The 1,017,430-nt window shown below is 38.0% G+C and overlaps 131 protein-coding genes, 6 long non-coding RNA genes and 2 other non-coding genes across 216 annotated transcripts; 72 read left to right on the forward strand and 67 right to left on the reverse strand.

The window, feature by feature from the left end:
- Positions 1–4,260: 4,260 nt before the first annotated feature.
- LOC117572686 (protein boule) lies at positions 4,261–40,879 on the reverse strand. Of its 10 annotated transcripts, none has more exons than XM_034255725.2 (8): positions 40,513–40,879; positions 21,456–21,958; positions 20,245–20,398; positions 12,957–13,016; positions 12,768–12,885; positions 12,430–12,521; positions 10,656–10,689; positions 4,261–6,202 (listed from the first exon to the last, which is right to left on the reverse strand). In XM_034255725.2, exons 2-8 carry the CDS (start codon positions 21,575–21,577, stop codon positions 6,072–6,074), a joined length of 711 nt encoding a protein of 236 aa, XP_034111616.1. In that variant the 5' UTR covers positions 21,578–21,958; positions 40,513–40,879; the 3' UTR covers positions 4,261–6,071. The 10 variants fall into 10 exon arrangements, with proteins under 10 accessions (XP_034111616.1, XP_034111618.1, XP_034111617.1 ...); XM_034255727.2 differs by having other exon boundaries at positions 12,430–12,506; positions 40,513–40,878; XM_034255726.2 differs by lacking the exon at positions 40,513–40,879 and adding an exon at positions 35,589–35,722.
- Positions 40,880–41,728: 849 nt separating this feature from the next.
- LOC117572687 (syntaxin-8) lies at positions 41,729–42,737 on the forward strand. Its single transcript, XM_034255732.2, has 2 exons — positions 41,729–41,873; positions 41,930–42,737. The coding sequence occupies exons 1-2, from the start codon at positions 41,848–41,850 to the stop codon at positions 42,597–42,599; spliced, it is 696 nt and encodes a 231-aa protein (XP_034111623.1). The 5' UTR covers positions 41,729–41,847; the 3' UTR covers positions 42,600–42,737.
- Positions 42,738–43,760: 1,023 nt separating this feature from the next.
- On the reverse strand, positions 43,761–45,558 carry LOC117569843 (cytochrome b-c1 complex subunit 2, mitochondrial). Its single transcript, XM_034251171.2, has 4 exons — positions 45,381–45,558; positions 45,127–45,260; positions 44,751–45,054; positions 43,761–44,693 (listed from the first exon to the last, which is right to left on the reverse strand). Exons 1-4 carry the CDS (start codon positions 45,423–45,425, stop codon positions 43,851–43,853), a joined length of 1,326 nt encoding a protein of 441 aa, XP_034107062.1. The 5' UTR covers positions 45,426–45,558; the 3' UTR covers positions 43,761–43,850.
- A 440-nt stretch (positions 45,559–45,998) lies between these two features.
- On the reverse strand, positions 45,999–46,961 carry LOC117570767 (26S proteasome non-ATPase regulatory subunit 8). The gene has a single exon (XM_034252601.2). The coding sequence runs from the start codon at positions 46,848–46,850 to the stop codon at positions 46,056–46,058; it is 795 nt and encodes a 264-aa protein (XP_034108492.1). The 5' UTR covers positions 46,851–46,961; the 3' UTR covers positions 45,999–46,055.
- A 441-nt stretch (positions 46,962–47,402) lies between these two features.
- On the forward strand, positions 47,403–48,264 carry LOC117567971 (survival motor neuron protein). The gene has a single exon (XM_034248279.2). It carries the CDS (start codon positions 47,502–47,504, stop codon positions 48,180–48,182), a length of 681 nt encoding a protein of 226 aa, XP_034104170.1. The 5' UTR covers positions 47,403–47,501; the 3' UTR covers positions 48,183–48,264.
- Positions 48,265–48,573: 309 nt separating this feature from the next.
- LOC117568511 (nuclear RNA export factor 2) lies at positions 48,574–52,106 on the forward strand. Its single transcript, XM_034249213.2, has 9 exons — positions 48,574–48,721; positions 48,783–49,018; positions 49,082–49,258; positions 49,324–49,602; positions 49,662–49,799; positions 49,858–50,004; positions 50,065–50,166; positions 50,222–51,343; positions 51,405–52,106. The coding sequence occupies exons 1-9, from the start codon at positions 48,691–48,693 to the stop codon at positions 51,720–51,722; spliced, it is 2,550 nt and encodes an 849-aa protein (XP_034105104.1). The 5' UTR covers positions 48,574–48,690; the 3' UTR covers positions 51,723–52,106.
- Positions 52,107–52,235: 129 nt separating this feature from the next.
- On the forward strand, positions 52,236–63,106 carry LOC117568512 (multiple inositol polyphosphate phosphatase 1-like). The gene is made up of 5 exons (XM_034249214.2): positions 52,236–52,389; positions 61,283–61,554; positions 61,618–61,854; positions 61,916–62,157; positions 62,263–63,106. Exons 2-5 carry the CDS (start codon positions 61,285–61,287, stop codon positions 62,921–62,923), a joined length of 1,410 nt encoding a protein of 469 aa, XP_034105105.1. The 5' UTR covers positions 52,236–52,389; positions 61,283–61,284; the 3' UTR covers positions 62,924–63,106.
- On the reverse strand, positions 59,744–60,518 carry LOC117568513 (cytochrome b-c1 complex subunit 10). Its single transcript, XM_034249215.2, has 3 exons — positions 60,382–60,518; positions 60,176–60,309; positions 59,744–60,110 (listed from the first exon to the last, which is right to left on the reverse strand). The coding sequence occupies exons 1-2, from the start codon at positions 60,447–60,449 to the stop codon at positions 60,183–60,185; spliced, it is 195 nt and encodes a 64-aa protein (XP_034105106.1). The 5' UTR covers positions 60,450–60,518; the 3' UTR covers positions 59,744–60,110; positions 60,176–60,182.
- A 1,633-nt stretch (positions 63,107–64,739) lies between the features above and the next one.
- LOC127565005 (multiple inositol polyphosphate phosphatase 1-like) lies at positions 64,740–66,897 on the forward strand. The gene is made up of 3 exons (XM_052003595.1): positions 64,740–64,847; positions 66,260–66,525; positions 66,589–66,897. Exons 2-3 carry the CDS (start codon positions 66,262–66,264, stop codon positions 66,895–66,897), a joined length of 573 nt encoding a protein of 190 aa, XP_051859555.1. The 5' UTR covers positions 64,740–64,847; positions 66,260–66,261.
- LOC117572094 (multiple inositol polyphosphate phosphatase 1-like) lies at positions 66,889–68,263 on the forward strand. The gene is made up of 2 exons (XM_034254699.2): positions 66,889–67,116; positions 67,303–68,263. Exons 1-2 carry the CDS (start codon positions 67,034–67,036, stop codon positions 68,168–68,170), a joined length of 951 nt encoding a protein of 316 aa, XP_034110590.2. The 5' UTR covers positions 66,889–67,033; the 3' UTR covers positions 68,171–68,263.
- Positions 68,264–70,013: 1,750 nt separating this feature from the next.
- Positions 70,014–70,765, forward strand: LOC117572087 (multiple inositol polyphosphate phosphatase 1-like). The gene is made up of 3 exons (XM_034254683.1): positions 70,014–70,208; positions 70,263–70,472; positions 70,547–70,765. Exons 1-3 carry the CDS (start codon positions 70,014–70,016, stop codon positions 70,763–70,765), a joined length of 624 nt encoding a protein of 207 aa, XP_034110574.1.
- A 10,763-nt stretch (positions 70,766–81,528) lies between these two features.
- LOC117572076 (calphotin) lies at positions 81,529–82,408 on the reverse strand. The gene is made up of 2 exons (XM_052004505.1): positions 82,355–82,408; positions 81,529–82,278 (listed from the first exon to the last, which is right to left on the reverse strand). The coding sequence occupies exons 1-2, from the start codon at positions 82,355–82,357 to the stop codon at positions 81,529–81,531; spliced, it is 753 nt and encodes a 250-aa protein (XP_051860465.1). The 5' UTR covers positions 82,358–82,408.
- A 16,019-nt stretch (positions 82,409–98,427) lies between these two features.
- Positions 98,428–99,396, forward strand: LOC117572067 (syndecan-3). Its single transcript, XM_034254647.2, has 2 exons — positions 98,428–98,534; positions 98,596–99,396. The coding sequence occupies exons 1-2, from the start codon at positions 98,532–98,534 to the stop codon at positions 99,379–99,381; spliced, it is 789 nt and encodes a 262-aa protein (XP_034110538.2). The 5' UTR covers positions 98,428–98,531; the 3' UTR covers positions 99,382–99,396.
- A 2,757-nt stretch (positions 99,397–102,153) lies between these two features.
- On the forward strand, positions 102,154–149,872 carry LOC117571640 (adenylate cyclase type 6). 4 transcript variants are annotated; one of them, XR_007954865.1, is made up of 30 exons: positions 105,214–105,322; positions 105,382–105,496; positions 122,823–123,096; positions 123,162–123,455; positions 125,835–125,946; positions 127,015–127,163; positions 128,232–128,656; positions 129,330–129,763; positions 129,893–130,013; positions 130,201–130,402; positions 130,741–130,890; positions 131,180–131,301; positions 131,836–131,928; positions 133,474–133,620; positions 133,745–133,903; positions 137,214–137,358; positions 138,168–138,262; positions 138,327–138,486; positions 138,548–138,645; positions 138,816–138,906; positions 139,950–140,063; positions 140,857–140,985; positions 142,145–142,305; positions 142,638–142,771; positions 144,427–144,536; positions 144,885–145,054; positions 145,168–145,349; positions 146,418–146,542; positions 147,087–148,446; positions 149,671–149,872. XR_007954865.1 is itself a non-coding variant. In XM_034253868.2 (29 exons), the coding sequence occupies exons 3-29, from the start codon at positions 122,857–122,859 to the stop codon at positions 148,224–148,226; spliced, it is 5,502 nt and encodes a 1,833-aa protein (XP_034109759.1). In that variant the 5' UTR covers positions 102,154–102,275; positions 105,382–105,496; positions 122,823–122,856; the 3' UTR covers positions 148,227–149,872. The 4 variants fall into 4 exon arrangements, 3 of the variants coding, with proteins under 3 accessions (XP_034109759.1, XP_051860460.1, XP_034109760.1); XM_034253868.2 differs by lacking the exon at positions 105,214–105,322 and adding an exon at positions 102,154–102,275 and having other exon boundaries at positions 147,087–149,872; XM_052004500.1 differs by having other exon boundaries at positions 105,213–105,322; positions 140,863–140,985; positions 147,087–149,872.
- Positions 149,873–149,947: 75 nt separating this feature from the next.
- LOC117571643 (protein scarlet) lies at positions 149,948–155,126 on the reverse strand. Of its 2 annotated transcripts, none has more exons than XM_034253873.2 (9): positions 154,334–155,126; positions 154,037–154,086; positions 153,796–153,932; positions 153,436–153,741; positions 152,089–152,595; positions 151,878–152,030; positions 150,477–150,718; positions 150,290–150,390; positions 149,948–150,217 (listed from the first exon to the last, which is right to left on the reverse strand). In XM_034253873.2, the coding sequence occupies exons 1-9, from the start codon at positions 154,669–154,671 to the stop codon at positions 150,042–150,044; spliced, it is 2,010 nt and encodes a 669-aa protein (XP_034109764.1). In that variant the 5' UTR covers positions 154,672–155,126; the 3' UTR covers positions 149,948–150,041. The 2 variants fall into 2 exon arrangements, with proteins under 2 accessions (XP_034109764.1, XP_051860461.1); XM_052004501.1 differs by having other exon boundaries at positions 154,139–154,467.
- Positions 155,127–155,559: 433 nt separating this feature from the next.
- Positions 155,560–245,902, reverse strand: LOC117571642 (elongation factor-like GTPase 1). Its single transcript, XM_034253872.2, has 7 exons — positions 245,661–245,902; positions 243,572–245,598; positions 243,078–243,516; positions 242,906–243,019; positions 169,281–169,465; positions 159,971–160,170; positions 155,560–155,716 (listed from the first exon to the last, which is right to left on the reverse strand). The coding sequence occupies exons 1-6, from the start codon at positions 245,812–245,814 to the stop codon at positions 159,982–159,984; spliced, it is 3,108 nt and encodes a 1,035-aa protein (XP_034109763.1). The 5' UTR covers positions 245,815–245,902; the 3' UTR covers positions 155,560–155,716; positions 159,971–159,981.
- LOC117571644 (proton-coupled folate transporter) lies at positions 155,972–159,965 on the forward strand. 5 transcript variants are annotated; one of them, XM_034253875.2, is made up of 6 exons: positions 155,972–156,180; positions 156,792–157,073; positions 158,126–158,887; positions 158,956–159,294; positions 159,351–159,679; positions 159,748–159,965. In XM_034253875.2, the coding sequence occupies exons 2-6, from the start codon at positions 157,059–157,061 to the stop codon at positions 159,887–159,889; spliced, it is 1,587 nt and encodes a 528-aa protein (XP_034109766.1). In that variant the 5' UTR covers positions 155,972–156,180; positions 156,792–157,058; the 3' UTR covers positions 159,890–159,965. The 5 variants fall into 5 exon arrangements, with proteins under 5 accessions (XP_034109766.1, XP_034109768.1, XP_034109765.1 ...); XM_034253877.2 differs by having other exon boundaries at positions 156,809–157,073; XM_034253878.2 differs by lacking the exon at positions 155,972–156,180 and adding an exon at positions 157,187–157,490 and having other exon boundaries at positions 156,603–157,073.
- On the forward strand, positions 172,787–186,536 carry LOC117571645 (protein giant-lens). The gene is made up of 4 exons (XM_034253880.2): positions 172,787–173,813; positions 184,536–185,122; positions 185,196–185,367; positions 185,437–186,536. Exons 1-4 carry the CDS (start codon positions 173,352–173,354, stop codon positions 185,647–185,649), a joined length of 1,434 nt encoding a protein of 477 aa, XP_034109771.1. The 5' UTR covers positions 172,787–173,351; the 3' UTR covers positions 185,650–186,536.
- Positions 209,411–242,484, forward strand: LOC117570966 (uncharacterized). The gene is made up of 5 exons (XM_034252909.2): positions 209,411–211,461; positions 237,555–237,703; positions 237,842–237,920; positions 240,836–240,986; positions 241,051–242,484. Exons 1-5 carry the CDS (start codon positions 210,022–210,024, stop codon positions 241,752–241,754), a joined length of 2,523 nt encoding a protein of 840 aa, XP_034108800.1. The 5' UTR covers positions 209,411–210,021; the 3' UTR covers positions 241,755–242,484.
- Positions 245,903–246,117: 215 nt separating the features above from the next.
- Positions 246,118–248,124, reverse strand: LOC117567890 (tyrosine--tRNA ligase, cytoplasmic). Its single transcript, XM_034248162.2, has 4 exons — positions 247,397–248,124; positions 246,975–247,341; positions 246,590–246,919; positions 246,118–246,533 (listed from the first exon to the last, which is right to left on the reverse strand). The coding sequence occupies exons 1-4, from the start codon at positions 248,118–248,120 to the stop codon at positions 246,287–246,289; spliced, it is 1,668 nt and encodes a 555-aa protein (XP_034104053.1). The 5' UTR covers positions 248,121–248,124; the 3' UTR covers positions 246,118–246,286.
- A 243-nt stretch (positions 248,125–248,367) lies between these two features.
- Positions 248,368–250,182, forward strand: LOC117567891 (probable glutamate--tRNA ligase, mitochondrial). The gene is made up of 4 exons (XM_034248163.2): positions 248,368–248,783; positions 248,845–249,255; positions 249,317–249,703; positions 249,762–250,182. The coding sequence occupies exons 1-4, from the start codon at positions 248,446–248,448 to the stop codon at positions 250,180–250,182; spliced, it is 1,557 nt and encodes a 518-aa protein (XP_034104054.1). The 5' UTR covers positions 248,368–248,445.
- On the reverse strand, positions 250,154–254,337 carry LOC117567892 (serine incorporator 1). 3 transcript variants are annotated; one of them, XM_034248166.2, is made up of 7 exons: positions 254,170–254,337; positions 252,955–253,510; positions 252,371–252,480; positions 252,121–252,304; positions 251,860–252,060; positions 251,418–251,522; positions 250,154–250,635 (listed from the first exon to the last, which is right to left on the reverse strand). In XM_034248166.2, exons 1-7 carry the CDS (start codon positions 254,203–254,205, stop codon positions 250,457–250,459), a joined length of 1,371 nt encoding a protein of 456 aa, XP_034104057.1. In that variant the 5' UTR covers positions 254,206–254,337; the 3' UTR covers positions 250,154–250,456. The 3 variants fall into 3 exon arrangements, with proteins under 3 accessions (XP_034104057.1, XP_034104056.1, XP_034104055.1); XM_034248165.2 differs by having other exon boundaries at positions 251,418–251,534; XM_034248164.1 differs by having other exon boundaries at positions 251,418–251,543.
- Positions 254,338–254,886: 549 nt separating this feature from the next.
- On the forward strand, positions 254,887–262,289 carry LOC117572319 (failed axon connections). 2 transcript variants are annotated; one of them, XM_034255051.2, is made up of 5 exons: positions 254,887–255,673; positions 259,901–260,239; positions 261,209–261,552; positions 261,617–261,719; positions 261,783–262,289. In XM_034255051.2, exons 1-5 carry the CDS (start codon positions 255,221–255,223, stop codon positions 261,834–261,836), a joined length of 1,293 nt encoding a protein of 430 aa, XP_034110942.1. In that variant the 5' UTR covers positions 254,887–255,220; the 3' UTR covers positions 261,837–262,289. The 2 variants fall into 2 exon arrangements, with proteins under 2 accessions (XP_034110942.1, XP_034110943.1); XM_034255052.2 differs by having other exon boundaries at positions 254,888–255,673; positions 261,218–261,552.
- A 140-nt stretch (positions 262,290–262,429) lies between these two features.
- Positions 262,430–280,114, forward strand: LOC117572318 (uncharacterized). Its single transcript, XM_034255050.2, has 10 exons — positions 262,430–266,745; positions 266,802–266,866; positions 267,290–267,413; positions 267,464–267,644; positions 267,702–267,894; positions 268,645–268,708; positions 268,768–268,916; positions 268,974–269,870; positions 279,584–279,727; positions 279,823–280,114. Exons 1-10 carry the CDS (start codon positions 266,271–266,273, stop codon positions 280,048–280,050), a joined length of 2,520 nt encoding a protein of 839 aa, XP_034110941.1. The 5' UTR covers positions 262,430–266,270; the 3' UTR covers positions 280,051–280,114.
- Positions 271,503–273,353, reverse strand: LOC117572320 (uncharacterized). The gene has a single exon (XM_034255054.2). The coding sequence runs from the start codon at positions 273,036–273,038 to the stop codon at positions 271,950–271,952; it is 1,089 nt and encodes a 362-aa protein (XP_034110945.1). The 5' UTR covers positions 273,039–273,353; the 3' UTR covers positions 271,503–271,949.
- Positions 280,115–280,405: 291 nt separating the features above from the next.
- LOC117572316 (homeobox protein prospero) lies at positions 280,406–285,615 on the reverse strand. Of its 2 annotated transcripts, none has more exons than XM_052005635.1 (7): positions 285,322–285,615; positions 284,872–285,247; positions 282,879–284,774; positions 282,570–282,824; positions 281,157–281,370; positions 280,827–281,093; positions 280,406–280,743 (listed from the first exon to the last, which is right to left on the reverse strand). In XM_052005635.1, exons 2-7 carry the CDS (start codon positions 285,231–285,233, stop codon positions 280,702–280,704), a joined length of 3,036 nt encoding a protein of 1,011 aa, XP_051861595.1. In that variant the 5' UTR covers positions 285,234–285,247; positions 285,322–285,615; the 3' UTR covers positions 280,406–280,701. The 2 variants fall into 2 exon arrangements, with proteins under 2 accessions (XP_051861595.1, XP_051861594.1); XM_052005634.1 differs by having other exon boundaries at positions 280,827–281,096.
- Positions 285,616–287,105: 1,490 nt separating this feature from the next.
- LOC117568793 (1-acyl-sn-glycerol-3-phosphate acyltransferase gamma-like) lies at positions 287,106–289,185 on the forward strand. Its single transcript, XM_034249652.2, has 4 exons — positions 287,106–287,298; positions 287,733–287,920; positions 287,982–288,872; positions 288,931–289,185. Exons 2-4 carry the CDS (start codon positions 287,740–287,742, stop codon positions 289,020–289,022), a joined length of 1,164 nt encoding a protein of 387 aa, XP_034105543.1. The 5' UTR covers positions 287,106–287,298; positions 287,733–287,739; the 3' UTR covers positions 289,023–289,185.
- Positions 289,186–289,778: 593 nt separating this feature from the next.
- LOC117568792 (1-acyl-sn-glycerol-3-phosphate acyltransferase gamma-like) lies at positions 289,779–292,698 on the forward strand. The gene is made up of 5 exons (XM_034249649.2): positions 289,779–289,897; positions 290,933–291,120; positions 291,187–291,722; positions 291,784–292,141; positions 292,229–292,698. The coding sequence occupies exons 2-5, from the start codon at positions 290,940–290,942 to the stop codon at positions 292,318–292,320; spliced, it is 1,167 nt and encodes a 388-aa protein (XP_034105540.1). The 5' UTR covers positions 289,779–289,897; positions 290,933–290,939; the 3' UTR covers positions 292,321–292,698.
- Positions 292,699–293,038: 340 nt separating this feature from the next.
- LOC117567910 (roquin-1) lies at positions 293,039–299,810 on the forward strand. 2 transcript variants are annotated; one of them, XR_004572095.2, is made up of 5 exons: positions 293,039–293,155; positions 294,071–294,233; positions 294,291–296,843; positions 296,907–297,317; positions 298,673–299,810. XR_004572095.2 is itself a non-coding variant. In XM_034248188.2 (4 exons), the coding sequence occupies exons 2-4, from the start codon at positions 294,072–294,074 to the stop codon at positions 297,198–297,200; spliced, it is 3,009 nt and encodes a 1,002-aa protein (XP_034104079.1). In that variant the 5' UTR covers positions 293,039–293,155; position 294,071; the 3' UTR covers positions 297,201–297,410. The 2 variants fall into 2 exon arrangements, 1 of the variants encoding a protein (XP_034104079.1); XM_034248188.2 differs by lacking the exon at positions 298,673–299,810 and having other exon boundaries at positions 296,907–297,410.
- Positions 299,811–301,284: 1,474 nt separating this feature from the next.
- LOC117572065 (alcohol dehydrogenase) lies at positions 301,285–306,983 on the reverse strand. The gene is made up of 7 exons (XM_052003596.1): positions 306,821–306,983; positions 306,540–306,767; positions 306,314–306,487; positions 305,986–306,255; positions 301,972–302,199; positions 301,744–301,917; positions 301,285–301,675 (listed from the first exon to the last, which is right to left on the reverse strand). Exons 1-7 carry the CDS (start codon positions 306,911–306,913, stop codon positions 301,394–301,396), a joined length of 1,449 nt encoding a protein of 482 aa, XP_051859556.1. The 5' UTR covers positions 306,914–306,983; the 3' UTR covers positions 301,285–301,393.
- A 1,580-nt stretch (positions 306,984–308,563) lies between these two features.
- Positions 308,564–309,805, forward strand: LOC117568765 (uncharacterized). Its single transcript, XM_034249603.2, has one exon. It carries the CDS (start codon positions 308,609–308,611, stop codon positions 309,659–309,661), a length of 1,053 nt encoding a protein of 350 aa, XP_034105494.1. The 5' UTR covers positions 308,564–308,608; the 3' UTR covers positions 309,662–309,805.
- A 1,076-nt stretch (positions 309,806–310,881) lies between these two features.
- On the reverse strand, positions 310,882–313,899 carry LOC117572055 (uncharacterized). The gene is given in 2 exon segments (XM_052003597.1): positions 310,882–311,592; positions 313,085–313,899. Coding segments are annotated over 2 exon segments (1,431 nt in total). The 5' UTR covers positions 313,805–313,899.
- A 3,970-nt stretch (positions 313,900–317,869) lies between these two features.
- Positions 317,870–318,520, forward strand: LOC127565414 (uncharacterized). Its single transcript, XM_052003598.1, has 4 exons — positions 317,870–317,935; positions 317,990–318,023; positions 318,117–318,307; positions 318,361–318,520. Exons 1-4 carry the CDS (start codon positions 317,870–317,872, stop codon positions 318,514–318,516), a joined length of 447 nt encoding a protein of 148 aa, XP_051859558.1. The 3' UTR covers positions 318,517–318,520.
- Positions 318,521–338,378: 19,858 nt separating this feature from the next.
- Positions 338,379–339,029, forward strand: LOC117572054 (uncharacterized). The gene is made up of 3 exons (XM_034254630.1): positions 338,379–338,432; positions 338,495–338,812; positions 338,877–339,029. The coding sequence occupies exons 1-3, from the start codon at positions 338,379–338,381 to the stop codon at positions 339,027–339,029; spliced, it is 525 nt and encodes a 174-aa protein (XP_034110521.1).
- Positions 339,030–340,699: 1,670 nt separating this feature from the next.
- On the forward strand, positions 340,700–341,346 carry LOC117572040 (uncharacterized). The gene is made up of 3 exons (XM_052003599.1): positions 340,700–340,753; positions 340,812–341,129; positions 341,191–341,346. Exons 1-3 carry the CDS (start codon positions 340,700–340,702, stop codon positions 341,344–341,346), a joined length of 528 nt encoding a protein of 175 aa, XP_051859559.1.
- Positions 341,347–342,906: 1,560 nt separating this feature from the next.
- Positions 342,907–347,567, forward strand: LOC117570909 (tubulin polymerization-promoting protein homolog). Of its 2 annotated transcripts, none has more exons than XM_034252815.2 (3): positions 342,907–343,036; positions 346,731–347,124; positions 347,186–347,567. In XM_034252815.2, the coding sequence occupies exons 2-3, from the start codon at positions 346,738–346,740 to the stop codon at positions 347,369–347,371; spliced, it is 573 nt and encodes a 190-aa protein (XP_034108706.1). In that variant the 5' UTR covers positions 342,907–343,036; positions 346,731–346,737; the 3' UTR covers positions 347,372–347,567. The 2 variants fall into 2 exon arrangements, with proteins under 2 accessions (XP_034108706.1, XP_034108705.1); XM_034252814.1 differs by lacking the exon at positions 342,907–343,036 and adding an exon at positions 346,443–346,610.
- Positions 347,568–349,303: 1,736 nt separating this feature from the next.
- Positions 349,304–350,559, forward strand: LOC117567936 (fat body protein 2). The gene is made up of 4 exons (XM_034248226.2): positions 349,304–349,533; positions 349,594–349,821; positions 349,878–350,051; positions 350,113–350,559. The coding sequence occupies exons 1-4, from the start codon at positions 349,441–349,443 to the stop codon at positions 350,401–350,403; spliced, it is 786 nt and encodes a 261-aa protein (XP_034104117.1). The 5' UTR covers positions 349,304–349,440; the 3' UTR covers positions 350,404–350,559.
- LOC117567935 (probable tRNA N6-adenosine threonylcarbamoyltransferase) lies at positions 350,546–351,779 on the reverse strand. The gene is made up of 3 exons (XM_034248225.2): positions 351,612–351,779; positions 350,861–351,552; positions 350,546–350,806 (listed from the first exon to the last, which is right to left on the reverse strand). The coding sequence occupies exons 1-3, from the start codon at positions 351,724–351,726 to the stop codon at positions 350,564–350,566; spliced, it is 1,050 nt and encodes a 349-aa protein (XP_034104116.1). The 5' UTR covers positions 351,727–351,779; the 3' UTR covers positions 350,546–350,563.
- A 329-nt stretch (positions 351,780–352,108) lies between these two features.
- LOC117567934 (coiled-coil domain-containing protein 186) lies at positions 352,109–355,333 on the forward strand. 2 transcript variants are annotated; one of them, XM_052006007.1, is made up of 8 exons: positions 352,109–352,266; positions 352,329–353,118; positions 353,176–353,295; positions 353,352–353,415; positions 353,471–353,625; positions 353,688–353,830; positions 353,893–354,073; positions 354,249–355,333. In XM_052006007.1, the coding sequence occupies exons 1-8, from the start codon at positions 352,241–352,243 to the stop codon at positions 355,206–355,208; spliced, it is 2,439 nt and encodes an 812-aa protein (XP_051861967.1). In that variant the 5' UTR covers positions 352,109–352,240; the 3' UTR covers positions 355,209–355,333. The 2 variants fall into 2 exon arrangements, with proteins under 2 accessions (XP_051861967.1, XP_034104114.1); XM_034248223.2 differs by having other exon boundaries at positions 352,109–353,118.
- On the reverse strand, positions 354,106–354,178 carry Trnam-cau (transfer RNA methionine (anticodon CAU)). Its single transcript has one exon. It is a non-coding gene; the product is annotated as a tRNA-Met (tRNA).
- LOC117567937 (28S ribosomal protein S34, mitochondrial) lies at positions 355,302–356,074 on the reverse strand. The gene is made up of 2 exons (XM_034248227.2): positions 355,800–356,074; positions 355,302–355,737 (listed from the first exon to the last, which is right to left on the reverse strand). The coding sequence occupies exons 1-2, from the start codon at positions 355,980–355,982 to the stop codon at positions 355,354–355,356; spliced, it is 567 nt and encodes a 188-aa protein (XP_034104118.1). The 5' UTR covers positions 355,983–356,074; the 3' UTR covers positions 355,302–355,353.
- A 513-nt stretch (positions 356,075–356,587) lies between these two features.
- LOC117572039 (uncharacterized) lies at positions 356,588–359,007 on the reverse strand. Its single transcript, XM_052006008.1, has one exon. It carries the CDS (start codon positions 358,082–358,084, stop codon positions 357,113–357,115), a length of 972 nt encoding a protein of 323 aa, XP_051861968.1. The 5' UTR covers positions 358,085–359,007; the 3' UTR covers positions 356,588–357,112.
- A 491-nt stretch (positions 359,008–359,498) lies between these two features.
- Positions 359,499–365,019, reverse strand: LOC117569425 (uncharacterized). Its single transcript, XM_034250585.2, has 4 exons — positions 364,875–365,019; positions 362,176–363,938; positions 360,380–360,678; positions 359,499–360,317 (listed from the first exon to the last, which is right to left on the reverse strand). The coding sequence occupies exons 2-4, from the start codon at positions 363,919–363,921 to the stop codon at positions 359,714–359,716; spliced, it is 2,649 nt and encodes an 882-aa protein (XP_034106476.2). The 5' UTR covers positions 363,922–363,938; positions 364,875–365,019; the 3' UTR covers positions 359,499–359,713.
- Positions 365,020–370,306: 5,287 nt separating this feature from the next.
- On the reverse strand, positions 370,307–370,951 carry LOC117569430 (retinin). The gene is made up of 2 exons (XM_034250590.2): positions 370,754–370,951; positions 370,307–370,694 (listed from the first exon to the last, which is right to left on the reverse strand). Exons 1-2 carry the CDS (start codon positions 370,880–370,882, stop codon positions 370,389–370,391), a joined length of 435 nt encoding a protein of 144 aa, XP_034106481.1. The 5' UTR covers positions 370,883–370,951; the 3' UTR covers positions 370,307–370,388.
- A 99-nt stretch (positions 370,952–371,050) lies between these two features.
- Positions 371,051–371,996, reverse strand: LOC117569428 (retinin). The gene is made up of 2 exons (XM_034250587.2): positions 371,861–371,996; positions 371,051–371,803 (listed from the first exon to the last, which is right to left on the reverse strand). The coding sequence occupies exons 1-2, from the start codon at positions 371,870–371,872 to the stop codon at positions 371,264–371,266; spliced, it is 552 nt and encodes a 183-aa protein (XP_034106478.1). The 5' UTR covers positions 371,873–371,996; the 3' UTR covers positions 371,051–371,263.
- A 2-nt stretch (positions 371,997–371,998) lies between these two features.
- Positions 371,999–372,565, reverse strand: LOC117569431 (protein dpy-30 homolog). The gene has a single exon (XM_034250591.2). It carries the CDS (start codon positions 372,462–372,464, stop codon positions 372,087–372,089), a length of 378 nt encoding a protein of 125 aa, XP_034106482.1. The 5' UTR covers positions 372,465–372,565; the 3' UTR covers positions 371,999–372,086.
- A 639-nt stretch (positions 372,566–373,204) lies between these two features.
- On the reverse strand, positions 373,205–374,670 carry LOC117569427 (trimeric intracellular cation channel type 1B.1). Its single transcript, XM_034250586.2, has 2 exons — positions 373,989–374,670; positions 373,205–373,924 (listed from the first exon to the last, which is right to left on the reverse strand). The coding sequence occupies exons 1-2, from the start codon at positions 374,540–374,542 to the stop codon at positions 373,618–373,620; spliced, it is 861 nt and encodes a 286-aa protein (XP_034106477.1). The 5' UTR covers positions 374,543–374,670; the 3' UTR covers positions 373,205–373,617.
- Positions 374,671–375,721: 1,051 nt separating this feature from the next.
- On the reverse strand, positions 375,722–376,174 carry LOC117569429 (uncharacterized). Its single transcript, XM_034250589.2, has one exon. The coding sequence runs from the start codon at positions 376,172–376,174 to the stop codon at positions 375,731–375,733; it is 444 nt and encodes a 147-aa protein (XP_034106480.1). The 3' UTR covers positions 375,722–375,730.
- A 1,457-nt stretch (positions 376,175–377,631) lies between these two features.
- On the forward strand, positions 377,632–379,067 carry LOC117569432 (uncharacterized). 2 transcript variants are annotated; one of them, XM_052006009.1, is made up of 3 exons: positions 377,632–378,014; positions 378,070–378,722; positions 378,864–379,067. In XM_052006009.1, exons 1-2 carry the CDS (start codon positions 378,000–378,002, stop codon positions 378,322–378,324), a joined length of 270 nt encoding a protein of 89 aa, XP_051861969.1. In that variant the 5' UTR covers positions 377,632–377,999; the 3' UTR covers positions 378,325–378,722; positions 378,864–379,067. The 2 variants fall into 2 exon arrangements, with proteins under 2 accessions (XP_051861969.1, XP_034106483.2); XM_034250592.2 differs by having other exon boundaries at positions 377,738–378,014.
- Positions 379,068–379,254: 187 nt separating this feature from the next.
- On the forward strand, positions 379,255–380,315 carry LOC117570499 (calphotin). Its single transcript, XM_034252195.2, has 2 exons — positions 379,255–379,472; positions 379,531–380,315. Exons 1-2 carry the CDS (start codon positions 379,461–379,463, stop codon positions 380,122–380,124), a joined length of 606 nt encoding a protein of 201 aa, XP_034108086.1. The 5' UTR covers positions 379,255–379,460; the 3' UTR covers positions 380,125–380,315.
- A 1,731-nt stretch (positions 380,316–382,046) lies between these two features.
- On the reverse strand, positions 382,047–382,832 carry LOC117570719 (larval/pupal cuticle protein H1C). Its single transcript, XM_034252531.2, has 2 exons — positions 382,583–382,832; positions 382,047–382,517 (listed from the first exon to the last, which is right to left on the reverse strand). The coding sequence occupies exons 1-2, from the start codon at positions 382,811–382,813 to the stop codon at positions 382,113–382,115; spliced, it is 636 nt and encodes a 211-aa protein (XP_034108422.1). The 5' UTR covers positions 382,814–382,832; the 3' UTR covers positions 382,047–382,112.
- Positions 382,833–385,446: 2,614 nt separating this feature from the next.
- LOC127565765 (uncharacterized) lies at positions 385,447–385,982 on the forward strand. Its single transcript, XR_007955124.1, has 2 exons — positions 385,447–385,646; positions 385,721–385,982. It is a non-coding gene; the product is annotated as an uncharacterized LOC127565765 (long non-coding RNA).
- Positions 385,983–386,275: 293 nt separating this feature from the next.
- LOC117570722 (larval/pupal cuticle protein H1C-like) lies at positions 386,276–387,128 on the reverse strand. Its single transcript, XM_034252533.2, has 2 exons — positions 386,797–387,128; positions 386,276–386,732 (listed from the first exon to the last, which is right to left on the reverse strand). The coding sequence occupies exons 1-2, from the start codon at positions 386,806–386,808 to the stop codon at positions 386,337–386,339; spliced, it is 408 nt and encodes a 135-aa protein (XP_034108424.1). The 5' UTR covers positions 386,809–387,128; the 3' UTR covers positions 386,276–386,336.
- LOC117570720 (A-kinase anchor protein 14-like) lies at positions 387,126–387,997 on the forward strand. Its single transcript, XM_034252532.2, has 2 exons — positions 387,126–387,327; positions 387,391–387,997. The coding sequence occupies exons 1-2, from the start codon at positions 387,229–387,231 to the stop codon at positions 387,823–387,825; spliced, it is 534 nt and encodes a 177-aa protein (XP_034108423.2). The 5' UTR covers positions 387,126–387,228; the 3' UTR covers positions 387,826–387,997.
- Positions 387,998–388,119: 122 nt separating this feature from the next.
- LOC117570723 (neuropeptide-like 3) lies at positions 388,120–388,757 on the reverse strand. Its single transcript, XM_034252535.2, has 2 exons — positions 388,649–388,757; positions 388,120–388,584 (listed from the first exon to the last, which is right to left on the reverse strand). Exons 1-2 carry the CDS (start codon positions 388,658–388,660, stop codon positions 388,348–388,350), a joined length of 249 nt encoding a protein of 82 aa, XP_034108426.1. The 5' UTR covers positions 388,661–388,757; the 3' UTR covers positions 388,120–388,347.
- A 3,010-nt stretch (positions 388,758–391,767) lies between these two features.
- LOC117570173 (histidine-rich glycoprotein) lies at positions 391,768–392,430 on the reverse strand. Its single transcript, XM_034251650.2, has 2 exons — positions 392,346–392,430; positions 391,768–392,282 (listed from the first exon to the last, which is right to left on the reverse strand). Exons 1-2 carry the CDS (start codon positions 392,355–392,357, stop codon positions 391,944–391,946), a joined length of 351 nt encoding a protein of 116 aa, XP_034107541.1. The 5' UTR covers positions 392,358–392,430; the 3' UTR covers positions 391,768–391,943.
- A 6,100-nt stretch (positions 392,431–398,530) lies between these two features.
- On the forward strand, positions 398,531–399,232 carry LOC117569405 (neuropeptide-like 3). Its single transcript, XM_034250541.2, has 2 exons — positions 398,531–398,708; positions 398,772–399,232. The coding sequence occupies exons 1-2, from the start codon at positions 398,697–398,699 to the stop codon at positions 399,096–399,098; spliced, it is 339 nt and encodes a 112-aa protein (XP_034106432.1). The 5' UTR covers positions 398,531–398,696; the 3' UTR covers positions 399,099–399,232.
- Positions 399,233–400,645: 1,413 nt separating this feature from the next.
- On the reverse strand, positions 400,646–401,749 carry LOC117571564 (larval/pupal cuticle protein H1C). Its single transcript, XM_034253767.2, has 2 exons — positions 401,212–401,749; positions 400,646–401,149 (listed from the first exon to the last, which is right to left on the reverse strand). The coding sequence occupies exons 1-2, from the start codon at positions 401,221–401,223 to the stop codon at positions 400,760–400,762; spliced, it is 402 nt and encodes a 133-aa protein (XP_034109658.1). The 5' UTR covers positions 401,224–401,749; the 3' UTR covers positions 400,646–400,759.
- A 137-nt stretch (positions 401,750–401,886) lies between these two features.
- Positions 401,887–405,477, forward strand: LOC117572034 (mucin-17-like). The gene is made up of 3 exons (XM_034254589.2): positions 401,887–402,388; positions 404,709–404,791; positions 404,860–405,477. Exons 1-3 carry the CDS (start codon positions 401,962–401,964, stop codon positions 405,388–405,390), a joined length of 1,041 nt encoding a protein of 346 aa, XP_034110480.1. The 5' UTR covers positions 401,887–401,961; the 3' UTR covers positions 405,391–405,477.
- Positions 405,478–406,107: 630 nt separating this feature from the next.
- LOC117572033 (uncharacterized) lies at positions 406,108–406,542 on the reverse strand. Its single transcript, XM_034254588.2, has 2 exons — positions 406,498–406,542; positions 406,108–406,437 (listed from the first exon to the last, which is right to left on the reverse strand). The coding sequence occupies exons 1-2, from the start codon at positions 406,507–406,509 to the stop codon at positions 406,108–406,110; spliced, it is 342 nt and encodes a 113-aa protein (XP_034110479.1). The 5' UTR covers positions 406,510–406,542.
- A 2,655-nt stretch (positions 406,543–409,197) lies between these two features.
- On the forward strand, positions 409,198–410,576 carry LOC117569582 (uncharacterized). Its single transcript, XR_004572268.2, has 3 exons — positions 409,198–409,497; positions 410,089–410,163; positions 410,247–410,576. It is a non-coding gene; the product is annotated as an uncharacterized LOC117569582 (long non-coding RNA).
- A 7,421-nt stretch (positions 410,577–417,997) lies between these two features.
- On the forward strand, positions 417,998–418,899 carry LOC117568972 (cuticle protein 38). The gene is made up of 2 exons (XM_034249929.2): positions 417,998–418,057; positions 418,130–418,899. Exons 1-2 carry the CDS (start codon positions 418,046–418,048, stop codon positions 418,538–418,540), a joined length of 423 nt encoding a protein of 140 aa, XP_034105820.1. The 5' UTR covers positions 417,998–418,045; the 3' UTR covers positions 418,541–418,899.
- A 5,308-nt stretch (positions 418,900–424,207) lies between these two features.
- Positions 424,208–424,911, forward strand: LOC117572030 (uncharacterized). Its single transcript, XM_034254580.1, has 2 exons — positions 424,208–424,219; positions 424,291–424,911. The coding sequence occupies exons 1-2, from the start codon at positions 424,208–424,210 to the stop codon at positions 424,909–424,911; spliced, it is 633 nt and encodes a 210-aa protein (XP_034110471.1).
- A 4,267-nt stretch (positions 424,912–429,178) lies between these two features.
- Positions 429,179–430,118, forward strand: LOC117569277 (uncharacterized). Its single transcript, XM_034250383.2, has 2 exons — positions 429,179–429,358; positions 429,430–430,118. The coding sequence occupies exons 1-2, from the start codon at positions 429,347–429,349 to the stop codon at positions 429,928–429,930; spliced, it is 513 nt and encodes a 170-aa protein (XP_034106274.1). The 5' UTR covers positions 429,179–429,346; the 3' UTR covers positions 429,931–430,118.
- A 1,720-nt stretch (positions 430,119–431,838) lies between these two features.
- Positions 431,839–432,573, forward strand: LOC117572029 (cuticle protein 16.5). Its single transcript, XM_034254579.2, has 2 exons — positions 431,839–431,934; positions 431,998–432,573. The coding sequence occupies exons 1-2, from the start codon at positions 431,839–431,841 to the stop codon at positions 432,499–432,501; spliced, it is 600 nt and encodes a 199-aa protein (XP_034110470.2). The 3' UTR covers positions 432,502–432,573.
- A 2,987-nt stretch (positions 432,574–435,560) lies between these two features.
- Positions 435,561–436,404, forward strand: LOC117571698 (nematocyst expressed protein 3-like). Its single transcript, XM_034253994.2, has 2 exons — positions 435,561–435,721; positions 435,791–436,404. The coding sequence occupies exons 1-2, from the start codon at positions 435,704–435,706 to the stop codon at positions 436,316–436,318; spliced, it is 546 nt and encodes a 181-aa protein (XP_034109885.1). The 5' UTR covers positions 435,561–435,703; the 3' UTR covers positions 436,319–436,404.
- Positions 436,405–436,410: 6 nt separating this feature from the next.
- On the reverse strand, positions 436,411–436,766 carry LOC117572028 (uncharacterized). Its single transcript, XM_034254578.2, has one exon. It carries the CDS (start codon positions 436,736–436,738, stop codon positions 436,457–436,459), a length of 282 nt encoding a protein of 93 aa, XP_034110469.2. The 5' UTR covers positions 436,739–436,766; the 3' UTR covers positions 436,411–436,456.
- Positions 436,767–439,051: 2,285 nt separating this feature from the next.
- Positions 439,052–439,660, forward strand: LOC117572027 (keratin-associated protein 6-2). The gene has a single exon (XM_034254577.2). It carries the CDS (start codon positions 439,052–439,054, stop codon positions 439,499–439,501), a length of 450 nt encoding a protein of 149 aa, XP_034110468.1. The 3' UTR covers positions 439,502–439,660.
- A 1,525-nt stretch (positions 439,661–441,185) lies between these two features.
- LOC117570522 (cuticle protein 16.5) lies at positions 441,186–441,860 on the reverse strand. Its single transcript, XM_034252223.2, has 2 exons — positions 441,710–441,860; positions 441,186–441,648 (listed from the first exon to the last, which is right to left on the reverse strand). The coding sequence occupies exons 1-2, from the start codon at positions 441,719–441,721 to the stop codon at positions 441,292–441,294; spliced, it is 369 nt and encodes a 122-aa protein (XP_034108114.1). The 5' UTR covers positions 441,722–441,860; the 3' UTR covers positions 441,186–441,291.
- Positions 441,861–448,563: 6,703 nt separating this feature from the next.
- Positions 448,564–449,154, reverse strand: LOC117570738 (uncharacterized). The gene is made up of 2 exons (XM_034252560.2): positions 449,046–449,154; positions 448,564–448,980 (listed from the first exon to the last, which is right to left on the reverse strand). The coding sequence occupies exons 1-2, from the start codon at positions 449,055–449,057 to the stop codon at positions 448,765–448,767; spliced, it is 228 nt and encodes a 75-aa protein (XP_034108451.1). The 5' UTR covers positions 449,058–449,154; the 3' UTR covers positions 448,564–448,764.
- Positions 449,155–451,695: 2,541 nt separating this feature from the next.
- LOC117570736 (larval cuticle protein F1) lies at positions 451,696–452,245 on the reverse strand. Its single transcript, XM_034252557.2, has 2 exons — positions 452,203–452,245; positions 451,696–452,137 (listed from the first exon to the last, which is right to left on the reverse strand). Exons 1-2 carry the CDS (start codon positions 452,212–452,214, stop codon positions 451,859–451,861), a joined length of 291 nt encoding a protein of 96 aa, XP_034108448.1. The 5' UTR covers positions 452,215–452,245; the 3' UTR covers positions 451,696–451,858.
- Positions 452,246–453,777: 1,532 nt separating this feature from the next.
- LOC117570735 (leucine-rich repeat transmembrane neuronal protein 1) lies at positions 453,778–455,601 on the forward strand. Its single transcript, XM_034252556.2, has one exon. It carries the CDS (start codon positions 453,803–453,805, stop codon positions 455,504–455,506), a length of 1,704 nt encoding a protein of 567 aa, XP_034108447.1. The 5' UTR covers positions 453,778–453,802; the 3' UTR covers positions 455,507–455,601.
- A 437-nt stretch (positions 455,602–456,038) lies between these two features.
- On the reverse strand, positions 456,039–456,429 carry LOC117570737 (uncharacterized). Its single transcript, XM_034252559.2, has one exon. It carries the CDS (start codon positions 456,384–456,386, stop codon positions 456,144–456,146), a length of 243 nt encoding a protein of 80 aa, XP_034108450.1. The 5' UTR covers positions 456,387–456,429; the 3' UTR covers positions 456,039–456,143.
- A 327-nt stretch (positions 456,430–456,756) lies between these two features.
- LOC117570748 (uncharacterized) lies at positions 456,757–457,171 on the forward strand. Its single transcript, XM_034252570.2, has one exon. The coding sequence runs from the start codon at positions 456,822–456,824 to the stop codon at positions 457,077–457,079; it is 258 nt and encodes an 85-aa protein (XP_034108461.1). The 5' UTR covers positions 456,757–456,821; the 3' UTR covers positions 457,080–457,171.
- An 822-nt stretch (positions 457,172–457,993) lies between these two features.
- On the reverse strand, positions 457,994–458,433 carry LOC117570949 (uncharacterized). Its single transcript, XM_034252883.2, has 2 exons — positions 458,387–458,433; positions 457,994–458,321 (listed from the first exon to the last, which is right to left on the reverse strand). The coding sequence occupies exons 1-2, from the start codon at positions 458,396–458,398 to the stop codon at positions 458,091–458,093; spliced, it is 243 nt and encodes an 80-aa protein (XP_034108774.1). The 5' UTR covers positions 458,399–458,433; the 3' UTR covers positions 457,994–458,090.
- Positions 458,434–459,383: 950 nt separating this feature from the next.
- On the forward strand, positions 459,384–459,775 carry LOC117571298 (uncharacterized). The gene is made up of 2 exons (XM_034253368.2): positions 459,384–459,446; positions 459,501–459,775. Exons 1-2 carry the CDS (start codon positions 459,438–459,440, stop codon positions 459,738–459,740), a joined length of 249 nt encoding a protein of 82 aa, XP_034109259.1. The 5' UTR covers positions 459,384–459,437; the 3' UTR covers positions 459,741–459,775.
- A 2,465-nt stretch (positions 459,776–462,240) lies between these two features.
- Positions 462,241–462,816, forward strand: LOC117571871 (uncharacterized). Its single transcript, XM_034254316.2, has 2 exons — positions 462,241–462,337; positions 462,411–462,816. Exons 1-2 carry the CDS (start codon positions 462,311–462,313, stop codon positions 462,690–462,692), a joined length of 309 nt encoding a protein of 102 aa, XP_034110207.1. The 5' UTR covers positions 462,241–462,310; the 3' UTR covers positions 462,693–462,816.
- Positions 462,817–465,127: 2,311 nt separating this feature from the next.
- LOC117569397 (uncharacterized) lies at positions 465,128–467,472 on the forward strand. Its single transcript, XM_034250533.2, has one exon. The coding sequence runs from the start codon at positions 465,434–465,436 to the stop codon at positions 466,499–466,501; it is 1,068 nt and encodes a 355-aa protein (XP_034106424.1). The 5' UTR covers positions 465,128–465,433; the 3' UTR covers positions 466,502–467,472.
- A 3,047-nt stretch (positions 467,473–470,519) lies between these two features.
- LOC117569265 (uncharacterized) lies at positions 470,520–472,652 on the forward strand. The gene has a single exon (XM_034250365.2). It carries the CDS (start codon positions 470,700–470,702, stop codon positions 471,711–471,713), a length of 1,014 nt encoding a protein of 337 aa, XP_034106256.1. The 5' UTR covers positions 470,520–470,699; the 3' UTR covers positions 471,714–472,652.
- Positions 472,653–484,083: 11,431 nt separating this feature from the next.
- LOC117567391 (gamma-glutamyl hydrolase) lies at positions 484,084–489,095 on the reverse strand. Of its 3 annotated transcripts, XM_034247341.2 has the most exons (3): positions 486,743–486,920; positions 486,497–486,654; positions 484,084–485,281 (listed from the first exon to the last, which is right to left on the reverse strand). In XM_034247341.2, the coding sequence occupies exons 2-3, from the start codon at positions 486,643–486,645 to the stop codon at positions 484,384–484,386; spliced, it is 1,047 nt and encodes a 348-aa protein (XP_034103232.1). In that variant the 5' UTR covers positions 486,646–486,654; positions 486,743–486,920; the 3' UTR covers positions 484,084–484,383. The 3 variants fall into 3 exon arrangements, with proteins under 3 accessions (XP_034103232.1, XP_034103230.1, XP_034103231.1); XM_034247339.1 differs by lacking the exons at positions 486,497–486,654; positions 486,743–486,920 and adding an exon at positions 488,905–489,095; XM_034247340.2 differs by having other exon boundaries at positions 486,497–486,920.
- Positions 489,096–489,659: 564 nt separating this feature from the next.
- Positions 489,660–492,271, reverse strand: LOC117567388 (gamma-glutamyl hydrolase-like). Its single transcript, XM_034247337.2, has 5 exons — positions 492,177–492,271; positions 491,744–492,034; positions 491,519–491,569; positions 490,954–491,183; positions 489,660–490,877 (listed from the first exon to the last, which is right to left on the reverse strand). The coding sequence occupies exons 2-5, from the start codon at positions 491,989–491,991 to the stop codon at positions 490,270–490,272; spliced, it is 1,137 nt and encodes a 378-aa protein (XP_034103228.1). The 5' UTR covers positions 491,992–492,034; positions 492,177–492,271; the 3' UTR covers positions 489,660–490,269.
- LOC127565376 (uncharacterized) lies at positions 490,687–495,203 on the forward strand. Its single transcript, XR_007954702.1, has 2 exons — positions 490,687–490,804; positions 495,166–495,203. It is a non-coding gene; the product is annotated as an uncharacterized LOC127565376 (long non-coding RNA).
- LOC127565371 (uncharacterized) lies at positions 492,366–494,387 on the reverse strand. Of its 2 annotated transcripts, XM_052003458.1 has the most exons (3): positions 493,897–494,387; positions 492,619–493,863; positions 492,366–492,550 (listed from the first exon to the last, which is right to left on the reverse strand). In XM_052003458.1, the coding sequence occupies exons 1-2, from the start codon at positions 494,125–494,127 to the stop codon at positions 492,913–492,915; spliced, it is 1,182 nt and encodes a 393-aa protein (XP_051859418.1). In that variant the 5' UTR covers positions 494,128–494,387; the 3' UTR covers positions 492,366–492,550; positions 492,619–492,912. The 2 variants fall into 2 exon arrangements, with proteins under 2 accessions (XP_051859418.1, XP_051859417.1); XM_052003457.1 differs by having other exon boundaries at positions 492,367–492,550; positions 492,619–494,386.
- LOC117567389 (gamma-glutamyl hydrolase) lies at positions 494,539–497,008 on the reverse strand. Its single transcript, XM_034247338.2, has 5 exons — positions 496,881–497,008; positions 496,421–496,711; positions 496,095–496,145; positions 495,315–495,544; positions 494,539–495,238 (listed from the first exon to the last, which is right to left on the reverse strand). The coding sequence occupies exons 2-5, from the start codon at positions 496,651–496,653 to the stop codon at positions 494,622–494,624; spliced, it is 1,131 nt and encodes a 376-aa protein (XP_034103229.1). The 5' UTR covers positions 496,654–496,711; positions 496,881–497,008; the 3' UTR covers positions 494,539–494,621.
- A 124-nt stretch (positions 497,009–497,132) lies between these two features.
- LOC117567392 (iron-sulfur cluster co-chaperone protein HscB) lies at positions 497,133–498,243 on the reverse strand. Its single transcript, XM_034247343.2, has 3 exons — positions 497,981–498,243; positions 497,804–497,916; positions 497,133–497,745 (listed from the first exon to the last, which is right to left on the reverse strand). The coding sequence occupies exons 1-3, from the start codon at positions 498,173–498,175 to the stop codon at positions 497,358–497,360; spliced, it is 696 nt and encodes a 231-aa protein (XP_034103234.1). The 5' UTR covers positions 498,176–498,243; the 3' UTR covers positions 497,133–497,357.
- Positions 498,244–498,450: 207 nt separating this feature from the next.
- Positions 498,451–498,547, reverse strand: Trnai-uau (transfer RNA isoleucine (anticodon UAU)). Its single transcript has 2 exons — positions 498,510–498,547; positions 498,451–498,486 (listed from the first exon to the last, which is right to left on the reverse strand). It is a non-coding gene; the product is annotated as a tRNA-Ile (tRNA).
- Positions 498,548–498,685: 138 nt separating this feature from the next.
- LOC117567811 (mediator of RNA polymerase II transcription subunit 10) lies at positions 498,686–499,361 on the reverse strand. Its single transcript, XM_034248046.2, has 2 exons — positions 499,130–499,361; positions 498,686–499,060 (listed from the first exon to the last, which is right to left on the reverse strand). The coding sequence occupies exons 1-2, from the start codon at positions 499,249–499,251 to the stop codon at positions 498,781–498,783; spliced, it is 402 nt and encodes a 133-aa protein (XP_034103937.1). The 5' UTR covers positions 499,252–499,361; the 3' UTR covers positions 498,686–498,780.
- A 288-nt stretch (positions 499,362–499,649) lies between these two features.
- LOC117567810 (programmed cell death protein 5) lies at positions 499,650–500,981 on the forward strand. Its single transcript, XM_034248045.2, has 3 exons — positions 499,650–499,817; positions 500,117–500,237; positions 500,295–500,981. The coding sequence occupies exons 1-3, from the start codon at positions 499,755–499,757 to the stop codon at positions 500,516–500,518; spliced, it is 408 nt and encodes a 135-aa protein (XP_034103936.1). The 5' UTR covers positions 499,650–499,754; the 3' UTR covers positions 500,519–500,981.
- A 46-nt stretch (positions 500,982–501,027) lies between these two features.
- LOC117567809 (protein disulfide-isomerase TMX3) lies at positions 501,028–502,821 on the reverse strand. The gene is made up of 2 exons (XM_034248044.2): positions 501,729–502,821; positions 501,028–501,670 (listed from the first exon to the last, which is right to left on the reverse strand). The coding sequence occupies exons 1-2, from the start codon at positions 502,629–502,631 to the stop codon at positions 501,281–501,283; spliced, it is 1,293 nt and encodes a 430-aa protein (XP_034103935.1). The 5' UTR covers positions 502,632–502,821; the 3' UTR covers positions 501,028–501,280.
- Positions 502,822–502,915: 94 nt separating this feature from the next.
- LOC117567808 (uncharacterized) lies at positions 502,916–505,250 on the forward strand. The gene is made up of 3 exons (XM_034248042.2): positions 502,916–503,129; positions 503,189–504,986; positions 505,045–505,250. The coding sequence occupies exons 1-3, from the start codon at positions 503,002–503,004 to the stop codon at positions 505,162–505,164; spliced, it is 2,046 nt and encodes a 681-aa protein (XP_034103933.1). The 5' UTR covers positions 502,916–503,001; the 3' UTR covers positions 505,165–505,250.
- Positions 505,251–517,974: 12,724 nt separating this feature from the next.
- Positions 517,975–529,096, forward strand: LOC127565415 (rhoGEF domain-containing protein gxcJ). Its single transcript, XM_052003601.1, has 3 exons — positions 517,975–518,690; positions 523,874–524,933; positions 529,014–529,096. The coding sequence occupies exons 2-3, from the start codon at positions 524,123–524,125 to the stop codon at positions 529,094–529,096; spliced, it is 894 nt and encodes a 297-aa protein (XP_051859561.1). The 5' UTR covers positions 517,975–518,690; positions 523,874–524,122.
- Positions 529,097–538,153: 9,057 nt separating this feature from the next.
- Positions 538,154–538,746, reverse strand: LOC127565416 (uncharacterized). Its single transcript, XM_052003602.1, has 3 exons — positions 538,594–538,746; positions 538,373–538,537; positions 538,154–538,312 (listed from the first exon to the last, which is right to left on the reverse strand). The coding sequence occupies exons 1-3, from the start codon at positions 538,744–538,746 to the stop codon at positions 538,154–538,156; spliced, it is 477 nt and encodes a 158-aa protein (XP_051859562.1).
- A 3,401-nt stretch (positions 538,747–542,147) lies between these two features.
- On the reverse strand, positions 542,148–542,959 carry LOC127565417 (uncharacterized). The gene is made up of 3 exons (XM_052003603.1): positions 542,804–542,959; positions 542,386–542,550; positions 542,148–542,306 (listed from the first exon to the last, which is right to left on the reverse strand). The coding sequence occupies exons 1-3, from the start codon at positions 542,957–542,959 to the stop codon at positions 542,148–542,150; spliced, it is 480 nt and encodes a 159-aa protein (XP_051859563.1).
- A 1,075-nt stretch (positions 542,960–544,034) lies between these two features.
- Positions 544,035–544,695, reverse strand: LOC127565418 (uncharacterized). Its single transcript, XM_052003604.1, has 3 exons — positions 544,543–544,695; positions 544,322–544,486; positions 544,035–544,254 (listed from the first exon to the last, which is right to left on the reverse strand). The coding sequence occupies exons 1-3, from the start codon at positions 544,693–544,695 to the stop codon at positions 544,096–544,098; spliced, it is 477 nt and encodes a 158-aa protein (XP_051859564.1). The 3' UTR covers positions 544,035–544,095.
- Positions 544,696–544,987: 292 nt separating this feature from the next.
- LOC117566740 (uncharacterized) lies at positions 544,988–546,620 on the reverse strand. The gene is made up of 3 exons (XM_052003605.1): positions 546,458–546,620; positions 546,235–546,399; positions 544,988–545,146 (listed from the first exon to the last, which is right to left on the reverse strand). The coding sequence occupies exons 1-3, from the start codon at positions 546,479–546,481 to the stop codon at positions 544,988–544,990; spliced, it is 348 nt and encodes a 115-aa protein (XP_051859565.1). The 5' UTR covers positions 546,482–546,620.
- A 203-nt stretch (positions 546,621–546,823) lies between these two features.
- On the reverse strand, positions 546,824–547,756 carry LOC127565372 (uncharacterized). The gene is made up of 4 exons (XM_052003464.1): positions 547,593–547,756; positions 547,384–547,536; positions 547,162–547,326; positions 546,824–547,096 (listed from the first exon to the last, which is right to left on the reverse strand). Exons 1-4 carry the CDS (start codon positions 547,722–547,724, stop codon positions 546,941–546,943), a joined length of 606 nt encoding a protein of 201 aa, XP_051859424.1. The 5' UTR covers positions 547,725–547,756; the 3' UTR covers positions 546,824–546,940.
- Positions 547,757–548,396: 640 nt separating this feature from the next.
- Positions 548,397–549,629, reverse strand: LOC127565373 (uncharacterized). The gene is made up of 2 exons (XM_052003475.1): positions 548,663–549,629; positions 548,397–548,607 (listed from the first exon to the last, which is right to left on the reverse strand). Exons 1-2 carry the CDS (start codon positions 548,810–548,812, stop codon positions 548,563–548,565), a joined length of 195 nt encoding a protein of 64 aa, XP_051859435.1. The 5' UTR covers positions 548,813–549,629; the 3' UTR covers positions 548,397–548,562.
- A 786-nt stretch (positions 549,630–550,415) lies between these two features.
- Positions 550,416–555,106, reverse strand: LOC117566739 (uncharacterized). The gene is made up of 3 exons (XM_052003473.1): positions 555,093–555,106; positions 550,708–550,872; positions 550,416–550,651 (listed from the first exon to the last, which is right to left on the reverse strand). The coding sequence occupies exons 2-3, from the start codon at positions 550,855–550,857 to the stop codon at positions 550,496–550,498; spliced, it is 306 nt and encodes a 101-aa protein (XP_051859433.1). The 5' UTR covers positions 550,858–550,872; positions 555,093–555,106; the 3' UTR covers positions 550,416–550,495.
- Positions 555,107–562,194: 7,088 nt separating this feature from the next.
- Positions 562,195–637,848, forward strand: LOC117570320 (uncharacterized). 6 transcript variants are annotated; one of them, XM_052003469.1, is made up of 4 exons: positions 562,195–562,199; positions 637,179–637,202; positions 637,260–637,535; positions 637,595–637,848. In XM_052003469.1, exons 2-4 carry the CDS (start codon positions 637,181–637,183, stop codon positions 637,642–637,644), a joined length of 348 nt encoding a protein of 115 aa, XP_051859429.1. In that variant the 5' UTR covers positions 562,195–562,199; positions 637,179–637,180; the 3' UTR covers positions 637,645–637,848. The 6 variants fall into 6 exon arrangements, with proteins under 6 accessions (XP_051859429.1, XP_051859430.1, XP_051859431.1 ...); XM_052003470.1 differs by having other exon boundaries at positions 637,272–637,535; XM_052003471.1 differs by lacking the exon at positions 562,195–562,199 and adding an exon at positions 567,244–567,256 and having other exon boundaries at positions 637,272–637,535.
- Positions 613,628–622,628, forward strand: LOC117572026 (uncharacterized). Its single transcript, XM_052003476.1, is given in 6 exon segments — positions 613,628–614,106; positions 620,003–620,091; positions 620,159–620,344; positions 620,389–620,484; positions 620,486–620,828; positions 620,887–622,628. Coding segments are annotated over 5 exon segments (1,371 nt in total). The 5' UTR covers positions 613,628–614,106; the 3' UTR covers positions 621,544–622,628.
- Positions 617,967–620,087, forward strand: LOC117566738 (protein arginine N-methyltransferase 1). Its single transcript, XM_052003451.1, has 2 exons — positions 617,967–619,874; positions 620,003–620,087. Exon 1 carries the CDS (start codon positions 617,997–617,999, stop codon positions 619,743–619,745), a length of 1,749 nt encoding a protein of 582 aa, XP_051859411.1. The 5' UTR covers positions 617,967–617,996; the 3' UTR covers positions 619,746–619,874; positions 620,003–620,087.
- On the forward strand, positions 624,593–625,660 carry LOC117572589 (cytochrome b5). Its single transcript, XM_052003467.1, has one exon. The coding sequence runs from the start codon at positions 625,263–625,265 to the stop codon at positions 625,626–625,628; it is 366 nt and encodes a 121-aa protein (XP_051859427.1). The 5' UTR covers positions 624,593–625,262; the 3' UTR covers positions 625,629–625,660.
- LOC117572588 (enhanced level of genomic instability 1) lies at positions 625,865–630,042 on the reverse strand. 2 transcript variants are annotated; one of them, XM_034255474.2, is made up of 4 exons: positions 629,907–630,041; positions 628,824–629,507; positions 626,298–628,769; positions 625,865–626,236 (listed from the first exon to the last, which is right to left on the reverse strand). In XM_034255474.2, exons 2-4 carry the CDS (start codon positions 629,378–629,380, stop codon positions 625,957–625,959), a joined length of 3,309 nt encoding a protein of 1,102 aa, XP_034111365.1. In that variant the 5' UTR covers positions 629,381–629,507; positions 629,907–630,041; the 3' UTR covers positions 625,865–625,956. The 2 variants fall into 2 exon arrangements, with proteins under 2 accessions (XP_034111365.1, XP_034111363.1); XM_034255472.2 differs by having other exon boundaries at positions 628,824–630,042.
- On the forward strand, positions 630,572–634,477 carry LOC117572586 (DIS3-like exonuclease 2). Its single transcript, XM_034255470.2, has 4 exons — positions 630,572–631,991; positions 632,057–633,488; positions 633,559–633,678; positions 633,740–634,477. Exons 1-4 carry the CDS (start codon positions 630,704–630,706, stop codon positions 634,386–634,388), a joined length of 3,489 nt encoding a protein of 1,162 aa, XP_034111361.1. The 5' UTR covers positions 630,572–630,703; the 3' UTR covers positions 634,389–634,477.
- A 651-nt stretch (positions 637,849–638,499) lies between the features above and the next one.
- LOC117570322 (uncharacterized) lies at positions 638,500–639,011 on the forward strand. The gene is made up of 2 exons (XM_034251863.2): positions 638,500–638,624; positions 638,689–639,011. Exons 1-2 carry the CDS (start codon positions 638,594–638,596, stop codon positions 638,982–638,984), a joined length of 327 nt encoding a protein of 108 aa, XP_034107754.1. The 5' UTR covers positions 638,500–638,593; the 3' UTR covers positions 638,985–639,011.
- An 18-nt stretch (positions 639,012–639,029) lies between these two features.
- LOC117570319 (transient receptor potential channel pyrexia) lies at positions 639,030–645,550 on the reverse strand. Its single transcript, XM_034251861.2, has 8 exons — positions 644,946–645,550; positions 644,585–644,828; positions 644,239–644,494; positions 643,449–643,738; positions 642,305–642,649; positions 640,971–641,551; positions 640,111–640,264; positions 639,030–640,045 (listed from the first exon to the last, which is right to left on the reverse strand). Exons 1-8 carry the CDS (start codon positions 644,970–644,972, stop codon positions 639,030–639,032), a joined length of 2,913 nt encoding a protein of 970 aa, XP_034107752.1. The 5' UTR covers positions 644,973–645,550.
- A 466-nt stretch (positions 645,551–646,016) lies between these two features.
- LOC117569651 (uncharacterized) lies at positions 646,017–655,956 on the forward strand. Of its 4 annotated transcripts, none has more exons than XR_004572272.2 (4): positions 646,371–646,523; positions 647,300–647,544; positions 648,365–652,582; positions 652,686–655,956. It is a non-coding gene; the product is annotated as an uncharacterized LOC117569651 (long non-coding RNA). The 4 variants fall into 4 exon arrangements; XR_007954698.1 differs by having other exon boundaries at positions 648,365–652,257; positions 652,314–655,956; XR_004572271.2 differs by having other exon boundaries at positions 646,372–646,523; positions 648,365–655,956.
- LOC117569648 (putative uncharacterized protein DDB_G0281733) lies at positions 646,530–647,293 on the forward strand. Its single transcript, XM_034250893.2, has one exon. The coding sequence runs from the start codon at positions 646,591–646,593 to the stop codon at positions 647,098–647,100; it is 510 nt and encodes a 169-aa protein (XP_034106784.1). The 5' UTR covers positions 646,530–646,590; the 3' UTR covers positions 647,101–647,293.
- Positions 654,888–658,766, reverse strand: LOC117569650 (uncharacterized). Of its 4 annotated transcripts, XR_007954697.1 has the most exons (4): positions 657,508–657,650; positions 657,174–657,444; positions 656,876–657,060; positions 654,888–656,576 (listed from the first exon to the last, which is right to left on the reverse strand). XR_007954697.1 is itself a non-coding variant. In XM_034250892.2 (2 exons), the coding sequence occupies exons 1-2, from the start codon at positions 656,674–656,676 to the stop codon at positions 656,029–656,031; spliced, it is 585 nt and encodes a 194-aa protein (XP_034106783.1). In that variant the 5' UTR covers positions 656,677–656,858; the 3' UTR covers positions 654,888–656,028. The 4 variants fall into 4 exon arrangements, 2 of the variants coding, with proteins under 2 accessions (XP_034106783.1, XP_034106786.1); XR_007954696.1 differs by lacking the exons at positions 656,876–657,060; positions 657,174–657,444; positions 657,508–657,650 and adding exons at positions 658,142–658,307; positions 658,372–658,766; XM_034250892.2 differs by lacking the exons at positions 656,876–657,060; positions 657,174–657,444; positions 657,508–657,650 and adding an exon at positions 656,640–656,858.
- On the forward strand, positions 656,547–657,613 carry LOC127565374 (uncharacterized). Its single transcript, XR_007954700.1, has 2 exons — positions 656,547–656,578; positions 657,443–657,613. It is a non-coding gene; the product is annotated as an uncharacterized LOC127565374 (long non-coding RNA).
- A 219-nt stretch (positions 658,767–658,985) lies between the features above and the next one.
- LOC117570884 (uncharacterized) lies at positions 658,986–659,940 on the reverse strand. Its single transcript, XM_052003466.1, has 3 exons — positions 659,715–659,940; positions 659,458–659,664; positions 658,986–659,402 (listed from the first exon to the last, which is right to left on the reverse strand). The coding sequence occupies exons 1-3, from the start codon at positions 659,845–659,847 to the stop codon at positions 659,275–659,277; spliced, it is 468 nt and encodes a 155-aa protein (XP_051859426.1). The 5' UTR covers positions 659,848–659,940; the 3' UTR covers positions 658,986–659,274.
- A 2,176-nt stretch (positions 659,941–662,116) lies between these two features.
- LOC117572234 (phosphatidylinositol 4-kinase beta) lies at positions 662,117–678,616 on the reverse strand. 2 transcript variants are annotated; one of them, XM_034254915.2, is made up of 11 exons: positions 677,444–678,616; positions 667,518–667,629; positions 666,721–666,964; positions 666,478–666,663; positions 663,955–666,405; positions 663,772–663,890; positions 663,564–663,701; positions 663,226–663,500; positions 663,075–663,163; positions 662,847–663,011; positions 662,117–662,782 (listed from the first exon to the last, which is right to left on the reverse strand). In XM_034254915.2, exons 1-11 carry the CDS (start codon positions 678,595–678,597, stop codon positions 662,595–662,597), a joined length of 5,121 nt encoding a protein of 1,706 aa, XP_034110806.1. In that variant the 5' UTR covers positions 678,598–678,616; the 3' UTR covers positions 662,117–662,594. The 2 variants fall into 2 exon arrangements, with proteins under 2 accessions (XP_034110806.1, XP_034110807.1); XM_034254916.2 differs by lacking the exon at positions 677,444–678,616 and adding an exon at positions 667,908–668,131 and having other exon boundaries at positions 663,772–663,893.
- LOC127565375 (uncharacterized) lies at positions 675,041–690,324 on the forward strand. The gene is made up of 3 exons (XR_007954701.1): positions 675,041–675,136; positions 689,589–689,926; positions 690,033–690,324. It is a non-coding gene; the product is annotated as an uncharacterized LOC127565375 (long non-coding RNA).
- Positions 690,325–715,271: 24,947 nt separating this feature from the next.
- On the reverse strand, positions 715,272–718,218 carry LOC117569954 (ATP-dependent RNA helicase DDX54). The gene is made up of 6 exons (XM_034251324.2): positions 718,122–718,218; positions 717,511–718,063; positions 717,112–717,455; positions 716,647–717,057; positions 716,301–716,582; positions 715,272–716,235 (listed from the first exon to the last, which is right to left on the reverse strand). Exons 1-6 carry the CDS (start codon positions 718,122–718,124, stop codon positions 715,327–715,329), a joined length of 2,502 nt encoding a protein of 833 aa, XP_034107215.1. The 5' UTR covers positions 718,125–718,218; the 3' UTR covers positions 715,272–715,326.
- A 223-nt stretch (positions 718,219–718,441) lies between these two features.
- Positions 718,442–721,523, reverse strand: LOC117570612 (ankyrin repeat domain-containing protein 18A). Its single transcript, XM_034252372.2, has 10 exons — positions 721,208–721,523; positions 720,992–721,144; positions 720,734–720,931; positions 720,452–720,664; positions 720,161–720,278; positions 720,026–720,106; positions 719,672–719,964; positions 719,528–719,613; positions 719,396–719,465; positions 718,442–719,334 (listed from the first exon to the last, which is right to left on the reverse strand). The coding sequence occupies exons 1-10, from the start codon at positions 721,337–721,339 to the stop codon at positions 718,831–718,833; spliced, it is 1,848 nt and encodes a 615-aa protein (XP_034108263.1). The 5' UTR covers positions 721,340–721,523; the 3' UTR covers positions 718,442–718,830.
- Positions 721,524–722,909: 1,386 nt separating this feature from the next.
- Positions 722,910–796,604, reverse strand: LOC117572637 (uro-adherence factor A). 7 transcript variants are annotated; one of them, XM_052003443.1, is made up of 14 exons: positions 789,596–789,744; positions 785,978–789,535; positions 783,396–784,030; positions 760,626–762,568; positions 758,508–759,054; positions 757,565–758,443; positions 756,674–757,075; positions 756,347–756,577; positions 733,622–733,691; positions 727,931–728,720; positions 725,945–726,551; positions 725,703–725,865; positions 724,765–724,871; positions 722,910–724,704 (listed from the first exon to the last, which is right to left on the reverse strand). In XM_052003443.1, exons 1-14 carry the CDS (start codon positions 789,725–789,727, stop codon positions 723,540–723,542), a joined length of 11,229 nt encoding a protein of 3,742 aa, XP_051859403.1. In that variant the 5' UTR covers positions 789,728–789,744; the 3' UTR covers positions 722,910–723,539. The 7 variants fall into 7 exon arrangements, with proteins under 7 accessions (XP_051859403.1, XP_034111496.2, XP_034111495.1 ...); XM_034255605.2 differs by having other exon boundaries at positions 757,565–758,446; XM_034255604.2 differs by lacking the exons at positions 756,347–756,577; positions 756,674–757,075; positions 757,565–758,443; ... (3 more) ...; positions 785,978–789,535; positions 789,596–789,744 and adding an exon at positions 753,196–754,158.
- Positions 796,605–801,993: 5,389 nt separating this feature from the next.
- LOC117571176 (mitochondrial import inner membrane translocase subunit TIM50-B) lies at positions 801,994–803,549 on the reverse strand. The gene is made up of 2 exons (XM_034253203.2): positions 803,220–803,549; positions 801,994–803,153 (listed from the first exon to the last, which is right to left on the reverse strand). Exons 1-2 carry the CDS (start codon positions 803,382–803,384, stop codon positions 802,128–802,130), a joined length of 1,191 nt encoding a protein of 396 aa, XP_034109094.1. The 5' UTR covers positions 803,385–803,549; the 3' UTR covers positions 801,994–802,127.
- An 812-nt stretch (positions 803,550–804,361) lies between these two features.
- Positions 804,362–806,946, forward strand: LOC117568552 (ATP-dependent RNA helicase p62-like). The gene is made up of 5 exons (XM_034249272.2): positions 804,362–804,699; positions 804,772–804,843; positions 804,899–804,982; positions 805,041–805,816; positions 805,882–806,946. Exons 1-5 carry the CDS (start codon positions 804,636–804,638, stop codon positions 806,722–806,724), a joined length of 1,839 nt encoding a protein of 612 aa, XP_034105163.1. The 5' UTR covers positions 804,362–804,635; the 3' UTR covers positions 806,725–806,946.
- An 11-nt stretch (positions 806,947–806,957) lies between these two features.
- Positions 806,958–826,513, reverse strand: LOC117568553 (probable serine/threonine-protein kinase irlF). The gene is made up of 5 exons (XM_034249273.2): positions 826,112–826,513; positions 809,553–810,196; positions 808,519–808,656; positions 807,228–807,431; positions 806,958–807,169 (listed from the first exon to the last, which is right to left on the reverse strand). Exons 2-5 carry the CDS (start codon positions 810,118–810,120, stop codon positions 807,141–807,143), a joined length of 939 nt encoding a protein of 312 aa, XP_034105164.1. The 5' UTR covers positions 810,121–810,196; positions 826,112–826,513; the 3' UTR covers positions 806,958–807,140.
- A 9,692-nt stretch (positions 826,514–836,205) lies between these two features.
- On the reverse strand, positions 836,206–841,742 carry LOC117570389 (uncharacterized). 3 transcript variants are annotated; one of them, XM_034252002.2, is made up of 6 exons: positions 841,555–841,742; positions 841,211–841,302; positions 839,930–840,169; positions 839,684–839,821; positions 838,387–838,566; positions 836,206–838,251 (listed from the first exon to the last, which is right to left on the reverse strand). In XM_034252002.2, the coding sequence occupies exons 3-6, from the start codon at positions 840,144–840,146 to the stop codon at positions 838,229–838,231; spliced, it is 558 nt and encodes a 185-aa protein (XP_034107893.1). In that variant the 5' UTR covers positions 840,147–840,169; positions 841,211–841,302; positions 841,555–841,742; the 3' UTR covers positions 836,206–838,228. The 3 variants fall into 3 exon arrangements, with proteins under 3 accessions (XP_034107893.1, XP_034107894.1, XP_034107895.1); XM_034252003.2 differs by having other exon boundaries at positions 841,211–841,305; XM_034252004.2 differs by lacking the exon at positions 841,211–841,302.
- A 13,213-nt stretch (positions 841,743–854,955) lies between these two features.
- LOC127565419 (serine protease 1-like) lies at positions 854,956–855,658 on the forward strand. Its single transcript, XM_052003606.1, has 2 exons — positions 854,956–855,047; positions 855,106–855,658. Exons 1-2 carry the CDS (start codon positions 854,956–854,958, stop codon positions 855,656–855,658), a joined length of 645 nt encoding a protein of 214 aa, XP_051859566.1.
- Positions 855,659–857,119: 1,461 nt separating this feature from the next.
- Positions 857,120–858,047, forward strand: LOC117572025 (serine protease 1-like). Its single transcript, XM_052003463.1, has 2 exons — positions 857,120–857,346; positions 857,420–858,047. The coding sequence occupies exons 1-2, from the start codon at positions 857,120–857,122 to the stop codon at positions 857,970–857,972; spliced, it is 780 nt and encodes a 259-aa protein (XP_051859423.1). The 3' UTR covers positions 857,973–858,047.
- Positions 858,048–859,381: 1,334 nt separating this feature from the next.
- Positions 859,382–860,589, forward strand: LOC117569207 (serine protease 1-like). Its single transcript, XM_034250278.2, has 2 exons — positions 859,382–859,976; positions 860,035–860,589. Exons 1-2 carry the CDS (start codon positions 859,744–859,746, stop codon positions 860,585–860,587), a joined length of 786 nt encoding a protein of 261 aa, XP_034106169.1. The 5' UTR covers positions 859,382–859,743; the 3' UTR covers positions 860,588–860,589.
- Positions 860,590–867,295: 6,706 nt separating this feature from the next.
- On the forward strand, positions 867,296–868,054 carry LOC117569135 (follistatin-related protein 1). 2 transcript variants are annotated; one of them, XM_052003474.1, is made up of 3 exons: positions 867,296–867,416; positions 867,487–867,756; positions 867,824–868,054. In XM_052003474.1, exons 2-3 carry the CDS (start codon positions 867,528–867,530, stop codon positions 867,868–867,870), a joined length of 276 nt encoding a protein of 91 aa, XP_051859434.1. In that variant the 5' UTR covers positions 867,296–867,416; positions 867,487–867,527; the 3' UTR covers positions 867,871–868,054. The 2 variants fall into 2 exon arrangements, with proteins under 2 accessions (XP_051859434.1, XP_034106055.1); XM_034250164.2 differs by having other exon boundaries at positions 867,498–867,756; positions 867,824–868,052.
- Positions 868,055–874,848: 6,794 nt separating this feature from the next.
- LOC117566855 (39S ribosomal protein L17, mitochondrial) lies at positions 874,849–875,771 on the reverse strand. The gene is made up of 2 exons (XM_034246448.2): positions 875,324–875,771; positions 874,849–875,263 (listed from the first exon to the last, which is right to left on the reverse strand). The coding sequence occupies exons 1-2, from the start codon at positions 875,519–875,521 to the stop codon at positions 874,871–874,873; spliced, it is 591 nt and encodes a 196-aa protein (XP_034102339.1). The 5' UTR covers positions 875,522–875,771; the 3' UTR covers positions 874,849–874,870.
- A 148-nt stretch (positions 875,772–875,919) lies between these two features.
- On the reverse strand, positions 875,920–876,678 carry LOC117566854 (DNA replication complex GINS protein PSF1-like). The gene has a single exon (XM_034246447.2). The coding sequence runs from the start codon at positions 876,571–876,573 to the stop codon at positions 875,971–875,973; it is 603 nt and encodes a 200-aa protein (XP_034102338.1). The 5' UTR covers positions 876,574–876,678; the 3' UTR covers positions 875,920–875,970.
- Positions 876,679–876,905: 227 nt separating this feature from the next.
- LOC117566853 (staphylococcal nuclease domain-containing protein 1) lies at positions 876,906–882,998 on the forward strand. Its single transcript, XM_034246446.2, has 4 exons — positions 876,906–877,220; positions 878,962–879,802; positions 880,216–881,645; positions 882,078–882,998. Exons 1-4 carry the CDS (start codon positions 877,116–877,118, stop codon positions 882,486–882,488), a joined length of 2,787 nt encoding a protein of 928 aa, XP_034102337.1. The 5' UTR covers positions 876,906–877,115; the 3' UTR covers positions 882,489–882,998.
- Positions 882,999–883,185: 187 nt separating this feature from the next.
- Positions 883,186–884,197, reverse strand: LOC117566856 (augmin complex subunit wac). Its single transcript, XM_034246449.2, has 4 exons — positions 883,982–884,197; positions 883,869–883,913; positions 883,541–883,808; positions 883,186–883,481 (listed from the first exon to the last, which is right to left on the reverse strand). The coding sequence occupies exons 1-4, from the start codon at positions 883,983–883,985 to the stop codon at positions 883,286–883,288; spliced, it is 513 nt and encodes a 170-aa protein (XP_034102340.1). The 5' UTR covers positions 883,986–884,197; the 3' UTR covers positions 883,186–883,285.
- Positions 884,198–884,926: 729 nt separating this feature from the next.
- LOC117566998 (disco-interacting protein 2) lies at positions 884,927–898,681 on the forward strand. Of its 2 annotated transcripts, none has more exons than XM_034246672.2 (16): positions 884,927–885,400; positions 888,466–888,537; positions 888,664–889,101; positions 889,197–889,657; positions 890,355–890,445; positions 890,600–891,152; positions 891,211–891,548; positions 892,723–894,048; positions 894,791–894,951; positions 895,020–895,101; positions 896,104–896,208; positions 896,281–896,650; positions 896,712–897,372; positions 897,442–897,890; positions 897,955–898,103; positions 898,497–898,681. In XM_034246672.2, exons 1-16 carry the CDS (start codon positions 885,298–885,300, stop codon positions 898,598–898,600), a joined length of 5,463 nt encoding a protein of 1,820 aa, XP_034102563.1. In that variant the 5' UTR covers positions 884,927–885,297; the 3' UTR covers positions 898,601–898,681. The 2 variants fall into 2 exon arrangements, with proteins under 2 accessions (XP_034102563.1, XP_034102564.1); XM_034246673.2 differs by having other exon boundaries at positions 894,842–894,951.
- A 394-nt stretch (positions 898,682–899,075) lies between these two features.
- LOC117566999 (probable G-protein coupled receptor Mth-like 14) lies at positions 899,076–904,139 on the reverse strand. Of its 3 annotated transcripts, none has more exons than XM_034246675.2 (8): positions 903,806–904,139; positions 903,098–903,188; positions 902,876–903,042; positions 902,323–902,811; positions 901,165–901,867; positions 900,070–900,203; positions 899,498–899,583; positions 899,076–899,425 (listed from the first exon to the last, which is right to left on the reverse strand). In XM_034246675.2, exons 3-8 carry the CDS (start codon positions 903,013–903,015, stop codon positions 899,244–899,246), a joined length of 1,734 nt encoding a protein of 577 aa, XP_034102566.1. In that variant the 5' UTR covers positions 903,016–903,042; positions 903,098–903,188; positions 903,806–904,139; the 3' UTR covers positions 899,076–899,243. The 3 variants fall into 3 exon arrangements, with proteins under 3 accessions (XP_034102566.1, XP_034102565.1, XP_051859412.1); XM_052003452.1 differs by having other exon boundaries at positions 899,077–899,425; positions 901,165–901,852; positions 903,806–904,137; XM_034246674.2 differs by lacking the exon at positions 903,098–903,188.
- A 203-nt stretch (positions 904,140–904,342) lies between these two features.
- On the forward strand, positions 904,343–921,255 carry LOC117571565 (nucleosome-remodeling factor subunit NURF301). Of its 6 annotated transcripts, none has more exons than XM_034253769.2 (13): positions 904,343–904,430; positions 905,132–905,643; positions 906,861–910,814; positions 911,546–911,929; positions 911,996–912,340; positions 912,418–913,959; positions 914,030–914,163; positions 917,454–918,255; positions 918,319–918,889; positions 918,949–919,101; positions 919,159–919,522; positions 920,168–920,252; positions 920,317–921,255. In XM_034253769.2, the coding sequence occupies exons 2-13, from the start codon at positions 905,349–905,351 to the stop codon at positions 920,520–920,522; spliced, it is 8,835 nt and encodes a 2,944-aa protein (XP_034109660.1). In that variant the 5' UTR covers positions 904,343–904,430; positions 905,132–905,348; the 3' UTR covers positions 920,523–921,255. The 6 variants fall into 6 exon arrangements, with proteins under 6 accessions (XP_034109660.1, XP_034109662.1, XP_034109661.1 ...); XM_034253771.2 differs by having other exon boundaries at positions 904,409–904,425; XM_034253770.2 differs by lacking the exon at positions 904,343–904,430 and adding an exon at positions 904,457–904,524.
- Positions 921,256–921,288: 33 nt separating this feature from the next.
- LOC117571566 (arrestin domain-containing protein 17) lies at positions 921,289–925,485 on the reverse strand. 3 transcript variants are annotated; one of them, XM_052003460.1, is made up of 4 exons: positions 925,270–925,485; positions 922,906–923,430; positions 922,662–922,847; positions 921,289–921,831 (listed from the first exon to the last, which is right to left on the reverse strand). In XM_052003460.1, exons 2-4 carry the CDS (start codon positions 923,356–923,358, stop codon positions 921,451–921,453), a joined length of 1,020 nt encoding a protein of 339 aa, XP_051859420.1. In that variant the 5' UTR covers positions 923,359–923,430; positions 925,270–925,485; the 3' UTR covers positions 921,289–921,450. The 3 variants fall into 3 exon arrangements, with proteins under 3 accessions (XP_051859420.1, XP_034109666.1, XP_051859421.1); XM_034253775.2 differs by having other exon boundaries at positions 924,993–925,485; XM_052003461.1 differs by having other exon boundaries at positions 925,387–925,459.
- Positions 925,486–926,355: 870 nt separating this feature from the next.
- LOC117572024 (probable E3 ubiquitin-protein ligase bre1) lies at positions 926,356–935,887 on the forward strand. 4 transcript variants are annotated; one of them, XM_052003455.1, is made up of 5 exons: positions 926,356–926,373; positions 931,750–932,273; positions 933,527–933,987; positions 934,909–935,069; positions 935,123–935,887. In XM_052003455.1, the coding sequence occupies exons 2-5, from the start codon at positions 931,761–931,763 to the stop codon at positions 935,656–935,658; spliced, it is 1,671 nt and encodes a 556-aa protein (XP_051859415.1). In that variant the 5' UTR covers positions 926,356–926,373; positions 931,750–931,760; the 3' UTR covers positions 935,659–935,887. The 4 variants fall into 4 exon arrangements, with proteins under 4 accessions (XP_051859415.1, XP_051859413.1, XP_051859416.1 ...); XM_052003453.1 differs by lacking the exon at positions 926,356–926,373 and adding an exon at positions 928,308–928,397; XM_052003456.1 differs by lacking the exon at positions 926,356–926,373 and adding an exon at positions 928,308–928,397 and having other exon boundaries at positions 935,141–935,887.
- Positions 935,888–936,379: 492 nt separating this feature from the next.
- Positions 936,380–937,947, reverse strand: LOC117568116 (osteopetrosis-associated transmembrane protein 1). Its single transcript, XM_034248520.2, has 3 exons — positions 937,548–937,947; positions 937,076–937,269; positions 936,380–937,012 (listed from the first exon to the last, which is right to left on the reverse strand). The coding sequence occupies exons 1-3, from the start codon at positions 937,861–937,863 to the stop codon at positions 936,644–936,646; spliced, it is 879 nt and encodes a 292-aa protein (XP_034104411.1). The 5' UTR covers positions 937,864–937,947; the 3' UTR covers positions 936,380–936,643.
- A 336-nt stretch (positions 937,948–938,283) lies between these two features.
- On the forward strand, positions 938,284–1,012,968 carry LOC117568110 (uncharacterized). 12 transcript variants are annotated; one of them, XM_034248501.2, is made up of 15 exons: positions 938,284–939,173; positions 953,707–954,100; positions 965,325–966,895; positions 982,594–983,785; positions 1,000,219–1,000,239; positions 1,000,392–1,001,335; positions 1,001,408–1,001,760; positions 1,001,819–1,002,018; positions 1,002,721–1,002,898; positions 1,003,410–1,003,463; positions 1,003,605–1,004,205; positions 1,004,692–1,005,544; positions 1,005,705–1,005,841; positions 1,006,399–1,006,664; positions 1,006,725–1,008,404. In XM_034248501.2, the coding sequence occupies exons 3-15, from the start codon at positions 965,332–965,334 to the stop codon at positions 1,006,989–1,006,991; spliced, it is 6,630 nt and encodes a 2,209-aa protein (XP_034104392.1). In that variant the 5' UTR covers positions 938,284–939,173; positions 953,707–954,100; positions 965,325–965,331; the 3' UTR covers positions 1,006,992–1,008,404. The 12 variants fall into 12 exon arrangements, with proteins under 12 accessions (XP_034104392.1, XP_034104396.1, XP_034104394.1 ...); XM_034248505.2 differs by having other exon boundaries at positions 1,006,441–1,006,664; XM_034248503.2 differs by having other exon boundaries at positions 1,004,710–1,005,544.
- Positions 955,849–959,091, forward strand: LOC117568115 (WD repeat-containing protein 61-like). The gene is made up of 2 exons (XM_052003462.1): positions 955,849–956,702; positions 958,805–959,091. Exons 1-2 carry the CDS (start codon positions 955,921–955,923, stop codon positions 959,025–959,027), a joined length of 1,005 nt encoding a protein of 334 aa, XP_051859422.1. The 5' UTR covers positions 955,849–955,920; the 3' UTR covers positions 959,028–959,091.
- LOC117568112 (uncharacterized) lies at positions 977,653–979,566 on the forward strand. Its single transcript, XM_034248513.2, has one exon. It carries the CDS (start codon positions 977,653–977,655, stop codon positions 979,564–979,566), a length of 1,914 nt encoding a protein of 637 aa, XP_034104404.1.
- Positions 980,599–981,894, forward strand: LOC117568113 (uncharacterized). The gene has a single exon (XM_034248514.2). It carries the CDS (start codon positions 980,698–980,700, stop codon positions 981,784–981,786), a length of 1,089 nt encoding a protein of 362 aa, XP_034104405.1. The 5' UTR covers positions 980,599–980,697; the 3' UTR covers positions 981,787–981,894.
- LOC117568114 (purine nucleoside phosphorylase) lies at positions 1,012,894–1,016,898 on the forward strand. 4 transcript variants are annotated; one of them, XM_034248518.2, is made up of 4 exons: positions 1,012,898–1,013,036; positions 1,013,513–1,013,671; positions 1,015,366–1,015,440; positions 1,015,862–1,016,898. In XM_034248518.2, the coding sequence occupies exons 1-4, from the start codon at positions 1,012,903–1,012,905 to the stop codon at positions 1,016,715–1,016,717; spliced, it is 1,224 nt and encodes a 407-aa protein (XP_034104409.2). In that variant the 5' UTR covers positions 1,012,898–1,012,902; the 3' UTR covers positions 1,016,718–1,016,898. The 4 variants fall into 4 exon arrangements, with proteins under 4 accessions (XP_034104406.1, XP_034104409.2, XP_051859419.1 ...); XM_034248515.2 differs by lacking the exon at positions 1,013,513–1,013,671 and having other exon boundaries at positions 1,012,894–1,013,036; XM_052003459.1 differs by lacking the exon at positions 1,015,366–1,015,440.
- Positions 1,016,899–1,017,430: the final 532 nt, after the last annotated feature.

The following is a 1,017,430-nucleotide window of genomic DNA, read 5'->3' on the forward strand; positions in this document are numbered from 1 at the left end:
TACTTCATATTTCGCTTGCCATTGTACTACGTATCCGTTTTTTTGCCTTTCTTTATAATTTTTACTAAATATATATATATAGAGACCTTTTTTATGTATTTGAATAATTTGCACACATGTATATAATATATATATACTTATATGTATATATATATATAATAGTTATCTAAATATATATTCATATAGATTTTTTACTTTTACTTTTATTTTTTTTTTTATATTTGACAATTTCAGTTGGGCTTAGTGTCTGGCTTTGCTTTTTGTTGTTGTTGTTGTGTAGTGTAGTTTGTTTTTGTTTTTGTGTAGTTTTTTTTCTTTAATTTGTATTTTGTATTTTTTAAATTTATTCTGTATTTTTTGCACACGGAAGTTTTAGAGTTGTACACATAAAGACCGCAAAAAAAGTACACAAAAAGTTTGTGATGTCTTTTCTTCTTTTTCATTTAAGATTTGTTTTTCTTTGGTTTTTTAATGCTTGGAATATGTTTTATGTATCTTTGTTTTTGTTTTTGTTGTTGTTGTTGTCTTTCTGCCTAACTCAATTCACACATCGAAAACAGTTTGCTTTTCGTTTATCTCAAAAGAGAAAAATATATATTAATTATTATCTTTAATATTTTTTCGTTTACATTTTTTTGTCGTTTTTTTTTTTTTTTGGTTTTTGATTAAAAAATATTGCAGCTCGAAATTGTAATACTTTTTGTTTACTATTATTATTATTATTATTAGTGGTATTAATTATTATTATATACTCCTCTAGTTCGGTATCTTGCCTAGCATAGAACACAGCAGAGATCAGTTGTGATATTTCAAGATCTAGTATATATTTTTTTGTAGTATTTTTTTGGTATTATTTTATTTTTTTGTTGATCCTGTAACTGTAACTGAACCTGAAGTGGCTCCACTATTTTTTTGTTTTCCGTTTATTGTTTTTTTCAAGTGTTGGGCTGATTTTCTCATATGTTTTACGTATTTCATGTCGCTACTTTTATGCTGCTCGGTATAATTTATATATATATATATATCGTTTAATATATATATATTTATGTATATGTATGTATATCTTATGTACTCGTATGTTTGTTGTATGTATCTTTTGTATATATAGACTCTTATCGTGTGGTAAATCATTAGCTAGACCTTTTTTTTTTTGTTTATAAATTTCTGTCTTTCGTACGGAAGAATTTGGATACATTTCTCGTGTGTTCGGTTCGTTTTTTTTTAGCTAAAAGGTATAATTTATCTAGATGGTATTTTTTTGTATTTCATTTTTGTTTTTCTGCTAATCTTTCTATTTGCTTTTACCGTATGTAGCACATTAACTGGGCGCTAGTTGTGACTGAGTGTGTGTGTGAGTGTGTGTAAGTGATTGGCATGTGCCTGTGTGAGTGTGATATTTTTTTTACTTCATCTGCACAGTGTGCAATTTGGTTAGATTTATAAACAAAATGCGGCATTTTGACTAATGTTCTTTTTATAGATGAGAGAGAGCGAACGAGAAATTAAAACGAAAATTATTGCTCAAACTATAAAGATATCTATTTCAAACTCTTTCACTATAATTTAAATTAAATGTAGCATAATTTTGGGAGTTGAAAGAGTAAACAAAGTAGAGGTGGAGAACTATCGACAGTGGACGCAACCGATATGCGACGATAGTCAATTGAGCCATCGATAGTACTATCGATTGTGGCCGATAATATCGATTAACGTATAAATTTTGATCTAGAAGTCAAGCTATTTCGCAAGTTTTTTTTTCGTTTGACTTTTTGAAATACTTTCAAACATGTGCAATTTTACTCTTTTTTATAGAACTTTGCCTATTTAATACAGAATCCTTTTTAAAGTCTGTGCTGATGCAATCTCAGTCTACTTGTTGCGGACATTCGACGTTTATCTTAAATTCGTCACATTATAGATCAAAATACTTATGTATAATAATACATATCGGTTTTTAAAAGCCATTTTTTTTCTTAATTGCTGACGATTTTACACAGAATAGTGTTAGTCGCTAACTATCGATGGCTTGGGCTACTATCGAAAGTGTCTGCTACTATCGATTACTGCTCGATAGTATCATCGATTGTTTTCCACCTTTAAAACAATATATAGTTTTTTTTTATATGTCAGCGCAGAAGGCAAGAAAAAAATTTGCTGTTTTGAAATATTATTGTACATATTTTCTGCATCGGGCAGCTCAGTTAGTTTTTGTTTTTTTTTGGTTTGTCCAGAATGTTAACAAATATACAAAGAGTATAATAATAAATTCATTTCGTGTATTACATTTTTATGTTTGTTTTTAGTTGTTTTTGTTTTTGTATTTATTTTTCATCATATTTTTTGTTTTTGCATTTGATTTTGTTTGTATATAAGTATGTCTCATCATATGTGTGTCTTGACTAAAAATACTCAACAATTTCGTTTACGTGAAACCATTTTAGCTACAATTTATATGCTTAACGCATTGTGTACTTATTTAAGTATTTTCCACTTTTCCACTTCCTTTTCTATTCCCCACACACAGCTACAACATGAAAGAATAAACCATTTTGCGCAACCTATCAATCATAAATGTTTTTTTTAACGTTGCTTTCACCATTTGCCATATGTTTGTTGTAGTTGTTAATAATCATGTTGTTGTTGTTGTTGTTGCCACACCCGAACTGCCTCAAACTAGACCTACATAATATTAGTAGGTGTAGGAAAAACTCCTTTGCTGACATTATACGATGTATATATATGATCCAAAAAATCTCTCGTCTTGTATAAAAATGAAACGTTTCTTTATTAGTTTTTTTTTTTCTTTACTTTCGTTTTTTTCAGTGGGGTGTGCGTGGGATTTTGCCTCGTTAAAACTAAAACTAACAACGACTAAATTTGCCAAATATGATAATAGCCTCGGGGGTGTCTAAAATATGCACCACGCCCCCTTCTCTCGTTTGCTATATACTTATGTAATGCACCTGTGAGTATGTGTGTGTGTTTTGTGGGTCTCATCTCTAAATGTTTTTTTGTTTTTATTCTTATTGAGTTCGTTGCACATTTCATTATTATTATTGTATTCGGGGATTGAGGAGAGGGGAGTGTAGGAGGTGAGAGGAGAGCGCCTGGCAATTTACTCATATGCATATGCGCATATTGAATGAGTCAATTAGTATTCAATTCAATTCATTCATTCATTATTCACTTACGTTAGCCGCGTCTCAAAATTTTACAATATTTTGGTTAGGACAGTGAATGAGTGTTTGTATGTGTGTGTGTGTGTGTTAATCACATTCTCTAGTGTATGAGTGTGTGTGTTTTGTCTATCATAATATTGCTCTCTATTATTATTATATGCATTACTCGACTCGTTTAGTAATTAGTTATTGATTTATTTATTTATTATTCTTTATGCTGCTGCCGCGTTTTTCTAATGCCCAGTTTTAACGTTTTGCGCTTCGTCGACTAATAAGTACAATATCATAAAAATAACACTGTATATTTTGTTCGTTCTGTAAATATAAATATATATAATATATATCTCAGGTTTTCCATTTATTAAATACAATATAATATAACCATATAAACGCGCCACAAACGCCGGCAACTTGCCACACAACTTCTTTTTCCCGCTCCACTTTCAACCTCAAAATCCCCAAACTCTTTAACAAACTCTTTCTGCCTGCCACTTGCAACACAGTTGCTTCAAAACCCTTCCCTTCCCCCTTGCCTTGCCCCCCTTCCTCATTAATCGTAACTTGCAACGTTCGTGGGCGTCACCTGTGTGTGGCATTTGAAAAATTCGTAAACACTTTTTTTTTTTTTTTGGTTTTAATTAATATTTTTGTTTTTAGTTATTCTTTTTTTTTAGCGTCAGTCTTGTGTAAATTAAATTTTACTTCAAAAAACGTTTTAACGCACAACACACAGGCAGAAAGACACTCAACGAGAAGCGAAGAGGAGGGGTGGGAAGGAAGGTTCGCTTGCAACGTGTTGCAAGCTCTGTTTTTCTATGTGGCATGTGGCAAGTGCGGCACGCGCGCTCGAATTGATTTGTTATCAAAAAATCTGCTGCTGCTCTTGACTTGTGTATGTATGTATATTTAATAAAATGCATACATATATACACTATATACACTATATATATATATGTAATATGTATATATATGTATATGTGTATATATATGTATGTAGTATATAAGGTTTATTCAATTCACACGTAGACGTTTTTTTCTTTAAAAAATGCATTTTTTTGTTCTTATGTAAAAACGATTTGACTTTTTTGTTTTTTTGGTTTTAATTTAATAAATATTTTTTGTTTCGGTTTTACGACGCCATCGAGATATTGTTCTGGTACACTCATAGATATATATATATATTTATTTCGTTTTGTATATTGTTAAGATTATACGATCTATATAGATGTATATATACACATATATATATATGTATAGTTATCTATTATATATCCTTTTGTTCGCTTCGGAAGAGTTGTGAGAGAGTTTTTCAAGAGAGTTTTGTTTTGTTGTTTAGCAAATAAATGATAATTACAATTATAATTGAACTACATTCAGATTACATATAGAGGCTTGATTTCCTTCTTCTTCTTCTTCTTCTTATATGTACATTTACAGTTATGTCTATATGCATATGTATTTTATTTGTTGATTAGGTGCTAAGTAGGCGCTCGACTGACCAAAAAATATCCATTTTCGCAGGCGAGTCTAAATGGAAAATCGAATGACTAATTCAGCTTGCTATTTTCATTTTATCAACTATATATCATTTATCAACTGAGCTTTGCACATATATATTTTGTTGCTGTTTCTATTTTCGAAGTAATTTAAGTATTTTGTTTAAGAGCTAATTTGACACAACCGTTTATATAATTCAACTCTTTTCTATTTAAATCGTATAATTCTCATCGAAATTGTTGTTCTTGCTTTTTGGCTACACAAAAGATTCGTTGCACGTTTCACTTGAATGCGTCCTGAAAGTATGCTACAGTTTTTTCCTCTTTATTGCCGCCTCGCTACGTATGCGAATATTACGCATACGCAGTGTGAATTCGTGTTGGTGTTAAATGAAAATTAAATTTAAAGTAAATAAAATCTCTTCTCGTTTCGGGCTCTTTTTATTTCAGTTTTACAATTGATGAAATATTTGATGTCAACTTTGAAATTTAGAAAAAACTTTCTATACACACATAATTATTACGCACACACAAATTGGGGGAGGAAACGAAATTTTGGGGATGAGTGAGAAAGTACAGAGATATATATATAATAAGAAACGTTACAAATTTTGGGAAAGTGTAGGCCAATTATACACACATATAATATATATATATACAGATCTGTATAAAAACTACTTTATAATCGGAACGCCAGAAAAACTGAACCCGAAACACATATTTGTTGGCTTGAAAACGTTCTGTTTGGGATGTTGCTGTTGTTGTTGTTGGTTCTGTGATCTGTTTTTTTAAATCCTACTCAATGGGGCCACAGCTGAAGCTAAGAGGCAAAGGATAGCAAGTTGTTGTTCTCGATCTGTATGACGATGAGGAGGGGGGGAGAGATTTATCTTGGCTTGTGTTTTGCGTAATTTTTGAAGAAGTTTGGATATGCTTTGGTTGAGATTTTTTTTCGATTTTTTGTTTTTGGTTTGTTCCCCCCTTTTGTTGAAGATGTTTCTTGCTTGCTTAATCCTGATATCTGATCTGATATTTTGCTTCTTCTTTTCTTTGTCTTTGGCTGCAGCCCCGATTGAAATTCTGGTCTTACAAACACAAAATATATCGAAACATTTAGAAACGCTTAACGAAAACAATAGAAACAATTTGAACTCTCGGTAAATCAAAGTAATGAAAACATATTATGAACGTCGTTTTGTTGTTTGGTTTGGTTTGTTTGTTTGTTGCGCGCCACTTTTCCTAATGATTGCTGTTGTTTGTTTGTTGTTAGTTGCTTTGTGGCTTTGCGCATTGATTTGGTTTTGATATTGCTATGTGGATTGTGGATGTTTTTAGTGCTCGTTTTTCTCTTCTGTCTTCTTTTGTCTTCTGCCATTTTTTGTTGTTTTTCTTTTCTTTACATGGACATGCGCCAATTGGTCACCGAAATGTTGCTCTTGCTGTTGCCGCGATTGTTGGCATTGCTGCCATCATCGAACTCCCAAGCGGCATGCGGCTGTCCATGATGTTGCATCGGCGGCTGTGCGTCTAGTTGAAACCAACACCAACATAAAAATAAATTGCAAATTAAGAAAATTAAAGAAATCAAAAGAAAAAAGTATTGTTCGATTTTTTTTTTTTTTTTTTTTTGCTGTTCTGTAGTTTTGCATTTTGCTAAAAATTATTAAGTAGCTGTTGCTTTATTGTGTTGCTGCTATTTTTTTGTTTAGCTCTTTTTTCTTTTCTCTCGCTTTATAATAATGTGTGTCTTCTTATATAGTTGTTAAATAATTGTGATGATGTGTGTGTATGTAGAGCTGATTTTTTTATTTCGTTTTTTTTTTTCTTCTTTTATTTTGTAGGTAGGTTTTTTTTACTTAGCACTAAAAACGTGTTGTTTTAATCAGTTGATTTTTAGTTTAAAATATATATATATAATGTATGTATATATTTGTTTTTTGTTTTTCCATTTCTTATGCTTACAGTTTATGCCTTTTGCTATGATATATATATTTTTACTTTTATTTTTTTGTTTTATTTATTTTTTTCTTCATTTCTTTTTTGACTAATTTGTGTTGATTTTTCTTTTTCGTTATATGTATATATATTGTATTTATGCATGTATATGGTAGTATACACAATATAAATATTCACTATATATATATATATTGTATATATAATATATTTTCATTTATTTTTCTTTATATGCATGTATAAACTTAATAGATTTTTTTTGACGATGGGACACAATCTGCTTACTGAGCGCAGTAAAAACTTAAGAACCTTCCCTCGAAGTCAGACAATAAATTGAGTTACAAACAGTTTACAAGTTATCTTTAACTTTATCGTTATCGTTATCAATTATCAATTATCAATTATCATTTATCTTATTCATTTTGTATGTATGTCAGCAAAAATGTTCATAATAATTATGCCATTTGTATATAATATGTATATACATATCTTTTTCGTTTTTTTTTTTCTCATTTATTGGTTTTAACCTAAACAATTTATTTATGAATTTTTGCTTTTTGTTTTTCAAAATATCACGTATATATCTTAAGTTATGCCTTGGATTTTTTTAGTTGCTATCCTGTACGTGTCTATGTATTTGTGTGTTCAACAACTTCTGCTCAAAAACTGTTTTCAATTAAATTTAAACTAAACTGAAAAAATCCCTCGACTGGCTTTTAAGTACTTTCCCATGTCTGTGTGTGTGTGTGTGTGTTTGTGTGTGTGTAGTTTTCAACTAGAGCATATAAATTATTCAATTATTGCTTTTATTTTCATTCGTTTTGGTTTTTGTCTAATTATTGTTACGATTCGATTTAAAAATTTGTTTTTTCCTTCTTTTTTTTAACTATGCAACAATTTAGTTTTTAACGTTACAAATTTGTCAACAAGTATTTTTTTCGTTTTTGAAGTAACTGTACCGCGGAGGCGTGGCAGCTGAGCAGGCGGAGGCAAGCGGCAACGATTGCTGTGTGTGTGTGTGTGTGTGGCAAGTGTGTGTGTGTGTGTTGGGGCACGGAGCGGAGGCTGCTGCTGTTGCAGGTAAATTTGTGAAACCGCTGGGTTTATTTTTTTGATTTGTTAGTGTATCTCGTGTCTCGGTGTGTGACCAAAATAATTGCTGTTAAGGCAAATGCAATTTACAAATATAATTTCTATTTTGCATCAATTTCATTTCGTTTTTGCCGCTTTTGGTTGCCGCTGCTTTCTTTCTTTTTCGCCTTCCCACTCCATCCGCAAATAATTTAGTTTTTGTTTTTATGCCAAGATTTAACAATAGATTCTCGTAACAGAAAAAAGAGTTTTATATCAAAAACAAATCATGAAAAACAAAATGGAGATTTTGTTTGTCTCATTATTCATATTAATTTCGTTCTTCTCACTTTTCTTTTTGCTTAGTTTGTAGTATTTTATTTGTAGTATTTTCTTAGTACATTTTGTTAATTGTTTTGTTATTTGTATTTTTTTTATATGTAGGTATTTAGCTAAATACTCGTGTAACACACTTTTTATTGAGTGTCTATGTATTGCTTTAGTTATTTTTTTACTTTTTACTTTTCTTTCATTCTCTTTTTTCTAGGCGTATATTTAGTATATATATTATATGTATATATATATATGTATTTGTATATGTATATGTGTGTGGTTTGCTTTTTTTTCTTTCTTTCTTTCTTATTTTTTTTTTGTTGTATATACTTTTATACTTTTTGCTCTTTTAGCTAGCATATATTTTGAATATCTTTATTGTATAGGTTTGCCTTCTTCCTTCTTCCTTTTCTTTCTTTTCGCTATTCGCTTTCTCATTACACTTTGCCGCTTAGTTTGCTAGTTTATCAATTTCGTTATTCCTTCATTTACTTTACTCTTTTACTTTATTCCTACAATTTCGTTTCAGTTTTACTTTTTGCTTTGCTTTGCTTTCTTTTTGCTTGGCTTACAGTATGTATATATTTCATTCTATTTAACTTAAATATCTATATATATATATTTATTTATTTATATATGTTTTAGTATGTGTGTGTTTGTAGTGTGTGTGTGTGTGCGCATGCTTTGTGCTGCGGTTTATTTGTTTTCCCTTTGCGTTTCTATACGATTTTTGCTTCTTAGTTTGCTTCTTTTTTTTATGTTTATCATATATGTTTGTTTATGTGTGTGTGTGTGTTTGTGTTTGCGTGTAATGTAGTTTTATATAAATTAATATTTATGCATAATTTATGTCTTTAATTTTTCGTTTTGCTGCCCGCTTTTTTCTGTCCCCCATTTTTTTTTAACCCCACAATACAAAACTCTTTCCGCAGCTTTCTCTTCTTCTTCCTCTTCCAGTCTCTTTGCTGCTTTAATAAATAATATACTACTATATACTATATATATATGTATATGTATAGGCTGACTTTCATTATTATTGCTGCTTTAGTCCTCTTTCACAAATATACAAATTGCTGTTCTGTTTTTTCTCTATTTTGTTTTTCTTTTTGCCTGCAACTTTTGCTGCTTCTTTCCCCCCCAAAAAACACTTCTACCCCCTTCTTCCCACTACGCTAATTGCACATTATTAAATCTTTCGACTGAAGCTGTCAGTCTCCAGCCCCCTTCCCTTTCCCCTTCCCCGAAATACGCTTCACTTGGCCTGTTCTATCAACTGAAAACATAAGCTGCTTATACGCTGTGTGTGTGTGTCTATCCTTGTCTAGCTTAAGAGTGTGTGTGTGTGTGTATTGAGTAGCTCCTCTTCTCTCATTCTATATGATTTTGTGTTGCTGTCGCTTCTTCTTCTTCTTTTGGGCAGCAGCTGCCGTGTATAAATTCTATTAATGCTTTGTTGTAGTACATGTTTGTGCTTGTTGTTGTTGTTGTTGTGGTTGTTGTAGTTAGTAGCAGCACTATTTGCTATTGCTGTTGTTGTTGTCGCTGTTGCGCTTGTTATCGTAGTTGTGGTTGTTGTTGTAGTTGTAGTTGTTGCTGCATCCTCAAAGTTAACAGGGATAAATGCCTACAAGAAACAGTCGAAGAACATGTTCAAACACGATACATCTACAATACTGCCAGTGTGTGTGTGTACTACATATATGTATGTGTATGTGTGTGCTACATTTACAATCAAGCGCCAAAAATACACAATAATTAATTAATTAATTAAATGGCCACACAAAATCAGCTAAAAATCAAAAAAAATTTCTCCTAGCGCCTAAAGCGTGCATATGTATGCGTATGCGTATGTGTGTGTGTGTTAAATTAAAATAAACTAAACATAAATTAATTATGCAATTAAAATTAAAACTAATTAATTGTTGCTGTTTGCTGTTGTTGTGGTTGTTGTTGTTTCTGTGGAGTGCGAAGGAGGGAGAATCGAAGAGCATCATCGTTGTTGTTGTAGTTGTTGTGGCAGCAGTATTTGTTGTTGTTCTTATTGTTGTTGCATCAGTTGCTGTTGCTTGTTGTTGTTGTTATTGTTATTGCTGTGGTATTTTGTTGTTGTTGTTGTTCGGGCAGCTTTTCTCAACGTAAAATTTGGCGACTACGAAAATTTGTTTTTTGTTGTTGTTCTAGTTGTTGTTCTGGTTGTTGTTGTTCTAGTTGTTTTTAAATGGTTGTATTTAACCTTTGGGCGTTCAATGTTGTTGTTGTTGTGCAGCAAAAACCGAACGAAGTAAAGAATGAAAAGAAAAGAAAAACAAAGCGTAAAGAAGAGGTGTGTGGAAAGAAATCTACATCTAAATATAACGACAAACGACAAATTTGTTTTTACAGCGGAGCGAGCGAGCGAGAACAAGCTTCAGGTGGTGACAAAAGAGAAGAGAGAGTGAGATGCAAGCGGTGTTCTTGTTCTTGATGTTGTTGTTGTTGTTGTTCTTGTTTTACACACAGGCAGCAGCGTGTGAGAAACTTGAGTGTAAACTGAGCTAGTAGCTACCGGATTGTGAGAGTGGAGAATGGAGAATAGTGGAGAGTAGAGTTGAGTTGAGTGAGTGCTGCACTGCACTTTAATTACCTTGATAATTCGGAGGCCAAATGGTGGGTACATTCTGTGAAAGAAAGCAAAAGAGAGAAGAAAAACGTTTGACGTTTAATTAAAATGCTCGAGCAGAAAACAAAAATCAAAGTATATACAATGCACTGCGCTTCCTGTTGGCGCCATCTATCGGCTGTTGGCCTGTTACCTAGCTATTACGTTGCTCCTATTCGCAATATGCAATTATTTTAGCTATGCTATTGAGCTAGCTCTCTTCTATATTTTGTCACTATTTCCTACCGCTAGACAAGTAATTTTCAATATTTCTATTTCGATTCGTTTTGCTTGCATGATTCACAATTATTTTCCCAATTTGCTTTTCAGCACTCGGTTGAAAGCAAATAGAATGGTCAACATTGAAATGAGAGGTACGAAAATAGATTTGCAATTGTTTCGATATAGTAATTATGTGAAGCATATAATTTAAATTCAGCTGTCTTTTTCTATATGTGTATATAGAACAAAATTTATTATTTTTCCTAAATGCTTTATAAAATTAATCATTTTTATTTGTATACCCATATAAATATTTACAAGCTGCAATTTTAATAATTTCCTAGGACTAATCAAGTTTCATACTTTTCATACTATAAGTATTTCAGATATCACACTAACTCCTAATGATATTTTTATGTATTACATATCAGCTATCAATATAAATATATAAAAATAATTGCAGCCAAATATTACATTGGTGTGCTATGGTAACTGTAGCCTTAATTATATTTAAATAATAATGTAATAAATCTAATTCTAGTCAAATATTAATTTTCAACTTAAATTTAAACTGTAATCCATTTATATGGGAAGTTATTGCTCAGTGGTAGAAACAAGAATACTAAATAATTTTTACTACAATGCGTTTATATATACCAGTTATACATAGCATTTGGTAATATCAATATACCAAATATACATATTTGGCAATATAAATATACCAAATATACATTTTGGTAATATCAATATACCAAATATACATATTTGGTAATATCAATTTATCAAATATACATTTTCGTAATATCAATATACCAAATCTACATATTTATAATATCAATATACCAAATCTACATTTTGGTAATATCAATATACCAAATATACATATTTGGTAATATCATTATACCAAATATACATTTTGGTAATATCAATATACCAAATATACATTTTGGTAATATCAATATACCAAATATACATTTTGGTAATATCAATATACCAAATATACATATTGGTAATATAAATATACCAAATATACATATTTGTCAATATCAATATACCAAATATACATTTTGGCAATATCATTATACCAAATATACCATATTTGGCAATATCATTATACCAAATATACCATATTTGGCAATATCAATATACCAAATAAACATATTTGGTAATATCAATATACCAAATATACCATATTTGGTAATATCAATATACCAGATATACATATTTGGTAATATCAATATACCAAATAAACATATTTGGTAATATCATTATACCAAATATACATTTTGGTAATACTTTTATACCAAATATACATTTTATTTAACTATCACCTTTGATAACAATCATCCAGTATCCTTAATTATATTTAAATCATTTATCTAGTTCTAGTCATATTACTTATTGTTATCAAAAAGCCATTCTCTTGCTTTCCTACTACTAGCCTTAATTCTACGTGCTGCACATCACAAATCTGTTAACTAATCTTATATATATATATCCACATAATATTATATCAGAGTTTTAAGCTTTCACTCACCATTGGCACGCTGTAGTACTGATAGAATGGCTGATATTGCATGGCTGAAGGTGGGTAGATGGCTGGCACACCAGCGGCTGTAAAGTCAGTAACTGGTGTTGGATTAGTTAGTCCGGCGAATACAATTTGTTTTATATTGTTGTTGTTGGTTGGTTGTGGTTTTTTTTTTTTATTTTTTGTGTCAAGAAGAAGAAAGAGAGTAAAAAAATGGAATATAAAAAAGAAAATATTGATTTAAATCGAACTCAAGCCCTAAACGAGAACTCATATAAGATGAACTCAACAAAGACGGAGATGAAATCATCGATAGTCAAATCGATAAACGATAACACACTCACCTGGCGGATAGACGGCAGCGGCAAACTGATCCATCGGGATGTTGCTAATCGGTGCCGGCGGTGTGGTTGTATAATAAACGGCTCCATTGGTGGCCACAATCGATTGCAGCGGATTGGGCTAAGATGAAAGAGAAAGAAAGACATTAAAAATCCGTTCTCCAATTTCAGATTATACGATCAAAAACTCACCTGCTTCTTGATAGCCGGTGCAATGTTCAGCTTGCGATCACGCAGCACAACGCATTCACCCTGAGAGAGGGAGCGAGAGAGAGCACACACAAGAGAGGAAGAGATAGAGAGAGAAAGCAATATGTAGTTATGGCAAAAACGCATTAGAAAATCTTTGGTTAACAACTTTGTCTCACTTGAGTGTGTGTGTGTGTGTGTTTGTTTATGTGTATTGTGTGTGTGTGTGTGGCATTATCAACAGACAATGCCAAACGAAATTCAAATTGGAAAAATTCAAATTCAAATTCAAATCCAAATCGAACGCAGCAGCATCAATAAAATTCTCAAAGAAACCAATGAAAAACCAAAAGAAAAAAAAAACAAAATAAGGAACAAGAATGGAAAAAGAAAACCAACAAAAATATTTATGTATTAAATAAAAGGCGTCTTTTATTATATCAACTCTGAACTGTTTTGTGTGTTGTGTCTTGTTCTGTTGCTGGCAGAGGCCAAAAAATGTTGGCCAAGAGATATTGAAGAAAAACACGTGCCAAGCCAAAAAATACCATTACCACAAAAGTACAAATGTGTGCGTGTGTGTGTGAGTCTATTATCTATAGAGTATGTGTGTGTGTAATATCGTATTTGTTTATTACGAAATGTCATGTACTGCAGCTCGAATCGTAACCGAAATGAACAAATGTTTTATTTGCTTTTTGCTTTTTGGTTTTTGTTTTTCATTTTGCTTTTTTCCATCTGCGAGGCACACAAATCAACAACAAAAACTCATAAAAATAAAAAAAAGAACACATAAAAAATTGTAAAACTTAAAACTCGAATAATAAATCAACTCAAGAAAAGCGTTTAAAAAACAAGCTTTTGTTTCGTTTCGTTGTGTGTTTCACATTTTAATTTCAGTTTTTTGCACCCGCAAGAACAACTTCAAAATGGTAATGGTAAAAATACGTTTTAATTTTAAGTGTAACAAACGCCAACACCAAATTGCCAAAAATCAACAAAATTTTTAATTTACAATTAAAAGAAGTGTTAAGTTTTGATAAAACCAACCTCATATATGTGTATTTAAATGATTTGCGATTTAAAGCTCGAACTTTTGCATATTTTCATATTTGTGAAGAATTATTTAACCATTTAGTATTTTATTTGGTATATTATTCAATTATTTAGTATTTTATTTTATTTCTTTTTTATTATTTTCATATATTTCAAAGATGTATTCAAATATTTAGTATTTTATTTTAGTATTTTGTTCAAATTTAAGAATGTATGATGATGAATTATTTAGTATTTATTAGGCAATTTTATATTTTATGAATTTTTTAGTATTTATTTATTTATTTTTTTTTATTTTTGTATTTAGTATTAATTTAATATCAGTTTCTATTTTCCAAAATTGTATGAAGAAATATTTAGTATTTTATTTAATTATTTAGTATTTAATTTTAGTATTTTCGCATATTAATTATTTAGTATGTTATTTTAGTTCTTTGTTTTTATTATCATTTTTTGTTATGAATTTGTTATTATTATTATTATTTATTTTTTTTTTCTTTAATTTGTTTTATTCATTTTATTATATTTAGTTTATACTTTTATTATTTTTAATATTTTATTTATGTGAAATTTTTTTATATCAAATGGCGTAAAATATTCGTGAAAATATGCAAGTTCAGAGCTCCATTTTGTGACCCTTGTTAGTCGCTTGTTTTAGCTGCTCTTTTAATCACTTGTTTCCTTACTACGCATTTTAATTTATTCAGATTGAGAGTGCTTTACCATATGCTGATGCTACTCCTGTGCTCCTGTTCAATTCACCTGACTCTTGTGGCACAAATATCTCAGCTGCTTTTGACATTTGCCTAAGCCTTGCTAGCTCTTTATAAGCTCACTAATTGCTCCATATGCTGAAGAGCATTTCGAGTCCATTTTAGTAGCATTAGAATACCATTGAAATGGCATTCACTCTGCATCAAATATGCGCAATCGACAACGGCTTGAAAGCGCTTTAAATCAAGTACGAACAGCTGGAACATCAAAAGCTAGCATACAGCAATATAACTGAGGGGTTCGATTAATCGACAATCTCAAAGCGACACTAATAAAGCACAAAGTGGAACATCAAAAGCTAGGTATGCCAATAAGGGTTTAACAAGTATTTTTATTTGCAATATTTGCTCTATTGACAAATTGACAATGGCTTCAAGCGAAGTAGAAAATGTACAGTATTTATTTAGTATTTTAATTCGATTAAATAAGATATATACTGCAATATTGAAAAGTTTGCTTTTTGCTTTACAATATTAGAAATCTTGGCAACTCTTGATAATAAATCCAGTTCTACTTTCCAATTAATCAATCGCTTTGAACAAACTTCAAACTAGAACTAGAACTAGTTGGGTTAAAGGGTAAAAGATACTGTCTTTAAATTGCCATATTGAAATTCTCAAATTTTTTATGTAAATATTGAGGGATATTACTGTTGGTTTTAGAAGATATTTCAACCTTCCGTTAAAAAAAAGAAAGGTGAACTGGAACTTCCAAATGATACAGATATAAATATTGATATTGAAAAGCTCCCATCTCGAAATTCTTATTACCAAAAAACATAGAAATAGTAATTGAAGAATGCCTCGTTTTAAAAGCAGCTTCTAGTAGTTTCCTCTGAAAATATCCCCTCTTTTTTTGAATGTACCAATTTGTATTTTATTTAAAGCCAATCTCCACAATCTCTCAATTTTCAATCTCGCAGTAGCTCAAAAATTTTCAATTTTGCAATAGTAATTGAAGAATGTTTCTGCTTAAAAGCACTTTCTACTTTCCTTTTAAAATATTAACAATCACATTAGCTTTAATCGCTTTAAATGAAGTACAAACAGGTACATCCAAATATAGCTTAAGAGTTAAAATACTGTCTTTTGTTACAAGCTCTAGAATCTCGCTAAAATAAATAAATGTCACAAATTTTTCTTTTTCTTTTTTCTTACAGTTGTTTGAAGTGTTGCTTTTAAAAACATCTAATTTGTGTTCAAACTATCCCTAATTGCATTAGCGTTAAGCGCTTTAAATGAAGTACAAACTTTACATCCAATGTTAAAATACCGACTTAAATTGCAATCTCTACAATCTAATATTTCTATTAACATCTCAAAAATATTTAGCTTGGCAACCAATGATACTAAATGAAGAGTGTTGCTTTTAAAAGCAGCTTATATTATATAATTCTTTTTTAAAATGTCCAGCGAAAATACCTTCGAGACCTCAATAAATACTAACGAGCTGAAAGTATAAACTCTTACTGTAAAGCTGCTTATAAGGTTGTAGTCTATGGCTCATCATAAGCTATTATGACCACAGAGAATGTGCCACAATCCACAAATATCTATAGTAGACTTCACTCTCTCACTCTCTCGACACAATCGATGGCGAAGTGCCATCGCTATTTGCCGCAAAATTCCGTCGGCCATTTAATGGGCGGCCATCTTGAGTCCGTCTGTCTGTCCGTCCGTCTGTCGTGACTGCCTCTGTTATGCTCGTTGGTCGTTGTACATGGGTCAGTTTATCTTTAATTGGCAATTAGTCGCTGATAGCCGCAGCGATTTGCACTTGAAATACATGAAAAGCCAACACAAAGCACGACCGTCTGTCCGTCCGTCCGCCCACCTCTCGATGATGGGGCGTGGCCGTGTCCTAAGCAAATGTTTGCGGACAACAACAGCTGCTGCTGTCTTAAAGTTCTTAAACGAGCAAGAGAGAAACTCGAGGCCTACTTTTCTTTGCTTTTGATTTTGCCTTTTTTCATTCACTGTTCTTGGTTCTCGGTTCTGTGTTCTTTGCTTTTTCTTTCAGCGTATCCTTTGACCGCCGCAGGGCAAACAGACGCCCCTTAAAAGAATAAAAGACGTCCAAGACACACACACACACACACATAGGGAGCAAGGATAAGGCGTTGCGCTGAACAAAAGGCCACAGTGTTGAAGCCACTCGTTGGTGGGTAGTGAAGTGGGGGGTGAACGGGGGAGACCCACTTCTGTCTCGCTGTCTTGAGCGAATTTAATTAAGAACCCTTTGAGGGCTGCACTACGACATCCTGAGCCTTTTGTTTCCTCCACTCACACACACAGAGAAGCATAAAAAGGACAACAGGCAGCTGCTTGACCACACCCCCTCCGCCCCCATTCCCTAGACAGTTGTTGGTCATTGGCAATGCGCATTAATAAACGCATCTTGAGCACCAAAAAAAAAGAGGAAAACTGAGTCAAAGTAACATTTCAATTTTGTATCCTTTGAAGTTAGATTGTGTGTGTGAATAATGAGTGTGAGTGTTTGAATAATGAGTGAGAGTGTGTGTAAGTTTGTGAGAGTGTGTGTTTTAAGTCTCTAGTTTGTGGCTGGATAATTATGTATGCTAAAGTGTGGATTTAGTGCGCTATCAAAAACATATACACAATTGTTGGTAGATGAAATGAGTGTGTGTAAACCTCCGTGTGTGTCTGTGTGTGTGAGAGACAGCATGCTAATTAAGTAGCAGCAGCATGACGACGAACTCGGCCAAAAAGGATACGAGTGAAGAACCTTGGACGTTTCTCTTCTTCTCTATTTGCCAGTTTGCGGCTTAAAAACTTTTTGGTAACAAATGAAACTTTTTGATAACCGAAATTTAATTAGTGCAAATGTTTAGTCATGTGAATGTGTGTGTGTATGAGTGTGTGAGTGACACGTGTGTGCGAATGTGTGTGTGTGTTTGTGATGTGTATTGTGTATGCACATTAAAATCTCGTTAAACGTTGCCACGGATGGCAGTCAGCAGAGCATTGTGTTGGAGGCTGCTTATTGTTGTTGCTGCTGCTGTCGTTGCTGCTGTTTGCTGCCTAGGGGCGTTTGCTAAGGACACAAGAACAATACACACACATACACCTACACAGCGAGAGGGGAAAGAAGAGGGGGGAAGAAAGAGGCTGTGTGTGTGCAACACAGAAATGTGCAAAGCGCCAGCAGCGCAATAACAATGCACATTTAATGACAAGTGGAAAACTTTTTCACTTAATGTATGCCACACAAAAGGAGCTGGCCTCCAGCTGAGCGAGAGAGAAAGAGAGAGTGACAGAGAGCACAGCAGCTGCTGCTGTGTTATGCAATGCTGCTCAATCAAAAAGGCAGCCAATATATTGTATATGCAATATCTAATAAGGTTGCAAGCAGCGCCCAACCCTAAAGCTTGTGACTTTATTTGGACAAGAAACGTTGTAACCTGTTTTAGCCAGGTTGATTTTCTTTTGCCGTGGGAGCAATTCGATTATTATTATTATTCCCTAGGCCGAGGTCGCAGCCGTCCAATGAACTTTTAAGGTAACCCCCGCGAGAATTACTAATAAGAAAGCGCACCACAAAAAAAATTAAAACGAACTGTGGTGCTCGACTGCGAGATACTTGCTGCCCATTTTCAATAACACCATATTCTAAAAATATACTGAGAAAATGCTAAAATATACCAAAGTCTAAGTTTGGTATATATTTTTTTATAGATCTACATTCAAAATATTCCCAAGAGTACAATATATACCGGAGTGCTAACCAAAGAAAAAACCAAAAAATACTATAATATACCAAAAGATATTTTTGGTATAACGACATATTTATTCAATGTATGTATATGGTACACCAAAATAATATACCGAAAAAATACTAATATACCGAAGACTATATTTGGTATATCGATTTAGATCTACATTCCAATATGCTAAAGAGTTCAAAATATACCCGTTTGCTAGATAAAGAAACCATATATAAATACCGAAAAAATACTATATTTGGTATATCGACATATTACATTCAAAGTATATGGTATACTCTATGGTAGAATACCAAAATAGTATTCCGAAAAAATACTAAAATATACCGATGACTATATTTGGTATATCGATATAGATTAACATTCGAAATATGTCAAAGAGTACAATATATACCCGATTGCTAGATAAAGAAACTATATATATATACCGAAAAAATACTAAAATATTTGGTATATCGATATATTGCATTCAAAGTATATGGTCTACTCTATGGTAGAATACCAACATACAAAATACTGAAATATACCGAATAGAGTACAATATATAGCAGAATGTCAGTCAAAGCATCTAAGACTCTATTACAGTACCTCTAAGATCTGGGGCGGACTACTAAATTGGCTGTATCGTCTCGGCTTAACAAAAATATATGTATACACTATTATAGGTTCAGAGATGCTTCCTCCTGCCTGTTTCATACATTTTTCCTGCAGACAGTTATAATACCCTTCTACTCTATGAGGAGCGGGTATAAGAACCGAGGTAAGAGCTAAACAATAATCGAGAAAATAAATAGTATTTATATAAATAATATATAGTTTGTTTTATAAGCAAAAAATTATGCACTAGAGTACTACACACGCTATAAAAAGGGACAGACTCAAGACTCGTTTTATATAATTAGCTAAAAGAATTTTAGTTTTTAATTTGCAGCAAAAGAAACGAAAATATGGTAAAAAGAAAAGAAACGTATTAAACAAACGGTGCAAGAACGCAACTCAACTTTTTGGTAAAAACAACACACACACATCGTTTGCTGTTTTTTGTTTTATCGGCAACAAATACGAAATTAATCGGGGCACAGCAGCCGCCATCATCAACATCATCATCATTAAAAAAAATAACTATATAGTATATATATATATGCATTTACAAGGACTTGCAATTGGTATCGTACTAAAAACTATGTTAAGTGAGTGAGTGAGCAATGTGTGTTTGTGTGTGTGTGTGTATGATAATGTAACGTAACGTAACGTAACGCAACGGAAACGTAACTCGAGAATCGTAACTCAACAAAAACGCAATTAGAAGAAATACAGAAATACATAAGAGAATTACACGAAGAGAGAGTGCCGTCGGGTTTTTTTTCATCCGTCGTCGATACACATCATCGATAAATAGTTATCGATAACTAATGACACGCTCAATATGAAAGAGAGCAATTGTTCATCGCAGAGCTGCTGCTGGTGATGTTGTTGGGTCAGCTAATGCCCTAAAAGATCGGAGGCACATTATATATAGATATATATATCGTTTCACATACATATACTCTTCCAGTAAGTGGGTGTGTGTGTGTATGTGTGTGGAGTGAAGTGTAGTGTGTGTATTTGTGTGAGGCGTCGCACACGACAAAAAGCATCGTAAAAAAAAATTAATCGAATAATTCGATAACACAGGCGACATTAGCAACACAGCATAGATTGGAGTTGGCTTCTACTTACATCGGCCTGCAGTCTTTGCGCCTCCTGCTCCGTCTCGAATGTGACAAAGCCGTAACCCTTGCTGACGCCAGCGCGATCCACAATGATCTTTGTACTCTTCACAGTTCCATAGGCGCTGAACACGCGCGTCAGATCCGCCTCGGTGGTGTCGCCGCTAAACGCGATAGAAAGAGAAAAGGTTAGTTAAGAATAAATATGTACGTTTCACTGGATCATTAAATTCAAAAGTGTGCTTTACTCCCAGACATTGCGGTATTAATCGTAAAATACACAGAATTAATATTCTGAATACATTAAAATATAGTGAAAGCTGTATTTGGTATATTAATTTACTATTTCAATATATACCACACGCATTATTAAATATAAACAAGTTACAGAAAGCTATAGCCATAGTGCTCGATCGTAAAAATATTTCAGTATTCGTGATATATCTAATTTATATACTAAATAATACAATATACTGAAAGCTATATTTGGTATATTCATTTACAATTTTTTTTCGAAATAAAGTAAATATATACCGAAAGATATATTTGGTATATTAATTTATTAAGCTGCAGTCAAGAGTGCTCGACCGCAAAACAGGTATCATAAATACGTACATACATCAAAAATTACTGAAGTATACCAAAAGCTACATATATTTGGTACATTAATTCACTATTTACATATCATTTAAAATAAACAAAAGTTACAGAAAGTTTCGGTAATCGTCAAAAATATATTGAATTAATATTCGGAAAAATACTAAATTATACTTTAAAATTTAATTGAATTGACAATTGCGATTATTGTATTATTATATTTAATATATGAATTATCATTATATACTTAGTTCGAATAGATAATACAAGAAAATTAACAATTATCAATCAATAAAGAAATATTATTTTTATCAACTATTATGAATATTGATTTATTTATGAATGTTTTTATATGAAAATGATTTTAAAGCATATTGAAACTTTCGAATTTTAATTGACATATTAATTTAAGGAACTTTTTAGATCTGCGGGTATTATTAACTTGCAGACACATCATCTATTCAATTAACAATAACCAATTGATATTCTTCAAATGAAATCTTTGAATATGTTTGTTTATTCAAAAATTGATTGTGTGCTTGAAAGGAAAGTGTGTGAAAATGGATTTTAAAGCAATAGAGAACTCATTTAAAGTACTTTTGTGTATGTTTTTTCAGTGCTCACCTTATGCCGCCCACAAAGATGCGATTGGGTATGAGTGTGCCGTATTTGGGTGCCGCAAGTGGCGCCTCGAGGGCGCCGGCGGGCGCTGTGGCAGCAGCCGGTGCGGCTGTGATCTTGTGCATCTCGGCTGGTGTCGTCTCCAGACGAAAGTTGGCTCCGAAGGGCAGAATCTTGAGGCTGTTCCTCCAATCGCTTGGGCACTAGCAAAACCGAAAAATTATCGTCTCTCGTGTCTAAGAGCAGACTTCTTCTCTCTCTCTGTCTTTCTCTATCTCTTTCGCTCAGTGGTGTGCGCTGCAGTTGTTGTTGCTATTGTTATTGCTGTTGTTGTGGTTGTTGTTTTGTCGCCTTAGTCCGGTCGAACATGCATGTATATAACTTATGTCTCTGGATCCTCTTTTTAACACAACACGTCTCTCTATCGTCACGTCACGGCTTCGCTTTTCTTGGCCTTTTCCAGCTTTTTGCAATGAATTTTACTAAATTGTTTCCTTTATGCACAACTGTAAAGAGAGAAAAAGAAAAAAGAGTTAGAATAAAATATACGTAAAGATCTTGTGTTGTGAGTTTTGAAATGTAAAATTGCCCCCTACATAACGAAATGCAGTCTATTTTTGTCCCAGAGGCCAGAGACATATGTCAACCACGCGAGAGGGAAAACTCAGCCACTGAGCGAGAGAGAGAGAGGGAGAGAGAGCACAGTCTCTTTTTCTTAGTGCGAGACACATGTGTGCGCCATAAATTCACCTTCAGCCGAGCAGCAACAAAACACAGCAACAGCAACAGCGACAACTCTCGACTCTCGAGCAAGCAAATAGCGCAGCGTGTTTAAATTTAACAACAGCCACAACAGCAAAAGTAGAATCAGAGAAGCAGACACGAACAGCAGACTGTCAACAATGAAATGGCCAAAATAATTGTTGTATCTCACAATGCGATGCACACACTTTAGATACTTTAGCTAGGCTAGAGATACAGATACAACAAGATACACACAGCACAAGAGACTTCAATTAGTGAAGGCATTTAACATGTTCGCCCAAGGAATTGGATGTGAGATATATATCTTATATCTATATCCAATGTTGCATTTGCATGTGTTTGTGTGTGTGTGTGGCATGTGTTCTACTTTTATCTACCCCGCCTCCCTCTTCCAATCATGAGGTTGTCACTTATCGCCAAATGTGTATGTGTGTTTGTATCATAATTATATTTTCATTAACAATGTATAAGTCCAAATCGATTCCAAATGCCCGAGAAATAAAAGTACATTTATATCGAAATGTCTCGATGGCGTTTGCAGCTATCTAATTTGTGTCTACACGTGATTTTGTGTGGCTCATTTCGTTGTTTGAGCCAAAAATTTTGCTGTGCTTTCTGCCACACAATGTAGCTCAAAACATAAATTAGAAATTCGCATAAATCAAACACATAAAACACTAAACTAAATATAAACACACAACAGCAGAGCTAATAAAGCTATACGAGATGTATCTGTTGAATTTGGTTGTTGTATCTGTATCTGTCATAGTTCTATCTTTCTTTCTCTCATTAAATCGCGTCACATTTCCAAAATGTTTTTCACAATTTTTACTTTTATTTTTAGACGTCGGAGAGGAAAACAACTCGAAGCAGCTCAACGCCCACACGAGGAAGAAAAACGAAGGAAAGAAGGAAAATAAGAAGAAAAAAAAAAAGTGAAAACTACGCCAAGTAAAAGCTTTTTCCTAAGTGCCCCTGACATAAATCATGGCAATATCCAAAAGAGCAAAAAGGCAAGCATCTTGGCATCCAAAGAAGCATAAAGATTAGTGTGTTGAGTTTTTAATTATTTACATGAATATTATGAAATTTGGAAGCACTTCATTTGCGCCCTGGCCAAATGATAAAGACAGACACACACACACACAGCAAATCTCTTTTGGTCTTTCTCGTAGAGCAGTCGTTAAATTGTATGAGCAACTGCATTATTAAAATGCCCATCAAAAGAGGCCCTGAAATTGGCAGCGTCAGCGACAGCAGCAACATCAGCAGCAGCGACGTTGGCAGAGGTCAACCGGAAAATCACAGCAACATGACAACACAGCCAATGCTATCAGCGGAATTTAATCAACACACAGCAAACCAAGCAAACTGAGCGCAGCGGCCACTCCACAATAAACCTCCCACAACTCCCCCTCCCTCCTCTTCTCCCCCTTTCTCACGTCTCTCTTCTGCTTGTCATCTCTCAATTGTCTGTTTACCCCAGAGCAGCAAGTAACTCCCACCTCTCCCCCTTCCTCCCTCACTCTGCCACAATCGCCGTGCCAGCACTCGACATTATTGCAAAATTCCACGTGCGAAAATTGCACGCGTAATGCCAATGAAAACGAACCAAAGAATTTAATAATAACATACACACACTGTCAAAAGTTGCTTGGCAATGAAAGACTGCAAAATACCCTATAAAATACCTAATAAGTACGATAGTAACGATAGTAACACAAATTCATCGATAGTAATACAAATTATTAATGCAGTGCAAGTACAATAGTTGAAGTAACGATACCAATATAAATTAATCGATAGTAATACAAACTATTAATGCAGTGTATATTGTATGTATCAATAAATAAATAAATGATATGCACTTCATTGATATGTTCTTCATTGAATATAAATATTCTATTTATTTACTATTAGCAAATACTATGGAAATGTAATAATAATAATTTTCAGTAAAACAATATTTATTATTATTAATTATATATATATATTTATATTTATTATAATAATAATAATTTTCAGTAGAACAATATTTATTATTCATTGAATCGAAGTAGTAGTTATTTATTATCAAATACTATCGATAAAAAATATAGACTTTTAGTAGAAAAATATAAATCTCACTAAGTCTATTTTTATGTTAGTATCGAAAAATATTTTCGATTAGTCATTAATCATTAGGAAGAAAATCGGCAAATGTTTTAAACATTTTCTGTTGTAGATGTGTATAAAAAATGTCCTATATAGATTGTAATGAATTATATAGCAAGCAAATACTATCGATAAAAATCGAAAGAAGAAATAAATTTATGAAATTATTTGAAATCTGCCATACTACCACTATTTTCGAGTTGCATGTGTTATACGAGTATGTACAAATATATTTGATTAATGAACTTAAAGAAATGCATTTGCAATATAGATTGAATTGTGTCTGTGCATAAAGCGAATTCATAATCCAATTATGCATTTTCAAACGACGGATTTATAGAATGAATATGAATTTCTTGGAAACTATATTCTTTTAATTAATACTATTTTATTATCATATCACATTCAAATATGATCGATTTAAAGAAATACTACTGTGAGCAAAAAGTAAGGTGAATTTGTTTGTAAAATGAAAAATCATTATTTATTCTTCTAAATCAATATCATGCCCTTCAAAGTAATCTCCTCCCGATAAAATACACTTATGCACACTTTTTTTCCTATCCTCGAAACATGCCAAATAGTCCTTTTTCGGTATAGCCATCAGTGCCTTCTTCGATTTAGCTTTTATCTCCTGAATCGACTAGAAACGCGTTCCCCGAAGTGGTCTCTTCAGTTTTGGGAATAGTCAGAAGTCACACGGAGCCAAATCAGGCGATTACAGTGGTTGTGGAACGGTATGCCTCGAATTTTTGGCGAAATAGTCAAGAAAAACGTGTACAGAAATTGGTCGTTTTTGGTACCAAACGAGATTTGACTTTTCGTAGGCTCAAATGGTCTTTCAAAATGGTTTTTACAGAACTTTCTGATATTCCGATAATATCAGTAAGGTCTCTAACAGTCAACCGACGATTTTTGCCTCCACTTCATTGACGTGTTGGTCATGTGTTGACGTCGATTGTCGTCCGGAGCGCTCCAAGTCATCAACACGTTCTCGACCCTCTTTGAAGTCTTTGTACCACTTAAAAACATTTTTTTTGTGACATGGTAGAATCACCAAAGGTCTTCCGCAACATCCTCAACGTTTCCGCAGTCGAAATTTCATTCGGCAAACAAAATTTGATGGCATTTCTCATTCAGACATTGTAAAAAATCGAAAAATGCACTCTTGGTCGTTTGGAAAACACAAGCGTAAATATATTTCTGATGATGACATTCATATAAAATTTGGCCCAGATGTCATTAACAGTCTTGCCAACTTAAGAAAAAAAGAATTAGGCCGAATTGTTAGGCCCGCGAAGTTTAAATTGAAAATTCACCTTACTTTTTGCCCACAGTAGTATATACGGAATACTAGAAATATATTAGAAACCACGAATATATTTGAAATTAATTTGTGATCTATAATTCGCAAAGTTTTGGCGTTACCTAAGCGAGTTCTCTTTGTATGTAATAATTTAGTTAAAGCCCAAGACAGCCAATAATAGTAAATTTAAACTAGATTGTAAATCAATTTCTAATCGATAGATACAGATACTTTACAATTTAATAATTTGTACACAAATACTATCGATAATTCTTATCGTAAGCCAGAGAGCACTAATCACCAATCATTAATACATTACTTTCAATATTACTAAATCACTATACTTTGAGACTTACTAGGATTTTCAGTGATTTTAAGTAGAGTACTTGTCGCTTTTAATCACTACCAAAACGTTTTATCTAAAGTGCACAGAGCAAACAGCAAATACCAAACATACTTGCGTTGATTGTGGAAACTGGCAACGTAAATGGGAACTGAAAACTGGGAAGATATCGATAGCAATGGCTCATCCGAAATTGCACAGTCCTGATGTGCTCATCAAATAAGTATTTGGGAAATGCAATCTAAATGAACTTCACACAGATTCAGATACACAGATACAGATACTTCTGGTATATAGAACAAGCATTTTAGCCTTGATGTGCAGCATTTCGATTGGCTGCAGGGCGCAACCGAAATCAGATTCAACCATGCAACAATTCCGGGAGCTGCCCCAAAAACAACATTCAAACATTCCACACTAAACTGAGAACTGAGAGAGAGAAGCGCCAACAACAATTTTACTGTATTTTTATTATGTTTTTTGGCACAATTCAAGCGCAACTTGGGCAATTAGGGCAATGCAATTAGTAAGCGTCAAACTATTGAATAACCAGACGGTCAAACGAAGAAGTGCAAAAGAAAAAGTGAACCTAAAAACAGGAGAAGGAAAAGGGAAGAGGGGTGGAGGAGGGGAGGCAAAAGCGAGTGCAACATTTGACCTATAAAAATGGCAAAATGTGGGCGCTTGAGTTGGCACAGATAGCAGCAGAAATAACCACGGAAAGGAGCTGCATCCTGTGCCCCACAGGGTAAAAACTAAACTGCCCACACGAGACGCACACACACACACATATACAGAGAGACACACACACATACAGAAAGACACACACAGCCAAACACACGCAAAGTTCTAGATAAAAATAGTGAAATGCTTTTCGCTCACCTGCGACGTGTCCTTGCCGAAATAAAACACAAGCCAGAAAGGGGAAAGAGAGAGAGGGAGGGAGGGAGGGAGGGGAAAGCAGAGACAGCGACGTGGGACAGGTAAAGCAAAGAGCCAAGGCAAGCGATAGTCAAAGACTGATAAAAGCTTAAATGCTGACACAGAAAAACGTAACGTAACGTAACGTTGGGTAAAATGTAAAGTAAAGGTAAAGGAAAGGAAGCAACGCCTCAACAGGAAGCAGCAGGTAAAAAGGGAGAAGAGCAGAGGAAGAAGAAAGGTAAGGAAGGGAAGAAAGGGAAACCGGGGCATGGCGACAAGCTGATAAGCGTATGTAAGTCACATAAGAACAATTAGCCAAAAGCTCAAGAGTTGAACTCTTTTTCGGCAGCAACAGCAGAGCTAAATCCCAACAGCAAACAAGGCTAAAAGCAAAATCCCAGGCGCGTGCTGCCGCATAACTTGGCCAAAAATGCGGGCCGAACAAGAGCAGAGGACATCAGCAGGAGGTGGAAAGAAGCAGAGTGCACTCAGTCAAAGGTCAATTGAAGTTGCGGCCAAGCAGACAGCAGCGACAGCAGCCAAGTCAAGTGTAATACGAGAAAGCGCAAAAATGGCACAGTGAAAGAACACACACACACACACAGGACACACATACACAGGACACACACACACATACATACGAGGCAGATGCTGACTGACAGCGCGCCGGAAGTGGCTGCCAGTTCACCTAACACCTCCTACCAAAAATAAAAAAAAAGGCGAAAATACAAGCAAGCAACAAAAGGGCCAGAAATATGTTACACAATCCTTGAGAGCGAAGCGTGGGGATGTTATACGAATGTGTGTGCGAGAGTGTGTGTGCGAGAGTGTGTGTGTGAGTGTGACGAGGACACAGACGAGGACGAGCACGAGGACGTTTGCTGCCTCTGCTGTTTGCTGCTTGCTGCTGCTGCTTTGGGTGTCAGTCAAGTGAAAGGAAATTGTAGCGAACAGATACGAGAAGCGTAGAGAAGGGGAATAGAAGGGGAGCGGGGAGGCGTTGTAACGTGGCTGTGGCAGACATACCAACAGACAAACATCATCATGATGAGGCTTGACGAGCGGCAGCCAGAATGAGGAGGAGGAGAAACACGAGACGTTGACGATGCCTCAAAAACTGATGCTGAGCTGCTGAAGCGGGGCACAATTGATGGCCTGCCAAGCCCACCACCCCTTCCCCCATCCCTCCCTCCCCCTTCTTTTCTCTACTCTTTGTGTGTGTGTGGCACACAAAAATCCATAATCCTCGCAAAAGGGAAACGACAAACTACAAAGCCAAAGCAAAAGTTCTCTGTTCATCGTCGTCGTTCGAAACAATGAAACTTTTTCTACAGCAGCAGCGTTAAATTGTTTGATATGTGTGTGTGTAACACACTCACACACACACACACTAACACACTCGTCCGTGTCGTGTGTCCAACTGCGTATTTGTATTGGGTTTTTGGGGGTCCAATATTTGCACAGAATTGCAACTTAAAGAAGACTTTCCTCTGAATCAATATATTCCGCAAAATGTACACAAAAATCTGTCACGCAAGCAGCACCCATATTTCCCCCCTCATCTTCTCCTCCCCCTCTTCCATCCCCTTTTGGTTGTGCGGTTGAAAAGTTAGCCAAGCATTTGGCAGATGATTTATTGCCACAGCGCCAGAGACAACGCTGCGTATGAGCGATGGCTAGGCGCATAAGCCTCGCCCCCTCTCTCTGTGCGCTTTAAAGGATTTAAGTGGCATTTGATATACCCAGGGACAAGTTGTGGTTACATCTATTAAATGCTGCGCCAAATTAAGTCATTAAAAAACAATTTCAACGAGCGTCGTGTTCTTTTTTCGGGTTACAGCACACGCTGCGTATGCGTAATGTGCGCACACAAGGTGCTCTCGAAGAAGACGACGAAGAACGAACGCGGTAGAATATGCAAATTTATTAGCGACTGCGAGGGGAGCTATAAAAAAAAAACACAAAAAAAAGCAGCCAGCAAGAAATGCAATCATGAAAAAGCAACGCTGTAAAAGGCAACACACAGAGCAAACGTAAAGCGAAAAGAAATGGCCTAAAAGTGTGACTTGGGCACAGATGAGGCACAAGGGAGGAGGTAGGGGTAGGGGGTGGTTTGAAGGGAGTGGTGGGGGATGTTGTGAATGCAGAAGGGCTGCCAACTATTTTTGTAGACACAGCTGCCTTTGCTTTGTGCTGCTTTCATTTCTTAGGCCAGGCATAAAATTAAAATGCAAAACGAGCCAAAGAGAGAGAAGTTGAGAGAAAAACAAAGAGAGAGGGAGAAGGAAGAGGTGTAGGTGCTATGTGGGTGTGCGTGTGTTAAAGTGAAAAAGCGCAGCTGAGAGCACGTCATCAAAAGCGTCTCTAGCTGCTGCTGTTTTTTCTTCCTTTTGCATTTTCCGCTTGCACTTCAATCAAGCAACTCGACAAACTGCGCCGCCTTCTACCAACACAGCATTTGCATGCTCTGATGTATAGACACGTCTTGCTTCCCCTCCCCCTCCCTCTGAACACCTCTCTTCACTCTCCTCTCCTTTCTTTGCCACTTGAAATTCACCTGCAGCCAACATTTAGGCAAACCCAGCCAACATTTTCGCTTTTGTTTCAGCAGCAGCAGCGTTTGTTTTTCATTCCTTTTTTTTGGCTCGTTACAAATTTGCGCCTCAACTATTTAGCAAGTTATTTGTCCGACTGTCCGCCTCAGTCTCTCTCTCTCTTTCTCTCTCATTCTGGCTGTGTCCCAGTTGTTGTGATTTGTACCGAGTGAAAAATCTAATTTCAAAGTGCGACAAGCAAATTTCGTACTAAAATAATACACATTTCTATTTTGCATTTCTTTTGTGTATAAAGTTCTGCAAGAGTCTCAAAATACAGTTTTAGATAAACTCACTCTCTACTCACACACTCTCTAACACACTCTCTCAACTCAACTCAACTCACTTCGCTGTGCACCCACATGCAGCGCAAAGTTGCAAGTCATAAAAAACTAACATAAAAAAAGTAAAGTTGGCGAAAAAAATATATATTTCAAATATGCATACGCGATGTCTAGCGTAGCTGCTTTTAAGCGGACGTTTTGCTCGCGTCTTTCTTAATGCTTAAAATACTAAATTAAATACTGTCAAACTGCATTAAATACTAAATAAATAATGACAAAGATATACTGCATTAAATACTAAATAAATACTGAATTAATTAAATACTGAAATATTAGTTTCCTAAATTTGTTTATTAAATAAAAATAATAATAAATTTTGACAAATGAAATACTGCATTAAATACTTGCAAATAAATACCGATTTTAATTGAGTACTAAATAAATACTCCATTAGATAAATACTAAAATACGAAATTAATAAACTAAACTAAATTCAATACTAAATAAATACTAAAATATTAATACTAAATATGTTAGAAAGGACATTCGGTTAACGTTATTACAAATTAAATACATTAATACTAAGAAATAAAATCGAAAATACTAAAAATACTTTTATACTGAAAAATCGTGAACTAAACTGAATACTAAATAAATACGAGATGTTACTGCAACATAATTTCTTTCATTAAAAACGAATACACAAACGCAAATGGATTAAATCTGACTGAATTTCTTGCATCAAAAATAACAAAATAAATAGAAATCTACTTCAAAAATTCTAGACAGAATATTATAATATACTACTTGCTGACCGTACCTTCTGCATCGAAAATTAAAAGTAAAATAGTAACCAGCTGCATAAATATGTGCATACATAATACTAACATCTAAATACTGAATTAATTGAATACTAAAAATCTACTTGAATACTGAACTAAATAAATACTAAAATACTACTTGATGTTAGTTTAACCGAATTTCCTTTATTAAAAATTAAAAATGAATTTAGTACTGACTGAATATTAACAAATAAAAACGCAATTAAGGAAATACTAAATATAGACTTGTATATGGACAAATACTGTACTAAATACTAAAATACTGCTTGTTACTGAATTTCCTGCATTACAAATTAAAAATAAAATAGAAACCAACTGCATAAACACGTAACAAATAAATGCTTAAATACTAAAAATATACTTTTATAGTGACAAATACTGAAATAAATACTAAATACTAAAATACTGTTTCCTGCATTACAAATTAAAAAACTGCAGACTAAAGACTAATACGAGCAAATACTGAATTGATTAAATACTAAAACAAAACTAAAATACTTCAAGCTGTTACTCTAACCGAATTTCCCTCATTAAAAATGTTGAAAAAGAAAGAGACCGCATAATTGGAAAATCGCGTAAACACAATGTGAAAATTGAGTTAATTACGCGTCAGCAGTTGGGGGCGATTTCATAATCGAATTGCGAACGTAATTTCACATCGGGGCAGATCAATGGATGTCATTAGCACAGCTGCTTAATATCGTGAATAATGACAGCGAATGAATAACTCAATTATGAATGCCGAATCATCACCGGAAACACAAAAAAGCACACAGACAAACACGGCAAAAAGCGGAGCGAAACGATTAAAGAGATGCGATCTCAATAGATAATGAATATATATTTTAACACTGAATTTAGAATAAGCAGAGAGCGAGAGAGAGAGAAGGAAATTCAAGTGTGTGTGGGAGGAAATATGGCTAAAAGCGTAACGCATGTAAATTCTTATTTTTGCATAGCTGCAAAAAGCATTCATCAATCTTACAAAATGCCAAATTTAATTAACTTTCAATGAAGAATTATGAACATAAAATACCCAAAAAAAAAATAAACACAATCAAATTGAGATAAGCAAGTCAATAAATTTGGAAGAAATTTATAATGCATTTAAATGCAATGTATACACAAAAAGAAGAAGCCACATAAAACAAACATAATTTAATAGAATAACATTTTGAATATGCAATAAATTGTAAGTACAAAATAAATTTCAATTTCACTTCAATTCATGAAAATAAATATATGCAAAATGTATTCGATTTGATTTTCGATTAAAAAGCAATGTGCATAAATAGCTTGACTTCGATGATATGCATGAGAATATATAACCCAATTTCCATATGTATAATATATAGCTGAAATGCTATTTGTAGTTTTTTCCACTTAGACTAGTCATCGTATCTGTAGTATTCTATTCTATGTGCTAATCCCAAGCTGACGTTGTTGCCCGCAAAAGCATTGTTAAAAATTTGGTCAGGTGGCTGCCACAGTTCTCAACACACATCAGCGACTATCGAGTGAGTGTATGTGTGTGTGTGTGAGAGTCTAGTGTGTGTGTATATCCGCTGCTGGTGGGCAGAACGATTTGAAACCGTGAAAATATGCAGATAACTAATATTAACTTTGTGTGTTTGAATGCATGAATGAAGCGGCTGAGAGTTGTAAAAAAGCTGAATGAATTGAATAGAAAGAGACAGTTAGAAGTGTGTGTGAGAGAGAGCGAAGCAAAAGTTAAAACAAGCTGTAATTGGGGGCCTTTAACTGCGACGACTGTTGGCCGTAATAATAAAAGACCCGCAGCAGACCCACAAAACTGAAAAAAAAACTGAAAACTGAATCTGAAACTAGCGCAGTGCGTGCAACGGTCCGAGAGCGAGTCTATTTATGGTCGCCAAATGAAGATTAGGTCGCCAGGTGGGTGTATAGCTCTCTCTCTTTCTATACCTTGGCTATATTATAGGTGCAGGTGTTGCGGTCCAAATGACCACAGGCTACACGCTACGCTGCAAACAGTTGGGTCACATTTTGCATGTGGGCGCAACCTGAAGTTCATTGGGCACATTACGGAAAAAAAAGGCAGCCAAGAAAGTGAGACAGAGAAGGGCGAAAAGAAAGAGGGAGAGAGAGCGAATAAGAGGCGACTTTGCCATTTCCTGGATCATTGCCAGCAATTGAAAGTCAAAGTTATGCCCGAAACGAGGGAAAACAAACCGACGAAAACTCATCGCATACATCTCTCTAAGCGCTTTTAGGCATATTCATTTTTATATATTATATTTTGTTTGTGTTTGTTGTGTTTTTCTTCTCGTTTTTGGCTTTGGGGCGCAGATTTTCCACATTGTATATAAGTTTTATGCCATTTTGCGTAGCAGTTCAAATATAGCCCCAAAAAGCGTTTCGATAACAGCTCGAAGTCATTTTATTTTTATGACCAACGGCAGCAACAGCAGCGACGGCAGCTCCCGGGGCGTGTCAGCTGGCCTCTCCCCTTCGGCTCCCCCTCCTCCTCTCTCAACCTCCCTCCTGCCACCCGCCGCAGGCAGTCTCAACAGCTGTCGCCAATGTCGCCGCGACGACAAAACTCTCGAGAGCTAAACACAGCAACGACTTATTTTTTGGCACGAGCGCCAAGACGAAACAAAAAAAAAAAGCCAGAAATACAAAACGAAAAATAAAACTGAATCTTTTTGGCTCAAAATTAAATGAAAACATATATGCTACACACACACACTCAACACTCGACAGCAGTCAGGCTAAAGTACTTTAGAAAATCTCTAAAGTAACACAGATTTGGCGTTTGTGGCCTAGCGACAAAATGCAAAAGCAAAGCGAATCGACAACACGTCGGAGACGACGACGACAGCGACGAGCAAAGCAATGAAAATTGAAGACGACCGCAGAGCGGCGCATTTAATTTTAGATTTATCTACAGGGTGTCTGTGAATGCTGCTGGCTGCTTTTCTCTTCCCCCTCTCTCACTCTACTCCCAGCAGGTGTGAACATAACGGGTGCTAGGCTAGACATTGAAAAACGAGGATAATAAATGATTATTGTTATTACTATCAAAAGGCTTTTAAACCACACAACTTTGAGCAATAATGGAAAAACAGTTTTCCTGATGACAACTTGGTTTATACAGAAACTTTATTAAATCCCAGTACCCAGTTTTGGAATGCATGAATTTGTAAGCCTAATATGCAAACAATACTGAATATATAATAATATATATATATATATATATATATATATATATATATATATATATATATATAATAATAATATTATGTACCATATTATATTATGTACCATTCAAATAATACTGAATGTTCTGTATCTTCCGAAAAATACCAAATAAATCGTGAGTTCAAAAATACTAAATCTAGATTATATTCTAATGAAATATTGAATGTTCGCTTTTAGGGTTAATTTCCCCTTAAAAATACTAAATACCTAAAATAATAAATCTAGTATATTATGTTCCATTCTGTCATTCCATTCTGATAATTTATAATTTTATATTTTTTGGGTCTTACTTCCCCTAAAAATACTAAATAAACTAAAATACTTAATCTTATATATTTTGTTTGCTTATTTTACATTCCCCGCTAAAAATACTAAATGTAGTATATTACATTCCATTGAAATAATATTGAATGTTTGCTTATAGGGTTACTTTCCCTTGAAAATACTTAATAAAATAAAATACTAAATCTTGTATTATATGCTCCATTCTGTCAAATGTTTGTATATATAGTTTACTTCCGCCTAAAAAATACTATATAAAATATAATACAATAATACTATATAATACTAAAATACAATTCAGTATATAATGTTTCATACAATGATTTACTTTAATTTCATTAAAACGTCCCTTTATCGACCAAAATATCTTCAAATTTAAATATACTAAGTATATTAAGTAGGTATGGCATTTTTTTTAAAATATTTTTAATATAATAAATGTGAATCAATGATGAAAATTTATAAAAATCGATTTCTGGATATGTTCAATAAAGAATAATATATATTATTATATTGAAATCCAATTTTATTATTAATTAATTTAATTAATGTGTAATTTAGTATATTATTATATATTATTTTTATTTTATTTTGAAAGAATTGATATTTTAAAATATTTTTTTCTTCATATTCGTTGGTGCAATTATCTCACTAGGGATTTCTTTTTTGTAAATAAACTCCTTATAATTTTAAGTCCAATTTCCTTATGCAAATTTGGAGTCCTATTAAAATGCATATTGAGTAATTAACACCCATTTATTAATTTATGTTATCCTGCATATTTCCGACTTATTTATTTAGAAAAAAGAAACCCTACTTTCTAAAAAATGACACTTCTTGTAAAGATCTAAGCTAATTTTTAGAATATTTATGATATGCTAATTTTATTTACAACTTGAAGCTTGCCATTTAATTCTTTTCGGTGAATAACTTGCAAGTAATTTGTAAGCGGAAAACCTTTTTGGTTAAGTTCTCATCTTTTAATCAAATCTGTTCGCTCGCGTTTCCCCGGCAAGTAATCTATAAAAAAAAAAATAAGAAAATCCGAAGCACATTTTGGGAGACTCACAGACTGTCACACCCCTTATTCTTCACTTCGGAAGACGTCGACAGACAGAAAGACAGACGGACGGACAGACAACAATGTTGCCACAGTTGTCATCCCGCCCGGGGTCCCAAAGTCCCTGGCGACACGTTTCCTAGTCAACGCGAGTCGAGTCGAGAGTCAGGGAAATGAGAAGATGATGCTAAATGCTGATGATGATGTCGATGTCGATGAGAGAGACAGAGACCGCGTGGGTTATTTCGAAACTGTTGGCGACTCTTTTTGATTTCATTTTTCAACACGGAATGCAACTAAATAAAATATAAAAAAAATATTTTTAGATTGCATTTTTACCTTATTGCTGTGGGGCTTTTCCTTTTTCTCGCTTGCTGCAGTTGAAAACTTTCCGCACTTTTAATTTCTATTATTTCTTTTTACTTTTGAGGGCAAACAAATATTTGTGCCACCTTTGAGCCAAATACTTTTTTTATATGGCTGTTTAAAAATATATTAGCACCTTTTTTTTTAGCTTGTTTATTATAATTATTATAACAACAATTATTATTATTATTATTGTGGTTTTGTGGTTGTTGTACCGAAAAACGCGTGCGCTTTAAAGAGAGTTGGAAAATTGAATAAATAATTCTGCTCGTTTCTTCTTTTATCACATATTTGTGGGTCAGCAATGTGCGTGCGTATGTGTGGGTGTATGTGTGTGTGTTCAGAGTTGGGTTAGGATTAAGAGAAGGGGAGGACAGGGTTTAATCTCGGGCTCGTTTATCAACTCATCAAAGGGCAGTCAAAATGCCAACGTGAAAATAAACGAAATTTCTATGCGCTCTGCATACGAGAAACTTCAGAGCGCAAGGCGAGAGAAGGGGAGGAGAAGGACGTAAGAGGGAGGCAGCAAAAGAGCGAGAGAGTCTTCTCGGGGTATAACGGATACCGAGTTGCCTTTGTGTATGTGTATGTGTGTGTATAGTTGTTGTTGTTTATGGCCATTACGTTACGTATACGCAACGTGTACGAATGGCAACACACTAGGGACGACGCTGCGAGGACGAGGACGAGGACGACGACGGACGAGGATAAAAGAGAGAGAGTCGTCGATGGCTCTGTGACTATTTGTGTGCTGTGCCGGGGGAATGTGGGCGGCGTTTGGCCAATAGCGGAACTCGGGGGGGCGGGGGGAAGGGCAAACTTGTGCTTTGGTATACACAAAAATTGTTTCAATTCAACAACAACAATTTGAAAACAACAAATTTTTTGTGTGTCACGCATAAAATGTGATTCGCTTGTGTGTGTTTGTGAGTTTTCCTTGCCAAGCTTTTCCTACTTCCCGCGTTTGCTTATATTTCTAATTTTTTGTTTTTCTGGCGAAAAAGCAGCAACAATGGCAACTACAACAACAAGAACAACAACTAGTCCCAAAATCAAGTACGTTCACACACAATTTCTGATAGAAGCACATATGTGTACATGAATACACATGTAGATATATATGTATGTATGTGTGTAGTTGTGCCGCTGCTTTCTGTTTTTGTCGCTCGTCTGGGTTCTGGGCTGGCTTTCTGGCTCTTGACCAGGCCGAAATACTATTTTTTTTTTGTAGTTGTTTTATTATGATTTGTTGTTGTTGTTGCTGTCGTTGACTTTTGTCTGGTTTGCTTGGCCTGGCTTTAAAAAAAAAAACCTTATTTTTTATGGCTTTTTTGGCGAAAAAAACGCAGTTTATATTTTTAAACACGACGTTGCTTGTGTGGTAACTGTTGTTGTTGCTGTTGTTGTTCTCGTTGCTGTGTTGTTGCAGCACAGAACGCACGAAAACTGGCACACACTCACACACATACAGGAAAAACACAAACACACACACACGCTGAAATGTCGTCTAACGTACGAGTTGCTGCTGCTACGACGACGACGACGACTGCGACGCCAACGTCAACGTTGTAGGAGAATATTATTGTGAACAAAAAACCGACAAAAACGTGAAAAACGTTGCGACTGCGAAAAACTGCGAACTGCGCGAACAGCGAACTGCGAACCTGCGACGGCTTCTATGACGGCGGCGAGAGTGTGTGTGGCAGAAGCAGAAGTGTTGCAATCACGACGGTAGAACAACGACTCAGCCGACAACAGCTAACGAAACGTCGACCAACTCAACTCAGGCGGCGGCCCCCATACATAGCGGGCAGCGCTGCAGCTGCGCCAGCGACGCCAACGTCGCGCACTTCGTGTTGTCGTCGTCGACGTCGTCGTCGTGTCTCGTTCGGCATTTCGCTGTTCGTACTTCTTTTCGTGTGCTTGCGCTCTCTTTTTTGTTGGTTGGCGCTCTCTCTTAACGTTGTGAGTGTTTGCCGACAACGCAACGAGGGATGCAATGCACGTGTGAGAGAGTGCCTATGCATGTGGACGTGGATGTGCATGTGTGTGTGTGTGTGTGTGAAAAAAGATTACAATAAACACATTTTAGCGATATTACATATTTGGCCTATTTATTAAGCAGCAGCAAATACCAATGACAACAGCAACAACAACAATCGGCAGCAGCAGCAGTAGCCGCTTTAACTCTCGCGCTTTGGACTACACTCCCACACCCACCACCAGCAGCACTGCTCCCCTCCCCCACACATACACTAGCGCTCTCGCTCTGGCGTGACGCTGACGTCGACGTCGACGTCGGTGCGCTATGGCTGGCCAAGCAAACACAGTTATGTTTTGCCGCTGCTCTCAGTCGCAGTCGCTGCGTGCGTTTAGTTTTTTTGATTCTTTGCTTATTGTGCAATGAGCCATGGCGACTTAATTGCTTTTCGTTTGGGCTTTTGGTTTCTATAAAAACAACAAAAACAACAACGACAATAATAAGAGCAACTGGCAGTTTTATTTTCTCTTTGCGCTACGCTGCACTTCAAATGCTCATTGTTGTAGTTATTGTTGTTGTAGTTGCTGCTGCTGCGGCTGTCGTTCTATCTGTCATGGCGGAGGCGCATAAATAACGTGCTGATAAAAAATGGGCGAAGGGCGTACACACACACAGACAGACAAACACACACGCAGCAGAGAGACAAACGTATTCACGTAATTATGGCCAGCGCTTTTATCAACTTCACGTTTTTTTGTGTTTTTCATTTTTGTGTAAAGCTCTCGATTACATAAGCGCCACGATGGAAATCTCGATAACTGTGGCTGGGAACGACAGCCGGACGTATGTATGCATGTGTGTATGTCTCTCTGTGTGTTTGTGTGTGTGTGTGAAGTTGGAAAATCTGAATTTGAATTTTTGAGCAGCGAGAAAAACAATCATGATAATTAAATTGAGTTCACTGATGCGTATACTTAACATTAAATTCAAAAGCAAACGCAGCTACAAAAGCTTCCTCAGCTCCGACGACGCGACCCGTCGCAGCTGCGTCGGGCACGTCGTCGCCTTAAAAAAAGAAAATACAAAAAAAAAAAAACGAAATAATGTTTTAAATTATAAAAAGAACCTTCAACTGCCAGCAGCCAAAGACGTCGCTGTCGACGTTAACGTCAACGTCGTCGTCGTCTCTGTGAGGGTGGCTCTCTGTTGTTGTACTCGTATTAGCAACAAAAAATTTATATAGGTTAACATTGCGCTCGTATCCCGCATGCTTGCGCCAGAGCAGGAGAGCGCGACATGCAAATGTGTGCCGCATGTCCTCCCATTCCCACTCCCACTTCCACTCGTCACTCCAAACAACAACACGATAATCACAAAAAATCAAAGCCACTTTTTGTGTGCGCTCTCTTAAGTGCAAAAATCATAGAACAGTGCCTTGCACATCCCCCAAAAAACGTAGCTTTCGCTCTCTGCTCTTTCAAAAGAGAGCGTACGCCAAGGTAAAGAGAATAGCGAGAGCTTTGCAATGTGCGTGGGCGATTCAGGAAGCACAGAGTTCCTAGTAAACCCGCAACCTTAAATAGAGCAAACTTCTTCGCCTTGCGTGTTGTTTTTACTACTACACTACACCTTTCTCTCTCTCACACACACTTGACAGCAGAGAGTTTGCTCATTCCTGCTGCTGTTCTGCCATGTTTATTATAGGCAGCAAAGGGCATAATAAAGTTGTGTGTCAAGGAGTCTATAAATAACGTTTTAAGCTGATCTCAGTTTTAGAGTATGCGCTAGTCGATTAGCTTGTTACTTGAATATTTGCTTGGGTTGTATAATAAATAATTTGAGAATAAATCACGAAGAAATCAACAGTAAACCACACACACCACCTCCCTCTCCCACCCTAGTTAAATGGAGCGCGAAATGTAAGCGGCGCATATCATGTGAAAGACGTTTTAATGGGTCAGCAGAGCGGCGACTAGACTTGAGTTGAGTTTTCGACCTTAAAACGCATTAGCAGCACTTGGATAAATCGTAATAATTTTATTAGCAAACATGAAAAGCGGACCCGAGAGTCGCTTAACTGGCCAACTTAATAGTGTGTATGTGTGAGTGTGTTTCGAAAGGTGTGTGAGTGTGTGGCTATAATTTTAGAGAAGTTTACCCAAAAAAACAGACTCCAATAAGAAACAAACCTCTAACCCGTAGTGCGACAGAGAACGCACGACGTGACAAGTCGTGACGTGACAAGTGCAGCGCCCAAGGTAAATGCTGCGTTTTAGTTACGTTGCGTTACGTTGAGTGCAAGATCAACGCAGGCCGAAAAAAAGAGCGAGCCAGAGAGCGAGTATAACGAAAGAAAAACCACGCGCGGCGAGTGACAATCAGACAGACACACACATGCACACTCATACAGCGAAGCGACTGTTCTCATACACAGTGACACACACACGTGTATTTGGATGCTGTTTGTCTGCTTGTTCTAGCGTCAAGTGTTGACTAAATGAAAAAGAACAAGCAGCTAAAATACTCGTTTTAGAGTTAGAGCTAAAACAGCAGCAGCCACTCTCGAAGAACCTTTCCCCCTTCCTCCCTACTATCCGCTGCCTCTGCTTCTTCTTCGGCCAGCGAATGTTGTGCGCGTTTGACACACTGACCCAATTCCCGGTTTCGATTTTCTGGTTTTTCTCACAAATACACGTTTGTCCGCTGCATGCACATGTGTTTTCTGTATGTGTGTGTGTGATGCGTGTGTTCTTCATCAACTCTGGAAAAACGAGTTGCATGCATAGAATATTCGCCACCATACAAACATTTGCCTTCCCCTCCTCCCGCGAACTAAAGTTCCATTTCCCATAAGCGAGTTTCCAAAAATTAGAGTAGTCGCTATACACACACAAGCAAACAACTAAACTCACTTACCTTTTATCCAAATCGTTGTTGCATTTGTCTTGCTCGCTTTTGTAGCCGCAGTTGCCGTTCTTGTTGTCTCACACGCACACACATGCAAATCGAGAGGGAGGTACGTAAGGGCTTACGCTATTTGCTTATTACGATAAACGGTTGACAATTGACGTTACGTTACGGTGCGGTTGATTTGCTTGCTGTTATCGTTGTTGTTGTTGCTGTTTTCTTATGTTTTTTTGTTTCTTTTTTATTGGAATTGGTGGCGGGTTTTTTAGAAGGGTTCCGATTTGAAATTGAATTACACTATTTTATTTTTAGATATATATATTTTACACTACTAGAGATCTTACTTCCTACGAATCACAATTACAAGTGAATATGAAATGCCCCGAAAAAATCAACGACAGTTACAAAATACACACACACATCTGACTATTTACGCACTGACTACTCTAGATATGTCCTTTCTCTTTCCACAAAAATTTATGTTCATCTCACTTACAAAACACACATATGTAGCATGCGTGTATTTCTTTATTTCCTTTTTGTACGCTTGTTTGTATGTGTGTGTGTGTATGCACATGCAACACGCGTCGTCTTCTATAAAAAGGTAGCGAGCGACTTGACTTCTTATGCTGCACTCTTGCGGTAAATCAACATATCACACACATACACTTTTCTTTAGGGCACCGAAATTTTTCTTATATGACGTAACGAAATTTCGTGTGCTTTTCACAATAAATGGCTCAGCAAACAAACTGACTAATCGGTTCAATAGGCCACTGCATGCATTTTCAAAAAACGTGTAACGGCGATTTGCAATTCAAAAAACGCTGGCAAGAACCGAGAACGTACTCACACGGCAGAGCACGGAATTATTTATAACGTAAATAATGATTGGGCTGCAGTGTTGTACAGGGCAATAACAGTTGGCTAGTGTTGCAAATGCATGTGAAGCGACACCGGTAGCAAGATGTTAACGCAAAAATGAGCGCTGTTAAGTAAAGTGGGTGCTGCGCGTATTTGCAGCAGCGTAAACTATTTGAATAGATAGGAGAAAACGAATTGATAATTTTACAAAATTAAATAAAACTGCGAAAGTAGCTTTCTCCTGCTAATCGTTTGAGTAGCTTTTGTTATCACTGTTAAAAAAATGATGCAGGTGTTAAGTAAACAGCTGATCGGTATATTCTACAATATTGAGCTGCTCTCTATTTTCAGTTTGTGCAGCCCTGCACAATAACAGTTGCTGTTAATCAATCAGCTGAATCGCGCATTCAACAATAAGCAAAAAAAAAAACAACGCAGTTTTCCAGTTGCAATTGATAAAATGTACTAAAAAGGCGCAAAATGTCGCTAGTGGATCATGACTCATGGTAAGCACATCATCAGCGATTAGAATAGCCAGCATTGTTCAACATTTCATATGCAGGGACATCGAATATGAAGGTTGCGAGCGCTTGAGGCATCAATTGCTCGTGCAGCTGAATCAGCGTCGCCAGCATGAGACGTCTCCCAACTCCACAGAATACGTGAAACTCACAGGTAGCATACATTCCGGTTTGGAACAGTTGAACAAAGATGTCAGCCACCTCAAGGTGGTGCTGGACAATGCCATCACCTGGGAAACTAGCCCCGAATCGGAGCTGCAGCAACGTCGCATCGACTGGGATAAATTGACCTCGGAGTTGCGCGTAATTACCACGCAATTCAACACCAGCACACGTGCCGATCAAGCGGCGCTTTCCTCCAGCTCGGTGTGGCAAAATGCGGGCCCTTCAAACCCAACTCCAAATCGTAACCTGGATGCCGAGTCCATGAAGCGATTGCAAACAGAGATGCTGGAGAATCAGAATCGTGGCCTGGAGGTGCTGTCTGCGACCATTGGACGGCAACGAGAACTGGCCACCGTACTGGGTAACGAGGTGGAGGATCAGAACAACATTCTGGATAATCTTTCGAATACCATGGATCGTGTGGAGTCTGGAGTCCAGCGAGATACTCGAAGCATTGGCCAAATCAATCGCACCGACAGCACTTGCGGTTACTGGCTGGTGATCATAGCGCTCTTTGTGGCCATTATCATTGTGTTGCTGGTCTAGCGTCTCAATTGTTATATATATGTATATCTATGTCTATATTCAGTTTTGATTCCAAATAAGAGTCGCGTATTGACTCTGTGTATGTTTAACTTTAATGCTCCTAACACGATTTTAAATAAACTGTAAAGTTCTACCGCAGCTCGTCAATAATTTGAGCAACTTGTAGTTAGAGAATTGAGATGTTATTGTTATTTCTCCAAATAGCAAGTTGATATTCTAAGAGTTTTGCTCTTCGGAAATTTCAGCTTTCTTTATGGGCGTTACGTTCATAGTTTTGTCAGTCAGTAGTTTGTATGGTCAGTATATTATACAGTCAGTAGATTGTAAGGTAAGTATATTGCAAAGTCAGTATATTGTATATATGATACTATATGTTATACCTCTATATGAGTATACATATAATATAATACATATGGTATAATCATTGATATATAGATATGAATTAATTGTGCGCTTTTGTCTTCTAATCTAATCTTGGAAATAATTGTAATAAAATAGTAAATATGCCAATATATTGGGAATATTTCCTTCCTTTTATAGTCCAATCAGTTTAATTGAATGTGCAATGAGTGCAATAGTTAAAAGTTTCTATATAAATTATTATGTAAATTCAATTGAAAGGTGAAAATTCATGTGAAATAATTGGCCAATTAAATTCAGCAAATTTCAGGTCTTTAAAATTGTCTTGTTTTAAAAAGTTGTAATATCAATTCAATATAAACTCGCTATGCAATCTGAAATAATTCTGTCAGCAGAAGCGATTTATTTAGGGATAGTTCTGTTTGAGTCTGATGTGAGAATTGCAAATTCACATCGTGCCTTTTTAAAAAATAGAATTGATTCAATAAATAATTCTACTAATTAACTCGATGTCGAAGAGTTTAGTATAAAACTTGTAAATCTATCATATATGTTTCCCTCATCCTGTATTTTTAAAAATAGACTTGATAGCTATAAATAATTCAACTAATTCACTACAATGTCGAAAAGGTAATTACTTTAGAGATATTTGATCTACTTTTCTCGATTTCTGAAATACAGAACTTTAAAATGATTGTCAGAAAAAAACCCATTAATTCACTATAATATAACAAGATTTCTGCAATTATATTCCAACATCTAGTGCAAGTTTTACCCCAATTTGTTCTTCTCACAAATCGCTTTCGTTAATTCCAACAGGTTTATTTCGTTAGACGGCCTCCATCCACAGCATGGATATTAAATTACATTTACAGCGTATTACAACATTATCTACTTAAGTTCAGAAGCGTAGGGCACATTGGCCAGGTTGCCAATGGCGCCCACGGACAGCTTGGAGCCGGCCACTTTCTTGGCAGCAGCCTGCACCTGTTGCACCGAAATGCCATCGATGGCAGCGACCAAAGCGTCGGCTTCCAGGACAGTGCGATTGAGGGCAGCCTGGCGACCGATCTCCTTGATCAGACCACTGTCCGAGGAGTACTTGGTCACGACGCTGGCCTTGAGCGCCGCCTTGCCGCGCTGCACATCCTTCTCGGAAATCGAGCCCGATTTCAGAGCACGCACCAAAAAGTCAACAGCCTTGCCAATGTCCTTGCTATCGGCCGAGGCCACAAAGCCAAAGAGGCCGGCATCCGTGTAGCTGGCATTCAAACCCTTCACAGAGACGGGCGCATCACCAGCACAGTTGGCAGCCTCACCGAACAGACCCGACAGATTGCCACGCTTGGTGGGTTTGCCGGCAACAGCCTGTTTCAGAATGGCAAAGGCCAAGGCTTCCTTCTCGTTGGAGGCAGCAGCACCTTCGCCAGCCACAGCGACCACAGCACGATGTCCGGCGGTGTCCTTGCGTGCATCACCACCATAGTAGCTGGTGCTGGCGCTCTTGCTGCCCGAGGAGCCACTTGGGAAACTCAAGTTCTGGGCAAAACCAGACAGAGTGTTGTTATCGATGCCAACGCCCACAACGGCGGCAGATCCGGGAGCATAGTTGTTGGCCACGTAGTGCAACAGATTCTCGCTGGAGATGTTGGCCAGCTGGAAGCGTGGGATGTAGATGGAGTTGCCCAGACCGCGACGGAAGGCAGCCTTGTGCACCAGCTCAATGGCGCGTTGCTGCAATTAAGCGAAGATAAAGAGATTCATTTAAATAGAGATTGATTGTTGACTTACCTCTGTGGTCACTGCATCCAATTGGTTCTTCAGCGTCTTGGCGTTATCCTTGAGCTCCCAGGGCTTGAAGGCAGGCAGCAACAGATCCTGCAGATAGCGCAGACCGGTCTCGATATTCTCGGATGTTGTCTCCACAGTGTAACCAACGAACTCGCGATCTCCCCAAGCGCTCAAGGTGCCGCCAACCTGCTGAATGTGACGAGCAATGGCAAAGGCGCTGGAACGTTGTGTGCTGAGGCTGCCAGCAAGACGCAGCAGATGCGAAGCACCCTGGGTGTCGTAGGCCTCGTTGCGGGAGCCAGCGCTGTCCAAAAGAAATCATCAATAGTTAAATCTTTCATTCAGCTCGAGCAATTGAGGAGCAATTGCAACTTACCGCAGCACAATGGAGACACGCGAAACGGGAACTGAGGCTTCAGCTGTGGCCACCACCAGTTTGTTGTCCAGCACATTTACGCTGATGGGGGAGGTATCACCAACCAGACGTGGGCAGACGGCATATCCCCGTTTCTATCAACAAACAGCAATGCATTATTATTACACTAAATTGCAACTTTACTATTTACGTAACACGACTATCGGAATCATTTTTTTGCCTGTATTTTTGTTGGTTAAGTTAGCAAAACTTACGGAGACAGCGCGCAAGAGAGGTGTCTTGCTTGCATTAAAAGCCATTTGTGTTGATTTTTATGTTCAACTAATTTGCGTTTGCCCCGTCAATTAAATAATATTACGGAATTTCGCGTTGCGTGCGATTTTTTCCACCCGTTTTCGTCGTCGGTGATCAGCGTGACCGCAGTTTAGTACGTTAAATATACCGACAAGGTATAGAGCAAATTTCACGTTTTAAAAGTTTTTATACTAAACTTTACATCAAAAACGAAGAAATCATTTTTCAATGCACATTTGATGTTTATTCTTATTTTATGTGAGTTACTTATTTTTAGCTTACATTTATTTATTTTTGTGAATTAAGTTTTAGGTTTTGATCAAAAACTTATTTATTTTTATCTGTAGCAGCAGTGCAGTGGTTTTTTTAGTTATATTAAAATGAGTAGATAAAAATACAGTTTGTAATTTAATTTTTTGAGTATTTAATTGAAATAAAAATGTAATACAGAAAAGCAAACTAAATTACCAATTTAAAATCTTCGTACGTTTTTGTTAAACGGTTAACGTGTGACCAGACTTTAAACAATAAAAATTACATATTTTGGTATTTTTTAAAAGTAAATTTTCATGCTGAGCTTATCGAAATTTGTTGATTTTATTTGATTAATTACATATTAATTACAATGTGCACACCTAAACTATCATTTCCAGATCGCGCGCATAGCTGAGCACCTGCTCGGCCAGCTCCTCCGAAGGCAGCAGTTCTTTCGGCTTTATGCTGCGATCCGTAAAACTATAGTTGCCATTGCCCTCGAGTTTCCATTGCCGCTTCTCACCGAATGCTTTAATCTCGTCGGGTACTCGCAAATTGAGACGTTTGGCCGCCTCTTTGGCGGAGATTTTCTCGTAGGACATTTCAATGCAGGCACCAATTTCATCACGCACTGTTTCCACCAGCAGATCCATGAAATAGTTGTAAACTTCGGCGGGCATCGAAGATTTCGCTTGGAAGATTTTATTATAGCGTCCCTCCATGATGTATTGTTCCAGCGCCAGAATGGGTTTAATGTATTGATTGTGCTGAATTATGTCCACAGACAGCAGTTCCAATTCAGTGTGGAAATCCGAGACACGATTGCCAGAAAGAAGATACAATAAATTGAGTCCCAGCAATTTGTATTTGTTGTCCGATTCACCGATTATTTTGGCATAATCATAGTAATAGCACTTCAGTTGTGACATGTAGCGTTCAAAGGCCAGCAGATCTTTACTGATCACACTGTGCTCCACGGCAATTTCCAGGACGGAACGCGCCAGCAACAATTGCTTCTTGGAGTTCTGGGCATCGGTGCCGTCAGTGGGCAGAAAAGACAACTTGACGAGCGCCACTTTCAGTTGTTCCAGCAGTTGACCACATTTGGGCGTGTTGGGTGGACGCTTTGTCCACTCGGCAGTAAGCTCCTTGTAGAGTGCTTCCACTGTAGCCATCTTTTATGCAGAATATTTAGTTATTTTGAAACAAAAACACAGCAAACTCGGCAGCAAGTTGAGAATGATTTTCGCTTTTGCTCTTCTTCTTCGTGCTATTTGCTACTCACAGGTATTTGTATGCGAATCGGTTGGCAGCTCTTTTTGTCAGAGTGAGACCGTAAACTGCGATATATATACATTGTGGAATAACATACTGAAAAGTACTCCAAGTTGTATGATTCAAAATGTCGTTACTTATTTTTTAATCTAGTAATTATATAAAAAAAATCAGCTTTTAACGGAAAAGTTAGAGGAGAATACTTGGCTTATATTTTAATATTTTTTAAAAAACGCAGTAATAACAAATGCTGCGACTGTTTTGAAAATTTTTTCGGTGTTTCTGTATTATGCGGTCCATTTGCTCAACCTAATGGTCTTTATTTATGTATATAATCGAGCAATTGATTTAATAAGGAAACATTTTATATTATTATTTTGTTGAGTGTTTATAGTATTACAATTCCGATGTTTTACAAATTCTAAAAACGTTGCTGCCATCGTTACTTTCTCACCTCTGTATCGCTGTTATCGATAACAGACGCCAAGGCATATGCATTTTGGTATTTCAAAATTGATTGAATTCACTTAACTTTCGACGACATATACAAAATGTCTGAGGACAAGGACGCCTGGGACGATAGCCTATTGGTCAAGGCCTACGATGATTCCGTGAACTTGGCCCGTGAAACTCTAGCGCGCCGCATTGCCGACTCCACCAACAACCGACGCGAGGAAAACGAGGCCGATGAAAACGAAAAGCCGGACATGGAACAAGCGGAGAATAAACCGTTTAAAGTAGGCGACTTTGCACGCGCCACATACACTGATGGCCTGGATTACGAAGGCAAAGTGACTTCTATTGATGAGCAGGCCCAAACCTGCATACTGCGCTATGTGGGATATGAAAACGAACAGGAAATTCCCCTGGCCGAATTGTTGCCAACGTGGGGCGCCGACGCACGTCGCTTGCAGCACGAGGTAGCTAAAGCGGATGCCGAGGATGCTGAAGTTGAGCCAACAGCTCAACAGCAACGTGTCAAGAACAACAATAAGAAACCAGCTGTCGCCAAAGGAAAGCAGCAGGCAACTTGCTCACGCGCCAGTGGATTGAGTATGCCTCCAATGCCGATGGTGCCACCAATGTTTGCGTCCTCCTCCGCTGGGGTGGATGGTGAACCGGATCAGGATTTTGTGGCTATGTTGACAGCTTGGTATATGTCTGGATATTATACAGGACTGTATCAGGGCAGAAAGGAAGGCGGCGCTAAGAAGAAGGCAGCTAAGAAATAATCATACAAATTATTCCATCTCAAGCAGAGAGCAAGACTCTTTTATTTCATCTAGACATTAAGAATAAAAAATGTTAAGAACATCGCAATTGCATTTTATTTAGCATAGTTAACGGGTTGTCAATGGCAGACCAGTGCTGCAACATTGGCTATTTCATAACTATATATGTAAGTACAAATTTAGCTACTTAAATGTAATCTTTAGGAACAATAGCTATAAATGATTTTTGCTTTAATAGTGCCTATATAAAGATGGCCAAGTGATATTAAGCTGATGATATTAAGCTTCTGAAGCCAATGCACAGCCATTCGAAAATCACTTAATTTTCCTATTATGGCAATTTTTCCTCAAAAATTGCGGCAGCACTGAGAGCACTCATTAATGATAACAGGACAGACCCGTTGGATATCGATAGCAAGTGCAGGGAAATTGCATACTGAATCTGTTATCGATAACAGGACTTTAAGCTGCAGTGCAATTCGTAGTTATCGATGGGACGCTATTAACAATGCACGGCATCAATATCAACAAACATCGAAGTAAGAGAAATTAAAGTAAAAATGTTGAATTAAACATACAATTAATACGGGTTTATTGCAGCTCAGGCGCGCATTATCGACTTTGGCGATCGAACGCAGCCCATTGTGGTGGACTACCGAAACTCACGCAAGTATTTCAAGACCAAACACTATGAAGGAACGCCCGGCTTGAATTGGATTGAATTTAATGTGCATCACGAGGGTGCATTGAATTTTAGCACCGATCCCAAGCAATTGATACTCGATGCACTCTTCAAGGCCATCGAAGGCAATGAGCTGTTTCCCGTCAACTATCAGGTAAGTGCACAACTCAACGATCAAATGCATATTTATGCTGACCTTGCAACTTTTTGTTGAAAGTGCGGACAAAATGTGGACACATTTCTGGTTCGTACCTGCAAACCGGCGCTGGACAAGCTCTTTCAGCGTGGCCTCAGCATACAGACAGTGTCCGGCATTGAGCTGCAATTGTCTGTGTGTCTGAATGCAGCCGCCTACAACAGAAGTCAAATTTCGCCAGCTGTGATCATTAGTCAGGTAAGGATTCCTAATTTTATTGATACAGAAGCGTTCTAATGTTGTGTGTTTTATGATTACCATAGGTAATATCTCGCCTTATGGACAATTTGGAAACTGTGGAAGGCGTGCCCGGTGTGCTGAATCTGTGCAACTTTAAGGCCAATGAATCGTTCAAGCATATTGTGGTGCGTCTCTCGAATTTGGCTACCTTTCAGTTAGTTTGTTCCACCATCTACAACAACGATGATAATCGACGTGCGCTGAAGGGCTTCAGCTTTGCCTGCAATCAAATAAGCGATCTGGGACCACTGAAACTCTTTGGTGATGTCGACTATGATTTGTTGGATTTAACTTACAATCGAGTGAGTGTTATAGAGCACAACTTTAGCACTATAATCTCAAAGACTTACATTCCTTACAGCTAAGTTCCGCTGTGCGCTTGTGCAGCGATTTGCAGCGTGTGCGCGCCAAGCATCTGAAGCTGCTGGAGAATCCCATCGCTAAGAAGAAACAGTATCCCAATTGCCTGGAACCATTGAAAGCAAACTTTCAAATTATTGTAAGTGTAAGAAAACGTTTAAGTAGCTAAATTTTCTAGAGAATTCTTTGCTCCACAGGATGGCGTACCCTTCGACAAGCTGTACAAAATGTACACGCCGCTAAACTATGAGATTGATGTGGAATGCGATGGCACACGCATTGACTGGAGCAACAAGTCGAAACTTAATGAGTTTAAGCACAGCTCCGATTGGCATTCGTTTTTGGTGAGAAAGTTAAGTCATTCTTAAGCAGACATTTATAAGAGTGTTTCAAATACTTTGCAGATACCCGATGCACAGTGTGAGATTACCAAAGAGTTGCTATTTGATTATATCTCTATTTCACTGCATCCGCAATTGGGCGAATTCTATCCCTGCTATTACAAGGTGAGCAAACAAAGCAGTTAACAACTCAAAGTATCTAACATTTGTGTATTTTCAGTACGATGGCGGTGAGCATCGTTTTCTGGTTCGCAACTGTTTCGATCAGATCGAGCATTTGGTGCAGACGCTTAACTTGGAGCTAAAAATACCTGAGCTAGTGAACACGCTGGACGATGTCCAGGAGCTCAACTATGAGCGCTCCATTGCCTACTATCTGCGCATGAATGTGAGCTCGTTTAAGCAGGGTCACGTGGATCCCAAACAATGCATCGAACAGGCTGTGCAAAAGCGCTTCAATGCCATCAATCGTACGCTCAACTTGACGCAGTTTCAGCAAACCGAAGGACTGGAGCATGTGATTGTGCTGCTCAGTTCACCGAAGATACTCGGCAGCATTTTGCGCATGGCATCGCGTAAATTCATGGGCAACTGTGTCGACTTGCGGCTGGGCAATAACAAGATCGTGAGCGCCAATAACTTGCGCTCCTTGTCGCTGTTGAGCAGTCTGCAAGCGCTGGATTTGAGTCAAAATTGGATTAATGATTTGTCCGAAATCAGTTGCCTTGGCGATGTGCCTCTGAAATCGTTGCGCTTACATGGGAATCCCGTCTGCCGGAAATACAGTTTGCCCAGCGAGTATATCGCTGCTGTAACGCAAATATTTTCCACACTCCTCAAACTGGACGATGTGGAGCTGAGCAGCAAACCGGGATTGACGACCCAGAAGGATTTTCTGTGCAATTTGTCGGCCTACGAGTTGACAAATGAGTTTTTGACAACTTATCTGCGTGAATTCGAGCAGTTGGATCAACGCATCAATATGATAAAGTATTATACGGAAAATTCCATATTTACGATGACCTGCAGCTTCGATATAAATCGCTGTGCTCGACCCTCGAGTGAGCTTTTCAAGCGCATCAATAAGTACAACTATCATAGCAGGAATCTCGTCAAGAACTCGCTGGACACTTGTCGCTTAAGTGTGGGCACCAATGATATAATGGCTGTGCTGATGCAGCTCCCGGTGGTCAGGCACGATTACGTCTCACTGCAGACGGATGTGATGCACTACGATGCCAATATGATTGTGATCAATGTAATTGGTTTGCTGCGCGATGAACCCGATTTGCTGCTGGCATTCAGCAGGCAAATTGTGCTGCATGTGGACGCTGTGGGTTTGGTAAGTAGTTGAGAGAAGTATTCCATTAATTTCTCTACTAATATTATATATTTTGGTCCAGGGCATTGGCAAAGGTGCACGCCGTCTGAAGATCATCAACGAGCGCTTCAACATCATGAATCCGACGAGGAAGCAAACACGTGATGGCTTCAAGTTCTGCGAGTTGCCCAGCCAGGTGACAGTGAAGCAGGAGCATGAGGAGAATTCCGTGGATGTTAAGGAGCACAAACTGATTATATTCCAGGAGATAACTGGCTTGCGTCCCAGATGGTGCACTCGCATTGTGCAGGAGGAAGCCAACTGGAACTTCGAGGTAGCTTTGCAAAAGTTCCTAGAGATGCAGTCGGGTGGTGAATTGCCCAATGATGCATTTGCCTGAGCTAAATTATATAGAATTTTATATATAGTTATAGTGTTAGATAGTAAGTATGACGTAAAACACTTGCTAGAAGTGTCACAGCCGTAAGAAGAGCCATATTGTATTCAGCGATAATGTCAAGTGCCAAAGTATCCGTATCAAAGAATTACGCAGAAATCTTTAATGTGATAATTACTGGAGTGCCTTCAAATCTTTGAACTTGTACCATAACAACGAATATATGGACTACGAGTAGTATCTCTAGACTGATGGCTCTCTCTCGTCTCTCCCGATTGGAATCGCAAACACTTATCAGCTGTACAATTATAACTAAATTAATATATAGTTACTAAGATAATCGTTGTCGAACTTTGCTTTTAATACTTAGGATCTACATAGTTAGCGACTACAACGACTCCTTCACTGAGAGAGCGCTAAACAAACGAGAGAGGGGAGCAAGAGAGAGAGAGCCAACGAGAGCGCGCTCGTCGTTTTTGTCAGCGTGTCAGCTATAAACGCTTGCGCTTCTCGTTTCTTGAATCAGTTTCATTGCGAACGCCGTCGCGTGCGGTTGAGTTTCTAGATTGTAACTTGATTTCGTTGAGTTGAGTTGAGCGCGAAACGGTTAAGATAACTATCCCATCTATACATTTAAACAAATTCACGTTAATCAAGTGCATTTCAATAGGTCTGTTTACCATGTCAATTACTCTCCAACAACAAAAACCATAATAATAATAATCATATTAATCGTAAATGTGTAAAAACAATTAAGATGCCAGACAAGTGTGTGTCACTGTAGTTAAAATTTCTATGTCTTCTCCATTTCCATTTGCCGTTAATAATTCGAATCAGCAATCAGCAAGCATTTTATTGAATTAAATATTATTATTTATACATCTATCTATTCGTTGCTGTCTATTGTTTATTGTGCTCGGCTGTAATTGTAATTAATTCACAACGACTACGGCATTTGTTTATAAATAAATTGTTGCTGCCCAAAAGTGTTTTGGCGGGGAAACCTGTTTGGCGTTAATAATCGCTTCAGAAAATAATTATTATTATATAATCAACTTGATACGCCTTAGAATCTGATTTGTTACGAGCGAAATTTCATTTGTGATGAGCTCAACAAAAACAAAGTTAAGAGTTTTCCAAATGTGTTTTGTGTGTTTGCATATGAATGAAAATGAATGAAATTTGATGTTTTGTTGTTTTGGTCACATAAATCAGTTGAGAACATTTGTTGCTGTTGTTGTTTCTCCTCTTTCTACCTTTTTTTTGTTGTGTTTTAGCCACGCAGCGTGTGAACGGATTCCGTTGGAAAGTTTTGAATTCCCTTCCAAAAAAAAAAACCAAGTCGAGTCTGTTTTTTTGCTGGGTTCAGTGATCTGCCTCACACAAATGGGGCTAAATTGTCAAGCTTAATGTTGACGTAAGATGCCTGAACAATTGCCAACTGACAGCTGGTCTAATATACCCCACCTTTTGGGGATTGTTATCTGGAGTAATCATGCAAATGAATGATTGCGTTTTGCACGCGTTTTAAAAATCGCGAGCACGCTTGGCAATCAAAATAATTAGCTGGGCACTTAAATGAATTAACAAATCCACAAAGCCAAACAAAACGTGTGCAATCTTCAAATCAAAATACTCATATATGTATGTTATAAAGAGTGGCAATTAAATTGCGCCTAGATAACTTAGTTGTTCCCTGGCATTAAGTTGAACAAATCGCATTAACAAGGAGCACAACTCTACAGCTATTCTCAGATTTATGACTCGTCTCTGGCTTTTTGTGGCACGCGACCCGCACCACAACAAACTGATTCTTCAGATAGCCTAGCTTAACTAATTAAACACGCTCCGTTTTGTGGCTCATTAAATAATGCCGCCCTCATGCTAATCTCTCGCAAAGAGTCAACATTAAAAAATGCCTTCAAGAATGTCACATACGAGTATTCTCTGACTTTTCCTATTGACGCTTCGTTGACTTTGGCTACCTGGTTAACTACCTGATCTCGACTCGCTTTTTGGGCCAACTGCAACTGCAGCCAACACAGCGATGACAATTTGTTCCAAACGAAAAAAAAACAAAAACAACTTGTGTAGGCGCTGGAAAAAATAAAACCAGTTTTCGGTTCGTGCATTGACTTTGTTTTGTTTTTCCTAAGCCGTTCGTCAAAATTTCCACGCTGTTGTTTAGTTATACCCAGTATTTTGTAGAAGAGAGTAGTTCCTTTTAGGTTTCAAATTCTTTTTGAAAATACTTCATACATGTCAATATAAATTTAACTTTTGTTAAACAACTGGAATTGTATTATAAATGTATAGGAATTTTTAAAATTCCGTTTCAATTTTATTTAATCTTTAACATTTCTCCAATGATCTCAGCTGTCTGCAATTTGATAATAAACTTCTTTTTGAAAATTCTTCATATATACCAAAATAAATTTAACTGTATTATAAAAGTAAAGCCATTTTTTAACTCCCCTTCAATTTATATTCATCTCTTTTAACCTTTCTTAAATTTTTCATATACATTACAAAATTTTAACTTTTGTTAAACAACTGCAACTGTGTTGTAAAAGTATAGGAATTTTTTAAACTCCGCTTTAATTCAATTTTATTTTTTCTTTAACATTTCTCAAATGATCTAAGCTTTCAGTATTTTGTAAAATAACTTCTTTTTGAAAATTCTTCATATATACCAAAATGAATTTAACTTTTGATAAACAACTTCAATTTTATAAGCTCCGCTTCCATTCAAATTTATTTCTTTAAGCTTTTTTCAAATGATCTCAGCTGTCTTCAATTTCTCAATACGCTTCAAAATTTTGAACAAATATTGTGCAACTTGTAGCTTAACAGACAAACACAAGCCAGTTCGCACCTAAGATGCGCAGACACAACTCGGTAAACAGCTGCCAACCTCTTTGAACTCAGCTGTTAGCAAAGCTAGAGAGCTGAAATTTGTTGTGTAGCATCCAAAACAACTGAAATAAATTTTAAGATATTTCTGGGTTCATTAATCGGCGCCCCCGCAATAATATCGCTTCCTATAGATCGTCCCCTAGTTGACGGAACATCACTCGGTGTCCTACATTGAAATATTTGTGGACAGCTTCCATAGTTTTCCTCAAAGTGTCGTCGTCAGCAATCATATTAAATATTAAGTATTATTTATTTTTCGTTTAATATTTTCCTCATAGCGCAATAGATGCAAATAAATTTGCAAAAATTTGTCAAAAATACGCCGGATCTTGATGATTTGGTATGAGTATTTTTTGGCCACGTTGCCAAGATGATTTTTGGCAATAGCAATCGTTAGCAGTTGCTGCACTTAACCTTAACCAAAAGGTTTCCTCATTTCCCCTTTCATCGGTCTATATACGATAATAGTTCACTTTCAGATCTCTTTTTTCGTTTTCGTCGAATAATGCCAAAAATAGCGTTTGATGTCAAACAATTCGGCAGCGCTTTCGGTTTTTATAGTGAATTACTTAATATGTTGAACGAAATATTGAAATACAAAAGACCAACCCGAATTTGAAGACTAGTTTTTTTCCCTCATTCAGATTATTTTTAAAGCATTTTTCGTATTTTCCACACGCAGGCGGATTTGTTTGCCAAAAAGTATTTCAAGTTCTTCGAGTAGTCATAATATCAACACGAATTCCGATGTGTCTGAAAGAACTCTTACAAAATTCCAAAACACCACTCAAATATGTGTTGGGAAATGTTTCTTGCGCTCTCTCTCTCTCGGTATCTCTCCCCTTTCATTTCTCAAACACTTTTCAGCTATCTACTATATTCTCTCTATTCCCTTAAGGTCAGCACAATTCACATAATTTAAAATATAGTGAGCAGCAAGGGGGAAGGTCGACGTCGTCGTCTACTACTTGGGGCCTATCAATATAACGAGAACTACAAGTGATAAATTAAATGTCTTATGCTCAGCCCGAAGATCAAACTGATCATTTGGGAAATGTCTGACGTTGTCTTTAATTTAAAATGCGCGAGGCAAAGTTCTTCATCGATTCCCCCAAAGGGTTGTGACACGTCTCTTTCTCTCTCTCTCTCTCCTTCGTGTCTTGCATATTAACTAGTCACACTTTTGAATTCTCAGTCTAGACATCGTCTCCCCCCCCAATCCGAAAAATATGAACGGTTCCGGACGCCGTCGCTTATCTTTGGAATAGGCGTTATACTCGTCTGATCCGACGGTAGATTCGTGTGTGTTTCCATGTTTTGTAAATTGTGCTCTTGGCGCATCATTATGCTAATTGACCTGAGGGGTGTTCCCCCTCTCCATATGGTAGTTAACTCTTTCCGCTAATTAATATGCATTGCAACCGAGTGCAAAGTAATTTTCAATATCACACAACAGTCATAACTAGTTTCTGACAGTAACTCGTAAATTGGCAGTTTAATATTTAACCCGGCTTTATATTATATATAATATTTGTTTAACTTATATAGTAAAGTATTTGTTTATATAGTATATTTTTATACGTATAGTATTTATTTACTATTTACATGATTACTGAAATCAAACTACAGAATTAATCTCTTACCAACTTCGCTTATCCGTAACTTCTCTATATCAGTAGCTATTATTACTTTCAGAGCTTTATCTAATATTTTTATAATTTTGACAGCTCTCAACTCATAACTCTCAAAATCGCTTAAAATATCTGTTAGTTGTCAGTAGTATATATAGTGTAGTATATTATTATATAGTAGTAAATATAAGTAAATAAATACTATATTTATATTTACTATTTATGTATTTACTGAAATCGAACTACAGAATTAACCTCTTATCTTCGCTTATCCGTAATTTTTATTTATCAGTTGCTATAATTACTTTCAGAGCTTTATCTAATATTTTTAATAATTTTGACAGCTCTCAACTCGCAACTCTCAAAAATCGCTCAAAATATCTGTCAGCTGTCAGTTTGATAATTATCTGACTGAATCGCCCACCTTACCATATTTTGTTTTGACAGCCGTAATACCTGTATATATATGTATATTCAAAGTGATATCTGACAACTTGATAATCCCTTGGCAATTCTCGATTGATTTCTTGGCACGTTTTGTCTCGCTAAACGCGTGGCAACCTGTTGCATGTTTTGTCATTCACCTTTTGGCAGCAGCAACAGTAGCAGCCAAAGTGCTTGAAGCACTTGCAACATTACGTAACGCTGCAAAATTTCAGATCTAACACGCAGTTCAACGATCTGCCTAGAACAGTGGCGTTTTTTTCGTTTTTTTTTTATCTTGGGGGCAATCTGTGCGTATTCAGAACGAATCAATTAAATTATAATTGTATATGACTTTGAATACCCAGTAAATGTTGCTTCTATGGGGTATGCAAGACTTGAAAGGAAGTGCAGGAAAATGATAGCAAATAATATATCAATATACATATACGAGTATGTGAATACAGTATATGTTCAGCTTAAAGTTTGTTTTCAAATAAATATTTTATTTAATAACAGGAGAAATGAAAATAGAAAGAACCCCGAAAGAATTTTTCGAGTTCTTAAAATAAGAAATTATTTTTTTTTAACTATATACTATGTATGTACATAGATAATGTGCTAGTATCTAAATTTGTTCTAATAAAGTGTTATTGGAAAAAAAATCTAAATTTCAATTCAATCAAATAGATTATCATATAGTATATGTTCAGATTATTATATTAAAGATAATAATAGTTTGAAAAAATTTGTTTAAAAAAATAAAAAATTAAAATAAAAGTTACATTATTCAACTACATAGAATCTCATTTTGTTCTATCTAAAAACGTATTATTAGAAGAATAAATTCTTTTGGGATCTTAAAATAAAAAAGTATATTCCTTAACTACACAGATAATATGATAGAATCTATATTTGTTCTAAAAAAGTATTAACTTCATAGAAAAATAATCGAAATTTGTCCTTACATAATGTGAATAATCTTTATAATACTTAGTTTATCAAAGTATATTGATTTTTATCGTAACTAGATAATCAAAAATTTGTCTTGAAATAATATGAAGTTATATCTTAATAATAATTAGTTAATCAAGACTTTACTGTATAGTTACTTTATCATTTTTCTTATAAAGATAATAAATTAATAATAATTGCATTTGAAATGCACTTTACATTCATCTTAAATGTCGTCAATTTAAGTACCAAAAATTCTCCAGGGTCTCTGCAAGTTGATCAATCTTGGCTTCTTCAATTAGGTATTGGGCGATTCTGGGCAGTTCAAGTTATGTGGCAAAGCCCATCATTATAAAGTGCGCGATTTTGGTGTGGCATTTGAAAATCTGTATATGATTTATTTGCCGCTTGAGAAAACACGCGCGAAAAAGCGGCACAAGGGCGCATTTTCACATTACTGAGAAAACACAAACACACAGAACATAGACAAAAAACTCTGCGAAAAATTAGCGAATGTCACGTTCGAGCTGAAAAGCATAAATAAAACCATAAATCAAGTGAAATAAATACAGTCTAACTAAAAATAAACTATAATATTGTAGATCGAGGGGGGGGTGGAAGAAATTATAGAGGCTAGCGGGGGCGGATTGGATAAAGTGAGCTAAGCAAATGTGAAAACTGGCGAACTGGCGAACGCGATTCAAATTGGAATTTTAATTTCACATTGAGCAAACAAAGGCGACGCATTCAATTGCACGAGTGAACGATTTATGGGGGAATATGTTAGATGTAAGATGGAATAGGGGTTGAGAAGAGAGAGAGGGGAGGGGTAGGAGGTAGCGTGCGAATTTACATTGCACAATTAGAGCTCCACCCACACTCACACAGCTAAATAACTAATGGATGCGACGCTCTTGAAGCTCATTCCCAATCGGGAAGATCGCAAGATCAGCATCTGGCCTTGAAGGGCAACAAGAAAAAAAAACTCATATTACTCATTTGAGCTCTGCCTGTTGATTGTTGATTGTCGATTGTTGATCTGTGCGTAATTGAAAATAGAAAATTGCTTAAGCTAATTGTGGCTGCCACCAGCAGCAGCAGCAGCAGCACTTTAAGCATCTCTGTACATCATCATAGAGGGCGTCTCCCTTTTAATACACTGCCTGACGTCACTGGCGCAACAAGTTGCACAATTTGCAGCCAAATGATGCAACGTTCTAAGTTGTAAACAATGCGATGACAGGAGATGAGAGGCTGGCCTAGCACACATCTGTTCTACGGCAGGCACGAACTAATTCTATACCCTGTAAATCGAATGTTCATAGAGGGTAGTTTGGCTGTTGAGGAAATATGTAACAAGTTTGAGAAATTCAAAAGTTCTCCTATCTTTCAAATATAAAATGTAATCTAAAATGTAAACTATATGAACTCAGTTATTTCCGTATTTAAAGTTGGCATGCTTACTTTATATGATCAGAATTAAGATAAAACATAATGATATTTTGAAAGTGAATTTTTTTATAGTCTTTACAAAATGTTGGCTTCAGAGAGTTAAAGAATAACTTTAAATCGTTCAATTGCTATAAATATATTTATCATAAATACAATTATAGAAATTGTTGCTATATTCGACAGTTTTCTATATTTTTTTTTTTAGTAGTTGTTACTTTATACAAAATTGTCTTTAGATAATTAAAGAATAACTTGAAATCTGTCATTGTTAAATATATATTGTCTAATTACTGATTACCAAATCAAACCATTTATTTTTTATTATTATTATTAAACTTTTTGCTATTTTTCTATTTTTTTTTATTTATATTTATTTGTAAATTATATTTTTACTATATTCTCTACAAAATGTTGTCTTCGGAGAGTTTAAGAATAACTTGAAATCTGTCAAATGATACAAATATGTTTACAAAATTGTTGCATTTTTTTAACATTATAGATTTTTTTGCTTTATTAGACATTTTTAAAATATTTGCTATGTTTAATAATTGCCATTTTTAATATTATAGAAATCTTTTCCTTATTATACAGTTTTCTAAATGTATTTTACTAAAATGAAATAATGAAATAATTTAACTACATATTCCAAACTTCAAAATTTGATCAATTTGTTATAGAGTTCATTAAATTGCTACTTCATTTTTATAGGGTATTTACAGCCGTATACATAGGACATTTTACATTGCATTGCGACTATTTGTGTTCGACCCAACTTTACATGCTTTTAGTTGTGTTTTTATTTGTTGTTCTTTCGATTTGTGTATTTTGACTCGGCATCAATTTATTTACTTTTACTTGGTGGTTCCAAAAATGCATTTTCCTCCTCCCTCAAATAGAAATGCTCGTCAATTGTTGTATGTTTTGATTAAAATTCGACTGTTTATTTGACCAATTGCCAGACCTTCATCACAAGCAGCCAAATGAAACATTGGTCGAAGCCGATAGTAAAATGTGGCTGCAACAGACGCCAAATTCAATCTATATTCTGTACTTAGTGTGGCTGCCACATGTGGCACTTACTTGGGTCTCATTTGGCGGGTTCCTTCGGGTACTTGGTGTTGTAGAGGGGAATGTAGTTGGTGATGAGACGCCAGTCGGAGAAGTAGACAAGTGTTAAGAGACTTGCCAGTCCGAAGTAGGCAGCTGTTGGCACACTGTGGGCGTGGCATGTTAAATGTGGCACAATGCTAAGGTTTTTTTTTTTTTTTGTTCCGTGTGTCACTTACAAGGCCATGGCCATTTCCTTTTGTCCCTTGGTCGGGCTCAACGAAGCGAACAATTTCTTGAATTTCATTTTCAACCGAATAATTAAATGTGAGATTATTCAATGTGGCAAGTTGAACAAACTCAAGCGTCGCCTGCTTCACACACACACACACAATTATTTAGTTGTCAATTAAATGAGCATTGTGTCAACATGAACTAGAGCAGGGGCAGAGCAGGGTACACCAAGTAGGGGAACTGTCTTTGATGATAAATCAATTTAGGATGCGGGCTACAAATTGAACCATTACATGAGTTTTTATGGCCAGCCCAACACTCGCTATGCCACATTTGTTTTGCTTGCTGTTGTTGTTGCTGCTATCTTGACCTATTTCGAGGTGGCGTTTATGATGACTAAGGACAGGTGAACGGAGCACAGAACGGAGCAGCAGCTGCGTCACAGAGTTAGGTGGTAAAAACTGCAGCCATTTGTCAGTCGCCAAATCATTAGCCTAATTTCACACTGAACTTGTGTGTGTGTGAGAGTGTGTGTGTGTGCGAGAGTGTGTGCGTGTGTCTTGCCATTTTGAGCAAAACGGAAATTTCGTTAGTATGCTGACCAGCAGGCAGCGTCAGCCCTTCCTTTATTGTCTTGAGTCAACTCCTTGGCAGACGCCAGCAGAGCAATTTAAATGCCACACCTATGCAACGTTTCCCCCTCTCCGACCCCCAAAACTTCGCCTTTGCTGCTGTCGCAACTGTGAACACGAGCCACATATGACATTCGGTGCGGACTCTTGGGCCGCTTTGGGGACGACAGTTCAAGGATATCGTCCAAAGGCTGGGCCACTTAAATTTCATGTGCTTACCCTTTGCTCACTCCCCATTGGACTCACTTTCTCTCTATTCTCTCTTCTTTTGCAGTCATGCGTCTCTTGCTGCTGACGGCGCTGCTGGCATTCCTGGAATGGGGACAGGTGCGTGGCGAGGATGATTACTGCTTTGGCAAGGACGCCGAACGTCTGCAGACGCGTCAATTCAGCTCGAAGACCGCCTATCAGATCGTCAAGGGCACCAATATCGATAAACAGTACCAGGTGCCCAACTGTGAGCCCAAGAAAATGTGGATATTCCACAGACACGGTACACGTCTGCCCACACCTTCGACCATCGAAGAAGCTCCACGTCTCGGCGAGGTAAGAGCGTTAGCTGCCTTTTTACGATACAATACTAATGTTGGTTTTCGATCTCGTGGGTAGCTGCGTGATTTGATTGTGAAAAACTATCGTGTGCTGCGCACAAAGCCCGACACGGATGCCTTGTGTCTGGACGATCTGTTTGCCATTCAAATGTGGAAGTGGAACACCAGCATCACGGTTGACATCGAGGAGCATTTGACCAGCCAGGGCTATGAGGATCTGCGCGGCACTGCCAAGCTCTATCAACACTACTTCCCCAACGTGTTGCCCAACAAGTACAACAGCACCTACTATCTGGTAAGTAAATGAAAGTAAGCTAATCTATGCCTCTCACTTATCCCCTTCTTTATTCGGGCAGTTCCGTCATACAAACACGCAACGCACCACGGAGAGCTTTAAGGGTTTTGCCGAGGGTTTGTTTGGTGACAGTCAACTGGCTCTGGCTGCTGAGATACCTGAGCAGGATTTGCTATTGCGTCCCTACGATTATTGTGCCGATTTCAAAGGAAAGAACTACAAGGGTGAGGGTTCCGAGTACCAGAAGTTCCGCACAAGCACGCTGTGGAACCAGACCATGGCAGACATTGCCAAGCGGTTGGGGTAAGCTAATAAAGAAGTTTTAGCAAGGGGGAAGGATAAGAAAAAAATCCCTATTTGCAACTTTATGCTCCCCAAAATGTCCTTGCTAATTGTACTTTTTTGCAGCTTCACTGTGCTGGCCGAAGACGACATTAAGCTGATGTTCGACATTTGCCGCTATGAGCAGGCCTGGCAGGTGGATCGCACCAGTGTCTGGTGTGCCGCTTTTCTGCCCCAGCAAGTGGATGTGCTGGAATACGCTGAGGATCTCAAGTATTACTACGGTTCGGGCTATGGCTTTGAGGAGAACACACGCTTCAATTGCCGTGCCGTGCAGGATATGTTGGCGCGTCTTAGCAGTCCAGTCTCTCCACATGTGGTCGCCTATTTCGCCCATTCGTCGGGTCTGCAGACGCTGCTCACGGCTCTGGGCATTAACAAGGACGATGTGCCATTGCGTGCGGACAACTACGATTCGATGGCAAGTCGTCGCTGGCGCACCAGTCTCTTGGGTCCATTTGCAGGCAATTTCGTGGCCGTCAAGTACGATTGTCCCTCCGAGGTGGAGAAGGAGAAGGTGGTGTTCTTCCTCAATCAGAATGGTGTGCAGTTGGACTGGTGCAATGTGGGACTGTGCAACTGGTCGGATGTCTTGCAACGCTACAAGACCATTGCGGAGGCCAACTGTGATGAATACTACTGCCGTTCGGGTGCGAATGCTGGACAGACAGTTACCTCGTTGCTGGCCACCACACTGCTAGCTGCCATTGTCTACTTAATGCATTAGATCAAACAGTTGCTTTAGTTTTCTAATTTGTAATGTACAAAGTTCATACCAAATAGAGCAAATGGAATCGATTTGCTTGTGGTCGCTTTAGATGCGCAGCGGAAAGATGTAATAAGCCGCTTCTTGGAGCATTTAAGTTAAATATACAGCCTAAAAGTATGCACCGAAAAAAATTTATCTCTCTGTGGCTTTGGATGCTTTGTAGCGCCATCTAGCGTGCTGCGGCAATATTAACGCAGCTATTAAGCCGCTGCGTAAGGTATTTCGAGTCTGCTGGGTGGAATATTCTATTCTAGATTCGATTCTAGAGTACAAAGAACTTATTAGCAATATGGGCAACATTCAAAGAGATGAATATGAGAGGTGAAAATGCAGGCAGTATTTTCATTTAAATTCTTGCTTAAAATTAAAGAGATTTTATTTGTAAAAGTTCGTGCATCGGTTTTATCTTTTGAAATTATATGTTATGTATAATATTGAATCTTATGCCGACCGATGTTAAAAGTGACACAAAAAAATCTTCGATGTTCTACACAATGTTCCATTGTTACTTACGATAAAATGGATGGTGTCATTGAAAAAGCGACCTTCGATTACATTATTCACAAAAAATCAAGTTTAGTCATGTGGCCCATGTACGTGGATAGCAGCGATTGTATGAATCTAAACATTTTCGTTCATAATTTAAATTTTGATTGCCATGCAAACATGAATTACTCAGTTCCACTTTCAAAGTATTCTTAGGAAAATCAACTTTAGAGTAATTTACAAATTTCAAAATTTCTATTTGAGTAAAATGTATAGGTGCCGAGGGATCAGGATTTCTTAAGGTCGAGCCCTCTTGACTGATAGGTTCTTAGTTGTTAAATTTATAAAATATTAAAGAACTCAAATCACAATGGTAGAAAATCAAATTCTGAGCATTTGAATTAACACTAATGTACAATTAAAATAATATAGGCAAACTCAAACATAGAACTTCTTCTGACGGAATTGTGAAGCAATGCAATTGGTGTTGAATGTCAGCATCACGACAAATTATCCTAGTTCGGGAAAAAGAAAGATAGCTCACAATCTAAGTTTATCTTCAGCCGAAAGAGATAAAAACAAATCCGTTACATAAATAATGTCCTTAAAATATACCAATTTTGTATAAAAACAGATAAGAAAGCTACTGTCGATTTTGCTGGACTGTAAGATACCCGCTATATATTGAGTATTAAAGAAAAACAGTGCGGTATCAATATACCATACCCATTTGGAATAAAAATATACCAAAAAATGTACTGCATAAATACTAAAATATACCGAAAGCCATATTTGGTATATGGTACTACTGGTATACTACACTCGAAATATACTATACTTAAAATAAACCAAACCATAATAATACAATAATACCAAAATATACAGAAAGCCATATTTGGTATATCGATGAAGTAGTACATTCGAAATATACCATGCAGTTCAATACATACCAGATTGTCGTAATTTGGCAAACAAAAGTTTTTCTTAACTAACTTTCAAAATTTGTATACCAAAAATGCGACCATAGCTTTAAAATTATTCTTGTTCAATTCAATTGTTGTCTATTTTTGGGGTGGAAGTGGACGTGCCAAAATTTTGCTGCAAAACATTACAAGTGATGCTGAAAGAAAATTATAACTCTTTCTCTAAGAGTTTCTGAGAACTAGGTGCTCATACAGACAGACGGGCAGACGGACAAACGGACATGGCTAGATCGTCTCAGCTGTTGACGCTGATCGAGAATATATTTACTTTATCGGGTTGGAGATGCCTCCTTCTGCCTGTTACATACATTTCCTGCCGGCACAAAGTTATAATACCCTTCATGCTAATGCCAAAATTTCATCTAATTAAACTTTCACAACCGTTTAAATTTCGTGACAAGGCGAAGGATACTGTGAGTCCTTTTATCAATAGAATTTTGTGCAGAACTTACAGATCATAAATGTATGACCAATTTTTGCTCGAGTTTTTTTTCTGTTAAAGCGTCGAGCTCTTGATCACGTTGAACAACATAGTGACATACGACTCGATAATTTGTTTGCGCAGGAATTTTTTTTTTTGTTTTTTTTTTTGTTTTTTTTTTGGACTTACGCACCAAGCGTTTTTTTTGTACACACTATGAAACAATACATGAGCATGACGCTTTTTTTTGATAATAAAACATATATGTTATATTGTATATAATTGAGTTATTGGAAGTGAAGCTCAGCTGATTAAACCGATAAAACGGAGCGTCAGCTATAAAGCTTGTGTTTCACGTTTTTCGAGTCAGTTTCTTTTCTGACACGATCGCGTGCAGTTTAGCTTATTTTCTTTCGCGTTTATAAGTGCATTTTAAATATTCAAAAGGTCTGTTTGCCACGACAATTACTTCAGGATACCAATTTAAATTTGACTATAAGAGAAGTTTTAATAAAATGATTGCATCAGAACCTTGTTTTTAAACCTTGTTTAAAATGTACAAAAAAAAAAACGATTTTCGTCTGAACGAATGCATAAAAAACCAATGTGAATACGTAGAAATGTTATTACTAAAAAGAAATAAATAAAAACTAAAACACTGAGATACGTGTAGCCAATTTTAAATAAAAGCAAATTTGTGCGAAAGTCATTATTTAATTAATACAGCGAAGAAATATTAAAATATACCAAAATGTACCTTTGGTATGAGAACTTACATTTAATATATACTATTGAGATCAATGTGAATCCAATTGTGAACGAAAGCCATTAAGACCCGAAGTTTGAAATTAGTTTTTCAAATAACTTATAACTAATGTGTGTACAAATTTTCAATAATCGTAAAAGCTTTTGCAATTATCCTTGCTGTTCGTTTTTTTTCGATTTACAACAACTATATAAAGACTTGTCTGAATTTGAATATAGTCTCGAATGTATATCCTTAATAGAGTCGGAGATGTCCCCTTCTGTTTATTGAAAAAGGTTTTTAAGAAGAGAAAAAAACAATACCAGTTAGTCGAGATTAATTCAACTATGTTGAGTTAAGAGGCTGCTCTCCGAACGGCGCGATCCGATTCGGTTGCATAAGAAATATTAAGCAAATTTGTGAAATTCGGTAAATGTCTTATGCTTACTCAGCTCTACCAGGAATTTGGGTATTTCAATTTAGTACCATAGCAATAATAAAAAAAAAATAGTAGTTTACAGTAACTATCATTTCCACAATCTCTATAAATTACGCCTGTGAAATTTGGTTAAATTTAGGGGTAGACTCAAGTATAACTCAAATTGAACATAAATTCCTTTGATCTTCCCATCTCTGATTATCACAAGTCTTTCTTGCAGTCATGCGTCTTTTGCTGCTGACTTTGCTGCTGGCGTTGCTGGAATGGGAACAGGTGCGTGGTGTGGATTACTGCTTTAAAACGGACCCCAAACGTCCGCAGACACTCGAATTTAGCTCAAAGAGCGTCTATAATCGTGTCAGCGGCCACGATGCCGAGAAATTCAATGTTCCCGGGTGCAAGGCCACGAAGATGTGGATATACCACAGACATGGCACACGCTTGATGGAAAAAGACGATATCGAGAAGTCCAAACGCCTCGGCGAGGTAAGCGCTAACAGATTTACAGATTATGTCTAGAACACTTTGATGATTTACGGTATTTGGCAGCTTCGTGATTTGATTAAGGGAAACTATGATAAAATGCAGACTAGTCCTGACACGAATACCTTGTGTGATGCAGATCTTGATGAACTTCAGAAATGGAGATGGAACTCAAGCATTACCGTCGATCTCGATGAGCATCTTACCGAGCAGGGCTACGAAGATTTGCGCAATTCTGCTAAACGCTATCAGTCCTATTATCCAGAGTTGTTGCCCAGAACATACAACAGTACTTATTATCGGGTGAGGAATCAAAACCTAATGCTTAATATTGTTCCCAAGCTAATCTTTGACTTTCTAGTTCGGTCATACTGATACTCAGCGTACGTACGAGAGTTTCAAGGCTTTTGCTGATGGTTTATTTGATAATAGCACTGGAGTTTCAGCAGAAATTTCGAATGAACTGCTTCTTGCATACAATAATTGCCAAGACTACTACAAAACAAACTACATGGGTGATGGTTCCGAGTTCAAGAAGTTTATTACAGGTGCAATTTATAATAATACCATTGCAAATATTACCAAGCGTTTGCGGTAAGTTTTTCTTTTACTATCTTTACACATACAATTCTGTTCCATGATTAACTGAACTACCAACTTACTCCCAAAAACTGTAACACAAAATAGTTTATGCAATTTATTCGTACAATAAGCTGAATTGTTAATCATTCGTCATTTATCATGCGATTTTGATCTTCCTTTAATTGATTTTCCTTGCAGCTTATCTAAGCTGTACAAAGAAGACATTGACATGATGTACAAAATGTGCCGATTTGAGCTGGCTTGGAAACCGAAAGAAAGCAGTGTCTGGTGTGCCGTCTTTAGGCCTGAGGAAGTGACCGTGCTAAATTATGCCGAGGAGCTCAAGAATTACTACGGCTCGGGCTATGGTTTTAATGCGAGTGATAAATTAAATTGCCTTGTCGTGCAGGACTTGCTGACGGTTCTCAACAGCACTGAATCACCAAATGTGGTCGCTTACTTTGCACATTCGCCGGGTCTGCAGATGCTTCTTGTGTCGCTGGGCATTGCCAAGGATGATGAGAAACTGCGTGCGGATAACTTCGAAAATATGGCAAATCGTAAATGGAAATTAAGTGAGCTCGTTCCATTTGGGGCCAATTTTGTGGCCGTGAAATACAATTGTAGTGAAGCAGCAGATAACGTGACTGAGAAGGCTCTGTTCTTCCTGAATGAGAAACCTGTAGAGTTCAAATGGTGCAAAAACGGTTTGTGTAATTGGTCGGATGTTTTGAAAACCTACCACATATTTTCGGACGCCAATTGTAAGGAATTTTATTGTAAGAAGGAAAAACCAAAACAGACGAAAGAAGAACATAATTCGATTGAGAACGAAATTAATGGAGTGGTTCAAAATGTTTCTGAAGTGGCAGGGTCATTTGTTAAAGGGGCAGAGAATGCGGCAGATACTTTTGTTAAAGGGGCAGAGAATGCGGCAGATACTTTTGCTAAAGGGGCAGAGAATACTTTCAAAACGATAAAGAATATTGTTAATGCTGGAGAGACAATTGCTCCATTGATGGTCACTACCCTGCTGACTGTTATTGTGAGACAGCTAGTTTTGTAATCGTGCATAGTAACGAAAATAACAATTTGCAATGTTTTAAATGTTCATCTAATAGTAATTCCAAAAACAATTCCTCGACACTTAAACAATAAATTCAACATACCGATAATTCTTGAATGATATATAGTAATTAATTCTTAATATTTTGTAACAACTTAAGAAAATGTGTAATTAAACGAATTAAAGAAACCCGTTTTTGTTGTTTTTTGAGTCAATATTTCAGCTGTTAAAATTGAAATTTGAATTTCGATTGTGTGTTTCTATCGATTGCTTATCGATAACTTTAGCGTATTGTATGGACTATCGAAGCGATTCATTATTATTCTTTTTTTTTGTTATTCTGGCTGCGAATACCGAAAGCGTTTGTGAAAATATACGTTTTTCAAGGCGTGAAAACATTATCGTCTTAAGTCTCGACACCCTAGTTCTTGCCCTGCATATACATACTTTTATCCATTAGGAATGACAGTTTAAATATATCGCCTAAGAACTGAGCAACTTCAATGCGCAATTGGATGGATGCCTTGCAAGCTAGAAGACCATTGCGAAGGCCAACTATAAAACAATGTTCTCAAATGTTTCGATTTTGTTATGTAACGGCGAAGAAATTTAAAGTCTAAATTGTTCTAGAATGTTGTTTTGCCAGTGCCGAGAGCAACACATTTGCCAGTTTCTTTCCCTCTCTTATCAAAGAATAATCACAAAAACCAAGGACCACACCGATTCAAATAAGGTCGTGTGTATGGTTTATATCAAATTATACGTTGTTTTAGTTTTTATCTACATTCTTTCAAACAAACAAAATTTTATGAACAAATGGTACGTGTTGCGAAATTCTTTTTTATTATTTCTAGATCACGTATGATTAATTTTTGTCAGAGCTTTTACTATTATATTCTGTTATCACACACATCAAAATTATAGAAGGATTTTTTTGGAGTAGTTTTTTGTACATACTCACGAAGGGTTTTTTGTTTTAAAAGTATAGACTTTGTACATACTGATATACTATACTATACTACGTAACAATTGTTAAACTAACAAGTAAATAATCTGCAGTCGAGGGAACTCGACTGTGAGATACTCAAAAAAAGCAAATAGTGCGGTATTATTGTTAAATAAAGCCAAATTAGTATATCGAAAAAATTATTTTTGGAATATTTATATATAAAATATATTAAAAAATATATATGAGTTATTGAAGTGAAGCTCGACTGATTAAACCGATAAAACGGAGCGTCAGCTATAAATGCTTGTGTTTTACGTTTTTCAATCCAGTTTCTTTTCTGACACGATCGCGTGCAGTTTAGCTATACTTTTTCTGTATTGCTTAGTTATATTCTAAGTCCATCTCTTGGATAAATTAGCGTTAAGTAAGTGCATTTTAAATATTGTGAAGGTCTCTTTACAAGGACCATTTCAGAATTTTAATTAATAATAACGTACTCTATTTTAATAGTAATTTTCATTCAAATTAGGTTAGCAGATACTTTTTCGGATTTACGAGATTTATTGAGATGCTGGGAATTATTGAAGTTTCTCATTTTATTTATTTAATTTAATTTCAAGCGTGTTTTTTTTGTGGTATTCGGTTTTAACTTCGCCCTCCTTAGACTTTAACTAGTAAATTGAGGATTTGTAATTGTTTCAAATATCCAGGATTCGGATGCACTTCTTTCTATGTACGAAGGCCTTTGAAAAGTCTTCGTCATCAGTTGAACACTCTGCACCACGAGTGACTAAAACAACTCTAAAACTTTATCGCTGACTTTATGAAACTTATCGGTGAACTTTTTGACATAATCTTTAATTCTTTCTTTTCCCACTCTTCTCTCTTGCAGCAATGCGTCTCTTGCTGTTGACGACGCTGCTGGCGTTGCTTGAATGGGGACAGGTGCGTAGCGAGGACGATTACCATTCTGAACTTCCGCAGACGCTGTACGCAGAACCCGGCTGTAACGCCACAAAGGTGTGGATATTTCAAACCGCACCCATGATCAGCAAAGATTATATCAATAAGTCCAAACACTTCGACGAGGTAAGCGTTAAAAAATTTTCAGATAATGCCTATAGCACTTACGGATTTTGTTAGCTACGCGATTTGTTTACGAGATACAACCGTGAGATGTCTACAAACTCCTCTACGAATACCTCGTGTGAGGAGGATCTGAGATGGAACTCCGGCAATATCGATAAGTATGCGGCCAACCAGACTTACGAAGAAAATCAAAATTTTGCTAAGCTCTATCAGATCAATTTTCCCCAGTTGTTGCCCAAAAACTACAACAATACTTACTACAAGGTGAATAATGCATAGCTGAGTCCTCAATGTTGTTCCCTAGCTAACACAGGCTTTGACTCTCTCTAATATTGAAGTTCGCTCACATTAACTACGAGCACACTGAAGCGAGCTTAAGAGCTTTTACTGAGGGATTATTTGATAAAAGCACAGTGCCTGCGACTGAAGATATGGAATATTTGACTGAATTGCTGCATCCGTGTGAGCAATTCAAGAAAAACTACATACAGGAAGAAAAGGATTTTGTCAGATACTATGATCGGACTTCGAAAGATATTGCGGAACGCTTGGAGTAAGTTGTTGTTGGATTTTATTTACCATTTAGATATTCATACATATGCACTTGTGGCACTGACTAACTGAACAGTTCACTTTAAAACTATAGCTGCGGTGGTTTAATATATTTTTTCCTGAAATTACAATAATTATACCCGCTACCCATAGGGAAAAATAACTTTGTGTCGACAGAAAATGTATGTAACAGGCAGAAGGAATCATTCCCGATTCCATGTATTTTTGATCAGCGTGACGATTTAGCCATGTCCGTCTGTCTGTCAGTCTGTCTGTATGAAACACTGAATCTCAGAGACAATAGTAGATTGAGCTCTGATAACATAACTATAGTATTTATGATTTCTGAAAATGTGATTACGATTAGAAAAAAAATTGTCGAAGTTATAAAAGAAATACTTTTGTATGGGCAAAAACGCCTACTTACTAGGGGTCGTAGTTGCTTTAGCTGAAATCTGATATATTTTGCACTCTATGGTATATTTTCTCTGGAAAGTTACTTTTCAAGTTTTCTAAGTTTTTTTTTTACTTTGTAGGTACCCTAAGCTGACAAAAGAAGACATTGTTATGATATTCAAGATATGCATCTTGCAGAGAGTTTTGAACCTGAAGGCCTGTAACTGGTGTTCCGCTCTTGGAGATAAGGATTATTGGGTGATTCCGTTCGCAGAGAATTTTAGATTGGGCTATGGACTCGATAAGATTGCACATTTAAATTGCCGTCTAGTGAAGGAGATAGTGTCGATTCTCAATAGTACAGAGTCTCCACGTGTGGTCGCATATTTCACTGATTTGTCGATTTTACATTTGTTTTACGAATGGGTGGGAAATGCCAAATTAGAATTTCATATGACACCTAAAATTGTTAGCGCTTCATATGCTGCTAATTTTTTGGCCGTCAAGTACAATTGTCCTGCGGAGGCGGAAAGGGAGAAGGAGAAGATTGGGCTCTTCTACAATGAGAAATTTGTCGAGTTCAAAATTTGTAAATCTAAATTCTGCAACTGGTGGGATATTTTGGAATACTTAAAGAACACTTTGGAGACCAATTGTGATGAACTCTACTGCCTTCCGAAAAAAAATGCGGGAGAGACTATTGCTCCGTTTCCTGTCACTATATTGCTGACTGTTATTGTAAAACAGCTAGTTTTCTAATCGTGTATAGTAAAGAAAATGACAATTTGCAATGTTTTAAACGTTTTGCCATTAATAATTTCAGAAACATTTCCACAACACTCGAACAACAAATTCAATGTTATGATCAATTCTTAATGTATTTTAACAACTTAACAAACTATATAATTAAAGGAATTAAAGAAAACCGTTTTTGTTGCTTTTTGAATCAATACTTTAGCTGCTACTATTGAAATTAGAATTTCGATTGTGTGTTTCTAACTATTGCTTATCAATAAGTTTAACGCATTGTGGTGACTATTGAAGGGTGTTGCTAGGTCTAAAAACATTATCGTCTTATGTTTCGACACCCTGCATATACATTTATCGATCGGGAATGACGGTTTAAAGATATCGCTTAAGAACTGGACAACTTCAATGAGCTAGAAGACCATTGCGAAGGCCAACGATAAAACAATTTTATCAAATGTTTGGATTTTGTGATGTAAAGACGATGAAATTTAAAGTATAAATTATTCTAAAATGTTGTTTTGCCAGTGCCGAGAGCAACACATTTGCCAAAAATACCGCATTATTTTGCTTTTATTCAAAATGGGTAACGGGTATCTCAAAGTCGAGCACACTCGACTGTAGCTTTCTTACTTGTTTTTAATGTAATATACCTAAAATAGCCTTCAGCAGATTTTCAATATTTTTTTGGTATATTTTAAAATTAATAGCGCAATATTTTGCTTGTACTCAAAATGGATAGCGGGTATATCATAGTCGAGCACACTCGTCTGTAGCTTTCTTATTTGTTGCGATTCATAACATGATATGTCAATGGTTAATTGGATGAATTTTTAATTATACTGTCCAGTTAGTATCGCATCTTAGTCCTGCCATAATTTGAATTATAATGTTAAAATAATTTAATTTAAAAGCATTGTGATTGTTTATAATGTAAATTTGAATTTCGATTTAATGTGCTAACTGTGTGTTACTTATATCGAACACTTATCGATAAGCTCAGCGCATTGCTGTGAATGGCAAAGTTGTTTTTCGTTGTTTCCGTGGTCTGGCAACGCTACCAATGATGGGCGCCTTTTTGAAAATGTTGCTTTTGCACATATGTAACTTGAATTGTGTTCATAAATGAACAGATTTAATGAAGAACAAAATACAATTAAGTTTATGAAATAGAATTATTTTCTTTAAGGCAAAATTTGGCAGTTAACTAAGAAGGAATATTAATCTTAATAATCACTTGGCTGGGATCCAACCAACTTTATCCCTTTTCATGCGAGCTTAAAAGGTGTTATCGTCTTAAGTTTCAATAGACCAGCAATACGACTTTAAAATTAACTTGACAAATCCTTTGCGACGACAAAACTGTGACGTAGTAGTTGTTGTTGTTGTTGTTGTAGGCATTGTCGCCGTCGCCGGCGTCTTTAGGCGTAGGCGATGCTGATGCTGGCCAACCATTTTGAGTCATCACGTGCTTCCTGTTAAATGTTCTAATGATGCGTATTAGGGCAGACTAAGTGCCACTCATAAGTGCCGTCCGCACACGCACCTGACTCCAACCACCTTTCACCTTCGACATCGAAGGCGACGTCGACATCGAATTTTACGCAATATGCGTTTTTTATTTCACTTCGTTGCTAGTTGCTGCTTGTGCTGCTGTTCGCCTGGGCGCGTTGTCAAGGCAACCCAACCCAATGGACGACAACTTCGTCAGGTTTCCCCCTCTTATACTGGTCCACGTGAGCGTGTATCCCGAACTTTAGGTCTGCTCGCCTGTCTAAATTTGTCCGTATATGAGGGATGGAGGCTGCAACCCAAAGTGCTTTATAGTTACTTAGACGTGAGTTTCCCGCTGTGAACAGAAGGGAGAGGGGGAGTTGTGGGTGTGTACGTGTTTATATGCCCAGAGCAAGTTGTTATCTTTGGTCCCATTTTTCGGTCATTCCAGCAGCGTTTTCATTAGGCTAATACACCCGAACCATGAACTCGCGTCGACTTTGAAACAAGCGAATAAATCAGCTCTGCAGTAGGCGTGTCTGGTTGGGTGGGTGGCTGCTTCTATATTGAGATTGTGATTGTGATTTTCTCTGCGTGTTAGTTAGCGCGAGCGCCACAAAACTTTACAATTCTCAAGTGTAACCCGAACTGTTGAAATGGGGCCAATGCTCCAGAAGCTGTCTGCTGCAGAAGAGAATGCTCCGATTCCAGGGTTCATTTTGGCCATAAGTTTTGGAAGGGGAGGCGAGTGCGAATAGTTTTTGTGTGTCGTGGATTAAGTTAATGGGCGCTCATTTGGTCGGCAGTCAGCTATGAATAAGCAATTTTGTGGAGCTGCAAATGAAGGTTCTGCCACATAAAACTCGGGAGCTCATTTTGGTTGCACCTTTCTAAAAAAGGCTTGCAGAAGGCAAATGGCAAAAGGCAACACACACAGAAAACACAGAACACAGGTAACAGGTAGCAGATTGCCTGTAAGCTGACCTCGCTTTTTGAAAAGAATGGGGGGGAAAAGTCTTCTTCTATGAATTGGAGCTGTGCGGCCTTGGCTTTGAAGTTCTGCCACTGGTAATTGGTTAATTATTAGGCTTCCATTGTGGCATCTACGCCTGGCGGCCATCACACAAACAACAACAGCAAGAAAAGAGTTATGTTCACTGAGCAGCTTCGTTTTCGATTACATAATTGGTCAATGCAAGCTTCTTGGATGCTAAATTCCATTTACAGTTCTTGCTAATTGTGGCACCCAAAAATGAAACGAAATATTCGAGAAATGATTTAAGCTGGCAAAAATTGACAAGCAAATTGCAAAAGGAAGAAGGACAAGGACACATTTTGGCTTTGCTCACTAGGCTGGCTTCAGCTTTCAGCTTTTCACACAGCACACACACACAAAACTAATAACATTTTTCCTGCCCACACGCATGTGTGTGGCATGTGGCATGAGGCATGAGGCATGAGGCATGAGCAAACATACAATTTTTCATTTCGACACATTTTTGGATATCTTCAAAGCTGAAGTTGCGGCCTGTAAAATTAATAGCTTGACCACAATATTGTGTAATTTGAGGTTGGATTTAGGCTATGTGTACTTGTTCAACACGAGGATGCTGTATGCTGCATGCCACATGCTGCAGCATGACAACAAAAACCAACAAACACTTTTTTGCTCACATTTTAATTAAGTTAAAATGTTTGTTGATATTTACAATAGCTCAACGCTTGGCTGTTGTTGTTGCAGAGCGTGTTGCAACCTTGCTTATTGCGTGTTGCAGTGTGAAAATGCTCTTTAAACTATTACTATTCAAAAGTTTGTAGATCGTGCCACGCGCACCACAAACCGACGCAACTTCAGGCTTAACGCCAACAGTTTGTGGCCTGGCTGCAAATTCAACGTGCATTATAAAAAAAATATGTTTGTTAGCTTTTCATCGCCAATTAGCAGACGAGAAATCAAAGCTGCCACGTCGCATCGCATCGCTTCGTGTGGCAGGCGGCAAATAGATCTCTGTGCTTGCCACTGATTAACGCGCGGCCATCAAAAGCGACGCTCAAGTGTCTCATAAACGTATTTTAAAGCACAAAGCTTGTTTAAACCTTAAGTGCGCATATACACACCATATACCATATTTATATATATGGCTTATAGAGCTCTAAAGCGACCTCAAGTGGTGGAGTGTTAAAGAAAAATGAAGCTATTGACTGGGAGATACGAAAATGAATACTCTATATATATAGTCTATACAAAAATATCTAGCATAAATATAGTTAGCAAAATTTATGAAGAACTTTAATTTAATTTTATGATATACTTTACTAATTTAACTAGATTAACACATGATAAATTAACCGCTATTATTAAAGAGGGAGTACTTCTTATAATGAAAATATAATCTGAAAATTAAGATTCTATTTAAAGAAATAAATATTTTAGAAAATATTTGTGAAATGCAATGCGTGTTTTTATTAATTTAAAGACACATTTTATGCATTAGATTTAATAAAAAAGAGTTTCTGTAAGATTATTATAAAAGCAATATGAATAAGTAATATGAATTAGCTCAAGAAGAAGAAATAAAAAGTCTAGTATCAAGATTGTCTCCAACTAAATAGACACGACTCAGGTGAATTTTATTAGAGAACAGAGATTGTTTTCTTTTAATCCGAGGTCTTATAAAGCTAAAAATTGATTTTTATGTCTAACTAACCCTTTTCTATTTTTAAAGACGCAGTCAAGTGGATTCTATATCAGATAGGTGAAGTACTATAAAAAAGAGTAATATTTCACATGTCTGAAAGTATTTCAAAAGCTCAGATGAGAACTGCGGCGAGGAATACAAGATAAGCGGCAATATGTACAATTTTGTATGTCGGGTGATACTATCGGGTACAATGGATGGAACTATCGATACTATCGATTGCTCAAAATGTACTATCATTGGCGCAAACTATTGAAACAACAAATAACAATTAGTTTAATTCCGCAATTGTACTATAGTCAGTTGAACGCTAAGTTAGTTGCTTAATTATATTTATATGCAAACTATAAACAAATGAAATAAATAATCGAACAATAAAGTCAACTATCTGTATATTAGGTACTATCTTGTATGACTATAAATCAAAACTTAACTGCAACAGCAAAGTTCCCAATAAAGTTTTACTGCGAGCGTTACAAGTTGCTTGATAAAATGTTGCAACTTAAGAGCAACAAATTTTGCTTTAAATAAACAGGTGATATTTAACGAACACGCCCACGTCTTTGCCCACGCCTCAGCACTCACACACTCACACACACACACATACACACATAATGCCTGCAGTGATTTTTGCTCATTTAAAAGAGCTGCATAAGTATGCGTGACGTGATTGTGATTGGAACTGTAGAGGAGAGTGTGAGTGTGAGTGTCTGTGTGTGTGTGTTGGTGACATGCTGAGGCTGTAATGCACAAATTAAATTCATAAATATGCACAAGTTTAATAACATTTCCGTTGGAGAGCTGTCAAAGAAAGACAAACGCTGGCATTCTGCAAAACGCTTTCACAACGCTTTTCACTTTGAGCCGCGCGCCCCCAAAAGTATGCAATGGAAATTCCACACAAAATCGATCGAGAGAACAAAACGAAAATGCGATGTAAAAGCAGACAACAATGTTATTTAACTTGATTTTATTTGGTTTTATTTGTATTAAATTTGTCGTGATTATATTTACTTTAAACTGCACGCATTGTTGACATGCTGCTGAGCATTGTATCCCCACCCCCTCCCTCCACACCGAAAACCAACCAAGTTGTCACCCAATCGCAATTGTCCTTCCGGCTAGTTCACAGAAATGATTGCTGAACATGCTTGCTGGCCCGCTTGTTGCTTTAATTTTTGTTTTGTTGTTCTGACATTTTTGCGACACACGCAATTTAATATGCAATAAGCGGGCTGTCAGTGACAGTTCTTGCCTCTCACTTTCACCTCCCCCTCTTTTGTTGTTCTTTTAATACCTGCTACTCATGGGGTAGAAGGGTATTATAATTTAGTGACTTTAGTGAAATGTATTGAAGGAAGGCAGAAGAAGTTATCTCTGACCCCATTAAGTAAAGAGGATATAGCCATGCCCGTTTATCTGTAATATTGTGGTTTATGGTATTTTCTGAATAAATAGTGTTTTGAGATATTTTGTATTTTATGGTATATTCTGAATATAATATTATATTGATATACCAGAAAAAGTCTTCGCTGTATTATAGTATTTTTTGGTATATTTATTAGGAATAGTTTAATTATAATACCGCACTGTACTTTATGGTATATTGATATACCGAAGAGACACTCGAAATATATTAGTATTTTTTTCGTATATTTTATTAGTATATTTATTATACCGCATTGATAAGGCAAATACAGTCCAATATGCTATATTTTTGGTATATTTATTTTGTATATTTTGTATGGGATAGTATATTAATATACCTCAAGAAGCTTTCGACATATTTTAAATATTTTTTTGCTTTGCAAAGGAAGTATATTTTAAAAATAATGCCGCATTGTACTTAATGGTATATTGATATACCGAAGAAGCCTTCGAAATAAATTAGTATTTTTTCGTATATTTTAGGTATTATACCGCATTGATAAAGCAAATACAATCCTATATTTAAGTATTTTTGGTATATTTATTTTGTATAATTTGAATACGATAGTTTATTAATATACCACAAGAAGCTTTCGACATATTTTAAATCTATTTTTGTTTTATAAATGTAGTATATTTTAAAAATAATGCCGCACTGAACTTTATGGTATATTCAGAATGTATATTGGTTTTTGTTTATAAATGTGGTATATATTTTAAATAATATCACACTGAAATTTATGGTATGTTTTGAATGCAATATATATAAAGATATACCAGAAACAGGTTTCGGTATATTTTGGTACTTTTGGTATATTAATTTAAAATGTTCTAACAATATTATGACACTGTACTTTATGGTATATTCTGAAATTCGTTATATAGTTGTTATATTTTAGTATTTTGTTAATATTTTAATTTGGAATACTTTAAGAATATTTTAAACAACGTTAAGAACTATTTTGCTTCTTATTAAAAATATTCTAACAATATTATGGCACTGTACTTTATGGTATATTCTGAATTTCCAAGTATACCTGTTATATTTTAGTATTTTGTTAATATTTTAATTTGGAATACTTTAAGAATATTTTAAACAACTTTAAGAACTATTATGCTTCTTATTAAAAATATTCTAACAATGTTACGGCAATGTACTTTATGGTATATTCTGAAATTCGTAGTATACTTGTTATATTTTAGTATTTTGTTGAAATTTTAATTTGGAATACTTTAAGAATATTTTAAACAACTTTAAGAACTATTTTGCTTTTTATTAAAAATATTCTAACAATGTTACGGCAATGTACTTTATGGTATATTCTGAATTTCGTAGTATACTTGTTATATTTTAGTATTTTGTTAATATTTTAATTTGGAATACTTTAAGAATATTTTAAACAACTTTAAAAACTATTTAGCTTTTTATTAAAAATGAGTAGCGCATATCTCACAGTCGAGCACACTTAACCGTAGCTTTCTAACTTGTTTTGTAATTCTGCTACCAAAATCATATACTCTTTTTCTCTCTGGGAAGCGCTTTTGTTCATTTCGACAGAAATAACGCTTACAAATTGAGTTGTTCGCAGTGGATTGAAATCTGTACAGCGGCAATTTCAATTGAATTTTCATTGAATTTGATGCAATTGATTTCATAATTAAAACACGCAACGTAGCCACAGTGCGGAAAAATGTTAAGCTCTCCATTATCCGTGTTCTCTTTGGGAATCTTTCAGCCAGCTGAGGCGCGCGGCAATAAGCCAAGTAATTTATCTTGAGTGCTCGCTTAATGCTCAGCTCTGCTCTACTCTACTCTGCACTTGTTGCTGTTGCTGTCGAGATGTATTAACGCGCAAGTGCATTAATTAAGCCTTTAAGGCGACCATGGCAACATGTGGCACTCGACTTTCCCCTTCCCCCCATGAATATTCCAGCATCTTTTACAAGATTCACGCACAGTTTGAGTTGCAACAGGAAACGCCAGACGATGAGGGAAGAAGACTTGCACTAATTGGAGGCGCCATTTAAAGGCTCTTTTTTTATTGACAATAACTTTGGCCATGGCCAGCCACAGGCCAGCCAGTAACAAGAGCAAACAAGAAGGAAATTGTTGCGTATACGTAACGTGAAACTAACTAGTTGCACATAAAGTGTGCTAAATATAAAAGTTAACTGCTCAGCAAGTTATCAAAATGATTAATAAACTTTGCTCTCTTCTTCTTCTGTGTGTGTGTGTGTGTGTGTAATGACACACTATAAATTCAGATTACTTGGAAATTGGTTTTATGATTACTTCGAACGCGACGATGTCATATTTTATTCATAAAGTTTCATTATTGCATTCCAGTTGGTTTCATTATGCATTTTATTGGAAACCCCTTTTTACTATTCAACAATATTTCGTATCGATTTCGCGCAATTAATTCACCGAAAAAAACTCAGATTTCATTTGAATATGCTATGAAAAGGACGTTCAGCAATTTGTTTTTTGTGCACTTCCTATAAGGGTAAAAGGCGAATCGAAAATTCCACTGATATTTTATACTTTTTTTTTGTTGCTTTTATTAACAACGTGTATAATTTAGTGGAAGTGTAATTTAATAATTTACTGCCCGCCTGTACCTGTTTTTTTGAGGGGACTGTCTATTGAATTACATGAGATATTTTTTTTTGTATCATTTTCCATTGGGAGTTCAATGAATGCTATAGCTGCTAAAATAAACCAAGCAGAGTTACTTTAATACAAAAAGTATCATTTATTAACTATATAGATTTTTAATGCAAGTGAAATTTACTAAACTACTCAGTTTTTTTCAGCTTGGAGTAATTTATTTGTTTTTAGTTGATGTTTGTTTTAAATATATTATATATTTATTGCGCTTTACTTTACAAGACTTTTTTTTAAGGAATTGTATAATCAAAATAATTTTGAAATTGAAGAGTAATCTTAAGCAGCTTCATCTTCAAATAAAATAATTTCGCATTGCAATAGAAGCTATGAATAATTTATTTGCTTTAAAATGCTTTAATTTTAATGTCTTGCTGTAATGGAGTGTTTTTATTTTGTTTGTAAAGAAATGCGTTTTTATAGTAGTTTCATAAGTATTATGAGTAATTTAAAGATAATTTGTAATAGCTACTTATGTGATTAATATCACTAGTTTATAAGTATAAAATTCAAATTGGAAATTTCTGTATAGAATCTTAGTGCAAGCTAGTTGCTTTAGTAATGTATATAGTGTATTTATTTTTATATTTAACTGCAATTGTTTTTATTTGTTACAAAGATATACATACTCGTATAAGTATATACATTCAGTAGCTTCATAATAAAAATGAAGAATTTCTAAAAACTTCTGTGACAAAGTACAACAAATTCGCAACGTTAGCTATTACAAAATGATTCTATAAGTGCTTTAATATTTTTATTGAATGATATATATTTTAATTAACATAAATAGCTATTTTTCTTTTGCCAAACATGAACAATATATTTCATAGTAATTTCATAGGTATTATGAGAAATTGCAGAAGTTTTTCATAGTAATTTCATAGGTATTATGAACAATTGTAGAATACGTTTAGAAGCTGCTGCTAACTCGAAATTAAACAAATTCTCATTGTTATGAAAATGAGAGTCAAATTATTTGTCGACGTATGTTGAAATGTCATTTATATTTGTATTTAATTTAAGCACTTTTTATTCTATTATATAAATTTTTATACTTTAATAAGTACATATAAGTATCCAAAATTTTCAAAATATGCATTGCACTGAAAGTTCGGTTGAAAATATTTGCTTATAGTCGGTGTATAATTTACTGTATTTTTTATTTACTATATAAATTATAGTAATTTATAATAAAATAAACATTACAGAAAACTTATTTCTCCAAATAAAACGAATTCCTCTTGCAATAAAAGATTACAATTTATTCAAGAAAAAAAACATTAACAAGTGAAAAATTCAAACATTCAAAAATCAAATACAAATGCAATCCACTCTAGAATCTGTAACGACGGATGGCGCGATACTGATAGCCATCCTTGGTGAGCACAGCACTCTCGCCATCGGCGGGTCCTTCGGCAACGACGTCGTCACCAAGAGGCGGCAAGTACTCCTGGGGAGCAGCCGGAGCGGCCTCCTTCAGCTCGACGGGCATCTCCTCGGGCTGCTTGTAGTGATAGCCATCGTCACGCAGCTCGGCTGTGGGCACATCGACCACACGGACATCAGCCTCAGGCTCAGGCTCGGGTTCGGGTTGCTCCTCGACAGCTGGCGCCTCGGTCTCGGCCACAACTGGTGCTGCCTCGGTGCTGACCTCCTCGGCTGCTGGTGGCAGATACTCACGTGCCACCTTGGGTTCGACGGCAGAGACAACCTCCTCGGTGTCATCAGCTGGGGCAGCTGGAGTTGGCAGCGCAGCAGCAGCTGGGGGCAGATAGTTCTTGCTGGGTGGTGGCAAGTAGCGAGTGGACAGATGCGAGACATCGCGAAGATTGCGATGACGCAGCTTGAGGCGACGCACAGTGCGATACTCGTAGCCTTCATCTCCTAAAACAGCGCTCGGCTGCTCGGTGGCATCGACAACATCAGCGGGCAAATACTCCGTAACCGGAGGCACGAAATCCACTGCGGAGGCATCGACTAGCTCGGAGACATCGCGACGCAGCCGAGAGGCATCCTGGGGAGCAGCCAAAGCGGCGCTGGCAACGGCGGACAAAGTGAGAACACTGCTAAGCGAGAAGAATTTCTGTAGAAAAAAATAAGTATTATTTTGTGGTATTCCAACATCCTTGTAGGCAAGTCTCTCTTGCTCTGTTTCTAACCATTTTTGGGCTGGTTTTTTTTTGGACTTGGGTTAACGGCGTGTGGCAATTAAAAGTTGCTGGGACTGTTTGATGCCTTTGCTCTAGAGCACCGTCGAATTTATAGCTCAAAAACTTTGAGTTCGTCGTCCACTTCAAGCCAGCTCCAGCTCCAGTTTCAGTTTCATCTCCAACTTCAGCTACAGCTTGGGTTCAACTTAATTAAAAATCTTCACAAAACAACAAAAAAAAGTAACACACACATTTTGTTGCCTTTTTGGCTTTTCGAGTGCCACTTGAGATTCAGTTGCGTTGCTTGTGAGCCAAGTCTATCCATGTGGCTTTGACTTTGGACGTTGCCTTGCATTTGTTTTTTTTTCTTTTCTGTGTTGTTGTTTTGTTTTCTTTTACAGTGCCTGCAATGTCAAGACGTACACGCTGGGCTGCTTGACCTTTCCAGCGGCTATTGCTATTTGGCTTTGCCTTCTTTTTTTTTGGTGTATGTATTTTGGCCATCTCTTTTTTGCTGCTCTTTGCTGGCCCATTTCGGTCCAAGTAGTTCAGGTTCGGTTGAGGTGTTAATTTGCTGTCCACTCGAAACTCAAACTCTTAAATTCAAACTCAATCTCAAGTGCGGCTGCGGAAGTGCTATGCTTATTTATAGGCCTCTCTCTTCAGCTGAAACTGAAGTGCGCACTCGCTACGTTCTTGTGCCTTTGCAACTCGCAAACTCGAAACAAAACTTGGCTTCATTTAAAATTTAAACTAATTATAACATACTCAAATATGCAATGTAAATCTGTTTTGGCTTCGTGTCCGAGAGGCGGTTAAAGCGGCTATCAAATTGCAATCGGAAAACTTGTTGCGGAAATTAATTATTGATTACAACAATTCTTCTGAAAATCTGAATTTAAATACAACACACAGCATTTCTCATTAAATAGTCATAAGCATAATTACACTCACTCTCGTATGTCTGTCCACACCGCATGCCATTTGTAAATTGAATTCGACACTGTGGCAAAAATGGGCGACAACGCGTTATTTGCGGTGGCTTTTTATTGCATTGTTAATGAACTCTGTCATTTGTTTTGGCCAATATGCCAATTGTGTACTGTATGCTGTGTGGGCGTGGTCACATGGGCGCTCAAAAGTTGCGGTAAAACTCAAATGAAATGAAAAATCGAAGTTGAAAACGTTTTCGCCTCGCATTTTTCGCTTACCATTTCCACTCTGTCTATAACTCTCGCGAGTAATCTAATAAACGTGTAAGAGCTGCAAGTAAATCATTCCTTAGCTATCTCACACACACTCTCTGTTTATTGCCTTCTTTTGCTTCTCTTCGCTGGCTGCTTAAAAGGCGGCAACAACTTCCGTTTGCCACGCACATTTGCGCCTGAAAGTATGCTACACATTTTTTTCCTGTTGGCTCTGCGACTTGTTGCTGTTGCTTCTGCTGTGAGCATCTCATTTGGCATTGGCCAGAACCCTCCGCTTGGCCTAAGAGCCACTCGTGTGCCATATTTTATGTGTCTAGGCTTGTGGAGCGCGAACATAATTTATAGTACAAGCTACAAGAAAGCAAAAGAGCACGGCAAGAATTGAATGAACGACAAGCAAATACTATGTTGAGTAGGCAAAAAAATATATCAACAGCATTTATTAAATTCTGTTAAGACTGTTAAGCATAAGTGTGAAAGCTAAATGATGCTACGGGGTATAATTTTAATATTGGTTATATACACAATAAACTATTAAATTAGAATGTGGAAAAACACGGCTAGCGAATACTCTGTAAACAGCTAAGTTGAAAAACTTAAATATAAATGGTATTTGCTAAATATTGATATTGTAAAGCTAAGTGTTGAAGTTTTTAAGATGCTACGGGGTATAAATTTAATATTGTTTATATATAATGTAAAAAAAAATATAATCTCTTAACTAAGAATGTAACATAAAAGGGAACTGCTAGAAGTAAGTGAAAGACTGGCATTTACACTACAAGTATCTGGCATGACAGAAGAATATATAAATGGTATGATATAATATATGGCAGTTGAGATTTTAAAAGATTTATATTATAGCTTTAATTTTCGTACACATATTTTATTAAAGCAAAGATGCTACAGAGTAAGATGTTATTATTTTAATGTTTATATTTATTATTTTAATGTTAATATTTTGAATTGAAAAGTGCTAAAACTGCATATCCTATAAATAAAGATACTAACTGTTGTATTTTTTATAATATTTATTTAATATATTCATTAGATTTAATATTTGAAAATTTATCTTAAAGAAAAGAGTTGTGTAGACTTTTTGTTATGGAGAGAACAATTCAAATTTGTCTTCAGTAAAATTTTATTACAGTATATAACATATAATTTGATATATAATATAATTTAATATTTTTCATAAGACATAAATTGTTTTATATTTCGCCAGACTACCCTTTCATCAACTTTCTCTACAGGGCATTCACACCAGTAACAACAACAGTGAATCTGTTGTGCTATAAATTGTGCGTGCCTCATTGATTTTTGTGCGGCTCTCGACTTGTGATTTTATTTAAAAGCGATTTTTTGTATGTCTATTTTGTTTGGCAATTTCGCTCAACACGAAACTTGTTCGTGTTTTTTTTTTGCACGCTGTGTGTGTGTAGGTGTGGTTAAGTGTGTGTGTATGTGTTTGTTTTGTGTTGTTTGCTCTGTCAGTTTGAGGTTCAATTTACATGTTCCGCACAGTGTGGCATTCAACTGCCTCTCGATAAGATTGCTCTTGCTCTTGATGTTGTTGTTGCTGCTGTTGTTGTTGTTGCTGAAGCTGAAGCGATAAAGGGCAACAGCTTAAAGAAGCTCCCAAAGGCTCATCGACCATTAGCCGCTGTAAAGTTAACCTGAGCTCCTGTTCAATCCTTTCCTCGACTTTTCTCCTTTCTTGTCTTGTCCAGGCGAACTCTTTAACCAGCTGAGGCCCAGCCCGCGGGCGGACAACAAGTTCGAAAATGTTTGCGTGCGCCACACGGCAAAAGGGCAGCGCCCCCGAAAAAAACAAGTAAGAAAGCTACAAGCTAAGTGTGCACGACTGTGATATACCCGATACGCGTTTTAAGTTTTTAACCACCAGATATAGGCGGTATTATTCTTAAAATATACCAAATAAATATACCACAAAAATACTAAAAATATACCAAATGTTCTGAGATATGGGCGGTATTGTTCTTAAAATATAACAAATTAATATACCATAATATGAGGAATATTAATATAGTACCACATTCAAAATATACCAACGAGTGCACAATATACCAGATTGCCAGTCAAAGCCATATTAAGTAGGTGTTTTTAATTATACTAAATATAAGTTCTACAATTTTTTCTTATTTTAGTCAAATGTTTAGGAATCTCAAAAAGTATTGTCGAAAAAAATCATATCTTTATCTTTCACAGTCTCTGAGTTCTAGGTGTTCATACAGATAGACAGACAGACAACGACAGACAGGCAGGCGGACAGATGGACATGGCTATATCGTCTTGGGTGTTGATTTTGATCAAGAATATATATAATATATATGTACTTTATTCGGTTGCAGATCCTCCTTCTGCCTGTTACATACACTTCATGGAGGCACAAAGTTATAATACCCTTTTACCTTTTTTACGGGAAGCGGGTATAAAAAGAAAACAAATCTTGGTAGCAAGAAGAGTAGAGAGAAAAGAGAGAGTCTCTCTCCTTTGGTCCGCCTTAGTTTATGCAAATGTCGTAGCTTTTGTGTGCTCAGCACTTGTCCAAGTTTTTGGCGGCTGCCAGTTTTTGTAAGTTGGCCGTGGGCGCCAACCAGTTTGCTGCCGCATTTATTAAGTTAAAATATTTATATATTTTAAATAGGACAACAGCAGCAGAAGCAACAGCAGCAGTTGAGAAAAACAACCCGGAAAAAAAGGGTTTCACATTTTGCCTTTCTTCTTGAGATATCGATTGCCCCACAAAATTTATATGCGAAATATTTAAATTGCTTCTTTAGAGAGAGAGAGCGAGAAAGAGAGTTGCGAAAAACAGCTGGTACATGAGAATCCTTTTTGGGGTTAACAAATTTGTCAACTACCAACTGGCGACAAGGACATGCATTTGCCATCATTCAATTTGGCGTCGGCGTTGCGCATACGCAGCGTTGACGCTGCTCTTCTCATTAATTGGGCTATAAATTTACACTAACTCTGTGACAGATACATTTAAATTCATTCAGCAGACGTAAGCCAAATGTCACATATGTTACTAAGTCTAAACCCCTAGCCAAGGATTTACCTTTGCCATAATTAAGCCACGGCTTGTTAACACGTCGCAAAATTTGCTGGCTAAGAGCCGACAGACAGACAGACAGCCGGAGAGTGACAGCTAATGTGCCACAAGTCACTTCTGGCTGACAGAGCTATTGAAAAATTGATGAGCTGCGAGTGAGCAAGAGATAGAGAGAGAGAGAGAGAGCAATGATAACACATTCTGACATCATAATACATAAATCCATAAGCATTTCCTCGCTCGCCCGTTGAGAAGCTGTCAGTAAAAATAAATAGCAAAAATTGTGATTGAAAATTGTGGCAGCCAAATGCCATCAGACCGTTTCCGTTTCCGGCTATGCCTAGCCAACAAAATCTGATAAATCTAAATACGAAGGTGTTGGAAGCAATGCGAGTGATGGAAGTGATTTACTTGCTTTTAGTCAATAACTTGTCTCTCTCTCTCTCGCTCTCGCCTGCTGCTTAAAGTCTCTTCAAGTCAGCGAAACGGAGCTGAAAAAGCCGTTTATAAATAGCGTGCAATTGATTGGCAGCATAGCACAATAATTATCTAGGCAATGGAGCGAGCTGTTATAGATAGAGTCTTTAAGACTAATGTGGAGACGGCTGATTATAAATATAGCAAATGTATTTTGAGTAGGTCGCTGAGAGAATTGAAATGCTTGCTGAGTAGTCAAATAAATGTTATTAAAAGATGCGTCAAATTTTGGTTATAATTGATTGATAGCTTGTAGCATAGAATTGATAATTGATGATAGCTTTAAAAAGTTGTTTTATGTGTTCTTTAAATTTAAAATTAAAATGTGATAACATCTTTAAATTTATCTAAGAAATACTTTTGTATGGCAAAAACGTCTTCTTTACTGGAATTATTTCTATTCTATCGAAAATTTAGAATGAAAATTCCAAAATTCTCTTTCTTTTTCCTAAAATTAAAATTGGAAAGCATTGTTAACACTATAAAAGCTTTGTCCAAATTAGGCAAGTCAAAAGGATAACTAACTAACAAAACTGATGATGGCTTTTGATAGTATTTTAATGAAATTATAATTTTAAATTATCTTGCTTAATTACCTAAACCAAAAATGAGAGATGATATTTGGCACTCTTCAAGTTTTGCCGAAGTCAATTATTGGAATGTCAAATTCTCTATTTATTTTTTCTTAATTCAAAATGAATTCAAAATCTTTTGCTCTTTGGTCTGGCAAGGGCAAAGGATTTTCTAATTGAAAGTATTATAAAAAAAATGTATAAAGTATTCTTTAAATTATCTTTCTTTAATTCAAATTAAAAATGAGAGAACGTCTTTGGAACTTTGGAATTTCTGTTGAAAAAATTTAGAAAAGTATTATAAGAAAAGTAATACCAAAATTTATCTTTTTTAATTTTCCTATTTTACAATGAGAACATCTTTAGCACTCTTAAATATGTTTCGAAATCCCAAACTGTCTTTCATTTTTTCTAATTCAAACTAAGAAAACATCTTCAGCACTCTTAAAGCTGAGTCGAATGTTCGCAAGTCAAAAGGATTTCTTAATCTGCGCCAAACTACTGCCTAGATAAAAGTACAGCTAGTCAAAGAACATGCAAAGAAAAAAGCAGTCGTAAGAGCAAGAAAGCCATTTATAAAATTAGTATGCTGCTTGCAACACTCGAGCAACATTCATAATGCAAGCTTCGCCCATAGTAAACTTTCATTTAGCTTTGGGCCAAGTAAATGAAAATGTTTGTGCTCAAAGTAGGCGAAAGCAAACTCGAGTCGAATACGACATCATAAATATTTATAAACTTTAAAAGCAGAATCAAATCGAATCGAATCGGAATGGCATCGAGCCGAAAATCGATGGCATTGTCAAGGTTGTCATTAGTGCCACGCCCACATGTCACCACTCCCCCTATTTATATAGGCTGTGCCGGCTCAAGTGTTGTGACTATGCATATTTAAAATTCAATTTAAATTCACGCAGTCGGAAAATGCGTGTTAAATAAAAACAGAAAATCGAAGCTTAGCAATTATGAAAAGCTCTCGCTCTTCTCCCCGCCATAAAACAAGGACAGTGTCCTGCTCCTTGGTTATTATCCTGTCTATTTATGGCACACAGCTCGGAAGTGCCTCGTCGTCGATGAAGATATAAAGATGAAGATAAAAATATGTATGTATATAACATAAAATGTGATGTTAAAAATCATGAAGAGAGCACAAAGGATGTAGCCGAAGGTGGTTTATCCTTATGTTCTAACGTTGCTCCAATTAGCTGCGCAGTCAGCTGTAATAATTAACTCGTTGCTTGTTGTGGAATTTTTCGTAGCTTTTGCTGCTCAACGTTGCGTATGCGCAATATTCTGCTACTGCTACAGGTTGACTTTGATGGTTCACTGTTGCCCTTTCCAAAGTCATATTTCATTAAAAATCGACTCGAGAGTGGGCGTGGCAGGCGGCCGCACCTGAGGCGCTGTTAATTTCCCCAGACACCTTGCAATTGGCGGAGGATGGAAGAACAGGGGGAGAAGCGGAAAAAAAGAAACGCTGCAGTTGAAAAGAAGCTGCTGCGGCGGCAACAAATGAGAATGAAAACAAATAAGCATAAAAATGGTTAGGAATGGAACGCACAACTCAAACGAGGGTCAACAGCAGTCGCTGCCTCAGTCAGAGTCGCAGTCACAATAACAATTTGATTTCTGTTTTCTGTTTGCTTGGCCGCTTCGTCAGTTTTGTGTACGTGGTATTTGTCTGTTTATTTGCTTTATTTGCGCTGTTTGTCTTGCCAGGCACAGGAAGGACAGAGCTCGCGACCCACAAAGTGGGTTGGAGTGAGCGGAGTGGGGGAAGCGTAACGAGACCTTTGGCTGAGCTGCTTTGCTGTGGCTATTTAATTTACAATTTACATTCAAATTTACCTTCGACAGCTGCAGCTGCAAGCAAAACTTTTCTTTCTACTTCTTTCTACTTCTTTCTCTTTCTTTTTATTTTTTGGCAAAGTTCAATGAACAGAACACAGACAGGATAATGACTCCATTTCAATTAGATGAGCAGCATTACAGAGAGGGGGAGAGAGTAGAGGTTCGGATTCCTGTCCCATGGGTATTCAACGATTTATGCTTTTTAATTAGGTTTCCATTTCAAAATCGACGCAGACGTCTCGTATTTCACTTTTATTTCGTTTTCAATTACTTTTAATTATTCGACATTTGTTTGCGCTTCCTCGATGCCACATTACTTCAATTTTCTCTCTTGTTATACCCGCTACTCATAGGGTAGAAGGGTATTATACATTTGTGCCTCTATGAAACGTAACTCCGACCAACAACCGAGACTGTCTGCCCGTCTGTCTGTCCATTCGTTCCTATGAAGATCTCAGAAGATTTTTAAGGAATACTTTTGCTTGGGAAAAACGCCAAATATAACCTTTGGTATATTTTAGTATTTTTGCGCTATTTTACTTTGACATATTTTAGCAATAACATCGCACTATTTTGTATTTATTCAAAATAGGTATCGGGTATTTCACAGTCAAGCACACTCTACTGTAAATTACTTGTTTTACTTTAGTACTAGATGAATATACCAAGTATAGCAGATGGTATATTTTAGTATTTTTGTGGTGTATTAATTTGGCATATGTATTTTTCTTGGAATATAGTACAATTCAATGCAACAAATATACCCTTTGGTATATTTTTAGTATGTTGTGGTATACTAATTTGGTATATTTTAAAATGCAACAGCAGCTTTGTTTGTCAATCTGGTATATTTTGGACTTACAGTTATATCTGAATGTAGCACTATGTATTCAATATACCAAAAATAGCCTTTGGTATATTGGAGTATTTTTGGAGGTATTAATTTGGTATATTTTAAGAATCTGTAGCGGGTATCTCACAGTCGGACACACTTAACTGAACCTTTCCTACTTGTTCCTTTTCTTCTCCTCTGTTTTTTTATACATAATATGAAATAATTGTGCCACTACAACAATTGACAGCAGCAACAATAACAATTGCCGTGCCGCTTAAATGAGTTTCGTGCGGCGGCGTTGCCTCGAATTCAATTTAAGTGGCAAACAGACACTAAAGGACATTCGCCTCACACACACACACACACACAAACACTTTCGCATTTATACTAATATAGAGAGGACAGAACACTTGTCAAGCTCCTTCAGCTTGCTGCTTGCTGCTTGTGGAGTCGTTGGCGTTGTGTTTGTTTGACTGTTTGTCAGTTTGTTTTGTTTGTTGTAGTTGTTAGAAGCCAAATGGCTTTCAATTAAAATTGTAGCCTAGCACCAGTTGTCGATTTAATTAGTTTGCAAAGTGACGTACGCTATGCACAGGGTGCGCACAGGGTGTTCAAAGTAAGTGGAATTGCAATGGGATAATCGAATTTGAATCTGGGCTGTGCATAGCAAAAATTCAGGGTGAATAGAGAATGTGCTTTGGAATATTAAACTATTATTATTTAAATATAATTTTAAAATATAATAAATTTTAGTGAAGTTTTAAATTAGAGTTGAATTTAAACGGTTATAATTGTGATTTAAAAAATATGTATTTATCTCTTTCTCAAGCTACAATTCAATTGTTTGTCTAGAGTATTTTAAGGATTTTAGAAATAATCTCTAATTCTTTAACTGAGTGGTCTCTTTTTTTTAATAAACATTTGTTAGATATGTTTGTTGTGTTAATTTTAGAGTTCTTGGTTAATTTTGAAGCTGATGATTTTGTTATTATAATTGTGGCCCTAGAATTAAATACTTTAGCCAGGGTAACTTAAACTCTTAGTATATTTTACTTTCTTCTATTTTCTAATTATGAGTTTAATGGCAGCTGATTTTTATTAAAGTCTTCTTTACAGCTTGCTGTGTTGAAGTTGAAGTTAATGTGTACATTGAATAATTTATTTATTGTAAATTTAGACTGACAATTAAATACTTTGCCCAGGGAACCTCAGACCTTTTGCAAAATTTATTTTATTACATTTCCTAATTCATAATTTAGTGGGAGCTGATTTATATAAAAGATTTCCTTTTTTTGATTTAGATATTGCCTCAAACTAATTTAGTTTGACTTTAGCTTATGCTATCTCCTAATTTCTCATATTGTTGTTTAAGGTATTTAGAGTGAAGCCTTCTTTACAGCTTGATTAATGTATTAGTAATACATTTTTTATTACAATTGTGTCGTTATATCTTAAATTTTTTTTAAAGTTTATGCTCCTTTCTAATTTCTAATTCAAACGTAGGTGATTTATAATAAACTTTTACATATGTTTGTAGTATTTATCGAAGAGTCTTTCTTACAGCTCGTTGCGGCTTACTTGCCATAGCAATTGAGCATCTTTTAGAACTTTGAAGACAAGCTGTTAAGCTGGCAATTAAGTGTGAGCAGAACACAAATTTTGTTGAGTTGCTGGCAATCTATGCTCGCATTTCTTGCAGTGTAATTACCTTTTGTCTTGGAAGGCGAAAAAACAATAAATACTTATATAGTCGTAAATGGCAATGTCTTGGCAATTTCTAGAGCAGCTTGTGCTGTTCTTCGATGCTCTTGTTTTTCGCTTCCAATTATGGCCAGGTTTCCAGGCGCACCCACACGCCATTCCATGAGGTCCACATTCATGTCCATGTCCATGGACCTCGGTCCAGTTGCGGAGTTTGGCGTCCACTTCTTTGTGTGTCTGTTTGCCTCGCTGCGCATTAAATTGAGCTTAATTGGAAATTACATCCAAGTGCTATTGTTGTTATTATGTAGCAACCAAACACACAGAGCGAGAGAGAGAGAGAGGAGAGAGACAAGCACTTACATATGCATTACATAAACTGATTCCGTTGAGCGCCGTTGCTCTCAAGTTAATATAATTAGTTTCGGTGTAAAATTATAAACGTCAACCGCCGGCATTAACACACAACAGAACACAGATGCACACATGCTTAAACACACACATTCATACACATACACACTCGTACTTACACACACACTTTGACTCATACACACACTCGGCCCTGGCCAAAGCTCTTGCGGCTTAAAGGAGTAAAATGAGCGATTCACTTGTATGCGCCACACACACACTCAAATTCAAGTAAGAAAGCTTCAGTCGAGTATGCTCGACTATGAGATACCTGCTATCTATTTTTAATAAATGCAAAAAATAGTGCAGTATTCTTTTTCAAAATACATCAAATTAATATACCACAAAAATACTAAAAATATACCAAAGGATATTTTAGAGATATTGGTACAGTATTACAATAAAATATACCATAGAGTAAAATATACCGGATATAATATATATTAGATTAATATACCACAAAAATATCAAGAATTTACCAAAGGCTACATTTGGTATTGATATTACATTAAAAATATACCATATTTTACACTCTGTAAAATATACCACATTGTCAGCGAAAGCAACTATGTAAGACCCGTAGTAATTAGTCGTTTTTATCCATACAAAAGTATTTCTTTACTAACTTCTACTAATTTTATCTGATCGCAAATTTTCAGGAAACAAAAAGATTATAGTTATTATTGTATATACCAAAAATCTCGATTCTAGCTTCTAAATCACGCTTAGTATTTGTTTTGTTTGGAAGTGGAACCAACTTGATATGTGTGCAAATATAACAAGTGCTGTCGAAAAAAATTATATCCTTATCTATTATTGTCTTTGAGATCTAACGCTGATCAATAATATAAATTCTGTATAGCGTTGGAGATGCCTCCTTCTACCTTTTATAAACATTTTCTAAAGTTTTAATACCCTTCTACCCTATGTGTAGCGGGTATAAGCACTCATATATATACTCACTCTCACACTCACGCGCACTCACATCATGGGGTATTAAAGTTTTGCAGCTGGCAGTTAGTCAGCCCACGCGGTTTTCAATCACGCCCCCTTTTTGGACGGACGACTGTTTTGCTTGCAGCACGTGTCGAATAGGATGCCCCGAAAGCCGCAGGATATTTCCGTTCAATATTTGCACAATTTCCTATATTTGCACACAACACAATTTGCTGTGCGCTCAACCCTTACTCCTACCCCGCTTTCACTTGATGATTATGAAAAATTTACATGCGTTGCTCACTTTTTCGTAAAGAATTTTAGATTATTTTTTGACGCCGAAAATGATGATGCTGCGCAAATAAGTGTAAAATGATCAAAATGACAGACAAGTTGATGTTGTTGTTGTCCCGGTTTTAATTAAACTGCAAAGCGTATTACGTATACGCAGCATATCACAGCAACTAAGTACAGGGTGCTTTAATTCAGAACCTGAAATGCATTCAACTAAGCGTGAAAATACGCTGACAACCAGCAGCAGAAGCAGAAGTAACAATAATAAAGTAAGCTGAGAGAAAGAGTTGAGAGCGCGAGCCAAAAACTTTTGAAGTTGCCACAAAATTATGTTAACTTTTCGAGTAAGTCACTTGATTATTTTTCGAGGCGAGGTGGCGCAATGCCTTTTCTTTTCTTTTGGTCTTAAATGAAGCGCTTTTCGTCGCCCATTTGTCAGACTAACTGACCTTGGCTTGATTTGGGTTCCGAGTTTACGAGTTGGCGACGCTTAGCGCGTAATTGAGACAATTAAATTGACTTTGACAATGGGTTGCTTTCCTTTCCTTCTTTCGTCCTGGCTCCTGGCTGGCATAAAAGGAAGCTTGGCAAATCAACAGCAAGGCGAAATATAATAAATAATCTGTGGAAATTTGAGAACCTTTTTCTTTTTTTTGGTACGACAGGGAAAACCTTTAAGTTGTAATTAAATTTTTCGTGCTACAACTTAAGCTGGGTGCAACTCCGCGTGTGGCAGCTGTTGCATAACTGAACTGAGAGGCTACAATCAAGAGTCGCAGCCACTGTTTAGTATGCATTGCATTTTGTGACTCCTCCTTGCAGCTTTGTGCTTGTGGCAGCAGGCAGGCAGGCAGCTTAAGTTTGCCGACAAGCTGCGACTGATTTTATTATGCAGAAAGCGATACACACACAGAGAGGCAGAGAACAACTTTGAGCATCCCTGATTCCCTTACCTTTCCTTTCCTTACCTTCATCATCAGCTGAGCAGATGGACGCGTAATTGGAGCGTAATGTGTTAAGGTGACAGTCACGTGAACTGCGTCTAATTTGCTGCCAGTTTTGCTGCCCCCCACAACTGTTGCATATTGCATGAAGTGATTACATTTTGTTTGCCTTCCACCATAGACAACAACAACTAAGTACCACGACTAGAGAAATACATGTTTCCCAGTTCCCGCAGCGCATGCAAATGATGTCTGGGACTCAAATCAAAGCTCAGAGCAACAGCAGCAGCAGCTTAACTGAAACCTGGTAAATCACTAGGCCAATTGCACTGATTGGATTTGTAATTATTGTGTTTTACTTACAGCAGATTAATTACTCAGCTCAATTCGCAAGATTTGGTTTGATAATTTGATGCTGTGATTGCTAATGTTCAAACACTTTTGTAAATACAAAACTTGAACTAAATAGATGACTTAAATAACATTAAATGGATTTGCTTTTATTCTTAAGATACTATAACATACAACAATTTTATTTAAATACTTTTATATTTAGCATTATGTAGATAAACTTCCTCTACAAATCTTGTGTATTATTCGTTTTGTTATCTCTAAATTAGCTTGTACTCTTTTTGTTCTTCTCCCTAAACATATACACTATGTATTCTAAATATCTCTTCCCACATTCTAATAAATTGTTCTATATATAGAAAACCAGTCGCTTAGACTCTTGTCATGTTATAGAGAACTCATACATAAATTCCTAAATTAAAGTAAAATTAAGTCAGGAAACAAAAAGTTTGGAAAGTTGAAGAATTATTCATGTTGCTTTTAACAAATTCATGTTGCTTTCAAACACATACATTGATGCAAACAAACATACATACATACATATATACATACATACATAACTTAATTTAAAGTTTAAACAAAAAATAAGTGGCTTAGAAAATGAGCACACAATTTCAATCTCTCAATATAAATAGAATGTTTTGTTCAGATTGACTAACATAATTGTCTGAGCTATCAAAAGTCCAAAACATTGAGGATTGACTGCTCCAATTTTATTTATAACATATTATAATTCAATGCAAGAACTTAACTCTAAATTTCAACTGTAACATTGTTAAATCAAACTAAAATATAAATATAAACAAGTAACACAGCATAATATGAGTGTGCTTGACTGTGAGATACCCGTACCCTCTCCTAATTAAAGCAAAACAGTGCGGTATTTTTATTTAAAAATATCAAATTACGGAAAGAAAACTGAATATAACATGTAAATATACCAAATAAATATACCAACAGTGCGATATTGTCATTTAAGTATAACAAATTAATATACCAAAAAAATACTGAAGTATAACAAGATAAAAACAAGACAGTGCGGTATCATCATATCTATATAACAAATTAATATAGCGACAAAATACTGAAATATATATGAAATAAATCAGAGCAGTGCGGTATTATCATTTAAATATACCATTTGAGTATACTAAATAAATAGTCAAATATCAAATATCAATTATATCAAAGTTCCTTGCATTTGAGTTTGTTTTTTAATTTAGCAAACAAACATCAAACGAAGCTTAAAATTCATGAGTAAACTTTAAACTTGGTTTTATTCAAATTACTTGAAATATAGAAAATATTTCCCTCTGAATTGCCTCAATTAGTGCATTTATCTTCATCAAGCAAATTTATTTATTTTTAGTGAATTTATCTTCGTTATTTCAGGTAAATCTATTGTAAATATAATTCTGATGGAATTTTGGCATTTAAAAGCATTTGGCATAGCTGTATTTTTTTTTTTTTACGAACGAGAGTAACTGAAATAATATTTGCATATCTAGGTTTTGAAAATGCAAATTCGCCTTGCAACTTGCAACTTTGCATGTCTCTATTTGATTTTCGGGCCACTCACAATGCCTCCTCCGTATTTGCTGTTCCCATTGATGGGCAGCACAATAAAGCTTCATCTCTACTCAGTTGCATACAATTTCAGGTTTGGTTTTGTTGTTTGTTTGTTTTTTGGGAGATCGAGTTGTTCGGCTGGTCACAGTTGCAATCGGGCAAACATTTTTCCGTTTACCCATCCGCGGATTTTATTGTAAAATTCGTTTCGTTTCGATTTCTGGCATCAATGGATGCCTCAGCCTGCTGCTGTTGGTTTGCTGCTGGTTGCTGGTTTTGCCTTCCAGCAACCATGTCGATGTCGATGCTAAAGCGGAGCTTATTTAGTTAAAATTCCTAACTAAATATTTTACTTTTCTATTAAGCATAACCAAAAGCGTGGCAAGTGCGGAAGCGAGAGAGAGAGAAGGGAGAATGCGACTCGCGTTTCGGTTTTTGTGCCAGCATTTTCAATTTCTACTAATCCAGCCGGCCAAAAATAAAAAAAAGCAAGAGAGAGAAAAGAAAAAGATATCACATTGAATTTGACTACGTTGTTGGAAATGTGAGAGCGTGAAGTGGAGAGGAAAACGGGGGGAACAGAGGGAAGCTGCTGAAGTACTGGAAAAAAAAATGGTATACGCTTTTGCTTTCATTTGGATTTATTTTTTGCCCGTATTTTTGTTTTTTGTTCTTCTTCTCGCTGTTTGTTTGTTTTGCTCGCCACGCGCTGAAAATAAAGTCGGAAATCATACAAAGATAAGGATATATATATATATACATATATAAAAGTTTGTATGTTTAAATGAATATAAACTGAGGGAAGCTGTAGGAGGAATGCCATTGATCAATAACTTTTCTGCACTAATATTTTTATTGGCACAAAACGGATTTTGCCAGAGCTTAACTCGCTTTATTGCACTTCGATTGCCAAGGTGTGTGTGTGTGTGTGTGTGTGTGTGTGTGTGTGTGTGCATTGCTTCCTCCTTCTGCTTCACTCGTTTATCTTGAGCTTTGATTTCGATTTTCATTAGTTCGCCTTAAGCCGCTTAGACCAAGAGAGACAAAGAAGAGCCGGACAATGTGGCGTATGTGTGATAAGTGTGTAATTGCCACGTCATGGTGTGCATTTAGCGTGTTCGTGACTGCTCGTGGACAGTTCTGAGCCGCAAGCCGAAGAAGTGCTGCATCATGCACCACATCAAGCAACGAACCAACATGTTGTAATTGTTTGTATCTTAGGGCCTTGCACACGAAAATTACATTTGACATTGAAATTGAATTGAATTTGAATGGTTTGTTTGCTTGTTTGCCGGGGCATTGAAAATGGACTTAAGAGTTCGTTCGTTCGTTCGTTTGTGTTTGTAGAATGTGGCACGCATTATACGGCAATAACACACAACATTATAATATTGACAGATTTTTAAATTGAGTGCGAAATATTCTTCAGTTAAAACAAACAGACAAACAATAGAGAGACAAACAGGCCAAAGCATAAGCGAAGCAAGATAAATAAGTAGATAAACACAACTGTTGCCGAGCTTCGGACGATGCCGATGCCAACGATGCCTCAGCCTCAGCTGTTTGGTTGATGACCATGGCATTGAAGTGGCCAAAATGCGATTAGAGGTCGCAGCAGCGAGCAATCGAGCAATCGAACATCGAACATGGCGATCGCTTTAATCTCTCTTCAGCTCAATTGCAACAGGTTTGAAGATGCCGCCGTCTCATTGCGGAAGGTGTCGCTAAGTGTGTTTAATGAACCACAAGCAACAACAACAACAACAAGTTCAAACTGAAACTGAAACTGAATGAAAGATTCCGGTTCGATTGCGTTGATGTTCGATGCCGCTGTTTGAGAGTCTGCTGCGCTGCTCTGCTCTGCAATCTCTTTCGCTAATTTTTCATATAAATAGTTTAGGATATTTCAACAGTATCAGCATAACGCAACGCCCTGCAAGACCATCAACAACTTTTTAACCATGGTAAGTGGTAATTTCTTATCTCTAGCTTTTGCTTTTAGTTGTAACTTTGTCTACTCATCAGCAACTACACAACAAATTCCTTGGCCTACTGCTGCTTTTGGTGGCTCTTGCCTCAGTTGATGCTGGCGCATTGCGTCGTCAGCTGCGCGATGTTAGTCATCTGCCGTTGGAGTATTTGCCGCCTGTGGTGTTGCCACCGCTGCCGAGTCGCGAGTACTTGCCACCTGTGGAGCAACATGCGGCTACTCTATCACATGTTCTCCAACCGCCACGTGATTACTTGCCACCAAGCAACGAGTACTTGCCACCAGTTGAGGAAGTAGAAACAACCACTGAAGAGATCGTTCCCAGCACCACCGCAGAGGCAGTTGAAGCACCTGCCACAACCACCACCACCACAGAGCAGCCAACGGAGCAACCAACCACAGAAGCAGCTGTTGAAGCTGAGCCTGAAGTGGCAGCCACTGAGGAGCCCGTTGAAGTGAAGACGCATGAGGATATCGAGCAGGGTTCGGGCGTGTTGCAAGCCGATGGCTATCACTACAGTGCACCCGAGATTATTCCCGATCTTGGCCAGGCTGTGGCTGCTGTTGAAGCTTATCTGCCGCCCCTCGAGGACAACGCTGTTGTGGCTGAAGAGTTGCCGGAGAGCGATGAATCAGCTGCTCTCCTAGATGATGGCTATCATTATCGCTCCATTCGCCGGCTGCGACTTAATTCCAAAACGAATTTTGTTAACCAACTTTTGTTGTTTATTTTTACACACACACAAACATACACACCACATTTGCCACACCACAAAACGCGCACCACAAAACCGCACAAAACACAAAACGCACACAGCTGAAGGCTTGCAATAAAATGGAATTCTCTATAAATACGCGCGACACTCTCGCACATTTGCAACATTTTGCTGTGGCAACAACTCAATTAGATGGCGGAGCTCCGAGCGTGGGGAGTATAACATTTCATTTGATATTGATGACAGGAAATTAGAAAAATGTTTTCATTCTGTTTGCCACACACACGCAGATGACGAAGACAACACACAACACACAACACAACAGCGTGTCCCTCATCCACAGCCACAAATACAGCTTCCTCATCATCATTATTATCATCATCCTCATCAGGCTCATCATCTGGGTTGCCATCATGTCCTTGCGCTGTCGTCCTTCCTCGTGTGTGTGGCTACACAATTGATTTGTCTGTTGTCGCTTACACTTTTCAATCCTTGCGCCTGTCACGACACAAAACGCCAGGCTTCGCTTTTCTCCTTTTCCTTCTCTTTCTCCTTCTCCCTCGATTTCTCCTGCTTCTTGTTGACACAATGTTTCGTCCCTTTTTATTGTTTTCCTTGTTGTTGTTCCTCAGTTCGTATACGTATTTTGATTAGCCAAGTTTGGCATCTCCAGCTAGCCAGCGCTTTTCGCTCAATAATTCAGCAATTTTCCGATTGCTCCATTAATTTTTCAGCTCCTTTTTAATGTTGTTTTAAACTCCCTCTATGGCCACATTTTGTCGCCCAGACCGTGACGACTGTGGCAACTTGGCTCCAGCTACAGCTCCAGGTGGTCAACATTCAAATGCTGATTGATTATGATTCGCTGAGGGTGTAACTATTTTCACTGCTTGGCTTGGTTATTGGCATTAAGTGCAAGCGATGTTGATTGATTACTTGAATGGACTTTGATATAACAAATATGTTATTATATTTCAGCTGCTTGACACAAAATTTATTAAGCACTTAATTTGAATACTTTTTTCTATATTTACATTATAATTTAATTTAATGATAAGTAAAATAAATTTGGGATTCATTTAAATACCTAAGTCTGGTATATTTTGTACTCTATGGTATATTTGGAATGAAGTACTATATCAATATACCAAATACAGCCTTAGGTATATTAATACTTAATTTTACTTACTCACTTCGGGTTTGCTTTCGCTGACATTCTGGTATATTTTCCCCTCCTCTATGGTATATTTCGATTGTAGCACTTCACCGATCTACAAAATATGGGCTTTGGTATATTTTAGTATTTTTGCGGTATATTTTAAGAAAAATAACGCACTGTTTTGCTTTCATTAAAATTTAGTAGCATGTATTTTACAGCCGAGCACACTTCTATATTAATATCAGAATTTAATTTCATTTGTTTAAGGTTAAACAAAAGTTGCTATTGATATTAATGCTACATTGAGATTAACTCATTTGCTTTACATAAGTGAAAATTCATTGTTAATCTCACATTTTTTTCTTTTAGAATACATTTGTTTCATTTAATTTTGTGAAACTTAAAAAGCACTTGCAGTTGATATGATAAGAAAAAGGGAAAGAAATAGAGAGATAAATAGATAGATATAGAGAGAAAAATTAAAATTCATAGCATCATTAATTTAAATACTTTTTGGTATATGAATATCTTAATTTAATTTAATAATAAATAAAATAAATTCGTTTCTAATTTAACTCCTTTTTCCTATATCAGAATTTAGTTTTATTTTTAAATATAAAAATAGCAGTTATAATTGGTATTAATGAAATAGAGACGTCTACTTTATGTAAGCATAAATTCATAATTTATTTGAATGATATTTTCTATATTATTCACATATAATTAAATATATATAAATCAAACTCTAAATAGATCAATATTTACACAGTTTTTTCTAGATGAATACCAGAGTTTAACTTAATTTTTTCCTACATTTCAAGAGCAGTTAAAATTGATATTAATGAGACAGCGACATCAACATAAATTTATCATTAGTTGTTGACTGTTTTTTATATCATGATTTTATTTAATATTTTCTCTAATTGATATTAATGAGTGAGCGACATTTACTCAAAACTTATTTTCATTAATGTCCAACTCAATTGCAGAGCATCTCAATTTTCGCCATACTTCAATCAATGAAGTTTGCTATTTTTATTGGTGCAACACGAGAATAAATTGCCTTTTGTTGCCATCTCTTGAATTATTTATAATTCTCAAATCAAAAACTTTAAAATAATGTCGTCTTCAAGAGAGAGAAAGAGAGAGAGAGAGAGTAAGAAGTTTTTGCCTGTTGCCTACGCAAGTTTTGGCCAAGTTGAAAGCCAGGCAACACGCAACAAGTGGCAACAGTTGCGCCTGCAACAACGCCACCCAAGAAGCAAAGCAAAGTGTTGCGGTTAGCGACCCGTAACCAAAAAAAAAAAAAAAAAAAAAACAAGTAAAAATAAAGCAACAGAACTAAACAAATCGAAAAAAGAATGAGAAGAAAAAGAGGTGTGGAGAAGGAAATGAGGAAATAAGCTTTTACTGCAGCCAAGAGCAGAGGAACTCGTAACTTGCTGCTGCGAAACTCGAAACTGTTTTTCTCTTCTTTTTTTGTTTTTTTTTGTGTGTGGAGGGCAGTGAATTCGGGCCAAAACAAACACCTGTAAACACTGGCAACAGTCGCAACGATTGAACGTTTGCCGCCATTGAAAGTCGCATTCCACATTGAACGTGGAAAAGCTTTCGTCGTAAGCTTTTCTCTGTGTGTTCGTTCAACACTTGACGAAGCGACACAGGAAAAGCGCATAAAAGGCAGTTGCGTCGGAAAATTCAACTCAGTTGCGGTTTCAACGTGGCCAACGGGAAAACATCGAACAGTGAAAGCGTTTAACACGCTTCGTTTTTGCCAAGTGAAAAGCGTTTCGGGGCACATTTGAACACCAACAAAAAAAAAACAAAAAAAAAAGAAAAGGTAGCACCCAAAAACAAATCATTCAAGTGGCAATAGATACAAATGATATTGCCACAAAAAAAATATATGTGTGTAACTGACCAAAACTGCCTGCGGAAGGTGAAAGGTTAAAGCAAAAGTGGGCGGCACGAAGTGAACCGAAAAATGACAAATGATCAAGCAAATTGTTTATTAATTGAGTGCAATCAATTAAACAACTTTTGGAAGAGCCAAAGAACAAAGAAAATTGAATTTCCAAAATTGAGAAATATTTCGAGCAAATAAATAAACATGGCAAGTGCGATTGGAAAAGCGAGATATTGAAAATATTTCAGAATAGTAATGGAAACTTTTATCATTCATAAACATAACTTGTGGGTAAAAGATGAAAATTGAAATCTTCGTAAATTGTAATGAAAACTTTTCGCACTAATAAATATATATTCGGGTAGAAGATGAAAATTAAAACATAAAAAAAATATAATGAAAATGTTTGTAAATTTTAACAAAGCTTTTGAGCAATAATAAATATGTCTTTCGGGAAAAAGATTATAATTAAAAATATTTGAAGTTTTTAATGACAACAGCTATTAATAATTAATATAAATTTCAAAATTTTAGAATTGAAAATTTTTATGAAAATTTTTATTAATAGTAAATAACACTTTCGGATAAAAATGAAATCAAAATATTTCAAAATTGTAATAACAACTTTTATAAAACTCTAAGATAAAACTAAATAAATTTAAAACTAGCAAGAACTATAATAACAAAGAATTTTAAAAGTTTAAGAACTTTAATTTTTAATACAAAATTCCATTTCAAATTCAACAAAAAAGTAATAAATATAACTTAAAGTATTGAATTGTAAATGATTTAAACATTCATAAAGCATTACCTGCCATGAAAGAGCAATAAAAGTAAATAAAAATGTAATAATTACATGAAATTAAGCAAAAATGAATAACTTTTAAATAAAAATGCTATAAAAAAAGTTTAAAGAATGCATAATTTGCTATTAAACGGCAATAAAACGGAATACGCGAAATACAAAATGTGTATAAACAATAATGGGAATGAAATGAATTTTTAAATATAATTTGAACAAATAAGCGTTTCCGTTGTTTGTTTATTGCAAGACGTGCAGAAGTAATGAAAAAAAGATTTTACGCTCAATTAAATTGAAACTTGGAGTTCGGATTCCATTTCGGGGACTTTCACAAAAGCAATTAAAATGCAATTAAATTGTGCAAAATGTTGCATACCAAATCGAATTAAATGTTACATGAAATACACAAATCGCCTCAGTACGAACAACAACAGCAACAAAAACAGCGACAGCAACAGCAATAATAATAAATAAAAAGACTGCAACAACAAAATGATAACAATAATTTATTTTGTGGCTTGCGAAATTCAATACAAATTTTGTTGTATATTTACATTGGCAATAAACTGCATTTACCTTTTACCAGTTTGTTGTGTTGTGTTGACGGCCTTACAAATACACGTTCACATTAACACACACACACACACTCACACACATGCACACATGCTGAGCAGTTTATTAATAAACGTTTTGAGTACAATGCACAGCCACATACATAGAATAGATAATAAAAACGCGTATACGCGCCGTTGGCCGCGGGCTGGTGTGTAAGTCGCTGCGCGTGTGTGTGTGTGTGTCAGTATCAGTGTGTGTGTGTGTGTGTGTGTACTGCACGCTTTTGTATTTATTAATAACAAAGTAATCAGACATTGTAATCTCCTCGCAAAGCGTATTACAGCAGTCATAACAATGGCAACGCCAACTCAACCTACTTCCCGTTCACTCTCTCTTTCACTCTCACTATCTCTCTCTGGCTTATCTGGCTGTCTTCGGCTGCATCCTCTAAGGCCCTGGCGGCATTGTTGCTATTCGCCGCACTTCCGGCTCAAGTGGCAGCAACAACAATTCCAAACAGCAAATTGTTTCACAATTTTTCCTCGTTTTTTTCTTCGTCCACATTTATTTTTTTGTTTTCTTCTACACACTTTTTTTATGTTTTTCTAATTTTGCGCTTCATTTGGCCAAGCCAGCGAATAAGTCAATTCTCATTTGGGTTCTTGTTATACTTTTTTTTTGCATTTTTAATTTAGCTTCGATTTGCGCTGATTTCGCTTTGAAGCCTGCCGCATTGATTGGCTCCAAACAACAGAGAAAGAGAGAGAGAGAGAGTGAAAGTGAGAAGCGAGGAGGCTTTTGATGGGTTTATGGCGTGTTTATGACGCCAACTCTAACGAAAACAATCATTTGTCTGTCTGCAATTTTATGTTATTGCAACAAGCATTTCGTATGCAAATTGCAGCTAGGATTGCAATTTGATGCCAGTCGCCTTCCTTTTTGCTATACGTTATACGTCTCTGTTGTTTGCCCTTTTGAGCTGCGTTGATTGGCTGCAATTTGCGTGGCAGCAGCTGACAGTGGGTCAAACTAATAAGCAACTAATTAATTCGATTTGCGTAATTGCTGCGACAATCAGGTTGGGCGAGAGAATCGCCCCCAAACCAAGCCACGAACAGAACTTCCGACATGGTGACAACGTCCAGCGATGCGTATGATTAATATTTATAGGCCAGAGCTTAAATGGTCGTTGAAATGCGTTTGAATAATTTTTTGTGTTGTTTTTTTTTTTTTTTTGTTTGACATTTCACACGAAAATGCTGTTAAAATACGCGTTAATTTTGCAGCTGGCATTTACAATTTACATTGCAAAATAACTCGCGGAGCAACAATAATAAAAAGCAAGGACAACAACAAAAACTGCAAAAGCCACAAAAAAAAAAGCTGTCAAGCAGAAGAAGCGGCAGCCGCAGCAGCGAAAAACTGAAGCGACAACAGCAACAAATCAGTTTAATTTAAATTTTCCCTTTTCCGTTGTGTTGCGTGCGTGTGTGTGTGTGTGTGGAAAAAGGAAAGTCTTTGCCCGAGAAAAAAAAAGAAAACACTTCGCGCGGCGCCAAACGCGTCACACGAAGTGGGAGATGCGTGATGTGAAGTGAAGGGAACGAAGCGGACACCCCAAAAAGTATTTATTATAATTATTTGAGATATTTTTCATTTAAACGCGCATTTCATTTCGTGCAGCAAAGAAAAACAAATGTAGCAAGGCCGCGCTTCAATCTGTATACACACAATGTACAAATAAATAATCATATCAAAGGCGGACGGACCAAGCGTAAACGAGGATTCACTGTAACAGGTAGGCGCAACAACACATAAATTCTCACTTTACATGCTTCATTTCAGCTGTGTGTGTGGGTCAGTACACTGAACAAAAAAATGTTTGATCTTAGTACTAAGAATTTTCTTCTATGTGTGTTAGGAACATGAAAATCGTGAAGGTGGACAACACATCTTGATTTTAGGGACACTTGATATATGAAGAAACAGCTCTTATTAATAAGAGAAAAAGATATTATGTAGATCCATATACTGATCAAAAAATGTTCTTAAATCAAAACTATGGTCATAGAGCATAGAGCATGAAGAACTTCAAGTTTGAAAACATGACTTGATTTTAAGAACATGTGAAATACGAAAGGAACATTTTTATAAATAAGAGATACAAGATTTTTGTTTTTGTACTAAAAATTGTTGTCTAAAAATGTGCGTAAAGTATATGAAAATCTTGAAGATGAAAAAGTACAAGTTGATTTTAAGGGCATTTGATATAGAAAGAACAAGTTCCATTTAATAAGATTTATCTCTTATTCAGATAAGTCTGTTAAGATAAACAAAATATCACATATTTTGTGGTTTTTCAACCATTTATTATTTTACTATTCTATATTTTAATCAGCGGTGATTGCAATTTGATAAAACGTAGAAGTTATTAAAGAAATACTTTCGTATGGCAAAAAACACATACTGCAATGAGAACTTAGATGCTTTTGATGGTATCTTTAGTATATTTTGATATTCAGTACTATATCAATATACCAAATAAGACTTTCGGTATATTTTAGTATCTTAGCTGCTATGGATGTTATGTTTAGTACTCTATGGTATATTTTATATTTACCAAATATACTATCATGTATATTTTAGTATATTTTCGGTATATTTGTATAATATGGTTTTATTGTAAATGAGCACACTCGATTGTAGATTTTTGACTTGTTTAACCTATGTCTAGTTATTTAGGACGTATTTTAGTATTTGGTGTTTTTTTTTTTGGTCTTATTTTAAGAACACAATTTTCAAGAACATTCTTCACTTTAGAAACTGGTAATTTTTTTTTCAGTGTAAGGGGGCAGAGACAGAGGACGAAGTGGTTTCAGTCGCTTTGGCATTTTGTTTATTCATTAGCTGCAGTTGGCGCCACGGACTAAGCACTTAATTATTTAATTTTGTTGCACGACGCGCTACATGTGGCACTTCCCATTCCTCCCTCCCCCGTCTCGTTTAGTGATGCTCTCTCTCTGTGTTGCTGCGGTTTGCTGTCATCCCTGGTAAATGTCAGTTGTGGCATGCAGGAGTGTGTGTGTGTGTGTGTGTACGTGTGTGCTTCACTCTTGTGGCCAGCTTTGCGTATGCTTAATATGAATTCTATAAATTATTAAGTATACGTAATGAGCTAGTAAATTAGTTTGTGCGCTGCCAAAAAATGCAACCAAACCAGTTTCACTTTTCGCTCAGCGGTTACACAGCAGCTTAGCGGGGGGCGGGGGGCGTGTCTGCGGTCTGTAGCAGCAATTAGTTAAACACAAAGTTTATGTGCTGCGACTGCCATTTTCAGCGCTGGCTTTACATGATTTGTGTCTGTGTTAGGTATTAGGCTACTAAGCCTCGCAAAATATAGCTGTAGCATGTAATATTCTCATACACACACACATGATACATATATGAACATATGTATATACGAGGCCAGGTGTAACTAGTCGAGCAAAAAAGTTTCGCCAACTTGCTGTGCATGAATTGGGATAAAAGTTGGCAAAAGGCGTTTGGCAATTTCATACTTTTCGGCAAAGCTTAAATCAAGTATTTACCCTTCATAAAATTGCCAACAAAAAAAAACAGCACACGGGGTGAAGTATTTGTTCTTTGGCAAAGTTTTATGCCGATCAAACGTGCGTTCAACTGAGGCTGAAGCAAATATGAAAGCAGCTTCTGATTTGCCCACAAAAATCTTTATTAAAACGCTCTAGTTGAAAGTATTTGCCTCTATGCTGACCTACGCTAATTCGATTTTAATCTTTCTTTTTTGTTATATACACTATGTATATAGCTTTGTTATTTACTCGAAAGTGAATGTCAAGATTATAATTAATCGTATAGAAAAATACTATTCGTCAGAGTCAAGAGAGGGTCTAAGGTTATGTTCCCTGCAGTAAATTTGATGATATGATAATAGGTGTGCTTGGATGGTTCATTAATTGCCAATATTTTACGGCTCACATGTCGGTCGATTGAATAAAATATATATTTACAGCTTTGGACAACTGATTAATATAATTTATATACCCGCTACACAATGGCTAGAAAGGTATTATAGCTTAGTACCTGCCGGAAATGTATGTAACAGACATATATTCTCTTCTATATTCTTCAATCTGTATAATTGAGTATATGTTGGTATATTAATTTAGTATATATTTAGAATAATACCGCACTGTTTTTGAGGTTGTTTTAAATAATTAGCCTTAAAATATGCATCTCTTTTATACTTCTTTCGGTATCATTTAGTATTTTTTAAATAGTAATACCGCACTGTTTTGATTATTTTTGAAAATAGGTAGCGGTAAAATAAGCATCTCCTATATTCACTCATATATTCTTCCTTCGATATAATTTAAAAAGTATATATATATTTTTTTTGATTATAAATTTAGTATAGTTAGTATACTAATTTAGTGTAGAAAGCTTTAGTCCTTTAATACTTAAAGTGAGAGAGTCTTATATGCGTGATGTATGCGACAAAGTGTGGATTTTCATTACACTTAGATAAGGGACATAAAAAGACGAATATAGAATAGTAAATAGAGAATTATATATACGTAATACATTCCACATCAAGTGATAATCATTTCATAAGCTGCGACAGAAGTCTTCACACTGCAGTTTGCTTTGAACAGTTGTCGCAGCATCAACTAATTGTGAACTGATAACAGAGTGTCACATTTGCAACAAAGTGACGCTATCTCAAAATGCAAAAGTCATACGTGATCGTTGCTCTTTATACCCGCTACCCATAGGGTAGAAGGGTATTATAACTTTGTGCCGGCAGGAAATGTATGTAACAGGTAGAAGGAGGCATCTCCGACCCTATAAAGTATATATATTCTTGATCAGCGTCAACAGCCGAGACGATATAGCCATGTCCGTTTGTCCGTCTGTCCGTCCGTCCGTCCGTCCGTCCGTCCGTCCGTATGAACACCTAGATCTCGGAGACTATAAGAGATAGAGCTATAATTTTTTTTCGACAGCATTTGTTATGTTTGCACGCAGATCAAGTTTGTTTCAAATTTTTGCCACGCCCACTTCCGCCCCCGCAAATCAAAAAAATCGAATAACAAGCGTAATTTTAAAGCTAGAGTTGCGAATTTTGGTATATATAATAATAACTATAGTAGTTATGATTCCTGAAAATTTGGTTGCGATCAGATAAAAATTGTGGAAGTTATTAAAGAAATACTTTTGTATGGGCAAAAACTCCTACTTACTAGGGGTCTGAGTTGCTTTGGCCGACAATCTGGTACATTGTGCCGTGTATGGTATATTTTGAATACGGTACTATATCGATATACCACATATACCATTTGGTATATTTTTAGTATTTTTTTAGTATTTTCGGTATATTTTGAAAATGATACCGCAATATTTTGCCTTTATTTAAAATGGGTAGCGGGTATCTCACAGTCGAGCACACTCGACTGTAACTTTCTTACTTGTTTTGTATTGCTGTGGAGCACATCCGAAGCTGTTCAGATTGATCGTTGCGAATTGGTTTTAAAGATGCATAAACTCCCGACAGGATTTGGCTCGATGGTGTTTCATTGTGAAAGAAACGAGCGACTTTCAAACTCATGTGATTAGTGAGCCAAACAAACATGGTGTGCGAGATTTTGGTTTATTTCAATTTAGCAATGAATACTGGTGTCAAGATGGAAAAGTGTATACGAAAAATCACTGTAAAGTGAGCTGCGAAAAGTTGATCTCAGACAACATAGAATATAGCATTCAATGTGCGTTACGAGTTAAGGAATTATCTGGCTGGGAACCTTGGAAACATCTTGGAGAATTCCGCAATCAAATCAACATTGATGTCTGCTTGGAAGAGATGGATGCAAATGCCACGGCAACTGTGGCGCCAATTCAGCTGCAGACTGGAGCTTTTGGTCAACATTACTATGAAAAAGTCTTTGATTTCGGTGTTAAATAATACAAATAAAAATGAGACTGGTTAATCAATCTGGTAATCTGGTATAAATGAACTAATCGAGTGCCTAGAGCATTCGCATTTTTTAATCCCCATTTGAAATTATTTTCGGAGATGAATACGCCAAATCTCTTAGATATCTTATCGATGAATAAACTAAGTTGGATAATAGAAATTTGGTGATAGAAATTTAATAAAAACAAAAAAAAAAAAAACAAGTAAGAAAGTTACAGTCGAGTGTGCTCGACTGTGAGATACCCGCTACCCATTTTTAATAAGGGCAAAATATTGTGGTATTATTTTCAAAATATACCGAAAATACTAAAAAATACTAAAAAAAATATACCAAATGGTATGTTTGGTATACCGATGCAGCACACCATTCAAGATATACCATAGACGGCACAATGTACCAGATTGTCGGCCAAAGCAACTAAGACGCCTAGTAAGTAGGTGTTTTTGCCCATACAAAAGTATTTCTTTAATAACTTCCACAATTTTTATCTGATCGCAACCAAACTCAGAACTCATAACTACTATAGTAATTATAGTATATACCAAAATTCGCAACTCTAGCTTCAAAATTACGCTTGCTATACGATTTTTTTGATTTGCGGGGGCGGAAGTGGGCGTGGCAAAAATTTGAAACAAACTTGATCTGCGTGCAAACATAACAAATGCTGTCGAGAAAAAATTATAGCTCTATCTCTTATAGTCTCTGAGATCTAGGTGTTCATACGGACAGACGGACAGACACACAGACGGACAGACACACAGACGGACAGACACACAGACGGACAGACGGACATGGCTATATCGTCTCGGCTGTTGACGCTGATCAAGAATATATATACTTTATAGGGTCGGAGATGCCTCCTTCTACCTGTTACATACATTTCCTGCCAGCACAAAGTTATAATACCCTTCTACCCTATGGGTAGCGGGTATAAAAATACAAATTTATATGGCATTTCAAATGAAATCTATATAATCAATGAATAAATCAAGCCGATGAAAAATATTCTCAGAAATATTAATATTTAATCCCCATTCGACATTATTTTTGAAAACGAATAATTCAAATTTTAATGAAACATTAAATCAAATCGCTTAGCTACCTAGTCAACAAGTAATATTTTCTTATAGAATTTGAATAAACAAATAAAATCAATTGAAATAAGACCTTACATGAAATCTCATAGATAACAAATCAATATATAGACAAAGCATTCTTTATTGGCCATCTCACATTATTTTCCGATATAAATAGTCCAAATTTAAATGAGACATTAAATCTCTTAATCAATGTATCTAATCAATAAGTAAAATAAGTCGTTGGCTAAAGTTTGCTGATATAATTTAAATAAATAAATACATATTCATCAAATTAAAATAAGATTTTTAATCAAATCTTTTAGATAACTAATCACTGAATACACAAAGTCATTGGCAAACATTCGCTGGTATAATTTAACTAAACAAATGCCTAAAATACTCGCATTATTTAATCCCCAATCTCACATTATTTGTTCACCTGCAAACTGTTCACTTTTTCAGGCAAATCAATAAATGTTCTCTATCTAATCTGTGGCTAATTTGGTGGAACATGTCACTAATTACGATTAGCCGCTGTTGTTGTCGTTGCCGTGTGGCATGTCGATTGTTGCAACAGCAACACAGCAATTAGTCAATGATAACAAATTCAATTGAAATGCCATATTTCGAAATACTAAAATAAGTAATCGAATATGTGAAGCATGATCAGCTTTAAAAGGCAACCAAATCCAATCAGCTGTTGAGTGCGTTAATTTATTCATGAAATTTAGCCTGACCAGCGGCAACAACAACAACAACAACAATAGCAACGACAACTTGGCTTTGCCTCATTAGCCATGTTCTGGCTCATTTGGCACACAGAACACGCACAAAATGAACAGTCCGTTTTTTTTCCTACGACTTTCACTTTCACTTACACATACAGTTACACACAATTCCAATCTGTTTCTTTTGCGCTTTTGTCTAATCCCAGACAGCGTCTTAATTCCCGTGGCCTGCCTTTGACATGTGGTTGGTCAGCTGTGTGAGTTTGAAGCAGCCTGTGGCTAAAAACGAAATGTCCTTGAACTTCTGACAATATGCGCGTGGCGTTGACTGCAGGCCAAAATCTGTGTGGTTGGTTGCAACAGCTGCAACAGCAACAACAGCGGCAGACTTCATAAAAATCGTGGCTGAAAATTAAACAAAATCGAGAAATGCGAAAATAAAAATCGTAAAATTCGAAAATGTTGTTTGTTTATTCTGAGGTTTCTCGGCATTAAAACTAGGCAAAACTGTTCCGGGTGTCTAAAGAGTGAGTCAGTCACTCGGTCAGTCACTTGGTCAGTCAGTCAGTTTGGGTTGAAAAGTGCTGAAATTGGCAAAACAAAAATCAATGAAGCGTCTGCTTTGACTGCCTTCAACTTGGACACAGAGATTCGTAGGGGAATTGTTGAACTGGCTGCATGCCAAATCAGCACTTGACATGGTCATGCCCTCAGTTTTGCAGTTCGCAATTTGCACTTTGCAGTTGCATTTTCAGTGTCCTGTCGAGGACACAATGAGGCACACTCATTGACAGCCGCCGTGTGTGCACTTAAGTGCGGGTGCAAGCAAATGAGGTGAGAGACAAGAAACGAGAGATGAGATGAGAGTTGGGGAAAAAATAACATCTGCAAGAGAGTTGTGCATAATTTTAATTAAATTGCCATTTGCTGGTGTGTGTTTATGTTGCTGCCACTCGCAGCAAGCTTAACTTTAATATGCAGTTGCAACTGGCAGCCATATGCAGATTGCCACCAAAGCGGTTTGGGTCCTCTAGCTAGTACATAGTAGTTGTGCATTGTGCTCCGCATATGGAACGCATAAAGGATAATGGACTTAGGGCAAACAAAAGCCAAGGCAATGGCAACCAATGCAACCAACAGGCAAAAACAATGCTAAAAACCTAAACCAGCGTCCAGAGAGACTCGGCGACAGAGACAGAGAGAATGAGAGCGGAGCTCAGACACAGCCACAACAAACAAGCAAACAAACAAACAGTACCAACGAAACAATGGAAAGGCAATTGTAGGGAAAATTAATGATGCACCTGTAGATACCCTGCATAAGAATGCATTTCATTACATGTCATATCTTAGCACTCTCAAAAACTGTTCACTTCTAACAAAGAATAGTAAGAAGAGTTCTTTAGCATATTTCACTAAGTCTTTAAGAACAGCATATAAAATAAATAAGTATTAACAACACAGCAAAGAAACACCGCTTGTTTTGCTATGCTTTCTTCTATTATCAAATGGTTTCAACTTTTCAAGAATTATAGTTAATTAACTTATCAACAGAACAACAAATTAAATAATTTATTTGAGGCTCTTAAAATGCGTAGTTAGCTTTATGAATAGTGTAAATTTTATTTAGTTATTACCATTTGTCACCAAGTGTTGAAGAAGTTACGCATATGCTCAACTACTAGAGCTAATTAAATCCTTTTTTTTTCTTAGATATCGAATCAATGAATAAAATGAACCGTAAAGAAAACGAAGATTTGCATCATGCATAAATTAGAATAGAAAATTCAGACCTTTGAAATAAGAGTATTGAACAGTTTTACCCGTCAAAGAAAATATAAAAATTGTAAATGCTATTATTAGCCCAAATATTGTATATTTGTATGATGTTCATAATTGCTAATTACATTGAAAATACAAACAAATTTGTAATAGAAATTAATAATCAACATACTCCATTGAATGATATAACTTCCATAAATAAAATCCTTAATAAACAAAATAAAGCTAAATTCAAGTCTATTTTTGTTTGACTCTTTATTTATTTGCTGACTTAGTGGAATAACGAAATTGTCTTCATATGTCTGTTTAACAGAGGAATAAGACTTATTGAGACATTGAAATATAGGCTCATTGACTTCCGCTCGAGAGCTCATGTTACATAGTAAATAAAGAAATCTAAAAGTGTGGGGCAAAAACAAAAAGACAAATTTCTAGAATAACTTTAACATTAATTTCGGCATTTAACAGCAAGTGAAAATGTGTATTATCTTTATTATCAAATTCCGCATTTAACAGCAAGAGTAAAAGTGTAAATTCATGTTAGTCTAGAAGTCTTGCTTACTTTTTAAAAAGATATTGTATATTTCTATGATGTCAATCTAGAAATCTTGCTCAGTTTTTAATGAAAATTTTACTTATATTTTGATATAGTTTCTCTTGTTGTTAAAAGTGTAAATTGATGTTGAATTCAGTTTAGTAATGTTGCTTATGAAATCAGTCTAAAAATGTTGCTTTTTTAATAATTTTCTATTGCTGTTTATTGTGGAATTGAATATTAAAGTTTTTCTGGAAATTGTACTTATACATTTTTATAGAGTTTATCTTGCTCGTGAATGTGAAAGTGTATTCTATTAACGATATGTTAGAATTTGTTCATATACACCAACTTATACTTGAATGTTCAACTGATAAATTGGCAGAACAATTGATGTTATTCTATATACTTGTATTTTCATTTCATTTCAAGCACTCATCAATAGTAAAAATTCAAGACCACCTTTGTTTCTCTTTCCTTTCTCGAGTTTAAAGTACTTGCACTTAAAGCCCTGCTGTGCTATTTATAATGTCTGCAGGGTACAAGCGGTAAGAAATGCTGCTGGTTTTTTACACAATGCATTCATAAGCACAACAATGCAGCAGCTATAGCTGGTAGCTGGTAGCTGGTAGCTGGTTGCTGGTTGCTGGCAGTTGGTAGGAGACCAAGTCCGAGTCAGGTGAGGTTAACTTTGCCTTACGGCTCCAAGCTATGAACAACAGCAGCAGCAGAATGCAGCTACTGCGGCTGTTTCTTTTCCTCTCCTCTCTCTGTCTTTGCCCCGATTACTAAGGCTGCAGCTGCAGGTTGGATAAACGTCTGGGGGGCTGTTTGCGCCGCTTGTTTGTCATTGGCTTGGTTAACTTGATCATGTCACAAATTAGTAAGTCATCCTCAGCAGCCTCGGCAACTCTTCATTGCAGTCAGTCTCGCCTTTAAGCTGCTTAAGCTAAACTTCGTATCTGTTAGATTGCCCTGCCATTTGCATTTCATAAGTCTCATAAATGACGGCGAGCCTCCTTCTCCTTCTTCTCCACCTCCTTCTCCTCCATCATCGTCTCGTCAGTCTGTGCGATGTGTTTACCTTTTTTATGGCTTGGCATTTTCATTCATATCACACTCGATACTCACTCAAATTTAGTCTGGCAAATTTTGTTATCTTTGCTCGCATCTCTTGCCTTGATTTGTTTTAACAAATTTATAAGTTAAACAAAATGTTGCTGCTGCTTCTGTTGCTGTTGCTGCTCGTCTGTTATTCCTATTAATTATGAATGTTGTTGTTATTTTTGCATTGTTTTCTTAGCCAGGTTTTCCCGCTCTCTCTGCTCTTTTCATATTTCATCCCTTTTGTTTCATGCTGGGAATTTAATTTCATAAATCGCTCTGGTATTTCGAATATCCTCAGCTAGCCAAACATAGAAATACTTCTATTTGAATTCGTATATTTTTTGTTGTTGTTGCTGCTGTGGTCGGGGCAAACTGTGGTCAGTAACCTTGATGCTCAACTCAAAAAGAGAAAACAAAGTATACATTTAAATAGCACACAATGTAAACTATTCCCTTTGATTGCAGGCAAAGCATTTTATTTATACTGCTAGCAAGCACATTTTGCTCGATTATGAGCATTGTATCTCAATCACAAAACAAACATAGAGTCGAGAGCTTTGTGTTGTGTATCCATATCTGTGCGTTATAATTTAATTACTGTTGATGTTGTAAATCAAAATAAGTCAGAATGTGGTTGCCTCAAGCGATCGACTAAAAAATATACTCTAACTAGAGTTTAGGAACCTAAAAAGAAATACAAAATTTTGTATGTTTCGTGGCTTTCATTTAAAAATAATATTTTGATATAATAGTTAACTTTCATTATCAAAATGGAGTATAGAAAAGTTAAAACTATACTGTGTTGATTAGTGGAACTGTAAAGTATATTCAAATGTTAAAGAGCAGTTGCTCTTGTTTATACATATTTGCTCAACACGAATTTTTGTATAGGCAATAACAACTGCGGTATTTGTGATTCCTATGAGTTTGATGGCGATTGGATAAAAATTTCTTTAACACATATATCTGTATGGCAAATTACGCCTACGATATACTAAGTATGGCTCTCGATATATTTCAGTACTTTTTATATTTTATTAAAATGATATATTTTAAGAATTCTATGGTATATTTTGAAAGTAGTACCTCAATGATATACCAAACGCTGTAGGTATATTTTAGTATTTTTGTGGTATATTATTTGACATATTTATAATAGTATATTTTGAATGTAGTACTTCATCTATATACCAAATATGGCTTTTAGTATTTCTGTGGTATATTGTTTGGTTTTTTTTTGCTTATAGTCTATTTTGATATTTATTTATTTATTATTTTTATTTATATTCGTACTTTGATTAGTGTGTTAGTTAGTAATATTTAAGAATTACGAATTGCGACAAAATGTCGAAGAACAAATTCGAACGTTGATTAAAAATATGTATACTTTATCTAAGGTGTCTGAGATCATAAAGATTATGCACAGCTCTGCGAGGGAGACTGCAATACGTTGTTAGACGAAAGTCTAAAGCACAGCTGGCGTTTTATAGTTCAATAAATTGCAGTGCGTTTTGTTATCAGCGCTGTGTTGAAAAGCCTTGAGTAGCTGAAGTTGTAAATAAGTAAAGTTTTGATGCTCGAAATAAGCTTTGGCTTTTATCTAGCTCGAGTAATAAAATGCCAGACTTACGCTGTCAAGCCGAGGCTGTAAAGTTGAGTCAGCTCTGCTAATGAGAGAGAGAGCTAATAAATGATAATATACAATTTTATTATGAATTGAGTAAATATTTTATAGCAGCAGCCTCAGTACTTCTCTGTGTGTGTGTGTGAGTGTGTGTGTGTGTGTACATAAATGTCAAAACAATACAATTGCTTGCAAACTTTAGACAGACGCACACGCATTCGCACATTCGTAGTAGGAACAATAAAACTCAAATATTTATTTGACTAGATTGCATACATTGGCCCAACCCAACGCTGTAAACATAGAGAGAGAGAGTTCTTCTTTTAAGTGGGCGCACTATGCGTATGAGTAATAAGTTTTGTATTTTCCTGTAAACAGTGTAGCACACAGCTGCTGTAGCGATTTGGCTCGCTGCTCAAAGCTTTTACGCTAACACAGTGCACATCGCGCATACGTCCCGTGGGACGATGTGCATTATAAGCATGTTCGATGATAGATGGCTATGCTGGGAGGTAGTCACTGGGTATTCACTGCCAAGGGCGCTTTGCCAAACATATGAATTAATTTCCATTACAAATTCGCTGTGGCAACGGCAGCAACAGCGGCAACACCTTTGCGTCAATGAAATGCAAACAAATGCTGTAGTAGGAGAAGGGAAAAAGCCAGCCAAATAGCAAATACCAAACCAAACACAAAGATGACGGCGCGTAAACAAGGCCAACACATGGCAGCATAAATATATCGGGCAACAACTGCTAAAAATATATGTTCTCTCTCATTTTGTATATATAGAATTTGCGGAAGAGTTGAGTGCGAGTTGAGTTCTTTTCTCACTGTTGTTGCTAAATGCCAGCAGCTGTTTTAGCCCAGTTAATGAATGAATATGCATGAGCAATGACTGTTGCCTCTTGGCTATGTGTGTGAGAGTGAGAAGCGCGTTGAAGGGGTGTCTTTTGGCTGCTTACAAATGTCGCTGCTGGTGGTCGATGATGGCTTCGGTTTGCTGATGACTCGTCATCGTTCTCGCTGGCCTCATTAATTTCTGCTGCTGCTGCTGTTTGGCTGTTTGGCTGCTTATCAAATTTGTTTTGTTGTTATTAATTTTTGGCGTTCTGTCGAAGCCTGACATCAAGTTGTTTTGCTGCCATTGTTTCGCCGCAATGTTTACCAGCCCATTAGCGCCATTAATCTAATGAATTGCCATCGAACTGTAATGGCTCACACACTAGCGAAGCCCTGCCTCCTCTTTCTCTCTCTCTCTGACATTGATTAACAAGTCGTCTATGCATTCCGACACCTTCAGTTTAAATTCTTGAATCTTAGTCCGCTTTTGCACAGTCGTTTGGTTAATTAAATCAGTTGGCTGATTTCGTGATTGTAGCTGCCTTTTGGGGGCTTACACTGAGATTATGCTAAAAAGCTGACAGCTGATTTTGATGCCGCCCTCTTAATGTTAAAGCAAACATTTCTTTGGCATAAATCAACTAACAAATAGGCAGGCAACAACTATGGACTATGGACTATGGACTAGGCTAGGCAGCTCTTAACTTGGCTTAAATACAGCCACTTTAAGCTCTCCCAATTTATTTTCAGCTGCTCTCGTGCTCACTTTGAGCCAAGTTTTGTGCGGCAGTCGTGCGTGCATTTTCTTGGCTTTCACCTGCTCATACTCGTACAAAAAAATACTTGCTGTGGGAGAAGTTCACATGCAGCAGCAGCAGCCCCAAACAGCAGCAACAGTCAGAAGTTCTAGTGGGGAAAGCAAAAACTCGTTTGCATATTTCATTTGACAAAAATTTAATATTTCCCTCAAGTTGCATTCGACTCGCAGCACTCAACACTCGGTACTCGGTTTAATTTTCATTGACAGCTTTTCCCATTTAAATCAAAAAGCACAAAAATTGTTCTTTTGGGGGAGCGAACCATATAACATACATAGAGTACATATAAATTTCCATAAGACCTTGGCCAAGCTTAAGTGCGCAGCGTTATATACTTTTTATACCCGCTATCCATAGGGTAGAAGGGTATTATTACTTTGTGCCTCTAAGAAATGTATGTAACAGGTAGGAAGCAGGGATCTCCGACCTTATAAAGAATGTAAGAATATAGTCATGTCTGTCTGTCTGTCCATCCGTATGAACACTTAGATCTCAGAAACTATACGTAATAGATCAATAATTTTCTTCGACAACACCCGAATCAAATATGTTTCAAATTTTTGCGTCCCCCACAAATCGATAAAAATCTAATAACAATCGTAATTTTGAAGCTAGAGTCGAGTAGGGAAAATAATACATATAGTATTTAAGATTCCTGAAAATTTTTGGCAACCAAAAACCAGATAAAAATTGTAAAAGCTATTTAAGATATACTTTCGTACGGGTCTTAGTTGCTTTGGCCAATAACATGGTATATTTTGCACTCTTTGGTATATTTTTAATTAAGTACTACATATATCAAACTATCAAATAAAGCCCTAGGCATATGATATTAGGGTTTTTTATTTTATTTACTCTATGGTATATTTTAAATGTAATAGTAAATCAATATACCGAATATGCATTTTATTTGGTATAATTGATATACCAAATAAAACTTTCGGTTAATTCTAGTATTTTGTTGATACATTAATTTGGTAAATTTTAGAATGTCCTAAAAATGGATGGCAGTATATTTGGTATATAATATAATATTTTAAGAGTAATACTGAAGTGTTTTTCATTTGTTCAAAATGTGTAGCGGGTATCTCAAAGTCGAACACACTCGACTGCTGCTTTCTTACTTGTTTTTGTTGCTGAATTTTCATACTCAAATTCCAAATTTTTTTATTCGCAATCGTATTTATGCCTTTTGACTGCTATTAGTTTATATTATAAACTAATATCAGAGACGCAATTCTCGTAGCACTTTCAACTTTTAATTGGATAAATACATCGCGGTTGTGCTTAAATTTTCCACTCAACGAGTGGGCCACACACCACACACACACACCACACACACACACACACACACACCGCACACGCACTTTTTGCCTGGCATTCCGTTTTGGGTTTTGCCGCTTGCCATTTTCCCGCGTGACTAATCTTCAATTTCGCATCGCAAGTATTTTCTTAGACAACTCCACTCTCTCTCTTTCCTTTCGTCTGTTCCATATACTTCCCCTACTTACTGCTGACAATTGTAATATAATATCACCTGCTCAACATGACGTGCTGCTGCTCTTCTTTGCCACTTTTCGATTTTTCGATTTTCCCATTCAATTTTCACTTGTGTGTTGTTGTTATTTTTTTTCTTCTGTTTTGTACTGGCAACAAAACAATTTGTTTATAGCGCGATGTTTTTGACATATTTATGCCGGCGGCCGGCACTTGTGCGCCCCCCTTCACCCCCTCGTGTGGCCCACCGCTCAAAAAAAAAAAGAGGAGCTAAAACAAGAGCAAAATGAAAGCAACGCCCTGACCGTGCCACCTTTTGCCGCCCTTATTTTGGCCTCTTCCAACTTGGCCTTAAGACTTAGGAGCCAGCAAAAAACCCCAAAAAACTTCTTTTGCCTTTGTTTGCTGCTTGGTGTGCTTAGTGTTAATGTTGCTGTTGTTGTCTGTGGCACAGTTTACTGTTATGCGCTGCACAGAAGTTGAACGTGTTATGCGAAAAGTTCGTAGACTTCTTTTTATACCCGTCTGCACGCTGCTGCAATCGGGTCTTAGTTGTTGGTATATTCTGTACTCTATAGTATAATTTGTGTGTAATACATAGTATATGGATATATCAAGTATATCATTTGGTATATTTCAATGTTTTTGGTATATTTAATGCCTTTATGGCAAATGGGTCGCACGGATGCAGTTTGATCTTAGTTTCTTTGGTTAACAATCTGGTATATTGTATACTGTTTGGTATATTGTGAGTGTAATAGTAAATCCATACACCAAATTTACTTTTAATTTGATATAATTGCAATGCAATAGTATAAATATATACGAAATATAACTTTCGCCAAATTTGAGACTAGCCTGTCAGTATATTAATTCGCTTTATTTTAATAAGAATGCCGCCATGTATTTACATTGACTGAAAATGGGCAGCTTTTATATTCAGTATTAATTTCGTACATTTTAATAATAATAACACATTGTCTTGATTTTATTAAGAACAGTTAGCGAGTATTTCACAGTCGAGCACACTCAACTGTAGTTTTCTTACTTATTTTTTTGTAACTTCAGCTTTGCTTAGGCAACAGTTGGCCCTAGTCAAAAGTTCTGGATTAACCAAATGAAATATGCTTGCTGAAATGGCATTTGCTTGCTGGCCAGTGTGTACACACCTAAATGTATAGCGTTGGCTAATTAAATGTTATACATCTATCAATTTCGATCTGCGGCAAAAAGTTTAAATTGATTTATTATACGAGCGTATATGGCTATAGATAATGCCTGTTAGGTTATACACAATTTCAGCTGGCTTAGCCTAAAATCTCCCCACACCCTTCCACTCCCCCACTCCTGCTTCTTCCCCCAATCGTTTTTGTGCTATTTGAACTCGCTTGAAAAGCTATTTGCTTTGTTGTTACTTTTAAAGCTGTTGCCAAATCCTTAGTCCGTTACCTGTCGAGTTGCTCTTCAGCGCAGTTCTTCACCTCTCACTCTCCTCCTCTCTCTCTCTCTCTCTCTCTCTCACTCCTTGCTGTCTCCTGTCGTTGCGACCTCGCGTGTCTGGCGCGCATTTCGTGAGACTTAAGTGGGCCGACCCCAAGCAGCAAACGGCAGCACCAAAACAGCAGCAGCAGGCAGATACTCGTACGATGCGATACGTTGCGATACGATGCGATATGCTGCGATACGATATATTTATTGGCAGCGCCAGTTTCGCCAGTGTTCTCGTTACACAGCGTGGGCGTTGTTTGTTGTTCTTGTTCTTGTTATACCCGGCAGCTGTCTAGCCTGAATGGGTGTGATAATAAACTGCTGATAACTGCAAATGTTTGCGCAAACCAGCCAAAAAGATAAGCAACAAGAGTTGCGTTGATTATGCTTTTGATAAATAAACAAATGTATTTAATAATCAAATAAATACTATTTATTTACTTTTGTCGTCATGTCACTAACTCCACATGTGGTTTACCTCTATCATACTGTGTTTCTCCTTTTGTCATTTTTTTTTTTATAATATGAAATATAATTAATGCAATCAATAATTTATCAAATTGCTTTCTAATTTATTTTGTCATTCATTTGTGAATTTTAATTGAGTTAAATGAACCATTTTCCAATTGTTTAATTCGGTGAATAGAAATGTTGATGACAAAACAAACTTTTTAATTGAACGTGTATTAAATGAAATAAAAACACAACCTAGCTGCCTAAATTTGCATTAATATTTAAATTAAATTTACTAAGAACAACATCATATACAAAAATATCGAAAAAATGTTCTTAAAAATACAAAATATAGATAATGTTATAAATTTGCGATTACAAATAATGGGTTTATATATTATATAACGTTTGGGACAAAACCTAACTATAGGAAAATTATCATTACTATAGAAAAATTAAGTCCCATATATTGGTTTCTATAGATATTTTTTTTGTAGTTTAGACAATCATTCTTTCCTCTATATTTTTGCATTAATAAAGTATTGTAGAATATTGGTATTATATTTAATTTCATATTATTTTGATGACATCATTCTTTATTACGGTACTGAAAGGGATATTCTCTAATCTAACAATCTAATCTAATAAAATATACATATCAATTTTTTGATGCTGCCATCAGTCACAAAAAATAAGCTGTTGCCACATTTTCTGTGTTTTTTAACATTCGCAATGAAAAGGTTTACATAACATAACTAAACAATTGTCTATGTCAATAAAATTGTATTAGAATTTAGATTGCAATTTGAATTATAATCTATATTTACAATTCATTGACCATGTTACCAGGTATGCCACAGTCGAGCACACTCAGCCAACAGCTGTCTTATTTGTTGCCTCTTCTACTGTTTGTAGAACGTTTTTGGGCTAAAATCGAATTTATTGTTTTAATGCCATTTCTGTCGCTGTCGCTTTCACTGTCGACGTCGCTGTTGCCGTCGCCAACGAGGCCCAAAAATTGGCAATTTGTTTAGAAATTAGCGCGCTTCTTTAGCATGTAAAATGAAAATCAATTTCACCCCCGGCTCAGCCCGCCCGCTCGCCCCTCGTGACAACCCCAATTCCAAGTACTATATAAAAGAATTTGTTGGTCTCTTTCTTTTTTTGGTGCCTGCAGCTAAAGTTGTGGCTGCCACACGAAACTGAAGACAATGAGCGCCACGGGCGGCAGCAGCAATGGAGGCGGCAGCGGAGGAGCAGGAGCTGGCGGAGGGGTCAACGCAGCTCCTGCTGGCGGAGGAGGAAGCAATGCCACGCACATCTTTCGCTCGCTGTCATCGGAAAGCCAAAAGCGCGAATGGTCGAAGCGTCTGTCATTGCGTGGCATGCGACATGGTGGAGGAGGAGGAGTAGGAGGAGGCGCCACCGCTGGATTGGCAACCAGCAAGGAGGTAAGTCTCACACGCAACCAACTAAATAATCGTGAGATTGAGATACAGTTTATCTACTTCTACAGGAGAGTGCGGCAAGTGGCACGGCGAGTGGCACAGCGAGTGGGGCAAGCAAGCATCGCAAGTTCTTTAGCCGATCCGCCTCATTGAAGCAGGCGGGCAGCGGCAGCAGCAGGCAAACCTCCATGGAATTGCATGTGCCCGGCCAGCACTCGGCCGGAGGAGCTGGCTCACCAGCCGGTCCGGGACAGCCACAAACACAGCCATCAACGCCAAAGAAATCCAATTGGGAGGTGATCGAACATTTCAATACCAGCGCCAAGGGAGGCAAGGCGATGGTGAGCAGCAGCCTGATTGCGGTAAGCATTCATTAGAGGTTTCCCTCCCTTTTCCCCGCACTCCACACTCTACACTCCACTCCAACACTTCCCTTTCGGCTGTCTATTGAGTTGGGGATTGGCATCAATTAATTTGCTCACCTAATGGACAGGCAGCAGCTCCGCCAATCGACAGTTGCCCACTCCAGAGTTGAACTCGACTCGGGTTTGCGCCGTTTGCGATTTAAATATTTAATTTGATTTGGCCATAAGCAGCGGGTAGCCAACACACACACAAACACACACACACAACTGGGATACTCAAATTAAAACACAATTTGTTAGTAGAAAGTGAAGTGAGAAAGGACAGCGGAAGGAAGAAATTTAAAGGTAATAATAGATGGCATTGCATGTTGGAGAGATGAGCCTAAAAGAGAGGAAATCGAGAGGTAACAAATAGTTGGCAGCAAGAGAAATGGCTACAAGAAAGAAAGGCATTTTAAAGGAAAAAAAGAGTTAAGAAAAAAGCAAGAATTTTGGTGGAAGAAAATAGAAGAGTTGAGAAAAGAATGAAAATAAACTTAGAGTAGAAAGAAGTGAAAAATATATTGATAAAAAATAGGGAACATTAAAGCAAAGGAACAATTTAAAGAAAATTTAATATTACTTTTTTGGAGGAAAGAACATAAAGAGCAGCAGAAGGAAGAAATTTAAAGGTAATAATAGATGGCATTGCATGTTGTAGAGAAGAGCCTAAAAGAGAGGAAATCGAGAGGTAAAAAATAGTTGGCAGCAAGAGAAATGACTACAAGAAAGAAAGGAATTTTAAAGGAAAAAAAAGAGTTAAGAAAAAAGCAAGAATTTTGGTGGAAGAAAATATAAGAGTTGAGAAAAGAGTAAAAATAAACTTCGAGTAGGAAGAAGTGAAAAATTTATTGATAAAAAATAAGAAACATTAAAGCAAAGGAACTATTTTAAGAAAGTTTTATTTTACTTTTTGGAGGAAAGAACAAAAAGAGCAGCGGAAGGAAGAATTTTAAAGGTCATAATAGATGGCATGGCATGCTCAGGAAAAGAGTCTAAGAGAAAGGAAATTGAGAGGTCAAAAATAGTAGACAGCAAGAGAAATTAAGACATGAAAAAATGAAGTTTTGGGAGAAGAAAATGGAAGAGTTGAGAGAAAAGAAAAAATAAACTTAGGGAAGTGAATGAAAGCCAGAAAGAATCAAATTTTGGAGGAAAAAATAGAAAGTGTTGAGAAAAAACAAAAATAAACTTGAACTGGTAAAAAGAGGGAAACTGGAGCTTGTGACGCAAAGAAAATTGGTGCCGCAAAATATATTGATAAAAAGAAGGAACATTAAAGCACAGGAAGAATTGAAGGGAAAGAATAACATTAAAGCGAAAGGAAGAATTGAAAGGAAAGAATAATATTTCTTTATGGAAGAGACTGAAAATGTGTGGCAAAGAAAAGTTACTAAAAGCAGAAAGCTGTAGAAGAACGTAAAAATAAGTGAAGAAGGTTAACCATAAGAACAACACTAAAATTTAAAGAAAAAAAAAATCAGAAAAGAAAAACGACGTAATTGAGTAAAAAGTGAAAGCAATTAGGCAATGAAATAAAGTGAAGAGAAGAAGATACAAAAAGGATGTTCAATAGTGTTATCGATGGAAGGAGGAAATGTGCTAATGCGGTACTGAAAGTATTGTAATTTAAGTACGATAATAAAGAAAAGAGAAAAGTGAAGACAATAAGTTATAAGCTACTGCAGAGTTTAGCTCGAAAAAAGGGGAAATTCAATGAATGAGAACGAATGCTTCGCATTTAGTCTAAAAGTTTTGCATTGTTAGTGTAAGTTGTCGCCATTATTATGCACTCTCTATCTCCCCCTCTCACTCACTCATTCGTTCTCTGTCCCTCTCTTGGCCAAGTGCAGTCACTTGACGAAAAGTTAACACCTTTGGCTCAGCTAACAAGCAACGTGCAACACACAAACAGAGTCAGGCATATTGTATTCCAAGCACAAGGGGCCACTTTGCAAGTGTGTGAGAGTGTGTATATGTGAGTGTATGTAAGTGTGAGTGTGTGAATGTTTGAGTATATTTGAATTTGCGCTCGTCGCTCGCCAGTTGTCGAGAGTCAATTGAAAAAGTTTATATGGCACAGAACGAAAAAAGCGACGACGCTTCTCGGCCATTTGCGAGGGCGCAAGATGTGGCAAGCTGTGTGGCATACAAATGGGCGGCAATTTGTTTAAAGATGCCACAAGGAATACCCCTGCACTCCTCTTCCCTTCACTTACCGTTTTGAATATTATAGTAAACAAAGTGCAACGCAACGTGGCGTATGCTTAATATGCTTAAGACTCACTTTCATACTTACTCTCTCTATCTCTCTCTCTCTCTTTTTGTGTTTTTCAGGCTGGCATCACGCGCTGCAACATCGATGAGTCCATTGATTCGACCAACTCGAGTTCCACCTGCCACAGCCCAATGATCTATCAACGCGACGAGGCGCAATTGCTGCAGCAATGTGAGTAGCATCAACAGCAAAATGAAATGCGATGCGCGTGTCCTCTGCTAATAAAAATGCCAGCACGTGTGTGTGTGCGAGTGTGTTGTGCAACAAGCATGTGGCAAGGACTGTGCTGCCATCTCAAATGTCACAAGTTGATTGTCATTGTCATATTGAATTTGACGAGGCAACAGCAGAAGCCTCAGCCTCAGCTGTAGCCTTAGAGCTCAGCTTCTCAGCCTTAAACTATGGTCTGGCATTGCCCCACTGCCACTTGGCTACTTGCCCCTTGCCCGTTGCCATCGCAGTTGCTCGCCCTTTTGTAGCTGCTTAGCATTGTGAGCTGCTTTGTCGGTTGCCTTGGCTGCCAGTCGAAGAAGCGTCTGCCACAATTTACTTATTTTAGTTTATATGCCATACGATATGTTCTATGTGTGGCTGCTGCCTTGCCTCCTTGCCACATTCTGTGGCACATTGTGCGCTCTTGATACACACACAGATTTCTATAGAAATTTACATAATCACGTTTGGCATTTATTTATTGATGCATGTGAGCATAAGAAACACAACAACACACAAGTCGAATGAACGTATGCCAGTGACACGCCTCGTGATTGTTGTTCTTGTTGTTGTTGCTGTTATTGTTGCAGCTTGTTATGTATATATGTGTGTGCGTGCGGTTTATGGGGGTCAGTTGAACGATTTTACAACATTTTATGGCTTTGTGTATTGCATTCACAACGAGTTTTTGTGCGACTCCCTCGCAAAGTCGAAGCGACAACAAATCGAAATCTAAAGCTGAATCCAAATCAAAATCGAGAGGGTGAAAGGGCGAGTGTGTTTGTGTGTGTGCAGAGCATGCGAAATTAGATTTGTGGCAGCCACAAGTTGCAAATATAATTTCCATATATTAAACTAGTCACTGTGAGTAGTTATCTCTCCACAAATTGCAATTCGAATAGCTCAAATTTCAATTTCAATTTCAAAGGTGAAATGTGCAAAAGGCAAACCGCATATTAATGTGCATAAAGTGCCAAACAAATTAGCTTAGACAATTTACCAAATTTCCATTTCTACTTCCCTCAGCTGATGGCGGCGATGGTCGCAGCAATGTGGAGGCGGCAAATAATCCCAGCACCTCGGGCACTGCGGCAAGTCCGAGCATCTCGTTTTGGTATCGCCTCAACCGCATCATTCTGCGTCTCTGCTCGACGCATCAGTTTAAGAACCTGCAGGTAAGCCTCTTACTATTTTTATACCCGTTACCTGTTTAGGGTTGAAGGGTATTATAACTTTGCGCCTCTGGCAAATGTAATTAATAGACAATATATGTACATATGTATAAATTCTTGATCTGTGTCTACAACTAAGACTGTTTAGTCATGTCCGTCTGTCCGCATGAAACACTGGATTTCATAGACTATAAGATATATAACTAAATAAAAGTATATCGATATACAAAATATAGTTATATAGTATTCTTTCAGTATATTAACTCGGTAGATTTTAAGAATAAAACGTCAATGATTTCTTGTTTATCGATATTCCAATAATAGCACTCGGTATATTTTAGTATTTTTTGGTATATTATTTTGGTGTATTTCTCGAATAATATCGCAATGTTTCTCTTGTTTATCGATATACAAAATGAAGAATTCATTAGATTTTGGTATTTTTTGGTATATTAATATGGTATTTATTCATAATACGGCAAAATTTTGCTTGTTTATCGTTATAAAAATAAATTCTTCAATATATGTTCAGTACATTTTTAATATACTAATTAGTATATTTAAAAAATTATTCCGCAATCGTTTATCGATATACAAAATGGAGTTTTCTGTATATTTTAGTATTATTTGGTATTTGAGTTCGGTATATTTAAAGAATAATACTGCAAGCGTTTTTCGGTATATCAATTTGGTATATTTTAATGGTTTGCTTCCTTATCGATATACAAAAATAGTCTTCGGTATGTTTTAGTATTTTTCTGTATATTATTTTAGTATATTTTTTGCTTTTATTAAAAATAACTAGCTGGTATCTCACAGTCGTGCACACTCGACTGCATCCTTCTTACTTCTTTTTGGCCAAAATTGTGAGCTTAGCATCGTTTCAGTTAACAGTTCACAGCTTCACAGTTTGGTTGCTTCAAAATCCCTTTTGCAAATTTGTTCCTTGCTACTTATGGCAATATTTACGCTTTCCATTACGTTTTACAGTATTTTTAGATTTATTTTTACATTACTTTTTCTATTTGTATTTCCATTTTCCACTTTCCACTTCCCATTTTATTTGTACAGGTGGAAATGCTCTATCAGCGTTATTTTTTGCGCATGAATCAGAGCAACACAACGCATATACTGGCGCTGTTGCTAACGCTCATCCTGGCGTTGTCCTGCACGCATATTGTCTTCACCACGCTGCAACTGCGACGCAGCTTTGTGCCAGCCACAACGGCCGACATACGATTGGAACGTCTAACCATCGAAGGCAGCGTCGAGAATTTGACACACGCCACAACTTCGACGCCAACGCCAACTCCAACTACGGTGTCGATGCCAACTTCAACGGCAGCAGCATTGCCACAAATTGCAAATGGCAACGAATTGGGGCAACTTCGCATGCTGATGGCTAACTATGGCGGCGCATCGGGCAGGCGGCAGAAGCGTAAACATTATCGACGCCAGCACAAGCATCGCTACAAGCCGCAGCAGCATCGAGTCAGGTGAGTTTTGACAGCTTCGGAGTTGAGTTATGCAAACAACTGAGTGAGCAAGCAAACAAGTTTGCCGGTTTAGGCCACGCATTATGTACTACATAATACACAATACACACAGAACACACGCATAACGCATTCGCCCCTTTAGCCACGCGCCAAATTCAATCGAGGCTCGCTTGCCCATAAAAGTATGCTACTCTTTTTTTTTTTGCTTTGTTTTCTGTTGTGCTGATGAAATTGTTTTTGAAGTTTAAAATTAGACGGGCGAATGGCGAACAAATTGAAATGCGAGACATGAGAGAGAGAGAGAGAACAAAGCAATAAACCAAGACAGCACCATCAGCAAATACAAATACAAATACATCAAAAAAAGTAAAGCAAAGGCGAGTCAGAAAACTTTTGGCTCGTCACGCATTTATTTTGGAATTTGCCATTTACATTTCGATTTGCGGATTTCCATTTCATCGTTGTCGTTGTCGCTGTCGTTGTCGTTTTGCCATTTCGATTTCGATTTATTCTCATATTTATGCAGCCAAGATGGATAGTGTGATGTGTGTTTGCATTGAGTTAGGCTCGGTTAATGCCCAGCTTATTGATATGCGTATGAAATTTGCTTTTCTACTCCACCAACTCTATCCTTTTTTTTTCTTTTTTTTTCTGTGTTGTTGTTCACTCGCAGATACAAACTGCGTGCCAAGCGTGCCCTGGAGCAGGAGCATCAGCATCATCGTCACCACTCGACTGTTGACATTGCCCAGCTGAATGCGGCCTCATCTCTGGCTCTTGATGATGATGCTGTTGATGTTGCTGATGGCATAAAACGCATTACCAATTCGCGCAACAACAATGAAAGCCAACGGCATCAGGCACGTGATGAAGTGCTCAATCTGACGCCGTTTGATAGATCCAACAACAACAACAACAACAGCAACAACGGCAGCAACAAGGATGAAGGACAGGACGAGGAGCAGCTGACTGGACTATTTGGTTTAGCAGATAATTTCGACACTTCATTGGATTACGCACACATGCTGCTCGCGCTGATTGTGCAAATCGATGAGTCTGTGCTCGTTTTCCTCATTGTCATGCTAATCTGTGCCATTGTCTATGCATGTGAGTAGAGAGTACATAGTGCTTTAGATTTCTCTGTGTATTTTTGCCCCACAAATTGTTGCCAATTCTGGCGACATTCTCTTTTAATTGTTTCACTCTCTATCTCTGTGTTGTGTTTGTCGCCTGCAGTTCTACTCTGCATACTCTCCAAGCCGGCCATGAACGAAATCTTTCTGGTGCTTGTCTCCTATGTCATATTGGGCACGTTTCTGGCCATCGAAATAGCCGTTAGCTATGCCATGCAACCCAGGTTAGTTTTGAAGAGAAAGAAAGGAAACATCAACAGCTGCTGCTCTGGCAGCAGAAATTAATCATGCCACGCTAATTGCTGGCGGGATTGACAACAATGCCACGCAACGGCTGTCAGTTAAACAATTAGACTCTGGCAAAATTGATTGTCTTGGCTAAATTTAATTCTAACTCCATTCTCTTCACAGCAAATCATTCAATGGCAGCGCCTGCTGTATTGTGCTCATCTACATGACGTATACGATGTTGCCGCTGCGTTTGCGTGAGTCGCTCATCGGTGGCATGCTGCTTAGTGGCACGCATTTGTACACATCTCTGCACACACAATACGTAAGCGAGGAGCTTCAACTCGAAGGACAACGCGAACAGATGTCACTGCGCTGGCAGGAGGTAAATCATAAGCTGCAGCTTTGCTGCTGCACTTGTTTGTGGCCACAAATCAAGCGGGTGGCCAACATCTATCAACAGGTTTTCTTTGTGTGTGTGTGTGTGTGGGCCACAAATTCACTTCCTTTATGGCAGCAGCAGCAGCAGCTTTAAATGGTCACGCCATCGAGGTGGACAATAAATGCGTTTATTCCACTCACGCTGGCAAATAAAGCGAAACATAAATAAATAAATGAAATTAAATTGCCGCTAAATTGAATCAAATCGAGAAAGAGAAGCGAAGCTTTTATAGTGTTATTATCAACGTTATCGATATGTAATGCCCATTAATGTCATTCCAGTTGCTGTGCACGTGCATCGCTCTGCTCTTGGCCAACCTAACAGGCGTCTACACACACTGGCCCAAGGAGAAGGCTCAACGCAAGGCGTTTATCGAGACGCGACAATGCATCGAGGCGCGTCTGCGGACACAGCGCGAGAATCAGCAGCAGGTAAGTGAAAGTCGGCTCGAGAATGAACACAAAGCAGAAGGAGGCAACTTCAAAGCAAAGCAAAAGCCAAAGCCAAGGCAAATGAATGTGCAAACACGCTCAAAGCGGAGGGGGCAACGAGGCGTGGCTGGTGACTTGTTGCCAGCTGCCAAAGGACAAACAGCAGTCACGCATTTGGCATAGCATAATTTGCCAGCGCCTTTTGGCAGTTCACTTTGGCTCGCCTTAAAGTTATTCCCCCATCGAGTGTTGCTGAGTGCTGAGTGCGTTATCCTTTAACGTTTTGCAGGAGCGACTGCTGCTCTCGGTGCTGCCGCGACATGTTGCCATGGAGATGAAGGACGATATTGCGGGCCAGCCACGTGACACGCAGTTTCATAAGATTTACATACAGCGCCACGAGAATGTGAGGTAAGTGTTTGTCTCCCCTTTCCCTCTGTCTACTTCTCCCTTCTGTCTATCTCTCTTGCCTTCCTTCTTCGTCTGTATAAATTTATTTGCATGTAAAGTCAATAAATTGTCTCTGACGCGTGCTCTGCGTGTGTGCGTAACCCGTCCAATGAATTTTTATATATGTCAAGCCAACAACTGCACATAACCAGCTGTCACACACACAATTACACTCACTCACACACAGTCACTTACACACATGTAGAGACGCAGTTACTCAACATTAAGCATACTTTGGGGCGCACCTGTTTGACTGCATTAAATTTGGCGCTGAGCCGCTTAAGTTGCGCTCGGGACTTTAAGCATTTCAGTTTACATTTAAATGCAGCCAGTCGAATTTACTTTTATTCAAGTATTCCAACCACACAACACAACACAGCACAACACAACAGGCGAAAACCGTTGTTAACTATGCCAAGAACAATGGCAACCGCAAGCTGTAATATTTGCACTTCATCTCACAACTTCGTTTCGACTTCTTTGTTTTTTTTGCAGCATTCTCTTTGCGGACATTTGCGGTTTCACGAGCCTCTCGGATCAGTGCACGGCCGAGGAGTTGGTGCGTCTGCTGAACGAACTCTTTGCACGGTGAGTCGTCGAGGCATACTTAATGATATTGCCTCGCTCTCTCTGTCTGGAACATTGTTTGTTTGTCTCTATACCCACTACCCAAAAGTTAGAAGGGTATTATAGTTTTTGGGGTGATATCATATAGCTGTCCATGTCCGCCTGTCTGATAGATATATTTAACATTTTTTTGACAGCACTTGTTTTTGGTACATACGATCATAAAAATTCTTGAAAGTTTAGTTGCCTTAAATTGTAGAATTGTTTTATTGGTCAAAATATGAGTTGCAGCTATTGGGTTAATAATCTGGAATATTTTTTGCAGATTGAATATTGCAATATCTCGATATACCATATATATACCAAACTCTGAGTATTTAAGTATTTTTTCGGAATACTTTTTTAAAATATTTTTACGAAATTTTAATGTTAACGTTGATTTTATTAGTAAATAATATACCAAATACCCAATTCGGTATATTTCAGTATATTCGGTATAGAGAAAAGTTGTTTAGGAAATTATTTTATTGGTCAAAATATGAGTTGCCGCTGTTGGGTTAATAATCTGGTATGTTTTAAGCAGATTGAATGTTGCAGTATTTCGATATACCATATATATACCGAACTCGGAGTACTTAAGTATTTTTTCGAAATACTTTTTTAATATATTTTTACGAAATTTTGATGTTAACGTTAATTTTATTAGTTAATAATATACCAAATACCCAATTCGGTATATATTCAGTATATTTTTACGATAATATCGCAGACTTTTGCTTTTAAGTATTAGTAAATCGTTAAACCAAATAGGTCTTTCAGTACATTTCATTATTTTTCCAGTATATAAATTCGATATATTTTTAACCGCAATACTACACACTTTTGCTTTTAAGTATTAGTATATCGATATAACAAATATGCGTTTCAGTATATATTTTTTTTTTTTTTTTTTTTTTTGTATATTAGTTCAGTATATTCATTTTCTACAGTTACTCGTAATACGGGGTACTTCATAGTCGAGCACAATTGACTTTTACTTTCTTACTTGTTTTTTTTATGCTGTTGTTGTTTTGCTGCCCCTTTGGTCATGTCAAAGAGTCGAACAAATGAAGATGCTGACACTGACCAGAGGCGCTGTGACTGTTTCTAGCTCAAATTAATTGCAGTGGCAAGTTGGCAACTTGGCAACGTGGCCAACCTGGCCAACGTTACCTGTGGGCCAAAGGCCAGGTTCAGCTTAGACTTAGATTAGGTGCCAGGAACAGGGCAGCAAACAGTGCAAACATTTAGTATGTACTCCTGCCTCGATGTCCTTTGGCTTGTTTGTCCGGCACTTTATTGGTTCACATTGAATGAAACTGTTGTGTATACGAAACGGATATATTGACTATTTGCGTGGCTCAGCGTAAATAGTAAACATTCAATTAGAATGCTTTGAATGGCAATTGGTACTTTGAGTTCATGCACTTCTTTTTTAAATTCAAATTTAACAAATTGCCAATTAAATTGAATTTTATTGTTCAACTTTTCTGTTACCCTTTTTTCATGTTGTTCTTTGGTTTGCAGCTTTGATCGATTGGCTGCGGAGCATCATTGTTTGCGCATTAAGCTGCTCGGCGATTGTTATTATTGTGTCTCCGGTTTGCCGGAGCCTCGGCCGGATCATGCTCACTGTGCTGTGGAAATGGGACTCGATATGATAGACGCCATAGCGTGAGTACAACACACAGAACACACAATTGAACAATGCCAGTTGTGGCTTTTGTGTATTGTGCGGCTTTCCCTTTTACCCTTTTTTGCACTCTCTTCTTTTCTTGGTCTCTTTTGTGCTCTGCAGTTTGGTGCGAGAGGTAATGGCCGTGAATGTGAACATGCGAGTGGGCATCCACACTGGACGAGTGCATTGCGGCGTATTGGGTCTGGTCAAGTGGCAGTTCGATGTCTGGTCCAACGATGTAACGTTGGCTAACCACATGGAGAGCGGCGGCATTCCCGGGTAAGTATTCTTGATGTTATGTGTGCGTGGAGCTAATGGCATTGATTCTACGTAGTCGATGACAGGCGACAAAATCGCACAGTTCACTTACTTTCAGCTATAGCTATTAATTACTTAATGTCTGTCAAAGTTTGACAAGAGCTGCAGCGGCAGCAACCACTTCAAAGCTGAGCCCTTTTTGGGATTTGCGCTTTGTCCCCAATTGAGCCGCCCTAATCCCGGCCCTAAAAACCGACCGACTCACAACATGCAGCATATTGCTTTGTCTTAATGCTTTGTTTTTGCCTCAAAACACATTTCGCTTGATTATTTTGCTTGGCTGACAGTTTGTGCCAGAGACGCCTTACAATGCCTCAGCTTTAGCTTTCTGCGGTTAGCAGCTATTCGAATGGTGGTCAGTTCTCGGTCTTTTGGTTCTGCGTCTTTCGGTCTTCGAGTTGCCGGTGTGCTACTTTACGACAGCTGAGAATTATGCTTTTGACCCGCTTTGATATGCGCCCCCGACAAGTATGCAATGAAAGGCAGTAAGCAGCAGTAACCGTACATACTCCACTTCTTATCGCGGCGGCGTGCCACGCCCATCACCCATCGTTAGCCCACAATCCTCAACCCAAGCCAAAGTTCTTCTACTTCGTTCGCCAACCGCAAAAGCCGCTGACAAGTTTGTCTCATTTCCGTTTTGACAGGCCCTTCGTTCAGCAAGTAAGTGAGTGAATGTGTGAGTGTGTGTTTACGTGTGTGAGTGTGTGTTTGTGCAAGTGAGTGTTACTGCAATTAAAGGCAACTTTTGCATTGGGCCACAAAACCACAGTTTTACAGAGTTCTTCAGCTTAAAAATGTCCAACAGGAGCGAACTTCTTTCTAGCACTTGCTTCAAATACTTTATTCATATGCAAAATTTAATTTTGCAAACTATTTCAATGTTTAATGAAAGATTTCATTAAGTATTACTTAAGCAACAAATTCTATTCAACTGAAGAGAAATAAGCTCCAATGCAATTTTTTTAGTAAACCTATAAATTGTACACGTTGAATTGATATATTTCGATATAACTGATAAATAGAGAAATTAAAATGTTTTGTATACAATTTTAATTTCACATCTCTACATTGACTTTTTTTACAACATTGCGTATACGAAATATTATCTTAAGCTAAGTTTTCATTGCGTATGCGTAATATTTTATTTTGAAACTACTTTTCACATTCACAAATATTGCGTATACGTAATATTATTCTTATTTGAAAATTATTTTTTATACTCAGCAACATAACGTATACGTAATTTTATTGTAAAATTAATGTTCATGCTCAGCAACATTTCGTATACGTAATTTCATTTTAACATTATTTCATCAGAATGCGAAACGAATTGTTCGTATAATAATTGAAAGCATTTGTAACTCTTAGATGAAATACAACGTCAAGTCATCTCAGCAGGTGTTTGTGAGCTCAGCTGTGAACGCACAGATTCTAGATTTAAATGCAAATGGGTGGAAAAGCATTTCAATTTGAACCCCTGCTCATAGGCATTCACAAAGATTTCAGCATCATGCCATCGTATTGAGCCATATCAACCTTGTTCACTTTAAGTCAAAAGGGTCTTAGAATGGATAAAACGTACTAAACGAAATAGAAAACATTTTGTAGCCTACATATTTAAAAGATAAGAGAATGGAACTAAACAAACTATATGTAATTTGTATTATTTAGAATTATATTTTACGCAAATTCGTTGCACTTTAAGAACTTCAATTTTTATATCTAGAAGATATAAATTTCAAAAATAAGTATATATCTAAACATGACTTCAATTCTAAGATAATGGCGACTCGACTCTTACTTGTTTTAATAGCTTACAAACTAAATACATAAATAAACTTTGAAGAAGCTTTCTACAGTATCCCAAGATAATATTATAAATTTCCAGTGTATCCGCTCACTACTTTTATTTTTCTCGCGTTCATTATTCTTTTCAACTGCCGCTGCATTAGCAAAACTCCTACATTACAAATTTGTTAAACTAAGCAAACTAAGCAGCTACTCTATTTCCTTGAGCCCCTGGCAATTGTATATTCCGCTCCTGTTTGCCGCCAGCCTGCACTCGAAGGGAACTTTCAACTCTCAACACTTGGGCAAGTGTCGCTACATTGAGGCGTTTTCCAATGGCATACATAATAGCAGCAACAGAAGCAGAAGCAGAAGCAGCCACAGCAGTAATGGCTGTAATTGTTATTGCAGTTGTTGTTGCACAAATTTGCATACTTTAACCACACACACACACACAATGTGTGCTCAGATGTGTGAGGAGCCATTGTGGTTGACGAGGGTATGCCGAGTTATTGGTAACTGAACTGAGTTTGACTCTGGCCCTTTTGCATTGCCCAATCGCTGAATCGATTATGGAGTTGTTGCCTGCCACACCCCAACGCCTTCGTGTTAACTGGCTGGCTGGATGGCCAACACTTGAGGCTGCAGTACTTTGGCAATTTGTTTCAGCTGCATAAGCTCAGAGTATCGGAGTCGTCGTCGAGTCGTGTCTTGATGTGCCACAACTTAGTCCTGCAGCTTGTTTTATGTGGGTCAGCAAAGCGACAACGGCAACGGCAACGACAACCAAGCTCGTTTGTTAGCCTGTCTTGAGTGAAATTAAAAGCAAATAGCTGCAGTGGCCCTTGGGCCCAACACACAACGAGTGCAAACTTGCGCCTTGCACTTGCCTGATAAGCAGCAATTTGGACGCCTCAAGACGAAGACGACGACGAAGGCATGCAAAAACTTCGTTAACTGTGGGATGTGCAATTGGGAGCATCCAGCTAGTGGCAAGTAGTAAGTGCAACAGCCCGGGCAATCCATAATAAAGCGCCACGTAATTATCAATAGAATCAACAACATGGCACACACTTTGTTGCATCTATTGTTGCTTCCCTCCTGCTGTGGCTGCGATAGCAACTGCAGCTGTTGTTGCTACTGCATTTTTTTGCTGCTGCCCCATAGCAAGTGCCACGTGGCTGCTGCCTGCTGGGATGCCAGGCAAAACGACAATTTAATAAAGCCACTGAACTAAGCTGCCGCAGCCATGAAAAACATTAAAAAGTATTTACCGAGACGCCTCCCCTGCGGAGGCAGCTGCCGCAAGTGGAGCATGTAATGCGACATAATGGCTGGCCACAATAACAGTGCCTGCCACTTCCACTTCCCCCTTCCACCTTTCATACGCGTGGCATCCACATGTTGCCTTTTGATAGATCCACATTAAAATACAGCCTTATTGCCCCCCATTCCTTATGGCTCTTCATTTCGTTTATAGACGCGTGCACATCACCAAAGAGACGCTCAAGTGCTTGGATGGCGACTACGAGGTGGAGGAGGGCAAGGGCAACGAACGCAACTCCTATCTCAAGGATCATCAGATCGAAACGTATCTCATAGTGCCGGGAGATATCTACAGACCAGTGAGTATAACCTTTATACATATATATGACGAAAAAGTTAAAAAAAACATACATGAAAACATTTTTTTTATTTTGAAGAAATATGGATCTTACCTTATCTCTTGATTAGCACTTCAATTAGAGAATGATTTTGAAATTTGTTTGTGTTTTAAGATAATTTAAAAAATGAGCGATTTCGTACGAAAAACAGGAGGTAAAGCGAAGCTCTAAATAAAGTTATAATTCAAAGCTAAAATAATAATCTGTACTTTTTTTTATAATTGTTTCAGTTTATGTTTAATTTCACTACTTTTTAATAGGTGTAGCACGCGATCAATTCTGACAGAGAAACTTCCATATCTAACTAACTATTTATCTATCCGCCATGTTTGTATCTGTTTTTACATACATATGTTTAATTGTATCTGTGTAGTGTGTAGTGTACTTATCAGTATTGTTATGTTTAAGAGAGAGCGAGATAAGGTGTGGTTAAGGACTCATCTTTATTAAAATATGTATAAGTGCTTGAGCTTCACAGAGTTTTCAGTGGTTAGAGATTGTATTACTAAATGTAATGACGGAGTGTTGGTGATAGTGAGGAGAGTTTTATAAGTTTATTTATTTGGGTGTCCGTAGCAAGTATCATCTTTATAAATATATTTTGATGTGATTTTCTGTATCTATCTTTCTATATATCTCTATCTATCTTTCTTTCAATCTATATCTATCTTTCTATCTATTTGTATCTACTAACTTTCTGTATCTATCTTTATATATATCTTTTTGCGTATGTGTATCTATATCATTAATATCCATGTTTTTCTTTTTAGCACAAAAAGTCGCGCAATCGTCTCCAAGTCAACGGCAACATCTCGAAGGAGCTGCGCATGATGGGCCATGGCACCGCACAGAAACACACCTCCAAGTAAGTCTCTAAGAAGCACATACTCTTTCTCTCTTCCTCTAATTTATACTCCAATCCCTTGCAGATTTGGTTTCGGAGATAGCGCGGAGAGCACCAAGGATCCCGAGGATGAGGTCAACGAGTATCTGATGCGTGCCATCGATGCACGCAGCATCGATCATCTGCGTGCAGAACATTGTCAATCGTTGTTGCTGCGCTTTAAGAGTGCAGCATTAGAGCGTAAGGTAAGAGAATACACTCTTAACTCATCAGTGATAAAACTAATTCTCTACTTCAATCATAAAGTACGCCAGCGAACCGGATCGCATGCTCTGCGTTTATTTCTATTGCAGTCTGCTCGTCTTGTTGGGCACTTCTGTGATGCGTTTTGCAGTCTTTGAGAAGTAAGTTTTCCTTCTCACATTTAATATTATTACTGCTTGTCCTTTGCTGTCTCTGATAACTGGGTTATGGGCACACATTAATGCATTATTTATAAGCTCTGACTTTATGGAGCAGTTAGCTTTAACATTTGTCTTTTCATCTTCATTTTCATCTTCATCTTCATATTTAGTTCCACGCTCTGTCTGGTTCTCTCCTTTGGCGCCTTGCTGCTTTTGGGCTCGATGGTCTTCTTGGTTGCCTGCCATCAAATTAATGTTCAGGTAAGCAAAGCAATTTGCACACTATACGTATACTTGATATAGCTGATACAATAAGCATGGGAGATAGAGTAAAGCAAATGGGGAAAGTTTAAGCAAATTGAATTGAATTGAGTTTTGAATTGAAGCATTTGAAGAGAAACATTATTTGCTGATAAGATAAGTTAATAAACTAAATAAATAAGAGAATAATAATGAAGAGAAATCAAGTCGTTGATGTTTTTTCACATTTCTATGAAATTACAAATTGCATGTAGTTTATCAATTTTCCAAATATACGAACAATAAACATCTCAAGTAATTGTCTGAAAGCAAAGCTAACAACTGTAGCTACTACTTCGACTAATCAGACATTTATAACTATTTAAACAAAATTATTTATTTGTTGATTTCTTTCCTAGAACTTCTATGTTAGCTTAAGCTATAAATTTTGGTGCTAGTCGCTAAAATTAAGTTTTAAGAAACTCAAACTTTAACAATTCATAATTTTCAGCGACTAATTTGTAACTATATTTATTAGCCAAAAGCCATGCAGACAGTGTTATTAATTTTATGCATTTTTTTCCTCGCATAACTATGTTAGCTAATGCTTATATATTGTAATGTTAGTTTCTAAAGTTTTGTTTTAAGCAAAGTTCAGCTTTAAGAATTCATAAATAAAATTGTTTACGTATTGATCAAATTAAAATCAGAGATGAACATAAACTTCGACCTTAAATATTCATAAATAAATCTATTCACCAAATTGAAGTCAGCAATGAATTATGTAACAATGAAGTATTTTGCGAATTCTGGAAACTTAAAAGTCTAAAATACATGCAATAATATTATTTATAAGTTAGTATTTAGTAAGAAAACAAGTTTGTATATTGATTAAATTTAAATCAGCGATAAAGAATCAGCCAATCACGCATTTAGTAAAACAAATGCTAAAAAAACAACCTCAAGGGTCTCTAAAAGTCGCCCACTTAAAAGATCTCCCACTTTATTTATATACATGGCTTGCAAATTAAAATAAACTTGAAACGTTCTTTTCTTGTTTTCAGCTGCCCATCGTGGTGAAGCGCTTCTCACGTCACATTCACAGCAATCGGACGTGGTCGCAGTTCTTTGCCCTGTCGACGGTTGGACTGATTGTTTTGACCACGTTGCTGGCCATGGTAAGTGAAACAAGATGGGGACAAATTTGCGGCAGTTGCTTGCAATGTGGCTCGTAATGTGCGCCTTTTTAGCTGGAATAACATAAACAATGACAAATCCCCTGGAAATGACAACTTCTCTCTCTCTTTCTCTCTCTTTTTTTGTCTTTGTGTGTTCATAAGACCATAATTTGTGCCCTTTAACCTTGCCACCTTGCCACACAGCGTATCTGCTGCCATTTTGTTGGCCATCAGTTGAAAGTTTTTGGCATGGCTAAAATGGAACTTAAAAATAATAAAAATGAAATTTACGTTTTACATATTTTTTTCTCTTTTTGTTGCCATTTTTGTGTAGCTCAAAATACAAATTTGTGCGAGGGTGTTGCATGCCCCACTCTCCTCTCCCCTCTCTCTCTCACTCTTGTTGAGAGTGTTGTTGTTGCTGTTGTGTTCGGGACGCGACTAAACAAAAGTTTTTCCATTAAAGTTGGCCAGACAACAACAAGGCCAGGCAAAAATGCGAACCACGTTTCATACATGAAGTGTGCACCATTTATGTGCTACTTGTTACCTGCCCCAGCGGCAACAGTCTGCCTGCCTCAATGTCTCTCTATCTCTGTCTCTCTGTCTGTCTCTTTGTCTGCGGGGTTCAAAGCACCGTTGGCGGTTCTTTGACATTACGTTGTCAACTTTTTGGGCCTTGTTTAATGGGCACTTGGGATCGCAATTCGCTATTCATTGGGCCGCAATTTATTTGATGAGTGCTGAGAGTGCCGACTGAGAGTATCGTGTGCTAATTAACAGTCAATTGAAGTTGCAGGAATCGTCACGACAGCTGGAACTGCGGCACGAGGAGTGGCTCCGGTTGCCACTGAATAGCACACAGTTGCAACAGGAGTTGCACGAACTGGTTGCCGACTGTGATTTCTACTTGGCCTACAATGTAAGTTAACCTCTTTCTCTTTGCTTTTTATACTCGCTACCTGTAGAGTAGAAGGGTATTATAATTTTGTGCGTACAGCAACAATATTCAACAGTCACAGACAGTCATCACCGACCGGCTTAATCATATATTTCCTATCAGCAGCTGAAACAATATAGTTATGTCCGTCTGTCTGTCTGACCGTCCGTCCGTATAAAACGTAGATCTCGAAAAAATCGAATAACAGACGTAATTTTAATGCTAGAGTCAAGATTTTTGAGACTTGCATTCATAACTACAGTTGTTATGAATCATGAGTTTAGAAAAACTGAAAAGTTACTTAAGAAACAATTTGAAATGGCTGCAAATGGCTCCTTCAATCGGAGTTTTGTTGTTTTGGTTGACAGTATATAGTACAAAATATGATTTAATAGTATTTTTTAGTGTTATAGTGTATCGATATGCCAAATATAGCTTTCGGATTATTTTAGTATTTTTTGGTATTTGGTGTTTAATTTGGTAAATTTTAAGTACATAACGCATTGTTGTACCAAATCCAGCCTTCAGTGTGTTTTAGTATTTTTTCGGTACATTAACTTTGTATACTTTAATAATAATACCACAAGGTTTTATTTAAGACATAATTTTATATAGCACAATAGGCTGATGCAGTGGGCTCTTAATTGCTTTGACTAATAATCTGGTAAATTTTGTGCTCTTTGGGAAATTATGAACGCAATAGAGTATCGGTATATCAAATATACCAAATATAAAGTTTTGATTGCTTTGGTTAACAATCTAGTATTTTTGTACTCTTTGGTATATTATGAACGTATTAGAGTATTGGTATACCCAGTGTTACAGGTGTAACTCAGTATTTTTTCGGTATATTTATTTGGTATATTTTAAAAATAACATCACAAAATGTTTTACTCTTATTTAGAATTGTATATTTTGTACTGTGGTGTTTTTTGTCAATCGGTTAACCAAATGAAGCCTTCAGTGTAAATCAGTATTTTTCAGAATATATTTGGTATATTGTAAGAATAATACCACAAAATATTTTACTCTTAGTAAAAATGGGTAGCGGGTATTTCACAGTCGAGCACACTCGACTGTAGTTCTCTCACTGTTTATTGCACATTTTTGTGGCAACATCTTGTTTCTTGCATATCCGCAGACATTCCTGCTGCTCACGCTGCTCTCGATGATGTGCTGTGCCACGTACCAAGTGCTGCGCATTCTGCTGAAGCTGCTCCTCTTGCTGCTTGCCGCATTCAGTTACATGGCCTGCTCCAGCTATTTGTATGCAAGCAGCAGGGAAATGAGCCTCGACTTGGCGTAAGTACTGAAAAGAACCCAAATGAAACAAACTAAAACGCAAGGCGAAATCGAGTTACGATGTAATGCAATTTGAAGCGTCCTCGATTTCCCCTTTCCCCGAGGTTTGTGCCACGTGCCACGTGCCACAGCTGCAAATGTAAATGCATTTACAGGCAGCCGCAAACTGCATTAAAATTGTATTTAGCACTTGGCGTTGGCTTCATTTATCTTTACCCCTCCCCTCCAATTTTGCTCTTCTTTCTTGCCACAATGCCGCATTACACTTTAATGGACTGGAATAACTGGGTCTGACTGCATTTGGGACTTTCGACTGGCGCTGCACATCACAGGAATGAGGAAGCCTTGCTGCGCTACATAATTGATTCAATCTTCCTATTTGCATTTATGCTCGCCCTAATCTTCCACAGCCATCAGACCGAGGCCACATACCGTCTGGACTTCATCTGGAAGCTGCAGGCAACGGGTGAGCTCTCTCTCTCTTTCTGTCTCTAATTCACAATTTCCAAATGCCACACACGAAAAACTTTTCTACATTTTCGTTTTCGTTTTAATTTTCATTACTTTTTTTGTTGTATTTATTTTTGGTAGCTAATTAGCTAAAGCGCTGCAAAGTTGTATCGTTAACTGACTGCCTGACTGGCACTCTGACAGTCTCTCTGTCTGTCTGTCTGTCCCACTGTCTGTCTGGAATTCACAGCAACAGCAACAACAACTCAACAACTTGTGCTGCTTCTCCATTCACTCGCTGGCAACATTCGTTTATCCAACGCAATGCTGCTCATCTCTTGCGTTTCCGTTCACTTTTTCTCCATTCAAAGCCTTTTCATTAGTACACACACACAGATACACCCCCACACACACACGCAAGCAGCTGACACTCGTCCTCATACTCATATTCCATACACACTCGCACTCACTAATACACTCAAACAATCGCACTCATGTTTGACTGGCGCCTGAGCTTATGCAGCGCTTTTTCGCATCTTTTTTTGCGCTCTGTTCTTTTGATACTCTCTGGCCTCACAGGAAGTGCTTAAAGTGGGATATGTTAGACTAGTCCAGGCTTATACAACATGTTGTAAGGCTGGCTAAAATCAGTGACAATAGAATTCAAAGAAGTGCGGAAATTAAGCTGACAACAAAAGAAAGTTCGTAGTTCTTAAGACAGATAATCTGATAAAACTATTCTTTACTAAAAGTATATTTTTTAGTTGTGATTTAGTAGTCAGAAAAGAAGAATAAATCGTTAGCTTAATATAAATATAATAAACGGATGTGAAAATAAATTTAATTGTTGGTAAAATGAAATGAAATGAAAATAGAAATTGAATAAAAAACACAATTGATATAGAATTAGAAATAGAAATAGAAATAGAAATAGAAATATAAATACTTACAACTAATATGTCACATCTCTTAAACCAAAAAAAAAAAATTATTTGCAAGTCTACACTGAACTTATAAATTGAACTATTATTGTAATGAATATGCAATATAATGTAGGTCCCGTTATTGATAGTGTTTTAATGACAAAAGAAGGGAGTCAAGATAAAAAGAGAGCACTTATCTACATTGTGAAACTAAGTTAAATATAATTAAACACTGTTTTAAAGTTGGAGTTTATTTATGCAATTAACATATATTGGATGCGTAATAAGATGAAGATGGAATTATCTTAGCATTTGTAGTATTATTTTATTATTATATATTTCTTAAAGTTACCAAAAATGAAAGATAACTTGCTGAATCGAAAGCGATATCATTAAAATAACAGTTTAGAACTGATTTTGATAAACATCTAAAGTTAGTACACAATAAGTTGTGTTTACAGAGTAACTGCTAGTCGCGCACTTCCTGTTGAAAGTAAACACCTACTTGTTTTTTTGTGTACCGTACGCTTCTTTGCTGTGCGCTTCACGCTTCGGTAAACTGATAAACTGATATTTCAATTTCACGCTCCTGTTTTTTATTCTCTCTGCGCTTGTTTTGCCTGCGTTTTGTTGTTCTCGTTTTATTTGAACACACCCAAATACACACACACACACACACACACACAGATACACTTGATAACTGTATAACGTGATGCTCTTCTTGTATTTTTTCCGTGATGATTTGCAGAGGAGAAAGAGGATATGGAGCATCTACAGGCTTATAATCGTAAACTGCTCGAAAACATTTTACCAGTGCATGTTGCCGAGCACTTTTTGAGCCGCGAAAAACACCTCGATGTGAGTATAACACACATACAAGTGTATATATAACAGTGTGTAGTGTAGTATAACAGCTTAAGTGCGAGGGCGATTTGCAAACGCATTTTGCATGCTAAAGGCGCTCAAGACAAGGTCGCCGTTGGCGGCTTTAAATGTCCATTGGCCTTTTCGCCTTTGGCCCGATTATTTCTTGTGGCCTGCAACGCTTCGCTGCTCAACGGGTTCACACACACACACACAGTTACGAGTTGCCACATTAAGTGTGTGTGCAATCAACAACAACTTTTTTAAGCAAATCACATGAGCTGAGAAACGTGCGTCTTTGTATTTAATTGAATTTGACACATTTGACTGCTTTTCTCACAGGATCTGTACCACGAGCAATGCGATTCGGTCTGCATCCTGTTTGCCAGCATACCAAATTTCTCCGAGTTCTACGTGGAACTCGAGGGCAACAACGAGGGCGTCGAGTGTCTGCGACTGCTCAACGAGATTATCGCCGATTTCGATGAGCTGCTCAGCGAAGAGCGTTTCCGGTAAGGTTGCAAGCACTTTCCATCTTTCTGTTAATGCAATGATTTCTTTCCTCCCTCTCTCTCTCTCTCTCTCTCTCTCTCTCTCTCTCTCTCTCTCTCTCTCTCTCGCACAGCTGCATTGAGAAAATCAAGAGCACTGGCGCCACTTACATGGCTGCCTCGGGGCTGACGGTGAACACCTGCGACCAGGTGAACTTCAGTCATGTCACCGCCATGGCGGACTATGCGCTGCAGCTCTTCGACAAGATTGAGGAGGTCAACATGCATTCCTTCAACAACTTTCGTATGCGCATAGGTGAGTAACAGCAATATTGAAAGCAGGCGACATTCAGAGTGAAATAAATCATATGCCAAGGCATTATTTTGCTATGCCGAAAGACAAAATCTCATGAACTTCATGATTACTTTAAGGTTGATCTTGTGCAATCATTGGAGTTCAAAACAATCACAAACAAATGAGAAAGCTACAGTCGAGTATTGTGTTTTAAAATATACCAAATTAATATACCGCAAACATACCAAAAATTATGCCAACGGCTATGTATTGGTATTCATTTTAAAAATATACCAAATTATAACACTGCAAAAATATAAAAAATTTACTTGTATTTGATTCGTATTAATTTTCAAATATACCAAATTAATATACTAAAAAAAAATATACCATAACCTATATTTGATATATTGGTATAGTACAACATTCAAAATATACCAGATTGTCAGCCAAAACAACTAAGACTATTCATTTTAAGATATACCACATTATTATACCAAAAAATACTAAAATATAAACGATATATTTGGTATATTGATATACTACTATATTGTAAATAGTAGTATATCAATACCATAAAGTGCAAAATATACCAAATTGTCAGCCAAAGCACCCGTCCTTTAATTTTTTATTCATTGCTTCTCCTTTAGCAATGGTATTTTCCCTTTAAAAAATATTTAAACATTTATTTTTTATTAGATTTCCAACATTAAATTCATATATAATTATAAGAGAATTAATTATTTTTTATTTTGGTGCAAAGAATTTTAAGAAAAGTATATAGAGGAAAGTATTGAATAACAAAAAGAATTCAAAATAATACTAAGACTAAAAATTGAAAACTAAATTGATTAAATTTTATCTTGAACAACATCACTATAAATTTAGATTGAACTAGAAACTTTTTCCTACATCTGTGTAAGAACACCAATCTTTTATGTAACATTTTTTAAACTGAGGACTTTACTTAATACACACTGAAAATAAGCGTAATTTATTGCTTTGCGCGCTGTTGACATTTTGGGAGACATTTCGGTATTCAAACCCAAGTTAAAAACAACTCTCGCAACTCTTTACTCTGTCATGCAGGCATCAACATTGGCCCAGTGGTCGCTGGTGTGATTGGCGCCTGCAAGCCACAGTACGACATCTGGGGCAACGCGGTGAATGTGGCTTCGCGGATGGACTCGACGGGACTCGTGGATCACATACAGGTAAGTCGAAAAACGGATTTGTCAAGTTTTTGCCTTGTTGGCTTTAAATAAATTAAAACGAGAAGTTGTCACAAGCAGCGCCAATCAATTGTTGACCAGCGGCAAGAGCAGCAGGCAACAGATATTGCGTATACGTCGCGTACGCTGCTCATACAACTTTCATGGCATTAAAGCACCCACGCTCAACACACACGGACAAAGCGTGAGTCAGACACACACGTATTTGATTTTATTTGCCGATAAAAGCAAAGCGCACGAAATTTGCAAAAAGAAATAAATTATTAAGCGTATGGGACAATCCGACAGGGGACGAGAGAGGAATGAGAGGCAAAGGCAGCCGAGTGTTATCATGAAATATTGAGTCAGGTCTTCCCTCAGATTGTCTGAGAATTTGTGCGAGTGTGTGTGGGAGGATTGCTTTGTGTCTATGTGTATGCCAATGAACTTGTCACTTTGAATTTATGTTATCGCCTTCCTTCCTCACACTCCAAATTGTTGTCCCAAATGAAATCAACACTTTCACTTCATCACACACACAATTCAGGTGACCCAGGAGATGCAGCAGATACTCGAGTGCCGCGGCTTCGAGCTCACCTGTCGCGGCAGCGTCAATGTCAAGGGCAAGGGCTCCATGATAACCTACTTTCTCAAAGGCAAAGCGCCATTGCCCACCGAAGCCGCAGCTCCCATCGCTGCAGCTGTGGAACAGCAGCCACCAAAGAGTCTACCATTGACCACAGCTCCGCCAGAGACCAAGGAAATCGAGGCAGTGGCTGCCACTCCGGTGCCGACGCCTGATGAAGACGATGACATTGAGGACGACATCGATCTCAACTCGAATATGCAAAACTTGACAGCGCAGCGTCGCAAGTCGCTCTGCAGACAGCACAACATCTCATCATCCTTTGGCACCACGGTCAGCAGCTCTACGGGTATCACGCCCAGCATATCGAACAGTTCCAGTGTGGTCACCATTGGCGCTTTGCCTGCTTTGCTAAGGAACTCAAATGCAGCGAATGCCGAGAACTGTGTGACGCCCACAGCGCCACCCAAAACATTGGTCACCGAACTCAAAGAGGAAATCACACAGAGCACGTTGAAGGACTCGATTGAGAATCTCGAGATACTGCTAAAGAACAACATAAGTTTATCGGATTTGAGCAATAAGCAGCAGCAGAATCTACGTGGCGAACTCGTCTCCACATCCACCTGCAGCTCGGCGACAACAACGCTGCGCAAACGCGACACAATCGTTAGTTTCAATGTGATCGAAACGTTGACAACAACTGCGGCTTATTCGCAGCAACAACGCAAGCGACGCTCAGTGACCACCATGGCAGCGAGTTGCACCACGACAACCACACGATTGCTGTCTAATGAGAGCCAGAGCTCCACTCAAACGGCGCCTGGCACGTTGGAGAGCAGCGGAGCAGCCGATGGCAGTGCTGTGGTGTTGTTGCCAACTGCAACAAGCGATTGGCAGCCACGCACTACGAGCCTCGAACCGAATCGAAGTCCCATCAAGACGTCGCAATCGATGAGTCCCATTGGGTTGGCCAGCGAGGTGTTTGTCCTGCCCAACAGTCGCAGCATGATCTTGATCAGCAGCAACAGCAGTGGCAGCAACAGCAATGGCACAGCGAATAGTCCTCGCGCAGGATTGCTGCAGGATGTGAGCACGTAAAGCGCTAAGAATCTTCTTGTAAATATGTACAGAATGGATAAACAGAAAGAGAGAAAGAGAGCGCCCAGCTAGTAATCAGTATTTTTCCCACACTTGAAATGATCTCGCATTTAAGCATCAATATATTGTTGTTCCTTGTTGTTCCTTTAACACTTGTAGCGAGCGAGTACAGGGTAGAATTTAATTTCAACCTCAACATGAACTGCATATCACACGCAAAGTAAGTACGAAAGCAATTTTGCACCACACAATTTTTGGGTACCAAGCAACACAACCACTGAACACACACTAGATACGAAGATAGTTTTGATGTAGCTTGTAAGCGGGAGGGACACGAGGGAACGGGTCAAAGGTTCCTATGTAGCATTAAAGGCAACACGAGACGAAACTGCATAAAGAGAAAGCAACGCAAAGTGTAGCACAGAAACTGAATTTAAAAGCGAAAATTAATCAATTACAGGGTATGCCAAGTCGAACAAGCACACGCAAATATTAACTACAAAGAAACTAAAATAATAATATAAAACAGTTTATCGAAACTAACTGTCAATTCTTAGAGCAAAAGCAGACGAAAGGCTGTTCCGAATTACACTTTCGATTCAATTGCGAAAATCTACATTTTACCCAAGTTCCCCAAAATAAGTTGATTGTGTAACTCGGAACAGCCTGCACAAAAAAGGCTGTTCCAAATTACACTTTCGTTTCAATTGTGCAAATCTACATTTTATCTAGACTTCCATATGTAGAAGATTGTGTATTTCAGAAAAGTAGGAAACAATTTTACTTTTTAAATTTTCCTAAATTAGTTGATTGTGTAATTCGGAACCGCTTGCACAAAAATGAAAATAGATTTATTTAAACAATACATTCAACTAAAAAGCAAAGTTGTTAATTATGCTTTATGTGTATGTTAAAACGATTATCAAATGTAAAATGTATGTGTGCGAGTGTGTGGATGAATGCGTCTCAATGTTGCTGAAATCAACACTAAATTTAATGTTTAAACAAAGCGTATTTAACAAATATACATACATATTATATATATATATTACGATATAACTTCAACGGAACAAAACCAAAGAAACAAAAACCAAAAAACACAAAAAAAAATCAATTCTTGCTGTGATTTCTATTGTAAAATTAAAATGTATAGATTATTTTATGGACTTGTGATTTGTGTTAACTTAGTTTTAGTTGGAATAACTCGAAAACTCGACAACTGTTTGCAGGCGTGTTCTAAAAAGCAATTTCGCAAATTTCGGTTTTAGATACGAAAACAAAGTTTAAGTTCAAATAATTTTCTACACTTTATGGCGGTTTCAAGCACTTGGCGATTGCTAGGCGAAATTGATAATGAGAACACGCCTGCAACTTTTATTACGACACCTCTTTGACTAGCGCAGAATTTAACTACTATAATTTAACTAAGTTTTCTACCATTTAGATCGGCTATCGTAGGACTAAATATATATATATGAGATATGATATATGTGTAAAATGGTATATTGAAGTACAATTGTGTCAATTTAAGTGAAAGAAACAATGTTAAATGTATTTATTGTATAATGTATTGTACGAGTACTCGTAGTTTGCTGTTTCGGTTAAGGTTAAGGTTGAATTCAATGTTTATTAAATGTGTCGCAAATGTTTGCAAAATGTGTTAATAAAAATGAACAAAAAATACAACAAATCTCTGCAAAATTTCGTAATAAATTTATTTACAGCTGCTCAAAGCAAACAGAACAGTTGGTTAAACAAGGACTAAACAGGGATAAATACGAGTAATTGTGTGTTAGCTATTGTTTTTGTTTTTTTTTAGATTTTGCGCGCGCGTCGCCAAAGGAAATAATAGCCCAGCAGGTGGAAGCCAAAGTAGAGGCCAAGTATGGCAAAGAGATTGCGCTGCAGATTCGCCTCATTGAAGCTGTACTTGTCCAACACATCCTGCCCGGTGTGGAAGCAGGGCAAGTCGGCACTTTCCTGGAAGCAAGCTGCAAAGCAGTGAAAAGTTTTTTAGAAGAAGAGTGAGAATAGAAGAAGAGAGGGGAACTGCGTCTACTTACTGATGTTTTGCACGCCGGACCATTGGGCAATTGTCATCGCTTCGTTGGCATAGAGCATCCACGATAGAAATTGCGTCCAATAAAATGCCAATGGCAACGAGCTGAAATCATACGGAAATTGTAGTGAATATTTTGTGTTGTGGGTCAGACCAATGATTGCTCTGCTGTTGTGGCAGCTGCGCCTCACCTAATTTTGATAAAGATGCCAGACGTAATCATGAATATATAATCGAGGGGCACCAAGTAAGCCATGGCCAAGGGCACCGAATTGAAGGCCGTCGAGAAGAAGCAACCACATGCGGTGGCCACATTCATAACGAGCACCACACAAATCGCAGTTATCCCAAAGGCATACAACGTGGCACGCAGTCCCGTGATCCAATAGCAGATGACCACGAACAGCAGCGGCTCCAGAATCATGCCAGGCAACTGGAGAGCGGAATACAGAGAGAGCAGACATTTAGGTAAACACGTAAAATAAGTAACATTCAAGTGTGTACGACTCTAAGATAGTCGTTACATATTTTAATAAAACCGTCGCATAAATTATCTTTCATACAAAATATAGGCACAACCTTTAATGTTTCTATCGCTATTAATCTTTTTACAGAGGTCGGACAAATAAATATAAAATTATTAAATGAACTACTTAATCAATAGTGTGCTCGACTTTTATCCATTAATGAAAGCAAAACAATGCGATTGATATTGATGAAATACTAAAATATAAAACAGCCTTTTTTAGTATATCGATATACTACATATTACATTTAAATTATACTATATAAAATATACTAAAATATACCGAAGACTATATTTGGTATATCGATATACTATTATATACAAAATATACCAAAGAATACAAAATATGTTCAACAAAGCTTTTGCCTTACATACATGAATGCACAAAGTTATACTATAATACCCTATAGGTAGTGGGTATTATAATATATATATGAATATAAATTTAGTATTCTACTATAAAATTATAGTATTGCTATTACTACAGCATTATAATTGTACTAAATAATTAAAAAGTACATTAAATCATATGCTGAAGGTAAGTACTATATAAAGAAAAGATAACATTCCAATGTCCAATCATATTTTTCATGAACTGACTTTGCGTATATAGCATGAAGTATGATATAGTATGTTTATCTCATTCAAGTCATGTTTTAATTAAACGTATTACTTTTAATTCATCTTACCATATGAACAAAATTTGAGTGAGATCCTAATAAGTAGACCTTCAATCGAATATTATGTATTAAGTAAAACTATAAGTATTTATTACAACTTTTTAAACTATAGTGTTTATATCTTTTGCAATTCATGTGTCGAATCTCCCTTAACTCATCTAACTTAATCCTTCAAATGCAGTATATATGATAAACATATGCAAAACATTCTAATAAGTCGACCTCGAATCGAATTTTTTAGCAGCTAAGTATTTAGAATTGATTACAAATTGATTGAAATTGATTACACGTCTTTCAACTCGTATTTCAATATAACGGATCTTCAAAATCCGCAGACTACCCATAAGTAATTCCAGACATTCAAAGCAACAAATCTCGCTACTCACCATTGCCAAAATGTTTGCCACATAGTAATGAGCCGGACTGTATAAGCCGGAGCGCGTCTCACGCATGAACAGTGGAAAGCCCTGAGGAAACACATTGAGCACCGAGTACATGGGATGGTACGTGTTCTCCGATATCATGATGAAGAGCGTGCCCTGCATTGCCAAAATGGTAAATAGTCGATTCATATGAGAAAACTACTTTCAACTTCACCTGCACAGCCTGCACACCGAGTTGGGTGAGTTCCGTGGTGCCCGCAAAGCAGGCGCCAATGATGAAAGCCATCGCCATCTTCTGTGCAAAACGCATCCACTGAATGGTGGGATCTCTGAGCAGCGTTAGCGTTGCCCTCAGCCAGACCACATGGAAGCGTTTGTACCAGGCAACACCGCGGAAAGCATCGAGTTCAGTGTCAAAGGGAAAGTTGCCCGATTGCGCCATGTGTATCTCGAGGTTAACCAGCATATCGCGCTGCTTGGCCGCCGAACTGACCGCAAATTGATCGCACAAATGCTGTGCCGAACGCTGCGAAGCTTGCTCGTAGCCGGGATCTGTGGCCAACACGCCAATCAGAAAGTCCGCCGGATTGTAGGCCTCCGGGCAGTAATAGCCATGATCGGCAAAGAAGCTCAACGCGTGCTGTGGAGAGCCTGTGAAGGCCACGCGACCATCTGCCAACAGCATGACATTGTTGAAGTTGTCAAAGAGCTGCGAGCTTGGCTAAAAGGAAGGAAATATAGAATATAATAGTTGCAGCTTGTAGGTTGAAGTATCAAAGATTTAGTAAATATTTTGTTTAATGTTATATACACTTTTAGATATATATTTTAATGAATGTCGATAAATCAGACACTTGGTTTATGCTTTCTAAGTTACATACATCTTCTACTGTATTTGTAGATCAATTATTGAAAAATTTACATGAATACAATATCTCAACATTATGTGAAACAAAAAGTTAAACACTTTTTGGTTATGCAAATTAGCTTTGATATACACATTTGCAAAAAAGGTAAGGAAATTTGAAAAAATTTTAAGACTATTTTAAAACGGTATGTTGAACTGTAAGAGCAATTAAGTCTAGAGTTATGTAAGAATGTGAAAATTGTCTCATATAATTAAGTAATAACTTATACATGCAAAGGTAAAGGCTTCCCGTATTTATAAGATAGGTGAAGGAAAGGCACTTATACTTAACATTTTGCGACCCCCGCACATTTTTGATGATTCTAGCTTTTATTGTGAGTGAGATCAACGCACTGATAGTCAGAAATTGATTTTAAGATATGCGTATATCACGAAAGTTATTCAGGCTAATCAATGCACTCTAGGAACTCGTTTTGCATACAGTTCTAAGGTAAGAGTGTCTAAGATATAATCGTAGTTCTGATGTATACAAACTGTACAAGTTCTATTAAAAATACTCCACTTTGAAGTAAGAGTAAGATTGTCAATATATTTTTATGAAGATACTTCACTTTGGCAGTTATATTAATTTTCAAGAATCTACTACAACTTCATCGTTAACCAATATAAAAAAAAAAGTAGTTTTCAACTTACCTGATGAATTGTGCACAATATAGTGGTGCCTTTCTGGGCCAGCTCATGCAGAGTGGCCACCAACTGCTGAGCACTATAGGAGTCCAGACCCGTGGTGGGCTCATCGCAGAAAAGAATCACCGGATTGTTGAGCAGCTCCACGGCAAAGGCGAGACGCTTTCGCTCCCCACCCGAGAGCACCTTCTTGTCATCGCCGCTGCCAATGCGAGTGGAGGAAGCCGACAGCAATCCTGTGCGCTCCAGAAGATCCTTAATGATGAGACGACGTTCCTCGCTGGACACACGACGATCCAGGCGAAGATTGGCCTAAAAGAATAAACGAGTTAAACATAGAAATCTTTTGTTGCTCTAGCTACTCACCATAAAATTGAGGTGCTCGAGCACAGTGAGCGCGCCAATGAAGAGATCGTCTTGGTACACATAGCCACTGATGCGATGCATGAAGGGTCCAACGCGACGTCCATTGATCAGTATATCACCTTGAACCACAGTGCCAGCTAAAGCGTGTTGTGTTATAGTTATCCAAGTAGTAGATGATGATGATGAGATAACTTGAATTAGTTTGCTGATAAGATAAGCAACGACAGCATCTCACACTTACCTGGCTGGCGATAGGCGAGCGTTGACATTAGCGTCGTTTTACCGGATCCACTGAGAATAGTACATAAGTTATCCACAATTAGATAGACTATAAAAGACCTACTTCGTCTTATTTGCACCCCAGCTGCCTTATCAGCGTAAGTGATAAGAGCATCTCTCAGTGGAGTATGTTATGATACAATGCCAACCCAGATATCACGGGAATTTATGGTTCTAAACTAGCCAGACTTGTTTTTTCTTAGCCAACAACACTTGGTCATATCGATTTCTCGTTATAGTTGACTTAACCCGGCCTTACCTTGCGCCCATTAGAGCCATGAGTGAACCCGGCTGCACAGCTCCCGTTGAATTATTGATAATCCGCTTCATCTTGCTGCCCGATCCCACATTGGTGTACACACAAAGATCACGCCAGACCAACGTTGCCCCGTGTTCCGTGGGCGCCCATTTGTTGTAGCTGCGCAGCGGGAGACTGCGCTCCGAGCTGTTGCGCTTCGATAGCTTCGGGGTGGTGTCCACACTGGGCAAATCACTGCCACTGCCACCACCAACCGAGACGAGCTGCAGCTCGTGCTGATCATGCGGCAGCACGTCTGCCATATCGCTCAGCAGTTGTCGACTATCTGTATCCGACATTCTAAGTAGTTTTAATCAACACGCAACCGACGCGTTCGGCAGCTCGATGTCAACTGAGGCAACAGTAGTTTGCCTGAGTGACAGTGACAGCGACCTGTAGAGGCTTTGTCTGACGCCTCTTTTCGGGTGGCTCTCACACAGAAGTCGCAGTTGAATCTTCAGCTGGTCATACGCTCAGCGTTTATGTGTAGAAGTAGTTGGCAACCTAAGCTTCGTTTCAAATTACCTTATGCCGCCGCCGCCGCTGCTGCTGATTCCAGCCCAGAGGGAAGCCCTCCAAGCCGCATCCAGTAAAGCAGCCAAGCAGCAACGGGAATCTACCGCAACGGGAAAGCCAACGTCAATGGCTTTGACTTTTTCTCTTGTGTGTTTTGCTCAGCATTTTCGCATTGCGTTTGGTAGTAAAAATAAAAACCCTTTAAATTTTTGTGCACAACTCAACACATAAAGATGACAAGTGAGGTCTTTAAATGAAACCGAAAATATAAATGTGTAAAATTCAAAACTGCTTGACAGTCCAAAATAAACCCAAAATGTTATCAGCTGCAGCCAAAAAGTATGCTACACTTTTAAATGTCCAACTCAAATATTGAAAGTAACCTGAAAATGTGCGTTATGCTTTCTACATTAACGCTAATAAACAATTTACATAAATTTCATACACCATTTACTACACAAATATAGAATTTAATCAAATTTATGAAGTTTACCTATTCTATTGAGCTGTGAAATAATGCGTAAATATTTCATACTTGCGCACGAAAGTATACAACATTTTAGTTATTCCTGCACACCCCCAAAAGTATGCAATTGATTAAAATACTACTATGCGAACGATGAAATATAATATAAATACTACACTTAAAAGAATGCACTTCTTATTTCTGTTGGTAGAAAAATATTTTATTATTCACTAACATTTTATTACATTTTGTTTCCACAAATAATGTGTAATGCCAGGAATGACAATTGTAAATCATCTCATTCATCAAGATTAACAGTCAGTGTCGAGCATCAACAATACAATGTTTCGTATCTTTAGACTCTGAAAATAAAAGAAAATGCAAAATTTGCTAAATAAGATACAAAGATAAGTTGCAATTTATGATGGGTATCAAGAAAATGAAGTAATCAAATGAGTCCGACTCTATACGAAGTTCTACAACTTTTGTGTATAAACACCAAAAGCGTCTCTGTTGATATCACACTCAGTTAATAAAGCAGAGTCAATATACCTGATAAGAATGGTATAAGAACAATGAGCTATCACCGGCAGACGCCAGTTGCATGAGCACGATTAAACAGCGCGGTTCGTGGACGGGAGTCGAATATAAATACAATACATCCGAGATCGCGCTTTGGGGGGTTGGTAATATCGCGCGAAGTGCTAACGATTCCAACTGGCGTTCATCACGAAAAAGTGCAATTTGTTTAAATATTTTTTTTAAAGGAATTTAAATTAATTTGTGAACAAACGAGTGTCGCTATTTTCTGAAAAACCGCAAAAAGGTTTGTTGGTGCAGTAAAAAATGGAATATTAACATTTATTGTCTTTGATACGTAATTCGAGACAGTCCGATGAGTTAACAGATAGATAGAGTGCCTTTGCTTGCTATCTGAATGTCGATTAATTGATATAATCGTGATAATTGAAGAAGCGTGTACAAATCATCACTTGATACCATCTTATATAACTTGGGGAAAACTCGAGTAATAAAGATTGCAAAATGCAAGCAATGCCAAATTATTTATAACCCTTTAACTAACTGCCAAATGATTAGGAGTATAATTGTAGTCGCATTAAAATCACTGTCCGATGCCAAGCAACAGTTATCGTGTCATATATATACGATTACTATTTTCGTTTACCAAACTTTTAACTTCTTTTGTCTGCCCAATTGGCTGAAGTTCGCTTCTTATCGGCGACGAGACGCTGACTTGACCTAGCGGATAACACTTGGCTAAGCGTTAACGCTAACGCTAAATACCTTAACTCTTGATAAGGAAAATTGGTTATAAAAAACTTAACACGAGCCCCATAAACTCATATTACTGCACAGCAATTAGAGGCACACAAAAAAGTTGACTTGCCTAAACAATAAACCATCCCGACTAAATAGATAAACCTTCCACACAGGGGAAAAGGGAACTAAAACTTGCAACCACACAAAAAACGAGAGAAATTCAAATTGTAACGTAAAATAAAAGCTTTTAAACTGCTGAGAGCGGCAAAAGCTTCAACGCGTCCAAAAACAACGTGACCCGCTGAACTTCCGCAAAACCCATCTGTCTATTGACTTAGACTGCGAGAGAGGGAGAGAGACCGAGAGCAATAAAGCGAGTGCAAACAGAGCGAACGCAGCGACGCCGCAAAGCGCACAAGCGAAATGAGCGTAACCGAGGTGAGTGCTTTTAAGCGGCAGACTTGTTTTTTTTTTCGCTTTTTTTTTCCTTTTTTCTTTTGTTTGTTATTGTTTGCGTTTGATGTAACTAAAGAAGTGTCACTAAATTGTAGTGAATAGAAAATGTGAATTGTGAGTGTGTGGCTGACCACATGTTTAAAAGTGAATGAGCACGAATCATCGAAATCAACTGAATCTCAAGCGTCATGGAAAAGTGTTCACAGTGTTTGCAGTTATTTTTGGTATCGGTATCGGCTTGCGCGAAAGTACTTCGTATGACTGCGAGTTGAGCAGCAGCTGCAACAACAACAACAACATCGTCTACCTCAACATCAACAAGAAACAACAACAAGTACAAGTACAACTATAACCACAACTACAAAACCTAGCACAACATCTGTATAGAGAGGCCGTATGGTATGCAGCATTTGCTATTTTTTATCAATAAATAAATTCATATGTAGATTGGAAATTCGGAATTCAAGCTTGACTTATGCACGAAATAAAGAAATTTAATACTCATTCATACACACGCGTGCACACACTCACATTCAAAATTTGTTTGTATTTATACAAGCGCCTCGTACTGCTATTGGAAATGCTTATCGCACTAATGTTTTCATAATAACAAAACATACACCATGCTTTAAATATAATCGAATTCTTCATAATAATAATAAAGATGAATGATTAGCATCGAATGACGAAACTGAGAATAGACAACGGCAACAAATGCTGACGGCAAATTGTTCTCGACGACGCAACGTGCTTGCGAGCTTTGCTTGCTTGCCCTGCTATAAAAGCTTTTACCTTCTGCAAAGCCCTCTCGCGCTTCCTCTCTCTTGTTTGTCACTCTCTCGTTTTGTTTTCAATATCAGGGCGAACAGAACAAACACTGCGCCTGATTCGCTGGCCTGGTAAGCTGTGCTTTGGTGTCGCTCCCGCTCTCTCTTCGTGTGCATGCCCTACTGCTATGGCGTCGATTGGCTCGCATGCGGTCTTGCGCTCTCACAACTTCCAAAAACTGACACAAAATCATTGCATACTTTCAGGAGGGCACGCAAAATGCTCGGCGCACAAGCATTGGCAGCAGTGCTGCCAGCAGCAATATTATTGCCATTGAAAGCCAACGACGCAGCTTCGGCGAATGGCTGTGGGACGCCGTCACCGCCACCTCTGTGGAGCCCACGATGTTTCTGTACATGTTCGCCTTCATGATCACCTCGGTGGTTGAGCAGAACTTCTTTGTGCAGAAGGCGTGCCTGGTGAACAGAAATTTCTCCGCCGAGATCTGTGACAACATCAATAATGCAGAGAACGAGGAGTACAAGAAGAAGGTGCTGGAGACAACGGCCTGGTTCCACCAGTGGGAGAACATTGCAGCGCACATCTTTCCCATATTCCTAGCTCTCTTTCTGGGCTCCTTTTCGGATAGACGCGGTCGCAAGCTGCCGCTGCTCATGGGGCTGGTGGGTAAGTTCATCTACTCCGCGATGGTAGTAGTGAATGCCAAGATGACAAACTGGCCGGTGGAGAATGTCATCTATACAGCCACGCTGCCATCGGCGTTGACGGGCGCCGATGTGGCCATATTTGCAAGCTGCTTTGCGTACATATCGGACATCACAACGCTGAATAATCGCACAATTAGGGTGACCATATTGGATGTGGTTTATCTGAGTGCCATGCCCACAGGCGTAGCCTTGGGCTCCTATCTGTTCTACAATGTCTTCAATCAGTCCTATGCGGACATGTTTGCGGTCAACGCAACTTTATTGTTCCTGGCGATTGTCTACACATTGTTTGCCCTGAAGGTGAGGACAACTTTCGCTAGATTTGTCAACGGGATTATGTTCAAATCCCTTTTAATCTTTCTATCTAGTGGCAAACGACTCCCAATCAACGTTCGTTGAGGGAGTTGGGTTGCTGTGGCTTCTGGGCAGACTTCTTTGACAAGCAGCACATTAAGGATTCGTTTGCAGTGTTGTTCAAGCCACGCATGGGCCACAGACGCAGCTTCCTGTATATCCTGCTCATCAGTATGGCACTCTACACGTTCCAACGCGATGAGGGAAGCTACATGTATCTTTACACATTCGGCAAGTTCGGCTGGCAGGTCAGTTCCTACAGTACCTTCAAGACGTTTAAGTCAACGGCCTTTGTCGTCATGATGCTGCTGGCTGTGCCCGTGATGAACAAACTCCTCGGCTGGCGCGACACAGTAAGTATTCCCTATCTAGCATCCCTTGTTTTTCCTAACTCTATTCTGCTGCATAGACCATCATCTTTATTGGCACCTGGGCACATGCGCTTGCCCGACTGTTCTACTACTTTGCAATGGGTCCAACGCTGTTCTATGTGGGTGGCGCGGTCTGCAGTTTGGGTCCTATTGTTGGTCCCATGATACGTTCGATGACGTCGAAGATTGTGCCCCAATCAGAACGTGGCAAGGTCTTTGCCTTGCTCTCGGTCTGTGACAATGCGGTGCCCTTCATCAGCGGCGTTTGCTACTCTCAAATCTATGTCGCCACGCTCGAAACTAGTCACGGCGGTGGCATCTATCTACTGACCATTGGCACCCAAATGGCAGTCTTTTTGCTAGTGCTGTAAGTACTGGGGGTTGACTTAAAAGGCGAAAAGAGACTAACTTAATCCTCACTCGATCCTTCTTTAGTTGCATTCACATTGTGTTGGGCCGAAACTCGTTGGCTGTGCCAAATGTGGAGGAGAACGACAGCGGACTTATTAGCGAAACTGTCTCAACGGACAGACATCGGGATAGTCTATCCAAAAAGACGGAACAGGAGGCCAAATGAAATCTTGTTTTTACATCACAACCTAGCTACTGCTATTATAAATAAAAGACAGAGATATATTTTACTTTTTAAAACACTCACCAGTTGCCAGTTTACTTGTTCTTGGAGAGCGTGCGCTGTTTCTCGGCATGCTCCACCACCTGTTCGTCCACGAAGAGTCCCTTGCGTCGTCGCACACTGTCCATGTAGACCTTGGCCCTGTTTGCGGAGTCGGCCTTCTCGCCGAAATGCATCAGTTCCTCCTCGGTTGTGGGCAGCCAAAAGGGATCAATATCAATCACCTGCAAAAAGGGAGCGAAGAGAAGAGCGAGAGACAGATCAGTGTTAAGGTTTTTGGGCTTTCCAGGAAATCATTTAGACACAACGGGGGCGGGTCGGGCCACTTGAGAAAGGACAATAGCGAATGAATAGAACGGCGTCGTTTGGTCTATGCGCCTGCGCCTGCACCTCAACCTCTGTCTCTGTCCCTGTCCCTGCCTCGTCCTGCCAGCGTGATTGGATTTACGTGATGTTTTATGAGTCTGTCTGGGTGTCTCGGTGTCTACGTGCGTAAGCAGGCAATCAGGGAAAGCGTGCATTTTCACATCTTCATCTTCATTGTTAAACTCAAGAGGGTCGTTCCTTTTAGGTTTCGGCTCGACATTCAAATGGCTGCGCGCATCTTTAATGACTTTTATGTATAGTCCAGGACTGACTAGGACTAGGAGGACAGAACCTCGGCATTCATTGCGTGATAAGGCACGCCAGGATACGCAGAATTTTAGTGAATGGCGTGAAGTTTTTGCTCCTTTCTTCTGTGATTGATGATTGCCAACGTCGCTACTACACGTTGTCTTCATTTTCTCCTCAACACAACAGCAACAACAGCAACTCCGACTCCAACTCCAATTCTAGTGTTCGATTGTTGTGTTTTGTTTGGTTGGAAGGACACGCACTTGAGTCGCACAGCGGGCGGGTGTCAGACGTGCTGTTCAATTCGATGCGGTTCTGTGGAATCCCAGTCCAAAAAAAAAAAAAAAAAAAAAAAATAACGTCTCCTCAATGCCAAGGAACTTTGCTTTGCTTCAGGATTTTCAGTTTCAGTTCGTGCTGTGGTGAAACTTTATTTATTTCTGTTTTTTTTTCGGTTTTGTGTGTAAGTTGTTGTGCAGTTTTGTTTTTTGCACCATCTGTTCGCACTACGCTAAACTGCGGCTCAGTTCCCCATGTAGATCATTATCGGGCACAACGTTTCGCTTGTTTAACAACCACTAACAACGCCAGCAGAGCAAGGAGTGGACCAGTTGGAGCAAGGAGCGAGCGAGGGAAGGCACAAAAGGGGAGAGCTGCAGTAGCCAGCATGATCACGACAACGACACGCGGCCAAGAAAGAGCACAGGGCAGAGCAGGGCAGGGCAATCCCGTCCAACAATCCACACACACACATACTGAGATCCTTTTGCACATGTCTACAACAAGAGCAGTAAAAGATGCTTGAGCTGATCATCAAGCTGTGGAGGGACGCTGCTTTCCCTACGCACAACGGTTCGTCAACAACAGTGGAACAACAATGCCCCAGCAGCAGCAGCAACCGCATCTTCACTCCCTTGGGGACCTTTTGGCAGCTGAAGTGCTCCAGAAGTGCGCAAAGCTTGCGTCTGAGCCGGTCCAGACAAATGAGCAGCAATCGCTGTCGCACACTTGCAGAAAAAAGAGGTATAAAAATCCAAAAAAAAAAAATCTTAAATGTTGTTCCCAGACATAATCTTAACTATACTGATCGAGAGTAGCTATTTGCGGAGATTAAAAATGCTCATTCAAAATATTAAAAATCTTTAAAAATAGGGTAAAAAAAATACAAAATTTCTAACTTCTTTTGCGGAGATGAAAAATGCTTATTAAAAATATTCAAAATCTATAAAAATAGGTAAAAGTTAAATCCAAAATTGTTCACCATTTATGGTGATTATGATTATGATTCTAATTTATTCTGGTAAGTAAACTTCTTATGATGTACTAAGCTATAGACTGATTTACGAAGGCTTACTATAAGGATATTTGAAGCAAACATCAATCATTGTCATACTGTAAAACCATAAAGACCATAAATTTGTTCCCATTCCCATTCAAGTTAATGACTTAAATTGACATAACACCTTCATTCAAAAGACAGTTTTGTATTTTAGAATAACTTCTTAGGTTAAGAACTAAGTCTTTGCTAAATATCAGATATTCACTAATATTGACATACTATAGTTTTTCTCACAGTGTTGTCATTTAACCCACAGCTAAAGGTAGCCTATAAAAACACTCGACGGTTGTTATCCACACCAGCACATCAAGCTGCAGCCTAAAAAAAGTTTGGAGCTCTGTGTGCTGACTAAAAGATTTTCAATATATTTAAATAAATATGAAGCGAAGAAAAAAGTGAGAATTTGGGAACTTTTAATAATAAATTTCAGGCATAATCGAAGACTATAGTGGCCAACACTTTCTTAATTATATGCAAACCTATTAAATGGATACATTTTTGGTATAATAAAATACTATCTTAAGTATTTAGTATATACATAAAGGGTAAAAATTCTCTACAAATGTTGAAACTGTACACATTTTCATTTTATTAATTGTATGCAAAACTATTAAATGGATACATTTTTGGTATATTAAAATACTATCTTAAGTATTTAGTATATACATAATGTGTGAAAATTCTCTACAAATGTTGAAACTGCATACTTTTCCATTCTATTAATTGTATGCAAAATAAATAATTACATACATTTTTGGTATATTACAAAAATACTATCTATAGTATTTAGTATATTCGTAATGGGTGAAAATTCACTTCGAATGTTCAAACGTTGCATATTTTATTAATTGTATGTTAAATAAAGAAATGCATAAATTTTCGGTATACAAAAATACTATCTTTAGTACTTAGTATATACATAATGCATGAAAATTGATTATAAATGTTGTAACGTTGCATACTTTTCTATTAACTAATATAAATTAATGAAGTCTTTGTAAATTATATACTACAAAGTGAAAAACACCAATAAGAAAAGCTTTTTTATTGAAAGACAACTAGTCAAAACTGAGTTTGTAAACCAATTGAATATATATTGAGCTACATTATTGTCGTAGATAAGCGGTTACTAGGAGCTAATACTCTCGGTTCAATGCGTGTGCGTAGTAGTAAAAGTAGATCATGCGTATTGTATTGTATTTTATAGTATTTCGAAAAGTGCTCAGGTTGAGTCTCGCGTATTTGTCACGGCCTCTCATGAGGGGCCTCTAATAAACACGCAGACGCGTGAGTCGATTGTCTCTCGAAACGAAGTGTGAGTGTGAGTGCGAGTGTGTGTGTTGTGTTTGTAGTGTATGGAGTGTGTGGAGAGTAGAGTGTGTGTGGAGTGTGTTTACCTGTCCAGCCGTACGTCCGCATGCAGATAATTTACGCAGCAGCTACCGAAATACGCCTGACGCGCAGCTGTGGCTGAGACAGCGACCAACAACAACAAAAACAGTGAAGAGTGAAAAAAAAAAGCAGAACGCGCGGCCCCGCAGTCGAGATTATTATCGCGCGCCAGAAACAGAGCCACAGCCTGAGGCAGCAGAGACAAGAGGCAGAGGCAGAGAGACAGTGACAGAAGTAGAAGTAGAAGGGGCAGCAACAGCAACAGAGCCGCAGTCGATGACGGTGCCACTAGCCAAAGACTACAAGAGTCTGCCATAACCACAACAGCAACACACACACAGACACACGTTGCGCATGCGCTGTTGTTGTTGCTGCTGCAAAGTCGAGCCTCGAACCTCGACGAGCGTCATTTTGACAGCGCGCACAATGCAAACCACGTTCCACTTAAGCGCAACAACAACAACTGCAACTGGCTAAAGGATTGCCACAGCCACTTGGATAAGCACTTGCCAGCCTGTTGCATACACCAACACACACACACACATACACACTATGCAGCGCAGACTTTAGGGCACTGCCACGGCCTCAACCTCAACCTCAACCTGAACCTCAGTCTCAGTCGCAGTCCAAGTCTCAAGAATCAGCCTCTGCTTCTTCTTCTTCGTCTTCCATTGGAGACTTTCCCTTTGCTGGTGCTGGGGGTCTCTCCCTCTCCCTCTCCCTCTCTCGCTCTACACTGCTCTGTCTTCAGGTACAAAACGAGTTATCAGATTATTTGTTATTTGTCTTCGTCTGCTGTTCTCTCCTCCCCCCTCTCTGTCCTCATCAACGCCTTCGCTTGCTCTCTTTCTATCTCCTTCGCTCTTTCTGCTCTGCTCTGCTCTGCTCTGCTCTGCTCTGTTTTATTGTATACGCTGCTCTTCAAGTAGTTTTCGAGTTATGCCTCGCATATGCAAAGCACGACACCAACAACAACAACAACAGCAACAACAATAATAATAACAATAATATGCGACGCGTTAATGATAAACACTCCAAACAAGTACAACAACAACAACAACAACAGCAACTACTACAGCAGCAACCACAACAAATGAAAGGCCCTTCTCCCCCACCTCTTCCTCCTTCCCTACTCTACTCTCGCCTCCCCCCACTCCTTTTGAGCACCACGCGCTACAGTTAAGTAGGTAAGACCAGTAGCCAAAGCCGCTGCAGCATTTGGGGCGAGTGAGTCTCAAAATGGGGATTTGGGACTTCGGCCAGCGACTGTCAAGCGACTGAAGTCTGCTACTGCTGCTACAGTGTTACCTCCACCATGAAGGCTGACAACATGTGCGCATGTGACATGTGCAGTTGACACACAAAGCCTGCGAAGGTGCTATCGGTAATTAGATTTCGAGCAAATGTGACGCTATTGTGTGTGCTCGACATTTGAGTGCCACTTTTATGAAATTTTATAAAATAAAAATTTAACTAAAATAATGTTAAAATGACATTAAGCATTACGACTTAGAGAACTGAATTTATAAAAATATTGCAATAAAATAAACTAAATAAATTTGAATAGACTAATATTAATTTTAAGCCTCAATCTTACTTTTCCAAGCTAAAAGTAGTGAATATTATAACCTGCTACTTTTATAAAATTTAATAAAAATTACAACAATAAAGTATTATGAAACTAGATTTAAAAAAAAATTAAGAATATAAAAAAAAAAACCTTTTTTTTTTTGTAAATGGATTTGTTAGAAATATTCGAAGCTTAATGAAATTAAGATTAAAATCTGCTACCTTTATGAGATGAAAGGCTTATATTAAAATGACAAACATAAAGCATTATAAAAGAGAAATAATAAAAATATGAAAATATATTCAAGGCTAAGGGATGTGAATTAAATATAATTTGAATGGGCTAATATTAAAATGAAAAATACTAATCATTATAAAAGTGGATTAAAAAAAAATAATGTTAAAAAACATATATATTTAAGATGGGTTTGGTTGAGCTGTTACTTTTATGATACTAATAATAAATAATAATATTGAATAAACTAATATTAAAGTGAAAACAAAGTTAGATTACAATTTTAATTTTCAGAACTTTTAAGAATTTTCGGTTGTATATATCAAGATTTCGATGTCTTAGCAGAATTTTGATCTTAACTCAATTATTTTCCTTTATGGTTAAACTTTGACTGAAGATTTTATTCTTGATTTTTTGATTGCGTAGATGTCCTTGATGAAGTTAAATGAAGTCAAGTTTGCAATCAAAAATATGCATTACATTTTTGCCTCTATATGTACATTGCCACTGAATAATTATGTGTTTAATTGAAGTCCATCTCGGTTTTCAGCTGTATTAACTTACATACGTTGATATCTTGTAGTTATACATAGATTATACAAATATATTTAAAATGTTTGTGCCTTGGATGACAGCGATTCAGATTCAACAATGTAGGTCTTAGGGATAATTAAATGCCAAGCAAAAGAAATGTAAAGTATTAAATTGAGTTGTATATTAACCCAGCAAAATTTCAATCGAAAAGTAAGTAAAGAAAATGCTGTTGTTTTAAATTAATAGAGTAAAAGATGCTGTCTAAAAGATTAAGTATTTTTCGTTGCACTTGATAAAAGCTAAAAGTGTAAACGAGCATAAGATTTAGAGCTGCCAAAACTAAAGCTAAACAATAGCGATAATAAGAGTAGGAGCAACACTTGTTGGAGTTCTCACGACACCGCAGACAATATACCGCACAGAGCTTATCAATGTGCAGGGTATGCGGCAACACAAATAATAACAAAAGCGCGCAAGACGGTAGCAACAACAACAACGGCAACAGTAGCAATAACAGAAACAACAGTCACAGCAACAACAACAACCAAGTATTTATGCTGGCCATACCACAGAGTGTATGTGTGAGTGTGTGAGTGTATGTGTGTGTGTGCGGCTTTAATGCGTTACGTGAAGTGAAAAATATACAGAGACAGAGACGAGTATGAAAACTGAAAATTAGTTTCTGCTGCTGCTATTGTTATTGTTGTTGCTGCTGCTATTGTTATTGTTGTTGCTGCTGCTGTTGTTTTTGCTGTTGCAGTTGCTGCTGTGCTGTGCTGTTGCTGTTGCGGTTCTGTGGATGCGCGGATGCTCGGGGCGAAAAGGTCACCTCGGTGACTTCGTCACAAGGAGGCAAGCGGTAGAAACTCCATCAAAAGCTCAGTTGCAGTTGCTGCAAGTTAACGAACACATTGTAGGCCATGATGATGCGGCAACAAATTCAAATACCAGTCAAAAGCACGCGCTCTCTCTCTCTCTCTCTTTCTCTATCTTGCTCTCTCACTCTGTGTTGGCACTTGAGGCCGTCGCATTCGTTGTTATTATGGGCACGTGACAACTGCGCCCACGTCACTGTGGTCAGTGGAAACAGTCGAGCAACACACAGAGAGTGGAAACAATTGTGGAAGCGACAACGCTCACTGGGGGCTGGTTGAGTGGGCGTGGCAATAGGCGCAGGCGTTGCGCACACAAATAACTGTTTAATTGTTGAATGGCTAACAACAACAACAGAACAACAGAAATGTCAGCAGCATTTCATCGCCAGGTGACACACATCACAAAGTCGATGATTGTTGTTGTTGTTGATTGCTGTTGTTATGATTGTTGTTGTTGCTGTCTTGGCTGTTGTCGAATTCTAATTGCTAAAACGCACGCAGTTGGATTTCATTGGCTCGAATAATGCACTTATTTCAGAGAGCTAACTGCTCAACAAAACTAGTTTCCGTTTAGATTTCTACAGGAAAAACACACACGGAAAGTTACAAACGTCGCCCCTCCCGCTCCCTTCACCTTCTCCTTCAGCTGCTGCTCCCCTTTGAGACGGACGCTGAAAATGCGTATGAAATTATACGAAGCAGCAAAAAGACAACAACAACATCAACAACAACTCTAGACTGCGATGCCGGCAAAACTTCAGCTGAGAAATAGAAAATCACCGGAAGTCATTATACAAAAACTTGTTGTTATCGATTGGTTGGGCGATATACAACACACACACACACAAGCACATGTGAAGATACTCACATACATAGTTATATACTAATACTAGCACACACACTTGACACTCTTCGCTCACCCGACAAGTGAAGCAACATTTCGCTTTTGATCAGCAACAAATTTAACTTAAGGAATTAAATGGGGAAGAAGAGTTCATGAGCATTAAATACTATTTTTAAGAAAAAAAGAAAAGGTATTCAACTTGAGGATTCAATCCTGAAAGCTAGACTTTGAAATAATTGTAATCTCAGTGATCTTGTATTAAATTGTAAACACTTTAGAATTACCAAAGTCAGAACGCTACATTCGAGTGTGGTTGAGTGTGCTGCTGGTACTAAACCGTGTATCTTAAAATAAACCAAAAAAATATACCGAAGGCAGCATTTAGTATCTATATCTATATACTATAGAGTACAAAATATAGCAGATTGTCAAGTCAAATATTCAAATTGAGTATGCCAATAAAATATACTGAAAGTTACGTTTGGTATATCTATACACCATAAAGTATACCAACAAAAATATACCGAAGGTTACGTTTGGTATATCTATATACGACAGAGTATACAAATAATATACCGAAGGCTATGTTTGGTATATCTATATACTATAGAGTAGAAAATATAGCAGATATATACATATATAGCACAATTGAATTGGAGAAATAAATCCTTAAAGCTAGACTGCGAAATACATGTGGTATTATTGATAATTAATTACATACTGCAAATTTCAAAAGCATATGAAATATAACAAAGTGTTGTAAATTAAATGAATTGTATTTTATAAACAATATTTGAGAACATTAAAACCAAATAGCGCGTCTTTGTAATGCATTGTTAAATTTCAATAAAATACAAAATTTTATATGACACTAACAACTACATTTAATAAATTTTTATAAAATCCCAAATTAATGTATTTGGCATAAAATTTATATTTAAAATACCTTCAAAACAATCCTGTGCCGCTGAATTTTTTTATTCACTACAATTCATAATCAAAACGAAGCAGCTAAGATCATGAATACCTTTTCATACCGCGACACTTCTCCAATTACCTGACAAATGAAAATGAGTTAGAAAGTTGTCACAAGAATCTAAACACTTTATGGGGTTTCGGAGATAAAAATAAACACAGCTATATATAGAATAATTAACACAGTTCGTGACATAATTATAATGCCCTCAGCTCAAGAGTGTAACGCAAAACATTCTTTGGCTTGCGGTTTTTCTTGGCAACTTTTTCCAAGAAGTGTGTAAACTTGTTCGCATATAATAATAAAAGCGAGATGATATAATATTCAGAACCAGAAACAACTCGATTCGCTTTCAACAAAAGTCAAAAACCTTTTCGCTTGCGACACTTTTGTGTGGTGCACCTGAGAGAGCAGCGTCTTTATTAATCATCAGTCTATCCGCTGCTGCTGCTTGGCTCATCCGCTCATACACAGTTGGGGATCGAGATCAACTATTAGCAATGTTACAAATACAAATCGGATGAAGTGCGACAAGGTCAGGGGAAAGGCCGCCGCCCGCCTTCTATACATACTTGAATTTCAGGCCAAGAGAGCTTGCTGCCACAGCTGCAGCCTCAAATGGACCATATAACTTTCAGAGCAACTGTTGTCGCTATCGTTGCTGCTGTTGCTATGGCTCTGGCTGTTGCTGCTGCTGTGGTTTTAGCTTATAAGACTTCAGCAGAAGGTAGCAACAGTTAACCAAAGGTAAGCTGAGATTTTAGCTGACCAAACACAGACCGCAGATGGAGAGAGATGAAGAGGCAAGCAAAGCACACACACATATGGCATATGGCCAACTCTCAAAGAGGGATAAGTTCAGCTTTGATTGCGTGGCGCACTTGCGCCAAAATCACCACCAACAACAACAGCAGCAACCAGCAACCAGCAACAGCTGCGTTGATTGCAGACTTACCTCCCAATGACTGAACATTAGCTGGGGACAGGCGAGGCCAGATGTCTGTTTGCGCATCTCCTGCGCAAAGTTGAACGATTCAATGACCGGCAGCAGACAGGTCACGGCAAAGTTGCCGCTGCCCTGCGTCAGGTCACCCGATAGAATTTTGCCATGACGTCGTCCAATTACTGCATACATTTTACCTGCAACACAGAGAAATAAAAGCAAATGCTATTAATAAGACTGAAAATCTGTGCAAAACAGTTTATTGAAATTTTATCAATTGAAAAGGCATTGCTGTAACTTTTGACCTCGCTGGGCAGGCATTGAATTCCTTAATAAGATACAAAAAAAAGATAACAAAGAAATTCAAATACAAGATTTTTGGTATTTTGCAAAATATTTTATTCACAGTTCAACAGAGGAATATGATATACGAATGAGATGAATTTCTAGTCAAATTGTTACCGAATTTGTACCAAAAGAATTTGTAAACTATTGACGAACAACAACGAATTTGCAATCTTGCGAAAAATTTGAAAACTACTGAATTTAAAATAAAATCTGCAGCGTCAAAAGACAGATTAACAAACAAGTAAGAAAGCTGCAGTCGAGTGTGCTCGACAATGAGATACTACATATTTTAAATAAAAGCAAAACAGCGCAGCATTATTCTTAAAATATATCTATATAAATATAATCCGTAAAAATACTAAAAATATACCAATGGCTATATTTGGTATATTGATATAGTACTGCATTCTAAACATAGAGAACAAAATATACAAGATTGTCAGACAAAACAACTAAAATCCGTAGTAAGAAAGCCCATACAAAAATATTTCTTGAATAACTTCTACAATTTATCTAACCGCAACCAAATTTTCAGGAATCATTAAATCTATAGGTATTATTATATGTACCAAAATTCGCAACTCTAGCTTAACGCTTGTTACTCGATTTTTACGATTTACTGGGTCGGAAATGGGCGTGGCAAAAAATTTTAAACAAACTTGACCTCCGCCAAATATAACAAGTGCTGCCGAAAACATATTTTAAATCTATCTCATTTAGTCTCTGAAATCTAGGTGTTCATACGGACGGACGAACAGACGGACGGACAGACATGGCTATATCGTCTCGGTTGTTGAAGCTGATCAAGAATGTATATTCCTTAAGGGGTTGGAGATGACTTCTTCTCCCTTATACATACAACTTCTGCAGACATAATATTATATTAACATAAAGTTAACTGTCAGTTACTGTCATATAACAATCCTGAATTATATTCAAATAAACAATTTTTTTTTAAATCTGGATAAAATGATATAATGGGCAATGAAATTGTTAGCAAAGAAATAAAACAGTCGTGATTTTTCTAAAAGGGTTTGCTATATAAATTTCAAAATGGAATGGAAAAGTTTCTCATATGTCGTACAATTGCATAAAAATTGATATGAAAGGGAAGCATTAGTATGTAAAACAAAAAGATTGTAAATCAGAGCTGAGCTTTAGATGTACAGGAAGTCAGACAACATTCGAAATGTTGGCAACACTTTTGGCCAATCTGATCAATGAAATGAATGAATGAATAGGAAATGAATGAAGTGATGAACTAATAATGCTGTCATCTAAATAACGCTTGTGAATGAGAGTTATATTTTATAGCTTACACATACTAAACGATATATATATTCAAATGAGACAAGTTCTATGAATCCATAAACATAACAGCATTAAAAACGAACAACAAAACAATATGTCAAAATATTGTATGGATTTCGAAAATGTAATTTATGCATAAGCAAAAAATTCCAAAAGAACCAACATGAAATGTTGGAAGCTAAACTAAAATGAGAGTCATGTAGGAAATGCAATGCAAATAATACGAATTTGTCATCAAATAATATTCGCAATTCATTTACCTGCATTGATTATTATGAATATTGGTTGCAACATGCAATGACATATAATATTTATGTTACGTTATCATTGGAATGTAAAGAATGAAGGGAATTTCTTTCAAGCAATTGGCAATCGGAATTGGAATCGGAATCGCAAATCGAATAAAGTCAGTTGGCAACTGCACAACGCAGAACTAAGGCTCCAGTTAATGTCTCGCCATGGTCAGTCAGTCGGCAATGAAAATGGAAACCAAATGAAATCTTATCGCTAGGCTTCAAGTCTCCGAGTCCCCATAAAAAAAAAACAAGTAAGAAAGTTACAGTCGAGTGTGCTCGAATATGAGATACCCGCTACCTATTTTGAATAAAAGCAAAATATTGCGGTATTTTTTCAAAATATACCAAAATACAAAAAATATACCAAATTGTATAGTTATAGTTGTTATTGTAAATACCAAAATTCGCAGCTCTAGCTTTAAAATTACGTTTGTTTTTCAATTTTTTTGATTTGCGGAGGCGGAAGTGGGCGTGGCAAAAATTTGAAACAAACTTGATCTGCGTGCAAACATAATAAATACTGTCGAAAAAAATTAGAGCTCTATCTCTTATAGTCTCTGAGATCTAGGTGTTCATACGGACAGACGGACAGACAGACGGACATGGCTAGATAGTCTCGGCTATTGATGCTGAATATATATACTTTATAGGGTCGGAGATGCCTACTTCTACCTGTTACATACATTTCCTGCCGGCACAAAGTTATAATACCCTTCTACCCTATGGGTAGCGGGTATAAAAACAAAAAAAAAATTGGCGCGCTTTCTTGAGAACGTCGCGCGCTCTTTTCGCTTGAACTGGCCACTCAAAAGTTGAAGCTCAGCCTCAGAGCGAGAAGACGTGTCTTCCACATACATATTTGTTGCTGCTGTTTTTTTCTTGCTTATTTTTTGGCATGCGCGCGAAATTAAACAAGCGACAGCGAAAAGAAACCCACAGCAACAACAGCGACAACAACAACAATGTCGCTGGGCAGGAATTAGTTTCCGGTCGTAGTAAAAATGACACAAAAACAACACGAGCGACAACAACAACAACAAAAAGAGGCAAACATAAACACTGAGCGCAAAAACGGGCTAAAGGATGCGCCTCATGTCCAATGTCCAGCGTGCAGCGTCGCGTCGCGTCGTTTGAGGCCTCAGGCGACAGGCGAGCGCAACACGCGAGCCGCAGCTACACATAGATAATCACACACACACACACACATACATATGTACGCACACACTCTCTCATAATGGATGCTGTGCTGCTGCTGCTGCGTCGTCGTCATCGTCGTCTCACAACATTCATTCATTCATTCAACCAGTCCAAGTAGTTGTTGCTGCTGTCTACGTCACAGTCGCTGTCTCAGTCGCTGCTTCAGTCGCAGTCGGTTGCTATGTGTGTGTGCGTTCATTCAAGACTTCAATACACACACACACAGAAGAGAGCGAGAGACAACAACGTCAGCGCAAGCAGCGACGGCGACTGCGACTGCGACGATGACAGCGCTGAGAAGTTGCCGTCGTTCGTTTTTCTGTTTGATCAGTTCGAAAAGTGAGGTTGCCCTGAGCAGACGACGCCGACGACGACGAAAAAAAGACGAAGAAAGACCGAAACCGAAACCGAGACCGAAGACGCATGCCACACAACTCAAAACTAAACGAATTTTTAAGAGTCGCGTGTTTCGAATCAGAAAAAGAAAATCACTTATTACTATTTATTATACAACTGCAAGTCAAGTGAAGCGTTGCCTCGTTGAAAGTGCAATCGATAATCAATAATCGCTGCTGCGATCGTTAATCGGTAATCGCGCGATCGTGTGCTTAAACCTGCTTTGCGAGTATATAACGTAATCGTGCAACGCGAGTTTCCAGTTGTTTTCGTAGTTGTTGTTGCCGTTGTAGCGTAGCATGTGGGCCAGGGGCCAAAGCTGAAAGCGGGCAATTGCTGCCAGCAGCCAGTCAGCGCTGACCAATGCTAATTTAGCAACCCCTCAGAAAAGAAAAAAAAAAGATAAAAAGAAAAACAATCAACAACGATTTCGATTTGCCAGCAACAACAACCACAACTGAGCTTACAAAACCCACAAAAAGTGTCAATTACAACAGCCGCAGCAACACACCCAAAGACACACACACACACAAACATGGCCAGCATACGCTTGAGATCGCTGCCGTTGTTGTTGCTGCTGCTATCGAGCAGCGTGCAAAGCACGCGTCTGCCGCTTGAAGTCTACGAGCTGACGCCGACGTCCAGCGGCAGCGATGACAGCGCCAAACACAAGACGCTGGAGTACACCATCTACGATGCCAAAGAGACGTTGCCAACAGGTGCGCCACCAACAGCAGCAGCAGCAGCAGTAGCAGCCACAGCTACAACAGCAACCACAACGACAACGACGACGACGAGCAGCGAAAAGCCGCTAACTGTTGCTGTTGTCAGCATCTCCAGCGAGCAGAAGGAGCAACAGGAGTCGGAACCAGCGAAACGGCGAGCGCGCCAAATGTTGCAGCAGCAACATCGCCTAAGCGGCAGCAGCAACACCAACAACAACAACAACAACAGGCATGCGCATTCAAAGGAGCTGCGCATACTCTATCAAGTGGGGGTAAGTCTAAAGAAAAAAAAACGAAACAGCTAATAAATAAGTCGCAGCTAATTACAGCGGCAACTGTTGCTGGCAGTCAGAGCAGCCGCAGCAGAGGCTGCATTGATCTATGCAAACAACTTGTCGGCAATTGCATAATGCGGCGACACCTGCTCAACAACTTTGTTTGCTTTTTTTGTTGTTGTTGTTGCCATATTGTAACTGGCTGCAATGCCCACGCCAGCAACAGCAACATGAAGAAAAGCATCAGGTTTTGCACTCAAGTTTGGGGCTGGGCCCACGATTTTCAACTTAACTTGGATCGACAGAGATCTCGGCGAGTATGAAGTATGGGCATTGTCTATATTTAGCCGCCGCCCTATACAACAACAAACAGATTGACGTTCTTAACAGCCATTACACTTGACACCCACAAAACGGGGCAGTTGTTTCATTTTTTATGGCACATTTAATTGCAACTGCAGCGGCAGCAACCACACAACAACAGCAGCAACAACAACAGCAATCGCTTTATATGAAAAATGAAAGTTGTTTGTTGTCTCGCAGCGTTTTCCATGTCATTTGACAAACATTATTGTTGCTGTTGTGGTTGCTGTTGCTGTTGCTTCGTTGTCGTCGCATTTGATCAATTAAAGTCAACGATACCTTATAGACCAATTAGCGCTGCGGGTCGGGAGTTCAATGTTTTTATATGAGGCACGAACTGTATGTTGATGTTGTATGCCGCATGACTAAGCCAAGTTCCCCACAAACCATGCGAGTTACTAAACGATACGATCTTTCCAGCGAAGCCAACTCAATGAACATTCAATCAAATTTTCCCCTAAGCAATATAGAGTTTTCAGTTAGCGATCAGTTTTATCCAATGTCCACTGTAGCGAACACTCCCTAGCTGCTGTTGCTATTGATATTGTTTTTGTTGTTAGTTGGCCAAGGCGTGAAATATCAACAACAATCAAAACGAAAATATTGACAATCTAAACAACAACTAAAGGGAAACAATGCGCATAAGCTGTGCTTAAAGGTTGACTACGTTTATACCCTGGAAATGTTAATAGAGGAAAAAGCTTATGAATTTACCTTAAAGAAAATGACAAACGTCAGACATGAATTGAATATAATAAGGGCAACAAATCAAGAGAAATAAAAATAAAATAACATAAAAATTAAAATAAGAAAATACCAGATAATAAACCCCAAATACTAGATAGTCAATACTAGATACTAAATACCAACTATTTAATATACAATACTCAAAACTAAATGCTTAATAATAAAATACTAAATATTAAATACTAAAATACTGCTTCTTGAATATTAAATATCATACAGTAAATACTTAATACTGAGTATCAAATTCTAAAATACTCAATACTAAATACTTAAATGCTGAAATACTAAATACTAAATAGGAAACCATAAATTCAAAAATACCAAATACTTAACATTGAATACTAAAATACACTCAATATTAAATACTAAATGTTGAATAACTAATACTCAATACTAAGTAGTAAATACTATAATACTAAATATTAAATACTAAACACTAAACTAAATACTAAAAGACTAAATACAAAAATACCAAACACTAAATAACTATTATATTTTTGCTTAATTATTGCTGTCATATCATTATTTCTAACCGTAGAGGATCGCATCTGTTGATCAGCTATTCATAAAAAATACAAATCCATAATCCTTAATGAAACTATTAAATCAAAATAGCAATGTTAACTGAGTCATTTCTATATTCATCACGATCAGCCACAACTATATTAAATCCTCTTACAACTTTTTAATATTCACTCCCATTCTCTGTCTATAAAATCAATTCTTAATAGATCGTTTAAGTCCCCATTCAATGTCAACTCCAGCCATCCTTTTTACCATACTCATTTACACACATTAGACCACACATAATCCCGCTAATATGCCCAGCATTTTGAAATTGTCAGCGATGAACAGATCGCCGACTCAGTTGGTTTTTGTTTCGTGGTGAGAGGAACAGTTGGGGGGGGGGGGGGGGTGGAGCCATCAGTATGGCCCATAAATTTCCAATCCGTATGTCTGCAATAAATTGTGAAGGCATAAAAAACAACAACAAACCGGGCGGCGCATAGAGAACAACACCTAAAATAGACAAAAACAAAGAAAAAGCCAAAAATTCCTTTCGGGGATTTCGGAAGAGCTCGCATAAAATCGCTCAAAAGAAAGAGAGAGAGAGAGAGAGAGAGGGAGTGTGAGCGAATAGATAAACTTTTTTTCTTTATTTTTCTTGAAGAAGAAAACAAAAAGTTCCCATGCTTAAAAGCGCTAAACATTCAGTTCCGGTATTTAAAAATGTTTTCAACAATAACAACAACAACCGAGCAAAGTGCGAGAGAGAGAGAGGGAGGGAGAGAGATGGGGAGCACAGGCAAAGCTGAATGAAAGAAAATTCATGAATGAAATACGACGATGACGACGAAGCTGGCAGCAGATGGCGTTGCCAGCAAGCACGATGAATGAGCAAGAACTGTGTGAAGAGCAGCAGGAGGAGAGGAGAAAGAGGAGGGCGATGTGATGGGAGAGGAGAGGAATGGAGAGTGGAAACCGAATGAATGAAAACGTAAACGGCTGATGAGCTGCGACGCCAGCAGCGGCAGCAACAGCGACTGCGGCAGCGACGTCAACGTTTCGCTTCGTTGGGCAAGTCAATCTATGAATGAATGGCAAAGCGACAGAGCGTCCAAATGTTGTTTGAATGGGTAACAACAACACGAATAACACATCAACAACTACAACAACAGCACGGCAACGGCAACAACAGTGATTTGTTAGCCATATACAAGCAGATCAGCTACGCATATTTGGCTTAAACAACTCGCGAGACTCGCAACGATGCGCGTGGCATGGCTAAAAGCAGTCACAGTCAAAGCTGATGTTGCTGTTGCTGTGGGCTATGAACGGTTGCTCTTGTGGCATGTGGCAGACATTGAATGACACGAGAGCCCAGGCATCGAAAAACCGAAAACCAAAAACCGAAAAACGAGATATCAAAGAGAGGCTGCTAGAAATTCCAATCGCCTGAGAAATGCATAAACAAATCAAGCATAAACATGTCTCTACAATCTGTCTGTCTGTCCGTCCATCTGTCCACTCGTCGCCGTGTTGTTTGTGCCCCGTTTTGTGGCCTGGCCCCAGACACGTGGGTGCTTTTATTGTTGGCTGGCTGGAACGCAGCCAGGTGTGAAAACGGCATTTTTATTTATTTTTCAGCTAGTTTTTTTCTTCTTCTTTTCTTGTCTAAGGCGAGCGCCAGTCCAAGTTCCAATCCCGCACAACGTTGCGTATGCGCAATATGAGCGCAGTGTTTGTCTGTAGTAAATATAAAAGTTGTTTATCAATCGCTTCACCACACCCTCCCAACACACAGCAAAACAATGCATACAATTGTCTAGTAAAGTAAAGTTTTTCGGCACATATTTTTGCCAGCACTCACCCCCCACGTCACTCACCCCTTTGTGGCGAGCTGCTTCACTAGTCATCTTTATGCTAATGCCAGCCGCAGGCATTCATCATAAAAGTCGCGTCATAAAATTTACGAGCTTTATCATAACTGCTTTTCAACTGGGTGTGTTTGTGTGTGTGTGTGTGTGTATGTGTGTGTGTGTAGCTGTAACTCAGCAAGGTCATCATCGAGTTCGAGACTTTAGATACTCTCTCTCTCTCTCTCACACAGTGTGCATAGATCTTCCACTATCAGCGATCAGTTGCTGAGCCACTTCAAAAAAAAAAAAAAAACTTCTTCGCATTCGTATTCGCATTTTATTCATATTTATTTTTTTCTTTCTCCCTCTCTCTCTCTTTCTTTCCTTTCACGCCAGAAGAATTTATGATATTTTATGCTAAATTTAGAAATTATTCAATGCGATTCAAAGCGAAAACAAGAAAAACAAATGCCCCGAAGAGAGTAGACAACAACAACAACAACAGCAGGAACAGAAGCTTCAGCATACACTGAGAGAAATCATTAAGGAATACATTTAAGTTGAAAGCAAGACAAACTTGCTGGGCGTTTCTCTCAGTGTTTTGCGCATGAACAAACAAAACATATTTCTTTTAATAATGTCTAACGCATTAGCATAAAACGAAATACAACAACAACCACGGCAACAGCAACAGCAACAATTATTCACCTAAAAAAATTCCAGTTCACAATTTCAGAGAGCTTCCATTGAGAAAAAACAAACAGCAACAACAACTGGCTGAAAGCTACAACAACCTGAGCCAACGGATGCTCGATACCAAAAAACTAGTTTGCCCACTTTTTTCTTAGCCGATGTTGCTGTTGTTGCACCTATTGCTGATGCTGCTGTTGTTGTTGTTGTTGCTGTTGTTGTCGTGTTTCTCGAGGCAATCGACTCAAGTTTGGAGCTGGCGCGCGCGCCAAGTCAACTTTTTTTTTTTTTTGTGTTCGTTCCTCTTTTTTATAGTAGTATTAGACTTGTAACAATTTTGTGTGTGATAAACAACAACAGCAACAATTTTGTCTAGTTTCGTTGTGGTTGCTGCTGCTGTGGCTGCTGCTGTTGTTGCCACTTGCCACAAAACGCAAACGCAAACGCATTCGGGAAAAATCGAACGGAAATATTTCGCTGGCCGGGCGAGTTTCCGTTTCAGCCAAGACCTTGTTACAGTTATTGACGGACACGCTCCAATTTGGGTTGTTGCTTCTACTATTGCTGCTGCTGTTGTGTAGTTGCTGCTGCTATCTGTAAGTGTGCTAATTACGTGCCAAAGGCGCATTGTTTACAACGCCAGCAAAAATAAATAACTATAAATACGCTGCTGCTGTTGTTGTTGATTCATTCATTCATAAAAACCGCGCAGCAACAACAAAAACAACAACAACAACGAGTGCGCATGTGTTCATTAAAGCAAACAACAAGCGATCATCGACAAATGGAGCGAACAACAGCAACAGCAACAACAAGCAACTGCAACTTGAGCATAATTAACAGACAGCCAAAAAAGGCCACAAAACAACAACAAGCTGCTACGCGCAATTGTTTTGCCGTTGTCATTCATTAAAAATTGCGAAAAACAACAGCAGCAACACCCAGCCAGCAACAACAATGATCGTCGCGTCGCGGCAGCAACTTTTCATTCATAAAAATGCTGAGCAACAACAATAGCAGCAGCAAGATTGATTTATTTAGCTGAGCGTAAAAGGAGGCAGCAGTTGAGAGCAACTGTTGCTGCTGCTGCACTGTAAACATGTTGCTTGGCAGCAGCAGCAACATTTTGCGGTTTGGCCAAAGCAACAATTACACAAGGCAACAACTATGCCAGCTTATTGTTGTTGTTGTTGCTGTTGTTGTTGTCTCCCCTTTTTGAATGAATGAATGAATTGCTTTTTTCCGTTTTGCGGCCACAGCAACCGAAGCAGCAGCAGCAACATGCTGACTGAGGATGTGGATGTGCAACTAAATGTGAATGTGAATGTGGATGTGGTTAGTGGATGTCCGTGTGCGTAGACGACGTTCATTAATTGTGACGATCAACAAGCTACGCAAAATCCAGTGTTGCTGTTGCTGCTGCTGCTGCTGCCAGGCAACAATGGACAACAACAACATGCTGAAGCTTGTTGCTGGCTTCTTGCCTGTTGCCTGCTGCCTGCAATTGGCTGCAAGACAGGCAAACCAAACCAGTTCCAGCCTAACCAATTCAAATCCCCCCCCCCCTCTTATACTGATCACTCTCCTCCCCTTTGACAACAACAATTGACCGTTTTTTGTTGTTGTTGCCTGTGGTTTGCTTCCTTTTGGCATTTTTGCACTTTTATGAATGAAATTTTTATGCTGCTGCCGTTGCTGTTGTTGCTTCTTCCTCTGCTGTTGTTGTTGCTGTTGAGGTTGGCATGTTTCCGTTAAGGCGCGCCAAAGTGGCACGGCCAGTTGCCCCACTTCCCGCTCTCCCCCTCTACTCCCATCTCTTCTCTCTTCACTCTGCTGCTTCATTTACAGCTTAAGCTGCAAAGTCAAAAGTTGGACTATGCAAAATATGTGTGTCTCGGGTGAGAACAAACACTGAATCAGCTTCTACTTCCGGCACACTCTCTATGGCGTCCCAGTCTTAATGTTTTCATTGGAATTTCTACAAAACAAAAAAAAAGATGAAGAAAAAACGCTTGCAGAAGAAGAACAATTTGGAGAGCAGCTTGGCTCGAGGCGGATGAAGATTAAGTGGAAGTTGTTGTTGCTGGCGCTGGCCTAAACAACTTCCGTGTGACTTCCGCAGAGAAGCTGCTCTCTTTCCCCCTCTCTCTTTCCCTCTCTCTCTCTCGTTGACTTCCGCTTGAAAAACAATTTTCAATTTTAATTGAATTTTCGTGTAAACAGCGTGAGGTGACCAAAGAGCACTTCCGCCTTCCTAAAATGCTGCCCCAGAGACTCAGTCTCGAAATCTGGCCACATGTTTCCACGACGCCAGATTGCATAATTCTCCGTCATGGGGCAAGAACAACAACAGCAACACCAACAGCAACTGCGGCAGTTGCAGTTGCAGCAAAAGGAAATGTATAGAAAAATCATTAACGCACAGACAAAAGATAACAGCAGAAGAAGAAGGAAGATTTGTTGCAACTACCTGCTGCTGCTGCTGCTGTTAGACACTTGTGCCAGGCGGCTGCCTAACGGTCCCAGCAGCAGCAACATCGGCGGCAGCGGCGCATGTGCAGCATCCTCCCTTTCGGCTGTGTGCAACGTCTCTCGATCGTGTGCGTCTCTTTGTGCGTCAACGCCCTCATGGGAACCAAACACCAGCGAACCATCGACCCTGGCATTCTTAAGCAAGGCATCTTCCGGCATTCACAAATTTATGTCACTGATTGGCAACACACACACACATGGATGTATGTGTGTGTGTGCGTTCTTTTGTGGCGCGTCCTTTTGTTGCCGAGTTTTGCGCACGTCATGTCAAGCGTTTTGGGTTATTGATAGCGGCAGGTGCAGTCAGCCAGTTTTAGTTCGAAGCAATCCCTCTTCCACCATTCTCCCCCCTCTTCCCTGCTTGGACCTTTTGGCTCGAATTACGTTCGCTTTTGCTGGCGACAATCAAAGGCTTCCCCCATTGGGCTAATGAGTGGACTGAGCCCAACTGTTTGTTGCATTGGCATGCCAGCAATGTGACCGTACTCCTCTCTCTCAACTTCCCCTTCCCCAGTCCCTAATTGTGCGCGTCATTGTCGCATCTTGAGGCAAGACGCTTCCGGTGCTTGCAACATTCCAAGCATGCCCCCAGCCACATGAGGCATGACGAGGCGGCAACTATAGCTACAGCTACAGCTTTTTGTGTTTTGTGTTGTGGGGTTCTTGGGGGTTAATTCGATTCAATTAAATGAGCGTGCGTAAAACCCTTTGACAGCTCTTAAAGTCGCCTCTCTACTTCACTCTTCGCCTCCTCTTGTTCACTCATTGCAATCCAATTCAATCACCCAACGCTGTTTGTAAAGTCATTCAAAAGTTGCACACTGCTTGCCGCATCACGTTGCAAGCGCTACGCGTATTGTCTCAGCTTCCGCTGCTTCCTCATGCTCCACCTCATGCTCTTCGCTCCCCTTTTGGCACCTCTGCACTTTGACACACGAGGCTAATTGTTGGTGGCGTCGTGACGTGGCGCGCGTGCTGCACAGCAAATTATAAAGTGTCGTCGTGGCAAGCTGGGTTAGAGGGAGCTCCCATCTCTCCCCTCCTATCCTCTCCCTACTCTCTTGTCCACTGAGACTTTGACGCGTTAAACCGGAAATCCGGTGTGAGTTTTGTGTCTCTCTCTCTCTATCTCTCTCGGTCGCTATCTCTGTCGCTATTTTGTTTGCTTTCAGCAGCAACTTTTACTGTCTTGGCATAAACTTTCTTGCGGGAACTTCCCTTTCCCTCTAGCTTTGTTCTGTTATGTGTTGTTTATCTGTGGCAGAGTCCTTTGACAGCCACCTTCCAACACACATTTGCCTATCAATATGTAAAATGCGCTTCCTCCCCACTGCTTCTCTCTCAAGTGGCACAGCATAAGTCCAGTAAAAACAAAGCGGATTTTTTTGCGGGGGGGAGCTACTCGTATTTCAAAGCATTTCCCACGCTGCTTACAGCAGGAACGAAGGAACGCAGTAGTCTGAAGGAGGCAGAGGCTCCTTACATAAGCATATCCTGCCAGCCAGCACGACAAAGGTTTCACTCACAAGTGCGTCAACGCGCGATCCCCGCACCGAATCCATAGGAATCCTAATAATCTGAGTAGAGTGGTGGGGAGGAGCGTAATATGGAAAAATGTTTGAAATCTGTCAACAAAGGGTTAAGGTTCGCAGCGAGAACAACAGGAACTCGCGTAGTTCGTAGTATGCAGCTGAAGCGGGGGCAGGTGCAGCTGCCAAGGGGCAAAAACACAAAAACAAGGACAAAAAGTAGGTCAAAAACGCGTGGGAATCGCGCGATGCGGAAGTAAAAATGCGGAGCGGAAGTAAATAAAACTAATAAAGAGCGGCAAATGAAGAAGCCTGCTGAAAAACAACAAGGAAGTCGACGGACTGCTTCCGCAAGCGAAAGAGAGAGTAGTCAAAAGAGAGAGAGAGAGAGAGACAGAGAGAGAGGTAGGGAGTGAAAGAGAGAGCCACACTGACAGTTAGTGGCAAAGGTAAAAGGTCAGGCATGCAACCTGTTTGGCTTTGGCTTTGCTTTACTTCCTGTTTCAGTGCTAATCCCTTTTGAAGACACACAGATGGAGTGTGAGTGTTAATGTGTGCGTGTGTGTGAGAGTGTGTGCTGCACTTATTTATTTACATCCGTCGGCTCGTCTGCACTAAATCACTTCCGGACTTCCGGTTCGTCACGGACTCGCTAAGTAGATAGCTGCAAAGCAGAGTTACGAATCGGAGTTCGGGTACGAAAAGCGGCTCAGGGATCACGGAACAAGGGAACCGGGGCTAAAGGACTTTTCGGGTCAGGTAGTACGGGGTGCGGGGTGCGAGGCAGGTGCAACTCTTGAAACGAAACGGGCCTATTGATTTCATTATAAAAATAATTTGAATACAAATCAGAAAGAAATAGAAGAAGAAAAACACACACACACAAAATCAAATTGAAATCGAAACCCAACAAAAGGCCAGCAACAACAACAACAACAACAACAGCAACAAGAAAAGGATCCCAACAAAAACGTAGGCGACAACTCAACGTAGAAAGAGAGGGGCAGATAAAGGGAGAAAGAGAGAGAAGGAGAAGCTTGGAGTGAATGTCAAAAGGTACGAGTTGAAAACAGTTCCACTTAAAAAATTGATTGCTTTCGATAATTTCATTGGAAACCTGTGGAAGATGTTGCTCATATGCGAGTTGCTGTTGTCGCTGTTACTGTTGTTGTTGTTGTTGCTGTTGTCACTAGAGTGCCATACAATAAAATCAAATGAGAAAGGACAATGACAAGCGTTGAAGCAGCAGACGACACATAATAAAAACGCAGCAAATCGAATACGAAACGAAACGAAAACAGAACCAAAGTCCGCAGTTGCTAGTTGGATTTTATGTTTATGGCCCCCAACGACAACAACAGACCCAAAGCTGTACTACAATGTGCTAGACTTTAGTATACCGGGTAGTAAAATTTACATAATTTCATATGTATCAATCATTGAAATAAAACAATCAAACTAATCTATGTTAAAGTTCTGCTCACATAAATCTAAATTCAATTTGTAGAATGTATTTTTGAGAAGTTTCACAATTTGTAATTTAATTTTAAGTCATTAACTAAAATGGATTTGTCTAATCTAACAAAAGAGCATTTTTATCAAATATAATAGCTTTAATTCCAACAATAACTTAAATCTAGTTAGAAGATGAGAATAAAATAATTAGTGCTGAGTTTCAGTTTATTAAGCTCAATTTTGTAGAAGTTTGCCAGCATATATTAAAAAAAAATTTGATAAAACAGAGGAAGCATCAGAGAAAAACTCGAATTCTAAATCATATTTCAAATCTGTACAATAAGATGAAATATAATAAACAAGTTTCTTAGCTCTAACTTTAATAGTCACCTATATCGAGAGGTTAATTCTGATGGACAGACAGAAAGACAGATACAAACATGATGTCAGAAAAGTCTAGACAGACAGCCGGAAAGACAAATATAAACACGATGTCAGACAAGTCTATGCTCTTAAGAATTCATATACCCTTTTACTTTATCGCTACCGGGTATAACAACAGGGAGAACAACATGAAACAGCCAAACGGACAACAAAGACAGCTAGTAACATAAGCTTTTATGGTGTGGCAGTGTGCAAAAAGGACCGAAGGATTAAGTAAACAAGCTGCGACTCGAATGTGACAACTTTCGAGGCCTTGGGAATTCAATTAATGAAATGTATCTGTCCGGACCCCAAACAAACATGCTCTAACAAACACTCAAACATCAGCCACATTCTCCTATATGGCAGGCAATGTTAATCAAGTTAAACTTGGCTAAACAACGGGAATCCCCTGAATGCTAATGCAGCCGAAATATGTGTATGTGTGTGTGTGTGGGGGGAAATCGTTTGAATACTATGAATATTGTCGTGAATGGCCACTTGAAAAGTTGGAGCAAATCCAATGAATGAAATTATTTCAATGACTTGTCCACTTGCCTATGCAAATGTCTCCCTCAAAATGCCATTAACACAAACTGTTTTCCTTTGCTTGCTTGCAGGACTCGGAAGAGGATTTGCCAGTGTGTGCACCCAATGCGGTCTGCTCTAAGATTGATCTCTACGAGACGCCTTGGATTGAGCGACAATGTCGCTGTCCGGAATCAAATCGCATGCCCAACAACGTCATTCTCCATCATCACGAGCATCCACATGCCGGACACGAACAAAAGTATCGCAACTACTTCGAGAAAGAGAAAATGTTGCAACACAAGCGATTGCTACTCGGCGAGTTTCAGGACAAGAAATTCGAGAGTTTGCATCTGAAGAAACTGATGCAGAAATTGGGCGCAGTCTACGAAGATGATTTGCAGCTGCAGTCGGGCGATTATCTGGAACGTTCCCCCGACTACAACGAAGCATTGCCGCAATCCGGCTACGAGGAGTTGACGGACAACGAGTTACCACACTTGCCACAACCGCGAGGCTCGACGCACATGCGACATTCGGGACATCGCGGCCTCAAGGAGGCGACCAGCTACATTGGCGGCTGTCCGAGCAGTCTGGGCGTGGAGGATGGACACACGATTGCGGACAAGACGCGACACTATAAGCTCTGTCAGCCGGTGCACAAGTTGCCCGTTTGCAAGTGAGTTCGATTGTGCTCAGTCAGCAAGTGAATCCTTTACTAATTGCCTGTTTTTTTTTCGTTCCTTCCTCAGGCACTTTCGTGATTACACCTGGACGTTGACTACGGCAGCGGAATTGAATGTCACCGAGCAGATTGTCCACTGTCGCTGTCCCAAGAACTCGGTCACCTATCTGACGAAGCGCGAACCCGTTGCCAATGATAGCACAGCCTATCGCTATCTCTTTGCCTGCTCGCCGTTGACTGTAAGTTTTCGCCTCTTTGCCTTTTGTAAACCCCCGAAACTAATCCTTGTGTGTTTCTTCTGTGCTTAGCGTCTACGCTGCCAGCGCAAGCAGCCCTGCAAGCTCTTCACGGTGCGTAAGCGTCAGGAGTTCCTCGACGAGGTCAACATCAACTCGCTGTGCCAATGCCCCAAAGGACATCGTTGTCCCAGCCATCACACGCAGTCGGGCGTCATAACGGGCGAGAGTTTCCTTGAGGACAACATACAGACCTATTCTGGCTATTGCATGGCCAACGATTGAATTGAGTTTGCCGACTACTATCTACTATATACAAAATATATATACACACAACATATATATATATAGATATGGGCTATACATAGGTTTATCTAGGACTATATATGCTTTTATAAGTCGACTGAGCCAATTGAGTCTCGCCAAGTTAACAATTAAACTGAAACTAAAACTACAACTACAACTATAACTGGGATGCGTGTGTGTGAATGTGTGTGTAATGTATACATGTGTGTGTGCGTGTGTGTGTGCTGTGTGTAAAGTTGAGCAGAAGTTTTTTGTTTTTAGTTGCTACCAAAATTTGGTCATACATCGTAATATATATATATATATATCGGATATGTAATATGTAATAACAAATAATCGATAATCTAAAATATGCATAAATATAACTATTTAATTAGTTCTAAGGCGCAGTTTGTTATACAAATCATTTGTAATGAATATTTATAAAGAGCGTATTGAAAATCTGTAACATAGCCCCTCTTCTCCTTCTCCTCCCTTTTTTCACTCACTTATTAATTGTATATATTATACGCAGTTTCTTTGACAGCAATTCCCCGGCTGCAAATCCAACTCCCATGCGTGCCAAATTAATATGCAGCTTCTTTTTATCTTACTCGCCCTCTTTTAGTTTTTATTAATGCATTAATTAAACAGATTTAGCAACAAGTTGTACAGTTAGAAACTGTTTCGCAAGGCAGCGGCAGCAGCAGCAATTTTTAAGAACGAAGCATAACAAAAATGAGTATATAAATATATAACTTGCTTTAATATTTTTATGAAAATATACACATATGTAAAGTTAATATTAATCATAAACATATTCAACGAACGAATTAAATCGCATATGCAAAAATTTGTAATTTCAATTGTAAAATTCTCTTATTTATCCCCCATAATTTAATCTATTTAAGTATTATTGAAGAAATTTCCAGCAGTGTTTTTCTATTACTTTATAAATCGAAAAATCAGTTTTTGTATAAAAGCCTAAACGAGCAAAAATAAATTTTAAACTAAATATGAGATATTAAATGAAATACACTACAGAAAAATGCGTTTTTATTTATTTTTTGAAATTGTTAAATAATTCATTCCTTGCAGCACTTGTAGCTCACAAAAGTATGCTACATTTTTGTGTGACGTCTTGTGTATTGTATTGCGAAAGTCTTCGAAAATAAATATGTAATTTTATTCTTATAATAAAATTCAAACTCAGATTTTGTATAGATTCTACATTTAATAAATAATAAATAGGAAATAAGCTCTGAAGTATGTGTATATTAAAATACGTATGCATGCATAAAAATACTAGTGCACAACAGCTTCACTTAAGCTGACAGCCAAAAAGTATGCAACAAAAAACTTGCGCCTGAAGTAGCAGCAACATTTGCTGTTAGCAAAAATCGGTTTGAAACTTTGCTAAATTTTCAATTTTAAAGCAACTGCAACTGCAGATTGAATGGAATTAAAGAAACTGACTGCGATTGGCGTTGCTTGCAAAATAGAATGAAGAAATTGAAATTGAGCAATCAACAAAAAAAAAAAATTGAAAAGAAAAATACGAATGAAAAAGCAAACACACTTCTGAATGCAATTCATGCTTGGGCTTTATTGTCTGTATGCTGGGTATTCAAGCAAAAAGCTCGACTATTTCCTGGCAATTAAAAACTAAAAAGCAAATGCAAAGAAAAAAACAACGAGCTGTGGATTAAGCAGCTGAAAAATGCAAATTATTATTGAGTAGCGAACGCAGAGGGGGCCAGGTAGATGGCAAGCAGCCGGCAGGCAGGCAGGCAGCAGGTAACAGCAAATAGATGGCTAGAAAGGCAGTCAGCGGCGATATAATTAAATAAATGGCACAGCAAATAGACAATAACTGGAGAGTTGCTCTGGTTTGGAGCATCAGGCGGGGAGGCCGGGTGGGCGTAACCATGCCACAAATTCAATTAACGTGCGTCGACGGGCAAAAAAAAACAATAAAGAAAAAACTGAACTGAAAAAATGAAAACATAAAAAGAGGGACACAAAAAAAATTATCAAGAAACAAGCATATAAAAAAGGTTCAAGTGTAAAAAACGAGGTGTAAAAACACAGCGTGGCGAAAAAAAAGTAAATCGTAAAAGCCAAACACCAAGCGCAGCAACAACAACAACAACGAGCGCTAACATGGCCCATAGTCGAAAGAGGAGCAGTTTTTGTTTTTACGACTTCAACCGGAAGCTAAACGCGTTAAAAACTCGACTATACCAACAACAACCACAACAACAACAACAATATCAGTAAACAACACCAACAACAAAATTGACAGCGACAACAGCAAACAATCTACACCCAAAAGAACTGTTAACCGAGTCTTTAGAGATTGGTTAGATTGAAAGAGGCTTTGTCCATGCCTTTCGAGTTTGACTCTGCAATTAGATGTTAGTTGGCACTCGCACATAGGATTTTAAAAATGCATAAACTGAAATTATTAATAATAATAAAATCATATACATTTAATGACCCCTTAAAGTGCGTCTAATTGGTGAGAAGAAATGCCATAAAAGATTGTCTTTAGCCGAGTCAAAAAATACAGCCAAGTGGCTTCTCCCCTCCTTTTCTCTCTCTCCCTCTCTCTATCACAACTCCTCATCTCAACGTTCTCAAGCAGACAGAATGGGCACAAAAGCAACAGCAGCAGCAGCAAGACATAAGACATAAGACATTTATAGCATGGGCTGAATGTAAGCCGCCGCAACGGGTAACCGTTTTTTATTAGTTGGAAATGAAATTTCGCGCATTCAGAGACCAAATTGCAGCACACTAACAAGGAAAATGCTCGCAACACAAAAATAATTCATTGTTGGACCACCTAAATTGGGTTAAGTCACAACAACTTCGCTCTGACAATATCTGGCACGAGAAGAAGTCTCAGCACAATTCTAGTCACCTCTCAGCTTTTCGTAAAGGGGTTTTTAAAGTACTTATTGATACAGATCACTTGTTGTACATATGAATAGTAAAAGTTGTCTGTAAGAGTTCAAAGTAATTGCTCTAAGTTTTAAGGATTAAACTAAAGAAATTAACTCATTAAAGAGTAGAGAAAAAATGTCAATAAATCTATAAACTTTTATAAAATATCGTTGTTCATATAGATACTAAAAGTAGTCTTAAAAAAAAACTAAGCATATTGACGTAGAAAGAAAATCATGAATAATTGCTAGAAACAGGATCAGAATTTAATAAACGTATTTAGAAGTTATGTCATTAAAATGGGTTTATTATGTAAAGGTGAAAAAATAAAATGGAATTTATAAAAAATTAAACTGCAAGGAATAACATTTTTAAAATTGTGGAAAAGGTTTAAAACTTTTCCAAGTTCCTGTTGTTCATATGAATAGTAAAAAGGTCTATAAAAACAGAATAAGAAAAAATTAATAAATAAGAAAAAATCTGTACAAAAAAACTAATGAAACTTTTAAACTGCTCCAAGACAAGTTCATAATATAAGGGAAGTATTTCAAAGTAATCGTAATCATCTTGCAATATTGTAGTATTTTTCTAATAAAATATGATTAATTTATTATATTAAATCTTGTATTTATTACTTCATTTAATAGAAAAGGTCGTACTGGCTGCTACTGTCTTCGACTCAACTGACAAAATATATAATACTATGATATTAAAATGAACATACAATACATATGTATGCAACTAATAGCTAAGAACAAATACATTGTTATTAAATTAAGACAAATGTCTTTTGTTATGAACTTTAATTTGAAATAATAATTGTAATATTGTGAAAACTATTAAGTGGCGATTCGAGGAAACTCAAATATCATTATTAGCGTTTAAAGTAGATACCAATTTGAGAAAATTTAAAATATTAAAGTAAAGAACTAGATATATTAAGAAGCAGAGAAAAAATGTTTAAAAATCTTTAAGACTGTAAATCTATATTAAACATATATTATTTAATTATATGACATTAAAATAAACTTATGTAGCTAATAACATATTATTCGTTAAAGAGCAAATACATTGTTATTAACATAAAACAAATGGCGTTTGTTATAAGCTATGAATTATATTCTTAGCTCTACTAAATGAAGACAATATGATTATTATTATTAGATGTGTCTAACAAATATCATTAAAAAGCAGTGCAAATTTAATGACCTCATCAAGAGAAGAAGGAAGTTAACACAGTGCGATTTCGATTTGAAATCGATACAGTTTGCTTTGATAAATAAATTTCAATCACAGTCTTAAATATATGCAAAGATATTTATTTAGGTAGTTTCGATATCCCTTGGACACCGCTTGACTTCCAGTTCAATTTCTCACCCGCTGTGCGTTAGCCAAGTTAAAGTTTTGCTGGGCAGTGGCCAAAAACTGCCAATAGGTGCCATTCATTATGGCTGTGGCGAAAGTTTTGAATTTCAGCTAAATCATTTTTGCCTTAGCAGCTTCTGTTGCACATTTTGTTGGACAGCCAAGATGATGGTTAATTATTTATCTCAGGGATTTGCTAAGCTGCGTTGCTGTTGTTGAAGTGTTGTCTGCGCGTTCACAGAGTCATATATTTATGACTCCACTCCCTGACTCCGTTGACTCTCTTGACTTGACTTTGGCTCTGACTTCGACTTCGACTACTGTGCTTCAAAACATATTGATTGATTAGCTGCTCCATGGCCGCTGGCTAAGATTTGCATGCTAGCAAACTCACAGAAGATTACACACACATTTTCAGCTGCGTTTTCTATTTGAAATATTTTGATAGAGCGCTGACAATAGATCTAACTCTGGCAGCAGGGCGGCGCAGCAGTAGAAGCGACAGCTGGGTCATTAGAAGCGTACGGCATACCGAAAAGAGAGCTTTCTTTCACATCATTAAAAGTCAACAAAAACACAACACGTTGAAACAACAGAAATTAGACAACAACATGACAAAAGGCCAGCTAATAGTATCCGCTGTATAGAATCGGACGACCCCATCATATTTGGCCATCTTTTTTAGTTGTTTATATTTTTTGAATACCCGCTGCCCATAGGGTAGAAGGGTAGTACAACTTAGTGTCTTCAACAAATATAACAGGCAGAAGGAATTAACTCCGAACCCATAATGTATATACATATATTCTTGATCAGCCTTTCTCCGTCTTTACTGCAGCTTAAGTTGCTTTGGTTGTCATATTTCTATGGTATATTTCGAATGGTATAGTATATAGATATACCAAATAAAGTCTTCGGTATATTTTAGTACTTTTTCGAGCTTAAGCTGCTTTTGTTGGCATTCTGGTATATTGGTATATTTTAAAATGTAATAGTAAATCGATATACCAAATATAGCTTTTGGTATATTTAAGCTTTTGCTGTGTTAAAGCTACTTGGTTCGGCAATCTGGTATGTTTTGATTGTACTGGTATATCAATATACTAAAAATAACACTCAGTATATTTCAGTATATTACCAACTTAATATATTATATATATATATTATTTTAATATATATTTTATATTTATATATATATTTTAAGAACATCAATATACTAAAAATAACACTCAGTATATTTCAGTATATTAAGTTGGTATATTTTAAGAACAATACCTTACTCAATCCTAAAAGTAATTAAGGAAGTCATTTTAATGGCACAAAAATGGATGCTCCTGAAGAGTCTTAAATGGTTGGATGATAATCCGGTATATTCTGTACGCGATGGTATATTTTAAACGTAGTAGATTATCAGTACACACAAAATAGCCTGAAGCATATATTAATATTTTTTCGGAATAAAAATTTATTTTATTAAAAGAATAATTCTTCATTCTTTTGCTTCTTTTAAAAAATGGGTAGCGGATATCTCAAAGTCGAGCACACTCGACTTTCTTGCTGGTCTCTTCTTCAGTATTTGGTATTTAGTATGGGTTGCATGTTGTTTGGTTCTATGAAAATTTCTTCATTTCGTTGGCCACTTTTACTACACTAATTAGCCACGATTTGAGCCACTGACATGCAACAGCGACAAATGCTGTGAGTGTGAGTCTGAGTGTGAGAGAGGGGAAACTGCAAAATTAGGGTGCCCCACAGGTTGAGGCGCTTATGAATTTAATTGCTCAACATTATGTTGGCAATGGGGCCTTATCAATTTTTTCCGGCTCAACTCAACAATAATTACGCGTATTCTTAATATTGTTTTTTTTTTTTCTTGTCTTCTTCATTTCTTTAGCTTGCTGCAAAGTTTTGTTTCATCTTTTGGGTGCCGTCTCTTCCACAGGAAGCTGGGAGCGATTTCACCTGTTGATGCCAACTCTTTTTTGTAACTTTATAACTTGGCGTTTTTGCCTTAGAAAGTGAAATTTTTTAACGGCACTTTGTAATTTGCCTTGCTCCCCCCTTCGGCTGTTTGATGATGAGTTTTGTGCTCTCAGTGCTCAATGGCAACAGATGATAAGACATTAATCTGTGCCATTAGAGGGCCGCCTCGATGTTTGTTATTGATTCAAATTGATAAACAGTTCCGCAAATACTGAATGCCAAAGTAGACGATGATTCGTAATGTGTTTGCTCCAACTGGAGCAAGGGCGAGAGAGTGAAAGTGACGACGAAGATACAAACTTCTGTTTTTCAGAGGCCGGACGTCTGTCTGGGAGAGTTTGCTGCTGCTGTTGCTGCTTCTGCGGTGTGAAGTGCTGTGATGGTTGTGGAGTATCATATGCGAAAATCGGCATAAAAAGCTTAATGGATTTTCAAGCATGCAATGCGATAACGAATCTCTTGATTGCCCCCCAGCAATAAAATGCATTAATAAAGCAATAATAATAACAACAGCAATAATCATAACAAAAGAATGTGACTTTCTTCACGTTGTACCCTATAATAGTCGCGAGTTATATGGCATGAATTTATGAACTAGTTATTAGGTGAATGGACTGATTTGCGGATAAGACATTAATCTTGTCATGCCAGCGAAATTCGCAGTATATAAATAAACGATAAAACAGAGAATGAATGCTAAGAAGTAACCCATTTTTTGACATGTTATTTATAATGAAATAATTTGATAACTATTTGCATAAATTCTCTCTAATAAATTGAGATTCAACCTTAGCATCGATCTTCCTCTTTTGAATAAATTTCCTTCCACAAATTGAGCTTCAACCTTAGCACTAATCCACCCGATTATACGCATTTCTACAGCGTATTTTGTGGTAATCGCATAGTGCAATGTAAAGTCATCAGCGATGCGCAAAGAAAGCGACAGACTTACAAATCATGCATAACACGAAATCAACAACAACAAATAATAATACAAAAAAAAAAGCCATTGAAAAATCCACATACAACTTCATATGTACAAATAATCTCTCAACACATTTGCTTCACATGCAGATGAAATTGAAAGTAAGATCCGAGAGCGCTCGCCTCTTCAAAGAGATGCAAGTCGATTATTTTCTAATTACAAAAGCAAAACTCTCCTCATTCAATTCGTCACGGCCTGCACTGAGGCCGCGTCAGCAGCACATTCAATCTGACAGCAGAAAAATTTTCCAATTTCAATTCGAAATGATGATGATGAAGTCGGGACGTGCTGAAGAAGGTGTTAAGTATGCAAATGACAGGGCATACAGCAACAAGATGTACAACATGAGCACAATAATGAATGGGTGATAACAACAGTTATGTTGTAATATTTACAAGGCATCTATCTAACTCTTCTACACATGTACATATGTATGTAGGCGTGACGAGACTGAGCTTTGCCGCTAACCAATCCAATCGAATACGTTGCGATACGAAAGCGAGCGGTAAAAGTGCGCGCTCCATGCGATTTGACCCCAAAGAAAACTGAAGTCGTATCCAAAATCCAAATCCAAAAGCCAGCCAAAGGCAAAGGCGAAGATTCGCATCTTTTTTTTGGGTTTTTTTTGGTTACTTTTACATGTGCGCCGCTTGTACTTTCTCTACTTAGAGTTTAGCTGGTAAACGCGGTTTTTCATCTTGTCTTCTTTGTTATTTTTTGATACCCTTGAAGAGGGTATTATAATTTCATCAGATGACAAACAGAGCCAAGTGATACGCTGTAAACTGCGTTGACAGAGATAAGTGGAAATTTCGACAAAATGTGATTAAAATTATATGAAATTATTTCAAGATAGACTAGTACAAAGTACTATAAAAAGTTGATATATCTTAGGGTATCTTTGAGTCTTCCATTTACTCAATTTCATTATATGACAAACGAAGCCAAGTGATACGCTGAAAACTGACAGAGACAAGTGGAAATTCCTACAAAATATGATTAAAATTATTTCAACTATGTAATTTGAAGATATGTTAGTATAAACTACTATAAAAAGTAGATATATCTTAGGGCATTCTTTAGTCGTATATTTCCTCAATTTCATCACATCAGTTGACAGAGACAAGTAGAAATTCCTACAAAGTAGGATTCAAATTATATAAAATAGTTTTAAGATAGACTATTATAAATTACAATAAAAAGTAGCTATATCTTAGGGTATTGTTAAGTCGGGTACTCCTTCAGCACAATGTTCTCACATTTTGTGTTTGTTTTTTGCAGTTTGTTGCCTTGCCTTTTTGGCCGCGCCTAATCGAAACTTGTGCCCAATCTGGCCCGAGAGGTCCCCGGCCAAAAGAGAGATGATCAGGCACGCTTCCATCGTGATATTAATGAGCTGCTAGGAGGCCGTGTCTTCTAAGTTGCTAAGGAGAAGAACAGCAGAAGCAGCAGCAGGAGGAAAAGTGGAGGGAGGAAAGAGCTTGGCAGGCAACAACTCTTTTATGTTGTAATTAACTCTCATTAGAGGCAGTCGCAATGGCAGTCTAAAGATCTGTGTCTCTCAATCTCAATTGGCGTTTTAGTTGTAGTCTAAAGGTTTTTTTGGGAGGTTTCACTTTCGCTATGGCAATATCAACAAAACTGTTTAAGTGTGCTATATTTAAGTATTTACTTGCACAAAAAAGAGAAACAGAAAAAAAAACGGCAACAAAGAGACAAAGCAAAACTAAAAGCCAAATAGACTTTAAATCTCGCACGAATTTTTTTTTTTTCTTTCGGTCATGCGAATTCGTTTCTTCTAAAGGCGCGTTGATTGTTTGTGTTTTTGTTGTTGCTGTTACTTTTTGTTGATTCCCCCTCCCAAATAAAGTGAGGCCAAAATACAAAACTAACTGCCCAGGGTTTGGCTAGACAAACGATCATGGGAAAACAAACGAGCAGCAAGAAAGACACTAAGAGAGACGAGAGAGACAAGAAGGGAAATTGCTGCCAAAATCCATTGCCAATTTCGAGCAGTTGACCAAAGAAAGTAATGCTTATCTGCCACAATCCCGCTGAGCAGCGGCGGCTCCCGCCTGCGAGCCAAAAGTGGGAGACGCGAGTCTCCATTTGACTCTTCAAATTGAATGCGTGCTCAAGTGACCTGCTGAGTAATTAATGACAAACAACGCTGCAAATTAAAATCCATCCTTTTGACAACTTTTCGCAACCACACAGAGATGTGAGCGTGAGTGGAGAGAAGCGATAAGCATCACTAAAATTATACGTGATCAGTTTTAAATGGAATTATTTGAACGTGAACGGAATAAGATCTTCAAAAAGGCGTGCTTCTTAACTTAAATAAGAAATTGACATAATTTTAATGGCATAAATTGAATTCTTGCATTTAAAGATTGATAACATTTGAATGGCGTATACAAAAAAAGTACAGCCGAAGGTGCTCAAATGCGAAATACTCACAACACGTTCTCAATAAAAACAACATAGTGCGGTATTACAATTGAAATTTAAATAATTAGTATACCAAAAAATAGAGAAATATACATATATGTAGTACATAATACCAAATCAATATACCGATAATATACTGAAATATACCCGTGTGTATTTTTAGTATATTTATGAGTATATACATTTAAAAGCAGAATACCAAATATACCGAAAAATACTGAAATGTGTATATATTACGTATACAAGTTTACAAATATAATGCCGTATTATTATACCAAAAAACACTAAAATACGCCCAAAATATACAAATTTAATACCAAATCAATATACCAAAAAAATACTGACACATACCCATATGTGTTTTAGTATATTTATGAGTATATACATTTAAAAGCAGAATACCAAATATACCGAAAAATACTGAAATGTGTATATATTAGGTATACAAGTTTACAAATATAATGCCGTATTATTATACCGAAAAAACACTGAAATAAGCCCAAAATATTTATATAACGGGTATACAAATTGAATACCAAATTAATATACCGAAAAAATACTGACATATACCCACATGTATTTTTAATATATTTATATAAAGGGCATACAAATTTAAAAACATTTGTGAAGCATGAAATTTATAAATTAAATCCACAATAAGTTTATACAAACTTACGATCTTAAGTCTTAAATTTGAAGCAATATTTGTCTATTTTGGCATAATGCAAAAGTTCAACAAAAACAATAAAAATGGGATTATTTTCTATTAATTTCATGAATAATGCATTTGGTGCATATTAAACACAACTTAATGTAAACATTTGCCATTGTTTTGCCATGCCTTAAAGATATTGTAATTACTTTCTTGTATAGTATCGTGTCGTGTTGTGTCGTGAGTGTGAGATCATATTTCGAGTAGATGCTCAACTCGAAGCTGAGAGCTATTGAAATTGTTTTTGGGCATTATTTGCTGCGCGGCACTCGACCAAAAAACTTTCGGCGAACTTTCGTTGTTAATTAGCTAAATCAACAGAGTAAACAGAAACCCTCAACAATTTTGTGCGTTAAACTCGCTCATATCCTGTTCATAATAATAAGATAATAATTGCAATTGTTTAGCCAACAAATGATCTCCGCTAGAAGAAACTCGCCAACTTTCCATTTCCCTAAATACAGCTGAAGTCAGCGCGAGTTTATAAGAAGAGAAAGAAGTAAAAGAGTAGAAAACTTTGGCCAGGCAACCAAAAAAAAAAAAAAAAAAACCAAAAAGGGAAAAATATAATTTAGGTGCAGTGAAAATCAAGCTCATCACACGGCAGCAAAAAACAGTCAGTCAGTCAGTCAGTCACATCCTCAGAGAGGTGCTTTTCTTTAATTTTCCATATTTTCCATAGCCATTTGCTATGACAGAAATGATGATGATGATGCTGATGATGTTGATGCATGCGCCTTGGCAGCCCATCAACTTTTTGGTTGGTGTTGAAGTTGAGTCGGAGTTGCGAGTGTCGGAGTTGAAGTTGAACCTGGACGAATGCCAGTTGCCATGACATTATCAACGTGCCACCAACAACTCTCAACAACGTGGCAACAGCTACTGCTTGCTGCTTGCAACGTGACATGTGTTGCAGAGAGAGGGGGAGGAGACTTAGGAGTGCGGTTAATATTGTTGTGCCACGCCATCGCCAAGCTAACAATGCAGCTGCCTCCATCTCTCTCTTCACCGCTGTTTGAATAATTCAATGCATATTCAGAAATGGCAATAACAATTGCTTTAAGCCAACGCGGCTTGCAAATAACAATTTTAAATACATTTTTAATGAACTCGTTAAAATCATTAAAATGAATTGCAACCAGGTGGCAAGTTGACGAAGTTGCATGCCACACAGCGCTATGCTTTGTGTGGTCTCCTCCAGCTGACTGACAGTTACCACACTTGCCACATGCCACATTTATTAGCATATTCACACACAGCCTCCTAATCTGATTAGTCAAGTAATTACAGTCAAACTCAAGCAAACGATAATTGCACTTGAAAACTCATACGAAATTCATGTCGCAAAGCTTTAAGGTCCGAGATGAGGTATTTAAGCATAAATTGCAGCATTGCTGCAATCCATTTGGATATTAAAATGACAAGCGAAGCGAACAACAAAAACAACACTAAACAACTACAAAGCAAGATGCTAAGTAATGTCTGACAAACTTCCAGTTTCCCTGGACAGTCCTTCAAAGCTGGTTTGAACTATGCAAATTGGTTGCGAAAAGTGAAAACGCTGATTATGAAAATTGTGATGAACTTTAATTTACACTCTCTTAATAACCAAAGTGAACAAACATAAAGGGACACTCAATAAAATAATAAATATGAAATGAACTATACTATGATAAATATTTAAATCTGTTTTAATTCATCAATTTAAAAAACAACAAAATAATTCAAAGCCGAAATTTAATGTGAGAACAATGATTATATATGTATATACAAATATATACAATATGGTCATTCATTCTATTTTTTCTTTTTTTTCCAATTTTTTGTGTTTATCTGCATTTTAGTATGATCAAACTATCGTATAGTGCTAGTATTAAAAATATTTTCATATTACTTTTAACACAAAGTAAAAAGTCTCATTGAATCCCGAAATTTATTCGATCCTTAAAGTTTAAAAACAATCAATAGGTTGTGAATAACCTTTAGAATTAAAATTTATACTGTAACATGTGGAATAATTTTTTCTATATCAAATTTGATTAGATCAATTTTTAGAAATAAGGAATTATATTTGTTATTTTAGTAAAATAATTATAATAATAATGGATTCATCTTCATTTATATCCCCAAAAATAGATTCAGTTTGTATTTTAATTACTATTTTATATCGTGAATTTTTACGTTTAATAATTTGAAGCATCGTACTTCGGAAGGTTTAAATCGATTTGTCGATTCCTGGGTTCCTGGGTTAGACACATCTTATAGTGTGAAGTGGTTGTTTTCGAAAAATGCATAAAACTTAGACTTATGCCTAAAAAGATGTATAATACAATTTAAGTTTTAGTTAAATAAATGCGAAGAGTTTTTAATGTTTGTTTTACATTTATTTAATTCATATTTAATCCTTTGATTTAATTGATTTAAACATCAAAATAGATTTTAAATTTTAGATAATTGTTGTGAAAAGCATAAATTATAAACGAAAATTTAAAATTTACGACAATAAAAATAAAGTAGAATATATATTAAATTGTTGTAAGAAACATGAATTATATACGAAACTGTAAAAACTTTAATTGTATGTCAAAAAGAGTAAAATTAAAATAGCGTATTTATTTAAAATAAATGCAACAAGCTTCGTCCCTTCTAATCACTGTCGAAATGCATTATTCTCTCAACCTTCTGCTGGGTATAGAACAGAAGAGTAATCACCACAAAAATGACAAGTCTACAACAACTACAGCAACAAAAACAGCAGCAACAACAACAACGATGAGAGCAGAGAAGAGCATCCCACACTTTAGTCGAAGTTTCCACTACACAAAGTGGCCACTGAGGATGCTCGAAGGCGTCTGCACTGGGGGTAATTAAGAGCGTGGGATGACGGAAAACCACTGAACAGCTCTTGAAAAATATGCGCAAAAAATGCAAAAATAAAGAGCAAAAAGAAGAAAAAAAAAAGTAAAAAGTAAAATCATGAAATATGTGAAACATGCCTCAAGCTGCAAACCAATTTCAATGGAAGACGACACAGTTGCAACCTGAAGCTGGAGCCTGAGAATCGGGGTCAGAAAAAACACTTTCATCGTTTTTGAAGCCGAAGAATTTATCAAAGGGAATTTGCGTGTTAGCATAAGAATGCAAGTAGAGGAACTGAAATCGAGCGAGATATGATAAGACAGATTGGAAATTGTATTATTTAATTAGCATATAAACGAGCCTCGTCGACAACAAACCCAAAAAAAAAAAAGAAGAAAAAAGTGACTAACACAACAAGCCAATAGCAACAAGTTCTGAGGCACAGTTACAAAAAATGCAAATGCGTGTTGACGACGAGTCGAGTCGAACAGCGATGCGAGGTTCGAACACAACAAAGATTAGAGACAGAGAACTGAGCGAGAGAGCCGACAAACAAAAGATTCCCATTTGCCAGTTGATGTCTATGGTTGGTTCTTTGGCCATGATGATTCTTTTCCTGGGTTGTAGGTCATACTTATAGCGTTTGACACCTTTCTTGGCTCTCTGCTCTTAACTCTTGGCATAACTGTGAGGCCACCACTGACCCACAAATGGATCACATCACACACACACACATGATTCTATAGAACAACTCTCAGACAACAAACTGCATCGACGGGCGTTTTACATAACCAAATATGTAAGTAGAAGTACTCGAGACTCGTAACGACTATTACGGGTACTCATCATCATGCCTGCTAGCCATTCATATTGTAATTTTTCCACAACAGCATGAATATACTTGCTATAAAAAAAAAAGCTGTCCAGCCAGCCAGCCTGAGCTGCATAACTGCCCAACTGTGGCTAACTGTGCGTATGCGCAATGCTTTAAAACTGGCACAGCAGAACGTCCCACAACAAAAAAGGGAAATGCACTGGGAGAAATGCGAGTGGCTAAAGCTATTGTAACTTAATATTGGTCTTTGAAATTTGTAAGATGAAAGTAAAGCATACAAATTTTCTGTTATACAAAGTAATGTGAAATACTTTATTTAAAAAATAATTAATTCTTATTTATGTGTTCTGTGTCTATACATAAACATTTGGAATAGATTAAAATACCGAGTGTTTGAAAAAATACCAATAAATTATAACAAACCATTTTCGCATAAAGGATTCTTTTAAAAAGCTAATAGCTGAGGAATTGAAAACTATAAAAATGTTAATTAAACTATAACAAGTAATAAAGTATGTGAATTATTATAGAAGTAATCTGCTTTGAATATACTATTATAAAGATAATCTTTGAGTATATCCTAAAATAAAAAATACCAGAACAAATGACACTCACATAAGAAAAAGATAATAAAGACTATTAATGAAAACTAATAAATGGATAATAAGAATGATTAACAATCAAATGAATACAAAACCTATAAATATAAATTCTTCTGCTAATGAAGCATTTGGGAAGTGATATTCTCTGTCTATAAACATAAAAAAGCATTAAAATATCAAGAAAAATTATTTCCACATTAAAAACGTTTAACCAATGATTGGATAATATAAATAAAAAGCCATTAAATCAATACAAAAACCTATAAATATTAAAAAGTTTTTTAATAAAGTATTTCATATGAATTATGAAAGAACAGCTATGTATACTCTGTCTAAAGACATTCACCTAAAGCATTGCCTAAAAAATCAATTGCTAATAAAAATAAGCCTTAAATAAATCAATTATTAGCCTATAACCATATATATTAAAAAATCTTTTCCAATAACTTTCCTCAGAATTAAATTGTAATATTAAAACGCCAACAAAAACTTTCAGAACTTTAAGTAATTAATTTAATAGGATTAAAAAAATTTAATTGAAATATAAAGAAGAGCATTTTAAAAGAAGAACATTGAATAATTAGCTTAATATAAATGTAGTTCCTTTCCAAAACCTCTAAGCACTTCTCACAAACTTCCCAGCTCTTAAATGTTAATAAGAAGTTCTTCCAAAAACACCAAAAAGAACTCTCAATCCAGTAGTGTCATTAGAAATGCTTAAAATGGCAAGTTTTCTACTATGCTTGAGCAACCTAATTGAGACTGAAGTAATTCGTTTCGTTAAGTGCATGAGTTGAAAGATAGAATTTGCACTTTGTGGCATGATAACAGCAATTGCAATTGGCATTGCAACACCCGCAAACAAAGGCCAACAACTTTATTCTGTTTGCAGTCACAGCTGAGCATAGAGAAGGGAATTCGGGGGCGGAGGAACAGAGGGAACAGAGAGATGCGTGTAATCTTCTAGCGGTTGTAGCCCAAAAAAATAGAAGAAAGAAAAAAATTCAGCTCATTTGCGCTGTCACTTTGCTGGATGCTCGTGGATGGAGGTGATAACTTTCAACGGTTTCACGTTTGAAATTGGCTTGAAGCTGCTGCTGTTGTTGCTGCTGCTGATGTTGCTGCTGCTGATGTTGCTGCCACCCGACCCTGCCTGCAGCTGCAGTCTGTGGGAAATTAATGAATTAAGAGACTCGCTGGCGGTAAGAAAAAACAAAAACAAAAAATGGAAATAAGTAATGCTCACATTACATTAGCGGCAGCCGCTGATGTTGCTGCTGTGTTTTAATGTTGCTGTTGCTGTGGCAGTTGCCGCCAAGTGGCAGGAGGCAACTTTAACTCATTTCCACGACACTCAAATGAGCAAAATTATTGCGGTTAAGTACGCGAACGTAAAGATTTTTCCGACGCGCAGTTGAAAAATCGGAAAGTAAGCAAAAGAAAAGTCTTGTTAGAAAAAAAGGCAGAAGAAGTCAAAGTCAAAGTCAGAGACTGAGACTAAGGAAGATTGCAAAGCAAACGTCGTCGAGGGAATTTTTGCGAGCTATGGCAGTCGAATCGAATCGCGGCAGATCGTGAATTAAATTTAAACTGCACAGAAATACAAAATAAATAAAAATGGGACAAGTGAGCGCGATGTGGTGTGGAAATTATAGGGAAGAGGGCAACGTTGCCGCAGCTCTCTCGTTGTCTCTCGTTTCGCATCTCGTGTTGCAGTGTCATTGATAGGCCGCAAGAAGAAAACGCGAAGCAAACCAAGCCAAAAGCGATGCGATGCGATGCGAAGAAAGAAATCAACATGATCAAGCATTGAGCTAACGATACGCCAACACAGCACACAGCACACAGCAGGCGGTAGATGCGACCAAATTGGCACATTAGACAAATTGTTGCAGACAGACGAGTGACGAGTGACGAGCGACGAGAGTGGAGGAGGGGAAAACATCTCAATAACCCAACTCGATTGAATGCAAAACAAACTGCAACTGAAGATCATAAATTGAATATATTTCCACAAAACCGCAAAAGAGCCTCGAAAGCAAAGCAAAGCAGCAGTCAATCCATCAATCAGTCAATCCATCAGTCGTCGCGCTCAGTCATCGAGCGAGTCAGAGGTGCGATCAAATGTCAGGGCTTAAGAGACCTCGACAAACCAAAGCGAGAGGAGCAGTCAGCAAAGTCATTTAACAATGCCGCACAATTTAAGCCATCATTGACCCATTTTTTTGCCACTTGGGGAATGCCTCCAAACTCCACTCCAGATGCTGCTGCTGTTCATGTTCGGTTGCTGTTCTTCTGTTGTTGTTTCGTTATGCGATCTGGACTCGACGAGTGTCGCCATTTAATTGGCCTCTCGAAGGAGTCAAGCAGCCAAGCTGAAGCCAAGCAGAAGCTTGCCAAATATGTCGCAGTGACTTTGACACTTTTTGGCCGTGTCTTTAAAGCTGCGTAACTTTTCTTTTGTCATCTTTGCTCTATTGTGAGAATGTTGTTGTCGTCATGCGCTTTAATTAAATTTTGTTTTGGCTTCAGTTTGTTTTTTTTCGTCGTATTCTGTAATGTCATCACCGGCTTGACTTAGACGAAGCTCTATTGTGCGCCAGGTTTGACTTCGCCCGCTTCTTTCACTCACATGTGATGTCACTCACTCACTCACAAAAAAACAAGAAGAAAAAACCGGCTAGCTTGGCCATTTGAAGTTCATGGCAACACACACACACACACACACACACACACATAATTACAAATTCATTTGGCACAATTATGCGGCACAGTTGCAGCACGCCAACAACATCTCAGGCAACGACACACATTTAATTGCATTTGGCAAACGAGCGCAACAAGTGCCACGAGATTGCCACAAGAGTCGTCTCCAGCTAAAAATATAAAAAGACACACAGAACACGCAACAAGCACAGACGTTGCATCCAAGAATAAGCAAAAGAATCCGCATCTTTCCTCTGAGTTCGAGTTCGAGTCCGAGACAATTCCAACGCATGAAAATTGCTGCCTAGGCACTAAATTAAAAGCTTAATGCGTTCCCCAGCCCCTCATCCCAGTTTGGCCAAGATTCCCAATTCCCCCCAGCAGCAACCGCCAGCAGCAACAGTTGCAACTGCAACCGGGAGAGACCATTCATTGGTGTCTTCTGAAATGTTTATTCTGCAACACTTGGCACGATTTTAATTTGCTTTTAGTGCTGTAATTCATTTTGAAGCCAACTGATAAATGGAAATGAGCACAATTAGTCGTGGGGGGTGTTACGCCTTCTTCTTCTTCTTCTTCCCCTTTTCCTTCCCCTTAATTCTCTGCACAGATTGCATCTGTTTGCCCATTTCAAGCTCACTGACTGCCAACGCTCCAACTGGTTCATTGGATACCAGTTATCTTATGGAAATCTATTAATTTAATCGAGATAAACCGGATAAATACGCAGCGAGTGTGTTAATAAATAAGCAAAGGAACTATGAAAATGAAGAATACTCCGCAGATAACTTTGCCTGCGATATCTGCTGAGAACTGAGAGTTGGGAACTGGGAACTCAGAACTGGGAAGTGGGATAAGCACTTTAAGCTAGCGTGCAATTTGTAACTCTAGCCGAGCAACGCATTTTTCATTTCGATTAGAGCTTTACAAATGCTTCGGAGTATACCAAAGTTAACGGATTGGAGGAGAAAATTAGAACTGAAATTAATATGGATTAATATTGCGGCTGATAAAAGTAAAATCTTTCAGCAGGCAAATTAAAAAGAAAAATCTTTTGTATTCAAATATTAAATATGGGTAATTCCATGACGGAATTTGTCCCGTGCGAGACTCTTTACATTAAAAATAACATAAACTGAAACTATTTTAAAAATAAGAAAAGTTTATTTTTATAGCTCTAGATAAGTACTTTAATTAGAGCTAAGAATGGTTTTGGAATTTTTTTTCTGTTTTGTTTTCTGTTGTGATCAGTTAAAACAGATGAAGTTCCTAAAATCAATCTTACATAGCTCTAAATATAGTGCTTATCTAAAGCTTTAAGAATAACATTCACTTATTTTTGAAATTGTTTCAGTTGATGTTATTTTCACTGTAAAGACAAATTTCGCCATGGAATTACCCATATATTAATAACTACTGATAATTAGAGCAACATGGTCTAGAAATTTGTTTTAAAGCCATATTTGGTATATTGGTGTACCAGTAAAAACAGAACAGTGAAGCATTATTCTTAAAATTTATCAAATTAACACGCACAAAAATACAAAAAATATACCAAAGGTTATATTTGTTATATAAATATACTGATAAAACCAAAACAGTGTGGTATTATCATTAAAATCTACCAAATTTACATACCGAAAAAAATCAAAACTATATCGAAGGCTATATTTGGTATATACATAGATACATAAATAATATCAAAACAGTGTGGTGTTATGATTAAAATATACCAGATTAATATAGTGAAACAATTCACAAATTCATACAAATATACAGAGAACAAAATTTGATATATTGATATACTATTACATTCAAATGATGTTATACTAAAGAATCCGGAATATTCTGTATATCACAACCAAATTTTGAGAAATTATGAAAAGTGTTGTATAAGAAAATTACAATATTTGAGAAATTGTAAGAAAGAAATATACTTGTATTTATAAGTTAAACAATAATACGACAAAACTTTTGTGTTTCAAGTCTTACCTCCCCTTAATGAGAGAATATTTCAAAAAAAGAGAATTACATCATAAACATAAAACTGCTTTATCAATTGACATCAAACTTTGCCTTGTAAATTTCCCTCAACTATGCAAAGTTTAATCAAACTGCAGTCAATTTATTTACTACATTGGCTCATTAAAAAGTTTAACGCATGTAAAATTGAATTACAACTTTATCCTAGGAAACTAGAAAGCACTATTATATAATAAAATTATCAAAGCCATAAAGCTATTTGTAAACATTAATCGTTGTAAAAGTAATTAAAACAAAACTAGCTTAAAAATGTTAAATATGAAAAGTTGAAGTTTAAAAAACAAAACGAATTACAAATAATCCTTTAACGATAAAACAATTTCCACGCAAAATAAACTTCTTTACAACTCGATTAAATAAACTTTTAGCAAAAAACAACTGATATTTTGTTACAACTATATTAAATAGCAAGCTGCTGTCTCTTTAAATTTGAACGTTTACTTTTGCCAAGTAAAATGGCTTTTAAATGAAATTAAAGAAATGCGCAGTTGGGGAAAGAGATTTAAGAACGTTCTTTAACTAGGCAAACAAAATTGCTAGTTAAATTTGAGAGATTCAATTTGCAAGCTAAGCAATTACTTAGGCTCAGACTGAGTTAAGTTGAGTTGCCAAGTTGAACTGACCAGCCAACCAACCAACCATCCATCTGTCTCTTCGTCTGTCTGAGGCATTATGCAACGAGTTAGACACATCAAATGGCCACTGGTTGGACCTGATTGTTTCAACACCGACTCAGCGACGACTGAGCAAAGTGGACGAGTCAACGAACCTGTGACAGCTGGGCGCAAAAGCTGTCCATCAAAAACAAAAACACAAAAAAAGAGGGAAGCAGGCGCACCGCAACCACAATCATGCAACGGTACCAAAGTATAAACCCAAATGGAACATTAAAAGAACTTCAAGTTACGAAAGCGGTCCAAAAAAACCAAAAAAAAAAAAGTAAAACAAAGCGACGTAAGAGTTAGTTAACAAATGAAGTTAAAACACCGCCAGGCAGTAGCGGCATTTGCCACGAGAGCATTTAAAAATTTCCCAGGAGCAAAGGAGGAGGGAGGCGGGAGGCGGGAGGCGGGAGAAGAAGAATAATCTGTTGGGGGCGCCGCTAATGAGCGTCAAGCGGTGCAACGTGCCGCCAAGGGGCATCTGGGCATCGGCATTGCCATCGAAGACATCATAAACAGCTAATAGACGCGTGCAGCGACAACTTGATTAATTGAAACTAAATGGCCCAGCGGCGAACAACAGTCAGTCAGGAGGATGCAAACTACAACTACAGCCACAATAGCAAATACATTTGCTGCGTGCCTTGCAACAATTACAAAACGGCAGTTGCAGTTGTTGCAGGAAATGCAAACGCAATGCAACAGGCGCAACTTGGTCACAATTAAGCAAATGACAAATGACATCAAATTGCCATGCAAAATGGCTGAGAACAGGCGCCGGGGCCAGGAGCATGTCCAGACTTAATTGTGCAACAGCAACAACACACAGCAGACAAAGTGTTGCACACGGTCATTGATCGCCAGCAGCAGCAACAGCAACAGTAAGAGCAGCAGCAACATTCCAAGCGACTCTCTTCTCCGTTAGAAGTTGCGCAGTTTTAATAAATTTAAATGTGGCCAACAACAATGCAAAGCAATGCAATCATTTAAACGGCAACAACAATTGGTAATTGAAGCAGACGCAAGTTATGCGCAACAGCAACTGTGTTGCAGATGTTGCTGTACTTAAGCTTATCACTAAATTTGTTGCGCTGCCGCCGCGTGGATAACGTGGCGAGATCTTGCATAATGCACAGCAACAACAGCAACCATTGCAGACGCTGTAACTGTACCTGCAACGCGATGCGGCATCAACTTTCGCATTACACAAATAACATCTAATAATAGTAATAATTCAAATTAATTTCGCACCCAGCAACAAAGTGGCAACTATTTGAAATCATTATGTGATAAAGATGGCCAGCAACAACAGCAGCAGCGAAGATGCCAGCAACAACAGTTGCTGCTGCGGCTTTATCGCTGGCTAAAAAATCAGCTGCAATTTGCAAAAAAGAGCGGAATCATTTGCACTATTAAAATAAAAATGAAGACAAAACTTGCAGATAAAGCGAAAATAGAAATAAGAATTTGCAACAACAAGCAAAGCTGAAAGCCAATAAAGCGTTGCAGCAGCAGCAACAATTGCTAGGAAAAAGTGCAGACGCCGCAGCGGCAACAAAAATTACCGCCAAAGACCAAAAGATCAAACTGCAGGGAAATAAACAACAGCAACAGCAACAACAACCACTGCAGCAGCAGCAACATCGGCAGCAGAAGAAAAAGCAGTTCCAGCAACACAGCAGCAGCAGCAGCAGCAACAATGGCAAAAAGCAGATTGCCATTGGCACTTGAGCAGCAGCAACTTCGTGCAGCATCTCTTTCTCTCTCTCTTTCTATAACAAAGTGTCCATCTCTGTCTCTCTCTCTCTCTCGCTGTCTCTGTCTTTTCATCAAGTCTTGAGTCTATGCAAAAGTTGCTCTTGGCAGCAAATGCTAAACAGTCGCTGGCTAAAAGGGCCACTGCCAAGCTTTTCATTGCTGGTAAAGTTCAAGAGTTGCTCTTGCCATAGATGTTGTTGCTGCTGCTGCGGCAGTGGCTGCTGCTGTTGCAACTGGCAACTGGCAGATGATCGCAACGCTCGCATATTTTATGCCACAAAAAGAATGCAGACGCCGCCGCCATTGCGTTGCATATGCATAAAGATAAGACGAAGAAAGTTGCCAGTGAATAGTTGCAGCAGCAACATTTGGCCACGCAGCAGCAACAGTCACCCACTCACTAAGGAAAACGGCAAACTTCACCCACGATTTGCATGTGTGTCAACTGCGAATAGAACCGCAATTCGAGTTGCTAATGAAGCGCCCAAAGTCATGTCAACAGCAAACGCAGACGGCGAGGCGGCTGCAATTAGGGCCCCTTAAAGAGAGAAAAACCCTGCCACATGCCACAAAATTATAGACAAATTTTTGTGTTGCCGCTGGCAGCAAAACGGAGCATCTATCAGGTGCATTGATCTATGGCCATTTTTTCTATATTTATTTTTAATTAACGCCAAGTTGCTTTTGCCCAGCTCCCAGATCCCAGGTCTAGTTGCAGGGTTGCTGGTTGCTGTTGTTACTGTGGCTGCTGCTTTCCCATGGCTGGGTTTCAATGGCAAAAATTCATGTTTGATGAGGAAGGCAGAAAGGCGCAGAAAGCCGCTAGAAATGGAAATCTATAAAGATCATTAGCATCCGGAGCACGTACCGCAGTCGCAGCCAGTTGATTGCAGGGCGCTGACTAATAGATCAGACCAACATAGGGAGAGTGAGTCTCCAAGCAAACAAAATAGAAAGGGGAGAAGAGTGAAGAGCAGAGGGAGAGAGCAAACATTTGCTTCAATTATCTCAGTTTCTGGCTGAGGCAGAATTATGTTAAGCGTTTTGCCATTTAGCTAAATTGAAACTGAGAAGAAGTTATTGAAGTTTGTAAGCTTGTAAGAAGTTCTGTTCCGTCTGGTTTTACCAGTTACTAACAATTTTTTTATATGGTTCATCATGGATCGATGACAGGCCCCAAATGACATTGAAGCGAAAGCCAACAGAATCAGGCCACAAATGCCGAACAAGATTCTCGCTGCGTTGTGGCATGCGAGGCATGTCTAATCAAAACTCCCTCCGTTCCTCCCCCTCTTTTGGCAACTCAAACAATTTTACTAACTTCATTATTCAGCATTAAAAACCAATTCAATTACACATTCGAATTGCATTTTGCAGTCTTCGAACATGTTCGATGCAACATGTTTGATGCTTAACAGTGCGCTGTTAACTGTCGCTTAAACAGCTTTGAATTGAAGCTTCTATTTCGATTTGAATTGAGAGTTTGTTCCACATTTTGCGTATGAAAATCTAAAGATTTATGGTTGTTGTTAATAAATAAAGATTGTTATACGAAATTCTATGGCTCTCTTCTTCTTGTGTCTGTGTTCAATTGTTCTGCCTTGGATATATGCAACTGTTAAAATGTATCTTTCGCTTTGTGTGAGCTTGTGGCAACAAACTGCAAACCGGTCTCTGCGACGGTCGCTGGGAGAAAAGTCTGCAAAGGCCGCTGCGACTGCGACGCCAAAGTCAAAGTCAACAGCAACAGCGACGGCGACGTCGACGTCGAAGTCGACGGTGGCAGCGTTTTCCGGTTGAAAATTTTTAAAAGACGCTGCCGCAACGCGGCTGGAAACATTTGTACCAAGACGTTAGAAGACAACGCAACTGCGATCGGAGCGCGAACAACAAAACTTACAAACTTACAACAAAAAAAAGAGACAGCGCAAGAGTGTGAAAAAGATAGAGCGAGTGTGAGAGAGTAAAGCGACAAAAAAAAAAGTAAAAGAAAAAGAAAATACAAGTGCTATTTGAAAAGTGGCCAAAAAAACAAAACGAAAAAAAAGTCTCAGACTAGTTGCCTGCTCCTTTTGCCAGTTGCAGTTCGACTTGGACTTGACTTTGGCAGATCTTCCGTCTGCGATCTAAAGAAGAACTTCGTAGTGGACGTGTGCTTCGGTCGTGCAAAAGCGTGAAGAGGCTTCGAACAAACAGTTACAGTTAGTTGACACTAATACGCGAAATCCGAATGCGTTGGCCAAAAATATAAAAAAACGAATAACGAAATACGAAAAAAGAATAAGAAATAAATTATAATCATAATAGAAACTGGCTAAAGAAACGAGTCGCGAGTGCCACATCCATTTCTAGTTTTTTGCAATTGCAGTTACCAGTTCCCCGGGTTGTTCTTGTTGTTGACCACCCAAGTGTGTGTGTGTGTCTTTCTTCTACTTTTCGGATTCCCGTTCCGCATCCCCAACATGGCGCTAAGTGCTGCCTGCAGCTGCGCCCTGGCGCTTCTATTCGTCGCCACCCTCTGCTCGAGCTTGTGTTCCGCTGAATATCCGGGCGTCATTGAGCTCGTTGGCTACAGCAATCGACGGGCGCGCACTCATTTCATGGAGTCCCCAAGTCCGAATCCCACGCTGACGCCACCTGCGGCCAAGACACGCGCTGACATCGAGACTGTGAAGCGCAACATGAAGAAGTACGATCGTCTGTTGGAGCTAGATACAAAGAACTTGCCGGAGCCACAGAAGGATATGCTGGCGCGTATTGTGGAGCGTGTGGCAAGGTTGAAGGAGACACTCGACATCGAGGAACAGCAGCTGATACAACAGGAGGCAACCTCGGCACGCAGCAGCAGCGGCAGCTCATCCACTCAACAACTCTCAACGGAGGAACTCGAGCAAAGCACGCTGCCAACGACGGGCTACACCGAAACGGAAACCGATCCCACGTTGCTGCTGGATGAGACCACGTTGCTGGAGCTGCAGAACACAATGAACGAACAGGCTGCTCTCCAGGCTGAAGTCACGGCTCAGACAACTTTAATGCGTGAATTCCCTACCACAACAGATGCCATTGATGCTGGGGAAACAACAGCGCCCGCTTTGACCACGCTCGCTGAGAGCAGCCAGGAGACAGCAAGCGATGCCAGCGAAGAGGAGTCGACAACCAGCAACGATTCACTGACCGATGCCACCGATGCCGATGATCAATTTGTGGCCGCACGTTCGAACAACAATATTGCTGCCATCACAGCAGCCGATGCGGATCCCAGCACCAGCACAACACAAAGTGCGGGCAATCAACGCACTTTGACTACCATGGGCAAGCTGAAATTGCGTCCGACGAAGCGTCCTTTCGGTCATAAGGTAACGGCAGCGCTGAAGCGTCAAGGACAACGTCCCAGCAGCGTGAGTGCAGCGGCAGCCAATGCAGCAGCAGCCTCAAAGCCACCTTCTCAAACAGCGACAACCATCAAGCAGAAGCAGGGCACTAACAGCAACAACTATGCGCAGAAGCAGACAACCAAACAGCAGCAGCAACAGCAGCAGAAGGTAACAGCCGCTGGCAACACGCAGCAACCAGCAACAATGACAACAGCCAACTCTCAGGCGCCAGCATTGCCGCTAGAACAGCTTTACACACGCACGCCTCAAGCCAACATACCTGCAGCAGCAGCAGCAGCCGCCTCCGTGGCAGCAGCAGCAGCAGCAACACCCGCCGCCAGCAGTTATACGAACAGCAACAGCAACCCATCGGAGTCGATAGTCTATGATGGTCATGTGAATGCCTCGGCGCTTATTGACAGCCTCAATACGCATGCGCGCGAGGAGTACTATCAACAAAAGCTTGCCACCAACGGTGGCAGCAGCAGCAACAGTAATGGCAACAGCAACAACAAGGATAATAAGGTAAGAGACCAAAGCAATTGCCTTTCTTTCTGCTGACATTTTCCGCTTAATTAGCGATGACTTTAACCAAAAAAAAAAGCATACAGACAATGCCAACAGCGGGTGAAGAAACCGTTTTAAAAGGGGGGAAAAGCGGCAACCCAAGTTGAATGTCAAATGCAGAATTATTGGTACAACAAGTTGACTCTTTAAAAGCGGCAACAATCGGCGACCACAGCGCAACTGACAGCGACAGCAACAACGACGACGACGACGACAACGAATAGCAGCAACAATAGTCAACAAAACGGACAACAACAAACAATAAGAAGGCAGACAAAAAGTGCATTCGCGATTCGACTGCAGTATAAAGTTATCCAGCGAAGGGGGACAGCTAGACAGGCAACCAGCAACCAGCAACTAGCAACTAGCAACTTTGTAGCAACTTGCGACTTGCAACATGCTTGTCGTCCAGGTCGACCACTTGTTATAAATGGAGCGCCGCGGGGCTGGCTTTCCATTGCAAATCGATTGTCATAAGTTGGCAACAACAACCACAGCAACAACATCAGCAACAGTTGCTCGTTTTGAGAGAGTGGGTCAATTTTGGCCTAACCGAAAAAAAAAGAAACAAAAGACAAGCCAAAGACATGTCAAGATCCCAGTTGAAGTCGAAGTTGCAGTCGCAGTTGCTGTTGTTGTTGCTGTTGTTGTTGTTGTCTGAGGGCAGCTTCTCACATTCCATCAATAGCTATGCTCCACACACAAACACACACACAGTAAAATCAAAAAAACGAAAGATGAAGAAAAAAAAAGAAACAATTGCAATTTGTTGCCACTACTGACCTATAAATTTTGATGTGAGCCTTGGTTAACAACATGGACTCGCATGATGAGGATGACGGCGACGGTGGCGACTCCAGCTGAAGCTGAAGCTGAAACTGAAGTTGTAGCTGAAACCTGGCAACGAGACGACGACATAATTTATGGCTAGGCGATTGCCAATTGCCAATTGGCCATAGCTGGGAACCAAAACGAACGAACGAACATACGAACATAACATAGCTCTACTCCTCGTTGGCTATATCAGTCAATCGACAGGTTGAGCGAGTTGCACGTCGACTGCGGCGGCGGCGGCGGTTGCACGTCGCTACGTGACACACAAACACATAATCCGTGGCAGCAACAGGTTGACAATCAGCAATGAACTTACCTGCAATGAGAATGAAAAATAACGATAGAAAATGCGTTAGTTAAGGCTACGGATTATTGGACCCTACACACACACACACACACACACACGCTCACAGCACCCCAAGACACGCCCCCTGCCATGCCCCTGCCTAATTGATTTGATAGTCACATACGTTGTGGCATCCACACCTAAATAGGCCAACGGACCAACGGTTGCGTCTCTAATGCAATCGTTAATTGTTTTAACCCAAACCTGGGGAGAATCATTACGACTTGAATGCAGCTCACTTATTTGCTTGATTGATCAATCAGATTGCGGCAAAAGCAATTGCATCTCCCGCTAACAGAACTCATCATTCTTTTTAAAATCGCATTAATTTGAATTTGTGTAAAGATTATTCTAAAGACTGACAATAACTGTGTAATTTACTTGACTGATCAATCAACATGGAACACTGTTACTGATTGAGCTTTTTTCAAGGATGCATTAACCTTAAAAGATTCAGCTTTGTCTCTAATGCAAACATTAATTGTTTTCACACAAACCTGTGAAAAATCACAACCAGTTAAGTTACTACTCACTTATTAGAGCTTGATTGACCAATGAAATGTGGCAAACGCAATTGTATCTTTTGCTAACATAACTCAAATCGCATTAATTTCAATTTTTTAAAGATTATTCTAATAAATGACTTGAAAAACTTAAGAACTTACTTGCTGTCTAACTGTCTATGTTGCTTGACTGATCAATCAACTTAGAACACTATTGATTGAATTTTCTTCAAGGAAATATTAATTAGTTGAGCGACTCACTTATTTGATTGATTAATCAATCAAATGCCATAATGCAAAAGCATCTACTGCTTATATAACACATCATTCATTTCAAAATCGCATTAATTTGAATTATTTTAGAGATTATACTAATAATAATAAACTATAACGGTGTAAATTGCTTGACTGATCAATCATGAGAGAACTGATTGAGTCTTTTTCAAGCATGCATAAAGCTGAATAGATACAGTGAATCGATGCAAAAGCAAGTAAATCACAAAGGAAGGTACTACATACTACTGCCATACACTTTTAATATCAGATTTATTATAATCAATTCATCAATCATTCGTTTGATTGATTGAGCAATAAAACTAATTAAAGGAAGTTTCTCCTCAGCAGCAGTTTTTGAATACTAATTTCATACTCTTAACAATGCATAACACAATAAAATGCATAGTAAAATTTGAAGAAATGCGTTTGATTGATCAATCAATGCCGTTCAACCGTACAATGCTTACTCCACAAGTCTCACTCGCTCACTGAAGGTCGCATTAATTTTAATGTTCCACTCGTAATCAATGATTCTTGTCGACAGCAAAAACACATTAAAGAACTTTATGAGCTACCCGTGAAACATTCTGATTGTTGAATGATCAACCAAGCGGTAACTCAGCTGCCAACTTCCAACTGCCAACTGATTGCTCTCTGTCCATCTGCGGTGTTTACCGCTACAGAAATATCATAAATTAACGATTAAGCACAGATTTGTTGTACAGTTTTTTTTTTGTCTGTGGGCTGACCACGCTGTAATTAACACATTGTTTAAATATTTTTGCCAGGGAACACACTCAAAAAACTAAGTTATAATTGTTCCGACATTGCGACACACTAACAAAAAACAAACAAAAAAAGCGCATTTTGTGAAAGATCTTAATTTGCATAGAAATAATAATATGAAATGAAAGAAAGAAACAACTTTCGCTCGCATTTCATTTATACGCTTTCTAAGCCCCCAAAAAAAGATCAGTTCAGAGTAGACCGAAAACTAAGAACCTCTTTTAGATCAAAAGGCGCTAATGGCACACAAATCAAGACAAATATCATAAATAAACTCGATGCGTCACAATACAACTATATAAATTTGATCTAGGTACAATAAAGATTCTTCTCAACTCGAACTCAAACTCAAAGTCAAAGCCAATCGGGGGCAGCCTCTTTGATAATATTAATAATGGTCATAATAATGAGCTGAGCTGAGCTGTGTTGAGTTGAGTTGAGTTGAGGCACCGTTAACTGCATTTACATACCTCATGCCACACAATGGCTAGGTCATGGCGTTGTGGCATGAGTTGCAGTTAGACTGTTGCTGCTGCTGTTGTTGCTTCTTCTTCTCTTTCTCCGAATGATGCAACACAACATGAGCAACATGCGACTTTTTCACGCTCTCAACTCAATTAATTAGTGGGCAGCTTAACAACAACATCAAAAAAACAACACCACTGTAAGATTGAAAAACCGATCTGAGCGTATGCGACTGACAAAGTGCCCTGTAGTCGAGATTAAAAAGGTTTTCTCAGTTAAATATTAATTTGTATCACATGAATATTTATGAATTGTAAACAGTTTGATAATAATTACTTCACATTGTCTTAAAATGAAAATTATATAAGCAACTCAGAGATTTTTCAAGATAATTTTAGTTTTGTTTTTGAAATTATTCAAATAAGAGAAAAGACAAGAAGCTAAATACATATATTGAAGCATCAATAAATCGAAAGCCGTTTATAAAAAATTATTCCACACTGATCAAAATAAATAATAAAAACCAAAATAAAAATTGAATAGCAAGAAATATTTAAAAATAATTTTAATTCGATTGTTGAAAAGAAGCAAAAAACACTTCAATAACAATGAAATTAACAGACTTTGAAGATATTTTTAGATTTGTTGTCAAAAAGCAGCAAAAAAATATTCAAACAACAATGAAAGTAACATATTAAGGAGATATTTTTAGATTTGTTGTTGAAAAGAGGCAAAAAATACACAAACATCACTGAATCAAAAGCCGTTTATGTTATAAGAAATTATTCCAAACAGATCTGAATAAAATGTACACAGCAAATATTTTTAGTTTTGCTGTTAAAAAGAAGCAAAAATACTCTAAGCTCCAGATATTGAAAACTTTTCCTTTATAATTCGCATTATACGCTTTAAAACGCCAACAAATACCTAGAGAATTATTATAATAAAAGAAAATACACACGTGCCCCAAATCAGAAGCACAACTTTAAATAAATTTGTAAAGCAAAAGGTATTAAGAAAACTATAGAAATCGTGTAGCTTTAAAGAATTCAATAGCTTCGCATAATCATGCGACTTTAAAGTGAAGTTCCGTCAGTTGATAATACTCTTCTCTTCAACGCTTTTTCAATACCCCAGAAGAAGAAAATCTCGCTGTCGCTGGGCATGCGCCAGACCCCAACAACTCAGACCCAAAGCCAGCTGAAAAACTCAAAAAGACCTCTGGATGACCACGCCCCCAAACGGTTTCATGGAGCTGGCAATTAATTATGGCTTTTGCATTTGCATTGCTTTCAGCTCTGAGGCAAAAAACGAAAAAAAAACGAAAGACAAAAGAAGTTTCACTGCTTTTTCACTACCTTATTCAATGTCCCAGCCCCCCAAGCGAAGAGTGTGTGGCTTTTGCCGCGTGCCTCATGGTAACAATGACACCAACAATTTTACAAGGCATAGAGCAGATAATAATAGCCTGCAGCAAATGGGTAAAAATAAAAGAAACGAAGAGAAAAACAACAACAACAACGGCCAACAAAAGTGAATTGCAGTTAATGTAATTTCAACAAATCATAAAAAGAAAAATTGTGCGCACAAGAAGTCGTCGAATTTGTTAAGCTTATGGCTTAAACCAAATTCCCGGAACAAGTGTGAAAACTGTAAACCGATGCAGCTGCTGTTGCTGTTTGATTGACAGGCAACATTTTGTGGCAGGTGGCAAGTTGATAGTTTATAAGCGTGTAAAGAGAAATGACCAAACAAAAATTGGCCATAAATCAGCACTGACCATGAAATGAGTTGAAACATTAGCAGCACTGGGTCAAAGGTGAAGAGCAAAACTGTTATCGGCCTCAAAAATCAAAAATCGAACGATTAATCGAAGCCAAAGCAATTACAATACCAAAGGAAAGAGCTAAGAGGGCAGAGCAGCACTTGAAGTGCTTAGCGGAAGCTGCAAGCGAATGCAAATGAAAGCATTCAAGCAGAAAGCAGCGACAGGGCCAAGAGAAAGACACCGAGACTCGACTTAGAGTTGAAATCAAAGCCAGACGTTATTCCATATGATTAGGAAAAATCGAACAATGCATTACTTTAGACACACAGACACAGAAGAAGAAAGCTGCACGTTAGACAGTAGACTGTCTTCGTGGTATCTTGATATTTGTGTTGTTGTGTTGTGGGCTTTCTAACATTTTGGGAAAGGGCTTTTTTTTCTTCTTTTTTGCATTTCCACATTTCACATTCTGCGTTGATTTATGAAAACAGCAAACAGCAAACAGAAAAAAACCCAAAAAACTTTTACTCGCAATTAAACAGGCAAACTAATCAAGCTCCAAGAACTAACTTTAATCGCAGTAATTTATTTGATATAAAACAGAGAGAAGACAGCTCATTAGCGTAAAGGTTGAAATGCTGCGAAAATGAAAAGTGAAACTCGCCGAAGAGCAATTATAGGCCAAAATGCTGCTCAGAGCTCTCAGAGCTTTGATGACTGTTGACTGCTTTGCTCTACACTCAACGATCATCAGATTGTGCATTGTGCAGTGTGTTACCAATTCATTTGTGGCAATGACTTGGCTACTACTCAAACTCATACTGCGTCGTCCCTTTAATTTGCATTTTGTGGCATCGTGCGCCAGAGATCGACTTTGATGCTCTAATGAGAGAGGCCTTTGGGTCGCACTTTCCATTAAATGGTGAGAGTTGCAACGCAAGAAACGGAAAAACAAACTACATCAAAACTGACACAACTAGCCACGATCAAGTTCACGACCAAATTAAGATCTCACAGCAACAAACTAATTGTAAATGTCTCAGGCCAAAAGTATTTGCATTTTGTGTTGCTCTCCAAAACTCTCATCCTTTTGTCTTTGTCTTTGTCTTTGACTTTGACTTTGAATTTGATTTTCCGAGTTTAAGTTTTAGTATTAAAGTCTTTGGCTTTCTTCTCGCTTTGTTTTTTCTGCTGCTTTGGGTTTCTAGGTCGTGTAATTGTGCATAGAGCACAAAACTCACACAAACAACTGCAAATGGCTGCAATACGTACAAAAAAAAAAAACCAATTGCATTTAAATCACAATTCGCTTTGTTGTTGCCAATCTCTGTTTGCCATTGTTATTGTTGTTGCTGTTGCTGTTGTTGTCTATGGCTAATTCAATTGCTGCGCTCGGGTAAAAATAAATAAGAATCAAATTGATAAATTATTTATAAAGCTTTCGGAGTGAGCTATGCCGCTATTCCAGAATCGCGTTTATGGTCTATAAATTTATTGTACTTTCTAAACCAAAAATTATGCGATGAGCCACGAAACCACGACGAAGACGACGGAGCATCTCCACAATTTTAGAGTTCAACGGAAAATGTGAAGTTGGCCTTTTTTTGTGTTGTGTTGCGTTTTGACCCATAGATTTGGCCTCGGGGCAATCTTAATACAGCAATTTCTATGCGCCGACTGCAATTAACGTTGGCCATTGAAAAGATATGCATCTATCAAACTTTCCTCAAATCACAGACAGATGGGAGAGTGTGTGGCATGCCACATTTAAGACAGTCATCACAATTGCTGTTGCAGCAATCAACGTTGTAAAAATATTGCAACAAATCGCATTTTAAATGGCAAAAATCGGAATCGGAATCGGAATCGGAATGTTTTCAAATTTCAAGCGGTGGCAACAACTTTTACTCAAGTGCCACTGATAATAAAGGCGTTGTAAATCTCTGAGCATAGAAAGTGCCGTTCCGTAGGCGTGGCATACTTTGACACAATTCTCTTTTGCTACAATGTTGCAAGCAACAAAATAACATCTGCTTTGCGGCAAATTGCGGCAGTCTTGTGCCTCTTATTGTTGCATATTTAAATTGCTAATTTGTTATTGTTGCTGCCCGTCCTTTTTTTTGTGAGTTTTGTGTTTATTTGCTCTTTTATTTGCAACTTATTTATGTTTTGTTTCCTCGCAAAATGCATGGGAAATTGTAATTTCATGTCCTCCACCTGGTCAGGCAGCAGCAACAGCAGCAGAAGCAGAAGCAACACAGCGTTGTCGTCCCATTAAAATGCACAAAGTTTTGCTGATATCAGAGGCGGGGCGCATAATTTTGCTGCATCTACAGATACAGTCGAAGTTGGACTCAGAGTCGTCTACAACGTCGACGTGTTGTACGTGTATCGCAGTCAGTTACAAACGACTCAAAAGCTTACATAAATGCATAGATACTTTTCATTCCTTTGCTTGTTCTTCTGTCTGATTCTCCATCTTTATGACAAGACATTAAAATGGATTAGTTGCTGTGCTGAACTGTGCTGTGCAGCACAGTGCGGGCTAGCTAAAAGGGGCCACTGGGGTTAATTCTTAAAATAATGCTGCTAAATAATCGATAACAGCCACTCATTAATGCGCATTAGCTCAATTATAGATAACAGCAAAATGTTTACTGCTCTCTGAAATATTATTGAGCATTTGCGTAAATACATAATTGTTATCGATACATTTTTGGATATCGATATTTATCGAAAACAAATAATTAAATTTAACTGCAAATCAATACTTGCATATACGCTTTATAGATAACTTCTTGTGGATATCGATAATTATTAAGAACACAATAATTGTTGTTATCGATATATTTTTGGACATAAATATTTATCGGAAATAATCTAATTCGACTGCAAATCTATACTTCAATATTGATAACGTATTATGGGTATCGATAATTATCGAGAAAAGAATTCATGAAACTTAACTGCAAATGAAAAGTTGAATATCTATAAGTTTTTTGGTATGACAATTGTAATGGAGAACTCAAAAAAAGTTACTTGCGATGCAATTAAAACATTACAAGTAATCGATTTTTGTATATATCGATAATTATCGAGAACATACCAAAACAATTTCAGCTGCAAATGAAAAATGGAATATTCTTTGTCTCAAAAGGATCACAGCACTTCAGTTTTTCTAGATCATTGCCTTAAAACACGTTGATTTATATATATCCTCATCGATTATCTTCAATTTTCGATAACCTAAAAAATTCCAATTCAGGTTGGACATTCTGGTCATTGATCACTTCTTTGATATATCAATAATTATCGTTGTTGAGTAAAATTTGAACGTTCTGGTTATCGAAATCATCTGTAGGATCATTAACGACAATTACCGATAACCCATAAAATCAAATTTCGCTTCAAATCAACTGCAATTAGACTACAGCAATTTCTCAAACTCATCATCAGACTTGGCAAACTTCATCACTTTCTTGCCGCACGATAATTATCGATGACTCCTCAAAAAAAAAACTGAATGCTAAATTTCACTCGTTTGTGCCCAATTTCGTTTTCATTTGTGCCAACATATCGAGTGCATTATCGACTTTAGTCGACTTCATCAACTCAGCTTGCAGCAAGTGTGGTCAGTTTTTAGGCCATCCAACTGACACACTGACAGCTGATTGCTGCCGTTGTCAATGTTGCTGCTGCGCCTGTTGCTGTTGCTGACAACTTGACACAATTTTTCACCAAGTGTCGATGGCCAACAACAACAACAACGACAAACGAGCAGCAAAAGTGTCAATTTCCATGCAAGAAAATCTGTGAGAGCAGAGAGAATAGAGAATAGAGAACAGAGAGCAGAGCAGAGCAGGGCAGACAAAGCGACGGCCCTAAGAGTCCAAACACTTGGCATAAATACAAACAAGTTATGCACTCCAAACTAGACGAGTGTAGGCAGAAGCTTCCCCTTATCCAACACAACACACAACTTTAGCTTTAAACCTTTTGTTATATTCATATTACACGGATATTACAAGCGACTGCGGCTTCGGCATCGGCAGTCAGCCTAATGGCATGGGTAAATATTGATATAGCAATGCAAAAGAGGGGGTTGAGAGGGGAGGATTGGGGTTTGGCAAGTATGCGGCATATCGATGATTACAATGCCAGCCCGAAGACTAGGTCCACTTGAAGAGAGCTTTGAATTGTGGCCAGGCAAACAGACAACAATCTCAACAGCCAAGCTAAGCATTGTTGTTGCTGGCTGCTAGTTGCTGGTTGTTGTAGTTGCTGCTGGTTTGTTGTTGTTAGTTGTTGCTGATGTTGTCAACTACTGTGCAGCACGTCGCCAGCAATTTGTAAGCCATTGCCATGTCTCTACTCTGCTCTACTCTGATCTGTTGTTGTTCTCATTGTGCAGTTGTTGTTTGGCCATTTGTCAGATTTGTTTGGTGTTCAAGTCTCTATATGAGTGTGGGTATTATCAGAGAGGCGTGTAAACACTTTAGCTTTGACTTGGCGTCGCCGTTAAGCTGCATTTGAATGCAACGCCACAACTTTCTCGCCAAGTCCCCAAAAAAATACAGAAGTCAGCAGCAGCAACAGCAGAAACAACAACAACAACACCCGCGCAATTAAGTGCTAGAGAGGGAAGCAGCACACAGGGCGGGAAGATTCCATCGAAATCATTAAAATAACAAATTGCGCACGAAACGCAGTCCATAACACAAAATGGACAAAAGCCGCAAAACTTGCAACAGTCATTGGGGCAAGAAGCAGGCGCATCGCTTGCTGGTAAGTGGCATGAAACCCACAGCAGCAAATGGTGCAAAAAGGGTACAGGCAAAGCTGGGCAATTATGGCCAAGACTTGAAGCCAGTCCAGGCAGAAAAATGCGCTTTCTAACCGCATACAATAAAGCAGCAAGCAAGCAAGAAAAATACAAAGCGGAAAGCGGAGTCTAGCTCCTCCTTGGCAACGTAAAACGAGTATCATAAAGTCATCGAAGTTTATCATTCGCCATCATATTTTGGGCAATTGCCTCGCATGGCCATAAAAAGCAAAAGTTTTGTGTGGGCTAAAAGCGTGTGCAGTAGGCGTGGCAGTTGCCAATTGAAATGGAAATCCATTCGATGTGGCCAATATATGTGTCATTTGTGCACCAACCACAACAACAACAATACTAATTGGGTTCACTGGGGTTGCATATGGAAAATGGAAAGCTTGCCGCTTGTCCAATTTGCTTTTTGCCGGCGATTTTTATTAATCATCATCCATATGAGAGAGAGACCAAAAGATGCGAGGCTGGCTAGAAGCTGGCACTCGGCAGGACTTTGGATTAGTTATGTGGTTCCCATGGAACCATAACACGACCGCATCTTCAATCAATGTCAGACGCTGTGCTGTACGGAGTAGACCGCGAAAATTAATGAGCGAATTTTGCACTGGACAGATAGTAGTAGCATCCACATCCACATCCACATCCACATTGGATATTGTACTCGTATTTTCTGCACCGACAACGACAACGACGACGAACACTATTTCTATGATGGGCAGGCGCAACAAAATTGCTAAAAAGCAATGCAGGTTCATGCGCACTTTGTTATTGTGATAAAAATAGAGTGAACACATTTAACAAAATGCCAAGGCTTTGCTGCTAATGAGCTAAGACTTAGACAGGAAAGTAATGAGAAGCTTATTTTGGTGTAATTATCACCATAATTCCATTTCTCAGGATTAAGAAATTTCAAGACTTTAAAATGCACACTTTTTTGACATATTTGGTATATTATATTTAAAGTTTTAAAAATGTTAAAAACATTTGTAAAATATTTGTTTAAGTTTTTCATTGGAGAATTAATTTTCTCATGTCTAAGAAATTTCAAGAATTAAAATCTGCAATTTTGTATCTTATTTGGTAAAATATTTAGTATAATACTTTAAATTGTGATTAATTTCCAAACATTTTGAATATAAGCTTAGAACAACAAAAAAATTCTATTAAACGTTTCCTTCGATAATTAATTTGGTTATTATTATGAAATTTCAAGACTTTAAAAAGCAAATTCATTATCCTAATCGGAATACTCGTATTTCTATGATTATGATCATGTAAAGAAAAGTTATTGCAAAAGTGTTTTTGAAATAATTTTCATAATAAAAAAAAATTAAGACTTTAAAATTCATACTTTCTTAGCTTATTTGATATATTCAGTATATTTCTTTAGATTATGATAAAAATAAAAAAATGAAAATCTTTTAAATTTGCAAACATATCTAAACTAAATCTACAGCTACAACAAAATTCAATATAATAATAATTTCAAGACTTTAAAATTCAAATTTTTTATCATATTTGGTGTGGACTATGGAATTTAAACACTTTTTGTAGAGACAAATCATTAAAAAAGTGATTTTGGTATAATTTTCACGACATTTCTATAGATCATAATTCCAAAATTTTAACACTTTAAAAATCATTTAAAAATTTTTTTTGTTAAAATTATTAGAATAATTCTATAGAGCGTGATTAAGGGAATTAAAAACTTGAAAATTCGTCAAAATTTGCTAAATTGTTTATAAAACGTAAATAACTCATTAAAAAGAAATTTCATTAGTTTTGGCAACTTAAAAGCTTTACACCAAATTGTGGCCTAATTCTCTACTTTAAAACTTTTCCAACTTTTTCTTCCACCATTATATATGTATTTATAGATTGCTTTCGACTTGCAACAACAGTTAAGTTGTAATGTAAACAGGAGATAGTAAAAATACTTTCGGCAGTTAAATTCAGTTAAACAAACAAACCGCTTCAAGGATAAATAAAAGTTTGGACAGCAATAATGTTAAATGCATATCGTGATGAATTCTTGTTAGCTTAAAAGTTTGACCAAATCATGTCCAAAACTGACAAGCTACCATCATATACAGATTTAATTTTGTTAGTTTTTGCTATTAAACTAAAGAAGTAATAAATATTAACTGCAATTGCTTTCGCTAAGCTTAAGATCGTATAATTTTTATTATATTTTTGCTTTAAAAATCCCACACAACTTAATGTTAGTTCATGAAGTAAAGTTTCTTGCGTTGGCTTTCCCCTTAGTAAAAGTTTCAGCTGCATTAATGTAAAAGTTGATTAATTATGTTCACATGTAAGCTTAATCACGACAGCGCATTCATATTGGCAATGCAAATTCATGATAAGCGAGCAACGAGCCACGCATAAACTGCATTTCAATTTAACAAGGCAATTTCTACGCAACTCTTGCAGCAACCAGAATGCCAGAGATTTCAATGACGCTGGGCATGTGGCATGCCCCTGTTGCAATCGTAATTTGATAGGCGACAACAAGTATTTGTGTGTATTTGTGTGTGTGCAGCGAGGAGAAGGCAAAAGTATCGCAATGTTTGCGTATCTTTTACACAGCAACAGCAACATGAGAGCAATTGCAAGTGCAACTAATAAATTAATGTGGCAGCGAGTTGTTGTTGTTGCAGAGGCAACAACTACTCATAGCTGGCTGTCACCTGGTCTCAAAATGAAAGCTGCAACAGTGGAGCTGAGCTCGCTGCTTAGCGTGCTAAATTTGCAACAGCAACAGCAACAGTTGGCATACCAATAGATGCAACTGCAACAACAGCAATTCGCATCTGTATTTGTATCTCAAAGTGCGGGAATGCGACTGGCCTGCTGCGTTTGCATACGAGATGAGGTCGACTACACAGTCTCAGACAATGAGAGACAGAGAGAAGCTGGAGATAGAGTTATGCTAACCTGCATAACGGTGCCAGAGACGCGGCTCTTTATGATTACCTCTAATAATAGACGAAGACGAACAATGACCGAGTCCAACTCCGGGTTCCCTCTCTCTGTCTCTCTCTCTCTCTCTCTCTGTTTTTTATCTCCCTGGGATGCAGCTCTATAATGCTGACCATTGTTGATTATCATACACTTAATTATGATTGATAGCTGTAAATGCTGATGTATCTTGTGTTTGTATCTTTTAGATACGTTCTGCTGCCAATTGATTTACTGTTAACCCTCAACTCAACTATCCGTTTTCTATCATTTCTACATGCAGCAATCAAAACGGTTGAGCTTCGCCACAATCCCAATACCAATGCCAATGCCAATGCCAATAGCAATCACAATCTCTAGACAACTGCCTCCGCAATCTCCTTTTCCTTCTTCTCCTCCTCATCATTTTCGCTTGATACCAAGTCGAAAATTGTCTTTGGCCATATTTGTCGAAACTGCAGAAAACAAAACAAAACCGAAATGCAAATTGAGGTTACAAACCGTACAAAATGCCCACAAATGGCTGCCAGACCAACTTAGTTATTGCCAAGTGAAATTTGTGTACAGAATTTGTCGCAAATTGCAGGTAACTTAACTTCTCACTTCACCATCTCCTCCTCCCCAAATGGACCTGTGAACTGTGAAAATTCGCCACAGTCTGCGGTCACGACTGAGACAAAGGACTGTGACGAATTCGACTACGTCGACTCCAAAGCACCACACAGATTTGATTATTTTGCAGCCCGGCTCGGTCAAATCCATTCCAAGGTGTTGCTACTCAGAGACAACCTCGTGTCCTGCTTCCCACTGCTGCTGCTGCTTGCGTGACACGCCAGCCAAATGTGGTTTAGTGAAAGTAATACAAAGAGTGTGAAATGCATCTCAAGTGATCTTGATTTACATATTGATATGCATCATATCGCTGTTAGCTTGTGGGTTGGATCAATTGTTGTGATCATGCTTCAAATGTGAAATAATGAAACTGGGAATCGATTTCAAATAAACCATCGTCAAGTTTATTTAAAGTTTAAGCAATAATAGCAATTTTAAAAAATGATACTTATAGCCATAGATCAATAGACACATGTAGAAATCTTAATTAAAGCATAAATAAAGAAAACAATTGAGAAAGCTACAAAGTGTGTCGCTACTGTTCTCAAAATATACCAAATAAACATACAGTCGAATGGTCTCTGTAATGTTCTTAAAATATACCAAATAAATATACCGAAAAACACTAATGTATGCAAGAAAGCTACTGTCGAGTGTTCTCTCTATTATTCATAAAATATACCGAAAAAGTGCTACAATATCAACGAAAACTGCAGTCGAGTGTTCTCGGTATTAATTATGGCATATAACAAATGAATATACCGAAAATAATACAAAAAAAAATCAAGAAAACTACAGTTGAGTATTCTTGGTATTATTCCTAAATATACCGCATACATAAATATACCACAGAGTGCAAAATATACCATATTATCAATCAAAGCAATTAAAAACCAAACAGAATTTTTAAAGTAAAATTTATCGCAAAAACAATTTGCCATCTAAATTAACACTCCAATCAAATCAAATTTGATGATTTAATGTTGAATTTATCCATTCTATCAACAAAACACAACGAAGAGTTAAAGCTATGTTAAACGTGCTCATATAAATATCTTTCAGTAACTATTCACACTTGTAACGAAATCATTCTCTTTGATAAATTGGCTTTTTCTATATTCAAAACTAATTGTAAACTCATAAAATTATTCTTTCTGCAAATTGCTGGCTACTAAATGCAATAAACGTTTTTAATTTGGTTTATTAAACTTGTTGAAATCGTTATTAAGCTTACAAGTGTCCATCTCTAATGGCAGTAGCCTTTGGGAATACAGCGTGAAAAAGGTCAACTTGTCGACTTTATAATGGCGACAGACACGGTGTTGTGTTGTGTTTTTTTTTTTTATGCGCGGCAACTGTTTAAATAGTTGGAGCAAAACCCAATGATATAGAGACATTAGACCCAAGGCACCGCAGTAGCAGTAGGCACTCCCATAATTAACGCACATTTTTCTTCGACTCTTCATTCGAGTCGTTGGAAAAGCGCGATGCGAAAAACTCGAGAGCGACCCAAGTTGCGGCAAGTTGCAAAACAAAAGCATTGAAAACAAGCATGCCGCGGGTCGCGCCGCTGCAAAAGCTGTAAAAGAAAAAAAAATAGAAAAAATGAAAAAGATAAATCTAAAGAAAGTCCAATGAAGAAAGTGTTGGCCTCAAGGCCTCGCTCCGCTGAAGAACTGCACACAATACAAGTTATAATGCTATGCATAGTTAAGAGATGCCAAAAGAAATTCCAATTCCATGGCCAGAGAGAGACACACACAAAAGACAACGAAAACAAATGCAATAATTAGGCGCAGCAAATTAATGCCAACATTATTTTATCTGAGTGAGGAATGGCGGGAAATAGGGGAAAAGGCGGGGATTTGACTTTAATTGAAAACTTCAAGCGGCTTCTCTACCAAGATCAAAAGTAATGGACCTGAAATTGCCAGTAATGCTCCTGGTTGCTTGCTGCTTGCAACTTGTAGAAAGTTGATGGCTTATTTAAATGCGAATTGGCAGACAGAAAACAACATTCATCCATATTACCCATTTGTTGAAAATACATTTTGTTGCGATTATCGTCTCTTAAACTTCTGGCAACTAATTTCGCTTTCTTTCCATTTATATTTCCATTCGCAGGTAAGACCAGACTTCTATAATAATGTGACCACAACTCGGTACGTGAGCTGAAGCTCTAAACTCTCCGAAATCTTTAGAAATATCCAAAAAGCAATAACAACAAAAGACCGATGAGGTTGAAGAGGAGGAGTGAGTACAATGTTTACGTTAAGTTTCATGTGCGTATTAGCGTTGAAAACAAAATGTAAACATTTTGACCGTTTTGCGGTTTTTTCTAACGTCTCTTTTTTTTTTTTGGGGTCCGCCTTTTGTTCGGGGTAAACGACCAGCTGAGTGGCCTATGTGTGTGTGTGTGTGTTTTTTTTTCTGTCCATTTTAAGTGAATTTGTCTAACGAGCAAATAACTGTGACGCTCCACTGCAGAATGGGTCTATAGAAAGTGAGTCTGAGAGACTCAGAGACAGGCAGACAGTAGCGTTACCTTAAGCATCTATCAATAGCACCATTGTCGGCTGTCCAAACTGAAAGTAGACCACTTGGCAAACAATTGGAGTGAGTAGTTTATTGCGAGTGTGCTCTCTAAACTCTAATCGATAGTTTGTGGTTGCCTTTGAGTGTGGTTCGTACTTATGACTGAATGATTGTGAAAGGTTTATCAAGTGATAGTTATTGTCGATAATCAACAAAGCGATAGTTTAAAGTAACTTGAGGAACTTCTGATATAATATTACTTTAACTGGAATTATTTAAGAATATGCTAGAATAAATATAACATTACTCAGATTAACTGTACATGAACCAACTAAGATTCAAAATTATAGCGATCGATCGACCTTAAGGCTTGCTAAGAGAATTGCATGCACGATAGTAACATTTTATCGATAGTTTGCATTATTTTTACCAGAATTACATGTAAAAGATATATTACTGAAAAATGGGTCTATAGAAAGTGAGTCTGAGAGACTCAGAGATGGGCAGACAGTAGCGTTACCTTAAGCATCTATCAATAGCACCATTGTCGGCTGTCCAAACTGAAAGTAGACCACTTGGCAAGCAATTGGAGTGAGTAGTTTATTGCGAGTGTGCTCTCTAAACTCTAATCGATAGTTTGTGGTTGCCTTTGAGTGTGGTTCGTACTTATGGCTGAATGATTGTGAAAGGTTTATCAAGTGATAGTTATTGTCGATAATCAACAAAGCGATAGTTTGAAGTAACTTGAAGAACTTTAATGTCCGAATGTCTGAAGTAACCGGAAATATTTCTGAAAATAATAATACTTCTGCTTTAATTACATCTGAGTATGCTGCGATATATCTAAAATAGATTTCTCAGAATTTCCATTTGATATTCAACAATAGCTTATCAAAAAACTTTTGATAATAATAACACTTTAGCTATAATTACTTCAGAGCATGCAACAACATATCTAAAATAGATTGTCTCCAATTTTCATTTCATATTCAACTTTATCTTATAATTTATCGATTTTAAAATTAAGCTACAACAAATCGAACTGATGGAGATCAAGCGATCATAGAGCTTTAAAAATAACCATATTCTTTACTATTATTTGAGATTTAGTAAACCTATCATATATTAATTATAATGTATTGTAGCATATTCTAAACAATTTGACAAATTAATATAAGTCTTTAAATAAGAGATAATACCATTTTATCGATAGTATGTGTCGATAGTCGATTAAAATGCAAAACAGTTAATATCAATAGCATGTTCTCATTTTAATACTGGCTATGTAAACTCAAATTAGATATAAACTTATAATCTAACTAAGCGATCGCGTTTAGCACATTTAGTGAAACACTTGTAACCTAAATTCTTGCACAATCAAGATGACAGACATTAGAAGTTCCGCTGAGCATCTAATTTCATTAATTGTAGGCAACAGTTACTCAACATTGCCGATAGAGTAATCACAGATAAAGCTACTTCCGGGTAATGTCCATCATTAAAAACAACTATAACTAAAGAATACTTTGAGTTAGATCAAAGTTATGATATCAGAATGAGTTCATAGCTTATAATATCGCCAAATGAAATGTGATCGATATTTAGAAAATAATATTATCGATGCTTCTATATTTCTCAAAATGGCTTCAAATGATTTATAATGAGCATAAATTTAATAAAATATAAAATGAATTTAATGATAATAAGCACAACAAATTACCGCATTAAACTAAGCTTCAGTAATGCTTTTTGCGTTATAATTCAGTATGAATTTTCGCTCTTTAAAAAAAGTAAATAAATTCTAGGTAAATGTTCATAATTATCGTAAAAGAAGAAACAAACCACAAGCCCTAAAGAGCCAATGAACACGGCTTGTAATACCATTTGGTATATGGGTTGTGCCTCATGGTTAAATCTGATCATTAGGGAGACGCATTCGATGCCGTTGATGTTGTAGTTGTTGTTGTCGTTGCCTTGAGTCGAATGCAAGTCGAAGTAAGCTTGGAGGCTCGTTAAAGATCACATAATACTGACCATATAAACTCATTAAAAGTTCAACAAACCCAAAAACGCAAAGAGTGGGCACCCGAAAGAACTGTTAATAAAGCAAGAGAGAGAGAGGGGGGGGAAAAGACACAACCGAAGGCTAAACTAGAACAATAAACTCGGCCAACAACGGAGCGAGCAGCAACACCAACAATACGTGTAACAACGAGTAATATGTAAGTACTAAGCATAAAGAAAAATATTACGGCACTGCGCATTAAACACGAAACCAAGTTGAAGTCCAAGCTGAAGTCAACACGGCAACATTGGTGGCAACAAACGGTGGCAGCAACAACACCGAGACCAACACGAACAGCGGCAACAGCTTATGACAAGTCACAAAAATACCGCAGCAATGACATTCATTGTGGCCGGGCATTCGAAACAAATTAGAACAAATTAACGTTGGTCTAGCAGTTGCTGCCTGCCTCAGTCTGCCTGCCACATGTTGCACTTGCCACTCGCAGTTGACACATTAAGAGCTGTTGTTGCTGCGGCAAACTTGGCGACAATTATGAACACGAGTCCAGCGTTGGAATGTCACTAGTTGGGATTATTCAATTTTTGTTGCCGCCTGCAAGTAAAAATAATGTAATTGCTGTGGAGCTGCCTCCTCCTCCTCCTCCTTCTCCTTGAACTTGGTTGATGCAATCTTCGAAGCAGACACTGGGCGAGTTTTTATGAAGCGCGTTACACTTTGTATTACAGCAGCAACTGAAGTCGAGAGATGACCAAAGCTGCAACATGCTGCGTTTGGGTTTGGCCTGGCCCAACTAAACTTGCGAGCTCGCCCATCCGGCTTTGTTTGTTGTTTGACAAGTTATGCGCAGAGTGCAAAAAAAATGGGGGAAAAAAATGCGAAAAAATGGCTATAAGATAAATATGTGTATAGCGAAGGAAAAATGTAACGCCGCTTAAGATGGATATCAGTTACGCAGGCGCAGAGACAGCGACAGCAACAAGAGCAACAAGAGCAACGACAGCAGCAACACCAACGACAGCGACAGCAACGACAACAACAGAAACGACAGCAACTGAAGCAGATCGCATTACTGTTGCTCTCTTCGTGATTGTGTCTAGTTATGGCTGCTGCAGTGTTCCAGGAAATAGTCTTGCCCTTTGAACTCAGCGTGACTTGGCGTTAAGCATCTAAGTATCTAACGGATGCATGAACTGCTTTGCTGCAACCATCAACCTGACGACCAAACTGGCAGCAAGCAGCATCATCACCTGGCGATTTATTGAACATTTTAATTACGCCCCGCGGTCAGGAGCCATAAAGTGGCCAAAGAGAGAGAGAAAGAAAGAAGCTGGGCTGTGTTGGCTGGCGATGTCTATCAAACGGGCAACAAACCGGAAAAAGCGTTGAGCAAACAACAAGCAGCAAACAGCAACATTGAAAGCAAACAAACAAATTAATTGCGTGGATTTGCATGAGAAACTACAGTTAACAACATAACAACTTTGGCTCAAGTGAAATGTGTGCACAACAGCAACAGCAACCACAGCAACAGCAACAACATCTAAGTACAACAGCGATAACAACTAAGTACAACAGCAGGCCAAAACTTAATGCTAAATGAGATTTTCGGTAGCTTTTAGCTTTAGAGCAGCGGCAACATCGTGAGGCGGCAATCTACTTGAAATTTCACGCTCTTTAAATAGCAACAACAACAACAACTTGAGCACTGACAAGAACTTGGGCCCCCCCAAACAACAATTAAGTAAACCATTCACAACACAAACACACACACGCACACACACACACAGAGACAGAGAGACACTTGAGGCCGCACAACAAAATTTCATTTTCACTTGACGCATCAAATTAAATAACAAATAAAAAGCCCTTCAAAGAAAAATACAAGTGATGTACAACAACAACTCCAAACATGCAGCATATAATAACAACTAATTTTGTGTTCTGTTTTCTGTTTTCCGTTTTCCGTTTTTTATTTCACTATAAATACATAACCAAAGTGAGTGAGTGGGTCGCTCTACAAGTTGCGACGACTTTCACGTAATTAAATCAAATTTCAAATGAAAATGAAAATGAAAATGAAAATTATTTATTAATTGCGCCACGAGAGCAAAACACAGAAAGTCACTTCAGCTATCACTCTGTGGCGTCTGTGGGTGGGGGTGAGACTCTCTCGACTGCGGCATGTGGCATGCCCCCAATCGTGCTTAACTATATATATATGTATATACAAATTTGCATTGAATCAACAGCTTTTTGGTTTCAGCCGTGCAACATTTACGCCAGGGCCAATTTGAATAACAAGTTGCCTTTGCATCTCTGAGATGCTCACGATATTCCAGATACAGATACAGCTGCAAATACTGATACAGATACAAATACAGATACAGAGAGTATCTCATCTCTGACATCGCTGTCAGTTACATGCGATTAACATTAGCAGCCATCGCTTGCTGCTGCTCTCGCTCATTAAAAGTAAATTTCGTGCTGTTGGCATAAATCAAGCGAAGGAAAGTGAGAAATTCACAAGGATAAAATATGCATTTAGAGCAAGCTGCCAGCAGCAAGGGCAAGGGAAAACACGGCAACAAATGCTACCCGTGTAGCATAGGAAATAGAAACAGATTTAATAATCGATTGCTACAGCTAATCGGCTTGTGGTGAATTATACATATTTCCATAAATGCAGTTAAATCAGACAGCTTAACATGCAACTTTGCTTTCCCTATGATCTAAGTTTGCAAAATCAGACCAAGAGGAGAAGCAAAAAACATTGTCGATAAAAGTAGATTCAAATTAGAACAAAATTAGAGATGGTATTTCAAGAAACTATCGATAAGATGATGCTAAAATATGTCAATAGGGAAGTAATAATAAATTGCCAGCTTACAACTTTTTGAAGTATTATTATTAGTTACAAGCATTTAAAACCGTTATCGATAGTCTAAAATTAAGGTTTCATAGTAGAAATGAAAATTTAGAAGAGCACTTTAAAATACTATCGATAGTTGAAAATTGTTTGTTGAAAACTTTCTAAAGAACTAGTTGAAGGAGTTGAAAATGAAAGAAATGATTAAAATAAACTTCCAATTCACAAATTTTAGAAACACTACACCATCCACATACAACTGGGCCTGCAGAAGTGTTATCGATAGTCTCAATAACTAGAAAGCGATGCAAATAATCGAAAAATAATGAAAGAACAGGAGCTGTAATTAATGATGCAAATAGTTCCAAGCTAATTTTTCAAGTATTACATGAACATTATGTGAACTTTTTCTGTTATCGATAGTCTCCGATAACTAGAAAAGTATTAAAAAATCTACAAGTGATTTAAGAATACGAACTGGCTGCAATTGATGAGAATTATATATGCCAATCTATTCCTAGAAGTATTTCGTTAACATCATAGAGCTTTAAGACAAGACTTTAAGACTGTTATCGATAATCTCGATAAATAGTAAATAATAAGAAATAATAAATAGTAATAGAATAAGATTTAGCTACAATTAATAATGTCTACACATGTCAAACTACTTTTCGAAGTACTATATCATACAACATAGAACTTCAACTCTTTAATGGTGTTATCAATAGCCTCTAACTAACTAACTAGAATCCTATGCTAAAAAATAATTAAGAAATAATCTTAATCACATGAGTATCTTATTCAATCACTATTTATTCAAATATTTAAGGAATAGTAAACGCTTCAGAGCTTTAGACTAACCTACCTCTTTATAATGCAATCGATAAATTCGATAAATTAAAACTTAAGAACTGCCCATTGTTAGCCACAATTGTTCTATAGAGTCTCTCTTTATTTGCCTTTTGCTTTATTATGCATGTGTTATCCACACAATTGCCACCACACACACAAACACACTCGACACATGTTGCAAGTTGGCAAGAATTAGCTGTCGAAAGTTGTTTTTTGGCAAACATCAGTATAATTGACACTTCATTTGAAAAGCTGCACGTGTAGCATACAAGAAACCAAGAAGTAGGCATAACTAAGCAAACATTGAGTCTGAAAACTCTCCGGCTGTATAAAAGCAAAATTTTTTTGCTGTGCCAAATCAAACAACAACGGCAGCAAATGCAAGTGCAACAACTAGAGGCAGAGGCAGAGGCAGAGGCAGAGGCAGCAATAGAACTTGCAACAACGCGGCAAAGAAATCAGCGGAAATGTCACTTTCTTTTCAATCAAAACGCAATTCATGGCACTCGAAAAGCATCAACGGGCAATGCAACATAAGGTCGTGCCACTTCATGAGGCGAGACGCGCTCGACACTCGACTCTGCAACAACAACAGCAACAAAATCAACAACAAAACGGAAAGGTAGCCGCTGCTGTTGCTGTTGCTGAGAGAGAGAAACACGATTTTCGAGTGTGGGCAACTGGGTGGGCCAAGATAGGCCAAGAGCAAGAGTGAAGCGGAAGAAGCGGAGAAGGAAGAGAGAGAGAGTGGAAGCGGAAGAGAATCGGGGGGGAAGGGAAAGGGCTAACTGCCACTGCCTGAACTTTAACCTGTGCCATGTCGAACGACAAGAAAGCTACACAAAAAAAAAAAAAAAAAAGACGGACGCGACGCTTAATTTGCAATTCGTGGAAAATTCCTTGAACTAAAGCCTAGTTAAGGCAGCTTCCCCCCACCCCCGCGCGCTGCTCCCATATGGCTGGCTGTATGGCTGCCCAGTTGGCAGTTCGCTTGTCCAACAACATGGTAAATATTTAAAAATGTACTTAGCCAAAGTGAAAGAGACAGGCAGACAGTCCGACAGACAGACGGACAGACGGACAGACAGACAGACAGTCAAAGAGGGGCAAAGCTAGACAGTTAGCAAAGCGCAACTCTCGGTGGAACAATGCGATGAGGCGACAGTTGCACATTTGAACAGATGCGACAAACAGCTGACTCCAGCCAGCTACAAAAAAAAAAAAAAAGACCCCGACTCAAACTCAATAATAATGCCAGCCAGTGTAAATCACTGGCAACAGCGAACAGACTAAAGGAAGAGCTTGCAACATGGAGATGCAACACAAGACACAAGACACAAAACACAGCCAAACCAAATGCAAATGATTGGCATGGGAAGCGCTCTTTTCTGGGTGAAGAGCTGCACAACAAGAGCCTAAACACTCGTCCCTCCGTCCCTCCCTCCATCCGTCCGTCGCTCTGAAGAAGTTAACTTCAATTATGTGCTAAGTAGCAAGGAGCTACAACAAGCTGCAACAAGGCTACAATTAGTAAAGAAAATTGGTAACAAACTGAGTGAGAGTTGACTTGACTTCAACTTCACTAAAGTTAAGTTGACTTGACGCGACTGCGACTGCGACTTCGACCAAGAGTTCGCCAACAGCTTGACAATGACAGCTAACATGGCGTATGAGCAATGTTAAACAGTTTCAAATGTGATGCTTTTAGCTAAGCAGTCGACTAAACAATCGATTTGGGGATTAAACTGATGGCAACGAAAGTTTTCATTATAATGAAACTTTTTGCAATTGCACTTTTAATTGAATTAAAAGTATCTTCTGCTTGTTGCAGATTTAATTCTTTTATTTTGGCGACAGTTTTGGAAAGTTTACTTAAATTAAGAAATCTTAATTATGAAAGAAAAATACATTTAAGAACGCCTAAAAAGCCTATTAGAAATATTTATAAAATTCAAAAATTTCACTACATTTAAAATTAAATTAAAATTTAATAGTATTCTTGCGCATACTCACTATCTTAGTTTTAAGCCTATAAAAAATATTTATCGAATCTGAAAATTTCACTAAATTTCAAACTCTAAGATTTGGGCTGTCTGTATAAATAATAATACATCCATTATGGCAGCAGTCTGAATTTTCTTAAAATAATGTATGACAAATAATTTATAAATAATATTTATCGAAAACAACATTTTTCAAAGTATTCAAGATAAATTTTCAGTTATTTATAGAAATAATATTTTTATTTTGGCGGCAGTTTTGGGAGTTTTCCTCAATACAATACAATTTATTAGCAATAAAGAAAGAAAAATATTTTGAAAAAAGCCTACACATAAAATATTTATATTGCAATCATAAGCTTCATTAAATATGACAGTATTCAAGCCCATTGGCTATTTAAAGAAATTATATTTTTATTTTGACTGCAGTCTGTATTTTCTTAAACTTTCCCTAAATGAAGACAATCTAATTGCCCCTATTATTCAAAAGTAATAAACTTAAGAAAGCCTATGTATAAAAACAATATTTATCGAAGTCAAAAACTTCACCAAATCGCTCAGTATTCAAGCCTCTAATTTGATTGTTTGGCTATTCATAAAAATTCTATTTTTATTTTGACTGGAGTCTGTGTTTTCTTAAGCTTTATTAAGAAAAATAATATAAGAAAATAAAATTCGCAACAATGCATGTAAAAATGTATGGCAAATGTATTTTTTATGTAATTTTGGTCGAAAGGGCAACTTTTTAAATGAAGTCTATCCCATTCAACTTATACATCTTTAAAATGACTCTTGATGTTATTTAAATGTAGCAGTCTTTAATCCTTAACAAATTTACAATACCATGTCAAAATGTTGAATTATTTATTTTCTCAAAAAGTAATAAAATTTAAAAGCATTCGTCGAATAATATTCACTTAAGACATTTCTAAACCAACTCAACAAAAATCAAAAACATTCGTCGAATAATTCCAAAGCATTATAATTGAAAAACATTCACTTAATAAATTTTCTCAAGCAACTTATCCACATCATTAAAAAGTAACAAGACTTCAATACACAATCCGACAGCAGATGGGGAAGTCTCTTGCTGCTCTTTTGTTTATAATTAAATGGCTCAATTAATTGCAGCTTAACTCTTACCGAGTGCAACTGCAGTTTGTTGAATTCTTTTGCACGTATACACGAACCCAGTGATTATTTATTTAATTTGTTAGTGATAGCTGCTGCCAAGCGTAAAGGGCGCAAAATAAAACTTTGCTCATTGCAAATGGAAAAAAAAGACGGGATGCAAAAGTACTTTTGAAAACATTTAAATAGCTAAACAAAAGTGCGCAAAAGGCCATTGAAATGTTGATGATGACGACAAAAATAGAGAAGAGAAGAAGGAACTATCTATGTATGTATGTATGTGTGTTTGGGTAAATGGGGAATACATTTAGAAAGTTTTGCTGGATGGCAAGGAAAAGTTGGCAATGGCTGGGAAATGGTTGGCATTTATGGAAAGGAAGTGACGGGGCGATGCAATTGGGTTGGGATTGGGATGGGATGGGACTGCAACTGCGATTGTGGTTCGCCTTTCGCACAAATTGCCAAGCAAATAGCAAAGAGTAAGAAGTAAGAAGTAAGCCAAGACTTTAGAGTAAGACTAAGTAAGAGAGTGTGTAGAGTGTGTGTGCTACACACACACACACGTGCTGCTGATGCTTCCCCAACTCTATTGCATCAATTTCTTAATAACTTTTCATTTTTGTTGCCCTTGCTTCCGCTGGCAGCAAAGCAAGAGAAGGCAAGAGGCGAGTGCAGTCATGCAATTTGTGGCATTATGTGAGGGTCTCGTTTGCCATTAACCTGCTGCAAGTCTATTTTGAATGCAGAGCTTCAGCTTGTGAGCTGAAGTTGAAGTTGCAGCCTCTGACGTTCTGTGCTTTGTGCCTTTATTGCGTTTAACCGTTTTCAATTTGAGCCTGGACCTTGTCCACTATTATTAAAAAAAAAAGAGATGACTGTTTAGTTACGTCTGCAACTGAGCGTCAATTTCGCACTTGCCAAGAGCAACAAACACAGACACACACACACACAGGCAGGCAAAACAAATATGTGCGTTGGCCACACTTAGACGGCTCATGGAGAGCCAACGAGAGGAGGAGACAAACAAGCTCAAAGCGAGGCAAATATTTGCAACTGACAAGCGCGACGGAATCGCCAGTTGCAACTTGAAGTTTGTGGATGATGATGCCTCAAGCCCACGCAACGGGTGATGCAACTGCAACTGCAACAGCAACAGCAAAAAAAAAAAAGAATACTTAGTTTAATTACAAGTTCCCTTGGCCACATCAATCACGACAGCAAACTGATATCTGATTTTATTCTAACTCTATTTGCAGAAGACGGCGACAGCGAAACCCACCAAATATCATTATTATCCGCACAATCAACACATCTATCTGCTGCCCGAATGCGCCATACAACAGGTCTGCAATGCGGTCTATGTGCGTCTCAACTACACCCAACCACTGTGCGCCTGTCCATCAAGGTGAGCATCCAACTGAGCAGACAGACAGACCTTCAGTTAGATACAGTCAAAGAGACAGACAGACAGACATTCAGCAAGACAGCTGCTAAACACTAAACCCAATCTGTCTTTTTCCTGTTTCCTTGGTTTCTCTCGCAGATATCGTGATCCCTGTTCGGCGAGTCTCAACGAGGATGATCAGCACACCACCAAATTGGTCGGTGATAATAAGAAGAAGGTAAGTCAAGATCAGTTCTACAATCTGCCATCTAACAGTAGGGGGCGTGCGATCCAAAGCCAAACTGCCAAAGTACACTTAGCGAAACGAATGAGCGACAACTGCATCTGATTTGTCTGCAAAAGGGAATTGAATTAACAAAGCAGCTGAGTGAAGGGAGGGTTGAACTTGAGGTTTACAAAGAGGAAAGATTGAATTGAAGTTTGAAGGTAGAAGGTAAAAACTTTAAGTTTCATTCAAATGTTAGGATGACAATTTATAAATATAAAATTGATATTAATATTAATTGAATACAATCTAGAATGAAATCCTACTTAGCTTTCTAATTTTTTCCAATATATATTTCAAAATTACATATGTAGAATACGTTTGAAAAAATTGGACACACAGAATTACAGATGAAACTTTTTGTATACTTCAGAATATACAGAGGAGTCAGACAATTAGTTAGTTTTAGTAGAACATTATTTTCTTAATTATGTTTTATATTGAACTCAAAGTGTGAGCCTAAAGTTTGATTGATTTTTCTTCGCTTTTTAATAAGGTTTGTTTAGGAAGTCTTCAGAAAGTTTAATTATAAGCAGGTGGCTAAATTTATAAACATTCTCAAATCTGAATTAGAAATGAATACAAATTTATTAAGATCTACAGGAAATACATTACTAAATTAGAAAAAGCTCATCCGGCACAAAAGTGCATTAAGATAATATTTTAGCATGAAACTGAGCTTCGAGACTTCGAGATTAGATTGATTTCATTAATAAATCCACTTCCTCACAGAATGCAATTTTAAATCAATAAAGTTGCAATCATAATCAGCACCCCATAAACTAAGGAGCAATAAATAGAATAATAAAAGACAATCAAAAGATAATAAAAGAAGATTATTGCATCAATTTCGGAAAATCATCAAACCAAACTTAACAAAAATAAAAATAAAAAGGAAGAACACTGCGCGTTTGGAATTTAATTCGATTTTCTCAGTGCAACGTGTTTTCCCAGTGCATTGCAATTCATATCAAAGTAATTGGTATCCAATGATAGATCTTCTGTCTGAGCACGACCAGCGAGCGATCCCAGCTGGTAACTGTTTAGATTGCCAAACAAGATTTCCTAGAAGGATACTTCCTAGCACTGCTGGCACTACTCCATGTGTCTCTACTCCTCTCACCACCCACCCTACTACTCCCTGAGAGTGTGTGTGTGGCTAACTCACGTCGTCAATTAGTTGACGGAGCAGTTAATTGAGTTATAAGTGCTGCCTCTAGTAGCTGACTGGCTGGTCAACATCAAAAAGGAAAATATCATGTGAATTAAATAATAAAGCACAATTTTAATAGTTTAATGGTCTACAGGTGCAACAAGTAGCGTGGGCGAAAGGGGGGAAAGAGTGGTGGGGAGGCTCGTATGTGGTGCATAATTGTACAAGAGAGTACCGTTGAATGCCACACTTGTTGTCTCGATATCTTGCCGGAACTGTACCAGAGAGCAAATTATGAAAATGCGTTTAAACGTTAGAAAAACACTCGACAAGCGGCAAGAGAAAGAGAGCGGGAACGGGAACGGGACTAGGAGAGAGTGAGAAGCTAGAAAAACTGGCACAGCAACTGGGAAAACGAAGCTAACCGACTGGCAGCCGGCAACTGTGCAACACAGAGAGCTGGCCACATTAACCTGAATGGCAGCCAATTGTGGCAGTAACAACAACATGAAGAGCAACAACTTGAGCGGGCGAAAGGAAATGCCGGGGCAACATGCAAAGAGCGCCGCAAGTCAATCAAATTATTGACAGCGGCAAACACCAAGCAACAACTTGCCACAGCCACTTGCAACAGTTGATGTTGCTGTTGCTGCTGCTTTTGCTACTGCGGCAAAACACGAAAAATCTGTTAAAGGACAATCATGTCAGAGCAATTGAAAGGCGATCACCGAAAACACGGCAAGCGGGATCATGAGCTTAGCTAATGTGGCACAAACACGCCCCCCTCCCCCGACCAGTTGCAATCCCCTTCTCGCCGCTAGAGCAGCCATCAACGCCCTAGGCTTTGGTGTAAGTGACAGCTACTTGTCCGAGTCAAGTCTGCCGCTCGCCCGTTGCATGTTAACTTTCAATTTGCCCCAACGATCAATGATAGCCAGCTAGACAATAGCGAGAGTTTGGGAGCACGTCAGGGTTAGAGAGGAAAAGCTGGGACTATTGAGAGGTAGTCCCGGGAGTCAGTCATAGAGATAGTATTAGAGAGGAGGCTCGTGTCAGGAAGACAGACGGAACAATAATCAAATGGGCAGTAAGCACTCAGGGATAATGAAAGAGTCAGCCTGGGAGGTATTCAGACAAGAGGCAAAGCATCTAGACGAGAAGTTAGACAGCAGCCTGGGAGGTATTCAGACCATAAGCCAAGGATTTAGGAATGGATTCTTAAAGAAAATCAGACTAGGAGGCAGCTAGACTAAGTTGGTTCGATGCGCAGTCACTGAGGTAGTCAGACAGTCACTCAGATAGTCAGACAACCGGGGAGGTGCTCAGAGAAGGAGCCAGAGATCAATACAGAGAGGCAGACAAAGTAGCTAGACTCAGTCAGCCAGTCAGCCTAGGAGCTAAGTAGGCTTTAAACTAAGGAGAAAGGGAGCAATTCTGTGAAACAGTAAGTCCCGGAGGCAGCTAAACTAAGGCAGTTCAATGAGGTAGTTAGACAATCAGTCAGTCAGGGAGCTAGCCAGTCATTCAATATGTGAAGCTAGACTAAGGTCGCGGCGCAACTTTCTTTGATGCCCAGGGGCAATGCCGCCACCATCAAGTGAATGTCTAATTGGCTGCCCAGCGGCATGCAGCACTTAGCTGCACTTCCAACACTAGCTATTAGTGCAGTCTAGACGGCTAGCTACACATATTAAATACTCTGGCTAATCAACAGGCAATTACGCTGGCTAAAACCTGCGAGGCGACCACAGAAATGCGCGAATGCCGCTCCCCCAAGGATTGGTCGCTGTTGGCGCTGCAAAACACACGCACTGGCAAATCGCACTATCTCGTCATCTGTCGCTGTCCCGATCACTTCAAAATGGGTAAGTACGAAAGTTTTCTAATTCTAATACAAGCATTTCTTAATTCCCCGCTTGCATTTCACAGAGGGACCCATGGCCCATGATCAACCCACATATGCCAGCGTTCCCGGAATCCGTGTCTTTGGCATGATGTGCGTCAAACCTGGCTACTCGGTGCGCAAACCTAGCGCACAGCCTCCCAAGCGCTACCAGCTGCAAAAGCCCTTCTATCGTCCCAGTGTAAATGGCGGTGGTCTGGGAGCTCAGAAGGACACCTATGTGCGTCCGATCTATGGAGGCGGCTCTAGCGGAAGCCAAGTGGGCAGCTCGGCCATCAGTGCCAACTATCAGCCACAGGATCAATCGTTTGCGAACGGCGGCGGCAGCAGCTCCTATCAGTATTTGAATCGTCCAGAGAGCACACACAACACGCACAGTTCACCCAACTTCCGACCGGATCAATTCACCCTGAGCGGTTTCCCCGGCAGCAACTACGGACGCAACAACGAGCGACGCGGCGAGGCGCCGCCAATTGAAGCCGCAGCCGAGGAGCGTGATGGACAGACGCCCAGCAGCAGCACACAGGCCAGCGATGAGCTGGAGGCACGCACCACACTCCAAGCGGACTCCAACCTCAATTCGGAGCTGAGCGAATCGCCGGCGGAGCTGACGACGTTGCCCGACTCGAGCCGAGTGAAGCGCGCCTTGGATGCGGCATTGGATGACTTTGAGCCCGAGTTTCCCTGGGATCGTGTGCTGGAGTTCCAACAGACTATTGTCTGGGATTAGGTTCGGAACTAGAGTAGTTAAATTTTTTCTAGCACAAAATTTTGAAAAGCAAAACACGATAATTTTCGGCAAAAAAAAAATGAATAACAAACGCACTGTGACTGAAGCAAAAATGAAGATCGCATGAAATACGAGTCTCGATTAGCGAGATCAACTACGACTACGTGAGAGGCGGTTTTACGTTACGTAACGTAGCGTCGCATCACGTCGCGTAACGTAACGTACTTACAATTTAGGTATTAAGACACCCTTAAGCATTAAGCATTTGAAATGGCATTTTCCGATCTTCAAGTTGGATCGTCTCTTTTTAATTTAAACATAATACTCGTACGTATTTTCTATTTATTGAAACAATTACGAATTAATTAAACAATTACGCGCCCACGTCCCGCCCACACTAATTGTTTAATTAATTTGTTTTGCATGTAACTCAAGCATGGCCTCAATTTAATAACATATTTATATACATATTGAAACACGACAAAACAACAATATTTAGTTTAGTTCCAAGAAATTCGCAGACAACAATTATTTAAATTGAAGAATTGAAGAAAACGAAAATATATTTAGTTGCTTATTTATGTTAGACTTAAGCTGCATTTACTAGTAGTTAAATAAATCAAGAAACCAACAATACAAAAAATTATCAATGTGAAATCCCTAATTTGAAATTGAAAAAAACAATTCATGAATTTCTTGCTGTTTACGGCGAATTCAAAATGCAAATGTAATAAAAAATTATTTATACATTTTAGTTAAATAAATACTAAATGCAATTGCAATGACGTTTTTATTGTCTGTGAAGTTTTAGTGAAAATACCGAAAGTGCATTTTGGTATATTATTAGTTTGGTATATTATTATTATCTTTGTTTTGATGATACAGTAAAAAAAAATTGTTCCTAGCAATGACTATTTCATTTTAAAGAAAAGTTTTACCTAAAATAAGTATCGCTTTTTAAAAAATTATCCTACTTGAGTCCGAAAACTAATGCGATTTGAGATAATTGTAGTAGAACATGACCAGATTTTGTAAGCTATCTTTCGGAATAATTACAGCCTCCTAGTTCTTACCGTTTAAGCTGTACACTTATCATTCAGTCGAAAATAAGTTACTAAATCCCAATTGATATTTAAGTTGTAAAAACTTACCCAACATTTCGGCATTAACAACAATGTTACAGCTGTACATAGGCGTCACCAGACGCTGTGCTTGATTCTGAAAAGCCTGCCGACAAACCTCCTTGGCCGCCGTCAAAACTTGTCCTATAAGAAAATACTTTTAAATACTTGTAAATAATTAAAGTAATTATATCAAACACACCTGAGAAAGGCCCAAACCCACGTGCATTGAGATCCTCGCCCTCCGATTGCACTGACCACTCGAGCACCGCAAAGCAGACGCCCTGCATCGGTTCCTCGCACAGTGGCCCAGCTCCTGTTGTCAGCTGAAAACCATTCACCAGCGAGCTATTGAAATCTCGACGAGCATCGCTCACATTTCGCACATCTGTGTCTGAGCTCTTGGTTTGTGTGGACCAAAAGTCCGGCTGTTCATAGTCGCTAAGATTAAGTAGAATGTTTGTGCCACAGTTGCGTGGTCCCAACGCCCAAATGCGCTCCACAAGCTCAGAGCTCGTTAGGTTGCTTAGACCATGTAGTTGTATATCTTCAAGTGCAGCAGACAGTTGATTTTTAATTGTAGTCAGCAAGGTGCTAAACTTCTCTGATAATAAAGTATTACGCTGGGTGGCAGCCAGTTCCTGAAAGTGCAAAAGTATTAATAGGAATCTTTAAAATACTCTTTTTAATGCTCACCTTGAAGACGTTGGCATGCTGCTCAAGCAGCTCCACAGCAGCCTGTGGGAGCGGCACAGCAAGCACTCGCAATGTGCCCAGTTTGTTGAGCGTCTGCTGCACAGCAATCTTCTTGGTAATATCCTTATCGTCAGCTGTCTTCACAATGGCTTCGTTTACCATATCCACAGTGGCATCGGGCACAATTGTTTCCCTAAACGACACGATTGGCTTGGAGACGTTCACTTTGATCTTGGCATAGCTCTGTTCCAAATCGTGCACGCACTTCTCCACATGTACTTCACCCAAGGTGGTTATTACATGTTCTCCTGTTGGTGCCACAGATACCTGCACACATGCATCCGCTTGATTGAGTAACTTCAGTCCCTTGACCAATTTGGGCATATCCTGTGGCTGCACTGGCTCAATGGCCACCCGCAAGATGGGCGTGGCCATAATGCTCAGCTCACTGAATGAGGTACAATCCAAAGTGCTGCTCAACGTGGCCGTCTTGACAATGTGCGCCTCCAAGCCACCAATGCCCACAATATTGCCAGCTGGCACTTCATCCAGCAGCTGGAGTTCGCCGCCCATGAACATGTAGAGATCGCCAACAGTCACCTTGGTGGCATAGGGCGCAGTCTCGGCCACACGATGCGCAGGCTGGCGCGGATCATGCTTGGGCGTTAGATTATACAGTTGCATGCCACGGCGCAAGGTGCCGCTAAAGACACGTGCAAAGGCAACGAACTCGTACTCCGAGGCCTCGACTATAGGCTCCGCTTGCGCCTCCTCCGGAGTCTCCTCTACTTTGTCAGCTTTTGTGCTTAGCTGCTCCACACCTTCCGTCAGTTTGTCGAGCGTTGTCTGTTCGGTCTGCTGTTTGCGCTCTTCGATGCGACGTCGAACTTCGTCGCGTCGCTGCTGCAGCTCCTGATCCGTCAGTCGCTTGGGACGATTCTGTGGCAGCTGCGAGACGTGCACTGGCGTCATCTTGGACACAAAGGCAATCACATTCTCGCTGCTCGCATTGCAGCTCTTGAAGCTCTCCTTTAACTCCAACGTTGCAGCTGGCAGCGTGTTCAATTCCACATTCGCTGGATACAGCAAACGCTGAGCACGCTCCTCGCTGATGAGATGCGGTGGTGGCACATGACGCACCACCATCTCGAGCACGCTACGATCAATGGGCAACCACTGTCCCAGAACTGTTTTAATCTGCAGCTTGGGATCCGTAACGCGCAAATCTCGCGCAGCCAACTTGAGTCCCAGCTTCTCGGCAATCAGCGGCAGTTTATCCTTATCCTTGCGTATGGCAATAATATCATACAAGCTCCAAATGTTCTCCAGCACAAACTGCACAAACATTGGCTTCTTTGCCTTCTCCTGGGCACCAGGCATAGCCGCCTTCTTCTTGCTGTTGTAGTAGTAATCACCCCAGAGCACTTGCTCCAGCTCGTTGCGTTTCATTTCCAGACGCTCAGCGTATGTGGCAGCAAAATCACCCACGGCAAAGGCCCAGCCATCGTAGGCGGAGCAGAAGACCACATTGCCAGCAGCTGGTGAGAAATACAGCTCCGAGTCATCCACTTGCTCCAACGCTGACTCGTAGTTATCCTTGGCATTGATGTCCTCTTTGGCCAGCACATCGGAGGCAAAGATGCTGCCCAGCACTGCATTGACTTGCTCCAGCACTTGAGTCAAATGAAAGTATGCATCCAGTGGCGTCAGTTGTTTCTCCAGTATCAAACGATCCAGTTTATTGAGCAGCAGCACAGGTTTCAACTGCTCCTCGTAGATTTGCTTTAAACAGGCGCGTGTCTGGGGTCCAACGCCTTCTACGACGTCCACAACGACAATGGCACCATCACAAAGTCGAACTGCTGTGGACACTTCGCTAGAGAAGTCCACATGGCCAGGGGAATCAATCAAATTAATCAAATAATCAGCATTCTTGTTGTCCTGATAATAAAGCGAAATGCTGCTACTTTTCATTGTAATTCCACGTTCCTGTTCATCCTGCCGACTGTCCATATATCGCAGCTTGCCTAAAATTAAAGCATTTCATATAAACACGAAAAGCGTCGCAGCAACAACAACAATAACAAACCAGCCATGCGTTGTGAAATGATGCCATTGCTGGCCACGAGGGAATCCGCCAGCGTAGTCTTCCCATGATCCACGTGCGCCAATATACAGATGTTGCGCACCTGTTGCTGTTTCGCCTGCAGCAGAGCTAGGTCTCCCGCGTCCACAACGGGCATTTTATACGTTTAATTTTAACTTTATTACTTGTTGCCAAAACACTTTTTAAACAACATGCGTGCAATCGACTTGCTGTTATCGATAACTGCAACGAGTAGTTTACAACATCAGCTGCGAAAGCTCAATCAGCTGTGTGCTGCTGCCAACTGGCATCGTTGTGCGCACAAAAAGTACTCGTTGAGGAAATTCAAATTGTACTCGTTTAAGGAAGTCTAATTGTACTCATTCAAATAGCTGCAATATTTCAATACATGAAACAATAAAAATAAATGTGTTAAACCAACTTGTTTAGCAAATTCAAATTGTACACTTCAATTAAAAAGCTTTAATTAACTTTTCATTCATATTTCAAAAATATATAATAAAAAGCAGTATTATATAAAAATGCATTTCGCTGCGTGTGAACTGTCGGCTTAGTTATGTGTGTTTATAAGTATTACAAGGGCTCAGGTGTGGACTGGACATTCTGGTTTATTTAATCGCGCAATTGGCCAATTTGCTGGTTAGCTGCTCTCCATCCGTAGTCAGCAAAAAGTTGTTCTTCCAGACGGCAACACCATCGGCATTAGTTTTCAAATCGACGGACAGTTTCTCCCAAACCTTCTTCTTGGGATTCAGCTGCTCATCGGGTGTGCCGCTGTAGCCCTCAAAAGCTAGACGACTGCCAGCCGCAGCCTTGGATGGAACCACAATGGGTTCCACGACGGTGTGATCAGCGCTGCAAAGAATAACAATTAAAATTGAGACCACTAAAATATAAAAATCGCAACTCACTTGGATGTGCACAACACCATGCCCTCGGATAGGATGCCACGCATCTTGGAAGGCTTCAGATTGCAGAGCACAGCGACCAGACGCTGATCCAGCTCCTCCACGGTAACAAACTTCACCAGACCGCTGATGATGGTGCGAGGTTGTGCCTCCGCCAAATCAATCTTCAGCACATAGAGCGTATCGGCATCTGGATGACGCGACACCTCAAGCACTTTGCCCACACGTATGTCCAGACGATGTGGCGCATCTTCATCACCAGCAGCAGCAGCAGCAGCTGGCGCGTTCGCTTTCACCTTAGCTGGTGGTGGATAAGCAGCAGCAGTCAGTTTTCTAACAAGGCGCTTAATTAGTCAATATTTCTATTAATCTTCTTTCAATAACTCACTGCAACTCAGGCGTCTCGAATGCCTTACGAATGGGATCCAGCAAACGATTGATGTACTTCTCCACAGCTGCCTTCAGATCGCCAGGATGCAGTTTGTTGTCTGCGTAGTATTGCTCCAGTTCCTCGTACTTGAGGAATGTGGCATCACCACCGTTGTCAGCTGGACGATTGATCTCAAAGCCTTCGCCTTCCTTGAAGAGCGAGAAGAGCACATGCTTCACAAAGGACAGCAGACCATTGTCAGCAATGTTTCCGGGTTCACAGAACGCCTTCTTCAGCTTCTTCTTGACATTTGCGGGCGAATCGAGCAGATCGATTTTAGAGTCCTCCTCCGACGAAGACATCTTGCCACCCGCCAAGCCAGGTACTGGAAATGAAAATTGGTGAGATGCAAAGTTGTGAAATGCCTTTTGACGACTCACCCATGGGATTCATAAAGTGAATGCGTTTCTCGTATCCCAGCTGTGGCAAATACTTCTCGGAGAATGTGAAGATCTTGCGCTGATCCACGCCACCAAACTGTGCATCCACCTTCAGGTACTCCTCATCCAAGCCCTGCAATCCTGGGTACAACAAACCCGAGAGCAGCGGATATTCCACCTGCTTAACGACTTCGGCGCCGGCTTTCTTGGCATCGTGAATAGTCACCAGCGAGCTGAGTTTGTAGACATCGAGTGTGTACTCCTTGGACAACTGGTAGTCGCTGCCCTTGACAAACTTGAGCTTATCCAGCGGCACTCCAATGGAGCTCAACATGGCTTTGATCACCTGTTCGTAATACTGTGTGCGCAGCTCCAACAGCGACCATGGTGCCTTCATGTTATCCAGATAGGCATGCAGATCGGCAAACAGAATGGTCACCTCACAGCCAGCCTTGAGGAAGTCGGCAATCTTGGACATGGGCACAAAGTAGGCGACATGTGGTTTGCCTGTTGTTGCTGTGCCCCAGTAGATTTTCAGATCGCGCTCCTGCAGCACCTTGTTGAGTTTATCCTCGCCCAGCGTTTCCTGCAGGTTGCGCGTAATGAGCTGTTTCTTTTGCTCAGCGCTTAAAGTGGTTCCAACCATTTTGATGATGATTATTCGAATGCTTCTGTTGCAGGCTATGTGAAATCGTTGGCCGACGAAAGAGGAAGAGAACTGCATGCGTGGTACGCAGTATGCGGTCTGGCAACACCATCAGCTGTTTGCCGGCTGTTCAAGAGCGGTTTCGGCAAAATTGCAACTGGACACCTTAAATAAACAATATACAATAAAGAATTGTGATTATAAATAATAATAGTTTTAAATTCTTATAAAACCTAATAAGGTTGCTTAAAAATCTTGTTAATTGCATTTCACAAGAGGAGTTTTTGTACTCGCTTATTAGGTACTCATTTCAGCGTTGCCAGCTGGTCAAATTAAGATAGCATCAACTTACTAAACGTAAACAAACTTTTGGTATTGCACATTTCCGTTGTTTTAACTGAAAATGCTAAATGTGCAACGCACCACACTGTTGAGGCCGTGCTTATGTGCCATCCAACGTCGCCACCATAGTGAAGTGCGTGTTCGCTTCGCTCCCAGCCCCACTGGGCAGCTGCATCTTGGCGGCTTGCGCACAGCGCTCTACAATTATTTATTTGCCCGGCATGCGGGCGGCAAATTCCTGCTCCGCATCGAGGATACGGATCAAACACGCCTGGTGCCCGGTGCCAGCGAAAGACTGATCGAAGACTTGCGCTGGGCAGGCATTGAAATAGATGAGGGCCCAGATTGCGGTGGAGAACATGGACCCTATATACAAAGCCAGCGCACGCAGCTTTACAGGTGAGTAGAAGACGAATTTCAGATGAGGAAGTCTAACTTAAATCTTTCTTCTGCGTTCTAGCGATGCGGTAGCACGCCTGCTGGCCAATGGCAGCGCCTATCGCTGCTTCTGCACCGAACGCCGACTGGAGCTGTTACGCAAGGAAGCGCTGCGCACTCGTCAAGTGCCGCGCTACGACAACAAGTGTCGACATCTCACAGAGGAGCAGTTGCAGCCGCTGTTGGCCAAGCAAACACCACACTGCATACGCTTCAAGCTAACCTCACACGAGACGCCACTGCAAGATCTCATCTATGGCAGCGTGCAACACAATGTGAGTGAAACAGAAGGAGATCCTGTGATAATGAAAAGCGATCAGTTTCCCACATATCATTTGGCCAACGTGGTGGATGATCACCACATGGGCATAACACATGTGCTACGCGGCGTCGAGTGGCAAATCTCCACCACAAAGCATCTGCTGCTCTACAAGTGAGGAAGTGGCTTAATTAATGTGATTCACTTAACTGATGTTATATCTATTTTTTGTTAGCGCCTTTGGCTGGCAGCCACCGCAGTTTGGTCATCTGCCTTTACTGGTTAATGCTGATGGCACAAAGTTGAGCAAGCGTCAAGGTGACATTGGCATTGCGCAGTTTCGGGAACGCGGCTACTTTCCCACAGCGCTGATGAACTACATCAGCTCCGCAGGCGGCGGCTTTGAGCATCGTGCTCATGCCAAGCTGCAGCTGCTTTCCTTGTCTGAACTGGCTAAGGAGTTTCGCTTGGAGCTCGTGAACTCGCATCCCAGTCGCCTCAATGCACAGCTGCTCAACGATTACAATCAGCTAGAGATCAAGCAACGTTTAACTACGCAACAATCACGCGAGCAGCTAGTTAAGCATGTCCAGCAGCTGGTTAAGCAGACATATTCTACGCAGTAAGCTCATCATCAAATCCAACTGCAGCTTTTACTTATTATTAACTTCTTCCCTCAGCTCCCATTTGGATCTCGCTGAGTCACATATTGTGGACGTGCTCAATTGGGCGGCGCAACGTTTGACTTTGATTCAGGACTTGACCAGCAGCAAGTTGAGCTTCCTCTGGGTCAAACCCAATCAATTTGAGCTCAAGGATTTAACTGCAAAACAGCTGCAGCAGCTGATGCTGCAATTGCAAGACTTGAAGCAGTTTGAAAAGGATCAACTGAACGACACTTTAAAGAACTTTGCCAAATCCAAAGCTCTCAAATTCCCTGCGCTGATGAAAACGCTGCGTGGCGCTTTGAGTGGCCTGCAAGAAGGTCCTGGCGTAGCTGAAATGATGGAAATCCTTGGCAAAGCTGTGGTACTCGAGCGGCTTGAGGAGTGCATGAAAAAGGCGACGCAAGTGGAGTCGACACGAGTGCAACAACTCTGACTACGTTTTATTTAATTAGAGGAAAGACATTTGACGACAATTTTTTGATCGTAGTTATTACAATACGTATTGTTAATAAATTTATAATGTATTTTTGTTGAGAATATTTCTTGTTTGTAAACCATGGCAAAATCCAAAGCCTTCGCTTTTAAGCACCGCTCCAATTCATTTTGGCATTCACTGTCCGCATTTTAAACACGCTCCTTCCATCGATTAATTATAAGTATAATATATATATGTTGATATTTTGGTAAGTTTATAATACGCTCGCTGCTTAACTAAAGTCGCGATTGGAGAGCACAATGGGTGCAACCAAACTCCAACCGTAGATGAAGATGCCCAACCAGCTGGACACGATCTTGACCCACATCGATGCCTCGTTGGTGTTGAACAGCGCAATGTCCGAGTTGGGTTTGTACCAATTGGTCAGCGTCATCATCACGTAAAGAGAAGCTGTAGAAGTAGTACTCAATTAGTTAAAGACAACATACAAAGCGGTTTAGAGGTGAGGTTCTAGATTGTCATTGAACTGAACTGTTAAAATAATGAAAATCTTATTAGTTCTTTTCTATAAAATTATTTTCTAAAAGTTAAAATACAGCAGCTTCCTTATTTAATAAGTAAGTAATTAATTAAGTAATTATTGCAAGTCCAATATCGGATAAATATGCTACCTAAAAATTATATTTCTAAAATTGTTAACATATATCAAATGATAAATATTAAATGGTAGTATAACGCCCCAGCAGCCAGTACTCTCTTTTCTATTAAAGGTTCTTTTAAATACTAGATTTCATTTAATAAATAAATAATATATAAAAGAACAATTCTCTGGCGGAATTTGTACGTCATTATTTGCAATGAAAAAACATAAACTGAAACCATTTCAAAAATAAGTAAAGGTTATTATTAAAGCTCTCGATAAATATAGTAATATATTTAAAGCTTAGATTGACTTAAAAAGTATTTTTGCTAAGGTTTTTTTTCACTTTAGATAGTGATTCACGCTACATATGCGTCAGAGAATTACTCATATTTAAAATAGTTTCTCTTTTCATTTTTAATACCCAACAATATAAATGATTCAAGAGCAGCAAGGTTTAAAACCAAATCTTTGCTTCACAGGTTTAAAAAATCTTAGCAACAAACGAAACCTTTTCTTAGCCATGAACCAAACTCATTTAAACCTGAATTAAGAATGAAACTAAACGACTTCAACTCTTGAATTTACTTACCACAAACGAGCACAGTGTGGAATGCAGTCCAGTTGTAGGAGACGCCTTCGGTTTCATTGTCCGTCTCCTTCTTGCCTCCGCCCTCGACGTTGCCCGTCTCTGTGTCTGATAGAGCTTCTGTTAAAACTGGGATTAGTGGCAGGACAGAAGGGCAGATGTTGTCGGGCAAATTGTACACAGTTTCGTTAAAATAACCATAACCAAAAGGTTAAACAGCAATTTAACGTTAGTTTGGTTAGTGGAAAAAAGTGTTAAGTAAAAGCAAAAAAATATAGCGAGAAAAAAATATAGAGAAATTAAATGGTGTTAGTCATTGTTAGCTCATTGTATTTTGTACAGCGTAAATGAAAAGCTTGGTGTGTGGAATTTTCTGAGAATGAAACTGTGGCCAGGTGCATGACAAGTGATGCTGCTGCTGCTCAAAAATTGAATTGAAACCTACCACGCTTTTCGCTGCTGTCATGATTGATCTTCGAGACTTCCACGGCGGAGCTAAAGCAATTGTAGAGTATGCAAAGCAGCCAAACAACGAGGCCAATGATGTTGGTCGTATCAAAAGTAACCTTGGATTTGTGTGTAGGCGGCGCCAAAGTTGTGGTCACATTTTCAATCACCCCAAACATGCCAGGATTGCAAGCCCTCTCTTTAAATACAATACAAGTTAATAAAGTATTCAAATTAAATATCAAAATTCAATGCGAACCCGGATTGTTGGCCACAGCGGACCAGGTCAAGTAGACAGTGTAAAGAGTAACCAAAGAGCTTTGAAGTAATCCCGAGTGAGGAAGACGCTCCTGCACTGCTGGAAGCACTGAGAGCACGCTGATGATCAGGCAGAAGATCAAATTGATGGAGATGAAGAACTTGTTGATGCCACAGCCACTCGACTGCAAAGAGATAAAGCATTAAATCAATTAAAGGAATTAAAGCAATTAGCAAACTCGTTTAATTACTGTGGTAAAGTAGATGTAGAGCAGTGTGATGCCTGTGAGGGAAGCGATGTAACCCAGCAAAGTGACGCCAGCCAAGGCATAATAGTAGCCACGATTGTTCTCAGCATTCTCTGCAAGAAATACAAAGCAAAAGTTTTACAAATTAGTGCCAATAAATTTCTTATACAACAAATTATGCATTTATATGCAATGTACATTTAAAATAAAAATAATTTGGGAACTATTGTATTTTAGTTTTAAAAGCTTGGAGATTAACATTTAACAGTCTCAACGGTCATACAATATGTTTTCTTAGCTGTTAAATGGTTTATCCTGATAGCTAATGTGCGTTTAACTGCAAATACAACTGCAAGTATGTCTTATACAACAAATTATGCATTTATATCCAATATGCAATTAAAATAAAATAGTTTTAGAATTATTTTGGTTTTAAAAGCTTGCAGATTACCATTTAACAGTCACAATTGTGGTACAATGTGTTTGCTAAACTATAAATGTTTTAAATTAATGTACATTTAACTGCCACTTTTCATCACACTTAATAGCAGTAGCATTAAATGTAGTCGCAGTTATTGAATTCTTACCAATCCAGTTCTCAGCAACGCTGTGCGCAAAGTCCACAATGATGACCAGCTGCACCAGGATGAAGGCCAATCCACCGATGAGACCCACCCACATCATGGCCGGCCCAAAAGAACCATCCGGAATGAAGATCGCAGCAATCGAGGCACCAAAGCAGATCAAGAATTTCAAAGGCCAAAACTCGTTTTGTATATGAGATCGAGGATCACGTGAACTCTTCACGCCCAACATTATCAAAGCCATCAAGGTGAAGAAGCAAGCAAGACCAAAGCATAAACGATACACAGCCATGTAACCCAAGGCGAACTCGCAGTCAACTTGCAGTGAGCCTCCCGAGAGTCCGCCAAGTGCCTTCGCCGAATACGTTGATGTGGAATTTACGCAAAATGGAAGCTTCTTTAAAGTGTCCTGCAGTCCAGGCGACAGCGCAATGGCGCCCAGCACAGTGCCTATCAACAGCATGAAGGCGTACATGAAGCGCGAAGAGGAAGAGTTCTTGCAGGTGGGGCAAGCGGAGCAGCACATGCTTGCTGCCGTTCCCGTGCAGCACAAGGCACACTGCAAAAACAAAAATATTAATTACTAAACATAAATGCAGGGGTCTATTAAATTAGAGGAAATCGTAGATTTTAATTAGTATACACAGTACTTTGTTTATAAACCGGTCAAAACTTGACGATAGCTTTTAAATATGGAATTTTCCTTTAACAGTGCTGCCCTTTGTTGGCTAAATCTAGCCTTTTCTTTAAGTTTACAATATACTATTAGACAGAAATTTAATAAATTTTTAATTTCCTTCAGTTGCTCTTAGCCGGTTATGCTTTTAGACTCTAATAATTAGAGTAACGACCACGGAAAAAAACTTGTGAAACAAAATTTACAAAAAAAAAACGTTTCAACCACAGACAAAGAACTAAGATTGCTTTATATACAATAAATAAATATCAAATGATAAGATGTACATTTTATCTTTAAATTTACTTAAGATAATATGTTACTTTTGTCTTTATCATTAAGCTTTAAACAAATGTGATAATAGCCCTTTTTAAGAATTTTCAACATATACATTTTTAGCCGTTTCTTCTAAAATTCTGGCAGCACTGTTTGGCAAACGAAATTTAACAGGCACTGTGAAAATCGATTCAGATGCTGCTGCAGTTGTTTGCCATATGCGCAATATGTTTTTCACATATCAAATTTGATTGCAATCAACGCACCTGTGCCGCCGAACAAAGGCCCAATGCAGCGCCCATTGTTTGTTGTTCTCCTTATGTAGCGTTAATTGGATATTTATTTAAATTAAACACTCAATATTTTGGTTTGTTATTCTTTTGTTTTTTCTTTCTTCTGAAAGCTGTTTCACTTGTCGTAGTGTGACCAAAAGCAATAATTCCGAAATAGACATTTTGACGTCATGAGATATACCAATGACAGAAACTCGCACAATATTTTCAAACAGGCGCGTAGTTCTAAGAAACTCTTGATGATTTGTTAAAAATCTAGAAAGCACGTTTCTAGCATTATTCCAGTATCCTTCTGTATCTATGTACATAATTGTTTATCTAGAAATACAATAATACAACCTTAAATCGAGGGGTACCCGTATTTTCTTCATACAAATGGAATTGAAACCAAAATAACCTGTTAGTATTTGCATACAATAAAATAGTCATTAATACGTTAACTGCCTCAGAGTGCTTTGCTTATTATTTAACATATTACATTGAAAACCATTTATGTTTGTATTTTCTGCTGTGCAAGTGTTGTTGCTTTAGCATTATGTTGGTGTTTTGTAACACTTTGTCGAGGAGTCAGCTTAACATAGGCGGAGTACTGGCTGTTAGGCTAACAGGCGGCAAAGCCGCTTGCTGGCTTAACAGCAACCCTTGCTGTTAATGTTGCCATGGCTGGAAAATAATGAAATGGAAATGTACCGTTCAGTTTTGTTTTGTGAGCGGTTGCGTCTGGTTGTTGTGTGCGGTACCTTTTCCACATTTTGCGCAAAATACAAATTGTTGGGTGCACTTTTTTGAAAACTGTGTTTGTGTGCGTGTGCTTGTAGTGGTGGAGACTCTTGTGACTCTTCTCGTCTCTCGCACTCTCGCCCTCTCTCTGTCTATCATCATCTCACTCTGTGTGGTGTGTGCAACGACGTCTCAGTGTGTGTATGTGTGTGCATTTTGAACAAGGAAAAGTGTTGAAGAAGTAAGAAAGAAAGCGCAACTTTGAAAGAAAAGTGAAAAACGAAGCAAAAAAAAATAAAGAAAAATGGCAACTGAAGTAGCTCAAATACCCGCTGAGGAAACGCCAGCAGTTGCAGCACCAGCAAGCACAGAAAATGCTGCTGCCGCTGCCGCTGAACAGGCGGAAAAACCTGCTGCCGACTCTGTCGCTGTTGCCGCCGTCGCTGGCGAGAACGCTGCTAACGCCCAAGACAACAACAAAGAGGATGCTAAGGCGTCGCCTGCTGCCGCTGCTGCTGAAGATGGAGCAGCCGCTGATGCAAAGAAAGATGGAGATGCCGCCGCTGCAGTTGCAGCTCCCGCTGCGGCTGCTGGAAAATCAGAAGCGCCAGCACAAAAGTTCAATGTGCACAAGACCAATTTTGAAAAGGACATCATCTATCTGTATCAGTTTTCGCGCACCCCCCTGCTGCCCTCGCTCTCACCATATTGCCTCAAAGTGGAGACTTGGCTGCGTCTGGTGGGACTCAAGTATGAGGTACGTTCTCTCCACAAAGCATCTCTCTTCCATACGTTGCTGTAGACTTGTAATATAACTTCTACCTAAAAACATATTTAAATTTTTACATTTCACAATTCATTTTTTCCTGTGGCGGGTTTTTCATTACTCTTTTTCTCCACACACAAGCGTATGTATTTTTGCGGTAGAGATTTTTTTCTACACACACACGCGCACACATTAAAACCGCCATGATTGTGTGCTAAGCCTGTGTGTGACCTGCCCGCGCACCGCGCCCTATAGCTCTCGACACATATGCTGAAAAGGGATACATTCAGCAGTTGCCTTTTCTTTCTATCCCGCACACGCACACATTCATGCAAGTATATATAGTCGGCAGCCAGGCAGGCAGCCTTCCATGCGTGGCTGTGTGTGTGTGTACTCTCGCATTTGAACCTGTAGCGAGCCAGGCGCTTTGTTGTTGCTGTTGCTGTCGCTGCTGCTGCTGGATTTTATTCCTGTCTGCTCATGTGTATGTGTGTACGTGTGTGTGTGTGCGTCTACATAAAACAGCGTATACATAAAATTTGTGTGTGCGCCGACGCCGCTGCGCTGGTCTCTGCTGACTCCGGCTTCTACTTCTGGCTCTGCCTGCCTAGCTGCCGTTTTCGTTGTCATCGTCGTCGCTGCTTGCTCTCTCATAAGTTGTGCTTTATACACACACACACACACACACACACTAATGTGCTTACTCCCCTCATACTGCCCCTCCCCAATAACAACTCTCTTGAAGTTGTGCTTCAAATTTTGCACTTGGCACTCTCTCGCACTGTTTGTCTCTCGTTCTCACACAGCAGTGTGCTTGGGGCTCCCATTTTAATGCTTTTGCTCTTTGTCTTTGTTGCTGCTGCAGCTGCAGCTCTGCTTCATTTACTTTTTTGCAGTTTTGCAGTTGTGTCTGCTGCCTTTGCCTTGCACAAATTCCAAGCCGCATTTGTGCCCGTTTTGTAATTGCTTTTAATAAAAATTGTTGCAGTTTTGCGCTTCCCCCTCCCCTCTCACTTTACTCCCACTCTTAATACAGCGAGAATGTTCTGTGCTCTGTCTGGAAGTTCTTCTCGGCAGCGCAGTCGACGCCGCGCCTTATCTTTAAGCAGCTCTGCTAGACAAATGACTGTCCACTGTCCACGAACAGTGGTGCAATGACAGCGAAGCGACACTCCAAAAAAGAAGACAGTTGAAAGCGCGCGATGCGCTTTGCATATATTTCATATTTCTTTTTTCATTCATGAACTTACAAACAAAGCAGGGAGTGGAAGGGCATTGGGAAGGGGAAGCAGAACTGGGTGCGGTCACGACACCCGCACGACGCAATTGGTGTTGCTTAATCTTATTAATTACATTGGTTAATGGAAATGCTGCCACTGTGCAAAGGGAATAAAGCATGGAAGCAGCGGGAGCGAGATGGGAATAATGATAGGAATGTTAATTGATGCCGCAAGTAGTTTCAAACACACACAAAGAGTCTCTCTCTTTCTGTCTAATAAATGCGCCAGCAGCTTTTGCCATATGTTGCAGCTGCGCTGCCGCAGCCGTTGCGTCGGCTCATTGAATTGATTTATCGCCGTCGTCGTCGTGGTCGTGGTCGTAGCTGTTGCAATTGCATTTCACTCGACCAATGCAAAGAAAGCCGAAGCTAAAGCCAAAAGCAATTATGATTGACAGTCCATCAAGACGAAACAGACTTGAAGTATTTACGCCCCTCCCTATCCCCCTTCCAGAGTCATTGCATACTTTCCATTTTGTTCCGTTTTGTGATAACAGCTTAGCTTGTAGAGTGAGTGTAGAGTGTAGAGTTCAACAAACTGACTAAGTAAAGACAACAACAACAACACCAGTAAATAACGAGAGAATGAAACAGACCTTTGACATTTTCATTAATCACAATGCCAAACGAGGAGGGCGCGTCTCATGTAATCGAGTTGCCCCTTCCCCTATCCCCCCTACGATGACTGGGCCGATGAGTGTTGCTGTTATTGTAAACGCATTGCTGCATTTTGTATACATTATCAAGCAGGCGCTGTTGTTGCCCAAAATAAACAAACGCGCTCCTTTTTCTGTGATAAAGCAAACGCAACGCATATTTTTTTCACACCACAAGCGTAGCGAGCGTGTCGAAACCATTAACAATAAATAGCGCCAGCCACAACAACAGCAACAACTATGGCAAGGCGAGGCTGCCGCCCGCATAGTTGGCATACCAAAGTGACTGCTGCTGTATGAATGTGTGTGCAATTAATTCACTTTTCAATATGCATTACAAATAAAATAAAGCTGTATTGTGGTGTGCATAAATTTCCATTTCAATTGATCTGTGTAAAATGCGGCGCAAAAACAGCAGCACTAGCAGCAATAAGAACAGAATGAAACAATTCCTGCTTTTCATTATTCAAATTTTGAAATGTTGGCGCGTCATTTTTGTTGCCATATTGCCAGCACAAAAGTTGACAATGTCGGCACGGTCTGGCAACCCTGTGTGTATGCAACTGTACGTGTGAACACGCTTCAGTTGTGTGCGTGTCGCCGTCCATATGCTGCTGCTTGCATGCCGTTTGTGTGTATTTGTAGGGGAAGTGGAGTTTTGCATTTCGCTGTTGTTGTTACTAACAAAACGACAAATGCAGTCAAACGTTGAAAGCGGGTTTGCTTTTGTTTTGAGCGCGCTCTCGCTCTCTGTTCGTTCATATTTTATTGTTGTTGTTTTTACTTTAATTAATAACCGCATATTTGCATTAAAACAAAGGCTGGGCATATGAAATATGCAATGTGCCTTTGTTGTTGCTCACTCGCTCGCTCGCAGTTTGCTGCTGTTAAAGAAACTCCTCTCTTTGCTTTTGGGACAGGGTGTGGATTTCCACTCACACACACACACAACACACTCACGCAAAACACACACTCTCACTTACACACGCAGACACTGCATAATTGCATGGCGTGTTGACTGCTGCGCTGCTGCTGCCGGCGTCGTAGTTGTTGTTGCCGTTGCTGTTGCTGCTTGTTCCTGTTCTTGTTCTTGATTGTCGTGTCTTTAAACATGCATTCAATTGTTGTTGGCAATGCAAAAACTCTACACTGCACCAAAATTGAGCTTCGTCGTCGCCGCCGCCGCTTAATTGGCATAATGATTTAATAAAAAATAAACATTTGCATTGTATGGCGACAATGCGTCGCCGGCTTCGTTGGCCCCCCTCCATCTTCATACCCCACTCTCTTTTTCCTTCTCTCGCACTCTCTTGGCGACAGTTATGTGCGTTGGAGTAGCAGCCTTTTTGTGGATCATTGGAATTAAATGTGGCAACGACGACGACGACTCCACCCTTTTTAGCCTGGGCAGCAACGATGCTGCTGCTGCTGGAAAGCATAATCTTTCTCTCTCTCCCGCTGCTCTCACTTTATGCTGTAGCTCTCTTTCGGTGCTTGTGTGTGTGCGTGTTTGCAACCACACCCTTGCCTTGTAGTTTCCCTCCGCGCCAAAGCATAAAATATGCGAAGCCAAGCCAAGCATTCATTCGCTTTTTTTTTTTGTTGTTGTGGACAAAATTTCTAATTAGAAATTATAATAAGTATGCATAACGAAGAAAAATAATACCGGACATAACTGTCACTTTATTTGTATGTACAGCACACTGGAAGTGGAAGTGGCTGGAATATGCCAAATTCAAAAAGCGGCAATTGGAACGCGTGTCTGTATGTGTGTTCGTTCGCCTGTGTAATTTTACAGTATGCGTGCGAACACTGTGGGGGTAGTTGGGTGTTGGTTGCTTTTTCGGTACAGCTTTTTGTATAGTGTAGTGGTTGGTTTTGGCAGCAGCAGCAGCATCTCTGGCATACATACATAAGTAGGTATGTGTGTATGTATATATGTAGGCCTATGTATGTCATGAGCGACATCTAGCGGCCGGAACGTAACGATGCCGATTCGCGTGGGAGCAGATTGAACTACATTACAAGCACATTAGTCATGCATACACACAAATACATGTATATATACATATATATGTATATATAATCTGCTCTCGCATAAGGGCCACGATGAGTTGGAATGCCATGATACGGAAGTGTTATTTGTGGGGCGGGGATATCATCAACACAGTCGCTCACCCAACCAACCCCACCCATAAAATTACTCATTCATACTTATGAAATACTTACTCATCGCTTGTTTTTCACATTTTAAAATATGTTTTGCATTTTTTCTTATTACAGAATGTCGATCATAAGATGCGTTTCCGTTCCAAGAAGGGTCAACTGCCTTTCATTGAGCTGAATGGCGAGGAGATTGCCGATTCGGCCATCATCATCAAGGAGCTATCGGCCAAGTATGATAAGAATCTGGATGCCGGTCTAACAGCCGAGCAGCGCAATGTGTCGTATGCCACAATTGCCATGTTGGAGAACCATTTGATCTGGATCATCTTCTATTGGCGCGCCAAGTATCCCGATAATGTGCTCAAGGGATACAAAGTGAATTTGCAGCATGCGCTCGGCTTGCGTTTGCCCAACTCCATTTTGAATTTCTTCTTTAAAATAACGTTCGGTCGCAAGGTAATTCGCTAATCGATAACTAGGCAATTTCGATAGATGTTTAATCGTTCGCAATGCGATACAAGTACTTGTAGTTCAAATTGTACTCGAAAGTATACATTTTCAAATAGTTTCGTTGAACTGGCATCGGCGGCACTTCTGTTGTCTGTCTCGCTCTCTTTCTCATTCTCTGTGTATTTTGTTTATGGAAATCGGAGTCGACTTTTCCGGCTGTGTTTTCTAATGGTTTATGTTCTTGGCTGGCATTTCTGGCTTAGTGTAAATAAACATGACAATTGGAAACAGCAGCAGCAGAAATATTGGAATCGTTGGCATATTATGTTGCACCTAAACTCCGACTCCTGATTTAGTGAGAAGAACAGAGAACAGACCTCAGAGCTGTGTACCCCGACACAGTTATATAAACATAGTTGATTCCCGTAATATAATGTGAGCATAAACAATAAATGCGACGGTGCAAGGTTTGAGTTTTGAGCGTGCATTTATTTATTTATTGTTTATGGTCAGACGTAGAGTTTCTATTTCTATTTTTCGCTCGCTCTCTCACCCACTCACTCACTCTTGCATATATAATATATAACCCACAATTGAAATAATATACCAAAAATACCCCAATACAATAGAAAAAAAAGTACAAATAAGAACGAAAACAAACATGAAAAACAACAATCCATCATTATCACTAACTCTGCATGGTGTTTTTTCTCTTTTTTTTCATTTTTATATATTTTTATGTTAATTTCGATGGTTTCTCTCCTCCCCACTACCAACCTAACTGTACGTGTTAATTGTATGTTCCCCTCACCCCCCAACAACTATAACCAACCAACCAACCAACACAACTTCCTCAACTATTTCCTATCCCACGTTGTGCATCCATTTTGTTGTAACCCCTAACCAAAAAAACCAAAAAAAACTATCAATTGTTGCAACATGCTTTGTGGTACCCAATATATTCAACACAACAAGTGGTTCCAGGGTACGAAAAAGCTCAAGGCGCACGGTATCGGTGTGCATAGCGCCGAGGAGATCGAGGAGTTCGGCAAGAACGATCTGAAGGTGCTCAGCGAGATGTTGGACTGCAAGCCATTCTTCTTTGGCGATGAGCCGACCACCTTGGATGTGGTCGCCTTTGCGGTTCTGTCGCAACTGCATTATCTGTCCAAGGATATTGCGTATCCATTGCGCGATTATATGACCGAGAAGTGTCCCAACTTGATTGGTCATGTGTCCCGCATGAAGGACAAGTGCTTCCCCGACTGGGATGAGATCTGCACAAAGCTGGATCTGAATGCGCACATTCCCAAGCCAGAGTAAGTAAACTTTATGCTCTACTCAAAGTATTGAATTCTGTATTAATAAATGTATTTTAAACAGGCCTGAGACCAAGGAAGGCAAGGAGGGTGGTGAACAGGAGAAATCAAATGAGCAGGAGGGCACTGAGGGTGACAAGATCGAGAAGGAGTTGGAGAAGGACAAGGTAAACTATAGATAACATATATTTTAAATCGAATATATTTTAATTTTCTTGTTTCCTTTACAGTCGAACGAGAAGGAGTCGACCGAAGAGAACAAGGAGAAGGAGGAGACAAAGTAAAGCGCCGTTAGTTATATATGAAATATATATATATATATATATCTGAATGAAGGAGAAAGGAGATGAAGCAGAACAACAACACCCCACATATATACATAGTACGATACTAATACTATATCTATAGTATATATATAAACTTATATATATATATATAGTAAGGCGCTCATATATATTAACATTCGAATGTCAAAAGAATCATTTAAAACATAGGACAACTGTAAAGCAAAACAGGCAGAAAATATTAAGAAAAAAAAAGAACGATCCACTCAAAAGAAAAAAAAAAAAACAAAAACAAAAAAACGTATATACAATAACGTAACGTAAAACTTTGGACATCTTTTTTTATATATATACAAAGTAAAAACCAAGAAGACGAGGAAGAGAAAAAAAACAAAAGAAAATCTAAAAAAAAAAAAAGAAAACGGTAAAAACATTTAGTATAAAATTATAAAAGTTTATACGTATAAGCGAAAAGGATGAGAAAAAGAAATATAAAAAATTAGTTAAAGAACTCGAATATGAAAAGTAAATCAAAGTGAGAATGAAACCAGAAGATTGTAAGAGGAGCAAAAGGGTGAGAAAAAAGGTGTAGAACAGCATACAATACGCATTAACCATTAGTTTTCATTAAAGCGATCTATATAATACACAAACACACACACTCACTCACCACTCACTCGACACATACACTCTCACACAGCCATGTAAACTCACACACATACATTCACACACAGTCACTCATACAGACATAATGCATTATGCAGCAACAATTGCAACTCGATGGTATTGTTTACTCTTCCAAAATTTATTAAGCTTAAAGTAAATAAAAAAAAAAAAAATTATGGATGTATTTGCGGCGGAGGAATATATAAATATATATATGATATGATATATATAATATATATGATATGTAGGTGATGCTTAGGATGATGTGACCAGTTGAGAACGAGAAAGTAGAGAAGAAGATGAAGGAAAAGGGGCCGCTGCTGATAATTAAGTTTATTTTTTATATATATATGATTGCAAATAGTAATTTTTTATTCATGTGTGCAAATAATTAAATAAAAATATTGAAAATTTATTACTTATAATTATATATACATACATTATATACGCCCCTATCATAAAGATGTGTATAAAACAAACAACAAAACAAACAAACAAAAAAAAAAACAACAAAACATGAAATATTGTTTATTATTGTTTTCGTTTTCTTATGATTTCCCATTCTGGGCATATAAATCGGTCTCTTTTGCCGATCCTGTCCAGCATGTTGCTTTATCTGTTTTTTCAAAAACACACAAATTCGAACCAAAAAATGAAAATACAAAAAAACAAATACTCGGCAAAACGTAAATTAAATTAAATTGTAACTAAATTTAAAAGAGGCGCATTCGATTTTATGTTTCGTCTTTTCTTCTATGATTTGTATACAAATAAATGTTTAATTTTAATTATGCAAATATGATATAAACAAATAAACATAATTTCTATTGTAATTAAACGCTGCGAACAAAACAAAACAAAAACAAACATCAAACTTAGTAGACGAATCTGAGAGTAACGTATAGACAAAAAAGATGAAGATGAAAGACGAAGTTGAAGAATCATAAAACAAAACTGACACAAATCTCATGCAAATATTTTTGGAGATTTCGAAATCTCTTCGAAAACTCAAACGCCTTCTTTTTCCATGGGTTTTTTTTTTCAAATCGGTTTTTTCGCTGTCCCATCAACTGCACTTTCAAATTCTAATCCCATTCTACACCCGCCAATGCCGCGAGCAAAGTAAACAAAATCAAAGTCTAACAAAATGTGGCATAAAACAAACAAAATGAAACTTCTCTCTTTCAGAAGAATCGATGAAGAAAAAATAAAAAACAAATTTTTAATAGGGTAAAAAAGAAACACGGAAAACTAAAAGAAACCAACCGAAACAAAGAACAACAAATCGCCAAATACGGCGTGCAATGAGGCGAAGAGAAAGCAAAAAAGAAGAGTAAAGAGAGCCGTAGGTAGGAAGAGAAGAGAGGTGAAGAAGAACACAAGCTAAATGCTGAATGAAAGGGAAAACAAAAGTGTAAGAGACGGCCGACCGATAGATGATGAATCTCGGCTAGAAGAATCTCCATAACGATACGATTTGTAGACTATGCAAGTATTTTTATGTATTAAAGGTTATGTTGTAAGTTTTTATCACAATATTTGTATTGTAGCTGCTCAGTGTTTTATATGATTATATAAAATGGATAAAACCGAAAAACAAAAACAAGAAAAAAAAACCAACCAACCAACCGGACAGACAAAACATTATTGTATTACATACATCTTATATATAATAAATATGCTTCTTAATAAAAAAAAAAAAAAAAAAAAAAAAAAAAAGACAAATACAACTTATTTATGACGGAGGATTTACAGAAGACACGATAACCTAAGCTGGGGTGGCTTACACGGAGAGACCCAAACAATATAAAAAAAAGCAGAAAGGAAAAATTAATTATGATACTTGAGTTATCTTTGACGTATAGTTCTGATAACTTGCTCGAGTCGAGTTGTGCAGGCTTCATAATGCTTAGAATAATTAAATTATCTTTCTGCAAGAGTTTCGATAGCAGACCCAACAACGACACCAGGAACAGCGACACCAAAACACAGTCGCAGTGACAGCTCAAGTTCAGCACAAGATAGTAAATGTTGAATACCCTGTAAATTGAGCCAATGATGATTACATTCCAGAAGAGGCAATTTGGTATTTGTAAATTTGGATTCTAAATGAACTTAAGAAGAACCAAGGCATTTTACATTTATCTCGTTTTAGATCTTTACAATTTATTTCTGCTAATTGTCAAAGTCAAAAAATACGCAAATGATTTGAAAAACAAACATTTCATTGATCATATTTCGAACAATAAATTTCATAAGCATCACTTGAGAATTTCAATATTAATTGAATTCACTTTTAAATATTAGAGATTGGCATATTTAAATTGTTTTATGTATTCCAAAGACGTCATGTTGAAGAGCATAAGAGGCACTTCTTGACGTATCTTCAAAAAGTTCATGGGAAGAACCAAAACAGAAGTTTTCATTAAACATCTTGAGTATTACATATTTTCCTTATAGGTTATCTTTTAGTCGCGTAAACCTTTTGTAACATTCTTGACCGTCATTGTTTTGGCTGGAAGTCCCCCCTGATCGAGCTAGATAAATCGAATCATAAACTGTTTTATCATGATAATAGCCACTGACCATACGAGTTGACGCCAATATGTTTAGATTACTCATACGATTACTCAGAGGAACATGGAACCAATAAATTTAAGCAAATTTATAAAAAAAATATATAGATGGCAACCGAAAGATAAAGATAGACAGCGGACTCGGGGGCAAATACTATATACAGAGAAAGAGAGAGAGAGAGAGCGAAAGAGATAGACTGAGAAGTTGTGCACTTAGAATCCGTTGGATTCCAACCCAGAAATGCCAATCAAATTGACATTCAATTCCAATCCTGACCCCATAGACAACATGCCAGGCGATAATCGATATTTGACCTAGGCCAATATAAAAATGACTATTCAAAGTGTGCTGCACCTCCCCCGAACTTCATCTCGCCCCTTCCCACGCGACGACTGTCTTAGATAATCGACGACTAATTTGATGTCTGACTAAATGTTTGTGCTCAATTTGAAGCACATTCGCAGTAGCGCACAACGATTCATCAAATGGCGCCTCCCCACGCCCCTCGTCAAAGAGTCATAATCAATGCAGACACGTCAAAGAAATGCCAAGTGGGTTGGTTGTCTTCTGGCTTCTATCTCCCTCCCCCTCAAACCCCACCAACGCGGTTGTCAACGGGCGTTGGACTGTGACATTTGGCAATTTATTGAAGACGAGTTCCAATCAGAGCAAATCATGCGAAGCTCGTCTAATATGGCAGCGCTGGATTTATGGCCGCGTGCTGAGGCCATCAACAAATAAAAGGTAAGTGTGATATCGGCCAGATTCCAGATTTCCCACTCCCCCTCCGCCCACTTCCCTCCACAGTCACAACTCATTCGGCAAACGTAACGAGCTTTTGTCCTTTGTGGTGAGCAATGGCGTGCACATTGCATGTGAATGGAGCAGGGAAAAAGGAAGCAGTCGGGAAGGGAAGTGTTCAGGGGTGCATGCGAGATAGATAAGTATTGCATGAAGCGAGAGCTGACTGACTGACTGGCTGGTTGACTAGCTGGCAAAGTCGATGTCGATTCGCTCACAGAAGCATTGAATTGGTGTTAAGCACGAACTGCTCTGCGGAATGGAAATGGAAATCGAAATGGAAATGGAAAATGCAAATGAAAAAATCAGCAAGTTGTCATTCGACACAAACGGCGATTGAAGCTAGCCGAGAGCAGACGACATCACAAGGATCACAGAAGCAAGTCAAAAATGTCCAATCAACTATTTTTCCTCAGTTTGGCCGACATATTCTCCGTGTATCCAGCCATCTTTAAGGATGTGAGTAAACAGCTCAAGAAGACCAAACAAATCTATCTGCCCAGCGATGAAGAATGGCAGGACAAGATGTACTACATGCTCCTCGAGATTCAACGCCAGGTCAACGAATCCGCGGATGTCAACATCTCGCTCAAAGACATCGATAAGCGTGACAAACCCGCCTTTGATCCCGATCGCATTACCAAAATCATCTCACCTGGAGTAAGTCCGAATGGTCGTCGGAGTCGTGTGTTGAAGTATTGTCATGATACGACTGTCAGGATTAGGCTGAAGGCAAGTGCGCGCTGGAATCTTCCCACAATTGCCAATGCAGCCAAGTTGCTGAGGAAACCTCCATTGCCCGTGCATTTCCAGAATGAACACGAGATGCGGTTGGCTTATTCCCTCATCTACGATGTGTTTCGCTGTGGGTAATCCTAAAGGATGCGTCTTGATGCTGAAGTAATCTGAGTTCTCTTGCAGATAAAACAGTGTTGTGCAACGCGTTATCGGATGTGAGTTTTTTCGACCGGGAGGAAAATCAGAAGGTGAGACTAGAGTACGAAAAACAATTTTAAAGTTCCGTAAAGAATTCCTTAACTAAGAAAATAACGAAAAACAAGAGAATAATATTCTCTACATAAGACTCAGTTTTTTTATCGGATCAATATATCTTTTTACATCCTTCACTTTACGAAAGAAGTGAAAATATCTCTATTAATATGTGACTATTACTTGACTAAATTAAAGTTGGAAATCTCAAACCAAGAATCCTAAGAAAAATGTAAAAATTTTCAAATTTACATTTCTATATGGTTTCTCTCTTTTCAACAAAAATTCTTTTAATAAGGTCTGAAATATCCTTCTTCAAGATAGAAATCTTTTTTTACAAGAAAAATTTAGAATTCTAAGAATTTCAGAATGTAACAGTTCCTTTATCTCTTCTCTCCTTTCACGCTCTAATCCTGTAGTTCATCAAGGATGAGCAGCGTATTTGGTTAATGCTCTTTGAGCTCTACGATCGTCACTTCCGCAATCGCAACTCGGAGCTACACGAGCTGCAAGCACAGCTCTACAAGGAGTCCGAGGTAACAGGTAAGTGGAACATTTTTCCCTGCTCTTCAGCATTTGTTAATCTCGTGAAGAACACGCTGCGGTGCTTTGGCGCCATCGCATCAAGTTGGCTGCCTCCATTTCTCGCATGCGCATTGGCGTCGGAGCTCTGCGTCTTTCCCAGCTGCTGCCCATTCACTTGCAGAACGAGAAGGTTGCTATTGCCGCTGCTAATCCCGTGGTGACGGGTTGGATTAATCCCTTCCTGGTGCGGTAAGTGAAGCTAGAGTTACTTCCTGTATTCCTAAATTTTAACGGAATCTTTGCTAGCAATAAGATGGAGGCGGATAAAATACTTACGGAGATGGGCTACACTGTGCATGGACCGGATGATGAGCAACCGCTACTTGAGCAGCACTGCAAGTGGGACAACATTTGTCCATTGGTCATATCGGTGATACCCAAGGATCGCAGCGAGTTTACAAAGTCTGTGCTAATGACCAAGCACATGTTTATAATGCAGGTGAGTGAGGGAAAGCGAGGAGGAGGAAGAATGCAAGGGAAGTGATAAGGAGTGATAAGATTAGGTTGGAATTAAAAGGAGATATTAGTATGGGAAGGAAGAGAGGTTAGAGTAGAAAAGAATGAGGGGAATACTTATAAAATAAAAATAAAAACAAGTTATAAATAGAAAGAATTAAAAATAAATCAAGTGAATAGAAATGAATGGAATAGTATGGAATGGTATTAAATGAAATGGAATCGAATACAATGAAAGGGTTGGTATGGAATAGAATGGTATGGAATAGAATGGTATGAAATGCAATGGAATAGAATGGAAAGGAATGGAATGGAATGGAAAAGAATGGGATAGAATAGAATAGAATGGAATATTATGGTATGGAATGGAATAGAATGATATGGAATATAATAGTATGGAAAGGAATGGAAAGGAATGGTATGGAATGAATTGGATAAAATAAAATGGAATAGTATGGATTGGAATGGTATGGCATGGAATGGAATGAAATAGAATGGTATGAAATGAAATGGTATGGGATGGAATGGAATGGAAAAGTGTAGTATGGGATTGATTGAGGATTAGGAGGAAATAAAGGAAATATTGCATGAAATGCCATATTGAGGAATAGTATGAAAATAAAATTAAATAAATTCCGAGATTACAAGAAAAGAATTTAAGGATAGATATCAAATGAAAAAGGTTTAAGGAAGGAAACCATTCACTTTATCAATAATACAACATTGCTTGCAGGACAAAAACTTTTCCTTTGGTCCCGCCATAATGTCCAAGCTCATGGACTATTTTGAGCTCTACGGTAAGTGCCTCACGTTCAAGTATTTTCACTAGATTAATCCCTATTATATTTCTAACCAGGTGACATACTACAAACTCACATTGATTCACCACGCTCCACAGCCTACTTGGCAGCCTTGTTCTACTCCGTAAACCGCGTCAACAATTTCTATGTCTATGGAGCAGGCGCCAATCTTAAGGAGTACCGACGCTACATGGAGTCCATAGGAGTGAGTAGTCAAGTTACAACTATATAAATTCCTGTTAAAGTAAGATCTTCCCTTCAGGTCAACAATATTCGTCTCTTCGCGGATGCCTTCACCTCGTTTCCCATGGAATCGAATCGTTTTCGCACCGTTGTGGGGGTATTTGCCACGCCCCCGAACTCCTTTAGTGCCATCTCGGATCCCATTGATTTGATCTGCTCACGTGGGGGTGACTTAAGCATGCTTGAGGTGCTCACCGAGTCGGAGGTCAGTGATGAGGGCAAACAACGTGTGGGTTGCATTCTCGAAGAGCAGCTGCTCACACTGACCATGACTATGTCACGACCTCAAGTGCAATTTGTGCTCTATCAAACACACTCGATTGTGACCACCGAGAACGAGGATATGGTGAAACATGTGCTGCAGGTGATCAACAAACTGGCGCTGGAGAAGCATCGTCAAGCCTATCGCGAGGTCAAGCGACTCGAAGCCATTGCCGAGGCGGAGGCAGCGAATATTCCCGCTGCTGCGATGTCCAAGGAGTCGCCACGCAAGAAGGAGAAACTCTCAGCCGAAGATAAACGCAAATCCCAACCAGAATTGCCAGCTAAGCCGGGTGAATCTGGAGCTGTTCCTGTGGTCCCATTGCCTCGCGTCGACAGCATCGATTTGATCTGCACGCCGGACATCGATGAGTTTGTGCTCGATATTGTGCCGGACATTTGCATCAATCAGGACAATTGCATTGCCCATCAGTCGACGGGCAGTTTTCTCTCGCTCATCCGTCGTAAATCGCTGACGCAGCTCAACGAAAAGTATCTCATCAGCATGGCGGAGCGTCGAGGACTCTTTGGCAAGCCAGCGGATCGTGATAAGTCGCGCAAGGCAGTGAAGATGCAGGAGGTCAATGAACCTCCGCCACCTGATGCCACCTACGACAACAGCTCGGCTACGTCGCGTACGGGAGGACAACAATCGGTGAGTTTGCTCGTTGTCAAAGTGGTGATTCGATATGGTGAACAAGACAAGTTACAAGTTCAAGATTTAGTATTTATTACAACGAAACTTTGCTTTGAAAATGAGGAATGAAGAGTTAAAAGACAATATCAATGAAATATCAGTGAGCTTACTACTTGTTACAGTGGTGAATGGCTATGGTGAACAAACGTAGATCTGATTGCAATGTAGGTTCATCACGAAAAATCTATATTTTAGTGATTTGGGAATGAAAAGACAATATCAGTGAAATAGAAGTGAGTTTTATTGTTGTTACAGTACTAATTGACTATGATGAACACCTGATTGCAATGTAGGTTTTTAACGAAAATCTATTTTATAGTGATTTGGTAATGAAAATACTTTAAAGACAATATCAGTAAAATAGCAGTGAGCTTACTAGTTGTTACGGTGTCAATTGGCTATAGTGAACATACGTACACCTGATTGGACTGAAGGTTCCTCAAGAAAAATCTTTATTATAGTGATTTAGTTATGTAGTTAAAAGACAATATCAGTGAAATAGCAGTGAGTGAACAAGCTTAGACCTAATTGCAATGAATGTTCATCAAGACAAATCTATATTATAGTGATACGAAATATGGTTCAAAAATGTGTAAGCGTACAGTACTACTTCGATGTAGTGAACTAGCGAGGTTACAAACTCTAATATATTATTAATTGAATGCAACTTCGTCAAGAAAAAAATCTTTATGGTGGTGATAAAAATAAAGTTAAAATGCAACTATAAGATTTTTTTTTTGAAATCGTGAATTATTTTCTAAGCTAAAGAAAAATAAAATAATTAACAGATTTAATAACATTTTTATAACCACAAATAATTTCGGGTATAAAAATCATAAAAAAAAGCGTGAAAGAAATAAATTGTTATTGAAATTTAGAGTGAAATTGCGTTGTGGTTAATTCCGAGAAAGATTTTCATTTTAAACATTTCGATTAATAATGTATTAATTGCACTTAACTGCCTTAGCATGGACGAAATAAATAGGCCAATAAGCGATAAAATTTTTTATGCAAAAGCATTATTTAATACTTAAATTGTTTCTAAGTCTTTTCATAAACCGAGAAATGTACATATGTTAGCTGTTAAGTGAATTTTGGTACTTAATACAGAGTTGCCATTAAGTGCAAAATTACGGAAGGCGCATTATAATAACCATAAACTTACTCAATTTCACTGAACCGGTAAAGAAACTAGAATTACAATGGGAAATAAAGTAGGGAATGAATTACATCCATCTAAATGCGATAGCTATTTCTTTAAGTAATGTTAAGTAATGTTAACTAAGGACAACTCCCACTAGTACTTTTAATTGATCTACAGTAAAACTTCACAAGATACTCTGAACCTTTCTTAAGTAGTGTTAATTTGTTAATATTAAAAATAGACATGAAAATCCCAACTTGATTAGATTTGTTGACACAAATTAAGTCTATATATAGTTTCAAAATCAATCTGCAGATATTTGCTAAACAACACCAATTATCCGAATCAACTACAGTGCAGCTTCACTAAATAAAGTCGACTCCAGAAAGATGCGAATTTTAGCAGGCTGCCAAAAGCAGTCCATTCATGACCTAGACTATTTAGACGATTATCAATGGTGTTAGACTTGACACTTTATTTCATAAACAACAACAATATATTTCAGTTAGGGGAAATAGGGCTTACGACGAGAGGGGAGACTGGGGGAGAGGGGGCAATATATATACACTTCGAGTCTTATGATCTAATAATTAACATGCGCCATGGCGGGTTCAGTGTCGGGAGTGCAATCATCATCATCATCATCGGTGAATTGCAGCAGCATCAGCAGCAGCGGAATCATCCGGCTCGGCATCCACCTGACTATTAGACAGGGTCAGGGGCAGATGGGAAGGGGAAAGGAGGGGGGAGAGCAAAGGTGGGGGGTAATAATTAGCATGAGGCATGCAATGGCAATGGCAAATCGCACTGCGAGCCGATCATTGGCTTAGTCAGAGATTAGGTCATGGAGAGTGAAAATGGGGGAATTAGCTCATGACATAAAACCCGCAACTTTACTTGCGCCAACTGCTGCCTGTGTTGCCCTTGGCCTTGCCCGCATCCTTGGACTTGTTGCTCTTGTCCAGTTTACCACTCGAATAGGAATTATTGAAGCCACCACTGCTGCTGCTGCCATTGTAGCTAAAGCTAGACTTGAAGGAGGGATTGCCGTTGCTCTTGAACATGGGACTCGTTTTGCCAGCTCCGACAGCTGGAGCAGCCTGATTGTAGTAGCTCTTGTTGTTCTGCTGCTGCTGTTGCTGTTGATACTGATTGTTGAAACCCTTGTCCGACAGCTGGCGATTGTATGAGAGTCCCGTGCTGGCCAAACCCACCGAAGCAATGCCCAATCCCATGCCCACCCCTGAGCCTCCGACGCTGCCAATGCCCACGGTGCCCATGCCCACTCCGCCCATGCCAATGCCAAAGGTTTGCTTGTGGCTGGTGCTGAAGGTGGCGCCATGTTCACCTCCAAGAGGTCCGCTCTGCGTGTAGAACTGTTGTTGCACCTCCACGATGTAGCGATAGGCCTCCTCCATGCTTTTAGGGTTACGCCTCAAGATCATCGAATGCGTGGGTTCGGGCAAATGATCGCGAAACACTTGCAGGGTGATCCTTTCAATGTCCTCCAGCGCATAGAGTGTGTCGTTGTGGGTGAGTTTGCGATTTAAGAGTCGCTGCTTGAGCTTCGCCATCTTCTGATAATACAATTCGATATTCGAGTCGAGCACCGCACTTCGGATCTTGTGTATTAGAGCGTAACTCGACTCGCGCTCAGCAAAATTGTGCAGCAACTGTTCCTTGAGCTTGTGCCAGGATTCAGCCTTGAGCAAAGCGGTCCCATTTCCTGCCACATGTCCGTTGCCTGCCGGCGCACTCAGTTGACGTGTGAAGACCGCTTCGCGGGCTCGATCCGTGCACTTGTTCTTGATGTGACCCACCAGCTGTGCCTTGTAGTAGTCATCGAATGTGTTTATGGCCGGCATTAGAGCTTCGATTTTGTGGAGAAATTGCGGCAGCTTGCCGGGATCACCGTCAAAGTTTTCGACAAGCTTGAGGCGACTCAGCACCTGATTGTATTTGTTGACGAAATCGGGATCCATGTCCGATAGCGGCAATGTATCATAGACGACTGCGTCCCGAATTCACGAAATCACGGCGAAAAATAACTAACTAATCGACTGCGCGTTCTCTCGCCTGTCTGTCAATGATATTTTATTGTTTGTGGCAGAGGTTTTTTTGTTGTTGTTGTTGTCGCTTTTGTCGATTCTTACAAAATGTATAAATTAACATTCATTAACATCCAAATTTTATTTGTATGTTGTGTTTTTTTTTTCTTCTGTACTATGCGATGGAGAACACAACACAAAACTACGGCCCGTTGCGATCCGTTGCGATCCGTAAGCAAATGCGAAATGCGAACACGATACCAAAAACGGAACCGCATTCGACGATTGACGATTCGCTTGGTCGGCTCGGCAATCGGGAAAGCGATCACGATCGCGATCGCAATCGGGGAGATCGTTCGGACTGTCCCCAGAACAGCGTTAGAACCGAATAACTGAACACGAAGCGAACTGAACTGTAAAGTCAACCCCGTTTACCTCCTCCTCCTCTTCCTCCTCCTCCCACTCCATTTATTGTGGGAGTAACTTTGCCACACTGTGCTGTGTGTGTTTTTTTTTTTATTGTGTACTCAGTCGCTGAATCACTGACACGACAATCGCAGCGCACTGCTGACAGATAGAGATAGTAACAGCCGAGCAAACACACCTCGACACGCACATAACTCAACACCATAAATCGAAACGCAAATATCGAAAGATTGGACTCCAACAAAGCCCTACTTCCTATCGAAACAGAATAACCACTCGAAAATAACTCTCAGCTTATAAATAGAAGTGTGAAAGGCAAATTCTGTACTTTCCATTCAAATATCTAAGCTTTTCGAAGCTATTTACTATATATAAGTATTCCATCTATTCTATTCCTATGTGACACCCTCAAAAATAATTCCTTTCTTTCCGCATTCTATGAATAGAAGTGAGAAAACTTTATTTTTTCGCTACCCTCGATAAAAATAGATAATCTTTCAATTCTTGACTTCTTTTCAAGGCAAACCTTTTACATTTAATTCCACCATCTAAGCTCTATTGCTATTTAAAAGTTTTCCTATCTACCAGAGCTCACCCAAAAATAACTCTCATCATTTCTTTCCGCATTCTATAAATACAAGTGCGAAAACTTTTGTTTTGTCGCTAACCTCAACAAAAATAGATAACCTTACACCTCATACCTTTCACTTTCAATTCAAATATATTACGCTTTAAAGCTCTATTGCTATTTCTTTTACATTTATTATATTCCCATAGAACAGAACACACTCAAAAATAACTCTCGTCTTTATAAATAGAAGTGCGAAAACTTTTTATTTTATCTACCCTCTACCAAAATAGATATTACCTTAGACTCCTTGTTCCCTTTCATTTTCAATGCATATGTCAACAACATTTTTAAAGCTTTATTGCCTATCAATAATTACTCAATGAACGAAAATTACCCGGGGAATTTAATTTCATCATTTTTAGCTATCGACTTTATCCAATCTAATAACTACTTCGAACTTTTAATTACATCTGCTCTTTTCGATAAGGAATTGAAATACCCGTAAACCTCTATTGCTAATTCAAACAAAAATGCAACAAAGCAAATTGTTCGATAATAATGAAAGCCCTAATTCCAAGAACACTTCAAATCTGATTGTCGAATGATAAACTTTGAAAACCTTATCAATATTGCAATTTAGAAATTGTGAATTGAACGGAAATGCATCAAAGCAAATTGATAGATTGTAATAAAAAGAACTCTCTAAGCATTGTAATCTACATTTTCAAAATCTTTTAATAATGTAATATAGAAATGATTCATTTAAAGATGCTCGTAAGATGATCTCATCGTATTCTTATCGAAGCTATAAATCACATTGAATATGTTGGAATCTCTAGTTCTAATAAATTCAAAGTTCCCATGTAGTAATTTTGATAACAATCTTTAAACCAACTTTAATATATCAAAATTCTATAACCCTAGATTGTGCAGTAATCTTTATTTCCGATGCCGAAAAAAAGTCGAAAAAAATACAAAGTCATCCTCGGTGTTTTTCGACAACTGTTTAGCGCAGGGTTTGGGTCAATTGAAGTCTATCAATCAATTTACTTAAACAATCAAAATCACAAACGCTTCGCACAATCAAATAAATTGTTATTTGATTTGATCGGCAAACGAAAGTTCTGCATGCTAAATATTCTTTTGCTTTGACTCTAAATATGATGACAGCACTCGAATAAACAGTTTTGTTGCCGTGTGTTTTTTTTTGTTATTGTTGTTTTGTTTTGTTTTTGTTTTTTACATTGATCTATTAACAATATACCATTAACTTTATGGCATAAATAAGCGAAGCCCTGGAATGCCTTCAACGCTCTGGGAAAATTCCAAAGTGTATTTTCTATTCAATTCCGCAAAACGCTAACGAGCTTCTGAAGTGCTTTCTAAAGCAAAAAACACAAAACTTACTCAACTTTCAATTTCATTAAGATGCAATATTTATTGCCCATTTTCTTTGCTCGCTTTGCTGGAAAATTTACTCGGTTTTTTGCTGGAAAAGATTTGTTACTTTAAAGTAGAGTTTGTAGAGTTTAGAAGTTGAAATTATTAAGGAAGTTTTGTTCGATGTTTTTATCTAATGTTGTTAAGCAATTAGTCAGCTAATTGATGAATAAATTTAATAATTAATTTCAATTGGGTGCTTGTATTAACAAATGTTTTATTTAATGCATAAATAAATCTCATAATAAATTTATGGATGTATTTATTATATTCTTTTTAAAGCTTATAAAATAATAAAAAAATGTTTTATTTTATTTTTTCAACTATTGTAAAACTATTTATTCGATTATTATAGATTAGGAATTAAATTTTGTCAATGTAGTTTTTTTTTAAATATTTAAATTTTGTAGTGAAGCTTTTATTTATGTTTTATCTAGATGTATAACTTCATTAAATAATAAATTTAGTTATAAATTTCATATTATTTATAGTTATAGTTATAAATTTTAGGCCCTCCATCTTAAGATCCATATTATTATCAATAGAGTTTAAAGAGTTAATATTGTTCTGAATATTGTTTGACTTCATTTATTGTTCAGTCTTTTGCCAATATCTATAAAGTACTTAAATTTTTTTTATACAAGCTTTTATTTTTTGTAACTTTTTATTTAAGTTATAATTGATCTATTTACTGAAATTCTGTTTATAAACATTTTTATAACAATTATAAAGTATTCAAATTTGTTATTCAATCTTTTATTTTCTTTCACACTTTTTTTTTTAGTTATTTTTTATCTTTTAAGTGAAATTCTAGAGAAACTCTTCATCTTTTTATAATCATTTTTATCCTAATTCAGTATTAGCTAATTTCCTAAGTTATTTCCGTTCATTTATTTAGTGATGATCTTCCAAGCTTTAGATTCTCTTTCAGTGATTCTGTAGCTAAATTAAAGTGATCTCGTAGTCGTACCGTCATCTTGTATGCGAATCATAAATATTATTAGCTGCATTACTGCCACGAGAAGCATTCTCATTAGGTTCTTACAATAAATGGGTGAAATTTGCATTTTGATTTTCAGTTACGGATCGTTTTGAAATTGCTGCGAATTGCGATTCGGCATCATTTGTAGTATTGTCGTCGTGCATGACACACAACGGCAGCTGGAACGATGATGATGTGTATAGCGTTTGTTTTTTATTGGACCTAGGTGTAGCGCCCATTCCCCTTCTCTCCCTCTCCGTTCTATACTTGACACCTGCGCCTTCCTCTCGTTGCGCACACATTTGCTTATCGCGGGGCGGTTTTTTAAGGTCTGGTGCGCCGGCGTGCGCGGTTCAACTAATTAGCAACAATTTTCGAACGTTAGCGGCTTGTAAAAACTGTTTAATAATACACAAACCCAGAGCGAGACCGAAACCCAAACTCTCTGGCCCAAGTCATTGGGTGTCAAGACGTGTCGTCGACGTCGAGGCTGACGCAGCTGTAGCCATCGAGGACGCTGGGCTATATAGCTCGGGGGGAGGGGGGAGAGAGGCGAGTGCTAATTCAAGCTATAGCTCTAAACTGATAAGCGGACTTAATTGCTCTCGAAGCACTCAGCTGTGAGCTGCGAGAGACTCGAGACTTGTTCGATTGTCGATTCGCATTTGCTTAAACCGTAGTTGCCATTACAAAGTAATTTACAAACTTGCAACTGTAATTTTTACAGTAATTATGCAAACAACAACAAGACTGTTGAACAAAGAGTATTAACTAGCAGTCTGTGTGTGTGTGTGCCGCTTTGATAAGCAAGTTCAGGGCCAAGGCCCAAGTCAATCATCGACCGCACCCTCCCACCGCTAAATACTTAGCAAAACTTCATCAGCAACAACAACTTACTTAATCATCGTTGTACTCATTAGTCCGACTGGAGTTTCACTTATCAACAATTGTAGAGACTGAGTTCGCTTTTCGTAATCATTTGCAATCCAAATTTGAAGCAAATTCTTTCTTAACTAGCTACAATTCAGTATTAGAATGAGAATAGAACGAATTAGAAATACACTCAACAAAATCGCTTGATGTTTAGTGAAATTAAAGGTACATCTTTCATAATTCTATTCTGAGATAGGAAGTTAAGAGTTCTTTCTTAACTAGATACAATTTAGTATTATAATGAGAATTGAACGAATTAAAAATACACAGAACATAAAAAAGTTGTAAAATATATCTTTCATAAGTAAAGAGTTCTTTCTTAACTAGCTATAATTCCGTATTTCAATAAGAATTGAACGAATTAGAAATACACCCAAAAAAATTACTTAATGTTTAGAAAAATGTATAATACATCTTTCATAATACAGTTTTGAGAAGGAAAGTTAAGAGTTCTTTCGAAGCTAGGATACAATGCAGTATTAGAATGAGAATTGAACAAACTAGAAATACACTTAACAAAATTGTTTGATGTTTAGAAAAATTTATAATCAATTTTTTTTAATACTTTTTTGGAGAGGAAAATTAAAAGTACATTTTTCTATTCAGAGATAGAAAATTAAGAGTTGTTTCTTAACTAGCTACAATAGCCAGTAATATGTTAGAATAAGAATAGAACGAATTAGAAATACACTGAACAAATTTTCTTAAAGCTTAGCACATCTTTAATTCTATTCTAATATGGGAAGATATTACATCTTTCTTAATTCTATTCTGAGATAGGAAGTTGGAAGTTTCTAAGCTGTACACTTTACTTGTTAGCTATGCATATAATATAGCGCTTTGATCCATAGCATACCGACATAGCTAACACTAAATGCTAACAATAAGTTTCGCTGAGATAGCTGCACTGTGGACTGAGTTCACATAGGTCACAAATAGCTTAGGTTAGACTGCAATTACCCAAAAATAACGCAGCGGGTTTTTAACATACTTTAAAGATAGATTAAGCAACCCTCCACTTAACGTAGTTACACCTGTCATGACTAATTGAATATTTTGAAGGGTATTAAAAGCGACAAAACAAAGTTGTTTTCAGCATACTGAAAATAAAATACACTGTTAGTATTACTTAACTGTTTCTCAATCGAAGGTATCTATAAAATATCTATAATGTATGTATTTTGTTAGAATTTAAATAAGAATGTTTAAAAAAAATTACTTTTAAAATTGTACTTAAATTCAGAATTATATTTCCAATTTGTTGATGTGTTGAGATGTTTTGAGCTACGAGGCATTTTCTATTTTATTTTGAGATCAGTTAGGATTATATCAAGTAGTCGCTTAAGACTTTAAATCAAATTGGTTCTAAATACGAAAAGAAATGAAAAGAATCTGTTTAATAATCATAATTCAAAGAAGAAAAAGTAGTAAAAAGAATCTGTTTAATAATCATAATTCTAAAAAAATTTTGTTGAATAGTTCTTCAGATTTAATATAAAAACCAATTGTCAAACTAAATTATAGTTATTTTAGATATTCAATAACTCTTTAGATTTAATATAGCAACAAAATGGTCTAACTAAATTATTCTTTATCGAAAATTACGCTTAGTTGTTTTGCTGTTTAATAACTTTTAAGAACTCTTAAGATTTCATATATAAACCAAATGTTTACATATGAGAGTTCCCAATAGTTATTGAAAAGCAAAAGAACTAAATTATTTTGTATAAAAAATTACTTTTAGTTTGGTGTTTTTATAACTTTTGAGAGATCGCTTAAGTTTTAGTATTAAAACCAGTCTCTAAATTACACATTATCAAAAATATATTTCCCCCTAATATCTTACACATTTACGCACAAAATGAAAAGACCCTTTGCAAGTGTATATTAAAAATGTGTAAACAAAAACAGTGTTCAATTGTTTGAAAAACTTTTAAATAATTACGTGCGCGTGCCCATGCGCGTGCTACGCTTCGTTTCCATTTCCATTTCCATTCGCATTCGCATTCGGATTCTAAATTCCATTTCCATATGGATTTGGCCAACAACCACCAACACAATGATGACAACAACCACCACTACGATGACAACTACAACAATGATTGTCGGCGATGGTGACAACAACAGGCGCGTTTGCAGCACCAGCGACCAACCCAGGCAAGCGCCATACGATCGCACCTGACAAAGGTGTCGGCGACGCAACGGCATCCGATAGCGTTCAACTTTAGGCGGCGGGAGTGCAAGCGTTTTTACGTCTTGCCCGTTTATATGGTGAGTGGCAATTGACGTGATCATAAATGCTTTAGCAGAGTCGAATTATTATGGCTATAACTATATTTCTCGTGTGTGTCGCCCTCAAATCGCAGCACAGCACAAAGCAAAACAGCCGCTTGTGGTGGCAATACGCCTTTAAATGTGTCACGCGCAATGGCAACGATGCCATCTGGAATCCGAATCTTAAATTCAAGCTACACTGCAAACGGCAGCTGCGCATCCGGAAACTGCGACGTGTGATGTGGTCGAATCGGGAGCCGCTGCATTTGCACATCCAAGACATCGAGTTGATCTGCCATCTACGCAAATATAGCAAGTAGGAAGTGAGAAACTTATTTGTTAACTACTCGTAAGAGGGGACCAATAATAAACACTAATTGAGAACTATTTTACGTTCAATTAAAATATTGATCAATTTTTGTAGCATACTTTTAGGCGCACATTTCACAACTCAAATCTCGGTGTGAATTTTGCATTCACGGAGCGAGAACAGAACAAAGTGTAAAGAATTGCATGACAACAAATATTTAAAATTAATTGCTGGCGATGTCAAGATCAAACATGTACAAACGCCACTCGATTAACGAATTAATCGACATGAACTCGACGAGTCAATCAAGCAGCAGGCAAGCCGGATCAACAGGAAATTACATCTAAGATAGATATAAAGTTGAGTTATTATTAATATTATCATAGTATATTTTATAAAGGTTGTTTTGTTTCGGTTATTGCGTGAGTGGAGCATGTGTTGTTTTTCTTTTTTTTTTTTTTTGTTTGATTGTGTGTGTTTTGTTGTTAATTTAATTTAATGTAATTGCAATTGCAATTAATTTAATGCATTGCAATTGCAGATTTCCTTCCGATAAATATAAAGTCTGATACGTGGAGATGGGGGGAGGGAGGGTATTCATATAGTGTTTGATTTAATTGTAGTAGTTGTAGTAATGCTGATGCAGCGTGTTGTCTGTTGCCTAATTGTGGCACAACTTCCAGTGTGTATCCCAGCCTTTTGTCTGTCAAGAGATAGAAAGAGAAGCCTCAGTTAGAATCTTGATCATCAGCCATCATTAGCATCTACTGCCAATTCGCAGCTCACCTGACACTCTTGGCTGCAGTACCATTGATTCATGCAACCCTCGCATACGTAGCACGCCTTCGAGCGTTCACAGTGCTGACAACGACGCTCTCCGCCGCCCCGCTGCTGTTGCTGCAGCTCCTGGGGTCCGTTTGTGGACGAGACGATGCTTCTATTGTTATAGTTGCTGTGGTTATTGTTATTGATGGTGCGATTGGTGTGCGCCTTCTCGATCGTCACCAGTTCCTGCATCTGCTCCGCATAATGTGTGGAATGTGTGGCTCCATACTGCTTAAATGATTAACTCTTGTTGTACTACAAAATTAAGATTTATTGATTTCATCGACTAACCTGGACATCATCTACGTTGGACTGATTGCGTGAATTGTTTGGATTGCGTCCCCCGGCACCCAATGGACTGCTGTTGTACAGTGGCTTCTGTGGCGTCTCATCATCAAAATGATTGTTAGCCTGTTGGGGCGGCTGCGAAAGCTGCGAGCTAGCCGCAGTTAGATTCATCGAAGCATTTGTCAGCTGTCTGGACTCGTTGATCAACTGTTGATAACTGCAAAAAGAGTGATAATAAAATATAACTTATTAGCAAGAAACAAATTTAAATTTCATTGCAGCTTTATTAGTAATGTTCTTATGATTAAATGGAAAAATTCTTCATAATTAAAATATTTGCATGTGTCTTAGACGCTTCAAAGCAAAGAATCATTGCTAAGTTTTAAATTTATGATAAAAAAATATAAAAAGGGAAATGATTAATGGACAAAAAGAGATAAAATGATGATAAATTATGTATTTTAAAATTGATAGTTATTTGAATATAATTAGTAGGCAAGTTATTTTCATTGTTGTAAGTCAATAAATTATGTTTAACATTCTTAACGATTTTCAGTGAATTAAGTTAGAAAAATTATGATAAAATTGTCGACAATCAGTTGATTAAAACGTGATAAAATGTATCTCGTTTGTTGACTACAACTTGGCTTAACTAATTTCTGCATTTTTAAAGATATACACTGTATTATTTTGAGTTGTTTTCTTTTCTTCAGGAATTGTGAAAAAGGCGTTTAGTCAATAGCTTAAAAAGTGGTATAACTGAATATAATTATTTGAAATTTGAATTTTTTCTTAGCGCACATTTTATGCCGAGTACAATTCGGATTTCTTTAAAATTTGTTGAGCATTTTTTAAAGTTTAAAGTTATTTTAAATATAATTTCTTTGAGTTTTCATACAGACAATAATAACTAAGGAATTTAAGATTTTGACTGCAAACGGATACAAGTTTTAGATTATTTGAGAAATACTTCTATATAGCGAATTTGGTCTACTGCAAGTCTAATTTGCTTTAGCTGACAATCTGGTATACCTTGACCTCGATTGTATACTTCAAATTTAGTACTTCAACCATATACCAAATATGGCCTTCGGTATATTTTAGTATTTATGCTGTATATTAATTACTATATTTTCAGACTAATATCGCACTGTTTTGCTTTTATTCAAAATGGGTAGCGGGTGTCTCAGAGTCGAGCACACTCGACTAAAGCTTTCTTATATGTTTCTATAAAAAGCACAAACTTTTAGACTAACAGATTTTTTTGAGAAAATCCTTTATAAAAAAACATAAATGTTTGAATATAATTTTTGACAATTTAAGCGTGTAATTTGTGCCCAGCAGATTTATGCATTTATAAACACTCTTACTGTATATTGGTAAGTATCACTATTAATTTAAAATACGTTTACTTACCGCGATGGAGGTGGCTGCACCTTATTGCGTTTGCCCACCAGCGGCACCTGTTCGGGATGCTCGCGACGATAGTCTTCGATGAGGCCGCGCACATCGCGCACCGGCCCTTGGCGTCCGTAATTGGCTGAGCGATCAGTGGAAACCAATGGTGGCAATGTGGGACGCAAAACGGGCACCGAATTGCTGCGATGCAGTGGATGCATATCTTCATAACGTGCCTCGCCGGTTGCCTCGCGTTCCAGCATGCCCAAAGCACTAAAAGATACTAGTTAGAGATGCACAACTATTTTGAATTTAAGCTTAACTCACCTGCGCAACATTTTCACATCATCGATGTCATTCTCCACTCTGTTGATTAGCTGCTCCATGGCCGTGGTAGCCGAACGATTTGGCATGGGCGAATTGTACTCCTGCAACAGCATTGACTGCATGCCATAGAGATCGGAAGTGTTACAGTTCTTGTTGAGTATCGAGGGCAATATCTCGCGCATGATTAGCATGCGTTCCTTCCGCTCGACGCGCGCCCGTAACTCGCCTTTGATGCAACGCAAGTGCAGCAGACGATTGTGCTCCTCCTCCTTTTTGACAATCAAATTGTCCAGCGTGCGAATATCCGAGTCAATGCGTTGCTTCTCCTCGGCGAAGGCTTTCAGCTCTGGCTTCACAGCGCGCACCTTATCAGTCATAATCTCGTCCAGCTCCGTGTAGAGTTCGCGCACACGCTCATGGAAGGCGGCATCGCTGTTGTTGGTGCTATTCAAGTCCACACGCGACTTGTTGCTGCGTCCAGCTGGCTGCGATGGCGCCGGCGGTGGCTGTGGCGATGTGGTTTGAGTTTGTGCCGGACGCGACTTGGAACGTGGTGGCGTCTGCGGTTGCTGTGGCGGTGGCAACATTTGCTGCGGTGGCTGCTGTTGAGTTGTTGCCGGTTGCTGTTGCTGCGGCGGATTTACTGCCTGCTGTTGTGCTGCTCGCTGTTGTTGCAGTAGCAGCTCTGCTGCCTGCTGTTGTTCCTGCTGCTGTTGTTGTTGCTGCTGTTGTGCTGCTGCCTGCAGTTGACGTTGCTGCTCGGCTGCCTGCAGCTGTTGTTGATACTGCTGTTCCAGCTGCTGCTGCTGCTGATACAACTGCTGTTCCGAGTGCAACAATTGCTGCTGAGTGTCTTTAGCCGACTTTAGTAAAGCATTTGGCAGAGCCTCAAGCTTCGATTTGGCATAATCAATCTCCATGTGCTCCACACGTGTTGGCGGCAGCTCCAGGCTGTAGGAAATGGGCGAGACGTGCTCTGGTAGCTGCGGCTTCCTCGGCAACTCTTTGCCATAGAACGCTGGCGATGCGTTCAGTGTGTAAGGTGAACCCAATTTGAGCACCGTTGCAGCAGCTGTTGTCTCAGCATTGAGTGAATTGTTCAAATTGGCTGCTTTGGACAGCGGCGTCGATTGAATTGGCGTCGGCGGTTGCTGTGCTGGTGCTGGCGTTGCAGGTGCTGCAGCTTGCTGTTGCTGTTTGGACATATCACTGGGTATGAATTCTACAATATCATCGTCCAATTCTTCAGTTATTGGCAATGGCTTGGCGCGCTTTTCAGCCGTTGGCGGCGGTGTCATCGAACGACGACGCTTCAGATTCGCCTCCTCTAAGGGCAGCTCCAAGTTGGCAGCAACAGCTGGCTCAATGGCTTCCACCACTTTGTAACTAGACAAGACAGTCAGATCCAATTGCTGCTGCTGTGGTTGCTCTTTGACATCATTGCAAACGGCAGCCTCAATGATGGGCTCAGCAGCAACAGCAGGCTTCAGCGTAAGGAACTCATCGAGCACCGAACCATTCTCGGCTGGCGGTGCCTCCACCTGCTCCTCCAGTTCCAATTGCACCGCAAATGCAGCTGTCGGCGGAGGCGTCTTCATCAGCTGGATGAGCGCACGTTGCGAATCATTGCGTGGTGTTGGCGGCGGCACGACTGCCGGCTTCTCAGGTGAATCTTCGTTCTCAGTGTCGTCGAGACAAATCAATTCAGGCGAAGCTGAAGCACTGCGACTTGGTGTGCGGTCATAAGGACGCCGTTGGCGGTTGCGTTGGGCCATCTCAAAGGCCCGTTTCTTGGCCCGATAAGCATTCATTCGACGTGCGTGGTCCAAATGCTTCGGCAACGTTTGCTTCAAGCGTAGCAAATAATCTATTTTATTAGCAGCACGTTGATTGAGCCTGTGTCACAAAGTGAATAAAGTTTTATTGAAATGTCACTAGTTTTCACTTCCTTGCAGAGTTGCCAGATCTGGTGAGATTGGGGCTGTCAACTTACCATTTGATGCTGCGACGTTTAAAGTACAAGTTAGCGTTGTTGTTGCGCTGCATCTGCTTGATCTGTCGTTGTGTATGCTCGGTACTATCTGGCGGCTTCTTGACACTCTCCATCACATCGTTGGAAGAGAGTTTTCTTGGTGTTGTTTCGTTGCTGGTCGATTTCGATGGCGATGTCTCCGTGGATGATGAGTTTGTTGTTGTGTTAGACTTGGACGATTGTTTGGCCGGTGTTTGTTGTTGTTGTTGCTGCTGTTTGCCAATCACAGCCACGTCCATCAGACCATCGTCGTCCTCATCGTGACTGTATTCATCGCTACTCAATTGCGAATTGGATGAATCGTAAATTTCCACGTTCGCCATACTTGCTGCAGATGCTGGTCATGAATGATTAATTAATTGTTTCCATGCTAAACACCCATTTAATTGCATGCTTATTGTCAATACTTACACGCTGTTCACAATTTTCGTTCTCTTCTTTCTTGCTGTTTGCACACACGCAAAAAAAAGAAGAAAAGCGTCTGCGTCTGCCGGCAGTTTTGGCTGCTATTTTTTGTTGGCTCTTTTAGCCACGCTTAACTCGTTTGCTTTGCACACAATACGATGGGTGAACAGCTATTTTTCACTTTAATCACACAAAATCAACATTAAGACGAATGAAACAATACTTTTTAATTGTTTTCTAGCATTGCAAAAATATTGAAGATATGCGGCGACGACATCGACGACGTCTTTTCGTCCAAAGTGGGGGGATGGCAAATACGGGCAAAATTAGTATATTCTGCGCAAGTGTTTTGCCTGTTAATTAACGGCGGCCATAACATTGCGGTAGTTCTGTTAACGTACGGCTTTGTTCTAAAACAGTCGTTGCTGTTTTATTATGCTAAAATCACATTTTGCATTGCAGGACGTATGAAAAATAAAACAAACTCCAATGCAAGTTAATAATTTGCAGTGGTTTGTGTAATAATTATGATATTTGTTTAAATACTTAACAAAAACAACAATAATGTTAGTGCTTGAGGTAATCGATACTTTTAGGTGCTACGATGTTATCGGGTAGATGCGGAAGCAGATAGAAAGATAGAAAGGCAATAATCATATGAACTTAAACCCGGTTGGATGATTTAACTGACGGCCATGCAATTTTTAACGAAAACTATTGAATTAATTAATCGTGAATGCATTTTATTTAGTTTGCCATAAAAATCGATTTTTATCGATACATCTCTAAGATTTATAGCATAATTTGAATTGCCGCCAGTTTGAATGCCAACCTATAGTTGTTTCGCAGTTAAGTTTATCTGCAATGTTTTAAAAATATATTATTTTGAGAAATATTTTATGTTTTACCCATAAAAAACCCAGCCACAGACGTGATCATCTCTCAACCCGTAGATCAATAAATTCTTGATTAAATATTGAAGTATAAAGTATAAAAAAGTATATATAAACCTCGCCGAAATCTAATTCCCTGACAATATATTAACAATAATGTTTATAATTAGTTGCTTGGTTTTAATGCGAAAATTTTTACAACAACGCCAAAATACCTCATCAACATAAAGCACCACAAGGAAAAGCAAGTGAGAGCGCTTTAGTTAAGAGTGGCCGACTACTAAATACCCTGTTTCCCAAGTGAATTTATAGTTTTACTTATTTTTTAAAATTTAATATTATAATTCTTACTACGTTCATCTGCCTTAAATTTAATGAAGTTTTTTTTGTTCCTTTTCAAATAAAAAATATTTTAAATATATGTCAGTTATTTTTCAAAATAAAATTGACAAAAGGAATACAAATTGGATTATATGTGGATTTATGAATGAATAAAGGATTTTTCATTGCATATTTGAAGTGGACCCCCCTTAAATCTGAGGTAATTTAGCACAGTAAAAATGGACTTCACAGAATCAGTAAAATCTCCTCCTACACATAACATGCACTTTGTTTTAGCACAAACCCAACATACCCCATTTTCCCCTAGCGGCATGGTAGCAGGGTATAAAAATAGAGAGAGATCACATTTGAATATGTATAAAATGTATAAAAGAGTATTGTCACATATTAAGAGCGTGTAATGATTCGCATTTGGTTCACTTGAACTATAACCACCTCGAAGGGTCATAAAATAAAATAAATATATATAAAAACGCACATGTGAGTGTGCGTAATATATAAATATGTGAGAAGCGTGCTTTAGTTTGCTCTATCTTGACTGCTCGCGTATAACGAAGAAGGTTCGTTATTGAATATTGATAAGAAAGCCGAAAAAAAAGGGTGATTAATTTCGTTAATCAAACAACGCGTCGTCGAATGGGAAGCAACACAAATTGTGCGGTGTTTGTTTTCAGTTGACCACAGCAGCTGCCTGTGAAAGGAATTGCTTCAGTTCCCGCTTTATAGAGATCGTCAAACAATTCAACAGGTGAGCTACCCGATAATTGGGGGTTAGTAAAATGTACTAGAAGCCGGTACAAAGGTAACCATATATCATAGTACCATTGATAAAAGTATAGAAAAATAGTAAAAAAACTCATGTTTTATTTCATGTTTTACGTAACTTAAAATACAGGTAATTCTAGGTTATACAATTTGCATTTAATTATCTGCCATACATGTATGAATAATAAATCAGTTAAGTGTTGATTATAGCAAGCAGAGTTGACTTGCTATAATTATAAACACACTTTCGTCTGTCTGTCTGTCTGTCTGTCCGTCTGTTTGGAGGCAAGCTAATCTCTCATTTGGCATGCTTACTTGCTGAAATTTAAGCGCAATCAAATCGCTTAGATCAGCTTACTATATAGCATGGGAATTTTATGATTAGTGTCAGTATTGAATGTCATTCATTCTTTACAGTTTCAACATGGTTGAGCTGCAGAAGATAAAGCAGATGACAATCTGTCATCTGATCATTGCCATCACATTCTTCACATGCGGTCTGCTCTGCAACATTGCACAATTCCTGCTGCTCATCTTGGTGAAACCCTGGAATCCCACACTCTTCCGCAAGCTCGCCTTCTATCCCTGCTATGCGTTCTATGCACGTAAGTAAATATCAGACTTTATATAGAGAGAAACTTAATTTAATTTCCCTTACATTCCTAGAGCTCCTTGGCGTCGTGGAATGGTATGGCGGAGGTAGACTGACTGTCTTCATGGATGAGGACACCGCAAAGCATATTGGCAAGGAGCATGGAGTGATGATCATGAATCACACCTATGAGATCGACTGGCTGATGGCCTGGATGGTGCTCGACAAATTCCACATGCTTGGCAGCTCGAAGGCATTCGCCAAGAAGGCTCTGAGCTATGCCCCCATCTTGGGCTGGGCTTGGAGCATGGCTGAGTTTGTGTTCCTCAATCGTGACTTTGACAAGGACAAGGAGATCATTGCCAAGCAGCTGAAGATTGTCTTCGCCTATCCCGATCCCATTTGGCTGCTCCTCAATGCCGAAGGAACACGCTTCACTCCCGCCAAGCATGAGGCATCGGTGAAGTTTGCCCAGGAACGTGGCATGACGGTGTTGAAGCATCATTTGATTCCCCGCACCAAGGGATTCACCACCAGCTTGCCCACGATGCGTGGCATATGTCCGGCCATCTATGATGTGAATTTGGTCTTTAAACGCGATGCCAAGGTGCGTCCCACCATCACAAATGTCCTCAGTGGCGAACATTTGGAGCCGACGATGTTCATCCGACGTTTCCCGCTGGAGCAAGTGCCCAAGGATGAGAAGGCGGCGGCTGATTGGGTGCAGAATTTGTATGTGGAGAAGGATCGTCTGGTGGACAGTTTCCATGAGACGGGCAGTTTCTTCAAGACATCCGGATTCAAGGAGGTGCCTTCGAAAGTGCTTCAACCTCGTCTCAGCACGCTCATCTGCTTTGTCTCGGTTGCTTTGATAGCCAATCTCTGGATTCTTAAATTCTTGTTCTCATCGCTGCTCTCTGCCAATTGGCTTGGCCTCTTGACTGCTCTCTTTGTGCTCGGACTATGTGAGTAAAATTACTTTATACCTTATATTAACTTTATTAATTAAATTTCCTTCTACAGTTTACGTGCTGCTAAAGAAGGTTTCCAACATGTCAAAGATCAGCAAGGCCTCCGCTTATGGTGCCGGCCAGGCGAAACCAAAAACAAATTAGACTTTTAACAATTTCACCATGTATTCGAGATACATCGTAAGGAATATGACGTCAATGAGCGAGTTCAGAGACTTACAACAAACGTGTACATATCGTGTGTATATAACATTTATAGTTTTAATGATGGATTGAAAATAAAGTATACGAAATGAAGTAAATTTGCACTTTGCACTAAACACAAAACGTACGACAGAGTGACATTCATACTTACTTACTTAATGTTAACTTCCGTGATAACATAAAATTTATCAATGAGTCAAAGAGATAAGATACACGTAATTATGATTATAAATACATTCATTTTTGGAGGTAGCGTGATATTAGTTCTATCAAAAATCTTATCAATGTCTGTTTCAATAAATGGTTGCCGCCTTGGCTTTTGCCAATCAGCGTCAAATTTCGTAATTGATAACAAACTCAGTCAGATTTCAAAATGTCGCGCCAAGTTGTCAAACAGCTGTTGCTGCGAGTTCTTATCAGCCAGGGCTGCGTTAACACATGTTATTTAAATTGGTTAATCGATTAATGCTGTTGTATTATGCGATAGTTCTTACGTTACATTTCAATATCAACTAGGGATTATTAGCATGCTAAATGTAATAATAATCATAATATTGAAAATATCATGCTAATATGAATCACTACAAATTCACACTTAGTTTAATTTAATTCATAACACTTGACAAATTCGCGCCTTTCTGCACCAATAGGCACCCTTAGCGTAAATAGTGTAGCCAAGGTCTTCATGTGGTATATTTCTTATGCGAAGTAGCGCAGTATATTTCGAAAATCAATTTGCGGTCACGCTGTACACGAAAACAACTATAATTAACAAAAACAAAACTTTAATCGCACAAAAAACGCGTTGCCAAAAGGTAATTCGTGTCGCGGAGACATTTAAAGTTTTATTATAGACATTACGCATATACATATATACATATACACGTGTGCTTACGAATTTGGGGTGGCTGCTATAAATTGGACTAAAGCAAAAATTGTATTGTGTCTCTAAATTCGGTTCGTTCTGAGATAAATAAATCTATGACTTCAGATCAATGAACTTATAATGAGAAGCAGACAGATAATCCAAAGTGTAACTAATAGTAATTGTACCATGAAATGTGACGTTTACAAACAAAAGCCTCCTACACACACACACACACACACACACACACACACACACATACACATACACAACAAAAAAGAAAAACACGCATGTGAAAAGTATCTTTTATACGTAATATATGTAAATAAGCTGATACAATGTATGTATGTATATGTAGATACACACACACACACACGCAAGCACACATTCATGGCGTGTTTTAAAGTACATATTTCGAGATGACTCGAAGTTATATTGTCGCCGGACTTTGGTCAGTTTGGCATAGCAATATAATAATTATTAATCTTTATGTGTGAATTGCATTCGCTACTCTTAGAAGTAAAGTAACAGTAGCCTTATCTGTTCCCTTCGAGATAAAGTGGCGATAGCATAAATCGTTTATAGTATCTATTCGCAATTGTTGTGGGACAGGTCCGATTTCTTAATGCTTATTACTATCAGTTCAAGTTGAGACCAGCTGCTTTAAACATTCGCTTTTGTTTCAATTGAAGGTGAACTTAAAAATATTATTTATTAACATTTTAGTTCATGCTCCAAATAATCCGTTTCACTTTGGAAAAAAGGGAAATACTAAATATCTCTAGACTGAATTATATCAGCAAACCATAAATCTATTAAAGTTTATTAATGGGAAAATTTTGCTTAAACCCATAAAAAGTTAAGGGTCTATTAAAGTCAACACTTGGCTGTAACCTTCCTTGTTATATCTGAATTTTAACGCGCTGTATTTCAAGTTGTTGTTACGTAAAAGTAAAGTGAACTAAATCATTTGTATTTCCTATAGCACCACCATGATTACGCTCGAGGAGCTGAAGAAACTGAGACTGATCCATCTATGCATTGCCATAACGTTCTTCACGAGCGGCTTGACCGTCAATTTCGCCCAGCTGCTGCTCCACATCTTCTTGAAGCCCTTCAATAAGCAATTGTTTCGCAAATTGATGTACTACTTGTGCTATTCCTTCTACTGCCGTAAGTTCAATCAATTGAAATCAGAGGTCAAACAATCTTTAACCCTTTATCATTTGCATTTTGTAGAGCTTGTTTTTGTGGCCGATTGGTATGCGGGCTGCACGATGCGCGTCTATATGGATGAGGAGGATGAGAAGAAATTCGCGGGCAAAGAGAATGTGCTGCTCATTATGAATCATCAATATGAAATCGATTGGCTTGCCGGCTGGATGATATCCGATAAAATGGGGGTGCTGGGCAACTGCAAAGCATACGCCAAGAAGGCCATCAGATATGTGCCCTGCATGGGTTGGGCCTGGTGGTTGGCCGAGTTCGTCTTCCTCAATCGTGACTATGACAAGGACAAGGAGATCATTGCCAAACAGCTGAAGATTGTCTTCTCCTATCCGGATCCCACTTGGCTGCTGCTCAATGCCGAAGGGACACGCTTTACTCCCTCAAAGCATGAGGCGTCTGTCAAGTTTGCCCAGGAACGTGGTATGACTGTGTTGAAGCATCATTTGATTCCACGCACCAAGGGATTCACCACCAGCTTGCCCACATTGCGTGGCATTTGCCCTGTGGTCTATGACATCAATATGGTCTTTAAGCGCGAAGACAAGGTTTGCATTAGCTTAACTTATTTTGTGTTGAACTATAAATTGAAATCTGTTCCCTTTTTAGACGCCACCAACGATGCTTTCGCTGCTCAATGGCAAACCTGTGGATCCTTATCTGCTGATGCGTCGCATTCCATTGGAACAGATTCCAGAGGACGAGAAGGAAGCGGCCGCTTGGCTGCAAAAGTTGTTCGTTGAGAAGGATCGCATTATCGACAGCTTCCATGAGACGGGCAGTTTCTTCAAGACATCTGGCATCAAGGAAGTGCCATTTAAGATCTACGATCGCCGTCTCAGCAGCCTGTTGAACTTTGTTGGCTGGTCAACGTATTCATTGTCGTGCATATTCTATTACCTGATCAGCTCATTGCTGGCTGCCAATTGGATTGGCTTGATCACAGCATTGTCTGTGCTTGGAACTTGTACGTTGCCTCCACGACAAGCAATTAGTTTAATTAATTCATGACTTTGCTTTTATTCTAATATACTGTTTTCTCTATCTCTTTTAGTTTACTGGTTGATGGGACTGGCAATCAACAAGACACAGATCAGCAAAGGCTCCAGCTATGGCTCCAATAGCAAAAAAGTGAGCACAAATTAACTTTAACACACACACACACACAAATTATATAATATATGCATTCGTTTTGTTAACGAACGTACAACAAACCAATTAGTCAATGAAGCCAAGCTGATAATCTCACAATTATATACAAATGTACGAGTAAATTTAAATCGTGATTTACGCCTGATCATTTTATCAGCTATCTTTATCTCCAAATTCGTTTGCGCTATCAAAATTATCATTTTTTTCATTTTCTTGGCTATATAATAAGAGCGATTGATTATTAATTATGTATGATGATGTCAGTTTGGAAATACAATTACAACAAAATTCATTAAATGTTTAGGGCTGCACACTAGAAATACAAGTTAAAATGTACAATGATGCAATAATAAAAATTACATGTTTTAAAAATGACTACTTGTTTCATTACTTTTAAGATATATTCAAAAAGTTGCGCGCAACTATTAATAACAACTTGCGTAAACAGCTGATAAGCCGATTGTTCGATACTATCGACAAAAGCGTCTAGAGTTACCATCAGCTGACTTGTGCTCAGGCATTTCGTTTAAAATTATAATTTTGAGGAGCTAAAAGGAAGTTAAACATATAAACTGCGTGATGTAAATACCTAGAAGCAAAAAGTAGTCAAAATTATTTTGTTCTTCTTAAGTATTTCTTCATTTTCCAAAATTTTGTAACCAATTTCTCATTTGGTATATTAGGTATATTTCACGACATTAAATGGAATATTTTTAAATCGTAGTTGCGGTCACCCTGATCTACTCCCCATTTTTACAAAAAGCCAAATGAAAATTAAAATAAAAACTTCGTACCTTTAATTTAATGCAATAATATGTGCAATTTGAAGGTGAGTTGACAATAACAAAACAGTGCTTAAGTGAAACAGTGCATAAACAAAAACAAATTGTTGAAAATCGAGTGAAAAGTGAAACGTAACACTGCCTCTCCAGTCTTTTTGTCGTTTGTCTTGTCATTATTTCTCGGAACGGGGGTTCGAGCTCCCCTTCCTCCTCTCTCCTGCTGTGTAGGCTCTCAAGGACCGTCTGTTATATATAATAGGCACATACGACATTTTAACGGGATTTCTGAAATATCACTGAGAGGGAGTTAGGGGGGCAGGCAACTACAAAAAAGTGTCTTTGTTTGGAAGAAAAAGAAAGCAGACGGGAGACGTTGATGACGTTGAAACAATGTTCAAATTTCTCTCTTCATTGTAGCAATTGTCGTTAATATATGGGGGCCATATAATCGCGATATTTCTATAGAGTCATATATGAGTGTGCACATTTTTGTATATAAGAAGGTGCTTTAAAAAAAAATAAAAATAAAAATAAAAATAAAGACTTCCAATTGCCCCCCATATGTAGTAATGTATGCGCCGTACATAAGTATGTGGCAAGCACACATACTGTGGCAATATGCTTGTGTATAAATACCAACGAACACAGATGCAACACATGCATATGTATACATCTATTCAACACTCACACACACACGCAGACATGTATTTGATGTGTATGTGTGAACGACAGCTGACGTTGTTGGGGTATCGGTGGGGGTATCGGTTGGAGTATCGTTAGTGTTATCGTTGGGCTATCGTTAATCGTAAAACAAGTTAAAAAGCCCAACGTTCTCTTCCTATATACAAACTGCTGCACACATACGGAAATATCTATGAATATGTGTGTGTATAGGAATTTATATGAATGTGATTGACTTCAATATGTGTTGTGTTGTTGTTCTTGTGTTACAATTATTGCAGCATGCCGATACAGGCGCCCTCATGGACAGACTTTCTGAACTGTCCCATCTGCTGCAATGAGTTTGCAGCCAGTCAGCGTGTACCGATCAGCCTGGGATGTGGTCACACGATATGCAAGCTATGCCTGACCACGCTCTACAATCGCCAATGTCCCTTCGATCAGGTGAGTAACCTTTTTTCTATACTTGATGTATTATTATTAATTTGAACTTTAATGCAGACATTGATTGTAACGGAGATCGACAACTTGCCCATTAACTATGCACTGCTGCAGCTGGTGGGAAGTGGAAATGGAGGTGGCGGCGTGGCAGGAGGCAAGGCAGTGGCCAGCAAGGACTCAGAGCTGGCCGATCTGGCACCAAGTGTACAGAAACTGCAGCCCGAACAACTCAAATGCTATAAGCTGGGCAAGAAATGCATCGAGGATCTGGCGCTGCACCTCAAATCATTTCTCAATCTAAACAGCAGCAATCTGCTGACAAGACCCATGCAGCGCAAACTCGTCACCCTGGTCAACTGTCAGCTGATGGAGGAAGAGGGTCGTGTGCGTGCTTTACGCGCTGCTCGCTCGCTAGGCGAACGGACGGTGACCGAACTGATACTGCAGCATCAGAATCCCCAGCAGCTTAGCTCCAATCTGTGGGCAGCAGTGCGGACACGCGGCTGCCAATTCCTGGGCCCAGCGATGCAGGAGGAAGTGTTGAAACTGGTCTTGCTGGCACTGGAAGAGGGTTCGGCGTTGTCGCGCAAGGTGCTGGTTATGTTTGTGGTGCAACGGCTGGAGCCACACTTTCCACAAGCCTCCAAGACTAGCATTGGCCATGTGGTGCAGTTGCTGTATCGTGCCAGCTGCTTTAAAGTGTCCAAACGCGAGGCGGACTCCTCGCTGATGCAGCTGAAGGAAGAGTTTCGCACCTACGATGCGTTGAGGCGAGAGCATGATGCACAAATTGTGCAAATTGCTACCGAAGCGGGATTGCGCATAGCCCCCGAGCAATGGTCGTCGCTGTTGTACGGCGACATTGCGCATAAGTCGCACATGCAGAGCATCATCGACAAGCTGCAGACACCATCATCGTTTGCACAGTCGGTGCAGGAGCTGGTTATAGCTCTGCAACGCACCAGCGATCCGGCCAAATTGTCGCAGCTGCACAATCATCTGCAGTACTTGGCCAGCATTGACCCGTGCGTGGAGACAGCACCCTGGGAGGATGTGTCCAAGGCGCTGGACGCTGTGCGACATGCAGTTATGGGACTGGTCCACTTCCTGCAGCATCACGGCGTACGCAAGCCGCAGGACAGCAGTTTGGCTAGCGGCTCAACGAACAGCAACAACACCAAGTACAAGATCAGTCTGTGTCGCGATCTCAACGTGCGTCGTGTGTGTCCACGAGGCGCCAGCTGCACATTCGCCCACTCCCAGGAGGAAGTCGAACGCTATCGTGCACGCAATCGCGGCAAACACATCAAATCGCCCATGCCGATGGCCATGCCGAATATGCCGGTCAACAACAATGGCAAGAAGTCGTTGCCCATGGGCAACGAAGTGCAGCAGCAGCAACAACAACAGCAGCAGCCACCTCCGCCACATGCGGGTCCCATGATGCCCATATCGCCCATACGCTATATGCAAGCATCCGCACCACCGCCACCGCATAGGGGCTACTTGGAGCCTTTGCCCCCAGCAGTTGCACACAATCTGTCGCCAAGCGGTGTGCATGGCCAGCTCATGCATCCACATCACAGTCCCATTGCTCGACAACAGCAACAACAACAGCAGCAGCAGCAGCACACGGCTTTGAATGGTCTCTTGGTTGCGCCACCTGGACGCTATGAGCCACGCTTCAACTTTGGCCCGGCGCCAACGCAGCCACGAAATGCAGCACGCGACTACTCTGGCAATGTGGCAGGTGCTGCTGGCGTGCAACGTAACCCACCGAATTACAACAGCAACAACAACAACAGCAATAGCAGTCAACTACAACACAATCATGCCAAAAGCTTTTGCAGCATGCTTCCAACGGATGTCTATCATTCGTCCTTCTTTGGCAACACCAACACCATCAACAACAACAACAACAATAACGATGCGCAAGCGAATAGCAAAGAACAGCCACCCACAAAGCTGGGGCAACATTTAGCCGCTGGCGGTAATCCTGGAAATCCCTGGGAGCATACGTATATGCAACAGCAGCTAGCGACGCTAACGTCGCCGACGTCGTCGTCGTCGTCGTCCAGCAAGAACCCCAATCGACCGGGCATGTCGACCATTTTACCCGCAACAGCTGATACCTCATTTTACGAAAAGAAACCGCCGAGTAATGTTAACATAGACCTGGAGCTGGTGAAGCCCATGGGCGATAGTGGAGCAACCAATCCAGATGCGATACCGCTGCCGCTGTTCAGGTCCAACCACAACACTAGCAACAACAGTGGCAACAGCAACAACACCAACACCAGCAACAATAGTAGTAACAACAACAACAGCAACAATAATAATAATAGCTCTCTCATATTCTGGAGTACACACAATAAGGATTCGGCCAACTTTGTGCGCTCCGATTCGATACTGGATGACGATGCGTCACCCTATGAAGTTCCCTCTGGCTCATCGATGCACAGTCGCTACGGTCCCATTTGTCCCAAACGCTCGACGAGCAATTGGAACAATTGGATGATGGAAAACGATGTGAAAATCGGCGATAATGCCGTCGCCTTCAATGACAGGCTGAAAACCGAGCACAATGACAATGTCAATCCAAATGCCAATAAGGTAAGTGTTTGAGATAGTTTTTGGATGCAACGTGTTGACACGATTTCAATGTATAATCCACAGAATACAGCTGGCGTGTTCATCTGGAATGATTTGAACGCGAATGCGACGAGTCCATCGAGCAATTACTGGAGCAACAACACAAGTGATGCAGATGCAGCCGGAGTTGCAGCAAGTGCAAGCCAAGGCGAAAGACTGAAACATCACCTGATCCTGGATAGAAAGCCACAGCTGCTGTCCGAGGACAGTTTCGAGGGTGGCATCGATAGCGGCATGATGAGCGAGTTGGAAAAGAATCTGGTTGACATTGTTGAGGTCTGGTCGAATCCAGATGACAGCGGCATTAAGTTGGATTAAATTTGCGACAGCAGAGAACCAGAGCCAGGGAACTAACTCATCGAACTCACAGTTTGAGGAGGAAACATAATGCAATCATTTTACAGTTGTGTCCACAATTTGAAGGACACTTTAGAGGTTTGTACACCGCACAGCTTAAAATTCTAGAATTTCAAGTAACCTACAATTAGTAAAAATATTTAAAGCTTGATCGATATTGGATCGTAAAAAGAACTTAAAAAAAAGAAAAACAACAAAAAAATGGGGTTTGGGAAACTAGAAACTATTATATAATTGTCTATATAAAATGTTGTCATCGATATAACTTATCTTATATGTTAGTTGTTCTATTTAAATTGATGTTCGGGCCGAACCGAACTAGTCCGTGTTATATTTCAATTTTTTGGGGTTTCTTTCTTAGCTTGATCTGTTCCGATTTATAACAGATCCACAACTCGTACATAGTAAATATAGAAATATATATATATGTAAAATATATATATGAAATGGATGTCTAAACTAGCCACGACCTTTTAGCACAACAAACAATAAAATAAATAGTTGATAGTTATTTCAAATTGATATATATATATAATATAATTATGTCTATGCATAATTTCAATAGGTGTTGGGCGATCTTCAGGAAAACAAATATTTATGATCACAAACTTTTTCAATTTGCGTCCGTTCAAACAAAAAAAAAAAAAAAGAATTACGTTCAGGGGTCCCTAGCAAGATCAACAGCAAGACTATAGATCTATATAGATCTTTAGATCGATAAGAGATGTATTGAATTGAATGATGATAATGATGGAGCAGTCAATGTCAACCGATTAAAGACAACTCGACTTGATATCTATTAAGAGTAAAGCTATGTCTGAAAATTGTACTAGAATTGAAATGCCAAAATGCTATTACCATCTGTAATTGTAAGACCCCATAAAACTACATAATGCTGATAATGTATGTAGTCTCTCAGTGGGTCGGTTCGTGATTTTTACTTGCAGCAGCAAAATGCTGATCCGATTGAAAGCTTAAAACAATATTTTGTGTGTGTTTAAAAAATATTTATATACATATATATATATATATATATATATATATATATATATATCTTCTCTTTTTAATTTGTATTTTTTTTTTTAATTATTAACTTTTTCAAATCAAAACACTATTTTATATATACACTCAAAAACAAAATGAAGTTGAAAGATGATAAACAAAAAAGCGAAAATATAAGAAAGATAACAAATATGTATGTAATAGGAAGTTTTGGGGTAAAAAGTGTGGCCCGCACCTTGGGGGAGGGGGACCCACATACGTTTGATAATTTATATGTGTATGTGGATGAATGTTTATATTTCTTAAAGAAATTTTAATAACGCTATTGTGCGATGTTGTTAACTATTGTACTATATTATTAAATTTATTGAAAATAAATTAAAATCATGTCCCTTTTCGTTGTACTCGTATTCGTACTCGTACTCGTTTAGTGTAAAGCGATGATGACACGACGACGATGATCCGAAAGGCTTCTAAACATGCATAAAGCCCTACTATATATAGATACTATATGAAAATGAAAAAAAAAAAAACAAAAACAACAAAAAACTAAATATGTATATGTAAATGTATGTATGTGCGTATGTAATACATGCGCTATATATTTTAATTGATATATTAATATTATATATTAATGTCAGATGATCCCCCACGTTTGCTTTCGATTCAAATGCAATTTAACAATGGATTTTTTTTCGTAATATTTGAGCAAAAGTCAAGAACCCATCATACCTATTATATTCATCGTTTGTTTCTATGATTGATCAGTGAATAATGAAAAGAAATGAAATGTGTTTTGTTAAACCGATAGATGTAAATTAATTTCTCAGTTGTTAATGGGAAGTCGAAAACCAAGCGAACGAGTTTAGTTAATGAAAAGCAATGCATACATATGTGAAATGTATGTATTTCCTATATATGATGCATTAAATGTATGTAATAACTATGTATACTTAAGCAACAAACAAAAACAACTAACTGATTAACGATAGAGAAATGCGAATGAGATTTGTAAAAATGTGTATTTGTAATCTGATTTTACACTCATTTGCCACGCTCCCCATGCCCACGCATCACCTCAATTGAAATCAAAACCAAATTAGTCAATCAATCAATCAGTCAATCGAGCACCCATCAATCCTTAATCCGCAACGTACCCAGCGTACTTAAAAGACACCACACTCGGTATTCGGGGCATAAACTGGACGTGGTGCAGTTTTAGTCTAAACCCAATGGGTTCATAACTCTCGTTGTTGAGTTGAGTTTTGTAATCTTATAATTATAGAAATTGTAAAAACATACTACATATAATATGCAAACTAGGTATGATAATTGAAAGCAATTTTCAAGCTTCTGAAATCCGTTCGTTTTATTGCCGCGAGCAAAAGCATCTAAACAATTTTTTGATTATATTGTATCTTATCTAAATATACACAAAAAAATATCATATTTTATTTATATGTATTATGCGTATTTTTTGTATTATTACTAAAAATGTTAATCTTAAGCAATTTTCGAGTTCTGTTAACCCCAAACAACAAACAATTTAATTTATTTTATTTTTGCCAATAAATTTTTTTCAATTGAATTTATGTTTATATTGTTTTATTTTATGATTATGATTTTTATTTACTCCCTTCTTCATCCTCATAAATTTCAACGTATATTGTGAACATATCAGAGCCGAAACCTAGATACTTACATGATACCACCACCCAAAATGAAGAAACCACCCGAAAGTTAGCTATGATTAAGAAAACTAAAACAGTAACTAGTTACAGACAATCTTAATAGTATGTATATTAATAATATGTCTCTAAACAATACTTACAGATAAATGTACATACTCGTATATATAGATATGGCCTATGGTATTTGATAGTCGCTTCTGTTCCTTGTGACCTAGGGTTAGTGAGAACACGTCATAAAAACACGTTTTTGCGATTAATTCTAGTACAGTAATAAATGTCTGCATCCAAACTTTTTGCAATAGTTACAGTAAACGTAATAAACTTAATAATGATAACAACTATCTAAAGTGCTTCATAAGTAGCTGCAAATCGAGCGCTTCTTTCAATTGGCCAAGTGACTTACAATAGTTTATCTCTCATATGATATCTATATAATTATACAACAAAAATATATCTTCCATCTTAACGCATCAAATGTGTTATGGCGAGGACAATACAAATACAGAAACCAAACAAAAAATAGAACTAAAAATACTAAAAAAAAATGAAGAACTTTCAATTATTATTTCCATCCTCAATTCAATTTTAATAATGTCTTTGGCACAATCCATTTTGGAATACGCTCAGCTCAGCTCTATCAAAATAAGTCCCTAAAACGATGATGATGATGATGGTGTGAAAATGTCCATTCGAATGTATTTGAATATGTACAAAACTAATGAAATATAATTCATTCAGCGTGAAATTTATTGTGTGTTATTAGTTGGAGATTCTTAAATTGTGATGATGTGAAATTTACAGTTAACATATGAGAACTACTCCCAGTTTAATGGGAAAAACAAACAAATGTCTTTATATTTCCATAGATATGTATTATTATGATAATCTTAACTAACAAAACTAATGTATACACACACACACACATACACAGAAGACACTCAGACACACTCAGAGCATACATAATTATATTCGAAAAAAAATATTGTTTCTAAAACTAGCCAATAATGTTAATCAAGGAACTTGCTCGCACAGAATCCGGGGTATCTGCATCTATAAGATACTTTGTCTTGTTTGTTACTGTTCGATTGACAAGAGTTACTTGAATTATGTATGTACTACTTTTGTGTGTGCTGAATTTTCTTAAAACTAACAAAGCTAAAAAACAAAAAAGGAAAACAAATTAATTATAAATGTATTAGAAAATTGATAAATCTAATGTGTGTGTGAGAATTCTCAATAAAAGTTATTAAACAGATAAAGGTTTACTTTTATTTGTATTTTTTCTTTTTTTTTTGATATAAAGTCATTTAGTTAGTATATATTCTTATAATTAATGGAATGCTCATTGAAGCTGGAAGTAAGTATGTGTATAAGAATTATGTAATGCTATTTTTATAATGTCTAAGCATGGTTGCGGGAAAAGTTTATTATAGAATTCTAAGGCAATTCGTATATCTATAATTATGACTCCATGGGGGGTATCCACATCACAGGAAACTCGATCTCTTTAAGCTCACCCACGTCTAGAAGCCAAGCTGATCCATTTTTAGCCTGCTGAACGACTTTGATAATGTTTTCTGCACAAACTTGGACTGATTGACGCTTCATCTTGTTGGCATCCAACTCAGCGGGTATGTCAAATTTATATATAGTCCGATCCTGCATATTATCGATCAAAGTAGTTGCCGTCATGCCCGGGCAAACAGTCACAAAGCTAACGCCAGAGGATGCAAAAAAGGGACCCTTAAACAATAGAATATATTTAAGATAAGTATAAATAATTTCAAAGATATTTAAAGTAAAATATTCACCGCAAGACAGCGAGTAAAAGCCGTAACTCCGTGCTTAGATGCCGAATAGACTGACATGATGGGAGTTGGTTCTATTCCAGCCACCGATGAGATGTTCACAATCATGCCTCCCCGACCCCCCTTGGACTTGTCCATGTGCTCCAGGGCTATCAGGCAGCTGTTGATAACGCCCAGCTGCAAGTCAAGATCACTTCGAAACGTGTTGAAATCTATTTTTTGATTGCTTACCAAATTTATTTGTAGAGTCAACACAATTCGTCGATCATCCAAGAATCCCATGCCATTAATAACGAGATCAAAATGCCCCAAACGTTCTTTAGCCACCTTGTAAGCTTCCTCAATTTGAGATTTTTCCGTAATGTCCACTTTTTGATAGAATATTTTCGTATTCGGATATTTCAGCTGCCATTGCGTCAAAATTTTTTCGTTCAACGTCAAGTCGAATACGGCCAACGCCTAAGGTAATCAGAAAGCTGGTTAAAGAAACTAATATCTTGTAAATTTGTTGGTTAAAAACTTACCTGCAATCGATGCTCGAGAAGTTCGTTGCATGTTTTTTCGCCAATGCCACCGAATCCACCAAGGTAAACTACATTTTTGCCAGCCAAATTCATTTTTTAATTGCCTAACGTTGCACCTTAGAGCATCGACTGATTCCAACTAACTAATGATTGCGACTGCTAAAAACTTTTCACATTGTTTGGAGTGTTCGATTTTTAGGCGATAACACGTAAAACTTATAAGTAAACTAAATTGTTGTTTGCAAATATTGTCATATTGTCAGTAATAAAAAAGTCAAGCCCCTCCTATTGTAAGTTTGCATTCTTTTATGACACTAAGCGATAAGATTTTTTCTAAAGTAGGTTTCTTATCATCACTAAACATTTGTTTCTTATCAGCACTTGTAAAATAATTCATTTTCGTTGATATAATCTCATTTATTCTTAAGTAATATAAACTATAAATTTCCTACACATATGTATTTGTTGAGGCAGTCAAATGAATTTAGGTAAAGAATTGACGTAATTTCTTTCTCAAGAAAGTTATGAAAAGCAGCACTAAAAGAACAAACACAAAAACTGCAACCGATTGTGCTCGACTATAAGATGCCCGTCGATTTCTGTACATTGTTAGTGTTTTATTTGCGGTTGCTAAATACGAATTATAATAATATACGAATTGTTTATAATATTTCTAGTTGGAGCGGCCGACGATCACAACGAAATTTTAGTGACTTTGCATTGACATTGAAAATGGATTGCAGCAAAAATGTCACATCGAAAGCAAACGAAGAAGAATTCGTAATTATCTTAATAAGATAATTTAAGAGAGCATTTGCACAGTTACAGCAAAGCTTGGTTCGTGCTGAGCTAAGTGAGCACAGTGGGTAACGCTAATAAAATAAGCCATAAAATTCATCCCAAGAATGTGCTTATAATGTTATATTAATACTATCTTTATTGTAAGTGTTAGTTTATTTTTTAGGTCGGTTATAATTCATCAGTGTTTAATGTTAGTAACTGGCAAGCGCTATAAAGCCGATATCTCAGTTATTATCTTGGCTAGGCCTTTGAAATTTTTATACCCGTTAGCCATAGGACAGAAGGGTATTATAACTTTTTGTACGTAACAGGCCGGAGGACACATCTCTTCATAAAGTCTATATATTCTTTATCAGCGTCAGCAGCAGAGACGATATAGCCATCTCCGTGTGTCTGTCCATATCAATCGCTGGATCACAGAAACTATAAAACGTAGAGACATAATTTCTTTGACATCACTTGTTATATCAATATACCAAGTATTTGTTCGGTATATTAATTTTGTACATTTAAATGGTAATTTTTTATTTGGACGTTGACGTACTAACGGCAGTACCATCAAGTGGCCCAGCGATACCAAGCACGGGCTTGTTGATAAGATAAATAACAATTAAATTCTCGATAAATAAGCTAATAATAAGGTTTTAAGCAAAGGAATAGATTTACTAGAGCAAGCTACGTTATTGAGATTATTATAGTTCACACACAGAATACGGAAGGGATTATGACAAGCAAAGTTAGTAGATCTACGTGAAATGAGAAGAGGAAGAAAATTCCTAGTGATCCTGACAGGAACTGCAAAACTAATTTGACTTAACAGCTCCAAAGAGTCTATTTCACCATTAATTAGTCTCTGTATAAAAACAGCATCTTGCATAGAAAGCAGAAATAAAAGTCTACTGCGATACGGTGGTAATCTAATATTAGGATTCCAATTTAAACTATGAAGAGCAAATAATAAGAATTGTTTCTGCACTGATTCAATCCTATCTTGTTAAACCCTATACTGGGGATTCCAGACAAGAGATCCGTACTCAAGGATAGGACGAGCCAGTGAGACGTAACACATCGCTCAATAAGTTCCCGGCCCGACATATAAGGGGTAGTAGTAAGCAAACATCAATATTTTTTATGGATAGTGTCAATTATTATAAGCTCTGTGTAAAAATTTTACAACTCTGCGACCACGTGATTTTAAGTTACATTTTTTAAAGTGAAACAACCTTTGAGTTTTTCTACAATATGGAAAAAAGGGAATTTCGTGTCCTCATTAAACACTGTATTTTGATGGGAAAGAATACGGTAGAAGCCAAAATTTGGCTTCATAAGCATTACCCGGATTCTTCTCCAGGAAAATCAACCATTAAGGATTGGTATAATGAATTTAAACGTGGTCGTGTGGTCACCGAAGACGCTGAGCGTAGCGGACGCCCAAAAACAGCAGTTACGCCAGAAAAATATCGCAAAAATATGGAAAATGGTATTGGCCGATCGCAAATTAAAATTAAAGGAGATAGCTGATGCCGCAAAGATATCAGAAGGCTGTGTGTTTACGATTTTGCATGAACATTTGGATACGAAAAAACTCTACTCAAAGTGGCTGCCGCGATTGCTAGCACCGGACCAATAGCAACAACGCATCGATGCATTCGAGGCGTGTTTAAGCATGTTGAAGCGCAATAGGACCGATTTTTTCGCCGTTCCGTAACCATGGACGAAGCATGGATTCACCACTATACTCCAGAATCCAGTCGTCAATCTTCTGAGTGGGTGGTAGCCGGTGAAAGCCGTCCGAGGCGTCCCAAAACAGAAAAATCGGCGGGTAAGGTTATGGCGTCCATATTTTGGAATGCATACGGGAATTTGATTATAGACTACCTGGAGAAAGGTAAAACAATCAACAACGAATAATATATAAAGATGCCAGATCGACTGGGCCAAGCGATTTAGAAAAAACGTCCACATATGGCAAAGAAGAAACCGCTGTTTCATCAGGATAATGCACCGTGTGACAAGTCTATGGCAACAATGCTGAAATTAAGCGATTTGAGGTTCGAACTAGTGCCACACCCACCCTGCTCTCCAGATTTGGCCCCCAGCGACTACTGGCTTTTTGCAGATCTCAAAAAGCACCTCCAAGGCGAGAGATATCGATCAAATGAGGAGGTGATTGCCGATACTGAGGGCTATTTTGAGGGCAAAAGTTCATCCTTCTACAAAAATGGCATTGAAAGGTTGGAGAAGCGCTGGACTGACTGTATAGCCTTAGATTGAAACTATATTAATGAATAAAAGTAAATTTCAAGAAAAAAATGTGTTTTTCCCTCTTAGGCCGGGGACTTATTGAGTGGTGTGTTACAAAGTCTTAGTGATGTAGGGATCGTTGAACTCTTTCGATCAGCATACCGCATTGTTTCGCGTTTAATAAGAACGGATAGTGGGTATCTTCCACTACCCTCGTCTGTAGCTAGTGAATACTGAACCTATTTGCATGAAAAAATTGTCCCTTACTTTAAAGCTAAAGCGCGATAACGCTATTTACCGCAGCTGACAATATAAAAAACTAATAATTTTCTAAATCATATTTGCATTCATAAAAACGTATTTTTTTATAGCGCTCTTAAAAAGCGCTCTTAAAAGAGTTAATGTTTAGTTATCAAAATGATTTCACTACATTTTTTATTGAATGCTAATGTAAGTACCCATTTCAACTAGTGTCATCTGAGCATGGTTGTGAATATTGATTATCGTGGTTTCAATGCACGTTACACAATAATTTGTGGTTGATTATAACATACTGCTGAGTTGAGTCACAGTTTAGAACAATTAACAAGTCTACAATATCGATAAGCTTTATTAAAAAACAACAATAACCGAAGCTTAATATTAAAACAGATTTGGTTATACTTAGTTATTGTTCAAGCTGGGGTATCCACATCACAGGAAACTCGATCTCTTTGATCTCACCCACGTCCAGCAACCAAGCTGTGCCATTTTGGGCCTTTTCAATGACTTTTACAAAGTTCTCGGCACAAACTTGAGGTGGCTGACGCTTTGCTTTCCTCAAAGCCATTGGAGTCTCGAATTTGAATGTGATCTTATCAGCGAGGTCGTTGAGCAAAGGAGTCTCAGTGAAGCCAGGACAGATGGTGACAAAGGCGACGCCCATGATGTCAAAATAGGGAGGGTGCTAAAGATAGAAGAAGCTAATTAGTAAACCGGATTAGATATAGAGAATTAAAACCTACCGCAAGACAGCGAGTAAAAGTTGTCACTCCATGCTTGGCTGCCGAATAGACGGACATTAATGGAGTTGGTTGGATTCCCGCCACCGAGGAGATGTTCACGATCATACCTCCCTTGCCACCCTTCGACTTATCCATGTATTCGAGGGCAATCAGACAACTGTTTATAACACCCATCTGCAAAGATTCGTTGAATGTGTTGAGCTTCAATCACATTGTGTTGACCTACCAAATTGATCTGAATAGTGAGATCAATATGTCGATCATCCATCAGTCCCATGCCATTCACCACCAGATCCAAATGACCCAAACGTTCCACAGCCTCCTTATAGGCAGCCTCGATGTCTGATCTTTGGGTAATGTCCACTTTCAGATAAAATATTTTGGTGTTGGGAAATTTGGACTGCCATGTAGTCAAGATCTCTTCGTTCAGCGTCAGATCGAATATGGCCAACGCCTAAGACAAGAGTTGGTTAAATAAATCGTTTGATTTGGACAAACAAAACTTACCTGTAGTTGGCGCTCGAGCAGTTCGCTGCATGTTTTTTGGCCTATGCCGCCAAAGCCACCGAGGTAAACCACATTTTTGCCAGCCAAATCCATTGCCAATTAACAATTCTACTCTGTGTGCTTGCTTGCTTAACGTTGCAGCTTAGTTTTTCAACTGATCAGTGTGGTCTCAACTTTTGCTGGCCGACGGCAATGTTTATCAGTTATTCACTCTTTTGAGAATTCATGATTAAAACCTAAGAGAGCAATTCTCTGTGTTTTAAGAGCTTGCGCTTTAATTGAGGCTTGACAAACTAACGTTTATCGCCTTGTACTTTGGAGCTAAGCGATTTGAAATCGAGGTTGTTGTCTTATTTTGGGTTCATCTGCTTTCTGCGAGATCATTTAACATGCAGAGTTAAAAAGAATGGGAAGAGAGACGTGACTGTCTAATTTATAACACCTGCTAATGCCTCAATCGCTCTTAACTTTCACTTTGTTTTGATTGAAACTGAACATTCAATTATTAGAACATGAGATTAGATGAGACCCCCTCGATGTTTTTATATGGTGTTATTATTATTTTGAGATAAGATTTAGCGCGTTGAACCTTGAAGCTCTGGCATAAACATTAGGTTATTAGGCCTAGAGATAAGATTTGATTTATAATACTTTTGCTAATAATATTATTGTTTGTTTATAATAATATAATTAGTGCTTAAGATTATGTTAATTGTGTAAATGAGTTCAACACATTTATATTTTTGCGGAAATTTGTCTTAAACCCTTAAAATTCACCACTTTTAATTCAGTTCTACAACTTTATTAACACTATACATAAAATGAAAATATCAAATGGAAATTCTGTGTTATTTTTGCCACCTGCGATATTTTATAATAATGATATTCATATTATTTATTTTCTTGATGTTTCTTCATAATATGATGTGATTATTTATATGTCCTTTTATTTTCTTTCTTTTTTTTATATGATAATATATAATGTTTAATATGATGTTTATTGATTGATTATTCATTTTCTTGATGTTTCTTTTTAATATGATGTGATTATTTGTTTGTCCTTTTATTTCCTTTCTTTTTCTTTATATGATAATATATAATTTATAATATGATAACTAATGAAATCATATAAAAAACTAAATTGTACGGAGTTTAGCCATTCTTTTTCACAGATAAATATGATTTGGTTTTTTGTCAGTTTACTGACGTTTATTTACATCATTTTAATTCACCATAAGCGTTATCTAATTACTTCTGGTATGCCGGATATAACAATTACCACAAATGCAACAATTACTTATCTTTACTCCCTTTAGATAGGTGTTAAATGACACTTAAGTGCTTCCCGTTTTTTTTGCACGTCTTATCGACAGCATCGGTAATTTCCATTTGAAGTTATTCCAGTTTCGAGTCGCTGCATTTGCCACCGGAACTCGCAAAATGTGAAGCCAACCAAGAGGCTTTGCAACTCGCAAGTGCGTGGGCTAATTGCGTAATGGCTGCGATCGCATCGAATGGGATCGGGTATCGATATCCATGTGCAAAGCAATATCAATATTAAGTTCACACTAGAAGTATTACAACACAGCGTGGTTAGGTTGGGTCTCTATGGCGGTTGTAAATCGATCTGAGTTTCCACTGAATTCGATTTTGATTTCGAGGTCATTGCGCAGATTTCTTGAGTTACCAACTGGGTGTTTGATTGGTATAAATAGTCAAAGCTGTGCCAACTGCAGCATCAGTTCAAGCCCATTGTTCACTTAACCCACATAGCAACATCAATTAAGGATGCACTGCCTCATTTTGTACCTCACTACAGCTGCCGCTTTATTGACGGTCACATCCGGTGCTGGGATTCGACCTCTGCTCAGCATTTCCCGCGCCGACAATTTGCGTGATCTGCCGAGGATAACGATTACGCAAGCGGAGCCATTGAGACGCGGCTACCAAGAGCAGGATACGGCGCGTGCCTTCTACTCCTATGGCTACAGCGATGAGAATGCAGCCAGAGCGGAGTACACGACACAGGATGGCTCCTCCCGCGGCTTCTACTCCTATGTAGATGCCAACGGGAAGTTGCAGACGGTCAAATACGAGGCTGGCGGACGTCAGGGCTTCAAGGCCGAAGGCAGCAATCTGCCTCAGGCACCAGTTGATGACAAGAAACCGCCACTGCCAGTGACTGATACGCTCGAGGTGCAGCAGGCACGTCAGGCTCATCTGGATGCGGTGCGTGAAGCCGAAGAAGAGGCACGGCGTGAAGAGGCGCAACAACTAACAGAACAACAACAACAACTGCAGCAAAGTACTGTGAGTGAACGCACGTTGACTGATGAGGATGCTGACATCTTGGAGCGAGTGCGAGCTGAGCTCACCTCCATGCTGGCGGATCGACAACGTGATGAGAGCCGTTTGGATGAGCAGCAGCAGGCTCGCAAACAAGATTCAGCCACCTCCAATGCTTCTGCTCAGAACGAGGCGAATGACGAGGAACGAGATGCTGATGCTCGTGAAGAGCAGCGAGAAGAGCAGCCAAGGCAACAACAGCTCCCCTCACGTGATCCGCGTCTCCAGGATGGCAACGATGGCAATGATCTGCGTCTGCGAACTGTTTATACTCTGGCTGACATCAGTTCGAGCAGCTATCTGAAGCTCAGTGATCTGGAGGATCGTCTGGACAGGAATAGCCAGGAATTGCGTGTGCCCATTGGCGCCTACTATTCATATTCTTCGCCCAATGCCAAGTACAGCGTGACCACGCCCACTGAAGTGAGAACTCTGCGCCCTATTGCTCTCAGTCGCAGTTTGTTGCTCAGCAAACAGAATCAGAACCAGAACTAGACTTGGACCTGGACCTGGGAGTGAAAGAGGAGACGGGAATGGAAACTGAAACTGGAGTTATTTGATTTGGATGATGAGATTGGAACATTGTTGTCGTAGTTTTAAGAATAAATGCAATCTGTGCACTACTGTGCCTAATTCTTTGACTTATTGTGGGAAAATGAATAGAAAAGCGGTCATCAATCGGCAATCAATCAATTATTAATGAGTGATTTGCTAAAGCGGGCATCATATATCATATATCGTTTATCAGTCATTCAATCAACCAAAAGTTCATCAATTTATTAAATGATTTAGTATTAGCTAAAGAAAATAAACAATGGTCCATCAACGAAACAACAGAAGCAAATAAATCAATCGGGCTATGATTCAATTTATCTGCCAACTGCTTAGCTAAACAAATTAGGAATCAATCAGGCAACGCTTTTCTCAAAAGTTCAATGAATACATTATCAATCATTCTACGCTTCACTTAATCAAGTAGAGAATATGTAAATGCATAAAAAAGACATCATGACTGTGGCCCTACGAATATTCGAGTGGTCAGTCAATCAATCAATCATATTTAAATAACATCATATTAAATTATATATTGCTTAACTAAAATCAAAACATCACAAAAACGTAAGTTTATCAACCATTGATCAATTGATCAGTCAATCACCTAGTCAATCAATGAAAATTGTTATAAACTAATCGCAACTGAGTATGCAGAAACATGCCAAACTGCGAAATACAACAATAAATTTCTCAATCAATAAGTTAGTCAATCAATCAATCAACCAATAATTTAATCAACCTATCAATCACCACTGAAAAGAACAGCATTCTTATTCATACGCTCAGCAGGCAGAAAAGAGCAACAATGAATAAATAATTGATCAATCAATCACCCAGTCAATCAAAAAAAAAATCGCAGAGTAATTGCGAGTGAGTGCGCAGAAATATTGCTCAACAAACAGTAAAACACAACAATCAATCCTTAGTCAGGTCAATCAACTAATAATTTCATCATTCCGCCAATTATCAATAAAAATAATACTTCAACAAACAGATAAAACCGCAACTAATCATTCAATCTAATCCAATTAATCTCTCAATCACCCAGTCAATCAATGAAAAGAATCGCAGAGTAATCGTTCAAAAACATTCTTATTTATTTGCTCACCAGCTAGCGAAACACAACAATCAATCAATCAATTAGTAAGCCAGTCAATCAATCAAGCAGTTGGCAATTAGTCTCTGGCGGGTGAACGCAGTAGATGATTGTACTTGTAGATGAAACCATTGGCTGGCTGATAGACATAGATCGGCTGGGAGAGTATTGTGTTGGTGTTGGGCAGTATTTGCTGGGCTGATTTAGCCAGCTGATTGCGTCTCTTTTCCGCCTCGAAGCGCTTGAAGAACGCCACCTTGGCGGCGGCCACTTCGGGTGTATCCTGCACAGAAGTTGACCTTGTTGATTGATCGCCAGCAAGACGCAGCTTGGCCTCTGCATGGGCCGCCAAGTGCTGGGCACGCAACGCAGCCACCTCGGGTGTCTCCTCATTGGGTCGCTGCTCTAGAGTGCTGGCCGTGACATGGAAGCCAGTTGAGTCAGCCTTGTAGTCGACTGTCTGCTGCTTCCCTGTGGCATCCACATAGGAATACGAACCATGTGTAACGCCATCTGCAGTACGTGTCTCGTGCTTGGAGTAGAGAGGCGCTGTGTAGCCATAAGTGTACTGTCCATGCTCATCCTGGGTGTGGTATTGACTAATTGTGCCGGCAGCTGGTGGAGCGCCGTATTCCAGCAAAGCGATGCCATGCACCAAAGGTACAATTAACAGGCAAAGGCAAAGATTGACGTTGAGGAACTGCATCTTGAGTTGGAATGGTTTTTTGTATTGTATTGTGATGATGATGATGATGGGGCTTCCTTTTGTGTGGCGCTGCTAGTGTCGTCGACTCTAGTACTCGCTCTAGAGAACTCTGTGCTTGCCTCTGCTGGCGGTTCTCCCTTTTATAGTAGTAGCACAATTACCACAGCCTCAGACTTGACCGAGGCGCCTCCTTGGCTCTGTCGCCAGTTGCCGGTTGCCAAAAAAACAAAATATCGTGCGTTCTCGGGAAGGTCGTCCAGTTTACTTTCATATTCCCTGTTCACTTATTGTTGCAGTTGCAAGCTGCGACTTCAACTGTTGCTTGCCTCTTCCTCTTGCTCTGTTTGTACATAAATATTTTCTCGATTTCAACAAGTTAAGCATAAATTTTTACACAAAAGCCGCAATTTGTTTTCATCTGTCAGTGAATCCCCCCACCACCATCATCCCGCCTTCATCTCTGGCATTCCTCGTCGGCAGCCAAGAACTTAATCAGGCCAGGTTTTGTGGCACGTCTTCGTCGTGAGGTCAAGGAACCATTTGGGGCATGCTACCCATGTTACATGCCTCATACATACTTATCGTTGCTTGCATACACGTTGTTTATGCCGCTATTAAATTTAATTGAAATCAAAACTTCGCAATGCATTTATGAAATTTCGATCAGCTTCCTACAGAAACACAGAGACTTCGAATCACTTAGCAGAGACTTTTTACTACAGTCAATAGTACAAGTAAAGTTTCGTTTGGAATCCTAAAAGATTATAAGAATTGAGATGCCTTTGTTAAAAACTCAATATGTTAGAGATCGGTAATAAAGAAGGCCCAGAATATCGACTGCTATATTTTTAATTTCATATTTTAATCAACGTGTTCAGTTCAAGATTCTTGTACTTAAAACAATAACTAAGGGGTAACAATTACCCTTCTTTTTGGATGTTTTTTAGAAGAGAAGAATTTGGGGTAAATTAATGAAATAAGGGTATGTTGTAAAACATATGTTATATTTAAAAGTAAGAAAAAGTAAAAGCAAGATAGTTCAACTATTTTTTAATCAAAAATATGTTTTTTTTGAGAATTCTTCAGTAGCGTTACCCCTTAATAAAAAAGTGGATCTTATTAGAGTAAAAATGTTTCAAGCAAGGAACCTAGCAATAAATTGTGTCTTTAACCTTCAAAGGATTTAATAAATAAAATCCGAAAATTCGATTTTTCAAAGTCAGTTTGCTTTTCTTCCTTCGTTGTTGGTTTTAAAAGATGCCTTGACTTTAATTTTTAAATAGTAAAAATCGGTCCTAACAAAGTACTCTCTAGTTCCGGTAGTACAATCTCGTGAACTGTCTCCCCAAATTATTTAAAAAGGTTGCATATGATTAAAATTAAAACTAACACTATTTCTAAATCACTGTCTGACAAGGCCCTCGGCTTGTGTCATATTCTACAGAGAGGAAACCTTCCCTCAGTCGACAAATAAATATCGAAAAGTTGAAACAATCTCAGTGCCAATCAGTTTTATTTTTGCTCTAAAGGAATGTTCACAAAAAAACTCAATTTAATAATAAAAGCGTGGACTGTAGAAGCGTGGCACGGTGTAGCCATAGACCGAAGGCACCGGCACAATGACATGGGAGCTGCGTGCAACCGGGACAGCATTGCCGCTGAGCAGCTCATTGCGCAGCGTTTCGGATGCAACTCGCTTCAGATGATTGGACTTGGCAGCTGCCACTTCGGCAGTGTCGGAAACGGGACGCGGCAACTCAACTTCTGGCTGGGATGGACTTGACTGTTGTTGTTGTTGCTGTTGAGCTTGAGCGAGACGCAGACGCGCCTCTTCGTGAGCGGCGAAATGCGATTGACGAGCTGCGGCCACCTCGATGGAATCAGCAGGAACATCAGCAGCTGGAGCTGGAGCTGGAGCCACATCATTGGCACTTCGGCCTTCGCTTGCGATTGGTTGCACGGCACGTGGCAAGTTGGTGGCCGAGACATGGAAACCCTCACCGTCGGCTGTGTACTCCACAGTCTGCAGCTTGCCGGTGGCATCGCGATAGCTGTAGGTGCCACGTGTGGTGCCATCCAGACCGCGAATCTCTTGCTTGCTGGAGTGAGGCTCGGCATAGCCATAGGCGTACTGACCCAATGCATCCTGGGTGAGATACTGCTGCTGTGTGGGCGTAATCAACGCTGATCCCTGGGCCGTATACAGATACGGATAGTTGGCATAGAGCGCCAGGCCATTGGTCAGCGCCAAGCAGGTGGCAAACACTATCAAAAGTTGCATCTTGTTGTTGGTGTTGCAAATGGAAACGCTACGTCTAGAACAGAGTTGTGTGTCTAGGGCACTCGCCTCGTGATTTGATTCTGTCTTTGGCTGGGCAACAACGCGTCCTTTTATACCCAGCCAAAAGTGGGAGACGTTCTGATGATGCCGTTACAGGTTCTGGGTCTTGTTCTACCCGGTAGGCAATAGAGCAAAAGGGTGTAGCAAGCTTGTGGGAAACTGGAATGTCTTAGGGAATACATGAAGTAGAAGGAGTATATTAAGGAGGCATTCTATTTGGTTGTGTAGATCTCATTGACTTTTCGAGCTTTATCTTTCAAATTAGTATACAATTATTTTTCGCATTTGGAGAAAAACTTTCTTACTCTTTAAAGAGAAACTCAAGCTGTTTAGAGTAGAACTAAAACATGAAACTCATCTCATAACTTGATCTGTTAATATAAAAACTTTACATCAATTTTTCAATTCAACGTAATCTTCATAATACAATTTAACTCTTAGAAGTCTTAACATTTCAAGACATTGTAAGACAATAAACCACAAATTTGTTAACAAAGCATGAAATGCTTTAGTTTTTAGTTCTATAGCTACTTATCTTTTATTATATTATAATTCTTATATAATATTTAACTTCAAAAACATATAAACGTTAATATTTGGAGTGTTGGAATATCATAATATGTAATATAGACGAATTAACTTTAGTTTTAGTATACTATTACTAAAGACATACTGATTGATATTTGAGAATATTATTATTTATTTATTTACATGTTAATTATTATACAAAATAATATAATACCTAAAAGAAGGGAGTGCTAGCAACTAAGAGAATATTTCCTTAACATTTTTCATATTATTGACATTCATATTTTTGTGCTATCCTACACACAAATACATTACAGGTATCTCACAGTCGAGCACCCTCGTCGGCCGTTTTGCTACACGTTCTGATTCTGATTCTTTTGGCTGTCGCTGTTGCTGTTACTGTTGCAACTTGCCCCACTCCTATAACTATTGAGTTGATTGCTTGTCCACTTGCATCTTGTTGTCATCGTTAACGCGTCAACGTTGCTTAATTGTGGCATGCAGCTTAATGAGTAGTGCCGCCTTGGCATCTGCAACACGGCTCACTTAGGACGTCGCTTGGCCAAACTGTGGCTTATCACGAGAGGTAACTACAGCTAAAGCTACAGCTAAAGGCAACGGCAAAGAGGCAGAGATCAAGGCCATGATCACGAACTGGAGGCACGCTCTCTGATTGTTCAATTGTTGTTGTTGTTGTTGCTACTCATTCATGCAACTGCAGTTGCAACCGATTTAAAATGCGGCGCACACACAACTGTGTGTGTGTGTGTGTGTTTGTGCCCCAACGGCATTTCAAGGTGAGTGAAGGCCAAGGGCCACATTTGTCCAGCTTGGCCTGGCCAAGGCCTTGCAACGCATTTGGTTTATTTTTAGTTTATCTCTGGCCACGCATCGTTGCTGCAGCTGCATTGCCTTGTGGCACACACACACACGCACACACACACACTCACACGCACACACAATTCAGCGTCTGATTACGATTGATAGCATTGGCCAAATATAGTTATAGTTATAGTTATCGTTATGCCCTTGACTTCGACTTCCATGGCTTCCATGTTGATAAGTGCATTTTAATGTCCCACAAACTCTGATCACATCCATGCTTTGCCTCGCCTTGCTTTTCTTTGCTCTTAATCAAAGTCCAATTTCGTCGCCCAGTGTTGTGACCGCTTAATGATCTTGTTTGGGCGTGTTTATAGTATCCCAATCCGAATCACTTTAAATTCCTTCGCACCTGGGCACAAAACACATTGTCAGCCCATTTCTCGTTCATTTCTCGGTTCTCTCCGTTGTTGTTGGTTTAGCAAATTCCTATCATCAACTGGGTTGGGACTTGTCGTGGGTTGTCAACTGCTGATTTGTGCATCATTAGTTCGCGGGATGCGAGGGCTAATTATTGTTTCTACTCTGTAATCAACTCGACGCTACTCTCAGCCTTGTTTTGCTATGGTCAACTGTTTCTTTATACCCTACAGTCGAGTTTTTTCGAATCACATATGAAGCTTGTTATTAACGACATTAAAATTAGAATTCATTTTTAAAATAATTGCGAAAGTAATGTAGCTAGTTAAAATATTTAAAATGACAACAAGAAAATAATTTGTACTTTTCTGCTTTAAAAGACTAATCTAAAAAAATCAATATAAGAATCATAAAATGTAAATCATAAGTTGATTTAGAGAAATACTCTGAAACGAAAAACTTATAAGTATTTAAAAAATACCTTTTATATACTGAAAATTGAATTAAATACTATGTTGTGAGTATTGAAATATTACCATACTTATGGTCATTTGTTTCCAAGCAGTATTTATTGCAGATTATTATAAATCAACAGTTATAAAAATATCCGCTCTATTTTAAGATTAAATTGTTGGATAATCTATGTGAAACCTTCAGTTCTTACCATTTAGCTGGTATATCAAACCAACTAGTCTTCAAATTCATTACTCTAACATACTCGTATATGGCTTTTTCATTTAATCTTCACTTAACAGGCACATCCAAAAACATTAAAAGTTAAACTACAAAAAGTCATCTACGTATCGATACAATTACGAAATGAATTGTAAAAAGTTTAAAGTTTTTAGAAACATAAATGTATTCAACGCATTTATAATTAACTGACTATTATTTATCGATCCAGTGGAGACCATACATATAGTATATAAATAGATTAATTACTAAATAATAGCGTAAATTTAAAATTTATTGTTTTCAAATTATGTTGCTTACAATAAATAATATTGATGAATTACAATATTAGTTTCGAATTTGCCAGCATGCAAAGCAGAGTTATTGCTATTGGACTTTTTCTCGTTTGGATAACTCACAAAATTAGTTATAATGTAAGTTTAACTTAAGCTGGGGGACTGTTATATCTTTTTCTTATTATTATTTTCATTTTTTCGCAGGATGCCGCCCAAGCTAAATTTACAAATGTAGTTTGCGAATCGTACAACAAATCTTGGGTTGTTGTAAATTATTGTCGATTACGTGCAAAAAGCCGCAACAGGACAGTCTTTAATTTAAATATTACAATAATACATCCGTGTAGCAATATAATCGCTGATGTCCAATTTTTCAAGAGAGCAAATGGCTATAAGCCTTGGCTCCTTAAGATGACAGTGGATGTGTGTCGGTTTTTTAAGAAAACATACAATCCATGGGCTACATTAATTTACAGCCAATTTAAAGAATTTACTAATCTTAATCATACGTGTCCGTATGTGGTAAGCTTAACATCATATTATTCAAGTCTTTCTATATATTCTCAATTTAAATTTCTTAGGGTGATACAATATTAGAAGGCTTTTATCTACGACCGGAGCTAATGCGTTTGCCTTTTCCAACTGGTGATTATTTATTGAATATTACTTGGATATTGGATAAAAAAAGAATGTATTTTACAAATGTTTATTTTATGTTTATTGAAGATTTGTAAACTTTATAAATGAATTTAGTTTAGATTAGGCAATTTTCTTAGGCACAATTTCTTGTAAATATCCCCTACATGTAAAATTTTCTGTCATTCTCTTCGTCATAGAATTTACTTATTATCTTTAGATAGAAAGATTGTAAATAAATAAAGAATATAAAAAAACATTTAAAAATTATTTATTATTGTTATTATTATTATTATTTTAAAATTATACCAATCGGACCAATGAATTCGAAAAGTTTCATTAGATAATAATTTTGAATAGTTTGAATATTACCTTCGATGTCACCAATATGCTAAAGAGTCAAATTGCGTTTGTTATGCTCGACAGTTTACTTCTATTATTTGAGTTCACTGTTTATTACTGATTAAAAATAAAGATTAAAGCGTTTATAGATTCTTGACAATTAGTATTGGTTAGTTACAATTTTGTCGTGAAATTGAGCGATAAAATGAATAATATTTGTAGGCTTATATTATTTTGCTTAAAATAAATGTTATTCATTGATTTCGATATAAGGTTTTAGTACATCAACATGCAAATGACGTTTATATTGTGTGGAATTTTACTCATTTGGATAACTCACAAGATAACTTACAATGTAAGTTTAAATTCCAATAGAAATTTGTATTATTAAAAACAAATCTTCTTGTAGGAATCTGTCGTATTTAAATTTACAAATGCAGTTTGTGAGTCTCGAAATAAATCGTGGATTATTGTAAATAATTGCCGACTGCGTGCAATTAATCGCAATAAAACAGTTCTTAATATAAATATCACAGCTTTACATCCAGTTACAAATATATTTGCTGAATTTCAAGTGTTCAAAAGAGAAAATGGTTACAAACCCTGGCTCGTTAAGACATCTTGGGATCTATGTCGATTTCTCACGAAAGCTTATAATCCATTTGCTATTCTCTTCTATCGCATGTTTAAGGAATTCACAAATATTAATCATACGTGTCCCTATGAGGTAAGCTTTTTATTTTGGTATGAAAATATATTACCACAGTCATTTAATTCCAGGGCGACTTGGTAGTTGAAGGATTTCATCTAAGACCTGAGTTATTGGGCGTAGTTTTACCAACTGGAGATTATCGAGCTGCAACAACTTGGTTCGTTGATAACAAAAAACAGTTTATTGTCAACGCCTATGCTGCATTTACAGAAGATTTATTATAACTGAGTGCCAACTAGTTCAGTAAAGTAATCTTAACGTTTATAGAAAATATAGTAAAACTATATTTATGTTAATATAACAAAACATTTATTTTTTTTTTAATTATTACAATTATAAAATTCAACTTATTTGATTTATGTACGCATTCAATATGATTCAGTAGATATTCATTGAATACCATAAGTAATTTGACATCATTACATCATGACATCAACTTTAACACATAACAGATATATAAATTTTTGATTTAATATTGTAAGACTTGAAAACTTAAAAAAAAAAATGTGAATAAAATTTTGTAAACTAGCTAATTGCGTTTTTTATGCTCGAGAGAACATTTTTATTATTTTATTTTCCTGTCTATACAGTGATTAAAAATCAATTTAAAAACAGATTTAACAGATTCTTGGGTTAATTTCAATTTTGCAGTGAAATTGAGCGATGAAATTAAAAATAGTTTTTGGCTCGTAAAAAATAGTATAACATATCAAAAAATTATTCATTGCTTTAAGTACGCCAACATGCAAATGAGATTTGTTGTATGTGGAATTTTACTCATTTGGATAACTCACAAAATAACTCACAATGTAAGTTTAACTGCCAATGCTTTTTTTAGCGTTTCAATAAATGTTTTTTTCTTGCAGGAATCTGTCGTTTTCAAATTCACAAATGCAGTTTGTGAGTCTCGAAATAAATCGTGGATTATCGTCAATAATTGCCGATTGCGAGCAATCAATCGAAATAGAACGGTTCTTAATTTAAATATCACAGTTTTACATCCAATTTCGAATTCATTTGTTGAATTTCAAGTGTTCAAAAGAGAAAATGGGTACAAACCGTGGCTAATGAAGACATCATGGGATGCATGTCGATTTGCCAAAAAAGCATATAATCCGTTTGCTATTATGTTCTATCGTATGTTCAAGGAATTTACCAATATTAATCATACGTGCCCCTATGTGGTAAGTTTTATTTTTAGCTTGTACACATTTATTGTAAAACATTTTGTTCCTTTCAGGGTGATTTAATAGTTGAAGGGCTTTATCTGCGACCAGAGTTATTGGGTCTAGTCTTACCAACTGGGGATTATCTAGTGGCAACGACTTGGTTCATTGATAACAAAAAGCATTTAATTGTAAACATCTATGCTACATTCACAGAAGATTTATTATAACTGAGTGCCAACTACTAGTTCAATAAAGTTATCTTAACGTTTATAGAAAATATAGTATTTTTTTTATTACAATTATAAAATTCAACTCATTTGATTTATGTACCCATTCAATATTATTCAGTAGATATTAATTGACTACCATAAGTAGTTTGACATCAATACATCATGACATCAACTTTAACACATAACAGATATATAAATTTTTGATTTAATATAGTAAGACTTGAAAATTTAAAAAAAAATTGTGAATAAAATTTTGTAAACTACGCATGCTCAAAATATTTCTGCATTCGGCATTACAATACGAATGATAGTTTGATTATTAGCTAATTGCGTTTGTTATGCTCGAGAGTACATTTTTATTATTTTATTTTCCTGTCTATACAGTGATTAAAAATAAATTTAAAAACAGATCTAACAGATTCTGGGGTTAATTTCAATTTTGTAGTGCAATTGAGCGATGAAATAGGATCGCAAAAAAATAGTATAACACAACAAAAAATTATTCATTGCTTTAAGTACGCCAACATGCAAGTGAGGTTTATTGTGTGTGGAATTTTACTTATTTGGATAACTCACAATGTAAGTTTAGCTTTTTTTTAGTTCACGGTAAGAGTTATCTTAGAATAAATGATCTTAAATTTGATATCAAACCAAGAATTCTTTAATATCTGGTTACCGGGTATCGAACTGTTGAATTCCCTTAATTGTTCTACCATTGAGTACTGAAATATTTCAAAATATTCAAAGGAATGATAATAAATAATAACTGTTCTGTCAATTAAAAAAGTATATAGTATATTTAAAATATGTCATGTGAAAGAATTATTAAATAATTACATATTTGCAGTTTAAATCTTATAGTGAAATAAAGCGATAACTCGTGGTTTAAATCGTGCAAGAAAGTTACCATCAAATGTTGACAGCAATAGACTTTTCACTTTTTCAATATATTATATTAAATCTTGACTTCTAGTGTTCATTTCTGATTAATATTTATTAAAACAGATTCGATTTTTCTAAACTAAATCTGGATTTTTATACAAAACTTATACCGAAAATATCTTGTATATAAAATTTTTAGACATAAAAAAATTAAAAATACACAGGATAGCGTCTAATATGAACATGTCTTTTAAAATTTTCGAAATCGGGTGCTCTGACGGACGAATGTAGGCGGAATAACATAAATAATAATATACTTTATAGAGTCGCACACTTCTTGTTTTGACTTAAAAGCATATTTCGACTTTGACACACATATTAAAACCCTTTTAACTTAATTTTTTTAAGTGGAGGGCTTAAAAAATATTATTCATCTATTTCAATATAAACTTGGAGTTCAACAACATGCAACGAAGACTTATTGTGCTGGGAATTATACTTATTTGGATAACTCACAAAATAAGTTATAATGTAAGTTTATTTTACATACTTTCTATATTATAATGAAAGTTTCTACACAATTTTTTCCTTCCAGGAATCTGTCGTATTTAAATTCACAAATGCAATTTGTGAGTCTTATAATAAATCGAGGATTATCGTCAATAATTGCCGACTGCGTGCAATCAATCGCAATAGAACGGTTCTTAATTTAAATTTAACAACATTTCATCCAGTTACAAATGCATTTGTTGAATTTCAATTGTTCAAAAAAGAAAATGGTTACAAGCCTTGGCTTGTAAAAACATCATGGGATTCATGCCGATATCACAAGAAAGCATATAATCCGTTTGCTATTATCTTCTATCGGATGTTCAAGGAATTTTCCAATATTAATCATACGTGTCCCTATGTGGTAAGATTTACTTTTTAGCTTGTACACATTTATTTTAAAACATTTTGTTCCTTTCAGGGTGATATAATAGTTAAAGGGCTTTATCTGCGACCTGAGTTATTGGGTCTAGTCTTACCAACTGGGGATTATCTAGTGGCAACGACTTGGTTCATTGATCACAAAAAGCATTTAATTGTAAACGTCTATGCTACATTCACAGAAGATTTATTATAACTTATTGGCAGCCGAAAAAGTATGTAACACTTCTTTAGCTCAATAAAGCATATCGGTATATATTATTGTTCAGTCATATCTATCATTTAGTATAACTGTCCTTAAGAACTTCTGCTGAATATCTTAAATTTGATGTATGTAAATATTCTCACAGTCTGGTCTTTCTCATATTTACTCTCTCAAAGAATATGGAAAAGTCGCAAAGATAGAATACTCATATGTAGTACAAATCAAGCATTTTTTTTTACTTATTCCCTTTTTTGGACTAATCGAGACAAATAGATTAAATGTAAAGATTAAAACGTAGTTGGATTTATTCTATAATAATATCATTAGCTTGGGTATTTACTTTTGTTAAGAGATCAAGTGATAGCTTTGCCATAAAATCAATATTATTTATGGGCTTAAATACGCCAACATGACAAGAAGATTTATTGTGTGTGGAATTTTACTCATTTTGATGAGTCACAAGATAACTTTTAATGTAAGTTTAATTTAAATAAAAAAATACTTTTATTGATTTTTTTCTTGCAGGAAGCTTTTGAATTTAAATTCAAAAATATACTCGTAGTTTGCGAGCACTTTAACAAATTGTGGTTTGTCATAAATAAATGTCGATTCATGCAATTAATCGGAAGACGACGGTCCTTAATATAAATATGTCAGTATTACATCCAGCCACAAATTGTTTAGTTGAATTTCAAGTGTTTAAAAATAAAAAAGGGTTACAAGCCATGGCTCGTGAAGACATCTTGGGATGTATGTCGAGAAATCGAAAGCTTATAATCCGTTCGCTATTATGGTTTACCGTATGATCAAGGACTTCACAAATTTTAATCATACATGCCCCTATGTGGTGAGCTTTAGTATGAACATATATTTCCACAAATGTTCTGAAACAGTCGTTTCTTTTCAGGGCGATCAAATTGTTGAAGGATTTTATCTACGACCTGAATTATTGGGTCTCGTTTTACCAACTGGGGATTATCTAATAACAACATTGTGGATTATTGATAACAACAAACAGTTCATTGTTAGCGCATATGCTGCTTTTACAGAAAATTTAGTATAACTTATAGTCAATTTAATGTAAAGACCAAAAGTATATTTATAACCATGTCAATCTGGCTCTATGTCAGATTTATGTATCTGAAACTTTTTATGATTATTTCTTCGTTTAACCCTCAGATCAATTATATTTAAGGATTCTGGAATATTAATGAAAAGGAGATGAACTAAAGTATTTGATGAACTTTAGTATGGACATAAGTAATAATATTATTAAATATTTCCTGACATTCAACAAACTATTCTACTAAGGCACATTTGTAATATAATAACTATACGGATTTTACTGGAATTTTCATTTAATTCTTGGCTGTATTATTGATTTTTCTGATACCACATCAAGAAGAAAGCCCAGAGCTACTAAGCTCAGAGCTCCCAAGTGTGAGTAGAAAGAGATGCATAAAAATAAAACTTAAATTCGTTTAAAATATTTTGAAATATATTTTTTAAGGGTGATTAAATTCTAAGTGGGTTTTATCAGCGACCTAAGTTAATGGGCCTTATTTTTCCAAAGGGTAATTACATATTCACATTGGGTTGGATAATATAATAGCTTAAAAAAAAGAGATTTATACAAATATGTATTTTGCATCTGTGGAAGATTTTTAACATTTGGTTTTTTTTATTAGATTCAACATAAAGTTCAAGTACGTCAACATGCAAAGGTGGTTTATTTTGTGTGGAATTATACTTATTTGTATAAGTTATAATGTAAGTTTAACTTTCAAAATAAATTTAGTATAATATCACTTTCATGGATTGGATCTTCTAGGAGTCTGTCGTTTTCAAATTTACAAATTTAGAATGCGAGTCCTTAAACAAATCGTTTATTGTCATAAATCAATGTCGGCTGCGTGCAATTAATCGAAATAAGACGGTACTTAACTTAAAAATGTCAGCATTACATCCAATTGCAAATTGTTTGGTTGAATTTCAAATGTTCAAAAGAGAAAATGGTTACAAACCGTGGCTAGTTAAAACATCTTGGGATGCATGTCAATTTACCAGGAAAGCATATAATCCGTTTGCTATTATCTTCGCTAAGTTGTTCAAGGAATTCTAAAATCTTAATCATACGTGTCCCTATGTGGTAAGTTTTTTACTAAGTAAGCCTTCATTATGAAAAAATGTTTCTTTCAGGGTGATATAATAATTGAAGGCTTTTACCTTCGACCTGAAATATTGGGCCTAGTTTTACCAACTGGGAATTATCTAGCGAAAACATCTTGGATCATTGACCAAAAGAAACTGCTTATAATTAACGGATATTTCCAATTTACAGAAAATTTAATATAAATATTTTGTAAAAAAAGAGGCATCTCCAACTACATAAAGCATAAATGTATGTGTTTAACTTTGATAATAAAATATATAATATATTTGATTTGAGTATTGGGGTGCGATCAGAAAAAAGAAATGTAATATGTCAAAAACCAAGGGGGGCTTAAGTTGACAATCTGGTATGTATTGTTTTCCGTATTGTATGTCGAGTATACTCTTATGGACCGACTACTCGAAATGTTAAATTTAAACCTGTTATTTGTGCATTTAAATATAATATTTTTAGATGTCATGATGCAAAGGAGTCTTTTTGCGTTTGCAATTTTGTTCATTTGGATAACACACAAGATGAGTTATAATGTAAGTTTATTTGTGACTAAGTGAATTTTAACTTTAACCAGTTTCAGAATACTTTGGAATTAAAATTTACAAATGCAGTTTGTGAGTTCTAAAACAAATCATGGCTTATTCTAAATGAATGTCGATTACGGGCTATTACCCACAATAACAGTGTATTGAATTTAAATATAACAATACATCATTCATGTAATAATATTTTGGGTGATGTTCAGCTGTTCAAGAGAGCTAATTGCTATTAGCCCTGGCTACATAATATGACTGTGGATGTTTATCGATTTAACAAAATGTCATATTAGATAATCCATGGACTATTTTATTCTATAAACAATTCAATATTCTAATGGAATAGATTTTTATAAACGTTGTTTAATTTTATATTTATTGTTTGGGTTGTGCGTTAAAATACCTCTAAATTAGAAGTTGATGTAATTTTACAGTGTTAGACAGTAATGGTTTTTAATTGCAGCAAATATATTTTAAAGTAATTGTTTGAAATGTTGTAAAAGTACCAAACGAAAATGCTTTATATTTGATTCCACATTATATTGTTTAACCGACCGAGTATTTGAGCGTTAAAATAAATATTAGCCATTGGTTTCAATAAAAGATTCAAGTTCGCCAACATGCAAAGGAGGTTTATTCTGTGTGGAATTTTACTTATTTGGTTGAGTTTCAATGTAAGTTTAACGTCCGAAAAAAATTTGTATACTCGTAATATCACTTTAATGCATTTTTTTTTCTGCAGGAATCTGTCGTTTTCAAATTTACAAATGCAGTTTGTGAGTCCTTAAACAAATCACATGTTGTCATTAATCAATGTCGACTGCGAGCAATTAATCGGAATAAAACGGTCTTTAACTTAAATATGACAGCATTACAACCAATTACAAATTGTTGGCTTAGATTTCAAGTGTTCAAAAGAGAAAATGGTTACAAGCCATGGCTAATGAAGACATCTTGGGATGCATGTCGATTTATGAAAAAAGCATATAATCCGTTTGCAATTATTATTTATCGCCAGTTCAAGGATTTCTCAAATTTTAATCATTCGTGCCCCTATGTGGTAAGTTTTTATACGCGCTACCCATTGGGTAGAAGGGTGTTATAACTTTGTGTCTCCAAGAAATGTGTGTAACCGGCAGAAAGAGTCATCTCCGAATTCATACAGAATGTATATTCATGATCAGCGTCAACAGCCGAGACGATATAGCCGTCTGTCCGTATGTAAGCCTGGATCACAGGGACTATAAGAGATAGAACTGTAATATTTGAATATTTTTATACCCGCTACCCATAGGGTAGAAGGGTATTATAAATTTGTGCCGGCAGGAAATGTATTAAACAGATAGAAGGAGGCATCTCCGACCCTATAAAGTATATATATCAGCGTCAACAACGAGACGATCTAGCCATGTCCGTCTGTCCGTCTGTGTGTCTGTCCGTCTGTGTGTCTGTCCGTCCGTCCGTATGAACACCTAGATCTCAGACACTATAAGAGATAGAGCTATAATTTTTTTTCAACAGCATTTGTTATCTTTCCACGGAGATCAAGTTTGTTTAAAAATTTTGCCACGCCCACTTCCGCCCCCGCAAATCCAAAAAATCGAATGACAAGCGTAATTTTAAAGCTAGAGTTGAGAATTTTGGTATATATTGTTATAATTACTATATTAGTTATGATTTCTGAAAATTTAGTTGCGTTCAGATAAAAATTGTGGAAGTTATTGAAGAAATACTTTTGTATGGGCAAAAACGCCTACTTACTATCTGGTATATTGTGCCGTCTATGGTATATTTTTAATGGTGTACTTTATCGATATAACAAAAATACCATTTGGTATATTTTTAGTATTTTCGTTATATTTTGAAATTAATTCCGCAATATTTTGCCTTTATTAAAAATGGGTAGCGGGTATCTCACAGTCGAGCACACTCGACTGTAACTTTCTTACTTGTTTTTATTTTGCGACGAAATTGAATTACTAAAGTAAATTGAAAGTTTTTGGTATATTAAATAATAATTACAGTATTTAAGATTCTTGAAAATTTGAAATTTGTAAGAAATAATTTTGTGTGCCAAAAAACGTATATTGCAATCGGGTCTTAGTTGTTTTAGCTGACAATCTGATATGTTCTGTAATCCATATATTTAAAATGTAGTTCTATATCGATATACCAAATATAGCCTTCGGAATATTTAAGTATTTTTGCGGTATAGTTTTGGTATACTATGGTATGGTATGGTATGATTTATTAAAAATAGGTATTGGGTATCTCTCAAACTTATGTTTTCCTTTCCTTTCCAGGGTGATCTAATACTTGAAGGCTTTTACCTTCGGCCTGAATTATTGGGCCTCGTTTTTACCAACTGGGGATTATCTAGCTACAATAACTTGGTTTATTGATAAAAAGAAAATGCTTATGACTAACACATATTTTAAATTTACTGAAGATTTGTTATAACTTATTTGTTACAGAGGAAGTGATCTTCAACTCAATAATATATATACGAGAATAATAATAATAATATCATCAAATTATATTGTAAAATTCACCAATTATGGTTTTTCAGGGTTAGCTATCTCGTCTGCCTTTTCCAAATGGTGATTATTTGTTGGAATTGATTTAATAGCCCCGATTGAAAAAATTGATTAATTGCAATGTCAAAACTGGATAGTACTGGAGTTTTTAAATTTATTATAAATACAGTTGGATTGGTCTTTCTTATGTCAAACAGATTAAAGATTATTGTTCAATAATTGTATGAGTTGATGGTTGCTTGCAAATTATATTGTCAAATGGATCATCTAGGAAAGTTTTAAAATAAATATTGGTCAATGCTTAAATATAATTTTGAGTGATGTTCAGCTTTTCAAGAGAGCTAATGGCTGCAAGCCCTGGCTTTTTAATATGATTGTAGATGATTGTCGATTTGACATAAAGTCATATAACATAATCCATGGGCTATTTTATTTTACAGACAATTTATGAAATTATTCAATCTTAATATTCACATCTTCATATATATTTCGAAGTATATAGTTTTCAGGGTGATGAAATACTATGTGGATTTTACCTGCGACCTGAGATAATGGGTCTCATTTTCCCAACTGGTGATTACTTATTGACTTTGGTTTGGATACCCAAAAACAGCTTAACACAAATGTGTATTTTGTATTTGTAGAAAATTTGTAAAATTGGGATTTTAAGTTCATTCAAATGTATTCAAAGAATAAGTTCTTCAAGAAGTTGTTCGTTGTTTTGTAAACGTCTTAGCCAATAATATAATGGAACATATTTTTAAAAACGTTGCTAAATTTTATATTTATTATTTGGGTTGTGCGTTAAAAGTTCAGTCAGTCCGAATAAATTTTTTAAAATACCTCTAAATTAGAGGTTCATGTTCTTTTACAGTGTTAGACAGTAGTGTTAAGTGGTTTTTAATTATAGCAAATATAAATATAGCAAAGTAATTGCTTGAAATAATGTAAAAGTACCAAACGAAAATGCTTTATAATTGATTTTAAATTATATTGTTCAATCGACCGAGTATTTGAGCGTTAAAACAAATATTAGCCATTGGTTTCAATAAAAGATTCAAGTACGCCAACATGCAAAGGAGGTTTATTCTGTGTGGAATTTTACTTATTTGGATAAGTTGCAATGTAAGTTTACTTCCCAAATAAATTAAGTTTAACAACATTTTCATGGATTTTTTCATGCAGGGGTCTGTCGTTTTTAAATTTACAAATTTAGTTTGCGAGTCCTTGAACAAATCGTTTATTGTCATAAATCAATGTCGGCTGCGTGCAATTAATCGAAATAAGACGGTACTTAACTTAAAAATGTCAGCATTACAACCAATTACAAATTGTTTGGTTGGATTTCAAGTGTTCAAAAGAGAAAATGGTTACAAACCGTGGCTAGTGAAGACATCTTGGGATGCATGTCAATTTCTCAGGAAAGCGTATAATCCGTTTGCTATTATCTTCGCTAAGTTGTTCAAGGAATTCTCAAATCTTAATCATACGTGTCCCTATGTGGTAAGTTTTTATTCTAGTAGGACCGCATTCATTCTTAAAAATTGAATTTTTTATAGGGTGATATAATAGTTGAAGGATTTTACCTTCGACCTGAATTATTGGGCCTCGTTCCACCAAGTGGAGACTATCTAATAACAACGTCTTGGTTCATTGATAAAAAGAAACTGCTTATGATTAACGCATATGCTATATTTACAGAGGATTTATTATAAATTATTTGGCGCCATCTTCTACTGTATAAAGCATATACATATGTATTCTTGCTTAAAATAACTAATATTTGATAATAACAATATTATTTGTGGTTCCAGAATTTGGGTGCGACCAGTCAAAAAGAAGTGATCAATAAATGTAATATGGCAAAAACCAAAAGGCTTAATGGCTTCAGACAATCTGGTATATTTTGTTCTCTGCGGGATATTTTAAATGTAATTATATATTGTTGTACCAAATTTGCCTTTCAGTTTTTTTTTTATTGTTTCATATATTGTTTAGTATATTTATACCCGCTACAAGGAAATTATAACTTTGTGCCGGCAGGAAATGTATGTAACAGGTAGAAGGAGGCATCTCCGACCCTATAAAGTATATATATTCTTGATCAGCGTCAACAGCCGAGACGATAAAGCCATGTCCGTCTGTGTGCCTGTGTGTCTGTCCGTCTGTCCGTATGAAACACTGGATCTCAGAGACTATAAGAGATAGAGCTATAATTTATTTTCGACAACATTTGTTATGTTTGCACGCAGATCAAGTTTGTTTCAAATTTTTGCCACGCCCACTTCCGCCCCCGCAAATCAAAAAAATCGAATAAGAAGCCTTATTTTAAAGCTAGTGTTGCGAATTCTGGTATATATTGTTATAATTACTATAGTAGTTATGATTCCTGAAAATTTGGTTGCGATCAGATAAAAATTGTGGAAGTTATTAAAGAAATACTTTTGAATGGGCAAAAACGCCTACTTACTAGGGGTCTGAGTTGCTTTGGCCGACAATCTGATATTGTGCCGTCTATGGTATATTTTGAATGGTGTACCGATATACCAAACATACCATTTGGCATTTTTTTAGTATTTTGAAGTATTTTCGGTATATTTTGAAAATTATACCGCAATATTTTGCCTTTATTAAAAGTGGGTAGATGGTATCTTACTGTCGAGCACACTCGACTGTAACTTTCTTACTTGTTTTATAATTGTGCCGCTTGTGCTTGTGGGTATCTCAAAGCTTTTAACTGTCACATTCTCATTTTTTTTTCGTCATTTGTTAATGTCATAGACCAAGATTATTTTAGATTTTTGCAATTGATGTAAAAAACATATATCGACCGTTTAATGACTATTTTTATTTGATTATTACAATTCCTATCCGATGAACAAGCCCTTGCTCATTCATGCATCTTGGGATGGAACACATTTTTATAAACGTTGCTTAATTTTATATTTATTATTTGGGTTCTGCGTTAAAAGTTCAGTCAGTCAGACTAAATTTATTAAAATACCTCTAAATTAGAAGTTGATGTTATTTTACAGTGTTAGACAGTAGTGTTAAGTGGTTTTTAATTGCAGTAAATATATTTTAAAGTAATTGTTTGAAATATTGTAAAAGTACCAAACGAAAATGCTTCATATTTGATTTCAAATTATATTGTTTAATCGACCGAGTATTTGAGTGTTAAATTAAATATTAGACATTGGTTTCAATAAAAGATTCAAGTACGCCAACATACAAAGGAGGTTTTTTCTGTGTGGAATTTTACTTATTTGGATGAGTTTCAATGTAAGTTTAACGTCCGAAAAAAATTTGTATACTCGTAATATCACTTTAATGCATTTTTTTCTTGCAGGAATCTGTCGTTTTGAAATTTACAAATGCAGTTTGTGAGTCCTTGAACAAATCGCATGTTGTCATTAATCAATGTCGACTGCGAGCAATTAATCGGAATAAAACGGTCTTTAACTTAAATATGACAGCATTACAACCAATAACAAATTGTTGGCTTAGATTTCAAGTGTTCAAAAGAGAAAATGGTTACAAGCCATGGCTAATGAAGACATCTTGGGATGCATGTCGATTTATGAAAAAAGCATATAATCCGTTTGCAATTATTATTTATCGCCAGTTCAAGGATTTCTCAAACTTTAATCATTCGTGCCCCTATGTGGTAAGTTTTTATACGCGCTACCCATTGGGTAGAAGGGTGTTATAACTTTGTGCCTCCAAGAAATGTGTGTAACAGGCAGAAAGAGTCATCTCCGATTTCATAAAGAATGTATATTTTTCTGATCAGCGTCAACAACCGAGACGATATAGCCGTCTGTCCTGTAAGCCTATAAGACAGGGACTATAAGAGATAGAGCTGTAATAATTTGAATATTTTTTTTATTTTGCCTCTCCTACTATCATCCCCGTAAATCGACGAAATTGAATAACAATAGTAAATCGAAAGTTTTTGGTATATTAAATAATAATTATAGTATTTAAGATTCTTGAAAATTTGAAATTTGTAAGAAATAATTTTGTGTGCCAAAAAACGTATATTGCAATCGGGTCTTAGTTGTTTTAGCTGACAATCTGATATGTTCTGTAATCCATATACTTAAAATGTAGTTCTATAACGATATACCAAATATAGCCTTCGGTATATTTAAGTATTTTTGCGGTATAGTTTTGGTATACTATGGTATGGTATGCATACCATACGTATGGTCGGATTTATTAGGTACTGGATATCTCTCAAACTTATGTTTTCCTTTCATTTCCAGGGTGATCTAATACTTGAAGGCTTTTACCTTCGGCCTGAATTATTGGGCCTCGTTTTACCAACTGGGGATTATCTAGCTTATCTAACTTGGTTTATTGATAAAAAGAAAATGCTTATGACTAACACATATTTTAAATTTACAGAAGATTTGTTATAACTTATTTGTTACAGAGGAAGTGATCTTCAACTCGATAAAATATATACGAGTATATACAAATATCTTCAAATTATATTGTGAAATTGACCAATTATGGTTTTTCAGGGTTAGCTATCTCGTCTGCCTTTTCCAAATGGTGATTATTTATTGGAATTGATTTAATAGCCCCGTTCGAAAAAAATTGATTAATTGCAATGTCAAAAATGGATACTGTTGGAGTTCTTAAATTTATTATAAATACAGTTTGATTGGTCTCTCTTATGTCAAACAGATTAAAGATTATTATTCAATAATTGTATGAGTTGATGGTTGCTTCCAAATTATACTGTCAAATGGACATTGGTCATTGATTTGAGTAGAAGGTTCGAATACGCTCATGCAAAGGAGTTTTTTCGTGTGTGGAATTATACTTATTTGTATCAGTTACAATATGAGTTTGACTTCTAAAATAAATTCAGTATAAAGACATTTTCCTCCATTAGTTTCTTGTAAACATTTGTCGTATTTAAATTTACAAATCCAGTTTGTGAGTCATATAACAAATCCTGTATTATCGTAAATCAACATCGGAATAAGGCGGTCTTTAATTTGAATTGACAGCATGCAATGGTTGAATTTCAAGTGTTCAAAAGATAAAATGGCTAGTTAAGACATCTTGAGATGCGTCTCAATTTTTTAAGAAAGCGTATAATCCATTCGCTTTTATGTTATGCGTACTTATGTGGTAACATTTTTCTTTGAGTTTGTATGCTTTGATTTTCAGGGTGATCTAATAGTTACCAACTGGGGATTATCTGTTCCAATAATGCTACAGATTTTTATAAACGTTGCTTAATTTTATATTTATTATTTGGGTTGTGCGTTAAAACTGATTAACTGAACGTCAGAATAAATTTATTAAAATACCTCTAAATTAGAAGTTGGTGTAATTTTACAGTGTAAGACAGTAGTTGATTTTAATTGCAGCAAATATACTTTAAAGTAATTGTTTGAAATATTGTAAAAGTACCAAACGAAAATGCTTTATATTTGATTCCACACTATATTGTTTAACCGACCGAGTATTTGAGTGTTAGAATAAATATATGCCATTGGTTTGAATAAAAAATTCAAGTTCGCCAACATGGAAAGGAGGTTTATTCTGTGTGGATTTTTACTCATTTGGATGAGTTTCAATGTAAGTTTAACTTCCAAAATAAATTAACTATAATAACACTTTTTTCTTACAGGAATCTGTCGTATTTAAATTTACAAATTTTTTTTGTGAGTCCTTAAACAAATCACGGATGGTCATTAATCAATGTCGATTGCGAGCAATTAATCGGAATAAAACGGTCTTTAACTTAAATATGACAGCATTTCAACCAGTTACAAATTGTTGGATTGAATTTCAAATGTTCAAAAGAGAAAATGGTTACAAGCCATGGCTAATGAAGTCATCTTGGGATGCATGTCGATTTTTGAAGAAAGCATATAATCCGTTTGCAATTATTATTTATCGCCAGTTCAAAGATTTCTCAAACTTTAATCATTCGTGCCCATATGTGGTAAGTTTTTATATAGAAGGGTATTATACCTCCAGAATTTTGTGTAATCGGCAAAAAGGCTCATGTCCTACTTCATAAAGTTTATATATTCATGATCAGCGTCAACATCCTATAGCCGTATATAGCCGTCTGTCCGTCCCTCTGTCTGTTCGTATGAAAGACTGTATTTTTGTAATTTTTGAATTTTTTTTTAATATACCACTCCTACTTCCTCCCTCGTAAATCGACGAAATTAAATAACAATCGTAATTTCGAAGTTTTTGGTACATCAAATTATAATTACAATATTTAAGATTCCTCAAAATTTGAAATTTATCGAAGTTACTTAAGAAATACTTTTGTCTGCCAAAAAACACATTATGCAATCGGGTCTGAGATGTTTTGGCTGACAATCTGATATGTTCTGTAATCTATACATATATAATATTTAAAATGTAAATTGTAGTAGTATACCAAATATAGCCTTTGGTATATTTACATAAGTATTTTTGCGGTATAGTTTTGGTATACTATGGTATGGAATGGTAGACTATGGTTTTATTAAAAATAGGTAACGGATATCTCTCTAACTTATGTTATTTGAATTTCTTCTGAAGCATATTCTTCCTTTTAGGGTGATGTAATACTTGAAGGCTTTTACCTTCGGCCTGAATTATTGGGCCTCGTTTTACCAACTGGGGATTATCTAGCTACAACAACTTGGTTTATTGATAAAAAGAAACTGCTTATGATTAACGGATATTTTAAATTTACAGAAGATTTGTTATAACTTATTTGTTACAGAGGAAGTGATCTTCAACTGAATAATATATATACGAGTATAATAATAATGATATCATCAAATTATATTGAAAAATTCACCAATTATGGTTTTTCAGGGTTAGCTATCTCGTCTGCCTTTTCCAAATGGTGATTATACCCGCTACCCATAGGGTAGAAGGGTATTATAACTTTGTGCCGGCAGGAAATGTATGTAACAGGTAGAAGGAGGCATCTCCGACCCTATAAAGTATATATATTCTTGATCAGTGTCAACAGCCGAGACGATCTAGCCATGTCCGTCTGTCAGTCTGTCCGTTTGAAACACTGGATCTCAGAGACTATAAGAGATAGAGCTATAATTTTTATAATAATAATTTTTTTTTCGACAGCATTTGTTATGTTTGCATGCAGATCAAGTTTGTTTCAAATTTTTGCCACGCCTACTTCCGCCCCCACAAATCAAAAAAACGAATAACAAGCGTAATTTTAAAGATAGAGTTGTGAATTTTAGTATATACAATAACTACTATAGTTATTATGATTCCTGAAAATTTGGTTGCGATCAGATAGAAATTGTGGAAGTTATTAAAGAAATACTTTTGTATGGGCAAAACGCCTACTTACTAGGGGTCTGAGTTGCTTTGGCCGACAAATCTGGTATATTGTAACGTCTATGGTATATTTTGAATGCGGTACTATATCGATATACCAAATATACCATTTGGCATATTTTTTTTTAGCATTTTTGCATTATATTCGGTATTTTTTGAGAAAAATACCGCAAAATACATTTCTTTTATTCAAAATGGGTAGCGGGTATCTCACAGTCGGGTACACTCGACTGTAGCTTTCTTACTTGTTATTTATTGGAATTGATTTAATAGCCCCGATCGAAAAAATTGATTAATTGCAATGTCAAAACTGGATATTACTGGAGTTTTTAGATTTATTATAAATACAGTTGGATTGGTCTCTCTTATGTCAAACGGATTAAAAATTATTGTTCAATAATTGTACGAGTTGATGGTTGCTTGCAAATTATATTGTCAAATGGATCATCTAGGAAAGTTTTAAAATAAATATTGGTTAATGCTTAAATACAATTTTGGGTGATGTTCAGCTTTTCAAGAGAGCTAATGGCTGCAAGCCCTGGCTTTTTAATATGATTGTAGATGATTGTCGATTTGTCGATGATTGTCGATATTTTATTTTACTGACAATTTAAGAAATTTTCCAATCTTAATGAATCCTGTCCTTATATAGTAGGTTCACATCTTCATATATATTTTGAAGTATATCGTTTTCAGGTTGATGAAATACTATGTGGATTTTACCTACGGCCTGAGATAATGGGTCTCATTTTCCCAACTGGTGATTACTTATATATACCAAAAAACAGCTTAACACAAATTTTTTGAATCTGTAGAAGATTTGTAAAATTGGGATTTAAGTTCATTCAAATGTATTCAAAGAATAAGTTCTTCAAGAAGTTGTTCGTCATTTTGTAAACGGGTCAGTCAGTCCGAATAAATTTTTTAAAATACCTCTAAATTATAGGTTCATGTTATTTTACAGTGTTAGACAGTAGTGTTAAGTGGTTTTTAATTGTAGCAAATATAAATATAGCAAAGTAATTGCTTGAAATAATGTAAAAGTACCAAACGAAAATGCTTTATATTTCAAATTATATTGCTTAATCGACCGAGTATTTGAGCGTTGAAACAAATATTAGCCATTGGTTTGAATAAAAGATTCAAATTCGCCAACATGCAAAGGAGGTTTGCTCTGTGTGGAATTTTACTTATTTGGATGAGTTTCAATGTAAGTTTAACGTCCGAAATAAATTTAGTATAATAACACTTTCATGCATTTTTTTCTTGCAGGAATCTGTCGTTTTCAAATTTACAAATGCAGTTTGTGAGTCCTTAAACAAATCACATGTTGTCATTAATCAATGTCGACTGCGAGCAATTAATCGGAATAAAACGGTCTTTAACTTAAATATGACAACATTACAACCAATTACAAATTGTTGGATTGGATTTCAAGTGTTCAAAAGAGAAAATGGTTACAAGCCATGGCTAGTGAAGACATCTTGGGATGCATGTCTATTCCTCAAGAAAGCACATAATCCCTTTGCAATTATTATTTATCGCCTGTTTAAGGATTTCTCAAACTTTAATCATTCGTGCCCCTATGTGGTAAGTTATAACTTTGTGCCTCCGTATATAGCCGTCTGTCCGTCCCTCTGTCTGTCCGTATAAAGGACTGGATTTTTTAAATTTTTGAATTTTTTTTAATAAGCCACTCCTACTTCCTCCCTCGTCAATCGACTAAATTAAATAACAATCGTAATTTCGAAGTTTTTGGTACATCAAATTATAATTACAATATTTAAGATTCCTCAAAATTTGAAATTTATCGAAGTTACTTAAGAAATACTTTTGTGCGCCAAAAAACACATTATGCAATCGGGTCTTAGTTGTTTATGCGGTATAGTTTTGGTATACTATGGTATGGTATGGTAGGATTTATTAAAAATGGGTACTGGATATCTCTCAAACTTATGTTTTTCTTTCCTTTCCAGGGTGATCTAATGCTTGAAGGCTTTTACCTTCGGCCTGAATTATTGGGCCTCGTTTTACCAACTGGGGATTATCTAGCTACATTAACTTGGTTTATTGATAAAAAGAAATTGATTATGATTAACGCATATTTTAAATTTACAGAAAATTTTTTATAACTTATTTCTTACAGAGGAAGTGATCTTTAACTCGATAAAATATATACGAGTATATATGTATATCTTCAAATTATATTGTGAAATGGACCAATTATGGTTTTTTTTTAGGGCTAGCTATTTCGTCTGCCTTTTCCAAATGGAGATTATTTATTGGAATTGATTTAATAGCCCCGATCGAAAAGAAATGATTATTTGCATTGCTATCTGTCAAAACTGGATAGAACTGGAGTTCTTAAATTTATTATAAATACAGTTTGATTGGTCTCTCTTATGTCAAACAGATTAAAGATTATTTTTCAATAATTGTATGAGTTGATGGATGCTTCCAAATTATATTGTCAAATAGACCATCCAGCCGAGTTTTAATATAAATATTGGTCATTGATTTAAGTAGAAAGCTCAAATACGCTAACATGCAAAAAAGTTTTTCGTGTGTGGAATTTTACTTATTTGTATCAGTTACAATGTGAGTTTGACTTCTAAAATAAATTTAGTATTAGGACATTTTCATGGATTATTTTCTTGTAGGAATCTGAATCAAATTTACAAATGCAGTTTGTGAGTCCTATAATGAATCCTGTATTATCGTAAATCAATGCTACGCGCGATTAATCGGAATAAGACGGTCTTTAATTTGAAATTGACAGCAGTACATCCAATTGAAAAAGCAATGGTTGAATTTCAAGTGTTTAAAAGAGAAAATGGTTATAAGCCGTGGCATCTTGGGATGCATGTCTATTCCTCAAGAAAGCACATAATCCATTTGCTATTATGTTATATCGCATGTTCAGGGTTTTCTCTAATATTAATCATACGTGCCCCTATGTGGTAAGATTTTTCGTTGAGTTTGTACGCATTTATTCCGAAGCATTTTCTTATTTTCAGGGGGATATAATTGTTAAAGGATTTTACCTACGACCTCAGTTATTGGGCCTCGTTTTACCAACTGGGGATTATCTAGTAGCAACATCTTGGTATACAGAAAATAAGAAATTTCTTATAATTGACGGACATTTTAAATTTACAGAAGATTTTTGAAAACATATTTGTACAATAAAGTAAGTGACAGGAGATATCGAAATAAAACCTATATATAATCTTGTTCAAATCAATAATTCTTTATCATGTATCTTTCTGCTACATTTAAATTTCTGGAAAAACCTTTTATATAGAACATGTGTGTTGATACTAATAACATAAGTTATATACGTACTTATTTACTTATATATATTTATTTCAGTATTACGTCAGTTAGATTAAAGAATTATTCAATAATGGCATGAGTTAATGGTCGATTTCTAATTATATATTTGTATATTAAATGTAAAATGGCCAGACTACTCGAATGAACAAATAAATATTAGTCACAGAATTTATAAAATTTTTCTTATTCTATATAATCAAGACTTAAATGTAATATTATTGTTGTTAAAGTTCAACTTATTAAAAGAGCTAATGGTTACAAGCCCTTGTTTTTTTGAAATTCACGGTGATTTTTTTGTCAAGAAATCATATAATCAATCTTTATCACCCGATTCCTCTTATGGTTAGCTTTACATATATATTTTATTTCAGGATGATCAAATAGTTTAAGGGTGTTATATATGTACGTTCAGAGCTATTGCGACTGCTGACTGGTGATTAGTTATTGAAAATAATTTGATTGTCAGATTACATAAGACAACTAAAAACAAATTTATATTTTGGATTTACAGAAGATTTATGAATTCCTCATTCTATTAAGAGTTCTTAGAGATTGTCTACTAATTTTGAAAGTGATTACTCTAAATGTTGTAAAAGTACCGAACAAAAAGAATAGATCAATTGCAAAGAGTTATTCAATAATTGTTTGATTTGATGGTTGGTTTCAAATTATATTGTCAAATGGACCATCTAGGAAAGTTTTCAACAAATATTGGTCATTGATTTAAGTAGAAGGTTTGAATACGCTAACATGCAAAGGAGGTTTTTCGTGTGTGGAATTTTACTTATTTGGATAAGTTACAATGTAAGCGTAATTTACGAAAAAAATGTACTATAAGGATATTTTCATGGATCGTTTTCTTGTAGGAATCTGTTGTATTTAAATTTACAAATGCAGTTTGTGAGTCATATAACAAATCGTGGATTATCATAAATCAATGTCGACTACGTGCGATTAATCGGAATAAAACGGTCTTTAATTTGAGAGTGACAGCATTACATCCAATTGAAAAAGCAATGGTTGAATTTCAAGTGTTTAAAAGAGAAAATGGTTATAAACCTTGGCTAGTTAAGACATCTTGGGATGCATGTCTATTCCTCAAGAGAGCATATAATCCGTTTGCTATCATGTTATATCGCATGTTCAGAGATTTCACAAATATTAATCATACGTGCCCCTTTGTGGTAAGTGTTTTTTTTTTAGTGTGTACGCATTTATTCCGAAGCATATTCTTCCTTTCTTTTCCAGGGTGATCTAATAGTTAAAGGATGTTACCTAAGACCAGAGTTATTGGGCCTCGTATTACCAACTGGGGACTATCTAGTAGCAACATCTTGGTTTACAGAGAATAAGAAATTTCTTATAATTAACGCACATTTTAAATTTACAGAAGATTTGTAAGAATTGAATTGTGTGAGAAAGAATTCTGCAATAGATATCATTGACAAAATGTAGCCTATATATATTTAAATTCAAAGCAAGAATTGTATGAATTTTCTTTCTACATTCAAAGTAATGAAAGTGCATGTGTGTTGATGGTATTATTATAAGTACTTATATATATTCAATTCAGTCTTAAGTCAGTTAGATTAATGAATTATTCAATAATGGCATGAGTTAATGGTCGACTTCCAATTATATATATGTTAAATATCAAATGGACCGACTACTCGTGGGTGCAATCAAATACTAGTCATTGAATTTAAACAAGTAAGAAAGTTGAGATACCCGCTACCCATTTTTAATAAAGGCAAAATATTGCGGTATCATTTTCAAAATATACCGAAAATACTAAAAATATACCAAATGATATGTTTGGTATATCGATATAGTACACCATTCAAAATATACCATAGACGGTACAATGTACCAGATTGTCGGCCAAAGCAACTCAGACCCCTAGTAAGTAGGCGTTTTTGCCCATACAAAAGTATTTCTTTAATAACTTCCACAATTTTTATCTGATCGCAACAAAATTTTCAATTATTGTATATACCAAAATTCGTAACTCTAGCTTTAAAATTACGCTTGTTATTCGATTTTTTTGATTTGCGGGGGCGGAAGTGGGCGTGGCAAAAATTTTAAACAAACTTGATCTGCGTGCAAACATAACAAATGCTGTCGAAAAAAAATTATAGCTCTATCTCTTATAGTCTCTGAGATCCAGTGTTTCATACGGACGGACGGACAGACGGACAGACACACAGACAGACAGACGGACATGGCTATATCGCCTCGGCTGTTGACGCTGATCAAGAATATATATACTTTATAGGGTCGGAGATGCCTCCTTCTACCTGTTACATACATTTCCTGCCGGCACAAAGTTATAATACCCTTCTACCCTATGGGTAGCGGGTATAAAAAGTTTTACTGTTATTTTAGTAGTTGACGTTCAACTTTTTAACTTTTTGTTGATTTGCTAAAAAATCATACAATGAATCCTTATCACCTGAGTACTCTTATGGTTAGCTTTACAGTTAAGTTTGTATATTTCTACTATATATCATATATATAGTACATATTATTATTTTCGGGTGAACAAATATCTACAACTTGAGATATTGCGACAGTCAACTGGTGATTTTTTACTTACTTACCTACTTACTACGGGTTTTAGTTGCTTTGGCTGGCAATGTGGAACATTTTGTACTCTATGATATATTTTAAATGTAGTACTACGTCAATAAACCAAATATAGCCCTTAGTATATTTTGCTATGTTTGGTATAAAATAGTTTGGTGTATTTTAAGAACAATACCGCACTTTTGGTGTTATTCATAATCGACAAAATTTGCTTGAAATATTTTAGACAAAAATAATTGATTTATTGTAATGTTATTTATTAAAACTGAATAGTACTGAAATTTTTTAATTTATTAAAAATACTGTTTGGTCAGTATAGAAATATGTTATGTATGTGGTTCAGCCAGTCTCTCTTATGCGAGAATTATTCAATAATTGTACGAGTTGATGGTTGCCTGCAAATTATATTGTCAAATGGACCATCTAGCCGAGTTTTAAAATAAATATTGGTCATTGATTTGAATAGAAAGTTCGAATACGCCAACATGCAAAGGAGGCTTATTCTGTTTGGAATTTTACTCATTTGGATGAGTTACAATGTAAGTTTAATCTATATGAATTAAATGCTGTTATATTCATACATTTCTTTTTCGACAGGAAGCTATTATATTCAAATTTACAAATGCAGTTTGCGAGTCCTATAACAAATCATGGGTTGTCATCAACAATTGTCGACTGAGTGCAATTAACCGAAATAAGACGGTGCTTAACATAAATATAACATTTCTACATCCATGCAATGATATTTTTGTTGCCGTTCAACTTTTTAAGAGAGCAAATGGCTACAAGCCGTGGCTTTTTAAGGCGACCGTTGATGCCTGTCAATTTACCAAAAAATCATATAATCCAACCATTATTCTAATTTATAGCCTTTTTAAGGATTTTTCCAATATTAATCATACTTGCCCCTACATGGTAAGTTTAATATTTTTAGTATTAATTTTATTTATTATATATTCTAAAATACTTTTTTTAGGGTGATCAAATAATACAAGGCTTTTATCTACGACCGGAAATATTGCGCTTGCCTTATCCAACTGGTGAATACTTGCTGGAAATGCATTGGATCTTGGACAATAAAACAACTTTTATTACAAACGAATATTTTCAATTTACAGAAAATTTGTTGTAAAAGTAGGTATAAATCCAATAATTATTATTAAAGTCCACTAAATTCACTTTTAAATCGCAATAAATAAATTGGTTAAGACTAACAAAAAATATTCTTAAAGCGTATTTACATTTCTAACTATACTCAGCCCATACCATTATCTTCTATCTGTTTCCATATATTCTTTATTTTATTTTTGGCTTTAAATGACGCCATCACACGCACTGTTAGCCAAATATTTGACGCTGTCAGAGAGGCATAAATCATTGCCAGCTTTCGTGTAGTTACAACTAGTAAGCGGAAAGTTGTGGGAAGAGGTTCGAGTTGGGCCTGTAAAGCAGCTCTATAGAGCATGTAGAAACATTAACGTTAACAAATTAGCCGCGACAGTTGTAATCACTCTCAAGGTGTGTGCAGACACTTAATCCATGACTTTTACCTCTTGAAGTGAGTTCTCATTACCATTTACAAATTTCCACTTTCCCATTTCCCAATTTTTTGGGTATTTTTCTCAGTTCAAAGAACCCATTTCGTAAGAAAAGAAATGAATGGGGGATTTCAGGTCTAGTAATCGGCGAGTGAATCTCTCACTATTTAGTCATTTACATATCAAATATATACTATTATTATTAGCTACTCGTAGTTCCACACATCGAGTAGCCTCTCACCATGAGCTCATGGTGTCTCCCTTCCTTCCTCCCTCCGTCTGTCCCTCTCCTCTTATTCGTCTTGTTGCCCAATGGGCGCGCTCCTCACTTGTTGTGTTTTATGTTTTGTTGTCAAAATTTCACGCATCGTTTTTTGGATAGACATCACGATTGTCTGCCTGCCTGTCTCTCATCGTCATCATCATACCCCAAAAAGCTTCGAGCGAGCTTTGAGTGCAAATTTCACACTCAAAACAATCCGAAAAAGCGAGTGAAACTCAGTTGATAAGGCAACTGGCGTCATGTTTGATAAATGATTGTGCCACGACGCTTTTCGAGCGGCTTTTGTTGTTAGTTTCTGGCATTTATACAATTTTTTTTCGGTTTTTAGTTAAATGAAGTCATCGCTTCGAAATACACATAATAATATATGTATATTAACATTGTGTATATTCGCAAAGTTCCCTGCGGGCGGTTCGAGATAAAACTTGCTTCATTTTAAGAGAAGAGAGAAAGGAAAAGGGTGTGAATATTATGATTTATGAGGACATATCTCGACCGCACAACTAAAGCACGCAAAACTGTTAAAATGTCAGTTAATTTATTGAAAATACTTTGATTTTTATGAGCTGTAAACTTTTTAACGGGGTTCCTAAAAGAGATGACAAAAAAAACGATTTCCCAAAACAAAATAATTAAATTTGTTTCATTTTGTTTTTAATGCCTTTAAAGTATTTTTAAATTTATTTATTATCTTATTCAAGCAGGGTATATACAAGTCGTTCGTCTGTTCCTTTTTTGTTCTTTTTTGTGCGTGCTCCCTAGAAATGCGCTCAAAACAAAAAAAGCTCAAGCGAACACAAAACATCACTCATACGCCGCTTGGGCTTTGGCCCCCTTAGCTATGTGCTGCGCATTTGTCCAAACAGTTGACTCTCAACATCGACAGCAAACGCGCGCAGTACGGCAAAGCAAATTATTGCAACAAATAATTCACAAAAATAAGTTTAAAAAATTCTTTAATAAAAATTTAATAATTTTTAAACTAATTCCTTTCAACAAATGTAAGTTATAAAAGTGATTTGCACACTAAGCTGCCAGCCATAAAGCACAACAAAGTGTTGCACACACACATGCAGTTATATACACAGCATCAGCTTGTTTACAATAATGGAGATTCAGGGACAGAAAAAAGACAAAGGAACAAATCGAATGACTAGACGAAGTTTGCTTTTCAGGGGGAGGAATTTATTTCGCGCTATTTTTGGTATGCTCCATGACCTAATTGTGTGCGCTAGATTAAAGGATTTCGCGCGAAACTTTGCAACTTTCCTGTAGCATCGCAATGCAGAGTCGCAGTTCCCATTTTGATAACCGTTTGTATGTATGCGGCGCTTGCGCGTTTCCCAGTTCCTGTGATGTGTGATGTCATCTAACACCACAGAGATTGTGTATATATAGTATGCATATATGTGTGTATGTATGTGTAGCCCTTGAGCGCACTTCTCTGCATCTATGCCTATGCTTCGGCCTATGCTAAAGCGTAACTGACCCCAAGCTTCCCATTGTATTGCGTGAGACATGCCTTCTTCGCCCCCCTCCCTTCCCCACAACTTGAGCCACCCCACTGTGGTGTGTATTTTATTTCCTGTTAAGCATTTAATTTATGCAGTATTTTCATATTTACTCGCATTTCATATTGAGGCAGTCGTGACCCAAATTTCGAGGCATGCATTCTAATAATAATATGATGTTTATTAATCACAATTATACAATTTCTGTAGACGATGACACGCCTTTTAGGCATATCTTTCAAATGCTAATTTGTTGCGACTACAAATTCGGAAAAAACTCATTAATTTGTTTAGTATCCAACTTGGACATGGTTCATTTGGGATGCTCGCCACGCGCATCAGAAATTAACTCGAGATGCGGATGTGGCAGAAAGATGAACAAGACAATTTATAAATACGACGAGTATCGACTGTGTATACATACATATATACGTATCGTGTATAATGATACATGTTCTGTGCAGTCAAATCGGATTATTTTTGATTCGTGCTAGCCACGTTCACCGCCTGTCTGGAGTTGTATATGATAGTTGTAGCTGTCTTGCGGCTTGCCTTTTGGTCATGTTTTCGAGTTTGTTTTTCAAGTATTTATGGTTTCCAATTACCGGCACAGCCAAAGGGTTACCCTATGTCGCATAGTATTATTAATGAAACTGCTACGCAGCAGCAACTGAACTGAACTCAACTAAAACACTCGCGGTCACTTTGCTAGAAACACAAACTAGTTTCACTCGACTAGCCTCACCCAAAAGGCGACGTAATCACCGCGCTCTTTTTGTTTTTTTTTTTTGTTTGTGCTGATGTCATTTAAGCTATTCGATTTAGTTGACTTACTGTTTAGAACGCACATTTGCCACCCTCTTCCCCTCCTCGCACTCCTCACCTTCATCATTTGCACTTGCAAATGTCGATCCCAAAATCCATTTCTGTTACGCTTCGCGAGTTGAATGCATCGTCGACACTGACACTGACACTGACCTTGACCCAGGGGCAATCTTATCGTCAGATCGTCGCATTCAATTACCTTGCGTCATCTTCGGCTTTGGTATAAAACGGTTGTCGATTGTCGGTGAATACGATACTCGGTACTCCCCGATTCCCGATTCCATAACTGGTTGCCTTCCGGGCGACGCGTTTGCTTCGATCGGACCAACCTTTTCCTTATCGCATTTTAAATTATGCGCGGGCAGCTTCCACAGTTGCAGATACACATTCCCCATTCCACAGTCCCATTCCCCATTCCCATTCCCAGACTCATTCCCATTCGCATCTTAACTGCCTCATAATTAATGATCGTAACAACAAAAGCTCGCGTTGTATTTACTGTTTATGTTCGATTTGTGCCCGCACACGTACAAATCTTCTTTCTGTCCACTCTTCTTTTTGTTTTCTCCTGTTGTCTGCCTGTAAACATGACGACAATTTATGCTACAAGCAATTTCAAGACTGAAACATCCACGCGATTTATGAAAGTTAACCATAGAGTGTATATTTTTTTATTATATGCTTATGGCTAGTCAATATGTTCAAAGGGTGTTATTTCTTAGTGTATATAGGCAGAAGGAGACGTCTGCGACCCGTATGGGCTTGAATCAATAATATATCAATATACCAAATATAACTTTCAGTATATTATTTAAATATATCAATATACCTAATATATTTTTATAAATTTTTGGTAAATGAGTTATATATTAATATACCAAATATTAAATTTGTTATATTTTTTGAAAAAGTAATATATCAATATACCAAACATCATTTTCGGTATATTTTTTAATGAGTATTATATCAATATAGCAAATATTACTTAAGGTATATTTTTGGAATGATTAATATACCAAATATTAACTGCTGAATATATTAATATTTTTTTTTGTATATTAATTTGTTATATTTTACGAATAATACTGCACTCTTTTGCTTTTATTGAAAATGGATATCGGGTCATAGTCGAGCACACTCGACTGTAATTTTCTTACTTATTTACTGACCAAGCGGTGCAAAAATAATTATAATATTGGCAGAGATTTTTTATAGAAGTGTATAGAAATTTTGAATTATATCTTTAGTAATAAATTCTTTAGTCTTTTCTTTAAAACCTAGTTTTAGCATCTCCCTAATATATGCTTATATTTTCTTTTCATCTTCGAGGTTTGTTTACAAACCCCATATCGTATTTTTCTGGCAAACTATGAAAAAATTCTTGATTAAAATTAACTTCATTAGAAATCTTAGCATATAATCAATCAAGCTGCCTTTATCTATAGAATTTATATTATTTTAACCCTGAGGGCTTTACGAAAATTGCAAAAGAAATCAATCAAACAAAGAATAAATAATAAATCAGCAGTTCAGCTCAGCTAACTGTTCTCAGTTTTCTTTCAGTGCTCATAAAATTTTATTTTATGTGTATTTAATACAAAGTTGTTAAAAGTCAAGCTGAGAATATGTTCCGAGAGTAATACTTAAACCATTTAAAAGATATTAACATTTTTATTAGCTATTTCACTCCAACTACACAAAGCGAAAAACTTCATTAATATGCACAATAAAACTTTAAATTGTTTTGAATGTGGAAATATAATTTGGGAAATGACTATTAAAAAAAGATATGTTTCATAAATGTAAACAACTTGTGTGTTGTTGTCGTTTATTTTTTGTGAGTGTAGTTAGAGAACTGTTTATTTGATTAGAATACAAATGTTGACGCTAATGAGCAAATGTATTGTCAGTTTGTATCGGCATCGCGTGTGAGTGTGAGCAGCTCCCAATGTGAGTACCCATTTATATATGGCGTCAGATCCGAATGAATAGCTGAATAAGTGACTAACCTTCCGCACTTAATTAGCGGCCACAACAGTTGCGAAAGCTTTTTGGTGCTGTGCCATGATATCATCGGCATAAAGAGTTTCTGCTTCGACTAGATAAGCAATATCAATATCAAGTATACGCCTCTTTGGTGGGCATGCCGCAGTCAGAGTTAAGCGATTAAAGTTATAACAATAATCAGATAGCCAAGTTCAAAACAAAACGCAATGTTATTGAGTGTCGTCAGTCACAGGTGAGAGAAACTGCGTAGAAGTGGCAAGAGATGGCGTGGCAGCAACCTTTAATTATACATAATCACATTCATGTATTATTAATTGTAACTATAATTACATTCACGTACTACGTATTTCAGAGCCAGCATGTCGGAGGCAGCAGAAAATGGCAGCAGTGCGGCAGCAACTGAGGCACCAGCCGCCGAGCTGGCCGAGTTGGCGCTGGAGGAGACACCAAAGGTGACATTCTCGGATCAGTTCAAGGCCTTCTCGAAATTCGGTGATACCAAGTCCGATGGCAAACTGATAACGCTGTCGCAGAGCGATAAGTGGATGAAGCAGGCGAAAGTGATCGATAAACAGATCACAACCACCGACACTGGCATTCACTTTAAGAAGTTTAAGGCCATGAAGATTTCGCTGCCGGACTACAACAAATTCCTCGACGATTTGGCCAAGACGAAAAAGGTTGAGCTGGCGACGATCAAGTCGAAGATGGCGGGTTGTGGTGCTCCAGGCGTGATTTCCGCTTCGGTAAGTTGTTCTATTGTTATCGATTGAGATCTCTACTAATTTTGATTCATTGATTCTCTAGGCTGGCAAGGCTGCTGCTACTGTGGATCGGTTGACGGACACCAGCAAGTACACCGGCTCCCATAAGGAGCGCTTTGATGCCACTGGCAAAGGTAAAGGCATCGCCGGACGTCGGAATCTGGTCGATGATTCGGGCTATGTTAGCGGCTATCAGCACAAGGATACCTACGATGGTGCCCAAAAGTAATTCCTTCAATTGTCCTGTCCCACTGCTTCCCAGTGTTTTTCTGTGTGTCTCATCTACTTCAGATCTTTTAGCTAATTTATTATGTGTTTTTAATGGTAGCACCAGTTATTTTCCTCTATGTTTCATTTCCCTTGCTATCTAATCTAAGTTGTGCTTAAGTGATTTACTTTAAAAATAAATTAATAATATTACAAAATTTCACTTTTGTTTTATTTTGATTTCATCATTTTCATTTTTCGAAATTTGAAATATATACGAAATGGCCCAAAAGTTCAAACAAAATGTTTACACATCCAACAATTTATATCTCGAGAAATAAAAGAAATGTTTATATACTATACATATATGATATAAGTATGAATATAATCCATTTGCTAGCATTAGCACAAAACTTTTCATAATACACTTTACAGAGATGATAAACAATTTAGCTTATATACCAAAGAAATACGATTAATAAACGAACATATTTGTGCTCTATGAGATGTATCTTTATCGCAATATATTCGAATAAAGTGAAATACGTAAAAATATTAAAATCAAACTTTATTCTGAGTGTTTTTTTTTAAATGGAACAAATGGGAATGTGCAGCGCTATTAATACTTAAGAAAGTTTTATCATGGGGATAAAATTATTATCGGAAAGTTTTTATAGTTTGTTAGTTCTAGAAGCTAGAAGCTTTGATAAGAAATGCAAAAAAATTTTTACCTTTCCTTGCTTTCGAATACTTTAAAATAAATTTATTTCTTATCAATCTTTATACCCGCTACCCATAGGGTAGAAGGGTATTATAACTTTGTGCCGGCAGGAAATGTATGTAACAGGTAGAAGGAGGCATCTCCGACCCTATAAAGTATATATATTCTTGATCAGCGTCAACAGCCGAGACGATATAGCCATGTCCGTCTGTCCGTCCGTCCGTCTGTCCGTCTGTCCGTATGAACACCTAGATCTCAGAGACTATAAGAGATAGAGCTTTAATTTTTTTTCGACAGCATTTGTTATGTTTGCACGCAGATCAAGTTTGTTTCAAATTTTTGCCACGCCCACTTCCGCCCCTGCAAATCAAAAAAATCGAATAACAAGCCTAATTTTAAAGCTAGAGTTACGTTAGAATTTTGGTATATACAATAATTACTATAGTAGTTATGATTCCTGAAAATTTGGTTGCGATCAGATAAAAATTGTGGAAGTTATTAAAGAAATACTTTTATATGGGCAAAAACGCCTACTTACTAGGGGTCTTAGTTGCTATGGCTGACAATCTGGTATATTGTGCCGTCTATGGTATATTTTGAATGCGGTACTATATCGATATACCACATATACCATTTGGTATATTTGTAGTATTTTTGCAGTATATTTGGTATATTTTGAGAATAATACCGCAAAATATATTGCTTTTATTCAAAATGGGTAGCGGGTATCTCACAGTCGAGTACACTCGACTGTAGCTTTCTTACTTGTTTTGTATTCACTTGGATAATAAAATAATAAACTTAAAGATTTCTTCGTTTAATTAAAATAAACTACTAGAGTTGTTGAAAACAAAGCCCACCTCAGCTCAATATGATAATAATCCAAGGTTGGCAATGTACTTGGAAGCACATCCGACGGCAGTCTGGCGAGATGAGCCGATCGATCGAGAGCAGCAGAAACCAACCTCGCAAAAACCAGAGCAGTGTGAAGCAGATCAAACGCTAGACTAACCCAATGGCAGCCGCTGCTCGACAAATCGAAATTGATAGCTGCCAGGTATTTGCATAATAATCCCCGCTCTGCAGTTTTGCAGTTTGTTGGCCTATCGATTGCATTCGGCAGCCAGTCAATGGATGCTAATCACAGATCAGATTTAAGTCCACATATCGCATAACTACGTATATTTGTGATTATAAAACTCTAGTCTGCCGACTGGGCTATAAAAGAGGCCCGCCAGAGACCTCAAGGTAGCAGTGCAGTGGAGACAATTGTGGAGCTCTATCGTTGCATCCGTCAGATACTCGAGCAGCGCACCGAAACAGGCGTCATCTTAGTAGAAGATTCACAAGAAGCAACCAGCAGCACAACAATGAATTTCCGTGGCAAGAGCGCAGTGGTCACTGGAGGAGCTGGTGGCATTGGTCTCCAGGTGGCCAGGCAGCTGTTGGCTGCAGGCATTGGAGTAAGTAGTTTGCTATTATTATAAAAATGTACAATCATCTCATCTTCATCATCATTGTAGAAAATTGCCATCATAGATCTGCAGGATAATCTGGAGGAGTTTGTCAAGCTGCGCGGTGCGCATCCCACGCAGAGCGTGATGATCATCAAAATGGATGTGGCTAATAAAAAGGGTGTGGAGGCCACCTACGAGGAAATCAAGAAGACCTTTGGCAACATTGACATTGTGGTGAATGTGGCGGGCATCTTCAACGATCGCGATGTGCAGCGCACTTTACTGGTGAATTTGGTAAGCAAAATAAATAATAATAAAATCAACAATAGTTAAATTTGTTCCTCTTTTAGGGTGGAATTATCAACTCCAGCTTGAGTGCCTTGCAGTATATGAGCAAGGAGAACGGTGGCAATGGTGGTTTGGTGGTCAACATGAGCTCCGTCGTGGGCTTGGATCCCATGTTCATCATTCCCGTTTATGGCGCCACCAAGGCTGGCATCATCAACTTTACACGTTGTCTGGGCGTAAGTCACATAACAAAACTCCTTCTTTAACTCCCCCTAATAAATCGTTTTCTCGCCTCAGAATGAAAAGTTCTATCAGCGTTCGGGCATCAAGTTTGCCACTGTTTGTCCCGGCGCCACCATGACGGACATGTTTACCAACTTCACGGAGAAAATCATCTTCCCGGAGACGAGCGACGAGACGTACAAGATTCTGGATCGTCTGAACAAACAAAGCGCCACCGATGTTGCCCGTTGCATAATGAATGTGCTGGAGAAGGAGAAGAACGGTGCGGTTTATGTTATCGAGGGAAAACGCATTGTGCCCATCGATATGAAGCCACATTGGACGGGCAAGGAGCCGGCACTCTGAACCAACACTCAACTAACTAAAACAATATGGGCAGGATACAAGCAGCGCACACACACACTGTTAACAACTATGTAGCTATCAATCAATTGTCGAGGGTAGATCTTTAATAAAGAACAAAAAAAAAAACAAAGCAAGCATAATGTAAAGCATACCAAATGGTTTAATCATCTCGCCAATTAACAAGCACTTCATCTGTGCGATATCTTTGTGTCACGAATGCATCTTCGAAAGGCATCTTGGTGCCCGCTTTGAACATCTCCGCCCCAGCATGGGCAATCATCAAGCCATTGTCAATGCAATAGCGTTCGTCAGTGGCAAAGAGTTTGCCATCGCGCTCCTCGCACATGATGCGCATCATTTCCTGCAATCGCTCGTTGCAACCAACGCCTCCCACAATGAGCACCTAAGGAAAAGAAAATTATAATGCATTCATCACAATTGCTGCAATTAAACTCACCTCATTAGATTCACAATGTGCCATGGCACGTTCTGTGATCTCCACCAGCATGGCAAAGATGGTCTCCTGCAGCGAATAGCAGAGATCCTCCTTACTGTACTCCGGCTCTTTCTCCGCTTCATCCGTTGGCTTTTTGCGTTTGTTGCGCCTCTTGTTGGGTTCGGCCAGTTCTTCAATGTGTGACAACAGGCCGGAGAAGCTGACATCCATGCCCTTTACCACGTAGGGTAGTTTTATATATTGTTTGCCTTGCTTGGCCAATTGCTCAATGTTGTAGCCTGGACTGGGATCGTTTGATAGCTTAATAATGCGTGCAAATCTATCCAAACAGTTGCCCACAGCAATGTCGATTGTTTCGCCAAAGATGCGATAACGTTTATTGGAATAGGCAATCACTTGAGTGTTGCCGCCACTCACATACAGCACTATGGGATTCTGTGCGCCAGTTATCAAGCGGCCCATTTCAATATGACCAATGCAGTGATTAACGCCCAGCAATGGCTTCTGCCACAGCAGCGAAAGAGTGCGTGCCACAATTGCTCCGACGAGCAAAGGGGGCGCCATGCCGGGTCCTTTTGTGTAGCATATGACATCCAAGTCACTGGGCTGCAGCTCGGCCTCTTTGAGACTCGCCTGCACCAGTGCCAAGATTGCTTCGCGATGATGCTTTGCTGTCTCCTTGGGCAGAAAACCTGTTGCACGTTAAACAAAGTTTTATATGAATTGTACACACTGGCATTAGAAGTATTACCTTCACCCGGTGGCGTTATATAGGTGCGTCGCACATTTGCCAAGACTTTGCCATCATTTATAATGCCAATTCCGATTTTATTGGCACTTCCTTCGATTCCCAACGCGCAAACCATATTTTAATGCACGAAATTACAATTATAACCAATCAGCTGGTCGCCGGCAAGTGTTATCGATAAACAAAACATTTTAATTTCAGTGTGGCCATCTTGTGTGACTAGCAGAAAGTGCTTTTAACGGTTGGAAAGACAATACATTTATGACAACAAACACAAATATTTAAATTAAAATTTGATATTCCCATTTCGTTTATTGCCGTTTAACATTTTTTTTAAATTATTTATTTGTTGGAACCTACAATAATATTCTAGGGTACAAAGCTGTTGCAACTGAGACCTTTACTTTGCCATTAAGGATTGTCCACAATGTGCTAAGATATAAGCAAAATTACTATTATTTTTCTAACTAGTTATATATTTATAGGACAATAAATTACGTTCCCAAATATAGATTTCTCTCCTACTTGAAAACTAAAAACAAAGCTAGATTTGGCGGAATAATATTAAAACGCCGGCACTATTGAAGGCTCAGTATTGCGAATGGCAGTGGCGCCAGTGTTTGTCGACGCACATGTGTGAATGCTGTTTTTTTAATAAGTGAGAAGAATGTAGTGAAATCAAATCAGTTGTTTTATTGCCATATTTATATTCGTTTTAAGAAAAGCAACACTTGAAAACATGGAGTCGGCTACAACGCCGAGTGAAGCCAACAAAGAGGACTCATCCTCTGTCACAAATGCAGAAAAGGTCAGCGAAATAATAGAGCTGGCGGCCAAAATCGAAATAAACAAATGCGACGTGGAGACAGCTTCGATTTCAGTGGAGCAACAGCAGCTGGAATGTGAGAGACAAGCAAAAAACGAAGAACTGACACCAACACCAACAACGAACGACACGGAACTGCAAGATAAACAAGTAGAAAATAAACAAGTTATTAATGAGATTGCTATTGTGGGCGACGTCGAACAAAAGACGAAAGAAATTAGCGACGAAACTGAGACCATTATGAGTTTCGCAGAATTAAAGGCGCAGGATGAGGTTGAAGAACACAAGGATACAGTGTTGCCTGCTCCAAATGATATTCTGTCCCATGTGCATTGTTTGGCCCAGCTGGAAGAGCAGCGTCGCAGCTATGAGCGGCAATTGGAACAGCTGCGCACAGCAAACGCACAGAAGGATAACATGATGACGCTGCTGCAACGCGAGAACGCAATACTGGACAAGGAGAAGCTGGCGTTTCGCCATGAGATGGATGTGGCTAACAAAGAAAAGGAGGCGACGGTAATTAAATTTGCTATGAAGGAGAAGCTGCTCATCGATGCCAAAAAGGAGAAGGAGTTGGTGGAGAAGCAGCTGGCTGATGCCAAGAGAGAGGTTAAAAATGTATCCATACGCTTTCATGCAGTCAACGAAGAGAAGTCACGTATTACCTACATCATAGACGAAAAGGTGGGTAAACTATTCTCTGTTATTAAGACACTATATTAATTTTAATCATTTTTGCAGTGCAACGAAGTGCGCAAATATCAGCGGGAATGCGAGAAGCTCAAGACTGAAATGGGTCACTTGGAGTCCAAGCTGAAGTATCACGCCAACAAGCTCAACATTGAAGTAGAAGCAAAGGCGGTCAGTAAACCCCAATTTACAAAATTATATTTCAAATAATAATTGTTTCATTATAGTCTCTAGAACGCAAGCTCGAAGAGGAGCGCAATGCACCTAATAAACTGGAGGAGAAAGCCAATGGTAAGAGCTAAAAAAACGCAATCTATTAAACCAATTATTAACGCATCGCTTGCAGAGAAGCTCAAGATGGAATTCGAGGCGAATACAATACTCTTAAAGCATGAGATTATGCGCAAGACTGAAGCCCTCGATAAACTCACCAAAGAGCAGCAGAAGCAATCTGAGGCTTTCAAGGAGCTGCAGCAACAGCTACAGGACATTAATGCGTCGGCAAGTTTTATTTACTTCATTATAGTTTCAACTAAATTAATTGTACACACCTCTCTCTATAGCATGGTCAATTGACGGACGAGTTTAAGGAGCTGCAAGAGCAGCACAGCTCTGTGGAGGCAGCGTACAGTGATGAGCTACTGAAGACAGCCAAACTGCATGGACAAGTTGCCGAGCTGCAGCTCTTGCGCACACAAAACACAATGTATGCATCAATACCTAATGCAAACAGTCAGATATTCATTTAATCTTTATTTACTCACACAGCAATGAAGAAAAACTCGCCGAGGAGCAAAAACTAAGAGAGAAACTCGAAGCAAATGCACTGGAAACGGAAGCTGACTTAGAGCAGCTGCAGCAGAAGAAACAAGAGCTGCTCAGCATTAACAAAGAGATGAGCGAAGTGATTGTGCAGCTGCAAAACAATATTAGCTTAGCTGAAGCAAAGGTAATTATTAAAAAAAATTTAAAAAAGTTACATGCCCCGGGTGAGGCTCGAACTCACGACCTTAAGATTATGAGACTTACGCGCTGCCTACTGCGCCACCGAGGCCACGTGAATGTCCCCAGCTCGTTGTCGATAAATTTTTCAGGTGATGTTCTGATCTCTATTTCTATTTTAGGCACAAGGTCTCGAGGCTGAAAACAAATTGATGAAACAGGAGAAACACGGCTATGACATCAAGTACGGTGAACTAGAAAATCAACTGAGTGTCGAGTCGGCGGAAAAGAATGAAGAACGTCTATTGCTGGCCAAACATCTGTCGGAGAAGACAAAACTCTACGAACTGACCAAGGCCAAGTTGGACAATGTGCAGGGTGACTTTGAGGCAACACAGCACAAACAGGCGACGTTGGTCAAGGAGCTGCAACGAGAGCTGCAAAAGTACAAAAGAGGCGTGGTGGAAACAAAACCCATTATGCCGTATTGTAGCAATTGCCAACAGGCGCTAAATGGCTACAATCAAGAGACGCCACCACAACAGCAACAGCAACCACAACAAGTTCAACGCACGCACAGTCGCAGCAGCAGCCATGGCAGCAGTCGACGTGCCAGCGAATCATCCGAATCTGAAACAGTGGCCAGCAGCGTGACCACAACACAACAGCCACAAAATCAAGCGCCTCCCGAGCTGCAAGCAGTGCTCTCAAAGAAAGTATTAGTGGAGCGCATACTCCGCCTGCAGCAGGCGACAGCACGTCAAACGGAACGCATCGAGTTTCTGGAGAATCATACAGCTGCTCTCGTTGCAGAGGTGCAGAAGAAATCGAAGGTGGTGCAGCATTATATGCTGCGTGATCAGACGGCAGGCGCTTTGACTACCACGAAGAGTGATCAGAACAAGAGCGAGCTGGTCAAGTATGGCAACGGTGTCATGGCAGCCATCTATGGCGGAGTTAAAGGCGCCGAAAGCAAAGGCGGCATGTCTCTAGATCTTTCGCTGGAGATTAACAAGAAGCTGCAGACGGTGTTGGAGGACACGCTGCTGAAAAACATTACGCTCAAAGAGAATCTGGATGTGTTGGGTTTGGAGGTAGATAATTTGACGCGTAAATTGCGCAACTATGAGCAGAACAAATGACGAGAGCAAACACCACACACAACAAAGTATTCCATTCCATAAGTCTACCACTGTCTCAACTTGTAAATATAGTTAACTAAAGAAAATTCCATGTACATTACATACAAAATTTAATATTCCAACAATTTGCAAATGTCTTGCTTTCTTATAACACTCCCTCGTAGAGCTTGGCGCTAACTGGCTTTGGTTTGCCTAAGTCCATGGAAACTTGCAGCGTTGGCTGCTCATTTGGTTGAGCGAGACGTGCCTGCTTGTTGAACGTCTTCTTGAAGTGCACTTTCATCTGAGGATTTGACTCGCCGGTTTCGTCTCTGATGTATTCGCGCAGAAGTGGAGGAAACTCAATCTTTGTGGGCAATATTACTTCTGCGACTTGTTTCTTATTGTTCAAGAACTTGTGCTCCTCCTCTTTAGGCACCAGCTCATAGTCGGCTTTGTAGCTGGTGCTATAGATTTCCACGGGTTTTGGTTGTGTGACGCCGCGCCAAGTTTTCTCTACCGTGACACGCACCTTGCGCTCTTCATTTGGCTAAGAAAACGATATACATGTCAGTTATATATTTTCATTCACATGATCGGTATTAATATCACCTTTTCGTCCACCGCAGACACTTTTAGTATCCGCATGTAGCAGGGCTCCGGGTAACGCTGAAACATGTTACGTATGAGCATGCGACCGACTCCCCAGTCGGGCAAGTTGCCCACCAGCTCCCACAGTGTGTTGCCGCGGAAGTCTGTGGTGCGGCCAATATATTTGATGACTTTCTGACTCATTTTTTACTTTCAATTGCACTTGTTTTTATTCATAAACAGATAATTAAACAAAATGTTATGAAGATTTTGCGGTGCTGCTTCTTTTAAATTGTCATTCGCAATGCACTCTAACAGCTGTGTTCGTGTAGAGCTGCCACATCTTGAGTTTGAACGTGGTTGGCAACGCGGCATTACTTTCAATTTTAAGTTTGAAAAAGTTGTTATATTATAGGCATGTGTTTATTTATTTTTTTTTTTTATATATAATTTATTACAATGAATACTGTAGTTTATACAAAATAGAAAGTGCTTAAGCTATAATGAAAAGAGCCCAGTAAAACAACGCAATTGGTTAATTCGATTGCTTTGTTATCGATATACGCGCCAAAATATCCGTTGACAGTCTGTAACTGCGAAAATTAGCTGGCGTTCGTGCTTTTTTTTTAATTTTTTGTTTTGTGTTAATCTTGCCTATTATGGCCATTTAATATAATTGTAATTATGTGAAAAGTGATAGTGAGCACCTAAAACATAATATGTTTATGGTGGCATGCGTGGGTGATACATATTTCATTATGTTGGCCGGTGCGATCCTGTCGGGCTCCGCTGGTCAGTTGCACCTGGCCGGGTTGTGAAGCTCGACGTTTAACTAAGTAATGAAATTGTCCAATAGTGAATGTAAAACGTGGTTATGTCTGCATTATTTACGCGTTATTATATAAAATCGTATATTCTGCATATAAAATATGAGCCCAGGTGCAATTGAAAATATCCGTAAAAGCAATCTGCTGTCGATTTCTCTCATCAAGTTATCGATATCAAATCGTCATAAATCGGTTTGAATAAAATGCAAAAGTGAAGTGATGTGCGCCATTTTGTATTCTGTTTGTTTTGTGATAACCCTACTCAGTGCATAATTTATAATAATGATTTAAAGTGTTTCTCATAATATGAGAAATAGTCAACTGAAATCATAATTGGATTATAACCGTTTTTATTCAGTTTCACCTTTGGAACTTAATGGTAAGTTTAATTTATTTTCGTTACACTTTTTACATTTAAGACTCTTGTTGTGCATACATAATTTACTTATGCAATAGAGTTGTGTATTTGGCATTGAAATCCCTAAAATGTAAATAAATATTTATGGACTAGCCATTGTGGGGATGCTCCTCGAGGGCATCGTTCTCAGAGTGACCCGAACCACTTGTGTCTATGGGTTCATCATATGATTCCAGTTCCTCCTCATGATTATGATGATCCTGCTGATTTGCACTCTCATGCAGACCAATTGTGGCATGTGCTGCGGCCTTTGAGGCATTCACTTGAGCAGCAGCTGCAGAGGATGCTGCCTTAATGGCCGACTCCTTGGTAGCCGCAAAGTCAACTCGCGCCTGCTGCAGTTGCTCTTCCACCTGCTCTACGCGATTTTTCGCCTGACCAACCATTGTGGCCTGAGATGCCAATTGGTTCGACACCTCACTGGAGGTTTGTTCCGCCTGCTCGGCAACAGACTTGGCATTGTTCACAGCTGCAGTTAACACTGAGATGTGATGATGTGCTGCCTGGGCGGTTTGCTGGGCCAGCTTCGCAGACAGCTTGGCTGCCTTCAGTTGCTCCAATTCGCGAGAGAGAGCACGCTGTGCTTCGGCTGCCTGTTGCTCCAATTCCTGTAGAATCACTTGCTTGCCAGCCAACGCTGCTTGAGCCGTTGCTGCTGCCTGTGATGCAGCCTGGGCGAGTGTATTCTTGGCTATGAAGGCAGCCTGTTTGGCAGCAGCATGTTGATTGGCCACTGCGCTGTAAGCCTGATCCGCAGATCCTTGTGCAATGGAACGTAATCCGCTACCTATGCTATATCCAGTCTTGCCTCCGTCTCCACTAGGGCTGCTGTGTTGATTGTGCTGAGCTTTCGAATTGCTGCTGCGGTCTCCGCTGCTGCTGTGAGATTGATGTTGCTGCTCCGGTTCCTCATAAGCTGGATACGAGGGATCAAAGAAGTTGCCATGTTGATGTAACTGCAGTGGAGGCGGTTGCGTATGCTGTTGTGGATGCTGCTGCTGATGCTGCTGCTGCTGCTGTTGCCTGTAGTAAAATCCATTACGCTTGTTCAGCCTTCCCATTGCATCGGCGAAGAGCAGCGCTGTCGATGGTATTATATTAATCCTTCTTCCCTTGCTGCTTCAATTTTGGTGAACTCACCTAGGAGCAACTGACAGAGCAGGCATCTGAATTCCTTTGTGTACATCTCCCTTGTGCTGCTAAAACTGCATTAAACGTCTTTCTCATTGGCGCCATGTGTTTTATACTTGCCCCCAAAGTGTCGGTGTCCAGATGGATCAACGTCAGCGGTGCATAAATTTTAGTAGTGCGGAAAGTTTTGCTGTGGCTTTTTGAGTTTAACGGGTGTTCAACATGTGATTATAATATTATAATACGTATTTTGGCGATTTTGAATATCATCATACATACATACACACACACATACATGCAGTCGATCTCTCGAGGAAGTACTTGATTTCTGGGGGTTCCATTAATGTTTTGTTGGCACGGCCGATAGTTTTTGTTTTTAGTGGTTATGGGTGGTGTAAAGCTGCCAAGTTGTGGCTTGATGTTTAAAATTTAATTTGCATTTATAGTTTCGGGTAGCGCCCATTCGTAATTGATACTAAAGCGCTTGTAATGGTAATCAACTGGCAATAGGGTTTTTATGTCGATTTTTTAGTGTGAAATCAAATTCAATACTTAATGTATTGAATAACCAAATGCAATCAGAAATGCTTCAATTAAATTATGAGAGCGGAAAGCAGTGGAAGTAAATTAATTAACTTATAAAATGCATTATTTAAGAGATGAGAAATTCGATTACGTGTTGCTAAGAATAGACATCGTAAGATTTGTCTATAGCATACTTTCAAGAGAAGGATCAATTTATAGAACTACGAAATGCGCTTTAAAAGGTGCAAACTTCATCATCAAGTTGATGTAGCCAATATATTTTTGTAATCTAAAGTTAATAGTAATAATTATAATTACGAACCTCACAATTCAAATTCCATAATTAAAGTGGATAATTGAATTTTAAACCATTGTTGCGATCAATTATTAAAATTTTAAGTCTAAACCACTAATAACTTTGAAATAAAACTGAATATTAAATAAATGGAAAAGTTAAAATGTTTTTTTTTTATAAATTAATTTATTTAAATAGTTTTTAATTTATTACAAGTATAAATAATAAATTAATTAATATAAACACAACTATTTTACACATTACGATTCGGTTTCTGTTTTCGGAACATGAATGGACTGCAATACCCAAGTTAGAGAGAGTGATTGCCAAGGCACTTTCCGGGCCTTACTCGCTGCTACTCGACTGTCGTGAGTCTCTTATCTAATGAGTGACTTTGTTGAGTTTTGTGACAAAAGAGTCTGCGTGGGTCATAACAATAAACGTAATAACATGGTAACAAGGTAATAAGAAAGAAGGCCTAAAGAGGTAACGAGTACGTGATGGTAACAACAGCGGTGATGGTGTTTCGAGTGGGCTAAACAAACATGATCGAATAAATATACACATAATAAAAAACATTAAAAATAGACATAGTGACGGGACAGTTACATAAGGAAATGGCTGCTCAAAAGTGAAAAACAAATTCATCAGAGGCATCGTCATCGTCATTGGGGTCGATGGCTGCACCCACTGCGTGGTAGGCAGTGACTGTGCTTGCCTCTGTGCTGACTTCGATTAATCATTTGTAGCTCTGGGTGATTTGCTGAATCCAGGGCAAGTAGGCCGAAACCTTGACGTAAACGCCGGGCACATTCACTTGACCACAGCCAATGCCCCAGGACACAACACCCACGACGTTCCAGACGCCGTTGCGTTCGCAGACCAGAGGACCACCGCCATCACCCTTGCAGGCATCCTTGCCCTCCTCGCCACCGGCACAGATGAAGCCGGGATTAAGTTTGTAGCTGTAGCCGAGACGAGTGTTGCGCAGCTGGGCTTCGCACTGGTGGTGAGACAGAATTGGCACATCAACCTCCTTCAGGATGTTCTGGTATTTGCCGTGTTCGCCGAAAGCGTCCTTGCCCCATCCGGTGGTCCAGCAGCGAGCGTTGGTGAAGTCAGAGTACTGATCGGGCAGACAGGCGGGGCTGATGTGTGGGTTCTTGGTGAAGTCAACGGGATGGTCCAGCTTAAGGATGGCCAAATCGTTGTCCAGGGTACCGGCATAATACTCGGGATGAATGTGCACGGAGACAACATCGCGTTCAATGTAGGGGAAGAATTCCACATCGTGGTTGACATCCCATTCGCCCAGGCGCACACGCAGATCGAAGCCATTTTGACTAGAATGGGAATCGTCAGATGAGTAACGAAGCTCTCTAGTATTCAAAAAGTTTTCACTTACGATTTGATGCAATGAGCAGCGGAAATGATGTGCTGGGCATCGATGAGGGTGCCACCGCAGGCGTAGATCGATTCCTTGGGGTCCTTCTTCAGAATAGCCACGTGCCATGGGTATTCACCGAACTCACTGTCGCCATCAACATAGACGGGGTTCTTGATACGACCAGTAATACCGGCAGCGTTCCTTGTACCGCAACGTCCGAGCTGTTGGGGTGGAGCCTGAGGGCGCAGGGGGCGACGGCAGCAAACTTCGTTAATGCGGCAGGTCTTCTCTACAGGACGGTTGCCATAGTAAGCGCGCTGCAATGACAATCAGGAAAATAACGTAAAATTAACATAAGTTTAACTTACTAAAGTAAATAAAATGAAGCCCTAGTTGGATGTGATTTGCTTCCACACGATTACCTGCTCCGCTTTCAACTCAAACTCATTCTCATTATCCACGCTGCGACGTCTACGATCATTTGGAAAACTGACATAATCACTGCCCTCTGCCGCACCGGGAGCCGGCGTAGGAATATTATGCAATTGCCCCAAGTTCAGTTGCTTGCCACGACGACTTGGAGCCGACCATGCGGGTTCACTGACATTGACACTACGCTCATAAAGTTGTGAGTAATCTCCGTAGCTACCAAATCCACTGGGTGCAATATCACCGGGAGCTGAACCGGGATATATGGAGTTATAAGAGGGATCAAAGCCCTCTGAATGATGCTCAGAGTGGTGCTCAAAGTGATGGTGATCAGCATGATGATCAGAGTGATGATAATGTTGTTGAACTGCCGGTTGGAATGAGGGACCACTGTGGTACTCAAAGATGGGCGTACTGTGCACCATTTCCACATCGTAGTGATTAATGGGCTTTGGTCCAAAGCTTTCGTAAACTTGTGGCTCGCTATAATGATGATCGTGATGGTAGTGAGGAGAGTGCTCATGCTCAAAGCCGCTGAAGTGATCGTGATGGTGATAATGCGTGTTGTGCACTTCGGTGGGCTTCTTCTTGAAAAAATCGCCCACTTTCTGGATGATATTCTCATTGGGCGTCACATGCAGATTGACCAGTGGCTTGACCACTTTTTCGCCATAATCCGTTTTGCTCACTTGCAGCGAGACAAGTGGATTGACATTAACCAGGCCAAGATTGAGACCATTTGGCCCTAAGGAACCAAAGTATGGATTCTGTGCTGGATAATAATCTCCCAAGACATTGGATGGATAACCGCCAGGACGCCCAGCCGAGGGGTAGGGCAAACCGAAGCTGACGCCATATGTGGGCAGAATCTTTCGCTGTATCAGCTCAATGGCTTGGAGGGCGGGCAGTGCCAACGGGGATTGTCCGAGTGGCGACTGACGCTGCAGATGGAAAGGACACGAAGTTAGCCAGGTGGCTCCAATGAGCTGCTTGAACGTTGGTTTGGACGTGCGACCTTTTGACCCCGTGCGTGGTTAGGTTGGTTTTAGTTGCGGTAGGATTAGTGACGATCTTTATATGTCTCTCTCGGTGGCAACCAACCCGCGCACGAAGAGCAGGGGAAACGGGGCGCAGTTTTTAGTGGACCTTGGCTGAGTTTAAGTTGAGCGTGGAGCATGGAGCGTGGAGCGTTGATCAATGTGGTGTGGTATTGAGTTTGAGTTGGGTTGTGTAGGTGTGTTGTGTATGCGTGTGTTTTTTTGTGGAGTGTGGAACTAGATTAATCATTGAACTAAGGAGCATTTACTATGTGTGAATTGCATTAGTTGAGCATTCGGGTTGTTCTAAGGATTCTAGTCTTAGCTGCATTATTAGTCTTAACTTACCCCTTGAGCATCCAATGAAAGATCACCGGTGTCTTCTTCCTTGTTCTCAGCATCGGCCTGGCGGCGAGTACGCTTCTTGTCATCGTCCTTCTTCTCTTCTTCCTTGGTTTCGGTGGCAGCATTGGTAGTGGCATTGGTCTTGGCAGCATCATCACCCAGGGCTTCGATGTCCTTGCCCAGATTTCTGGGGTCGATGGCCAGAATCAGATCCTCTTTGCGTCCAATGCGATCAGCAGCGGGGCACTGTGAGATGGGCACGCACTGGCAGTCGACGATCTGTTGACGGGAAGTGTCATAGCCACCGGCGCCTTGGTAAAGACCACCCTGGGAGCTCTGAGATCCGTAGCCAGTGGAGAGACCATTGTAGCTGCCGCTTGAGCCGCTTTGCAGTTCCTTCTTGTAGTAGTCAGGGTTCTGGCTGTGATAGCTGCCGCTGGGGGAACCGCTGAATCCATTTTGACCGAAACCGTTCGATTGCGAAAAGCTAGAGCTGCCGCCGTAGTTTCCAAGTCCGCCATTTGGCTTGTAAATCTCACTGTTGGGCTTCTGGGAAGGATTGTAACCTTGAGAGAGCAGACCGCCTTGGGAAGCACCGTTGAAACCAGCATTGAATGCATTCGACTGGGTAAAGCTAGAGCCCGAGTTGGAGGATGCTTGAGCCTGTGGTGTATAAGTAGCAGAGGATTGAGCCAGAGCGCTGAAGTCGGTGTTGATGGTTTGACCGCCGCCAATGGGAACGGTTACGCTGGGCACATTGGGAGCATCGCCGCCATCCACATGATGGTAGTGATGATGGACATGTTGCTGCAGACCGGCATCGAGAGGAGCGCCAACAACGACCTTAGTGCTGGAAGCGGTGGAAGCTGATGAGGACGATGAAGATTGCTGGCTGTAGAAACCGTTGAGCGAAGAGCTGGAACCTAGCTTATCGGAATTCTCAAAGTTGTAGGGTGGTACGCCGTTGGGAGGACCGTTGAAGATGGGACCATTGGAGCCGCCAGTGTAAATTGGACCAGGTGGTTTGCTGTCGTAGATCAGAGCACCTGGTGGAGGCTTGGTGTAGGTAATACCATCGGAACCATCAATGGCCGATGGTGGTGGGTGTTCCATGTAAGCGCCACCAAACTGACCGCCTGGTCTGTACAGACTGTTCATTGGCTTGTAGGAGCCTTCATAGCCAACCTTGCGTGGTGGACCGAAAGAGTTCAGGGAGCTGGGTGGTGGGCTCATGGGTGGACGACCGTTGAAGTAGCTTGGGGGTGGCATGGGTTTGGCTGGACCATAGGGGCCACCGCCAAAGGCCGATGGGGGAGGAGGTCCCTGAGCGTAGATGGTTGAGTAGAAGGGGCGTTTCTCCTCCACATCGCAGCTCATCAATCCCAGACCACAGAGCTTATCGCGAATCAAGTTGCGTGCCTGCAGATCGTTGCCCTGCTGCAGCGCCTGATCAATGTTACCATCAGCGTAGACGGCATCATATTCACCCAGATTGCGTCCCTCGCGTCTGGAGTTAATCAGCTGGTCAATGACGGTATCAATCTCGGTGGCATTGCTCTGAGTGCTCTCATGCACGGCATAGTTGCGTCCCTGGACCTCTTCAGCTGGTTTAGTATCCACTGAGCGACGGCTCAGCATCGAATCCGCATCCATGGGCGCCCATTCGTTGCCCCAATTGGAGTCGGAATCGGCGGCAGCAATTGCGGCAGTGGCTGCCAAGACTAATAACCAACCAATTCTCAATCTCATTGTGTTGCTTGTTTTGGCTGTGGATGAGAAGATGGCAAGGGAAGATTCGAGAATTACATAATCTGCTTTGACACCATTACCCCAATACGGCTGTGTAAACTGGCTGGTCATTGTGCCAATTTACACATCTCTCTCCTCTCTTCCTCTTTCCCCCGGTGCGAGTCTTTCACGGGCATTCTCTGTGGCAATCGAAACCGGTTCGGGCCAACGTCTTGCAATCTTCACGCTGATCTTCGTCCGTGCGTCTTTCAACATGAAAAAGACTTTTACTTTCGTTCGAGGTCGCAGACCGTGATCGTTTTACTACAGCAGCAGCTCCCCCCATATGAGGTAATTTTACCTGAGTTCGCCTTGTTGAGATTTTGCAAGCGAACTGATCACTCAACTTGATCTCTCAGACACTGCCGGCTGTCAAGGCAAACTTTACGCTTTAAGTATTTTCGTAACTTTTACTACTTGCTCGATTCCCCCTTTTTCCCAAGTCTTTTTATTGCCTTTTGCCTGTGTGTTATGTCATGTACGTTTTGTTTTTTTTTTTTATTGTGTTTTTCTTTCTGGAGCGTGGGTTGAGACTGTTGTCGATCTTTGAAGCGAACGTTTTATTTGAATGTTATATAAAGCGAAATTTGTAGCGCCTTATTGCCTTGTTTTTGGCTGTCAGAGGCTGCGCCCCCAAACGGAAGTCGTGTGCAACGTTGCATTGCAAATTGCTGGAGCTGGAGTTGGAGTTGGAGCTGGGAAAATGTATTGGCAATTTGTGTGTGGGGTTTTTCTCTGGAGTGAAAGTTTTCGGCACAGGGCTTGCTTGGGTCATTGACTCAAATCAAGGGTTAATCGATATCGATTGCAATTCAATCAGTGTTGTTTAATTTGATGCACTTTACACTTGAAAATTGTCTGAGTTTCGAGTTTAGATTCACTTTGATTCACACACTTGGCACACTTTAACTTACCTTTTGTATTAAATAAAATATTCCACAGTATTGTTGTAATCCTTATGTAAGTGCTTGCTTTATCCTTTCACTGCACCACTGTTACTTTCAGTCTCAATTGAATATGTCTGATTCGTTTGTTGTCGACTCGTTCACTGATTTCGCTTTCAACTGCGCTGCACGTTTTATACGCAAGTTGCGCATGCGCGACGCCAACGCCAAAGCTGCTGTTGCTGCTGCTGCTGCTGCGGTTAGTGTTGCTGTTGCTCTTTTGCGAATTGTTAACTCAAAACAAAACAGAGAGCGCGGCCCAACAGTTTGGCAACAAGTTTTCGGTCTCGCCGAAGGGGCCCATTTTCTGGCTATGACGTCAAATAGTTTTTTGGGTATTTCTGGGTTTTTTTTTCCTTTTCGTTAATTTGAGTTGCATTCTGCGTATACACGAAGGCTAAGATGGGGTCTAAGCGGAAACCTTTTCTTAATGATCACACTCATGTTGTTGCAATCTCACTCCATTCCAAAAATAAAAAGAGTGTAAACAAAACATGTCTCATAAAAATGTTGAAAACGCTTACGACCAAATTAGCGTTTGCTGCTTTCATGTGGGTCGAATTAAAATGTCCAAAATAAAAGTTTTTCACATCATCTTCAGTTCCCGCAAAAGGCGCCCAGGGCTTTTGTGTAACACTCTTCTCTCGAACAACAACAGATTATGAAATTTGCAATTATTAATTGGGTCAACACCACTAAAATGACCCAAAGAGGGGCAACTGGGGCGCTGCTGACTAATCGACGGGCCCCACAAATGGCTAATAAAGGGCATCGCCACAAACCGGATCTGGCACACTTTGAAGCCACATTTCGGCGACTCGGTTGCGACTGTTGCTCATGTTTGCCCGTGTTTACCCCAATGTCAGTACAACAAGCCTCAAATCGAGCCTCAGTCGGTCATTCATTTCAGTCAATTACAGTTCATGAGTATTGTGAATCAAAGCTGTATCTTTTGGTTGGAATTACCCGAAGTTCATAAAAATTAGAGACTCTCAAGCTTCCCGGCTTTGTAGACCCAAAAAACATGCTATACGCGTGCCATAGCCGATGATGATGATGATGATTCGCTTAGCCGTTTATCGTTTATTGTGTGTGGTCAGTGATGTTGGGATTGTTATTCACAAGCTGAGAGTGTGTGACTGACCTTCCAGCTATCGTTAGACGACGACACAATCATTTAAAGTTTATTTAAGTGGTGTTTTATGTTAACCATTCCAAGAAAGCTGATAATATGTGTAAACAGGCCGATCCATGATAATTATGCTAATTCGTCCAATCATTTCTTCGCTCTACTCTGGCCTTTTGTTGTTGTTGTAATTGCTCTTGGCTGTGTTTGCCAAACAGTTTGCGATGAGTTCAGGAGTTCGTGTTGCTTTTATCAATCAATTCATTGACCATCGGGTTTTTTTCTCGTGGCTGACTCAGCGCAAGTTTTCGGGGCTTGTTTGAAGGAGCCACTTCCGATTTAATTTTGGAAATGATTTACTCGTAGTGTGAACTCAGTTTTTTTTTTGGGCAAATATTTGAATTCCCCCTGAGCCACTCTTTGAACTTGACCTTAGGTGGCGAACCTTGTTTGGACACAAGTGACAGCTAATCGCAGTGACAGTATAAGCTCAGGTTCAGGGCTTCAATTGATCTTTTAATTGCAATTATATCGAATTAAGCTTAAGTTGATCTATGCAAAAAGTATGTTTTTTTCTATCAATTAATTGAACAGCAATGTTTATAAAAATATGTTGCAATTTGTAGCCCTGATTTAAATATATTTAATGTAGAAAGTGAAGTGTTTTTGTCATGATTCAGTTAGTATTAAATAAGTCAATATTATTTTTAAATTATATTCTTTTACTTTTCAATTTTGAATTCCTAACTTAAATACATATAATTTAAAACTGAAATTGTCACTGTTAAGTGAGAAGTAATTAATTTTTTTTTCTCTTTACGTCTGTTGACTTTTGATTATATTGCTCTGTTTAATTTTTTATTTTCAACTCTTCTCTCAACTCAATAATCGTTGACTTTAGACCTGTTTCTTTCCAGTCGAAGGCCACGCTTTTGTCTTTCGCGGTCTGTGTGCCAATTGCTTAATAACTTGCGGCGACTCCCACACACCTTTTACGGCTTTTACAGCTTCCCCATTGGCAACATTTGTTAAATAAATAGGTAGCAATTTGAGTAGATGCATTAGGTGCAACCAAGCATAGTTGCAAATTGCAATTGTGCCACGGTTTTGCCCAAAAATCAACATTAAAATCTGTGGAAAAGCCCACTAAAACAATGCAACATCAGAGTAACAAATTTCATGTACAAGATACTCGTACTTCAATTGGCCTAGCCAATTCTCAGCTCGAAGCCGGTCGTTAATCGTCGGGCCTTGGGGAAACCCCAGCTAAGCTTTTGTGGCAAGCCACACACAGTTGTTGTTTGTATCTCTCAGTCGCAGTTGAAGTCTTAGTCTCTGTATTTGTTTGTCTCTCTGTTTGCTGGCTTACATAATCCAAACCGAAATGCAGCCGAGTGCGGCACGCGATGCATTCATGTAGAGCGAGTAGTTCGGGTGTGTGATTCATTGAGATTTATTATACTCTAAGCGAGGGTTATGTAGTCTGGAGAAGTCTTTTATAAAGTTGTTATTGTAGTAATAAAGAGAAGAGCATAATATTATTGTTTGATAGTAGAGGAAACTAAGCTAATAAATCATGTGCGGATATAGTACGGAAACTTGATATAAAATGAATTTGAATCACTGAAATTAAGCGCACTAATTTTGAGTATATTGTAAATCCAGTGTAACTACAAAGTTAGGGTATTTACTTTATGGCACCACAATTTTTTTAATTTTTAGCTATTGCGTTTTGTTTTGATTCGCTTTGCTTGCTTTGCTGGTTGCTTTTCTTCTTTCTTTTGATTTTGGGATCGAGCTTTGTGCACGCAGCTGGAATTTAAATACGTTTTTTATTCAACATTTTGTCTTACCTTTGGGTTTTTGCGGCATTTGTTTTGCTTTTGCGAAACTGCATGTAATAATAAATGTTTTATATACGTTTTGTTATTGCTATTCGATTATTGTATTTATTAGTTGGTTAATCGTCAAGGTCATTCACCCACATTATGTGCCCGGCATGATTGAGCAGCTAGTCAACCGAACACATACGCATAAAACCCGGGTTAGGGTCTCCAGCATTGTGAGTCATGCTCGACTCCACGAATCATATCCATTAGATACAGCTTAGCGCTTGTGCAATGATCAATTGTAACTCCCGCATAAGATTAAGTTTATTATTATTATTGTTGCTGTGTTGTTGCCCTTTCACTGAGCGCTCTCTGGAGCAGATCTTAAGCTGCAAGCTCAATTAGTGTGGCAGGAAACAAAGCAAAAAGCCCAACGTTAAAGCTGGAGTTGGCAGTATTGCGCCACATGCTGCTTCCGGCGCCATGAGAAATACAGCTAAAAAAGGGTGACGGAGCTGTGAATGACAGCGGAGAGCTTGAAGCTTGGGGGAGGTAAATGCTCACAGACAGTGAAAGCCATGCTGCAAGTTCATGGCGTTGTTAATCTTTTGTGGCAGTTGAAATGTTCGTCTTTGTTTGTGTTTTGTTAGTAATTCAGTTTTATACACCCATATACGCGACGCGTAGTTCATCGCAGCTCAGATTACATAAATTATTTAATTTGCCCCTTTTTATGCCCTTTTATTTTGCGCGCTGTTTTTCTTTGCACAAATTGCTCAGTTCTGGTTAAACTTTTTTTGTTGGTCGCCGTAGCCTTAAAAACTTTTGCAGCACTTTGGCTAAGTGGTTTGACTCTGATTGCCTTTAACAATATTTTGTTTAGACTGTGTCACTCTTTTTGTCTGCTTTTTGCTCAACTTGTTAGTTCGACTTTTGTCTACGCAGTAGGACCGCCCATGGTCAGGGCCATAACAGCGTCGTAGCATCCTTATACGAGTAGTAATGGTTCGAATAGAGAGAGCGCCCAACAACGCTCAATACCGGGATGACAGTATAACGACGCATTCAATTGGCGGTCCATTGATAAACAAACAAACCGATTACGCAGCGGTGAGCTAACGTTAACCCAAGGCACAGTGGAACCACCCAAAACCACCCAATACACGCCCGCTGTGATAATTGTGCTCAATCAACACAGCAGTCGACAGAGAAGACAGATACGAGATACAAATGCAATGAACTCTCGTCATGCTTACGGGACTTTTATTTTGTAGCAGCCTTTTAGGCGCTGCTTTAAAATTGAATACTACACGCCATCTAGCGGCGAGCAGCGCCACCTAACGCTAGTACTCTGGCATACTTTTGTGTGCTCAGCTATTGCATCATTGAGCCTGGGTGCACCTGAAGCTGCAAATGACAGCTAAAAAGCAGTCAAATCGAGGACACCAAAGTCTATGGAGATGGCGACCAAGAGGAAGACAATAGACTCAACGAATCGATAAGCACCAATAATTGTCGTAGACTGAAGCGGTTCGGTTCGTCCTGATGCTATGACCTTTATGCGCATTGTCTTCTGGGGCGCATGGAATTTACGTAATCAGCGTAGAAAAAAACAACAATAACAATGGCAATTGGTTGCACCGAAAAAAAACTGCACTTGTCAGCAGTGTGTGGCCTGCCACAAGCACACGAACTGCGTCATTATTAACCAATTTATGTGGCATGAGTTCGGTTGTTGCATAACCCGAACTGACATCCCATACGCTGTGGCTAGCGGTCAGCCAACTGCTCAACTCTTCTCCGAACTGTGTAAAATATTCATTGTGGCTTAACCTTTGCCCCTAGCGGCACATTGACACCGCCATTGAGGCGTGTGTGTGTGAGGAGTTCAAGGTTTTCAATTTCATAAATCTCATTCTTGGTACTCTCACCTTGCATTGTGTCATTTGAAACTTATTTTTTGTTTGGCTGCTCCATTAGCTAGACATTCACACGGCAGGCCCAACTCAGTCCAATGCATCTGGCGGCCAAGCACCTGGCATGCTTGGCTTCTTCGACGAACGACCTGTTGACAATTGAGTCGGCCTAGAAGCTGAAGCTACTTATTGTCAGTCGATTAAAAGAACATATTGGGTTAAGGTACTTCAGGTCGCTGGCAGCGTCCGACAGCGAGACAGTTAGCAACCAGTTCAATTGAGTTGAGTTCAGTTCTTGTTAAGGGTTCATCAGATTGCTGCTCCGATGACGTCAGCGGCGGATAAGAATGTACCCAAATCTCCATCAACTGTGAAACGTAGCGCAAAATTTAATTGGCAGTTCCAATGTTTTTCTTTTTACTGGGAAACAACTAATCCTCCCGCCGGAGCTCCAGCTAGGCAAGCGTAAAATTCCCCTCCCAATACCACTGAACAATAAAGCAAAAGGCGCAGACAAGGCAAGGATTGTGCTTTTGGCGTGGGCTCTTTTATTGTGTGCTCAAATTCTTTGCTCTGCTTTGTTGTTGTGAATTGCTAAACACAAATCGAAAATTCAATTTCCATAAAACTTGGCGGTGGCGGTGGCGGTGGCGGGGGCAGCGTAGAGGTAACTCCACCCCAAGGGGCCATGGCTGTGGACGTAGGCAGTCGGAGCTGGGCGAAGCGAGGAGACTACAAAGCTACGCACTGCGGGTGCCAGCAGTGGAGTGCGCTGTGGCACGCTGCTGTGCACCACAGTCGAGCTCTGATGAGAAACTGCTGTGGGTATGTGCTCCACTAGCTCACCCCACTTGATGTACGTCGGCTGGGCATGGCTCAATCCCAGCAGCATCAACAACAACAGGGCAAAAGGGAAATTCTAATGAGGAAAACAGAAATCAGCAGTTGAAATTTTTAACTTAACTCTGCTGCTCTTACCAATTGCAATTGCATCTTCAGGCGTTCAAACTTGGACTGTCTGCCCTTCGAAGAGCAACTGCAGTTTTTATACCAATTGCCAGCCAGACATTGACATTCTAATGGGCGACACCTTGAACATGAGACCATGCTTTGGGCTTGGTCCAGTCTAATCCTCCTTAGGATCTTGTTCGCTGATTGCGATATTTATTGATATTGTCGTTGTTGGACAACAATGCACTACTTTAACACTCAGTGTCTGCGTGTCTGTTTACTTTACTGATTTCCTGTGGGCAGTCAAGGCATATGCTCAGCAGATTGCAAATTCGAATTCTTTATTCCAGAAAAAAGAACAGTACAGATAAGAAGAGAAGAGAAGCGAACTAGAGAGAGAATAAAGTAGTAGAAAATGGCAGGTACAGCATAAAAGGCAGAAAAGTTAGAGTAGAGTAGATCGGTTAGCTAATAGAAATAATTTGGCAATTGTTTTCTCTTTGGTTTCATCTTGTTGTCAACGTTGTTGTCCTCTGTCTAGTTGCGCAGCAGAACGAGGCGGGGATCAGCGGACACAGTCCAGACCAAGGGCGGCTGTTGACGAACAAGTTGTGTGGTGCGCACAGCGGGAGCCACAATGGGTGTGACGAGACGTTTATGCTCATGGACAACAGTCTGACTCTGATGGGAGATAGCTGTGGGCACATGCTCCACAATGTTGCCCACATTGGCCAAGGCGGGTTCCCGAATGGTCAGAACGGTGCGGAGTCCTGGGCGAGCGGCAACAATCAGTGGCAAGGGAACGGAGAGTGGCACAGCTGAAACTAGACGAGCATCGAGAGCCTCTGCATTGCCACTGGATGCCTCAGAGAGTTCATCTTCATCGGACTCGGCAGCTGCAGCAGCGCTATTGGCATTGGCACTGCTCTCAGTTGCAATCTCAGCGGACTCCTCGCTGACGGGAAGAGGTAACACTTGCGAGGACTTCGGCTGGCTGAGAGCCACAAGATTGGCGGGCCATTCCAAGGTGCCAGCATTGGCTGCATCCAGCACAATGAGTGCAATAGCGAAAAGGCTCTGTAAGGGAATGAAAACTATTAACGGAGAAAATAGTTGATATACAACTCAACTTACCAGCTTGAACATGATCTCAATCTTTGGTTCTGCTGCTGTGGAAACTAGAAGAAAGCTGAGGATTGACTGATGCTTTAGCTTAAGCCAAGCTTAGCTTTTATACTCAATCTCATCGGTTAGGCTTCAGTAAATCCAGAAATGCATCGTTGATTGCGTCAAACGATAATCAGAAACATTTATTTATCGATGCTTTGAAATTTGAATACAGTAAAGAGCATATTTAATTCTAAAGCAGGTTCTCCGGCAACGATATGTCACACTTGTGCTGCTTCTTTAGCCAGAACTTCTCTAGATAGCTAATCGGATCCTTGGGTTGCTCACGTGCCAACTCCAACATGCCTTGCATAAAAATTGGCACCACTTCCTTCTCCAAATGAGCGCGTTTCTCGGCAGGCGTACGATGTTTGGATTGTTCACAATGAGGTTCATCCTGTTTCTTAATCGCTTTGGGTAACTTTTCGATGCGTTCACAGTTCACTTGCTGAATTGGTGGCAGAGGGTTCTCAATATGTTTTTTCGGAGATTTCTTTAGATCTTTGGGACAGCACATCACCCATTTCTTCTTTGGCTTTTTTTCCACCACGTCTGCCTGTGTGGTTGACATTTTAAAAAGATTTAAACTCTTCTTGTGCAGCTTAAGAAAATATGAAATGATATACGAATTCTGGAATCATTTAGAATGAAACGTCTGCTAAGCTAACTAGACTCTCAAAAAGCTTACTATATTAATGACTTAACAGAAGTTTTGCATTTAATCGTGCAATAAGGTTGAGCTTCATAAATTTTATATGCTAACTATCTTTATTAAAGCCGAATACTACTTTTGCTATTTTATATTTATTCATGGCAAAAATTAAATAAAACGTAATACTACTATTGTCATTTTTATATTTCTTAATGCAATAAGGCTGGGAATTCATACACTAACTACCTTAAATCTTAAAATACTTCTTTTGCAATTCTTATATTTCTTCATGTACTAACTGTCTTAAATATATTCTATTAAATATATAAAAACGTAATTCTACTTTTGCCATTTTTATATTTCTTCATACAAGAAGGATATTTTTAAATATATTAGAACGTAGTTGCAATTTTTATATTTCTTCATTCAATAAGTCATGGTTATATAATATTTATACATTAACTGCCTTAAATCTTAACTATTATCTTAGATCTTAACAATAATTATTATTTGATCTTTTACTTTTAAATATATAAAAACGTTATACTACTTTAGCCATTTTTATATTTCTTCACGCAAAAAGGTAATATTCATATATTAACCTTCCAAAATCTTTTACTATTTGCATTAAATGAAAAGATTGCATAATTATTGTATTGTTTAAAAGGCGCTTATTGGCTTGTTTTATTTGTTCTTTGCGGCATTTTAAAATGCGCAGTTCTCGGCGTAATGACACAATCAATACATGGAGTATTAATTAAGATGCGTTACCAATCCGACCACTCCTGCGATACTCCTTTGCTTGGTATTCTCACTCGCATTCGGATTCTCATGTAAGCCTCTTAGCGATTGATTCAGCTCGTGGCTGTGAGTGGCACCTTATGTAATCGGAGCTGCCTCGCGCGCTGGCCAGCCAATTGATGCGAAACATCTGCCAATTGAATGAGCAGCACTTCATGCCACAATCCACTCAGTGTCCGGTGGGAGGGTAACTTAAGCCGCTTAGCAGCTGTTAGGAGAGAATGCCTCTGGCAACCTCACCTCAACTCAGCTCGACTGTTATCACTTGTTATCACGCTCGATGATTATGTAAGAGATGCTGTAACTTGGCAGTTTTAAACAAGTTTTCGAAATGCTCTGGGCATTTGAAAAACTTGGCTAAATCTGCCGAGAGGCCACCGAAAAAGGCGTAACACAACTGATTTTCCAACTTCCAAATCAAATGATCCATTCGACAAGCCATTGACAGATATTTGAATAAAATCAATACGATCAGAACATAGATATGCAGCTGCCGCCGACTGAGACCGAATAGCCATTGACTTTGATTCAGCTGAAGCACAAACACCAAGGCGATGCAGAAAGACACTTTGGAGTTTCTGTAAGTCATCATCAGAGTTGAGATCATCATCCATTTTGATGAGTGAGTATTTCGAGACTCACGTGCTCAGCTTCACATAAGCGGCATTGGTCAATTGGCAGCGATTGATTAGCAGCGCGGCAACTGGCTTAAGGAACTCGGCTCCACTTCCGACAATGGTGCCAATTATCAGTATGGGCACCAGGGCATTATTGCCATACATCTTGCCAGCCAACTGAATGCCCCTATCGATGTGCACCACCTGACTGATGGCCGTAATCGGAGTGGCAAGCATTCGAAAGGCCACCGTACGTGCCACAGCATGTGCCCAGTCAAAGGGACTGTAGAAGATGAGATACCACGTCAGAGTACACAAGATGACATCGTGCACATTGCTCAGCGGCTCAAGTGGCAGCGAACCGAGCATCACATTGACCAGTATGTCCCCAGCATAGGTGAGCATCACGTGATTCAGCCAGAGCACAAACGGTTGCCATTCCAGATAGCTGCGAGGCCGCTGCTTGCTTGGGTTACTTCGCATCAGTTCATCGCGAAGCTGGAATGCAATGAATGTGTAGTGCAGGGCTCGAAATATGAAGTGATTGGAGAAGGGCCTGAGAATGTTGGGCGAGTTCATCTCTCTCGCTCGCTGATGTCATCCGTTTAGCTTCGTGTCAATTTCGAGCTCACTTGAATTTCGAGACGGTTTTCAAATTGTTTACTTAATTTAAAAAAAAAATACATACACGCAGAGAAAAAAATCTTGATTTGAAAACTTTTCAATCTTAAAAGATAAAAATCTTGAAACAAGAATTTTTAGTTGAAAACGTCTTAAAATCAAATTTCGTTCATCAATCATAGTTTTGAGATTAAAAAAACCTTTTTTAAAATCAAAAAATTCTCAAATTTAAGAAATTTGTTCTTGTCTCTTAAAACAAGAAGTTTAAGTCTTCGGAATTGCGATTGTTGTAATTCCCTTCCTTTAAAATAACAACCTAAATTCTAGTGTTATTGATGTTAGTTCAGAAGGTAGAGGTACTGGAAATCGAGTGAGTTCGACGGTAGCCGATATCCATTTTAAATTAAATCCCAAACCTTGCGGCATTATTCTTTAAAATACTATACAAAAGTCTATAATTGGTATATTTAGATGATACAGTACTTAATTCAATATATACCATAGAGTACAAAATATACCAGATTGTCAGCCAATGCAACTATGGCGCCTAGAATGTAAGTAGGCGTTTTTCCCCATTCAAAAGAATTTTATAAATAACTTCAACATTTTTTATCTTATCACAACCAAATTTTCAGGAATCATAAAGACTATGGTTATTATAGCATGTACAAAAAATCGACTCAAGCTTTAAAGTTATTCGTTATTCGATTTTTCTCAGGGGCAGAGGTGGACGTGGAAAAATTTTGAAACAAAACTTAATCTACGTGCAAACAAAAAGTGCTATATCTATATCTTATAGTATCTGAGATATAGCTATTCATAACGACGAACAGACAGACAGACGAACCTGGCTACATTGTCTCGGCTGCTTACGCTGATCAAGAATATATATAAGTTATATGTAGGTTCGGAGATGCATCCTTCTATCTGGTACAAACATTTCCTGGAGGCACAAAATACCCTTCTACCCTATGTAGAGCGGGTACATAAAGCACAAAAAACAATCTACATTTCAGATCTTTTGATCTCGATTTAAGATCTACCCTTCTTGATTAAATTTTGCTATCAAATAATCTTGATTCAAGGTTTTATATTTTATGTTATCACGTTTTTTCCTGTGTACATACAAGTATAAAGAACTTAAACTTAAACTGATTGTGCAAATGTGTGTGTGCCGCGTCCTTGTCTCGGACCCGGCAACAGCGAGGCGTAGCTTATACTGCGCACCGGCTTAATCCGGGGCAGCATCTGATGCACCACCGGATGTGCCGCATAGGTGAGATGTGCCGGCGTGTGCAGTGGAGTGTTCTCTTCAGACTGTGGACTAAGCTGCAGCTGTAGGTGCGGTTCGGTCTTTGTTTGCCTGGCCACATTAATTATACGCACTGTGGGCGTAGCTAAAGTTGCAGGCAACTGATGGATTACTGCAGCAGCTGGCGGCGATGACAAACGGATAAAGCTCTGATGCGAGATGGCGCTGGCTCCGGCGACATCGTGATGCAATATGGTCGCTGACCAGGTGCTCTCAAGTGCCAGCAAAAGCAGCAGCAGCAGCAGCTGAAGCAGCAAAGGACTCTCTGAGTTGCGCATTATTATTGTTTGGTATGGTTTGAAGCTTATTGAGCGACTAATTAACGCAACTGAGTTGGGCCGCGGGCGCTTTTTATAGCTAATCGGATTGAACGACTCTTGAGAGTCACATGAAGTGCAGCTAAAGGTCGGCCAGCAACAGCTGGAAGATTTATTACCAAGCCCTCTCGTATATGCTTAATTAATTAATCAAGTAGCCAAAAAGTGATTCAATCGAACCACAACGCACTTACAGCTTCAATTACGCGCCTCCGGCTAATTGCTGAACAGTCAGCGAGCTGGCTAGCAAAAGGCGAGGCGACTCGAAGCAAAGCGAAGAGAATCGAATTGTGTCGACTGGGTAGCAATAAAAGAAAAAAGCAGCAACGACAAGTGCGACAATACTCGACGGTGGGTTACCTAGTTTTTAGTGTATTATATTATATATAACAAACTGTTTTCATTAGCACTTCAAGTTACGTATTATTTGATTAGCGAAATTTGCTGGCATTAAAAATCGCACTGCCATAAAATTAGATTATTATAACTTACGTTTTTTTGGCTAAAAGGGGGTGATGTATAAATAGCAACACATGAATGAATTAAACGATTTTGAAAAGCAAATTGACTTTCTAAAAACTAACTTAAAGATCAAAAGCTTTGAGAACTTTTCTATCTTAACAAAAGACCTTGATGCAAACTGTAAATCTTCAAAAAATTTTAAAATTATGATGGAAGACTGAAACAACTGTCTTTAAAAATTCTTAAAATTATGATTGACGAAATCTAATTTTAAGAATTCTTAATGATGTTCTGTTTGTTTTACGGACTTTTGTGTATCTTTTATAATGAAAAATCTTATTTTAGAATAAAAAATTTTTCAATATATTGATCGCTTTTTCTAAAAGTGGGTTTTAATAATAAAAATATCTTACATTCCAAAGTAAAAAGCTTAAAATTAGAATTATCAATCTCGATATTTTCGTTGTCGTTGTATACAGAAAATAAATATATATAAAATGTAATTTATTAGATTTGAATGTTTGATATTAGCTTTCGATGATTAATTATGGTTTCAATTTTGACATATGTATTTGAACTTGAAATAAGAATATAGAATATAAGAATCTTAAATTTCAAGAGTCTTCTATCTAGAATTATTGCTGAAATTTAATTTGAACTTAATTAAAGATTTTTCTCATCTCAAATTTTGTTTATTAATTTTAGCATGTTTATTTTCTGTAAACCTGTTATTCGAGCTGTCAAGTTTAGGGTGCTATTTTGCTGAGTTACCCCGTTCTAATGTATGCAAGTTTTCTAGGGTATCAATAAGCTAGAGATTTCAATTTCTGCTGCGTTTAGCTGGGCGACCAACCTTCAGCGTGTTGCGCATGCTCTGCTCCGCTCCGCTTTAACGTTATTTCCACTCGCAGCTCCACAAATTGTGTGTTGTACTCGAAGTAGTTGTAGTTGTTGTTGTTAGTTGTTGGTGTAATTGTTGTTATTGTTATTGTTATTACTACAATATTTGCGGCATTCGCTCGTATTTATTTATACATTTTCGTTTTTATTTCTTTACGTAAAACGGCCAAGTTGAGACACTCCCACAATTGCAAGATAACCAAAAGCCAGAGGCGTCGCTTGTGCGTTTGCTTAACGAACTCCCTTCGCCTCTGTCATTCTGTCTAAGCCACTGGCGATGTTAGCAATCGCTTGGCTGTGATTTCATGGCACAGCAATTCACACCGCCATTCAGTTTGACTTTGCCACTCGCTCCGTTTTGTGCTGAAGCATTTTGAGGCAGGCAGCCGCCCACGTTTTACAGAAACTAAACACACGACTGACAATGCGGCATTTAGTGGTAAGTGCAGTCCAGAGAATTCACATTCACATCTGACACATCTCTCCACTTGCAGTTGCTAATTGGATTGCTTGCTTTCACGCTGACGTTGGCTATGCCGTCTTTGGAGCCGGCCAAGCTGGCCATTGATGCAGCACCTTCGGTGGTCTCCTATCAGGGTTCATCGCAGACACACACACGCTTCGTTATAGCGCCGATGGGACGTGCTCTAGGTTATGTGGAGCCAACGAATTTGAATCGGACGTTTCACACAACGCCAACTGAGATCGATCAACTGCTTCAGGTCCGTCCTGTCTATGTGCCCCACTAGCCATATTTATTTTTTCGGTGAATAGTGCTTTGTAAATGTAATTTTACTCTAGTTAGGCTGTGTTCCACAAGCAAGGGAAATTTTTGTACAATTGTCATACGAAATAAACTCTGATCTAAATTACATTTCTATCGCTTATAATATGTTTGCCTCAAACTCTTATAATACGCGTTTGCCCGCTTCTTCCACTATGCTTAAATCTCTGATTATGGCGGAGAATGCAGCTGAGGAATCTGCTTTGGAGTTCTATGAGAATTGCAATCTTGTGTGGCGTGCTGAATTCACAGATCCAACAATCGCCTCTCCGGGCATTGGCACACAATTTCAGCCGCTCAAGAAGAGCAGGAAAGAGAAGTCCTCAGCATATGGTGACACTGACTCGGAAAATAATCAAAATGGTAATGTTGGCGGAATTTTGGAATTTCTACCGGAAATCGGTTCAGATTTTGAGAATGTCGTGCCCTTTGTTGTTGAGACGCGTCATTAAAAATTGTCTGCTAGTAATGAAAAACTAGTCTAAAGTCTATTTTTAATCACAGGCTGGACTTGTTTAAACAATCGCTGTCGCCTCTGAGTTGGCAACTGAACTGACAGAGGGAAATAGCTGCGCTTTTTATATGGCATATATACTAATGACAACTTGTTGATCTCTGTCTCTGTCTCTTGCTGCTGGCTGCTTCAATTGTTTTTAGCATTTTTAGTTTTGTATGAAATAAATATGCATTTTCATCTTGTTTTCACAACGATCTTTGGCTGCGGCCTTCGCCCTAGAGCTTCAAATCGAACTGAGCCTCATCGAAGGTTGAAGCTTTGTCAGGCCTAAGACAACAACGCTTCACTCTTTAGACTCCTAAGCTAGTCGTGTGTGTGTTTTTTTTTCAGTTAATTTTTTCGTAGGGTTCAGTTCAAGTTCAATGCTGACTTTGCAAACCCGAAAAATTTGCACAAACGAGTTTGGCAATTTGTCTTGTGTTTGACGGGGTTTGTTTGTATTTTTGCTTGAAGGACACTTTGGCCAAACACTTTACACTTTTTGGCTGTATAAAAGAGCCCACTTTGATATCCAACGGCATCAGTCAGTCGCTTAGCTTCATTTCGAGTAGCCAACCGCAAAATCCAAAACACCCAAACTCAACATGTTCCGTTATGTAAGTAAAAGGATTTTGCTTGGATCAACTGTTCGACTCTAATTATTCTCTACTGTAGCTTGCCATCTGTGCTTTCGCCACCATTGTTGCTGCTGCTCCTGGTTTGATCGAGCAACATCATGTGGTTGCTGCTGCTCCCGTTGTTGCCAAGGTTGGCGCCGTTGTCCACGCTGCTCCCTTGGCCACTTCCCACCAGAGTTTCACCCAGTTCCACAACCAGGCTGTGATCACACCCGTCGTTAAGACCATCGCTCCCGTTGTGCCCGTTGTGAAGACCGTTGCTCCCGTTGTTCCTGTTGTGCACCATGTTGCTCCCGTTGTACCAGTGGTGAAGACTGTGGCTCCAGTTGTGCCCGTGGTTCACCAGGTGGCTGCTCCCATTGTGCCCGTCGTCAAGCATGTGGCTCCAGTTGTGCCCGTTGTCAAGACCGTCGTCGCTCCTGCTGTGCACCACCAGACCTATGTGGCTCCCGTTTCGGTTGTGAAGACCGTGCCCCACGCTGTCTCTCACCAGAGCCACACCCAGATCCACCAGAAGGCCATCTACACCCCGGTTGTGGCTCCCGTTATCAAGACCATCGCCACCCCAGTTGTGCCTGTTGTGAAGCATGTTGCTGTTGCTGCTCCCGTTGCTCATGTCTACCACCATTAAGAAACTTATTTATCGATGCAGCGAGTTGTTGACTATTTCAGTAAATAAACGAATGTTGATCTAAACACTTAGTCTCTTATATTTTGCAAATAGTTTAGCAGACGAAATGTTGCTCATAACTATGAGCGTGTGTCGGTTGGGCACTTTGTATGAACTTCACTCGGTGTGAATTGGGATTACATATTATCAGAAAGTGAAGCTCATATTAATTTCAAATCGTGTAATGGACATCATCATGCATTGTAGTTACGAATATTTGGGAATGTTCCTAATCCGCAAAATGTTTAAAGCTAAAATACTTACTAACTACAAATAACAGCATGTGCATAGAAATAAATATTTGACTCAACAAGACTAGCATATATTGAATATTCATAAAATATTAGTGATTATATTTTCAATTGTATTTACATACATAAATGTATGGTCTTATGTATATCCCCGTTGTATTGCGTATACGATCTGTAGTCCGCTACAGTTTAATTTGGCCTTGGTTGAATAACTAATTTTAGTCTCGGTGAAATGTACTTTATTGAAAAAAGTGTCTTTTTTATGGAAGGTTATTAAGATTACCAAAACAAAATCTTATTTTCCGAAGGTTGTTATTTATATTTCTGGCCTAATAATGAAAATGCGAATATTAATCATAAAAAATGGATTTATTGTTTTTCACAGTATTCTCTAGCAAGATTTATATACATTTGAATGCACTCATACTAATTGTCGAAGCACTTTTTCCACTCTAATTGAGGCACCTCCAAAACATGGTTTTTGAACGCTTTAACAGCATATTCTGGCATCGAAAAGCGTTGACCACGCCTTTTTTTCTTGATGTGCGGGAATAAAAAGAAGTCATTGGGTGCCAAGTCAGGACTGTTCGGTGGATGATACTTAAATTCCACATTTTGACGTATCTCCTTCTTAAGAATTTCCATAAATTTTTTTCCTATTACAAAATGTAATAAGTTCTGAGAACACTTACAATACAATAATTGTTGGTAAGGTTTAAAAACACGCCCAGTTAGAGTTTTTTTGAACGCGAATTGGAGCTCGTTATCCCAGAGATATATCGTTGCTTTTTATAAGTAAATGTTCTAAGATGCCTAAAATGAATTCTAATTATTTATAAATGTAATATTGACTATGTTTATATCACGGTTTGCCTCCCAAATGTAATGTTGGTTATATAAATAATTTAATATGAATATTTGATAATGTGTGCAATAGTACAGTTTGATTAAGCGTAAATAAATCTGCTTCCTGCAGACGCTACTTTTTTACTTTTACTTTTGCTCTTCTTACGACTGATGATCTATTAACTACCAACTACTTACGATACCAAAAGCTTAGCACCTATCGACCTGCTAATGCCAACCAATACCGATAGGATATATCGACTAGCCTTTAGTTAAGTTATATAAATTATATTTATTAACATTTCCTTAGTTCATAATTAACATATAATTTAGCATTTTTTCTGTGTATTTGTACTACGTAAGTAGGTCTGTTATTTTTCTTATTTATCGTGTGTATCTTTCCTTTGTATTTATTATGAACATTTTTCTATTCTCCTTTGCTATTCATTCTAATCATGAATTTCCTGGAATTCTATTTAATTGCAAAGCATTTGACCTCGTACTTTACTAAATTTCTATGGCCACCAGTTTTGTACATTTTTCTATATTCTCATATTCTTTACAATTTGGCTGAAAGAAAACTAGAAAACAAAGCAAGCAAAAGACAACTGAATGTCAACGCGGTCTGTAGTAGAAGGCCTGTCGGATTTGATGGATATGTGATATATTAACTATAGTATTGTCACATAATTGTATACAGGATGTGAAATTGCTATTATTAGTTACAGTTCCTGGAAAAAATCAGCTGCTGCGTAGTTGTTAAAAACAAAGATTTTCTTTTTGAAATCGATTTTCTATATACACGTTTATTGACACAGTTTATGGCTCAAGGTTTTCGATTAGTTTTACGCTTTACTTGTGGTAAGCGGTGTAGGCAACTGGGCTGACGACAGTCTTGACCAGAGGAGCAGAGTGCACGACGGGCACAGAGTGGACCAGAGGAGCAGCAGCATAGGTGCTCACAACGGGAGCAGCGTGGACCACAGGAGCAACAACTGGAGCAGCATGGACTACGGGAGTGACGACGGGAGCAGCATGAACAACGGGAGCAGCGTGGACAACAGGAGGAGCATAGGTCTGAACCACTGGCACCTTACGCAACAGGTTCACATTGCTCTGGTGGGTGATGGCCGAGGAAGCCGAGGTATCCACATAGGCGGTCTTGGTGAGCACAGCGGCGGGCTGGACAATGGCGTGAGTCTCGGCGAGAAGACCAGGAGCAGCGGCCGCAACGGCAATGCAGGCGAAGAAAGCAACCTGAAGGGATAAAGGAGCATATTAAGGATGCGTATAAAAACTACAATTTATCCAACTGCACTTACGAATTTGAACATGTTTGTGGAGTTGGTTTGTTGGTTTGTTGGATGTGCGTTGATTGCAACTGTTGATGTTTGGGCCATGGGTTGAGCGCTTTTATACGAACATGGCTCGACACTTTTTTTTTTTGGCTTCGGTAACTTCAAATTCTGGTTTGTTTTGTCGTGAAGTACTCGAGAGCTGAACTTGAGCCGCAAACCGGTTTTTGGTGTGTGACGGCAGCTTCTAAAATCCATCAAAGTCCAATGGGAAGTTCATTAACTGACCTAGGTTTGCCATTGTAAGTATCTTTAGACACACACACATACGCAGTGACTGATAGGAAGCTAAGTACTTACTTATTGTGTATTTGAAGCTCAGCACCCACTAGCAAAGCAATCAGTCAACTCTCTAGACAATGGCACCAGTAATTGGCCTTAGCTGTGTGCATTCGCTTACGCAAATTGTGAGCTTCGTATTCGTATTTGATTCAGAATGTGTGTAGGAAGTCATTCGGTTATCCTTTCGCAGCTGCATCGATTGATTGTCTGGCATTTGGCTTTTTATCGCTTTGCCCACAAATGCCATCTTCACTGGCATTTCCACAGACGCTTCAACCTAATTGAGTTGTCTTCTTTTCGCATTGACAGTTTCATTATGTGTGTGGTGCAAGGATGCGGCGGTGACTGCTGTGGCTGCGTCTTTTACTACTTCTTACATCAGCAATTGAATTGAATTATGTGATTCGCCCGATGACGTTGAGGCGCGTAACAAGACATATTGCGTTTCAAGAACTTTTAGCTAATCAATTGCCTCGGCATGATATAAGAATTAAATGAGTTCTGTATTACGAAATTTAACACATTAGATGTCAACAATTTCTAAGCTCATTTAGTACTCAGAAAAGTGCTTGATTGGCTGAGGGAAAAACAGAGCTTCAGACCAGCTTAGTTTTTACTAGGAACTCAACACAGATAATTTGCTTGGTGACAGTATTTCGGCAAAGACATGATTTCATATTTAACTGTAAAGCTGTTAAGTTGTTTAGAGAATGCTTTGCAAAGAGATTTTCTTGAAAGAGCAGCTTACATGAAATAAATGAAGCTAGTAGGACATAATATATTAAATAAATAAATTAAATTATTTTCTACTGAAAACCGGAATATAGTAAATTAATAAATGAATTTCTTAAGATGTAAAATAAGTTGATCAGCTGAAGTTGTAAATATAATGTACCACAAAATAAATAATACATTCAGGATGTAGCTTAGAATACTTTGCAAAGAACATATTTCATATTATAGTAAAATAGTAAATATATAAATAAAATTCTCGAGATATGAGAGTTACTTTGCTGAAGTTAAGAGTATAATGTTCAATAAAATGAAAAGCAAATTAAGTTTAAGATTTAAAGCCAAGCATCTAAAGTAATTTATAATGTTTTGTAAAGAGGTAGAAAAATAGAGCAAATAATTTAAAGGCAATTCTCAATTCTGCTAAAGAAAATATTTTTTAAATGGTATATCAATATACCAAATATAGCATTCGGTATATTTGTAGTATTTTCGGCACATTAATTTGGTATATATTAAGAATAATACTGCACTGTTTTGCTTTTATTCAAAATGGTTAGTGGGTATCACACAATCTGGTATAATTTGAATGTAGTACTATATCAATATAGTCGACATTCTCGACTGTAGATTTCTTACTTGCTGAATCTCAAAATGCAAATTTAACTAAATTCCTTTTTTCAAGATTTTCTTTTAAAGATTCTCAGATCAAGATTTGCAATCTACTTTTCAATCTAGTTTATTTTCCCTTTGTGTATAACAAAATGAAGAGCAAATTTATTTTCTGCGCAAATAACCTCATCATAAAGTCTACTAATTACCTAAATTACCACAGCAATTGCAATGGTAAAACACTAACTTGGCAGCAGTTAGCAAATATTTTGCTTGCTGCTCGCTTTAAGCAGCTGTTGACCCAATTAACATAATTTCAGAACTCAGCTAAAAAGATGCGCTTGGCTCTGCCTTTGCCCTTCCCTTTATTATGTTGCGTTGCTTTTGCGTTGAGTTGATTCATTCGTTCATCAAGTGGGACAGGCACAAACAATACGAAATAAATTATACATATTGCAATTGTAGCTGCAGCATTCAAATTGAGGCAAAATTGCAACATCGACAGTCGACGGTGGACAGCATTAACTTGGTCAGATCCAGTTGATGATTGTTGTGGTGTGTGTGTGTGTGTGTGTGAGTGTGTGATTCATGGCCGAGCAGACAAACAGTCCAGACGTATGTGGATGGAGCCATAAAAACAAAACCCAAAAAGAAAAAAAAAACTCAGCTACTCGTACCGAGTGCAGCTGCCGTCGCCGTTAAGTGCTCACTTAAGGGGCTCTGAGTCTCAGGCCCTATGTCAAGGTTACACCATGGACATGGACAAGCCCCACGCGTACTTAACCCACAATTTTTTGACAAGATCTTATAATTTTATTTTTCTTTCATTGGATCTAAGGGGGAAGGAGTGAGAAGAGAGCAGTTGAGTCTTAGCGGCGTGACAGTTACACGTACTTAAGATAAACATCATTGAAAATATTTTTCGAAAAATGAAATACGCCGAAGAAACAATGACAACAATACAAAGCGTGGACGTCGTGTCATCTGCAGTAGCTGTGGGATGTAAATCCTAACTTTATGTTGTGCTAACTGCAAGTAAAATTTGCTTGCTGTTTTCAGGTATATATTTTAAATGAAAGTAGAAGTTGTTTATTACCCAGAACTCGACAAAACTTTGCGGGTAATTACCCTTTCACCTAGAGACCTAGTTGCCTTGATAGGCCTTCAGTTAATCCACCAAAACGAATTGCAGTTGTTGTCATTAGTTGTCATTTTGATAATCGATATTTGATATTTTATTGTCAACACAATTGGTGCAAAATTTGGCCATTTGTCAACCGTTTTTTCGGTATATAAACGTGCCTAAAGTCTGTATATGTTATGAGTTCTTACTGGAGTTTGGTTGTTGCCAATTCAAACTAAGACTAAATCCAATTCAAGCCAACCGAACAACATGCCACGAGCTGTAAGCAAAGCACTTGCCACTTAGCAGTAACAACATTTAATATTTTATATATCTTATTTTCACTCTCTCAACAGCTGCTGTATTCTCTGGCTTTAATCGCCTGTCTGCTGGCAATTCTACCAATCAGCGAGAGCTTAGTGCTTTCCAGTGCTAATGCAGTTTTAGTGGCTTGTCCAGCGAATCAGTTTGCATATGAGAGCAATCAGAGGGCAACTGGGACTTTGTTGATGTCTCGGTTAAGTCCCAGTTGCGGCACATGTTGAAAGCATTGTTATCTATGCATTGTTGTTGGTTATGTTTGTTATTGTTTTAATAAAAAAGATTTGTTTTAAATTATTTCAAGAGTTTTATTCGTTGTCAATTATTCTTTAGTAGTAAGAAATGTTTGAAATTATTTCAAGAGTTTTGTTCGATTTCAATTATTCTTTAGTAGTAAGAAATATTTTAAATTATTTAAAGTGTTTTATTCCAATTCAATTATTCTTTAGTAGTAAAAGTACTTTAAAATTGACAGAAATAGTACTTCACTAAAACAAAAATATGTGTTTTAGATTGAATATATTTAGTAAAACTCCTCTTTTAACTTTCCCAGACATTATAAAAAATAAGTTCGTCAAGTTTATGTTTCAATAATACTTTTATATGTTTTTATTTTCGTGTATAACAAAACAAATTCAAATTTGCGCTAATTTAATGATGCAGAGTGTATGCCAAAGGAGCTGTGTGCAGCACAGACTTGACCAGAGGAGCAGAGTGCACAACAGGCACAACAGCTGGAGCGGCATGGACAACGGAAGTGTGGACAACGGGAGCAGAGTGAACAGCTATGGCAGGAGCAGCATGAACAACTGGAGCAGAGTGAACAGCGATGGCAGGAGCAGCATGAACTGTGGTCTTCAGGACTGGAGCAACAACATGTTGGATGACTGGCTTGCTGTGCACCTGGGTAATGCTCTGATGGGACACGGCAGAAGGAGCGCTGTGCACCACGGTGCCGACCTTGGCGAGAACGGGCTCATGCACCACATGGTGGGTCTCGATGAGGCCAGCAGAGGCGGAGGCAATCAAGAGAGCGACGATAGCAACCTGCAGTTGAAGAGATAACAAATGAAATATCCAATCCGTTATTCATAGTTCCAAATTGACTTACGAATTTGAACATGTTGAGTTTGGGGTTTTTTGAGGTTGTTCTGTTGTGCTGCGTAGAGAAGCTGACGATGTGAACTGATGCCTTTGGGTTCTGCGCTAAACGCTTTTATAGGAACTGTTGGCTGCTGGCTGCTTAAGGGCTCAAAAGAGTCGATAACAGCAGCTGGCAGGTCGTCCACCTTGAAGCGCGTTTGATAAGACAGCAGCCGCAGCCGCAGTAGCAAAAGTTGCGCCTTCGTTGCAGCAATCGGCAATAATAACAGACACGATCTCTCATACAAACTTGTTGAATTCGTGTTCGGCTGCGTCTGCGTTTGCGTTTGAGTTGGGTTTGGCTTTGAGTTACTTTTGATTGGGGGTTATGCTGAGTCGCATTGAAGGTCAGCGTTTTGTGTGTGTTTAGTTTGACTTCAACTTGATAAGTTCCCAAATTATGTCTTTGCCTTTTCAAGTTCTATATAAACTCCGCTGCGTAGCCACAAAATATCATCAGTTTCAATTGAAATCTACTTGCTTCAATATGTTCAAATTCGTAAGTTCACTTTTGAGATTTGACTTAACAAACTTGAAGTATAACATTTGATTTGAAATACAGGTTGCTATCGTCGCTCTGCTGGTTGCCTCCGCCTCTGCTGGCCTCATCGAGACCCACCATGTGGTGCATGAGCCTGTTCTCGCCAAGGTGGGCACCGTGGTGCACAGCGCTCCTTCTGCCGTGTCCCATCAAAGCATCACCCAGGTGCACAGCAAGCCAGTCATCCAACATGTTGTTGCTCCCGTCCTGAAGACCACAGTTCATGCTGCTCCTGCCATCGCTGTTCACTCTGCTCCAGTTGTCCATGCTGCTCCTGCCATTGCTGTTCACTCTGCTCCTGTGGTTCATGCTGCTCCAGTTGTCCACGCTGCTCCAGTTGTTCACGCCGCTCCAGTTGCTTACGCCGCTCCAGTTGTGCCTGTGGTGCACTCTGCTCCTCTGGTCAAGTCTGTGCTGCACACATCTCCCTTCGCAGCTTTCTCTGGTCATCATTAGGATAAACAACAGAACCTTTGCCATTCGCTTGTGATAAGAAATTTATGATTTTTGTTGAAATAAATTTTACCGTTCCATAAATAAGTTTTCTAACGAGGATATCCAAATTTATACGCAGACTTATAAGTCACTCTTATACTTATATCGAGGATATCAACGCTCTGCAGTCTTATACGCCTTTCTTATACTGCTAAAAGACGCTGTGTAAAAAGTGTTGCATACTTTTGGACATCATCAGTAAATGTAAATCTAACTGCTGCAAGTTGTAGTTGATAATGAATTCAATTGGCTCGCTTTAGGAATTATTCATTTAGGGTATTTTATTGCATACAAATATTGTAGAATCTAAACATTTTTTTTTTGTGGATTTTGATGGTCTTGTTCCATAAACAGGGCACCCGAAAATTTGAAGCAGAAAAAGGCAAAAGAATATGTGTGTGGTGTGGACGAGTTTCAGCGTGTGTATGTTGCGTGTGTATGTATGCGTAGGTGAGTCTGTAATCTTCAGATGGCCGCAGTAGATTACCACAGATGCTTCACAACAACTGGTGCTGGATGCACTTGGCTGATGGCAACATGCGAAACGGGGGCAGGCACAACGCTCACAATGCGAGGACCAGCCAGGATGGGGCCGGCAACGAGGGGAGCTCCCCAGGGGCTGGCGATCACAGCAGGACCAATGAGACCGGGTGCTGGGGCAGGCACTGGAGCTGGGGCAGGAGCAGCAGCCACCAGGCTAAGAAGAGCAACGAAGACGCACTGCAAAGTGTGCAATAACGATAACTGAAGTCCTTAACTTGTTATTAGGTATAGTATTACTTACCAGCTTGAACATTTTGTTGTTTTTGTGTCGATGGTTTGAAACGATTTGACATAAAATTGCATTGATCACTGGCCTATTTATACGGAAAACAATTGTGCTGGGAATTTGCTCTAAATGGTCAGCTGCAGTGCATCAGTCATGTGTGTTTGTGTGTGTGTGTGTCAACCGCCTCTGCACTGGCCGCTGCAATTGGCACGGCAACAAACACAGAAAGCAGCAACACAGGCGACACTTGATGCATTCAGTCAGATGGCGTTAAACCCTTCCGGGGGCAGGTTCTCAACTTACGTACAAGTTCTACAAGCCGCTTGACTTACCTTTGCCGCTATGATTAACTGGTTCTATATGCATCTAACCATATTGTCAGCTATCGATTCGTGCAACGCGGCGTATGCTTGATATTGTTGCATGCGTTCCACACCTTCGCCTTTGCTGTCCAATCGAGCGTTCGACAAAGTTTATTATTTTTATTATTATTATTATATGTGTATATCTCAATAAATATATGTCTAAAGCTTCGGTGTCTGCTCTTTGCACTTTTGGCGCGCATAAATTAAGCCAAAGCTGTTGCCAACACTTGATTAATGTGGCCGGCTTGTCGACCAATTGTCATAGATTGTCTTGTGCAATACTGCCGCAGTGGCACATCATGCAAAGTTTGCTTATGCCTTTGACACCTAGATACCCTCTACTATAAATTTTGTAATGTCTTTTTGCTACGACCCAAACTTCATAGCTCTATTTATAGTTTATGATGTGCACGCGTCTATTTTGATAGCATAATTAAAACATTTAACGAGCTGCTATAAACATAGCTTACCCATTTCATTAATCAGAAGATTATAGGGTATATTTAACATACATACATGGCAATACTTAAGATTATTCGTAAAAATGTAGTAATTTGAATAAATAACTTAGAAATTATTTAAGAAGTAATTGTATACGGAAAAACGAGACTTACTTGCTTAGGTTGCACATTCCGTATATTTTATTTTCTATGCTATATTTTGAATGTAGTATTTGGACATAGGAAATATCAATTTTGGTATATATTCCGGTATATTAATTCGGTATATTTTAATGTATTTAGTACATAGGCATACGAAATAAAGAGTTTGGTAGTTCAGTTATTTTTGGTATATTAATTCGGTATATTTCATGACATGTAGTATATTTTGGTATATTAATTCGACATATTTTAATGTCTGCAGTATATTGACATTCGAAATCTAGACTTTGGTATATTTCAGTTACTTTTCTGTATATTAATTCGGTATATCATAACAATAATACCATACAACAATTCGATACATTTTAACAATAATACTATATATTAGTTCGGTATATTTAATAATAATAAATAAATTTGCTTCGTTTGAAAATGGACCGTGGGTGTCTTGTAGTCGAGCACACTCAACTCTAACCTTTCTTACTAGTTTAAATCGAATATGCAAACGTTGTTCATTGTTGTTTCTTGGTTATCGAGTCAACACAAGTTCAATACATTGACATCGATCTATGATTTTATCCCGAGTATACCAACTTATACATAAATTTGATTAACTGCAGAGTATGTGAAATTCCATCATCTTGCTTCTGTGATACCAAAAATCATTATCAATTAGCGTGCCTTAGGCCATTTGCCCTCCGACGCCGCCCCAAAGACATCACGATAACCGCTCCCTCAATTTGCTATAGCCAAAAAAAAAAAAATTAATACAATTCAGGGTTAAGTTCAACGCTTGTTTGATTTTGATTAGCTTTTAATTGATCAGACTGGGAAGTGATTAAGAGCTGAATCTTTAAAATGCTTGAGCTGCAGCTTTATTTCGAAAAGCTCTAGAAAAGCTGCAAATCTGTCGGCTTAGAGTCCAACCAACTGTCTAATTAACGCAATTTGACTAAACGGTGTTGATTTGCCTCGACTTATGGGGCGGACAGACGTCGCAATTGGCAATTGATTCATGACCGGTCTTGGATAATTGTCTAACGATTTAACAACAAAGATTCGCTTATGCAAACGCTTGTATAAATTGCAAATGATACAAAGAGCTCAAATTCAATTCGAACTTGAATGTGGAAGGACGTGGTTTCATAAGAGCATCCAACCTCTGTCCCTATATGCGGAGCATGTGAACTAAAGCTGAGTTCCTGTTGTCCCTATGTTATGTTTGTCCATTGTGTGTGTGTGTGTAAGTAAGCTATCTTTAGCTACTACATTTGTGGCAGTCATTGTACTCGTTTTGCTAATGCACTCATTTGCATAACACAGAAACTGCATTTGTTGCCACACATTCATTGGCAACACACACACAGACTTAACCTAAACTTACATACGTGCGGACAACGTGTCACCATGGTGGCAGCATCTAGTACGACAATCTCATAAGCTTGCGAAATGTGGCAGACAAGCAAATGTCGTATCATATGATAATTCGACTGATTACCTGCTAATTATGTCACACAATCGCCCGCTTTTTTTTTTTTTTGCTGGCTACCAAAGCCGCAAGATGAGTTATAGGCCGCCGTCTTTCCGGTTAAAACAATTGCCAAGGTATTGTATAAATACTCAGAGAGGAGGCGTGTGCATGTTGATGGGCTTGTTATGCTGATGTTGGCTTGACGTCATTGTCGTCGTCGTTGTCTACTAAGATATCGATTACGGAACGTATGCGCAACGAACTGCGGCATAGCCACAACTATTTGTATCGAAAAACATTTTGCAGCCATTTTCTGCGACATATATTTATTAGCAATAACAAAAAATTCATTTTGTGGCAATTTTCATTTACCCAAAGAGTAGAAGGGTTGGAAAAAATGGCTACTTACTACGGAACTTAGTTGAATTGATATAATCTGGTAAATTTAGACCTTTATGGTATATGTATAGTATTTCACCGATATACCGAATATAGCTTTAGGTATATTTTAGTATTTTTGTGGTATGTTTTATTAAATATGGGGAGCGGATATCTCACTGTGGAGCACACTCGACTGATTTTTTCTTTCTTATTATTAATATTTCAAAATTTCTACTAAAATATTGAATTTTATAAGAACAAAACTTTAAATTACAAAACCACTTTGAACTAAATTTCTTTTACAAATTTTTTATTAAAATTATTTCGATATTTATACAAAATTGTTGCACATATTTCTTGGACACACACATACATACACAGCAAGTCAGCAGGCAATCTTTAGATCGTGTTTTTGGGGTTGGTGCAGTTTGGTTGGTGGGAGTAATAAATGGAGTAGCGAATGAAATATGAACCTTGGCAAACCAATTCCTTTAATGATAATGATGATAGTCATGGAAGTCGTGATGATGATGCAAATGATACGGATCGTAGGGATGATAAGCCTTGATAATGGGTGCTGGATGGTAGGCCTTAATGATTGGTGGATGCACCACAGTCTTCACCACAGTGGGCAGCACCACGGGCTTGATGATGTGATGTGGCACGCTGTGCACCACGGTCGAACTCTGATGCGAGACTGCGGCAGGCAAATGCACAATTTTGGCCACATGTAACGGCTCCACATGATACTCCGGATAGTGATGATGGTGGCCATGCAGATAACCAGGACGTGCAGCGGCCAAAGTGCACAGCAGCAACAGCGACAGCAACTGGAAAGGATGTGAAGTGATTATCTGTGGTGTCCTTTTTCTGTAGTTATCCTCTTTGCTTACCAATTTCAGCATTTTGATTTGGTGGGTGGTAATCCTTATGTGTTGACTTGCAACTTGCAGCGTGCAACTGATGCCACCATGACACCAAGCTTTGGCTTTTATACACTTAACGTCTTGCATCAGTTGCCCCAAGTAGCAGCAACAACAGCAGCTGCCACTCGACAGTGCCAACAGCTGCAGATGCTCTCATTGTTTGTCGCGATTTTCAATGCAATCTTTTGCCATTGCAATCCGCCACCGTCACCGCCACCATCACCCCCACTGCCACCGCCATTGGCAATCGCAGTAGCTTCAACACCGCCGCCGGTAACAACATATCCGCGCTGCCGGCATTGGGTATTTGATAGTGAGAGAACGAGAGACACATAGAGAGAGAGAGAGAGAGAGAAACACTTCCATCCGCAGTTGAAGTTGCAGTTGCAGCAGACGCTGTAATTGCCCCGCGTTTGATTATTGCTTTAACACTGGCCAACAAGAGCTCAGATGTATCGAATTACATATTGGTATTTGTTATGAGTGCGTTGAAGTCATTGATTTTAAAAGAAAGAGTTTGAAATGTTATATTAAATTTTTGGAAGAAAACTTTATACTATAAGATACTGGCTACCCATTGTGAATAAACACAAAACTTATCTGTTTTTTTATTATTCTTAAAATATACCAAAATCATATACCGCTAAAATACTCAAATATACCATAATAACCAAAGTAACAATTTGGTATATTTTGCACTATATGTTTATTTTTGATTGTAGAACCATCAATTTTACTTAAATAGTCTTTGGTATATTTTTAGTATTTTTGTAATTTAATTTTGTTTATTTTTAAATTACTACAGCACTATTTTTATTTCATTGAAAATGGGCACACTCTAATGTGGCTTTCTTACTCTTTTTTGTTAAATGTAATATACTAATATACTTTTCATGGTAGCATATTGTTATACCAATTATAACGTTAGGTATATTTCATAGCTTTTGGAATATTTTAGTATATTAAAAAAAAAAAAAAAAATGCCGAGTTTGATATATGTTAGTATTCCCAATGGTATATAATTTAATAAAATTCCTTTAAAAGTTCGGTTATTTGTATATCTTAGTAATTCAATAGAATATATAATATGCACAAAATATTATTATCAAGTTTTTCTTTTATTAAAAATTCATAATGTGTATCTTACAATCATATAGATTCGACTGTACATTTCTTGAAATTTCTCTATTTATTTAAATAAATACAATTCTCATTCTCGACAATGCTTTTTATAGACTTGTTGCGCAGTGTTTGTTGGTCTTTTGCTTTAGCAATTCTTGTTGAGTTTGATCTATGCACTATTGAACTCAGTTCATAGCAGACTTGAAGTGAACTTATCTTAATCCTTAGCCTGACTATTTAATCTCGCAGATAAAGCCTGCCTTAGGGGAATAACACCTCATCAGCAAGTCGAGCTTAATGTGCTCAATGAAGCCTAACGTTAATTTTTGGCAACTTTAAAGCGCGATGTCACAGCGATTGTCTCGCTTGCTGTTGTTTTAGTTGCAATACAACTATTGCCAGAGGTAATTGCCAGTTGGTAGTTGGTAGTCGGTAGTTGATAGTTGGTAGATGGTAGTTGCCTCTGCTTTTGCTTCTGTCGCCGCAATTTGTGCCTTTAGTTCATCGTATTCACCGTTACTAATGGCAGCAACTAGTTGCTGTTACTGTTGCTGTTGTTGCTCTCTTGCAACACTTGACTGCGCTGCTGCTGCTGCTGCTGCATGGCAAGCATAATTTATGCCAGTGTTACATTTGCCTGCAGCGACCTTGACCAGCCAGCCAAATTGTTGTTTTTATTTTTATTGTTGGTTTTACAGCTTTTTTTTCCAACTCTTTTTGGCAGTTGCAACGGAAATTCACACTCGCCAATTTAATTGTGATTCAGTTTTTCTCCCTCAGTTTTTTTTTCCGATTTTGGCGTGGAAATTAGTCGCAACTCTTGTTATCTCCACAGACCAATTACAACGAATTTAGGCTGAGAATTCTTGGCAATAACAAGTGTCACAAGCAATAAACAAAAAAACTGTGCTACCATTTTGGTATTGATATTTAAAACTTCGAACTGGAGCTACGAAAAGTTCATGAACAGACAAATGCGACATTCAAGGTGCTTCCACTCAGCAAAGGGGAAACGTTTGAGGGGTTCTTTATAGAATGCTCATTAGAATGTCGTCGCAACTGACAGCAAACTAGAGATATGAGACACAGTCGACATGCGACAAGTGCATTTCGAGTGGAGTCAGAGTCAGAGTCGCAGTCACAGTCTAAGCTGGAGTATCGAACAACGACTTGAAATGTCAGCAAATACCGTTCGAGTGGCTGGAGCTCGAGTTTATTAATCAGACTTGCAATTGAGTATGAAAATATTTGCACAACAATTCGCAGCGCAGTGCATTGCATTGCAGTCCCTGGTCAATTGACTTGACCCGCAAAACACACCCGTAAAATCATAACAAATGCAGCCCAAAGCTTATCTCGACCAGGAAATGCAACAAGCTCAAAAAAAAAACTGGCTTTGTTGCATGCAACTTGCACTCGAATGTGTGTTGCAAGCCTTTCGAATCACTTTTTAGTTCACTGGGTTAGTAATAACACATTCGTTGCTGTGGCCATTAATTAAAGTATCAACAAAAACATTTTCAATGTTATTTCGATTGAAATGACAATAAACTCGCATCCGCTGGCCAGCTAACAAAATGTCGATGCCACATTTGATGGACACAGCTGACCTTAGCCGCGAGCAAAGAGTAGCAAAGACTGGCCACCTGTTCGCTTCGTTACGTTTCTAGCAAAACTACTCGTACGTACGAGTATATTAAGTATACGACGCGTTTGCACGCAGACAAAGCAATTACAATCGAGCTCCGGCAAATGCATTTATTATGCTCATTCGCTCAAACGCTTTTCATATTGTCTCAAACTGACACCCAAAAGCAACAAAATGCACAGCTGCGCAGCACCCGAAAAACAAAAAACCGAAAATAAAAATTCGTAACATTTTTCACTCCGCTTTTGTGTTGTGTGTTTGGCTTTGCGCAATCTGCAAACTCTTTGGCCAGACAATTTGTGGCGCCGGCTGACTGAAAGCCCAACTAACAGACTGTTGCTCCCTCTGCCCGAATGACTGACTGACTTACTGACTTACTGAATGACTGGAGGACTGACTTACTGACGGACTGACTGACTGACACCTGCCTGAATTGTGCCAGTCCAGAGCGGGTGGACAGCTTAAATGTGCATTTGTGGGGCGGTTGTTTTTATGTTCGTACAAATAAGTTTGGCAAAAAACATAATCAATGCCCAAATAGTTGCAATTTGCATGCGGTTAAAGCGGGTCAAACATATGTACATACTTATGACAACAAGCTTAATTTAACGATGTCTGTCTGGACATGCAGATAATTAAGTTGGCAGTTATGCGGTTCTCTAATTACATAAATATGTAGTAGATTATTAAGTGAATAAAATGATAATAGTGTACAGACATATGCAATTAAAGTGTACAAATATTTAATAACAGAAATTGGTAGATAAATTAATTAAAATATAGATAATAATATATGGAAACCATAATAGAAACCAATGCTAATAGGATTGTAGAAGGATTATTGTTGTGCTTCTGTTTGTGGTGTAGTTATGGAATGATCTTTATGAAAAAATGAAGAAAAAATAAATTAATAATCAACAGAATATTGCAACCGATATAGGATATTGTAGCCAAAAGCTAATAGAATATGAGTTTCTGTTTCTTTTAATTATTACATTAATGTAATAGGCGAATGTTTCAGTGTTTCCGTACCAAATTTAAACATTTAAAGATTGTTCTAATATGGTCACACTTAAATTTGTAAAACTTGTGAAATATATAGCTTTTCCTCTGGTAATTTTTTTCGTTTATCTGGGTACAGTGCTTTAATGAAAAATATACGTTATAAAAAATATATCTAGATTTGAAGAAATTTGCTGAGAATTCAATACTTAAAACTTTGACCAATTATGTAAAAATAATCAATACGAAAACATTTTGTTTGAAGAAACATTCAGCAAAATGGTAAAAATATTTAACTACGGAAATGAGAATTAAAATTAAGATATTAGATATTACATAGAGTTATGAAGTAAAAAAAAATTATTTAGTTGGAACTACAAGTATAAAGCACTTTAATCGAACATATTCTTTAGACAGAATTAAAGAATTTCGCTAGGCAAAAGGTATTAATATTGCATAAGAATCACTTTGTTTATAAGAAGATCAAACAAAATGGAATAGAATAACATCCAAAAAAGATAACTCCGTGATATAAACAAAAACTTATAGAATAGTTTTACAATTAGAATGATATTCCATCAACAATATTCTTTAATGTATTGATATTCAGATTCGATAGACTTTGCAGAAACTATTAATACTCCATTAGCATCACTTTTGTTTACAATGAGAACTGCGAATAGCTTCCGTATTTATCAATTGCTATCTCCCGACTGTGCTTCCGTATCAAAGTAATAGCATTGTCTCTCGGTCAGATCAGTTCAAGCCAGTTGCTCACGGCCTTCGGGCCAATTAAGTGTAGCACAACTGACAAAGAAGAAAGAATCAGAAACAAAATTCAAGTTGAGTAAAGTTGAAATTGATTAAAAGTGACGCAGGCGAGCGACTCACCAAGCAATGAGAGTTTAAACTGTGTGTAATTGCTCGACTAATCCCCAAGTAAAATGGCTTTAATTAAAAGCGAAATTAAGTTAAGGCGATAAAGCAATCGTTGGCTACTTGGCAACTGGTTAAACTGATCTATCGATATGGTACAAACACTGCTGTTGTATTGCTGCCTGGTTGGCACATTGTTATGCAAGCCAGGTGAGCGAGTGAACTAACCAGAACTGTCACAAGACAGTCCAGACTGAAGCCAGTTGTGTGTTTGTGTGGGTTTGGCCATAAGGCGTACATTACCCTCTCAAGCGATCGATGGAGCCCGGATATTGTTAAAGGAATTCAGTTTGAGAGAAAAAAAAAACAAGTAAAAAACAAACAATACGAGATACAATTGTTGTACAATTGACTCAAAAATAGCAATCGACAAAAAAATCTATTAAAAAGCACTTTTCGATAGCCAAAAGAATTTATTTGTAAACAAACACGGGAAGGTTTTTGGCAGAGAAGAAGGTGAAGGGAGTGGACTACCTGAATTATCTGTCGCCGGTTTGCAATATTCATTAATCACGCCACGAAAAGGCGCAAAAAAAAAAAAAAAAAAACAAAATCTGCTGACAAATCGCCATAACGGCGACAGCTTCGAGATCGCTGTGGCAACAGCAACTGTTGCAGCTTATTACAAAAGCGGAACTCATTGAGACAGAGGGAGTGGGAATAGCTTGAGTGAGAGAGAGACTGAGAGCGGGTTCTATGTGGGTTGGTGTATTGTCTTGTGTCTTGCATAGACAAGATTAGCATAACTGGATATTACAAAAGACATAAGCTTTTTCTTCTATTTTCGCTGCTACGTGATCGGCAAAGAAAAATGTCAACAACATCTTTGCGTGTTGCTGCGGGATGAACAAGAGCAAATAATATGGACAACATTTCATGTCTAAGCCAATTTGGCAGTGAGCAAAGCCACGCACTGAACTTGAACCACTTTATGAGGCTGTGGCTGTGTCTGTGTCTGTGGTTGGCAGTGACAATTGCGTAGTGCGTGCGCCGCCAGCAAACATATTTTCACGGTCAACGTTGCCAAGAAAAATGACAGCAAAACAGACAAATTTATGTGTTGTTGTTGTTGCTGGAATGTTGCAAGTGGCAGCAGACAGCAGACGGCAAAAAGTTGGCCAAATGGCCAACTGGCCAACTAACGACGTCATCGTCTTGGTCTTCGTCTAGTCAAGAGTCGGGCCTTTATTTTGACTGGTTTTTTAATGGGCTGGCACTGGCCGACATGGGCGGATAAAACTGTAAACGAAAGCGTTGTTGTTGTTGCCGTTGTTTGTTGTTGTTGGCGAATCAGCTGCAACAGCAGCAGCAGCAGCTCGACTCGAGCACTTGGGCAGTCGGGTGAGCTTTGCTTTTCTGGCTTTTCTTAACGATGCTGTGCGCAAAAAATTATTATTATTGTATTCTCTGCACTTTTGGCGCAGTTTTACATTTCGAATTTAGATTGTGTGTGTGTGTGCTGTAATGTGTTTTGTGCTCTGTGGTGTGTGTGGTCACTTTTTCGTGTATAAAAGCTGGCGCAGATCTGCAGCTAGCAACAGACAACGGCAACGCGTCAACACAGACCTACTTCATTTCTTCAACCAAGAACCCAGCCAGGATTAGCAAAAATGTACAAGTTGGTAAGTGTATCAACAAAATAACTTCAACTGCAACTTCAACTCATACTTTACACTCCTCTTTAGGTGGTGTTGTCTGCTCTGCTCGCTGTGGCCGCTGCTCGCCCGGGCTATCTGGAGGCAGGTCCTCTACTGCATAGCTACGCTGCTCCCGCTATCATCCATGAACCGGCTCTCGCCAAGGTGGGACACATTGTGAAGAGCATTCCCACCGCTGTCTCGCATCAGAGCATCAGCCAGGTGCACAGCTCCGCGCACATTGTGCAACCCATTGTGGCACCCGTCATCAAAACCTATGCCGCACCCATCATCAAGACCTATGCAGCTCCTGTGCTCCACACTTCGGTGCTGTCGCCTTCGTGGGCTTCTCACGGCTGGGAGTCATCCTGGTAAAGGATATTTACACGATCCGATTCTCTTCGTCCTTTTAAGGCCCTTTCTACTGCCAAATTTTCTATTCCTCTTTTCTGCATTTTGTTTACCTTTAACCCATTTCGACTGATGTAAATAAAAGTCCATGAGATCATTACGAAAATTACCTGTTTTTTTTTATACTTTAATTCTTTATTAAGTTTTCGATCTTGCTCTGAAAATTTAAAGTCATTTTTAGTTTCAAATATTCTTGTTTACGCAACATAAACTTGTTCCTCAAATTCAAGAATTCAATTCTTTGTAAACAAAACTTCAAATTTAGTTGCAGCTGAAATAGTTTTCTGGTATTTTTATGTTTTCGATAGCTAATTGCAAAATATCAAATCATGTTTGGGTGCGATGCAGTTTATTTCAGCGGGATCCAATTCGAATAAAACGAACAATGCAAAGTAAACTAGAATCTCATGCTTCGAAATTTTTTAGAGTGGCAACAGATTATGCAATCACATACGATTCAATCACAAAGCCATGAATTTGCACCTTCCAGTCTATATTTTATCTTCACCTGATTGCTCCCACATTGCTCCGACTATATGTATTTCAAAATTCCCTAAGCATTCTTATGCTGCGAAATTTTGGAAAATATGTAGCTTGTCTGTTGCTTCTTTAAGGTTGTGATAGACTAAATTTATTTGCGTATATATTTGGTCTTACTTCAATTAGTAAACAAACATTCCAAGAACTAGCATCTAAGAACTAAGATACATTTTAGGATTACAAATTCATGCTTTAAGATTCAAGGATTTGAAATTTTGTAAAGTTCAACTCAAAAATATACAAAAGTATTTCTTGTATAACTTCAAAAAGTTTTATTTGATCGCAACCAAATTCTCAGGATTTTCATGAATTTTTATACCCGCTACCCATAGGGTATTATAACTTTGTGCCGGCGGGAATTGTATGTAACAGGTAGAACGAGGCATCTCCGACCCTATAAAGTATATATATTCTTGATCAACGTCAACAGCCGAGACAATCTAGCCATGTCCGTCTGTCCGTCCGTTCATATGAACCACTGGATCTCAGAGACTATAAGAGATAGAGTTATAATTTTTTTCGACAGCATTTGTTTTGTTTGCACGCAGATCAAGTTTGTTTCAAATTTTTGCCACGCCCACTTCCGCCCGTCTTACTTATTTCTCTCTTATTTTATTCTTATTATTTTACAGTTTTGCACAACTTTTTAAAAATGTTGTATCTTTTTTTTTTTTAGTCATTATTCAACTTTAGAAATATTAAAAAAAAAGTGTTCAATGCAGAATTCTCACTGTTCTTAGCCATACTTTAGAAAATGTATCTTTAAGTTGAGACATGGCTAAGTTGTAACTTTATTGTATTGTAGCAATTTGTTGTAAATTTTTACATTACAGATTTTCAAACTTTTTCTTAGACACACTAGTAAATTGTCTTAATGTTTCACACATTTCAGAAATCAGTTAACCAAGTCTTCTTCACTAAAATGTTTGTAAATTTAACCCTTTCAACTAAATAAAACAATGTACTTTTCTTTGACAATCACATTTTACTCGCAATTAAACAGATGAAGCAATATATACAGGCGAATTTGGGTTATTTAGGATCAGTAATAGAATAGTCCAGTTACTAGTCCGCTAGTCTAAGCTTTACCAGCCAGCATTGTAGACAACGGGCGTGGCAATGGTCTTCAGCACTGGAGCAGCAGCGGCATAGGTGGCCACAGTCTTGACAATGGGAGCAGGTGCCACATAGCTGGAGATGATTGGCGCTGGAGCAGCCACGTAGCTGGAGACAACTGGGGCAGCATAGGACTTGACGACAGGTGCAACCACATCCTCGACATAGTGAGCAGCGCTATGGACCACCGATTGGCTCTGATGGGAGACCGATGAGGGAATGCTCTTGACCACAGCACCGACCTTGGCCAGCACCGGTTCTTGGACAATTGTGGCAGCTGGCGCCGAATAGACTACGGGAGATTCATAAAGATGACCGGGACGAGCAACAGCTACGGCAAGGAGAGCAGACAACACCACCTGAAGAAGAGGAATAGATGAGTTATTTGTGGGTTATCCATGATGCAGTGCAGCAAACTTACCAATTTGAACATTTTGAGGAGATTTGTTTGTTTGTTGGTCTGTGTTGTTGCTGTTGTTAGCGAACGTGGTTGACTGATAATTGCCAAAAGTGAAGCCTGCGCTTATATACAATTGTTTTGGCCGAAAAGTGCGCTGCTCGCAGCTGTTGTTGCTGTCAGTTTAATGCTTAATTAAAACGGTTAACGCTGCGCTGTGGGGAAACATAAAACTGGGAAATCTGAACACGAAAATGAAATCAAAACTGTAACCGAAAACCTTGCAAGATGATGACGATGACCCTGAATGAAGACCGAAGACAGACGCAGTCAAAGTGCAAGTAATGCAGTTTGGGGCAGGAACCGACGAATCAAATAATTGAAGGGCCAAGCAATAAGCAATAAGACTCGATTGAAGTGCGTCTAATGGCCAAAAGCAATGCTGAGTCAATAAACTGGTTACTTGGTTGAGGTTTTTTTTGTCAACAGACAATTGTTTGCTTGCTGGCTTACTTGTTGCTTGTTGGTTGAGCCGCCCACCGACTCTAATTGCTTATTGATCGCGACGTGTCTATGAGAATCGAATCTGATATGGGTCTCATATATCGCTGTTGCCTTTAACTCTCTGTGCGTAGTTGAAGGTCATTCGGCAAGTTGTTGTGTGTGCTATATAAACTCTGGCTGCAGCTGCCACACCACAAACAGTTCTCGCTAGAAACTCAAACCCAACACACACACTCAGTCAATACAGACCAATCAATAAACCTTAACAAAATGTTCAAATTGGTGGTATTGTCTGCTCTCCTTGCCGTAGCCGTTGCACGTCCCGGACATCTGATCGAATCCTCGCCGCTCGTCTATGCCGCTCCAGCTGCCACAATTGTCCAGGAGCCAGTCCTGGCCAAGGTCGGTGCTGTAGTGAAGAGTGTGCCCACCGCCATCTCCCATCAGAGCCAATCGGTGGTCCACAGCTCCGCTCATGTTGTCGAGGATATTGTCGCTCCCGTCGTCAAGTCAACGCCCGTTGTCAGCTACGCTGCTCCTGCTCCAGTTGTCCACAGCACCTACGCCGCAGCTGCCCCAGTGGTGCACAGCACTTATGCCGCAGCTGCCCCAGTGGTGCACAGTGCCTATGTTGCTGCACCAGTTGCTCATGTTGCTGCCTCTTCGCCTCTGACTTACACCGCCACGGGAGTGTGGTAAGAACGCTCCGAAGGGAGTGTGGGACGTGCTTCGTTGGACGGTCTTTGTGATACGAATTTGAATAAATGAATCTTTTTTGCTATTGAATATCGATTGCGTGTTTTTCTTTACTACTCTGCTTAGCTTAGCTACCTGCAGCTGCTTAACAGCAAGGGTCGTTGCTCCTGGGCGTGCACTTCCTGCTGGTCGAGTGATAGACAGCTAACGAGTTTGTAAACAATTGCAGGTCATCCTGTGGCATAGACGACTCTAAAATACCCGACGAAGAACTCTAATAATATCGGGTTTTAATTGGAGACAAGCAACTTCAACTTTAAGCTGCTTTAAACTCTTAAATCGGAACTTAAGTACATTAGTATAGATTGTTAGAGAGTTGTTTCAAGTATTCTTAAGACTCTTTTCGATATTTTTAGTTTCGATGTTCGACTCACCTATTTTTTAAAAGCTTAAGGAAATGTAAAATAGCTTTACACCACATTAAATAATATTTTTATGATTATTTACTCTGTGATCTCTTTGCTGTCGAAACTATCCTCAAACTTTATTCGCATTTCCGTGTAAACTTTCTTGTGTTTACAACATATAAGGTACGACACCAACAGAGTAAATCCATTACATATGCTAAAGCTTGTAGTTTATTGGCAGAAAGCAAAATAGAATGCATTATTTGTTGTGCTTGATGCAGTGCAAGTTCAAGGACTCCGATGCACGCGCTGCATTCTGAGTCAAAGGGTCAGCGAACTTGATGCAGCAAAACAATTGGCTCTGCTTTTAATTGTAATTGATTTTAATAGACTGCCAACAGTGCAAACAGTTCAAATTTTGTTGACATTTTGATGCTATTATTATATTTTGTGCTTTATTTCGTTACTTACTTTACTTTAAAATGCTATTCACTTAAAGCTAATGAAATGAAATTATTTTTTGGTCAATTTGCCAATCAATTAATATTTTTATTATTTAATATTGTATTTTAATATTGTAGTTAATCAAAAGTGTTTTAATAAGTATTTTTTTTTATTACTGAAAGTTTATATTTAGAGATTTTATATTAATATTTCCTTCTTAAATGTCTAACATGTCATGCTAGAACTTGAACTGCACCTTTGGAATATTATTATTTTATTGATTTATGTGTGCCATTAACTCATATAATATTACAATCAATAATTCAATAAAGGTTTCACATTTCCTCCTATATTAGAATGTGTGTAATAAATATTAAGTATTTACATTAAGCGGATTAAAAGTTGTACTTTGGGTTGGAGTCGAATTTTTATATTATTTCATTACTTTCTATTAAAGAAAAAATGCAAAGTCCAATTTGAAGCTTTATTTCAAATTCTGTATTTTTGTATACTAAAATTTTGAAACTTATCTTCATTGATAGAAAAACTAGATTTTCAGTATAATGAAGCATTCCTAGAAAGAGTTTCGTTGGACACTCTTAATAGAAGTCAAATGATAATTTGTAATGGGTGTATGAAAATTGTACTAGACTCTCTATATACAATGTATAAAGCGTGGTTTTGGTTAAGTTAAAATAGGTTAGGTTAGGTTAGGTTAGGCTAGGTTAGCTTAGGTTAGGTTAGGTTACATTAGATTAGATTAGAATAGATTAGATTAGATTAGATTAGATTGAGTTAGGTTAGGTTAGGTCAAACCACCTGTCCCTAGGAGAAGCAGAACATAGACCAATAGAGCTCCCTAGCTATACCAGTGTTCTGTAGCATAACTAATTGCTGTTTCTATATCCCCTAAAGTAAAAAATTATAATATCATATATCATAGATATATAGATATTACTACCACGTCAATTCACAGAATGTTCTCACAGCTCTTAGTACAAATTGACTTTTCTCGGAAGCCTTACAGAGCAAACTGTAGTAGGAAGTTAAGCCAAGTTTACAATAAACTAAATGTCAATGGCAAACGTTGTCCCGGGGCCGAGCATTGGACCCGGGTCGGGTTGACGTGCGACTAATGAGCAGCGATTCGAAAATGAAAATAAGAGTGGGTTTGGCTTGTGGTTTTAGAGTCGCGACTCGGGCTTTTCGATCAGCAAGGTGAGGCGACGAAATAAGTACTTAAGTGGAGCGGTAATGTGGTGCGTAACTAGCTGAAATTGGCCGCGAATAATAATCTGGTTTATTGTCTGCACGAAAATATGTGTGTGAGAGAGAGAATGAGAGACAAGACAAGAATCCGTTCAGGCACGTACGACAACGAGCACTTATTGTTGTGCGATCGTAAGCCTGCGAGTGTGTGCGAGTGTGTGTGCCTCGAAAGTGAAGTTCAAGTATAAAAGCCGGCGACAGTTGAGCAACAGGCAACAGTCTACCCTTCGACACAAGTCAAAGAACCGGCAAACCAAAAACACAGCTCCAACATGTTCAAATTGGTAAGCAGCTCTCAGTTTATGAGTTGATGAGGATGATGTAATTGAAATAATGTTGTTTTCAATTTCAGTTCGTTCTCTCCGCTCTGCTCGCCGTTGCCGCCGCTCGTCCAGGACATCTGGCTGCTGCTCCCTTGGTGTACAGCGCCCCAGCCACCGCTATTGTGCAGGAACCCGCTTTGGCCAAGGTCGGTGCTGTGGTCAAGAGCGTGCCCACCGCTGTCAGCCACCAGAGCGTCACCCAGGTGCACAGCACACCCGTCGTTGAGGATGTCGTCGCTCCCGTTGTGAAGACCACTCTGCACGCCGCCGCTCCAGTTGCCACCTATGCCGCCGCTGCTCCCGTCTCCACCTACTCGGCTGTCGCACCTGTGTCCACTTACTCGGCTGTTGCTCCAGTTGCCACCTATGCTGCTGCTGCTCCTGTGTCCACCTACTCCGCTGTGGCTCCTGTCTCTACCTACTCGGCTGTGGCTCCTATCTCTACCTACTCCGCTGTGCACGCTCCCGTCTCCACCTACTCCGCAGTGCCCGCTCCCGTTGCCTACTCTGCTCCAGTGGTGCACTCCGCTCCCTTGACTTATGCCGCCAGCGCCTGGTAAGAGAACGAGAACGAAAGATTTTGTTGCCCGTTGTTGACTTGTGTCTACTCTCAAAATACAAATAAATAAAGAAAACTTCGAATATTAATGGAATTTAACAAAACTTTCAGTTCTAGAATAGCTGAGGTTCTATTTCAGCCAGTAGATGAGCGATATAGCTGGTAGCTCGTCTGTAGATCTTCAGGAAAGATCTGAAAAACTTCCGAATAAAAAAGATGAATCCCATCTAATGAGTAGTTTTTAGAGTTCTCTTCCTATCCCTTGGGGTAATGTGATTGTCATGATCGTTAATATGACGACAACCCTTAACTATTGCTGACAGTGACTTCTGTTCCCCAAAATAAAAATCAAGAAAGTTTCCAAATCCATGCATCCATTAAGGACTAGTTGATATTTAAGAGAGTTCTCCTTCTCCATTATCTGAGGTAGTCAAGCGCTCCACTCTTACTAAGCTCGTACCATTCACTGCTGTAGATGAGCGATGTAGCAGGTATATTTAGCTGTATTGTAGGTCCTTAGGAAAGACGAACATATGATGGAAGTGATCGTTGATGGATCAACAGTAATGATGATACAAACACCCTTGACTGATGGTAAAAACAAAAAGGTTAGATCTTGTTTCCCCCCTCAAGAACATTAAGAAATAAAAAACCTTCGAGTATAATCATTGAATCCATCTAAAGAATAGTATACATTTATTAGAGTTTTTTCTCTCTATCACTTGAGGTAGATGCTGGGATAGCTGAGGCCACTGTTCCATCCAGGTTCGTACCACTCGCTGCTGTAGCTGAGTGGAGCAGCAGCATAGGTATAACTAGCTGGGCTGTAGGTCTTCAAAAGAGGTGTGTGATGATCGATGATGGGACGCCAGTAGGGACGCTTCTCGTGCACCACAGTCGAGCTCTGATGGGAGACAGCAGCTGGGAGTGCCACAGTGTCGTAGCCCAGCACAGTGGGCGCATACTCGATGGTCTCGTAGCTGGGCAAATAGCTGGCATGAGGACGTGCCTGACTCAGCGCCACAACAGCCACGCACAACACGAATAGCTGCAAGGGAAAATGTGTTGTTTATCCACAATTGGTTGGTAATCCACAGGTTTAACTCACAGATTTCAGCATATTTCTTGCGGTGGGAGTCGTCTTCGTCTTGTTAGTAACAACTTGGAACTGTGGCTAATGCTGAAGAAGCAACACAATTTTATAGCTCAGAGTGCGGTAGTTTCTTTACGTTAGAATTGGCACAGACAATCGACCCATCAAGAGATCGCCCCTGTGTTTTTTGTTTGTTTTCGAGTTTTTTTCTCAAGCCCCAAAAGACGCCTCATTAGTGACCCATTTGGGCGTAACTGAGCGACTAAGTGGTTCCAGCCAAGGCAAAACCCAACGAACACACAGTCAAAACTTAGACTCTTTCATATGGCATATATTTACTTGAGTGTGGGGTTTTTGTTTTCTTTAGTTTTAGCTTTAGCTCCTGTCTCCACGCAGTGTGTGTACCGCCTACATTCACACCCACCCAATAGCTGACCCACTTGTAGCCATAAATCAGCTGCATTTTACTTGAGTACAAGCAATGCTAATGGTTTGGCTCTGTACTTGCCACAAACTTCAATGGCCATTGCAACGCTCCAGTTGCCAGTTGCCAGACAATGAAGTCAGCACAATTCGCATTAGCATAAATACCGAGACAGACAGACAGACATTCGCTTGTCGTATTTCCCGCTTCGCATATTCCATGGCACACTGATTTTTCAGCTTTTGTGGTTGACCTTTTCAGCCTAATTCAATTAAAGGCACGCAAACAAACACGCTGACAGCCGTCTCAACATTATAATTAAGAAACGAGTTATGGCCACCATAAACACTTCACCCGAAAAAAGAAGAAAAACATCTGTAATTGCCCTCAGATATGCTCTAGCTATAAGCTGAAAATCTCATTGCACTGAAGCGCCCCATTTAATGAGGTGTTAATTGTGGGTCTTATAAGTTTATAATTGGCCTTGCTTACAGCTGTATGTTTGCCTACTTGACCCACTTGCATTTTTCGGTACGCTCTGCCACTAAGGTCATTTCGCTGTCATTCATAACTTTTTGCATTACAATTGGTTCACAAATTATGTTGCATACTTTTAGGCGGGGTTGAAAGTTTAACTTTTGTTTGAGCTTTTGTAAGCTACGCTTAAGCTTTTGTTTCAGCTTAACCCTAGAAAGACAAAATCATTGCAGTTTTCTTTGCTAGAGTTAATTAAATTGTTTTAAAGCCAACCACTTTGTGCAGAACTTTATCTCTTACATGGCCATAAACTGTCTTGGGAATTACTTGCAGTAATATGTTAACAATTTTGTTAAAAGTCTTGAATTTGGAGCGTTGACTTCAGTTGGGTTAATCTCATTTTAGTTGTCGGATATGACTTGCATGGCATTGTAAGTGGTATTTTTTGATTGTTAAGGAAGTACAGTGGCATGAATAAATGTAAATTTAGTTACAAATTTTATAAGCAGATTTAAAGATTTGATTTTCTACAGAAATAGCAAAAATGTTCTCAAATCACAAAGTGTGCGTTCTAAAATCAAAATTTTGGTCTAAGAATGCGTGGAGGCTATGTAAACTTGTAACTAAGAAAAGCCAAGTCCATTTCAATATTTGATAATTACCACATGAATAATGACCAAGTTCTTATAAATAAGAAACAGATCGTTAAAACTTAAGACACAAAGAAACTTTCTTTTAAGAATAAATATTCATTTGATACTGCGACCATGCTCTTATAATTGAAAAAAATTGTTAAAAAAAAAACTTATTTTTATAATGTTAGAAAATTTTAGCTTTTAAAGACCAAATATTCTACAAAAACGATAAAGATTATTAGCTTTGTACTTTTGTATATAATGTGATAATACTGTGCAAAATAAAATACAAATAATAACTGTATTCATTTAAATTATCAATTATTTACACTTTATATATTTTTTTCATAAATAACAATCGTATTAGAAAATTTCTTATCATATCTATCTAAGCTTAGATCATAATATTTTAAGCAATTTTAAAGCTAAACAAAACATATAAAGAAAAATAAAATGAAGCAATAAATTTTCTTATGTATAAAAACTTGCTGCATACTAAACCCACACTGAAAAGCGCATCACGCGTTGCACTAATGACTGATAGAGCGATAATTTAACCCACTGCTCATTGCTCATTGCACTCATTCACATCATGAGAATCGCAGTCGTCTCTTTCTCTCTTCACTCTCTCTCTCTCTATCACTCATTCAGCGAATGCATTTTTCGCCACTGCCAAAGGCACAATCAGAATGCATGAATTTCGTTAATTGGCTGCAGCCAACGAGTATTGACGGATCGACAGTTGTATTACGTGTGTGGTTAATAGTTTAATTAATAGAAGTTGGCAACAAGTCCGCAACTCCGCTGGGACTCCAGAGGGGGGGCTCGACGTTCGTCATTTCCACGCAACATGCGGCTTAATTAGCGTTGGAAATCGCACAGTTTCAGGCCGATTCGAGTGTCGTGCTTAGCTGTTGTCCAAGTCAGATTGGTACTCATTATGCGATTATATTTAGACGGCATTGCTCATACGCCGCGTTTAACGCTCATTCAATAATCACTTGCAGTCGTAAATGTAAATGCGACTTTTTCGGACAGTTCTGGAATAGTTTCGAAATGGGCGTTACACCGTTTTCTGCCACTGATTGTCTTATTAATTTTAATGATCAGCATTAAACAGAAAAATACAGTGCAACTTTTTGTCGATATTTATGCTTACCAAACTTTTCTCAACAACAGCAGTTGGCCATGTTTTTGTTTGTCTATATTTTTTTAAGCTTAGCAACTTCCTTGATTACAGCAGTTTTGAGTCGTTTTGCCCCCTTAAACCGGATCCGTCTATTTCCATAGCTCAGTTCAATTCGGTTCAATCAACGTACTACATATATTTAATGTGTAGTAGTTTAGCTGAAGCTATCATTAAGTCTAATTGACTTTTTATCGTTACGTTTTTTGTTCTTGTTTCATCCGTCTGCTGCGGTGGACGTGACAAAAACTACACTACGAGAAATGACAAAAATTATGAGAATAGTGTAGAAGGTAAGAAAGCTACAGTAGAGTGTGCTCGACTGTGAGATACTTGCTATTTGTTTTGAATAAAACAAAACAGTGCGTATTCAATTCAAAATATACCAAATTATCATATTAAAATATACCACATCAATAAACCAAACGGTATATTTGGTACCAAACCAAATATAAATATACCAAACGGTATATTTGGTATATTGATGTACTACATTCAAAAATGTACCATAGAGTCAAAATATACCAGATTATCAAAATGTATCACATTGTGAATAAAATCAAAACAGTGCGGTATACATTTTAAAATATACCGAACTAGTATAAAATATACTAAAAATATATTTGTTATATTTACTATATCAATTCAACACACAGTACGGAATATACCAGATTGTTAGCCAAAGCAACTAAGTCTCGTAGTGAAATTTCCATCTGATCGCAACTTATTTTTCAGGAATTATAAAGAATACAGATATTATTGTATATACAAAAATCTAGCTTGTTATTTTTACCTACATTTCCTGGAGGCACACAGTTACCCTTCTACCCTTAGGGAAGCGGGTATAAAAAGTTGCATATTTATGAAGCGTTGATTTCTCGCAGTGTGTCTTGGCAGGTGTTTGCAATATCTTATAATGAGCAAGTCGATCGACCATTAAACAATACACCAAGTTCAGGGTGAGTAATCCCGCAACCAAATCATGGGTATTCGATCTAGCACACACATTGAGCGATATTCACACAAATTCAATCGCAATTAGAACATAACTTCGAACAACAACAAAAAGTGAAAGTCGCCTGCATTTGATGGATTAGAATGAGCAAAGTGCGGAGTGCGGAGTGGGAGGCAATTGCTTGTAGTCAATTAAAAGGCAATAATCGTCAAACTAAAAACTAAAGCAGCAGCGAATCAACAACTCAGCTCAGTTAAGCTCAGGACGTGTGGGACTCGATAGAGCAAATAAATCACATGACGCTGGTGTGTGCATAAAAAATGCGTTCGAACAATTTGCATACAATTTGGTGACAGACAACTACGAAATTAGACAGACAAAAAAATACGTTTAAATTTTATGGAGCGAATGATTAGATACACTTTATTCGGGAATTTAAGTTAGATGAAAGTTGTTTAATTTGATAAATGTCACAGTAGATACAATAAACAATTGATTTAAGTATAAGTACCTATCTTAATAATATTTCGCAATTTAAATTCTTGCTTTCTTTGATAATTATCTTGAATAGTGAATGTGTTCAACAATGAATAATAAGTAACATAGCTTCATTAAATAAATTGTCTCTTATGTAACATTCACCTAATACATTTTTATAACTTTACCTTGATTATAATTCTTAATTTAAATATTTATTAAACATCAATTTAAAATAGTAATAGTATTTAGCAATAAATAGTAAGCCTCATTAATGCTTAAGTGAAAAAAGTGTAGCTAATTTAACATGTTAATATATGAACACACTTTTCTTAATAACAATTCGAAATTACAATTTCTTACTTCCTTCGATGTTAATCTAAAAAGTTAATATTTTTAGCAATAACTTTAAGCTTAATTGAATGAATTGTCTATAATTTAAAATATGGTCAATTTATTTCTTATCTTTATATTATATTAATTCGGAATTTAAGTTTCATTCTTTCTCTGTCTCATCTTAATCTAAAAAGTGAATTCATTTTATTTTTTAGCAGTCTAGCCATAAAAAGCAACATTATTTCATTTTAAGTAGTTAGTAATAAATAATCAGTCTAAGCTTAATTTAATAAATTGTCTCTAACTTAAAGTTTGTTTAATAATAATTTAAAAATGTAGTTTTCTTCATTGCCATTAATCTCAAGTGTTGCTTTAAAAAGCAGCAAAAGTTTAATTAAATGTTGTAAGATCTCTAGCAAGGCAATAAATACAATATTGAATCAATTTTGAATTTAGATTAGTATTAGTTTTTTGCCTTAAAATCAATTAGAAATTTTAGTTTCTTTCTTTGTTTAATCTGAAATAGTGAATGCATTTATTTGTTTTTTATTCGTATTTCTTAAACTACAAAAACAGGTTGCTTTCAATTAAAGATTCCTAGCTCTCTTAAGTACTTCACAGCCATAAATACAACAATTTTGAACGTTGTATAAAATTAGAGGCCATTTGCTCAACGCTAAAAATTATTGTATTTAATTCCTTGGAGTACTTATTACCTTATCTATTTTTACTTCAATATTTATTCGAAATTTAATTTTCTTATTTCTCTAACATAAATCTTGAATAATATATATATTTATTTCTTTTTTTTATAAGTATAAGCCATAAAAGGCAACCTGACTTCAATTATAGTTTGGTAGCTCACTTAAGTATTTCACACCATTAAACACAACAATGTTGAACATAAAGATCTTAGACTCCACTTCACTATAAAGAGTATGTGAATAAACTACAATCTGCCGTTGGGGTGTTTGCCATTTTTAATTTACGAGCTTAAGTTAGGGGCGTTGTTATGCTTGTTGCTGCCGTTAGGTGTTGTTGTTTAAGTTGTTGTTGTTATTGTTGTTGCCGGTACACAAATTGGTCTGCGGTGCGTGTGTACAGATTTTAGTGGCAGGCGTCTGTTAAACTACTTAATTATGAAGCGAATTCTGCAATTTGCATTGGCAAACGGCAAACTTCGCTCATTGAATCTGTCAAATAATCTCAGCTTCAAAAGTTAACATGCATGGCCAAACAACAACAATTAGAGAGTATACCAAAATTCGGAACAACAACAATCAGAACAACTATTTATGCTACGTGCTTTTGTTGTCAGCTGGCAAAAGCGTAATTGCGCAATGTCCTCAACGGTCTGATCAAACACAGAAATAAGAATATAAATGGCAAACAGGCGTTGGCCCAGGCAGATTGACTAAAAAATAAAAACAGCTTGGGATAAACCTCAAAGACAAATTGCGAACTCGCGGCCAAGTCGAAGGTGAGACTTGCTTGCTCGCTACCTAATTGTCGCTGACAGCTGCAGAGCGCCAGCAGGAGGTCGTTTTAATTTCATTAATGGAACGACAGCTACTCCATAGCTATGCCCTTTTTATATTGGAGTATTTTAGTTTTCGTGACAGATATGAAACTTGAATGTAGATTATTACTTTTGTACACTTAACAGAGTTTATAATTAAAGCCTTTTGTTGTGACGAAGACTTCTGTAAAGTGTTCTTAAGTGAGTAAGCTGAATATAAGTAACTTACGCTAGAAATGCATAAGTCTCTCAGTTGAAGCAAGAAAAAGGGGATTCAAATTAAGCTTACTGAAAACTTATTAAGAAGTCTCTTATACTACTACTATACTACAAGTATATACGCTTATTTTATTCTACACTATATCACGTCTAACATTTTAAGCTACATATAACAGATATATTAAAGATGAATCATAAAATGATAGAAGCAACCGAGCAGCAGAAGGAAAATTAAGTACAAGTAAAAATCCAGAATCAAATTAGAATATAATACTATAGATTACTTATATGTTTAGCTAGACATATCATTCTTTCACTCAGATATATCCTACAAGTTTAGGACGAAACACAAAATCTCACTACCATCCGCTTTAAGTTAACAACGAATATCAGCTTAAAGTAAAAACCGATTTGTTAAGTTGAAAGCAATTTCCTGACAAGCTAAGTACAAGCAAGGAAAATAAGTTAAAATGGCAGAATAAATCTAGAAGTCTTTACTATCTACTGATATACATACATTTTACTATCTACTACTTAAGCTAGACATCTTACACTTTCAGTCCTTAAGATATATTTAGATGAATGTCATTTGATGAATCATAGCAGCGTATGCATGTTTTTATGTTGATATGTAGTAAGATGTGTAAATCATTTGCGACTTTAGCAATATTTTATAGAGTAGAATATTACAAAAGATTAAGTGATTGACTAATTTATGCCATTTACAACTCCGATGATATAGCAATCTAATTCTAAATTATCAATTAAATGAAACTGAGCTGAAAATGAAAGCAAACTAAGACTTTCTAAGACAACGTTGGACTTTAGCATACAAATGCTTTATACATATTTGTAAGTGCCAAAGCAAAGGGTATTTCGACGTCATTAATTATAAGCCAAGTCCATTTATTTCTTACTCTTTGCCATATTACGAGTAAACTCGTGTGTGCTCGTCGCAGTTGCTTGCTTTATTTTGCACTGAATTGAAGGTATTCTAGTAATTTTTTTCAATTGTCTTGCCATTGTTACAGTTTTCAGTTGCTATTGCTGTTGCTGTTGGTATTATTATTATTAGTTGTTGTCATCGCTCTTGTTGTTGTTGTTGTTGTTGTTGTTTACGTTGCCGTTGTCGCTGTAATGTGCACGACATTAAGCGACCTTGACCGCGTCCAACATGTGGTATACTTAATTGGCGCACTCGTTGGCCGCGTCACTGTTGCGCACCATATAATTATGGTATGCAAAGCAACACACACAAATTAAATCTTAATTTAATAACTTGCACACTTTACGCTAATTAGACAAGCGCATTCCCCCACACATTTCTCATTTCATTTCGCCACAAAGGAGTTGTGAAATTTTCTGCAAATATCAAAATCAAATTTTCGCCAAAAATGTATAAATCATACGCCCGAAAATAAATCATACAAAAACAAAACTTAGCTATTAATTTGAAGTTTGAATGATTTGTGTTGCATTTGTGGCCAATTTCCAATTGTGCGGTGCATGCAGCATGCGGCATGCAGCAATGTGGCAAGCTCTGGCTCGCATTGCCCAATTGCACCAGCCACGAAACCATTAAAATGCAATTACAGCCACAATGACTGGCCACAAGAGGTGGAAGTGGTCTTTTTATACCCGCTACCCATAGGGTAGAAGGGTATTATAATATTGTGTCGGAAGGAAATGTATGTAACAAGCAGAAGAAGGCATCTCCGACCTCATAAAGAATATGTATTATTGATCAGCGCAACAATCGAGACGATATAGATATATCCGTCTGTCTGTCTGTCGGTCTGCATGAACGCCTAGATCTCAGAGACTATATAGATATAATGTTTTTTACGATAGCACTATATTTGGCTAACAATCTGGTATATTTTGCACTCTATGGCATATTTTGCCATCTATGGTATAGTTTGCACTCTATGGTATATTTTGAATGTACTTTATTAATATACTAAATATTACATTTGATATATTATTAGTATATTTTGTTAAAGTTTTTTTGCGATATTTAAAAAAAATACAGCAATGTTTTGCTTTTATTTACAATCTGGTATAATTTGCACGCTGCAGTATATTTTGAATTTGGTATCAATATTTTGAATCAATATACCGTAGGTATATTTTATTATTTTTGCGGTATATGAATTCGGTATATTTATACCGCACTCTTTTGCTTTTATTAGCAATGTGGTATATTTTGCTTTTGAATCAATATACCATAGGTATATTTTAGTATTTTTGCGGTATATGAATTCGGTATTTTTATACCGCACTCTTTTGCTTTTATTAGCAATTTGTTTTAGTGTTATATTTATTTGGTATATTTTAAAATGAATACTGCTTGCTTTTATTCACAATGTGTATTGTGGTATTTCACAGTCGAGCACACTCTACTCTAGCTTTCTTACTTGTTGTGTCTGTGGAAGTGGTAACTGCTGTGGCGACTGCTGTGGCGATTGCTGTGGTGGGTGGGTCACGCAATTCGGATCCTGTTTTGTGTCAATCAAAATCGCTTGATTTCGATGCTATTTTGCATATCGATAAAGCCGCAACACATGCAAATTGCTGTCACACAGAATCGACTCGAATCGAGGTGTCCGGTGAAGGGTTTGACGCTGTTTACTGACGTTGTTAATATGTAGATTTCCGTTGCCGCCAAAAAAAAAAAAAAGAATTGTCCACCAACTGAATAGTAGTAGCAAACTTTTTGTTTCTTTTCTCGATTGATTTATGCGCCATAAAGTTTAAGCGCGCTTTGTGTGTGCAGAATCAAAAAAGAAAAAAACTAAAACTAAAACTCTCAAGAGCTCTCCAGCAGCTGCCGTCAGTCAAGGTTTCATGTCAGCATCAGGCCTACGCCCGACCGATTGTATAATCGCCTTTTATCACAACACACAACACAACACACAACAAACAACACAACAAGCAAGCTTAACAGCAACAGCAATAACAAAATACGCGTATTTGTTGCTACGATTGTTGCATTGATTATGCTACCAGCGAACAGCTTTTGCCGCTGTTTTCCCAGCTGCTTAAGCAGATTGCCAGTCGATAGTGATAAGGCGTGGTCAGCCCAAAAGATGGAAGGGAGGGGAGAGCAAGGAGAGCGGCAAACGGGCAAAAAAATTAAGAATGGCTATTAAGAAATCTGGCAGGCCATTAAAACGAGTGCTCAAATATGAATGCGATACTCAGTAAACATAAATTGCATAAATAGAGCTTGCTAAAAATAAGTCATTATTTAGATAGATAATTATACTCTTAACTCTTCATTTGTAAAATAAATCAAAGCACAATAAAGTCATTCGTATGAAATGTTGTTGCTGTACTGCTCAAAGAATCTCAACTTTTGGATGGAATTATTTAAGTAATAACGCTTTGAATTTAATCATTAATCATTATCATTTAAGTCCTGAATTAAATACTTAATATTATTTAAAATGGTATCCCTTAACTATTCTAAGAAGTATGGAAACAAACCTTCACACACTTAGAAAGAAATCTTTTAACCTTAAATTGATTTGATAAACATATGTATACTAAATTCATCATAATATGTTGAATTATCAACAGATTAAAAATTATATAAGCTCATTAATTTTTCAAATACTACAACACTATTCATTTAGCCACTAAAATAAGAAATCTTAATTCAAATATTGTCGTTTATAATATTTTATCTTATGCTTATTCATCTTATTCAAAGTATATATAATTAACACAGCACAACTAAAATAATATGTGTTCAACATTTAATTAGTTTATCACTTCAATTTAAATAGGTGAATTTGGAATAAACTTTGACATAAACTCGACTTTTCATCAAATTTAATAAATCTTCTGATCCAATTCGTATTCATTGTGCACCATAAATCACTCAAACTAAGTTTCAATAGTGTATAGTGTATAGTATAAATAGTACTGCAATATTATGCTAACTACACAATGCTCCCACAATTCATAACAAACAAATTGCAATCATAATATTATAAGTAATACTATTCTAGAATATATCACAGATAATAACACTCCAAAAAAGTACAGGGTATCAACCCGGCTGCAATGCAGCATCCCTCACAATCGTAGTTGTTTATTTTTGTAATTTATTTGCATTTGCGATGCGAATTGATTTTCCAATGAATTGCAAGTTACGCATACGCCGCGTACGCCGTGCCAACCGATAAGAAATCAGTTAAAGCAAAAATTAATGTGAAAACGTCGAGCAAAGCAGCAACAAAGTGGCAAGCAAATGCTAACTACTACCAGTGACCACTCCGAACAGCGCCAGCTGGACACTAAACTGGACTCCACACTCTCAATTTGTTGTCAGTTATTAAGCAGCTCGATTTTTCATGTGCGTCGCGATTTGAATGGGATTTGGACTTGGGATTTGCATTTGCTGGCGAAGTGTTGTGCATTTTCTACACCTACAGAGAGATCGTCGAGTGCGCTGTCAATCAGTTCAAATGCTGATTGATAATCACGTGCGTGTATGTTTTTTTTGTTTTTTTCTTTTTTTTTTAGAAAGGAATCTGTAAATGTGGGAGCTAGAAACTAAACATATTTTGTGCTGCTGTTGCCCAATGATATTTAGTCTAATGTGTGTGGCAGGTTGACGCCCCAAGAGCTCAGCAAGTTAATTGCGCTTTAAGTAAACCACACGAATTACGCTAAGAAACCAACTACGAATAGAACAGCAAAGTGTAATATGTTGGCTGCATGCAACAATGGAAAAGTCATGCAACGGCTTTAGCCTTTGATTTCCGGCACAGTAACTCGATTTGGCTCCCAGTGGAAGTCGAAGTCTGCTGACAACTCACTTGGGTGCGAACAAGCCAACTAATTGAATTGATCATTGCCAGCGATCGAAGAGTTTTCTCGATTTTCTCGTTTTCTGGGAAAAACTGCAACAACAACCACAACAACAACAACAAGAAGGCGCGTGACTGATTTCTGTGGCACTGCATCAAGATCGATCGCGATTGCGATCTCCAAAGCTCTGCATGTTCATTCTCACAACTAGCGAAGTCGGCTTCGACTTTTTTGCCGAAGTTTGAGACTGAAGTCGGCCGACGAAGTCGTGGACAGGGCAGGGCGTTCACGCTTTTGATTCGCAGTTCGCTAAGCCGCTCGCACTCGCTGCTCTTGTTGTTGGTGTTGTTGTTGTTGCTCTTGTTCGTTTCGCTTGGCGCATTGTCTGTCAGAATATTTCTCAGCGCTTTTGAGTTTTTGGTATAAATATGCCACGCGCTGCGCTTGTTAAAACATAACACACTCAACTCTTCAAGCAAGAAGTAGTCAAGCAAACCCAAAAAAAAACACCAAAATGTTCAAGCTGGTAAGGATACAAAAGACTTAGGCGACAAACTTGACACCACACTAATCGATTGCTATTCTATCATCCACTTAGATCGCTGTCCTGTCCGCTCTCTGCGCCGTTGCCAATGCTGGCGTCATCGCTCCCTACAGCCATGGCTATGGCCTGGGCTATGGTGCCGCTCTGGCTCCCGCCTATGCTGCTCCAGCTGTGATCTCGCATGCTCCCATCATCAAGAGCTACGCTGCTCCTATTGTGCACGCTCCCATTGTGAAGACCATTGCTCCATTGGCCACCTCTTATGCCAACACCTACAAGGTTGCCACCAAGGCCTACCCTGTGGTCCATGCTGCTCCCGCTGTCTACCACGCCCCCGCTGTGGTTGCCGCCCCCGCTCTGCACACCACCTCCACCTACCACGGACATGGTGCCTATGGCGGCTATGGCAGCTACGGCAGCTACGGTCTGGGATACGCCGGCTATGGCCATGGTTATCTGCACTAAGCGGAGTATTAACTCTAACGATCAGTTGACGACCATCCAGCAACATCCTTGACACGAACAACACAACAACATCAACAACAACATCTACATTTTCCCATCGCGGATAGTGTGAGATTTAAAACTCAGTACAACATGTTCGACATTTTGCCGCTGTCAAAGTGCAGAACTCGCAGTCGTGTTCAAAATTACAACAGAGACAGAGACACTGGCTGAGAGCGTGAGCGAGAGCGAGAGAGAGATAGAGATAGTGTGAGAGCTATGAACGAATGAGCAAGAGATCAAGTCAATGCTGTTAATTATTACTTTTTGTTATTGTGCAATGCTCGTGGTTTCCACTTAAGTAAATAAACGATTTGAAAAAAAATATACAACTCAAAAAACTAAAACAATGCAACATTCTTTTCATTTTGTACACTGGGAGATAAGAATTTAAAATATTCAAGCATCAAGGTGCAAGAACAATGTGCTTTGATGAATTTAAAGATAAATTAACTAAATTCAAATAATAAAAAAAATAAATAGTAACGACCTAAAAATATAATCAAGTAGAAATCTAATCTAGAAATGAATTCAAATATTGAATAATTAAAAATATAAATCAATGCAAAATTCTTTTCAACATTACTTAAATATGTAATCAACAAGGTGTAAGTAAAATGTGCTTTGATGCATTTACAGATAAGCAAACTAAATTCAAATAAAAATAAAACAAATATTAAGAAACTTAACTAAGAAATAAATCCATTCAAATTATACAAATTATTAAGAAACTAAATTCAAAATAAAATATATCTACAACATATGATAATCTATTAGATATCTAATCAAAAAACTGAATGAAATATTTAGTAATGATATGGTCTTATTATAAAATGCTATTCATAATAATATAGTAAAGAACGAACATTAAAGATCTTAAAATACTGGGTAACATATTCAACATTTTGATTATTATAACTATCGAGTAAAAAACGTAAATGAAATATCTTAGAATTCTATTCTATTTTAATAAAACTAAAATACCTAAAAGTTAATTTTATGATTATAAGAGTAAATATCTTAGAATAAGATTTTATTATTATAATATTTTTTTTTTAATTATTTTCATTATATTATTATTTCGTTTTTACTAAGTCACTTTTTGTTTCCTTTTGCAGTTTATAAATAGGACCATGAAAAGTCGTATTTTTTATTTTACCTACCTCTTAACTAGTGCACAATTTAAATTTATTTCATATTTTTTTTGCTTTTATTGCTTTAGTGAATGTTGCATACTAGATTTGTATAATCTTGACCATAATAATGCCACACACTTCCTAAGTCACTTTTGGTCTTTTTTTACAGCTTATGAAGATGACCAAAAGACCTTTTATTAATTCACTTATATTTTAACTCTTTTGGTCAATTTCCAACAGTGTAAAATACATATATTTGTATAGTCTTGAACATAATTATGTCATAAATTTGCTAAGTCAATTTTTGGTTTCTCTTACAGTTTATAAATATGTCTAAGTCTAATCGTTTTTTTTCCTATTTTTCATATTACAACCTTATGTCGATTATTGTGGCCATCAATTTTGCACAGTGTAAAATATATTTGTATAATCTTGAAAATAATTATGTCATAAATTTGCTAAGTCAACTTTTTGTTTCGGTTACCATTACTTAATCCTTCCTTTTCTTCTATTTTGCCTATTTCAAGATTTATAGATAATAGATTATAAATAATAGATTTGTATAATGTGAGCCATAATTATGCCATAAATATGCTAAGTTTCTTTTTGTTTTCTTCTACAGTTTATAAATATGTCTAAGCTTAATCCTTTTTTCCCTATCGCTTACCTATTTCAAGTTTTACATTTTTATCATATTACTATCATATTTTGTTTATTGTGGCTATCAATTTTGCACAGTGTAAAATAGATTTGTATAATCTCGACCATAATTATGCCATAAATTTGCGCTGCCCGAATCGCCTGTCATATTTTTGTTTTTGTGCTCAGCTCAGTTCTGTCGAATCGCTAATTCAGTTATGAAATGTTTTTATTATCAGTGCAACATGTAAAAGTGTTGAAATTTTCCTTGAACAAATTCAATTCAAATGCCAACGCCTGGCAATTATGCCCGTTGACAAATGTTGTCGAAGGGGAAACTTGTCGAGGAGCTGAAGTGAGGTGCGCTGAGATGTTGTGAGTGGCTGACAGGTGGCTGCAGACGAAAGTGCGTCGAGTGGTGCAATTTGAAAATAATTATTTATTAAGCCAAGTCCAGGTCTGAGCGACTGAATGTTTTCTTGATTGAGAAATTGGAGCAGATTGCTGAAAAAAAAATGTGTCACTTAATTTGTTTTGCTTTTTTGTGGCTTTGCAAGTTTTGGGTTATTAAAATTTTGATGTTGGCAAACTGAATGCGATTCACTTGAGGATTTTTGTCTATGGCATAGAATTGGGCATTGTGGTATAAGCATGAGCACGAACGAACAAATGAACGACGACCTTAGTCAATGCGAACAAATGTACAACAATAATGGCCAAGAAACCAAATACAAGATACATTATTGGCATAAATTATGCCCCGTCCATCAACGATCATAAAGTCTATTATTATGATTAGTTGAAGTCGCTTTTTAGGGGGTTATTAACAACAACGTTGACACCCGTCGATTGTCCATCCAAACTGTGTATGGATTAGTTACACACTGATGCGTTTAACAAAAGGCCGCCGAACCACAATTTGGCAACGACCTTGCAGACGGAATAGGCAAATTATGTGAGTGAGAGAGAGAGATGGAGAGTATAGACAAAATGTGGGTTGCTTCCTACTTGCTTGCAATTTATGTTTTGCGCTTGCATTGAATATTCATTCAAGCAAATCATTGTCTCTGCCACAATGCACTTAGTACATTACTCCGAAGGGGGGAGAGGAAGGGGAGATGGTTGTGCTCTCATGGCACAGTTACCTCCCGTCGGTTGGCAGCTTGGTTTCCCACACCGTGAGGCCACGAGCTGCAATTGAAACACCTGCTGCCAGTTGCTTGAGACTCAGCTGGCTGCTGAGTACTTGAGTTTTGAGTGCTTTTTGCTGCAGTTTTGAGTTAAATTCGCATCTTAAAAGTATGCAATAGTATTTGCATTTAATTATTTATGTTAAGTTTGCTACACATTTGCATTTAGCAGCTGGGACGTGCCCAAGCATTATTAACAAGCCATTGGTCACACAGGGCAAGGACCTCAACGTTGTCCAGGACACATTTCAACAACAAACATCACACACACACACACACACCCACACAAGGGCTTTTTGCTCTGTTGATTGCACTTTGCAATTAAAAGGGCATTGAATTGATTTCGCCAGGCCAACATCACGTTGTCATCGCATGGCATAACAAGTGTGCAGCTTAATTAAAGTTCCCTTTCGGTTAACGAACTCAACTCGGATGCAAGCTGATCCTGGCCGCAGGAAATGCACGTTGCACGTTGCACATTGCACGTAGTTGGGAGTTAGCTTTGACCTTGTGGAGAGCATTGACTTTAGCTGAATATATATCCTGGAAAGACAGCTCAAATGGGGTAGCTGTATTGTAAGCCATTTATTTATAGATGCTTTGTACATATTCTAACAATTTTTCAAAACGAAAAGTATAATGAAAATAGCTGAACTCGCTTTGAAAAGATACAACCGTTGGCTATACAATACATGTTATGTTTTGAATATTGTTATTATCATTGTTAGCAGCTTTTTGTCGACTTTAAGCCGGGAAAGAAAAGCGCACATGTTTTAATACCCGCAATCAACAGAATAGAAGGGTATTATAATTTTGTGGTGACAGAATACATGACATGATATAAATTTGTCCATATGAACACCCCGATCTTCAAGAAAAAGAAATACAATTAATAAAAAATTGTTTTGTTGATTAATGTAGATCAAGTTTATTTACTTCCGCTTCTGAAAATGTTTTGATAAAAATTGGCTGCGATCAAATACAAATTTTGGAAGCTATTCAAGAAATAAGAATCGGAGAATATTGTGTACTTGATGGTATAATTTTAATATAATTGTAGTATATAGATATACACATATCTATATATGTAGTATATATAGATATATAATAAAAATTTCGGTATATTTCAATAATAGTATATCGATATACCAAATAAACAATTTAGTATATTTCAGTATTTTAATAATAGTGTATCGATATACTAAATATACATTTCAGTATATTTTTTTGGTATATTAGATTAGTAAGTTTACAGTATAATAATAAAACTATATGCCATATATACTTTTCGGTATATTTCAGTATTTTTGGTATTTTAATTCAGTATATTTCACTGAAAATACCTGACTGTTTTGTTTTTATAGAAAATGGGCATCGGGTATCTTACTGTCGAGCCCACTCGTCTGTAACTTTTTCACTTGTTTTATTTTTGTTGATGTTGAGCTGCAAAATGCGGGTTCAATGACAGGCAACATTGCGTATGAGCAACATTTGCCCTGCAGCATAATAAACTGTCACTGCCACACGCAGCAATGTGAATGTGAATGTGAACGGGGGCAGCAACATCAAACGGCAACAATGCGTGACAGATTTTTCAGCAGCAGTAGAAGCAACAGCAGCGTGTGCGTTGCGCGTGCCTCAAGTGTGTGGGGCATGTGTATGCTCGCATTGTACTCGAAGCCGAAGCAAAAGGTAAGTCACATGAGCAGCAGTAGCAGCAACAGGCGAAACTTGGAGTAGGAGGTAAGGAGGCAAGCAGGCTGAACTTGCGACGACTTGCGAAACACGTGCGCCAATTTAGAGCGCATTACGCGATGGTAGCATCTTCTGTTGCCAGTGGCACTTCACTTGCTTACAACTTCAAGTGCCGTGGCATGTGCCATACTCAAGCATTCGAACAATACAAATGCCATACATCATATATGAGGTACATTAATATTGATTTCTGATTTTTTTGGGGACCACTTCGTTATGCTAATTTCCCAGCAAACATCAACTTATCCGTGTTTTTGTTGACATTTTGTGGCACGTGGTGGGTTTTTGTGGCACAATTTAATTGGCTGTATGCTGCGTATGTAAATCAACTAATAACGAATATTTCGTTTTTTCATTGCATACTTTTGTATGCTACGTTTTATTACAAAAAATTAAAGCATACTTTGCGGCGTTCGCTTGTAAATGTTTTACGAGTATGTTATGATATTTTGACATTTATTTCGAGTATGGTTCAAAGCGCCTTTAGACATAAGGCGTGGAACGTGTTACGTGTTCGCAATGCAATTGCATGTGAGGCAAGTCGAAGTCATGCCGCATATTCTAACCCAATTTCCCAAGACAGTCTTCAGGGACTGCGACTGACTTTGACTGCGATTGCGATTGTGGTGGTGTTGGTATTATATGATATCGGAGTAGTCGAATAGTAGTGTGTGTTTATTTGCGTCTCTGCAATGAATTGCGAAACGTGTCGCGTGCATTTGCCTCACGATTCGCTTGTAGATTGAACGTGGCTGCGGTGGCCTTAAGCTGCGTGAAATGCTCCCGTAATGGAGTTTGACTTTTTTTTCGGCAATACGCTATAAATACGGGCATTACTTAACCAAATCAATTCATTCCGCGAGAAAGTCTGAAATCATAAATACCTATCACCACAAATCCAACACAAAATGTTTAGAGTTGTAAGTAAAAAGTGAAGAGGTGCTGAATTTTTCTGACTGATTTCATTGATGTTTTCCGCATGACTTTTCAGTTACTTTCGCTGCTGCTGCTGGGCTTCTGTTCCTGCACTTTTGCTGGGTTCCTGCATGCTCCCCCACCAGCTCCTGTTGCTGTACAGGCTGTTTACAGTGCGCCACCTGCTGTGGCGTATGCTGCACCACCGCCTGCACCACATGCGTATGTGAAGTACGCTGCGCCCGCTCATCATGTCAGCACTTATGCAGCGCCTTCTCCCGTTATCAAGTATACGCTGGGTGCGCCAGTCACCACCACAACTACAACTTATACTGGTTTTGCTGCACCACCACCACCAGCAGCTGCTGTCAGCTATGCTGCACCACCTCCACCCGCTGTTCACTACGCTGCACCACCACCAGCTGTTCATTATGCTGCACCACCTCCAGTTGTTCACTACTCAGCTGCCCCGCCAGCTGTTCACTATGCAGCACCCCCACCTCCAGCTGTTCACTATTCAGCTGCACCACAGCCAGCCACATTTGTCACCAGATTAGCTGCACCACCACCAGCACCTTACCCGTATCACACCAAATTCGCAGTGCATGCCGCACCTCCAACTGCGATTGCAACTTATGCAGCACCAGTCGCTGCTGTGGAAGCTGAAGTTCCACTGCCATGCGACACCACCTGGTAATCAGCTAGCACCATCAACTTCGTCTTCATCTTCTTCATCAGCATAATCAGTATTGTGTTAATTTTCAATGTTAATCACCGTAGCGTAGCATGGCGCAAATTAGCAATTAATTAAGAATGAATGATAAGTGCGTGCTTAAAACATTTTCTGATACAATCATCTTCCGCGGCATAATTTATGTTAAAGAATCGACAACGATTTAAATTATGCAACACAAAGATAGTCGCCAAGTGTGGGCAACCAAATAACCAAATACAATAAATATTAATCATACGACAGACGCAATACAAAAATGATGATAAATAATCGAAAAGCTATAGCCAAATGGCAGATCAATCGATCCGATGCGATCCAAAAGCAATCTAATACAAGCCACAAACAAATGACCAACCTCAATGCGAAATCTATTGAAGCTGTCAGTGGTGTGTTAAGCAAATCCATCAAATGGGTCAGCAGTTTCAGCAGTCGGTTTCTGCATTAAGTCGGAGCGCCAAACGACGACTCAATTACCACAAATTATAACTGAATATATACATATTTATTATAGTTGTATCGTCGTCGTTAGGAGGTCATCGCATCTCTTTGGGTTTGGTGCTTTCGGGCTACGTTAGCGGCGGCTACGAGCCAGGTAGTCATCTCTATTAAGTTCCTAAACAACATTAATACCCCAACTTATTAGCCAGTCAATGAGCTCTGCTTTCAACTTGCAGTCGCAGTCGCAGTCGTGATCGCTGTTGACGTCGCAGTTGCAGACGCAGTTGACGTCGCTGCCTGCGTCAATTGGTATTCGTTGCTGGTGTCACATGACAGACGATTTTGTGTTTAATAAGCCCAAATACTCAATACTGCTCAACTGCTCAAATGTTTAAATGTTTAAATGCTTGCAAGGTGTCGACATTGTTGTAGTCGTTGCCAGTTTTTTACTTCTCTGTGTTGTTTTTTAACACTGGACAGAAGCGTCCCTTTTTAAAGGGGAATCCAATGAAGCGTTTCAATATTAAGCAAATATTTGCAGTATGTAAACATTTTGCTTATGTTTCAAGTGAATTAATATAGATTAAAAAGGGATTTAGTTGAAAAGTAAGATTTTGAGACACTCTTCTCAAAGTTTTCATATAAATATACTAAATTAATATATCGACATAATACTGACATATACCGATATGTGTTTTCGTTAAAATGTGGTAATTTAATATATCGACAATACACTAAAATATACCGACATATACTTCTGGTAAAACAAGGTAAATTAAAATACCAGAAATACTGAATTATACCGAAATGTTTTTTCGTTAAAATATAGTAAATTAATATACCGACAAAATACTAAATTATACCAAAATGTACCGGAAACATACTGAAACATACCGAATTATTGTCAAAATATATTGAGTTGATATACCAAAATATACTTAAATCTGTCAAAATGCATTTTTGGTATTTTGGTATACTACTGCATTCAAAATATACCATATATTGCTTCTATTGAAACAAAAATCTAACCAATATAATATAAAAGATTACAAAAAAATTGTAGTTCAAATTAAATTTAGAAATATAAATATTTAATTTTCATATAAAAAAATAAATAAATTTAAATATGCTAAGTTATATACATATATCTTTAGTAAGGAAGTTATTTAGTGTCACTTAAAAAAAGATTAAACCGTTTATAATTATATTTTAAAATTTTCAAAATTAAATACTTAAATATTTAAAAAATACAAATCTGCAACGTACTAAATCCGATTAATATAAATGACAATTAAGTTGACTGTTTATTTATTTAAGTTCTTGAAGTCAAATTTGCTATTTTAGGAATTTAGTTATTTATAGCTTGACAGTTCCATTGGGGCGTATAGGGGCGATCAATCAGCTTTTGAACCCCCTTGGCGGCGACCCTGACAGACTATTTGACCGCCGCGTTGTGCATAGTTTGGATGCCAATCGAAATGACCAACATTGATTTATATGCAAGGCAAACTAAATATGTATTATCAATAGGCGCTGCTCAACAGCTAAAGCAACAGCGTCAACGTCAGCGTCAACGTCAGAGGCAGCAGCAGCAGCAACAACAACAACAACAACAGCAGTTGCAGAAACAACAGCAGTAAATGGCAAAGCAGCTCATGACAACAAAAAAAGGCAACAACTTAGCACAGATAAATAAACAGAGTCACAAGATAACAACAACAACAACAACAGCAACAATAAAAAAAAGCACAGCAATAACAATAACAAATGCCAGAGCTGCAGTCGACGACGGCATCAAATTAAAGCGACATAACAAAACCAAAAGAAATACAAAAAACCCAAGAGAGGCACAACCGCAACAACAACAACATTATACGGTAAAACAGAAGCAGAATGAATAAGTTAACTTAAGGCTTTTGGCCAACAGCCATGTCGTCAGAGAGTCAACAACAAGCTCAGCTCAGCTGAAAGCCAAAAATTGAATGCCGCCAACAGCAGCAGAAGCAGAAGCAACAACGGCAGCTGAGGCCGCAGCAGAAGCAAAGCAAACATCAACGCATATTTGATATTGTTTTTGATACCCTGTAAAACACAGAGAACACGAGCTTAAGCGGGAATTTAAACTTAGCTTGACTTTTATATGATTATTAAGATATTGTTAATAACATGACATATTTCATATCATTAATGAATTCTTTATCTCATTTTGGTTAGCTAATTAACTTAGCAAAATATCATATCTAATTTAAAGTTTCACTTCACAACCATTTCCAGGGTATACACTAGTCGCGTTGCCGTTGCTTCATAAAGCAGGAAGCAGATATTAAAATCTGCTAATCATTTTGGTGTTAATAAGCGCACTTAAAGTCAGGCTTAGCATTGTTGACAGGATAACATTTCGTTGCATTGTTGATATCACAACAAAGAAGCGGAAACAGCTGAAACAGTTGTGTTTCAAAGCAAATTAGTTGTGTATACAAATATATGTATTTGGATTTATTAAGAGATTAAATCAGTGCAAGAAATAAATAGTAAAAACACAACAATACATTCCAGGATATAGCAAACTAATGTCATAACATAGTTAACATAGTTTATAGGGTAACTATCAAGTCAGAATTTAAATAAGTATCACATACAAAGAGGAGGAAATGGAAGCTAGACTTTTCCAATCAAAAAGAAGAAAAGAAAATAAATAGACGATGATAAACAAATCCCAACTTTTAATGCTTTGCTTTTCCTAACTCTTAAATTTTTATCATTCGTTAAAAATATATAATTTGAGTATGGTTCAAAGACTTAGATTTAAAATGTATAAAATAATATTTATTTTTATTATACCCAAAAGGAAAATTTGAAATTGAAAATCTATTTTATTTTTATGATTTTAAGGCTTCCACTTAATATTTACATTTGTTATACACTAAATTTAAATTTTAATTTTAATCATTAATTTACATTTTTCATTTTTTTTATCATTTGAATTCTTTTATTTAATAATTTATAATATAATATTTATAATTATTCTACACAAAATTTTAATTTGAAATTTAAAGTACTATACAGTCAATAATTGGAAATTCTTCATTTTTTTTATGATTTAGATTCTTTTATTCAATTATATTTAATATAATCTTTACATTTGATATTCACTAAATTTAAAATTAATTAGTAATTCAATTTTTTTTTCATTTTTTCATGATTTAATTTAAGAATTTATAATATTTTTAATTTAAATTTTCAATTTAAAATTTAATCAATAATTCAAAATTTTTCATTTTTTTTTTATTTACAGGCTTTCATTCTATAATTTAGAATACAATATTTATATTTGTAATACTCTAGAATTTAATACTTCATTGAAAATTTTTCATTTAATTGAATACCTTATAATAAAATGATTATATTTGTAATACACTTCAAGGTTTAAACTAATTTAAAATAAACAAAAATATTTTTTCTCAATTTTGAAACAATACAGAGCTGATCAAAAGTTGATCATTAAAGTAAAGGATCAATTTATGCTCTCGATAGTTTCAATGCTCTTCACAGGGTATTTACCTCGTCGAGTATCCCCTCCCTAAGCACATTCACTTGTGTAGCTTTTGAGCTTAGCTCTCAACTGGTCGAGCCGTCCACTATTTGACTGGTTGAGTGGTGTCTCACCTGATTGTCTGATTGTCCATCCGTCTCTCGACCGACAGAACCGAACTCTTGCTCAGCTGTGTCGCTGCTGTTGCTGCTGTTGCTTCTTCTTCCTCTACTGTCGTATAAAAAGCATCTTCAGCTGCCGCACAAATTTTAATCAGCTCCAAAAGCTTCGGCCGTCGACAATAAACAACAGCAAACGCAAAACCGAAACGAATCGAATTCAATCGCTGCAAAAAATTATATGCAAAAGACGTCGCGAGTGCAAAAAAAAAAGTGACACAAGAAGAATTTCTAATTAAACTAATTCAAAATGATTTCCATTGTGAGTGCAAATTGTGTGAGAGAGAGAATTGTGAACTACGAACTTTATTTCTAACCGGGTTTCTTTTGCAGAAATCCGAATCTGTGGCTCAACTTTCGTTGCTGCTCCTTGGACTAACATCTTTGGCATTGGGCGATGTTTCGCATCTACCGCCAGCTAATTTGGAATACTCTATAACGCCCAGCTCGCAGGTTGCCTACTATCATTATCCGGTGCCGCGAGGACAACAGCTGCGTCATCAGGTGGCACGTCAATTCGCTGCCCCCGCCCTGGAGCATGCCGCCTTCACCCAGGCGCTGACAAGTCGTGGCTATGTCTTTGGGGCTGGCAACACGGCAGCTGCCTCTGCCCCACTCACTGCGGCTGTGGCACCGAGTGCAACGGGACGCTCGATTGCTGCCCCAGCGTCGCATGCCGATGGCAATTCCTTGAACCTTAAGCTGCCCGTGCCCTTTGGCGTGATGCCACTGAATGTGGCACACTTGCCGCTCCAAGCTGGTGCCCCATATGCCTCGGTGCCACATACCACGGGCTTGACTTCGTATGGCACGGCGCAAGTGCAACGGCGATAGACGAAAGCTTTGCAGCTTGCAAGTCTCTATTTCATAAGCCTGACTGAGAGTGTGTGTGTGTGAGTGTATGTGTATGAGTGTGTGAGTGTGAGACTAGTGAATACTCAAAATATCGATATCTATATGTACGAAATAATACTCGTAAATAAAGTAAAAGCGACGTTGCTATAGAAAAAACAGAGCTTCGATATCTATTTTATGAGCCATCAACAAAGTTGTTGATAATGATCATTATGATGATGATGATGATGATAATCTTTGGTTAGCACTGCAAAACGTTTGTCTCTGGGTTGTCTGATTGCTGCTGCATTTGCATAAAATAAGTCGAAGGTCGAAGGCAGACAGAAGGCAGACAAAAGCAAACTTTGATCGCACCTTTCACCTCAGCGCACTGTTTGTTTATGCGTCAAGGAGACAGTCGATAAAGGGGTCATAAGGGGGAGCGGAGGGGCACCGTTCGGTGGTGGCAATCTTCAAAAATTATGAACATGTATTAATTTGCATATTGTGAAGAGCTCAATTTCGAGCAGTGCTCGAGCAGCTGATCATTTTGGCATGTGATCAATGAATCCAAGACCTTAAACTTGGCATTGATTTAGCTATATAATTTAGTGCCCAACCTATCTCCCACCTCCCCTCTCGATTGATTATCGAAAGCTACTTAAACGGATGTGGATTAATCAGCAAACGGAACACTGCTGATCCAGCTTTAAGTTGCAAACCGCTTTTCAGAACGGGAATAACTGCAATTAAATTTAATCGAAGTATCGAAGCGACAATCAAATTAAATCCAACGGTACCCAGCAAATTAAGGCGCAGTCTGATTTATAATCATGCGTTATAAAGTATATAGAAAAAGTATATAACTTTTATACTTATCGATTGTGCTTATATGTAAATCGAGAGCTTCCAAGAAGGCGTCTAGGAAGTGAGCGGACGGGCAAACATTACAGATTTCCGCATAAAGATCAACCTGCTGGATCAAGCAGATAATGAGATCTTCTTCGGACTTGAGTGAGAGGTCGACCGCCTGTGGTCAACAACATGAACATGAACATGATCATCATCATCGTGGCGTGGAGTGTTTTAAGATGCGGATACAGTTACATGCGTGGGGCAAGACGTTGAGTAGACTCATCGCTTGAGGGAGGCCTTGAGATCAAACTAGAGACAAACTGCGAAAAGAGAGTAAAGCAACGAGAGAGAGAGAGAGGAGGAAGGAGAGCAGCGGCAACGAAGCACATGATGCTGATGACGTTGCCAGCACGTGACCGCAGCCAAGAGCAAAGACGAAGAAGCGAAGTCCAATCATTATTGCTCATTAAATTCCAAGAGCCGGTTTTCGGTTTGCCGTCTTTAAGCGTTCTTCTTAGTCAGAAGCCAAGAGGCAGCATCACTCTCAGAGTGTTCAGGTCAATTAGTGTGCAAAGAAGCCGCAACATAATGACTCAAACAGTTGTTGACTCTTGGCCACATCCTGTTGCCAAGGTCACTCAAGGATCGTGTTCAGCGTCGAGGGAAAGGAGGAAGGACAGTTCGGACTGTTTACGATTGAAATTGAAATGTGTTTTTATGGTCGAGCATTAAAAGCGGCACTAATGCGACATTTGAGCCATGCGACACGCATTTTATAGCCAACTTAGCCCGAAAAAAGCCCGAGCCAAAAAACAACAAGACGTTGGCCCAACATTTGGCCCACTCTCATTGCGATTGCTTTTGCTTTTGCTTTGCTGTTGAAGGTTTGTGTCTGCATACAAATTGCTTTGCGAAATCAATTTGGCGACTTCCTACATTCGATCCACTATCAAAGGCTGAACACGTCCCGCTGACGAAGACAACAGAGACAACAAGAAGCGACCAAAATACATTACCCTAAAGTCGAGCAATTGCACTTGGCTATATAAGGCAATGCGCTGGCTGCTAAAACACATTCTCAGTTCAGAGTTTAAGAGTCCAACTCAAGCCAAACCCAAACACAAACCCAACTGCAACATGTTCAAATTCGTAAGTTGAACTTGAAGAGGAGTTTGATGATTTGTGATTTAATCCTTTTCTGTACTTCTTCAGCTCATCATTGCCGCTGTTGTCGCTTGCGCTGCTGCCAAGCCTGGCGTGGTTGCTCCTCTGGCTGCTGCCCCACTTGCGGCTGCACCACTCGCATATGCGAATGCACCACTTTATGCCGCTGGAGGCAGCAGCCAGGTGGATGTGCGCAACAACTATGATGGCACTCAATCTTCATACACCACCGCGCCCTTCGAGCTGACTCCACCTTACTCCAGCCGCTACGTCTCCGGTATTCCCGCAGCTGCCTACGCCGCTGCTCCCTATGCCGCTGCTCCTCTGGCTGCTCCAGTTGCTGCTCCCCTGGCTGCTCGTCTGACCGCTCCTCTGGCTGCTTCCTACGCCGCTCCACTGGGTGCTCCTCTGGCCGCTTCCTACGCTGCTCCTCTGGCTGCTCCTTATGCTGCTCCCTACGCCGCTGCTCCCTTTGCCGCTCCCTACAGCTTCGGCGCTCCACTTGCTGCTCCCTACAGCTTTGCTGCCCCCGCGCCCGCAGTTGTTGCCTAAATCCGTGTATAAAACTATTTTCTTAGCGAAATAAAATCATGTTTACAGAATTGTGAAATCTTTAAAGCGTTGATTGTTGATCATAAATCAGTGACTTAATCATAGTTTATACGCTGTCATAAAGCGTTACCATTTGAAGTGGGCAGGCAGACACAGAAATGTCAAAGGTGCTTATATAATCAGAAGTTATTGAACCGCCTTCCGCCTCGGGGGGCGGCGGTAAACAAATGTAATTTTGTTGCAAAGCGAGTCACGTTTCTTGTGGCTTACCACATAAACCATAAACGGGACACAGACTTTGTTGCAGTCTTGGGCTGGCTGGCTGACTGGCTGGCAAACGAAAGTGAAGAGCTGCACGTTCCATTTGGCGAGTGGCCAAATTAGTTAACAACAAATTTACACTATAAATTCAATTGCATTTGTCCATGGTCAAACATTGACTGACGCGTCTTCAGGCCAAGCAGTAGCAACCACTCAACCACCCACCAAAAATCAAATCAAGCAAGATGTGGCAGCTGAAATTGGTAAGAAAGGAATTCCAAGTAACCCAGACTTCATTTAATCCTTTTTCCTTCCTTCCTTCGTCTAGGCTTTCTTTGTTGCTTTGGCTTTGTGCAGCAGCGAAGCGAGACCTTCGCATCACTTTGATCACCACTTCGAACCTCATTTCAATCACTTGGAGCAACTTCATGGACATGTGGATCATGTGGATTATGCAGCGCCACTGTTGGAGTCCTTTGCTCCTGTGCCAGCTCCTGCTCCCGTTTGGCCAGCTCCTGCACCTGTAGCTCCAGCACCTGCTCCACTCTGGGCACCTGCTCCTCTCGCGCCTGCTCCTTTAGTACCTGCTCCTGCTCCTTTGCTTCCCGCTCCTGCTCCTTTACTGCCCGCTGCGTTGCCCGCTCCACTGTGGCCTGCTCCAGCTCCCCTGGCACCTGCTCCATTGCCAGCTTTGGTGCCTGCGCCAGCTCCATTGCTTCCCGCTGCTGTTCCATGTCCTCCCGCTGTGCACACACATGTGCTGCCCACCACTGAGGTGCATCTGCCCACGGTGACACAACTTCTGCCACCTGTGCTCGAGTCGGTGCCTTTCGCCTCCAGCTATCGTGCTATTCCCGGACCTAAGACCACCTCACACCGCGTGTCCTTCGGGTATGCTTTCCCTAAGCTGCTGGCAGCTCCACATGCTCATCTGCGTGCTCTTCCCCTGAAGTTGGCTCATCATCATCATCATCATTCGCTTTTCTAGTTTAGAGTTGGATTTGGAGTTTCTAAAGGGAATATTGGAGTCATATCTTAATCATAATACTTTATTGTAGCTACATTGAACCAAACCAAAGACGTTTTGTGTCATGTTTAAACATATACCTTAAATTATGTATTTATATGTAAATATACAAATACTTAAATTACAAAAACAAAACATTTATTTTAGTGTTACTTAATAACTTTTAAACCATTTAGTTGCTCTGAAAGTTTCTGACTGATATAAGAGTAAACGGACAACTTGAAAGCGACTGATAAGAGAAATTACTTTCAAGATTTATGTTAGATTATATTTTGCATAAATAAGTAATCCGATGGAATCAAAATATTTCCATAATTCGAAGACAAAATGCATTTTTATTTTGAAAATATATTTATAACCAAACTGATGGAAAATACTGAGAAATATGTGTTTAGTTCAATTCATTGTATACCTTCCATTTTTTTGTTTGTATACATTTTTAAAAAAATTAAAAATGGTTTGGGTTTTTTCGGAAGGTAGTACTAAAAATATAATTGTATATATTTCAATATATTATTTTATATTTTTTATATTATTTTTCTCTAATCGCCTTAATTAACTTGAGCAAAAAATCTACTGTATCTACGATTTTTACTTTTATTTATTCACACTTCTTTATACATAAGGTTTCTGATACTATAATATAATAATACTTTATTATTTATTTCTTTGTCGATAATTCACTTACTAATTGGGCTTCTTTAATTTTATTTCATTTTATTTACACACCATATTTCCCAAGCTGGCTTTAACTGTATAGCATGGGTCATAAGATTTCAATGAAATCCCTTTTATAGGAAAACGATTGCGAAACAAATTACACATTCCAATTCCATATCGAATAAAAGTCACAGTTTATGCACCTACAATAAAATCCTAAAACTAAATGCGTTCCCTACGTGAAAAATAGTTGAGTGTAGACTGTTTAAGTGTGAGAATCGGTGTCGAGGTCAGCTGTGCCAAATTTTATCTATGACTGAGATCAGCTGAGTGAATGCACTTAAATGTCACGGGCAATGTCGGGTTAACCCATCAGCTAACCAACCAACTAAGCAGCTATTGTTTGGAGTAACTAAAAAAACTGGCTAGACAAATGATGTGTGGATAAATTGACAAAGTGGTGCAGCGGCACACGACACTAGGCTGGCATAACAAGTAAATTATGAATGCCAAGCACATGACAAAGTCAGTGTGGAAAAGGTAGAGGAAAAAGGCAGCGGCGAGGTAAGTAAGTCAATTGCAATAAAGAAATTAAATGTTATGTGAAGTGGACGCCCACGCGAATGAGAAGAAGAAAGATAGACTAGGAAGAAGGCGAGCAAAAGAGAGAGGAGAGAGGTTGGAAGAAAAAGGGGGGATATATTGAGAAAGAAAGAGAGGGAAAGAGAGTAAAAGACAGAGAGAGACAGAGAAGTGCAGCACGCATGTCACGTCTGATAAGTGTGGCTCATTTGTGGCTGATGAATCGTTGCCACTGAAATATTGTAAGCAACAACGAAAACGACAACGAAAACTTGCTCAACTCCTCACCACAACCGCAATTACAACCGCAACGACGACCACAACCACGACCAACCGCAAAATATCGGCCAGTGGGCTAAGTTAAGTTTTCGAATTTGGTGTCGAATTTGTTGCGTGCAATTATGAAAGTGGTTGTTGTTGTTGGTTTGCTTGGGAGTTCGATATCAATACGTAAGAGGCGGTCAATTGATTTTTAAACACACGACGCACACGGTTAACGCCCTTCGACAATGGGCCTTTTATAGAAAGTCTTCCAAGGTATTTGCGTATGCGTGTCCACGCCGGCGAGAATTATAAAAACCCTCCGCACTTGACAATTGCACATCAAAGCCGAGTTAGCACTCAAACAAACCACCCACAAAAACCCAAACCAAACCCAAAAACTAAAACAAAATGTTTGCCAAGTTGATGGTAAGTTTTGTGTAACCACCGCAAAAAAAAAGGATTATTGATTTCGATCTTCACTCTTCTGGATTTCAGCTCGTTGCTCTGTGCGTGGCTGGTGCCCAGGCTGGTCTGCTTCCCTTCGCTGCTCCCGCTCCACTTGCTGCCGCCGGTGTTGTGGCTCCCTATGCCTCCAGCTTCAACGCACATAGGATTAACCATGCTGTCGCCTTCCCCGTAGCACCTCCAGTTGCTCCTGTTGCTTTGGCTGCTCCAGTCCCAGCACCTGTGGCCTTTGCTCCACCCAAGGTGGCATTTGCTGCTCCCGCTTTGGCTCCTGCTCCAGCCTTTGCTCCAGCACCAGCTTTTGCTCCAGTTCCTGCTCCAGTGGCCGCTCCTCTGGCTGCTCCTTTGGGTGCTCCTCTGGCTGCTCCTCTGGCTGCTCCTCTGGGCGCTCCTCTGGCTGCTCCTTTGGCCACTCCCTTCGGATATGCCGCTCCTGCGCCTTTGGCTTTCGGTGCGCCCGCCAGATTCGGTCTGCCAGCCGCAGCTCCCTTTGCTGCTCCCCTGCCCGCTCCTCTGGCCGTCGCACCCAAGTTCGCGCCTGCACCTTACTTCTTCTAAACATAGCTTAGCACATAAAACTTCCTCCGTCCACAAGGAGTCACAGACTTAGCACAAATCTCAACTAGTAGAAAGCAAAAATGCTTGGCAAATAAATTTTAAAATACACTTTTATTCGTCTTCTTAAAAACTTCCTCTCTACAATCGAATTCCCTTTACATGTCCAATGCGCTGAAAGAGCGGCACATGCTCAAAGGGTGTGTGAGAGATTGGCACCGAGTCGTAGGTGACGTGAGCAATCTTCGTAAGCGGAGCCACAATTGTATAACCAGGATGTTGCTGCTCCTCGAGAGTAGCTGGATGATGATAGACAACGGCTGTGGGCTGATGATACACCAAAGTAGCGCTCTCCACTTGCTGGAGGACAAAGCACAGCAGAAGACAAACAAAGAAGAAGCCACGCATTCTGATCCGTTCCATTTCCCGACTGCAGTTCAACTAAGCTGCAGTTGAGGCTCGACCTGAGCTAGCTTGGTGTACAGTTAGAAGCTGGTGGCATCTTTAACCGGTTTTCCGGTGCAACTTGACTGCACTTTTTTTTCAATTCCCTGGGAACCTGTTGCAACACTCACACACACTTCCACAGTTAACCATCTTTTACTCCACTTCCCAAAACTCGTTTTCAAGTTCAAGTTTAACGCTTTTGTAGTTGTGGTTGTCGTCGACGTTGAGTTTGTTGTTGTTACTTTTGTTGTCGTCTCACAGTCTGAAGTTTGTCAAAGTGTCAGTGACTCTTTTGTGGAGCTTATGAATGTGTTTTTAATACTTTGATACCCAGTATGGTTATTGGTGGAAAAAGAGTTATTAGTTGGGGTTACGTAGCATGAATGTTGAATAGCACTAAGCGATTTAAAAATGTTTGCTAGTTGAAGAAGATAAAGAAGTAATTATTAATGAGAGTTATTTTACTTTTATTTCAATTACGAAGGCTGCTTGTTATAAATAAAACTTGTATAGAATAAATCAATGTTTAGTATACTACAATATGCCAAAATACTATACTACAAAAATAATAAGATATACGGAAGTGTATCTTTGGTCTATCGATAATTGTTATATTATATACCATAGAGTACAGATTAGAGTATAGATTAATTCAAAGTTTAATATGCTACAATATATCTATGTATATCTATATACCGAAATGTATATTTGGCTTATTGATTTTTTATGTAAAATATACCAGATTGTGAGCCAAAGAAACTAATACTTAACTTCTATATTTTTTTTAAGCTTTACCAAATTTTCAGGAAACATAAAGACAGTAGTTATGATTGTATGAACTTCTGCTCTATGGGTATATAAACTTGAATTATAACTCCGAAAAGTATTTAGGGTATTTCTTAGCTGTAACAACATATTTATAACTTTCAAAAAACTATTTTAAACAGAAAGCATTTAAGGTTTTTCCAAGCCAAGGAAGACCATTTACTTTCAAACTAGTATTTTAAAGTTGCCTCCAATTTTAGTTTTTTATGATCTTCTAATCTCTACGATCAGTCATAAAAGAGATAGTTTTCTATAAGCCAGTAAGTCAGTGGTGAAGTGTGCTGTTTTATTACCTTAAAAGCTACATTTTACACAAACTATTTTAAATTAAATCAGTGTCTGGATTAACCTTTAAAAATCGAATGTTCATTCAATCAAATTGATTTTATGCCAAGTTAAAAGCATGCAAATGCGTTGACGATCTATTTAACTTGATACAGGGCATCTGGTAGTCAAAGATTCAAAATAAAAACTGCATCATTGTTATAATTTTTCGTTGTGATAAATAATACACGTATTTCTTTTGCATTTGTTTTGATGAGAGTCAGCTGAGCTAGTTGGTCGCGCGGTTCGCTAAGTTGATCCATTGTTTATGAGCTGTTGTCTCAAAGAGTTAAGATTGCCCAATCACTTTATGATCGACACTTTTGGCTGTAGAGAATTGATTACTGTGGCGCTTCTATACGAACGCAAATGATTTTGTTTAAGCGAGACAAGAGGAGGAGACGATGATCTGTTGCTCTTTATACATAAATTATTGCGTCACATGACTTTAAATTGTTGTTGTTATTTTGGTGATTTGGTTTACTCGCCTCAGGCATAATTTGTGAGCACATTGACCTTATTTTAATATCAGTTTTAACTGTTGTTTCTCCTTCTCCTACTTTATGCTTAATCGATTCTGGAAAATGCCAAATACACCCACAACAAACAGTTAAAAATACAACTTTGAGGTTGAATTTAGACCATAAAACCCGACTGGCCAACAAGCTGCTGCCAAAAGACCACAAAAAGCAGGCACAGCCCAGCCCAAAACTGGACATTTAATGTGCTCCCAGTGTGGAGACAGGTACAACAAAGTTGTAGCAGTGTTTGGTGGCATGTTGTACTCGTAAATTCAACACTTTTGCCAATTAAATGATTTAGTTTGTGTGTGAGTGCGTGCCACATTGCGTATGCGCAATGCGAGGCAAAGCGAGTGAAATGTCTTTGCCCAAATACACGTAAAGTAGATTAACTGAAGCAGCCACAAAACCGAATGGCCAAAAGCAGTATCCATTAGATCATCGACAGCCCATTTTGGACGCTGCCACTTTAGTTCCTACTTGCAACTGCAACGGCAAAACCGGGCGTATAAAAGCAACACGCCTCGATCGAATGCAACGGCATAAACGCAACAGAGTTTCGGACGAGCGATTGTTAAAAGACGTTAAGTGAAATGTACAAAGGAGTGAGTAGACAAATATGCTTAGACAAGGATTAATCTACAATTCAATTCTCTATCAGCTTATATTATTAGCTGCGCTCTGCGTGACGAGCAGCTTTGCAGCTCCTGCTCCTGAGCCAGCTCCAGCTCCGGCTCCGGCTCCAGCGCCAGCTCCTGCGCCCAGCATTGGATTGGGACACGATTATCTTGGCTATGGCGGCCTGGGATTGGGCTTGGGCCTAGGACTCGGCCATGGACACTACGGTGGCTATGGACTCGGTCTAGGATTGGGCTTGGGCTATCATTCGCCCATCATCAAGTCCATTGGAGCGCCCATTATCTCGAAGACCATCATTGGCAAGAGTTATCTGGGTGGCTATGGACTGGGACACGGCTACCTCGGTGGATATGGACACGGTCTCTATGGCCACGGATTGGGCTTGGGCCTGGGACTGGGCTATGGACATGGCTATGGCTATGGCTGGTAGAGCACAGCTTACGTGGGGCGCTTTGAGAACGTGTGAGAGTTTTAAACAAGCCATTGCTTAAGTGTTTACACATCCAAATATTAACTAGAACTAATCATGCAATCAGTCAGTCAATCAGTTAGAGATTCATGCGATCAATCATCTATCGAATACATATGTACGTAGCTCAATCGAGTAATAAAATAACTTGAAAACTTTGAGAACATTTTTTTAATTAACACATTTTAATATCAAAGCGAAATCAATCAATCATTTGGATGTATCAAACATACGATACAAAGTTCTATATACATTATTTAAAACTTTTCAATCATAAAAGATAAACATTTTACAAAGTATTTTACAAATTTTGCGACTCTTAAATTTCCAACATAAACAGAAGCGGTCAATCAATCAGTCAATCATCATATTTTTTCGCTGTTCTCACAGCTCAACTGAGTAATAAAATAACTTAACAATTTGAACACATTTTTTCCATGAACTCTTACATTCCAAAATATAAACGAACCAATCAATCAAGCAGTCAATCATCAAATTATTTAACTATTTCTATTATACGACATAAAGTTCTTGGGCAATACGATTCCGACTAAGTAACTTAAAGAGTTTTGTAAAGTTTTTACACCCTGTCGCATTCCAATCTAAGGCGTAACCCATCAATCAAGCAGTCAATCATTACGTTATGTTGCTGTATGAATCATATGATATGAAATTCTTGGAGATTTAGGAATTTAATGTAATGTAATGAGGATTTTAATGTAATTTGTCAAGTGTCACATTTAAACCCACCAATCAAGTAGACAAATCATTATCAATCATTACATATTACATGACAATGTATCAATCATTTTATATAAATTCTTAAGAAATAACTTACAATCGATTAATTAGCTCAATCCGGTTATAAAATTTCGTACAATTTCGCATTATTCGAATGAATATAAAGTTTTTCAATCTGTCAATTTATAACATTAATCAAATCCAAAAATTAAGCAGCCAATTATCAAATTTTGTCATTTGTATCAAGCGTATGATATGAAGTCCGTGAGAAATAATTTGCAGTCGCATAATTAGCTTAATCGAATGATAAAATATTTTGGAAACTTACAAATTGTTCAATATTTTATACATTTTGATACGTGTCGCATTCCACCAATAAGCACTGCTTATCAATCAAGTAGTTTATCCACATAATATAAATTGTCTGTCAATCATATGATGTTATGTTCTTGAGAAATAATTGAACAAATTAGTAGTAGTAGGAAAGATATTTCCAAAACTTGGCATTTTGTCAACGATTGTTTAAGTTTTGCGACCTCTAACACTTTAACATAAAACGGAACCAATCAATTAAGCAATTATTCAGTCAATCAACAAATTATCACATCGCTGTATCAATCTCATATTATAAACTAATTTCCAATTAGCTGAATTGGGTAAAAAACATCTTCAAAATTTCACAGTTTTTCAATGATTTTTTAGCATAAAACAGAATCAATTAATCAAGCAGATAATAATTTAGTCAATCAATCAATTGGCACACTTCACATTTCGCTGTATCAATCATAGAAATAGCAGTTTTTGAATGCACATCTCATCCATATATTAGGTAGCACTTTAAGTCAATCATACCATCTCCAAATCAATCACACAAAAGTAATAAAACTTCACGAGAATTTGCGCATTTTTTTGTTTCAATATTATTCAAAATTCTTCAGGCGACACGAAATGAAATTGGACACCTAAGAAGAAGCTGCACGAACCGACGAACCGAAAGCCTCATCTGATCTTTACCAGCCATGTCCCAGACTGAGAGCTGGAGCAGCATAGGATCTGTAGCCAAGTCCCAAAGGAGCATGAGCGAGGCCAAGTGGAGCAGCATGGGCAATAGCTGGGGCAGCATAGCTAATCCTGGGCGCCAGTCCGTAGCTGGAGTAAGCCGGAGCAGCCAGAGGAGCGTGAGCCAAAGCTGGAGCGGCATAGCTGAGCCTGGGCGCCAGACCGTAAGAGGCAATCGATGGTGCGGCCAAGGCGTGGCCATAAGAGATAGCCGGAGCAGCGGCCAGAGGCAAAGCTGGAGCAGCCAAGCCACCCAGATAGCCAGGAGCGGCAGCAGCGCTCGCCAAGCAGCAGAAGGCCAAAACGAACTGCGAGAAATCGAAGAGATGATTAATTTATTGCAGTTGCATTCAGTGCAAAAAAACTTACGTATTTGAACATGTTGCAAATATTTATTGTAGCTGATTTACTCGGGTCGAGAACACAACGTCTAATAATGCTAGTTGCATGGGCTCAAACGCTTTTATAGCCAAATCGCCAGAGAGTCAGGCCCAAAATGCATCAAATGCACTTTTACTTTTGTTGCGAGGCTGTGAGACTCAACTTCAACTTCAACTCCAACTGCAACTTCGTGTGCATGCAAAGTGCAACAGTTGCCGGCGTTTGCAGCCCGAGTTGGGTGAAGTGCGACAGAGCGGAGGGGCGAAGAGGTTGCGATAAAAGAGACCCGCCCAAACCGCACCACAGCCAACTGCAGCCAATGCGGATGTTTGGCCCGCTGATAAATGGCATCGGTGAGAAAAATGAACAAAAAAAAATACCAAAAAACCGAAAACTGCTAAAATTCAAATTGCGATTTTGAACGAGTTTCCGAAAACATTTAAGAACTGGTCAACGAGTTTCTGCAGCCGACCTGAGAGGTGCGTTATGCGTGGTGCAGAATGGTGCCGGGTAGTGCAGAGTGGTGCAGAGTTGTGCTTGGTGTGCTGAGCATTGTATGAGGCGCAATTATCTTGCTCAGTGCGTAAAGTGAGCATTTAGGATCGCAAGATTAAGATATAATTACAGCACCGGCAAAGATAGAATGCTGGGCGTTGACTGCAGAACAGCTTAAGCTACACTGCGAGAAAAATCAGAATATTTTATATTACTTAGTATTCATTCTAAACCATATTAAAAACTACAGCTTGTAAAGAAACCCATCAAGTTCCCAATATTCCAGTTCTAAAAAGAATTAGTAGGACAAATGTATACATAGAGCATAAGTAATAGCATTTTAAATTTATTTTGAGGGATCTAGAATGTCCTAGTTCAAATCGGAAATAAATTCTTAAAGATGTTAAGTTTTTCTCGGTAGGATATATTACTTGTTAAATGTTAATTATTCACACTAAAGCAACCATTTAAGAAATACAAGAAAATATGTATATAAAAATATGTAAATATTGTATTTATATTTTCTGCTTGAGCTTGACTCTGTAATAGACGTAATTATTTACAAATTGACTGGGCGTTGACAACAAAACAGTTTAAGTTACACTGAGAGAATTATGTATGCCAAGTATTGAAAGAACTAATCAATTTTCAAATATTTCAATTCTTAAAAGCCTTACTGTAATAAAAATATTAACAAAAACAATAAATTTGATCAACTCCAACTTGTGTTCAATGAAGACTCAGTTTAAAATATTTTAGCTTCGTACTTCACACAATCAGCTAAAATGTATAAAATTATACAAATAATTTATTCATATTTTTTGCTTGAACTTGACTCTTGATATAATTACTCTCAAAAGGAGTCTAAGATTAGAACTTTCTATAATTAGAATATAAGTTTGTGAAGTAATGAATTTTGATGTTGCTTATGCTCAAGAAACAAGTGAAAAGGGTACAGTCGAGTGTGCTCAACTGTGAGATACCCATTTTAAATATTATTCTTCAAATATATCAAAAATTTTTAAATTTACCAAAGGCCATATTTGATATATTGATATAGCCTATGTAGTATAAATAATTATTATACATATGTTATAATGATTCCGTATGAAATTCCACATTGGATGTGTAGACAGAATATATAACATAAGCCAAAGAAAATAAAAAAAAACTGTGTAAGAGCTTAATTTTGTACTACATAATGGCATTAAATAAATAAATTATGAAATTTTTGCAAATAAAATAAAATAGAATAGAAAAAATCAAATTTTTTTCTCATTTTTAAAGAATTAAATTAATTTTAAGTACTTTAAATTGATGATAAGATATAATTTAAATATAGTTTTGAATGATTTAAAGTGAAGATAACATATAATTTGCAATTTAAAGTTTCAATGTTTATGAAAAAAAAGAAAGACTACTAGCCAATTTGTTTTTTTTTTGGTTTAGAAGATTTACTTGGCGATAAAAATGTATGTGCGGAACATAATATATAATTAATAGAGGAACAATTTAAATATACATTTGCAATTCCAATAAGCATTGATTCTTCCCAATTCTTTTTGCTCAGTGCAACGATCAAGTTAGACAGTCAGCTTGAGCCGGACTTGCAGTGGCATGTCTGGGCATTATCTAGGGCAGTCAGTTGTCGATAAGCTTAGTTGTTGAGCTGTGCTGTGTTGTGCTGTGCTGTGCCTAGCTGCGCAGCTGACAGCTTTACGTGGCAGTGGCGTGGCAAGGTCAACGCCAACACGGGGGTTAACAGCCTGCCCCCAGCGAGGCATGCCACTGCATTGTGATTTGTGTTAAAAAGAGAATAGAATAAACAACATAGAGAACTTTTAAATGCAATCATAAATTCAAAAGCTATCAACTGCGTGCCACAACGGGCACAATGCAAATGCTGTTGTCATAATTCTAAGAGTTGTTGTAGCCGCCAGTTTAATTGCCACACCAGACACCAGACCAGGCACTTCACTTCACTCCACTCCACTCTACGCATAACTCAAAGTCAAACCTTACGTAAGTAAACCCAACCACCTGATTGCTGCTCTAGTTGAACCGCCCTGCGGAGCAGCAACTGCAACAAACAGCAAATTGACTGCGTAAATCTTGTGGCCACCAAAAAACCGAACCGAACCGAACACCTTCCCCTCCTGGGGCCAATTGGAAAGGCGTCCAGGTGACAATGGAGAGGGAGGCTGACTAGTCTAGGAGACAGCCAGAGGCAGAGAGTTAGAGCCTTGGCCAGGTTGTGTCTTGGCTAATTGCGAGCAGTGATTATGCGTAACTTACGCCCAGCGCAAATATTTGCATACAAATTCAAATTCGTATTCGTATTCAGATCGAGTGGGCGATCTACTGGCTACTACTACCTCAATCTATTCGATTTGTTCCATTTTTTGGTTCCATGCAACTCCATGTGGTCTAAAGCATAGATCACACGCTTTTTGCCTGCCTCTATGCGGGTTGCCACCAATTTTACGAAGCCGGTTTAGTTTCGAATTACAGTGTAAGAAATTTAACTCAATTAAAGTTTTGTCAGCTCTGCCGGGCGGCGATTAATTCTGTTTGGAATTTATTAGGTCTGCGAGTGACCTTTATGGATGTTTTTGCAAATTGAATTTGCCAGCTCGTTAGCCAACTGCCAAATTGTGGCACAGTGTAGACGTTAACTGACTGACGGCACTGTACAGATAGTCTTAGGCCTACAACAGCATTTAAATGAATTGCTGATTATACTCCTAAAAATAAATCAAGGGAATATTAAATGCGCTTCACAAATGCAATAAATATGAAGGCAATTGAGTAAATTTATTTATTTTTAAAAATGTAATTTATTGAAATCCAAGTTCTTTTTTTTTTTAATTTTGATTAATTATTCAAATTGAAAATCGTTGAAATAAAAGGTTTCTCTTTATAAATTTTAAATATTTCACTTTATTTTACTGAAGAATAATTCTGTTACAATGTTATTATAATAAAGAATTCAATTTCTATCTTAGAAAAATATAACATATTATTTAAATTTAGTCTGAAGGCCTTAGTTGCTCTGGCTCATTGCAATTTCTTATTTTAATGAAATAATTATCTTATATTTGTTAAACTCCAAGTGTTTTCATTCAATTTCTTAAACTTTCTTTATTTAATAACATTATTGGAAAATTAAATATAATAAATATGTAGTTCAATTTATATTGTAATAAATAAAAGTTAAGTAAATGATATATTTATGAATAGTAAAGTCCGTTGTCCGTAATTTGGTAGAATTTATGTTTTTATTAAGTACTAATTAAATTAAAAATTAACTAAACATGAAATTTGCTGCATTGCCAGCGTTAAACTCTTGACACTTTCTTTTAATGAATAATATTTTGGTTGAAATGGATAAATAGTAAAAAATATATTTTAATAAACATGAAGATAATTAACGAAGTTAATAATTACTACAGTTTCAATCTTTGGAAATTATAGTTAAATTACAATAATAGCTTATATTTCAATGCTTAAATTAATTTTATGGAAATTAATTTTTCTATAAGCATTTATATCCTCTTTAAATTGTATTTTAATCAATAAGACAATAAAATAAATTGCAAAATTATTAAAAATTTCAGTAGAGATATTAAATACTCATAGATCATTCTATTTAATTCTTAATTCTGTAAAATATGCTTAAGAGAAATAATTCCTTTAAGCAACTTATTTAAACTGCGCAAATTCCCCATCCCCGAAATGTGAGCACTTCAAAGTTCTTGGCAAACATTTCATACCCGCCTGACGAGAGTATTGCAATTTAAAGCCACGCGGGAAGCTGATTAAAACGTGCAATCGAATCATAATAAACGAGTTGCCTGGGAAACTTGAATGCAGTATTAAGCTGTAGCAATTATAAAGGCGTTGAATGGGGCGTGGCTGGCGCAGAGTAAATTGGCAGGGGCTTCGCACAATGCACAAAGGCGCAGAAAACAAGCGAGTAAATTAGCTGAAGCCGCCTTCAATTGCAGCTGTGGGCGTTCTGACAAAGTGCAAAAAACTACTCGAAAAGTCGCGAAATGCTCCGCAGCGCATTTGATTTAATTTTGCAAAACAGACCCGACATTAACATTTAATATAAACCACCATCATCTATTTTTTTTGGACACTCAATTGTTGTTGCTGGTACCACGCGGCGTATGATTAATACACTTGATGCGACTGCTGGAGAACGAACAAAAAAAGGGGCTTGCCACCCTGACTGTGTCCGTGCGGCATTCAAATGGAGGGCGTCCAGGTTATTGATGGCTGAGATTAGCAAAAAGTCTGTTTTCGAGTGGCGCCTTTTAATTAAATGCACTCCAACAGCAACAACAACGACATCGAGAGTAAAGACTGCAATAACAAACGCAAAAACGGCAAACAACAAGCTGCAAGTGGCAAGTGGCAGCCTGTAAGAGGCATGTGGCAAGCTGTGTAAATGCTGGCAGCCAGCTGTGGCAGCCACACGCAACAAATGCGCCACATTTCAATTAAAAATGAAGTCAGTATGCGGGTCGCTGCAAACACATACTCCTTAGTTACAGATAAAGTCGAGTTGATTGATTTTTCTTAAATAGCTAAAATTAGTCTTACAATTATGCTAATTCAAAATTGCAATCTTTATTATTACAATAATACCTGTAAAAATATCAGATAATAATAATAGTAAGTCAGATAACAGATAATTAAAGTAAAAAATTCATTTGATTCTGCTAAAATTTCAATTTGAATTTACCTAATAGTTATATTTCAGTAAGATATTAAGATTTTTTTTAGGCGGTTTAGATTTATCTAAATTATATTTCAGTTAAATATATAGATAGCTTAAGCAAAAAAATAAATTAGTGTATACAAAAAACAATATAATATTTGTCTTATATTTTTATTACATTATATTTCTTAATATGCAATTTTCAACATGACATTAAAGTGTTTTAGACTTTCGTTATTGGAAAAATGTGTAAGGCTGTCAAATATCCGCTAGCTAACCGTACAATATTATTTTTAAAATATACTAAAAAAAAAAAGTACACCGATAAAATTTTAAAATATACCAAAGGATATGATAGTAGTGTATAGTAATCAATATACCAAATATATTCTTTGGTATATTTTCAAAATATGCATTAGAAATATAATATATACTAAATTTTCAGCCAAATTAACTTAGATCCGTTGTAAGTTTACTAATACATATTTCCTAAATAACTTCTACAATGTTTCTTAACAAATTCCACCAAAGAATTACCCATATATTTTCCCATATTCGAAACAAATTTATCGCAACACAAAATTCGTAAAATCATATTGTGATAAATATCTTTTTAAAGACGTAAAAGCATCTTGTGAATTTTTTCCCCGAATATTAGAAAAGAAATATATGAGTTAAGGCCACCAAACTCTGCTCTTCAATATCTCAAGTCTCTCTCATCAACCAGTCTAACAAAATGCTTTCATTTCTCAGCCTTCATCGTGAGATACCCTTTCAGTCAAACACTGCTGATGATGAGCATAATTATAAACCCAACCACAAGCGCAAGCACAAGAGTGAAAGAAGGCAAAACAATGGCAGCAGAGGATTATGTGATGCTTCAATGTCATTGGCAAGGCGAATGAACTGGCACACAAAGTCCGAACCGAGGCGAGGCGAGGTCGTCGTGTGTCGTGGTTCTAGAGTTTAGTTTATAGGGTCTAAGGTCGCGTGTAGGATGTTGTTTGTTTGACTTTGTGGGCACGCGTGCACTGCATTTAGTACTAGACTTTCGAGACTTCTTGAGTCTTGACTTGACTTGACTTAATTGTTTTTATTATCAGTTGAAATAGCCTCACCATAAAACGGACAATTCGGCCTACAAATTACCGTCGTTTACCCGTAATGAATAATTGAAAGACGCACGCACAACGCATCAGGGTTAACAGCGATTACGTTTCGGCAAGGTTAACAAATCCTCTATCGAAATTCAAATTGCTTGTGATCATAGCAACATTCCAATATCGAAATTCCTTAGTCACTTCCGCCTTTTCAAACTTTGTTGTAGGAGACGTCGTCTGTGGCGTCATCTGCCTTTTGCGAACTTTTTGCGATTAACATAATTCAACAGTTCGCAATCCCTCCCAACTTATGCACTGTTGTGGCTACGTGCTGTCCATTGCAACAACAAGTGATTTCAATACTGTTGGCTGTGCATTTTAATTGTGCTGCAGCAAAAACAAATAAAAATAGATACTGATTATCACGATGGGCAGCTAAGCTAGTCAATCCAAGGTGAAGCCAAAAGGGCAATAACTTGAGTCCTTGAGGAGACTAAAAATAAAATGTTGAGCTCGAGTTGTGTACGTTTTACGCAAAGTGCATTTATTCAATTACAAACATAAATTCCTCTCTTCAGCAGAACTTCCCAAACACGCATAATACTAGGAAATCATATAGTCCCAAATAGAAGTAGAAAAATGAGGAAAAAAAAGCCGAGTTAAGGAGTGAAGAGTTATTCCAGTTTATCAGATCCAGATCAGTTTAGTCGATGTCCTGCTTAACGGTAGTAGGCGGCATAGGGGTAAGCGGAGTAGGCAGCAGCATAAGGATAGGCAGAGTAGGGATAGGCAGCAGCTGCGGTGTAGGCGGCGGTGTAGGGCGAGCTGTAGGCAACTGGAGCAGCAGCGGTGTAGGCGCTATAAGCCAAAGGCGAAGCCACAATTGCGGGCTTGGCGGCGACGCAAGCGACGATGGCGAAGAGGCACAGAGCGAACTAAAAGTAGAGATCACAAATTAATAAAGGATTTAAGGAATTTCCTCTTTTTTTGGTCAACTTACAAACTTGAACATTTTGTATAGTTTTGGGGTTGTTGTCTGTTTGTTCTGAAGAACTTGACTGATGTTTACAGCCAGCTAAGCGTCAACTTATATACACAACTAATGGAACCCTAAAAACAACTGGAAGGTAATCCAAAATTATTATGCACCACCAGTTGCCAATTGTCCAGATAGATGCTCTTGCCTGCCAATTGCGATGACGCCTCGTCATATCAATTGACGCCAAGGAGAATCAACACAATATTATTTTTTGTTGTTTGCAGTTTACTTTTAGTTTCGTTCGTTTCGTTTCGAGTATTTTTAAACGCGTGACGAACCAAACAGAAAACAACAAATCGAACCAATCGAAAGCACGTGTTTAGCATAAATAAATGAAGAATATGTAGTACTAAGTTATGTGCTCAATGCTGTCACCTGGAATTGAGATCTACTGACTTCGAGTTTGCTGACCCACTCAACAACAACCTCATCTCACCTCCTCTCTCTCTCTCTCTCTTAAACTCTCTGAATCGGAATTTATAAAGGGAAGCGATTGCCCCATATGTCGATTCATTTGTTAACCGGAAAGCGATTAGAACACAATGTATAAGAAGTTGCTCAGCTTCAAGCGACGATCAACCGATGAGATCTCCTCGGGCAGCTACAAACAACTGCCAGCTGAACAGGAAACGGAAATCGAATCCCAAACGAATTGCAATTGCTGTGCGTTGTGTTGTCCTCAGACACCGTGTCAACTCTGCACAGCTTCGTTCATTCTGCCCAGTTGTGTGGGCGCCATTCGCGCCTTCCAAGCGTTGGCTGAGCGAGACAAGTGTTGCACAAGTGGCAGTGGTCAGTGGTCGATGCCTGCCACTGATTCGATGACAATAAGCAAGTTGCACGTCACTGGCAACTCGCATTGTTGTCCTGGCTGCTGTTGAACATAATTTAAGCGATTTACTCTATAAGTGTTTGCTAAATGTTACCAAATATATATGATAATAAGACGAAGATATGACGTGGAATTTTATTATGATTATGTTATGTATTAAATAACGGATGTTAGATAAGTGAGGAATTATGAGATAAGTGTTTTTGAATATTCATTTATTATAAGTATACAGAAAGAAGAAAAGTGCTAAAATCAAGAATAAAATCTTGAATCAAGAATGTTTTATATCAAAATTAAAACAAGAAGGTTTTTTCCTAAATTAAGACTAAATATTCTATAATTAAGATTGTTTAAAATATAAACAATAGATTTATGTGTATTTTTATTTTCGAACCCGAATAGAATTTGAAGCTAAAATCCAATGATCATACAGCAAAGCGATTTGCGACTAATCTTCTAAGTTTAAAAGAAGGAAGTTCCCGCACTTTAAGATAGAAGAACAAAATTATTAAATTTTAGAGCTATTTGATCTTAAAAGAAGATCTCAAAACAATAATTAAAGAACAAAATATCGATTTTAAATTTTTTCAACCTAAAAATCTCATTTCAAAATTTTGTTCTTACATTATCAATCAATTTTTAAATAAAGATTTTTTCTTTCTATGTACGAGTAATAACATATTTATGCCTCATTTTGATATCTTTATTTTCAAGAAATTGTATTTAATTTATTATTATTTAATTATAATCATAATAACAATATACAACTATTTAAATTGCATTGAAATGATGGTCTTAAGAAATCTAAAATTCAGAAAATATATAATAATATATCTAGCTTTATCTCTTCAAAGAAAAAACATTTTATAAATAAATTGTACATATATTAAAATATATATCTTTATCAGTTCTAAGAACAAACAAAATATTGTACATTTATTAAATCCGGGTCATAAACATTGCCTACTTGTATTTGATATTTTCAATTGCTTATTATTCACACCCATTTGCATTAAATATGTAAATCGAACACTTGGCCAATGAAATACTGTTTATTTACTTTGCGCAACCTTGAACTTATTCTGTTTGGCAGCTGAGAATATTTGCATTTAAACAGCCTGTGAAGTTTACAATTTTAATTTTGGCTTGCAAACCCGGAACCTGTATTAGGCAGTTGCCCAAATATTCCAGAGATACATTTTGAAATACAATGCTGTGCAGTTGACACTTTAATAATTTATAATTTTAATTGATGTATAGGGGTAATATATTTAAGCATTGCCCCAAATGACTATACTTAATAATCTTAATTAATTGTGGTTGAAATTTATTAAAAAATGGCATTTAAAAGTGCGAATGAAAAATTGAAAGATAAGGAAGCTACAGTCGAGCGTGCTCAACTATGAGTTATTAATAAAATCAAAATAATCCGGCATTATTCTGAAAATATACCAAATTAATATACCGAAAAATACTAAAAATATACCAACGGATATTCTTGAATAATGCTAAAGTAAAATATATATTAAATTCTATATTTGGTATATTGGTATAGTACTACATTCAATATATAGCATAGAGTGCAAAATATACCAGATTGTCAGTTGGTTTGTTCTTTCTAAAATTTAATTTATTTCCTTGGAATGCTAACAAGAAATTCTTCATCTCGTTATTCAATCTCAAAATATTTCTTGGAATTATTTATTTGTATAATAACTGGAATGTTGGTATAGAGATGGAACTATTCTTGTCCAACATTTGAAGAAATAATAAATTTTTTGTAATTTATTGCCTTTGAGCGTGGACTGAAAGTTCATTAATTCGCTGTTTACTTTGAAAACTACGCAAGATAAATAAAAATAAATGAATAGTTTCCGATTTTGTTGAGCAATTGTTTATATTTGAATGATGATCAAGCCGTGTTCAATTTCGAGTGAGTCATTTATAGGTAAGTGGTGTAACCAGCGGTGTAGGGATAAGTGTAAGCAGAGTAAGCGGAAGCAATTGGCGCTGTGTAAGCAGCGGCAACTGGAGCAGTGTAAGCGGCAGCAACGGGAGCGGTATAAGCGGCGGCGACAACTGGAGCAGCAGCGATGCCATTGAAGTTGCGTGCCACATATTGAGAGCTTGTTGCGGTGACCACAGCTGGAGCAGCATCCACGAGGACAGCAGGCTTAGCCTCGATGCAGGCGACGACAGCGCACAGGACGAAGAGAGCAGACTGCAAAGTAATGGAAAAGAATTGAATTATTTGTCTGTTAATCCTTTCTCGCTATAGAGACGCACCAGTTTGAACATCTTGAATTGATTGGTTGAAGCTAACTGGGTAGACTATGTGTTTGCAGTGGAAGCGGCAGCAATTTATAGTCGCCCACGAAAATATTTGGTCAACACTTTTGGTTTCATTGTTCTACAAAGCGCCGCAAATTAGAAGGCGAGTTGGAATGCTCTCTGGCTACGTGCCCAGATGATGACCACCAGACTCAGTTGCTGTGGCAGACAGAGGTCTCCGCTTGGGTATGTCGAGCACGTTCCAATGTGAGCCCATAAAAATTGTCGCCGTGCTTTTGAAGGTGAGTGAATTCGGTAGCAGTTAAATTTTTTTTTTTTTGGTCGATTCAAATGATTTGATTCAAAGTTGTGTTGAACTGCGTTGAATTGATTATGCGGTCAGCTTGACTGCTAACTGACCTGCCCTTGCCTCCGCAGGCTGCAATGCGGAATCTGTTGCATGTGGCATGTGGCTTAATCCGATTTCGATGGTGCACAAGGTCGTCGTGGCTGGCTCAATTTGTTTATGCAACACGGCTTGCAAACTGTGCCGCAATCGGCAGACAACTTTTAAGTCGATTACGCGCACAGCGATTGCACGGCCATTGGACTGCAGACAGCCAAAAGTTGCATTCCCATTTTTCCCATATCAGAGCAGAGAGCGAAAACAAAACAAAACATAACAGAACAGAACCGACATTTCTTATCGGGTTACAACAAAAGCTTAAGCAAAATATACATATAGTTATATATAACGTAAGTTAGTTATAAAGCTACTGTCGAGTGTGCTTGACTATGAGATACCCGCTACTTATTTTCATTAAAACCAAATTCTGAAAATATACTGAATTAATATACCACAAAAATACTAATATAGATGGTATATAGATATAGTACTCCACTCAAAATATACCAAAAATTTTTCAATAATGTCATATTATGAAAATATACTAAATTAATATACCACAAAAATACTAACATATTTGTTATATCGATGTAGTACTCCTCTCAAAATATATCATAGAGCTTTTAATAATATTATATTCTGAAAATATACCAAATTTATATACCGAAAAAATACTAAGATATATGGTATCTCGATATAGTAATCCTCTGAAAATATACCAAAAATCTTTCAATAAAACCATATTATGAAAAATTACTAAATGAATATACCACAAAAATACTAACATATGTAGTATAACGATGTAGTACTCCTCTCAAAATATAATTAAAAAACACCCACATATTAAGTGCATCGAAATACTACTCCATTCAAAATATAATATACCATAAGGCTTTAAAGGAAACTATTTTCTGAAAATATTCCAAATAAATATACCGCAAGAATATTAACATTTTTGGTTTATAGATATAGTTCTTCATTTTAAATTATACCATAGAGATTAAAATATACCATCCTCTTTCGCTAATCAAGAATATATGTAGGTTCTTGGGCTGGAAACGCTTTCGCTACGGGAAGCGAGTATACAAATATATATAATATATATAATTTACAGCATTGATAAAATGCATTTCTGTAAGATCAGGCAATTTATTTGCGGCACATCTCATGGCAGTTTGCGAAAAGCCTTCGCTTCGATCGGTTCACACAATGCGTATACTTAATATTTGGAGTCTGCTGTTGCTCCTGCTGGTGAACAGCAATCGTGTGCTTGCCGGCGATGTGTATTTGAGCTGCGATGAGTTCGAGCAGCACATGTTCATGGATCCCAACGAGGCATTCTGCACCGTCACCGGCTTCATCGTGACACACAGCCAGAATGTGGTGATCAAGAACTTTGTGCCCGGCAACATGGTCAAGTTTATGAAGTTCTACGACTCAACGCTGCTCTATGTGCCGTTTCGTTTGTTTGAGACGTTCACCTATCTCAAGACTTTGGATGTATCCTACACGAGCATACTGGAACTCACTCGCAACACTTTTAGTGCGGCGGGCAACTTGACGAGTCTCAATCTCAGCTACAACAATATGACTTCGCTGCAGACATCGGTGTTCATAGGAGCCAATGCATTAATGCGTTTGGATTTGTCGTACAATCGCATAATGGTGCTCAGTGAGAATACGTTTTGTGGTTTGCCCATCTTGAATAAGCTGCAGCTGAATGGAAATCGTTTGACCGAACTGCATAAGGATATCTTCAAGGATAACGAGTACCTTGAATCGATCTCCCTCGAGGGCAATCTGCTCACCTACATCGAACCGGAGGTCTTCAATCGCATGCGTCGCATCAAGGAAGTGAATCTCTCGCACAACAAATTGATACGCGTTCATCCGGACATGTTCTCAGAGGCATCGAATCTGGAGAGTCTCCTATTAGCTGTCAACTCGCTGCGAGCTTTCCAACTAACGGACAAGAGCATTGTGCATCAGCTGCATCTGGATTACAATCAACTGACCAACCTCACAATTAATGCCACTCGCTTTGTTCGCGCCAATTACAATAATATTAGCGAAATCTACATGCATCAAACGTTGCAACTGGAGACGCTTGAATTGCGCAACAATCGATTGACTAGCATTGCCAACATCACCAATATGACGGCTTTGCTTCATCTGGATGTCTCTTATAATCCCATTGGACCCATCGGCGTTAGCACCTTTGATCAACTGAAGCGTCTGCGAAATCTTTATTTACGGTCAAATGGCATAAGGGAATTGGAATTTGGCATGTTTTCGAAACAGAAATACCTCGAAATACTCGACTTGTCGTTCAACAATCTGAGCAGTCTCAATCTGGATCTCTTTGTGCCCTACCTGACCAACCTGAAGCAGTTTTTGGTGGATGGAAATTCACTGCACGAAATTCAAGGCAATCGCACCTTCTCGCAAGCATTTCCATTGCTGCAGAAATTGGGAATTTCACGCAATCGCTTTAACTGCTCGTATCTGCATCATCTCCTCATTCCTCCGTATTTATCCGACTTGGTTTCGCTGCACATTGAACCCGATGACAGCACCGATGAAACGCCGCATATACGCGATGTTTCCTGCATCAGCATCGCCCAGCAAAAGGATGTGGCTGCCACAACTGCGGCTTCACCTGCTGCTCTCGAAGGTCCCGAAGTGACGCTGCACAAACAACTGGAGCTGCTGAGGTTGCACGCCGAGAACTTGGAGTTGCACTTGACATTTATGAAGGTTTTTCTCTTTGTCATTGGTGGGATTATACTCGTCTCTCTTGTATCGATTGTTACGATAAAGTATCTCAAAGTGCGACGTTCTGGGCGCTATGATCGTCGAAGCATTGTCTTTCAATCGAGTGCAACTATGGATGGAAATTTGACTTTAGAGTGAGAAGAGGAGTCAGAGAGTGAGATATTATATTACCTAGTGTAAGCTTTAGTCTAAGTTATGCCTATTCCAAATAAAAGACTACATTCAAAAAGCAAGCAGCAAAACTTTGAGAAACTAGGAAAGGCAAAATAGAGGTAATTGAATGTCAATTGAAGCCAAAATCAAGTCAAGTGTTGAGCCATAATTCTAGCCTATAAAATTGCAACCAGGAAATCCGTGAGCTTTTTACGCCGAAAAAATCCGTCACATTAAATCTAAATAACAGATAATTTCTTGTGTAAGCTGAAGTTCAAGAGTTCTTAAAGTAAAACATAAAGATTATCTATCGTAAGTCGCTGCGTAAGTTCCGCCTTATGCAAAAAACCCAATTGAATTTGAATTTGCCACCAGCAAAATCTTTGAGCTTTGTACATCGTTCAGATAGAGCTACGCAAGACGAGACGCTTCCTGTTAGCAGCTGCGATAAGTTGCGCAGGCAAAGACCTTGAACCAAGTCCAGCTGTGGAGATAAAATGTCAACAACAACAACAGCAACAACAAAATGCATTTCGAGTATCAGTGTATTCTGTTTATTTATTCATTCATTCAGGGAGTCGTCAATCTTTCCGGGTGGTAGATATCTCTTCTGTTTGTTTATCTACTTCCTCAGCAGCAAGGGAGCAGCGCTGTAGGCGGCGGTGTAGGGCGATGCCACATAGGAAGAAGCCACATAGGGAGATGCCACGTAGGAGGATGCCACATACGGAGATGCCACATAGGGGGATGCCACGTACGGAGATGCCACGTAGTTGGCGGAGTAAGCCAATGGTGCAACAATTCCTGGCTTGGCAGCGACGCAGGCAACCAGAGCGAGAACAGCGAGAACGATGAACTTGAACATCTTGGATTGATTTTGGTGGATTTGGTTGTTTGGTTCGTAGAAACTGAACTGAACTGATGATGTTTGGCCCGTCGCTTGGCCCTTTTATACAACCCGCTGAACGGGAAACTAACATAAGTGGAGCCTTGGCCGGACTTGGCAATCGACAACTTAACTAATTCGGTAAGCCAAGTTAAAGCAATTGCTTAAAGCAAGCGCTAACAACGGCGATTATGTTATGACCAACTTCGCTGTGCGTACGTGAGCTGCCCATCAATTGGCAACAGAATTTAGGCAGGGCAAACACTTGCATTACCTTGCAAGGTTTTACCAAATTGTTTAACTGCTTTTAATTTGTCACCGTGGGGGTATATAAAGCACAGTTTGTCACTTGTTTGAGCATCAGTTTCATTTGTTCCCTCAACAAGTCAAGCAAACCAAAACAACTCAAACAACATGTTCAAGTTCATCGCTCTCGCTTTCCTTGCTCTGGTCGCCTGCGTCGCCGCCAAGCCTGGCATTGTTGCTCCACTGGCCTACTCCACCAACTATGTGGCTGCTGCCCCAGCTGCCGCTGTCTACAGCACCGAATATCACGGCAACTTCGCATCACCCTATGTGGCAGCTCCTTACGTGGCTTCCCCATACGTCGCCTCGCCCTACGCTGCTGCCTACACCGCTCCCTACACCGCACCTCTGCTGCTCAGGAAGTAGATGAAGTGACTTCACAACTCAAGAATGCTGCTGAAACTATAAATGTTACAATAAAAAGTTGACAACCCAAAACGGAACAAATTTTAATTGCTTTTATTATTTGACTGCCTGAAAGTAGGCAACACTTTTTTCTACAGGTATTGGGTCAAAGAATAACTTGAAAGTGCTGCTAATGAAATCATGAGCTGAGTAAAATATAGTTGTGTTATAACCAACTGGAAATATAATATCTGAAATTGCAACTACAATTCAAATAAGGAATTAAAAATGCACGACAATCCACAAAAACATCACAAAGCATTTATTTTAATCAACTGAAATTCGTTTGAACCTAAAAGTATGCTACACTTTTTTATTTACTCATTAACCCTTTGTGCTGCCTCTGGGTTAATCACAAGACGACTCTGCTGTCGATTGTTGCCGAATCCCACGCTGTTGCTCACCTGAAAGTTGAACGAAAATCCCAGTGTAAACGACAGATTGCCAAAGCCCAGACGATTTAGCACCACTTTCGTTGGCGGTGGCTTCTTAGTTGGCGGCTTCTTCTTCTTGGATCTAGCCGGATTCTGACTCTCAATGGGTTGCATTAGCTGATACATGTTTAGCACCAGCTGTAAAATATCCAAAGGAGCGCGTATCTCGTCCAGATCGTCCACATCAGGCAGTTCAAGTAACTCCATCTGCTGAGATGTGGGTGACAGCACATAAACTTGCAACGGCAGCGCAGCCAACAAGTGCAACAGCATCAAACAGAGTAGAAGAATAGAGCAACTGCAAGGCAGCCGCATGTTTGCAGCCAACTGCAGTCGAGTTGGCGCACACAAGGCACTTTTATAGCAGAGTTAAAAAAGAAATAAAACGAATAGAAAAATGCAATGCAAAGATTTCAATCAATTTCAACGCTTAACGCTCTTTATTTCAGGCGATTGAGTGAAGGAGGAGGCAGCAGCATCTTGATGTTGCCGCCTCTCTGACAGCGCTGTGACAGCTGTGGGCTGAGTTATTTTTTTTTTATAGCCAACCATGGCCATAACCGTAGCCATTAAGGCCGAGATTGCCGTGAATGATGGGACGCACAATGGTATGTGATGGTGTCCAAACGGGACGCACCACATGCACAGCCTGTGGCCAGCCATGATACGACGTCGAGCTGCTCAGGATGGGCACAGTCGACAGGCTCGACAGCGTGGAGAGGCTTGGGGCCGCATAGGCGAAGGCGGCGCACAGAGACAGCAACAGAAACTGGCAGGGGGGAAAAAAAGAGTAAAGAATTGTAGATGACAGACAGCAAAAGGCTATTAACCCACCAGTTTGAACATGGTTTGTTGAGGGCGTTGATTTCGACTCGATTGGCTGAGATGGCAAGCGAAGACTCGTTGATTAGCTGCATTGTCTCGCGGCATTTATATAACGAGCAACAAGTTGTTGCAAGTGGCAACCAACCGACCTTGCTGCACTTCTTTTTGAAGTCCAGCTCAGATTTCACATGAGACCGACTCGATTATTTGGCTTGAATTACGCCCCGTAGAGGCCACAAAGATCTATTCTAGTGGGTCGTTTCGCTAGCTAACTAAGCTGTGGTTATTGCACCGCAACCAGCAGCATAAACTTTTTGCCTGATGATGGTGGTAACCGAAGAAGCTGCGCAATTGGCCACCAAACTGAACTGAAACTGGTCAAAATAATGCGACGCAGATAAATAAATGTTATTGACAATAGCCACACCAAAAAAGAAAATATTAATTGCCGTGTGCGTAGGATTTTGTTTACGGACTTCACATCAAATGATACAACACTCTCGTTCTCTTGTGGCAAAAACAAAAACGTTGCGCACTTGGAAAACTTCGCAATTTCAAGGGCAGCTAAGCAAATAAAATGCGCCCACACAGCGGGTTTCGGCACTGACCTTGAAAGGAGAGTGTGAAAAAGAAATACCGGAAGTGCCCAGCATCGGTCGCACTTAATTGTTGATTTCGACCGAAACGTAACCAAAACAAACGCGCCCAAGAACCAAAGTAAGTAAACATCCCAAGAGAGAATCATCGACGGGGGAGTGGACAAAAGAAGATGAAGTGCTCATTGAAGCACACACAATGTGCCCACAGCTTGCCACAACAATGTGTGGCACGCCACATTGAGAAGTGAGAGAAGAGAAGCGAAGCGAAGCTTATCTTGTCAGCCTGCCACGATCAAATGCAAGCTCTAGACTCTGCAACTGAGTTAAGGACTTCTTTCAATTTGCCGCGGACCAAATGCCTTTGACCCTCCGTCTAGTTGGGCCTATAAAAGGCAAAGTCTCACTGCCAATGGCATTCAGTTTGTGTGTGCTTTTCCTGCAGCTCAAATCGAAACTTGACAATGAAACTGGTAAGGAAGTCCACTACGCAATTATTCTGCTATTTTAACACTTTTTACTTGCAGTTGTTCTTGGTGCTGTTCGTTTGCCTGCTGGGACTTGCTTTGAGCCATGAGTTGGTCTACGGTTATTATGCGGGCCATGGACTGAGCTATGCTCACACTGTCGTGCCTTTGGCCTACACTCGTCTTCTGGCACCCGCCACTCAATCGCATCTGTATCACAGCGTCGAAACTCCGAACTCCTTTCAGCAGCAATATCGCAGCGATTATCATCAGCCCATGACCTACGAATATGTCTTCTGAGTGAAGCAGCTTTTTCCCAATGTAATCTGAATAAAGTTGATTCGTTCATTCATCATGACCCAAGACTTACGAATATCTACCTACGAATGTCTACAAGTGAGGCAGCTTCTTCCCGCTTAAAGGGAAATCTTAATAAAGTTAATCCATCTCATCATTATCTCTTTGTGGTTGTAAAGTTGATTCATTCTATCATTGTCTTGTTTCCCTATTTCTTTTGAAATGTTAGTGTTTAATCCCGCAATCTCTGGCTCCCGCTACTCAATCGCATCTGTATCACAGCGTTGAAACCCCGAAACCTCGCAATCACATATGTATCATAATGTCAAAACTCCGAACTCTTTACAGCAACAATATCTGAGTGACTATCATCAGCCCATGACCTACGAATATGTCTTCTAACTAAAACAGCTTCTTCCCACTTTAAGTGAAATCTGAATAAAGTTAATCAATGCTATCATTGTCTTGTTTCCCTAACTCTTTTGTAGTGTTAGTCTCGGACTCCGCGATGTCTGGCATTTGTATTGCAACGTTGAAACCCCGAATTCTTTTCAACAGAAATATAGCAGCGACTATTATGACCTACGAATATGTCTACTAAGTGAAGCAGTTATTTCCCGTTTTAAGAGAAATGTGAATAAAGTTGATCCATCTCATCATTGTCTTGTTTCCCTAACTCTTTTGAAGTATTAGTCTTTAACCCCGCGGTCTCTGGCATGCGACTCGACCCCTGACCTACGAATATGTCTACTAAGTAAAACAGCTTCTTCCCACTTTAAATGTAATCTGAATAAAGTTGATCCATCTCATCATTGTCTTGTTTCCCTAACTCTTTTGAAGTATTAGTCTTTAACCCCGCGGTCTCTGGCATCCGACTCGACCCCTGACCTACGAATGTGTCTACTAAGTGAAACTGCTTCTTCCCACTTTAAGTGCAATCTGAATAAAGTTGATCCATGCTATCATTGTCTTGTTTCCCTAACTCTTTTGTGTAAGTGTTAGTCTCTGACCTCGCGGTCAGTTATTGGCCTCAGGCTGTGCAAATAATGCAAGGCGGATCAGCTGCCAACGGCATATCGAATGTCCTGGCCAGCGGCCGTGCACCTTCAACCTGTTGTGGCCCCAAGACAATGTTTTAAAATAAATCTAGAAGTTGCTTGAGGGGCGTGTTGCACGTCAGCGTCAGCGGCACATGGAAACCAAACAGTTGCGAGTCGAACTCTTGTTGTTGCCACGACAAATCAACAAATCAAATCCAAGCGGCGGGCAATGCTAAACACGCTGCTGCTGCTGTGAGCTCAACTTTTGCTGCAAACGGGAAAGTTTTCCGCTTCTGGGTTTCCTTTCTCTCGCTCTCACTCAGCACGTCGGAAAACGTGACCCGTCGCTGGTCACATGGATTCGGAAACAGAGACGCATACATTGTGGACTGGGATAGACGGACATCGCATACGCAAATGCTTCGCGGAAACGTTGCTAATATAATCGCATAAATTAATTAATATTTGATTGCTTTTTCATACCCTGCGGAGTTGGTTGAGCAAGTCCAAGCAAAGAGCATCCAACCACATTGCGCAGTTGCTTGTGGCCAGCAGGTTGAATGCAGCTTGTCGGATTACTTAGTGCTTGGCATTGAATGGGAACAGAGAGATAGGATAATCTTTAATTTCTAATGGTATTGCATTTTTAAGAGCAACACTTTGAAAAGAAGGCGACCAAAATTTTTTGTTATTAAATCAAGAACATTATACAATTAAAACAAGATTGAAAATCTTCCAAAAGTTTCTAGCTTGCCCAATCTTGAAATTCAAAGTTATAATCTTCATTCAAGAATGGAAAAATCTTAAAATTGAACCAAGAAAACAAAATCGTAAATCACGATCAAACTTTCTAGTTTAATTCTCGATTGGATAGACTTGATATAAGATTGATTATGAATGAAATAGGGAGATGATACAATTTCACTTTAGCAATCTACTTTTCAATCTAAATAAAAATTTTGAATCAAGATTTAAATCTTAAAATAACATGTTTTTACTCTTGAAAGACAAACTTAACATAAAAATGATGAAATCTTATTTCAAGATTGTTCTTTTTATACGTAATTAACTATGTACCTTTATCATATTTATGCTCACACTAATATTAATAAAAGAGTATCAGCTATTCACCACATAACCAAACTTCGTTTCTTAATGAATCCACAGCACAGTCGTTAAGTCCAGCAAAAAGCGATGCGTAGTCATCAGAAATGGTTAATTTGAATTTATACTAGATAGTTCATTGCAGATGGTTGACTAGAAGTTGAGGGTATCAGTTGCACTTGGTTACGAGTATTGCTTAAACAAGTTTACAACTTGAGGTGGGCGTGACGACAGGAAAACAGAAAACAGAACGAGAACAGAGGCAAAAAAGGGAAACACACACGACAAAGCCAGTTTGAGGAGCAGCAACCACAAACCGGACCAACATCAATGCGAACAAAAGGTATAAAAGGGCCAAAGGAATGCAGAGTTGAGCTCACACCACAGGAGCAGTCGACGTCAAAAGAAGAAGGAGCCGGAATTAAGTGTATGAGAAAAATGCGCAATTATCTTTGGGTGAGCGACAATCCTAAGCAAATCTTAGCTTAAGCTAGTTCATTTGCTAATATTTTTTGTTAACCACCTGCAGTGGTGGTTGCTTCTAGTTGCCTGCTGTCTTAATCTGGGCAGCATCAAGGCCAAGCCACTTGTTTCCTTTGGCATCGGAGTGCAGACAGCGTCGAGACCCTATCCAGAGCCTTACTACAACAATTACTATGGCTACAATGGCTACTATGGCGGTGGCACGTATTCGAATAGATATCAGCCCCCCGGTTACCCCTATTATCCGGCTCCCTATGCTCCTGGCAGTCAGTATGGAGCACTCGACTTTGGCATTGGGGCTTTGTCGTTAACCCCGTTTCTGCTTTGATGGTCACACACACAGCGGGACATCAGTAGACTGAATATGTACTAAAGAAAATCTGCGAAATTTGTGGCAATGTGGAAATGTGTGAAAAGAAAACAACTAATAAACACCACAAACAAGTCCTCTCTCTTATGCGTTTTACTTCAATTCAGCAACTGCGACTCAGACTCAGGCAACTTTGTTAAGCTCCACACGGTGTGACAGAGACCCAAACAACGGTGGTCAACAGGTGTCCAAATCGCTGCTACGTGACATTGTTACACATTTCCCAGTTTCGCATTGACCTTGGCCTCTGCTTCGCTGCTCCGCTGCTCCAATGCTCCACTGAAACACTTTCGTTAAATAGCAGGCACTAAAGACTTTCGGCTCAAGTCGAAGATTTCCCCCATCGTGAAGGTCACGGAAAAGTAAATAAATAATGTTTCAATAAATTGTATATCAATTGAGGAAGGTTGTTGTAAAAAATCATTGAGGGGAACTTTTGCTGCGATGACGCAAATGTTGATATCTATGACAGAGAAATGTCTTTAGGTTCAGTACACTTGCCAAGAGTAAAGCTAAAAAGTGGAGAGAGTGATGTAAAACATGACAACCATAAATATGGAATAAATAAGAATAGATTCTAAAAGTAAAGAGTTGTCAGCAAGATGAAATTCATCTGCAGAAATTAGAAAGTCAAATTTTATTTGCATTGCTTTCTGTAGGAGTTACTTCAAAAATATATTAAAATGGAAAAAAAGGAAACTAGAGTATTTGTGAAAATTTCATAATGTTAAGCTTAAGGTCAATAACTATTTTGCTCAAATATATTATTTATAGGAAAATAAATCATAGGTTGTGAATCAAAAATGTTTTTAAATTGTTATATAAAGCTGAAAGCTATAGTCGAGTGTGCTCGACTGTGAGATACCCGCTACCCAACAAAAGCAAAACAGTGCGGTATTAATTTTAGAATATACAAAATTAATATACCGCAAAAACTTATTAAACATATAATAATAGTAGTACTAGTACAACATTTAAAATATACCATAGAGTCAAAAATATACCAAAGAGTGCAAAATGTACCAGATTTTCAGTCAAAGCAACTAAGGCTCGTAATAAGTAGACGTTTTTGCACATATAAAAGTATTTTGAAGGCAATGGCTCATTCAATTATTGTTAATGCTATTCGAGTGTCTCTTTGCAAAATTAGATTTCGCAAGGTAATCACATTATAGTAAATTTAAATAGAGTTTAATGAAAAAAAAACTAAAATTTTCTTTTTGTTTATTTATTATAACTGGTAACCAAGACTTGAGGTGCACTCTAGGATACAAAGTGCAGTCAAAGCAACTGTCGTTTTTAAGCTTGAAGTAGCTGGTGTAGAAATAATTAGTGTGAGCAATGATATTTTTCTGTATAAAACAAAATCTCTTAATGTAGTCGAAAATAATAAATTTTACATCCAATTTATTTCTATTTGATTGAAAGAATTTGTTAATGCGAGCGGAGTCAACTATTCAGATAGCAACTTCAACTTCATCAGTAGTTACTGAATTTAATTGAAAGAAAAGACACTCTATAATTAAAATGATATATTTCTACAATGCGAATATAAAGCTAAATTTGTAAATTACTTAACTTCATATATCTTAATTAAATTCAAGTGGTGTGAATTGTCAGAAAAGCAAAGTAGCTGAAGGCGAAGTAGAACAATTTCTAAGATAACCCACTAGAAGCTGTTTTCAGCAGCTCTTAGCTGAACGCTTTGAGGTGGCTTCAAACAGTTTTCAGGGTGCCACCTATTTTTAGTAGGTCACGAAAGTAATCCCCACAACCCAAGCTCAAGTATCTGTGGCCATCAGCCGCCAAACAATTGCAGTTAATGAGGGAAACTGACAATTAATTAGTCAAGGATAAGAACGAAATTGCAGGCGTAGCAAAGTGCGAAGTGCGAACTGTGGCAAGTTGAAATTCTGTGGCATGAGGCAAGTTCATTTCACGTGAAAAGCAGCCGCGTCAATGCACACAAGTTGGAGGCAAGAGTTTTGCGCTGTCAATAGTCAATTTTTGCTAAACTTAGGTCCGCTGGGAAAGCGCTTTGAGGGAAATTGCTTGTGAAAATGAGTCGCTGGGGTCGCCGCTGGTGGATGACGTGCAAGGGTCACGTTCCCAATCACGCAGCAGTCGGAGCACAAAGTCTAAAAACTAAAAAGTGCAACACCGTCGTTGCCTCTTTTGTGTTATTCGTAGGCGTGTGGCAAGTGTGGCAACAACAGGCAGCAAGAGTCACGTTGACGTTTCGCAAAGGAAAACACTTTCACACTTTCGTACTTTCGCACTTAAAAAACGACGAGGCAACAGGTTGTATGTCTGAAAAAAAGCGAAATGTGTGAGAGCTCACGTTGTGTTGTGGCTGCCACGACTGCTGCTGTGGCACTGACGAATGCGAGGAGTTCGTCAGGAGATGAACCGAACTGCTCCGTGTTTTGGCCAACGCACGAAGTGTCCTCGTCGTGGCCAAAGGATGTGGCCAAAAGACGAGGGGAGCAGGCGACAACGAATCGACACGAAGGTTAAACGCGAACGCGCTCGACATTGAGTGCAACTATAAAAGACGCAGCACGGACGCCTGCTCCAACAGTCAGTACCAAGACGTCGCGCTAAAAGGCAACTTCAAAGTGCAAAAAAACAAAAAGCAAAAAGAAATCTAAAAATCAAAATAAAAGTGAACTAAAAAGAACTTTAACTCTTATCGTGAGATGGATACGCTATCGCCAAACAATTGCTCCAAGTCGAGTTCCAGCGGCAGTTCCGCGACCAGCTCCTCCATGGATCTGGGTGGTGACAAGAACAAGTCAACGAAGCAGCAACGTCAACGCGCCCAAAAGTTGTCGAGATCGCGGAGTTTGCTGCAGTTGCTCAGCAAGCATCTGGGCAGACATTTCCAGCATCATCATCATCAGAATGACACCGTCTACAGCAGCCAGGATGACATACGCAGCTCCTCAACGGATTCCTTCAGTTTGAGCTATGAACGTGGTTCGCGCAACGAGTGCTTGGAGGAGGTGTTACATGGTGGCTCAAGCTTGGACTTGGAGAACACATCGCGCACTTCGTCGGCTTCGTATTCGCCTGGTCTGGAGTTCTATGACAACAATACACACATCTATGTGGAGACCGTTTATCGTCCGGGCAGCGCAATGGAACAATTGCAGCCTCATCACTATCACGATGACAACAGCAGCGTCGAGGACGTCGAGGATGAGGACGAGGACGATGCTGAGGTGCAGCATGTGGATGAGAATGAGAATCTCAAGCTAAACACGGAGCCACAGCCACGTTCAGCATCGGCGGCTTCAGCTGGCGCTGCGACAACGGCAACATCAACAGCAACAACAAAAGGTGGACTGCACTTGAGTCGCATTTCGATCTCGTCATCGGTCAGTCGCATGTTGCAACATTTCTCCACATCGGCGGCAACAACGGCCACCGCATCGTTGCGTTCGCTGTCCTGCAGCAGCACACCGTTGCGACAATTGCGAGTGTCGCCGATGAAAAAGTCACCGCACGGCAGCAACAACTGTCACAGCAGCAGCAGCAGTAGCAACAGCAGTTGCAGCAGCAGTCACAGCAACAGTCACAGCAGCAGCAACAGCCACAGCCACAGCAACAGCAACTCATCGAAGTCTGGCAAAAAGGATAAGAAGCAGCAGAGCATATTGCGACCTCCAGTTCAGTATGTTTACATGAAGGGCATGTCCGGATTGTATTCGCGGGTGCCCAGCTACGCGGTCTGCTGTCCCTACACATTGCACCACATGTATTAGAAAGAGAGAGAGAGCGATAGAGCGAGTGCGAAAGAGATGGTCACGAAGAGGCGTCATCGCGGCGAGGACATTGCCCAGCACAACACACAATGCTGAATGCGGGTGAAGGCCAATGCCAATTTTTTCGGGTTGGGGGGCGGGTAGTTTATAGTGAAAAGTGATGTAGTGCCTAAAGAACGAAACACATAAATAAGGGAACGGAACTGTAGAACTAGACTTTAGAGAGAGACAGAGATGGAGTTTGGCATACAAAGTTAGCGATCATACAACATACAACATATTTTATAAATGTGTAAATGTTTAGCCAAAAGAAAAACATCAACAAACTAAATACTCTAATCTCTAGCTGTATGGACTTTCAGTTTACAGTAGTTAAATATTTAGTTTAAAAGAATACACAAACACACAAATACAAAACCCCTTAACTTCCACACATATCTCCCCTAAGAAAAAAATGTAGTTCTTAACAATGTTTGTCTCAATTTTTGGAGCTTGGCTCGCTAAAAAACAAAAAACATAATATTATTATTAACTAAGTACAATGAAGAAAACTATTTCGAAATGTTTGCCATTTTTCAACTATACTTTGCACTTATTTCAATGGGCACTTGACTTAGACAAAATTACGAATTTACCGAAAGAAAAACAAAACTAGAAAAAATAATCAAAATTGTACAAAATACACACCAAAAAAACAAACAAAAATATATACAAAAATATTATAATTATTATTATTATATGAAGTAATAATCCAACAAATCTTTAGTCGCCACAAATGTTTGCTTATTTCCATTTAAAAAAAAAAAGAACAGAAAAAAGAGAACCCAACAGCATACGAAAACACTTTTTTATTAACTATTACAAAAAAAGATAGCAAAAATATTTAGAGACTAAGTAAATAAATACCCTATATATATATATTTTTAGAGCATATAACCTTAAGCATAAGTTTAGCCGTCAAAACGAATAAAAACAGAAACACAAATCTAAAACAAAATCTCTAAAAAATAAATGAATTTTTATTTCAAAAAATGCATTTAACGGGTTTCGAAGCTTTTCGCTATGTTGGACAAAGCTTTGGCATCCTTTAAGGACACATTTGAAGGTAAAAGCTTGATGTGAGGCATGCGCCTGCGCCTTGCCACAAGTTGCACGTGAACTGAACTGTACCCAGGGAACAGTTATTGTTGCTGCTGCTGCTGCTGCTGCTGCGGCGACTGATGATGTAGGTAAAGTCCTCAATTTCAAGTTGGTGAAGGACTCGACCTTATAGTTTTGACATACGATATCATGTCTGCTGCGACTACTCGTCGTATATATATGGTGCTAAGAACGACGATGACGTTAATCGCCAGATGCCACATGCTACATGCCCAATGCTGCTTGCAACACACGCCGCTTGCCGCTTTCTGTAAGTGCTCGCAAATCCGCTAAATGCAAATGCAACTGATTACAATTTTTATGAGAAGCCTCACATAATCTCAGTCCACATATGCGGCGTGATCCTTGACGGCTGCTTTGCGTCGGCTTTTTGAAGGTTTTTGGACAATTTTGTAAGGAATTGTAAATGTAATCTAATCTATGTTAATTTGCTTTATATCTAATCTGAACTAAATCGTATTGAAAGAAATTCAAAGAAAGAAAAAGATTTCCTCTCACAGCGGAGCTCAATTGTATCAACTGAAAATTCAGAGAAATTCGCAAGGAATTTGTGAATTTTAATAATTTATGGACTTTGGAAAAGAAGTATCCTTAAGTTAAATCCTTTAGTTAAATAAATATGAAATTCAGAATTATTTAATATTTGTATGAATTTTGCTAAGAATTTTTAGAGTTAATTTGAATAAACACATAAAGAAAACGTAGCTATGATATATTAACGATAATTTAGTAATAGAAAAAACACAACCAAAGCTACAGTCGAGTGTAAGATTTCCGCTACCCAATTACAGGTAAATCAAGAACATATAAGGATTAAAATTTATTAAAAATATACTAAAAAACAATTAAATATATCAAATACTATATTTAGTAATACTATATTTGGTATATAATACAATTACATTAAAAATATACCATTTAGAACAATATATACCGTACCATACTGGCAGTGCTGGATTCCTAATAGTATAGCAAAGCTAGCGATTTTGTAATATTAACATAACTATAACATAAGTAAAATTAATTACTATTCACTATATATTTAATACTATGCTCAAAGAAGTATCGGACAGTCTATGTTCGCAAGTTAAATAAAGATGACGTCCGATCACAGTATTTTGGTTAAGATATACCAAATTAATATATCGAATAAATACTAGCATATAGCGAAGACTTTATTTGGTATATCAATATACTTATGCATACTAAATATACCATAGTGTACAAAATTTACCTAGTTGTCATACAAAAGCAAGCGATTGCAGCAGACACTTTTGGCCACGTACAATTATTTCTTGAAACATTTCTAAGATTTTTAAAATAGTAATAATATATTTATACATTATAAAGACTAAATTAGTATTATATGTATAAGCAAACGCGACTTTATCAATTCAACGGTTACATCAATGATAGCCCACTTAATAATATCATGAAAATCATATTTAATAGTAATCAAATTCTTTTCATGATAAAAAACAGTAATTTAAGTCACAAACAAACAATTAAAACTATTCAGCAACGACAATAAAACTCACACTAAACTAAATTCGCTAAATGACTAACAAATCTATTGAATCAAAATTCGCTTTTATAATTTTGACTTCCCATATTAAAAACCAGTAATTTGACACCCAACCCATAAACAATATAAAATTGTCAATCAACAACGCGACGATTTGCGAATAATGTTTAATAAAAAGTTGTGATTAATCCACTAAAAATCATTGTTAATTAAGGTGTGTGTGCTGCGCCTTTGTTAAAAACTATTTTACGTTGTTTGTGAGATATTCTGGTTACTTAATTCACAACGCTAAATCTGTTAATGGCCTGACGTCAGGAGTCAACAGTTACGCCTTTAATTAGAAGATAAACAACACGACAGAAACAATCATCAGACTCGAACCCTCACACTCACATTAAGACACTCACACACACTTTGAAAGCGGCATTAAGAAGACAACAGACTTCATTAAATCGTCCAACATTGGGGCATTAAAAAACCTCCCCCTCAATCTCCATCTCTTCCTCTGTCTTCAACTACTCTAGGCAGGCCATCAGCGAGGCGTAAAATTGGCAGTCGGTTTTATTTATAGCACATTAAAATCAATTTCGTGCGTAATTAAATAAAAAGACAACAACATGGGCGACAACAATAAAGCGACATCTATTTTTGACAGCCTTAATTGCGGCTTATGAATTTTGCTTCACCAAAAGTGCAAAGTCCGGACTCCGGACTAAAACAGAAACAGAAACAGAAAATAATAACAACTGCGCAGCAAAAAGCCATTAGAACTTTTTGCAAATAGCAAAAAGAAAAAAGGCTTATCAAAAGGTCTATTCTTGGCAGCAGCAGCAGCAAATGTAATAAGGATGTGCTCGAAAGGTTAAATCGAAAGCAAAAGAAATTGGCAAATGCCAAATGGGAAATGGGAAATGGAGACGAATCGAATTGCAATCGATTTGCAATTGCGGTTGATAGCAATTAAACTGCAGTGAGTGCAAATATTGATATTGACCGACAGGTAGGCAGGCAGGCAGCGTGGCACTCACACACCACCTGGCGGTCAGAAGTGTCAACAGAGAAACAGGTAAACAAATGCCACAATTTCATATCCTGTTTTGTTATTAGGCAACGCACAAACAGCACCGAAAATTCAGCAACAAAGAAAAGGATGTGACTGCCTTCCCTCTCACTTTCTCCCACTCCCTCTCTCTCTCTCTCTCCATTTCTCTCTTTTTAATACAGTATTTCGTTCTCTCAGAGAGAGCTGCCGCTTTGCAGAAGGCGGCTTCTGCAGCCGGGCGAGTCTATAAAAGGAATCGGCGTGCCATTTTGCCGACTCAAACGCGAAAGGACAACGTCTGTGTACACACACGAAGCGAACAAGCACAAAAAGCCGACAAAACGCTTTACGAGACGGTGTTTTAAGAGTGTGTTAGTGTATTCTGTGTATGTGTTGAAGTGCGTAAGCAACAAAGACCGGTAACAACAAAGACAGGAAGCAACAACAAGGAAGTCGAAAGAAGTGCAACGATGACCACACCTCACGTCTGCTTTGCGGACGAACTGCAGCCGGAGGAACGCAATGGCAATGCGAATCACGGCAACAATAACAACAGCAGCAGCAACACAACAACAACCAAGAAATGGCTGCTCGAATTGGAGCCAAGTTCGAACTCAGGCAGATCAACGCATTCGCCTTGCAGCAGCCAGAGCATCTCACCAACGCCACGCTATGAGCGTAACATGGGCTTCTTTCAGCAACTGAGCCGACGCTTTGGCCTCCGGTCAATCGATGACCTAGTTCAGGGCAGCGGCAGCGGCAGCGATGACGCAGCAGCCACCGCCAGCAACGTCAGTTGCAGCGCCGCCCACGAGGAGGATGCAAACAGTTCATCGACCGATTCGTACTCATCGTCGATGGCAGCGGGTCGAACGATGGCGCGCATCGATGGTGTGATGTCGTGTGCCTCGAGCGAAACCAGCAGCACCATTGACATCGAGGAGCAGCAGCAGTTGCAACTACAACAACAGCAACAGCAGCCAGCTAAATCGAAACGCAAATCGATGAGCCGCACGAGCTTCTCACGATTGCATCGCCGGTCGACTTCGTCGTTGCGACGCGCCTTTGAGAGCCTCTCGCTGACATCACGTTCGCTTTCCTGCAGCGGCCCCTCGCCACCGCCACCGCCACAGCCATCACAGCAGCAGCAGCAGCCATCCACCACGACAGCGTTGCCATTGAAGTCGGCGTTGAAATCGGCATCAAACGTGGAGCTGCATCAACGACATCAACCGCATCACCATCGATTGGCCTCCAAATCGGTGAGCAGCTCCAGCGCCTGCTCCACAGCCTCATCGACGACCTCCAACACAGCAACAGCAACAGCAACGGCAACTGCAACGAGCACAAAGAGCAAATCGAAGCCGCCGCCACAACGCATTCTGCGTCAGCCCGTCTCCTACACATATCTAAAGGGCATGTCCGGCCTTCCCACACAGCGAGTGCCTCGCAGTTCGGTTTGTTGTCAGTACGCTCGTCGCTAGATTCGCCTCCACTTCCCCTTTGATAAGTAGCCGCAGTTTGATATATAGTTCAGCTAGATAATATAGAGATAGCTTTTGCCAAACCCAAAAAAAACCTTCCCCCCATTTACATCACATTATTCATTTCGAAATCTGTGATACAATAATCTTTTTCATATCCACGCAACAAATAGAAAAGAAAATCACAAGAACAAAAACTCATTTTGAAAATGTAGAACAAAATTGTTAAGACTTAAGCACCTAGAGTTAAACCATATAATAATAATTATAATTATAATACTTATATATTCCAACACATCGCTTTTCGGTTCAGCATCCATAAGAAGAAAAAAAAAACAAAAAACAAAGACTGTAAGCAGATCAGAAATTTTGTATTCGAAAACAAAAACACAATTGGAAAGTTTTACAAAATAATAATTCTAATATTGTACATTCGTGCCTTTATCCCATAAACCCAAAATTTTGCATCTAATATTTGTATTCAATTCACTTAGGAACACTCGTTCCAACAACTTAGTATGTACTCACTTAATTTGCTGTAATGGGATCAAAAATAAACAATTCGTAAGTTAGTTTAAGTCTTTCAGCTATGTTTTAGTTCATCGCACAGCACTTTAAAGTAAAATTGAAATTCCCCAAGAGAAAACTGATTAGTAAAGTTAAATATATACAGCAAAAACATATACAACAATGCAAACCAATAATTAAATAACAGAATAGTGTCTCAATAATCTATATCGAAAGTGGCAAATAAGCAATACAATTGATGATTATACTCGTATACAGCATATATTAACATATAATATTATATATACATGCATATATAATATACTTATATATTTAATCGTAAGTTAACTATTTACCAATACTCAGATTACGAGGAATTTCTCACAACAACAACAACAACAACTCACAGAAGCCAGTTCAATAAATGAAATAATTTACACCAGAAAATCGTTGTTTTGCTTCTACTTTTTATACCCGTTACTCACAGTATAGAAGGGTATTATAACTTTGTGCCTTCCTGATATGTATGTAAAAGGCAGAAGAAGGCATATTTGACCCAATAAAGTATATATACATACTTATATATAGTCATGTCCATCTGTCCATATGAGCAACTAGATCTGAGAGACTATCATGTCTGCTTGTAGATCAAGGTTGTTTCTAAATTTTGACAATTTGGTACTTTTTACACTCTTTGGTATATATATCATTATACCAAATTATAGCCGTTGGTATATTTTGCACTCTTTGGTATATTTTGAATGTAGTACTATTTATATTAATATACTAAATATAGCCGTTGGTATATTTTGAATGTTGTACTATACCAATATACCAAATATAGCCGTTGGTATATTTTGCACTCTATGGTATATTTTGAATGTGGCATATTTTTCACTATTTGGTATATTTTTATATTCTATAAAAATTTTATATTCACTCTATGGTATATTTTGAATGGTGTACTATATCATTATACCAATTATAGCCGTTGGTATATTTTGCACTCTTTGGTATATTTTGAATGCAGTACTATTTATATTAATATACTAAATATAGCCGTTGGTATATTTTGAATGTTGTACTATATCAATATACCAAATATAGCCGTTGGTATATTTTGCACTCTATGGTATATTTTGAATGTGGCATATTTCTTACTATTTGGTATATTTTTATATTTATTATATCAGTATACGAAATATACCGTCTGGTATATTTTTAGTATTTTGCGCTATATTAATTTTGTATATTTTAATAATAATACAGCACTGTTTTGACTTTATTCTAAATGTGTTGCGGGTATCTCACAGTCAAGCACATTCGACTGCAGCTTTCCTACTTTTTCCACATAAAATTCTATATTTGTTTGCCAACTTATTACGATCTTAATGATGGCTGACCCACTTGGACAGAAGTTTTGCCAAAGGCTCCAAAAATAGTCATGGCAATTAGAATGAATCAAGGCTAATTATGGCCATTGAATATCACATTGAATCACACATTACGTATACGCCATGTTCGCTGTTCGCTACAATCTCAATACACAATCTATGCCTGATTATTTGTTGCTTATTCGAGTGTCAGCCAAATGGGAGAGGGAAAGGGAAAGGCGCACAGGCGTGGCATCAAAAAGTAGGTCAGCGATTGAAAAGCCATTTATTTTGTTGCTTTTCTTTTTTATTCGTTTGCCGATGGATAGCAATAGCGATATCGATATCGTTGTGGATGGATGTTGTTGCCAGGCAAACGCCATAAAAATTGTTTATGGAAATTTATGAAATTTGAAATGCAAGCATTGAATTTATAACAACAACAAGTCGAGACAGTCGTCGTCGTCGTCTATCGCTTGATTTGATTAACATTATTCCAACTGAATGCACAGACGAATTGATATGGAAATAATTACCTCATAAAAACCCGTGTGCACACACATTTTATGTACTCACAGCAGCAGAGCAATTAATTCAGTCACAGTCTCAATATTGCGGCAGCTAATGTTTGGGGCGCGGAACATCACAAATTAGCGAGCCAGACAAGCCAATCAAATGTCCTAATAGCCAAAATAGTTTGAAGCAAAATACGTCAGCAGCATACAAAGTGACATACAAAAGTCACATCATCAAGAGTGGCTATTTGTATGGTTATCTTCGCCCCCGGAGGGCGTGTCTGGGGCGTGGCACGCACGGATTTGAGCCTGCCACTAAAAATACTTATCATTGACCCAATTCCCGTTGACAGTTTATGAATCCTAACTGACAGACGACAAATGTAGAAAAGTTGTCGAAATGTAGCATAGACAATTGGAAACTGAATGTTACCCCGGCAACTAGTCGTATGTGTGATTTTTATAGGCTACCGCTGCTGCTATTGCTGCTGCTACTGTTGCGCATACGACCCGTTGGCAAATCACTGAAATGGAAAATAGCAATTGTGTGTATAACGTTACCAGCGGCGACCGCAGTCACGTAGTCTCAGCAGCCTCGCCTCAAGACAGCTGCGGCATCAAGTTGCCTGTCTCCTGCTCCTTCTTCACTTTCTCTTCCCTTTTCCCTCTCCATTTCAATTTCTGTTTGTTTTGGTTAACGTCGCTCGCTGCTTGTACAACTGCCACAACATTTAATTAAGTTTCAGCTTCTTCTGCTCGGTGTGTGTTTTGTTTTTGCTGCTATTTTTGGCAATTTGTCTATTTATATTTATGCTACAAAAGTTACTTGTCGTTTAGCCGCTTCATATCATTCTCATCATCATCGTTGTTGACGTCGTCGTTGTTTCATATGAAACCAAGTGAATCTTTTGGTTATTAATAAATGACTAATTTTCGTCTGTGCACACATTGCAAAACGATACCGAGGGGTCTAATTCGAGGTCTAATGGGCCACCGAAGGCACTGAAAAACTCAACGCGACTCCGATTCGACACCCGTCGCAACAAAAAAAAGGCATTTTTTACGATGCAGGCCACGTTAATTTGTTTCACGCGCCGCGACAATCGAAAGGAGGCATGTGCAAGAGGAGAGAACTCAAGCACTTTGGGTACAACACAATAATTAATCTTCTTCTGCCCATAACGCAAAGAGCCGACAAGAAAAAAAATGCACGAAAACAAGCAAGAAATCGAGTGTGATCGACTGTGAGATACCCGCCATCTATTCTTAGTGAAAGCAAAACAGTGTGGTATTATTCTTAAAATATATCGAATAAATATGCCTAAAAATACTTTTAAAAAAATATACCGATCGCTATATATGGAATATTGGCACACTATAATGTTTAAAATATACCATACATTACAAAATATTCTAAACAAATATACCGAAAAAATAGTAAACTATATTAAGTCTATATTTGGAATATTAATGTACTATTATATCTGAAATATACCATACAGTACAAATTATACCAAATTAGTATACCGAAAAAATGCAAAAAATATATCGGACACTACATTTGGTATATCGATATACTATATTACATTTAAAATATATCCTACAGTACAAATTAGACAAAAATTAATATACCAAAAAAATACTAAAATATATCTGAGACTAAATTTGGTATATGAACATACTGTACTACATTCCAAATATACAGCAAACTATAAACCAGATTGCATTGAATAACTGAATAACTTTTACTACAAATTCTGTTTTCTCTGATCACAACTAAGTGTTCAAGAATCATAAAGACTGCAGCTACATATGATTGTTTGCACCAAAAGTCGTGACTCAAGCCTCACGACAAAAATTATAGCTCTATGTATCTCTGAGATCTAGGTGTTCATTCGGACGGACAAAACGACAAACGGACTGACAGACGTATAGTCAAGCATGACTATATTGTCTCGGCTGTTAACGCTGATCACAAGTATTTATTTCTATTGGGATCAAAGCTGCCTCCTTCTGTCACAAAGTTATCATACTCTTTTACCCTACCCATAACGGGTATAAAAAAAGGCGCACTCCCTGATGACTTTTGCTTGTACACACAGTTGGAATATTTCCGGTTGCCATCACGAATGAATGATATGTGTTCATGTGTTTATAAGTTTGCCTGATGCTGCTGTTTGTTGTTCTCACGTTGTTCTTTATGAGCATGTCAATATATGTGTATGTGTGTGTGTGTGTGTGTGAGTGCGCGTGAATATTGTTTACCTTTATCATGCCGCTTGTTCTTTTTGGTGAGGCATTTTTTTATTATTGCGTCTTCTCATACTTGTTATCTTTACGGCGTTTTCCGTCGCCTTTTTAATGGCACTCGGTTGTAATTTCATTTTAAAAATATTGCTGCATACTTTGCTCGAGGACATCGACAGACAATGCGCGGGGGAGGAAAGCAAATGGTGGGAATATTGTGCTCTGAGCTTGTGCTCGAGACAAAGCGTTTAATAAATATTTCGAGTAGCTGCGTTTTGCTATTTTTAGCTGCCACGCGAGCATGAAATCTTCGCTTATTGCCTCCTCTGAAGAAATGTATAGAAAGGCACTTCAAGCCACGCGACCGATGCGATGCTCTGATACAATAGACGTTACGTATACGTCACGTTGAGCGAACCAACTTGCATGCTAATTTGTACTTTGACCCAAATACGAGATGTGTTTGTAACCACACTTGATAAACGTGCTCAAACCGAAAGGACTTGGCCGCAAATCCAACTCAAGAGAATGACATGAACTAAGTAAATAATAAATTATGCGATTCTTACACGCTACACACGCCCAATTGGTCTTACTGTCTGTCTGCCTCTGTCTCTCTGTCAGCTCATAAAATATGCACAATGTGTCGGTAATTGAAGTCAATACGCAAAACAAAACGTCTTCGTTTAGTCCCAATATTTACACTTACCGTTCAGTCGAAAAGAAAACAAGCTAAGAAAAGACGCATAAAAATAGTCAATGCTCTCTGGAGATTGCCCACAAAAAACAGCTAAAATGAGAAACCCACATCAATGGGTTTGAGGTGACGAAACAATCCCAAACGGATGGGAGTAAAACGAATGTGTGTTTCAAGATGAGTTGATTTGATGTTTATCCTGTTACTAAATTATATTTTTAAATTTACCAGCTAAAAATAAGAGCAAGCACATTCTAATAATAATAACAAAGAAAAATAGTAATTGTAAAAATAAATGGTAACTAAAATAGATGTCTATTAAGAGCCTAATAAGCAGTAAAGGCAATTGATTAGATGGGCTGTATAAATATTTGTTTATAATGAAACTAATTACTACTTTCTTGTTAACTTATAACTTGCAAACTTGAGCAGCTCATTTAGTTAAGAGATTGAAGGTCTAAGTTGCTTGGGATATACTATTATACTACAGAATTTATTTTGTAGCTTTACAATTTTAATAGAACTTTTATTTTAATTTAGAAATAAAACTTCTTGGTTCAATTTCGATTCAAGACTTTATTTTTGATTTTAGTACGTCTTTCTTCTTTGCTCAATCATAATAAATTAGTAAATGAAAGATTGTTTTATTATTCGATTATAAATTTCATTCATTCTAAAATTTATTTAAATTAATCTATTTTGATTCCGAATAGGGTAGCTTTTACTGAATTACATTAAATTCCAAATACGAAGTCAACTGCTTAGTCTGCCGTATTTCCCTATATTTCTATCCTTTCTTTATTTATGTTGTATCTATATTTATGCTGGCTAGTTTGTTCTATTTACTTTGTCAATTGCCTACTGCTCCCCTAACTTCTGTCTATCGACAATTTGTTGGCTGAGAAAAAGGGTATTTGCTATGCAATTATCTGAAATCTATCTGAAGTCAATGATAGCTACTAAATTGTTTAGCTGTCTGACTCAAAGGCATTTATTTAGTGAGTCACTTTCTATCGTGAACTGAACCTTTGCACAATCTCCTTCAACTTATGAACAAGATTCGTTTCCTATCTATTATTTCCCAAAAAATACTCAAGCTGTCGTTTCATTATAAATATTTATTAAATTATCTATTTGCTTCATCTTTTGTCAATTTGAAAAGTATAGTACCCTAACTCCTTTTGTTGTGTATTGTCTGTTTAAACGACATCTTTTAGTTTATGATTGATAATTTTGTCAAGTCCTTTTCTAAATTGTGAGATACAAATCTGTGTTAGCCTTTTCCCACTTTTAAGGAAATTCTCTTTTTCTTTCTGTTATTTTTACGTAATTTTCTATTACTATTAGTTTATTTGTGGCTAAGGTCGTCGTCGCATAAAATTTTGTGAAGGGCAAATTTCTGATATTTCTTGGTTCCACTTTAAGATTTTCCATTCTAAAAACAAGATTATAATCTTGATTTTCACGATTGAATTTTGTTGAAGAATTTTGATCTTGTTTTAAGAAAAAACCTTTTTGGTTCAATTTCGACATCATATAATATGGATACAAGATTTTATTCTTTATCTTACCACTTTTTTTCTTTAGGTTTAGTACTCTGATTTTGTATACATTTTTCATTAACTTTATTTCATTTGTTGTTTTATTGAAGGGCATCTGCTGGCCGTTCACCTGCCAACTGCAGCGTGGACACATGTGTCTTATTTCGAATGCATGACAAGCCATTAAAGAGGGCTACTCGTAGGGTCGAAAATATTATGCGCATTGCGGCCACATTAGCTAGCAATGCTCCAATGCTACTTCAATGCTTTGGGCTCGTAATGAGCTGAGTTGGCTACGTGACATGGACAACGCATAAAAGTAGGCAACGAAAACACTAAGTGACAACACTCATTTGCACTCACACAAAGAGGGGGAGAGAGTGAGCGGAGGGAGACAGAGAGGGAAGAAGAGATATGGAGTCGCATAAGCAACAATTACACGATTAGGGACAGACCAGGGTCGTCCCTAATTAATTGTATCCCTTTTAGTAGCATTAACTACAATCGAGAGGGAGAGCGAGTAAGTGAGCAATAAAACAGGAGAAAAGGGGAAGGAGAAAGGTAGTTGTTCGGCTTGTCAATTAACCCTCAACTCATCCAGGCAACTCGACTGCATTCATTCACAAAATGCAGCCGCAATCGAAGCGGGGCGAAGGTTAACGCTTCCGCTGGAGGACAATGCAGCGTCTCATCGTTGATGACGTAGCCCAGTTTATGCCCAGTCGCATCCTTGATCAGGTCATACGTCAGACAGAGAGCAGCGCGCGCATCCTGTGCGTGTCCTGTGTCTGGCCTTCAGCACCCAGACCGGACAACGCCGGGCCAAGAACTAACGCACTCGCTCGCTCGCTCTCGCTTTCGCTCTTCCCAGTTTGATTCCCTGTTTTGGGGCGTCGTTGTCCTTACAAGGATTTCATTCATAATTGGCCGGAAGCCAGACGCCACAGCGACGTCCTCGACCTCGTTGCCCATTGACGGAACCCACGGGAAACCATAGCAGCCGCAACTCAATTTACGCCAGCTCAAGGCCAAAAGCAAACACATATGTTGATGAAAATATGCGTAATTACGAGTCTAATGCACCTGACTTAACTCCCTAAGGCTGAAGCCTGGCAACCAATGAACTGTGGAGACGTCTGCAATTAGTTAAAGTGTCAGGCTAACGAAATTGATTCACCAACTTCTTTACAAACTTATTGCGTATACGCAACGTTAAGACGTTCGTAGCAGGTGCTGCGCTTTGACCACACGCTGAAGGTTCAATTGTGACGTCGTTATCTGCCTTTAGAATGCAAGTCGTATCTATGTGTCCGTGTGTGTGTGTGTGTGTGTGGCGTACGAATTGCACTAACTGGGTCAGGGCAACGCCGCTCGGCAACGTTGACGTTTGTCGGCAGCGGCTTGCATCCTTGTGCAATTCATTCTTGAAACTGTTGCAGCGTCACAACTAGAAAGAGTCAAAGAGAAAGAGAGAGTAGAGGTGGAAGTTACTATAGAAATGCAGCAATTGATGAGCGAGTGACGAGTTAACCACAAAGGCAAAGCAACATTAATTGTCACACAATGCGTATACGTCATGTGGCCGCGCATAATTGAATAGCTGAATGATATGCATGTGCATAAAGGACATGTGACGCAGTGTTGGACGTGCTGAGCGTGTTTTATATTTATACTGCATCCCTTTGGCGCATCCTTTTCGCACTTCGTTGCACTGCACTATATTTATAGATGTAAGAAAGATACAGTTGAATGTGCTCGACTGTGAAATACCCGCTAGACATTTCCAACATAACTATATTCTACAAATATATCTAATAAATACTGCACAAATACTAAAACACGTTGTTGAGTATGCTCGACTATGGGATACCCGCTACCCATTATTCATATAACAATATTCAACAAATATACCAAAAATATACCACAAAAAGTATTAAGATATACGGAAGGCTCCACCTAAAATACACGCTGCCCCCTTCAATAAAACTATATAGTACAATATACCAAACATATACCGCAAAAATACTAAAATATTCAGAAGGCCAAACTGTAGGATAGTCGGTACCCATTTTCAATAAAGCCATAAAATATAAATACACCAAAAATATACCTCAAAAATAAAAATATATACCGAAAGCCAAATTTGGTATATCGATATAGTACTACATTTAAAATATACCATAGAAGTTCAAAATATATTAGATGGTCAGCAAAAGTATTTCCTTAATAACTTCAACAATTTTAATCTGATCGCAACCAAATTTTCTGGAAGACTACAGTTATTATTGTGTGAACCAAAAGTCTTTAAAATGACGCTTGTTATTCGATTTTTTCCAATTTGCGGGACCGGAAGTAGCCATGGCATAAATTTGAAACAATCTTGATCTAATAAATGCTGTCGAAAAAGAAATATATATAATATTTATTTCTTATAGTCTCCAAAATGTAGATTTTCATACGGACGGACAGACAGACAGACAGACAAACGGACATAGCTATATTGTGTCGCTGATCAAGAATATATATACTTCCTATTCTGCTTGTCACATACAATTCTTTCCTGCATAAACTTATCATACCCTTCTATCCTATGGATAGCGAGTATAAAAACAGGCGACACGGCGGCGACTTCGCGGCCATCGCGTGGCTTGCATAATGCATCGCTGCTCCTCCATCTTCTCACTATAAATAGCATAGCGCTTGCAACTAATTTGAATGCGGTGCAGTTTTTGTGAAAAGGAACAGCGACAACCTTGCGTTCTAACAATTGCAACAATTTCGTGAGGGAGAGGAGACAGCAAACAAAGGAAGGCCACAAGGCGCATGGATTGTTTAGGCAAAGAATGCAAAGAAAAAAGGTCGTTCGAGAGGCTGCGCCACTTGACCCAAAACTCAGTTTCACACGCCATGCGACGCCACGCTGATTAATGTGCAGGATATGGCCCATTAAGGACGACACCTAAGCCCAAGCGCCTGAGATGGGCTTAACCTAAATATATGTTTATGCATGTTTTAATGCCTGCCTTTTGTCTCACCGACCTTCGACCGGCATCAAAGCTGTTGGCGATGACGTCACAGACAGACAGACAGACAGAGAGATAGCCGCATGCATGCGCTTCAAAATGTCAGTTTAATTTGAACCCCAGCCCAGACCGCGAATGTCACACAATAATAGACAACAGACGCTCTCGAAAGTAGGCAACGACAACAGCAACGGCAAAATACAGCGGAAATTGGGCGAAGGTTCGCGACTGAATGCGTCGTGTCCGCTGCCAATTTACGGTTCGTTGCCTTGAGAGAAAGGTTAGCAACGCTTTCGAGTGGCCAGCTACAGCTTCATAGCTTCAGCTTCACAGCTTGGCGACGCGTTGCGCATCCTTCAACTGTTGTTAAATGCCAAATCGGCGCAAATTGCGCCGTCTGCGAGGGGTCGCTACAACACTTTATTGTTGTTTCATAACCGGGCAAAAGTGTCAAGCCAAGCGAGAGTGTGTGTTGGTGTGCTGGTGTGTGTGTGTTGGTGTGTGTGTGTGTACCGGTGCCTGTGACTGCAATGTCCTTGTTTGCCTGGCAGTTCATTGCCCGTTGCAGCTGCAGCCTGCATGAGAGCCGCAGCTGCGCAGAGAGCGTAGAGTATGAGAGAGAAAGGGGAAGAGGGGGGAGAGAAGGGGGTAAGCAGCTGGTTCAATGCACGCCAACTAGGTTAAGAGCTAAAGGGACGACACACAGACTCAGTTTCAGTTTCAGTTTCGGTTCTCGGATTCGGTTTCGGATTTTAGCACAGAGGCTGTGCTCGATTTTTCTTTCTGCAGCGAGCAGCGCCTATGACGTCATTAAAAAAGAAGGGTGTGCTTAAGTGTGTATAAGTGTGCTCTCTGTATGTGTGAGTGTGCGTGTGTGTTTGTGTCGATGTGTGTATGTTGTGTATTGTGGCAAGTGTTGCATGCTACACACTGAGGCGACGGCGGTTTACTTTCGAGTGTGTGTTTAAAATATATGCGCATTTACTTTTGAGCTCAGCTCGAGTGTATGCGAGTGTGTGTGAATGTGTGTATATGTGTGCTCTGTTTGTGTGTGAGAAATGGGCACAAGGGCATTTGAAGCGGCAATTGTGCTGACTAGAAGTAGACGGGTTAAATGAGCAGTGCCTAATACCAAAAACGCTGACCGATGGCAGCAAATGAAGCGTTGCAAATGCCACGTTCCAAATGCCAAATTGCAAAATGTGAACAGCTTTATAATTTAAATCTTTTATTTATGCTCATATAAAATATATTATGAAATGAACCAGCAACTGAAATGTGGAACGTTGCAACAATTTATTTATTATTACATTATACCTTGTACTAAATAAAGCAGAAAACAAGTAAGAAAACTACAGCTGAGTGAAATACCCGATACCCATTTTGAATAAAAGCAAAACAGTGCGGTATTATTCTTAGAATATACCAAATTAATATTTGGTATAGCCTTGACGTAATACCTTCGAAATATACCATTTAAATATTCCAGATTGTCAGCCAAAGCATTTACCATGCAGAAGTATTCTTTAAATAAATTCTACAATTTAGTCGCAATTAAATTCTTAGGAATCAAAGTTATTAATTTCTATACCAACTCTACTTCTAGCTCTAACTCGATCTACCTTCAAAATTTTGCTTGTTATTCGATTTTAAACAAACTTTATCTACGTGCCAAAACAACAAGTTATGTAAATAAAGTTTTCAATTGCCACATTGCAAAATGTGCATTTATTTATTTACAATATTATATTTATTATGAAATAGCTTTCAATGATTGCATTCCAAATTGTAAATTGTTTTAGAAATTGTATGTTATTTTTTTGATTTCTTACACTTTTCAATCTATTATTCAATAAAGCTCTAAATGAAGCTTTTGAGACATTACAAAATAAGATTATTTATTAACTATAATATTACAAATATCATTAAATGAAGCCTTCAATAGACCCATTGCAAAATTTAAACATGTCTCTAATTTGTATTTATTTTATTTACAAAAAGCTAAAACATGAATTTAAAATCGCGCTTAAGTTAAGGAATAAAGCCAAAGCTAGGTTTTAGTATTTCGTATTTACATAGTATGTAGAGTAATCACTTAGTATTTTATATGCATAGTACTTATACATAATTTATTATTTGTAATTGTATAATTCATCACTTATGCAATTTAATTATATGTAACTTAAATAAGTAAAATGGTAGTGAACAAAGTTCATTAAATTATTCAACGCGTTGCACGCGACGTATGAGTGATAATTAATGATGCAATGCAACCAGAAGCCAGACGACACTATCAGTGGCCAGCCAAAAGTCTTAGTCATTGCTAGTTTAGGGAAATAGAATACAAGCAAAGGCAAAAGAACGTGTCTAGTTGACGAACAATGCCGTCTCGTCCTGGCCGCAAACAATGGCCAAGTCAAAAGACAGCAGCAAAAAAAAGCAGAACAAAATAAAGGGAAACAACAACTACAGACGACGACAGACAATTATTTTTATTTTTACGCTACGGTTAGCCAAAACGCAGGTGTGCGACTTTAAGAGTGTGTTGTTCTCAGCACGCGCCAGACAAATGCGCACTAGCAACAAGGGCTAATTACACACACACACATTGGCACACACAAACACACGCACACTCATACACCTACAGACAAGACAAACACACACCTTCGACAATGACGAGCCTCCACTGCGTATACGAAATATTTGCATGCCCAAAAGGCGACGAGGCGGAAAAGTACCGAGAATGGAAAGTTTTCTGGAATTTACTTTACTTCGAAGCCGCAAGGGGTTGTTGCACCTTCTCTGTTACATTTGCCACCTCCTTGGGATAGTCCACGTCCTGTTCGAAGACGTAGCATTCCACCCAATGTGAGCTGGCGAATTTGCCACAAAACACCGGCTTCCAATTGCAGATCATGTGGCATGCCAGCTGCTCTGGGCTGGCAAATCTATTCGCATTGCGACGACACGCATTCACAAAGAAATCGGCAAAATGTTGAGCTAACTTGATGCAGCTCGAAGTGTGCGATGCCTGGCAAGTATCAGGCTTGGCGAAAAGCAATTCGTGTGCCACTTTCTCGGGATGAAATTGCGCCCCAGCGATCGGATATTTGCGATGTTCGATGAGTGTCACGAATCGTGGTGCATCTTCTTCGTCATCCCGTGTGGCCAACACATGCCAATCCTCGTGCAGTTTAAAGCGGCGCAACTGGGTTTCGGGTATTCCATATCTATGCTGATGGCAGGCAAATGGCTCTCGAGTCATCTGTTGAGCCAACTCGGCGGGTTGACCTTTAAACATTTGCGATTCGGCGAAGTCATGAGTCAGCTGCAGTGGCAACGCTTCGAAGCGCGGCTTGCGGCACATCGTTCGCACTTCTTTGGTGCGTGCTGCATTGATCATCATCAACTGAAAGCCGAGGCAAGTTCCCCACAGCGGAAAGTGTTCACCTGCCGCATTCTTACGCATCGCAATCTCGTAGATATGCTGTGCAGCTGCCACACAATCGTTTGTTAGGCGTGGCTGCTCTTTCGACTCCTTGAACTCCTTGGACTCCTTAAACTCCTTCGTCTCGTCCTCGTCCAGAAACACAGCGCCGCCGGGCAACAGCACGCCATTAACCAGGTTCATTATCCCCTCATAGTAATCGCGATCACGGCCAATCCTGCAAAGCATAAGAGTATAGTATAAAGAACAGTAAAGCAACATTTGCTAAACCAAGACGAGATAAATGTATTTACGCAAAGGCGACAATACATTTGAATATGCTTGCAAAATATTATAAAAATGTAAGTGCTTTAAAATATTTAAAATATTTCATAAATAAAATTTGATAATTTAATTCATAAATAAAGTTCAATCCATAAAAAAAATAGAGAATAAAATATTTCAAAATGTAAGTTTGGTATGCCTAATATTTATATTTCCATTTTTTTTAGACAAATTAAATTTCTTTAGAATTTTTATTAAGAAGGTCTAATTAAAATAATTTTCTGGAAAAATGACCAAAATTTAAAATCATGAACATTCGTCTTAAAAATTGTGTTCTTAAAATAAGACCACTTTAAGAACAACTAAGAAGATTAGTCTGAAAAATGCCAAATTCTCAAATTAAGACCAAAAATTCTAAATACCAAAAATCTTTACAAAAATAAAATAATAATCAAATAAGATATACAGTTTTTGAATATATTTTTTTAAGGTAGAGCTACGCAAAATTTATATTCGGTAAGTTGTTAAAAATTGTTGGGAAAAATTTTGTATTAAAATAAAATAATAAACAAAATATATGTTTTTAAATATATTTTTTAATTAAAAGCAATTAAGTTATTAATTTTTTTGTAAGTTCAATGTCACTTTGGAATTTGTGTAATTATATTAGCACATACTAATTTTACTGGCTAATTATTATTAATAAAATTCTTTCCGGGGATTTTTATATGGAACTTAGGAAAGATATTTTTTATGTTAAACTCAAAATTTGTGAATATGTACTAAAGAAAAGAAAAAGAAGTAACAATATTAAATCCTAATTGAGCATTGTCACTTATTTATAATACCCATTTACCTTCTCATAAGTTGCAAGTATTTAAACAATTAAATGAATCGACGACGCGTGAAATTGTGAAACACTTGTACAAATTGTGAATCAAAAAAATCAAAACAGAAAAACAATTAAACAATTTCCCCCAAGACTGGCACTTTGCCAAATTATGCTCTGCACTCTCTTGTCGCTTTTCGTTTTCTATTTTCCGTTCTCTATTCTCAGTTCTCGGTTCTCTATTCTCTATTCTATTTGCTCTGTGTTTCTGTTTTGCCGCCCCTCAAGCGCTTTCAAGGTGATGTTGCACATTGTTTATGCAGTCGGTCGGTCACTCACCAAATGGGTATGACGACAGCTCCCGCCGATTCCAATTGTTTTACGTATGAGACCGGCAAGTAGCTATGCCACATTCCAGTGCCCAAATGCTTTTCCAAACATTTCGCCATATCCATGCACATGATACCAATGTACCTTCCCCTCTCCATTGGATTAACCTGCATTGCAAATAATTAGTGCACTAAAAACTGATGCGTTCACTTCAACTCTCGTTGAATGCCGTTCAAAGAGTACTCAACTCAGTACCTGAATTTTGATTTATATAGTAAATTTCGCAAACAGACGGAGACAAAGAGAAGGGGCGGAAAACAGAGAGAGAAATGTTTTCCTTTGCTTAATTTTGAATTTAGTCACATAACAAACTTATATACATGACCGCAAAATGTTTTGATAATTTTGAAATAATTTACAAATGTTTTTCACTAAATAAAAGTGTTTAACATATTACCATATGGCAAGAAGACATTCGCCTACTTTGACTCATTCCCTTGCTTATCAATTTGTTTTTTTAATAAGCATTTTAATTTGCTCTGTCTGCGGTTTTTCGTAAAGGAGTCAATAAACGGTTTCCTCATGATAAGAGCTTTTTTATCATAATTCGTACTAAGCGAATTGTGAAACACTCTTTTGTTTTGCATTCTATCGATGCATTACGATAGATGATGAAATTAATATAAAACAAAGAAAAAGTATAAAGAATGATTAAAAAAGAAGTAAAAAAGCTACATTCGAGTGTACTCGACTGTGAAACACCCGTTACCAATTTTCAATAAAACTATAACCTACAAAAATATCAAAAATATACCGCTCGACTGTAAGATATCCTCAAGCGAATTTAAATTAAATTTTAAATATGCAAAATTAAGATACAAGAAAAATACTAAAAATATACCAAATGTATTATTTTAATTGATATATCAAATAAATACTAAAAATATACCAGATTTTTTATTTGGTAATTGATATACTACATTCAAAATATACCACAGAGTGAAAAATATACCAAATTGTCAGCCGAAATAACTGCAATTTTTGCAATTTTTTTTGTGATTGCAACCAAGTTTTCAGAAATCATAAAAACTATTTATTGTATGTGCTAATCCTCGAGACTGGATTCAATATTACTTTCGCTATTCAACTTTCATTGATTTTCCAGGGGCGGAAGTGAACTAGGCAAAATATTGTAACAAACTTTATCTGGTGTTCGTACAGGCAAACGGACGGACAGACGGACATTGGTTTATCGTTTCGGCTTTTAATGCCACCTATGGGTGGCGAGTATAAAAAGCTTAAATAATATTATGCATGATATGGATGAGCAAGATTAATTTATATGAATTGTTTATTTTTAAATAGCGGACAAGGCAAACGAGGGGCGGCTGTTTAAAATCAATGTATTTTTATACCCGCTACCCATAGGGTAGAAGGGTATTATAACTTTGTGCCGACAGGAAATGTATGTATGTAACAGGTAAAAGGAGGCATCTCCGACCCTATAAAGTATATATATTCTTGATCAGCGTCAACAGCCGAGACGATCTAGCCATGTCCGTCTGTCCGTCTGTCCGTCTGTGTGTCTGTCCGTCTGTCCGTCCGTCCGTATGAAACACTGGATCTCAGAGACTATAAGAGATAGAGCTATAATTTTTTTTCGACAGCATTTGTTATGTTTGCACGCAGATCAAGTTTGTTTCAAATTTTTGCCACGCCCACTTCCGCCCCCGCAAATCAAAAAAATCGAATAACAAGCGTAATTTTAAAGCTAGAGTTACGAATTTGGTATATACAATAATTACAATAGTAGTTATGATTCCTGAAAATTTTGTTGCGATCAGAAGAAAATTGTGGAAGTTATTAAAGAAATACTTTTGTATGGGCAAAAACGCCTACTTACTATGGGTCTGAGTTACTTTGGCTGACAATCTGGTATATTGAGCCGTCTATGGTATATTTTGAATGCGGTACTTTATCGATATACCACATATACCATTCGGTATATTTTTAGTATTTTTGCAGTATATTTGGTATATTTTGAGAATAATACCGCAAAATATATTGATTTTATTCAAAATGGGTAGCGGGTATCTCACAGTCGAGTACACTCGACTGTAGCTTTCTTACTTGTTTTAAATTATTTTAACTCTCTTTCTTACAGAAGCCAATTACTTATCATGCCACTCTCGCAAGCCTAGATATATTCTACTTTACGAGGTCGTTGATGCCGTCTTATGTCTGTTATCAACTTGCAATATCCCCTTCTGTAAACTCATAAGCTCGTAAGTTAATCGTATATCTCTTTACGGTAACGGTTTAATGCAACCATTTAATTATTCAGCTAAGTAAAACAAATCCATTTCATAGCTATACTAAATCTAGAAATTGAAAACAAGTGCAAATCATATACTTACCAGATGGGCACAACAAGTGCTCCCGCGGATTGCAGATATTTGACATATGAGGCAGCAATGTAGCTATAACATGGCTGATCTTCGTAAATCATTCCCAACGTTTGGGCCAAGTCTATGCAAATGATGCCCACAGCGGGAATGCATATCGATTTATCAGACGCTGCGCGTGCTGCCATTTATACTACTAGTGTACAACTGACTGAAAAAGAAATTCTCAGAAATGCACAAAATTTCAGAGAGAAGACAAGTCGCATCTTGCACCCTCCCCCACACGGACATATTCTCTCACACACATACACAACTATGCATACCATTTTTCCGAGAGCGAGAGACAACTTGCAGAAAGTACAAAAGGTGCTGCATACTTTCAGGAGTCAATAAAATGTTAAGCTCCTTTGACAGTAGAATAGAAAGAATAGATAAGACTTAAGAGACTTAAACCAAAAAGTTGTATTACAATTTGTCGGCTTATTTATTTAAAACAATATTCTCTTAACTTTTTTATCGATATTAATGTGCAGAAACATTTATTTGAATTCCATTAGGTCAAGTCTAGAAATTACTTTGATAGCTTTGACTAGGATACCAAATTTACTGTCGAAACTACTTTAATGATGTGGAATCCTTACCCAATGCAAAGAAATACTAGTGAAATAGTTTTTAATTTATATTTTCGTTTTATAATAAATGTAAAAAGTTTATTATTATAAATGCAATTTCATTATTTATTTGTATTCGTTTAATATCAAACTTGTCGAACTGACGATATCTCAAATGCTCAGAAAATGAATTTAAGCAATTTTGTAATAAAAAGGTTAACATTTTTGAATGCCCATTTGAAAAATGTTTATTTGCCCCATTGTGGTTAATCAAAACAGCGAGACATTAACGAGAGATTCAAGATTAGATTAGGCTCAAGAACTGAACACTATACTATATAAAAACAAGTATTCGAAATATACTGCATATTAAAAGGTATAGCCATATTTATTTATAAACGTACAAAAAAAAAAAATAAACAAAAAAGTGTACAAAACAAAAAAGTAAATAAAAAAAAAATAATAAAAATGAATATGTCGGAGAGAAATTCGGGGAAGCACCGAATTAAAGGGAATTGTGCGCAAGGCATATCAGCAGAGACAGTGGCTGTTTCTGCTAGTGAGTGAGATTCGTTAACGAACGCAGGCAGATTGAAAAAAGAGATTATAGAGACTCAACTTGAATACTTATGAGAGATCATCTTTTTGTCGATTCAGTTGAGTCAGTCGATGCTTGATAGCGAACGTGAACGGAACTTGCTGTGCTGGCAAGACAGTCGTTAAGACATTGAAAGGATGGATAACGCACACATTTCTCCGACATATTTCAGCAATGCTGCGTGGCAACAAACGCACTCAAAGCAATGGTTATCACAAAAGCAAATCCAAAGTAATGTTTTTCGGCCCCGGCCCCAGTGGGATAAGGATAAGGCAATGGATAAAGACTGTCATCATCTCCAAAAACACTATCGACATCAAAGTGGAACACATATTGCTGAGTATAACTCGACCCTGCGAGCGAAGTGTACTTTGGATTATAGTTGTAGATCAGTGATCTCTTCTGCTCTGTAGCATTTGCAAACACATGTGGACACTGACGCGCTTCGTTCACAAAGAAGTCAGCAAAATACTGGGAAGCGAGGACCGCAGACTTCGTGTGCGGCATTTTAGTGCCTACGAACTCGTAAAGCGGAATCTCCGGATGGAATTCCACGCCATAGAACGGATACTTTAAGTGCTCAATGGTAGACACAAACTCATAGCCCTGTAGATCATGATTTAGGGACATTATACGCCAATTATCCTTCAGAGCGGGCTCATCAAAACTGGCAACCGTATAGCAAAAACGATGATAGTTGTAGGTGATATTCTCGTTGGACAGCGCTGAAATTACCTCATCGCTAGCACCCGCAAAAAGACGACTCGAATTGTAGTCTACAAGCGCAATAAAAGTTAATCCATTATTAGTCCCATAATTAGCAATCAGTAATCTAATCTCTCAGTCATTTACCTGCTTGAAATTCCAGCGGCAGAGCTTGTCCAGCTGAATTGCAATCGCTGCGCGTCTCGCTGCCGTTGGCCACTTTGAGAACCATCAATTCCATGCCCAGACAGGTGCCCCACACTGGGAAGTAGGTGCCATTATCGTTGATCTGCTTGGCAATCCTTATCAGATGCTCGCCCGCATCACCATAGCCGAGGGTCTCAATAAACCAGGTCGCTCCACCAGGCAACAGCACACTAAAAACATAAATCGTTTATTTTTAGTTCAATCTGAATGGTGGTGATTAATAGTGATTTATTTATAATGCTAATGGTTCATTTAAAATAATTTAATACTTTTTATGACCATTATCAGTATATTTGAGCAACGGAAATATACAAATATAAGTAAATTAATACTGTTTCGACTATTATCAGTATTTTGGAGTAACGAAATGATAAAAATAGTATCAATATAAAACTGATATAGATAAATAAAAAATAAAAATAAATATTCATTTATTATTTTTTTTTTTTGTTTTATTTAGTTTAAAAAATTGTAAATAATTATTATCATCGATTTCCTAACTTACCCTTGGAGGTTCAGCAGCAGTTTTTCATAGTAGCTCTGATTGCGGCCGATCCTAAGAAGAGTGAAGGGAAATGAATAATAACATATTAGCAAAAGTGGCAATGATTTAAAGCCCCGCTATGATAACGCTGCACGTAACTGATTATCAACTGTCAGCGTCGTCGTGCCTCAATCTTAATTTCAATCTCAATTTCTAATTCAAAATCGCAATCGAAAATCTACTTACCAAATTGGCACCACTCTGCCTCCCGCACCTTCAATGAACTTCACATACGACGCCGCAATATAACTGGTTGCATTATAAGTTGTGGCTGATAACGAATCCGGGTAAAGTTCTTGTGCCAATACTCCAATGATGGGCGATACACTGCCATTAACATCAGCCTGCACAGTGGTCAATAAACACAACAGCAGAAATCCCAGGCACAAGGATTGCATCCTCTTGCAACAGCTCGACATTGTTGAATGAGGCATCTGCTGTGTTGTGTGTGCACCTCGAGCAAAGAACTAAATAGCACTGGCAGTGTGAAACAAAAAGCTTTTTCAATTTCAATTTAATTTGCACTACAAAAATATAGCGTTTGGCATTTTCACATTAAAAACGGCAAGTTATTAGAACAATAACAAAGTTGTTTTCACTTATCAGCAGGTGCATTCACCTGGAGTCTAACTGAAGTCCATCATTGTTGTTGTCAGCTGCCAGCTGTTTCTTTGTTCAGTTGACGTTTGGCGCAACCAACAATTTGCTATCGAAACTGCTCAAGAGATATGGAATCCTAACCTAACCCAACCCAAATAAATACTAGAGAAATAGTTTTTAAAATTTATTTTCTTTTCATAATATAAATTTGTCGTTATTACTGATGCAAATTTGTTTTAAGTTTGTATTTGTTTAATATCAAATTTGCCCAGCTGACAAAAGCGATTCAAAAGCTCTTCTGGTGGAGCAGGTTCGTCGTGGGCCATATAGCAGGATGCTAGCAGCGAACATCCATCGCAGCTCACCAGCACCACCACGGTTAGATCGTCAGTGCTAAAATTAGGTAGTAGATGAGCTTTTAACCCCTTCCTTACTAGGATGGCAGTTCTCGATCTACTTACCAATGTCGGGACGTATAGATTGTAGTTTGGCGACTTCAGCCCTGCGACCGTGTTTCCCGACGCTATCCACGGTTCCTAGACCAAAGCCGCGTAGGCGGACCCATCCTCTAGTGCGAGGAGGAGCTCCGCCGAAGCCGTTTTCGATTTATTGAGGTTGAGCTGCAGCACACTCATTAGAGGGCCGCAAACTCGTGGGGGGGCCCGTCTGCATGGACAGTTCCTCCGTCTCGTCCAAGTGCAGGGTGGCGTCGGTCATGCTCTCTAGACCGAGATCTGCCTCTACCTCCCCTGACCTCAACGTGTGTGTGTCCTTGTCAGTCGGATGCGTTTTTTGAGGCGAAGGTACACGCTCCCTAAGCCCCACGCCATCTTCCCGTTGCGCTTGTATAGCAGATCCTCGGCCTCCTTATTGATCTGCATGATCACGTGCTGCTCACCACTGGGTAAAGGTTTATCAACCTTCAGCACGGACCAATCACTCGTCGGAATGGCCGGGTTCTGCTTTTTAAGCAACTGAAGCGCCCGCTCTCCCTGCACGGCTATAGGGAACAGGACCTTTGCCTTCGGCATGGACGGAATATTATTTCTGTCCACCACGTCCAGCTTGGCCCCCTCCCATAGTCCCTCCAGCTTGGGGACGGTCGCTTTCAGCCATAGCAACGTTGGCTCGTCCTTGCATTTCAGGATCTTGACACCATTCATCCAGCCACTGCCTTCAAAAGTAGGCATTGGACTGTCTGGGGCATTCTCCATACTGACAAAGAGTGCCTCGACCAGCTTGCCATGGGTCAACCGCCACCGCTCTGCAGATATTTTCCCGTTCCCTCTGTCAATGAGGGCAACGGTGAGTTGCCGCCCGGCGGTATCAGCAACCGTTGCTCTCTGTCGCTGTTTGTTGCTGTCCGTTTGGTTAGTGGAGCCAGATGCTCGCAGCCTCTTGCTCACTGGAGCCCCTTGCTTGGAACTCTCAGCAGACTGTTGGCGCTTGATTGCCGTGGACTCCACCTTTTTGTTGTCAGGGCCAATAGAGCCGGCCTGCACCTTATTGTCTTTTGGAAGGAAGCGAAGTTGGTTATCTCGCATCCACCCATTGGCCCAGGCAAGCCTCTCCTTGTCCTGGGCGGACAAGTTTGCTACGCCACTGAGCCTTGCGTGAATGCGGATCGCCGCCTTCTTTTTAGCCTTCTCCTTCAGCGCAGCCTTGGAGCTACTGGCGATAAGTCGCGGCGACTGAAGAGGACGGTCCTCCTCCGCCGTAGAGATTGACACTGCACTCACTTGGTCCGAGTCGGTTAGGACAACGGCACCCGAGTTGTTGTTTGTTTGTTGTTGGTTCGTGACAGTATTGTTGCAACTGAATTGGCCTGCACCCACCGCATCAGAGGTGTGACCGCTGGCGACACGCAGAGAGGATTTCTCCCCCCCGTGCCCGCCGGTGGTAGCAGTCACGCCTTCCACCGACGTTTGGGCTGACATCCCAGCCCGAGTTGAATGTTTTGATGTGTCCATTCTGAGACATTTTTTTGGCTAATTTTGTTCTTGGGAGCCCCCCATAGCGTTTTCAGTCTGACCGCCAGACACCTCGTACCATGGATTCTGCTTCTTATCCTCAGACAGACAAGTACCCGAAAGACAAGAAGCAGAGCCCTCAGCTAGGATCGGCAGTACCTGAAACGTCGACGCATAGTAGAGATCTACTATCCGTTGACAATGAGGTAATGCAGATCCTACCCAGCCAGCACCCTCGGGGAGGGTTCAGTAGAGGATTTTGCCAGCCAACCGAATACTATACTGTATACAGACAAGTATTCGAAATATACTACATATTAAAAGCTATAGCCGTATTTATTTATAAATGTACAAAAAAACAAATAATATTAATAGAAAAAAGTAAAAAAAAAAAACACAAAAACAAAAAAAATTGTATACAAATAAGGGAAGAAAAAAAAAACAAAAAAAAAGGTGTATACAAATAGAAAAAAAAGATTGAAATAAAAACAATTTCAGCAATGCTGCGTGGCGACAAACATACTGAAAGCAATGGTTATCACAAGTGCAAGTCCAAGGGAATGCCTTTCAGCCCCGTCACCCACGGGATAAGGATAAGGCAGAGGATAAGGACTGTCATCATCATCACCATCACTAAAATCACTATTGACATCAAAGTTGAACACATATTGCTGAGTATAACTCGACCCGGCGAGCGAAGTGTACTTTGGATTATAGTTGTAGATCAGTGATCTCTTCTGCTCCGTAGCATTTGCAAACACATGAGGACACTGACGAGCTTCGTTCACAAAGAAGTCAGCAAAATACTGGGAAGCGAGCACCGCTGATTTCGTGTGCGGAACTTTAGTGCTAACGAACTCGTAAAGTGCTTTCTCCGGATGGAATTGCACGCCATAGAACGGATACTTCAAGTGCTCAATTGTGGACACAAACTCATAGCCCTGTAGATCATGATTCAGGGACATTATACGCCAATTATCCTTCAGAGCGGGCTCCTCAAAACTGGCAACCGTGTAGCAAAAACGATGATAGTTGTAGGTGATATTCTCGTTGGCCAACGCTGAAATTACCTCATCGCTAGCGCCCGCAAAAAGACGACTCGAATTGTAGTCTACAAGCGCAATAAAAGTTAATCCACAATTAGTCCCATAATTAGCAATCAGTAATCTAATCTCTCAGTCACTTACCTGCTTGAAATTCCAGCGGCAGAGCTTGTCCAGCTGAATTGCAATCGCTGCGCGTCTCGCTGCCGTTGGCCACTTTGAGAACCATCAATTCCATGCCCAGACAGGTGCCCCACACTGGAAAGTAGGTGCCATTATCGTTGATCTGCTTGGCAATCCTTATCAGATGCTCGCCCGCATCACCATAGCCGAGGGTTTCATTAAACCACGTCGCTCCACCAGGCAACAGCACACTAAAAACATAAATCGTTTATTTTTAGTTCAATCTGAACGGTAGTGATTAATAGTGATTTATTATTTATAACGATTATGATTCAAATGAAATAATTTAATGACCATTATCAGTATTTTTGAGCAACGAAAAGATAAAAATTTAAGTATTTTAACACTTTTTCGACCATTATCACTACTTTGGAGTAACGAAAAGATAAAAAATATATAAACATAAATTTATATCGATTAAATGAAAAATATAAATAAATGAAATATATAAATTTAAAATAATTTATTACTTTTTCGAACAATATCACTATTTTTGAGCAACGAAAGGATACAAATTGAAGTAATTTTACACTAACGAAAAGATAAGAATAGTTTCAAAATAAAACTTATATAGATAAATGAAAAAAATTTAATTATAAAAATTGATGCCATTTTAAATTAAACATGATTGGTAGGAAAAGTACATTTATTTATTTATTTTTGTTTATACAAATTTAAGTTTCTTTATATTTATACATATTTTTAAAAATTGTAAATATCATCATCGATTTCTTAACTTACCCTTGGAGGTTCTGCAGCAGTTTCTCATAGTAGCTCTGATTGCGGCCGATCCTAAGGAGAGTGAAGGGAAAGACGATAAACACGTGTTGAAAATTACGACTCATACAATTCAAAATTCCCTGTCAAAGTCAAAAAACAGTTATCGCGATCGCAAAGTAAACAAAAGATAATAAATTTAATAACATATTAGCAAAAGTGGCAATGATTTAAAGCCCCGCTATGATAAAGCTGCACGTAACTGATTATCAACTGTCAGCGTCGTCGTCTTTCAATCTCAATTTCAATCTTAATTTCTAAATCGAATTCGCAATCGAAAATCAACTTACCAAATTGGCACCACTCTGCCTCCCGCACCTTCAATGAACTTCACATACGACGCCGCAATATAACTGGTTGCATTATAAGTTGTGGCTGATAACGAATCCGGGTAAAGTTCTTGTGCCAATACTCCAATGATGGGCGATACACTGCCATTAACATCGGCCTGCACAGTGGTCATCAAACACAACACCAGAAATCCCAGACACAAGGATGGCATCCTCTTGCAGCAGCTCGACATTGTTGAATGAGGCACCTGCTGTGTTGTGTGTGCACCTCGAGCAAAGAACTAAATAACACTGGCAGTGTGAAACAAAAAGCGTTTTGAATTTAAATTCAATTTGCACTACAAAAATACTACTACTAAAAATTATCACACGTCACAAGTGTGTGTGAGTACCTGTGTTTGTGTGTGTGTGTTTTTGTGTTTAGGGAATGCGTCACAATTGCCCCTATAAACATACATACCTATGCAACAGTGTGTGCGTGTGTTTGTATGTGGACCTTAGAACACTTGCCCGTACATTGATTATATTTTTTATCACTAAGCAGTGATTTGCCATTTTTTTGCCATGAGTGCAGTAAACGGGGAACTTTTATCTGGCTTTTTTCGGCTTAGTTGTCTTCTAAGCTGAGAACCCCCTGGTCCGGCACTAGCAGAAACAACTTGTTTGCTTGATTATTCATAGCGTTTGGCATTTTCACATTAAAAACGGCAAGTTATTATAACAACAACAAAGTTGTATTCACTTATCAGCAGGTGCATTCACCTGTGTGGTTTTTTAATCACATTCATTAATATACATAACAAATCGATCATGACTGGAATCCACCCTTGTTGTTGTCAACTGCCAGCTGTTTCTTTGTCCAGTTGACGTTTGGTACAGCCAACTTCGCGTTCTCTGCAACCTATCGATGACCGATGATTAAAACCAATCGATTTGTCTATGCAGACATCAAATGTTGCTGTTTCTTTTTGATACTGCTTTGTATGCTGTGCAAATATTTCATTTCCACAAGCGTTGCCTTCACCGCCGCCAAGTCATTGGCTTCAAATTGTGTTGTTAGCTTCTCGGCAAATGCTTCAAGCTCTTGCGAAATGTTGGCGCTCAACTTTTCCAGTGCAGCGCTGTTATCGGCCTCCTCCACCTCCTCGTTCCGCTCCATCATAGCCATTAAAAATGTGGCGTTCAATGCACTATTATCCTGTGGCATCTCTTCGCCGGCCAACTGTAGCATGTATTGACCGCGTTCCACAGGCGCAGACAGCGTTTTATAAGCCTTGTTAATTAGCGAACTCCAATCTGCCGAATTTGTTTGCTCCCGTGATGTCCTAGGAGAAATAATAGTCAATTATCGATTAAAAGTGGAATCAAACCCATTAAACTCACTTGTTACTGTATTTATCGGGATGGACTCTCGACTGCAACTGGCGAAAACGCTGTGTAAGCTGCTGAGACTGCAAAGTAAATTGTGTGGGAAAATCCAGCAGCTTAAAGTAGTTCTGCAACAATATACAATGTATTTCAACAATTTCAAAAGCTTTTGTTTTTGTTTGCACTACTCACAATTGTATTGTCCACATCCTGCAAGCTGCCGCAGTCGGCACAAATCATTTGTTTTGCAGGTTTCTGGCAATTCCAACAAACCGAAGTTGACAATGACGCATAGTGACGTGTATTTGGCACTATACTACACTTAATCGATGGCCGGAACACTAATTCGCTAGATTTAGTTTTTAAAATACTCACAACACGTCGCATCTTATGACCAAAATACTTATAATATAAACCACCGCTCTTATCAATTACACAAGCAGGCACACAAAACAAAAATCAGCTGGCCAGCTATGTTATTACAACAGTCTGGCAACGATGTTAAAATACATCACTACTGTTGCTGAGCATACACTTTTTATTTTTATTTTTACCAAAATTCTTGCACATTTGTATGCTATTGTATGCATTTGCAGAGAGGGTAATTCAAATACAAATAAAAAAAAATTAAAAAAGTAAGCAACTCAACAATAATTCGCTGCTGCTCCAGGTGAGGCTCGAACTCACAACCCCGGCATTGCTCATATACACAGTTACTGATTATAAGTACCGTGCGCTAACCAATTGCGCCACTGGAGCCTTCGGAAAAAAATTTGCCAAATGGACGTTTTGAAATTACGGCAACACAATCCTGAAAACACACCCGGAACCCTCCCTTGTCTAACACCGGCTTACATCCGCAGGACATTTAACCTAGCAAAAAAAAAAAAGCGTCTATTGCATTATCTAAGTACACAGATGCGTTTATTTTGGCTTACAAAATGTATAAATGAGGCTTACAAAACTAGCATTATGCATGATCTCCCATTTACTTAGATCAAATCTTTTCTATAGGCTCTGTAGTTGTTCATTTCAGTGGGAAAAGTCTTGAACAATTCAAGCAGCAAATTGGCCTTGAACTTTTTCAGGCTTTCGATTTTGCCTTTGACTTCTTCATTTTTTGCCAGCGCCTTTTCCACACAATCCTTGGTATAGAGTTGTGGATTCTTGTCCTGATCGATGTAATCAAAGAACACCTCAAAAGGCACGTACACATCCTGCACCTGTGGTCGTAATTTGTCGATTTCCTGTAGACCAGTCACCAAACTGTTGCTGCATTTGCCCAAAAAAAAAATTAATATTTAGTATACAAAAATTAAAAAGTGAAAAGCTTCTTCTTACATCTTTTGATTGAGTACATTTTGACCCTGGGGCTGGAAGTCGCTAACGATTATACGTATTTGGCGCACGTTCTCGATGAACATTTCCAACTGAGTTTCAAGATTCTCCAAAGGCGAAGTCATTTTCAACAGTGGTTTATTTAAACTGCCGAAAAAACTCAAAATTATAATACGCTTTTACTTCTTTGCCAACTGCCGGACAGCTGTTGATTGTTTCTGCGGATTGAAGTGTGACCGCACGTTGAATTAGGAAAACTACAATATTATGTTGGATGTATACTGAAATATCCCTCCCATAGATTCTAGCTGGTTTCGTAACTTCGTAAACAATATAAGTTTTTTCAATACGTTCATAAATACGATTGATTTTATTCTAAATATATTAATTTTATTGAGCTACTGCAAGTGTCTCTACCGCTTAATAATTACAGGTAGTGGTTACGCTGCATGATTACGACTATGGTATTAAATATACTAAATAGTCGACAAGCCCTCGAAGTTTCTCGATAAACGATAATTCGTCGGCACTATCGATTGCATTTTACACTAACTGCCGGAGAAGTGCATGGTTTTTTATTATTCTTACTTTGATATTTGCTTAAAATAAATAAAAACACAACTCAAACATGTCGGACGGAGATTTAGATGCATTGCGCGCCCAGCGCATGGCCCAAATGCAATCGCAATTCGTAAGTACCAAGCAATGTAGACAATGTGATTCAATTCAGAGGAGCTACTGGAACATTAAGTGAATTGCCAAATGCCAAAAATAGACACAAAATGCCAAATGGATATATTTGTATTTGTGGTGCTAGCATTGCATGCTAACCAAGTATATAGTTAGGCTCAAATGTCAAGCAACTCCCTTGGCTGGCAATCCAATGGGAGCCAATGACCAACGCGTGACTCATCGCCATCGATTCCTTGCCCATCTGTTGGATTAAAGTAGTTTTCCCGACTAACGAAAGCATTTGCCATTTCCATACAGGGCGGCGGCGGTGGCAACGATGCGGAAAAGCAACAAGCTCAGCAAGAACAGATGCGCGCCCAAGAGGAAATGAAGCACTCAATCCTCTCGCAAGTGCTCGACCAACAAGCACGCGCCCGCCGTAAGTTTAGTACAAATGCATTAAGTATGGAATCAGATTTAAAATTTCGATTTGCAGTTAATACACTGAAAGTGAGCAAACCAGAGAAGGCACAAATGTTCGAGAGCATGGTCATCCGCATGGCGCAAATGGGACAAGTTCGTGGCAAACTGGACGATGCCCAGTTCGTCAGCATCCTGGAGAGCGTGAACGCCCAAATGCCACAGAGTAAATCCACCGTAAAGTACGACAGACGTCGTGCGGCCATTGACAGCGATGATGACGAGGATTATGGTTGCTGATTATCGATTCCCCATGCCCAACTGCCAGACTGGGAGATTGATAAGTTAAATACGCGTACTAAGCTTAAGCTTTCATTTTACACTCAGAAACACAGAAACAGAATGGAAACACGTGCATTAGTTCAGGATAGTTTTAAACAACTATGTTTATTAAATTAAAAACACACACTTCGAGCTGAAAATTCAAACAAATCTTTCTAATAGTTAAGGGAAGGAAATGCCAAATCGAGATCTTTTACAATTACTTCGCAAATCTCACAATGTTTTTTTTAGAAAAGGAGTTTCTTTTATCATAAAAAAATCTAGATTCGTTAACTCAACAATGAGATTATTTTCCCTTCCCTTAATTTATTTAAATTCGCGTCTCGTGAAACTTTTCTCGAATCTACATTGCTTAGTTTAACAATGAGATGAATTGTTTTCTTCAATGTCATCTCGTATTATAATTTCTATTATCGCTTGTCTTGAAGGTTCAAAAATCACTCACAGAATCAAAACACTTGCTTTTATAGATCGAGATAGTTTTAAACAACTATGTTTGTTTATTAAATTAGAAACACACCCACTTCGAGCTCTCAAATCTTACACAAATACGATGCTAACAGCCGACAAAAAGGAATCGCGGAATTCAGATCAAAGAGTTGATTAGTTTCTTCTACATAAGCAAAATTGTCGTGGTTAAATTAAGACTAGATTTTTTGGCTTAACACAATGAGATGGAATTGTTTTGCTCCCCGCCACAAAATGCATGCTGTATGACGTCTACTCTCGCTTCTCGTGATCCTCCTCTTGTTCCTCTTCGGTAACCAAACAATCGCCACAGAAGATCGAGTACATGATGAGCGACAGGAAACCAAGCGGCAGTCCAAAGATGACTGTGGTCAACACTGGATTTCCCTTCCACATTTCGCGCAGCGAACGTTTCACCTCAAACAGAGCGCGATTCACACGCATAAAATACGTGTCGCCGCCATAAACTGTGGCGCTCTCATTGCTGATGGACTCGAGGAACAGATGCAGCGCTTGTGGTGTCAGCTGCAGCGGCTCATCGTCGGGTATGTAATGATGCTGTGTGGTTGAGTTGAGTGCAATGAGATGTGGTGTGGGCAATTGGTCCAGTATAATGGAATGTGCTATCGATGGTTCGCCAATCTGCAAGAGAAATGGGTATTAGATAAAGGCTATCAATTGAGAATGCAACGAGACTCACCCAACCAAACTGGAACTGATCGTGATAGCGAGCACGATGCTTGCGTATGACGCCTTCGACCATGTCACGGAACTCGAGCTCATGCGTGGCAATCTGATTTAGTTTGTCCTCCTGCACCACGGCCAGCACCAGATACTTTTGCGTCTTTAGCAGCTGATGGATGTTGAAACGCGTCACCTTGGGGAAGAGCGTAAAACGCTCCACGTTCACCCACTGAAAGATGGTTTCGTTGACATCCTGCGGATCCATTTGATGCGCCACATGACCATGCGGATAGAAGTGGTGCTGCTCCTCCTTGTACACTATCACCGCCGGCAGTTGCTCGAAATCAAAGTGTTGCGCTGCAATATCCTCGCTTGTAGCATAGAAGAAACCATGCTCCTGATATCCTTCGGCAGCGGCATAATAGGTGTCCCAGACAACGCCCTGTTGTGCGCCCACAAACATGAAGAAGATGGTGTGCGAACCCTTCAGCATATCCACGCTTTCGGTGCGTGTCACCAGCTGCACTGGTGGACCCGACATGCGCAACGCATAATCCACCAGTTCGTCCTTGCTGCGATCCCCGGTGTAAGTGAATTCCATGTTGCCCTTGATGAACATAATGGTGGGATAACCGCGCACCTTAAACTCCCGCGCTGCGGCCGGATATTTCGTGCAATCCAAGCGCCCCACCCTCACATTGGTGGCATGCAACGCTTGGGCAACGAGGGCGAATATGGGTTCGGTTTTTTTGCAGTAGCCGCACCATGGCGCATAGAACATGACCAGCCATTGGCCTTCGTGACGCACATCGATAAAGCGATCACTTAGCTCGAGGACACGCGATGATATCGCTGGAGTGCCGAGCACCAGGAGAAACAACAAAAGGACGAAGCTCCAGCTCCACATTGATTTCGGCATTGCAACTGCTGTGTGATGAGTGTGTGTATTTGTGGTTAACGCTGTTATAGCATGCTCTAAGCACTGTTTACACTTATGACACACTCATAAATTATGATTAATTCAATTAGTAATAGATGCTTTTTTCTAAAAACACAAAACCAACCCCATTTCCCGTTGTTTAGCTGACTGGGAGAATAGTGTGACCGCAATTTGTATGTGCTCAAAATGGCATATCGATAACAAGTGTTATCGTGTTTGCGGCACGCTGCGAATGACATTGTTTACATCGCGGTTTGCGACAAGGTGGCAACACCAAAGTGACCACAACACGCTCTCGAAACACACGTGCAGATGTGTTTTTATTGAGAATATAATTTAAGCTAGCAAAATGAAGACAAAATCAGGTACTGCGAAAGGCAATTACTATGTGCACAATGTGCGCTTCTACACAATCAAACCGCGCGGCATTATGGCGCTGGCCTACAGCAAAGAGATTAAATGTCTGGCGATCAGCCGGTAAGTCAAAGTTGATTAATGTGCAACAGTTTTTATAGTATTTGTGAATTCATTGCTAGTGAGGAGGGATCGATTGAGCTGTGGGACATGCGCTTTGCACCCTATTTGGACCGCGTAATAACCTTGACACCTGACTCGGAAGTCGAAGCCTTGGCCTGGGCAGGCGATCGACTCTTCTCCGTGGACTTGGCGGGCAAGCTGATTGAATGGGATTTGACTTTGTTGCAGCCACGCATCGAACAGTCGCCCACTGGGAATGCACTGTGGTGCCTGGACGTGAACAGCGCACTAACCGAGCTGGCTGTGGGCTCCGAGGAGGGACACATTAATATTATGAGCATTGAGAATAATGAGATCAACTACAAGCAGCTGTTCAACAAACAGGAAGGACGCGTGCTCTGCTGCAAGTTCGACAAACCGGGCAAGCGTCTAGTCACCGGCTCACTGGGTGCCGTGCGCATCTGGAACGTGGCCAAAGGCACCACGTTGCACACAATGACGCTGAACAATAAAACAACTGTTGTTCATTCGCTGCTGGTGCTGAGCAATAATACGATCATTGCTGGTGACTCCGATGGCTATGTGACGGTGTGGAATGGCGCCAATGCTACGCAAGTGGAGAGCAACAAGGTGATGGAGGAGAATGTGTTCACATTGTCCATCAACGAGACCGAGGATCGTTTGGTTTGCAGCGGTCGAAAGCCGCCGGATGTCTTGGTGTTCAGCAAGACGCTGATTAAGCGTGAAGAGTCGGTCAGCGAACGTTGGATCAAGTGCCTGAAGTACGATGTGCATAAACACTATGTCAAGCAGCTGCTCGTTGTGGGCGACAACATTATATCCGGAGGTGAGGATGGCCTGCTCGTCATTGCCTCCATTACCGACAAGACAATACCCTTCGATCAGTATGCACCATTTCTGCCCGGTACCATCGCCACTGGATCACCCAGTGCTCATCTGCTGCTGTTGCGTTACCCGCACAGCCTGCACTTGTGGAGTTTGGGCCAAACGCGTTCCAATGCACCCAACCACAAGACGGTGGGCAAAATACAAACGCTGCAGATGTTCGATACTCCGGACAAGCTGCTCGAATTGAATGTGAGCAACAACAAGATGATACAGGCTGCGGCCTTATCTCCAGATGGCCAATGGATTTGCTATTCCACCCAGTATGAACTCCGCCTGAGTCGCGTGCAATTGGAACCCTTGGCGCTGGAACGTTTTACGGAGGAACTGCCCGCCGAACTTGAGGTGGCCACTCACATTTTCTTCTCGCCAACGTCGAAGGAAATGTTCCTCATACACGCCGAGAGCCGACAGCTGCGTTGCTTTAAGCTGGAGGACAACCAGGTGGATTTCTTGTACAGTGTCAATCTGAGTGCGCATGTCAAGTCGCCTATACGTCTGGTGGAGATGTCGCATTGTGGCACATACTTTGTGGTTGCCACCTCAGATCGTTTAGTTGGCGTTTGGAAAATGAACGGCAAGGATTCGAAGCATTTGCTGAATTTGCCACGCTATAAAGCGGGCACCTCAGCGCTCGCCCTGCAACAGGATCAACCACGTCTGGTCGTTGCTTACGCCGATGCTCGCATTGTGGACTATGATCTGTCAGCGCGTCGCTTCGTCTGCGAGACAACGAACAGTTTTGTGCACGATTCGCAGACGCATTGCATCAAGGGCTTGCTGTTGGATCCACAGAAACCCAAGATTGTGATGGCCTACAACGAGAGCAACTTCTTCGTGCTCAAGGCGGGCGAAAGGCAGTCGATCAGCCAGCAGGCAAAGCGATCTAACTCTACAGTTGGCACCACAAATCTGCTTGACTACGGATTAGTTTCGATGTTTTCACGCAAGGTTAGTTGAGCTGTTTGAATGCTATTAATTTTGCTAATTTATTTCATTTCTTTGATAGCTGCTGATCTTTGCATCGCACTTTGGCAACAAGGAGTTGCTCACCGTTAGCATACAACGTAAAAATCTGTTGTCATTGCTGCCTCCTCCATATGTGGCCAAGAAATTCGGCAAGGCGTAGATGGATTAATTTCGTAGTAGTTTCCTTTTATACTTGTAAGCGAATACTTTGTAAATGTAACAACACAGAACTGTTTAAACACAAAACGTGCTGGATTCTTATTTGTCAAAAATTTGTCTCTGTCAGCGGAGTGAAGAGGAGGGGGAGAGGAGTGGAGGGAACGTATGCAGTGCAGCAAAAATTCGTTTCGTTTTGTCGCTGGCATTTTTCGACTCGACTGTAATTGTTGTTGGCTTGTACTATTTCGTTTTCGGCTATTTTTTTTTCGTTGTTGCTGTTCTCTTCTCTCTCTGTCTCTGTTGCTGTTGTTGTTCGGTTTTACACTGTCTAGCCAACGTCTAGACAAGTGCATACCACACAGACAGTCGAAAACGAACCAACACACATACATTCAGTGGAGTGGCAGAGAAATTGTCGATGCACAATTCAACTTTTAGCTCAAAAACTCATTGCCCAGCTCGACCCGGCCTCTCTCTCTCGCTTCCCCTCTCTCCCCCTCTTGCTCTGCTGCGTGGGTGTCTGTGGCATGAAAGTATCCTGCAGCCATATTCCGTTGCAAGCATTCTTGTTGTTTTTGTTTTGATTCTTTTTTTTAGTTGGCTCGTTGGTTGATGTGTTCCTTTCGCTCTATTCGTATTTGCATAAAAATTTTTGGTAGCATAAAATCCGTTTTCCTGCTGCGGTTGTGTGGGCGTGCCTATGGGGCATTTCGTTGGTCGACAGTCGACGGCCGCTGGATTTGCATAGAAAACTAACAGAGTGCCAAATGGACATAAATAATGAGTGATGGAATTGTTCAGCTTTTAGACTCATTCAACTTTTCAGCAGGTGCACCAATGCACAATCATTCAAAGCATGACCAAAAGCTTTGATTAATTCCCAGAAGCTTTCCATTTAAAACATGAATGTTTTCAATTTGCAGTTAAAGATTTGAAATTAGTATCCTCTGAAATTAGAATCTCGCAGAAATTAGAATAAAATTTATACAAATTTATTGTTCTATGTAGTTCATACTTTTTTATTTCTTACTCTTTGAATAAATTAAAATAAAAATAAAATCCATATTTTTCAAGTACATTTTCTCAATCCTTAGACATTTCACCTACCCTAAAAATTAAAAGAGTTTATTAAATTTTTATTTTCACAGTATATACAAATTAAAACTTAAGGGCATTTTAATTTTTTAGAAATTATAATGCTTCAACAAAAAAAATTTTAAGAGCGTCTAATTTAGCTTAAAAGCTTTTTTTGAACCTAAATTTAATGTTGATATACTATATACATATACAAATTTCGTCTTGTTAAATTGATTCTATACTTAAAAATTTGTGTTTTTCTAATAATTGTAAAGCATAATTTAAAATTTACAGTTTTATAACATAAATTTATAACAATAAGCTATTGCTTTTCATTATCAAACATTAACTAATGTATTTATAATTAATGTTGAATAGTTATGGGAGACTCGACTTTAATCTAAGCTGATGAAAGGCTTTTATTTTCCTAATTTGTATTGTATGAACTAAATTTAAAATATAAGTGCAGCATCAAATATTCTCTATGTATAGTGATTTTTATTTCCTTACTTCCTTACTTTCATTATTTGCATCCAAAAGTTGATTTTAAAGTTCATTAAAATTAAAAAAAAAAACACTAAAAAAAGAAACTATTCTAGAAACAAAATTCAAATATTTCGAAAGTCTACTTTGATCTGATATTAAACATACATTCAATATATAACGTCAAAAACTATGAAATTACCTAAAGCACCTTGCTTAGATAGTACTTAGAGAATATTAAAGCTTTAGCTTGTGCTTAAGTGAAAGCTCTTGAAAGTTGTAAACTTTCCGTTCTCGAAATGTGGAAAATGTGTAAAAGAAGCAATAAACGTGGCTAGTTGGGCTAATGTGGCGAGGTTTCAATATACGAGCTGATTAACAAATATTACGCATACGCCACGTGCGACATATTGGGCACGAACAAACGAAATGCAGAGCGTGTAGAGAATTCAATCACGCCTTTTGGCCAATGTAAGGGCATTAAAATGCACTTAGCAGTCAGCGGGAGATAAAGAGAGAGACAGAGACAGGGAGAAAGAGAGGGAAGATGACAAGCGGCAGCTGAAACTTATGCAAACTACGCGACCAAATACAAAACTGAAGTCGGCGAAGTCTACAAAGGAGTCGAGTCGTCGTCTTCGTTGTCGTTGTCGCGTTGAGTTGAGTTGAGTCGTGTCTAGACAGCGAGTGAAAACTTTGGCGGTGGCGAAACTTTGCTGCCAACTCAACAACAACAACAACAATGTTGCTGAGGCGGCGACAACACACTTGCTGCCTTTAGGTTGCACCAATGTCTCGGCGTCTGGGGCAAAGTTTTTACGCGCTGACACGGCAGACATTGTGTCGGCCAACACAGAGAGACACACACAGAGAAAGAGAGAGAGAAAGAGAGAAGTGAACAATGCCTCAAATTGACATTTAATTGGTTTGCAAATTAGCCGACGACGTCGCCAGGAAGTGAACACCGAACATGCCTCCAGCAGACGCATTGGAATGCGCCAGCCAGCCAGCCACAAAAATGATGCACTGCCTGATGCATGCCACAAGCTGTGTGGCTTAAACAGCTAATCAACCCCTAGCTTCAGCTTCAGGTTTAGCAAACTGCAATTCTCGTCTAATAATAAACAAGGGCGCGCAAATTGGCCGCTAATGAACGAAATGAGATAAAGCTTAATTTGCATTTAATAATATTAACGCGTCGTTTGTGGCACGTAAAGAGAGAGAGATGTAGATAGATAGAGCGAGGTAGATAGCTCGCTTATCCCAGGAGGCAAGAGCATAAATCGCATGCGGTTGTCATGACACTGCACTCTTTGCAACGACGTCGACGACGTCGACCCCTGCAGCGGTCTAGACAGCGACAGCGACAGCAGCAAAGAATGCTGCACAGAGGACAATGTAAGGACAAACGTGGCTGTCTGGCCACCAACTTGGGGCCAGAGAGGCGGCAAAGGGGGGAAGTATGCGTCGTAACTTTTGAATGCAGCTAAAGCTGATTGAATTTTATGCTCAACAAAAAAGCAAATCAACTTAAAATGGCAACGTGATAGCTGCCAAAGCTAGAGTTGCTATCTGTTTCGCTCCCACTTTCGTGCCATCTCTTTCTCTCACTCTTGTCCTATCTCTTTCGTCCCCTCTCTGACCGCAAATGAAGCTGCACTTGCTTAAAACGCGACGGGCATTGAAAGGTCACCGGGCGCAATTGACTCGCCTGCCAAATGGAAATGGAAATAGGAGCGTAGCTTTGAGGGGAGCAGTGAGGGAGTAGCAGAGGGGTTGCTTTAGAATTCCCCATCTCCCCACTTCCTCCCCACAATCGCTGTAATTTGAGTTGGCTTTGCAGCTGGGATTCATTGAGAGTTAGACACATTGACAGCGTCAGCATAAAATTTCGCATTGAATTTTGTCCTTCTGTTGCCAAAGGACAAATGCACAATAAACTGCTATTGCTCCCCACTTCCCTGCTTCCCTTGTTTAGAGGTGGGGAGGCAGCAAGACAAAGACTTAGTTGCAGCTTCCTGGTTGCACATTCAAGATGCTTGCTGCAACTGCAACTTGCAGTTTTATTGCACACTAAAACTACACTGCGAGATAAAGAAAGCAACGATGAACACAATAAAAGTTTCTTAACAAGAAAGTGCGGAATAGAAATATAAAAAATAATGTTAAAAAAAAAACAAATTAAGGAAAAGAAACCAATTAGATTAAAAGTAATGATCCATACATAATTATGTATAAAGAAACTTGTTCTGATCGTTTTACTTACTGAACTCTCAAACGTTAGGAGCAAGAAGTAATTGTCAAATTTATCAAAATTATGAAATAATAAAAATAATTGATTGTTAAGGAGATCCTTCATTACTTAATTGTATAAATTCGAAAGCTTAAAATACCCGCAAAGGAGAGATACATAGCAATTCAATCTGTTAGTTGGTATTTTCCTTACCAGTAATTGCATTTTTATATTTTATGAGTTCTAAAACAACAACTTTTAACATAAATCGGATATCTAGATACATAATCTCTTTACTTACTTTAGCATAAAATTGTGAAAAAGAAGAATCACTTATTCTGTGTGTCACCTCAATTATTGACAGCAAATAAAATGGATTATAATTAATATATATATTTTATTTAATTAATTATTTTATTTTATTCCAAAGGAAAGCTCACTATTCGATGGACCACTTCAGTTATTGACATAAAATAAGATGAATTCAATGAGTAATTAACTTATTTTCCTTATCAGTAATAGTATTATTTTATTATATGAGTTGTAATACAAAAAGTTTTTAAATCGAAATCTACTTAGCTATATAGTAAACTCTTTACTTTGTCAATTACTTAACTCTATAGCTAAAATGAAGAGAAAGCTATTCTGCAGGTCACAACAATGCAATGACAGCTAAGAAAATGAAATGATTATGTAATTGTCATAATTAATTATTTAATTTTACTCAAAAGAAAAGCTTGATATTCGATATACAAGTTATTGACAGAAAATAACATGAAGTCAATATGTAATTAACTTATTTTCCTAGTTAGTAAGAACATTATTTTATTGTACGAGTTCTAATTCATAAAATCCTAAAAGAAGAGTTGCAGAACAAACCACTTTACTTTATTAGTTAATAAATTTTAGACCATAAAATTGTGTTAATCGAGGAGAAAGCCTTTCAGTCTAGAACTTTAAATATTGATAGTAAATAAAATACATTATTGATGTAATTAATCTTATTATCTTTTCAGTTATTTAATTACTTAATTATATTCAATCAAATACATAAAATGTCTAGAAAAGAGAACTTGTTATTCTGTGTAACACTTTAATTATTGACAGTAAATAAAATGAATTGATTACAGTTTAATTAATTTGTATTTTATTTAAAGTAAAGCTTGCTGTTTAGTGAAACACTTGAAATTCTGTCAGTAAATGAAATGAATAGATTATATATGAATTGAATTTCTGGCAGTAAATAAAATTAATTGATTAAAGTTTAATTAAATTACATTTTATTTAAAAGTAAAGTGCAACACTTGAATTTCTGGCAGTAAATAAAATTAATAACATAGATTATGTGATTAACTGCTCTTGGAAACTTATTCGCACAGAGTCTGCAATTCGATGCACTTTTCTAAGGAACTAATCAGCCATAAAATGCGCTCAAGTGCATTAAAACTTTGAGAGCAACTTGCAACGTGGGGCAAGTGCAGCAAACAATGTGAAGCCAATGGCCATATTCACAGAACTCGTCCAATAAAAGACACACGATTCATCAAGGGAAGTCAATTTAGATAGGTTTTTGAACAGGTGTGTGCATAATTGTGGTTATCAATGACTTGTTGTTGTAAACCACACAGAGAGCGAGCGAAAGAGAGAGAGGTATAGAACGTGCAACAATAGGCAACACATTGTTGCATTTGTTGTGTGATTTTGTGTACGCGCTTCGTTTGCAAGTTGCAACCACAATTTAATTAAGCCAACAAAACCGACGATAACGAGAAACGAGCAGAAGAAGGAGACGCCACAGGCGGAAGCACTACAAGTCTGCGCATGTGTGCGAATGTGTGTGTGTGTCCAGTCAACATTGGCTGCCACACTATGAGGCAGCAACAACAACAACAACAACGTTGATAGACACAACCGAAGGGGGAACGCAGCTGACCGCAAACAGAAATGTGGAAAATGACTTGTTGTCGTCAACGCTAGGCCCCATTGTTGCCTCACATTGTGGCACGACCTGTTGGCCACTTGCAGCCAGTTGCCGGTTGCCAGTTGCCGGTTGCCACTTCCTCCACTCCTTTGCAGACTTGGTCGTTATTGTAATAATTTGATTAAATGGAACGCTTTAAGTGATTTGCATTTTAAATTTCAATCAATATGACGCGCCACAGCAGCGCCAACAGCACCAATCGCCAATCGCCCCACAGCGCCCCAAAAGGAAATTGTCTGGCGCCAGCAGCTAGCTAGTTGTCCAGTTGTCCCCGCTCTTACACTGCAAAAAAATACGTTCTAAAACCCTAGATTTGGTAATAAGAATTTTGGGCTAAAAAGTCAAATCAAGAATATGCAAATTTTTATTTTAGAAAACTCATTTTGATTTCAAGAACATTTAATGTATGACCCTAGTTCTTATTTATAAGAGGAGCTTTGATTTAAGACCGAAAATATTATAAAAACAAAAAATATTATAATATATTTTTGTTGTTTTTCTTTGCACTATTTTTTTATTTGTTATTTTTTTATCTTGATTTCAAGAATATTTGATATAAGACCCAAGTTCTTATTTATAAGAGGAGCTTAAATTTAAGACCGACAATATTATAAGAACAAAAAAATATTATAATATATTATATATATTTTGTTGTTTCTTTTTTTACTATTTCTTTATTTGGTATTTTATTATATTGATTTCAAGAATATTTGATATATAATAGCATATATGCTATGGATCCATTGTATTATGAAAATATGGATATTTCTTTATGACATTATACAAAAAAATACGATGAATGTGAAGATTTTTTTTTTTCAGTCGAGGTTTACCACTTTCAGGAAATGCCCATATAAGACCCAAGTTCTAATTATGAAGAGAAAAAATATTATATTTTTAAAACCAAAAATCCCATTATAATATCAAACAAGTAAGAAAACAAGATACCCGCTACCCATTTTGAATAAAAGCACAAAATATACCAAAATAAAATACCACAAAACAAATACCACACAATAATATGTCAAATAGTATATTTGGTATATTGATATGGTACTACATTCAAGATATACTATAGTGCAAAGTATACCAGTTTGTCAGCCAAAGCAACTAAGACCTTTAGTATGTAGGAGTTTTTGCCCATACAAAAGTATTTCTTAAATAACTGCCACAATTTTTATCTGATCGCAACAAAATTTTCAGGAATCACAAATACCCAATAGCAAGCATAATTGAAGCTGGAGTCTTGAGTTTTGTTCCACATACATAATAATAACTATACTTTTTGTGATTCCTGAACATTTGGTTGCGATCAGATGAAAATTGCAGAAGTTTTATAAGACAATTTTTTGTATAGGCAAAGGCTTACTTACTGACCTGGTATATTTTGAATGCAGTACTATAACAATTATACCACTTGGTATATTTTTAGTATTTTTGCGTCATATTAATTTGGTATATTAGCTGAAGGCCTTCGCTGCCATTGCTTTCCCAATAGCGTTAGTATTAATTTTAATTATAGCTAACATTTAAATAAATAAATTTGGTATATTATAAATTATTACTGCGCTGTTTTGCTTTTATTCACAATGGGTAGCAGGTATGTCATAGTTGAGCACACTCGACTCTAGCTTTCTTACTTGCTTAGACTAATGTTCTTAGTTTTGAGAATATGTTCTTAAAGTCTTATTATAAGAACACTACTACGAATGTTTTTCATTTAAGAAATTGGTATTTTTTCAGTGTACTTCTCTCTCTCGCTCTCTTTCTCTTTCTCCTATTGCATCTAATGATGTAGAAACCATCAACGGGTTGTCGTTGCACCTCCTCCTCCCTCTGCTCCTTCTGCTCCTCCGGCTGCTTCGTCTGGCTGTCAGCTGGCCAACAGCAAATTGCTCACTTTGCTCTGTGGCAGGAAACCATAAACCGTTGCAGCGTCGCTCAGCCAAGCATTCAACCAATGCCACACAGCTCATGCTCCTCGTCGTTCTCCTTTCCTCATTTGTCTGCTCCTCGACGTTTGGCACATCGGAAGGATGTGCTTGGCCGCTTGGTCAACGCCCACTGCAGCAATTGCATTAAGTGCTACATTATTTTGTCACCTGCATTTTGCAGCCGGATTTTGCCATTGACTGCGACAAGGTCCACTTTAATTGGCGCCCATCGTGACCTTTCCCTAGCCAGTTGGTTGCTTCTGACAACATTCGATGAGCATTTGTAAATATCTCACACTCTCTTCAATTACTTCGGTAATTTTGTCAATTCAGATGGCTTTTATAATCGCTTATTTGTGGCACCTAAATATTGTGTGGGTTATCACATTATTAGAGTTGCGAAAAGTTCCGATCTGACAGATGAACAAATCTGTTTTATAAATATTTTCAGTTTACATTTAAATTTCATAACTTTTTAATTCATTATTAAATTAGACAATTGATTAATATATTCCCATTATCTGCTATTTAGTAAATTCATTGATAAATTAAATAGGTTTTGGGTATTTTGTAATTTTTAACCGCAGTTTCAAGCTGCTGATTATATGATTTGACAAAAATTCAAGTATTTGCAAATAAGTTTTATTCATATTTAAAACTTTCATAATAACATACATATACATATAAACTAAAGCTTACAAATTTAGTTGTTATAATAATTGTTAAAAAATAACTTATTATAATTTTTAAGTCGACCAAGGAAAATATACCTTTCATTCATTAAAATTAAATAAAAAAATTTTAAAAGTTAGAAAATTATTGTAACAAAAGAGATTAACTATTTTTTTATAAATTAAAAATTTCAAAACTTTCAAATTGAAGTAGAAAATCAATTAAATACTAAGTTACAATTTCCTTGGGCGCAAAGTAGAGGAAATTCAATTAATTGATTAATTTTATAATTTTTGTAAGACTGAAATTATATTATAGCAAAATACTCTATAGACTAAAACAAACATAAGCTTTTTAAATTTCGGTTTCGTATACCAATAGATTAAAATAAAGTATTATATAGTTGAAGATTCTTAAATTTATTCTTCAATAAATAATTTACGCTTACTAAAACAAAAAAAAAACTAAAATTAAAATAAAGTACATTACTCTCCAGTTTAAAACAAATATTAATATAGTAATGTTAATTTGACTTAAGTTGCCAAATGCTAGGTGTTTTTTTATGAGACGATTTCCATGTGGAGAATCGGTCAGTTAATATAATATTATTAGATTTTTACCGAGGGTATCTGGTAGTCGAGCAATAAACTGAATCCTATAACATGGAAAATGCAAACTTGTTTTGTTTTAGTTTACGCTGATTGCAATTTCTCGTCGTTGTTGCTGTTGTTGCTGTTGCTGTTACTGCTGCCGTTGCATAAAGTGCAGTCTTTCTTGTTATAATTATTGTGCTTCATCATCAACTTGAAGAACAACGTGATTATGATCATCTTCATCATGATTTGCACTCATTCTTTAGGTGAGCATTGTTCTTAGCCAGCCATCGTCGCCATCGCTGCCATCACCGCTGTTGCCTCCCTCTCCGCAGTCGCCTCCATCTCTGTCTCCGTCGCCGTCGCCGTGTGGCGCGTCTCTGTCTCCTTCCGGCGTCAGTTTTGCAGTGGCAACTTCCGGATTTTGGCTTAGGCAACAACAGCACCGACAACGTCTCCGTCTCCATTGCTCTGGCGCCGTCTCCGCCTCCGTCTCCTCCTCTGTGTTCGTGTCCGTGTCCGACTGCAACTGCTTGTTTATGTGTGTTATTTTGCCGAAAAGCAAAGTCTAAGGACTTTCGTCTGAGTGGATTTCGCCCTGCAGTTTTCTCCAGTAATTCATGCAATTTCGCATGCACTTTTCACATGACTTCTTTAAGCACGTTTATAGCTTAGCATTCTATATTACGTATACGTAGGCCCTTTTCTCCACAACTCAACTTTCCCTTCAAATGTGGTTCTATGTGATATCTCGATTAGATTTTCGATTTGCAGAAACTAGTTTTTGTGCACATTATTTAAGTTACAGAAAGAGTGGCTTTATTTTTCATATTTTTAAAAAATTTTAATAATTTAATTTAACAGTTTTTTCTTCTGACAAATTATTATTTTAGTTACTTAACAGAAGAATTTTTCAAATAATGTTTAGATTTTACTTTTACTTTCTTTTGGTTTCTGTTTCAAAAACCTTTTAATTTTAAACTTTACCATTTACTTTTCTCGCTTGTTTTGCCTTTTTATTACACTGAGTTGAAGCACTTCTCCGGCCTCCATTGAAATTTTACATTATTTCATTACTTTCCTGACCCAATCTATTCAATTAAACAGATAGATATTTCGAATTCAATTTTGTTTTCATAATTCATAGGTGTCTGTCTGTCTGTCAGTCAGTCAGTTTGTCTTTTTGTCTGTCTGCCTATCTGTCCGTATGAAACACTGGATCCAAGAGACTAATAGGCATAGAGGTATAGATACAGCCCACCTTCGCTATAGCTTCAAATTTACTCCTGTTTTTCGATTTTTGTCGATTTGCGGGGGAATCGACAAAAATCGAAAAACAGGAGTAATTTTGAGGCTAGAACGGTGACTTTTGGTACATTCAAAAATAACTATAGTATTTAAGATTCCTAAAAATGTGAAATTTATAGAAATCATTTAAAAAATACTTTCTTTCGTATTACAAAAAACGCTTACTACTATCTGGTCTTAGTTGCTTTGGCTGACAATATGATATATTTTGCAGTCTATGGAATATATAAGGTGAGGTTTACTTTCATTCACATTTCTCAATATAAAAACAAATGAATCTTTACCGAGATTTTACTTTAACAAATGGTTTTAAATTTAATATTTTAATTATTTTATTATTATTCTTATTTTTTTAATTTTTCTTTTAACAATTCTTATATTCAAGTAGTCTGTATAATAGTTTGTTTCTAATAATTTTCTATCTTTTTCTCTGTATGATTTATTTCTCATCTTCTTTGCCTTCCAACTTCGTTTTCTATTCCCTCAGGACATAATATTTATTTAGTAGTTGTAGTTAGCATTTATTGCTTATTTTATTTATTTGCCTAACACTATTTTAATACATTTTCATTTATCAATTTTGTATTACAAATTGTTTTTATGTTATTATATTATTATTATAACTTTATCATTATTTTTATCTCATTTCTTTTAAATAGTCTAGTATTAAAGTTTATCTATATTTTTATATTTTTCTCTGTATGATTCATTTTGCATCTGCTCTGCCTTCCAACTTCGTTTTACACTCTTTCTTCTCTCTCTTAATGTTTACCTCACGCATTCCTGAGCTGCGCAAATCCCTCACAAAAATTATGTTCTGTTGTCTTCAGTTGCTTCCCGCCTCCCTTTGCACCCTTTCGGCCCATTCTCTTTTGTTTTTCGCTAGTATTTTTGGACTGTTCGTAGCGCTGCAACCACCACTAAATATGTCTGCAACGGCGACTACGAAGACGAAGACGAAGACGACTCTGATAATGCCATAGGCGCATAATGAGCACTCAGCCAACTCCCAGGAAGAATTGGCCAAGCGGGCCAGAGAGGCAAACAGACGCCGACAGGGCTGTGACTGGGGGCTATAGATACTATATGGGAAGAGGGGGGCAGTGGGGGGCGTGGCTGGGTGCGTAGCACGCTTCACGCTTGATTTTCATGTGGCTGTTGTTGTTTGGCGAAGACAGAGAAAAACAGAAAACAGATGAAGAAAATGCTTTTCCATTTATTTTTAAGTACGAAAATAATTTTCGTGCACGACAACAACAACAAAAGTGAGCGGTAAAAATAAAAGCACGACACACGCCCGTCGTCGTCGTCGTTGTCGTCGTTGTTGTCGTTGTTGTCGGTTCTATTTCGACGCTCCTCTTCAGCACCCAATGCTCTGCCTCGCGCCCCCTTTTGAGGCGCGTCGATCGCATGTGTAGACACTGAGAGAAATAATTTAATAATATTACTATTTAAAAATGTGATCCACAAATAAAACGTTTGTTACCTTATTTACAGAGCAGGTATTAAATGAAAGTTTAGAAATAACTTTCAAAAATTAAAATTAGTTCGCATTTCATATTTTTGGAATTTTATATACTTCAAAATTTAATATAAATATGATGAGTACTCAATATAGAAATTTAATTTTTAATAATATGTCAAAAATTTAAAATGTTGTTTGGAAATAAATTGTAATTTAAGATTATATACTATTTTTTAAAAATCGTTTTAAAACAACTTTTCAATAATCATTTTTATGATTATTTTATATTTTTGTAGGTTATGTATATACAAATAGTATAATTTTATTATATGCCTTCGATTTTTAGTATTTTATGAAAAATGTAAAATGACATATTGTTTCTTGACCTTAAAATGTTTTTTCTTTCTTTTATTTCTCATGTTTCATATAAAATAATTCACATTTAAAAAATTTTCAATATTAATTTACTTAAAAGTATTTTAAATTGTGTTTGTTTTATAGAATTTCTAGATCTTTTATATGTCTTTGATTTTTAGTATTTTTTGTAATAAATTTAAATTGACATTTTGTTTCTTAAAAATTTGTTTTTGTTGTTGAATTCACTTAATATTTATTACAATTTTATTTCGTTTATTAAATTTCTAAATCTTTTATATGTCTCCGATTTTTGGTATTTTATGAAAAATTGAAAATGGCATTTGGTTCTTTGTTTTATTTCTTATGTTTAATCTGAAAAGCTTCACATTTAAAAATTGTCAATCTCTCTTAAAATATTAATTGATGTAGTACATTTCTAGATGTTTAAAATTTAGGGTTTTCAACTTATTGAATAATATTTATTTGTTAACTTCTCAATCTAAACTTATAAAAGCATTGAAAACGCAATATTATCTTTATTCTTTATTTAAATTCTCTTTTCATCTAGAATTTCATGCGAAATATGAACTCGAAATTTGAAGTGCACCAAAATGGATAAGTAAATTTAATTGCCTGGATATTAGATGTCCGTTTCAGTCTCTCGGTGTATCGTATGCTGTTGTCGTGTGAATTATTGGAGACAAACGGGGGACGTTTTTATGTTAGCTGCCGGCAAAATCGCAAATCGCGTTCAGTACGGCGCAGGTTAGCGAAAAGATCGCAGCGCATTTTGCAACTGCAGCCCTGCAATTAGGGATATAGTACGGGTATATTATCGGGTACCGGATAAGACGCGCCTACCCCCTAAAGAAAAGATACACACACAAACACGGAAAGAAATACACAGTTCAGAATCTGTCGCATAATAATAATATTTATTTATTTTTTTTGTGAAAGTCTTTGTGAAAGAAGCGGAGAAACTGTGCAAAGGTTTTTTCCCACAACAACTGTTACTGCAAATTTGTGTGTGACAGTGTTCAAGTGTGTGTGTGTGGAGTGTATTTGTAGTAGTGTGTGTGTGTGCGTGTGGCACATTCACAGCTTTAGCTTCAGTTTTGTTGAAGACGCAACCTGCTCTCGCCGCATTCTTCGTTGTCAGGTGTGAAATTCTTCGACGATCTTCGTCTTCTTCTGCATTTCGGCTACGCTCTCTCTCTCTCTCTCTCTTTTTTTAAAGTTTTTACGGTTCGGTTTTAGCGGTTCAACTCGTCGAGTTTCGTTCCGATTCCGAATCGGTTTCTCTTTCGCTTTGGGTTCGCAACCTTTTTTGCCGCCTCTTTTTTTTTGTGACTTTGCCTCGTGGTGTTCCATCGATTTACGCAGGAATTTACGTTTGCTCAATGTCAAATTGGCGTTCGACTTTGGTATGTGCACACACTAACACATACACACTAACACATACAGAAACACACTCCTATATAGACCAAAAACATAAACACATACAAACGCAACAAGTGCAGCGTCGATACAAATGATGAAGCATAAATACTCTTATAAAGTTTAGTTCAGATTTAGATCATTCTTAAATATTTTAATTGTTTAGAAATCGTTATGTTATCTTTTATGTTATTTAAAATTTATAATTTTTTTAAAGTTAATAAATATGAGATATTTTTACCAAATTTTGAGTATCATTAAATTAAAGACTTTTGTTTTTTTATGGACTTTATCAGGAATTTGAAAATGATTTATTTATCTTGTGATTTTAGATTTTGCACATTTTTGCATAAATAAATATTTTCTCTTGGCGTAAAACATATTTTATTACTATTAAAAAGTATTACTTTAAAGTTTCAACATTTTTCTCTTTGTTGACTATTTATTAATTAAAAGCTTACTTTAAACCTTCAAAACTTTTGGCTTTCTTGATAAATTGTTTTTCCCCTTTTTTGACAATTTATGAAATAATTTTTATAGCGCCAAAAGGAAATATAAATTAAAACAAAGTCTAATTAACTTTTAACTGGTCAATCTTACAGTTCCTCAAAGCTCTCAAGTATTAAAAAACAAAAGTTTCCATCAATTTGTTATTCATTATTTTGTCAGGAATTTAAAAAACAAATTTTTGTATTAAGAAATTATTTGTTTTGCATATTAAATCTGACATTGTCAAATTAGAAATAATAGATATACTATTTATCTTTAGAAAGTTTCCTTAAAATTAATAAAAATGTCTATGATCGCTTTAGATAATTTCATCTACATAACCTCAAAAACTACATTAAGAAACCACGTTTTCAAATTTACTAACAAAATGTGAATGCTCTCTTTACACACTTTGAAATCCATTTCAGTCTATTACTCTATTATTTTGTTTATCTATAAAATGCCAACGTGGTCGCTGTGTTATCGATAACATTTGGTTATCGCTGCAGCACGCGTTGCATATTTGTTTCCCCTCTCTGAGTCCCGCGTCGCCCTTTTGCCCTGCAAATTCCTGCTGCTTCATTTTAGAACAAAAATAAATGAAAAGAATTTAGGGACTTGTTTAAAAATAAACTGGAATGTGTTTGAATTAGCTGAAAACGCCTATGGCCAAATGACTTTGTTGTTGCTCTTGTTCTTGTTGTGTTTTCTTTTTTTTTTTTGCTGCTGCCGATATTGTAGTTGTTTATTGTTGTTGTCATTATTATTGTGCTGTTTTTTGTTGATTTTTCTATTCAAAATTCTATTCTTTATAATGTTCACGCTAAGAAATATGGTATTTCCGGCCGTTTGGATTAGTTCGAGATCATTAAGAAGGCTTTGTTCTGCCCCAGATTTCAGACTGAATCATTAGACGACCGACAGAGTTGGATTTATTGGATTAGCAAAGTTTATAGCCCTAATCTGAGGGGGATTTTCATTGTAGTCAAAAAGGTTGTAGTGGAAATTGAATAATTGTCTTTGAGATTATAATTTATTAGATTACTATAAGGCTTTTCTCGTGCTTCGTCATATTAGAACATGCATATTTAGTACAAATGCATAAAAGCGTTTTCTTTGAACACTTTTAGCACTGGGGTAACACTACTGTAGAATTTTCAAAAAGTTAATTGTAAAAATGGTTGTAGTGGAAAGTAAATAACTGTTCTTCTAATGATAAATTAGTTTATGGTTATTTTCGCACATCAAATGCCTAATGATTCATATCCATAGAACACTCCGTTTTATAGCACTTATTTTTTAGAACACTCTGTATTAAAGACTTCGTTTTAGAAAACTTCGTCTTTAGCATACTTCGTTTTTAGAACACTTCGTCTTTAGCATGCTTCGTTTTTAGAACACTTAATTTTTAATGCTTCCTTTTCATAACACCTCGTTTTTAGAACACTTTTAGTACTTAGCTTTTCAAATTCCTATTGATTGATATCTATAGAACACTCCGTTTTATAGCACTTAGTTTTTAGAATACACTTCGTTTTTTTGAACACTCGTCTCTAGCATGCTTCGTTTTTAGAACACTTAGTTTTTTAATGCTCCCTTTTTAGAACACTACCTTTTTATAAGTACTCGTTTTTATAACACCTTGTTTTTAGAACACTTTTAGTACTTAGCTTTTCCAACACGGTTATCTTGGATCACTTTTAGTACTGTTTTCCTTGACCACTTTTAGTACTGATTTCTTAGACCACTTTTAGTATTTAGGGAATACAAATATTTAATTTATTATTTATTACAAATTATAAAAGTTGTTACCCTACATTATTTAAAAAAAAAAAAGAAAACTTATCTGTTAATACACAAGAAAAATAATATTTTTTTTTTTAAGAAATGTGCCTTTAGAATTTCTTTCGGAGTAGATAGATAAAGCTTTTGAAGTGGATATTTATGTTTAGTAACTTGAACTTGAAAGCTCACAAGTTGTTTACCGTTTATTTATGTTGTATTTTACACTATGTATTCACAAATCGATTGAAGGGAAATTAAAGAGTAAAAAGTCAATCAACAATCAATCCTACTCCTAAATCTATATATGATTATTATTGATTGTTTGAAAACATCAAATTGACTCTCTCTGAGTAAACATAATAATAGAAGTATAATATAGTATTACCTATAATAGGAGTATTCCTGTTTTTTATATCTTCTGCTCCTCACAGCACAATCTGAACTGCAAAATGAGTCACAAGGTAGACAGAGTTTTTGGTTTCAAAGCAGTTGTCAGCACTTTATGGCTGTGGTTTATATTGTTCTTGGCTTTTTTGTTTGGTACTTTTATTAATTATGGGTCTGAGTGCGTTTTTATGATCAACATAAATTGCGACTTAACGTTGATCCCCAAGCAGAAGGAGTCCGTGACGTGATAAAAAAAGAAAGAAACCCAAACATAAAGAGCAGACCAGAGTATAAATGAAGAGGCAATCAAATAAATTGCAATAACAACAACAACAACAACAACAACAACGAGGTGGAGAAACCCAAACAACACAAACAGATCAACAATAAAACAGTAGCCGCTGGGCGATGCAAAGATCGCTGTCTGTCTGCAGCATGAAGCATGGGACATGGGGCATGGGGCAGAGGCGTGTGGCAGGGCACAACAGGAGACAATAACATTTGCCAAATGATCATGATGATGATGATGATATGGTTTAGCATGACTGCAGCAGGAATTTCAAAAGGAAAACAAAAACAAACTTAAAAGCTGCAGCACGATGATGTGGCAGGGGCAACAAAGAGTCTGTCTGGAAGATGATGCACTTTAGTGCCGATCAACGTAACGTTTTATTAAAACTGTCTGTTGCATGTCGCCATCTCTCTCTCTTTCTCGCCCGCTCTTTTGGGGTGCAACATTGTGATTTGGTTTATCATGCCACATATTAAACGAAGCAGTCGATGTGTCGTTTGTGCAGCCAGCTGTCTGTCAACCGTTGGAGTCCAAAACAGACAATTAGTGCACAGAAAACAGCAGAACAGAAAGTTACTCAATGGAGCAACGATTGTCTTTCTCTCTCTGTTGTTGTCTATATCTTGCAACGTGCATCATAAGCGAAGGCATATATATGCAAAAGTCATTTCACCTTTGTCTGGTAGCGTGAAGAGATGAAGGGAACTAAGGAGGGGGAGAAGAGGTTGACTGCAACTATGCCATTAATTTAGCTACTTTAATTTTAGCCTATTTTTGCTTCGTCGTCGCTTGTAATCTTTCGTCATATAACAACAACAACAACAACAACAGAAATTGCAACTGCAACTACAACAAGCCAAAGGGGTGCCTTCTATGTATGTGTATGTGTGTGTGTGTGTGTGAGTTGCTGTTGTGCATTATATTTAGAAAATTGGTTTCGTAAGCAGCAGAAACGTCTGCAACGACAAAGAAGACGACGACAACGTTGATGATAATAAAAATGAAGTCCAAAGAAGTGCAACATAAATTTGTGCAACATATTACACATACGCACCGTGTTGTCTTCTGTGCTTTGTCCCCTGCGGTTCATTCCTTTGCTCGCTCGTTCGCTAGTTCGTTTAGTTCATTCCGTTTGTTTGTCTTTCTGCAATTGGCAAAGAGTGCCGACACATACACAAACACACACACTCGTATACACACTAACACACGCACACACATGTTTTCGTTATTTATGCCCGCGTCTGCTTCTATCCCTTCCCGATCCCTCCCCACCTGCCCCATTAAGGGGTGGGGTTGGGGTGACTAGAAATTATGTTGCGACTGAAACAGTGTAACAAGGACAGACGACAACGACAACGACAACAACACAAAACAAAAGCAGAGGCAGCCGCAAGAAAACAACTCAAAAAGTGGGCGACCACACAGCAAACGCACTGAAAGAAATTTCTGGCAGCTTCTTAATTAATTAATTGAATTAAAAGTAGAAATGGATATCAGGCTTTGACTTATAACAATTGTGACGTCACAAACTGAGCTAATAGTAAGCTTATGATATTCACTCGATCTGGTAGCGCTGGTAGATCTGGTAACGCTCTTCATGTCTGGTACTGGACGTTCTATTGGAAGTTCCAATAAGAAAGAGAAAGCGCTCCAAGAATTAAAAATTGGAAGTGCAATAATGCAGTTGATCGTAACAAAACAAAGTTTAATAATTTCGCCTTAACTGTTAAGCACGATTTATACAGAAAACTCGGTCAGTTCAATTTACAAGCTTTGAATCTAAGCCTGAATTTTAAGATACGGAAAATTTACAAATGAAATTGTACTTACTCATATTGCTTCTAAAAATGTATTAGTACATTACTTTTCACATAAATAAACGACTCAACTTCTTAAACACAATTTCACTCACATATGAACATCTCAACTTCTTTAACACAAAATATAATCACAATTTACATGCACTCTTACAATTGCCAATTAAATGTGTACACAATAAATATGGCGTGCCAGCTTTGCTTTCAGTGTGTCCACATGGTTTTAATTATCTAATTAGCATAATCCTTTTCATGCCAAATTGAGTAATTATCGATAATAGCAAGTTGGCCTACTTTAAGAATCGATAGTTTTCACTGCAGTTAGGCTAATAAAGATCGCGCGTTATTTTACATATTTTGCAAGCATATTAAACATTTATTTCGTTCTCCGTGATTGCAGCAGTCAACGAGGGTAAGCTCAACTTGATAGCCGCCTTGATGCATACGAGGTCTGTTTCTGCGCTGTGGTCGTCGAGTGCAGTGAACTATCCATTCGCATACAGTTGACGCTGTGGCCCCCACGCATACAGCCAAAGGCGCCGCGGGGGCCCGCTGTACAAACACATACACATTGGTCGCGTTCAATCTAACGCTTCTTCTTGCAACACTCAATCTATTGTGGTCGTCGGCACAAGCCCTCGCGGTGCCCATGCACAACAACAACAACAACAGCAATAACAATAGCCAGCAACAAAGCATTGCATACTTTTGGGCGCCAACCAAGGATCCACAACAACAACAAGAAAAGCAAGAGAGGAGCAACGAAAATAATACTGCATACCAAAGCAAATACTGTCGGACATGCAACGACAGCAATATCGATACATTGCCGATATATCGAAAGTTAACTGGAAACATCGACGGCGTCGATGTCGTGTTTCGTGTAAATAATAATCGTAATAATATTGATGCAAAGAAGAAGAATTCAGCAAGTGTTTCTCACCGTGTAAATAGTGCAAATAATAAGTTAAATTTAATTATAAATCGCAACAAAGTGTCGTCTAAACATCACTCGCTGCCAGCAGCCACAAATTTGCTTAATAAATTACCAACATCGAGTGCGGATCGCCACTTAAAGCCAACTGCCGTCGCGAGATTCGTGCGTCGCCGTCTCTGTCGCCATCGCCGAGTTTCCACTGCGTCGCCATCGTTGCCCCTGTTGCATGGTCGCAGTCGTCGTCGCGCCGCGTCTCACTCGACTGACGTTGCCCCGCCACCGCCGCCGTCGCCGCCAACTTTGCCGCCGTCGCAACCAACGGCATTTGCATCGCCCGCCGCGTCCATGTTTCTGCCATATCAAATTAATCAACGTGCAACATTGTTGCAAGCATCAACAGCAACATCAACCGCATTGCCTCATGTGCAAGGGGCAACAATAACAGCAACAACAACTGCAACTACAACTACAACTACACTCAACCACAACACTCAACTGCATGCTGCGCATCGAATTTTTAATCGTGATACTGTCCGCACAGCGTCCATCGCCTCACCTTTGACACCGCAGCAACATCAGCAACCACATCAGAAACAGCAACACCAACAACAACAACAACAAGCACTACAATCAGCGACATCCACAAGCACAACACAAACAACAACAGCGCGAATTGAATTCATACTCTATACAGAGATATACGAGGAAAATTCGCAATTCGATAGCAATTTCATATCGGATACAAACTCAGAGAACAAACTTGTTCTGACGCCAAGACGCAGCTTTTGGCAGAAATACGGTGAGTAGGTAATACTTTCTATTATACCATCCATATATAAGACCAACAAGATCTTATAATTATGATTTTCATTAGTCTAAATTATATTAAAGAAATTCTATTGTATTCAATCTTTTAGTGTACCTAAGATTTCTTTCTTTTCGAACGATAAATTCTTTTATCATATGCCGTAGAAAGATCTTAAGTGATTCTCTTGATAATCCAACTTTTCTATGGTCTTATTATGACCTAGGTTTGTCCAATTATTAAATAAATTCTATTATATTTTGGTTTAACTAAGATTTCTTTCAGTTAAAACTATTTTAATATACATCATAAAAATTTCTTAAAACAATCTGTTGATACTCAATCTTTTCTATAGACTTATTATGACCTTGGTTTATCTAATAATTTCTTAGTCAAAACTATAAATATTATTCTGCTGTCCAAACAGTGATTGCAAAATTCAGTTGTCATCATAATGTTCTACGTTCAATTTAAGTTTTGCACTTAACTTGAGTTGTTTAGTCTATAAAGCAAAATTCGCGCTAACCACTTTACGTAACTGGGCCAATATTTGCATAAATATTTATAGAACTCGCAAGGGTCAAAGTACAGAAGCAAACATGTCTTATTGATATTCAAATATGTTCCCGGAATAAAGATTATTATTATTCGCAAATTAGGTGTGATGAAATACCTGTTTGGATTTAACGTCAGCAAATATTCATAATAAAAATCATGCGAGTGATATCTTTTTAATCACCCATTACTTATTACTTTTTCTCACTGATCCAGACAATTTTATTCTGATAAAAAAAAAAAATGTATTTATAAAGCGTTTTATTCAATTTGAATAGATCGAAAATTATTGGGAAAAGGTGTGATGCAATTTTGTTTATAACATATACAACTTTATAATTTTGATGGATCCAACTATTAAGAAAAATGTGTGATGCGATTCATTGCTTAAAAATTGAACAAAATACTTTATAATCTCAATTAAAATAAAAGGTGTGAAGCTCTTTTTTTATTTTTTTTTTGACGTATTCAAATTGAATATAATACTTTAAAAATTCATTTAAAATAAAAGGTCTGATGCGATCTTTTTGTTTTTAAGTATACTTCGATCTAATCCATATTTTATCGGGCAATATTTTGTCACATTTCACCTAAAAGAAGTGTTTAAAGTGATTGAAATTTGTTTATATGTTTGAATTCTTTATTTTTTTTATAGCTTCTCTGTAATTCTTTAAGCGTCGTTGAAATCTGAAATTATTTCAGCCATTCACAATCCATTTCCTGACAAAACAAACGCATAACCAAACAAACTCATCCAACTTGTTATCACATCAAATCGCTTGGCCAAATATCATTTCGTAGCTTGTGCTCCAACACCTCGTGAAGCAAGAAGGAGGTGAAGGAAACAAGGGAGAGGGGGAGAGCACAGCTATGAAGATGTAGAATGTGGGATTTTGAACACAGCTGCCGGCTGGTTAACATAATTTTCGTGGGCATTTTTGCAACTCATTTTTCGACTGCATAAATATACAGCGAAAGAATAACAACAACAACAACAACAACAAGAGAAACGGCGACGGCAACGACAAGAAATTAAAATAAAAACAGAGAAAAAAACGAAAGACAACAGACGGCCAAAACAAAATAAAAACAAAAAAAAAATGAAATCAACTTTTTCCAACGAATAAATTTCGAGTTTTCGATAGTCTCGGTCTGCCACAGACTGTGTCGTTGTCGTTGTTGTTGTCGACGTCTGCAACGTTGTTGCTCTCGTCCAGACAGACCGAGACCTGGCCAACAACAACAACAACAACACTGAGAGCAACAACAACTACTACTACAACAACAAGTAGTCTCTGTCTGAGCGACGACTCACTGAGTGGCTGCGCTCTACGTGGGCTCCAACAGCGTCAGACTGTCTGGTATGCCACGCTCTCACTCTGCCACAAAGTGCCACATGTGTGTGTGTGAATGTGTGTGTAACGGCACTACGTTTCGTGATTGCCACATGTGGCTCCTGCTGACGCTGACGCTGCCGATTTGCCCACTCTTCAGCTCTTGTGTGTGTGCAGTTGTAGCTTTTTCAGATATGTCTCTGCAATGTCTGCTCTGTACTCAGTACTCTGTCTCTCCCCTCTCTCCCTCACTCTTTCTGTGTCCCCTCCAAACACGTCTGTCTGCCCAGTCTGTCCCCGTCTGGCTGTGTAGGCGTCGTCATCATCATCGCCATAAACATCATCAGCAACAGCAACAACACCAACAACATCATCATGATTGCCGTCGTCGCTGGCGCTCGCATTGGCCAATGCATAAAATTATACAGAGACATGACATGGTTTTGAATAATTAAGCGGGACGCCAAATGCTTGCCCTGCTCTCCCAACATCTCTTCCTCCCTCCTATAGTGTGTGTGTGTGTGTGTGTGGAGGGAGCTTGGCGACTTTTTAAGACCCTATCATGTGCAATTGGGACATTGCAAGGACGCAAAATCTCTGGCCTCGCAATGGACAACAAAATTGCCATTTGGCAACTCAATTTCCAAAGGATTAGGGAGCTTTAAGAGCTTAACTGGGCGGGAGTTGCTTGCATTCTCGTATTTTTCTAATGAAATTTTGGAAACAGATTAATGACAGCTGAGCGGAGATGGAAGATGAAAATTGGGTGATAGAAGAAGAGTCTTAAAAAGTTGGGGGAGGACAAAGGAATCAGATTTAAGCGGAAGAGTTAGAAGAGTTAAAGAGAGAATAGAAATTAAGTGATATTTCAATAGAATAGAATAGTTTAGAGCAGTAGAAGTAGAACTAGAAGTAGAAGTAGAAGTAGAAGTAGAAGTAGAAGTAGAAGTAGAAGTAGAAGTAGAAGTAGAAGTAGATGTAGAAGTAGATGTAGATGTAGAAGTAGAAGTGGAAGTAGAAGTAGAAGGTAGAAGGTAGAAGGTAGAAGGTAGAAGGTAGAAGGTAGAAGTAGAAGTAGAAGTAGAAGGTAGAAGGTAGAAGGTAGAAGGTAGAAGGCAGAAGGTAGAAGGTAGAAGTAGAAGGTAGAAGGTAGAAGGTAGAAGGTAGAAGTAGAAGTAGAAGTTAAAGTAGAAGTAGAAGTAGAAGTAGAAGTAGAAGAACAATTTGTATAAGAGGAAAATCGAAAAATAATAAAAAATAAGGGAACAATATAAACGTAAATGAAAAATAAAATAATACCAGTTCATTTTAGTGTAGGATACTTATACGAAAAAGCATCGTGAAATATGGGAAATCGAATGATTAGATCAAAAATGGACGTATTTCTGGGAAATTAAAAGAACTTCAAAGAATCTTCAATGAAATAATATGAAGACATAAAAAATGATAAAGAGGAATATGAAGACAATAAAAGGTATTTTAGGAGAGTCCTCAAAATATTTAGGCAATATTTATTTAAAGAAAAGAAGAGTATGAAGACATAATACAAGAAATGCTAGAATATTCCTAAACATATTTATTCAATATTTAAAAACATAAATTTGAAAAATATGAAGAGGAATATTAGGATATATCTGCAAATGCGTATGCAATATTCAAAAAGAAGAAGAATAAGATGAAGTCATAATAGAAGGAGTATGATAAATCTAAAAATGTGTTTGCGATTTTTGAAAAAGAAGAAGAATAATATGAAGACATTATCAAAGGAATATTATGATTGACCAACAAATCTTTTTAAGCAATATTTAAAAAGAAGAAGAATAATAATATAAAGACTTAATAAAAACAATGCTAGAATGCTAGACAAGTTAGAGTATAAATAACAGGAATAGTTGAGGACTCGGCGTAGTACCTGGAAAAGTTGTTGATATCTTAAAGCAGCAACCGAAGGTGCAGGCTGCCACTAAGAGCAAGAAGAAGCAGCAGAAGTAGAAGAGGAAGAACAAGAGGCAGCCAGACAAGGCAAAGAGTTAAGAAACTTGAAGAAGCTAGCGTAGGAGCTGCAAATTGAAGGCAACACACGGCGGGAAGGGGAGGAGGGGAGCAGGATGAAAAGTCTGAACAACGACAGACATTATTGACAGCTGAGAATTGTTGGCTCATTTGAACACGCTGGACACAGGTAGAAGACATTGTTGTTGTCGTTGTTGGTGTTGTTGTTGCCCCTTGTTGCAGTTGTCTCGCTGTTGCTGCTGCTCTGCAACGAGCTGAGCTGTCACAGTTGTCTGCTTGTCGTGTTGTCGTCGTTGGCTTGTCGTGTTGTTTCCTGTTGCTTTTGGGCTGTTGCGGCGGCTGCCAAGGCAGACAACGTCTGTCGTCTAGACATAAGAGTTAAGAGACCAGACCCAGGTGAAGGGTGAATCGTTATAGTGGCAAAGAGTGCGCTGTGTTCGTTGCACAAGCTCAGGTGAAACAGCGCACATCGACGTATGTTTTGTCGTCTGTTCAATGACGAGTTCGTTTGCTTCGGTGGTTCAGTGGTTCAGCCGCTTGACAGCCTTAGATCAGACCTCAGACTGCAGTCAGTCCACAGTCCGGCAGTCAGCAGTCGGCAGTTGGCAGTTGATTTATGGCGGCGTTGAGTGCCTTTATGCGCACCTCAAATATGACAGAAGGCGGCTCAAATGGGCATATAAAAAAAAAACATTAAATAAAAAAGAGCTACAACAAAAAAATGATTCTTGCAACTGCCGCGTTGCAACTGCAACCCTAGTCAACCATTAACGGAAGTCCTTTCGTATCCTTTACCTCTCTCTCTCTCTCTCTCTCTCTCTCTCACTTGCTTTGTCGTTCATTCACGCAACGAGCGAGCAAATTGTGGCAATTACCTTGTGCCTGGTGCCACTCGCTGAGTGTCGCATATTTCCTCATTGTTCTTGTTGTTGTTGTTGTTGCGACATTGTAGCTGTTAAAGTTGCCCGCTCAACGTTGCATGCCCAACGATGCGTGTCGACAGCATATCAAACATATTCATCCGCCTGTCCACTCTCGCTCTTTTTTGCGATCGGCCAAGCACCTCACTTCGTCTCCTATTTAGTGCTCTTGTATCGCAATAAATGTAATTACGTTTTCAAATTGTGTTTAAAAATAAAAGCAAGCACTCAAAATCCCACACTTGCCATTTGTGTGCACAGCTTTAGCTTTGGGTGTTTCCCCGTGGGCTTTTCAGTGGGTTTCCCTAATGAATGCCACTGGCTACAACTGATTGCCACACTCAGCTCAGCCATTAGCTGTGAAGCTCTAGTCTATTGCTATCATAAAAACCTTTGCCCTTTAATTAACTCGCTCGAGACATTGGAAATTCGATATGCATAGGCAAAAGTTTATTCTAAAATAATGTGGGCAAAGCTTGGCATTACTAATTAATTGGTGAGCCACTATGGTAATAATTTTATTTTAAATAGATTTAAACTTATATCTAATATAAAGAAAAATTGCGAATTGTTTATTTTTACTAAATGTTTATGGTATCTGTTTATTTGTTCTAATTATACCCGCTACCCATAGGGTAGAAGGGTATTATAACTTTGTGCCGGCAGGAAATGTATGTAACAGGTAGAAGGAGGCATCTCCGACCCTATAAAGTATATATATTCTTGATCAGCGTCAACAGCCGAGACGATCTAGCCATGTCCGTCTGTCCGTCTGTGTGTCTGTCCGTATGAAACACTGGATCTCAGAGACTATAAGAGATAGAGCTATAATTTTTTTTCGACAGCATTTGTTATGTTTGCACGCAGATCAAGTTTGTTTCAAATTTTTGCCACGCCCACTTCCGCCCCCGCAAATCAAAAAAATCGAATAACAAGCGTAATTTTAAAGCTAGAGTTGCGAATTTTGGTATGTACAATATTTACTATAGTAGTTATGATTCCTGAAAATTTGGTTGCGATCAGATAAAAATTGTCGAAGTTATTAAAGAAATACTTTTGTATGGGCAAAAACGCCTACTTACTAGGGGTCTTAGTTGCTTTGGCTGACAATCTGGTATATTGTGCCGTCTATGGTATATTTTGAATGCGGTACTATGTCGATATACCAAATATACCATTTGGTATATTTGTAGTATTTTTGCAGTATATTCGGTATATTTTGAGAAAATACCGCAAAATATGTTTCTTTTATTCAAAATGGGTAGCGGGTATCTCACAGTCGAGTGTACTCGACTTGTTTTGCTTGTTTTTCATTATATTAGACATCACTTTTAATCTCTTTAAAATAAAATTAATGCTAAAATAATAAAGTAAAGAAAATATATTTGTAGAATTTAAACAACATTACCAGAAATTTAAGTGGTAAAACAATATGGCATTAATATGATTCGAAAGCGATTAAAAAAAATTTGGATTTACATTTGTGCAACACAATACTTAAAAATACGAAATAAATTAGATTACAAAATAAAAGCTATGTTAAAAATTATCTTAGAAATAAGATTTATTATAATTTACACAGCATTAGCAACTATTAAATTTCAAACCACTTTTGCATTAACTTGCTTTAAATAAATTTATACCACTATCCAAACTTTAGTTACAGAAATAGAACGATGAAGAGAAAACTAAAAACCTTGAGGAATTTAAAATTGACTTTAGAAAGGAGAAAGTAAACAAATACGATTATACAAAATAAAAGAGTACACTTAAGCTATATAAAAAATAGCTAGGTTTCTTTTAAAATAATGTGGGAAAGCGTGTCAGCACTTTTTGTGTTGGAAAAACAACTAAGATTTTTGATAAAATTGGTTCGAAAGAAAATAAAACCATAATATAGACCTTAGATATAGAGAAATGTATGAGTAAAAGTCTTGAAAGCTTCTAAAGATATATTTGACGAGCAATAAATTGCAGCAATTATTCAACCAAGAAGGAGCAAAGATTATTTAAAATAATACAACAAAGCTAGGCCGAAAGCGGATTATATTATTAGTATTTAAACATCAATTAAATAGTAAACTAAGTTTCCATTAATTTATCTTGTTGGTGATAGCGTATCGCGATTGAAAAGAAACAAAAAAGCTTTCTCAGACTGCTGTAAATTCTAGGGCAATAAAATGCTCCAGTCTGCAGACTTGCAATGAGAATAAATACAAATTTAATTGCTGCTCTGCGACAAAGTGGCTATCGCACTCTTCGAGCTAATTGCAGGGTATTTCATGGCTCAGCTACCTCGCTCGTCAAACTCTATTCTAGGGAGTCAATCAAGCTGTGAAAGAGTAGAGAGTTTAGCGATAAAAAGTGCAATCGTAATGTGAAGCAGATGAAACCAAACGTTGCGATGCGATGCGATGACGTTCAACGATTCCCTCAGTGGGTAAACCCGAAGCGAATCAAACCGAATGCTTGAATCAGAGGATAGAGAGAGAAAGAGAGGGAACGGGGAGTAGAAGAGGAGACAGCGGTCGAGGCACAGGCACAGAAATTGCAACCGATAATAATTATTTTTATGGAGTCTAGTCTGTGTCTAGACGATTTTTTTTATTGTTGTTGCTGTTGCTGCTGCTGCGCGTGGTTGTTGTTGTTGTTGTTACTTCACTTGCTGTTTGGCAAGCAGGTCGGGTTCAGCTCACGCTCTCCCCACAATGAAGGGGAGGTCTGCTGCCAGTGTGTCATTGTTTTCGCTTTGATTCCGATTTAACTGGTAAACTGGCATTTAACTGTTTCTCTTTGACAAACAAGGCAGACGGGCGAGCGGGACGAGGCAGGGGACAGGGGAAGGGGGCGAGGCAACTGGGGCGCAGCTGAACTGAGGTGAGTTGTCTCTCTTTCTCTTTGTGTGTGTGCAAAAGGCCAGACAACAACACCAAATAGAGAGCACTACGACAAGAGATAACTAGTGAACGTGAAGTAAGCGCAACAGACTCCAAATGAAATGAAATGAACGAGCAGACGGACAGACAGAGAGACGGACGGACGGACAGACAGACAGACAGACAGTCCGACCGAGTCTCCAGACAGTCCAAACATGCGGAAAAGTCAACCAGCCAAGCAATCCTCTGCTGCTGCTGCTGCGGCTGCTGTCATCGGTTACCAAGCTTCAAGCTAGCCTTTCTCTCCACTTCTCTCCATTCTCCTCTCTCCACACTTCTCTTTCGCTTTGCTGCCAAGTTGCTTCCTTGCTTCGTTGGTCATGAGAAAAATGGCACCTCTTGCTGCCTGAGATGCTGTCGCTGTCGCTGACGCTGACGCATCGCATTTATCTCTCAACGTCGCGTCGCGTTGACCGTATTGGGCAGATATGATGTCAGGGAATAGGAATAGGTCTCGTACACTTGCAGAAATGGTCGACCCAATTAAAATGTAAACAAATTTGTGAAAGTAAGACTCCAAGCAATGAGAGGATTGTGAATATCTGTTCTGTTAATAATATTGTTGGGTTTTGCAAACAATTTTATTTATAGCTCAATATGTCAAATAAATTTAAATAAAAGTTTAAGTTCAAAAAAGTTGCTGAATATATTATAAAAGCCCTTTAAGCCTTTTATACGATGTTCCTTAAATTAGTTATTCTAGATCATTATTAATCTGTTAGATTAAGAAATGCATTTCATACTTTTTATTTTCTATTACAAATCCAAACAAAAAATACACAAAAAAATATATATATGCATATAGTATCGAACTATTTGAAAGAATGAAACACATTCTATTATAAATGTAAATTTATGTTATTGTATGTAGAATTATCGATTATCATATTTCAAAATGATGATAATAAATACAATTTTTCTCAGTACGAAAATAACAATATAACGAATTCAGTAATATCATATGCTCAAATTGATATTAGAATCCGTTATATTGTTTTAAATGGTGGAGACTGTTTCTTTTTATGGAAAAAAGATTGGTCTAATATTCAGAACTCTATTGATTCCCATTATAACTATATTCATATACATAATTGTGAATCTTTGATATACAAACCTTTTTTGGTTCATTACATAATTTAGAGTTATTGTTTAAAAAATGTATACCAAAACAGTAGGAAGTTCCTTTAGGTAAACGCTCTTTCTATGTCTTTTGGTATAATTTTAAGAGCAATTCCTCTGTCACTTTCCTTAGATCGTCAATAATTATCAAGATAGTTTCCTCGCTAATAAAGTTAAATATTATTCTTTTGAATTATAAGAACTTTCTGCCTTTTTCCATTCTACAATTCTTATAAAAATGTAAAAGCACTCGTATATAAAATAATTTTCTTAAGCCCTTAATTAAGCAATTAAATAAATTTAATTCATAGTGCAGCATTAAAATTATACGTTTAAGTGTAACTTTTATTGAGCTTAATTTCTCAATTTGCTTTCAATGCGCCCCGTTGTTTATGATAGACTTAAGACATTATTACTTCCGCCACAATTCAAGTAATAGTTGGGGCCATAAAATTTGCCCAAGTGTAACCTCCAGCTCCACTTCCAGCTTGAGCTCATTTATCGGCGTCTGTAGAGCGGCGACAATAAACGACACCTTCGCTTTGTTCTGGCTTGTGGTTTCTTGTGGCAGGAGGAGAAGGATGAGGAGGGGGATGGGGTTTTCGACTATGCAACTGTCCTGTCGACTGCTCTGATATTATGTTATTATGGCAATTATAGTTGCGACACGAATGGCGTCTTTCATTGGGGCAGCCGACGATGGCATCGGCATCTATGGTATTTGTTTGAATGTGCACAGATTTGAACGGGGATGATAAGAGACTGCAGCAGTTTGCAGGTTGCATTGCAATTACAAACATTTTAATGCAATTAACACACACCACAACAGAAAGGCAAGGGAAGAGGGGAAAGGTACAGCAGAGACAACGCTTCGTTGCTCATTTGCCTTGCTCTCTCTCTCTCTCTCTCTGTTGCAATTCGAAACGCGGCGGCACCGAAAAGCGCAGCTCAAACTTCACAAAAAAAATAAAAAACAAAAACAGAAAACGACAACTTCAAAGCGTTGCGACACATCTGTGCGTGTGTCAGTGTCGATTTCAACCCACTATGCAACACACCGCTGCCGCTGACGCTGCCACTGGAGGCAACCTCTGTGAGGTTTGCCGCCCCGAACTGCGCTGCTATCAGTGTACCAGATACGCCGACGTCTTCCTCTCCATCTCCATCTCCGTCTCTGACTCCGACTCTGACGATGTCGTCGTCTTCTCTCGTTGGCCGTCTTCTTTGTAGTTGCCGCTTGCACTTTTTCGTATTTTTTTGAGCTTGCCATGGCCAAGAGTCTAACGAGCCGCTGGCAGTTGGCAGTTGGTAGTTGGTAGTAAGCAGTAAAGGGCTATGCCGCAATATGCTTACAACATGTCAGCTGGAATGTCCTTATGGCCATTGCATTCGCCGCTTGCCGCCTCATTGAATCCACTCACAACTGCAATCGATTGTCTTAATTATCTAAGAGAACGCTTTATCAGTTTATAGCTGGTTCTTAAGCCCTTCAAGTTCTTAGAAATTAGAAATTAAATTATCAAAGTCGAGATTCTATCTAGTGCTTTTTTCTGCGCTTCAAATCATTCTAATTACAATTGCGAAATATTAAAATGAACCCATGCAACAAGTTATTCATTATTTCAATTATTGAAGGCGAGTTTATCAATTGATGGTCGAATTTATAATATTGTTTTGAGCCCTTCCAATCTGTGCAAATATAAATGGTAATTTGGTAAATGCAAATTCATCAACAAGCTTTTTTAAATTGCAATTGATTTTCATAATTATCGAAGGGAACAATTGAATTGTGCCATTCAATATTTTGAAAAGTCAATCCTTGCAACAAGCTGCTCAAAGCTGTCATCGATTGTCTTAATTATCAAAAGGCGAGTTTATCAGCTGATAGTTTGTATTTTCAATACAGCCTTTATGCCCTTCAAATCACAGAACTACAATTTATTGTCTTAATTAGTTGAATTGGGTATACTGTTTTGAGTCTTCCCAATCCGACATTATTAGTAAGGGTCAATTAATGAATTAATAGTTGGATTTCCAATACAGTTTTGTCGCTTTAAAATCTGTGTAAATAAAAATAATAAGTATTGCAATGAATTATCAAAGGCACGTTTTTTAGTTGTTGCAAATCTGATTATACATATAATATACAAATGGGAAACATTAAAATTAATCTATCTAATAAGCTCTTCAAAACTAAAATTTTTTATACTTAATGTTCAAATGTGAGTTCATCAATTGATAGTTGATTTTCAAATACAAGTAAGAGATCTACAGACGAGTATGCTCGACTGTGAGATACCCTCTATCCAGTTTTAATAAAAGCAAAACAATGTACTATTACTCTTAAAATATACCAAATCAATATGCTGAAAAAATATCAAAATATACCAAAAGTTATATTCGGTATATCGATATACTATTCATTAAATCTTATCAATTGATAGATGTATGTCCAATTATTCTTAAAATATACCAAATTATTATACTAAAAAATACCGAATGGTTTATTTGGTATATTGATATACTATTATAATCAATTGATAACTCGATTTTTCAAATATACAAAATTAATATACTGAAAAATACCAAAATATACCGAAGGCCATATTAGGTATATCGATATAGTATTACATTCATTCGAGTTTTTCACTTGATATATGGATTTTAAACCAAATTAATATAGTAAAAAAATATTTAATTATACTAAAAGCTTTATTTGGTATATCGACATGCTATTACATTCATTCGAATTTATCAATTGCTAGATGGATTCCCAAATTCAGTTTTATGCCCTTGCAAATACAAATAGCAAATGCTGCAATGCTGTTCTCTAAGCTAAAGCTGAGCATTTGCCGCAACACCTGTCATATCATTTATAATCCGACAGGCTAAACGACAAAGCCACAAAGTCCACATCCTTCTGCTAGAATCTCTCTGCTCGTTAAGCAATTCAACAGACAACCGAAGCTTAGGTAGGTAGCTCTGTTGTCCAGGGTAAACTATTTACCCAAACGATTAGCTTCCGTTTCAGTTGCCATTTGACTTGGATGACTTGGCTTTGGCTTTGACTGCTTGGCACGCTCAAGGGATACGCTTAAGTGCCTTTGGGTTAGGAGGTAAGACACAATTTCGCATTCTGGGTCATTAGGGAAAAACATCAGACAGAAACGCGAATGAAGCTACACACCAAAAAATAAATATGTATACATATACATATTTAATTTATAATTAATGAGACAGCATTTGCAAAATGTAGAAACTGGCGTTCTTGAAATAATGTGGCCAAGGCATGTGCTTAATATTTAATTATGTACACTCAAGTAAAGAACAACTCTATTTTATATAGAAATTTTTTTATATATACGGCATATTGTCCAATAGGCATTAGCATAATTATGATTTCAAGTCCAAAACTTAATAAGAATAATATCATGCCATGAATCAAAGAGAGCTTATTTTCATTGAAATGAAGTAGAAGAGAAATAACATCACTTACATTATAGAAACAGGTATGTTTTGATTGCTGTAATCCTTAAAAGTGTCAAAGATCATGTTAACAATTAGATTAGGTACTTTCAAAAGGTTGTATGAACAAAATAAGGTTTATGAAATGATTATACCGCCTTAGCTTAACGTTTGTCTGTCGAGAAAGCGCTTTGCACTATAAGTAATACAATTATACTACCTGTTATCCATATTTTTTGGTTCATAGAATAATAACTAGGGTATTTTTGACTTCTAAAAATTTCGTTACGATGACAATATTAGAAATTATTTAAGGAAGTATATCGATATATCAAAGAAAGTCTTTGGTATATTTTAATAAAGTTAGTATACAATATGGTATATTTTGAACGAAATATTATATCGATATACAAAACACAGATTACGGTATATTTTAGTATTAGCAAACGCAACAAATAGCTTAAAATAATGATCTCAAAAAACTTGTATTCAGTTATAAATTAAACCACAATTTAAAATTTGCATTTTGTGTTCTTTTCCAATCACATTTTCCGGTATTTAAATGTTTTAAACGAATAGTAGAATTTCGCTTTTTTTTATTTACTTAAATGCATAAAAACATGAATTGAGAACAGTTCATAATTATGAATGAATAATGTAAATATTAGATTATATTCGCCAATTGGTATTGGTAGATATTTGAGAAAGTCATCCTCAAGATTTCCAGTCCACAACTTGTCCACAATGATATCATGCTAAAGAAAACCAAAGAATTTAGCGTAAATAAATATAAAATAAGTATATTAAACTCATACATTATAAGGACAACTATGATTCAGATTGGAGGATGTCCTTAATGATTTGAAAAACATATTGACGATGGCATGCTTTGGGTCCTTTAAATATTTGCAGGCATCAAAAGTTACGTCAAAAAAGAATGGTTTATAGCCATTGTCAAATCGCAATGATTTAATATTCAACTGCAAACAAACTTAAGCTGCTTTAAGATTTTAAGGATTTTATAGAGCATACTCACAGTAAAATTATACAGATTTTTCGTATAGTTATTTATGCGGACTGCAATATATTTGTGGGTGCGATTGACGGCTTTGATTTGACAATGCTGAAATTTAGCTATTGTGCTATTCCTAGTGAAACATTTTAGATTCGTGAACGTCACGTGTCCCATGATGCACTATAATGAATATTTGACAATTTTTGACAAAAAAATAAACTTTCAACTTACCACTAGAAAACTCAATGAGGCTAAGAACCTTATTGATTTCAACATCGTATTGTTAGATTTTACTGAAAACTAAATGCTTGAATTTATTTAAATTGTAAAACAACGGAAACACACAAATATTTAACTCATTTTACGGTATTTAAACATATTAATATATTTGTAATTATGATTATTATTGATTGATCTCTCTCCCTCTCTCTTTCTTATGAAGTTAACCGTACATAAGTATAGGTAGACATCAGTTCAGTATTGTAAATGTAAAGAGTAGAGGCGATAATGTAATCACCATTTGGTATCGGAACATATTTGAGGAACTCAACTTCATGATTTCCCGTCCAGAATTTGTCCATAATGAGATCATCCTATATATTAGAAAGGGAGTGCATTATTTAATAGAATTTTAGTATTATTGAAATATTACTAATTCGTTTTTTCACATACATTATAAGGGCAAGAATGGTTCAAATTGGTATATGATTTCATGGGTATGAAGATTAGATTGACTATGGGATTATTTAGGTTCCTTAAATATTTGCAGGCATCGAAGGTAACGTTAAAAAGGAATGGCTTATATCCATTATTAAATCGCAGCAACTTCATATTGACCTGTTCCAAAAAAGGTTAATTATGAAATGGTTATCCCTTTAACCCTTTACCCAAGAGTGCCGGTGTTTTATATAAAAAACGAGAAGCTTTTAAGACACTCTCTGGCATTAGATGTTTAATTTATAATTTTAGTACATTACTTACTATGGCATTCGTAACATTCTTCATATTTATATTTTTCACATGAATATTCATATACTTGTGGGTTCGATTAAAGGCTTTGATTTCACAGCTCTGAAACTCAACAATGGTTTTATTATGGGTAACGCACTTTAGATTCGTGAACATGACGTGACCCATAATGCCCTAGAATAAACATTCTATATTTTCTGTAGGATATTCTGATCACTCTTTGCTCACCGCTATAAAACCCGTTGTGCACCAAAACAATTGCGTTCTCAACATGCTAATGTTAAATTTCAACTAATACTAAATATTCTTTTCTTTACCAAACTATTAATGAGTTCATTAAATTGAAGCTCGAATAACATATTTGGATAATTAACATTCGCGTATTAATATTGCAATTATCTTCATATTGGATTTAAATTAACAGATAGAATAACTTTTCTCTATCACTTTTACAAAAGAGTAGCTACTTTTGATGACAATCTGGCATATTTTTTACTATAGTATTTCCATATACCAAATATATAAAATATAATATAATATTTGGTATATTTTTAGTATTTTTCAGTATATTAATTTTGTATATTTAAAATAATAATATTGTTATTGGCTTCATTGAAAATGAGTAGCGGGTATCTCGTAGTCTGGCACACTCGAGCGTAACTTTATAAATTGTTATATCCGGATTTAAGCAGTTACATTTGATAATACCAACATCCTTTGGTATATTTCGGTATTTTCCCAGTATATTAGTTTGGTATATTTAAAAAACAAGTAAGAAAGCTACAGTCGAGTGTGCTCGACTGTGAGATACCCGCTACCCATTTTGAATAAAAGCAAAATATTGCGGTAATAGTCTCAAAATATTATCGCAGTGCCTCTATGCATACAGATACAAATATAGAGGCGAACATGTATATACGTTTAAGCATACATACAATACATGCATAGAAGGCATTTTTCCCCATACAAAACTATTTTTATCATATCGTAACCGCTACCCATAGGGTCGAAGGGTATTATAACTTTGTGCCGACTGGAAATGTATGTAACAGGTAGAAGGAGCCAGCTCCGACCCTATAAAGTATATACATTCTTGATCAGCATCAACAGCCGAGACGGTCTAGCCATGTCCGTCTGTGTGTCTGTCCGTCTGTCTGTCTGTCCTTCCGGCCGTATGAAACACTGGATCTCAGAGACTATAAGGGATAGAGCTATAATTTTTCGACAGCATTTGTTATGCTTGCACGCAGATCAAGTTTGTTTCAAATTTTTGCCACGCCCCCTTACCCCCCCGCAAATCAAAACAAGTAAGAAAGCTACAGTCGAGTGTACTCGACTGTGAGATACCCGCTACCCATTTTGAATAAAAGCAATATATTTTGCGGTATATTTCTCAAAATATACCGAATATACTACAAAAATACTAAAAAATATACCAAATGGTATATGTGGTATATCGATATAGTACCGCATTCAAAATATACCATAGACGGCACAATATACCAGATTGTCAGACAAAGTAACTAAGACCCCCAGTAAGTAGGCGTTTTTGCCAATACAAAAGAATTTCTTTAATAACTTCGACAATTTTTATCTGATCGCAACCAAATGTTCAGAAATCATAACTACTATAGTATATATTGTATATACCAAAATTCGCAACTCTAGCTTTAAAATTACGCTTTTTATTCGATTTTTTTGATTTGCGGGGGCGGAAGTGGGCGTGGCAAAAATTTGAAACAAACTTGATCTGCGTGCAAACATAACAAATGCTGTCGAAAAAAAATTATAGCTCTATCTCTTATAGTCTCTGAGATCCAGTGTTTCATACGGACGGACGGACAGACACACAGACGGACAGACGGACATGGCTATATCGTCTCGGCTGTTGACGCTGATCAAGAATATATATACTTTATAGGGTCGGAGATGCCTCCTTCAACCTGTTACATACATTTCCTGCCGGCACAAAGTTATAATACCCTTCTACCCTATGGGTAGCGGGTATAAAAATCGAATAACAAGCGTAAATTTAAAGCCAGAGCTGCGATATATACAATAACAACTATAGTAGTTGTGATTCCTGAAAATTTGATTGCGATCAGATAAAAATTGTGAAAGGTATTAAAGAAATACCTTTGTATGGCCAAAAACGCCTTCTTACTGGGGGTCTGAGTTGATTAATTCGACAATCTGGTATATTGTGATGTCTGTGGTATATTTTGAACGTGGTACCATATCGATATACCTAATATACCATTTGGTATATTTGTAGTATTTTCGGTATATTTTGAAAATAATACCGCAATATTTTGCTTTTATTCAAAATGGGTAGCGGGTATCTCCCAGTCGAGGACACTCGACTGTAACTTTCTTACTTGTTAGATTATCAATAACTAGACTTTAAACTTACCACTAGAAAACTCAATGAGGCTATGAACCTTATTGATTTCGACATCGTATTGTTAAATTTTATTTAAAACTAAAAGCTTGAATTTATTTAAATTATAAAACAGCACAAAACACAAATATCTAACTCATTTTACGTTATTTACACATATTAATATATTTGTAATTATGATAATCCCTCTCTTTCTCTCGCTCTTTTATGAAGTTAACCGTACATAAGTATAGGTAGATATCAGTTCAGTATTGTTAACGTAAAGAGTGATGGCGAGAATGTAATCACCATTTGGTATCGGAAGATATTTGAGGAACTCAACATCATGATTTCCCGTCCAGAATTTGTCCACAATGATATCATCCTATATATTAAAAAGAGAGTGCATTATTTAATAGAATTTTAGTATTATTAAAATATTACTAATTCGTTTTTTCACATACATTATAAGGGCAAGAATGGTTCAAATTGGTATATGACTTTATTGGTTTGAAGATTAGATTGACAATGGGATGATTTTGGTTCTTTAAAAATTTGCAGACATCGAAGGTAACGTTAACAAGGAATGGCTTATATCCATTATTAAATCGCAGCAACTTCATATTGACCTGTTCCAAAAAAGGTTAATTATGAAATGGTTATTCCCTTAACCCTTTACCCAAGAGTGACGTTGTTTTACATAAAAAACAAGAGGCTTTTAAGACACTTGAATTATAGTTGTCAGTTGGTAATAATAAAATATATGTATCTATATATATCTTATGTTCATTTTTTAGATAATTCAAATTAAATATATGATGAGGGCCTTAAAGCACTCTCGGACATTAGATGTTTAATTTATAATTTTAGTACATTACTTACTATGGCATTCGTTACATTCTTCCCATTTATATTTTTCGCATGAATATTTATATACTTGTGGGTTCGATTAAAGGCTTTGATTTCACAGCTCTGAAACTCAACAATGGTTTTATTATGGGTAACGCACTTTAGATTCGTGAACATGACGTGACCCATAATGCCCTAGAAATAATGTTTAAACATTCTATATTTTCTGTAGGATATTCTGATTAATCTTTGCTCACCGCTATAAAACCCGCTGTACACCAAAACAATTGCGTTCTCAACATGCTAATGTTAAATTTCAGCTAATACTGAATATTTTTTTATTTGCCAAACTATTAATGAGTTCATCAAATTGAAGCTCGAATAACATATTTGGATAATTAACATTCGCGTATTAATATTACAATTATCTTCATATTGGATTTAAATTAACAGATAGAAGAATTTTTCTCTATCACTTTTACAAAAGAGTAGCTACTTTTGATGACAATCTGGCATATTTTGTACTCTAGTATATTGATATACCAAATATAATATGCAGTATATTTTTCGTATTTTTCAGTATATTAATTTGATATATTTAAAATAATAATACTGTTTTTGGCTTCATTGATAATGAGTAGCGGGTATTTCATAGTCGGGCACACTCGATTGTAACTTTCTAACTCGTTATATCCGGATTTCCGCAGTTACATGCAGAAAAGTGTGGAAAGATATCAGTTCATAATTTATAATGGAAGCGGTAAAGATGGGTACATAATTAGTAATATTGTAAATACCTTAATATTGTACTTAAATTTGCAGACTAACTCACTCTTTTCTCTTTCACTATTACAAAAGAGATTTTCATAGCAGCTACTTATAGGGTAGCTGCATTGGAAGACAATCTGACATATTTTGCATATAGACTTTGGTAAATTTTGGTATTTTCGCAGTATATTAGTACGATATATTTTTAAAATAATTAAAATTATTTAATAATATCAAGTATATCCTTTGTTATATTTTGGTATTTTCCCAGTATAATAGTTTGGTATTCTTTTAAAATAAACAAAATTATTTAATAATATGAAGTATAGCATTTAGTATATTTTAGTATCTTCCCAGTATAATAGTTTGGTATACTTTTAAAATAAACAAAATTATTTAATAATATCAAGCATAGCCTTTGGTATATTTTAGTATTTTGTATTATATTAATTTTGTATATTTGAACCATTATATCGTACTGTTTTAATGAAGTGGGTAACGGGTGTCTTAAAGTTGAGTCCACTCAACGGTAGTTTTCTTACTTGTTATATCCAGTTTTAACCAGTTACTTGCAGAAATGTGTGGACAGATATCAGTTCATAGTTGGAAATGGAAGCCGTAAAGATGAGCACATATTCGCCATTCGGTACCGGAAGATATTTAAGGAAATCTGTCTCGTGATTTCCAGTCCACAATTTGTCTACAATGATATCATGCTAAAGAGAGGGAAAGAAAGTAATGTTAGTCACAGAGTAACATATAAGAACATAGTGTTTAACATACATCATAAGGACAGCTGTGGTTCAGATTGGAGGATTGTCTTACGGCCTTTAAGAACAGGTGGATAACAGGATTATTTGGGTTCTTCAAATACAGACAGGGATCGAAGTTAAGGTTAAAGAAAAAGGGTTTATAACCATGATTAAAACGGAGCACTTTTATATTCAACTGTTAAATAAAATACTGTTATCAGAGAATATTACGCACTTGATTCCAAAACTTACCATGGCAGAATTTATATTTTTCATGTGATTTTGAAGATGAATGGTGATGTATTTGTGAGTGCGATTAACGGCTTTAATACGACAATGCTGAAACTCTACAAGGGAAAGATTGTTGCTGATGCACTTTAGATTTGTGAAGGTCACATGAGCCATGATGCACTAAAGAATTGTTGATGATTTTCTTTTTATTATTCATTATATGTTCAATCTCTACTTACTGCTAGAAAAACTACTGAGCAACAGAATAGTGATGATCTCAACATGCTGGTGTTAAATTGTGTATAATACTAAATGTTCTTCGGCAAAAGTCATAAACAAACCAATTCATTTGAATTTGGTTTTAATTATTACAGCAATGAAGCGTATTAAGATTGAGATCGGCTTAAATTAAATGACAACCGATTTAATCACAATAAAAAGTACTCAATCTGTACCCGCTGTTTATTTAAGTGGTTAAATGCACAAACACTTGTATCGTGAGCAATTCCAAATTATTGCTATATACGGTGAATGGAAGCATATAATCGCCATTGGGCACTGGAAGATATTTAAGGAAATCTGCTTCATGATTTCCCGTCCAAAGTTTATCCACAATGATATCATGCTTTAAAGAAAACAAGTTCCATTATTTAATTAATAATTTCAGAGTTAATTACTTACATTGAATGGACAAGTGTGATTCAAATTGGAAGCATGTTTGAATGAATTAAAGAACAGATTAACAATGGGATCGTTTTGGGTTTTCATATACTTGCAGGCATCGAAGGTTATGTCAAAAAAGAATGGCTTATAGCCATGGTTAAAACGCAACACCTTGATGTTCATCTGGAACTCAACTATGAAAAACTTCTATCGATTATAATGTGCAGTTATTGAGTTACTTACCGACACATTCAATACATCTCTTGAGTAGTTATTGATGTGCAATGCGATGTATTTGTGTGTGCGATTGACAGCCTTGATGTAACAGTGCTGAAAGGCAATTACAGTTGAATTCCTCAAGATACACTTTAAATTCGTGTACGTCACGTGTCCCATAATGCACTAGAATGAATGTTTGAGAACTTTATAGATTGCATAATAAAGCTTTGCTTACCGCTAGAAAACCAAATGAGCAACAGAACAACACAAATTTCGACATGTTATTGGTAATATCAAAATTAAACTACTATATGCTCGACTCAAAATGTTGTAATTTCATTTCGCAATCACATTTTACGGTGTTCAAACACAGTAATAATATTATATAGTAATTATACTTATCTTAGTTCTATCTAAAATGAGTTTCTGATAGCTACGCTGTAAAAAGGGATAGATACACTATTGCTATCTTTATTCATTTAATTCATTACTTGTAAATAAATGTGCACATAACATAGCTCAACATTGTAAACGTAAATAGTGAAAAATATCGCATAGTTGCCATTTGATATAGGCAAATATTTGAGAAAGTCTACCTCAAGATTTCCAGTCCACAGTTTGTCCACAATGATCTCTTCCTGTGGGGAAATAAATAAAGTATTTACAATATGAATTATGAGGGAAAATTTGTCTTTGTCAATCCAAAAATATAATTAATTTCAAATATTTTTGAATATTCAATAAGATTTGCAGATCATATCACAATATCCCTATAATATGTTAAATATCTTCTGGAAGAATATTCAATTCATGTTTATACTCTCTACTCACACCATAGGGACAAGAGTGATTAAAACTCGAAGTCTCCTTCAAAGGTTTGTAGAACAGATTGATAAAAGGACTCTTTTGATTCTTCATATAATTGCAGCCATCAAAAGTCAAGTTAAAGAAGTAGGGCTTATAGCCATGGTTGTCACGCATTAGCTTTATATTTACCTATAATAATATCAGGAATTTATGGATTAGTTACCGTAAAACTTATGCTAACACTCACTGTAGCATTATTAATGTTTCTCATGTTGTGTCTTCCATATACTGAAACATACTTGTGGGTACGATTAACGGCCTTAATATCGCAATGATGAAACTGTCCTATGGATTTATTCTTATAGCCGCACTTAAGATTCGTGAAAGTCACGTGAGCCGTGGACTACAAAATATAAGAGCTTAAGAACACTCCAAATATCAATTCCTACTCACCATTAGAAATCCTATGGCAAAAACTGACACAAATATTTTAAACATGCTCTTTCACAACACATAAACCAAATAATGAAAATACAGTTTTTTAAAACCACATACAAATATTGGATAAAATAGTATAAACAATCAAATTCAAATTTAGATGTTTTTCACGGAAAGTTAACTTGTTAATTGCACAAAAATAAACTTAAAGTTCTTTAATTATAAAATGAATTTAATATATTTTGTCATTAATATTAGATTTGTGAGTTAGTATTGAATTGATAAATGCAACTCAACTTTTTCGTACATAAATAAATATTTTGACGAGTTCAACATTAGAAACATTAAAAGTGCAATAGATTGCATAATCGCCATTTGGTATGGGTAAATATCTGCTGAAATCATTTTCGAGATTTCCAGTCCACACTTTATCAACAATAACATCATGCTATAGACAAAAAAAGATGAATAAATCGTATATTAGGAATCAATTTTAGAATTATTTTCATTTACCTTATAGGGGCAAGTATGATTTATATTGGACATTTTCTTAAATGTGTTGTAGAATGTCGTGACAATGACATTCTGTGGATTCTTCAGATACTTGCAAACATCAATTGTTATGTCAATAAAGAAAGGCTTATATCCATAATCATAGCGCATTATTTTCATATTACCCTTCAAAGAAATTCATTATATCATAGTCTATATGATTTTTTCAGTAATAATACTTACAGTTATATCATCAAGTATGATTTTGGGTTTTGAATAAATCGAAATATATTTGTGTGTGCGATTGACGGCTCTAATGCGACAAATTTTGAACTCACCCAAGCTCTCATTCAAAAAGGTGCACTTCAAATTCGTAAAAGTCACATGAGCCGTGCACTAAAAAGGTTCTGAATGTAATTAGCATTAGTCAAAAATAAAATACGAAAATTTACCATAACAAATCCCATGCAACTCCAGAGTAGTTTGTACATCAACATCTCGCAGTTTAATAATGAATTTAAAACTAATCGCTTTTCGCTTAACTGAGAAATATTTGTACATATAATTATGCGTTGGCATTTCATTTTAAATTATCTCAAAACACATTAAGCGCTAATACTATATTTGATAAAAAAAATACCGATTTGAATTGATTGTTGATGGATTTATATTCGCATTTATCTGTTTAAGTAATGCATAAAAATTCGCATTTAATGTTGACGCTTCGCTCGAACATATTAATCTCAGTTTGTTGACATCAATTAGGAAATATTATATCTGAAGTCTGTACAATAATAAATACACTTTAAATACAAAAAACGTTGAAGTTGGTATTTTTGTTGTATATTTATTTGACTTTGAAAGCGTGACATTAACGTAAAAATATACCAAATAATTAAAATACCGTAATATACTGTAAACAATATTTGGTATATCGGTATTTGATCCTGAGAAAGTGATTTTCTTGGTAAAATACACCAAATTAATGTACAAAAAAACATTACAATATACCAAAAGTTATATTTGGTATATTGATATACTATTACATTTAAAATATACCAAAATATTATTTTAGAACCTAAAAGGAAAACTCAAGATTGTTTTAAATTTCAAAATGTTATTAATATAACAAAACCAATATTATAATATGCTTTATTTGGTATATCGATATCATATTACTTTCAAAATATACCAAAATATTATTATTTGAATAAAATAAAAATTTCGTCGTAATGTTATTAATTTTGTTGAGACAATTCTTTTGAAAACTTTATCTTATTGATTTCATAAAATGCATGAAATTTGTATTATCTAAGTCTTTCTTAAATAGAGATTAAAATGCGCAAAAGCATTATTATTCATGTAAAGAGTGAAGAGAAGTGCAAAGTCGCCATTTGGTGTTGGCAGAAATCTGCCAAAACCCTACTCTAGATTTCCAGTCCACACTTTATCAACAATAACGTCGTGCTATAAACGAATAATCGAAGTAATAAGAAAATAACATTTCAATATGTGCACTTACTTCATAAGGACAGGTATGATTCATATTGGACCGCTCTTTAAACGTATTGTAAAATGCCTTTACGAAGATATTTTGTGGATCCTTCAGGAACTTGCATATATCATAGGTTATGTCAATGAAAAATGGCTTATAGCCATTGTCGAAGCGCATTAGCTTCAGATTACCCTACGACAAAATTCGCAATATAGTCCGTTTAAAGTTCTAAGAAATACTTACATTCAAGTTGTCAAGAATCGTATTAAGACTTATATGTAAAGAAAGATATTTGTGAGTGCGATTGACGGCTTTGATGCGGCACAGTTTAATTTCGCCATAAGTTTCATTTGCAAAGCTGCACTTCAAATTCGTGAATGTGATATGAGCCACACACTGAGAAATATATATTTATATGATATATATTATATGATCGGTTACATGGAATGTTGATCTATTTAATACCACTAAAAACCCTACGGAACTCCAGATTAGAAAATACTTTAACATGTTGTAGGCGAATAATGTACTAAAACCTTCTGACTTTTCGCTATTCAAAAGATGTTTTCAACCTATACGATCTATTAAGTATTATTATTATTATCAAAATCGATTCACAATTGTGTACAATTTAACATTTAAGAGTTGAAGTGAAGCATGCATAAATACACACTTTAAATTTCAAGAGAAAATATTTTTTGATTTTCTAGATTGTACACATTATTTTATATAGATTTCAAATTATTTGAAACGCAATTAACAAACAGTATTTAATAAAGTAATAACCATTTGGTTCCACATTGCAAATTTATGTTTAAAAATAAAACATAATTGTATTTTTTCGTTAAAAATATAACAAAATGTGCATAAAAAAGAGCTTAAGATAAATACATTTATATAGACACATAGAAACAAAGGCGAATTTGAAAGAAACCCAACCACAGATGGGAATGACATTAAATGCCTTTTGTGAGTGACATACGTAATGTTTATTAAGGATTTGAGTGCGTCAAAAGCATAACAAGTAAGAAAGCTACAGTAAAGTGTACTCGACTGTGAAATACCCGCTACGCATTTTAAATAAAAGAAATATATTTTGCCGTAATTTTCTCAAAATATACCGAATATACTGCAAACATACTAAAAATATACCAAATGGTATATTTGTTATATCGATATAGTACCACATTCAAAATATACCATAGACGGCATAATATACCAGATTATCGGCCAAAGAAACTAAAACCCCTAGTAAGTAGGCGTTTTTGCCCATACAAAAGTATTTCTTTAATAACTTCGACAATTTTTGTCTGATCGCAACCAAATTTTCAGGAATCACAACTACCATAGTTATTATTGTACACACAAAATACGCAGCTCTAGCTCTAAAGTTACGCTTGTTATTCGATTTTTTTGATTTGCGGGGGCGGAAGGGGGCGTGCCCAAAATTTGAAACAAACTTGATCTGCGTGCAAACATAACAAATGCTGTAAAAAAAAAAATAGAACTCTATCTCTTATAGTCTCTGAGATCCAGTGTTTCATACGGACAGACGAACATGGCTAGATCGTATTTGGTATATTGATATACTACTACATTTAAAATATACAAAAATATTATTTTAGAACGTAAAATGAAAAATTAAGGTTGTTTAAAATTTCAAAATATTATAATATGCTTTATTTGGTATACCGATATACTATTACTTTCAAAATATACCAAAATATTACAAAAATTAAAGAAAATACATTTAATCATATTCGTTTTTTATCTTGTTTGAGAGAACAAAATTGGGTCGACACAATTCTTTTGAGTACCTTTAACTTATTGATTTTTATAAATGTAAGAAATCTTTATTCCTTAAGTTTTTTTTAAATAGAGATTGATCTGCGAAAAAACTTTATTATTTGTGTAAAAAGTCAAGAAAATTGCAAAGTCGCCATTTGGTGTTGGTAAAAATCTGGCAAAACCCTGCTCAAGATTTCCAGTCCACACTTTATCGACAATAATGTCGTGCTATAAAGGAATAATCGAAGTAATAATTAAAGAATAATTTAAATATTTGCACTTACATCATAAGGACAGGTATGATTCATATTGGACCGCTCTTTAAACGTATTGTAAAATGCCATTACGATGACATTTTGTGGATCCTTCAGAAACTTGCAGAGATCATAGGTTATATCAATGAAAAATGGCTTATAGCCATTGTCGAAGCGCATTAGCTTCAAGTTTCCCTATGATAAAATATTCGATAAAGTCCGTTTGAAGTTCTAAGTAATACTTACATTCAAGTTATCAAGAATCGTATTAAGACTTAGATGCAAAGAAAGATATTTGTGGGTCCGATTAACAGCTTTGATGCGGCACAATTTGATTTCACCATTAGTTTCATTTGCCAAGCTACACTTAAAATTCGTGAATGTGATATGAGCCACACACTGAGAAATATATATTTATATGATATATATTATACGATCGGTTACATGGAATGTTGATCTATTTAATACCACTAAAAATCCTACGGAACTCCAGATTAGAAAATACTTTAACATGTTGTAGGCGAATAATGTACTAAAACCTTCTGACTTTTCGCTATTCAATAGATTTTTCCAACCTAAGCGATCTATTAAGTTTAAATACATTATTATCAACATCGATTCACAATTGTGTACAATTTTACATTTAAGAGTTGAAATGAAGCATGCATAAATACACATTTTAAATTCCAAGAGAAAATATTTTTAGATTTTCTAGATTGTAAATTATTTTATATAGATCTCAAATTATTTGAAACACAATTAACAAACAGTTTTAAATAAAGTAATAACCATTTGGTTCCACATTGCAAATTTATTTTTAAAAATAAAACATAATTGTATTTTTTCGTTAAAAATATAACAAAAGGTTCATAAAAAGAGCTTAAGATAAATACATTTATAGAGACACATAGAAACAAAGGCGAATTTTAAAGAAACCCAAACACAGATGGGAATGACATTAAATGCCTTTTGTGAGTGACATACGTAAGCTTTCTCAAGGATTTGAGTGCTTCAAAAGCATAAAAATAAACTTTGTTTTATGATAAGCGAGAGAAGTTAAAGGTGGAGAGCAGGGTGAAGAGACACCGCACGAAAGTTAATGGGCCTTGTAAAGGCTGAAAATGAGTCAAAAAGGGGAGAATAGGCAGAAGAAGAGTCCCAAAAACGAGTCCAGACAAAAAGGATTTTATTGGCCTTCACTTAGCGCTCATAAATTTGTCTGCGAGACGAACAAAACAGCAACAGAAAGACGACAAAAACAACAAGACGAACGTAAATGCAAGCACAACAAAGTTGAGCACACTTGACTGCAAAATACCCATTGCACAATTTTAGAGAATATGTCAAAAATATGAAATAAAGTTTGCCAATGTTAGCATAACACCGTAATAATATGATTGTGATCTTTTAAAGTTTAATCTGAGAGAATCAAGGTTACTTAACAATGATCAGAAATACAATAATTGCATGTGATGCAATTATCTGCAATGTGTAGTAAAAGAATATATTTTGGAATTGAATCTATCTAACAAACTTAGCGTTTAAACAATATTTTTGCTGGAACGAGAAATACTGACACTTATTAAATATTGTGCACTTAACTGAAACTTTACATAAAAACAAAACAAACTGAAAATTTGTCATCTGAGAAACTTGCAATTATGTGCAATGCTTTCAAGTTAAAAGAGTTAAAGCAATTTGTTTGAAAATTGTGATAATTGAACTGTGTGCAATTATCTTTAATGTGCACTTAATTGCAAATTATGTCATAAAAATAAAACATCTGTCGCAATTATATGCAACGGTAAAAAAAGTAGAGCAAATAAATTCTATACAATTGTATGCAATTATCCAAGATGTGCAATTATCGACATGCATATTTGTATATTTTAGGTATCGAATTTGGCCACCTTTTGAACTGAGTTACTGATTTGTCATTCTCTCGCTACTTAACAGCTATTGTGCATTTAACTGAATCTCTACACAAAAACAACACAAACTGCAAATTTATTATATAACGCAAAACATTTTAGAGAAGTGCAATTATATGCAATGTGTTCAAGCTAAAAGATTTCGATCCGCTCTACTGAATATTGTGATAATTAACCTGTGTGCAATTGTCGTTAATGTGCACTTAACTGCAAATTTTCATAAAAATGAAACATGTGTTAAGAATGTTTCAATATTCCAAAAAAAAAACAATTATATGCAATACATTTAAGTTAAAAAAAAGTATAGCAAATTAACTACTTCTAATTGCATGCAATTATCTTAAATGTGCAATTAAATAAGCTATGTTGCAATTATCGACATGCAATTGAAAATTATTTTATTTTAAGGTATCGAATTGAGCTTCACTTTGAACTTAGCCCGAGCATTAGAATGCCCTTGCATCACCTGTCTACCGGGTATCGAGAACAATAATAATAAGCAAACGATGAAGACAAAATGCTGTGGATATGCCACGCTTCCGCAGCGGCCGCCAACTGGTTGCGAAAATGTATCTTTCTCAACGAAAAAAAAAGGTATCCGCATTCAACAGCAGACGGTGCGTGTGTGCGAGTGTATGTATGGGTGTGGGTGTGTGTAAAAAGTGCTATTAAATTGGCATGTAACATGGATCGCCGAGCCACCTGCACCAATGCAATGCAATGGAGTAATGCTGCCCACCCTTTTCTTGTCTTGTCTTCTTGTCTCGGTTTCGGCTTCGGCTTTTGCTTTGCTTGCTGACCTCGGGTTAAACTTGGACACGCTGTGGCGGCCCTCACGCATAAATCTGATCGCAAAAAGCGAAAAAAAAACAAAAACTGCGTCGGTTCAGTTAACGAACTTTTGGTTCGTTTCAGTTCAGTTTCGGCGGCCCCGCTGAGCAACTTTGTCTGGGCCGAGGCAATTGAACGTGGTTCGTTGGTTGCTTGGTTGCTTGGCTGCTTGGTTAGTGGTTGCAGTGCAGTCAGCGGTTGCAGCTGGTCTAAAAATAGCCATGGCCTCATACGTATGTGTGTGTTGGTCAAGTTTTGTTGGTCGACAAGTCGTTGGGTCCCCTCTTTTTGCCTCGCTCTCAACCTCAACCGGCTCACTCGCACTGCTGATCGCGTTTCGTGCGTCATTGCATGCCCAGACACACACAAACACATACAACCACACACACTCACATACAGACAGACAGACGGACGGACAGACAGACAGACGTACTCTCAACTCGAGTTGAGTCGCGTCTTATACGAGGCGTTGCACCTTTTGGCGAAGGTGCATTGATCGCTGCTGCTGCAGCGCAGCTCGGTCATTGCCTGCTGACTCTGCCTCTGCCTCAGCCTCAGTCTTTACCTCTACCTTTACCTTGCCTGGCTTTCATAGTATTATAATGCATACACAAATTATTGCTGTATTTAAGCATTTGTGCATCCAAAACAGCATCCAAAAATTTAACTTACAAAAAGTCATATTATCATATGACTTAAAACTAATCTATCATAAAATAATTTCTTAAAATGTAATATTATCAAAACGGAAAGCAGTCTGTAATAAATATTTTAAATATTGCCAGCAAAAAATAATTTTTCCATATGACTTAAAACTTAATCTATCTTAAGATCATTTATTCAATTGAAATATTATTGAATAATGTTTTAGTCAAAAGAATAAAAGCAAAACAGTGCTGTAATATACTGCAAAAATACAAAAATATACCGAATGTCAAGTTTGGTATATCGTTATTACATTCAAAATATACTAAACTTCATTTCAACTTTATTAGAAAGTAGCACAAATGCAACCAAATATTGGCTACAATGCAGAATCAATCCAATAAAAATATATTAGTTATCCTTCGCAATTATTAAATATTTTAATTAAAGTTTGAACCTTCGAATAGTCTTAAATCTGAAAACCATCATTTAAGTGATTCAAACTCTTGCAATTTCAATTGCCAACTCAACTACAATAAGTTCTTAACATTTGCAGAGCATTATTGGCTATTCGATAAAATCTTAAATACTCAAATTTCAAATAAAAATGCTTTAAAGTTTGCTCATATTTCGATAAAATGTTGAATACAGTCAGTGTGTGAGATAAATTTCAAAAATGAAGAAACGATCTGTGAAATTAATTAAACTATTATTACAAAAGTCTTAGTTGCAATAATTTGAAAAACATTTGCTGAATATTATTTCATGCAGGTATTTCATTAACAAATTATTAATTTGAAAGAGATTTTGTAAAAATTAAGTAAGAAACATTTAAGTACAAAGATCTTTCGAAATGACGTGAATTTATTTAAGTATTTAATATACACAAATCCATTAGGATTTCAAAAGAAATGTTGAATATTTAGGTAACACTTTACTTAATTTTTAAATATAGTTTAGAAACCATTGCTTAAAATGATCCAAACTTCAAAACTTCTTCATTATTACTCTGATCCTCTGAATTTTCTATTATCCCTTTAGCACCACAAGATGTGTTAGTGTTAAATGCCTTCAACAAACTAGTTTGTTTGATAAAAATATAAATGGGCAAATCTAAATGACATTCTAATAAGTATAATCTACAACTATAAAATGCTGATCAGCTCATTAAGCTCATTAATCACACAAACTCAACTGATCGACTGATCGAGTGTATCAAGTGAGCTCATCGCACTGATCAGTTGAGTATGTATATGTGAGAGTGTTTTATGGATTTGCGATTGCCCACATTAATGCGTTACACATTTCGTGACGAAATTATAATAATATAGTACTATATACTCTCAGCTCGGTTCGCTGAAAAAGTGCGTTCAATGAACGCCAGTCAGACGCTTGAAGCGCGTGCGTTGTGGGGCAACGATCGATCGATGGCGATAAGAGAAAGAGAGGGAGAGATAGAAAGAGAGAGGGAGAGGGCGACGCCATGTTGTTGCTGGCATTGACTGAGGCATCCATAAAAAACAAACCCAAACTCGAAACAAATCAAATATAGTATTAAAGTTATGCAAAGTGCAGGGCCAAAGTGACTTTGGACTATGCTCCACAAAACTGACGGGGGGTGAAGGGGGGTGAAGAGAGGCGCACACATTGATGAATGGGACACGTGCGCGCGCTTTGCACAGCAGACTCGACACCAGACAGGCACAAACACGCACAGACACGAACAAACGCGCACACATTTGTAAAAAGAAAAAGTGCAATCAGAAGCCATTGGGGCCGGCGCAGTTCATCGGCCAGGCAATCGATTGAGTAAGTTACTCAATGACTGCGACTGCATAACTGAGTCGAAGCAGCAGCAGAGGAAGAACAAGTATTACTACACACATACTATCGCATATTGTTGTTGATTAGCCAGAGCTAATTACAGCGTCGCCATTTGGGGCAGGCGACACTTCGATGTTCGATGTTCGACATTCAACGTTCGATGGTCGATGGCTGATGACTGACGCAGGCAATGAGCCATTGATTGCCCAGGCTTAAGCATGTCGCGACAGTTGATTTAACTCACTTTCAATAGAGCCCCATTCGCGACGACCCAACTGCCATTGATAATGAATAATAAACCAATAAAATAAAATACAAATTGCAATTGTTCATGACATGCGACGCATTCCGACACTCAGACCAACTGAATGACTGTCTGCCCCTCTCTCTCTTTTTGTCTCTCTCTCTCTCTCTCTCTCTGTCTGTGTGTGCTTATCCATGTCTGTTTCGTTGTTGTCTTTATTTGCCCAACATTAATACATATTACGTATACGTCGCGCATTTGTCGCACTCAATATAAATTACTTTAAATGGATTTCAGTCGCACGCCTAACTGGTTCAACAGCGCCATAAGCTGCAAATTGCCATTAAAAAGCATGAATATAAATTACTTACAGGTGTTTACAAGCCATTTGATGTCTCCTCTATAATCGGTAGTCAAACTTTGCAAAAGTATTGTAAACTCAGGTCAATCGTAAATGAATAATGGTGTAATAGTTATACACTAGGCATGTAATATTTGTGTAGAAAACAATTCTGAGAATCAACAAACGTAACTCAACACAATTTGCATGCTAAATATATTATGAAACAGTGTTGTAAACATTAGTTAATCAGAAAAAGTAAAGAAAAGTGGTCGACCGTGAAATACCTTCAACACAATGTAAAAACAAAGCGATAATACCGCTTATTATCATTAAATTATACCAATTCAATATACCAAAAAAAAAATACTTGCAAGCGTCCAATTCTTGATTTGGTATATCGGTATACTACTACATCAATAAATATACCATACAGTACAAATTATACTAGATTATCAACAAAATTAATTATATACCAAATACTATATTTGGTATGTAAATATACTACTACCAAATATGTACCATATAAATATACTACTACATTAAAAAGAAAGCAAGTAAGAAAGCTACAATCGAGTATACTCGATTTTAATTTTTTTAATGAAATGAAAACAATGAGGTATTAATCTTCAAATATACCACAAAATACTAAAAATATACCAAATATTATACTTGGTATATTGATATAGTATCACTCTATGGCATATTTATACCCGCTACGCATAGGGTAGAAGGTACTATATCAATATACCAAATACCATATTTGGTATATAAGTATACTACTCCATTAAAAAAAAAAAACAAGTAAGAAAGCAACATTCGAGTATACTCGATTTTAATTTTTTTATTGAAAGGAAAACAGTGCGGTAATAATTTTTAAATATACCACATAATACTAAAAAAAATATACCAAATATCATATTTGGTATATTGATGTACTACCTTCTACCCGTAGCGGGTATAAATATACCACAGAAACATAACAAATTATCAACCAAATCAAATAAGTTTCAAAAGCCATATTCGTTTTTTCTAAATCAATTTATTTCTTGAGAAGGAGATGCCTTCTTCTTCTGCCAATTACTTACATTTAAAATATACCATAGATTAAAAAATATACCACATTGTCAACTCAAGCAATTCAGAACCGACAGCTACAGTCCTTTTTTAAAATTCTTTCTTGAAAAAGAGATTCCTTCTTCTGCCTGTTACATACCATTATTGTTGGCAGGAAGTTATAACAGAGTCCAATAATAAAATAAACAATGTACACTTATTGTGTATTATTTTTGAAAAAAATTTCTCAAACTCAACGGAAGCGAATCATGATTAGCATGCGTAATTTATTATAGAAAAGTATTCTTCTTATGTCAAAATCAATAGTCTTCAAATACTTAAAGACTTTTATTATAATACTTTTCAAAGCTATTTCTCAGACGCAACAAACAATATTTAAACTAATAATTGTGGCAATATTTTCATTGTAGCATTTTCCAAAAAGTATTCTCAGGAAAACAACGCACAAAATTAGCCTTGGCGTAATAAATTTAGTGTGTTTTAAACAATTCGAAATGCAAATTCCAAAGTGCAAAAACAAACTGAATAAAGTAATCAAAGAGAATGAATGTTGTATAAACAGTAAACAGTAAACGGGAAATGGAAATGCCTTGGCGAACCCAAACAAAAAAGCTGGGCAGAGCATGCAAATTGGTTCAACAAATGACTAATTTAAATATGTACGTCGGCATTATCTAATTGTTTCTCAAGCATTCCAATTTCGAATACGCTTAAGCATTTAATTCAAGGCCAAAAATGGAAAATTCTCGCGCTCTCTCTCGGATCTCACGCTCTCTTTTGCTAATGTCTATATTAGCCAAGGCCTTTCAATGAAATCGCACAATCTTCAATCAGCTTAACTGCGCATAAATGTCTAAGCTGTCGTCGTCACATACATTTACAATCATATTGTGTGGGTGTGTGTGTGTGTGTGTGTGTGTGTACGTATTAAATAAATAGAAATCCAACACAAACAAACACCCGAACATATTTGCATAGCATAAAACGAGGCGCGCAAAAAATGTTGCTGCCGGTTCCTTTCCGCTGTCTGCTTCCGCCAGCCGCTTACACGGCGTATGCTTTATTTTGCCGGCATTACGTATACGCCGCATAACACCACACACCATATCCATTGCCTATGCCAAAATGAATGCTTATGTATGCGTAAATATGCGTAGGCAGCACCATTTTCATTCTTCTCTCCTTTTTGCATTTTTCTTTCTTTATTTTCCTCGTTTTTTTTTTCTGTTTTTGTTTAGAGTGTGGAGCGTGTCCTTGAGCCGGCATTACGTCGCATATTATGTATGCGTGCCTGTGCGCCTCTGTGTGTGTATGTGTGTGTGAGCATGTGATTGTATAAGTGTGCATGCTTTAATGTGCGTACATAACAAAAACTCCTCTCGCTTCGCCTCCGGAGGGGCTCAACTAAGTTGCCCCAAGAGCCTCTTCCGTTTGGCGTGTGTCTCTGGCAAAACTTTAACGACTCTCTACCCTGTAAATATTCTACTAATATTTAAAGGTTAATTAATAGCCTATGAAGACAAACAGAGAGCCTAAAAATCGAGTAGTAAATAATATACCTTATAAATTTTGTGTCGATAAATACTATTTTCATTTATTAAGTAAAATATAGAGTCGAATTAAAATGAAGTTCTATACGAGTATTTATGAGGAATCTGCAAATATTTTGTTTCATTGTTTTCTTTAAATTTTATCTATTTATATAAAGAAAATAATGTAATTTTTTCTATAATATTATAACATGTATATTTGTAAAACTTTGTTTAAAGTATTGATAAAGTACTAAACTCAAAATATACAATAGAGTGCAATATATACAAGATTGCCACCCAAAATTATATATTTTATCTCCATATCTTAAGTCTCGGAGATTTAGGTGTTCATACGGACGGATGGACAGACAGACGGACTGATTAAGAATATATACATTGGAGATGCCTCCTTCTTTTCCTCCTTTATATCTATTATCATACAATATTCACTTAATGGGGATTTGAAGATGCAAAATTTTAATTAAACTATATACTATGTTACATATTCGTTGTATGCGAGTTTTACTTGACTTTAATTCTGTGTGCCTAATGGTATTTAAATTTTAATCACATTTTTAACAACTTCATCAAATGTTTTGCTTTTTTTACTTAATAAGTAATACAGCAAAGAAATACTAATAAATGTAAATAATAGCAACAGTGAGCTTTAAAATCCAGTTTAAGTAGAATCAACCTAATCTTCAGTAAAAAGTTTAATAAGAATTTGAATGATTAAAATCGCCTTTAATTTCACTTTTGTAAATTCCAAACAGTTTGTTTTTTATACTCTTATTATTTGATTTTTCCAACTAAAATTTGAATACACATCGATTATTAATATATGTAATGATGAAATTATATTCTCGCTACCACACACATCTAATGTACAAAGAAGACAGTTAAGATCGAGTGTGACCATACAATAAAGTGAAGGATATTTATGCTAATTGTGCTATACATAATATGGTCACATTTACATCACTCTTCTTCAGCATTAATTTATACTGCGAAGTCTGCTTTGCTTTGTCAGCCTTGTCGCCAGCATAACTCTTAGTCCATCAGCTGTGGCTACCTTGGTGTTAACATATTTCTATTACGACATGGCTGGCTGCTAATCCACGCTAGCCACAGACGCTGTCTCTGCCTCTGTCTCTGTTGCTGCCTCTGCTGCTGCTGTGGCTGCAACGCATATCCTGCGTCGTCCTCGCTTGTGCGTAGTTAGTTGTCTGCCTCTGTTTTGTGGCCTAAGCTTTTATTTGATGCCATTATTGTTGTTGCCCTACACACACACACATCTCTCACACTCGAGTTGTCTGCTGTCTGTGTTGTTGTGCCTAAATGCCACAGACGGGACAGACTTGAAGGTAACGTAATTTTGTGGAAGTTGCAGAAGCAGGGCAAATGAGGCAGACAACAACGTTGCGCTACCTGTTTTGTATCTGACTAAAGACAAGCGAGTAGAGTAGAGAGTAGAGTATACGCTGGGCCAATGCGGCGTATACGTATTCATTGGTTTGTTGCCGCTGGCATATTTAGTCTGCGGATCTTGAAGGTTAAATATATGTAAACACACCTTGAATGTGCCAACGAAGCAGAGCAGCCACCCTTTGTCTTTGTCTTTGTCGTCTCTCTGTCTGGCAGTTTTTGACTTGACTTGTTTGCCAAATGGCGTACAAGATATTTATGCATATTAAAACAATTTGCTTATTATGCCTGAATAATTGAGTGACAGGAATATTTACCTCCTCTTCGATTCAATCTCTTTACTGTCTCGAGAATTCTCTCTCTCTCTTCCTCTCTCTCACACTCTCTGTCAGCCAATGCTGCGGCTACGTAATATTTGTGCCGCCGCATGACGTTTGACAATGTCTAGAGCGTAAAGAGAGATATCCAGTCCATGTCGGCCATGTCGGCGACATCGAAGCGCAAACTTCAACAAAGCGTTAATTAATACTCGCAAATGTTTGCGCTCCGTCTGGCAATGAAAAAGTTAAGCGACGTCGACACAACGGGTGAAGCAAACACCGAACCAAACAGCACAAAAAAAAAACGGAGAGTAAAAAAAAGTCTCGTCATAAGTCAAATAAAAAGCGCAGTGCGGCTGAGAACTAGAGAATTCCAGTGAATAGGCTCTCGGTTTTTAGCTACGGCAAATAATTTGTGGGCTAGATAAGCACCTAGGCTAGCCCCCAGACAGAAATACAGACAGAGAGACAGAGTCACAACCCAACCTGCCAGACGACAATCAGACAGATTCATAGACACACACACAGAGAACATTACAATTCCAGGTAACAAACAAACACACACAGACAGACAGACAGTAACTGTTTAACTTTGATAACCTCATGCTTGTGAGTGACGCAGACAGTTTCACAACTCAAAACTTTATTTAGAAATCCAAATCAACAATAGTCATAAACTAAGCTCGTGATGAAAGCCCTGACGTAACATTCAGCTTCTCTCTCTAGTCGAGTGACGAAAGTCAATTACATATTACGTTTGACAGTAAATCTCAACAAAATCTGTAGCTTTTAGTTAGATTACAAAGTATACGAAATGTCTAGTTAGAAATTTATGATAATTGAGAATGAGCTAAGTAAACTATCACGTTTTCACTGGTGACTAACAAAAATTTTAAATAAATATAGTAATATTAAATCACAAAAATATGAATAGTTGGGGAAAAGACGATCCATGTTTCCTTAATTCAACTAATAAACATATTAAATAAATATTGTAATTAAATAATAAAAAATATGAATAGTTGGGGAAAAGTTAATCCATGTTTTGTAAATTTTTTGAAAAAGTTCTAAATTTAAACTGACATAACTTATAAGCCTTAAAATGTATCTTTAGGATGAAAATAGTCTTTAAAACTAGTGATAAAAATTTTTACGCTATTTAGAACCTCTAACACTAGAATTCTTAACACTTTTAAAAATTTTAAATATCGTAAAATGTTTCATTACTTTTTGGGATGAATGAAATGTTTTGAATATCGTATTAGTATTGCTTTTATAGAACATAATAAAGCCAACATTTTAAGAAGATTTTATAATAATATAAACTCAAGCAATGGTAGTCAAAAAAGTTAAGCAATATCTAAGAACTATATCAAATATCTTGAGTATGAAGTTTAGCTTTATCTAAAAAATTATATCAAACATCTTGAGTATAAAGTTTAGCTTAATCTAAAAATTATATAAAATATTTGCAGTATAAATTTTAATTTTTTTTAGAATTATACAAAATATCTTGAGTATAAAGTTTAGCTTTACCTGAAAATTATATAACATATCTCAAGTATAAAGATTAGCTTTGTCTTAAAATTATGTAAAATATCTAAACTTTAGTTTAGTATTATCTAATAATTATATCAAATATCTTGAGACACTCAGAAAAAATTTAAAAATAGTTGTTTCTACTGTCAATCAGTAAACTGACTCCAACAAAAAATTACCTAAAATGTAATATCTAAAGACTGCAATAGAATCCGTTTATGAAGAAGATTGTTGACACAGATAATAAAGTTCATCGAGTTAATACGCAAAAATTTCAAGTATTTCAACTGTTTCAATATGTATCTAACGCATATTTGAAATATCTTGTGACGTATAAAATTAACCAGGAAATTCAATGATTTGTTGAATGAGGCAGCAACCGACACCACAAAATCCAGATGTTTGTGCTGATCTGTGAAGTCATAAAAAAAATATATATGGGCTCAACTACTAGCCAAAGTGAGTGACATGCTTTATGATGAAGGAATTCTTCAAAGTTGCAAGTTGCTTGATTTTGTTTTTGCTTTTGCTTTTTGGCATTCAAATGACGATGAGACGAAATGGCATGGAATGAAATGAAATCGAAGTGAAGCGAAAAGCGAGAGAAAGAGAGAGAGAGAGGGCAAAAGAGAAGCAAGCAAGCAACCCCAGCTAATTTTTATTGGCGGCATCAATCAGTCTGGGACGTTGTCGTCATTGTTGTTGTTGTAGTTGTTGTGGATGTTGTTGTTGCTTTTGACTGTTCTTGTTGCTGTTGTTATTGTTGTTGTTGCTGTAGTTGTCGTTGATTGCAGCCCGAAACGACCCCAAAGTGCATGGCAAGCAGACGCAGTCATTTTTAATGTCCGTAGCCGCCCATCAGTCGAGTCGTGCAGCGTGAAGAGGATAAAAACAGAAACAGAGAGGTGGAGAGGGGGGGTCAGCAGATGCACAGACGACGACGACGACGGCGGCGGCGGCAATCATCAATTTCTCAGTGTCGCATTAGTTTTCATTAATTTGAGCGGCGAGAGCCAAATGAAGCGGCACAGATGGACGCAGCCAGACAATTGCAACAACCAGCAAAGAGAAGAAAAAGCATGAACTAAAGAAGAAGAAGAAGAAGAAGAGTCATAAGAAGAACATAAAGAAGAAGCAGAGTGGCGCAGACAGGCAAAAGTTGATGCGCTGCGGAACATTATTGATGCATTCAGCAAGCGACAGCGACAGCCAGACAACTTTGACTGGACATAGAAGAAGCTGAAAACTGCAAAAGCTCATTGAGAGTTGCGAAATGTGTCGAGTGGGAATGAGTGAGAACGAGAGAGAGATGGGGAGAGCGGTGTCTGCTGCTGCTGCTGGTGTCTTGGGGCAAGCGGCAGCTGTGCTGTCAGTGCCAAGACAAACTCATAAATAAACCGCGTGCGCTGTGGGCACCTTTTACAAGTTGTTGTTGTTGTTGTTGTTGTTGCTCCGCCAAGCAAATGGACAGACAGTCAGACAGAGAGACGCTGCTTCAACCTTTCACATTTCCGCACAGCAATTCTCAGTCTACCTCCCCTCTTTACCCTCCGTTATCATCTACCTGTGACATTTGCACAGCATTATGACAGCACACCCAAAAAAGCGTCCCAAGGACAACAAAAAGTGTTTGTAATTCATTTTAAGTCGTGGACTTCTGACAGGACCTTCAGCTTGCGTCTTTGCCGTCATCATAATAATGTGGGCAACCCTTTCTACGTCCGTCTGCCAGACAGCACTCTCGCTCGCCCTCTCTCGCTCCCACTCCATGCTAAAGTCAGACCACTGACAAGTGTTCTTCTTCGCCCGAAAAAGTTATTCAATTCAAGCGCCTTTGCTCTTCATTTGCTGCTGCTTCTTCTTCTACTCTTACCTTTGCTGTTGCTTCTTCTTCTACTATTGCTGTTGCTTCTGCTACTACGGCCTGCTTCATCTTCTACTACTGCTGCTCCTTCTTCTACTACCTCCTCCCACTACTTCTTCTTTTTCTACTATTGCCATTTCTACTACACAAATTTTCGGCCTATAACAACTTATACAGCGAATCTAAAAGCTACGGCAACAACAGCAAGCAACAACAACAAAAGGCGGCGAATATTTCGTAAATTTCATTTTACGACGAGGACGAAAATCATTGCCGGCTTCGCAGTCGCCGTCGTCGTCGTCGCTGCCGCCAGTCAACTGTCAGTTGTAGCAGCAGCGCAGCAGCTGCAGCGGGTGGCCGGGCGCAGGCGACTGCGACTGCGGCTGGACTTGTTCGTTTTTCAAGGTTAAGCAGCGCAGCGACGCACACAAACCAACACACACACAGCTATAGAGAGAGAGCGAGAGCGAACGAAACAAATGCCAAGTGCCAGACGATGAGCCAGACGGAGTGCGTCGGGCGCTCGGTGGGCAGACGAAGACATTTAGACGGACCGACCGACCGTTCATAGTGCTCGGATTCCAGAGATTCGCATTCGTGTTTGGTGTGACGAGCGGGGGGCAAAAGGGGAGCTGACGAGTGGGAGTGCATTTCAGCTTACGCTTCACTTAATTTTCGTGCTATAAATGTGCCTTGTGCTCTCACACTCTCTATCGCACTCTCACTCTGTCGCTGTCTCGGTCTGTCCCACTCCCGCTGTCTGTCGAAGTGTGCATTTGCTCGAGGGTGCAATATTTGGACTGGTTGAGGATGAATGACGCGCTAAAGTTTCGCAACGCCTTTTGGCTTTGTTTGTCGTCGTCGTCGTCGCCGTCGACATTGTTGTTGTTGTTGCTGTTCTTGCTGTTGTTGTCGTGTGTATTTCGAGTGCCCTTCGGCCCATTCGAGTTGTTTGCCCATGTTGCCGCTAGAGTGCGCTAGTGTGCGTGTTTGTTAGTTTACTGTTAGTGCAGTAAAAAGAGAAGATTAGACTCAAGCACTAGTTAGAAATGATCCAGTAGCGACTAAAGTTTGCTTTCAAATGCCCAACTCAAGCACGGAACTAGTTCAAATGGACTGCAGTGGTTCTAACAGGAGATTACACAGTGGAACCATGTTGGTAAACTTTAGTCAGTGCAACAAATTAGAACTAGTTTTATGATCAACATTGCTGGGACTTAAAGAGTTATATTTAAACAATCTTTCTCAAAACGTTATATATTTAATTTACATTAATTAGTAGTAACTGAAGATTATACATAATATGTGTATAGAGTTCCAAACTGATTTAAGAAATAGTGCAACAATACTAAATTTACAGGAAGTAAAATACTGTTTGCACTAAAAAGCTTATTTTTGGCGTGCTTTATCCCAGTGTGCCCAGCCTCAAGTACCAGCAACAATGCAAAATCGACAATAATAGACGCCGCCAACGTCGTCGCCGGTGCAGACATTTGATGGCGGTTGCAGAGAGAGTGAGAAAGATAGGGAGAGGGAGGGAAAGGTGGCGGGGACGACGACGACGCCGTCGGCAGTCAAAGTCATAAACTTTATTTTCTGTTGCCTGCACAAAGGAGCATGCTGAGTGGAGCATAGGGAGCGAGCGAGAGAACGAGAGAGAGATTGAGACTTCTCACACTCGTTTGTCTGATGCACATGCGACTGTCCCCATCCCTTTCGCCCTTTTCACGTGTCTGCGACCCTCGAGTGGGCGAATGTTTCATGCGTTTTGTCGAGACACAATCACAAACAGTTGCGCCTGCATTTTGAGAGGGAGCAGAAGAAGGGGCGGAGATGGCGAGAGTGTGTAGGGTATTTAGGGGTGGGTGGGCAAAGAGTTTTGAAGTTTTGTCTGGCTGTGTGCAGGTTATGTCTGCATTTTGCCTTTGTATTTTTTCTCTCTCTCATTTCTTTTTTTTCTGTATTATTGCATAATCAACACGGCATTGATTGTGTGCAAAGGAGACTGTGAATAAGTGAGCGAGTGTCTGTGCCTGAGTGTGTGTTTATGTGTGTGTGTGAGTCTATGTGCTAACTGGCAACCAATCAGCAGCAGTCGATGCTTTATTGACAACCCTTTAATGAACCACTCTGACTTCAACAGGTTGTGTTGCCTTTAGTCTGCCCTTCCACTTGATGTTCGAAATTCATATTCAAAATTCCACGCGTCAAACTTATTCAATAATTCATAACTCAATTTGCCTGACCTTGGCCAGCAAAACCCTTTTTTTTTTTACTCCGTTGGCAGTTCGGACAGCTGCCCACTTCATTGGTCACACTGTTTTTGCGAGGGTTGTTAATATCTTGATTAATTTGTTGCCGCAGACAGTTTTTGGCTGTGCCAAAAAAAAAAACAGCCAAAGAAGCAAAAGTCCAGACAACTGACATGGCCAACCAGACAGACAGATAGATGGATAGACAGTCACCCACACGCATTTTCCAAATCAAATTTTCAAAGTCAAAATGGTCAAAATGGTTGGCAACAACAACAACATCGAAAAAAAAGGAGTGAGGCAGACAGACAACATGGAATGCGTTGTCGAAATTTTACACAATCCCTTTCAGAGCGTAGAGGATCCCTAAAGTGTAGACGGCAGGCGACTTTTTGGGGTTCATAAATCATGCAACTCAGGTTCCACAATTAATCCCTTTATAATCCATATAAATTGAAGAAGCTTTGAACTAGAAAATTATAATTAGTTTAATCTGACATTTGGTGGTAATATATTAATTGGTAATATTAATTGAAATGTATAACAAATTGCACCAAAAAAAATGTATGCAAATTGAAGAAGGTCCGAATTAGAAATTTATAATTAGTTTTCGAATGTTTTCAAAATTAAAGAATTTAAAAAACTAACAATACAAAATAAATATTAGAAAAATACAAGAATTAATTTATAATACATATAATGCTTAAAGCTAAAAAATTAAAATTTTATTGCTTAACTTAAGAAAAAATAAATAATTAAAATGAGAACACTTTATTAGAATAAAAGAAAAAGAAATTTTAGAAGTAAATATGTTTCATATTACTATAATAAAATAATTTTTACTAGTTAAAATGGTTCATATTAAAAAAAAAACACAAATTTTTCTATTTAAACTATTTAGTTTACTGAAAAACAAGTTAGGGAACGTAATATACAAATGTGTATAGGGAATTCCTTAGGAACAGACAACTAACAATTGGGAATTTAAAAAATAAATAATTTGTATATTATTAGAATCTTTAATTCTATATACAAAAAATTTTAATTTTATTACAAACTAAAGAAAAAATTAGGAAATGAGAACACTTTATTATAATAACCGAAAATACATTTTACATCTGAATAAATGTCATATTACAAATAAAAACTAACTTTTCTACTTAAACTGTTTAGTTTACTCGAAAAAAAAAACATCGTACGGAACATGAATTTTTACGAATTTTTAGAGTAAACAAAAAGTTTAATAATTTGCTATAGAGGAAATAATATTTATATGTGTGTTCTTAGAATCTTCAATTATATTTATGAAAATAGTTTAAAAAGAAGTTTAATACAAATAAAATAGCCAGCCCAACATAAAAAATGAAAGCGCATCTACAAGTCGTTCATGCTCTTCCCTTACCTTCACACTTGATGTTGTTGCTGTTGACCAAAAAGTTAGCCAATGAAATTTTGTGTGCCTTTTGCCTTTTACGACGTGAACGTGGCCAGGACGAAGCTTCAAGCCTGGCAAGTGGCAAAGTGCATAAATAAAAGGCATCGCTGAAGCGGCAGCAAACTACGAGTGGGCGGCAGGCAGAGTAAATTTTATGGGGATGAGCAATGGCTAGTTAGCGAGTTAGGTTCTCTTTTTTGCTTCTTTTTTTTTGGTGGCTGTCACATAAAGCTGCCTACTTTTTGGCGCCTCAATGAAACTAACTGAAAGAAAAGAGGAGAAAAAGTGTGTGTCCTAGAAGTGTCGCACTCAGCTACTTGTCTGGCAACTTCTGGCCATGAGTTGGCACTAAACTTTGCCTCGCCTTTCCACACGTCAACTTTGGCAGCAACTTTTGGACAGCAAAAAAAAAAGTAATGTGCAGGAATTGCTATTAAGCAGCTCTTTAAGCTTGCAAGCAGCAAAGATACTTAATTATGTGCCTAGAGGGAGGCAGCAAGCAGCACATAAATAGAAAGAGACAGAGGGAGACAGGAGAGGGAGTTGGTAGGGGAGGTGTGGGAGAGCTAAGGACGCCACAGGCTGAAGCTGCAGTTGGTCAGAGTCAACAACAGGACGAACAGAGGGCAAAAAAAAAAGAAGTGCGCTGGCGTTTTCGCTTTAGCTGTCATTGCAAATGCGAAATGAAAGCAAAAAAAACATGCTAAAAGTAAAGGCGACTAAGCAATGCTCTATGAAATATGATAGAATTGTTTTAACCAATACAAAATAAGGAAACTAATAATAATAATGCAAATGAGAACAACTATAACACTTTAACCAATAAAAAATAAGGAAACTTCAAAATTATAATAAGAACCTAACCTAACCTAACCTATGAAAACTATAACACTTTGTTTAAATACTAAAAAATATAAATATATAAAGATATTTCACAATTGAAAGTGTTTCATATTTAAAAATAAAAAAACACGGATTTTTCTGCTTAAACTGATTAATTGACTGAAAAACACCATATATAATATGAATTATTAGAAGAAACTCCTTATGTAAACTAATGGAAGGCCATTTTTCTAAATTTCTTTAAAAATTTAACAAGAAACTATGATAAATATAAATAGATAATATACAATCTGAAATAGAAAAGCATACGATATTCTGATAAATTGTTTTAAAATAAATAAATGAAATTAAATGGTAAAATACAGGAATTTCTATGTGCATATTGATTGATTGATTTCATATTGATAATTTATGTTATACTGCTTACTGAATACATTTTTTTAATCAATTCAATAGTAATGTACCAAGTCCAATTAGTTAAAGCATTCTAAGCTACAATTTAATTAGAAAGCTAAAAGGTCTATTCGTTTTAAACGATGTTTGATTATAGCTGAAGAAATTATAGCCCTTAACATTTGTAATTGAAGAATCCTAAACTTATATGAATATAAAATGATCTTTTATAAAAATTTACAAACACAAGTCAGCTTACCTAACAGCTAGTTAGAAAACTCAGCCTTATTGCACTATCAAATGCAGTAATCTAAACTTTTATGGTTCAGTCAGTGAATAAATCAACCAATTAGTCAGGATAATACTAATAATAATATAGATTAAAGAGTTCTAACCTAAACTCTCGACATTTCAAATAAGCTACAAAGTGAGCTAGGAAATCATAATTCTCTAATAGAAAGTGTATGGCAATCGTTTGGATAAAGAGGCCGAGCCCAGACAGTACAACTGACAGGCCCCAGATCTCTGGCTCTGAATCTGAATCCGCATCTGATTTTGAGACTGCGACTGCGACTGAGGCTGAGTCTGGAGACTTTACCTGCAGCCGGCAGAGTCTGCAGTCTCCCCTCTCTATCCCCTCTCTTATAGGCTGCCCCGTCAGACGGTGAAACCACGAGACTGCAACATGCAGACGCAGACAGCAGAGAAGAGACAACAGCAGAAGGCAGTCCAAATCAAAACGGCGGCCAACAATCGAACGACGCGACGTCGTCGACGGCATTCAACTCGAATTAAATTGAATGAAATGTTGCAAAATCCCTGAATGCGATGCAGTCACAGTCCGACTCTGAGTTCGAGTTCGAGTTGGAGTCACAGATGCAGACAGAGAAACAGAGAGAAAGAGAGAGAGAGAGAGACGCGTTGGTCAAGCTGGGCGATGTCTGCGGACTGTGAATGTGATTACATTAAAATTTATGTGCATTTGTAAACCGGAGTTGCAACAGAGGCGCGGGGCGAGTGGGTGTAACGAAGGTAGACAGGGACGTGCAACATGTGGAGCAACAGACAAGAGAGAGAGAGAGAGAGAGTCCCCGCAGACATGTTGCCAATGCCAATGCAATTTCAGCGACAACCAACTAAAGTTATGGACAGGATGTTGCATCTGTCTCGAGCACCAAAGATGTTTGTCTCAGGACAGGGAGAGAGGAAGAGGCAACGTGGTAGGGAGAGAAAAACCCCTCAACAGAAGAATCTCTCAATATCCTGTCGCTATAAATCTTGCATTTTGTCTCACACAATGGCTTATCAAGCGACCGGCAATCGCAAAATGCTAATTATAAACAAGCAGCGCAGTAGCCGACGATCGATCGGATCCCAGACTGAATCCCCCCCTCCCCTCCCCTCCCTCATTCTCTGGCTACTGGGCATGCGCGACGTCTCTCTCTCGCCACATCCATATTTAGATGAGAAGTCATTACAAGGACTCCTCTGTGGCAACAAAAAAAAAGTAAAGGAAAACTGGTTATGTTGTGTGTGTTGCAAGTAGTATTTCATAATTCCCTCCCCAACCTTTTTGCCCCTTGCACGTCTACAACTCTTGTTGCTTCTCGATCCCCTTTGCTGTTTTACTTAATGATCGCCAATTAGAATAAGTGCAGCTCTAGACGTTGTCTGCCTTTCTGTGCTTGGCCATGGCTAATAACTACCTTTTGGCATTTATTAAACATAATGATTGCATATCAGAAATATGATTAAAGAGGCTGCACTATCAATTGCAATTGAATGCAATTACAAGCAAATGCTTTACTGCTGATCGATATGATCAGTTATCGATAACTGCTCAAAAATATCTCAAGACACTAAGTGCCTCTGATTGCAGTTTATGAAATGTGATTACAGAGAATGCTCGTTTAATTATGATTATTTAACTACATATTTATAATGAAGTATAGAATTTAATACTAAATTTAGTATGATCAAGCAAAAATATAATAAATAACAACAAAAATAACAGTAAATTATAGCCCAGTACCAACCTTTATTTACAGTAAATATTTTATATTTTAAGAAATTAAATAAATTAAACCAGGAAACGGAAATAGCAAAATTAAAAAATAACTCTAGTTGTAGAATTTAAGATTTAAATTCCGATAACATTTTTCCATTGAGTATTAATTAGATACGCTAGTTGCAACACCACATATATATTATTATTATTATTATTATTATTATTATTATTATTATTATACATAAAATGTATACAAACAAATTTGAATTAATGCATACGTCGACCATTTATCGATAAACACCGATCGTGACTTTTTAGTTGCCTATCGAAATTACACTTGCAGTAATTGCTCACACTATTGCCATTTCTCTCTACCTCAGCTGCTTGTCAGCCTCCATCTTGCAAAAGCTCTCACTCCCTCTTTTGCCATTCCCTTCCGCTGTCATTTCGTCATTTCAATTTACAATTGGATTTTTAACTAAATACTAAAATACTCTTTAATGCACCTTGAAACGGAGGAACCCACAAAAAAGCAAAAACGCAAAACAACAAAAAACAGACGACGAAATGAAACGAAACGTTGTGTTTCACATCCCTTTTTCTTCTTCATTTTCATCTGTTTTGTTTTGCATGTCTGGCTGTGCTGCCGCCACCGCTGCCTCTGCTGCTGTTCGCTGCCACAGCCATAGGTCCCTAGGCGTCTGACGTCAAAATGCAGCCAACATACAAGCAAGCAAACACACACACACGCACACACACACCGAGTCGATAGTCGTGAGAGGCGGCGGATGGCGCGCAGTCGACGTCAAAGTCGCATTTGCCTTTACAATTTTGCGGCGCGTTCAATACAAAAAAAAAAAAAGAAAAAAAAAACACGAAAAAAAGCCAACTTCAAACATACGAAAAAAACGTTAAAACACAGCAACAACAACAAGAACTCAAATTGTACGCAGACAACAAGGAAAATGCAGACAGCAACAACAAAATCAACGGCGACGACGACGACGTCGACAAACACCAGACAGCAGCCACAGACGGGCACAGCGACAGAGGCAGAGTCGCCGCAACAGCTACACAAACAACCACCGACGCAGACCAGCAGCAACAACAACAACAACAACAGCAACCAAGGAATACTTTTCAAGGTCACGCATAGAATTTCGGTATTTTGTTTCATTGCGTCTGCTGCACACACTCATACAGACACAAGCACACACACATACACTGGCAAACGCAGTCAGTCAGTCTGGCAGCCAGAAGGAGAACGCAACACAACTAACGACTGTGGCTATCCCTTTTTGCGGCAGAGAGCTTTTTTTTTTTGGTTTTTATTTGCCTGCATTTGAGCTGCATCGATAAGAGAGAAAGAGAGTAAGCGAGCGCGGTAGAGAGAACGTGCGTGCCAGTTTGTATGTGTTTTGTGTGCTTGTGTGTGTTTAAGCATTTGAATCATTTTAACGCGTCAGTGTCTCTGTTTGCTTACGAGTGTGTGAGTGTGTCTGTGTCTGTGCCTGACATTGAGCCACTTTGCCTGTCGCCTGTCTGAGCCGGAGACGCTGTAATGACGGGGGTTGCGACGGGACAGCAGTATGGGGGAGTCTGGGGATCTCATCAAATTGCCTTAATAGCGCATTTTTGTTGATTTTTTGGCACTCTTTGGCTGCTGCTTTTTGTAGTTGTCCTTGAAGTCGCTCATGTTTCGCTTTCGGCTCTTCGCTCTCCTTCCTTCGTCTCCTCCTCCTATCTTGCATTGTTGCTTGCATTAGGTTGTTGTCGTTGTTGTTGTTGTTGTTGGTAGGGACCGACTGACTTTAAGGACTTGTCTTTATTTCTTTTAATGAGACACTTGTGTATCCTTTAGGCCAGGTATAAGAGTCCTTGCCCTAAGCTTCGACTCTGTCGCTTTCCCTTTCTCTTCTCGACTGTCGCTTGCCATCGTCATTGTCATTGTCATTGTGTCCTGTCGTCCTTTTTTTCGGCAGCTTATTTAATAGGATAATAAGTAAATAGGCTTATGTGAGGTACCTAGCCGAAAAGCTCAGTCCTAGTCCTTTAGACGTTGACGAGACAATAACAACAGTAGAACCACAGAGAGCTTTTCTCGTCAACTGAAGGCGGCTTTCCCAGAAACTTTTCACTTTCGTTAAGTAGTGTGCTTGTGCATCGATCCTTATGAAATATTCAGGATCTGTAAATGGTACATCAAAGTTACGTGTAGAGCAAACCTCATCTGCTTATGCGTTAGCAATCTATTATTTACAGATAATTTAATGCATACGTTACAATATGTTATTGATACAAACGATGGTATCCTTAAGAAATACATATTTCTTAAATCACTTAAAACAACAAATATATATAAAAAATATTCCATTATACCCATATTAAAAAAAAAGAAAGCAAATCCTTATTTGTATTAGGGTTGCTTTAAATATAATTATTAAATAATTTATAAAGCTGTTTATATTACAATATAAATTTGTAATGATGATAATAGTGAAATCGCATTCAAAATTTTAAGATTTATAGTTTATTATTTATTATGATTATTTCTTTTCATTAAACTTTACTATAGTTGACTATATGAAATTTTAGCAAAACTTTAACAAAGTTTGATAAATTTAAAAACTTAAATTCGATTCAAAGCTTTTTCGGTAGAAATTTTTGGAACAGATAATTATAAATTCTACTGTGTATCCTCGCCATCATTTACTTTAAACACATTCTCTTTCAATATACGCTCTATTCAAAGCTTATTCTTGAAACACTTTTGGAACAGATAAATATGAATTCCACTTTGCATGTCTACGACACTTTATCCTCAACATGATTCTCAAAGTGTTTGCTCTGCCCAATTGTAACCTGGTCACACTGTTTGGTGTTTTGGGCAACCTCTGGCCAATTGTTGAGTGCATTTTTGTTGCTTGTTCTCCCCTTCGCTGAGATTTTCTTGTCAAAAGTTGATAGGCTGTGTGCAGATGTTGAATGTTGAATGTGGCGGGGATCAAGACGCCAAAAAGTGCGCGCAACATGTTGAGGTAAGCTGGCCAGTTGCCAGTTGCCAGCTGGCAGCTGCAATTCGAGGCAAGCTTCAGCTCCACAGTCTTGTCACTTCAGTGCTCCACGCTGCAAGTGGCAAGTTTATTGCCGAGGCAAAGGCGAAGGATGCGTCTGAAGAGGCTCGAGTTGATTGATGTGGTCATGGTGCAGCGTCAGACTCCAGTCCGTTTGGCCATATGCTCCACATGTTGCAGTTGCAGCAAACAGCAATTGCTTGATTAAATCACTTTTCAGCCACACTGACAGTTAATCAAGGCGCAAAAGGAACGAAGCTTTCAAGGTGCTTCGTTTTTTTCGTATTCTCTGTTTTTTTTTCGGGGTGTAGACGCAATCGTGACTTGGACTCAAAACTGAGGCTGCAAAAGCATAGAGAGAGGGAATGGGAGAGGTTGCAGTAGTTGCATGCCACTCGTCGGTTGCCCGGGACAACCGACAACCGAAGCGACGCGTCGCAGTCGCAGTCGTTGCAACTTCCGCCTGCTCCAATTGTTTGCACACACAAAGAAGAGTCGCGTCGCATCGCATCGCAACGCAACTCGGTGCAGCATTTTGTGGCACGTATGTGTATGCGTGTGTGTGTATGTGTGCTATAATCCAAACAAACATATTGTTTTGTCTGCCACGGTCTGGCCTCCCGTCTGTTCCCTTGCTCCTGCTGTTGATGCAGTCGATTGCCGCACCCGTTGCACGTTTCTGTCTGTGTGCGTCAATTGTTGGCGTCGCTGTTGCTGCTCTTGGCTGCAACAAAGCAGCGTCTGAAGTGCAGCAGCCACAGCAGCAACAGCAGCAGGGCAAAAACTGGATAGCAGCACAACGAAACAACAACAGCAGCAGCAGGGGAGGCACGAGACGGGACAACGGCGAGACGAAACGAAACGAGACGAGACTCAGCATGCATTTTTCCCCCTTCTTCACTCTCCACTCCTATTCTCTTGATTTTTATTTTTTTGTAGTCTGCAGTTGCTTGGCTTTGGCATTTTTTCGGGTTACAGACTCTCGACATGCCCTGCGGCAGACGAAACTGATTGGCTGACCGACCTAAAGGATATCGCTTTATTGCATTTGAGTGATATAGCAGTCAGCTTTTAGTTCGCATTTATATCAGTTTATTGCGAGCTGCATTTGAGTGTCATAGCACTTAGCTTCAGGTTTCCTGAACGTTCATTCAAAGTAAATTGTTTATTTCTGTATTGTTGTATATTACCTTCGTCTATTAAAATGTGATTTTACCACATGCTTCGACAATTAGCATGATTTTACTTTAGGTGCCTAATCATTGCAAATACTTCGGCTAAAAGCATGATTTTACTTTAGGTGCCTAATCAAAACATATTCGTTCTCATATTTAGCTCAGCTTACAGCCTTTGAGTGTCATAGCACTTAGCTTAAGCTTTCCTTAACCATCTTTCAAAGTAAATTGCATTCTTCAGTGCTCCAGCAGTTAGCTTTATTTTTGCATTATCAGTCTAATACAGTGACTTTAATTTGTAATCCATTTTAGTAACGTATAAGTCACAATTATGTTATGTTCCGCTTAAAATATAAGCCAGGTTTATGCTGTTTAACTTTTTTGATTCTTATGATTGAATTGAATTGATTGAGTAGTGCCATAGCACTTCGCTGCGAAATTTCCTTTTAAGTGTCACAGCACACAGCTCGATGCAGCTTAAGAAACGTCCAAACTTATTGAAATAGATCAGCAGTTAGTATTATTTTAATTTAAAAGTCCACTATAATCTGTTTGATTCTAACATCTCGGTTTATACACTTTGAGTGTCATAACACTTAGCTTCAGCTTACTTTGACTAAATGGAAAACTTTCGCTGGCTTTTAATACATTTCCAAAAGCCTCAAACGGTTGCTTTATTGGGTCCCGGTCATATAATAAAATAAGTTCGCATTGTAGTTCATTTAATAGTGTGAGATAATTAATTTATATTCCATATGTATATCAATTTACAGCCTTTGATTTTGATAGCACTTAGCTTCAACCTAATTTGTCTTAATATACAACCTTAGCAGGCTTTCAATATATTTACAAAGAGTGCAACAATTTGCTTTATTTTGCCGTAGTCGCATAATATTATTTTGTAGTTCATATAATATTCCGTATTGTTTTCCACTTGCAGTTTCAATCTCTTAGCACTGAACTGCATTTGAGTGTCGTAACAGCTAGCTTAATGCGGTCATAGCAGTTAGCTTTATGCTGACCAGCTAAGCTTTCCCTGGAGTGCATTTAGCAGTCAGTCGATAACGTGGCACAGTCTCTACCCTTTCTAACATGCACGCTATCTCTCTCTCTCTCTCTCTCTCTCTCTCGCTCACTCTGTGACTTTCTCTCTCTTTCTATTGCAGCCAGTGTGCTGCCCTTATTGTGCCCTGCTCTCGCTCTCCTTGTCGCTTATTGCTCTCCCTTCTTCATTAAACCTTGCAACAAAAGCACTTTTGTGTCAGTCAGCAATTCGTCTACGTCTGCGTTTTCCATCCCCCCTCCTCTCCCACCCTCCACAAACCAGCATTTGCAGCTCCATTTTGAAGTTGTCTGCGTCTCAGACACCAGCAACAACAACAACAACAACAACAACGACATCGACAACGTTGCCCATGCGGCCTTTTAGTTTAAGTTGTAGTCAACGTCGTCTGTCTGGGCCTCTGCTCTTTGCCTGGTTTGGTTCACTTTGGTTTGAGCCTGATTCTCTGCTGTTAAGTAGGTTGGTTGGCCTGCCTCTGACTGTGGCTCCCTTTGCATCGTTTGGCTGACTGCCTAGTCAGGAAGCCTGGCTCCCTTTTCTCGTCTCCCCTCGCTCTCTGCTAACCCATTTGCAAGTCGCGTCTATGTCTGCGCCTGCTTTGTTATTCATATTATCCGGCAAATATTTGTCGTTGTCATACGAAAAATGTCTACAGCAAAAAAAAAAGGGTTGATTCGTCACCCTTAACCCTCCTCCTCCCCTAGTTGCACACAGCCTCCTCGACTACTAATGGCCGCAATTGTGGCTAGCAACGTCTGCTTTTGCCCCGACCCATATTGCAGGGAATTTCACTGTTCTCTGCACTGATTTCAACTCCCTTTCATAGCTCCGTTGTTTCCCTTCAATCCAAGAGCACACTTGCAGTCGCCGTCTGATAATATCTTAATAGATTCTTTTGCTTCAGCTTCATTTGAATTTGAATTCATAAGGTTTCTGTCCAGCTTGTCAGTCACTCATTCATTCCATCAAGCAGCAAGTCAACACATCAATGCAGACCTTTTGGCCTGCTTGCTAGCTGCAGCTTCTCTTCTCAGGGGTTCAACTTCTTATTCTTCTTCGGTTTCTTAGTTGGGTCTCAGTCTCAGTCTGGAACTGGCTCAGTGCAATTTGTATAATGAGCACGCTGTCTATTATGGTTTAGCACAAGTCTTTGACTTTCAGCACCTTATTGTGTGTCCCTCTCTGTCTGTCTTCCTCTCTCTCTCACACACTTTGGGTAACCCTTTTGCTGCCGTTGCCTTGACTTCTTATTCATTTGTCACCATTAAATGAATAGAGTTTCTTTTGCGCTCTCAACTATAATGACATTTGCTTTAAAGTGACCTTGCAACTTTCTAATTAAGCTGAGGAAAAACCACTGCAAATATAATTTGCACCTCGGGAAAACAGATTTTAAAATTCATCTTAGGTTTAATGACTTTTATGCAGTTATAAAACTCATTAAAACTTGTAGTAAATAGGTAGTCTATAAGTGTTTAAGGAATTGTTAATAAAATATTATATATCGATAGTTTCAATTGTCAATAAGTTCTATCGATAGTATAAGCTTTCAATCAATAGTTTGAATGAGTTGGCAGCACTAAGCAATCAAAAAATAATGAATAATAGACACACATGAAAATTATAGTTTCGATTATGCCCAAAAATTGGCATTTAATAATTTTGTTTTTTACATTATGTGCTTAACAACTAGATATTTACAACAATTAAGTTATTTAATGAACATATAATATATTTTTGCCATGCCCACTCCCGCCCCCACAAATCGACCAAAGCCGAATCAAAAGCGTAATTTTAAATATAGAGTTTTGAAATTTGTATAAGTTATATAGTAAATACTTTTGTATAGACAATAATTCCAAGTTACTACGGATCTTAGTTACTTTGGCTGACAATCTGGTATATTTTGAACTAGTATACAGTATATTTTGAATAGAGTACTATATCGATATACCGAATATAACCTTTGGTATTTATTGTAATATATGGTATATTTAAAAAAGTACTATATCAATATACCAAACATAGCCGTTGGTATATTTTCCGTCTGCGGTATTTTTTATGTAGTACTATATCAATATACCAAATATAGTCCATGGTATATATTTTAGTATTTTTACGGCATATTAATTTAGTATATTTTAAAGTTAATACTGCCCTGTTTTGCATCTATTCACAGTATGTAGCTTTCCAACCCGTTTTTTTCACATTATTTGCCTAACAACTTGACATTTGCTACCACCAAACTGTTTTATGCACTTTCCAAATTCTTAAGCAACAAACAAAATCCTATTAACTAAGTGAACAGGCCATTAAAATGTCACTTCAGCATTCGACTGAAGTGCGCATAAAAATAAGAAGAAGCACCTCATTCCCCGCAGTCTTTCAGTCTGCAGTCTGGCATACCCCATGCTGTTGGCAATTGCAATTGCGTTTTCGCTACACTAACGGGAAACGGGAAAACTAACAAATGTCAGCAATTGATTTACAATTTTCAAATAGTAAAATGCAACCACCGACACCACAGTGGACCACACACACAGACACACACATGTAGAGAGTAGCAAGAGTAAGGGAAGTGCTTCAAAAATAATTGGCGTCTACACTGAGAGAAATAATAAATATGTTTCTGAGAGAGCTAAAAAAAATGAAAAATAATTTGATATTAAATAATTACTTTAGTGTATAGAATAGTTTCAAGTTCACATAAATTGTCAGACTTTAGTCTCCACACTGTTAATTCAAATATTCGCTCATTCATTCGTTTAGTCATTTATTAACTATGCTACTATTCGTTTATAATAATTTATTTTATTCGTAACTTAGAATTAATTTCTAGAGTGAAGTTCAATTCTAACTTAGAACTTATTCTAGAGTTTCAAACTTAAACTAGTCTTCAATTGCAGGCTTTTAATAACTGATCGAATTAATACATTTTTGTTAATTTCAAATCAAATTTAATACTTCTGAATTATTGCGATAGTCACATTGTTATTATATACATTGATATTGCAAAGAATCACTTCACTTCGTTGACAATCTGGTATATTTTGTACTTTATTGTGCATATATATTTTGAATGTAGTATATTAATATACCAAATATGACGTTCGGCATATTTTAGTATTTTTTGGTATATTACTATATATGGTCTTCGACATATATTAGTATTAATATACCAAATATGACACTCGGTATATTTTTAGTATTTTTTGGTATATTACTAAATATGACCTCCGGCATATATTAGTATTTTTTGGTTTGTTAATTCGGTATATTTTATGAATAATTTTGTACTGTGTTGCTATGATTGGAAATAAGTAATGTGTATCTCACAGTTGAGAACACTCGATTGTAGCTTTTTTACCATATATAGTGATAATTTTGAATTTTCTGGTATTAAGAATTTAAGAAATAATGTATTTAAATGATGTTGAGAGCTACAAAATTTTGCGGATTATTTTGAATACATTTTTAAGCAATACACAAGTAATGTTAAACTAAAACTGATTTGATTGTTCAATTTAAGAACAAGATTTTAAATTATAAATTTGTTGTTTTGAAAATTCACTTGAGACCCTCAATAAGTAATCAGATATTACAAATTAACATCCAATTTGATCTTGATTTTTCAATTAAAGATTTCTACAATTTTGTAGTTCATTCTTTATTAGGTATACTTATCATAATTAAGTTATTGAAAAAGATTCTCAAATGTTGCCTGAATATCTAGGAGACTCTTGTTTCTCTCTGTGCATTGTTTCAAGCATAAGCAGCTATCCATTGGTAATAGACCTGTCTACTGAACTGGACAGAGCAGCCATCTCGCAGTTCGCAGTTTGCAGCTCGCACATCTCGTGAGCATATGTTTCGACATTTATGTCTTGGCTTTCAACACCCACAGTTGGGTGAATGGGCCCCACAGCGACTATTATTACCACATTTACGACTCTGCCGCTGCCTCTTTTGCTGCTTGCTGCTTGCCTCTTGCCTCTTTTTGCTGCTGACAGCACTTGGCGTCGCTTCTAATGTGCTTAAGGCGTCATCGCACTTAGCCTCTCACATTGCACATGACCAGACATCATCTCTACACTGGATGTGGGACAAAGAAGATGATGAAGATGAAGATGGGGGAGTGTGTGGAATGGAATCAGTTAGCTGCCGCTGATTGACATTTTTTATGTGTGCGTTTTTTTTTGTTGCGGTTTACCCGATTGTTGTTAGCTGCAATTGTTGCCGCCGGCAAAGTTCAATGAGTTATGGTTCAAGCCATAACTGCAAGCAAGTGACTGGGGTGATCCATTGTTGGAAGCCGTTCTTTTGAACGCTTTAATGAGCTCCATTGAGCTCACATTGGAAATTCATTAGCGAACGCAACGCATTGTTCCTCCATTCACCATTCAACCGATTGCACCATGGTCATAGAATGCACAATTCTCAGCACCCCAACAAATATTTGCATTAAAGATCAAAGTCGAAGACTTTCCCCCAAACTAAGGGTTGACTGAGAGAATGAAACTTCGAGTAAGGTAATTAATGCAAAGCATTGCAAGGCAAACAAGTCAATAAAAAGACTCCCCAAGAAATATGTGCCTAGCGACTTAATTTGAATTGGAGCTTGGGTGTCTTTTTTTGATTGCAAACTCATTGATCTAATAAAGATGCTCATAAGAAAGGGGAATTGAAGAAGCAATGAATATAAAATGTATGAAATATGAATAAAACATTAAAAGTATCCTCGACGTATACTTGATATATTAAAGAGATCTCTAAACTTGCATCATTCTATGTTAAAGAATCCTTACATAAGGCAATCACAAATTGAAAATAGATATAAAATATAACCTATTAAATAAAAATTACCATACATAATAATAGAAAATAGATATAAAAAATACACAATTAAATAAAAATTAAAATACGTAATAATAGAAAAATTATTTAAAAATCAAACAAAATCATAGATTTTAAAGATGCTACTTGATTTATTATAGAGATCTCTAAACTGATGTCATTCTATGTTAAAGATAAAGCAAATCGTAAATTGAAAATGCATATAAAATATAAACAATTAAATAAAAATTATTTAAAATCAATCAAAAACATAGCTCATAAAGTGGAATTTAAGAAGCCAATAAGTGTAGTCTACTCAATTGATTAGGAGAACATTTTTTATGAAATATGGCAAACGAAGAAAAGTATACTTGACGTATACTTGATTTATAATATATGCAAAAGAACTCTAAATTGATTACATTCCATGGTAAAGAAGCATATTAAATAAATAAAGTAAATTGCAAATTGAAAATATATATTAAATAAAAACAAATAAATCAAAATTGAAACAAATAATAATAGGAAAATTATTGGAAAGTCAATCAAAAACATGGACTTTTAAAAACTACATTGAAAAGAAATCTATATTTAGCCTAGATCATGTTAATAGTGATCTCAGAAGATAGATAATTTAGTCTTAACTCTCAAATATTTCTATAGTTAAAAAAAAACAAATAAAAACGCTAAAACGCTACCAATTTTTAATGAATGCACAACAGCGTGGTATTAATTTTAAACTATAAAAAAACCTAAACCACAAAAATACTAAAAAAAAATATACGAAAGGTTCTATTTGGTATATTGATATAATACTATAAAATATGGCATAAAGTGAAAAATATTCCAACGGCTATATTTGATATAGTAGATAGATATTCAAAATATACCATATAGTACTTAAATATACCAGATTGTCAGCCAAGAGTTTTTCTTGAATAACTTATGCAATTTTTATCTGATCGAAGTCGATGTCCTCCCTTTCTTTAGTTATTATATTATTTTGTATAATAATTAACATGTAAATAAATAAATTGATATGATCGAAACCAAATTTAGAAATCATATAGACTAAAGCTATATGGACGGACAGACAGGCGGACGAACATGGCTATATCATCTCGCTTGTTAAGGCTGATCAAGAATAGAAAATATTTAATAGGGTCTGAGATGCCTCCTTATGCACAAACTTATAATACTCTTTCATTCTATGGGTAGTTTAATAATAAAAGGTCATTCTAGTCGAATTCTAGCCCAAAACGGAATAGATTAAAACATTTTAAAATTGTATTTCACATTATTTAGCTTTTTTTTAACGTAATTTTTCTCATTGAAAAAATTATCCATATATCTCCAAAAAATGTGACTTACTTTAATAAATGAAAACAAAAGTTGAGAAAGCTTGCCAAATACTCCAAAAAGGTTTCGTGTCATTTAACAGCGTGAAATTCTAATGTGGCAATAAATTAAATTTTAGTCGAATATTTATGGCAAATTAGCCACAGTAATCAAAACCTGTTGCAGTTCAGAGTTGGCTGCCACAAAAGGCCGCTCCACGTGCATGATTGATTGCTCAAGTTATGCGAGTTTGTGTCCCCCTCGTTGTGTTCCCCTCCCCTCCTCACCTCTCTCTGCCCTACACTGTTCCCATTTATTGTCTGGCCGAGTGATTTTTGGCTGTGCCTGAAGAGGCCTAATCAATGCATTTCAATGCAACACAATAAGTCATTCATCATGCGAGTGAAGAGAGCGAGAGAGAGCGAGAGAGATAGAAGGAGGGGAAAAACAATTTTAATAAAAGTGAGTGAAGCGATTGACTGACTGACTGACTGAATGACTGACTAGACGCATTGTCTGCAGCAACAACATCCGATTGCGATTGCGATGCGATGCGATTGTTGTGGCATTTGCCTGCTTTTATTTTGTTATTTTGTGATGTCGGTGCAACGCGCCACGTTGACGATTGCAGCTGCCACAAGTGAAGAAGCTGCGAGGCAGTCTAAAAATATGTAGTATGTGAAAGCACAGACACAGACAATAAGAGAGACCGAGTGGCAATCGTCGTCTGCGTCTTTTGTTGTCTCGACACAGTCTGCTTATCACACACAGCCAACAACAACAAGCGACAACAACAACAATAAATAATGACTAACAACAAAGTGTCAACAAGAACGTTGCGCTGCGGTTTCAATTTTTGTAGGAGGAGTTCTTTGGCCGAAAAGAGGCGAGAATGCTCGTCATTACGTATACGACATGCGCGCCTTTAATTGCAACCGATCGCCTCGACAATGTATGCATATCTATTTAATTATTTATTTGCCAGAACACAGTGCAATTATTTATAAAGCAGACACACACACAGCTAGCAGCGAAAAGCTAAAGCAACCAAGCAAAGCAACCAAAAACAGCAACAACTAAAACAACAACAACGTCACAATATCATCGACCTTGGCATGTTGTTCTCTATGCGTTCACAAATTAACGTGCACCGCCCATTGGCAATCGTTGCAAGCAGCGTTGCGCATACGTCACGTGTGCCACGACATCTCACTCTCTCTCTCTCTCTTCTACGTTCCTCTTCCTCTTCTTATTCGACTGCTGCTGCATTCATCATCACGCCGTATCACACCTGTCCGTGTCCGTGTTTGTGTCTCTCGATTGTGCGCTCCCGATTGCCTCCAGTCCGATTGCTCTTATTAAATTATCAACATAAACAAATGTCTCACCGCATGTGGCCGCATTTCAAAATAGCAGCTACACTTGAAGAAATTATGCAGGCAGTTAATGAGTCATTACAGAATTATTAAAAGTTAAGCAATTAATAAGTATTTTTAAAATATTTCAGGTCAAAAGTTAAGCAATTTATAAGCATTTTTCATTTGAGTGTTGAGTTTGAGCAAAAGTTAAGCAATTAATAATTTTTTTTGAAAACATATTTCTGCTCTTAAATTACGGCAAAAGTTAAGCTTTCAAAAAGTATTTATAAAATTATTTGTACTCTTAAATAAGACCAACACTCAATGCATGTAATCCATTTTGAATTCGTATTAAAAAGCAACTTTAGTTTTTATGAAAGTATTCAAAAAGTCAAAAAGTAAAGGGTATTAAAAATAATTCTATTAAATTAGAATATTCCACACATTAATGTGAAAATTTTTTCAAGAACGAATCCAATTGTTTTGACCTATTTAAAACGCCAAGAATTGTTGATAAATTTTAATATAAATAAAAAGATATTAAAAAATGATTATATAAAATTAGAATATTACAGAAATCAGAGATGATGAATAAATCATTTTGTTTTAAATTATTCAATGAATGAGTTTGAGTCTGAGAATGTGTTTTTTATAAATTATTCTAACCGTCAAAAATCTATAAAAAAATGTTTATGATAAAAGGAAAACATTAAAAAAAAAATTTAGAGTTTAAATTTGCAGTATCTAAATATATAAAAAATAATAATTTAATAAAATTAGCACATTATTTTTTTGGAATTATTCAAAACTCCAAAAATTGTTGACAAATTTTAATGAAAAAAAAAATATAAAAAATTATTATATAAAACTAGAATTTTACAGAAATATAATAATGAGTTTGCGTTTGAAAATAAGTTTTCTATTTATAATTATGCAAAATATCAAAAACCGATAAACAATTTTAAGATTAAGAACAACATATTAAAATTTCTATAAAATTAGAAGTCTACATAGTTAAGATTTTACATTTGCAGTCACTAATATATATTAAATAAAATTTCATAAAATGAAAAAAATAAATTGAATCAAGATCCAATCAGATCTTAGTAGCATTGGCTGACAATGATGTGGTATATTTTGTGCTCCATGGTATATTTTAAATGTAGTACTATATCGATATACCAAATACAGCTTTGGTATATTTTGTACTTCATGGTATATTTTGAATATATAATATATATCATATATAGCATTCGGTATATTACAGTATTTTGTGGTCTATTTTCGGTATATTTGTAGAATGTATGGTTTCGAGGAGACCCGTTTTCTTATATGTTTTCACTTAAATTTAGTATTCTATATTATAGTATTATATAGTTTTATAATACTAAAATAATACAATCTTTAGTATCTTTCCTTCATTCTTTAATTTATACAGCAGTCGCTTTGAATGAAAATAATTCCAAGCAATATTCTTTCAATTAGCGACTGTCTGCTGTAATCCAATTTTTAAGTCAGCTGTCTGAATCTTGTCTAGTCTAATAATTTATGACTAAAAAGGTTTGAAAGTTACAAACAAGTTTCATATGTATGTAAATCAAATAAAAAACCCATTTATGAATAGTCATCATTAATATATAATATAATTTATACAAATATTATTAAAGGTGCTAATTTTACAGTTCCAGGAATTTTGTAAGTTTAATTCACATTCTGGTGAAACTATCTTGTTTTGGTTGTAAACGTATATTCAAATAATAATTAGCATTATTCGAAGAGCAAAGATGACACATCAAAAGAAAATCGAGTTTATTCTCAACAGGGAAATGTTTTTTTTTTTTTTTCATTTTTAGTTTGAAGCCAAAATTTTGGGGAAAAAGTGTTAATTCTTTCAAATTGATTTGATATTGATTTAACTAGTATTTTTTGGAATTAATTCAAGAAACTTTGTGACGTAACTGTGGTGTCTAGATATATTAATTCTGGATATAGCAGTGGACAACCAAATTTGTATAGAAAGTTATTTTTACACAAAAAAAAAAACAAGTAAGAATGCTACATTCGATAGTGCTGATAAATTTTTGAAATATAATAATATAATATAATGCAAATACATATTAAATTTGGTTAAATTTGGTATGTCGATGAAGTTTTGCATTCGAAATATACCATAGAGGTGAAAATATACCAGACCCGATTGCAGTCGTCATTATTTGCAGTACAACAGACTTTCTTAAATAACTTCCACAATTATTATCCGACACTAATTCTAATTCTAATTCTACAATCTAATTTTCTACTAATTTATTATATAATTTATGTTGAATTCCTAAGCACAATAATAAAACAAGTTTTTGAGCACAAACTTTAACCTTGATATAGTTAGATAAGAAACTCAACACTATTTACGATAATTAGCTAAATATATTCAGACACGACTGCATATTAATTTTACTCTAGCTGCATTACTGTATAAGTGTATAAGATTCTATAGTAATGAATAATTTATTTAATTTTTTTTACTTAACCTATCAGTAGACCTTAAAGACAGCTTATTTTTCATGAAAAGAAGCCTAACTTTGTTTTTAGAAATGTGAGTAATTCTCTGGCAAAAAATGTCGGGTGCAATATTATCTAAAGTAAAAAAAAATATATCTTTATTATAATAAATACAAGAAAGCACACAGCGATTTAACGATCTGTAGTTAAACACAAGTGAGAGTAAAATTAATGTTATAGCAGTTGTAAATAAATATGAAATTCAATGAAAAATCACAAAATTTAAGGGGGAAGGAAAAAAACACGTATGACTGCGACTGCAAGAGCGAGCGAATATCGTAAACAAATTTTATATATATATACCAAACAAATTTTTTATATTTTAAGTAAAGATGAATCTTATAACACTAGGTTAGCTATTTAAATAGAGCTAAGAATGAATGAAGAATGGAATTATTTTTCTGTTTTAAGATAAGTGCAGAAATGGTTAATGAATTTATATAAAATGTTCCTGTGATCATTCTTAACTTTAAATATAGTGCTAAGCCAGAATTTTAAGAATAATCTTTACTTATTTCTTAAATAGTTTCAGTTTATGTTTTTCTTCGCCAGATCATTACCCTTATTTATGTTGTACATAATTTCATTTCTTTCAACTTATGTTTCAATAAAACACATCAAAGTGTCAATCAGAATTCTAATGAAATATGAAAGTTCCCAAAAAATTTTCTTATCAGCAATGACTGCAGAGGCCTTCCGCTGTTTTTAGTTCTACTTAGCAAAGAATTAACATAATATATATTAAGTCTGCATCAAAAGAGCAAATGAATCATTCACTCTGCAAATATTAAACATCAGCTGCTAATCTTATCGGGTCTGCACACATTTCGCGCAGTGTATGTACTTGTCGAATATGTGTGTTTTTTTTTTTTTTTTTTGGCAAATATGTTTTATTTTTTTGTTGGCATTTTTTTTTTTTTTGGCTCGCATTGTGCGCCAAAGCAAACACAGACGTCGTCGTCGTCGTCGTCGCTACCAAGTGCCAGTTTTTTGGGTGAGTTGCGGGTTTTTCGACTGTCGACAGCGTCTCGTTTGGCTGTGGTTGTTGCTGTGGTTGGGGGTGGCGATGGCGGTGGCGATGGCGGTGACGGTGTCAGCAGACAGGGAAGGAGAGGGAGAGGCAACTGCGAGGAGGAGGTTGAGCTTAGTAACCGCAGGTAGGTCGCCAGACAGACAGACAGAGAAAGAGACAGCGACAGACAGATAGAGAGAGACAGAGACAGCGACAGGTACTCAGTGCATATGGCGAGACCGGGCCAGACAATGTTAATTAGCACTTCATGATAAGTTGTCTCAATTGTCGTTGCTGTTGTCACTACCCAACAACAACATCGAATGTTCGACAAAAATTACGAAAACTGTGACAATTTGTGGTCGAAGGGGGTGTGGTGGGGCGGAGGGGTCGAGGGCGTGTTAAGGTTTCTTAGAAATTGGCGATATCACATGAAATTACGATAAAACACAAAGCGAACAACAAGTAAGTAGTCCAAAGGTTTACAGCACTTTAAATGATGAGCTAAAAGATACCAATGACTATAAAGGAAAAGAATAACTATGAACTTAATAAAAATATATGAAAAATATATAAATCGAAACAACAAACGTTGAACTAAAAAGCGAAACTACTTTAAAAAGTCACAAAAATTAAAATCTTTTTTATGTAAAAAAATGCAAATGAAAATTGAAATTGAAATTTTATATTTTAGGAAACGAAAACTGAATAACTAAATAATGGAATGCAATAAAATAAATTAAAGAGAATTTTTAAGGAGCAATAAAAGCTGTTGCCCTAAAATGTTTGCAATAAAATAAAAATGAAGATCGATCCACTTTGGATTAATAACAAAAAGAAAATATTGTTGGACTAAAGTATATATACATTAAAATAAACTTAAAACATTAAATCAATCCACTCTTAAAGGATAAAAATAAAATTACATGTCATTAAATAGAATTCAAATATAAAATAAATTTAGAATAAAACAAATGTATAAAAATGTACGTACATATAATAAAATAGAATTCAAATTGAAATCTAACACAATGGAAAACAAAACACTGTTAAACTAAATAAATAAATTAAGTAATGCGGATTTTTAAATATATTTTTCGCTTAGAATCTATTATATTGTATTCTTTGTTTGTCTGTTTAACTAGAAATGTTCAATTGTCTACTTTTTTTTAATAATGTTGTAAAATTCTCTTACAAAGTACAATAAACTTTCTTTTTCAATGCACAACAATACAGTTATACTCAGTACAAAGCACTTATAGGGTATGATGACATTTATACACTAGCCAACTCTTATTTTATATTATGCATTTCAATAGTGTTGTAAAATGTCATTAGAAATGTGATCAGACATTATTTATCAAAGTGCAGACATTATTTATGCATTTCAATAGTGTTGTAAAATGTCATTAGAAATGTAATCAGACACAATTTATCAAAGTGCAGCCATGACTAGTATGCTATACACTCTCTACTAACAGTTTACAAGGTATTTTTAGACTTGCCAACACTTTCTTGTATATTATGCTTTTAAATAGTGTTGTAAAATGCAATTTTAATTGAAATGAGATCAATCTCTTTTAAAGTGCTAGCACACTTAGCCTGCCATGCTCTGTCTATTAACACTTTACAGGGTATGCAGCCATTTTAAGACTTGCCAATACTTTTCTGTGTATTATGCACTTTGACAGTGTTGTAAAACGTAAATAGAAATAAAATCAGACCTAATTTTTCAAAGTGCAGCCATGCTTAGTCTGCCATACACTCTCTGTAAACACTTTCCAACACTAATTGGTATATTATGTCTTTAAATAGTGTTGTAAAATGCAATTGTTATTGAAATGAGATGCTCTCTTTCAAAGTACAAGCACACTTAGACTTGCCAACACTTTTTGGAATATTATGTACTTTAACAGTGTTGTAAAACGTAATTAGAAATTAAATCAGACTTAATTTATCAAAGTGCAGCCATGACTAGTCTGCTATACACTCTATATTAACAATTTCCGGGGATTTGCAAACACTATTTTAAATTTTTTGTATTTGAGTAGTGTTGTAAAATGCACTAAAAAGGAAATGAGACAACTCTCTTTCAAAGTGCAAGCACACTTTGCATGCCATGCTTTGTCTATTAACACTTTACAGGGTATGCAGCCATTTTTAGACTTGCTAATACTTTTTAGTAGCTGTCTGCGGTTATTTATAAATAAAACAAAAAGAAACAGAGCAACGACAGACGGGCAGAGAGACAAAAGGCCCCCTAACAAACGTCAGACAGTTCGACCCACTGATCGAACAACAAACAACAGGCAAGTTTGCAATAATACTAAAAACAAAAAAAAAAGGCAACAAAAAAAAAAGAATGTCACATGTGATTCATATCATTAAAAGTATAAATAAACCACAAAAAAAAAGAAAGAGCGACAGCAGCTAAATAAAACAAAAACAGAGCAGCAACAAAAGCAACAGCAGCAGCAGCAGCAACAATAAAAAAGCTGCATAAATAAACTTAATTAACGTGCGGTTACTTCAACACACACACACCCCCTTCGTTGAATGCCCTTCATCCGTCTGCTGACTGCGCGCGGCTGTCTGACACTTTAATTTCTTGGACTTTGCACGGCGGCTCAAGACAACAGCTAAGCGGCGTCGACAGCAACAGCGACGGCGACGTCAACGGCGAAACCGAGTGACAGTGAAACTCATTTTTGCTTAGCAATAGCAATAGGAACAACAACAACAACAACAGCGACGACACCTGCATGCATTAATTGTATTTAGACAAGCGTCTGGGTGAAAAAAATAATCACACACACACACACACTCACGAACGCAAAACTGTAAGCAGAAGAATTAATAAGTATGCAAATATGAATGCTTGCTTGTTTGTTTGTTTGTCTGGCTTGTGCTTCACACACACACATTCACACACTGTGTGGTGTCCAAGCGTTTTAGAATAAAAGTCACAGTAACGTAGGCGGGCAATTGGAATGGAACGCGCAGCCACTTGCTGCTGTTAAAGCTAACATCGTTGTTAACAGCTTGCTGTTACGTTAACAGCAAACGGCTGTTATGTGAGAGCACACCACTGGAGACAGAGCGAAACTCAGAGAGAGAGGGAGCGCTTGAGAGAGAGAGCTTAATTTTGACTTTTGTGCAAAAACGTTTCGTTTTCCGATGAGACAAGAGGCGCGCTCTGTCTCGCTTTGATTGCGCTCAAAAAGAGAGATCGCAACAAAAAATACAAAATGCTTAGTTAATGCTTAAATTTGGTCGTGAGAGGGTTTGAGAAGCGCTCGGTAGAAAAACAAAAACAATAAAAAACGAACGACAATTCAAGTGTTAGCTAATAATCCAATTGAATGAATGGGTAAAACGAAGCAACCTAAAGACTGAATTGCGCGAGAATTGACATTAGATATAAAAGTAGTAGGTATTGTAAAAATGTAAGTTGTCGCGTTGCCCTTACGAAAAACCACTTTGCATTTGGAAACTACAATCAAAAACCGGCTGCACGTTGTTGTAGTTGTTGTTATTGGTGCTGTAGTTGTTGTTATTGCTGCCGTGGCATGGCGCATACTTGAACTGCTTCATACAGCATGCTGTATCTGCATCTGTATCTGTGTGCATGTGTTAGTGTGTCCTCTACTGGCAGAGAGAGATAGAGAGTATTAGTACCAGAGAGTGAGAGCGCAAAGGAACGGGTTGGCAATGGAACGGTGACGGCGTAAGGCAAAGCTTTCAGTCAGCGACGGCGGCTGCGCTGTTGTTTTGTCTGTCTCTCGTCTAGCACAGCACGACCGACTATTATTTCGTTTTATTTTCATAATTATCGGGGTTGTTGTTGTTGCTGTTGGTGTACTGCTGTTGTCGCCATCGCGTCGAAGTTGTTGTTGTTGTGGCGAAAAGCGCAAAACAATTGTTGTCTGATTTACAGCGCGCGCACAGACAGACAGACGAACCGAGAGAGAGAGTGTGAGCGAGAGCGTCGGCGAGAGAACGCGAGCGTAAGTTTTGTGTGCGACAGTCACACCGACACACCAATACCAACGTCAGCGACAGCGTCGAATGTTCAAAGCATTGCCATACCTTTCGAATGAAACGTTCAAGTCGCCGCAGTGTAACTTTGCGTGCGTTTCAGTTCGTTTCGTTGTCGCCGTTGTCCGCGCGCAAATTCGTCGCATTACAATAAAGTATAAGCAGCCGCCGCAGTAGAAACAACAAAAACACACCACTCATACACACACACACACACAGATGTACGGCAACAATCTGTAGTAATAATATTATTATACTCCGTCTAAGTTTCCTATTGTTTAAACTTGAAACAATATTAAGACGCCGCAATAGAAAAAAAAAAAAACAAAAGCAACCGCTACAATAATAACATCAAAATCAAAGTAAATAACTTGAAATACACATCACATCAACATAAACTGAATAAACACAAACATAAATACATACATGCATAAATACACAAGTGTATCAATGTGTGTGTGTGTAGCTAGCGTTCCTGTACTCAAATCATTCCTACAATAACAACAAAAACAAAACAAAACAACAACAGCAGCATTGCAAGTCAACAACAACAACAACAGCAACAGAAGCAGCAAGCAACAACAACAACAGCAATAACAGCACTGTTAATGTACATGCAATAGTAAATAACATATGTATGTTAAAGTGTGTGTGTGCTTAGATAAATTCGCATAATATCAAAAATACAACAACAACAACAAAATACCAATTAAATGTAATCAAATTGTTTGAGTGTTGTAAATGTGTCAAAACAAAACAAAATACGTATATTATTCTAGCATCAAATCATAATAATTTAAATCAATAACTAACGCAATTCCTAAACAAATTCTAACTAAATAATATACAACAACGACAACAACAACAAATTGCAAACCAAAACAAAGGAAATCTAAAAGCAACAACAGCAATAATCACAAGAATAATTAACAAACAAACAAACACAAAAAAGGTGAGCAATCTTTTTCATGTTTTATGCATTATATCTACTTTTTTTTTTGTTTTTGTTTCGCTCGTGTGACGCATTTAAAGGCCAGGCACATTATTTTAGCCATCAGTGTAGCAGAACAAAAAAAAAAAAAACATTGGCATTTAATGGGCAAAAAAAAAAAGAAGGCAACTACCTAATTATACTACGTATGTCAACTGTATATTATACCATTCAAAACGCATTCCGGCGACTTCCTGTCAACACACACACACAAACACACACATACTAGTACACAGTGAGAAACATCCAGTTGAAAAAATGAATGTCCACTGGCCACATAAATGCAATAAATTTGAAAATCAACGCCACATTTTCCAAGCAAATCATACATAAATATGTAGGTACTAAAATACAAAATATTTCTATAATATTTCAATGTGCGCCAAAAGAAGAAAAAAAAATTAAGAGACGAGTTGCGATAGATTTCTTATAGATATGCAAGTGTATGTGTGTGTGTTTAATACATTTGTTTTTGGTGGCTCTTAAAACCCTTCAGATATTTTTGTGGCTGTCATAAAAAATGTAGCAATAAATAACCAAAAAACCAAAATATTCAGAATCGAAAATTCAAGCAAAAAATAACAAGTGTAGTTTTCGTTGTTGTTGCTATTGTTGTTGTTGTTGTCATTCTTCTACTTAGCTAATTTGGGCGTGCCACGTTTGTGGGGGCGTTTCGTGTTCACACAAATTATGACAACAATGAAATATAGAGAGAAACTTGGCCAACAGCAAAAATACCAGAGCCTATAAATATGCTATGCCCACTTGTTGTTGTTCTACTACTAGACATTAGCTTTAAACAACAGCTAGACGACAACTCTGTTTCCCCCCTGCGAGTCGGGGCAACCCTAAAAACATAGTTGTCATTGTGTCTGATTTTGAATTTCCGCGAGCATAAATCAAAAGCTATGGGAAAAGGCAGAACGTAAGCTAGAGCGAGAGAGAATGCTAGACCCCGACCTAAGCTCCCACTCTAGGCTGTCACTCACACTCACACACAAACATACACCACATTCGCGCTCTCTCAAGAAGCAGCAAAAGAAGAAGAAGAAGAGGCAGCAGCAGTAGGCAAATCACTTCCGTTCAATGAACCCATGCGTAAGCCAGCTGTGAGCTATGTATGTATGTATGTGTGTTTGTGTGTTTCTCTTCCTCTTCGTTCCTCTCTGTCACTGACTTCAGCTCTTTTTTTTTTTTTCTCCGACTCTGACTCTGACTCTAGCTTTTGCCTATGGCTATGAGCATTTTATGCTACAAACGTCTTGACTGCCTTTCACATGTGCACACCACACACACACACACACATATACAAATATTCGCACTCACACTCTAACGCAACGACTCTTTTTACATACACGTGCAGAGAAAACACAGCATGGCAGACAGCTAGACAGCTCGCCAACAACAGCAACGTGGAGAGGAGCCCTCAATGTTGTTGTTGCTGGAGGTGTTTGCCAGGTGTTTGTTGTGCGTGGTGTGTGCTTGGTGTGTGCTGTGAGTAGAACCTGTGAAACCAGCTACCATCTATATACAAAGTTGAGACTCTATATGCCATAGACCATCCATCTACCTGCTGAACTTTAGTTCTATTTTACATACACAATTTATATGCAGTCTAGCATTCAAAATCATTTTCTGCGAAACTTCTGCTTTCAAATTTCCTGTTTTTGTCATTTAAGTGTTTAAAATAACACTTTAATCACATTTTTCAATGAAAGTCATCTCGAGCATTCAAAATTATGCAAATTGTATGAAATATTAACGGATGTTTTTAGAATTCAAATAAAAAATATATTCATATCATAAATAATAATAAAAATCACATTACACGAAAGGAAATTTCATAAATTTTGTGGAATTTATAGCAGAAAATAATGGTTTATTGTTTTTTAACGGAACTTCTCTGAAATATGCATAAATTTAATGATTGAACGAGAAGGATTATCATAAATTTCTGTACAATATTTCAGAGAAATTTAATTGTTATTAACAGATTTGAATGCGAAGGATTATTACTGTATATTTCACTAAAATGAATGAAAAGGATTATCATAAATTTCTGTTCAATATTTCAGAGAAATTTAATTGTGATTAGCAGATTCTTATGAGAAGGATTATTATATTTAAAATGAATATTTCAGAGAATATTTAATTGTTATTAACTGATTTGAATAAGAAGGTTTAGAATAATTTTGGAATAATTCTTTAGAGAAATTTAATTGTTATTAACGGATTGTAATGAAAAAGATTATTATATTTATGTATAATATTTCAAAGAATTTGAGCTAAAAACAATGAAAATAATAAGAGTAAAATTTATGGGAATTAAAAATGAATGAGGTAATATTTGTGTCGATGTATGAAATAAATTTCAAGCTTCAGTAAAGACTTTTCTAAACAATTGTAGTTTCATTTATTCTTAAAGTATTGCACAATATTTATTTTCCCGTTTGAGCAATAATAAACCAAGATCTAAAGCCTTTTTCTAAACAGAACAAAGCAAAACGAAAAAAAAAAATAGTGCCAAGAAGGTAAATAAAATGTTTTCTAGGGCAACATAAAGTTTACAGAACTCTCGTAGGTCAAGTCTGCCGTAGAATTTCCCGATTGTTGTGTAAATAAATGAAAGGTGGTATGGCATTTGTGGTATGCCACAGAGTAAACAAAATGCGGCACATACCAGTTTTTTTTTAAATGAATTCGTTGAAAAAGAAAGGAAATGGAAATGCAATGAGAGTTCAGTCGACTGGCAACGGCCGAAAAGTCATAAAACAAAAAGCAAAAAAAAAAATTAACGAAAAAAAGCAAAAAGTGAATAAAACGCAATTGCAATAATAAATTAATCGAAAGCTAATTAAACAGCTGACGCGATATGTTAAAGGAGACAAAAGCAACAACAGCAAAAAGCGAATAATAAAAACAAAACCAACAACAACAAACCAAGGTCCCAATGGTTCGTTCTCTTTTATTTAGTGCTTATCAAGGGTCTGGTCTGCTTCTGGCTGCTTCTGACCGGGCTTATCAATGGAGCGTAATGGAATTGAGTTCAAAACGAGGCGAATACACTTACACAGACACAGACAGACACAAATACAAATACAAAAACACATGTGCACACACATATATAGAGATACTCTCTAGAGTAGCAGATATCACACACAAAAACAAAAAATAAAAAATATATAACAGCACCTGGAAGAGGCGAGTTGGACGCCCACATGACCAGAGTGAGATTAGAAAACCAGCTGAATACAAATAAAAAACCCATAAAAAACAATGCAAATTATATTTTGGATATGCTGATCAACTCTCTGTGTGTGTGTGTTAGGGTTGCCAAGATGTCGCAACAAAAGTGGTTGCCAAGCGATCGTGCAAATAGAAACGCAAAAGAAATGACAAAGTCGCAATGAATATCACAAACTCATTCACACGTACACACACTCCCACACTCTCACTCTCGCTCTCTCTCTCTATTTGGCACGATAATCTCGGCCTGATGTCTGGGTCAAAGTCTAATATAATATATACTTTTTGCGACTTTTTTGTAGCCTTCTTTGTATTATTTTATTTATGTTTATACCCGCTAACCATAGGTTAGAAGGGTATTATAACTTTGTGCTGGAAAGAAAGGCAAAAGGAAGCATCTCTGACTCTATAAAGTATATAGATTCATGATCAGGGTCAACAACCGAGACGTATGAACCTAGATTTCAGATATATTTCTCTACATTTAATAATAATAATTAAAGATATAATCAGATTAGGTTTGTTTGAATGTAGTATTGTATCAACATACCAAATATGGCCTTTAGTATATTTTACAGTATATAGTATATTTTGAATGTATTACTATATAGATACAATAAATACTGCTGTTGGTATATTTAGCACTTTATGGAAAATTTATAATTTAGGTCTTTATCAACATTTGATATGTTGATATAGTCTTTGGTATATGGTTTTTTTTTTTAATGTAGTACTATATCATCATATTGCCATTGGTATATTCTGCACTTACCATAGAGTATTTTGCACTCTATGGTATATTTTGAATGTAGTACTATCAATATACCAAATACATACGTTGTGCATTCTATGGTATATTTTAAATGTGGTGCTCTAACAATATACAAAATATAGCCATTGGTATATTTGACACTCTGTGGTATATTTCGAAAGTGGTATAAATTAATATACTAAATATAGCCGTTGATATATTATACATTACTATATCAATATACTAATTATACTATTTTGGTATATTTTCAGTATTTTTTGGTATATTAATTTGGTATATTTTAAAATGAATACCGAATTGCTTTGCTTTTATTCAACATGGATAGCGGGTATCTCACAGTCGAGCACACTCAACTGTAGTTTACTTGTTTTATTTTTTTGGGCCAGCAACTGGCATTGGCCATTGTGCTGCCGATGTTTGTGTTGATCTTGCTGAAAACCAGCTGCTGCTGTGTTTGCAAACATTGCGTATACGCATTATCAAAAAACAGAAAAAAGAAAAAAGACTTGACAAAATCCTCACTAAATGACGCTAATTTATTGTAATGCCAAAGTTCGAAGTGCCACAGTTGTTGTTGTTGTTCGAGTGATAAGATATGGACTTACTCCGCAATAGAGTCGCAATTTCGTGATGTCATTGAAGAACAACCAACCAACCAACTAACGGGCATGACCAGACTATATAGTATATAGAATATACTTTTAGTTGTGATAAAAATCGAACTGTTTGTGGGGACCAAGCGTAATTGCTTTTGCAGTTGTGATATAAATCGAGCGGGCGCCATAATTGTTTTCAAATTGGCTATAATCATAGACGAGACTTTAATTGCCAGCCGATTGAATAACACACCAACTGCCCAACTGACTAACTGACTGACTGACTATTTGATTGATTTGCCTTGGCTTGGCATGCGGTGGTTGTGTGATTTGCTGCTGAGCTGTGACGTTCACAGGCAAAAGATCAGAGTCAGGCATTAGTCAGCCGCATGACCCAAGAGCCAAAGTGAAATGCGATTTAGACAGGCCTAAAGCACATCAAAGCCAGACGGGAATGTTGATGGATGTGTGTGTGTATGAGGGAGACACCAAAAGAGAGAGAGAGAGAGAGAGAGCCAGCGACTGTTCATTGATAAATAAAATTATAGAAAACTGAATGCTAGACGCCAATAAAAGGCAACAATAAACAACGTCTGCTGCTGTTGATTATGTAATAAAATCAAGTAAGGCCGGTCGACATATGTATGTAAATCAAAATGCGAATATATAGTGTATATATATATATATCCCTCTCTCTTCCGCTCTCTCTTTTGCTGTGTAGTGGGCGTCACGATGATTAGCAAATCTGCAGCAGACGAAATCGGTTTTTTGTTCGTATTATACTTTGTGACATTTTGTTGTTTGTAGCCCCGCGGCAGACAAGTTGATAAAGACTTTTGCTTATGTATTACAAAACGGTCTACCGTTAAGTACATTATATATATATCTGCTTTGTTCTCTCGCTCTCTCTCTCCCACTTTTGTCTCGCTTTTGTTAGTGCTTAGCTTAGCTCAAAGTTTTCAATTTAATGCACAAGCAAAGACATCCGTCTGCAGCAGATCGCTTTGTCTGTCCGTCCGTCCGTCTGTCTGTCTATCTGTCTGTCTGTCCTTCTCTCTCTCTGCTACGTCATTCGGCATTCGTTTGGGGCAGCATCGTGTGTGGCCCCGAAAGCCAGACAGAGCGTGGAGTCTGTAGCACAGCCACAAGCAGCTGTGTGTTGTGTGTTTGTGTTGTTGCTGATAACGCGAATTTGCGAATAGCAAACGGAAACGAGTTATCGCTTGATAATGGACCAGCGAACAGACGACCACAGCACAGCACAGCACACATCACAGCATTGCGAATGCCATAAAGCAGTGCATAAATCACACACTAAAGCCAACGAGACTTGAGTCGCTGAACTGAACAGAAAGGTCGCTGCTTTCCTAGAATTTTATACGTGATGGAGCAAAGTTCTTATGCCTCACTTTTCATAGTTCAAAAGGCTAAAAATGACTTGCAGAATGAACTGTACAGATGAGGAAAGAGTTATCTCCAACCACTACTAGAAAATAGTAACTTTATGTACAGTAAAAACTACTTCATTAACTAAATATTCCCTTTCTAAAGTCGGAGAAATTTATTCTATTAAGGCGGTTAAGACCTAAAATCCGGCTGTCTGTCTGTCCATCAATTTTAAAGATGCAGATCACAGCGCAGATTGCAGCTTAAGCCACCAAAATGATTAAATTACTTTAAAAGTGCTAAGCAGTTCAAGTTTTGCATTTATTTTTAAAGGGTTCAGTAGACACTCATCAATTAGAACGAATTTGTTTTAAAGGCAATTCAAATATGTGACCTATTCTAATTCCCAGACAACCTTTTAATACAAAACGTCTACTGTATAAATTAAAACTTAGTATGTAGATTCTTTTCCACTTTGGACAATTTAGGGCCCAACAAATCGTTCAAACTTACTTAAAATACACAAATAATTATTTTTTATACTTTAGTAGATCCTTTTTTCACTTTTTTTTAAAGAGAAAACCTTCTTCAAATGCTTATATTTATACTATTTTGTATTTAATAAAACTATGGAAATGAAACTATACAATCCAGTGAAAAAAACTACTTCTTATTTACTTTGTTACTTTATTTTATTTGAAAGACGATGATAAACTAACAAATTTAATACAAAATTTCTTCAATTCAATCCTTATTTCTGAAAGATTCAACTTTCTGAAATTCTTAGCTTCAATAAACTGACTCTTTTAATACAAAATTTCTTTATTTCGTCTTCACTTTAATTACTTTAAAAATTTCATTTCATATTTGTGGAAGATTAAACTTTCTGGAATTCTTATATTAGAATTTTACCATATTATCCGTTATTGAAAGCAAACAAAATGCGCTGGTCACACTTAATTTTCATGCTCTAAGAGTATTTTAGAGTCGTCTAAACTTCTTTGTAGCTTACTCTTGATTTCCTTAAGAGTATTTAAGAGTCGATTAAACTCCTTTGTAGCTTGTGATGCAGTGTAGACTGCTCTTTGTGCTTCTTCATTCTTCGTCGTTCTTCTCGGAAATCTGTCTCGTCAGTCAGCAGACTCGAGACTTGAGACTGCGACTCCTGACAACAGCCAACGCGCCTGTGGCCTACATTTGGCACACAAACACACATAAAGACACACATATTCACACACATACACACATATATATATTTAGCAGTAAAGTTGGTCGCTTATTATGGCTGCTTTGCTTTGCTATCTCGTCGGGGGCAGCCCATCAATGATTTATTCGCATTTCGCGTGTTGCGCACCAAATACACATTCTCTATGCAAGTCTGTGTGTGTGAGAGTGTGTGTAATATATGCATACTTGTGTCTGTGTGTGTTTGCTTGCGTCCTTTTGGCGCTTTGGGCTTGGCACACAAAATGCGCAACTTCCTGCTTTTATGGCTTTGCCGTTGCCTTTGCTTTCGGCTTTGGCTTTTGGCCTTCGTCGTCGTCGTTGTTGTTGTTGTTGTCGTGCCTCATTCTCGCCTGCTTCGTTGCCTCCGCTGCTTCGTGACTGCGTCTATATGTATGTATGTGAGTAAGTGTGTGTGTGTATGTGTGTGTGCAGACATCCTTGATTGCCGAAAAACGAAATGTAGGTCAATAGAATTTCTTGATTGCGTAATTTCTTCTTGCGCTTCTCGTATTGTATTTCTTTTTCATTATACGTTTTTCTCTTCTTTTTTTTTTGTGGCCATTTTTTAGGCGCTTCGAACTTGCGAGTTTGAAAATGTTTTTGTGCGACGCCCAGCAATTTGTTTGATTTGCAGTCAGTTTGCCATCAATCATTTTGGGGTCGCTTTGCCTGTCTACGTCGTCTGTCGTCTGCACCTCACAGAGGCACAGACACAGACACAGTTTCGATTACATCAGAAAACGCTGAGCCCAGCTAATGACACGAGATATCATTATACGCTCCATATATACTATATGTATATGCCACTATATCTATAGAGCAGACAACATGCTATGCCTATGGAAATTCCACAAACGTGCCGCCCGCCCCAGTCGAGTCAACGCGAATCGAGGCCAAAAGTCGGCAAAACGTCGTCGTCGTCGCCGTCGTCGTTGTCGGCGTAGTCGTAACATTGATATCGGGGAATCGAAAAAAAAAAATTGTATTTCAGTCCCGCAGTCCAGTCGAGTCATGTCGCTCCCACCTACATAACGCGTGTCTGGCTGACTGACTGTGTGCAAGGCGAGGGCGAAGGCGAGCACAAGGGGGAAAGCTAAAAGGTTCGTCTCGAAATCGCCGTCGATTGTCGTTTGCTGATTAAATGCCGAAGCTTCTTGACAACAGTAACAAAAACAACAACAAAAATATCGGAATCGGAATCGAAATCAGCATGAGAATGGCAATGGCATTGGAACTGCGAACTGCGAATTGGGAATTGGAATTGCGAATGGGAACAAAGCATAGAGTTAGTTCAAGCAAAAGGGGTAGCTAAATGAGTTTGCATTAATTTCGTGTGTTTAGTTTTGCTTCTTTTTGTGTTGTAGTTGTTGTTGTTGTTTTTGTTTTTTGACGGTCATTGGCCAAAAAACAGATAGAAAAAATTTAAAATTCAAATTGTCTGCGATTGAAACTAACAAAACACACACAGACAGCTTTCAAAATAAAATTCCTGACCACTGAATATGTCTGCAAAAAACAACAAAAGAGAGCGGGAGAGCGAGCAATAGGTGCGAGAGCGGGAGCAGGAGAAGCACCCGATTGTGTTTTATTCGTAGACAATATACAAGTTTTCTTCCAGTCCCGTCATGTGTAGACACAAGATGCGAAAAGACTTACTCACTTCGTTTTGCCGTATATGCGGAACTGATTATCTACAAGACTCGTCGAGTATAAATTCTTGCCAAAGGGAAATTAAAATTTCCCTCGGCTGCGCTGGCGGAATTTGTACTCGACGTTTCTTGTAGAAAATATGCGGTGCAGCTCTTGCCGAAAATCTGTGCTTAGATTCTAGTGCGTAGTTCGGAATATGCAAAATAAAAATACGCTCAAAAATATATGCAGTAAATAAAATGTTTATTATACTTGAAATTAAATTTATTAAAACTAATACAATGAGTACTTAAATTTATATATAATATTATCTAAACAGTTTTACTTATAACTAAATAATATAATAGCTAAAAGAAAAAATTAATTTATTTCGCCGTTTTCAATATTCTTCGCCCTGAACAATGCCTTGTAGTTTCTATTTTTATCATCCAACGTAGCTCTTTCGTGGTCCTCAAAACTGTAAATATAAATACAAATACAAATATATTTTTTAATTTAAATCAGATTAGAATAGTAGTTTAATAATATTAACAACTTACCTCTGATTGTTTTATAAAAGACGCGTAGGAAAAAATCAACTTTCTCGTACAGCACTCACAAAACAAATGACAAATGATACACAAAATTGCACATGTTCGAGAAAAGTAGGCGTTAGGGAAATTACGCGTTGCGCTAAGAGGGCGCGTACACCAGACTCAATGCAAGAAGCATTCTACAAGACGATTCATCTAACGATCTGCATAAAATTCTTGCACATGTTCGAGAAAAGTAGGCGTTAGGGAAATTACGCGTTGCGCTAAGAGGGCGCGTACACCAGACTCAATGCAAGAAGCATTCTACAAGACGATTCATCTAACGATCTGCATAAAATTCTTGCAGTCTCGGTCTTGGCATGACACGAAACACAATTGGGCAGAGTCACGCATAGGCCTCGAAAATACATTTTTATGCTTTTACTAGCATGCCTGGCCTCTGGGACGATATGGCATGAGACGGCACGACACAACGCGAGACGGGACGGCACGGAACGAAATGGAATGGGTAATTTTTGTAGTTTTCGCGGGTGAGAGGCAGGCCGGCAGCGTGAGCGGGATAGCGATACTTAAAAATAGATAGACAAATTGTCGCGTCATGCAAAAAGCGGCGCGAGAAGCACGCAAAAAAAAAAACAATTACTACAAAAATAACAACAAAACAGACAGCTGTTGTTGTTGTTGTTGTGATTTGTGCAGTGTTGCAGCAGCAGCAGCAACACAACAACAAAAACAACTGAGAGAAAAAAATTGCATAGTCGGCGTCTGGCTAACGTTTTTTGGCTTTTGTCTTCGCTTACTTTGTCTGCGCTTTATTCGGCATTTATTTTATATTTAACCGTTGCCTGTCACTGTACAGCACAGAGAGCACAACACAGAGAGCGAGAGAGAGCGGGAGAGTGAGCGAGAGCGAACGAAACAACAGTGTTGCAAATTGCAATCAAAATTTATTGTCTTCCCCCGATGAATGTCTGGCAAATCAAATGGAATGTCTAAACTGTCTGCTGTTGTACCTTAGACAGACATCGCAAAAACAACAAAACAATACAATACACGATATACTACTCGTATTTATATGGCACGGTCGTGCACCCTGTCGCTCGGACACATCAATTTCAGTCGATTGACGGACAGACGACAACGATCCTCAACTTTTTTTGCACTCGTGCAGCAATTACAGTGTCAACTCCACAAAGTGAACTCAACGAAAGCAAATTTCATTACAGAAACCTTGTAAAATCGAACGAAGGTGAATATTTTATGATTCTCGGTTATCGATAACTATCGTAATGTGTAGAAAGTGACGCATTAAGTGAATAGTGAATATAATGAAATCAAGTTACATTACATAAACCGAAGTTATTCAAATGAAAGTGAATATTTTATGATATTCAGTGTAGAAGTTGACAAATCAAGTGCATAAATCTAAACAAATTCAATAGAGGTGAATATTACATGATAGTTGACGATTTTCAATAATCGATAACAATTGAAAAGCTTCAAAAGTTACAAATTATGTGCCTAAAAAGCATAAAATGGCAAAAATAAAAATAGAAATTAAAGCTGGACTCTTAATGCGACTAAAAATTCGAGAAACTAATGCATTTCAACGTTATCGATATTAATCGAAAGTGTTACGAAAGCTACAAATAATAAATTGTGCAATTTTCCATTGCAATGAAATGATTTTTAAGTGTTTTCTAATTGGAGTTTTCACTTTAAACAATGTAAATAGTTTTCGAGCACAATTTATCGATCTATCAAGCGCTCTTTCGATAGCTTTGCGGTGATTTATGCTGCAGGTGAAAAGGCGTGGAATTTAAATCCATTTATTTGGTGATTTGATTGAGTTTTAGCCAACCAAAATAATCGTAAATGCAATGGCAACAGCAAAAGCAGCAAAAGTGGTCGAGTTCGAGATCGAACATAATCAATTAATATGTATTAATTAAGCCATTAATAGCTTTTCACTAATCATTTTGTTTGGCCCAAAAATGCCAACGTTTTTTCTCGATTTTTTTTTTATCTGGGGAGAACCGAAACAATCGAAACAGTCGAACAGCCGAACGAACGGAGCTTGTCCCGGCATTCGAATTCACATTCGCTCCATTGGAAACAAATTAGCTACACGCGCTGCGATTGGCACCTACTTCGTCCCCTCGTTCGCCCACTCTCCATTTAAGCCCCCGCTTGGCGTGGAAAAGATACTCAGATACAGATACACTCTCAGTTAGATAGATAGATAACCGAATCGCAGCCAGATAAAATAAATGCGACGCCAGAAGGTGCAAAGAAAGTGCGAAATCTATATAATATATATCATTTTAGATTAATAATGTATTTCGAGTTTTTTGGACTTTTGTGTGTGTATGTGTTTGTGCAAAAAATTCATCAGTTTGTTGCCTCAACTCAGACGCTTATCATATTGCCTCTTTTTGTTTGCTATTGTCGACGTCGATGTCGTTGTTGTTGTTGAAGATACAGAAAAACTGCGCGCAAAAATGTTCATTGATAAGTGCAGCTGTGAAGCTTAAGCGTTTGCAATGCAATGTGCAATTGGAAACGAAGCGAAACTAAAACGCAATTCGCGGGTATTGTTTTAAATGGTTACGCGGCGTATGAGTAACATACTACAGAAATTTGTGTTGTACACATATTACGTATACGCAGCAGCGATGACTTGCTGGCAGTCAGGCGGTGAGCACGCGCTTCAAATCAGGCCAACAACCAGCCAGCTGACACGCTTTGCCACAGCCAAAGCTAGAAGCGAAGAAGATGGCGACAAAGGATTCGCGTTTTATGTTTTGCCCGTTGCATTGTTTGGCATCTATGTGTGTGTGTGTGTGTGCCATGGATTTGCCATGCTCTGTTAAACTAGTTTAGAGAGGCTTACAAAATCCCCCCTTCTGACTGACCCACTTACATACGTAGTGTGAGAAAGGGGGAGGGGAGGGCGGGGGCAGCAATGAGGTCAATGAGTCATTGGCCGAAGCAGGTTACAAAGCTAGCGCAAAAAAACCCTTCACGACATCCATAGATACACACACACACACACACACACACACACACACACATTGGCAGACATTTGCATATAAGTATGAAAATGGCAAATAGCTGAGGCAATTTTTCGTAATATTTCGAAGCCTCTGTCAATATTTGCTTGCCGCTGCGTCGAGCCAAAGCTCGAAACAAACAAAAGCGCCTCCTCCCTCTTCATATTTCGTTCCTCCCCTCCCCGCTTTGTTGGCCAGTCGTCGTCCAGTTGTTCAAGAGTAGAACAGAAGCGCCAAACAAACAGGCAGCGCTAAAATCAACAAAGTATGACACAATGTTGCACAGCAACAACAGCAGAGAGAAGCGAGGAGGAAGGGGAACGGGGGAAGCGAAAGAGTCGAGCAGCAAATGCGAATGCGGATGCGAAGCTTTGCCATAGAGCCACGACTTAACGTTGATGGGTTTCCATCATCATCATCATCATCATCAGCAGCAAGCAAGCAACATCATCATCGTTTTCAAGAGAGGGAGCGAAGGGAGGAGGAGTTGAGTTTTAAGCAAATTCGTGTCTAGACGCGCAGACCCTGTGAACTTAATTATGACAACAAAAGCCAGCACTTGTGTTGCCCCCCCCCCTCCGTCTCTCCACCCCTCGATGCCATGAAAATTATGTAACGCGAGTGCAAAAAGTATGAATACATGGCGTATACGCAATATCCTCCTCAGAGGCGCGCATTGCGCATACGCCGCGTGCGCCAACTTTGCCGCACAGCAGCATTGCCATTAATCAATTCAGCGTGCTTGATGACGTTGCATGCGATTAGCAAAACGAAAAAAAAACTTGTATGTACATATGTATATATTCGCATATATAGTAATGTCTATAAAAAATCTCGACGATTTTTTTGCAGTTTTTTTGTTGTTGTTGTTATTGCTTGAATGCACACAGTGCACTCGCTAAAGGTCGTAACGGCAGGCGGCAAAAAACACGAGCTCATCATACCAGACACGCTGCCTGAGACTGGGCGAGGTCGCCGCCACTCTACCTCTCTCTTTCTCTCTCTTTCTATCTCTGTCAACGTCGTCGTCGTCTGCGGTTTGGCTTTTGCTTTGCTTTTTACTCGGTTTTTGTTTTGCGCCTTTTGCATTCGCCATTCATTTGCATGTTTGCCAGCGAACGCTTTGCTCTGCTGTCTGCGATTGCATCAAAAGGGTTGACCCTCTGCCCCTCCCACTCTCTCTCTCTTCTGAGCTCTCTCTCTCTCTTTCTCTCTATTTCACTCGCTCTCGCTCAGTGACGGAAACGGAAGCGTCTGCCGCAGCAACTTTGTTGCCTACTGCATTTTTATTTCATCTACGTTTTTTCTTTTCGTTTCGCTCTTATTTTGTTGTGCATGTTGATATTGAAAATTTGCTTGTTTTATAATGTTGAATTGCCAAAATTTATGTCTCGCCTGCAGCGTTTGGCCAAGTGCCGAGACCGAGCCCGCGGCTAGCTGACCACAGCTGCATAACCATAAGTAATCGCTGCACAGTGTGCATACCTTTTACATACCCTAACAACATTATACTCTGTAAATAGTTTGCTGCATTTTTAATGAATTGAAAAAGTCACTAGAGATGTCATTAGGATTATATGCAATTGAAATAGTTATGAAATGAAAACTTCTCTCTTCCTTTTCTCAATGAATAATTTCTAAAAGAATTCAAGAGAAATGGAAATGTTCTACCATTTTTTGATAGGTTGATGAAATAGTTGCTGAAAGATCTGCCGACTTTTCACCAGTATTTTAAATTGTCAAATCCTAATTGCTTCGCAAGGTTTCAAGGTTCAAATAAGGTTTCAATGTTCTTCTCAATAAATTAAAATTACTTTTTACTCTTTTATAAATTGATAAATGCAAAATGTGCCTTATGAAATCGTCGCCGAATGTTAAACTGCCTTTTCACGCAATCAAATTTAAATTTATTTTAAAATCCTCTTTTCTCCGTAATATTTACTACTTTATAAATAAGCTAAGTAGTTTTAGTTTATATTTCTTATAATAGCTTCGTTAGTTGATAGCTTATGAAAACCTTGGCGAAAGTTCCACTGACTTTTCACACATACATTGGAATTTATTATGAATTCCTTACGTATCAATACTATTTCCTACATTGTTTCAGTTTTCAAATAATAATAAATTCCAATATTTTGTAATTATTTCATAAGTTGATAAGGCAACAATTTTACATTACGAAATCCTTGACGAAAGTTCAACCGACTTTTCACTTTTGTTGTACGAATTCCTAAGCAATATTTTCTACTTTGTAAGTAAAGCAATTATTTTCAGTTTTCAAAGCTCTTCATAACAAATTCTTGCAATTCTTTCACAACTTTGTCAAGCTAAAAGTCACTTATGAATTCCCCGCTGAACTTTCATAACACTTTTCACACATTCATTATATTTAGGTTCTTTTAAATTATTGCCTACTCTATTTTGCACTATTTGCATAGAAACTATCAGTAAATATTTGCACTTTTCAAATTTTGTAATGCTTACATAACTGAATATAGAAAATAGCTACATTATGAATTCCATGCTGAGCGCTCAGCACACTTTTCACACTTGCATTGATGTTCGTTTGCGGTTTTGTTCACACCGGAATTATCAGCTGATGTTCGTGGAGCAAGTGAACGAAAAATAGCATGTCATCATTATTTCACAGCAATCTTTGTTCAGCTGGGTGGTCAAAAACTAACAGACTAAACCACAAGGCGGTGTGCTGTGCGAAATGAAGATCTTTTTCGAATGTTTGCACTGTTTATTCGCATACAAATAGACTGGGTTTGGACGGTTTTTGCATTGCTGCCGTCTACCGTCTGGCACTTGACTGACGTCAGTTGCTGAATTTTGTTGTTGTTGTTGTTGTTTTTGTTCAGCACAGTACATTTAGTGTGTTTGTGTTTTCGTGTTTGTTTATCAGACACCACGTCCCGTGCCAATTGTGTGCCACAGACTACAACTACGTGGTACGTGACGCTCTACAGCTGCCGTTGCTGTTGCTGTTGCTACTTGGCCCAGACAACTCAAAGGTGGCCCACGTCTCATTACACAAATTTACATAAATCGCTTTACAATGTAAGCGAGCATCGATCAGTTCTATGCAGAGCAAAGTTAGCTTAATTTCTGAACATCTTTTCGTGGACAATCATTATCATCATGAAATTCTTTCAAGTTCAATGTCAAATGCTTTACAATGTAAGCGAACATCGATCAGTTATATGCATAGCAAGGTTAGCAAAGTTAATTTTCTCAACATCTTTTCATACACGATCATCATCATCATGAAATTCTTTGAATGTAAGCGAACATCGATCAGTTATATGCAGAGTAGAGTTAATTTGAATTCATAAACATCTTTTCGTATTCGATCATTATCATGCAAATATTTCAAGTTCAATGTAAGCGATCATTGATCAGTTCTATGCAGAGCAAAGTTAGCAATCTTATTGGTCACGATCATCATCGTCATGAAAATCTTTGAATGCATCTTATGCAAAGCAAATTTAGTTTAATTTTCTCAACATCTTTTCGTACACGATCATCATCGTGAAAGTCTTTCAAGTTCAATGTCAAACGCTTTACGTTGTAAGCGATCATCGATCATTCAAGTTAAATCTTTAATGCTTTACATTAAAAGTGAACATCGATCAGTTTTGCGCAGATCAGAGTTCGTTTCATTTTCTCAACACAATTATCATCATCAACGAATTCTTTCAAGTTCAATGTCACACAACAATGCGATGATTGTATATTTTTGTATTATTATACTAATGCGTCGGGATTTGTGTATGTTTCGAGTTGATTTCGCGACATTTGCCTTAGTTATCCGCCCGACGACACTCACTTTTAACCTTGACATCAATTAACGTGTCAATGCTCCGGGGCAACATCGAAACTGACAAAAAATCTCAGTGTGTGTGGGGGCGATAGTGGTGAGAGCGGAGTTGAACAACAAATGCACTTGACTGTCATTAGCGGTGCCATCATAATCATTGAATTAATAACTTGAAGAATTTGTTGTGCGCGAAAAAAATCATTTCATATCATATCATACTATAAAGTAGAGAGTATATAGCAGAGAGCATACAAAAAAAAAAAAAACACCTCAGGCGCCTCCTTTCACTTGAATTCAATTGAATTGTCAGCCTCCAAATTGCCCGATTATCATTGTGTGTGTGTGTTTTTTTGTATCTGCTTGACTCGCTTTCGGTCAAGGAACCTACCTGCCTCTCCTTCTGCTCCGATCGGGGCTAAAGATTGTATGCAAACAAGTTTTCTGCCCACTGTGGCGATTGCCCACTCAGAGATCGCACAACTAAAAATAGCCACAAAAATCCATTTAAGTCGCATAAATCGAAGGCAGACCACAAACTGTCAGACAGACTGTTGTGGCTGTGGCTTCAAAAGCCGTAAAAAAACAGCTAAAAACTAAACACCTGTCTAGATATTGAATCAATATTAATTCTAATACCATAATGACATTAGCTTAAAGTGTCACTTTAATTCATTATGTGCCAATGTGCAAACAAACCACAAATTTTCGCACCACACAGTGTTTATACGCTTTTCGCATGATTTTAGACAACACACGTTAAAGTTCAAATTTGCTAGGCAACATTCGATTTAAGTGCTTATCGGACTAACAACAAAGTATTCCAAGGCACTGTTAACTGTAAGAGGTTTATTAAGAAGATTGAAACAGACTTTTTTAAATGATTAATAAAGCTTCTTTAGAAGATTCAAGAAGCTTCGTTATAAGATTTAAAGCAACTTTTATGAATGATTTTAAAGAGTTTCGCTAGGGGATTAAAAGAGCTTCATTAGAAGAATGAAAAAGCTGCATTAAATGATTTATTACAACATTGAAAAAGCTCAGTTTGAGAATGCAAACTGCTTCGACGGAAGATTCGAAAGAAGATAAAGAGAGCTTCCGGTAAAAAAAAATGAAATAGCTTCGTTAGAGCATTAAACGAATTGCTTCACAAGATTTAAAAGATTTGTCAGAGTATTAAGATAGCTTTGTTAGAGCTTAAAGCTCAATTTGAGAATGGAAATAGCTTTGACAAAAGATTGGAAAGCTTCAAGAGAAGATTGAAAGCAACTTTTTCGCAATTTTGAAAGAGCTTTGTTAGAGGATGGAATGAGCTTCACTTCAAAGATTAAAACAGTTTCGTTTATGAATTGAAACAGCTTCGATGTATGATTGAAAACATTCAATAGAAGATGAAGACATTTCCGTTGACATGGCAGCTTTAAAAGATTGTAACACCTTCATTAGAATATTAAAAATGCTTTGCAAGATCGGTCTTCGTTAAAAGCACGAAACAAGTTCATTTGAAAATTAAATTACTTTCAAAATCTTCTAAAAGATCCAACCTCTAATACTTTCTGCTAAGAGTTCCGTTCTCTTAGTCTAAACTCTATAATATATACAGTTCTTTTTACGACAAAAGTCTGTTCGACAACAATAGAAAAATGTATTTGCATAAATTTGAACCCCAGTTCAACTTTTGCTACTATCAACTACACAAAGACTTGTGCAAAACTGATGTGATCGCTTCGTTGTGTGTAGCGTATCGCTGTGCACGTGTGTCTATAGATATGACTGTGTCGCAGACGCGCTCAATCAGTCACCTGCAATAAAAATTACACCAACAATGGAGGCGCACAATTAAAACCAAAAAAAAACGAGAGAGAGAGACTAAAAAACAATGAACAAAAACGAAATAAGCACAGCGACCGACAGCGAAAAAAAAACCAAAAACAACAACAAAGACGCTCAGCCGGTTGAGTCACCTGTCTGCTGCTGTCTGTTGCTGTTGCTGTTGTTGCTGCTGGGGTTGTTGCCGCTGTGGTTGCTGCTGTTGCTGTTGCTGCTGCTGCTGCTGCTGCGAAGTTGTCAGCGACAGCGGCTGGGAATGCGCAAAAGTCTAAAGTGCCACTTGTTGTTGTCGTTGTTGCCGCCGATGTAAAATTGAAGCCAGACAGAAAGACAAACATCAGACATAACCACATACACACACACACACACACACACACGTACACACACTTGTACATTGTTGACATATTCGCTGTACATTTTAATTTTAGTTGATTAACTTCATTTCTGTCTTGTTACCATTTATTTTATCTTTATTTTTTGTCTCCTCTGCAATCTGCAAATCGTAAATTGCTCATTGCGCAAACATTTTCCACTTGGTTTTCCATTGACGTGATCAAGCTAAACCACCTGACTAACTAATTAACTGACTAACTAACTAACTATCCAGCGCATAACTATTAACTATCTGATCCCGTCTAGCAACCTCGTCTCCTCTTCCCCTTTCTCTCTCCTACTGTCTGTCTGTCTGGCTTTGCTATTTATCTGGCCAGACAGCGACGTCATTAACTCATTTTGATTTTGTTTGACCTCGGTCTCTGCCTGTCATTTTCATTGTAACTGTACATCATCGAGAGACAGACCTTATAATGATTTACTATGTCATTAAGGCTAGTATGCTGATCACATTGAACAGCCGATGGCAGCTACAAAATTGGGAGAAATTGCAGAAAGCTGCAAAATGCTGAATCATTTTTATTAATATTTTTAAATACTCAAATTAAACCCCTATATTATTAAATGCTTAAGTTAATCCCTTTTAATTTCTAGTTAAAAAAATATTCGTCATTATAACATTACTATTTTTATCACTAGTCTCTCTATCTTTCTCTCTTTTGAGTCATTTTATGATTATGACGTTGATTGCAAAAAATGTGAAATGAAATTTATATCTAATCAAACGGGACCGTAATTGAAAGTTCATTTTTTATTTATAACTTTGTAAAAATTAATGCAATTTGCGAAAATAAATATAATGACACTGAACTGTGCCAAATTTATAAAAAGATTTTTTAATCACTGTTTTAAATGTTTCATCATTAAAAATAACTTTAACTTTAACTTCATTCTTCAAACTAAATTTTAAATAAATCACTGTTTCAAATCTGTGGTTATTGAGATTTCAATTAATTAGTGAAAGTATTTTTCGTTATAAGTAAAAGCCAGTTTAATGTTTCTGTTTTATTCTAAAGTTCAAATTTGAATAGATTAATCACTGATCAGATTGAAGGAAGGAATTTATTATTTTTAAGAAATGTTCAGATCACAGGTCAAATGCTGTCTTAAGTGAAGAAATTGCTGGTTTCTAAGTTTAGTATTACTTTATTTTTAAACTTATGTTATAAGTATGTTCCACTTTTTAGGAAGTCCTTTCATCCATATATAAATTAATCACTGATCTTGAATGTTGAACTTTCTTCTCTATAAGTTTAGCATCTTTTCTCTTTAAAAATAGTGCCGTAATTGCATTAATTTCTACATTTTCACTTGCATTATGTCTCATTCTAGAACCAAGTCGAACGAACTGCATACTAGTCTTCACTTGTAATATCTTGCGAAGCTGGCAATCGCAGCTGCCTCGGCATACATACTATAGTCATAACATGCTATAGTCATAGATGTAGTCGTCGAACTCGTGTCGTACCTATAGATATGGGTACATTGGGGTCTCGCTGTCTCATTCTGATATCAACTCGTGCTAACTTACACGTACAAACAAAGAAATGTTTGTGTGTGTGTGAGTGCTTTGAAATATACGTTGGCTAAATAGCTTGGCTAGCATAAGTATAACATGTCTGATTGTGGGCCTGTTGGTTTGTTTATCGGCGTTCTCCGCCCATAGTCCGCCCACATACACACACACACACACACACACATACACATTCGCAATCGCTCACTCATGAATGTGAATGTGAATGAGTATTGGGTATATCGGCGAATGCCAGACGATTGCGCATGTGTGCTTGATATCGCTTAAGTCGTCTGCTATCTAGTCTAGACGCATACGCATTTATATACACATGTGTGTGTGTGTGTGCAAATGTGTGTGCAGACAGACAGACGGACGGACAGACAGACAGACGAATAGTCTATAGTTTGATAGAACGGAACTCATTGCGTCTGGTCGTGGATGTTGTTGAGGCTTTGTTTCATTTTTGTGGCACTCTTTTGTTGGCAAATATTTCTCAAATGCGTATTTTTAGCATTTTTTCGTCGGTGTGTATTTTCAGACCTTTAAGTTTCAAAACATTTCGTAACGGTCTGTTTGTTTATATTTCTCTCTTTCTTTGGCCAGAGGGCAAGTGGGCGTTTTTTTTTTTTTTTTTTTTGCTTTTGTGCTTTGTGTTTTTGTATTTTTGCCACATTCCTGGCTTGTTAATATTGCGCATAAACCAGAGGTGGACTAGAGATTATTGTTATTACTTTGGTCATTTCAAGAACGAGACAAGATCTCTTGTTTTTCTTCTTTTTTTTGCAGTCAAAGTTAATTGCAGCGCTGTATAATTAGCTGCGGATTTGCAATTACAATTTATAACTCATACGCCACGTTGTGCGCAACACTTAATGAGCTTGCAGGCAAAGCCATGTCTAGACTTTAAAGCTTCGAGCAATTATTAGCTTAAGCATATTACTGGCAAGTCAATTTTTATAATGTTTTCTTTCCGCTTTGTTTTAGGCCACGTTTTGTTGATCGCCATTGGTGTTGCCGTGTGTCTCGTCTGTGGCAGCGTCCTGGTGACTGTGATAACACTGCGACGCTCCACAGCAACAGCAGCAGCAACAATAGCAACGCGCAGCATACGCCACAAACAGCAGCAACAACAGCAGCAGCAGCGTCAGCAGCAGCAGTCGCAACGACGACGCGGCGGCACAGGAAGCGGGAGCGGGAGCGGGGTGAGCGGTGGTGCAACTGCAACTGGGGCAACTGGAGCTGCAACTGCAACAGCGACTGGAACTGCCTTTGCTCTGGCCCTGCCACTAACACAGACAACGACAGCACAAGCAGCGGATCAGGACGAAGCAGCTGGAGCAGCAGTCGTTGCACCAACAACAGCGGCAGCAGGAGGAGGAGAAGTAGGAACAGCCACAACCCCAACAGCAGCAGCAACAACAACAACAGCACTTTTGTCAACCGAGCCGGAACATTCTGTACCCGTAAGTACACACATACATAGTACAAGTAAAAAAAAATAAGTAAGAAAGCTTGAGTGTGCTCGACTGTGAGATACCCGCTACCCATTTTGAACAAAAGCAATTATTCTCACAATATACCAAAATAATATACCACAACATACTAAAAACTATTGTATACCAAATGGTATATTTGGTATATTGATATGGTACCACATTTCGTTATTGGCCATACAAAAGTATTTCTTTAATTACACGAATTATAATTATTATTAAATGTACCGAAAATTGAGGCTCTAGCTTTAAAATTACGCTTTTTATTCGATTTTTGTCAATTTGTGGGGGCGGAAGTGGGCGTGGCATAAATTTTAAACAGACTTGATCTGCGTGCAAGCATAACAAATGCTGTCGTAAAACAATTATAGCTCTATCTCTTATACTTTCTGAGATCTAGGTGTTTATACGGACGGACAGACAGACCGACGGCCATGGCTAGATCGTCTCGGCTGTTGACGCTGATCAAAAATATATATACTTTATAGTGTCGGAGATGCCTGTTACATACATTTCCTGCCGCCACACAGTTATAATACCCTTATACTCTATGGGAAGCGGGTATTAAAAAAGTGGGTGGCATTCTAATCAAGCTGCATGTGTGCGTGTGTGTGTGCAGAGCAAATGGAAATGGCAAAGCAAAAAGGGAAAAACGAACGGACAAACAGACAGACGGACGGACAGACAGAAGGAGAGACGCAGGCAGCGGCGACACGTGTCAAAAGTTTTGCTCCAACTTTTTGCTTTCCACTTGCTTTCGCTCTGCATTGCGTTTTGGGCCAAGCCCACAGTAAAGGACAGACAGACAAATGCACAGAGCAAGAAAGGGAGAGGCAGGCAAACCTAAAGAATAGAGAGAGGAGGAGAGAGAGACACACAAACAGTCAGCAGCACAGACAGACTGTAAGTCATTGGCGGTTTGTGGGTGACTGTGGTGGCAAAAGTCCTTGAAGCAACAGCTCGCGACTAGGAGAGGCACACAAACGCACACACACACACACACACACGCAGAGACAGAGACTCCTCGTTATATAACGACGAAACTGTTGGGAATTTATGAACTCTTCCCTTCCCAACTGCAGCTCGCTGGCTCCTTTAGCTGGTGATTTCTTTTTCTTTTTGTCATGCCTTTTGCTTTTCCACGTTCCTTTTTATCATGTTATGCAATGTCGAGACAACGTGGGACGTGCCACGTCTGCCCCATTGTGCAAAAGTATCTGCCGGATGCACAGCACGTCTTGAATACGTCTCAGTCGCAGTCTCAGTGTTATTGTGTCTGTATTTGCCACTTGCCATTCCAATTTTCGATCGCTTGGCCGAATTCAGTAACAATTTTATGTCTTTATTGTAATGATAGTAAATTGAATTTGTCTTAAATCGTTCGCGTTGTCAGCTGCACCTGTTTCTATCTGCACACCTTGTTTGTCAGCTGTTATTAAATGTTTAACTCTTTACGCAAGGCTGGCGAATTTGTGGTTAAAACCATTAAATGGTGAAACCTTCAAAAAGACTGAGATGACAAAAGACCTAAAAGCAAAGCCGCCAGCTAAAACCAAAGCCAAAGCGACCGCAACGAAGTGAGCTGTGGAGAGTTTTGGTGCTTGGAGACTTTTGACAAATTGTTGCTCGGTGCGCTGACAACTGAAACATTTGCACATTATTCATGACAAGCCTACACACAACATGCTCGCCATGCAAAAAACCACAACAGTACAGCATACATGGTGAGGAAGTAGTGAAATCACTGGTGCATTTGTCTACAAATATATAGATAGTTGTAACCACTTAACTTCTTTAGTAATCACGCACCACTAACGGAATAGCAAAGTAGCTAGTTCGTGGAGACAATCGCACTGAAGGAACTTTGCTACACTCACACAATCGCACACGTGCACATCTACATAGAATATGCTTTAATATGATTTTGTGTTGTTTTTGCCGCGCTCAGCGCCTTCATCCTCTTTGCTCTCTCTCTCTCTCTCTCTCTCTTTCGTCTCTTAGCACACGCATACATATGCATGCGTGACTTGGCATTTAGAAGAGAGCGGGAAAGAGCAAGAGGGAAGACGTAAGTGGATGCGTGGGTGTCTCGCAAACACACACACACATACACACGCATACGCATACAATCGTAACTGGCAGCCAACGCAATAAGAAAACACAATTGCCGCTAATAACCCAAGGCGTTTTTGCCACAGACGACTTTCGTAGACGCCGACGCTGACTGCGGGCTGCGGGCAGCGGCAGCGACGTCCACACAGTGGCAACGTTGTGTTTTAATCGAATTTTATTTGCCGCCGTTAGCCAATGAATAATTCAATTTGATTATTAAATGTGAGCCTCCGCGTCTCGTAGCCCTCTCTCGCTCTGACACACAGACAGACAGGCAGGAGATTTTATTATTACCGTTATGTGTTGCACGCACAGAGCAGACGCAGAGGCGAATAAAATAATTAGCTTCAACACACTCGCACGCGCACAGACATAAATATTATTGTTGCTACTATATACATATTTTTATGTAAAACACAATTTAAGCAGCATTACGAACAAAAAAGAAAATTTTCCATTTACCGTTTGATTTTGAGTGCGTGCAAAATTAATGATGAAGTGGGGGCGCGGCGTGGAAAAGGCGAATGTCAATTAAGTAGGTAAAAAATCTTAACATAATGTAAGCCTGCTGTTAGCACAACTATGTGTGTGTGTGTAAGTGTGTACACACTGGCACTAACACATGCATACGTGCACAGCATACATTTCATCATATATATAATTTAAATGGGGGGTGTAAAGAACGAAACAAAGTCTCTGGGAAAAACGAATTATTTGCTAGATTTGTCATTTGTCACGCTCACTTGAACACATCAATCGCCAGGTGTACGCGGGTTGTGGGGCTGCTCTCTGCTGCGCTGCGCTGCCGCTGCCGCAAAGAAATAATGTGGGACATGCAGAATCGTGTCATCAACAGCAGCAGCTATGAAACGATACGCGAACACGTTCGACGTGCAGTCTGCGATATTTGTGAAGCTTGCACAAATTTTGCAAATTTATGTGCAGCTCAGCTATACAGTTAATATTTAAACGCAGCTGTTTTTGTTTTGAATAAAAATACACAAAAAAAAAAGTTTTTGGCGGTTACAAACGCGAGCACGATTTCGATTTCAACTGCGCAATTGAAGTTACCAAAACTTTGCCATAAAATCGATCTTTGTCAAAATTATAGTTTTATCGATGCATCGCTAGTATCGTTTCTCCACCTCTATTATTGCGCTTACGTGACACGGAATGCATGTACTTGCTAGTTGAGACGTGCTTTGCATAAAACATATGTATGTATGTATGTATATCGTAAGCCATCAGTGAAGTGTAACCAAATGACAATTATCGGAATAAATGTCTTTATATTATAATAACTCTTTGGCATTAAATGCATTTCTTACAAATTTAACTTTAAAAGAAAGGTGTTATTAAAGAATGAATCTAAAGCAATAGTTTTTATTGCAAAAAACATCGATATTTGCTACAAAAAGAATCGATGTGCAAAAACATTTCAAAAACCCCCACCTCAATTTGCATGCGTATTTGTTTGTTTATAATATTTTATTTACGGTTACGCAAATATTTTAATAATGCCCGACAACATTAACAAAGCCACAGCACATGTCGGCAACAAACAACAACAGCGACGCAAGTCGCAGCAAAAATTCAGTCTCAGCGAATTCCACGCAGAATGCGACAGATTAGTAGCACAAAAACCAACGAAAGTGGATGGAGCCTTGAATCAAGCAGCATGGTCTACAGTTGTTGGCGAGCCAAACAAGGTGAATCTGGCTAAATGCAATGGCTTTAGAGCAGGATCCATGGAGGTAGCTCCAAGTGGCGTAAAGTCAAACTCTTTTATTGATCCGATGAGCGCAAAGCAAAAAGTTTGCAATGGCGTGGTGAGCAGCAAGGCAGAGGCTAAAGTCTCCAATGGCCTGGCAAGCACCCAAGAAGAAGTCTCCAATGGTCTTACGAGCAACAAGGAACAAGTCTCCAATGGCATGATGTGCAACAGGGCTGAGGTTAAAGTCTCCAGTGACCCAGTGAAACTGCAGGCTAAATTCAACAATGGTTTGATCAACAAGCAAAAAGTTTCCAATGGCATGATGAGCAGCAACGCTGAGGTTAAAGTTTTCAATGGCCAGACAAGCACCCAGAAGCAAGATAACAATGGTCTGACAAGTAACAAGGAACAAGTCTCCAATGGCATGATGAGCAACAAGGCTGGGATTAAAGTTTCCAATGGCATGATGAGCAGTAAGGCTAAGGCTAAAGTCTCCAGTGACCCAGTGGGTCCGCAGGCTAAACTCTACAATGGTTTATTTAACAAGCAAAAAATCTGCAATGGTTTGATACCAAAGGAGTCAGTTCCTCAAGCTGTTCAATTAGCAGAGAAACCATCCAACCGTGGTGGTCGACGCAGACACGGTCGATCGTGTCCACGTCTACCGACGCCAACGCGTTTTGTGCCGCCCGAGCTGCAGTCGGTGAACAGCATGACGTCTGCCGACTTTCGCCACGATCATGCCGCCCATGTGGAGAACATGCGCACCCGGCAAAAGGATCAGCAGCACATGCACTTCTTCCAGACGATGATCGAGGACAACAAGCATCTCTTTGTGGGTCGCTGCATACTCGTCGTGAGCTGCGGCTCAGGCACTTTGGCGCTGATGGCTGCGCAAGCTGGTGCCACTCAGGTTTATGCCATAGATCGCTCCAATGCCACGGACTATGCCCGACTGGTGGTCAAAGAGAATCACTACGAGCATGTGATCAAGGTGTTGCATGGCAGAGTGAAAGAACTTGAACTTGAACAGCCTGTGGATGGCATTATTTGCAACTGGATGGGACACTGTCTGCTCTTCGAGTCGGAGCTGGTGCAGCTGCTCCAGGCACGCGATCGTTGGCTCAAACCCAACGGATTCATTTTGCCAGATCTGGGCTCGCTGTATTTGCTGGGCGCCGACGAACAGCGTCTGAAGAACGAAACCTGCAACTGGTGGCTCGATGTCTATGGCTTCAACATGAAGGCGCTGCGTCGCTATTCGCTCGCCGAGCCACGTTACGCACGCATCAAAGGCGATCGTCTGCTCACCAAGGCGCACAAAGTGCTGAGCTTGGATTTGAACACTGCCAGCATGGAACAGCTGAGGATTGAGCGCAACATACGGTTGCAGGTGCAGCGCGAGGGATATTTGGAATGCTTTCTTCTATACTTTGACGTGGCCTTCAGTCGTGCCCATCAGCCGCTAAAGCTCAGCTGCAATCCCTGGCTCGGCGATCGCCTTAAATCGCTGTGGCTCCAAACTGTGCTCTTTGTGGATCAACCCTTTGTGATGCGTTGCATGCACGAATATGTGGGGCAGCTGACATTCAAGCCAGTGCGGCAGGCAGCGAAATTATCCCAGCTGAATCTGCATGAAATGCAGCTGGAGATTGAGTTGTCTGAGATCGTGATGAGATGGTCGAGAATTGTGGAAAGGCGTGTGAAGAAAATGTGGCTAATGCTGCCGCGCTTCCAAAGCGTGCATGAGGTGGAAGCTTGCCAGGATCAGCTGCCGTTGTAGACGGAAGTCGCAACAACATTACCAATATCAGAAAAGTTTTAAGACATGAATGAATTAATTGCTTAGCTTTATTATTGTATACAATTTAAATTTTATTGTAAGAGTTTTGTTATGATTTAATTACTGTAGGTAAATATGTTTAAAATCAAATAATTTATAATTTAAATTAAGTACCAACTTTCGTATTTTATAGTTATTTAGTTTACGCTTTTGTTGAGACTGTTTATTAATGTCAACTTGTCTCTTTCCATTTGCAGATGCTATCGGTACAGACGGCCGGCTGCGCGGGAATGGAGCGGCTTGGCGTTCCGACCCGCACATCATTGAGCACACCACCCGACGACAGGTAAGTTCAGCAGCTGCAATTCCAACCAACCAAGCAACAAATTCTAATCTTTATTACTTCATTGCAGGGATCAATTTAGATGTAGAATGCGCGTGGATGCAATCCAAGCACGCGAGCTTCTGGCCGTACGTAGCGAGACTGTGATTCGTAGCAACAGCAGCAGCAGTAGCAACAGCAGTAACAATCAGCAACAACAGCAGCAGCAACATCACAACAATAAGCAACAACATTCCCACCATCAGCAACAACAACAACAGCAGCAGCAGCAGCAACATTATCTATACCAACAGCAGCAGCAACAACAACAACAACGCATGACAACTCCGCCGCCACCGCCTGCGTATCATTCGAGTCTGCCGCTTGGCAGCAATTACAACAACAACATCAACAACACGAACACGCAACATAGTATTAACAACACATACAGCGGCAGCAATGTGTCGGCCCGTGGTGGCATCGAGGCAACAACGTTAAAGTACGGCAACACGGGCAGCGGGAGCTACAACTATAACAGCTACAGCAATAAACCACCGGGCGATCTGAGCAACTCCTCCTGCACATCCACGTCGATGTCGATGTCATCGTGCGGCTCGCTGAGCAGCCACAGCAATGATCACCATCAACATTACCAACATCAGCTGCAGCAACAGCAGACGCCGCGTTGCCCACATCATGTACCACTGCCGGACAGCGAGTACGGACAGGATCGTCATCTGCAAATACGCAGCAGCTATCAGGTGAGTTCTCATCATCTAATCCATCTCCAAACTGTGCTAATACCTGATCACTTTTTAGCAATCGGAAATCACACGCTCCTACACGAAGCCGCCGCCCAATAAAACCGTACGCGATGTGCCTGCCGAGCAGCTTTGTGCCGCCAACTCCAATTACCGCCTGAGCACAGCGCCGAATACATGCGCCACACTCGCCGCTGGTGTTGCCACCTCCTCCACCTATGCGCTGGCCATAACGCACGGTCAGGCGGCCACAACAGCAGCTGCAGCGATGGCAGCAGCAGCAGCAGCTGGCTCATCATCGTCAGCATCGTCAACGAAATCCAAACCGAATGCCATAACCAAGTTCTTCTCACGCATCAGTTCACCCAAATCGCCCACGTCGCTGGCGACAAGCACAGCTGCAGCTGGAGGAGGAGCGCAGCAAGTGGCAACCGTCACAGGCGGCGGCTCATCACTTGCCTCATCTGCCTCAATGTCGTCGTCGGCCTCATCGTTGGCCTCATCAGCGGGGATGCCCGCTTGTGTCTCGGCCTCGTCATCAGCCTCATCGCTGGCAGCCGCTCCACTGACCGCGCTGCCCATCTCCAATGCAGCCACACTTAAGAGCACAGCCTGCAGCTATGGTAGCACCACATCTGCAACATCAGGAGGAGCAACAGGGACTTCAACATCGGGTGTAGTGTTGCTGGAATCGGAGCAAGATGAGACGCAATAATTCCAACTCTAGCATGATGAATGAGCGTTAGCTAAACTTCGCGCTGGCACGAAAAGACTGTTTATTAGTCAGAATTTAATATGTAAAACGAGGATGAGACCAAGATGATCCAGCATCAGATGTGCGAGGAGACACACACACACACAATTCTGCAGACTGCTGTAAAAAAGCCGCTACTAAAAACTCACAACATGGAGGAGAGATCCATTTCCGACACATAGAGAGAATGAGTTTATATATTTTACTCTATTCCCCCCACCAAGCCAATCAATCAATCAGTCAAACAATCAATCAATCAAGCAAAACAAACACACAAAAAAAGAAAAACCTTAAAACGAAACTTGTTTTCATTTAAATGCTGGCTGGAACACAGAAATTTTTTCTTTAGTTCAATTAAATTTAATTATTATATTACTATATTATTATTATTATAAATGAATATACTTGTATTTTACACAACAACAACAACAAAACGAAAATGGAATTATTATCAAGTGAAAAGAAAAACTGTAAATATTATTAACAAAACTTGTGAAGAGTGACAATGAATGTAGCGAAATTTTGAATTAGAATTTGATTTGTAATTGTAATTTGAATTTGAATTTGAATTTGAATTGATTCCCCCAAAAAATTAGCCGTATTATGTGTTCAAGCATTTTACAAAATACCTCCTCCTTCTCCTCTCCCCGCACCCCTTCAGATTGTGGACGGGGGGAGGCGTGGCATGTGTGGTTGGTCGTGCAGCAAACGTGCAGGTGTAAATTTTATTATTTAGTTTAGCCGAAATAGCGCAAATAAATTGATAATAAAATTAACGCTATGCTATGTATATACACATACATAAGTTAATCATAATGATATATAAATAAATATAATTAATGAAATAATATATATATACTATATATGAAGCATATGGATGTATGTATGTATGTACATATATATATTGATATGATTGTACACAGCAATGTAAATTCTAAGCACAAATCTCAAAATTGCAATCGATTGCAGAAATATAAAAGACGTTTGAAAAGCAAAAAAAAAAAAAACGAACACAAAATAACAATTTTATTTATTTATTATAAAAATTATTATATAGATTTCTAGCTAAAAACCAAAAACAAAAGATATTTGGCGTCGTTATAACAAAACTTATATCTCACAAAAACAATATGCATAAAAAAAAATACTTATTGTATTCCAAAAGAAAGAAAAAGAATAGATAACTTCGGCAAGTCGAAGTGGAAATACCCTAGCAAAGGTGTAGAGATGGAAGAACATTTTATTTTTAAATAAATCAATCCTATATAAAAAGCATTTGGTCCGAGTTTAAAGTAAAGTTCTATGCTTTAGTGAGAAAGTTTTGAGTTATTACGAATCTATAATGCCTTCAAAGATAGTTAAGGAATGGGATAAGAAGTTGCCTTTAATCTATATCATTTTAGACATACCTTATCCAAATATATGACATAACATTCCCTGCTAGGGTATTTGTATTATGTACTGAGCGATATTCCAGATGGAATAATGCCCATAATAGAAGAGACACATTGTATATAGATATATATATATTTTTGCCTTTGGTCCTAGACGAACAATACGTGGGTATGTATAGACCTAAACTTAACAATAATCATTATCGGAATCAACCAGAAACAGAATTCAGAATCAGATAAATGTGTGTGTGTATGTATGTATGTAGTCTACGTAAGTACAGGAATATGAATAATCATTTAATCGAAGAATCTAGATGCAATACCAAACCAAAACTAATTCCAATCAAAGCACTCGAAAACTAGTGGCATTATCTATCTATATACAATTTGCAATATATACTTACAGAAAAAAAAAAACATACATATATATACATATAGTATATCTTTATAGAGTATATAGTAAATAGTATAGCTTAGATTTTAATGTCAACTTCCAACGATAAGCAAACGGGGAGGGGAAATTCGTACTACATGTCGTATGATTAATTGAATGGTTTCAGTACTTACGATCCATTATGTAGAGCAAGAAAGAGCGAGAGAGAACGCGAAAGAAAGAGATAGAGTCGAAGCGAGTAATTAACATAAACTAGTTAATTATGATAACGATAATGATGATGATGATGATGATAATACTAACTAAGCAAGTCCTACGAGCCATTTTAGTAGCATGTACTCTTGATATTGACTGATATTTATAATGTACATATAACAATTATATATCCGGATAAAAAAAATTAAATGCATAAACACAGACTTGGTTCAGGGCAAATCTATCTATATAAAGTAGATATTAAGCAAATTCAACTCTCTTTAAAACAATAATAATAACAAACAAACAAAAAAAACAAACACACACACAAATGAACCGGTTCACACAGTTGAGGTTAAACCAGATAACGAAATTGAATCAGTTCAAAATTTGAATCATGTGATCAACCAAATAACGGTTAGCCGCAAATCCGTAAGAGTTGAACTAAATACTAGCGAAATTTTAATAAAAAAAAAACAAAAACAAAAAACAAGGACATAAAGCAAACGAACGAAAAAGAGTTGAAGAAGAAGAAGCAGAAGCGATAAACACATACATAGTATATAAAAAGCGAAATACATAAACTATATTAAAATTATTACTCATTATTGTTGTTGTCTCATGAATATAACATTTGAAATCAAACAAATAATCCGTTTTGTTGTCGTTCTCAACTTTGGCTAACACACTTAACAGTGGGGCAAAATCGTTTGTATTTGTTTATTGCAGCGCAAGCAGTTGCAGCTGAACAATTGCCATCAAGCAGTCGAAGCAGAGCAAAGAGCTCAAGCAAGCAGTGCATGTAAGCAGTCTGAGGCGCACATTTCAAATTTCAGCAATAGACGTTTATTTTGAATGCAGGTTAGTGTAAGAAACACTTTAAATAAAACATTTTTACATCAACTTATTGTTTATAATAATTTTAATTTATTTTGCCTATTTATTTATAATCAAAAATTAATTTTCACTTTGTTGTCTCTTGAGATAACTCTATCAAACTTACATTAAGTTAACATGCTGATAAAAAAATTTACTCATTTTGGCAGAGATAAATATTCTTTGATGTCTATAAATAGTTGATATTCTTGGAGTTCTCAAGCAGTTTAAGCTGAACCGTGATCACTAGTCGAAGCACGCAACTAGTTAGCTTCTTGACTTCTGGCGCGATCGATCAGAATCAGTTAAACGGCGTGTTTAAAACTCATGTAGTATTACGCACGCTTGCAGAATTAGATGGTCGACGATTTCGCGCTCACGTACTTGTTATCAATCCGCCAATGAGCCGGCAGAAATTACTAAAAACCAAACCACACTCAACGTTTGGCCGGAGTTCAATGTTATCGCGATTACTCGCTCGCTGACTGGCGCAAACGTTTGGAATAAACGTTTCTAATCGTAGTGCCTCATTCTTCAACGCAAAGAGTTTCAGTTAAAAGCACTAGACGAAGTAAATTCCCATGACTAGTGCGAATTTGACAACGGTTGAGGGAAGTACATAAAGTAAAACACACAATCGGGCATAGTTTCTGTCACAATTACACATAAAAGCAATTAATTCAATTGAGAAATCAAACATCATAAATGCGAATCTTATCGCGCTCTCCGATAGCCAGCAGCATATAGCCAACCATCCATTCAGCCAAGTCTAGTTCGTTTCCGAGTGCCATAATTTGTGTTTAGTATCGATTGCCATTGCCATGTCGCAGATCTATCAACTATCCGAGGTTGCCGAAAATAATGGCAAAGGCGGCAAACCTGTGTGGATCATCTACAAGGGCAACGTCTACGATGTGACTAGCTTTCTCAAGGATCATCCTGGAGGTGCTGAGCTCATACTCGAGGTGGCTGGCAAGGATGCCACCAAAGCGTTCAATGGGGCCGGACACTCTTCGGATGCGGTTAACGATTTGAAAAAGTACAAAATCGGCGAAGTGGCCATCAATTCACAGCCAACAGCAAAGTCAGCGCCACCAGCAGCAGCTAAATCACCAGCAAATGAAAAGTTGCCACCAAAGGAACCTATGAAGGAGTCTTCCTCATCCGGTTTTCTGTGCTGTTGTTGAGAGAACAAATATCAACTAAGTCAATGAAGGAGTCTTCCTCATGGGAACGGAGAGAACAAGAGCGTCATCATTAATTTGACAACTGAAATAATGATTGTGTTTATTAACATAGTTCAGGTCGTTTTAGTAATTAATTAATTATATAGTAGTTAACTAACACACTCATCCATCATAGTCATTTAACTAATACGAATAGAATATAAGATCAACTTTGCGTATCGCAATTGTGTATAAACTTCAGTTAAGCTTTTCCAAAATAAGCTCGCTTTTCATTTACAATTTTTTGTGTGGTTTTTTTTTTGCACTACATATGTGTATATTCGACTAATTAAGCTGTTTTCTGTTCTGCATCGTCAGCTGTTGTTGTTGTGGGTGATTCCTCCTCTAGCAACACCTCGCATGCCGCATCGTAGAGTTCGGTGGCAAAATTGCTCACACTATTCACAGTACAATTGCGTAGATAATGATAAAAACGACTCGAGCGACGTTCGAGTCCCGCACGTTGTTTTTCGCTGCGACAAATGCTTCGCAATGCCGGCTCATAATCCAAGGCGCGCGACGAAGAGCTGCGCATGCAATAGCTGCCCAGTTGATCCGCCAGACAGATGCTGAAATAAAACAGTTTTGAATGAGTTTGCAAGTTCTGTGTGATTAGTCATATCAACTTACCGCTCCTCAGACTTGTCAAACAGATTGTAGGCATAACCTTTGGCGGCTAAACACGACGTCACCGCTCCCTCGACCAGCGTGTGCGCCAACTCTTCGCCCAGATGCGGCTGCAAACCGTCGCCTCCGCCGTGCTCCTGCTCCAGCAACGCTGCCGTTGAGATGTGCTCATAAAAGTTGGCCAACGTCGACAGCGACGTGGTGTTCGTTGTTGTCGCCGTGCTCAGCCACGTCTTCTTTGGTGAACGACTCTTGCGTTTGACGCCAGCACGCGATGCGGGTGCATTGACGCTTTCCAGCTCCTGCAGCAACGTGGAGCTGCGCATCAACTCGTTTAGATTCAAACGCAACAGGCGAAAATTGACGGGAAATGGTATGTAATGCTGTACGTTCTGTGTGCACGTGTAGAACTCGTAGAGCCTTTGATGAATGTGCACGCCATCGAGCGTGGCAAGGCGTGCGGATTTGCTGGGCGAACGACTCGGCGATTTTCCCGGTTGCTGCAGCTGCTGTTGCACCTTTGTGGTGTACGTATCGCCGCCGCTTTGGACGAAGAACTGCAGTTCCATGAGAGTTTTGCGTAGATTCTGTTGATTGTACAGATACAGCGATATCAGTTCGTCCAGCTCAATGGGACAGTCTTCCATCAAAGCGAGCACGGCAAGAAAACGTGAGATATTCAACGCATTGGGTGAATGAAACCTGATGGTGTTCTGTTGCATGAGACGCTGCAGATGCGCACAATTCTCATCGGTGGCCACAATGATGACGGGTCGCTTCGAGCTCGCCGCAAGCGTGTAGATCGCATCCGTGAACCCGGCGTCGGTGTTCTCGAACAGTATGTCCGCATCCTCGATGAGTATCAACGATTTGCGCACCTCATCCTCGATGCCCTGCTGACGCTTCGCCTTTAGTCCGTTCAACTGCAGCTTCTGGAGCAACTGTTGCGTTGGCGCTGCGCCCGCTTTGGCATCCTTGCGTATCTGATGCGATTGCGTGGCCTCCTGCAGTTCCTGCATCAGTTTCTTGCCAGTGCGTCGCATGCCCGCATTCACCTCGAGCACATTGAAGTTCATGTCGTTGGCCAGCGCAAAGACTGCGTTCGTTTTGCCACTCGAGCATGGACCCAGCAGCACCATCGTATTGCAGTTGACGCCCATCGAATTGGAGTCGTTGCCAAAGTCCAGCGAGTCGTCGGCAGTTTGAGAAGATCGTTGACCACCGCCACCGCCGGCGCCATTCCAATTGGCGAGAAAGTCACGCAACTCTTGGACGGGCGTCAGATTGACGAGCACCTGCTCAAACAGCAACGGTTTGTACTTCTCGGTGAAGAGCAGCTCGCCATTGGGCGCCGTTGCTGGTGGCTTCACATTCTCTTCACTCTGCGCCGACGACTGCTGCTCCATGGAACGCCGCGTGCGTCGTGTGACGACAAAGGATTCACCCATTGGTTGCGTATCCTGGGCCGCATCAAAGGCGCTAAAGTGTTTGTACTTTTCGCGCATTTGATTGTAACACTTGAAGGTGGGAAACCGATCAAAGAGGTTCTTCCAGTTCTTCACCATCGCCCGCTTATTGTCCACCACTGGCAAAGGTGTCCAGCTGAGGTTGCGCCTTGGTGCCGCCGCAAAATCCAAGCGACTGCAGCTAGTTATGGTGCCAACGCTTGGTTTCCGGGCTGTCAACTCCTTCCCATCTTCAGCTCGCAGTTTGAACTTCGACTTCGCCACTTTTCGCTTCTCGCGCTGCTCGCTGCCCACGTGCGCAATGCGTGGAAAGAGCTCGTAAGTTTCCTCATAGTACTGTTCGTAATTGCGTTGACGATTCTGCTCCTGCCGGATCTTGTCCGGCACTCCTGAGTGCAGGAATTCCCGACGTGCACGCAACGCTGTTGGATCTAGACTTGGCTTGGGCAATTGTCGCACAAAAAGCGGCGCCAATTTCTTTGGCGTAATTGCTGGATTACTATTGTCCAAATCAATGATTTCTATGGATTCTTCTTCTGCTGCTGCTGCTTCGATTGTCGTTGTCACCGATGGTTTCAATTTGGTGGGACTTGGCTCCAAGTCGTAATCATAGCGTGCTTTTGAGGCACACGAACGTCTCGGACGTCCCGAAGGTGTCGTGCTGAGCTCCTCCTGCTGCACTTGCGGTGTCTCCAGCAAGCTTTTGCTGTTCCGCGGTCTACGCTTCGGCGTCTCGTTGACAATCTGATCGGCAGTGGTATTTGTGGGTGATATCACCTTGGGGAAATACCCCAATAGGCTGTCACGCTTCTTGGTGGGTGAGGACAGTTTATTGAGGAACTCCACCGCTTCCACATCAGCAGCTGCGGCAGTCACAATGCTATCCACATCGGCGCTGGGGCGACGCGTGCGTGGACGACCACGACCACGTTTTGTGGGCGCTGAATGAGGCGCAGGATCCGCTGCTTGCTGTTTGCTCAGCTCCGGCTGCGTCAACATTTTCTTCAAGCTGCAAGAAGGTTCAGTTAATTGTTGCAATCTGTTTAGTTAACCGCTTGCTTACCGCTTGGCGCGCTGCTCCATCTGCTGCTCAATGTAATCGCCACGTGCCTCGTCCGCCATGCGTCGCTTGGCGCCGCCTTTGCGTTCATTCCATTCCTGCAGCATTTGCTTGCGTTTCGACTGCGGCGTTTCAGCCGCTCCACTTTCCACTGCATCCTCTGTTGGCGACGCCTGCCCGTTGGCATTGGCGCCCAACGAGCGTTGGCGCGCACCCATCATCAGCTCAAACACGTTTGTGGCGGCAGTTTTTGTTGATTTCTGTTCAGTCTTGGCAAAGTGTTTCATGATGGACGTTTGTTTATCCCCAACCACGTTTGGTGTGCTGCTCTTGCGTTTGCCATGTGCTGCTCCAGTTCCCATACCTGTTCCCGTTCCACTTCCATTTTCCCGCGCCGTCTTCTCGCGCAGCGGTTGCACGTGGCCGCCGTTTACCGTTGTTGTTGTTGTTGCCGCTGCTGCTTCGGCTTCGGCCAACATTGCCGCACGTCGCTTCTCTTCACGCTTTCTTTTGTGCTTCTCACGATGCTTCTGCTTCACCGAGTTGAGCACTTCCTCCATGTTCTGCAATATCAATTTGGATTTGGCGCTGGGCGGAGCTCTCAATACAAAAGGCGATGTTGCTGTTGCAGCTGACACATTTTTTGTGGGCGTGGTAAATACTGCAGCTTCTACTGTTGTTTGCTCACTTGTAAGACAATTTACATCAGTCATTTTTCTGGCGCTTCTCGTTCATAGTTTTTTGTGTTTTTTTTTTTCTTTTTGGATGATGATTCTTGTGTTTGTGTGTGTTGTGTGTGTGTGTGTAAGTCAGTGTGTTGTGTGTGTTTATGGTTAGCAGTTAAATATACAAAGCGAAGAACTCATAAGATTTGCAACAAACAAAACTGGGCAAAAGCTAGCTCTAGCTACGCTACAAAATTACAATAAATAAACAATAAATTTCTTTTTTGTGTACCTTCTTGAGTAGCGATTTCTTGAGAAACTTGCACACGCACACACATACATACATACGCGGCTCAACACACAACAACAAGCATTGCACACACAATACCAACAATATATGTATGTAATTAGTGATCCTCACTTTTTTTAATGCACAAATTCAACAACATTTTGGCAGCAGCTCGGCGAAATCACAAGATTTTTTTGTTGTACTCCAAAATGCAATCAATGGGTGAAAATATGTAGAAAAATGGCGCGAAGGTTTTGCAACACTAGCTACAAGTTGAATTTACAAAACGTACAGATTTATGACAGAAAATATACTCAAATATACCACTTGAATTGACGCTGTGTTGTTTGTACTCTCTTTTTTTATAGTTATATAGTTAAGCATGTTGTAAATGTTTTCCAAATATTAAAACAAAATCACGTAAACAATTCACATTACGAATACCGTTGAATTATGGACAAACTGCCCATGTTTTGTGGCAAACATTCGAAACTATCGAAAAGTAACGATAAATTTCACTTTAGTTGAGGGCAATTTTCGATAGCATGATTCAGCGAGTTGAAAGCTTATGAGAGAAGTATGACGTCACAATTTAATAAAAATGATTGTAATTTACAATTAAAAATAATAAAATGAATAAACATTTGCAGCTGTTAGCACATATAAAATTAAAAGTACAATTTCTTCCACATAACTAGTAGGTGTAAAACATAGTTGACGTTATGCGCAGTGAAACAGAAAAAGTAAGCAAGAGAGAAAAAAATTTTGGGGATATTCGAATTTGCCGCTACCTCGTAATCAATTGAGAGTGTTTGTTGTCACAAGTATGTGAAATACGCTGCGAAGATTAAAACATTTTTTTTGTCATAAAGAACGTTTTGTAAGTAAAGCCAACAAGTAACTGTTTTTGTTCTGTTTTTTTATGAAACATGTCCGAAACATCGAGCATGGGGAGTTTAGAAAGTGCTGCTACAATGCAACATAAACAAGGCAACAATAACAATTGCAACAATAGCAATAACAATGCAGGCGATTATCCCGATGCGATAGCGTCCATTGAACTATTGCGCCAGCACACGCAACGTCTGGCGACGCGGTTGCAGCGGACACATCAGGAGATGAGCAGTCAACAACAACAAGCTGTCGACTTTCCGCTGATCGAGCGACAGGCGCAGCAATTTATGCGAACCTTTATCGCTGCCAAGCCACAGGTGGCGCTACAAGCTGCTCCTATACAACAACAACAACATCAACGGCAGAACAATATTCAAGCTGTTCCAGTGCCGCTGCAAGTGTGCTTGCCTGCAAATCACTTCCAGAACTCCAAATATGTGCCGCCTTCCCATCGTAACGCGAACTCACAGCAGATACAACAACAGCAGCAACAGCAACCACAACAGCAGCAGCAGCAGATGCAGCAACAACAACAACAACAGCAAAAGAAAGCCAAGCGTAAACAAAAAACGCGCGAGGAGCTGAGCGAACAAGTGGATACGCTGACACAGCAGGTGACATCGCTTAAGGAGCTGGTGCTAGAGCTAAGTAAATGGCATCCGGATGTGGAATATTACGCCGATTTGCTGATCAAGAACAATGTGGTGCTCTCCCTGATGCCATGGCCACACTTGGGCAATCGACAACAGGGAGGACAGCGTTCGCGTCATGAGTCCGAAGTGTCCAGCACCACGAGCAACAGCAGCGCTTCTTTGTCACAACCACAGCAATCGAGTGGCACTGATAATGGAGCTGCTCCATCGCCTCGCCAGAAACGGACGCGGTATCGCAAGAAGCAGCGCAACGAGAAGCAGCCACCGCGTTCCATGAAAACGGAGCTGGATGCCATGCGTGGCTATATCAATCGCATTGTGCAACAATATGCGGGCAGTGACGCACAGCTGCCGCCAGAGCTGATCTTCAAGGGAGACTTTGGTGATCTTGAGGCGCATGCACAACGCTTGGTGACTGCTGGCTATGGCCGGATTGTGGAGGATGAGATACGCGTGAATCGCAAGAACAATCGTCAGGCATTCATCTCGATGTCCACGGATCGCGAGACGCTCGATCGCGATGGCATTGTGTTGTTGCCGGTGGCACGTCGTTATGCCTTCGATGGCGACACGGTGCGTGCCTTTGTCATGAATCCAGGAGCAACGGTGGCGCGCCCAAATGATGCAGCACTTGACAACATCACAGGTGGCAAGGCTTCGTTGTCGCTGGGTAAGTTTATGGAGCACCACTTTCATAGCAGGGAATTCACTTTTAATTTGTGTTGTACTTTGCAGCTGATGATGAGGAGCCGTCGGAGGAGACGGAATCACAGGATACAGATGATGAGAATGTGGTGGTCATCTCATCGGACAATTGTCCCAAGGCCTTTGTCATTTCAATCGTGCGTCAAACGGAACTGCGTCAAATTGTGGGCAACATTTCGTTCACCAATCCCAGCAAACTGTGCGAGAATGAGAACACCGAAGAGGAGCCGCAGCTCTTCTACAAGTTTCGTCCCTTTGATCTACGCATGCCTATGCTGTACATCTCTCAGACTAGTTGCGCCAGTCACATGGCCAACAAGCAACCTGATGAGATTTGTGGACTGCTTTATGTGGCGCATGTCTTGGAAACCGATTGCAATGGTCATTGCATTGCTGAGCTGGTGCAGCCCGTGGGTCGTGTGGGCAATCTGGATGATGAACTGAAGGCCATACTCTTTCACAACAATCTGCGCGACATTGTGCCCTTCGAGGAGCGATTCAATGAGATGTATGCCCAGCCAGCGGCTCCTCTCGGATCGGATGATCTGTTGAATCGCTTGGATATGCGCAAGCGATGCGTATTTACCATTGATCCGTTGACAGCACGTGATCTGGACGATGCCATGTCCATCGAGCAGCTGGCGGAGAACGAATTCGAGGTGGGAGTGCACATCTCGGATGTGGCGCATTATCTGCAGGAGAACAGCGAGCTGGACAACATTGTCAAAGAGCGTTCCACATCGATATATCTGGCCAACGAGGTCATTCACATGCTGCCGAAACCTTTGTGCTTCCGCTGCTCATTGCTCCCAGGCGAGGACAAGTTCTCGTTCTCGGTGTTTTGGCGTATGGATGGCAATGGCAAACAGTTGACGCAGCCACGTTTCACACGCTCTGTGATCAATTCGTGTACGCAATTTGCCTACGAACATGCCCAGAAGATTATCGATAATCCGCAGGAGAGTTTCACCGCTGATGATTTTCCCAACATACTCAACGGCTTCAGTGTCAACGATGTGGTGCAGCGTGTGGCCTGGTTGAATGGCATTGCGAGGAATATGCGTGCGCAGCGCTTTGAGAACGGAGCACTCACTATCAACAATGCCAAGGTGCGTTTCACACTCGATCCGCAGAGCGGTGAACCGATTGGCTTTGAGGTGGAGAAACTGCGCGAAGCGAATCACATGATTGAGGAGTACATGCTGTTGGCCAACCAAGCGGTGGCTCGATTCATACATGATGCCTATCCCAACATCTCTGTGCTGCGCAATCATCCGCCACCGTTGACCAAATCGTTGAAGTCGCTGCGCGAAAAACTTCTCGCCCAGGGCTTGGACTTGGATTATGGTTCGTCGAAGGCGCTGCACGAGAGCATGTTGCGTTTGTGCCGCGAGGCTGCCGATCCAGTGGCCATGTCTGCCTGCCTTAGCCAGCTGCTCATGAAGCCCATGGCGCGTGCCAAGTAAGTTATCATTAATCTAACACACTTTGAGGTTAGCTTGTAATGAAAGTTTCTCTTTTTGCATACGCAGCTACTTTTGCAGCGAGGGCAAAACACTGCCAAGTGATCTGTGGCATTATGCATTGGCCATTCCCATCTATACGCACTTCACCAGCCCCATTCGACGTTATCCCGACATCTTGGTGCATCGGTGAGCATGAAATACTGACATCAAATAAAACAATCAATATTTGAATAACTTATCTTTACAGTCTTTTGGCCGCTGCTCTCAATTACTGCCCAGCACCTGGACGCACTTGCGATGAGCTGGCGAAGCTCACGAAAATCGCCAACGAACGCAAATTCAATGCGAAACAAGCTGGCGATGATTCCAGCAATCTGTTCTTTAAACGCTATGTGAGCAATCGCCAAGCGATCTACATGCGTGCCGTTGTCATTGAGATCTTCCAGCACATGATGAATGTGGTTACCTTGGAGTCGGGACATGTGATTAGTATTAACTATAAGATGCAACGTGTGCTCATCGATATGCACAATGCACCCAATCACATTCTTGTCGCCGAGCACAACATGAAACAGCCGCCCTACAAGCTACAATTGCTCTCCGTTGTGCCCATTCGTCTGATCATCTGGGATGGCAAACTGACGGGTTTTCTGCTCACTGCCGATCAGCGGCAGAAGGGACCAAGCATGGAGCATCCGGGTGTTAGTAATAACAATAATAGTAAGCGACAATTGCAGCCGCAACGTAACAATTACAACCATAAAACTGCCAAGAATCAACTTGTGAAGCATGCTCAGCAGCAGCAGCAACAACATAATCAGGAGCAACAGCAGCGTCGTCATCAGCAGCAGCAACAACAGCAACGCATCTTTGCTTTGCGCAAGAATAGTTCTTAAACTCCTCTCAAGAAAAACAACAACAACCAATGAACAACAAACCTCTCAAAATCGGCAAATAGATCATACATATATATATTCATTTAGTATATATAAATCATTCTATTTTCCCTCACTGACAAAATGCCAAAGCGGACGTTTCAACCCAAATTTCGTATGTTCTTTTCTTTTCTTGCTTTCTTGTCCAAATTATTACTTTTTGATAGCTGATCCGATTTAATGCCATTTTGAATTTTAGGCCCCCATAAATTTAGAATTCTATGATGCTCCCTAAACTTGCCCCCCAAGCTCGTAAAAAGACAAAATACCTCAAAAACAAAAAAAGCAAACAAAAACAAAAAATAGGAAACGACAAATTGTAATCGTCAAACGAATATTTCTATGACAATATCTTTGTGCAGTACAGTCTTAATACAATATCATAAGTATATATATATATATATTATATATATATCCATCCATTCAATCATAACAATTCTCTGTTCGCATATGCATCGCAGAACAAAAACTTCAATTAAATTTCAACCAGTTACGAAGCTCTGTAAATTCGTTTATTGAGATTGCATCCGGGGGTTTATTAACGTATTATCGAAACATCATTTGTACATATGTACTATATCCCTATATATTTATATATATCTATATATAGATTGACTGTTTGCTTTATACTCCTTCAATTCAATTACCATATTTTATGTTCATTCACCAAATTGTGTAACACACACCTCAAAATTATATATTAAGTTAAATCGAATACAATATTATTGAAATTGCAACTTATGAAACGAAAAAAAAAACTGAAAATTAATAATAAAAAAAAAAGTTTAGTGTTTAAGCTGTAAGGCAAAAGAAAATGTTTTATTTCTAAAGGAAACTGTATCCAAGGTTTTGGTTTCTATTTAAGTAGTATTTTGAATTCCTGAGAGTTTTAATGCATCTGATAAAAATTTTAGAAGTTGTTTAAGAAATACTTCTACACACGCCAATCTAGTATATTTTGATATCTATGGTATACTTCGAATGTAGTACTTCTAAGATATACTAAGTATGACCCTTGGTATATTTTAGAATTTTTGTGGTATATTTGTAGAATATTGTTTTATTCCAAATGGGTAACGGGTATCTCACAGTCGAGCAAACTCGGCTGTAGTTTTCTTTTTTGTTCTTTTTAGGGTCTCATCGAAATTACAATGCCCTGTGCAAACGTTTTACTTCTTTTAACTGAATAGTATACAAGTTTCGATTTACATAAATATAATTTTATTATACCCGCTACCCATAGGGTAGAAGGGTATTATAACTTTGTGCCGACAGGAAATGTATGTAACAGGTAAAAGGAGGCATCTCCGACCCTATAAAGTATATATATTCTTGATCAGCGTCAAGAGCCGAGACGATCTAGCCATGTCCGTCTGTCCGTCTGTGTGTCTGTCCGTCTGTGTGTCCGTCCGTCTGTCCGTATGAACACCTATATCTCAGAGACTATGAGAGATAGAGCTATAATTTTTTTCGACAGCATTTGTTATGTTTGCACGCAGATCAAGTTTGTTTCAAATTTCCGCCCCCGCAAATCAAAAAAATCGAATAACAAGCGTAATTTTAAAGCTAGAGTTGCGAATTTTGGTATATATAATAAAAACTATAGTAGTTATGATTTCTGAAAATTTGGTTGCGATCAGATAAAAATTCTCGAAGTTATTAAAGAAATACTTTTGTATGGGCAAAAACGATTACTTACAAGGGGTTTTAGTTGCTTTGGCTGACAATCTGGTATATTGTGCCGTCTATGGTATATTTTGAATGGTGTACTATATCGATATACCAAACATACCATTTGGTTTTTTTTTTTTAGTATTTTCGGTATATTTTGAAAATGATACCGCAAAATATATTGCTTTTATTCAAAATGGGTAGCGGGTATCTGACAGTCGAGTACACTCGACTGTAGCTTTCTTACTTGTTTTTAAATTTTACTTGGCTTAAATGTAAGTCGCTTTAAAAAGTCTAGTATGAAATATAACGAAAAGGCTTTTAGTTGTTATGCGCTTATAAAGTGGAATTGTAACCTGTTTCCCTGTTTAGTCTATAGATTATTGACATTCATAACATGCTCAACCTTATGCACTGAGCTTCCTCATCAATTTCCATATCCTTAGTGCTTCTATAAAATGTAAATAATAAAGTTGGTTCGCTCTGAATGCAGCACAACCGGTTTAAGTGCTACATTTTAGAGTTTAATCGGATTTGTATAACTCTGAAAAAAATGGTAGGCTATTATGCGCAAAACTAAAGTAAAATAAATGATATGAAGAATAAGACAAATCGTAGTTCTCTAAACGTTGGTATGATTCAAATCATTAGACTAGTAGAATGTCTTAAGCGTTCTTGAACTCACGCGTTCTGGAAGTTAACTTCCTCTGTAATTATAATTCAGTATCTCAGTTCTCTTGATCTGCTGCATTTAGCACATTTCCCACATTAACTTCACACGTGGATGACTCACAATGAACTCCTATATTCATATTTATACTCGTAGTTCTACTTGGCAACTCATTTCTGCCCTCTGGTAAACTTGGGGCATTCCCCGAGAAGTGAGAGAGATACTAGAGAGAGAACTGCGTATGACGCTGTTATATACAACGCAGAATAAAACAAATCAATACCCAAAAGATTTTTGAGCTGACCTTCGTGTTATAAACGCGTGACGGGACGTTTGACGGTCTCAGACGCGTTTCAATCTCAGAGTCGATCGGACAACAAGTTCGTACCGAACACCACAAAAAAAAAAGTTAATGGAAAGCTTCAACATGTTTGGTAAGTTATTAAAAACAAACAAATAGATAACTTATCGAAATTATTCGCTAACTGAAGCTGCTTTTATAGCAATGCTGATCTTGCTGATCGCAGCAGTCGGAGCTGCTCCTCAATTCCCCGGTTGGGATCAGAACTTGGCCAGCACCTTTGTCCGTGGAAGACCCATTGAAACGGGATCTACGACAACAACTCCAGCACCGACTGCTTCGCCACAAATCCAGGCCTGCATCCAATCCTGTCCAGCGACCAGCGAATACAATCCCATTTGTGGCAGCGACAATGTCAACTATTACAACGGTGGACGCTTCGATTGTGCTGTGCGCTGTGGTCTAAGTAAGTTCGATTCATTAAGTAAAGGAAGCAGATTAATGTAACTACTTTGTAATCCTCAGATATTCGTCGTCTACACTTGGGTATCTGCACTCCTCCTCCCACCGGCTAGAGAAGGTTCTCTCTCTCATTTCATAGACTAGTCTCAAGCTGATTATCAGCTCAATGTTCACCTCACCGCATGACCTCAACAGTTCTGAATAAACAACTAAGAGAGAGAGAGGATTTGCTTGACTCTGGAATCATGCTAACTTGAACTGTATAAATTTATATAGGCATAGTATAAAATAAGCTAATAAAACTGAATTTAAGTTTATGAAGTGACTTAAGAACAGTCTGCATCAGACTAAGAAATACGTGGTAACTATTTCCAACATTTCTAAGCTGAAATTTCAGTTGAGAGCTAAAGGTTTTAAACCAAACTTGATGTTTATAATAGAATCATTTAAACTTAGCTTATTAGGTACAAGATTATTAACGAAACATTGTAAAATTTGTAGGAAACTTTCTGTTTGAAATGTATTTGGTGTGAGTGAAAGCTTTACTCAATTAAGCCAATTTGATTGCTTTTCCTTAGAAGCAAAGGTAAAAATCCCCAGCTTGCCTTAGTTTATTAACTAATCGTGATGAAATTTTCAGGAAACTTTCAGTTTAGAATGTATTTAATGTGAGTTGAAGCATTAACTAAATTTAGTTAATTTAATTGCGTTTCTTTAGAAACAAAGATAAAAATCCCCAACTTGTTTTCGAAGTGTTGAGTGTTTAAAGAGACAGATCGACACAGCTGTTGATGAGTCCATAATATAAACAGACAGATCATTAAGAGCTAACTTTTGTCACTTATTACACACCTTTTTACAAACTGATCACACCCTTCTCTTTGCTTTGTCTACTGGGTATGAAAACATACACATTAATTCGCCGAGATTTTCAAGACTCTCGCAGCTTTGTCTTATCTAATGTTGTCGACGCAATTCCAGTCGCAGTTGGCACTTCAAACCGTTTGCCACGCTGTAAGCTGAGCTACACATCGAGAGAGGGAGCAAGAGAGATCGAAAGAGATGTTGAGACCGGGATTCGTTCACATATGCGGTAAGCTCTGAGAATTTGCGCATAATGAAATGGCATTGGAAAACTCTAAGCTGTGTATGTTTAGCTGTACTGCTGATGCTGTCGCTGGCATTGGCTCAGCCCGTTGACTACTCCAATCCCAAGTCGCAGGTGGAGTACATTAGCGTGCAGCCCGGAGGGAAGCCAAGGATTGTGCCCATCACAAGGCCACCGTTGATTGATTTGACGCCACCGCCGCCGCCAGGGGATACCAAGAGCTTCACCTACAACGCCGAGACGCAGACCTGGACGAAGATCAATCCCCATGAGCCGCCGCCACAAGAGGGCACGCTCATCTGGAATCAGAGCAATGACAAGTGGTTGACCAATGTGCCGTCTTAAAATAAATACAAATATTTTAATCAGTTATACAGAGTATAGTATTTCTTAGCGATGATGATGTCGCTGATGATGACGCAGTGTCTCCGCTGTTGACGAGGGCGTTGTCTGCTGTTGTTGCTGCTTCATGCGGCACAATTCGTCGGCGCTGTAGTTGAGCTTGCGCATCGCGTTCTCGGCAAATCGATCGAACTTTGTGCTCAACTGTGTCAATTGTTCCTTGAGCGTTTGCACCTCGGCACGCCAATCGTTGGCCTGATTCTTCAGTTTCACGATGGTTTCCTGCTCCTGTCGCAGCTGTTGTGGCACATTCGTAGCCGAGCGTGGACGCAGCAACTCGTTCATTTGAAAGAACTGCGTCTGTGTGGCATACTTGGCATCTTGTGGCGTCTGTTGTCCCAGCAACTGTTGCTGCTGTTGTTGCATCTGCGCGGATTCAGAGTTATCCTTTTGTCGCTGCAAACTGCGACTAAACATGTGATAGTTTGTCTCGAACTGTCGACGTCGGATGCTCATATTGCGATCCCTTCGTTCGGCTACGAGCTTATAGATATTCAGTTTAATGTCCTCGGGCAGCTGTGAACGATCTCGAGGATCATTGGGACGCACTGTGAACTGCAGTTTGTCACGCGAAGTGCGCAACAAAGCTTTTCTCTTACAGTAATGCACGAGCGGAGCATTTCGCAGCAGTCGCGAGAAGAAGAAACTTTCGAGACGCGACACCAACTCCGCCTGACGCACCAGACGATCTAACGTGGCCGAGACTTGAAGTCCTTGAATGTCGCTGACAGCTAGACCCAGCATCAGATTGGTTAAAATCACCGTCACCAACAGCACAAAGGAGAGAAATATAATGTGTGCAGTCACGGGATATTTGACCGCATAGTCGCCATAAAAGATATCCTCAAACTCCAGTTCACCCGACATCATGGTGAACGATTTGAGGAAACACCACGTAATATTCTCAAAGGCCGGATAATCATTGAAAAGCACAGCGAAGCTCAGGCCAAAGGCAATCAGTAGACAGATGTAGGCGAGCAGGAATTTGGCAAAGTTGACAGCAACTGTTAGAGAGAAGAAAATAAATGAGTTTCTTCATTATTATCTAGCCATAACTTTGATGACTTACCTTTGGTAAACATTTGCACGTAGACGCCAAAGATGGGAAAACGACCCACGAGCATCATCAGCTCCAGCCAGACGAGCAGAATGACAACGGCAGCCACATGATGCTGCCACTTGGGCACTGTCAGCAGATCTCCTGTCCACAGTATCTCCGGCGTCTGTAAAGTATTTAAAAGTTGTTAGACAATTCTTTTATAAAACGTTAATAAGTAGAGAAAGCTGCAGCTGCAGTATGTGAGATAGTTTTATAATCATTTTTAGTGAATTTTTTATTGCAAACACCTTTAAAACATTCTAAATTCTTATTAACAGAAAAGTCGCAATAACATTACAGTCTTATATAAGGACTGTTTGCTTAACAGGATCTTAAGAACATGTTAAACTGTTCTTAACAGAACATTAACATTAACAGTGAACTCTTATATTATTACTGCTGTTAAATTTAGTACTGTTGAAGCAGTCCTGTTTCTTTAGCAATAACTATCAAGTTACAAGCCGATCGTGTTTAAACTTTTAGAATTCATAAATAATATTGTTATAAGTTTCTTATTCCAAAATTGTGGATTTTATTCTGGTTGGCTGTTAAATAGGAGCAATGCTAAATCTTTAAACAAACTTTAATTGGTTGCAAAGATAACAAGTTTTGTGAAAAACCATCTATAATTTAAGGTCTAAGAATTTTTATAGGAATATAGCCGACAGACCGACGGTAAGACATGGGAATATTGTTTCGACTGTTGACGGTATTATAGTATTATAACAAAGCTCTTTGAATCCTTCTACGAAGGCTTAGAAGTTGCTTCTGTCTCTCTGTTACATACCTTTTCTATTAGTACAAGGTTAAGATACTCCTCAAACACTTACCACACACAACATGACTCCAAAGACAATGGTCCACTGCAGCCAGTTCTCCCAGTACTTGGCATATCCATGAAGTCCGTGCGCCATTTGAAAGATCTCTTTGCCGAGCAGCAGCAGATTGAGCACTATGACAAAGTAGCCCACACTGGAGACGTAGCCAGGTGCTTGACACGATTGTTCGCTCTCCTTGCAACTGCGCGTATAGACACCGATCACATAGAAAGTGAAGAGTAACACGAAGCAAGTGTGATAAGCCAAACTCAGCAGAAAGAATTTGCGTATGCGGCGCCACTTGAGGAACAGAAATGTCTCGCACAGCGGATGCATCAGAATGCGCTTCTGGCCAACTTCAATGAGCGTCAGCATCAGCTCCGTTTCGCCTTTGTCCATTGATGAACTGGGCACCAGCAGCCGAAAGTCAAGTTTAATCTGACAATCAACGTCGCCAATTTCATGATCATTCGCCTTGATTGAGTTGTCCAACTTTTGCATGAGCTTCGGTATAACTTCCGGACAGCGACGGACTATGAACGTTAATGCTGAAGTGTGTCCGTCTGTGCGAGCCGTAATATCAGCGCCGTGCTCTGGGAAAAGAAGGAGAATAGGATTAAAATAGATTTTGCAATAATTTAGATTAACGAATAAGATTGCTCATTAATTGTTGTGTCTCTAACTCTTATAATCATTGACAACTAGCTGTTCAAATTATCGGTTAGTCATACACTAGACTTATCTCGCTTAACTACCGCTTTTCTTTACATTACTTATAGCTAACAGCCACAGTATTTGAGTTTAGCACCTAAATTTGTTGTGTTTTTATGATTATTTACCTCAAATAATAATCATACTCTATTTATTTGCAAACATTTCTTAGCTCTATAATTATCTCGCTTGAATGCCATTTCTTTAACTGCCACTTTTCTTTATGTTACTTATAGATAACAGCCACACTATGTTTAGTACCTAAAATAGTTTTGTTCTGCGAATATTTACCTCGATTAACAAGCATACTCCATTTACTACTAAACATTGCTTAGCTTTATATTTATCTCACTTACATGCCACACTTACTATAAAAATCAGCTTAGTAGCCTTTTTTCATAGTCACTCTCAAATAGTTCTGCTTCAACCCTATGGGTAATAGGTATAAAAAACATACAAATTAAAAACCAAGTCAGTCTTACCGCTTTGTCACTTAGCTGCCAATTTTTGAGTGACAGTTTAGGCCGCTAAACGAGATATGATTCTACTTACATAGTTTCTACTATTCTTTGTGAGCTCATAAATTCTTTATTGACTCTAAGATATCATGCAAGCAGTCTTCATTCACGACTCACCTATAAAGGTGTAAACACAGCTGCTGAATTCGTTAAGTGCCGCTATGTGCAGTGGCGTGTATCCGTAATCATCCGCCTTGTTGACATCAGCGCCCGCCTTAAGCAGCGCATTACAGCAGTCGAGACAACGTGACTGCTTCACGATGGCAGCGTGGAGAGCGGTGCGTCCATCACGATAGACGGCATTCACATTGGCGCCGTATTTCAGCAGAATTTCCACGGTGCCAATCGACTGCGAGAGACAGGCGAGATGCAGTGGCGTCTGTTGGCTCGCATTCCGGCAGTTGACATCCGCACGGTGCTCCAAAAGCAATCTCACACACTCGGCATAATCATTTTCAGCCGCTGCAATGAGTAAGAAAAAGAAATGAATCAGTGTCAGTTTTAGTCTGAAGCTGTAAATAAGAGTTAATTAAACATGTGACAAAAATTGGACTCTAAAAAATATATAAAGATTACAAACAATTTTCACACTCTCATCTTTTTAGAGGAATTAATTATTATTTGATGAATAAAATAATAAAAGCGAAGATCTCTGAATTTACGACTGCATAGATTATATATGGATAATTCTCTATCGGAATTTCTTTAAAGTAAAAAAAAACATAAACATAAACATCTTATAGCTTTGGATTAACACTATATTTGGAGCTAAGATTGATTTTAGGAACTTATTCTATTTTACGACAATATATATATAAATTCGTTCATTTTTAGATTTGCCTGCGAGTTTGTTTATTTTTGCAATTATCTTAAAATAGAAAAATAATTCCAAAATCATTATTGACTTAAATTAAAGTACTATAATCAGGCGTCTTCCTCATCATCATCAAAATAAAAAAATGTTTTTGTATGTTTTTTTCATTTATCTTCTGTAATTTAATTAAACTAATTTTAACTTTAAATTCTTAAAGTACAATATTAAATAATAGGTTTATATTATTAACATTCCGTTGGATTTTTTAAATAAAAAGTAAAGAGCTTCATATTTATTAATTATAAATTTAGTAATTTTCAAGAATTAAAAAATTACGATTTAGTTTTGATTAAAATAACTTATTGCTTCTAATTTTTTTTCTACAAATTCTAAAATCATGATAAAGTGTCACTGGTTTGACTTGTGCCACCCACTTGTTGGACTTACCCAAATGTAGCGCCGTCACTTTGCCTTCCCCGAATTGGGATCGCACATCAGCGTTGTGATTCAGCAGCAGCTCCACGCACTTGGTGAATCCCGATGCGGAGGCGGTGTGCAGCGGCGTCTCCGTGTACACTTGTGGGGTATTCGGATCGGCGCCGTACTTCAAAAGAATTTCCACGCAGTCGACGGCATTGCCATCGATGGCATAATGCAAAGCAGATCGCCGCTCAATGCCAATGTTGATGTTCGCCTTGCGACGCAGCAGCAACAGAATGCATTCCACGCTCTTCGAACTGTGAGAAGAGAAAGAAAGAGAGAAATGAGAAAGCTTCAGACAACGACTCGACTTCGAGATACCCGTTAAAGATTACATTGCTCTGTGAGACAGACACATGATTAAGATAACATTTCGATATCTTCATGAATAATAATCCACAAAGAATTTTAAAAATTTCCCATTAAACTACAAATGTTTCTAAAATTTATACCTAGCTGCGGCTAAAGACGCATAAATACCTCACAATACATTAAAATAAGTACCTTAAGTATTTTTACTTCTCAGCGTGAACTACTAATTGATATTAGACACATGATTTCATGATCAAGATTTCCCAGATATCTTCAAAGATGCCACGTTTTTAACACATAGAAAAACTGACCATTGCTAATGTCCATTCTTTCAACGCGTCTTCTATCTCTCTGCACTTTTTGTAAATATTATCACTAACTTACACTACCCTACTACCGTATGACTACCGGGTATAAAAAGTACTAACTAATTTTCACACTTTACCTTGCCGCGCAGTGCAGTGGCGTCACTTCCTTCTTGGCATCCCAGCGATTCGGATCGGAGCCGCGATCGAGCAGCACCTTGGCAATGGGCGCATTAGCGCGACAGCAGGCAAAGTGCAGCGGAGTGCGTCCTCGATTGTCGGCAGCATTTGGATCCGCATTGTAGTGTGTGAGCAGATATATGACGTTTTCCACCGAACCATAGAGGGCGCTGCAAATTAGCGCCAAGTTGCAGTCGCTCGGCTCAATCAGCAATTCTGTGAAGGAGGGAATGAAATGGAAGAGCAAGGAAAGAGTGAAACTGATTTGATGCTAAGGAATGTACATACATATTTTGATTGACTTACCCATGAAGCAGGCCGATTTGACCATTTCCAGTATGGGGACGCCATTGGGCAGCAGCGAGAGCGACTCGTCAATCTCTTGCGGCTGCCACAGCACTTGGTTTTGTTGTTGCCTGGCGAATATCTCGTGCGCTTCATTGCTGAATACGGCATCGCTGTTGGCCTCGCTGGAGATGCTGCGCTTATCAAACAGCAGGTCCATGTCGGCCGCCCCTTCGCTCTCCGAGTTCCATTTCAAATCGTTTTCCTGCCAAAACAAACAACAAGCACGACGCAGCCCAATTATAATTACCCGCAAAAAAACAAACAAACCAATCGATAATTATCGAAGTGGGGGAAGAGTGGAGATCGACGCATCACTTACGATGATGGAAAAGCGCACATTCTCCATTCTCCACTTGATGTTGTTGTTGTTATTCTTTCGTTTGGTATTGTTGATGTGTTTACAGTTTGTGGCTGGCCTACAAAAACTACAGAATTTGCATGAACGCTTTTCTTTTGCGGCACACTTTCTGATTGTACATATGTATTAATTGGGCCTGCAATCAATCTTTTGATCAGCCTGTCGTCATCGACAGATGTTGATCAGTCGCCGCCTCCCACTCCAATCCTCTCACTCCCTTTTGTCGACCAAATGGTTGCCACAATATTATTCTTTGCGTTTTCGGAAATTGTAGCACTTCTCAATAGCTACTGCCTGTGGCTGCGTTGAGATTTTTGTTTATTTCCAAATCTCCAAAATATTGAATTGTTTTCCAAACCGCCTAGGCGAGAGCTCTCGCGTGCTGTACGTGCAAATTATTACACCTTCCCCCGTCTGCTGCGTCGCCCACACTTGTTTCGTTTGCTCTTAACTGTTTCTACCGTTAATCGCGTTCCGCACCCGACGAGGTGCTAAAATGTACTGAGTGCTGCTGGCTGGAGGAAGATTTCTTGAGTTCAAGTGTTTGCTCCCGAAATACTCACAATATATATGGTAATGATCATACATATACACATATTTGAGTGCTAGCGATCATTATTATTGAACAATTCTGCAACATTGCAATGATAATTAAATACAACTGCAAATATGTAGCAGACAATTCTCACAAATATGCACATAAAAAAATATGTAATTGTACCCACATATTACGCCCACTCATTCTAATAATATTAGTTTAACGACTGCTACATTGTAATGCTCTTTTGAAAAGTAGCGGGATAATAAGTATCGTTTCAGTTATTATCGATAGCATGCTAGCTATTCAACGAAGGCGACAACACTATTTCGTTATCGCTAGCATTTGTAAAACAAGTTGGTACACTGGCTGGCTGAAGAGTCAAGCAATTGAAATAATTGATAAACTGGTAAGAACGGTCAATATTACACCGTCAAAAGTGTGTTTATAAACCATATAAAGTTAATTGTTCGCTTGTTTAGCTACAAACACGTCTTTAGCGTTTAGTTTTGCTTTGTTTTATCGACGCGCCGCCACTCTATTGCGTTTCAATTCCATTCATTTCGTGCGACAAGTTGGCAGGTACTAACAAAAGGCAGCCATTATGCTTCGCTAAATTATATTTATGGGGTGAAATTTTCCCATGGTTATACATGTCTGAACAGGTAACAATGGGCAAACCCTTGAAAAGGATATATCTTACCTAAAGTCTAGAATGTTCTGAACTGGTTTCTGCAACCCCTAACGGATGCAGCTGTTAAATATCGGGATAAACGTAGGGAGGCATTTGCAATCGTTTCTACGCGTTGTCTGGCTGCTGCCTGCGCAGCTATAAATACAGTGCCATTCTCGCTTGTTCCATCATTTCTCATCGGAAATTCGTGCTGTTCGGACGTGTGAATAAAGTCATAAGTTCTTAGTTTTTCTGGAAAGTTACATAACCCAGATAGTGTGAAATAAGAGAAGCAGCACGTTGGTCAACCACTCAAGCAGCAGCAAAGGTGTGTGTGTGTTTCTTTGTGTATACCGAAAAGAAAGTTATTTTTACAAAATCAAACAAAAATCATCATGGTGGCCTTTTATGATGATGAATATGAAGGTATTGAGCAGCCCAAAACTTTAACGTATTGGGTGCGCAATTTTCGCATGAAACGTGTGCAAATGCGTCGCAAAATGCGAGGCTCAGGCAGCCTTCGGGTCAACGCCATATTGTCAACGGCATTATTCAATGCCGAGCATGAACTGCGCAGGAAACAACAGGAACGTTTCAGTCGTTGGCTCGACATACAAACGAAATTTGTTCCACATGGAAAAACGCATTGTGCCAGCGACGCCAACGAAAAATATGAAGCAGCTGCGGCGGAGACTGAAAGAGCTGAATTCGAACGTCGCAATATTGAAAATAACCTATGGAGCAGCGAGCTCAGTGGCCTCGACAGTTTTTTGAGCAGTTTAAGCAGCAGCAACAACAACAACAACGGCAGCAGCAATAACAAAACCAACAACAATGGCAGCAGCAATAATTTCATCACCAACAACAATAACCAACATCACTGCGCCATCGCAGTACAAAGTTAGCTAGAGAGAGACAACCATATGTGTGACACATTTGAAAATTTGAGAAAAAGCGAGAGGAACATCGTGTGTTCAAGCTTCAACTGTCAAACAAAGCAAAACAGCTATACATGCATATATAATCTGTTTCCTACTTTTTTTCATTTCATTTGTTCATTTTGTTAAATTAGTTTTATTACGAAGAAAAATTTCTCATTTGCAGTCGCAAAACACGTGTGCAAAGCTGTTAAACATAGATTGTAATGAAATGAATATGAAGGCTGTGAGAAGAGTGTGAGATGATGATCATGAGGAGGACGTGCAAAAGCAAATGGCCTTCTTGATGTGAACCAGACGAGAGAGCAGTGCGGTGAGTCATTTATGGCTGGCGACTGCTGCTCAATCAACGTCGAATCAATCAATCCAACCGCTCATCAGCATGAAGCCTTTGGTCCGGGATCACACTCGGTTTGTAATTTTATCTTTATTAATTAGTTTTATGACACAATTAGTTAGTTTCTGTGCTTTTTTTAAGTAGTCAAATTATTTCATACAAAGCGAAGAAAAGAAATCATTTTCACAATCGCATGAATTACAACGACCAGGGTAGTTAGTGCAGTCCAACAACAAAGGCACGTACATCAAAACGACGCCATCTTTTTATGTTTATATGTACATGCGCATGCATGCTCGTGTCTGATAATGTGCGTATGTCTGCTATGTTTTTGTGTATACTCGCAAAAGTTGTTGCTCAGCGCAACAGCCACATGCACACAATCACGTCTGCTTGCATGTGTGTGTATGTATATGTGTACGTGCCTTTGTTTTCTTTTCTCGTTCGTTCGTATGCATGAGCAAACCTTGGAATGAGCTGGTCCGCTATTTTCTATTTTCGTCGGTGTGAGTGCTGCGTTTGTTGTTTGTATGAGATATTTTAGCTATAGAAGAAGAATAACGGAAAAAACAATTTTTAGATGATTCACATTGAATCCAAATAGACACTCAAGCAGAGCAAGAATAATAACTCTCGTAGCCATAAAGAAAAACAGAAAATAATTGTGTAAATATAGAACAAAAACTATAGCAAGCCCCAACGGAACTGATAATTGTAATGTAACATTAAAAATAAAACGTAAATCGTATGTAATTTGGAAATCCAATCACTGTTGACTTTATTTTATTTACTATCTTGTACTCGTCTACTTACTCTCTACTACATTTACATTCATATTTCCTTTGCCTCTTTTGTCGTATACATTATTCGTCTATAACTGATTTTGTTTTACAGTTTTCCTGCTCCTCGATACGTTAATGGCAACGATGAGGAGGAACGGAACAACTCTTGACAAACAACAAAAACAACAACCACAGAGCAAGCAACATCTTCATCAACATCGCCTGTCGAAATCGAAACAGATTCGAAATTGCCGATGTGCAATGCAGTGCTATCGATAGCCAAGCGAAATCATCAACAATCTTTTCAAGATTTTTTGTTTTGTATAACAACAAACAAACACACACTGAGTGAGTCTTCACGTCTGTCCGTCTTCTATCTACATTCGCAACCACAGCCAATCACAGCCGAAACCACAAAAGGCAACGGCAAAGGCAGCGCAAGTTTCCTACACAGTCCGACGCCGCGCCGAAGCAGCGACGCGCAGCTTAGCAGCGAGCAGAGCGGCAGCAGCAGCAGCAGCGCGCAGCAGCAAAACACCACCGAGTCTCCTTTGCACAAAATCGAAAATGCCAGATGCCAGAGCCTGACACGATACTGAACAATCATAAATGGGGACAAGGCGGGGAATTGCGCGCAGCGGCAGCAGCAGCAGCAGCTTTAGCTCAACAGCAGCAAAAACGTGTGTGTGTGTGTGCGTGCGTGTGAGCTTTATTTGCCTACTACTACTAGCAAGCAACCAACCAATCAACTACCACCACCACCACCACAACTATCACCACCTACTACTCTACATACAGCGCGCTTAGCAGTTGCTCTGACGCCAACCTTCAACCAACCACCCACCATCCACACACGATATTTCTACATTCAACACACACGGTATTCGTATATCAGCTGCGAACGCAACAACAAATTGCTTTTTCAAATAGATTTACAGCATTCAAAAGGAGGAAACATACAACGAAACAGCAGTAGCAACAAAAACGTCACAGTTGAATGTGCCTGTGACGCAACGGAATTTTTCACTCACAACTACGCAGTAGTTTTTCATCATCGTCGTCGTTGTCGTCATCATCAACCTTCGTCTTTGTCATCGTATTGCGGCCCCACTCGCTCTACTTGAATTCGCTTTACTTTACTCTACACTGGTTTTTGGCACGTAAGCCTAATGGGATTTTGCTCGTTAATTAACACTTGAATTGCAGAGACAGTTGCGACCAAGCAGTGCAGCAAGAAGTGCGAATGGAGTCTTCACGCCTGCTGCTATTCTTTATCTTCTCTATCAAACAAAAACAAAACCTATGTCTTTTAGCGATGCGATTGCAGTTGAGCGGTTCCTGCACGCATATCTTGTGAACTAAGAAATTGACTGACGATCTGACGATCAAAGAGGTCTAGGCAATAACATGGGATCACTGAGAGTACTCAGAGGAAGAAGTTTGAAATATTCTTTATAATCTCATCCCTATCGTTAAGTACAGCCCAAATGTAAGGGCTTCCTCCTCCAATCTTTTTGTAGCGATGCGTCACAGTTGAACAGTGCCTGTGAGCATCATCTTGGAAGGCAAATAATCGGCAATAACATTCGGAAGATGACAGAGAGAGTGGTTCTACGTTAACCCAGAAATCTGAAACTGAACTGAACTCAATCAGCACGTAAAACCCCTATGTAGTTTAGGACAACGACAATTTTTCGTTTTTAATTTTTTTTTAGCGATGCGACGCAGTTGAACGGTGCCTGCGTGCATCCGCAAGCAAATTGTGAGAAAGATGATGAGAGAAGGGGTCTAGAGAAAGAGAACCGATGTCAGCCAGCCAGCCAGTATTAGTCCTTGCAAATATTTGCGCAGTACAAGAGGCAGACCTGACTCTTTCAGCTACAAACTCTGGCAAAAGCGTAAATCGTTTTCTCATACTCTTAACTCGAACAAAATGCCGCTTTTGTTTCTCATATTCTCTTTTAGCACGTTGCTAGAGCCTTACGAATAATGAATTCCGAAATGGACTAAATCCATGACAACTACTACCATGAACTATTCAGATAGCGACAATACAAATACCTGGAGAACGTAAATTTTTACATATTTCTACTCCTCAATTTGGATATTCTATTTTGTTGTAGATAACGAAAACGATACAGATACAAATAACTAAACTAGACATCTATCGATGTGTGAAACCAGCAAGGATATAGATGGGCAATATTTTCTGAAGATGAAATCCTATTCTTATGGAGACAACATCAGCGTAATTTATTCGCTTTGCCAAAGAACAAAATTGTTTTGTTTTTTTTTTCTTCGTATTTTTATAGCAATATGACGCAGTTGAACGGTACCTGCGCATATTGGGAAAATGAAATCGAATTGATAAATCCCCAAAAAGAGAAATTAGGCAGCGAGAAAAAGAGAGGAAGCGCCGTCTATCTATGAATGGGCCCCGAAACAATTTCATGTAAATTATTACGCAATTATTCTTTTGAGCCAAAGAATCGTTTTGTGTGTTTTTCTTTCTTCGTATCTTGTAGCGAATATATATGACCGCAGTTGAATGTGCCTGCGCATATCTGCAAGTAGGGCTAAAGAGCTAAAAGCGTCTTCGAAAGACTGAGAAGAGATATCAAGACTCGTCGCAAATGTGGAAAAAAGAGGAAAACGTTTTCTACTCGCTTCTTATTTCTTTGCTAACCCCTTCCCAGCAGCTTCTTTTCCAAAGGATATTCAATTCTATTGCAGTGCAGGAGATGTTCGCCACACACATAATCAATCAAACAATTGAATCAATCCGCCCCGTGTACATGTAGCAAAATTTCTTGAGGCAATGGGAATCAAATGCCAACTTGAAAGCAATATAAACACCACAACAACACTCGAATCGAATACCGAAACCGAACTTTGTGTCGAAACTTGTTAAGGTCAGGCAATGAATTCCATTTGAATTGCTTAAACCTGTTTTGCAGAGAAAACAAAAAGAGCATGTGACGCTGACCCAATTGATGATTGTCGAGATCGCATCCGGCACACAGCTGTTCAGCTGCTGCTATCTCAGCCTCTGGATTCGCGTGAGACAATTGTTAGCCACATAACTTTGCACTTTGCACTTGCGCCTTTTTGCAGCATTATCTCTCGACCGTTTAGCAGCGGAGAAGGAAGTGGAGATGAGGCCTCCACTTAGCTTTCTTTCGCTCTGAGCCACACATAAATCGTTAAAGGGAATCAAGAACGAGACATCAAGTCCATCCACTTTATAGGGGGCGAACACCACTATCACCACAACAACAACAACCACCATTGCAACTCAACGTTAAGAGACTGCGACAAAGCGTCATACGAATTCCACAGATCCTAAGTAGATCTACTCGTCACAGTGTACAAAAACACTTAACGTTTTTACATTACAGAGCAAAAACGTTAGCTGCTTGAAGCTGCAAACACTCGTCGACCACAGCTCGATCGACTACAGCGCACTGTTCCAAGTCGCTAATCCTCCAATCCAAGCCAGGCTTAGCTCCAGTTCAGCTGCTGCAGGCAAAGCGATACTCCACAAAGAGGGGAGAGACGTTTATATGGCCAGGACCTATCCAGGGGCCAACCAAATGCTGGCAACTCCAGCCATACAACGCCATACCAGGCGATCCACTACGGCCATACCAGGCCAACTGCTACCAATTGAAAGCCACGTAATGCATTGCACCGCATATAAAATATATGCGCTCGGTCCGCGCTAAAGGGAAACAAATGCGTTTGGACCGAGACCCGCCACACCACACAATCACCAGCACTCGCTGTCAGAGGCGAGCTGATGTGTTGTCGTTGTTACCGGGCAGCTGCCTGCAAGTACGCTACGGGCATCCAAGCGTCGTCGTCATCGTCGTCGTCGTCGACAGTGTGTCTTCAGTCGTCAGTCTACTACTTGCCTAGAGAAGAGATGATGGAGAGGAGAGCGAGCAAGCACACCCTTCCACTGCGTTGTCTGTCTGCTGTGTGTGAGATGCGTGTATGTAATTTGTATGTATGATTTGCCTCGTTTTATGTACCACACACAACATCACACTAGTATCTAGCTTATGTAGCCTATATATCCATGTATATGGCGTTAGCACGCTAGCTAGATCTGTTCCAAGACAGCTCGTGCCTCCGTCGTTTATCGCAAAAGGGAACCAAATGCGATTAGTGTTCAAGCATCCATTGAAGAAGAAGACTCAGAGACAAGAAGTCAGCCAGAAGCAGCAGAAGACAAGACAAATCCAAACGCAATTCCGAGCAGCAGGCAGAGGCGGCAACGGAGCAGCCAGCCACGCAGGCAGAGCAGAGAGACAGAAAGCACAAAGAGGTTAGCGGAGTTCTAATCAGCGCTGGTGGTGTTTTTTTTACAACGGGTTGTAATCTTTTCAATCATTTGTGTAAATTCCTCCTCTCACTTCCATCCTTTATAGCTTAGCAAAAACAATCCGAATCCCCTCTCCTCTCTATAGCGAGCTCGAGACGCGGTTAACAGAAATCCATCGCAAAGGGAATCAAATGCGATTAGTGTTCGATGACGATTTAAGAGGCTAGCTAGCTCCTCCCAGCGCCTTCCATTGCTGTGGTGTTTGTATGCTACGCTACGCTTCGCCATTGCCAGTTGAGCGCTTAACTCCTGGTGCAACGTTCAACATACCGCAATAGGGAATCAATTGCGAGGTGGTACTGCAGCAGCGCCAAAACACACACACTACTACCGAGACAGAGAGTAAGAGAGAGTGAGATCGAGAGCGAGCGAGACAGTTGAGTGACAGTGGGCCAGTTGAGCGACTTTACGCTCCTGGCAGTGGCATCCCCAGTCCTAAGTGTCTAAATCACATATCAAAAAATCGTAAAGGGAACCCAATACGATATACAGCAGATGCAGCATCAGCAGCAGGCAGGTGGCAGACAGGGAATCCAAGCCCCAGCAGAGAGCGGAGGCATTTCCGGCCCCGCGACAACAAGTTGCTCTCCAACGTCGTAAATCCATCGTCGTTCCTCCGTGTTGTTGTTGTTGGTGTATGTACGCTTTTCTTCCTCCTCTTCCCCTTGCAGCCTAGATGCAGAGCCAGGCAGTAAACGCAATGGTGTGCGTGACAGAGAGACAGTTGTCGATCGATCGATCAAGTTGAGATCATCGTCTGTGCCCCTCATTCAACACGTCGTCGCCCAAGTTGTTCTCAAAGGGAATCCATGAGACACGCGCTACATTCTACAAATACTACTCTTCTACTTTCTTTTCTATTTTTTTGTTTTTTTCTTTTTTTTTTAACTATGTATTTTACAGCAATTTCTATCTATTTTAATCTGGCTCCACAAAATCTAGACTTCTGGCCCATGTGGTGCCACTTATTGTATAATGTCTTTGTGAATGTACGAACAGCACGATGTTGTTCTCCGATTTAACAAATTTTTGTAAATGTGCGAGCCAGTTCTTCCCTTACCCCAAAACCATTGTCCTCCCATCTAAGTACTATTGTAAAACATTTGAGATTGTATAATTAGTTATTGTTAAAACTGTGACATGTACATGATTCATATGATGAGAAGAACCCGAAACACGGCTGGCAGAGCAGTCCGACCCCCCCCTTTTGGATGATGGTTCATCCCATACAGAAAGAGGCGAGAGGGCGAGCGAAAGCGAGGGAATTGAATGGCACTACTACTCTACTACCAACTCCAGTCCAGTCGAGTGCTTGTGCAAGGCGGGCCATCTCGTATGACATTTTGATGTCGTACTCTCATCTGGGTGTCGTTTTCGACGCTCCTAGCTGGTGATCGATCTACAGGCAGCAGAGGCAAGCAGTGTAAAGGCGGGCATCCGTTCAATGGGGATGGATGCGCCCTGCGCTCCCTTCCACTCTACTACTTCAGATGGAGAATTGCCATCATGAATCATCTCGAGCTCTCTTGGGTGTTCTTCGACTTCGTCTGATGTCGCAGCACTTGAATTCCTCGTTGATATTCAAAATGGTCCATATTCTTCCGTGTATGTGTGTGATGCTGTGGAATCTGCTGAGAGATCATCTTCATCCCTTTCGAAATGGGTTTTCGACGCTTCACTTAACAAAACGAAGCTGTGCCACCAACACTGCAAATTAAACTAAACTGAGCTGGAAGAAGAGAACACTTCGCTTGCTTTATGTAGCATCGCCACATCCTTGTAACGTCTTCATCTACTTCATATGGTTGAGCAGCTTTCCCGAATTCGGATACGGATCAGGCGAGATCCAGGGCGCAACAACTTCCACTACTAACATATTCAAGAGCAACCAACTATGACCAACCATCATTATTCTCATCGACATGCACTCACAATAAGCACTCTTCAACTCTCTCAACCACCACGACTACCACTACTTGTTTCGCTGGGCCTAGGACACACAATATGCAGTGCGTATACGTAATACGCGAAATGCGATTGTTTTTCGTTCTCTATTTTGACATCTGGACGTGAGTGAGGCTGGCTCGTGAGGCACGAGCAGAGGACAACTGCAGACCGACCAAATTCTGAAAACTCAAATCATCGCTTACAACTTCGCATTGACAACACACCACACATACTCTCGTATTCCTCCCCTGCAGTTGGTGGGCAGCTCTTCTTCGATAGGATTTAGGATTTTCGTTGAACGTATTCATCTTCCGTTTCTGAGTGGCGCTTAGGATTGAATGAATGGGAATTTCCTTGAAGGATCTCGCTTATTGTCGCAGTTTTGTCGCAACATTTTTCGGTAACGCATTTTCGCTTTGACGGCAGCGTGGGATAACCAAGTAAGGACGGCAGCGTGGGATACCTCGAATTGACGGCAGCGTGGGACACCACTAAAAGTGGACGGCGGCGCTGGATGCAATACCATAACCATGGAGATGAGACGGCAGCGAGGGATTCGCATGTTGCGCAACGTGGGATTTATATTAGGGCTTCGGTTAGGCGAGGGCGCTAGGGACAACGCTTCTACTCTATAGGCATCGGCAACGTGGGATACCGAATCGACTGCGGCGAGGGAGAACCTAAAACCCCTCTGGACTGGAGCGGACCGGGCTGATGGGACTGACGGCGAGGGAGATCTAGCGGATGGACGACTGCGGCGTGGGAAATTCTCTTTTTGGGACAGCGGCGAGGGACCACACTTGACTGCGGCGTGGGAATTCACTTGACGGCGGCGTGGGAGCACTTGGACTGCGGCGTGGGAGTTTCTGACGGCGGCGTGGGATTTTACCGGACTGCGGCGCGGGAGCCTCATCGGGTTTTTGTTTGCTTCGTTTCTTTGATCATCGTCGGTATTCCTCCTACAAAGCAACAGACGGCAAGAAGCTAATGCTGCAAATGCTATAATAATAATCATACGTTCAAAGCTGATATACCCTGATATACATTCTAAAATACCGTGTATTGCGGACATCTGGCATCTATGTAGATTCAAAATCAGATTTGTTCGTAATCGCCGTCTCCCAGTATATATATTTAATTAACATTGACAATTCTCCACCGCACCCTTGACTTAACAACCCCCATAAATGGAGCCAATCATCATTTCTGCATTTACTCTATATATCAAATCTATATACGCTATATATATATAATATATATGCGATACGTTCCTGGAATACCGGAAAGCAAGCCATTTAATACGATGATCAAGATAATCCCGTGATCACTTGCGGATTATCTGCTGAATAAATGTTTTTTGAAAAAATGAACTCAACCTTGACTTGTTATTTTCGGCGAATTTAAAGATGATTTTAATTTCAGATTGTAGGATAGTTTAGCTTCTACCAGAGCTTGAAAAGTCTGGCAAAAATGTTGGTGCTGTTGTGGGGAAGCGAATAATTTCCAGTATGATTGCCGTGGATGGGATTCGCTGGATAGTATGTTGGGAAGCTAATGTTGTTGTGGGGATGGTCGCCCCCATGAAGCGTATAATTTCCAGTATGATTGCCGTGGATGGGATTAGCTGGATAGTATGTTGGGAAGCTAATGTTGTGGGGATGGTCGCCCCCATGAAGCGAATAATTTCCAGTATGATTGCCGTGGATGGGATTCGGCATGTAATCGTACTTAGCTGGATAGTATGTTGGGAAGCTAGTGTTGTTGTGGGGACGATAGCCCCCATGAAGCGAATAATTTCCAGTATGATTGCCGTAGATGAGATTCGGTCCCGAATTGTAAGCGGGCTTAGCTAGATGGTGGTTCTGGTAACTAATGTTGTGGCTGGTATAGTTCCATCCAGCTGTATAATTGTTGGTATAGTGCGTTCGACGATGCGAAGACTGGATACGACGGGAACTTACTTCGGGACTGAAGCAGGCCAGACAAAGAGCTGTAAGCGATGCAAATATGTCAGGCGGGAAGCACATAAAATATTGATAACGTAGGGTTTAACCTATGGCTATGGCCAGTTGATAAAGCTTCAACAACATAACGGAGGTTGGTAATATTTCCCGTGTGCGGTGTGAACGATGCGAAAGACGAAAAGGAACTGACTAAAATCGAAATAGTGCTTCCGTCTTCCACATCAAATGCTTTGCTTATCAGAAAATGAGACAACAACTGAGTCTTCTAATTCTTTGATGGTTCATCCCATACAGAAAGAGAAGAGAGAGAGAGAGAGAGCAGTACCAGGAGAGCACTACCAGGGGAGCACTACCAGGAGAGCACTACCAGGAGAACTACTACCAACTCCAGTCCAGTTGAGTGCTTGTGTAAGGCGGTTCATCTCCTATGACATTTTGATGTACTCTCATATGGGTGTCGTTCTCGACGCTTCTAGCTGGTGATCGATCTACAGGCAGCAGAGACAAAGACTGCGGCGTTGGAATAAATGTTTTTTGAAAAAATGAACTCATTCTTGACTTGTTATTTTGGAGGAATTTGAAGATGATTTTAATTTCAGATTGTAGGATATTTTAGCTTTTACCAGAACTTGAAAAGTCTTGCGAAAATGTTGGTATTGTTGCGGGGACGATAGCCACCATGAAGAGAATAATTTCCAGGACGATTGCCGTAGATGGGATTCGGTCCCGAATTGTAAGCGGGCTGAGCTGGATAGTGCTGCTGGAAGCCAATGTTCGGCCTTGTATAGTTATGTCCCGGATAAGTCTGGGCCGGCGCATAGTACGTTGCATTCGGACGGCCAAAGTTCCGAGCAAAGCAACTTACTTCGGGACTGAAGCAGGCCAAGAAAAGAGCTATAAGCGATGCAAATATGTCAGGTGGAAAGCACAGCAAATATTGATAACGTAAGCTTTAACCTATGGCTATGGCCAACTGATAAGGCTTCAACAACATGACGGAGGTTGGTAATATTTCCCGTGTGCGGTGCGAACGATGCGAAAGACGAAAAGGAACTGACTAAAATCGAAATAGTGCTTCTCTGGTCCACGTCAAGTGCGCTGGTTATCAGAACATGAGACAACAACTGAGTCTTCTAATTCTTTATATAGCAGAATGTACTGTAGAAAGTTGCCTTATCGGGAACAACATTGTTTCGGGAAACTGTTTGTTTTGACTAAGCTGTTGAAAACAATGTGAAGACGCCAGCAATTCTGCTCGACTATGAAGTACATCGGAGGTAGATGACTAAAACTTTTTATTCACCTTAATAATAGCAAAGTTATAAAAAGGTTTTATGTTCCCCACTTTTAAGCTGAGGACTTAGTATGGATAGTCCTTTAACAATTTAAGTTTGTGTTTCAGGATCACCTCATTTCCTGAAAATTTAGTAGCAAAAATATTTTTAATATCGGAATGAGCCAACGATGAACTTTAGCCAATTAAACAGTTGATGTCGAATAATAAAAATATTTTTATGGAACAACAGTCACCTACTTCAGTCTGTTACATACACTACTACGTGAGTATTACGCTCTTGTTCCTTTTACCTACCACGTTCAGAAATAAAACAGTTGTCATACTTGTTTTACAGTTGATATTATTACACCTGATACTAAATATATGTGTTGTCTAAAGATATGTACATGATTCATCTGGCTTCAGCCGCGCTGCATGGGAAACAGACCTTGACAACTGCCCCGTCGCACAATTTGTACATCTGTGAGAGTGAAGATTGAGTCATTTCATGGTATATGCAATGCGGATGTCAAACTGAAGCTCACCTCGACCACAGAAGCGCGCACAATTAAACTTCTGCTCGTTGAGATATAATTGCCGGTCGCTGCCACAGATGGGATTATATTCGGGCGTTGTCGGACATCGGCCAAAACAGTCCAAGAACTGAGGCGTAGGTGCCGAAGCAGCGGTCACAAAAGGTGCCATCGTACCCACTACCGGCAAATTGTTGACGAGCACGAAATCACCGGTTGATCGTGCGGTTGTTGTTGGTGCTGTCGGTGGTGCATCTGTTGTGTGTGCAAAGATTAGAAAATCTCGACCGTCTATCTGAGCACTTGTGATAACGACACAGACTGTTAAGAGGAATAATCTTAGAGAGTTATGCATGGTTGTGGATCAACTGACTAGCTCGGAGGTTGCGCTCGTACTAAGCCAAGCCCCATGTTGACCATGTTAGTGCATAGTTAATAAGTCTAATACACATATAGACATATATATATCTCATGAGACAGGTTTTTAGCGATTAATTTCTGGTAAATCCAGTTCCGAGTCAAGTTTGTTTACAATCGAATGCGATAACCCATAACTGGGGACATCCCCAAAAGCCACAACCGTTTTGTTTTCAAGATTCAAATATAATTAGTTCAGGTAAAGTAAAACAGCCGGGAAAGTCTCCCACGCATAATTATATAATATTTTAATAAGCAAGGAAAGTTTTCTGCAGTACAGTAGAACAGAATCTTTCCCGAGGTTACTTATATATTATTTTAGTAATATAATTCAATATCAAAAGACAAATGTAGATCAAGTTTCAATTAAATGGATTCACAATTAAGAAATAAGATTTGCAATTATACAAATATTTAGCTGACTTTATGCTGACTCAGCTCGATGTGTTACTCATTGCTGAATAAACTTTTACTTCAGTCTGCTGAGCTTTAATATTCTTAGCCTATAATTATGACATTATAAGGTGCGGCGGTGACGCGAGGACCCGGCATAGAATAAGTGGGGGAAACGTATTGCATTGACTGCTCCAACTTCTTATAGGCAGCGCTGCGCAATCCTATAGTAGCTAACGATGAAAAGATATATAATACTTCCACAATATACCACTGCTTCCAACTTACAGTTCGAAGTGCGCGGCACAACAAAAGCTTCCTCGGTTTCGCCGGCTTGTTGTTGCAAGTGTGGATTGATTGCACGTTGTAAACATTTACCCATGTGGATGCCACGTCGTGGTCGACCACAGCGGCAAATTTCCATAAGATTCTTGTGCATTTGTGGTGAAATAAAGTGAGCATCGCCCTTGCCATCATGCTCATAAGGACAAACCTCTAAAGTCATCAATTAAATTAAACTGTTAACACATATTGTGTTATTTTACCTTGAAGAGTTTGTTTCTCCTTCAGCTGTTTGTCAATTTCGTCCTGATGATAAAACTTATTCGTTTCAGCCTCGGCAACTTTTGTCCATACAACAGGATAATTGCTACGGGATTTGTGCTCCATGCGCACCATCTCCTTCCTTTAGATTACAGTATAAGATCATTATTTACATTTGGGAATTAGTTAATTAAATTAATCTAGTTACACTTTTCCAATTAGTTTAGCCGGATCCATTTTGAGGCTTCTAATACATGCTTAAGAAATATAAACTAAAACTTATTGCAACGTGTATTTATTATTGATAGTTAATTTTCCATAGCAACCTTTTAGGTTACCCGGGTAACACATAATCGACAGACAAGAAAGAATGACATATTGAAAAATTTATCTCGAGACACAGGACTCGCAATGACCAGACAGGATATCACCTAGAAATACGCTTTTTCGGTTTATAAAAATTTCCTTTCAACTGGTTTCTTGGCAGGACATTCTTCCCTTTCAGTAAGTCAGTCAATTTGCATTGAACAAGCTTATCCTTGTGTCAAAGGACTTCACCATCGGCCTTAAAATGACTGAGATAAGGTGAATTTTCTGTTTGCTTGCTATAACTAAATAACAAACGTCCTTTATCGAAAATAAGCTATATCTCGGCCATATCCTTGCGCATTTTCAAAGGACACATATTGCTAGGATCGTAAGGACCAACTCTATCGATTGGCATAAAAAAAATATGGGGTCATCTAAGAATCCAACACTTGTAATTTTTTGGTCTCAGGGCCGAAGAAAACAAGCGGAAATCACAAGTTCCAGGATATCTCGAGAACCTCAAGGACGATCGGGATCAAATTTGGTAGGATAATAGTCCATACTAAAACGCTTCGTTTGGCATATGACTTGCAAGGATCCGACAGGATACAGCCCAGATATACGCTATTTTATTTATACCAAAAAGTCGTTGTAACTTGGTTGTTTGCAGGACATTCGTCCTTTTTATTATGTCAATCAGTATTTATTGCTAAGAGCTTTCCTTGTGCCAAAGGACATCACGATCGTCCTTTAAATGGCTGAGATACGGCGAATTTTCTGGCTTTTTGACATTTTTTCTATGCCTACCCCTTAAAAAAAATGCAGATGTATTTTTTCCAAAAATCCTTAAAATGCATAGATGCCAATCGATGGTATTAGTTGTTGTCCTAGCGATATCCTGCAGGACTTAGCTGAGTTATGGCTAAAAATTGGCTTTTTAAAGAATACAAATCATATAGTTAAAAAACAAAAGCAAATAATTTGTATTGTTGTTGGGTATTTTCTTCTTTATTATTATCATAATGTATGTATGTAATATCGGAATTTCAAATTTGTTGTATTTGCATTAATTGTATTTGTTGTTTGAATCGAGTTTATTAAATAAATTGTAGAAAAATGCAACCTACATTTTTCAAATACTTGTAGCTAAATTTTGCGTGTTGTTTCTTGTTGTTGTTTGTATTCTGTAATTTATATTTAATGTTTAATGTTTATTACATATGTATGTACGTACATGGGTGTACGTTATTATAATATTGTTTTTCACATGAACAAGCTTGAAATTTACACTTTTAGTGCCTAACTATTAATTTTAGTACATTTGCGTATAATTTGATTTATCCCTTTTTGTTTGTAATGGTAGCTTAGTTAAGACTATATAAAGTTAGAAAAAATGTTCACGTTTTCGATTTAGATTTCGACGTAGATATTTTAGTAGAGATAAAGATATAAATAGGCATAGGGCATAGGATAATATATACATACATATATGCGAAGAATTTAAGGGGCGAATATGCGAGAACTGAATTCTTGAATTTGCGGCACATTTGATGATATCCATAATGATATTGTGATTAAATGTTTATTTATAATTTATGTATAAATAATGCCTATATTGTTTTTTGCATAGTACTCTCGTAAGTTAAGTTCATTTCGTTTTAGTTTCGATAAAACCCGATAAATTGTTGTTTTGGAATTTCATAAATTTGATTTGTATTTACAAATTAGTTGCATGAATCAATTATGAATGGAAAGCTTGGTGCAGTTCGATTTGATTAGAGATTAAAAAGGTGCCAAGATATTGAAATAATTATAATAATTACAAATGTATATATCTATATGTATAACTATGTATAAGGATCGAGGGATCGTTAAATATTCTTGTTTTTTTTTTGTTTTGTTTTCTTTTGTAGTTAGGCTTCATCTTAAATATATACAAGTCGCTGTCGATTATTGATTATGATTATTGCTAAATGCAATGCAAGGACCGATTACAGGACACGGATGCGGCACAGACTGACGGACAGACGAAAAATACAGTCAAAATTACATTTACAATCTTTTTTGTTTTACTTAAAAGTTAGACAACATACACTTTAGCCTAAATATAATATAATATATATATATAATAATAACAATGCCAACACGCACAATCAACGATTTTGGCTACAATAACAGTTGTTGTTTGGTACACACACACTCTTTCGTTCCACATACTACTTTCTCTTGCATTACTTTCGTTTTGCGCATTCGCATGTCGCTTTTCTCTGCATTTCTGTTAAAGTACTACATTTCGCAATATAGTTCATGTATATATATATATATATATATAATTGTATATATATATATTGCAGATATATATAGGTATAACTATAGATATCTATCTGTGTATGCATGTATATATAATAAATTTTCTTTTAAACAAAAAGTCAGTCCATAGTTTTGGTTTCTTATCAGATCGGCATTTTGTGTTGCACGCTCGATGATGATGAACATTATTATAATATGCTTATGACGACGACAATGATGAACGATCGATGGTTTCCGATTTAGATTTTCATGAAAAATCGTTCTCACAATATGCCATTCGTATAATATTGATAACCATCGTACAGTTTGGTGGACAGGCTTTTCAGCGAGTCCTGGACAAGCTGCTCAACTTTGCGTTCCATTTCCTGCTCAGTTAAATTCATGTGAAAGCGTTTACGGAGATTCTGTACGGTGCCGGAACAGCCATTCTTAAAGCATGGCAACTGGGCATCTGCAAAGAATTATGATTCATTAATACATATTAATGTCGATAAATATGTGATGTCTTCACTTACTGCTGCGCATGATTTCTACAAAGTTGATAATGCGATCCATATGCTTGCGCGCTGACATCATGCCGACGAGCAGCAGGCGATTGAATTCGCGCCAATGTTCAGAGCTGGTGCCGCCCATAACATCGACAAACTCGTGTGTGAGCTTAAAAGGTGATTGCTCAAAACCTAGAAGATTGTAATACAGCATTAATAAAGAAATTCTTATTTAGTTTAGCTTGCAATGCTTACCCAAATTCTTTGGAGATATGCTCAGAATGAAGCCAAAGTCTATGTGTATAATGTGGCCATCCGAATGGAAGAGTATATTGCCATTATGCCTGAGAAAAAAAGTAATGAAAAGTTAGCTATTGTAATCGCTCAATAAATATTGTATGCTTACCTGTCCTTAACCTGCAGCAGATAGGATATCAGGCAATATGCCGCACAGCTCTGCACAAAGTTCTTTTGAGCACGACGAAAACTTTCGCCCGTTGGCGTGCCGTATTCATCAATGAAATAATCTCGCAACGATTTGTTCGAGTTCTTTTTGATTTGATGCAGCGAAACGGTGTTCAAAATGGGCTCAATCAAGCCGCTGTCATTCGACAGGCAAATGATTTTATATGGACGCACCCACAGATCCACCTGCTCCTCCAGCCAAATAATCTTGAACATCTACAGACGAAGGAAGATTGTATTAATAAAAGTTTCTCAAATGTGAAATAGCATTTGTATTACCTGCAGCAGTTGTGTGGCCATCAGTTCCTGACGCAAATCGTCGCCACACTTGACAATGGCTGAGAGCAGTCTCCAGCTGGACAAATGTCCGTATGGCGATGACTCACGTATCAGTTTCTCCTTCTCATCCCAGGGTTCCTAAGGCACAGAAAAGTATTCCCGTATAAGTTGATTGATTTATATTGTTCATTAAAAGCTTTCTGCTTACCTTTAGCGCGGCTGCCGAGGGATCCTCGGGATCATTGCTGAACGACTTGGTGTTCTCGCAGTTCAAATTGTTGCAATGCCGCGTACGCACATCGCCAATGTTGAAGACAACTGGTGGACCTGCTAAACAGAATTATTAATTAAATAAGTTACTATTCCAAAAGCTATTTCAACTGCTGCTCACCTTGATCTCTGGAGTCACACGAGTCCAGCGACATTTGGGAAATGGCATCGCGTTCGCTGTTCTTGCGCATATGCAAATATTGCGCGGTGATCTCATCATCCTCCTGTGACCACACATCATCCTCCTGCAGCTGCAATCCTCCCAGCGACAACAGAGTTCCGCCACAATTTCCATTGTGGCTTGCCGGCTCTCCACAACCATTTTCGGCGCCATTCTCTGCCGCCTTCTTGCGCCTGCAGCTGGAGCCGTGATGACTGCTGCTGCAGCTGGAGGTGCGACTACAGCTCTGGTGATGCGCCTGCAGACAGCCGCCATCCAAATGCTCCTCACTCTTTGTATGCCGCAGAGTTGGCATCATTTTGGGTATCAGCGGTGAGGTGTAGATATCGGGGACTTCAACCACCTCGACGTAGATGATGTATGGCGTCTTATCCTTGGAGTTGAGCACTGCAGTCTTCTCCTCTGTGATGCGCACCACATGATGCGGAATGTCCGAGTAGAGCGGCAACCAAACTCGCGCTGGCAAATTCTTATTGATCAGATTGAGGGACATGCGAAGCGCTGAGGTCTTTTCCGCTTTCGAGGGCAACGCCGTCAGATTCTTGCCCACATTCATCAGCGCCTTCATGAACTCCTTCTGTGGGGCTGTTCGTGGTGCACCACAACTGCACAACGTACGCTGTCCGAGAAGTCCATTGACCTGGCCACGTACCGTCTCAAAGCAGGTGCAACCATTATCGAAAGCACGCCCCGAATTCAGATCGCCAAGACACAGCTTGGCCGGTGTGCTTGGCAATGTTTGCGTCGTATACGGCGGCTGCTGATACATCCGGTGGCTGATGCTCAACGTGTGTGGACTGCGTGATTCCGTTAGCAGCACTGTGGCATCCGATTGCGAGCGATGATGCGTCTTCTTCACCAGGGCCACAGCTGGACCCCGTGCCGACTCCGATTTGGTTTGCTGCTTTTGCTCGCGCTTCGAGAAGATCTCCTTCATCAATGCTAGCTTGGACTTGCGACTGCTCGTGCCGAGTGTGTCCAGTTGATAGTTGTACGCCTCCAACAGCCACAGACACTTGAGCGAAAAGTCCACAGACTTGCGACAACGTATGGTCAAATAGGGATCCAACACTTCCGCTAATTCATCCATCTGTATGTACATCACTATTAACTGGGGTATATACAGATCGACCACATGATCGGGGAAGCTAAAGATCTTGTTGCCAATGAAGCTCAAGACGCCGGGTTCCTTGGAGTAGAACAAATAGTGCACGGCGAAGTGTATATTGAAGACAGGTGACTCGAAGAAACGCAACAATCCGCTGGGACCACGTTCGGCACTCTGTTGAGCGTTCGCTGTTGGCGCCCGTTCGCTGATGAAGTACTTGACCACGCCGGGCACCGGCTGCAGATGCTTGTGCAGCGAACTGATTGATGAACTCTTCAGCAGCGTTGCATCCTCGATCTCAGCGCCTGGCAAACGCAAATTCAGCGTGCGCTCCTTGATTTTCACTTCCTCGGCAACGCCTTTGCTTCCCTCTGTGGTTGGCTCTGTGGCAGCTGTGGGCGTGGCTGCTGCTGAAGCAGATGCAGCGGCGGCGGCAGCTGCTGCTTTTTTGCTAGAGTTCGAGGTGAGCAGACTGAAGAACTCTTTCTTCTTGGAGATGTCTGTGGGTGACTTGACCTGATCCTGTGGCGTTGTCGCTGTGGGCGTGGCACTCCCCGTGGCTGTCGTTGTGGGCGTGTCATCGCCGCCTGTTTTCTGTTTGGCCGCATTCTTCTTCTCGTGGTTCTCGATGATGCTTTGCGCCGTGCGGAAGATCGCATTCTTGGTGGCGCCAAAGAAGTTCTTGAACAGCACCTGATCGTTTTTGGTGCTCTCTGTGGGCGTTGCAATGGGCGTGGGCGTTGCCACTGGTGTTGTTGTGGGTGTGGTCGTCGTAGTTGTTGTCGTCATCTGTGCTGCAGCGGGCAATGTTTCCTTGTGCTCCTCCTGATGTTCCTCGTGTTCATCTTCATCCAGCACAGGTTCAATCTCATTTGGCGCGGTGCCGAGTTCTAGGTTGATGGCCGCCTGTGACATGTTCATCACTCGATAACGCATGCGTGCATCCACATCCCGTTGCTCCGCCTCCTGCTGTTCTTGCTGCTGCTGCTCCAGCTGTAGTTTGGCCTGCTCGCGCTTCTGTTGCTTCTGTTTGCGCGATGGGCGCAAAGTGCGGCAATCGAAATCGTTGGCAGCATGCGGTGGCGGCGGATAGAAACACAAATCCGATTGCATTAGATTGTAGTCTTCATCCATCGATGTGGTGTCCATCATATCGATGCATTCCTCTTCGCCATCGGCGTCCGCATCACCATCGGCATCCATTTCACCCGAATCGAGCGATTCATGTGAGTGGCATATGCGATTCAATGAGATTTGATCCGATTCCGAGCCACAGATGATGCCTAATCGAAAAAAGTACAAAATTTAGAATTTAGACGTGTTGAACTGGAAAAACCTGGATAACTTAGACCTACCCGAGTCATCGGATCCCAGACTAGTCAAATCCTCGCGTTTCTTACTGCTGCCCGCACTGCTGCAACTATTGCTGCTGCTGTTGCAGCCTCCTGTGTTGCCACCGATGACGCCCACAATGTCCTGGGAGCGCGAGGACATCGATTCACTGGACTTGGGACGCATACGTAACGTGGGACAGGCATCAACTGTGGAAAGTATAAATGATATTATGGTACTAAGTAAGGCATTACTATATAACTTACCTATGGCTGCACTTGCTGTGTGCACTGGAGGCGTCTCAGTTGCAGGCTTGTTGCAGGCAGCGACTGTTGTTGGATTCGTGGTCACAGCTTGACTGCTGATGGCTGGCATTGGCGGGGAGGTGGAGAGAGCAGCGGTTACACTGGCCGCTGTAGTTACAATCTTCGAGCACATATTCGTGCTGAGTATCGATGATGGTGAGCAAAATGTTGGCTCGTTCTCTGCATTGGGCGACGAGATTTCCACCTGCACAATACGCAAAACGAAATACAAATATTATTGTGTATGTTCGAGCAATGTCGAAAAAAAAATAAATTCAAGTGCAAAGAAACAAGACAAAAAAACAATAAACGCACAAGCTGCCCGCTCTCTCCTTCGATAGTTTGCAATCATGTGTAAAAGCTTTGCTGCAATAACTCAACTGTTATGGCATGCAAAAAAGCTCTCACGCTCGCTCTCACAACACACAACTATGTGTGGGTGCGAGCGGGATAACTAGTTTGCTGCTTGTCGTGTTTGTGTTGTTGTTATTGTTTATTGTTGTCGCTCTCGATGATAACCAGAAATGTACACAAATAGCAAAAGTGCAAAAATGTGAATAACAATGCGAACAGCGATAAAAATACAATTAAACAGATTATATTGAGCACACACACATGGGGCAACCAAAACTTTCCAAGTTCAGGTGTGCCCAACGTAGGGCAAACAATGTGGGAGGAGCGGAAGGGTGTTGCACTAACAAAAATACAAAAAAAAGAAACAAAAACAGGAAAAATACTAAAATACCAAAATTACTCACCTCGGGTATACGTTGCAGGGCGCTGTCGAGACTGCGATTGCGATGATGTTGCGTGTGATTGATGCGTGTGTTTGTCACCTGCGACACTGGCGGCAGCAAAATGCCCATAGATCTGCAAAAAGGCCAAAAAACATAACATTCGTTTCAATAAGTGTAAGGTCAAATAATCAGTTACGAGTGTACAAAAAAATCAATGCTATGTCGTCAGCAATTGTGCAAATACTCAATAGTAATCATTTGTAGCGCAGCAATTAAACAATAAAGTGCTGTTGTTGGCAAACGAACAACAAATACAAACACACACAAAACAACATCAACTGAAGTGAGCAAACATATTGATCTCGTTCTCACCAACGACAACACAATTGTTGGACATTTTAACTTAATTACTTTTTCACTGCGACGTCAACGTCGTTGTCGTCGATTTATTGCATCCGTTCGATGTGTTGGCAGAGCTCAATGCACACACATTGGCTCTTAAATTAAATTAGCAACATTTAGAAGGTAAACACCAGAAGGAACTATCGCAACAGAAGCACAAAAAACAATGCCCCAGCGCCGTGTGAAGCAAAAAAGAAGAATCACACACACACTCACACACACGTGTGGGACAAAGCGAGAGAGAGCGCGCGAGCCAACGAGCAAGTGGCGCTCACTATCTGAGCTGAGACGAAACTGTGTTCAGTTAGTTGCCTTATGTTAATCTAACAGACATGTTAACGCTTAATGTTGTTACTCGAAATGGCACTTTAATGCTGGAAAAAAGCTTTTCTCAAAAGCTTTGCCCCAGCGGACATGACGTCGGTAGCTGTTGCCCTCTCCCTCTCGCTTTATTCCTCTATGGTAATTTGTTTAAAGCAAATAAATAACAATAAAAAACAATTTACAATGTGTCATCGCTGGGCAAAAACAAAAGAAAACCACCAAAGCACAGACTGACTAAACACACACACTCATTCCACGTCCGAATCTATCATGTTATCTGTAGCAATTTATGACAATTTTGCATGATAAGGTGCGGTAATCGATTCACACGAGCAGCCACTTATCGCTATCTACTATATATATAGATAATTTCAGCGGTTACGCCAGTTCAGGCGACCTTCAATCATGTGGATCAAATGCCTTTCACTCCACCAAAAATAAAAATAAAGGGCGCCACAGGTGGTAATGAAACATTGAGTAATTTGTAGGATTTGCATACGGTATTTGCGGTAGCTTTTGAATAGATAATGCAGATAATACAAATAATGCGCATACGCCGCGTTTGCCGCATGAAATGCGCAACCTGCGACCAATTGAGATATTTAATAGATATGGAAAAGCGCGTGTTATCTACTCGAGTGGGGGTTTCCATCGCCATTAAATAGAGTTTACTGCTTCTTTTGTTCTTTAGTCATAGGAAATATCGCATGCATCTTCGTCTGGCTGTCTTCCGGTTGAGCTGCATTCGATAAGAAGGCAGCGGATGAGTTTGGAAAGTGTGCACTTAAGAAAGGATAAATTGCATTTGGGGAAACTAACAAAGGACTTAGACTTAGCTCTGGCCAAGATCTCGGCCTTGTTGTCTGCTGGCAATTTGCCAGTCAAGCGTTTAACCAAACACACACGCACACACACACATATGTGCATAAAAGTTGTTTGCTTTTGTGTGTGTGTGTGTTGCTACTCATTTGCTTTGTTTCCTTCCTGCTGCTTCGGCTTCTCGCTCTCCCTCTCTCTCTTTCTCTTTCTCTCGCTTTCGTTCTCTTCCTTGTGCAGCCTTAACGTGCTCTTTTGTGCACGAGTTGATTGGCCGTGAACAATGTGGCAACAAAAAACCAAAAAAAAAAAGGTAAAGGAAAAAGAAAACAAGGAAAATATTGTGGAAAGTGCAAGTGTAAATGAGACGGGGAGGCAACAACGTTAAGATGAGCCCCCGCCTCCTTCCTTTTAAACACAAAGCCACATCAAAAAGGGCATCAACAGGAGATGGACCCAAAAATTATTTTTGGGAGCATTGTTATCTAAAATGCGCCGTCTATTGCTCCAGATACCGAACTCGCTTTGCATGCCAATTATCTTTTATCTATCAAACGCAAAAGGCAAAGTCCCATAATAACATCTAAAGCTCTGCTCCCATTGTAGTGGGTTTTTTTGTATGTATTTCAGAGTCCCAATAGACGAGCGCTATTTTATTATTATTATTAGTAGCTCAACTCGGTATTGAACGACATCTCATTTGGCATGCGGTGCGCATATTGCGACTGCCAATTGCCGGCTAATAATTTGTATCTGTATCTGTATCTGTTGTTGTCCATATACATATTTATTGTATCTGTGTATCTGTATCTGTCGATGTCGTTGTCGATTGAGATTGCCGTGCCAAGTGTGCAACACATTCCAGACATACCAGTAAAGCGACGACTTTAGTTGTTAAATTATTTACACATTTGCATTCATTTGCAACCCGAACTGCACCCGAGCCAACCGGAATACGAGTCACGTCTCACGATTTACGTAATTGCACTCCAAAAAAAGCAACAACAACAAATTGTTAAGTTGGGCAATTTTGGGTGGCTCCAAACACACAGTTGAAGGTCGTTGAGTTCGACACTGCTTTCAAGCTGTTCACATAGCAGGTGATCCAAGCTCCCAAAAAGATACTCTCAGGTCTTAGCAGGGGGTTACATGAAGTAGACTTCATTGAATGCCACATTTTGTGCTTCTCATGACAAATAATTACAACAAAATGTGTCTTAATGTTGCACCTGCAACGTTGGGCGCCAAAGCTGCTTATCAGATGACCTCTATTTACACGAATAGCAAAATACAATTAATATTTTGTACTTCTTAAGCTCTTATTCAGCTTCTTCAAGGGAGCTAACAAGTCTAGACATTGGTATAACAATAATTACAATTATACTACGCACGTTGGGCGCCTTAGCTTTTTAAATGAGTTTTTTTCTAGACACAGCGGGCGTCCATTTGAGCTTACAAATAGATCTCGTTGTAGAAGATGGTTTCCCTCCATTCATAATAAGTGTTTTCGTCTAGCTTTGCCCCTTCGCTCTTTTTTTGGGCGAATTGCCTCATTAGCCTCAAAAGGCTTTCTTTTATGTGTTGTTGTTTTTTTGTGTCATACTCTGGGGTATAATCAATCACAATTTGTTTGATTGCATTATGCGAGATCTGTTTGATCATGTTATTAGACAACTTTTGTGACCATCTCAAGTTTTGTATCTTTATCTGCTTTACGTATTTATTTATTCGCTTTCACTGGTTATTGCTTGTCTCAGCTCAAACAACTCTTCATAATCATCTCTACTGCTTATTTTCATGTGCAACAAACTACAAATAGATGTGTGGTGGCGAGTTCAGCGACACATGACGCTGCATCTTTCGAGCAGTATTACATGAATATTTCACAAAGTTTGTTGGCCAACTTCCGTGTGCTGTGAATGAACCGAACCAACTGCTAATCTGTCCATTCATCACTCGCGCAATATTGATGTGAATACACTCGAGACCAGAGAAGAGGAAAAACTAATCGCTCCAGGGATGCTGTGGCTTAGTCAAGGCGAATTTTTGGTTTGGAGAAATGGACACAAAACATTGAAAAGCAACTGTAACTGCAACTGCAACAATGGCAATGACAATGAAAACGCCAAGAGCAAAATTAAATTTCAAGAGTATACTCGTATTTCTCGCTCCTTTCTATCTTTCTCTCACTGTTTGCTGTCTTTCTCTGAATATCTCTCTCTATCTATTTCTCAACCACACATTTGCATTTCCCTGTTGTGTTAAATGCCATTGAACTTTGCGAGCGCGCAGAGACCCGTGAATTGCTGTTGCTGTTGCCACTGCTTTGAGTGTGGGTGGGCAAATGAATGAATGAATGATAAAAAAAAAAAAAAAATAGCACTCAAAGTTGTGAATATTTCAATTCATTTGGGGAAGTTGCTTAAGCTCGGGATTTTGCTCTTCATTTGAGATTGTTTCATTTATTCGTTGTCACATTCATAGCGTGATTTAACCGCAAATTATTTTGTTTGTCGAGGGTAGCGACAGTTTTTTTTTTTGAGTGGCCTAAACCCTGTTGCTGACAAGCGCTGTATCTGCCACTGGTGCTTCTTCTTCTGCTTTGCTTTGTACCTATGTCAAGGTGTGACGACATGCGGCAGCCACAAAAAGCGTCCCACCGACAAAACCTGACCACCTCCCAGGAAGCAGAAGGAGGAGGCACTTTGTTGGCGTGCGCGGCGCACACAAACTAAAGCTGCGCAGGGTGTGGCATGCCACACATACACATACACACACTCACACAGAAACAAATACATAGACAGTAAATATACAAGTATATATGTAGTACATACTCATACTTTACTCAGCGTTTGCGGTGTGACAAAATCTGAAATTCCACTTTAAGGAATTTATAGTTTGCTTTGCTTGATGATAAATCATAAAATTCTCTACTATATTTCAACTATTTAAGTTACTACTTTCCGTGCAATCAACTGTAATGGAACACTTGCGTCCAGTTGTCAGATATTTTCCTGCCAATTCACTCAACCAGCTGCTGCAAGTGCAACTTGCAACTGCCACAGCAAAGCGCAGCAGCAGCGATTCAGTTTATATGAGTGCATATTTATTTTCAAAAGAATTCGGAAAACATATGTTTGCAATAGTCCATAAAATACCCTGAGATCCGCCTCCTCGTTTTACCCATCTCATTGCATAAATAACTTGGAATCGTTTGCGCATTTCGCTGGCATTCACAATTCGCAATTCGCATTCACATTCACATATGTGCATTTTAACGACTAATGTATCATGAAATACTTGTACTTTAATGCAAATAAACTCACAAGAAATTGCGTCTAATTGTAGAATGCAATTGCAATAGAGCGCAAAAATGATCATTACTTTGCATCAAAATGCAAAATTTGATAGGAAAAACTTGGAAAATTGCATCACAAAATAAAATCGATTGCAGTTGAGGAAACTTAATCTTTTAAAGCACTTTGAGAATCATGATTTGATGGAAAAGTTTCAAAATTGAACTTTAAATGAAACGTTTGCTGTTGAGGATACTTAATACATATCATAATTTATAATAAAGAACTTTGGGAAAGCTGATTCAACATTTAAATATAAAATATTCGATTGCTATTGAGGAAATTTAATTTTAGTTTCATGTTCTTAAACACTTTGAGCATTATGATTTGATAAAACCGCAAGTTTAACTAGAGCTGTTGATTATACTTTATACATATAATATTTTATATTCAAGAAACTTAGGAATGTTGATATGAGAAAAAATGCTTCTAAATTTAATTCATTTCTGTTGAGAAGACCTAATAGATATAATCTTTTATATTTGATGCAAATAGCTTAGAAATAATCTAGTACTTTATATTTTTTTAGGTTTTTTTTTAGAAAAGATCAATTAGTTTATATACTTTACTTTCACATTCCTTTTTTTAGTTTCGCTATGAATCAGTTTGAAGCTTAATAAACTTGCACTCTATAATTTGTATTATAAATTCACAGCCACTTGTGAAATATAAATATTTTGTGAATAAAGTGCTCTAAGAAATATACATGATGAAAAAATCATGAAAATTGAACTACAAAATAAGTGTTTGCTGTTGAGAATTCTTAATAATGTTTGCCAATCCAAATAAAAATACTTAACAACTTTGAGATTGAACATATGACGAAAAATGATTAAAAAGTGAAGTACAAAAAAAATCAATTGCTGACTTACTAAACATAATAATCTTTTCTATTCGAGAACTTTGAGAATGAACAAATGTATGAAGAAGAAAGTTTAAAAAGTGAGCCACAAAATAAATAAATTTAGCAATAACAAATATTTTTGTAAATTCATATATGTATGAAAACCTTGAGAATTGAGTGTGATAAGTGTAAATTCCTAATGTAATGTAATATGTAACACAAAAAAGATAAGAAATGCTAAGGGCAACTCACTCGACTGTCGGATACCCTATGTGGAATGCATTCGTTTGGGTTGAACAATTCTATATGGAATGCATTCGTTTGGGTTAAACAATCAATATAGCAATCCCCACTGACACAATCAGACAGTTTTGTGCAGCACACGAGTGCAAAGACTTTACTTAGCTCAAAGCAAAGGGATGGGCAACTATAGAACTGAGTGCTTTGAAAACTGAAATGTCTAGTTGAATTCAATGATAGACATGCCATGCTCGGCAGGCAGTCAGTCAGTCAGGCAAGCACATTAATGGCTTACATGTGTAAGCCAAACTGTATGGAAATTGAGGGCCATTGCCACATGGCACTTGGCAGTAGCATAAGAAAAAGAAACGACAACGACAACGAAACGGGGCGAAATGCAAAAATCGTTTTCAATAAACAATTTTGTTTTTAGCATTTTGCAAAGAGCGTCGTCGTCGAGCCCTGTCGCGCCTGCGTGTCGCATTCAATTGGGTGTTGCAACCAAACAGCAAGAGGGGGGCATAGATGTGGCATATTTTGCATGCAGTCAATGGGGCATGTGGCGTGCCTAGCAAAAATGACGTGACGTGTGGCGCGACAGGCTGAAAGTTTTGACGCCATTGTGGTAATTTCTGCAGGGAAAACGCGACAACAAATTGAAGTGGGGAAAACTTGAATAGGCGCTACACAGACCTCAGCTCAGCCTGACGCCAGGCTGCAATTTAGCCAGGGTCGAAACAGGTCGAAGAGCCAGAGAGAGAGTAGGCGAATAGGGCGGGATCAGTCAGTCAGTCAGTTAGTCAGTTCGTCAGTGAGGGGGAAAATCAGGCAGTGAGTGTTGCGTGCTTGGCTGAGCGGCGTCAGTTTTCCGGTTTTAGTCGCCAATGAAAATGGTCAACGCAAAGAGATACAACACTGCACAACACACACGCTTGTAGATAGCTCTGTGTGGCAAGCAACGTGGCAAGGAGATTAATGAGACGTGTTGTTTAAGACAGCTAAACAAAAAGTAAAAGGGTATTCGAATGAATGCAGAAGGCAGAGTAGCTCTATAAATCGGACTGACTGAACTATCAATCTCAAAAAATAAGAAAGCTACGAACTTTACACAGGATATTTGGATATTCTTTTTTATATAATAAGGCAGCGAATTAAAAGAGTTACAAGAGCACTAAAAGTCGGAGAGTAATTCTATCCATAAAGACATATATAATTCTTACTCCAGATTAATTGTCGAAAATATCAATGCACTTCCCTAAAAGGTTATCATTTAATAAGCAGTAAAAGGGTGTTAGTAAGTCCTAAAGGACGTACTGAACTATTACCGTACAGTTTGAAAAGGTAAGAGCTAGGAGGCTGATAAATTTATAGAAAATATTTGTATAATTTCATCATTTAATAAGTCAACTAACAAAAGAGTAATATAATGCTCTAATGAATGAAAAAGGAAGAGTAAATCTATCTATATATGAATAACTGTTTGTCCTAAATAAAAAGTAAGAGCTAGGAGGCTGAAATTTGTAAACAACATATGTGTAAAATTTAATAAACCAGCAAAATCAAGAGCAGAAGTGTGTTAAGACGTATTTAAAAGGTAGAACATCTTCAAGCCCAAACTATACATATAAAATGGAACTGTCAACACACAACTTTAAAAGGTAAGAGTTAGGAGGCTGAAAGTATTACACACAATCAAAATATTAATGACAAATGATAGAAGCTTTTAAAGAAAATATCATTAAATAACATCATACATAAAGTAACTTCATTACCATAATTCAACAAAGCAAGTTAAGTTGCGGGAAATTCTGGCTAGTAAAGTATAACATTTCTATATAAAACATTATATGATGCATATTTACCAATTAAGGGGATTTTTCTAGCGTCTCTTTTCTTAAGTCCGCAAATCGAAGCAAAATCGATTTGCATGTCATAATAAAATTCACATTCTAAATAAGTTCTCAGAATTAAAAGAGAAACACATGTTTTCTTTGAGTATTTCCCAGTCGAGCAGCCTCAATTGTAGCCTGTTTCAACGATGTTGTTTCAGTTGCTGTGTTGTACATCGCTTTTGTATTTATGATTGCCATTAAGACGCATCGTAATGCCGCACCTACTGCAAAGGCGCAGCAGCGATTGAACGCTCCTATTTATGAGAGGAGTCGAAGTAAGAGAAAAGACAGGGACAGGAGTTGGGGAAGCAGGCCACTGATTGACGCTGTCAATTATTCAATAGCGCTAAAAGCCTCTTTTTAAGGGAGTTACAACTCCATTGTCTTGCCTCCCCATTGGGCAACGCCTTTTTGATTGCCACACGGCAAAGGGAAAGGGAAAATGACCAGGTGTGAAATGTATGCAAAGCGAATGCCTTTAAAATTACGATAAGCACACAAAAGGTCATTAGCAGTGTTGACCTCGCGCACAGAACAGAAGTGCAGTAAAGCAAATTCTTTGTCGCAATCAAGTTCGAGGATAAATTATTGGTAGAATTTCCATAGTGAAATGAGGTAGCAGCTGTTGGCCAAGTTGCCAAGGCTGGACATTAGCAGTCGACGCCTCAACCTTTTCGCCTTGTTACGCCGAACTCTGACAGGTTGCATGTGGTCATGAAATGTTTCCCGGAATGGTCGATAGAGTTAATAACAATAAAAAAGCACTGTAATTGCTAGGCGGTGAGTGGGTTTTTCGCTTTTCTCTGTGTGTGTGTGTGTGTGTGAGGTTTCCCACGCTTTCAAGTCGAAAAAAACAGTAAATGAAATGTTGGTAGCTGACTTCATAACATGCACACGTAATGTTAGTGAGTTAACATGGTAAGCCCGACTGTTATCAACAGCTACTTAAACTGTCAGCAATGGAAGACTGTCTATATTTAGAAATACATTTAACGCTGTCCATCAATTACTGTATTTACTTTTGCCACTAATAAATACATTTCTTTACTTTTTCTGTTTAATTAAAAGAATTCTTAATTGCACTTGGTTGTAAGGAATTAGATTATAATGTAATATATAATTCAATTAATTGCCAGTTCCGCTTATAGTGTCTATAATGTCTGGCTGTTCCATTATAATCATCTGTTATCAACACTAATTCAAGCTGCTAGTTAAAGAGAACAGTAGTTTATTTATAGACATAAATAGCACGCTATTATTTAATAAACTACACTACATTCTATATACTTTGTATAGCTTAATTTGTATTGAATTGTCGCTAAATGATTCCATTTACACGAGCTGTTCAATGGTCATTATTTCATCATACTTTGATTGCTTCAATATTGTTGTTTGTTTGCTATGTATAGCACTAAACTAAAATTTACAGTGATTCTACTAACATACTATGTTAAGCTGAGCAGCAGATAATGTCAATGTTAAATACAGTTTACAGTACTGTTACTTTTTAGTAGGAGAAACTTAACAGCTGTTAAGTTTAGGTTTTAAGTTTGCTGCTTTGTAAACTTTACAGAACTATTTCTCTATGTAAAGATAACATCATGGAATCAGCTGAGCACTGTTAAAATAATGTTTAATTGCATGTTATGCTTTGCTTCTATGTGAATAAACTTTACAACGCTGTAACTTTTTTCCTCATACTACTAACTTACTATGTTATGCTGATCAGCTGTTACAATAATATTAATTTTAATGTTGTATTTCGCTTTACGAAGCTGTTAATTTCTCCCATGTAGAACTTAGTTGTTAAGTTTAAGTTTTGCTGCTATGTAAACTTTACAGAACTGTTTCTCTATGTAAAGATAACATCATCTAATCAGCTGAGCACTGTTAAAATGTTATTTTGCATGTTATGCTTTGCTTCTATGTGCAGAAACTTTACAGCACTGTTACTTTTTTGTATGTTAAACTTAACAGCAGTGTTTCAACTTTTAAATATTCAAATTCATTTACGTAATTCCTAAGTTCCTCAACTGTTAAATATTAAAATTCATATACGCAATTTGAACTCACCTGAAATCCAAACTCAAGTTCCTTTGATGCGTGGAGATGCGCTTGGGCGGCTGTCCGTTCGCCTGGCCGTTCGTCTGTGCTGCACCATTTGGTGGCGCCACACTGAGATTGGGACGACCGTGCACCGAGGGCATGGAGTGATTGAAACCACGACTCAGACTTAAGCGGGGCTTGGAGTAACGCGTGTGCTTCGGAGTGCTGGCCGCAGAGCTGATGGCGGGCGTGTTGGAAGTTGTGTTGTTGCTGATGCTGCTACAGCAGCTGCTCAGGCTACTGCTGTTGTTGCTGCTGCTGCTGAGGGGCAACGTGACGGGCGGCGCTTTGAGAAACGCTGGCACATAATCCTCATGATGTCCTTGGTTCAACACGGGCGAGGCAAGCGGCGTCTGAGCGCCGCTATTCTCCGGGCAAACAACAGCGAGCGGTTGCTCGGCACCAGAACTTGGACTTGGACTGGCACTGAGACTGCAACTGGAGCTGGAACTGGGCTGTGCTGTCGATGTTGCTGTTGTGGCGGGGGCAGCAACCACTGTGGGACTGTGCACCACGGTGCTGTTGCTGTGTTCGCTGGAGCTGCTCGTGCTGTTGCAAGCAGCCGTCGAATGCTCCGAGTTGTCATCATCATCGCAGGTCAAGCCACAACTATCCAAATTTCCATTGCCATTCTCGATCAGTTTGCCATTAATCGAACTCAAACTGCTGCTGCTGATCGTTTTGCCATTCATGTTGTAATCGGAATGAGCATCCGAACAGGACAAACGCACCATGGCGGGCGCACAATGATCCACGACATCGGCACCGCCATCGAGAGCATCCACGGCGGCGGGACGGAAGTTGAGCAGTTCACTGCCAGTGTGCAGATCATCGGCGGTCACAGCCAGAGCCACAGGCGAGAGCAGTTTGTTGGCTGTCTCGATTTCACGGATCTGCCGCAGATACTGATAGCCATTGTCCTGGGCAACGGGTTTCTTCCGTGTGACGCCACCAACGCTGGCTATGCTCAGTCCAACGATGCTGCCACCATTCTGCTTCTGCTTCAGCTCCTCGCTGGTGGCAACTGCTGTGGCGGTGGCCGTTGTCATGGCGCCCGTTGAGTTGCTGCTCGAATTGCTCGAGTTCTTTTTGGTTTTAAATGCTGAGATGACGGAGTTCATTTTGATTTCGTTCCAAGTTTTCTAGTATAGACTGTAGATTGAGTGCGTATTGAGTGTGAGTGAGTGAGATAGAGATAGTCTTCTGGATGGCAAGAGTCTTTTCTTCTTTCTTTCTTTCCTTCTGTTTTTTTTTTGTTGCTTTAGACCTTTGTTACAAGTGCAGTGATTTCTTCCAGCTGCTGCTGTTGTTTTCGCTCTTGCAGTTGACTCATTTTGAATAGTGAATTGAATGCTCTTGCTCTACATTTGAGTCACATTCACTCGACGCTGAATCGTAGTAGACGGAGGCCCATTTCGGCTCAGGTTCACTGTAAGCGAGAGAGAAATTGGTGTCAATTAGTAATTTATAATCAATTGTGGGCACACACACAATATTGAGGTAAAAAAACAACTTGAAATTGAGCTGTTTTCAGCTTGGCTTCGGCTTCCCCCTTTCTGTGTTTTTGCTACCCCTGAGTCATGAGTTGTTTGTCTTGAATTTCCATAATGAGAGCAGTTAGGAGCTCCTCATTAGAGGGTTGCTTTGCCCTGTGGCGCCTGTGCCCCATAAAAGCTGGCTGACAACTTGCTCGGCCTTGAAAAAAAACTGTAGAAACTGCGCACATTGCTTCTCCCCTCGTCCCGATAAAAATTAGGCTCTCTGTGTATGAGAATTGTGCTATTGTCCTCCTCAATCTAGAGGCGACATTAACTGTTAGAAGGCAGCTTTGTTTGGTTTCCCCGGTCTCGCGATTCTCTTATACATTTTTTTTCTTGTGCTTTCCTATTTATTTATTTATTTTTATGAGCGCAAAAATCTCTGGCACATGACCAAATGCAAATCAATGACGGCAAATTTATATAAATAAATCTTGTTCGCATGAAATTTAGACGGTCAAGTGGCCCTGAAAAGATATTAAGACATAGTCCAATGTCTGTGTGTTTGTTTGTATGTGAGACATATTAATATGTATGTATAATACATTGTACATAGTCTCCGCATAAACAAATATGTACAATCTCATATAGATACAGATACAGTGCGCGTGTTTTATGGTGAACTGCTCTACTAGAACGATCTTCGACATTCGTTGTGCACAATTAACGCTGCTAAAAAAAAACAAACGATTCAAAATTATCACTATAAAATCGCTTACAAAACCAATACAAGGTCTGTGGAGCGATCATATTGATAATAAAACTAGTGCAAAGTCAGACGAAAGTAGTACATTAAACTTTTAACAACTCAAAAATGTCATTAACGCAAATTTAGTCAACAAAATTATTTTGGTATTTTAATATTCACAGCTACATGCGATATTAAGTTGCCAAAATTTGGAAACAGCGCAATTGATAAGATAATTTACTTGATCGATAAGTCATTTTCTTTCTTTCTTGCAACAAATCAATATTGCAACTAAATAAAACTCAGTTAAATTATTGATTTATTCCAATATGATAAAAATACTAGTATTGATTAGAGCTTTCTTTAACATATTGAAATTTCATTTAAGTTAAGTTAAATCAAATAAGTTTGTTTTATAATTCGCTATTCATTTAGAGAAAAGATTTCTTAAGTACTTAATAGAGGTTATTGGAATTTACTCTTACTTGGAACATATCGAAACTGAAATTTTAATACTCAAAATCTTATTGCTCATTATCTTGATTTATTAGTCATTAGATATTGCTCTTTCTTACTTTGAATCAAAAAAGAATATAAGTAAAATTGGGATCAATGATTTTGGTCTTTCGTTATTTACAATCTATTGATTGATAAACCTATTCACTCTACTTAGAATGGCTTGGATTTTTCTGCTGTCTACAAATCAAAACTAGAGCTTGGTAAAGCTTTATGAAATGATTTTGGTATTTTGTATTTTTGGCATCCAATAATTATAGTATTTGAAAAATTTGGTATTTTTATATCGAATGATTTTAGTATTCAAATTTTTTGGTATTTTATGATTTTGCTATTTTAATTATTTGGTATGTATTGATTTTAGTATTTTTATCATTTGGTATTTAATAATATTGACATTTTCATTATTTGGTTTGTAATGTTTTCGGTATTTTAATTATTCGATATATTATGATTTTGCCATTTTCATTTTGGTGTCTAATGATTTCGGTATTTTGAACTATTTGGTATCTGATGATTTCGGTATTTTAATTATTTGGGTATCTAATGTTTTTCTGGTATCTAATGATTTTGAGAAGGTAATAATCTTGCATAATATTTATACTCTCTTATTGATAGACAAGCTCAAAACTGACTAGATCTCATTTTTTTAAGAAATTCCCTTTAATTCATCACATTGCTTATTCACTGTACCTTAGCCTGCTTATTGACCTGCCTAATGAGCTAACGCAAAACACTCGTGCGAATTCGTCATCGTTTTATGCAGAATTCTCTCGTTTAGCAAATCGAACTGTCAACAAAAACAACTGCTCAATGATCAAACATGTTCAAGGCGCAGCAGGGCCAATGCACTGTTCCATTTTTGTTGGGGGTCTTCGATTTTTGGGGCTTTGGGGTATTCGTGCACCTAGCCATGGCCTTGACCCAATTCTTCTTTATTTGTTTCGTTTCATTTGGTTTGGTCACTGTCCACTTTTAACTATCGATTTGTGTCAACGGAACAACAGCAGCGACTAAAGTGTAAAATAAATAAACAATTTGTATGACAGACGTGAGAAAGTCGACAACTTGCGTTTAGCTGCAGTCGTAAAAATTGTCTATTAAATGCACAAACATTCTCTCAGTTTGGTCCACTCTGACAGCTGCCGTCATACCTCCCCCCTCTTCTCTCCTGCTTTCAGTTAACATGAGTTGCACCTTGTGCCCGTTTTTCTCTTGGCGTTTTTTATGAGCTGCTGGGCTGACCCCAATTATGGCCCCCTCGTCTTCTTCGCGTTTACAACCCCTGACATTCATTCACTTGCAATCGCACAGCCTCAATCTAAGCACAATCTGCATGTGCCAAATAGCTTCCCCTCTCTTTCTCCCCTCCCTCCCTTTCCCTTTCCCAGTCCTCTAAAAAGTGGGCGTATTGTTGTTGTTGAGCCAACAAGTGACATTGTTTACGGCATACTCTATAAAACCCAAAGAGAACTTAATTCGCCATGCTTAAGCAAAGTGCAGCGAGTAATTAAATAAAAATAAAACAAATACGCCAGCTGCAGTTGAGTGTGCTTGACTGTAGGATACCCGGCACACAAATTTAGTTAACTGAGTTAGAGGAAACTGCTTTACTTCATGCATAACTTGTAAATTGTTTGGTAATAAACAATTTAGAAAGCTTCAGTCGAGGGTGCTTGAGCAAAGCAAATACCGGGAAAATACTGCAATATACTAAAGGCTATATTTGGTATATCACTATAATAGTACACTTAAAATATCTGTACTATCGGATGTAGAAAAGTACTTCTACCGCAAAAATACTATAACATACCAAAAGCAATATTTGGTATATCAATATACATATAGTACATTCAAAATATCTCTGTGCTCGACTGTGGGATTCCCTCTACCCATTTACAATAAATGGAAAGAAGTGGTATAATATTTTTAGAATATACCAAATTAATATACTAATAAATACAAAAATATACCAAATACTATATTTAGTCGAGTGTGTGATACTCGCAATTCATTTTTAATAAACGCTAAATAGTGCGGAATTATTTTTGAAAAATACCAAATTAATATACTAAAAATACAGAAATATACCAACAACTATAATTGGTATATCAGTATAAAAATACATTCAACATATCTCATCTTTTTATCTATTTTCACACTCTCTAATCATACCCTTCTATACCTCGAATGCATTTAATTTCTGCACAAATCTGATGATTCACAATTTCTCTTATTAAAGAACAGATACCCACTTACTAAGATGCCGCATTTAACTATGACACATGTGTCTCGCAGAAAGTTTGTTTGCCAAATCAAATGGCAACAAAAAATAGCGCATTTTATTTGCCGCCAAGTCAATCAACTTGGCTTTAATTTCTGAAGGTCAAGAGATACCAAAGTGAAAGGCTGTAAACCGGTTCAAAGTCTGTACAACACTCCGAACGACAAAGTCGATTAAAATATTTCAACTTGTTTTCTGTTTTGATTAGCACCACAAATTTGCCTTTTGTTTTGTGTATGTATGTTTGGCCAAAACAAAATGCAAAACAAAAACATTTGCTAGTCATAAAATTCTAGTTCAAGTCTCAATAAAAAACAATTTTGGAATTGAAAAGTTTTACGCAAATCTTCTTACACAAATTCTATATTAATCGATTGATGAGCAGGAAGAAAGAAAGAAAGAAAGCAGCGTAAACAGATTAACTTTGGCATAATGATGTCGATGATGTTGATTGGATCAGTCGCACGTCAAGCGCACTTATTAAATGTATAAGCAGCTGAGACTACAACAGCAATTGCTGGTGTTGGCACTAATCAGATTAGTAATTAAACGTACGGCACACATGGCATGGCTAATTAAATAATGCGCCGAGTCCAAGTCCAATCCCTCTAACTATATTAGACTTGTGTATTATACTTTCTGTGTGTGTGTTTGCCGCACTCAATGACCTAATCAAAGAAGGCAAAATTGTAGTTGTTGCTTGTGATACCCGGCAGTCAAGAGCTTAAAGGCTTATATACATTCAATGGCTGACGAAGGGATTATTGTTTGTCTCTGTAGTCTCAGAAATTTAAAACGCTTTACAGTATAATGTATACCATAAAGTATTTTGAACTTGATTTTAGAGTGCACTCAGTATTAAGTTGTTAAATTAATTCTGCTTGAAGCTTAAAATGTCAAAATACAAATTTAGTTGGACTACAAATTTGTCGAGTTAATTGCATCTTTCTTTACAATTTTAATCTATACTTTAGTGTAGATTACTCAGCGGCATATTCAGTGAAGTTAACAAAACAAAAATGCATTTCAGTATTAAAAAATACCAAGTGTTACATTTTAATAGTAACTTTTAGCATTTCGTAATTGACTATTCATATTCTTTAGTGATGAAAAAAAATACATTGTTCTATTTAAATATACCATGTGTTCAACTTTAATACTAACTTTATTGATATCCCAATTGAAATAGTTAAGCAATTTAGATTTTTATAGAAAATAGAGTATTGACCGGATATAGACGTTGTTCAAGATTAAATTCGGTGGATTGAAGCGGTTTGAACTTATCTCAGATCTTTTTTTCATGCGGTGACAATACTATTGAGCAAAAATTACACAATTTTCTTACATTCAAATCAATAATGAGTATGCGGGTAATCGAAAGTCGAGCACACTCATCATGCAGCTTTTTGACTTGTTGTTTTTGGTGTTGTTTCGGGTTGCCAACCCATAGATAAACGCAACGACGCTATTATCATAAAAAACAAACACACAAAAAAAAAAAATGAAAAGGCTCCTTCTCTCGTTAAAAATAGCACATCAAAAACGGAATTAACATCGAGACCCAACTGGGAGGCGGTTTGTTTGTTTGACTCAAACGACAACAACAACAACAAGATGGGCAGGCAGGCAGCATTCCAGCGGGGTCAAAGCAGCTGCCTTCAATTAATTTAAGTGCAAAATTTTTCATTTCCCAAAATAACAAGCACATGGCATGCTTTGCTTGCGGCATTGCGGACGTTGCGGGTGTTCAGAGGGCCTTGAAAATAGTTGCAGCAACTATGAAAAACTGTTGACCCCAGGCAAAGCTCATCACCAGACAAGAGTGAGTGAATGAGTGTGTGCGTCAGTCATTCAGTCAGTCAAAGAACTGAGAACTGACCATATTAATCGCCACCACGTGCGAAAGTTCGTATTTCTGGTTGCCACTCCTTGACTTTGGCACGCCAACATTCCGCTTGATTTTATTTGTTTTATTTCCATTTCTTTTTTTTGGGCCGATGAACGATTACAATCGACAGCAAGTTTCCACTTCTGTGTTTTTGGTTTTTATGCGATCATAATTAAAATTTATGTAAGTTGGCACATTCCATTCTGATTTCCACATCCATAACTCAAGCGCGCAATCGGGAAATTCCTAGACATTATTTAATAGGGCAAACTATTGAGTCACACACACACACACACACACAAGAATTTCCTTTAACCGTGTTGTTTACTCTTTAATATTATTATACCATGCACTCGAGTCGCTTTTTGTGATAACTTCTAATCGCATTTCGGTGGCAAAGCCTTTCTTATCTGCATCTGGTAATGACTTTTCGTTACTTTCTGACTAACAGTGAGTTGGCACTTGAGAGACGCTCGGAAAATGGGCGTGAGAAGGTTGCTGAGAGTTTAACTTAAATCAAACTCAACTTATACTTAGCATATGTTTATATATGCGTTTTATGACTCCTCTTCTTTGAGTGTAATACGATCTCGGGGCGCAGAAACACTTATTACTTGTGATATCCGCAGTGTGTCTCTCAAACCTTCGAGTCTCGTCTCTTGTATCTTTCGGATCGTATTTCGCTGGATAAGCGTGTCCTGTGCAGGGTCAAATTGCTGTTTAGTTGCAGCTCTACAAGTGCCTTTGAGAAATTCAAGTGTTTTTCCACATCTTTCACTTCTTATCAAGTCAACAATTCAGTTGAATTTATACTTGTACTTTTAAATTGTTCTAAACCTCAGTTGATTGTAATTTTGTTTGTTCGGATTTGGCAACACAATCTTTAGCGTTGCGGTATTATTCTTTAAGTATACCGGAAAAATACTGCAATATACCAAAGACTATAAATGGTATATCAATAAACATTTGGTTATTCGACTGTGGAAAAGTACTAATACCGAAAAAATACTGAAATATACCAAAGGTTATATTTAGTATATCAACACTGAAAAATACTAAATATGTATATCAAATGTTATATTTTACAGTGCGGTATTATTTCTAAAATATACCAAATCAATATACTAAAAGATACACAAATATACCAAATGCTATAATTGGTATATTGCTGTTTAGTTGCAGCTCTACAAGTGCCTTTGAGTAATTCAAGTGTTTTTCCACGCATCTTTCTCTCCTTATCAACACAAAGAAACAGTCGGAAATTCAGTTGAATTTATACTTGTACTTTTAAATTGTTCTAAACCTCAGTTGATTGTAATTTTTTTTTGTTCGGATTTGGCAACACAATCTTTAACGTTGCGTCTCGTCTATTTCCCTGGCATTGTCTAGTAATTACAACATGTTCATTAAGTCGTCTTGGTCGAGCGTGGAGCTGTTGACTAACCTAACCCAAGGCCATTTCAAATTGTCGTCGTCGTCCGACAATTGAGCAACAAGTGCGACGACATCAACAAAAAAACACATTTCAAGATGTACGCGCCACTAAACAAAAAAATAAACAATTTGAATATATACTGTATACGAAATAGAGATTTCTCTTTCGACTGAATGCCGATGAACTTGAGCCAAATAAAATGTCAAAGCAAAGTTCAATAACGAAATCAATTAAATTCTAATTAGCTGCTGTTCAGAATCTATCTAGATCTCTCTCAACTTTGTTGCCAAAATTTATGTTAACTTTGAGTTTCGAGAGTCAGCGAACTTTGTCCAAAACATTGACAAAATGTTCGAACGAGCAAGGAAAAAAAAGAAAAGTTGACTCACGGCTGAGAGCCTGGGACATTCCTAAATGGAAATCTAAACATGTAGCTTGTCAGGCGTAGCCAGCAATCAATCAAAAGCCAGCCAAAAAGCCGAAAAACAAAAAAACGACTACAACGACAGCGACATCGGCACAAAAAGCAAAAACAAGTTTTTTTCCCTCAACTTGGCTGCCAACAAAAACCAAATTCGTTTGGGCCAGGCCAGCAGCCTGATGGACAGGGCCAACAAAGCAGACGGAAAGACACGGACACGGACAGACAGAACGACGGCGGCGGCAGCGGCAGCCTGTGAGTTGACCTTACAACACTGCAACAGCAACAGCAATGGTTGGTTGCATGCATCGCTGCGCGGCACCCCAAAATGTAGTATAAATAAAAATGCCACACGCTGCACGTTGACGAAAGAACAAACTTGAAATCTGAAAATCTCGAGCGGAGGAGGAATGCAACCGAAGCGTATCCCTATGCGAAAATTGCAAGAATTAATTTGTTCGTTTGCAAACGGAAGTCGTAGCTGAGAATGCCGCCCCCAAAATGTTGCTCCACTTTACATTAACTCCTTCTAAATACCTCAACTAAGCCGGAGGCAAACCGAGACCGAGACCTAAGACCCAAGACCACGAAGTAAAGCAGCCAAGCAAATGAGTATTATTACAACATGATTATGTTGTATGGACTTCCTGTGTGTCAGTCGACTTATTGTAGCCACTGTCTGTGTGTGTAGTCAAGATTCAGCTTGTATTATCTTGTCGCATATGGAAGCTTCCCGTTCTACGTTTTCCAGTTGTCCATCAACTGACAGCAGAGACTCAACTCAACTCGCAACTGTCCAGCGCGTTGCTTCCTTCTGTTTAGTTATTCAAGTCATGCTCGTGTCGCTTTTTGCTCCATTGTTCGGTTTTTATTTATCAAGGCAAGTTGAGTTTCAGTTTAGTTACCTCAATGATTTGGCAGGTTTCCGAGTTCCTACCGAGACACACTCACACACACACAACTGTTGATTGGACTTTTAGTTTAGTTCCGAGTGGCTAGCGGCAGCATCTTTCTTTCTTTTCCCCCTTTTCTTTTCTGTTTTGTAAACTGTATTTCAATTTCCGTTAGATTGTACCAAGTACTGTATATAGTATATGCTATATTTAACACAATTTGCCGCAGCGTATGAGGAAACTTTTGTGGCAAAGACAACTTGAAAGTTTTTTGCCGAAAAAAACTTCCTAGAAAAAAAGCTGTTGGGGGAATTTTAAGTGTGCAAGCTTCTAACAAGAACAAAATCAACATTTATTAAATAAATATTTCATCAAAAGTTATTTTTTGTTGTGCTTATGCAAATGAAGCAGCGACCCCAACAACAGTCTAGCTTTTTGGGTTCCGACACAGACAAAGATGGGAACTTCCTGTAGCTTTTTCAGCTGAGGAGCTAAGAGAAGGAGGAAGCGTGTAGACACATAACAAAGCTGGGCTGTAAATTGGCGTACAAAGAACGACTAGAAATATATATGAAAATATATAAAATATTTACAAGAGAACAAGAGAGAGAGAGAGAGATAAGTTGCAGGCAGTTCTTGAGGTTTGCATAAAAAGCCAAACAATAACAAGCTTGTCCCTGTCTGGGCGCCCACAGATAAAACCCTTCACTTTTGTATATTCCCTACGTGGATGCCATTATATTATGTTGAGTTCACAGGGGGAGGAGCAGGGGGGAGAGAATGGAATCACCAGAGCGCACCGATGCCTGTAATTTTATGTCTGGACGTGCCACACGGCGGCATTGGGCAGCCTGCCAAAAAAAAAAAGCGAGAGAAAAGGGGAGCTTCATAATAAATGGCCAAACTGTGTGCAGCTGCAACAGGAAGTTGCACCAGGCGAGAAGGCGACACACACTCAAAATGGTAGACAACAATGCCCAAAACTTTACCCAAATCTAATTATAATTTACGAGCATATTGTATCGCATTGATAGGAGAAATATATAAATGGAGAGAGAGAGAAAGCCCAGTGAAAAATCTATTAATTTTGGAAAGGCGCACAATAACGTTTTTTTCGGTTTAGAAAATCGCGCACTTCATCATATCTCTCTCTTTCTCTCTCTCTCTCTCTCTCTCTCTATCAGTTGCTGTCTTATCTTCTGCAGCCTCAATTAAATTATTTGCAGTGTTTCGGTGTTGTTGTCGGTCGCTCGGTTGTTGTTTCGTGCTGCCCAGGTGTGCCACACCTTTATTATCTACTGCAACTGCTGCTGCTGCGGCTTCATACACCAGCTCTTTGTTCCCAGCACTTGGCTACAGCTGCGATTTTGCGCAACTTTTGGTGGCACACAGAGCTCAGCAGCTCACAGCTGTGCAACTGCGAATTGTGTGATATTTTTCTTATTTTTTTGGGAGTAGAGGTTGAGAAGTGTTCGTTATCTGTGCTGTTTGTCATGCTTAAGCGGAATCTCTATGAACAGCAAAATGTATAGGAGAGCGTGAGAGCTATTAAACTAAAATAATACCCTGTACTGCAACAATATAAATATATAGTGCACTGGGTTGTGTGAACTTTCTTATGAAAGAATATAAGTTATTGTACATTGACTAAGCAAAGTTTCCTTATGTAGAATGTTTTATTAATGAAATCATCATTAAAACCAAAGTATTATGATTTTATGATTTACAGCCTTGAAATACTTTTTTCGACTCTGAACTCTATGTAAAACTCTCATGAGAGATTATAAAAATTGAAGTTATAAACTCAAGAAGCTAATAGCTGTAAATTGACTAAGCAAAGTTTCCATATTTAGAATGCACTATAAATAGCCAAGATTAAGATTACTTTTTTTTATTAAAACTATCTTATAAAAGACTTTTTTTTGACTTTTGACTTTTATTAAATAAATAATATTTGTAAAGTGGCTAAGAAATGATTTTTCCAACCAATTTCAATAAAGTAAAGTAGTGTGGTATTAAGATATACCAACAAATACTAAAATATACCAACAATATATTAATATACTAATACATTCTGAATATACCATAAAAAGTAAATCAGTATGGTATTAAAATATACCAACAAATACTAAAATATACCAACAACCATATTATGTGATATATTGATATACTATTACATTCTGAATATACTATAAAATAATGCACAAAATATACCAAATTGTCAATTGCTATATTAACTTTCTTATGAGAGCGAAGTTATTTAACTCACATAAAAAAATTTGTATAGAATAATATATATATATTTTATAGTACACTTTATAGTATTCTCACTGCATGAAATTAGTATATTTTATAGTGTAGTATTTTGTATAGTATAGTATAAATTACATTTAGAGTAAGTCAATTCTTCTACAACGTTATTTTTCTCTCATCACCACTGCATCCTCAGTTCACTCTATGAACAACTTTAGCAAGTCATACCCCAAGGCCTACTTCACCTGCCCAGAGGGTATTGCATGCTGTCATCTAATGTTCTCGGCTTGCTGTCAAACTACGCAATCAGCAGCACCAACGGCAACCGCACCGGCGGCAACAACGGCAGCAAGTCATGTTATCAGCACACACACACAGTGAGTGCAAACACGAGCACAGTGGCTGACAAAAGCATGCACCCACAAGCTGTTCGCTGTTCTCAGCTTGCCTGAATTTTCTTGCCAAGTGCCAACGAACTCGCTCTCGGCAAAAAGCAAACAGCAAACAGAACGCAAAATGCGAGAAACGTAAAACGTAAAAAGCAAATTGCATTTTGCTTGAGCCGGCAAACTTCGTCTTCGTCTTCGACTGCGAAAATTAATTTGTATGCAACTAATGAACTGTAAATTTGCAATTGCAGCTGCAGCTGCATAATCACTAATCACTGAGCGTTATGAGAGTGCCGAACACAGCAACGAGCGCAGCGAGCACAGCAAACAACGTGAGTGCCAAGACAAGACGTGAGAGACGACGAGATGCAGCCACCAGCAACAGCAGTAGCAAGCATTGGGGCAAGGCCAGAACAACGGCCGCATTCTCAGCATAGTTCTTCGAGTGGTTTGCCATACAAATCAAAATTAGACCTATTTTATCTAACGACTTTGAAGTACCCTGTGGAAAATTGTGTTGCTCTAATGAAATTAAAATTGTTCTACAAGCATTTTTATAATTTTTTCTCAATATTTGTAAATTAAAAATAAAATACTATTAAATAAATATTAAAGAATACTAAAGTATTTAAAATACTAAAATATTTTAAAAATACTGAAGTATACAAAATACTAAAAATTTAAAAATACTAAATTGTTGAAAAATACCAACGAATTAAAAAAATACTGAAGTTTTAAGAAATACTAAAGTATTAATAAACGTTTAATAATTTTAAAAATACTTAAGTTATAAAATACTAAAATATTAAAAAAAATAATACTGAAGTATCAAATAATACTAAATTATTAGAAAATACTAAAGTATTAAAAAATACTAAAGTATTAAAAAATACTTAAGAATTGAAAAAAACTAAAGTTATAAAAATACTAAAATACCAAAAACAAAATACTGAAATACTTTCAACTTCTTTTTCCTCTTTAAAAATTCAGCAGGGTGTTCAAAAACATTAGAAATCGAGGCGAGGGAGCTCAGCAGCTAAGTTGCAGATGCTGCACTAATTTTCTGAAATTTTCTTTTGCCATGCCAACAACAAGAACAGCAACAACAACAACTACAAACGACAACAATAAAAAGTTGATGCAGAACAAAAACTCCACGCTGCAATAAATTAGAAAATTCTTCGAGCCGCTGCTGACGCTGCCGAAAGCTGATGATGACGACGATGATAATACTCAACATAATAATAATGATAATGCAGCTGATGATAATAATGATGATGATGATGATTAGTAGACAGTACAATAATTTTATGCTCCGCAGCATTTGCAGATGCCCCACGCTGTTGCAAGAGTCCTCTCCATCACATATGATATTATTATTTCATGTTCTACATAACTTCGAGCTGAAACTTTTGCTGCAGCTGGCGTGGATCTGTCCACGACGATGATGCACTCACTCATAATAAGTTACAAATGCTTCATTCCCCCATCGCCCCCCGCCAAACACAACCCACATGCATGCATATGTTGGTGGTGCTCCATCTCCATCGTCTCCATCATCATCATCTTCATCATGGTTATATGCATATGCATGCTCTCATATTTATCTAGCACAAGTTCTTCTAGGGTTTCAGACTTTTCTTCTTCTGCTTATTTCACATTTCCCCCTCACAGCAACAACACCAACAACAAGAGTTTGTGCGCCCACTTTATGAAATTTATGCCATTAACTGGGACAAGCTCTAAGTTCTCCACTACTTCTTCTACTTCTACTTCTCTACTCTACTCCCATCTCATTTCTGATGACTCTAATTGGTCACTCACATCAGCATCATTCACTTACACTCCTCCAGTTTATATGTGGTATATATACTCTACAACTCTTGCCATTTCAAATCCCACACAGCGTGGGTTGCACTTTTGGTTTGTCATTATCATCATCAGCTGTAGTTGTAGTTGTAGTTGTTGTAGTCATCGTCATCAGCAGTAGCAACAGCAGTTGTTGCTTCCACTGTTTGCCCCTTTTATGGCCGCAAGTGGCAGAGGCAACAGTTGAATGCTAAATTGCTTTTGATTGTTCTTAAATACTTAACAAATGCCTGCGCCTCCAATGGAATTTGTTTATTTGGCCTTTTCAATGCAAACAACGTCTTCAAAACTTAAACATCGTTGACGTTAACTGAGCACCATTATCAACGCTACTCTTTGTAACTAAACTTAGAAGTTTTATGCTTGCAAACTTAGACCGACTATTAACTACTTTATTATGCATTGCAAAAACATGTTAATGTCGCATAAAAAGGGAACTCTTAACTAGTTAACCAATATAGCTAATGACGCCACCCATAATTAACTATTTATTCCATCATTTGACCAGAGTAAATGCAGCTTAAAGGTCGCCAGAATAAGCAAAGCTGTTAGGGTAAGGTTGTAAAAGTTAATAAGTTATGAACTGCAGCAAAACAAATAGAATATTATCTAATAATAGTATCATTATTTTATTCTTATTATGAACTAAATTCAAAACTGTCATCAAACTCTGAAAGCTCTAAAATGTAGCTATGAAAATAATCCAGCAAAATTAATAGAACTTTAGCTTATAATCTTTTTAACAATTGCATTCTATTGATTCTTTTTAAGAACTGAAAACAATTTGTTATCAAATGAAGTTAAAAGCAAACTTTTTAAATTGATCAATCAACTTATTCTTAACTAAATTCCAGAGTGTCATCAAATTTGCTAAGCTGTATCTTTTATCAGCAATATTTTCAAAGCAAAGTTTTAACAACATGATATAGTATTCTTTTAATACTTTTTAAGTGCTAAATTCAATTTGTTGCAATAAGTCTTTATGCTAAATGAACTTCGAAGGCGAGTTTTTAAATTGATAACAAATTACGCTTCTAGCATAAAAGATATCAATTTATTACTAACTAAATTTAGATATATCAAATTTGCAAATTTGTTTAATAAAGCTTTTAACAGCAATATTCCTCAGAACAATTAGCTGATAGTATTTGAAACAACAAGCTAAAGCATTCGTTTAATTCTTTTTAATAACTAAATTCACATTATTGCAATATTTGTCTTGTCAAATGAATTTAAAATCAGACTCTTTAAATTGATGATAAATTTAACCCCTAACAAAAACCATATCAACATATTAAAAGATTTGGCTTAACCTTTGAGCATGTTGCGATATATGAAATTTAAGCCAAGAGCTTTGCATTTTTAAATGCTTCGTTTATGCCCAACGCAGTCAACTGTAATTAAATATTAATTGCACAATTCTAAAGCATGCCAAAGTGACGCTAACAGAACGTTGTTAACAACGTTTTATGGAGTTCTATTTGAGAGAGACTCGTTGGCAAAAATCTGACAAAAACGCGCAGTTGGGACTTGGCTGTTAAATATTTAATTTACGTCTACAACAAAACCATAAACGAGTATGTTTAACAATTTACAACTGTCAGTCAGTCAGTAAGTGAGTGAGTGAGGGTAACAAACCACAACAACAACAACAAAACACTGGAAAAACAGAAAGCAAAAAAAATAAAAGATGAAAAGCAAAACAATTGCAGATGGTCGTCATATGCATGCGATTAATTTAAATAATTGAAAGCTACACGCAGCAGCAGACACACGCCCATGCAGCAGATACATAGATACAGCTATGACTACAGTTGCAGATACAGATACAAATATATCTGCGTGTGTGTGTGTGCAACGCACAAATAAACTTCATCTAAATTAATAAATTCGCATTCGTTAAAAGGCGTATCTGGCCAGAGACACAGCCAGATGGCTGGAGGATGCGATGCGCAGCCCAGTGCGCGCACAACTGGGCGTGGTCGACAAACACGCACACACACACACACAGTCGCACACAGGGAGACAGACAAAAATAAATGGCAGAAAATGTGAAACAATTCTGGAAAGCAGCTTAAATAAATGGGGAGTGTGAAGTTGATGCATAAAGTGTGCCATAAACTGCAAAAATAAAATACAACAAGAAAGCTAGAGTGGAGTGGGCTCAACTTTGAGATACCCGTTAGGAATTTTGAAGAAATATACTAAGCTAATATACCTCAAAATACTTAAATACGCCAAATGCAATATTTGGTATACCGTAGAATATAAAAATATATAATTATTCTTAAAATACACCGAAAAAATATATTCATGTAATATACCATAGAGTACAAAATATACCAGATTGTCTGCTCGACTGCTACTCATCTTTAATAAATGCAAAGCATAGCAAGATTAATCAAAAATACAGAATTAATATACCGAAAATACCAAAAGTTATATTTGGTATATTTAGTCCAACATTTAAAATATACCATAGAGTACAAAATATACCATATTGTCTATATTGGTATATTAATATACTACTACATATAAAAATACCATATATTACAAAATATAACAGATTGTTTGCTTCTTAATCACAATCTTGTAATACCCTTTTACCCTAAGAGTTGTGGGTAAAAAAGGGCGTTCAGCTCCAGCGTGACTTTACTGTACAGTAGTCATTGGCTATTAAAAGCTGATGATGTTATGCATTTGGAGTGTGGCAATCGGGGCTAATTAGCATTTGGCTACTGCCAGTCAGTGTTGCAGTATTTTGTTGCCAATGCTGATTTCTGTTTATTATTGAATAACTGTACATCACACAGATACACACACACAAATACAGAGACATAATAAGCAACATCAACAATGTGAAATATTCGACCCAGCGGCACAAATATTTTTCAACACTTTCACGCTGCGTGTGTTGTGTTAGGTCACACGCAAAGCTGCGAAGCTGATACAGTTTCGAATATGCAAATTCACTGAGCAACTGATTGAGCGAGTGAATGACTGAATGAATGAGTGAGTGAGTGAGTGAGTGAACAAATGAATGGCAAAATACAGCAAAATTTACACAACAATTCCAATCGCAGAGCAACGGATATGAAGTCACCAAGTCGCTTGCAACCTCAGCTCGCAGTTGCCAGTTGCAAGCTTCCAATCAGCTAGAGATAGAGAAAAGAGAGAAATGATATAGACAGAGAGAGAGAGAGAAAGAGAGGGGGGGAGCAACTGCAGCAGCAGCAGCATCCGCAATTCTCTTTCAATTGGCTTTCGCCACCGACTGAAACGACGACGACGACAACGAAAATGGAAAACTATGTGAATACATTTAACTCGTGGCAAGAAACGTTGCAAGTGGCATGCAACAAATCTGGTTTCGACATTTTCATTGCCAACATACTACACACGAATACGAATGCAATTTGAAACTTTTATCACCAGGTGAAAATTGCCAGCAAAATTTGCTGGAGAAAAACTTTTTGCAAAATTCTTAAAGTTCCCTGTGTAAAAAAAAAAACGTATCTGTAGCTGCAATTGTTGCAATATCATTTTACACGCTATAAAAGGCAATCTTGAGAGAGAGAGAGAAAGATTTGATTAAAGTTAAGTTTCGTTGTAACTGTTTTGTATCTTTTTACGAGCGCTGATGTAGCTGTAGTTGTTGCGGTTGATAAACCACAAAAAGTCGAAACTAAAAGATATCGGCGCAAAAGATACATGACGGCGATACGCAGTTAGAGATACAGCGCAAAACTTATTTTTCAGAGAGACGACACGAAATTCTACGTAACAGAGTCTCTAGTTGTATAATATGAAGGTCAACTAGAGACACGAGACAGAGACTGGAGAGAACTGGTACTTGGTTGAAATCAAGTTGAATAACTTTTCAAGGGCCGCGCCGCAAAAATTGTTTTGCGCTTGAATAGCTTGACGATGCACATTGATCGAAGATGCTGCCACGTTGCATTGTGTGCTAATTGCCATGCTTAAAATGAATCTCTGCATTAGCATTACACTTAACGGGACAGCATCTTCGCTTCCTCGAGCATAATTGAGAGCCGGTTAGCTGCGCTTTTTTAATTCTATTCTCTCGCGTATCTAAACGGTGCTTAGCAGCTAACTGATATCGCAATTACGTCAAGTGGCAAGTCATGGATGCACCTGGCAATCTTATGGTTATATTCACATAGCATAGCTGGCTATCTAGTTAGCATTTAGCTAAAACTGCATTTGCAGCTTCCATCCATTCTGACCAGTTCATAGTTCCAATTGGCTGCAAGGTGAGCAACAATTACTTGGAACACGCGGCGCCGAAATGCGATCACATTTAGTTGGCTCAAGATTTCCACTTCACATTCACGTAAAAAAGTCTCGATACAACTCTATATAAGCAATTAAATCACTTTATCCGAGCCTCAGATACATTGCCAAATATATCTTTGCAAGTTTTTCACGCTCTTGAGGTACGTTTCATTTGCTCGAACACAAAAACCAGCTTTCAATCGAGTCAACTAGTCAGATACATTGCCAAAGCGAATGTTTGCGTTTGTACACAAAGTATCTTTGAATTGTATAAAGTGCTCTTAAGGCTATTTATACTGAAAGCTAGCAAAAAGATACAACATCTTTTAAACCGAACGAAACACATGTCAGTTATCAATTAATTTGATAAAGTGTATTTCATTCTTGAGGCTATATTTAATTACGCTTGAATATCAAACAATACTTTTGAGATAACAATGAGATACACAACAACAGCAAAAAATTGTTATTTTTGCAAGGCTACGCATTCAATTATGCAGCTCACTTCAGTTGGAATCTATGGACGATGCTTTGATGCTTAAAGTTTAAGTAGAGCCTCAGACAGCTTCCTTTTGAGATGGATGGATGAATGGCAGTGCTACTTCAGTAGATATCCGAGAGTTGCACTTTGGGCTTGGCTCACTGATTGTATTGTGCATGCATTCTCCTCGGCTCTGACAGACAGACAGACACACAATTGAGTGTGTGGGCGAGAGAGAATGCGATGGATGGGAACTGAGCACGATACAATTTAAAAATTTAAACGAGTTGCGAGCGAACGGATCCCTATAAAAGGTCAATGGCATCCATGTGGGTGGAAATGTGTTGCATAAACAGCAACTGAATTGATACGATTGCTGACCAAAAACAGAGACCCTTCGTAGCAAACAACCAACTAATGACTGACATAAGCAACTCTATTAGTGTTTTCCCACGCCTTCCTCAAAAGTCCCAGCCCCAAATCCATTATTAACTGCAAAGCCAAACACACAAGAGCAACAACAGCAGCAAAATGCAACTGTTGACAAACAATAACATAAATTGTGAAACCCTCAATTAGTGACAGATGACTGACAAACAGCTACAGATACAGATACAAAAAAATATCAGAGATAGCAGCTGAGATACTTAGTACATAAGCCGAAGCGCTTCTTTCATGTTTTTTTGTCGATGTCTCGTTTCAGCTTTGTTGGTTTTCCTTCACTAAGTTTTCGGGCGAAAGTTAAGCAGAGTTACACAACTTGTGTAAAGCGAAGAGGGGAGAAGTGGAGATGAGTTCGGGGAGTGCCTCGCACAATTTCAATCTCTTGCACAAATATTTATTTTAATTGCGCACATTTTGTGCTCCACGTAATTTTAATTTTAAATGCATTCATTACACACACTCGTAGGAGTTGACTTTCCAAGGTAAACAGAACTCTGAGCGCTGGCTTTTCATTTATTTCGCTTAACGAAAGTTCAGATAGTTCACCGAATGAAACGACGACGCGCATTGGCGCAGAAATACACAAAACTAAATACATCCAAGTTGAAGAAAATGAAAAAGAAAAGTGCCGGAGAGGTTAATGAAATGCTCATGTAAAACTGATTGTGGGAAAAGCGTGACTACGCAACAATTAACATTTCCAGGCTTTATTAGCCGTATAAACATAAATGCTCATGCGTAACTGCCGGCTTGTAATCAATGCATTTCAAATGCACTAAAATCTTCAACTATAATTTCGTAATTTATGACCAAATAATCGGCAGTGTTTTATGGTTAAAAAGATACTTCCGAAAACGGAAACTTGGAAATGTATTTCAATGGGAAATTAAGTTAATTAAATGCTTAAAAGTGGCTAACTTTTTGTTATTTAACAGAGCTGCACTGTTAACAACTTTAAGCTGTAAAGCATTAAGTTAAGAAAGTGAATGTTAAGAACTTTAACATGTATAGTATAACATTGCTGATTTTAATATGCTGAACAGATGTTGAGAAGAAAACTAATGATTGCAATGTATAATTTTTACAGATTTGCACTATCAACAAAGTGTAAGGCTTAACATTTATGTTACTGAGAGTGGTATATTGATTATGTTACGGAATTCATGTTAACTTCATGTAATTTTACCATACAACTGTTAACTACTTTAACTAACATTGTTTTAGCAAAAATGTGATGTTCCCTAACATAATGGAAATGAATGTTAAGAAATTTAACATTCAATTCATATCATTGGTGTTACTAAGAATGTTATGATCATTAAGGAAATTAATGTTAAGAACTTAAACATTTAAAGCATATTATTGGTTTTTCTAACATGCTTAACAGATGTTGTGAAGAAAACTAGTGTTTATCATGTTAACATATTTGCACTGTCCATTATGTTAAGAAATTTAACAAGTAAAGCATAACATTGATGTTACTAAGACTCTTATATTAATTATGTTAACGAAATTAATGTTAACTTTATGAACTTTTAACAGACCTTTAATATGTAAGACATAACATTGCTGTTACTAACAGAATTTGAATTCAGAACCCAATTCAAACCTTTTAGGTGCTTTAAAATTATGCCATTATTAATGCAACTTTAATTCGTCATCAATTTCCCCCTCGAGTTTTCTTTGTATTGCCCGCCGATAAGCACGGATCAAAGTCAACGAAAAATTTCTATTGAGGCGTTATTAATGGCATTTTAATTCAATGAAAAGCCAAGCTTCACACCAACAAAGGCAAACGCGCAAGCTCTACGTCAGTTCAAAAACTGAAAATGCTAATACAAGACGACCGACAACCGATGACCGACCACATACGCATTCATGTACATATATGTATATATATATATTTATATATTCAATGAGTGAACACGATGGCGTCACAGTCCCCTAACAACAACAACAATAGCGGCAACAGTAATTTAAGAATAGTAATAATAATAATGAAATAATGTCCATAAAAATATGTGTATATATAAAGATGAGAATTAATGTACGCCCCAACAGCAACAGCAAGAGAATGAATGTACATATTACATACTATATGGGGGATATGCTTGAGTATGTGTGTGTATAGCATTTTGTAAGCCGGACGGAAATTGCATTTTCATGGAGCTGTCGCCCATAATGTGGCAGCTGCTGATGCTGCCTCATGCTGCAATGCGGAAGACGAGAGAGTGCGGAGACTTGAGAGAATTTATCAACTGTTCTGTACTACATACGAGTACAATATTAAATACAGCTTGGGGATGCACACACGATAAACTTGTATTTATGAATTAAACAGACTGACAGACAGACAGACAAAGTTGAGCTGAGCTGAGACGCCAATTTGGATTGTTGTGCGTCGTCTTAAGCTCAAATGGAATGGAATGACAGCAAGCAATGCCTTATCAGTAGCTCAGCGAATAGCAAAACAAATGCGGACACAAACACAGTGACAAATACGAGCCAGAGAGAATATGCATAAATAATCGCTTGGCTCGGGTTTTTATATTCATTCGTTCGGTTTATAAATAAGTCAAGATGTGGCGTATCAATTTGTAGGCGTTTTATATATGTATGTATATGCATATGTATGTTTGTAGTATATTCACTTGTATAAAAGCAAAGTTCGAAAAAATAATGATGATGCCTCTGTCTCAGTCTCAGTTGCTGCCTGTCTACTGCCTTTGTTTGCTCCGTCTATGCAAAAAGAATTTGACGCTGATACGAAAAGGAATTTTGATGACAGAGCCGAGAAATATGTGCACACATATTTAGATGATAGTTTTTATTCTATTTTTTGTGCTGCTTCTATTTACATAAATATTTTTGCGACCTTATGTATTTAGGTTGCCGCTGCTGCTGCTGCTTTCATCTAGTATTCAAATTCCGTTGGAATATTTGCTGCTGGGTGCTTCAAAAATGTTGCCAAACCCTCTCTGAATATGATGCAGAATTCAACCAACTAAAATTGTTTTATAATCGTTGCAAAGGTCACAAATGTAAAGAAAAAGAAGTACTTTAGCTTTTATGTCCTGCATTAATCTTTGAACAATCCCAAACGACGTCGCGCTTTCTCACAAAGGTCAAGTGAAGGAACCAAACGTTCCATCTATAGATCTCAGTTCCCTCCTCGCTTTTAAAACTTGAGTTATGACGACAGCTCTTGACGTCAGTTTATATTCATGTTTATTAGCAACAAGCTTTAGCAACATAACTTTGATAGCAGTGAAATTAGATAGCACAAAGAAACCTTACGACAGTAGTTGCTTTTTTTTTTTTTGCCCAGTTTTATTCATATTCAAGTTGTGTTGAAGTCCGTTAGTTGGGAAGTTGTGAGTGACCCAGTAACAGGCATTAAAAGTAATTAGCATACTATAATAGCATGTAATGTGTGACTTGGGGCCACACAACATTCTCCTCTTCGTTTTGTTGTTCTGATCACTTCGTTATTATATAAGCGAAGCGTTCGTTCCACCTCACTGACTGACTGGGAGAAGACGCAGCTACAAATATATATATTTAAGTATATATATGGACAAAATGCGATATGCAAACACCTTGCAAAGACTTTCACTTTTGCACGCTTTATGCCTCGCTCTCGTTGTGGACCATTTGCTGAACGGAAGAGCGGGGAGAGAGGAAGAGGAGAGGAAGACGAGCAAAAGAAAAGATGGGAAAGAAAAAGCACTTCCGTTTTGCTGCTGGATGTCAACCGGGTGGGATTGTCAGCTCAGCGACAATTTACGATGCCAAAACTCATTTGTTTTCAAGCTTTACTTTTACACTTTACACACCGAGAGAGAAAAGCAAAATTATCGGAATTTACGTCGATAAAAATTGAATTTATGATAATCGTCGTGGCTTAAGAAATGTAATGAAAATGAAATAGATTTCATTTGTAAATTCACTTTTGGAATTGTTTCTTGGGATTAGCGTTCAAGCATTACTGCAACATTATGATAAATACTTGTTAAATTACAAATTTAAAATCTTTGAAATTGAATGAAATTTTCACAGTAATTGTAATGAATCATATTGTTGTTTGCTTGCATATTGTTAGAAATTTTATGCATTGTACTGGATTGTTTAGTTTCGTTTAATTATTTTTAATAAATACAACTTTCAATCTATTGTGTTGCTTATTAAGTTTTCTACTTTCAATGAAAATATTGATGTGAAATTGAAATTTCCAGACATTTGTAAAACTTATAAACAAATATTTGAGATTTGCTGTCTCTACTGAATGAATAAATCAATACAAATAGAAAAAAGAATAATTATTTTTTCGTCTGAATAATTTCTAATGCAAATTTGTTTCACCTAACAAAAGTTTTCATTCATTAAGTTTTTTTATTTTGTGGTTTGTTTTGGGCAACAAATTGTTTTGGTACACAAATGTATCTATAGCTGTGACTGTCGCTGTAGCTTCAGCTTCAGCTGTATCTGTATCTGCAGCTGAGCATTGATTTGTTCGTTATTCTTGTTGATGCAAGACAATGGCTATCGCTTGTTTTGCGGCTGCGGGTCGAGAGACCAACCAAGAGCTGCGAAGAGCTGCACATGTGCGCCAGAAGAGGAGTTCTCGGCATAGGAATTTGAGGCCCCAGCCCCTCGGTTGCACTCTCAGCGCATTTTTATCGCCTCATAAACAATCTTTTTCTCCGCCTGCTTTTGAGCACAATGAGCATCAACAACATGAGCAACAACAACAATAGTAAATGCAGCGGATGCGTAGTCAAGCAAGAATGCGGGAATGGTCAGAGACCTGAACTGAAGTGGCAACTGAAGGCGCCCAGTAGGTCAGATGGTTGGGGCAAAACACACACAATGCGTGTCATTAGAATAGGTAAAGAGACTGCACAGAAATGACGATGACTTGCATTAAGCTTGGCTAATTGGCAAAGCTATTAAACGCAAGCTTTTTGAAGAGCTTCAGGCAGCAGCTTTTTCTCTCCTTTGAGCAACTTGTTTGTCAATAAATTGTTTATCAATCTTAATTTCCGCTACATTAAGAAACAATAACTAAAGTGAATGCCAAAATTGGCTGCCAATTAACATTGTTGTTGCTGATGTTTTTTCTTTTGAAATTGAAGCCAATGAACAAACTCGAAACAAAAACCGGGTGCAAGCCATAGAGAGTGAGAGAGAGACAGAGCAGGAGCGACTGAGACAGGTTACAAACACTCTCGACGTCTCTAATGTCGGAAATGATTAGTTGAAATTCCAAACTGGTTCGCTTTTGTGGCTACTTTTAGACTTCGAGTTGTTTCAAGCTTTGCGCTTTGGGCAACAAGCGAAATTTTCCTACTCTTTTGGATGCGTCGCCACCAGTTGAACAACAATTTGTCCAACAAAGTTTTGCAAGCGTAGCACACATTTTAGTTTTTTGTGTGTTTCGCCTACAGGTGGATCGAGAGTAGTTCAGCTCTTATGTCACATTCGACATTTTTCAAATCATTCAACATATCGAACGTGCCCTGTTTCTTTGATTTCCCGCTAAAGCCTTCCTTCCAAATACAATGGAATCATAACAAAAACACACACAGACACAAACAGCAACTTGCCATACCTGAGAATTGTAGCGCAAACAAAGCAGCGAAACTTGCTGCGAACTCGAGGCAGAGGCAGAGGAAGCGCGCATGAATACGAAGTGCCAAAATTCCTAAATAACATCATTAGGCAAACTTTTCGAGCACAATAACATAAACGAAAAGAATAAAGCCGAATCGAAATGAAAACGAAATTACTGTTGAAACCAAAAACAACGTTGCGACCGCAAACGAAATAACGACAACAAGAACTAAAAACAACAGCAATAACAGCAAAAGAAACAGAACGCAAAGCCAAAGCAGCGGAACTTTTGCAATAACAACAACAACACAACAACAGAAGTCGAGCTTTTGGTTAATGGCGCAGTCAGAGCTTGAAGCGTAGCTCAATGTGTCGAAAAGAGACAACGCTAACGATTTATGTGTATGTGCTCGTGTATGTGGTTTATGTTATGTGCCCATTGCTGCTGTTGTTTTTGTTGTTTTGCGCTCCTCTTCTTGCACCTTGTTAGTTTATTCGCACTCGCGCACTTTGTTATGGTTAATGCTGCTTGTTATTGTTGTGCTTGAAAAAGTTCAACGACATCTTTCGCTCTCTTTTTGGCTGCTTTGACGCAGCACATTCTGCAAATGTTAACGGACTTTGACACAACAAAGATGCACACTAAAAGCAGCAGACAGAGATCAAGTAAAATGCATTAGGATTGAGCAAAGGAAAACACAATTTGAAGTCAATGCACGCTTATCGCTCGACTATAGAGCAGGGGGGTAAAAGGGTGGTAAATTGCAGCTGCCACACTAGGGCAGGCAGCAGGCGGCATTTCGATAAGCGGCCAATGGCCAGCAATTAAACCAGGAAACGTGCAACTCGTTCACGCATTCCACGCGACACAAACAAACAACACTTAAATGTCACATTGTCTATCTCTGTCTTGCTTGTTATTGCGGCACGTGTCGACACACAATGTACGCATGTTTGTCTTGTGTGTTGTCTGACTGTCTGTCCCCCTTCCACATGCATGTTTTGCCTACCTGCCTCCTCTACTTATCTGTCTATCAGCGATTGCAATCAAACAACAAGAAAGCAAGTTGGCAGCTTTCGTTTGGAGCAAATAATTGCCCTTTTTCCTATAGGGAAATTAAGCTGCGAAAAGGGCAATAAATAAACGCAAAATGCAAAAGGTGCTCAAGCTAACTTTCCGCTTCGCGTGGGACGCACAAGTCACAAAGTCTCGCTGGCGTAGTCAAGGTGTCAATTTGGAATGCTAATTAAATTCTTGGCTTATTTCAGGGTAATGTCAATGGACTGAGTTGGGGGTCAATTAAAGGTGTGACTGCGCAACATATTTTGATTTATTTGGTGTCGTGTCGAATATCTTATCGTCTTTTCGGTATCTAAACATAATACAAATAGTGCTACAGTTGAATTTCTTATCTCTTTCTCTATGCATTCCACATAGTTGGGGATCAAAAATGCAGTGTGGCCGCAGCTTACAGCTCAAAAAAGGACATGTACAGCCCCGCACATGAGAACGATCAGCGAGAAGAACAAGAACGAATATCATAAGCAAAACATAAATAAAAAAAAGAGCAACTCGTTTTCCCCTCCCTTGTTGTTTTGTGCCCTTTTTCAGTTGAAATCTAAGTAGCCAGGCAAAAAGAATGGCAGGTGAAAGAGGAACTTAAATACACACATATTCTTATTTATGCATGCTTGCATGTTGTTTTTGTGTTTACCTTTTTTGCTGTTTATGTATTTGCAACAGTTGCAAGATTGAGTATATAACGAGTAGAGTAATTCCTGCTTTTGCGGCGTCGTAATCCACAGTTTGTGCAATGCGTTGCTGATGTTGTTGGTGCTGCTATTAATACAACTATTTATGTTGTTACTTTTACACTTTCACTTGTTGTTGTCGATGATGTTGTTGTTGCTATTAGAAATCACAAACGAGGCGAAAATATTTCAATTATTATGTTTCGCTCTCCTACACACACACATACACACTCAAACATGCACCCACACACATTCGCATACACACTTAGCGAAACGATAACAAAACTGCAGGTGAAAATTATGCGGTCACATCGAAAATTTGTGTTTATGAAAAGTGCCAAATGCGTAGTGCAATTTAAGCTTGCTAACAGTTGTTATTGTTGCACAACAAGTACAAACAACACCAACAATAACACAACACAGCAGCAAAGCGTATACAACACAGCGTTACGCACACAACGACACCAATTGCGGCTTTGCAAAAAAATCTCGTTACGGCTTTGGTTGTGTTGTTATTGTTGTTGTGTGTGTAGGTAGGCAGCGCGCTAAAATCTACACAAGCATTCAATCCGTGTGTGAGTGTGCGTGCATGTAAGCGCATGGATGTGTGTGTGTCTTGTTCGGCACGTACTTTTTGCGTGTGTGTACGCCTGTTTCTTGAAAAAAACGGCAAATTTGACGACAGCAAAGCAGACGACGACATACAGCAGCACACTTGATTCAATATTTGAAATATCTTGCTTATTTATTAATCAATGCTTTTTATTATCATTCGCTTTGCATATTTGTTTAAGTGGACGCGCGCACTTTTTTCTTGCTTTTTGCTAGGCAGACGATAGACGACGGCAAAAGGCACACCTAAATACATACATATGTATTTATGTATATACACACATACATACTCGCATCAAAAGCAGAATCAGAATTTGAGAGACGCGACGCGCACAAATCGTATTTTTAATTTCAACTAATATATTGCGTGAATATCAACAATATGCTATATTTATCATAGCGGATATTATTGTTTAACAGTGTGCGATAAAAAACTTGTATTTTTTCGACGTTGTTTTTGTGTTTTCCACACCACTGTACGAACAAATTATGCGACAAACGAGCGAGCGACCGACGCGACGTCCGACTCGTTCAATTATTGTTTTGCTACTGCTCGATACACGGCAGCGTGACCGCAAGTCGCAAGGCAAAATGTACTAAATTACGCCCAAAAATATACCACATGCATTACTACTATATTGGTTGCATTTTGTTAATAATGCTGCAATTCTGCACAATTGTGTACAAAACTACTTATCGACTCGTCAGTTATTAATATAATTGCATTTTGAAAAAAATAGACACCAACATAAGCAGCATAAATACCTCTTTGGTATTATTCGTATTTTAATACCACTTTCGCGTTGGGTAGGCGCGGCACGATAGCGCGTGTTATCGATAAGTATGCAAGAGGGCGCGCGGCGTATTCATTTTAATTGGTTTGTATCCTACAGTTTGATGAATACCGCATTTGTTTGAGTTGAACTTTAAATACATTTAAATGAGTAAATAAACGTACTGTTCAGCATAATTGTATGACCAGTAACGTTTAAGTTATGAGCACCAGCAGCTAAAATATCAAATTTCGTATTAATGGGGACAGGCCTCGTTAAGTGCGACAAGAATGTCGAAAGTGATTGAATCCTTGGATAAACATTGTGGTCATCAATTCTAAACGCTTCCTCAGCATAGTGTGCAGACAGTAGTAGTAGTAGTAGTAGTAGTAGACGGTTGTAGACTATTAGATTAGGGTGCAAGCAACCCCTGAGTGGCATGCACGTGCTAACCAGTGAGTAAGACGCCGCCAAATGCCTGTTGAACCCTCGCTTTCCCTTCTCTACCGCGTTTTGCGGCACATTTATTTTCGCATGCCATTTCATTGATAAAAATAACATGCAACTAAGAGACAGTAGTTATATATAGATACTATATGGAATGGGTGAATGACTCATCCAATGTCAACACTGGCAAAAAGGAACCTTTGATTGACTGATTGATTGGCAGGACGAGCGACCTCTTTTCTTGTCCATCACTTTGGGGCGCCGGAAGTTGTAAAATGCCATAAATAGCGAGTTGTGCTATATTAACGAGAATTTCGCATTTGGCAAAGCAGTTTATGAGCTATTTCCAGTTAAATAAATATATTATATGCTCAAGACGCTGCATTCGCTCGATTTATCTTTCTTCTTCGTTTGAGTTTGCATCTCGAACAAAATGCCATAAATTGAATAATGCGTTTTTAAGTGACGCTTAGACGCATTCTTCAGTAAATTGTGCAATTGTTAAAGTGCCCGTCAACAATGCGGGATCGACGGACAAGTCAGAGGGACAGAGAGACGGAGTGACGGACAGAGCTGGTAGCATGCAACGGGCTTCGGACTGCATTGCTACAAATTAGACATCAACTCCAAGTGTTTCGGAAACATTACACACGCATAGGCACGCACACACACACACACGCACTTACACTCACGCACCCGCCAGATAAGATCTTGAGGCGCAGATTAGACAGAGCGAGAGAGTGAAAGAGAGAGAGAGAGCGGGAGAGCTGTGTTCAAGTGGTACAGCTGCCTACGACAGTTCAACAATCTGTAAATAGGGAGAAGAAAGATGCATCCGTTGCCTGGACATTTCTCAGACATTCTTCAACTAGTTTAAGTCGTTGCTGTAGCCCAATTTAAGCGCAAACAAGTAAGAAAGTTACAGTCGAGTGTGCTCGACTGTGAGATACCCGCTACCCATTTTTAATAAAGGCAAAATATTGCGGTATCATTTTCAAAATATACCGAAAATACTAAAAAAAATACTAAAAAATATACCAAATGGTATATTTGGTATATCGATATAGTACACCATTCAAAATATACCATAAACGGCACAATGTGCCAGATTGTCGGCCAAAGCAACTCAGACCCCTAGTAAGTAGGCGTTTTTCCCATACAAAAGTATTTCCTAAATAACTTCGACAATTTTTATCTGATCGCAACCAAATTTTCAGAAATCATAACTACTATAGTAATTATAGTATATACCAAAATTCGCAGCTCTAGCTCTAAAGTTACGCTTGTTATTCGATTTTTTTGATTTGCAGGGGCGGAAGTGGGCGTGGCAAAAATTTGAAACAAACTTGATCTGCGTGCAAACATAAGAAATGCTATCGAAAAAAAATTATAGCTCTATCTCTTATAGTCTCTGAGATCCAGTGTTTCATACGGACAGACGGACAGACATACAGACACACAGACACACAGACACACAGACACACAGACGGACAGACGGACATGGCTAGATCGTCTCGGCTATTGATGCTGATCAAGAATATATATACTTTATAGGGTCGGAGATGCCTCCTTCTACCTGTTACATACATTTCCTGCCGGCACAAAGTTATAATACCCTTCTACCCTATGGGTAGCGGGTATAAAAATATAACATGCAAGTTACAATATTCTTCGCAAGCCGAAGTATAAATACTCTATCCTTACTCTGTCCACAAATTTATAATTTTTAATAAATGTAAATATTGCAAATTAAATAATTTATTATCGAAACCGACCTATAAATACCTTGATTTTACTCTGCCCACAAATTTATAATTTTTAATAAGTGTAACTATTGCATAATAATTAATTTATTATCGATCTAACTTATAAATACCGATAATTTACCTTGCCCACAAATTTATTATCAGAATTCATACATTGAATGTCCTGTAACTGAATTTAAACCACAAAAAAGAAAACATCCAATATGTACTTATAAACAACGCACAGACTTGAAGATACACTTCTGAGCGGCCCCAAGAAAAAGTACAGACTATGAAGAAAGACATAAGTGATCAACAAAATAGAAAAAAGAAAATAAATTTAAACCAATTTTTAAGTTTATTGAAGTTATAGATTTCTATATTTGTATTTTATTATGAATTTTAACGTTTAATTTTTTTTTACTAAATAGGAAAGGTTTAAAAGTAATACCATTTTATTATGTCAGGTGACAGATAATGTCTTAAAATTTATAGTTTGTGAAATAATTAATACAGAAAATGTATATAGCAGCTGTATTAAAACAGGTCCGATTTGGCTAATTTTAAGAAAGATACTACGTATAGCAAAAATAAGCAACTCTGCAAAGTTTCAGCTCGATAGATGTCAAACTAAGCGACTAAATCGCATATTACTCCGCGGACAGACGGACGGACGGACAATAAGAAATCAAAACCAAAACAGTTTGTCGCCCTTATGCACCACATACTTGTGAACACAAATTATCATGCTAACAAGAGTGTATTATAGGCTGCGTTGGCGTTTTTCCCCAAGCTCCAAATCCTCCCCAATTGGGTACACTTCCCTTCCCCATCAAATGTGCCAAAGTTAAAGCCAAATACATGATTGTTTGGTCACAGCATGGTGAAAAGAAAACAGAGCATGAAATGCTCAAATAAATGGTGGAGTTTTCGTTATGGATTTTCGCTTGTTCAAATAATATTCGCCACAGAGTTTGCACATTTAGCATATCGATCCATAAGCATGACAAAATGCCACAGCTGGGAGAGGTTCAAGTGGGATGCCATTTTGAGGAACGTTGTACCTCAATTGAATTTCTGTTTCGAGTTCATTAAATTTTGCAGTTCCATAGAAGAATTTGCTCTCTGCCCGCATTCCACAAACTGAAACGAAGCGAGAAACGAAAACAAAAAATCTCTGCCCGAAAATGCCAGAAAAATAAAATGAAATTTAATCAAATCAATTATGAATTGCCTGCAGAAGAATTATCACACAAACAACTCACACACATTGAATGATTGCTGGGAACCGAGACACACAAAAAAAGCGAAACGCAGTGAGTGTAGCTTGAGGCAGGGGCAGGAATGGGTCTAGTGCAGCTCCAAAATAAAAAAAAGAAAAAAACTGACGAGACAAGCAAACATACAAAAGGAAATTAATTTTTTATTGTATTTTTTTATAGCTTTCAATTCGGCCTGCGGGCCTGAAAGTAGGGATGATACCCACAACAAGAAAAAAGAAAAACTATTCCATTGCTGAAGGGAAAAAAAAAGAAACTATGTTATATGCACGACAGTTAATTCAATTTACTGTCTAATTAGTGGGTATAGATAAAAGAAGAAAAACAAACAATGTAGCCCTGAAGCCAACAACAATTTACTGCATCAATTAAGATTGCTTCGAATAAATACTTGGGATTGTTTTGATACTTTTACTTTTAAAGAAAATTCCCGAAAAATAGCAATAAATAGTAAAATGACTTCTAAAGACATAGAACTGGCTTAAAAGGTAATATTATAGCTGAGTATCAATCATTCTTACAATGTATAAAAGGAAAAAAGATTTAGGAATAACAGGATTCTAATGAGGACAAATTCCTGATGAATTTTAATGATCCATTTGCAATTACTTCCTTATAGATTGTTTTCGAACATTCCTTTTCGATTTCAAAATGATAGATGTTATGTGAAATGTTTATAGATAAATTTCCACAATTCTTTTTTAGATTCTGAATCATATTTCATAGAAATTTTACTTGGTTTGAATCCATTCATAAATCTGAAATTGGGAACATTATCTTATTAATAGCAAATTTAAATTTTAACAAAGTTTGATAATAAAAGAATATGAATTTCATCAACTCTTTGGTAGTTTCTATAGGCTAGATTTCATTACAAAGATCCTGATTTTAATTTTGGAAATTTGAAATATAAATTTTCAATAGTAAAGCCAAGGTCTAGTAAAGTTTCATGAGGATAATATGAATCTCAACAATTCATTGTGAGTTTCTACATATGCTAAATTTTGTATTCATTAGAGCTGAAATTTTAAAGATCAACTGTTTAATGCTGAAGTCACCTCTTGGCAAAGTTTCATAAAGAAAACTATAAGTTTCTAACAATTATTTGTTAGTTTTATTACTTGATTTGAACCCATTCATAAATTTGAATTTTGGGATCCACATTGTCAATAGTTGTCAATTATAAATCTCAACAATTCATTGTTAGTTTCTATACATGCTAAATTTCCTTATATAGATTTTATGTTGTGGTTTTTTCATTCATTAAGCTGAAATTTTAAAGATTAACTGATTAATGCTAAAGTCAACTCTTGGCAAAGTTTCATAAGGATAGCTTTGTCTTCTTTAATTACACACATTAAATAAAATTTAAAACCAACATGAAGCTTTATATATGAGACAACCACATTGAAAGTTTCATAAAGATTAATTTACTTTACCGATGCTTTTAGAGAAGGGAATGCTAGAATTTCGCAATGGATTGCCAGCAGGTAGGCAAGAATTCCATTAAGAACAATGAAGGAAAGTGGGAATAGTGTGTTGCATTGAGTGGCCCATTCGAACGATTAATTCCCCAGCTATTCAAAATATTGCTTCAATAACAAGGCAACAAAGAATATGTGTGTGTGTGTGGGGCCTTTAGGGCGCACCCCAGTGGGCTTGATGATGATGATTTCGTAAAGTGTTTTGATATAAATACCTGGCGAAATGTGTGAAATACATATATAGTAAATGTGCCTGGGGAATGTTTACCGAGTCGGGCCTGCAGCAGCAGCGTTGCACATATAAATCGCAGTGCCACAAAATTCCATAAACATATTTTCAGCATTTAAAAGTGGAGCAAATCGACACAAATAAACGAAGAAGTTCAATGCGCGAGACAAAGTGTCGTCCCCACTTCGTGAATATTGATAATAAGTTCAATTCCAAAGCTTCAGAATTTTTTTGGGGGGGAATTTGTGACACGCCTAAAAATACACATTCGACCGAGGGGAGCTTCTCCCCCTTCCCTCCACCCAATTCATTTTATAGGGCATGAAATGCCTGCTGAGCACAAGTGCAGCAGAAGCACTTTTTCCCTCTTATTTTATGTACATCTTCGATGTTGTACTTACCCCAAATAACGCCTTGATGCTTCATTGGGGTGCTGTGAGTGTGTGAGTGTGTGTTTTGGAGCATTTGTCACTGGTGCCCATTAAATGGGCATCGCGAAACTCCAAAATCATTGTTGGGGTTGCTAAAAATAAAACCCCAAAGCGACAGATACGATCAGACTGTGTTTGCGTTGTCTTTAGTTCTTCCCTATAAATGGGCGACTATTTATACTTAGCGACCCATAAGAATATAATATATTAGGCTGTTCCTGAAAGCAGGAACCGCGCGCTGGCATTTTCAATTAGAAAGAGCTTTGTTATTGTTCGTGACAAGTCCACAATTAATTGGCAGCTGACCTCAGAGAGATTCTTCGAGTGCCCCTCGACATGTCATTGTCAGCTGCACAAGCTCTCTATATATGTATAAATATACCAGACTATATAAACATTGGAATACTCTGCGGCGAGACTTTCGTAATCTCAACAGCAGCAGCAGCAGCAGCAGCACATTGATTACCATCGAAGTTGGCCAAGTGGCGCCATGCCACGCCCCCCTTTTGCACCAGACATTAATTAATTAGGCAAATATTCTAGATTCGAAACCCCTTCTCACCACACAAACAGACAGACAGACAGACAGACAGACAGACGGACAGTCAGACAGGTCTAAGGCCAATTTAGCCAAAACAATGCAAACGTTTGTATTGAATTTGTTGTTTGCTATTTCATTTCCATATTCTCTACCTCCATCTATAGCTCTATCTCTGTCTCCCTCACTCTCACACTTCTGCTGTGATATATAGCAGATGTAAATCGCATTTTTCTAGCGAAATTGCAATTATATTTATTTTCAAGGCGCTTCAAGTGGTTGAACTACTTACAAGCTGTCATTCACTGGCTCCTTGACTACAAATGATCATCTTCGTCTGCTCTGATGACGATCAACACAAATCGTTCTATTCTATATGTTCTTAAATGTCTTAATGATTAAAACTGAAAGTATTCCTATTTCGGAGAAATATCTAGAAAAATGTAGAACAAATGAATGAGCAATCGTTTGAGAATGTTCTTGATTTGTCTTTTTCTGATACTACAAATAATTCTACGGACATTATTTCTAATGATAATAACCTTCCAGTAATTCTAGTAGTAGTATAAGAAAAGTTACAATATGTAGAAGTAGAAGATGAAAGTATTTCAGTGGAAGAATAGTAAAATATACTTCTACTTCTACTTTTACTTTTGCCTTTACTTTTACGTCTACTTTTCTTTCACCTCTACTCTTATCTACTTTTATCTTCTACTTCTACTTCTACTTCTACTTATACTTCTACTTCTACTTATACTTCTACTTATACTTATACTTCTACTTCTACTTCTACTTCTACTTATACTTCTACTTCTACTTTTACTTCTACTTTTACTTCTACTTCTACTTTTACTTCTACTTTTACTTCTACTTTTACTTCTACTTCTACTTCTACTTTTACTTTTACTTCTACTTCTACTTCTACTTCTACTTCTACTTCTACTTCTACTTCTACTTCTACTTCTACTTCTACTTCTACTTCTACTTCTACTTCTACTTCTACTTCTACTTCTACTTCTACTTCTACTTCTACATCTACTTCTACTTCTACTTCTACTTCTACTTTTACTTCTACTTCTACTTCTACTTTTTCTAGACTTTCTACTACTATTTCTAACAATATTACTACTGTACTACTACTCTTCTAGTGAAATAATTTCTTTTTCTACTTCTACATATTGCAACTTCTTTTATACTACTACTAGAATTACTACTTAAACTTAGTGCGTTATGTATTCTGCTGATCTATCTATTCTCTGTATGAAATATATACATACAGGTAAGTTGATTTCGGTATTATCTAAATTTATTCCTATTATATTAATATTATATAATATATAATTTTATATCTCATTTAATGATGAAAATAATCTTTTAATGTTATCGAAAGGATTATAGAATCAAAATTTAAAAATTTGCATATTATTATACTCGTAAAATAATATCAACACTTTAATAATATACACTTATACTTCTAATACTATTATAGTACTCCAACAACTATTTATTCTAATACCTTTTTCTACTACATAGAAACCTCTTCTACTTCTTCCACTACCACTTTTACTTTAACTTCTAATTGAATTTTCCTTCCATTCACACTTTTACTATAACTTCCAATAGAGTATTATCTGTTTACTATCAATAACTAATCTATTCATTCACACAAAAGACTTCTCTGTTCTCTAAAATTTGCAATGTTTCATTATCATTGTATAAGTACTTTACTTTTATTACTACGACATCCCCCTTTCCTTTATTCCTGCTACCATTGTTCGTTCAATCTTTAATCTTGCATAACCAATTGTAGCACCCCATCGAATTTAATAAAAACATCTACAAATTTCGTTGGCAATTATTATAAAATTTCCATTAGGTCCCTGGCTGTAAACTGTAAACAGCTTGGCAAACAGCGAGTGTCAAAAGAGATCTTGCTGAAGTAACGTACAATATTATGCCTTCTGGTGTATGAGTTGAAAGAGAGTATTGGAGTACTTCATGGCCTGCGGCGAAACAGAAACAGAATCAACAACGAGTGAAATATGAGCATGTTGAAGAGAGTGTCGGACCGGGAGTTGGAGTCAGAGTCGGAACAATCGGAACTGTGCCAGAGGGTTGCTCTTGTTGCTCCGCTGCTGGATGCACACACATATTGTTTATTGTCGGGCCGTTGGCCACGTGACCCTGGCACAGGCACAGGCCCCGGCGTCTGTCAAATATCTGTCATGACGCTGCAGGCCGAAAAAGGAACGAAAGAAACACCCTTCTAGTCATACTCGTAGGGGGAAACCATTCACATACGGTACAGTCATCACAGCGCAATTGGGGTGGCAAATGCAACAGTGAGTTGATTGATATTTGCTGGATTTTTAAAGTCTAATTATAGGCTTAGGGGCTGCAAGCTGACTGCGTGACTTTAACTTTAACTTTAACACCAACGCCTCGCCTCGCCTCTGAACATCTGGCGCTTGTTATGCGGGTTGAATCATCATCAACATCGGACTGATCTGACTTGCTAAGATGAATGATCCGCTCGTCTGAGTCGACTGACTGCAAGATCTATCTCCGTGACAGCGGTTTACTGCATTTCCCCGCAACAAACCAAAAGTAATTACTAATAAACATTTTTCTGCTTTCTGGGACGCAACGGGGTGCAAAATGTCTGTATTTGTCCTAGTCCACGTACGTTCTCTGTGCGTGTGTGCGTGACAGGAGTTTGAGGCTAGGTGTGGTCGGACTTTCCTGGAACGGTTTGTGTGTGTGTGTGTACTTGATACACACCCCAAAACAAAGAACACCAACAGACAGGCAGTCGAACAGTCAGTCAGCCGAGTCAATCGTGTGGCACTGGCCCATTGTCTGAGTGCTTATTTAGGTCATGTTCCGGGCAGGGAAGAAAGACCGAGAGACGGTGAGACAGACAGACTGGCAGGCGTGTTGTTAGCTCGTATTTAACCTCACGTTACGTTACTGACCAGCCATGGGCATACCTTTGAGCCTGATTCGTGTCAAGCAGATTAGCACCACAAAGACACCACACACAGAACGTCCCCAAAAAGCTAGAAACGTGCATAATGAACTTGGTATGGCAAATGGTAATGGGATTTGCACATCAGGAAATGTGAAATGGGAATGTGAGCAAGGAATGCTCTCTTTCCACTTTAATCATTCAGTCACATTTCCTGCCAGTTCATAAATTGTTTAACAAGTCTTGCCTCGGCGCACGTGCAACCTCTTGAGTTGCAAACGCATTTGCTTGCAGCTCTTAAATGCATATCGAGGAACAGCTCCTAAGCTGTTTCACACCACATTCGAGATTCGTGCCGCTAATAGCTTAGGTTGACAGACACAGGATCAGTGCGTTGCACTTGAAGTTCAACCGCAGCCGGATGTGAAAATCTCTACGATATACACAAAATGCACTTAACTCAACTAGAGGGGAAAAGGTCAAGGAAACAAAATGTGGTTTTCTAATTTACATGTTAGTATACAACTACAGTTTTATTTTAGTTCACACAATCGGTAAGTAAACTATTTTGTAATTCTCTTGCCTATTTGCGTCTCTTTGCTCCACCGCCCGCCGCCTTCTTCTGTGGCGCCGGCTTTGGCCTTTGGTTCTTCCGCATGCTACGTTTGCGATTCTCGGCCTTCTTCGTTGTGTTCTCCTCGTTGCGCCGCTTAATGAACTCCAAACGCATGCGAGACTTGACAATTTGTTCCGGCCTACGCATTTCCTTGTCATTGCTGCTGATGCGTTTCTTCAGCTCCATCTTAGCATTGTGACGCGCATGACGACCCACAGGATAACGCTGAGCATGCGACAACGGCTTGAAGTTGTCATCGTCGCTGTCGGCATTCTCACGCTGCAACTGCTCCTCGATCTTGGACTTTTCCTTCCATTCGTTGTAGCGACCCGTCTTGAAGGAGGCGGGAATCCAGGCACCCGACTCTGTGCGAATTTTGTTCGAACGTGGATCCTGCACCGAAACCATTTTCTTCTTGATGCGATCCCACTTCTTCAGACCAGGTTTGTGTTGAGTCTCCTGCGTTCGACTGCGATCCACCACAGTGAACTCTGCGTTGCGTGCCTGTCGCTCGAATGAGTTGATGGCGAGACCATCTTCGGTGGCCTTATCCGCCGCCTGATAAGGTATATAGTTCTCCTCATCCTTGACTTGCAATTTGCGTTTCTTTTTCTTCGATTTGTCCGCATACAGCGAGTCCATGTTCTGTCGTCGCTTGGGTGCCACAACTTTCTTAAAGGCATCGTTAATGGTTTCATCATCAACTGTGGAGGTCGTCTGTGGTTTGGCTGCATCGTCTACGCGTTGCGCCTCCTCAATTTCCTCTTTTTCGCGCTGCAGTCGAAACTTTTCAATAACTTCTGCGTGCTGTGAGCGCTTCTCCTTCATAACCACAAAAGGCGTGGACTTTTGTGTGGTATTCAACTCGAATATGGTCTGGAAATGTAAGAGAAATAATTTAATATGTTTTCTTTTCATTTTGTGTTTAAAGTTCTACTTACGCCACCCGGTCGGAAGTTACGCATCTTGACCAAAATGTCATGCTTCTCCTCTTCCAGCTTGCGCTCAGCTTCAGCCACCTTTTGCTTTGACTTGGCATTGAGTTCTTCGCCACTAACTTCAGCCGCTTGCTGCAACGCTGGCGCAGCATCAAAGAAATCCTCTAGAGACTTGAGAGCAAAGAACTTAATCTTTTTGACACGCGCATTGGCATCCGTGGAAGCCACAGGACGCGAGCTCAAGTACTTCTTGTAGGCATTCTCACTTGTGCGTAAGACACCAGCCTGTAAAATAAAATGAATATTAGAATTTTCTGCTAATCATTGTAAATCGCATTTAAATACTCACAATATGATGACTCTTCTTGATCTCCGTCACACTGAGATGCTCTTCTTCTAGCAAATCCTGTGGTATGGTGCCTATCGCAGCGTTGTCATTGATGTCGAATGGACGATTCAAAAACAGATGCAAATCCAGCAAATGAGCTGTGTCATCTGTAGAGAATATGGAATAGGCTGTTCCTGTGCGACCAGCACGGGCACAACGACCGACTCTGTGGACAAACAACTTGGGTACGCCCGGAAAGTGAAGATTGACCACATAATCCAAGCTGGGTATGTCAATACCACGTGCAGCTACATCTGTGACAATCAAGACGGAAACCTTTTTGCTGGCAAACTTTGCAGTGTTGATTTTACGTGCCGAAGGATCTAAGCTGGAGTACACTGAAGTATTGGAAATACCAGCTTCACCAAGTATCTAGAAAAGTGAAAGGATTAGCTAGAAAATCTTCAACCGTATCGCACCACTTACAAATGCAATCAGCTCTACGTGATGTTGGGTGCCGGCAAAGACCACAGTTTGTGCCTCCTTGGGTATCACATACTTGAGCAGCACTACCAACGCTGTATAGCGATCATCGGGACGACAGTAGAGAAACTTGAGAGCCAGAGCATCGGGCAGTTTGGACTCCACATCGAGACGTATTAGCACCGGATCACTGAGACCAGCGCGTGCAAATTCCACCAGCTGCTTGGGCAATGTGGCTGAGAACATGACCATTTGCCTTGAGGCAGGCAGACGATGCAGCGTTTCATTCAATTGCTCGCCGAAACCCATTTCAAACAGACGATCCGCCTCATCAAAGACCACATATTCTAAAAAAGAAGCGTTTAGTAATATGTAGACTGTGAAAATATGTTAGTCACTCACCAATTGAATTCAGCTTCAAGTCCATTTCGACACACAAGTGCAGGAAGCGACCCGGCGTCGCCACAATCACATCCGGGCATGTGTGTATGGCTGAGAATTGTGAATCCATCGAATCACCACCCAGCACCAAAATTGTCTTTAGCTCCATGAAGCGACCCAGCTCCTTGATGAACTTGTATGTCTGCACAGCCAACTCACGAGTGGGCGACAATATCAAGGCACGTGCTCCCTTTGTGGGCTCACGACGCTGCAGCTTCTCGAAGAGGGGAATCAGAAAACAGGCTGTTTTGCCGGAACCTGTTTTGGCCATAGCCACAACATCGCGACCCTCTAGGATCAACGGTATAGTTTTGCGCTGAATGGGTGTGGGCACTTTGTAACCACGTTTTGTGATGCCCTTGATCAAATCAAATCCCAGGCCCATGGACTGAAAGCCTCCGCTTTTCTTCGACTTGGGTTTACTTTTGAGTATGTCATCGTTGCCACGGCTATTACTGCTCCCACTTTGGTCCAACGATGGGAAGCCGGGTATTTCGTCGCCCTGCTTCTTTCCCTGCAAGTCAGAATGGTTTTATAGTAATTACCCAGCAAAATTGTTTATATTTACGAACCATTTCTGCAATATTTCTAAAAAATCAACTGGTTACAAATTCACACGTGCAGGCGCGGAATCAGTGTGACCGTAACTAGCATTTTAAAAATGCACTCTACAGTATAATTGAAAATACGTTATATCGATAAATCTGTTGATTCGATAACTTCTATCGTTGTTTACAGTGCCAAGCAATAATGCGAATTGTGAAGGTTGCACCATAGCGACGCCTATTGTGACGTCACAAATTTTTGGTTGGAGTACACAGGAAACCGGATAATCTGACGTCATGCAATGCAACGACCCTTTTGTGGCTTCCCAATAAGACGAGTCAATATTTTTAAGTTACAAGACTTTATTAAATGTAAAAAATATACATATACAATGTTGTAAAATCGTTCATATTCTAAGCATCTGACAAATGCATGATGGATCTCTCTTACAAAATTTGTTTATATATGCAACATTTAAACTTGAACATTAATCAATGATTTCTTTTCCTGCTAAACGCTAGTTACTTACATTACAAGTTAATGTTAATGAATTAATTCATAAATGATGTTGCTATTAGCAAAATGTAGGCCAACACGTGCGGAAGCAGTCAATACAGCAAACTAAAAATGTTCTCTTAAACCGAAAGCTTAGAAATAGAATATCTTATGTTTTATATGCACTATCATAAATGTTATGAATATTTACACGGCGTACGAAATAAACTAAATCCTTCGCTAAATGTCCACATAGTCCATTTCCACATCGGATTCACGCACCAGCAATAACTGCTCCAAACGCTCCAGCCGCTGATGCATATCCTCCTTTTCCTTCTGTACCAATTCCACGCTTCGACGCAATTCCTCGTTGTGCCGCCGCAGCTCCTGCAGCTGCCGACACATCTCATAGGATGTCAGCAGTGGCATCACATTGGGACCTTTTCCAGTCGCATTCACTTCATTGGCGCCAGCGCGTAAATTCGGACGCACTCCTGCCGAGGTTTTGTTGGCTGTTCCATTGTTGTTGCTGGCGGCACCAACAGTTGCTGCTGCTCCAGTTCCAGCTGCTGGCGTTGGACGCAGTTGTATCGTCTGCACGGTGCCCATTTGACCACGAAGCGTGCTTGTCGATGCGGGATGCGAGGTGTGTGCTGGCGTTGAATTCATGGTTTCGTTTACCAAATGCTGCTGCTCATCCAAGTTTCTGTTATCCAGCGGTCGGGCCACTGTTGGCAGCTTCAACTAGGATTGAAATGATAATTAGTAGTTTGCTTAGAATGCTGACAATATATTGAGAGCAAACCTGTCGCGGCTGCAACTGTCGCATGTTGACCAGCTTGGTGCCATCGGCTAGTTGACGCACTACACCAGAGCTACAGAGATTAAAACCGAATTGAATTAGAGGACTTTCTCTATTATAACTCATCATTCTCACCTTGCCAGCGTTGCGGGTATTTTCTGCAGAGACTTGGGTTGATCGCACAGCTTCTTAAAGTCCGTCAGCGAGATAATTCTTATATTCTGCAAAACCAGAGCCACATTTTACAGATTTTCCCCGTTGAAAGTGTTTATTGCATACCTTGTTTTTAGTTACGCCACCCGCTACAGCTGGTGACGGCGTCTCCTTTTGCTTGATGACATTCATACGTATCTTTTGCGGTGATAAATTGTGGGCAGTTGCATGATTTGTACTGGGATGTAAACCGATAGCGTTCTTTCTTAAATTATTACTGATAGTTGTTCCGTTTGTACTTTGTTTCACATTGGTTCCACGATTCGTTTCATGCAATAGCATTCGTCCACCCTCAGAGAGCACAAGTTGTCTGCCATTTCGTAGCGCCGTGTTCAGCATCTTCTTCGATGCTTCATCGTCTGCCAAAGCGAGAATACAAATTACTCAAATTGATGTGTTTAAATTAATCCAATCTCGTACCTAATTGATTGTCTTGCATCATGTCTGCAATTCCATGAGTTTTTAGCATATTTAAAGCTGAATTTCCCAGCATGTTGGTGTCTAGAAGAAAAGCTTGTTTAGTTGAGAAAGTAATATAAAGTAGCTTTAACTTACGCCCTCGCAAAGTTTCCAGCACATCCATCTTATCCTCCACAGACATGTCTGTATCTTCAACACTTCTCGTTGACTTCGGATCATCCATAATTGAATTAACTGCTTCACTGGTTTCCTTCTACAAAAGTAAGCAACAATTAGTAAAAATCAACTTAAAAAACTGGCTTAAAGTTTATGCAACTCCTTACATACTTTAATCTTAAAAGTTTTTCGCTACGTTTTGCATGTTTTACAAATAGAATAAAATTATATCAAGCATTGATAATGACAAATAATTAATGCAATGTTTACCTCCGATTCCTCGTTGAATTTGCGACTAGCCTGCGATTGTCGAGCCGCCTCCAGTTCGGCCAGAATGTCCGCCTGTTCTGTGAGCACGGCGAGAGCAACTGGAGTCTTGCCAAACTTGGATATCAAGGTGACATCCGCATGGCTTTTAAGCAGCATGCGTACTATGCTTTTGTGGCGCTTCTCCACAGCCCAGTGCAGCGGTGTCATGCGAAGCTGTGCAAGGAGAATGAATACATATTGCTTAGCCAGGCAAAGTGCAAGTAGAGTAGGGAGTTTCCTTACCATATCACGTGCATTCACAGCACACTTGAGTGCGAGCAGCAGGCTGACGATGCGTTCGTGCCCATAGTAGCACGCTAAATGCAATGGTGTGCGATCCACTTTGGTTTTTGCATCCATATTGATGCCACCTTGTAGTAGAATTTCACAGATTTCCAATTGGTTATTCATGGCAGCAAAATGCAGCGCCGACATTCCCAGCTACAAGCAAATTGTGGTGTCACTTTTGATGTTTGTGTTTTGTGGCATTTGCTAACTCACCCAGTCGGAGGCAAAGGGTGCTCCATGTGCCAGCGCAGTCTTCACGCCGGCCACATCGCTGTCCCGGGCACATTGCAACAGTTGCTTGCCCAAGTCAACGACCGTTGGTGCGGGCGCATTGCCCTTTTTCAGCAGTAGCTCGCTCTCGGTGCGCTGCAAATTGGCAATTTGTTAGTTAGCATGCACTACACAGAATTCTGGTTGAATTTCACTTACAATCTCATAGTTTAACAAATTGGACAGCTGCTGGTTTAGGGATTGGGCCTCCATTGCCACACTGCCATCAGCACGCAATGTGGCCACAACTTTGCTGTTGCTGTTTGCTGTGGCTCCAGCAGCGCTGTGCATTATTACCAGGCAAACTCTTTCAGCTGTTTCACGCGCGTATGCTCAAATAACATAACTGTGTGTTGAGGTAACTGTTTTGCGGTCAAAAATCACAACAAATTTGTAAATTTACAATGATCATCTGTGTGTGTATGCGATCACCCATTTGTTGATACTATAAGTGTGACCAATATATCAATTTCTAGTTATACCACTCTATTTGGGCGAGAATATACTAAACAAACAATTTAGTCAAAAGAATAAACATTAAGCTTACCATAAATAACAAAGCCGTTATTTCAAATGACTATTTTGGCTTGAGAATTTATTTTCTATTTTATTGTTCAAAAAATTATTATACACAAAAATGTTGACGTCTTGCGCTAACAGAGGCGTCCTAGCTACCAGCATGTTAAGCTGCTGTTATAAGAATAGTTATGTTAGCAAACAGCTGATTGGTGTCCCACGTTATAGCAAGCAGCTTTTGACAAGGTGCGCAAGAAAACGTTTATTCAAATAAGATAACCTTTGATATATGTTAATCGTCAGAATTCCAAAAAGAATTAAAAGATATAATTTTGTTCACATTTTGGATAAATATATATGTATATTTATTTATTTGGCATTAATGGTACACTTATGCTTGTATATATTTATTTACTTGCTTCCGTTCGAAAATGTACATAATATGGATGTGTTCGTGTGTGTTTCATATCATTTTTGGTTGATTTCCAAACATTTCTGGCATTCGTACATCGAATAAATTGCTCACAATCAGTCATAACCAAGTATTAACCACATTTAACGCATTCAATAATATGTATACTATACGTATTTATGTGTGTTGTATGTATAATTATTATGTATGTAGTATTAACTTTTGCAATTATTTATTATCATATTCTTTCATTTGGGTTTTCTTTTTAAAACATTTCGAACATGTCGCCCTCTATTTTATAGTTCCACGTGTGTTCTCAAGTTGTTTATTCCGACAACTTTTTGAATTCTTGTCAATCGAATTCGAAATTGTTGCAGATAAAAATGTGTCGTCTAAATTTAAATGATAGGATCGGCACACAAATAACATTTTGCAAAAAATCAATAAAATTCTAATCATTTCAAAGGTTTCTTACAAAGTCTATTAAATAGTAAATTGCTTTCAGAATTTGTTTTTTGTTCATTTTGTTTTTCAATTTCATTTTTAACTTAAGCTGGTCTTACGCATTTTAACTAATTGTTTTTTTTGGCATATACGAGTGTTTTTCTTAAGAAAAATTAAATTCGCTCATTTGTTTTGAAAATTGTTTCTCTGTTTTTTTTTTGTTAACATTAAATGTAATTATTTTTTTTTTGTTTTTAAATTTTTTCTTTTTTTTTTTACCAAATTCACAAGGAACAATTTAATTGAATAATGCTCGCTTAATATTTTTCTCTATGTTTGTAACTCATTGAAACTACATTTTATTTTAAATTATGGCTATATAACGCATATTATTAATGCCTATGAATATGTATGTATGTTCTTTTGTATATGCTATAAAATGTCTAATTTCATTTCATTAATTTCCAGCTAAGTTTTGGACTTCCGCATTTTTTCTTTTTTCAACAGGTGTTTAATTCCATTGCTTGGAGCTCTGAAGGCGCCAAAAGAATAACAGGTGCAAAAAAAAGAGATAATGATAAATTATCAGAAAACAGAAAAAAAAACGAAAAGAAAAACGACTTTATAAACGATTAGAAACAAAACATATTTATTTTAAGCTTATGACAAGAATCAAAATTAATTATATACAGATAACAGACTTGTCGGATTTTGGTTAATGATATCAGAAGAAACAAATAGTTGGAAACACCATAACAAAAATGAATGGAAATAGTAAATATCAGAGTAAACTTAACTTAAATGATACGAATAGTAGTTGCCTTACCTGTATTCGCTCTCTATTAGTAAATGCAGTTTAAATATTATGTAATTTATAATAATAACAAATATCTTTTTATATATACTTATATCGTGCACGCTTTTTTTGTTGCAATTCTTGCCGTGCTCTCATGCCCCGCCCCCGCCCCCCACTACGACGACTTTCTACGTATCGTACTCGTATATTGGTTGTATGATTATTGCAATTGCAATTGTGATTGCGATTTCTATTTTTGCATTTTTCTTGTTGCCTTCAAATAATAATTATGTATAAATAGTATGTGTGTAGTATTTATGTGACTAAGCAAATGATGAGTCCACCTCTTGCTGCTGTTGTTGTTGCTGCTGTGCGGCAGCGGCTTCCACCATTTCGATGGCTGCCACACGTGCTGCCGTCAGCGTGACATCGGCATCGAAGCCCGGCTTGTGCGTGGGCGACTGACTCGGTGTGCAATTGGTGCTCTTTGGCTTGCGGAACCAATTGCCAATGCGACGACGTCCGAGTGAACCGGTCGATGTGGTCGACAGCATTTGGGAGCCATTCGAACTATTCGAATTGGCATTCGCAATGCCATCCCGGGATTGCGATTTCTTTGGCAGCGTATCGCAAGAGCGATACGGCGACTTGGCTGGCGAATCGGGCACTGAACTGTCGCCACTTGCAGACGTGCCTCCGCCATGGGCTTGCTCACAGTCTGGCAACTCGTAATCGGATTGATCGGAGTAGTCGCCGGGTCGCTCATCGTAGTTGTATTCGCAGCCAGCCATCTCCGAGACGTACAACGCCTTGCCGCCAAAGTTACGCTCCAGGGCGAGCGTATTGAGAAAGCGATGCTTGCGATTCGCCGAACGGAAACTGAAGTCATACCACTTGTCTCGAGACTCGCAATAGATGCGCAGCGAATTCTTGATGGTGTGTCCAAACATTTTGCCATCGCGCACATTCACCACACGACAGCGATCGAGGAAGATGCGTCCCTTGTAGATGAAATGACTCCTCTTGATGATGTCCCGCTTGCAGTAGATCAGCTGGTTGTCGAACAGAAACAGCGTGCAGCTGGTGTTCCACAGATTCTGCTTCTGGCGTGTGGCATCTACCTGCAGAAAGAAGCGTGTGCTATGCAGATGCAATGGCGGCCCCTTGAAGTTCTGAAAACTGGCCTGATGCCGAGCTATTGTCTCGCTGTGGCGTTTGCCTTCGTTTACAGCTTCGGTGATGCCGCGCATCTTCTCGAGCGCACGATTCACCATCTCGTGGGTATCGGGCACATCCAGTTGGAACACATCATGCTGCTCGCAGTCGAGTGTCTCGGTTTGACCATCCACCTCATCGTTGGTGCCATTGTTGCTTAAAGCAGACTTGATAATCTCGTTGAGATGCAGCGGATAGCGACAGATGCGCTGCACGGGCGCCAACAAATGGGCCGACAGCGGCAGCTCCGCAAGGTTCTGCGACTCACGACAGCTACGAAGGAAGAGTCGAAGTTAGTAATATGATTAATGTAGAGTGAAAGATTAAACTTACTTCTCTAAGATGGTGCGTGCATCTTTGATGCGGTCGTAGGATTCGAGTTCGATGAGTGCACGTGGATACGCATTGCAGTACGTGGAGTAGCAAAGGAATCCCTTGTGCTGCAAAGAAATAATAGGGAAAGATTAGTAAGAAACAGGTAAGATACAAGCGAATATACCAAAAATATGCTACAAAACAAATAAGAAAGCTAAAGTCGAGTAGCTGAGCACACTCGAGATACACGATTTTTGCTGAAAATATACCGAATCAATATACCACAAAAATACTACAAATATACCAAAGGTTATATTTGGTATGCAGATATAGTACCTTATTCAAAAGTATATTTTGAGTGCAAAATATACCAGTCAAAGTAACTACGACCCCCAGTAAGTAAGCGTTTGTCCATACAGAAATATTTCTTAAATAACTTTTACAATTTGTATCTGATAAAATACTAAAAATAAACCAATGGCTATATTTGGTATCAAGATATAATACTGCATTCAAAATATACCATATAGTGCAAACTATACCAGCCAAAGTGAATAAGACCCCTAGTAAGTAGAATTTTTGCCCATATAAGTTTTTCTTAAATAGCTTTTACAATTTGTATCTGATAAAATACTAAAAATATACCATAGAATGCAAAATATTCCTGCTCAAGGAACTAAGACCCCGTTACTTTCTCATACAAACGTATTTCTTTAATACCTTCTACAATTTGCATCTGATCAAATACTTAAAATATCCCTAAGTCTATATTTGGTATGTTGATATACTACTACATTCAAAATATACCAGATTGTCAGGCAAAGCAACCCGCTGTTGACGCAAGAATATATATACTTTATATGGTTGGAGATGCTTCCTTCTTCCCAAAGTTATAATACCCTTTTTCCCTATGGGCAGCGGGTATAAAAAGCAGTTTTAAGGAAAAGTGAACTTACCATCTTGAGAAAGACCTTGGACAGCTGATTCTGTTCGATGCCCTTGCGCAACGCCTCGAGGAATCGACGCTGAAACTTGTAGATGGCTGTGATGTTGGAGAAGATCAGGCGAATGCTGTTCGGTGAGAATATATCGATGCGTTTGCTCATCGCCGGCAAGTATCTGAAAGTAGAGATAACGCGATAAGTTAGTAAATGCATTTCAAACAGTTGATATAACTACTCTATATTTAGTGACTTACCCATCGCATATGGCTGCCAATAGCTTGACGTAATTGACCTCAGTTTCGAGCAGCTCCCTCACAGCACTGCGACGCAGAACATCGCAATTGTCGAGCGGGACAGCGATGCGTGCGGAGGGTGTTGTTGTTGTTGTTGTTGTGAGCATCGCATCGCTGGGTGGTGATTCGATCACAATGGTTGTTATATTGCTCTGATCCATGGTCATGGTGTTGTTGGCCTCATCCTCGTTGCTGCCACTGCTGCTGTTCAAATCCACAACTGGAACTGGCATTTCACTGTCATCCACAACGACATTGCAACATTCGACGGCTTCGGTTGCTTCCTCCGCCTCCTCGTGACGCGTCGTTGGCTTTTGGAGATTGTAGAACGCATCGGTTTCGGGACTGTGAATGATGCGCACAAAGTCCTTGGGGAACCAGCCCAGTTCCGGATCGAGTATCTCCTCCACTAGGCTGGCATCCTCCTTCTTGATGCGACCGAACCACCAGGGACCGACCTCCTTCCGTAATATCTCGATGAGTGTGCCACGCTCTAGGCCCAACTCTTGCGGTCCAGCCGCCGTGAAGTTGTACAGCACTTCCGCATAAATGGGATAGTAGCTGTTGGCTGTGGGGCAAATGGAGAAACGAAGAGAGAAAAAAAACAAAAATGCGAGTTGCAATCCATTAGTAACACTCTCGACGTCTCGACGGCCAATTGAAGTCAATTGAAGCGATTGTGCATGCACTCAAAGAAAATGTTTTCATCTCATTTCTCCAATCTACTTAGCGTACACACATTATTTTGCCACAAAAATGCATATTTTACATATTGCCTTAGACATTTATTTTTAGCGTTGAAAATGTGAAATTGTTAAACGGTTAAATTGAGCTGCACTTGTTCATGATTTATATGTATTTTAGATTTACAACCTATAATTATTTTGCACATCGAACTCACTAATTTTGAAAATGTTTTTATGACGATGCGAATAACGTATTTCATTTGGTGAAATGTTCAATTTGTAATATTTAACAAAGTGAAAAGCGTATTTTATTATAGAGCTGCACTTGTGCATGTTTTATAGTTATTTAAGCATTCATTTTTCCAACAGACACAAATTTTTGTAAATAGTTTTGTGGCAATACAAATAACGAATTTTGCATAGTAAAATGTTCATTTACATTTTAAAATTCTTTTTGTTTAAAGAAGCGAAAAAAAATGTTATTTTAGAGCAGCACTTATAAATTTTTATGGTTATTTAAGCATTTATTTACATTTACATTTTTTGAATTAAATGAACTAAATTATTGTTATTTAGCAAAGTGAAAAATGAATTTTATTGGACTGCAACTTGGATTTGCACTTGTTCATATTTTATGGTTATTGAAATTAGATTTTTCAGACTAACATTTTTTTTAAAATGTTATGGATTCGGCTTAGTAAAAAGTTACTTTAAATTCTGAATCTGTTATCGTAAAAAGTCAATAGGTCTTAACAAAAGAATAAGAATTCTTTAAATAATATTTAATATTGGATTTTTACTTCCAACAAAATGAAAGCAAAGATAAATTTGAAACACATTTGTTCTGTTTATTTTTATGCACTAAAGTGTTAAAGTTAACCGCGAATTTAAATTTTTTGACTAAATTTGAAATTTGGCTTTAATTTCTGACAAACAATATTATTTATGATTGGATTTATAATGTTTAAAAATTTGAAGCAAACCTTCAAAATTTGTTTATGCACTTAATGTCTTGAAATGTAATCAGATTCGAAGCTAAATGCATTTCTCGCAGTGTAGCAAATAAGTACTCTACGTAATTGTAGCCTTATTACAGTAAAATTGTAGCAATTTTTAGGTATTATATTACCCGTAAAGAACCTTGAAAGTAAACCCCCGAAAAAACAATTGTGTGTTGCGCTTAAGTAAACGTTGCAATAAGTGAAACACATTTCTTTGAGTGTAGAGTTGCATCATCCGATTGCAATGGAAGAAGACTCACCTTCATCGTGTGAGGCAACGCTATCGCTGTCGCTATCCTCGACATCAGTCCGTCGAATGCCATATGTCTCCAGGCCATTCGGTTGGCTGAGCGATCTCGTTGGCAGCGATTCGGGTGCTTCACGCTCAATGCTGCAGGCGCTGCCCAAATCGAGTTGCTTGTGCACCGGCGGCTTTCCAGCCACCTGCTCCAGGAGACTGCTCGCCTTCGCGGAGTGAGTGCGTCGAATGGTGCGAGCCTTTGCCTCCGCTGTGTTCGGAGTGCTCGTCCTCGCATGGACTGCACCTGGTTGTTGGAGGACACGGGCATATTGTTCGTCCTGTTCGAGTTCGATTTGTATGCCCGAATCACCGGAATTGCATTTGTCGCGTCGATTGAATTTGGTCTTGCGACGCTCCTTCGATGAACGCCAAATGAGCGGCCCAAAGCGATACTTGGCTGAGCTGCTGTCGCCGGCAGAGTTTGCAGTATTGCTGTTATCCTCAGTTTGCGGTGCAGCTGGTGTGATTGACACCGTTGGCGTTGTGGGCGATGTCTTGACATCGACAGTGGTGACAGCTGCTCCAGCTCCTGCTCCTGGCAGCGGCGTAATCTGCAGCTGATTGCGATTGTTCAGATTGTGCAATGTGCGTTTGAATTTCTGCAAGACGCCCAAGCTGCTGCCTCCATTATGCGTTGCTGAGTTGCTGACCACCTCAACTGGTGTTGCTGCGGTTGTTGGTTTCAACTCATCCTGGGGCTTGGCTGTTGCGGTCAGCGTGGGACTCGAGATGGCGCGCATTTGTTGCGACTGAAAAGAGACAGAAAAGTGCGGAAGGTTAGTTAGTTAGACTGGCATTAGATAATTGTTTACGAAGAGGATCGCAGTGAACACGCTTACGTAGTGCATCGATTCAAGAGATCTCAGCTGGTTCCTCCGCACGCGAAACCACAAATATCTTATCATTGTCAACTGTGTGATTTATTACACCAACAGTCAGTAGCAACAACAACAACGATACCAACAACACCCTGTGTGTATGTGTGTGTGTGTGTGGTAGCTGCGCTTTTATAGCTATTCGATTCACATGAATTTTTAAAGGGCACCCGAAACCGAAAAACAGGAAAAAAAAACGACGTCAACTATTTTATTCTAATTGATTACTATCGAATGTTGTCGTTGATTTCGAAGAGAACTTGGCTTAAAGTCCACACTCAGTTCGAGACTTCTTCTTCTTCTTTACAGTTCGTTAGTTAGTTAGTCTAATTACACTCTCTCTGTCTATCTATATCCCACACCCCCTTCAACTTTTCTCTCTACTGCTGTTGCTAGCTTCCTTATTTCTGTTCTGTTCTGTTTGTATTTGTATTTTATCGAATTCTTATCGAGTTCGCTTTTTTTTTGTTTTTATTTCGTTTGACAATTAAATTGATTCGAAATAAAACAAAAAACAACAATTTGAAGTGTGCCCAATACCCTGTAAATAAGTGATTCTACAAGCGAGTATGATAAGTTTTTGGAAAATTGCAATTAGGCAAAAAATTCTGTTAGACCTTAAGAAAAATTTTCCGGGAGTTTTAACAAGAACTTATAGATTAACTTTATGATGAAATTTATTCTACATAAGAACTTGTTTAGCACTTTTTTTAAAGTTATAAAAAGTCTTCTTAGATATTACAAAATAGATAATATGTTGGTTAATGATTATTACAAATTCCTATCAAATTCAACATAATATCTATTTAGTTATTATAAAAAGTTCCTATAAATTTCATAATGATATATAAGAAATTTTATTAAAAACTCGAGAGAATGCTAAATAAGTTTTATTTAAGTAAATTTATAAAATAAATAATAAAATAAGGCTGAACTAATGAAAATTTTGTGCTAAACTATTATTTTAGGACAATTTATGTGAAATAAAAAGTTCTAAATTATTCCTTAGAAAAAATGAAATAGAGCTCAGCTGAAATAAATTTTGTGTTCAACTATTATTTTACGATAATTTATGTAAAATGAAAAAGGGTCTGAATGCTAAATAATTCCTTAGAATAAATGAAGAAAGGGAAATTAAGCTCAGCTAAAGTCAATTGCGCTCTAAATAATACTTTCAGCTAATTATATTAGGGATAAAAACGTTTAAAATTCTGAATAACATTTAGTGTAATAAATAAAAAGAGTAAATAGAGCTTTGCTAAAATAAATTTGGTGTTAAATAATTCTGTTTAGGTAATTCAAGAAAAATAAAATAACATTTTCTCACTTAAATTCCTTACATTTACAGGGTATTTGCAGTGCCATCAACGCTGCGATTGTTAGCTTAATTTTGTTTTGGGCTATCAGCATATTTTTAGCGGTACGATTGTCCGCATTCGACTGTCACTTATCAGAGTGACTAGAAAAGTGGCCGAAATGCTAGATTTCGACGTAGTTGTAAACGACACTTCTGGCTGATAATACGGTTGAGTCACAGTCATAGTTTGTTTAACTAGCCATGTGAGGTAACTTGTTTAGAAAGAGCGTTTTGCCGCATTTCTTGTTTTGTTTTGTTTACCTGCAACAAGCGAGCGCGCCACTTGTAGCCACGCTCACAGGGCATGGAATCGCTGGGCAGATGATCGAATTCTGGACGCCGCCGTCGGCTGCCCGATGCTGATGCTTGCGAGGCATCTGGAACACCGGCATCAAAGTCCCAGAATTTGATCAGACCATAGGTATCCATCAAAGTGGGTATTATCAGTTTCTTCATAGCTATAGCTGATGGACTGACTGCCCAGCGATGGCAGGTGTCAACGGTCGACGCGATAAATAATAACTGAACTGCGGCGAGAATTTGCAATGCGACGCAACGCGACTCGATGCCAGTCGACTGACGACGACGGCGACGACGGCGACGATGATGTCGCAATGTCGCCGACGTCGTCGATGTGGATGTCGATGTCGATGTCGCTGTCGACGTCAAGTGCTTATGCGTGTATTGTTGTGTTTGCCCTTTTGTGTTGTTGTGTTGTTGTGGGAGGCCAACACTTTTGATAAGCATTCGTTCTAGGGGGCACAACTCTATTGTGATTGCCATTTACTCTTCTCTATATTGGTTATTGTCTGCGCTAGGTTCGTGTCTACGCTTGAGCTTGAGGCTGTTTAGCTACGATGAGGTAGGGGGAGGGGAGAGTCAAGTGTCTCTTGATTAGATTAGCAGCTGGAATTGCATTGATGCGCACGAGCCGAGGCGTCGACAACGATGACACTCACTTACTTACTGAAAATGCAATCATTGGCAATCGTCGCTCCACAATAGATAGACTCTCAGTCTCAGACTCTCAATCTGAATCTCAATCCATTGCATTGGCATTGGCTCTTGACATTACAATATCATCATCTGACCTCGCTGCTGTTGCATTGTTTTGCTTGATTAGTTTGCACCTCGGCATCAACTTATCGCAGCAACCAAACATTAACAAAGAAAAGTCTATTAATTTAAGTCAATTTCCCCTACCCCGCAACTGCCCGTTTCTATGATTAATGTTTAGAGAGCAGCGCCATAAAATCTATTTCGAAATGCTTTCAAGCTGTAAAAAGTGCCCCAAAAACCATTAATTTTCACGCACAACTTGCATTTTCACCCCAGCCAAGTTCTTATCGACTTGCGGTAACTTCATGTAAGTATTACATACGTTTTTTTTTGGAATTGTAAATAATTGTGTAATGTGTGTCGTCTTTTGTGGGCTTTTAATTAGTCGGCGGCTTCTGAAGTGCCACGAAATCTGTAGTTACCTTTTTTTTCAAACCTTATCTCCGAATTACCTTCTTAAACTTTATCGAACTGGGGCAAACCCAACGCACCTTGGGCACCTCGTTCCTGTTAATCAGTGTTTAATCACCTTTAATCTAAAAACATGCCTAAACGATTACACACACACACACAAACAGCTCCACTTCCTCTAGCTGTTGTAGGTGCAAAGTGACGTTTATGAGCACATTGAACTTGGCTAAGTCACAAAATGTAAACAAAACCATTGAAAATCATCGCTAGAAACAGCCTTGAAATGACAGCTCATGTATCTGTTAGACAGGATCTAAAAAGCACTTGTAGTCAATGTCGATGCTCAAGTGTCTCGGCGCAACCAATTAAATCAGTTTCTATTATAAACATAAAAGCGCAACAACTTTCACGCTGTGCCTAACAGTTGTGCGCTATGTTAACGAGCTGTAAGTGCATCGCATGCTGCGATGAAGATTAGTTTAATATGGTAAACGACAAACAAGAACATTTCAAGCTTTAACATTATGAACCAATGCAATTTCAATAACAGAGTCTGTATAGCGCATGTAACAGAGATGCACGCTGTTAACAGTGTGCTGTTAGAAATAGATATACATTGCAATGTCGATAAATGCACATCAATGCAGTTATCGATAACAATTGAAAAAGCAACTGAAACTATTTTCGAGTTTGTTACTATTTTAATGTATGCAATTGCTTTGTATGTGTAAGAGGAATAATCGACATTAAATTGCAACTCACTAACATGCTATTAGGAAGATAGCTATCTTAAATATAAGCAAACTAATGTTGCTCCACAATTCTGCTGACAAAAACTAATAGTGACAAAAACATGCTACTTAAGTTGCCAAGCATCCCCAAAGAATCTTGTTTAAACCACATAACATACACATATGTTATGTAAACCTACTCTAAGGTGTAATGACAGGCTATTACCTGTCAGCGAAAGAAGGCCAGCACTTAGCACTATCAGCATGACAACTGGACATCATTATGCAGAAGCCGCAAATTGCAAGGCAAAAAAAACTTGGCGAATCTATTTTGATTGGCAACGGGGCTGAGAGACTTGGAAATGGGATCGCATTTCAGGTTCATTCACTGCATATATGTAACAACGATGGTATAGGGCTTCTTCCTCTGCAGCGAAAATAAAGAAAGAAAAAACAAACACCACATCAGATGCGTGACTCTCAATTGCTGTGGTTGCTTGCTGTTGCCATGGATAATGTCTGAATCGAACTGAAATTCATTCATTACCCAAAGGGGGGCAAACAGCAGCAAATCTCAAGAAAGTAAATGACAGACGAAGCTATTTTTGTGGTGACATTGATAATGTGTGTAATAGAATACACATTGCTTACTTCTGCGCATTTTATGTTATACAATATAAATATCAATTCACCGCACGCAGTAAAACATATAATACTACCATAACATTCGGTGTAACGAACTCTGTTAACTAGTCGAGTCTAGTCGAGTTTGTTTGGGGATCAGGCACAATCACAATCTATCATGATCAAAAGTGGCTTTAAAGTGTCGTGTCTTTATTTAATGCCCTTGGCCTTAGCACTAAATCTATAATTTCCTTTCTTACGAAAATAGTTCGTGTGACAAAAACAAATCAGTTGCTCACTTCTTCCCCTTCAACGTCGCGCAGCTGTTGAATTTAGAAAAAAAGAAGATGAAAATGGCTTCGTTTGTAATGCGATACTAGTATATAGTATATGAGAAATGCCAGCTGCAATCCCAAAAGAGTTTTGTCCAAGTTTTATTGGAGCCACTTCGACAGCTGTTCAATTACGGCGCATTCCTTATGCCTGAGTAATCGCAGCAACTTTGCTTTAAGTGCCTCATGCCTCTATGAATCTCTTCTTCGACCGAGGTTCGTAAATTCTAAGCCAACATATTATATTATAGACAGACTTACCAGACATTCGCCAAAGCCGTTACACCTGATGCCAATTACGTTGACGTCATCCTTGCCGCTTTTGGGCAAACTGCAATAAAAGAAGAGACAGAGACAGAGAGTGAAAAAAAGGGAAAAATTACACAATGAATGGAAATTTGCAAAGCCTTCTTAATTGAATTGAAAATGTTCTGCGAACAATTAGCAAAAGACGGTAGCCAGGACAGGAGTTGCTGTCAGGTTGTTCCTTTTCTTTTTCGGGCCAATTGGGCAAACTTTTAGCGCCGGCTTAAGCAAGCTCTTGCTCTTGGTATATTCGCCTGGCTCGCTGCTGCCTTGGCTGATTACCAGAAATTGCGTGATTTATGGCCGAAGCTGACCCTCCCTGCCCAGCCCCGTAATAAACATTTATGTTCGACCATAAACCTTAACAAAAGGCGACATGAAAATTGCAGGAGTCTACACGTCCGGCCAACAATAATAAAACAAATACAAAATACAGAAGACAGAACACAGAGAACACTGAATACTGAATACTGAATACAGCATTACAACATTGTTGTAAAATTGCTAAAGAGTTTTTCCGGCTAGGTTTTTGCGTGTGAAACTGCGGCAAGCAAAAGTGTTGAGCGCGCAAGGAAGGGGAAAGGAGGAAAACGAAGAGGAAGAGGAACACAGGTAGATGGGAATTTTTGCAGTGTGTTTGATTTTCGCCGGAAATGGAAATGGAAAAGCGCTCAGCTTAGACTAAGACCACACTCACACTCTGACATCGAGATACACCTTAAGGAGCTCGATTTCAATCAAAAATGCAGACGAAGTTGGCCAAAAATACCAATGGCTAAAGAGACACGAATTTCGTATGCGAGTCCTTCGTACAATTTGCTGATGCTTATTGTAAGCAAACACTGCAGATTCCTGGAATTCCTCGTGCAAACAAAACAGGCTCAAGCAAAGGAAACACACACACAGTATTGAGGACAAAGGCAAGAGATGGAGATGGGAAAGAGAGGAATATTTAGTTTTTCCTTGACCAGGCTTTGGGTTTTCTTTCCTTTCAAGATGTGACCCAGGAGAAGCAGCCGAAGTTTCAACTTCAGCAAATTGTGTGCTCATAACAAAAAACGGATTAAATCAATGGATGCGTGAAGGAATGCAGTTCCCTGAGCATCTCTTCTTCTCGTCCCGACCTCTCTCTCTGTCGCTGCAGGATGCAGCATATGGTCCTTGTTGCCGTCTGTTTCTGTAGCTATTGCTGTCGATGTTTTCTTTGGATGTTTCTGTGTTTCATGTTGCACAGGTACAGGTGATTGATATCTACCGCTGCCATTCAAATGCCACGTAATTACGAAATGCATTCTGTTCTTGACTTGAGACACACAGAGAAACCGAGAGACAGACCCAGAGAGAGAGAGAGAGGACTACGTCTTGGGGTGGGGTCAGTGAACATCTGCTTGTAAAGGCCAAATGAAGCATAAAATGAAAATGAACATGAAAATGGAAATGGAAATGCACATTGCCAGCTGCCAATTGCTGGATCATTTCCATTGAAAATCATTTCATGAGCATTTCGGGGGTTTCTCTTACCGTTGCCAAGTGCGGGCAGCATTAAAGCGACGATTTGGCTTGCCAGCTATCAGCAATCGATTGTTGCTCGCAACATTTATCGATTTGCACTTTTCCATTTTAACATCCGTTCTATAAACGTTGCGCTGCTTCTTCATCTTCTTCTAATTGATTAACTTCCACTGCACTCACACACACAAAAATAATTCTTTTTTACAATCACTTTACAAACTCGTAAAGCTGAAATGTTTTATAGACGAATTCAGGGTGGGAGAATACCATCATCTATTTTACGATGAAACACAGAAATGCACTGAAAAGATCCGACAGTTACGACGACGCGAAGTGTTCACGATGTTGTACAGCGGCAGACTGATCGACCCGGTTTCCGGAGAGACAAAAGCCGAAAAGCAACCCGCATAGGATTTTCACTTGAGTCGTGCCTGACTTAGACAATAGAGAGAGAGAGGGAGAGCACAGGATAGTGAGTGAGAAAAAGAGAGAGGGAAGTTTGAGTGCATTGCTGTGAGGTTTTTTTTTTGAGCCAAGATTCTTTTGAGGTTGAGGGTTGAACTCAATTTTAGGGGCGCGATTTTCGAAATATATATATTTTAGTAGACTGGGGCACACGTGACATCTGCTTTGAACTCTTGATTTGAATGAAATGTTGTTGTTCCTTGTTATTTTCTGTTTGTTATTTCGCGACAGCTGGCCTCGTTATGATTGCATGTCCTTGATCATTGGGACTGTCAACCTTTTGGCTATCCACTCTAGTCGACAGCTGTTAAAGAGCGACAGGTTTTGCTGAAGTTGCAGCTGTTTGCACTTTGACTCAACAGGAACATTTTTGGCTCAACTGCAACAATTGCAACTGCAGTGGCTCAACAAGGATAACGAAGAATTAAAAGAAGCAAAAGGGAAACCGCTGCACACAAATATTGTAAGCGGCAGGAACATCTGCCTTGCTGCTACTTGCTCAGAGTATGCCGCAAAAACCAGTTTTGCTACACGATGGTGGTGCAACAGCACTGAGTTATGTACCTTCTTACTCTTTCACTCTTTCTCCCTCCCTCTCTCTTTGATTATGGAAGGAGGGACAGCGTGTGGCAAGCAATATTCATAAAGCATATCCCAGACTCGTACTACAACTCGTTGTCGTACTTTATTCTGTCGTTAAATCAGAACCATTTGCTGCGTAATGCCGTAAAACACGTGTGCTGCTGCTCGAGGAAACGGATACTTTGTCATTGTCCTGTGTGCCACGGCACACAAGAGCGACAACACAGCAACAACATTCCCAATTGCGATTCCGTTGATAATATGCAGAGTTATGTCAGCTGGGAGCTCACAAATCAGCTCAATCTCTATACGTTCTCACGACATATATTCATATCTTTTTTATTTCTAATTCAAAGAGTGTGCTCTGATTCCACGCGCTACATTATTTAAGAGTTGCATTTTATTAATGTTCTGGTTTATAACTTAAAGTGTTTGTGATCGTATGAATTTCGTGCGTCAACAATATAAGTGTTTGAAAAGAAAATTTAGTGACAATCCTTTTTAATTCTAATTCAAAATGTGTTCCGGTTTCACCCGTCACATTATTATAGTGTTAAATATTATATAATATTATCAAAATTGAGAATTACGACTTGAAGTGTTTTTAATCGTTTAAACTTCATGTGCTAATAATTCTACAAGTGTTTTTTAGGAATATTCAATGGGAAATCTTTCTTAATTCTAATTCAATTGTGCTGAGATTTCGCGTGTTCCAATATTTAACTTTTTTTAATGTTAACATAAATAAAGTTCAGAATGAAGCCCTCAACAGTTTAAATTTGTCTGAATTTCATGTGTCAAGTGATAAAACAAAAAATTCTTTAGGATATCTTTCAAATTTGTTATTCAAATTATTCTTCAATTTCAGGAGTTTCAATTTTGAAGAGTTTTTAAGGATTTAGAATTCATCCGAAAAAGTTTGTGTTCGTATGAATTTCATGCTTCAATACTGCAAGTGATTAAACAGAAAATTCTAAAGGAATTCTTTCAAATTTGTTATTCAAATTCAAATTTCGATTCCAGGCATTTCATTCTTTAAGAATTGAAGTTTAATAAGAATACATTTGCATTCATAGAAATTCTATGTGCCAATAATATCATAAATTAAAATAATAATAATAATAAATATTAATGAAAATCAATACTAACATATAAAAGTAAAAATTCAATGAGTTTGTTGCAAATCTATTCCATCTTCCAATCTCATTGAGTTCAACAAAGTCTTTACTTGAAAACCGTGTTCTACTTCGATTGGCTTTATTATTTTGTGCCACTTCCATTTATTTCTATGTCTGATGCCTATCATCATTTGCTAAGCAGTATTTCCGTTTATTGGATCATAAATAGATGCACTCTAATGCTCTTAAAGGTGTGCGAAATTCGGAACAGACCTGCTATTGCTTTTACTTGTGTAAATATGACAAAATAAAGATGTTTACATCCACTTCGCAACGTAATACAGCTGGGCTGGGTAGGAAATAGCTGCTCACAAGTTTTCCTCTCTCGATTTTGCCGAGAGGAGGAAGTAAGGAAATGCATTTGACGCTGAAATTTGATAAGCACCTGCAAATGGAATAGACGACACTGGGATAGATGCCGCAGACTGACAACAACATCCCCATATAAAATAAACGGAAGTCAGGATGTGCACTTAACCAACACACATACTTCCACACACACACACACACACACACATTCTCTTTCCCACACATACGTGGGCAGAGAGTTCATGGTGTATTTGACCCAAGATGTGCTTCTATTTTTGTCGGTCCTTTCGAACAAAGTAAATAAAAAGACAGCAACAACGACGACGACGACGTCGGCCAGCGACTTAGTCCGTTGAGCAACACTTAAGTCATAGATTTGTTTATGGAAAATACTCTTGGAAATTGCTGGGATTATTTACAGGCGACGACATCTGCATAAATTGAAGCATAAACAATGCCACCACACACACAAAAAAAACGTCTCTCAGGGTCGAGGCGGGGCAATTAGCTCAAGGTTGGGGCCCACACAGCAGCAACAGCAGTAACTTGGCCCAAAAGCTGATAAGCAGCGGGAGCCACGATTGAACCACTGACTGAGAGAGAGAGAGTGTGTAAAGAGAGATCGAATCGTTCGTTGTACTTGCTACTTTTTTTTAAGGCCCTTGAAATGGCCAAGGTCTGCAGAAAAAAAAAACATTTTTGCAATCTCTGGAATTCCGAACTGGTTTCGCAGTGCGTACACAAATTGTTTAATGCTGCCGACAGGTAGGCCTGTCTTGGTCTTGGCCTTAAAGTAAGACCAGTTACATGCGCCTTCTACTCTACTCTATACCTGTCTCAAAATGTGCAACTGCCAAGCGGCAAATCGACAGGCGGTTAAGGTACCGACCGACTTAAGCCTGACCACGGGGTGGACCACTTCCACTTTTTGCCTCTTTTTAAAGATTGCCACATAGAGTGCAGAGCGTGACTAAAGTGGACTAATCCCGAAAAAAATGAGTAAGGAATGCAGGGGAAATCCTTGCACCTCAGTCTACTGATTAGACGAAAGTGTTTGCCGTGTTAAATTGATGTTTAGCAAACTGTAGAAAAAAGGACGCCACATTTGTCTAGATTACAAGTTGAAAGAAATTAATTAGCCAACTCTAATAGAATCATCACTGAGCTGCAACGGCAGAGCCTCAAAGCATCTCATGCGCTGGACCAAATCGGAATGAGGAATGGCGCTTCACACGCAAATCTGCGCATTGATATGGAATGACCCTGTTATGAGCCAGTGAGCAGATGAGGCTTCAAATATGTATATGCATTTGAGGAGTTGGGATGGGCCTCTGGTCTAGCCAGTTCTTTGAGCCAGACACGATACTAAGTAGTCAAGTTACAAAGCAAAATGCAATGCATTTTACAAATGAGAAGTGTGCAACATCAAACATGCTTATTAGAGGTAAAAGTAGCTCCACTGAAAGATATAATCTCTTTTGAAATAGAGTAACAAAAATCGAGTAGAAGTAGAGAAGTTTTTTCTTTTGTGAAATCACGAGTCTTTCAAATAAACATTCAGCATTTGACGCAGCAGCTTCATAAACTGCAGAATTCATTTACTTTCAAGAAACTGAATCATCTCTTTATAAACAAGACAGACCTTATCTATTAAAGACGCCAAAATCACCTACTAATAACAAAAAACATCTGCAGAGGCAGACACTGGAAACTGAATCATTTGCCTATTAACACACCTCAGCTATTAAAAGATGCATTAACAGACATCATCTGCAGGAATGATCTTCTACAAAATGAACACAAAAATTAGTGTGTTATGAAAGAGGAATTAACTAACCGACATCAACTATCACAACAGGAAGAATCGTATACAAATGTCAGACGATATGATAAATGAAAAACAGAAATCATTTTGTAGAGCGAATGCAATAATCAATGGGAGTGAATCATCAGAAAGGGGAATTGTATACAGAATTGGAGAAAGGAAAGTAAAACGAGGTATTATCTGGAGTAAGCTAAATAGTATTCTCAATCAAAACTAATCTATTCATTAGTATAGAATAGCGTATCACACTAAATTCATTCACAAATAGAAATAATTTATGGTATCATTTATATCAAAACGAAATGTGCTGTTAATAAGCAACAAAAGGTACATATACCATAAATTTATTATTAACATTTAGGGTATAAATAAACAAGTAAGAAAGCCAAAGAGTAAGCTCGACTGCGAGATACTCGCTAATAAAAGAAGTATACTAAATTAATTAACAAAAAAAATACTAAAATATACCGATTGCTAAATTTGGTATATCGATATACTATTTGCCTTATGGAATATACACACTTCATTTATTTAAAATATTAAAATATACTAAGTTATATACTGAAAATGCTAAAATATACCGAGAACTACATACATATATACACTGAATGAATAACCGAAAATACTAAAATATGCCGAAACCTGAATTTGGTATATCGATATGCTATTAGAGTCAAAGTGTATAGAATAAATACATTTTCTGAAGTTAAGAAGTTAAAATATACTAAATTAATTACCGAAAATGTTAAAATATACCAAAAGAAAAATTTGGTGGATTGCTATACAACTATTCCAGTCAACGTTTACTATATAGAATATATACATTCCTTTTAGTTAAAATATACAAAATGAATGTTCCAGTGCCAACTTTAGTATATTAATATACTATTACATCCAAAATATACCGTATAAAATACACACATTTCCTGTAGGTATATATATACCTTCTGCCCTATGCGTAACGGGTATAAAAATCCACTATTCATTAGTGAGTATCATTGCAGTGACAGAAATATCACTTATTAAATTCATTCTGAATCGACCCAATAACAATATGATATCATAGATTCATTCACAAATTGGTGACTGTTATCGTTTCTATGTTATATCACAAAGTGTGCCATATTTACAGTTGCAGGCATTCAATTTAAACGCAAATCCATTGAAATAATAGAGAACACAGCTCAATAATCGTTGTTCACAAATAATTCCCAAACTGCACGTATTAAAAATAAGTTGACGTTGTAAATTGGATTATCAGTGCATTGACAGCACGAGCGAAATGCGCAATAGAACTTTGACTTTAATAAATAAATGCTGAACCATATAGGAAGCGCAATACAACAAAATGAGTGAATAAAATAAAATTATAAACAAAAATGTGATAGACAGACTGACTGACTGGGCGATACACTCAACCAAATTGGGATTTACATTTCAACTAAAAAGTGATTGAGAATTTAAACTAAATAAATTGTGTGGCGCATACTCAACATTTAACATTTCATGTTAAAATCACATAAAATAAAATGTGTGGGCTGCATGCTAATTTCGAGGAGGAAAAGAATTTCTGTTCTTAATTTGTCTGAATTCAACTCAAAGTGTTGTTTTCCACACACACACACACAGACACATGTGTTTGTCTGGATGTCTGAATGTCCCAACAATGTGTGGTAGGGGATTTAAAACCATTTAAGCTACGCAAATTGACATTTGACAGACGTTTTCCATTCGTCAGGTCCCCGATGCTGTGCCCAGCCCAGGACAATTTAAAAAGAAGAGAATACTAAAAACAGGAATGAAAGGGAAGACAGAGGCAGAGGAAGCTGAAGGAAACAGCATGAACTCTGAACCATGGCTGAGTACTCGTAGCACATGTAAGCCTAATTGGCATTGATTAATTGAATGCAGGGGGGAGAGCGGAGGAGTGGGAGAGGAGAAGGAGGTATGTACTACGAACAAAGAGAAGCCAGAGGAACAACTCTTGACGAGCGAAATTATGCAAAATGGGCAAAATACCGAGAGCGTACAGTGGGACAAAAGGGGTATTAGGAGGAGTTAGCAGGAGGAGAGGGGGAGGCGGCTGCCATTATCAGTAGGAATCATGCTAAATGAGTTATGAATGCAAAATTTATGTATGTATCCATTACGTTCGGTATGGGCAACGCTTTTGAATATGTATGCGGCAACAATATTCATAAGGCTGAAGGACACAAGATGTAGGAGAGAGAGAGAGGGGGAGGAAGAGAGGGAGTTGCATGCAGAGTTGTGCTGCAACTGCCACATGTTGAAATAAAGCGAATTTAATGAATGAATTGAGCGGGAAATGAATGTGTACTTTGTGGTTGCTTGAATTGGCTTGGCAGTTGCTCATGAGTTTCGGGGGGATTGCTGATGCATCTGCATCTGCATGTTGCTGGTTGCTGTTGTTGGTGTTGCACCCACATGTTAGCTGCAGCTGGTGCTGTTGCCACCGCAGTTGCAGCAACGTCAATTGCAGACAAGAATGATGCGATTGCAACTATAAATAACATCAAAGATCCACTGTTGCCCCTGTTGCTTTTGTTGCGAGTTGTTGTTGTTGTTGTTAACTTGTCGCTTGTCGGTAACACCAAAGAGGCCAAGTACGCCCACAGGCGCCATCACAGACACAGACAGTAGATAGCAAACGAGTATCTGTTGCAAGCTTAGAACATGCCACACAAATGACGATGATGAGCAGCAGCAGAGTTTTGGTAACGTATTTTGAATGCATAATCATTCAACTTGTGGGAGAGTTGCCATTCCAGAGACAGAGAGAGAGAGGGAGAGAGAGAGAGAGAGGTAAGAGAGTAAGTAGGAGGAACGCAGGCAGTCAGGCACTTCACGAATTCATAATTAATTGAATGCGAGTGCAGCTCGAGAAAGACATGCAAGACCTGAATAAAAGAAACCCCCCGAAGACGCAAGTAATATGAGTTGAAGGGAGGAGTGGTGCAGAGGGGTGTGGAGGGGGGCAATGTCGGGGCACGCACCGCAACAACAGCAACAACAACACATGAAAACAGTGAAAAACTGACAAAAGCCGAAAAGACAAAGAAATTGCTTTGGCCCCGGGGCTATGGCATAGTTTTCTCTCATTTCTTTCCTCTTTTATCTTCCTCCTCAATTTGTAATTAAATGCAACGCTCTGTGTGTTCCGGGAAATCTTAACGAACGAACAAGAAAAATTATGAAAACCTGATGAGTGTGTTGAACCCACAACGCAGCACACCACACACACACACAAACACACAGAGAGAGCGCCACAGGATACTCGTACTCAAATTTCAAAATGTACTTAAAAAGGACAATGGGCATCCTGCAAAGGAGCTGCTGACACTAATGGCTGTCACCAATTACCAACACGCTTTACTTTATGACGTAGTTCAAATGCCATTCAAAAATTCCCATTTAATACTCAACTCTCTGGTTGCTTATCTATAAATACAAATTCAACAAAGGAAGTGCGAATTCTTTTTTTTTTGATAAGCCCCTAAAAGGGAAACCAATAGCATAACTGACGTCTTCACGGTGGTACCATATTATATTTGAGTGGTTTGAGGTTTCATTATTAATATAATACTTAGTCGTCATATGACTTTTTAGTACTTGGGTCTGGGGGTCTAAAGGGCGCTCTCTTCTTCTTCCGGGCATTGCTCTTGTTGTTGTTCTTTACGGCTACGCAGAATTCTATTTGTGGGAATTGTGAAATATTTTCTCCACGCAAATGCGTAAAAACCTAATTCAGTATTTCGTCAGCTGGGCTTTTTTCTGGGCATTTCTTCAATTTCCAATTTCTTACTTTGATTTCTTTTTAAATTCATATTTTCGTTCATTAGTACTGTAGGTTCTTAATGAATTTGGTAGTTGTAAATTTCCCATTGAATTTTTATTTGAATTTGTCACTTTAAAATACCACGAATTTGTTCTAAATGTATTATTGTATTTAAAGTATTTTAATTGATTGGAATATTGCTATTGTTATTAATTGTATTATTTATCAGTTCCTTACTTATTTATTAATTTTTTGAGCAGTTTTGTATTTATCTAAACTGATAAGACAATTTGTCTGGGCATTAAAGGTTCTTTAATGAATTAGTTCTTATTCTACTTTGGTAGTAGAATTTTAAATTTCAATGAACATGAATGTTGTCTAAAGTCGTTTAGAAGTATTGTGCCAAAAGTATAAAAAATATTTTGATAAAAGAGCATAATATTATTAGTACTAACATTCAAGATATTATTTATCAGTAAATTATTTTTTTTTTTGTTTTGGAATGTGCAAAAAGTACTCAAGAAATATGTTGATTAAAGAGAATAATATTATTGCTATGAACATTCATGATATTGTTTAACAGTTTTTTTTTTATATTTTTTTTTGAGCTTTTGTGGTTTTCTGTATAAGCATTATTTTATTTATCTAAACTGATAAGGCAGTTTAGCCTAAGTATTAAAGGTTTTTAATAGAATCAGAAGTTCTACATTTGCAATGGAATTTTCAATAAATTCAGAGCTTTTTTTTCATTCCTTACAAATTATGAAAATTAAAAAGAATAAAAATTATTAATATTATTTTAATATTAAGAATTTTCATCATGCGCTAAAAGAATTAGTAGTTCCACAATCCATGTAGAATTTATATTGTATTCCGGCTTTTACTTCTTTAACTTTTTTTTATAAGTATTGAGTAACAAGTAAGGAAATAAAAAAGGATTGTTTTCATTTCATTTATATGAAAATCATGAAAGAGATTACATTCTTGGGCAACTACAAAAGATTTGAGTGACTGTAAATTAGCATTTTGAATACATTTTGTGGCATTTGCAAACTCGTTGTTCAGCCTCTATCAAGTTGATTATTATGACAAGCTGTTGACACAAATTGTTGTTGCAAATTGCATTTCACTTTAGCCAATTGCATTTTTTTGAGCTTATTAACGCAATTCTCCCGGCCCAACTCTGAGGTCTGGCCTATTAAATAATGATATCTGTGTGTTTTGTGACTAATACGGAAGTGCGAATGCAACTGGGGTGAATGTTGAGAGTGAATAAGTGAGTGAATGAGTGAGTGTTCGTTCACTCTCTCGGCATATGATCAATATTGAATTGCATGCATATTCACATGAGGTAATTCAAGCACACACATGGAAGCAGCGATTGTGCCTTATGTAATAATTAACACATTTTAATGCGTTGCCTAATCAAAATGAATGGAAATGATGGAATGAATATGGCGTTGGGTTACGAGCCCACAAAAAAGAAAAAAAAAAAAAAAAAAAACAGTACGAACGAAAGTGCGAATAGAAATTGTCTAATATATTTTTCTTTACACATTGAATTTTTTGCACTTCATAAATTATGCAATTGTGCCGCAAAAGGTAGAAAGAGAGACATAAAGTACAGGCCATGTCCACATATGAGTGTTTGAGTACCACTAAAAGTTTGACCGACCATTAAATTAATTAAACTTTTAATTAAACCGAAACTAGTTTGAAAAGTAAGCGAGGCAAGAAAAACGAAACAGAATCGAGTTTTTGGGGTCTTTGGTCTCGTCTCGACGCTTGAGGGAACTGGAGCATTTGATTGACATCTACTAAAGAGAGATAAGTAGAGTCCAGGGGCGGCTTTTGAGAGCACACACATACACACACACACACACACATACAGAGTGGAGGTTACACCGAGCACATGTACTATTTCCATTTAATTACCACAGGGAACAGCAACAACTATCTCTGAGCTAAGCTGATTGCGAATGTTAAGGTCAAGCGCGGCGAGCTGCGGAGCTGGACTGGAGAGTTGAATGTTTATGTAATGGGCGTAAAGCGATAAGGAAACGACCAACTATACTAAATATATATATTTCAGTATGAATTGTAGATTTTTGTGTGTGGCATAGTTTATGTGTTGTTGCCACCTCGCAACAGCCGCAAGTGCATTCACCTGCCGCAATTTATCTAAACAGAAAAAGGTTTTTCTTTCTTGCTTCTTCTTTTTTTTTTTTTTTTGGGCCATCAAATTCAAAATAGATGAAGTTGGCTTACGAAATACACACACACAAGAGTAATGAACTGTCGAGGCAACAAGTTTTTTTTTTGGATAATATATTACGCATGCGTAAGAAGAAACTGTCCGCCTGTATGTGCCTCCTCCTCCTCTCGTACCTCCTCTTCCACCTCCTCTAATTCCCTCCTTACTACTCTAGGTGCATGTCTCAGATACAAATTTGTAGATAACACAAACAGAAAGAAGAATGAGACAAGACAGAGCGCAGTCTAGGCGTGTCTAGTCCCTGACTTTGTCTTCCTCCTCTATGATAAATAAACTTATACACACACAGACAGCAGCAACAGTTTCGGAGTTTCGTAGTTTCCATGTTTTCATGTTGAGCAACATGTTTTGGGCTGACTGAAGTCAGCAACAGCAACAGAAAAGAACAGAATCAGAAGTGCAGCCGCATTTGTTTATAGAGTCAGTTCGAGGCAGACATCTCACTCAGGAGAAAGGCAAAGGCAAAGGAAAGGCAAGGAAAGACACGCGACATTTACATGACTCACATTTGTTTACCTCACAGATCACAAGATGCCAGCAAGATGTGTGAGATTTCGCTTTGACATTGCCACCGAGAATGATTTATGTTTGTGTTTGAAAAGGAATGCAAACCGGTTCCATATCGAAAGCATTTACATGCTGAGATCTCAATTGATTTAAGAATGGAATTTAAAGCGGCAACAAAACAATTAGTTCACAATTTAAATACAAAGAACAAAAGCTGACAATGATTTGGTCTAAAAATGCATAACTTCGCTGGAAAGGAATGCAAAGCGAAAAGAAACAATTAGTTAAGCAATGAAATGTGAAATGCATCAAATGCAGAGTAGTGTGAATTAACGCATCGAGAGTCAACAAAACTACAACGAAATAGGTAAGAAAGTTACAGCTGAGTGTGCTCGACTGTGAGATATCTGCTAACCAATTTTAATGAAAACAAAACAATAAGAAGGCCGTAAAATATTCTGAAAATATAACAAATTCTACATTGATTCCAAATATAGAATTTGGTATAGATAAGCTTATTTGCAAAATGTTTATACATAAATATTTTAAATGCTATAGTAATACCAAATATAGCATATTTATACTTAAATGTACGAAATGCTACATTAATACCAAATATAGCACTTGGTATGTTAAGTACATTTTGTAGTATATTTATACTTAAATATATCAAATAATATATTAATAACAAATATAGCATTTGGTAGAGTTAGGTATATTCGCAGTATATTTATAGAGTATATTTTACGGACTTCTATATACTACTGCAGACAAAATTTATCAAAAAATTCTGAAATATATAAAAATACTACTCCATACTCAATATACCATAAAGTATATTTCAGATAGATATGGATGAGCATTATACCAAATGCTATATTGATATTTCGAGATTTTACTATAGGTAAAAAATTTTAAAAAAATAAATAAATATGCTATGTTTAGTATATTTGTTTTTTATATACTACATACAAAATATACCATAAAGTATATCAAAGTCAGACATAGATGAGCTTTGCTATATTGTCTCGTTTATACTATGTGGGAGCGGAGATGGCATATGTTGCCTGTTACAGCAGGGTCTTCTACTCTATGGTTAACGAGTTTAATCACTTAGCATTTCGATTCGAACTGTTTTAAATGAAAAGGGCAAACAGCCGTTTCACAACGATATGTGAATGTGTCGAAACTTCCTCCCACTCGGAAAGTGCAAGGGAAGCTTGCTCCAAAGTCTCGAATGAATCACTGAAAATAATGCAGCGACTCAGCGATTTCCCCTTGAGATGGTCAACGGCATCAGCGTCTTTGGCTCATCAGCAGCTGGCAACGGGGCAGCAAAAACACGGAAATTTTTCAAAAAGAAAAATCAAAATGCAATCGCAGTGTTGCAGTTGCCACTTGCGAGTTGAAGACGGAATCGGAATTGGAATCGCGCGAGTTGAAAGCGAAAGTGCCTGGGGGCATGTTCGTGGCTGTGTTAATTAGCTATAAAAAGCTGATTAGTGTGATTCAAAAAGAAAATGCCGTTTTTACCATAATATGATGAACGTATATAAAAGATCTCTAAATAGTTTGCTTGGCTTTGGGCTTCTGGTTTTTATTATAAAAGAAGAAAAGAGACAAATCGATCATTATTTATGTGGCAAACAGGAATCTGACAAACTCACGTCTCACTTAATTACTTAATAGCTGCAGCATGTCGACGACGACGAGAACAGCTTGTTGTCAGTTTGAAAGGAGAAACAGAACACAAACACAAACAGAAATAGACTTTCAAGATTTCTTGCAAAGAATCTGAAAAGTTGTTAATCATGTCTTAATAGATATTTAAGCAAATTACTTTTAAGTGAATGCAAAATACGGAAAAGAAAGATCAAGTCAATCAAAAGACTTGTCATGATTATCAGAGATTCGAATTACAGTCAGCAAATCACTCGAGACAAGAAGAAGAAGAAGAAGACCGTAGAGAGGTATGCAGAGAAGTGAAGTGAGATAAAGAATAAACAAGAAATGCGACGCCGCCACATACAATAATTGATCTGGAAAACCAGTTGCATGCCGCATTTCCAATGAACAAAAAAAAAAAAAGAAAAAAAAGAAGCGAAAACTTTTGCTGATGAAGCTATTAAAATTGTGTTATTCAGCGTTTTGTGTGAGAATTATTTTCAAGGATTTCCCCCCACCACCACTCGAAATAATTGTATAATTAAATGTTTAGCTACAAACAAAAAAACACAGAAATAAAAGTAAAACAAAAACTAGTTTAAAGCACATTTTGTGTCTTTTGTTTAACTTTCGGTTGCTGTCGACGGTAAATGTCATCATTTTTGTCTATTACGACGACGAGTTTGGGGAAGCTAAAGTTGTTTGTTGAATTTTCATTTCCGTTTAATTTCGCAAACAGCACAAAAACTAATTATGGCCCAAAAAACATCGAAACTTTTTGTGAGCCCGGCAGCTGATGCTCGGGTTTTGGCTCGCTGACTGACTGACTGAGTAAAATTGATGGTTTCGTGTGGGTTTCAATGATCAGTTGACATAAAGTTATAATGAGCAAATATTGTCATCATCGCGGTGCGAACGTTGAGTTCTGAGTTCTCGAGATTAATGACAGAGAAGCAAGAAAAAGACTTTTGCCGTTAGGTAGCAAGGTAATTAACTACAAACACACACAGCGTAAATTCTTGAGTGTGTGTTTGTGTGTGTGTGTGTGTGGTTCTATCTCCATTAACCCAAATATTTCGAGTATATCCCGAGCTTCATACCCATTCACACTCATTAGGAATGCATCAAGACGTCAAAAGTAGAACTTTGCTCTGCCATGCAACATGCAACACACCGCATTCCGTACTCTGCACTCCACTCCACTGACAGCTGTCAGTTTTTAAAGCCCAGTCCAGAGTTTTAGTCAAAAAATAGAAGCTGAAGTGCACAAAACTTTCCTCTGCATCATCCATAAGAAATGCTCAATTGTGACAAGTTTTTCCAAGTGGCAGCCAGCGAAGCGAGCCATAAACTTTTGCTTGAGTTGCTTCCCCCCCAAAATAACAAAATTTCCTCACTCTGTCTGTCTGTCTGTTTGCATTTCTTATTTAGGCGCATTCAGAACTTTTGAACTTTGAACTGAAGATGTTTTTTTTTCGTTTGTTTGAAATGCAACTGCAACGGCAACTGCAACTGCATTCTGCTCTCTTTCTCTGTGTGTTTGGAAATGGAAATGAAAACATTTAGCTTGAGCAACGCATGGCCAACAGATGTGGCGATTGCTTTACAACAACTTTCCCTCTTTCTCCCCGGAAACAATGTTTAATCCAAACTGGTAAAAAAAAGTCTTAATAAAAGCACACAACTGTTTAACCTTTCGATATGACACAGATTTACACTTTGATTACAATAAATGCTCGATTTTCACAGCGGCAAAGAAAGCGTCAGTGATGCGAAAAACACATTAAAAAATTGACGAACAAAAAAATCGATTTGATGCGATTTGATTGCTTAGCAATCACAAACACATTCTCGATGCAATGACGCATGCAACATTCGCTTTCGCATACCAAAGAAATACTTTAATATACCAAATATACCGATAATTAATGAATTTTCATTCATTCAATATACAAAAATACTTAAAAATGTCATATGATATATAACATGAATATGTATATGGTATATCTATATACTACTACATACCAAGCATATCATCTTAACAGATCGGTTGAAGTTGATCAAGAATATATACTTTATGGAAGCGTTAAAATATACAAAAGAAATATTGGTATAGTATACTAAATATACCGATATACTAAAATAGCAAATTTTGATACGATTTGATTGCTTAGCAATCGCCAACAGATTCTCAATGCAATGAGGCATGCAATATTATCGTTATATATACCGATATACTAAAATACCAAATTAAATATTGGTATATTGATACAATTTAATTGCCTAGCAATTGCCAACAGATTCTTAATGCAATGAGGTATGCAATATTATCGTTAAAACATACCAAAAAAGTACTTCAATATATCAAATATACCGATATACTAAAATACCTAATTAAATATTTGGTATATTAATACTATTTGATTGCCTAGCAATCGCCGACACATTCTGAATGCAATGAGGCATGCAATATTATCGTTAAAATTTACCAGAGAAATACTTAAATATACCAAATATACCGATATACTGAAATACCAAATGAAATATTTGGTATATTGATACGATTTGATTGCTTAGCAATAGCCAACAGATTCTCAATGTAATGAGGCAAGCAACATTATCGTTAAAATAAACCAAACAAATACTGCAATACACCAAATATACGTATATACTAATATATCAATGAAATATTGATATATTGATACGATTTGATTGCCTAGCAAACACATTTTCAATGAGGCATGCAACAGTGCTAAAAGCAGCTATCAAGCTGTCTATTTATAACTTTTATTTGTTAGACAGACATTCTTGCATTTTGGGCCCCCAATTGAATTGCGTTGTTAGCCAAGGAAAGTCAACGCCTCGCACGCAACTGTCTTGGGCTATCAGCTAATTTAGCAATAAGCGCAATAACTGCAATTAACGACATAAGCAGAGAGTCGGACTCACAGTCTGCCAACACATAGTTAGACAGGTTTCTCTCGAATCTCTCGATTACATGTGGTAAGAGCACGCCATAATATCATTGGAAGTAACAAGAAAATTACATATGACACACGCATTAAGTATACACAGAGACAGTTGGTGTCTAGGGTAGATACTTTGAATCAGAGATGCTGGCAACACAGGAAGCACTGATTAGGGGCCAGATTGAACAGAGCCAGACAATTATTATTTGCTACGTAACCACGGCACAGAGCTCATAGACCTCGACTATGGAAATTATGTAGTTGCCCCTGTTGGAAGTGTGTTTTGCATATTTGCAAAGAAAGTGACAATGCGTGCCACAAACCACATAAGAAAAAAAAGAGACTCTCTCGACTGTGAAACCCTTTTTCTGTGGCGTCGCCCTTATCACGCACAAAGCCCAAAGCAATTAGAAATTCTTATGCGTGTGTGTGTGTTGATAACGTTGTGGAATTTCAGTTTCGTAACCAACGCTCAATATCATTTCTGTTGTCTGTTTGTTGTCTGTCAGATACACACAACCGAAAAAGTATCTTTCTCGTTGCTCTCTTACCACCGAGTCACGTATAAAATCAAAAAATACTGATAAGTCCAGCTGGGGCAGTCGAAGTTTGCCACTGTCATCGACGCTTCTGTGGAATATGAGTAAAGGGGTCATCGAAAAATCAAATATTCTGTGCGACTCTGATTGAAGAAATACTTCAGCATTGTTGGCCTGATTACGTTTGCAGGTAAGTTTCATATACAAATTAATCAGGTTTAAGTGGAGTGGCAAGTGTAGAATTTAATTTTGTCAGAGTGACAAGGCAACTGCCAACTATCGAACTACTTACTTACTTACTTACTTATGCTACTCTGACTTATGTAATGTTTAGTTTTGAACTATTTATGTATGTAGGAATGTCGTTAAGATTGCCATTTAAGTCCTACGTTATTGCGTAAGTTTTGCGCAGAAAGTAAAAGTTTTGTTAGCGCCTGCAACTAATTACGTGCGGGGCAAAAAGTAACCAACGAGATGGTGAAGAGAGAAAAACGTTGACAAGATGCTGCTGCAGTTGGTCCAACAGGCGACTGACTTGTTGCCGTTGACAGACTTTGGCCATAAATGGCAGTGATGTAGTCTTGTACTGGTTACCGAAAACAGTTATTACAGCTTACAGCTTTTCTTTGTCTCTAGATACCAAGGTCCCTCCTAACTGTTTTTGTGTTTTAACGAGTTACACAATCAGCTGCATTGTTGCATTAATCATAATCTCAATCTGCAGTTAGATTACAAGATAATCCATACTTAACTAATTTTGAATGTATCTTAAGTGTGTGTTTTGATTTCGTTGATTAAAACTCAGATAAATGAACGCAAGATTGTTGGAATTCCGTGCAAGTTATTTTGAAGATTTGCAGCTGGCGCTACACATAAATCTACAACAAAAACACTCATAAGCAGCATTTGAAATGTCGTCGACGTCGTGACGATGTTGCCCCGACCGAAATGACAAAAATAAAACAGGGAGAAAATGTCGCATGCATATCTAAAAATATATGTATATAGAGTGCGTACAGGGTGCGGATAAGAAGAGTACGCAGCATTCTCAACTCTCCGAGCTGAATCTCAGACGAAGGAAATAAAATAAATGAGCGAATTTTAATAAAAACCCACATACGAGTTTTGCTTTTTTTTGGTGCTGATTTACGACATTGCCTGGAACTGACAAGTGGAGAGCATTGGGTTTTGCTTGTTTTTGTTTTGAAGGGCAACAAATCAATGTCTCGTCTAAAATGGCAAACACAAAAATAAAGGAAAAAAACAAATCGACAATAATAAATGAGAAGCACTCTGAAGGACTGAGAGCTGAAAGCAAAGGAGCAGGAGGCAAACGTGGGCGCAATATATAAAAGCGCGGTCAAGGCACATTGAACCGCCCATGCGAACCACACGAACACACACACAGCGAGGACATCAAATAAAGAACCTGTTGAGGAGGTCACAAAGTCAACGCGTAATTATTCACAGTCGATTAAATCGATAAACAAACAGAAGACAACAGCAGGTTGGACCTAGCAACAGAAGACCAAACATCGAATGCCAAAAAAAAAAAAAGTTTTGTTGAACTGCCCTCGAACTGAGGAAGATACCAAATATAAGAACAAAGGGAGAATGACAGAAGAAGATCAAACGCAGGGGAGATTATCAATGGTGTGTAAAATTGGTAACATTTGTGGTGAAGTAGACCAAAAACACACAAAAGCCAAGAGGGCAAAAACAGTAGGAAATTATTAATGGCTTAACAGGTGCAAACAAACTTGTTGTAAATATGTATATTATATGCATATTTAGTATGTAAAATGTTTAATCAATAACGTTGATTTATTTATAGCCAACTGTTATCTAAGAGCATTTGGAAAGTTTTCTAGCGAGAGCTTTCAAACATTACGACAATGTTAACTTACATCTGTGCAGATGGCGCTGCAGTTGTCGCTGTTGTTGCTTCAGCTTCGGTTTCGGCTTCTGTTGCTGTTGGGCTTGTTGCTTTTGGGGTTGTTGGTGTTGTTGTTGTTGGCGTTGGTGTTGTTGCTGCTGCTGCAGTCATTGTCAACGTTACATTATCGTCCGGACACAATGTGGTTGTGGTTGTGGTAGTGATTGTTGTTACGTTTTCGTCGCTGGGATTCAAATACCATTTGGTCTGTGAGACAATCTCTTTGGTTCCGTTGTTGTTGCTGCTATTTCGAGATGGCGTCGTCGTCGTTGTTGTTGTTGTTTCAGTTCGTCCTTCTGCATTCGTTGGCCTTAATTGCACTGCGCCGCTGGCAGCATTCTCCTTTTCCGCCTCCTCTTCCTCCTCTTCGTTTGTCGTTACGCTATCAAAATCATTTGCCGAAGCACGTCCACTATCCGCACCCCCGCCTCCGCCACCGCTTCCACCAACGATAGTTAGACCACCCACGATAGTCGCATCGTTGGCATTCGCATTCGTATTCGTGTTATCGTTATCCTTCACGCCCAAAATGCACACGACGTGGAATTCATCGGCTGCTGTCGCCGCTGCTGCTGCTGCTGTTGGTTGGGACACACTTATTGTTGTTGTAGACATTTTCAGTGCTGTTGCAGCAAACAAAATTAAATGTATTGTTGTTGTTGCTGTTGGATATGTTATTGATTTTGGCTTAATGCCTTGTGAAATTCATTTAATTGCGCTTTTCTCGCTTCTTTGTTTATAACACACATCTGTACATTCTTTTTTGGCAAAATGCCGCGAAGCAAACACAGCGCAACACTCACACTATCACACTTCAGTACACTCACACACAGGCAAGCACACACCTTCGCCCACGCACGGGTATTCAAGAGGGAACACCAATTATTTTGTTGTTTTTCTTATTTTTTTGGGCTAACCGGCTAGACTGCACTTGATTTGAATAAGATTAATTGACACCGATTTCGTCTTGCAAATATGTTGCTTTTAAAATATGCTTTTCATGTACATATGGATATGCAGGTGTGTAAAAGAACTACCAAGTTTTATACAATATGTATTCGTTAAAATTTTCGATATTCACAGAAGTTTTTTTTTTAACACAGGCACATTAAAAATTTTTAAATTGACTTTTTTTAATTCACGCGCAAACCGACGCGTCGCTTGTTCTTCGTCGACAAAACAACAACAAATGTTAAGTGTGAGTTATCGGAGAGCGATACTTTTTACTGTCGCAACAATCATACTCAAAATGGCAATGCTAAACTCAAAGTGGTCATGTTAACGCGCTGTTAGCGTAAGCCCAGCGCAATCGGGCATGCAACAGACACATGTTATCGAAACACACAAAAAACCCAGAAGCGACGGTTGCTAATTCAAATCCTATTGGAAGTTTGTTTATTCGGTGGCAATGAAACAAATTGAATATATTTAAAAATTATAAATATGTATGTCGAGAGACTGTTGCTGCTGGTTGGAGGCTGTGTATTGCATTGTGGTCATGCGCAGTGCAAATAATGCGCGGCCGGGTGCATTTTGGGCGCAGCATAAAAGTATGCTACCAATTTATGTATGCTTGGGTGAGGGCAGTTCGGAAAACAATGGCAATTTGGTGTGGGACAATAAGGGGGAGTGCGAGACACAGTGGGTGATGAGGGTCAATGGAGCAGCAATTGAGGCCTTACACATAACAAATTTGGGGGGGTTTCCATGATAACTGATGATACGTTCGGCAGATTGATATGGCATATTTATTTAGAGATTCGGTGCAAATAAATTCGTTTTTGGGTAATTGTCAATTTGCCATAAAAACCACAAACACGTACAACGCTCAACTCTTGTTTAACTAACCCACTAACTGAGTGTTCCGATAACAAATAAACGAGACGAGAAAAGATGTTGGCTGCAGCACAAAAAAGTTTTCCAGTTTCCGCTTTATATGGTCTTTTTTACTACTGACTTAAGAACAAAAGAGGGTCATCATTTATTTATGGCTGTCTCTTGCAGTGTCTCTTTTCAGTCTGTGCGTATGAATGGCAGTAATAAGGAAAAATGCCCGAGGTGTTTTGTGAGCATACCTTTCTTGGAACATGTCCGCTTTTTAAAGTGCAGTTGAGAACTAGAGTGGGTCAGTGAACTTGGCTAAGCCAGCGGAGAGTCGAGACAACTTTTGACCTTTAATTTGAACGTCTTACTCGCTGTAAGCGCTTTGGGCCTGCTGAAGTAAGTTGTTTCTCATCACTTATTTTGTATTTTTTTTTTCGTAATCACCATGCTGCGTGTTGGGGTCAAGTGCGCTGAGTGTGTTACGACAAATATAATTCAATGGATATTATTGATTAGACGTCAAAGGACGGTGACACTAATGTCGAATGCCAGCAGCTGGGCGACGTCCATTCGACAGGTTGTCCGTAATATTACAATACTCCACGGGCGGCTAACGATTAAGTGACAGTCATTTTAAATGCCTCAATACCTTTTGACAAGGGTGCTGGCATCCGGAGCCACCACAGCTTGGCGCGAGGTCCAATGCTCAGTTGCTCTTCCTACATATTGACGTATAGCCTTTAAGTCCATCAGACAGCTGTGTGCGAGGGCTTCCACTTTCCACTCACACACACATACAGCTGGCAACTAAAAATGAAATTGCATTGGCCTCGGCTCAAAACAGAGCTGGGACAACCAACAGTCGACGACAGTCTGTCAAGTGATGGGGAAAAAATTGTTGCCGTCTTTTAGGAGTTCGCTGCGCATTGTTTCATACATTTTTTAATAACACCGCCCGCTGCCCGCGTCGTTGTTGTCTTTGTTGTTGGCATTGCGACACTTTGAGCCAGCCTTGAGCAGCACATTTAACGACTATCTTATAGTCCGCATAAATCTTTTAATGCACTGCATTCCAAAAACACAAAAAAAAAACTATATAAAGAAAACTTTCTTTTTTCCCCTAAAACTTTTCGGGGGCTTTAAAAGGCAGCTGGCAGCGCACAAAAAAAAAGAAAAAATGTCGAGCATAAACTGAGCAATTTTTAGGACTCTGCTTAAAGTCAACTTTTGGGCACAATGTTGTATGTACATATAGTTTGGTTGAAATGTTTTTTGGGGCTGGGGAATATTACACTTACCCCACAACTGTTTGGGTCGTTAGCAGCTGCTCACTTGCCATTGTTCCTGCTGCTGCTGTCGGACTTCTTTCGGGCAGTGAATGGCTGCGCTGTCGTTGCTGTTGCCGCTTCCGGTTGTCGCCATTGCTGTTTGCCTCTGTCAATATGGCGGCGAGGTCCCGTTTATTGCCACTTGCCGCCGGCTGTTGGCACTGTTGATTTGTTGGCTCGCTTGTCGTCTTGTTTTCCCCGCTATCGCAACGAAATACGTAACAAATTTCACATAAATAAATGGAGTATTTATCGCATATCCTTTTTGCAGCTCCTGCTGCTCGGTAGTCAACTTACCTGTTGGAAATTTCCGCCAGATCGCAATCTCCTAAGAGCACCAGCGAACTGGCTGCCAAAGGAATGACACGTGGCCTGATGACGGCCGTTGGCTGACGACGATCCTTGCCAGCTGCTGCCATTGGGGGCACGCTATCACACAATAAAGTCCATTGCGGTGTCGAGCATTTGCTGGCTGTAGTTGTTGTTGTTGTTGTTGCTGGTGTCGTGGCTGTTGCCTCACACATGTCCAATTTAATGACATTCACATTTACGGCCACTGTGGAGACGTACTGCTGTTGCTGCGTCTGCAAACTTTGTTGCACGGCCGGGGAGGATGCGGAATGTTGCAAGTTGTTGCTGCAAGAGGCGCAGCGTGGCCAATAGTCGCAGGAGTTCAGACTCTCCCGGCATTTCTTTGGACTGCAAAAAGTGGTGGATTGAATAGAGTGTTTTTTTTTTGCCTAGTTGCGTGTGGAAGGCGAAGGGGTGGAGCAGGTTGGAGGATTACCCAAGATGCCAGGTGCGTGGTGTGCAGGTGTGTTAGTTGTGTGGAGGATTATCCTTGTGAATTGCACTAGTTGATCCATTTAGTGGTTAGTATTAACAATAATACGAGTAGAGTAATGTTAGTTTAAGTTTTTTTTTTTTTTTGTTGAAGGTAAGCAGTCTTTTTTTACGAAAAACAACACAAGGGAGCTTGCTATTCCTCTCTCTCTCTCTCTCTGGTCACAGGTTAGTATAGTTGCTCGTCTTAGATTAGCATTTAGAATTTACGTTGTGATAGATGCGACCTACAGTCGAGGCCTTGGTGCGTTTCAAATTGTGGTTAACAGAGTTAGAGTTATCGTTATCGTTAGAGTTACAATTACAGCTACAGTTATCGTTATCGTTTCGCCTTGTGTTTAGTACCTGCTGCCGCGAGATGGCGCTGTTTGCCTGTACATGTGCTCCTCACGCGAACTCGAACGCTGCGGCTTCAGCACCGTTGTGGGATGCTCATAGATCCGCGTCTCGTTGCTCATAAAGTTCAGTTCGCTGTTGCCACCCGAGTTGATCGTCTCACGATTGCGCAGCTGCACGGGCAATTCGTAGTCGCTGTCCCCACGGCGGAAATTCATGATCGGAGACTTGCGCAACATGTCGTAAGTCAATTCGTGATCACACAATCGGGTGCCATAGCTTTGGGGGCTGCTCGTGCGACGCGACGGCAAATGCAGATTGTTCGAAGATGAGCCCGAGGATTGCGGCGAACGTGTTGTGTTCCGCTCATGGCCACCAACCGGGGAATTCGATTGCCTCAAACGTCCCGAAGAAGTGCTTGCCTCGTTGCCAGGCTGCAAGAAGCGTCCTCCACCTCCACCATTATTGTTGAGCAGCGCCTCGCGATAATCCTCGTCGAAGGAGCGACTCTTGTCAAAGTCTAGACGCAGATTTTGATTGCTGCCGCTGTCGCCCCCGCTGCCGCTCGTGTGTGCCCCTCGAGCTGTTGCTGCACTGCCTCCACCAACAGCATTACTTCCACCGCCGCCTCCTCGATTGTAGTTGTTGTAGTCAAAGTCAAATGAGCACGCCTTGTCCACATCGCTTTGCCGCAAGCGTGTCGATTGCCCATTGGAGCTGGGCAGCATTTTGCTGCCGCGCATTGAGCTGCTGAAGTGGCCAGCATTCGACTGTTGATAATGCACGCCAGAATGCTGTTGTTGCTGCTGCTGCTGCGGGGAGGCACCTCCCACGCATACCACCGATTTGTGGCCGCGATTCGGCGAACGTTCGCTCAGTTGAAGGGATCTGCTATGAGGCACACATTGGCTTATTAAACAAACCAGCGAAGCTTTGCTCCAGCTGCACTTACCTGGACCGTCGTATCAAATGCTCCTGCTCCGCCTGCTGTTGTTGTTGCTGCTGTTGCTGCTTGGATGCACTGCGTCCCACGGCACGACGATAACTATTTCCTCCAGTTGGAACCGAAGCTGTGACAACCGCTGTGCTGGGACTTCCGTTCAAGGGTTCATGGGATTCGCCGCCACTGTAACTGGAACTAGACGAACTCCTCGATATGGTTGGCGGTGTCTTGTCCTCGTGTCGCTGTCTCCGTTCCAGTGTATTGCTCCGTGAACTCGAATTCTGACGCGAACTCATCAGCGACACCTGCGAACCCTTCTTGCGTCGCTCCTCCGGCGTCAGAGAACGTGATTCAGGAGTCAGCGAGCGTTGTTTGCGCAAACTGCTCGACGAACTATGCGAATCGTTGCGGTCGGGTGTGAGGGAGCGTTGACGTTGAGTTTTAAACGGTGAGATGCTCACGCTGCCTGCGGACACATTGGGGAATTGATAGTTGGTTGCCGAGAGGAACTCCGTGGAGCTGCCGTCCTCGTTGTCCAGTTCGTCGTTAGAGAGATCTGTCGAAAGTTGGAATTTATTTGGTAAAAATAATTGCATTTTTAGTATATTGTATTTTCTTTCGACCAAATCTTGAATTTATACTTTAGTTCTTAAATCTTATCAAGATATTCCTAGAAAAATTCCCACTTCAAAAGAAAGCTTTTCAGTGGTAATAAACCTCTGGAGGTTCTTTGAGTATATTTTAAACTGTCTTCTCTCAGTTTTTCCTGGAATATTTTCAAGCATTAAAGGTAGTCTTTTGACATTAATCTAATACTGTTATATGTAAGTTGAAATAAATAAGGAAGTTGTGTCTGGAGCGATATCGTCACGTTTTGGCATCAATTTTGCAGCGGAACTTATGAAATTTTGCCCAAATGTTATCATGGGTTGGGTACACTCACACATACACACACTTAAACACACACCAATACGCAGCAAATCGAATCAGTCCGTCGGTCCGTCAGGGTGAATTACAAAATTTCCTTTCATCCACAGTCATTCAACTATGAGAATGACAAGGACGTTGAAACAAACGACAGGATGCCACGGCTGTGGATCAATGACTCTGTCAGAGTATCTCTGTGTGTGTGTGTGTGCGTCTCTATCTATGGGAGTGTGTATGTGTGTGACCCTTGAAAGCTCAACTTCTGTCACTGATTCAATGAATTTTGACATAGCAATTCGTTGTGAAAGTGAAGCGAAGCGATTGAGGCGATTACTTCAAAATATTCCCCGACTATCGACAAGTCTCAACTCGACTTGAGTCTTGGCAAGCGGAAAGATACGACGAGGACAAACAATGTCAGCTGGAGGAGCTTTTTTATGCCCGGTAACCCTTTGGCCAAAAGAGGTATACTAATGCAGTAAAGTGATTTTAACATGCAAAGGAAAGTTACTCAAGTAATTGATGTATTGGTGATGTATATTTATGATCAGCAACAATGGATGAGATTGTCAGTTAATCTGGCTAGCTGAATTGACTAACTATTTAAAAACTAACTAACTATTTCAGGATACCTATCAATTTGAGTTGCTGTATTTTAAGTTTAGGTATGATATAAGTAAATAATAAAATATTCAGAAACTTCGCACTGATGAATATCAAGTTAATTTCCAATCTTAATCAAATTAGAAAACTACAGTCGAGTGTGCTCGACCATGAGATACTCGCAACCCATTTTCAATAAAACCATATTCTAAAAATATAATAAAAATATACCATTGGATCAGTTTGGTAAATTGATATAGTACAAGATTCAATATAGTACTAAAATATACCGGATGGTATATTGATATAGTACAACATTCAAAATAGTACTAAAACATACCGGATTGTCAGGCAAAGCATCTAAGACTCGTAAGTAAGCGTTCTTCCCTTAAATAACTTTTCTTAGATAACTTCTCTCCCTCTTAAATAACTTCTACAATTTCTATTTGATCGCAACCAAACTATAATAATATGCATTGATGTCAGGGATTCTTAATAAATGATACAGTTTCCTTAAAATTTGTTTTAGCAAGTATTTCCTAGTCTCTCTCTTATGAAGCTTTCCCAACCGTATTTATTTGGCTGCCCCAAACTTACCTGAACGCGCACCGCTGTCGCACGAGTTGAGCCGGTTGTTGATGGTCGTATCGAGGCTGCGGAAGCGCGACATGCCGAGGGCAACGGGCAGGGGAGCGGCAGCAGCTGTGCCACCGTTGTTGCCCAGGCGACTGAATTGCGATTTCCGCGAACGTCCAATCACATTGTGACTCTTCGAACGCTCAAAGGTGCGATCGTGTCGCGATCGTGGCGAATACTTGGCCAAATTGGCGACACTTGCGACGCTGTAGGCGGGCGGCGCCTCCTTCACCGATGCATTCAGATAGGCTGTGGTCTGTGGCTGCAGATACTTTGGTGAATTGTCGCGACTGCGCAACGAACGATTGCTGCCAGCTGGAGCAGCAATTGATCCGCCTCCTATTCCCCCGCCACCTGCTGGAGGTGCTGTGCCGCTGCCCTCGCGTTTGGTCAAGTAGTTCGGTGAGTTGCCGGTCAGAGTGCTAAAGTTGAGCGAACGTTCGCGTTGCACAGCGAGCGAAGGCATCACCGATGGACGCTCTGAGAGATTGCCATCGAAACTCCTCGAAAAAGTCTCCACATAGCTGTTGCTGGCCGCCGGACGTCGCGTGTCGTACTCAAAGCTGCGAGAGAAGACCATGCCCTGGGGCTTGTGGGGCAATTGTTGTTGTATCGGTTGATGATGCTGTGGCTGTTGCTGTGGCGGTGGTTGCAACACGCGTGGCTGTTGCAGCAACGTATGCGATTGCCGGGTCACTTTACGTCGCTCAGGATGTCTTGGGGGTCGACTGCTGTTGCTGCTGTTGTCCTGGAAAGCGGGCGGAGGCGACAGTATGGGCGTTATGGGTGGCGGCGATTCCAGATCGTTGGGACTCTTAACGGGCAAAAACCCGGGACGCTCATTCAATATGCTCGCCAGCTGCGGATCGAGAATTCGATAGCCAGGACGTAGCGCAGGATCACGCGATGACATGCCACTCAATCGAGCCTCATTGCGTTGAATGAGCTCTTCCACCTTCGAACCCACAAACTTGGGTTCACGTTCGCACAAGCTGGCAGGCTGATGGACAAATGCTTGACGTCCGAGCTCCTGACGACGCAGCTGCTCCATTTGCATGGCCCGAATGGCGCTGCGTGAATCGCCGCCATTCTGATGGGCATAGTTGAGGCGGCGACTCTTGTTCTCATTGTTCAGTTTGGTGCTCACCTGAACCCAGCCGGATTTGTTCAAGAAGATCTCCTCCTTGTTGCCCGCCGGCGAGGTGGCTTTGCGCATTGCCCCCGGCATGCCGTAGAAGTGCTCACCAAACAGATAGGTGGGCACATCGGAGGGCGTTGAGTGCGGTGCCCCAGCTCCGGTTGCATTTCCAGCCCCATTACCACCCATGTGGTAGAGCATTCTGCGTGCCTCCAGCTTCTCGTTGAAGTTGCGCGTCGATGCCTCAAGACTTTCGCGTCGCTTGGCAACGTATTGCTGGAAAGCCGAAAGATGTTGCTGCTGCTGTTGTTGCTGCTGTTGCTGCTGCTGCTGTTGATTTATGTGGTTGTCGTTTAATAGCTCTGCTTTGACAGTATCCTGCAACATATCACGCTGCTGCTGCTGTTGCTGCCTTGACTTGCTGCGATGTGGCTGCGCTTGAGCTGCGCCTGATTTATCCACGCCACCATCGGCAGCATGTTCCCCACTGTTGTTGTTCTCCAAGCGATGCTTTGACGGACTGGCCCGAGATCGAGTGCGACGACGCTTCGGTGGCAACGCTGGCAGTGGCAAAGTGCTCAGATCGAGCTTATCAAGCGTCGAGGAGGAGAGCTCGTCGTTCTGCGATTCTCGAGTCACTGAATCGCGTGTCAGATGACTATCGTCCGATTGTGCCTCACTCGAGTCGAGGCAGGAGTAGTCTGGTCTCACAATAGTAGTTGTAGTTGTAGTTGTAGTTGTAATCGTAGTCAGTGTAGGCGCCTCACTGCAATAAGAGCACAAAACTTGTCAGTTGTTAATTACCTTTAAATATTTAAACTACAAAATGCAGTTGAACAATTTGTGCGACAGTTCAATGGCCGACAACATAGAACATAGTTCTGCACTTTCTGCCTAGTTGGCAAAGTGTGAAGGCATGTTGCTGTATGTTGCGAGAGAGTGCTTGACAGGGAATTGGCTTCAAGTGTGAAAACCCTGCAGGAACTCACAAAGGGAGCGATGAGGGGGAGGACACAGGGAGTGTGCACATGACAGCGCATACAATGTAGCCTAAATGGTTATTCAAAAAGTGCAGCTAATACAGCATAGAGAACTAAAGGGAGACTCGCTGTTTAGTTACTCATTGAATAACAGCAGTGGGAATTACACAATTAGAAGGGGTTAATCAACCCTACTCATTTCCTTTACAGGGTATAACTGCATAGATTGCACATCATGCACAATCTGGCGTATGCGCAATGTGTGTAACTTTTTAAGCCTATTTGTTGAGCATTTAATACCTTTCAGCTGCGGCCAACATTTTTACAATACAGAATGAAATACACACTCCCACACACACACATAAAAGAGAACTCACAATCTACAACATGACAGTTAAATTCTATGGCACAATCGCAACTTAAAGTAGACCAAAAAGAGTCATGACCTCGCGATTGGAAACACAACCAAAATCAACCAGTTACCGGTTTTTCAGTTACAAGTTAACCATTAACCATTCGAGCACATCTAAAACATCTAAACAGCTCACATCTCAGGCATCGCTGAGGCATTTTGCGCTCTGTCAGGTGCTAAATAATTGAGAGGGATCTCTGTTTTGCTGTGTGTGTGGGTGTCCATTAGCTATGCGGGCAATGATGATGTTGCTCATCGTTTACAACATTTTGTCTCTTTTGTGGCTGCTGGCAAATATTATGATGTAAAGAAAACATATTTTGAATATGCAAGCACAGCAACAACAACAGCGACCAAAACAACTGACAATGAGAAAATACTATGATTAATTTCTGTGGAAAAACCAACTTGGCTCTGAAATGTCAATGACATTGTCACAACCCACAATCAGACATACTACGCACACATATTTATGAGTGTGTATGTGTATGTGTGTGAGTGTATAGACAGCAACTCAACCACTTCAGCACAACGAAATGTTACAGTCACGTGCATAAATATGCATACTCTATATATAACATACATATATTCGACTCACTGTCTTGTTCACCAAAAGGCAATTCTTGGAAAATTAATTAATTAAAGATGATATCTTTAGCTTTGGCTTTTGTCTGTCTTTGATGAAAATTACGAATGAAAGGTGTTTCGTCATAATTGGCCATTTGTTACCTTGTTTGCATTAAATAAATTGCAATTTTATTTAAGAATTTACATTTTAAATTTGATATTTGCCTTGATGAGTGAACTTTCAACGCATACCTCAAACGGTAAGAGCTAGAAGGCTGAAATTTGCAAGTAAGATAGATGGGAATACTGCTTCTAAAACTATATGAATATATTAAAAGTTTAAAATGCTAATTATCTTTATTTATGATATGGCTCTATTTTCGAAGAGAAAGTTAAATTAGCATGTAAGAGAATGATGAATGAAAAGTAGAATTATTATTGCTCTGCTAAAACAGTAAGAGCTGGGAGGCTGTACTTTTGTTAGCTATAGTTTTTAAAACTTTTTAATGAAATTGTAATATATAGAGCATACCTTTATTATTTTTTTTATATAATTTTTCATTAAATTGATTATATATTGTTATTTCTTTAAGAGTTTAAAAATGCAATACATAAAGTTCTGACTGCTCAACTGAACTATCTACGCTAAGGGCAAATACTAAGAGCTAAGAGCCTATATAAGATATTATACAGCTCTTAACATATTAAACATTTGTTATGCCTTTACAGTGAGGTTCGCTATTTATGAATATTTCTCTAATAAGAACAACATAAGAATGTATTTAAAATAACTAAATAAAATTTTATGGCATTTAATACAAGTAAGTATTTAAAATATTTGATAGCTTTAAGTTGTCAGCCAATAAATAAAAGTATTTATAAAATATTTAAGAGCTTAAAGTTGTCTGGCAATAAATATAAATAGTGCCACGTGTGCCTAAACTTTCGACACGCACTGTGAGCCGCACGTTTTAGCCTTTTTTAGTTGCGGACAAAAAAAAATGAAAACGCAGAGAAGAGCAGTCAACAAATGCTGAATGAAGAGGCTGCTGTGATAGAGAGGGGGGCGTGGCATGGCATGGCGTGGTGAGTTAGGTAACATGGCGCAGACAACATTTTGCCGGCTGGCAGCAGTTATTCCTCAGAAGTAAGAATTGCAGATGTGCCACACCCACCTCCTGTACCCGTACCCGCCCCCAAATGCGTGGGCTCTGCAGCGTATGAGCATTCAGCGAAATTCGCTGAAGTGTAAAGCTTGGCTGGCGAAGAGGTAAAACGACCAGACAGAGAAGGGAGGAGGGTAGAGGGAAGAGGGAGGGAGAGAACGACTAAAGAAGCTGTAACTGAAGTTAGGCTGTTGGCCTGATGCTTCGCATTTTGATTCCTTTTCAACTCGCGCAACGAAAGTTGAATCAAGTTGGAAGGAAGAAATCCAAATGTGAAGCATAGAAGTTTTATTGTTCCAGTCGTGCGCTTTTGTGGTTACGAAGAATAAAAACTTTTTTTGATGTCTTGTTAATAAATGTATACAAAAGTAGATGGATCAAGTGGTTTTTATACACTCGCTGAGTGCCAGGCAATCAGCGCAGAGGGCGCTTCAAAAGAAGTACGATAAACGAGTCACCAAAAAACCAAAAACCAAGAAAAAAGTAAAACCGCCAACTATGGCTAAAGGAAATCATCATTTTGTGTTAACAGTGAGTGCCAAAAATATCTGAATGAATGAATGTATGTAGGTGCAACTGGTTTTCTCGATGGTCAGCAGTTGACAATGATAAAAATAATGTAATGCAAAGTGTGCGTGGTACACTTAAACTACATTTGCTTTATACAACTTCATTTGGTACTATATAATAGTGCTTAAGATTATTAAGAGTGTGTAGTGTGTTCGTATACATAACACCTACGGCCACTAATTGGATGTTGTTTGATTTCAACTCTCGGTTAGCAGTTGCTCTTGAGTTGACGCACGAGTTATTCGCCTTATTGGGTAGCTTGTTTTGTCAGTTGCTGTGGTGAAAATTCTTCAGCGGTGTCTAGTTTCCATTTTTGGACACCGCGACATTTGAACATATCTCTTTTTTTTGGCTTTTGGTTCTGACTACTCATCATAGATGTGGATTTAATGCCTTAAAGGTTTTTTGGCGGGCCAAACGAGTAATTAAGTGAGCTTTAATTATATGCATAATTATGCGCAAAGACTATTAATTAAAATCGCGTTTCGGATTGCACATTGCACCCGTGGTGCATTGGGGGAGTTAATCCGATTATGTTGTCATATTTAATTAGTTATTAAAACCCGCTTAAATGCATCGCAAGTTCAATGTGAAATTATGTAAAGGTGCTGCATAGAGAAAAATGAGCCACAAAAATCTTAGAACAAGAGTGAAAGTTGAAATTTCTTTCCAAATTGAATGTAAAATCTTGAAGAATGAATAGAATAAAAACATATAAGAAAGCTAAAGTCGAGTGTGCTCGAATAAAAGCAAAACAATGCGGTATTATTCTTCAAATATACCAAATAATATACCGCAAAAATACTAAAATTTACCGAAAGTCATATTTGGTATATAGTTAAAGTAATACATAATAATAATACCATTCTTCAAATATACCACAAAAATACAAAAATATATCAAAGCCATATTTGGTATATCGTTGAAGTAATACATAATTATAATACGATTCTTTAAATGTACTAAGTAATATACCGCAAAAATACAAAGATATATCAAAGACCATATTTGGTATATCGTTAAAGTACTACATAATTATAATACCATTCTTCAAATATACCAAAAAATATACCACAAAAATAAAAAAATATACCAAAGATCATATGTAGTATATCGTTGAAGTACTACATAATTATGATACCATTCATCAAATATACTAAATAATATACCACAAAAATACAAAGATATACCTAGGACCATATTTGGTATATCGTTGAAGTACTACACTCGAAGTATACCACTGAGGTCAAAATATGCCAATTGTCAGCCAAAGCAGCTATGTTAAGTCCCTATTGCAGTAGGCGTAATTTGCCATCCAGAAGTATTTCTTAAATACCTCCTACACAATGCAAACAATAAACAATATCAATTAACAAACACTCTAAAAATATAAAGGGAAAACAAAATGGAGTTTAGCTTACTTTTTTAACATTTTTGGTTGCTTGAATAAAGAACATATTCTAAAATTATTGTAAATTTGTTGACTCAAGATTGTTTCTTTATTTCCGTGCTTGAGTGTAGCGTGTACACTCTTGAATGTTATTATATGTTATTAAGTTTGTATTTGTTGCTTTTCCATCACACACATCGTCTGCCCTTCTCTCTTTGCTTATTTGATGTTCTGCAAGAGTGTGCGTGGGTGCTCTTATAATATAAATGTAATTTTGTTTAAGGCAAATAAATGCGCTTGAATGAGCTTTTGTTTTTCATTTTTATTTTGTATTTTGTATTTTGTGCGAGTCAGGACTGATGGTTGTTTCACAAAGTTTCAACATGTGGCACATACTCATACCGTATCGTATCGTCTCGTATGTGGCATTGTCTTTGCCGGCTCATTTTCTGTTCATGTCTCTCTTGCTGTGATGGTTATGGATGGGCATCACAACAAGCAGGCAGGCTAAACAAGAACACACGAGTACACAAATCGATCCATCATTTTGCAGAGGGCAACCAAAAACCAACTCTCATTCTCTGTCTTTTTGTCTATTTGGTTTCTTTAGTTATTTTTGAAAGGGGGGGATGTCGTTGTTAAAATATTGTTTGGTGATTGAAGCATTTTTTCAATTAGACCACACCAAATGTTTACTCGATATGTGTCCACCTACATACGGAATAGAGACATACATCGACGACGACGACGACAACATCATCCGTCGCCGTCGTCACAATCAACTTTATCAATTCCGACCAACTTTAAAACACTTTTCCACAGTTTCCTCAGTCATCGAAATAGACTTTTCCCGCAACTCTCGCAACTCTTCAACTCTTGTGTTCTCAGTTGTCGGTTCTGCACATGATTTATGGTTGTCAGAGGCCTATGCGAATAATGCTTGTGCCCAGTATTTTTGTGTCCCACTCTTGTTTCGCTGTTTCGTTGTACACTCACTTGTTGTGCGTGTTAACTGTCACTGTGTGGGTGTAGTAGTTGAGAAATGTTTTAAGGGGACTTCCCCCATTTGTTGCATGCGCTTTACAATTGAGTAGCAACAAACATTAAGCGCTTGCCTGCAGCTTTCTGGAGAGCAATAATATCTTAGAAGCGAACACGAAACTAATGCTAATTTATTAGCATTTAATGTTTGCGTTTTACAACACTTAAAATGCCGCATATGCGTTGGATGGGTGGGTGAAAAATCTTGTAAGGGACTGTTACTTTATAATGATGGTAGTAACTCTTTGAATATACTAAAATATAGAATCTAATGCTAATTTATTAGCATTTAATGTTTGTGTTTTACAACACTTAAAAAGGAGCATTTAAGTTGCTTGTGTGGGTGAAAAATGTTATAAGGGACTGTTACTTTATAATACATGTAGAAAGTATTTGAACTTTATAGCACTGAAAAGTGTTGTAAGGAACCATCTTTATAATGCAAAAAATGTTTAGGGTGACTATACTTATCTATTATAATGAATAAATCTATTACCCTTATAATAATGCTAAATTATTGACATTTAATTTGTGTGTTTCATAGCACTTAAAACGGAGAATGGGCGGGAGAATACTATTATAAAGGACTGTGACTGTATAATGCACGTAGAAAGTCTTCAAAGACAATTGTTATAATACAAATAATTAAGGAACCTAATAATGTTATCTTTTAATCTGCTAATTTGGGCATTTTACAAAACTAAAAACTGGGAATATGCATTTTTGGATGGTAGAAAAATTTGATAAGAGACTTCAACATAAATAAAATCTTTATAGAAAATAAAAAGGATTTAGGAATCTAACAAAGGAATAGGAATGTTATAAGGGATTTACTTTTAATAGGTGTAGAAAATATTTGAGACTGGTTGAGAAAAATGTATAAATTTACATGAAAGTAAGCCTAATTTATTAGATTTTCATTTGCGCATTTTACTTCACTTAAACGGGGGCGAATTAGTTTCATGGGGGCAGAAAAATGTTATATAGGAATTTCACTGTATCTCGCATGTAAAGAGCTTTTAAGAACTTGGAATTTACATGAGCATAAAGCTAATTTATTAGTTATAAATTTGTGTATTCACCGCCATTGGGAATGTTTAAAGAAAGTTCTTCACTTTCAGCAACATTCTCAATAGAACTAACTAAGAAATAAATAACAAGCCAATTGGAATTAAATGTCTGCAAATTAGAGCAAATTGACAAAGCCAACATTTAGGTTATAACTCATAAGCTCTCAACACTTTAGTGATACTTTATTCACTTCATTCACTTGATTGCTGGCCATAACTAAAAGCACGCCAGCAGTTATAGCCTAGAAATTAGCATAGAAATAATAATAATTTAATGGAAATAATGCCAATTTAGCCGAAGTATTATGATCAATTTAATGTCAACAATGATGATGAAGCGATTACCCTGTTTATGCTTGGTCAACGACAGTTGACTTAAGTCAAGTCAATAGCATTTAATAGCGATTCATAATTCCAAGAAAAATGAATGGAAATAATCATTTAGCGAGCATACATGAATGGAGAGGAGCGTTTATCAATTTGCAGATTCACATGTGCCAAAGTAATTATTTCTAAGTGAAAGGATGAAAATTGCGGAAAAACTGTGCGAAAGTGCAGATAGTCTGGTCTTGAGCAGGAAATGCCTGACACTGAATGCAATATGAGTGTAAAGTACACAAACTCAGGCACACACACTTGCACACACTCTCTTTGGTGTGTGTGTGTGTCTGTGTGTGTGCAGTGGGATTACGTTGCGAGTGCCATGCGTTAATTATTTGGGCATACAACGCGAACGCGTTTTGAGACAAGTTTCGCTCTCTTTGCCATATACTAAACGCAGCACACAATTTAGTTGTATATCTGCAGATATAGTATATAAAGTATATACTGCAATATAAAGTATATACTATATCGTATATTTGCTTCTGAAGTCGTCGTTACGCTGTTTGCCAGTAATGTAATTAATTAGGTAATTAAAAAGTTTATCAACATTTCATGAGCTTGCCAACGCATTAATAATTCAGTCAATCCTCAGGTTATGCCTTATTTGATGATGTATCTTCCACTAAACTTCACTGTCTGTGCAAAATAAATACACAAAAATGTTGGAAAATACTTGAACAGTGTGAGTTGATTACAAATGCATTCCTAATAGTCAGAGGAATGCAACTTGTCTGTCTCTCAATTTTTCTTTCTTTTCATTTTGCTTTGCTGACTTGTTTATCTGTGTCTCGACTGTCCAGTTGTCTGTCTCGACTGTCCATTCGGCTCTCTATATAGGACATAGTTGTACTATCAGCTAAAGAGTTGTTCCCTTTGGCATAATCTTTCTCTCTTCCCTACTCACGCATTTTGCTTTTAGTGTGATTAAAAGCTATCGTGCCAAGTAATCCCAGATTATGGTATTTAGACTAGACTTTTGTGCATAGGCACTTAACGAATAATGATAAAATGTATATATTTAGTATATACTGCTTACTTCATTTAGTATATACTTCATTAGCAAAAAGTAAGTTGAACATTTTCGCGCTTGATAATGACTTTAGTTAAAGTCGTGCGTTTTTATACCCGCTACCCATAGGGTAGAAGGGTATTATAACTTTGTGCCGGCAGGAAATGTATGTAACAGGTAGAAGGAGGCATCTCCGACCCTATAAAGTATATATATTCTTGATCAGCGTCAACAGCCGAGACGATATAGCCATGTCCGTCTGTCCGTCTGTGTGTCTGTCCGTCTGTCCGTCCGTCCGTATGAAACACTGGATCTCAGAGACTATAAGAGATAGAGCTATAATTTTTTTTCGACAGCATTTGTTATGTTTGCACGCAGATCAAGTTTGTTTCAAAATTTTTTGCCACGCCCACTTCCGCCCCCGCAAATCAAAAAAATCGAATAACAAGCGTAATTTTAAAGCTAGAGTTACGAATTTTGGTATATACAATAATTACTATAGTAGTTATGATTCCTGAAAATTTTGTTGCGATCAGAAGAAAATTGTGGAAGTTATTAAAGAAATACTTTTGTATGGGCAAAAACGCCTACTTACTATGGGTCTGAGTTGCTTTGGCCGACAATCTGGTACATTGTGCCGTCTATGGTATATTTTGAATGGTGTACTATATCGATATACCAAATATACCATTTGGTATATTTTTAGTATTTTTTTTTAGTATTTTCGGTATATTTTGAAAATGATACCGCAATATTTTGCCTTTATTAAAAATGGGTAGCGGGTATCTCACAGTCGAGCACACTCGACTGTAACTTTCTTACTTGTTTTCTTCTGCTTTTCTTTGCCAATTCCTTGAACAGTTTTCTTTTCGTTTTCGTTTTTGTATTTATTATGTAATTTGAAACCTTTCGTTAATGAGCGCAAAAAGTCAGATGAAAAGGGCTGTGAAAACTCTTGGCAAAAAAAAAACAGTCTCAAAGAGCTAAAGATTTTCGTTGAACGAAATTTTGAACAGCCAACAAATTGGAATTTTGTGTATTGCATCTATATTTTTTTTATCAAATTGCATTTGCATATACGATTTTCTTCTCTCTCCTCTATCTTTCTCTTTAAGCAGCTTATTGTTGCTGTATAGAAAAGGCATTGAACAGGTGCCCAATCTGCATCAAAATAAAAATTGTATACAAGCCATAAGAAAAGCCTTCGTATGTTTTGTTGGCCCACAGCATTTAACAATGGTATGCAACATGTATTGATGTTGCCTCATGGGCAACATGCTACAGAAAAATACAAAAAAAAAAATGCATTAAACTTTCCATTTAAGAGTGCATTATTCCCACATATCTTCAAATGAAAATCGCTAATATGCCAGCGAGCAAACTCACACAGACTCACTTAAATAGAGACTGTATAAGGGGCCGGCCCGCAGATTTGAGAGATGTGGTGGCATCCACACACAATAGTGCAACAGCAGCGGCAGCAGCAGAGTGCATATGAAACTGGTTTTCAATAATATTTTTCTCGTCTTTTTTGCAGCACTTGTCGAGCCACAAAGCGAGTGAGACAGAGAGCGAAGAGGACTTTGGATAAATCGATTGCATTTGCCTGCATATTTCAACTTGCACTTTCGAGTCGCTCTCGACGCGATGTTGCAACAACTGCTGCAACTGCAACAGCAACAGCAACATCAGCAACTGGCCAAACGGCACTGAACGCAACGCGGCATGCCGCCAGAAAGCCAATGACCAAGACCAAATTAAGTTTGCGACCATAGCACAAACAAGTTTCACCTCTTCAAAATCAAACACATTTCATAGGCAATTGGCCAAAAAAAAAAACTACAACTGAAAACTTGGCCAAAAACAAATTTTCCTCAATTGTACGCTTTGAGTATTCAAGGTTGTGTGCAATCTTTTTTTTTTCTTGTTTTGGTTTGGTTTGTAGACTTATTTTCAATTAACTACTCTCGATTTTACTTCTTTATTTGCGTCTCTCTATTGTTAACTCCACAATTGACGCAACTTACAAAATACGTTTTCGACTTTTTCTGCTTTTGGCCCTGATTTCGTATTACAAACTCAACTGCAATTACGCGTATTTATTATCGCAGCGAAGCACTCGATTTTTATTTTACTATTTTGCTTTATGAAGTGATTTTGTTTTTTTTTTGTTGAACTTGTTTTTCAATTAGTTGCGACTACGAATATTTCCTCAGCATTGTCGTAAGCTTCCAATTTGCTTTGCTTAATGATTTCGTATTATTAATATTGCCTTAAAGTCAACCAACAATTTCATGATGAGCCGCAATAGGCTTTAAATGACGCCCACATTGACAAATATTTTAGAGATACATAGAAAGAGAGAGAGCGAAGAAGAGAGAGAAAGAGGAAGCTCTTCTGGTATGCTCTCAGTAATTTTGTATTCCACTTATAAATTCTATTTCATTATGCAAAATTCTATATGAAAAGCAAACTCGTATTTTGTTGTGCACAGACAGCTTGATGATTTCTTAAAGAGCTTTGCAACGCTGTCTTCAAAGATTTTAAATTTTATAAAATTGATTGACTGCGAACAATTATTTTTAATGTCAATTGAAGTTGTCAATTTTTGACAATTTCTTGAAGACGTTTGCGAGATTCTGTTAAATTTATGAGTATAAACTGCGCAAAATTATTTTTAAAGTTAATTGTAGTTGTTAATTTTTAAAAACGTTTTATTTGAGACCTCTTCAACATAGTTTTAGGAGAACACAATTTTCTAATTTTGATTGAGTGGAAAGAAGTTTTTTTAATGTTTTTTTTTTGTTGTTATTTTAAACGTTCGTTGGAGAAAAACGATTATTAAATTTTAAATATAACTGTGTAAAACATGACGAGCTATGAAGAGATATGATGAGATAGGAAGATATGAAGAAATTTGCAACATTGATCTACATTTTATAAAGTTGTTTGGCTTAAAGTGAATTACAGTTGCATAATTCAACAGAGAGAAATCAACAATTATAAAATTTGTAATGTTAGTTGATTGATTATGAAGATTAATTTGAAATTGTATTTATTATTTTTTAGATTTATGGTTGCCTAGACAGAATTATATTAAATGCAGGTGTTTATTTCTTAAAGAGCTATGTGACATTGCCTTATTTTTAAGGTCAATTATAGTGTTTTTTTTTAAGGCGATTTCTTGAGGAGATTGGTTTTCTACATTTTACAAAATTGTTTGAATGGAAAGATTATTGTTTAATTTGAATTATAGTTGATATTTTTTTTATGATTTCTTGAAGATGTTTGCAACATTGTCCTAAACGTTTAAAATTGTATGAAATATATATATGACTGGGCAGCAATTATTTTTGATACTAAAAAGCTTTTTACAACGTAGAACGTTTAATACTAATCAAACTTTTATAGAACGTATACTTAATATTGGATTTAGTTAATGAATTCTAATTAGCTACAAGTTTTATAAAACAAAAGCATAGAGCAACTAATACCAACAATATTTTTTTGCACAATCTTCAACTTTGGCAACTCTCAACTCATCTGAACTCTTGCTTCAAACTTATAAAAAACAATTTGTTGAAATTGAAACCAAGTAAAGCACTTTCATTGGCTTCCGTGCAGAAAAACTACTCGCAAGTTAAGTTTTATGTCATCGACACGTGTGCATTGCATTGTTGTTGTTGTTTTTATTCTTGTTGAACTTTGTGATAAAGTTTTGGCTTTGGATTGTTGTAGTCAAATTGAAAACTTTGGCATCCGAACATTAAGCTTAGAACAAAACGCTATTTAACATCGATATGAATAAACTATAGCAAAACATTACTCATACGTACAGTGTGGAAGCTTAGCGAATGCGAATACACACATGACTATGAATATGAATATGAATATGAGTGTGCGAGTATTTGGAAGGAATTGCAAAAGGGGAATTTATTTTTGCTCCTGCTGTTGCTGTTGCCTTGCTTTGCTGAACATTTAACAATAGCGAAAACCGCAAAATACATAAAAACAATGAAATGCGCGCTCATAGTAACAACAACAAAAACAAGTGAGACAACTACAATGGAGTGTGCTCAACTGTGAGATATCCGTTAGTTCGGTATTATTTGTAAAATATAGTGAAGAAATTTACTAAAAATACTAAATTTATACCGAATGCTGGATTTGGTGTACAGATATACTAATACATTTCGATAGCACACCTAAAATTGTACTTTATAGTAATCAAATATACCAAATGATGCATTTAGTATAAAGAAATACTACACATTACATTTGAAATTGTACTTTTTGATTCATAAAATATACCAAATCAACCCAAATAAAACCATAAAATATACCGAATGCTGTATTTGATATAAAAATATACTAATACATTTAAATCGTAGACCAAAATTGTACTTTATAGTAATAAAATATACTGAAAGATGTATTTGATATGAAATTGTACTTTATGCTAATAAGTACAAAATGCAAACTGTAGGCCTTTAAATACGGACGTACTGTCAGACAGACGCTATATCGCTATATGACTATATAGTCTCTGAACAATATACGCACAAATTTATAACACCCTTCTACGTTATGTGTAACGGGTATAGCAACATGAACAATACTAACAGCAACAACAACAAGAGCCACAATAAAACTCGTTACTATTTTGTTTTCACCGATTTTCGAGCTATGAAAGTTCTGGTTAAGTGCTTACACACATACATATGCGCTGCTTTTTGCATGAATGTGAGTGTGTGTTGGTGTGTATGAATGTATGTGTGTGTTTGCTTGTTGCGAGTGCTTAAATCGAAATGCAAATAGAATACAACAAATGGCAACAGCAACAGCAACAACAACAGCAACAACAACAACAAGGCAGCAACAGCAAAGGCAACAGAAAGCACAAAAATTGATTTACATTCAGACGCAACTCATACCATTGCATAATTCGCACTCCGTGTGTGTGTGAGTGTGTGTGTATGTGTTTGTGTTTGTGTGAGCCTTTTGAATGCCTTCGCTAAAAGGTTGAAGGGAAGGGAACGAGGCGGAAAAACATTTTCCGCAAATTATTGATTACCAAAATTATATTAAAAACGCAGCCGAACAACAACAACAACATTTGCTTCATTTTTCTTCTTGTGAAAAATACCTATCGACTCTCCTTCAATCGGAAGGAATTTTGCTGTAACAATAAAATCAAATGAAATGAAATGAAATAAAATAAATGTAATGAATGTACGTGAATTGATTTACATATGGATATCTATCATTTGGCACATTGTACTCGATATATTATTCTTCCCTCTCTTTTGTGTCAGTCACAAGCACACAATTCATATCATTTCATCTCTCTGCCCACAAATTAAATGATATCTTATGCATACATTTTGTGTGTTGTTGTTGTTGTTGTATTTATGAGAACGATTCAATCGATTACCAGAAATCGCAAACGTGCAATACACTTATGATAATTGCTGAAAACGCTTAACAGATTGCTGGGGCCAAAATATTGGTTAAAACCATTTCTGACAATATTGAGGCCATATTTCATATGGCTGCAACGGAATTTTGTGTGCCGATTAAATACATTTTAGATTGCTGTTAAGCAATACACAAGTGCAGCGGGTAATTACAGTTTCTAGTTTGTAGTTCAAATTGAAATATTGCTTGAGTATTATCAGTACTTTCAAATGACAAAAGTTGCTTTTATTTATGAATCTAACAAACAACAAAAATGTTGGCACATTGTGTAGCTATTATATAATTTGATTATGCTATTATAATTTGGTTTTGAGAAACGGTCATTCAATTAAACTGTAATTTTCTACAACTTGAATTAAATTTCTTTAATATATTATATATTTACACACTTATCACACTTATTAATGAACTAAACATTTGAAGTTATAAAATTTTGAACAAAATTTTGTCACTTTGACTAGCTGTTATATGACTTCATTAAGATATTATTACACATTGAACTCAATCTATTTGATGGATGCAATACATATGAATCAACTTTAAGAATTGCAGCTTTAAATTGCCAAGAGATTTTGGCATTTTATTTAGTTATTAAGAAATTATTTTCTAAGAAATGTTCACAAAGTGAAAAGAAATTTAGATAGAAAAAATTGATTGCAAATCATGATAAAAGATTTTTTCTTTCTTAAAAAAAGCAATCTTGAAATAAGATTTTTAAGTTGAAACAGTCTTAATCAAGATTTGAATGCTAAATTTGCATTTAAAGATTAAAAATATCTTATTTTAAGATTCAAGTCTTGATGGAAGAATGTTTTTTCTAGATTTAGAAATAGAGTGCAACTTTTGATAAGAATTGCTATGTTAATATTTCCAACTTATGTTTGTTGAACAAACAACTTGCATTTCTTGATATTTAGATAGCATACAAATAAATTTGATGAATTTAAAATTTAAAGTTTTAAAATGTTCAACAAAATTGTATCACTTTGTCCAGCTGCTATTATAACCCATTTTAGTTGAGAGTTTGTTGCTAAATTATGTTATTATTATATACTACTTGAATTAAATTTAAAAGACAGATGCAATAGAAATAAATTTTAATAAACTGAAAAGTTGCAGCTTTAACTTCTCAACAAAATTTTGCAATTTTGTGTAGCCATTATAATAAACTTTTTTGTTGAGAATTTGTGTTTCAATTACGATTCTTCTTCTTGCAGCTTGAACACAAATTTATTTGTTGAATGCACTGCAAATATAAGCTGTAAGCTGCCTTTTTAAATTGTTATTTGATTATGCTTTAAAAGATTGTAAGAGATACACTTTTATGTATGCAGTTATAGTTCTTATTATAACATATTTTTGTTCAAAATTTGTCATTAATGAAATTGATTTATTTTCAAATGCAACACAAATTAATTTAATAAACTATGAAGTTACTGTTTAAAATGTAAAACTTTCATATTCAACTATTTTTGCAAAGAATTTGCCATTCAAATTTCAGATTATGTTTTTTTTTTCATAAACACAATGCCAAATTGTAATTTACAATTTTCAAGAAATTTTGTCACTTTGTGCAAACTTTTTTGTAAAGAGTTTTTCATAAAAATGTAGGATGATTATTTAAATTTATTTCATAGACACAATGCTAAATTTTCAAGAGACTTTGAAAAGTCTCACTTTGTGCAAACTTTTTTGTAGACAATTTGTCATTTAATTAGGTCATTATTATTTAAATTTAAAATGTTGAACATGTTCAACAGATTTTATCACTTTGTGCAGCTGTTAAAAATGTAATTGTTATTTAATTATGCTTTTATCATTCACACTTTTGAATCAAATGTGTGTGATAGCAAAATGGAAATAAATTTAATTATCAAATTTGCTTAGAAGTCAACTAGACTTTAAAACACATCTCTGAGGTTCACTTTAAATTTGATAAATACACAACCTATGATAATTACTTGCTGAATGTTAAAATAAATAAATATTGCAAACATTTCATAAAGGTTTTACGAATAATTTGACTAGCTATTCAATATGCCGGCAAATTAATTGACAAAACAGCACAAGCAGCTATCAAATTTCGAGTGGCTAAAAATATGAGAAATCCCTGAGGGGATTGTTTTGCAGGTAAGAGGAGCATGAAGCGTCAAGAGCTTGATGTTAACGCCACATTAACATTTCTGATTAACATTGGCAAGCTTAATTTTGGCAGCAACTTTGCAATTGATAGACGAAATCGAATAAGAAGCAGAAGAAGTTGTGCAGATGATGTGGTGATGGTTGCTTCCAAAAATTTGATAGGCTGAATAAGAAGTAAAAGCCGAAGAAGGAGAAGAAGAAGAAGGGAATCATAAGGAATCCCCAAGGATTTTGGCTAGTCATTAAAAGCGTTTCGTTATTCGTGCCCAACGTTTATAATCCTTAACGCCCCCGAACTTGACTTGGAATTTACCGCAAGTGGCCTTGTGCGTGTTGCACACAGAGATCATTAAGAAAAGCAAGTGGATACATACTTCTACACACACACACACACACACACACATTGACAACTGGTTGTTATACCTGACATTCATAGGCTAGAAGGTTATTATAACTTTGTGAACGATTTAAAAGCTAGTATATACAATAATCTGGTATATTTTGTGCAATGGAATATTTTGTATGTGGTACGAAATATACTTCGGTATACTTTAGTATTTTTTGCTACTTTTATTTTGTACACTCACAGAATAATACCACATACTCGACTTACTTGATTTCATAGTAGTATTAAATCGGTTAGACCAAATATAGATTTCAGTATAGTTTAGTATTTTTTCAGGATTTTAATTTAGTATAATGAAAGAATACTGCCGCATAAGCGACTGTAAGTTTCTTACATGTTTTGAATATCTTTATAGCAATTGCTTTGGTATATTTTAGTATTTTTTCGGTATATTAATTTGGTATATTGTAAGAATAATACTGCACACAAAAATATATTTTTCTTACTAGCTTTGAATGTAGTACTAAAACGATATACCAAAAATAACCTTTTGTATATTTTAGTATTTATTTGGTATTTTATTTTGGTATTGTAAGAATAATACCGTATACTCGACTGTAGGATTCGAACTTGTTTTGAATGTAGTACTTAATCGTCAAGTGAAGGATAAATTTAAGTATTTATTCGGTATCTTAATTTGATATACTGTAAGAAAATGGCTATCGGGTATCTCACAGTCAAGCGCACTCGTCGACTGTAGCTTACTTAGCTGTTTTTGTTGTGTGGATGGGTGGTAGAAGTTTGACCCACCGAAATACGGTTTTGCGACAGCTTATTTAATGTTATTTGCATGCTTTAATTATAATTGCGTGCTCTGCGCGGTGTGTATTTTGTTTTCCATCCCGTTGTCATTCCCCCTTACCCCCTCCCCCATCTGAGCAGCATCCAGCATCCGCAATCCTAATTTTTATTTTTATTTCCTTTTCTCTCTCTGGCTACCAAACGTGCTTCTCAGCACATTTTTCGCTTATACTCGTATTATAATGCACGTGACAGACGAGTCAGGTACGCAAAGCTGATGATTCTGCTTTATTTTTTTTCTTTCTCGCTCTCATCTTTTCCTGCTTTCTATATACTATAGAGATATATATGTATGTATATATACATTAGCCAGGTTTTTCTGCTATCCATTCGTATTTATTTGTATTTAAAGAGTGCGATTAAGCTTGAAGTGTGCAGGCCACAAAATGTTGTCCACTTAAGCTCAGGACTTTTCATTTTTTCTATTTGCCTTGCACTTGCCGTAAGCAGCTTATAAAGTGAGCGGTGACTTGTTCAAAAATTCTTAGCTGGGATTTACGCAGAGTTAGCTTTCACATATGGGCGAAACAAAAATGTGTAGCATACATTTGTGCGCGGGGAAAAGTTTCGTTTCAATTATTGGTAGCGTATAATTATAATGCCTCCTGCGAGGCCATCTATGTATACAGATTGTTCAGAGTGCCAATGACAGGTCACGCTGTTCGACCGATTAATCACTCTGAGCTCAGCCATCAGCATCAGCAGCAGCAAAAGTGACACCACCACCGCACCCGCCACAGCATGGCATCACAGCATCCCCGCATTGCATTAGGCACTTAATGAGCAGCTCGTCGGGGTTGAGATTGAGAGCGACGCCGTCGGCAATGTGTGTGAGTGTGTGTGAGTGTGTGTGCTTGAGTCTGGTTGCCACTTCTCAATCAAATGGGACACTCTCAGCAAGTGTCTTGTTAAAGCTTTTGCACTTTTGCCATCCTTTCCTGTTTAGGCCACACACACACACACCCTCCCCCCATAGGCATATCACACACCCACCATTATTATTGGCAGCCCAATGATTTTGCGCTTTTCGGGGAGAAGCGGGCTAAGCATGCGATTCAACCACAGATTCAAACTGCCAACATGTCTTGTGCGTGCTTTTATGCGATTTTGTTTTTTTTTTCGTTTTGGTTTGTCTTCTAGCTTGCTTCTTTTCTTTTTTTTTTCTTGCATATGCCTGACGCTAATGGGTATTGAATCGATAACCCATATCTTAGAACGACGCTGACAAGTTTTTATGCTCTGCGCATATGAAATGTGTTGGAGGACGACACCGAGAGAGAGAGACTCGAACACGAACACGAACATAAATTGTAGCAGTCAGTGGTAGATGCATTATTAATCAGCCTTCCACACAAAAACGCCGCCTGTCCGCACAACTTTGCCGCTTTCATTTGATTTTAGCCTTCGAATCTTTTGGCACTTCTTTAATACGTTATGAGTCGCTTTCAGCGAATCTCAGGTTCGGCGAAATTAATTTATTTGAGTGAAGCGGCAGCAGCCAGCAGCCAAAAAGTTGCAAAGAAAGAAAAATATGCAAAAATACTTTCGTCGTTAGCGAACTAAGAAATTTCAGCACAGCACTTCCGGCAACAAATTTCGCTAAACTAACAGCAAAGTGAAGTTGAAAGGATTATTATTTAAGGCATTCATTTTGAGAGAGAGAGAGATAGAGAACAGCAAAACAAAAGAAATACACTGATTATAAATAGCAGAAAAGCACTTAAATGAAAACATAATAAATAGATTGTAAATAAATGAAAATTACTTGAAAGAATCTAGGCCTGGGTAACTTCTAGTCGAGTTTAGCTTAAGTCTGATCTTTTCATGACTAATCACATCTTGTTTAAGCTTTGAATTACGGAAATGTTTTAATTTATCAATTAACTTATAGACAGAAAACAACAAATCAATATAAGACAGGGTAGCTGCTAGTCGATCATACTTTCTTTCCACTTCAGATCGTCCCACACTTATCTTCTTCACTTGCCTTGTTTTAAGAAAGGCAAAATTTATGGAAATTTTTATTTATTGACAGCGCAAAACAAACACAAATAAATGGTCTATAAATAAAAGCACACAATATATCATAATATTAAGCAGGGTAACTGCTAGTCGAGCATGCTTTCTTAATACTTCACACTTCACTTTATCTCTCACTTGTCTTGTTAACTTAACTTGTTCTAAAAATGGCAAAATTTATGGAAATTTTAAGTTTTTTTTTTATTTATAGAGAGTGCAAAGCAAACACAAATAAACGCTCTATAAATAAAATAACTCAATAGAAAGCAAGGCAATTTCTAATCGAGGCGACTTTGTCGAAATTGTCTTGTCCAAAAGCTCAAAAACTTACAGAAATTTTATAAATCAAGTAGAATTAAAGAATTCAAATAAATTTAAGGCAGGGTAACTGCAAGTCGAGCATGCTTTTTTATTACTTCAGATCACTTCTCATACTTTGCCCAAATTATCTTTTGCAATAATAAAAAAATGTATAGAAATTTTTAACTTTTTCTTTATTTATTGAGAGCGCAAAGAAAAACAAAAAATAAAGGAAAATAACTCTATGAAATGAACCTTTAATGCAGGGTAATTGCTAGTCGAACATGCCTTAAGCCCAATCAATTCTCTGGCTTGGCCAAAATTGTCTTCTTCTAAAGCAGTTTAAATTTATTGGAATTTTAAAAATGTTCTGTATTAATCGAAAGAGCAAAGCAAACTCAAAGAGAAACTTATGTTATAAATAAACAAAAATAGCTCAGCAGCGTTTTAAACAGGGTAACTGCTAGTCGAGCAAGCCCAGCTAGAACATTACTCACGCTTGGCTAAAAAATGTCAAAATTTATGGAAATTGTGTAAATTTTCTTTAAGCTGGTCTAATTGGAAAGTTGGCTTTGGTGAAATATGAATTTGATTTAATTTATGGCTGAAAGAATCTCCACTAAATTCACCATAAAAGGCATCTAACAAACAGCTGCCTCTTATATTAATTATGGTTGCGGTTTCGACGCCAAAAGCACACACACAAGCACACTATCAAACACACACACACACACACACACTACTCTCTACTCTCACTCTTGTGGAAATGCGCAATCTATGCGCTATTAATTTATGTGGAAAAAGGCAATTTGAATGACCGAAAAATAAACATCTGTTATTTGAGCGGCATTTAACGCACTGTTAGAGCTGTTGAGCTGCAATTTGCTGCTGCACATTTATTATTATTCATGTGACCACAATTAAACATATATGCATATAAAATGCCTTTAACACCAGACGCGACCAGGCGTGATACGATTCGATTAGGTTGCATCCCTTGCTTTATATGTACTTATATTTAGTTGACCTTTTTGAGTTGAGTTGTGCAAAAGTGTTAATTACGCGTGCCACAAGTTGCATGTGCACAGAGAGAGAGAGAGAGACAGTTTTGTTTCGGGGTTTTGGGGGCATGGCAATGGGCCAAGAATAGCCAAAGCCAAAAGTTTGGGGCTGGCTGCACTTGAACTGACAGCCACAATGGGCCGCATGATTTGGCCAATTCACAAGAGGCGAACAACTTTTAACAATGGGCAAAAATTATGCAAAAAAATAAAAATAAAATAATAGAAATAAAATGTAAAATTACAGAGAATAGTTTTGCTGGCTTTCTTCTTAGCGAGTTTCAACTCTAAACTGGTTCAACGTAATTTTATAACGTGGGCTGAACCCAGTTTTGTAATCAAGTGTCTTTGGCATTGCCTGCCAATAGTTGCAGTTGCAGTTTTGAGTTGCAGTTGCATTTGCAATTGCAGTTTTAGTTTTAGTTTCACTTTCAATTGCCCGTGCATTAATTATTGATTGCTGGCACTTTTGGTATATTTATTTTTAACTACTCTCTTGGATTACACGTTTAATTAATGCGAGAGACACACGCGCTGTTTGGGGTCGCGCGGTTAACTTTGTTTGCGGTTTTTAGCTCGCTCATATCGCGCGTATCTCACGGATGCAAATTCAATGTATTTACGCGTAACGCGCAAAAATAAACAACAAGTGTTTTGAGTCACAGATTAAGTCAACAGAAAAGCCAAGCCAAGCCAAGCCATTTGACTCGCTTATATACACTACACACACACACATACACAGTTATAATAGATTTGTGGCGGCAGTCCACAAAAAAGTATCTCACGGATACGCGTACCTGTTCGTCAGCGTTGCGCTGTCCGTGTGTTCCGACTTGCAACTGAACTCGAGCTCCAATGTTGCTCCAATGGTTGTTGAGTCTTTGTCGTTGTCGTTGCCAGCGCTCTTGCTGTTGTTGTTGTTGTTACCAGACTGCTGGCTGCTGTTGTTGTCCAACTTGTTGTTGTTGCTGTTGCTGGTAGCAATGTTGGCAACATTTGTTGCTGGCAACAAACTGGTTGATTGCCCCTCCGCACATGTTGCGGCAACATTTGCAGACGCCGCCGCACTGCCAGTCACATTATTGCGTTTTGTTTTGCTCGCTTGTTCGTCGTTTGTTTTGACTGTTGCTTCACATTCGCCCGCCTCGCTGGCGCAACATGTGTCGCCACTTTTCGTGTTGCCAGCAACATCATCAGTTGTTGCTTCACTGCGCTCATCATCATTTGTTGGCTTTTGACTCCCCGTTGCTGTTGCTCCTGCTGCTGCAGCATTTGGCATTGCGCTTTCCACAACGTCCTTGGACAGCTGCGAATCGCTGTTATCCTTTGTCAGGGTCGTTACTGCCGCTTGTGTCAATTTGCCGGACTGCTCACGCTTCTTCGGCAGCGACTGCGACTGCGACAGAGACTGAGACTGCGACTGTGCCACATCCTGCAAAAATAATTGATAAAATTAAACTCGTGTTTATCTTCATTTGTCTTCGTATTGTGTGTGTGTTAGATATTGTATCCACTGCTGATGCTGCTGCTCACACGACACACACACGACACACCCGAGACACGAGCCTGATGAATGACCATTTCGAAGTCGGAGTCGGAGTTGGAGTCGAAGTCTGGAGGCATGCAACGGCCAACTGGGTTAGAAAATATTACGGCTGCTTGAGGAAAAATGAGCAGCTAGGATAATGAAATGATTGACGACTGCATACTTAAGCATTTATTTATCTACTGTGTGCTGTTCAGCTCCTCAGCTGACCCCTTAAAAAGAGGCCAAAAAGACGACGCAAATTGACTTGAAATTCTAGGCATATTTAAACACAGCTGAAGAGTTAGGAACGTCGACGATTAAACACCCTTGTTAAGACAACTTTTTAATAAGATGTTAACCAATTGCCAGCTTAACTAACTCTGTTAAAAGTTTAAGAAAGAGATGTGGGCAAAAGCAATATAAAAGCTAAGTTTGCCAATTAATAAATGATGCTTATTATGTTTCTATTAGAGTGAAATTTGCCAAGCTTTTCCAAAATACTGTCAGATGCATATTCTAAGAGTTTCAGTTGGATAACATATGAGATAAAGTAAAGTAACATCAACATAAACTTTTACTTTCTACTCCTAACTTTAATAACTTTTCAATCTTAAAAAATGATTTCAAACTTAAAAATTTAAAAAAAAATTTGAATGAAAAAGAATATAATCCCGAATATATACCCTCTGCAAACTTTACGTATATCAGTTTTGTTTTATATTTTATATTTTTGGTTTGACCACTTCCGCTCCTTGAAAATCTTGAAAAATCGAATAGGAATCGAAAAATGATTGAAAATAGCAAGCATTTTTACCATTTTTTGTTTCTTTTTACAAATATTTATTAGAAAAGACTAAAAAGTAGAAAATTAAATTAAAATAACTTGTTAATGAGAATTTTAAAATTTTAAACAACTGATTCTACGCACAAGAAACTTCTACATAACCTGCCAAGAAAATTACTTGTAGATCTTCTGTTGATTACCCAGTATTAGCAACAATTTTAATTATTCGAAGCAAAAATGAAATCATAATTGGAAAAATTTTATCATGCAGTTGTATCGTAAATGAAGAATATTAATATTATATAATATTTTTATGTCACCAAAGAAATTATGAAGATTAAAAATTTGATACAAATTAAAATTTTGAACAAATTAATCTCATATAATTTTTATAAGGATGACATTTTAATCCATTAATATTGACCTCAAAAGGTGGCAATCCAGTTCAGCTCCCCTCCTCGCCTGCCACTGATGGCATAGCGAGAGAAATAAAGAATAAAGCCATCAGAATCTTCAAGCTAAATTTGTAAACGCGTTTCTCCACGCCCCAAATTATGGAAACTACTCACAGATTGAGTGTAGTACCATATAAATATATTAAATATACAATTTAGTATATTTCGGAAAAATACCGCAAAATTTAGCTTCTATTCAAAATGGGTATCGGGTATCTCTCAGGTAGTCGAGCTTACTCGACTGCAGCTTTCTTACTTGTTTAAAGAAGATCTACAATATATACTTTCATGACGATACTTTGTAAAAGGAAAAAATAGACGGACAATCCGACAGACGGATGGCTAAATTTGCTTTTTAAATGGATGAAGCTGTATAAAATATAGTAAAGTTTGTTGGAAAATATACGAAATGCTGGACTGAGCAACTTGATGGCTAACACAAATACTCTTTGAGGGCTTACCACAGCAGCTGTGGCAACAAACTCGTAATTCCTTTTTTGCAAAGGGTATGTAAAAGCCGCCCAAAGCCGACAGCTAGCTGACAGGCAGCCAAAGCTGCCAGGTTAAGGTCAAAGGTTGTCGACGATTAGCTAATTACAGTGTCATGCATACCTTGCTCTGTTGTCTTGGCTGACTAATGGCTTCAGTTGTTGCTGTAGCTGTGGCTATTGCTGATGCTGCTGTGGCTGCTACTGTTGCTGTTGCTGCTGTTGTGGAGACGACACTTTGAGCGCCAGCCGAGTCCTCGCTGCGCGCATCGTAGAACACGTCGTCGTCTTCCGCTTCCGTTGCACTTTTGGGCGCCATTGTTGCACTGCACTTGACTGGCATTTCCGGCGTTGCAGCTAATGCAGTTGCTACTGCTGCTGTTGTTGCTGTTGCTGGTTCTGGCAGCGTTGCAGGAAGTGCAGGCGGCTGCAACTTGGCAGCCAGCGTTGTCGTTGTGGGCGTTTCGCTCGTCTCGCTTTCGAGTGAACGCGACTGCGATTTGGTGTCGTCCTGCAGTCCCTCCATGTTGGCCTTCAGCTCCTGCAGATCCGAATAGGTGGCCGGCGATGGCGGCGGCGGCGCTGGAATGTCCTTGCGTCGTTGATTTGGCAACGGATTGCTTGAGTTGCCATGCGATTTGCCACTGTTCGAGCGATGATGTCGCTTGCCAGCTGTGCCAGTTGCTGTTGCTGTCTCGTTGGTTGCTGCTGTTGCTGCTCCGGTTGCTGCTGTTGTCGATGCTGCAGCTGTGGCTGGCGCACTGCGTTCGCGTCGCTCTTCCTTGTGCTTGGACTTGCTTTTGCTGCTGCTGCTCTTGGGCTCATCTTCGGCGCGACTTTGACGCTTTGGAATTGCTCCTGTGGTGGAAGCCACCAAACGATCCAGCGATGGATACTCTCGCCGCTCGGTGGGCTGCGGCTGCCGCTTGCTGGGCGTGGGCGTGGCATCTTCAGCTGCCGTTTGTGGCTGCTGCTGTTGCAGACTTGTGCGTGGCGCTGGCGTTGGCTTTAAGGTTGTTGCTGTTGCAGTTGCCGTCGAGCTACGTCCTTTGCTTAGTGGCAGCGTTGTCACCACCAGCGTTGACTCCTGCGGCTGCGATACCGAACGCTTGGGACTTGCCTTGGGATTGTTGCTGTTGCTGTTATAGCTGTTGCTGTTGCCCGTGCGATTAATGCGACGCGTTGATTCCAAGCTGTTGTTGCGCTGCATCTCCGACTGATAAATGCTGCGCTTCACATCGTTCACATGCTTGAAAAAGTCCATCGCATACTTGTTCTGCTTCAGATCCATTTGTGGCGCTGGCTGTGGTAGTAAAGGAGCCGAGGCCTGCTCGTAATCCGCTGGCTCAGCGGGTCCACTCGATGGCAAAGTGCCAGCTGCTGTTTTGCGTGGAATTCCGCTGCTGCCGCCACGTGCCATTGAGCCATAGATGTCATCAAAGTCAGAGCTAAAATAGCTCGAAGAGCAATCGCAATTGCGACACTCGTAGTTGCGACAATTATCCGAGTAGCTGCACTTCTCCCCAGGCAAGCCATTGGCCACGCCCATGCCTGCAGTGGCAGCAGCCATCACTCCGCCATCGAGACTGCACCGACGACAATCATAGCCAATGCGACAGCTCTCGGTGCTGCCAAAGTAGCGTCGCTGATGCGCATTGCCGTGGGTCGAAAACAAACTCGAGCGATGCGGATAGCGATGCGTATAACGTTGCGAATTATCGCTGCTTCTCAGCGAGAATTCACTCAGTATCGAAGCACGTGAATCGCTTTTATACATCTGCGGAGATTCGAATTGATCCACGAGTATCTGGGAGCCACCAATCGGACGACTGGCGGCATACATCAGCGGATGCAACGGCTGGGCGCCAATGGCATAGTAAAGATCTCCAGTGCCGGGAGCAGCATAAACATTCGCCTCAAGGCGAGCCATTGTGTTGTATTTGTGATAGGGCAGCGAATCGCTGGACGAGGAGGATTTTGTATTCAGGCGATGCACTGAAGCGCTGCCCGAGCCATTCTGATAGCTCACAATGTAACCCGGTTGCTGTTGTTGGCTATGATGTTGCTGCTGCTGTTGCTGCTGTTGTTGTTGTCGTCGTGGTGGCAGCTGCGCTAGCAACAGGCTGCCACCCACCGCATAATGCTGACCATAAGTCTTGTGCGGCGCCTGCTGCTGATAGAAGCTGTTGTAAAGTTGTTGCTGCTGCTGCTGTTGTTGTTGCTGTTGCTGATGTTGTTGCTGCTGGTGGTGATGTTGCTGTTGTAGTTGGTGGTGCAGCTGCTGCTCGCTGGGCGTGGTCGTGGCCGAGGTGGAAGTTGTCGCCGACGATTGCTGGAATTGCAATATCGGATTGTATTCACCAGTGATGGCCACGGGTGTTGTCTCAATTTTATAGACACCCGGATTGTTGGGATTGTACGATTGAAACTCGAGTATGTGCGCAGCAGGCAAACCACCTGCTGATGCTGCTGCTGCTGCGGCGCTCGTTTGCTCCACGTGCTGCACATTTTCTGTCAGTTGTTGCTGCTGTTGTTGTTTCTGCTGCTGGGCTACGTTTGCGGGCAAACAATACTTGCAATTCTCTTTGCTGCATTGCTGCATGCACAGCTCACAATCCGCATAGACGCCACCAGCAGAGGCATCGCTTAAGCATTGTTGCTGCTGTTGATGTTGTTGTTGTTGGTGGTGATGTTGCTCCTCATCGGATTGGACCGCAGCAACTGCTGCTGTTAGTTGTTGTTGTTGGTCTGACAGACTGATGTTGTCCTGCTTGATACTGGCTGCTGTTTCCTTGAAGAATATCTCCTCATAAATATTCTCCTCGCTGCGCGTATGCAGCTGCTTCACATTGTTGCTGCTGTTGCTGTGGCTGCCGCTGCCTTTGTTGCCCGTTGTCTGCGATGCGTCGCCTGCACTGCGCTGTTTGTCCAGCTTCTTGGAGCTCTTTAAGCCCTCTTTCAACAGATAATAGTTAAAGCTTTTGATACCAATTTCGCCACGCAGAAATCGCCGACCAATTGGCAGCTTGGCTGCCGTCTCCACGGGCATTGTGGCTGCCGAATTCTGCGCCGAGCTGCGCAACGAATATCTATCGTCATCCTGTTCGGTTGCCTCCAGATATTGTTGTTGTTGTTGTTGCTTACTGCTGCGGTTGCTGCGCGACAATTCCTTGCGACTGCGAGCAGAAGACTCGGTGGATTGTTGTTGTTGCGATTGTGCAGCCTTGCGGCTGTTGTCCAAACTCAGATTGCGTTTCTGTTTCGAGCTGCGTTTCTGTGCCGACAACGTCTTCTTCTCATTCTTCTCGCACGCCGCTGCCAAACTTCGCTCCAGGCTCAGCACGCGACGCGTGATGCTTGCCTCCTTCAACGGCTCCGGCGGCTCATTGTCCGAGCTGCTCGACTCAAAGTCATAGTCCACATTAATTGCAGCTGCATTGCTGCTGCTGTTGTTGCTCGTTTTGAGCGGTTTATTGACGGCATATTTGAGAAAGTCTTTGGTCAACTGACTGCGTTTGCCCAACGAACTGCTGCTGGGCATTGGCTCCGCGCCTGTGAGCTGCGACGACGATTTCCCCGAGATGCTGCTGCGTCGCAAGGGATTGGCCAGGTGACTGATGTCCTCGGTGTAGGCGGGATCATCGTAGATGCGGTCACGCACCGTTGTCGAGCGGTCCTTGGACTGTAAAAAGGAGTAAAGTTAACAAATTGTAGAGAGAAATATTTAGTGCTAGACACTTGCCTTCACTTTCGTTTTTTTGCGACTGCGATGCGGGGTGGCAACATCCGTTAGCTTAAGCAGCTTCGGTCTCAGGGGACGTTTCGTCGATTTGGCACGCTCATAAGCCAGATCCAAAAAGGTTTCCGTTGCCATACTCAAGCGTTAGCTAGCTGTAAAGAGAGACAGGAAGAAAATAAATCATAAATTCGGCAAGAGTTTCTAGATTATCGTTTGATGTTAACTTTGCCGCCGACGGCAGCAATACCTTGGAGAAGTCAACAAATTAAGCAGCCAGCAGTCGACAGCCAACAGCCAGCAACCAGCAGCTGGCAGGAAGCGAGTAAACAAGCCAAAGCACGTGCTAGACAACAACAAAGTTCTGGCCCATTAACTGGGCCTTTAACAGCCAGCCAAACCAGTCAGCTAGGCTCTGAGCCAAGTGAGTTCAAGTGTTTTTGGGCAGGCGAGTGTGAGAGAGAGAAAATAAAAAGCGTTAGGTCTATATCGCATGTGTGGGGCAAGCGAAAGCCCAAGGAAATTAAAAGAAATATACAAAAGTGTCCCAAGGAGACACTTGAAACGACCTTGAAGGCAACACCCACCCACCCCCCAAATAACAAAAAATGTTGGCCAGGTGCTGTTACTGATGTTGATGGTGTTAGGGATGACGTTGGTGTGGATGCCACGTAAGTTAACCATTTGCCATTCATGGCGAGAAAATTAGTATGTGCAGTGTACCGTTGGCACACTTAAACATACATAAGGCAATATGTACGTGAGAGCCTCTTTCTGTTGTTTGCCCTACCTCCCTCCCTCCCTCACAGCCTCCTCTTCTCAGCTCAGCAAACTACTTCTGGCAACTGCAGCACTTCGGACAGTTCATCATATTTCACACACAATATGAACAAATATGAACACTAAGACATGACTTTAAGAGACCTGGCACAAATATTGTGTGCGTAGGAATTTTAGATAAATATAGTATACATATATAGGAATTCAAAGCAAAGAAATAGAAAAGCCTGTTCGATAAATAAATGTAGAGGAAAAACAGAGAGATAAATTGTGAAGTGTGCTCGACTTTGGGAGACCTTAAAAGCACTAATATTTTACAAGTTTATGTGAATTCGTATTACAACATAACTATAAATAAATATAATATATAAATTTATTTATTTATTTTTACAAATAATGAACATTGCGTTTAACATAAATATAAAGCCACCAAAAAAATTCTTAAGGAGCTATCGCTGTTCTCATTCCTTTAGCTTTAGTTTAAAGTATAAGTATACAAAACCCGATAAGAAACATTACAAAATAAAAGTTCAGACCAGTTTGAACTCTTCTTCTTAAACAGATTATTAACATTAAATAAAAAATATAAAGAATATACATTCATATTATAATATTATTTATATGACAGCCAATCATAAAATGTTACAGTTACCATTTGAGATGACATAATGATCAAACAACAAAGGAACATGTTCACATCTCTACAATCGGCTATGTTAAATAAAAATATAAATCTCTTTTAACGATAAGGCTTTAGTAAATATTTTTTCCTCTAATAAAAGTTTGTGTATTATGCTCCTCGCAGTGATATTTCATTAAACCCACTAAATAGGCAAATACTCCTTTTCTTCTTCTTTTTTATATACGTTCACTTGTAAAATTTCTTTTCATTTATAAAGTAGAAAGGGAAAGTAGAATGTCATAGCGAAATTCTAAAACAAACATAATCTGCGTAGAGTAATCTAAAGTGTTGTCAGCAAATTTGATTGGATCAGCTGTTATATTTTCTGAGCTATGGGTGTTTAAGCTCAAGGACAGACAGACAGACAGACAGACGGTCAGCCAAATGTCGCCATAGAATCCCGTTTTTGGTGGATGCCTTCATCTGCATGTTACACAAATTCCCACACACTCCAAAGACTCTTCTTTCGTTAAGTGTTGGGTCGCGCGTAAAAGAAAGAAGAAAAGCAAAACTTGGGCTTAACACAAGATTTGCTCAGCACTCGTATTAGTAGTCCTGTGAGGCTCGTCCTCGCTCTCTCTGCAAATTATTTGCCTGTAGTCTCTCGCTGTTGTGTTTACTCATTGTGTTACGCATAATGAAATTGACTTGTGCTCTTCGAATACATAACTAACACACTATACTATACCATATACGAGTATAGTATATGATAGAAGGAATCGCTACTCAACTCCTTTTTTGCTGCGCTGCTCCTTCGGTTTATGTATCCTGCTAAAAACGTCGCATGTCATAATGTAAGTGGCGGTCGATAATGTTTGCGTTCCTTCTTCTACTCGTATCAGATGCTAGCAAACGGACCGAATGCACACCCTTCCCTTCCATATCCTTCACATCCTGTGTGTGTCTTCACTGTGACAAAAGATTCGCTTTTGTGTGTAGGTTTATCGCATTTCCTTTTCATGCTGTCGCATTTTACGTTCCCAAAATAAAGCATTATTATAATTATTGAATGAAATGTCTGACCTTTTTGGCTTGGACATAATATAAAGTGTATTTAAGCTTCGTTGTGATGCGAACTCTATCAGCATATTTCCCACTCTTGTGATTTATTGTAATCAGCACGTGGAAAACAAAATATTAAGGCCAACCGAAATGATGATGGCGATGGCGACGGCGACCTTCGCATTTCATTTTTGGGGCCATTTAGTTAGTCGCTTTTTCGACTTGTTTTTAAATTCACCTTCGCATTTTATGATAAATGTCAACAGAAGAAGAACAGAGCAGAGAAGAACCCAAACTTTACACAGGCCTCTGTCTGTCTGTCACCCATCAAAGCCTAGATAATGAGAGTTCATTACAGTCTCTGGGTCTCAACCTTCCTTTCTTTTTGGCTTTCAAGGATTTCGATTGCCACCCCAGAAGAGCACAAACAGTGAGACAGCGAAAGCGACGAGACCTTTCAGCAATGTCAGATTGTCAATTTGCTGTAATTTTATTTATATCGAACTTACTTTTTTTTACAGCTACAACACACACGAATTGCTTCATCCGAGCCTGTGTTTTTTTATACCGCTTATCCATAGGGTAGAAGGGTATTATAACTTTGTGTGTAACATGCAGAAGGAGGCATCTCCGACCCTATAATAACTATAGTAATTTTTATTCCTGGTTACGATCAGTTACAATTTTTGGAAGTTTCTTAAAAAATACGTTTGTATGGGAAAAAAGGCTTACTTTCTACGCGTCTTAGTTGATTTGGCTGATAATCTGGTATATTTTCCATTGTATGGTTTAGATGAATATACCGAAAAATACTAAAATATACCAAAAGTTTTATATTAATATACATATATACCAAAAACGTATCAGTTGGAATATTTTAGTATTATTATGGTATCTATGGCTATGTATCGATATAGGAATATACTAAAAACATAGATTTTGGTATATTTTTAAGTAATTTTGCGGTATATTAATTTGGTATACTTCAAAATTTATACTGTACTGTTTTGATTTTATTCAAAATGGGTAGAGGGCATCTCACAGTCAAGCAGATTCGATTCTTCATTATTTTAGTTTTAGTATTTTTGTGGTATATTTATTTGGTATACTTTAAAATGAATACCACACTATTTTGCTTTAATTCATATTAGGTAGCGGGTATCTCACAGTCGAGCACACTCAACTGAAGCTTTCTCACTTGTTTTTTATTGTATTTTCTTTGCGGTTTTCAATTCCATTGAAGAGATAGAAAAGAGAAATGTTGTGTGTCCACATGCCTAAGTTAAGCTGCTTTTTCGGCACAGAAATAAAAGGTAGCTGCAGACAGAGTGCTGCTGACAGTGAATGACAGTCACAAATGACTGTACCCACCTTGCCACGTTGCCACCTTACCACGTTGCCACCTTGCCACAGCATCATCATCAGCAGCCAGGGAATGACACGCGAGTGACAGAAATCAATCCAATTTGCTTGTCTCGAGGGCAGCTCAACACGGCCAAATAATTAAATTAACTTTCAATATGATAAACAGACAAATATTAAAGTAATTCCATGAATACACAAATACGCGCGTAAATTGACCTTGAATTCGTGTGCTACAATTCCCCCTCCCTCCCACTCTCCTCTCTCCACTCTCACTCGCAATTTCCATGAATAAACCTATGTACAAGTTGACGTGTTCTAGGGCAGCGACAACATCAACAACACCAACATCGTCGACAACAACAACAAAAAGTTGACACTCAGCGTGCCAGCAATTTGCATATGCATAATTTTATCTCTTCATTTGCCACATTGTGGCACAGACAAACAACGCTGACAAATGCTTTGATGTTAAGTGCAAACGAACAACAACGAGAACAATCTTAAAGCTCTTCAACCAAACGAGAAATCTATGTTATGCTCAACCGTAAAAGAGGCTTGCTTAAGCAAGAATTGAAAAACACTTTAATATCGATGGGAATTTCTTCTATTGGAAATCAATTTGGTTTACTGGCTATACACTTAAGCTCAGATTGGAAATTCTTCTCTTGGAAATTAAATTGTGATATTAATTGGAATGTTTTCTACCAAAGTCAATGAAAAAGGATGGATAAACTGTATCGATAAACTAATTCAAACACATTTTTTATTTTTATTAATCAATAAACCGATTGTATAAGTAAAATATTAATAATTTCCGAAATGTCATAAAAGGAACTATTATACATATGCTATAAAAAATACTTAAAAACTTGATCAATAAAGTAAATTTAATATTTTATTCATTCATTAAACATTATATAAATATAATCATGATTTGATAAAATTCATTCGAGTACTAAAATATTAGTTTACAGGTAAATCCAAAACAAAAATATAAAAATTTTCGAAGATTAAACCAATTTTATAATATGGAAAATAGCGTGAAAATTCAAAATATGTTAATTAATTAATTGACGGTGCTCTTGGAATGCTATTAATGAAATGTAATAATTTATATACGTCAATCAATGATTTCATTGTTCGATAAATATGATATCGTAATTCCATATTTTAACTACTTATAAACTTAAGATTAAATTGAATAAAGAAAAAATGATTAATTTATATCTCAAAAATCAAAAAACTCTATGAAATGAATATAAGATTAAATTTTTGAAAGATGTTGAATGGAAAACAATATTTTATAATGGTGCCTTGTAAAATATGTTTACATTTAACAGTATTATTAATATTTATTAATTATTACATTTATTGTAATCAAAAATGTTTAACCAATTATAAAATAAGTCAAGATCAAAATGAAGTGAGAAATAAAATATTTCATTTCATTCCAAATAAAAACATTAATGCGGAAAACATTTATTCTGCATTTGGATCTTTGGCTTTTTTAGTAAACAATATTTATAATACTTATATATAATAATAATAAGTAACAATATAATAATAATATGTGATAATCATATAATAGTAATCATAATCATATTTCGTTCCAATAAAAATCATAATTAACAATCATAACCAATTAAACATTATATCGCCTCACGTTATATAAAATTTTTAATAAAAAGTAAGAAATTGTGAAACAGATTCAAGCAGAATAAAATCGTTTGAAAAATTATTGTGTCACATTGAAAGGAAATAAGAAAATAAGCAAACAAATCCGTCCCTTTTTGTGCTAGTCGCACATAAGATAGATTAAAGATTGATGGCTCAGTCAGGTATTTCAGCCATTTATGAGCTTTCGAAAAGCAATGCAGATATTATTACCACAGCTTAGATAAGCCGATTATGACCATAAATAATCGTTTATAAGAATAGAGACCATTTGTATTTATGTAGCTATATTTACGAAGCTGCCCCCCCCAAAACATTATTTTTGTGCTATAATTTGCAATGCTGTTTTTCTAACAAATCCGTTGGTATTTCACATTCTTTGTTGTTGTTGTTGTTGCAGCATGTTTATGCGGCACACTCCGAGTGTGTGTGTGTGTGTGTGTGTGTGTGTGTGTGTCGTAGTGTGTGTGAGTGCGCGCACATTGGGCCTGGTTGTAGAACGAAACGAATATGTTTAGGGTGTGGCTATGGCAAAGCATGCGAAGCTTATTTGTCAGTCTGTCTGTGTACATTAACTAATATTATGGCATAGCTTCTATATATGCATCTAACGACATCTAACGATTATGATTCGAGTGGCACTTGGCTTTGCACTCACACACACACACACACACACACACACACACACAGACGTAAGCACTGCGCACACTTTTGCAGCTGCTCAAATGTTTGGCTTACGCTTCACACACAAAAATATATATATTTGTTTTATTATATTCCGTTTGCTTGTTTACATTATCTGATGCACACACACACACATATATAAACACACACACCTCGGAGTCGAAAGTCAATTTAAACGCTTCACAATAGCGCGCCACTTTAATATTTAATTGAAATTTAATTCAAGTGCAAAGACGAAATTGCACGCAAAAATTTCATAGCATACTTTTCAGCGCACCCAAAAGCGACGCGACGTTTGTTTAGGCTTGGCAGCTGGCAGCAAACGCTGCTGATTTAGGGGCGTCTAAGGGCAAATAAATCTGTATTACGAAGCAGCATATTGTGCATAAAAGAAGAACACCAACAAAAAAAAGCGAAGAAAGTAGCAAAAGTAGCAGCGAAAACAAAGTTGTCAGCATACACAATATTTTGGAGCACGATTGGATTATGTTATTGGGAAATATGTAGAAGGAAGCACTTTAAAACTGTGGCACACACACTAACACACACACACACACACATACCAAAGCATGTAGCAGCTTCCAATGGGAGCGGCTTTTAATTTTCGCCAATTTGTTTGTTGAATTTTCTTAGCTGATGCTTTATTGTTATGTTGCACAGCGAAGATAGAAGACACGAACACTGTGACAGTTTAGTCCTTTACTCGGACAACAACAACGCTCACACTATCAAACACACTAAGCACACTCCGAGATACGAACAATCTTTCTTCACTTTTTTGTATATTTCTTTTTGTTGAGGGAGCCAAAACAACTGCGAACACGACACACAAACGCGACGTCCGTTCCGTCAAAACTGAATAAAATTTGCGTTGCGGCGTTGCCAAAAGCTTTTCGCCATATACTTACTCGTAAATCTCACAACAACACAAGCGTAGTTTTTCTTCTTTTTCTTTCTTTGCTTTTTTTGTTGGTAGCAGTGCGTGTTGGAGCTTTCGGCAAAAGCAAGGCGCTGTGCCAGTTAGTGGCAAACAACGAGATGCGACTCAAAGCGCGAGACTCAAAATGCTGGCTATCTGCTTTTTTGACGTTTGCCTAGTGAAAGTGAGGCAGCTTCGGCTTGCAGCAGCAGCAGCAGCATCTTCTCTCTATCTCTCTCTCAGAGCATCGACGCATGCGTTGGATTTCACAGCCTGGTTCTGACATTTCCGAGTGCGAGTGGAAACGCAGCGCTGCATATTACACATACGCAACGTTGACAGCGCAGAACTTTAAGCGCGTACTTGTTGAGGCCCAGGCGGAAGTGCGAATGTAACTTAAAGTAATTTACATTTGAATAAAGTTTTAATTAGCCATATTTAAAATAAAGACTTTTATAATGTTTTTAAGCCTTTAATTTATTATGCTTTATTTTGCATTTAAATTGACTACCTTAGTAAGCATTTGTTTCACTTTGATAAGGATAAAGGCGGATATCCCTAGCATCCCTTTTGGCCACATTTACAACTCGTTGCAGCTTCAATGTTGCCGCAGCAACTTTTCCCCTTAAAGCTGCGCATCGCTTGTTGCTAAACCTTGTTGTTGATTGTTGAGAAAAAGTCGTTTGCCAATTGTTTTGGCACGTGGTCAACTGCACACACACACACTCGCACACACACTTACAAGCCGGCAACATGTTGCTGAGTTTGCGTGGGCGACGCTAAATTGGCCACGTGTGAGGCAGCTCTACACACACACGCACACACGCAAAGTAAGTATGTAACATTTGCTGTGCGTGTTTGTGTGCGTAAATTTGCTTTGTTTTGCATATTAGCACCTACAATTGTACATACGTATACACATCTATATATTATATAGAAATGTATGTAACATTACGCTTCATCTGACGCTGATTATGTTTATTATATGCCACTGACTGTGGTTTGTCCTGCCGCTGTCCTTGGTGGCAATTGTGAGCCTTGCGGCTTTGGTTTCTGCTTGCTGCCTGCTGCTGCTGCTTGCTACATGTTGCATTGTTTTTCATTAAATCAAAATGCCTACTGCCAACTTAAAGAAAAATTCATACGCCTGTCAGTTCAAGTTGTACAATTTAATTTGCTAGCACTCGTCAAAAAAGGGCTACACATTGACCTATGACCAATATAAAAATAACTGACACAAACACACACATACACACACAACACTCACACACACACTCGCTCATATATTGAACAAACTGTATGGACATTCTGGCAGAGTTTCTATCAAACCAAAAAGCAGCTTAATAACATAATAGAATGAATTTTTGCAGAGAACTTTTATTCTACTTTTTGTATTTATACCCTGTAAGCATATATGCACACTAAAAGGGTGGCAACGACTGAGCAGATTAAGCAAAAACTGAAGGTCTAACTAATATTTCGCTAAAAAAAGTTCTAAAACCATAATTTTGAAAGTCTCGTCAAAAACATGAACATTTTGAAATTATTTGATTGAAATCCAAGTTCTTATCAATACGATAAAAACATCTTATACTCTTAAGACCACAAGACTAAAAATGATTGCAATATAATTTATTGTTTTATTCGTTTTTGGTGTCTATGCGAATTATGCTAGTTTGACTCTTAGTTGCTTTGCCTGATAATCTGGTATATGTTGTACTCTATGGTATATTTTAAATACATAGTACAATATCGATATACCAAATATGATATATAGACCTCCATATATTTCAGTATATAGGATTTGGTATATTTGAGTATTTTGCGGTATATAACCTTCGGTATATTTAATTATTTTGCAGTATATGCAAAAGTAAACCGCAAAATTTAATATCTTGCATATTTCGCAAAATTCTAAAATATACCGAAGGCTATATAACAGATATAATAAAATATTCCAAAAGATATATTCGGTATATTGATATTGTTCTATATTTTGCTATGCTTTTGTTTTATGTAAAATGTGTAAAGGGTATCTCAGAGTCGAACACACTCGACTGTAGCCTTCTAACCCGTTTAATATTTATATTTTATTATTTAGTCAGCTATTCAACGTGACTTACTGTGCTATAAGCAAAAACAGTTAGATAAAAGCTTCAAGGAAATTTCAATTATTTCGAGAACTTTACTAAATTCTAAAACTAGTATTTTTGATTTAATTATGAGCATTTTTCAAATTAATGTTCATAGTTTTAATTCATTTGATTTTAAAGTGGTGTTATTTCAAGGGCACATTTTTTTAGGATGAATGTTCATTATTTTAGTAAATGGTCTTTGTCAGTGTAAAAATTCGTTTCTTCTTGAATTTTAGATAAGATAACAACAATGTATGTTGTACAGGGTATATTCAGTGTGCGACCCAATCCCAGAAATGCGACGTATTCTTAAACATTGTTGTAGTTTGTTTTGTTCTCGTTTTTTTGTGCACACAGAAATCGAACGAAAAACATAAACGGCATGTGAGGTCAGCCCACTGAAGGGATAAATAACGAAATTTATGCCAGGAATCGGGCACGGTTTGAGTTTAATTGAATAGATGGATGGATGGATGGATGACAGGCAAGACTGAATGACTGACTGAGTGAGTGTGAGCGAGAGGGAGAGGGAGAGCGGAAGAAGGAGGATGGAGCGCTAGCTTTGCCAGCCCACATAGCCTTTCAGCTGGTAAAAATAATAAATAAGTACTTACACAAAGAGAAAGAGACAAAATGTGTATGTGTGTGTGTGTGTGTGAGTTTTTGTTTGTTTGTGTTTGTGGAGCAGCAGCAGCAAGACAATCTAAGTCATTTGCCCCAGGAGCCAATGAAGCTTTACTCTCTCTCTCTCTCTCCCCAGCTCAGCCCCGATCAGGCGACTTATTGTTTTCAAATGGCTTTTGCTAAATGTGAAAAATTCGTGGTGTTCGATGATTGAATTTGTACAAATATTTATCTAGGACCAGCGCAGAAACAGAAATTTAATACAACTTATTAAGGCAAAAGTGCATGAATGATGCTGCTTTTCTCATCATACATAATTTATTCAACTTTTGGTGAGTGTAAAGTGTGAATATTCATTTATCATTCGTTCAATACGTGTATTCAAGCAAGCATCGAAGCGAATGCCATTTGTCATTCTAACATTTGCTTCCGCTCTGGGAGAAATTATTCGTGTCGCGTTGTGTGTTTGTGTGTCAGTGTCACTTATATAGATTTCGATTTCAGTTAAAACCACTTTACAATTCAAACATGGATTCGCCGTATCTCTTTGTCCTGTTGCTCATAGCTTGGCTATTCCTGCTGCTCTACACCTGTAAGCGGCAATTGGATTTCTTTGCGCGCTCTCGTAAAATTTCCAATGTGAAGAGATTGCAGTTTGAAATACGCAAGAATTTAAAAAGAGAGCAAGCGACTTTTCATACTGTCAGAGATTTGATGCATTCCAGTATGCTAAAGTCGAAAGAAGGTGTAAGTGAACTCATCGCAGAAGATGAGCTGCAGATTCTTCAGTTTCAGATCAATGCACAGCTCAAGAAACTCGAATATGCGCTAGAGTTTAATGCCATATGATGATTAAGTGTGTAATTCGGGGCGTATACTTGCTATAAATGGATTACATAGATACTCAAAGAAAAATTAAAAGTTATTTGGCTAGCAGATGAAATATAATATACACATATGTACTCAGAGAATTTGCCAATGGATGAAGTAACTAAGCGAAATCACCCGGGGCGTATACTTGCTATTGAAAATAAATTAGTGAAATTGAAAGACAAGTACAATTAACTGACTACATTATATTAAAATGTATTTGAATGAAAGATTACCCTTTCAACCATTTAATCAGATCTGTAAAGTAACTTAGCTATGATATGATATGATATGATAGATAGATAGATAGATATGATAGTTTTATCGCTGATCATTTAAGAAATGTGGCATGTGGGGCGTATACTCGTTATTGAAAATGAGTGCAATTAAAAGTCATTTGGCGCATTGTATATCTAAAAAAAAAGTCTCCAACTGAACTAACTAACTAACTGAGAACTACGAAGTAATTAAGGAGACAGTTTAACAGTTTTGGGTTAGGTCATAAAAGAAATTTGCCATTAATAGCGTATACTTGATATTGCAAATAAATGAGAGAAATGAACTACGAGCTTTTAAGATAGAAATCTGAGTGTTTCAGTTTGCTATTGAAAGGTATTTGAATACAAGATTACCGATCCAAAAGAACAGTATGCTTTCAAACCATTTTATCTGATCTACGAAGTTACTAAGCTACAAATTTGACAGTTACGGTTTTGATTGTATATGTAAAATAAAAATATGCAACTAACCTAAAGATTTGAGTTTCTTTTTTGGTCATAAAATATATGTGGCCTACATTGCGTGTACTTGATATTGTAAATAAATGAGAGAATTTACACGTTAATTTACTTATTAAATATGTAAAGGAAAGAAAGGTCTTCTAATAATTGAGCTAGGAGCTTCCAAAACACAAATTTGAGTATTTTAGTTTGCTATTGAAAATAAATGAGAGAAACAGAGTAGTCAGTCGGCTCTTAAACCATTAATTCTGATCTACGAATTAACAAAGCTACAAATTTGTCAGTTTCAGCTTTGATTGCCACAGAAATAAGAAATGTAGAACGTATATTTGCTTTTGCAAATAAACAAATCAAATTCCAAGTTAAATAACTGACTAAATGTATTATAGGAACGTGGAAACGCGGTTAAATTATGCGGTACTAAGATACAGAGAGGTTTAGGTGGATATTGAAAATAAGTGAGTGAAAATTATCAGGTTTTTGATATGTAAGTTTCCCATCTCAAAAGAAAAATCTGTTCTTACACCGCTTAAGAGGTTCACAAAGTAGCCAAGAAGTTAAATCGAAAATTAAGAATTTGATCCAATTCAGCGCAGCTCTTCAAAAATGAAATTAAAAGTAATTTAACTAGCTTATTACCTATAAAAGACTATTTATGGTTTAATAGACCTATGAAATATACATACTTGATATAGCAGACCTCTCTGATCAAAAGACAAAGGCAGCGTATACTTGATATTGCAGTTCAAGCTACAGATTCCGCAGTTCCGTAATCATGAACAACTTTGAGAAGAATTGTGCAACACAATTCAAAATAAATTAATGACATAAAATGGTAACAGATAAAATATAAAATAAAATGAGACAGTTTTCACTAATCTACTAATTGAACTGTTTCTGTTTTTATCATACTTAAATATATATATATATCTCTTTCAGAAATCATTTGTTAAGTCACAACAATGCAACAGGAACGTAAAGTAGAATTCGAAAAGCCCCCACAAAAAAAGAGAGAGAGAGAGTGAGTGAAAGGCTTTTCCCCTTGAGTGAAGTGTTTTTGTTCTCAACGCTTCATAAAACCACGCGACCAGTTCTTAACCATGGGCTTTGGTTTATTCAGTTTCTCGATTTCATCCGCCTGCATTTGTTCCGATAACTTGCGCTGATTCTCACGAAACTGGGCAATTGGCTCCTGGAATTGATTGTAATAATGCAGGACTTCACGCACATCGTCCACATCGCTGCTGCCGAGCACACTCAGAAATGATATCAGATCGAATAAAGTGGTATCATCATCGTTGCCCGACCAACGGGGAATCGAGAACGTATTTCCCGGATGCATTTGCGTCGAGTTCTTGTCCCAATCAACGACGACCACACGCTTGAGATCACGATTCAAATTATCCAAATTCTTGACGTGATGTCCGCCCACAAAATGCGTGGAATCTCGCACCAGACGATACATGATATAACCATGAGGATCGAGGGCGTCGAGCAATGGAAAAACAGTCATTCCCTGCTCAGCGGTGTACACAACGATTTCGAAATATTTGGAGCACTCGCGTAGAAAGACATCGACGCCGGGACGTTTCTTAAAACGCCAGCCCGTTTGATAGGTCCAATCCGGATGGATTAGCAGATCTTTCACCTCGAGTACCAGCGTGTAGGGTGGCTGTACGTATGGCTCCTGGAGCGGATCAGGCAGTAGCTTTTGGCTCGAAGGCTCCTGGATGAACCGTTGGAAATGATTAAAGGACTTGAACGTGCGTGCCAAATACTGTTGCATCGTTGGCAGTGCGCTAAACTCATCGATCATCTCGTTGCCCTGCTCATCGACGGTTGGCTTACCAAAGAAGTAGATAGCCCAAAATGAAAGGAGTACGCCTCCAATGCCAAAAAAGGCGAATCCAATTTTCATACGCTGCCAGGCGCGCTCCATTTCTTTCAGTTCTTCCTCCTCCTCTCGCTTGCGTCGCGCACGACTCTCCTCGTCATCCAACTCCATCGATGTTTGCGGAAATAGTTTTGACAATATCTGCGTCGATGTTTTCTCGCATGTCGAGTAATAACGATGAACGAAATACATCCGCTCTGGGCGAGCAATGTAACTGCTATAAATACTCGTACTCGTACTCCAATGTGGTATACTACTCGCCCCTCTTCTATCCTCTGTGCATTTGATGCCCGCCTGCGTGTTGAACATGACACTATTGATCATGGTTTGCCATAATCCCGATGTGAGCGTTCGAGATGTGTTTATTAGCTTGCGGCTGAAGCGTGCGCCCCTATATAGCATACGCCCTATTGCGATTGGAGTCATTTGCTAAACTGCAACGTTTGTCTGCCGATTCAAATAAATAAGACTATTTTTCGATATTCAAATTAACGAAATGGCCACTAATAAATTTGACATTTTTGTATAATTCAACCGAGGATAATTTTACACATTTTTTATGTAGCTTTCCCCAAAAACTAACAGCGGTGACAGGTAAATAACGATTGCTACAATGTGTCTTCGTTAAGTTGAAGTTACTCGCAGTTTCAAATATTACCGCGCTTATAAAAAGCTGCCAACTCGGTATTTAAATTTTAGCCAAGCGCGCTGCCGCTTTGCAAAGTTGCGTGAGAGTTGCCATATCGTTGAAAACAGTTAATGTGGTTGAATAATTAATGATTGCAAAGAATAAACATAAATACAAAAAACGACAGAGCGAAAGGGTTTTAAAAACAAACAAAATTTTAAATTGTACAACGCAACACAATGAAAACATAACTGTTGCTATATAATTAAAAAATACCAGAAGTCTTTTTTGGTATATTTAAAGCTGCTGTCACTCACCGAATTTTCTTTCTTCACAATTAGAATGATATAAATGCCGTTACTTATTATTAAATTTCACTTTTTCACAAATTATTGATTATATTTTGACAATTATTTACGCAGTACGACGAGGACAGTCGAATGCAAATTAAACTGTTTTAAAATCGTATAGATTTCGGTGAAAATGACGCCAAGATGATTGCAACTCCGCGCGTGTTTTGCAAACCATTGGAAATTTTATAATATTGCACTAAAACCGTAACTAGATGTTAATTTTTAGATTTCTTTAAGTTTAATGTTAACACTTATTAAATGGATCACTTTTTGTAAATATAATGTCCGCACTCAGCTAAAAATTAAATTTTTGTAATAACGACTACTTTACAATACGCACGCACTTCAAGAAAATCGATGTTTGTCATTAGCAATCGATATTTTAGGTATTGCAAAAAATGTGATATATCGATAGTGTCAACGATGATTCTCCACCTCTACAAACAACAAAGCACACATAACTGTGCAAATTTTTTTTGAAGCTGTTTTTAAACAATTCATATTAAATCGTATTGTTACGTTGTCAGCATAGAAACTATATAAAATTTATTTTAAACTGCTAAGCATAATTTGTGTTGTGGTTAAGTTTAGCAAAAGAAGAGAAAAGCCAAACAAAAGCTGGGGCAGGTTCAAAACAATTATTACGTTTTTTTTTGTTTCGTTTGTGCCTCAGCCGCTCTGCTTAGAGAGTAAATTATGTCGCCACCTCGACACGGTGGATTTGGTGGCGGTGGCGGAGGTGGAAGTGGCGGCGGAGGTGGTACGTATTACTCAAGCTTACAAAAACAATAAATCGACACAATTTTCTTATTGAGCTCATCAATTATTACAGGACGTTCGGGCTTTGGTGGCTTTGGAGGCTTCGGTGGCTTTGGAGGCGGTGGTGGTGGTGGTGGAGGTGGAGGTGAGTGTCATGTTAATCTATAAAGCATATTTAACAAGCTGATAAAATATTTTAGTACGCTCGGGACGCATCGAGAGTCGTCAACGTCGCAGTGGCGGCCTAAATCGTGGAGCTGGTGCAGTGAACGATGACTTTAACAGTGAGTAATCTCATAACTCATTATCTACGGTTATCTAATCCATACTTGACCTTTTTAGGTTTGCACAATGTCAACTGGTCGGACATGCGATTGCAACCGTTTCAGCGCAACTTCTATCAGGAGCACCCGAAAACACGTAATCGACCACCACAGGAGGTGGAACGTTATCGTGGCCAGCATCAGATTACAGTGCGTGGTGCCGCGCCCAATCCCATACAGTATTTCGATGAGGCCTGCTTCCCGGACTATTGCATGCATGAGATACAACGTCAACGCTACGCAGAACCGACTCCAATTCAAGCCCAATCCTGGCCAATTGTGATCTCAGGCAACAATCTCGTGGGTATTGCCAAAACCGGTTCGGGCAAGACGCTGGCATTTATCTTGCCCGCCATCGTACACATCAACGGGCAGGAGCCGTTAAAGCGTGGCGATGGACCCATTGCTCTGGTGCTGGCGCCCACACGAGAGCTGGCCCAACAAATCCAATCGGTGGCCAATGATTTCGGTTCCAACGCATATGTGCGCAACACATGCATCTTCGGCGGTGCACCGCGTTCCAAGCAGGCCAACGATTTGGAACGTGGCGTACAGATTGTGATTGCCACTCCGGGACGTTTGTTGGATTTCTTGCAAGGAGGCACCACAAATCTGCGACGTTGCACTTACCTTGTGCTGGACGAAGCGGATCGCATGTTGGACATGGGCTTCGAGCCGCAGATACGCAAAATACTTGGCCAAATACGACCCGATCGACAGATTCTAATGTGGAGCGCCACTTGGCCTAAGGAAGTGCGACAATTGGCTGAAGATTTTCTCGGCAACTATATGCAAGTGAGTGGTGAAGTTTCCCTTTAAATTGTAGAGATTTTAACTCATAATTCAACTCGTTCAATTAGATTAACATTGGCTCCTTGGAGCTGTCGGCCAATCACAATATACGACAGTACGTGGAAGTTTGTGCTGAGCACGAGAAAGGCAGCAAATTGAAGGATCTGCTCTCACACATTTACGATCAGGCCAGGGAACCGGGCAAGATCATCATATTCGTTGCCACGAAGAAAAAGGTCGATGAACTGGCGCGATTTATCAATGCTTTTGGCGTTGGCGTCGGCTCCATTCATGGCGACAAATCGCAAATGGATCGCGACAATGTGCTCAACGATTTTCGCAGTGGACGTGCAAACATTTTGGTGGCCACAGATGTGGCAGCGCGTGGTCTTGATGTCGACGGGATTAAGTATGTTATCAATTTTGATTTTCCCCAATCGTCGGAGGATTACATTCATCGGATTGGACGCACGGGACGCAAGCATACGACTGGCACTTCCTATGCGTTCTTTACGCGAAAAAATGCCAAATGCGCGCGAGCTCTGATTGAGATACTGCGCGAAGCCAATCAGAATGTGAACCCTGAGTTGGAGTACATTGCACGAGAATCCGGTGGAGGCGGCAGCAATGGACGCAGTCGTGGCGGTCGCGGTTCTGGGCGACATAATGGAGGAGGTGGTGGAGGTGGCGGTTTTAATTCGATGAACGGCAACAGCGGTGGTTCCAGATTTAATGGTTTTGGCGGTTACGGCGGCAATCGCGGCGGCCACTCATCAAACACAAACATGAACGGCATGCACGATCAGAGGCCAATGATGCGTTATGGTGGAGGCGGTGGCGGCTCCTTTGGTGGCAACAATGGAGGCTACTCCAACGGCGACAACAGATACTCGAATGCCGCACGCCATTAGAATTAATTAGTTTTCTGTTTGTTTTTTATTGTAGTGTATTATCAACTTTATAATTTGCATTCAACTTTTTTGTTTTACATGCCCATTTTTATCGCCCATTTCGTATTTATTGTGACTGCAGTTGAATGCAGTTAAAAACAAAACAAAAAGATTCTCAAGCATTTGTGCAAAATGATATTACAAAGAAATAAAATAAACAATTTTATAAAGGTCCAAATGAAAGACAACAACGAAGGCGTTTTCTTAAAATGTTTATAAAAATAGCAATTTATTTTTATGTGTGTATTATGGATACTTTGTTCGAACTGACCTTGCGGCTAGTCAAAAGTTTTGTGTAAAATTATTGCTACAAAATGTTAATGCGCTGTTACTAAATACTTTGATTTACATCGATTGACGATTTGATGACCGTCTGCTTAAGCCTGAGGCGATGTACGACGAGTGCCTGCAAAATATTTTGAGTTAAATGATTGATTGTGGATACTTTGTATATTGTTTATTACCTTTCTCCTTGTGCTTGCGCTCTTTGGTGGAGCGAACACCTCCAGCTGACTGCCTTTCTCCACCAGACTTGCATTTCTTATTCATAACGCGCACCGGTTTGCAATTAGGCTGTGGACTGCCGTCTTCGGATGGCTTCAGTTTGTCCTCGCGAGTGAGCTCTCCAGCAATGCATTCCGACCAGGGGCTCTTCTCGTAGCGACAAGCTGAAATAGTAATAGCAAAATAAACGACTTATGTAAAATAAATGTTAACTTTACTGTACAAATTGGTGCTGTTAGAGATATGTTAAGGAATCTTGTTAGCAGAAACAAAAATCTGACTAAAGTGATTATTAGCTGAAGTTAATTACTATTTAAGTAAGTGATTGATTGGAATTTTGTTACTAAAGCTACTGACATTATTTTATAGATTTATGTTATGTTTATTTCAAAAATTGGAAAATACTGAACATGAATTTTAAATCAAACTTAATTGTACAGAATTTAGACTGCTTCTATCTCTAGAAAAAGCTGTTGGTAACAGGCTAATCAATGTTTTAACAGTATCTTAAATCAGACTTAAATGAAGAATGTTTCCCGAAGAAGTGAGTTAACGTTGACGAAGTACAATTAGCAAAGAAGTTTATAGCGATTTGCATGTTAAATCAATATTAATTTTCTGTTAACAACCCATCGTAAGCTGGAAAGTAACAGCAAAATAATGGATTTATGTTAAAGAAATGTTAGCTTAACTATGTACGTTGTGGCTGCTAAAAATATGTTAAGGAATCTTTTTAAACGAAATAGAGTCTGATAGAATTGATCATAGTTTGATGAAGAAAAGGCTTGTTGTTAAAGTAATTGATTGATATAGAATTTATATTACTAAAGCTAGTCATATCAACAACACAGTAATCCATTTATTTTATGCAAATCTTAAAATTGGAGAAATGGTTTAAATGAATCCTAAATTAGTCATAATTGAAATGCGCAATAAAGAGCATTTTATCTATGTTACATATGACAATATACAAAATAAAGCTTTCTTTTAAATCACACTTAAATGAAGAATGTTTCCCGAAGAAGTGATTTTACGTTGATGATGTATAATCAGCAAAGAAGTTCAATACCGATTTACATGTTAAGTCAATGTTAATTTTCTGAGAGCATCCGTTAACCAAATACAAAAATCAAGGAGGCCCAATTCAATAATGTTATATGGTATGTTAATGCCTTGAGTATGCAACTTAATCAAGGCAAATGCTAATCCGAAACCGACAGTTTCGTATGCTTAAGTATCTCTTTGACTTACCCTTCTTGCAGGCCTTCTGCATGGTTCGAGTGGGCAGACAGTTGGACTCGCCCTTCTTCAGCGATAGAGTACGCGTGCGCATATTGGTCTTGGCATCACATTCCGTCCATGAGCTCTTCGTATAGCGACAGGTCGGTCCTGTGAATGAGATATATATGCCAAACACATACGAATTGTGTGTGTGCATACGTATGAAGTTATTATTTGTTATTCAAAGTAAATGCGACGGCAAAAGTGAGCATCGAAGCGGGCAAAGATAAAGTAGGTAAAGCTTGAAGGATGTCAGTAAACCTTTTTTAAAATGTAAGAAAATTGTTTTAGCTATTTGTTGTGGATATCGTGCTTGATGTCCTACATCTCATTGTCTGACCATTTCCTTTCGCATAATGCCCAATTTCGCAATATCCACAGTCGACAACAGACTGTGTGTGCTGCCCACAAAGATGCCTAATTTAGTATGCGACCACACAGTGAATGAGTGTGTGTGTGTGTGTGCCGGGGTGTGTGTGTGTGTGTGTTAATGTAAAACCTCTGTTAAGTTAGTCGTTTGTATGCGTCACTTGCCTTGGGCGCCAACTACCTTTTGAGGATTTGTAGCCGGAAATAATAAGGACCATTCAACGTATTCAACATACACTAAAAGTATACACACACATGTACGTATCCTTGTATCCTTCTGTATCCTGTCTACAGTACATGTGTATTTTATATTAAAAGCATGAATTTAAATGCCAAAGCAGTTTAGATATTTGGGCCAATTTTGAGTAGGGTATTTCGTATGCTTGTCGACTTTGCTCCCGCTCTCTCTCTCTCTCTCTCTCTCTCTTGCTAGCTCTTATGCTATTCAGACGCTGTTTTGCCTTAATTATAACTGATAAATCTTCATTCTACAGTTGTTTATTAGCCTATTTTGAGTTATGATTTAGTTACCCGGCCTACAACTTGAGCGTAAATCACATACAAATATTAGCTCAAATATATTTTCGATATGCCATTTGCCCCTAAAAGTATGCCACATATTTTTTAGCGCTCACCCTTTTCGGTTGCCTTCTTGGCTCCTGATCTTTTGCCTGTGCGATGCTGATGCTCGCGTTGCGCATGCTGCACGGACAGTTGTCGCTGCTGTTTGCCATTGTTGTGGTGTCCCTGTTGCTGCTGTTGTTGTTGCTGTTGCTGTTGCTGTTCCTCTCCATTGAGCTGGGCGGATTTCTTATAGCCACTGCGACGACCAGAGCCTCCGGCATGCTGCATCTGATGCTGTGCTTTATTTGATTTCTTATTATTGTTCTTCACACGCTTGTTCTGACCACCTCCAACACCACCGCCCACAGTTGACCCACTCACGGGCAGAGCGGATGGTGCAGCTGCTGCTTCCTCGGGCAATGCTTCGCGAGCTGGACGAACATGCACCTCACCCGAATGGGTCTCCATAACCAAGTGGGCACCGTGGGCGAGTTCGGTTAGTGCGATGGCATGCTTTTTGCCATTGCCATTGCCATGATGACCATGGCCATAAATCAACGCTGGCATCAGCGCCAATGTGACCAGCACGAAATGGAGCAACGACGCCCGTGCGGGCGCGGATGTTATTAAGAGATTCATTTCAGCTGGTGCTGCTTGCTACTCTTGCTGCCTGGCAATGTGCTCTTCCTGCTCGCAGAGAATCACAAACGAAAATCTGAAATTAAAATGACAATGCAGATAATGAGTCGACGACCACAAAACGGTAGATAACCTCGTCCGCGAACACTGAGCTCTGCACTTTGTTACCTCAATGTATAAACCAGGCCAACGTGTGCCACTCGTTTTAAAGTGTTCCCTTTCCCAGAAATGAACTGAGCATTTAAAGTGACTCGTTCTACAAAATCACGTTGAGCATACACAACTTTAAGTGAATCTTAAATCGATGTTTAAACTTACATTAGAGACGCGCTGCGGTCGCAGTTTGTCTAGCAAATAATGTTTAAAAGCAACAGTTTTCAAATTCAAGTAAACATTTATTATGCACGCAATAATAACAGCGTGGAAGAGCGTGCTCAAATAACAAATACTTCGCACATTTCATTATGTATATTTTATTCATAAACATGCAAATAAGTATAATGGAATTGAGAGATGTTGTTTTAAGAACCAAGAGGGAATTTAAAGTTTACAATTCTTTTGAAATCGTTAAGAAGATTTAAGTGTAGGGGTCGAAAAAAATTCTTAACTAGAATCTCCATTTGAAATCCAATTACTTTGCAAGACAATTGTGTAAGAAGTGTGTAACTTTAAATTTAAGAATTAAATCTAACTTAAGGTTTTATAAAGCATAATCTTTGGATTGTTTACACATAATTTCAAGTTATATTCTAAGATATTTGAATTTATATTTGAGTCATTGGTCTTAACTTTTGGCTTTAAATATCTCCTTATCTAAAGTTCTTAATTAAAAAGATACATCCTGAAATTGAGTTTCAAGAGTCTAAAGAGTCTATAATCTTGAATTAAAATTTTTTTCAACAAAAATATATTGTTTTAAGATAAAATATTCTTGTGGTAACTTTTTAATCTTAAAGTGCAAATACAGCATAAAAATCTTAAAATGATTTAAGATTGTTTGAGCCCAAATTCTTTCTTTCTTTGTTCTTTTTAAGATCGAAAAAATCTTGATTTAAGATTTTATCAATATAGATTTTTTCTCTCTGTATAAAGTTTTGAATTTATAATAAAACGTCGACACTTAACAATATTTAACACCGACTGAATTAACTTTTTAATAATTTGTGTATTTATATGCAAAGCTCTGATCTTTACTAAGGCTATTTTAATGTTGTTGTCAAATATTGCTTTATATAGACTTTTTAGTATATTAGAAAACTTTGCTGTACTGAATGTACTAATTAATGAAATATGAAAATGAATTTAACATTTAACAGCAATCTCATAATTTCGAAATTTCGAATGCGGAAATTTCATTCATCACATTTTAACAAACTTTTCCCAACTCATTAATCTATCCACTTCCATCATTATTAAGTTTCAATTGATTAAAATTAAATACAAAAATCTTTTGCCATAATTTAATAATTAGCAAATCCATAAATACAGCAAAGTTTTGACTATAAACTTAGGACCTCGTATATATTTTGTGCAAGTTGCCAGAGTCGACATTCAATTTGGACTAATTGCTTTGCTTTATTTGCAACTTTGTGAAATTAAAAGTCAACCGAGCAGCTACTTGAAAAGGCAACAGCAACAGCAAACTTTAAGCCTGGCCATTTAGATTGCAAGTTTACTACCGCAACTGCTGTTGCTATTACTTTTGCTGTTGTTGTTGCTGTTGCTGTTGCAATTGCTGTGATGCTGTGTTACTGTTCTACTGCTGTTGACCAGTGTTCTTACACTGTGCTACAGAGAACGTGTTGTAATGTCTTTGAAATGAAAATTGTAAAATCTAATTGTATCAAATTGTTTCTGCCTCCGCTCAACTGCATTTTCCACAACTACTTCAAATCATTACTCTTGGTTTCTTCTATTTTTAGCTTTCTCTCTCTCTCTTTCTTTTGCACAATGACAGTGCCTCTCTTTCCAGCTGGTTGAGTATTGCAATTTCTTGCATTTAATTGTCATGAGTTGCTTCCGGCTGAGCCTTTCTGCGCCTGGCCGCACTGCAGTTGCCTGAAGGGACACCCTGAAGCTCCTCTTTCTTTCAACTCTTTCTCGCTTCCTTTAGTCATTGCCCATTATACGTTGATACGTGTTGGCAGCTGGCACTTGTGTTAGTTATGCAATTTCGAAGTTGCAGCTAGAAAATTGCTGGATTTGTAAATAGTTTTGATCAAGTCGGCAAATTGGTTTGCTGCAAAAACCCCACAAAACCTGCGCAGTAAATTTTTTAATTAATCCCTTGGAGTTTTTCACAGTCGTAAATTCAGTTGCGAAGCAAGTGAGAAAGCTACGGTCGAGTGTGCTCGATTGTGAGATACCCGCTACACATTTTAATTAATAGCAAAACGGTATGGTAATAGTTTGAAAAAACTACAGATCACAATACTTAAAATATACCAAAGTCTACTGTGAAACACCATCTACCCATAGTGAATAAAAGCAAAGCAGTGAGGTATTATTTTTAAAATATACCAAATACCGCAAAAATACTAAAAATATACCAAATACTATTGTAACTACACATATTAAATTATTATAGGTATAATTTGCTATATTAATATAGTAATACATTCGAAATAGATTGTCAGATAACGCAGATAAAGCCCAATTGCAGCAGGCATAATTTGCCACACAGAAGTATTTCTTAAATGTCTTCTATTTTTATCCGATCGCTATAAAATTCTCAGAAATCGTAAGTATTCTAGTTATTATTGTATGTACCAAAATTCACTACTCTAGCTTCAAAATTACGCTTGTTATCCGATTTTTATTGATTCGCAGGGGCGGGAGTGGGTGTGGCAACAATTTGAAGCAATCTTCATCGGCCTTTGTACATAACAAATGCTGTCCAAGAAAATTATGGCTCCATCTCTTATAGTCTCTGAGATCTATGTGTTCATACGGACGGACAGACAGACAGACGGATACGGCTATATCGTATACTTTTTGGGGACGGAGCTACATCTTCTGCCTGTTAGATACATTTCCTGCCAGCACAAAGTTATAACACCCTTCTACCCTATATGGGTAACGGCAATAAAAAAGTGCGCTGCAATTCGCATGCACTTCATTTTGGGGCAACTGATCTCTAGGCTCAAACATAGACAGGCACTTGCAACAGCGGCGAACCTTTGTCTGCCACACACACTTTAATTGCAATGGGAATGTGCAAGTGTGTGAGTGTGAGTGTGTGTGTGTGTGTGAGGCAGGATATGCTGAACAACGTGCGGCGCATAAATTTGTCATTGCCATTGTGTGGCATTTGGCAGGCAGAAAGCCAGACCAGAAGCGAAGCAAACCGAAGCAGAGCAGAGCGGACCAGAGACGACCAAAACACTCCTAGTCCTTGTCTGACAGTCGTAAAGGGGCGTGGCAGGTTGTTGTTTTGGACAGCAACTACTTTTATTGTTTGATTGCTTTTCGTATAGCTTTTGTTTGATGCGGAGCAGATAACTTGGCCCAGCAGCCAAGCCCATGAATTCTGTGCCCACATATGCGACACCTTATATAGATTCACTATGCCACTGACTTGTCGGTGTCTGCTGTCTGTGTGTCAGTGTGTGTGTGTGTCTGTGCTCTGGAACTGGCAGCTACACTCACATTTAATTGGTTTTTGCATTGCTATGGGCTATTGTCTCTGCTAATTCACGTGCAAGTCATCTGCCCCTAACTCTCTCAGTCTCTAACTCTCTTGGTTCCTGTTTGCTGTTTGTGACGTTATCGTTATCTGGGTTACGACAACAACGCCTCGCACAACGTACAACGTACAACGCACAACCATCTCCATCTCCATCCTGCAAGCCACTCAGTGCCACGCAATGAAAAGAGTTCTCAGTATTTGTGTGTTTACTCCGTAGTATTCCCTTCAATAAACAAACAAACATGAAGCTGCAACGTCAACGTCAAGTTTGTGCCTTTATGATTTTTTGAATAAAATTTCAGTACACACAAACAAATATGCGTGTATTTGCAAAGAATTTAATTTGCATTTATTATAAATATCTGCGACAACACAAACACAAACACAAACAAGTGTTGAGAATTTCGATCAAATTTGTGTGTGGCAAGGATGCTGCAAAATTTTACTTGAAGGATTAGTGAAGCAAACTAATAAACAAAAGCTGCTTGAAAAGCAATTTAGCTATTTATGTTGAAAATTTTTTTTAAGGACTACACAAAATGCCGCAACAGCAGCATAAATGAAGTACAATGAGAAGCTGCCCCAAAAAAAAAAAAAAAAAATGAACAGAAAAAAAAACCAAATAAAGGCAAAAACTTATTTACAACAAACTAAGCAACTAACAACAACAAGGCACAAGAGCCACAAAACATTTCAACAATATGTAGTACGAGCAGTACTTGCAACAAGCCAACAACCAGCAACCAACAACGAGCAACCAACAGCAGCAACAGCAACAGCGGCAACCGGGAAGCAACTGGCAGCTTGAACAAGCCGAAAACTAGTAGCAGCCATTTCACCTTTAAGTGGAAAACTTTTGCTTAGACCCCAAAAAGTAAAACAGCAAACAGAAAATAAGCAAAACAAAACATCAAAAAAGAACCCGAAACCGAAAACAACGCCAAATATAAAGAGGTAAGAGCAAGAAGAAGAGAGAGAGAAGCCCCCAAGCGGCGGCAACTTCCAAAAACTCCGTCTACCTGAAGATGAGAAGAGTTTTTATTTTTAATAAACAAGCTTAAAGTTCTCAAACATTAAGCATCGCATCTTGTTGATGCAGATGCTGTTTGTTGTTAATGTTCTTGTTGATGTTGTTGCTGATGTTGATGTTGATGTTGACCAGCCGCAAGTAATTCCACACCTTCTGGTCAGCTTCGGGTTGTTTTGACCCGGGAACGTCAAAGAGATTCGCAGTTATCTATTTAGCGATTAACAGCGCGAATTAACTGCTTTAAATTGTCAATAATTTATTTTTTTGCAAAAATTATTTCAATAAAAGCATAAACATGTTACGCTTAATTAAGTTTATAAAAATATATGTTTAAATACCCTGCACGAGAGATGGGTGGAAGTGGGTGTAATAACATTGTAAAGGAAGAATGTATATTAAAACTGTTTTCATTCTAAATAAAAACCTCAGAGGACAGATGTGAAAATAATAAGAATTGTTTTAGAAATAATGTTCTAATAACTACATTAGAATTAAAAACAGTTTTTAAAAAAAAGTTTTTAATATATCACACTATGAAATGGTAAATATTATTTAAAAACGTTTTAATAATTTCTTTATGTTTTGAAGCTGGGAATGACAACAAATTAATAACTATATAAAGTTAAAGAGGCTAAAGAGATTCGAAGGAATAATGAACTTCAACTTGTATTAAAATAGTTACAGATATAACATTTTAGAAAATTGTAAAATAAACATTTTTAGGCTTTAGCTTTTAGTGCTAGTAATGAAAAATTTATCTAAGTTTAAACGATTAAAATTGTAAAGAATAAAAATAAAGTTGAAATAGCTTTAATAACAAATAATTACTTTAGAACCACAAATAATAATTATGTTTTATTAGAAAATTGTCAATTAACTGTTGTGAACATCAATCATATGAATTTTAGGCTCTTTAAGTTTATTTGTTTGTTTTCAATCACAGTCTGTATATATAAATATGTATATGAATATTTAATCATTTTATTCATGAATATGAAATATTTTATTTTATTTCAACTGTTTAGGCTTATACATTTGTATATACCTATAACTATTTGTAATCCTTATGCAATTATTTATTATTATAGCTACATTTATTTTTACCCCATTCTTTAGTATCCTATTCGTTAAACTTCACTTATTTATTTATTTTCATTTCGAGCACTAAAAGTTAAGGCTTATAGATTCAGTAATAAATAATTTCTCTGCAACCAAAAATGGGTTTAATTACATCATATTAGAAAATTGCTCAGAATAAAAACAAATGAATAAACAAATCAAGTTAAAGAGGCTAAAATACAAATGAATGATGTGCAAATAAAGTTGAAAGAGTTAAAGTAATAAGTAATTTATCTAAAACCAAAAATGGTGTTAATTACATCATATTAGAAAATTGCCAAATTAAACAAAACCTTTCTAAGCTTTAACTTCTCCAACAATAAAAACTAATAAATAACTATATAAAGTTTTTAAAGGCTCGTTTACCCTTCTCAAAAGCTACTAACGAGCATTCTCATCAACTCACTCACTCATGCTCTCATCCAATCGCCACATCTCGTAAAGCACTTGAAGTGAAATGAATTTTATCTAGGCTATCTGGGCAACGAGCAAACTCCATCACTTCTTCGCTCTTCACATTCAACTGTCCAGTTTGTGTTACACACAACAACAAAAACTGAAATAGCAACAGCAGAAAAAAACTGTTGCATACTAACAGGCGCCTGTCAGACCCCCTCCCTTGGGCCATGCCATGTGCGCAAATACGTTGAACCCAACTTAAATCGTGACGGCTGTCCCATGAAATGTTAAATGAAATTAATGCTTGATACGCAATTTCAATTAAAATGCCCAACACACACACACACACACTCACATACATACGGTGTTACACATGCACAATTCACACCATAAATAAAGTCAGTGAAAGTCTGGGAAAAAAGACACCCAAACACCATCCCGATTAAATCGCCCACAGCCCATTGAAGCATTCACGAAACTGATGTTAATTGTAATTGTAAGTTGGGTTCACAGACGAACAGTTCAGTCATTCGATCCAATTAAATGTTTTGTTCGAGACACTCACAAAAGTCAATTAGCCGCGTGTGTGAAATGCAATGAAAGAGCAAATATTAAATAAATATACAACTAACTTTGTGCGAGCCTTTTAACTTTAAATCATATTACTAATAACATCACGTAGTATTAGGCTAATTGATGTTTGCATACAATGCACACGCAATTGGCTTTATCAGCATGTCTGCGCATCAATAATGCCCCGGCTAATGAATACAATTTCGAAATATATATAAAAATTTCAATTGGATCACATATGAACGCATATTTAAATCAACAAACATTAAACACAATAACAACAACAAGAACTACATACAACAAAACAAACATAAATAAAAGCACCGCCATGTGTGCGCATTAATTTGGACAATTCCAAATAAAATTGAGACCGTTCCAAAAACACAAAATCAAATAAAACACGAAAAATAGATTTTAATATGCCGAAGCTGAAATGCTCTAGCGGAAGTTTATGTTTGATTTATGAGCAAGATTTGTTGCTGTGGTTTAATTAAATATTTTTTAATTTAATGGCAAGATTTTATACTTTATTATTACTTTTTTTAATTCGACATACATTTGAAACTGGCTTCCTTTCAAGAGCTCAAATAGCACATAATATACATGAAGCGACTCTTTTTTATTCATTAGTTGATATTTGAGTCGATTATTTTTATAGTTTAATTTAATATTTATGAATTTTGTGACAATATTCTTAACTTTATTATTATTTCTATTGTTTCGTTATAGATGTTAAACTTTCCTCCTTTGAATAACTCATTCAACAACCTTTCACTAAAGATCGGCTCACTTAATCTTTACATAATAAAACGACTCAATTTAATTACTTCATGAAATGGTAGTCTTAAGGTCTAATTAAAAACTTGAGAGTTGAATGCCAAGACTCTAATTCAATTATTTCGTCATAGACTTGAAACTTCCTTGCGTTGAAGAACTTATTCATTAAAGATCGCATCACACAATCTCCATAATCTTCATCATTCACTGCTTGATATACGAAACAATAAGTTTGTTAGGTTTAACTTAAAGATTGAGAATTGAATACCAAGATTTTATACTTTATTATTACTTCAATTATTTCGTCATAGATTTGAAACTAAGCTCAAGCTCTCAACAAAGATTACATTTCATAATCTTCATAAAGCGACTCTTCTTCATTCAGTACATGATATACGACACAATAAGTTATAACGTTTAACTTCAAATTTAAGAATTGAATGCCAAGATTCTATACTTTATTATTACTTCAATTATTTCGTCATAGATCTGAAAATTACTTCCCTTCTAGAGCTCATTCAACAAGCTTCCCTCGAAGATCGCTTCACATACGAGTAATCTGCATAAATTTACGCTTCTTCATTCACTGCAGTGCCTGACACAATTAAAATGCCCATCGGCAAGGGTATCAGCCGAGCATTGGGGAAATGTTTTAAATCCGAGAAATCATGCAGTATCTGACATTTTCATGCCGCACGTTGCAGCAACATCTGGCGAGCATGTGAAGCTGCCAGAGCATTTTGCTTTCGTTCGTTTCATTTCAATGGCAATAATTGAGATAATTTATGGGTAAGTTGACTGCTGTAAAATTGCCCTGGACTGTCTGACTGACTGCATTCAAAATCCAGCATAGTTGTGCTCTATAAGAACTCCCGGCTTTGGCATTCAACAAGAACTGAAGAACTGAGGAACTGAAGAAGTGTTGGCAGGCGTAACGGCAATTCCACTGAATAAATTATTCAAAAGCATTGCAGCAATGCATTTTGCATCTCTCTTCTCTGGTATTTTTTTTGTCAAGTTTCGAGACATGTGTGAATGCAATTGAGGTCTGGGTCTGCGTCTGGATCTGAGTCTGCTAAAGAACGGATATATCTTTCATTAGTGCCAGCAATTGCAATTGGTTTGCTTCACTTAACTAATTGACGCCTGGACGTGGTTCAAGGCGAACATGAACGAAGGCAACGCAACACAAGTGGAAAGTCAAAGGCAAAGGCAAAGAGCACCCAAAACGAATGTATCAAAAACAATAACAACTTATAATGCAATAAATAATTGAGTGAACATGGGAGTAAAGCACAACAACAACAACTGCTGCCCAGTTTTCCAGTTCTCAGTTCTCAATTCTCAATTCGCAGTTCCCAGTTGGAAAACTAATTCTGCCTCTGTTGCTTGTTTCCTTTGGGTTGCACCTGGACAGCGCCGAGCGTCACGTAGCTGCCCCTGGACAGCATCACGTAGACGCTTTGCTTGCACAAATTGTGCAAAAATATTTTGCTTTGATTCCGTAAAAGGAATTCAGCAAGAAAGCAAGTTGCAGAACTCCCAGCATTTGACTATTTGACCTATTCGGTGTGAGATTCAGTTGAATAAGGATGGAAGAATGGAAGAGCAAATATGAAATACACTCGAGCACCCAAAAAGCAAGTTATTTATGGATTTTATTATTCAAGTATAACACGTCGCAGACGATATGCAATTTAAAACAATTGAAAAGGTGACAAACTCGAGCAAAGTCTGCTGGACTAAGAGATATGCTAAGGTGTGACTCAAAGTTTCGAAAATGTTTTGTACTATCTTTATGAAATTCTCAAAAGTTCTTTAAAATCATATTTAATGATGAGATATTAAACGTAGACTAAGATATATGGTAAGGTGTGACTTTGCTGTTCTCAAAGTTAAGACAATGTTGTCGATTATATTTTGAAATTTTTAGAAGTTATTTAAAATCATATTTAATCAAAATATATTAAACATGAATTAATTTACAAAATTTTGTTTACTATCTTTATGAAATTCTGGAAAGATATTTAAAATCATATAATATTTAATGATGAGATAAAAAAAATTGTCCTTTGCTTTCTAAAAGTTAAGGAATTGTTGTTGACTATATGTATGAAATTTTAAGAATGTATTCAAACTAATATTTAATGATGATATATTAAACATGAACTACAAAATATGCTAAGGTGTGACTTTGGCAATCTTCATGAGACTTTCAAAAATCACTTAAAATAATATTTAATGAAGCATTGTATATTGAGAGTTATGCTCTTTTTTTCAACTTGCTTAAAATTATGAAAATGTTATTGGCTATATTAATTATATTTTCAGAACCGACCTAAAAAAAATAGTAAATGATAGTATATTAAAAATTATACTTATTGTCTGCTGTTTATAAGTCGTGCTACTCTTGGTTTATCCTTTTGAAATTTTCAGAACCTACTAAAAATAATATTAAATATTTATATATATATATATATAAATATAATATAATATAAATAATAAATTATAATACTAAACGCGTTGTGTGTTTAGCATATTTTGTAAACTTTATTTTACTATCTTCAAGAAATATACAGACTTCGCTTAAAATAATATTTAATATTGATTATGCTCATTCTCAGCTATTTATAAATTCTTTTTGATAATTTCAGTAACGAGATAAATAGACCGGAAGTAATTTATCAAATTTTTATCTTCCTCTGTGCTGTGTCAATAAAAAATAAATAAACACTCTTCCTTGCGTTCCATCATGCCCTTTATTTTCCTGTTTGCCACTGATTACAGAGTGTGCAAAGTGACACAAAAATAATTTGCATAGCTGTGCTCGATGAAATAAAATAAGTGAATCTTTTTGCCAAAGATATGACACTTCAAATTGACAATCAGCAGCAAAGAATTTTACGCAATAAAATGAAATTATTCTGCATTTGTATGTTGTGGTTGAGGATGAGGTTGGAAGTGTTTCCTCACTGACTTTTTCTCCACCCATCGAAGTTCGATAACCTCTGCCGAGTTAATTTTCGAGTTCATTTGATGGAAGATTGAATTACTTTATATAAGTATTTTGTGTGTGACTTATTTTGCTGTCAAGCAAGCAGGCGAGTGAAATTTGTTTTACTTTTGCATTTTAAATATTTGTTTACCTTAGCTAGCTGATTGATTGATTTTTCCGCCTTTCGCAGTATATATGTTATATGGTGGTATATTGTACCTGCTCTTATCCGAGTCGCATTCAACCGTGGTTTCATTCCTTTGCTTCTTTTCTTTATATTCTTTATTTATTTATTTTTTTTTTTATATATTTTTTTCTCGCGCATATTGAACAACCCCATCAACTTATTTACGCTCTGTGATTTCTGTGTACAGTTGTGTTGGGTTCAGTAAACACGACTTGGCACAAAGAAAACAATTGTGCGGCAGACCCCCCAAAATAAAAAATAAAGTGTTTTCTTAAATGCCTTAAGTTAGTGCAAATCGAAGACGAGCTTCGAGAATGGTTTGCAAATATAAAAACGAAGTTCATATGACAAAAATTGGGGTTTTTAATATCTTGAATTCATTTCAAATAAAGAAACTAGACAGTTGTGTTTAATATTGCTTAAATTGTGGTAATATATAGACGAGCATAGAAAGTTTCTAATAGAAACTCTATTTTCTACAGACTACATAGAAAAAAGATGACAATTTTCTTAAATCATGATGATATCAACAGTGAAAATAGTTCTTTTAAGAAACAAGCATTATGTTTTGAATTTGGACAGTTTTTGATTCTAAACTAAGATTGAAGTTAGAAATTTTGTGTGAATTTTAAACTATGATAAAATATTGAAATCTTGTTGCCAGAATTGCCAATCTGTAATTCGTTTTTCAATACTTTATTTATTATGATTGAGAATTTCTCAAGAATGACTCAAGATTTCAATTCTCTTTTTTAGAACGTCTCTTATTCAATGTATAAATAAATATAGAATGATTGTTAAAATTGAATATTTAAATACCTTTAATTAATATAATATAAAATAAAAATTACTAATATATGTAAATGAGGATGTAGCCTATAAAATAAGTTCTTTAAATTCATTAAATTATTTTGGTAATATGAAAACAAAATCACTCAGTCTGACTTAAGATTTTGATTCTTTTTTCTAGAAAGTGCACTCCATGAATTTTCATATTCATTTTTGATGGATTAAGGATTATAGATTTTAACTAAATTAGAAATTACCAATTAAAGTAGTCTATGATATATAGGGATATATAATATATATACATATACATAAAATGTGATATTTTAAATATATTAAATTGTTGCAAATACAAAGAAATATGAATATGAATATTGAAGATAATGAAGTTATTTTTTATACCATTAAGTGAATTAAAATAAAATAGAATTTAAATATATAAATGTCTCGTTTAAAATTTCTTAAATTGTTGTGATGTCACGACAAGCTAAGCAAGTCTTAGATCTTCCGCACTATGCAAATATAAATATGGAACCAGCCTATGCATATTATGTTGGCCTAGAATTACACTCACACACACATATACACATACACAGACTGAGAGCTGGCTTGAGGGCGTGTCGCCGCCCCGCTTGTATGCAGCTAACCAAGTTGTGTAGTGCCATTGTTTACTCGGTCCAAGCCCGCAGCCCGTCTTTTTTTCGGCGAAACTATTTGTGGTCACAGAACAATTGAAAATTCACAAAGGATAGGCAAAAGAACGCTTGTGTTTTGGCAATATCCTGGCAGAAAAGTCTGAGAGAGTGAGTGAGTGAGTGAGAGCGAGATGTAGAGAACAAAACCGAGTACTATGTACATTCTTTAGCGACAATACTATACACAACACTATGCACATAAGTATTGTGCCTTTTAGCCAGCAGCTTCAGCAGGTCCTGACCCACTCATATTACCAATTGGCTTAGCTGTTTGTTGTTTGCCCCCGCCACACTTTTATTGTACTACCAGCTAAAAGCACAACACACACACACACACACTCAGAGACCACATAATATCCCTTCTCTATCTGCACACACATAAACACATGATATATGTGTATGCTCCCGAAAAAAAAAGATGAAAAAAATAAAAGAGAAAAAAATCACTTAAGCTTACCCGGATATTAAATTCAGCTAAACGTTTAAAGATTCCGCGTGAATTCACGTTGTATAAAAGTACGCTAAATGGGTAGCTAACTGTGTGCTCTGGGGTTATGGTTTTTGTTATTTATACCCGCTACCCACAAGGCAGAAGGGTATTATAACTGAATGTAACAGACATCATACGATGTCCGTATGAAACCCTGGATCTCAGAGATCCAGCTTATTTTGTACTCTTTGGTATATTTTCAATGTAATAGTAATATTATATATACCAAATATAGTGTGTAGTATATTTTAGTATTTATATTAATTCGGTATATTTTCAGAACAATACCGTATCAAGTATTTTTTTGGTATATTCGTATATTTTTGGTATATTTTCAGAATAATACCGCACTGTTTGGCTTTTACTAAAATATACGCTTTGAATATTATGTATATTCAATATATGTATATTTTATTTTTTTATATTTTAGTATATTTCATTAAATTTTGAATGTAATAGTACATCGATATACCAAATATAGCCCTTGGTATATAGAACATTAATTTAGTATATTTTCAGAATATTACTACACTGTTTTACTTTTATTTAATATGGCTGGTATTTCACAGTCGAGCGTGATCGACTAAATTCGCTTTGAATACAAAAGTACATAGAAATACCAAATATAGCCTTCGGCATATTTCAGTATATTATTGATATATTAATTTGGCACATTTTCCCAAGAATACCGACCGCTCTGTTTTGTTATTATTCAATATGGGAACCGGGTGTCTTACAGTCGAGCACACTCGACTTTAGGTTTCTTATTTGTTTTTTTTTTCGGTGGATCTAATGCATTCGAGTGTAAACAACGCATTTACCTGTGTGTATGTGTGTGTAAAATGGCACACACTCTCGCTGTTGGCAACCCCATTAAGAGCAGAGCTTCATAGCGTTGTTGAAACGACACAAATTTTCTTAGTGGCAAAACAGGTACGCAAAAAATTGTGGCAAGGTTGTGTGTGCCTAGCTGGCACCCTGTATATATGCGTTTCTTTTGTTTTCGCCACTCATGTTTCGAGGCAGCAGAAATTTGGGAAACCATACAATAGCCTACTTGTCCTTGCTTGACACACAAAGAGCAACTCAGGCTATCGCTCTCTCTCTCTCTCTCTCTGTCTTTATCTTTGGGTCTCTTTCTCACAAAAGACTCGTCGAAAAGTCAAGGGGCATTTAGGCGAAAAGACAAAGCGCCAGTTTCTTTCATTCACCTCACAGTTTCGCTCTTCACCAACTTTATATAACTTTTGAATTATACAAATAATGCGGAATATGAGCTAACGTGATCATATAAACGCGTACAATGGCATTGGCTTAAGTTTCAATCGAATGAAAGTGCAGAAAACACAATTTTTTTTTAGGTTTTGTTTTTTTGTTTTGGATTCAACACCAAAAACTGCAAACTCACTAGAAAAATAAAAGAAACTAAAAAAAAAACATACACACAATGCGCGTGATAAAAAGTGTGTTTGAAACTCAAAGCAAAAGTTGAGCGAGAAAGAAAAGAAAATCGAGGCAAAACTTAAGATAAACAAGATTCTATGTGCAGCACAAATGAAACCAGTTACGGAATGGAATTGCGTCTTACAGTAGACTATGAGAGTCGATTGCATGGCATTGCAAAAAAAAAAGAAAAAAGAAACAATTGCAAAGAGATGAAGTTATTTGCGTGCATTGTTGCAACAACATGTTAATTAAGTGGCAGCCAAGTCGATGCGTCGTCGTCGTCGTTGCCTGCATCAGATAAAGACATTATAAGCAAAAAACCAAGATGTCGTTGCCGTCTAAGATGCAGTTGCATTTACAGTTGCAGTTGCAGTTGTCTGGAGTCTCTCGTCTGTCGTCTGGTTTGCAACTTTCCCACACATCTGAATATCTGTCGCAATGCACTCGTGCACTTTTTAGCAGAGACTTTCACGTACAACCAAAATCTTGCCGTGACAGCCAAACAACCTGACAATCAAAACAACCCGACAACAAAACAACACACGAACAACAACAACAACAACACCTGAACAACATCACAGCTACACAGTCTGACAGACAGTTAAAGAGGCGTTGCTATGATTGCCAAACCACTTGGCAAATCTTTTCAACTGCATCTTATATGTAGTTGATGCTATGGTAATTCGATTTGTTGACGTTCAAGTCGCAGTTGCGCGTTAAACAAGTCCACTGACTTATACTATGTTTAACCCTTTCCGCTAAAGATATCAGCCGAAGTGCGCTATAAAGATATTACTTTGCCTGCTCTTATATAGTGTGACGATAAGTTGTATACTAATAATATAAATATATCTGGCTTTGGGTTCACTGCAAGTTCACTAGTTAAAAATAAATGCGTATAGTAGGTTCTTATAAAGCAAACTGAGGAATTTGAAAGCAAATTTGTAGATAAGGAAGTTGTTCTAACATAATAATATTCACCCGTTACTCGTAACTATCCTTAATCGGATCAATTAAAAATACATCTATTTTAATTCATAATTTTTTGTAGTTGCTTTCATTGTGACTTTTGCAATTAAGAACACATTTTCGAAGTATTCCATCTAAAATTTCCAATCTTAAGCAATAAACGATATCAAACTATATTAAAAAAATCATTTTTTTTCAGTAAATATACTTTTGAATTTAAAGGAACATATTCTTTAAGATCTGAAGCCAGAAAGAATCTCTAATTATATTAATAGTCATAATTTTTTCAGTAAATATGTATTGGTAGATTCTATTTGTGGATCCTATAATTTAAGGAAATTTATTCTGTGTATTCTTTCTAAAATTTAAGATATTGACCCAGATAGAAAATCGAATTAGATTAATAACAAACATTACCTTTCAGTAAATATGTTGGGACAGATTCTTTTTGTAAGGCCTTTGGAATTTAAGAAAATTTATTCAAGTACCCACAAATTTTGGATAATAAGCAATAAAGAATCTTAAATTAGATCAATCAAAATTGCTATATAACTTTTATGTTTTTTGTAAATTAATATTTTTGAAAAGAATTTCTTAGAATAAATATATTGACAATATATTGCGGCAACGATCACGAGTGAATTTTGATTTCACATATTTCTTGAATCTTTTAAAAAATCGTATTCCGAATACTCTAAGGACCACTTATAAAACGATCTGCAAGTGTATTCCGCTTTCGGCATGCCAAATATTTGTAAATTAATTCTTGTGGTTTGTTTTTTCTTCTGTATTCCTCAAATTCCGTAAAGAAACAGCTCAAATATCTTTGAAAGTTACCTTGTGCTTGTTGTTGGGCTGCAGAACGTGTTGACTGGCTGCAGAGGGTAATCAACTTGATTTCAGTAGATTCGGTATTCGGTATTCGGTATTAGCTGGAATTTGCACTCAATGCCGCAATCGACCACAAAACACTCAGTCAAGGATTTGATTTTATGCTGCGCGCGCACACAACGAAACAACACAGAATAAAGACACAAACACAAGAAGAAGAGACCTCAAGAAGGTGCTCTAAGGTTAATCCCTGAAAATGCGTCGATAATGAAAACTCAATTGCTGATAGAATTGTGAAATGCTTTGCTTTGCGTTTTCTTTTCTTCAATTTTTCTTCTTAATTTTTTTTTGCAGTTGAATACACACGCGTTTGCCCGCTGGCGCTGCCGATCGACACTGTCCAGAGCTCTGCGAGAACTGAGCGGTTGTGAGTGTGGTTGCTGGTGGCGCAGCAGCAGCAGACAGAAAGCAAGCAAGCAACAAGCAACACTTGAAATACGAGAGGCAAGAAAATAACTCAGCTTGCGGCACACACACACAAACACACTCAATGCGCGCGTACACTGAGCGAAAATGCCAATTGAGTTTGCGTCGAGTTTTGTCGGTCATCGATATCGCGTTGCATCTATCTATATTTGTTTTTGTTTTTGTTTTCTCGTTCAAGCTAATATATGACGGTTTGGCTCTTATCAATAACTGACGTACTGACATTTCACATTTACAGTATTGTGGGGCAACAGCAACGACGACAACGAAGTTGCGTCTTAACGCGGCAGCTGTCGTGGCAAGCGCCACAAGCGTCAAGCACAAGAGCGTCCCTCTTTTCCCGCCCCGTATGATTGATGACAACTGAATGCATGTCATTTCAGATAAGACGAAAAAGCAATATAAACACCAGTTTATATAAGCATTAAATAGCACTTCTACTCTCTACTCTCGACTATATCAACTCAAACATACTTTACTGTACCCATACATATACATACATATATATCTCGGATGTGTGTACAACATAATCAGCGCAAGCACCGAGAGTTTATTTACAATTCTATAATAAGAACTGAAAACTTGAGATTTTAAGCACGTGATAGGACGGCGAACAAGGAACCAATTTACAAATAAAAGTCTGCTTAATGCAGCAGTCTTAAATACCATTACATTAACAACGACTTTACGGAATTAAAATGCAAATAAGCAAATAGGGCAATATATTTTTATTTTATTTGAAAATAACTGGGTTACTCTTTACACGAATAACTGAAAATCTATATTATTAATTGTAATGCATCGAAATTACTTTTAGTGTAAAGATGTAAAATTATTTGTAGTGGATTAAAAAGTAAACGCTTTCAGCACCTAAACAGTTTTTTAATATACATATATTGAAAATAATGTATAAATAAAAATAATATTAATATACGACAATTTGTTTATAATAAAATGCAGATAAAAGAACAATAGGCTTAACTGCAAATAGAGGAGAATCGATAATTAAAAGAGATTATTTTAATATTTTTATTTTAACGACAATTTTACATTTGAAAGTCTTTTTGAAAGACTCTTCCAAAACCTATTAGTTAACACTTTCCGTCTTTACAGTTTACTAACATACTGTTAATAACATTAGATGTTATGTATACATATTTATCGGCAAACATTTTGTAAAGTGATCTGTTATTTTCGTAATAGTCTAATGCTATATTTACGTAATTCCTGAGCAAAGTAAATCCATTTATGATTAACCAGCTCAATTAGTTAACACGGTATACCATTACAGTTTACTAACAAACTGTTAATAACAGTGCATGTTACATTCTGTCAAAAAGTTTACAAAATTTATTCTCCAAATAAATACAACCAGCCCATTTGATAGTTGAAGTTTTTTGAGAATTCTTTTCTTGTAATTTTCTTAGTTAACAGTTTCCGAATATACAATTTACCAATATATGTTACTGTTAATAACAGTGCATGTTATATTCCTTGAAAGAGTTTACCAAAAATACATCCGACAAATATCAACGGTTCATCAAATCTTATGAATAAACAAACTATTGAAAAAGTACTGACTGCAAAATTTATAGCATAACAAATCAGAAATTCCTTTTGTAGTAAGTCGCTGACTCGCCAGCTTATACTTAGTCAATTTTTGAGGTCATACACAGCAGCGCAGTCAGCGGTGCAATGTTTATAAAGAAATAAGAAACAGAGCTGAATGAATTTGTCGTGTAGGGCGAGCGAGCGAGTGAGCGATAAGCCGAGTGACTTATGAGCGGTCAAGAAAGTTTCAATGTAAACAAAGAGCACACAAAAATTGTGTAACAGGGCACACAGAGAGGTTCGACAACGACTCAACCAGATCCATACAAGAATTCTTGTGATTGAGAAACGAGTTTTGAGTGAAAATGTTTTTTTTTCTTCATTTTTTGAGTGTGTGTCAGAATCAAGTCAGTTTTGCAGACACAGAGCCAGAGAGCTGGACAATCGAGCTGGACAATGTTTTTCGAGAAAAGCAAAATGAAGAAACAATACGAAAAATTGGATTTGTATGCAGACATGGATGACGAAGACGGAGACGGAGACAGTCTCAAGCAGAAGGCAGACAGTGCAGTCGTTAGGCAGTCGGGTCAGTGGAATGGAAGACAGAAGAAACAGAAAGACAGAAACAGAAAAATATCGTTGCGTTGCGTTGCGATGCATTGCACATGCTTGCATGCTCTCTCTATAAGGTGGACATAAATACCCTTGCACAGTGGGGTACATGTGCGTAGTTAGAGATTGTGTGACAAACGCTCTTTTATGTAGATGTGTAGATACTATTTGGTACTATATGTAAATAAGTCTGCTGGGTTTTCTTTTTGCTTCTTCTCTGTTTATTTTTCAGTTATTTTTTTTTTCCTTCATTATGCATGTGTGTGTGCGTGTTCGTGTGCCTGACCAGGCAGTTCTGTTGATAGGGAAGGAAAGAGGAAGAGAGCTGCGCGGTTTTCAGACAACCCGACAAGATTTGTTTGTTTATGTGCAGAGTTCGCGTTGCCTCAGCAAAGACAGTAAACAACTTGGCTCCTCTGGCTTTAAATACAATTCTCATATTCTCATATGCTGTGCTTCAGTTTTTTCTTGTTGTTTTTTTTCTCAGTTTGTTTTTTTATGCTTTGCTTTGCTGCGCATGAGCTGAATTCACATTCATCTTCCACTTTGCTTTGCTTTTTTTTGCTTTTTGTGTGTTTTATCAGCTAACAGTTCTGGACAGCGCTCTGTCACTCTCTGCGCCGGCGCACTGCCTTCCTCTCTCGCTCTCTCTCGCTTACGCTCTCCCTCTCTCTCTCTCTCTCTCTAGGTTTTGCTCTCTGTTTTGCTGGGAAATTGTATCTCAAAATTTCTCAGATTTTCTTCTTTACTTTGTGTTGCTATGCTGCTGGCTGCGTTTTTTTGCTGTTGTTGTCTTTTCTTTTCGCTGTCTGTTTTTTGCTTTCCCCCCCCCCCAAAAAAAAAAAAACCACCCACTTTGATTTTCACGGGGATTTTCTGGCGTTTTGCCGTTATTGATATGTGCTCGTGTCAGGGCTTAAACAGTGCAATGACCACTCTTAACTCTTGGCTAATGCAACTAAACAAAGCCACGTCCAAGGCGCCATCCATCTTCTAGACTTTGTCTACTACATACCGCATACCACACTCTTACTATAGTATATACTATATACCATACTAAGTAGTTAGAAGCATGTGTAGCGTCATGCGATTCAATAATAATTTACTTATTTCCGATAATGGCATATGGACAGTGCAATAACTTACGACAGCGACTGCAGCGTCATGTTCGAGATGACGATGCTGATATGCGATACCAAATACCCAATGTATGAATGAATGGTTCGATGGATGATGGGATAGATGATGCTCTTCTCATAACGCCAAGCAAAACCCCAAGCAAATGTCGCACACATGACGGGCGACCAGCGATGCGATGCGGCACATAAATTTTCGCAGACTCACAATCAAATTCAATTGCAACATGATACTGGCGACACGTCGAGTGAAATGATTACACATGCGACACAAGTATACGACTATGTCTCTATATATACATACTACTATATATTTTGTTTTTCCATCTTTTTTTTTTATTTCTTTCACCATATTTCTACTACATCTGCGTCCTCGATATTAAAAAGTTATACTTACCAAAGACGGACCCAATACCAGTTCCAAAAGTGTCTGTCGTCTGGCTTTTACTCAGCTCCATCCTCAGTTCCGGCAGCCGAGGCAGCAGCAACAAATGTCAAGTATCAAATTGCCAGTTCTGCGAATTGCTTTGCATACGTGCCATAACGATACATGCCAGACCAGCCAAGTGTACGCTTCTAATTCCCAAATGGTTTAAGCGTTAACTCCTTTCTATACGCTGCTACTTTTTGCGCTCGCTTCGCTGAGGTTGATTTTTTTCTTTTTTGTGACATCTCAGTCTCGGTTTCGGTTTTGGTGTCGTCTTCTGTCTGCTGGGATTTTGCAAATGAATGTTCGATGACATCTATATCAAATTGTCTCCTGCTTATCACCTGCTTCTACTCCTCTTCTTCACCTGAGTTATGGCATTCTATTATTTTCAAATTAGTGCAGACTTTTCCATCCTTCCACACACCCAGTTTTTCGCTCATCGTCGTCAACGTCAGCAGTGTCGTCGGCGTTGGCGTTGGCATTGGCGTCGAGCAACTTTGTAACGTGTTAATTTAATTATGATTAAGTTGAATTTGCTTACGCCCCTCTGTTTTTCAAAAATCCTCCGCGCCGCCGCCACAATTCCCCTCAATCCCATTCACCAATTCCCTTCCCCCGAATTTTTTCGGTGTTGTTTTTTATCCACTCGGAAAGCCGCCGGTTTCGCACATATGGCCCAACAGTTTGTCAAGAAGACCTGTGCAAGGGTTTACGGCGCTTTAATTTGCTGCCATCATGCTTTACCTTTCAACTCGACACACACACACATTCATACACACTTATATACGCCCACGCACACTCGCACAACCGCACACACTCACTTGAGTTTTCCGGTATGGCATATGCAACCCTTGTCGTTGTGCACGCACCTAAATACACACTCTACAAACGCACACACACACACACACACAGTCGCATACTTGCCCGCATATATGAAATTATAAGTAATTGGATTTTTCTGACCAACATATCCTGTTAAGCTTTTTTTCCCAACGCTTTCCTTTTGGGGTTTTTCATTTTTGTTTCGTTCTTTTTCTTTTTTTTTTTTTTTTTGTTTTGGCTAGCTAAGTGTTTATCCCAATGGCTTAGCCATGGCCGTGGTCCTGGCTCAGGCTCAGGCTCTGTTTCTTCTTTTGCTGGGCCCTTGTCCTTCATGCGAAGCCTAAACAAAACCTTATGAAATTTAACTTACTTATTTAGCTGGTTATTTGATATGTCCATATGATATATCATGTGAATTACTTTGCTTAATGCTGCAGAGTAGGGTCAACTTCAAATGTGTGCGAGAGCAAAGCGTTGAACCTAAGTGGGAGCTTATATAGCCAACGACAGAACCTTATGAAGGTCATGGATTTTGGAGTAAAAATAGACCTTTTAAGCGATAAATAAATAGCAAAAGTATCAGTATCAATGATTTAAGGAAATCTATTTTAGGAAATTTGCAAAAGTTTATTTAACTTATTTTTATCCATTTGGTATTTTAAATTCAAGGATTTTTAAATTAAAGCTATGGAGAAGACTATTTTCGGAAATTTGTAAAAATTTATTGATTTATTTGTTTATCCATTCGATATGATGGATTCAAAGATTTCCTCATTTATAAATTTTTTGAAATTAGTACTTAAAAGATTATGAAGTTGTATAATATTATGAATATTTCTTTTCATTTCTTAATAAACCACAAAATGCAATAATTCAAAATATTGTCAGAATATTTGGTTAGAGAATTATAGTTCTTCTTTTGAAGAATTTTATAATACAAGTTTTACATTTATCTAATTTAAAATTTTTAATTAAAAGATTATAGAATTTTGAATCCAATCTAAATATTTCTATTGCAATTCTAAATAAAATCTTATTGATTTAATGAGCAAACTTTTAGAATAATATTTGAAAATTGTTCCTGAGAAGATCCACTTTATATATAATATGTAAGTTTCATATATGTATGTATATTATACATTTATTGATAACTTTAGCATTCTTTGTCATCATAAGTATTATCCTAATATTAAGAATCTGTTTCCATAATGAAGGAATTTATGTGTTTTGAAAATTTCATAATAAAAAACAATCGAGTTATCCACATCATATCATAATAATGTCTGGTGACTTATTGTTTATTATTGAAGGATTATAATGCTTTAAAATTATGTTATTCTAAATACCTCAATGCATTTCTAAACAGAAATTGCATTTAATGGGCAACCTTTTAGCTACATACTATGTATATCTTATAAGATTATTGATAACTTATGCAATATTTTGGCATCATAAATATTATCACAATATTAGGTATATGTTTCCATAATGAAGTAATTTATGTGTTCTGAAAATTTCATAACAATCGCATCATAAACACTCGAGTTATCCACAACAGATGATCTGAATGCCTGGTGACTAATTGACTGTTATTGAAGGAAATTATTGCTTTGAAATTATTTTAAATACCTCATTGCAATTCGAAATACAATTCATGTATTTAATGTGCAACCTTCTAGTAACATATCTGAGAATTGTTCATCACATATACAAATGTATATTAGAAGATTATTGACAACGTAAGCAATCTTTTAGCATTCATAATTATTGTCATAATATTAAGTACCTTCTTTCATCACGAAGTAATTTATGTGTTCTGAAAATTTCATAACAATCGCATCATAAACACTCGAGTTATCCACAACAGATGATCTGAATGCCTGGTGACTAATTTAGCCTGGGCTGAAGCACAGGAGCGAAGTCCCTGACAAGAAATTTACCACATTGTTTATGGCCTTTTTGGCATTTTATTGCTTTCGGGGACTGTCAATTGCATGCCCCAAGGACACACCTTTATGATAGCTTAACGAGTTGTAACCGGACCTTGGCTTTCAAGCGAAATGCAGGCACCAGTCAACCGAATTAGCCATTATGCACTTTAGCTAACGTTTAGAGTGGAAGAGTGGGAGGGTGAGAGAAGGCAGAACATAATTTCGACCACAATAATGACTAGCCAAGCAAAGAGGTTTCACTGTACAGAACTACTTCCACTACATACTTCGTAAAGACAACCGCAATCAAGTACACGTGCTCAGTATTAGGTTGGAGCCTCCCTGAACCTCCAACCTCCAGCTCGAGTTCCATTTCTATTTTCTCCCTGAGGGTGGAGAAACACAGCAGGACTCCGTCCCGTCTGCTACTTCAGCCAGTTGCTAGATTTTCCGCTTCTATTGCACATTTCCACACACACACACACATGTGCATTTGTGTGCGTGTGTTTTCTGTTTTTCTTTTTACACAACTCGCAGTCGTAGTCGTGCTTTTGTTGGCTGTGTTATTTTTGTACTCATGCTAGATCCCAGTGTCTGTTGGCGGAATCCTTTGTGATTTATTGCATGAATAATGTTACCAAATGCCACATCCCTTAACTTGCTAAAGCTTTGCGAGTGAGTATAACGAATGCAATTGCCGAAAAAGGTTAATTTAGCTTACAGCAAAATAGCATATCTATTTACAACCAACTGTTCGCTCAACTTCAACTTGTTTACACATCCAAGCAATCGCATCGCATCAAATACCAAACATATCTCTCGCTCTCTATCATAGTGATAATCTAGTGTTTATCCCTCAGCTCAGACTTCACTCCTTCTATATAGTATCAGCATCTGCTTTCAGTTCATTTTCATGCTCAGCACTTTTTTTTCGTTGTTATTTCTCTGTCTTCTTTTTTTTTTTTTGTTGGGTTTTTATTCTTCTTTTGCGCACTTACAATTCAATATCCATTGAAGCGAAACTTTATATCCAAGCAATTATTATTATACTCGTTGTCGTACTCACCCGAAAAGTTTACAGTGTCCTGAATAAATGATTGAATGCCCAAGTAAAAATAAACAATTTTTTGATATACATCTTGGGAACACACACACACAATAATGTTCGCCAATTTTTACGCTTTTCGTCTCTCATTTTCTTTCCATTTCCCCGAGGCAATGCAAATTTTAAGTCAATTTTGAAGCAAAGTTAAGAGCAACACACCGAAAAATGAAAGAGGGACTGAAAAAGGGAAATATATAATATATTTTTTATGTAACAGTCTCAGCTAATGAGCTATAATGATACTGCTATAGGGTTGAGTGTAAAGTAGTTGATTGCGTCTCTTTGTGGCTTGGAATTGCTTTAATATACATATAATAAATTCATTTAAAATTTAATTTCGCAAATAGCTGCATATCTGCATTATTTTTAAATGAATTTTCGCTAGTGTTGCCAAGAATGCGCTGTCGTTAATTTAATATATGCATTCTTTTCTTTTGCTGACTTGGTAAAAATAATGGCGAAAAACTATCACAATATTGTCTGGCACTTAAAGCAAACACTGTTGTTGCTGCGTTCGCTGCTGTTGTTGGCGCTGCTTCCAAACACACACACACACACACACACACACTGGCACCCACTTAAACTCACTCACACACACACATACACATGTATGTATTTGTGTATGTACTTGCTGGGTGTTGAACGTAAACAAACATGGCGGCTTCCGCAGGTTCCAGGCGAAAACTCCATTGTTCGGCCGAGCCTGCCAACAATTTGCATTGAAACTGAAATAGTGTCGCTCTCTATTCAACTATTTTCAGCTTCTTTCTCTCTCGCCTTTTTTTTATACCCGCTACCCATAGGGTAGAAAGGTATTATAATGTTGTAGTTGCTGTAGGAGGCATCTTCGACCGTATAAAGTATATATATTCTGGATCAACGTTAACAGCCGAGACGATATAGCTAACATACATATGTCCGTTTGTTCGTCCGTCTGTATAGAGACTATTAGAAATAGAGATATAATTTGATATGTTTTAGTATGTATAGTATGTTTTGAACCATATCAATACACCAAATATAGCCCATGGTATTTTTTTAGTATTATATACTAAAATATATCAATATACAAAACATAGTCGTATATTAAGTTAGTATATATTTTAATATGTCAAGTATGTTTTGAATGTGGAACTATATACCAAATATAGACTTTGGATTTTTTTTTAGTATTTTTGAGGTATATTCATTTAGTATATGTTTTATTATGTATAACCTGTTTTGAACGTAGTACTATATCAATATACCAAAAATAGCTTATGGTATATTTTAAGTATTTTTGCGGTATATTAATTTAATATATGTTTCACTGGGTATAGTATGTTTTGAATGTAGTACTATTTCAATATACCAAATATGATATATGGTATATTTTTAGTATTTTTGTGGTATATTAATTTAATATATGTTTCACTGTGTATGGTATGTTTTGAATGTGGTACTATTTCAATATACCAAATATGCTATATGTCATATTTTTAGTATTTTTGTGGTATATCCTTCTATTCGAAATAGGTAACGGGTATTTCACAGTCGAGCACACTCGACTGCAGCATTCTTACTTTTTTTACGCTTGTTTCCATAATCGTTGTTGTTGTTGTCGCTCCATTTTATTTTTTCACTTCGCCGTCATCTTTTTTTTTTTTTTGAGTTTTTTGTAATTGCCTGCTGAAAATTGCAGCAATGCCAGGCCGAGAGAATCCTTACACGGAATTGTTTTCATTGTTGTTCGCTCTGATAACTTGGCAGCGTCTGTGTACATTTCCCCCGCCCGCCCTCTCCCTCTCCCTCTGGCTGGCCCACCAAGCATTTGCCTTGTTTATGCTGCAGGCAAAGTGTGGCCAGACTTTAAGCTAATTTGCATGATGATAAATGACTTTTTTCACGCCATTCTGGCGCACAGCCAAAGCGCATCTACCACGAGTATCTCACGGATGTATCTTGTTCTCAACTACACTGGCTTTAGATACACCTCTTCTACCCAAAGTATGTGTTATATGTTCTATGTTCGTTTTTAAAACAACAGGTTATGGAAAAAACTCATTTAGCTTTGGTTTTTATTGAAATTTTCATGTCAAGTTTTTATTCATAATATTTTTATGTAAGTTCAGTTACTTTTTTTTGTTATTTTTTCTTTTCGTTTTTCTTTCATTCTTTCATTTTGTTTTTCTTCATTCATCATTTTGTCTTGCTTGTTATTCTTACGTTATGTATGTAAATATGTATTTATGCAAATGACTATTTTGTTGTTGTTCTTGTTCTTGTTCATGTTGTTGTAGGCTTCCTGATAGAATAGAAATAATAATTTTCAGTTAAAGTTATGTACGTTTCGACATGAAATATTTATGTATATACGTGTATATATATATATATGTATATATAAGTATGTATGCATGTATTTCTTGTGTATACCCAACACTGTACATACATAAGTCAGTGCATTGGAACTGCACTTGAGTGAGGGCTATATAATAGATCAAACTATTGTTTTTTCTTTTTTTTTTGGTATTCGGTATAGAATTATGTTTATGTTATAAATCCATTAAGTCATAAACAACGCTCTAAATCTGTCAATTTTTTGGGTTTCTTCTTTATTTATTTTTAAAATGACGAACCATGGTCTTGAAGTTCTATTATTATTATTATTATTATTATTTATTATTTGTTTTATAATTGTAATTATAATTATTGCGCTGTTTTTAGCAGCCGCAACAACGGCATAAAAGGTTTGTTGACGTTATGTAAGTTGCATTTCCCGGAAAATGTCATAGTGCACGACATTTCCGCATTTTCTGTTCAGTTCAATAAAACATGAATGTCTGTCTGTGTTTGTGTGTGTGTGTGGGAGTGTATGTGTGTACGAGTGTATGTGTGTTTGATTATTATTACTATTAATCATATGCAAATAAGTTGATGATGGTTGGGGGTATTGTATATGTGTTTTTAAAATGCCAATCGCATTCAGCGTAGTGCCTAGACATGGCCTCATCACTGCTCTTCTTCTTCTTCTTCTTCTCCTCTTCTTCCTCTCTTCTCGCCGATCTTGCGTCTCGTTACTACGAATACTTTGCAATACTATTGTATTACTTTTTACAATATTTACACTAAGTGTTTTCTCTTTAAATGTTGCATTTGATGTATGTCTAAAATTGGTTTTTCTTTTTTACGTTTTACTTATATCAATCATTCACTTGGTTTTCTTTCTTTTTTTGTAGTTTTTATTTTCCACTGTTTCTGTTCTCTGGTTTTTATTTGAGATCAAATACAGAAGCTGATATTTTTTTATGTTTTTTTTTGTCTGACAAACATTTTACATTAATTATGTTGAAATAACTTTTGTTTATTTATGGAAAGGTTTTACGTTACTTTACTTTACTTTTCTTTCGTTTTCTGTCCATTTATATAAAGTTATAATTTAAAGAACAACTCGGCTAATGGATCTATGAGAAAGTATTCCAGTTACAATTGTTTCACAATTACCAGGGTTATCATGTTATCTAACAGTCCAACTGGTTATTATACTTATATGATGAGTCTGTGAAATTTAGATAATCCGAGATGTTCCCAATTCCAATTTCGCACGCAAATTGTGCAAACAGATTTGAATGCTGTCAGTTGTAACAGAATTCAACTCGGTTTTCGTCAATTTCGCGAGAAATCGTAACTCGGAACACTCCAAATTATCGGGTAGTTAAAGTAAATGTTAGTTCTATGGTTGGTACATTTTAATCTTTTTTAAGGGGGTTTAACATGCGCCTCGTTTAGATTTATTTATAGATTGAAATTTACTCTCTGTGTTATTTATATCGATTGTTAAAAAACAAAACTACAATTTTTCTTAATAAATGTATTCAAATAGAATGCTTTACGGTTATACATGGTAATTAATGTCTATATGGGTTTATTTTTTTTACGTTTTTATTTCCATATTCTTGTATTTTTGTTTTGTTTTTGGTTTCTTGTATTATATTTCCATTGTAAAACGAGTATCAGGGATAAAAACTAACGTTTGACACTTAAAAAATCAGTAAGTTTTGCTACCAAAAATATTTAGACACGTCCCTTGCGAGCGGCTGCAGTTCAAATGAAAGGAGAAAAACATATTTTTTTTTAATAAAATTAACCAAGTTAAGCAAAAGAATTTTATGAAATTATAAAGCGAATTTTGAATAATGAAAGTATCTATTTATGTAAAAAGCTTTGCCTACCTTTGTCCTTGTTCTTGCGCTGCTCCTTGGCGCTCTTGTCCTTGGACTTGCCGGGCTTGCAGTTCTTCTTGATGACGCGTGTTGCTTCGCATGAAGGATCGCTGGTCGCCTTCAATTTATCAGATCGGGTCATTTGTCCTGTGACACACTCGGACCAGGTGCCCTTCTCATATCGGCACGCTGTAAAGAGTTTTCAAAATGGAATACATAACATTAAATATAATTTAAGTTATTTATAGAAATGATGATAATAATGGAATTTTTAAAAATATTTAAAATGGTTAAATGGTAAATTGTTAAAATACTACATATATAACAATGAATTTTTTTTTAAATATTTTAATAATTTATTCATGTAATTTATAGTAATGTTTTTAATGTAAAATATAAAATTATAATTCTCCAGATACTAACAATCACGAATCATTAGGATTGTTCGTATACTGCTACGTATCGATATGCAAAATATACCGTATGGTATGTTTTAATATTAAGTAAATCGGTATATTACTATGAAATATTAAAGTATTTTTTCATTTTAATTTAAATAAAAAAATCGAGTATTTTTCCGTTATATTTATTTGGTATATTCTATCGACTATACCGCCTTTTTAGTATATATTTATTTTAAATATTCAACCTTTTTATAAATTTATGAGGTATATTCTAACGACAGTGGCGTATATTAATTTTAAATATTCGAGTATTTTTTTGGTATAACAACAATACCGCATTCGCAATATTTTCCTTTCATTGAAATTGGTACTACACATTAAAAGGAAAAATATAATTAAATAAATTGATAAAATCTTGTTTGGTTAAATTTAAATTTATATTATATAAAGCACTTACGAAATTTATAAAAATATTTAAAATAAAATTTTATAAAAATATGTAAAACTTTTGAAATGCTATTTAAAAGTTTTAAATTTATTGAATATAATTAAAATAGATTTGATAAATTAAATAAATAAATTTAAATCTTATTTAAATAATTGAGTTAAGTAGTTTTTAATTTAGTTTATATATAAATATTTTTTATTGATACATATTTAATGTTAAATTTGTTGAAATGCAACTTCTCTTAAGTAATTTATAATTTAGTTTTTATATTTTATTTATTATAAATATTTTATTTTTATATATTTGATGTAAAATTTGTTGAAATGCCATTTAATATAATTGAATTTATATAATTGAAGTAATTTATATGGAGTTTTTAAAAAAGTTGTGTAATGAGAAGAATATAATTGATTTAATTGATTATAAAAATCTATTTTAATTAAAGTTAACTCACCCTTTTTGCACTTCTTTTGAATGGTGCGTGTTGGATCGCAGGCAGGATCGCCCTTTTTCAATGTCAAGGTACGTGAACGCGTATTGGTCTTGGTATCACATTCGGTCCATGGATTCTTGCCATAACGACACGAGAGCCCTGTGACAAATGCACACAGCGTTTATACAGAGTTCACAAAATGTTGCCCAAGTTTCGCTAATGAACTTCATAATTCAATTAGTGTGCGTCAAACAGCGCAAAACTTACCATCGCTCTTTGTGCCACGCTCATTGCGTATTAAGACCTCGTGATCATCCTCCTCCCAGACCTCGCCCTGGATGGCTGTTGTGGGTTGCGTCAGTTCGGCGACGGGCAGTGCCAATGGCGTTTCCTGGCCCTCTGTGGTGCCACTAACTAAGTTGCATGCCACAAGCGTCCATGTCACAAGCGTGGCGAGCAAAAACCCGTTGCAATTATGTCTCATTCTGTTTTCTGCTCTTCGATTGCCTACAACAAAATAAAGTGAATACGAAGTTGAAGTTGGAGTTGAAAGTTTCACCGAAAAGTCACGAAATAAATTGCAGCTGAGATATAATTTAATTAAATTTAATTAATGAAGTTACTGTTGCGTTTTCATAAAGCTACAAACTGACGCTTTACGGTCTCTAATGAGTTTTAATGTATGATATTACTCATACGCAGCGTGTGACAGACAAGCAGACAGGAAAACCAACAGAAGCAGCAACAGCAGCTCCGCAATTACGACACTCGTGGGGAAAATAAAATAAATTCCAAGTGTATCTGGCATATAAATGAATATACATAAGAATGCTTTAACTGTTGATATATGACACGGCATTTTAAGCCTTGCCCACAGTAAATATTCGTTTTCTTGCGTTGCGTTAAGCAAACAGGAAGTGTAACTCAACTGTAGGGAATTGCATTTTGTAGCGAGTAATTTTCTTTATGGCATTGAAAAGCTTAAATAGTATTTAGTAGCATTTGAGGAAACTTTTAGATAGTTCTTTTACACAACTATTAAGCTCAGGAAATGCATCTTATTTAATTGTTTTTAAATCTTAAATAATTCATATTTAAACAACATTTTATAAACGTTTCAATATATTTTAAATTATGTATATTTTATTTATGTATTCAATATCCGTCAAACTCAAACATAAATTACTTTTAAAAATTTGTTAAAATTAAAAGTCAAAAGTTCGCTTTACAAAAAAATCCTCTTAAGTCTTTGCATCATCAAAGCGTTGCCTTTGAGTTGCTAATGCGCTCTTTATTATTCCAATTAAGTAAACTCCCCATTGAATATCAATAAGACATTTCAATTGATTCTAGTTCTACGCAGGGGGTTGTATCAAGCATAAAAATGAAACATTCTTTTCCTTCATTTTTTTTTTTTAGGGACCAGAAAAAAGCCATAAAATTCAGTGCCAGCTGGTGCTTGGCCCTCGGCGTTTCAGATGCGAAAGCTGATGCGAAGCTGACCCCAAGGGAAAAATGCAAATTTAATTAAAAATACTGCGTACTTACGCGCTGCTTGGCAAACAAAGTTGGCACAAAGCGTCCTTAGAAGTTGCTCTCAACTAACGTGTACAGTGACGCAATATCCCAGCGATGAGCTGCTGCTGATGTTGACGATGACAATGATGATGATGTTGTTGTTGGTGTGTGGAAGAGACACGAAAACAATATAAATTAAATTTAATTACTCTGCTCTGTTATTTAATATACTTTTATATTTTTATGAATATTATTTGCAACAGTAATTAATATGATTTGCTGTGGCTGCTGTAGCAAAATGTCAAACTACGCAGCAGCGAGTCACAAACACAGAGAAACACACAAATACACACATAGGAATATCTTAAACTAACCGTTATACACACACAAAATGCTCAACTGCCACGCACACTAAGAGGAAGTCAATTGGCTGCGACTCTGTCTCTGACTCTGACTGCGACTGAAGCTGAGACTGAAACTGAGACTGAGACTGAAGCTGAGCACAGTGCCAGGATATTTCTTGAACGGATTTTTCTGAACTGTTCTCGTTGCGCGTCTCTTTCAAACTGAATGGCCAAATATGCGAAAAGCTGCAAAAAGGCTGCCAGCCGCATCATACACATATATCCTGAAGGATGTTATGCTCTCCTCTCGCTTCCCATCACTCTCTCATTCTCTCAACACTCACTCGCTCTCGCTCTCTTCTCCCTCTCTTTCTGTATGACGTTGTCTATGCTGAGCTCTCTCCACATTTGTATGCTGAGAGAGAGCGCATTAGCGCACCCAGGACTTTTTATCAATGAGCTGCGCATGTTCCAAAAATAAACGCTTTTGATTTTATTTTTATCCTTGCTACCACAAATGTGACTCTTTGCTGCTTCTGCTTCTGCTGCTGCCGTTGCCGTTGTCGCTGCTCCTGTTTGTGCTTCCTGTTTTCGAGATGCACGCATTGTTGCAACTTCGAGCCAAATTTAATGAGTTTTTATTTACCAAAAAACAAACAACAAAGAAAATCAACAATTCTCTTGGCGCATTTTTCTCCAGCAGCTAAACTTATCATATGCAAGACGCTCAAAAATAGATTATACATTTTTAATTTTGTCATGTTAATCGCATTGCATATACCCTGTAGCTAAAGTGGGGTATACTTAGGGTGTATGCATAAACATTTGACAACCTTTGGCAAGCATTAGAAAATATTGCAAATCGAAAATAGAAATGAATATGAATAACTAGTATTTTTATATGAACTATGAAAATCTATTAAATGCAAACAAATAAGAATGATGCAATACTTTTTAAAAGAAAAGGTATTACTCTTAAAATATACCAAATTAATATACTATAAAAATACTGAAATATGTATGCCGATATCTAAATTTGAAATATGCCGATATCTAAATTTTAAATAATTTTAAAATATACTACATTGATATACTGCAAAAATACTGAAATATACCAAATGATATATTTGCTATATCCAAATTCTTTTACATTTAAAATATACCACAGTACAGAATATACAAATATATCTTAGTATTTTTCTAGTTATTAATTTAGTATATTTATAAGAATAATATCGCTTTTATTGAAAACAGATAGATACCAGCAATGTGATATTATTCTTAAAATATACCAAATTAGTATACTTGAAAATTACAAAATTATTCCAAAGGCTATATCGAAAAAAATTACATTTAAAATATATCAGATTACACAATATATAAATGTGTAGGAATATATTGTTCCATAAGTCAAAAGCTTTAACTTTAACTTAAGGAATTAAAATAAAACAAAATTTATATCCCATAATTAACCAAGTATATTTAAAAAGTTGTAATTTTATGCATATGTTTAAAAGTCCAGTACTCATACCCTTTAACTGCAAACAGCAACTACCAACCAGGATATTTATTGAGAGGGAAAAACGCAATCAAAGAGATTCTTAATTACAGTATATTGCAATGCTCATATCCTGTGTGCTTTTCACTGAGGTAAGCAGAAATATTAAAAAATTACAGAAGGCAGACGGCGTAATATTTAAATGTGGATAACTGCTTGAAAAAAAATACCCCTTAAAATACACAGCACTTAACTAGGCCTACAGCAAATCCAGAAGTTAGGCATTGTCTCAATTTGCTAGGTAGATTTAGTGTGCTCTTAATATAGTTAGTAACGGGTGCATTCCTTGAAAGGAGTCACAAGCGGGGCATACAAGTTGCAACTGGGGGATACGCAACACTATGAAATGTATAAAATTTAGAATATTCCCCATGCGCATAACCCTAAGCAGTTGCCATTAAATATAGCTCAGAATATACTTGGTGTATATTACGTATACGACATAGTGGCTGACTCGCTGACTGGCTTACTGTCTGCTTCGCTGGCTGACTGCCTGACTGCCTGACTGGCATTGCCATTGCCCTTTGGGTCTGCTTTAGCTTAGCCTCGTCGCTCGTTATCCTTTCTTGCTACTGCTGCTGCTTGTGTGCGGTTGACTCAACGACAACCACGACGACGGGTTTTTTCTGGTCGCGTTTCGTGTACGTGTATAATCACTCGACGGGCACAACCTTTAGGCATCGTAATGAACTGAGGACTCAGGTTCTGCACTCTTGCTATGGATATGCCACTGGGTCTCTGTCTCTTTCTCTGCTCAACGTTATCCTTTATCGTCGTGCATGCTTCTTCTGTGGTTATGCTCATAATGCCAGCTCATCAAAAGCAATACCCAAGCCCCACCTCAGCGCATTTTCTGCTAGTTAATTTTTCGTGTGTGCCAAGTTTAAAATATAGAGGAAAACATTACAAAAAACACACAGTGAGAAAGAAACCCCAATGAACACAGCTAAATGACTGAGATTTACATGTCTACATTCTCATTTGAGCGATTAAATTAAATTTTATGCACTAATTATGTTTCACTGTGCCAAGTCTGAGCGCCGCATATTAAAAATGTAATAGAAACTTTTACCTCAACTACGGTAGCCAAGGATACCTTTTAACGGCAGGCAACATTCTATTTACTTTTGACTCACGAACTCGCAGTTGAATTCGCCCCGTCTCCATCTCCATCTTCATCTTCGTCCTCACCATTCGTTCTCATCCTCGACAATCCGTATGTAATTCCTTTCTTTATTTTTCCTTTTCCCCTTTTGCTCTTTCTCGCATTTTTTTTTCGATGCTCTCTTCTGATTGAATTTTTTCGCCCGAGATGGTTGATGACAGCCTTTTTCGGTTGCGTCATTCCCATTGACAGCCAAATGCTCGGAAAAGAAATTAAAAATCAGATGATAAATCGTTTACAAATATTGTGGCTGGAGGTAATCTGATAGCAACAAGCGATGAGGGTCGGAGTACGACAGTATGACAGCCGAACATACGCTCCTCATACGTAGAATGGAGACCTTGAGAGGAGCAACAGCAGCAGACAGTGGAAGAGTAATGAGTGAGGAGAACGATTGTAGCCATGGTGATATGTGAATGTCACTTGTGAGCGAGTTTCTTTTGCTATACCATTCTCATATATAAATCAAATTAAAACGAATTGTATTCATATTGTACAAATAATACGTGTAATAAATGTAATGTTCTGTGTTACATTCATACAATTAGTAAATGTATGAAAAAAAATGCGCCAAAAAGTATGCTATAAAAATTGAGAGCTAGCTTTAAGATAAAATTAATCATACGCAATATAATACCACGAGCAACATAAGGCTAAGTAACAACAAAAATATTTCCTAAAAGTAATATTTAATTTAAATTGTTGTAAATATGTATAATGTTGTTTTGGAATTTGTACTAAGCTGTAAGGTATGGGGCTACCGAGTATCCACCCCCTTTGTATGTTTAACGATAATTACGAATTAAAGTTATTTTTCTGCGAAATTTTATGAATGTTTTATCAACTGGGAAATAATTTACATGGGCTTACAGCGGAAAACTTTTATTTCAAATATGAGTATTATTATTATTCAACTTGTTAATCTGTTCAATATGTCTTAAAATAATTCCAACTAAAACAACCGAACAAATTTTCATATAGCTAATAAAAAAAGAAACTTAATTTTACTGCTCCAACTTTAAGACAAAATTTTGATTAGTATCAAATATTTGCAAATCATATTATCAAATCTTTAAGTAACATTTTCATGTTCAATATGTTTATATGTCAAAATAAATAGTTGTAAGTGGCAAATTGTTTAATGACGCATAGTAAGTAATACAAAACACACACATAAAAAAATACTCAATACTGAAGCAAACAATTTACAATTAATATCCGTTAGCAAAGCAATTTAAAGTTGCAATTAAGAAATATTTTTACTACTCAAAGTGTGGTGCACAATATTGAAATTGCTGTTTTTATTAACAAATCTTGAACTTATATTTTAAAGTTGGATAAAATTGCTACACTTTTTTGTTATTAACAAATGCTAATCCTTCATATTCTGTTCAAATATCCTGTTTCAAAAGAATTCCAAATTGATTAAAAGATGTTCATAGTGTGGTAAAGAATTTATTTATTTTACAGCAAGTAGTCAAATCATATGTTTAATGCTCAAATTTTGGCGCAAAGCTTCCATTAATATTAAATATTTGTTATTAAATATATTTTTATTAACAAATCTTAAACTTATAATTTTAAGTTGGATATAGTTGATAAGGACTAGTTTTTATTTCCAAATGTTAATTGTGTATTTTACTGTTAAATATCCTCGTTTACAATTTTGCCATGACAAGATGAACTTTCAAATTTTGTAAATCGCTAATTGGCAAGTAATGCCAATGATGAATAATTTATTTTAGTAGCACAGTTTCACGCGTTGACTGCTGTTTGGGCAAATACTGTTGAGCATGGCCTTTTGGCTGCTGCATTGTAAAGCTCACACCTCGGGGGGTCTGGGTACCGTTACTCGTTATAATTGCACTGCGGCAGCACACACACACACACACATACAGACGCGCACACATACTTTGAACTGAGGGTAGCAGTGTGTGCAGGCGGTGTTATTGAGAACAGCAGCTGTCATAAAATTTAATAATGCAAATGTAATTAAGTCACATGGTCAGTACAAACATAGCTCGCAATTCACACACCGAATCACCGAGTCGGTCAGGCTTTCCGCCTCCCTCTTCATGCGCAACCTAACCTCAAACAATCAACGGGAAATGTGACGACATGGAACGTAGAACGTGGAACGTGAAACGGGATATAGATACATATGTAAGTATCTATATATATGTATATATCGTCTCACCTTTGATTGCATTACCGTTTGGACTGACGTCGATGCTCATTCCACACGCTATCAGCTCAATCCAATATCCTGTTACAAAAAGCGCCCGCATTTATATTCGCGTTCTCCCTCTCTGTCTCTCTCTCTATCTCGTTCGTCCGTGTGTCTATTATTAATTAGGTGCAGCGCGCAGCTAAAAAGTATGCAACACATTTGATGTGTAATCTGTCTAAATATGTATATTACATTATTATTATTCACGATGTTGTTACGAGTTTGCGGAATTATTTAAATTTCATGTTGATGTGCAACATGAATACTTACTAAATGGCCATTGGCTCCGGAATTTGAATTTGATGGTAAACATTTATAATACCCTATAAAAAAAAGAAGAGCAAAACGGGGAAGTGTGAATATGCAAAACGTTAGGATTATAAATAATACATTCTATAAAATTTCTAAAGGTAAGAAGGGTTAATTTTTATATGATGGAATTTTTATTAATGGAAAGATCTTCTTTAAGAGTTTTTAATCTTTATACTACAAAAAGACTTAATATTTAATACAAGATGTAATACTAGATCAAATTTGAATATGATAAAGACTATATTCTACATTCTACACCGAAAAAAAAGTTATAAAATCAAGATTTTGGTCTAAGTACCAAGAATTTTAGTCTAAAAAGTGCCTCAAGAAATGTTTATGTTAGAAAACACATCCTGATTTCAAGAACATTTGATATACAACCCAAGTTCTTATAGTTTTGAGACCACAATAATTTTAAAAACACAATTATTAATACAAATGTTCCTGATTTTTGAAATTGATCTATTTTTCAATGTTTGATATAGTTTTTTAGTTCTCAAATTCAAAATTTTCAATTATTCTTCAACCTGAATTTGACACTCCATTTAATTTTATTATGTTATAATTGATTTTATAATAAATGCACAAACTACACTATATTCCATTTTATTTTATTATGTTATATTTAATTTTATATTAAATGCACAAACAAGTATTTAAAATATTTGTGAGCCATTTTTACAACAATACATTTTCTAAATTACTTAAAAAATGTGACTTTAATTCATATTACCAAAGAATCTCCATAAACAATCAAAAAACTGTGTGTTCATATATTCAAGTTTATTATTCAGCAATTTTGAAAGTTTCTCAACACAAAGTGTACAGGACATAAGTTAGTCGAAGGACTTGCAGCTAGGCAGCTTGGCAGCTCGCAGAGCTTAACTTATTTTTATGACAGTTTTGCTTGGGTTTGATGTCCACTTGACCCATATCCCGAAATGTCAACTGCTTGTCTGGCTGGGGCGAAAAATGTAATGCCATTTGAAGACCTTTTTTGCACTGTGTGTGAAAGGCGTTAGACAAGTATCATTGCAGATGCTTGTTGAAACCTGAAAATACTTTAATATACAAAATGCGAACTGCGAACTGCGAGCTTGAGAGATGCGAGTGCGAGTGCGAGTTGCGAGAAGATGGCCATAAAAACTTGTGACCGTGCCTGGAAAGCTGGAAAAGCAGCCAACGGCGCCGGACTTAACCAAAGTGCAAAAACAACAGAGAAGGAGGAAGAACGAAAGAACGGAAGAAGCGAAAAAGAAGAACTCTTGACGAGACTTGTTGGCCAAGAACTCTTTGGCTTTTCAGTTGGTGCCTTTTGAACAACGTTGCGTGACTGAAATAAGAAGAATTCAATTTTTGCAGTCAGCAATTGAAGTTGCCGCACAAAAAGGGCGCAAAGGCTAAAGGCCAAAAAGCTGGCTAAGGAAGCTAAACTAAAGAAGGCAGCCAGTATCTAAGGCGAATAAGTTTTTGTCGCTTTGGTGGTGCACCGATGCGTATAGTCGAGTGATAATAATAATAATAATAATAACTCGTTGAAGCGGCCATATGCATTGACTTAAATGTTGTACAATCAGGCTAAAAACAAGATAAGTATTCACATATCTTTCGCCTTTTAGCTGGCTCAAAATGTTTTGACCATAAAATGTTGCACCCTCTAACGATTCCGTAATTGAGTTGTACTCCGGCAAAAGATGCTTCAAGGCAAGCTCAAACTCTGGCCATTTACTGATGCACTTGCTGCCGTTGCCGTTGCCGTTGCAATGGCTGCTGCTGTTGCTGCCGTCGGTGGTGGTGGCCAAAAATGCAGTCAAGCAGAAGATCACGTGCCTGGAATTCATTTGTAATTTAATGCCTACGAGTCGGAGAACATGTGCGCTGCTTGCTCCTCCTAATTGTATGACTACAACCGAACCATACACACATCGCTGCGCATTTGGGCCAAAAGTCCAAATGGCTCTTCATTCATTTCGCAGCAGACAATTCAAATTTTACAGCTTCTCAAAAGTGTTCTTAACTTTACTCAATTTAACAGCTTTCAATTAAAAACGAAACGAAAAAACCCCCAAACTAGAAAGCATCGATAACTACAAAGTGCTAAAGCACAAAAACTCTGTTACAGAGAGAGATGAAATCCAACTTAATTAGTAGTTTCGTAAATTAGTATTATCTGATACGTTATATGGTGAAAATTTCCGTTTTAAATGTGAATTTCTTAAGAGTTCAAGAGAGTTCTGAAAATAAAAAACTTCTTGCAAAAGAACTTCAAATTCTGTGTAAAATAGTAATTAAAACATATCAACATCTTTGGAATATTTTATAAAATAAAGATTAAATAAATCAATTAACAATTTCTATCTTGTTGTTGTTGCTATTTACCATATTTCGTATGTAGTTCCACGTTCTAAATATAATATAGAGGTTAAAATATACCAGAATGCTAGCCAAAGCAATTCTTAACTTTCTTCTTACAAAAGAACTTTAAATAAACTATTTGTGTATTTAAATATTTACAATATTAACTTTAAATAATACAAATTTACGTTAGTTTTTAAATGTTATATATAAAAAATTATAAATAAATACATTGAATACATGATTAGATTGACTTCAAGCTGATAATAAATATTCTCTAAATTAAAGCTTTTTTAAATATGTAAATCATTAAATATAATACATATCTTCTAATATCACATAAATTACAGATATGAAAAATTTCGATTTTTCAAGATTTCTCAATACATTTGAAATTCTATAAAATTTAATTAAATTAAGCTTAATTTACATATCAAACACTGACCCATTTAATTCATTTGCAGACATCTTACATTTATCTCACTCATCAAATATCTTACATAAAATATATTTTCTAAAAACTAAAAAAATTTAAATTTATTACGGATATTAAAGATATACAAAACTTCCTTTAAGAAGAGTATTATCAATAAATTTCAAATTTACTAAAATTTTGATAAGCTTGAAACCGAATTAGATTAAATTGCGCTACATTTACGTTTTAAACGCCCACCACAATATAAATCAATAGATATGAAAGCTACTTATGTGCAGACCACAAGTAATTTTATTTATAGCCAAAAGTATCTCAATCAGCTAAGCTTTAAGGCAGATGCTACGCATAACTTAAGCACGTCAATTAGTTTGAGGCTTATCTCAAGTATAACGTAAAAGTATCTTTAAATATTTTGTAGCTTCAATTTGTTTGCATTTTAATGTATGCACATGCATCCTGTCTGTCGTGTGTTATGATGTGCACTATGTATGTGCATATGTTCTATACATATTGTAGTTTATTTTTGGTGTAGTGCCTCGACATGTCTTGTCAAAACTGTCCAAATCTAGTTTACGAACCAGTCACAAAGTTTGTGTTACTCGCTCTCGTCGTAACATATCTCCGGCATCTCTATCGAAAATGGGATTTGAGGGATGCCATCAAAAAACATGACATGGACAAAAGGGAGTCCAAGCCAAAGGGTTGACATTTATTTTAATCTGCTCGGTAACTTATGTAACTACAGAACATGTAAAACACAGACCTTCAATTAATACAAATTAATGAATTTGCTTAGATTAATTGAAACTGTAATTAGTTACATGCTGGCTGGCATATTGCATGGCATTAGCATTCCTTGCATGCGACTAAACTACAAAATGCACAAATATTAATACAAATATTGCAGAGACACAGATACTACAAATATTAATACAGATACAAATTGTAGATATGAGCGCTTGGGCTCAATCCTGCGGGTGTAATTTGAAATTTCTGTTTATTGCTCGCTTTGTTGACCTTTTCGCCGGGTTCTGGTTGGCAATATTACACATACGCCACCGTGTACACTTTAAACACCCCCCGACTCGAACGGAACAAGAACCCTCCCAATGCATCCAACCAACCATCCAGCCAGCCAGCCAGCCAACTAGCAAAAGAGTCGATATCTGTGCGCGTTTGAGCAATTTTCCAATAATAAAAACCGCTGCCAGTTTTCCACGGGATGCTGCTGCTACTACTGATGCTGCTGCTGATGCCGCTGCTGTGCCATAGGGCAGGAGGTGGATAAAAGGGTGGACTACTCGCGGTTGGGTATGGTAATGGTAATGGCCATGTGAATGGATATGTGTACTCGCATACAACATTGTTCATTCTGTCCATGTGTTGTGCGTGGCTTTTGTTTTTTGGTGTGTGCCTATTGCGCGTCCTGCTCTTGTTATACCCGCCACCCGTAGGGTAGAAGGATATTATAACTCTGTGCCTACAGGAAATGTATGTAACAGACAGAAGGAGGCATCTGTGAGCCAGAAAGTATATATAATATATTCTCGATCAGCGTTTCAGTTCAGTTTGGTCGTAGCTGTTTTGTTTGACACTTTGTACTCTATGGTTTATTTTGAATGTAGTGCTATATTGATATACTAAATAAGGCATTCGGTATATTTTGTATTTTACGGTATATTAATTTGGTATATTTTGAATGTAGTAATATATTGATATACAGAACATAGCCTTGGGTATATTTTAGTACTTTCCGTTATACCAATTCGGTATATTTCGAATTTACTACTATATGGGTATACCAAAAATAGCCTCGAATATATTTTAGTATTTTCCGTTGTATCAATTGGGTATATGTATTAGTATTATAACGATATACCAAACATATAATTCGGTATATTTTAGCATTTTCCGCTATATAAATTCGGGATATTTTAAATTTAGGCCAATATCGATATACCAAACATATCTTTCGGTATATTTTAGTACTGCTCGGTATATTAATTCAGTATATATATTGAATGTAGTACTATATGTAAATACAAAACATAGCCTTCGGGTTATTTTGCTATTTTTCGTTATATTAATATAGTATACTATTATACTATTAATGTAGTATGTACTATATCGATATACCAACTAATGATTTTTGGCATATATATATTTGTGTTATATAAATTCGGTATTTTTTTAGAATATGCTTTAATTTAAAATGTACAGCGGGTAGCATACAGTCGAGTGTGCTCGGCTCAACTTTCTTACATGTTTTTTGTTGCATAGTACTTTCGTAGTTGTTGCTGCTACTTGCGCTTGAAGCAATATTTTCATATTGCTGGCTGAATGGTTCAACCACATTGGCAGGTCATGGATAGATCGTTCTCTATTACTTATATCGTATCGTGTAACCAATCGACCGACCCATATACACACACACACACACACACGCACGCACACTCTCGCACACACGCACAGAGATATGGCCACGTGGAACCCGTTGTGGATTTGCCAGTTTATTGCTGCTGAGGGCATTTCAATCTAAATGAAAACTCATACAAAATGCGAAACAGCGAATGAGCTCCAGACGATTATCCACTCGATGCTTGCCTTATTCAGCCTCTGCCATTTATGTAGGTCGGCCCCCTTATCACACACACACACACACGTATACATACGCTCATATTTCGTATACGTGTGTATATATTTATATTGGTAGAATTCGCATAACTCGTAGCACTTCTACTCATAGTTTCCATTTTGGATGGCCGTAAAACTTTTTTACGCTCGCATTCCCATAGCCAGAGCCATTAATTGGAAATAATTCACGCAACGTTTCACAACAATAACAACAACAACAACAACAAACGAATGCCAACAACAACAACAACAATAACAACTCGCTCACAGAACCTGGCAAACGGCAGCTAATTGTTGACTTTGAGTCCTGCTCAAAGGGATTGGGTTGAAGTGCTCTGGCCTCGGTTAGACAGTTTAGCCCAACAATTACTGCAATTACAGAGAAACCTCGCTAAAAAGCAACTGAGGTTATTATTGTACACGCTACCCATAGGGTAGAAGGGTAATGAAACTTAGTGTCAAAAGGAAATGTATGTAACAGGCAGAAAAAGGCAGCTCCGACACCATTATGATATATTTTGAATGTAATTTCATACCGTTATACCAAATATGCGTTTTTCTTTTATGTTTTAGTATTTTTAATTTAATTTGTATCATGATTTGTTTCTCTCATTCTCAAAGTTTCATATACTAGTATTAAACCTGGTTCATCTAATTGCTTTTTCCGTGTACTTCCCATCAAGGCTATATTAAAATAAATTCTTTGTCAACTGCGATGCTTTGCTGCTGCATGAAACTATAAAATTTGTGCAAACAATTCAGTTTTGTGTCAACAAAATAAATCAATTTTTTTTCTGGTACGTTTTCAATGTAATGATACTAAATATATTATTTTGAATGTTTTAGTATTTCAATTTTATAGTATAATGAATATATATGTATCTAGTATAGTATTTTTGGTATATTTGTAAAATATGGTCTTATTAAAAATGGGCATACTCGAATATTGCTTACTAACTTATTTATATTAATTTTGAATTCTTTTAACTATCTCACTTGATAATATTTAAGAAAAAAGAAATACCTTATTTATGTTAACCAAATTGTAATTGTTGAATATCCATAAAAATATACACAGAATTAAAATACGCAACAATTTTATTTCGATTGAATAAAGAATAAAGTTATCAACTGATCCATTTCATTCAGTTTCGTTCGGTTATATACTTGAATGAAAAGTATTTTGTTGGTTTGATATAGTTCTATTATGGAATACATCAAGGTAATTAACACTTCGTGACCATAAATTGTATCAAAAATATATTCGCTTTAAAAGTAAAGTTTACTTCTGCTCACAGAATTTTATTGAATATGCTATGACGATATTCGTTGATATATGACTTATGTAAATTGCCCGTACTTTAGTATATTTTTGGTTTTCTGCGGGCAAATGCTAAAACTTTATTATGACACAATAAACTACTCGTATGTATGATTCATTGAAATTAAAAAGCTATAAATACATTTGTTGTAAAATTTCAGACATAGCCTTTAGAACGTTTCAATCTAAAGGTGTTTTTTTTATTACTTTATTTGATTTAGTGCTAACTTACGATCGGCATCGATTCCGATTTTGGCATCATCAGAGGAAATTATGGTTCGGCTGGGAAATTTCCCTACCAAATCCTTTTCGTGATTAGGCATCTTCCTTTATAACGATTTCGATCAACAGATGTTAGTTTAGGCAATTCACTAATTGGCATACGATTGTATATCCTGCGTAACATTTATTGACAGAACGAGCTCTTTAACAATTCATATTAGGGAAAATATATTCTAAGATTCAATGAGTTCATAAATGCGTTATTAAAATTGATATATCATACTACATGTTTAACAAGCTACAGTCGAGAAAGATACCCGCTACCCATTTTCAATAAAAGCAAAACATTACGATATTATCTTTAATAACCAAATTTACATTTTGTATAATAGAATATTATATATTTTTGTAATAGCTGCAACTATTTTTATTTAATAACAAATTTTTATGAGTCGTTAAGACTAGTTATTATTGTATGTACCAAAAATCGTAACTTTAGCTTTGTTAAATTCTATTTTTTCGATTTCAGAGGCCAGAAGAGGGCATGGCAAATCAAGTGCTCTCGAGTTCTGATCAAGAAAATATACTTTATGGTGTCGGAGATGCAGGCACGAGCTTGCATTAGTAATAAACATTTTGCAAACATAATCCAATAACATAATAATTTTTGTTAAAACTTAATGTGGATAAGACGATATTTATATATGTAAACAATAAATTGAACGAAAATAAGTATGTTTTCGTACGGTCAATTGTAAAACTTATTAAGCCTCAATAAATTTAAACTATTATATGTTAGAGAATCAGACCCCAAAAATTATTATTTAATTTTTGTTCTTGGAAATGATGTGATGATCTAAGTTAATTTAAACAGTAAATTGCCCAAACATATGCATTTTTTTTTAATACGGGCGAACTTTCTTAAAACTCAATAACTAAATAAAGAACTATGATTAATTTAAATTAGGGGAATATAGAGAAAGCTTTCTATAAAAAGCGATCGGTGAATTATTTATGTTCATAGTTTTTTCAGCATTTGAATATGAGAGTGCTTGTAATATTTGCTTTGGCTTTTGCCTTCGTCTCAGCATCGATTCTAAATTATGAACAAGCTTCGGTTCGCGATAGTCCCGATGTTGGCATTATTAGAGGACATGACGCTTCGCCTGGTCAGTTTCCCTACCAAGTCCGACTAATAATGCAGAACAATACAGCAAATAAAGAAAAGACGTGTGGTGGCTCCTTGATTAGCAACACTTGGGTTCTTACGGCGGCCCATTGTACATTCGGGTAAGTTGAACAATCGTCAATGAAATGACTGCTTACTAATCGCATCGATTTTCTTTAGGGCGGAAACTGTCATCGTTAGAATGGGTAGCATTTTCAAATTGTCTCCACTGATAGAGCACACCGTGACCAGAGAGAATATTGTTATCCATGAGAACTTTAACAAAAATACTTTGTTCAACGATATCTCACTTATTCGCATTCCACGTGTTGAATTCAACAAATTCATTCAAGCGGTTGAGCTGCCAAAGTTGAAGACACATCCTGATACCTACACTGGACATGACTCGATTGCCACCGGCTGGGGACTTACTTTGAACGCTAGTAATATGTACCCCGATGTACTGCAGTATACACACTTTATGATCTTGAGCATGAACAATTGCACAGCATCATGGGGCAAAGAGATCACTAAATCAAACCTTTGCGTTTCTACTAAACGGGGCAACTCCATTTGCATTGGGGACTCTGGTGGCCCATTGGTAGACTTTCCCAGCATGGTTCAGATCGGTATAAGCTCCTTCGTTTACGGAGATTGTTCGTCGAAGATGCCGGCTGTCTTTGTAAGAGTGACTAGTTACCTTGGCTGGATATTGCGAGTCATTAAATCCTAATTAATCTAGAAGCTATTGCTTCTATTGCAAAAGATTTATAAAAAAAACAAGTTAGAAAGTTACAGTCGAGTGTGCTCGACTGTGAGATACCCGCTACCCATTTTGAATAAAAGCAAAATATTGCGGTATTATTTTAAAAATATACCGAAAATACTACAAAAATACTAAAAATATACCAAACGGTATGTTTGCTATATCGATATAGTACAACATTCACAATATACCATAGACGGCACAATATACCAGATTGTCGGATAAAGCAACTCAGACCCCCAGTAAGAAGGCGTTTTTGCCCATACAAAAGTATTTCTTTAATACCTTCCTCAATTTTTATCTGATGGCAACCAAGTTTTCAGGAATCACAGTTACTATTGTCGTTAATAGTTAGCTATAAAATTACGCTTGTTATTCGATTTTTGTTGTTTTACGGGGCGGAAGTGGGCGTGGCAAAAATTTGAAACAAACTTGATCTGCGTGCAAACATAACAAATGCTGTCGAAAAAAAAAATATAGCTCTATCTCTTATAGTCTCTGAGATCTAGGTGTTCATACGGACGGACGAACAGACACACAGACACACAGACGGACAGACGGACATGGCCAGATCGTCTCGGCTGTTGACGCTGATCAAGAATATATATATTTATAGGGTCGGAGATGCCTCCTTCTACCTGTTACATACATTTCCTGCCGTCACAAAGTTATAATACCGTTCTACCCTATGGGTAGCGGGTATAAAAATGGCAACTAAGCTTTGTAAAATTATATTTTTTTCGATTTGAGAGGGCAGAAGAGGGCATGGCAAAGCAAGTGCTGTTGAGTGCTGATCAAAAAAATATACTTTATGAGGTCGGAGATGCAGGCACGAGCTGCATTAGTAATAAACATTTTGCAAACATAAACCAATAATAAAATATGACGATATTTATATGTGTAAACAAAAAATTGAACGAAAATAATATACGGGCAATTGTAAAGCTTATTAAGACTAAAAAAAATTAAACTATTAAAAGTTAAATTTAGAAATATTAGGATGGGAGAATTCTATAAAAGGCGTTGTTTAATTTATTTGTGCTCATAGTTAATATTTGCTTTGGCATCGGACAACATCTCGAGATCGATTTTTCAATATTGCGTATGGGATATTGCGATCCTGGCAGCAGTTTTCAAGGCTTTACGATAGAGAAAAATGTTCGGAAGTGTCAAAAATATATAGAAGACTAAACTTTATAATAATGATTAAATTTTGCTTCGCGGAAATTAAGTGATGATGATAATTAAGTAATGATATAAGTTAATTTAAACAGTACATTGGCCGTACATATACATATTTATTAAATACGGGCGCTTATAATAAAATATTAATTTATGATTAATTGAAATTACGAGAATAGAGAGGAAGACTTCTATAAAAAGCTATCGTTGAATTATTTATGCTCATAGTATTTTTAGCATTTGAATATGAAAGTGCTCGTAATATTTGTTTTGGCTTTTGCCTTTGTCTCGGCATCGATTCTAAATTATGAACAAGATGTTGGCATCACTAGAGGACATGACGCTTCGCCTGGTCAGTTTCCCTACCAAGTCCGACTTATAATGCGGAACAATACAGCAAATACAGAAAATACGTGTGGTGGCTCCTTGATTAGCAACACTTGGGTTCTTACGACGGCCCACTGTACATTCGGGTAAGTTGAACTATCTACAAAAAAAAAAAAAAAAAAAAAATAACTGTCTATTAATCTCATCGGTTTTATACAGGGCTGAAACTGTCACCGTTAAATTGGGCAGCATTTTGACATCCTCTTCACTGATAGAGCACACCGTGACCAAAAAGAATATTATTTACCATAAGAACTTTAGCAACAAGACTTTCTTCAACGATATCTCACTCATTCGCATTCCACGTGTTAAATTCAACAAATACATTCAAGCGGTTGAGCTGCCAAAGCGGAGGCGACATCCCTATACGTACACTGGACATGACTCGATTGCCACCGGATGGGGAATTACTTTGAACGCTAGTAATAATCTTCCCGATGTACTGCAGTATACATACTTTACGGTCTTGAGCAAGAAAACTTGCAGAAAATCATGGGGCAAAGGGATCACTAAATCAAATCTTTGCGTTTCTACTAAACGGGGCAACTCCATTTGCAATGGTGACTCTGGTGGCCCATTGGTAGATTTTCCCAGCATGGTTCAGATCGGTATAAGCTCCTTCGTTTACGGAGATTGTTCGACGGACATCCCGGCTGTCTTTGTAAGAGTGACTAGTTATCTTCGCTGGATATTGCGAATCATTAAATCCTAATTAAACTAGAAGCTATTGCTTCTATTGCAACATTTATAATAAAATACAATTAATCAATACTGCAATTATAAATGTTGGAATGCAAAATTTAGTAAACTTTTCACTGTAGTATGTACAACCAGGAACAGTAAAATTACAGAATAATAATATGGATGTTTTGAAGTTTTCTTAACTCTTAACAATGCGTATCATTGATTGACTAAAATTTATTATATTTGAGTTTTTTCGATACCGTGTACCATTTTCAATAATACCCAATTGCGCAAATAGTGCGGTATTATTCTTAAAATATTCCAACTTATTTTAACGAAAAATACTAATGTCCTTACCAAGTCAGATTAATAATCCGGCGAGGTAAATGCTCCATGAGGATGGGGAAGAACCTCAGATTATAGTACTGTTCCTGAAATACTGAGATACACAGAATTGAGGATCATTAGGAGCAAAGAGTGCAAAGCTAAATGGATCAAAGATTTGCCTTCATCGAAAATCTGTATTTTTTACCAAAACACATGAATTGTGTGTTGTAATAATAATTGCGAATTTGCCATCATCGATGTCTTCACCTGAGTGATGAGTTTCCTCGACCGGATCGAGCATCATACGGATCTTCCTTTATAACAATTTCGATGCAAGTTTAGGCAATTGACTAATTGGTAAGCGATCGTAACATTAATTGACAGATCGAGCTTGGACAATCTAAAAAAGTCACTCTAAAAATTCATATTAGTTTTAATTTGTATCATTATAAAATTGTCGGGAAATATGAAAATTCTAAAATATAATGATGGTGATCTGACGTTGTTGATAGTTCTATAAATTGGTTTATAAAATTATGCATGCCCACAGTATGTAACAAATAAGATGGCTACAATCGGTTGTATTTCACTGTGAGCTACCCAATTTCAATAAAAGCAAAACACTACGGTATTGTATCTAAAATTTACTAAAATAGTATAATATACCGAAGGCTATATTTGATATATCGATATGGTGACTACAAAAGCCATTATTTACAATGGAAAACAATTTTTTTTTTAATAACTTCTACTATTTTTATTTAATCGTAAATTTTCAGAAGCTATACAAACTCTAGTTATGATTGTATGAACCAAAATTTTAATTTGCGAGATGCAGGCACAACCTGCATTAATAATAAACATATTGCAAACAAAAACCAATAAAAAAAATTATTCTTGTTTAAGCTTAATGTTGATAACACGATGTTAATTTGTGCAAATAACAAAAATAAGTATGTTTTTATACGGGTAATGGTAAAACTTACCATATTAAGAATACAAAAAGAAAACTATGATAAGGTAAACTTGGAATCACAAAAATGGGAGAATTCTATATAAAGCGTTGGTTGATTTACTTAAACTCCTAGTTAATTTTTGCTTTGGCATCGGACTACATCTCGAGATCGGCTCTACTCCATATGGGATATTCGTGATTCTGACAGTTCTCAAGGCCTCGCGAAGAGAAAAAGTATCGGAAGTGTCAAAAATATATACGTTAAAGGACTAAACCGCAAAAATGATTATTTAATTTTTGTTCGTGGAAATTTCGTGACGGTGATGTGATGATCTAAATTAATTTAAACAGTAAATTGCCCGAACATATGCATTTTAATACGGGCGAATCAATTTCATAAAACTGAATAATAAAATATAGAACGGTGATTAATCTAAATTAGAAGAAAGGAGAGGAAGATTTCTATAAAAAGCGGTCGTTGAATTATTTAAGCTCATAGTCTTTTCAGCATTTGAATATGAAAGTGCTTGTAATATTTGCTTTGGCTTTTGCCTTCGTCTCGGCATCGATTCTAAATGATGAACAAGATGTTGGCATCACTAGAGGACATGACGCTTCGCCTGGTCAGTTTCCCTACCAAGTCGGACTTCTACTGCAGAACCATACAGCAAAATATATCTACATGTGGACGTGTGGTGGCTCCTTGATTAGCGACACTTGGGTTCTTACAGCGGCCCATTGTACTTACTGGTAAGTTGAACAATCGTCAAAGAAATGACTGCCCACTAATCACATCGGTTTTATCTAGGGCTGAAAAGGTCACCGTTAAATTGGGCAGCATTTTGAATTCCTATCCACTGATACAGCACACCGTGACCAAAAAGAATATTGTTTACCATGAGAACTTTAGCAACAAGACTTTGGTCAACGATATCTCACTTATTCGCATTCCACGTGTTGAATTCAACAAATTCATTCAAGCGGTTGAGCTGCCAAAGTTGAAGACACATCCTGATACCTACACTGGACATGACTCGATTGCCACCGGATGGGGACTTACTATGAGCGCTAGTAATAATTATACCGATGTACTGCAGTATACACAGTTTATGATCATGAGCGTGAAAAATTGCAGTGCATCATGGCACAGTCACATCGCTAAATCAAACCTTTGCGTTTCTACTAAACTGGGTAACTCCATTTGCTATGGTGACTCTGGTGGCCCATTGGTAGATTCTGACAGCAGGGTTCAGATCGGTGTAAGCTCCTTTGTTAACAAAGGTTGTCAGACGGGATACCCGGCTGTCTTTATTCGAGTGACTAGTTACCTTGGCTGGATAATGCGAGTCATTAAGTCATAATTCATAAATATGCATATATGTATGTAAACTTGTTTTACATAAATTGTTGATTTATAAAGTAAACTTCTTCTTAAATAAATTTAAAAGTTTCAAACTTAAATAATAGTCATTATTTCATGAGCTTTTGTTTTTTTAGTCTTGAAATTTCTACAGTTATAATCATTGTTGAAATGAGAGTATTAACCAGGGACTGTAAAATTACACAATAATAACTATTTTTAGATAAAAACAAAAGAGTGTGGTATTATTCTTACTATTACATTCAAAATATTCTAGAGAGTAAAAAATATACCAAAATGTCAGCCAAAGTAAATATACTAAATAAAGTATTCAAATGCAAACTTTCCTTTTCACGTTTTTTATATATTTGAGTAAAGCTTTAAAACTCAAAGAATAACTATTATTTCATGAGTTTTTGTTTTTTTTTATAATAGTTATTTTTGATCTGAATGAAATTATATAATTTAACCCTAACATGTACTATAATATAATGTTGATTTTTTTTTTTTGTTTAAATAAAATATAATAAACATCATTTATGATGCGAGCTTACATCGCCACCTGAAGTGGACAACATCATTTCTTAGCTCTTTAAGCTGGCAAAGCCTTAAGCTACCAGAGAGTGAATGCCAATGAATAGAAAGTGAGTATAGTATCCGAGTATCCGCTTTGGGAGGGGCTGGAAGGACAAGTGCATAGACCGGTTTCCGGTGCTTTGGATTTGTTGCAAAGCTTATCAGTCGCAATGTGCTCTTCTTTTTCTATTTTTTCTATTTCTTTGTGTGACCCCGCCCTCTTCCTCTAGGTGAATTTGTATTCAGTTTTGTTAGATGCCAAGGCCTCGTTACGGTTATGAGTTTAGCAACCAGTTGCCCATTCGGACTCCAAAATACCACAACTTGCATCCGGTTACCTTTGCCCTTTTCTTTTGTCCGTTAATGTTTATAGTTATGGTAACCTTTGCTTTGCAACAGAACAACGTCAACCTTTTTACTTTTGTTATCTTCTGCAGTCATTTCTTTATATTCCACTTGATGTTGCACAATCCTTGGATTGCTTGAAAAGTATGTCGCTCGTAGACCACGCAGATAAGTAAGAATCCATTAGCAGATCCAATTAATTATGATAAATTCTACTTTAAACACTTGGCGGGCAATCCTTTTAGCCATGTTTGCTCCCCTGTCTGTCAGGTCGTAACCCCCGCACCCAAATGCCATCAAATCTTATTTGCATATTCAAGTTTGTTTTGAACTCTTCCCCCACTTGTGTATTTTTTTTCCTAGCGCTTCTTTGTTTTTTAATACACGACAAAATAAACAAAAGTTGCGGTGAGCACAAAGCAAAAACGGAAACGAAATAAAACAAGAAAGAAGTGCAAATTGCTAAAGGAAAAAGTTTCAACAATAAAAAAGAAATTCTAGCAAAATAAAAAGACATTTAAATATTTGAAAATAAATTAAATTGAAATGCTAAATCAATCTGGCATCAAGGAATAGAAGAATTGCGTACAAAAAAATGTGATAAAGTAAGCGAATATGCGATGCTCTGTAAATTGAATATTTGAGGACTGCACTGGAAAAAAACTTATTTCTAATATCAAGAAAATTTGCCTTCAAAATTGTGTTTTTAAAATAAGACCACTTTAAAAGCAAATTCTTCAAACTAAATACTGTGAGATACCCGCTACCCATTTTGAATAAAAGCAATATATTTTGCAGTATTATTCTCAAAATATACCAAATATAATACAAAAATACTAAAAATATACCAAACGGTATATTTGGTATATCGACATAGTACCGCATTCAAAATATACCATAGACGGCACAATATACCAGATTGTCAGCCAAAGCAACTAAGACCCCTAGTAAGTAGGCGTTTTTGCCCATACAAAAGTATTTCTTTAATAACTTCGACAATTTTTCAAAATCATAACTACTATAGTAGTTATTCGATTTTTTTGATTTTCGGGGGCGGAAGAGGGCGTGGCAAAAATTTGAAACAAACTTGATCTGCGTGCAAACATGCTGTCGAAAAAAAATTATAGCTCTATCTCTTATAGTCTCTGAGATCCAGTGTTTCATACGGACAGACGGACAGACACACAGACACACACACAGACACACAGACGGACATGGCTATATCGTCTCGGCTGTTGACGCTGATCAAGAATATATATACTTTATAGGGTCGGAGATGCCTCCTTTTACCTGTTACATACATTTCCTGCCGGCACAAAGTTATAATACCCTTCTACCCTATGGGTAGCGGGTATAAAAATTACAAATTTTAGGTTGCAAAATTATGTAGTCCATCGAATCACAAAATATTTAAACAGTTCAACAACTTTAAAAGTCAGCTTTTATTCTTGGCAATGATTAATTTAATTTTAAATTTAGAACCCAAGTTCGTAAAAGTGCAAAAAATGAGGGTAGCAAACTTGTACTTTAAGCTGAATGTATAGAAATATAATTTCAATGGGGGAATGGCATAAGATGTTAAAAAGAAGAACGGCGGCAATCGAGTTGACTCGCCTAGAAAATACCCTTTAGTTAGTAGACTCCTTTACTGCCTCTGAGCTTGCTCCTACACTTATTTAAAGTCATAATACCCCGAAACTTAAACCCCTTTAATGGTGTTATATAACGGTAAGTATTTTCCATACGCTTAATGCGCTTTCACATCGTATATACTTGTACTTGTATGTATAGGAGAGTGTGTGCGTGTGTGTGTGTATTCAAATGTGCTTAAGTTTCCTTACTCGCTAAATTATTTGCGCCGATGTCGCCATTGTTTTGCATATGTTCGCTGAACTTACGGAAGTTTCTCCACTATGCGCTATGCGATGCTGAGAGCGAACCCACATAACCGGAAAGCAACAGCATCTACACCAGCAGGAAATGCAGCCATCTTAGCAGATGCGAATGTATGTGTGCGTATGTGTGTGTGTGTATGTTGATGACTCGGCAAAGTACTGCTACTTGTGGCCCAAGCAACCACATTCGCAGTTAAAGCGCTCTTTAAGCTGACACCCCATTTAACTATCTGCACAAGTGCGTATGTATCTTTTATCTACGTAATATGTATCTTCTAATGAGGTTGACGAAATGTTCTTGTTGCTATTGCCGTAGCTGTTGTTTCATCTCACTCTCCCTCTCTTTCTCTCTCTCTCTCTCTGTGTTGCGGGTGCGTTCGAGTATCGTATATCGAGGCGTTTAATTGCTTTGCTTGCCACAAAATTGGGGTAAGTCGTATCCAGTTACCGCATATTAAATATGTTTATGGACTCCACTCAGTGTAAGTAGCTGCAAGTTGTTTATAGGTCAGTATGGTTAAAGGTTAGTCACTAACAATAAACGTAGATTTTAGCACGAAAGTTCATGACTCATTGAGAAAATACCAAACAACAGCAGCAACAGCAACAACAACAACAATGAACATACTTGACTAGCAGATACCCCAACTGAAGTGTGCTATTTCAGATAGTTGAATAAACTCATTGAGAGAACAAGTTAAACTGGCTTAATGAAGACAGCTCGACTAACAAATTCCCTATAAATAGTTTGGGCTACTTATTAAGAGAGTAAACACAATGTGAAATGCGGGAAAGATATAAGTAAAAAAGAGAAAAACAAAACGGTCTTAAAAATCAACTTATTTTAGCTTACACTAAAAAAAACACCAAGTTCTAGAATCAAGAATATACTTAAAAATTTAGTTTTTGAAAAAAAGAACACTTTATGAACATATTCCTAAAGCTGAGAAAATTAGTCTAAAAAATCCCAAATTTTGAAAATAAAATCAAATATTCTAGATTTTGGTTGCAAAATTTTTGAATCCATCAAAATTCCTATAGCGGTTTTTTCTGAATAACTGAATGCATTTAATCATAAAAAAACATTAAAATATAATATAATAGTTTTTTGATTTTATAATAAGATTTTTGGTCTTAAATTTATAAGATTTTTTCTTCTTATTAATAAGAACTTGGATCTTATATATAATGTTCTTTAAATCAAGATGTGTTTTGTAACATTTTCATATTCTTGACTCACTTTTGAGACCCAAAACTCCTACTAAAACCAAAATCTTGATTCCAACTTTTTTCTCTCTGTTCAATCAAAACAGTCAAGCAATCAATTATTTCTAAAATTCAAATTAATTGTAGTCGATCACACCGTTAAAATTTCGAGACATTCCGTTATAATCCCAAAAATTGATCAACTTTTAAACATTTATTAGCTTATTTTTAGCAACTTACATGCTTGACAAGTTATATCTAAATTAATTTTCGTCAGGTTTCGCTGAAGCAGCACATAACTTGTTGTGCTCGCCACTCGTGAGTCAGCTTCTAACATTTTAAATAAGATTTATAGCACCCTGTATATCACTTGATACTCAACAGCAAACTGAAATGACGCATGAAGATCATTTATTCACGAGAAACCAAACCAAAAAAAAAACCCTCCCGCAAAAGCTGTTTCAACTGTGCTGAAAAGTCTCCCACATGTGGTAGACTCATTTGCAGGCAGTGTATGCGGTGGCAGAAGCAGCAGCAGAGTTTTATGCTCGCGGTGCTCAACACCGCAATGCACCTGCACGCTACGCTTCCGCTGAGCAACGCTTCCGATCCGGCTGTAAATGGTGTTCCAGTTAGATGAGCAATGGCATCGTCATCGGCATCGCCATTCATTGAATATGCCGGCAACACCGACCGAGGCAGAGGCAGCGACTGCGACTGCGACAGCATAAACAATAGAGCACCGCGAAAAACGCGAACTACGCGACGTAGAGTCAATGTTTATCATTGTCTCACTGGCCAACAACAGCAACAGCAGCAACATCAGCAGCAGCAGCAGTAACAACAATGCGCCACAATCGACCGTTGTCATGGGAATTATACACCTAACGAAAAATTTTGGACTCAAGTGCCAGCATATTCAGTATGCGTGAAATTTTGAATTTCAAAAACAAATTTCCGATTAATTTCTTAAATCACAAACCAGAATAAACTATATGCTTGAAATTTTAATACACTTCAAAAATTCAATTTAAATTTTATGCAATTTGAAATTTTTATGTTATGCAAAAACTTAACAAAGATCAAAAAGAAAATAAGATACAAACAAGTAAGAAAGTTACAGTCGAGTGTGCTCGACTGTGAGATACCCGCTACCCATTTTTAATAAGGGCAAAATATTGTGGTATTATTTTCAAAATATACCGAAAATACTAAAAAATACTCAAAAAATATACCAAATGGTATGTTTGGTATACCGATACAGCACACCATTCAAGACATACCATAGACGGCACAATGTGCCAGATTGTCGGCCAAAGCAACTAAGAGCCCTAGTAAGTAGGCGTTTTTGCCAATACACAAGTATTTCTTCAATAACTTCCACAATTTTTATCTGATCGCAACCAAATTTTCAGGAATCATAACTACTATAGTAATTATAGTATATACCAAAATTCGCAACTCTAGCTTTAAAATTACACTTGTTATTCAATTTTTTTTGATTTGCGGGGGCGGAAGTGGGCGTGGCAAAAATTTGAAACAAACTTGATCTGCGTGCAAACATAACAAATGCTGTCGAAAAAAATTATAGCTCTATCTCTTATAGTCTCTGAGATCTAGGTGTTCATACGGACGGACGGACAGACGGACAGACACACAGACACACAGACACACAGACGGACAGACGGACATGGCTAGATCGTCTCGGCTGTTGACGCTGATCAAGAATATATATACTTTATAGGGTCGGAGATGCCTCCTTCTACCTGTTACATACATTTCCTGCCGGCACAAAGTTATAATACCCTTCTACCCTATGGGTAGCGGGTATAAAAACTTCATTTTTGTAAAATCCAAATATATTTCTAAAAATTCTACCTATATAAACACCCAACAAATAATATTGGAATTATAGAGTAAATAGTTTTATTTTCCTAAAAAATAGATCCAAAAATTTATATAAATTTTTAAAAAGATCATTATTAATTATACATTCGGTGTCAAATATTCACTTTTTAGAGTAATTAGATATATTTTTCCAAAATTCTATTGAACCAAATTTGTATTTTGTATAAAAAATATATTCAAACCATTCTTTTTTTTTAAATTAGCAAATCAATTATTTGATATGTTATATTTTTCTTCGTTTAATATAGAACCAAAAAAAATCTTAGTGAAATTAATAATTTTTTTTCATTCTGTAGTATACTAATAATAGTCGAACAACATAATAAAATAAAATTTTAGAGTATAAGTAAGTATAATTTTAATGAAGTAAAAAGAATAAAAACAGTTTTAAGTGTTTACTTCTCTTAAGATCAGAATCAAGGAAAACCTTAAAATTGGTTTTATTCTTTTACATCATTAAATTCATACCCTTTTTTTTATTTTTTTTTAGTAAACTAATATTGAATTCACATTTTTTCTTTTTTATCCACATCAAAGTATCTATTCGATCAAAGCTTTTGTTTAGCCATCGCATTGACTCAATTCGAAACGCATCGATCGTTTCTCTCGGTGTAGGGGCAAGTCAGCAAAGGGGAAGCTTATGGTGGGGGCACTGACAGGGGGCAGAGATTGTAAAGCTCATACGGCAACTGCCAGAGAGAGTGAGAGAGAGGAAGAGAGAGCGCAGCGAGCAGTAGTGAGTTGGATTTATATTTTTTTGAAGCTGGGCAGTGGTTATCAGTTGTTCGTTCGCTTGTCACGCTTGTCTCTGAACGCAGCCGCATCGTTTTTGCCATTTATCTATTACTCAGAAGCGTCTACGAAAAAAAAGAAGAAAAATAGACTGATCTGAACAATAGAGTAAGTCATATGTTTATCACACCTGTGCACACACAACGGCACTCTATATATAAATACGTTAATTAATAAGCATTTAAATAGAGTTCACTTTCGGCTGGCATTTAATATAATATGCCTTCGCTGGGGATCGCAACAAAGATTTCAATACTCTTGCTGCTGATCTGTTTGGCATCCGTGCTCTGTGTGTTCGCTCTGCCCATCTTTGAGCTCATCTCCGATGCCTGCAAGGCCATCGATGATTGTGATCCCTTTCGGCCCGTCTGTGCAGCGCACTTCAACGAACATCAGTTCTTCTACAGTCACTGCGATATGCTGCGAGAGATTTGTCTAACGGGAAAAGGTAAGTCAATAAAATATTATAATATTTAACAATATATTTTAGAAATATTTAATATACTTCTTTTTAGATTGGAAACCAGACTATCTAAGCCATTGCAATGTGAGCAAACTCTGATTCAAGCCAAACAAAATAGTTCCACATCCATATCAAATTACACAAGACTGATGCTAGTTATATAGTAGACTTACTTACCCATATTTGCTCTTAAGTGTTTTACATTAAATAAAACGAGACGCAGAAAGAAATGTTCAACAAAAATGTGGCACGTTTTTGTGTAAGTAATTAAAGCGCCACTTAATGGACATTCGCCGCCCTTTTGAATTTACATACAAATAAGCATTTAAGTACCATCCTCATATACATATGTCTGGGTGCTATTCTATTGGTATTAGTGTCTACTCTGCTTTGACGTTTAAACCTTCGTGTACGTGAGCTTAAAGTAACGGAACCACTTAACCGCTGCCGTCGACGTCGACGTCGCCATATGGCTTCAACATAATTGATTTAAAACAGCCGACAAGATTTTTAATAGGCCCACCTACAACGCAGTGTATAATATAGAAGTATGTATAGCACTTTGATTAATTGCATATGAACGGGCAAAGATTAAACCGTGGTACACTCATAATTTGTACTCATCGTAATTATAACGGCGAAAAGCCAAAAAAGAAAAAAAAAAATAAAACACAGAGAGTATATCATATCATGCTACAGCTCACACACATCCTATATAGTATATTCAACATACATATGTATATACAACAACAACCCGCCATTATTTTTGTCGGCCTCATAATGAGCAGCATAAGAAGCCAATTTACAGGCACAAAAGTTCTATTCAAAGAGATGAAAGCCAAGTGTGGATACACATACATAAACACATATATACATATGTGTATTTGTATGTATGTTTGTGTGTGTGGACTTCGAGACAGCATTAAGCGCCTTCCCAATGACATTGCCTCATTAAACGTGATGATTTCATATACATACGTACTCTTATATGTATGTGTATAAATGTGAGTGTGTGAGTATGTTTTTGTGTGTGTGCGTGTACTTGTAAGTACTTGCACATGTACATAAGTTGAGTTGATGACATTAATTATAAAAATGGAGAAGAAAACAGAAATAAAGCTTGGCTGCTGAGAGCTTATTAAAGGACACTCGATGCGCAGAGCTTAATTAAAGATTGCGACTGGTCAACTGCAATATTTCATTATGGCAAGAACAAGGAAGGAAGTATAATACATACATAAGTATGTATGTCAAGCTAGCTTTATTTATTCAAAACACATCTGTTGAATCTCCACAGCTAAGGATTTATTAAAAAAAAAATGTTTCAAAAGCTGAACGCCTTTGTAAACAGTGCTTTTGAAATACATAGTATTCATTTTAATTATATCTAACTTTTTTTAAATTTTTTTTTAAAGAGGAACTAACGCACAACCTAATTAATTAGAAAAGTAATGTGTAAAAAGCTACAAAATTAAAAAGATAATACATTTTGTAATATGTATTTACATATTCCTAAATATTCCAACAAAAAATAAATTGTCTTTTAAATATTCATTAAATGAAAGCATGGGAAATATTATGAAAAAAAATAAACAGTAGAAACTTTACAAATCATACAGACCAATTTCCTGATATCATAAAACAATTGGTGTAATCTATTGCCAATCGCTTGGGAATAGTTATTTACCAAGAGAGAGAGACAATACGAAGTACTAAATACATAGTTTAACAGCTGGTTGAAATAAGCTGTGTTATTATTTGTTTACTGTTTTGTTTCTCATTAATTTTATATGGTAAACAAAAAGTGAGAAAAAAAATGAGATGATATGTTTTATGTTAAAATATTAAACTAATATCCTGCTTTCAAATAAATTTAATACCTCTCTTAGTTTGGCCAGTATAATGATTTAAAGTTTTCGGTTGCTGGTGGTTGAAATATCAAATTTTTAGAATAAAATGTGTTTTTCCTTCTTAGACCGGGAACTTATTGAGCGGTGTGTTAAGCTGTGAGATGAAAACTAAATAAACTAGAATAATAAATACTTAAAACTAGGAGATGCTTTAAAAAAAATCAATTTAATAGCCGCACTCCCAACAAAAAAAAAATTATTTATACTTCAAAATTAGAAAGGTTTATAAGCTAAAAATCACCTGAAGGCAATTTTTCTCTATCGAAAATTTATTAAATTACTCATAAATTACATTGATAATTACATTTTTCTAATTAATTGTAAATATATTCAAAAAATGACATTTTAGATAATTATAAATTAACTAGCGACATTTAAGCAAAATTGCTTTGATCTTTTAATATTGTTGTTTCACAATATTTGAAATCAATTACAACAACACTAAATTATAAAGTAATATGAAAAATGTATGATATAAAAATAATTATATTTTTATACAATTAGTATTTTTTAATAATTTTAGTATAAAAGACAAAAACTTAAAAAAATTTATGCAAAAACACAAATTACATTGTTGATAATTGCTGCTGACTAATTAATATTCAAGATATTTATGGAGTGGCATTTAAAATAATTGTAAAACAGCCCGATATTCGATATTTAAATATAATTATATTTCAGAATATTTAAAACCAATTAATTCAGCACTAAATTATAAAGTATTATGAAAAAATGATATTTTTATACATTTTGTATTATTGATTAGTATTAGTATAAAATTATACCACACAAAGAAATAAACTATCAGAAATTTATGCATATACTAGAAATATTTAAAACCCACAAAACATTGTACATTTTTGATAATTACTGTAGACTAATTAATACTAAACATATTTACGAAATGACATTTGCGATAATTGTAAAATTTCTAGAGACATTTAAAAAAGTGTCAGATAAGTTTCTCAGACCACAAACCTGTTTTAATCTACAAAATATCCACAGCATCAACATTTTGGAAATAAATTCATTTAGCAGAGATTACAGCACGAATGAGCCTTAATAAAACGAAATTTAAATACAAATTTAGATTATAAATGCTGCAATCTAAGCGAAACTTATGCTCCCCTTGGAAGCACTTGCGAATACTTAAGCTGAGCTAAGTAAACTCTGCTGTTTACTTGGAACACTTGCTTTAATATCTCGTTTACCAACAAAAACCCCAAAAAAAAGAAGATGAAGGGAAAGAAAAAGGGAGCGCAATGAGAAGTTTTGTGCAAATGATTACAAATTATTTACTCTTGTGCAAAGTGTCTTTAATTTAACAGTTTGCTTGAAGGTTCTAAAAAGTGCTCAGCATTTTAAAAGCATTTCAAGAGCATTTCTCTACTGTTTAATCTGCTGCTGATGATTTTGTTTGATTTGCTTTCCACAGAGCTGGAGTCACAATCAGAATCAGAGTCAGAATCAGAGTCAGAGCAACTGCAGCCGAGGGCTGTTCTGTTGCTTCAAGTACTGGGGATATATAAATATATATGTCTGTGTATATATATATAGAACAAGTATACAATATTTCTTTGAGAGAATTGCTGCTGCACTCGAAGCAGCAGCGGGTGAAAAAAAACTTGAGCTCAAAGAGCTCATTTCCAGAGCTGTTTTAGAGTAATACTTGATGTGCATAAATTGTATGAACACAAAAAAAAAAAGAACGTAATTTTCAGCAATGAATTCCTTTTCAGCAAATGTACATATTGTGGCTTCATTTAAGCAAACCTAATTAAGTGCTCAGCCTCTCGACAGAGAGTCTGGGTTGCCAACTGGTTAACTCTGGCAAACTGGCAAACTGGTAACTGTGGCACATAATTAAATATTGAACTGTTTGTCGCGCAATTGAGCATGCAGAGACGCACAAATAGACCAACTAATGAATTTGGGCCAAACATAATTGAAAAACACAGCCAATTAGCGAAAAATGCAGCACATTCCATGAAAGAAAGCACAAGTTCGCTTTGCCCGGTTGCGAGCAACCGTAAAAAGTCAATTTTCATTGCCCTTTTTTCTCATACCTGTCAACCGAAGGGTTAAAAGGGTGTTATATCTTGCCGACCATCGGATATGTAAATATTTCCACCTACTCTTAATTGCACATTCAAGATAATTGCTTCCACATTTAATTGCACATCCAAGATAATTGCATACAATTTTCGGTAAATCACTAAATACAGTTTATATGCTTGAAATCGTTTGACTTGAGTGGATTACATATGGGCATTTCCCAAAGTCGCGAACGTACGTTCGTACAAGATAAATTAAAAAAATAAAATCGAAAACAAACGTTTCCTGAAACTTTTTTTTTACTCTTCGATAGAATTTGTTTAGCTCTTTAGTTAGTGTAAATTATGGGGCTTATCGATTTTTAATTTTCATAATATTGTCAAAAAACATGCGGTCGCGAACGTACGCAAAATGGAAGTCGACTTTGGCTTAATACAGTAAAATGCAAAACTCTGCGAATTGAGACGGAATATTTTAAAGAAATAACTTTACTTTTAAAGTATAATCATGTAGCTTTCTCTTAAGTCTACTCCCAAGAAAAAATCTCCATTTATTTATATTTAATTTAATTAAGTTCCGGTCGCGAACGTACGGTCGCGAACGTACGATTTTTCCATGTTGTTTTATTTATAAAATTTTATTTTTACCACAACTTTTTTTTATTAATAACTTTATGTTTCATAAAAACAAACGTATTTAACTCAATTTAATGTGTCTAATAACATTTAAAAGCAAAAAAAATAAATTTTTATTAAATATGAAAAATGTACTGAAATTTATTAATAGCAAGAAAAATATGTAATAAATAATAAGTAATAACTAACAAGTAATAAGTAACTGCAAACAACATAGTTTTCAAAAAGAAAAACAAAAAAAAAATTTTTTTTTTTAAATCCATGCGACGCTAGTAAAAGTCGACATATGCTTATAGGTAAGGTCGCGAACGTACGCTACTTTGACAATCAATAAAAAAAAGATTGGTTTGAGTAACCCCAACGATTTTTTATATTTAAAATATATATACCAAAATCACTTAACACGCGAAGTTTCATTCACCTGATTGCACTTATTGTGGAGCAATTACAATAAAATGATGTTTTCGGTCGCGAAAGTACGATTTGAACATAGATAAGAAGCAAAATAAAAATTAACAGTTAATTGAACATTTTTTCGCTCACTTTGCATTTTTTATCTTAATTTTGGATTGCTATTAAGAGATTTGGTAGAAAAAATGCAAACATATCTTATGTTTTCCTTGTGAAATAATTAAACATAAAAATGCATAAAAAAGGAGCTAAAAGTGAAAAAATTACATTTTTTCAGTTTGCAGGCAAATTTTTTTATAAAAACAACGGAGATATGCTACGGATCCATTGTATTATGAAAATTTGGATATTTCTTTATGACATTATACAAAAAAATACGATGAATGTGAAGATTTTTTTTTTCGGTCGTGGTTTACCTTTTTTTGGGAATTGCCCATATATAGACTTAGCTATTTCAATCTATTGCATATTTCTATGTTCTATGTTACATTTTTAAGATCTAACTTAAGTGCATTGCATATGTTTAACTAATTTGCAAGAATTGGTTTAATTTTTATGCTTTCAAAAAAATATAAGTCTGAAAATTGTTTTATTACCATTGCACATTGAATATACGAGTATCTGTGCATTGCATATATTTACTTATTTCGATCCATTCCATATCCAATATTTGTATAATCTTCTATGTTACATTTATCATTTATCATATAACTTAAGTGCATTGTATATACTTACCTGTGAGGGACTTGAAAATCGATTTTAATACGTTGTGTAAGTTATTTTCTATTAGCTATCTATAAAACGTCTTTTGATTGCTTCCCTTTTTAGTGCAAAAGCTGTAGTAAATTTTGTTTAACTGTTTTTAACTCATTTTATAGAGTTTCATTTAAACTTTCAAATAAATATAGGTCTACAAATATTTGTATTACAATTGCACATTGAAAATATCTGTAAAAAGATGAAAAATAAATATGGAAGCACCATGAATATCCATTAAAATAGTTCGAACTGAGTGAATAGTCGAAATTACAAAACTTTAACAAAGCTGAAAATTGAGATTAAAGATTCTACTTTTCATATAAAGCAAGATTTACCCACAATTACAAGTTTGTCTTTCTCTCTCCTTTAAAAGAGTTCAAGTTAAATATTGAACCGGTATTTCAAAGTCGAGCACACTCGACAGCAGCTTTCAAAGTACTTGTTGTGTACCTGATTTTATTTTTTGGGTGCCTGCAACAGTTGAGATTTCAATTGAATTGTCGTTTACAGGTGTCGCAACCATTTGGCAGCCAATTTCGAGAGCTGACAAAATTAATTAGTTAATTGCAATATCGATTTCAGTTTCAAAGTCGACTTTCCTTTTATTATTTTCGTTTTTTCATTTTCGCAGAGCAGCTTCTGCTCGATGCTGATTATATATTTATCATGTTGCTTATTGTGATGGTTTGAAACTTTTGTTTTATCTGCTTTTAAGCAGCGTTAATTAACATGTCGCACAAGTCGAGCTTCATTTTAAAAAGCCATCGTAAATTTCTCCTTAGCTGTCTTTTAATTTTGGCCACACACAAAAAGGGATAGAGCGAGAGAGGGAGAGACAGGAAGGAAAAGTGGGAGTGAGAGGACCAGACGCCAGAGGATTTGACATGAATAATGACGCTCACACAATTCTGACAGGTTTCTCACCAGAGAGCGGTGCTTAGTTGAGGTCGTGATAAATTATAAAAGCTAACAATACGTTTATACGTGTTTTATCAGCGTTGTCGCAGCACACACACACACAAACTCATACATGCAACGATACAAACACACACACACACAAACCCACTGGTAACGCCCCTTTTATCATTGATGTACACACACATTCACACACACTTACATATTTACATGCATTTCCTGAAATGCTTTCCGCGATATTATTTAAAGAGGGACAAACCCCTAATAAGTCAACTTAAAGCTTTCTTAAGCTTTTCGCTCTCTTCCCCATTAGATCTCTCTTTGGCTTGCCGCCCGTTACAATAAAATGTCTCTTTTGATATTCAATTAGTTAACTTAGAAAAATGTATTACTTGCAAATTTAATAATAAACAATTACACTTCCGTCGCCTTCTCAACAGTCGGTTTTGGCGTCTCCTCAGTCTCTGCTGCAAGTTTATTGGCCAAACTCGCAAGCTTCTCCCGACGGAATTCCTTGCGTGCCTCGTCGAGCAGCACATTGTGCAACAGATTGCGATTCTGGCTGTTATCCTGCGTCAGCACGGGATACGGATTACCGCGTAACTCCAACACCGATTTCCTGTAGTAAATGCCGGGATAGTCGCGTGGCGCTTTGAACATGCGTGTGTAGGAGACATTATAGTTCTCATATCGCGGCACCAACACCTTGAAGAGTTTGTGAACGAGCTGCTTCTCTAGTAACCAATAGTCCGCCAACTCCATTGTAGCTTTATGCCTATCGCCATGACGTATGGCATTTGAAATGAGCTAAAAGCAAACAGTAAACATTACTAATTGATCAGAGTTCAACTCATCCAAATTGCTTACCAGCTCCGCATAACCACGCGCCTCGTCCGCTCGATTGTAGAACAGCTCAATGCGCTCGTGCTTCACCAGCGCTGTGACCGTTTTGCGCAGCTTGAGTAGGCGACCTTCGGGACCATCTGGATTTTTTAAATTACGTTTATTGGATCTCACTGCGATACGCAGTTGTGACATTAACTTGCTGACATCAGCTTGATTCATGTTTTCAAAGCAAAACTTATGTTGTTTTCCTAACTAAAATCCAAGTTCACGTAATGACCAGCCGGCCGATCAGCTGTTTAAAGAGTCCGTGTGACCGCAAGCTCATTTTGAAATTGTAAAGAAAATATACCGAAATATACCACTACCAAAAATGTTAGGTTGCACTTGAATAGTACATTTTATATACATAGGTGAAAAGTCCTATATTATGGTTGTTAATAGTCTGTTGAACTTCGCATTTTAAGCTAAACTTTTTATGTCAGATATTTTCTGAATTTCAAATTATGATGAAATTTTACTTTGCAATAATGTTTGTACCGATAATATACCCACATATTAATGCAGCCCTGGCATGCCTTTCCTTTATTGGCGGACGAATCGAATAATGTCAACAAATGTAAACTTGTGTTATGATTTATTTTAAAAGCTTATAAAATATAATATACAGGTTAAGCAATATGCTGCAAAATGCCTTGGCGAACAAGCGTTTCCACCTGAGCTCGCGGCAAGTAATGTTGACTATTCTTCTTTAAATGCACCACTTCGCCATCATCCAGTTCAAACTTTCCGTAGTCCTCAACGCAACGTACCTCGATGTAGAGCGATTTCGGAGGTCGTAAGTTCCCGGTCAGATCAATGCCTTGACCATCGCCCACGGAACGCATATATGCTGCTAATGACTTGGAGTAATTGTTGAAGAATTGCACTTCTGGTTCACACAACGCCTGCTTGATGTCCCCTGGTATAATGGGTCCGAATTCCCAACGCAGAGCTTTGATGCGTTGCATGCGCTCGTAGAGGTACGCGAGGAGACATCTTTTGTTTCGTTGCAGAGCTGCATGCCTGTAGTTCAATAATGGCCACAAGCTGCGATCACCAGAGCTGTTGTAGCTTGATGCCTGTGCCACATTTTCCTCGAAAATAGCTTTTATCTCCTCCAGCACCTGACGCACACCGTCATCATCGAAGGCAGGAATTGTTTGAGACGAACGCTTGAGATCTTTGAGTAAATCGAAGGCTTTATCGCCAAACATTTTGTTTGAACGGCTCATCTTTGTTTTGACACACAATAAACATTCTTTCCCGCGTTAATTGTGTGACAAGATCAGCTGTATCATTAAATTATCGCTATCGATTGTCAATCATCCTAAAGTAGATTCTAACGGAATTTCGAGTGATTTAAATATACAGATATTATTAAAGAAAATAATTGAACTTAGCAGCAATCTATATATAACTCAAATACAATTCTAACTCTTAAGTTTATTAACTATATGTATATATATGCACACTCATCGTTTATTTTGGAAAATCTAGTATTTTGCGGCTTCTTGTTTTTATCGAATCACGATTAGGTCGTCAAGAGTGGTATTTTATGAACATCAACAAGCTGGGCACACGCGCTTGCAGTGAGCAGTGAAAATTCTGAGGTGATTGTATTGTGTGTGGTGTGTTCATACTCAATTAACTTAATTAAGTTAAACAACAAAAAAAAGTGTTAGACGCACTTTAAAACCAACGTGAGGATTTCAACCCGCTTACTACAAAAAACGCCACGTATAACGGCCCGCCGGTAAAAACCGCACCCGAAAAAATGGCAACAGCAGCTAACACGACAGCTGGAGCAGCGAAAGACGGCAATGCGCCCGCAGCTGCGGCACCAGCGCCAGCTAAGACTTTATCCGGCATCGTTAAACAAGTAAGTTTACAACTTTTCGCCGTGTAATTATTATGCCAGTGCTTTCATTAAATCCAAGAACATTTAACTAAGAAATTTGAAATATAAAATATCTGTGTGAGTGTGTGCGTGATTATCATCAGCGTGGCAAATGCGGCAAGTTTCACTCGAGTGCGAAAGAGACGTGCATATAGGCGAGTTGCGTGAGTGTGACACGTCAAACACGCTGATACACTCAGCCGCAGCAGCAGCGACGGCAGCAGAAGCAGCATTATAGCGTAAAAGAAATGAAAGTTATCGAAGGTGCCAACCTGGCAGATTTTCTTAGTTGAGAGAGGTGCCCCAAAAAAATATGTATGAAGCCCTCGATTCATTTGCATAAAATGTATAGATATGTGTGTTGGACGTGCGTTCGTCTTGATTTTATTTCAAAATTCCTGTTGCTCAACGGTTTGTGTCAACGTCATCAGGTCTCTCTGTGGCGCTTGCCGGCGTTTTGAAACATGCGTTTCTATCTGATAAACACGCACACATTTACATGCACATAGATTTGCACACATAGGCACGAGTTCGCTTGCCGTACACTACGTTTAATGCAAAAACTATTCGTTTCTAACCTAGAAAGAGGCATGCACAGGCGCAAAAAATAAAGTACATGAATACGTATTTATGTATGTGCATAAGTATGTAGAGCGCATGCAATTTGAATATGCTGAACAAAGTACTTTACTTTCGTTTTTCACATTTCAAAGTATATTTGCTAAGGTTGGCAGTCCCCCCACCACCTTAAACGTCGAAGTTTGACCCTACATACACATACAACCGCTGATATGTATGCGTGTGTTCATACATTGTACGTGTATCAAATGCACGCCATTGATAACCATTATCAAAAGTTATCAATTGCAATTGAAACGAAACAAAATGACTTCTCACTATGTGATGACGTTGGCACGACGTCTTGGCAACAAACTCACACACAGCTAGAGATTATTTCTTTTTTGGCCCGTCCCAAATGCCGCGTCAGCAGCAGCAAGCAAGCAAGCATTCCATGTTACAGATTTTACGTGGAAAACCTGTTGATTTTGAAAATGCCGCTATGCCGTTGCCATCATCAAGCAACCAACACCTGTTTGTCGCCCCAATCGATGTGTGGAAGCGAGCACGCTATACATATATATAGAATTACCGCCCCCCACAATAAAACTCTTCCTTTGTAATACTGCTGTGCTGGTGGTCACATTTAAAGATTAATATTTAATCCAAATTTATGACTATTGTGATTCATTCCATTTGTACAGTTTTTATGTTCGCCAACAACTTCTTGTTTGTGTCCATTTTAACTTTGTTTACCTTTCTAGATAACATATGGATGTGTTTGTAAATACATACTTAAGTAGATAGCACCAAAAAGTCAATGCACTTTATAATAAACATTTTAGTTGATAGTATTTTAAAAATACACACAGCATCCTTTGGACACGCCCCTGACAGAGCTCGCTAGATATTTTAGATAAATGCACGTTAAATCGATAACAATGAAATTTTGAAAAATACTCAAACTGCGATAATTTTTGGAAAACTATCACACGGTCTCACTTATCTAGAGCAACGCTGTGCAATAGTTTTTAAGTAGCGCCACCTACTGACAATTATTGTCAACAAAAGTGTCAACGGCACGTGGAGTGAACAAAAATTTCTTTTGGCTTTCATTTTAACCTCATTGCTTGCCCGGCGTGGTTCGTGTTTGTGTATTTTGCAGGTTCTCTCCGGCGATACGGTTGTTATACGCGCCACGAAAGGTGCGCCGCCACCGGAGAAACAAATCACCTTCTCGCATGTCCTGGCACCTAAACTCGCCCGCCGTCCTGGCGCCGGCGGTGATGAGACGAAGGATGAGCCTTGGGCATGGGAATCGCGTGAGTTTCTGCGTAAGAAGTTGATTGGCGCTGAGGTGACATTCACCTTTGACAAACCTGCCAACTCCAATCGTGAATACGGTTTCGTTTGGCTGGGCAAGGACAAGGAATCCGGTGAGAACGTGGTCGAGTCCATTGTACGTGAGGGTCTGGTGACTGTGCGCAGGGAAGGACGCCCAACACCCGAGCAGCAAACGCTCATCGAGCTGGAGGATCAGGCACGTGCTGCTGGTCGTGGCAAGTGGGCGCACAACGCTAATGCTGCCGATAAGGTGCGCAACATTAAATGGTCGCATGAGAATCCCGCCCATATTGTGGATGTCTATGGTGGCAAACCCGTCAAGGCTATCATCGAGCATGTGCGCGATGGCTCGACGGTGCGTGCCTTCCTGCTGCCCGACTTCCATTATGTTACGCTGATGATTTCGGGCATTCGCTGTCCCGGCGTCAAGCTCGATGCTGATGGCAAACCCGATCTGACCGTGAAGGTTCCATTTGCTGATGAGGCACGTTACTATGTGGAAACCCGTCTGCTGCAGCGCGATGTTGAGATTCGCTTGGAGTCTGTGAACAATTCCAACTTCATTGGCACCATCCTGTATCCCAAGGGCAACATTGCCGAGTCTCTGCTGCGCGAAGGTTTAGCCAAGTGCGTTGACTGGTCCATGGCGGTCATGAAGACAGGTGAGTTGAAGACTAATTTAGTGAACTAGTAGGGGGAAATCTCTGTCAGCAACTGGCTTGAACAACGCAGCGCCAATTCAGCTCATTGCCTTGTGTTGTGCTACGTTGCTTCAATTGCCGGTTGCCAGATTAAAGTGACGGACTCCAAGAATACAGTGACTGCTTTTTATTGTCATTGCGTTCATTTCACCCCGTCCACATAAACAAAAGTCTTCTATTAAACATTATTTGAATACAATGATTTGTGCCTTTGTTGAGCACTGGTTGAAATACCTGCTATGGTTTATGTCCGAACAAAGAAATAAAGACTGAACTTTGAGTAACTTCGTACAGAATGATCAAATGTTGTGAATTTTATACTGTACATATAAAAAAAAACATTGCTAACGCTTCCTTCTCCTCCATTTTTTCAGGCGCTGATAAGCTGCGTGCAGCTGAACGCATTGCCAAGGAGAAACGTCTGCGCCAATGGCAGGATTACCAGGTGAAGACACCCGCCTTTAACTCCAAGGAGAAGGACTTCACCGGCACCGTTGTTGAGGTCTTCAACGGCGATGCCATCAACGTGCGTCTGGCCAACGGTCAGGTGAAGAAGGTCTTCTTCTCCTCGATTCGTCCACCACGCGATCAACGCGTTGGCACCGAGGGTGAGGAGATTGTCAAGGCGCCGCCACGTGGCAAGAACTACCGTCCTCTCTATGAGATTCCCCATATGTTTGATGCCCGCGAATTTCTGCGCAAGAAACTGATCAACAAGAAGGTTCAGTGCAACCTCGACTACATCTCGCCCCTGCGTGACAATTTCCCCGAGAAGCACTGCTACACTGTGCTCATCGGGGGCCAGAATGTGGCCGAAGCCATGGTTGCCAAGGGTCTGGCGACATGTGTGCGTTATCGTCAGGATGATGATCAGCGTTCGTCGGCCTACGATCAACTGATTGCCGCCGAGCAGCAGGCGATCAAGGGACTGAAGGGCATGCACGCCAAGAAGGACAATGTGACGTTGCGTGTCAACGATCTCACCGTCGATCATTCCCGCATCAAGGTGCAGTATCTGCCATCGTGGCAACGTGCCCTCCGCACCGAAGCCATCGTTGAGTTCGTTGCCAGCGGCTCTCGTCTGCGTCTGTATGTGCCCAAGGATAGCTGTCTGGTCACCTTCCTGTTGGCCGGCATCTCGTGTCCACGCTCCTCTCGTCCTGCCCTGAACGGTGTGCCCGCCCAGGAGGGTGAACCCTTCGGTGATGAGGCGCTGACATTCACCCGCGAGCGTGTGCTGCAGCGTGATGTGTCCGTGCACATCGATACCACCGATAAGGCTGGCTCCTCTATCATTGGTTGGCTGTGGACCGATCAGAATGTCAATCTGTCTGTCGCCCTTGTCGAGGAGGGTCTCGCCGAAGTGCATTTCAGTGCCGAGAAGTCTGAGTACTATCGCCAGCTGAAGAGCGCCGAGGATCGTGCCAAGGCGGCGAAGAAGAACATCTGGGCCAACTATGTGGAACAAGTGCCTGAGGAGAAGGTCGTCATCGAAGAGGAGAAGGACGAGAAGGTGCCCGCGGAGCGCAAGGTCAACTATGAGAATGTCATTGTGACCGAGATCACCGAAACGCTAACCTTCTTTGCCCAATCCGTTGACAACGGTCCCAAGCTCGACACTTTGATGAGCAAACTGCACGCTGACTTCCAGGCCAATCCTCCAATCGCTGGCTCTTACACGCCCAAGCGTGGTGACTTGGTTGCTGCTCAGTTCACTGCTGACAATCAATGGTATCGCGCCAAGGTGGAGCGTGTCCAGGGTCAGAATGCCAGCGTGCTCTACATTGATTACGGCAACAAGGAGGTGAGTTCCAATCTTAATTGCAAATGCCTTCTTCCAATCTCAGCAAGCTCCTTAGATCCGTTTCCGCCTCAAAGTGAAACGCATGAGTCATAAGTTTGCCAGATCAACACTGCTTAATTGTTGTCACGCCAGCTGTCGCCTTGATGTGATCGTATTCCAAACTCTACAGCAACACATGTGGGAACTGATTCTCAGGTGACATTGGATTGCGCCCACAACGTCTTATGCGTTGGCGCCATATTCTTTGGTGCCTTCGTTGAGGCACCGTGACAGTGATTCAGTGTCTGCCACACGGGAATCGGAACGCACGTTGTTGGGGGCATCCAAACACAAGGCCCAGCGCTTGTGACACATTGAGCGACACAACCACACAATCCAATTTACACCTTTGGTTGTATGAATTGAATGCTAATTCTCGCCTTGCTTTTACAGACTCTGCCCGTCAGCCGTTTGGCCGCTTTGCCACCTGCATTCAGCAGCGAGAAGCCGCATGCCACCGAGTATGCACTTGCCTTAATCGTGCTGCCCGCTGACAACGAGGACAAGGAGGAGGCACTGCGTGCATTCTCCGACGATGTGCTCAACCACAAGGTGCAGCTCAATGTGGAACTGAAGGTTGCCAGCGGTCCAAATTTGGCCACTCTCCACGATCCCACATCGAAGACGGACTTTGGCAAGCAATTGGTTGCCGATGGTCTCGTCATTGTCGAGAAGAGACGCGAGCGTCGCCTCAAGGAGCTGGTGGAGCAGTATAGGGCTGCACAGGAGGCTGCATTGGCGGCGCATTTGGCCATCTGGAAGTACGGTGACATTACGCAGGACGATGCGCCCGAATTCCGCTAGGAATTCCAGCCAGGAATTCCACAAAGCGTGCAGTAGGCAGGTGGCGTGTGGAGCGCGCGCTGCTGGCTGAAATGTTTGTCTGCCACATACCCGCCCTTTATATACTACAACAACAACAACATCAAGTTTAACAACAACAACAGCAAGATGAATGATGATGAAATAACAGCAAGAGCAACAACTTAAAGAATATGAAATTACTAATTCTATATAGAACAACAAACACACACATCTATACATCAATAAAAATATATACAAAATATATATATAAATAATATGAAAATATATATATGATGATGCATATAATCATATTGGATACAATTTGAGCTACAGATTAATAATTATATACAAAAAGTTGCATGATGATGATGTAAAGCTGGAGCCTGGAACATTTTTGTATGCTTTAAGCAACTGGCCAATCGTCGCATATTCGATTCAACAGTTTTTTAAAACATTCATTCATAATTCTTTAAACAAATATACAAAACGAAAACAACAAAAAAAGAGAAACTAGCAGCAATTGACCATTTTGTAAACGGTTAACACTTCCAATAAACAAATAGAATCAAAGTAGAGTCAAAGTCGTCGACGTAAAGTTACAATTTTGTTTGCATGCCGAGAGATAATTGCACTATTTCGTAAGCTTAAAAAAACAAACTCAATATTGTATTTTTTTTTTCTTTTACAAAAGATTCGCCAACTTTATGTTATGATAAAAAAAGGTTTTTGAATTTACTGATTACCGATTAAATAAAACAAATATATTAAAATCATTTTTTATACAACAAATGCTACTCTTATTTTGTGTCGGCTTTCTTGCGCCGCGACTCCAACAGCTCCACCTTGTCAATCAAGGCATCGATATTGAAGTCCTCCTCCATCACAAAATTCTTTTGCCTGTCCCGCAGAGATTTCGCTTTGCCCTCGATCGTTATAAGATTACGCTGCAATGATGGTTCCGTCATCAGGCGTTTGCCCACTTTATCCTTGAATCTATGTGAGGAATATTATTATAGATGGGATAAATAGTTGAGTTGTCTGCATTCACTTACTTCTCCAATACTTTGATGTCCTTGTCGGTTTCTTCAATGGAATCCTTTAGTTTCCTTAACTCTGCCGTCTGTTGCGCTGTGATCTGTTTATTCTCAATGGTCTCACGCTTTTTTGTATAGTAATATTCGCGTAAATAGTTAATGTTCAACTCGTGCAGATTTGTCTCCATCTGGATATCCACGCAATTATCCAATAATAACGAAACATCATCGGGCAGATCGCAGAGTTCAAATCCTATCATTTTTAGCTGACTCTCAAAGTGCTCGCCTGGAAAACTTATTGTCTTTACTGTGTAAATATTTACTTATATCTATGCATGCCACTTACCAAGATTCTTTAGTGCATTCACCTCTTCTTGCAGCTTCACGTTGTCTGCAAATAAACAACAGAGAATATTGTTAATTTTAATTGAAAAGAAACAAAATAACTGTGCTTCGCACCCATTTTCAAAAAGCAAAAGCAAGATGTCGATTTCAAGTAGATTTCGTATTTTATATTAAATTCTTATAATAGAGTGATAACTTGACTTCTGATGAAACTAAAATAGTGCCTTCGATTAAATGTATTTTTAAAGAAATTGTTTTGCTTATAACAAAAGAAATATGTATTTCAATCGACAGCTCTCAATTAAAACAATGCCGCAAATTTTGAGCGGGGCTGACAACTTTTTTCAATATATCGATATTTACTAGCGATATATTGTCAGGTCATCGGTAAGACCATTTGTGGTATTTATAATATACCAACGCTTCGTTTCTCCGCCACTTCGCACAAATAGAAACAAATGTTTCTGTTTTTCTCAATTTGCTGTTTTCCAATATTTACTAAGAATGTAAAAGTTTCAGTGCTAAATATGCACTGCCTAGAGAATATGTAAAATATATATACATATGATTTCTGTCATAATAGGAACTGGCCATTAGAAAAGCAGCGAAACAAAAACCTGTTTACAAATGTTGCGCCACTTTTTCTTTAAATACCAAAAAGCCTTGCAAAGTGTGAGCATCTGGTATATTATTCAAAATTATTAGTATATTTAGAAATTTATCTTGTGGTCTTCACTGATCAGGAAATAGAGGTTGCTCATTGCGCAGGTCCGGCCAGCGACGCATGATAGAAAGTATGAGAACGTGACGTCACATACTAAATGTTGCTAATCGCAGAATTAACATAAAAGATGTAACGTAATGGCAGCACGCGATATGTAATTTCTGCATTTAAATTTGAGAGAACAAATTGACTTTAAAATAAATTAATGTGCAATTGGAATTCGGCAAGCACACACACAGCAAGTGTGACGTCATGCGCAGTGAGAACGAAAGTTGCACACTTCTTTGCATACCTGGATTGCTCTCAATAGTTGCTGCTACTTTTTCTTTGTTTACTTATATATACGCGTTTGTCGGTGCGGTTATTGTTGGGGCCCCATTTGGAGCCAGGCGTTTGTGTAAATTTGTGCAAACATAATGCAAAAATTAAAGTTATTAGTGAATAAATAATTGCACTAGTCAGTGCGATAAATAAAGTTGAAGCCACTGGCTCCGTTAAATGTCTTGCATTGAAAATCGATCGATTTTTGTCGACAACGAAGTTGCAAACTAGCGGGCGTGTGTGTGTGTGCGGTGTGAGCTTCTCTGCGCGAGTGTGTGTGTGTGTGTGTATATGTAGTGTAAAATACATCTGTGTATGTACATGCTTATGTACTAATAGAAAACTCCAAGCAAAGAAAAACAACAACAACCACACACAGCAAAAAATGTCTGCGACGACTGCAAATTTTTTGGGGATGGAGCATCTCTCATCGCTGCCCGCTGATATACGTGAAAAACTGGCCGAATTGGATTTGGAGCTATCCGAAGGTACACAGAGAGAATTTTATGCATGAAATGAGATGTGTTTGCTACCCCAAATAGGCTTTAATTAATAGACGAGCGAATGCTCGCTCTATATATGCTACTGCTGCCCCTCCTCCTGCTGTCCGTCCGTCCGTCTTCTATGCCATTATTACTATATTGTTGTGCAATTAGAACATGCTGCCAACGCCATAAATACAACGCCAACGCTGCTGCTGCCGCCGGCCAACGGGTCACAGCTGCATTCCCACTTCGAACTTCACACACAACAACACACAAAACGAAGAACTGCGAGAGCACAGACAGTCTGTCATGGGGGGAGGGTGGTAGGGGTTCTTTTTTGTCACTGCGCCTACCCCCTACCCCTTTAACTGCTATTGATATGAAGCGTCTGTGTGCGGTTTTGTCGGTTAACCCAGCCAGCATTTTATGAGATTTCTGATCGAATTTGAGTCATTTTCGACTCTCCTAGAAGATTAAAATAAGCATAAATGCGCTCGTTTTCTGATCGAAAAAGATACTCTGTTCGGGAGAAAATGGAACCCTAGCCGCGACACTTCCAGAAGAGTCGTATTCGACTCCTCAGGAAGAGTCGTTTTCGACTCATTTTCCTCGCAAGACGCGAGTCTTTTTCGAGTCATATTTTAATCGAAATTCACTCGTTTGCAAGTCATATTTCGAGCAATAAACGAATCATTTTCGAGTCATGTAAGAATCAAAAATACGTGAAATATTCAATAATATTTTGTTCTTGTATTTTTTACAATATTATATTTATATATACAATATAGAATGTAGTAGTAACAATAATTCAAATTTAACAAATAATATCAATAGCAACTAAACTAATTCACACGCTTTCTTTTATTAACAAGGTCTTTGGCATGAACGAAAAATTTTTGAAAAACCATGTTCATGTCCTTATCCGTACAATTGTATTTTAGGTGGCAAATATCTAGGAGGAGAAAAGTATTAATTTCGTTCACCAATAATAGAAATATTTTCTTACTTGTAATTATTGTTATAAGGTAGCACTTTTCAGCGCTTGGCTTTGTGCTGGTGCCTTTCCAACCATAATATTTTTTTCTAATATTTTTGGCCGACATATTCTTCTCACTTTACCTAATCTCACTGAGCTCACAAAGTTACTAAAACTGAGTTTAGAAATGCAGAACATTGCAGCAACCCCTTCAAATTTGGTGAAAAGTGCCGTTTGAAAAATATCAACAAGATAAGGCAGAGAACAGAAAACCAAAGGAGAGCGCGCGACTAAGCTCCAAGTTCTCTCACCGAATGTTAATGCAAAGCAACAAATAATCTCATTTCAATCATCTGGATGACCAATTTTCGACTGCTTTACAATTTTGTTTTTGCTATTTTATAAATCGTATATGAACATCATTAACATCATTTTCGAGTCATTTTCGAGTCATTTTCGATTCATTTTCTAGTCGCTCATAAAAGGAATCTTTTTTTAATCATTTCAACGACTCGAAGAAGACTCGTCAAGGTGATTAATTCAAAAACGATCTTCCAATTGCTGGCTGGGAAACGACATGTGTCTGCCCTGCATGCATACATTCATACGTGTGTGTATGTACTACATACATATATAAGTTTACATTTATGTATGTTGATTACAGGCTGCACATGGAGAGTTCACCAACACACGCGCATATATGTATGCATATGAGACACAATGTGGCCGACTACTTTATAACAAACATTGTTGTATGAAGGGGAGAGCAGCACTCTCCAAATACACTTTATAGTGGCGCAGATTAACCTAATAGTGTGTACACACTTATTTGCTTATCAAAATCAATTTATATTTGTCGCAACAAAGAATGACAGAGAAAGAGCGTCCGAGATTACGAATTTGTTTGCTGTTTTTTTTTCTTCTTTTTTTTTACATACCTAAATCACGTAGCAGCAGCATATATTTTAGGCTTGGCCAATGCCTATTTAGGCTATGCGACAGCTCATAGATAACGGGGACCTTATGCATATATAATAGACAACGATTGTGTGCTAGACACTATTTACCTAATAAAAGTAGGAAATATTATGTACTTCTTGCAACATTAATCCAACATTATAACCGGTTCGGTGATTAAATGTTGCGGTTAATGCTTATTGCTTACTTATAAGTAATTTTTGTATATTATAAAACTCATGCATTTCTCACATTACTAATCCAATTGTTTATAAGAGGGAAAAAAGAGACTATTTATAGTTGCAAGTGTAATTCACACTAGGCATTAAATTATAAAATACATATATTAAAACTTACGTGATAATAACAATGTTAATGGATTTAAAGTATACATTTTAAATTATAATCACTAACGTTTGAGAAACAAACTTAAAAGCAAAAAAAGTAAGAATTTGGTTTGGATAGAAAAATAATTAAAATAATAATTTTTAATGATTTACAATCTAAAAAACGAAGATTTAGGGTTTACTTTATTATTTCTTAACATATTTCTTCATAAGATATAGCGACGATTCCCATAAAGAATATTTTTGAAGTATTTACTCAAAGTTAGCCATTAAAGAACACCTTTAAAAGCATTATCTTCGAATTCATGGATATTTAGTTTAATTAATTGATGTCGTTTCTTTTTATTAAAAGAAAAAAAAAACTATATTCAGTCCTTGCATTGCATATCTTGAAATGCTTATAAGTCTGAATGTTCTGCGACTTACTATAATAACCGTTTCCGCACTTGGGCGTTGCGGTTATCGCCAATCGATTAAAAATACTATGCATTAAAGTTACAATTGCATAAGTACTATGTGTTTAACTATTAATGTTGCCATGCATTGTGACACATATAGTATATGTTTATCTATAAGTAGTTGTAAATGATTTTCACACATCTCGAATGCATTGTTTATGAGCCAGCATGATCAGCGTTTAATTATAGCAACCGTTTCCGCATTGAACCGTTTCGACATTTAACCGTTGCGGTCAACGCCTATCGGTTAACGAGATGTTCGTTTCGATTGCGGTTTCATATTTCCAGTTGCTCTCAAATAACATGTTTTCTTATGGAATTCTTTTTCAGGCGACATTACACAAAAAGGATACGAAAAGAAACGAGCGAAATTATTGCAACCCTTTTTGAAGAAACACGAATGTAAGTAGCCCAAAAATAAATTGTATTCGTATGGCTTTGATTTTTTTGGTCAGGTGCAAAAATGTTGACGGAAATAACTTCTCTTTCCATTTGTTTTTTGTTGTTGTTATTTTGTTCTTTGCATAGTAAACGATGTGGAGAAGGCAAAGAATTTGCCGCCACCGCCATACTATAATATAAAAGATAGCAACAATAGCAGCAACAACAGCAATGTGAACAACGATGGCGTCATCGTCTCCAGTGAGGGATATAGCTATGTGACCGAAGTACCTTCACTGCCCTCATCCCAGCAAAGGCATTCCAAAAAGTCCGACTTCCAGCAGTCATCCAACTCGTCATCGACACCACAAGGTGGCGGTGGTGGAGGCGGTGGAGTTGGTGCGCCTGGCTATGAGAATATGCGACCTCAGGGCGGTGCTGTGGGCGATCCAGGGTATCAGAATACACGCGAACCGAGCGCCGCCTTCCAGAACCATGCACCACATCCATCCTCCAACAGCAGTCAACATCGACAACGGCGCACACAACGCAAGGTGACGCACAACGAGAAGCGATATCATTCCGGTAAGCTAGTGACTATTTTAAGCACAAATTTATGCAAATCCCAGAAGTGAGTTGACTCATCCCATCTTCACTCTTTCCTATCTCACAATTCACAGAGGTACGCACAGAGGCGGTGCAACAGGCATTGGCGGCATTGAAGAGTCGCCCCAAGCCCAGTTTGCCGATGCCATCGAAACGCAGTTCGGTGCTCAATCGCAGCCCTGGCTGCAACGATGAATTGGACTCATCAACCGATGACGAATCCATACCGGAGGAACTCATTTCACCCGACAAGGAATACAATTATCCGCGCGATCACATAAGCAATAGCATGCTGCCACCCGAACCTATTATTAAGCCACCAATACGTGAATCATCGATGGCACAACAACAGCACCACCAGCAGCAGCAGTCACATCAACAACAGCAGCAGCACCAACATCAACAACAGCAGCAGCAGCAACAACAGCATTTACGGCAACAACACGATGTGAAACAATCTCAAGCACCAATTCAAAAATATCCATCGTCGGGCAGCGCAGCCGAACGACGACCACCACAGAATTTGCCGCCACTGGTGAGTTCAAGACTTCAAGACTGGACAACAAAACAGTATCTAGAAGTATTACGAGCATTATCAACGTCGTCGCTGCTTTTTCCGACTTTATTGTGCTGTGAAGCGACACAAGTATTGACTGCTTAAAAGTTGATTGTGCAATCAAGTGATTCGTGCATATTCATTAGACTATAATTAAACAAAAACTGTGGCTTCTTATTGTGCCCTAACTGCGGGCTCGTTTGTATGTTATATAGTCTTTAAATTTCCCTCAATTGTATCTGTGACTCAACCTATAAACCACTTTGTCAGCTACTTAGATTACTTGTCGTGCAAAATAAGTTAATCGATGTCTTCACTTCAAGTGTATTTAACATTCTTTGTTTTCCACTTATTATCCATGATATAGTCTTTAAATTTCCCTCAATTGAATCTGTGACTCAATCTATAAACTATTTTGTCAGCTACTTAAATTACTTCTCGTTCATTAGCTATGCCAAATTACTTCATCGAAGTCTTCACTTTAAGCGTATTTAACATTCGGTGTATCGCAGTTTCGTTTTCTTTGTTTTCCACTTATTATCCATGATATCATGCGTTAAATCATCACAGTCAACTGTCAATAGTCGTAACTAATTATAGACAAAGGGCTTGCCATTCAAATTTGTGTTTTCGTTTTCTTCTATATATATTTATTTTTATTATTTTTTTTTTTTAGCCCACATCGGATACGTCGAGCACGGAATCGCCGCCAATTGCATATAAGCGAGATAATGAATTCTCTGATAAGGCCTATAAGCAAAAGCACTGTGAGTAAACATCGAGCGTCGGCTAATTGGTTGACAACTTTTTGATACTTTCTCAAAAATGATTATTATGTTATTAATTGACACCAATTATTCATTATGCGTCACTCTCTCTCACAATTCTGAACTTGTTGCTCTCTCTCTCTCTGTTTTGTAGACAACGCTCCAGACATTACGCAGTTCAACAATGCGCATCGCATTGCAGACCGTGTCACACGTTATGTGAATGTCTCACAAACCGATCTCAATGAGACGGACGCGAATGGCAAGTGGAAAGTCTCGGCTAAAATCCAACAATTGTTGAACACACTCAAACGACCCAAGCGTCGTCCATTGCCCGAATTTTACGAAGATAACGATATTGAGCTGGAGATTGCGGCCAATCCCAAGGATCCGAATGCACCCAAACCGGAGGGCAGCACCATGACACCCGTCCAGGGCGAACAACTCTCGATACCAGCGGGTTTACCGCGCACCTTGGAGTGCGCTCTGCAGCGATATGGCACAAATTCATTTAAGAGCTCGATGGCAACGGTATTGGATCCTAATGGTAAAATCACCACAACATTAACCTATGGCAAGCTGCTGTCGCGCGCACAAAAAATCGCCTACGCACTGTCCACGAAGATCTTTAGCAAGGGACCCGAACAGGTCACCCTCAAGCCCGGTGATCGTGTCGCCTTGGTCTATCCCAACAACGATCCCTTGAGGTAGGTTTTGAGTTTGCTCCACTTGAATTCTGTCTAATCAAAGTGTATTTTTTCACAGTTTTATTACTGCCTGGTATGGTTGCATGTTTCGTGGCTTGGTTCCGCTGCCCATTGAATTGCCGCTGTCCAGTTCGGATACACCGCCTCAGCAAGTTGGTTTCCTGCTGAGCTCATGCGGCATCACCGTTGCCCTCACCTCGGAGGCTTGTCTCAAGGGTCTGCCCAAATCGGCCACGGGTGAAATAGCCAAACTGAAGGGCTGGCCGCGTCTCCAGTGGTTCGTCACGGAGCACTTGCCGAAGCCACCCAAAGACTTTAATGTGGGCAACTTGCGCATCGAGGAAACAGCTGCAGCGTACATTGAGTATACTACCGATAAGGAGGGTAGTGTAATGGGTGAGTTACACAACCTGAGGAGGAGATAATGTGTAGAAAGAGGTGTTTGTCGGAGCATATAATCTATTCAATAGATTGATCGAGAATGTGTATAGAAATGCCTAGTCAAGAGAGTGAAATGTTGTAAGATAAGCCACAATATAAACAAATGATTGAGTTATTTATTGAAGTGTATGTCAATAAATTGAGTAATGATATTACTATTATAGAAGTGTCATGAAAAGTACACGCACACTTAATAAGGAAGGGGAACTGCAATAATATATAAATATATAAATAAAATGTTTGTGAACTTAGAAAGTAAAATTGAACAGTTGAAAGTAAAGAAATATGTACGAAAGTGTAGGAAAGTAAGATCAATATAAAAGTTATATATAATGTACATAAGTAAATAGAATATTATATTATATTTATTCAATAATGAGTGAAAATTTATGAGCTACAACAAATCAGAAAATATAAGTGAACTTAAAAGCTCAAATTGAATAGTTAAGAATGTAAAAACATGTTCGAAACCTTAGGAAAATAGATTAATTTGAGAGATTTTATAAATACATGACATATTATAGTAATTTAATAATGAGGGACATAAATGATTAGGCACAAAGAACGAAGAAAATGCATGTGAAACTAGAGGCTGAAATTTAACTATTGAGAATGCAGAAATTATAGAAAATGAAATATGACTTATAGGTATAATATAAAAACCAAACAAAAAATGCTAATAAGAAACATATGATGAAATGACAAGGGAATTAAAATGAGATACGAACAAATAAGAAAATAGAATTGATGATATAAAATACAGAAATTTGATTGGATTATAAATCAATATGAAAGATGGACATAACTTAAGTGAAAAGAAAACTTTTGTAACTATTTAATAACTAGATGAATATGATGAGACGCTTACAAATGATAATACGTTTGCTTAAGAGTGATGTTGAAAATAATAATAATTTATATATTTGATGTAAGAGATTTGGAGTTCTGTTAAACTAGAAGAAGGGGGATAGGAGATACTATATTTTAATAATAGGTTACCCCTGAAATAAGTTTAATCTTCAAAGCTCTATTATATTAATCTTTTTGCTAAACATTCTAAGCTTTCTCCACAATACTTTTCAATCTTTAATCTCCTCAAATATTAATCCTTTTACTTTCTCCCTTTCAGGCATCACTGTGACTCGCGCTGCCATGATCAATCACTGTCGCGCCCTGACCATGGCCTGTCACTACACGGAGGGCGAGACCATTGTCTGTGTGCTGGACTTTAAGCGGGAGGTGGGACTGTGGCATGCGGTGCTCACATCCATATTGAATGGCATGCACGTCGTCTTCATTCCCTATGCACTGATGAAGCTGCGTCCGTCGTCGTGGATGCAACTCATCACCAAGCATCGCGCCTCGTGTTGTTTGGTGAAGAGTCGCGATTTGCATTGGGGACTGTTGGCCACCAAGGATCACAAGGATATCTCGTTGTCGTCGCTGCGCATGCTGCTCGTTGCGGACGGCGCCAATCCTTGGTCATTGTCGTCGTGCGATCAATTCTTGAACGTATTCCAAGCCAAGGGATTGCGCTCCGATGCCATTTGTCCCTGTGCCAGCAGCTCCGAGGTGTTCACCGTATCACTGCGTCGACCAGGTCGCTCCTCATCGACGGGATTCAGTCAATCGGCCACGGGACGAGGCGTGCTCTCCATGGCCGCGTTGTCACATGGCGTAGTGCGTGTCGATAGCGAAGATTCCTTGACTTCGCTGACGCTGCAGGACTGTGGTCAGGTGATGCCGGCGGCACAAATGGTCGTGGTGCGTTCCGAGGGTGCTCCGGTGCTCTGCAAGACGGATCAGGTGGGCGAGATTTGTGTGACGAGCGGCTCGACGGGTGCCAGCTACTTTGGTCTCGATGGCATGACGAACTCGACGTTCAAAGTGCAACCGCTGCTCGAGGATCCCGAGCAGCCCAAAGAGGGTGGCGGCACCATTTGCACGCCACCCAAACCGATTAGCGAAGAGTTCTATGTGCGCTCCGGTCTCTTGGGCTTCCTCGGACCCGGCGGCCTCGTGTTCGTTTGCGGCTCACGCGATGGCCTGATGACGGTGACGGGACGCAAGCACAATGCGGATGACATCATTGCCACGGTGCTGGCGGTGGAACCGATGCGATTCATCTATCGCGGTCGCATTGCGGTGTTCAGCATCAAAGTGCTGCGCGATGAGCGTGTCTGTGTGATTGCCGAACAGCGACCGGATTGCTCCGAGGAGGAGAGTTTCCAGTGGATGTCGCGTGTGCTGCAAGCTGTGGACTCGATACATCAGGTGGGCATCTATTGTTTGGCCTTGGTGCCGCCTAATCATCTGCCCAAGACGCCGCTGGGTGGCATTCATTTGTGCGAGGCGAGACGTCGCTTCTTGGAGGGTTCATTGCATCCGGCGAATGTTTTAATGTGTCCGCACACTTGTGTCACCAATTTACCGAAGCCACGCGAGATGCATCAAGGTGAGTGTTGGTGGAGGGGGAAGAGTGGCAGGGGAAGAGGGGTAGGGGTAGTGTAGCACCCACAATTATTGTGATTCGTATTGTTATTAATAATTGGCTTTTGTGTCTCTTGGTGTCTCTCTATGCTTTCTTTATCTGATGACAAATACAAATATTGTTTTCCTTCTTTTTTTAATCACCACCAAAAAAAAAAAAAAAAAAACAACAAATAACTTCTACTACTACAACAAACTACTACATCAACAAAACAACCAATCAAAAAAAAAAAAATATATGAACTATAATTAATTAATGAATAATGTTAAATGCTGCGCGTTGCTTTCTCCCCACTACAACAACAACAACAACGCACCAACACTACACAATGAAACAACATGAACAACAACAACAACTGCAATAACAACACTGTATTATAACAACAAACAAAACCAAAAACAAACTAATAATAATGTCAACAACTCGAACTAATTGCATTGCTTTCAAATATCAAACAACAACTACAACAAAACAATCCACATTAAACTTTAACAACCGCAACAAACTTTCTGCTCATAATTGTTTGCAATTAACTGCATATCATCATTGCATTATATCACATCATAATCATATAACCATAATCGTAATCAAATCCAATATCAAAATATATCCTTGTACAAAACAACTAAATACTAACCCACAAAAAAAAAAAAAAACAAACCCAACCAAAAAAATATCCAAAAAACAAAAAAATACCATAAAAAAGGTGTGCAAACAACTGCAAAATTAAGCTCATCATCTGGCTGTGGTATTACAGACACGGGTGTGGGCCCCGCCTCCGTCATGGTTGGCAATTTAGTGCAGGGCAACCGCTTGGCTGTTGCACATGGACGCGATGTCGGCATGGCCGAGGATGGAGAGCGTAAGGTAAGTGACGTGAATCTTAATCAATCTTTGCTGTACCTGTATTAATCCTTACTCTCTACTTTCTGCAGCCTCAATTGATAACGGGCGTGTTGCGTTGGCGCGCCAATACTTCGCCCGATCACATCATCTTCACGCTGCTCAACTCAAAGGGTAAGTTGCTAGCGGGGATTACAGCTGCAAGTTATACGCATCTGCCACGAAAGGAGTATCCTGCAGAAGGATCTATTTACACTCGATACCTATAGGGTAGAAGGGTATTATAACATTATGCCTACAGGATATGTATGTAACAGACAGAAGGATATATCTCCGTTTTCATAAAGTATATATATTCTTGATCAGCCGAGACGATATAGCCATGTTCGTCTGTCTGTCCGTTCGTCTGTATGAACATCTAGATCTCAGAGACCATACGATATAGATAGATTGAATTATACCAAACATAGCCATTGGCTTAAAACCCCAAAATAGAAGTAAGGATCTCTAGTTTTAATACATTTTGAAATTAAATGATTGATTCAGAGTTCAAATTGCTTTAAAAACCCAAAATAGGAGTTATGATATCCTTTTTAAATAAAAATGTTAATTGAATAGTTAGTTCACGATTCAAGATAGATTCTAACGCTTGAAAACAAATTTTTTGTACTACAAATTATCATCGCAACAGTCGTGTGTTTATAGAACTATTTTATTATAGTAACTGGAGATCAAATGATAGAATAAGTTAGTGGATAAGATAGGCGACAACTAAATACCATATGTACACAGATTTAAAGATGTTTTCATATGTCTTTTGGTTCACCTGCTCTTAAATATTATTCTCGAGATATTAGTAATTTTTAAAGTTAGCTAACAAGTTTTATGTCTACAATCTTTTGTCTTACAGCCCTATAAGTAAATTTAGGAATTTGGTCACGTTTCTTAGAACGATGATTAATTTAATTTCCAGGAAGTTAATAAGGCTAAAGATTCATAAATAAATATACAATTTGTATATGTTACCTAAGACTTGAATTGGTATTCGAAATATTAACAAACTATGCAATTTGTTTATATTTTATATCAGCTTACCTTAAACATGTTTGCAATATGTGGGTCGCAATTGAATTACACTTTGTTACTTGTCATTTAATACTTCTTTTCTGTTGCCAGGCGCCATTGCCAAGACGCTGACCTGCTCGGAGCTGCACAAACGCGCTGAGAAGATCGCTGCACTGCTGCAGGAACGTGGCAAAATCGAGCCAGGCGATCATGTTGGTAAGTCGAAAGTCCCAGCACATTCAATTTATACTATTCCACTTACTAAACATTGTTCTCTTTCGCATTTAGCACTAATCTTTCCACCTGGCTTGGATTTGCTGTGCGCCTTCTATGGCTGTTTGTATCTGGGCGCAATTCCCATTACCATTCGGCCTCCGCATCCGCAGAATTTAATCACGACATTGCCCACGGTGCGTATGATTGTGGATGTGTCCAAGAGCGGCATTGTGCTCTCCATACAGCCGATTATCAAGCTACTCAAGTCGAGGGAGGCAGCCTCATCCATTGATCCAAAGACGTGGCCACCCATCCTCGATATCGATGACAATCCAAAGCGTAAGCTGGCCGGCATAGCCACCGTCTCATTGGATTCCAGCGCCTATTTGGACTTTAGTGTGTCAACCTGTGGCCGCTTAAGTGGTGTCAACATAACGCATCGGTGCGTCAGCTAATCTTAATCCATAAATTATCTTTTAGCTAATTCAGTTTTATTTCTATAGATCTCTGTCTAGTCTGTGTGCCAGTTTAAAACTGGCCTGTGAATTGTATCCATCGCGTCATGTGGCCCTCTGTCTGGATCCGTATTGTGGCCTTGGCTTTGTCATGTGGACACTGATTGGTGTCTACAGTGGTCATCATTCCATACTGATTGCTCCCTACGAAGTCGAAGCCAATCCCAGTCTCTGGCTATCGACATTGTCGCAGCATCGTGTGCGTGACACTTTCTGTTCGTATGGCGTCATCGAGCTGTGCACCAAAGCGCTGAGTAACTCGGTGCCGTCGCTCAAGCAACGCAACGTGGATCTGCGATGTGTGCGCACCTGTGTTGTGGTTGGCGAGGAACGTCCGAGGGTTACGCTGACGCAACAGTTTTGCAAACTATTCCAGGGATTGGGACTCAATACGCGCTGTGTGTCCACCTCTTTCGGTTGTCGCGTCAATCCGGCCATCTGCGTGCAAGGCGCCAGCTCAGCTGAGAGCGCTCAGGTCTATGTCGATCTGCGTGCGTTGCGCAACAATCGCGTGGCGCTCGTCGAGCGTGGTGCACCCAATTCGTTGTGTTTGATTGAGTCGGGTAAACTGCTGCCGGGTGTGAAAGTCATCATTGCCAACCCTGAGACCAAGGGACATTGCGGCGATTCGCATTTAGGTGAAATTTGGGTGAGTTGTCAACTCAATTAACAACTTTGATCTCTCAACTAATTGTTGTACCCATTTCCCATTTCCTAGGTGCAAGCTCCTCACAATGCCAATGGCTACTTTACCATCTATGGCGATGAGACGGACTACAATGATCATTTCAATGCCAAATTGGTCACGGGTGCCACCTCAGAGATGTATGCACGAACCGGTTACTTGGGTTTCTTGCGGCGCACCGAATGCTCGCAGGCCGCATCCATATTAGATGAGACCACACCAAGTGTGGCTAGTCGCGACAGTGATACAGAGTCCCTAAATTCCATGAGCCAATTGCAATTGAACTTCTCGAATGCTTCGCTTGGTGGCAACTCCGAGCACAGTCTGGTTGGTGGCGCCATCAATGCCAATGATCAGGAACTGCACGATGCTGTGTATGTGGTGGGTGCCCTCGATGAGGTGATCTCGTTGCGTGGCATGAACTATCATCCCATAGATATTGAGAATTCGGTGCTGCGTTGTCATAAGAAAATCGCCGAGTGGTGAGTGAAGAGTAAATAGAGTTTGGTAATATTTATTGTTAATACTTTATTCTCTCCCATGCAGCGCCGTCTTCACTTGGACTAATCTGCTGGTTGTGGTCGTGGAGTTGGATGGTAACGAGTCGGAAGCATTGGATTTGGTGCCGCTTGTCACAAACACTGTGCTGGAAGAGCATCAGCTCATTGTGGGTGTCGTTGTAGTCGTTGATCCCGGTAAGTAAGGAGTATAAATATTAAAGAAACGATGCAAATGCATTTAAATTACTTAATCATTAAGAAAATGATTTACAAAGCATGAATCAAAATGTAAAATTTGAGAATCAGAAATATCGCTTAGAACCCAAAATGGTTCGTGCATTCGCTACGCTGAAGTCAAAGGAAGAATGCTGTGCAGCCGCTCAAAAGCTCGTTGCTATGAGCGCCGCATGACATGCACGTGAACTGCAAAATATGAATTTGTGTGAATGCGTAATTTTGCAAATTTGAATAAACAAATAATAAATATGCCTCTGTATAAACTATTTCAAGAATATGAATTTTGATAAACAAATAATAAATATACCACTGTATACACTATTTCTAACAATTACCCCATTTGTATTTCAGGTGTTGTGCCCATCAACAGTCGCGGGGAAAAGCAACGCATGCATTTAAGAGACGGCTTTCTGGCCGATCAATTGGATCCCATTTACGTAGCATACAATATGTAAATAGTATTATAGCGCTAATCGCTGCGCATTCCAAAAAAAAAAAAAAAACAAAACACAAAACAAAACATACATACAAACAAATACGTATGCGCGAATCGAAAAAACGAAGCAACAAAACAATTATTTATTCATTCATCATACAAACAATTGAAACAAAGAGCAAAGAATTTCCTTGTAATCACACAATTTAGAGAAAAAAACATTTAGATTTGCATGATTTATTAGATTTATCAACACACATGAAACGTAGCCGAGCACTCGAAAAAACTACGAGTATTTACTGCTTTCCTTTCCACACACAAAACAAAAAAGATAAAAACATACATTTACCATTTTACCACTTACAACATAGTTGATACGCTGACGATAATGATAAAGATGACGATACAACACAGACTCTCTCTCACTCCCCATTCTCCCAAAAATATATATATTTAATTAAAATACACACAAATATAAAAATACAAAACGGACATTTCAACTCAATGACACTTTATGTATACAAGTGAGAGAAAGGAAGAAAAGATTTAATATTAATACATTTCTATGTAAAATGCAATAAACAATTTATATATATATACATACATAACATATATAATTAAGTTGTATTTGGTGTGCGTGTGTGTGTGATATGACTAAATTCTTATGAAGGATTCGCAGCTTTGTTAACCGGTTGCAACTCAGTGCCTCCCTCGGAGATGAGATGCGAACCGCGATCGTGCCACCAGCGCAAGATTATTGTGCGACGCCTGCGCACCACGAGGAATATCAGCATTATCCACAGACCCTGCAGTCCATTGATCATATCGCAGAGCAGCAGGTAGACTGTAATGTTTAAGATGAACAAATTATTAGTTGGGAAGCTTCAAATTTCTATATGAATAGTAAGTTACTGACCTTCATTTCCAGGCGAATAGAATGTGACAATTTCGAAGAGCCAAGCGAGCACCACAATAATTCCCAGCAAGGCGACACATTTGGCACTGCAAAAGAAATTTCAATTAAAATCAAGTAAGAATGCTACAGTCGAGTGTGATTGACTTAGAGATACTTATTCTTCGTAAGAGCTAAATAGTGCGGTATTCTTTTTAAAATATACCAAATTAACATACCACAAAATACTAAGAATGTATACTGTATTTGGTATATTGGTATAGCACTACATTCAAAATATACTTTAAAAGGAAAAATATACCAGTTAGTCAGACAATCAACTCGTAATAAATAGTAATTATATCTCTATCTCTAAAAGTCTCTGAGATCCAGTGTTTCATATGAACAGACAGACGGATATGGCTATATCGTCTGGGCAGTTGACGCTGATCAAGAATATATATTTTATAGAACCGGATATGTCTTTTTCTGTGCGTTACATACATTTCATTCAGGCCAAAAGTTATAATACTCTTCTACCTTATGGATAGCGGATATAACAAGTCTTTATTTTATATAGAATCCTCATTACTTACTCTTTTTTGACATCTTCGTATTTCTCTATGTCGAAAGGACGTCTGGGTGTCACAGAGTCCTTTTCCTCATCATTCACTAGCAAATAACCATCTGATTTGATGCGTTGAAAGCCAAAGAATGCTACGACCAAAACCTAGAATAACAAATATAAAAACTTGCATTATTATGTTTCATAATGGATATGTTAGACTGGAGTACATTGACCTTAAGACTCAATCAATACAGTACACATTATTGTTCTATAATATATATCTACAATAAAAGCCACCGTAAATCGAGTCATCGCTGAGGAGTTCCCAGATTGCCAAACAAAGTTGCTACCCGGAAATTCCAAAAATCTGACTCAAATGGTACTTTCTTTGTAGCGTCATATCAACATCAACGTCTCTTACAATTGTAAACAAGTTTTATTTAAAGTTAAATTACTTCACCAAAAACAGGTTTTTTTTTTCTTTTAAAGATAACATCTGCTCGATATATTTAGTAACTCTTTTAATTGGAACCGAGTAAGAACGCTTCAGTAGAAACGCCCCATATCAAGATACTTTGCGTCCAAGCGTTTAAATACCCTCTAAGCTTTATAAATCTCTCTCTTGAACTACTTCTTTATATGACGTACGATTGCCGTTGACTTGCATTCGGAATTTATAAAACAAATGCTAAAAGTATAGGATTTACTTTTTAAATATGATTTGTAGTCGCTTTCCTTTGATTTATTAGCGGGTGAAATTTTGTTATCTAAGGCACTAAGTAAATATATTTAATTCTTGAGATCAAAACTGTATCATAAAAATATTATTATTATTATTTTAGTGTAATACTAAATATTCTTTTAATTCCCTATTTCAATTAGATACGACTAGCACCTTCAGGCTCTCATAAAAATATAATTTACATAATGCTTATGCTTCAAATCATAAAAACTTAAATACCCATTTTAACCACTTACACAATGGGTGTTGAAAAAAGAAACAGATAAATGAGTAAACAGAAGCCATTATCAATATAAACTGTGAATTGATAATGAAACTAGCAGCAGATTGTCGCAAAACTATGTTATAAAACTTTGATTTAGTTTGGGAAAAGTGACTTACCAGAAAACTGAGACCCAGCATTGTAGACACCGGAGGTATAAAGTATCGTTGGGATTCACGAATGGATTCCGTGATGCCTTGCAGGAAATACGATGGCATGCCAGGTAAACCCTTCTGAACGGTTAGGGAAACAAGTATCGCGGGTCCAGTGATGGCGATCAGCAGGTAAGCAATGAAATTGAGAATAGTCCCGGTTTTGTTCAGCTGCACATAGTAGGGCAACTTGTACCAGATGTTCAGGAGAACGTTGCAACAGATGCAAAAGTACCAGAAGAAGAAGCTTAAGATAAAGAATTGGATGACATATCCAATGAAACCACCCGATGGTATGCCATAGATGTGAACCACCGAGTAGACAAAATAACCGCAGGCCAAGCACAATGACATCAGGGCCAATGACCAGCCATGAAGATTGCGTAATAGTTTCAGTGTCAGATGCAAATATGTGACCAGCAGAAGACAAGGCATGCTCACAAGCATAAGCACAGCCACAATAATGATCTTGGCTTTGGACACCTCTTCGACTTGGGTGATGCAGACGAAGGCGATCATTATGCCGGATTTATCTTGATCCACGCAATAGTTTTCCTCAACCGCATAGGACTCATTGCTGTTCTTGTCTAGGATCAAGAGATCTCCATTCTGCATAATGAAGAGCAGATCTTCCTCACTATTATATAGAAAGGAGCTGAAAAGGTTAACACTGCAATAAATTCAAAGGGTTACAGAGCTCTAAAGATATATATGTGTTTCAGTTTGATGAGCAGACAAAATATAATGATAACTATAACAAGCAAATATATATATCAGTATATCAGTATATCAGTTTTATACTTTTTTATAATTGTGTTTTAAGATAATAAAATTGTGTTAAATATTTCATTAGCTATAAACTTTTTCAAATTCTATAATTGCAGATTAAATTTTTGTCTTCTTAATCACCCTATAAAAAAAGATTTGGTAGTTAGGGACTCTACATTATTTATAGCTACTATGAAAAGTTGCTATACTTTAACTTTAGATGATATACAATATTATTACTCTGATATGAAGTTAGCTAGAGTTATCTTTATGATGCCGCTTTAAGAAGGAAATAAATCCATCAAACTGTTGACTTCTGTTAGTCTGAGATTCATCGAGTTCGATCGTTAAACTTACCTATTACATGGATTGCCTATTTCGTAGGTCAGTTCTGGCGTTACTTCCAGATCGTCGATGCAATTATCGTAAAGCTCGGCGGTAATTACGATCGGTTCAAACTTGTGGACCGCTCGATCACATTGAGAATCGCTTTGGTTCTCACGATAGAAATCCAAATTCTCTCCAAATGGACAGCACTTGCGTAATCGAGAACTTGATGTGGGTATCGGTTGTTTTCTCAATTTTTCACGTTGCGAACAATCCGCCGGCGTATTCGGTAGTTCCACCTGATTGTGTCGCTGTATCTGGATCGGTGCTATAGATGTTGTTGTTGACAGCGAGGTGTCTGGGGGACGGGACGAGGTTGTGCTATTAGCATACGAAAGTGACGCTACAACTGTTGTATTCATCGGAGGTGTTTGTTGTGTGCTCGTCGATTCGGAAGTCGGAGCTGCTGTCACAGTGCTATAGTTAACTTCTGTTAGATTCTCCAGCATCATGGTTGTACTACAATCATAATATTAGTCGCAAATTAGATATATAAATAGCATAGTTACTAATTGAGTCTAACCTTTTATTTTGTAGTATAACTGCAACATCATCGACATCGACTGCGTTCGTAACATCTTTGGCATTTGTTAGTATTATAAGCATATATATGAGTGTTGTAGGAATGAAATAGAAACCGATCTTCCAACTGTGAGTTGCCATTTTTCGTTTGTATTGTTTGTTTAAGCGCTGAAACGAAAACAGCAATAAACAAATAATTTGCTGTTAACTGAACTTTGCTTACCCTTAAAACCGAAACACAATGCCGTCTCCAAGTGTTATGGAAATGGATTAATACGTATTTCCTCTACACGTTTTCTTTTGTATTAAACCGTCTAGAGATAAGTACATATAATTGAAGACACTGCGATATCTATATCTAAGTTGTAGGCGTCTATAAAATGCTTGGAACCTACTTACACACACACACACACACATACAGAAGAAACCTATCAACATGAATGTACATTAATTATCTTTCACTGGCTACTCCAATTATAAAACCCCTTACGCAGACATATGACGTCATGTGAAATGACCGTGTTTGTATGATTGTGTGTCTCTGTAGTTAAGAAATTCTTTAAAAAGAATTGGTTACGACCGTTGAATACACAAGTATAGTCATTAAAATTATGTTCGCATATTTTCAATAGAAATCGATGACAAAATCAAATATGTACATATATAATAATAATAATAAAAAAACGCAATGATAAGCTCGGAAATAGCACGGTCTCCCCCATCAGGTACTTAGATAAATGGCATGTATTGTTTGGCGTAGTAAATTACAACTTTGGGGGACATGATAACTTTTAATACCAACACTAAACAACACAACCTATGTACATTCCAAATAATAATAATAATCGGAATTCCAACAGACAGGTGTAGTTGTATTGGTAAGGTGAGTATGTAGAATATCTTTATCTGGGCAAATAGCTTATTTACTCACATGTCAATAAAACTGTAACGTTTAGAATTAAACTATATAAATAATTGCGGTATGTGTGTCTCCACGATTGATATCTTCACGTAATGCTAATTAAGAGCATAAATAAGCGATTTTTACAGCATTTTTTCGGTTTTAACGTTGAGCTTATTTATAAAGTGCATCCGACGGGCGCGCAGAATGAAGTAATACTAGCGAAATCAGCGTCTAACACACATATCGCGGACCTGAACGCATTGCTTGCTGCTCGCTGATAAGATAACGTGCAATATGCGCAGGGCTACATGTCTCTTATAACTTTTAAATTACTCTTTAAAAAATTCCGTTTTAAGTTTTATTGACAAAATCACATATTCAACTGACCGTTTATGCAAGCAAACAAAAAAAATAACCGGTGCCGGCATCGATCATCGAAACGATTGCAAATTTTTGAAATTTAGATGATATTGTATTGAACTATCGATAACAAGTGCGATTGCAACCCTACTCGTGACGCACATGCAACCATGTGGAGTTTAGTACCAAAAACGACTACCAGATGTCGCTTGCGACATTAGCAAATGAAAGACGCGCTGTGATTGGCTGACTGTACGCTATTCGGGCTATAAGTGCAGAAGTAAAATGTAAGGTAAATGTCGCTCTAACAGTTTGCTTAAAAATAGTTAAATAATATTCAAATAAAATATAACAACGAGTGAGCAATGTGTTGCCAAGTGTGCTGGGTAAATGGTGCATTCAAAATTAATGTCAATTGTGTTAATTAAACGTTTCTGTGGCAATTTGCACAAATTTTCTCGGTTTTATAAATGGCGGACAATGTGCGTTGGCTTCAGTCCCATCCATACACACACACACATTTAAAAGTGCCACCAACTCATATACGCAGACTCACACATACACTAGCAATAGCACACGAACGATTGTGCGTGTGTCGAATATACCCCAGTACTACATTAAAAATTGAGAATGTATAATTTGCCAAAACCTGGCTTCTGACCAAAGCATCCTTAACCGAATGATGTTAGTGAATCGTGTAAATGTGAGTGTGTGTGTGTATGTTTTTTGGCGCCATATATGCAATTAGTAAAGTTTTTCAATATGCAATTTGTAAACAAAATGATATTTCTACAGTTTTTGTGAAACTTATCGATTTTTTCCCGCACATGTACATATGTGATGTGCGATACAAATACAGGCAACATTGTGTGCTGCTGCGACTGTATGCGCAAAATGAGTGTGAGCGAGTGCTAGTTATACAGTTGCTAAAGCAAATCGTTGGTGTTTGTGTTATTATTGTTGTTGCTAACAAACGTTTATTTTGCTTTTTAGATAATGTGCGTTTCATCGAGAATAACTAGAAGTGGAAAACCTAATCGTATTTGAGATACCGCATACATCATCTTTCACACACACATAGACACGCAACATACACACCCGCGCTCGCACGTACGCTAGATTTAAGGCAGAAAGTGGGTGGAACAGGAGAGAACTGGAGGAAGATCAGAAGATCATAACAGAAACATAAACGGATCGATCAGCATAAATAATGAGCGGTCGTGGCAGTCGAAAACGAGGACGCCCGCCAAAGACGCCAAATGAGCGTTCAACGTCGGGACGTTTCAACTATCAACTGCTCAAGAAGCCCAAATATCTCAGCGAAGGCAAATCACAGCCAAGCACGCCGTCAGCATCACGCTGCATCTCTCCCCAAAGCGATGAGTGCAGTCGCAGCAGTCATAATAATCGCGGCAGTGCTCGGGGCTCCGGCGCCAAGCGAGGACGCGGACGCAAATCAAATGTACATGCAAACACCAGCACCAACAGTTATTCGGCCAGAAAAGGTAAACAAATTACATTCGATATATAAAAAAATAATCGGTTTCACTCCCACAAGTTAAAACGATAGTTTAGCTATCGAATACATTTATAGCCCAGATAAAAACAATTTGTAAACAAATTGCTGTCAAAAATATGAACATATTCGCACCCCCATGCTTAATTAAAGTTAATTATTTCTCTAGAAAATTGATAGTTCAGATAAAAGTAGTTTGTCCGTAATTTAACTAAACCACAGCTGATGCGAATTATCTTTTCTTTTTTTGTATAATAGCTAAGTTTCAACTTAAAGTCGAGGAACCGACGGAGTTCCTAAATAGTCTTCTCTATGCTCTAATATAAGTATTTTAATAATGATACAAAATAAATTAGCAAAATGTACAGTTTACAGACGAAAAATTCAACAAGAACTTGCTAAAGGAAAACTGAATATCGGTCAATATGAACTTAGCTGCTCTTAAATCGTAGTCAACATAGAGAAGAAATCACTAAACATGCAATTTAAAAAGTGAACATAGTAGGCTACTTTCTATACATTTTAGTTGATTTTTATGTGTGCGAAGGAACTGTCAAATCTCTTGCAAAAATAAAAGAGTTCTACGTGTTGTATTGACAAGTAAAGTAATGTAAAGTTGTATACGATTTCAAAGACCAATTACAAAGGCTACATTGGCAATTGCACCATACGCCGAAGAAATCAAAGAAGTTGAGGAATTTTCGCTGATGATACCGCGAATTTAAAAAATTACTATTGAGTAGTAAAGAAAAAAGTAGGTAAAAGACAAGGAAAAGAACGGATTGATATTGTTAAACACCTTACGACGGCTTCAAACGTATTTTAGCGACAGCTGAAGAGAAATACTTAAGAAAAGTACAGAGAAGAAGCGTAGACAGAAGGCTAGAAGACGTAATTGAAGAGGACAAGGTGAGCTTGCCGTTTGATTGCAACTCTAGTGAAAGCACAGCGGGAAAATCAGCAAAGAATAGCGTAAAGTATTAAATAAGTGAAGTAATACAGAAAGAAAGCGAAGAAACTGTGAAGACCAAATGAATAGACTAGTAAGGAACGGCAGAAAGACAACCGTTATGACAAACACTTACTCAGGGCGTTTGAAAGGTAAATGTTGAAACATCTAGGCATGCAGCAATCCATCTACACTTCAACAAACAACAAAACACACAAATATACGTAATTTAATCGATTTCCTTCTTGATTTGACAGGCTACGAATCGGAATACCATTATGGGTCCGATTTCGGCGATTCGGACGACGAGAAGTCGGACAATGAAGACGATATGCTGCTGACGCCCAGCGACGACGAGAGTCTGGATGCTGCCAACGAGAGCGAGTCGGAATTTTCCGTCTGCAGTTTCACACAAAACGGCCTCGGACGGCCGCCACGTCCGCCCAGTCCAGAGCCCATTTGGCTGCAGGAGGGCAGAGAGTTCCCTGCGTTGGAGTTACCGGAATCATCGGAAGATCTATTCATTGGCAATGCGCATGTGTTGCGCGCTCTAAGTATTTATGAAGTATTGCGACGTTTTCGTCATCTGGTGCGTCTCTCACCGTTCCGCTTCGAGGACTTTTGTGCGGCTCTGGTGTGCGAGGAGCAGAGTGCTCTGCTCACCGACGTTCACATAATGCTGCTGAAGGCAATCTTACGCGAGGAGGATGTACAGGGCACCCATTTTGGCCCGCTTGATCAGAAGGATACGGTTAACATAAGTTTGTATCTGATCGATGCCATCACCTGGCCCGAAGTGTTGCGCAGCTATGTGGAAAGTGATAAGGAATTCGATCGTGACGTCTATCATATCCTCTGCTCCGGTGAATATCCGTATTCGGGTGTCGATAATCGTTTGACTGTGCTGCAATTTCTGGGCGATCAATTCCTCACTGCCAACTGCGTGCGTGACGTGATGGTCCAGGAGGGACCCATACACTATGACGATCATTGTCGTGTGTGTCATCGTCTCGGAGATTTGCTGTGCTGCGAAACATGCCCGGCTGTCTATCACTTGGAATGCGTCGATCCGCCCATGAACGATGTGCCCACCGAAGACTGGCAGTGTGGCTTGTGTCGCTCCCACAAGGTATCCGGTGTGGTGGACTGTGTGCTGCCGCAGGAGAAGCAAGGTGTGCTCATCCGTCACGATAATCTGGGTGTCGATCGTCATGGTCGTCGCTATTGGTTTATTGCGCGTCGCATCTTTGTCGAGGATCAGCTCGATGGCACCTGCTGGTATTACAGTAATCTGGCCAAGTTTGAGTTGCTGCTAAAGCGCATGGATGCCAAAGAGTTGGAGTCGCGACTGTATGTACAGCTAACCGATCGCCAGGAGGAGATTGAGCGTCAGATGAAGTTAACCGAATCGCTGACAAACGAGCACAAACACAACAACAAACGCACCCAAATCGATCTCGAGCAAGAGGCTACACAAGAACTGCTCGAAAAGGAGGCAGCAGCGGCAGCTAATGATGAGGAAGAAAATGACGGAGAATCTTCTCCTCCGGCTGAGGTAGCTAAAAAGGTCGCGGAGGACAATAAGATGGTGACACGTCAGAAGACGAATCAAATGAACAGCGGCACACTCTACTTCAAGCTGGGCATGGAGCAGGGCTTTAAGAACTATGTTAATCAATATGCCACCAATCCGATAGCACTGAACAAGCCTCAACGCAACGAGGAGCGCGACAAGCGTCGCCATTTGTCGCACAAATTCTCGCTAACGACTGCATCGGATTTCAAATGGATAGGCATCACGATGGGCACTTGTGACAACATTATTACAACGCTGCGCCAGACGCTCATCAATTTCGAATCGAATATTGCCGCCTCCTTTATGAATCCCAACTGGTTAAACAACAAAAAGATGTGGAACAGCGCCGTAATGAATGCGAAACGAGCCACAGATTTCGGTGCCGTAATGCTGCTGTTTCAGTCGTCACTCAAAAGCGTTGTCTTCGCCAACGTGTGGCACGAGCAGCTGGGACACATGCAATTGCAACGCATCACGAGCGCAGAGCGTGAGGAGCGCAAGAAGCAAGAGAAACGCGAGAAGCGTGAACGCGACGATGAGGAGGAACGCAATCGCTTGGCCTTCAACTACATTAAATACTCGCTGGGCCTGAAGCATCAGGTGTGGAAGCAAAAGGGCGAGGAGTATCGTGTCCACGGCCAATGGGGCTGGCTCTGGTTGTCGAGCAGTCGCCGTTGCGGAGTTCGTGCCCGACGCACGCGCGCCCAACCGTTGACCCATGCTCGCGTCTATGTGCATTATTCGATGGGCGAAGAGGAGACGGAGACGGCTGTCAATGAGAGCGTGCTCGTTGATCCGCGCACACAGCGCTTTATGCAGCAATGTGAATCGATTCACAGCGAGGGACAGATTTGCCATTATCTGCCTGAGAACCATACCAACATCAAGGTCTATGAGGATGTGGGTGAGCGTGTGGCCGGACACATTGATGTGAGCAAAGCCCTGACAGCACCAGGACGACATTACTACCCGAAGGTGGCACGCAAATGTCGCCTGGATGATTTGCTAGAGCGTCGCACAAAATTGGCCGAGGTGGAGCAACAAATCGCCTTCAAATCGGATGTGGAAAGCGATGTCAAACCGCTGTTGATTACAGCGACCGCCGCGAACAACAAACAAACGTATTTGGAGAAGCGTTTGATGCGTCTCACCGAATCGGCGGGTCCCGGCAAGAATCTGGCCACCACTGTGAATTTCGATCTCGTCAATTCGCTGGCCAAGCAAATTCAAACAGTGCGCATGCAATTCAGTCAGCTGAATCGCTTTGCGAAGACCTTCCGCTGCTATACAAAGGAGTGCAATACTAACTCAAATGCCGTCTCACAAATCACGCAAAACACTTGCTATTCCCCGCTCTGTCTGCAGAAGGCGCGTGCCAAGAAGGAGCTGCTGCTACTGCTACGCAAGGCGCACACGGCAGGCAACGGCTCGAAGGAGACTGTTGCCGCCATTCTGGGTGCTGTGAAGAAACCACCGTCCATACTCGAGCAGAAGCTCACGGAGGGCAAGAAGGAAGCGGTGCAGCTGACGCTCGAGGAGGTCGATGAGCACAACAAAACGCTTGAGTCGGAGGCGCCGCTTGACTTGCTGCACGACTGGGATCAGGCGCGTCAGCATGCCGTTGCCTTTAGCGAGCAGCTGCTCAAGGATTGCCTGCTGGTCGAGTCGGAGGAGAAACCAGCCGCGGAGAAGGTGGCAGTTAAGCAAGAGGATGCCAGTATGAATCCCGATACGAGCACACAAGACTCGGACAAAATGGACTACATCGAGAGCATGGATGTGTGCAGCAATGTGGAGATCGAGAGCACCGAAGACTCGTTGGCCGCAGCAGCGAGCGCCGCCAGCTCCACAGCGAATGCCGATGATGTGGACATATTCGCAAACACACGACGCAAGCGCACACAGAAGCCGAAGAAGGCCTACATTGGCACCAAGGATGTGCTCGATCAGACGCTCGACAAGGACATACCGTTGAACAAGCAGAATCGTCGCTTCCCCATCACAGCGCGTCCCGTGAAGCGTGAGGATGTCACCAAGTACGAGCGCGAATACTTTGAGAATGGCAGCGAACGTGTTTACTCGTCCACCTCATCGCGAGGACGCGTCTATTTGCTGCGCGATGCGGCCAAGCTGTACGAGCAATCGGTCAAGGCAGAGGACAAGACAAAGGTGGTAAAGAATGCGACCTATGCACGCTATCCGCTCATCTCCAACTTCTTGACGCATAAGCAAAAACGCAGTCTCTTGGTCTTGCCACGTTACGAGCTGTTGAAATTGGCTCGTTTGGCGGGCAAAGCGCCCAGCAGTGGCTTCCATCATGCGGCGAAGAACAATAGCATTTGGCAGTATCAATGCTCGCGTCCATTGTTCCGCACCTGTTGGTCATATCGCACATCGAATGCCACCACATTGTCGAGCATTGCGCTGCAGTTGCGCATTTTGTGGTCGTGTCTGCGCTGGGATGACATGATTGCCAAGTCACCGTCCACCGATGGCAAGCATCAGGTGACCACCGAGAACGAGATTGTCACGTTGGAGTTGCTCAAGTTGCGTCACGCTGGTCGCTATGGCGAAAAGACGAGCTATCTGCGGCGCAAGGTCGTCATTCCACTGGAGATGCCAAAGACTATTCGAGGTGAGTGTTTGACCATAACTTTTTAGGCACGTTTAGTTTTGAGAAGACTTCAAAAAGGAAATATTAGGTTTATCAAAATCAGAATGAGACTCAAATTGAAAAAATTTTGCAAAATCGGAATGTGCCTATGAGGCAAAATAACATCCAAAATATACATTATAAATCAAATGGTGTCTATGTATCCATTTCCAATTAATATTAGGTCTCTACTGTATCGGATTATATTACATAATGATCATATCAACTTTTAATTCCATAATAATAAGATTAATCACATGTTTTGTATTGATTCTTCAGAACTTTTACAAATTTCCGCCAATTTATAAAAGAATTTAACACTTAATTCCAACGGGTTGTTTATTTAATAGTAAAAAGGGTTTAACACAGTTGATACTATATTACTATAGTATAGAATGATATATTTCTTCATTTCTATAATCAAAACTTCTGCCGATTTCCGAAAATAAGTATAAAAGAATTTAAAAAGGGTCTATCACAGTCGAAACAACAACATCTTTATTATAGAATGTTCATATTTTCCATTAAGTCCATAATAATAAGAGTAGCCACTTATTATTTTATTGATCTCCGTTAATAAGTGTAAAGTATTGAATACTGAACTCCATTAGGTTATTAATTTATTCGTAAAAAGGGTCTACGACAGTCAAAACTTGCCTGCATTTTCAATATGTATAATGCATATTTATTAATTGGTTTTTAATCTTCTTCAGAGGTCACATCGATACGTTCTGGCTTGCGTAAACGGAAGCGTGCCGAGTCGCCGCAGCCCACAGAGCCGCAGATTAGCGAGGAATGGGTGGACGAGGACAAGCTGGAGCTGTGGGAAATCAAGTTCATTGGCGAGAAGCAGGAGAAGGCACGCCTCGCAACCGTCACGCGTTCGGTGGCCTCGCGACAACTCGAGGCAACCAATGGCGGTGCTGCGAATAGCCCCAGCAATGGCAGCCCGGCTGGTGGACGTGTGCTGTTGGCACCAAAGCCCAACGAGGAGGTCAAAGACAAAATGGAGCAGCAGCTCAAGTTGCAACGTGCCGCGCATCAGCAGCGCAAGATACTCAACTCTAGCGGCGAAGTGACGCGCTCATCAACGCCAGGTAAATTTAATGCAATGAACACTATTAGAAAAGAAACTTCAACTAAATCTGAATTCGTATTTGCAGTTAAGGGACAAGTGATTGGCAGCCGACGTGTGATAGTCAAGAATCCAGATGGCACCACGCGCATCATTCAGCAGGCTGTGACGCAAGTGCCGCGCACAGTGACGACAGCCCAAACGGCATCCTCTTCGAGTCCAGCGCCCTCCAATGCAGCACAATCGAATGCCAGCACATCATCGTCCAGCACATCGACGCCGTCGGCAACGCCGCATAAAGTACAAATCATACGTGGCCCAGATGGCAAAGTCAGTGTGCGTGGTCTCAATCCCGGCCAGCAGCTGGTGCAGATGCCCGATGGCAAGCTGCATGTGCTGACAACGACACAAGCATCGAATGTCGCCACGCCAGGTGAGTGGACAGCACAATTATAATCTATCACGAAAGTAATCAATTAACATTTGATTTCTCTTTTTTTCGAAATGCAGTGAAAGGGAAATTGCCAATTAAAACGCTGGCAACTGGAGGACAAACCCCACAGGCGGTGGCAACAACAACTGCTGGCTCAGCTGCTAACACGCCGGTGATGAAACAAATTGCATTGAAGCATGTTGCCAAAACGCCGGCGACCCAAACGTTGGCAACATCACAGCGCGTCACATTGCCCCTGGCGCAGGTGAGAAATAAATTGCTCTTGGCGCAACAGCAACAAGCACAGCAACAACAACAACAACAGCAGCAAACGACGCCAACAGTGCAGAAATTAGTGTCGAAAGTGGTGACAAATGCGTCGCCATCTCAGCAAGTGTTTGTGCAGCAGGGCTCCAAATTGCTGGTGACACAAGGAGCGCAGGGTCAAAAGGTAATCATATCTGCAGCCTCGAGTGCACAGCAGCAACAACAACAGACACAGCAGAGCACTGCCACAGTCCAGCAGCAACAAATTGTGCACACACAGACAATACAACAGCAGCAACAGCACATACAGCAGCAGCCAGCCCAACAGCAGCAGCAGCAACAACAGATTGTGGTCAATCAACAGGTGGGCGCACAGCCCACACAGAAGGTGATACAGCAGATTGTCAACACCAGCAATGTGCAGCAACAGATTGTGGTGGGCGGTCAACGCATCATTTTGAGTCCGGGCCAAACGATTGTCACGCAACGCAATGTGCCGCAAAGTCAAGCATTGCAGATGGTGCAGCAGCAGATACAAACGCAACAGCAGCAGCAAACAACCACCCAGCACGTTGTGCAGCAGCCTCAACAGCAGCAGCAACAGCAATTTGTGGTCCAAACCAATCAGACTGTGCAAGCGGCGACGCCCACAACCCAGACCAAGGTGGTCAAGCAGATTGTGGTGCAGCAGCCACAACAGCAACAACAACAGCAGCAAGTTATTGAGGAGAAACCACAAAGCAGCGCAGCCGAAACAGCTGAGGCAACCACACAGCAAGTGTTGGTGCCAAACTCGACGCTGGCACAGCAATTGGCGCAGGGTAAACTGCAGGTGGCAACGATCAATGGCCAGCAAGTGATTGTCAAACCTTTGGGCAACAATCAGGCGCAAATTGTGGCACACATCAAGCATCAGGGCGATGGAAATGCGCACATTGTGACGAACAATGCAACGCCGGCCGTATCACAAGCGAGTCCCCAAGCTTCGCCCGTCAAACTGCCGACACAACAGCAACAGCAGCAGCAGCAGCAAACTGTGGTGCAGCAAGCGCCACCGCAAGTGGTGCAGCAAGTGCAGCAGGTGACACAGCAGCCGCAGCAACAGCAGCAGCAGCACATTGTGCAACAGGTGGTGCAGCAAGCGCAGCCAGCTGCACAACAACAGCAGTTGAGTGTGGAGGAAAGTCTGCTGCAGAATCAACCGCCTGGCACAGTGATCAAATGCGTAACCGCCCAAGTGCTGCAAACGGAGCACGGACCACGCATTGTGCTGCAAGGTCTGGTGGGCAATGACTTCACAGCACAACAGCTGCAGCTGGTGCAGACGCAAGTCAAGCAGCAGTTAATGAAAGGTAAGGCTAATTAAATTATAATCATTGACGAATCAATACTAATTGATGTTCCTTCCTCTCGTGTTTGCAGCGCAAGAATCAAATGGCAAGCTCGGTGTTTTAGGGCCAACAAAAATTTATCTTGCTGTGCAGCCGGAAACTGCGGCACAATCATCGCAGCCGCCTCCGTTGACACCTGTGCATCAATCGGCGACACATCAACAAGTGAGTAGCTTTTAAATGCAACACAACAACAGCAAAAAAAGAAAACTCATTTAAGAGATAATAAGCGAAAGAAAAAAGAAATCTACACAGAAACAGTTTAGCTAGAGAGAAGAAAAAGTTAGCGAAAAAGAAAAGCGAAAGCGATGTTTGAAAAGCACTTTATAGGCTGTGCTCAGCTCTCGAAACATGCTTTTCATGCAATTACTACTACTATTATTATTATTATTATTAATATGATTTAAACAATTTAATATTTAAGTTAATGTTTAGCTGAGAACAAAGAACAAGCGAAAACGAAAAGCATGTTGTTGCTATCAATATTAATTTATTACGTTCTATTTTTTCTTCGATTTACACAAGTTTTGTTTGGTACTTATAATTTATTTGTTAAACCTGTTTTTTACATTTGGCACACACACACATACACAATCGATACACTCACACGCACACACACAAACAAAACACACACTCACACTACGAAAGTAAGAAACAACGATTTACATTGATATCTCATACGCATTCCTTTTTACGGCATGTAACGAGTGTTTGATTCGAGCGACTTTATTCCCCAGCAAAAAGGCTTCATTTTGCAAAAATTGTAATTATTATTATCAACTAATTCTCCAACAAACACACACATACACATAAAGTAAAACACTCACACATACACACACGCATACATAATAGTTATAAAATGAAAAAACAAGACTCATGTCATAAATACTTAGATGCAGCTAGCTAATTCTTCCGAGAGATAGATGAAAAAGAGAAATAGAGAAGATATTCCAATATATATATAATTTAAATTGTACGTATTTATTTGACCTGGCTTCAATTCGTAATTTTAATATGTTTACTTACTACTACTTAGTTATGTAATTTTAATTTATAATTAGCGTTAAGAATGATAAGAACAAAGCATAATAAGAATTGCCGAAAGAATGAAAAATAATGAATGAAACATTACCAATATATTACTATACAATATTTCCTTGGGTTTAGCATTCAAGTTGAGTTAACTAATTACATTTTTAATTTTATTACCTTATTTATCACATTAATTAATTACCGATTATAATAATTTAGCAAGCAATATACTTATAATAATAATAATATATAATTAAATCGAGACTGTGACGTAATATTAGCGACCAGGGCAAAAAGTATTAGACAAAAAACACACGCTAATTATCCGAAATGCGTTTAAATAGAATTTTTCTTGCCTAGTTTCATTATTTGGCTATTACAAAAACTCTATATAGTATCTGTAGTACTATCCTATGTTTACTTGTAATCTATGTAAAGCGCTTTTTGCAATAAAAATATACATGTATTAATTGATAATACACAAAATACCGATGACCAATCCTGTTTCTTTTCATACAATAAACTCAAGAGCAGAATCAATCATATTTATATGCATAATGAATTCTCACTTCCTATATATATATATATTCGTGTTCGTTTGTTAGGTGACAACCACAATAAAAAGTAACTCTAAATAGTTTTTAAAAAATACTAAACAAATTACCAAAAAAGTATATAAATTGCAGCAGAATTGTGTCGACCAATTTATCCGATGGGTTTTTAGATAAAGAAAAAATAATAACACTCCCCACTTACACATTTTCTACCTTTTTACACTCTTTTTGGAAAATTAATTGAAAATGTGAGAGAACTTAAAAATCCTTTCGAACGTACGATGTAAATACTATTCCTATAACTCCCACCTTTTATTACACTCTCCCACGCTACCTTTAGTTATTAAATATAACACACTTATATAGTATATATATATATATATATATTTTAATAATATATATTATGCACACACATTGATTATATATATTGAGAAACTTGTGTGTAAATTTTTGTTTCTGAGTTAGTTGGATGATTATTTGCAAATTGGCCTTTGTGTTGACAAAAAGCGCTCGCTTCCTAAATATATACATCATATATATATGATATCATATCCTATATATGCGTTGTATATACCAATAATATGAAACTTTGTAAAACCCCATTGTAAGCGAACTATTTTAAAGCTAATCAAACATATGTAAAAAAAAAAAAAAACAAAGTATTTTTATCAAAGAAACGACTTTAATCAGAAATCAGTTGAATTTGAGTACCAAACCAAAACAGATCGAACCAATCAAAATTTGTTGTTTTTTCTCCTTAATATGGCCAAAATTCCAATTGCTAAAAAAAAAGTAAAGAAAATAAAAAAAATAATGAAAAAAATATATGAAAAATCAAAGAAAAGAAAAAGAGAAAAGTTATTGCCGAAGAGATTAACCCACACACAGAGTTTTAGTTGGCTGACTTATGACATCTATGCATATATACATATAATACACAATATATATATGTATATATATGTAGATCGGAGATATCTGCTTTTCATATAAATGGCAAACTAAACGACGGACCGGACCGTCTTTCACTCCGTACCCTCCTCCCCCCGTCCTCGTCCGAACGACGCGTGCAGCGCATGTGAGAGCTAGAAAGAAAAACGAAAACTAAAAGAAAAGCAATAAGAGAAAAAGAAAAATGATCTATATATAACACAAAGGCTTAACCATATTTGTAATCATCTCATCTAAATCGAAATGAAATTTTACACTTGTTCAAAAAGCAATGCAAAAGCAAAAAAAAAAATAACAAAACAAGAGTTACACACAAACACCACACAACAATACATCTACACACACACACCCTCACACACAACACACACTATTCAATCAATCACAAAAGACATTTTGCCGCAATTTTCATTATAACTTATTTAAAGCAAGCTTTTTTTAATAAAAGAGGGAGTGAGAGAAAGAGAGAAAACTAATTAACTGACTTTCGAATACCCTTTAATGCTGCCATGCTGCCTAATCTGAAAATTACAAAACAAAACAAAACCGACAAAAATGTAATCCAAAATGCATTGCCTTAAATCCGAATCCAAAATCCGTGTGTCAACAACTACAACTCCAACCAAAAAAAAAAAAAAAAAAAAAAAAAACGTGTTAATCTCTTCGTCAAAACAACAACAACAACCACTACAACGACAACAACAACAACTCCACAAACATTAACAAAACCAAATAAAACGATAAATAAAATTAAAAAAGGTTGCCTGGAATAAATACTACAACTGATCTCTGATTAAAGCCAGGTAGGTGCCGATCCACATTTCATAACTTAAGTCTAATTTTATGTACATATTTATCCACCTTCCACTTAACCAAATATTACTTTTGAGCGAACAACCGTCAATAATATTTGAAACCACTTAGGTTGCTCGCAACTCAAATGATTGTGTTAAAAGAAAACATTCTGTCTTGCAAGAAACTGGCGCCAAGGTGAAAGCTGCAACCACAGATGCTGCTGCATTATGCCATACTAATAAAAATAATGCTAAGAATAATGATGATGATGACGACGTCGACGACGACGACGATGATGATGATGAAGAGGAGATTATAGTTGTGTGCAGTCCGCCGCGCAAGAAGCCTGAGATATCAAGATTTACGAAGCCCCGCACGTTGCCTTTGCCGCCTCTGTTTAATGATGATGTTGCATGCCCCTCATCTGATCAAAGTAGTCTTAAGTCCCAAGAAAGTAATGATGGAAGTGCGCAAGATTCCCAGCTAGCTGTAGTAGTTAATAATGCCAAACAATCTAATCAAGATCAAGCCGTAAAATTAAATCATTTTGATAGTGCTAAAGCCGCCAATCGATGTCTATTACAGACTAACTCCAACACCACCAACAACACCAACAGCATCAGCAGCAACAACATCATTTGTGAGAACAACGACGCCGCCACGGCTTCAGCTCTTGTCGAGAACAACGACGACCAGAACAACCACAACACAACTGCCAGCGGCGGTGAATCCATTGAGCTGCTCGAGCCCAGTGGCTTTGCCCAAGCTGATAAGCATAGCTCGACCAGCAGCAGCAACAACAACAACTGCAACAACAGCTATGCCAACGACAAGGGATCAGCAGCAGCAACTGCTGCGACACTGGAAGGCGTAGAATATGCCAACGAGCAGAGCGAGAATTTTGTCGTCACCAGCGGCTACATACAAGAATGTAAGCAATATCATAAAGATATATCTATCAACATCCCAACTAATCTCTGTTCTATTTCGTTAGCCATTTCAAATGCCCTGAAACAAGGCAATCTGAGCCCAGAGCTTGAGGAGAAGCTGGTGAATATGCGCAAAAAGCAGGAGCTAAACAATTCCCAGAACTTGGGCGAATGGACGCCATCGACGCACAGATCCAACACTCTGGTGGACGGGGCTAGCACTTCATCACGTCGTCGCACCGCTTCGACGCGTCACAACAACAACAATGACGATGAGGAGTGGAAGCTACGCACGCCATCGAAGCGTCAACACACCGTGTCCAACAGCAGTCAGCATAATAGCAACAACAGCGCGGTGCGCAACAATCGTAAGCCGTTGCCACTTGAGGATACCGCAAATCTCAGTGAGCCGAAGCAAACGCAGCTGGAGCGCCACAAGGATTTGCTGAAGAAGAGCATTTTACGTAAGCGTTCGCTGCTCGAGCGCAATTTGCAGAATGAGATACGCGAGGAAGTCGAGGCCAAGGTGAAGCGACATGTGCGCACGTTGAGCACTTCAACGCCGCCACGCAAGGAAATTGAACGCTCCTCAGTATACACTGAGCGATTGGATCAAACGATTAATGAGCCGAAGAAGTAGGTTTTAAAAGTTTAATTCTTGATTTTACTAGTTTCTAACTATTAATAAATTACAGAAACAACCCGAAGCCGCCAACCACTGCACGCACGCTGTCCGCCGAGCCTCCAACATCGCTGCACAGCCGGCAGAGCGTAGGACGTCCCAAGAAGATGACCAGAAAGAAGGAGAAGCTGTATTGCATTTGCCGCAAGCCCTACGACGACACCAAGTATGCTTAACAAATTAAATTCAAATCGAAATCGATGCCAATTAATCCATCTTGCAGATTCTATGTTGGTTGCGATTTGTGCAGCAATTGGTTCCACGGCGATTGCGTCAACATCACCGAGGAGGCATCGAAGAAGCTCACCGAATACATTTGCAGCGATTGCCAGAAGGCGCGTGAAACGCAGCAGCTTTACTGCAGCTGCCGCCAGCCATACGATGAGTCACAATTTTACATTTGCTGTGATAAGTGCCAGGACTGGTTCCATGGCCGTTGCGTTGGCATTGTCCAAAGCGAGGCCGAATACATAGACGAGTATGTCTGTCCCGACTGCCAACGCAATTCCGATGCAAATACGGCGAACACCAAATGCCTAACGCCAACTGAAGTTGTCGAACTCAAGAGCCTGATCAGGCAAATACAGGTGAGTGGGACACTTTTTATACCCGCTACTCATAGGGATGAAGGGTATTATAACTTTTTGTGTAGAAAATGTATGTAACAGGCAGAAGGAGGCATCTCCGACCCTATAATGAATATATATTTTTGATAAGCGTCAAAGGCCTAGACGTCTGTCCGTCTAACTGTCTGTCCGTATGCACAATTAGACAAAAATCGAATAATAAGCGTAATTTTGAAGCTAAAGTCGCGAATTTTGGTTGTGATCGGTTAAAAATTGTATAAGTCATTTAAGAAAAACTTTTGTATGGCAAATTACGCATACTGCAATGGGGTCTTAGCTGTTTTGGGTAACAATCTAGTATATTTTAACTTATATGGTATATTTCGAGTGTAGTACTTCATCAATATACCAAATATGACCTTCAGTATATTTTGTGGTATATGAATTTGCTATATTTTAGGAGTAATGCACTGTTTTGCTTTTATTTATAATGAATAATGGGTATCTCACAGTCGAGCAATATACCAAATAGTCATTTGGTTGGTATATTTTAAGAATAATGCCATATTTTTTTGAGTTCATTAAATCAGCACACTGGACTGTAGCGTTCTTTCTTGTTTTTACTAGACGACAAATCATATTGATAACTGTATTTCCGTTTTGCAGTTGCACAAGAGTGCCTGGCCTTTTATGGAACCGGTTGATCCGGACGAGGCACCCGACTATTACAAAGTGATTAAGGAGCCCATGGGTAAGTTGATCGACCGACACACATTCGATTTTGCTCTTATTAATTCTCCTATTTCTATTTGAAGATCTCAAGAAGATGGAAATGAAACTCGAATCAAACACTTACACCAAGCTCGCTGAATTCATTGGTGATATGACAAAAATCTTTGATAACTGCCGCTATTATAATCCCAAGGAGTCGTCGTTCTACAAATGCGCTGAAGCGCTAGAATCTTTCTTTGTGCAGAAGATCAAAAGCTTTCGTGAACATGTTTTCAACCAAAGCAATTGAAAGATAATTGATCAAATTGTTGGTGCAATTGGATTAAGCTGGATTTAAACAAGAACCAGATTAGTAATAATACTAAGAAAAACAAAGTAATACACAATTACTTTCAAACTCACAACAACAACAACAGCAGCAAGAAAATGAAAGCAGCAGAAACATTTTAATTTTTATATATAGTAAACGAGAAAACTACATAAGTTTACTACTCTAAGTAAATAGGACTAGATTTGTAGCAACTCCAAAATATTACTACTATAACTGTAAATTTATATATATGCGCATATATAAATAATAAAAAATATATATAAAATTAACTGAAGCTAAATGTAAGTGCAATTAGCTGTGTAGTCAAGTCAGTAGAGTATTGTATTACTGAGAGAAATATGAATATGAAAAGATTAATTGGAGTAGCTAAGTTCACACACAATTTTTAAGTTCTTTTATGAAGAGCAAAACAATTAACAATTTAAAATTTAACTAAGTAGTGTTTGACTATGTACAGCCGAAATGAGATGTAAATAAACACACACACACACATGCATTTGTCTTGATACATATGTATGTATGTTATGAGAATATATCAAGCATAAAAAAGGGAATATCTATATATGCATACATATACATATGTATCTGTAGAATTTGTACATATAATATGAATGTAAACTGTATTTATAACGCGCATATTGCAGCTAAGCAAATGAAATAAACGAACGTTTGATTCAACGACTCAATCAAAGCGAAACATTCGATTTAATCCCAAGTAAAACATTTTCATCGTTTTCGTTTACTGTCTTTTTAGTGGTGTCACAAAACATTACAAAATGAATTAAACGTTAAATAAGTTATAAATTAATTTATGGCGCAAATATTAGATTAACAATCGAACGCATAATTCCAAGTCGAGTGTTCAGATGTGATTCTGGATGGATCCCTATGCGTCGGGTTTCTCGTGCAGCCACGGACGGAATATGGGCAGCGTGGATGGATAATGCGTGTCGGGCTTAAGCACCGATTCGGGCCACGTGTTGCTCACATCGTTGGCATTGTTACGGAACGGATAAGTGGCCAAAACAATGGGCAGCTGCAGCTTGACCTCCTTCTCCATGGACTTGGGTTCGATGACAAAGAAAACATCGTAGGTGATTTTGATCAAGTGGCAACCTTGAAGATTGGTTGGCGGCAACGGTGGCACATAGAGGCTATCGTTATGCCACTCATCCTTGCCCCCAGGACGTATCTTGCCACGCACCAACACAGCCAATGCTCGCTTCTCCGTTTGCACAGTTTTGCCACGCGCCAAGTATTCAATTGTCTGCAAGAAATTGAGAAAATATCAACATTAGTATTAGTATTAGTATTAGTATTAGTATTAGTATTAGTATTAGTATTAGTATTAGTATTAGTATTAGTATTAGTATTAGTATTAGTATTAGTATTAGTATTAGTATTAGTATTAGTATTAGTATTAGTATTAGTATTAGTATTAGTATTAGTATTAGTATTAGTATTAGTATTAGTATTAGTATTAGTATTAGTATTAGTATTAGTATTAGTATTAGTATTAGTATTAGTATTAGTATTAGTATTAGTATTAGTATTAGTATTAGTATTAGTATTAGTATTAGTATTAGTATTAGTATTAGTATTAGTATTAGTATTAGTATTAGTATTAGTATTAGTATTAGTATTAGTATTAGTATTAGTATTAGTATTAGTATTAGTATTAGTATTAGTATTAGTATTAGTATTAGTATTAGTATTAGTATTAGTATTAGTATTAGTATTAGTATTAGTATTAGTATTAGTATTAGTATTAGTATTAGTATTAGTATTAGTATTAGTATTAGTATTAGTATTAGTATTAGTATTAGTATTAGTATTAGTATTAGTATTAGTATTAGTATTAGTATTAGTATTAGTATTAGTATTAGTATTAGTATTAGTATTAGTATTAGTATTAGTATTAGTATTAGTATTAGTATTAGTATTAGTATTAGTATTAGTATTAGCATTAGCATTAGCACTAGCATTAGCATTAGCATTAGCATTAGTATTAGTATTAGTATTAGTATTTTTATTAGTATTAGTATTAGTATTTTTATTAGTATTAGTATTATTTGCAAATCTTTATACTTTAACTACCTCTGTTAGCGATGCCTTGGTGCGTTTGATTGTCACATTGCTGGCATTCGATATGAATGCTGTGACCAGTATATTCTCTCCGGGCACATAACCACCACGATCCAAGATCACACGACACTTGATCTGTCCACCGCCCACGCAGGCAACCACGCCCAGCTTATGCTCCACCTCGCATGTGAACGGTTGCTAAATGAAAGACAAATTAATTCGCTTGCTGTTGGTGAACTTCATCACATCTACATACCGATAAAATAGGCTTCTCTAGGTTCAGATCGATGGGATTCATTACAATGAACACTTGATGATTCTTGTGAGTCAGTCCCTTGGGTTCTCGCAGCGCCGCTGTGCAGAAATACTGTATCCAACCGAAGCTGCCCAGGAATGTGGAAGGCAAACCCACCGGCAGTCCGAGTTTGAAGGGGAAACTATGTATGCCTGGGGAGAGGATGGCAGGTCCTTGATCCACATCGCCCAGCAGTCGCATGCGAAAATCTATGTAGTTCTCCTTGTCGTAGGTGCGCTCCTGACGTCCCCCCGCACGCACCACGCCCTCGCCCACGACATGGAAATGAAGTCCCAAGGCGGGTGTCTCATCCTGCAGTTCGATGAGCACACGACCGGAGAGGAATTGTCCCGGAAAGTACAGCAACGAGGTGTTGTCAAAGATGATGAGAAATTTCAGCAGTTTACGCGGCATCTTCACTTTGATCTATTTTGGGCAGTCTTTAAATGGCAAAAGTGTGATGACCCTATAACCTTGAAAATGAAGCTGAAAACGTAGATGGAAAAAAAGGTTAATAATATGCTGAGACGATATAATTAAAAAACTGTAAGTATTTATTAAATTAGTCGAAATGTGCGTAACACAAGAAGGTATTATTGGATCCATTAAACAAATCATTTCTTAATGAAATCGAAAAGTTAATAAAGTCAATGGTTGAGTTAATACAGTCAAGTAACTAGATCTCATTTGCCATAAAAGCTAGCGATTTCTATCTTTCTGTGAAGCTTTCTGTAAGCATGTATCACTTTTAATTGTTTTAGTTTATGGAAATCACTCCCACATTAGACGACAACAAATAACAAGTACTATAAACACCTAATATTTCAATGTTTCTATAAATAGTAAAACACTTGAATGAATTAGAATATATCAATGGGATGCTTCACAAATATTTCATTTTTGTTAAAATTTATTTTATTTCTTTACTACTGATGTTTGAATAGTTTTGAAACTGGTTGAACTATCGAATATACCAATTACATACATCACAAATATTTTATGTTTTTGATTCAATTTATTTTATTCATGTTTCTCTGAAGTGTGAAAGGCTTCAAAACTGAAATACACTCGCTGAAATTATGAAAATTTTCCTCACAATTTTAGCTCGTTAAGTTAGCTGCACTGCAAACAAGTTGGCAGGACTTGCGCCCAAAGTGGCAGCACTTCGCATACTTAATATTCAAGTTGCCCATCTGCAGCTACAGTCAAGCTTGACAGCAACGCATCCACACATCTTGCTGATAGTTTTAAAACTGGCTGAACTACAGGATATACCAATTGAAAACTTCACACATGTTTTTGAATCAATTCATATTATTCATTTTTTGAAGTTTGAAAAGTTTTAAAACTGAAATAATCTAGCTGAATTTATGAAAATTCCTTCACAATTTTAGCTCGTTAAGTTGGCTGCAGTATAAACAGGTTGGCAGGACTTGCGCCTAAAGTGGCAAACCTTCGCATACTTTATACTTAAGATGCAGCTACAGTCAAGCTTGCCAGTAACGCATCCACACATCTTTCGGTTATGATTACTTAACATGCAATTCGTTAACCCGGCCCACGTACAAAACTGAACACATCAAGTCATCGAATATAGACTTACTAAACAATATTTATGGCTTGAACGCATGCATAACTCAAAGAGTATCGGATGAATTTTGTTGGTACAGTTCAATGCGTTTTCATATGATTTTTTTTTGGCAACAATGGAGAGAAACCTGTGCTGAAATAATGTCGTAATTGCCATTAAATTGATGCCAAAGTCACGTTAGTCGAGCTTTTCACTTTTTAAATGGCGCTGAAATCATCCGAAAGAGCGAACCAACAACGGAAACCCCGGGAGATTTATGCAGTATAATGTGAGCTGGGTTAACTATGAAAAATCTCGTATTAACCGAAAATGTATTGAGGAATTCGCACAGTGCCAGTATTTCAGGTATACACACACACACACACACAGACGTACACTATGGGTGTGTTTGTGTGTTGTGTGTATTATTGCAAGGTTAAAATAAAGTGCGTTCAGCTTGACAGACAAATCTACATACAAATCCGTTGTGCTGATGCCGATGCCAATTCCAATTCCGAGTTCCACAAAAGCGTTTGACAAATCCGTCGAGGGAAGAGCTTTGCCTTGCTTTGCTTTGCTTTGGTTTGGTGAGTATTCGACGTGGGTGCAACAACGACAACCGACCGACAACGATAGCGACAAAATACTTGTTTATTCGTTCAATACACTCACACAGACACACAAACACACACACACTCGTTCACTCAGACACTCATCGTTTATTCATTTGTTTGTTTGTCGACCTAGCCTCATACATATGTTAGCGATGTTATTATTTTTTTGCTTTTTGTTTTCTGGTTTATTGTTTTATTTTTTTCGTTTTTAGTTGTTGTTTTCCTATCGTTTTTCACGTTGTCTTTTGTCTCCTTTACTCAAAAGATTTTTCAGCAGCTTCGCGCAAGCGCTTTTCGTGGTTCTCCAACCAAATACGAGAGAGTTAACCGCGCGCGCTGACGTTTGTTTAACAACTAAAAAACTTGGTTGACGCCTCTCAGCCAACTTGGGTTTTGTCCCCATCCAGCTCATAGAGATGCGAGATCGTGCTGTGCACGACAGCGTGACGGCAGAATGATTTTAGAGGAATAGTCTAAAGTTTTAATTGGGGTATTTTATTTAGAAAAAGTTTATATTGTTCTTTTTCTTAGGAAAAACTTTAACGAAACTTAAGAAAACTTAAGTTAGTTACAGTAAAATAAATCAGAAACATGTTTAGAATTTATTTCTTAATTATAAAGATTTTCTAATTTATCGAAATTTGAGTTGATTGAGTATAAAATATTTGTATGCTTAACATTTTAAGACCAGCTTCAAATTTGTAATTAAATTATTTATTAAATATTATTATAATAATATATAATTAAATAATAATGGAAAAGCGATCAGTAAAATGTAAATAATTGTTGATAATCCTTAACATTTCAATAAAAAATACTATTCCTAAACATTTTTTATATAAAACAAAATTCTATAAGAAATATCACTTTATTTCAGTTTAATACATAAAAATTTATTTAGTTGACAAACTATGCGTGTATGCATTGTTTCATTTATAGTGCTTAAAATTTGTATTTAATATAAAATTCTATATGAAATTTAATTTCATTTCAGTTTAGTATAAAATATTTAAACAGTTCACAAAATATGTATGTAAACATTTTTCTTTAATCGTGCTAAAGTCGTGCTTAGCGTATTTACTCACCCCTATCTCATGTGTGTTGTGTTGTGGGCATTGTAGCTGTGTTGAAAATACAGGTTTGGAGCACACCTGGGCTTACTCAGAGCTGTGGTGAATAGAGCACACTGATCTCTAGTATTTGCGGCTTGCTCTCTCTGTTTCTCACTAGATTGATTTGAGTATGGTAAGTATTAGCATTTAGCTTCAGTTCTGAGGTTCTACCTTCAAAATGCCAAAAGCACATTTACATAAAAATGCAATTAGCTAATGTTTAATTAGTTAGATAATAAAAATGCATACAAGGTAAGTAAGAAAGGTAAGTATCACTAAAAGCATATAACTTTTAATTTCTTTTAAATAATTCGCTTTTTTATGTAGCATACTTTTACTAGAAAAGCGCTTAAAAGTAGACAACTTCAAAAGAGAGACTTAGCACTAAAAATTGTGAATAGAATAGATCAAGAGTCTAGACCTCTCGATTCTACAGGTTACACCATGGTCAAGCTAATCTATTTGGAGTTTTTCGAAAGTTAATAAGTTTGTATAGCTTTGAATTCTTCTTAGAGAGTTGGCTTACGATATAATATAACTAAAAATAATTTAAAAAAAACTATGAAGAATGCTTGTGGCTTGATCGCAATATAATATAGGCAATAATGATTTCTTATGGAACTTTCTTTGTATGTATTTTGTATCCAAACAAAATAAATAAAAACAATTACTATAAGCACAATTTTTCTACAGATTCAGTACTATGATCAAAACATTTAAATAGTAAACACTCGCTTAAGGTTGTTAAAAGTCTTTGATGACGCAAAGTTTTTTTTTTTTGTTTTAAATTAATTATGTTTATTTACAAAAAAGAAACACAAAATTGCCGGTCGCAAGTCTTTTAGACGAAAAGTATAGAGTTGGTGAAACTATACACTTAAGCATGGGTTTTAATTAGTCTGGCTTGAGGCATCAGACTTATGAGTAAAGTCTTTCGCAGTAAGAACAGAGGTCAGAATGGGCATAATTATGATATTTGGGCTATTTGCTAGGTTCACACAACAATTAAAACCGGTTTGGCGCATGGTTATGCTTCAAAGCTTAGGAGCTTTGCAAGGAAAACGACTTAAATGGGCCATGCCGAATATTTAAATACACTAATTGGCAGTTTGTGGAGCAATATTTATAAGAAAAGTTAAGTAAAGTAGAGAATGAATAAAGTAAGTTTCAAATTTATAAAAAATTTAAGACATTACAAGCTTGATGAACGGCTTGTAATACCCCATTGTGTAGGGTATAAACGGCTGCAATAACTGCGCCACATGAAAATGAAAGGCCAAACAGTCTAGCATAAAAAATAAACCCGAAAACAAACGTAACTTGTTGCAAGTGCAACAGACGCCGTCACGATGTTTGAAATGGACTAAAAGAAAAACTTAAAAAAAAAAAACAAAAAACTGGAATTGATTGAGATCAGCGGCCACTTGTTGAGTAACTGAGTAATGTTTATGTTAATGTTTATGCTAATGCTTAAAAACTCATTTATGTTGTGGCGAAATAGTCAATTAAACCAGGTATAGATTATGAAATTTGTCTTTCTTTTTTTTTAATGTTAAGATAAAAACAATAAGTAGGGAATGACAATTCCCATAATTTCGTTTATCAGCAGAAATCTTTTGCCCGTTTCATAAGATCTGTGAGCTGCAGTTTGGTAGCTGAGAATTTGTTGGGCAAACACAAAACAGAAGACAGACAAACAATTGACAGCTCAGCAGGAGGCAGCCGAAGCAGCAACAGCAGGAGGGGAAGATGAAGTGCGGCGCTGAGTCTGGAGCAATTACGTTAGGCAAGTTACAAAACTGAACCGTGAAGTTACCGTAAGAGCGTAGTTGCAAACAAATTTTTCGAGTAAATGAAGGAGTGTGTGTGTCGGTGTATGTGTGTGCGAAGACAACAACAGCGCGCGCTGCCGAAAGCTGCCGAAGACAACTTTTGGTTCGTTACTCTCTTGAGCTCACTCGCGCTCTCTCTGAATCTTGCTCTCTTTGGCTAAAGTTTCTCTTGCAGCTTAGAGTCGAAGACGTTGTTGAGCGCGGTTTGTTGTTGCTTTTTAGTTGAATTCGGATTCTTGGCTCAGTTGTTGTGACGACGCCAAATGTGTTGGTTGAGCTTAACGGCGGGCTGCCAGCAGGTGTAACCAAACGGGAAAGTTCAAAAGTATAAAAGCCACACACACACTCACACACACGTATACGTGCACATAAATTCTCACACACTCACACACACACGCGCAGGCGCATTTACATAAAAAGTGTAACAAACCGAAGAGAATTGCGGGCTATAAAAGATCATAATAAGCCGCAATTGATGGCATTTAAGGCCAATTGCAGTGCAAATATTTATGACAAACAAATCAAATTAATTCTTATAGAAAGTTTGTGCCACAAATCCATAAAAACAATAACATTAAACGTGATAATAACAATAAACAAACAACAAACGCTCCATCAACAATAACAATACGGCATAAATTTATACCGTTATCGTTAGATGATCGTAGGTCTTCTTCTTTTATTTTGCGCATATTATGTAAATAATTTTATTCGTGATTATGTATTAACGGTCAGCGCTTTAAACTTGGCCAAAATGCTAATGACTCTGTGCTAAATATATGCGGCGCATCTCTCAAGACGTTTAACGATTTCAAGCCGCGTTGCGTTGCGTTGCGCGTCGTCGTGTACGTATAATTATTTGATGCACTGTAACTTTCTATGGGCGGCGCAGTTTTTAACCGAAGCTAAAACCAAAACCAAAACCAACTTCCCCCTTGAGGCGCCCGCACACTCACACACCCCCGCACATCTCCCAAGCAATTCAACATAATTAACCATTATAAATGGAAGTCGGCGCAAAAAAACAACGTGAAGATAAAGCCACTAATTTTCCGTTGGTCACTTATCTGATACCCTTTAAAGTTTAAATTGATAAATTTTGCTGTTGCTAAAAAGAATATTGGAATTTATGAAAATCGTATAACACTTTCATTGTTAGATTTGTGTGAGAAAATAATTTTTACCGACTTTAAAGAAGCTGTTATAAACTTTTTCCTTAAAATACTTGAAGCTTGTTTTAAAGAAAGGAAGAAAATTGGTTAAACTTTTTAAAACAAACTATTCTTTGGATGGTAGTTAATTTTGCCTTTTCCAAAAAATAATATTGGAATTTATAAAAATCGTATAACACTTTCATTGATCGAATTGTGCGAGAAAATAATTCTGTTTGACTTTATTAAAGGTTTCTTTAAAATTCTTGAAGTTGTTCTAAAAGAAAGAAGAAAATTGGTAAAAATTTCTAAAACAAAGTATTCTTTGGATTTAACTTGTTACTAAAAAGAATATTAAAATTTATAAAGATCGTATATCACTTTCTTTGTTAGAAATGTATGCGGAAAAATTTGTGTTTGATGTTAAAGTAGCTGTTATTCAATTTTTCCTTAAAATGCTTGAAGTTTTTCTAAAAGAAGAAAGAAAATTGGTAAAATTCTTACAACAGACTATTCTTCTTTGAATTGAACTTGATGCATGTATTATTTTGGACTTACCATTACAAATATTTATGATTATCAAAAAGTGAAAAGAGAATAGTTCAAAACTTTTTCAAATTTATCATGCCAAAACCTAAACTTGATTTTTACAATCCAACTTTCAACTTAAATAATTCCCACGCATCATATGAACTTTTACTTCCTGTTACCTTATAGTCAATATACCCCACTAAGTCACTACCACACCATATAGGGTATATCATAATAATGCGTTACAGTTGAGATTCATTCATCTACGCTACGCTTTGAGTTATTTTGAAAGTTTCTTTTTTTTTTTTATTTATGCTTTGCGCCGTAGTAAAAGTCTTTACACAGAGCTTGTATTAAGCGCCGTACTAAGCTCGTTAGTCGCTAACTAAGTGTTGGTGTTATGCTTTAAGTACTTGTATTTAGTGCTTTCATTTTAAATGCCAAACAAAAACTTCAATCTGGGTGTGGTATATGCTCAAACCTGATGGCCGATGTCGCTGCTCAGTTGTCTGGCTACCAACCACAACAACAGCAACAACCACAACAACAACAACAGCCACAACCACAACAACAACACCTTAAGACAACAACGAGAAACACCAACGAGCAATAACAAACTAAATGAGCAAATGCCAATGTGTCTGGAAATTGTAATTCTGCACAGGCTTAAGACTTAGCAATATCCAGTTTTTGTATGCGATTTTCTTGAATCTTAAGTGCGCTATGATCTGTTATTTATGTATTACATTAATTGAATACAATGTGTAGCATGGATTGTCCAGACCGTATGACAGTTTCATTTAAGCGGATACAGTCAAGCATGCTTATAAGGCATACAGTTTTGCACTGATTTGTATAACAGTTTAGCAAATTGTAATATGAAACGATGCCAATGCAAAGAATGATAATTTTAAATGCAAGTTGTTATATGTATAACAGTTTGTACCAGTTTATATTGAATTGAATGACGATTTTATAACATTTTTAGAATCTCAGTATAACAGTTTACAAATTTGTAGCATGATTTAACACCGAAGAAGGTGTTATGCAAAGAGTATCCGTTGTTATGTGTATAACAGTTTAAGGAATTATAATTAAACTTAGATGAGTTAGCAACATGTTCAGAAACTTAGTATAACAGTTTATAACAGATCTTAATTTAAAATATGTTTACATACAAACTAATTCTGAACTTTTATATCACACGTATAACTGTTTATAAGTTATATTTGTATTGTATAACACTTTATAACAGATTCTTATGATATCACTCTATAATATATTTCAATATAATTTATATCTGAATTGTGATGCTATGTGTATAACAGTTTATAACAACCTAAATTCATGTACTCAACTTCTTTAATGATATTTGCAAACATAGCACATACTCAGCATAGAGTAAACATCAGATTGCGTTCATGTTGTTACTGATTATATTGCAGTTTCTATGCTGAACAACTGAAAACAGAGACGCAGAGATAGAATTAAGTTTGGTGTACTTAGCTTTCTCTTTTCGAAACGGAAAGGAAACTGATATCTCAGACAATTAATCAAAACAACAATACGGAAGCAATTTGATCAGGATGCACAATGGTGTTGTATGTGAACACGTATTTCTTATTTTGTTTATTTGTTTCTCTCATTCATTCTTTGGCCACTCGAAGAGGAAGCCAAACGATTTAACCCTTTTGTTAATTTTGTTTTGCTTTGCTTGGTTTTATAATGTGATACTCCAGTGATTCTTCAGTTTTGCTTTGGGTGACGTCATTAATGAACATGTACATACATTATGCTTGTATGTATGAAATTCCCAGCGATTGTTCCTTCGATGAATCAACTGGATTTAGGTCGATTCCAAAGTGCAAATGAGTTTCGAGAGAAGACTCGAGAAGACACATAACAATCTTCTGATGCTGTATCTGTATCTCACTCTCTCTTTCTCTCTTTTTATGTGTTTTTTGTGTTCTCTTGATGGCGCTCTTCTGCTCGCAGTGCCAACAACAATGTTGGAGGAAGACAACGCCTCCCTGAAGAAGGCCTCAATCACGGCCACAGTCTCCACAGCCGCTTCCCTCTTCGAGAACTCCAGCAAATGTCAACCCAATGATAATGATGATGACTTGAATGTTGATTGCGATTCATATGGCTCAATGGAAACACTTTCCGACACCGTCTCCATAACAATCGATGGTGAAAAACATTGGGTCTCAGGTGTGGATTCATCGACCACCTGTGCTGATCTGATTTGTGCACTGCTTCAGTATCAGGATCTCGAGGAGAAGCATGGAAGTTCGAGTACGAAAGCGATTGGCAAATCAAACAACCAAATTACCATCCAAACCAAAGAGGAGGACGACCAACAGGCGACCAACTTTAGCAAGAGTCTAGTAAAGAAGAACTCGCATGAATACGTGATTGTCAAGCAATTGAGAAACTGTCATTTCGAGGAATATTTGGATGGCAGCACTCGTCTGCTTGACGTCATTCCACTGCGAGATAATTTCGGCAAGAAACTGGTGAGTTTTCCATGGTGAATCTTCGGAATTAGAAACCAGACATGGTAATCATTAAAAGCTATTTAAAAAACAATTACATTATAATGATTATATTTTGAATTAATGTTGGTTTCTTCTTCAACCATTATAAGTAATTATAAGTAATTGAATTTCTTTTTCTACCATAATAATCTTTATCACAAAATATAATCGTGACTCAAAAAAACAAGCAAAAAAATTAAGTTGAGTGTGCTCCATTGTGAATAAAAGCAAAACAGTTCGGTATTAATTTTAAAATGTATCAAATTAATATGCCGCCAATACTAAAACTAAAACCTACATTTGGTATATATTTATATATAGTACTACATTCAAAATATATCATAAAATGCAAAATATGCCAGAATGTCAGCCAAAGCAACTACCAAATGTACTATACGTTAAAAGTAATTGATTATTTAATAAAAAAAATTAAATAATTCTTATTACGAACGTTGATAAATACTGTTAAATAAAGTCCCTTCAAATTACAATAAAAAAATTCCATTAATGTATCATAAATCGTTTCTTTCTTTATTTTATATAATCATAGCTAATTTTGTTTCTATCACAAAATAGTTCACTCTTGAAGTAATTTTTCAAATTTGAATATCTCTACACTTATTTCCAATTTATAATTTAAAAGTAAAATTTCTTTAATTCTTTATTCGCTTATAATCTTATCAAATTTCTTTGGATACGTTTTCTTATTTTAGTTACCAATTTACATCAATCTTTAATATACATTCTTCAATATATTTTATTCTCTCTCCTAGTCTATCTTCTTCTTTCGTTGCTTTATGGCCATGCCATCTGTATTTCCCCAATTCCTTAATAATCCGAAGAATTTTTTTTTATGGTATACTTCAAATATATGTAGATACAAATTTTCTCATTTTGTTTACCAATTTACTACGCTTTTTAAAAAGTATTCTTCAATGTTTTTTATTCTCATTCCTAATTTATCTTCAAGATATTCGACTACTTATTGCCAAGCTAAATTTTTGTATTTCTCAAAATGAGAATTAAGAATTCTCTTTTAGATTTAAGATTGTGATACAAACTTTCTCAATTTTACTAGTCACTTCCCATACATTTATAAAATGTAATCTTCAAGCAAACCAACATCTTCTAATTTTGATCTTCTCTATATTCCTTCTCCTTCCTTATTGAAAATGATCCCCGATCAATCGACAAATAATTGAGCTAACAAAACGCTTTCTTTCTCAACGCAGTGCGAGCTTCAGCTGCGAAATCTAGCGAGAACAACACCTGCTCTGACAGCGGCGAGAGTCAACAACCAGAACCATAACCATAACCAGCTGTTCTCGATGCTGTCCATGTCAACCGATAAGGACAGCGGCATGGGCAGTCCCGTGGGCAGTTCCCGAAGTGAACGATTCCGCAGACGGCGGGGCAAGCAGAGAGCTTCCATTGCGGCTGCTGCTGCTGCTGCCACAAAGTCGGTGGCACAAATGGCACTGCAGAGGGCAGCTGGCGATCAACAACCAAAGCGAAGCAAGCAACAGCAGCAACAACAACAGCAACTACAACAACAACAATCGGAACAACAGCAGGCAGAAGGAGAGCAAGAGGAAGAGGAGAAGGAACATTGCAATGGAAATCCAAACGAACGTCTTATGAATATTATATTGGCTCAAGACGAGACAATCCATAGGCAAATGTGCCTGCTAAAGTGAGTACAATACAACAATAAAATTATATTTAACCAGATTCCATTGATTAACTAACTTCTATATAACAGTTTTATATTGTTTATATACAATCTAGTCAATTTAAATTCATGTTTCTAAAGAGATATTCTCAAAAATAGACGTAAAGCAGTTGTATAACAGTTGATATAATAGCTTTAAACCATAGATAGATTAACCAACTTATGTTAAACAGCTTTCAATGTGTATAACAGTTTATACATATGCACATCAATTTAAAATTGTATATACAGATATGAATTTATGTAATAGTTGTTTAACAGTTAAAAGGCATTAACATCACATTTCGAAGATAGTTTTTGTTTAGGTTCACTTTTCCAATCTTTATGTGTCTACAGTGTAAATCCACAAATTATATAACAGTTGTGTAACAGTTGAAACATAACTAAATTATATTTCACAGCCCACATATATTTTGTAAAAATTTTGTAAAATTTCATCATATTTGTAAGATTCTCTTTTTCAATATTAATGTGTTTATAGTGTAAATTTGAAACCCACAAAGTGTATAACAGTTTTATAAAAGTTGTATACCAGTTGTATAACAGTTGAGATGCATTCTCATCGTATTTAGTAGTTCAAATTCTTAAATGGTAATTTAATAAAATGTTTATGTTTACATTCACAAAGTTTATAACAGTAGTATAACAATTAAAACATATTCAAATCACATTTCACAGCCAACATATATTTTCTAAATGTCATTTTCTTCTATATTAATCCTTAAAATATTTAACAGAGGTATAACAGACTATATAAAAGACTATATATTATATTTTATCTATTAACATCGATTTCAATTTAAATCTTTGCGAGTGTTTTATAGCTTGATTATGTGAAATATTAACGATTTACTAAACTTGACACTTTATTTCCCTCCGCAGTGAAAAGGAACAACAGATCTTGAAGATTGAGGAGGAAAAACATCGGGTGAGGGAACGAGAACTGGGCAAAAACTATTTACTAGATGCCTACTTGAAGACGATAGACAAACCAGCCGAGGCAGGCGATGAGCAACGACACAGAATACCGCAATTTCCCACAGGTTAGTAAGCTATATCAAAAGTGAGGTTAGGCACGTACTGAATACTCGATTAGTTGACTCAAACCTTTCAGATGACATGCAAATCTATTGGCTCGAAAAGGTTTACACACTCAACAAGCAACTGCAACGCGAGGAGGAGCAACTGCTGCGACTGCATGCGAAAGTGCGGAAGCAACAGGTGCGCTACGCTTACCACACGAAGGGAGAAGTGTTGCAACAGATCGATCGACTCGATGGCGAGCTGGCCGTGCAGGTGGCAGACATCTATCGCGTGGAACGACAACTGTTGATGGCCAATGAGCAGTTGAAGGCCAAATTGGGCGTCTTGGAATGTTTGGGACGTGAGTTTGAAGTGTTGCCGCACGTGAACGAGAGTCCAGACCTTGCCCCCAGTTGCCACGCGAACGTGCAACAGCTACGCGAAACGATTCGCAAACAAGATCCACAGCAAATCGAGAAGAATTGCAATGTGCGGCAGCTAACGGATGCCAAAATGCTCAAAAAGCAATTCTTTGGCGTTGTTGACAACCCTGAAACATCGTTATATGCCACCGATCTGGATATCGAGCATCTGGGCACACTTGTTTAGTTATAAACGCATCTTGTATACCTGCTTTAAGCTTAAGTTCAATCTGTATATATATATATATATCGACATGTATTCATATTCATATTCGTATTCACATTATCACAACTTGAAGAGATTCTCAATAATTTTACCAAAATGTTACAAACTAACCAAATGTTGATCATGTATGTCAAACATATGAATCTTGAGATTAAAAATACAAAATACAAAATAAAATAAAGTAGTTCAGTTTTCCAAAAATATTTAAAAAAGCTTTCTTATTGTAAAAGGAAATTCCCCAAGTAGCGATAACACTGAAAGGTAATTTAAAATATAGTATATACATATATAAAATATTTATAGATGCAAAGTAAAATAGTTAAAATTTTTAACAATTCATCGATTAATCGTGCACTTCAAATTCATATCTTTGTTTTTTTTTTTGGGAATCCCCTAATTGAAGGGAATTTCCGATTTGGGAATATAAAAGTACCTATGCTTATAAGGGAAATTCGTTCACGTTGGTTAACACATGAAGGGAAATATGTTCAAAAGATATTTCATGGATACAAATGAAATGGATTTGCTTAGGTTGCATAAAAAGCTCAACAATTTATGTAATACGATTTAAAATATCATTGTTTTTTTTAATATATATGTGGAAATTCGCATAGAAATTTAGAAATTTCATGTATACAAAATAAAAATGGCTCAACAATTTATTTTTTTGGGGTATCCCCCATTTTTAGAAGCAGAATTTCCCATTGCGACATGTTTTGAGGGAAATTCGCTAATTACTTGATACAAATAGAAATAGTTTCGTTTAGGTTAAAAAGGCTCAGCATTTTTTTTCTTGGGGAATCCCCTGTTTGTAGATAAAAGCGTATTTTCCAATTTCAGAATATAATACGTATGAGGAAAATTCGCTCAGTTTAGATAACAAATGAAGGGAATTTCCCATCAAACGAAATGCTTATCACACTAGTTGGGATGATGCTTATTTAATTTAGTTATTCTTTGGCTTAATTGCGGGCTCGTCGTCGCTGTCGCTCGAATCACTGGAAGCGTCAGGGCGCGTCAAAAGCTTCGCTATCTTTTCTGTGTTGGCTGTCACCTCAGCCGTAGACTCAGAGGGCGTCGACAGAATTGCCGCGGTGATCAATTGTGAGGTGGAAGGTGCATCGAGTTCAGGTTCCTGATCATTTAGCAGACCATGACGCGCCTCTCTGCGCTTGGTCAGCACAATGGCAGTGCCGTAGAAGAGCAACAGCGGTAGCAGAGCCACGACGCCAACGCTGGTCAGGAATGTTGTCATCTTAACTTCACGCTGACAGCATTTTAATTGCTTGGACCACAGGACACGGGTGCTATTCATCTGCAAGACAAAAGAAGTGCACAATAATATAAATGCTTTAAACCTTTAAACTGGCGCACCTACAATATCCTGTATATCGAAACAGATGTGACCCTTTTGTGACTTATCCAAATCCGTGTAGAAATCGTTCATATTCAGATAATGCGATTTACATTCGGTGCAAATATCTTTGGCATTGGTCGATCTATTGCACGCGAGGAAAGAGTTATATAAAACCGTGAAATTATTCCACAAGTGTCCACCAGATTCAAAACAATCTAAAAATACATGCAATTTGTTAATAAATATTGTTTACCAATTGGGATTTCATATGAATTACAGTCCAATAGGACATCTGAGCCAGAATGGCGACTGTCGCCCCCTGGCGGACACGAGCTGTAGAGAATTCCAATAGGACCTGTTATATTCTGCTTAAGTCCGTCAGAGGGCGTGCAGTCTCCAGTGACGCCGCCCTCTGGCTGGTATCGCAGTTGCTGACCGCAGATCAAATGCAATTGTGTTTGTTTACATTAGTCATCGACTCAGCTTGACTTACTTTCACAATAGGCTTTGTTCCACAGACCCTCGAGCAGTTCATGCGTGGTAATTACAATGTTTAAGCGATTCACATCCTTATAGAGATCCGAACAGTTCTGCATCAGCCCATTATAGCTGGCAACCATTTCATCATTTTGCGATTTGCAGCTGCCGCAAATTCGTTCATCGCGCACTGGAACTGCATGCGTTGTGGTGCAGATAATGAAATACATCTGTTTGTCCGCCAGATGATGCAAATCTTTAGTGCAATTAAGGGATACAACTGCATGCGTAAGGCAGCTCAAAATTGCCATTAGTAGCACAAGTTCGCGCATTTTAAAAGCGTTTTTTGAAACTATTTTTTGCGAGCAGTTCTTCTGCTGCTTCTGCTCTTTGTGTTTGGTTCTACTATGGGATGGTCACTCTAAATACGTTGCTCAACAGTGCCATTTTGAGCTTAACACCAATGTTGTAGCGCACAATGAGAGGGCTGTTTTAAAAGTTCCGTTAATAGCTTGTGTGCATATGACTTGCATCGACAAATTAATGCTCATTAAACTACTCATTAATAAATTTATATAAATAGAGTTAATATATTTATTTTTTGATTTTTTAATTAAAAATTTGTATATAAAAACAGCTTGCCGGGTTTTGTGATGGTGGTGGCTGCTGTTAAGTTACTGTTAATACATTCGCTCTCTTTCTCTCTGCACTCATTGGTTTTTGCAGAGTTAGCATTTTAGTTGTGAACGAATCGGCGACGCGTACGGTTAGAAAAGCGGACTGTTTAACAGTGGCAAAATAATTCCATTTTGTTAATGCAAAAATTTTTATTTAGCCGCAAACGAGCACGCGTCTGAAAAGAATTGTGTTTTGTTTAAAGAAGTGCGTGCAAAATATAACAACAAATTCGATTTGTGTGTGTGATAAGTGTGTGCATGAAATTGCAATACAGAAGAAAAGCAGAAAAAGAAAAAAACCCAACTTCTGTCCCGAGGCTGCTGCGCAACATTAGCAGGCGAAAATATTCGCCCAGACGACGCACCTACGACGCGTTCCGACAGATACAAATAAGAAAAAAAGAATAACACAAGAATTGAATTAAAATGTTTGCGATTTTATCGAGCAATGCACTGAGCAGCATCTTTTATACATTTTATAAATTCTAAGCGTGCAAATTCCTGTTTTACTTATTTGCAAAAATCAGTGTTGAATATTTGCAAAAAATAGAAGGAGGAGGAGTAGGAAAAGTGCCACAAAATAATCATGTACATTGTGTTGTCCATGTACTACTACATACAACTACAACGTTTATGCGAAGGTGCGTGTGTGTCTGTATGCAAAACAGAAGCCTGATGAACGGTGAACAGTGAACGGCACTCCTTTAGCGCAAAAAGAAATTAAATGAAAAAGGTAGCGTCGTCGTCTGCGTGCGAGCGAGAGCGAGAACGAAACAGAGAGTGCAAAAAGAGCGAAGCGAGCGATTGCTGCTGCGCCGAAGTTGAACTTCGCATACATACAAACGCAAGCAGAGGGCGTTCGTGTGTGTGTGTGTGCGTTTCTGTGTGTTTATGTGCAGCGGCAAAATTCTGCAAAAGCTTCAGCGCAATAATTGATGTTTTTGGTGCACATAAAAGTTTGACAGGTGCGTAGTGTTTTAAAATTATAAGCAAGTATATTATGTATGTTTATAATAGCGGCATTTTAGCCGCTTGTCCTATCTACGCCTGGTCACACTGCGCAGAAGCGCACTAGATTCCTGTTGGATGAGAGGGGGAGGCGCAGGTATTGCTGTAATTTTCTTGCACAGTGATCAAACAGCTGCTGGCTCATTGGGGGGACACCTGGCCAAAAGTTGATCTGCTGCATTTACAGTTTTTTTTTGTGGACTTGCTTTCTGCTTAACTGGTTTTGCAGTTTCGCCTTGTTCAGAATTTGGTCAATCCCCAACAACAAAAACAGGCAAAGGCTCGCCCTTGTGTGCGAGCAAGAAACCGTTGCTTTAGAGAGTGTGACAGAGAAAAAGAGGGAGTAAGCGAATAAGAACGATAGCGCCAGAGCCAAAGAGTCGCCAACATCATTGCGAAAAAGAAATCAAAACAAGAGTCAAAACAACTTTTTGTGTTGTTGTTTTGTGCTTTATCTGCAGTCGCTATCGCTGCTGCTACGACGGCAGCGGCGGCTGCTGCTCTTGTTGTTGTCTTAGGTTCTTGCGCATTTTGCTTTTCGATTGTGATTTGTTATCGTTTCGTTTGCATTCGCGTCATTTATCGTAGTTCGCCGTTAATTGTTTTGCAATGGCCGCGATTTATGCAAATATGCAAAAGACTCCAATTGCAATTGCAATTTGCATGTTTCCGCAATACACAATACAAATGCGTGTGTTTGTGTGTAGTTAATTTGTATAAACTTGCTGTTTGTTCTTTACTTACACTCACAAGTATCATGCATGCATGCGTGTGTGTGTAAGCATGTAAATATGTACATGTGTGTGTGTGTGTACTTCAGTTACACCCTTCTTCGTCGCGTGCGACTGCATCGAGTTCTTCTTCTTTGTTTATTTTTAGTGCGGAATTCTGGTTACAAACCATATTTAATTTCAGTTCCCCCCAACTATCCCACTACCGCGTTCTCCTTCGCTGTTGTGTTGTCTTCTTTGTCTTGCAGAAACAGTTGCTTGCGCTTGACAGCGACGCCGACGTCGACGTCGACAGCGGCTGGTGTGCTGCGTTTTTATTGTTGGCATTCTCATTCTGGGGATTTGTTTCCTTCTGTGCGAGGGACTCGAGGGCTGTTTGTCTATTGTATTTTGTTGATTATTGTTTATTTTTAGTTTTTCATCTTTAGAGGCTGCACATTAAAAATGTTTCCATTTCGTTCGCGTGCTTCCTCTTCTTCGCTTAATTTGTCGCGCGACTTTAAAACCCATAAAATTGTAATTAAACACAAAAAAGAAATGTAAAACTTTCGCCTACGCGAGTCCGTCATTAATTAGTAGCAAAAGCGCAAACCGAAATTATAAGCAAATTATTCTTAATTAATGCCAGCCCCCCTAAAATTAGATAAACAAATATGTAAATATTGTTTTTTTTTTTGTTTTATGAAAATTGTCTATGCATAAAATGACAAATTAACATTTAATGTGATAATTTCCATGCAAATGTTTATTTTATGTAAATTTTGTTCGTATTTTATTTGTTTTTTAACGTTTACGTTTTTTTTTTAAGTTTTGCTTGAAATTTATTGTTTCAATTCGAAAAGTTTCGTCTGGCATCCAAATTTGGCACACGAAAAAACAGTTTTTGCAATTTTGCTTCATTTACTGCAGAAAATGCGGTTCAGCTATTTTGAGGGGGTCGTTGTACGAGAGGAAGGGGAGGAGGGGCTGAAGTTGTTGCCCACGCGCAGCTGGGCAAAATCAAGTCTCAATATCGGATCGGTATAAAGCGCTCAGCTGGCAACTTCATTGGCCTCTTGATATGGTGCAAGTTTAGCACACGACGTTGCTGATCTTTGAATGGAACAATAAACAACAGCAACAACAACAACAGCAACAACAATAATATTAACAACTGGCAACAGTTGCCGTTTGGGGTCGTCGCCAAATGTTGCTGATTTTTTATGGTCTATGTCTATTTTGATGATGGTTGCCGACGTCGCCTGTTGCCATATGTGGCACTCCGGCTTACACTGAGCCAAATTGCGGCCTCGTTTTTGTGCGCTTGTGCGCTTGATCAATGATCAATCAGTTTTTATGTCTGTCTCGAGGAAATCGTTGCCCACATTAGCCACCGCCACAGCCACCGCTCTGATTTCTATAAGGTTCAGTGATCTGCAACTTAATTACAAACACAAATTGAATGTTGCGGACAAATGGCTATTACATCATGGGAGTTAACAGATTTACGGCCGCAATTACGGCCAGCAATTAAAATAAAAATTCGTGTAGTGTTTATTTTCGAAATTCGTGAAGTATTTAAATTGTTAATTATTATGGGAATCCATGAAGTGATTAAATTTGTTACATGAAATGTTTTTTTTTTAAGTGTTTTTGTTAGGATAAGTGTTAAAAGTCACATCAGCTTACTGCTTGCTCAAATTTTAAGATATACATAACTATTATTAATAGAAATCATTCTTTATCATATCTTTATTGATAATATTTCTAAATTCAGTGAGCCAGTAGATTTCTAAGTTTACTGGAAAAGTATATGAATCATTATTCATTTTTGTTTTAAAAAGTGTTTTCAACAGTTTTTAAATATATATTTTCTTATTCGTTATTATAATAGCGAGAAATCATCATAAATCTTTATTAAAATGACAGTTTTACAATAACTTTCATATTTTTGTCATTTCTTCTTGAAAGATTTATATTTTAACTATAATAAAAAGAAGGTAGTTAAATTTCTTAAAATGGTTCAAATATTATATTTCAGTATATTCAAATATAATAAAATATGTGGTTTTCAATAGTTTTCTATTCTCAAAAGTGTTCTGATATTCATTCATAATACCATTTTCAACACTTTTTGGAGATTCAAATGGTTTCAGCTGTTTAATCTTAAAAATTTCCTTCCCCAGTCTGCAGTTTTTCCCCACATTTAAAGTCTCATTGCTATCAATAAGATACGATAGGAAGCATATTTTCAATTGATTCTAAATGTTTGCCAGGCAAACAACTTCAACGCCATAACGAAAGCTTTTAGTTCTTTTTGTTGCTTAAGACATAATCATGGAACAACATTTACTTGGCCACTTGGTGGATTGTGGGTTGGGTTGGGTTGGGTTGGGCCTAGCGTGCCAGCCACTTGGGTTTCCCCTCCCTCACCCATTCCACTCAAAACAACCCTCACCTCGTCTCCCCCAATCCCAGTTGCCTGCAGGCGGCGGCATTTGCATACATATTTGTTTAAACAAAGAGGGAGAACGAGCGCTGAGCAGCTACTTAGGGACGAGTGGCAGCGAGCAGCGAGCGACGAACAACGAGCAGCGAATAGCGAACAGCATGTAACTAGTAAACGTGCAACGAGTGCTTAAAGTGCTTAACCCTTTGTTGCCGGCTATCGTTAAAACAATGCCACATCGTCGCAGTTGTCCAGTTGTCGTTGTCGTTGGCATTGTGTAATTTGCAATTAACTTGCATTCAATTGAATGAAGTAATAGTAAGCAACCACCGCAGAATGAGATGCTGATTCTTTGTTGCATTGCATGACTGCCACGCCTTCCTCCCTCCCTCCCCGAGTGCCAAGAAGACAGACAACAATGCGCCCCATTGCATAATGCCAGCTGTAAAGTTGTTCTCGACAACACCTTGGCCAACTGACAACCGACAACCGACAACCGACAATAGCAATAATATGCAACAAGAGATATCTAAGACGAAGTCGAGATACCCTTGAAAAGCACGAGGGACGCAAGCGATTGTCTTGAATGTGTGCTGAAACTGATGCCGCAACGAAACCATTGAAAACAATTTTCAGTTGTATGAAATTGGCATGAGAATTGCAAATAAATTGTGACGGTTGCTAAGCAGAATTGTTAAATAATGATGGAGAGTAGCTTTTGCTTTCTTTAGTTGAATGTGAGAACAATCTTGAAAACTTTTCTTAAGCTAAATCAATATAAAATATTCTTTCTTTTGTGTAGCTTAAAGTAATACTGATTTATTTAAAAGAAAACCACAATTTTAAAGCAGTTTTAATGTGCTCAATTTAAGCGGTTTTTTGAGGTCTCCAATAAGGTGATTTCTTCACCCTTTTTGAGGACACTTGATTATGACACGCAAACGTTTTGCGTTGTGTGTCTTTCATGTTTGTGGCAGCTTTTCCGCCTAATTAATTGGACTGTCTAGGCTAATTTGGGGCATCTACCGACCTGCTCAGGTCGCTCCCTGTGACCCCAATTGATGTGTATGTGTGTGTGTTAGTGGAACAGGGAAGGGCAGATGACCGCAAATTAGACATAATTTTATTAAATTGGCTGCATTAAATACAGACGGCCTGTCAATTTGAGCCCTATTTCATTGGCTTCATTTGGCAGGGCAAAAAATGAAAATGCATTCATGTGTGAGGAAGGGCAGAGCGGGGTGAGGGTGTAGACAAAGAGGGGAAATATGGGGGCGGATAATGGGGAGATTGGTTTGTGTTAATATTTGAGTCTTTGCCTGGCGGTGCTTTAGGAAGTTGGCAGACAGCTTTTACTTTATTGAATTTGCTATTTTTAAACCCCAACAACTTTTTGACAACTGCACAGCGGAAGAGAGAGAAAGAGAGCGCCCTACGAGAGAGAGTGAAGGGACAGGATGCTGGGGGGTGTGAGAGAGACATTGAGATACGACAGAGACAGAGATGGGTCTCTGTTGGGCTAAAGTTTTTGCTGAAGCGTCGACGCTTACATAATGACAAAAAAATGTTGCCTCTGGCATTCCGCAGCACAAAAGGGAGGCAGGATGGGGCATTTAAGGGAGGCAGAGAGCAGGAGAGAGAGTAAGAAAGAGAGAGAATGAGACACAGAACTCTGCTATACTGTTTTGTTGCTTTGTGTGTTTGCTTTGGCTTTTGCTGTTTTTGTTTTATATCCGTCGCTTGGTTATTCGATTTCCCTGCATTTTTGCCGGCGTTTTCTGTGTGCGTTGTGCTCTGCATCCTTGGGACTTCTTGGTCTGCATTTCTAAGGGTTGATTCCTTGGCTCCTTCTATTTTTTTTTTTTTTTTTTTCGTTTTGCGCAATGCATTTCCACTTAAAGTTTAGTGCAGCTTCTGCAAAGTACAGTAGAGAACACGACGAGAAACGCGAGCGAGAATGCGAGCAAAAACAGAAGCAGCGCAAAGTGTGAAGTGTGAAGTATGTGTGTGCTTAAGGTTGACTCAACTTTGCACTCTAAGCGGCGGCTCCCTCCCGACTCCACTTGCAAGTGCATCTTCGCCCCCTGCTGCTGCTGCTGCTGTCGCCGTTGTCTGGCTTTGTAGTTGTCACGCCTGGTGCCCAGCACCAGCACAAAAGTTGCCCAGACACCGAACGCATCCCCACAGCCACTTTATCTTGACAATGACAGCAGACGTGTTCCCATAAATCAATAATTTGCTGTAGCCTTAGCTCCTCATCTACTTTTGCTGCTGTGATTCTGCACGCAAAAGAAAAAAAAAAGAAGTTAAAAAACTACAGTCAAGTGTGCTCGACTATGAGCTACCCGCTACCCATTTTCAATAAGAGCAAAACAATGCGGTATATACCAAAGTAATATTCCAAAAATATATTAAAATATACCAAAGGCTATAATTGGTATAGTACCACATTAGTGGTACTAAAAAAAGTATTAAAATATACCAAAGGATATACTTGGATTATCAATTCCAAATATACCATAAACTAAACAAGTAAGAAAGTTACAGTCGAGTGTGCTCGACTGTGAGATACCCGCTACCCATTTTTAATAAGGGCAAAATATTGCGGTATTATTTTCAAAATATACCGAAAATACTAAAAAATACTAAAAATATACCAAATGGTATGTTTGGTATATCGATACAGCACACCATTCAAAATATACCATGGACGGCACAATGTACCAGATTGTCGGCCAAAGTAACTAAGAGCCCTAGTAAGTAGGCGTTTTTGCCCATACAAAAGTATTTCTTTAATAACTTCCACAATTTATTTATCTGATCGCAACCAAATTTTCAGGAATCATAACTACTACAGTAATTATAGTATATACCAAAATTCGCAGCTCTAGCTTTAAATTTACGCTTGTTATTCGATTTTTTTGATTTGCGGGGGCGGAAGTGGGGGTGGCAAAAATTTGAAACAAACTTGATCTGCGTGCAAACATAACAAATGCTGTCGAAAAAAAATTATAGCTCTATCTCTTATAGTCTCTGAGATCTAGGTGTTCATACGGACAGACGGACAGACACACAGACGGACAGACGGACAGACGGACATGTCTATATCGTCTCGGCTGTTGACGCTGATCAAGAATATATATACTTTATAGGGTCGGAGATGCCTCCTTCTACCTGTTACATACATTTCCCGCCGGCACAAAGTTATAATACCCTTCTACCCTATGGGTAGCGGGTATAAAAATATGCCAGCAAAGCAATTCTTAAACCAATATAGTATGCGAAAAATATTAAATTATACCAAAGGCTAAAATTGGTATATAGTACCAAAAAATATTAAAATATACCAAAGGATATACTAGGTATATGAATTCCAAATATACCATAAACTACAAAATATCCCAACAAAACAGTGCGGTATTAATTTAAAAATATACCGAAATATCAGTTAAAAATATACCATAAAATACAAAATATGCCAACAAAAAAGTCTGGTCTTATTCTCGGAATATCCCAAAAAAATATACCAAAGACTATACTTGATATATCAATTAAAAATATACCATAAATATACCATGTCAGTAAACAGTACGGTATTATTCCTAGAATATACCAAAGTCTATACTTGGTATATTATTTCAAAATATATAAATATATACATATACCATACAGACAAAAGATATAGCTATCGTCTCGAATATATATACTTTATGAGGTAGGAGATGACTTCTTCTGAATGTTCCATACATTTCCTGCAGGCACAAAGTTATGATACCATTTTACCCTATGGGTAACGGGTATGTAAAAAAGGGCGGACAGTTGCATCCTGAATGCTGTGTGATAGATGTGACAGCATGCAAAGGGCATAATGCTTGTGATAATCCGTGTATGAAAATGCTTTGCTCGAAAGTTGAAAGAGTTTTGACGATTGTCATCTTGAGGCACAAACTAAACACGTCAATTTCAGCTGCACAAGTTCCGAAATCCAATTAAAAATGAGACAAAAGCGTCAACAATTTTAATAGCCACTCGCAGTAAATGACAAAATAAATCAAATCACATTCATCACGAGAGCAAAGTGTTGCCAGCTGACGTTGCCATTAACTAACCGAATGAATATGAATTCATATATGTATGAGTGTATTCGTATAATATTTCTGTGTGTATTTGTTTTCAAATACTAAATGCATTTTGCCTCGAGGCATCAATTGAAGTTTCCTTTTTGACAAAACAAAAGCAGAGCAACAATTGCTGTTGACGATGATGATGATGATGATGATGAACTGAATGTGCTGCTCACGCTTCTATCAATGAGAGATACTTGTCGCTGATTAGGCTAATGACAGGCCAATTAAGGGGAAATTGATTTTAATATATGTGCTAACGATGAGTAATAATAAGTGATAAGATTAGAGCACAACAATTGCCAGCTGTGCAGATTCTAAATCTGAATTGTTGTCGTTGAGGCAGACAGCATGACTATATCACGCCCATGGCAAATGTTGCTATGCCAAGCTGGCAGCAATTTCACTTTAAATGCAGCTTTGACACTGCACTTGACCTCAGAGTTTAACAGAGAAAGAGATGGAGAAAGAGAGGGGGATAGAAAGAGGGAGCTAATCGGCTTGGCTGGGAATCCTTCGCCTTGACACTTTTTGCAAGCAAATCCAAGTGTAAATATGAAAGGAAATTGTGCAATCGAGTTATGGCATTGAATGCGAAGGCAAACCTTAGAAGTTGCAGTCGAAGGAAACTTCTGTAAACAGATATGCAAAAGGGATTTGTCAAAGCCCACGAAGAGGTGGGCAAAAGTGTTTTTCTCTGTGAAAATTGAGCTGTGCACAAAATATGCAATTGCCATGACTCAAAAGCAAAGCAAATACCAGTTAGTATCTTATAGATAGCTCAACTATCTTTAGACATGCCAAGTCACGAGTTAATAACAAAAAACTAAGACTAAACGCTTGGCTTATCTAAGCAAGAATTAAGTTTTATCATCGCTCCCCCAAAATGTGCAAGACATCTCTTTAAATACCTTTCCGCGTGCATTTTACAACGTGCTTATTACAACTGCGTTTTGATGAAATAATACTTTAAAGCTGCTAAGATCACAAAGCAATTTGTCACATTTAACAAGAAGATTTGTGCAAGAATTTCAGTGTTGTCTGATAACTATAAATAATTATTTGTTGTTATTGTTAATTGTTGCTGATACGCTTTAATGTGTGTTTTATTATTGCTGACTTTTTCTGTCATTGTCACGCTCTCACTTCACACTCGTTGCTTGATGAGTATTTGGCCAGCTTTTCGCTTTCGTTTGCCCACTGTGCCCAAAAACCAAAAACAAATAAAAAGAGGCATCGACTACAGGGTCAGCGCATCAGTGTCTGTTGTTGTCATTTGTCATGGAATGGGTCTGGGTGTCGACTCAGATGAGAGAAGAGGGGGGCAAAACGTAGGGGGCTCGACGTAGAGTGCGCGACTTTTTTTTTTTTGGTCATGCGGCATAAATAATTCTTTTTCTCTCTCTCTCTGCGTTTCCCCCTTTTGTGGTTGCTGTAGTTTAATTTAATTTTTCGTATTATATTTTTTTTTTTTTTGATTTTGTATAATTTGTCATGCGCTGAACTTTCGTTCCAGCACTTAAAAGATGCGAACCAAAAGAAAGAAAAGAGAAATAAAAACAAAACACTTGTATCAACTACTTGTTGTTGTTTTTGGGTCGCAAATTGAAGGTTTATATAAAAATGAAAATAAAAACAGGCGCAATAAACTTGTAATCCTTGAAACTTGATTTGCTCGGCTGACAGAGTTTTCTCTTCCATTCTTTGGCCTTGAATACTGTGGTGTATTCTCTAGATGCACTTGATGTTCCTTGCCATAATCTCGTTAGTCTATCAATGCTCGGTTTCTAATGAAATCCGTCTAAGGCCATGGCCATGTGTGTCTTTTGCCTCTTGCATCCGCATTTTAAGTTGGCTTATACACTTTGCCAAGATCTGCGCCTCGATTGACTTGTCTATGCCTCTCAGCTGTGCCTGTCTAAAATCCCCTTGTGGCTTGGCCGCTTGTCAGTTTCGCAGTCAGGCGAGTGATTCTCAAGCGAAGGCAGTGACGATGAGAAGGCAGCGGGAGGAAACCCTATTAGTGTCAAGTTCATTGCCACAATACGTCAACAAGCAGAGTTGTGATAGCGAAGGGGGAAGGTGGAGTTGAGTTGTGGAAAGAGTGCAGAAAAGTGCGAAGAAGACGCGTTAACTTATCGTTCTTGACCAAGACAATTTATTGGGCAAAATTGCAGAAAAATTGCAAATAATAACTGCGAGCAGTCGTAACATTCCATTAACTGGACAAGTTATATGCATTTGTGCACTGTTCACTAGAGATGGGAGTATAAAAAACTCGTGACACGATTTTACTTCAGTTCTAAAAATGCAGCTTAAGAAAAAGCTTACTTTCAAATACTTAAGATAATAAAAATAAAATACTTAAACTAAAATTTTAAATAGTACAGAGCTTTGCATCTCTGAGGTTTTTGTAAATCATATATTTAAAATAGTTCACTCAATTTGATCCAGTTTCTTAGAACTTTAATATTACTTTACACAAACAAAATCTCTTATAATATGTTCGTTACATTCTTTTTCTTTTATTTTTTCAAAATACTTATGTTGAAAACTTCAAATCAGACTGAAATCCAATTTGTAAATATTAAAAGCACTTTCACTATTAAAATGTTCATATTTCTTAATCAAATGCAGTATTTATCATATTTTGAAAATGTAAATAACATGAAATACATAAATTCAAATTAAAATTTCTATTAGTAGAGAGATGGGAATTTATAAAAATGTTTTTTACCAACAAATCTATAATTTTTTTAATCTGTGAAACTAGCAAAGGTCAAATTGATATGTTTTCCATATTTGTAGTATTAATTCTTGTCTACCTATGAAATGTTCATAAATTAAATTCATTAAAGAGCAGTTTACGATAAGCGATAGTCACGACTCACGCGCTCGTCTCTAAGCCAAGACCTGTTTGCATTTTATTTGTGCTCGATTTGTCTACGCAAACTGGTGCATGCCCAAAGCGGATCTGCACAGCAATTGCAACAGTCTGTCTGTCTGTCTGTCCGTCTATATCTCGCCTGTCACTCGATTTGCTCCACCGTACGCATTTTGTGATAAGTGCCGCTGTAGATAAGGAGTTTGTGATTTGTGCGCAGCGCGTGATTCATCAATAAAGATGTTTGCCAAAAAAAAGAAAAATTCCAAAATTCAGTCAAATGTCTAATTTAGTATCTTATCTTGTATTGCGCATACGCCACGTGCTCAATATTAATCAATGTTGTGGCTGTCATTGTGACTCCGGCTGTGGCAAGTGAAAGATGCCGCAGGCCATTAAATAAATTCATTTTGACAGCTTCGAACATGCAATTAAAAGCGACATGCAACATGCTGCGAAGGAAAACACTTTGCCATTTATTTTACGTCCTTTTTTTCGTGTGTCTCTTTTTTGCATCTAACTGGAAATTGGTTAGGTAAGAGAGAGTGAGAGAGAGGGAAAGGGAAAGGGGTTCCAGATGCCGTTGAAGACCTTGGAGCAGCAATTTTCCACGATGACAATAAATTGTGAGCTGGATATTGAAGGCAAACGCGGGGGGCGTCGGACGGAGAAAGAAACGCAATTGTGAAAGTTGTTTGGAGCCTTTTTGCCTGGCCCTGGCTATAAATACTTGAATAGTTTGGCTTCGGTTAAGATGGGGCATATTCATTTTGTCGCAACGTGTGCGTTGAGCACGTTTGTTTGTTTATTATTGTTTTGTTTACTTTCAATTCAATTCAATTATTTTAATTGGTTTGCTTCAGTTACTGCACTTGCAATTGGGAATTCTCAGCGTATGATTATTATTATTGTGTATTTTCTCTCTTTCGCTCTTCGCTCTTCGCTTTTTCGTTTCGTTTCTTCTGTTTACTGTTTGGTATTTACCTGTTTGCAGGTAATTAAAATTGCATTGCTGCCATGCCCAGCATTTAGTGTATCATTTACACGCTACAACGCGCTTGCAATTTATGATATCACGTACATACTTATTTGAGCCACTGTACGTACGCTGGGATGGCAATAAATGTCTAATTTCTGCAGTTGAATGGAACAATTCGTGCAATCGCTGGGGTGTAACCACAGCCCGGGAGAATGAGAGTACAAAATGTGCAGAAATGTTTTGGATTTGTTAATGAGCATGATGAATCATAAATCCTCGGGCTATTGAGTACACTCTAGTGAGTATTATTTGATTGTATGAATGAAAGCATTACGCAATTAGCAAATTTTCAAAATAAAGAAATCAATGAATGAGGAATTTCGTAGGAGATTATGAAATGAATTTAAAAGGAACCAAAGTCAGCTTTTATAATCTTACGCTTAAATACAACGAACAAAATAAGAAAGTGCCACTTCCATAACTTGGCTTTGAATGAGGTGATGAAACTAAGCAAAGTTTTAATTAAATAATAACTAGAATGGCGCGATGAAATGAATTAACGTTGCCCCTTTGCATATGTTAAACTTTATGATGATGAAGTTTATGAATACCACAGAAAAAGGGAGAATGAAGAGAATATATAATTTAAGATTAGCATGAGTTAGTGAAGAGATGAAAAGTGACGATGAACTTTTATCATATTTTAAAGTTTAAGAAAGCTCTTTTGTGATTAGGTAAATTTAAATTTCGTTTGCTGCGAATATTCGTAGAGATATTGAATATAAATAGAGTAAATCCGATTGATTGTTATACCCGCTAATCATACGGTAGAAGGGTATTATAAATTTGTACTCAATAGTATATTTTGAGTGCAATATTATAATGAAATACTATACCAGAAGTAGACTTCAGTATATCTTTGTATTTTTTGGTATATTTTTTGTTTTTACCTTTGTTATTTGTATTATTGTAACTTAGTACTTATAGCATATTTTGAATGCAATAGTACCAGAAATATACTTCGGTATATTTCAGTATTTTTTGGGTATATTATTTGCTGTTACCTTTCTTGTATTATTATAATTTTTTTCTCTATAGTATATTTTGAATGTAATAGTATAATGAATATACCAGAAATATTCTTCGGTAGTATTAGTATTTATTGGTATATTATTTGCTTATATTAAAAGTAGTTAATGGGTATCTCACAATCGCTGAAGCTCGACTGTACCTTTCTTACTTGTTTATAATAAACACATAATCTAATCTATATTAAAAGATAAGGTAAGAAAGTTTTGATTTAAATAATAAACAAAGAAACGCACTCTTTAAACTTTTTAGATGAGAAAGTAAATGCGTAATTTAAATTTTATGTTCTAGACTATTTCTCTGAACTCGATTGGATTCTTTCACTGTGCTCCTTTTGTGCAATAGTTTCTTTACTGCGGATATTAAGCACAGTGAGATACTCGCGATGTAAACTGAATGTGTTACACTTGTGGAAAGTGCTAATAACTGTGGCTTTAAGAATCAAGCTAAAGTAATTACAATCAATCACAGATTTCTCGTCGTCGCCGTCGCTGGCTGCGTGTCAGGCCAATGCTGAGAGCTAAGAGCCGAAAGCATTATCATTAGTGGAGCCAAGTTAATGCCTGGCAATTTTGCTATAAAAGAGATCGCTCGGCCATTCGACTGTGATTCGATTTGAGCCAAAAGCATAATCATAATGAGTGGTTGGCACACAGGCAAAAGACAGGCACAAGCACAAGCACAGGCTCATCATAACGGTTCCGCTGTATGATTATCTTTTTTGATACGAGCTGGAAATGATATCGAGCCATCAGCGTTGTGAAGGGGTAAAGAGCAAAATACGAGTATGCGTTGATTGCCATATGTCATAAGATTGAATCGACAAATGCCATTCGCCATTGCCATTCATTCACAAATACACTCACTCTACACTCACGCATATAATGAGGTGAGTGGATTCAAAGTGGAGTTGTGATTTGTTACGAGATGCTGTTCAAAGCAAGGCCGCTTCTCGTTCGCTGTTTTGGCATTTGGACAAGTTTTCTTTTCTTTTGCATGTTACTCTCCTTATCTGCTTTTGTTTATGTTTTGTTTTTTGACAACTTGGCGAAGGTATGTGCGATGTGTGTAACTCGAGATTGTGTAAACTGAATCTTGTAAATTACATTGAAGGTTTCATGTCATGTTTTAACTCTTCTTCTCTACTGTGTGTGTGTGTGTGTGTGCTTTTTATGGCCCTCTGCAAGGTGTGTGGCTTCGACTCGAAGCTCTCTAGTCGCCTTTTGTAACTTTTCTGTTCTAGTTGTTGGGCAACATCATCAGCAGCAGCAGCGACTGTCTTTTTATGGCATCATCAGGCGCAAAAGTGAGCAAGTTTTTGTCATGACCTTTTATGGTGATTTGTGGTGGTCGCAACAGCTGAACTGAAACTGAAACGAAAGATGAGGCAAAGACCGGACCGGATCATGCTGTAATGTACGAATAAAGTTTTGCCTCCTCATTCTGTGTTGGCCATATTCAGAAGACATTCAGTTGTTAAGCGTTGCCTGATAGAGTGATGATAAACATCTATATGGAACTGTGGGATTAGTTTATCAACATTATGTTGAAGTAAAGGGCCTTAGAGTATATTCATGTATTTCTTCATGTTTCCCACATTTTCCCTTCTCTCTCTCTCATTTAAGTGACCTGCCCCACAGTCATATTGCCAAACGAAATTGTTATGCCACTGCCACATTAATTATAAGACAATTAACGATCTCGCTGAACAATTTATGAGCTCTCGTCTAGGCCCGAAAATCAGTAGCCGGTTTTTATGGATCTCTTCAAAAGCCACAAAATGACATTTGACGTGACAAGTTTGATGTTTGCTTTAGCGTTTATTGTTTCTGTCGTTCGTCTTTGGTTTATTTTGATGGTCCGACTTAAGTTGTGTTTTGTCGTTGTTGCTCTTATGGCTTATTGATAGTCTCGACTGTGCATTAGAGGCGTCAACGCGTTTTGTATAACAATTTGCCAGCACTTTCTCTTCTATGCTGTCAGCTGCGAGCTGCTGTTTGCTGTGTGAATTGCTGTGGCCTGGTCTGATCGTGGCCGAGGCAAACAAATGAAACTAATTGCTTCCGTTTGCCACATTTCACCTTCAATTTCAAGTCGAGAAACTAATTTTGTCTGCCTTTTCTGGCAGTCGGAACCCAGCCCATAAAATGTGGCAATTCTTTTGCGGTTCAATGAACCTCTCAGGCTTGCACATTGCAAGCCAAAAAACAAAAAAACAATACTGAAATTTTTTCTTGTATTTTGTTGTTTTGCAGAAATTTGCATTTTCATCCCAACACAACACACACAGAGAAAATGCTGAGGCCGACGGTTGCTTGATTGGCGGCGGACAGCGACAACAACAACAACTCGAAGAAGACGACACGCTTGAGTTGCAAAAACCAGCAGCTGAGACGAGAGTAGGTGGCAGCAACCAACTCCCCACTCCGATTCCGAGTCAACACCTGGGTCAACTGGGAAAAACAAGCCAAGCTCAACGACAGCGCATTGCAATGGCCAAAGTTACAAGTGGAGTCTGCTTTTAGGCGTTGGCCACACAGCCACACCAGCCAGAAACTAAAGCGCAATTTGATAGCCAAAAACTAACAGAGCACAAACCCAAAGTGCGAAAAGCAAGAGGATAAAACAATAACAACAACAAAAACACAGGTGAGAATGTGCATATTTAACGAGTCTGTTTATGCAGAGCACACCTGGTGCCTTTGGTCACAGTTCATGTTAAAGTTTTATGCCAGTCAAGTGCTGGTCCTCCTCCTAGTTTTGGTCCCAGCCAGCAGTTTGGCAAACTTCCAGATTATCACTTGAAATTCAAATATCCGTCACGTTTTCCGTTTATATAACATCATTTTCAGCTGATTCAAGCACTCGAGATGTTTCCTCAATTTGGTCTTGTATTCAATAGAATATATTACCAAATTTTCACTTGTATTTGTTCGAATATTGTTGATATATAATTGAATATTGATACAGAATTTCAATAGTTGATTTTTCTAGTATTTTCATAGATACAAAATAAGTGATTTTCTAAGACATTACACGTTTTTATATAGTTAAGTCTTCCTTTGGAAATTAAGAATTTAGTTTCTATTCGAAAAAAATGTCTCAACTTTATTACAATTGAATATGTACATCAGAATTAAACTATAGTTGAGAGTTTCTAATTTTCTTGCAAAACTAAATCCAATATTTTTCTTCAACTATCAATGTTGTTCTCTAGTAAGATCTTAAAAATTAAGATTGAGTTTGAAACACATTTAATTGAATAGAGTACAAACGACGTTATTTATGATTCCTGCAAATTTGCTTGCGAAAGAAGAAAGAACTGTTTTTGTATAACAAATAACGACTATCTTAATCGAGTCTTAAGACCCGACAACCTGATATATTTTGTGGTATATTTTGAATTTGGTACTATACCAATATACCAACTATAATCTTCGATATATTTTGGTATATTTTCGGCATTTTAACTTGATATATTTCTAGAATATGGTTGTATTGAAAATGGGTACCAGGTATCTCACAGTCAAGCCTACTCCACTGTATCTTTCTTACTTGCTTTTCTGTTATTTCTATAGAATTAAAACACGTAATTTTCTTCCATAATCAAAGCTAATTGAGTCTTCCTTTAGAAATTTATAATGACTTTGCTACACTTATAAGATTTAGTCTGTTTCCACTTTTGATAAAGGTTCTTAATATATTTTTCATTAACAATTCTAATCTTGAACTACAGAAATTAACTTCCTTAATATTTGCATACCATAATGCAATTTTTCTCAAGCTGCAACTACGATTAAATCTCGAATTGTTAATCAAATTCTGTAAGCTCTTGAAATATGTATTTGTCAAGTTCCTCTACGCTCAACTTTGATTGCATTTCATCTGCAGCTGTCTTCCTAATCCCGAGCTCATATTGATACGTTTGCCAATATATATGTATACATTCAAGTTGATCTGATTGACTTTTATAAGCCTGACAAATGACTGGCAACGAATGCCTAGGAAAGTGGCTCAGGTTAACACATGACTGGCTCATGACTTCAGTCGACTGGCGCCTGCTTGCCACGAGCCTAGAAAGTCATTTGTAACCCCTTTGCACCTCTGTGTTTGGGTTTGTGTTGCCAGCCTGCTGCTGAAGTTGCGCTATTTTTAGCTGACGTTATAGCAGACTTTGGCCAATCCTCTTGGCCAACTTTTGAGATTTTTGTCATTTGTGCCTAGACAGGCAACCTGTCTCCTCCTCCTCCTCCTCCACCTCCTTCTCAGCCCCGAATCCGAGTCAACTTCCACTTGGGCTGGCAGCTGCGATTATGCCCAATTTCCATATTCAACAACGTGGGTGGTTAGTAAACTTCACTTTTGGGGATCTAGGCAGGCCTAAGCAAACTTGTCTTAAAGGCAAAAACACACACAATCAATAAATACGGAAGGAGAGGGAGTTAGTTATTCAATGACAAGGAAAAATTATGGAAATAAACGAAAATTCAAGCGATACAACCTATGATAAGAAATGCTGGTGTTGCGCCTGGGGTCTACTTAAACCGGAGCATAACGAATCCGCTGCCGAAGAAGGCGAAAGATCCCCATCGAATAGAAGGCAAAATGCCAAAGAATTTATTATTACCGGTGGTGTTGAACCGCAAGTGAGAATTGTGCATTTATCGCCCACAGAGGATCATGTGTTCCCCTATGAATACACTTTGCCCTTGCCTGGCATGGGTGTTCATTGTGTGGCCGTCAGTCCGGACAGCAGTTGCATTGCTGCCATCGCTGTAGATGGCAATCTAATGCTGATGGATGTCAACACTGGCGTACGTTTGCCCAGAGTCAGTCACTGTTTGGTCAGCAATTTCTGGTCCACAGCTTTTGGGGCTGAGAGCAATGAGGCTGTCTACGCTGGTTCCGGCAATGGACGTATCTTTAAGTATGACACCGCTATGGGGAAACTGTTGCACAGCTACGATACGGAACGTTGTGAGAATATCCTTGGCTTGGCCATCAGCGGAGATGAAAGTTTGGTGGGTGCCACCGATTATGCTGGTAGATTCTCTTTGATCGATGGTGTCACTGGTCAGATGTTGCGACGTCGCAATTTTAAGCATCCTCTACGTAAATTGGTCTTTCAACCGAATATGAAACGTGCTTTGGCCGCTTGCGATGATAAGACCGTAAAGCTCATTGATTTGCCCAGTGGGATGATGTTCCATGATCTGAAGGGACACGATTCGTCTGTGATGTCTGTGGCCGCCTCGCCGGATGGTCGACTTATTGTAAGTGGTGCCTGCGATGGCACCATCAAGTTGTGGGACACGCGCAACACCAAGAACACGCTGTCATTTCTGTCGGGTAATAACACGAATCTGTGGGACGTGGCCTTCAATAGGCACAGCAACAAGATCGGGTTTGTGGGCGATGGCAAGGGACTGAATGTCTACTATTGCCTCGGTGGCATGGGATTGATGTTAGTGTGAAAGTCGTGTGTTTTTAAAGTTTCGTTACTATTAAATTGTTGTAAGTGTTATGTGCAAAACCGCAAACTGATGTGTGCTTTAAGAGTTATCAACTTAGCCAAGTACGTCAGGCTAATGCTCGGAACTTAATGCGGGGCATCACGAATAGTGATCAGTGCAGGAAATATAACGAGTCCGCAGTTAAGGAAATACTGGAGCATCTCCCCTGTGTATGTTCAGCGTTATCCTGACTCCGATTTTCGTGACGTGTCACCACCCAGGATGTTCCTCCACTGGTCCATACTCCACCCCTCTTAGGGTCACCCAGATATACCTGAACCTAAACCTATGAGCAAACCTGAAGAGAAAGTTTATTGGCAACCCTCGCCAAGGCCTCATTAAACTGCGGGCTGTTTTCTTTTTGGTGTTCGCTACTTCACCCAGTTGCGACGAGAACGAGCAAGGGTATAAAAGGGTAATAACTATGCGGTTGAGTATGTAATGGGGGGATGGTGGCAACTCTGTGCTCATAAAGTATGTATGTATGTTCTTCCGTCCGTCCGTCCGTCCGCATGAATGCCTAAATCTTGCATACTACAAAAGCTAAAGCTTGCAAAGTTGGTGACAAGTTTCCAATGGTAGTTAGGGATAGTAAGTTGTTTTCACGTTTTACGTTCCTACCTTAGCTTTAAAATGGCGTAAATAGCGATTAGATATTTTTATTTAAAATTATGGAATTGAGAATTTAATTTTGTAGATTATAGCAATCCAAGTTAGTACCTATATATAAAGAACTGTCAATCTATCGATCGTTATTCAGTTTATAACATTTCAGTTAACATTTAACTTTTGAGATATTTGTCATTTTTGCCTAGACAGGCAACCTGTCTCCTCCTCCTCCTTCTTAGCCCCGAATCCGAGTCAACTTCCACTTGGGCTGCCAGCTGCGATTATGCCCAATTTGCATATTCAATAACGTGGGTGGTTAGTAAACTTCACTTTTGGGTTAGTAAACTTCACTAGGCAAGCCTAAGCAAACTAGTCTTAAAGGCAAACACATACACAATCAATAAATACAGAAGGAGAGAGAGTTAGTTATTCAATGACAAGGAAAAATTATGGAAATAAACGAAAATTCAAGCGATACAACCTATGATCAGAAATGCTGGTGTTGCGCCTGGGGTCTACTTAAACCGGAGCATAACGAATCCGCTGCCGAAGAAGGCGAAAGATCCCCATCGAATAGAAGGCAAAATGCCAAAGAATTTATTATTACCGGCGGTGTTGAACCGCAAGTGAGAATTGTGCATCTATCGCCCACTGAGGATCATGTGTTCCCCTATGAATACACTTTGCCCTTGCCTGGCATGGGTGTTCATTGTGTGGCCGTCAGTCCGGACAGCAGTTGCATTGCTGCCGTCGCTGTGGATGGCAATCTAATGTTGATGGATGTCAACACTGGCGTACGTTTGCCCAGAGTCAGTCACTGTTTGGTCAGCAATTTCTGGTCCACAGCTTTTGGGGCTGAGAGCAATGAGGCTGTCTTCGCTGGTTCCGGCAATGGACGTATCTTTAAGTATGACACCGCGAAGGGGAAACTGTTGCACAGCTACGACACGGAACGTTGTGAGAATATCCTTGGCTTGGCCATCAGCGGAGATGAACGTTTGTTGGGTGCCACCGATTATGCTGGTAGCTTCTCGTTGATCGATGGTGTCACTGGTCAGTTGTTGCGGCACCGCAACTGTAAACATCCCTTGCGGAAATTGGTCTTTGAACCGAGTATGAAACGTGCTTTGGTCGCCTGCGATGACAAGACCGTAAAGCTTATTGATTTGCCCAGTGGGATGATGTTCTATGATCTGATTGGACACGAGTCGTCTGTGATGTCGGTGGCCGCCTCGCCGGATGGTCGACTTATTGTAAGTGGTTCCTGCGATGGCACCATCAAGTTGTGGGACACTCGCAACACCAAGAACACGCTGTCATTTCTGTCGGGTAATAACACGAATCTGTGGGACGTGGCCTTCAATAGGCACAGCAACAAGATCGGGTTTGTGGGCGATGGCAAGGGACTGAATGTCTACTATTGCCTCGGTGGCATGGGATTGATGTTAGTGTGAAAGACATGTGTTTTTAAAGTTTCGTTATTATTAAATTGTTGTAAGTGTTATGTGCAAAACCGCAAAGCTGTTGTGTGCTTTAAGAGTTATCAAGTTAACCAAGTACGTCAGGCTAATTCTCGGAACTTAATGGAGGGCAACACGAATAGTGGTCAGAGCAGGAAATATAAAGAGTCCGGTGTTAAGGAAACACTAGGGCATCTCCTTTATGTATATCCTGCGATATCCTAACTCCGGCTGAAATACTTTGAATCGCTGTGTCTAAACGATATTCGTGACGTCTCAGAATTACTGACGTTCTATAGTTTATGCACCTAAACCTATGAATAAGTCTAAAGTGAGCATCAAGTTTATTGGCGACCCTCGCCGAGGCCTCATTAAACTGCGGGCTGTTTTCTTTTTGGTGTTCGCTACTTCACGCAGTGGCGATGAGAACGAGCAAGGGTATAAAAGGGTAATAACTATGCGGTTGAGTATGTAATGGGAGGATGGTGGCAACTCTGTGCTCATAAAGTATGCATGTTCTTCCGTCTGTCTGTCCGTCCGTCTGTCCGCATGAATGCCTAAATCTTGCATACTACAAGAGCTAAAGCTCGCAAAGTTGGTGACAAGTTTCCAATGGTAGTTAGGGATAGTAAGTTGTTTTTACGTCTTACCAACTCCTACCTTAGCTTTAAAGCGACGGAAATAGCGAATAGATATTCTCATTTTAAAGTTTTGGGATTGAGAATTTCATTTTGTAGATTATAACAATGCATTTAGTATCTATATATAAAGGCAGACAAACTATCAGTTGCTCTTTAGTTTATAACATTTCATCATGCAATAAGGCTGTGTAAATTTTCAACTTTTATCTTATTAAAGAACTAGTTAGAATTGTATGGGAAGCCTTTATTATAAAGTAAAATAAGAGTTCTTGCATTCAGCCTTTTGGCCGTAACCTCTAGCATTTCCCCAACAATATTTCTTCGTGCAATAAATCTGGGTTTCTCAAATTTTCAAGACTGCAACAATTTTGTTGGTAATCTTCGTCATCTATCATCAGGAGCCTCAAAGTCTAAAGAGTATTCTAGATGTCGCCTATAGCTCTTGCGATGTTATCGCATTCATTAGTCACTATTTGATTCACGAGCGTGTCACGTTGCCACCTCTTGAACTAAAAAACTAGCTGCGCTATCTGGCAATCTTATGGAGAGGGAAGTGGGGGGAGGAATACGCCTTCTGTTGCTTTCGGTTATTTCAATTAGTTTGTCGCATCCTTTGATGCCGCGATAGAACGTTGAATTGAAGATGCTGTCATATATTTATGCGAGTAAACTTGTCAGGTGGCGGCAGGGTTGTCAGGCTATCGGCTGTTGTCTGTTGACTGTAGACTGTGTCTACTGTTAGGCGAGATTAATGACTTCAATTTGCAAGTTGGCCAACCACAAGTTGCCAGTCAGCCAGTCTCCCCACTCGATGCGAAAACAACCCACTCAACGTGAGGCGGCGACACGCGTGCAGAGTTGCCAACTCGTTTTCCCACCGTTTAATTGGCATAATTTGTCTAACAAGAACAACCAAACAACCGGCCAAGCCAAGCGAACAACGACAACAACTTGTTTTGTATTCATTCGCCGTTGTTGCCGTCTGTTGATTGTGTATGTGTGTCTGTGAGTTGTCGTTGTGGTTCTTGTTGTTGTGCCGCGTATCAAAACATCACGACTAGAGTGAATGTTGTTGTGCCGTCGAGTGTTCTCTATTGTTGGTGTTGTTGTTGTGCTGCCTCGGTTCTCGGTTTTGTCTAGCCTACGCGGAAAGGTGCTTCGAGTTGGAGCTGGAGCTGAAAGTGGAGCTGAAGCTGAAGTTGGAGCATTGCATACTTGTTGTCATGCCCAGAAGCCGGTTGTAGTTGCAGTTTCAAATGGAATTAAAACTATCGAACAGCAAGTTTAATGACCGAAATCCAAGGTTTTCGCTAAACCTTTCGCTTATAATTGTTATAGATACTTTGAGCTGCACTTAAATTGTGCAAAATTCTTGAGTTATCAGACTTGCAGCATTCTAATTTTGAACTGCCATGCAATCGAAACGTTTTTCATATTTCTAAATTCTCTAGATTCTTGATTATTTCTTCCTTCATTAGTTATTATTCGTTTGACAATTTAATTGTGATAATTTGGCAATATTTTATGATCGCTAATTAACTTGTTGGCTGCTTACGTGCTTCTCTCACATTTAACCATATTCTTCACACACAGCTAGTTATGTCATCTCATCAAGTCTTGCGCGATTACCATTATTATATCATAATTGCAAAACATTTTTCCTTGGCGCCAGTTACTTTTCCTGGGAACTGCAAGACATTACAGTCAGTCGCCCAAGTTCTGGTTAGTTCAAACGAGGTGCTAGAAGCGAGAAGCTCCGACTGTGAGTTTAACTTTTTAGCTGCCTCACTAATTGCTACCAATCTTTGTGTGGCAAGCGCGGCAGCAGCAACAACACCGCAACCTTCTGTCAATGGCAATCTAATGCTTCAACTAACACAGAGGGGCACCTATTCCCTCCTTCCCCTCCTTCTATCGCACACAATGCGGCACCATCGTTTCATTGTTGACATTGTTTTCTTGTTCACGCTGTGAGTCTCAGCGTTGACGCAATTATAACACATGGCTTTGTAGTTGTTGTTGCTGTCGCTGCTGCTGTTGCTGTTGCTGCTGTCACAAATGTAACGTCCGCGTGCTCACCTGTTGTCCCCCCTCCTCAGCTTCCCCTGTCGCTATGCTCCTCTTGCTAGACACATCCACTATATGCTCTGCATCCCTGACATCGCTGTCGCGTTTAACGAGCACAATTTAACATTTTACCGTCAACAATTAACATTTATGCAAAAATTAGACTTTAGCTGGTGCGAAAAAACTAGTTTGTCATTCTGAGAGCAGCGGAGAGGGCGCCAAATTGTAAACATTATCCGCATTAGTGTAAATTACTGTTATTTAATGGATCAAATGTCCATTAACAATAGAGCAAAGTGTGACACTCGACTGTATAATTGCCGACTGTTATACTTAGTGTGTCATTTCTATTCTATAATTACAGACTGTTGTGGCTTCAACAATTATAGTTATTTGTTCTATATTTCTAATGATCTACAATTTAAAATTCATTTTCTTTATTGATATTGATTAATATTCTGATTAATAATAACTGTTATACCTGATATTCCATTCTAATTAATTCGCTGTTCAATCAACTGAATGCTTTAAATGCTGCAATGCGTTTTGTTATAGAATGTGTTAATAACTGTCGACTCAACGACAACGTTAAAATTATTCTTATAATGTATTATAACAACCATCATACATAGTCTTATTCCAATTTATTCGTTTGTTCGATGTTTTATCATCTAAACGCATTGAAACTAAGAGTTATAATAACTGTTATACACGGTATTATTCTTATTATTTTAGAAGGACACTACGCATTGAAACGTTTAAAGTGTTATAATAACTGTTACACATAGTATTGTTTTATTTTATTCTGTACTCAATCTACTAAATGCATTCAAGCTATCAGCTTGTCTTAAGCATAGTTGAACACAGTGTTATAACAACTATTATACGGACAGCTATGGATTGATTCTCATTAATATTAACCCCCCGGGCACGTGCGTCCTTGAGTAACCAATTGAAATGGTACAGCACAAGGACAAACGCTGCCATTTTGTTGTCTACGATGTTATAAATAACTGAAATGTCTCTGGCTCAACCTCTTCAATATCCACAGCCCGTCAGCTGGCTCACTTGTTCAGCTGACCGTGTCCGTTTATGTCAATTTTCCACGTCCCTTGACGATGGCAATGCATTTGGCCACTTTGTGCCTCATTCATTTATAATGAACGTGATGGTGGGATGCGAGCGAGGGATTAAGAGGGGTGAGGGGTCAAAATGGATGATGCTTTCGCTAGAGTATTGCAAACGTGTCATTAAATCAATATCTGCTCAGCAGTACCAAATAAAGCACAGCGATGTTTAAATATTTAATTGATGCAACCAAATGAACGAAATTGCAGCATTTCGCTTTGAGTCGAGGCGGCATATGATGCGTATACGTGATATTTGATATTTGATGCGCACGTTTTATCTCAGCAGCTTATCGCGCTTATCTGTCATGTTCAAAAACAGTTAATGTACGAGATCAGAGACTATTTTTATCAAGTCATTATAAGGTTTATCTCAATCCCATCACCGCACAATTCCTAACAGAATTTCGGCGAGATTAGATTAGACTTTGCTTGCTCCACTTGCAGATGCGTCAGTGTGTGTAAGTGAATGTGTCTGTATGTGTGTTTGTTTGTGTCTCGTGTCGGGTGCACTATTCATGTTGTAAATCCAAACTTGACGTTTGTCTCGCTTCTATTTGAACTTTGTAAACTGTTATACGCTTTTCCCCTCCGCTCGCAAACACAAACGAGGCCCACACGCAGTCAACCTTTGTCTCCCACTGTCGCTGCTTCCATCCATAAAGTGCATAGTTTTGTGTGTAGTTCGTTATCTGTGCTATTTGTTTGCCTCGCTGCTATTTGTTTGTACTCTATTGACTTTTTGATAATTTTCCCATACACAACTACCCACGCACACACACTCGACAACCGACAGCCGCCTTTAACTGTGCCTCCAGGCCCCAAACAATAGTATGTTTATATGTATGTACATTGAGCGGCGCATTTTCAGATATCACGACAAAACTATTTTAAATGTGAGTGTGTGTTGAAGTGATTATACATTGTACTTATATGTGTGTGTGTTTATTAGATTTCTTGGTAATTGCAAAAAAGAAATATAATTGTTGCCAATTGCTTATATTTGTACAAGTAACTATTATACAAAAAGTATTATATACAGTGAAAACTCTCTAGGCAAGACATGAAATAGTAACATGCTTTAAATGTTATACTATTAAAATAACTGTTATACTTAGTAACATGAGCACTTGTTATAGGTAAAATTAAGAACTGTTTTAAACTGTTTTTTGTAGTATTCGCTATACTACGTATTGTTGTTGTTGTTGTTCCTATTCCGATTGCTATCATGAATATTTCTGTTATACAAATGATATACAATATGTGTCATACTCGAACTGTTCTAGTTCAACTCTCTTGGACAACTGTTATATGTTAACTGTTATACATTTGATATAAACATGTAGTGTTGAACTAGATAGTTTTTCAAATACTGTTATACTTTGAAAGTGTTATACACAACTTCTGTCTTTTATTAGTAATATTTTGAGAGCTACAACATATATTTTATGTAATGATATAGTCATTATGAAAATTCTGTGTTTAACGCACTATGCAAGTAACTGTTATAATCGATCTGTTATAGTACAACTCTCTAGCACAACTGTTATACGTAAACTGTTATACATTTGGTATAAAACTGCTGTGTTAATTCAAATACTCTTTCAATAACTGTTATACGCCAAAAGTGTTATACAAAATACATGTCTCTTATTTGTAATATTTTGAGAGATAACACTCATATTTTATATTCATGTTTTCGGCATATTCGCTTTTCTCAATTAGTTGTCGTAAATTACATATTTTAGTGGGCTTTACCCGCTTGAGGCTTTCTCACTTAGAAGCGCACTCTAGAATTCCCCTAGGCCGATGCATAAATCAATACTCACACGAAGAGCGCACCGATAACAATAATAACCATTACCCTATCAGTGGAAGCAACCAACGCAAATAGCTTTCAATGTCGCGCGTCTCACCGACATTCTTTCATTCTCTCAAATGGCCCTATGCTGAGCACTGAGCTCTTCCCCCCCTCTCTCTCTCTCTGTCTCTCATTCTCTCACTTAGTTTCTCTGAAGAAACGCAATGCTTCCAGCTGGTAATGCTTTGTGCCTTCTTTAGCGCCGCTCTTCGATTATGCGGGTTTATTTTGGTGTCGAACGTCGCCGAAGACTTTCACACGGTGCTTGACTCCCCATTCATAGTACATCATAAAAACAAACATAATATTCTGTTATATTAGTGCTATTTTGTATTGCATATTTGAGAGCAGAAAGTGAAAAGTGTTTTTTGCGAAAGTCGACAACCAAATAAAAATCGATGATATAAAAATGGCAAAGGTAAAAAAGAAGAAGAAGAGGAAATGACAAAACGCAGCGCGTTAATCGATTTAGTCATTTGGGGCGAGGTGTCGCTATCAGTTAGTTTAGTTAGTCATAAACTGAAATTGTAACCATATTAACTGGCTATTTAATTGCGTTATCTAATTGAGTGAAATTTCGTTCCCTTTTTTTCAGCTGCAACATGGAGAAACCCATGCAACATGCACCCGCTCCCGTGGGTAAAGTCTCCCAAATTGCCAACATCTTCCAGCGCAAACCCATCGAAATCCAACCGGTGGAACAGCTAAGCGCGGTTGCTGCTGCACATGCTGCGGCTGCTGCTGCCGCTGCTGCAAATCCAGCGAATCCCGGACGAACTGAATCGCATTCGGCGCGTTTCAACAACGCTCGCGCACTCTTCGAGAAACTTGGCGTCGAGTCGAATTCAAATGTGAGTTCACGTCTCTTGCGCAGCGGTTCACGTGAGGACAATTTGTGTGACGGCTCGGATCGTTCGTCGTCGCGTTCCTCGGATCGTTCACAGTCGCCGCCCAAGCGTCGGATGCCCTTTCCCTCGGGCGCAGCGCTCAATCAAAACAATCAGAACAACAACGCAGCAGCTGCCGCATCCCAGGCACAAAACGGCGGCGTCGAACGTCTCAGCAACAGCAAATTCATTGTAGAACCGACGTCGGGAGGCGTCAAGTATCCGCAGCACAATTTGTCGCGTCTCAAGTCCGAGGAAATATCTACAACGGTCTCTGCGGCGCCAGCCACAGCGGGTTCGGTGAGTGCGCTCTTTGCCAACAGCGCTGGGGATAAACCCGAGAAGCCGGAGCGTAAATTCAACTCACGTGAGCTGATCGAGAAGCAAAAGAAGTGGACATCGCACTTTACCAAGACCAAGACAACGCGCACGCACAGCGATCTTAATCGTTGCGACATCATACGCACTGTCCCAGGGACTGGCCTCATCATGGATGGCGAAAAGGCGCCCAAGTTGGCTGGCAACAGCAACCCAGAGCCGTCGCCACCAAGTGCTCCCTTGCGTCAGTCGCAGGCACATGTAGTCACAGCCACGCCCACGCCCCCGCCCACAGCCATACCGCCGGAGATAAAGCCGCGCAGCGGTAAAATCGGCAGCCCGGTGAAGTCGCCGCCATTGCCGCCGATTCCAGCGGCCAAGCCAAAGAATGTCAGTCCCGTCAAGTTCAATCCGGAGCGTGTGCGTTCGCCCACCAAGTGTGTGGATGCGGCGCCACCGCCGCCGCCAGCCAAATCAGCAGCTGTCACAGCGGCCATGCAACGTTCAGCATTGCTGCAACAGGAGCAACTACAACAACAGCAGCAGCAACAACTAGTGGCACCTGTGCCACCGGAGAAACCACGCAAAAAGTCCATTGATCTCATTGAGGATGCAGCGCCCACCACATGCTCAACGCCCTCATCCTGTGCCTCGCCCACCAGCTCGATGAGCGCACACAGCACCCACATGCAACAGCAACAACACCAGCAGGCAGCAACCAAGCGGGGATCCGTCGATGCCGCTGCCCACGGTCAGCCATATCATGGCAATGGACTCTCGGGTAGCACTAACTCAGCCACCTCAGGTTCGCCTGTGGCCAGTGCATCGTCGGGTCCGTCCTCTCCCGTGCATACCGAGGATGAGAAGCAGGAGAATGAGTCCACAGAGAAGTCGGAAATGGAATACTATCACAACAACAACTACAACAGTGTGCCACGACGACGACGCAGCGAGAATGAAGGTGAGTTCAACGTGATAGTAAAACATAAAGTTAGAGGTAATTATAGGAAAAACCTTCATGGTTAATGTGTAAAGATATGCCTCGAAATTCACATAGGAAAACCCATTGCATATAGCACTTAAAGCGCTGTTTGGGCTGCGCTAATTAACAACAGATGGCGCCACTTCGTTTATGTTTAGTAGTTTTAAATTAGCACTTTACATGCAACCAACATAAATGAGTTAAAGCAAGCTATATTTTGCACTGCAGTTTTACATAAAAAACGCTTACGTTTCATAAAAAAATCGTTTAAAGTTGTAATCTAAAAACTGCAGTAAATTTCAAGTGCAGTAGCTACGTCTAGCGATCCATAGATGGCGCCTTAAATGAAATGTTGAAGAGTTTGCAGTAAAATATGTAATATAAGTTTACAGCAAATCACTCTATATGGCAGACTATTTTATTATTTTTTCTTGAGAGTCTTTAAAATGTAGAAACTGCTTTGAAATGTTAAAACCTCGTCATTTAATGCTGTTGCATTGCATTTTAAGCTAGTCAAAAGCGGATGTCGCCACAGTTTACTTTGCACATGTTTATGGCGAAATTATTGCCAGCTTAACAAAAATATGCCAGTTATACGTAAAACTTTTAAAGTTGGCCATAAAAATAACTATTGTAGTGCAGTGCATTTTGGGCTAGCCAACAACAGATGGCGCCACTCCTTGTGTTGTCGTTGTGTTTGCTGCAACAATGTAATTCCCAAATTAAATGTTGAACTGAATACAACGTGTTCTTTTCTGCCAACTCTGCTCGCTGGCCATGTAAAACTTGGTGAACTTTGTGTTCTCGAGTTCAAACACCTTAACAGGGCTCCCACTATGATTCTCTCTGTGTGCTTTGAACTCCCTCAGGCCTAGACTTGGACGAGACCCAAAACAGAACAGAGAGAGCGAGCTCGAACCTAGCTCAACTCTGACTGTGACTGGGACTGCATTGTACTGCCCTTCCACAGGCACCATTCATTACAACTTTTCAGCTCTTCGCTCCTCTTTACTGCTTTTTTTTGTGTGCAATTCTTTCTAAGCTGCACACAAATCGTGACTGCTCTTGCTTCGCTTCTCCTTGTGGCAAGTTTGTTTTCGCTTGGCTCTTTGGAGGCAAATTCCAATATGGGTCAAACACAGCAGGCATATCAAATGCATAGTCCCAGCCCCCACGGTCCGAAGCAGCCACAACAACATTCCAAGTTTCCCTCCTCCTCCTCAACGCTCAATGCTCGACGCTCGCAATCTGTCGTCGACCATCTCGCAACGCTGTTGACGGCGACGACAACGTTGCGGGATTTTGTTGGGATTCTCTTGATATGCCCAGCAAATCCGCCCGACTATCCGTCTGTCCGTCCGCTCGTCTGTCCACTCTCCTCCTTCCTGCCCTGCTCACGCACTCCTCCAACTCCATACATAAAATTGTATTAATGCCAGATTAAGAATTCAATGATGCGTTGCCTCTTCGTGCCTCCGTTTTGTGGCTCTCTTTTCTACTGCTGATTATAAAATTGGAATTTGCACGCTGCGCTTCCGCCTTCTGCGCCATTCCAAACAGCTTCAGCTTCAGCTCCACATCCAACTTCAGTTGCAGCAGCTCCGCCAAGCGCGACTTTGTCTAGAACTTTTTTAATTCATAAGTATTGCGAGTGCTTGTCGAGTTGTGCTTTTGCACAAAAGTGGGCGTGGCATTACCTTGATTTATTGATCAGCGCGTTGTTGTTGCTCTTCTTCTTCTCGTTGGAGGGCAGAGATTATCATGGAGGGCAGCACTCTGTCTTAATCTTGACTCGACTCGAGCTGAACTCGAGTTGTACTTTTATGTTATTGCCAGCTGCATTACACGATAGATAGCTGATCTGCTGCTGCAACTGGCAACTTGGCAACAATTGCAACAACGATTATCTGCAACAATTTGTCCAAAAGTGCAGCAGATTGATGGCCACCTTTCAATCTCCGCTGAAGCGAGGAATTTCCACTCAATTTCGTTGGTATGCTGAGGAAGTTAAGGGAATTGGAAAATGGTTTGGAAGGTATTGCTACCTTTATAGGTTATCAGCTTAAGATTAAAGAAAGAAGTCTGAAAAATCACAGCTTTAATTATTAGAAATTTAAATTACAATGTATAATTCGTATGTCCATCCAATTTCGTTGATATTCTGAGCAAAGAAAAATAAGTGCAAGAGGTCAGGGATTGTCTGGAAGGAATATTCCTCTTTTTATTGGATAAAATCTTTAGATTGAATTAAATAGTCTGGAATATTACAACACTATTTCAATTATCTATTGATTTCGATTGAATATCTGAGGAATCTGAAAAATTACATCAATAAAAGGATTAAAATATCACAAAAAAACTAAAATATACCGAAGGCCATATTTGGTATATCGATAAAGTACTACATTTGAAATATACCAGATTGTCAGCCAAAGCGACTAATAGTTTAATTCGATCACAAATCCAAAATTTTCAAAAATCATATTGTCTGTACCGAAATTCGAGACTCTAGCTTTAAAAATACGCTTGTTATTCAGGTATAAAAAGTTGAGCCTGTCAATTTGAATTTGAATTTATTTAAAAACAGAACAAATTTCGACTCCCCACACTAATAGCGAATTAGATCAGCTAAAGATAATTTTATATTTATACACACCCCAATATGAGGAGTATCAGGGCATTATTTATAGGAAATGTGGGACTACATAATTTGCAGGGTATCAACATACGACGTTTTTATAGGCATTTTGAATGAGCCGACAGGGCAGCACGTCAATTCGTCATTGGCGTGTGCGTGTGTTGCCTGCTTGCCTTGGCTTTGTGCACAGCTGTATCCAGTCTAAAGGGGGCGGAACTTTGGGGGGAGGCACATGAATGGGGAGAATACGTTGACTCTCCACTACAACATACTAGGGGACAGTCCCTGGCAATAGGCATACTATATGTCTGTCTATCTGTCCGTCCGTCTGTCTGTCAGTCCGTTTGTCTGTCTGTCTGTCCGTCTGCCTGGCGCATTCTGAATGAGGCTTGGCTGTCTGTCACACACTCTCACCCATGAGTTTATAAATAAAATGGGAAAGCACTACTTGAGCACTAGTACGAGGTATTTGTATGCCACAACAACAACAATAACAAGAACCCCTCCTCAGGCTGCGTGTATTTGAATATAAATTATGGCTGCCAAAACGGTTGACGGCGCTGCTCCACTTTATGCTTTTGTATATATAGTAGAATACAACAACGAAATTGTATATAGTATAATCAAATAGACAAAGCATTGACATCGACAAACAGACAGAAGGACAGATGAACGGGCAGACAAATTGAAGCATACGTATTCTATGGTTAATCCAAAACGGAAGATATTATTTATCACAATTAGAACTAGCGCAAATATTGACAATTTATTAGCGACAGTGGCAAAGACAACAAATGAAATACAAACGCTGATAAAATATTGAATCAAACACTCCACAAAAGTAACTTGTTTCTTTTGTTATTAATCACAATTGAACATAAGTTGTAGGAAAATCAATTTTCGTTCCCGCAATTGTCGTATTAAAAATTAAATTTTCTTTCAATCAATCACTTCCATATGTAAACAAATGAAAAGCTTGCTAGGTATTCAACTAAAATTGAAATTGAACGTTGACAGCGCTTCAACTCTCAACTATCCCAGCTGGTTGTTAAACTTGCTAAGCGGCTTGCAACTCTACAAAAAAGCTTTAGCGAGCGCAGCAACCCAACCCCGAGAGCGCTGTCGTCGCTAGTTGATAGTTGGAAAAGTTTCCGCTAGCTGGCGCCACTTGCCGCATTTTTAAAATTCCTAACGTGCGCGCTTTTTGTGTTTGTCTTGTGCAAAGGCAAACGAAAGTTCATTGGCCCGTCAATGCGTGGGTTTTTGACAGCCACTTGTCGCAGTCGCAGTGTAGACTTTTCTGTGTTTTTGTTGTTGTTGCTGTTATGCTTCTTGCATAGTTTTCGCCATTGCTGGCCACCCAAGTAGGCGAGCAGTTAGGCATCATCAACGTGTCTGTCTGTGTCTAATTTTGTATGGTATGAGGGGGAAAGGGTCCGCAAGCTTTGGCTAGTTTTTCTTTTCATCTGGGTCTATGAAAGATGTGACGTCCGTTGCGCAAAAACAAAAATGAGCTGAGAAAAAATTGTCATGTCAATGTTGATGGCTGCCTGTCTGGTAGCTGTTGCTGTGGCCGCATTGTGTCGTAAGAAATGGATGCTGGAAATAGCTTAAAAAACCGACCAAGTTATTCTAAATAAATATTTTTGAATTTTCTTTAATTAAGCGAAACTCTTGCAGCGCAGTCAATAGAAGAATTTGTCACGTTGCGTTGAGTTTTAGTGGTATTTTTAGCATACTATTTTTTGCCGTTGTCCATATGTATGTATAGATGCAAAAATCTGTATATACATATGTCTGTAGTTGTGTCGCCCCTCGTCACGTCACCCTGTTGCCACTCACTTGACACCCCTTGCCAAAAATTCTGGCCTTACCCAACACACACGTCGATTGTGCAATCTGGCAGTTTGACAAGTGGCAGCCCTTGGGGCTACCCGGAGAGCGAGCTTGATAGCTTGTTGGATGGCTGGTGGTGGAGGAGGGGGAGGGGGAGGTAATGAGATCGTCACGCGTGAGTTTGACACACCCTGTGTAACGGAACTTTGGCTGCTGCATGTCTGCCGGGCAATTTGCCAGCCTGCGTGCCGAGAGTGAGAGCGAGAGAGCGAAAGTAACCAGAGAATGAGAGTGCGAGAGCGGGAGAGAGTAAAAGTGAGATCTCGCCGCGCTCTTTGGATTGTATTTGTTTTTGTTTTTGCTTTTTCAGCAAATTTCTTTCAATTCCTCACGAAATGTTGCGCTTGATCTTTTCAGTTGATGTCGCGTTTCGCTAGCGTTTGTTTCCATTGATAAAGCCGCAAGAATAATTTGCTCGAAATCGTTTGGAAAACAAACCAAAAAATATATAAATAAAAAAAAACGCGTGTGATTTTCAATTTGCAGAAGAATAAATTTAACTCAGGCGCTGCCAAGTTAAACAAATTAAAAATTATAAATTACAAAAACAAAAGAACAAATCTCAATGGTGCGAAAAACATCAAAAATAACAACAACAAAAAGCATTTAGTTAATTGCGGAAATTTGTCAAAATGGAATAGAATTGAATATGAACTATAATTAAAATCAAAGCTGAAACCAAATAAAACCAAACCCAAATTCATTCAACGATTAATCGAAGCAAGCATTATCATCTCAACTATAGACACATGTGGTTGATGCGTGATTGAAGAACTTGTGTCGAACCTTCTTCTTCAGTTGATTCTTTTGTCGGATTTATTATGGATGGTCGTTAGGGGCACGTGAGATTTGTGATTTCCGTTTAGTTTCACAGAACTGATAAGATTCGCTTTCAATTGATTTGCTTTGGCATCAATTTCTAGTTTTCAAGTGAAAAATTATTCAATTTTCAGTTGCTGCTGGTTGATGATTATTAAATGCGAATTGTTTTATTTGTAGTCTTTTTGTTGCATTGTGTAATTGATTTAAAAACTCATTGCGAATCGCCCGAGTGACCCTAATTTATGTCGAGTAAATGAATGAAGTCGAGTTAATGACATGCAAAACTGAATGCGATTGAAGTGAAGGGAAATGTGAAGAGGGAAGGGGGAAGCGAGAAGCGAGTAAAAGCGACAAAGTGTGTGTGCAACAGATATGATGATGCTGTTCATACGAATAATTACTCAAAAACTCAATTTTCGTTGCTTTAGCTGTAGGCGTAAAGCTTATAAAGAATGTTTGCATACCCTGTAAAAGGGCGGGTAAAGGGTTGTTTGTACAAGCATACATAAAAATGAGGATATATATGCATGCCTGTTAAAAGTTCCGAAAGATAAGCAATACTACCAAAATAATACTCGCTAAAAAGTGAGAAACTTTAAAGAAACTTATTTTTCATTGAATTTTTACTTTTATTGTAAACATTTCAAAAATTGCTGAGGAATTTTATTTTATGTTTTTCTAAACATTGGAATAACTTGCTTATAGTTGGAAATTTGAAAATTATAAAACACAAAAATAATACACGCCAAAAAATAATTGAGAGGATTTTATTCTTCTTGAAAGATTTATTTTTATTGTATTTTAAAAATCTATTAAAGGGAATTTTTATTTATATTGTAAACATTTGAAAAATTACTCAAAAGGGATTTTTTTCACGTTATGTTTAATTTGAAAATTTCTTTGTGTGAAAAATATTTAGTTATATATATAGTTCGTATCAATATTATAAGACATTTAAAAAACATTCCTTGCATTTATTTCTTCTCGAAATTTGTGTTATTAAAATTAGTGTTTTATATTTCTGAGATAGTAAGACATAAGAAAAAACAGAATATAGTTAATATAGAAATTTTAATATCTCTTCTAAAGTTTTACCCATAACTTTTACATTTTAGAGATAGAACAAAAAGTAAGAATGAAATATAGTTTATATAGAAACTTTGAAATCTCTTCTAAAGTTCAACCTATAATTTCTTTTTAAAACTCACGTTTCTAGAGCATCTATTAGCTCATCATCGTGTAATTAATCACATGAAGACAAATTTCGGTCGTCTGGATATTAAATGTGCAAAGGTTCGGCGAACTGCGAGGCGACAAACAACGCGAGAAAAATATTTAAAAAATGCGTCTACAGCTGTGTGCTGAATGTGTGTACGTGTGTGTGTAAGAGTGTGTATGAGTGTGTGTGTGTGTGCCCAGCACATTTGCTGATGCTTGTTGACCATATTGCAACATGGCAACAAGCAACAAGCAGAGCTGAGAGCAAATAACAATGTAGAAACTGCTGCTGCTTAAAATTTTGTAGAAGCACATTTTAAATTTGTCTTGCGACTCTTGCTTCCTCTCCGTCTCCCCTCTTCGGCTCTCCACTTCACTCCCCTTTCTCTCTCTTGGTGTCCACTCATCCCCGGCGTGCAGTTTATTTTGAAAATTGAAAAAAATAGTTGGTCAACAGCAGCAACAGCAGCAGCAAACAAATTGCAATTGTCATGTGCTTGCACTTTTTCACATTGTTATCTCGCCATCTCCCTCTCTTACTCTCTTTCTCCCTCTCTCTCTCTCTGGGATGCGTTGCTAACATTTTGTTGTCAAATATTTTGTGCTTAGTCTTTTTTTTTGCTTGTCTCTCTCTCGATATATCTCTCATTTCATTGCCTGTTGCTGTGGACAACAACAATGTGTCCAAATATTTGTTTTCCCATTGAAGATGACAAATTTTTTTAGCTGCAAGTTTTCACTAACTCCGTTTATTTTGTCAACCCACCTTGACAGACTTTTCCAACTTAATTCAGCTGCTCATGGGGAAATTGAAACTTACGGCTTGCAAATTGCATTCTTCACTTTAACTGCAACTAATGAGGAAACTTCAAGTGGAAAAACACTTAATAAATGAATTGACTTTAAGTTTTGTCAAGCTTCATTTTAAAGTGGGGAATGTCCAACTATTTGCCTTTTGTTTTTGATTCATTCATTATCCAACATCTGTGAGTCTGCATTGTGCACGCTAAGCTGCCACAATTTGGCCTAACAAATGTTCTTTCTGGCTGCCCAAATGCTTCTTGCAACCTCACTCTGTCTTAGAATTTGCCAGTTTGTCGTTTTGACAGCAACTTCCGTTTGGTTTGTGCTCTGTGTGTGGGAAGCAAAGCTAAAGAGTTGTTTGGATAAAGACAAAAAGATAAAAAGTGCAAACAGAAGTTAGTTTTCAACTCTCAATATGTCTTGTTTAATAGTTTGCTTTCAATTCTCAATGTGAGCAGCCTTGTTTAATACAATATTCTATTCTTTATTAAATGGATGGATTCAAATTAATATTATTGTGATGGTTCTGATTATAACACTTAATATGATATGCCATAGTTTAGTACGAGTATAAAGGACTAATTCTTTTATGCTTTAACTTTATATTTCTAGGGTTTTAAGTAATGTATTTCAAAAGAAGATTTTCTGGTGCAAAAAGTAGTTTGTTTTCAATTCTCAATATGTCTTTTTTAATAGTTGTCTCTTCTCAATGTGACCAGTTTTGTTTAATACAATATTCCATAGAATCTTAATAAAAAGGATGCATTCTTAGAAAATATTTAAATTAATTCGATTCAATATAATTGGTTCTGATTATAGAATTGAATGTTCGAAAATTGTAACTTTTAATGTAATCTACTTTAAAGATCTCTAATATTCCAGAGTATTCAATCTGTTGTATCTCAAATCGAGCAATCTGATGGGCTTTATCTTGACATCACGTCACGAATGCTGTACACACATTGTTATGTTTTTTCTTTTATTTATCATCTCTCTCTCTCTCTCTCTCTCTCTCTCTCTTTGACTATATCTCTCTCTGTTTCTTTCTCTGTCTCCAGCTGCTTTTGTATTGTTTGTCTTTGTTTCCCCCTCTTTCAATTTGTTGTCGCTTTGCTGCGGTTACTCAAACAATTATTTTTGCATTTTCATGTGAACAACATTTTGCTTGGCCGTGCGCTTTTCTTTTCTCAATTTTTCTATGTTTTTTTCTTTGGTTTTTTCACTTTGCAGTCAGCAGAAATGTTTTGTTTGCCTTGCGAGTGCAAAAATTGCAAGTGCCAGGCACTTGAACTATAAGATTTCCATGGCCCAGCACTTTGCATTTATCAATTACGCTCGCTCGCTCGTCCGCTTCGCCCCTCCAACTTTTTGCTTCATCAATTAAGTTGAGAGTTTTGCTTTTGTTTATTAAAAAATTTAGTTTAGAATTCGTTTGATTCATTAGTTACACAAAGTGTTCTGTGGATGCGTGCGTGCGTTCATTAATTACTGACAAATTGCCATTGAAATTGGGTCATTTTCAATTTATATATATTTAAACGTAACTAAAACTTTGTTTTATTTTGAGATGTTTTTTTTTTTTGGTTTCAGTTGCTATTTTCGCTCGTTAATTGTCTTTTGTTTTGGCTTTGGGGCAATTTATTTTTGGCAGTGCCCAAATTTCCCGTTTTTCATCAATGATTTGTTGCTATTGTTCTTTTTGCACATATTTGCAGCTCATTAAATGCCCAACAAAAAAAAAGCAAGCAACAAATAAAAAGCGAAAAACAATTTCTGAATTTTCTCATTCGATTTTTCATCATTGATTTAATTTGGAGGCTGCCTCTCGTTCAATCGCGTTTTCCGCTCTCTTTGTTGACCTTCGCTTTTCGTTTTAAAATTTTCATCAAGTTTATTTACTTGAACCGAAACAATATTACCCATACGCCACATTGGCCTCCAAGCAATATGCATTCAATACAAACGCGACCATCTGCTCACTGCCTTGTGGCACTTGCTGTGGCATCAAAAGTCCCCCAAGCTCCTCTCTCTCTCCCGCTCTTTCTCTCTTCCCCCTTGCGGCATTAAGTATTCATGCAAGTTTCGAATGTAGCTGGACATGCGCCTAATTGGCATTAAGTATACGCCAGGGTGCAACAAACAGCAGCAGCAATTGTATTGACTTTTTGGACTCGAACTGATTGGAAAATTTTGCTGCCAGCTGCCAGATTTTACTACTAGCTGCAGCTTGAGCCCACATTAATTGCCTGCATATTTGTTGCATGTCATCTTTAGGTGATACTGCGAAATCTTTAATGTGTCATGCTCTAAATTTAAGATGTTTCAACTGAGTCAGAACAGAATCAACATTTTATACCCGCTACCAATGGGTGCCCAATGGGGTAGAAGGGTATTATTTGTATTGTGCCTTCATAAAATGTATGTAAGGAGGCAGAAGGAGGCATCTCCGATCCTATAAAGTATATAAATTCTTGATTAGTGTCAAAAGCTGAGACGATATAGCCATGTATCTTCGTCTGTTTGCTTATAAATTGTAGAATTGTGGAAGTTAGATAAGAAGTTATTTATTTATTGTGGGCAAAAATGCCAACTTACTACGGGTCTTAGTTACTTTGGCTGACAATCTGGTATATTTAGCATTTGGTATATTGATATTGTACTTCATTCAAAATATGTCAAATTAGTGAGCTGCGGTATTAGTTTTAAAATATACCAAATTAATATACCACAAAAATACTAAAAATATACCAAATGTTACATTTAGTATATTGATATAGTACCATATTCTAAACATGGTATATTCTTATTAGTATACCATATATGGTATTTGGTATATTATTAGTATTTCTGTAGTATATTAATTTGGTATATTTTAAATTTAATACCACACTATTTTGCTTTTATTACCAATGGGTAGCGGGTATCTCACAGTCGAGCACACTCGCCTAAAGCTGTCTTGCTTGTTTTATTTGCTACATGTGTTTCGATGCTTTGAACTCCATTGACAAATGTTCGCAAATGGCTAAATAATCGAATTAAATGAAACGAAAATAATGTGCTGTATTTTAGTGCTGACAAAATGTGTTTAACAATTGTGACAGAATTCTAAAAGTCCGTCGTGCATAAAATACGTGAAAAGTGTGCGTGAAAATGTGTCTCAGTCTGCGCAAACTCTGTTCAGCTTGTCGAGGTTAGTAAGGATCTCCAAATATTTGTTCAACTTAATTTGTAATTGCTCCCTAAAGTCACATATATTTATGCTTGTGGACTAATTGAAACTGCACGCAAAAACTCTTGCTTAGCATAAAGTATACGCCCAGTGTGACAGCAGTTGTGACTTGAGTGTGACTTTGGCAACATGTTGCCACTGCTTGGACTCTTGACTCTGGGTTTATCCAACAGCAGTCAATTGGATACAGCTTTGCAGCTGGCGGGCACAAGTTGTCGCATTGCTCAGGCGCAGGCACAACAAATCAACTACATCTATCGCTGTGTCAGCTGCCCGGCTCAAGACACGCCTTGCTATGCCGAACTTGAGGCTGCACTGCATCGTTGTGTCAGCTCTCGCGTGCCGACTGCAATGCGCAGCCTGGAGGCACATGAATTGGAGCCAATTCGCAAGACCGACAGCATGAATATCTTTCACCTACCAGCTGGCGAGGATGGTGAACCGTTGGTGCGTCGCATTCTGGACATGTTGAATCCGCGACAGCCGCGTCGACACTTTCACAAATATCTCTTCGTTTGGCCCGAGGCCAACGAGCAGCAGTTGCGTCAACTTTTCGCTGGTTGCTGGCAGAAGAAGTTGCTCTTTGCGCTGGCCATCACTGCACCGCAGGACATCTACGACTTTAATCCGTTTGGCGTCACTGGTTTGGAGTTGTCCAAGTCCACATCAGCTCGCTATGTGGATAAGTTGAAGAATTTGCATGGCTACGAGTTGCGCTATTCCATGTTCAGTCAACCGCTGCGTGCCTTGCCTTTGCAACCGGTGGAAACTCGAGGATACATTGCGATCGATGGCTTCACTGCGCGTTTGTTGGCTGCGAAGATGAATGCCACAGCTCGTTATGTGATTCCACCGGATGGTGAGACCTACGGACGTTGTCTGCCCAATGGCAGCTTCACAGGCGCCGTCGCGGATTTGATGGAAGGTGTCACAGACATTTCGTTGAACATACGCTTTGTGCTCGATTGCATTTGGCCACGGGTTGAGCACACGTATCCCTACAGGCGAACCACGATTTTGTTGGTCGTCCCCGCGGCGAAAATGCAGCCGGAGTATCGCATCTTTGTGACCGCGTTCAGCAATTTGGTTTGGCATATGCTGTGGATTAACTTCTTCATTGCTTTCGGCATCTTTATGCTGTTTCAGTGGTTCATACGTTGGATCTCCGGGGAAGTGGGCGATCGTTGGCCCGAAATCCTTGACATGTTGTTCAAGACGCATCTCGGGCAGCCCGTGGAGCATTTTTCGGCCAAAAGTTCGCTGCGTGCCTTTCTCATGAGCTGGGTCATGTTTAGCTATGTCCTGACCACAATTTACTTTGGTAAACTCGAGAGCAGCTTCGTTCAACCGAGCTATGAACAACAGTTGGATTCGCTAGAGGATTTGCCCGAGATGCATTATAAAGTTCACGGAGTGACAACCATGTTTGAAGCCATCAATTCATCATTGTCGCCACATCAGTATCAAATGCTCACTGCGAGGCAGCGAATACATCCATTTAATGATACATATCATTTTTACGAAGTACCTGTGAGTAAACGCTCGAAGCGCGCTGCTTTTGTAATGCGCGATGACAGAGCGAAGGAGTTTCTGGCCCTGACATACAATCCGGAAACAGGACGTTCGGCCTATCACATTGTTAAGCAGTATCTACGTTCTATGCCCAGCACTTATATCATGCCAATTGGTTCACCATTTCTCTACAAGTTTCAAATGCTGTTGAGCGCTTTCTTCGAGCACGGTTTCTTCGATTACTGGACAGAATTGGATGTGCTGCATCGCACTCGCTCCACGCAATCGGATGAGTTCTTTGAGGATCTGGGCGATGACTCTGATCTTCCCACAGAGGAAGTCAATGTGGGTGAAGCTCAAGAGCGACGCAAAAAGCGTGTTGTGCTCACAATGGACATACTGCAGGGTGCCTTCTACTTGTGGATCATTGGCATAGTGTCGAGTTTGTTGGGTTTTCTGATGGAGCACGCATATTTTCGCTTAAGAAGATGTCGACATAGGCGAGTTGGCAACGCGAATAATGCTTTTTAGATCACTGTTCGATGAGTAAAAGTTTGCATTATGAGATACCCACAATTAATTTTCGATAAAAGAAAACTTTGCGTTAATATCGTTAAAATATACCAAATATATATGCTGAAAAATTACTCAAATACACAAAAATCCATAGTTGGTGTATGTTTATACCACTACATTGAAAATATACCAAAATATTAAATGATCGAAAAATACTACGATCTATATTTGGTATATCGATATACTGTTAAAATCCCAATATACTAAGTTTATATTAAAAAAATGTCATAATATACTGAAACCATTATTTGGTATATCGAGAATATATACCAAATTAAATTACCAAAAATACTACGATATACTAAAATCTATATTTGGTATATACGGTTACATTTAAAATACACAAAATTGATAATATATACTATAATATGGTGAAATATATATTTGGTATATCAATATACTATTACATTCACAATATGCCGTACAGATTCTGTACAATGTTACAATGCGCTTCTATCCTAAAAACATGTTTTACTAAATGAATAAAATACAAATAATAAATACTTAATATTATAATTGGTAAAATCCGCATTCAGGATTAAATACAATTTGTTGCATTTGTGATTATAAATTTAATGGACTATGAGAACAATTCCTATATATGCTGGCTAACACAGTTACAACAAATTGTCTTAAATTTTAGACAGACTAAAATGGGTTAATTGCTTGACTAAGATAAATGCGCATGTTACATTCTATTCGCTGGCAATTATAAACACTAAATGTATTTTTGGGTTGTATTTTTTTTTTTTTTTTTTGAGACGTCATGGCGACACTTCAAACAGATTTATTGGCTGTCCAAAGATTGCGAGCTCTTTGCTTTTTGCGCCCACGTTTAATTTCCTAGTGGACAATTTATGGGGGAAATGTTGAAATCTATATATAATTGTAGACTATTCCAAAAGCATTTTGCAGAACATTTAATAATTTTTTTGTGGCGCATTAATTAAACAATTCATTGAGAATGTCACAACACAGAAAAATATGTTCATGCTGAGTCACATTTGACAAACTTACTCGACTGAATATTTGGAATTTATGCTCAAAATTGAAGAAACTCAAATTGTGAAAGAACATTGATATAAGATGGCTTCTATATACGATAGAGATGAGCGTTATCAGTCGCCATCGAGGCATCGTGAGAAGCACAAGGAACGCAGCGAGAGTCGCAGCGATGATTTGAACTCCTCCAGTCCCAGGCAACGAGGTGAGTCGAGTCGATCGCGTAGACGTGGCAGCCACACGAGCATGGGCGAAACACGCAAAAAGCGATCGCGAAGCGGTTTTCGGCTGCACAACGATGAGGATTACGATCTCAGCGAACAACTGTACAACGAGGACTTCAAACTGATGTTGGCTTTGGCTCCGACACCCGATGAAGCCTTCTGTCCCAAGTCCCTGGATCATGCGAAAGCCGTGAAGTGGCGCAACAAGTTGTTGGGCTGGCAATGCGAAACGATTCAAGAGCTGCGCTTGCGACAGGCTTACATGAGTTACTTCAGTGTTTGCCTCAATCAGAAGCAGATGCGCGGCATCTTTCAACAGGAGCCACAGGACACGCTCTGCCGGGTTGATTTTCAAGACGTTGTTGTACCTAATGCAGGCTGCATGTCATCGGTGGGCGATGAGAGTGCTTGGCTGGGCATGATGAGCACGTTGCAGCATCAAGGCAGCTGCTGTAGTCAGCAACCGTCAGGATCTCGTCATGCAGGTGGCTTCAACACCGCGAACAAGCGAAAGTATCCTCAAGGCACTACTCACAAGTTGGCCTACAAATCAAGACCAAAACTTGTGCCCAAATCGAATTTGTCGCTCTCCCAGAGTTCGTCGTGTCGTTCGAGTTTTGATTCCTTCACTGCCAGCAGTTCAAGTTTGGTTGCTGAGCTACCGCGCATTCAACCAAGGAGTCATCAACGTCGTCCCATTGATCAGCAAACACGTAAGGATATGGATTACCTGTTGGCTTTGATCACTTCGGAGCTCAGTGGCGAACAGTTGTCGGAGCCTGATGATTACTTTGAGCTGGAGCTGAAGCGCTATCGGGAATTTTATGTCAGGCATCGCTGCAACGATCCTGATTATCAACCTCTCGTTGCAGCTGCTGATCTCGCCAAGGAACGCACTCACATGCTGCTGAATATGCAAAATGATTTGATTAAATTGCTGTCCAATTGATAAGCTGCGAAACTAAGTGTATACATTTTTTATGTACGAAAGTGTGTTTGATATGTTTAGTATCCGATTGACTAATAAACTTTACATTAAATAAGTTTTTAAGTAGTACATTTTTGCCAATTTTGATTTTGGATTCTATAAAATGAAATAACAAAGTTGGATTCATATAGCAACAAAAATTGTGATAATGGTAATTAGAACCGTTTATTAGGGTACATGCATATTAAATGGTTACAAGGGAATGAGCTTTGAGTTCTAAAAAAAAGGTGTAAATGAGAAACATCCTAGTTTATTGACAAATAATTTAAGAAACACATTAAGAAATATAATAATTTTTATAGGTTATTGGTCAAAAGACTTCATGTTTGAGACTAAAGAACTTTGTACTATTTAAAATGTGTTCTACAATATATCCAAATTTCATCCACTTTCCCCAATTTCCTCAATTTCAGTATATTTTAATGCCAAAGATAATACATACATCGTTAATCTACCTTAATTTAAATTCGTGTTACTTTCCAATTTATATATTTTAATAATTAGTCCAAGGAACTCATATATGAGGCTTACTCGTATGAACTAATAAATACATGAATCCAATTGTTAGGTTTCGGTATATTTAAATACCAAAACATTATAAATACAACGCTATTCTGACTTACTTTAAATTCAACTAAATTTCTTATTGATTTATTTTAATAATTACTCTTCCCTTTACGCTGTCTGATTCCATAACCACTTTACTTCAAGTTCATTCAATTTGATACAATTTTAACCAATTTTGCCTTTATGTTCGCTCTGTTGCAGGTCGCAAATCTGTGGACGAATCAACTCCCCAACAACAACAACAGCAACAACAACATTCCAGCAACGTCTCTGTAAACGGTTCGCCGCAACGTGTGGCCAACAAGCGGAGCAGCATCACGGTCAATATGCCAGCTGCTGGTTTGGGTCAACGTCCGCCTAGCATCATATCGACGGCCAGCCAGGACGAAGGAGGCTTCAGCGAGAGCGCGTCACAGCACGAGATGAAGGCCAAGCTGCAGTCGCCCACATACAGCGGGGAAGGCAACAAGGAACGGGAACGGGAACAGGGACAGACACAGCACACGCTGAACTATGTGGATGTGGGCTATCGCCTCAATCCCGATGGCAGCGAGTCGCGGGAGGTTTATGGCTCCGAGGCGGAGTTGTATGACACCGCCAAGGTGAGCGACATGCAACGCAAATTCCATGGCGCCAACGGATTTGTCCAGGAGTCGAGCACCGTGTATGCGATTATCAAACCGGAAATGCAGGAACCACAGCCGGCAACGCCTCCCCGCGCCCTGCTGCAGTCCCCCACATCGACGGCATCGAGTGGCGATGGTTCAGCGACAGCGTCGCCACTGCATCGTGGCGTCTATAGCTCACCGCCGGTGGGCGTGGTGTCGCCCATCAGGCGACGCAACAGCAGCGAACAAAATGGCGGCAGCGGTGGCGGTGGCAGCACAAAGTCCACACCTCCAATGTCGCCAGCTCGTGTCAAGGGAATTGCGCCCATTGCCTCGATTGACGCGCACGAAGAGGAAGAGCTCGAGTTGGAGCAGCCTGAAGAGGAAGAAGATGAACAGCTGGCAGTCGAATATGTAGAAGTAGAGCCCGAAGAGGAGGAGGAGGAGGATGAGGAGCAGGCACCTGTTTTGCCCGAACGTCGAACACCGGCGCAAGGCGCTCTTGAGCTGCAGGATCTGGAGTATGCGGACACGAGTGCTGGCGAGGATGAGGAGGATATATTGCAGCATTTGAAATGCAGCGAACTGGATGTGGAGCTCATCGATGACGTCGTCGACGAGGTGATCAAAGTCCATGTGACCACAGTGACGGCAACAACGATAACTACTGCTGTTGCTCCTGCTGCACCAGCTTCGTCTGCAGCTCCGGCCAAAGCGATGCCGCGTGATGACAGCTTGCCGGATGCGATGACAGCTGCCGAGGCGGAGCGATTGTTGAGTTCAAGGTGAGTCGCAGTTGTTTCTGCTTTCCTAGCTAAGGCATGTTTAATCCCGTGTTGTCTTGTAGTTCATTTATATGTAATGTTTGCGCATGTTTTTGTGGCATTGTTCGAGTCATAGAAGTTGTCTTATATATCACACATACGCCCTGTGTGCAGGCATTCCAACCATGCCACTGCACCATGTTGTAGTCTTAGTTTAGTTTGCTATTTTAATACCGAGTACAAAAGCGTATAATAAGTGGGTGACAATAGCATATTATTTTAAGTGAGACTTAAGAGGCATGAACGTCTTTAAAATGAATAATGAAATAGCTTATTTCGCTGCAATATTAAAAGACAACTTCTTTTGTTAAAAGCTTAGCAAAGTTTGTTTTACATATTTGACATATTTTTCATGCTATTCAATTTCATTTTTTGAGGCCAATAGAATGTTATTTGGGCTGCGACTTTAAGAAATGAAAGATTATAAAACAGATAATAAAATAGCTAATTTAAATTCAAAACTGAAACAATTTTCTAATACCAATATGTTAACTTCATCTATTTTTATTTTGGAGCAAAGTTTCTTTAAACACTTAGAAGTAGAAAAATTAATTATAAATAATCTTTACACTTCTATATAAGGACTATTAAAAGAAGGCATACAGGATAAATCCTTCTTTAGTCCTCTTGTGCTTTATTAGCATTTGTTAAAAGTCTGATCGATGGATTTAATAATGACCAAGTCTATGCATAAAATTGTGTGATATTTTTGGTAGACCATTTAATGGAATTTTCAATGTCTATTAATGCATAGAAGATTCTTTTTTTAAATCAAATTTTATGAATAATGGGACTCAAAAAGGTTTTATGTGTCGCTTCAATCAATCAGAAAAAAAATTTCTTTAGTAACATGTAATGGAAAATACTTTAGTAAAGGGCAAAAAGCCTTTGTTGCTTTGCCTTATTTCATTGCAATAAGGAATTGCCTTCGTTATTTCAACAAAGTAATGTTAGTCAATTAAGTAGAGGGTATCTCCTGGTCAACTACTTGACTCTGCAAATTTATAAACTTGTTTTAGTTAGTTCTAAGCATTTGTTTCTATTAAGCGCCTCCGTCCAAGCAGTTGATTTTCCTCTGGCTCTCAGTCTGTGTCTGTCTTGATATTGTGCTTGGCTTTTAGTTGATGTTATCCTTGGCTTCCTGCTTCCTTTATGCACTCGCAAGCAGCTCACAAGCTGTATAAATATTTACTCAACCACCACCATCCTCCATCATCATCATCGTGTTGCACTTCTCAATTTGCCGCCTTGGCTGGCTTTTGTGTGTCCTTGGCACACGGCCTCAAGTCGAACTCGGGACGAAGACGTCGGCAGCTATTCATCATGCTGCCTCTTTAGACTGCTGTCGCTCTATCATCATCAACATTGTTGTAATTGTAAGCTAATCTGTCGTTTGTCGCACTGCACCCAGAACTTGCTTGAGAGTTGCTGTTGCAAGATGCAAGTTGTAAGTTGCAAGTTGCTTCCGTTGAGCGTTGTTCACGCACTTTGTAGTCACTTTTTAAGCTGTGTTACTACTCGCGTTGTTCTCTTTAAGTTACCAAAAAAGAAACTTTTGAACTGCTCTGAACTTTAACCCATTGACTGACTATAGTTTCCACTTCCTCCTCTCCTCTCGTCTCTTGTGTTGTCCGAGTCATGCATCAATTTGTTTAATGACGTCGTTTGGGGCTACGCACCACAAAATGCACTTTGCTTTGTTTGTATCGCCCTCCGCAGTTTCTCCTCCGTTCGCTGTTTTATGTAGTCTGATGTCACACCCAGAAGCACAGGTGTGTGGCAGCTGTGTATTGGGTTGTTGTTGTTGCCCCCGAAACCATATCTGAACTATCTACTATCTGCTATCTGGACACCTGCTGGTTGAGGTTCGACTTCGACTTCGGCCCTAAGTAGATTTTCGCAGTCATTCATTTCGACTTCTGGCTGGCCTGCTTATAAAATCCTCTTCACTCCTCCAATTGCATTGACTTGCCATTGATTTATGTGTGTTCGCTTCGCTTCGTTCAGTGTTTCTTTCCATTCCTTGCATTTCCTTTCCCTTCCTTTGCATTCCTCTTTTGCAAAACTCTTTTCTAAAAGTATTAAAATGCAATTTTCAACGCTTGGAGCTTTTATAGTTCTTCCTCGTCTCCTCGACTCTTGTTTGGCTATTTATCATGCACAATTGTTGGTGCTAGCTTATAAATGTGCGCATTCCCTTTCCGAAAGGAATCGGGGAAAGTAGGGAAGAGAGTAGGGAACTTTCTGGTGTGCGATAGGTGGACTATAAATGGTGGCGTTGGCGCTGTTATTTTGCCGTCACGGCACGCAAATAACCAATTTTGGTTTTTACGTAAATTTCCATGAAACACAAAGAAAAAAAAAACCAAGTCGAAGAAAAATCAGGGAAAAAATTGTATGTAGTTTTCTTTGAAAAGTATCGAAAGAAAGGGAATTTCAGTTTGTAAGAATGCGAAGAAGTTGCAACTATTTGCAACAAAAAACACAAAATGGAAAACTGAACAGAAGATTCGGAAAAATGAGAGCTGAATGTGAAAAGTGAGGCAAATTGTTATTAATGTAAGGTATAAATAAATAACATTTTAAGGTTTATGCACATGAATATTTAGGCATGCAACTAAAATTTGAGCTGTTCAATATAAATACAATTTATATTTTGTAAATATTACAATATTCAATGAGTTTGAATGACACAAATATATTTAAATCAAATCATAATCATATTAAAAGTGAAGCGAATTGCAACTTATAAAGAAGCTCAAATAAGAGGATTTTAATTTATCCTCTTATAATATTGATTGATTGATTATTATCATCATCGTTTATTGAAATTAAATTATAAACTGATTCTTGCCTTTTTTTTTAAATTTTGAAATGTTGCAAGATAGCTGAGATAGTAATTGTTTGTTGTGAAGATTCCTTTCCCATGAATTATTATAATAATAATATTTTGCAGATTCTTGATTTTTCAATTAATTTGAAGACAATTTTCTATCCTCTTAGTATCAAAAAGCATTTTAAATTGCATATTTTGCAAGGCAATATGACTTTTCCTTAACTTGTAATAATAATATTACTCGGTTTTTGATAATCATTAAATATCGAAACAAATCTAGTTTACATTTTTTTCAGATTCTTGACATCTTAATATATTTGAAAATGTTTCAAGTCATTTTGCTAGTTCATCATCAATAACTTACAGATTCTTCATTTTTTAATAACATTTTACACAATTTTCTAGCAATATCAAAACGAATTTATATAGCATACTTTACAGCTTCGTCTCTCTGTCATAAATTATAATAATTATTATTTTGCATGATACTTTGTTAGACATTTAATATCAAGTTGAATCCATTTTACACTATTTCCACATTTAGTAAGTTTCAATAAAATTTAAAGTATTTTTCTAGACCTTCAATAGAAAATCGAATTTAGTTTGCATAGAAAGTACATTTTTGCCTTTTCCATAAATCATAATACATTACAGGGTATTTCCTTAGTCACTCCACACCAAATCGAAGCAATGTTATATTGCATATTTTGCGGCTTGCGTCAATTAGTCTGCCATTTTATTTTTTGCTGCTTTGTTTGTTGGGTCTATATTTATGTGCAAGATTCGTGCAAAGTGTCAAACAACTCGAACGTAGCCAAACTCACTCAACTTTGCACTCAAGAGAGAGCGAGTGAGTGAGTGTATGAGTGAGTGAGTGAATAAGTGAGTAAGTGAGTGTATGAGTGAGTGTTTGAGTGAGTTTGCCTGTTATCCTGTTGAGTGTAAAGTGCACTCGCTCTCGCTTTCGCTCTTGACTCTCTTCTCGTTGTGGCAACTCGCGTTGCCTTGGCTCGCTTCGTCCGCTTCTGTCCGCCGTTGCCTGCAGTTTTTGAGTGCTGCTTGTGCAGTTTGTGGCATCAACGAGGTGCTGCTTTCAGCTGCTGCCTGCTGCTGGTGTTATTGCAACTCATAGATCCAATCACATGGCCGCCATTCGTTCGCCTGTCGCGTTGTTCAGCTCTTGAATATTGTCCTCTCGACATCGGATGCGTTCGTTTAATTAACATTTTGCTCTGCTTCAGCGCAAAAATATTAAAAAGGAAATATCGCCTGCAAAAAATACGAAAAAAAAGTGCGAGTGTAAGAAAATACTCTGCTGGCGACGCGGAAGCAAGTTTTAATTAAAATATTGCGTATACGCCGCGTGTGATGCCCGTGCTACGAAACTGAGACGCTTGACTGTTGAAATTTCATTTTGCTGTGTGGTAGGTGCAAAATATAACGTTGATGATAACGATGATGATAACGATGATGATGATGTTTTTGCGGTGTCATCGAGTATGGTTTTTGGCCATGCCAATTGAAGCTGCTTAATGGCCTTGTTGCTTGCTCTCTGTGTGTGTGTGTTATGTGTGTGTGTGTATGTGTGTGTATATTCTGTGTGTGCTGATGTCACGATTGCTGTTTCCATCTCTGTCTCTGTCTCTGACCACACATTAACTGCATTTTGTGGGGCTCGTTAGCTTTTAATTAGACGTCTATCGTGTGGTGAAATGCTCGACTCGAGGCGACATCGAATTGACTTGTGTCGATGCCCAATTAAAAGCTTACACTCTTACACCTACTTCAGTTGCTTGTGTGTGTGCTCAGAATAATCAGATATTCAATTCACTTTAGCACACTTTTGCTAATATTTCCATAACTACTTTTTGATTGCATAAAGCGTAGTCCCAAAAAAAATTGTCACAGCTGCTGCTGGATGAATTTCCATTAGTTTATTCAAATTAAATTTGCTGTCGCGTAAATTTGAAGCGGAGCTCTGACAAGCGCTAATCGCTCATTTGCCATTCAATATGCCAACACTTAAGGCAGCGCTTTTTAATACCACACTTCAGTCCCTTACCGCTTTAGTTGCCCCTTGGGGCAGCTGTCAGTTTTAGCACGCGAAATTCATTTGCAAGAAGAGACACACACACAAAAAGAGTGAGGAAAAGGGAGAGAAATAGAGAGACAGAGAAGTTGGCGTCAAGTTGCTTTTAGCAATTGCTCTTTTTAAGCTGATTTGATTTCAATTGCTGCGGTGGCAACTCAAAAGGGGGGCAACATCAGTTGACACGTATTTCGAATTCCACTTCGAGTCGAGCTCGAGTTCGAGTTCGAGTTGTGTGTTTTAAGTGCACATTTGTAGAAATGCTAAATAAACAGCATAGCTTAGAAAAGGCAACTCAAGCGTATTAGTTAAATCCACTTCGTGTTCTCTAAACACTTGCATTAAAAATATTTAAAACACTTTTTCGTTTCGACCCTTCAAAATGCGCATTTTTTTGTGGCCTAATTGAAAAAGTTCACCCCAAGTTGCCACTTGCCACGAAACTGTTGCCAGCACGCGTCACTCGCGTTGCATAAAATTGAAATTCATTTGCAACTCGTTGAAAAAAAAGCGAAATATAAAAAAATCACACATACGCCATGTTGCTCCGTTGCAGCAGCAATTTACGGCAAACTGCTTAATGCGCTCTGAGCTCTGAACTTGCAACTCGCAACTCGCAACTAGCCCGCAATTTACATAAATTGGTGGCGCAACGCAGCAGCAGCCAGAGCATGTGTTGATGCTTTTGCTGTCCTTGGCTTCACGTCCCGAATATTTGCCTCCAGCACTCGGCTATTTATCTTTCAGCCATGGCAAAAGTGCAAGTAAAAGTCTACCAACTTTTTTTTGGGCCCAAACGTTTTGCACTCGGCACTCGGTGCGTTTGTCCTTGACATGCGTGGAAAACGGAAGAATTTTTGGTTGCTGTCCTCGATTGCTCCATTTGCATCGCTGGCGAATTTTGTGGCCATTTGGCTGCTCAATTGTCGACGCTTTTGCGTTTAATTGCACAGGGGGAAAAAGAGTCCTTCTCCATTTTCTTAGCAGCCAACGCTTTTCCAGTTTTCTAAAAAAAACTGCCCGTTGGCCACTTTGGCTTCAGTTGCACTTGCTTCCCAATAATTTTTGGTGCTCTTTTTAACTTTTGCCTTTATTTTTCATTAGATTTCAGTTCTCCTTTCTTTTCTTTTTTTTTTTTTTTTGCTAGCTAGTTTGAAACTTTTGCTTTTGACTGCGCTTAGCGATTTTTTTCTAGGTTTTGTTTTGTTTTGACCTCAGGGATTTAGCGCGAATAATTTTTTCGCCTTTTCTATTTATTTCGTTGGCTTTTTGCGTTGTAATCTCATTTTTGTTGCGCTGCTTATCGCACGCTCAATTGCAATAAAAAAAAACGAAAAGAATAAAACAAAAAACTACAAGAAGCGCTACAATCAGAGAAAAAAGTGCACTACGAAAAGTTTATTCTTTTTTTTCTTATTCTGCCGAAGCCAAGTTGGAAATGGAGCAGACACACATACATACTAATACATATAGAGCGAAACTATACATACTTTTGGCATTTGTTAGTGCGAGTATTTATTTGAATGGTCCTCGAGATGCTCTACAGTCAATGAGCGGGAATTGTGCGAGTTTTAATGGAGTTTGTAACGTTTTATGTACGCAAAAAAGTTTCGCACTTTGCAACTGCAGCTGTTGCACTTTGAAAGGCGAAATTTAATGCAACTAAATTAAATGTTATGGGAAGCAATGAATGGAAGCTTTATTTGCAATTTGCTATTACAAAAGATGCGCTTAATTAGCGACTAATTACTTAAGGAATTGTATTATAATAGCGTAGAGTAAGACGTTAAAAAGATGTAGGATTTAGCACAATCTTGATTATTCATAGATAATAATAGATATTCCAAAAACTTATACCTGCTAATCATCGGATCAATTTGTTTGGGATTAGAAATTAATCTTAGAAGATATATGGTAGATTTAGTATATAGATATACTATAAAATTTGGTATATTTAAGAATATATATTACTATATGATATACTTGGTTTAATGATATACAACTTATGGCTGACAATCGTCTATAAATGGTACTATATGGTATATTTAGTATATCGATATACCAACTATGACATTTGGTATATCTAAGTATGTTATACTATATTGTACTGTATGATACTTAGTTTAACAAAATACCAAATATGACTGATAATATATGGCTGTACATGGGACTGTGTCGTATGTTTAGTATGCCTATGGTATATACCAAATGTGACATTTGGTATATTTTAGTATTTGTTTGGTTTATTTATTTAGTATATTTTTGCGATAATATTGCCTCCGCATTGTTATGCTTTTATTGTAATTGGGTAGCGAGCACACTTCACTCTAGCTTTCTTACTTGTCTTCAATATATAATTATGTTGTTCCTTAATATAATGAATCTTAAATTAGCTTCCTTAATTGTGACAGTTTTATAGCAAGAACTTTTGGAAGTTGTGTTATTTATTAGTTGGTTTTTATATATAATTTTGCAGTGTATTTTCCACTGCGTTCTTAACTGTTTTCCACAGCCATTTTCTTTGTTTACTTGCACATTCGCTAATGCCCTTTTCCTTTGGCTCCTTTTTGCACTTTGTATGGCCGCTAAATGTTTGTTTCACTGACTTTATCGCCATGTGCACCTTTCCAACTTGCTTGTTTGTTCCTTTTGTTTCTGGATGTTGTTGTTGTCCGTGTTATCGGCCATGTTAAGCTTTGTGTTTACCAACTTTTGCGCGTAAGTTGCAGTTGGAATCGCAGTCTTGAGCAAATACCCAAATTTATTTGTTGCCATTGCGCGTAGATCTTTAATCTTTAGTTATGGGTCATGTGGGATAAAAAACACTAAGAGAGAGAGAGAGAGAGGGAGAGAGAAGAAACTGAACTGAGAAGTGAGTTTGCATTTAGTAGATGCAGATGAAGAGATTGAGTTGGCGTTGGAGTTAGAGACTTGCTAATTGAAGTGCACGCTGGAAGGCACGGATAAAAGATAAACAGGCTTCTCCCCAACAGCAGTTTGCAGTTGCATGCCACATCCCCCTCTCCCTTCCCTCCCACGGCTTTCACTTCCTGTCTATTTGTGTGTTCTATAGAAGACCGCCTGCTGAGAGACAGAGAAAGGGAGAGAGAGAGAGAGAGAACTCCAGCTCGAAGCGCACGTTGATTGCCTTCAACTTGACGACAGCTGCTGCATGTGAAAGTGTTTCCTCTCTCTCTCCCTCAGCTTCAGCTTTACTTCACTTTACTTTAGTTTATGCCGCGCCCACTTGATGTGGCAAAGCACTTTGGAAACTTTGCATTTTAGTTGCCAAGTTATGGAATTTTTATTTCACTTGCCTTGTTTCTGTTGCACTTTTTGAGTGCGCTCCTTAAACTTGTGTGCCCAAAAAAATAAAAACTGTATGCACAACACTCGTCGTCTGTGGCATAATTTTGTATTAATAAGTATGTGGGCAAAATATAGTGTCGTGGCAAGTAGATGATTAAAGGGAGAAGAGAACATGCAACTGGGAGAAATTGTCAAGCATTTAATTGCCAGCGAAACAGACAGTTGCATGCATCACATGCTCAATGCGGTAATTCACTTCGCAACTGGCAAATATTCAACTGAATTATGACTGCTTTTGCTTCTGCCTTTCATTCTCCTCTTTTCCCCTTTTCGCTTATGGTACTGTCAACAGTTATGCGTTGTTTATTGCCACAGTTTCTGGTGCTTGTGCTGCTTCTTCTTCTTCTTCTGCTGCCGATTGCCATTTTGCATTACGCTGCCATTTCCCCACTGCGATTGAGTTGCGACTACTTCAGCCTCAGTCTCAGCTTCGGCTTCAGCTTCAGCTGCTGTTGACATTGTCGTTTATTTGTCTCTTTTTCTTTGCTCATATGTATGCTATGTGCAATCGAGCGCAATAAGTGACACACACACACATACACACACACGCACACGCATGAACACACTCACACACACATAAACGCTTACACACGCTTGGAGATAAATCAGGCAAACAAAGTTCACAAATGCTTTATACCCTGTGTTTACTTACTTAAACAATTAGAATGCAGTTTGCAACTATGAATTTAGGTAATTAGTTGCATTATTCACCACTGATATGTTTATAAAAGAACAATCAAATGAGCACTGCATACATAATTAAACAAATGTAACTTCCGCGCGTGTAATTAACATTTGCATAAACACAATTGCAGCTTGATTATTTAGACAATGCAATTGTCATAAAAATGTTGCACATTTTTTCATTGTTGTGTTTAACAATATGGCATATTTCGTACTTTATGGTATATTTAGTATATCGATATGCTGAGTATTACATTTGGTATATTCAAATATATTGTGTATTGTGATCTTAATTGTTTTGAATAACAATCTGGTATATTTTGTACTATGTGGTATATTTAGTATAACGATATGCTGAGTATGACAGTTGCTTCACAATCTGGTATATTTTGTACTAAGTGGTATATTTAGTATATCGATATTCTGAATATGGAATTTGGTATATTTAATATATTGTATATTGTGATGTTAATTGTTTTGGTTAACTTTCTGTATATTTAGTACTATGTGATATATTTAGTAAATCAATATACTGAATATGGCATTTGGTATATATATATATTTCGGCATATCGACATGCCAAATTTCACATTTGTTAAATTTGAAATATATGTTGTCCTCTATGGAATGTCGATATACCAAATATGTAATTTGGTATAACACAATTACAGCTTGATTATTTGAACAATGCAATTGTCATAAAAATGTTGACATTATTTTATAGTTATGATAATATTATTGTTATCCCTAATTATGCCACTTCATTGTGCTTGACTTTTACAAATATTGTTTTGTCTAAAATAATAGCAACTAAATGATTGGTAATTTATTTAGTTAACGTTTCAATGTGTAGCAATTGCAGTCAAGGTTTATTGTTATAGCTCAGTCATTAGTTAAGTTCATTGTTTATACAGTATAATTTCAGAAAAGTGCTTTAATAAGTTAGAAAATTAATAAATAAAGAATACGGAAAAAGTAGAAAAAAATTGCCATAATTTGCACTTAAATTGAATGCTTAGTGATTAGTGCAAATTGTTTATTTTTGAGTAAACAAATCTGCACAAAATATGCCCATTATTCTTCAGCAAATATAAACAAATCGAATTGCTTAAATTTTTGGCATAATTTAGCAGCAAATTTCCACAGCTTTAGCTGTGAATTTATGCGACTCTTTATGCTGCTCATTTTACAGGATATAGGAGAAACAGATGCTCAATTATAATTGTTGCCAACTTGTCGTTTTCAACACTGACAACTGCTCTGCCTGCAGCTCCTTAGCCTTGGCTCCCCCCGTTCTGCTCCTCACTTTGGCCTTTGTGATTTTCTTGTTGCATACTTTGGGGCGCAAGCTGATTGTTGCTGCCAGCTCATGTTGCTGTTGCTGCTGTTGTTGTTGTTGTGTGTGTGTGTGTGTGTGCGTGTGTGTACGTGTTTGCCATGATAAAATTGTATTTTCAATTTATTCCGTTGTTGTCAACAGGCAGAGAGCAATTTCGGTTAGTTGTTGTTGTTGTCGCAGCAACTGCAACTGAATTGAAATTATGTACGAAAATTGCCAAAATGATTTAAGTGCAGAAACTACCAAATTAGCCGCCCACAAATTGCGTGTGTGTGTGTGAGGGAATTCGAGTATTCGTACTCGTATTTAAACTGAATGACATTCGCATTCGTTTGCGCAGAGCGTCAGCAATTACCTTGACTTGCTTTGGCGTCCAGTTACAGCCACAAAATGACTGTGAAGCAGTCAGTCCAGACAGCTCTTTTAATTTAACTGACAGCTATTAATAAAATAAAGCTAACACCCCGCCTCGACTCGGTTTTCCCTTTTGAAGAAGAACTCTGTGAATACTCTCGAATGACTAAACATAAATTTTGTTATATTTATCGCACAAGGGACACGAGTTCATGACTCGATGACGTCATCTCAACAACCTTGCCAATTGCACTCAAACAAACGTAAAGCTCACTCAACTCAGAGAGAGAATGAAAGAGAGTGCAAAATTGAGAGCGAAACTGAATCCAGCTGTGTGTGTTTTTTTTTTCTGTTTTTTGGCTGCTCATTTTGTGGGGCAAGGCTTTTGCATTTTGAATTGTGGCTGCCCGAATTGTGTTGTGTGTTGCCTTTAGTTGTCTGTGTGTGTGTTGTTCTTTAAATTAATTAAAAGTGTATGACAAAACAATAAGCGTTGACCTTGTTTCACCAACGCACACACACACAAACACACTCATACTTGCATCAAAATGTGTTTGTTTGTTTGACTTAATGGCGTGTCCATATGTTAAGAGGCGTTGTCGGCAGCTTTGGCTTTGCCTTTGCCTCTTGTGGCTTTTCCTAATGAGCATTGCTCGACCCCTCACCATCTCTCTTGCTCCAATAAGTAGGCAACAACAGCAACAACAACACGCAGTCAGCGTTTCAGGCGCATTTTCACTCCAAAAAGCAACAACACAGCAATAACAAAGCGACAGCCGTCGCTTATTTTTCTCCTCTTGTTTTTTCTTTTTTCGCGCGCGCTTTGTTTGCCCAACAACTCGGAGTGAATTGTGTGCCCTCTGTTAACTGCGGGTTAACAGTTACAAACGAAGCCCGCCTCCCTCTCTCTCTCTCTGTCACCTCCCTTCGTCCCCTTCGCATTCGCATAATTGCATTTGTCTTTCACATTCATATTCGCGTTCGCTTTCGATGTTTTGTTTCGCTGCGTGTGCGTCAGAATATTTAACGCATTTGCCTTTGCCTGTTAATGCTCTCCTTCTGCTGCCTTTTTTTTAGGGTATATTTCTCATGTCATGCTAGTTGGTCACATTGAATTTGAAGGTTTGATTAATTTGATTATTAAGGAAGTAGTACATTTGATTTGATGTTAATGTATTACTTTATTGATATTGAAAACTATTGATTTAATATTTTTGACCTTACTCGCAGTAATTGAAATTAATTATATATATTTTGTTGAAGAAACTGCAGGCAATTAATTTGTTGAACTTAATAATTAGTTTAGTTTGTAATCAAAGCAAAGAGTAATTGAAAGTATAACCTAAATATTTTTTGTTGAAGAAACCACAAACAATTAATTGGTTGTTTTGAATAATTAGTTTGTTTTGTGATCAAAGCAAAGAGTAAAATGGATTTTATTCTAATTCATAGTTTAATTATGTGAATATATATTTTGACATTTCCATTACATGTTTTTTTTAAGTAACAATTGATTTGGTTTTGTAAGCAGACATATGATTTTTTTTAGTTTTTGATAAATATGCTTATTAAGCTCAGAGTTTAATTGATTTAGTGTCACATTTTTTAATTGAACTTCTTTTGGTTCTCAATAATTTGTTTACTTAGTAATTCAATTTAACAAAAAGTTTTGTTGATATTTATCTATAAATATGAATATCATATTGAGCCCCTGTTAGTTCTGAACAATTTGATTATTAAATTACTTGAATAAAAAGTATTATTGATACTCGTATTTATGATATTTATTTAACATCATTTGCCTGACATTTCAATTAATACAAAAAAAAATTGATCAATCATTGAAAAAGTGTATTTATTCATCGTTGTTAGTTGTTTTTCTCTTGCCTTGTAAAGAACCACAATATTTTCGCTGCAGTTTTCGCTTTTTTTTCGCGTTCGCGTTTTTGGTGACGCGTTACACACATATTTAAATATCGTTAAAGTTGTTGCCCATTGTTGATGTTGTCGTCGCTGTTATTGTTATCGTTGTTGTTGTTGTTGTTGCTGTTGCTTTAGTTGTTGTAGTTGACGTCGCGCTGCGTGCAGTTGTTGTTTTTCATGCTGCTTGTGGTTGTGGCAACTCGATTATTTTTCATAATTATTTTTTGCGTTTTCGCCAGCCAAAATGAAACTTTGTCACCGTCACACACGCCGTATGCGTAATATTTCATATCGTTATGCATGCGTCGCGTGTTCGTTCTTTCCCCCTCTTCTCTCAGCAGCACTAAGAAGCAACATGAGATGTGTTTTGCTATGCTTCCAGGCAAATTTGTGTTGTTTTCTCTCTCTCTGTGTGTGTGTTTGTGTGACATACTTTTTGAAGCAATTAAAAGCTGTCGTGTTATTTTTATTTTAATTATAAAACTATCGTACTATGCTAATTTAGGGTGCTCTGCTTGCCTTAATCTAGCTTAGAAGAGGGGGCTAAATACAGTTAAGCATAAGCCGATTAGACACTTTTTCCCCTCTCCCTTTCTATCCCCTAAAAAGGAATTTTAACTGCTCGCATTCGCGCGTTTTCCCCGAAAATATTTTTGCACAAAGTTTTTTTTCGCAACGATTTTAGTGGGAAAAACAATGAAATTTACCCTGTAACGAGCTCTTGAAATAAAGCTGGTATATTTCTCTTAATAACTCTAAAGTGTCTATGTAGTCGTGTATACCCGCTTAGCAGCAAACAAACTTGCATTTAATTGACTGCTAAGCGGCTTTGGAACTACAAAACTCGCTCGATTTCTGTGGTTTTGTCCCAATATTTTTGCACATTTTAATTGTTATTTGGAATTGCCCTTCCACACACACAAGCACACACACACAAACATACACTTACACCCACACTTCTAGCATTGACAGTTGCAATACAAGTTTCAAACTCGAATCAGTTGCGTCCACAAAATGCTAATTAACGGTGCCCAATGGCAACTGGCAGTGCAATTATAGAATTGAAGTTGTCTGTAAAACTCATTTAAATGCATGTCAAACACACAGGAAAGGAAAAGCTCAAGCAAGGCACAACTAAGCGATACCCTAGAAGTGAAAAAGCAAGAGTATAGAAAAAAGTTGGTAGAGAAAAGTAGTGCCAAAGAGTGTGTAAAACTAGTTAATACCCCACTCACAAAAACAATTAAAAGTAGTTTTTTGTGCGCTTGAAAATGATGCAAATTTCCGACCTGCCACACAGAAAGTTGTTTTCTACACAGTAGCTTTGCTCATTATCAACAACATAATCAAGCACTTAGAACGGGCAACAACAGCAACTGAAGTGCTACGTGTGAATGTGTGTGGGTGTGCAGGTGTGTGTGTGTGTGTGTCTTAGCTGATTAGCAAGAAGAGCAGACGCCAGCAGCAAAAGCAACAGCAACAACAAGCGAGAGCGGCAGCTTTGCCAATTGTTGGCAGTAATTAACAAACACAGACAGAGCAGAGAGTACAAAATAGTTGAGTACACACACACACACACACACACACACTCACACATATGAACTGCTTGCTCACACGTGACGTCACGCACAAGTGAGAGTGACGAAACACTTAAGCGTTAAATGCACCCAGCAAAACTCGGCTGCTGCTCCACATCTTGTGTTGGCTCAGGTGTCATTGCGTGTGCAACGCTGCGTATGCGCCATAATTTTACTCACTCACTTCCTCCTCTCTCCCGCTCTCTTACTCTCTCTCCCTTCGCTCCCTTATTGCTGCGACGTGCTCGTGTAAGCGTGCATGTTTAATTTGGCATTGCATACTTTGCGGCGCTCGCCAAATGGCAAATGCGTTTTAATTCCTTATACAATATTCGCAGTCAGTGTGAAAGAGACAGAGAGTGTGAAAGAGAGAGAGGGAGCGATGGCAAGGGAAACTTTATTTTATTACATTTGCCATTTCATTTAATGCCAACTGCAACGGCGATAAAGTTCACAACTTGTTGGTGTTCGCGTTGCAAGTGCTGCACTTTAAAGTCGTAAAGTGCCACCAAATGCTGCCGATGCTGATGCGAAAGCTGTTAAGCTGCCTTGGCCGAATATCGAATATATATGTCAGATTTGCAAATCATACACGGCATAAAATATTTATTGTTAATAATTGAACAGCTGCAATACTTGAAAGAGCATCTATTAGTATTCAATAATTTTGCATTTCTTGAGCTAAAAATGTCTTGCTATGAATTCGATTTTATTTCCTTAAGTAAATAGAACTCAGCTTGAAAACTATTATACTAGCAAAATTTCATTTTGAATTTAAATATTAATATTCAAAAATTTCTTGAGCTAAAAGTGGCTTGCTAAACATTTTCATAGTTTAGTGAGGAATGAGGAAAGTTCTTTCTTAGCTTGAAAAATATTTTTATAACTCATTTCGTGTCTTATCACATCACGGATGTGGATATCGCTGTTTTCCGTTAAACTTCAATCTTTTTTGTCATTCTATAATTGCATTTTCAATTTAAATATGAATATTAATTAATTTCTCAAGCTAAAAATGACTTGCTTCACATTTCAAAAGTTTATAGCGGAATAAGAAGAGAACTTTTCTTTTATAACTTAAAGTAAACACAACTGCAGCAAATGCAAGATAAACTTAATTACCCATTTCGATACTGATTTTGTAATTGAAAAGTTGCTTTTTCAATTTAAATATGAATATTGAATTATTTCTTAAGCTCAATGCACTTTTATTCACATTTCAATATTTCATTTCGGAGTAAGAAATATTTTTCGTTAGCTTTTTCTTTTGTGGCTTATTAAAACACATGAAATATTAAAATTAGTTAAATATGAGGGAAGATATATTCTTTATGTATTTTTGCTTTACCATTCAGCTTACTTATCTATATCTGTATTGCACCTTTAATTTTAATACTAGTGTTGTATTATTTCTTAGGCTATGAAGCATTGATTAACTTCACATACTAATAGTTTATTGAGAAATTTCTTCGTTGACATTCACTTTTATTTAACTAAAGTAAACTTAGCTGCAGTCAAGCTTAATACTTTTAATTGCTCTTTTCAATCTGTATTATGTAATTGCATAATTAAACTTTTAATTGCTTGATTTGTTAAGCTAGTTGTGATTTACTTTACATATTAAAATTTTATTGGGGAATAAGAATAGTTGTAATTGTTATTAGCTAAAGAAAACTTAATTGATGGCAGACATGCCAAATATTTTTACTTACTCGCTTAAATTCATTTTATATAACTGTATAACTGCATTTTAAATTATAAATTAAGATTGAATTATTTCTTAGGTTAGTTATGTTATTATCTTCTTGATATAATAATAGTTTATTGGGGTGTAAAGAAAGTTCTTGACTGCAGCCATGTAAAAGAATGTTAATTATTTATTTAAATCTGTATTGGGTAATTGCATAATTGCATTTTTAATTTAACTTTAATTGTGTCTCTTTCAATATATGTTTACAGATTAAGTATGTATTTTACTTTTCAATTTTAATGTAATGCGTATACGTAATTATAGTTGATTAATATGTAATTGTAACGTAGTCTCGATTATTATTGTACTTTATATATAGTAAATTGCATGTGAATATTCATTTAATTTTTGACTGTATTCTTTCTCTTTCTTTTATACCATTATTTATCGTAATTGCCTGTTCTTGTAAACGTTTGTTGTTGTCCTCTCATCTGTCGTTTATCTGTGTATGTGTGTTTGTCTTCGTGCCGTAGCATTTTGGAGAACAAAATCAGGTTCGTAGTTTTGTTTTTTATGTTTTGTACTTTTCTGTATTAATCCCCAAATGATATTGAAATACTAAACCCCTTGAGAAGTAGTGCTCGTTATTGGCCGCTATTGAAATTGTATGCTAATATTTGATATTTGTTATCTATTCAATCGACAGGCAACAGTCGCTGCTGTCGGACGAACAGGCCAAGGAAGTTGAGCAGATACTGAACGCATCGCCGAATGTGAGCGTGGCTGTTGCTGCCGTTGTTGCCACTGCAACATCGCCGACCAGCGCCAAGAATCTCAACAGCGAGGAGCCAAAGCAGGACATACAAATTGCCGCTGTCCCAGCGGTCGTCAAGGAGGAAGAAGACGACGACGAAGTCGGAGTAATCGAAGAGGAGAACGAAGAGGAGGAAGACGAACAGCACCAACAACAGCAGCAGCAACTAGAGGAAGACTTTGACTCGGATGACGTGGAAGCTGTGGACATTGTGGGCATTGGTCATGCACCGGCAACAGTTGCAACTCCGGCCACGTTGAATGCCACCTTCGTGAAGGCGGATAGCACCGAGACAGAAACAACAACAACAACGACAACAACTCCGTCGACAGCAACAGCAACAACCACACGGCACGACGACGACGAACCCGAGTGGCTACGTGATGTGCTCGAGGCACCAAAGCGCAGTCTAGAGAATCTGCTAATAAACAACACTAACAACACGAACAACAACTCGACACCAGCGCACGTCGAGAATGGCTACGAATCCATCGAGACCCCTGGCAAACATTCCGACTTGAATCAAACGTATGTGACTGGTGAATCGCTGCACGAATCGATTGTATCCGTCGAGTCCACGCAATCGGATGCGACATTCAATCAAACGACAACCATCGATGACAGCATCATCTCGAGCAAACACAACTCAACCTATTCGCTAGCGGATGTCGAACAACCGACGACAAGTTCAACCCAGGTGCTAAGCACCGGCATCACTGAGCTAGACGATAGCCAGTATTATATACCCGAATATCCGCCGGTGAGGAGCAAGGAGGTGCTCGTCGAGGCGGGTGTGCATTACTTTGAGGATGGCAACTTTTGGATGGAAGTGCCAGGTAGGTCGAGGTGGCTGGCTCCACACTTTTTAAGCCGTTGCACTAAGCTCGCCCCTTTCAAACTTCTAAAAGGTCTGCTAGACTTTGATGACGACGACTGCTCCTATCCACCGATCACCGTACGAAAGAATCCCAAGGTACGCTTCAGCTCCGGCCCCATACACGTCTATTCCACATTCTCAGTGACCGACTACGATCGCCGCAATGAAGATGTCGATCCAGTGGCCGCTTCGGCCGAATACGAGCTGGAGAAGCGTGTGGAGAAGATGCACGTCTTCCCCGTTGAATTGATGAAGGGACCCGAGGGTTTAGGTCTCAGCATTATTGGCATGGGCGTTGGCGCCGATGCAGGTCTAGAGAAATTGGGAATATTCGTCAAGACGATCACCGACAACGGCGCCGCAGCACGCGACGGACGCATTCAAGTGAGTAAAAGTAAAGTTCTTTTAAGGGGAACTTTTCCTTAAGTGCATTTTCTTCCAGGTTAACGATCAGATCATCGAAGTAGACGGCAAGAGTTTGGTGGGTGTGACACAAGCCTATGCAGCTTCGGTGTTGCGCAACACTTCCGGTCTAGTCAAATTCCAAATTGGACGCGAACGCGATCCCGAAAACTCCGAGGTGGCACAGCTTATACGATTGAGTCTACAGGCTGATCGAGAAAAGGAAGAACGCATCAAGCGGTGAGCTATGAAATTAATAATCTTTTTTTATACCCGCTACCCGTAGGATAGGCAGGAAATGTATGTAAGAGTCAAAAGGAGGCAAATCCGACCCTATATACATACGTATATATATTCCTTGTTAATCATGTCCGTCTGTCTGTCCGTCCGTAGGAACACCTAGATCTCAGAGACTATACGAGATGGAGATCTGCTAATAGACAATCTAGTATATTTTGTACTCTGTGGTATTTTCTCCTGTATCGATATAGTCCTCGGTATATTTCAGTATTTTTAGTATATTTATTTGGTATATTTTTAGTCAAATTCGGTTGCGATCACATACAAATTGTGAAACTTATTTTCGAAATACTTTTGCATCATAAAAAACGTTAAATGCAAACGGGCTTTGGATGACAATCTGGTATATTCTGTTCTCTACGGTATGTTTTACTAGTAGTACTATATCGACATAGCAAAAATAGTCTTCAGTATATTTTAGTATTTTTCGGTATATTGACTTAGTATATTTGTAGAGTTAGAAATACTCAATGTAGTACAATATCGATATTTCAAATATAGCCTTTGGTATACTTAAGTATATTCACGGTATATATTTAAAATATGGTTATATTGAAAATGGGTAGCGGGTATTATTAAAGCTTTCTTACTTGTTTTATTACTTCAATTACAACTCTCTCTCTCTCTCTCTTTTACCCGCAGTCAACAAGAGGAATATCTGCGTCGCACACTCGACTACTCCGAGGACTCCACACAGCCGGTGTCGGCGAATTCGAGTGTTTGCGAGGGACCCTCGAGTCCGGTACAAGTCGAACATCCCATGGAGGTCGAGGCCACACACTCGCAGGAAGTGGAGTCGCTGAAGCGGCTCCTGCAGGAGGTATGTGTCTGGAAGATCTAGACAACAAAGAAATACTCTATTTGCAGCTGTGCTAAAATCGTGTTCTCTTTCTCTCCTTTTGCTGAATTTCAAAATTTGTTTATACCAACGCGGATATTGAAACGCAGCATAAAGCGGTAATTGGTCATAAAACGTTAAAAGATACTTAAAATATAATTCAATTGATTAAGAAATGTCTGCAAAAGACACATAAATTATATGTAGAGCACATTTCGCCAAGTTATCTATTTAGTTTGTTTTTGCAATTATGATTTTATTGACACGAACTGAAAGCAATTGCATTAGGGGTTTTCACTTTTTGTAAATTTGATTAAGACCCAGTACTGAAGTTGTTTTAAATTAAAGAAGAATTTATTAGTTGACATTTTTGGTCATTAGTTTTAACCGTCTTTATTATTTGCTCTTTAGAAAGATAAGTACTGGGTCTATTTTTAAATATTTACTTTCTTTTTATGATTTATTTTGATTTTATTTCCCTCTTTCCCTCCAGAGCGAAATGGGTTGCCTGGTTAAAGAAGAAATTATACAAAATCTGAAACGCAAGGTTTGTTTATGCTTTTGATTTGATTATCTTATGTTTATCATCCATTCCATTTCATCATTGAAATCATCTCATGCATTGCACTTAATTGTTGATATTATACTTTAAAATCAAAACTAATTGACATGTCTTCCCCATCTATAGCTGGTGAAGCTCGAGACGACGGGCAATGAGAATGAGTTGCTCAGCGAGCGACTGCGTCAGAGTGAGCGAGAGCTGGGCAACATCAAGAAGGAGGCAGCGAATCTGCAGAACATGCTGCAGCAATCGCAGGCTCAGTACATGGCGTTGGATAAGAAGTACAACAAGGCCAAGCGGCTGGTGCGGGAGTATCAGCAACGTGAGTTGGACATGTGCCATCGCGAGGAGTTCTACCAGCAGCTGCTGCAGGAGAAGGACACCGAGTACAATGCGCTCGTGAAGAAGCTCAAGGATCGTGTTATCAATCTCGAGCATGAGCTGCAGGAGACACAACGCAAGGCGGGCTTCCCTGTTGGGTTGCCCTATGACAGTGCCACCTTGAAGTTGACGCCACAAATGATGCGCAAGACGCCGCCAAAGCCGTTGTTCCACAAACTGGAAACCGAACTCTCGGATACGGAAATTTCGGATCTTTCGCCTGATGGAGATGGGGTCAAGACCGCAACTGTGGAACGTAAAGTTCCGGTTAAGGATGAATTGGATGCAGCGGTGCCACAGCACGAGCTGCTCGACAATTCGGTGAACAAGACAAAGATCGAGCTGGGTGAGTAGTTCATCCAAAGTTTTATATCTCAAATATCTTCCCTCAAAAAAAAAAAGAGAAAAGAAAGTGCAAATCTGTTCTTCAGCTTTTCACGCACATCATCAAATTATGATATTATTATTATTAGTTTATGTTCTTTTTGTATTTTGTTCGATTGCTGCGCTTACGTCTGAGTGTATTTTTTATCATTCTACTTTGTTCTTTTCTTCATTCTCTCTTCTCTTTGTGTGTGTGTGTGTGCGTGTTTTAATTGCTGCCAACTCGCTTTGATTTCTATATGTGTGTGTTTGGTCTTATTGTTCGCCTTCTGCGTGTTCGTTCGCTCGTCGTGTTTTACGCCTTGTTCGTTTGATTTGTGATTGCCACGCCTCCTCCACGCCACACACTCATCCACCACCAACACCAACATCCACTCCACATTCCACTCCTCACACACACATTCACTTCACAATGCAAACGAATCCGCAACGATAAACTAAACCAAAGCCTCCCGTGGTGGTCTAGCAAATCGCCAACTGCCCTCAGCGGCAACAGTTGTCGCCAATGGCAGCAGCAACATCGTGATCAGCAACGGCGGCAGCAACAGCAGCGAACTCCTCTCCAATGGCAATCTCAGCAAGCGCAGCCGCAGCAACAGTCGCAGCTCCGACTGCACGCTCGACGACAGCGACGACGATGAAGCCGTCGAATTGGAGCAATCTCCGCTTAATCCTATGGCTGGTACACACGACAGCATCAGCTTGTCGAATGGCAACTCGCATCTGCTGGCGAATGTCAACAATCTGTTGCAACATCATCCGCCTGCCTCGAATGCGGCCATTGGCAGCGGCATTCTGCCGCCATCGAACGGACATCTGGGCACCACAACAGCCATTTTGCTCAACTCGACGTCGTCGGCTTCGTCCAGCTCATCGAATCAGTCAACGGCACGTGAGGCGCAAATCAATCAACTCTACGCTCAGGTACACAAGGATCCCAGCAAGCAACAGCAGCATCAACAGCAACAGCAGCAACAACAACAACAGCAGCAACAGCAATCGAGTTTGTTCAAGAACTCGTTGGGTTCCCCAGCGGACAATGCGGGCGGATTGAATGATTTCCATCGCGGCAGCATGACAACCTTTGGCACAGGGGCAGCCAGCAGCAGTGCCAGCAATCGTGATCTCAACAGCTCATACGATTCGATCTTGGGCTCCAACGATAAGCTCTCGGAGAATGATCAGGCCGAGAACTGGATGTATCCGAGTCGACGTCGTGTGACTCCGAACGGAGGCAGCAGCAAGTTGCCTGGCTCCAGTTTCACCGAGCAGCTCAATCAGGCGCTCTCCGATCGCGAGAGGTGGGTGTAAAACAACACAACAGTACACTGTTATACACAACAAAATCAAGAACTGTTATACAGCAACTGTTATACAACAACTGCTATACAAAAACTGTTATACCAAAACAACTGTTATACAACAAACTGTTATACAAAAACAACTGTTATACTGTTGCAGGCGTCTCGGTGACGGCTCGTCGCGTCACTCCAGCGACGATTACACGGAGATCAACAAGAGTCAAAGCGCCGCCGCCATCAACTGCAAGACGCTGATCAACGAGATTCGTCAGGCGGTTAACGAAGCGCAGCCAAAAGGTGAACAAACTAAAGAAACACTAAAAAAAAAAAACAAATTTTAGCACAGAACTCTTGAATGAACGATTTCTGCAACTGGTTCCAGTTCCGGTTCCAGACTAACACGATATTCTTTTTTTCCCTCTCTCTTGAAGAAGTAGACACGAAAATCTGATCATTATTGCCATCATATTTCATGTGTACATAAAACTCAGCATACGCTCAGAAAACTGTAATACTAATCCCAATCCTACCAAAACAAGTGTTATACTCAAATTATTACTGTTATATCATATATATTGAACGTTGACGTTAATGCGTGTTCTATCATTATATACTTATATAACCAAGTTATCCAGAGCGTTCATTGACCATTGACTGTTATACTGTACTGTTATAAACCATCATATAACTCATCAATATGTATATCTACTATCTTGATCTCTATCTTTCTGTGTCTCAACATTCATCTGGTGCTTAAGATAAAAAACTAACAATATTTACTTCTCTTTTCGCGCTTTCTCTCTACCGATACCGCTACTAACAAACTGTAATACGAATCGAAAAACGAAAAATAGTTAAACAAGTTGTTCCACAATCGCTCTCCCCGCCCGGCACAGTGCCCTGGCAACAGCAGCATCATCAGCAGCAGCTCTCCCAATCGGCACACGCCACCGGCCCGCCCTCGCCCACGAGCATGTCCTCGGGCTGCTCTTCACCCGGCTACTCGCCGAGTCGCACTCTGGATTTGTCCGGTTCCAGCTCAAGTTTCTCGGATCGCAAAGCGGCGGCCGCTTGCTACAACTATAAAGGAGGTCCTGTGCATGAATGGAGCAAGGAACAGGTAGACACGCTATGAACTATATACCAAAAGCTTTGCTAACTCAACTATCCTTCGATGCAGGTGGGACACTGGCTGATGGGCATCGAACTGGAGCGTTATATACCCGTCTTCAAGGAGCACAATGTGGAGGGCGGTGCGCTGTTGACCCTCGACTCGAAGGACTTCAAAACGCTGGGCGTTTGCGGTGATGACAAGCATCGACTGAAGAAGCGATTGAAGGACCTCAAGGCGAGCATCGAGAAGGAGCGCAAGGACATGGAGCGAGAGCGACGCGAACGCGAGAAGGCCATACGCAAGGCCGAAAAGAAGGCGGCCAAAAAGAAGTAGTTGAATTCTCTAGTTGTTAAGCAAACAAAGTAGCCAAAAAGCAAAACCATATACAATGCATATAAAACATAGCACTCCTAAGTATAGTAGCTCTATGCAAGCCACACAACATACACACAACTTGCAAACAAAAATACATACATATAAATAATTCTATATATATATATACGATTATATAACAGTTATAATAATAATAATAACACTTAGCATAATGCATACGATGAAACGAGTAAGAAGAAATCATAATTTATTTGTACAACACACAAAAACAAAACATCTATTATAATACGTACTACATTTTAACTTATTGAAATTAATGGAACCCTAGACTTAATTATGAACTATGCTAATAAATAACAAACAAAGAGGAATAAGAAGTGGAAGCAGAATGAAGAAAAGCTGGTCAGCTGGCAGTAAAACCCAAGTAGCAGACCAAATAAAAAGAACTCTACAAAATCAACACACACAACAGCACTCGAGCAGAAAAACACAGATAAACTTCAAAACACAACAAAAAAAACTGCACACACAAAAAACACACTGAACCAAGAAGCTAAAACTAAACAAGAGAACGCGTTGGACTGACTGATTTTTATGCTTAATTTATATAGTTGAAGAAGATGAAACGAAATGGAAATACTTTGAACCAAAATAAGAAATAACACATTGAATTGAATCGAAACGCAAGGAAATAACTTAAGGAATTCGCTGAACAGACTTGAAGCATGCCCCAAAACACAAAAAGGCAGCTTCAACTAAAAAATATAATAATAATAATGAAAGAATGAAATCAATTTATAAACTTAATATGTAACTATCATGTATTTGTAATATCGTTTAAGTCATCTCTTTCATAATTTGATCATTTTGATTGTGCAATTTAATGATTAGCGCATATTACGATATGATACTAGATATGACGACTATGTATATGTATTCAATCTAGCCTCGTATATTACATACAATATATATATATACTACATATATGTAACTGTATTTGCCAAGATATTGTATGCAACTAGCCTCAATATTTGCTAAAGTATTCACACATTTGCTATACACATATATACTCGTATATAACTGCAAAGTCATTTAAGTACTTAAGTAACCAGCTGAAATTAATTGCAATCACAATTGACTTTATCCCTTTGTATGTGTACGTTGTGAATGCGAATCGGGTGTGAATCTGTCTTTGTATGTGTATGTTTGTATGTATCCTTTAGTTGTAGTTGACTTTTCTGTGTATAAAATAATCTGTAGTTGATTTAGTGATTGTATTGCGTTTATCTTAGTTTATGTTTAGTCTCTTATATTTGTGCTCTATTTTTTTGTTGCAATAAACTTTATATTTTTATCACTTGGAAACACTCGGGGAATGGATTTGATTCGTCTGCTGTTGCCTCTGTAAACTTTCGGACTTTGATTTATAAAGAAACGAAAAGAAAGAAAGAAAACCAAAATTTAGCAACTAGACTTTTGTTTGATTATTAACAATTAGCATAATAATACTTAAAAAACAAACATAACATATATACTATCTTATCTCTTTGACTTTCTCTCTCTCTCACTATCTCTCTGTCTCAAACTCTGTATTCTACATATATTTGACTTTTAAGACCCCGATCGCGACCCACAGAGGGCGCTTCACGTGCCCCGAAGATTGTCAGCGATCGGCAGCGCATATTCACCGCATGTGCATTAGTCACTCGTCTCGTCGCAAGTCCTTAATATAGCTTTTGAAAAGCTCGCCTCTAACAGTGCCACAACAACCGTTAAAACTTACGAAAAATACCAAAAAACAAAAAAATACTTACGATAAATACCAAAATGTTAATGCTCATGCAAGTCGAATATCATTTTAAGACATTCTGAAATTCTTTTCAAGCATTTTCTAAAAAATTCTCATCAAATTTTTGTATTCTACCTTTTCGATATACGACTTTGGTGGACGTAACATAAGTAATTTAATCGATACGAATTGAATAAAGAGCAAATCGTTGGCGTTTTAGAAAGTTCGCCAAAGTGACGTTCCCTTCCGGAAATTTGGAAACAGATTGTGTCACAAAAGTGCGGAGCGTGAAACGCCGCGTAATTGACTTAAATATTGTTGTTTTTTTTGAACAAAATGTTTTTAAGTTCGACTTTATTTTTGGGTAATTGTTTGTACGCGTTTTTTACATCACATTTAAACAAAACCAAAACAAAGAAAATTTAACAAAAAACAAAACGATGAAAAAAAAAACCAGTTTAAAATTCGTAAAAAATTTAAATCAAATTAAATCATACAATGTATTTTTGGGCTGCTCGACTCGAAATTCTCAAAGAGTAGAGTCACCCGGCCGCCTTATGAAAACAAAACGAAAATGTTAAAAACACATTCGTGCCTTTTTCCATTGTGAAAAACCGTCCCACAACCACTAAAAACAAAAACGAAAAGAAAAACTGAAAAGTGAAAGAAAATGAACACGAGAGAAGGAATTTTCCACCAGATCTCTGTGCCCGAATATGAAGAAAAATACTTACGAATACGTTAAACCATTTTAATATCCCGCAAATGCCTTAAACAACAAAAATTATATTGCCCATTAGATGATTAAATTTAACTATTATTTTGCTTGTAGTTTTTATTGTCTCGTATCTTTTTTAAGTCCCAACATTTTGCAAAGTAAAGTCCCAATGCTTTACTTAGAGGCAACAGTATGGAGGAATCTTTACTATCCTTTCCTTAAGTATATTTTATGATATTTCTATTCTATTCTATTCACTTGACTTTATATTGTAATTTGAACATTTACTTCTACTATTTATTTATATATTTTCTTTTTGATTTTCAACTTTTCGTGTGAGTGATGAACATGTGTTTGTGTTTGGCTGTTTTTTACGATCTTATAGTATTACTTTTTGTCCGTCACATACGCAGTAAGGAATTCCTAAGTCTGACTGTCCGTCTGTCTGCTTTACGTAAGCTAATTAACTAACCCGTCCTTAAAGCTATTCAAAATGAATTTAGATAACCGGCTTCGTTCTCATTAGTTTTGATTTAAACAGCAGCAACTAAAATCAGTAGCTAAATTCTATGTCTGCACATCTTCGACTTTCGACATTCGACTTTCTGAGTTCTTTTCAATTTCTAATCACCAAATCGGATATGAACTCTATCAGCATAATTAAAATACACTTGAACAATGACAATGCAATTAACTTGGCTAGTTTAATAGTTGTAATAGATAATAAAGTCAAATTAACAAGTCATTCAAAATAATAAGAATTACAATAATACTAATTCATGAATAATAATAATATATGTATGTCTTGCCATTGCGGTAATTAGTACTCGACATCTCCAAACAAAACAAAAAACAAAAGTATAATAAACTTAAACGTAAACATTTAAATGCAGTCAACTATTCTCATTTGGTGTCAGACAACGTCGACTGCGACGTCGACAGCGAACTGATTTCGCTCCCTTATCAGTTGTTGCTGCGTCTTCGGCTGCTGCTGCTTCTTCTTGTTGTTGTGTTTGTCTCTATCTGTGACTATGACGCATGTAAACAGATTTCGATTTTCGACAACACACAAATAACAAATGCGAGTGTGCAACATGCAACATGAGAAGACGCATTTATCGGAGAGATTCGTTGCGATGCCGACCTTTACACAAAAAGATACACTTTTCTCTTGCTTTCTCAATGGAATTTTTGTGTGTTATCAATTGGGAATTTTCCATGCCGGTCAGCAGCCAGTTTTTGTGTTGCAGGTACTTGAAATATGTTCTCTGAATAGTTTTCATTTGAAACATATTTTCTTATTTAGTTTATGCTGCATCATAATGAAGGATGGAACGATTAATAAATTCCTGGAAAGTGTCGCATTGTCTTGTAAAAACAACCCATAAAGTTGTTTACTTCACACAATGCAATTCGCATCGTGGTGGTCCATTAAAAAATATTAATAACAAGTTATAGTCGAGGGTGCTCGACTGAGAGATACCCGATACTCATTATGAATAGAAACAAAACAAATATAGCTTTCAGTATATTTTTATATTATTAATTCTTATATATATTATATATTGTATACTTTAAGAATGTGCGGGAATCTTTTTAAAATATACAAAATTAATATACCGCAAAAATACTAAAAATATACCGAAGGATGTATTTGTATTGAGTCAATATAAATATTTAATTCTAGATACAGCCTTCAGTATAATTTTAGTATATTTGCGGTATTTTAAATTTTGTATATTTAAGAATGTGTGGTATTGTTTTTAAAAATATACCAAATTAATATACCATAAAGCACTAAAATTGGACCGATGGCTATATTTGGTATATTGATATACTCGTAGTATTACATTCAAAATATACCATAGAGCAGTAAAATATACCTCATTATCAGTCAAAGCAACTAAGAAGACGCTTTTCTCCACTCAAAAGTATTTCTTAAATAGTTTATACAATTTTTATCCGATCGCAAATTCTGATGAATATATTTTATAGGGTCGGAGATGCCTCCTTCTGCCTGTTTCCTGTCGGCACAAAGTTCTAATAGCCTTCTACCCTAAGGCTACCGGGTATAAATACAATAATAATAAAATCTCATTGACGTTAGACCCCCCATTGACAATGCACTGATAACAGTCAGTCATTTAGTATATATTTTTGTAGGTAGTTACAGCTACTATCAAGTACTACTTAAAATAGTTCGTAGACAAAATTTAGTGTTACATTCTGTCTGGAATTTATAGGAACTACACGTGGTTGTTAGCTGTAATTATGTGAGAGTTGTTGCCAGGTGATTCAACTTGCAGTTCCGATTACAACAGGCAAAATTTTATTTGTTTAGCCTGCGACCTTATCAAAATAAATCGCATGATTTCAATATTCACACAATTTTTCCGACTTGTTTTGATGCTTTGCTCCCCTCTGATAAGCAGCGACAACACAGAAAAAAATATACATTTTGCTTATTACAAAAAACACAAAAAAAAAACATAATGTTGTTTTAAAAATAGCCAGAAAATGCGCAAATGATGTGTGAGTGAGTAAAAAAACAAACTACAGCTGTTATAATGCTTAGCAGCCCTCCAAGAGTCATGTCTTTAATACCCTTAGGTATTGCAATCTTATCGTAAAAAATGACTTTTAATTGCCTATATCGCGAGTCATATAAGTCCGATGACTATAATTGGGTTTATTGTGCGATTATTATTGCTACTATTAACAAGTGTTTCAGGAATTGTTTTTATCTTTCCTCTTTTATAAATTCTGCAACTAATAGTGTTTCTTGCTATTTATTTATTGTGATTTTCATTTAGAAATTGTTGAAATTTCACTCAATTGAATCAGTTGTGCAGAACGATTCCGGTTTATGGCAACGTCACAGCATCATCAGGAGAAGAAGAGAGCAAGACCATTCAGCTCCTCAATTGAATATTGAACAATAAACACCAACAGCTGAGGCGCAGACGTCGACTGCGCAGCAACTGCGACTGCGACAGTAACTGCGACGTCGACTTCGACGCTTGCTTGTGGGCTGCGGCTTAAAAGCAAAGGCGCCAGCGACGACGCCGCTCAATTATCAAGGTGCGCTCGAGCAGACAACAAGTGTCAAGAGGAGAAAACTGAGAGATCGCAGCAGGAATTTTGTGTGAACGCGAACGAGTAATCACAATAAAGGAGAATCTCAAAGCAAACGGAACGGAACGCAACGAGATAACAAAGAGCAGAAGAATTCACTTGTGCTTTAAATTAAATTTGATTTGTTTATGTGATAAACAAACGCAACAACTGATTTACAATCAGCGTCGTGTATTGTGAAAGTTTTTCTTGAACGCGATATCCAACAAAAAAAAAAGATATCTTTGATTATATAACTTGGCTTATCAAACCATAAAACAACAACAATAATGACGGGCTATAATTCCAATGGTGACGTGGCCACCAGCAATGGCAATCACAACAACAGCAACAGCAATGGCACGAATGGCAACAGCAATGGACACAGTAAACCCGTTGAATACACCGCACAGGAGCTGCACACGTAAGTTCCAATAAGAATACAAGAAAAAGGGGGCGTGGTTCCGACCGGGAGGGGGCACGCCAACAACTAGTTAAACTTCAATCAACTATAATTGATAGTTGATGGCAAGTTGCGTGCGTTTTAAATACAAGGTTACAGCTATTATCCTTACGCCCTTCTTAGCTAAAGACGAAGTCGGAACCCGCTTGACATACTAACTATGTATACCCAACTAATTGTTTGGCTATTATTAAGTTGTAAGTTGAATGCACCGCAGCTACAAAAAGAAAGAAAATCGATACATTTGTATGCAGCTCAACAGGCCTTGACACAGTTGAGACACAGTTTTCACCCCAGTTAGTAGTAAGCCAAGCACTATCCAGGCAACCAAATTCAAAATTCCAATATTTTGCTCATTTTTTTTTTTTGAATCGAAATTTGTAAATTAATATTCGAAATCATATGTCCATTTCGCGTGCGATCTTCACATTGATTAGTAAACAACTGCCAAAGGTAGGCAACTTTAAGATGTGTTCTCGCGACTGTTGCTCGAAGCAAGGAGGCGCCAACAACAAGGCCGGCAACAGCTGCCTCGACAAGAAGGGCGGCGGTGGCCACAAGGAGGAACTCGTAGTCCCAACACCGCAGAGTTTGCTGTAAGTCTCCGCGTCTCTCGATGTTGTCTTGGAGTTGGCTTTTTACTTTTTTCTTCTACTTCTGTTCTTCATCATGACTCTCTTACAATTTTTGCACTTTTTAATTGAGTTCTTCTTATGATTATTTTCAAATCAGCAGTTTAAGGGCAAGGCTGTCGTCATTGAAATGCTCTGAACTCTGTCCTTGATCTTGCCGCTGCGTATCAGCAGAAGCCCAAAGCATAAATTAAGGCAGTTTTGTATTTGATTTCTATATTTATTTATAATTCAAAACAGCTACTGGGGGAGCTGCTGAGCTACGCTAGCTCAGCTTATCAATTTGCGTAGCCCTCGTTGGCTCATTAAATCGAATCGAAACGAAAACGTTGTCCCATTAAAAAGACATCGCGACGACGTCTTCAATAGAGTGAGAGCTGCTTGTCTTTTGATAATGCTTGCTCGCGCCTACAAATGCTAATGCCCTCAGATACGATCCGGTCAGATCTAGAGCTACAGTTTCAGCTCCAGCTTTAGCTTAGCAAACAATAGCAACAGCGATTAATGGTTGATAGTTGTTCGCGTGCTTATGCAACGTGTTTTGGCCCAGTTAACCAAGTAAACACCGTCAACATTTGATTGGTTACCCAAAATGGGCGTGTGTCGCGATCTTGACATAGGCCTTTATCTTGCTTGCTGGTCGTATACTTGATATGTGGTCTCTGTCGGCGTAGTCAACAAACATCTTGGGTAATTGGCTTGACGGCTAGCTGCTGATAATAGCTTCAAGTGTTTATTTTGGCCATGTCTGGTTTGCTTCTAGCCAATTTCGTCGATTCACTTGCGAAACTGGTTCGCAAGTCTCTAAACCATTTAATTTTCTATTAAATTAAATTTTTATTTTATTTGTTGCGTCGCATTTTTTGTGTCGCGTGTTCTCTTCTAACATATCTGTTGGCATTTTCAAACATCAAAGAGATATGTTCTGGATGCTTATCCCCAAATTGATTCTTACTCTTTTGCATAGCCGGTTTGGCAGATTTCGCGTGATTGCGTCAATAAGTCTGATAGTGTGCCACAAATTAAGTATTATAATTTTTGTGTGTCTATTAGGTAATTATACAATCGGTTTTTAATGATTAAAAGATTATCAGCTCGCAAGGAATGCTGACGAAACGCCCATTGAGATTGCAGCACGTGGATCGTTGGGGGGCTTCAAGAGGATCGGGGGTTTAGTTGTCAATCAAAACAAATAAAACGTCAATAAACTAGATTGTCTGAGTCTAGAATGCTAGACCAAGCGGAGCGTTACATATACCAACTATCGATAGTTACAACATTCCATTAGTTTAGTTGATTAATGTTTTCAGTTTTTGATTTAACTAAGTTATTTATAAAGAACTAATTCAAAAAGAGGGAGAAAAATACATATAAATATGCGAAATAATGATATATGAACTCAATATCTATATACTATCGATGCAATATTTACATACTATCGTTATTTAAAAAGGGTTTTAAAGGAAACGTATCATTGAATTTCAAAAAAGCTCCAAAAAAAAGGATCCGTTTTTTAAAGATAAGTTTCACAATTGGCAAGACTATTGATATTTATCGTTATAATTACTGATAGTTTGTAGCAATCAATGCCAGATATGAATCTACTTTATTGTTTACCTCAAGGGAAATTCATTTTGTCAATTTTCTAACAATTGCAGCGACAATAACAATCGTATCCAATGCTCACTATCGCCCGAGGAAGTGCGGGCCCTTCGCGTATTGAATGAAGACACGTTTGTAGCCAATCAATTCCTTATCGTTGTGATTGTGTGTCCCAATGCGCGTCTACTCATATTCTAGTTTACATCTCTCAGCCCCACTTTGCTGGTGGCTCGTCTTGTAATCTTAAACGTTCTCGTTCACGTTCTTGTACTTTTTGTCTGTCTATATTTATACTCATACTATTGTTTTGATTCATCAAACTAATTGTCATTTGTATCTACCTATTCTTTTATCAAAGTCATTATTTTGTTTATGTAAAAATCAAATGTGAAAAATATCTTCCAGTGTTTTATACTTCGCAGTTGCGAACATATCGACGTCTCTTTGTCACTCTTTGTTTTCTTATAAAAATGTACCTGTCTTCAAATTGATTTTCTTCGTTATTTTCTAACTATTTGGCAACGTAAAACTAATTAATTTGTGTCTCCACAGGTATCCCTATGAGGTGATTCAAGAGATTGCCGACTTCATTGTGAAGCGCGCTGGCATTCGTCCCAAGATCGGCATTATTTGCGGCTCAGGACTCGGCTCGCTTGCCGACATCATTCAGGATGCCAAGGTCTTTGAGTACGAGAAGATTCCCAACTTCCCCGTCTCCACAGTGGAGGGTCATGCTGGCAAGCTGGTCGTCGGCACCCTGGAGGGCGCCAATGTGATGGCCATGCAGGGACGTTTCCATTTCTATGAGGGTTATCCCCTGGCCAAGTGCTCGATGCCTGTGCGCGTCATGAAGCTTTGCGGTGTTGAGTATCTGTTTGCCACGAATGCTGCTGGTGGCATCAATCCCAAGTTCAATGTGGGCGACATTATGCTGATGCACGATCATGTCAATATGCTCGGTTTCGCTGGCAACTCTCCGCTTCAGGGTCCCAACGATCCTCGCTTCGGTCCACGTTTCCCCGCTCTGGTCAACTCGTACAACCGGGATCTGATCAACAAGGCTATTGAGATTGGCAAGACGATGGGCATCGAATCGAATATCCATGTCGGCGTCTACTCCTGCCTGGGTGGTCCCACATATGAGACTATTGCTGAGCTTAAGGCACTGCGCATGATGGGCGTCGATGCGGTGGGCATGTCCACGGTGCACGAGGTCATCACTGCCCGCCATTGCGACATGAAAGTGTTTGCCTTCAGTTTGATCACCAACAAGTGCCCCATCGAATACAGCGATAAGAAGGACGAAGAGGCCAACCACGAGGAAGTCATGGCCGTTGCCAAGAATCGTCAAAAAGCCTGTTGCGAGCTCGTCTCCCGCCTCATTTGTGAAATCCAAAAGGGGTCGTAAATTAACCATTCTGGCTACGGAATGGCGTTGGAGCGGATTATCTCGGGTGTTCGATATAAAAATCTACCTTTAGAACAAAAAATTAGATTCTTTTTCAAATTTACAGTATAAGCTAATTCATAGACATTATTTAATTTTAAGAATTAAGAATATACAAAATGTTTTAGTGAATACAATTTAATGCTGGCGTTGTTGATTTATTTGAGGCTCGTCCTAAAAGTATGCAATTAATTTTTGGTATCAGGCGGGTCGTAGGTAAAAATTACATCCTAAAAGTATGCAATACTTTTTTGGAATCTGGCTGGTTGTCAGTAAAAATTACATCCTAAAAGTATGCAACACTTATTAGTAACTGGCTGATGGCAAGCCAAAAATGCAAGTCATGTGGTCCTTTCATAATCCCATAATCCTTGAATGCCAATCGATGGCGCATGTCCTTGTAAGTCGATTACAACTTATCCTGCGAAAATCTGCCAGGATTTGGCGGAACTAGAGCTAAAATACTGCAAAGGACATTCTTCTTTTAGCTATAACTCCAAGGATATTTCTTCGATTTCAAAAGGACACACTTTTCTGTGCTCCTTAGAAGCGTAACTACCGACTGGCATTCAAGGATTTTCCAATTTACATAAAAAATTTCACCTCAAATTTTTCTAAGGGGGAGGCATGCAAAAAATTCGTAAAAACCCGAAAAACCACTGTAACTCGGCCAT

This window comes from Drosophila albomicans, chromosome 3, assembly GCF_009650485.2.
Source record: "Drosophila albomicans strain 15112-1751.03 chromosome 3, ASM965048v2, whole genome shotgun sequence".
Classification (NCBI taxonomy): Eukaryota; Metazoa; Arthropoda; class Insecta; order Diptera; family Drosophilidae; genus Drosophila; species Drosophila albomicans.

Coding starts and splice junctions, on each gene's coding strand:
- LOC117572686 (XM_034255725.2), bottom strand. CDS start 21,577: ATGCACAAGATCACAGCCGCACCGGCTGCTGCCACAGCGCCCGCCGGC. Junction 13,017..20,244: donor CGCAAAGACTGCAGGCCGAT/GTAAGTAGAAGC, acceptor TCCCTCTCTCAG/GGTGAATGCGTTGTGCTGCG. Junction 12,522..12,767: donor CGCTGCCGTCTATCCGCCAG/GTGAGTGTGTTA, acceptor ATCCAACACCAG/TTACTGACTTTACAGCCGCT.
- LOC117572687 (XM_034255732.2), top strand. CDS start 41,848: ATGTCGCTAGTGGATCATGACTCATG. Junction 41,874..41,929: donor CTAGTGGATCATGACTCATG/GTAAGCACATCA, acceptor TTTCATATGCAG/GGACATCGAATATGAAGGTT.
- LOC117569843 (XM_034251171.2), bottom strand. CDS start 45,425: ATGGCTTTTAATGCAAGCAAGACACCTCTCTTGCGCGCTGTCTCC. Junction 45,261..45,380: donor CTCTCTTGCGCGCTGTCTCC/GTAAGTTTTGCT, acceptor GTTTGTTGATAG/AAACGGGGATATGCCGTCTG. Junction 44,694..44,750: donor TGGATGCAGTGACCACAGAG/GTAAGTCAACAA, acceptor GCTTAATTGCAG/CAACGCGCCATTGAGCTGGT.
- LOC117570767 (XM_034252601.2), bottom strand. CDS start 46,850: ATGGCTACAGTGGAAGCACTCTACAAGGAGCTTACTGCCGAGTGGACA.
- LOC117567971 (XM_034248279.2), top strand. CDS start 47,502: ATGTCTGAGGACAAGGACGCCTGGGACGATAGCCTATTGGTCAAGGCC.
- LOC117568511 (XM_034249213.2), top strand. CDS start 48,691: ATGCACGGCATCAATATCAACAAACATCGAA. Junction 49,603..49,661: donor TGGATTTAACTTACAATCGA/GTGAGTGTTATA, acceptor CATTCCTTACAG/CTAAGTTCCGCTGTGCGCTT. Junction 49,800..49,857: donor AAGCAAACTTTCAAATTATT/GTAAGTGTAAGA, acceptor TTTGCTCCACAG/GATGGCGTACCCTTCGACAA.
- LOC117568513 (XM_034249215.2), bottom strand. CDS start 60,449: ATGAAATTCAAGAAATTGTTCGCTTCGTTGAGCCCGACCAAGGGACAA. Junction 60,310..60,381: donor AAGGAAATGGCCATGGCCTT/GTAAGTGACACA, acceptor CCACGCCCACAG/TGTGCCAACAGCTGCCTACT.
- LOC117568512 (XM_034249214.2), top strand. CDS start 61,285: ATGCGTCTCTTGCTGCTGACGGCGCTGCTGGCATTCCTGGAATGGGGA. Junction 61,555..61,617: donor AAGCTCCACGTCTCGGCGAG/GTAAGAGCGTTA, acceptor TCTCGTGGGTAG/CTGCGTGATTTGATTGTGAA. Junction 61,855..61,915: donor ACAACAGCACCTACTATCTG/GTAAGTAAATGA, acceptor TTATTCGGGCAG/TTCCGTCATACAAACACGCA.
- LOC127565005 (XM_052003595.1), top strand. CDS start 66,262: ATGCGTCTTTTGCTGCTGACTTTGCTGCTGGCGTTGCTGGAATGGGAA. Junction 66,526..66,588: donor AGTCCAAACGCCTCGGCGAG/GTAAGCGCTAAC, acceptor GGTATTTGGCAG/CTTCGTGATTTGATTAAGGG.
- LOC117572094 (XM_034254699.2), top strand. CDS start 67,034: ATGGGTGATGGTTCCGAGTTCAAGAAGTTTATTACAGGTGCAATTTAT. Junction 67,117..67,302: donor AATATTACCAAGCGTTTGCG/GTAAGTTTTTCT, acceptor TTTTCCTTGCAG/CTTATCTAAGCTGTACAAAG.
- LOC117572087 (XM_034254683.1), top strand. CDS start 70,014: ATGCGTCTCTTGCTGTTGACGACGCTGCTGGCGTTGCTTGAATGGGGA. Junction 70,209..70,262: donor AGTCCAAACACTTCGACGAG/GTAAGCGTTAAA, acceptor GGATTTTGTTAG/CTACGCGATTTGTTTACGAG. Junction 70,473..70,546: donor ACAACAATACTTACTACAAG/GTGAATAATGCA, acceptor CTAATATTGAAG/TTCGCTCACATTAACTACGA.
- LOC117571640 (XM_034253868.2), top strand. CDS start 122,857: ATGAGCGCCACGGGCGGCAGCAGCAATGGAGGCGGCAGCGGAGGAGCA. Junction 130,403..130,740: donor TGTCACTGCGCTGGCAGGAG/GTAAATCATAAG, acceptor ATGTCATTCCAG/TTGCTGTGCACGTGCATCGC. Junction 144,537..144,884: donor GCCGCGAAAAACACCTCGAT/GTGAGTATAACA, acceptor CTTTTCTCACAG/GATCTGTACCACGAGCAATG.
- LOC117571643 (XM_034253873.2), bottom strand. CDS start 154,671: ATGTCGGATACAGATAGTCGACAACTGCTGAGCGATATGGCAGACGTG. Junction 153,933..154,036: donor GCTCGCCTATCGCCAGCCAG/GTAAGTGTGAGA, acceptor AACACGCTTTAG/CTGGCACTGTGGTTCAAGGT. Junction 153,742..153,795: donor TCGAGCACCTCAATTTTATG/GTGAGTAGCTAG, acceptor TTATTCTTTTAG/GCCAATCTTCGCCTGGATCG.
- LOC117571644 (XM_034253875.2), top strand. Junction 158,888..158,955: donor ACACATTGTTTGCCCTGAAG/GTGAGGACAACT, acceptor CTTTCTATCTAG/TGGCAAACGACTCCCAATCA. Junction 159,680..159,747: donor GCAGTCTTTTTGCTAGTGCT/GTAAGTACTGGG, acceptor ATCCTTCTTTAG/TTGCATTCACATTGTGTTGG.
- LOC117571645 (XM_034253880.2), top strand. CDS start 173,352: ATGGCCAGCATACGCTTGAGATCGCTGCCGTTGTTGTTGCTGCTGCTA. Junction 173,814..184,535: donor GCATACTCTATCAAGTGGGG/GTAAGTCTAAAG, acceptor GCTTGCTTGCAG/GACTCGGAAGAGGATTTGCC. Junction 185,368..185,436: donor TTGCCTGCTCGCCGTTGACT/GTAAGTTTTCGC, acceptor TTCTGTGCTTAG/CGTCTACGCTGCCAGCGCAA.
- LOC117570966 (XM_034252909.2), top strand. CDS start 210,022: ATGGCGCTAAGTGCTGCCTGCAGCTGCGCCCTGGCGCTTCTATTCGTC. Junction 211,462..237,554: donor GCAACAACAAGGATAATAAG/GTAAGAGACCAA, acceptor CTCTATTTGCAG/AAGACGGCGACAGCGAAACC. Junction 237,704..237,841: donor CTGTGCGCCTGTCCATCAAG/GTGAGCATCCAA, acceptor TTTCTCTCGCAG/ATATCGTGATCCCTGTTCGG.
- LOC117571642 (XM_034253872.2), bottom strand. CDS start 245,814: ATGCCCGTTGTGGACGCGGGAGACCTAGCTCTGCTGCAGGCGAAACAG. Junction 243,517..243,571: donor AGCATGCCAACGTCTTCAAG/GTGAGCATTAAA, acceptor TTGCACTTTCAG/GAACTGGCTGCCACCCAGCG. Junction 243,020..243,077: donor TGGGTTTGGGCCTTTCTCAG/GTGTGTTTGATA, acceptor ATTTTCTTATAG/GACAAGTTTTGACGGCGGCC.
- LOC117567890 (XM_034248162.2), bottom strand. CDS start 248,120: ATGCAGTTCTCTTCCTCTTTCGTCGGCCAACGATTTCACATAGCCTGC. Junction 247,342..247,396: donor TCACTTTATGAATCCCATGG/GTGAGTCGTCAA, acceptor TTTCATTTCCAG/TACCTGGCTTGGCGGGTGGC. Junction 246,920..246,974: donor TTCGAGACGCCTGAGTTGCA/GTGAGTTATTGA, acceptor GCGCCTTGTTAG/AAAACTGACTGCTGCTGCTT.
- LOC117567891 (XM_034248163.2), top strand. CDS start 248,446: ATGCTAAATGTGCAACGCACCACACTGTTGAGGCCGTGCTTATGTGCC. Junction 248,784..248,844: donor CAGCGCACGCAGCTTTACAG/GTGAGTAGAAGA, acceptor TCTGCGTTCTAG/CGATGCGGTAGCACGCCTGC. Junction 249,704..249,761: donor AAGCAGACATATTCTACGCA/GTAAGCTCATCA, acceptor TTCTTCCCTCAG/CTCCCATTTGGATCTCGCTG.
- LOC117567892 (XM_034248164.1), bottom strand. CDS start 254,205: ATGGGCGCTGCATTGGGCCTTTGTTCGGCGGCACAG. Junction 252,061..252,120: donor CGCTGTGGCCAACAATCCGG/GTTCGCATTGAA, acceptor TTGTATTTAAAG/AGAGGGCTTGCAATCCTGGC. Junction 251,544..251,859: donor TGACAGCAGCGAAAAGCGTG/GTAGGTTTCAAT, acceptor CACTAATCCCAG/TTTTAACAGAAGCTCTATCA.
- LOC117572319 (XM_034255051.2), top strand. CDS start 255,221: ATGGCAACTGAAGTAGCTCAAATACCCGCTGAGGAAACGCCAGCAGTT. Junction 255,674..259,900: donor TGGTGGGACTCAAGTATGAG/GTACGTTCTCTC, acceptor TTCTTATTACAG/AATGTCGATCATAAGATGCG. Junction 261,553..261,616: donor GCGCACATTCCCAAGCCAGA/GTAAGTAAACTT, acceptor TATTTTAAACAG/GCCTGAGACCAAGGAAGGCA.
- LOC117572318 (XM_034255050.2), top strand. CDS start 266,271: ATGTCCAATCAACTATTTTTCCTCAGTTTGGCCGACATATTCTCCGTG. Junction 266,867..267,289: donor ACCGGGAGGAAAATCAGAAG/GTGAGACTAGAG, acceptor CTAATCCTGTAG/TTCATCAAGGATGAGCAGCG. Junction 279,728..279,822: donor ACGTCTTGCCCGTTTATATG/GTGAGTGGCAAT, acceptor CTCAAATCGCAG/CACAGCACAAAGCAAAACAG.
- LOC117572320 (XM_034255054.2), bottom strand. CDS start 273,038: ATGGATCCCGATTTCGTCAACAAATACAATCAGGTGCTGAGTCGCCTC.
- LOC117572316 (XM_052005634.1), bottom strand. CDS start 285,233: ATGGCGAACGTGGAAATTTACGATTCATCCAATTCGCAATTGAGTAGC. Junction 282,825..282,878: donor GATGTGAAAATGTTGCGCAG/GTGAGTTAAGCT, acceptor AGTATCTTTTAG/TGCTTTGGGCATGCTGGAAC. Junction 281,371..282,569: donor GTGCAGCCACCTCCATCGCG/GTAAGTAAACGT, acceptor CTCTTTTTGCAG/TTATCAACAGTTGATCAACG.
- LOC117568793 (XM_034249652.2), top strand. CDS start 287,740: ATGGTTGAGCTGCAGAAGATAAAGCAGATGACAATCTGTCATCTGATC. Junction 287,921..287,981: donor CTGCTATGCGTTCTATGCAC/GTAAGTAAATAT, acceptor TTACATTCCTAG/AGCTCCTTGGCGTCGTGGAA. Junction 288,873..288,930: donor TCTCTTTGTGCTCGGACTAT/GTGAGTAAAATT, acceptor TTCCTTCTACAG/TTTACGTGCTGCTAAAGAAG.
- LOC117568792 (XM_034249649.2), top strand. CDS start 290,940: ATGATTACGCTCGAGGAGCTGAAGAAACTGAGACTGATCCATCTATGC. Junction 291,121..291,186: donor GTGCTATTCCTTCTACTGCC/GTAAGTTCAATC, acceptor TGCATTTTGTAG/AGCTTGTTTTTGTGGCCGAT. Junction 291,723..291,783: donor TCTTTAAGCGCGAAGACAAG/GTTTGCATTAGC, acceptor TTCCCTTTTTAG/ACGCCACCAACGATGCTTTC.
- LOC117567910 (XM_034248188.2), top strand. CDS start 294,072: ATGCCGATACAGGCGCCCTCATGGACAGACTTTCTGAACTGTCCCATC. Junction 294,234..294,290: donor GCCAATGTCCCTTCGATCAG/GTGAGTAACCTT, acceptor ACTTTAATGCAG/ACATTGATTGTAACGGAGAT. Junction 296,844..296,906: donor TCAATCCAAATGCCAATAAG/GTAAGTGTTTGA, acceptor TATAATCCACAG/AATACAGCTGGCGTGTTCAT.
- LOC117572065 (XM_052003596.1), bottom strand. CDS start 306,913: ATGGATTTGGCTGGCAAAAATGTGGTTTACCTCGGTGGCTTTGGCGGC. Junction 302,200..305,985: donor TGATGTGGATACCCCAGCTT/GAACAATAACTA, acceptor TGATTACCTTAG/GCGTTGGCCGTATTCGACTT. Junction 301,918..301,971: donor TGACTCTACAAATAAATTTG/GTAAGCAATCAA, acceptor CTTGACTTGCAG/CTGGGCGTTATCAACAGCTG.
- LOC117568765 (XM_034249603.2), top strand. CDS start 308,609: ATGCACTGCCTCATTTTGTACCTCACTACAGCTGCCGCTTTATTGACG.
- LOC127565414 (XM_052003598.1), top strand. CDS start 317,870: ATGCAAATGACGTTTATATTGTGTGGAATTTTACTCATTTGGATAACT. Junction 318,024..318,116: donor TAAATTTACAAATGCAGTTT/GTGAGTCTCGAA, acceptor TAAATATCACAG/CTTTACATCCAGTTACAAAT. Junction 318,308..318,360: donor ATCATACGTGTCCCTATGAG/GTAAGCTTTTTA, acceptor ATTTAATTCCAG/GGCGACTTGGTAGTTGAAGG.
- LOC117572054 (XM_034254630.1), top strand. CDS start 338,379: ATGCAAAGGAGGTTTTTCGTGTGTGGAATTTTACTTATTTGGATAAGT. Junction 338,433..338,494: donor TTATTTGGATAAGTTACAAT/GTAAGCGTAATT, acceptor GTTTTCTTGTAG/GAATCTGTTGTATTTAAATT. Junction 338,813..338,876: donor ATCATACGTGCCCCTTTGTG/GTAAGTGTTTTT, acceptor TTTCTTTTCCAG/GGTGATCTAATAGTTAAAGG.
- LOC117572040 (XM_052003599.1), top strand. CDS start 340,700: ATGCAAAGGAGGCTTATTCTGTTTGGAATTTTACTCATTTGGATGAGT. Junction 340,754..340,811: donor TCATTTGGATGAGTTACAAT/GTAAGTTTAATC, acceptor CTTTTTCGACAG/GAAGCTATTATATTCAAATT. Junction 341,130..341,190: donor ATCATACTTGCCCCTACATG/GTAAGTTTAATA, acceptor TACTTTTTTTAG/GGTGATCAAATAATACAAGG.
- LOC117570909 (XM_034252814.1), top strand. CDS start 346,585: ATGTTATTGAGTGTCGTCAGTCACAG. Junction 346,611..346,730: donor TTGAGTGTCGTCAGTCACAG/GTGAGAGAAACT, acceptor TACGTATTTCAG/AGCCAGCATGTCGGAGGCAG. Junction 347,125..347,185: donor CAGGCGTGATTTCCGCTTCG/GTAAGTTGTTCT, acceptor TTGATTCTCTAG/GCTGGCAAGGCTGCTGCTAC.
- LOC117567936 (XM_034248226.2), top strand. CDS start 349,441: ATGAATTTCCGTGGCAAGAGCGCAGTGGTCACTGGAGGAGCTGGTGGC. Junction 349,534..349,593: donor TGTTGGCTGCAGGCATTGGA/GTAAGTAGTTTG, acceptor TCATCATTGTAG/AAAATTGCCATCATAGATCT. Junction 350,052..350,112: donor ACTTTACACGTTGTCTGGGC/GTAAGTCACATA, acceptor TTCTCGCCTCAG/AATGAAAAGTTCTATCAGCG.
- LOC117567935 (XM_034248225.2), bottom strand. CDS start 351,726: ATGGTTTGCGCGTTGGGAATCGAAGGAAGTGCCAATAAAATCGGAATT. Junction 351,553..351,611: donor TATAACGCCACCGGGTGAAG/GTAATACTTCTA, acceptor AACGTGCAACAG/GTTTTCTGCCCAAGGAGACA. Junction 350,807..350,860: donor CACATTGTGAATCTAATGAG/GTGAGTTTAATT, acceptor TCTTTTCCTTAG/GTGCTCATTGTGGGAGGCGT.
- LOC117567934 (XM_052006007.1), top strand. CDS start 352,241: ATGTGTGAATGCTGTTTTTTTAATAA. Junction 353,626..353,687: donor TACAGGACATTAATGCGTCG/GCAAGTTTTATT, acceptor CTCTCTCTATAG/CATGGTCAATTGACGGACGA. Junction 354,074..354,248: donor TTAGCTTAGCTGAAGCAAAG/GTAATTATTAAA, acceptor TTTCTATTTTAG/GCACAAGGTCTCGAGGCTGA.
- LOC117567937 (XM_034248227.2), bottom strand. CDS start 355,982: ATGAGTCAGAAAGTCATCAAATATATTGGCCGCACCACAGACTTCCGC. Junction 355,738..355,799: donor TGTCTGCGGTGGACGAAAAG/GTGATATTAATA, acceptor TCGTTTTCTTAG/CCAAATGAAGAGCGCAAGGT.
- LOC117572039 (XM_052006008.1), bottom strand. CDS start 358,084: ATGGGAAGGCTGAACAAGCGTAATGGATTTTACTACAGGCAACAGCAG.
- LOC117569425 (XM_034250585.2), bottom strand. CDS start 363,921: ATGAGATTGAGAATTGGTTGGTTATTAGTCTTGGCAGCCACTGCCGCA. Junction 360,679..362,175: donor TTTCATTGGATGCTCAAGGG/GTAAGTTAAGAC, acceptor TTGTCATTGCAG/CGCGCTTACTATGGCAACCG. Junction 360,318..360,379: donor GCTGCTCATTGCATCAAATC/GTAAGTGAAAAC, acceptor TTCCCATTCTAG/TCAAAATGGCTTCGATCTGC.
- LOC117569430 (XM_034250590.2), bottom strand. CDS start 370,882: ATGGTCTCATGTTCAAGGTGTCGCCCATTAGAATGTCAATGTCTGGCT. Junction 370,695..370,753: donor TGAAGATGCAATTGCAATTG/GTAAGAGCAGCA, acceptor TTTCCTCATTAG/AATTTCCCTTTTGCCCTGTT.
- LOC117569431 (XM_034250591.2), bottom strand. CDS start 372,464: ATGTCAACCACACAGGCAGACGTGGTGGAAAAAAAGCCAAAGAAGAAA.
- LOC117569427 (XM_034250586.2), bottom strand. CDS start 374,542: ATGAACTCGCCCAACATTCTCAGGCCCTTCTCCAATCACTTCATATTT. Junction 373,925..373,988: donor GCTTATGTGAAGCTGAGCAC/GTGAGTCTCGAA, acceptor GATGACTTACAG/AAACTCCAAAGTGTCTTTCT.
- LOC117569429 (XM_034250589.2), bottom strand. CDS start 376,174: ATGCGCAACTCAGAGAGTCCTTTGCTGCTTCAGCTGCTGCTGCTGCTG.
- LOC117569432 (XM_034250592.2), top strand. CDS start 378,467: ATGTTTGCCTCAAACTCTTATAATACGCGTTTGCCCGCTTCTTCCACT. Junction 378,723..378,863: donor CTCGGAAAATAATCAAAATG/GTAATGTTGGCG, acceptor TTTTAATCACAG/GCTGGACTTGTTTAAACAAT.
- LOC117570719 (XM_034252531.2), bottom strand. CDS start 382,813: ATGGATTTTAGAAGCTGCCGTCACACACCAAAAACCGGTTTGCGGCTC. Junction 382,518..382,582: donor CCACAAACATGTTCAAATTC/GTAAGTGCAGTT, acceptor TTATCCCTTCAG/GTTGCTTTCTTCGCCTGCAT.
- LOC117570720 (XM_034252532.2), top strand. CDS start 387,229: ATGTCTTTGCCTTTTCAAGTTCTATATAAACTCCGCTGCGTAGCCACA. Junction 387,328..387,390: donor GCTTCAATATGTTCAAATTC/GTAAGTTCACTT, acceptor TTTGAAATACAG/GTTGCTATCGTCGCTCTGCT.
- LOC117572034 (XM_034254589.2), top strand. CDS start 401,962: ATGTTCAAATTGGTGGTATTGTCTGCTCTCCTTGCCGTAGCCGTTGCA. Junction 402,389..404,708: donor CACCGCCACGGGAGTGTGGT/AAGAACGCTCCG, acceptor AGCCGGCGACAG/TTGAGCAACAGGCAACAGTC. Junction 404,792..404,859: donor GCTCCAACATGTTCAAATTG/GTAAGCAGCTCT, acceptor TTTCAATTTCAG/TTCGTTCTCTCCGCTCTGCT.
- LOC117572029 (XM_034254579.2), top strand. CDS start 431,839: ATGCGCTGGCTGCTAAAACACATTCTCAGTTCAGAGTTTAAGAGTCCA. Junction 431,935..431,997: donor ACTGCAACATGTTCAAATTC/GTAAGTTGAACT, acceptor GTACTTCTTCAG/CTCATCATTGCCGCTGTTGT.
- LOC117572028 (XM_034254578.2), bottom strand. CDS start 436,738: ATGGAACGGATCAGAATGCGTGGCTTCTTCTTTGTTTGTCTTCTGCTG.
- LOC117572027 (XM_034254577.2), top strand. CDS start 439,052: ATGCTTAGACAAGGATTAATCTACAATTCAATTCTCTATCAGCTTATA.
- LOC117570735 (XM_034252556.2), top strand. CDS start 453,803: ATGCGTATACTTAATATTTGGAGTCTGCTGTTGCTCCTGCTGGTGAAC.
- LOC117570737 (XM_034252559.2), bottom strand. CDS start 456,386: ATGTTCAAGTTCATCGTTCTCGCTGTTCTCGCTCTGGTTGCCTGCGTC.
- LOC117570748 (XM_034252570.2), top strand. CDS start 456,822: ATGTTCAAGTTCATCGCTCTCGCTTTCCTTGCTCTGGTCGCCTGCGTC.
- LOC117571871 (XM_034254316.2), top strand. CDS start 462,311: ATGAGAAAAATGCGCAATTATCTTTGG. Junction 462,338..462,410: donor AAATGCGCAATTATCTTTGG/GTGAGCGACAAT, acceptor AACCACCTGCAG/TGGTGGTTGCTTCTAGTTGC.
- LOC117569397 (XM_034250533.2), top strand. CDS start 465,434: ATGGATACGCTATCGCCAAACAATTGCTCCAAGTCGAGTTCCAGCGGC.
- LOC117569265 (XM_034250365.2), top strand. CDS start 470,700: ATGACCACACCTCACGTCTGCTTTGCGGACGAACTGCAGCCGGAGGAA.
- LOC117567391 (XM_034247339.1), bottom strand. CDS start 489,080: ATGGCAGCACGCGCAGCGTCTGATAAATCGATATGCATTCCCGCTGTG. Junction 485,282..488,904: donor GCACTTGTTGTGCCCATCTG/GTAAGTATATGA, acceptor TATGCTTTGCAG/GATTGGCCGTGATCGCGATT.
- LOC117567388 (XM_034247337.2), bottom strand. CDS start 491,991: ATGCCTCATTCAACAATGTCGAGCTGTTGCAAGAGGATGCAATCCTTG. Junction 491,184..491,518: donor CTGCTGCTGAACCTCCAAGG/GTAAGTTAGGAA, acceptor TTATGTTTTTAG/TGTGCTGTTGCCTGGTGGAG. Junction 490,878..490,953: donor GCCGCTGGAATTTCAAGCAG/GTAAATGACTGA, acceptor TTGCGCTTGTAG/ACTACAATTCGAGTCGTCTT.
- LOC127565371 (XM_052003457.1), bottom strand. CDS start 494,127: ATGGACACATCAAAACATTCAACTCGGGCTGGGATGTCAGCCCAAACG.
- LOC117567389 (XM_034247338.2), bottom strand. CDS start 496,653: ATGTCGAGCTGCTGCAAGAGGATGCCATCCTTGTGTCTGGGATTTCTG. Junction 495,545..496,094: donor CTGCTGCAGAACCTCCAAGG/GTAAGTTAAGAA, acceptor TTATGTTTTTAG/TGTGCTGTTGCCTGGTGGAG. Junction 495,239..495,314: donor GCCGCTGGAATTTCAAGCAG/GTAAGTGACTGA, acceptor TTGCGCTTGTAG/ACTACAATTCGAGTCGTCTT.
- LOC117567392 (XM_034247343.2), bottom strand. CDS start 498,175: ATGCGACGTGTTGTGAGTATTTTAAAAACTAAATCTAGCGAATTAGTG. Junction 497,917..497,980: donor AGGATGTGGACAATACAATT/GTGAGTAGTGCA, acceptor ATATTGTTGCAG/AACTACTTTAAGCTGCTGGA. Junction 497,746..497,803: donor CCCGATAAATACAGTAACAA/GTGAGTTTAATG, acceptor TATTTCTCCTAG/GACATCACGGGAGCAAACAA.
- LOC117567811 (XM_034248046.2), bottom strand. CDS start 499,251: ATGACTTCGCCTTTGGAGAATCTTGAAACTCAGTTGGAAATGTTCATC. Junction 499,061..499,129: donor AATGTACTCAATCAAAAGAT/GTAAGAAGAAGC, acceptor GGGCAAATGCAG/CAACAGTTTGGTGACTGGTC.
- LOC117567810 (XM_034248045.2), top strand. CDS start 499,755: ATGTCGGACGGAGATTTAGATGCATTGCGCGCCCAGCGCATGGCCCAA. Junction 499,818..500,116: donor CCCAAATGCAATCGCAATTC/GTAAGTACCAAG, acceptor ATTTCCATACAG/GGCGGCGGCGGTGGCAACGA. Junction 500,238..500,294: donor CCAACAAGCACGCGCCCGCC/GTAAGTTTAGTA, acceptor TTCGATTTGCAG/TTAATACACTGAAAGTGAGC.
- LOC117567809 (XM_034248044.2), bottom strand. CDS start 502,631: ATGCCGAAATCAATGTGGAGCTGGAGCTTCGTCCTTTTGTTGTTTCTC. Junction 501,671..501,728: donor ATCAGTTCCAGTTTGGTTGG/GTGAGTCTCGTT, acceptor TTTCTCTTGCAG/ATTGGCGAACCATCGATAGC.
- LOC117567808 (XM_034248042.2), top strand. CDS start 503,002: ATGAAGACAAAATCAGGTACTGCGAAAGGCAATTACTATGTGCACAAT. Junction 503,130..503,188: donor AAATGTCTGGCGATCAGCCG/GTAAGTCAAAGT, acceptor ATTCATTGCTAG/TGAGGAGGGATCGATTGAGC. Junction 504,987..505,044: donor TTTCGATGTTTTCACGCAAG/GTTAGTTGAGCT, acceptor TTTCTTTGATAG/CTGCTGATCTTTGCATCGCA.
- LOC127565415 (XM_052003601.1), top strand. CDS start 524,123: ATGCACAACAACAACAACAACAGCAATAACAATAGCCAGCAACAAAGC. Junction 524,934..529,013: donor TGCGCATCGAATTTTTAATC/GTGATACTGTCC, acceptor GACTCGGCGTAG/TACCTGGAAAAGTTGTTGAT.
- LOC127565416 (XM_052003602.1), bottom strand. CDS start 538,746: ATGGGACACGTGACGTTCACGAATCTAAAATGTTTCACTAGGAATAGC. Junction 538,538..538,593: donor AAAATCTGTATAATTTTACT/GTGAGTATGCTC, acceptor GTTTGTTTGCAG/TTGAATATTAAATCATTGCG. Junction 538,313..538,372: donor ATCATAGTTGTCCTTATAAT/GTATGAGTTTAA, acceptor GGTTTTCTTTAG/CATGATATCATTGTGGACAA.
- LOC127565417 (XM_052003603.1), bottom strand. CDS start 542,959: ATGGGTCACGTCATGTTCACGAATCTAAAGTGCGTTACCCATAATAAA. Junction 542,551..542,803: donor AGAATGTAACGAATGCCATA/GTAAGTAATGTA, acceptor TTTTTGGAACAG/GTCAATATGAAGTTGCTGCG. Junction 542,307..542,385: donor ACCATTCTTGCCCTTATAAT/GTATGTGAAAAA, acceptor TTTAATATATAG/GATGATATCATTGTGGACAA.
- LOC127565418 (XM_052003604.1), bottom strand. CDS start 544,695: ATGGCTCATGTGACCTTCACAAATCTAAAGTGCATCAGCAACAATCTT. Junction 544,487..544,542: donor AAAATATAAATTCTGCCATG/GTAAGTTTTGGA, acceptor TTTATTTAACAG/TTGAATATAAAAGTGCTCCG. Junction 544,255..544,321: donor ACCACAGCTGTCCTTATGAT/GTATGTTAAACA, acceptor CCCTCTCTTTAG/CATGATATCATTGTAGACAA.
- LOC117566740 (XM_052003605.1), bottom strand. CDS start 546,481: ATGAGAAACATTAATAATGCTACA. Junction 546,400..546,457: donor GAAACATTAATAATGCTACA/GTGAGTGTTAGC, acceptor ATATTATTATAG/GTAAATATAAAGCTAATGCG. Junction 545,147..546,234: donor ATCACTCTTGTCCCTATGGT/GTGAGTAGAGAG, acceptor TTTTCTTTAAAG/CATGATATCATTGTGGATAA.
- LOC127565372 (XM_052003464.1), bottom strand. CDS start 547,724: ATGAAATGCCAACGCATAATTATATGTACAAATATTTCTCAGTTAAGC. Junction 547,537..547,592: donor GTTGCATGGGATTTGTTATG/GTAAATTTTCGT, acceptor GAACCTTTTTAG/TGCACGGCTCATGTGACTTT. Junction 547,097..547,161: donor ATCATACTTGCCCCTATAAG/GTAAATGAAAAT, acceptor TTTTGTCTATAG/CATGATGTTATTGTTGATAA.
- LOC127565373 (XM_052003475.1), bottom strand. CDS start 548,812: ATGCGCTTCGACAATGGCTATAAGCCATTTTTCATTGACATAACCTAT. Junction 548,608..548,662: donor ATCATACCTGTCCTTATGAA/GTAAGTGCACAT, acceptor ATTCGTTTATAG/CACGACGTTATTGTTGATAA.
- LOC117566739 (XM_052003473.1), bottom strand. CDS start 550,857: ATGCGCTTCGACAATGGCTATAAGCCATTTTTCATTGATATAACCTAT. Junction 550,652..550,707: donor ATCATACCTGTCCTTATGAT/GTAAGTGCAAAT, acceptor ATTCCTTTATAG/CACGACATTATTGTCGATAA.
- LOC117566738 (XM_052003451.1), top strand. CDS start 617,997: ATGGAGGTAGCTCCAAGTGGCGTAAAGTCAAACTCTTTTATTGATCCG.
- LOC117572589 (XM_052003467.1), top strand. CDS start 625,263: ATGTCGCAGATCTATCAACTATCCGAGGTTGCCGAAAATAATGGCAAA.
- LOC117572588 (XM_034255472.2), bottom strand. CDS start 629,533: ATGACTGATGTAAATTGTCTTACAAGTGAGCAAACAACAGTAGAAGCT. Junction 628,770..628,823: donor ATGGAGCAGCGCGCCAAGCG/GTAAGCAAGCGG, acceptor ACCTTCTTGCAG/CTTGAAGAAAATGTTGACGC. Junction 626,237..626,297: donor TTTGACAAGTCTGAGGAGCG/GTAAGTTGATAT, acceptor GTTTTATTTCAG/CATCTGTCTGGCGGATCAAC.
- LOC117572586 (XM_034255470.2), top strand. CDS start 630,704: ATGTCCGAAACATCGAGCATGGGGAGTTTAGAAAGTGCTGCTACAATG. Junction 631,992..632,056: donor CAAGGCTTCGTTGTCGCTGG/GTAAGTTTATGG, acceptor TGTACTTTGCAG/CTGATGATGAGGAGCCGTCG. Junction 633,489..633,558: donor AAGCCCATGGCGCGTGCCAA/GTAAGTTATCAT, acceptor TTGCATACGCAG/CTACTTTTGCAGCGAGGGCA.
- LOC117570320 (XM_052003469.1), top strand. CDS start 637,181: ATGGAAAGCTTCAACATGTTTG. Junction 637,203..637,259: donor GGAAAGCTTCAACATGTTTG/GTAAGTTATTAA, acceptor CGCTAACTGAAG/CTGCTTTTATAGCAATGCTG. Junction 637,536..637,594: donor TGCTGTGCGCTGTGGTCTAA/GTAAGTTCGATT, acceptor TGTAATCCTCAG/ATATTCGTCGTCTACACTTG.
- LOC117570322 (XM_034251863.2), top strand. CDS start 638,594: ATGTTGAGACCGGGATTCGTTCACATATGCG. Junction 638,625..638,688: donor GGGATTCGTTCACATATGCG/GTAAGCTCTGAG, acceptor GTGTATGTTTAG/CTGTACTGCTGATGCTGTCG.
- LOC117570319 (XM_034251861.2), bottom strand. CDS start 644,972: ATGGAGAATGTGCGCTTTTCCATCATC. Junction 643,739..644,238: donor CCACTGCACTGCGCGGCAAG/GTAAAGTGTGAA, acceptor CTCTTCTCACAG/TTCGAAGAGCGTGGAATGCA. Junction 642,650..643,448: donor AGTGACGGCGCTACATTTGG/GTAAGTCCAACA, acceptor TACTCATTGCAG/CGGCTGAAAATGATTATGCC.
- LOC117569648 (XM_034250893.2), top strand. CDS start 646,591: ATGGTGGCCTTTTATGATGATGAATATGAAGGTATTGAGCAGCCCAAA.
- LOC117569650 (XM_034250892.2), bottom strand. CDS start 656,676: ATGTTGTTGAAGCTTTATCAACTGGCCATAGCCATAG. Junction 656,577..656,639: donor TCAACTGGCCATAGCCATAG/GTTAAACCCTAC, acceptor CATCGCTTACAG/CTCTTTGTCTGGCCTGCTTC.
- LOC117570884 (XM_052003466.1), bottom strand. CDS start 659,847: ATGGTGCGCATGGAGCACAAATCCCGTAGCAATTATCCTGTTGTATGG. Junction 659,665..659,714: donor GGAGAAACAAACTCTTCAAG/GTAAAATAACAC, acceptor TGATGACTTTAG/AGGTTTGTCCTTATGAGCAT. Junction 659,403..659,457: donor TGTGCCGCGCACTTCGAACT/GTAAGTTGGAAG, acceptor TTTCATCGTTAG/CTACTATAGGATTGCGCAGC.
- LOC117572234 (XM_034254915.2), bottom strand. CDS start 678,597: ATGAACTCCGTCATCTCAGCATTTAAAACCAAAAAGAACTCGAGCAAT. Junction 663,891..663,954: donor GTGTGACTCCAGAGATCAAG/GTGAGCAGCAGT, acceptor TCTGTTTAGCAG/GTCCACCAGTTGTCTTCAAC. Junction 663,702..663,771: donor CCTCGGCAGCCGCGCTAAAG/GTAAGCAGAAAG, acceptor TCTGTGCCTTAG/GAACCCTGGGATGAGAAGGA.
- LOC117569954 (XM_034251324.2), bottom strand. Junction 717,456..717,510: donor CTTGAAGCTGAATTCAATTG/GTGAGTGACTAA, acceptor CTTCTTTTTTAG/AATATGTGGTCTTTGATGAG. Junction 716,236..716,300: donor GTAACTTCCGACCGGGTGGC/GTAAGTAGAACT, acceptor TTACATTTCCAG/ACCATATTCGAGTTGAATAC.
- LOC117570612 (XM_034252372.2), bottom strand. CDS start 721,339: ATGCACAGCGCTGCTGGAGCCACAGCAAACAGCAACAGCAAAGTTGTG. Junction 720,665..720,733: donor CTGTGAATGCACGTGATATG/GTAAGGAAACTC, acceptor CTCCTTGCACAG/CTTCGCATGACACCGCTGCA. Junction 719,614..719,671: donor GTGGCGTAACTAAAAACAAG/GTATGCAATAAA, acceptor CTGGTTTTGCAG/AATATAAGAATTATCTCGCT.
- LOC117572637 (XM_034255605.2), bottom strand. CDS start 789,727: ATGGCAACGGAAACCTTTTTGGATCTGGCTTATGAGCGTGCCAAATCG. Junction 756,578..756,673: donor CTGGCGGAAATTTCCAACAG/GTAAGTTGACTA, acceptor TCGTTGCGATAG/CGGGGAAAACAAGACGACAA. Junction 724,872..725,702: donor CCAAGGTCTTTCTCAAGATG/GTAAGTTCACTT, acceptor ATTTCTTTGCAG/CACAAGGGATTCCTTTGCTA.
- LOC117571176 (XM_034253203.2), bottom strand. CDS start 803,384: ATGACTCCAATCGCAATAGGGCGTATGCTATATAGGGGCGCACGCTTC. Junction 803,154..803,219: donor GCACAGAGGATAGAAGAGGG/GCGAGTAGTATA, acceptor GCTCGCCCAGAG/CGGATGTATTTCGTTCATCG.
- LOC117568552 (XM_034249272.2), top strand. CDS start 804,636: ATGTCGCCACCTCGACACGGTGGATTTGGTGGCGGTGGCGGAGGTGGA. Junction 804,844..804,898: donor TGGTGGTGGTGGAGGTGGAG/GTGAGTGTCATG, acceptor AAAATATTTTAG/TACGCTCGGGACGCATCGAG. Junction 805,817..805,881: donor TTCTCGGCAACTATATGCAA/GTGAGTGGTGAA, acceptor TCGTTCAATTAG/ATTAACATTGGCTCCTTGGA.
- LOC117568553 (XM_034249273.2), bottom strand. CDS start 810,120: ATGAATCTCTTAATAACATCCGCGCCCGCACGGGCGTCGTTGCTCCAT. Junction 808,657..809,552: donor CAAGAAGGCAACCGAAAAGG/GTGAGCGCTAAA, acceptor TCTCATTCACAG/GACCGACCTGTCGCTATACG. Junction 807,170..807,227: donor GCGCAAGCACAAGGAGAAAG/GTAATAAACAAT, acceptor AATATTTTGCAG/GCACTCGTCGTACATCGCCT.
- LOC117570389 (XM_034252004.2), bottom strand. CDS start 840,146: ATGAGACATAATTGCAACGGGTTTTTGCTCGCCACGCTTGTGACATGG. Junction 839,822..839,929: donor GCGTGGCACAAAGAGCGATG/GTAAGTTTTGCG, acceptor CATTTGTCACAG/GGCTCTCGTGTCGTTATGGC. Junction 838,567..839,683: donor TCAAAAGAAGTGCAAAAAGG/GTGAGTTAACTT, acceptor AACTCTTTACAG/CGTGCCGATATGAGAAGGGC.
- LOC127565419 (XM_052003606.1), top strand. CDS start 854,956: ATGCAGAACAATACAGCAAATAAAGAAAAGACGTGTGGTGGCTCCTTG. Junction 855,048..855,105: donor GCGGCCCATTGTACATTCGG/GTAAGTTGAACA, acceptor GATTTTCTTTAG/GGCGGAAACTGTCATCGTTA.
- LOC117572025 (XM_052003463.1), top strand. CDS start 857,120: ATGAAAGTGCTCGTAATATTTGTTTTGGCTTTTGCCTTTGTCTCGGCA. Junction 857,347..857,419: donor ACGGCCCACTGTACATTCGG/GTAAGTTGAACT, acceptor GGTTTTATACAG/GGCTGAAACTGTCACCGTTA.
- LOC117569207 (XM_034250278.2), top strand. CDS start 859,744: ATGAAAGTGCTTGTAATATTTGCTTTGGCTTTTGCCTTCGTCTCGGCA. Junction 859,977..860,034: donor GCGGCCCATTGTACTTACTG/GTAAGTTGAACA, acceptor GGTTTTATCTAG/GGCTGAAAAGGTCACCGTTA.
- LOC117569135 (XM_052003474.1), top strand. CDS start 867,528: ATGCCTTCGCTGGGGATCGCAACAAAGATTTCAATACTCTTGCTGCTG. Junction 867,757..867,823: donor GATTTGTCTAACGGGAAAAG/GTAAGTCAATAA, acceptor ACTTCTTTTTAG/ATTGGAAACCAGACTATCTA.
- LOC117566855 (XM_034246448.2), bottom strand. CDS start 875,521: ATGAATCAAGCTGATGTCAGCAAGTTAATGTCACAACTGCGTATCGCA. Junction 875,264..875,323: donor CGCGTGGTTATGCGGAGCTG/GTAAGCAATTTG, acceptor GTTTGCTTTTAG/CTCATTTCAAATGCCATACG.
- LOC117566854 (XM_034246447.2), bottom strand. CDS start 876,573: ATGAGCCGTTCAAACAAAATGTTTGGCGATAAAGCCTTCGATTTACTC.
- LOC117566853 (XM_034246446.2), top strand. CDS start 877,116: ATGGCAACAGCAGCTAACACGACAGCTGGAGCAGCGAAAGACGGCAAT. Junction 877,221..878,961: donor TATCCGGCATCGTTAAACAA/GTAAGTTTACAA, acceptor TGTATTTTGCAG/GTTCTCTCCGGCGATACGGT. Junction 879,803..880,215: donor CATGGCGGTCATGAAGACAG/GTGAGTTGAAGA, acceptor CCATTTTTTCAG/GCGCTGATAAGCTGCGTGCA.
- LOC117566856 (XM_034246449.2), bottom strand. Junction 883,809..883,868: donor GAATGCACTAAAGAATCTTG/GTAAGTGGCATG, acceptor TAAGTTTTCCAG/GCGAGCACTTTGAGAGTCAG. Junction 883,482..883,540: donor GACATCAAAGTATTGGAGAA/GTAAGTGAATGC, acceptor TTCCTCACATAG/ATTCAAGGATAAAGTGGGCA.
- LOC117566998 (XM_034246672.2), top strand. CDS start 885,298: ATGTCTGCGACGACTGCAAATTTTTTGGGGATGGAGCATCTCTCATCG. Junction 895,102..896,103: donor CACGCTGCTCAACTCAAAGG/GTAAGTTGCTAG, acceptor TTCTGTTGCCAG/GCGCCATTGCCAAGACGCTG. Junction 896,209..896,280: donor CGAGCCAGGCGATCATGTTG/GTAAGTCGAAAG, acceptor TTTCGCATTTAG/CACTAATCTTTCCACCTGGC.
- LOC117566999 (XM_034246674.2), bottom strand. CDS start 903,015: ATGGCAACTCACAGTTGGAAGATCGGTTTCTATTTCATTCCTACAACA. Junction 899,584..900,069: donor TACGAAGATGTCAAAAAAGA/GTAAGTAATGAG, acceptor TTTCTTTTGCAG/TGCCAAATGTGTCGCCTTGC. Junction 899,426..899,497: donor CTATTCGCCTGGAAATGAAG/GTCAGTAACTTA, acceptor TAAACATTACAG/TCTACCTGCTGCTCTGCGAT.
- LOC117571565 (XM_034253769.2), top strand. CDS start 905,349: ATGAGCGGTCGTGGCAGTCGAAAACGAGGACGCCCGCCAAAGACGCCA. Junction 910,815..911,545: donor GATGCCAAAGACTATTCGAG/GTGAGTGTTTGA, acceptor AATCTTCTTCAG/AGGTCACATCGATACGTTCT. Junction 919,523..920,167: donor GCCTGATCAGGCAAATACAG/GTGAGTGGGACA, acceptor TCCGTTTTGCAG/TTGCACAAGAGTGCCTGGCC.
- LOC117571566 (XM_052003460.1), bottom strand. CDS start 923,358: ATGCCGCGTAAACTGCTGAAATTTCTCATCATCTTTGACAACACCTCG. Junction 922,848..922,905: donor TAGAGAAGCCTATTTTATCG/GTATGTAGATGT, acceptor TCTTTCATTTAG/CAACCGTTCACATGCGAGGT. Junction 921,832..922,661: donor CCAAGGCATCGCTAACAGAG/GTAGTTAAAGTA, acceptor AATTTCTTGCAG/ACAATTGAATACTTGGCGCG.
- LOC117572024 (XM_052003453.1), top strand. Junction 933,988..934,908: donor AGGCAAATGTGCCTGCTAAA/GTGAGTACAATA, acceptor TTCCCTCCGCAG/TGAAAAGGAACAACAGATCT. Junction 935,070..935,122: donor AATACCGCAATTTCCCACAG/GTTAGTAAGCTA, acceptor ATACTCGATTAG/TTGACTCAAACCTTTCAGAT.
- LOC117568116 (XM_034248520.2), bottom strand. CDS start 937,863: ATGCGCGAACTTGTGCTACTAATGGCAATTTTGAGCTGCCTTACGCAT. Junction 937,270..937,547: donor GAACAAAGCCTATTGTGAAA/GTAAGTCAAGCT, acceptor ATGTATTTTTAG/ATTGTTTTGAATCTGGTGGA. Junction 937,013..937,075: donor GTTTCGATATACAGGATATT/GTAGGTGCGCCA, acceptor TTTGTCTTGCAG/ATGAATAGCACCCGTGTCCT.
- LOC117568115 (XM_052003462.1), top strand. CDS start 955,921: ATGGAAATAAACGAAAATTCAAGCGATACAACCTATGATAAGAAATGC. Junction 956,703..958,804: donor TCTGTGATGTCTGTGGCCGC/CTCGCCGGATGG, acceptor GTCGGTGGCCGC/CTCGCCGGATGGTCGACTTA.
- LOC117568110 (XM_034248501.2), top strand. CDS start 965,332: ATGGAGAAACCCATGCAACATGCACCCGCTCCCGTGGGTAAAGTCTCC. Junction 1,002,899..1,003,409: donor TGAAGCGGCTCCTGCAGGAG/GTATGTGTCTGG, acceptor CTTTCCCTCCAG/AGCGAAATGGGTTGCCTGGT. Junction 1,005,842..1,006,398: donor TAACGAAGCGCAGCCAAAAG/GTGAACAAACTA, acceptor AACGAAAAATAG/TTAAACAAGTTGTTCCACAA.
- LOC117568112 (XM_034248513.2), top strand. CDS start 977,653: ATGTTGCCACTGCTTGGACTCTTGACTCTGGGTTTATCCAACAGCAGT.
- LOC117568113 (XM_034248514.2), top strand. CDS start 980,698: ATGGCTTCTATATACGATAGAGATGAGCGTTATCAGTCGCCATCGAGG.
- LOC117568114 (XM_034248518.2), top strand. CDS start 1,012,903: ATGACGGGCTATAATTCCAATGGTGACGTGGCCACCAGCAATGGCAAT. Junction 1,013,037..1,013,512: donor ACCGCACAGGAGCTGCACAC/GTAAGTTCCAAT, acceptor CACATTGATTAG/TAAACAACTGCCAAAGGTAG. Junction 1,013,672..1,015,365: donor CCAACACCGCAGAGTTTGCT/GTAAGTCTCCGC, acceptor TAACAATTGCAG/CGACAATAACAATCGTATCC.